Below are 1153433 nucleotides of genomic sequence, written 5' to 3' on the forward strand. Positions count from 1 at the left end.
GTAATTCCAGGCTGTGCAGGAGCACAGGCTGAAATGTGATCTGACTAAGTTAGATGAGGTCTTGTGAGAGAATGGAAAAAGATGCAAGGTACTTTAGTAGGTGGGATGCTGGCAGTACAAAGCAGGCTGAGCTTTACTGGAACTGTCCCCTACAATTAAAATTGAGATCAGAAGTATGTAGTCAATGTTATTGTGAAAAGAGCATGTAATGTGTGAGCTGTGATGCTCTTCGCCTGACTTAAGCCCTCCCCCTCCCCATGTTGAACACTATCCTGCTAGTCACTCTGCTCAAAAACCACCCCATCAATGAGGTATCTGTGGAGGTGCTCAGAGAGCAGCCAGAGACCCACAGCATATTCTCCTGTACTTTCATGTACTGGCCTGCAGATAACACTGATTGCATGTAAAAAAAAAAAAAAAAGGAAAAAAAGACCTGATGATTGCAGGTCTTATTGGAAACTTAGACCACAAAGAGTAGAGAGGGGACCCTCCTCCTGCACCACTCCTCACAGTGCATATCTAAATCTGGCTGTACAGAACTTGATATTCTTCTCCAAAGACAGGAGGCAAGAAGTTGTGTTAAGCACTGGGCTTGGGGGATGACAGACCAGAGTTTAGATCCTGGGCCTTAACCTACTATGCATTCTTTGTCAAGTTAGGCAAAGTGTCCAATTTTTGACTGTCTCATCCTTAACAGGAGAATATCATCTCTCTTCACAGGCCTGTCAGAAGGATACTCTGCTGGTTTTATGTATTTCTATACATTACATACAATAGGCAATGTGCTTTATACATTGCCTGGTGCATAGGAAATGCTCTGTAAATATCCCTGTGGATGAGAGCTTTTAGCCAGCTGGGACTTTGCCATCTTCTCTATCGTCCCAGAATGCACCTCTGCCATGCATCCTTCACAGCCTCTGAATTGTCCTTGAATGTGCTTAGTCAGAGTTAATTGCCCAGTAATATTTGTGGACCAAATATAGTCTTATGTAAGACACTGCCAGATATCTTGAGAAAATACAATGTCTTCTGCATTTCTCTTCATGTATCAGTCTAGGAACCCTGTTGAAGAAGAGTCACTTAAATCTTACATGGCTTACAATTAGAAGATACATGATATACCTTTCTAACTTTTCCCAAACATTTTGGTAAATCTCTTTCAACTCTTCCATAGATAGAATCTATAGTTAGTAGAATCAGACTGGTGGCCATCTATAATTTTTGGATATAAAGCTCATGCTGTTTCAGATCTTCAAAGAACCCTGTCCAAGGCAGGATTGATGTGCAAGAGATTTATTGAGGAAATGCCACAGAGCATAAGGGGTGGGGGAAGTGGGAGAAAAGAGCCTTCAGACTGTGATGCATGTGTGGTCTCTATGAGAGGAAGAGGAAAAGGAAGGTGAGGGTAGGAAGGGCTTCAGACTATAGTGCATATCTGAGATAGTCTCACCAAGCTGACAGTTTTACTGAAACACCAGGGGTTTGGTCTAGGTCCCACAGCCTGCCTCACAGAAAGCCAATCGCTGAGACAATGAGTATTGCCAGAGGAGAAGATTTTAATTGGGTGCTGCAGCTGAGGAGATGGGAGATCAGTCTCAAATCCATCTCCCTGACCTAGTAAAATTAGGGGTTTATATGGTAGAGAAGAAATGTAATCATGTGTGGGAAAACAGGAATTAGGGAAAGATAAGAGAAAGTTGGTTAACAGGATGCAGATGGTCAGTTAGGGAATCATGAAGGGTGAGGAGTCTGGTGTCTCATTGCCCTGGCGCAATGATCTGATAAATTTCGGTTCTTTGATACTGTCTGGGAGGCCTGATGGTTGATTTCCTGAGAAAGGAACTCAAATAAAACAAATTTAATTTTCTCAAGTTTCAAGACTGGGAGGGTCAATTTCTATGGTTATTCAAAAGAAACCATAAACATCAGTTCTATGGAAACTCCTGTTTCAATAAGTGATCTCCAAGGAGAGACTGCAGTTAGCCGTTCCAGGTCAGGCATGTGTGGCCTGGGCCGATAGCCCTGCCATGCTCAGTCACTGATGGGAGCAGCAGGGGGAAGCAGGCCTCAGCATGGGGACTGCAAGGGACTCAGAAGTGCAGCAGCTGGGGGCTGTTAGTCCCCACAGGAGGGTGTCCTGCCAGAGACAGAGGTGGAGCACCTCCGTGGCTACAAACCTATCTCTCCACTTCAAAGCACCACTATCCCACTTTAAATCTTTAAGCATATATAATTTCTGGCCCCAATTCTGTGACTAGCTTGGGGTATAAATTGGCAAAGCAAGAATATGTGAATTAATTAATTTATTTATTAATTTATTTATTTTTTCTTGAGACAGAGTCTCACTCTGTTGCCCAGGCTGGAGTGCAGTTTCAGGATCTCTGCTTACTGCAACCTCCACCTCCTGTGTTCAAGCGATTCTCTTGTCTCAGCTTCCTGAGTAGCTGAGACTACAGGTGTGCGCCACCACACCTGGCTAATTTTTGTATTTTTTGAGTAGAGACAAGGTTTCACTATGTTGGCTGGTCTCAAACTCCCACCTCAAGTCATCTCCCTACCTCGGCCTCCCAAAGTGCTGGGATTACAGGCGTGAGCCAACACACCTGGCTCAATTCATTTAAAGCTAAGTGTGTAAACTTATACATATAGATACCATGTAAAGCCTCTAATGCTCTCAGTAACGCATAATCTGCAAGATAGTTTGGAGTCAGATGGCAAGAGATAGTTGTTCTGTTATTCAGCACTCATTATCTTGCCCATGCATGACATTTGGCTCAGCCCATTCAGTCCTGCCCTGTCCCAGATGTGTAGAATTTTAAATGAAGAGTTAGCTAGGTTTTGGTTGTGCCGAATGTTGATCTTTTCTGAGTAGTTGATTGCAGATTTTTGCTGCATCATTGGGCACTGGCATTTACCCAACTCCAGGTATTTCAGGCAATACCTTTGATGGATCCAGAGCTTTCTTTCTCATTCAGTGACTCGTTCCTTCACTTTTCCACCCCTTGCACATTTCTTGTTAAGGGATGCTCATGTTCACTGCAGTTGGCAGGTTGAAAGCAGGGCTTCAGACTGCTCTTTTAACAGAAAGCTTTGTGTTTGTTCTGTGGTTTATCAAACAGCTTCACAGGCACTTTAATGAGTTTTCCAAGCTCATCTTTTGTCTCTATTGATGAGCATTGGGCTGTATTATTATTTTTTTTTTCCAGGAGGGAGTCTTTCTCTGTCTACAGATCAATTTGGACTTGACGTTTAAAGCTAAGACTTCCTTCCATTTCTGAGTAGTTTTGTTGATATCAGTTTGTACACCCTGTCAGTTCCAATGCTATTTAGTATCTTTTCTAATTTAGCCTTAGGAGCATTGCAGAAAATATAAACAACCTGGCTCTGCTGGGACTTCTGACACCCCAGTGTTAGTTGCAATTTATCTGTTCTGTTGATAATCAAGAAGCCAGACAGGTTTTATCTTTTCAACATCCTATGCCATGGCAAATTGAATGCCATGAGTTTTCTCTTCCAGGTGGAGTGAAATAGTTAACTAGGTCAATTTTTGGTGTTGGGAGACACAAATGTCTCTTGATTTTTTTCTCCCCAAAGAGATCTGAGAGTGGCAGGTTTGATCTGATAGGGGAAGCAAGTGCTCAGTGTCTGAGAGTTGCTCTGGATAACTCTTCACTGCTTCCCAAAAGATGAGGTACAGATATTAGAATATCACCTTAACATAGGCAGCCAAATTCTCATAGATTATGTCACCTGTTCTGTCTGAAAAGTGTACTTCCTCCTTTGACCATACCTTCCTAGAAAAAATAATTACTTAGGACAGCAAATGCTTCACAAATAGCAGTTCCTTATTTATCAAATCACTTTTGTGAGGCAAAATAAATAAATAAATAAAAGCATAAAGGTATAATGCAGACAAGTTCTGAAGTGGTAATTTGAAGCAATTATTGATGTCTTTCTATTTCCATGATTTGATGATTCTACCTAACATTGCTTTTCACCTTTCTTTTTATATGTGCTCATTTTTAATTAGGCACCAATTGTCTGGCATACAGAATCACAGAGAAGTGTGTCACTGACAAAAATACATGGCTAATAGGTCACACATAACTGAGTACCTTCCGTTATATGTACGTTTTTCTTCTGCTGGCTTTTATTCCACTGAATTATGAGAAGAATAAAGAGCTTTTTTTTTCCCCTTTGCATACATTTTTGTTTCATTCTATTGCATATTCTGCCTGCTTTTCCTGGGGACAATGTCTGCTATTTTATACCTTTGTTTCTTGCCTTCCTTCAGTGTGGCCATCTAGCATAGTGCTACGTTTCAGGATGGGAGAAAACACAAAGGCATCGGCCTCTTCTCTTTGACCTTGAGGTCTGATATTAAAGGGGGCTTCTTGTGCTATGTCCCCACATGACAAAGAGAATGCTATGAATGCCTCGAAACCACTTTCGGCTCAATTCCATTAAGTGAAAATTTATGGAAAGTAGTTCCATAGAGTTATGGGGACACACTTTTTATGATTATTATTATTGATTGCAATCGGTTTCAGTCCCACTTCAAACCTGGTATCCAGGGTCCATGGTGGAGATGGAGAAGGTTCCTGTGACCTTGGCCTCAACTATTTGGTTTTCTGTCATTTATCCTTAAAGTATGAGCTGCAGAAAGTCTGTTCTAACTATTTTATGTGCACTAAAGTAAATTTTATTTTCTTATTATAGTTTACTTCGTCAAAGTTTTAATTTTTTAGGATTAATCTTCCTTAAATGGCAGTCTCTATGCACTACAGTTTAAACAGGGAATAGGTTTTAATGGCATATACAGAATTCTGACATCATGGGTGCTGGCTAGGACAAAGAGATTCAGGGAAAGAATTTTCACACTGGGAGCTTTAATGAAAACGTTCCAGAAGAAAAAAGAGAATAATCAGAATAAATTATGAGTGTTTATTCTTTATTCTGTCTTGCAGCTTGATATAGAGAACATGTTTTAGATCAAAAACAAACATTGCAGTAATACTTTGGAGAAGGCAAATATTCTATGAATGTAATCGTTTGCAATAGATTAAACACTCAATTGTAACAATCAGTAAATAATCATCGATGTCCTATAATATCCCCAAAGAGGAAAATTAGTATAACTAAGTTTTCCTAGTGGACACTGTTGACAATAGTTGTGTACCAGGGGCTGCTAAGGGCCTATCAGCTGTGATTGCTGAGAGTGGAAGAACAGAGGTAGTAGCAGCAGAACAGGAAGTGAGTGTGGGGTGGACAGAGTTGCCTATATCTGCAACAACTTTAGGGGAAGCCAACAGAGTTGATAAGTAGACAAGTTGGTACCTATACTTGGTGACCTGTCTCAGTGTGGTCAGTCCTGGAGGGGTGGTGGTGGAAAACGGCATCATGGCTGGTCTGGTGAAGTTCTCAAAGGAGCCAAAATGGGGAAATCATCTCTCTCGACTCCATTGTCTATGCTGGTGATGGCCTGGAACCTGAGAGCCTACTGTGATTCTGGGAGTAAGTCAGCTCAATTCACAAGATTTCTTATGTGACTTCTTTTGCAGTTAGTCTTGGACAGAAGGGGATAGCTGTGACATCAACAGGATAAAGAGAGAGCTTTATACCCTGAAGCTCCTGTCTCTCTATCCACTCCCACATAATGTACCTGTGCTGAATCTCTGTGTCACTGGCTGTGCACAATTCTGCTCCTGCTTTTCTCAGTCATCAATGGAACATGTAAGAGGACATTACAAGGTTTCGTACTGGCAAAGAAAAGCAGAGTCGGGCAGTGGTGGAGAGAAACGGCTGTGACCCTGAAAATTAAGGACAGACCACTCTTTACCCAGACTTCTGGCCTCGAATGAGTCTTTCAGTGCAGGTGTGAGAAGTTTAAAAGGTGATCTAGAAAATACTAAATATACGATTAAATGTTCTCCAGAAACATCCAGAAATTCAACGACAAGAAATGCAAAAGTGAATTTTATTTTAATATGAGGATTCTTCAACTATCTTTTTCATTTTATTGAACTCAGATACCAGGCATTGTGATGACCCTGGGAGATATAGGGATAGAGAAGTCACGGTTCCATCCCCCTAGGAGTATACAGTTAATTGGATCGGAGAAGAGACATACAAACAAATAAACATCCTTTGGGTATGTCATGCTGTAAGAGAGGTAGAGAATTAGGGGAACCCAAGAAGAGAGGGGTCACATTCCCTTAAGGATCAGGAATGGGTATCTGGAAGAAGAGATCCTTGTTTAATCACCAAAGACTTTACCTTTTAACCAGTTGTATTGATGTTGATGTTATAGTGAGCTATATCCATGATAAAAGGCTTTATGTTTTTAGTGAGGATATATTTCCAGGAAAAGTCAGGCATTTTGAAAAGGTTTTTGAAGAAACAGTTTCACAAGCTAAAGGACTTCAGAAATTATGATGTATGGTGGTCATGCTGGGTGATCAGTAAAAGGCTTAAAAATTCTATATTCTCATTGAACATAAAGCCTAGGAAATTTTAGATCTTTAATTGCAGATCATTTTCTTAGATTTTACTCTAACCCTGTAGGAAATATTCAGCTTCATGAAGAAAAAATGTAGTGATTATCCCCATCTCCACACAACAGTTTCGTTCACATCATGTCATAAAATCTGATAACATTTGTATGTTTTAAAAAGAGAGAGAAAGAAAGAGTGAAAAAGAAGCAGAAATAGTCAATTATATTATAATAAAAAATGTTAGCAAATATAGTCTTGATCATTGAGTCCCCAGTAATGTCAAAGGTATCTGCTATTGACCTTATAATTTTTAGAATGTATAATACAGTGTCATACAGAATATGATGCTGCTTTTTATTAGGTGATTTATAAAAACTAAACTCCTTACATTATGATTCCCTCTGACACATGCACGGTAAGGTGGTGAGCTTTTCTAACTTCATCTCCTAGGAAAGTGCTTTGTGAATGCAGGGGCCAGGGTGAGATGTTTGGCCACACAAAGAACACAGAATTTTTCACCAGCTGGATTGAGAGACGATGAACAGCCTGGCTAAGCAACTTCATTTAATTCTTTTCCTTTCGTCTCTCTGTAGCACAATAAAGGAAATTAAAATCAGTGATTGATTGTGTTTGAGTGCATTATCATCAAGACTGAATACATAAACAATGCACCAAATGAGAAGCTATTTAATCACATTTTTTGTTACTATATATCTAACTCAGTATATCATGAGCCAAGGAACTGACATTTATTTTATTCAGAAGAAGAAAATAAATTCATTTATTTTATTTGAGTGTTTCTCCTGTGTTAATAGAACATTCTATTTTCCTTGAAAATTTTACATTAAAAAACATACAAAAATCTTTATTAAATGGAAATCATTATCATTTAACTTTTTTGAAAACACTACTGTTTTAGATGTTTCCCTTAACTGTTGGTTATTAGTTTATTTTAGTTCCTAGAAATCTTCAGTGTGAATGCTGACATTTCAAATATACCAGGAAATTATTTTTCTTCATTGGAAAGGGCTTAGGAAGCCTATTCCTTTTTCTGAATCAGATTATCTTATTGCATTAATTTTATTTGGGAATAAGCTTGAAAGTTCTAAAATATGAAAAAAAAAATGTGATCCAAACCCTTCTAATTATCAAATTTCCTTGCAAGGATAAGCTTATGCCCTGGAAGAATTGGCTTACATTTTGCATTAAATTGGTTAATTACTCATGTGGTCATAAAGACATTTGATCTAAATGGGTTATGGTACTGGCAGTGAATAAAATGAGCTGGTGTTATACAGCACTGGGCACACAACACAAGATAATCTGGAGGAAAATTTGAGATTATTTTTTAAAATGGTCTTCTCCATACTCCCTTTAAAGTATCTGTGACTTGCTAACTGAAACAATATTCATGTATTTAGTTAAATGTTTATGAGATGATAAACTTCTCAGTTTAAAGTCTTGATGAAGTGGGTTATGGTCATTCATGAAAGCTGGGGATGTCCTGGTGTAGAAGCATCTCCTAGAATTCGTACTCATGGCTTTTCCAACTTTCTACCTTAATAGCTTTGTTTGAAAAGAGTCTCCTTAAGAGGGCTAGAATTGTGTTTTTTTGTCAGTTCTCAAGTATGTTACAGTTTCCCAAATTAAAGAAGAATAGAAGGTTAGGATTTAAAATCTGCCTCTTCCCTTGATACGGTTTGGCTCTGTCTGCATCCAAATCTCATGTTGAATTGTAATCCCCAATGTTGAGGGAGCAATCTAGTGGGAGATGATTGGATCATGGGGTCACATTTTCCCTTTGCTGTTCTTGTGATAGTGAATTCTCAAAAGATCTGGTTGTTTAAAAGTGTGTAGCACTTACCCCTTTGCACTCTCTCTCTCTCCTGCTCCACCATGGTAAGATGTGCTTGCTTCCCCTTCACCCTTCCACCATGATTGTAAGTTTCCTGAGGCCTCTCAACCATGCTTCCTGTACAGCCTGTGGAACTGTGAGCCAATTAAACCTCTTTTCTTCATAAATTACCCAGTCTCAGGTAGTTCTTTATAGCAGTGTGAGAATGGATGAATACAGCCCTAAACTCACTTTGTTACCCTAGGCAAGTCAGCTAATCTGCCTGGATTTCAGTTTTCCTATTGATAGAATTGGATTAACAGCTCTTCATTCCCTATGCAACTTCAGCCCTGTAGTGGTGTGTTGAAGCAAATATTGTTCCATTGCTGGTGGAGTACCTATAATTGAAGGCTGATAATCCCACTTTGATAGTTCAAGTTCATAGGTTAGGGTAATTAATTTGATCAGAATGCCAGATGAGGCATCCTTGTTTGTCCAAGACTTTGCACAGAGGAGGCTAAGCACAGCCATTAGAGTGTACACAGCAATACAGATGTATCACCTTGATTTGTGAATATATAGGTATTTTAGCATCAAGTCATTTTTTATAGTGAAATGTCAACAAGTGGACTCTAACTAATTTAGATCCTGTGTTGATCTTACCTAAGGAGAAAAACCTATGGCTTCAGCTAAAAAGCTCAGTTAGATAAATCGCTGTGTAAATGTATCTCCTTTATAGAAAAATTGATACAGCCCTGGGAACCTTGTATCTGCTTTCTTTTAGCTCTTCTAAGGTGAAGACTGGGTGCCAATAAAAGATATGGAAGATATAAGAAGAAACTCCAAACAAGTGTCAAATAAGATTAACGTTTTCTCCTGACTGACCACTGGTTTGTTTGGTATGCACATACGATTTAGGAAGGCAAAGCCTGGGTTTATATATAAAAAATATTTAAGACCCCCAAAATCTGATCATGTTAATTTCTATATATTGCAAATTATATGGAAACTGTATATTCTGATGTTAAGATAAGCATTTAGAACATAGAAAATATAAAAATAAAAAATTTCCCAACATTAAATTTTTTAGTCATTCCTTACTCCTAATTTTTCTTTATTAAAACATTCAGAGTAATAAGTACCGCATTTGCCTCAGAAACTTTTAAATAAGAAATAAACTTACAGATATAATAGAAGCTTCTATTTCAATCCAATTCCCCAAATCCCAAAGATTATGCTTATTCACATTTGTGTATAGCCACAGTTTGTGTTATGATATGTGCTTTTAGAGTTCCCATAAATTATATCATATTTTACATATATTTTTGCATTTGCTATTTTCACTCAACATTGTTTTCCAGATTTATCCATGTTGATCCATATAAATTCAGAAAATTAATTTTAACCGATGTGTAGTTTTACATTGTATGCACATACCCATGATTCACTTTTCCATTTTTCTAGTAATGAACTTTAAGATTATTTCCAATTTTTGGCTATTACCAATAATAATTCAACAAATGTCTTTGGACATATCTCTTCTGGAAATGTATGTGGATTTCTCTTTGAAAAGGTTTACCTGGTGAAATTTCTAGTGTTTTATATATATATATATACATATATACACACACACACACACACACACACACATTACATATTTTCAGCTTTACTATATATTTCCAAAAAACTATCCAAAGTGGAAGATTTAAACCCCCCTTAGCAGTATATAAATTCATGGTTCCTAAAGCCCTTGGCATAGTTTTGTGTTTTTAAAGAAAAGAGCATAAAGTCTTATTGCTGTTAAATTTTACCTTACTCTTTTAAAGTGTATTTTCATAATAATTTACTATTCATTTTATCATCTGTTGTGAATATTGTGTCATAGTTCTTAATCATTTTTTCTACTGAATTATTTATTTTGTATCATTAATTTGTAGAAATCCTCTTTATATTATATTTTTCAATTATATATTTTGTAAATATTTTACCCAATTTTCTGGCTTGCATTTAACCTTTAGGATGCCTATAATTTTTCATTTTAATACCATCTAATTTATTATTCTCTGTTTTTATTCTTCATATGTTCTGGCATTTGATTAATAGGCCATTTGTTGCCCAATGTCATTAGTTTTCTATATATACTTTAAAATATCTAAACATTTAATATTCATAAATAATTTCACAAATAGTTTAAGATTTGAGTCTTCAGCCTAAATAGACATAGGTTTTTGTGATATAGTGTAATATACAGATTTTTACTTATATATGGATAGTCACTTATTCTGACATCATTTATTGAATAGTATAATTTTTCTACTGGCTTGTAGTATCATATCTTTCATTACAAGTCCAATGTATTCAGCATATCTATGGATATATTTCTTGATGTTCCATTTTCTTCCAATTGGTTTCAATGTATCGCTGAGCCAAAGCAAATCATTTTAATTATTATAATTAAAATACATTTAAATATTGATAGGGTATTATTCTTCAAAATAATTTTGGTTCTTCCTTTATTGATTATTTTAATATGACTTTTCCAATCAAGTTCTAAAAAATTACTTGTGGTATATTTATTGGAATAACTGTAAATGTATATATTGGTATATTTGCGATTGTAAGCCTTTCCATGCATGAATATGGTATACCTATGTTTTGTTTAGGTACTCTGTTATGTCATTCTATAAAATTAAATAAAAGATCATGTTTATGTTTTCTGAATTCTTAGGTACATTAATGTTTTGTGTTATCATGAATGTGATATTACAATATTTTTAATAGATTGCTACTGTTTATAAGAATTTCATGTTTCTTTTTGCTTTGCCTTCATATCTAAAAACCTTGCTGATTTGATTAGTGCATCCACAAATTTTCTTTGATTTTCTATGGGTAATTTAAAAATCTCCACACAATGAGATTGCAGTAAAAAATAGTTATTATGCTTCAACATTACATATGGAGGTGTTGATGGTTTTGTTATAGATAAACTTACCAGGTTAAGAAATTTGTCTGCCTTTCCTAGTTTGATATAAGGATTTTAATATAAATGAATATTGTATTTTATCATCTTATTTTTTCCTACATCTTCTGAGGTAATCCTATGTTTTCCCTCTTTCAATCTCCTAATGGTGAATGGCATTAAAATATCTTCTATTGTTAAAACATTCTCGCAATGCTGTATAAAACCAATGCCATTATTTTGTATTACTGATGGATTTTTGAAAAATATATAGGTATACTTAGTTTTCTAAGGAGAATAGAATTTCTAATAGTTTTTAAATATTTTGCATCTATGTTCTTAAGGACATTGGTGTATCATTTCTATACCATCAGGCTATGAGAGGAGCCGACTGAAAATCACACTGCTAGGGAGGGGAGAGGTGACTCTTTCTGTTTCTGGTGTTTGTAGCCATCTCCAGCGGTAGTTGCATTAATAATAATGCTGCAATGCCAACAGTACTGGAAAAGATAACAATAGTGATTTCAGCAGCTGTAGTATGGAGGGATCCCCATGATGGAGCAATGAAAATAACTCTGGAAGCAATGACAATATCAGCTCTGGCTGTAGCAGCTGAGATGTGAGTTCTCATGGTAGCAGCTTCAAGGACACTAGTAATGGTCCAATGGCCCCCAGACCTAGAAGTGCACATTTCCTCAGCATCTGCTCCAGACGCTGAACTTTGACAGTTGACGCCTTGGATCATCTGCCACTGATCTCTAGTCAACATTTTTACTTGCCCAACACAAAAGAGGCAGAAATTTATTGAGTTACTTATTTTTTAACAACCTGATCCTTTCATCTTTTGCTACACATACTCTTGTAATTGATCTCTCCCTGAATTGTTTTCTGTTTAAAATATCTAGAATGTTTCCTGCTTCTTGACTTGACTCTTACTAATATTGTATAGACACTAGAAATTGTTCTCAAAATAGATCTTTACAGATGAGAATCTGGAAGTGGTTTGCTGACCTGTTTCACTTTGAATGAAAACCTGACCTTCTTGTTGGTAGAAGACAGAAACCTGGTCATCTGTACTGTACGGTGGTATCATGATTACTTAAATCATCAAATGTGGTTATTGGGAATGATGTGTGTTTTAAAGTGATATATGAGAGATAAAATGGCTATTGTAGTTGACTGTTGCAGTTATAATATTGTCAACAAGGTCTGTAAGAGTACAACGGAGAGCAGGTAGAAAATGGACATCGTTTAAAGGCCAAAACAACCACACTATTTTGCTAATTCCTTTCAGCAAAAGCCTAGAAAATATATGAGGCATAAATGTACATGGTGTTTGACTAAGGCATGCAGAATATAATCTTGACATAGGCTAACTTTATCAACATGGATACATACAGATTCTGAAGTTAAAGTCTTAGCCCAAGAAGTTAGAAGGGGTGTTCAACTTTGTCTAACAGAATCTGTGAATCCACACTGGCCTGCTTATTTTGAGGTTGTGTTGCCAGAACTTTCCTAGCATAATAAAGAGAGATGCATACAAAGGCACAGGAATAGTAGAAGGTTGGGGTAAAAATATCAGGTATGATCCACCAAGCCATCCCCCACTCTGTCCCACAAGAAGGCCCAAAAAATATTTTTCTAAGAAATTAAGAATTGATTTACTGGGGGTGGGGGGTCAGCACTGGAATGCTCAAAAAGTGCTGTGATGGCTGAATTTTGTGGGTTTGGGGAGATTGTGGGTTCTTTGATTTCAAGGGGAATGATGTGATCCTAGAGATGCAAAGAACAAGTGACAGTGGAGGCACTGTTTTTTTGTGACTGCACTAGAGACAAGGAAGACACAACTATAATAATGAGTAGCAGGAATGGAGCGGCCAACAGAATATCTGACTATTAGAGATCTTTGATGAAGGCTAATTGATTCTCAGGGAGTGAGCTAGATCAGTGACAAATATTTGTCTTTATATAACTGGGTAATGTGGAGGGATTCTAATAAAGGCACTACTTACAGCACAGTAGGAAAGATATAAAGAAACCAGAAAGAAGAGTGTAAGTAGTAAGAGGCAAAGCAGTCACCTAACTAGAGACAGTGCCAGCTTGCCAAGAAGGCACCAGACAGGAGCTGTGACCTTCAGCAAAGGGAAACAGTCTGCCTGTGCTGACCCTGCAGGGCAGAAGTGGGGGATAAACACACTCTTCTCTCTCCTATCTTCTGCCACCTCCTTCATTAGCTGAACCCCAATAAAAGCATGAGGGTAAGAGAGGTACCTGAAGTATCCAATTCAGGTCAGCCTCCTGAGGAACAAAGCAGAATGTAGAAAAAGTAAAGAGTGGGTCTAGGGAATAAAACAGAGATATGCACCAGAGCATAATGATGTGTCCAGGAAAGAAGAATATACAAATACTTTTGAAATTACTAGACACTAAACCTGAGATGACCTAATACAGGTAAATGTCACTTTATGGTAATATATTCCAAGAAATGCATCATTAGGTGATTTTGTGTCTGTATGGACACCATAGAGTGTACTTATACAAACCTAGATAGTGTAGCTTACAACATACCTAGACAACATACCTAGGCTATATTGTATAGCCTATTGCTCCTAGGCTACACACCTGTGTAGCATGTCACAGTGCTGAAAATAGTAGGCCAGTGGTCCCCAACACCCAAGCCATGGACCAGCACCTATTTGTGTCCTGTTAGGAACTGGGTGCAAAGCAGGAGATGAGTGGCTGACCAGCCGAGCATTACCACCTGAGTTCTGCCTCCTGTCTGATCAGCAACAGCATTAGATCCTCATGGGGGCATGAACCCTACTGTGAACTGCACATGCGAGGGATGTAGGTTGCATGCTCCTTGTGAGACTCTAACTGATGCCTGATGATCTGAGGTGAAACAGTTTCATCCCCAAACCATCCCCACTCTGTGGAAAAATTATCTTTCACAAAACCAGTCCCTGGTGTCAAAAAGGTTGGGGACCACTGCTGTGGGCAATTATATCACAATAGTAGTATCTGAACATAGAAAAGGTACAGTAAAAATATAGTAGATTGGGAGGCTGATGCGGGCAGATCACCTGAAGTCAGGAGTTCAAGACCAGCCTGATCAACATGGAGAAACCCTGTCTCTACTAAAAATACAAAATTAGCTGGGCGTGGTCGTCTGTGCCTGTAATTCCAGCTACTCGGGAGGCTGAGGCAGGAGAATCACTGGAACCCTGGAGGCAGAGGTTGCAGTGAGCCAAGATTGCACCTTTGCACTCTAGCCTGGGCAACAAAATGAAACTCTGTCTCAAAAACAAAATCATATCTATATATATCTATAGATATATATGATATATGATAGATATATGATATCTATCATATATAGATATATCAAGATATACATGTATACCTAGATATATGATCTAGATATATCTATATATCATATAGATATCATAGATATCTATGATATATATGATAGATATATATGACATAGATATATATGATAGATATATAGATATATATGATAGATATCATATGTATGATAGATATCATATATGGATATATATGATAGATATCATATATGGATATATATGATAGATATCATATATGGATATATATGATAGATATCATATATGGATATATATGATAGATATCATATATGGATATATATGATAGATATCATATATGGATATATATGATAGATATCATATATGGATATATATGATAGATATCATATATGGATATATATGATAGATATCATATATGGATATATATGATAGATATCATATATGGATATATATGATAGATATCATATATGGATATATATGATAGACATATATGATAGATATCATATATAGACATATATGATAGATATCATATATAGACATATATGAGAGATATCATATATAGACATATATGAGAGATATCATATATAGACATATATGAGAGATATCATATATAGACATATATGAGAGATAACATATATAGACATATATGAGAGATATCATATATAGACATATATGAGAGATATCATATATAGACATATATGAGAGATATCATATATATGATATGATATGTATCTATCATATATATCTATATATAGACATATATGATATATATGATATCTATCATATATATGATAAATGTATATGATAGATATCTGTCATATATAGGTAGACATATAGATAGTTATATATAGATAGATATATATCTCATATATAGATATATATGATATATGATATATAGATATATGTGATATATAGAGATATGTGATATATATAGATATATGTGATATATATATCTATATATGATATATAATATATGATATAGATATATATGATATATAGATATATATGATATATAGATATATATGATATATAGATATATATGATATGTAGATATATATATGATATATATGATATATATGATATATAGATATATATGATATATAGATATATATCATATATATGGATATATATGATATATAGATATATATCATATATATGGATATATCTGGTATATAGATATATATCATATATATGGATATATCTGGTATATAGATATATATCATATATGGATATATCTGATATATAGATATATATCATATATATGGATATATCTGATATATAGATATATATCATATATATGGATATATCTGATATATAGATATATATCATATATATGGATATATCTGATATATAGATATATATCATATATATGGATATATCTGATATATAGATATATATCATATATATGGATATATCTGATATATAGATATATATCATATATATGATATATCTGATATATAGATATATATCATATATATGATATATCTGATATATAGATATATATCATATATATGATATATCTGATATATAGATATATATCATATATATGGATATATATGTATATGATATATCATATATATGGATATATATGTATATGATACATCATATATATGGATATATATGTATATGATACATCATATATATGGATATATATGATATACATAGATATATATCATATATATGGATATATATGATATATATAGATATATATCATATATATGGATATATATGATATATATAGATATATATCATATATATGGATATATGATATATATCTATATATCATATATATGGATATATGATATATATCTAGATATATATCATATATATGGATATATATCATATATATGGATATATATGATATATATCTAGATATATATCACATATATGGATATATATATATATATAAAACAAAAGTAAAAAAAAAAAAGCAGTACACCAGTATAGGATACTTACCATGAATGGAGTTTGCAGGACTGGCAGTTGCTCTGATGAGTCAGTGAGTGCACGGTGAGTGAATGTGAAGGCCTAGGATATTACTATACATGACTGTAGACTTTATACACACTGTACTCTTAGGCTACACTAAATGTGTTTAAAATTTTTCTTTCTTTAACAAGTTTATCTTAGCTTATCATAACTTTATCTTATAAACGTTTTAATTTTTTAAACTTTTTGATTCTTTTGTAATAACACATCTTAAAACACAAACAGATTGAACAGCTGTACAGAAATTCTTTATATCCTTATTCTATAAGCTTTATTTTTTTATGTTTTAAATTTTTTTGTTAAAAACTAAGATACAAACACACACACTAGCTTAGCCCTATAAGGGTCAGGATAATCAATATCACTGTCTTCCATCTCCACATCTTGTCCCAGTGAAAGGTCCTCAGGGTCTTCAGGGACAATAATATGCATGCAGCTGTCGTCTCCTATGATAACAATGCTTTCTTCTGGAATAACTCCTGAAAGACCTGCCTGAGGCCGTTTTATAGTTAATGTTTTTTAATGAGTAGAAGTACTACACTCTAAAATATGAATAAAATGTGTAGTATGGTAAAATACTGTTGATCCTTGAATAATGCAAGGTTTAGGAGGACCAGCCCCTGTGCCGTTGAAAATCCATATATAACTTTTGGCTACCCCAAACTTAACTACTAATAGCCTATTCTTAACTACAAGTTTTACTGATCAAATAAATAGTCAATTAAGGCATACTTTGTTAATTATATACTGTATTCTTACAATAAAGTAAGAGAAAAGAAAATTTTATTAAGAAAATCATAAGGAGGAGAAAATATGTTTGCTATTCATTAAGTGGAAGTGGATCATCATAAAGGTCTTCATCTGCGTCTTCATGTTGAGCAGCCTGAGGAGGAGTAAGAAGAAGAGGAATTGGTCTTGTTGTCTGAGGGATGGGAGAAGCAGAAGGAAATTTGCATATAAGTGGACTCATGCATTTCAAATCTATGCTGTTCAAGGATCAACTGTACATAAACTAGTAACGTAGTCATTTATTATCGTTATCAAGTATGACATACAGAACATAAGTATATGTGCTAACCTTTAATGCCACTGACAAATGTAGTGGGTTTGCTTATACCAGCATCACCACAAACACATGAGTAATGCATTGTGCTATAATGTTATCATGGCCACAGTGTTACTAGATGGTAGGAATATTTCAGCTCTGTTATCTTAAGCGACCACCTTTGTATGCAGTCTAGCATTTACCAAAAAACCATTATGTGACACATGACCATATTGGGGGCTTTTAGTGTCCCCTGTGCCCTGGATCCTTCTATTCAAAATGTGAACTCATGCATGGTTTAAAATTTGTGATGTTGTGCAGCGGATACATGGAGAATTGATATATTATTCTCGTTACTTTTGAATAGTTTGATGTTTTTAAAAATAAAAAGTCAGAAGAGTTTAGGTTTTTGGGGGTCAAATGATAATGAAATTTTTACCGGATTGTCTCACAGTTGGCTCAGTGATCCTCTGGGTCCATTCGATAGCTAAACAGACATGCTTGGAAACTGACAAATTTCCCACATTGGTTCACTTACCTACCTGGTGTACTCATGGTTTTACGAGAAGCGGACCCTGATTCATGAGTAGCTGCTAATAGTTTGGCTAGATGATCACGGAATTGAAAGGAAGAATATTAAAAGATGGATGATGAGAGGATGACTTCTTAAAATAGACACAAAGTATGAAAATACTTGTATCCCAAGAAAAATCTCATTAGAGGGAATCCACTGAAGAGGAGTAATCATATGCATAAAATGACATGTTGTATAATAAATGTTAGTCACCTGACACTTGTTCAATGGGCTCATGGACAAATGCACATGACATTAAGAATAAAATGTATTCATGACTTTACATAATCAAATTGTATCTGGACCAATGTAGAACAACTCTAAGGCTAATATGACAACCTTCCCTCAGGGGATACCCAGTCAACTTGCAGATTGATGACACTGAGATGCATCCCTTAGGGAATTTGTCCTCATTGAAATAGATACTTATTTCGGGTACCAATTCACCTTTTACATTTGTAATTATTCTGCTGGTACTACCATGCATGAACTTAAATAATTTGTTATTTACCATCATGATATCCCATACAATATTGTTTTTGACTAAGGAACTCATTTTGCTGCCAAAAAAGACATGTGGTAATAGGCTCACGTTTATGCAATTCATTGGATTTACAACAATTGGATTCTTCACCTAGAAGAATCTGAAATGATAGAATGGAATCATGTAACTCAGTTAATGCTCCCAGCTGGTAAACAACACACCGTAAGGTTGGGATGTTGTCCTACAGTGTGTGGTATAAACTTTGAATCAGTGACCAACGTGTAATTTCTCTTACAACAAAAACACATGAATCTGAAAATCAAGGGGAGGGAGCACCCTGCACTATTATGCTTAATTTGCACTTGCAGACTTTCTCTTCCCTTTTGTGAAACTTTGGGTTCTCCCCGTTTAGAGATATTAATTCCCAAGGGAGGAAACTTCTTTAGATGACAGGTTCCATTAAGTGGAAGTTGAAATACCACTTGGGCATATTTAGTTCTTCTTGAAACTAAAGGTAAAGAAAACAGTAAATCTATTGACACGTAATTGATCTAGAGATAACCAAGGTGAAATTGGGTTTCTCTATTCAATAGGGGCAGGAAGGACTATGTATGGAACACAGGATTATCTCATTAATTCCATGTGTAAGTAGTACATGAAAGAAACAAGCAATTGTTGTGCTGTTCACTGTGCAAAAGTATCCCTTCTTCCTAACGCGGGAGGACTGCTTTTGCAAATATGTCTGTGCTATTTTTCACTGGTCCTGACTCTTCTGTTCTTGGAAACAAACTCAGTCCATGGCAGATCCCACTACTACATGAATTTCTTTATTAGTCCTGTTGCAAAAAGGAAATTTTGTATTAGCACCTCAGGGGCTTTCTTTAATTTTGCAAAAGTATATCATCCTAATTTAATATTTTTTTAATTAAGATCTGGCAATGAGCAACCTCGCTCTGCTTCCTATCACACCCAGCTTACTCACAACTGCTTCAGGTGGCCTCCTCGTATTTTTAGGCTCAGAATTATGGCTGACCTCTGGTTTAATCAAACATAATTTACTTTGGTTTCTCATTTTCTTTATTGCTTCTATCTTCAAATTAGAAATCCTAGAATTTATTAAATTTATTTTTATGTTTATTTTTGAAACAGCATTCTTCTCTGTCACCCAGGCTGGAGTAGAGTGGCATGATGACTGTTCATTGTAGCCTTGACCTCCTGGGCTCAAGTGATTCTCCTGTCTCAGTCTCCCGAATAGCTGGGACTACTGGCTTTCACCACCACACCCAGCAAATTATTTTGTATTTTCTGTAGAGATGGGGTCTCCCTGTGTTGCGCAGGCTGGTCTCAAACTCCTGGGCTCAAGTCATCTACCTGCCCTGGCCTCCCAAAATACTGGGACTACATGTGTGAGTCACCACGCCCAGTCTAGTTCATTAGATTTAAATTGATGTTAGCACTGGTATCCTTTTTTTATTTTCCAATTGTTTTATGATGTATAAAAGAATGAAAAATTGCTTGAATTACCTATAGAATAAAAGAGAAAATAAATGTTTGTTCTCAGTGGCAGCATTCTAAAATGAAAATGGGCTGGGCTTTACTATCACCAGATCTTGGTTTCAATTACTTTTATTCTATTTATTAGATGTTTGATACTTAATAAGTTATTTATTCACCATTGGACTTCCTCTCTTTATCTGGGATTCTTGGAGGGTTTCATTAGGATAAAAGTATTTGGAAGAGAAATGTCTGGTATGTGAGTCACTTGAATGTTAGTTCCCTTCCTTGTTTAAAGGAGTACGAGTTAACTCTTATCTACAAAAGGAGAAAAGAGGGAGAAGGAGGAGGTGAAATGTTTTTATGGACACCAGCTTGGTAAATCTAGATATTAATATTACTAACTGATATTCATGACACCATATTATATTAGAATATCCTAGAGGCTGACCAAAGGTCTTACGGTAGAAGAACAAAAACAAACTATAAAACACAAAAATTCAAGATCATTCTCTAGAACGCTAATTATGAAACAAACTATTAAACAGAGGTGGCTAAATAATTGCTCCAAAGATAAATATGACTCATTTGTTTTGCTGACCCACACAGTGCTTTAATTTCTTAAATTAATTAAATTGTGGAAAAAATGGAAGTTACCACATAAAAATCCAATTTTCAGCCTTCTCTTGATAAACTCCAGAGTTTCAGTTCCCATGCAAAGCAACAATTAGCTGAAGCTGAGTATTGGTCACTTGTTTTAATCAACACTCTCCCCTCCATTCACAACATCCCCACCCAGCCTGCTGCCCCTGATCACACCTCCTGCCTGGCCATGAAAGCATTTCTATTTGCCACGCCTACTGTAAATGGTCAGTGAGCACAGCAGAATTTCAGGAACATTATTTATTTTCTTTACTTCCCTAAACAAGATATATTTCAAAAGTTATGTAAAGATAATAGGCTTAAATTTGAATAGTCATATTTAGAGCCACCTGTAGCTATTGCATTACAAATAAATAAGTTGATCAAATAAATATAGTATTAAAACTGTTTGTTTGGAAACTTCTGGAATAGCAGATTTTTTTAAAAAAGCTTCAAGTTGAAGATGACATTATTTGTGCCAGATTCTCAAGTCTTCGTAGCTTCAGATATTTTTTTCTATGTATATGAATCCTTTGAAGGCGATCAGGGCTGACTGCCGAGGACTCTTTGTGCAATCCAATCAGGCTAATTTCAATTTTAAGTGCAAGAGACAGGCATGCTTTTCATTGTCTCCTTTGTGAAGCTGTGATGGATTGGCTAGGGTTGAGTTAGTAAGATTTCTAACTGCTTAGAAATTTGGCAAATGCTTAGAACAAATGCTGTCTTAAGCAGACTGTTAACTAATAAATAGACCTCAAGTCTGAAAATCTCCCACTTGCTGGTTTATTTTAAGAGCAGGGAAAAGCCCCGCTAAAACACAGAATACATTTTCACTTTGCAGTTTTGTCTGAAAAGCTACCAATATTTACATTCCCACATGATTCAAATAAGAAGTGAAAGTAAGGAATCCCTGTCTGTAATAACATAGACTTGTAAGAACAAGAACTGGTAAGAAAAAGTACAAGTTTCTTAAAATATATTGTCTAAACATACTCCCATTTTCACCTCATCTATTTAAAATTACTTTACATAAATCTCCTTTTAAAAATATGTATAGAATACAATGACATAAAATATTAAACAATTTAGGTTATTTTAGTTAACTAATAATGAAATACAATTATTTTTAAATGATTATCATATGTGTGTTCATATGTGTGTGTAAATATAAATATATCAAATCATAATTTGAAAATAAGCATTAGCTATATGAGATTTAGGAAAAACTGAAATGTTTCCTAATAATATTCTTTAGTTTACTTTTTATTACTTGTATTCTCCAAAAAGAAAAAGTATAAAGTAAAAGATAATGAACAAAAATAAAAAATATGTAAACAAATTTAATATCAATTTTCAATTAGAATAAAGAAGATTTTAAAAGTTGTTCTAATAAAAATAACACCTATCTGTTACTGCACATTATCCATGAGTGTGGGGCACCTCTAACTGCTTTACGTTAATTTATTCATTTAATTTTCGTAACACTTACATGTTTTAAATACCTTTAGCATCATCCTCTTTTTACAAAGAAGGACCTGGAAATAACATAAGTTTCTCAAAGCTATCAAGTAAATCCCTGGTAGCTCAAGATTCCAGGCCAAGAAATCTGGGTCTGGAGTTTTTATCACTACATGTTGTTGGCTCTCGTTTGCCAGGTATATATGTTTATGTTTGGATTTATAATCAGACTTTGCTAATGCTTTCTCCATTAGAAAGGACATGAGCCATGTTATTTGGGGGCTCAGGGCACATTAATTCTGTCTAATTTTGTCTAATTCAGTTTCCCCATGCCACCTTCAGTGTGTTTGAAGTGCTCTGTGAACTTTCTGACATGAAAGAGGAGTTCGATGAAGCCTGGGGAGAGAAGGAGCAGTTGCATAAGATTTCACAGAGGAGCTGTCATTTCAGTTGAGCCTTGAATTGGATTGAGAACTCCCCAGATAGAGTTAGAGAGGACACATAAATTGTGCCCATATGGAACTTGGCTGTGGAGAGGGGAGTGTTGTTGGAAATTTACTCTTGCCAGAAAAAATAGGAGATGAAGATAAATGGTAAAGGACTTTGTAAATCCTGCTTAGGGCCTCACGTCACACCTGGATCACAGCTCACCAAGCTGGAATACAGGGCTTGCCAAAAATCTTTCTGGATGCTATGGGCCACTTATTATGCCTCAAAGGGGGAAGTCTTGGATAGACCAGACTCTGATAACACCTGAGACTTTCAGTCAATTCTAGCATTAAATGACATTTATATCAAATGTAGGAAACCTTTCCTAGGCTAGTAAATTCCTTCTATTCTTCTCTTGGGAATCACTGGGCCCAGTCTCAAAGTCAGGCCTCTCTGGTGACTTCTGTGGCTCCGCTCCTCCACCTCTGCACTCATCCTCACCTACGGGTTCATCTTTCTCCTCACCCCTTACATTGTGCCCAGTGGAATTAAGCGTTACCTTGAACAAGTTCTTCACACATTTTTATCATCCTTCCATATTCTAGAACTACCAAGAGGAAAAAGATGTCCTGGAAAGCAGGAGATGCTATTTTTATTTTTCTAGTGTTTTTTCCTATTCTGAACCCAGAGCCATCTATGCTGCATATTTCCCAATGTTTACTGTTCCATTGTTAAACAAAAATGTACTGAAGCCCAGGGCATCCAGCTATAATACACCTGTCTGCCCACCTCTATGTGATATTCACTTTCTGGGTCACTCTTCTGCATTTAGGAAGAATTTGGAGGCCTGGTTCATAGATTTATCCCCCATCCCAATTCCTGACATTTTTAAAGGAAGTAGAATTATTTGACCATTTGATTTCTAATGATTTTCACTTTCATTCAGTTTAAGCCACTCACTCCCAATGATTGCAACTTGGACTTTTGCATCAGCCAGAACCATGCATCTGTGAAATCTCAAACTCCTATAGGCCACTCTTCAAATCTAGTGCCTGCTAGAAATCAACTTTGTCTATTAGACTATAGACTAGTCTTCCTCAGATTTTGATAGTGACCTTTATGTGTCATTTTATGCTGCCACCACATACCTCCTTTCTGAGCATCTCCTCCTATTGTCTCCCTGACTCCATTTATCGAGGATGGTTGATTTTTGTTGCCTATATAGATGACAGCAGGCAGAGATGGGGTTTCATAAGGCAAGCACTAATAGAATTTGCACACCAGAGGATAACTACTCAATAAATTTACTGATAGAAAAATGTCCTATGATGGAGTCTTTATTAAGCTTATATGTGAGCAAAAACAGGTGAAATCCTAGGGTTCTACTCTAGTTAGACTAAATGTTTATTCAAAGATAGGTTTATTTTGGCTTAATAGCCAACTGAACATGAAGAAACAATTGAATTGTCTATATAATTCAATGTAATCTCTTTGTATGCCCACCTGAAAGAAGCTTAACCTTGACCTAAGGTTTCTGTGTCTTAATGCAGTTTTCTGGGTATGTCATATGAATTATATAGCATGTTGTTATAATGCATATGGAAACACATACACACAGTCTAGTTTCACTAGTCATGGTAGTTATGTTCTAGAAAATCAATGGTTACCTCACGGCTTGCATAAAATATCTTGCAGTTATAACTTTTTATTTTAAGTCAGCTTCATAGCATACAAAAACTTTACAATGTTACTCTCCTCTGTAGCTTTATATTCTTATAGTCTGCGTTTAGTTCTTTATATATGGCACATACATTAACAATTTTTTGTGGTTATTGCTATTCTTAATAGTTTTGTCTTTTAACTTTTATATTAAGGTGGCACAAGATAAGGGTGCCCACCCTTGCCACTTCAATTCAGCATAGTACTAAAAGCCCTACTCAGAAAACTTAGCAATAAAAAGACATAAAACACATCCACTTCAGAAAGGAAAGAGTAAAATTATCTCTGCTTGCAAATCACATAAACATATATGCAAGAAACCCTAAAGACTCAACAATAAAAAGACTATTAGAACAAATAAACAAATTTAGTAAAGTTGCAGGACACAAAAATTAACATAAAATAATTAATGTTTCTTTGTACAAACAACAAGCCATCCAAAAATAAAGTTAAGAAAATAATCCTATTTAAAATTGCAATGAAAGAAAAATAAAGACTTAGGAATAAACTTAAAGAAGCAAAAGCCTTGTGTGGTAAAAATTATAAAATATTGATGAAATAAATCAAAGAAGACACAGATAAATAGAACTATATCTGTGTTCCTGGATTATTGAAATTATTATTAGACTTATTGTTGAAATGTCTGTACTACCCAAAGTTACTTACAGATTCAATGTAATCCCTATCAAAATCCTGATGGGATTCTTTACAGAAATGGAAAAAAAATCTCAAAATTCATACAGAACCACAAAATCCTAAGTAACCAAAGAAATCTCGAGCAAGAAGAATAAGGCTGTAGGCATCACACATCCTGATTCCAAAGTGGATTATGAAGCTATTGTAATCAAAACAGAGTGATACTGGCATAAAAATACATGTATAGAACAATGGAATAGGATAGAAAACACAGAAATAAATACTGCCAACTGATTTTCAAAAAACAGTGCCAAGAATACACAATAGGGCAAAGATAATCTCTTCAATAAATGGTATTGGGAAAACTGGATACTCACATGCAGAAGAATGAAATTGTGTCCTAATACAAAAAAGTGGATTAAAGACTTAAATGTTAACACCTGAAGCCAAATAACCATGGGAAGAAATCAAGGGGAAAGAGCTTCTTAATATCGGTCTGGGCAATAATTCTTTGCCTATAATCCCAAAAGCACAGGCAACAAAGGCAAAAGCAAAAATAGTCAAGTGAGGTTTGCATTGAATTAAAAACCTTCTGCACAGTGATGGAAATAATCAACAGAGTGAAAAGTTAACCTATGGAATGGGAGAAAATATTTGCAAACAATAATTCTGATAAAGGGTTAATATCCAACACATATAAGAAACTCATACAAGTTGAAGGCCAAAAATTTAATAACCCTATTAAATAATGGACAAAGAACCTGAGTAGAGATTTCTCAAAAGAAGACATAAGATAGGCAACAGATATATGAAAAAGTGCTCAACATCACGAATCATCAGGAAAATGTTTATATGGTACATACTTTAACAAATTGTAGTGGTTATTGCTATTCTTAATAGTTTTCCAATAGCAGATCCAAGCTATTATTAGTTATCACATCACATCCTTTAGAATGCCTATAATCAAAAAGACAAAAGATAACAAGTATAAGTGAGGATATGGGAAAAAAAGGGAACCCTTGTACTCTGTTAGTGGGAATGTAAATTGGTACAGATATTATAGAAAACATGGAGGTTCCTCAAAAAATTAAAAATAAAACTACCATATTATTCAGCAATTCCACTACAAGGTGTATATCAAAAGGAAATGACATCAATATCTGCACTTCCATGTTCAAGGCAGTATTAATACAACAGCCAAGATAGTAAAATACAAGTTCATAAATAAATGAATGTATAAAGAAAATGTAAATACAACGAAATAGCTTTAAAAAAAGAAGAAAATCCTACCTTTTGGAAAACATGGATAAACCAGAAGGGCATTATGCTCAGTGAAATAAGACTGGTACAGAAAGCCAAATATTGCATGAACTCACTTATAAGTAGAATTTAAATAACTAAAATCTACAGAAGCCGATAGTAAAATAGTGATTTCCAGTATCTGGGAAAAGGGGGAAAATGGGAACATGTTGGTCAGAACATGTTGCATGGAGTGTTTACTTAAGCAAGGTGAATATGTTCGGGAGAGCTAAGGTACAACATGATAACTATAGTTAACAATACTGTGCAGTCTACTTGAAGCATGCTGGGAAGGAATATCTTAAGTGTTTTCACCAACAAAAGAGAAAAGAAGGAAGGAAGGAAGGAAGAAAGGAAGGAAGGAAGGAAATGGTAACTATATGTGGTATTGGATATTTTAATTAGCTTGATTGCAGCAATCATTTTATAATGTATAAGTATTTCAAGACATCAATTTGTAAACCCAAAATATACACAAATTTTATTTGTTAATTAATAAAAAGGCAGAGCAGGTGGCTGGCAAGATGGCCGAATAGGAACAGCTCCATTTGGCAGCTCCCAGAGAGACCAACGGAGAAGGTCTCTCTCTGCATTTCCAACTGAGGTACCCGGCTCATCTCATTGGAACTAGTTAGACAGTGGGTGCAGACCACAGAGGGCGAGCCGAAGCAGGGTGGGGCATTGTCTCACCTGGGAAGCACAAGGAATTGGGGAACCCTGTCCCCTAGCCAAGGGAAACCTTGAGAGAATGTGCTGTGAGAAATGATGCATTCCAGCCCAGATACTACACTTTTTTCACAATCTTCACAACCTGCAGACCAGGAGATTCCCTTGGGTGCCTATGCCACCAGGGCCCTGGGTTTTAAGTACAAAACTGGGCATCTGTTTGGGTAGACACAGAGCTAGCTGCAGGAGTTATTTTTCATACCCCAGTGGCACCTGGAATGCCAGCGAGACAGAACCATACACTCCCCTGGAAAGGGGCTGAAGCCAGGGAATAAGGTGATCCAGCTCAGTGGACCCCACCCACAAGGAGCCCAGCAAGTGAGATCCACTGGCTTGAAATTCTCCCTTCCAGTGCAGCAGTCAGAAGTCAACCTGGGACTGTAAAGCTTGGTGGAGGGAGGGGTGTCCAACGTTACTGAGGCTTGAATGGTGGTTTTACCCTCACAGTGTAAACAAAGCCCCCAGGAAGTTCGAACTGAGTGGAGCCCACCACAGCTAGGCAAAGCTGCTGTAGCCAGACTGTCTCTCTAGATTCCTCCTCTCTGGGCAGGGCACTTCTAAAAGAAAGGCAGCAGCCCCAGTCAGGGGCTTATAGATAAAACTCCCATCGCCCTGGGACAGAGCACCTGGGGGAAGGAGTGACTGTGAGTATAGCTTCAGCCAACTAAAACATTCCTGCCTGCTGGCCCTGAAGAGTGCTATGGATCTCCCAGCACAGAGCTCCAGCTCAGCTAAGGGACAGACTGCCTCCTTAAGTGGTTCAGTGACCCCCATGCCTCCTGACTGAGAGACACCTCCCAGCAGAGGTCAACAGACACCTAATACAGGAGAGCTCTGGCAGGCATCTTGCAGGTGCCCCTGTGGGATGAAACTTCCAGAGGAATGAACAGGCAGCAATCTTTGCTGTTCTATATCCTGTGCTGGTGATACCCAGGCAAACAGGGTCTGGAGTAGACCTACTGAAAACTCCAGCAGACCTACAACAGAAGGGCCTGACTGTTAGAAGGAAAACTAACAAACTGAAAGGAATAGCATCAGCATTAACAAAAATAACACCCACACAGATACCCCATCTGAAAGACACCAACATCAAAGACTGAAGGTAGATAAATCATGAATATAAGGAAAAAACAGCACAAAAGATTGAAAATTACAAAAACCAGAATGCCTCTTCTCCTCCAAAGGATCAAAACACCTCACCAGCAAGAGAACAAAACTGGATGGAGAATGAGTTTGACAAATTGACAGAAGTAGGCTTCAGAAGGTGGTTAATAAGAAACTCCTCCGAGCTAAAGGAGCATGTTCTAACCTAATGCAAGAAAGCTAAGAACCTAGATAAAAGGTAAGAGGAAATGCTAACTAGAATAACCAGTTTAGAGAAGAACATAAATGACCTGATGGAGCTGAAAAACACAGCATGAGAACTTTGTGAACCATACACAAGTATCAATAGCTGAATCGATCAAGCAGAAGAAAGGATATCAGAGATTGAAGATCAACTTAAGGAACTAAATCAAGAAGACAAGATTAGAGAAAAAAGAATGAAAAGGAACCAACAAAGCCTCCAAGAAATATGGGACTATATGAAAAGACCAAATATACATTTGATTGATGTACCTGAAAGTCACAGGGAGAATGGAACCAAGTGGGAAAACACTCCTCAGGATATTATCCAGGAGAACTTCCCCAATCTAGCAAGACAGGCCAACATTCAAATTCAGGAAGTACAGAGAACACCACAAAGATACTCCTCGAGAACAGCAACTCCAAGACACATAATCATCAGATTCACCAAGGTTGAAATGAAGGAAAAAATGTTCAGGGGAGCCAGAGAGAAAGGTAGGGATACCCACAAAGGGAATCCCATCAGACTAACATCAGATATCTCTGCAGAAACTCTACAAGCCAGAAGAGAGTGGGGGCCAATATTCAACATTCTTAAGAAAAAAGAATTTTCAACCCAGAATTTCATATCATCCAGCCAAACTAAGCCTCATAAGCAAAGGAGAAATAAAGTCATTTACAGACAAGCAAATGTTGAGAGATTTTGTCACCACCAGGCCTGCCTTACAAGAGCTCCTGAAGGAAGCACTAAATATGGAATGGAAAAACTGGTACCAGCCACTGCAAAAACATATCAAATTTTAAAAACCCTCAACACTATGAAGAAACTGCGTCAACTAATGGGCAAAATAACCAGCTAGCATCATAATGACAGGATCAAATTCACACATATTATTATTAACCTTAAATGTAAATGGGCTGGCAAATTGGATAAAGAGTCAGGACCTTTTGTGTGCTGTGTTCAGGAGACCCACTTCACATGCAAAGACACACGCAAAATAAAGTAATGAAAGAATTATCCAAAATAAAGTGATGAAGTAATATTTACCAAGCAAATGGAAAGCAAAAAAATAAAAAAAAAAGCAGGGGTTGCAATCCTAGTCTCTGATAAAACAGACTTTAAACCAACAAAGATCAAAAAAAGACAAAGAAGGGCCTTACATAATGTTAAAGAGATCAATGCAACAAGAAGAGCTAACCATCCTAAATATATATGCGCCCAATACAGCAGCACCCAGATTCATAAAGCAAGTTCTTAGAGACTTATAAATAGACTTAGACTCCCACACAATAATAGTGGGAGACTTTAACACCCCACTGTCAATACTAGACAGATCAACAACACAGAAAATTAATAAGGATATTCAGGACTTGGACTCAGCTCTGGACCAAGTGGACCTAATAGACATCTACAGAACTCTCCACCCCAAATCAACAGAATATACATTCTTCTCAGCACCACATCACGCTTATTCTAAAACTGACCACATAATTGGAAGTACAACACTCATCAGCGAATGCAAAAGACTGGAAATCTTAACAAACAGTCTCTCAGACCAAGATGGATTAAAAACTTAGAAAAAATAGAACTCAGGATTAAGAAACTCACTCAAAACTGCATAACTGCATGGAAACTAAACAACCTGTTCCTTAATGACTACTGGGTAAATAACAAAATTAAGGTAGAAATAAAGAAGGTGTTTGAAACCAATAAGAACAAAGACACAATGTACCAGAATCTCTGAGACACAGCTAAAGGAGTATTTAGAGGAAAATTTGTAGCACTAAATGCCCACAGGAAAGGACAGGAATGATCTAAATTTGACAATCTAACATCACAATTAAAAGAACTGGAGAAGCAAGAGCAAACAAATTCAAAATCTAACAGAAGTCAAGAAATGACTAAGATCAGAGCAGAACTGAAGGAGATAGAGACATGAAGTACCCTTCAAAAAATCAATGAATCCAGGAGCTGGGTTTTTGAAAAGATTAACAAAATAGATAGACCACTAGCAATACTAATAAAGAAGAAAAGAGAGAAGAATGAAATAGACACAATAAAAAATGATAAAGGGGATATCACCACTGATCCCACAGACATACAAACTACCATCAGAGAATACTATAAACACCTCTACGCAAATAAACTAAGAAATCTAGAAGCAATGAATAAATTCCTGGACACATACATGCTCCTAAGACTAAACCAGGTGGAAGTCGAATCCCTGAATAGATCAATAACAAGTTCTGAAATTGAGACAGTTACTAATAGTCTACCAACAAAAACAAGCCCAGGACCAGAGGAATTCACAGCTGAATTCTACCACAGGTACAAAGAGGAGCTGGTACCAATCCGTCTTACTATTCCAAACAATAGAAATGGAGGGACTCCTCCCTAACTCATTTTATGAGAGTAGCATCATCCTGATAGAAAAACCTGGCAGAGACACAACAGAAAAAGAAAATTTCAGGCCAATATCCCTGATGAACATTGATGCAAAAATCCTCAACAAAATATTGGCAAACCGAATCCAGCAGCACAGAAAAAAACTTATCCACTATGAACAAGTCGACTTCATCCCTAGGATGCAAAGCTGGTTTAACATACACAAATCAATAAACGTAGTCCATCACATAAACAGTATCAATGACAAAAACCACATGATTATCTCAATAGATGCAGAAAAGGCCTTTGATAAAATTAAACATTCCTTTATGCTAAAAACTCTCGATAAACTAGGTATTGATGGAATCTATCTCAAAATAATATGGGCTATTTATGACAAACCCACAGCCACATCATACTGAACTGGCAAAAGCTAGAAGCATTCCCTTCGAAAACCATCACAAGACAAGCATCCCCTCTCTCACCACTCCTATTCAACATAATATTGGAAATTCTGGCCAGGGCAATCAGGCAAGAGAAAGAAATAAAGGGTATTCAAATAGGAAAGAAGGAAGTCAAATGTCTCTGTTTGCAAATGACATGATTGTATATTTAGAAAACCCCATTGTCTCAGCCCAAAATCTACTTCAGCTGATAAGCAACTTCAGCAATGTCTCAGGATACAAAATCAATGTGTGAAAATCACCAGCATTCCTCTACACAAATAACAGACAAACAGACAGCCAAATCATGAGTGAACTCCCATTCACAATTGCTACAAAGAGAATAAAATGCCTAGGAATACAACTTACAAGGGATGTGAAGGACCTCTTCAAGGAGAACTACAAAGCACTGCTCAAAGAAATAAGAGAGGACGTAAACAAATGGAAGAACTTTCCATGATCATGGATAGGAAGAATCAATATCATGAAAATGGCCATACTGCCCAAAGTAATTCATAGATTAAACATTATCCCTATCAAGCTACCATTGACTTTCGTCACAGAATTAGAAAAAACTACTGCAAATTTCATATGGAACCAAAAAAGAGCCCATATAGCCAAGACAATCCTAAGCAAAAAGAACAAAGCTTGAGGCATCAGGCTACCTGACTTCAATCTATACTCCAATGCTACAGTAACCAAAACAGCATGGTACTGGTACCAAAATAGATACATAGAACGATGGAACAGAACAGAGCGCTCAGAAACAAGGCCACACATCTACAACCATCTGATCTTTGACAAACCTGACAAAAAGAAGAAATGGGGAAAGGATTCCCTATTTAATAAATGGTTTTGGGAGAACTGGCTAGCCATATGCAGACAACTGAAACTGGACCCCTTTTTTACACCTTATACAAAAATTAATACAAGATGGATTAAAAACTTAAACATAAGACCTAGAACCATAAAAACCCTAGTAGAAAACCTAGACAATACCATTCAGGACATGGGCATGGGCAAGGATTTCATGACAAACACCAAAACCAATGGCAACAAAAGCAAAAATTGACAAATAGGATCTAATTAAACTAAAGAGCTTCTGCACAGTGAAAGAAACTATCACCAGAGTAAACAGGAAGCCTACAGAATGGGAGAAAATTTTTGCAATCTATCCGTCTGACAAAGGGCTAATATCCAGAATGTATAAGGAACTTAAACAAATTTACGAGAAAAAAAAACAAACAACCCCATCAAAAAGTGGGCAAAGGATATGAAAAGACACTTCTCAAAAGAAGACATTTATGCCACCAGCAAACATGAAAAAAATCTCGTCATCATTGGTCATTAGAGAAATGCAAATCAAAACCACAATGAGATACCATCTCACGCTAGTTAGAATGGTGACCATTAAAAAGTCAGGAAACAACAGATGCTGGAGAGGATGTGGATAAGTAGGAATGATTTTACACTGTTGGTGGGAGAGTAAATTAGTTCAACCATTGCAGAAGACAGTGTGGTGATTCCTCAAGCATCTAGAACCAGAAATACCATTTGACCCAGCATGACCCTTATTCATAATAAGGATTATGAATCATTCTATTATAAAGACACATGCACACGCATGTTTATTGAAGCACTGTTCACAATACCAAAGCCTTAGAACTAACCCAAATGCTCATCAATGATAGACTGGATGAAGAAAATGTGGCACATATACACCATGGAATACTATGCAGCCATAGAAAAGGATGAGTTCATGTACTTTGCAGGGACATGGATGAAGCTGGAAACCATCATTCTCAGCAAACTAACACAGGAACAGAAAACCAAACTCCGCATGTTCTCCCTCATAAGTGGGAGTTGAACAACGAGAACACATGGACACAGTGATGGGAACATCACACACCTGGGCCTCTCAGGGGTTGGGGGGCTAGAAACAGGATAGCATTAGGAGAAATACCTAATGTACTTGTTGGGTTGATGAGTGCAGCAAACCACTGTGGCACGTGTATACCTATATAACAAACTTGCACATTCTGCACATGTGTCCCAAAACTTAAAGTATAATAATTTAAAAAAGTACTGTGATGGTTGATATTATTAAGTAGTTTTAAAAATTAGAAGTGCCATTCAAGGCCAAATAGTATAGATTTGCTTTGCATTTACTAGATCACAAATGTGCCCTCAGTAAGGCTGTGGTCTCACCTGAATAATGTACAGCTCACTACGGGAGAACACATTTCATTAGACAATGTCCTATGGAAAACCCGTGTGTTTTCCATAGCATGCATATACTGAACAATGGTAAGGAATTGATACATTTTGAAAACAGTTGTAGACCTAGCTCATTTTTTACTTAAAGTCAATTTTAATTGTATTACGTAAATAGTAAAAGACACAGAAATCCAACTTTTGCCTAAAAATAACCCTGAGTACCTGCATACAGATTCTCCAGTGTATAGCCAAATCACTGGTGTTGGGACAAAATGGGAAATACATGGAAGTAATTTTACCAAGCAGCATGTCCAGTCTAGAAAAAGCATCCAACAGGGGTTTATAGATGCCCTTAATATCACACGCATATCTCCTGCCCTTACTATTTCAGTGCACAGAGGTTTAGTTTCCTCCTGCCAGCACCTGTGTTTCTCCTTTAGGGCAGGCTGCAGGTCTGAGGAATTAAAATCTCCCAGGAACAATTCTCAACTTCTGACTTGTCAAGAGCTGTTATGTAAATACCTCTACACCCTTGTCCTTCAGAGAAGATGGCTCTGGGGTGCATATTCTGTACCATTTCCAAAGTTCCCCAGATTTAGTGGAATACTGTGGTATTTTGTTTCATAATCCAACTTTTATTGGCCCTCCCTCTTCCGGCTTTATTTTCTCACTCATCTACTGTGGTTTCAGGGATCATCTTCCAAATAAACTGCTTGCATTTTAATTCTTGTCTCAAGGGTCTGCTTCCCTAAAACCTCACGCTTAAACATGGCTGCACTCTCCTAATCTGTTCATTCTTGGCACCAGGATCTTGAATAAATAATCAATGGGATTCAACCCCATTTTTTATATATGAAAAGAATTTGAAGGAGTCTTTGAATCCTGATTTTATAAATATAGGGGCAAGATTAGAAGATAATGACTGAACTCACAACATAGGGTCAAGCATCAGAGATTCGACACAGTGGGAGTGCCGATGTGTTTCCATTCTCTACTTACTGAAGTAACTAGAAGAATTACCTCTGTTTTGGTCAATTCTGTGTTTCTCTTCTGGTATTGATGGGTTCTACCAAGCCTGCTTCTGGGTTTCCTCTGTCGTTGTTTTCCATGAAGATCCCCAATGAAGTAATCTTGCCCTTGTGTCAAGACCCTTATTATAATTATATGCCAAATATTCCAAGCCTCTGCTTGTGTGTGGCCAAAATCCATATTCAATACAGAGTTAATATCTTGTGTGTTAAGAAAAGGTTTCCTCTGAAAAGGGCTTTCTCTTACCTGCCTCTCACCAGTCCCTATTATCCCTTGTATGGGCTTATTTCTCTATTTGCTAGAGTTCAGCTCTTCTATGAGTCATCATTCTGGAAAGGAAAAGGGAGCCTTTATGTCTCCACTTTCTTTGGCAGGAAGAATAACTTCCAGGTCATATCTTACTTTAAAAAGGAAGCAGAAACATATACCTTGTCTTACTTGTCATGGCTTCAACTCAGAGGTTTTATTGTTATACTATTTAATTCCAGTCATGTAACGACTTACCGATTCATGTGCTGGGTTTTTTCCTTTAGGTCTCACTGGCTAACAGACACTTCCAAGGTTGAAAGGTACAGGGTAAGCTCAACTCAGCTGCAGTTAAACATGAACTTTTGAGGGGCACACATCCAAACACATTAGGAATAAAAAAGCTGCCAGAAGAACATCTTCATTGTTCTTCTGCCATACATGCATATTATAAATGATTGTGCTTCACACACAGTCTCTGCAGCATAAACCAGCCCTTAAGCTGGGCATGATTACATGTTCATATTAATGCCTTGCCGAGGTTTATATTTCTAGGGTGCTACTCTATCTTTTAATCCACTTGGTTTCTAGAATAACCCCCAAAGTATCTAGAAGAAATGACTAACACAGCTAGTCAATGATTGACATCTCTTTTTCCTGCCTCATAGCCATTACTTACCATCAGCATAACATATGGATACTATATTGATTAAGGCAAGTAATATTAGCTGATATAACAAACATCCTAAATTTTAGTGACTTAACACAATAAAACTTTATCTTTGACTCATGCGAACATTCCTAGTTGGGGAAGACTTTCCATATGATCATCCAGTGTCTCTGTGTCTTCCCTTTGTTGCTTCACTCTCCTAGCTTTCACCTGATTGAGAAGAAAGAGGGAGACAATGGAGGTTTGCATGTGGAAAGTTTCTAAAGGCCAGATGTGAAAGATAATATATTAATTATGTCCTCATTCTTGTGCCATAATCAGCCACATGGCCATACCTGACTAGAAGCTAGGCTTGGAAATGTTACCAAACTCTGAGACTGAGATGGAAAAGAAGAAAGATTTGGAGAACATATGGCACTCTCTGCCACATATATTATGCTGCTTCTAAACTCCTCATTTTGTCCTGTGATCTCCTCTGCCTAGACTACTCCCACCAATTCATGCCCTTCCCAGCTCTAGAAAATGTTCACCTGTCATGATCACTGAGCTCAGATATTGCCTTATCTGGGAGACCTTTCCTGATACGCTCATCCTCATTCTCAATTTGTATTAGGTGCCCCTTTCCTTGTTCCCTTTCCATTCTTATCTATTCTCTATTATTAAGTCACATGAGTTGTGTTAACAGTTTCTAATTTTGGACAGTGCATATTAGTGACTAACTACATATTGGTTAAGCGACTGAAAGAATGGAGCCCATCATTTCTCTTACTATGACATGTTCTCTAGTGGTACCAAGATGGCAATCCTCCAACAGGTGCAGGATTAGCTTCGTAAGAATTACCCACGGCTCATCCCTGTAATCCCAGCACTTTGGGAGGCCAAGATGAGAGGATGGCTTGGCACCAAAGATTTGAGACTAGTCTGGGTGACAAAGCAAGATCTTGTCTCTTAAAAAAGAAAAGAAAAGAAGGCTCACCTGTGGAGTTTGTTATACCCAGTCCCTTAGCATCAATCTCCAATTGATCATTCCTCCTCCCTTGCCCCACGGAGCAGGGGATACTTCTGGACTTCACTGAACTTGAGTCTGGTCATGTGACTCATTTTGAGTAATAAAATGTGTCTGGAAGCTAGGGTGGGTCAGTTCCAAACAGGGACTTTAAGGGCCATGAAATGTTTTCATTCATCTTCTTATGCTCCTGCCATAGTCATAAAAACTGCAGACTCCGTGTAGCTGCTGTTCCTTTTGTCTGTGTTCTAGAAAGAGAGTCCTGGGGCAGACTTGAACCCAAGCCCAGCCCAGATCAGACCAGCTGTCTTAGTCTATCTGGGCTGCTATAACAAACTACTGTAGACAAAGTAGCTTATTAACAACAGAAATTTATTTCTCACAGTTCTGGAAGCTGAGAAGTCGAAGATTAAGGCATTGGAAGATTCTGTGTCTGGTGAGGTCCTGCTCCTCAAAGACAGCAACTTCCACCTGTGTGTTTGCATAGCAGAAGGGACTAGCTAGCTGTCCAGGGTCACCTGTATAAGGACAGCAATCCTACTTATGAGAGTTCTACCCTGGTGACCTAATCATCTCCTCAAAACCCCACCTTCTAACCTCAGTGACTAGGTTTTAACATATGAATTTTGGGGGGACATAAACATTCAGATCATAGTACCATTCCCTCTGAGCCACAACCAAATTCACAGCAGTGGGTAAAATAAATATCCGTGAGCCACTGAGATTTTCAGCAGTGTCTTACACAGCATAACGGAAGCAGGGTAAGGCCTAGAAACCTGCACATTAAAAACACTTCAGCCACCCACATTTGGAAACTACTGTACACATTAGACTTTTCATTAACAGGAGAAAACCTAACATTTAAGTGGATGGAACAGGATATCTACAAAGACTTTATCAGCCATCCTCCCAGACACATGGCAGGGTGTTGAATCCCAGCATTTCCCGAGTGGTTGGAATATGAGCTCATCCACAGTGGGGTTTTGGGGAAGCAAAGGGGCCCTGGGTATGAGTACTGCTGTTCCCTTCCAACCTCGACGTGGGCAACAATGATGACTGAGCCTACGCAGGATGTATGTTGTTGTAGTTTTTTCTTTCAGCTTTGAATTCATCATTTCATCACAGTATTAAAATGGGCAGGATAACCAAATCTTGTGTGATCACTTATGTCTATGTTGCTAATCATTAACTACATCATGTAAAGGTAACATAATTATGTTCTGCATGTAGTGTGTAGTAATAAGAGCTATACTGTTGACTGTGAATGGCATAATTACTATTTCATATGTCTGCAAGGTTGTTTGGGTTTTTTCCCTACGTGGCTGACATGTAAAATGTTATTATTGGCCATTTTTTTTCCCAAGGTGCTCTAGTGATTTTTTTCATCCCTCTTTTAGCCCCACTAATATCACCACATGATACTTCTCCAGTGGCATGTGTTCTCTGTTTATAATGACAAGTGACGATTTGCAATAGGAACAAAAGTACCTGGTTCTTTGAAAGCTGTTCCTATGTGCTATGGTATAACAAATGACAAAGGAATTTGACTTTTGCTATTTCTTCAGTGGAGTAGAGAAGGTGTGGGGAACAGAAATATGTTTAACTCTATAAATACGATGGCTTATTTCCTTGTATCATATCAAAGAAAGGGGAAATAGTCATAAGAACCCTGAGAAATTTGTCACATCCATGAATCACATTCAGTAGGAAGATTAGAATTTTTATTTCTTTTTTTTTTTAACTAGTTGATGTTAACATTCATTTCAACTACAGCGTTATAAACCCAAAGGACAGGCATATTATACAGAAATCCACCAGGGCTCCTCTCAAGTTGGTCACAGCTACAGTCCTGGCTTATTCTTTGTGCCTGCCAAGCTCCTTGCACAGTCTCTGACACATACAGGAAATGTAATAAATGTTTGTTAATGCACAGTGGTGGGAAGGGAAGATTTATGGTGAGCCAAAATGAGAATCACTGAAGATGCCAATCCAAAAAGCTGCGCATGTGGTTAAAAAAACAAATGCTTCCAAAAACTTTTACCGTTTGTCCCTGTCCAAGGAGGTCTCATGCTCACACCCATTGCCTGAAGCATTTGGGGTGCCCACTAAGATAAGTCATCAGCGTGTCACCTCTTCACACTCTGGCTGACCCTATGCTGAAACAAGTGATTCAGAAGATTTTTGTCTGCTGTTATCTTTTGTATAGACACCACAGAATTTTTTATAGTTTCATCAATATTTTTAACAAATCATATTTTCAATTTTTTCTTTAATAGACAGACATAAATATGATCTAGTTTTAAATTCATATGCCCATATCTCATGTTAGAAAACAGCACTCTTTATCGAAATTGAGGCAGTTTATGTAAAATGACTAACTTGCTAAGTATTTGTAAGCAAACTGAGAAGCTTTTTTTTTTTTAAAGAACAGTGCAGAAAAAATCAGAGTCTCCCTATCATAACCAATATAAAATCTGCTATTAATCTGTGTAGATTGAATTTACTCTGCAGAAAACAGGAGTATATTTTCCGGGCTTAACTTATCACAGGAATTCAGGCAATATTTTCTCTCATTAGTATTGTGTCTGTCATAGGATAATAATAAAGGTAAATAGAACAAATATTGTATAGCACATAACAAGCATTTTATTCATAAACATCATTAGGTACTCAAAAACAGGAAATTCAGATGGTTTAATCCTTATATCAGAAAGCACAGGATTAATACTAACTTTGATCATCAATGACAAAGCAAAGCTCTGGGTTCTTCAAGTAAGATTCTAACTACAAGTTTGACCTTAGTGTTAATGTCTTTATCTTTTAATGCCTGGTGCAGAAGCATGGCTAATGATGACCAGCAGCTCCACCAGAATATATTTATTCCTAAAAATTTTGGTTAAAGAGGTTCTGGGTTTTTCTCCCTTATGCAAAGTTACCAGATTGTTCTCAGCCCTGGTGGCCTTTTGGATGACCCAGGGATAAAAGTTTCACCAGAGAGGGCCTGGTTGAATTTTGACTTCCCTACAGGAAGTTAGAGATCACATTGTCTTTGCACCTTGTTTGGGACCCAAGGCCCTTCACAAGGTGGCTTCAGGACACTTACTCACATATAACTACCACCATTTGCTAATATAAAACACCAAAAGCTAGTGTAAATCTGGCTTCCTGTCTTTCTATGCTCCTTTCTGTAGTGGAAATGATGTGGTCTGAGGGGAAGGACTATGGGCTTTGGAAAGAAACATATCTGAGTTTGAGGTGCCTTTTCTGCTGGTCATGAGAGTGGGCCCCCTGAATTATAGCTGTGATCATCTTCAGATCCTATTCCTTCTTAAAGTTGTTGCTGTTCCTTTTTAATCTCTCTGTAGCACTTGGCACCACAGACCACGCCTTTCTTGGCTGGTCTCTTCTCCTACCTATCTGAGCATTATTTTCCAGTATTATCCAATGCAGTTTTACTAAAAATAATACAATGACAAAAGAAGGCCCCACATTTATTGAGACTCTACAATAAACCAAGCACTGTAGAAGGAGGTTGGTATACATGACATAAAACCTTGCCCCTGCCCTTAGTTAGCTTACTGTCTGCAGGAGAAACAAGATTATTTAAAAATAATTGCAAATCTCATAATATGTAAGGAATAGTTGTAGTAGTACTAGTTAGTAGTAAAGACAATTAGAAAACAAGATTTTTTTTTATTTCAATAGGTTATTGGGGAACAGGTGGTGTTTGTTTACATGAATAAGTTCTTTAGTGGTGATTTCTGAGATTTTGGTGCACCCATCACCTGAGCAGTGTACACTTTACTCAATATGTAGTCTTTATCCCTCACCCCCTCATCCATTCCCCCGAGTCCCCAAAGTCCATTGTATCATTCTTATGCCTTTGTGTCCTCATAGCTTAGCTCCTATTTGTGAGTGAGAACATATGATGTTTGGTTTTCAATTCCCGAGTTACTTCACTTAGAAAAATTGTCTCCAATTCTGTCCAGGTTCCTGCAAATGCCGTTACTTCACTCCTTTTTATGGCTGAGTAGTTTTCTGTGGTATATATGTATATATTATATATACATATATGTATATATAATATATATGTATATATTATATAATATACACATATACATATATAATATAATATACACATATACGTATATGTATATATAATATACATATTATATATAATATACATATACGTATATGTATATACATACATATATGTGTGTATATACATATACGTATATGTATATATTATATACACACATATATAATATATACATATACGTATATGTATATATAATATAATATATACATATATATACATGCATATATCACACAGAAAACTAGATTATTAAAGTTCTTAAATGCCTGCATGAGTAGCTTCAGCTTTATTCTGCAGGTCAGTTCTATTTAAACTTTTCAAAATTCATCATTGTAAGTAAAAAAAAAATTGAGGCTGCACCAGTGAACACACACACACACACACACACAATATATATGTAGTCAATGATTATTATTCTCAGAACACATATTACCAAATTCACCTATTAGCTAAAATTTATTTGCAACCTTCAAATCAATACTCACAACATATTACAGTCATTCATTGTCATGTGCAAAGCAGGAAAAAAATTGAGGCAGATATTCTTAGCTGAAGTCAAACAAGGTGATGCTCTGCCTTTTTAAAAAATTTATTATTTGGTTTATACAGTAGATTATTATTGAATTTATTATTTATATTTCCACAAAAAAACCCAGGTGCAGGAGAATTTTTCATTTCACAGGAGGAAATAACAAGTAGTATATTAGACCATTAAAAGACTAGAAGGAGAGGAAATACTTCCCAACCTTTTTTTATATATATATACTTTAAGTTCTGAGATATTTGTGCAGAAACCGCAGGTTTGTAACATAGGTATACACGTCCCATGGTGGTTTGCTGCACCCATAAACCCATCATCTACATTAGGTATTTCTCCTAACGCTATCCATCCCCTAGCCCCCCACACCCTGACAGGCCCTGGTATGTAATGTTCCCCTCCCTGTGTCCATGTGTTCTCATTGTTCAACTCCCACTTATGAGTGAGAACATGCGGTGTTTGGTTTTCTGTTCCTGTGTTAGTTTGCTGAGAAGGATGGTTTCCAGCTTCATCCATGTCCCTGCAAAAAACATGAACTCATCCTTTTTTATGGCTGAATAATATTCCACAGTGTATATGTGCCACATTTTCTTTATTGAGTCTATCATTGAAGGGCATTTGGGTTGGTTCCGAGTCTTTGCTATTGTGAACAGTGCTGCAATAAACACATGTGTGCATGTGTCTTCATAATAGAATGACTTATGATCCTTTGGGTATATATCCAGTAATGGTATTGCTAGGTCAAATGGTATTTCCGGTTCTAGATCCTTGAGGAATCACCACACTGTCTTTCACAATGGTTGAACTAATTTACTATACCAATAACTGTGTAAAAGCATTCCTATTTTTCTGCACCCTCAACAGCATCTGTTGTTTCCTGACTTTTTAATGATTACCATTCTAACTGACATGAGATGATATCTCATTGTGCTTTTGCATTTCTCTAATGACTAGCGATGATGAGCTTTTTTTCATGTTTGTTGGCCACATAAATGTCTTCTTTTGAGAAGTGTCTGTTCATATCTTTTGCCCACTTTTTGATGAGGTTGTTTGGATTTTTCTTGTAAATTTGTTTAAGTTCTTTGTAGATTCTGGGTATTAGCCCTTTGTCAGATGGATGGATTGCAAAAATTTTCTCCCATTCTCTAGGCTGTTTGTTCACTCTGATGATAGTTTCTTTTGCTGTGTGCTCTGTAGTTTAATTAGATCCTATTTGTCAATTTTGGCTTTTGTTGCCATTGGCTTTTATGTTATAGTCATGAAGTCTTTGCCCATGCCTATGTCCTGAATGGTATTGCCTAGGTTTTCTTCTAGGGTTTTTATGGTTTTAGGTCTTACATTTAAGTCTTTAATCCATCTTGAGTTAATTTTTGTATAAGGTGTAAGGAAGGGGTCCAGTTTCAGTTTTCTGCATATGGCTAGCCAGTTTTCCCAACACCATTTATTAAATAGGGAATCCTTTCCCCGTTGCTTGTTTTGTCAGGTTTGTCAAAGATCAGATGGTTGTAGATGTGTGGTGTTATTTCTGAGCCCTCTGTTCTGTTCCACTGGTATATATACATATATATACATACATACATACATACATACATACACACACTATTCCAAACAACAGAAAAACCATTTATTAAATAGGGAATCCTATTTATGCCATATATATATATACACATATATATATATACACACACACACATATATATATATATATACACATATCTGTTTTCATACCAGTACCATGCTGTTTTGATTACTGTAGCCTTGTAGTATAGATTGAAGTGAGGTAGCGTGATGCCTCCAGCTTTGTTCTTTTTGCTTAGGATTGTCTTGGCTATACAGGCTCTTTTTTCATTCCATATGAAATTTAAAGTAGTTTTTTCTAATTCTGTGAAGAAAGTCAATGGGAGATTGATGAGGATAGCAATAAATCTATAAATTACTTTGGGGAGTATGGCCATTTTCATGATATTGATTCTTCCTATTCATGATCACGGAATGTTTTTCCATTTGTTTATGTCCTCTCTTATTTCGTTGAGCAGTGGTTTGTAGTTCTCCTTGAAGAGGTCCTTCACATCCTTTGTAAGTTGTATTCCTAGGTATTTTATTCTCTTTGTAGCAATTGTGAATGAAAGTTCACTCATGATTTGGCTCTCTGTTTATTATTTGTGGAGAAGAATGCTTGTGATTTTTGCACACTCATTTTGTATCCTGAGACTTTGCAAAAGTTGCTTATCAGCTTAAGGAAACTTTGGGATGAGACAACAGGGTTTTCTAAATATATGGTCATGTCATCTGCAAATCGAGACAATTGACTTCCTCTCTTCCTATTTGAATACCCTTTTTTTGCTTTCTCTTGCCTGATTAACCTTGCCAGAACTTCCAATACTATGTTCAATAGGAGTGGTGGGAGAAGGCATCCTTGTCTTGTGCCAGTTTTCAAAGGGAATGCTTCCAGCTTTTGCCAGTTGAGTATGATATTGGCTGTGGGTTTGTCATAAACAGCTCTTATTATTTTGAGAAAGGTTCCATCAATACCTAGTTTAGCAAGAGTTTTTAGTATGAAAGGGTGTTGAATTTTATCGAAGGCCTTTTCTGCATCTATTGAGATAATCATGTGGTATTTGTCATTGGTACTGTTTATGTGATGGATTATGCCTTTTGATTTGCATATGTTGAACCAGACTTGCATCCTGGGAATGAAGCCAACTTGAAGATGGTGGTCAAGCTTTTTAATGTGATGCTGGATTCGGTTTGTCAGTATTTTATTGAGGATTTTCACATCGATGTTCATCAGGGATACTGGCCTAAAATTTTCTTTTTTTGCTGTTTCTCTGCCAGGTTTTGGTTTCAGGATGATGCTGGTCTCATAAAATTAGTTAGGGAGTAGTCCTTCTTTTTCTGTTGTTTGGAATAGTTTCAGAAGGAATGGTACCAGATCCTCTTTGTACCTGTGGTAGAACTGAGCTGTGAATCTGTCTGGTCCTGGGCTTTTTTTGTTGGTAGGCTATTAGTTACGGTCTCAATTTCAGAACTTATTATTGGTCTATTCAGGGATTTGACTTCTTCCTGTTTTAGTCTTGGGAGGATGTATGTGTCCAGGAATTTATCCGTTTCTTCAAGATTTTCTAGTTTATTTGTGTAGGGGTGTTTATAGTATTCTCTGATGGTAGTTTGTATGTCTGTAGGATCAGTGGTGATATTACCTTTATTATTTTTTATTGTGTCTATTTGATTCATCTACCTTTTCTCCTTTATTAGGCTGGGTAGCAGTCTATTTTGTTAATCTTTTCAAAAAACCAGCACCTGGATTCACTGATTTTTTGAAGGGTTTTTCGTGTCTCTGGCTGCCCTTAACATTTTTGCTTTCATTTCATCCTTGGTGAATCTGAAGATTATGTGTCTTGGGGTTGCTCTTCTCCAGGAGTATCTTTGTGGTGTTCTCTGTACTTCCTGAATTTGAATGTTGGCCTGTCTTGCTAGGTTGGGAAAGTTCTCCTGGATAATATCCTGAGGAGTGTTTTCCCACTTGGTTCCATTCTCCCATCACTTTCAGGTACACCAATCAGATGTACATTTGGTCTTTTCATATAGTCCCATATTTCTTGGAGGCTTTGTTGGTTCCTTTTCATTCTTTTTTCTCTAATCTTGCCTTCTTGATTTAGTTCCTTAAGATGATCTTCAATCTCTGATATCCTTTCTTCCACTTGAACTATTCAGCTATTGATTCTTGTGTAAGATTTACGAAGTTCTCAGGCTGTGTTTTTCAGCTCCATCAGGGCATTTATGTTCTCCTCTAAGCTGGTTATTCTAGTTAGCAATTCCTCTAACATTTTATCAAAGTTTTTCGCTTCCTTGCATTGGGTTAAAACATGCTCCTTTAGCTCGGAGGAGTTTGTTATTATCAACCTTCTGAAGCCTACTTCTGTAAATTCGTCTAACTCATTCTTTGTCCAGCTTTATTCCCTTGCTGGCAAGGAGTTTTCATCCTTTGGAGGAGAAGAGGGGTTCCTATTTTTGCAATTTTCAGCCTTTTGTGTTGTTTTTTCTTTATCTTCAAGGAGGTATCTACCTTTGATCTTTGATGTTGGTGAAATTTGGATGGGGTTTCTGTGTGTATGTCATTTTTGTTGATGTTGATGCTATTCCTTTCCATTTGTTGGTTTTCCTTTTAAAGGTCAGGCCCGTCTGCTGCAGGTCTGCTGTAATTTGCTGGAGGTCCACTCCAGACCCTGTTTGCCTGGGTATCACCAGCGGAGGCTGCAGAACAGCAAAGATTGCTGCCTGTTCCTTCCTCTGGAAGCTTTGTCCCAGAGGGGCACCTGCCAGATGCCAGCTGGAGCTCTCCTATATGAAGTGCTTGTTGAACCCTGCTGGGAGGTGTCTCCCAGTCAGGAGGTATGGGGGTCAGGGACTCACTTAAGAAGGCAGTCTATCCCTTAGCAGAGCTTGAACGCTGTGCTGGGAAATCCACTGCTCTTTTCAGAGCTGGCAGGCAGGAGTGTTTAAGTCTGCTGAAGCTGTGCCCACAGCCGTCCCTTCCCCCAGGTGCTGTGTCCCAGGGAGTTTTATCTATAAGCCCCTGACTGGGGCTGCTGCCTTTCTTTCAGAGATGCCCTGGCTAGAAATGAGGAATCTAGAGAGGCAGTCTGGCTACAGCAGCTTTGAGGAGCTGAGTTGGGCTCCATCCAGTTCGAACTTCCCGGGGGGCTTTGTTTACACTGTGAGGGAAAAACCATCTATTCAAGTCTCAGTAATGGTGGACGCCCCTCCCCTCACCAAACTCCAGAGTCCCAGGTGGACTTCAGACTGCTGTGATGGCAGTGAGAATTTGAAGCCAGTGGTTTCTTAGCTTGCTGGGCTCCACGGGAGTGGGATCCGCTGAGCTGGACCACTTGGCTCCCTGGCTTCAGCCCCCTTTTCTGGAGAGCGAATGGTTCTGTCTTGCTGGCATTCCACGCACCACTGGGTTATGAAAAAAAACTCCTGCAGCTAGCTCTATGTCTGCCCAGAGGGCCACTCAGTTTTGTGCTTGAAACCCTGGGTCCTGGTGGCATAGGCACCTGAGGGAATCTCCTGGTCTGCTGGTTGTGAAGACCATCAGAAAGGCATAGTATCTGGGCCAGAGTGCACTGCTCCTCAGGGCACAGTCCCTCATGGCTTCCCTTGGCTAGGGGAGGAAGTTCCCTGACCCCTTGAGCTTCTCAGGTGAGGCAATGCCCCACCCTGCTTCGGATGGCCTTCCATGAGCTGCACCTACGTCTAACCAGTCCCAATGAGATGAGTCGGGTACCGCAGTTGGAAATGCAGAAATCTGTGTTGATCTCGCTGGGAGCTGCAGACCGGAGCTGTTCCTATTTAGTCATCTTGTCAGCCACCCCTCTCATCACAGTACTTTTAACAGCTGACTGACTACTTACTCACTTTTCCTTGCTACCAATTTCATTTTCTAATTTTCTCCTTTGAGAACACAGAGGGAAACTATTTGGTTTTACCAAATAGTTTAATGGTTGTTTAAAAATCCTCTCAATTTCTTGAATAAAAATGTACAGGAAAAAGTAGAGTCATGTTCATATTGAGATGTAAGCTTGTCTTAGTGATTAAAAAATACAAATTGTATATTTATGTATCTTGGTGTAAGTATTTGGTGATTTTATATGAATATTAATATATCATGAACAACTAAGAAAAATCTATCATTCATGTTTCTGAAAAATAGTTCATTCCATATTAGCCTGAGTTAATGTATTTTGTGTTAGGTTTTACGTTTCTGATGGGCAATCTGTTCAGTACTTCATATGCTTGCTGTATATGCATCACACATTTGTATAAGATTCTTATTTTTAACTAGAAATAATCCTAGATGTACAGAAAAGTTGCAAAAGTAATACACAGAGATCCCATTACCTTTCACTCACCTTTCTTAATGGAAACCTTTTACAGAAACATAATGCAATAACATAGAGTTGAGTCTTGAGCCAGACAGGTGTGAGAAAATCTACTCCAAAAGTTCATTATATTATATTAATAGTCTTTCTGCTTATGTTATAGCAGTGCCTCCTTCGTTTGAAAACGGGAGGTAATGGGGGCAGTATTCTCTGTACTTTGGAGTGCTTAATGTAATCTAATAAATACACACATGCATGCTTACAGAAAACGTTCAGGGTGGCATCAGGATTTGCAGAGACTGTATTTGTGTTTTCTTTTCATTTCAATCATGTTACCCTCGCTCTTACTTTGTTACTGTCAATTGTTGGGGCTCTAGCCTATGAGGACTTGTCTGATCTGAGCTCCTGAAATCTTGAAAGCAGAGAGTAGCTGAGTTTTTAATGGTTGTAATGAATTGTTTGAATCTCTGATATGAGGACTGTGACACATGGCTCCCAAGATACACAGTATGCATGTTCGTTGCAGAGAAATCCCCAGTGGTTGCCAATACTCCGCAATAAATTAAGCAGTGAGGAATTCTTGAACTTGCCAGTGTTGGTTGGGCTGCTCACTGCATGACATTAAAAAAACACTAAATGGGCCAGGCGTGGTGGCTTATGCCTGTAATCCCTGCACTTTGGGAGGCTAAGGCGGGTGGATCACTGCAGGTCAGGAGTTCGAGACCAGCCTGGCCAACATGGTGAAACCCCGTCTCTACTAAAAATACAAAAATTAGGTGGGAGTGGTGGTGGGTGCCTGTAATCCCAGCTACTCAGGAGACTGAGGCAGGAGAATTGCTTGGACCTGGGAGGCGGAGGGTGGAGTGAGCTGAGATCGCACCATTGCACTCCAGCCTGGGCGAAAAGAGTGAAACTCTGTCAAAAAAAAAAAAAAAAAAAAAAAAAAGTAAAAAAAGAAAAACACTAAATGTGTATCATTGCAATACTAATTATCATAACCAGATCAGTGTTTTTAGGCCATTGATGGAGTTAATGTTAACTGAGGCTTATTATTAACCAAAACAGAAATGGAAAAAAGGTGCTTGGCTATATCTTTCCAATTGCAGAACTAATTATAAGTAACATTTATTCAATCAAAATATACCAAAGAACTTTTCTTATCCTTTCTCCTTTGGTTTCTCCCACTCCACAAGCTTTCCAGTGACCTTAGAAACACCCCCACACCATATGTCCATCTCTAATTTCTTTCTTATCTCCCGAAAAACAGCCATCTCCGGGGCATTTTTAAATGTTTATATGTAAAGTGTTTAAAATATCAAGAAATATCTATCTTTTTAGAAAGTAAGAAAATATAAAAAATATAACTTATCATTTTTCCCTCGTGCATGCCCCCAACATTCATACATTCAATGCTATGCATAATAAGTGAACCAATTCTAGCAAAAAGGATGGTCTCAACAGCCACACAATGGCACACTTATGTTCTGCAGCCCTTCGCAGGCATGCTTCAAACTAGCCATACATGTGTGTCCACATTTTGCTCCAGTGTAAACCTTATCTTCGCTCCACTTGAGCTGGCATACTGCTTTGAAATGTCTGTCAGATAATCATGAAGTGAAGCCAGTTGTAGGAGAAGGTGTAGAGAATTATAATTTGCTTGCTCCATGAAGGCCCCAAGGAGGTGCTCACAATTAAGCAGGCATCAGAGGAAACACATATATTTACTAATACATTGAAGAACTTTTCACAATGGAGGTAGAATGCTTAATCAGGCAATAAACTATTCAACTCAATGAAAATGCAGAACTGGGAGGTTCACACAAACAAACAAAAAACAGTGCAATAATTAAGGAGTAATTTTAACTCAAAACAATCTTAATTTAAGGAGAAACTTAAAGCTGGTGTCCCATATCCAGTATTTGAAACTGAACCCCCAAAAGTTGGGAATCTGGAAATCTGCACTTCTAGATCTGGCCTCTGGATGTGCTGTCTCCCCCAAGTTATCTGTTAGTTTGGACAACTACAACTCACTCCTCCTTTAAGGGAGATAGGACTGAAGTTTCTCAAAAGGAATTTCACCAAGAAATAAAAACATAGAAGAGATAGACATGAGACAAAAACAAAACAAAACAAACACACAGACTCAAATGGCATTAAGGAGTGTGTGTGTATACATATATTTAATACTCACTACATACTATATATGTGCACATATAATGTTCAACATGATGTGTGAAGTATTATGCTAAAAATGTACACATATTGTTCTTCATGCAACAAATATTGAATTTAACTACTGTTATAAGCACTGGGGAAACAGCTTTGTATTTGAGTTGGGGAGACAGGAAATCATACAGTAAGCAAACAATCAGTTTGAAGAAAAATAGAGTGACTGGAGTATTATTTTAGAAGGCCTGTTAAGTAAAGGCCTCCATGGGATGTGACATGAGGCTGAGACCTGCATAAGCCAAGGCTGTAAACTCCACAGAGACAGGCAAGGGGCAAATGCTAAGGCTTAGCCCTCTGGGGCAAGTCATTTTTATCACACCCACTTTATGTATGGGGAAAACAGGGCTCACAGGGGAGCAAAATGGCTTCTCTGAGATTCTATGGCCAAGAAGCAGCATGAACAGCCATATAGCTGATGGGCTGTTCTACTTAGATTATTTCCTCTCCAGTTGGTTTTACCCAACTCCTGTCCAGGCCGCATCCTTTCCATTGCTCTGTCATTTTTTAGTCTCATTTCCTCTCCCCAAGAGACTGGTAATTCCTCTTTTAAACCTTCTCTAACTCTCATAGGAAGAAAACTTAATGACAGCAGTCGGCACTAACCTCTTTCAGAGGGAGTGCTACTTTATGCCTGCATCTGCTCTCCCTTCCCACCTGTAAGTCCTTGAGGGGAAGAGAGGGAGTGGTATCATTTACCTTTGCAGAGTAGGCAACTAGCACAGCCCTTTGCATAGAAGCAATTAAGAAGTGAACTTGTAAGAAGTATTTGAGGGAAGGATGGAGAAAAGAAGGAAAAAAAGGAAGGGAGAAAGATTTTTAGTTCTGGATGTAATACAATTTAGAAAATGAGAATAAGAGATTGCAGAGAAAAATGAAGGTAGCTTCACACAATTTCTAGACTTCTTATTAGCATTGTGTTATCTTTGTTTCTTATTTAAATGCATTTAGTACAAATGCATTTTTCAACATCTTAAATTACACAAGGAAGAAACTCCAATTTGAGGCTATCAGTAAAGGCAGCAATGGGAAAGGGAGAGGTACAAGGGACCCTCCTGGTCTCCTAAAATCATACCACATGGGTGGTACTAACTCTGAATGTTAGATCAATGTACATTATTACACCTGCTTATGAGGGAACAGTTAGCTTCCCTGTGGGTAACTGCTATTTGTGTCCCAAGTTTCAGAGGCAGCACAGGGAATATGTAAATCCAGGAGCTCTAGAGTCAAATTCCCTGGCTTTGTATTCCTCTTCCTGGTTTAGCAGCCAGGGGAGCCTCTCCTCCTGTTTCCCTATCTTTTCAGTGATGATGCTCACAGCACCCACCCCAATGAGGTTGCAGTGATGATTAAATGAGTGAACACACATAAAGTACTTAGATGGGTGTATGGCACCTGGCAAGGACCCAGTGCAAGTTAGCTGCTAATATGGTACTTCCTAAATAAATAAAATCATGACAAAGTATACTGGGGTAAACATATGTAATTTGGAGAGAAGGAAGTGTCAGTATTTTTATTACCATCATTCATCACAGTCTCTGGAGATGAAAAGGTTACAACAATTTCTGGAAGTTATAGATAGAAGACTTGTTCATGTCCTCTCACTTTTCAGCTGCTTCCTACAGCTTTTAGAGGGGTCAATGGCCTGAGATGTTCTGCAATGTCCTTTTCTACATGCTAAACTACTTATTTGTCAGTGTTCATTTTTTTCTATTGTTTTCATCCATAAAGAATGATGACGAGTACGTGGATTGTGCATAAAGGCAGCGTGCTCACATGATCCTTGATCACTGATGTCTTAACGCTTGAATTAAAAAAGGAGGAGGAGTTCTGACTGGACTTCTCCTGTCTCCATGATAATATCAGAGGTGGAATGTAAACAATGAATGTTCTTGACCCTTTTAATAACCCAAATCCTGAGGTTATTCATGTGTCCCTACTAGAATTTCAAAGATGTGCAGACTTCCTTGGGAATGATAACCGTCTTAAATTATAAACATAGATCCTGAAGAAACGTTTCAGAAAGGATAAAAATAAAAACAGGACTGCTTTTAACGCCTGAACTAACGGCTTGAGCAGTTTCCATGTCTGGAGTGGAAGTATTAAAAACGCAAAGATGTCTTGCCTTTTCTTACCAACCTACCGCCAAGAACCCAGGAGGGCAGCAGTGGGCTAGAAACAGGGTTTCTGTGCCAAATTCTGAAAACAGCCTTTTCTGAGATAATTGGCCTGCAGGCTTGTTCCCTGTTCTGGTGTGCTTTTGAGCTCCTTGCGCAGTTCCACCAGGTACAACAAATGCGCCCATAAAATCTGTCTTTGAGCCCTGATGAAATTTCATCCTCTGCAGAACGCCTCCGCTCTGTTTTATTAGGTGGGAGAGAGCAGGAGAGTTTCCACAGGATTCAGAGAGAGTTTGTCCGTATCTTAACTATCCGAGATCTTCTTTCCAAATCCTTCTCAATTTATTTCTGTGAAGATATATTTATACCTATTCCGGAAACCTTCTCCATTTCTAGAAAAAGCTACGCATCTTCTTCTTCCTCGACTTCTCTTTTCTCCCTCCCGGTGAGGATTTCAAAGGGTATGTGAGAAAAGAACCTTAAGCCAGGTCTCCCCGCGGCGTCCTGGCTAGTCCCGGCGCCCTGGGCGGGTGCATCGCTCCGCCGCAGCGCCCCTTGCCACCCAACTCTGTCCAACTTTCCCTTTCAGACTCCAGCAGGGGCGCCCTCCAGGCAACCGGCTGTGGCGGGCAGAAGCAAGCTCGGATGGGAGACCCCCGAGCTGCGTGCCCAGCGCCGGCTCAACAGACTTGCCCGCGCAGCGCCCGCGGGCCCCCTCGCATCCGGGCAGGTTCCGGAGCTGGGCCTTGCGCTCCCCGGCGCCCGCCCACCCTGGGTGTCTCGCGTCCCGGCCCTTCCTCCCCGGAACCCAAGCTAACCCAACTCCCATCCTCGCCACCTCTGGGGCAGCTCAACTAAGCCGTGTCCCCTCCCTTGCAAACGCGTCCGACCACCCTCCCAACCCCCAGCACAACCCTCAGCAAGAAAGCCCAGCTGGGTCTACCCAGTTACACCGGTCAACGAGGGTCTCCATCGCCGCCGGCCGCCCTAATTCACGCTCATTCATATTCATTCTCTTTTCTCTCTGTCCCTCTTCCTTTCTCCCCAAAGACTCTTAACTAGACAGGCCGATCCTCCCCAGCGGCACTCCCTTTCATTCTTCCCTTCCCACCACACACACACACACACACACACACCCGGACCCAGACAGCCCACTCCACTTTCCAGACGCCCACCTCCTACATACTCCCCTCCCCTAAACAGACATTCACCCACTCGCCATCTGTAGCCTCCTTCCAACCCCCCGCCCCGCCCGCCTGGCTCCCCCTCCCCAAGAAACAGACCTGCACAGTGGGACGCAGGGACCCCCGCCAGACGCTCGGGTCGTGCGCACCGCACTGACCTCGGCCCGCCCCGCCGGGAAACTAACAAAGGCGGGCGCGAGCCCCGAGCCCTGGAGCCGCGAGCGGCGGCCGCGGGGCCGAGGAGCCTGGGCCGGGCCGGGCGGGGACTACTCCGGAGTCAGGAGGCAGCAGCGGCGGAGGACGAGGATCTCTGGCAGTCAGCGCCGCTCGGACGCCGCCGGCACCATGGGCTGCTGCACCGGACGCTGCTCGCTCATCTGCCTCTGCGCGCTGCAGTTGGTGAGTGCCCCGAGGGCCCCTGCCCCAGGACAGGTCCCTGCTCCAGGACCGGCCTCTGCGACTCCCTCTGCGGTTCCGCAGCTCCCGGCAAGGGGCGAACGGGTGAACAGGGCGCTCCGCCCGCCTCCCACCCTCCCCACCGCCTGGCTGGGCTCGCACTGCTCTCCAGCCGCGGGCACTCGCCAGGTCGCCCCTGCCCTGCAGGAGGGCGCGGTCTCACCCCCGGTCCCATGCGCTGGGGTTCGCCGCGCTCCCGCCGGGCGTCGCCACGCGGTCCAGGGGCCAGGAGCCGGCGGAGTGAGGGATTTTCCCGCCCCTTGATCCGATACCTGGTTTAGCACCCTCCGCGTTCGTGCTGAAGTTACACGGGGACTTGCGGGCTCTTTCTTCTTAGGATGATTTCCAGGAATGTTGCTTAATTACACTGTGTGGGAATGCCCAGGTTCTGAGGAGACAGAAGCTGCCTCAACTCTGTTAGTGAAGAGTGAGGTGGTTCTAACCTTAAGCAGGTTGAAAAGTGATGGTTAAGGAGTCTGGGACCTCCAGGAAGGAGATCAGGCTGTGTGCTTCAGCCCCTGCCCTTCCAGTTCCGCTTTGGATTTTGTTGAAATGTTGCATGTTCAGGCGGCGACAGACTGACAGCTGTCATCAAGGAGAGAACAGAGTGAACCGGCTCCATTGGCGCGGTGCCTTGCAGAGGGAGTGTGTGTAATGGGAAGTTAGAAACTAGAGTGGGGAAAAAAGGCCCTTTCAGAGCAGAGCAAATGCTCCTCTTAATCCCTTTGGATCCTGGACTGGCTCTGTGGTCTATTCCATGGTCACTTGAGGTCAAGGCCACAGACCTTTTGAGTCAGACTTTTGTGTGTGAGAGATTAATAGACATCTCCCTTGCGTTATACTTCAGACAGATTCTGAGTGCTCTGCCAAGCTTTCTTCCAAGCATTGTATTTTTTTTCGAGTCACAAATATAAACTAGTATATTTTGACAAGTGAGAGGAAAAAGCTTGCAATGAACTTTACTTAGTAATGTCATCCCTTGCAAGACTTATTAACTGAGGGATAAAATCGTGCTTTTTAGTAGTTAGTCCTTGTTTACATGAAGGCTTTAGAATGTTTTCACTTTTCTCTTGCCTCAGTGTTCCAGTCTCCCATGAAAACCTCACTTTGGATGTGCCCTTCATTGTTCACATAATGCATGCATAATTTATGTATTCGTAGGTTTGAAATCAGTGACTTTTTAAGCCTATTGGATAGTGCCTTCTGTCTTGTGAAATACTTGAATCAAACATATTTTATAGTTTCTTGAAAAAAATTTTAAAAATTTAAAACAATATGAATGTTTTCTTTCACTAAGAAAAGAAGGCAGGAGCTTGATTTGTATTTTGGTTTTCAGAAATGGACATGGCTTATAAGTTGGAAAAACTGACTAAACATTGAGTCAACCCTTGATTCAATGTAAGATTATAGATAGGCATGCTGGATTGCATAATCTATAATGCCTAATTTCTATTTTACATGGAAATAACAAGTAAGGTTTTTATGTAGCAGATTTATCAATGCAATTATGATTTTCTTAACAGGCATTGTGATGATAATGTTTTTGAGATTTCATCCATCAGCCAAGCATGCCCCTTCTTTCCACTTTCTTAGTTGATACAAATGCAACTTATTTGTCAAAGCTTATCTTAAAATTCCATTTTTTAATGAAGTCTTCCTTGGTGCTCCAGGTAAAATCCCTTATATTCCTATAATCTCATAGCACTTCGCTTTTTCCTCTGTTATAAAACATTTGATACACTCTTAAATAATTTTAAGTTATTTACACATATTTCTCACCACTAGATTGTAAGCAACTTGAGGGTAGGGACCATAGTACTAGTGATCTTTACAAACTCTGCAAGTTCTTAGAGCTCATATTAGGAGCTGAAACATATTTGCTGAATTTTTGATAATACATAACATTTGCAATCCATACAGGACTTTGACATAAACATTTCTTTTGACTTTTAAAACTATCCTGTGAGGTAGATACTCATTTCATTTGTTTGCAGGTGAGGAAGTTGATATTCATAAACAGTTTTTCCATAATCAAGAGTTTTTGGATGGTAGAAATATTGGGGTGATGGTAAGCATTTAACAACTGGATTGTAAACAAAACAAATGTATATATTACATTATAATAGCATACAAGATAATCTTCTCTATGTAAAAGATGTGTAGCTCTCTGTTGACAAATGATAGCAATAGTAAAATATGTAATAGTCTTTAGTGTGAATTCCATACAGCCATTCAATTTTGGCAGAATCTTTTTGCTGAGTTTGAAAAACTCTTGGTTTTATAAATCTGACATGAATGCTGGTGAATATTTTTGTATGCTTTAAGAAAAAAGAGGAAAGTGAAAATTTGAAGAAAATATTCGAACTTTACTTCATCAATTACATGAAAAGATTCTTGGCTGAATTGGATAATAGTTTTTAAATACTTAAAAATTATTTCCTCAGTTTCTTTCATAGCTATTGACAATGTAATGTCTATAGACATGACACACTTTTAGGTTTAATATGCATTATTTAAAATATTTCTCCATTATTTAAAAAGCCTAGACAATCAACAAAACAGTAAGCAACCGCTGATTTGTGGGGTTTGCCAAATTCTTTGGTGTAAATACTCCCATCACGACCAATTTCAAGTATACTTTATATAGCATTTCCGTCATATACATAAGATAGGCCTAACCTCAAAAGCATTGGTAAAGTAAAACACAGCAAAATAATTAGGAAGGAATAACTGTTAACTATTCAGTACCTTGGTTTTTAGTAGGATTTCTTTAAATTTAAGTTTGCATAATTTAATTTTTAATAATGGCTGTATTTAACAACTGGCTCACAAAATTCCTAAAAATCTAACAAAACCAATTCTAACTCTGAGCCCGTATAAGCCTGCTTCAGCATATCATAGGATAGGGATCCCTGTTTCCTAGATCTGGTGCACTTTCTACTGAAACCAACTGTTTTTTTTTTGCTCTTTTATGTTTTTTTCTGCTTCCACCAACTGTCAGACAATGGAGATTATGAGGCAGTGAACTAGTGAGGGTGTTGAAAGGGGATGGCGTTGGGAGAACACATCTGCTGAAGACAATCTACATGCTCATGACTAAGGCTTAACTGGGAGGTCATCACATAGATGATACATTAGTTCCTCCTAAAAGTTAAAGAAACAAATAAAAGCTTTTCGTTATCTTATTCCCATTTTGTCTGAACTACTGTCTGGAGTGGGAAAATAAAAACTCAAATTGGGAAATTTACTTGGAGAAAACATATCCTTTTCAAGCTAGTATCTGTGGATGAGTTTCGGTTTGCAAAATCTCAGTCATTTTCTACTTTTTTCACTCCACTGCTCTGGCTGTCTTTCATCATTAGTTTTTCTCCAGGCTTCTGCCCTCAAGATGTTTGCCTCATGGTTTTCATTTGTGATCCTCCTGATTTTCCTAGATGAAATTAAAGAGAAAGTGAAAAGTATGAATACAGGCCCATCAAAAACGATGTGAAATAATTTTTTTTAAAGAAGTGATTCATTACTGTGTCACTGATTCATCTAGTCATCCAAGAGCCTTTAGTACATTTTTTTTGTAAGGATACTTTCAGTTTTGCTTGTTTTATAATACTGTATATACTTATCATTAGATATGTGTAATTTATACATAAAAAGAAGCACTTGATCATGTGCTTTTAGCACATTCTTTTCAGGTACCACATTTAAATAAACCTTAATTGCATGGTTTCAAAGTCTGACATGCCACATCTCATTTCAGAGCCATTTTCTGAGAGTAGCCTCAGTGAAGCACTGAACTAATTTTGGCAGGCATTGTTCCCACAGAGCTTTAGACATCTTCCCAACCTCACAGAGGTCGGACTCTGGCAAGTTCAATGTAACTTTGGCATGTTCAACACATCTTCGTCTCAGGATGTTATTATTACCCATGGACATTCATTGCACCTTTCATCACTTCAAGGTGAAATTCTTATTACTATTAGACCTAGGAATAAGGGAAACAAAACTCAAAACTCTCACCAGACATATCTGTGGTACCAGAAACCCTACAAGATTTAGAGAAAATAGGCAGCTTCTAACTCATAGATGTATATTTTTTATTGTAGAGAACATCTGACTGGGTACAGTGGCTTATGCCTGTAATCCTAGCACTTTGGGAAGCCAAGGTAGGAGGATTGCTTGAGTCCAGGAGTTCCAGATCAGTCTGGGCAACATAGCGAAACCTCATCTCTACAAAAAATTTTAGCCAGGTGTGGTGAGTTGTGCCTCTAGCCCCAGCTACTTGGGAAGCTGAGGTGGGAGGATTGCTTGAGCCCAGGAGATCAAGACTGCAGTGTACTATGATGCCACCACTCACTCCAACATGGGAGACAGAGTGACACTCTCTATCTAAAAAGAAAGAAATACATAAGTAAATAAATAAATAAATAGAGAACATTCTCTCAAAGAAAATCAGCATTTTTTCTCACAGTGGAAACGAAGTTTAGTTAACTTCCTTTCCATACCACATTCAAACCATCTGTGAGCAAAGCACCTATGACACTAGAATGCTGAGATAAATGTGTTAAGAGGTGTCTGTAGGGGGGTGGTGTAGCTGTGGTAACATGTTTTTAACTAAGCTCTATGAAAGGTGCAGCTCACCTGTCGTAGATATTGGACAGCGAATGCTGAAATATATTTCTTTTACTATGTATTTATACTGATACTTTGGCTTTGACATGGTTTTAATAGTTCTTTTCTTCTCCTCTGCACTATAATTATTAATCATTTTGTTTCCATTCTCTTTCTTTATTTCAATACCGTGGTTCATGCTATGAAACTTAAAGTTAGTGAAACTTAAAGGTTAGTGAAATTCAAATTTTGTCTACTAATGAGACTTGAGTTATACTGTGACTGGTATTGAAACCATTCTGCGTTGGCAAATACTGAAGGGTTACATCGTGAGTAACAAAATGAATTGTTGTGCTTGGGTATCGTGTGTGTGTGTGTGTGTGTGTGTGTGTGTGTGTGTGTGTGTGTGTGTAGGTCTAGCAGATGTGTTTGGATACATAAGGGTTCTGTTTTAGATACTTTAAGATTCTGAGACTTGAGGCCAAGTAGCTGTCAGGTACATGAGTGTGGAACCTAGAGGGCAAGCCTGGATTGCATATTTAGAATTAAGAATCATGAACAATATTGGTATTTAAAAAGCCCTGGATGAGATCACCTTGGGAGAGAGAGTACATAGTTGAGACTAGAACCGAAAATAGGACTTAATACAAGGTGAGTAGAGAACAAGGAGCCAGCAAAGGATACAGAAGAAGAGGTTGGAAAGAATCAACTTACTTTAAAAATAGGGCTGACATTTCAAGATAAAAGTAAAACAAAACACAAAAAACATAGAGCTGGAATCATTGGTAATAAAAAGGATATATGCCAATAAATAATTATTATCAAATTATATCTTTTGATTTTTTTTTCTGAGAGGTTAAGAGCAAAACTATCATTTTAATAAAAATACATGAATTGTCATACTTTTGTATTCTGTCCTAGGAAGCCAGGTCTGTGGAAGCAAAGTCAACATAAGCAGTGATTTCCGTGGCATGTAAATCATGGTACAGCAAGAGAGTCATTTTATTTAATAAGAATTAATTAACAAATAATTTTATTAAATGTTTAGTAAAGTACTAAGCAGTCATTTAAATTAGCGTTAACATTAATACAGTCAACATGGATTAGTTGTAATAAATGACATAGACCCTTCAGTTAACAGAGCATTTTGTTTTTATGAACAATTGAGTAAATAGCAGAACACTCTGACAGCAAACTGCTGAGAAGAGTGTTATGGGAAGAATTTCGTCCTCTAAAAAGATACATTGAAGTCCTAACTCCCCATACCTCAGAATGTGATTTTATTTGGAAATGTGGTTTTTATAGAGGTTATTAAGCTAAAATGAAGCCATTAATTTCTTATGACTGATGGCATTAAAACCAGGAAATTTGACACAAAGACAGAAAAGCACAGAGGAAAGACACTGGGAAGACACAGAGAGATAAAAATCACTCATTAAAAATAAAAATAAAAATCAGAATGGAAAACACGCAATTGGGACGCTTTGGGGAAAAGATGACAGACAAGATGTTACTGAGCTAGAGAGACAGTAGACCTTCCCTTTTTTCCAAGGTGCCACATGAAGACTGAGGATTGGAGTGAGCCAGGGATTGCTGGCAAACCCATGGAAGCCAGGGAGAGGCAAGGAGGGAGTCCCCTACAGGCTTCAGAGGGAGTAGGCCCAGCTGACACCTGGATTTTGGATTTCTAGCCTCCAGAACTATGAGATAAGTTGCTCCTCTTGTTTTAAGCCACTTGGTTGTGATACAAGGAAACCCTAGGAACTTAATACAGAAAGAGAGCTAGTCTGGAGTATGTTTTAAGGTAGAACAAACCTAGGTTTAATTAAAACCACTTAAATGGTGAAAGAAATGCTTATGTTCAATGTGCATGTGGATTTGGACTTACGGGTGGCAGAAGGTTGAGACCATGTCATGGCAGGAATAATTAGAGTCAAAGGGTTAAGTTCTCAGGCCAGCAGAGGCAATAGGCCAGGCCTGAGGACTCCTGGACAGTGCTGCCCTCATGGGAGTCTTTGGATCAGCAGTATCAGAATCACCCGGGGGAGCTTCTGAACAACAGTGGCTCAGGCTCACCAGGATCTATTGGATAGAAATATTTTGGAGAAGGGCTCAAGAGTCTCAAATTATTGAAAGCTCCTTGCATGATTCTGAGGTAGATCGAGGTTTGGGAACGTTTACTCAAATGAAGAGTTCCCTGGGTCAGAAGAACTTGAAGAGGAAAGACTGTGGATACTTCCTAAGGCTATTAGGAGCAAACCCAGTTTCTGAAGGTCAGTTGAGAGCCGAGTTAGCTGAGTTGCCACTCTAAATGTCCTTAGTTTTTAAGATTTTAGGACGGATACTGGGTGTGGTGCCTCATGCCTGTAATCCAGCACTGTGGGAGACTGAGGGGGGAGGATCACTTGAGGCCAGGAGTTTGGGACCTGCCTGGGCAACAAAGTGAGACCCTGTCTCTATAAAAAAAAAATTTAAAAAAAAATAACCAAACAGTAAGATGAATACTTGTAGTCCTGCCTCCTTGGAGATTGAGGTGGGAGGATTGCTTGAACTCAGGAGGTGAAGGCTGCAATGAGCTATGATCATGCCACTGCATTCCAGCGTGGGTGACAGAACAAGAATCTGTCTCTAAATAAATAAACAAACAAACAAATAAGTAAATAAAGTTTTAGAAGAGTTGCTTCTCTTATGGAAACTTAATGTCTATGATAGCATGGAATCATCCTAACAGGCTCTTCAAGGGCTGTGGTCTGTTATCAGAGGGAGTGTCGTGTTTCCCATCCTGAATAGGTCAGTCACTGAGACTGCCTGTCCTCTGCACATGTAGCATCTGGTGTATCTGCGGTAGGCTGTCTGCTCTTTTAGGTCGTAGGCTGGGTCAGGTTCAGAGCCTGGTCTGGAGAGGGAGTCCAGATAGAAGCCCCAGGAGGAAGTGGGTGAAGTGCTCCCTCACAGCCCCTCTTGACATTGCATCTATTTCTTTAGTCCAGGACAGTAAAGATCACTTTGCTTTTATAAAAGTGCCTCAGGGCTCATACTGCATGGTTTCAAGGTTTACTTGAAGTAAATGGTTTCAACATTCCTTCTAGAGGACACACTAAAATGGTTTTAGACCATATTTGTGAGGCTGACGAATGTTCCTGTTTCTCTACTTTACAAACCAAATTTCTTATTTTTATTTTTAATTGGCAAATAATAATAGTATATACTTATGAGGTAATTTGATGTTTTGATATATGCATAAAATGTGGAATAAAAAAACAAGCTAATTAACACATTCATCACCTCACGTATCATTTTTTTGTGGCAAGACATTTGAAATTTACTCCCTTGGCAATTTTGAAATATACAATACAGTATTATTAACTATAGTCACTATGCTGTGTAATAGATCTCAAACTAGAGTCCTTATGTTTGTAACCCTGATCAGCATTGGTTTGAATATGTCCTTCTAATAAGTATTCATAAGAAAGTTCTGCAATTCTCATGACTTAAGCCTCCCTGACATATAACTATGAAATTTATAACATCCATCAGACCTTTTCTCTCTTAAGCTTCAGTTACTTATTTCACCTTTTGTTTTATTAACTAATACTTCATATTCTTTACGCTGAAACCTAATTTGTTTTTAATTCTTTAGGTTGAAACCTCCTTTCCCAAATTCCCCCTTTAGCTTGCTTGCCCTGCCAAGAGATGTATTGAATTCATTTTCTACAATGCCTGATTAATCTTCCTTAAGTGGAAACTTCATCCTGTCACTCCTCTTCAAAAAAAATAATGTCTCTGTAAGCTGCCATTTAATGCCTTACCAAAATAGAATTATTTCCTACTTCTCCAGGTCTGCATCCTCAGTTCCATAGGGACAGATTTCTATTTCATGAACAACACATATTCATACCCTTGAACATATGTAGTTCAGGCTTCTTGAAGCAAATTTCAAGGTTGTAAAACTAAGAAAATGGAGATGAACAAAATTCACTGAAATAGAAAGAAGTATTTATATATACCTGTAGTTATTATTCTTTATAAAATAATGAATTGCTTTTGTTTTTTTCAAATTATATTCTCCATTTTAATCAAATCATTTTCATTCCGGTTACTTACATATAGATTTTTGTTTTGCCTAGTCCTTTATTTTCCTTAGGAGAATAATCTATATCATAAGATTTTGGGAAATAAATTGTTTTCTATCCCCAGAACATCAATAGTCTTTGCTTTTAAAACATGAACTACTTATTTTATTTTATTTTATTTTATTTTTTTACCTTTCTCTCACAAATTGTACCTGTGTTGTAGCAATGTATGTTTTCAGTCTCTAGGATTGGAACAGTTATCCAGATTATATAAGAAAGGAATTTCAAATATTGTATGCTTAAAAAATGAGCCAATAGTACTTAATATTTTGGCATTAGGACAAGATACACATTAATAAAAACATTGCATGGTTTCTTTGCAGAAGTTTTGATGAGTGATCAGGAAAATGAACAAATCTACATGTGCATACTTGAACTATTTCCTTAGGCATTTGTTTTCATCAGGTGAAGATGAAATGCCTCTTGCTTAAAGAATCAGATTGGCTGGGCATAGTGTCTCAGACCTGTAATCCCCAAACTTTGAGAGGCTGAGGTGGGAGGATCCCTTGAGCCCAGGAGTTCCAGACCAGCCCTGGAAAGACAGGGAGAACCCCTCTCTCCAAAAAAAGGAAACAAAAATAAAATATAGATGGTTGTGGTGGTCTGTGCCTGTAGTCCCAACTACTTGAGAGGCTGAGGTGGGAGGAGGTTCAGTTGAGCCCAGGAGTTCGAGGCTGCAGTGAGCCTTAATGGTGCCACTGCACTCTGGCCTTGGGGACAGAGTGAGACACTGTCTAAAAAAGAAAAAAAGAAAAAAAGAATAAGGTTTACAAGCACTTAATACAAATCATTCGTTAAAAATAAAAATAAAAATCAGAATGGAAAACACAATATTGGGATGCTTTGGGAAAAAGATGACTGACAAGATGTTACTGAGCTAGAGAGACATAGACCTTCCCTTTTTTCCAAGGCCCCAGTATCTGGATGAAACCAAAATAGTGTGAGGAAGAAAACTGGAGCAAACAGCAGATCAGCAACAATGAAGAATCCAGGAGACAAGCAGAGTGTATTTGGCCCAAGGCCTTAATATTAGTTTGTGCACTCTGTACACTGCACAAAGGTGTTCATGTGTTACACAGAAATTCAGCACTTGCTCTGCTTGCATGAAGGGTATGGTGGGCATAGTGCTGGAGTATTGGTGCCTTTTGGCTTTACATGTTGAGAGTTGGCTGATTAATAACATTGTGCAGATGATATGCAATGGGAGAATAAATATATTACTTATTTTTAAAATAAAGCTGATTAATGTGGAAGTTAAGATTTATAGTATTTTGGACAACAATGAGAAGTTAAAAAGAAAACCACAAATTATTCTTTATTGCTTATTTTGATTTTCTTATAATACTTTCTATGTTGCACTTTTCAGTAACATTAATTTTGAAAAAGAGGAGAGATTTTCCAATTAGTGGATGCTTTGAGGTCAATTTTAGGAAGACTATTTGGCAAATACTTGATAAGGTTATATTTGGTATAGCTTCTTTCTTAGGTGCATCAAAAATTCATGCTTTTAATCCCCATTAAAACTAATTAGTGTTAATGTGTGTGAACATGCATCTACAGCAGAATAGAATATTAGACTAAAATACTTCATCAATGATTAGTATTCCAAATGCCAGTTAAATGGTAGTACAAGCAAATGACATATAGCACAAACTATCTAATTTACATTTTTAATGTGATATGTTTTGCAAAGATATTGAAATAAAATGGAAGGTAGGCTATGAATGCCCTGTAATGGAACATTCTTACCTTAGGTCTTGATAGAGTATAGGAGAATAGATATTTTAAGATGAGCATAGTTATAAACAAAAAAAATCAGATGAAGGCGTTGACTTAAGTTGGAGAATGTGAAACACTTGAACTGGTAGGTTGCTGTTCTGTTTGACACTGGTAAGAGCATCTGCAGTTCATTGAACTGGAGGAGAAACATTTATCCATTGGTAAAAGGAGACGAAGGTGAAGGTGGGTGGGCGGCAGGAGTTGGAGTACTGACAAGGGCTCTAATTGCAAGAATTAGATAGCTTATTGTTAAGGGAAGCAAGATCTTGGCAGTGTTAATGATATTATTCATTTTTTAGATTTTTTTCTTTCATTTTTTGCATAGAGTAGCATTCTTTAGAATGCTCTGTTCCTTTATTAACAAGAAGTATTGAAAGAGGATTTTAGTGATCAGTTTCTCGTAAGAGATATGAGCTCAACAGGGGTGACGATAAGTCATAAATATATTTCTGAAAGTTTCTATTCCAGTAATGAGAGACACAGTAATAATTTGGTATTGATTAATATCTAGTATAATAAGAGTTTGCATGTGGGAAGCCATAGGCTACAGATGTTGATTGGTTTAATTGGTTAATTAAGGTACAAACAGGAATGCTCTACACTCAAGTTATATTTCCTGTGCTGGTAACTAGCTGTAAATGATCATAATTAAGACAATGGGATATATAAATTGTTGTTAATGATAATTCTTTACCAAATTTGTATTTAAAATATAAATTCTTGATGAAGTTCTTTCAAATTATAGTTTATGAAAAGTAACATTTCTTAGCTTCAAAAGGTCCTCAAGAAATCATCTAGAGCCATTGTTCGCTCCAAAGCAGTTATGTGTGTGATGCTTCAATACTGAAGCCTCTTCTGTTGAATCTTAAATGTCTCTGAGAATGTAAAACTTGCTTTGATTTCCATTCTGTCTTCTATTCATTTGCTTTATATCTGGATGGTGAACGGCCGATGCAGGCAGTCATGGGCTGGAGCTGACTCATACCAACTGGGGATAGCTTCCTGGTGGGTTTCCAGGAATCATGTGAGCCAGTTGTTAAATACAGCTTTATTAAACATTAACTATATAAACTTATAATTAAATTATATTAAAAACAAAAGTATACATATTTAAAAGTCAACACTTTCTAATGATTTTATTGCAATATACTGTTATCTCTGCTCTGGGGGTTATTTTACATCTACACGGTACGTATTTTACATACAGTTTGTATGGTGGAAATTCTGTATAACAGAGGATTATCTATTGAGTATCTCTTCCCAATTGTACATCCAGTGACATCATATTGGTAGCTAAAATTTTTTTATGAAGTGTTTATATCATAGAAATATCATTCTTAAGCTCCCCAGGCCAGTTGTTAAATTATTTACTAGCATATCACCAGGCAGGGGCTTTCTTCATAAGGCCAGTTTTTTTCCTTGTACCAAATTGGAACTGATTCATAAGCTTTTAATGTAACTAATTAATGCATGTATAGAAAGTATATTTTATAACCTAAGTGTTTTATTTATTGCTTTGAATACGTCTGTAAAATTGTTTAAACATAATAGAGAAGTTTTTATTTTCAAAAAATTACAATATTAAATCCTTTGGTTTTAATAATAGCTTTTGGATCTCCCTAAAGTGTTCATGCACATTGCATAACTGATTTGTTGGTAACTGATCTGTGGCTAAATGATTCAGAACTGATAATGGGTTATAGGTTGCACTTCTAGGTGAGTGACTAGAATCTAGAATCTCTCACTATGAGGGAAAGTTATTTCTGCTTAATGAGTGTTGATTAGTTCCCATGAGGAAAGCTGGACTTACTCCAACACCCAGTTCTTCCACCTGTTGGCATCATTGGTCCTAATTAGCTTCTTCCACAAGGATGTCAAGTAATCAATGGTGAAATGATTGAAATACCTTTTGACACCCACATCTGGTTCTTCCAGGCTGGGATAATCTGCATTTTCCATTGTCCCCACATCAAAATACTAAATATTCTATCTTGAAGAAGGCTTCAGGAAGGTGATTTATTTGTGAGCACACCAAAACTTATTTAGCTCATAAAATTTCTTTTCTAATTATTTTAAAAAGCAATCATTGTTACAATGCGGAACAAAATCCTCTTGTGCTTCAAATTCCATTGTATCATTCTTATTTTCATGAGGCAGATATTAATATATTCTCTTTCACAGATGAGAAAACTGAAATGTGGGAAAATTAAGGAGTATGTTGAAATTATATGTTATGCTATTGCTTAAAGCATGAGAAATGTAGAAATGCAGATAACAAAACTGTGTGTGTGTGATCTTAGATTAGATCTTAGATTTTGGTATTGTGACTGCATTAAAAAAAAGAGTCACTCTTCTGGGCTTAGGTCAAACCTGTTGTGAAGAGTAATTATTTAAGCAAACAATTTCTTTACATGAAATGTGATTTTAAAAATGTAATCCAGATGACTTGAGTAGTAAGAAGAGACACTAACTCTGGGACACGGCTTTTTCTTTTGTTTTGTTTTTGCCATTTCTGTTGGTAGAAGGTAGCTTTCCCTCATTATTGACATCTATTTTTGGAATCCCTCAGGAGGAATCCCAATTTATCCTGAAACAAAAGAATGAAATGCAAGCTTTCTGCAGACCAAGTATTTTGCAGTTTTTGCATGCTCTATTTTCTTCAGCCGATGAACCACTTCTGACAAAGCTTTCTCACTGTCCGGATATAATCTGCTAATACCACTGGGACCTACACTCACAAGTGTCTTCTTTCTCCGTAAAAGTTTAAGCCACTAATTCTTTTTGATGTCTGTTGGGAAACTCTTCCTTGGCCTTGTAGTATTGTGATTGCCAAAGATTTGAATGTGGCAGCCAGACCACTGACAGAGTGTCTTGAATGCAGGGCCAATTAGAGGGAAGTATTAGATGAAGCCACTGAACCATTAGGAGGCTTGCAAAGATCCCCTAAGAGTCTTTTCATCTACAAGAGAGCTGTGGTTGGAAATACACAGATGGAGTTGTCCTTAGGGATGTGCTCTTCCCGCACGTGGTTCTGTTGAAGCATTTCACAAGTAGAAGACAACGTTTTGTAATATTTCACAGAGCCTATGTCATACAGAGGCACATTGGTCATCTATTATTAATATGTTTGTTTGGCTCAACCAAAAGTGTCTTTATACACACTTTTTAACTCCTTCCCTACTAATGATACATTTATTAGAGGGCAGAGGTTTTGATTAAAGATATAAGTAATATGATTTTTATAGCTCAGTTTTTCTTTCAACACAACACAAAGTGAAGCATATTAATTGTCTTAGTATATTTTCCTTATTGATGAAAAACTGGTTTGGTATTTGCAAAACTCTGCATGAATTCTAATTCCAAATTCTTGATTTTTGTCCCACTATATTTAGGAAATAATATTGTTTTCACATTTAGAGGACCACATCAAGGCTAAAAAGATAATTGTATTTAAACATATTTTAAGATGTTTAAACTTTGTATTTTTATATTTTTAGTTATCATAAAATTTAATTTGTTTCCAAAATCCTGGTTAATTTTCATTCTACCAAATAGAGGTTTAAAATGCTCTTAGGAGAATGGTAGTCAAAGGTCTTATAAAAACAGAAATGTACTTCTTTAGTCAATATGTAGTTTGCTTTATATTAAATGAAGAGGTAATCTGGAATGTACATTTGGATTAAGTGTCAGCTGTAATGCCTATGTGCTTTTCATGGCCCAAAAGGAAAGGAAAAACAGTGGAGAACTGTTATCCTACAGGCATCAGAATTACGCTGATGGGCCATCAGCTGCTCGGCAGCCAAGCATTTCTCCAAGGTGCTCCAGTGAGTACTGCAGGCTGACCTCATGGATGTATGGGTGAAGAATCACAACTAGATGACAGGACTAGTATTCTAGGACCAATATTTAATGTGACGTAACTTAATCCAAGTTGGTATATGATTATGATAGTAGCCAAAAATCAGATGACATTAGAAATAGGTGGCCCAGATTGAAATAGATGTGACTGAAAACATAGTGTAGTAAACCACTGCAAATTTAATACTCTTCATCTGTAGACCTAAGGAATAAAATCGTTGAATATTTTTGGACTTATTTTCCATTCAAGTATAGAGGAAATGGTGTTTTGGGCAGGACCATATTACGTATTTATATATGAACTTCGATACATGCAATGATGCCAATTTACAAGAAAGTCCTGAGTACGAAGATCTAAACAGTAATAAACTACAGACAAAAGATGAATCAGAAGTGTAATATTTTCTTAAGCTGTAAATATTGGAATGCCTAAATATAGGCTAATTGCTAAATATATGTAGCAATCCACTGAACATTGGTCAGATATATTTAAACAAAGGAATATGATAGTTTCATATTTCTAATAGTGAAGTATTTTCGAAACTATACAGTCAAACTTGAAGAGGAAGCTAATTTGGAAATAGTTCAGAAGGAAAAATGAGGGAATTCATATTGCTTAGCCTAATGGTGGATTATTTGCCTCCTAAGGAGCTGTCTCAGAATGTTGAAAGGAATATATTCCCCGCTGGCCACCTGCTTCTGCCCTGTTTTCTCCATTCCTGGTGTTATTGTCCCACTTTGCATGTTCTGACCCACCCCAATTCCTGAGCCAATATTGACAGAGTCAAGACAGTGTGTATATTATCTTCAGCTCTTCAGTTGGTATCCATTAAAACATTAATTAAATCAAATACTTAAACTTCTCTTTTTTAGAAGTGGGAAGAATAACAAGGTAACGATATTGTAAGTGGCTGACTAGAGAAACTTGGGCACCTTCCTTATTACTCCTTCCCCACTTGGTTCTCAAGCTTCCTTAGTGGTTCCCAAGTCTTGGTACCTGCTAACTGGTGATTCTACCCTATGTTATTGGTCTGGGCCTATGGATATAATAAGATGCAGTTGGAGTTTACTTGGCACTGAAGTTAGCTACAGCTACTGCTTATGCTCTATGTCAAGCTCTTACTACTGAGAAAGATACAAGCACAGAGGCTTCTATTCCAATTTTTATGATACAGCATCCTCACCCTGCAGGACCCTAGCTGCAGCTTGATCTGTCCAGCTGTCCATTGTGATGGTAAAATTACAACATCACGGTGCATGTGCCACTGCTCCTGGGACTGTAGCCTGGCTGCGTCACACCATGAATCTTTCTCACTAGCCACATGTTTTGTGAATGTGACACTCTCATGAAGACTCTTGGAGGTCACCTAGAGCAATGTTTTATGATCTGACCTTTTCCACCCATATGGCTGAGAAAGGAGCCATGTGATATTTCCAACATGGCCACTTTCTTGACCTAAGAAAAGAGTGATATCAGAAGCATACAGCTCATGGCAGCACATCATGGATGAAACAGGTACATAAAAGGTGCCATTACAGAAAAGGAGTTTGGCATTAATTTTAAGTCAGTGTATAAGTGATGTATTCTTAACTGTCTACTGCCCAAATCATTATTTAAAACTGCTACCTCGGGCTTGAGAGTACACGTATCCTTCTTTCTACTACTTCTTTGCTTTTCTCTTCATCGTAAAGCCATGAAAGTGACTATTCTATAATTAATCTCTTCTACAAACTGCCAGGCATAATCAAATTCTGTAAACACTTTTGTCTAAACAAGATGTGTTGTGATGCTTATGGAAGAATATTTGGGAAATTATTTCTTTGAAGATCTGTAGAATAGAGTAGATTGGGGAAACTTTTGTCCAAAAAGGTAGATACAGCCATTATTGGAGGCAAAGAAATAAACTGAGCAGCTTTCAGTAAACATCTATAGACACGTAATTGGTACATGGCATTGGCAAAACAAACATTTTTAATATTTATACATTTTAACATAAATTTAAAATAATGTAACTTTATTTAAATATGAAAGTAAATCTATTTTGTATTTTATTTGTGTCTTCAAGCCTATTCCCTTCTTTATTCACACTTAAATTTTTAACACTCTGAAGTAGAATCGCTGGAAAGCTCTGCATGGTGAAAACTTTTTGGCTGTATTTTTATAGTACACATTTTTATACAAAGATGTGGCATTAACACTGTAACCGGGTGACTTCAGATTTTTGGACACAAGGAAATTTAAAACAATTCAATACTTTTAACCTTTGTGTGTGGTGTCTTTCCAGTTTAGTTTGAGATTTTTAAGTATCTGAAAGTTAGTGGCCTCAATATGGTGTGATTCCTGCATTTATCACATAAGGCCACAGTGCCAATGAACAGTACCCTGGGGACCTATTTTTCAGAATTTTCCATGGCCCACAAAACTAATTTAAATTGAGTTCTCCTTTGCTTTAAAGGGAATTTGGTCTCTTCACCCTCCTTCTCTCCTTACTGTGTCCCTCTGTTCACTCTTCTCTGTCCTATGTTTGGGTCCTAGAAAGTCTCCTCTTGGACTCCTCAGAGGGGAGAAATAAGGGGACACCAAGCAAGGAGCCCTGGACCCCTCTCCTGGCCTTACTCCATAGGAAATGAAGGCTCAGAGGATTTTGAGTGAAATAAATAAGATTCTATGTTTTATAAAACACTGGAGTCTAAATAAGACTTAATTTGGGAAAGGAGTTATACTACTGAAAACAATCATAAAACCACTACTTTAGAGTGTGACATGAAATAGTTCGAGATTTATGTAACCTTGGTAGGAATTACCATATTAAAATAAATTAAGATTTCTCTCTTCATATGCATGCCTTCTTATTAAATGATGTCAAACCCCTTTTAGTAATATACACATATGAAAGAAAAACGATTATTTTAAATAGATATTATCAAAATTTCAGACATATTCGAGGGAAACGTAGCATGAGTTAGTTTTACATACTATGTAATTTAAAGGAAATCTTGAGAAATTGTAACATATGTCTCATGTAATAGTTGTAGTTGGCTCCATCTGAGTCAGGAGGCGGGACTCGACTCTGGAGGCGGGGCTCAGACACCAGACAAGGTTGAGGACTAGCTAAAACAGGGAAGAGGGAGAAGCGCCTCTTCCTAAGACAAGCTCACCAGTGTGCCAGGTCAGTTTACTGCTGCCATGGCAACACCCGGAAGTTACTGCCCCTTTCTGTGGCAGTGACCCGACAACTCAAAGGTTACCACCCCTTTTCTAGAAATGTCTGCACAATCCACCCTTTAATTTGTATATAATTAAAAGCAGGTATAAATATGGCTGCAGAACTGCCTTTGAGCTGCTCCTCTGGGCACACTGCCTATGGGGTAACCCTGCTCTGCAAGGAGCAGGATCTCTGCTGCTGCTGTGCATTGCCACTTCAGTAAATGTTGCTAAGACCACTGGCTTGCCCTTGAATTATTCCCTGGGTGAACCCAAAACCTGCCAGGCTAAGCCCCAGTTATGGGGCGCATCTGCCCTGCATCACATCCATCATTGCTGTAGTACAGTAATTACATTTCAAACATGTTTGCATGATATCATATTACTTTCAAAAACATAATAATTCTGGTTTCTGAGTTATAACAAAATATAAATAGAATTCTCTTATTGTGTTCCACAGTGACAATTTTGGAGCATGTAGATATGATTCAGAATTGAAGCAATAGAACAGATCATTCAATTTGATTTTCCTGCAAAACATTTTTCCTTATACAGAAAACTTGCCAGTTTGTTTCCTTTTTAATAGATTACTAAGTCAGTGAAACATGGTAAAATTTCAGTGTTTTTAGGTTAAATATCTGCAGTTTCTTATGTTTCCCTTAATTATTTGTTATGATTCTCTTGGCAGATAACATGTGACATTAATACATTTAATATTATAAGGTGGTTGTCTTCTCTACACTATTATTTCATGCTAATGTTCCACATTGCTTTACTTTTTAGTTAACCTTTTACTATTCATATATATTTTTCTTCTATTTGAAGGATAGAAAGGGTCCTGCCTTACTTGCTTTTGTATTCCCCACAGTGCTTGTGTCCTGATATACACCTAACAGTTGTTCAATAGGTATTCACTGACTTCTTGGTAAATGAGTTATTATGTTTCCTACACCATCAGGATGATTTTGGTCATAGGAAGCAGAGAATTCAGGAAAAAATTGCTTAAACTTGTGCTACTGAAAATATGTCCCATAGATTGTTGGTCAGAATACAAACTGTTTATTTCTGATCTGCAAGTAGCCAAGTAATTAAGAGCATGCATTTAGAAACATTTATAGCAACTTTAATGTATCATGACATCCAGTGGCTGGTCATTTATTCTAGGAATTTGTTTTTATTGTATTTTACAATAGTTTTTGTCCTCAACTGATTGAAAATTTTAAAAAATCTAATTTCTTAACTACAGGGTGTTTAAGAAGCACAGATTTAGACAATGGGTATTTATTAATAACAAATCTCATATAGTAAGAAATCAAGGAAGAAATAGTTGCTGGGTTGGGATTCAATAATGTTCAACAGTGGTAGGGCTCCCAGTTGATGTTTCTCAGGTTCCCTTGGTCTTCCAGCTTAGCTACAATATGCCGTCAGCAGTTACAAGCCTCATGCTTCCACATGAAAATACTCAACTGGAGAAGGAAGAGGACAGATGCAGAACAGCCTCTTCTCTCTCACAGCTCTCTTTTTGTCTGGAGAGAAAGACTGTCCATATCTAGAAGACTGTTCATACTTCTTTCCATATCTAATTGACCAGAATTGGGTCCCTGTCTTCCCCTGGATCAATCCCTGTAAAATGGTCATGGCTTAGTCCAGTGTGATCTATCCTCTGGGGGGACACCTAGCTGCATGACCAGAGTCAGGGATCTCTCAGCAAGAAGGACTGGAGAATGGCTGTTCTGCAAATTTCTCCAAAGACCTAAAATTATCAGAAATTGACATCACCACTGACAATATTTCAATAAGTGGGAAGGTATAAAAATAGCTCAAGTTTTATGCAATACCTGTTATGTTAGGTATTGTGCATAACTCTTCATATTTTGTAAAGCTTCCCTCCACACAGTCAGTATTATCCCTCTTTTATAGATAGGGAAAAGGAGACATCAGTTAAGTGTTTCACCCAAGGTCACATTGCTGGCCGATAAACAGAGCTGAGATTCCAACCTAACACCATGAATGTCTATACCCAGGTTCTCTCTACTGCTACAAAGGCTATTTTTGTATGGTTCTGGTTGGGTAGCTTGTATATGCATAATACTACAAATCTGGGAATGCCTGACCAGGGATACTAGCTTGAGAAAAGGGCTCTCTAAATAGGCAACATAAACTCTCTTAACATTTCTAAGTACAGTTATTGCATTTCTGGTACGTGGGACTTTTTCCTTTAGCTCACTAAAATGTGACCCTCTCTGTTGCTGTCTGAAATACATCTTCCTGTACAACATCTGTCCCTGTCATTGCTGTTCCAGATGTCACAGGACCCTGCTGTTGTCTTGAGTTTGGATGTAATGTGCGGGAGATGTATTCTTTGTAATTCTGGAATCTAGAAGAACATTGCTCAATAAAACCCCTGTGCATGGTGGATAAGTATTGCTTGCAACTTTACTAATACTTTATGGCCATGCTATATATCAATAGCACTGTGCCTTAGCTAGGCTTTCCTGGGCTATGAAAAAACATTTTTAACCCCAGAGAGTGCCAAACAACCAACTTTCAAACACTTCTTTGCAACACAGCTCTTTGATAAGCTGAAAATTGCCCAGTTTATGGAATTCTTTCTTGATCTTATACTTCCTCATATTCCAATTCCCTAGAAAATTGCTTTTGAGAAAGAGTAGACAGTATATCTCTGGAGTCGCCCATTATTTTTTTTACTCCACTGCTGAGCTAGGTATACAATCCTGATTATCTTTGACTATGTTCCTTTCTGTGGGTGCTAGTCTATTCTAGCTAATACAGGGTGCATAGCAAATTTTAAAAGGCTATGAAAATAAGCTTGGGGACACTTGTCTTCAGTGTTCAAATACGTAGATTTTATTATCACATTTCTGAAAATGTATTACTTATTAAACTATGTGGATCCACCTTAAGGTATGTTTTTCCTTTCACAGTCCTATATTGTTAATGATACTCAATTGTGAGTTACTTTAGGTCAGCAACTTTGACTTGTGTGGCATTTGATAATGCTCATTAATGTTGCTGACATTGTCTTTGGATGGAAAACCTCAGCATGCATATAATGCATAATTTCACGAGATTCACTGTTTTATAGGAAGCCATAAAAACAAAACATGGGGTATAATAAGTCTATCTATTCTCTAAAAATTTCCATGTACTTTCCTTTAAGTATAAAAAAGTAATTTATGTTAAAGTACGAACAATGAAAACAATTTACTTAATTTATCTTTCTTTAGCTAATGCGGAGGTCCTTATTATTATTATTATTATTTTATTTTTCCATTGTTTTGTAACTCAGATCACAGAGTTTTGTTTGTTTGTTCTGAGAGAGGGTCTCACTCTGTCAGCACTGGAGTGCAGTGGTATGATCACAGCTCACTGCAGCCTCGAACTCCTGGGCTCAAGTGATCCTCCCACCTCAGTCTCCTGAGTAGCTGGTATCACAGTCATGTGTGACCACAACCAACAAAGTTTTAAAATTTTCTTGTAGAGATAGGGTCTTGCCATGTTGCCCAGGCTGGTCATGAACTACTTGGCTCAAGCAGTCATCCTTCCTTGGCCTCTCAAAGTGCTGGGATTACAGTCATGAGCCCCTGGGCCCAGCCCATATTATAGGCTTTGTACTTTCAGCTCATATGCAATGTGTTTTTTTAATTAAATTTTAAACTATAAATTTAAAAATTATAGTTGTATATATTTATGAAGAAAAAAGTTATAATTTATGAGAACTATGTGGAATAATTAAATCGAATTAATGCATATATCACCTCAAATATTTATTTTTTGTGATGAAAACATTTTTACTCTCAGCAATTTTGAAATGTATAATACATTATTATTTACTGTGTTCACCACGTTGTGCAATATTTCACAAAGAAAAAAAACCTTATCCTGCCTTTCTAATTGGCTTTATACTCTTTGACAATCATCTCCTCATTACTCCTGCCAATCTCCAACCCATGGTAGCCAGCATTTCACTCTGTGATTCTTTGAGTTCAATTATTGTAGATTCCACATGTAAGTGCGAGCATGTGGCATTTGCGTTTCTGTGCCTAGCTCATTTCACTTAGCATAATGCCTTCCAGTGAAAAACAAGAGCAGTATTGAAGGGTTGGCTCAATTGAAGTTTAGCATGTCTTGTGAAATAATTTTTCTTCCTGTTCATTTGAAAACTTATGAAAATATTAAAAATTGGTACTAAAAACATAACTGATATTTTTAAATGTCACTCATAAGAACATACATATTCATCACATTTCTCAGTATAAACCAAGAAACATAAGAAAAAACATCCAAAATACATTTTAACGTCTTTACAGGCTGCTTTAGTTTTAGTTAGAAATAATATAGAGAGTCAAAGACTCAAATTATAAATCTAAGTGGCTCTGCATTCTGCCAAGATTGGAATGCAGCATGGATGAAATTTACTGTGACCCAAACTTTCAACAAAATAGTTCATGACAACAAGATAGGACCACAAATGAGGTTTTTTATTCCAATAAATTCTTTGACTTATCTGTTCTTACTGTTGTCTTTAAGCACAAGATTTGTAGGTGGCCGCCAAATTGGGAATTTTAGAAAAGAAAGTTTTAAATGGAACTGACTCCAGCTGGGAATTGAGAACTGTTTGGTGTTTTGTCTGGGAGGAAGTATCAAGGTGTTCCTAAGAGCTGAGGTATATCTGAAATGGTAGTATCAGGAAGTTTGCAGGGTTAGTATGAAATGAAATGAAAATTTCAATTGTACTGTATCCCAACCAATAATATAATGTCTTCCTTACATAATGAGCATAATGCTGGAGTTTCACATAGTAAAGAGTACCAACAATAAATAGACTCATGTTAGCTGTTTTAATTTTTTCAGGATATGAAGGGTCTCATTGGTGTGATAGCACTAGAGAGGATTTGGGATTTTTTCCCCGTTTTAAAAAAATTATGTTTTAGAGATCATCTACTACAGTCACTTTTGTCAGTGAAGAGAGAATTGATTTCAGCTCTAGTGATTCTTCAAAGAACATTCTAGAATGCTGAAATATTTTGGTTCCTCAGCTTTATTATCCACAACACTTAGGGAAACTCCACAGAGATGTGTTATGAGCTGGAAGCCACTTGCCTCCATGTTGCGGTGAGGGGCAGGATTGCTGGGTGGAAGCGTTGTGCTATTTACGTAGCTCAGCTGAACAGTTCACAGAGATGTGGCTATTATAGAGGCAGTAACGTTAACCTACAAAAAATATCTGCCCTCCAACCAGTCTCAGATAAAACAGTAGAATCATAGATTCTACCAGGAAAACTGCTCAATTGTTTGTTGTATAAATGGATTGTTGTACAAATGAATAAATGAGGGAATAAGTGGATAGAATTTTGGAATGAAAATGTTGTTCCTAGATTCAAGTTATTCAATAATTTTCCTTTGGAATTCATACAGCAGATCATCCCAACTTGATTCTTAACCCAGGGCAGCATTGTACTTTTCTACTCGCCTAGGACATTTAAGCCTGTGTGGAGACAAGTAGGTTATCATAGTGTTGGGAGTATGGGGGATATGAGTGTTGTGGTTACTTAGTTCCCAAAGCACTGAAATGCTAACGCCAGTGATGAACAGGAAGTCCTGTGCAACGAGGAATTCTTGCCTACGATAGTAAATAATATCCCCAATGAGAAGCAGTGAGTCTCTCTCTGGGTTCTCCGACAGGAAGGCTAAAGACAAAAGTCCTCATTTCTCAAGTAATTGGCGACTTTGTTGGACATTTAACATTCAAAAAAGACTTCTTATACTTTGCCAAAACATTGCAAATTGTACTCAGTACCAGCTTTGTCCTTCAAAGAATAGAGACCTGCCAGCTTCTACTAAGGTTATTCTTACAACTCATTTACCCATGTTGCCCATCTGGTTACTTTCTTGAGGGCGCTATGCAGGTTGTCTCTGTCCCTGTCAAGGTGAGGCATTCAGAACTCCATCCAATCCTCTAACTATGGCCTGCCAAGTGGTATAAATAACACGTACAGCCCTAGCGGTCATAGCTACTATTTTTTCCTTAGTTCTGCAAACTAAGATGGCATTAATTTTTTTAAAATTTTTGTTAGCTTATTATCAACTAAAACTTCAGATCTTCACATAAACTGTTGTCAGTCTGAGAATCCATCATTCTGAGCTAGGGATTAGCAAGCTTTCTTGGTTAAGGGCCAGATAGCAAATACTTTAGATACCAAAGGTCATTCAGTCTCCATCACAACTACTCAATTCCACAGCTGTAGCATGTAGCCATGGACAATACAGAAATCACTGGGGTGGTTGTGTTTCAATTAAACTTTATTTGTAGAAACAGATAGTAGGATATATTCGGCTCTTGGGCCATAGTTTGCTGATCTTTGTTCTATACTTAAAGAAATATTAGATTAAAATAGAAATTTAGTGCTTTTTAATTATGTCTGTTCATATTATTTTGTTGATTTCAGCCAATCATTCCAACCAGCTGAGAACCTCTTGAATTCTAATTGTGGGAGTTCTGTTATTTAATTTAATTAAAAAAATTATGCTGCTTTTCAACTTTGTATCACCTAACACATGACTTCTTTGCTTTTATGTATTAATAGTTCTTCTCCATTCCAAAACAAAAACAATACCTGAATAGAAAAAAGCCTTAAAAAGGCCCTATACCATATACTAGTTTTTCAGTTTAAGATGGTCAGTGATACAATTGATAAACATGTTTTGGTTACTGTAATGATAAAACTACACCATTCTTCTATCATGCAGCAGACAGTTCTTTCTGTTCTTTATAGGAAGTACTGGCCCTTGTCTGCATTTCCTTCCCGAAATCAAGATGCATGTCTATGACAAGTTCTTGTTGTGCCACAGTGTTAATACCAACAAATCTAATGTTGGTCAAATATAACAGGCTTTTAGGAAATCATCTGTTTACTTATGTATTTTTGCAGTCAGCTTAGAAGAGATGTGAATTTTATCAGCCCAGCCCTGTACCCTCTTATGAGATGTTTACCCAAATGGGGCTTTCATTCCTTTGTAGCATGAATATGTAAACACCTTACTACGGTTCTGAAATCATAGTTATGAGTCCATTAGCACCCTAATGGGAAGGAAGGAGTTAACTGTGATATGTAAATCCCCCCTTCCTTTCCTGAAGACAATCTGGGCCAGGTGCTGACCTCCACCAGGCCTCCTGTAAACATTCCAAGATTTAGTAACAGAAAGATGACCTAGGAGGTTCAAATATAAGAATGTTTTTATTTGGGTATTCTTTTTCTATCTCGATTACTTACTATAACTAAACCTGGAATTCGTGGGTTTATTTGATGCCTATGGCTGGAGAGTGGAAGTTAGTCCAATGAGCTCTTTATCTGCATGAGAAATAAGTAAGAAGCCTTAAACTTATTATTATTTGTTTTCTGAGATAGCTTGCACCACACACATAATGAGCATTCATCTGTTATTCTGGAACCAAACTGCATCCCATTTGAAAAAAAGCAATTTTTTGGAGACTGTGAGAGACAGTTGAAGTCTTTTTTGTTACTGCCTGTGTTTCTGTTGTTACTATATGCTTCACTAATCTCCATTGAAGTTGGGTGTAGTCTATGATCTGTGATTCCTGTGAACCAGCTGTGATAATGTAACTCTTTGGGATTCTGCACTATGATAAAATGCAGATGGTCCTCAGACTTGAATGCATCTAAGGCGTTGGGGAAGGTCTCTGGTTGCTTTACATTTTCTTGATTTTTTTTCTATTTAAACAAAGCAGTTTAATAAATTTCTAATACATTTTCTTGCTCCAGACTGCCTGGAAATTCATTTTTTTTTAAATTTAGTTATTATTATACTTTAAGTTTTAGGGTACATGTGCACAATGTGCAGGTTTGTTACATATGTATACATGTGCCATGCTGGTGTGCTGCATCCATTAACTCGTCATTTAGCATTAGGTTTATCTCCTAATGCTATCCCTCCCCCGACCCCCCACCCCACAACAGTCCCCAGAGTGTGATGTTCCCCTTCCTGTGTCCATGTGTTCTCATTGTTCAATTCCCACCTATGAGTGAGAACATGCAGTGTTTGGTTTTTTGTCCTTGCGATAGTTTGCTGAGAATGATGGTTTCCAGTTTCATCCATGTCCCTACAAAGGACATGAACTCATCATTTTTTATGGCTGCATAGTATTCCATGGTATATATGTGCCACATTTTCTTAATCCAGTCTATCATTGTTGGACATTTGGGTTGGTTCCAAATCTTTGCTATTGTGAATAGTGCCGCAATAAACATACGTGTGCATGTGTTTTTATAGCAGCATGATTTATAGTCCTTTGGGTATATACCCAGTAATGGAATGGCTGGGTCAAATGGTATTTCTAGTTCTAGATCCCTGAGGAATCGCCACACTGACTTCCACAATGGTTGAACTAGTTTACAGTCCCACCAACAGTGTAAAAGTGTTCCTATTTCTCCACATCCTCTCCAGCACCTGTTGTTTCCTGACTTTTTAATGATTGCATTCTAACTGGTGTGAGATGGTATCTCATTGTGGTTTTGATTTGCATTTCTCTGATGGCCAGTGATGATGAGCATTTCTTGATTTCTTAAGTTAAATTTCCTTTTAAGGTATTTGTTATTTGATGTTCCATTTTGATTAGAAAAAGTGGAGAAAGAAATTTTGTAATTCTGAATTTTCTCTGTTATTTCCCCCACATTATGAGCCTATTAAGCTGATTGCTTCCATATTGATAGACTTACTTCAAATTCTTTTTTGTAATCATAAAAATTCTTCCTTTTCTAGTTTAAAGACCAGCTTTTATGACCAACTAAGAATAAATTTAAGTGTGTGAAACATAGCTAAATGTTTTTAGGTTAAAGGAGTAGAAGAATCCTATGAAATTTACATTTAAAAGCTTATTTAGTTTAGTGCAATGAATCACATTTGGCATATTACAATTTTTAAATGCTAATATTATATTTATCAGCAAATTATTTGCATATTACCATAATGTGAGTCTTTAAATTATTTTGATATTGAAATGGAGATAATATATTGAATAGTATCGACTCTTCTAAATTTGATGCTTACCGTTTATTTTCTTCTTGGAATATCCCATGCATTTTTAGATGCTTAAGAAATAAACTTATTGAGGCTGTAACAGCTATGTAGAAACTCAGGGTATCTTTTTTTGGTTTAATAATACCCAAAAGGTTGGAAATGTACAAAAAATATTAAATCTGAGAGCATGGTAAGTTACTGTATCGGTCTACTATGTCAGTTCTGATTTTGACTTTTTTCTTTTTTCTTTTATTTTTTTGAGACAGAGTCTCCCTCTGTCACCCAGGCTGGAGTGCAGTGGTGCGATCTCAGCTCACTGCAACCTCCGCCTCCTGGGCTCACGCGATTCTCTTGCCTCAGCCTCCTTAGTAGCTGGAATTACAGGCCTGTGTCACCACACCCAGCTAATTTTTATATTTTTAGTAGAGATGGGATTTCACCATATTGGCTAGGCTTGTATCGAACTCATTACCTCAAGTGATCCGCCTGCCTTGGCCTCCCAAATTGCTGGGATTACAGGAGTGAGCCACTGCGCCCAGCCTGATTTTGACTTTTTTCATTAGCAATGGAGGAGAAGTATTTCAGAGTAGTGACAAGGCACTCCATTGCTTGATGGCAGCACTGGATATAAGAAAAGAAATCTAGATATAGATCAATTATTGTGCTGCTGATGATCTCAAGCTCTGTACTAATGAGCAGTTACGAAAATGAGAGATGATGTTCTATTAAGTACACACATGCTTCATGTGGATTTTGAATGTACCTACGTATTTGGTTTTGTCTGTTAAAATCACTTTAAAATTAGGTTGGCAAATTTCCCAATTTATTAATTTATCTATCTTTTTCAAGATAGAAAAAAGTAATGTTCAAGAGAGTGTTATGAAAGGTTAAACGTAAAGGCCAGGAATTTGTAATTACTAGCAGTCATGCTTTGCTAAATTAATGAGAAGATAATTGTCAATACATTTTTTGGTAGGAATAGTTTTGTTTAAGTCAAACATTGCATTAAAATAATTATTTGGACTCTTTTTAGAATACAACTGTGATTTCTCTGCTTCATTTTCAGTGGTGAATAAAATGCATGTTTTAATTTTTTTCTATGTTTAATTTTTCCTAGAACTCTATACTTTTACCATATAAGATTCTAAACTTTTGAACTTTGAATTCTGTAAGTTTTTGGCATTATAATTTTAATTAATTGTTAATAATAGTTAAATTTTATTGATCACTGGGTTTCAAATTTAATAATGATGCATATGGAAAGCGTTTTTCAGAAAATGTTTAAAAACTATTTTTGAAAGTCCAGGGTAAATACTATTGAAATTAATAAAAATTTGTTATTACAGAACAAGCATATTTCAGCTACATTTTTAATGAATCTGTCAAAAGAGTTATTGGGTAGGAAATTATATAAGTAGGATACATTTTTTCCTAGGGTATTTTTTTGTAATCTGCATGATTACTGTTTTGTAATTGAACAGAAAGCAGTTTGTATTTTTAAGCATCTGGCTTTTTTCATTATTAAACTTAGACCTAGGTAGAATTGTGGGGATGTGTAGGGGTGTAGGTGGACGGGATTTATTGATAGCTACTAATGACTGTCTCCCACTCCTAATCCCTCTGAATTGCCCGGTGTTGCAAACCCTCCTTCTGTGGGCTTTGGTGGTGACTGACGTCTCATGCGTAAGAAAGGTGAGTCATTATCCTTTATACAACATAGCTTGTGTGGTATGAAAATTTATCATCTTCTCTGAAACTGTCTAATATGTAGTCACCTCTAAAGTAATTCACTTAAGCTAAGTTATTTTTCTAGTAAGAAATCCCAAAAAGGGGGATTTAAAATTTCTCTTGTGAAAAAGGTTAAGGTAAGTTCAGATGGATTTTGGATATGGCCTTGAATAAAGTTCACTTTACTTACTTTTAAAATCCACTTTTAATTTTCTGAGGACTTCTGCTTCTGGCAAGGATGAAGTCGGTGGTTTTGAATATACTCTTTTGAGGGTAATAGCTATATCACTGGATAAAATAGATGAGGCAGTAGTTTTCAGGCACTGCACAACAGGTAATGTGGGACTATGATCTTGAGATAAAGGAGACTTTACCTTTAAGGTGCTTTTCCAGTGTAGAGCAAGAACCTGGAGCCCAACCGGAGTACAGCAGTCTTGCTAACATGACAAGACAGGTATTGGAGATCAGCACGGAGACAGGCAGAGCAAGTAAGAGAAAGCTACATAGAGAGGAACAAGGCGTTGATGTGGTTCTGTCTCAAGACATTGCCTATGACCTGGGCCGCCACACATGCCTGGATTGAGACTCTGTGGAGCCTCTCCTAGAAAAGCTGCTGCAGGATGGAGAGCTGAAGAGACTCAGGTCATGTAGACTGAAGAGGCCTCCCTGAGAAGTCCTAAGGCAGTTAGTACCATAAGGGTTATGCCAAGGAGTAAGTCATCATACCCTAGAATAAGGGTCACATGATAGAACTAAGGAATGAAGCAAAGTAGACCCACTGTACAAAGCATAAAACCATGCCTGACAGGACCCAGAGATCCTACTGCTGGTTTTTTTTTTTTATACTTTAAGTTTTAGGGTACATGTGCACAACGTGCAGGTTTGTTACATATGTATACATGTGCCATGTTGGTGTGCTGCACCCATTAACTCGTCATTTACATTAGGTATATCTCCTAATGCTATCCCTCCCCACTCCCCCGACCCCATGACAGGCCCCGGTGTGTGATGTTCCCCTTCCTGTGTCCAAGTGTTCTCATTGTTCAGTTCACACCTATGAGTGAGAACATGTGGTGTTTGGTTTTTTATCCCTGTGATAGTTTGCTAAGAATGATAGTTTCCAGCTTCATCCATGTCCCTATAAAGGACATGAACTCATCCTTTTTTATGGGTGCGTAGTATTCCATGGTGTATATGTGCCACATTTTCTTAATCCAGTCTATCATTGATGGACATTTAGGTTGGTTCCAAGTCTTTTCTATTGTGAATAGTGCTGCAATAAACACACGTATGCATGTGTCTTTATAGCAGCATGATTTATAATCCTTTGGGTATATGCCCAGTAATTGGATGGCTGGGTCAAATGGTATTTCTAGTTCTAGATCCTTAAGGAATCACCACACTGTCTTCCACCATGGATGAACTAGTTTACAGTCCCACCAACAGTGTAAAAGCTTTCCTATTCTCCACATCCTCCCCATCACCTGTTGTTTTCTGACTTTTTAATGATTGCCATTCTAACTGGTGTGAGATTGTGTCTCATAGTGGTTTTGATTTGCATTTCTCTTATGACCAGTGATGATGAGCATTTTTTCACGTGTCTGTTGGCTGCATAAATGTCTTCTTTTGAGAAGTGTCTGTTCATATCCTTCACCCACTTTTGATAGGGTTATTTTTTCTTATAAATTTGTTTGCGTTCTTTGTAGATTCTGGATATTAGCCCTTTTTCAGGTGAGTAGATTGCAAAAATTTTCTCCCATTCTGTAGGTTGCCTGTTCACTCTGATGGTAGTTTCTTTTGCTGTGCAGAAGCTCTTTAGTTTAAATAGATTCCATTCGTCAATTTTGGATTTTTGTTTCCATTGCTTTTGGTGTTTTAGACATGAAGTTCTTGCCCATGCGTATGTCCTGAATGGTATTGCCTAGGCTTTCTTCTAGGGTTTTTATGGTTTTGGGTCTAACATTTAAGTCTTTAATCCATCTTGAATTAATTGTTGTATAAGATGTAAGGAAGGGATCCAGTTTCAGCTTTCTACATATGGCTAGCCAGTTTTCCCAGCACCATTTATTAAATAGGGAATCCTTTCCCCATTTCTTGTTTTTCTCAGGTTTGTCAAAGATCAGATGGCTGTAGATAAGTGGTATTATTTCTGAGAGCTCTGTTCTGTTCCATTGGTCTATATCTCTGTTTTGGTACCAGTACCATGCTGTTTTGGTTACTGTAGCCTTGTAGTATAGTTTGAAGTCAGGTAGCATGATGCCTCCAGCTTTGTCCTTTTGGCTTAGGATTGTCTTGGCAATGTGGGCTCTTTTTTGGTTCCATATGAACTTTAAAGTAGTTTTTTCCAATTTTGTGAAGAAAGTCATTGGTAGCTTGATGGGGATGGCATTGAATCTATAAATTACCTTGGGCAGTATGGCCATTTTCACGATATTTGTTCTTCCTATCCATGAGCATGGAATGTTCTTCCATTTGTTTGTGTCCTCTTTTATTTCGTGGAGCAGTGGTTTGTAGTTCCCCTTGAAGAGGTCCTTCACGTCCCTTGTAGGTTGGATTCCTAGGTATTTTATTCTCTTTGAAGCAATTGTGAATGGGAGTTAACTCACGATTTGGCTCTCTGTTTGTCTGTTATTGGTGTATAAGAATGCTTGTGATTTTTGCACGTTGATTTTGTATCCTGAGACTTTGCTGAAGTTGCTTATCAGCTTAAGGAGATTTTGGGCTGAGATGATGGAGTTTTCTAAATATACTATCATGTCATCTGCAAACAGGGACAATTTGACTTCCTCTTTTCCTAATTGCATATCCTTTATTCCTTTCTCCTGCCTGATTGCCCTGGCCAGATCGTCCAACATTATATTGAATAGGAGTGGTGAGAGACGGCATCCCTATCTTGTGCCAGTTTTCAAAGGGAATGCTTCCAGTTTTTGCCCATTCAGTATGATATTGGCTGTGGGTTTCTCATAAATAGCTCTTATTATTTTGAGATACGTCCCAGCGATACCTGATTTATTGGTAGTTTTTAGCATGAAGGGCTATTGAATTTTGTCAAAGGCCTTTTCTGCATCTATTGAGATAATCATGTGATTCTTGTCTTTGGTTCTGTTTATATGCTGGATTACATTTATTGATTTGCATACGTTGAACCACCCTTGCATCCCAGGGATAAAGCCAACTTGATCGTGGTGGATAAGCTTTTTGATGTGCTGCTGGATTCAGTTTGCCAGTATTTTGTTGAGGATTTTTGCATCGATGTTCATCAGGGATATTGGTCTAAAATTCTCTTTTTTGTTGTGCCTCTGCCAGGCTTTGGTATCAGGATGATGCTGGCCTCATAAAATGAGTTAGGGAGGATTCCCTCTTTTTCTATTGATTGGAATAGTTTCAAAAGGAATGGTACCAGCTCCTCCTTGTACCTCTGGTAGAATTCAGCTGTGAATCCATCTGGTCCTGGACTTTTTTTGGTTGGTAGTCTATTAATTGTTGCCTCAATTTGAGAACCTGTTATTGGTCTATTCAGGGATTCAACTTCTTCCTGGTTTAGTCTTGGGAGGGTGTATGTGCCCAGGAATTCATCAATTTCTTCTAGATTTTCTAGTGTATTTGCATACAGGTGTTTATAGTATTCTCTGATGGTTTTTGTAGTTCTGTGGGATTGATGGTAATATCCCCCTCTATCATTTTTTATTGCATCTATTTGATTCTTCTCTCTTTTCTTCTTTATTAGTCTTGCTAGCAGTCTATCAATTTTGTTGATCTTTTCAAAAAACCAGCTCCTGGATTCATGGATTTTTTGAAGGTTTTTTTTGTGTCTCTATCTCCTTCAATTCTGCTCTGATCTTAGTTATTTCTTGACTTCTGCTAACTTTTGAATGTGTTTGCTCTTGCTTCTCTAGTTCTTTTAGTTGTGATGTTAGGGTGTCAATTTTAGATCTTTCCTGCTTTCTCTTGTGGGCATTTAGTGCTATAAATTTCCCTCTACACACTGCTTTAAATGTTTCCCAAGATTCTGGTATGTTGTGTCTTTGTTCTCATTGGTTTCAAAGAACATCTTTATTTCTAGCTTCATTTCGTCATGTACCCAGTAGTCATTCAGGAGCAGGTTGTTCAGTTTCCATGTAGTTGAGTGGTTTTGAGTGGGTTTCTTAATCCTGAGTTCTAGTTTATGGTGGTTGTTTAGATATATTAAGCATGTATTTATATGCATATATGTAAACTTATGCATGTTTGTCATCCAGATATATTATAGTGTGAGTTCACATTTTCTTTTATGTTGAGCAAATATTCAAATTGAATACAGGAAGCCCAAGCATTTTATGAGTTCTGATGACAAATATCACAGGAAGGACAAAAACAATTTTTTTTTAAAAAAGCATGCTTGTTCCTCTCACATCTCATGTCCTGTCACTTCACCTAAATTCTCTGTCCTCCCTCAAGTTATCTTTTTTTTTTTTAATTTTCTCCATGTTTTATTTTCCTCCTGGATCTCTCTCGAGACATCTGTAACCAACAGAAATTAGATGCACAAATCCTTTTTGTTCCGGGGGGCTTTGCAAACAGTTTACTCTCAAGCCGACCCCAGACCCTGGGTTTCTCATGTGGTCTTCAGACTACCCATATTACAATAGAAAACCCACTCGGGAAATTGGAGCTGACAAGTCTTGAGATGGTTATCCCACTAATTTCCATCCCTGCACCATTTACTAAAAGTGATACAGGTGGGTGGAAATCAGGTGAGGCCTGCTTCTCAGAAGTAACCAAAGATGCCTGCACACCTCTGTGTGTCCCTCGGCCTATTCTTCCCGGGATGGCGAATGTAGTCAGGTGTGGGGCCTGGGCTTGTAGGGATACCCAAAAATTTTCTAGGGAAGTAACCTCACTTTATTAGAGCTTCTTGTCTCAATTCAGAGTATAGATTTTTGAATGCGTTTGCTGACAGATTGACCTGGACTGTGTTTTCCCCTTATTCAGGGAGCGATCGATCTTTATCAAAAGGATTTGTTGACTGATGGGCTTTCACAGTTCTAATGTGCTGTTTGATACTTTTAAAAGACATATGCCCCTTTGTATAATGAAATTACCTGATAAAACAGGGAATGAAGCTCAGGTTTTCTGAAGCATCTTAGCTCTTGACTGCTTTGGTGACTGCCAGGGAATTTTGTTTGTATTTGCCTGTGATGGAAACCTTACAACCTTAGTGAAATTGTTTTTGAATATTCAAGTTTCTAGACCATATACTGTCCTTCTAGGCCTAAGGGCCTGAACTAAACCAAGATTGTGTTTCCCTCAGGTAAGTACTTCCAGACACTCTATCCTCTCTGTCTTTACAACCCTCTTCTCCTCATTACTGTACTATGTAACACTAGATGCGCATTATAGTCCACATAAAAAGCCATTTCTGTAGCATCTTGTCATCGGTTCATGGTTGTGCTTTGAAGCCGTGTTGAGTTCTGAACTCAGAGCCTAACAGCAATGGCTCAAGTGCACCACACCGTATTATTTACCCAGATGGGGTTAATTGTTAAATAAAAGAATGGGCCCTTTCAGTTTACTTTTTTGCAGTCTCTCTAACACTGATTATGGAAGACAGGGAAGACTATGATAAATATCAAACTTTCTAATCAGAAACGAGTCCAGTTGTATTTGAAATCTTGAACTTAATCCAGAATTAGAAAATGTCCTTAAGTTATCTTTTGCTTTCTTGAGACCATCTGCTCTTACGTGGCTATTTTTTTTTTTGAGTTTCTAAATATATTTGTGTCAATCCTGATGACAAACCCATTTTTCAGTTCCTTGAAGTGGTTGTGGAGACAGGACTGTTCCATAGAACAAAACATTACTCAAGGGTCATGGATAACAAGCAAATTACACAAATAGAAAATTTAAATTGGATCCCTGGTTTGGTCCACAGATCAAAGTTCTTTCACAGGATCCCTTACTAGAAAATTTTCCAGTACCTGGATTAACCCAAAGTTACTATTTTAAATCATATATATGTCATTATATTTTCTAACTAATTATTGAAGTTATATACCATATTTTTTCTAACTGATTATTGAAGTAGGATTTTAAATTATCTTATATATTTCATCTTTGATTTAACAGTGTTTCAGGAGATTCCCTTAATTTAAAAAATAATATAATTTTATAAGCTGCAAATAATGACAACTTTTCTTCCATCTTCTTTGCACAGTATGTCACAGCATTTCTGTTTGTCCTATAATGGTCCCAAAAGCCATTTTAGGTGATACATGGACAAATATTTTATTTTAGAAATTTTGTATCTTGTATACTTTCAAAAAATTTACAGTAAAAAACATATGAAAGGTTTTTTATTTCTTTGGGAATACTTTAAAAATTAATGTATTGATTTAAAGAGAAATCATACAACAGGCATCACAAAAGCATTAAAAATTATTAAAGTGACGTGTAAAAATTCTTGTGCATGGAAAAACTGAAATGCCTTCCTACCTGCTCATTATGAACTCTTCTTCCACTTTTCCTTTTTGAGACCTGTGACCACATAGCCGAGAATGTCACGTGCATATATTCTCCCTAGGAAAATGGGAGTCCCAGAAGGGGTATCAGAGAAAAGTTTGCCAGGGTGAGGTGGGCCAACAGGCATTGGTGCTGTCTGGCTCACAAAAGTATGTTTGTGAAACTCTGGGGAGCTGTCAATTTTCTGGTTGTTGTAACCTCTGTGACTGGGACTTACGGGGAGACAGTGGTGGCTTTCTGTCTTCTTCCACTTTTTTTGGTGCTGTCCTTGCTGTGCTGGTTAAAAGGGTAGACTGTACCCAGGCGCGGTGGCTTACGTCTGTAATCCCAGTACTTTGGGAGGTCGAGGGCAGATCACCTGAGGTCGGGAGTTTGAGATCAGCCTGACTAACATGGAGAAACCCCATCTCTACGAAAAATACAAAATTAGGCGGGCATGGTGGCACATGCCTGTAATCCCAGCTACTTGGGAGGCTGAGGCAGGAGAATTGCTTGAACCTTGGAGGTAGGTGGAGGTTGCACTGAGCCAAGATTGCGCCATTTCACTTCAGCCTGGGCAACAACAGCAAAACTCTGTCTCAAATAAATAAATAAATAAATAAAATAAATGTAGACTGTGTGGTGCTTAGTTTCAGGAAGTAAAGCTCATTCAAGATCCAGCAGTAACAAAGCACTCTGGGTAGAAAAACAGGAAGAAAGGGATAAAACATGAATGTGGTGTAATTGAGATGCAAAAAAAAACTCTGAAAACTGGAGAATCTCACCTATGTAATTACCTAAATGCAGGTGAACAAGAATTCCTGGGTAACTGTGGTTCAGATTTCCTCAAGGGCATCTGAGTTCAGTGGTTCAGACATGCACCTGTGAGTAAGTTGGTGGGGAAAATTGACCTTTTAGTTTTTAGATTCTCTTTAGTGAAAAATAGCAAAGCAGTTTTTTAAAGTGTGGGTTCAGGAATATACTAGAATGACTCTGTAATTTCATCTCAAATATATTGCTATTTTTAGAAACTAAAGGGGTACTATCCTGGGGCTCTTCAATACTCATCATAAAACCAATCCTTTAATCTTACTCCTGGTGTATCCCACGCTTCGCAGATGCTAATGTCCCCCAAATCTAGGTTTCACTAGAAAAGAAAACGTCACTGTAAAATGGAGAATGTATGTGTTCTAAACTATTGATCTGAAGTTGCCAGCTATAAAATCTTGGCAAAATAATGCTTCTATTGGGTTGTATATTTCATGATGATGAAAAGTTGAGAGAATACATAAATGTATACTGTGCTTACCTACAGAAATAGCGTCTGCTTTATGGGGGGAAATTCTAGCTTTGTTGTATCTCATTATCAGGAGCTGTGGTATTCTTTTAAGGAGTCCTTGGAATGAGAGCTGAAGAGGCTGAACCAAAAGTCAGCTTGTGGCTAGAGCAGATTATGTGGAGGAACTCTTTAGAGAGTCGCTGAACCCTGCCCTGGGTTTCATTGTGTGTTCTGATCTCTCCTCTTCTGCTCCCAGTGGGGCTCTGAGTTAGACTTCAGGTTTTCCTCAGAGTGACTCTCAGAGCTCTCTGTGTGAGCATAGCTGGTATTGGTCCCCCTGCCATCTGATGTCACCACGTGAATTTAGGATGAAGCCTGATGCCCAAGGGCCTTCAAACTCCACTCTGTCCAATCCCTTTTTCTTTGAACTTGGCAGATTAGGGTGACCCAGTCATACAAAAATATCTGAACCAGACAGCTTGAAAGCAATGGCAGTTTTTCTTCACTTAAGATTTTACCTAATTTATCAACTCAATTTTCTATACTTGAATATTGGTGGAAAAAAGGAAATGCTGAATTGGATGCAGCTATTCTAGACAATTGAATCTGTGTATTATGCATGTGGGCGTATTTATGTATGATGCACCTTCTTCCATTTACTGTACTTGCAGTGGCTTACATATTTTTATGTGCAAGATATTTATTTATATCTGCATCCAAATGTCTAGCCAAGTACTACGTATATTATAGGCACTCAGTAAATGTTTGTTCAATCAAAATGACTTTAAAATAGAGTAAAGATGATTTAAAGGAAGGAAGTGATCATTCCAGATATCTGAATACAACAGAATATTATCATTGGGCCATTCATTTGATTGTAAGCTTCTTAAATTCAGGACACTAACCCCTTTGTAATAAATTGTGCAGGATTTAGTTTCTCACAAAACAGTGCATAACAACCTTACCTTGAAAGAAAAGGAATACAAAATTTATCTTAGCAGGCTATACATAAAGACGTGGTGAAATATAGTGGTTAGCATCCTTGACTCTTTTGTATTTATATAAAAGAAGATACAGTATTTTTTTTTAAATGAACAGTGCTCATATGCCCACTCTCAAAGCTAGAAGGAACAATACTGAACCGTAATTTAATGAAGGAATTCTCTGTGGAAGAGAGATAATGTTGTCTAGGAATCCTCTGTTTATAGTGTAATTTAATACAATAGGACTTGAATAATTTAAATGAATAGGTTTCTATTAAACCATCACTTTCAAATAGTATTCTTGGCCAGTTTCCAGAACCAATCAGTTTGTGATTCCTTAACAATTGTCTGTACCATGGCAAGTCACTGCTACTGATTAAATAAAGAATCTGTACTTTCAAGTACTGACATGAAGAGGCAAAGGTGACCTTCAGTGGTGGGTGGCTTGGGAGCCTGACTTGTGTTCTTTGCCTGGACAGAAGCCAGTTCATTTCAGCATAAGATTGAGCTGCAGGGGAGTCTTTGGGGAGCAAATGGAAATGTGTTAATGGCATTTGTCTGTACTTTGAATAGAGATACTTGGAAGTATGTTTGTCTTATTGTTTTCCTTCATTTTAGAAAATTTATTTTGGACTATTTCTACACTCTTTGCAGACCTTTGAGGAAAACATCTTATATGAAGGGCTGAAAGGGTAGCTTCAGTGTATTTCAACTGGGGCATGGAAATCCCTGGATTATTCCCTCATACTACTATCTGCATGGCTCAGACAATGGGACATTCCTTTATATCCATGCCCTGATTTTTGCAGACCAAATCAGGGCATGGATATAAAGGAATGCCCCTCTTGTCTGAGACATGCAGATTACAGTAGCCCTTTGGCTCATACGAGGTTGTGATAATGTAAGTGTTAGATTAGTCTCTGGTTCTGATTTTTAGAAGGTTTAAGTTCTAGTGTCCAGCAAAAATGCATCAGTGAAGCTGACAGGTGCGTAAGGCAAACATCATAATGATATTAGACTCAGCGTGATTTCATGCATTAATATGGAGTTTGGGTTACGCTGACCTCACATCCTGGTTTGAATCCTGATTCATTGAGCAGCAATGTGAACTAGGGCAACACAACAATCTCTGAGCTTCAGTTTTGTAGTTTTGTAGTCTATTAAAATGGAAATAAATATTAACACATATCTTTGAGGCTTATTTATATAGTCATAGTATATAGGTTTCTATTTCTCAGCTTTTTGGGGGGAATTCTTGAATTCTTGCATATAAAATAAGATCTCTTTATTTAACAACAGAAAATCCTGATTGTTGGATTCTATTAGCACCTCTGTTCGGTTAGAAAACCTACTAAATGTAAAATAAAATTTCTCTTAGGAGTTTTTTTATGTTCATTTATCAAGATTTGATCTATTAAAATTTTAGCCTATTAAAATATTCTGGTGTCTCATAGCCTACAGAAAAAGTGCACATTCTTAACATGGTCCTTCCACATTCTGATTCTAACCTGGCTATTCTTTGTGTCCTTCTGGTCATCTCCCTCTACTGTGATCTTCCTGCAGACTCCTTTGGGAAGCACAGGCATCTCATGCCCTCTGGTCGTGCTCTAATCACATTGACTTGCTTAGCCTCCGCTTAACCTGTATGTTCTAGCACTTCCTAGTTTCCACGTGTTTTCTCACCTAATGACCTCTTTCTCTTCTTTCTACCTTCACCTGACAATAGCCTATGAAGGCTTTTATTCTCAGTTTATATAGCTCCTCTTCAATAAAACCTCCTAACCCTCCGAGTAAAATAAGCCTCTCCATTTGCCTTGTGCTTCTACAGTGCCTTTGGTAGAATCACATTCTGCCTTTGGGTCTATATACATGTCCTGCGTGTTGGACTGTGGGCTTCGTGAGAACAGTGTTTTCATCAGCGTTTACCTTACATAGGCTAGTTCCTTTCTTTTTATCTTTTTTAATTATACTTTAAGTTCTAGGGTACAGGTGTACAACATGCATGTTTGTTACAAATGTATACATGTGCCATGTTGGTGTCCTGCACCCGTTAACTCATTATTTACATTAGGTATATCTCCTAATGCTATCCCTCCTCCCTCCACCTACCTGACGACAGGCCCTGGTGTGTGATGTTCCCCACCCTGTGTCCAAATGTTCTCATTGTTCTATTCCCACCTATGAGTGAGAACACGTGGTGTTTGGTTTTCTGTCCTTGTGATAGTTTGCTGAGAATGATGATTTCCAGCTTCATCCATGTCCCCATAAAGGACATAAACTCATCCTTTTTTATGGCTGCATAGTATTCCATGGTGTGTATGTGCCACATTTTCTTAATCCAGTCTATCATTGATGGACATTTGGGATGGTTCCAAGTCTTTGCTATTGTGAATAGTGCCGCAATAAACATACGTGTGCATGTGTCTTTATAGCAGCATGATTTATAATCCTTTGGGTATATGCCCAGTAATAGGATGGCTGGGTCAAATGGTATTTCTAGTTCTAGATCCTTGAGGAATTGCCACACTAACTTCCACAATGGTTGAACTAGTTTACAGTCCCACCAACAGTGTAAAAGCTTTCCTATTTCTCCACATCCTCCCCAGCATCTGTTGTTACCTGACTTTTTAATGATCACCATTCTAACTGGTGTGAGATGGTATCACATTGTGGTTTTGATTTGCACTTCTCTGATGGCCAGTGATGATGAGCATTTTTTTATGTATCTGTTGGCTGCGTAAATGTCTTCTTTTGAGAAGTGTCTGTTCATATCCTTTGCCCACTTTTTGATGGGGTTGTTTGATTTTTTCTTGTAAATTTGTTTAAGTTCTTTGTAGATTCTGGATATTAGCCCTTTCTCAGATGAGTAGATGGCAAAAATTTTCTCCCATTCTGTAGGTTGCCTGTTCACTCTGATGGTAGTTTCTTTTGCTGTGCAGAAGCTCTTTAGTTTAAGTAGATCCCATTTGTCAATTTTGGCTTTTGTTGCCTTTGCTTTTGGTGTTTTAGTCATGAAGTCCTTGCCCATGCCTATGTCCTGAATGGTATTGCCTAGGTTTTCTTCTAGGGTTTTTCTGGTTTTAGGTCTAACATTTAAGTCTTTAATCCATCTTGAATTAATTGTTGTATAAGATATAAGGAAGGGATCCAGTTTCAGCTTTCTACATATGGCTAGCCAGTTTTCCCAGCACCATTTATTAAATAGGGAATCCTTTACCCATTTCTTGTTTTTGTCAGGTTTGTCAAAGATCAAATGGGTGCAGATGTGTGGTATTATTTCTGGGGGCTCTATTCTATTCTATTGGTCTATATCTCTGTTTTGGTACTGGTACCATGCTGTTTTGGTTACTGTAGGCTTGTAGTATAGTTTGAAGTCAGGTAGGGTGATGCCTCCAGCTTTGTTCTTTTGGCTTAGGATTGTCTTGGCAATGTGGGCTATTTTTGGTTTCATATGAACTTTAAAGTAGTTTTTTCCAGTTCCATGAAGAAAGTCATTGGTAGCTTGATGGGGATGGCATTGAATCTATAAATTACCTTGGGCAGTATGGCCATTTTCACAATATTGATTCTTCCTATCCTTGAGCATGGAATGTTCTTCCATTTGTTTGTGTCTTCTTTTATTTCGTTGAGCAGTGGTTTATAGTTCCCCTTGAAGAGGTCCTTCACATCCCTTGTAAGTTGGATTCCTAGGTATTTTATTCTCTTTGAAGTGATTGTGAATGGGAGTTCACTCATGATTTGGCTCTCTGTTTGTCTGTTATTGGTGTATAGGAATGCTTGTGATTTTTGCACATTGATTTTGTATCCTGAGACTTTGCTGAAGTTGCTTATCAGCTTAAGGAGATTTTGGGCTGAGACGATGGGGTTTTCTAAATATACAATCATGTCATCTGCAAGCAGGGACAATTTGACTTCCTCTTTTCCTAATTGCATATCCTTTATTTCTTTCTCTTGCCTGATTTCCCTGGCCAGAACTTCCAACATTATGTTGAATTGGAGTGGTGAGAGAGGGCATCCCTGTCTTGTGCCAGTTTTCAAAGGGAATGCTTCCAGTTTTTGCCCATTCAGTATGATATTGGCTGTGGGTTTGTCATAAATAGCTCCTATTATTTTGAGATACGTCCCAGCGATACCTGATTTATTGGTAGTTTTTAGCATGAAGGGCTATTGAATTTTGTCAAAGGCCTTTTCTGCATCTATTGAGATAATCATGTTTTTGTCTTTGGTTCTGTTTATATGCTGGATTACGTTTATTGATTTGCATATGTTGAACCAGCCTTGCATCCCAGGGATGAGACCAACTTGCTCATGGTGGATAAGCTTTTTGATGTGCTGCTGGATTCAGTTTGCCAGTATTTTATTAAGGATTTTTGCATCAATGTTCATCAGGGATATTGGTCTAAAATTCTCTTTTTTTGTGTGTCTCTGTCAGGCTTTGGTATCAGGATGATATTGGCCTCGTAAAATGAATTAGGGATGATTCTGCTTTTTCTATTGATTGGAATAATTTCAGAAAGAATGGTACCAGCTCCTCTTTGTACCTCTGGTAGAATTCAGCTGTGAATCCATCTGGTCCTGGACTTTTTTTGGTTGGTAGGCTATTCATTATTGCCTCAATTTCAGAACCTGGTATGGGTCTATTCAGGGATTCCACTTCTTCCTGGTTTAGTCTTCGGAGGGTGTATGTGCCCAGGAATTTATCAACTTCTTCTAGATTTTCTAGTTTATTTGAATAGAGGTGTTTGTAGTATTCTGTGATGGTAGTTTGTATTTCTGTGGGATCAGTGGTGATATCCCCCTTATCATTTTTTATTGCATCTATTTGATTCTTCTCTCTTTTCTTCTTTATTAGTCTTGCTAGCAGTCCATCAATTTTGTTGATCTTTTCAAAAAACCAGCTCCTGGATTCATGGATTTTTCGAAGGGTTTTTGTGTCTCTATCTCCTTCAATTCTGCTCTGATCTTAGTTATTTCTTGACTTCTGCTAGCTTTTGAATGTGTTTGCTCTTGCTTCTCTAGTTCTTTCAATTGTGATGTTAGGGTGTCAATTTTACATCTTTCCTGCTTTCTCATGTGGGCATTTAGTGCTATAAATTTCCCTCTATAGACTGCTTTGAATGTGTCCCAGAGTTTCTGGTATGTTGTGTCTTTGTTTTCATTGGTTTCAAAGAACATCTTTATTTCTGGCTTCATTTTGTTATGCACCCAGTAGTCATGCAGGAGCAGGTTGTTCAGTTTCCATGTAGTTTAGATGTTTTGAGTGAATTTCTTAAGTCTGAGTTCTAGTTGATTGCACTGTGGTCTGAGAGACAGTTTGTTATAATTTCTGTTCTTTTACATTTGCTGAGGAGTGCTTTACTTCGAACTATGTGGTCAATTTTGGAATAAGTGCAGTGTGGTGCTGAGAAGAATGTATATTCTGTTGATTTGGGGTGGAGAGTTCTGTAGATGTCTATTAGGTCTGCATGGTGCAGAGCTGAGTTCAATTCCTGGATATCTTTTTTACATTCTGTCTCGTTGATCTGTCTAATGTTGACCGTGGGATGTGAAAGTCTCCCATTATTATTGTGTGGGAGTCTGTGTCTCTTTGTAGGTCTCCAAGGACCTGCTTTATGAATCTGGGTGCTCCTGTATTGGGTGCATATATATTTAGGATAGTTATCTCTTCTTGTTGAATTGATCCCTTTACCATTATGTAATTGCCTTCTTTGTCTCTTTTGATCTTTGTTGGTTTAAAGTCTGTTTTATCAGAGACTAGGATTACAACCCCTGCTTTTTTTTTGTTTTCCATTTGCTTGGTAGATCTTCCTCCATCCCTTTATTTTGAGCCTACATGTATCTCTGCATGTGAGATGGGTCTCCTGAATGCAGCACACTGATGGGTCTTGACTCTATCCAATTTGCCAGTCTGTGTCTTTTAATTGGAGCATTAAGCCCATTTACATTTAAGTTTAATATTGTTATGTGTGAATTTGATCCTGTCATTATGATGTTAGCTGGTTATTTTGCTTGTTAGTTGATGTGGTTTCTTCCTAGCCTCGATGGTCTTTACAATTTTGCATGTTTTTGCAGTGGCTGGTACCAGTTGTTCCTTTCCATGTTTATTGCTTCCTTGAGGAGCTCTTGTAAGGCAGGCCTGATGGTGACAAAATCTCTCAGCTTTTGTTTGTCTGTAAAGGATTTTATTTCTCCTTCACTTATGAAGCTTAGTTTGGCTGGATATGAAATTCTGGGTTGAAAATTCTTTTCTTTAAGAATGTTGAATATTGGCCCCTAATCTCTTCTGGCTTGTAGAGTTTCTGCTGAGAGATCCACCGTTAGTCTGATGGGCTTCCCTTTGTGGGTAACTCAACCTTTCTCTCTGGCTGCTCTTAACAATTTTTTCCTTCATTTCAACTTTGGTGAATCTGACAATTATGTGTCTTGGAGTTGCTCTTCTTGAATATCTTTGTGGTGTTCTCTGTATTTCCTGAATTTGAATGTTGGCCTGCCTCACTAGGTTGGGGAAGTTGTGGATAATATCCTGAAGAGTGTTTTCCAACTTGGTTCCATTCTCCCCATCACTTTCAGGCACAGCAATCAGACGTAGATTTGGTCTTTTCACATAGTCCCATATTTCTTGGAGGCTTTGTTTGTTTCTTTTTACTCTTTTTTTTTAAACTTGTCTTCTCACTTCATTTCATTCATTTGATCTTCGGTCATTGATACCCTTTCTTCCACTTGATCAAATTGGCTACTGAAGCTTGTGCATGCATCGTGTAGTTCTGATGCCATGGTTTTCAGCTCCATCAGGTCATTTAAGGACTTCTCTACACTGTTTATTCTAGTTAGCTATTCGTCTAATCTTTTTTCAAGGTTTTTAGCTTCTTTTCGATGGGTTCGAATATCCTCCTTTTTCTCGGAGAAGTTTGTTATTACCAATTGTCTGAAGCCTTCTTCTCTCAACTTATCAGTCATTCTCCGTCCAGCTTTGTTCCGTTGCTGGCGAGGAGCTGCGTTCCTTTGGAGGAGAAGAGGCGCTCTGATTTTTAGAATTCTCAGCTTTTCTGCTATGGTTTCTCTCTGTCTTTGCTGTTTTATCTACCTTTGGTCTTTGATGATGGTGACATACAGATGGGGTTTTGGAGTGGATGCCCTTTCTGTTTGTTAGTTTTCCTTCTAACAGTCAGGACCGTCAGCTGCAGGTCTGTTGGAGTTTGCTGGAGGTCCATTCCAGACCCTGTTTGCCTGGGTATCACCAGCGGAGGCTGCAGAACAGCAAATATTGCAGAATGGCAAATGTTGCTGTCTGATCCTTCTTCTGGATGCTTCATCTCAGAGTGACACCCAGCTGTATGAGGTGTCAGTCAGCCCGTATTGGGAGGTGTCTCCCAGTTAGGCTACTCGGGGGTCAGGGACCCATTTCAGGAGGCAGTCTGTCTGTTCTCAGATCTCAAACTCCGTGCTTGGAGAAGCACTACTCTCTTCAAAGCTGTCAGACAGGGAAGTTTAAGTCTGCAGAAGTTTCTGCTGCCTTTTGTTCAGCTATGCCCTGCCCCCAGAGGTGGAGTCTACAGAGGCAGGCAGGCCTCCTTGAGCTGCAGTGGGCTCCACCCAGTTCGAGCTTCCAGGCTACTTTGTTTACTTACTCAAGCCTCAGCAATGGCAGACACCCCTCCCCCAGCCTCACTGCAGCCTTGCAGTTCCATCTCAGACTGCTGTGCTAGTAGTGAGCGAGGCTCTGTGAGGGTGGGACCCTTCGAGTCAGGCACGGGATGCAATCTCCTGGCATGCCGTTTGCTAAGGCCATTGGAAAAGAGCAGTATTAGGGTGGGAGTGTTCTGATTTTCCAGGTACCGTCTGTCACGGCTTCTCTTTGGTAGGAAGGAATTCTCTGACCCCTTGTGCTTCCTGGGTGAAGCGTTGCTCTGCCCTTCTCCATGGGCTGCACCCACTGTCTGACAAGCCCCAGTGAGATGAACCCAGTACCTCAGTTGGAAATGCAGAAATCACCCGTCTTCTGCATCACTTACGCTGGGAGCTGCAGACTGGAGCTGTTCCTATTCAGCCATCTTCAGCCTAGTTCCTTTCTGAGAGTAGGCACTCGAAAATATGTATTGACATGAATTGATTTGAAAAACTTTGATGGAGAGTATCTTTCCCTCATATTCAGTATTTTTTATTTGACTACACAAAAAGGATTATAATAAATAAAATTATAAACATTGAACACCCTGCTCCATAGAGATTTGCTAACAGATGTGTTCTTTTTACTCTTAAATACTCCTATTTTTTGAGACAGAGCCTTACTCTATCACCCAGATAGGTGTGCAGTGACAAGATCATGGTTCACTTTCAGACTCAACCTCCCAATTTCAGCTATTTTCCCACCTTAGCCTGGGGACCACAAGCACGTGTCACCATGCTGGTAAATTTTTGTATTTTAATTTTTTTGGTAGAGATGGGGTCTCCCTATGTTTCCCAGGCTGGTCTCCAACTGGTGGGCTCTAGCTATTCTCCCACCTCAGCCTCCCAAAGTACTGGGAATATAAGTGTGAGTCACTGCACCTGGCCTCCTGTCGAAATTGAGTCAAAGTAATTACCTACATAGTTCAAATTCTAGAGAGGACTCAACACTTCTATCCTTTCCAGAAACATACAAACACACATCTCTCAGGTCCTTTTGATATTCTGGGGCATGTTCCAGTGTTTGTGTCATGTTGTTGGGGTAACCTTTTACATGGATACTTGGATCATTTTTTCTTCTGTAAATCTATGTGGCACCTGTCCCTGAGACTTTGGAGGGTATAACAAATCAAGGAGTACTTTGAAAGGAGGCACAACCTTAAATAGAATAGTTTCTTTCTTTGGATTTGTTTTGGTGTACCTCATCTCATTACCAATGTGTCAGCCATTGCATACCAAATCAACATGTGGATATAAGGGAATGTGCCCTTGTCTGAGACAAGCAGATTATAGTAGACCTCTGGTTCATAGGAGGTTGTGGCAGTATAAGTGTTAGATTAGTTTCTGACTCTAATTTTTGTAAGGTTTCAGCTCTAGTGTCCAGCAAAAATGCCTCAGTGAAGCTGATAGGTGTGTCAGGCAAACATCCTAATGATATCAGACTCAGCGTGATTTCATGCAACAACTTGGAGTTTGGGTTACTCTGACCTCACATCATGGTTTGAATCCTGATTCACTGAGCAGCAGTGTGAACTAGAGCAAAATAACAATTGTTGAGCTTCAGTTTTGTAGTCTATAAAAATGGAAATAAATATTAATGTATTTTTGAGGCTTATTTATATATATGTAGTATAGCGGTTTCTATTTCACAGCTTTTTTGGGGGAATTCTCCAATTCTTGCATATAAAATAAGATCACTTTATCTAACAAAAAGAGAAAATCCTGTTTGTTGGATTCTATTAGCTCCCCTCTTCGGGTAGAAAATCTGCTAAACATAAAATAAAATTTCTCATAAGTGTTTTTTAATGTTCATTTAATGTCAACATTTAATTAATTAATTATATTTGTTTGTTTGTGTATTCAAGAATGTTTATTGAGAAGCTACTTTAGACCAGCAAATTCTATGTGCTGGGGATATAGCAATGAACAAGACAGACAAATCTGTGCCTTCATAAAATTACATTTCTAATAACCTCACACCTTAGTGTAAATGTTCTGCTTTAGCCAAGACCAACTTGCACATCAGCAAATAAAGCTAGTCCATATTTTTGTTTGACCTGTAAGACTGTATTGAGTTATTTCAAAAATCACTGCTGGCTTTGACTACAGCAAATGCCCCCTTAGTATTTGCTGTGATCTGTGTAATTCCACGTGGACCTAAAACTCTTTTTGTGTTTGGAGAAAAGAAGAGTTGTTAAGGAGACACAAGGATACAACAGGACTCCTTCATAGGGAAATTAAAGAAGTGGATCCTGGAATGTTTGCTGCTATTTCCTGCTGGGATATAGTTAAAGGTGAGGGAGAGTGAAAAGTAGGAGGAGGCTGAATAACTTTCTGAGGCAGTCATGAGAACCAGACTGCTGGAAAAAGCTTGACTAACTAAATTGAATGTGTTAGTGTAGACTCTCTGTAATCATTTCATCATGACCTACCACTAATTTGTGTGGGAGTTGAATGTGATAGGAACCTAAGATGCTATGCCAATAAACAGTTATAAGAAATTCTGTGTGCCTTATGTTTGAAAATCTTTGAACACACCATCTCCTATTCAAGGCTGGTTGTAGCATATTAACTGTAACTTTTTTTTAAAAAAAGAGATTTTACAGTTATTGTAATTAACATCTTCAACAGGGCAAGAAAAGACAGGATGTATTTCAAGTGATTGAAACCTTAAATTTTCACAGTTTAGTGTGAGAGACACTATGTTAGACTTGTAAATTTAGCAGATCTGTATTGAGAGGAAAAAAATAAATATGCTTCTTTGGTGTCCATCTACATGGCAACAGCTCCAGGATTCCTATCTCTAGCCCAGACTTTCTGCTGTGTTGCAGATCCATGCAGCCAGTTTCTTCTTCATTGGCCTCCCTAATGTAAGAATTCCAATATGTAGCCCTTGGTCTCCTCCTCCCTCTCATGCTTCTCAGTGGCTTTGCCTATTTTTCTACTTCTGGTGCTTGTCTCCACCCATTTGCTCATTATAGAGACCCAAGACCCTCACATTCTTTCTCATTGTTCTTTCCTGAGCCATGACCAAGTCGTTCAGGTTCTATCTCCAAATAGCTCTGCAATGCATTTGCTTTTCTCTGCCACCATGTTTTGCTAGATCACTGCAATCACCTGCTAAATAGACTGCTTGGTCTTCTTTTATTCTTCACGTGTCAGCCATAAGGATCTTTCACTGGATCCCTTCCTTACACCTTATACAAAAATTAATTCAAGATGGATTAAAGACTTAAATGTTAGACTTAAAACCATAAAAACCCTAGAAGAAAACCTAGGCATTACCATTCAGGACATAGGCATGGGCAAGCACTTCATGTCTAAAACACCAAAAGCAACGGCAACAAAAGCCAAAATTGACAAATGGGATCTAATTAAACTAAAGAGCTTCTGCACAGCAAAAGAAACTACCATCAGAGTGAACAGGCAACCTACAAAATGGGAGAAAATTTTCGCAACCTACTCATCTGACAAAGGGCTAATATTCAGAATCTACAATGAACTCAAACAAATTTACAAGAAAAAAACAAACAACCCCATCAAAAAGTGGGCGAAGGACATGAACAGACACTTCTCAAAAGAAGACATTTATGCAGCCAAAAAACACATGAAAAAATGCTCACCATCACTGGCCGTCAGAGAAATGCAAATCAAAACCACAATGAGATACCATCTCACACCAGTTAGAATGGCAATCATTAAAAAGTCAGGAAACAACAGGTGCTGGAGAGGATGTGGAGAAATAGGAACACTTTTACACTGTTGGTGGGAATGTAAACTAGTTCAACCATTGTGGAAGTCAGTGTGGCGATTCCTCAGGGATCTAGAACTAGAAATACCATTTTGCCCAGCCATCCCATTACTGGGTATATACCCAAAGGATTATAAATCATGCTGCTATAAAGACACATGCACATGTATGTTTATTGTGGCTCTATTCACAATAGCAAAGACTTGGAACCAACCCAAATGTCCAACAATGATAGACTGGGTTAAGAAAATGTGGCACATATATACCATGGAATACTATGCAGCCATAAAAAATGATGAGTTCATGTCCTTTGTAGGGACATGGATGAAATTGGAAATCATCATTCTCAGTAAACTATCACAAGAACAAAAAACCAAACACCACATATTCTCACTCATAGGTGGGAATTGAACAATGAGATCACATGGACACAGGAAGGGGAACATCACACTCTGGAGACTGTTGTGGGGTGGGGGGAGGGGAAGGGATAGCATTAGGAGATATATCTAATGCTAAATGACGAGTTAATGGGTGCAGCACACCAGCATCGCACATGTATACATATGTAACAAATCTGCACGTTGTGCATATGTACCCTAAAACTTAAAGTATCATAATAATAAAATAAAATAAAGGATCTTTCAAAGAATACCTCTGATCTGATTCTGGCATGCCCCAGTATCAAACCTACCAACTACTTCCCACCATAATTAAGACGGTAGGCCCCAGTATCAACCCTACCAACTACTTCCCACCACAGTTAAGATGGTAAGCCCCAGTCCACAGCAGAGACTCTTCTGATCTCCACTTCCCTCCCTGGCATGAGCTCCCTTTGTCCACTGCACTGCACTGCAGCCACACTGGCCTTTTTTTCTGTGCTCCTAAGTCCCATGTTCTTTCTATCAGGAGCTTTCCCAAGTGCTACTCCTCCTCGGTAAGCCATGTGTGTATCACCTTTCTTGTCTTCTCTTCGGGATCAGTGTAAGGTAAGGGCACTTTTTAAAAAGAATCTTTCCAACCTAAATCTGTTCCTCCAGCTGTAGATCTTGTTTTTGTTTTTGTGGCATTTATCATAACCAGTAGCTAGCTATTAACATATATATTAATAAATGTATACCATAATACATATATTAATAATTATATTAAGTATGAATCAATAATATTAATATATTAATATATTAATAGCCATACATTAATGATATATAATTATGAGTGTGCTTTATGTCTTCCCCAATACAATGCAAGATCCCTATCACTTGACAGTTTCCTATCACAATACAGCAGGTACTTCACAAATATTTGCTGCATGAATAAATGAATAAATGAAAAGTATAGAGATGAGAAGATAATGTTTTCCCTGTATGTCTAAGACATAGCTTTTTCATGTTAAATAAGCCCATGCTTCTCATGAAGCTAACCAACTTAAAGTTAGTACAATGGTGTGTACTTGTAAACAGAAAAAAAAATTTGTTGTTCTATCATTTTTTGCACTTTTATAAAAATTTATTTAAAATTATGGCTAAACACTGTGCAAAGAAGAGAAAAACCTCCTCTCCCCCACACCAATTTATTATCCTCCCTGTTTCAGTGGAGCAGTGGATTTGATGTGATAGGTGCTCAGATGAAAGCACTGTCATGGGTCTGTTTCACAGTAATGGAAGCCACAGTGGCTTGGTTGAGTGGCCCATGTCAGAAATTTGGCCTTGATGATGGGATTGGAAATGCTTATTCCCTGTTCACACAGGTTGGACTCCCAGGGCGACCAAGAGGTCTATAATTTTGCTATAGTGAGTGCTCCTCAGATTGAGAACTCAGGATTGAAAGCACAATGGTTAACTCAAATGAATTTTATTTTATCATTACCTTTTTTTCATATGAAGTCAAGATTTATATTCAAACTAGTTTTAGAGAAATACACATTTGATTGTAAATTTAGGACTTGATGTTGACTCAAAAAAAAAGGAACACCTCTCTGTGTATTACCCCAAATTTTTCTGCTTCCTATTTTTATGGCAATGTTCATATATAGTCTACTAAAATAGGTATTTATTTTAGTTATGCTTAGAAACAAGAGACAGTTTTAACAATATGTGAACACGGAAAGGCTTTATTTTTATTGCTTTTGTCACCTTTTCTTAGAGAAAAAGAACACAGTATTTTGTTACCAGTTTCCTGGCATAGTTTTAGTTTAAAAATTGTCTTTTAAAAATTGATATGCTGCTTTAAATTGTAGTGTGGATCAGTACATTTTAAATAAGAAATTTGGAGAGTAGTAGTGTTGTATTTAAAATCATGATCAGAACAAGAATCATTTCTGTTTCATTGGTAAAACTTGAATGGCTAAAGGATTTTCACGTCCTATAGTAGCTGTAACAGATCGATACTGTTAACTGGATGCAACATTTGTATCCTTAGCTGCATACAGGTTTGTATGCATGGTGGTGGTGGTTGGTGTGCATGTGAGTCAGTGGGGGTGGGGGAACCCTTCTAAGAGGTGGCCACGGGATAACAATGAAAAAATATGTTCACAATCATCTGAAACCTAATCATATTTTTTAATTCAACGTAGGAAAGAACCTCTTTGGAACAGATGTATAAACAATATTAAATTAAACGAGAACAAACAAATGAGATTATAATCCTGCTGTTATTTCACTTAACTTTATCTGGGTAACATAGTTAAATAAAGGTAGATCTAGATCATAATGAGTTTATCTACTCAAAGGGAAAAACAGAGACTTCTGTGAAAAGTTTAATTTCTAAATATAAAAAGTAAAAATCACAGTCAATTTTAACCTTTTATTATCACCTTTAAAATATATTTTTCTAGCAATTAAAAAGTAAATCAAAGTCTATGAGATAAAAATATTCCAGAAAGGATAAGTAAAAAGAGCTTTAAAAGTATCTTATTTGGCCAAAATAATTCCTTATTATAATTGTTAGAATTTATCTTACATTTTTGCATTTGATGTCAAGTGAAAAAATGGAAAAACACAATTTTCATATAAATTATTGAAAAGGTTTGGAGAAGTCACAGTCAGCTGCAGCAAACATTTTCTTTTGTGGAGCAGTGAGTGTGTGATGGTGTTGGGAGCACACTGAGTGTTTTAGCTCCATTGAGTTATTTACATGTTCTTAAATGTGTGCCTTTCTTTTCTCCTTAGCCAGACTTCGAATCTCCTTTAATGTAGAAATCATTACGAAGTACAAATTAGAGTGAAAAACACAGTGCAGTATAAGAAAACAAAATATACATTATAATAGTAGTAAACTTGGCAGAAATTGTATAGAACTATGAACAGAAGACTATCAAATCTTCTAAAGAATAAAGACTTTAGTACATGAAGAGACTGGGCATTGCTCTATTTTGGATATATTAAATGTAGTAAAAGTATGAAATTTTTGCAGTCGAATTCATAAGTTTAATAAAATTAAATCAAATTCAAAGAGGAAATTCTATAAATTCAAAGAAATCATTCTAATATTCACTTGAAGTAAATAGTGTATTTTTAATCATAAAATTAAAATGTTATTTAAGGGAAACATCTCTATAGCTAGTGTTAAAAGAAAAACTTTAGAAAAATTAAATTGTCCGGAGTTTAATGGAGCAAAGAAGTATTTGCCAATTGGACAGCTCCCAAAACAGAATAGGTTCAGAGAGGCTCTAGCACTGCCTCATGATTGAAGATTTATGAACAGAAGAAGGAAAATTACCTATAGAAAATAGAAGTAAGATACAAAACAACTGGACTGGTTACTTGGCATTTGTCTCATTTGAACACTGTTTGAACAGTTGGGCACCTTTGATTTGCCCAAACCCAGTGATTGGCTTAAGAGTAGATTACAGCCCATTACATATTCAGTTAGGTTACAATTCACTATGTATGAAAAAGCCTTCTGAACTTAAAATATGTAAGGAGGCAGCTTTAGACTAAACTTAACAGTAGCATTGATATATTAAAAAGTGAATTAATTTTCAAAACAGCATTTTGTAGGTTTGGTACACAAATAGGTTTCTGAAATAGAACCGGTTTCCCAGAAATATTTTCTTGTATAATTCTAAATATAATTAGTTTTTCCAATTTGAATCAGCCTTTCAAAGAAGCATATACAAAAGCAATAAATATAAATGTGGCTGTTACCATGCTGCTAACCAAAGTTGAAAAAAGCCAGGGATGCCAATAGAAACTTAAACGTTCTATTTCATCTTGGAAAGCCTTACTCCATGCTATCTTACCACCTGTACCATTTGGAAATTCTTGGTTTTCAGCAGTGGCCACCACAGACTTTTGTAAAAGTAGCCTGAATGCCATCCTTTAATTAATCTGAGTGTTCTCACTTCCCTAATTATTCTACAAGGCTTCCAAGATGAATAAAAACATGTTCATCTAGAACTGCCTCCTTACATGTTCAGAATTCTCAAATGAAGCTATTCATGGAGTCATGACTTGGCAGTGTTTTCTATTTCAGGTTCGGCAAATGGGTAAACCAGGGCATTGATGTGGGTTACCTACTCATTAGGAAGAAAGCACTTCTGTATACTTGCTCATTAATCTCTTCTACTTCCCTAAACCACATGAAGAAAAGACATTCTTTCTTCTTACCTCAGCTGGGTTCTGCACTTCTTTTGCAGTCCTTTTCATCAAAGAGAGCTCTACAGGTCAATATTTCAAAGACTAGACATCGTTTCTAGCTCCTATAGAGAAAAATAGTTAAAGTTTGTTACACAGAGGCTCTTTTCCCCTTAGCTCCTTTTTGAAAGATGTATCAATAACAAAGACAGTATAAACATTAATTTAAAATATCATTTTAGCTAAGCTTATACTTTGTTATAGTCACAGACTATCCCAAGTAAGTGACCATGAGGGATGTCAATATACTTGTTGGATTCTTGATAGTGAATTCTGGCTTTTCTTGTAGTGCCAGGACATAAAAGGTGCTCAATGGGTATTCACTGCATATAGATAAAATCCTATCCCCTACATTGTTTCAGAGGTGAAAAAGCTGTCAACTGATCTCCAGAGAAAATGTTACAGTTTATTTTCTTCTTAGTAAACAAAAGCATAAGGGAAAAATAGAATGATAGGGCTTGATCTGATCATAACAAAGTATTATTTAGGGCATCTTTGTTAAAAGATTCACAGTTTGTTTTCTCATGCTCCCTGGGATTTCTTTACAGTGGTAACATTATATAGAGGTTTGGGCTGTTAACTCCTCCCAGATTGTGTCACCTAGGAACACAGTGGCCTCTTGACACATTCACATTGCAAATCACTTGAGCTGCATACCTGAGTTCTACTTCAGGGGATGAGTATATAAGGAGAAGAAAGTTTAGTTCCCTGGTCATTGTTGTGGACCCTGGGATAACGAAAAACAAGGTATAACATTCAAATCAGTAGGGACAATTGGGAAAATGTGTTCTCCAGCAGTTGATTTACTGTGTTTTTTAAAAACAGTTGTGCTCTTTGGTCACTGAATTGGTGACAATTAAAATGAAATGTGTGAAGTTGTTGAATGAGCCCTAGATAAACCTAATAGCCCTGGAATGATCCACAGTGTGAGCAAATTTCCGCATTCTAATTTCCTAAGGTTGTCACATGGCTCTTGAAAAACAGCCAATGACTGAGGATCCAATTTCTAGTCCACTCATTTCCTATCTCATGTATTTTTAATGAGATCTTTCCTCCAAAAAGTTGTTTGCTAACAGTGAACTGCACTTCAGAGTACCCAAATGAAGTTTATCTGAACCAGATGATGCTAATTGCAGAATAGATTGTCTTAAAATGAAGACTCCTTTTGGAATTGTAGGTTAATGTGTTGAAGGGATTCACACACATAATTTAGAAGCTATGAGATCTTATACTTGCGTTTTCAAAGAATAGCATTGACAGACAATCCACTTTATTGCTTTATCTATCAAGTTGGATATGATACATTTTAGTTAGGAATCAGCTTATTTTTTGAGAGTTTTAATTTGAAAAAAATCAGATAACTTCAAATTCCAAGTCAAATTGTTGAGACTGTATAATTTAAAAAAGTGCATATTGAAAACATTGCCTGATGCATAAAAGAAATACAGCCTCTAAAACTCATAACCTAATGTCTTATTTTTAATACTGTAAGATTATTTATTAATGCCTAGAATAAAAATAGCCATTTAAATTGTGAAGGTTGTTACAGTACTATAAGTTTAATTTCTAAGGAAGTATTTGATAATCTTCTACATCTAATTTCGATTTTGAAAAACACGATTAGTACTGTCTTTTAAAGAAGTTGCCAGGAGCAGGGAAGTAGGAAAATGGAACAAGACTTCACCTTCTTCCTAATCAGCCACAAGATCAGGGGTAAACCTGTTTTTATATTTAAATTGAAATAAGATGGGCATAGCCATCAGCATATATACATCCTAAGGGATGGTGTAAAAATGAGTTGCTGAGAAGATATGTGTCTGTCTAAATCCATAGAGATTTGGCCCTACCTTTAAGCAGATTGTCCATTAGGAAGAGAACTGGTGCAAGAAATTTTCAGTGCTCTCTCAGCCCCAATCTAAGCACAGAGAAATGTAGTATAGCTTGGTGCAAGTGTTTTTTGTGGAGCTCCAATTCACTTCTTTTCTTATATGGTCCACTAAGAAGCTGTTTTCTAATGCATAATTTAATCTTCTGAGCTGAGTTGCTTAGGACAAAGTAGTCATCTACATGCTTTTTTCCCCCTTTTAGTATGATTTGTAATCAGCACAAAATTATTATAGACATTTTGGGGGAATAATGTGATATTTCGATACATGAAACAATGTGTAAATGGTCAAATCAGGGTATTTAGCACATCTATCACCTCAAACATCATTTCTTTGTATGTGTATTTGTTAAAATGTAAAGATGCAAACATAATGAAGCAAGAATGGGGAATTGAAACCCAGCAGGTATGAAGTACTAGTCTCAACCTGTTACTAACTGACCTTGTCTTCTGGGGTAATTACTTAAACACTCCTGACCTGATATTCTATGATTTATTCATTTCCCACCACTGACTGGCTTAGAAAATCTTCTGATGGAACTCAACCAGAGTGACAGCATCCTGCTGTGGTTGTGTCCTTGGTGTGTGGACATTCGGCATGACGTTCATAGGCCAGCAGAAGCTACTCCATACTCAAGTGGAAAATCGATTTTGGGTGGACCAAATCTTGCATTATAAAGGCTCAGTTGTACTGGAAAGTGTCAGAGATGTGAGGCAAAAATGTAATGAAATCTCAGTTCTAGGCCTCATTAGCTATGTCACCTTGGTCAGTCAGATACTGATGTGTAAAATGAGAATAATTATCAGCTGGTTTAAAGATCAGAAGGAGGGTCTGTAAAGGAAATAGTACATTGCCTGGCACAGAATAGCTTATCTTTAAGCAATGGTTATTCTTAGTGTGTGGTTACATTTATCATAGCATGTTACTCACCATTCATTATATAATACTTAAAGGATTTTTTTTTTGTCTTTCAACCCTCAGTAGCACATCCATTTTTATTGCTTCTTTAGTTGTTGATAGCTATTTTGAACACAGATATTTCTATGAAATACGACTTTAAAGCTCCAATGGTTACAGATCATTCAACAGAAATTGGGTTTTAAAGGGAGAAATCGAATTTGAGTTAGGGAATTCCATAACGCATACAGATATAATTTTGACAAGGTCCTACTGCAAAAATTGCAACAACCTTAACAACTCATCTTGATGCTGAACAATATGGTCATGGTCATTAGTTAGGATACACATGGACCAATATACTTCATTAAGTGCCTGCTGACTATTGCTTCTCATTGACAAATGCATTCCTAGAGAATCGCTATTTTTAAAACTCAAGTTTCAACTTTCTTTCTAGAAATTATGGAAGCTATCTATACTCTTTCCCTGCATGTCCTTTAAAATATCTGTCCAGGATGCTGTAAATCTCTTTGGAGGTCTAAACACCATGGTGTCTCCAGGCCCTCCCTCTGGGCCACAAGCACTAAAGTGTGATGATGGATGGAAAAGAATGGAAGGTTGGTCTCGCTGGCCTTCTCCTTCTGGGTCCTAAGCATTTATGGTCATTGGGTATGTGTCGTTAGGACTGAGGATCTTGACTCATTCTCATTCGTCAAAATAGCAAATGAGGAGTTTGACCTGTGAGTCCTGAGCTTACTGCTTCTGCTGTTCAATGTTCCAAGCCATTTCCCCATGTGCTAGGGGGGTCCTGTTGGCCAGCATTCAGTGGGGCACAAAAGAACATAGTGTAGGCATGGGGATGCCTCCTGACCTACTGCTTTCAGTGTATTCCATTTTCTTGAACTATTAATGTTTCTCTAGGAATTTTTGTCTATAATAAATTATTTTGATTGCACATCATTTTCAAGTATTAGTTGTACACCATTTGTGTTAATAGAGTTAGTTTATACCTGCCATTAATTCAATTCTGCTTGTACTTTATCTTAGTATTTACTTCCTCTTTAAGTGCAGACTTTTGTTTTCACACTTTTTTGTATTAAATTTTACTATTTGAGGAGAGAACCAAATTTTATCATTGCTTGTCAAGGAGTTCTTGAAAGGAGGACTCTCTTGCTTTTTACTGTACATGGTGGGGGAAGGGGAGGTGGGCAGTAATTAGATATCTCCCAAGAATTAAGAAATAATGACAATAAAACATTTCAGAAAGATAAACTATTAAAGCAGAATGCAATAATTATAAGGAGGGCAGTGAAAATCTTAATGAGATAGTTTTTCCCAGTGCGAGCCCTACCTGACTGACTGTATTCGTAAATTAAAGAAAGGATGTGTCAATGCCTAGAAGGCTTTGAAGGCTTTGTGTGTGTGTGTGTGTGTGTGTGTGTGTGTGTGTGTGTGTTGTGTGTGTGTTTAGTTTATGTGTGGGGGAGGAGGGAGCAAAGTGTGGTATCAGTCAGCAATAGAACATAAGAAGAGTCAGAAGGTCAAATTTTGGCAGTGATCATTCAACATCTGATGGTTTTAGTGGAATCATAGGTTTGGCCAAAGAGCCAGGTAATAGGATTCCATGTTCAGGATGAATGACCACTGAGCAGATATGTACCTCAAACCATCTTAGCCTAATGCCATTACCCTTTGAAATGATATAACAAACTTCCTGGTTCTGATCTCGGTGCTCACCAAGAAAAATTAACCTTAATATTTGACACCCACTGCAGATGTGTCCATAGGGGAAAGCATACTGGTCATGACCTTACAAGTTCTGCAACAGTTTTATTTCTCAGTATACATTGGAAGAATCAGGAAATATTCTCATTCTGCTACTTGGATTTTTATGAGTTTGAATAATTTGAATCCCCTTCTGAGAATGATTCACTGCTGGAATGTGGTCAAATTTCTGAGGTAACAGAGCTGAGGGGGCTGCCCTGGTGAATCTCCTGCACCCCATGAGTCCTTGGGTAGCTAAGCAGCTGGTATCTCCTGGTGACACTGACCACCCCATATGTGACTCCATTTTAAATATCCTACTTAATTGTTTAACAAAACACAGCTTTTTGTCCCCTTATAGTTTAATTCATTCTCTTCTAGCAAAAAAAAAAAAAAAAAATTCTGAAAGTCAATGGAAATCAAGCCAAAATTCTATATAAACCCTGTTCCCCTTGTCTCTCCTTCTTTCCTCTCTCCCTCCTCTCTCTCTCCTTCTCTTTATCCCCTCCTCTGTCCCTATCTCTCTGCCCTTTTATATATTTAATTTTCTTCTTTCCTTCTTTCCACTTGTCTTTTTTGAGCACCATGTGCGTCAGACACTTTACTAAGTACTAGGAAAACAAAAACCTTCTGATTTTGTAGGAAGAAAGAGAGACACAAATCTGCAGCAAGTTGAAATATTTTTCATCTGTGGCATGAATTCAGTTTAACTCCACATGTATGTTTTGTGCCTCTCTTGTGCACAATCACTGTTTTGGGTTTTAGAAAGATTAAAATGCGTAAGGCTTGGCCTCAAGTTGTTTGTATCTACAAAGTTATATTAAATGTTTAGAAACTGTAAACAAATAATTCTCTAAGCGCAACATGAGAAATATTATGTGAACTGCATGAAACTTTTTGAGACAAGAAGAGATAGCACTTCTAGCTGAAGTATTTTTGGTAAAGTGAGTGGTATCAGGTTGTGTAGTATGACTGTTTTCACTATACTAAGGTTGGATAGAGAGTTAAGCTAGGCGACTGAAGCCAAAGTAGTCTTGTGGGGAAGATGGACTCAGGCAAATAGAGCTGGTCAGAAGTGATTGAGATGCTAGGGCTTAGAGATGCTGTTTCCTCAAACTCAGGACACTACAGTGAAATGGGTCAGGAGAACATAGCATTATGTCAAGAGCTGTGAGTCTAGGAAGAAAAGACAAGGCAGACTTGGGTAGATAATTAGGTTAAAGCTGAAGCCAAAAGCACTTTCCTCAGATAGCTAATTACTCTGAAAATATTTAAATAAAATGATACCTTTTAATTACTTTTTCTTGAGGATAACTCTGTGTTGTTTAGTCAGCTGTACCTCAAAGGCTTGTTCATATGACTGCATCCTCTGCCACTCCTCCCTCCTCACTTGTATGACTGGGGGTGATTGGGTGCCTTCTGCTTTTGGTGTTTTTGAGGAGTGATGTGTATGTCATTCAAGCTAATGCATAAAGTAAGTGTAGTTATTAAGACAGCTGATGGGGGACTAGTGAGAACCTTAATTCAATTTAAGGAATTGAAACTTAATTTGTGTGGTGATGTGAGGACTTTGAAATTTTATCAGTGAAGGCCATGATCAAGAGCTGTATTTTAGAAGATTATGTTACCAAAAGCAAGTGTGGATACAGGAGAAAATTTATGGGCATATTGCATCATCTTGGGAAAAGATATAAGGATGGCCAACTAGAGTAGTTGCATTCTGCATGGAAGGTCACCTTCATGGGTCATGGTGGAGGTAAAATTAACAGAAGTTGGTAATGAATTAACTGTGGGCAACAATGGGATGCAAGAGTCATGACATTCAAAGAGCTTGAATCCAGGTGACAAGCCAGCTACTGTAGAAAGGAAGGTACCATTAGCAGAGGTAGAGAAGAGAGCAGGTGCAGAAAGAGATACTAAATTCAGAAATAGAAATTTCAGAACTGCAAAACAACCTTGCATTTTACAGCTGAAGGGCTGCCTGTACAACTCATTGACCAACGGGAGATCTACCTTCATAATAAAATATATATTCTTTTGCCTCTCTCTTGGAAAAGTGAGTCATTTACTCAACCATGTGTTGATATTTAAAGGGCTTGTTATTTGCTAATGGTTGTTTTGAAAATCAGTGAGATTCAGACTAGATAGAAATGTCCTGTGTTGTATTTAAAGAAAATAAAACCATAATTTTAAGACTGAAAATATCTATCCATTATGATGCCATGCTCAACCCATATACTAAAAGGTGTTTTGTTTTATAAAATGGTGCTCATTTGCATTTTAAGTCTGAATTTTTAAAAATAATATTTGTACACCTGTTATATGTCCAAATTAAGACAAATTTGTTTAATTATGATTAAAGGAATTGCAAGTGTAACATTAAAAAAAGATTTAAATTGCCAAAATAAAATTTTATTTGAATTTCTAAATCACATATGACTATAAAAAGCATCCTGTGTTTACTGAGAAGGAAGTGTCCTGCCTGAATACTTCCTATTTTGATAATGCACATACAAGTCACATTCAGAAAGACTAGAAAGCAAGGAGCTACAGATCTAGCTAAATTGTAATTTATTGTGGAAGATACAATCATCACTCACCTTGGTCAGGGCATGCATCATGAAGCTGATAGTTAACAGGTTCTAAGTTATATTTCAAAGGAAAAATAATAGACTTGGTTGCAACATGAATGCAAATTATGGCTCTGTACTCTCCCAAATCCTTGGCTTTGTTACCTCCAGAGAATTCAGCTGTGGGATTTCAGACCCATCTAGTGTGTGTTTCTATGATTTTCAGTTGAATCTTGACAAGTATGATTATTCAGATTTTTTGTACTGTCTGAAATAGAAATATGTTCTGCATCATAACTTAGCAGGAAAGTAGGAAGGACTCTTAGATCTTTGAAGCAGCCATGATAGCTTATAGTGAAACTTTTGACATACCAGTATATCTCCAAAAGTTCTAGGCAAATGTGTAAGCAACATACCCTGAAATAGATGAGATGGAATATCCCTGAAACTCATCTATTTCTCACAATTCTGCTTGGAACTATATATCTCACATTCATCCTCAACTATAAATTAATTGCATAAACCCTGATACACATAGAAAAATTCTAAAGTTATTATGTCATAAAATAGAATGGTTAATGACACAGTGTCATCCTAGTGACCTAGTAGTGTAACTGGTTTGTTGCTGTCATAAAATAAAATAGTCTATCATCTATTTTCAACTGCCTCCTTTATATTGAGTCTTATGAAATGCTTCAGTGTGAGAGACAATAACATGCTGAAATGGGAGGAAAACTTGAAGTGAAACTTCAGTTGAAAAAAAATATTGGACTTGAAGGCTTAAAGAAGATGATAAATGGCATTGAAGTTATTACTATAGAAATGAAAGCCAAATTTTGCCTGTTTTTTGAAAGTATTGAAACACTGGGAAGGATCTTTCAAAGGCGAGTTTGGTTAGGAAGATAACTAAAGACAGGAAAGGTAACTGTGTTTAAAGTCTTACAAAGCAAATTGCAAATATTAATTCTAATATTGTCAAAAAGAACCATTTTATATTAACTTGAGCATGATTAGAAAGTATTTAGAACGTAATGTGTATGTTACTTTCCTTAACGTAAATGTTCCTACCCTACAGTTGCTGCTAGGATACATGGGACTTTTTCCTTAATTTCTTTTTAATATTATTCATTAGTTTGCAAACTGATTAGTCCATAAGATTCGAAAGTGTAAATAAAGTAAAAGTGGGTGGTGCCCCATTGTTTGAAGTGTCTGATCAGGTACTGAATAAGTAGAGGAGTTGGTTCCATTTGCGCATCCTCGGGGGTTGTACGGTCATATCTGCCCAGCCCGAGTGTGTACTCATCTGAAATGGAGCTAGCTGGTTATATAAGACCCTGAATCAACCAGCGAGGTGACTCCTCTGCTGCAGATTCTGCTGAGAGGCTGAGAGTACATGTGGGTGGACAAGGATGACACTAGTATCACTCCAAAGATTAAAAATATTCCTCTTCAGACTTGGAGAACCTCAGGTTTCAATCCAGGATTATAATCAAGGCCACCTGACAAGCCGACTGAGTCAGGAACAAATAGTGCCATACAATTTCTAGACAACAGAGAGGTTATCTCTTCCCTCAAATCCATTTCACTACTGAGTTATACCTGAAATCTCATTCCTGGAGGAATCATTGTTTACATGCAGGCTTTGAAAACTGATTTTTAAAAACAAACAAAGCCAAAAAATAAAAACAAAAAACAAAAAAATGGAAAAGTGAAAAATCCAACATTTGATTGTTTTCTGACATTTTATGTCTTCAATTTAATATAGATCTAATTAAATGTATATATATTTTGGTAAGGAGATAGGCACAGCAGAGACGGGTACTGGGTAACTGTGGAGAGAGGGAAGGAAAGAGTCAAAGAAAGCAGCTGTGTGTGCATTGAGCTAGGTGCTTCCAAAAGACATGGCCTCAGTTAGTCCTCACAAAAGGCAGGCATTATGGGACCTATTTATATGGTCCAGAAACTGGGGCCTACGGATTTAAGTAGTTTGACTAAGTTCATTCTGAAAATTAGCAATAGATCTTAATATATCCAACTAATGCCTGTCTGACTCGAAACTCCACCATCATTTCAGTGCCTGAGACTGCATGCAACTGGGAGGTCAAGTAGGACAGAGCCCTGGACTCCATGAGCCCCTCTGGGTGACTTAGGCTAATGGGGCATTTTTTTAACTGGATCAAGTCTGTGTGGGATTCTTGGTGCCAATGAGCTTTTAAGCCGAGTGGTTTTCATCTCCACATGGACGTGCCACCTGGGGCACACGAAGACTGCGTGGGGTGCTCCTGTGTGTGAAGACTTTGGGAGGATGAGTTTCAGATCCTCAGTTTCCATAAAATCCATCTGCCTGAAATAGTTGAAGTGAGCTCCCTTTCCCACATCTGAACTCTAAATTCCATTCTCCCACTCTGCAAAGTAAAAGGCTAACTCTCACCCACCCCTCATTTTACCATGGGATGTTTGGAGGGGTAAAACCACTGCAGCACCAAAGAAAGGAAACTTTCAAAATACTGATGCTAGTATCGAGAGTGAATGATTTGCAGTGACAGAAAATAAAAATCTTAATTACAGGTAAATTGTTTCTAAGAAGTATGATCAAGTGAGAAAAAATTTTCAGAAAAAAAAATAAAGGAGAATGTTCTATGGGGGAAGTAAAATGTCAACATGACTTCAAAGAGAAAAAGGAACTACATAAGATTTCTGACTTTCGAAGACTTCCTTCATGTCTTTTTGAAATAGATGATATTGATTAATTCAATGGATACTTTTAAAAGAGTTATGTAGCAGTTTTATTTTAAAATGTAATTAATTAGAGAACAATGGAAATAACACCTTTTGTGACTGCTTATTCTTTTGGATGTCAGTCACATAAAAATTAGGGTTTGGAAGAAAATATTAGGCTCTTAAGCAAAAAATATTGATGAGCACTGTCAATTCTGGCTGCCCTTGGATTGCATGAGCCACTTCACTGGCATCTTTTCTATCACCAGGCTAGACAGGATCAACTTTGGGAAAAGAGAGACAGGCAAATATGCAACCTCCTCAGCATGACTTTTACTTACACAATTTAAAAGGTGTGGTGGGGCCAGGTGCGATGGCTCACGTCTGTAATACTAACACTTTGGAAAACTGAGTCAGGAAGATCTCTTGAGCCCAGGAGTTTGAGACCAGCGTGGGCAACATAGTGAAACCCTATTGCTACAAAAAATACAAAATTAGCTGGGCATGGTGGTGTGCACCTGTGGTCCCAGCTACCTGGGAGGTTGAGGTGGGAGGATCACCTGAGCCTGGGGAGATAGAGGCTCTAGTGAGCCATAATCATGCCACTGCGGTACAGCCTGAAGCCTGGGTGACAGAGTGAACCTTGTCTCAAAAAAAAAAAAATGCTGTGATGGAGATGTGGGAGATATTCTGAGTTTACAATTGCAAGGCTTATGGTCCCCAAGAAACCCCTAGAAGAAAACAGAGAGCTCGAAGTTGAATATTTAAACTTCCTTCTAATTAATTGTAATATATGTTTCCACCTACAGTTTTCAGGAGAGAATAGTTGACAGTTGGCATAAGCAGGAATGTAAGAAAAAAAAAACTCAGGTGAATAGTGAGACAACATGGAAACTTACTGAGTTTAAACTATCAATTCCTATCCCCCATTCTATTACCAAGTATTGTTTCCAGAAAAGAAAAAAGAACCACTTCTTTTTTTCTCTGTCTCTATTAAAAACTAATTGTGAATGTATGCCTTTAATACATAAAATTGTTGTAAAGCACTAATTTATGTAAACCCTCTCACCCTGTTTTTGATCAAATAGATAATCAAGAATTTCCTTTAGGAAATCGTTCTGCAGATTGAATGAAGTGAGGTTATTGCTCTAAGTCATTTAAACAATGAAAGTTGTGTCTTTGAAATACTAATATATTCATTCTTCTTTCAGAATCCTATTTAGAATTCTGTTTTTTCTTCTTCCAATTTTTTCTGAAAGCTGAAAAAAGAACAATAATGCAATTATGCATGTATTGATGTACAACTGGCACATAAACTTCACTAGGATGTAAGTTGGAATGTTTTCTTAGAAGAGCAAGTACTCAGGGCATAAATGTCAGCAATTTTGAAAAAGCTATTATTAATTATAAGGAGCTCAAGGGGAAATAGTTGATATTCCCTATGGAAATAATAGATGCAAAGGGATGAATGCAAAACAGGTTTGATTCTATTTTGGGAAATTTAAAAAATATTTCACTTACAGTTCCAAAAGACATATAAGAGTCCTTTCAAAAACTGTGTTATAAGAATTTCAGCACCATTTTTCAAAGAAGACAAACAGCACAACTGTTCACAAGGCACTAAGTTCACATTCAGGCCAAATATATTTATGACCTGAATATTCCATACTCATTCATACATTTATTTATTCATTCACAAAACATTTACTGTAAACCTACTATGTTCAAAACACCGGAGACATTGCTATAAAGATAAAGCCCATTTAGTCACAGAGAGGAACACAAAAGTACTCTCAATTAAAGAGAAATAAAATAAAATGTATAATGCATTTTTATCATTATTTCTCCTGATAATCATCTCTTTATGTTAGACAGATTATAAACATCCTACAGTGGGTGAATCTACCTTCTGAATAACTATCTCTCAAGTTTCTTCCCAGGCACTCAGAATAAGATCATATGTTTAGGGAAAATTTTAAATATTCCATAATGTAACACAATATTGAATTAAATGTATAACATGGAGCTGGATGAAAACTTTTAAATTGTTAAGTTGCTAGGCAAATTTTAGCTCTTTTAACATTTAAAACCACCCCAGAAAATGCTCCTGGTGTATTAAACTGTCATTCTGCTGACATAATCCAGAGTCATATCTGGCTACAGTTACAGCCTGTGTAACCTGGAGTGCCATTGTCCAAAATTCTGGTCAGGTCCGATTTTGCCCACCTGAACTGAACAAGTTAAAAGTCCTCCTTCTTGTTATGGTAATAGTCTGAGGTTTGCGATGAAACCGGACTTACTTCCTTGATTCTAGTGTATTCCTTGTAGAGCAAGCTTGATTCTATTGACAGGAAGCTGATCTTTCCTTGTGAAAAGGACTCTGCTTTCAAATATTTCCTGGCTCCAATTTGAGTGTTAGCCTGTACCACACACTTCTCCCTGCTTGGCAGAAGTAGATTCTAAGCATTAGGTCACTCGCTTGTCAAGCTAGGTTCTGGAACTTTGTTTGACAGTCTTTAGTTGAGGAGAATCCTATGCATTTGAGATGCCCTTGTGGTGTTTACGTCTTTCTGAATAACATGTTTGCCACCAATAATCAAAACACAGCTTACCTTGCAGCAGATTTTTAAAACATACACTTTGTGATGTATTTAATACTAGCCAACTATTATATGATGGGTATCTATAATCATAAACACTGAACCTAATATTCTCCTGTGAAGAAAAACTGATTCAGGAGTTTAAATCTTGAGAGCTCTGATTGTGGAAGTTGCAGGTGAGATGATTTGTCCAGTGTGCTTATTTCCACCAGCTGTGCTCAGCTTATAGGACTTTACTGGGGATATAATAGCCTGATGTTTGGTATAAATAGATTGCAAAGGAAGACTTAATAGATTTTTTAAGACAGAGCCATCACGCAGGACACATCTCTTGTTTTTCTAACAAGGATAGCAAATCCATTTTAGCACATTATCTAAGTTACAGCTATGGGTTAATTGTACATTATAGTTATTTGAAAAAGCGACTACAAAGGAAAATCTTGTCTAAAATGGAATTCATAGAAGGCTCTTATATAGCAACTTTCCAGAGTTCAACTACAAGCACAAATTGTAGTGTAAACATAATGCCCTGTGAAATATTATTTTAGCCCATGCCATGGCCCACTTGTTTAGTGTCTTTATTTTAATTTCCAGGGTACCCCTGGGATTCGTCAGGATTTATTGCAAATGAAAAAGAAGGATGATCTTTAATACTGCTGGGGTCCCTCAATAGTTCATAGTATTTCATAGAAGTTGATTTTGCAAGATAAATCTTTTTGAAAAGTTGACTATCTTGGAAGTTGAAATGAGAGGGTAACCCAGCTTCAATACCTAAAATGTAAATGAGAGAAGCAGTTATTATTAGCTTTGGCAAAGCAGAAATCAGGGATGTGGCCATCTTGATCTAGTGCACCAATGTAGTGTACATCTTTCTGCCTTAGAGGCTGGTGTCCAGTTAAAAAAATGAGTTGTTTTACCTGAAATGCAGTAACTTTGCAAAACAAGCAGCAGTTTTGAAAGCCAATTGATATATTTTTTATCAAATTTATCTCTGGTCCAAGTGCTCAAGTGGTGTTTGTGGAGGGAGAGTAGAAGTATGTTAGCACTTATTCTCAATAACTTTTGCAGCAATGTGCCTGCACAAAACAATTTTCTTCATGGCTTGATATGGTTTGGCTGTGTCCCCACCCAAATCTCATCTTTAATTGTAGTTGCCATAATCCCACATTGTGGGAGAAACCTGGTGGGAGTAATTGAATCATGGGGGCGGTTACCCCCTTGTTGCTGTTCTCATGAGAGTGAGTGAGTTTTCATGAGATCTGATGGTTTTATAAGGGACTTTTCCCCCTTTTTCTGCACTTCTCCTTGCTGCCACCATGTGAAGAAAGACATATTTGCTTCCTCGTCCACAAGGATTGTAAGTTTTCTGAGGCCTCCCCAGCCCTACAGAACTGTGGGTCAATTTAACCTCTGTCCTTTATAAGTTACCAAGTCTCGGGTATGTCTTTATTGGCAGCATGAAAACGGACTAATACAGTAACGAAGGAAATGCTCATTGTAGCATTTTGGATTTTTTTTTATTATACTTTAAGTTTTAGGGTACATGTGCACAAGGTGCAGGTTAGTTACATATATATACTTGTGCCATGTTGGTGTGCTGCACCCATTAACTCTTCATTTAACATTAGGTATATCTCCTAATGCTATCCCCCCCCTCCTCCCACCCCACAACAGTCCCCACTCTGTGATGTTCCCCTTCCTGTGTCCATGTGTTCTCATTGTTCAATTCCCACCTATAAGTGAGAACATGTGGGGTTTGGTTTTTTGTCCTTGTGATAGTTTGCTGAGAATGATGGTTTCCAGCTTCATCCCTATCTCTACAAAGGATATGAACTCATCATTTTTTATGGCTGCATAGTATTCCATGGTGTATATGTGCCACATTTTTTTAATCCAGTCTATCATTGTTGGACATTTGGGTTGGTTCCAAGTCTTTGCTATTGTGAATAGTGCCACAATAAACATATGTGTGCGTATGTCTTTATAGCAGCATGATTTATAATCCTTTGGGTATATACCCAGTAATGGGATGGCTGGGTCAAATGGTATTTCTAGTTCTAGATCCTGAGGAATCGCCACACTAACTTCCACAATGGTTGAACTAGATTACAGTCTAACCAACAGTGTAAGTGTTCTTATTTCCCCACATCCTTTCCAGCACCTGTTGTTTCCTGACTTTTTAATGATCGCCATTCTAACTGGTGTGAAATGGTATCTCATTGTGGTTTTGATTTGCATTTCTCTGATGGCCAGTGATGATGAGCATTTTTTCATGTGTCTTTTGGCTGCATAAATGTCTTCTTTTGAGAAGTGTCTGTTCATATCCTTCACCCACTTTTTGATGGGTTGTTTGTTTTTTCTTGTAAATTTGTTTGATTTCATTGTAGATTCTGGATATTAGCCCTTTGTCAGATAAGTGGATTGCAAAAATTTTCTCCCATTCTGTAGGTTGCATGTTCACTCTTATAGTAGTTTCTTTTGCCGTGCAGAAGCTCTTTAGTTTAATTAGATCCCGTTTGTCAATTTTGACTTTTGTTGCCATTGCTTTTGATGTTTTAGACATGAAGTCCTTGCCCATGCCTATATCCTGAATGGGTATTGCCTAGGTTTTCTTCTAGGGTTTTTATGGATTTAGGTCTAACATTTAAGTCTTCAATCCATCTTGAATTAATTTTTGTATAAGGTGTGAGGAAGGGATCCAGTTTCAGCTTTCTACATATGGCTAGCCAGTTTTCCCAGCACCATTTATTAAATAGGGAATCCTTTCCCCATTGCTTGTTTTTCTCAGGTTTGTCAAAGATCAGATGGCTGTAGATATGTGGCATTATTTCTGAGGGCTCTGTTCTGTTCCATTCATCTATATCTCTGTTTTGGTACCAGCACCATGCTGTTTTGGTTACTGTAGCCTTGTAACATAGTTTGAAGTCAGGTAGTGTGAATGCCTCCAGCTTTGTTCTTTTGGCTTAGGATTGACTTGGCAATGTGGACTCTTTTTTGGTTCCATGTGAACTTTAAAGTTGTTTTTTCCAATTCTGTGAAGAAAGTCATTGGTAGCTTGATGGGCATGGCATTGAATCTATAAATTACCTTGGGCAGTACGGCCATTTTCACGATATTGATTCTTCCTACCCATGAGCATGGAATATTCTTCCATTTGTTTGTATCCTCTTGTATTTCATTGAGCAGTGGTTTGTAGTTCTCCTTGAAGAGGTCCTTCACGTCTCTTGTAAGTTGGATTCCTAGGTATTTTATTCTCTTTGAAGCAATTGTGAATGGGAATTTACTCATGATTTGGCTCTCTGTTTGTCTGTTATGGGTGTATAAGAATGCTTGTGATTTTTTGCACATTGATTTTGTATCCTGTGACTTTGCTGAAGTTGCCTATCAGCTTAAGGAGATTTTGGGCTGAGAAGATGGGGTTTTCTAGATATGCAATCATGTCATCTGCAAACAGGGACAATTTGACTTCCTCTTTTCCTAATTGAATACCCTTTATTTCCTCTCCTGCCTGATTGCCCTGGCCAGAACGTCCAGCACGTCCCATGTTGTCCAACGTCCTATGTTGAATAGGAGTGGTGAGAGGGCATCCCTGTCTTGTGCCAGCTTTCAAAGGGAATGCTTCCAGTTTTTGCCCATTCAGTATGATATTGGCTGTGGGTTTGTCATAGATACCTCTTATTATTTTGAGATACATCCCATCAATACCTAATTTATTGAGAGTTTTTAGCAATGAAGGTTGTTGAAGTTGTCAAAGGCCTTTTCTTCATCTATTGAGATAATCATGTGGTTTTTGTCATTGGTTCTCTATTGAGATAATCATGTGGTTTTTGTCATTGGTTCTGTTTATATGCTGTATTACGTTTATTGATTTGCATATGTTGAACCAGACTTGCATCCCAGGGTTGAAGCCCACTTGATCATGGTGGATAAGCTTTTTGATGTTCTGCTGGATTCGGTTTGCCAGTATTTTATTGAGGATTTTTGCATCGATATTCATCAGGGATGTTGGTCTAAAATTCTCTTTTTTTGTTGTGTCTCTGCCAGGCTTTGGTATCAGGATGATGCTGGCCTCATAAAATGAGTTAGGGAGGATTCCCTCTTTTTCTATTGATTGGAATAGTTTCAGAGGGAATGGTACCAGCTCCTCCTTGTACCTCTGGTAGAATTCGGCTGTGAATCCATCTGGTCCTGGACTTTTTTTGGTTGGTAAGCTATTAATTATTGCTTCAATTTCAGAGCCTGTTATTGGTCTATTCAGAGATTCAGCTTCTTCCTGGTTTAGTCTTGGGAGGGTGTATGTGTCAAGGAATTTATCCATTTCTTCTAGATTTTCTAGTTTATTTGTGTAGAGATGTTTATAGTATTCTCTGATGGTAGTTTCTATTTCTGTGGGATCAGTGGTGATATCCCCTTTATCATTTTTTATTGCGTCTATTTTATTCTTCTCTTTTCTTCTTTATTAGTCTTGCTAGTGGTCTATCAATTTTGTTGATCTTTTCAAAAAACCCGCTGCTGGATTCATTGATTTTTTGAAGGGTTTTTTGTGTCTCTGTTTTCTTCATTTCTGCTCTGATCTTAGTTATTTCTTGCCTTCTGGTAGCTTTTGAATGTGTTTGCTCTTGTTTCTCTAGTTCTTTTAATTGTGATGTTAGGGTCTCAATTTTAGATCTTTCCTGCTTTCTCTTGTGGGCATTTAGTGCTATAAATTTCCCTCTACACACTGCTTTATATGTGTCCCAGAGATTCTGGTATGTTGTGTCTTTGTTCTCGTTGGTTTCAAAGAACATATTTATTTCTGCCTTCATTTCGTTTTGTACCCAGTAGTCATTCAGGAGCAGGTTGTTCAGTTTCCATGTAGTTGAGCGGTTTTGAGTGAGTTTCTGAATCCTGAGTTCTAGTTTGATTGCACTGTGGTCTAAGAGACAATTTATTATAATTTCTGTTCTTTCACATTTGCTGAGGAGTGCTTTACTTCCAACTATGTGGCCAATTTTGGAATAAGTGCAGTGTGGTGCTGAGAAGAATGTATATTCTGTTGATTTTGGGTGGAGAGTTCTGTAGATGTCTATTAGGTCTGCTTGGTGCTGAGCTGAGTTCAATTCCTGGATATCCTTGTTAACTTTCTGTCTCGTTGATCTGTCTAATGTTGACAGTGGGGTGTTAAAGTCTCCCATTATTATTGTGTGGTAGTCTAAGTCTCTTTGTAGGTCTCTAAGGACTTGCTTTATGAATCTGGGTGCTCCTGTATTGGGTGCATATATATTTAGGATAGTTAGCTCTTCTTGTTGAATTGATCCCTTTACCATTATGTAATGGCCTTCTTTGTCTCTTTTGATCTTTGTTGATTTAAAGTCTGTTTTGTCAGAGACTAGGATTGCAACCCCTGCCTTTTTTTGTTTTCCATTTGCTTGGTAGATCTTCCTCCATCCCTTTATTTTGAGCCTACGTGTGTCTCTGCATGTGAGATGGGTTTCCTGAATACAGCGCACTGATGGGGCCTGACTCTTTATCCAATTTGCCAGTCTGTGTCATCTGATTGGAGCATTTAGCCCATTTACATTTAAGGATAATATTGTTATGTGTGTATTTGATCCTGTCATTATGATGTTAGCTGGTTATTTTGCTCGTTAGTTGATGCAGTTTCTTCCTAGCCTCGATGGTCTTTACAATTTGGCATGTTTTTGCAGTGGCTGGTACCGGTTGTTCCTTTCCATGTTTAGTGCTTCCTTCAGGAGCTCTTTTAGGGCAGGCCTGGTGGTGACAAAATCTCTCAGCATTTGCTTTTCTGTAAAGGATTTTATTTCTCTTTCACTTATGAAGCTTAGTTTGACTGGATATGAAATTCTGGATTGAAAATTCTTTTCTTTAAGAATGTTAAATATTGGCCCCCACTCTCTTCTGGCTTGTAGAGTTTCTGCCAAGAGATCAGCTGTTAGTCTGATGGGCTTCCCTTTGTGGGTATCCCGACCTTTCTCTCTGTTTGCCCTTAACATTTTTTCCTTCATTTCAACTTTCGTGAATCTGACAATTATGTGTCTTGGAATTGCTCTTCTCAAGGAGTATCCTTGTGGCATTCTCTGTGTTTCCTGAGTTTGAATGTTGGCCTGCCTTGCTAGATTGGGGAAGTTCTCCTGGATAATATCCTGCAGAGTGTTTTCCAACTTGTTTCCATTCTCCCTGTCACTTTCAGGTACACCAATCTGATGTAGATTTGGTCTTTTTACATAGTCCCATATTTCTTAGAGGCTTTGTTCATTTCTTTTTATTCTTTTTTCTCTAAATTTCTCTTCTCACTTCATTTCATTTATTTGATCTTCCATCACTGATACACTTTTTTCCAGTTGATCAAATCAGCTACTGAGGCTTGTGCATTTGTCACGTACTTCTCATGCCATGGTTTCAAGCTCCATCAGGTCCTTTAAGGACTTCTCTGCATTGGTTATTCTAGTTAGCCATTCATCTAATTTTTTTTCAAAGTTTTTAACTTCTTTGCCATGGGTTCGAACTTCCTCCTTTAGCTCAGAGAAGTTTGATCATCTGAAGCCTTCTCTCAACTTGTCAAAGTCATTCTCCGTCCAGCTTTGTTCCATTGCTGGTGAGGAGCTGCGTTGCTTTGCAGGAGGAAAGGTGCTCTGATTTTTAGAGTTTCCAGCTTTTCTGCTCTGTTTCTTCCCCATCTTTGTGGTTTATCTACCTTTGGTCTTTGATGATGGTGACGTACAGATGGAGTTTTGGTGTGGATGTCCTTTCTGTTTGTTAGTTTTCCTTCTAACAGTCAGGACCTTCAGCTGCAGGTCTGTTGGATTTTGCTGGAAGTCCACTCCAGACCCTGTTTGCCTGGGTATCAGCAGCGGAGGCTGCAGAACAGCAGATATTGGTGAACAGCAAATGTTGCTGCCTGATTGTTCCTCTGTAAGTTTTGTCTCAGAGGAGTACCTGGCTGTGTGAGGTGTCAGTCTGCCCCTACTGGGGGGTGCCTCCCAGTTAGGCTACTCAGGGATCAGGGACCCACTTGAGGAGGCAGTCTGTCCATTCTCAGATCTCCAGCTGCGTGCTGGGAGAACCACTACTCTCTTCAAAGCTGTCAGACAGGGACATTTAAGTCTGCAGAGATTTCTACTGCGTTTTGTTTGGTTATGCCCTGCCCCCAGAGGTGGAGTCTACAGAGGCAGGCAGACCTCCTTGAGCTGCGGTGGGCTCTACCGAGTTCCAGCTTCCAGGCCACTTTGTTTACCTACTCAAGCCTCGGCAATGGCCGACACCCCTCCCCCAGCCTCGCTGCCGCCTTGCAGTTGGATCTCAGACTGCGTGCTAGAAATGAGTGAGGCTCTGTGGGCGTAGGACCCTCCGAGCCAGGCATAGGTTATCATCTCCTGGTATGCTGTTTGCTAAGACCATTGGAAAAGTGCAGTATTAGGGTGGGAGTGACCCGATTTTGCAGGTGCCATCTGTCACCCCTTTCTTTGACTAGGAAAGGGAATTCCGTGACCCTTTGTGTTTCCTGGGTGAGGCAATGCCTTGCCCTGGTTCGGCTCACGCTCGGTGCACTGTACCCACTGTCCTGCACCCACTTTCCAACACTCCCCAGTGAGATGAACCCAGTACCTCAGTTGGAAATGTAGAAATCACCCGTCTTCTGTGTCGCTCACACTGGGAGCTGTAGACTGGAGCTGTTGCTATTCAGCATCTTGGCTCCACCCCAGGATTTTGGATTTTTGGATTTGGGATGTTAAACTGGTAAGTATATAATGCAGTATTCCAAAATAAAATATAATTTAAAATCCAAAATGCTTCTGGTTCCAAGCATTTCAGATAAGGGATACTCAACCTGTATTGGAAAACCATGTTAAATGGGCATCTTCATACAGTTGCTAAATAAATACTATGTGAGGGACCTATTCTAAGTTGTAAAGATCTTGTAAAAGTGAAAAAGGAAGTTGCTTAAGCTATTTAAATTGGATCATGCTACAGATGGGGACAAAACATTTGCTGACAAACAAACAAAAACACTCCAAAACGTAACTGATAAAGGGCTAGTATCCAACATATATGATGACTCTGAAAACTCAACAATGGGAAAAAGATGTGAACAGGTTTCTCACCAGAGAAGATGCACAGATCGCTAATAAACATAGGAAAATATGCTCCATATCATATGTCATCCACATCATAACTCATCAGGATAATGCAAATTAAAACAAAGAGATATCATTGTATGCTTATTAGAATGGCTAAATTCAAAACACTGACAGCATCCAATGCTGGAGAAAATATGGGACAGCAGGAACTCTCATCCATTGCTGGTGGGAATGCAAAATGGTAGAGGCATTTTGGAAGACAGTTTGGCAGTTTCTTATAAATCTAAACATGCTCTTATCTTATGACTCAGCAATTACATGCCTTGGTATTTACCCCAATTACATGAAAACTTATAGTCACACAATAACCTACACCCAAATGTCTACAACAGCTTTGCTCATAATTGCCAAAACTTAGAAGCAACAAAGATGTCCTTTACAGAGATACTCTCTAAAAGAAAATGATATTTATTCAGGAGTAATATTACAATGGGATTATGCACGCCATAGTTAACTATGTGTGTAGTCAAAAATATTGAGGCACGGGAAAGTTTTTAAAGACAAAATGAGGTGGATTACATAAGTTATTTTGAATCAATTATCCTTGGAAACAAGAATAAATAACAAGAATGCTGTGAGTCCAAGGTTGGACAGGCAGTTGCTGAACAGGTGTCCTCGCAGAAGTATTTTCTGTGTAAAGCTGTGGTGGCCTTTGTGTAAAGTTGTGGATTTTGCCATCTTTTGTGGTAGTTCTTATTATCAGGGATATGTGCATGAGAACCCTCCCCCAGTGGCTTTCCCTCTCTCCATTTGTCAATGCTTGACACAAGTGCCTCCATTTAGACTCTGAAAACTTTCACACCTTCAGTAGGTGAATGAATCAACTGTGATACATCCAGACAATGAAATATTATTGACCAATACAAAGATATGAGTTATCAAGCCATAAAAAGACATGGTGAAACCTTAAGAGCATATTGCTAAATTAAATAAGCTAATCTGAAAAGGCTACAAACTGAATAATTCCAAATATATGACATTCTGGAAAAGACAAATTAGGGGCACAATAAAACGATTAGTGGTTTTAAGGGATTTTGGGGTACAGAGGGAGGGAGAGAGGGAAGGACGAATAGCTGAAGCACAACAGATTTTTAGCACAATGAAATGATTCTGTATGATATTGTAATGATGGGCACTTACCTTTGTCAGAACCCATAGAATGCCCACCAAGAATGAACCCTAATATAAACTATGGACTTTAATTAACAATAATGTATCAATATAGACTCAACAATTGTAATAAATGTACCACAATGTTGCTAAATCTTAATAAGAGTGTAATCTGAGGATCCAGGGGAGGTGAAGGGAGAGGATATATAGGAACTCTGTACTTTCTGGTCATATTTCTGTAAATGTAAAACTTATTTAAAAAGAGTATTGAAAAAGAAAGAACATAAATCTTTATTAAATAGGCTCTGCAGGGTCCCTAAATAGAAACTTTTTAATAATGATTACGACCTAAAAATATGTTTATAAGTAATAAAATTACATTAATAAAATCATTTTATTACATAGTCTACTTCTCTCACACTAATTTCAACTGACCTTTCTACCAATAATTCAAAACCAAGATTGATTTCATTTTAAGGCACAAACAATGGATTGAATTAATAAGATGCATATTAGAAATGGGTTGTTTTATCAATTCTTATGTAATGCATATTTTGTCAGGAAATATTCATTACAAGAGAGAGCTAAAACATGAGGCACCAGTCTTTTGAAATTCCCTTAAGTTAAACAAAAATTGCCAGGAAAAGCAGAAAGAACTATATTCCAGAAAAGTTAACAGAACAAGGTACATTTAAACCATTTTAACTGCTCACTAGTAAGAGCAGTGGGATCTTTGAAGAATAAGTAGTTAATAAGTCACAGTATCCTACCCGTGAGAATGAAATGTAACTTTCTATTTTGCTAATGGTTCAAAATAGCAAATTGGCTATTCTCTCTCTCGGCTGCAAGCTTGAAAATCTTGAACATTTGTGTTTTTACTACTTAGAAAAAGAAAGATGCAATATAAAGAGAATGTCATCCTGCAGTGTTTCTTCTTCCCAAAGCCAATAATTATTTTCAAATACATTTTTATTTCAATACTTTTTGGGGTACATGTGGTTTGGGAGTACATGGATAAGTTATTTAGTGGTGATTTCTGAGATTTTTGTGCACCTGTCACCCAAACCATGTACACTGTATCCAATAGGTAGTCTTTTATCCCTTACCCAGCTCCCAACCTTCACCCTGAGTCCCCAAAGTCCATTATATCATTCTTATGCCTTTGCATCCTCATAGCTTAACTTCCATGTAGAAGTAATAGCACACAATATTTGGTTTACCATTCCTGAATTACTTCACTTAGAGTAATGTCCTCCAGCTCCATCCACATTGCTACAAGAGACATTATTTCATTCCTTTTTATAGCTGAGTGGTATTCCATGGTGTATATGTATCACATTTTCTTTAATCATTCATTGGTTAGATGGGCACTTAGGTTGGTTCCATATTTTTGCAATTGTGAATTGTGCTGCTATAAACATGCATGTCCATGTGTCCTTTACATGTAATGGCTTCTTTTCCTTTAGGTAGATACCTAGCAGTGAGATTGCTGGATTGAATGGTATTTCTACTTTTAGTTCTTTAAGGAATCTCCAAACTGTTTTCCACAGTGTTTGTACTAGTTTACATTCCCACATGCAGTGTAAAAATGTTCCCTTTTCTCCACATCCATGCCAACATCTGTTGTTTTTTGACTTTTTAATTATGGTCATTCTTACAGGAATAAGGTGGTATCTTATGATGGTTTCAATTTGCATTTAATTTGCATTTTGCATTTTCTTGTTTGTTTGAAATTCAAGTAACTTTAATAATTGGTGATGTTTAGCATTTTTTCGTGTTTGTTGGCTGTTTGTATATCTTTTTTTGAGAATTGTCTATTCATGTCCTTTGTCTGTATTTTGAAGGGATTATTTGTTTGAGTTTCTTGTAGATTCTGGATATTAGTCTTTTGTGGGATGCGTGGTTTGCAAAAATTCTTTCCCACTCTGTGGGTAGTCTGTTTACTCTATTGATTATTTATTTTGCTGTGAAATAGCTTTTTAGTTTAATTAGTTTAATTAGCTCCCATTTATTAGTTTTATTAATTTTGTTACATTTATTATTAATTTTGCTATATTTATTTTTGTTACATTTATTGAAATAAAGATAAAAATGTATTTAAAAATAATTATTGGCTTTGGAAAGAAGAAACACTGCAGGATGACATTCTTTTTATATTGCATCTTTTTTTTCTAAGTCAGTGAAAGACACAAATATCCAAGAGTGGTAAGGCTATTCAATGAGGAAAGGTCAGTCCTCAAAAAATGGTGCTGGGTAACTGGATATCTACATGGTAATGAATGAATCTGGACCCTTACTGTACATTTGTTACTTATAATTTTGTTACATTCGTTACATTTTGCCTTACTGGACATTTGTTACTTATGATTTTGTTACATTTCTGGAAAAGTTTTTCCGATGTTATCTTCTAGAATGTTTATGATTTAAGGTCTTAAAGTCTTTGATCCATCTTGATTGATTTCTGTATAAGCTGAGAGATGAGGATCCAGTTTCATTCTTCTACATGTGCAAAGCTCACTATTAAATTATTATTTAATAATTATTAATTATTAAAATATGTAGAATATAATGGGTATTTTCAACTTCCCTATGAAAATAAATTCAGATGAAGTTGGTTCAAAAAACTAAATGTATGTACCTTTTATATCTTGAGAAATATCACTGGCACATTATTCATACTGTCAGTGGGCATTTCAGTTTCCACCTTTTGGCTATTGTGAATAACGCTGCCATGAACATGAGTATACAAATATCTGTTTGAGCCACTACTTTCAATTCTTTTGGGTATAAACTCAGAAGTGGAATTGCTGGGTCATATGGTAATTCTATGTTTATTTCTTTTTTGAGGAACTGCAATACTGATTTACACAGTGTCCTGCATCATTTTACGTTGCCGCCGACAGGGAATAAAGATGCTAATTTGTTCACATCCTTGCCAACACTTGCTATTTTCTGTTTTTGTTTTGTTTTGTTTTTGTTTTTTGATAGTAGCCAACCTAATGGTGATATCTCATTATGGTTTTGATTTGCATTTTCCTAATGATTAGTGATGGTAAAAAATCTTTTCATGTGCTTATTGGCCATTCGTATGTCTTTTGTGGAGAAATGTTGTTTTAAGTCCTTTGCCAATTTTTGAAACAGATTTTTTGTTGTTGCTGTTGAGTTTAGGAGTTCTCTACATATTTTGGGTATTAACCTCTCATCAGATATATGATTTGTAAATACTTTGTCCCATTCCGTGGATTGCCTTTATACTCTGTTAATATAGTTCTTTGATACACAAAAGCTTTAAGTTTCCATGAAGTGCAATTTGTTTGTTTTTTCTTTTGTCACGTGTGTCTTTAGTGTCATATTCAAGAAGTAATTTCCAAATCTGATGTTGTGAAGATTTTGCTCTATGTTTTCTTCTAAGAATTTCATAGGTTAGCTGTAACATTTAGGTCTTTGATCTGCTTTTAGCTAATTTTTGTATATGGCATTAAGTAAGGGTCCAGATTCATTCATTACCATGTGGATATCCAGTTCCCCAGCACCATTTTTTGAGGACTGGCCTTTCCCCATTGAATAGCCTTACCACTCTTTTCAACAATGTTTGACCACATATATGAAAAATTCCATTGATCTTTACATCTGCTTTTATGCCAAATGCACTGTTTTGATTACCATAGCTTTGTAGTAAGTTTTGAAATCAGGAAATGTACATCCTCTAGCTTTGTTCTTTTTTTATCGCGATTGTTTCGGCTACTTCATGCCCCTGAGATTCCATATGAATTTTAATTTCTATTTCTATTAAAAAGTCATTGAGATTTTGATAGGAATTGCATTGAATCTATAGATCATTTGCGGGGGGGATTGTTGACATTTTAATATTGTCTTCCAATTCATGAACATGGGATCTCTTTCCATTTACTTATATCTTTTAAAATTATTTTTAGCAATGTTTTAGAGTTTTCATTGCAGAGGAATCTTTTAAAAATGTAACTATTTTAAAGCCATTCATGGGGCTTTTTCTTACTGGTTTGATCCAACTTTGCATTGCATACTGATCCATATATTATGCCAACTTATTCCATTTATAGACTGAAAAATGTATATCAATTTTGTACCTGTGGGTTAAAACTTCATTAGAACAGTTAAATGACATTTAATGTAGTACAGCTGGAAAACAATGCCAGTGCACAAATCTATTACTATAATAATGTGGTTTTGAATTACATTTCACACAGCTCAGTATTATCTTCTACCAAATTTACAAGTCCAATGAAAGGTAATATAGTTCAATATACATTAACAATTATGGTTCTTGTTTTCTTACTTAACGGACCTGCTATTTCAGGTATTGTTTTCATTTACCTTTTAATCAGCTTAAATGTTGTAAAATACCTATAATGAGAGGGGTCGTATTACAAGGAAAGCATGAGAAACTGTGGGTAGCAAAATTTGTTTGGTTAGTTTTTTTTCTAGTTGTAAAGAGATGATGTTGATATTATCTCATAGAGATTTCCTGTTTTCTCAGTCTTCTGGGAAGACAGAACCATATGCCACTAAACCAATCCTCATTGCACCAGATGTCTTATGTAAAGGAACACCTTAACATCTCAGAGATTATACATTTTTAGGAATCAAATATGTTAAAAGGATTAAAAAAGATATTTTACCTCTCTACATTCTCCAGAGTAATTAGCCCAGAACTTTGCATAAATGTGTTTACTTTGTATTCATTTCTTTATTTAGTAATTCATTCTCAAATATTTGTTTAGTACCTTATATGGGCTAATTGCACTGCTGTGCATTGGTGGTTGTGGGATTCAGCCTTCAAGATACCACCCAATGATCCCTGTCTCCTGCTACACACCCTTGGGCTACGTTGCACCAGGGTTGGTCTGTGGGATCCATAGAATATTGCAGAATTGATGGTATGTTACTTCCAAGATAGGTAGTAAAAGATCGACTTCCATCTTTTGCATTACCTTTTTTGGGTCACCCTCTCTGGGGAATCCATGTCATCAGCAGCTTTGTGAAGTGTCCCAGGAGGTGAGGATCTAAAGCCTTCTGCCAACAGCCATGGAAGTGAGCTGAGAAGTATATCTTCTCAGCCCAGTCAAGTTTCAAGTTACTGCAGACCCTGCTGACACTCTAATTGCAGCCTCATCAGTGGCCTTGAGCCAGCACCACCAAGAATAGCTGCTCTAGAATTCCAAACTCTCAGAAACTGTGAGAAAATAAGTGTTTACTCTTTTACCCTGAAAAATTTGAAAGACTTTTCTATACAGCAATCATTAATTAATACAGAGATACATGCATGAACAAGTCTTTTCTTAATTTCAATTTTTATCATGGATTAAAGGGTACATGTGCAGGTTTGTTACATGGATAAATTGTGTGATGCTGAGGTGTGGGGTACCAATGATCCCATCACCCATTCCGGAAGAATCGTACCCAACAGGAGTTTCTTCAGCTTACATTCCGCTCCTTTTCTCCTCCAGTGATCCCCAGTGTTTATCATTCCCATCTTTGCAATCATGTGTATTCAATGTTTAGTTTCCACTTATAAGTGAGAACATGTGGCAGTTGGTTTTCTGTTCCTGTATTAGTCGCTTAGGATAATAGCCTCCAGCTCCATCAGTGGTACTGCAAAGGGCATGATTTTGTTCTTTTTTATGGCTGCATGATATTCCATTGTGTATATGTACCATATTTTCTTTATCTAGTCCACTGTTGATGGACACTTAGGTTGATTTCACGTCCTTACTATTGTTAATAGCACTGCAGTGAACATACAGGTGCCTGTGTCTTTATGAGAGAATGAATTATTTTCCTTTGAGTATATACCCAGTCATGGGATTGCTGGGTCAAATAGTAGTACTATTTTAAGTGGATGAACGATTCTTGTCCTGCCTTCAAGGAGCTACTAGCTCAGTGAAACTGGTGAACTGTTGATTTACCACTAAACCAAGGGTAGATACCACGACAGCACCTAGATGCAGCACCTATCTCAGTCTTGGTGACAAGAACAGCCAAATGAATGAAAGATTCTTAATTTGTGGCTCCAAGAATGAGGACGAGGAAGTAGCAAGAGAAAAGCATGGACGATTCCAGATAGAAGAGAAAGGGTGAGCCAAGGTTGAGGTTAGGGAGAGGTGAGTACAGTAGTTTCCAGGCCCTGGTTTCATGTGGGCAACAGGGGTGATGAATAATGAGGATGGGGGGGTGAGCTGGGAACAGATGAGGAAGAAAAGTATATATCACAGGAAGGAGTTAGAGGAGAGCCACTGAAGATTTTTAAGCACAAACATGACTACCATTCAGAGTATAAGCCAGGGTACGTAGGAAACAAGGAGGCACTGGCTGCAGAAACAGGAAAAGGTCCTGGGAGTCTAAGAGAGGGTAGTGGCAGTAGGAAAGAGAGGGAGTTGAGTTTGAGGCATGTTAAGAGGTTAGAATCGACAGATTTGAGGCTGAAATACATAATTTGGCATTTTTGTCTTTTAATTTACCCCACTAAGACCCCTGGACACTTAACCCATACCTGCCCCTCCTCTAGTACGGCCATCTTGGTGATTGACACCACAGATCACTCAGTCGCTCCAGATGGCAACCTGGACATGACTGGAAATACCTCCCTTTCCCTTGTAACTGTATCCAGTTACTAACCTAATTTTACATATCTAATGCCCAAGATCTTTCTAATTAGAGTGTCCCTTCCCTTCTTTCCCCACCTGAGTAGTGTTAAGTAAACCCTTGCCACCTCTTCCCTCAATTTTTGTAATGGTTCCTAACAGTTTCACTCCTAGCCATACCTTCTTTGCATGAATTCTCTGTATCCCTACCAGGCCCATTCAAAACACTCATATGAGTGTTCACCCACCCTGCTTAGACACATTCACTGGTTCTTCTGCCACTGTGGACACAGTCCACATGCTTTGGCTTGGATGCAAATCATTTTTCTCTAATCTCTAGACTTCTCTCTCTCTCTCTTTCTCTCTCTCTCTATATATATGTATGTATCTCCCTTCCTCCCTCCTCTTCTACCTCCTCCTCCTCTCTCTCTCTCTCTGTCTCTCTCTCTCTCCATATATATATATGTATATATGTATGTATATCCCTTCCTCCCTCCTCTTCCACCCCCTCTTCCTCCCCCCCAAAGCCCTATTGTATAGCCATATTAAACTACTGGGGTCACTTATGTACATTTAAACCCTTTCTTTTCTCTATATGGATCTTCACTCCCTCCTGTCCCCAGCTAACTCCTACATGTTAGGAGTTAGAACTCATACATGTTAAGACCCAACTGTGTGTTGCCTCTTCTTGGATACATAAGCTGCCACCTGATGCCTATCTCCCCTAGCTCTCACCTCACTATATTCAATTTGTGATTTGCATCCAGTCTCTCCCACAAGTTTCCAAACTCCTTGAAGGCAGGGACCACACCTCATGTGCCTGGCACCGTCAGCGTAGTGTCTTGCATAAAATAGACACTCCACAAATGTGAAAAGCTAGAACTGAGCACTGCATTCAAACATTCTGCTTAGTGTCCTGAACAATACAGTCCAAACAGGAAAGTACTGAACATTAAGAACCTTTTTATCTTCTTTAAGAGTTAGAAAAGCTTGAATAATTCTTTCTTATCTGGTATAGGAAAATTTTTGATTTTTTATATTAGATACACTGGAAAGTGAACTATCAAGCATGAAGAGACAAACATCTACTATTTGAACTTTTGACAACTAATTTATAGCTCCAGGACCAATAGGTTATTACGTATGTTGTCCTTGTTTGTGCAAGACCAATCAAATACCGCTTTGTATTAATACTTTTAAAAAGATTAAAATTCTGTTTTTTTCATGTTTAACTCTGTCTTCAGATATGAGTCACCTAATGTCTTCTTTGAGAGGAGATTACTTTGAAGTCTGGGGGACATCCCCAGCTAGAAGACCTGGGCAGAAATATGCTCGGATGATCATGATCTGAATTCAAAGGGAACAATTAAGGAATTATTTCCATTTTGATTCTAATAGCAAGCTTTTCTACTTGTTGCCCTTCAACCTGTCTGCATGCCAGCTGAAACTTCAATAGAGCCTCATGACAGAGCTGTTAAAAGACTTTGAAAAGGGAACGTGTGAAATCATAAATGCTTCAGAAATAAGATAATGTTTCTCAGTCCATTACATTCTTAACCTCTTGTTTCTGCTTAACGGACTTCGTTAAAGGTCAGTGAGAATGTTTTAACAGCAAATGCTTGAGACTTCCAAGAACATATTGCCATTCTAGATATCCATTGCTAATAAAGAACTGGTTTGGTATATTCTGTACTTATATTTTCAGTAAAAATAAAAAGTCATCATCAGAAAGACTTGAGCATAAATCTAAATTTCAAATCTTTGAATTAGTATATATTTGAAAATTTGTAATCTGGTGTTACTTTTCCAATTAGGAAAATGAATAACATAACATCTTTATAATGCATTACAGTTTATGATGAAAATTTCTGTATGCTTTTCTCATTTTTCACTATAGTGGTTGAGTGACATGGATAATAATGTAATTTCATTTTAGATATGAGGAGACTGCAGTCCGAGAAGGTTAGGTTGCTTAACTAACCCTGCTAACCTGTGAATGAGCTGTGATGTGATCCTAGATTTGCAATCACAAACTGACAAAATTCTGTTCTCTATTGAATGCTTCTGTTTTTGTTTTTATTTGTTTCTAAGAAGTTTTCGACCAGGCACTGTGGCTCACACTTACAGTCTCAGCACTTCCGTCAAGAAGCCAAGATAGGCAGATCACTTGAGCCCAGGAGTTCAAGACCAGCCTGGGCACCATGCCGAAACCCCATCTCTACAAAAAATACAAAACTTAGCTAGGCATTTTGGCATGGCCTGTAGTCCCAGCTACTTGGGAGAATGAGGTTGCGGCGACAGTGAGTTGTGTTTGTGCCACTGCACTCTAGCCTGGCAGACACAATGAGACTCTGTGTCAAAAACAAAACCAACAAAAAACAGTTGTTTTTCCAGCACAATTCATGAGATTGTTTTTTAAAATGCACAAACTAGTACTTTAAAAGATATTTTTGATTTTCCATTACACAAGTACAGAAATGTGTAATTTCTCTATCAACTTTTCCCTTAAGAAATTAATTTTTTTCATTGTCTGAAAGAGATAGAGTTACCTGTCTCTAAAGGATATTTTCCTCAAGTACCCACAGGTAATTTTGAATTTGTGGTTCATTTCACCTTTTTATGACTCCAGAAGTTAAATGATTCTTGGCTGTACATCAAAAGATGATTATGTAGTTATTATTTATTTTTATAGCTCAGATGAACCTGGTACTAGCTTCATTATAGTGCATGTCCCATCGGCCAAATGAACACAATCTGGAAATATGACATGCATTTTTAATAGTAATAGGGCAATAATTCTGCATTTTGTGTAGGTGTACCAGGGGCTACTTAAGTGAGGTTTAATGTCAATTAAGAAACACTGCAGTGCCCTTACTGGAATCTTGTAATAGTCACATTTCTCTCGTTGTTTTATGAAGTCAGGTGTAAATAATCACTTTAGAGGGAGACTTACTAAGTATGGACCTGTGCATCATTTTTCTTAGCTATATATATGAACGTATAGTAAACATAAGCAGCACAAACTTTTCTTCTGTTTCTAGAGTGACAGGCATTCTGTAGTATTGATAGGATATAAATAGACATCATTAAATGCTTTACCCATGGCTTTGGGCCCTAGTATCATTATCTGAAAGCATTTAGAATGAGTAACTAAAAGCCAAGAAAATTTACAAGTCGCATTTTGGAGAATAATTACAGTTATCCATCACCAAACTGCTGGCAAGTAGTGGCATTGCCTCATTGGATTTTATCCCTTTTTATGACTCTGGCTGTTCCTCAGGTGTAAGGTCTATAAGCCATCAAGTGGATTGGAAGGGCCAGGAAGACCAGAGGCGCAGAATGACTTCAAGAAACAGCATATAAAAGAGTATTGGCACAATATGGAGAAGCAGCTGAAATATTTGGAATTTGTATGTGCTGAGCCGTGTGAAGATTGCTACTCAGTATTAATCACATTCCAAAAGATAGGTTATCATTAGCATTTATAATAACATGTAAGTTCTACTCTGTGCTACCTGATGTAGGAGACTTTATTAGTTACTCATGGCTGCAGGAACAAGGTCCACAAATCAAGTTGCTTAAAACAACAGATATTTATTCACTTACAGTTCTTGGAGCTAGAAGTCCAGAATCAAGATGTCGGCAGAGCCATGCTCTAGGGAAAGATTCCTTCTTTGTTTCTGGTGGTTGTCAGTAATCCTTGGCATTCCTTGGCTTGTAGATGCATCACTCCAATCTCTACCTCTATCTTTACATGGCCTTTACCTGGTAGGACTAGGTCGAAACTTCCCACACTATATAAGGACACCAGTCCTTGCATTAGAACCTCCCATAATCCAGTAAGACTTTACCTTAACTTGGTTGCATCTGCAAAGACCCTTTGTCCAATTCAACAAAGACCATACGTTTCCTAACTCAATGGCTTTGGAAGTTAGTGATATTGAAAATATAAATGTGTATTTTTAGAACCAGTATGAAACATGTGTTTATTATCTATTGCTACATAACAAATCACCCCAAAACTTAGTGCCTTAAAACAACAGCCGTTTTGTTATATATCAGGATTCTGTGGGTCAAAATTTGGATGGGGTTTGGCTGGGCAATTCTCCATGTGGCATCCCTGGTGGTATCCAGTTAATGGCTTGGCTGGAAAGTGAAAAATGGTTTTGTTCATAGCTAGAAGGCTGGGCTTGACTTAATCTCTCTCATTCTCCCTGTGTGCTCAGGACCTTTCCACACACTCTCTCTAGCAGAGTAACTGTATATCTTAAATGACAGTTCAAGGTTTTAAGAGTAAGTAATTAAAGAGACAGGAACTGAAAACTGCTTGTCATTAATAAGGGACAGGCCCCCAAACTGGCACAGCATAGCTTCCATAATACTGTTTGTCATTATAGTCAGAGCATACCTTCAGATTTAAGGGGAGAGGTGTAACTCTCTGTGGAAAGACTATTGTTCACCTTTTGGCCACAGATAGCTTACATTTCTCCCATCTTTGAAAATCTCATGCCAGCAGGGCACAGTGGCTCAAGCCTGTAATTCCAGCATTTTGGGAGGCTGAGGCAGATGGATCACTTGAGGTCAGACCAGCCTGGCCAAAATGGTGAAACTCCATCTTTATTAAAAATACAAAAATTAGCTGGGTGTGGTGACTCATGCCTGTTATTACAGCTACTTGGGAGGCTGAGATGAGAGAACTGCTTGAACTCGGGAGGTGGAGGTTGCAGTGAGCCAAGATCATTGTGCCACTGCACTCCAGCCTGGGTGACGGAGTAAGTGAGACTCTGTCTCAAAAAAAAAAAAAAAAAAAGAAAGAAAGAAAGAAAAGAAAATCTTATTCCATCAGAGCCCTGCCTTGAATTTAAGAAGCCGCTGGTAAAATCAGTTCTATGTAGAGATGAGATTCTTTGTGTATATTTTCTCTCCATCTGAAGACCTGTAGACCATAGGAACAAATTTTGTGCCCTCCCCACAACATATAATGGTCAGAGAGGAGTAGATTCTCCTCTTTAAAAAAGAAAATGGGAAACATGTTCCACAGTAATTCTAAAATCCAACCAGATGCAGGTCACTAGATCCTTAACTAGGCTCTAGTCCTGTTTCCTGGAAACTATTGCCCTGGCTCTCCGTTTCTCTCTTGAATCCATCCTCCTTTTCCATAAAAACTTTATGGGACCCCTGTGTATCAAATAATGATCCAATCCATCAGAGAAAAGCCATGTACACATTTGGTTCTGACATAGTCCTTTTTTGCTGGAACTTAGGGCATTCTGGGGAAATGAAAAGAAGCCTTCTTTCTAGTTGAAAGGGTTCATCAGGCATCCTTAAAATTCACAGAGACATATATTATGATTTCTATAAGTCCAATTAGGCTTACCTTCAGATATTTCTGAGAGGTCAACAAAGGAACATCCATGAGCTTTATTTTCCTAAAACCATATTGTACAAGTAGCAGCAGCCTGGATTTAATCTTTGCCCTGAGGTCATTTGTAACTTTGCAAGTCTATTGCTGGGAGAGCCTGGGAATGAGAAACAATTTTACCTTCATATTCAGCATGTTCTGGTCCTTTTTTCCTCTGAATCTTGCTTAGAAACAGAAAATTTCTTCTTTGGCTTATCCCTTTCCATGTTTTACCATAGGCAGCTAGGAACCAGTTGGCGCTTTCTCCATTTTGCCTGTTCATCTTTCTTGCCAGACTTTTGTGGATGTCCATTAAGTTTCTTATCACGTGCAACATTAATGCCAAACTTTCTGCCAGTACAGAAAAAGTATCACATATTTTCTGGCCTCCAGTAACATATTTTCATTGTCTCTAAAGGCTTCACCAACAGTCTTTTCAAGGCCCTTGGGGCTTTTGCTAACAGTCTCCTTGAAGTCCTCTTCTTTCCACTAACAGTCTCTATGAGGCCCTTCTAGCTTCTGTCCACTGCTTGATTCCAAAGCTGTCCACACATGTGACAGGTTTTGTACAGCAACACCACACCCCCAGGTAATGGATTTTGTCCCGGTTTTCTACTGTTGTGTAAAAATTGACCCTAAAACAAGTGGCTTGAAACAAGCACCATTTTATTATACCTTATGACTTTTGTAGACTAAAAAACAGCCTGAGCTTGACTGAGAGTTCCTTCTGCTCCATGTGATGCCACTTGTAGTCATTCAGAGGTGGCTGGGATGGTCCACAACCGAAGTCAGCAAAGTTTTTTGGTGAAGGGCCAGAAGGTATGTATTTTAGGCTTTGTGGGCTGTACTGTTTGTCAAAGCTACTCAGCCTGACCACTGAATGACAAAGTCATGTGGTTGCTCAGTCTGCTAGTACCTGGTCTAGAGAACCCAAGAAGGCTAACACATTTCATTTACTTTCATGCAGATGGCTAGAGAGTGGGCTCAGCCCATCTTCTCTCCCTCCCTCGGTAGTTGCAGGGTGTCTCTGCATGGTTTCTCCAGCAAAACAGTCCACTTTCTCACATGGACGCTTAGGCCCCAAGAATCAGTGGTCCAACAAACAGAAAGTGAAAGCTGCCAGCCTCATGAGGTGTAGGCCTAGAAATGCACAACATATCATTTCTGCCATTTTCACTGGTCAATGCAATCATAGATCCCTTCCTCCCATATTGAAAAGGAAGAGAGAGAAATCCTTACTGGATATTTTGCCCGGAAATGGTATCAGATAACTTGTGGCCATTCAACACAATGATCACCTTAGTTCACTGATGAATAAGACATTTCTCTACCTTCGAGGAGCTTACATTATAATTGGAAACAGATATGAAAGCAATTTTCTGGAGCATAGGACAGAATGAAGTATATCAGGGGCAGGAAAAAAAAACATATAGGCACTCCTATAAGGAGTGTCATGAATTTGAATATATGCCTGTGTTTTACAAGTAGTTGCTAGCCCTTGTTTCTGTCTATTTTACTGTCAAGTATAGTACATATATATATAACACAACACACATAACAGACACACACTCTCACACACATATGTGTGTACACATATACAAACAACACTCACACATGCACAGCACGTGCACACACCAACTCACACATGAACTTTCAAACATGTAACTGAAACAAGTTTCTTCACATAGCAGTTACTGTAAGTCTCGGCAATGTACTTGGTTATATTCCTTTCTTTCTATTATATTTAATTTTTAGAAATTCTGATCATTGTCCACTGAATTAATTTCACAACTGCAGTTTATTTCATAAACTGAAGTGTGAAAAACAACTGGTCAAGAAGATGCGGAGGTCAACAAGCCTTGTGAGTCGCTGTTGCACAATAAGTTATTGTTAAAATTTATTCTTTACAGGAAGATCTGGGAATTGATTTAACAAGGGGATAGGAAAAAACTTTTCACAAATTTCTTTCTCAGTGGCTTCTTTGATAGAATATATGTCCAGTATATTTTGATATATGTTATTTATTATCTGCCAATGATGTGTCTGTTTATTTTGAGCTGCTTTGGTAACACATTAGTTTGAAGTAGCCATAAAACCTTTTAAACTGTGATAGGTTGTGAAAATACCATTAGGTCCTTGTAGAAGTTATCATATTTCATGATGTGAAAAGTTTATAATTTTTCTCGTTTGTTTAGAAACTATATTCATGTTGATGACTTGAAAAAGAAAAAAATGGGAAATAATTATAAAATAAATTATACTATACCATTAATATACAATTATAAAATAAGAGTCATTCTTTAGTTTTCCAGTAAATGAGTATTTACTTAGTTTTGAAATGCAACAGTGAACAGGACAACACAAATCTTCCATTATGGAACTTATGTTCTGCAAGGTCAAATAGAAGAAAACAAGTCAACAGCCAAATGAAGTAATTGTGAGTTGTGATGAATGCCATGAAAGGATTAAACATGAGCTGAAATAGAAAATTTTAAGGTCAGCTCTTATATTAGGGTTATCTAGAGGGACAGAACTAATAGGATAGATATAGGTATATATATAGAGAGAGGGGAGTTTATTAAGTATTAACTCACGTGATCACAAGATCCCACAATAGGCCATCTGCAAGCTGAGGAGCAAAGAAAGCCAGTCCGAGTCCCAAAGCTGAAGAACTTGGAGTCCAATATTCCAGGGCAGGAAGGGTCCAGCAAGGGAGAAAGATGTAGGCTGGGAGACTAGGTCAGTCTAGTCTTTTAATGTTTTACTGCCTGCTTTATATTCTAGCCAGGCTGGTAGCTGACTAGATGGTGCTCAGCCAAATTAAGGGTGGATCTGCCTTCCCCAGCCCACTGACTCAAATGTTAATCTCTTTTGGCAACACCCTCATAGACACACCCAGGATCAATCCTTTGCATCCTTCAATCCAATCAAGTTCATACTCAGTATTAACCATCACAGCTCTTGACACAGGGTGGTCAGAGAGAGGCTCTCTGCTCTGAGTAGTTGGCATTAAGAAGAATCTAAAGAATAAGAAGGAGATGCCTGTGATTAGACCACTAGGAAGAATGTTCCAGATGGTGGGTAAAACATAATGCAGAAGCTCTGGGGTCAGGATGAGGTTGCTTTGTTTGGGCAACTGAAACCCCAGAATGAGTGATACCTAGGGAGTGAGTTAAGTGAGAGATTGTCTGAGATGAGAGAGAAAGGTAGACAGGAACTGATCTCACAGGGCCTACTAGGCCATAGTAAGGCGTTTAGAGTTTCTTTCCTTAGCCAGATAGGAAGCTATTCAAGTGTCTTTGCAGGAGAGGGCAAGGTCTAATTTATATTTTAAGAAGCTCAGTCTGACTGCTGCTTGGAGATTGAACCAGAGTGGAACAAAAGTGGAAGTGGGGTGTACACTGGGCTTATTCCTTTTGAACGTCCGGGGATAAAAGTTCAGCTTCTACACTGACTATTTCCTGTGGAATTTTTGGTTCTTGTAAGTTAAATTGAACATAGAAATATGGAGACACCTTAAATTTAAATTAAAAAGGCAAGGGTTCTATTTAGTTTTGTCTAAACTATCCTGTAAATAGCAATTTGCAAAATGAGATTCATCTTTTTCTTTAAAAACTTGTAGATTCCTTTAAATTTAATTCTGATTTCCTCTTGAAAATGGTAATAATTCCTAAGAGGCGTCAGAAATCACCATGTGTTTATTTACATGCTCTGTACCCCAAGTTAAAAAGTAATGTGCATATTTTTCTAAAGAAAGGATTTTATAATGTAAGAACGGTGGGCTGATTGTTAAAGAAAAAAAATCTAACATTTGCTGAAATGGTAAGGAAGACTTTATTCAGGACTATTGTGATAGGTGTCAAAACTATCAGAATTGAGGAGAGAAATGGGTCTCAACTGCAAATACATGCAAGGACAAGTAGGGATTTATATCATTAGGACAAATAGGTTTAATACCTTTTCCTCACCCATCACAAGGGTCTAGCTGACACTGATATGGGAAAAGACAGATTAATAAGAAAAGAGTATAACAAATTTATTTAACAAAGTTTTATGTTACATAGAAGCCTGCAGGAAAACTGTATTTTTATGTTTTTTAATGTATTTTTTATGTTTAGGTTTGATGAAGAATAGTCATGTAGAAATATAATTGGACAAAAAGCATATGATGTAATGATATAAACCTAAGGCAGGGGAAGGCAGCCAGGACTATTTATTCCAATTCTTCTTGGCCTCTCTTTTTATAATTTTTTCCTCCTGGGTATGGGGCAGGTCACCTATCAAATGAGGGTCTTCAAGGGAGAAAGGAGTTCAGAGAGTGACATTTCTAGGTTTTATGGCTTGCTTTGGGGGAGAGGAGTTCTAGTTTCTATTACCTGCTTTGGGGAAAAGGAATTCTAGTTTTTATGGCCTGCTTTGTGGGTGAAATAGGAGAAGGAGAAAGGAGGGCAGAAGAAGGTCAGAGAGAACTTCCTGCTTTTGAGGCCCTGCCAATCCCTTTCAGAAGTTCAAAGTCCTCAGCCTGCCAAAGCACTGTACTTTGGAGTATGATGCTCTGAGCTGCAGTAATGGCCAAAAAGCAGGTTTGGATGTGATAGTGGATGGAAAATTCAGAAGCCAGGACATCAAGGGTAGGGGGAATCTTGCTAAACTGACATAATAGGATTCCTGCTGAGGGCAGGCTAGGGTGATCAGATATTAAGGATGGGAGGATTCCCTGTAAACTTAGGAGCATTCTTGCTGAAACTTGGCTACGCAGGCTTCCCACAGATGGTGGTTTGCTCGGAGGCAAGGTTGAGGCATTGTCAGGAAGAGGGCTTAGGGGAGCCTAATGAAAGTTTGGTCAAGGAAAGCGTCTTGTCATCTTCATTCATTCTTCAAAACAGACATGAGATACAGCTGCTACAAAACAACACCGATTAATAGTTGTATTTTATGTGCTGCCCATTAAAGTACTTACATTTTTATTTTTCCAGAAATTTTAACTACATGCTTCAGTGTTATTAGATTACCCTTGGAAACACTCAGCTACAGCAAGTGTTTTGTGCTGTTTATTTTAGAATTCATGGGACAGCTCACTTTCTAGCCATTAATTTGAGCTTTCAAAGACAAGTTACACAAGTGACAATGGGGAATTTGATCTATTTGTGTATGTAATTATGAGTTCAACAGGCATTGTTTTCAGGTACTGTGATAGACCCTTTCTCTTACTTAAAGCATGTGATTTGGTTCAAAAGACATTTATGATGTTAATTTTATAAAAAATCAAGAAGGTGATATGAGTTCCCATACTGTTGGCATCTGAGCTTGGATGACATGTTAACGATAACAGTTAGTCTAGATGAAATTCATTCTAGAAATAATACACCTTGTGAGTTAGAAGCAACCTTGAAGTGCATGTAATCAAAATCCCCTATTTTACTGACTGAGAGGCAAGAGAGGTCACATTGCTACTTGGTGACTCTTTCTGTCAAGTTAGAGCATCAAAAGCAATTTACTTGAACTACAGTGGATTAACTCTCCAAAGAAATTACCTTTGTTCAAATATGATTCAATAAAATGCCTTTAACCTTTATTCAGAGCTGCTGCATTTTTTCAGGATGAAGAGTCAAACCTGATGTCTTTTTGTATGAAGATCCACAGGAAAAAAATTCTTTTGCAATTTAATGCCAGAAAAAAAAACAAAACAAGCAGAAACTACATCTCTTGTGAATAATTGGCAGGCTTTCTTTTGACAACATGAGACCCATGAGGTTCATTGTGTTTCTCTTTTTCACTTTGTGTCCAGGACCTGCGGAGTTAGATGACAAAGGCTAAGGAAATTTTCTCCCTTTTTACTCTATGCTGTTTCTTGTTTCCCATTTAACTTTTCTCTGTGCTTTTGTATGTAAATTTTTATTGCAAGCCACCCCACAAATGCTTTTTGAAAGCTAATAAACTATAAATTATTCAGGAATAAATATTAAGTGACAAAGACAAAACTCTAATCCAGATCTTCTATCTCCCAGTGTAAATTTCAATCCATTCTATCATGATTGGAAAGGCATTAATATCTCTGACAATTCCTTTCTCAATAGAAAAAAATGTTTCCAATATTTGTGCAAAAGGGAGATATAAAAGAGGTGTCTTATTCCCTCTATAACTTTGGCTCAAATTTTAAAACTTAAGAATTGCACCCCTCAACCACTGAACCAAAAAAAAAAAAAAAGAGATAGAAAATAAAATAAAAGGAAAAGAAGAAAAGAAAATCTTTCTTTTTGTTTGGTTGCTTTGGAAATTTGGAAGTATATTATTTTATTGGCACTCAGAGCTGTGCAGAGTCCTGATGGAAATGTCTATATAGTCACAGTGAAGCCTGGAACAGGCTTGGGTATCCTTTTGAATACAGATTATATGTACAAAGACCAATGCAATAGAAACCTTTTAAATCAAGCTTTTCCTCTGTAACAAAAGTGTCTAGTCTCTTGATTCCTGAATCCATTAATGCCCTTTGAGTGTCACCCAGTTACATACTGCTGGGCATCAGGTTGCCTTTCCAGTGTGGAAGCCTGAGACTCCTGCACAAAGGAACTCTTAGGGCTCTTGATGTTTCTCATCTTGTGACACTGAATTACAGGGCTTCTCTTTTATTGAAGTGCTGACTGGAAGAAGGGTTATCACAGCAGCCCCAGCCAGTGTGGCACAGCTGCCCACACTCTTTGTAATGTTCTTTGAAAAGAATGTATTAATAATGTCCAAAGTTGGGTCAGGCTGTCAGTCACAGAAATAATTACTCTTGAGAGGTTAAGATTCACTTTCTTAAAATCAAGTGGGAGTCATGGTAGATATTAGAAGAATGGAGCAAAGCACACTTTAATATAACTATCAATGTGCCAACAATAGACATTTGGGGGAGGAACTGGGAATATCATACTTACAGGAAGCATGTCTGATGAGAACTCAGAGAGTGGAAAATACAAGTATGGGATATTATTTTGGATTTCTAGCTATTACATATCATCTTTCCTTTTTCATCATTATTATTATTGCAGACTAAAACCAAATATTATTATTTATTAATCCTTCAGAAATCACTTTGGAGCCTGCATAAGAGTACATACTCCAGAGTCTGACTGACCATGTTCAAATCCTGGTTTTGTGACATAGCTCCTGGGCTACCCTGGGCAATTTACCTAAACTGGCTTTGCCCTACCTGTTATGCAAAATGGGGGTAATAATAGTGCCTATTATATAGGGTTGTTGTGAGGATTAATCGAGTTAATATTTGTAATGGCCTAGAATTCTGCCTGGCATAGAGTCAGCCTTATCTGAGTTGTCATTATTATTTTTACAAATGTATCCTATCTACTCAGGTGACAAATTATTTTTATTTCAACATTATTCTCTCATTTATATACATAAAACTACTATAAATTTTACTATTCTATAGTCAGTTGAACATCTTATTTAACAAACATTTAAACAAGTGTTTAAAAATGTATTCTTTGCTGGACACAGTGGCACACACCTGGAATCTCAGCACTTTGGGAGGCTAAGGCAGGAGGATTCCTCTAGGCCAGGAGTTTGAGACCAGCCTGGGCAACACAGCAAGATCCCATGCCTTCAAAAAAATTTTTTAATTAACTGGGCATGGTGACACATGCCTGTAGTCCCAGCTACTCAGGAGCCTAAGGTGGGAGAATTTCTTGAGTCCAGGAGTTTGAGGCTACAGTAAGCTCTGATTGCGCCACTGCACTCCAGGATGCATGACAGATCAAGTCTCTATCTCTTAAAAAAAAAGTATACTTAGTGTTCTGTTTATAGAAACTTTTGAATTTGAAAGTGAGTATAAAATTGCTGTAGTATAGAGATCACATTTTGATTCTTTATGGATGAATAAGGTTGTTATATGGTCAATGTATAATTAGTATCCAAGTGAAACTTAACATTTTAAAAGTTAATGTTATTAACATTAGAGAATTATGCAAATAGAAGACAAGAAAGCAAACTGGAAAAGGCATTTCATCTTGACATGAAAGTTTGGATTGGTTGTTGAGATTCAGAAATCCCTTTGACAGCCAGGCTGGGGGGTGGAGGGTTATTGTGGCTTCTGGGGCAACACAGTGCTGGAGCTGGACTTTGATGGACTCATCTGAAACACAAATAAAGAAATCACTTCTTTAAAATAAGTTTAAAAGAACATTAAATGTCAGGTAGCCCAACCTCTATGACTTCTATTTAGAATAGTTGATGTAAATGGGAAATATAATGTACATAAGTGCATTATGTAATTATGTACATATATTATACATAAGTGCATAGTGCATACTACATTTCCAGATGTCTATGTTTTGAATTATTGTTATCACAACAATATTCATGTTTGTGATATTTCAAAGCTCTATATACAGGGAGGAGAGTGATTAAAAGCATTTTAAAATGTGAACACTAGATTACCCTTATTTAGCTAGATAGCTTAATATTTTTACGTAGGTATTCAATAGAAAATGGTACATTATATTTTCTCTCCTCACTACAATAGTGTATGTAGAAAAGCATACTACAACAGTGTATGTAGAAAAGCATACCCTATTGCTTTTCTTTATGAGTTGGCAGTGGGAAGGGTGAACTGTGATTTAGCAAGTACTTTATACTTCTAATTGCTATGTTTTTTATCCTGCAACCCAGTTGCCTATGGATATTGACTGCTGTCAGTACTCCAGTTTGCTACACACTAGTAAGCCACTGATAAAACTAAGAAATTTAGAGTCTTTTGTAGTTCCATATGAATTTTAAATTTTTTTCTTTCTGTGTCTGTGAAGAATGTCATGGGTATTTTGATAGGGATTGCATTAAATTGTTAGATAACTTTGAGTAGCTTGGAAATTTTAACAATATTAATTTTTCCAGTACAATCCAATATATTTTTATTTATTTGTGTCTTTCTCATTTTCTTTCATCAGTGTTTTATGGTATTCATTGTAGAGATCTTTTACGTCTTCGATTAAGTTTATTCCTAGTTGTTTTATTTTATTTTTTGGTAGCTATTGGAAATGGGATTGCTTTCTTGATTTCATTTTCAGATATTTTGCTATTGGTGTATAGAAACTCTACTGGTTATTGTTTGTTGACTTTGTATCCTGGAACTTTACCACATTTATTTATTAATTAAAACGGTTTTTTGGTGGTGGCCATGGTGACACAGCCACCAAAATATGTACATGTGGGTATATATATACACACACACACACACATATACACGCACATATACACACATATATATGTATATATACACACATATATACACATATATGTATATATACACACATATACACATATATGTATATATACACATATATGTATATATACACACATATACACATATATGTATATATACACATATATACACATATATGTATATATACACACATATGTATATATACACATATATACACATATATGTATATATACACACATATATACACATATATACACATATATGTATATATACACACATATATACACATATATGTATATATACACATATATACACATATATGTATATACACACATATATACACATATATGTATATACACACATATATATACACATATATGTATATATACACATATATACATATGTATACCTGGAATATATATACCAGACTATATATAATCAGGTCATCTGCAAACAGGGACAGCTTGACTTCTTTCTTTCCAAATGGGGATATCCTATACTTTACTTCTTTTGCCTAATTTTTCAGCTAGAACTTCCATTACTGTGTTGAAGAAAAATAAAACAGTATGTGTGTGTGTGTATGTGTGTATGTTTTCCTGCATACATACACAATGGAATACCATTCAGCCATGAAACAGAATGAAATCCTGTCATTTGCGGCAACATAGATGAAACTAGAGAACATTATGTAAGTGAAGCAAGCCAGGCACAGAAAGACAAACATCATATAACCTCACTCTTGTGTGGAGTATAAAGAAGTTGATCACATAGAAGTAGACAGTAGAATAGTTGTTACCAGAGGCAGGGGAGGAGAGAGTGGAGAGGAAGGTGGGGAGAGGTTAGTAAACACGTGAAACGTTATGGTTAGCCAGGAAGAATATGTTCAGGTGTTCTATTACCCAGTAGGGTCAATGTAACTAAAGTAACATATATTTCAAGATAGCTGAAAAAGAGGATTTTGAATGCTATTGCCACAAAGAAATGATAAATGTTTAAAGTGATCGATGTGTCAATTACCCCTATTTGAACATTTTACTGTGTATTCATGTATTGAAACATCACACTGTAACCTATAAATATGTACACTTATGATGCCAATTATAAGTAAAAGAAAAATTTTTAAAAATCCAGGAAATTTGGAATTGTGAACTGTACCATATTAGCCAATAAATTATAAGATTTCAATGATTTGTAGACCTTATGCAGCTATTAAACTAGCAAATCCTATTTTTTGCATTAAAATGATCTTGGAAATAATTTATCACATGTATATTTTAAGAGCTTTGAGATCATATACATGCAGAAGAAATGAGCCCAGTGTGAAGGGGCTGACTGGCCCTCCTATATTTTGAAGGTCTGGAAGTGGCACAACATGGATATTACTGAGTCTACCAAAGCCTTTACTTTCAGACATCATGGGAGTTGTGTTCTAGGTGCCACTAGAAAGGTTGACCTGAGTCCAGTTATTCTACATTAGTAATTCACCACAGAACCATCAGGGTTACTGCAAACTATAAGAGTTAGATTGAATTTTCTGAGATTTATGGAAAAGACAGGGTACAATAATTTAGTGACTATCACAAGGTACTTGGAATGGGTACATTAACTGCTAAGTAGCCTACTCGAGGAGCAAATGAATGACATAACATCCCCACTTTACCTTTCATTTATTATGGCCAATCTGAAAATCCTAATGACAAGCGACATTTTAAACAGGAGAACTGAGGACATTTAGAATAGTGAATAAAGGTTTGGTGGCATACATGTCTGAAGAGCCAACACAAAGATCTTCCTGTGGACAGATAGTTACAAGTGATGCTTTCCCATACAAACTGTAAGTTGGTTCTGGAGGGTGTAGTAGTAACAGGATTTTAATGTGAAGGCATCTACTGTAAGTTCAGTTTACTAAAAGCAGAGAGTCCTTGGCTTATCTATGTGCTGCATAACTTAAAATTACACTTCTATGAATGAAGATAGGAGCTTTGCTTGAATTTATTCTATCCAAAGAGAACAATGTATTGGTGGTTGTGGGAACCTTGGGAGCTCATCATGCTATCAACATAAAAGTTGCAGTAGAGAGAAAAAGGAGTTGTTGGGCATCTCCAGATATGAGTCTTGCCTTTAAAGAAAAAGATATCAGAATATCTTAAAATAAGAAGATTTATTTCCATGTTCAAAGATTCTAAAGAGATTATCTAAGAATTGATAGAAGAGTTTCAAAGGCGTATCTTGACTATACAATTACAAATTACCTTAAGGAAGATCAAAAAGTAGACATTTCCATGGAAATATTAGTAGGTTTTTAATAAATCCAACTTTTGAAAGGAAAACACATAAAATATCAAAGGAAAATGCATAACTAAACAAGGATTAAAAAATATGAATAAACATGTAAGAATAATGCCAGACAAAGTGTAGGATGGGATGATTTTTTGAAAAAATGTTAAAAAATTTAAGAAGTATTTTTGCAAAGCTAGTTAGAGCAAAACTAACAAGGAAGATATGATAGGCTCATTCTGGAGTAGATAAGTATGAGGTTGCAAAATGACAACGGGAAAGCAAGAGCTACTCATTCTTCATTTCTTCCATTCTATCCTAGCCAAAGAATACACTTTCAGTTCAAGGAAGAGATTCTTCATTAATCAGATAGGGGATCAGAGAGTGAGAAAACACATAGCATTTAAATAAATCAAGTCTCAGAAGAATTGTCAGGCCTTAAATGAACTTGAAGATATTATTTTAGACTAACTGTCGGTATTTTTTATTGTTTTTTTATTGTTTTATTTATTATCAGTATTTTATTGTTCATAAATATGCTAGGCTGCCATCCATCTGCAGCCTTGATCCTAATTTCCAACATTTAGGAAAAGGTGAATTTAAGCAGCTATCAATTATTATGTGTATTAGTCTCCAGCAAAGGACTAATAAATAGAGGACATAAGAAATACTTGGAAAAGAATATAGTGATCACTAGAAAGCCTCATGAGTTCACTAAGAATAAATTATTCGACTTAAACTATTTGGTCTGTTTTGAAGGAATACTAATCCAGGAAGCATGTTTATATTTGTAGATGACATAATTTTTTAGGCATTGTAGATAAATTTAAAAACGTTAACAAATTTGAAAAGAAAAGTCTGTTGGCTTGCATGATGGAAAAGACAGACAAGATGATATACTTTGTTAGAAATCAACCTCCAAAGCATGGAATAGCAAAATACATGTGTAACAACATTAAGGTAAAAACAGGCAGAGGTTTCAGTTGCTCACAGTTTTTATGAGACCCAGTTGTGTTTTCTGGCTTCTAAAGTATCTAACACAAATCTTAGGCTGCTCAATGGGACTATCTAGCTGCTATTAGCAGAAGCTCTCCACTGAGCAGTTCTCATCTGGAGTAATTTGGCTTACTCTGGGCTGTGAATTTTAAGATGAACCCTAATAAACAAGAATGTCCTCACCTGAGATGAGTGAAAACTATGTTGTATAAGAAACTGTTGAAACCATTGGAGATACTAGTTTGGAAGGAATCTCACGTGATGACTATTTTTAAATATAAGAAAAATAATATCATTTACACATTTCTCATCCAAAATATTGAACTAAGAAATACGAGCCAAAGCCTGCCTGTCCTACTCAACAAAGGCAAGTAATGTCTTGCTCGTGCCTGACTTTCAGAAAATTCCTCTGTGTTTTCAGATTTTCACTTTAGGTTAGCAGAAATGATGGTCCCTTCTGCTTAAGTGGCTGTGTAACCCTTGAGCAGGTCATTACACAAACATACCCTGACTTGGAATATGCAATCCTAGTATTAATAGTTATCATTTAAAAATAACTCCATATGGACAAAGGAAAAGCCTGAGTATTTCATGAGCCTCATTAGTTCTTGGGACTATTGCACATCATCATGCATCTTCTGCCATACTTAATTGTGCAACGAAATTTGTGGCACAGTTGCTTGGAGGGTCCAGGTGTTTTCATGTGGAAGTGCAGCAAGGGGATTCTTTAATATTTAATCCCTCTAGGGAGGATTAGAGCAAGCTGCCTTGTTTTAGAGGGACTGGGAGTCTGGCATGCTGAAATTAGAGGCGGGAATTGATTCAGGAAAGTTTAAGCCTGGGTTGAAGCAAAAACCTAACTATACAGGTAAAGGTTAGAACTAGATATAGGTGTTAGAGATGACAGATTGTGATTTGTTCAACTATTAGTAATTTGTATACATTTAGTGAATAAAACTGGCTTTAAATAGAAGGTTTAGGTAAAGTTGAAGAAAATATAAAACTTTAGGAAAAGTGTAATTGGAGAAGCAGAGGTTGAAATTTGCTGTGGGTACAGACAGTAAAGCATATGCACGTGGTACAGGCCTGGGTCCCAGCACACACAGAACACTAGTCGGGGTCCATCTGGAAAGAATAAGCAGGCCAGGCTCAGTAGCTAGGCTATTAAAGTCCGTGAAATCCTTGTTAGGATGAGTTGAAGGGAAAGTAGCCTCTCAGGCTTGTGCCAACCAGAAGACAAAGTTTGAATTCTTCCCAGTCTCAAAGAGTGAAGGTAGATATATCAGACCTTCTCCAGGTGAAGCCTTGTTTCATCTCTTCCTCCTGCTCCTCCCAGGACCTGAAGAGACACATCTACAACTTTCTTACTCCTTTCAGGTTTGGATTTGTGTTCTAGCAAGGGGTCCACTTGTCTTGACAAATTACTGTTTACGTTTAATTTCATGTGATCCAAGATATGTTGCCTTATGAAACTCTTGTGCATAGCTGATGGGAATGTAAAATGGTGCAGCCACTGTGAAAAGCTGTATGGCAGTTCTTCAAAACATTTGACAGAATTACAGTATGATCTGACAATTCCATTTACAGGTTATATATGCAAAAGAGTTGGGACTCAAACAGATATTTTCACAACCAAGTGCATAGCAGCATTATTCACAATAGCCAAAAGGTGGAAATCATCCAAAAGTCCATTGAAAGACAAATGGATCAACAAAATGTGGTACACACCTAACAATGGAATATTATCCACCCTTAAAAAGGAATGTAATTTCAATACATGCAACAACATGCATGAACCTTGAAAACATTATACTAAATGAAATAAGCCAGACACAAAAAGTCAAACAGCATATGATTCGAGTTATATGAGGTACCTAGAGTAATCAAATTGGTAGAGACAAAAAGAGTGGTGGTTACTGGGGGCTGGGGACAGGGGTGAATGGGAAGTTATTGTTAATGGATAGAGTTACAGCGTGGGACGATGATGAAAAGTTCTGGGGACCAACGGTGGTGATGGCTGCAGAACAATGTGAATGTACTTAATGGCACTGAAATGTACACTAATAAATGGTTAAAGTGTTAAATTTTATGTTATGTATATTTTAATCATCAAAAAATTAAAATATATTGCCTTAGAGAGTAATGAGCTTTTTAATTTTTATTTATTTATTTATTTGAGACAGAGTCTCACTCTGTTGCCTAGGATGGAGGGCAGTGGCGCAATCTTGGCTCACAGCAACCTCTGCCTCCCGGGTTCAAGCGATTCTCATGCCTCAGCTTCCAGAGTAGCTGTGATTACAGGCACTGCCACCATGCCCGGCTAATTTTTATATTTTTAATAGATATAGGGTTTCACCATGTTGGACAGGCTGGTCTCGAACTCCTGACCTCAAGTGATCCACCCACTTCGGCCTCCCAAAGTGCTGGGATTACAGGCATGAGCCACCGTGCCCAGCCGAGTAATGAGCTTTTCACCACTGACAGTGATCAAGCAGAGCAATCAGACAGAAGTATATAAAAACAGATATAAAATTAAAATGTAAATAGTATATATAATAAATGTATAAATATATAATATATATTAACATATATACTATAAAAAGTTATGTAAATGTTAGAATAGATAATATAGTCATCCCTCTGTTCCCTGGGGATTGATTCCAGGATGTCTACAGATATCAAAATCCGAGGGTGCTAAGTTTCTTGTATAAAATGGGAGAGTATTTGTAAATAGCCTCCTCACATTCTCTCACATACTGTTTAATCATCTCTAGGTTATTTATAATACCTAACACAATATAAATGCTATGAAAAGTTGTTACATATATTTGTATTTGTATTATTTTTATTGTTGTATTATAATTGTTTACTCTTACTTTTCCTCGGAATATTTTTGATCTTCATTTGGTTGAATTCACAGATGTGGAACCTGTAGATACGGAGGCCTGACTGTTTATATTATAATATATAAAATAAATATACATATAAATATATAAACATTTAAATACACAACATATATCATATATAATAAGAATACATATGTATATTTGTGGTTATTTGTCTTTAAAGCATCTTGTAGTTTGTGCAAATTGGACAAATTATAACTTCACTACACCTCAGGTATTTTGTTTATGAAATATAAATCAGTTCCTACATTGAAAAGATGTTATAACAACCAAATAGCATCATAATATGAAATTGACCAGTTTTTGTGGTTTATCAAATGTCCATTAAATGTTAATTTCTATTGGACTGAACATAATGAAAATTACCTTTCAGTTTTCTGGAATTTATGATTGTAAGAGGAGGTAGCATCACCAAAAAGTAATGACAGATTGATTTTGAGATGCTATGCAGGCATCCTGGGCAACTGTGGAAGAAGAAGCAGGTTTACAGAAGTTATGTTCCAGGATGGAGACAGAGGTGTTCCTCCTGGTCAGGGTCCCCATGTGTATGGATGAACACTATGGATGAAGCTCGTGGGCTGGTCAAACACCAAGTATGAACTGGCAACACTAACCAGGCAGGGAAATGGGTTGAAACTAAAGGATCAGCTACAAATTGGAGAGAGGACATATTAGGAAGAGATAGTTATGTTATTAGCCCAAATTAGACTTAGGAGAGCAGGAAGGGATGTTTAGGGAAATCAGGCAAGGAAGAGGACAGAGGTGCTGAGACACTTCTGTCGACCTGACTCCTTCCCATTGCTGAGCTTCAGCTCAGGCTTAGCCCTCCTCGCCTGTGACCTCTCATCCCTCAGCACTCTGATCAAGATCTCCTTGCTGAAGCTCCTGAGAGAAGTGACAACTCTCTTCTGCATCTGACACACCTTTCTCTCTTAGCACATGGACCATTTTATTCACTCATGCTGATTCCAATATTAGACTTGAAGTGCTTTGAAAGAAGAAGCAACATTTTCTTTGCCTCCTTGGGAGTTATGGAGCCAATGAATCAAATAAAAACATGCACAGACAAGAAGGCTCTGCAATGCATGAGCCAGTCAGAGGCTCTGGAGGATTCTTTGAGGGAAAAGAAGCTGAGCATCGTCTTCTAAAATAGCCTTCTCCCCGCAACATTAAAGATAACTGGCATTTGATCTACATCTTGGAGAGTCAGATAGAAAAGGTTGCTTTTTATCTCTTGAAATTACTTTATCTCACATTGTTTGAACCTTAACTGAACTGCTAACCACCATGAGGACACTGTACATCATGTTATAATTACAGGTGAGCATGCGTGTCTCCCGTCTTCTCGGCAAATTCTCCAGGTCCACAGAGAGACCATTCATCTTTGTGGAACACCCACTACTTTCTTACCTAGGCAGTGATTGGAAGAAATATTAGGTACCACATTAGTATTTTGGAGTGAATGAATTAATGATATAAATTCTCAGGACATTCAGGCAGACTGATGACTTCAGGGGTCTGTACTAATAGGAAGAACAAGAGTCCATCTGCCTTCTTGTTACTTGATCAGTAATAAAATCAAACCAACAGTCTGCACTCCCAGATGTTGTGTAGGCTGTGTCTTTAAGTTAAAAAACTACAAAGCCTCAGTGTGCCACCCAGTGCCTAGTAGGCCTGTGCCATCAGTGTAGAAGACTGTGCTATAGAGATCTGTGACAAGGGTTAGTCATGCAGTGGTACATATACCCAGGTGAACCTTGGCCTGTTTTACAAAAAAATAAAAAAATAAGCCAACTCTAAGACAGGGTTAGTTTAAGTGTAGTTTAATAGTTCCTATGTACATTCTTAGTAAGAAATGTTAGCCCAGGGATTTTAATGCAATTAGAACTTAAATTCTATTTCTGCAAAGAAATGAGTTTTTATTAACATTACTGATGTGAAATGATTTCAGAAATCCCCAGGCTGCCAACACTGAAATTTGATCCATAGCCTTGATTCTCCTCACTTTGCATACTTGTATTTATTCATTCATTATTCATCTATTCATTCATTAAGCTATTAGTCACAAATATTTGTTAATGTATGAATGGTATATTATCTGTTTTTTAAGGAAATTAAAACTATGAGATATAGCACTAGATTATAGCCTCGCCTATTTCACTGGGCATTTTAGGAAGGCAGTAATTGATAATGTGTCATTAATTTTTATGTGATAATGTCTATTGCAGTTCCTGGCACATAGTAGGAACTCCATAAATACTTACTAATAAATAAATAAATTTCCTACCCTTATAGAGAATTTTTTGTCAAATGTGAGTAACTAATTTTTCTTATCCCATATGGAGAATAACTTTTTTGTGACTAATATTATTGGGATTGAAACAGACACAAAGACAAAATTTATAATATAAAATAGATAAATTGATTTAAGATTTCACAGGCATGATGTTAATGAACATTTCAGATGCTGGGAGAAATTTCAAAACTAAAGCTACATTTTAATGGCTCCTTAAAAGAAGCGAGTGTGCATAAGGGATTTGTGAGGAGAAGGGTTGATTATAGCTCAATCTGAGATGTTTAAGAGTGGATCTTTAACTGAATAGAAGAGATTGTGTTTTGAAAATGGAAAGCATACAGGTTATTTTTGTTTTAGGAAGGAGACACCATGAATATCTCAAAGCTTTAGAGAAGTGAAATTCTTTTAGAAAAACAACGTTGTGATTAAACAATAAAAACAAAATATAAGCACCATTCTTGCCATGGTTTTTGTTATTTCTAATACAAATTATATGTAATCATCAAGCTGGAAAGGGCACTAAAGATCTTTTAGCCTACCTTCTTTTTTTAGGTGAGTAAACTGGAGAATATAGAGATTTTTCAAGAACTGGGAAGGGTCTGAGATTTTAGGCTATTTGCAAACTAACTAGTTAGCTTGTCACGGTTTCATGAATGCTGGTAGAAAATGCAAGACTCCTGGATAAGAGGTGAAAGACAGTTTCTTTTTTCTTTCTTTCTTTTTTCTTTTTTGAGACGGAGTCTCTGTCATGCAGGCTGGAGTGCAGTGGCGCGATCTCGGCTCACTGCAACCTCTGGTTCCCAGGTTCAAGTGATTCTCCTGCCTCAGCCTCCTGAGTAGCTGGGACTACAGGCATGTGCCACTGTGCCCGGCTAATTCTTGTATTTTTAGTAGCAAAGGGTTTCACCATGTTGGCCAGGCTGGTCTTGAACTCCTGACCTCAGGTGATCAACCTGCCTCGGCCTTCCAAAGTGCTGGGATTACAGACGTGAGCCACCGCGCCAGGCCGACAGTTTCTTATACACGGAATGACAATAACCAATGTATCAGCATCTGTATATCCAATCCTTAAGCCCCATTTCCCACAGGGGACATAAAGAAGGCTCCCTGATACATGTACAGGCAGAGCTGCATGGCAGGAGGAGAGCCCTGCACTTAGGACCCAGGACCTTTTCCAATGGGTAGAAGGCAAGTCGGCCCTTTCTCCTGGAGGGTGATTTATCTTTATTACACTAGAGAGTAAGCAAGCTATCCCTTTTCTCTAGAGGGTGATACTGCCTCTATCTTCTCAGGCTGTTTGCTTTCCAAACACCTTCAAAAACTTTATCCAGAACACAGGGCAGTCAGCACTTCACTGTCAAGATGCACAGAAATGTGAGAGATTCATAGAGAATTATTTTTCAGCAGGGATGAGTCACTTGTAGAAGACCACACAGTTGTCTTCAAGCTGAGGGTTCTTTTCACATCATTATGCTGTTTCCCCATAAATACCTGAAGCCACATCAGCATTTTCATGATGCGTAGATTCCTATTTTCTGGAAATTTGTTTTTTCCATTGGAGAGGCAAACTTTGAAATCTTCATAATAAGATTCATGAAGTCAAGACAGTTTATGCTGTTTCTAAATATCCAGGTTGTTTTACTGCCTCCCTTGCTTCTGGGATCAGCATTGGCATCCCAGTTTTACCTTGGATAGAATGTGGCCTGGCATTGCTTAGGCTGATGGAGGCAGTGGAGGTAGTTAAGAAGGAGATGGAACCAAATGTCCAGTAAGTCTGAATACAAGGTAACTCAGCATCACAGATGATTTTCCTGTTTTCTCAATTTTTCTAATATTTGTCACCAGTCTAAATGTACAAAGTCTTAGGGATGTAGATGAAATTCTGTGGCTTACTTACAACACTTAATTTATGACTTTAATTACCCATACATACTTCAATCACATATGCAATTATATGGTATGTTAGTGAAATTGCTCTTTCTCCCGTCTCCTGAAAAAGTGTTACTCAAATTCTACACATGCATTTGCGACATTTAGAGCCATTTTGGGGCCATCTGACGTGGTTTTCCAGGACCATCATTTCTACATTCATATTAAGTTTATTTTTAATACAGCAGCTGTTGTTTCTGTGCATAAATTTTATCTTAAATATAAATATATTAGAAAGCTTTGTTTTTACATCTGTGTTGTGAATATTTCATGATCTCTAAAAATTAACAATGTAGTTTGTGGCTTTTAAAGACAATATTTAAAAACCTTGTGAATAGTAACTTCCAACGGTGGCAGGTATAAGGGCATAACCCTAGCGAGTAATCCTAAATCCAGGTCACATTTCTTTGCCCCACTTTCTATCAACTCATTTAACTGAGCTCCAGAGCATCTCAACTAGAATTAGCTTAGGGCATTTCAAGATAATGCAGCTTCTTCAAAAGAAAGGGTCCTGGACCATAAGTCACTTCCTAAGAACTTGAATATAGAAAAATTCCCTTTTTACTAAGAGATGATCCTCACCTGATTATGCATGTGATATTAGCTTACCTTAACTAAGTAATTTACAATTCTAATCCCATTTTTTCTCATCAAAATAGGAAAAATGTATATACTGCTGGTGTCTGAGAGTAGTTATGAGTGTTAGATAAAATAATGAATATGAAAATCTACAAACCATAACTTACATTTGTTTATGTATTTGTTTATGATGTTCCTCCCCTGTCATTCTCTATCTTGATTGTTGGCACCCATATCCACCCAGGCACCTAAATTTCAAACCTGGAAAGAGTCTTTGATTTACTCCCCCTATAAACCATTATCAAGTCCTGCCAAATTTTTACCTTAGTATATCCTCGTCTTTATGGTCCTCTTATCCTAACTATTGCCTTGTTCTGGCTTTAATTCATTGTGTCTTGGCAGGCTCTATGATCACCTGAGAGCCTCTTTTTCACACAGCCTTCAGAGTAATCGACATAAAGGTGAATCAAATTGTGTCACTCTTAAAATTAAAATCTTCCAGTGGTTGACATTTGCCTAAACACACCCAAAGTGCATTCAGTAATTCCAAGTTCTATAAAGAAATCTCCTCTTAATAAGTAATTCCAGGCCAGGCACGGTGGCTCATGCCTGTAATCCCAGCATTTTGGGAGGCCGAGACAGGTGGATTGCTTGGAGCCCAGGAGTTCGAGACCAGCCTAGGCAACATGGCGAAACCATCTCTACAAAAATTAGCTGGGCATGATGGCTCTCACCTGTAGTCCCAGCTACTTAGGAGGCTGAGGTGGGAGAATTGCTTGAGACTGGCAGGTTGAGGCTGCAGTAAACTGAAATCATGCCACTATACTCCAGCCTGGGCAACAGAGTGAGACCCTATCTCAAAAATAAAAAACAAACAAACAAACAAAAAAGGCATTCCAGGACCAGGTGCAGTGGCTCACACCTATAATCCCAATGATTTGGGAAACTGAGGCCAGGAGTTTGAGAACAGCCTGGGCAACATATTGGGACCCTGTCCCCTGTCTCTACAAAAAGTAAAATAAAAAGATTAGCCAGATGTGGTGGTGTATACATGTAATCGTAGCTACTTGGCAGGCTGAGGCAGGAGGACTACTTGAGCCCAAGAGTTTGAGGCTACAGAGAGATGGTGCCAGCGCACTCCAGCCTGGGCAACAGAGCAAGATTCTTCCTGTCTTCACAAGGAAGAAAAGCATTCCATAATAGAAATAATTAGAAATTCTGTGTAATCGAAATTTTTATTGCTGAAAAACTCTTATTTGCATAGTAAGGCCTTATAGGAGTCCTAGAATAAAGGCATCTCTTTGTTTCCCCAAAAATGTGATATTCCTAAATGAAATTTTTTTTGTTTGGCAAAACATCTGTTATTGCTCTGAGAAAGGCACACATCAAAACGCAAGCCCATAAAATAAAGCCCAAACTCCTAAACATGGTCCAGAGGCTTCCTTTCATGACCTCGACCTGCCTGTTTCTCTCTCTGCCTTTGACCTCTCCTGAGCCCCCAACCCCAAGTGCTCGTAACTGTTAGCAGAGTTTGCAAGAAAAAGAGAGATATGTTGGATGTCCTCCAAAATTGAGGTGTAGTCTACACTCTTAAAATTGTAGTAAGTTGTAATATTTATTAGTTATAATTTATATTTAAAATTGTTTTTAGATGATAACATATCACCTTATCTTTCTCTTTGACACATGTAGATGTCATCAGGCTATTTGTTCTTTGGAGGTAGCACATACATTTTAAAGGACTAAATTCAACACCAAGATTGAAATTTTGGTTGATATTTTAAGAGTCAGTATATTGGCATACCATACAGATTCATATCATGGAGATAACAGATGGGAAAGCGGCATAAGGTATGCCTAATTTATCAAACCTAGGTAGTGTTCATATCTCAGGCATGCATATGGAGGAAAGGCCTGAATTATGTCACTGATAGTTTTACCAAGAAGTACTTACATTTATGAGATTGAGAGTTGAAGCTAATTAATGATCTTATACCTTTTTTTTTTTTTTTTTTTAGTACTCAAAAGATCCAAAGTTAGTAGTTTGATAATTAGGCTGTACTTCATTTTCAGACAGAAATTAGACATGATTAGGAATGCTGAAGCACTGGGCAGGTCAGTTGCTCATCATTATTAAAGCCATTTAATGCATTTTAATGGTGGTTGATAAGGTACAAAATGCTACGTAAGCCAAATGAAAAAGTTTTATTCCATTATATGTTAAGCGTAGATATAAATGAGTTCCCATTTGCATTTTTTATGCATTAGTTCAAAAAATTAAACATTTCTTTCTTATATATGAGTAATAGAATGTGTAATTTGTAAGAGATGGGCACTGCTGAAGCCAGCACCTCTTCACACTGTGCACCTCAGGATTCTCAGACACAAATTGTTATGTAATAGAAAATTAAGGAAAAGATCTTTTCAGCATTTGTGTGGCTGAAGAATCGTGCTTTAAGCTCTAAGACCAATTGCTTGTGTAAGTGGCTCACATTTATTAATAATATAAAATGATAATCTAGGTCTACTGTCTTATTTATGCTAGGCTTACAGACTTTGTTAATTTATAGAGGTAAACAAACAACAAAAGAGATAGTGCATAGTATAGTTTCTGGTGAATATTCTATTTTGTTAGCCATGTTTTGAAAATATTCTATGGCCGGGCGCGGTGGCTCACGCCTGTAATCCCAGCACTTTGGGAGGCCAAGGTGGGTGGATCACGAGGTCAGGAGATTGAGACCATCCTGGCTAACACGGTGAAACCCTGTCTCTACTAAAAAAAATACAAAAAATTAGCTGGGCGTGGTGGCGGGCGCCTGTATTCCCAGCTACTTGGAGGCTGAGGCAGGAGAATAGTGTGAACCCGGGAAGCGGAGCTTGCAGTGAGCGGAGATGTGCCACTGCACTCCAGCCTGGGTGACAGAGCGAGACTCCGTATCAAAATATATATATTACTAGTTCCCATCTACTTTAGAGCAATTCTTATATTTTAAAATTATTTTTCATAAATAACTTAGTGTTGGGATTTGAGGATACCAATAAATACCATCCTTTTTATGTACCTGGTTTAGAAACCATTGAGACACAGTTACAGACAGATGGAGATCAAAATATTCCTTTTGTTAACTGATAAGGAGCTATTGGGGCTTGTAGCTTATATGTGATGTCAGGTCAAGTGGATCTACTAACACGTTCTGATACACAGGCTAACCTGAGGATCAGTACTTGGGAGGGAGGTTTGAACCTGCAGAGCAGAGAGACTTCCTCAGGATCGCTGCCTCGCTTTGGTCCAAGGGAAGAGGACAGATAGAGACCATGTCTCCCATGCTCCACTCACATGAGAGGACCAATGGCTGTCATCCACCAACAGATAGCTCATTCCACTACTATGAAGAGTACTAAGAATTAGACAAGAGCCAGAACAGGTCTTTTGTTGGAAGCCAGAGTAATAGCAGCAAGCACCTTTTATGCTTCCTAAACCTCCTGATGTGGACAACACATGTAGTTTATGGTAGGGCTACACAGACAGCACACTAATTGATGATGCCACTGCCTTGTATTGTCTTAAGGGAGGCAATGGGAAACATAGTATGTCTTTATTCTATTTCTTGTGTAAAAAGTAGATGGAAATGGATGGGAACATCCTTGGTTGAGGGGACAGAGGTTGATTTCAAGGCTCTTATTACATAAACGGTAAAAGAGGAGAGGTCCTGGTGTTAAGCTCATCAGCGTCCAGCAACCTCAGCCACAATGTGTGTCTCTGACCTACTCAGGGCTGTCCACATCAGAAAACTGGAGCATAAGACAGTCTCTCTCCAAATGCTCTTGTCTTGGAGGTGTTCCCAGGCTTCACCCCATGCAGCCACCCAAAGGGAGAGACTGCCAGGAAGGCGGGGAGGAGGCATCTGTCCTGATTATTGAGTCACCAGGTAGCTATTAGTGGTCATCCCTGGTTCTTCCTGTGACTGTGTGCACATTACATGGAATCTCCAAGTGGATGGGCTGGTTACTGATTGAGACTCCTAAGAAGATTGTGTCTAAATCCCTGATTATGTCATATCAAAGCAAATGGTATCAGGATATAACCAGGAAGGTTTGTTAAAGGTGAAATCACTGTTTCATAACAGCTTTTGAAGGCATAAGAAAGCCAAAATAGTTGATAAATCTCATGGTGATTCTGGACAAGCAAGGATCTTCACTGTCCTCTTAATGAAGTGTAATGCAAGTAGCTAACATGTTTAGAATGTGCCAGGCAGTGTTCTAATAGCCTAACATGAATTAATGAATTTAAAGTAAATTAGTTCATTTTAAGTCTCAGAAAAGCCCATTTGGGATGATTACTACTATTATTCTGTTGTTTTGAGGTGGACAGTTCTGTAGATACCTGTCAGGTCTGCTTGATTCAGAGTCGAGTTCAGGTCCTGAATATCTTTGTTAATTTTCTGTCTCAATGATCTGACTAATATTGTCAGTGGGGTGTTAAAGTCTCCCACTATTATTGTGTGGGAGTCTGAGTCTCTTTGACAATCTCTAAGAACTTGCTTTATGAATCTGGGTGCCCCTGTATTGGGTGCATATATATTTAGGGTAGTTAGCTCTCTTGTTGAATTGAACCCTTTCCCATTATGTAATGACCTTCTTTGTCTTTTTTAATCTTTGTTGGTTTAAAGCCTGTTTTGTCAGAAACTGGGTTTTGTTTTATCTTCCTATTATGAAAGAGGGAATGAGGTTCTTAGAGGGCTAAATAGCCTACTGACATTCCCCAGCTAAAAAAAAAAAAAAAAAAAAATGGCAGAAGGACAAGAGCCATCTCTACAGCTGGAGCACCAAACCCCCGCATCACACTGCTTATCACCAACGCAGTAGAATCACTGGTGATTCCTACTAAGCTGAGTCCAATTCTAGAAAAAAATCTGTGACTTGTGTTTGTTTATTTAGTTTTAAAGGAAATACAACTAATAACATTTATTAAAAGCAATTTTTAGTGTTGGATTTGATTTCAGCAACATTTTAGCAAATGCTCATTTCTATATGACCTGATCTTATGTTTATGGATGATTTGTTTTGCTTTGCCTTTGAAGTTTATATTTGAAGTGCTACCAAATTTATTTAGTTGTTTACTTCTTTGTGTGTTGGTATTTCCTTCCTTCCACTAATAGCGTAAGCTCTGTGAAAGAAGTGCTCAGCAATAGTAGGAATTTTTTAAGTGTTTGTAGAATGATTAAAAGAATGAATGAATGAAGTTAAAAAGTTAATTGTTTATTTAGCTTATAGTGACCTGGTATCTTTATAAACATAGTCTACATAGTCTTAAATGGAGAACTACTGTTAATAACTCAATTGTTTTAGAAAGATGAGACAAATGAATTATTTAAAATCCTTGCAGGTCTATGATTTTGTTAAACGAAATGTACTTAATGACTCATATTCTTCATATAAGTGTGTGGTTAATGATTCATATTTTTAACACAAGTATGTACTTATTTATTTTTAATTGATGTAAAATGAAATGATCAGTGAAGAGTTGTGTTTAAAAATATTTTCCTTACAATTCCCAACAGCTTTAATAATAAGCAGTCTCATGCTTGTTTGTTTTTAACTCCAGACTTTGTATATATGATTTCCTCTCCCTATAATGCTCAATGCATTCCCCTTCATCTTATTAGCTCCTTTTTATCATTTAGATATTAGCTTCCACATCTTTTCCTCCAGGAAACATTTCTAGGCCCTTCAAGTTGGGCCAAGTGTACATTCTCTGCTACCTCTCTGGCTGCCTTCATAATGCAGTGTAGCTTACTGGTCTTACTGGATGGTTTCCCCAAACCCATATTGTTCTCGATGTTAAGACTCTCTTTAGCACCTAGTACAGGAGCAGACAGAGAAAAACATAAATATTGAATGAGTTGAGTGAATAAATGAATGAGCATCAATAACTAAGAAAGTGGGCATGCTATAAGAATTATTCTCAAGTAACAGTAAATGAGTTTGTAAAACAGAATAGGAGCCCCAGGCAGGAATCAGAGGGACACATTTAGACTGCCCTGCATAGCTCAAATGGTCATAATGGTTTCAGGCATTTTGAAAGCTGGGCATGTATCATCAGCTCATGCCACGTAATTTCCAACCTTCTATGCCAATCCCAGAAGCAAGGAGAATGAACATAAAACCAGGGAAAATGAATAAGAAACACTTGGTGAGGAAACAGCAACTGCAGGAAGGGCACAGTGAGCCAAATGTAAGGACAGTTTCCCAGGTGGGTGGAGAAACCCATGAGACATTGGAAACTGTAAGAGAAGCAGGCAAGAGAAACTGCAGAACCCAAGAGAAACTGCACAGTACACCAACAGCAGCAAAAGTGAAGGACACCACAAGGTAGTGATACCACAAGGATAAAGGAATAGTGGAGGAGAGCAAGATAGTATTGCTAAAAGAAAAACTTCAGCCGAATTAAATTCAAAGGACTTTAATTGAGCAATGAAGGATTCAAAAATCAGGCAGCCCCCAGAATCACAGCAGATTCAGAGAGACTCCAAGGATGCCTCATGGTCAGAACAAATTTATAGACAAAGAAAGTAAAGTGAGATATAGAAATCGGAAGTGAGGTACAGAAACAGCTGGATTGGTTATAGCTCGGGTTTGCCTTATTTGAACGCAGTTTGAACACTCAGCAGTGTGTGACTGGTTGAAATATGGCTGCTGGGATTGGCCAAGACTCCCGAGATTAAGGTAATGTTACAGGCGTACACTCCTAAATTAGGTTTTCAGTCTTGTCTACCTATTAAGTTAGGTTGCAGTTCATCCACAAGGACTCAAATATAGAAGTATGGAGTTCTTCTCAGTCCATACTTAAGTTTGCTGTAACAGTATGACTAGTATTATGTGCAGAGGGCAATACAGCTCTAAGAGAAACAGTTATAATTGAGCTCTGTTCTGCTGCAGTCAATAGAAGTTTCCTCTGACACATACTTGGTAACGCTGTTACCCTTCGTTTGCCTTTGTGCATACCTAAGACATCTTCCAGGACTTTTGATTCTCTTGATAATGAGTCAGCATGATGATGGGCCAGGGTCTTGTAAGGAGAGCTCACTTTTTGGAATGGATCTTCCTCTAGCTTTGTTATTCTCAGCTCAGATTTCATCCTGCCTGAGCCCTTATAGTAGAACAGTAGGTAGCTACCTAACAACGTCTGAGACCCTGGACATTCCGCCTTTCTCCTCAACACACAGTTCTTTAATGCTACCCTGATAGCTGTTTTCTTCAAGGACTTAGGTGAAGCTGCAGACTGTCTCATCAAATGAGTGTGTCATCAGCTCTCTGACAACATATTGTAGAGTGCTTCTCAAATGTTAATGATCATTATTGGGGTCGATAAAATATATTATTCAAAAATTACAATACAAAAAAAGTATGTTACAAGTGCCTTAAATTGTCAGAGAAAGGAGAAATAATTTATACTTGGAGTGACTAAACAAAAACTCCAAGGGGATTAGATGAAAATTATGTTGTTTCTGTCCAATAAGCTACCCCTTGAGCAATCTAACATTTATCATAAATTCTGTTGGTGAATCTGCTATCTCAGTGACTAGCTCTATTTGAAAGAAAAAGATAGTTTCTATTTTCAAGCAGAAAAATATGAATTACTTGTCTAAAGTATTAATAGAAAGATGTTTAATCAGTCCTTAGTCTCTTTCTATTGTGCAATACAGATGAGAAATAATTTCAAAAACGATGTGGAAGGATGCAGTGTGCCATGCTAGGGTGAAATGGTTACCCAGAAGGCATCTCTTATTTGGGGTTCCTTCTCTGTATAGATGCTTATGTGAGCTTAAATTTTTTCATGTATGCTTTTCTTTAAAGCCCATCAGAGTATAAGAAAAACTGAATGTCTGTTAGCCATATTAATGAGTGAATGAATGGTTTCCTGTATGTGTTCTGTTGTAGGTCCATTAAATGAAAGCACTGAAACAAATTAGGGCTTTACTTAATGTGTATATTAATTGGCTCAAGCCTATTAACATACAAAAAGTTAATTAGCAAGTCAGGACTTGTAGTAATGTCTTAAAGGTGGTTGTAAAACTTATGTAAAAGACTTTTTCTCCAAACCATTCCACTTCTCTAACTTGGAAAGTTTATGTAATTATGAAATCTGATCCTAAAGGATGTAGCAAAACCAGTGGTCTTTCTTACTAAATTTGTTGGCCCTGCACCTAGCCTCCAACATTTTTATAATGGTGCTTCTCTTTCATGGAGCTTCAAAAGTCATTACAAGAAATTCTACTCCTTTGTTCTTCCCTTTTTAATAATTAAAAAAATCATCTGGCTGGGCTGGGTGGCTCAAGCCTGTAATCCCAGCACTTTGGGAGGCCGATGCGGGTGGATCACAAGGTCAGGAGACCGACATTCTGGCTAACACCGTGACACCCCATCTCTACTAAAAACACAAAAAATTAGCAGAGCCTGGTGGCGGGCGCCTGTAGTACCAGCTACTCCTAGGCTGAGGCAGGAGAATGGCGTGAACCTGGGAGGCAGAGCTTGCAGATCGCGCTACTGCACTCCAGCCTGTGTGACAGAGCGAGACTCCACTACAAAAAAAAAAAAAAAAAAAAAAATCATCTATGGGATATTTTACTTCCATAGTACACTTAAGTTTTTCTTGCCTCAATCAATTAAAATATACATTTGTTAAAAACCTTTATTTGCAGAGTAATTGTCCAAGCTGCCCTTTAGGATGAATCAGTAGAGCTTAAAGATGATTTGTTACAATATTAAATCTAACAAGCAACTGATTTGTAATTTTCTAAAGATATTACGGGGTGAAGAATCAAAATGGACAGCATCTAGAAATCTGTCAAAATCTAGATGCCTTCTTATTACAACTTACTTCATTTTAATATTGGGAAGTTAGCTTAACTTCAAAAGATTTTGTCTCATAATACTCTATTATTATTAGTTTGATAAATTTCAAGTATACAGAAAAGTATAGAGCAAATATCCCAAATACCTGTGTGTCTTTTGCCAGTTTCATTCTCTCCTGTCTTCCACATTGCAGCATTTGGTGTTTATTTTTTCCAATAATCTCTTAGTGTTTCACTCTATAGTTATAGACTCATAAACAATATGGTATTGTTTGCATATTTAAGCTTTATTTAAATATTAGTACATAAAATTTAAATATGTGCAGTATAACACCATTATTGCTTTTTCTGCTGAACATAATGTTTTTGATATTTATCCATATTGTTGTATGTAGTGCTAGTTCATTTACTTTAACTTCTATGTTGTATTCTATATAGAGGAATGAACATTTATGTTGTTTCTAATTTTTATTCTTATAAACTCTTGCCATTTATGCATATCATCTTGTACACATGCTACAAGAATTTCTCTAAGCTTATCGGTGTGAAATTGCTAAATCATAGCATTTGTGCAGATCTTCAACTTCACTAAGTCTGGAGCTTTCAGTTTGCACTTATCCCTCCAGGACATAGACTGCATATTGCACTGATACCAATCAGTTCTTTCTCACTATAAAATTTTTTTTTTAATCTTTTGAGTGTGAAGTGATATCCAGTTGTTGACTTAATTTGCATTTGTCTGATTAGTGTGAGCTTGAGCATTTTTGCTTATTTGCTTTATGTATTTTTTAAAAATTTTAAGGGTAATACTGGCCTCCTAAAGTAAATTTGGACGTATTCCCCCCGCTTGAATTTTTCAAAGTTTAAGAAGAATTGGTATTCGTTCATCTTTAAATGTTTCATAGAATTCAGTGCTGATGCCATCTGGTGCTGTGCTTTTCTTTGATGTAAAGTTCTAAATTACTTATTCAATCTCCTTACTCACTATTGGTCTTTTCAGACTTTCTATCTGTTCCTAATTTAGTCTCAGTAGGTTGTATGTTTCTAGGAATTTACTGTTTTATTTTAAGTCATCTAGTTTGTTGGAGTATAATTCTTTACAGCAGTCTTTTGTGATTCTGTTTCCTTTTTTTTTTTTTTTTTTATTGAGGTGGAGTCTCACTCTGTCACCCAGGCTGGAGTGCAGTGGTGTGATTTCGGCTCACCACAACCTCTGCCTCCAGGGTTCAAGCAATTCTCATGCCTCAGCATCCCGAGTAGCTGGGATTACAGGCATGCACCACTGTAGTTGATTAATTTTTGTATTTTTAGTAGAGACAGGGTTTCACTATGTTGGCCGAGCTGGTCTCGAACTCCTGACCTCAAGTGATCAGCTGCCTCAGCCTCCCAAAGTGCTGGGATTAAAGGCGTGAGCCACTACGCCCAGCCGCTTCTTTCTATTTCTGTGGTATGTTTTAATGTCTCCTTTGTCATGTCTGAGCCTTCTTTTTATTCTAGTTAACCTCACTAAAGTATTGTCAATTGTCAATTTCATTTTTATTTTCAAAAAACAACTCCAGTTCATTGATCTTTTCTATTGTTTCTCTAGTTTCTCTTTATCTCTGCTCTGATCTTTATTTTTTCTTTCCTCGTACTAACTTTGGATTGAGTTTGTTTTTTTTCTTGTTCCTTGAGGTATAACACTTGGTTGTTTATTTGAGATTTTTCTTCTTTTTTAATGTAGGCATTTATAGCTACAAACCGCCCTCTTTGAACTGCTTCTGTTGTAGCCTATAAGTTTTGGTGTGTAATATTTCCACTTTTGTTTGACTCAAGATATTTTTTGATTTTTCTTTCAATTTATTTTTTGACTCTTGGTTATTTAGGAGCATGTTGTTTCATTTCCACATATTTGTTAATTTTTCAGATTTCCTCCTGTTATTGATTCTCATTTTGATAGCATTGTGGTCAGAAAAGATACTTGATATTATTTCAGTCTTCTTAAATTTGTTAAGACATGTTTTATATCTTAACATATGATTTATCCTGGAGAATATTTCAAGTGTGCTTCAGAACAATGTGTATTCTGCTGCTATTGAATGGAATGTTCTGTGTGTATCTGTTAGCATTACCATAATAACAAATAATGCTAGCTTACCCTGATACCAAAGCCAGGCAAAGACAGTGTAAGAAAAAAAAAAATAGGGTGATGTCCCTGATGAACATAGATGCAAAAATTCTCATCAAAATACTAGCAAACCAAATTCAAAAGCACATTAAAAACACCATACATCATAATCAAATGTGATTTATTTTGGGGCTGCAAGGATGGTTCAATATGTGCAAATCAATAAACATTATGCATTACATTAATAGAACAAAGGACAGAAACCAAATAAACGTGATCAATAGATGCAGAAAAATGTTATAACAAAATTCAACATTCATTTATGATAAAAACTCTCAACAAATTAGATATGATTTAGTATGTAAGGATTGCACCTTACCACAATAAAGGTGCAATTTTATATGTGATAAGCCTACAGCTAATATTTATGCTCAATGGTGAAAAACTGCAAGTTTTCTTTTTAAATTTATGCACAAAGCAAGGATACCCACTCTCAACACTACTATTCAGCATAATAACTGGAAGTCCTAATCAGAGCAGTTAGGCAAGAGAGAGAAATAAAAGACCTCCAAATTGGAAGGAAAGAAGTTAAATTGTCCTTCTTTGCAAATGGCACAATCTTATATATAGAAAACCCTACAGACTCTGAGAACTAGTAAATGAATTCAGTAAAGTTAGAGGATATGAAGTCAGCATACAAAAGTCAGTAGTGTCTCTACACTAATGAGGAACTATCATAAAAAGAAAGTAAGAAAACAATCCCATTAAAAACAGCTACAAAAAATAAAATACTTAGGAATAAATTTAACCAAGGAGGTAAAAGACCTGTACACTGAAAGCTCAGCAACACTATGAAAGAACTTGATGACACAAATAAATGGAAAGATATCTTATGTCCATACATTGGAAGAATTAATATTTTTTAAATGTTCATACTCCCCCCAAGGAGATCTACAAATTCACTACAATTGCTGTCAAAATCCCAATGATATTCTGTATATAAATAGAAAGAACACTTCTAAAATTCATATGGAACCACAAAATACCCAAAGACAAAAAAGAACAAAGCTTGAAATATCATAGTACTTGATCTCAAAATCTATTATGAAGCTATAATAATCCAAAAAGAATGGTATTTCACAATAACATATACAACAGTAGACAGAATAGAGGGCCAAGACATAAATTCATGCATTTACAGTCAACTGATTTTTGACAAATGTGTTGAGAACACACACAGAAAGGATCATCTTTTTAATAAATGGTGTTGGAACACCTCAATATCCACATGCACGTGAAAGTTGTCAGAATCAAAATGAAGGCACTGGTATTAAAAACCACCACAAATACAGCTAGCTGGGGAAGGGCATGAAGGGGGGCTTCTCCGGAACAAATGCCTGATAACAAGAACTATCATAAAAGATTCTGCAAAAAACACCTTGTGCAAAAGGCCATCACAACCTTACACACACACATAAGTCTTGTGGACATCTGCCTATCATCTGTTTGTCCAAACTCAGACTGGTATCATACTTGTTATTAATACATGTAGTCAAGGATAATTATCTCAAAACTATTATTTAATTATTCTCATTTTTTCTTTAAAAACTTTTTCTTGTTTTTTTTTTTTAACTTCCCTGAATATGCACGTGGCTTACTATGGCACATGTATTCCCATTGCAATGCCTATTCTAGGAAGAATATTATTTTCTTTTAGAGAGTCTCCCTTGCAGTTTGTTATTTATTGACAAAATGGTGTCAGAAGTTAAACCAAAGTGAGCTCACCTAGGTTCAATAGGTGGCTCCTGGAATCATGTAAGGTAGCAATTGAGCCCTTTGCACTCTTCATTTCCATGAGTCACCTTTTCTGTGCTGGTAAATCTCCTCTCAGATTCTTTTACTTCTTCCTTTGTTGAGTTCTTTTTAACTTTATTCAAGATCTGATTTGGCTATAAATAAGGCTGCCCTAAATAAAGGACCTTGTATCCGTCTTAAGACTATGAAAGTTTTTTCTGTTGTTTTTGTGGCAAGCCCTTTCTGGTATAAAGACAAATGTCCTTCTGGTTAAGTACTCTGGTTTTTACAGAATTTACATTGTGTCTATGAGGGTGTCTTTTTTGGTGAATTCACTTTTGATTCTGCATAACAGGTTTAATATTTGTTTGATCTGCATACCTGGGTTAAAATGTTTGTGAGTATTCTGATTTTGGTTTCATTTTGGTTATGCATGTCTGTAAATGATTTGACTCCTTTTCCCTTGCATGTTTCTGAACATTTCCAAGAGCAAAAATAAACATTCTAAATGGTGGACATGGAATGGCCAACAGAGCAGTCATACTACCATCTACAACACCTGTTCAAATTACTGACATTCCCTGAGAGAATTTATAGGAATGTCTTTGCTCTTGAGAGAATAATGAGAAATGGAATTGGATTCTTAAATATTAAGGCATACCAAAACTTTCTCTGACTCCTGATGGCTACATAGATTTTCCTCATGCATGTTTTCAAATCCATAACCATCAGGGGGATTATTTGAACTCCCCCCAAGTCTGTTGTTTTTTTTTTTAAGAGAATTGTAACTATACAGTTAACAGATAGAGCCTTCCAGGTTCTGCCTATCTCACTGTTTCTTTGCCTGCCTACTTTGAATCTGCTGACTTTTCTGCTGATGTTGAGATAAACTTACTGCTTATGGCATTCCAGCCAAGATAGAAAAAAAAAGTCTTAAAGAACTTTGAGATTAATGCCTTACAAAGTACAGTAGTTCCATGGCAACCAATACCTAGATTTCTTTTTGAGATGTTAATTTTGGCTTGCCTAACAGTTCCTTAGTGTGATGAAGCAGTTAGTTGAAGAGTTGATATTTTAAAATAAAAGAGCTATTTAAATGTTTATAAAAGTTACCAAATCAACAGTGTCAAATTATTGAACTCAGAGAAATAGTATAAAGTATCTCTGTCAGCATTGAAATTGCTGTATCTGTCACACAAGGTCTAGAAATTGCTGAAGAAAAAAATAATAACTTAAAAAAATGTATAATTTCTTCCTGGCCACATTGACTACAAACCAGACCAGCAAACAAAAGAATAATCTGTTAGTAGTTCAAGGATGCTTGGACAGTTTGTTTTTCTTATATGATTCAGCCAGTCCTACGCGAAATGTAAACATTTAAAAATTTAACTCCTTAAACTTGCTTGAAGCTGAAAAAAGAAAATGGGGGGGAACAAAAGACAAAAAGCATTAAAAAATCAAACTGCTGTGGAAATTGCATACATGTATATATACACATCTATGCACACACACATACACAAACACATGATCATATATGTATTCCTCTAGTAATTTGTACTGAAGTACCTTGACCATATTTATTTTCATAATTTGGCTGTTATAAACGGAAAAATCTTCTTTTCACTAGTAACTGGCCTAGTATCTGTTCAATATTATTAAGGAATTTTTATCAAGAATGAAACAGCTAGCACTACCTATTGTATTAAAATTGTAAAACATTATTATTAAATTTTTAAAATTGTAAAACATTCTGTACATCTCAACTATGGGCAAGAATGTGGTGTTAGAAAATCATTTTCTATGACTGGACTTGGAGCAGACCCAGAAGAAATGCAGCAGGAATTCTACAAAGTCCAGCTACCTTAGACGTGGAATTGCTTCTTTTGAAATTTAAAACCAATGAAAGTAGATGCACCAATCAAGTCTATATGAGCCTTCAGTTGTAAATGTGTTTCATTTCAAGACTGTCTGTAGTAAATCTTAGAGAACATTTTTAAACATAAGCAGATAAACATGGTATATCGTGAGTCATAGAGTAACTTAACTTACCCTTCTGTTGCTTTATTTTATTAATGATTACTGGGTTGATGTCTTGCCATGTCATCTTATCCTCAAAGTCTGTGAAAATTATGCTCCTGTTTTCTGTTTAATACCCCTGCAAAGCCAAGTTCAGACAACATATTTTGTTGTTGTTTTAAAGGCAGCCTGTTTTCTTATATCTCTCTCTCCATCTTTTCACTTTTCTTAGTCTATCTTTTTTTAAACAATTTTTTTTCTTAATTCTTTCAAGAACCATCTACATAGATTATGTTTAGGTGTTTTTGGAATACAATGAAACTAGTTTTTATATGCATAGTAAGAACTTTTTAAACCTTCTTGATTAAAAGACTTAGTTCCATTTTAAAAATTGTTATTCTACTTCAGTTATTATTTCTTCCTCTGAGACAATCCATTGGTTACCTGTTTTCTACCCTCCAGACTTATGGTCCCCTTGTTTCACTGTCTTTAGCTTTTCTACTGAATTCTGGGAGAACTTTCCCTGTATCCAGTTCCTTGATTTTATGTTCTGCAATATAAATTCTGCAAGGTAAATTTTTGCCTTTCAATATGGATTTTAATTCTGGGTTTCTGTTTTGTAATAATTTCATTTAATAAACTTGAATTCATTCTTTATTTCACGTACCTCCATTTATTTAATACACTTTAAAATAATTATTTAATACACTAATAAATAATTTGTACTTAATATACTTTAATGCATTCTTTATTTCACATACCCCTATTTTATTGTATGTTGCTGTTTCTAGTTTCAGACTATTCTGCTTTCTGTGAACAGTGAGAATGCTAAGGAAGTTTCTAAAACTTTCTTTCAGTTCCCATGGTAAATTATTTTCAGTGCTCAGCCCCGCCTTTATTTCTGACAGAGAAGTCTCCATTTACCTTCTTTGCCAAAGGATTATCAAAATGCCATTCCATTCCTTTTCTGTTTTGCTTTTTTTTCTATTTACTATACTTGATGATAGAAACCTGTGTCAGAGATATATCTTAGTCCTGGTTTAAACAATGAAAACATAATGGTTTTAATACTGATTAGATACTGTGAGATAGAGAAAGCCAAACTGATTAACTTGGAGATCCATCAGATTTTAACAAGGAATTTATAAGGACTGAAACATGAATCTTTTGCCTTTATGTATAGGGCATTTACTTAAAAAAAGAAAAAAAATGTTTTAGGTCACACACACATATATTCTTTAAGTAATATTTAGTGTTTAGGTAGATACTGAAGATTATTAATCTTCAGTCTTATTTCTCTAGAAAGACTTAAAATGTCATAAATAGATGCAACTTGTTTTCTCTTAATTTTGTAAGATGAGTAGAAAGTTAAGTCATTATTTTCTCTGAATTTTGGTACTGATATATTTCCTTTTCATGTTTCTGAAAAAATATATGGTATTCTTCTTGAATGAGAAGAAAACTGTCAGCTAAGTGAATACCTTTAGACATTCATCCATTTATCTGGTTGTGGAGATTCGCATCATATATTTTGTGTCATAATTAAGTAGTTGAAACAATAGATGTTATTTAACTATGGGTATACTTCCTTATAGTTTTGATAGCTATAATTTAAAATTTATATACTTGTCTATATGCCAGATTCATTCTAAAATTGTATTGTTCTCAATTCATTTTTATTTTATGTTTCCTTGTTTTATGAAGACAGCAAGCAATTAGAATCTCATAAAATCAAAACTTCATGAAGTATTTACAAAAGACAACACACATAGAGGCACAGATAGACCACTTTTTATAAGAGTCTCTATCTTTTACCTTTTGATTTTAAAATAAACCTTTTAACAGTCCCTTCTCTGTCTTTTTGCAGGCATTTTTAAAAATTATATTTTCTATTGTTGGTTTTCCTTTAGAAAAGAAAGAACATTCTTACACCTACCAGCAGGACAAGCAAATTCTGCAAAGCAACTTTGCAAAACACTTTTAACAATTGTAGAATTTGTATATTTCCTTTGACTCAGGATGTCTAATTCTAGAAAGTTAACTTGAGAAAATAGTCTTGGGTTATTCAAAAATATCACTAGAAAGAGAGGCATTATGTAGCTATTTAAGGTAGTTAAGTGCCAGGATCTGTGTGAAGTGCTACATTTCATCCCAAATATTATCCCTTTTTGGTTCGGATAAATAGAGGTTACTCTAAAAGACTGCCAAATTTTAGACACATTTCTTACAATAAAAAACATTTTATGTTGATAGCTGTACCATCAAATGAATAAAATATGTGTTATAAAATCTTCCTGGCCAGGTTTACTTTTAAGATTTCTAGGCTGAAATTCTACTAACTTTATTTGAAATAGCTGTATGATTTCATAATTGTTAAGAGAGTTCTTAGAGAAAACATCAGAAATCCTGACTACACACCAATATTTTTGGATACCTTTATTCTCACTGAGAGAGGAGAGATTATACTGATCTGTTTTGCTCTTATGCCTTATTTATACTCTGCCAGTTTGGAAATTTAGAACCCTTCCAAACCAAGGCTTTTTGGAGTTATTTCAGATTTACAGTTTAGGTCTCATGAAGATTTTTATAGTTGAAATAATGGATCATTTGATGTAAGGTTGCAAGGCAAGCAAAGCAAGTCAAACACTTACTTAAAAGAAGATTAAAGTTACACATCTATTGCACTGAAGAAAATGAGTTGCCATTAATTGCAGCAGTCCATCAACAAATGTACTTTATTATCACAAATGTGTGCACTGTCACTTCAATAAGCTGTAAACTGAATCCCAATACCCTCTGTAGAAATTATACTTCTTGGCCGGGTGCGGTGGCCCATGCCTGTAATCCTAGCACTTTGGGTGGCTGAGGCAGGCAGATTTCCTGAGCTCAGGAGTTTGAAACCAACCTGGGCAACATGGTGAAACCCCGTCTCTACTAAAATACAAAAAATTAGCCAGGCGTGGTGGCAGGCGCCTGTAGTCCCAGCTACTTGGGAGGCTGAGGCAGGAGAATTGCTTGAACCTGGGAGGCAGAGGTTGCACTGAGCCAAGATCTCGCCACTGCACTCCAGCCTGGGTGACAGAGCGAGACTCCATCTCCAAAAAAAAAAAAAAAAAAAAAAAAGAGAAGACAGAAGAAGAAAGAAAGAAAGAGAAAGAGAAATTATACTTCTTGACTTCAGAAAGACAACTAAAATACAACTCTCAAAATGAGAAGGTTTTTAGTGGCTGTCTCTGGAGTTAAGTCATGTTTAGCTAGTGCTATTCACTCAAAATTCCATTTAAAGTATTTTCTTTACTAGACCATAGTAGACTTCTACAGAGACTAAGAATATTCATAAGTACTGGCAATTGCAGCCTAACTCTAGTTAGCATAAATTGGCAAATGAAGTTCAAATTATGCATTGGCTTCTGCAGGAGTGATGCAGTACATCAGTTACCTGAGAATTCAGGAGTCCAGGCTAAGGAAAATGGTTTGTTAGCTTTAATCAAAATAAGAAGTATTTTCCCTCCTAAGAAGGTTGCTTCTATGTTTCAACTGTGAGTGTGAACCATGAAATAAGAGCTTCTTGGTGCAAATTGTACATTGATACAGTCAATTCTCATGGTTTACTTAAAAGCTTCACATTGTTTAACTATTAAAGAAAATCTTGGCAAATTAAACAGTTCTAGCAGGGTTAGGGGAGGATTGAAAGATTGAAGTAAATCTGACAAAGCCCAAATCAATAGAAATTCAAACAAATGTGTGTTAAAACTGGCTATTTAAACCAAACTTTAGTCTGTAATGTTATAGCATATTATCTACCTAGTCCATTTATTTGGAACACAGTGGATCTTTTGAACATATGTTACTGAACTTGGGAAAAGATAATCACAACTAAATCCTGTATGCACATAAAAAGAGCTGCACAACTCTGTGGCAACATTTGCACAATTTTTGCTTCTTTCTTTGTGTGTTGTCAATCATTAATTATTTCATTTTCAGGACTTCTTATGTGTAAATGCTCTGTTCCCCTACACCAAATTAAATAATCCACACTACCTTAATGAAAATGAATTATTTGAAACAAATTGATTATTCTCAATATTGAATTCAAAGTCAACCTTACACATTTTGAATTAACCAGACCAGCTTTTTCACTCTCCAGCCTCTGGATCATAAGCATGCCATTTAAACTCAGAGATTTAAATCTGTCACCTATTAAATGGGACCGATGTCATCAGGCCTATATTCTTCACATAGTGTGAAGATCAATTATATAAGGTCCATGAATCCTATGAAGTACAGTTCAAATGCTGTGTATCAATATTGATAAGCACTGCAGGTTTTTCCTTTGAAAACATGTTTGAAACCCACTGATAGCACACCCTGGAAATGAGTAAATCTGAACCACAGGCCATGACAATCATTCAAGGTGCTGTGCTGGAGGGAGAGCTCAGACCTGAGAGTCAGAGAGATCTGATTAAGACATAGTTTAGGCTACTTAGTATCCATGAGCCCACATTTTATATATTTAGCCGTTCTGAACTTCGATTGATTTTTTGATTCATAAGCGTAAATACTACTATTATATTTAGGACTGTCAAATGTTAACTCTACCACCTAAATTACCAATCGGAGAGACAGAAGATGACATTTCATAAGGTATATTCATATGCTCAGAACACAACCTACTGCCTGGACAGATTATATGGGATAAAAGAAAACCAGTTACAGAAAGAATCTTTAATGATATTAAAATGCTTAATTTACATGTACTCCTAAAACTCTAATTGAATATATATGTTTAACAATAAATTCTAAGGATTTGTTTTTGACAAAATTTCAGTCCACAGACTTTGATGCTGCTGTTCTGAGTCATTTTTGTTTGCAGCAGTTTCAACATGTTCTTACCTTTATATTATACTTGCTCTTGTTCACTTAAGGAGTTCTTACTTGGATTTCTTACTTTCTGTGAGGCACTATGTTAGGTGCTGGGAAGACAAAGAGAAGAGATGCAATCTCTCTCCTAATGGTGCTCATATGCAGTCACTAATGAAAATTGTTCCAATAAAATGTAAAATGTTGAACTGCAATTGTATTAGGAGTGAGGAGCACTACGCTGAGCTATGAAAACTTTCCTACCACAGAGAGTTCCCCCAGACACAGGGAGCTTCTCTGACTTTATTCCTGAATCTATGTGCTCTATGTTTGCAGATCCTTCACGCATGGGAAACACTATGGTGTATGAATGGGATTTTAATGACTAACACCTAATATGGAATTTAAAATATAATACTCTCTGCAGAAAGGCTTTCCCTGATGACCTAAATGTTCTAGCTTCTTTCCTTGCCTTAATCTTGAATTTAATTCTTTTCATGAAATGGGCCCAGGCCTTACTTGTACATCTCCATCTATTCTGACACCAGCTTATCATCTAAATGCTGTCTCTAGTCTGCTAGTCTTTTCAAGTACTAAAATTCCCACCTTTGAAAAACAGTTTTTCTGTGATAGGGACTCCCAGGTGAGTCCTTCTTCTTAGTCTACAGGTGCTTGCACCTGTCTGGGACCACTCTGCATCTTGGCCTGTCTACCTTGCTCTCTGTAACATTGTACCATTTTCTCTAGGTACTGATCTCAGTTCCAACTCAAGTTTCCTAATATAAAGCTGTAATAACTGCCTCTCAATCTTCTCCTATATTCAAATGTTCAGCCTAGGGATTATATCATGGGGATTAAAAATGCAAATATATTTACACTCTATTATTTAGGTAAAAGGGAGTTGTTTAGGCCATTCTAGGATAATTTAAATAGTAAATATAAAAAAAACTTTTCTCTAGATATTGGTAAATTTACATATAATCGTATTCTCTTATCTAGAATCAACCCTCCATGGAAGATAATTAAGTCACAATAGCTACTTTTATACTGACTTTATATATATTTTGATTTTTCTATATATAACACAAAATAACCCTGTAGAAAGACCTACATTGTATGCAGATAAAGCATTCTAAACTTTTTTCATGAATTTCAAGAAGTTCAGTGAAAAACTTTAGTACATAAACATTAAGTTTTGATGAGAAGGTTAATGTAATGGAAAATTAACAATAGACTAAAAGCACATTTTACTGCCTAATTCGCATTTAATTAGAACTGGGTTTTCATTTCTGCTATGAAAAAAATGTTGATTGCTCAAAATTATGCACTCTTCTTTTAAAAAAATTCTTCCCTCTTTGTTTCTTTGTATCTACTACACACACACAGAGTTGCATAGTTTCATATACATAAACACAGCTTTTTCCTCTACTCTTTCTTCAAATAAAAGCTCCAAAATTCTCTTATTTATTAAGAGCTTATTTAGGCTCTTAAATAATTAAAGTCTTATTTTTCTTTTAAATGGTTTGATTCTCAGAACCATTTTGAGTGTAAGAGCAAAGGTGAAGTTTCAGTCATTTTCAAGTATATGAATAGCATTAATGCACTAACACACTGTTATTGCCTTTGTGGAGTAGAAAATAACGAAATAATGGGCTCTAAGTGTAGCATAGTGATATGGTTTGGATTTCTGTCCCCAACCAAATTTCATCTTGAATTATAATCCCGTAATTCCCACAAGTTGTGGGAAGGACCTGGTGGGAGGTAATTAAAACATGGGGGTGGTTCCCCCCATGCTGTTCTCATGATAGTGAGTGAGTTCTCATGAGATCTGATGGTTTTGTGAGTCTGTCATTTCCCCTGCTTGCACTTATTCTCTCTCCTGCCACCCTGTGGAGAGCTGCTTTCCGCCATGGTTGTAAGTTTCTTGAGACCTTCCCAGCTATGCAGAACTATGAGTCAATTAAACCTCTTTTCTTTATAAATTACCCTGTTTTGGGTATTGCTTCATAGTGATGTGAGAATGGACTAATACAGTAAATTGATATCAGAAATGGGGTGTTGCTATAAAGATACTCAAAATGTGGAAGTGACTTTGGAACTGAGTAACAGGCAGAGGTTGAAACAGTTTAGAGGGCTCAGAAGAAGACAGGAAAATGTAGAAAAGTTGGGAACATTTTAGAGACTTGTTGAATTGCTTTGACCAAAATGCTGATAGTGATATGAGAAATGAAGTCCAGGCTGAGGTGGTGTCAGTCGGAGGTGAGGACCTTGTTGGGAACTGGAGTAAAGGTCACTCTTGCTATGCAAAGAGACTGGCAGCATTTTGCCTCTGCCCTAGAGCTCTGTGGAGCCTTGAACTTGAGAGAGATGATTTAGCATATCTGACAGAAGAAATTTCTAAGCAGTAAAGCATTCAAGAGGTGACAGATCATAAAAGTTTGAAAAATTTTCAGCCTGACAATGCAGTAGAAAAGACAAACCCATTTTCTAGGGAGAAATTCAAGCCAGCTGCAGAAATTTGCATAAGTAATAAGGAGCCAAATGCTAATACCAAGACTAGGGGAAAATGTCTCCAGAGCATGTCAGAGAGCTTTGCGGCATCACTTCCCATCACAGGCCTGGAGGCCTAGGAGGGAAAAATGATTTCCTGGGCCAGATCCAGGGCACCCCTGCTGTGTGCAGTCTTGGGACTTAGTGCCCTGTGTCCCAGTATAGTCTAAAAGGGGCCAAGGTACAGCTCAGGCTATTGCTTCAGGGAGTGCAAGCCCCAAGCCTTGACACCTTCCACGTAGCGTTGGTCCTGTGGGTACACAGAAGACAAGAATTGAGGTTGGGGAACCTCCACCTAGATTTCAGAGGAGGTATGGAAATGCGTGGATATCCAGGCAGAAGTCTGCTGCAGGGATGGAGCCCTCATGGAGAACCTCTGCTAGTGCCATGCAGAAGGGAAATGTGAGTTCAGAGCCCCCACACAAAGTCCCACTGGGGCACTGCATAGTGGAACTCTGAGAAGAGGGCCATCATCCTCCAGAGCCCAGAATGGTAGATCTACCAACAGTTTGCACCTTGTGCCTGGAAAAGCCCCAGACACTCAATGCCAGCCTGTGAAAGCAGCCTGGATGGGGGCTGTACCACACAAAGCCACAGGGATGGAGCTTCTCAAGGCTGTGGGAACCTACCTTTTGCATCAGTGTGACATGGTTGTGAGACTTGGAGTCAAAGGAGATAAGTTTGGAAATTTAAGGTTTAATGACAACTCTGTTGGATTTTGGACTTACATGGGGCCTGTAGCCCCTTTGTTTTGTCCAATTTCTCCCACTTGTAGTGGGTGTATTTATCCAATACCTGTACCCCGATTGTATCTAGGAAGTTACTAACTTGCTTTTGATTTTACAGGCTTATAGGCAGAAGGGACTTGCCTTGTCTCAGATGAGACTTTGGACTTGGAATTTTGAGTTAATACTGGAATGAGTTAAGACTTTTGGGGACTGTTGAAAGGACATGATTTTGTTTTGATATGTGAGGACATGAGATTTGGGAGGAGCCAGGGGTGGAATGATATGGTTTGGCTTAGTGTCCCCACTCAAATCTCATCTTGAATTGTAATCTCATAGTCCACATGTGTTGTGGGAGACCCAGTGAGAGGTAATTAAACCATGAGGACATTTTCCACCATGCTGTTCTCATAAGAGTGAGTGAGTTCTCACAAGATCTGATGGTTTTATGAGTCTGGCATTTTCCCTGCTTGTACTCATTCTCTCTTCTGCCATCCTGTAAAGAGGTGCCTTCTGCTATGACTGTAAGTTTCCTGAGGCCTCCCAAGCTATGCAGAACTGTGAATCAATTCAACCTGTTTTCTTTGTAAATTACCCAGTCTCTGGTATTTCTTCATAGCAGCATGAGAACAGACTAATACACATAGGAAAAAGGAGCCTTCATTTTTTTTCAGGACAGACCTTCCACTAGGGACTCCTACATAGTTTACCTCCTCAAACTGACTATAAATAATAGGCATTCTTCACATTTTCATATTACAGATGAGGATACAGAGGCTCAGGCAGGGCTCAGCAGGTGACAGAGCTGGTATATGAGTCAAAATAAATGTCCCTGTCATGATATCTCATGTCTGAGGCAATTCAATGTATTTAAGGAAAAGTGCCTTGCAATTAAGGTTGTTAAATAGTAAAATGGATTGGTAAAGGGGTTGGTAACTAGTACTTTAACATGTATTGTATGTTAACATTGTTAACATGTATTTGTTTGAAATAGCTTAGGCAGACTTCTGCCTAAAGAATGAAATATAGACAATGTAGCCTTTACTACAAGCTAGGATCCCTGTTATGAGAAGAGTTTTAAATTAATAAATAGTTTGCATTTTCAAAGGATAAATGAACTCATTCTTATGTCTCATTAGGATAACTCAGACAACCACTTGGACCTCTAGAATCTTTTGCTATAAGTCTAGTTGTCTCTGTCCCTCATGGAATGTCACTCTTGTATACATAATGGGCTTTTTCATCTCTTTCTCCTATCAGATGCCAATGGGAAGAAAGACTAAAACATTTCAGTGTTTTTCTGGCTCATTAGATAATCCAGCAGGTGCATGCCCCACTTTCCAGCACTAGTCTTAAGCAATCAAGGCCCTAACCACCCCAGGTACTGAGCATATATGCCTGTGTCAGAGCTTTGGCAGAAATGACAGTAAACAAGGCTGAGTGTCTCTGTGCTGGTCCTAGGAATGCCTTGTTGTAGGAAAGTGGTAGAAAAGGTTGTCTAAAGTTTGTTAGATAAGCAAGCTCCCATGTCAACCTTCGAGTTTGCAAATTTGAGTAATTACTGTTTAATATTCAAGTGCAAATAAAACAAAGGAAAAGCTCTCAAATTACTTTAAAATGTTATAAAAGCTTTGGTTTGGCAATCTACAGCTCATACTGAAAATGTGGGTACTTAAAGCAGATCACAACAGGTGAATTCAATCAAACATTCATGTGTGAAATATGAGCTCGGTTGTAAGCCATTCTGAAGAACTATTATGCCAATAAAGAGAAAATGGTAATGGATTTTTTTTCCCTGTGAAGCACAAATGGGGACTTTATAATTTACTTCTTATGGGTTCTATTGAGAAAACCCATTGTGATGTACTTTTGGGTATCCCTGCTTTAAAAAATATCAATTACTTAGTTTTCCAATTAAAAACATAAATTAACTATGCTTTATTTCATATTACATTTTCCAGAATCATAAAAGTGAATAAAGTATTATTTCCATACTTTCCAAGGCTCTTTATCATTTCTGAATATGTGGATTATTAATCAGTTTGCTTTTTCCTTCCCTTGTCATTGATAAGTTCTCCTGTAGTTAAAATTTTTACCTGTTTTTTCTTTGTATGAAGACGTTTTAAAAGACTGAGAATCAGTTTTCTTCACCATTCATCAAGACATTTTTATCCTTTCAATCAAATTCAAGCTAAAATTTTACTCTTAGCCTAAATCGTTGATTATGCATTTAAATCTTCTTTATAAAGGGATGCCCTTTACTATATTCTTCTCTACCCTCGAAAGTCAAGCTTCTTATCCTTTAGGTTTAGAATGTACTGTTTGACTAGATGGTACTTCTGATATACATATATATATACATACACACACATATACATATATATATTAGAACAAGGCAATTAGGTGGTGTTTAGCCATATAAAGCCATATATCTTTTCCCAAAGCCTGCCCCATAGTAGGTAATATGGCCAGTTTTCTGAATAGTTTCATTGAATAGACTCACTCCAGTCTAGGACTCTGATAGATGGAGTGGAGAGACTTTGATCTACAGACAAGACTAGAACTCAGTTCTCCTAACTACTAGCTTAATGTTCTTTCCAATACATGATAGTTGGTTAATATCAATGACTGTATAACTCTCAATAAGTTTTTCCCTAGGCATGAATATCTTCTTAATATTTTTACCAACCTGCATGTATAGGCTACTTTTTCCTTTTTCTAACTTCTGGTTAAATTCCATCAATTCTAAGTTTAAAAGTTCTTTGGTTGGAGGAGTCAGAGTGCTGGAGAATCCTCCTTGCTCCTTCTACTAAAGTAATGCCCTCTGTCTTTAGGGACTGCACAGCATTCAGATGTGGGCTAGCATGTTGTTTTAGTACAGCCCATCCTTGAGCAACCCAGGGATTAGGGAAACTGACACCATGCACAGTTGAAAATCCAAGTATAAATTTTGACTCTTCAAAATCTTAACTACTTATATCCTACTGTTGACTGGAAGGCTTATGGTTAACATAAACAGTCAATTAACAAATTTACATGTTGTATAGTATAATATACAATTATTTTGTATACAGTAAAGTAAGTTAGAGAAAACAAAATGTTATTAAGAAAATCATAAAGAAGAGAAAATATGTTTACTATTCATTAAGTGGGTCATAATAAAGGTCTTCATCCTTGTTATCTTCACATTGAGTGAGCTGAGGAAGAGGAGGCAAAGTAAGGGTTGGTCTTGCTGTCTCAGAGGTGGCAGAGGTGGAAGAGGTAGAGGAAGTGGAACTAGAGGCAGGCATAATTTTACAGAAATTTGTATAATTTTACAGAAATACATGATAATTTCTGTCTAACTTTTTGCTTTTCCATTTCTCTAAGTATGTTTCTATATTATACCAACATTTCTTCCACCACTTTCTTTAGTCCAGTAACCATATAAAAGAAGGGTTCAAGTCATAAATGAAGTAAAAGCAATATTTAATTATTGGAACCCTTCTTCCAATTTGTCTAATGTCAATTCGTTTTCTGGCACTGCTTCTTCTATGTCTTCTTCCTCATTTTCTGGCACTGGTTTGGAAGCTCTTATCTTCATCAAGTTGTCTTCTCCTCTGGTGTGGTGGCTGTTAGCTCTTTAATTTCTCCGATATCTATATTTTGAAACCCTTCACGCTCCACCTTTTTTCCATATCCAAAATTTCTTTCACAGTTTCCTTGATTGGCTCTGTCAGAAATCCTGTGAAGTCATGTGCAACATCTGGACACAGCTTTTTCTACAATAACGATGGCCACTTTAATGGTGTAATCTTCACAGACTTTCACGATGTTCTTTCAGGGTTCTCTTCCATAGTGTTGACAATCCTTTCCATAGTGTACCATGTTTAATGAGCCTCAAAGGTCCTTATAATCCTCTGGTCTAGAGGCTGAATTGGAGACATTGTGTTTGGGGGGAAGTAGACCACTTCGATGACTTTGATATTGAACTCAAAGGGTTTTGGGCAGCCAGGGACATTACTCAATACCAAAAGAACTTTAAAAGGCAGTCCCCTACTGGCAAAGTACTTCCTCACTTCAGGGACAAAGCACTGATGGAACCAATCCAGAAAAATGATTCTCATTGTTTAGGCCTTTTTGTATGACCAAAAGACTGGAAGCTGGTGTTTATCTTTTCCCTTGAAGGCTTGGAGTTAACAGCTTTATAGATAAGGGGAGTCCTGGTCACCAACCCAATTGTATTTGCAAACAAGTGGAGTAGCCTTTTCCTTCCTGCATTAGATCCTGGTGCTCACTGTTATTCCCTACTAATAAATGCTCTTTGTGGCTTTTGTTTCCAGAATAGGGCACTTTTGTCTGCATTAAAAACCTGTTCAGGCAGATCTTTCTCCTCAATGATTATCTTAATGGCATCTTGAAACTCATCTGCTGCCTTTTGGTTTGAAGAACATGCTTCTCCTGTTATCTTGACAGTTTTTTAAGCCAAGTGCTTTTCTAAAATTATCAAACCATTCTTTTCTGGCATTAAATTCTCCAACTTTCGGTCCTTCACCATCCTTTTGCTTTAAGTTGTCATCTAATGACTGTTCTTTTTCTCAAATCATTTACAGTCTATAGGTATGACTTTCTTATAGCAATCCTGCACCTACATAAAAGCTAAGTTTTCAATACAAGAGAATATGTATTTTGCAAAAAGCACAAGGTTTTTTCACCTGCTGGTTTAGCTACAGTGACAATTTCATGAATTTTCTTTTTTTTTTTTTCCACAGTAGACCTTGGGCTGGATTTATGTATCTTGAAATGGTGGGCAACCTCATCTGCAATCCTGAATCTATGGTACATATCAAGCAATTCAACTTTTTCTTGTAATTTTGTAACTTTTCTCTGCTTCTTGGAAGGACTTTCAGCGTCACTCATGGCACTTTGTATGGATTCCATGGTGCTATTCAAGGTTTACAGTATTGCAGTAAATATGATGAAAAATATGCAAAACTATGGGACATCACTTTTTACTGTGATACACTATTTGCTGAGGAGATGAACTTCTCATGTGAAGATGATTAGCATCACATGGCATTTTAAGCAGATACTCAGAACACTTGATAGCAATAAGAGGTGGCCATGAATTTATTGGAGTAGTGCAGTAGTTAATATAGTTAACGTTACGCAGTTATGATTTAACATTGCATGTTTACATTTGTGTACATTTCTCTTGACTTTGAATGATGCCATCTATGGCCCATGAATGTTTGTCTGCTTAAGTTTCAATAAATATTAAATTTTCATAAAATATTCATACACATTTTATAATAGTAATAGACAAATATCTAAATATATGCATTCACAGCATAACTAACTTTTTCTTAATTTTTTCAATATTTCTAGGCTGCAATTTTCTCCTGTGAATTTTTTCAAATTATTGCAAATCTCAAAAATAATTTTAAATAAATTTATTGGAAAAAATATGCATGTAGGAGGACCCAGGCAGATCAAACCCATATTGTTCAAGAATCAATTGTATTTTGAGCATGATCCAAAGATTGTCTTCAGACACTTTTCTTGATTCTAAGAATTTGGTATAGGCAAGGAAACTGACATAATATAAGCAGTGTTCACTTAAAAATTACAGTCAAATATGCAAAGACTCTAGAATTCCATAAAGCTTTAGAGTTCAGGGACTGCAGTTCCCAAAGGATGACCTCAGGGGTAATGAGTAGGATTACTGTGGGACCTCCTAAATCAAGTATAAATCAAAGATGTATAAGATATCATTGTAGTTTGTTGTAAAAAATTTATTAGATATTATCATTGTAATTACTACACAGAACTCCTGCTTGATAGTGTTTTGTATGTAATAAGTGCCTAGTAGATATCTGCTGAATTTATTCATTTTGGGACCCTCCATTTGTTGAAAGTCTCATCACCCACAGGACATGAGGATCTTTTAGAGAAACAGACAACACAATGTAAATTTAGAATCAGGAGTGCGAGTCCCCCCAGTTTCCCAGAGGAATAAGTACTCTCCAAAGAGTGCCTCCCTAATGGAGGTAATCATTGTCTTTACCATAATCCTCTGCACTATCATCATTTCCCTTTATTGAGTACTTACTTATGCCAGGCCCTCTACAAACATTATCCCATTCAACTCTTATCATAACCCTGGAGGGTACAACTCAACTCCATCACAGATGAAGATTTGGAAGCCTATGGTGGGTATTGTTCTCTCCATTTTACATATTATAAACTGAAACTCGGAGAAATGATGATTACTTAAATAACTCAAATAGTAAAATGCAGATCCAGTATTTAAATAATCCAGATCATTCCACCTTTAAATCCACCAACTCACACAGTTTCACAGTTAACATGGGGAAGAGGGGAAAAGGGAAGTATTTTTAAATTTCATTTTCATTTATATTCAAGAAAATTTACTCATTTTGGTTACAGTTCTATAAATTTTGGCAAATGCATAACATCATATAGCATGACCACAATCAATATACGGGATAGTTCTATGATGGGCACCCTGAAATTTCCTCATATTGTCCATCTATATAGTCAAACCCTTTCACATCTCTAACTCCTTGGAACTACTGATGTGTTCTTTGTTCCTGTACTTTTGCCTTTTCCAGAATGGTGTATAAATGGCATCTACAGTATGCAGTGTTTTGGTCTGGCTTCTTTCACTTATCAGAAAAAAATCTGAGATTCATAGGTTACTGTGTGCATCAGTATGTGTGAAATGCATCTGTACATGCACCATCGTTTGTTCATCCATTCAACACTTTAGGATTATTTTGCTCCTAGAACTAGTGGTCAGCAGGCTGTCAGCCAGGGAGCCTCAGTTTTCCTCTACGTTGCCTCTCCAACAGCAGCATGGGCTCCTCCACATGGTGGTCTCAGTGTTCTCAAAGCGCTGGGTACAAAAGTACTTGTGTACTGAGACTTCTCCTCTCTTGCTTGCGGGTATGTTTACTTACATCTAATTTGTTGCTATATATGGGCCAAAGAGAGTCACTTGGACAACCCCCAGAATTATGACTCCACTTTTTGAAAGCACGTGTGAGAAAGTCACATTGCAAGTTGTGTGAAATCAGGTAAATGGCTTATTACTCTCTTCAAATCTCAGTTGGCTGTTCTGTGAAGTAGTTATAATAACACTCACCTCTTAGGATTGTTTTCAAAACTAAAAAATGTTTAAAAATGAAAAGCTCCTAATAAAATATGGTCTTTTCATAAATAGTGACTATGATTATCCTTGGAGTATCTGGAAAGAACAGTGTTAGGCAAAAAACACTAAATTACACAGAACGTGAAGAACATGACTCTTCCCTATAGGAATACTAGTTCCTTATTGTTCTACGATCTCAATGTATGATTGCAAGTTAATTATTTGATTTATTTCTAATTTTTAAAATAAATTACAAAATAAGCAATAAAAATAATGAATACATGAAGGATTTTTAATATGACAAATCTTGCTTTACAACCTAATAAGGTTATTAGGGATAAAGTTAAAAGCATTATTAAAATACACATTATTATTAGAATGGGTGACATGGTAACGCAGCAGGATATGGTTCAATGCCTGTTGGTCTTAGAAGACCAGACTTTGAGCACCAGCTTTGCCGTGTAATCTATGGCCATGAGCAAGTTATCTTACCTTTCTAAGTCTCAGTTCTCTGATCTGTAAAATGTGGCTTACACAGCTGATGCAACTGACCCCCATGTTATTGTGAGGACCCAGTGAAATAGTATACTTGGTGTTTCCGAATTGATATATGAGAGAGAGAGAGAGAGAGAGAGAGAGAAAGAGAGAGAGAGAGAAATGATAACACTTTATAATAGATTATACTTCTTAAAGAATTGGGATAAACATGAAAGGTCATAGTGACTATACTATAGTGTTTTATTAATTTATAGGATCATCTTTTCGGATAGTCACAAATACTACCCAGGCCAGGCCAGGCAGTTGACATAATTGAATGAGTGTCATACAACAGGAAATGGTATATCCTGTAGTAAATAAGGGAGTTTTTGTCCCATTAAAATCAGGGAATCATCAACCACTGCTTAGTTTAATGAAATGAATCTTGCCACATGGGAGCGTGGGCCACATGGTAAAAGGGCCCATGTGGTTTTTCAATAAAACTGGAATATTAGAGTTTCGGATGGAGTTGTTATCTCAAACACAGAGCTAATAAAATAAAAATGTAGCAAAAAAAAAAAAAATACATGGTAGATTCAGCATGCAGGCTGCCATTTTTGACCTCTGATTAAGTCACTGTCAGCTGCTTTCTGCATGTAAACACCCATCCACATTGAACGGCCATGTGAAGCAAGCTCAGCAGTTCATCTTACCTTGAGCATTGATGCTTACATTCAGAAAGGACCCATTATATTATGGAAGATACATAAGACATATGAAAGAATAGATCATGTGTGTTCATCATCACCTTAGTTTCTGTTAATTAGGATCCTACTCCCAATTTGGAGGAGAAAGGTGCAGTAACTTTTCCATTGTGATAACATTCCCCCAAGTTGGTACATATTTTGGTGATGCCTCTAGAGCTTTGAGAAAGTCACTTAACCACGTTCCTTATCTTTAAAATGAAGGCAGTAGATTAGATTAAATCTACAGTGATTTTCACCTGTAATATTCCATGAGTCTACAGTGAGATTGGTAGTAAATATAATTTCAAACATAATTTTCAACGTGCTTTTCTGTCTTATCTTGAAAAAGAAAAGCAAAAAACTCTGCTTATGGCTTCTTGTTATCTTAGCAAATATCCTGCAACAAAATATTTTCCTTTTATATGAATTTTTAAAAATTCATTTTCAAACATCTTCCCATAGGCCATGGTGGTTTTAGCCATGGGTAAATTTCACTCATATGCCTTACTATGTAATGACATTGTGGAGTGTAACTGGCTTTTTAACACCGTTAAATAATTTTCCAAAATGTTTTATTTTAAATAGTTACAGGCCACCATTTACTAATTTGGTGCTAAAAAATTTAAAATATCTGCTTCATGTGAATCAACATTTACATTCCAAATATTAGTGTGAAAATCCACCTGTTATCTGAAAGGCCTTAGTTTTTAGAAATGTATTTGGGACCCCAAAATTGTTCTTCTGTTTCAGATTATGTTTATATCTGATTATTCCTAACATATAAAACCTGTTAGATTGCCTTGTCTTTGTTCATCTAAAATTTAGCTACCTCCAAGCTAATAGTTGAAGATTATATTTGAAGCATGGATTTATTTCATGATTTGAAAAACAAAGCTAAGGAAAAAATTGTTTGAAATTCTTGTTCATTGCCTATTCAGGCCCTAGCAAAGGTAATATGTGGTAACAAATGGGGATGGGCAGAACTGCCAAGCATATGTGGATTAACTAAAATTCACATTTAATTGGCTACTTTTATCAAACCCTGGCCGTGATATTGAACACCAAGTGCTACTTTAGACACTTGACAATCATGATCTAAAACGACCATGTTTAAATGGTTTTTTAAAACATCCATCAAAGTTGCATTATCCTAATGTTAAAATTAAGACATCAGACTGAGATTACATACCTTTCTAATTACTATGTCTTCAAACTGGGATTTCAGCCGGCTCTGGTTGCTGTCGGGTCTCTGGGATTTCCATTCTGCCATGCGTGCTGTTGAGTGTAAGGTGCACCATTGGCCTCCAGGGTTTTAGTGTTTCCAGTTGTAATAAAATCTCTAGTTGACCAAGAACTCTGTGGTTAAATAAGCAATTGGGTCATCAGCTTTATTAATGGGCCAGCCCAGTGCCTCACAGACCCAAATACAGGCCCCATCTGTGGTAAAAATGTAAAGAAGACCAGAGCAAGCCCTCCAGGGAGCAGCCCGTATTGAGCTCACCTGCTTTTCTGTGGGTAGAGAAACTGAAGGGCAGCCAGCCTGTCTGCATGGAGGTCCTGGAGAGGGAAGGGAGAGCTGCTGCATGAAAACTAGAAAGGCAGCCTGAATAGAACTTCATCTACAGGAAAATAAGAGCTGCAATGTCATAACATGTACTTTATCTAATTTTACTTTTATTAGATAAATAATATTTTTGTATATCTATGGGGTAAAATTTGGTGTTTCAATACATGTATACATGGTGGAATGATCAAATCAGGTTAATTAGCATATTCATCGCCTCAAATATCTATCATTTATTTGTGGCGAGAAAATTTAAAACTTAGTCTTTTAGCTGTTTTGAAATGGAAAGGATTGGAAGAGCAAAGGAGGTGCTGGAAGACATGACTTTTATATTAAGGCCAAAGTAGGAAATGAAAAGAGAGAAAGGTGTCTGTGTCTGGCCATCTCAGGGCAGCCTCTGTCACATCAAGCTGAGGGAATTCTTCTCTGGGCTTCCTGCTTTTTAGGGTACAGAAAAGGTTTAATACCACTGAATAATTATCCCATTGCTCTTTCTGACATCTAACAATAAATATATTTGCAGAAAGGGAAAACTGAGTAAGTTTGTGGATCTATGTTGCCTATCTGGGTATAGGAGTACATACAGGTGGGTATGAAGGATGGATGATTCAATGTTTCTGCACTCCAAAAAATGCAGAGTAACTGTTTATTATGTGGCTTCCTGATACAGTTTGGTAGAGAATGCAATTAAGTGTCCAGGCCTTGTGGGTGTCATTTAGGGCTCAGTAGCAGTAGTGCCTTATCTTAGATAATTAATGTTGTTTTATCTAGTTTTTGTTGTTGTTGATGTTCTTTGCTCTTTGTTTGTGTTTGAGAATAATGGACATTCAGTCCAAACTGAACAGAGAGCGTACTTTGCCTTTATAGCCTCTTCAGGGACAGACAGTCTTGGGAACAAGTCACCTGTGTAGATATATGTAACTTTTTCTTTCTTTTTTTTAAATTTAACTTTTAAGTTCAGGGGTATATGTGTCGGCATCCCTGTTATATTGGTAACTTGAGATATAGGTAAACTTGTGTCATGGGGTTTTTTGTGCAATTATTTTGTCACCCAGGTTTTAGGTCTAGTACCCATTAGTTATTCTTCCTGATCCCTTCCTTTATCCCACTCCCCACCCTCCAATAGGCCCCAGTGTGTGTTATTCCCCTCTATGTGTCCATTTCTTCTCATCATTTAGCTCCCATTTATAAGTGAGAATCTGTGTTCTTTGGCTTTTTGTTCCTGCATTAATTTGCTAAGGATAATGTCTGCCGGCTCCAACCATGTTCCTGCAAAGGACATGAGCTTGTTCTTTTTTTGGGCTGCATAGTATTCCATGGTGTATATGTACAACATTTTCTTTATCCAGTCTATCACTGAAGGGCATTTAGATTGATTTCATGTTTGGCTATTGTGAATAGTGCTGCAATGAATATAAACATGCTTGTGTCTTTATAATAGAATGATTTATATTCCTTTGGGTAATACCCACTAATGGGATTGCTGGGTTGAATGGTGTTTCTGCCTCTAGGTCTTTGAGGCATCACTACACTGTGTTCCACAATGGTTGAACTAATTTACACTCTCACAGAGTAAAAGCATTCCTTTTTCTCCACAACCTCATCAGCATCTATTGTTTTGTGACTTTTTAATAATAGCTATTCTGACTGGTGTGAGATGGTATCTCATTGTGGTTTGGATTTGCATTTCTCTAATGATCAGTGATGTTGAGCTTTTTTTCATATGATTGTCGGCCACATGTATGTTTTCTTTTGAAAAGCATCTGTTCACATCCATTTACCCACTTTTCAATTGGACTGTTTGCTTTTCTTCTTGTAAATTTGTTAAGTTTCTTACAGATGCTGGATATTAGAACTTTGTCAGATGCATAGTTTGCAAAATTTTTCTCCCATTCTGTAGGTTGCCTGTTTACTCTGTTGATAGTTCTCTTTGCTGTGCAGAAGCGCTTTGGTTTAATTAGATCCTGTTTGTCAATTTTTAATTTTGTTGCAATTGCTTTTTGTGTCTTCCTCATGAAATCTTTGCCCGTTCCTATGTCCAGAATGTTGTCTTCCAGAAATTGAAACTAGATTTCTTCCTTATACTATATGCAAAAAATAACTTAAGATGGATTAGATACTTAAATGTAAAACCCAAAACTATATGTACCTTATCTTTGGTATCCTGGGAATTTTTCTGAATTGTTTTGTATAGCCAAGTCTCCCTTGCAGCCTCAGTGGTCAAAGGGCTGCTTTTATTTGAAACAGTCCTTTAGAAGAGATATAAATGAACTGGTACTAATTTAGCTGAGAAAAACAAAGATCCAATCCCAGCTGTGAAATAAGGTCAAAGTCATAAGACAACATTACATAAAACGATGAGCATTTAATATTACACTGGGAAATAGAAAAATAGATAAAAGATGAGAACTAGAGAAAAAGGCAGCATTTAAATAGGGACAAGTAATATGGGCACAATGAAAGAAGAAGAGAAAAGATACATAGAAATGGAATAAAATAGGAAAATTGTGAGATTCTCTGGATAAGAAATGAAAAGCATATGTAATATTATTTTAAAATAGATTTTAGTGAAAATAAAGGCAATGATATAAGTAAGGGAAAATGGCAGTTTTTGAAATATAATTTACAGATCACGATGGATAATAAGAAACGTTATCTAAGTTTTTGAAACCTCTCATTGTTTAATGCATTATGAAGATGAATGTGTGTGAATGTGTGGGTGTGTGTATGCGTGTGTGGGTGTGTGTGAAAAATATTAGACTCATTTAGGAAATATACAGAGCATCAAAAATGTCACACACATCTTGTTATGTTTCATGAAATAATATTGGTACCTGGCTCATTCTGTCTCAACTGGAATAATTTATCTTTGGTGTATTAATCTCTGACCCTCTCTCAATGACGACAACAACAACAATGACAACAACAAGGAAACATTCACTAGACAACATAAGGAAGTTCTAATTAAAGCCCTAAAAAGTATTTAGTAGAAGAAACAAAATTGACAAACTATCAGAGCTGCCAAATATTTAAACATTTTAATAGAATAAGACTATGAAAAAAATGTATAGGAAAACTCCATGCTTTTGAAATTGTTATTACTGGTCATTTTACTCTGAGTAAGAGTTAAGTGTATTGGCAATCACTTGGCTTCACAGTAATTTAAAACCAAATAAACATGTAACAAAGGGAAATATATTTATTATATCATCATAAAGAGCATTTTGGTAACTATAAACTTTAAAAAATGTGTATGATTTGAAGGAGACTTTTGTAGTGGAGTGAAGCTCACTTTTATTGCCAATTTGTAAGTTTACAAACATAATTTAAATAAGTTTTATTAGTAGTAGCAATGAGAAGTTGAAATATTGAAATTTTGCTGTATTTTATATATATTTTACTTTGGCTATATTTATATTTTGGCTGTATTAACTTCAAAAAGTTATCTCGCTTACCTGGCCACTTCATTATGCAAAGAAAAGCATAAATGTATTATATTCATTGAACCATTAAATGGGAGCCTAGCAAAGCAATTAAAATTAATAGGTCATTCCAGAACATGATAGATATAGTATGAAAAAAAGAAAACCTGTGTTGATTAGCTGTCAAAGTGTTGCATCTGTTTGTCAAGATGAACAGAGAAGCAACTATTTTTAGTAACTGTCTTTCCATTTTTATCATCATAATTCATATGGTCTTGTCATTTTTTAAAACTGCAGATTAGAATTTTTTAAATATTTCAAATACCCTCTTCAAAAATACTACAAATAAAATATATGACTTAGAGATAAGGAAAATTAATTTTATATTCAGCATTCTCAGTCTCCTGGACTGTAACAGCAGTACAAATCTTCATGTTGATAATGTGCAGAAGTGTTGGTTTATTGGCATGAAAGTTTAAGTGAAAGGTTAAGAAAGATTAACATGGTGCAGGTCTCTAAATTTCAGTAGAATCGCTGGTCATACTTAGTGGAAAACGTAAATGAAACATTATTAGTTTATGAAGAGACACCAGAGTATTGCATATCCATGATTTTTCTTAAAGAACTAAAGTGTTTACATTTGTAATACAATATTCTATGGTTGGTATTGAGGAAATTGATAAAGATTTCTCCCAGATTTTCTTCTAAAAGCTTTATAGTTTTACCTCTTATATTTAAGTTGATAATCAGGTTTGTATACTTTTTGTGTATGGTATGAGGAAAGGGTCAAAGTTTTTTTTCTATATTTATATTCATTTATTCTAAATCCATTTATTGAAAACACGATCTTCATTTCATTGAATTTCCTTGGTATCTTTGTTGAAAACCCATCTACAATATAATAATTGTGGGTATATTTCTGGACTCAAAATTCCTTTTAGTTGATCTTTATGTCAATCCTTATGCCAATCTCATACTCCTTAGAGTGCTTTTATTGTAAATCTTAAATACCAGCTAATTTGATTCATCTGATTTTGTTTTTTCTTAAAAAAATTTTTAAGCTTTTCTAGATTATTTGCCTTTCCTTACAAATATTAACATTGGCTTGTCAAATTCTTATATAGAGACTGCTAGGATTTTGATTCTGAATGTATTCAATTTATAGTCAATTCTGGAAGAATTGACCTCTTAAAAATGGTGAATTTTCAAATTAATAAAAAAGTATATATTTCCATTTAGATAAGCCTTAACTTTTTAAAGCAATGCTTTAGAGTTTTCAGTTCACAGACATTGCACATCTTTTTGTTAAATTTATTTGTAAGAGTTTTTCTTTTTATGGTATATGCTGTAGTTAATTAAAATTTGATTTTATTGTCAGGTTGTTTATTTCTGGTGTATAAAATAAAATTGATTTTTGCATGTTAGTTTATATCTTGAGAATGTGTTAGACTCATTAGCTTTAGGAAGCTTTATATTAGGTTCTTTAAGATTTTCTACATACACCATGTCATATGCAAATAAATGCACTATTGTTACTTCCATTCTAACATGTGCCTTTCATTTATTTCTTTTTTGTCTTGCTATACTTGCAGCGGTGAGAGTGGACATTCTTTGCCTTTTTCCCAATTTCAGGAGAAAACATTCTGTTTTTCATCATTAAATATGAAGTTAGTTTTACATTTTTCATAGATACGCTTTATCAGGTTAAAGACGTTTTCCTCCATTTCTCATTACATTTTTTTTTAAATCATGAATGGTGCTGAATCTTGTTAAATGTTTTTTCTTCCTCTACTAAGATAATCTTACAGTTTTTCTCTTTATTACATTTAGGTAATATGCTTAGATACGTTACATTTATATAATACTACATTTGTTAACCTTCGGATGTTAAACCAACTGTGTATACATGAGAAAAATTACATTTGTTCTTGGTGAGTTATTGTATTTTTTTCTTGACTGTAATTGCTATTTTTTTTTTTTAATTTAAAAGTAAACTTTAATGTCAAAATGCAAACCTGGGGAGGGCATAAAGATCACACACAAGGCTGCCACTTCACACTTGGAGGGTTGCACAGTGGCCAGTCAAAGGCGCTCCTCACTTCCCAGACAATGTGGTGGCCAGACAGAGGTGCTCCTCACTTCCCAGACCTGGCGGCAGCGGGGCAGAGGCGCTCATCACTTCTCAGACGGTGGGGCGGCCAAGCAGAGGTGCTCATCACTTCCCAGACGGGGTGGCGGCTGGGCAGAGGCGCTCATCACTTCTCAGATGGTGGGGCGGCCAAGCAGAGACTCTCATCACTTCTCAGATGGTGGGGCGGCCAAGCAGAGGCGCTGCTCACTTCTCAGACGGTGGGGCGGCCGGGGGAGGCGCTCATCACTTCCCCGACGGGGCGGCGGCTGGACAGAGGCGCTCATCACTTCTCAGATGGTGGGGCAGCCAAGCAGAGGCGCTCCTCACTTCCCAGACGGGTCGGCGGCCGGACAGAGGCGCTCATCACTTCTCAGATGGTGAGGAGGCCGGGCAGAGGCGCTCCTCACTTCCCAGACGGTGGGTCGGCCAGGCAGAGGCGCTCATCACTTCTCAGATGATGGGGCGACGGGACAGAGGTGCTCCTCACTTCCCAGACGGGGCGGCGACGGGACAGAGGCGGTCCTCACTTTCCAGATGGTGCAGCGGACGGGCAGCAGCGCCCCTCACTTCCCAGACCGAGGGAGGTGCGGGGAGAGGTGGCCAGGCAGAGGCGCTCCTCACTTCCCAGACATTGCGCGGGGCCGGGCGGAGGCCCCCCTCACTTCCCAGACGGTGGGGCGGCCGGGCAGAGGCGACCCTCACTTCCCAGACCGAGGGAGGTGGTGGTGGGGGGTGGCCCGGCAGAAGCGCTCTTCACTTCCCAGGCGGTGCGGGAACCAGGCGGAGGCACTCTATTTGGTAATATCTTTAAGGATTCATGAAAAAAAAGTCTATGAAACAAACAAATTGAGAATCGTCCCATTGTACAGATTTAAAATTATTTTAAGCAAGAGACTTTTCTTTATAGCTAAATATCTAAATATCAGAGTATTTTTTGTAGATGCTTATGTAAATTCTGGAACGTTGTTTTCAATTTTAATAAAGATATTTATCCAAAGTTCCACACACATCCACATATCCACACACATACATATATATCCTGATATCTATCTTCATTAGCAACATATCTTAATTATACATATATCTTAATTTGATAGATATCTTAAGCTTCTCTGAAGTGATAAGTAGATATAGATCTCAATTAGATATACATATTAGAAGATAGAAATACTTGAGCAATTGATCAATAGAGGTTCTGCTTTTTAAATTAAAAAAGTAGTTGCATAGCTATTTTTAAATGTTAATTATTCTTTCAAAGAAACTGATGAATTTTCCTGTTAAAAAATTGTAAAATGTGTATTTAAATCACCCATATAGTGAGGCTTAAGTCTCCAGATTTATTACTTTATGAGCTACCAGAATTATAGAAATGTGGCAATTTATTTTGAAGAAAAAAGAGGTTTTTAAAAATGTACTACCACATTATTTTAATAGCACACTATACAGACATCAGTACTTACAGGGAAAACCTTAATCCTTTAGTGTAATGTTTAGTGTTAATTATGTCTCTCTCACACACACACATGCACACACACACTTTCTTAGAGCTGCTTTATTTTTATCCTCAGAAGACCCTTATGCACAAAGGTGATTGTTTCCACTATAGAAGCTTCCCTTGTGTGATTATTTCCCTTTTAGAATCTTAGGCAGTTCAGTTTAGAGAAGTCCCCTCAAAAGCCCCCTTCTTATTTGGCTAGGCCGCAACCCGGTGCCTAAGCCTATACTCTCCTTAGTGTATCAGTGCTCTTCAGGACAATTATACAATGAAAAGCTTAGGCTTTTCTTACAAAGGCAGTTTATACTGGAATGTAAATTAATTTACAGAATTAATTCTCAGATATTCCTTGTATTAAAAGGACAAGGTATTTCCTGGGCACTCCATAGCTTAAGATACCAATGTGTTTATCATAGTATTTTTATTTCACTTTTTGCTTAAACAATTGTGGCTCTTAATTTATAGTAGAATAAATTTGATGTGTGTGTTAACTTTCTACTAATTAATAACCTGATAATTTTAGCCCTACTTACCCTGTCTATTCTGCTAAACCAAATTACAAAATTTACACTTTACTCCTATGACAAGTTCTTCATTATTTTGCCCCTGTAACTATTCTTGTGTTAATCACTATTAGGAAAATGTCCCCTACCTATCACTTCAGAGAAGCTTCTTATTGCGGCTTTGTTTCCCAGGTACCAGGTTATAACGACTTACTTTGGTATTTGTTATACCAAGTGATTGTGATGTCTGAACTTCCCTGACCTCAGTTTATCATCAGAGGGAAAAAGGACAAAAGCCCTTGAGCGGGCAGTGATATACATACAGGTTTTAACAATTTATTGTGCACGACAGATGTAAACTAAATATTATTTAGGATATTGGGATATGTGGGGTGTTCTTTGGGGTGTTCTAGAAGAATCATCTTAAAACTCTCCCAGCACAAAAGTGGTGTGTCTGTTATCAGTGGTGCCATCACAGATCTTTAAGGTTTTAAGGTTTAACAGGAAAGCCACTGGCCTCAGTGCTCGAAGGACCACTGATCCTTGCTACCACCCTGATATTTAATTAGAGGAGAAAATAAACTTTATCATCCCATTTGTGCCTTTTATTATCTTTTTCCTTAAAAAAAAAAGCACAATGAACCAAAACTTCTAAAATTCACCTTTTTTTTTCTTTTGGTGGAACAAAGATGTGTTAGTATTAGAGTTGTTTATTTTGTTTAAAGGATTTCTATCTTGAAGTATGTACTTTGTTTTCCTCAGGAGCACAAACCACTCTACAGACAATAACTCACTTAGATCTTTCAAATTCTGCAGAGAGTTGTAGGTGATAAGTAGTATATGCAATTTACAGGGAGGACAATTGAAATAGAGGTTGCCTCTAATTGCTCAGAATCAGAAACCACAACTATAATGGAATTCAGAATAGAATCTGGGTCTCTTGACTCCCAATTAGTTCTCTATCCACTAGATCACACTCCCTACTCCTCAGTCCTTGGAAAATAGATGGTAAATTTTACATAAGGCTAACTCTGAATTACCTACAGTTTGTAATGAGCGCCTACAGATGCTGGTTTACATTCACATCATTGCCCTGGAGTCGGCGCTACGGCATCTGCCAGAAACCTGTGGATCAGCTGTCTTGTGCTACTGTGGCAAAGCCAGGAAGAAAGGCAAGCAGGAGGAGAGCAAAGGGAGCAGAAAGAGTTTGGATGTGGGAAACACAGAACTTATAAAAATCAGGGGAACATTAATAGTTGTGGAGTTGGATGTCAAGACTATGCCACCATCTATGTTTGTGCAGATGGAGACAAATTGAGATGGAATTCCATCCTTATACATCATTTTCCACATACAAACATGGACACTAACTTAAGGGTAAAACTGGTGGGAGAGGGGTGCAGGCACCATGTCTGGCCACGAAGCTGGCAAGAAGCCCCCCAAACAGCCCAAGAAGCAGGCTGAGGAGATGAACGAGGAGATAACATTTTCAAGCAGAAGCAGAAAGAGGAACAGAAGAAACTCAAGAAACTAAAAGCAGAGGCTGCAGGGAAGGGGCCCCTGGGCAAAGGTGGAATTAAGAAATCTGGTAAAAAGCAAGCTGTTTCTTGTGCCGGAGGCCATGGTGACCCTGAATTCCATCCCTATTTAAACATCTGAATTTCCTGCTGTAACATCCTTTGCCACCTATAGTTAGAATGAAGTGTCATCTTAGAGCCTGCCGCACATTTAAGAATAAACTTTTGTAAAAATAAATAAAATAAAAATAAAAGCAAATCTAAACCACAAAATAAGCAAGTAACATGAAAACTAGAGCTTTGGCAGTTCTGCAAGAACTTCCATTGCATAGGCAGATTTCATGTAAGCTGTTGAATCTCTAGTATCAATGGTATGGCATGACTGAAAGTACATGGTAGTAATTTAAAAGTTTCCAAGTGAGAATGGTGACAAAACAAACACGTTACAAGCCTCAATAGGGAGATTATTCACATAGGTAGTATTTGGACATGGTGTCTTGCAGCAATAAACTGTAGCGTGTTCACTGTTAGCAGAGTGAACTGTTACTGTCCTGTTTTAGTTATGATTGTCTTTATTTTGATTACTCAGAAATTTCTAATATATCTTCTTGAAGATCAGAGTGGGTTGTGATGTTAAATATAAGAAATTATAGGCCGGGAGCATTGGCTCATGCCTGTAATCCCAGCACTTTGGGAGACCAAGGCAGGCAGATCACGAGGTCAGGAGATCGAGACCATCCTGGCTAGCATGGTGAAACCGTGTCTCTACTAAAAATACAAAAAATTAGCTGGGCGTGGTGGCACACGCCTGAAATTCCAGCTACTCTTGAGGCTGAGGCAGGAGAATCACTTGAACCCGGAAGGCAGAGGTTGCAGTGAGCCAAGATCATGCCATTGCACTCCCGCCTGGGTGACAGAGCGAGACTCCTTCTCAAAAAACAAACAAAAAAAAATTGTCAAAATTTATATGGGATAAAACTACTCAACTTTTTTTGTTTCTATTATCTGGAGATATTTACATCATTTTTTTCAGAAGATAAACTTAAGGCATGAAATACATGTTCAGGGCAGGGCATGGTAGCTCATGCTTGTAATCTCAGCACTTCGGGAGGCCGAGGCGGGTAGATCGCTTGAGATCAGGAGTTCAAGACCAGCCTGGCCAACATGGTGAAACCCCATCTCTACTAAAAATACAAAAATTAGCAGAGAGTGGTGGTGGGTGCCTGTAATCCCAGCTACTTAGGAGGCTGAGGCAAGAGAGTTGCTTGAACCTGGTAGGTGGAGGTTGCGTGAGCCAAGATCGCGCCACTGCTCTCCAGCCCAGGTGTAAGAGGCAGCCTCTGTCTCAAAAGAAAAAAGAGAGAGAGAGAGAGAAAGAAATACATATTCAGTGCTGAGATTTGCTTAAACAAGCAACAATTGTATAAAAGAAGAAAGAATGGAGAGTGTGGTAAATATTGAAAATATAAATGACTATGTGATCTCTCAAAGGAGCTTTTGGTACAATTCCTGATGACCAGAATGTATGAATCTCATTAACTACACCTTAGAATGGTGCCTGGTGCATAGTCAGCTCTCAGTAAGCATCTGCCTAAATGAAAGACATAGAAAAGCCAGCTTTCAGTAAGTTCCAGGATGCAAGAGCAGTGAGGAAATGGAGAGAGTCATTATCAAAACATCAGCTAACATGCTTGAAGTAAGGAGGAAACATGAATTGTCTCAGAGATGTGCAAGCTTCTTCACAGAGTTAAAAACTGAGACAATGGTCTAATATAGGGGAGACAGTGTGGATGACACAGGAGAGAGAGGGACAGTATATAAGACAAGGCTCCTGAACATAGAGGGGCTAGGACTTCCAGCAGAAGTAGAGAGTTTGGCTTACATGAGAGGAGGAACATTTTTTTGTTTTGTTTTGTTTTGTTTATTCAGTAGTGAAGGGAAAACAAGAGATCACAATTCAGGCTAGTCAGTTGTGAGAGTTCCTGTGTGGTAGATGCTATATTTTCTTTTTTTTTTTTTTTTTTTTGAGACAGAGTTTCACTCTGTCACCCAGACTGGAGTGCAGTGGTGTGATCTCAGCTCTCAGCAACCTCTGCCTCCTGGGTTCAAGTGATTCTCCTGCCTCAGCCACCCGCCCCCCAGTAGCTGGGATTACAGGCCTGCACCACCATGCCCAGCTAATTTTTGTATTTTTAGTAGAGATGGGGTTTCTCCATGCTGGCCAGGCTGGTCTCGAACTCCTGATCTCAAGTGATCCACCTGCCTCGGCCTCCCAGATTTCTGGCATTACAGGCATGAGTCATGACACCTGGTCAAATGCTATATTTTCTAGAAATCGGATGTTTTGTTAAGATTGACTAGAAGTATGAACCATAGGGGTGTAGAGGAAGCATTGACAAGGGGAGTGTCCTAGCAATTGTTGTAGGACAGGTCTTGTGTTCATGAAATCCCTCAGCTTTTTTTTGTCTGGGAAAGTCTTCATCTCTCCTTCATCTTTGAAGGATAGTTTCACTGGATATACTATTCTACAATAAAAGTTAACAGTTTTTTTTTTTCTTTTGACACTTTACATATGTCTTGCCACTGTCTCCTGTCCTGTAAGGGTTCCACTGAGAAGTCCGCTGCCACATGTATTGGAGCTCCATTGTATATTATTTGTTTTATTTCTCTTGTCACTTTTAGAATCCTTTCTTTATCCTTGGCCTTTGGCAGTTTCATTATTAAATGTCTTCAGATAGACTTACTTAGGATAAATGTGCTTCATGTTCTGTAACCTTCTTGTACTTGGATATTGATATCTTTCTCTAGGTTTGGGAAATTCTCTGTTATTATTCTTTTGATTAAACTTTCTACCTTTCTCTCACTCTCTCTCTCTCTCTCTACATCCTCTTTAAGGCCAAGAACTCTTAGATTTTCCCTTTTGAAGCTATCTTCCAGATCTTGCATGCATGCATTATTCTCATTTATTCTTTCTTTTGTCTTCTCTGTCTGTGTATTTTCACATAGCCTCTCTTCAAATTCACTAATTCTTCTGCTTGATCAATGCTGCTATTACAAGACTCTTATGCACCCTGCAGTGAGTCAATTGCATTTTTTTAACTCAGAGTTTCTGTTTGATTCTTTTAAATTATTTCAATCTTTGTTAAATTTATCTCATAGGATTCAGAATTCCTTCTCTGTGTCATCATGAATTTTGTTGAGTTTCCTCAAAACAACTATTTTGAATTTTCTGTCTGTAAGGTCACATATCTCTCTCTCCATAATGTTTCACTGGTGCCTTATTTAGTTCATTTGGTGAATGCATGTTTTACTGGATTGTCTTGATGCTTATGGATGTTTATCATTATCGAGGCATTGAAGAGTTAGGCATTTATAGTAGTATTTGCAGTCTGTGCCCATTCTTCTTGGGAAGGCTCTCCAGGTATCCAAAGGGACCTGGGTGTTTTTATCTAAGTTTTTGGTTACTGCAGGCATATCTGCATTAGGAGGAACCCCACGCCCAGTAACTCGAAGGATCTTGATGACTCCTAGAAGTACTGCCTTTGTGGTCTTGGATAAAACCTGGAAGAATTCACTGGATTATCAGGCAGAGACTCTTGTTCCTTCCCATTACTTTCTCCCAAATAAACAGAGTCTTTCTGTCTGAACTGAGCTTCTAGGGCTGGGAAAGGCGGTGACACCATCATGGGGACTGCACCAAGTTAGGCCCAAAGCCAGCACAACACTGGGTCTCACCCAAGGTCCACGATAACCACTGCCTGGCTATTGCCTATGTTAACTCAAGTTTCTAGAGTTCTAGAATCTGCTGGTGGTGAAACCATCCAGGCTTTTCTCTCAACCTTCAGGGCTTCAAGTGTCCCCTGATCACAGTTAGGTCCAGAGATGCTGTCTGGCAGCCAGTCCCTGGAGTCACAAACCTTAGGTATCAACCTGGTGCTCTTTTTTTATTGTGGTTCAGCTGACACCAAGGCAACAAGAAAACATCTTTCCCACTTTTCCCTTCACTTTCCACATGCAGAGGTTTTGCTCCCCATGGTCACCACCACCCAAGCCTGTGGTGAGTAATGTCTGGTTACCACCAATATTTATTCAAGCCCCAAGGGCTTTTCAGTCAGCTGGTGGTAAATGCTTCCAGGCCTGGAACTCTCTTTTCAGAGCAGTGGACTCCTCTTTGACTCAGGGCAAGTCAAGAAATGCTCTCTAAGAGCCAAGACCTGGAATTGGGAACCTCAAGAGCCCATTTGGTGTTTGATATGGTTTGGCTGTGTCCCCACCCAAATCTCATTTTGAATTGTACTTTCCATAATCCCCACATGTTGTGGGAGGGACCTGGTGGGAAGTAATTGAATCATCGGGGTGGTTTCCTCCATGCCATTCTCATGATAGTGAGTAAGTTCTCACAAGATCTGAGGGTTTTATAAGAGGCTTTTCCCTTTGAACTTGGATCTCATTCTTCTCCGTCCTGCCGCCCTGTGAAGAAGGATTTGTTTGCTTCCCCTTCTGCCATGGTTATAAGTTTCCTGAGGCTTCCTCAGCCCTGCAGAACTGTAAGTGAATTTAACCTCTTTCCTTTGTAAATTACCCAATCTTGAGTATGTCCTTATAGCCGCGTGGGAACAGACTAATACAGTAAATTGGTACCGCAAAAAGTGGGGTGCTGCTGTAAAGATAACCAAAAATGTGGAAGCAACTTTGGAACTGGGTAACAGGCAGAGGTTGGAACAGTTTGGAGGGCTCAGAAGAAGATAGGAAAATGTGGGAAAGTTGGGAACTTCCTAGAGACTTGGTGGGCTCAGAAGACAGGAAGATGTGGGAAACTTTGGAACTTCCTAGAGACTTGCGGAATGTTTGACCAAAATGCTGATAGTGATATGGACAATGAAGACCAGGCTGAGGTGGTCTCAGATGGAGATGAGAAACTTGTTGCGAACTGGAGTAAAAGTCACTCTTGCTCTTCAAAGAGAATGGCAGCATTTTGCCCCTGCCCTAAATATTTGTGCAACTTTGGACTTGAGAGAGATTATTTAGGGTATCTGGTGGAAGAAATTTCTAAGCAGCAAAACATTCAAGAGGAAGCACGCCTAAAAGTTTGGAAATTTTGCAGCCTGACAATGTGATAGAAAAGAAAAACTCATTTTCTGGGGAGAAATACAAGCCAGCTACAGAAATCTGCATAAGTAACAAGGAGCCAAACGTTAATAGCCAAGACAATGGGGAAAATGTCTCCAGGGCATGTCGGAGACCTTCATGGCAGCCCCTTTCATTACAGGCCCAGAGGCTTAAAAGGAAAAAATGGGCCAGATCCAGGGCTCCCCTGCTGTTTAACCTCAGGACTTGGAGCCCTTCATCTCAGCCACTCCAGCCATGGCTGAAAGAGGTCAAGTTACAGCTCAGGCCATTGTTTCAGAGGGTGCAAGCCCCAAGCCTTGGCAGCTACCATGCGGTATTGGTCCTGAGGGTGCACAGAAGACAAGAATTGAGGTTTGGGAACCTCTGCCTAGATTTCAGAGAATGTATGGAAATGCCTCGATGTCAGGCAGAAGTCTGCTGCAGGGGTGAAGCCCTCATGGAGAACCTCTGCTAGGAAAGTGTGGAAGGGAAATGTGGGGTCAGAGCCCCCACACAAAGTCCTCACTGGGGCACTGCCTGGTGTAGCTGTAAGAAGAAGGCCACTGTCTTCCAGACCCCAGAATGGTAGATCCACTGACCGCTTGCACCATGTGCCTGGAAAAGTAACAGACACTCAATGCCAGCCCATGAAAGCAGCTGGGAGGGGGACTGTACCTGTAAAGCCACAGGGGCAGAGCTGCCCAAGGCCATGGGAGCCCACCTCTTGCAACAGCATGCCCTGGATGTGAGACATGAAGTCAAAGGAGATAAGTTTGTAACTTTAAGGTTTAATGACTGTACTGTTTTGGACTCACATGGGGCCCGTAGCCCCTTTGTTTTGGCCAATTTATCACATTTAGAATAGGTGTATTTACCCAATGCCTGTAACCTCATTGTATCTAGGAAGTAACTAACTTGCTTTTGATTTTCCAGGCTCAAATGCAGAAGGAACTTGCCTTGTCTCCAGTGAGATTTTGGACTTTGACTTTTGAGTTAATGCTGGAATAAGAGTTTGGAGAACTTTTGGAAGGGCATGATTGTGTTTTGAAATGCGAGGACATGAGATTTTGGAGGGGCCAGGGGAGGAATGATATGGTTTTGCTGTGTCTCCACCCAAAGCTCGTCTTGAATTGTAGATCCAATAATACCAACATGTCCTTGGATGGAGCCGGTAGGAGGTATTTGAATCACTGGGGTGGTTTCCCCCATGCTATTCTCATGATAATGAGTAAGTTTTCATAAGATCTGGTGGTTTTACAAGGGGCTTATGCATTTGCTTGGCTCTCATTCTTCTCCTTCCTGTCACCATGAAAAGAAGGAAAGGACACGTTTGCTTCTTCCTTCACCATGATTTTAAGTTTCATGGAGCCTCCCCTGCCCTGCAGAACCATAAGTCAATTAAACTTCTTTCCTTTATATATTACCCAATCTCAGGCATGTCCTTATAGCAGTGTGAGTATGGATTAATACAGTGCTATACCCTACTGTGCCTGAGCTCTTACCTATGCTGTAAGACAAAATACTGTGTACTTTTCCCTGTCCTTTCCTCAATCAGTAGTTTCTTCCCATGGCCACCATAGCTGAGAATGTGTTAGGTCACACCGAAAGCAAGCACATCTCTGGGTCTCACCTATGGCCCATGGTGAGCACTGCTTGGGTATCACTGCTGATTATTCAGGGCCCAAGGACTCTTTAGTCAGCAGGTGATGAATCCTGCTGCAACCGAGTCCTTCCTTTTAAGGAAGAGGGTTTCCTCCCACCCTAGTGTATGTTTGGAAATGTCACTGGAAGCTAGGGCCTGGAATAGGGGCCTCAGTACTCTGCCTGGTACCGTATCCTACTGTGGCTGAGCTAATACCCAAGTTGGAATACAAAGTCCTCTTTACTTTTCCCTCTCCTCTCCTCAAGCAGAGGGAAAGAGCCTCTCCTGGAGCTGCAAGCTGAGTTTCCTGCCATTGGGCTAAGGGTGGCACAAGCACTCCTTTGGCCACCCCTGCTGGCGTCTCACTGGGTTGCATCCCCACCAAGTTCACTGGCTCTGAGCCCAGCACAGTACCAAGACTTGACCAGGAATTGCAGCCTTTGTGGCTTAAGCCACTTTTCAAAGTTATGTAGGACCACAGAGTACTTTATTAGCCTGTGGTGGTGGAGCTGCAAGAACTCAGGTTCTGACCACTGGGATTAACAATTTTCCTCTAGCTAGGGCTGGCATAATTGCTCCCTCTGCAGATGCTGGCTGAGTTCTGCCTGGTGTTACTTTCCACTGTGACAGAGAAGCACTGAGTTCCAATTCAGAGTCCCATAATCACTGCTCTCTCCGTGCCCTAAGCACATAGATTCTCCATGCGGCAGTGCTGCTGCTGGGTGGTAGTGGTGTGGGGGTGGTGTGGTTGCCTTTCCTACCCTCTTCAGTGCCTCTTTCAGTGATGTGAGCTAAAACCAGGTACTGTAATTGCTCACCTGATTACTGGTTCTTATGAAGGTGCTTTTTTATGTGAATAGTTGTCCAATTTGGTGTTCCCATGGAGATGATCATCAGTGGATGTTTCTATTTGGCCACCTTGCTCTGCCTCGACATTCAAGTGTTCTTCATGAGCCATTCTCATTTTAGAAGCTCACTGATTTCTCTTTTCTTTTAATTAACAAACTATTAATAATTTACACCATACAAGTTATTACTTGGCTGTAAATCATTTTTAAACCAGTATCCAATTATTTGAAATTTATGAGTCTCCTTTCTCCAATAAGAATATAAGTTCTTTGATCAATATGGCTCACTACAGTAAAACCAAGGATAATTTATCTTACTCACCATAATGTTTAATGAAGTATTGTTCCAAAGTTTTTCCAAAGAGAAGTCACTCCTTATACTTAGTGTCTATCCTCAGTGCCTAACACGTGGCTGAGTACATACAAGGTATTCAATAAATGCTTGTTGAACTGATATGGGCAACTATTAAATACTTAGTTCATGCATATAATTTCATTGCTTATGCTTTCAATGTCTTAAAATGGAGAAGACCTCACCTCACCTGAATTTGTCTGCTGTAAAATATGAACTATGTATGTAAGCTCTTAAGAGAGAGCTTACATAAATTTAAGAAATATGTGAAAGTTAGATCATGCCCAAGATTTGTTTTTCAAACATAAGAAAATAAAATACATCACTGAAGGTATAAGTCTTTTATGAGTCTTTTCTTTCTCATAAAAATAAAAGTAAGATACTTTAGTCACTTTTATTTTAAAACAATATACATTTATATTTGGAAGCTGTTGCTTTCTGGGCTGTAAAATTTGCTTTATCACTGGACCTGAGAAAGACCTATAATAATAATGTTAAAATATTTTATTTCAAAGCATCATATTTATATACATTGAGATACCATTTATGTCATTTTAATTTAGACCTCAAAATATATTTTAATGAATCTGCTGATTTATATGAAGTCTTTATGCACACCAAATACTTAAGAATATTCCTCTATTAGGTGTTCCTGTCTCTAACTCTGCATCTGAAAAGGGGACTTGAATTTTTCTCAAATTCTTATGTGATCATGGCAAATTAAAACAGACAACTCTGTTGCTCCATATGTAACTTTCTAGAAACTCTTTCATGAAAAATATTCATTTAGAATAAGTTTCAAGCAATGTTTCAATTTGTTTCAGTTGTAAACAAGATATTTTCCTGTATCATTATCAAATTAGCCACAATGCTGATACTGTCATCACTGGCTGAATTAGAATGTTTGTAACAATATAGACATTTGAATGTAAAACATTTGCAATAATTTTTCTATTTAGGATTCTTTTACTGGACATTTAGGTATTAATTTTAATTGACTTTCCAAATATTACATGCTTACTGGAGAAAAAAGAAAGTAGGTATTAACAAAGAAAAAAACTCATAAATCAACCATTCAGAGATAAACATATTAATATTTTAATAGATTTTTCCAATATTTTGTGTATATATACAGCTATATGTATATATATATACACAAAAATTATATGTATATGTGTGTATATATATATATACTTGCATGCTTTTTTTCTATCTTTTAGGATCATGGTATATAGAGAGTTTTAAAAAATTAACATTGCATTGAATTTATTATCTGACAAGACTAGATAGTTGTTTTTTTTTTTTTTTTTTGAGACGGAGTCTCGTGTCACCGGGCTGGAGTGCAGTGGCATGATGTCCGCTCACTGCAACCTCCGCCTCCCGAGTTCAAGTGATTCTCCTGCTTCAGTCTGTGGAGTAGCTGGGACTACAAGGCACGCACCACCACACCCAGCTAACTTTTGTAATTTTTGTAATTTTGTAATTTTGTAAATTTTGTATTTTTAGTTGAGTTGGGGTTTCACCGTGTGAGCCAGGATGGTCTCGATCTCTTGATCTCGTGATCCACCCGCCTCAGCCTCCCAAAGTGCTGGGATTACAGGCGTGAGCCCCCGTGCCCAGCCTGACTAGATAGTTTTCAAAAATATAATGTTTAGGCTCATGCCTGTAATTGCATTGGTTTAGGATGATGACGTGGGAGGATGGTTTGAGGACAGGAGTTAGAGACCAGCCTAGACAACACAGAGAGACCACGTCTCTACAACATACATATATTTGGTCTATGTGGTGGCACGTGTCCCTAATAGCTACCAGGAGGCTGAGACAAGAGGATCACTTGAGGCCAGGAGTTGGAGGCTGCAATGAGTTATGCTCGCACAGTTATCCAGCACTCTACGCTGGGTAACAGTGAGACCTTGTCTCTAAATACATATATGTTACAGAGTGAGACCCCATAGGATCGCACTGTATTATAGTCTATATATTTACCCATCTGCTTCATTTATTTTCACCACATATTTTAGATATTATTTTTTCCCATTTTCCTTTTATGTAATAAACTTTGAACACAAAATTTTGAATACAGCTCTACTTATTCATCACATTACTTATCACAGTAGATTTTAAGTGGAATCATAATCTCCTAAGAATCTTGATCAACACTTTCAAAATATATTTTTAAAGGCCGTGAAAATTTATACATCCATCTAGGGCCAATAGTTGTATTTCTGCTTATATGTGAATATATACAGCCCTTGGAGTTGTGCAGTATACAGCCCACAAGACTGAACTGGTGATTTTACTCTCACCTGTAGAGTATGACTGTACCCATCTCACTCCACTAATATTAAATGTAATAAATTTAAAATTATTAATAGTATGAAAGGTTAAAAATAAACATGTTTCTTATAGAGCACTAAAGTTCAATTGCATTTAGCAGAGATCTTTAAAAACTGTGTTGTAAACATTATAGACATTTATTTTTTTCTCACTTAGTGGTTTAGAGGAAGTAGAGGTGATTCGTGTCTGGCAGTAGGTTTTTCTACAATGTTTTTCAAAGATCTCTGTGGCTGTTAACTTTTGCTCTCACCCACCTTGGTCTAAGTTAGTACACCACTGCCATTACCATGTCCAAACAGCATTATGGAGGAAAGTGAAAAAGTGAAGGGAAGTAGAATTTCCTTTCTATTTAAGGGAACAATGCAGTTTTCTTTATAAAAAAAATTCTAACTTTGCTTTAAAAACTTCTGTTCATATCCATTAGTCACAAATTAGTCACTTAGACAAATCTAATTGTTAGAGAAACTGGGAGATGTAGTGTTTATTTTGAGTTTGTCAAGACCCATCTGAAAACTAGGAATTAAATATTGCGGAAAAAATAGAAAAATGGTTTTGAAGAATTATTACTCTCTGCCATACAGAGAATCTTACATTTGCAATATATTTGATCACTGGTGAGATTGACATTTTTTCATGCGCTTATATAATTTCTTACATCAATTACAAGTTAGTGTTCTGTGCTATTTTTGTCACGGAAGTGTTTTTTGGAAAGGACTTTCTGTATAATATTTATATTAACTTTTTTTTGTTGTTTTTGAGATGGAGTTTCGCTCTTGTTGCCCAGGCTGGAATGCAGTGGAGCAATCTCAGCTCACTGCAACATCCACCTCCCAGGTTAAAGCAGTTCTCCTTCCTCAGCCTGCCAAGTAGCTGGGATTACAGGCATACATCACCACAACCAGCTAATTTTGTATTTTTAGTAGAGATGGGGTTTCACCATGTTGGTCAGGCTGGTCTCAAACTTCTGACCTCCGGTGCTCCTCCCACCTTGGCCTCCCAAAGTGCTGGGATAATAGTCATGAACCACTGTGCCTGGCATATATTATCGGTTATACTCATTTTAAGTATTATTCTTATACTACTTTTTTATTTATTGGAATTTTACAGGCCTATGATCACATTTTTATTATCATTATACTTAGAAAGTTTTTCCATTCCCCAAGATGTTAATATTTATTAATATTTCATTACAGGATTAAATAAATTTAGATTTTATTTAAAATGTTATTTTATCTTTAGGGTTTTTGTTTGTTTTTGTTGTTTGTTAAGGCTAAGAAGAAAAATATCCAACTTCAGAGTTTTTTAAAATACTTACTTTTCTTTACTAATTTTTAAAATTATTTATTTAACACTAAGTAAAAATTCAGAAGATTTTATATTGTGCTCATATAGTTTAGCACTTTTTTTTTTGGTTCACTACCTTATAGTCCTGGCTCACTTTTTATTAAATATTCAAAAATTGTACACACATGATTTTAAAAAGAATAAGGTTATCCTCAATATTTAGCAACTTTTTAAAATGTTTAATGAGTTTTTATTTTTTTCAACTATTTTTAAGATACAGGGAGCACATGTTCAGGTTTGTTACATGGGTACATTGCACTCAGGTAGTGAGCATAGTACCCAATAGGTAATTTTGGGACCCCCTCCTCCTCCCTCCCTTCCCCCTCTGTAGTCTGCATTGTCTATTGTTTCCATGTTCATGTCCATGTGTGTTCAATGTTTAGGTCCCACTTATAAGTGAGAATGTGTGGTATTTGGCTTTTTGTCCCTGCATTAATTTCTGACCCTGGTTAGGATAATGGCCTCCAGTGCCACACATGCTGCTGCAAATGACATGATTTATTATTTTTTTGTGGCTGTGTAGTATTCCATGGTGTGTATATGTAACATTTTCTTTATCCCATCTACCACTGATGGGCACTTAGGTTGATTCCATGTATTTGCTATTGTGAATAACAAGGCAATGAACATGTAAGTATATGTGTCTTTTTGGTATAATGATCTATTTTCCTTTATGTATATACCCAGTAATGGGATTGCTGGGTTAAGCTCTAAAATTATAGAACTGAATGAAATTGAGACGTAAGAATTGATACAAAAGATCAGTGAAACCAAGAATTGGTACTTTGGAAAAAAACAAAACAAGATAAGATTGATAAACCACTAGCTAGATTAACAAATAAAAAAAAGATAAGATCCAAATAAGTGCAATCAGAAATGATAAGAATGACATTATAATTGATCCCCACAGAAATATAAAAGATCCTCAGAGTATACTATGAACAACTCTATGCACATAAATTACAAGATCTAGAGAAAATGATGAATTCCTGAAAACACATAATGTCCCAAGACTGAAGAAGGAAGAGATTAAAACCATGAATAGACCAATATCAAGCTCTGAAATTGAGTCAGAAAAAAAACAAAACAACAACAACAAAAAAATCAGTGAAACTGCCAACCAAAAAGAGGCAGTGGACGAGATTAATTCACAGTTGAATTCTACCAGACATGCAAAGAAGAGCTGGTGCCAATCCTACTGAAAATATTCCAAAAAATGGAGGCAGAGGGGCTCCTTCCTAAGTCATTCTATGAAGCTAGCATCAGCCTAACACCAAAATATGTCAGAGACACAATAACAACAATAACAACAAAAGCTTTAGGCCAATATCCCTGGTGAACATAGATATAAAAATCTTCAACAAAATTCTAGCAAACCAAATCCCGCAACATATCAAAAAATTTAACACACCATGATCAATTAGGCTTTATTCCTGGGATGCAAGGCTGGTTTAACATACAGAAATCAATAAATGTAATTTACAATATAAACAGAATTAAAAGCAAAAACATGAGATCCTTTCAATAGATGGAGAAACAGCTTTTGATAAAATCCAACATCCCTTCATGATAAAAAGCCTCAACAAACTAGGCATTTAAGGAACATGCCTCAAAATGGTAAGAGCCACCTATCACAAACCTACAGCCAACATCATATTGAATGGGCAAAAGCTGGAACCATTCATTCCTCTTGAGAACTTGGAACAAGAAAAAGATGCCCACTCTCACCACTCTTATTCAACGTAGTACTGGAAGTCCTAATCAGAGCAACCAGACAAGAGAAAGAAATTAAAGGCATCGAAATAGGAAAAGAAGATGTCAAACTATCTCTCTTCCCTGATGATATGATTTTATATCTGGAAAACCCTTAAGATGATGTCAAGAGACTACTAGAACTGATAAACAATTTTACTAAGGATTCAGGTTACAAGACAGTGTACAATAATCAGTAGCATTTCTATACAACAATAATTCCTGGCTAAGAGTCAAATAAAGAACACAATTCCCACCTCTACAATAGCAACAAAGAAAATGAAATACCTAAGAATACAGCTAACGAAAGGGGTGAAGTATTTCTACAAGGAGAAGTACAAAACACTGCTGAATGAAATCAGAGATGACATAAACAAATGGAAAAACATTCCAGGCTTATGGATTAAAAGAATTAATATAGTTAAAATGGCCATATTGCCCAAAACAATTTACAGATTCAATGCTATTACTAAAAAACTACCAAAGTCATTCTTCGCAAAATGAGAAGGAAAAAAATAAAAGCTATTCTAGAATTCATGTGGAACCAAAAAAGAGTACAAATAGTTAAAGCAATACTGAGCATAAAGAACAAGGCCAAAGGCATCACACTAACCAAATTCAAACTATACTATAAAGATATAGTAATCAAAGTAGCATGGTACTGGTACAAAAAGAGACACATGGACTAGTGGAACAGAATAGAAAATGCAGAAATAAAGCTACACATTTACAACCATCTGATCTTCAATAATGCTGACAAACAAAAACAAACAAACAAAAAAAAACAGTGGGGAAAGGTCTTCCTATTCAATAAGTGGTGCTAAGATAACCGGCTAGTTATATGCAGAAGATTGAAGCTGGACCCCTACCTTTCACTATATACAAAAATTAACTCGAAATGGATCAAATATTTAAATGTAAGACCTCAAACTATAAAAATTCCAGAAGAAAATCTTTAAACAGACAATCTACAGGATGGGAGAAAATATTCCCAAACTATGTATCCAACAAAGGTCTACTATCCAGACTCTATAAGGAACTTAAATCAATAAGCAAAAAACAAATAACCTTGGCTGGGTGCGGTGGCTCACAACTGTAATCCCAGCACTTTGGGAGGCAGAGGCGGGCGGAACATTTAAGGTCAGGAGTTTGAGACCAGCCTGGCCTCAAACTGTTTAGTAGAGACATGGTGAAACCCTGTCTCTACTAAAAATACAAAAATTAGCCGAGCATAGTGGTGGGTGCCTGTAGCCCCAGCTACTCGGGAGGCTGAGGTAGGAGAATCGCTTGAACCCAGGAGGTGAAGGTTGCAGTGAGCTGAGATCGCACCACTGCACTGCAGCCTGGGTGACAGACTGAGACTCCGTCAAAAAAAAAAAACAAAAAAAAAAAAACAGCAAAACATAACAACAACAAAATAACCTCATGAAAACATGGGGAAAGAACATGAACAGAAACTTCTCTAAAGAAGACATACAAGTGGCTACCAAACATATGAAAGATGCTCATGATCAGTAATCATCAGAGAAATACAAATTAAAACCACAGTGAGGTACCATATCACACCAGTCAAAATGACTATCATTAAAAAGTCAAAACCGACAGATGCTGGCCAGGCTGTAGATAAAAGGGAGCACTTATACACTGCTGGTGGGAATGTAAATTTGTTCAGCCATTGTGGAAAGCAGTTTGGAGATTTTTCTTAGAGTTTAACATCTCTTTAAGGACTATCAGTTCTGTTTTGTTGCTTTCTCCAGGGCTGGTGTTCAGTAAGCACACATGTCTGGAGTGTGGTATATTCTACCAGGATACATTCTGAATATTTGGGACAACTGCCACACCACTTGTTAAATATTTTTGACTATCACCCTTGGGTTTATTCATTGGTTTTTGCCTGAGCCTCACATTATGTAATTTTTCTACCTTATTATGTTGAATTATTAAGTGTTTTTCATATGTAGAGGGTATTCAAAGTTCAATATATTTTAAGGCATTATTTACAACTTTGGTTTCCCAATTCCATTTTAATCAAGAGCTAAATAAATAGAGGCTAATGTCAAAACTCGGTGATTTAAATCTCTAAACACATTCAAGGAAAAAACTAAAGTATAAAATTCAAATCACGTTTTGACTAAGCTTATTTTCTTCATAAAGAAAATGTTCAGCTGTCTCAGAATAAATGTACATTTTAATAAATAAAAGATATCATAATATAGGAATGTCTTTATATTACTTTAGCATACTTTAAACCAACACCAAAATAGGAGATGATATAACTTATGATTTATTGAGTTATAACTTCTTATTCTAATTCCAAAATATTTAATTTTATTGCCATATGCTTTCACAGAAAGCCTTATGTGATTTTGTTTTTTTAAACTGTTTCTCATTAATATTAGACATAATAGGAACTTATTTATACTATTAGACATAGATAATAAATTACTGATTAGTAATTGAATAAATCAGCAATGACCAAAATCTGAAGTAAATGTTGATAAAGCTTGGGAATATCTTTTTGTACTTCTGTGTGCATACGTATGTCTTTGATTTGGGACTTTTTGTAAAATTAAGCCACCTGAATACTATTCAGGATGAGTAAAGACATTTTCTATTTATCTACCTTATGCCTGCATTCCAGCCTTCAGTACAGACTATATTTACCATAGATTGCTTTATTTTAAGCTGTATAATAAGATTTTCTTTAAAATGTGTTATTTCTGTTTCAATGGGATTTTCTGTATACTGTGTAAATAAAAGGAGCTGCATTATAAATGAAGCAAATACAATTATGGTTGTCAAGACACTTGAGGATTTGATTAAGTTTTCAAATATTTTGCCATTTACATTGAGGAATGGGAAGTGTGGAAAAAAATCAACGATACTGTTCTTTTGATGCTTTGTTTTAGTGTATAATCACCTCTTAATAAAATGTGTTGTGTGACAGTTAGCAACAATTCTGCTGTTCGTGGCGTTAATGCCGAAGATCTGATAAGAGGAGTTGCAGGAGTGTGAAAAATGAGTCAACTTTTCTAGATATTTTCTATAAATTGGATCCAATAAAGTACAATAAATATGTCTTCAACTGGTCTTACAAAGCTTTTATCTGAGTTGGGTACAGGTAAAAAGAACAGTATCTCGTGAAATCTCTGATTGTTCCTTTTGTTTCAGGGTCTTAGTCAGCAGTCAGTATTTAACTATGATACATGAAATGTTATTTCTTTTAGGTTAGAGGTAATGAGAAAAATCAAGAAATATTAGGAAACATGTTATATACAGTAGTAATTTATCATTAATAATTTGTAAATATTATCAGAGTGAAAATTCAGAGACTGACAAGGGCATTTACCCAGCACACTTTCAAGTCAATCATTCACTGTGTAGGATTAAGATCATGTGTTTTGAAACTCATGTATTTTGAGTTGAATCTCAGGCAACTATCAGACTGATCTAGATGTCATCTTACTCTTCTGTGAATTGGGAATTAATTAGAAATATTATATATATATATACTATATTATATTACATAATTTTATACTATATATACTATATTACATATAATATATATTATGTATAATATATAATATACTATAGTATATATGTATTATATACTATAGTATATTATATAATATATATTATATTACAATATACTATAGTATATATATTATATTATTTTATATACTATGTATAATATAGTATATTATATATAATAAATATAATATACACTATAGTATATATTATATACTATATATATTTATATATATCTACTTAATAGGCTTGTAAAGCTTGAGATGATAAATAGATGATGATGATGATGAGAGAGATCAGAAAAGTCTGGATTATAATAATTGCTAAATAAATAGTAATTCTTCATTATTAGCATCATCATCATCAATTGTCTACATAGTTGTCAAGAAGCTGAGCATCTTGGCTTGCCATATTTTTATTTTCTAAAATAATAAAGTGATTAATGATACATTAAAAGCTAATATTAACTGCATATAGACTCCACTCTTTCAACACCTTCATTTTTTAATTACAGGTTACATATTACGGATGATTTAAGGTTCAGTTTTGCATTAAAGCACTTGTTGATGTGTATGCATATCCTACAAGGACATGTTGAATATAATCTACATTTATAAACTATAGAAACTACTTCTTCCTTTTGCAGGTACAGATGATTCATTATAATAATTTTATTAAGAATTATTATTATTATTATTATTATTTTGAGACAGAGTCTCGCTCTGTCGCCCAGGCTGGAGTGCAGTGGCGCGATCTCGGCTCACGGCAAGCTCTGCCTCCCGGGTTCACGCCATTCTCCTGCCTCAGCCTCCCGAGTAGCTGGGACTACAGGTGCCTGCCACCATGCCCAGCTAATTTTTTGTATTTTTAGTAGAGATGGGGTTTCACCGTGTTAGCCAGATGGTCTTGATCTCCTGACCTCGTGATCCTCCTGCCTCAGCCTCCCAAAGTGCTGGGATTACAGGCGTGAGCCACCACGCCTGGCCTAAGAATTATTTCTTTTCATACTCCTGAATAATGAGTCCCCTTTTTTCTGCACCCTCACTGCCGTGTCTAAGGTCTTGATCTTAGCCTTTCTGGGAAAATTTGGGGGCTCATAAAGACATCTGCTCCACTCTTTGCCTTCCAGCCGTCTACCATCTACAATTCATACTCATTAAGGATTCAATAGCTGTATTCAGTCAATATGTTTCTTCCTCTAAAATAATGGCATTTTAGTTTCTTATAGTTTTGTGAGGGTGAAGAAGCCCTAGATGTTTTCTCTTGCATTATTTTCTTCCCTTGCCTTGGCTTTCCGTTTTTATTCTCCTTCAAAAAAGTTTTCATTTTTCTCTAGATGGTCTCCTAATGTGTCTCCTTTCAGACACATTTGTTAGAATGATCTTAACCTGTTCTCCCAGACAGCAGAGCTTAACAAAAAAGACCAATGGCTATTTGTTGAATTTTGAATTTTAATTTTTGTGGGTACATAGTAGGTATACATATTTATGGGGTACATGAGCTGTTTTGATACAGGCATGTAATGCATAATAATCACATCATGTAAAGTGAGATATCCATCCCCTCAAGTATTTATCCTTTGTGTTACAAAAAATCAATTATACTTTATTGGTTATTTTAAAATGTAAAATTAAATTATTATTGGCCAGGCATGGTAGCTCACGCCTGTAATCCCAGCACTTTGTGAGACTGGGGCGGGCAGATCTCTTGAGGTCAGGGGTTTGAGACTAGCCTGGCCAACATGGTGAAACCCCGTCTCTACTAAAAATACAAAATTAGCTGAGCATGGTGGCGCACCAGTAATCCCAGCTACTTGGGAGGCCGAGGCAGGAGAATCGCTTGAACCTGGGAGGCGGAGGCTGCAGTGAGCTGAGATCACACCACTGCACTCAGTCTGGGTGACAGAGCGAAACTCCATCTAAATAAATATATATATTTATATATATATATATGACTATAGTCACCCTGTTGTACCATCAAATACTAGATCTTATTCATTCTTTCTATTTTTTCACACCCATTAACCTTCCCCACCTACATCTCCATCCTCCTGACTACCCTTGCCAGCCTCTGATAACCATCGTTCTGCTCTCTATCTCCATGAGTTCAATTGTTTTGATTTTTTAGATCCCACAAGTAAGTGAGAATGCAATGTTTTTCTTTCTGTGCCTGGGTTATTTTACTTAGCATAATGACTTCCCTTTCCATCCATGTTGTTGCAGATAACAGGATTTCATTCTTTTTTTAGGGATGAATAGTACTCCATTGTGTATAAGTACCATACTTTCTTTATCCATTCACCTGTTGATGGACACAAGTTGCTTCCAAATCTTGAATATTGTAAACAGTGCTGCAACAAACATTGGAGTGTAGATATCTCTTCTATATACTGATTTCCTTTCTTTTCGGTATATACCCAGCATTGAGCTTGCTGGAACATACGGTAGCTCTATTTTTAGTTTTTTGGGGAACCTCTAAACTGTTCTCCATAGTAGTTGAACTAATTTATCTTCCTACCAACAGTATACAAGAGTTCTCTTTTTTCCACATTCTCACCAGCATTTTTTATTGCCTGTTTATTGGATAAAGCCATTTTAACTGGGGAGAGATGATATCTCATTGTAGTTTTGATTTAAATTTCTTTGACGATCAATGATGCTGAGCATCTTTTTATATGCCTGTTTGCCATTTATTTGTCTTTTTTTTGAGAAATTTCTATTAAAACCTTTTGCTTATTTTTAATCAGATTATTAGATTTTTCCTGTAGAACTGCTTAAATTCCTTGTATATTCTGCTTATTAATCCCTTGTCAGATGGGTAATTTGCAGGATGTTGTTTTATTAAGGAATACAATCAAAAAAGAGAGGATGAAGAACAGTGGAGTGAAGGAGAGAAGTGAGAAACCAATGAGATCAAATTCTATTTTGAGTATGATATTTTGGTATCTCCTTAAATTTTTCATCCAAAGCAAGTGCTTCACACCTCACTCACCTCTCCCCAGTTACAGCCCTGATTGAGGTGCATTATCAGTCCAGCTGCCAGCAAGTGCAAGTGGTTGTCTGATTCAGGAACTCTGTTCCCTGAGAAGTGTAGACTGAGTCTTGGAATCACCCATAAGTGGGGAGTAAAGGGTACCTGTGTGAAGATGGTCAAAAATCATAGAGCTATCATAAGAGGCAAGTGAATCTAAGGTGTGAAATGGTGACTAAGATATGTAAAATTAGCTCCTCACACAACTCAGCTACTTGAGTGTCCACCATTATATCTAGCTCTCATAAAAAAGATAGGAAAAAAAATTGTGCTTACTTCTTCTCTGATAGAGATGAAGTAAATCAATTATTTTCAGAGAAGTTCCTTTAAGGTAGTAGCCAGCTGCACCCCCTGAAAAGTTAATGCAAGTGGGCTAGGAGATAGACTATTGCTCCCATGGCTGTAGCTGGTCCTGGGGCTGCAATTGATCTTTGCGATCTCCCCTTTCTACCACCCAGTCTAGATTCCCTTCACCCTTAGCAATTCTTTGACTGGTCTGAGTGGCTTGTCTCATGGAATGATGCAAATCTTCATTTCAGAGTTGTCTAAAGTATTACATTTTTCAGTGTTCTGGGGACGTGGTTACTACATTCTCAATTTTGCTTTCAAAACTAGAGGTAGAAGCATCAAGTACTGTCGCTTTGAATCCCTTGAGTATTATTTGTCTCTGCCCCCATTGTTAAGCAGCAACCCTGACTCTTTATGGTAATCATGGAGGTTAGCCTCCTCTAGTACTGCAACCGCTTTATTTGCTCATAGATCCGCTGGCATGAAAAGTACTGTATGAACCAGGGAAGGTTGTAGCTTCAAGTTTAATTGGACCCTTAATATGTTCTCTAGCAGAAGCATTTCTCTCCTGGGATACAGGATCTATAGCCCTACATAGCCAAAAGTTGCAGAGATGGGAAGCATGACTCTACAAGTGGGTCATTGAGTGGTGGTAAAAGGAGCCAGTCTTACTTCTATCTTTTGGTTTCAAGACACAAGTAGTCTAACTAAAGGGACGTAGGACTATATACTGGCCATTGATTCAGTGCATGCACTGCATTCTGGAAGTCAACACCTTGACCCCACAGAGTACTCATTTTAAGCTTATACTTTAACTGAGATTGTAGCAGGCAATTTCATCTGTCTCTTAGGCTGACTGCATGTGGGTGATTGGGTACCTGAATTCCATGTACATGTAATTATTGGTAAACTTCCTTTGCCGTAAATTATGTCTTTTCCAGTGAAGCAATGCTATGTGCAATATCACATTGATAGTTAAGGTATATCTTTGCAAAGTCATGCTACATGGTCTCTCCCACCCAGGAAAGAACTCTGGAAGAAGGGATTACTTTCGATAAGGAGAAATCACAGCTCTCCAGGTTGTAAAAGTTCTGATGTAACTTACCTGCCAGTAAATGGCCAGATGGTATTCTCAAGTAATGCTGTCATAGAGAGGGCTCAATGTAAGTTTTTGCTGCTAATAGGTTGTACATTCAGTAGTGACAAATAGATAAATCTTGTAGAGAAGGAGTCTGTGTTACTAAGTGTACTTATGAAATTTCTGTCTGCTCTCATGGCTACTCTATTCATGGTTTCATTATAGCAGTCCTGAGATAATCAAGAAGAAATGCTGGCTGCCATTCATAGGAAGAGTCTTCCTATTTCCTGGTGGTTTGGAGCTCTGACTTTGGGAGAAATTCTCCAATGGATATTAATATGTGACGCAAAGATTAAAATGTTTTGCATCAGTTCCCATAGGTCCAACCACAAAGGCCATCTCGAGGTGCCCATCCTTGTTTTTTCAATCTTATTCCTTTGAAACCCATGTTCAATTAATCAAGCCATTTCCCACCACCCAATAATTTATGCATATCTATAGTGAAGGACACTTCTATATAAACTAGGTGACCAAATTTACAGCCCACAACCATGTCACCTGAGAGCATTTCCCTTTCCTACTATGTTTTAGGAGGGGAGCTGTCATGTGTCAGCAGTCAACTTTTAGCTAGCACCAACATATCATCAATGAGCCAGGCCAGAGTTCTCTTTTCCCTATCATTTTGTTGTAGGAAATCTCTTATGAGTCACGTGTGTGAGAAGAGGGTAAATAAAGTAGGCATTATGAAATTTACCTGTTCATGTAATTTACTCATGCTTTCTGGACCTACTCAGGCCCAGATCTAAATATATAATTTCACCAAACAATGGACTACTGCTATTCTCACTTAAACTCATGCCTCAGCAGATCTGATTGTACTCAACTTAAAGGGTGATTCCAATTACATAGTCAATTAGTATTCCACAGCCAAGCATTCATTTTTTAAAATGTAATTGGTATTTCCGTGTTACACATTTTTAAGTATCAGAATAATGAGTCCTAGGGTTCACCAAGATTCTTTTTGGTGAAAATTTTGTATTCCTTTCTGGAGCCATGGCTGTAAGCATATCAACAAAACATAAGATACAGAAGTAACAGAAAATATGGAGTTTATGTAGCCTTTTAAAAATAAGTGTGGCTAGTTTTACAAGTTTAGGCTTTGTGACATTGTGTGAAACTACTCAAATAGCCATCTAAATAAAAGGATGTGTTTTGGATTAAGTTTGAAGATTTATATTAAGATTAACCAAATTTCAAGAAGAAATAAATAATCTGTATATTATAAAAATAGAATGAAAATAAGAATTAGATCATTTTCAGATAAATTTACACAAATCATAAATTAGTTTAAAAATTTTCAGAAAATTTAATTGTAGTATGATTCTTAACAAAATTTTGCTAAAATATGGTTTTGGGTAATAACCACTTTTTATAGAACAGAGCCCAGAGATTAAACAGCTATACTACACAGAAATGGCATAAACACCAAAAGGAAAACTTTAAAAAATTTACTTCATGAGATGACTATATCGGGTCTTAAACATGGCAGATAATCCACTCATCATTCTTAGGCATGCAGCCTACCACACAACTTTGAAAAAGAAACACCGCACAAGGTTGAGGATTATAAACCAGAGCAGCCAGGTGCCCAGAAGGTCAGTCCTTACCATGAGGTGGATATTTCTTCTGTCCTTCTTAGTTCCTCCCAGCTACTTGGCCCTAAGCAGAAAGCATCAGCTCTCCTGTGCCCGTTGGTACTAACCTCTGGCTATAGCCCAGCCAGGCAGGTGTTGCAGATAGAAGAGTATTGCTGCAGGATCGACTGTCCCAGAATCTTTGTCCCTACTTCAGTGGGGTAGTGAGCAAAATGTCTTTCAAGAAGTCTGTGCCAACTTTTACTCCTATTGACAGTTCCTGAGAACACCTGTCTTAACTGTTTCCTCCCTGACACAGCTTGCCTTAATTCAAGTCTAAGTGTGTATGTACTTTGGCAGTGCAGGAGAGGATCTAATCCCCACAGCTTTGCTTTTTGAGGAAGTAACCTATTTGGGGAATACATACACCATCTCCCTGGGGTGGAACTCATTTTTCTGTATTAGCTGAAAATGCTGCGGGAGGAGGATTTGGCTGCAATTGGAGTCTCTCTCTCTCTCTTTCTCTCTCTCTCTCTCTCTGTATACATATATATATGTACCTTTCTATGGCTGTGAATGTACTCCCCACAGGAAACCAGGCTGTAGCTCCTCCCCATTTAGAAGCAAATGTGTATTAAATGCTTGTAGCATGCTTTATATTGATACAATATATTTTTGTATATCATGAGGTTTTATAAGAACCTCATAATGTAGGTCCTGTTGTCCCATTTTTTATATATTGGGGAAAATTGAGTAATAGATGAAACAATGTGGAGCTATGATGTCATATAGTCAGTATGTGGTGGGAAGCTGGGATTCAAACTCAAGCCTCCAGGGCTCTGACTCCTCATCACTGCACACAGTGGCTCAGAGAACCATCGCGGTGAACAGGAATCTGCATTAACAGCTGCTATTACAGCAGGTTTTTAGGAATATTGCTAGTTGCCTACTCAAGAGTATGATAATATTCTCATTCAAGTCTCATGCAGAAAATAAACTAAAATATGTCAAGTTATTTTGTTTGGGGTAAAATAACTTTTTTATTTTATGACAATTAGTAAAGTTAGGTATTCTGTTTACTTTGAATGTTGAGTGAAATACATTCTTAAATATTTAAGGAAATAAAAGATGATCTTAAAAGGCCTATTATGGTGAGAATTATTTCTTAATTTGATGCTGCCTTTCCTAGAAAAACAATGTGGTTTGAATAAACAACATTTTAATTCATTTTTAAGATTAGGAATCTTTCTCTTGTTATGGCAATAAAATGCTCTAACAGAATTGGAATGTGAAAAATTTTGAATGCTATGCCATGTAAATAGTCTCTAATAACTTTGAGAAGAGTTAATAAAAAATTATCAGCTTTTCAGTTTTGATTAACATATCAGTGAAGTCTTATCTTTTTAACTTGGTTTTAAGTATTCTACACTGGTGATGTAGAAGATCGCAAATGGCAGATAAATAGCACTTGTCCCATCATCTCCATCTGGCACTCATATGAGACATTACTAATCAATCATATGCTCTTTCCCATTGAAACTGAATGTTATGTCAGAAATTTTTCAAGACAGGGCTTTCACTAGCCACTCTTAGTTGACTGGAGTTAGTATAGGTGTTTACTGTATTCCATCTCTGACTTATTTTCCATCTCTGACTTAAACAATCCACTATTATCTCTACCATAGCTAAAAAGGAAATATTTGTTGGTTACTTACTATGTTTTATATTCTGTGCTAAACAATGGAAATAGAATAATTTAAAAATTAAGATAGTTTTTAAATTCGTGGTAGGCTGTCATAAGAAACAATCCCTTAACTCAATGACTTCACCAAATAAGTTTGTCACTTATGCAAAGTGCATTGCAGATATCACTGGTTGGGTGACTCCATGAGGCAACTGTCCTCCAAGGAGAGATCCAAGAACTCTGGTTCCTTCTAACAGTGGTTTTTCCATTTTCAAGGTAGCTGGGAAAAACCATAGCACATTTAACCACAATGTCGGCCTGGAAGTGACACAAATCACTTTTGTTTATATCCACTGGCCAGAAAAAGTCACACCACCTCAACTAAATGCAAAGAAACTAGGAAATGTAGCCACTGACTGGACTTCCTTTTCCTAAATGAAACTGTGGAAGGAAGGATAGCCTGAATATTTTAATAGGCAACTAGTCATCTCTGAAAGAAATAGTCATAGTCCCTTACTCATCAGATTTACCACCTAATAAACTCTTTATTTCCAAACCGTGCTGTTTCTCAAGTTCTTCATCTCCAGCAGCATGTGCCCTATAAAATCTGTGGTCATCTCTATGTATATATAACATTCATATTATATATATATATATTATTTATACATATATTCATCTATTCACACCAACATATACATACACACACACTGCCTAAATTTGAAACTGTCCATCATTCTCAAATTAACACAAATTTATGAACTTCTCTTTTCTGTTATTGGCATTCTTATTTTTTTACAGCTTTACTAATATAGAGCTATTTTTGGCTTCTTCGCAAGCTTTTAACCAGGTCTATCCAATCTTTAAATAAAAATTAAGATTATTTTTCAGCTGTGATTTTTAAATACTTTTTCTCAATTCTCCTGAATCTACTTCAATCTGAAATTATCATGGCCCCTTCTCTAAAGGGGATTTCTCATTTCCAACTAATACCTTTTTTATTACTGGCACATTTAGCTCCCCATGACTAATTCTAACATATCTTATACTAAAAACATTCTTTATTTATTTAATGAATGCCAACATTTTATCTTGTAAAGACATGCAGCAGCATGATGCATTTCATGTATTTTTACTTAGCTGAACACTGGCTTTGTGGGAGTAGTTCTCCAGCTGTTTGTGGTCTGTTTTTTTGTATGAACACATCACTCTTTATTTCCTCTGTGTGAATTTTGAAGGCTGAAGCAAAAGATTCTTCACCCAAAAATCACATTCTTTATCAACACCTCCCAGGCTCTTCACAATTAATGCTGGAATAACTGGATATCCACATACAGAAGAATGAAATCGGACCATTATCTTACACCATATACAAAAATGAACTCAATTTGAATGAAAGACTTGAAGATAAGACCTGAAACTGTAAAACCACTAGAAGAAAATTTAGAGGAAAGCTCCATAACATTAGTCTAGGCAAAAATTTCTTGGATATGACACCAAAATCACAGGCAAGAAAAGCAAATATAGACAAATGGGACTACATTAAACAAAAGAAAACATTTAACAGAGTAAAAAGGAAACCTACACAATGGAGGAAAATATATGTAAACCATACATCTAAAAATCAGTTAATATAAAAAATCTACAAGGAACTCATACAACTCAATAGCAAAAAAAACAAATAACCCACTTAAAAAGTGTGTGAAGGGCTTGAATAGACATTTTTCCAAAGAAGACTTACAAATGGCTGTCAGGGACACGAAAAAATGCTCAACATCAGTAATCATCAGGGAAATGCAAACCAAAATTAAAACAAAAAATATTATCTCACACCTGTTCAGATGGCTGTTATCAAAAATCCCAAAAACATAACAAGTATTTAAAAGACAATTTAGAACTCTTGTACACTATTGATGGGAGTATAAAGTAATGTAGCCACTAGTAAAACAGTATGCAGTGTCCTTAGAAAATTAAATATAGAAATATGGTATGATCCAGCAATACCACTTCTGTGTACTTATCCAAAAGAACTGAAATTGGAATCTTGAAGACATATTTGCACTCTATTAGTTGCATTTACAATAGTCAAAATATGGAAACAATCTAAATGTCCACTGACAGATGAATAGATACAGAAACTATGATGTGTACATACAATGAATTATTATTCAACCTTAAAAAAGAAGCAAATCCTGCCATATCTGACAACATGGATCAACCTTGAGGACATTATGTTAAGGGAAATAAGCCAGATACAGAAGGACAAATACTCCATGATTCCACTTATATGAGGTTATATCAAAGTCATAAAAACAGAGAGTAGAATAATGATTTCCAGGGTCTGAATGGGAGGAGAAATGGGGAGTTGCTATTCAACAGGTATAAAGTTTCAGTTAGGCAAGATTAACTTTTAGAGATCTATTGTTCAACATTGTGTCTATAGTTAACAATATGCACCATACACTTAAAAATTTGTTGAGGGTATGTCTCATATTATGTACTCTTATCACAATTTTAAAACAAGGAAAAGCCTCCCAGGGAGGGAAAATTATTCAATACTTTCATTGTCTAATATGATAAATGTGAGCCACATGCATTGGAGTAAACAAGATACATTATTAAAATTAATTTTATGTCTTTTTCAATGTACCTGCTACAAAACTCAAAGTTACATGATATTTACATTATATATCTGTTGCACAACACCACACTGGAGGAGATCTTTTGCAAGTATGAATAAATACACTTAATCTTATAGACTTTGGGTTAAATAAGGGTCTTGTGGAATTAAATTTGCTGTTATTTGACTTGTAGTCAGCTAAAGGAATGTATTCTATTTTCTCTATTTTTAGTTGTAGTTCCTGATGGGTTTAATAATGAAAACAAACTTGTATATATGCTGAGAGAGTAGTTAATTTGGCTAGAAAAATTATTTTTTAAAGAATGATAAATTGATGCAGTGGTTATCTTAGAATGAATGCTTTCTTCAAAATACAAGCGTTGACATTCAATGTGACCTTTAGTGTCTTGCATGCTTTGTTTAGTAGCTTGTTTTGCTCTAGTATCCTCTGCACGTTCCATGTCTGTCTTACTTGTATGATGTTATCTTAAAATCTGTTATCCTTTACAGTTAAATAAACTATGGAGTCCAATATTTTAATTTTATCAGATGTTAGGATATTTCTTCAGAATAGAACATACATTTAACATCCTGTCTACTTTAATGGATTTGATTGATTGAATGGTTGTATTCAAAAGTTTTTCACACTCTTCAAAAATTTATTTATATTATAATGAGCAATTATCAAGTGCATTTTGGTGAGACTGGAAATGTCAAGTCAATAGCGGTTCAAGTCTTTGGGAGTCTATATTAAAAATCTTGGCATTGAGAAAGGATAATGAGAACAGGGAAATCTACCATTGGTGACAACAGTGACTTAATTACCTTAGTTTTCAATTTCATAAGGATAAGAGGAATGCATGAAAAATTTGACAATGGGTATTTTAAAGAAGTCTTTCTTTCCTGATGTGAGCCTTACCAGAAAATCACTCCACTAATCATTAAAGTAAGGTGTAATTTTTTAAAAGCTAGTTACTTCAGAATATGAATATAGAATAAGAATCTGCTTCTTCAAAGGCCAAACAGCATCATCTTAAACTACTGGAGTATTTATGAAAACTCAATAGTGGCTTGTAACTATTTCTATGGTGGTGGACACATTTAACTTTAAAGTAGCCATTTGCCTGTGGGGATGTTACCCTTTGAAAACATTTTCCTTGCAGTGCAGAATTTCTGATTAGCCATTTAACCTTGGAAGACCATGTATCTGCAGTGCTTTCCCAAACTTGCTCCATTTTCCTCTTGATTCCTTGTGTATAATTGGGTGGAGCCTATTTCATTAATTAAGAGTTTTAGTAAAAAAAAGGCTGAAGTGAATATATAGTGGAGACATTGCATAGGAGCAATGCTGAAGTTTCTGACTTTAGTTTTCCTTTTTTTTCCCCCAGTTCGTTTGTTGAGTTGTTTTATTCTTTATTAGATTTATCCATGTCAAGTTGTTATCTCAGAAGCGCCTGGCTAGCAGGAAGAAATTATGTGCTACCCACATCAGCTAGCTTGGCCACTATGTGGATAAGGTGGAAACATGGGTAATATCACACTGGATCCTTGGTAAGCACCTGTAGATCACAGGACACTCCCATGCTGGGGACTGTTGTATAAGGTGATACCCATAGAGCAGCACCTTCATGTTTGAGCTAGTGGCAGTGTTACTGTCAATCAAAGCCTGTCAGAGGGAGCTCAAGATGGCCAATGGGCCCATTTCTCAATCCAGAGAAAGCTACAAATACAGGCTTTTGATATTGTCTGTAAAAGAGATTACTTTCTTGTCAAAATTACTAACAGGTTAACTGTAAATTTAAATATATCACAATTTTTGGAAACCTGTTTTATTATGGCATTGAAACAAAATATTACAAGAGACTCAAAAACTGGAAGTATTCTGGACTTCTCCATGTGTTTATGAGGCCTTGCTATTCACCAGTGAAAGAGTAGCTGAGATCCTCTGCTGAGCAAAAGCTTCTGAGGCTATGATGTGGACTCAGATCCTGGGTCCCCTACTGTCTGACTGTGGTCATCTGTCAGGTTCAGTTTCCTCACATGAAGTGTAGTTAATTACACTTTAAAAAATGTTCTGAAAGAAAATTGAGATAATGTGTATTAGCTTACTGGGAAGTATTAGGTACAAAATAACCATAAGCTAATAATATCACTAACAGACATGATTTATTAGTAAATCTTCTACTCATAGAGCATGTCTCTGTGTACAAAGCTTGCTACCTTAGGTTCTTCCTACAAGTGTCATGTTTTCTGTGGCATTTTCAAGAATAAATTATATTTTTATAATTCTTAAATTTGTTTTTAATTTTTATGCATACATAGAAGTTGTACACATTATAGGGTACATGTGTTATTTTTCTATAAGCATACCATGTGTAATGATCAAATCTGGGTAATTGTAATATTTCATAACCTGAAACAATTATCATGTCTTTGTACTGGAAACATTACATATTTTCTCTTCTAGCTATGTTAAAATATACAATAAATTATGTTAACCATAGTTTCCCTATTGTGCTACTGAACATTAGATTTTATTTCTTCTATCTAACTGTATTTTTGAACCCATTAACCAACCTGTTTTCACCCCCCACTTGCCATTACCCTTCCCAGCCTCTGTCAACCACCATTCTATTAACTATCTCCAGGAGATTATTTTTTTTAGCTTCTACGTGTGCATGAGAAAATGCAATATTTGTCTTTCTGTGGCTGGCTTATTTCATTAAAATAACGTCCTACAGTTTCATCCATGTTGCTGCAAATTATAGGATTTCAATCTTTTTTACAGCTGAATGATATTCCATTGTGTATATATGCCATGTTTTCTTTATTCATTCATCCATTGAAGGGCACATAAGTTGATTCCATATCTTGACTATTGTGAATGGTTCTTCAATAAACATGAGAGTGCAGGTGTCTCTTCAATATATTGATTTCCTTTCTTTTGAATACGTACCCAGAAGTGAGATTGCTAGCTCATATGGTAGTTCTACTTTTAGTTTTTTGAAAAACCTCCATATGAGTTTTCACAGTGACTGACTGCAGTAATTTGTATAATCTCCAACAGTGTTCAAGTGTTCCCCTTTCTCAGCATCTTCACCAGCATTTATCATCTTTTTGACTTTTTGATAATAGTCATTCTAACTCGGGTGAGATAATATCTCATTTTGGTTTTGATTTGCAGTCCCCTGGTGACTAGTGATGTTGAGCATTTTTTCATATACCAGGTTGTCATTTACATGTCTTCTTTTGAGAAATGTCCATTTAGCACTTTTGCTCATTTTAAAATCATGTTATTTGTTTATTTGTTATTGAGTTGTTTGGTTATTAATACCCTTTCAGATATTTTTGCAAATATCTTCACCTCTTCTGTGGGTTTTCTCTTCACTTATTAATTGTTTCCTTTGCTGTAGAGAAGCTTTTTAGCTTGATGAAATCTTGTTTGTCAACTTTTACTTTGGTTGCCTGTGCTTTTGAGGTCTTACAGAAAAAAATATTTGCCCAAATCAATGATCTGGAGCATTTGTTCAATGTTTTCTTCTAGTAGTTTCATAGTTTCCATTCTTAGATTTGAGTCTTTAATCCATGTTGATTTGATTTTTGTAATATGGTGAGACATAGGGGTCTAGCTTCATTCTTCTGCATATGGATATCCAGTTCTTCCAGCTTATTTATTGAAGAGACTGCCTTTTCCCCATTGTATGTTCTTGGTTACTTGGTGGAAAATTAGCTGGCTGTAAATGTCTAATTGCTCTGGCTAGGACATCCAGTACTATGTTGAATAAAAGTAGTGAAAGTGGGCATACTTGTCTCGTTCCATTCACAGTGACGCTTGCTATAGGTTTGTCATATATGGCCTTTATTGTTTTGAGGTATATTTCTTCTACACCCACTTTGTTGAGAGTTTTTATCATGAAGTGTGTTGAATTTTATCAAATGCTCTTTCTAGAATTTATTGAATGTTCATATGGTTTTTGTACTTGATTCTATTAATGTGATTTATTACAGTTCTTATTTCTGTATATTGAACCATCCTTGGATCCCTGAGATGAATCCCACCTGATCAAGAAGAATGATCTTTTTAATAGGTTATTGACTTCAGTTTGCTGAGGATTTTTGCATGAATGTTCATCACTGATATTGGCCTATAGTTTTATTTGTCTAGTTTTGATATTAAGGTAATGGTGGTCTTGTAGAATTAGTTTGGAAGTTTTCCTCCATCCCTATTGTTTTGGCATAGTTTGAGTAGAATTAGTATTATTCGAGGATCTACTTTCTGCCACTTTTGTCTAATAGTGCACCACCGTGGAGCTGGAAGCATTAATGTTTCACATCAGCACAGTTACTACATCTAGGATACTCCAGTCTTTGTGCACTGAAGCTGCACTAGCAACTGCAACCAATTTTTTAATTATTTTTTTATTGTGATAAATATATACGTAACATAGAATTTACTATTATAATCATTTTAAGTGTATTGTTTAGTGGTATTAAATTCATTTATAATGTTGTGCAGCCACCATCACCACCATCCGTCTCCATAACTCTTTCTATCTTGTAAAACTGAAACAGTATACCCATTGAACATTAACTTTCCATTCTCCCAACCTTTATCCCCTGGAAACAACTTTCACTTTCTCTGTGATTTTCATTATGATTTTTACTACTGTAAGTACCTCATATAAGTGAATCATACAGTATTTGCCTCTTTGTGACTTGCTTATTTCACATAACATGATGTTCTCAAAGCTCATCCATGCTGTAGCATGTATCAGAATTTCTTCCCCCTTTTAAGGCTGAATAATATCCCATTTTATAGGTACATTGCATTTTGCTTATACATTCATCTATTGATGGACACTTGGGTTGCTTTCATATTGTAGTTATTGTGAATAATACTGCTGTGATATTATTCATAGCAATATTATTTATATATACTCTCTGAGATACATACATATATATTGTGGTGTGTGTGTGTGTGTGTGTGTGTGTGTGTGTGTGTGTGTGGATGGGTGTGTATTTGAGACCCTGCTTTCAATATTTTGGATATGTATCCAGAAGTGGAATTGCTGGATTTTATGATACTATCATTTTTAATGTTTTGATGAACCGCAATACTGTTTTCCACAGTGGCTATACCATTTGCATTCTCACCAGTAGTGCATAAGGGTTCTAATTTATTCACATTCTCATGCCTTCATTTTTCACACATTCTTAAAGGAAGTCAAAATAAGAACTTTGCATTTAAGGGTAGACATTTTTCTGAAGTGAGGGGGTAGATGTTAAAATTTACTTTAATTGGGAATATGAGAACAGGGCTATAAATGGGTTATGAAAATCAACCCAGATGATTAAAATACAATGCAGTAATGTGAGTAAGTTCTACTCTTTGTGGTATGAGTAGTATGTATGAAGATGGTGGTCTCCACATAAAGGGAGCTGTTTTTAAAAACAGGCAGCTTGGAAAGCATCATAAAAATGGAAATTCACATAGATGTTCAATCATTAGTAAGCTTCTTTTAGACCCTGAAAAAGCAGGAAAGTATTATAGGCATAGGGTCCAAAATAAGTACAGATGGGATGAATCTAGTTTACCAAGAAATGGCAAAGCATTTGGACTTAGGAGAAAGTTTGTTAGAAAGAGAGGGAGAGAAAGCACTTATAGCATTTTACAAATATGTTTACAGTTTTGTATTTTATATTAATATTACTTGGAAACCATTTTTCCTTTTATTAGGTAAATGATTTTTGTCACATCCAAAGATAGTCTGAATCAAAGATTTATATCTTGTTGGATTTCTTTTATTCTAGTCATTAGTCAGGCTGCATTCTTTTAAAGTAGATGTTCTAAAATTATAAAAACTAAATTCTCTAAATGTATTTAACAAAGAACTCTCATTTAACAAAGATCCTAACAAAGACCCAAGATGAACATCATGATTCTTTCACTTATATTTCTACTTTTTTGGTTAAATATAGCTTGTTTTTACAATAAACATATATAGCAATTTTTTTCTGTTAGCCATTTTTTCTTATTTGCCCAAAGTTCTGGCTGAACCCATTTGTGCTAATTTGACTAAGGTATATGACCGATAGTAAACCAATATTATATTTGAAATCATAAATGTGGAAATGGGAATGATGTGGAAATTCATGTAAAAGCTTTTTTTGATGAATAGAATTAAACTTTAACAAAATGAACCAAATAACATCTTTGTGTTTGTTCTTGCCCAAGGCTTGTATCTCAAAAGCGTTATTGCTGTAGCAATTGATTTTCTTGTATTTTAAAATAGCAAAGGATTTTTAAAAATGTTTTTAGGTAACCTGAAAAAAAGAAGGTGATTTATTTTCTGCTAAGTCTTGTTACCAGTCGGTAGTAACAAGAACTGTAAAAGTTCCTTAGAGAATGCTTAATTATCTTTTGAGATGCTCTCAGGAGAACTGAAGAGAAGCTTATAAAAAGGAAAAAAAAAAAAAAAAGCTTTTTCTAAGAACTGTTTTCACCCAATTAAACTATAACTGATTTGTGGTTAGCCCATGTCATAAGCCTTTAGGTTTTGTAGGAAATAAGGGAGAATCATTCTTAGCAAAAGAAATAAAATACACAATAGGAAATTAATGGAGAACCAAACAGTTGACTATGTGGATTTATCCTCAAAATGTTTCTAATTTGATCATTCCTTTTTATAATCTCTCAATTTGCTTCTCCTTAAAAAATAGAAAAATCACTCAAAATAATCTATAAAAATGCACAAAAAGGTCTCTGATGTTATGAAAATACTAAAGGAAAATAGAATCATTATGATGATTCTTCACAAGTCTGAAATCATCAGAGACTAAAGAATCCCTGCAGAAGTGATTTTATTTAATTTCCCAGCTGAATACTGCCTTTCCAGTGGAGAAGATCTTCTCCTAAGAACTCTTTTATAATTTGGAGGAACTTCAAGAAATGAGGATGCATCTCTTTCAGCCAAAATTATTTGTTTACAACTTGAGAATAATTTTAATGAATTACTTCTGCATTAGCAGAGAGGATTGTAGAATGGTTTAGGTTTGTGACTCAGAAAACCCTCTGTGATATTGATGTGACTTAAGGGTTTATGCATCAAATTAATCTGTGACAAAAACTGTACAATAGCATGATATTTGATGTCTGTCATAATATTGCACATTATTTCATGTTGTCTTTGATCTTTCCTGAGCCTGTATCAGGGAAATCACTATCTAAAGTGTAATGTGCTATGGAAGAGATGCATCCCAGTCTAAACCCCTTAGCCTGGATCATGGAAATTAAATTTTGAATGTAGATTTCATATTTGCTTCAAACATTTACCTATTTCTCAACCTGAACATGAAGTAATGAGTCTAAGAACAGGAGACTGTTTTTTCCCTTGGTATTGGACACTTCATTGAGAAGATCACTATGCATTTCACACTACCTTATTCCTACTGATCCCAAAGCAGGGCTTTCGTATTTGATCAGTGCTCAGTAGTATTCACTACACCAAAGCCCTATGTCCCTACCAGCCATTTGGTATGTCTGAACCAAGGAAGTGAATCTGTGTCATTCCAAGGCACATGAGAGCCACACTTGAAGTAGTTTGTTGTCCTCTTAACCCCAAAAGGGATAATCTTTAATTAATTACTTTGCCAAAGCATTTTATGTTTGTAAATGTTTAATAAATGTCCTGGCACTTTTAAAAATGATTTAAATATTTTTGCCACTTTTTGATTCAAATAAAACTGTAATAATTTCAGTTCAATGCAACTGAAAATATAGTGTCATTAAAGGATATTTACTGCTAAATTCCAAATCTCAGGTTTGCGAGCCATCTCTGGGCAGAAGCATCAATTCTTACTAAGTTTATTACCTCAAGTTATTATCAATCTTGTGGTGGTAGGTGGGGAACAAAAATGATCAGCTCACAGAATTTGGTTAAGAAAGGAAAAAAACGAAAACAATGCAAATGACAGGTAGTTACAGATATTAGTAAAATAAAAATACAATCTCAAGTATCAGTTTCTTAAATTAATAGAAAAAAATACAAGCAAAGTTACAACAATTATTATTATGCCAGATATGGGATCTGGGTAAGTTATTTGCATTTTATAGTGATTTCTTAAGCCTCATGTCCACTGAGACGGTTTTACAAAGCTCTATTAGAAATAGAAATTTAGATATCTATTACACTTTATCAGACGGTGGGATTTTTCCCTAAGCAAGTTCTGTGTCCAGATTATTATAGGTTGATGCAAGAGTAATTGAGGTTTTTGCCGTTGCTTTTAACAGCAAAAACCGCAATTAATTTGCACCAACCTAATAATTTAAATTTTATTTGACATTAAATTTAGTTATTTAAATTAATTGGATTAAGAGGAGTTGGAAACTTCCCTGGCATAAATATCTATAGCTACCCCTTTCTGTGGTTTTTAGAACTAAGTCCATAGCTAAGGAATCTGAAAGTCAGGCAAGGGCATGTAATAGATACCTTAACATCTTGTCAGCCTTTTGTTCCTTTGATTTTCAGCCTTCAGTCCATCCATCCACCATATCTTTATTAAGCATTCACTAAGAGCAGCAGTCAGCTGAGTCCTGGGCACACAGATATGAGCATGGCAGATAAACCGTTTGTCCTCATGGAGCTTGTAGTCTGTGTGAGCCTGATGCTGAGCATGCCAAAGAGAAAACGACAAGATCCAGGGAAGGAAGGCACATAAAACAAATAATTACAGCCTGAGAGAAGTAGTCTGATGGAGACTTGTATTGACATTGCAGAGGAAGAGCACCACTCTTCTTAAGACTGTCCATGAAGTTGTCCTTCGGGAGGTAGCATTTGAGCTGAGTCACAAAGTTGAGCAGCATTTAGACACTGCTGCCATCACTAAGTGATGCAAGTCTCAACCTCATTTCTCCTTCATTCAACAGTTATGAGGAGCTTAGAGTAATCAGGGAACAATTCCTGGATGCAGTGGCATTGCAGGAGGCAGAAATATGATTGCAAGGCTTTTCAGCCCTGAGAAGGTCCTGCGAGGCAGGAGGATCGTTTTCTTTGAACTCAGGAGGACTGGATTCCGGATGTTATCAGACCAGCGTTTATCTTAAGATAAATCAGGGTGTAAGGAACCCAATAATGTATGATTTTAGGGAAATTTTAGGAAAAGACTGCTTTTTCTCTTCCAAGTATCTGTCCCTTCCTCTGACACAGGGAATTAAACAAATTACATCATGATCAAGGCATTCCTTCTAATAAAGTCTTCAAACTTTACCTAAAGGAGATGCCACTGTATTAATGCTAGGATTTTCCCAAATGTCTTTTGAAAGGCACACATCCTGCATATGTTTGTGATTTGAAAAAAATGGTTTCATAATAATTAAATCTGGGAAACACTGCAATCTATAGACCTCTCCTGAAAATTAACTATGCACTTGTAAATTAAGGAGCATAGGAGTCCTGTGGTTAAAAAATAAGTTAACTGACCTTTGAACACCTCTCCCCCTTGAGTTTTTGCAGAACATCTATTATGCTGAAAGAGCTTTGAGGCACATCAATCATTTTTAAACAGCAAGATAAGCTCCCTTTCCTGAGCTGGAGAACACTGAGCTCTAACTGGTGGATGGAGGGATGGAAGATCAGACAGGGAGAAACAGAGGAGGACAGGAGAAGAGGGTGGAAATAAGGAGGAGATTTTGGATAAGTGGACAATTTTCTGGTCAGCGCTGACACCTCTAGCTGAGAGATGACACTTCATGTCCTAAAATGCTTCCCCCTGTTTTGCTGTCATTTGTGGCCACATTCAGCTACTGAAAGTGTGAGGACTTTAAAGGGTCTCAGGGCTAGACGTTCTGATGGTTCAAGGCACTTCCTCCTGGGGGCCTAATAACCAGTTTCTGACTCATAGCAGCATCAGATTCTGACACCTGAAGGTTATGGACACAATAAAATCTCTCCAGCATGAGCTTCCGTGTACTCTTACCAAAAACCACACGCTGACAGAATTAGTATGTGGAGCCAGGGGGACTGAATTGCTGGGCAATGGGTCATACTAAAAATAAAAAGATGTAATCTACTTAAGTAGATATACGAAGCCAAGAAATAATTTCAACCCTTTTCAAAATTCAATCCTTTGCCATATCTTTACAAACAAACGAAGGGGAGTTGTTGCTAAAAAATCACTATGCTAATTTTTAGTCACATTCATGCCTGTGAGCACGTATAAGGAGTTCCAAGATAAATTTTACCTTCTTTAGCCTTGTTAAAATGCTTAGAAATTAATATGCATTGTTATCCAAGATTATGAAGTGATATATGTTCTTTGGAAATATAAAAAATTAAGATATAAAATACAAAAGTTATTATAAATAACATTTTGATGTACATTATTTTAGTTTGTTCCCCAAGATGTACATCTAAGTATTCATAAGTTTTTTAAACCTCATGTCTACTTCAGTATACCTATTTTGTAGACAAAATCTGTTTTGTAGATTTTCTTCATTCAAAAATGTAAAGACAACATTTCTTTAGCCATTAAATATTCTACACAGTATGCCTTTATATGAGTATACAATGCTTTAACACAATTAATTGTACTCTATTTCATTCCCAATGTTTTCATATTCTGACTTTTAAATCTTTTTGTTTGCCTTTGATATTTTTACTCAAAGTAAATCCCTAAAGGCAAATTGCCGTGTCACAGTATGTGAACATTTTTAAAACTATAACAAGTTGTCAGACTGCTCTCAAATATTATATATCTTACAGGTCTCTCAGGGGCTAGGTGGAAGAGGCAGTATTTCTCTATTCTCACTAATAAATGAGGATTTTAAAGTGCCAACAATAGTTCTTTAAATAAGTCTTCTTCCACTTGTATTTTACCGCAAATGTTACTGACTGTTTTCTAATTAAGGTAACCAGGTGAAGCCTTTCTTGGTCCTGTGTGTGGCTGAAATCAGGGCTGAAAATTATACATGAAGCTATTTTTTAAGAAAACTCTAAACTCTACAGACATCTTTTATTTATTTAATAGTGCTTAACATTGCAACTTTGAATGAGACAGAGTAAAGCTGTCACATTTTTTCTTGTCAGTTTAAGTGGTTATAAAACAGCTGTGATCACCAGCTTAATGAATGTAGAAATTTTACATTAACTGTGGATAGATATCCATCTTCCTCTTCTTTTTATTAGTTATTAAGTACATAATAAAGTAATATGTAAACACATAGAAATTAGAGACCATCTTCTTTTTCAGAAAGCCTAGTTTTGCTCACTTAATTAGGAGTTGTTATTTGATGACAATTTTTTAAAAAATAATGATGTTATAAATGTCAAATAGCTTTTTATGCATTACGGAATCAGACATTCACTTTGTTGTGGAGTCAATGTGATGTCCTAGGTTAAGGAAGAAGTGCATTTTTCATGTTTCTCAAAAGTACTGGACTTCGCACAAGTAAAAGTAAGAAATTAAAATCCATACAAAGTGAAAAACTGTAACTGTAATGTGCGGGACACACCAAAAAGAGGGTGGCATATTAAAATGAAATAAAAAATCATTCATATTTAAGTCTAAAGAAAATGGGCCAAAGTCAATGAAAGATTGTTTAGATTCTTCAGCACATTGTTTTCCTAATCACATTGTTTAATTACCTGAGGTTAAAATATAGACGAATGTATTAGCAAGGAGAGATGCAATGATTAAAGACTGGTACTATTAGTTGTGAGATTTTCAAGGACATCCTTATGAACAGAGGTAGAATAGATTTTTTTTGACACAGAGAGGCTAAAAGTATATGAAAAGTCCTGAGACCATTAGTGATCTATAATATCTCAAAGAATAACCACTGAAACAAGAAAATAGGTACAACTAGCTTATCTGAATCTACCTTAAGGAATCATCATAAAATATCTCCCAAATAGAAACGTAAGGCTTTATCACAAATAGTTAACATAAACGTTAACACGGATAGTTAAATGAAGTAAAATTAAGTTTTTCCAAATAAATTTCTCAGGTTTACAGACAGCACAGTATTTAGATGTCTTATTTACACAATGCCTCCATTTTAGCTACAGATGTGGACATCCTCAAAGGTTGACTGAAGACTGGTCAGTGCTATTCTGTCATTTCCAGGAATGACTTATAGATGCTGAGGCATAAGTCCTCCTGTCTTGCCATGCAAGGAAAGGGCTATGAAATTTTAAGTTATGGGTGCTACGGAGAGCAATAAAAACAACATTTTAGAATTATTCAGGTAATGCTTAGGACCTGTGAACTTAGAAATATATGATGGCAAAAATAATTACCACGGTGAGCATTTACAAATGAAAAAAAATCACTTTAATACCCAAATAGAGGAATTGGGTAAATATATGATGATCCTTCTTCCCAATGGAATCAACACAGTTAATTAGATTGAAATTTAAAGAGAATTTGTGATAGCTTGGGAAACTGCTATTAAAGGAGCAGTCAACGATGGAAAAATTAAAAATAATTTTAAAATTTTCTTATTTCTAAAACAGCTGAAAGAAAATATAGCAGAGGTTTAACGTTATTTGATTTGCTGTTCATGAACCCTGTGTGTTATTCTTACTTTCCCACATTTATGATTTTGCAAATTTTCTCTCATAAACCTATATTAATTATTTCCATAATACAACCCACCCTTATTTTAAACTGTACTGTGGGTCCCATGAGCAATGCGCAGAGCGGGGCAGCTGTGCAGCTTCCAAGAGAAGGGGCTGCGCCTGGCTCCACACTCCTCTTCTGGGCTGCTTTGCTATCCCAGCTGCCCTCTCGTCCCTTCCTATCAGCCTCTTGTCTGTGCTGCTTTCTGCAAGTTTTACATTTTTCTTTGTAAATTTTTCACAGGTAAAGGACCTATCTTTATCTGAAGGAGAGAATAAAATCAATCTTTGCTTTCTCTTTGTTTATATTTTGTGTGAGAAATTTGTATGCTAAAATCAAATGCCACCGGTATTCACAAATAGGGTGACATTTGTGTTGTGCCTGATTACACTGTGAGCCCCACTCACCCTCTCTGTGGCTCCTGGGGGCACTTGTGAGTGCATCTGTCACCTGGAATCACCTCAGGTTCCCTACCGTGTTACCTCTCTCCTGCTCTGGCTCCCACTCGTAAGGGACATCAGTAGGGCCGGTGTCATGAATAGCCACTATTTTTTTTTCTTTGAGAAGGAGGCTCACTCTGTCATCCAGGCTGGAGTGCAGTGGCAAAATCTCAGTTCACTGCAACCTACACCTCTTGGGTTCAAGAGATTCTCCTGCCTCAGCCTCTCAAGTAGCTGGGACTACAGGTGTGTGCCACCATGCCCAGCCAATTTTTGTACTTTTTGGTGGAGATGGGGTTTCACCATGTTACCCAGGCTGGTCTTGAACTCCTGATCTCAAGTGATCTGCCTGTCTTGGCCTCCCAGAGTGTTGGGATTACAGGTGCGAGCCACTGAGCCTGGCCAGGAACAGCCACTATTAAAATGCCAATGTTCATTCTCAAGAGCTCAGATATCCTCACAGGGGCTGATTGATGGCCAGGTGCAGGAGCAATGCTGGTGTTGGGAAACTGGAAGAGGCCACTGTGGCTAGACCATAGAAAGTAAGTAGAGCATGACACAACTTTAGACTGGAGAGTCAGGTGGGGCAAATTAGGCAAGACCTCCTAGGCCAAGCTAAAGATGTTAGGCTTTATCCAAGGATCACCAGATAGCTCTTGAAATATTTTAAGCAGGAAAGAGCGATATGATCTGATGTGAAAAGTAAATGATGATGCTGGATATGGTCCACATTGGCACAACTGGTGAGAGATGAACAAGGGTATGAGCCTGAGTCCTCTGGATTAGGAAATAAGGAATCTGTCCACAACTACAGGGAAGACTCTGGTAAGTGCAACTTACAGTTTACAAATTTTAAGAGAGGTGCCACATTTGAAGAGACTGTTAGGACAATTACTATGCAGCTCCAGTTTCTCTGCTAGCATAATTTTGATCCCAGCCAACCCATGCTTTTCTGTCTTAAAAAGACCAAATTTAGCAGGTGTTTGAGCCTGGAAGCAAGAAAGCAAGTTAAAAATACCAACATCATTTTGGCTAAGGAATAGATTTCCTTTAAGTGTCTCTGCACTTAAGCATTCATCCTGAGTAAAAAAATGTATCCAGCACACAGATTGTTCCCTCTCATGTTACTTTCTATGTCAGACTTAGCAATCTCAACACTCCATCCAATCTAATTCAGAATCATTAACATTTGTACTTAGCCACATGGATTCAAATGCTGAATGTTTGGAACATTTACAGACAGATGTTATCAAAGATGTTCTCTTTTCACAGTTTCCTCTGTTAATTTGCATAGAACAACCATTGCCACTGAACATGAGGTGCAGTCAACAGAGAAGCAATTTTTTTGTTGTTGTTTGCTTGCTGTTGGGTTCTGGGCATGTGCTTGTATTGGGAAAGTGTTGTACTTTACTGCATTTAAATAAGTATTACTTCAATTATGGTTTGTTGTTGCTGTGTTTATAGATTTACTTTAATCGGTTAGGAAGCAGATATTAATATGAGGAGAATGTGTTTTCCTGTAGATGCTGATTTTAATAGAAAGACATTCAGGACCCACTTTTTCATTGAATTCTGCCTTTCTTTTTAGCCAAAATTGGGTCCTTTGCTTTTACTAAAAGGTGCGTTTTATTTACTCCTTTTTGCAATTCCAAGGTTGGGTAGTTTTGAATTAGGAAAACATCATTACCTCTAACATTGATTTGTCAGAGTCTTCTTATTTACCTTTCATACTGAACACTAAAAGGACCTAGAAAATAAATAACAAAGTCCAACCCAAACTAAAGGTGCCCTTCATGTGTGAATTTTATGACTTCTCTGCTCTTGTTCATAAATTATTACCAATCAAAGGATTCTTGTCCAAGCTTCACTGGGGATGAAAAGCTGGTCAAGATTCAGACAAAATTTGCTGCTGAAATGAGAGCATTTTTGTTAGTAGATATGGAAAGAATCAATTTAACCAATATATTAGCACGTATGTCACTTTTCCTCAGTCTTAGAAAATAAAAGTTCCCTCCTCTTGTCATAGGTCATCATGTCTAACTCTGCTCTTCATCAGATCTTTCCCATTTCCTTCATTGCCATTATATGTCCTTCATCTTGAAACACTGGCTAGTGTCCCTGCGACCTGTGTACATGTTGATTCTCAAGTTTTTGTTACCAAAAAACCCAAATCTCTTGCTCTTCATTAACTCTCTAACGACCATACTCACTCCCCTCCTTCCTTCTTTTTCTTCTTCTTCTTTATTTTTTTTTTTCTTCAAGAGAGAGCTAACGACTGTGAAATACAGATGTCAATGAAAGACCTTGGCATGCAGTGTTCCAGAAAGATTAATGTAGCCATGGGCTGCCAGAGGCAAGTAGATCTGTTTTCTGGCTATTGCAAGAGTTTATTCAGTGCAGGGTGATGAATGTCTGCTCAAAGCTGCTGTTCCGAATATCCTAATTTGTTTCGACTGCCATGGTTTTTTCAAATTTTATCCTCAAAATCATCCTCAATGCGGAACCTGTCTTGTGCTGCCATGTTACCCGCCTCCATTTTGAAGGCTTCATCTGGTGCTACTTAATCAACATTCACCTTGGTTTTTTGTTTTATTTGTTTGCTATCCTATTTCTACTTTGTTTTACCTCTTGCTTTTCATGACATCTATAGTTTTGAATATAAATATTCTCCAGGAATATTAGGTCTTATTGATTCAAAGGGCTAAGCTTTTTATTATTTTTAAAGAAGTAGGAGATAATATTACTGATTTTAAGAGATAATATGCTATTTTTACTACTATATAGCTGTGGGATTTTGTTTTATTTTATTTTGTTTTTCGGTATGCCTTCATATCTGATAAGATCAGCTGTTTTTCCTAAGTCTTCATTATAGATGTCTTTGAAAAGAATTAACATCTTTACAATGTTGAATTGTCTATCAGGGAAAAGAGTGTAACTTTATTTCTTCAAGTTTTTATATCTGTAAGTGGAATTACTAAAGCTTGAAAATCTAAAATATTCTCTATAATGTCTTGTGCATTGTTTACACAACTATTATTGTAATTCCTAAATATTTTATCTTGTGAGTTTTAATATTATCTTATTTTTAATTTTATTTTTTACTTGATTATGCCTGGTATAGGTAAATTTTTGAAAATTAATCTCATATCAAACAACTTCCCAGAACTACCTTATAATTTTTAAGAATGTGCCTGTTAACTACATTAGATTTGCTTTGTAGATGAACATATATTGGTAATTAATAATTTTTATCTATTCCTATTATTTTATTTTCTTATTACATTTTCTAGGATCTTTAGTACAATATAGAAAAAAATCAAATCTAATTAAAAACATTGATAAGAAACATCTTTATCTCATCCCCTCCTTTAAAAAATATGTACCAAATCACCCCATTGTGTTGTGTGGGGTTTTGATAAATTCTCCTTATCAAGTTAAGGGATTTCTCTGTACTTTTAAGTTTCCCAGACTTTGATTATCAGACTGAATTTCATCCCCCTTTTTTTGCATTTGGGAAAATCATATACATTTGTCTATTATTTTGTTAATTTGATGACTTGTATTGATAGATGTTCTGATATTAAATCATTATATTCTCTATTGAACATGATATATTTTTGTAAATTGTTGAGATATAAAAGCTAATTTAATTAATCTGGATTTTTTTCACACCTGAGAAATGCCTATACAATTTTCTGTTTTTAGTTATCCAGTTTAGCTTATCTGTTCCTTGAAAGCTTGCTAGAATTCTTTGTAAAACTATCAGAGCCTTGTACTATTTTGGTGGAAAGGAATATATTTAATTTATATTTCAATTTTTAATAGTCATTGTCTATTCATTAGGCTAATATTACTAGTTTTGGCATTTTATATTTTTCTAGAAATGTATTCTGTTTTAGATTTCTAAATTTATTGGCATATGGATGCACAAAACAGTAGTTTATTATTATAGCATTAATACCTGGAGATATTTCCCTTTCAAATTCTATAATATATTTATTTGGTCTATTGCCCTCCCATAGACACTGAAAAATAAGTATTAACAGAGGTTATCTAACTTTTAGTATTTTCAAATAATCAATTTTTGGTTTCCTCATCTTTTTGACTGGTTAATGTTTCTTTTTTATTTCACTGATTGCTGCCTTTAATTTTTTTATTTTCTTTTTATTTTTGGCTTTATTATAGTATTTTTTATGTTTTTTATAATATCTAACTTGTTTTCACTTCCTCTTGTGGTCTGATAGATCCATTGAAAGCTGTAATTTTTCCATAAATTTCTTGATTGAGCTATGCCCTCAATTGTTGATATATAGGTTTTTAATTGTCACTTAGCTCTAAATTGTTCCTTATTCCCCCATACCATTACCATTTTGACCCAAGTTCATCTGGTCATAAGTGTTTTAGGATACAAATATGTCCATTTTTAACTATTTTCTTCATTGATCTAATTATTTTTCACTTGATCAGTGAAAAATATATCATACATAATATGTATGATATTGATGTTTTGAAGTTTATTGAGGCTTCCTTTGAGAGTTCATTCAGCATTGACTTTTGTGTATATTCCATGTGTACTTAACATGTCTTTTCTCCTTGTCTGATATAAAATTAGGCATATATCTATTAAGTTTATGAGCCATCTTATTCAAAAGTTCTAGAATTTTTCTTATTCTTTTTTCTTTATCAGTTTCTAAGTTTTCTCTTTTAAAATCCCAATCACAATTGTTCATGAACAATTGTTTATGAATCTATTTTTCCTATAGATGTGATGATTTCTGCTTTTTTGTATTTCAAGTATAGATAGACTCATAATATGATTATTATGGACTTTTCACTTATTATCTTTCGTAGTATTATATATTGTCCTTCATTGCTGCTTTCAATTTACTTGTTGTCCTACTTTGTATTTTAACTGATATTTTATTTATTTTATTTTATTTTTTGAGACAAAGTCTCACTCTGTCACCCAGGCTGGAGTACAGTGGCACAATCTCGGCTCACTGCAACGTCCACCTTCCGGATTCAAGAGATTCTCCTGCCTCAGCCTCCCGAGTAGCTGGGACTAGAGGTGCGAGCCACCATGCCAGGCTAATTTTATATTTTTAGTTCAGAAAGGGTTTCACCATCTTGGCCAGGCTAGTCTTGAACTCCTGGCCTCAAGCGATCCACCTGCCTCAGCCTCCCAAAGTGCTGGGATTTATTGGGGTGCGTGAGTCACCATGCCCAGCCTTGACTGGTATTTTAACTGCCACCACAATTGTCAATTAGTTATTATTATTTTCTTATTTTATAATTTTTCTCTTCTCTTTCTTTTTGATTTTTTCTGCATCTTTTTGCCACTAATATGTATATCTCATAGGTAATATTTTAGAACAATTTCTAAAAATTCATTCTTACAGAAATAATTTTTTGTTGTAAACTATGCTCCAAGCAGTCTTGTAAGCACTTTGCCTGTATCATCTCATTTCATTTATATAAAGCTCTAACAGGCATTACTGTTAGCGTTACTTTATATATAAAAAACAGCCAGTGGAATTTTAAATAGCTTGCCTAAAGATAAACAGTTAATGGTTCCAATACTTGAACCTGAGCCTATACTCTTTACCACTATGACGTGCTGCCTTCTAATAAATTTATAATGCCTTTTTATTGATATGTAATACATGTACATATTTTTGGGATACAAGTGATAATTTCATAATTTATATAATATATAATATGTGAAGGACAAATCAGGGTAATTGAGATATCCATCACCTTAAAATTTTATCTTTTCTTTATGCTAGTAACCTTCAAATCATTATCTTCTAGCTACTTTGAAATGTACAATTGATTAATATTAGCTATAGTCACCATACTGATCTATTGAACACTAGACCTTATTTCTTCTTCCTAACTGTGTATTTGTACCCACTAATCAACATCTCTTTATCCCTCCTCCCCACCTCTTGTAACAACCAATCTACTCTCTATCTCCATGAAATCCACTTTTTTAGCTTCCACCTGTGACTGAGAACATGCAGTATTCATCTGTGTTTCTCTTAATAAAGTCACTCCCAGCTCTATCCATGTTGCTAAAAATGATAGGATTTCATTATTTTGTATGTCTTAGTAATATTCCATTAGGTATATATACACCACATTTTCTTTATCCATTAATGGACAATTACCTTGATTCCATATTTTGGCTATTGTAAATAGTGCCAATCATGGGAGTGCAGGTATCTCTTCAATATATTTATTTCCTTTCTCTCAAATATACACCCAATAACAAAATTGCTGAATCATGTGATAGTTCTATTTTCAGTTTATGAAAAACCTCCATACACTTTTCCTTAGTGGCTGTACTAATTTATATAACCCCCACAATGTACTAGTGTTCTGCCTTCTCCACATTCTTACCAGCATCCATTATTCCCTGTCTTTTCTGATAAAACCCATTTTAACCGTGGTGAGATGATATCTCATTGGAGTTTGGATTTGCATTTTCCTTTTCTTCTTTTTTTTTGACAGAGTCTCGCTCTGTCACCAGGCTGGAGTGCAGTGGCACTATCTTGGCTCACTGCAACCTCTGTCTCCTAGGTTCAAGTGATCCTCCTGCCTCAGCCTCCCAAGTAGCTAGGACTACAGGCATGCACCACCATGCCCAGGTAATTTTTGTATTTTTAATAGAGACGGGGTTTCACCATGTTGGCCAGGATGGTCTCAATCTCTTGACCTTGTGATCCGCGCACCTCAGCCTCCCAAAGTGCTGGGATTACAGGCATGAGCCACCACGCCCAACCTTGACTTGCATTTTTCTGATGGTGAATGATTTTGAGTCTTTTCCATATACCTGTTGGCCATCTACGTGTCTTTTTTTTTTTTGGTTGAGAAATATCTATTCAGATCTTTTGCCCATTTTAACATCAATTTTCTTGGTTTTTTGCTGTTCAGTTGTTTGAGCTCCTTATATTATACCCATTTTTCTTATAAGGAAATTGAGCCTCAGGTTAAATAAAATTGCCCACACAATAAATGCTGGGGCTGGACTTTGAACCTAATCAATTTGGTTCTTGAGTGTACACTCCCAACTATTTTCTGTTTACTTCTTATATTATACAGTTATACAGAAGTGAGAAGGTGAAATACAAGTTGGGGAGGCACCAAGACATCAAAGGAATGAAGCACAAGATGCAAGTTCAGAATATAGTAGTAGAGATGGTGAGAGTTTCATTCTGTATTGGTCCTCTCTGTCCTCACTCCTTGTTCTCCTCTCCTTAGGCATTCTGGTTTTCTATATGGTTTTCTCTTACCCCATCAAAAATCTACCTTCAAAATAGGAGCAGCAAAATCCATTCATATTGAAGTCTGGGGACTGGGAGTTAGTTATTTCTTCTGGGTCTAATGGTAAGAGAACACATTAGAGGAAAATTTTAGATTCCAGAGTATTTCAGGCATATAGAGATTATGTTTGTTAAGCACGAAACTCATAGATTACAAAATAATACATTTAAAGAGGTGAGTAAAGAAAATGCCATGGTAGCAGTTTAGAGTGGCAAGAAATGATGGTGTTATGAAGTCATAGCAATTGTAACTTGTTATAGACACTAACGATTAAATATCCTGAAACATCTTCTGTTCTAACTTGAGTGAAAATGCCCATTTATTCACTTGCCAATTTTAGGATTCAACCTGAAGCCAAATAAGAAACTAAGAAATCCCTTTTAATAGTTGATAAGTCAGCTAATTGAAGTTTATGTGGAGTGGTTGTAGAGTCTTCCTCAATAATAACACAAAGAAGAGATCTTAGCATATGATCAGACACGATTATAACACTGAAGGAAGAGTTAGTGTTGTTAAAATTCCATATGATATATAGCATTAATATCTTGACATATGGCTGGTTTTTTTTAGTTTTCAACAAAAATAGCAATAAATAATTTAAATATATGTCAAAATTAATTATTAAGCCTTGTGTAATGAGCGCCATTTTTAAAACACACATTTTTATTGTGGCAAAATATGCATAACCTACAATTTACAATTTTAACCATTTTTAAGTGTACACTCCATTGGCACTAAATACATTCACATTATTGTTCCATCATTGTCTCTAACCTCCAGAACTTTTTCATCATTCCAAACTGAAACTCTATGTCCATTAAACAATAACTCCATATTCCCCCAGAACCCTACCAACCTTGGTAAACATCATTCTACTTTCTATCTGTATGGATTTGACTACGTCAGGTACCTCATATAGGTGGAATCCTACAATATTTGTCCTCTTGTGCCTGGCATATTTTATTCAGCGTGATATCTTCAAGGTTGTAGAATGTGTCAGAATTTCCTTCATTTTCAGGGTTAAGTCATATTCCGCTGTATGTATATGTATCACTTTTGGTAATCCATTCACATGTTGATGGACATCTAAGTTGTTTCCACTTTTTGGCTATTGTGACTAATGCTGTTAAAAACATTGGTGTGCAAAGCTTTCATGTATATCTATATATGATTTGAGTACCTAAAACAAAATCTTTTAGATAAGACAAACTAATAAGACATTAGAAATCTAATACTTGGTGTTAACTGGGATGCCATACCTGGTGAAATTTTTGAATCATTTGTAAGTATCCGTTATAGAGTGACCACACAATTTATCATCCAAACCAGGATAGTCTTGACAATAAAAATAATATGACTAATATTTACCTAGACAAAATCGGCACAAAACAGAACTATCCCAGGCAAACCAGGTCATGTGGCCACCTTATCCCTTTGAAAGGCAGTTTAATAAATAGAATCTTTTGTTTCCAGGTACTGGAATCTGTCATTTGAAAATATTGTATTTAATTTCACTGGAAATTGTGGTCAAATTTTCAGATTAGGAAGTGTATTAGTAGTTTTAAACCTCTGGGATTCCATTTAGTGAGATGAAGTCAAACCCGTCTATTTCCCTTAAGTTAACCATTTAATACTGTCCTTTGATATTATTTAAAGAAATGATAATTATTAACAGAGGTGGCACCAAGCGATAGGTCTAGGTGAACCCATTGTTTTCTATTGCTAGCACTTTTGTCAGTAATTATCTCAGATTCTCCATGAGAAGAGAATAATTGGACACAATAAAAATGAATTTTGTACTTTGGGTTCTTTTCTTTCTCTGACATAGGTCCAACCAACCAATGCATATAGTTAATCACTTCTAAAGGGAATTAATTTTGTCTGGATCTCAAGACTTTTCCCTTCATTCATCAGAAGCAGAAATTCAGACATTCTGGCATCCCATTGATCCTGGTAGCAAATTAGATCCCCCCTTCCTTGGATATCCAAAGTCTAGGGGGACACTGATTATATCTATGTAATTAGTACTTCAAGGCCAAATGGAAATAGAAGAAAGAACCAAGCCCCAACAATTTTATTCCTTTGATAAATTATCAAGGTAGGTGGGAAACTGTTTAGATAAGTGGGATGTTTGAAATCTAAAACCTTTATCTGAGTACTTGATTAACACTTTGTTTGTTGGGGGAATAGAGAGTATTAGGTGTAACTGCGCCAAAGGAAAGGAAATCACCTTGATAAATCAACATAAGGGAGAAAGCTAGGTTGGATTTAAGTAGCCATTCAGTTAATAATTAGGTATAATTTATAATGAACAAATTGATTGTTTTATATATTATAGTTCACTCTCTTTGCTCTGACATATGCCACATTTATGTCTCAGATGAGTTTTTTTGAAAAAATAGATCCCTTTGTTATAGAACCCCATAAAGAAGCAAATTAGTGTTTCCGCAGAGGAACATATCAGAATTCTCACAAGGAGGACAGAGACTACAAAGAGCTTCTTTTCAGGTTAGGCCAGATTTTGCAGACAAATAAGGGAGTACCAATATTACGGAAAACTTTTAGTTTTCAGTAATTTTAGATTTCAGATATGTAGATGAGAGATTGAAGGCCTATGATGGTATTTATTTTTAGATTTATAAAGATAATATATAAAAATAATAGTAACATATTGTAGAGCTTCTAGAAAATCCAAAAAAAAAAAAAGATAAAAAGAAAAATCACCTGCCTTTCAGAGAATGCTTTCTAGCTGTTTGGATCTCTCTTTTTTAACATAATTGAGATTGTACAATACATGCAGTCTCACAGTTTGCTTTATTCTGTTAACATCAGATATTCTAAAGGGTATTTTTGAAACAAACTCATTAGAAAAACTGACAGAAAGACAGCAGACCTAGAAGAGGCAGCTCTGCTAGTCAATAATGGAAGATGTGGAAGACTATTGCTACAAGAATTTCTGAGCTTTTTGTAAAGAGTCATTGAGCTTAAGTCTAGATCAAATTTTAAAGTTATAAAGCATATGATGTTGTATGGATTTTTTAAGTGCAGAAAATTCTTAAGCACCATTTTAATCAGGCTTCCCAGCTTTTTTCCTTCTTTGGTGGTATTGCTAATGAGAACACAGTTCTTAATTTGAGGTTATATTGTCTTATCCAATGTCTATTGAAGGAAAAAATGTTATTTTAGGATTTCCAAGCTATGTTGTTTGCCTTTCTCTTTTTGTAGGTCTTATACTTGCTAACTCAAAGATTTACTATGAGAAAAAGTGTGTAATGTGATCTCTGAAAGAAACACTAAGTGTTTAAAATGCACCAGAAATCTCAAAATCCCTTTTTTAATGTAGTATTAGACAGCTTCATTGAAGTGAAAAATAACTGGCCTTTAGAAGCAGTGTTTTAAAAATTATGGTTTCCAGTATTTTCCACGATTGCACACTGTGGCATCATGGAAATTCCATGATTTCTTGAGATTCTAAGTGAATGAAAAGAAGCCGGTTTAGTGGCTAAGCTTACTTTATGTGTAATCTATTAAATCGTGTCTAACTTCCTGGTCCATCCACCTGCTGTATTCCATTCTATATCTATATTAGACTGGAAACATTAACAAATGGTGAAAGCATAAAATATGTAAAGTGCATGAAGCACTCAGGACTGTCAAAATTATTTCTTTCATATATATGTCACCATGCTGGCTTTTAGGAAAAATATAGCTAAATATAAGTGTAATTGTTTCTTCCTTATGTTTCATTGAGTTCTATCATAAAACAAACAATCAACTTTGAAATGTACTTAAAGTTCTACTTCTTTTTCTTTCTTTTATAGCCTTTGGTTCATGTATACCTGATTGAGAGAGGTGTAATTTTTCAGAACGTATAAGTTTAAGTATTAAAATACTAAAAGGTATGTTTATGATTTAGAAAAAGAACAATCCATAAGCGTATTTTTCCCCTTTACTTGTTGATGAGTTTTTGTCTCATTGAGTCGTCAGAAAACATTGTGTTTATTGGAATTTCATACATTACACTTCGGTGTGGGCCGGAAGGAAAGCTACCACATATGGTCCTTCATTCCTGGGATTACGATCAGTCAACCATGGTTATAAATGGCTTTGGTTGTAGAGAATCTTAGTGAGAAGGTAAACATGTATGCATAATGTCTAAAATTAGAGGAAGCAAAATAATGACCAAGGCATTTTGGTTTTATCAATAATATTGCAGTCTTTAGTTTAAACAAAAATATTTTCTGCTATTATGATTAAGTAAGCTAAAGAAAGTTATAGCTTTTGCTAAAAACATACATAAGGATATTGGCAAGAGCACAGGAAATAAACAAAATCCATCTAGATTTATCAAAATTATGTGAGAATGATGTTTGACAAGGATGTCTGGATTAAACTGAAGCCTAATCTCCAACATTTAAAGCATGTAGCTAGTTATTTTTTATTTTTATTAACATTTACATTGTTGAAAAAATGTTTATTAATGTGGAGTGAGGATAGGATCCCTTGTTAAGGGATGGGTAAGATAGAAAGGTAGGAGACATTCAAAAAGTATGGTTTTCTCAAACCCAGAAGAGTTGGGAAAACAAGTACTGGAATTCTCCTCCAATTACACTTCAAACCTGCTAAAAATTCAACAGGTGAATAGTTGCCTCAGATCTGCTTACCCAGAGCAAACGCCACTTAATCCAATATGATGATAATAATAATTACATAATTGCTATGTGCCAGGCACTGCTTTATCCACTTTAAATAGTGACTCATTTTGTCTTTAAAACTGCTCAGTGAGGGAGTACTATTACTATCTTCACTCTACAGATGAAGAACAGAGGTTCAGAAAACTTCACTGGCCTGTTCAAATCACACAGCCAGTTGACTACAAAATCAACAGATGAAGCCCAGGCAGTGTAGCTCCAGAATTATGGCTCCTAATCTCTGTTGTGTAGTCTGAGATTCTCATGTAATCTACACCATAGCTCAGGATCAGAATGTAGAAACTGGATCCCTGCAGAAGGAAAAAATGATGAAATTCATAAATAAAGGATCTTGAAAGAATGTCTTATGTTATTGTGGTGTGATATATTTTGAACACACTTCACTATAAGCTTGTGAAAGAGGAAGGTAAGACATGGCTAATCCACTTTGTAAGTGAGGAACAGATACAGTGTGCAGTGAAAGGTAGAGTGATTTTTCCCAAAAGGTCATACAGGTAGTACTTATGCAATGTGGAGCAGATTAATTATGTTTTAACATTAATTTTTTAAATATTGAATAGATCTATAATTATCTTTTTTATTATATCAGTTTGGATCACATTTCTTTGGAGAATAGGCAGCTATCACCCATGACTATGGTTATAGTAATTTTAAAGCAGTATATTCTTATAAAACACAATTAACCAAAAATCAAGTGCTCATCATTGAATCGCCTTCTCTTCTCTTCTCTTTTCTCTTCTCTTCTCTCTCTTCTCTTCTCTTCTCCTCTTCTCTTCTCTTCTCTCCCCTTCCCTCCCCTCCCGTCCCCTCCCCTCCCCTCTCCTTCTCTCCCCTCCTCTCCTGTCCTCTCCTCTTCTCTTCATCGAATCACCTTTCTCTTTTAGGTACTGCAAAGTCTGTGAATTCAGATAGCCTTTTGTCAAATGTCGTTGTCAGATAATGATAGTAATCTAGATGAGTTTTTATAATCTTTGGCACCATCTTCATAAAGTACATAAATCAGGAGAACGTATAAGCACCACGTGAGCAATCTCTTTCCAAACTCATGCTCTTTGCTGGGCCTGTAATGGTAGCATCTATGCTAAAAACTAGCATTAAAACATTTTGTAGAAGCCTAAGACCTAAATGTTTCAAATATTTAAAATATATTACTTAAAATCATTCACAGTCAAGTATCTTGAGGCTTTTATGTTTTTTGATTAGTCTCTTAATTATCAAAGAGTTTTCTTGATTTGCATACTTTATGGAGATGTTGATGGAAAACTACTCTAAACACAATTTTAAAATATTCAGATTTGTATAATATTAAAGCTCGAAGAGCCTAGAAAGCTTCAGAAATGACCTTTTATTTGGTAGGCCAAAATATGTCTGAGATCAGAAAAACTCAAGGAATCATACATGAAAGATTCCACAGCTGCTTTCAGAACATTACCTTTATATGTAGACTGCTTGCTGCTTTATTTATTTTCCAGGATATATCAATAGGTAGTTGTAAATGTTTGAACATTACAATGTCATGAACCCAGTAGAATAATGCAGGTTCAGATATGGCATGACTTGCTCAGAGTGGCTTAGCCAATAGGTACCAAACTGCACTCAAATCCAGTGTTGTGGACTTCACTTCATAACAATATGCTACTTCAATTTATATATTAAACCAAAAGTGTCCAAGTTTCCCTTTAAAACTAGAATTTACTGGCTGGGTGCAGTGGCTCACATCTGTAATCCCAGCACTTTGGGAGGCTGAAGTGGGTGGATCACCTGAGGTCAGGAGTTTGAGACCAGCCTGGCCAACATAGCGAAACCACATCTCTACTAAAAATACAAAAATTAGGTGGGCGTGGTGGCATGCACCTGTAATCCCAGCTACTCAGGAGGCTGAGGCAGGAGAATCACTTGAATCTGGGAGGCGGAGGATGCAGTGAGCTGAGATTGTGCCACTGCACTCCGGCCTGGGTGACAGAGTGAGACTCTGTCTCAAAAATAAATAAATAAATAAATAAACAAACAAACAAACAAATAGAATTTACTTTTATTTTGTGGTGGCTTGAGCAAAAGTCATTTCCAATGTGAGGCTTAAATATTGAAGGTGTTCTCTGGAACACAGTAATTATGAGAAGGAGTTCAGAAATGAAACTTACAAAAATATATTTTGAGGAAAAACAAAATAAAAGAGTCTTGATTCCTAATCATTTTGTAATTTATCCCTTATCATTACTCTTGATTTCTTAATTCCTTATTGAAAGTGGTATATGGCTTATTTTTAAACTAGTATACTGATTTTAAAATACACTTTTTTGAAAAATCACTTAAATATTTTAGAAAATTTCTTATGCCAAGTGGGGTACTCCAAAAGTAAAAAATCTATATTTCTGAAAACTGTTAGCTTTCATTAGTATTTGGCAGTCTAAGAGGGTGTCTTTTGTAAGTGTACATCACTCGGCATAATGGATTCTTGATAAGGTAGACCCAAATTAAGTTTGGGTAAATCAGAAAAAAGAAATTCTCACAAATACCCACATTGAGTTATAGAAAATGAAATATTTACAAACTGAATAAATATCACTTATGTGTTTGTTTTACTTGTAGTCTTTTTGAGTATTTTAAGTTTTCTTTAAAATAAGTTAAGCAATTATTTAAAAAGATGTATATAAACCTTTAGTTCCACTTGCCTATTTGACTAAGAAAAAATTCAATATCATACTTTTTTTGAGGTACCATATGCTAAAATTCAATCTGAATATAAAATTTTTTAAAGAAAGAATCAACCTGTTTCTGAGTGACTTCTGGGTAAACAATGAAATTAAGGCAGAAATCAATAAATTCTTTGAAACTAACATGAGAAAAAGATACAACATATCAAAATATCTGGGACAGCCAAAGCAGTGTTGAGTGGGGAGTTTATACCAGTAAACATCCACATCAAAAAGTTAGAAAGATTTCATATTAACCTAACATCACAATTAGAGGAACTAGATAACCAAGAGTAAACCAGCCCCAGGTCTAACAGAAGACAAGAAAATAATCAAAACTAGAGCTGAAGTGAAGGAAGTTGAGGCATGAAAACCATACAAAAGATCAGTGAATTCATGAGCTGGCTATTTGGAAGAATTAATAAGATAGGTAGACCACTAGCTAGGCTAATAAAGAAAAAAAGAGAAAGTTTAAATAAACACAATCAGAAATGACAAAGGGGGCATTACCACCGACCCCACAGAAATACAGAAAACCCTCAGAGACTGTTATAAGCACCGATATGCGCATAAGCTAGAAAACATAGAAGAAATTGATAAATTCCTGGAAACATATAACTTCTCAATATTGAACCAGGAAGAGATTGAATCTCTGAACAGACCAATAACAAGTTCTGAAATGGAATAAAAATTAAAAAGCCTACCAACCAGAAAAAAACCAGGATCAGACAGATGCATAGCTGAATTCCACCTTCCTTGTATAAGGAAGAACTGGTATCATTCCTATTGAAACTATTCCAAAGAATTTTCTAAAACTTGATTATAAACATTTAGAAATTAAGACTTCATAGATTATCTAATCTCTACCTTTATTTTGTAGATGGGGAAACTGAGGTTCAGATATGGCATGACTTGCTCAGAGTCACTTAGCCAATAGGTTCCAAACTGCACTGAAATCCAGTGTTGTGGACTTCACTCCATAACAATATGCTACTTCAATTTATATATTAAACCAAAAGGGTCCAATCTTTCAGCTTCCATGGGCCACATTGGGAGAAGAATTGTCTTGGGCCACACATAAAATACACCAACACTAACAATAGCTGATGTGCAAAAAAAAAAAAAAAAAAAAAATCTGAAAATCTCATAATGTTTTAAGAAAGTTTTTGAATTTGTGTTGGGCCATGTTCAAAGTTGTCCTGGGCCACATGCAGTCTGTGGGCCGTGGGTTGGATTGGACAAGCTTGTATTATACTGTCTTAGGGTTTTCACAAAGATTCAGAGAAATTCACAACTCCTGCCCTATAATTTTTATTACCAACTATACAGTGGGGTAAAAACTATAAATTGAACTGTCATTCATGCCCACATGAATTAGTGAAGACTTTCTGCAACTTAATTAAAACACTTCCACTTTCTCAGCATCATTATATCTAGAATCATGAGTAACATAGCAATTCAGCATTCCTGACATTGAATATTAAGTGTAATGATTAAAGAGAACAAACCATGAGCTTTCTCATATTGTGTTGAAATTTTTCTTTTCAATTGGTCCTTGTATATAAACACAGATACACCAAAAGGGAAAAATAGTCAAATACTATTGAATAAATAAAACAAATTCCATGAAAATATCAAATTGAGATGTTGAATTAGAATGAAACAAGAATTCGAGGTCAGCAGCAACAGTTTGTCCAACTTTTTCTGTCCTGAAAGCGCCTTGTATAGTGATCTTGGCTTGCTGAATATCATTGTGATACAATTCAAGTGAAGTTGGCACATGCCAACTCAGGTGGAATCCTAAGGTCCCTCTCATGTCTTGAGATGCACCATTGGCTAATTCTTCATGCTCAGGAAAATACAGCAAAAGCACACACAGAAAGATGAGTCCTGTGTCTTGGTAGGATAAAGTCAGAGAAGAGGTAGAGAAAATTCTGGGGGATGTCCCTAGAGAATATGATCATACATTAAGTAATCTTTACATTGATTTAATCTTTACACTGATGGCTAGCTCTGTTCTACGAAAAGACACTTGCATTCATTTGTCTGTCAAAGTACTATTCACATAGAATCAACCAAGGCACACATCAGTGGTGGATTGGATAAAGAAAGTGCGGTTCATGTACTCCATGGACTACTATGCAGTCATCAAAAGGAACAAAATCATGTCCTTTGCAGCAGTATGGATGCAGCTGGAGGCCATTACCCTAAGTGAATTAACGCAGGAACAGGAAACCAAATACTGCATGTTCTCATTTATAAGTGGGAGCTAAAACTGTGTACTCATGGAAATAAAGATGGCAATGATAGATACTGGGGACTACAAGAGGTGGTAGGGAGGAAGTGGGGAGGGCATGGGCTGAAATGCTAACTGAGTACTATGCTCACTACCTGAGTGATGGGATCAGTTGGACCCCAAACCTCAGCGTTATGCAATATATGCATGTAATACACTTGTACTTGTACCCCCTGAACCTACAATGAACGTAGTTTCAATCTCACAGTGAACTATGTTTGAAAATGTTCAAGAAAATATCAAAGTGTCCTTCCATTGAAAGGAATAACTAGCACACACACAAAAATAAAATTGCAAGCTTGTTAGCCTCAAATAAATTAACTGGCAGATTTCATTTTGTCTGTTCTTCATTGTTTGAATATACAGTAATCCCCCTTATCTTTGGGGGATATGTTCCAAGTCCCCCAGTGGATACATGAAACCACAGATAGTACTCAACCCTGTGTATACTATGTTTTTCCTGTGGGATAACAGACATGGCTACTATGTGGAAAACGGATAAGTGGTCTGTGCAGATTAAGTATGCTGGACAAAAGGATGATTCATGTCTCCAGTTGGCACAAAGCTAGATGGCACAAAATTTCATCATGTTACTCAGAACAACACACAATTTAAAACTTATGAATTGTTTATTTCTGGAATTTTTCATTTAATATTTTTGGGTCACAGTTGGCCACGAGTAACTAAAACCACAGAAAGCAAAACTGTGGATAAGCAGGAACTACAGTACTAGAAGTCTTAAGAAAAGGAAACCAGCCAGGCACAGGGGCTCACGCCTGTAATCCCAGAACTTTGGGAGGCCGACGTGGGCGGATCACGAGGTCAGGAGATCGAGACCATCTGGCTAACATGGTGAAACCCCATCTCTACTAAAAATACAAAAATTAGCCAGGCGTGGTGGCGGGCGCCTGTAGTCCCAGCTACTTGGGAGGCTGAGGCAGGAGAATGGCGTGAACCTGTGAGGCAGAGCTTGTAGTGAGCCGAGATGGCGCCACTGCACTCCAGCTTGGGCGACAGAGCGAGACTCCGTCTTAAAAAAAAAAAAAAATAAAAATAAGGAAATCTTTCTTGATCTCTGAGAGGGCCCTTTTCCTGATATGTATCTGAAGTCGGCATTCAGTCATTGAATCATAGGTTTGCCTTGGCCTTTTCCCCAACACAGTTTGTACTTTCACCTGGAGCAGCAAGATGTAGATACAGGACCCAGCTGTTGCTGTGAACTGATTATACAAGTTTCCACTTATCTCAGCCTTAGTATGAATATTTCGCACTCTGCGATGTGATTTTGGAGTTATTGCAATCTTAACCAAATTTTAAAAATCATGGCTTAGATCAGGTGATAAATAATCCTAATGCACCCAGCCTTCGTTAGAACGATTCCTGGAGTTTTGCACATAGTTCTAGGCACTACTTTATAAGAATGTAATTGAAAAGTGCTCATGACCTTTCTCGTTGTACCATTCATCTCATTTTAAATTATCATGCTTAAAGTGTTTGCCTTTCTTAGCAGACTTTAATCTCCATGAATGAAAGTGCTGGGTTTTTCATTCATCTGCATATCTCCAGTGCCTGGCATGTAGTAGGTGCTTAAGTAATATTTATTGAATGAATAAAGATGGAAACTAAAATAATGAAAGTTAGGGAAACTGTGTACACAGGAAGTGGCTGAATCGGGGATGTTTCTGGAGAAAGGACTGCCTTAGGTGGGGGATATAAACGTCATCTTCAAATATTTGAAAGGACCATGAATGGAAGAGGGATTTTTTAATTTTATGTTATTCCAGGGAGAAATATAAAGATCTGTTACTGGGTTAAACTACTGGTAAGTGTTTTGGTTCAGGAGAACTTAAAAATAAATTAGAGTGTTCACACATGAGCAAAGCCCTTGCAAAGTATCAAGCTCTCTGTCACCAGTAGTGTTCACAGAGAGATGAGATAAACATTGCAGTGATGGGTGATAGAGCAAATTCTTTCATCTGTTGGAGGGTAAGCATGCTGCCTTTGAAGTCCTCTCCAACTATGACTGTGTAACTTTGATATAATTGAGCACTTGATGATTTCCACTTGCTGCTTGTAAATGTTATTTTTTGTCTTTTAAAGATGCTTCCTAATTTCATTTGAAAATCCATTTCCTTATTGTTCTAGCTGTGAGTTCTTTTTCCTAGGCAGACAATGATTGGTTAAAAAAATATTGAATGAAGTGTGATTTAAGTACAGTTTACCATTGATTTAAATTTACACAAATAATTCCTATTATATTTTTAGTGCATTAAATTAGGCATAGGTGGATAATAAAAAATAACTTGGATTTGCCATATATTATAAATTGCTTTTTCTTACCACAGACATTAGCATCTGCTTGTACTTAATTTTTATTCAGGGGGAACTTATTTAAGTCTTTTTCAGGTGGATAAAACAGACATGTGGCCAAGATTACTTAAGCCACTACACTGTAATTATCTCACTATTGATTACTTACTGATTTTCTGTCTCTTTTATTTTGATTCTATGCATAGGTAGGCCCTCGACGGGACTGGTTAGTGTATAATCCAGCTTTGTCTGGTCTTCGAATGCTATAGTTTTACATGAAACAAAAATAACAGCATCATAATAGACAGCTCAAAGCATATTATCACCTTTCTAAGTATCTGCATGTCTAACTCTGTCAAGATTAATCTCTCTCTGTTCCCCAGCTGCTTCTGAAACAGGCCTGGTCTTAAATCTCAACCCTATGACTTCATTGCTTACTCCTAGAGCCATCTCTACAAAAATTTATTTGCCAAACCTAAGGAGTAAGGAAAGCTATAAAAAGAAAGTTATATAAGATGGACCATGTGTAAATAATCACGCTAAGTATATAATGTTTACAAGAAAGTGGTAAGGCATTTTAAGAATAAAATCACATCAAAACCTATTTGTCCATGGGAACCAGACTGCAGAGTAATGTGTGTTTGGGTTTGGAGGTGATAGATCCAACCCTATGACAACAGTGAATAAAGGTTGTTGGTAATTTAGTACCAGACCTTGAGTCATCTGTCACTGTGAAGGCCTGGAAGAATGCATGTCCTACAAGTCATCTTGGTTAGAAAAAGCAGCTGAGGCAGACACTTTTCTAAAAGTTTGCCTTTGTAGAACAAAATTCATTTGTCAAATGAAAGGTCTTTCTCATGTTCTTAAAACATTGTCCACCCACTCAATAAATAAGGACTGGAAAACCTTCACCAAAATTCAAGAAACATTTAATGAATGTCTGTGATGTATGAGATAACTTCCCAATATCTAAAGTTTATCATCAGAATTCATTGCACCTCTGCAGAAGGTATTGAGAGAAGGAAAGGGCATATGTGGCTGATTGGTCCAAGGTGCCCCTTCTGGGCTGTAGGGACGAGTCTATTTTGGAACAGGTCAATACAAGTAAAATCGAAATTCTTTAGAATTCTTTATCTTTCCTGTGAGATTTTCAGACTCTCTGTAGCAGTAAACATTCAAACATCATGACTGATAGGATGAAAGATTAGATTTTATGCCCTTGTGACAGGAGAAAAAGGTAGAGTTTATGTGTGTGTTGTCAGAGAAAAAAAAAAAAAAGCCTAGCAAGTTTGGGCTATTAGACCCTAGACTGGCAGGCCTCTGTCCTCAGCAGTGCTTGATCATGAGGCATCTTGATCTGATCTAGGCCAGACTTCCAGTTTAGATCAGGGCCTCTGCTAATATTTGGAGTTGAAATTCAGCCTGGCTTGGCAACTTTGATTGACTGTGGCCTCGGAGATCGAGGACATTCCCAGAAGTCTAGGTCAGCTGAGCAACAGGGAGTGTTCATGATAATTAAAGGCTGTCAGCCTTGTCAGGGCTGCTGAAATTTCAGCAGAGGCTTTAGATAAGGATGATTATTGTTTACTAGGCCAAGTGAACAATGATCACTACTCCCCTACAGACATTTATCACATACTCAGTACATGTCTATGGAGTGCCTGCTACTTTCTAGGCTCTATTCTAAGCACTGTGGATGCAGCAATGAACATGCTTGCTTTTATGCAGTTTACATTTTGGTAGAAGAAGCCAAACAATGAAAAAATATGTAATGTCAAGGGATGATAAATGCAATGATGGAAAACAAAGCAGAGTACAGAGTGACTTGGTAAGGGAAATGTTACTTTAGTAAGGTCAAGAAAAGTTTCTATGATAAATTGATATAAGATCAGAAATCTAATGGGAAAATGGAGTATGCAATACATAGATCGGAGAAGAAAGCATTCCAGCAATATGCAAAGATAAAGTGTGCTCAGAGCAAGCAGGCCAGGATACTGAAGGGGAGTAAAGAGTAAACAGAGAGAATACAGTAAGAAATGAGTCCAGAGAGGGAGGTGAAGAAAATATCATGTGGGACTTTTAGGTCATGCTAAGAACTTAGTGTTTCCTTTGACAGAGATGAGAAGTCATTGAAGGATTGTGAACAAGGGAAGTAACATGACATGACTTTATATGCTATTGTGAGAATAGACTGTAATGTGGTACAATTCAAAACAGACCAGTTAGGAGGCTCTTATAATAGAATGGTTAAGAGAATGTGGTGGGACGCCAGTGAAACGGTGGAGTAAGGGCCTCTAAAAATTCTCTCCTCCATCAAAGCAATAAGAAAACTGGCAGCCAGGTGTGGTGGCTCATGCCTACAATCCCAGCACTTTGGGAGGCCGAGGCAGTGGATCATCTGAGGTCAGGAGTTCGAGACCAGCCTGGCTAACATGGCGAAACCCCGTCTCTACTAAAAATACAAAAATTAGCCGGGTGTGGTGGCAGGTGCCTGTAATCCCAGCTACTTGGGAGGCTGAGGCAGGAGAATCACTTGAACCCAGGAGGCTGGGTTGCCGTGAGCTGAGATCACACCATTGCACTCCAGCCTGGGTGACAAGAGTAAAATTCCATCTCAAAAAAAAAAAAAAAAGAAAGAAAACTGGCAAAATGGTCAGAATAAACTTGTTTGGAAGTCTAGAAATTAAGTAAAGTCTTATAGAAGTCAAGGTGCACTTATTCAAGAAAAACAGCTGAATGTTGGTAAGAACAATGAGCTTTGTAATATTTAATTCACTTGAGTCCCATTCCCTGCTCTCCAGATCTACAACAGTATTGATAAAGAAGAGCTCACATTCTCACTGCAGCCTGGCAAGCATCAGAGAGGGAAGAATGGAGCTAGAGCTTACTCAAATCCTCACTCCCACAGAACTGTCAGTATTTGACCTGTCTTTTTTACTCGATAGACCTCACTTGCACAACTCTCTGTACTTGACATTACTCAGAGCTACCAAGTGAGAAAAGCCTTTGCTCAGAGGATTGTGTGTTAAAACAATTGGAGGGAAGTATTTTAATTTTGTGTCTGCCTAGATGGATGGATAACAATTGTGGCAATCAGTAGAATAACCAGAAAACTTTAAAGGAAAATCTTGGGAATGAATTGTCCGTAGGAGCTTAAAAGCTTTGAGATATTTCTGAGAACCTAGAAGGACATACACAGGTATAAGGCTGAGTACCTGTCCAGGGCTGTGCCTGCTCAGGGAAAACCTGAGAGGCCCTAAACACTCACCTTTGGTCAATCTTGAGGCTCTGCAGAAACAGGAAGTGAAGTCTAATGCAGAGTTGCAGATGCCTTGATGATTGTTGAAAGTATGTCTCAACACACACATAGAGTCCCTCAGCAAAGACAGAAGATTGGTTAGGAATGAATAGATGACCACTGAGTTACTCTACTAAGTTAACAAAGCAGAGACTTCAGTGGCTGCATACAGCAAAGAATGTGTACTTTACAGGATTATTCCAGAATAGTCATCAAACAAACACAACTACAGCAAGAAATAACTGCAAACCCTGGGTAAGACCGTAAGTGCATTCCCAGAGTTGCCACATTACCATGTTCAAAATATCCAGTTCTTAAATACCACGACATTCAAAGGCACAAAAAAACAGTGGCCCATTCAAAGGGGAAAAAGCAATCAATAGCAACTATTTCTAGAGAATCCTAGATGTTGAACTTACTAGACAATGACTTTAAATCAGGTATTTAAAATATGCTCAAATAACTAAAGAAAATATTGTCTGAAGAACTAAAGTGTAAGAATGATATCTTGCCAAATAGAGAATATCAAGAGATGGAAATTATTATAAAAATAGAAATTCTGAAGTTGAAAAGTATAATAACCTAAAAGAAAAATTCACAAGATCAGAGTTGAGCCAATAGAAGAAAGAATCACCAGCCAACTTGAAAATGGGTCAATTGAGGTTATTCAGTGAGAGTAACAGAAATAAAAAAGTACGAAGAAAACTGAGCAGAGCCTCAGATGCCTGTGGGAAATTGTCAAGCAGACCTTGCTGCTCATACTCATAAGTGTGATCTTCCAAAAGAGAATAGAGAGACAAAGAAGCAAGAAGAATAACTGAGGAAATAATGGCAGAACACTTTCTAAATTTGCTTAAAAACATTAATCTTCACATCCAAGAAGTTCAGTGAACTCCAAGTAGGATGAATTCAAAGAAAATTATAATGGACACATTATAATTAAACTATCAAAAGGCAAAGACCAAGAGAGAATTTTGAAAGGAGCAAAATAAAGATGGCTTCTCATGGACAAAGAGCGTGGGCAGGTGGTTCATTATGAAAGAAGAGAGACAGAGTCCATGGGCACAGGCGCAGATGGGATGGCAGTTTTGGTGGTGGGAACATGTGGAAATCCTTTCTCTTCTAATGCTTCCATTTTTTCAAAGAAGTTAGGCATAAGACCACCAACTCAGAATTGGAGGGAGAGCAGGAGAGGAAGAATGGAGGCATAAAGATCACTAGCAATTTTTTTGCAAGGTCAAGCAGTACTGAAGTCAAACCAATGATATAATTCACAATGCACCGATTGTTCATTGCTATTAGCAATGCATGGAATGTGGGGAGCTTCATCCTTGAACTAATTATTTGTTGACTGACACTGAACTTTTTACATTAATTTAAATGCTTAAATCTTAAAATGTCAGTACTCTGGGCAAAGTCCCTGCTGTCCACCCTACTTGGCAGGAAGATTAAACCTCTGCTAAATTATACTTTTACGTTCTCTGAATAACCCCTGCATACCTTTCCCTGGGCTGCATTTTTTGCCTGTATGTTGCCTGAGGTCACAATCTGGGAACCATGAGGCAACTTGGACTAGGAGACATATATATATTTACCTGTACAACATCTTTACAAAAGAAAAAGGATCATTGGCAATATTCAATAATGAAGAGACTTTTAGATGAAAATCTGTGTTTCTGGTTCCTGGGGTCTGAGGAAAATCTGACACAGTGAACCAGGCTGAGAGCAACTGGCTGGAGCTAGGCAGCAACCGGCCTCTTTTCAGGGATCTGCACTTCACATATGGGCTTTGCAAACCTTGGTGCAGTCCATTTTCACTTCATAGAATGAGTGAACTTCTCTTCTGTTACTGAATGCCCAAAACATTCCAGTCATTCCCATAAAGACTGCTTTCTCCCAGCTATTTGTGTTCCCAAAGTTCCTACCACATTTTGTAGGTTCAAATGTTATAGCACTTCTCATCTTCTATCTTTATGAACTTATTTGTTCTACCTTTTTGTCTCTCCTTTTAGATTTTTAAGCTGTTTAGAGGGAGGGTTGGCATTTTAATCCATTTTTACAATTTCACTCACAGCTAATAAATGTTTCTGTATAAACAGGATCAACAAAATGTGCAATGAATAATAAGTTTGGTCCATTATAATTTGGTTTAAGAGACTATAGTAAATTTTGAATCTATCTTAGGCACAGTGGAATGCTTATTAGCAATTAATATTGATGTTACCTCAGAAAATGTTGAAAATCTATTCAATTCACCTTGGAATGCACAGGTACTTAGCAGACAAACAAAATCCCTAGTATGTTCTACACTATCATATTATAACAGTGCTTTTTAAGTCTTGTCGTGGAAGCTAGCAGGCATATTCTAAAATGTTGAATGCAAATTTGTTATCAAAACTCATGCCCTTGGACTGTATTCTGTGGCATCTAAATCTATATACAGCATGGAAAGCTATACCAACTATTGGTGGTTTGTTTATTCTCCTTGCCACTAAAGCTGAATCTTTGTCCCTAAATGCTGTCATTTTATATGCAATTTTTCTTTTGCTTTGTGTGTATTTGTTGTATATATCGTAGTCTTCTCTCATCCATGGGAAATATGTTCTAAAATCCCCAGTGGCTACCTGAAACTGTATATAACACCAGACTCTCTCTATATTATGTCTATAGTATATCTGTGATAAAGTTTAATTTATAAATTAGGTAGAGTAAAAGATTAACAATAAATAAAGTAGAACAATTTTAACAATATCCTGTAATTAGTTATATAAATATTGTCTCTATGAAAATACTGTAATAAAGACTGTAGCTGACCACAGGTAACTGAAACTGTGAAAGGTGAAACTACAGAAAGAAAAACTGCAGATGAGGGGGAATACTGTACCACAGATACACACAAAACTGGGGATATTCCTAGGACATAAAGAGGACTTCCATGGGAAACCTAGTGAAATCCACATAAGTGATTTAGTGAATCACAATGCACCACTGTTGCCTTCTTTAGTTCGACAAATGTACCTTGATATTGTTAAGATGTTAACAATGGAGGAAACTGGGTGAGGAGTATGTGGGAATTCTCCATACTGTCTGTGCAACCTCCCTGTAGCTCTACAAATATTACAAAATAAGGTTTCTCTAAAAATCAATAAATAGAAGTTGGTGCAATGTTTGGAAAGTATTCTCAAATTAAAACTCAGAAAGCTGGTGCCATCTGACAACTCTCCTGAGTTTGGGAGGTCCTGTTGCTGATAACAGCGTATTTCATCAAATAATTATCAATGTCTAATCTTCCTACATACAAGTATACTTAAATGTATATATTTGGATTCACACAGAAGCAAGTTAGAAAAGAAGTCACTGATATTTAATTCATAAAGTAACATTTAAAAAATCAGTTACTATGTGGGCCGTCTTTTTGTTCAGTGACATTTTATTGCCTGATAGAAGCGTAGTGCTAAAGAGTATCTATCTTAAGTGCCAGTTAGAATGTTCTATTTGAAGATAGTAACAGATATATCCTAATGATATTTTAAATCTTCTAATGTAAGAAAAGTCTCCCGTGATGGGTCAGGAAGATCCTCAAGTATAACGGTTTTTGAAAAGCAAAATAGTTGTTTATTGTCAACTGAACTTTCCAGTTTTTTAGTCCTGACTCTGAAAAGTGTTAAAAGTAGAATCTTTCTTGATACTATTGACATTTCACAGGCCTAAATGTATCATTCAATTATTTGCACTTTGTAAGAAAGATATACCTGTGAATTATGCATCCTAGAGATATTTCATAATGAAACTTACAATTTATTTGCAAAAATAACTGGGAGTATTATTTATAGGTGAAGATAGAATTGGCATTTCAATGTACTGAGCTTAGCATGTAGAAGGAGTTTTCTTATGCTATATCCTAAGTGACATTTTGCCTATTTGGAAAACATTTTAAAGACAGATTAAATATCGCATTTCCAACTCTCAAATGGAAAGGTATCACTTTACAGCTTTATTATTTTCAAATATTCAAGCTCAAACAGTTTTATAGATTAAAGAGATTGCTTAACTCAATAAAATCCAGAATTCTAAGTTTACATCTTTCTTAAATTATCATTATTGTATACGTTGCAAGTAACATAACATCATCAGATTTATACCATAATTGTAAGATGCAAATGTATAATTACTAGAATTTAACCTCCCCAAAATGATGTAATTCAACCTGACTATCCTGGCTACATAAATGCAAGCTAATCGGCAATGAAACATTTAAATAAAACAAGAACGTTAACACAACAACAACTGCAGAATAAACAAACTTTTCAAGAAGGAAAAAAACAAGGGCCTAATTATATCTGCAACAAAAAATCATAAATGCCTACTATTTTAAAGTATTTTCCCGTCCATTCAGACTTTAGCTGTGGCCAGGACTGTTTCAATATGTGTTTTGACCTCTACGTACATTGATAGTCATTTTCCTATATTAATTTCTTCATTCAGTAAACCATCCAATGTCTCCTTCATTCAGTAAACATTTATTCTTGGACAGCTGTGAGTTGAACAATGTGAAGGTGTTGAAGATGAAGGAGAAGCAGCAGTTCCTGCTCTTGGTCTAATTACTTGTTTAAATAAAACTAATTCAAATATAAGAGATACTTTCATTTTAGGGCACGGTAGCTCACGCCTATAATCCTAGCACTTTGAGAGGCTGAGGCAGGTGGATCACTTGAGGTCAGGAGTTCGAGACCAGCCTGGCCAACATGGTGAAACCCCATTTCTACTAAAAATACAAAAATTAGCCAGGTGTGGTGGCACACACCTGTAATCCCAGCTACTTGGGAGGCTAAGGCAGGAGAATCTCTTGAACCTAGGAGGCAGAGGTTTAGTGAGCCAAGATCGCGCACCACTGCACTCCAGCCTGGGGCAACAGAGCGAGAGTCCATCTAAAAAGAAAAAAGAAAGAAAAAAAAGTTTTGAGAGACACGATAGCAAGGTAATTTCCAGGGTTTCTAGATTGGGTGAATCTCAGAGCACAGTGAAAACAGGAGCTTTAAACAAATTGGAAGAGAACCTTAACGAAAGTTCAAGTTAATAATGTATTATTATTATTATTGAAGGTTTTTGGACAGAGGAAATTTGAAAAAGCAAGTCAATTGTTTTCCTCAAGTAATAGTTTAATATAGATATGAAAATTATTTTATATGACCTATTACTAATGCAGTAGTATCTACCTTTCTTTCCAATGACCAATTTTTCTCCAAAATATGTGATTTACGTTTCCTTAATTTCATTAAAGATCAGTGTTTTCGTCTCTAAGATAGTAATATGTAGATACTTAGTACTCAGATGTCAAACAACTGAACTGAGAAAGGTCCAAAATAAATGTCTGTGCAAATGAGCCATATGCATCTGGGTTAAAGGACAATGACAAAGTCTTAACCAGTCCTGCGGTTTCCAGCTCATACCCTGACACAAGAAAGGGCAAGGAGAGTTGTGTTTAATAGTATATTCTTCAATTAAATGTCACTTTTCTTCAATGTGTACTCTGGGTGAGCACACTAAAATCATGTTTTGCTGCAATGTCATCACACCAAGTTGCTGACTTTCTTGTTGCCATAGCACATGGTACAAAGATGAATTCTGCCATAGGATAAACTTAGGTCTTAAAAGCCTCATATCATGGAGTATAATGCATATTCTTCTTTTGCAATCCATAGTTCTAACATCTCTATTTCTCCCTTTTATGTTATTAGCAATCACTCATATCACATGTGGATGAGAGTTAAATAAATTGAAAAGGCATTACTACTGCTCTTAAAAAAAAAGAGAGAGATACTCTCATTTTAAAAGGTTAATCAGATCACACATTTGCTTGCTTAAATTTCTCAAATATCTTTCCATTGGGCTTAAATTCGAATCCATGGCCTAACAATGGGCTACAGTGCTCTATAGGACCTGCCTCCGACCTCTCACCTCACTTCTTTTCCTGCTCTCCAGCTCTACCCTACAGCAAGCACAGGAGCTTCATTTTTATTTCTCAGAGGTACTTGACTAATTCCTGCCTCAGGACCTTTGCACTTGCTCTTGCTGCTTCTGCCTAGAATGTTGCTTCTTGCCTCCTCATTCCCAAGTCCTAACCAAGTCAGAGATTCTGGTTAGTGCTTTCCTCATACTATTTCATTGCATTTATTAAAAACTGCATCACCACAAAGAGATTACATACTTCTTTAGAAAAGAAAAGTTGGAGAAATCCTAAGAATTTTGTGGCAATGAAATCACAATCATGATCAGAAACCTTATGAAAACAAAGGTACAACACCTGTAAAGTCCTATAGCTAATTTAAATTATCAGAAATCTCATAAATTAGTGCTCCTTTTTGATCAGTGTAAAAATACTTGACAAAAAATATAATTGGCTCTGTCATAAATGTATCTGAAGTCAATATGTAAGCTATAACAAAGCATCACACTTTTCATTAACTAATTTTTTACTGTTTAGAATTTACAAGGCTTTGGAGGAAGATAATTTGGAACTTCCAGGTCTCCTTTAAAATCATATAAAATAGGTTGTGTTTATGTCCTTTTCTCTCAGTGAATTATTTTTACATCAAAGAGAGTAACCATGATGCTCAATAAATAAAATAAAAATAAATAAAATATTATTTCATTGAAAAGAGTTTTTATTTTATTTATTTATTTATTTTTGAGACAAGGTTTCACTTTGTCACCCAGACTGGAGTGCAGTGGCACGAGCTCGTCTCACTGCAGCCTTGACCTTCTGATCTCAAGCAATCATCCTCCCACCTCAGCCTCTCAAGCAGCTGGGGACTGCAATTGCACACCACCATGCCTGGCTAATTTTTTTGCATTTTTTGTTAGAGAGGGGGTTTCACCATGTTGCCCAGGCTGGTCTTCAATTCCTGAGCTCCAGTGATCCACCCGCCTCAGAGTTTTTATTTTTAATTGAGTTTAACCAGCACATTTTTCCTTCATTTTTTTCTTACATAAGTTCAGCCACAAGTAATTATTATTTGACCAGAATCCTGATTCTAAGAAGTAGTCATGAGACTTAAGAAATATCATTTTATTTACTTGTTTATTTAACACCTGATATTTTGTCTAAATGTATCTAATGCAACAATAATGTTAATCGAATATAAATATAAACAGAAATTAGGATCATGAAAATAGAAGGGAAAATACACTAACCAGGAAAGGTGAAATTTTAGGCAGAAAGTGATTCAGCCTCAGTAGATCTCAGTTTTATCATTTAATCTAGATCAAGGAAGATAAGTATGTCCTCCCTTGTGTGCCAAACCAGTTTTGTTGGAAGAGGAGTTTGCACTGTGTTAAGAAGTGTCTTGAGGCCAGGTAAGAGCTCACCAGGGAGCAATGAAGAGATGTTTCCTTGAGGTCCACCAAGCCCACAGAATTTGGAAATGGCAGCACATTTGCTGTGCATTGGCAATGCCTGGACAAGATTACAGTTGCCAGTCATTTTCTAAAGTTTCTTCATTGTTGTTCTACAATTTCTCACTGTTCAGTGAAAGCCATTTGCTAAAAGTGAAAAATATTCCAAATTTAGTATTTATTTATTCAAATTTTCTTGTAATTTAATTTTAATAAATGCATTATGAGTGTATGGCCACCACTTTTCTTTCCTAATGTTCTTATAATTTGAGTTCTGCTTAATGTCATGTTTATGTTTCTGGGTAAGATTTCTGGAAGTAACTGGCATCATCAGAATGAATTTGTCATCCCCCGTCTTAATTCCGATCTCTTTGCAAGTTTCTCAAAATTGGATCAACTAATTCTGAGTAATGCAACCCTAATCCCAGCACCTAGTAGACATCTACTAGGTTGGATATCTGCATTCTTCCCAATAATCAAATTTATTCTTGTCTAACCCAACGTTCTGTTACTTTTCAATCCCTGAATGCCTAGGACTTCTCCACCCTCCTCTGGCCTGTCACCTGTGTTGGCCTGGACTGTAAGTCTTTATTATTTCCTGAAATATGCTACTGATTCCTTCTGAGACTTCACACCTCCGAGCCTAGAACCCCATTCTAAAATAGTATCAATGGATTAGAGTTTAGTGTCATGCCTTCTGATTTCTTATCAACTCCAATTCCCTAGGAATAGATTCTAATCTTGAATAATAATGGCAATACTAGAAAACATGTTTTGAACACAGACTCTAGGCTATTAGGCAATACCTGGGATTATCTCATCCTTAAAAAACAATGTATGAAACAGTTATTCATCTTATGTGTGAGAGCATAGGAAAGTTAAGTAGCTTGCCCAAAGTCACAAAGCAAGTCAATGATACAGTTGAATATGAACCAAGTTATCTGAATATGAACGTGAGCTCTCTACTCTACTGCCCCACTGGTTTTACTAACATTCTGCTCTTGCTGGACAGGTTGCAGGCAGAGTGCGGACACAGAGAAGACCTGCCTTGTCAAGACTGGCGCCCAATAAGACCTCTAGATTGGGCCCTTCCCCTTTCATCTCCCCTTACTATTTTTATGACTTTATTTTTAAATGTGTACAAAGAGCTTTGCTTGGTACTGAGGATATGTAACTCACAAGGCAGGCATGGTCCCTTCCATCCACCTTAGAGGCTTTTAGAGGAAAGAAACCTTCATCACCTAATTTTACAAAGAATTGCACATCCAGAGTAGTGATAAGCTCTACTAAGAAAGATTGCAGTGTACAGTAAAAGCCTACAACAGGATGACCTAACCTATTCTGGCAGGTCAGGGAATTGCTGCATCTCTCATCAACTCCATTGTATGGCTCAATACTTACTGTGTGGTTCACACATCACTTCTCTTCCAGGTTAAACTACAACAAAGTGTCTTCAGCAGAATTCTAGCTTTGAGTTGCACAGATCCTGGTATGCTTTGCAGCTCTCCCAATTCCCCGCAGCCTCTTCTTTACTAATAGAGGTTTTACTAAATATATTTATTAACATATTTCAAGCTACCATTACCTTATCAGACCTCTACTCTGCTGAAATACTGAGCAATATTGTTTTATTGATTGGGTACCTACTGATGGTAGCAATATGCAAGTGTGCATTATTCTCATATGACTACAGCTTTAATAGTCTGGAGGTAATATTGAAAGTAATTTACTGTCGTCTATAGATGGCAGTTCTAGTGCTGTGGTACTTAGGGCTGCCAATTTGGAAATTCCAGTATGCATACAAATGAGTTATTGGAAGTCTTTTTAGAACTAACTTGATAAAACAAAAGGGCAAGAAAGCCCACCACTGACCTGATAGCCATCCACAAATATAGTAATTGGGAACAATTTCTTTGGAATGAATGACAGATACCTTTTCCATTATCTTAAGTTTTCTAGTAGAATCAATGACAGGGGCTGAAAGAGTTTGTGGACATGTTGACTTAATTTAATGTCTAAATCCTGAATCTTTTTGCTAACTGCAGATGCAGGATTTAGACACTAAATTAAGTCAACATTTTCACAAACTCATGGATTGCAGAATTCTCCTGCATTGCAGTGTTCATCACATGAGCTGAAGGCAGAGCAGAGATTTAGACAATGAAAATACTGAAACATTGTTTTTCCCCCACCAGTGATAACGTTAAGATGTTTCGTATATCAAATTATTCAATATTTTATATTATCAAGGGAACAATATTAAATAGAAGCAAGCAGAAAGCCTACTCTCTCACATACAAAAAATATTATTTTATATTCTTTGCTTCCTTTGGCCTAAATGCAGTTAAAAAAAAAACAACTTAGGTTCTATAAATATGTGTAGATCTTATTGATCCATTTTAACTGCTAGATAGCATTGATAGCATCCCACTGAATGAATAAATCACATTTATGTAAACATTGTACAACAGAGGGACAATTAGGATGTTTTCCTTTTTTAAAAAAACTAAAACACACAGACATTCAGTGAAAAATTCTGTACATATTTCCTGTGCTTATCTAGTTTCTCTTGGATAGACACCCATAAAAAGTGGGGGAAAACCAACTTGTGAAAAAAATGTGCAGTAGGATTGCAATTATCTAAATCTTTAAAACTCACAAACATTGTTTATGGATGAATTTATTCATAGTGTAGAAGTTCATAAACATGCATGAAAATGATCCACACCATTTTCAAGAGAGTGGATAGTCCTGGGGAGGGCGGGTTAAAGGATGAGAGTAGCACTTTAGCAATATCTGTAACAATTTACTTCTCTAAAAAAAAAAAATGATCTGGAGCAAATTGCAATATGTTAACATCTGTTTGATCCTGGTGATGATAATTACATAGATGCTGTATTTTTCCTATACTCTTAAATATGCTTGAAATGTTTTGTAAGTTCTGTGAAAACGATGTTTTACGAAAAGTTGTCAATGTTATTTAAAAAAAGAAAAATCTTGTGTGTACCATAAGAACATTAGAATTACTGATACAATGCCTTATATGCAAACACTCAGCTGTCTCCTGTTGGAGGAAGTATATATGAGTTAGAAAACCAGCTGTGAAAAGATATCAAATTTCAGCTAGTAATAGGGTTCACATAACTATGAAACTAAATGGCACTTTCTACTTCAGCTCACTGGGGGCTGGGCGCGGTGACTCACGTCTATAATCCCAGAACTTGGGGAGGCCAAGGAGGGAGGATCAAAGTTTGAGATCAGCCTGGGCAACATAGGAAGACCTCACCTCCACAAAAATTAAAGAAAAAGATAGCTGGGTGTGCTGGAGCGTGCCTGTAGTCCCAGGTACTCAGAAGGCTGAGAGAACAATTGCTTGAGCCCAAGAGGTCAAGACTATGGTGAGCTATGATCGTGCCAGTTAGTGCACTCCAGCTTGCTCCAGCCTGGGTGTCAGAGCAAGGCAAGACCCTATCTCAAACCAACAAACAAACAAACAGCCTGCGCCCAGCCTGGGTGTCAGAGCAAGGCAAGACTCTGTTTAAAAAAAAAAAAAAAAGTCTTCAGCTCACTGAACTCACTGGGGTGAAAGGGAGCTGGAGAAAGTATCTAAAAATCTCAGGAGTTCAGGGAGCTGACCCAAGTGCAACCCAACAAGGACAAGCCAGCCTCAGTCCTGGGTGAGCTGAACTCGGTTACAGATTTGATTCAACCCTTGAGTGGGAAGGAAGGAATGGGGCCTTTAACTCCACATGAAATAAAAACTGAATCAGGAATAGGCTACAAGGAAAACCAGAGCAGAAGATCCTAGAAGCAAGGAAGGTGAAGCTGAGTGGGGAAGCTGTGCAGGCAGTCCATGCAGGGGGAGTCAGCAAGCCAGGGTTTGAGTGATGGGCAAGATACCAATCTTTCTGAGACTCAGTTTATTTATCTCAAAACAAGGGTAACACTATCTGGAGGATATTCTTATGAGAATTAAATGAAATAACATATGAAAGTACTTGGCACCTCAATAAAGGTTAGTATCACCTCAACTTAGTAGGGTACATGCTTTCAAGGGTAGGTCAGGGAGAGGAGACAGAGAAGCAGCCGGCAGGCTTTAGCTGAAGTTATCTCAAGCACTGTCTCAGAAGGGATCCAAGAAAAATGCCATTGATGCTGCCACTCCCCACATCTGTCAGTGGGATCCAGGGAAGAATAAGTCCATTCAGTGACTGAAAAGAGTTGCAAATGAATGAAGAAGGAACATATTAGATTATGCATGCATCTCTCAAATTGGTCAAGATGCGGCAGCCACTTAACTCAGTTACACATGCTTAGGAAAAGCTTAGCGGTCTGACCACAACACTAAGCACCAAGAATGCTCATTCATGTTCCAGACACTGATCCGCAGTGCAGGCAAGGTGCTCAAAGGGGAGACTTGAGTTTCTGCTGCATGAGCTGCACCAACACAAACTCTTCTGTCTCTGCTGTCTGCTCTGCAAGGCTGTCTTGTGCTTTAAAACATTCACTGCAATATACATTTCCAGTGGTCGATTTTGAAGGCAAGTAAGAGTCTTTAATATAGGCATTCTCTATCTACTGCTATGTTTGCACATTGCTGCTGTTTAATTCTCCTTTTATTCAAATTAAATACCTTGCAGTCATTCAGAAACTGTGCCTTCTGTTGCCACATCTTCCTGCTGTCAGAGCAGCTAATTAGCTCTTTGCAGGTCTTAGCTTCTGAAGAACTTGAAAGGATGATTTGTAATTGTGCACTGAAGTACAGCAAGTTGCTTCAAATAAACATGGTTAAAAGTCTATTGCTTGAGATTTGTCAATTTTTACACGATCATTTATCATTTTCATTTATTTGGCAGCAATAGAAAAATCTTATTCGTTTCACTTTCCTGAAGGTAGAGCCATCATCATTTCTTATACTTGAACAAAGGAAGACTGTAAAAACCTGAGGAAAAACATAAAAAGGAAAATGGGGCCTTATTGAAGCAAAAAGCCCTATAAAATCTGAAAAGGACTTCTCTATGGAAGACCTATACCATAAAATTGATTCTTATTGCTACTGTTACCTTTAAAGGGGTCAAAAATGGGAGCTTATAAAGAATCTTTCTTATTCATCTTTGCCAGCAGAATGAAATCCATTCTTCTTAGATTGGCATTCAGAACCCTTAGGGATTTTGAACTTGACACATTTCTCTGATCGTTTCTCCTGGTACTTGTCTGCATATACATTATGTGGCAATTTTTGAACATCTCAGTCTTTCCTTAATAGCCTACCTCAATTTTTACTTTCTTCCTGAGTCCTTTCCCTACACTACTAATGGTCACTCTTTCCCAGGGATACAGTTAGCAAATAAATATACAAAATGCTCAGTTTCAATTTGAATTTCAGAGAGGTAAGAAATAATTTTAATATGTCTATTTTGTGCAATATTTAGGATATACTTCTACTAAATATGGATTATTTTTATATCTGAAATTTTCCTACCTGTGTCACTGTTTTGTATCGAGCAACCTTACTTCCTTCTCTGAACTCTTGAGAGACTTGTTGTCCTCATGACTTACTTGTCACCTGGCATTTCCAACCTAATGTTGTTGTGGTCTTCAGTCAGATTTTAAGCTCCTTGGAAATGTAGTGGAATCCCACTTTCAATTAGGATACAGAAAGGTGTAAAAGATCTTCATTCATGTGATCAAACCCCAGAAATCACCAAGCAGACATAGAAACAAAAAATATATACTTTTCCTTAAAGATGTTGAAGCACAGTGGGCACAAAGAAATCTTATGTGAACTAAGCACCAGAGGGACAAACTCTTGGAGGTGAGACCAGTTCCTAAGACAGGGAGCACAGGGAAGCCAGCTGCTAGAGAAGGGCAGTCTTTGTTGTGTCCAAAAGAAACCTGCAAACGCTGGACAAATCTGTGTGCTGGCAGGTCACTTTTGAATCTGAAGGAGCCTACTAATTCCCTCTCATAGAATTTTACTGAATAAGCAGAGAATGGGAGCTGGATTGGCAAACGTACAAAGACCACATGGTCTTATAGCCAGAAAAAAAGACCAGTTCTTAGAGAGGAATAATAATAAATTTAAGAAACAATGACAGCATGAAGATAGAACAAAACCTTTTAAGTGCTAAAACACAAAAACTAAACAATATCATCAATCTAAAATGTTGTATACTCTAAAAATATGTTTCAAAAATTAAGGTTAAATAAAAACATTTTCAGATAAACAAAAGATGAGAGAAATTGTTGCCAACAGATCAAAATCATCAAAAATGCTAAAAAGAGTTTTGTAAGCTAAAGAGATGAAGTGCCAGATGGAAATCCAGATCTAATAAGGAATAAAGAACCCCAATAATGGCAAATGAAAGGGTAAATATAAAAGGTTATTTTTTCTTCTAAATTTTTAAAAAGTCAATTAAAATTTCTTACAGTATGTGAGAGATATATGAAATATTAATTTAAGGTAGATCATGATAAGTTAAGCATACATATTGTAATTCTCAGAGCAATGACTATAAAATAATTTTAAAAGTCATAGCTAAAAAGCCAGTAGAGAGATACTAAAGCCTACTCATTTATATCCCCTCCTCCCTCCCAAAACTACAAACTGGAAAGTAAAAACAAAGAAACAAAGAACAGAAGGGATAAAAAAAGAATAAAGACAATGTGTTCCACTCATAGAACCTCAGCTCTCCTCTGTGAAATAACACAGTTTTCATGATGTTCGTGATGAGAATAAAGTGAAACAAAATAAGAAAATTATTTGGAAACATACCTGACACATGTTAAGTCTTCATGATATTAATTATTACTATCTCTATCTTTGCTATAAATGACTTTAATATTATGAATGAATGAGAAAGCCACGACACTTCCATCCCAGCCCTGCTCTTCGTGGGCCCTTCTGTGAGACTTGGCTAGAAGGCTGTGCCTCCATGGTCATTTCTGTTCCAGACTTTTTTTCAACAGCTTCATTAAAATATAGTTTACATGCCATATAGTTCACCCAATTAAAGAGTATGATTCAGTGATTTTTAGTATATCTACGGAGTTTTACAGCCATCACATAAGCTAATTTTAGAATGTTTCATCATCCCTAAAGAAAGCTTGTACCAATTAGGATCCCAGAATCCACCCTCAACTGACTGAACCTCTGCTGGTAGACTACACATATCTGTACTGTAACAAGATCCTACAAGTGATTCTGGAGAATACTAAAGTTTAATAGCTCCAAAGGCACATGTTTATGATGGGCTCCCAGGTGTGATGCAGCCTAGGGGCCCTTGGAAACTCATGTTGATATAAAATAAAAATTCTTGCTAAGGAATATGAACAAACATGTTATCTAACTAATATGAAGCACAGTGGAGAGTAGTGGTTAAGAACAAGTACTGTGGCAGGATGGGGTCAGATTACAGCTCTCTTCTTGAACTTGGGCAAGTTACTCAAACTCATGCAGCCTCCACTTCTGTGAAATAACACAATTTTCATGAGATTCATAATAAGAATAAAGTGAAACAAAATAAGGAAATTTGAAAAAATACATGGCACATATCAAGTCCCCCAGATGTCAGTAATTACTATCATCATTCTAGTTAATATAGTTAATAGCTAGGGATTTCAGATGAGGGTTGTACTAGGATGAATTTGGAGCATTCTGCTGCTCAATTCTAAGACAAAGTAAGAAGGCTTAAGTTTTATGACCATGGCATATATTTCAAGGGAATGTAGTGACTAAAAAATAGATATATAAAAGCACAGAGGGAAGTGACAAGATAGCACATTGTTCATCTTATTCAGATAGAATTTAGAAGAGTTGAGCCCTCACATTTTTGAAACTGTTATTGTGGAAGCGTTGACTATTGCCATGTTTTGTTTGCTGTTAAAGAATTGTAGACCCGTGCACATGTTAGACAGTTAGTATCTTTTTGTTTCTATGGTGATTTTTTGTAGTTTTTTTTTTTCATTTGTTTGTTTTGTTGTTTTGAGAATGGAGTCTCGCTCTTTCACCAGGCTGGAGTGTGGTGGCACAATCTGGGCTCACTGTAACCTCCACCTCCTAGGTTCAAGCGATTCTCTTGCCTCAGCCTCCTGAGTAGCTGGGACTACAGGCACGTGCCACCATACCCACCTAATTTTTGTATTTTTAATAGAGACAGGGTTTCACCATGTTGGCCAGGGTGGTCTCGATGTCCTGACCTCGTGATCCTCCCGCCTCTGCCTCCCAAAGTGCTGGGATTACAGGCGTGAGCTACCATACCCGGCCTCTATAGTAATTTAAAAGTCATTGTGCCCTGCCTCATATACAGCTTTTTTGAGTAACTTACTATTATTTTTAACATCTGTTGGCTTGTCCCTGTCTCTTGCTTTAATGTAAAATTCCTGTGGCCCCTTTAAATTGTCAGCAGAAAGAAATAAAGTGGCTTGTGACACCAAGACAGGGGAAATGAAAGGCAAGGAAGAATGCTGTGACTTCAGGGTGGAAAGATATGCGGTTTGACTACAAATGTATAGTCAGCTTTGATTGAGGGAAACATAGGAAGATACAGGAGCAATCAGAGGAAACTCTTACAGATCTCCTGGGCAGAGGAAAAAGTCAGGGCAGGAAATGTTCCTGCAGAGAGATGGGGAGGAAACAGCTGGTGAAATGTTAGCGTATCAATCATGTGTGGAAACACACATGGAGCTGAGCCAGGTGGGAGTGCAGGCTCCTTGCAGGAATGAGGGCAAGGATGGGCTCAGATTTACATAATTCACACACCCGCAAATGTACGCATGCACACACACACAAACGCATGTTTTTTGGAGCCCTTTGCCAAAGACAGTGACAACAGTACATCTATTTTGCACTGGCAGTAAAAAAAAATGTGAAACTGGTGAATTGGATGAATGAGTACTGTAGGCTTTCCCTGTGTGAGCCAGGGCTCAGGCAATGAGGGAAAGAGCAATGCAGGCTTTATTTTCTTTGACTTCGTGGCTCTCCGAAGGCATGTTCTCTCCTCCCTGCCTCAGAGTCCGGGAAACTATTCCCTCACAGGATGGTTGCTTATGGCCATTCCTTTTATATGTGCATATATGGAGCTTCCTTGGGTGATAGAAATAGTATTGCTAGGAGATGAGGATGCTTGCTTCATTTTGTGGAGAAGGCTGCTGTGAGGTGTGTATTTCAGGACCCAAAAAGTACCACAGAGAAGGAAAATGGAATGGAGTAACTCAGCAGTAAAATAGAAGTTCTAGTCATGATTCCGTCAAGATGTAATCAACAAGGCAAGAACCCTGTGGGCACAGGCCAGAAGCTGGGGATAAGAGGATTGACATTCTGGGACCCAGAGAAGAAAAGCAGGACTGCCTAAAACAGTGAGGGGATTAGAACAATATTTAAAAAGCATGTAATTTCCAGAGCCAGCCTTGAACCTGGCAAACAAACTAATATCTGTGAGCTAAAATCAATACATATATAACATAATTATTTTTATGTGAATAGAGGTATTTATTCCCAGAAAAGGCAAGCTCACTTCCGTCTGTTCTTAAAAGGGCACTAATCCCATCAGAAGTTCTCCCCACTCATGACCTAATAACTTCCCAAATCCTCATCTCCAAAAACCATCACATTGGAGATTAGGGTTTCAACATATGCATTTTGGAGGGGCACAAACATGTAACTGATAGGAGTTATTATTATTATTATTATTACCATGTTACTGATGAGGAAACTGAGACATAGTTAATCAACTGGTAACTAGTAGAGCCGGGTATCCAGCTAGTTAGTAGTTGCTCCAGTATTTAAACCAAGGTGACACAGGTCCAGAATCTATGCATGCTTTTAACCATTAGACTATTATGCCACTATACAAAGCCAAGGTCACAGACTCCAATGGCCACTGCCAAAATGATTGTCTGTTACCTTGGAAGAAAGTAAAGTCATGCATTGTGCAGTAACTCTGTGGATGGCCCCATAAAATATATAATTCACAGAAGAACTGAAGGTATAAGTTTTGAAGTCCTTCACATCCAGCTTCCTGTCCTGACTCTACCAACACTAAGTCATGCAATCATGCACTTACCAGAGTCTGCAGCATGAAGATAAGTGTTACTGTTTGTGGTATCATCATTATCATTATTAATAATCTTTATTATCAATATAAATAAAGTAATACTTTTTCCTTTGTGCTTCTTAACCTGATAGTCCTTTAAAATCATCTGGAAAGGTTTTAAAAAATATTTATTTCCTGAGCCATACACTAAACCAAATAAACCAGATGATCAGGGATGGAGTCAGGGTTAGGGGGTTGCTGACCCGTATTTTTCTAAAACTTCCCACACAATTCTGAGTTACAGACAGTAATAAAAATTGCATTGGTCACCAAATACTCATAGAACTTTCAAGGTAGTGTGCTGGGTATGACATTTTGCTGGACACCAAGGAGGTTCTCGCAAGGAGGTTCTTGTAAGACACAGCACCCTGCCCTGTAGAGCTCTCAGCATAAAGCTTTATGGCATTCACCTGGGGAGTAGGCAGGGCCTCCACTCCTTTATCTTCCAATCCACTGTTTCTGCTTCTCACTGTGTGTCTAGTGTCGCCTGCAGGTGCTAGCCTCATGAGGCCATAAAATGCAGGGTTGCACTCGATATGTCACTCAGGCTCCTTGTTCACCAAACCTGAGGACTTTGAGGATTCATTCCTGGACATGAGTGTTTCAGTGGGAAATGCCTTAAATCTTTATAGATCAATTGTGTTATTATTATCACTATTATTAGAACTGTAGTTTATTAAGCACCTCTTATATCCTAGGTTCTCTGACAGGTACTCTACCTACATTATCTCATTTGGCCCCCTAAGCAACCCAGCAAGAATGGAGCTATTATCCAAATTCGGCAGGTGAAGGAACTGACGTGAGCAAATCAAGTTGCCCCAAATCACATGGCTTCTACATGGTGAAGCCTGAATTTGAACCCAGATCTGAGTTCCAAAGGCCCTGTTCCCTCCACTGGGTTTGTATTGTCATGGCTAAGACTGCCCAGCTCTTGCTAGAACTGTTAGCAGCTTCTTGCCAGATCTGGATTCATCCCAGGTTGTCCTCAGTCTTGAAAATAAAAGATCAGTTTTGGTTTCTGAGGGCAGAGGGGTGTCATATAGGGACTAAGAAGGTTCCAGAAACACTGGATGTGCCCAACAGGAACCTTTCAAAGGTCAGAGAGGAGAAAAAAGGTATCTATGGCCTCTGTGATCCTGAGGATCACGGCTGTTAGGAGAAGAGATGAGGAATGTCCCAGCCCTCAGGGTCCCAGAGTAAATGTCCAGAAGTAAATAAACCTTAGATATGTTATTTTACAAGCTCCAATAGTTGCAAGGTTGGTCAGGATATTTCTGCTCCCCGCCTTTCCCAGAGAAATTGTAGACAATAAGGAAACAAGTGAGAAAGGTAAAAGAATAGGAAAAAATGAGAAAAATCCCAGCGTTTCCCCAGAACATTTTGGAATTTAGCTTGATTTTATTTTGAATCAAAGATGTTTTTAAAGGAACACTTTGTTTTTATATAGCATCTCTTTTCTCAAAAATTTAAATTGGAATTCAGTCACTGCATAGCCACTATGCTTTACATTAGGAATTCAGTACTTCTTCATCTTATAACTGAAGGTTTGTATTCTTTGACCAATATTTCCCCCTTTCCCCATCTCCCAGACCCTAATAAGCATTGTGCTACTTTCCATTACTATGAATTTGACTTCTTTTAGCTGCCACATACACCTGAGATCATCTGAGTAGATCTCACATGTTCTCACCACACACAAAAAAATGATAGCTGTGTGAGGCTATGTTAATTAGTGCAATGTGGTAATCATTTAAGAATGCATACATATATCAGAACATCATATTTTATATCCTAAATATATACAATTTTTGTCTGTCAATCATACTTTAATAAAGCTGGGGGGAAAATCACTCCATAGCTTGCCATGTTACAGTATTTTCAGGATAAGGTCAGGGGGAAAGTAATGAAGTAACTAACTTGGCTAGTTAGGAAGGAAGCAATGTTTGGATTAAAAAAAAAAAAAAAAAGGAATAGAGAAGAAAAATGATTTCCAAGAGTCCTAACAGGAGAGAAAAAGCCCGACCAAGACATTTTCAAAATGGCCCTAGGAGACGGAAGCTTCAGGGCTAATTGAAAAAAAGGCCCTAGATTTCTATTTAAATGGCAGTCCTGAGTTGTACCCAGAAAATCATTTCCTGTATTACTTTCAGTCTTTCTTTAAAGCTAGAAACCAAATCCAAGGACTCATGAAGTCAATTGAATAATGATGAGCAGTAGGTCCCACGTGGGACCTGGGGATGGGGCATGCATTTTCTCAGTGTCTTAGGGAACAGAAAGTGGAGAGACAAAATTGAGAAGTGATCAGAATGGAGTCATTCTTCAGGGATCTGAAAAGAGGTAGGAGAGGGCACCCTGACCGGGAAGTAACTGGCATCCCAAAAAAGTATAAACAGCCTCACCTTCCTGAACTGCCAGTGACTATAAGATAAGATAGCCAAGTAGTTATTTAAAAACTCAACATCTCATGCTTCTCATATTTATAATCATCATTTCATTGTCATTTCATGTTTATTGATTGCCTTTGTCACATGTAATTCTAAATCCTCCCCGATCTAGATAGTCAGATTCTTGAGTTTTAATTTCCTCTAACCTGGAGGAGGTTAGTAAGTGTTCAAAGTATCCTTTGCATCATTCCTCATCTCATACTTAATGCTCCAGCAACAGTAATAACTTGTAATTCCTGGTGTATCCCTCACCACCTCTGACCTGCACACCCCACCCTCTTCATCCTCCATTTGTCTAGCCATCTTGCATTCATCCTGGAGGGCACTTCTCAGGTGGCACTTCCTCCGAGAAGCCTCGAGCTGGATTATGTATCCCTCTCATATGGACATAGATGTTCCTGTGCATAACTCTATCATTGGACTTACCATGTCATACATTAACTATCTATTTATTTGTGTTATCCTGACTAGACCTATGAGATGCTTGAGGGCTGGGCCTGGGTCTTGCTCATCTTTAAATCCCCACCAGCTAGCACAGAGGCAGGCCCATAGTACCATTTGGTAAAAGTCTGTTGATGTGATAACCAATTAAACTAAAAAAGGATGAAATTGATAGGAAACCTTTACAAAAGGTCATCTAGAAATCGATACCAATAACCAAGACTTAAAAATAATTTCCCCTTCTCTTTATGACTTGGCAGAACACAAGACAAGGGGTTCACTAATCAAAGAAATCATCGTATGCTTTGAGATACAATTAAATGTCAGGTGTGATAAAGTCCTATATTGGATAGAAAATTCCTAACTGTGAACAGGTTAGACTCCATTCAATTGAAAATCTAATTTATTTGAACCTCAGAGTGTGTTTACCGAATGAATCTATGCTGTGAATGGTGGTTAGGTGGCCACAGTAGCTCACCAGCCCACAAAACCCAATGCAGCCCATAATGCAGCTGAGCTTCTCTCCCCTGTGAATACCTCTCTGCTGTTTCTCTGCACTCAAACATATCATGGGCCCTGAGGCCTTGTCGAGATTCTCCCATCTCCCTATCGTCACTTCTAGGAAGATACTTTCCATTCCTACACATAGTCTGCCTTTCACTGTTGGTTATCGTTTTCTAGCCTCCTCTTTTATTCCCTCTCACACATGTCTTTGCTTTCTTTATTTTTTAATTCTAAGGTTAATTTTTATTTCACACAAAAAAGCAGGCAAAACAATATAAAACACGTTTAAAGGATAATACTGAGTAAGCTTTAAGTGGAGCTTGAGTCTGCAAAAGCGGTGAGTCCAAAGGGAGAGGGAAGGCCATCTTGCTCCTGGGCTGCATTGAAGGAAAGAATAAAGGGGACAGCAAGGGACTGGCAATCCCAGACTGGTGCCGGCTAATATCTTACTTCCACCAATTTCAATCATGCAAAAGGTCAAATTGTGCTCAGGGAGAGCTGTGGTGGGGTTGCCACCCTGAGGAGTTGAAGAGTGAGCTCAGTGGCACACTGGGATGGAGCCTGGTGACAGATGAGCTTGGAATTTCAAAGGGATAGTCTGGCTTAGCTTTGCCTGCAATGACCAGCAAGTCTTCCAAAATGGATTCAGGGAAGAGTGCCAGCCTTTGGCCTCAGGAGCCTTTCTGGTGAGAGATTCATCACACCCAGCATGCACAGTGGCCCTGGTTGGCAGGCCCTCCCTTCGGGGTCACCGCAGACCTACATTTGCAGGGGCCGGCCGTGCTAGAGTTCAATCATGCACTGACATCAGGGTTTGCCCATTTCATCGATATTACTGGGGTAATATTAGCAGGAATTTTACTCCAGAGCTAGGCCTTGCCTTTTCATGGCTTTTTGTTGTTGTTTTTGGAGAAGGGAGTCAGGATAGGAGGGCTGTTGTTGTTTGCTTGTTTTCAAATTTTTCAAAAGGATGTTATAATCTGGAGTCAGGAGAATTTGAATTAACTCCCACACTGAGCAGTGCAGTACGGGAGAAGAAAACCCACCAGAGACACCAGAGCCGTCTCTTCTCCTTTGCAGAGCCTTCTCGGCTAAACACAACTTGAAGATTTTGAATAAATTTGGGCAAGAAAAGAAGCACTGTTGTTTTGAAGCAGATTGCAGCAGTGATTTTTAAAACAAAGAAAGCAGAACTGGAGCATCTTTCATTTTTAATCCTTTAATTACAGTTTACTTGGACCACTGTTGATTGAGAAAACTGTAGAAAGTTAGTCACTACCACAAGCAAAAGGCAGGGGATGGATGTGTCCTTTCTCCACAGTCCTGCTTTGCAGAGTGTTGGAGCACACTGCGGAGGCTCTGCTCACACGTGGTGGAATGCACCCTGGCAGACTTTTGTCCACAGGTCGCTTTCCCCATGTTTCCTTGTAAACTCTTCAGCATTTCATAAAGTATTATTCGGCTAGGTGAGCCAGGAGTGTCAGGCTGAGCAGATGCTCAGGCTGGGTAACCAATGCTGGACTGGAGTGTGTGGTCATCCCTGGTTGCTGGCTTTCTCTTCTCAGTACTAATTTCCAAGCAGACGGACCTCCACTTCTAGTCGATGTTCGGGTGATAGATCTTTGTTTTAAATCTGGTCTTTTATGATTTGAATGGGTAATCTTCTCATAGGTTGATTTTGATTCTGAAGGCCGCCTTATCCTATGGAGGTTGTCAGGGACAATAAGCCCTTGCCGAGTCAATAAATTAGCTTCTTCAACCTGGATGTTGCGGGAGGCTTTCATTCCGCATTTGCAGCTTCTTCAAGCTCCTCTACCAGCCTCCTGTTGGCTGCCCCCTTTCCCTAGCTGGAACCTAGGATCCAGCTTCTTAATCCTTCTTAAAATGGTCCCCTCCTCTCCATCCCTGTAAGTCAAGCTCCTGCATTACAACAGTACTCTCTTAATTAGTCTCACTGCCTCAACACTGGCCCCCTGGATCTACCGTCTACCTTGCAGACACAATCAGCAAACAGACCTGTTAGTAGACACGCCAAGTGAAGGGCTGACAGAGAAACACATGTTGACATGTCTTCAGCAGATACACAAGTCGGTAGGTGCTGCCCTCCTGTTTCAAGCTCTGTACTGGCTTCCTGTGCACTCAGGGTAAAGCCAGCCCTTCCCACAGTGGCATTCATGGCCCTCTCTGATGGGTTCCTCCTGTTTTCCTCACTGGACTCATCTCTTGTCACCTCTCATCTCCCTCGGGATGCTCTTAGCAGACTCTAGGCTCTTTCTATGTCTGTTTCACCCCAGTATTTCCCTCTTTCCAGGATGTCTCGCCCCCAGGCATCTTCCTACCCCAACACCCACCATGCCACTCATCCACTAGGTAAGTATCTACTCATTTTTCACAATCATTCAGCTTGAAGGTCTGCATCCCATGAAGGCTTTCCTCATTCACCATTAGTTGAACTACTTCTGCTTTCTGCTCCGTGGGGTTTGGGGCCTGTGCAGATCTTGGTTATGAATAGCCCTTTTGTTGTGATTTTTAATAGAGAGGGAGCATTGCATCTTGGTTTTGAGCATCTGCTCAGAGCTGAATTTTCTGAGTTCATATCTCAAATCTTCGTTTACAAACTTTCCAATCCAGGACAGATTGCACTCATTATGGCACTAATATGGTGAATGGAATAAATGTACTCTAAGTTATCTTTCTGGATAAGCAGAAATCTATTCCTTTCCTTTTCATTCTGCATGGGATTTCTTCTCTGCTCAGATGTGAACAGAGATCCAAGGTGGGGAACCTGGGTCTTGGGCCATCACTTTCTGATGTAGCCTCTGCTGCAGCACAAAGGGTCACATAGTGGTGTCTTCCATCACAGCAAGCCAGGAACAGACCTTGTTTGGGCAGCAACAGCAATGGTCCAGGGAGGGGCTCAGTCCAGGTGTAGGCCAGCATTCACTAGGCTGTGGACTTAGTGGCAGCAGCACCTCCCATCCAGCCAACAAATGCATTCCTGTACATAACTCTGTCATTGAATTTACCACATTATACATTAATTACTATTTCTGTTGATTCAACAGGAACTGCATAGTCCCTGACTGTCAGGAACAACAGAGCCCTGCCCCTCTCAGGGGCCAGAGAGAGGCATGGTCATAACTGCCCCAGGGTTGAGTCCTTTTCATGATGTATGCTAAATTCTGGTGCCTCCTGCTTGCTTTCTGTCCTCACAGCATCACAATGAGGACAAAAGCCCAAGGGAGAAAGATTGGTGACTGTGGCAGTGAGAATCCATGGGTCAACTGTGAGGTAAATGTTCTTAAGATCCATTCTCGAGAGGCTTTAGAAAGCTACGTGGTCTCTGTATATGTAATTTCAAGATAGATGTGTTTGATTATTTTTATTTGTTTTCACCACAATGAGTGGAAAAGAACATTTTTATAGCACTAATATGCTAAATCCTGTTAAAAAAACACCCATTTATTTGTTCCTTCAGTAGATGTTATTGTGTGCCCGACATGTTTGTGTAATCCCCTGTACTTGAAGGTCAGTAATAGAGCTTAAATTATATGTATCTGGGGTCAGCTTTATGCGGCTTTTTATTTTATGCCAAGAAGTTTGGACTTTATTCTATAAGACTGTGGAGCAAAGAACACAACTGAATGCAACACAACTTTGTGTCATGTAGATGATTCTGGCAGCAGTGCTGAGGACGGGGTGAAGGGAGAAGTGTTGGGAGCCAAGATCAGGTAAGAGGCTGTAGTTTTCTTTCAGGGAGAAGAGACTAAAATCTAAACCGGACAATGATCCTGGGAAAAGAGAAGAGGGAATGGATTTGAGAGCTTTTCTGGAGGTCAACTTGAGAGGTTGAACAACAGATCAGATATGAACCCTGCAGGAAAGTGTTTTAGCTTGAGTGAGCAGAAGATTGACAGTGCATAAACTGATTTTTGAAACAGGAATGGGGCGGGGCTGAGTGATGACAACAAGTACATATTAATTAGAAAATAGTTGTAGGCTTCTTAGTTGAATACAGGCAGTATAAATGAGAGTGTCAGTTTAGGAATAAGATCAGGGTTAGAGATAAAAGAAAATGTGGGAAATTGCTGGTGTATAGTCAAAACTGTGAGAGAGAATTAAATCAATCAAGACCACCAAAACAAAAAGAGAGAACGCTGAGGACAGAGTCCTAGGGACACCAACATTTTAGAGGCAAAATAAAATGAGTCGGCAAAGGAGATTGAGAAAGTCTGATGAGTGGAGAATCGGTTGAGACAGATAGAGTGGACGTTCTAAGTGAAGAGAGTTCAATAAGGCAGGCCGGTATCAGAGTTGAGAAGGAAGGGACCCTTAGTATGTTGGTGTCTGTTTAGCTCAAAGAAGAACGATCTTATAAGTTAATTTATTTTAATTTATTGCATGCTTAGCTCAGACTCACAGGATTTCTTTCTTTTTCAAAAAAAAAATGTCTTTGTGTAACTTTTTTCATCAGAATGTTAGGTGGTCTAAAAGTTAATGTATTAGATATTTGAAATATTTTCCTTTGGTAATTCAAAATATTGCTTGGATGTAAGTTTTATGTCTGGTGTAGCTAACCACAAGCTGAGTGGGGCATCCCTTGCACTTGTATCTGACGTTTGACTTGGTATCCTTGACCTAAGGCAATGTGAAAAAGTAATACCCTTTATTACAGTTTTACTAACACACAGAGAAAACTTCCGACACACACCCTGGATTGGAAAAGTGAGGAAGACATTATTAATCATCGCTGGGCAGTTCTCCTGCCATTCTTACTACCATTTGCAATTGTCTTAAGGCTCAGTAAATGGCAACTGGCAACAACTTCATTCTGCATCCTTTTTCTGAGGAAAGACTGCAAAGTGGAAGAATGAAGGAAGTCTGAGGGGGTGGCATTTAAAATATGGTTGAAGCAGTTTGGGAAGTGTTCTTGCTGCTGTTTAGATATCTGATGGCCCAACGAAGTGGAAGCAAGCACGCCCACAAAAACACTCATCTCATGCAGACCCTCCCTGAATCTCATAAGGACTGACAGCTTTGACACCATTACCTTCTCTTTCTTTCAATGGGGCCATGCACTGAAATGCCAGATTCGTGGACCATGCTAGAGCAGAGAGTTCACTATAATCAAAATAAAGGCCTGAACATTTAAAATATCACAAAGGTGCTAATTTTTCTCAGGGCATTGAGGACTGCTGGCTCCCCGTTTACCCAGGCACTCACTGGCAATGGTCACTGATGAGCTTGAGATTGTAAAGCAGATTTTCTGACACACTAAATTCTGTTTCCAAAATGGCATGGGTTGTGCTAAGAAACTGAGAGGATTTTTGCTTTCTTTGTAATCAGCAGAAGCTCAGAATTATGAGGTTCACTCACTGGATAAAGGACTGCACTTTTCACGGATGGCAGTAGTTGGAACCTTAAATAAATATTACCCACGGAGAGAAAGAGATAAGGGCAATATGGACAATGTCATTCTTGGGCTGATTTCTAAAATGAAAATTCACTCTTCTTTTTATTTTTAAAAGTTAAGACAGCATTGCATGTTATAATTCCAGCAGTGATCTTATCATGAAGAGACATGGTTGAATTTCCACGTTGTCTCAATAGCTGGTTTACTGCCTTAATGTTACTTTCTTTTAAAATTGTATTTTTTTCAAGTTTTGAATATCTGCACTGTAAAATATAATCACAAAATTGTTGAAAATTCAACAATTTATGGCTAGGTAGAAGGGAATGAGTTGAAAGCTACTAATAGTAGTGTAATTCAATCCCATTATCACCACACATCTTGCAAACATATCACTTTATCCTAATATGTGTCCATTGTCATTCTTTCTAACAGCTGCATTTAGACTAGTTTCATTGCCAGCTACAAATTACAAGTGCAAGTAGAGTTTGGGGTAGTATACCAGGAAAATGACAAAGAGTAAATCTGCTGAGGAGTCTGGATGTTATCAATAAATGTGAGAACTTTGAGTGAGTTTTGTAGCTTATTAGATTTCTAGAAAGGTAACTGGGCCACCAGGCAGATTTACTGGTCCATTTCATTGTTGGTAGTGTTTTACCTTAAAATCTAATTTTTAATTTAATGAATTAGACATTGCATCTTTAAACTGAAGTTTTATAAAGTTGGAGATCACTCTTGCTGAACAGAATTCAGTGCTGCAATAAATTTGGCTATAACCCAATCAAGTCTTAACTCAACCTCTTCCTATTCCAAAGACACCACCTCCTTCCCTGATTTTGCTGGTTCACCCACAGAGAACATCTCAGTTTTCTGGAAACATCCCAGGCTCTGCTTTACCTCAGTGTCACCATACATAGTGTTCTATGTGTTTTGAAGGCATTCCTTCTTTCCTCTGCTAATTCTGGCCTATCCATCAAGGATCTCCATGACTTCTTAGCACCACTGTGCCTCTTTATTATTACACTTGCCTCATCATTTTATGTAACTGTTCATTGCCCCATCCCTAATAGGCAGCAAGCTCTTTGACAGCTAAAATCCTTTCTTTTTCATCTTCATATCCCTATTGCCTAGCTGAATGGGTAGCCCATCCTCTCAATAAATATTTATTGAGAATGAATGAATACATGAGGAAATGATGAAGGTATATTGTTAGTTAATGTGAGTCCTGTTGCCCTTTTCAGTCCATAAAAGACTTGTGGTAAAAGTTATCAGCGTATAGGTCTCTTACTAGCCTAGAATTAGTAGAATATTATCAGTAGGAGATAACGACATCTGAATAGGCTGCTACTAATAGAAAAATAAACCATATTTTATTGTGAGCAAAACAAAATTTTTGCAAAGCTTGAGATGCTGAGGAATAACTGTGTGTAGGGCTGTATTAATCAGAGGGGTAGTTAGCTTCCAGGACTACAAACTATTGGTTCAACTTTTGCTCTGCCACTTAGCACCTGTGTATCCTTAACCTCCCTGGTAATTATAGCTTCCACCTATTCATATTTTATATATTCTAGCAAAATGGCAGGCGTGCTAAGTGTTCAATGAATGCTAGCTATTATTATTCCATTTATCATAGGACAATCATCTATTTGTTTAATTTGAAATTTTAAAATTAATCACACATTAGTCTAAGTATATATAGATCTTGGCTCACTGCAAGCCCTGCCTCCTGGGTTCATGCCATTCTCCTGCCTCAGCCTCCCAAGTAGCTGGGACTACAGGTGCCCGCCACCACACCTGGCTAATTTTTTTTTTTTTTTGTATTTTTAGTAGAGATGGGGTTTCACCATGTTAGCCAGGATGGTCTCGATCTCCTGACCTCGTGATCTGCCCGCCTCGGCCTCCCAAAGTGCTGGGATTAGAGGCGTGAGCCACCACGCCCAGCTGTCTAAGTCTTAAAGTGCAATCATAGCCATTAAATGAAAATATATATTCTCAATTTTTAAAAATTGTCTATAGCCTTACATTATAGACATGTGCTAACCTCAGTTATCTGTTATATCTTATATAGGAACATGTCTCAGAATGAACGGAAACTCTAAGGGTCTCTGAAGGTCTTTGCAGTCTTAAACTTCTCTATGCCTTGTTTTTAATATCTGGGTAACCAAGATTTTTTAAAAATAAAATTCCACTATAGATAGGTTTTAAGGAGTAACATTTTTAAATGATGACAAAACAGCATATTTAAAAGAGTTGTGTTTGCATTTTATTTTAATTGTGTTCTTCATTCCTAACAAGTATCAATGAGGAAATCAATAACCAAGTACTTAATATACTGTGTTTAATATAACTCGTAAGAGTTGTCTGAAACTAAACTTTCTTGACATGCAAACTTAAGTTCTAATATCATCCCTTTATGAATATTATCCTGTGCATTTGGTGGATACGTGGAGCAGTGACCTTCACCAAGGTGTGCTGACAAGACTAGGTCACGACACCAAAGGTCTGGCTTCCAGTTCAACTTCACTGTTTTCTTATGTGTGATTCTAGATAAATTTAAGGTATCTGAGCTTCAGCTTTTTCTTTTATAAATAAGCCCTTATTCAATTTTCTTAGGGTTTTAACTATCAGATGCTAAATAAATTAAAATATGGAAAATACTACAGTAAAGGTAATTTATTTACATTAAAAGTAGTAATCATAACTATGATAGTCTTTCTGGTGTGTCAACTTGGCACTGTACATTTCATCCATATTCAAATACTAATCTAGCAGTTTCTGTAGAGGTTTTCTGTAGATGCGATTAAAGTTCATAACCAGTTGACTTTAATGTGGCCAAGCCTGATTCAATCAGTTGGAGGGCTGTACAGTTTGGCTGAGACTTCCCTGAAAGAAGAAATTCCATTTGTGCCCATGCCCATGGGTCCTAACCTGCCCTTCTTGATGGCCTGCCTTACGAAGTTCAGACGGTTTAGCTGGCCCTGCAATTGTATAAACAAATCACATGCAATAAATCTCTTAATATATATGTCCTGGTTCTGCTTTTTGGTTCATACAGTAGCAATTTACATGGCTACCTTCTTTGTGAAGAAGGAATGTTAGAAAATATAGACACTAATAAGAGATGAAGCAATCACATTATGGAACTCAAGGACTCTGGTTAATAGAAATCTTCCTCAGAAAGTCTGGTAGAGAGGAAAGCTATGGGAAATAGTAAGTCCTCATTCAGAAATGCAGGAATATATGTTTACTTACAAGAAAACAGAAATTCATGAATGTTTATGTGTGTCTCATAAAGTGTAAGATTGATTCATGGGTACCAAATGATGGCCCAGCCCATCACGATGCCATCCCAGTGCTGGCATCATGGAAAAGGCAGCATGTCCCTTCATACAGGAAAGAATAAGGGCTTTGAAATAAAACAGACGTAGAATCATTACTGGTTGCCTGAAGTTGGACAGGTTATTTAACCTTGCTGAAGCTCCATTACATTAACTTTAATGTAAATATGAAATAATAATAGTTCTCCAAATTCATGTATAGTGCCAGCACCAAACAAACACTCGATAAGTAGTACCTAATGTTCCCTTGAAACATGGATTCTCCACACCAGGCCCTTGCTCATTTTCTGATCATCTTAGTAAGAACCAATACTGATTGACAAGCATCTTCAGTAGTGGTAAATGTTTACTGTTTATGAGCATTCACATATTTCCTACCTATTGTGTCATATGGAAGGAGAAATAGTAAATACCCAGAAAAACTATCACATCAAACTTCCCAAGTTGTGTAGAAATATGTATTATAAATCTCAGTGTGCTTCTTCCTAAGAAGTGGACCTCTAATCACCTCCACTGACAATGTGTGGTTTTCTCTACATCATTATTAGACACATCAAATTACAGATACACTACAAATAGATCCTATAGGCCAGTGGTCAGATAGTGTTCTGGCCTTTATCTCCATGTTGTCTCCATTGTTATTTTGCCTAGATTACTTGTTGATTCCTACCTATTCATAAGTTAGATGTATTAGAAGTAACTGAGTGTCAGAGCTTCCCTTGCCCTCTCAAACTAGCCCCCACATGTGAATGGTCTTTTGAAAGACTTTGCTATCCTTTCCTTCTAGACTTTTCTCCTTTCATTATTTCTTAATAGAGGCAAACACAAATAGTGACCTCTGAGGGGTTAATGACAAAGCCAGAGATTAGCAATTCACTGTAGCCTGAATAAAATTTTAAAAGCGTTACAAATTATGTAAATAGATGCGGAAAAGAAGGTGTCCTGCTGTGGGAGGGTGAAGATGATGGAAATAATTCCAGCTTGGACATTAAGTCTTAATTAAGTAGCTGTAGGAAATAAAAGTCTAGGTTAAAGAGAATTACTCAGTATTGTCAGCCTATCTATCCTTCATGAGTAAGGGAGAGTATTGAGAATGGGGAAAGGAGGACTGAGAATGGAACCCCGGGGAATATCAAGCTGTGAGAAGAAAAAGAGAAGCCCATAAAGACACCAAAAGAAGAGATGAAAAAATGTGACTGTTTTAAAGAGGGTGTGGTCAGTAATGTCCGTTGTTCCTGAGAGGATAAGTCAAGAAAAATGGGAACTAAAATTATCCATCACATTTATCAATTGAGGAATCACCAATAACCTTACTGAGAACAGTTTCCTTAGAGTTGTGAGTATAGAAGCTGGAATGCAATCCCTTGAGACAAAAATGACAGGTGAAGTGGGGACATAGCAAATTGTAGAAAACGTTTTCAAGAAATTTAGTTAAGAAGGAAAGAATGAAGAAAGAGCCGGGTCAGGGATTTTAGTAGAGCTTAGTGATCCACGATTGTGTTCAATGGGAAATATGGCACAGTTTCTTTTCTCCACAAGTGTAGAGTGCAGTATTTATTTACTAGGTATAATGTTGGAATTTGGGAACACTTGGTCTTGGTAGTACACCTGAATTATCTGTGAAACTTTGTAAATATAGATGCCCAAGCCCCACCTCAATTCTACTGAACCAACATTTCTGGGGTGCAGTGAGTCTTCTTTGGTCCTAATTTTCTTCTTATCTTACTGGATACTATATCTGTTGCCTATGTCCTACCTTATTGAATTGTTTTCTTCTTTATGTCAGCACTGACATACTAAATGCGAGGTGGTACCCAACTCTGTCTGCAATTGCTAAAATAATGGTCTGAACACATATCTTTCAACTATTATTCTATTATAGTAGTTAATTCAAATGTTCTTACTTGTTACTTCGCAAATTGTGGAAATGTCAGCAATACAATTTTCTACCAATTTTGAAATTACGCTTTTTTTGCAGCTTCATGTGAATAACAGAAAAACACTATCAGCAGTTTAATTGATAGCAGTTTGTCTTTTTTAAACTTTCATTTTAAGTTCAGTAATGAGATTGCTCGGTCCAGTGGTAGTTCTGTTTTCAGCTCTTTGAAGAATTGTCACATTTCTTTCCACAATGGTTGAACCAATTTACACTCCCACCAACAGTATGTAAGTGTTCCCTTTTCTCTGCAATTTGTTTGAGTTCCTTATAGATGCTGAATCTTAGACCTTTGTCAGATGCGTAGTTTGTAAAAATCTTCTCCCATTCTGCAAGTTGTCTGTGATGGTTTCTTAAGTATTTTTAACTTAATTAAACTTAAACTCTTAAGTTGAATTAGATCCCATTTGTTAATGCTTGCTTTTGTTGGGATTGCTTCTAGTGTCTTTGTCATGAAGTCTTTGCTAGTTCCTATGTCAGAATGGTATTGCCTAGGTTATCTTCCAGGGTTTTTATAGTTTTTGGTTTTACATTTAAGTCTTTTATCTACCTTGAGGAAGGGGTTCAATTTCAATCTTCTGCACATGGCTAGCCAGTTATCCCAGAACCATTTATTGAATAGGGACTCCTTTCCTCATTGCTTGTTTTTGTCACCTTTGTCAAAAATCAGATGGTTCTAGGTGTTTGGCCTTATATTTGGGCTCTCTATTCTGCTCCACTTGTCTATGTGTCTGTTTTTATACCAGTACCATGTTGTTTTGGTTACTATAGCCCTGTAATATAATTTGAAGTCAATTAATGTGATGCCTCCAGCTTTGTTCTTTTTGGTTAGAATTGCCTTGGTTATTCAGACTTTCTTTTGGTTCCATATGAATTTTTAAAATTTTTTTCTAGTTCTGTGAAGAATGTCATCAGTAATTTGATAGAATAGCATTGAATCTGTAAATGGCTTTGAGCAGTATGGCCATTTTAGTGATATTGATTCTTCCTATCCATGAGCATGGAATGTTTTTTCATTTGTTTGTGTCATCTCCATCTCTGAGTTCTTTGATCAGTGTTTTGTAATTCTCAATGTTGAGATCTTTTGCCTCTGTTGTTAGCTGTACTCCTAGGTATTTTATTCTGTTTGTGGCAGTTGTGAATTGGATTGATTTCTGATTTGGCTCTTGGCTTGTCTGTTGGTGTATAGGAATGCTAGTGATTTTTGAACATTGATTTTGTATCCTGACACTTTGCTGAAGTTGTTTTTTAGATGAAGGAGCTTTTGGGTCGAGACTCTAGGGTTTTCTGAATAGAATCATATTGTCTGCCAACAGGATAATTTGACTTCCTCTTTTCCCATTTTCCTATGCCCTTTATTTCTTTCTCTTGCCTGATTGCTCTGGCCACGACTTCCAATACTATGTTGAATAGGAGTGATTAGAAAGGACATCTTTGTCTTGTGCTGGTTTTCAAGGGAAATGTTTCTAGCTTTTTCCAATTCATTATGATGCTTGCTGTGGGTTTGTCATAGATGGCTATTATTTTGTGGTATGTTCCTTCAATAACTCGTTTATTGAGAATTTTTAACATGAAATGATGTTGAATTTTATGGAAAGCCTTTTCTGTATCTATTGAGATAATCATGTGGTTTTTGTCTTTAGTTCTGTTTACGTGATGAATCACATTTACTGATTTGCATATGTTGAACCAACCTTGCATCCCAGGGACAAAGCCTACTTGATCATGGTGGATTATCTTTTTGATGTGCTGCTGGATTTGGTCTGCAAATATTTTGAGGATTTTTGCATCAATGTTCATCAAGAATATTGCCCTGAAGTTTTCTTTATTTGTTGTGTCTCTGCCAGGTTTTGGTTTCGGGATGATGCTGGCCTCACAGAATGAGTTGAGGAGGAGTCACTCTCCTCAATATTTTGGAATAGTTTCAGTAGGAATGCTACCAGCTTTTCCTTGTACATCTGGTAGAACTTGGCTGTGAGTTTCTCTGGGCCTGGGCTTTTTTTGATTGGTGTTTGTTACTGATTCAATTTTGGAGCTCATTCTTGGTTCAGGGAATCAATTTCGTTCTGGTTCAGTCTTAGGAGGGTGTTATGTGTCCAGGAATTTATCCACTTCTTCTTGGTTTTCTAGTTTGTAAGCCTAGAAGTGTTCATAGTAGTCTCTGATGGTTCTTTGTATTTTTATAGGGTCAGTGGTAATGTCCCCTTTGTGATTTCTAATTGTATTTATTTGGATCTTCTCTCTTTTCTTTTTATTAGTCTAGCTAGCACCCTATCAATCTTATTAGCTTTTTCAAAAAAATGACTCCTGGATTTGCTGATCTTTTGAATTTTTTTATGGTAGCAATTTGGGAGGGAAAGAACAATGTCTGTTTTAAAGGTTACTTGGAAATCACTCCCTCCATTATCAGAGGCCCTTTATTGCATGGTTATTTCCTGTCTCTTACTATCCATCTTCATATCTAGCTGCAGCAGCTGTAGTTCACACTCTTTGCTTGCCATACTGCAGTTTTGCTATAACTATGTCATGACCAATTTCATGTAGTTTATATGAATTCTGATAAAATAGTTTTTGAATTAAAAATTAAAAATAGATTTAAATGAGGAATTGAAAGTACTAGAATAAGAGTATTGATAAATAGTCAGAAAAAATGGTCAATATGCCAGTAAAAGGAAAGACAATCTATAGACAACAGCTAGAAATAAATTGATAAATGAGTGCAGAATATGAATAAAGTGTTTAAAATGCCATCATGTTTGAGAATTACACAATTTTGCACACATCTCTTCAGTGCCAAATTGGCTTTTTATCAAGAAATTTTTTTTGGTTAAAGTGTTATGAAGAATACAAAAGTAGACCTGCTGTCTGCTCTTGGGGAACAATGAGACAGAGAGTATATATATATATATTATATAAATATAATATAAAATTTATGTTCTTATGGGAACAGAGGATTCAAAAATAAAGATGTTTAATAAATAAAACAGAATAAACCTAGAGTATAGATAGTTGATTGAAAAGCATAGATTTTTAAACTATCATTTACTGACTTATCTCAGTCTGTGCTAAGCCATTTATCCACATTACCTAATTTAATATTTCAACAACTTTCTGAACTGAGTCCTAACTTTTGGATAGGAGAACTGATATTCACAGGGGTTAGGTAACTTTCCCAAAGTCAGATAGCTAACAAGTTAATTCATGAGTTGACCTCCAAGCTCTTTCTTTCCCACTGGAAAGCTCTTCAGTGATGGAGCCCCAGCTATGCTGACTCCAGGCCAGTGCTTATGCCACAGCACAGTCACACCACAATTTGTCCCCACTGAATTGGTCTAAGCAAGGAATTTTGACTACAGTAAATGTGCACTGAGTTTTGGGGCACATTTTGTGTGTAGTTGTAATTTGTGGTTAGATACTTTTATTAAGATCATCATGCCCTATTAATTTAACATCTTTTAATGATGTGCATCATGGCCTATTAATTTAACAGTCTTTAATAATGTGCTTACTGTTTATAATATCTAAGCATAAAAGGAAAGGCAGAAAATTGTAAATGCACACAAGAAGAAATAAGCTATCTTAAACTACATTATTAATGAGGTCCCTTTTATATTGCCTTCCAATCAGCATGAAAAACTGATGGAGCCAAGATTCTTACTGTGGCTTATGGGGAAAAGTTGCATGCTTTTATAACTCCCATGAGTTTCTAGTCTCCACCTTTAGTCTTATCTAAATGATGTTAAAAGTGCTGGGTATCCAGGCTCATCCAGTGTGTTCTTCCTGGATTATCAGAGACTGAGAGAGCACCTATGAAAGGAACAGTACCATAGGAAAAGCAATTCCATGGATCTCCATCTTCCTTATTGATTCTGGTTAACACATAAAACTGCTTCAAGAAGTTCAATATGAAGTCATCCTAGTGTCATTTGTTCAAAGCCTAGGCTTATCATCCATTTATTTATTTATTCATGCATGCATTTATTCAACAGAGTTCATGATTGAGATAATATAAAGAGTAGATTTCAATGGTGTCAGGGAATATGGGAAAGGTTCTGAAAGGCTATGAAGACCCGCTTTCAAAAAAATGGAGCTAAAACGTGTTGTATAACATGATTAGCGTAGATTAGACTAACTTTAGCTCCTCTTTCTGGTAGCAGAGGTTTCATTTCTTCTGTATTGTTTGTGTGATTAGTTTCTTAGCAGGAATTTTTAATTTCCGTACGTGGCCTCCAATTTTCCTGCCTCCTTACTGGTGCAGTGATTCCCTAGTGTCTTAATAACTACAGCGGCTATGCTTTGCTTAATGAGTGTGAGCTTTAGAGAATAATGTCATTTATGAACTCTTAATGAGTGTTCACAATTAAGAAGGCACTGAAGTTCAAGTTCTTTTTTTTTAAAAAAGACATTTTCCTAATGATACAGCTGCTATTGAAAGAGTTGATAATCTGGAAAAGACGTTGTTTCTTCTGTTTTACAGCTAAAGATTTTCTCTTAGCTTGACAAATTTAAAAAGTATTTGATATATATTTTAATTGCTATTAGAAAAAATCAAAATGCACAATTTAATGGTTTTTAGTTATAAAAATACAGAATTTAAGGGAAAGAGAATGGAAATTATAGAAAATGAAATAAACATAGGATGTCTGTCTCAGTTGTAGACTTGAAAATAGTAGTAGAAGATAGGATATATACTGTCTTATCAGTAGAAACAATGATACTTGAAGCAATGTCCTGTGGAACATGATGTATGTGGACGGTGATTTCTAAGTATAACCTATTTTTTTTTTTATCAAGCCCATAGCAGAAGTCTTAGAGGCGTTTATAGCATTGAAAACAGTTTAATTTAGAATAAACTGTTTCTAAGTAAGAGGACAATGGCCTGCTTATTCCCTTCCTACCTACAAGTTTTTACTTGGTTCCAGGTGTATTTTCAATGGAGACACACCAGAGAATTTTATTCTATGTCAGAGGAGGCCAATTACAGTTAAGAAAAGACCCTAAGTGTCTAGGAGTGATCCAAAACATCCCTGATCCAAAGTATGCTGAGTGCCAAATTTGAACCTGACACTGAAGCTCAGGAGTCCTGCACTGTGCAGTTGGTACCTTGACTCTGAGGCCCTTGAAGTCACTCTCTGGGTTCTAAGCCACAGGGAATTAAGTTTATAAATTTCTGCAGCCTGAGTTTCCAGCATTGCCAGGTTGGGTTTATAAGCTACAAAAATCTTAGGATTAACGTTAGTAAGCCTGATGGCACCTACCTCTGAAGTGATTGAGTGGTTAGGGGAAAGGTGGCTAACCTTCATGGATTCAAACCCTCTCTTGCTGCTTAGTTTCTTTCTTTCTTTTTTTACAAAGATGTCATATGTGCTCATGTGTTTACAAATGTACATTGATTATGTTTGTAGATCACCATCACATCACAGGTGAGGAAGACGGTAATCGTCAAACCTTTGGGTTGGATGAACTGAAAATAATATTTAGCCCAGATTGGTATATAATGTATCGTAAAATGAGATCCCTGGTTGTTTTGTCAAACAAAGTGGCATGAAGATAGTGGACTGTGACACTTGTTGAGCAGGGAAGAATTGGTCTGAAGAATGCTTTATTGTTTATAATACTTAGTTTCTGGTTTATTTTATTCAATGCAATTGCTCTTCTCCTCAGACCCCCTATTGAAATTTAAGGTTTTAAATTTGATTATTAAGACTACCTCTTAGCCACTTTCTCTTCATCTCATTCCCTACCTTTCAGCTCCACCCTCTCTGACACATTCAGCACCATATTGCTTCACCTTAGTTGTATTACCCTGTATAACTGCCTCCTCAGTTCTCACACTCTACCACCAAATGCACGCATGTTTTCGGCCTCTGCTTGGATGATAACTACTATAATCTCATTGGCTAAAGCAAATTGCTTTGCCAAGTTCAAAGTCAATGAATGGTAAGGAACATTCTGCCTTTTTAGGGAAGACCTGAAAAGTTGCATGGCAGAGGTACTGAATACATGCTGAATACAGATTTGGGACCAAGAATCCAATCAACCAAGTGAGGATGTATGTCTTTTTTTTTTTTTCCATTCAGCCTGTATTGCTATATAGTAGGACTTGGGAAGCAAGTCCATCAGATAAGCAAGACAGCAGCTCAGACCCCGTCAATCTCACAATGTAATGGGGAGGACTGACATGAAGCAACCAAATCACAAGCATGATAATTACTGTGATAAGATCTTTGCCATACAATATTCCTTTTTGTTCCGAGATATCCTTCCCCCTTAAAACCATTTATTTATATCTGATAAGAGTATCAAGACTGACTCAAAGGTCACCTTCTGTGTAAGTTGATTCCAGCTATAATCCTTTCTAGTCCATATTCTCTCATTTTTATCAATTCAGATTCTTTGATGCTGTGAGGAGTTTCCTTGTTGATACAGAGTTCGATAGTAGTTGTCAGATTGTGCCATGTGATTGGTCTACACATAACTCAGATGGAGGTAATAGCGGAAGAGGACTAGGCGTAAACTGCTGTGAATGTGAAAAGGTACTTCCTGCCCATGCTAAGGCCTTGGTAAAAGCTAGCTGCAAGTGTCACACTCTGGAGATAGTAACTGTACTTTCTGTTCTTTTTGCTGCCTTTCTAGGATGGAATGCCGTTGAATGATTCCCAAAACCAACTTCGCAGTACTCATGGTATCTGAAATGTATTAGAGAGGTCTTTCACTGAAGGTCTGGAGATAGTAACTGTATTTTCTGTTCTTTTTGATGCCTATCTAGGAGGGAATTCCACTGAATGATTCCCAAAACCAACTTTGCAATACTCATGGTATCTCAAATTTATTAGAGAAGTATTTCACCGAAGGTCTCCAAACAAAGTTAAATTTTATTTGTGTCAATTTAGAGGAAAATTATGTTTCATGTGGCACCATGGAAGGGAAATAAAGAGGCAAAGGAAACAGCATCATATCTCCTAAGGGTTGAAAGTCATTGTAAATAGGTGCTTTAATTAAGGTTAGTTAGTGACAAGATTAGGACTTATATATCCCCTTTTATTTATTAACAGTTTAGGCAGCATATATTTTAAGGATTTGGCCATCCCACTAATAAAACCTTGAAACCAGAGATTAAAAAAGTACTGCAAAAGAAAGCTGTGATCAGGTTTGTTTGTTTGTTTCTTTCTTTCTTTCTTTCCTTCTTTCCTTCTTCTCTCTTTCTTTTTTTTTCTTTTTGTGTCCTTGTCACAACAACAATTTTTTAGTTCACCAATTATGCTTTCTTTTTATTATGTCTGGTCATGGTTGAAGCAACTTATAATGAAATAACTGATTGTTTATTTTAAGAGGAAGATCAGACCTAGCATTTTAAGGTTGACATCAACTACAGTGAACCTCTTCACTGAAATGGGTCTGAGCATGAGTACCGCTTGTCACTGGGCAAGATTGCAGGGGGTCCTATTCGCAGAATGCCAGAGACTTCTATCATCCTCAACCCGTCTATTTTGCATTCCAGCAACCTGAGACCCAGAGAAGTTAAATATGCTGTTTCAGTGCCAGAATGAGCTAGTGGCAGAGCCTGGATTTATTTGAACCCAAATATTCTGTCTATAACCAGTGTTCCTTGAATCTTGTCAGCTTTCTTCAAGATTTCTTTTGGCAGTTGGAAGTTTTAGATAATGACACCATGTCTTCCATTACCAAGGAAAAACACTCAATGGGTTTAAGTACTAAGAAAAATATAGAACTTTATAATTTAAGGAAAGAAATAAGAAGGAAGAAAGGAAAGAAAGAAAGAAAGAAAGAAAGAAAGAAAGAAAGAAAGAAAGAAAGAAAGAAAGAAAGAAGAAAAGAAAGAAAGAAAGAAGGAAAGAAAGAAAGAGTGAGGGAGGGAGGGAGGGAGGACAATTAGATGTGACCTCTGTGGTAGTACATAATGTGTGGGCCGACTGAAAAGAGCCACTCAGCAATGGGGAAGAATTTCATCAAGGAGACAACACATTAATGGGACCTTGAAACATAGGCTGTATTTGACACCTTTGTGGAGGGCAATGGGTTTGGGCAGGAAGGGACAAGGATACTGCCGGGACCAAGAGGGAGGTTGTCATGGAGAACCAGAGAAGGCAGAAGCCTCAAAGGCACCAAGAGGGGAATGATTCCAAAGCTTTTGTTGCTCTTATTTTGTTCCTCCTATGGAGTCAAACTATATTCTCTTGCCACTCTCTATGTCTATGTGATGATCCTGGCCCAATGTTCACCTAGAGAGCTGCAGGGATGATGCACGCCATCATAACGGGGATTGCTAGGCCAAATGTTCTTGCCAACATTTCAGTTTCTCAAAAGAAAAAAATTGAGAAAATATCCATTATTCTTTGTTATGCTAATTATATTCACATAAACATATTCTTATACATGTTCCTTTTTTTCTAGTTATTCCATTTATGCTATTTATTTCCACTGGATAGAGCTGTGAATTTTGGAAAAGCAAAGATCATTTATAATGTAACCATATTATGTCTAAATCTCCTAATATTATTTGGTGAATACAATATGAAATTATATTGAATATATGAAAACATGGGAGATAAAGGAAGAAATCACACCCTCACTATCCATGAGTAGCTACTGGGGGCCCCATACTCACTGCCACCCTCATGACCTTATTAAATCCTCTAAGGTCTGTCTCCTCTCTTTTTTAAAATAATCACTTTTCTAGGAACAGAATAATCTAGGATGTAACATTGATTTCGTTCCTTTTGGGCTTTTTCTTCAGGGCTGGTATTCTTCTGCTATGTTTCATTTGCTTTCTCAATTCCTCCTGAGTTACAAGGCTTTCTATTTTCTCATGTCTTTCTGGTCATCTCATTTCTGTTTGCAGCTGATTCCAAAGCTGTTGTTGCTCTTGTTGTTCCTCCTATGGAGTCAAAGTATATTCTACTCTCTCCATCCTCTGTGTCTAGGCATTACGAGAAATGTGCATTACCACTGTTGTGTATTCTGTATGACATAGGCTTGACCAAACAGCCTGCAATCTTCACAATTATTCTTCCTATGGTACCCTAAATGTTTGCTTAGTGATTACTCAACTTAAAAGCTGAAATCCATTTTTGTAGCAAACATAAGCCACTGGGCTTACATTTCCTGTGTATAAGTATTCAAATCAGTGCTACTATATGCATGCAAAATAAAATCATAAGCTTCAGTGACCATCCTGGGTATTTACTAACAATATACCTATGCTAAGTGATGAGTCATGCCTGGGATACCACATTTTTCTCAGTGAATGCATTTTAAATACCAACAGAACCTAGATGGAGATTATGTTTAAGCAAAAAAAGATTTAAAGTGTTTCCAATTTTCTAGGTGTGCCAGAGAGCTGCCCACCATGTGGCAACTCATGCTGTCATAGCAGATGGTCATCAAAGGGGTAGCTTAGCACTTATGACTCATCCCTTGCACTGTTGCTATATAATTTGCCAAGACAATGAAGAAAAGTCTCTTTCTCATAAATTCATTCCTCCCTCTCTACTGCGTTCTTGTACTCAATCAAGCCCTCCTATTGACATATATATGTATATATTTTATTCTCCTTGCCCTTTCATCTTCTGTTCTATCTCTAGTCTTCCAGTCATTGCTAAATGTCATGAAGAATAGACTTCACATCTTCACTACTCCTTACCACTCAACTCCACTATCTTGTTTCTGCTTCTAACAGTACCTACTAATTGACATGATGCTGCTCTTTCAGAGTCCCTAGTGAATATCCTATTGCAAAATCTAGCGGCCCCTTTCCCAGCCCTCACACTCATGTAATTTTCCAGAGTTAACCATTCATTCCTTCCCCTACTTAATTTCTATGACACTTCTCTTTTTATCTCTTCTTCTTCTCCTTCCTCCTTTCCTTCTCCTTCTCCTTCTTCTTCTCAGTATCTACTTCCGACCTTCTTTTTCTTAACTTGCACTTTAAATGTAGAATTCTTGGTATTCTCTGTCCCTATGTGTTCTCCCTGTATGATCTCAGACACTTCTCCAGCCATTATCTACCCTCAGATGATTTGAAATTTGTATTGTATATACCAGTTATTTTCCTAGGCTCCACATTTACATATGTAGCAGCTTGATGGGCACAGATGTTCCTCTGGACTTCCAAATTCAATGTGTTCGAAGTGCAATTGGACTGTGAGGAAGTAACACAAGAGCATGGCCTTTGTCTTCAGATGGACCAGGGTTAGATCTCTGGCTCTTAGTTGCTACAGGACCTTGGAAAACATGCTTGAACTTCTTGTGCAGCTGTAAAATGAAAACTGCAAAACAGGTCCCCAACCCCTGGGCCACAGACTGGTACTGGTTTGGTCCATGACGTGTTGGGAACCTGGCTGCACAGCAGGAGGTGAGTGGTGGGCTAGCATTATCACCTGGAGCTCAGCCTCCTGTCACATCAGAAGTGGCACTGGATTCTTATCGGGGGAACCCACTCCCAATATTTCAACATAGGTTCTTTCTATTTTCCCTAAGTGTTGGTCAGTCTGAGAAATAAAGAGAAAGACCACAAAGAGAGGAATTTTATAATTGGGCCACCAGGGGTGACATCACATATCGGTAGGTCCGTGATGCCCACCTGAGCCGCAAAACCAGCAAGTTTTTATTAGGGATTTCAAAAGAGGAGGGGGTGTATGAACAGGGAGTAGGTCACATGCTTCAAGGGGCAAAAGGCAGAGCAAAGATCACATGCTTCTGAGGAAATAGGACCAAGGCAAAATCAGAAACTCCTGATAAGGGTCTATGTTCAGCGGTGCACATATTGTCTTGATAAACATCTTAACAGAAAACAGGGTTCGAGAGCAGAGAACTGGTCTGACCTCAGATTTACCAGGGCTGGGGTTTCCCAATCCTGGTAAGCCTGAGGGTACTGCAGGAGACCAGGGCGTATCTCAGTCCTTATCTCAACCGCATAGGACAGACACTCCCAGAGCAGCCGTCTATGGACCTTCCCCCAGGAATGCAATTCTTTTCCTAGGGTCTTAATATTATATTCCCTGGTAGGAAAAGAATTTAGTGATATCTCTTCTACTTGCATGTCCATTTATAGGCTCTCTGCAAGAAGAAAAATATGGCTTTTTTAGCCCAACCCCGCAGGCAGTCAGACCTTATGGTTGTCTTCCCTTGCTCCCTAAAATCGCTGTTATTCTGTTCATTTTCAAGGTGCACTGATTTCATACTGTTCAAACACACGTTTTACAATCAATTTGTACAGTTAACATAATCATCACAGGGTCCTGAGGTGATGTACCTCCTCAGTTTACGAAGATAACAGGATTGAGATTAAAGTAAGACAGATGCAAGAAATTATAAGAGTATTATTAGGGAAGTGATAAATATCTATGAAATCTTCACAATTTATATTCCTCTGCCACGGCGCCAGCCGGTCCCTCCATCCGGGGTCCCTGACTTCCCACAACAGATTCTCATAGGAGTGTGAACTGTATTGTGAACTGCACATGCAAGGGATCTGGGTTGCATGCTCCTTATGAGAATCTAATGCTTATTGAATCTGAGGTGGAACAGTTTCATCCTGAAACTGTCCCCCCACCACCAGTCTGTGGAAAAATTGTCTTCCACAAAACCAGTCCGTAGTGGTTGGGGACCACTGCTATAAAACCTACTTTGCAGAATAACTATGAATATAAAATATCTGAAACAAAACCTAGCAAATTGCTGTCCCTTAATGCATATGAGATATTCTCTATACTACATTCTCTCCAATGACTCTTCCACCTATTGCATTCCTATTCCTTTAATCATATCATCATCCCATAATCATTTCCTCTTCCTTCTATCCCAATCCTCACATCTAATCACTGGTCATGTCATGTAGATTCTGTTTCTCTAGATTCCATAGAGTCCACCCTTAGCTGTCTATATTTTGCTCCTTATTTGTTCCTGGATTGTTGCAATAACAATCAAATTGATTTCTCTGTTTTCCATAAATGGAAAATCAAACCATCCATTATTTCATTATCAGAGTTTTTCTGTTTTCATTTTCAGGAAACACAGCAATACTCAGGTTATTCTTCTTAAAACCCTTCAGTAGCTCTGTGTTGCCTATAGCACGATGCTATAATTCCTTTAGCTGTCAATCTCCCTTACAGTGTTATAATTACTGTCTTTCCAGAGTGTTCCCTCACTACTTCTCTTTCTGCTCTAGTAACACCAGAGTTCTCAATGTCCCTCAAACAAGCTATCCAGGTTAATGACTTTCTTTCAGTTTTGAATGCTCTTCTTCCCTGATAAAATGCCAGTTACTTTAGCCAGGTCTTCCTTTTTGTTCCTATAACACTTACTTGAATCTCTGTTTTCATTCTGCATTTATTGTAGTTAATAAGCATTTTCTCCCCACAAGCTAAGTCCTTTGAAATCAGACTAGATAAAGGCAATAAAGGTAGTAAGAAAGAAATTCAAATGCTAAAGGAAGAACCAAGAAATGTAATTATGCGAACAATAAGGTCAATACAGCAATAAGGGCAATTACTGTGGCTATGCACAAAACTTTGCTGTGAAACATTTATCAGTTAAGATTTGGTTATTAATTCATTCACTTCACAAATAATTTTGGGGTGAATTCCTTGTGTTTAGCCCTAGGTATTGAAAAGCAACTAACAAGACTGTTCTGGCTCCTACTCAGAAAAAAATTATGGGAAAATGTTATATACTTCAAACAACCTTAGAGGAATATATACAACAGTTCATTATGAAAAGCAAAATTTCTCCTGGTACTAAAGTTTGAGAAAACTTTCTCATTAGGAACATAATGTAGGGGATATTGAGTGAAATAATGTATAAGGTTCTCAATAATAGTCTTATAATAAATATAGAAGCATGGTTTTATATGACTGTTAAGGTATAACATTGAAAATCATTTCTATCCCCTGCTCTACAGAATGCCTTTACATACTGGGGACTTGCTAAATAGTTGTTGAAATCAAGCACTATGATCTGACTTTGTTGATCTTTTTTCAAATACTGATAGATCCATATCCAGTAGTATCATTGGTATCTTAATCAAAATGGCTTTGTGAATTTATTTATTTGGCACCAAAGAATCTTTGTCTGATGGCCTATATGTATTAGTTTCCCATTGCTGCTACAACAAATTACCACACAACAGGTGGCTTAAAATAACCAAAGTTATCTTATAATTCTGTAGTTTAGAAGTCCCATATAGTTCTCAGTGGGCTAAAATCAAGACTCTGGCAGGGCTGGATTCTTTTATGGTGACTCAAAGGCAGAATCTGTTTCCCTTCTTTTTTTAGCCTCAAGAGGCAACCCATATTCCTTGACATATGGCACTCTTCCTCCATCTTTTAAGCCAATAGTGTTGCATCACTCTGATCATTACTACATACTCACATTTTCCTCTAACTGCAGCTGAAAAAGATTCTCTGCTTTAAAGGACTCATGTGATTATATTGGACACTTCTGGATAAATCAGGATAACCTCCCCATAACAAGATCCTTAGCTTAATCACATCTGCAAAGTCTTTTGTCATATAATATATTTACAGGTTTCAGGGATCCATATGAGAATATTGGGGGGGGGGACATTATTTCACCTGCCATATATCTTACTGTCATGTTCTAATTTATAATAGAGACTACGAATTCCAAAGTGCCATTTCAAAGAAGCAAATTGCAGGATGTAATTCTACACCCCTCCCGTAAAACAACAGCAACAAAGATTACATTTCCTTAGAATGCATGGGTACTTGCTATTTGTGCATGTGCAACTTAGGACATGTGCATTTTTATTTTTTCTGCTTTTTCTTTTTTCTTTCTTTCTTTTTTTTTTTTTTTTGAGACAGAGTCTCATTCTGTCACCCAGGCTGGAGTGCAGTGGTGTGATCTCAGCTCTCTGCAACCTCTGCCTCTCGGGTTCAAGCTATTCTTTTGCCTCAGCCTCCCGAGTAGCTGGGACTACAGGCACATACCACTACGCCCTGCTGAGTTTTGTATTTTTAGTAGAGACAGGGTTTCACCATATTGGCCAGGCTGGTCTCGAACTCCTGACCTCATGATCTGCTCACCTCAGCCTCCCAGAGTGCTGGGATTACAGGCATGAGCCACCATACCCAGCCTTTTACTGCTTTTGTAAGGTTAGACTTTGGAATTAAAAGAGGGTGTCTGAGGTGACCATGTCAGAATTTGCTCCTTTACAGAGAACATTGGAGATCCCTCTTCCCCTCTCTCTTTCTAATGTTATGCATTTCTCGACACCTGATGTAGAATTGATAATGGGTTAAAAGCATCTTTTCCATTTCTTTGACTAGAGCAAAATGAAGCCATAAAAATATCTACCAACCCTGGGAAGCTCTTGCATAAATGACTGGTGTTTATTGCTAATGTAAAATGTTTTTGATTGTGAACATGCTGCTGTGTGATCTTCTGAATAAAGATAATTTTATACTGTATGAATAATTTCCCTTTGTTTTCCAAAGTGTTTGAGTGGTTAGAAAAAATATTTTTATTATATGTCTGTCAGTTTCACTATACAAAATTGAAACAATCTTGGAAGTTATGAGTACAACCAGATGGATGAAGATTTCCGATTCCAGTCTGGAATGTGAACAAAGCGTAAATGCTGTTTGTGGATTATGAGTTATTTACTAGGACTTATCTTAGAACAACGTAATCAGTACCTCAGCAACTATCTAGTTCTGCACACAGCAGGCACTCATTAAATGTTTATTATTTGAATAAGAGAATCATTTTATTTGTCTTCCCATCAATAGTTGTTCAATTCTATTCTTCCCAGTCAGTGCCTCATACTACAATTGTTCATCCTGTACCTAAAATTAATACACATTCCCAAATTTGTTACATTGTTTTGGAGAATGCATGACTCAGCCTTTTTGCCAAATGCTATACCTTTCCAGAAGCCTTATAATTATACTTTGTTAATTGCAAACCACAAAGCTGCCATCATTTCTTTCTCTCTCTCTTTGTAAAAAAAATGGTATCCCAGAATAGATAAAGAAGCCATGATTTATATGACTCTCTTTTCCTTTCTGTTACAAACTTGTTTCCCTCTCCCACAATAGGAAGAAATTATTAGGCAGATTAAAAGCTTTCCTTATGGAATCTGTAAAAGAAATGATGCTTGTACTCGGCTCCCGACTGCAAAGGCCACCAACAGAGTAAGGGATGGCAGAAAGGACACGGAAAAAGAGATGCAGGCTGAGATTGAATCCAGTGATCTTTGGAGAGATTCTGCTGGCTCATGCACCAGTGCTTGAAAGTTCTGTGTTTTAGTTTCACAGTATAAAAATGTGCTGAAAAACATCTTAGTATATTGTCTTTTAGGCTCATCTGGGACAGATATCCGTCAAAGGTAGTGATTGGGCTTTCTAAGGGAAGGTGATATGTTATTCCTTGCAGGAAATAATTCTTTATATGTCCCGTTCCCTAGATAGCTATTGAAATTTGTGTGCCGGGCTGTGGAGAAAGTAGTTCTGTGAAAACCTGGGAAGAATCTGATTAGAGAGTGGTGAACCCTCCCTGCAAATGCAGAGGAAGCACAAGGAAGAGGAAGGCAATCCCTTCACGTGATGACCCCGAATCATTCCAGTCCAACCCTTCACAACAGAGGGACATTTTTTTGCTTAGTTATGGCAGGTTCTCCATTTCAAACAATTTGCTTTAGACCCATTCTTGCCCCTCCCCCTCCACCTTGGACATCACTCTTTTAGACCTTCTTGTCACTTTACAGCTCACTCAAGCCAAGTCACAAACATTAGTTTTCCTTTGCTGCACATCACAAAAGTCCCATTCACCCTCAAGTTAGGATGTGGCTTCTGTGACAACCCTCGGAGCCACAAGCCAAGCCCCTCATTGTCCGGGGACCAGTTAGTCATGCCTACTTGGTTTACCTACCTGGTTTGTTGGGAGAGCTTGATAAAATAATATGTTTGACATGCATGGCCAGCTCCAAAGTGTTCTTCAAAGACGACAGAATCAATCTTCTGTAAAGATGATTAGTCCCTCACTGTCTTCACCTCTCAGCCAGGCTTCTGTGTTCATGTGAGTTTTATTATGGATTTTCTTTCAGAATGGTGATAATTTAGCATGACATTTTTAATACATATTTTTAAGTTACAATTTATTGAAGTGTAACATAAATACAGAAACATACACCAATTTCAAGTGTGTGGTGGAATGAATTTTCACGAAGTCAGGGTACCCATATAACAAACATCCAGATGCACAACTCATGCTCCTCGCAATTCAACAGGTTTCTAAAACAGTGTCTTTTGGGAATCCAGTGACTTCTCTACGTAGTCATCTATGGTTTCCCCAGTATGCATGGCTCTGTATATCTTTAGTGAGAAGGTCACTTTCTCTGCAAGGTGTAGCCTACAGCCTTTTTACGGAAGCAAAAATACCTACAACAAGTGAAGGACATTTAAAGGATTGAACTCCAATGTGTGCAAAATCAGCATGAACTCTACATGTGATGACTAAGGCATTGATCATAGAGAGTAGGAGATAATCATGTGGGGTGGGGAGGGGGTCCCAAGCAAAGCATTGTCAGAAGCTGGGAAAGGTATTATAGAGACATTTCTTCTTCTTATCCCTCACCTCACCCTATACTTTGCACCCCAGATCCTGTTTTGCTGTCTTATATTAACTTTGACCACCCGCCACACCCTTCTATCCAGGAAGAGTTCCATCCGGCAAGATATGCAGCCCTAGTTCTTTTCCTCCTTTATCCACTACCTTTGCTTATTGCTGAGCTTCCCCTGTCTGCTCCTTTCCTTTACTGTCAATGGTGCATGTCTCCGACTTAATAAAAACAGCCTTGGGTTTTGTATTTCTAATCTATGGGCTATTAATGAAATGCGGCAGTGGTTTCATTCTTATCTCTAACCACCATGAGCATCCAAGTGCCAAGTGTATATTGTGATCACTAAATTGCCATGAGACACGGGCCCACAATTCCAGGAATGTGCCATTTGCCATAAAGCTATATCTGAAATTGCTATTAACTCTTTCCTCTGACTTCGGTTCTTCTACTAGGAATTTTCTTTCTTATCGTAACTCTCCTAAATATTATATTATCCATAGTTCTCTATTACTAGCCTCATTTATATTGAGACTTTTTAGACATTTCATTAAGTCACTCACTCCATGAAGACCGTTTATGGCAAAGCACCTATTATAGGCAAAGCATTCTATTAGGTGCAGGGAAATAATAATAATTAGCATGTGGATCTTGCTTTTGAAAAAATTACCAAGGGACATAGGACATGTGCATAAATATGTATATTTTAAGTGACCAAAAGGATTGACAGATAATGGTATGGATGGCTGAGAGATGAGAAGTGAGGAGTAATTCCTTAGGACTGGGTGGATGAAAGAAAACCTCATGAAGGAAGTGACATTTTAAGAGGGCCTTAAAAGTTGGGTTGATTTTGGAATATATGATGATTTGGTAATCTTGGTGGTGGAATCAGGGTGAATAAGAGAAAAGTGAAGACCAAATTGAGTTTGTATAAAGAACAGTGAATAGTTAGGTATTGTATCTGTTAGAAATGCTTGCAGGTGAAAGGAATATCAACATCAAAAACAATAAACGCTACCAAACTAGCTCAAACTGAAAGGGCATTAAGGGTGTATTTTGAAAGAATCCTGGAGGTATTTTGTCCCAGACTGACCACCACCTTCATTCTTTGTTCAGGGCCAGCTTTGTCATCAAGGGCTAGCCTTCTCCTCTTCTTCCACTCCATCATTCTTAGCACATCGGCTCTTGATGTCAGCTTACCATGACAACTCACGGCAGTGCAGAAGCACATGTCCATCTCTAGGTCAATCGCTGGGAAGGTGATGGGTTTGTTACGATTTTCTGGGATTAACTGTATTCAGAGCCCTTATGAAAATAGGGTTTGTTAACAAAAGGAAAGATGAGAAAGAAGAGGAAGAGGAGGAAGAGGAAGGAGGAAGGAAGCAGAATGTGGAAGTGAATAAGAATACAAAGAAAAGATTGAGGAGGAGGTGGAAGAGGAGTAAGGAGAAAATGGCTTAAAACTTGAGTTTTAGGGGCACAGTGAGATCATTTTGGCTACAAAGTGGGATCATATTATGGGTAAACTGGTAAATCCCATGGTCAGCTTTTAGTCTTTTTCCTTGACCTCTTCTTTCACCTGTTGGACTCTGTTGACTCACCTTCCCCCTCTGTCCTGCTTTTTCCTGTGTTTACTTCCTAAGCTCTGGCTGCTCCTTTTCAAGGTCGTTTGCTGGTGTCTGCCCTCTGTTTCCCACATAAATGGCAGTGCTCCCAGGTTTCTGTCCAGGTCCTCTCTTCTCAGTCCTCCTAAGGAAACCCACATAAACTCAACAACTTGATACACATTGCTCTCAAACCTCCAGCACAAATCTTTAACTGCTCTTTCTGCCTTGGATCTGCCTCCCCACACCCTCCCCATGTAGCTCAGCCTCTGTGGCTTCCCTCAAGCTTTCCCCACACCCTGGAATTCCACACACTTTCTTTGGTGTTGTCCAACAAATCACTTCTCATTCAAGAGGAATTTATTTCAGGTTGCCTCTCTGCAGTCTAGTTCCTACCGCCTTCCGCGGGGTTCCCTGTGCCCTCCCTCACCTCTTCAGTGCCTCTCTTCATGCTCACTTCACTGTACCTAGTCACTGATTCAAGGACCAGCAACTCTCTAGGTCACTCCAAAACCATTGCAGCCTGCCCGCTGCAGGCCACTCTCAGATGCCACCCAGATCCCTGGAATAGTCTTCTTATCCACCTCCTTGTACCCCTCCGGCTGTTCTCCAAATTGTGCTTTATGTGGTAGCAAAATGATTTTTTCTAAACAATAGTGGTGTGATGACTATCCTCTGCCCAAAATCTTTCCAAGGGTTCCTGATATTCTCAGGAGAAAGACAAAGGCCCTGACATTTCATACAGAGCCGTACAAGGGGCCTCCCTCTTCCACCTTGATGTACATTTGTCTCCCTCTTGCTTTCTCTACCACAGTTCCACCAGCCTTCTTTCATTTACTCCAAAGTGGCATGCCATCTACCTTCCTCCACAGGATCTTTACAAATGCTTTTCTTTGCCTGGAATGTCTATCTTCTCCACCTTCATCACACTAGCTGCTACTCCTCTATCTGATTGCAGCTCAAGAGGTACTGCCTTGGGAAAGCCTTTCTTAACATTTGGATCCCTGACTTCATGGAGCCTTGTCTCACTCATTCATTGTGTTTGTCATTATTTATGACCGTGGAATTGTTTTTGTGATTGTTTGATTAATATCTGTTTCCCTCTCTAAATAGTCATCTCTGTAAGAGCAGCAGCTGGGGCTATTTTGCTGATGTTTTTATTCCCACTATCTTGTATGATACTTGGCATGTCATAGGCACTTAATAAATATAGTGCTTTTAGCAAAATGAACTTTCTCTTTTATACCATGAAATTCTGGGAAACTGAGACAAGCCTGGTTTAATGCTATATTCTGAGGACCTTGAAGAGTTTTTATCTATGAAGATTGCTAAAATTATTGATAAATGATTGATTTAAGAAGGCATTGTGGATATCAGGCTAATTAATTTGTGATTATTGATGGAAGACTGTGTGTTTGTAGGTGTTTATTGCCCTAACCAGCTAATCCCAGATACCCTCACCCAGTATTTCTCTATAATGTTCCTAATCCATTCTTTCTGCCCCAGTTTTCTCTTTTAAATGGTCAGTGAGGGCCTGGAAACATGTTCTCACCTCTGATCAGACCAAGGAAGCAGAACTTCTCTAATATGTGACCATGGTTTCCCTGGTTTTGAGGGATTTGATGTTCTAAGATGCCTCCGTCTTGCCAACTTTGTAGTCTGTTCTGTTTCAGTCTGTTATTTATTGTGTTTTTTCAATTCTCCCAGCTGCCTCTCTTAATCTCAAATTCCACTATTCTACTTGCTAAGTCCTTTCATCTAGAAGTGACATTGGGGAAGGAGGCACATTGAACACTTTCATGGACCCAGGTCCTAAATGGCAATGTGTACTTAGCAGTGAACAAACTGTGTTAGTACTGAAGCTGCTGCCACAAAGAAAACTGTGTCTTTCACCTGCAGGGTCTATTTATGTGACCACATGTTGAAGCTCAGGTAAATCTTCAGCATCCTCTCATCCTGCCTTTCCTTTCTGATTAGGAAATCTTTTATTTATCATGGTTTTCATTTTCTCTGAACAGATGGTGCATTACCAACAAGTGACAAATGACTGTCCTCCCAACAAGTATTTAGAAACAAATAAAATTAACCACAAGAAATATGGCAGCAGGGTGAGTAAGAAGCTCACAAAGTAAATGAGTTTATCACATTATTTGCTTCCCTACTGGCATCATGAGATCCACTTTTGAAAAATATATATAAAATAGTCAAAGAAACTGATTTAGACAGATCAGTTAACCTCATATATATTTCCTCCAAACACAATTATTGGGAAAAATAACTAATCTTTTCTTGTCAAAGCATTTGCTTTCCTAGAAGACAGCAGAGTTCTGTTTAGCCTCATGTAAGGAAATAGTGTAATGCATTGTGATAAATAGATGCCTCACACCTTTCTAGGAAAGAAAAATGTTGAGGCCTTTGACTGCAACTAGATGGACTGAAGCTAAATGCAACTATCTCCGTCAGCAAAATAGACCCAGTTGCTGCTCTCTCAGAGATTGCAGTTTAGAGGGGGAAATAGATATTAATCAAACAATCACAAAAACATGGTCATAAATATAAGCACAATGAATGAGTGAGAAAAGCTCCATGAAGTCATGAATTTGAATGATAAGAAAGGCCTCCTCCAGGAAGTGATTCTTAAGCTGCAATCAGATAGATGAGTAGGCGTTAGTGTGGTAAAGGTAGAGAAGATAGACAAACATTCCAGGCAAAGGAAAGAGGATTTGTGGCCAGGCACAGTTGCTCACACCTGTAATCTCAGCACTTTGGGAGGCTGAAGTGGACAGATACTTGAGCCAAGGAGTTTGAGATTAGCCTGGAGAAGATGGAGAAATCCCATCTCTACAAAAAAAGATACAAAAATTAGCTAGGTGTGGTGGCGCACACATGTAGTCCCAGCTATTAGGGAGGCTGAGGTGGGAGTATCGTTTGACCCCAAGAGGTCAAGGCTGCAGTTGCCACTGCACTCCAGCCTGGGCAACAGAGTGAAACCTGTCTCAAAAAAAAAAAAAAAAAAAAAAAAAAAAGCATAAAAGCATTTGTAAAGATCCGGTGGAGGAAGGAGATGACATGGAACTTAGGAGTAGATGAAAGAAGGCCAGTTGAGTTGTGGCACAGAAAGCAAGAAGGAGACAAATGTGCATCGGTGTGAAGAGAGAGGCCCCTTGTAGGGCTCAATGTGAAATGTTAGGGCCTTCCAAGAGTTCCTGTTATTCTTTCTCCTAAGACTAACAGGAATCCTTGGACAGGTGCTTTCAGCAGAGAATTCCCAGCTTACTCTCATTGTTTGAAAAAGCTCATTTTGCAACTAAAGGCATTATGTCTTCAAAGCTGCATTCTATGACATCCACTCATGCTCAGCATCAGAGTATGCACTCAGACATTCTAGATGTGAGCTATAGATACTCGTTTTTTTTAATGTTTTTAGATAATGCCACTAATTCTGATTCTCTGAAATATTTCAACCTATGAGATGTGCTTTAAAACATACATGCTTTGGATGAAAATGCCATAAAATGGAAATGTGATATACCCTATAAATAGATGAAATTATATATAAGAACATCTTAGGAAGAGGGTAAAATTAAATCAGTAACTGAAACAGTAATTGTAAAATATTGTTATATTTCCTCACTTTTCACAGATACTTCACTGATAAAAAGGGGAACAAAATATGAGATTGTTAGTCACATGATTTCCTTACCGTGAACAACAGTTACACACTTAAATGTAGGCTGATAGTAGTTCAATCAGAGTCCACACTTCTTTGAGAAGTTCATGTTCTGCATGAGTTAGTCATGGCAAAGTGAATAAATAATTCATGTGTTACTACTCCCCACCCTTCCTAGATGGATGTAGTGTAAGGGATGTTAATACACCTAAAAGCAAAAGATGGATATTCTAACTTCAGGGATGAGTGTGGAGCTAGGCGGCCTGTTCCACCGATCTCTCTTTCCTTCTCTCCTGAATCGTCAACATTCAAAGTTGCAGTGGCATCTCACATCTTTGAAAACAATTCCACCTTGATCTCACTTTCCCTTCAGCTTTCAGGTCCTTCCACCCCAAAAGTATCTATAATGATATATGAGTGATATGTGATTAAGTATTGATATAATCATAATCCTTAGTTTGGGAATTAATTTTCATTTTCTCCCCCAGTCCTCCCTGACCACCACTCCCTTGTCCCTGTCCTCTTCCAAAGGCTCTACCATCATAATCAAGAATATCTCCTTGACTGTAATACATCATGACAATATTGTTTTGTCTGGGTATGTTTTCACAAAAACAAAATTATGCTACATTTTAAGAAAAGAAAATTGTGCTAAAGAGTCATTCTGACTTAATTTTTTTCTATTCAACACTTTTAAAACTATTCAAGTTTCTACATGTATTGTTTTAAAATTTATTTTTTAGTTAGCAAATAAAAAGTATATATATTTATTGTGTGCAACATGATGTGATATATATGTGTATATTTTAATGTATTTGTGATGCCTACTTGCAGTTCCATAGCATAAACCTTTCACATTTTCTCCTCCTTTCCTAAATTGCCTCTATCTCTCCCATGCCACAAACAACACTGTGGTGAGTATCATTATGCACACCCTCTATCTTCTTTTCTTAACTTTTATTTTAGGTTCAGGGGATACATGTGCAGTCTACATGGGTAAACTGTGTGTCACTGGAGTTTGTTATACAACTTCCCTTACTCAAAAGAGAGAAATGTGTTTAGTATATACATCCAGGAGTGGAGCTGTTATATCCTAGGTGTGTGATTAATCAATTGCACCACGGATTGCTTTCCAGAAACGCTACATTAATTTACACTCTCAACAAGAATCCACTAGGGTTTCTGTTTCCCAACATCTTTCTGACACTTGGTATTATTTGGGCTCTCTAATTTTTGCCAGTCTGATGGAAGAAAACCCTTGTTTTAACTTGCATTTATTTGATTGCTAGTGAGGCTGAATATTTGTTCATATACTTGTTAATCATTTGGATTTCACTATAAATTATATATTTAAATTACTTGCTTATTTTTCTATTGTGTTTCCTGTCTTCTTGATTTGGGGGTATTTCCTTAGATTTTTAAGATATTACTCCTTGTTGATTGTAAATCTTTCCCAGTCTGTGATCTGTCTGTCAACTTTGTCTAAGGTATTCTCTGTTGAACAAAAAGCCCCATTTTTTTTTAAGAAAGGAAGTAAAGTACACTTGGAAGAGAGCCAAGCTGGCAACTTAGGAGATTCAAGTGCTAAAGATCCCACATTTAGATGTATGGTTTGTGTATTTAGCAGTCTCAATGTTTTCTATATATTCTTCTATTAACCTTGTAGTTCCACCCTTCACATTTAAGTTTCCCCTCTGTATGGTATGAGGTAAGGATTCAAGGTTGTTGATTTTTCTTTAATTGGTAGTTTTCTCCCAATACCTTCTGCTAAACAGTCTACCATTTCACCATTGATTAATGGTGCCAGCACTATCATATATTAAGTTAACCCTGTCATGTAGTATTTTCTGAGTTCTCTGTGTTACACCAGCAGCATGCATCTATTTATTAGCAGGACCTTAATATGTGTGTTCATATATGGTAAAGCAAAATCCTTGCTTTTGTTCTTTGTCAAAATAACCTTAGTTTGTTTTACTTGTGTCACTTTCAAGTAAGTTTTCCAAAGTTCTCAAAATTGTTGTTTGGTATTGTATCAAATTTATATGTAAACTTGAGGAAAATTAAGATCTTTAAAGTGTGAAATAATCCCACCCATGAACAAAACTTATCTCTCATTTTACTTAAATATCTTTTAAGACCTTTAACAGAGTTTTTAAAATGTGCTCTGTACAAATTTTATGGATTCTTGGCTAAGTTATTCCCTAGAAATTTACTAATTTTGTTGCTGTTGTAAATCTACATCAGTAGTCTGTAGCTTTCTTTCTGAGATTCTCCCTGTAGATACACCAAACTGTCAATTTGATATTTTCATTTTGAACATCTCTCATTACCTAAAACTTCACATGTACCCAAATGTGCATTTGATCTCCACCCCGCTTCCAGAATGTTCCCCCTTCAGTCTTCTACAATTTTAATAATAGCTACCACTTTCAGCTCCTTCCAGACATCCGATTATAAATCTTTTACTGATTTCCTACCTAAACTATTCTCTTTTTCACCATTTCATTTGACGCCTCATTAAGTTTTACTTTAAAGCTAAAGTTCTTTATAAAAGCAGTCTTTTCAAAATTAGCACATAAATATTTATTGAATAAATTATAATTTTTTTTCTCTGATTGCAGAGGTTGGTGGTGACTTTTAGGTCATGGCAGCAATATTTTTCTTGCATAATCATAAAATATAATGCTGTTGACGCAAGTACTGTTTTTAAAATAAACTTGCCCTTAAAATGCAGTGGGTATTAATAAGAATAGTATAAAATATGCTGTTATAACAAATATCACCAAACTCTGAAAGTTTATTTCTTACTAAGCAAAGTCTGCTGTGGGTATAGGTAACTCTCTAGGGCAATTGTTCTTCATCCCAGTTTTGGTAGTGATACAAGTGCATGGAATCTTCACCATCCTGTAAAAACATTATCTGGAACTCAGTCTTGTTCATTGACTTTGAAGGCAAAGAGAATACCGTATGATTTTTCATTGGCAATGAGAAGCTTTAGATCGAAGTGACACATTTCACTTCCACTCATAGACCATTATCTGGAACTGCACCTAACTACAAAGAGGCAGGGAAGTTTAATCCCCCCAAGAAGAATGGGATGTGGGAGGGCACCAGTAGTTTCCACCCCACAATGTGTATGATCAAGAAAGGAAAAGCAAATCTGCTCACCCATAACACAAAATCCTTCACGTTTCCTTCCAGCATTAGCATATTGTGTTGTGGACATTTTGTTCTGTCAGGACCATCGATTTTAAGTTCTTCTGAGATAATATGGTCTACAGTTTGTTCAGAATGGTTCTAGTTCTCAATGTTTGCTTTTTAGAATTTTACTAGAAAGGAGAATGATCCTGGAGAAACTATATCTATATCTAACTAGAGCTATACCTGTATCTGTATCTATATATATATATCTATATCTTCCATTTCAAATGGCCTGGGAATCATATAGAATGAGCTGCCATGACTATAGTCATATTCAGCCAAGGAAGTTAATTGTGAGGGAAATATTGGAGACTCATATGTAACTCAGCACCTTAAGATGCTCATTTGGGCCAGGCACAGTGGCTCACATCTGTAATCCCAGTGCTTTGGAAGGCCAAGGTGGGAGGATCACTTGAGGTCAGGAGTTTGAACCAGCCTGGCCAACATTGTGAAACTTCATCTCTACTAAAAATACAAAAATTAGCCAGGCATGGTGGTTTGCACCTGGAATCCCAGCTACTTGGGAGGCTGAGGCACGAGAATTGCTTGAACCCAAGAGGCAGAGGTTGCAGTGAGCTAAGATTGCGCCACTGCACTCCAGGCTGAGCAAAATTCCATCTCAAAAAACAAACAAACAAAAAAAGATATCCAGTTGATTCCATCAATCATTGAATTTATGTCTGATTTTGGGCTATTTAGTTAATCTCTCTGTGTATCCATTTTCACACTGCCAAGTATTAATAGTAATAGTGCCTCCTCCTTGGGGTGTTGGAATATCAAATAGGATAATGCATGTGAACCGTTTCCGTGGTCCCCATCACTTAGTAAATGCTAAATAATCAGGAGTATTGAGAATATATGATTTCATCATGATTTAAACATTTGGTCCTAACTTTTGGCATCAAGTACATTAGGGATCAAAAGATTTTAAAAATTGTTTTTTCCTAAAAACACATAAAATTGCTTTTTAAAACTATGATTTTTCAAAGTTAAAAGGTGAGACAAAAAAACGAACCTTGAAATAGTTTGTCTGTGTATTTGAGGTGTTCACAAATAATCTCAGCTGTTGCTAAGACAGCATAAGGAAACAAATTTTTTAGTGACCTGGATTCTAGCTCAGATTTCTGCTAACTAGCTTCAGGATTTAGAAGTGGCGTTAATGCCTGGGTCCCAGTTTTGTTGGTTCTACTATGAAGGGATTTACTAGGCAATCTCTCAGAGTCATTTTAGCACTCGAATTCTAATACTGAATAGCTTTCACAATGTGTGAAGTGGATATATTTTCCCTAAGGGTAAAATAAATGCTCCAAAATATTTCATGTAGATCTTTGTACCAAATTTATACATAGTAAAAAATAGGACACAAAAAAGAAGTTGGAGACACAGTTCCTGCCTTCAGTGAGCTTCTAATACCAGTGATTAAATTCCTGACAGTGTTAGCATATTACCAACAGATGAAGTAACCAGAGACTTGTATTTCAAAAGGTCAAGGAAAAGATGGAAGGAGGGTTGACTTGATAAAATTCTCATGATGATTCATTAGAATCTCTGAAAGCAGAAATCTCATGTCTTCTGTTTTCATCCTTCTGGGTGCTACCCTGTTTATACAGGCCAAATTCACTTTCCATGACTCTTAAAATGGTGCTGTCATTAGTAAATGTCACATCAGAGAAAACTTCTGGTTTAGTGCATATTTTACTTTCTTAGAAGCTCAGAATCTATGATCATATACTCAATATGAATGCCTACAATCACAGGGATTACACGTATAGCATCTTCTTTTGGTATCATTAAAAGACACCTGAAGGAGATTCAAAGAAGAAATAAAAAATGGCTTTTAACTTAAAGTGATAGAATTGAATGCTGATCCCAAGAAATTCAGCCTTCTGTGGGCATCTGCATGATCATTCTGCATGATTGCTTCTCCTGGACAAAGTTGGTTCTGACAAGAGGCCTTTTCTCAATACTAATCCATGAGTTAACATATAAAAACATCATTTTCAAGGTATAACACTGCTCTTATATTCACAGCCAGTTGCATTCAAAATAGCTTTCTAAGTTTTCAGATTGCCGGGGCATCTTAGCTCTCTGAATGTAGCCTTAGAGTACAAGACTCAAGCCATATCTCACACATAGTTCAGCACAGCCCTGTGCAGACTGGCCAGATCAGAGGCCTTCCTGGACCAGCCAGGCCTCCTGAGGACTAGGAATGTGTCCTGATGGACTCGCAAAATTCCTTTTTCAGTATTTTCCTTTTTTTTGCAGACTTTGCTTCGTATCTCTCATACACAAAATCTGAAACAAACAAGACAATCCAACAAACAAACAAACAAAAACCTTAAAATTAACTTTTTTTGTATACATTAGATGTATGTCACCCACCTTAGATTTGTAGCAAGCTGGAGTTCTGGGACTATGTAGATATCCTTAAAATCCTCTTCCTTGGGCTGCTTCTCAGCATGACCCTGTGGTGCACTATTTAAAATCCCACAGTTCTGACTTCGTTCTTTTCCTCTTTCAACCTTTTAATACTGTGTCAGATTTATGATACTTAGGGAAGTATAATAAAAGATTTTCCACCGATTAAAGGATTCTTTTCAGGATTTTGATTTAGTTACATAACAAATAGTAAAAACATAAAGTAAAATTAATTTTTATAATATATTTTATCTAACCCAAGGTATTCCAAATATTATCACTTCCATAGGTAATCAATAAAAAAAGATTAATAACATAAATTCTTCTTGTCATGTTAAGTGTTTGAAATCCTCTGTATTTTAACCTGAAACACATCTTAAACTGGGTGCTAAATTTTTATCGGCAGTACTTGAACACTACTTATATGTCATAAGATTTAATTTGAAAAAGCAGATTCACAAGCTCAAGTTGTTTCAAACATAATTAAAGTATTTGAAACACTGAAATAACTACAGGTTTAATATCTAAATTAAATAAAATTTGAAGTTTGGTTTCTCAGTCACACTGGCCTCATTTCGAGTATACAGGTGGCTAGTGGCTCCCATCTTAGACAGCCAAAGGCCTTTTATTTTACTCAGATTTAGTGAGACTGTACTGGAAAACAATATATAGGTCTGGACTTAAAAGCTAAGAAGAAATAGAAGTAACTTTGAGAGACAAGCGAAATGTCACAAAAATTATTTTAAATACTTCTAAATTTTGGGAAAATATGATTCACCAGGAAGTAGCCGACTTCTGCTTGTATGGAAAGAGTGCATGGCATAAGAATCGTTAGAGGGGCCCTTCTCCATCTCAGATGACAGCTAGACACAGATAAATGGATTTCAGCTCTAATGGGAGAGATTGTTTAGCCGTAAGAAAAAATTTCTCTCTATTCAGAATAGAAAGTCATGAGAACTGTGTCCCTGGAGCACATTGAAATTAGGGCAAATGTGCCTCTGTCTGGGATGATTTAGTTGCAGGCCTTCCTGAAGGATAGCGGATCGCACCAATCGTCTCTCAAGGTCTCTTCCTGCTGTGACGCTCTGATTCTAGGAAAACCCATGGGTAGAAAGGCCACACTGCCAGCTGTTTCCAAATGTCGTTTTTGCAAGGACAATTAATCTTTCTGATTACATGACTAGTGCTATAGAGTTTTCAAACTTTTTTTCTTTTCCCTTGTCTGGGAATGTGTTGAAAACTGAGCAAGCACTTAGCTATGAATGCTGGGAAGCTGTGAATTGGTGGAAGAGTCCTTTCTATGGCTGTGTTTTCAATGGGCAGTAAATCCCATGTGTATTTCAGAGGGGCAGACACATGTTCCTCCTATTTAAATGGTTTTCAGAAAAATGCTGAGATCAAGGACACATTCACATTCAGGTAAATGTAGAGGGTGGGCCCATGGCTCCCACTGGCAAATAATCTTGAATTGCTTTAGTTGCTGGTAATGTAGCTGAATCATGGACAAAAAGAGCATCTTGGATCTGGACCTGGATTGCAGCATCTGGCTCTCTACAATATTGTTTCCCATTTACTTCTGAAGATTCATTAATGCAGAGAACTGAGGGGCTGTCAATTCAAGAAAGAATGATTCTAGAAACTGGCAAACATCTCTGGCTAATGTCATCAAATATCTTTTTTCCTGGATAAGATTTAGTTAAGTTTCCCCCTAAATTGTTTTATTTCTTAGTCAAGGGAAGTCTGAATTCTTAAACGCTATAATTGCTTTTAAAACGTTAGGAATGAGGGACTAGAAGCTATCATTGTGTTAGTTGAGATTTGCCATGAATTTTCTGGACCAGACAGTGGTGGCAATGTCAGCTAAATTGCCTGGCTACCCCAGTCCTCTCACAAAGGTGAGAGTGAACAGTCTGCAAAGAGCCTAAAAAGGCGGCAGTCTAGGATTTTCTCTGAGGTTAGATCTCATCATATTCACATATAAAACATGTATTAAATATAGTCATATACTGCATAATGACATTTTGGTCAACGGCAGGCCACATATACAAATGATGGTCCTATAAGATTATAATGGAGCTGAAAAATTCCTATCGCCTAATGATACTGTAGCCATCATGACATCATGGCACAACGCATTACTCATGTGTTTGTGGTGATGCTGGCATAAACAAACCTATGTACAGCCAGTTATATGAAAGTATAGCTATACAATTATGTACAGCAAAAATACTTGATAATGATAGTACATGACTATGTTGCTAGTTTATTTACTATACTATACTTTTTATCCCTATTTTAGAGTGTACTTCTCTAATTATTAAAAAAAAAGTAAGTGTAAAACAGCCTCAGGCAGGTCCTTCAGGAGGTACCCAGAACAAGGCCTTGTTTTCATAGGAGATGACAGCTCCATGCGTGTCATTGACCCTGAAGACCTTCCAGTGGGACAGGATGTGGAGATGGAAGACAGTGACACTGATGATCCTGACCCTGTGTAGGCCTAGGCTAATGGGTGTGTTCTTGTCTTAATTTTTAATAAAAAAGTTTAAAAAGTTAAAAAGAGTTAAAATAGAAAAAGCTTATAAAATAAATATAGGAAATATAATATTTCATATTAATAATTATAAAATAAGAGAAGATATTCTTTTACAGCTGTAAAGTGCATTTGTGTTTTAAGCTAAGTGTTATTGCAAGAGTCAAAAAGTTTTTAAAATTAAAAAGTTTATAAAGTGAAAACATTACAGTAAGCTAAGGTTAACTTATTACTGAAGAAAGAAAAGTATTGTTTAAAATAAATTTAGTGTACCCTAAGTGTACAGCATTTATAGTCTACAGTAGTGTGCAGTAATGTACTAGGCCTTCACATTCACTCACCACTCACTCACTGACTCACCCAGAGCAACGTCTAGTCCTGCAAGCTCCACTCATGATAAATGTCCTATACAGGTGTGCCATTTTTTCTTTTATACTGTATTTTTACTGTTCCTTTTCTGTTTATATACACAAATACTCATAATTTAATTACAATTTCCTAGAGTATTCAGTAAAATAACATGCCGTACAGATTTGTATCCTAGGAGCAGCGGACTATACTGTATACTCTAGATGTGCAGCAGGCTATACCATCTAGGTTTGTGTAAGTACACTCTGTGATGTCCTTACAGCGAAACTGTCTAATAACACATTTCTCAGAACATATCTCATTGTTAAACAAAGCATGATTTTATTGTGCTTGAGAGAGCTGAGGAATGCTTGACCTTGGGCCATAATAACACAGTGAGCAAGTTTCTCAATATTGACCATGTTTCTCAATATTCTTTAATGACTTACCTAAATAAATACAAAACTTTAAAGCAGTTCAGTCAAAAGTGAATGACTAGGCAAACTTGTAAAAGTGAGTAATTAAATAACCCACTGGGTTTCACTGTTGTATACCAGAAATCAACATGTTTAGGACTGGAATATGTTTTTAGGAGCAGGAGAAGGAAAATGGTTAGGTCTACACTATAGGGCGCACAGCATGGGACACTGTGGGGCCCTCCAAGGTACCTCAGTGGGGCATCTCTGGATTTCTTATGACCATGAAGACACCAGGGCTCTGAATATTGAAAGAGGACAAGGGAGTAATGAACCCATAGCAAGTGTGTATCGCGGGTACAGGTACGTCAGCTCTCCTTTGGCGTGTACAGTGGAGCAAGGGTAAGAAGCACTGAGTTCTGACTGTGATGCCAGTAGCACTACCTGCAGCCAGGTTCTTCCAAGCCTCAGGAAGAGGAGGATGAATTAGAAATACAGCTGTCTTATCCAGCCTTATTATTTTACAGATATTTAGCATAGCCAAAAGGAATTCTTACTGTGTTGCTTTGGTCCTCAAGGATGATGATGATCTAGTCTTATATTAACAATAATTACTTTTATATAATATTTTCTATAATGTAGAGCTGAAGACAAGACTGTTTATGTTAATGGCATTGATAAAACCACTACTCTAGAATCCTGGTCATGCATGTGTATGAAAAACAAGGAAAGATGGAAAAAAGAAGTAAAAAGTTCACCAGGCTAAGTCCACCCCCCACCAAAATATATATATATATATATTAGCAAATATACCTTGGCCAAGAAAGATTTTAAGGCAAGTAATTGTTTTTAAGAATAACAAACAGGCTATATCTCTGATTTGTCTAAAGATTCATGTTGTCATCTCCAAAGTTTTCCACTACAGAGATTTATGCTGTCATTGGATCTAATTATGAATTAATGATTGATTCATTTAGGGAGTAACTCGACCAAATGGCAGTGAATTGAAAAATGAGCAGACCCTGAAGGAACACATTGGCAGTAATAACTAATTCTGTCTGCTGATGGCAATCAGCATAGGTCACTTAGAAAATAGCCCTGGATGGAACCAATTACTCACTTTCAATCCACAGTGAGTGGTTTCCTCAGCCTTGCACTACTGACATCAATTAACCCTCATGGCATTCTTCAATTATTTGAAATCTCTAGGCACACCCATCCTTCTGAGGTAGCTACTTACAACATTTCAAGTTTGTTTTGCTTTCTTTGCAAAGGTTTTAAGCGGAAGAGCTGTGATATTTTCCCTCTTTATTCTTAAAAGCACTCCGCTCATCCACGTTGGTTACTTGTTTACTTTGTACTCACTACCGAGTACATCTTGACATTTTGTAAATGAATACAGGTCTACACAGAATTCTTGAGGTACTCCGGTTTAATAGCTACACTAGTTTGATGCTCTATATGGTCATATTAAAGATGTATTAATTGCACATCAAGATTGATTTTGCTGCAGGGTCCATGAGAAAAATCCCACACAAAACCATCTATTGTTCTGTCAACTCTCTTTGAAGAGGCTACTGTGGTAGGGGTTGGTATGGAGAGACCCTTGAAGGGTAAATGATTTCATATAAATTTCTTCAATTAGCAACAGCTTTATAATTCCTGCTGCGAGCCATCAACTACACTCAGATTAGTTTTAATGGGGAAACTGTGTACCAAGAATCCTGCCACAGAACCCCCTAAGGAGAGCTGATTACATTTTTTTCAAATGCTTACACAAGGATGCATACTTAAAAGTGAATTGTAACCTTTTCAAAACTGACATTTCAAAAGAAACAAATATTGAGTAGTGGGAGGAGGAGGAGGCAGTAGAAGAGGCAATTTCATAAGTGAAGGAAAGGATATCAGAAGGAGTTCTTGCTTTTGGTAAATATACAAAGGCATTGCATGCAGCAACCACCTCTTTCTCTTCTGTTTTGTACACCAGCTTCTTGCTTTTCTTGTCCATGTGTTCTCATTATTTAGCTCCCACTTATCAGTGAAAACATGCGGTATTTGGTTTTTTGTTCCTGTGTTAGTTTGCTAAGGATAATGGCCTCCAGCTCAATCCATGTCCCTGCAAAAGAATATAAATCATTCTATCATAAAGGCACATGCAGGTGTCTACTTCTTAATTCAGTCCCTGCCCCTCGGTCGAGCACTGAGGTTCCACCCATGGTTGCACCCTTGGTTAATCTGGGCATACTCAGCTTATAAGACCTTCACACTGGGAGTCAATGGTAACTGAAAAACAACCCCCAACTTCGTTACATGAAAGCTGAGGCAAGTTGGTCTGGTGTGGCTACAAAATCTATGGTAAAACTTTTATAGGTGTTTGTAAGATTGTTGTTAGTGGTTTTCCTATCTAAAGTTTCAAAAATTGGAGTTAAGTATTCAAGGGCTATTTTATAGAACCATGATTACATGGTCTTTTCTGTGATTCAGAGAATTACAGAATACAAGTTACAACACGGTTTTTTAGAAAACATCACATTCCCCAGTTTAGTGCTCGTATTTTTGGGTCATACCCAGGTTTATGGGAGCGGATCCCATCTGGAAGATTGTATCTGGTACATTTATGAGAAGCATTGATAATTTACAGTGGAGCAGAGGAGACAACCTGCACAATCAAGGGCCTGGAAACTATGGAATGAGAGAAGGGCTGAAGGAACAAGAATTAGAATAAGAAAGGGAAGAGCTGGGAGGAACATTAATAACAATGACATAACACAGTACACAGTAGAAATGTAAATATTTCAAGGGTTATTACAAAGAACAACAACAACAACTAAAAAAAACCTTTGGATTTGACAGAAAACCAGTTCAGCTGAAAGACATTAATCAGTACCTTCTAACTTAGAAATCTCCCAAAATGGAGTCCCCTATAGCAAAATTTCCATTATAGCAAGAAATTGACTACTGCCTAGTCAAGGATATTTTGGACTCGATTTCTGCCTCAGAGTAGAGGTTGAACTAGATTGCCTATGGATATTATACATCTATTTACTTAAAGGACAACATTTTAAATAGTAGATTACTAGTTTGATTTATTTGTTATATTTGACACATGCCTCTCAGAAACCACATCAGTTTCCAATATTATCATCTAGGAGTGTTTATTTAGCATCAGAAGAAAGCTGAAAATCTTACTAGATGGAGAAAAATAATGCCATGGTTCTGTGTAAATACAGAATTACAGAACATTAGATCTAAAATGGACTTCATTGCAGAAGTGACAGATAACTACCCAGAGAGTTTTCAGCCCTTCCTACGGATACTTGGTTAGTAATGGGTGGAGCACTGTCCCCTGATCATCTCTCCACTTCACAGTTCTTTCCACCCATTTGGTTAAGGCTTAGCCCGCAGCGATCAGCTCAGCAGTAACAACAAAGGTCTCTGACACCACCTTCCTACATCTACCCACTACTCACCTTATCCCTGACTTGCACCCGCTAAATAAGCAGCCTCAGGAATCCAGCCTGAGGCTCAGCACTAATCCCCAGTTTTTGCTCCATCCCACCATAGCTTCTGTCTTTTCCGCATATTCTCACATCAGCATCTATAAGAGGAAAACCTCAGTCTTTATGGTCTCTAGACTGGAATCCCATCATAGTCCCCAAACCAGAGAGAGAGGAGCTCATGACAGACTGCGTGTCAATCCCATCCAACCAGCCTCCCATCCTCAGCTGAGATGTACACCAGAATTTCCCAACTCAGTCTCAGCCAAACGACTCAACATTTCAGTCAAATAACTGGCCCCTCTATTGAAGCTTTCTAAATGGAGCAGACAAATCAGATTGACCATTGCTGTGAGGTTTACTGTTTCTTCTATTGTTGAAAATAAAAAATAAGTTATGTGACTCCAGAGGCTACCAGATATTTATTTAACATTAAATGGAATTTGAGGCTAACCAAACCTTCTTCCTTAGTCAGGACAACAGACCAGATAACCTCATAAACCATATCTTTATAAAATAATAATGGATATAGGGCATGCATTTGAAACAGCAAGGTAACTTTTTTAAATTTGTGACTGTTTCAAAAGTTTAAGGGCACACATTCCGATATAATTAGCAGAGAATTTACTACCATTATGAGTTAATTCACTGACCCTCAGTTTACGTTCCTATATTTGAAATATAAAGAATGTTTGCCCTTTAATAACACTATGGACTAGTTAAGAAGCAATGTTTTAGAAAATGTATTATTATATTTATCTCTCCAATCCAATCAGGACCCAGTAATCAACATTAATCAGAAGTGTTCATGCTTTATGTACAAAACTGTTTCAGAAATGTCAAGAGTGAAATAAATCCTAAAGATTCTTCCTAGGTCTGACTTGTGACTTAATAATATCAATATGAAATTTGTTGCTTATGAAGGAATTAGTACTTTTTTTTGGTGTGTGTGTGTGTGTGTGTGTGTGTGTGTGTGTGACAGAGAGACAGAGAGACAGAAAGAGAGAGACAAAGAGAGAAAGAGAGATAGAGATTTTGTGAGGAAAATTATTTAGTTCTTTCTTGTCCATTAAATCTATTTGTGTGATTTTATAAAAATAAGAAACAAGTTGAAGAATGCTAAAGAGAAGATAAACACTATCCCTGATTCCCACACTTCCAGTCCAGTTCAGGCGGTGATGAGGCTGTGTCAGCATGGGTGGCCCCCAATTCATGGTTTCTCTCTACTCTCCTGATATATATATATATACTTGGACGTAAAGATAGGAACAATAGGCACTGGGGAGTACAAGAAGAGGGAGGGACAAAGTGGGGCAAGAGTTGAAAGCCTACCTATTTGGTATTGTGATATATATATATATTATATTATATATATATATTATATAATATATATATTATATAATATATATATATATGACTTTTGTTGTAGAATAAATGTAACACAAAATGTTTCTATAAGGACTTAAAAATGCCAGTTTGTCACTGTGGTGGGCTTTGTGGTTCCTTCTGACAAGCATCGAATCTATTCCACTACTTTCTCCCTCTGTGTAGAATTCATGTTATTTGCCCAGCATTGGCATTTGTCATTGTCCCTAGTAATCTTCTCTCCACCTTCTTCTCTCTCTAAGAAGCTCATAGCTCTTAGAGCTATAGGTAGACATCTTGTAACCAGGAGGGCAGTTAGCCTCTGTTAAAAGCAGTGTTCAGAGGTGAAAAGAAGCATATCCATGGTGACCCATCTTAGACAGCAGACACTATATTCCCTGAAACCTGACCTTTATAACTTTTTACTTATTGGGCCAATATATTCCATGTTGTGTATGCCGGTATGACGTGGTTTTCTGTTATTTGCAACCACAAGCTTGCTCCCTGGCACAGTAATTATTCAGAATACCTGGGAAAGGGCGAGGAACTGAGTAATATATTGAGTGCCTACACTTTATATCATTTTATCCCACTAAGTGATAGATACCATTTTCCTAATTTTATACATAAGAAAAATGAGGTATATAGAAGCTATGTAACTTGAATGAAGCCATAGGGGTAGAAGCAGAATTATAATCAGGACTCTCTGAAACCAAGGCCCCTTTTCATTCTGCTAGACAAGCAGCTCTCAATCTTTTTCTTCTTTATCATCCATAGCAGATGAGGTATAGGTACAGAACACACTCGCATGGGCATATCTAGAGCTGAATGTAATCCTGTCCTCTTCCCATAATTCAACCTGTTTATCTGCTACTCAAGAAAGCAAATCAGGATGCAAGGCGTAGTGGCATTTCTTGCAGGATAACTTGACATTTCTTTAATTTAAAAGGCAAAAAGTTACTCTAACCCCACTGAGGCTGTCTGTAGTTTTACTTCAAATTATTTTTGACAAATCTCACTGACACATTGCTCCCTTCTGCTTTTCATTATGCTTGTTATTGAATGAATCTTTTTTTCCTCCTCTGCTCCACTCAACAACAACAAAAAATTCAGACATTGAAATCCTAACAACGAACGTGATAGTGCTAAGGGAGCAGGCCTTTGGAAGGTGATTGGGACATGAGGGTGGAGCCCTCCTGAATGGGATTAGTGCCTTGTAAAAGATATCCAGAGAGCTAGGGTGCCCCTTCCCCCTTCCACCATATGAGCTTACAGTGAGAAGGTGGGAGGACAACCATCTGAGAGGCAAGCAGCAGGCCCTCACCAGACACTGAATCTGTCAGTGCCATGATCTTGGACAGCTCAGCCTCCAGAACATGAGAAATAAATATTTGTTGTTTATAAGCCACCCAGTACATGGTATTCTGTTATAGAAGCCAAACAGACTAAGGCAATACTAAGTGGATGTGCTTTCTGGTACTTTCAGAGCATTCTGGAGAGCCAAGAAGTTTTTACCCATGAAGAAAATGAGCACTCGAGGTCAGAGGTGTCAAGCTGAGCTCTTGTTATCTTTGTATAAAAAGGAAAATCTCCACAATATATTTGGTAGCAGTACTAGAGGCTTCCCCTACCAGTTCTGGCACCATCCAGTTGAGATTTCTCCTGGCTCGGCTATCTGCCCAGCTCTGTTGACTTTGCACTGACTCAGTTTGGTTACTCTAAATGTACACACCCAATTCAAAAAAGTTTGAGACACCTTACAATAAGGTCATAGAACTTGTAATTATAATAGAAACAAAGGGGACAACAGTATAAAGTTAGGAGCCAAGCAGTCAACTAAGGAGGGGGATGATTAGATTCCTGGAAGAGAGTCCAGGACACAGGTTGACTTTGAAATGTGACTCAAACACCAGATTCATTTTTTTTTTCTGCCTCATAGTTTCAAAATCTTTAGCAAGATGATGTAATAAATATATTTCCTACACGACTTCAATTACCTGGGTTGGCAAACCAGAACTTAATCACAACTCATAGTCAAGTAACTTTTAAAAGTTAGGTCTTTATCCTGTGACCCTGAGAACTGATATCTTGGCAGTTGCCTGGGGAATCATGTGAAATCACACCCAGACACAGTGATACTCACTGGCTCTGCTGCTGTTGGTTCTTGGATATGTGGGATTACTTTTGAAAGCAACACAGAAAACTCCTTGTTTTCCTCTGCAAATAAATTCCCCTAAGAGGTAAGAACAGGTTGACAATATTGCATTGAGTCATTTTTCTCTACTCTGCATTTCCTGGTACATACGTATGTATGTATTTATTTATTATTTATTTATTTATTTATTTATTTTGAGACGGAGTTTTGATCTTGTTGCCCAAGCCAGAGTGCAATGGCATGATCTCAGCTCACTGCAACCTCCGCCTCCCAGATTCAAGAGACTCTCCTGCCTCAGCCTCCCAAGTAGCTGGGATTACATGTGTGTGCCACCACACCTGGCTAATTTTTTGTATTTTTAGTAGAAACGGGATTTCACCATGTTAGCCTAGCCAGTCTGGTCTTGAACTCCCGACCTCAGGTCATCTGCCCACCTCGGCCTCCCAACGTGCTGGAATTATGGGCGTGAACCACCGTGCCTGGCCCACTTCCTGGTTTTCAGATTTTGCTTCAACTCACTCCCTATGAGTAGTCTGTTCACATTAAAAAGCAACCACACTCCAGGAATCCTGGTTTGCATAATGTTCATATGTTTTCTCTCTCTCTGCCCACATCGACCTTTCCACAGATGGTGTAGTTCAGAGAGCCACAGTCGGGGGCCTGAGAGAAAAAAATGCTTAAGCTTAAAAACCATGTGTGCTGTCTCTGTGGGACACATCAGCAAATACTCCTGGCCACATCTACAGCTCACCAAAGACCCAATGGTACCTCTCATGTCGTTTTAGTACATCATGGATATTTGGTGATTATGAACATTAAGAGTCTCATGTTCTTTCCTTTCCTTTCTATCTGTTGTGAAAACCCCACACTCTACTAAATCTTTACCTAACATGTCTCATAGGTTGAAACTAACTTACTTATCCCTAAAACATCACATAAATTCTGCCTATATTTCCTTAGCCATTCCCTTTATTCTTAGCTTAAAACTTCAATAATAGTGGTTTCTCCGTGCCTGTATTCTCAGTAGAAAGCCACACTGGGTGTCACTTTTCCTTTTTTAAAAACTCACAATTGCAGCACTCTCATCTTTCATTTTAAGGAGCTAATCACATGTCAGTTTTCCCAACCAGACTGAGCTCTTCAAGGGCAGGGACATGCTTTCTTTTGCATCCCCAGCCGACTGTCTGGTGCAGAGTAGATGGTGCATACATTTTTTCTGACTAAAACCATGAAGAAATGAATCAACCCATAGTGTCATTTAAGATGAATGACCCAGAGATGGTCTGAAGTAACTAACTGGGCACTCACTCAGGGAAAGGGAAATCACTGGATTATCTGTACTGTTTAGCAGCCACACCACCACCTACTCCCCAGGCATGAATGCCAGCTTTCAGCTGTGCAAAATCATGCTCTCTCCTAGGGAGTAGGAAATCTAGATCATGCCCATGTGCCCAGCTTCCTGCCAAGTGTCATCGTGACTGCCCAGCTCCCTCAGATGACAGTAATAAAGAAAGGACTTAATACACCTTACTCCAGCATGTCTGGGAAATCATGCTGTCATTTATAATCTCTTTGGAAGCACCCAACAGATGCATTCTTTTGACTAACTTTGATGTCTGTTCTTGGGTTAAGGCTCCTAGTCTGATGCTTTCTTTCTTGAACATGCTCATTTTAGTCAGGGGCTCTATTAAACTATTGTTTGTCGGTGTTGTCCATGAGAAATGAGATGACCGTTGAAAGTGTACCATGCCATCACACTGATAAGGACTGTTATCTGAAGGTCAAGGACAGCCTCATGGTACCAGGGTAGTGGACATCAAAACCTGGCAGAGAAAAGCCACTCATCTATGCCAGGGCTATAATCTGCTTTCACTGCCTATCCCCTGCCCAGTCCCCTAAAGCTTCGCACCTTCATGATCCAATACTACATATAACGTCTATACTTGTCCTGAAGCCCTGGCTGCATTCTAATGAATGTGTGCTTTGTTAACTACAGCATAATAAACATGATGCTATAATTATCCATGTTTTCATAGAGCTGGGAAGCTAATCTCTTTAAGAATTGATGTCCCTGGCAGACAGGCTCAGCATTTTGCAATTGTTTTGTGATAATGCATGGCTTCATAGTGGGTTTGTTGGTCTCAGCATTTTAGCAATATCTGGATGAACACCGTATTGAGCACATTTTTATATGTGAGTCTGATTAGCAGTGAGTGTTGTTAAAATCTCATTGTTATCCCGCTCTGCTTCCAATTCCATTCTATGAAAAGGCTTATTACTGGAACCTGAGACTGAAGCTTTCCCCAGCAGCTTCTGGATTCTCCCCCTCACTCTAGGTTAAGTTTACGCATGGATCGAGTAGTGAGATTTGAGTGACTAGGAATGAAAACGTCCACTCCACATCCCATGTTGTTGCTGGGCTTGGCACTGTACATTCCAGGACTAATGAGTCAATATTTTGGACCTAGTACATATTTTCTTCTAGAATATTCTTTATTCATTCATTCAACAAGTCTTGGAATGTCTGTTCTGTGTCACTCTTTAGACACTTAGATACTATTTTCAGACAAACAAAATGCTCTGACATTCTAGTGGTGTGGGGGAGACAACAGAAATAAATCAGATACATACATAAAATATACAATAGTGGAATAATGATATATGCTTATGTGATAAGGAAAAGAAAACAGGAAATGAAGGAGTTTGGGGAGGAAACTGTAAGTTACAGTTTGATTAGGAAAGGCCTCATTGAAAATGTGCCTTTGAGTAAGCACCCTGTTAAAGAATGAGTATCTCGAGGGGACACATGTAAAAAGATGGAATTTTAACCAGTAATAACTAGAGCTATTAACAGTCGATACCTTCTGGGGGGATAATCTTATAGAATGGCCCAGCTGCAGTGGAACAAACTGTAGAACATAGATTGAGGCTCTGTGTGGTGACACCAAAAAGGAAGTCTCCTAAATGTATAGTTTCGCCTGAAGCGGGCTTAGCCCCATGGCTGGGCAGGGCCTTATGTGCTCATCTTCTCACCCCACCTCCTAACAGGGCTTCAGGATGCTTGGACCAGGAGAATCATCCTCTAAAGAACATGAATTACATTTGGGAGACTGAGTTCTCTCTACTTGGAAGGCCCAGGAAAGATTTCCCCTTTTTTCTGCTGCTTTCTTCCTTAGTAGATCTTTTGAAAGTTTCTTAAATTTGTAAAATTGCTCTCCCCTTTCCTTGAATCTTTAGTCGTTAGCTGTATACAGAGAAAAAGTCCCATGTATAAATTGGTCGTTTGTGTTATATTCACAGGAATGGGAATTAAGCCTGAATTTTTAAAATGTTTTTTCAGACCCTGAGTAAATATTAGTAGAACTCATCTACCATGAAATTATGGAAAACAAAATTGTGATAATACTTATTCTGCAATATCATCCAGACTTGCAAGTTGCTAGACATGAAAGAAATACCACAAACTGGAACTGGAATATGAGGGAGAATGTGGGGTCCATGGAGGACACTGCAAGTCCCTTTCTGTGATTGTCTCCGGCTGACTTCAGACGCAACATTACCATGGCAACTTCGTGAAAACAAGGAGGGTAGGCTGAGCTCTTCCCAGCTACTGAATTTTCTGAGTCTCTCTCTATTGTCTGATGATCTTCCTGCCTGAGATCTCCCACTTTTTATTAAGCACCACGGGCATGAGATGAGAGCTCTGCCCCCGGCTAGGCTTGTTCCCATACGTATGTTCCAGTGAGCGTGCACAGGAAGCCCGGGTCTGAGTTAAACAGCGACCACACGTGGGAAAAGTTGAGTTTCTTCCTTTGAAGGTTAATGACAACCAAGCTAGGTTAAATGAAACACCTGTCTGGAAGAAACACTGACAACAGGCATGCTCATAAATAGTACAGGTCACCCGCTGAGCTGACTCTAGTGCAACCTTCTCTCGCAGTGCTGATATTGCCGAACCACGAAATCATACCCACCAGCACGTCATTTGTTAGTTAGAAAGGATGTCATTTTGAACATCATTAAATGTATTTTTTTCACACCCCCAAAACCAACATAAGATGAATGTCACCTGTGAACTGTAAAACGCATCAGCTGTTTCTTATTGAAAACATAACACAGCGGTTTTCATACTTCAGCATGCAGCCAAAGGGCCTCAATGGCTCGCTAAATCAGAGTACTGGGCCCCACCCCCAGACTTTCCTTCTGTAAATCTGGAGTAAAGCCTGGGTATCTGTACTAACAGAATTAGAAGAATTTGAATTTGTTGATGCTGCTGCTTCTGGGCTAAATTCTAGAACCACTGGTCTAGCAGAGACCTCTACTTCTCCATATGGCTGCCCCTGCCTGCCAGGGAAGTGCTTCTTTCTTCATGGTAAAAATGTAAAAACATTGCATTTATTGGTTTTTTTTTTTTTCGTATAGTTTCTGATTTTCTGAAAGCTCCACAGAATGGTCCCAAAGAAAGTGTTCATGAGCAGCTTCCTGTGAAACACAACTAGACAAATAACTCTATCCATTGCAGATGTATAATTGGAATTCAAATTGATTTGTGTGCATGCTTTTTTATGAGCATTATTTATAAACTTGGAATTGGAGTGTCTTTATGGAGTCATTACTACCATTCAGTTCAACACTAAGTGATTCTTCTTTGCATCCAAAATTGGTAGAGCTAGCAGATGAGCACTGAGTTGAATTCGTACACTATTTGTCTCATTGAAGTACTGACAGCACATGCCACAGTCCACGTGCTGTTTCAGTTATGCTCATATTCATGTTATGTTCGGAAAACTCTCTCTGTGTTTTCTATTCTCACACTAAAGCAATCATCAATACAGAAGAAGACTTCTGTGACCATATGTGTGGGGTGTTTTTCCCCACACACCAAGCAGTGAACACCAGCTGGGTGTCCTCTAATTCAATTCTGACTTTATCTACCTGGAGACAGTGTCAGATCTCACAGGTTGAGGGCTCAGTCCCTAAGACTGCCCTGCCTTCCACTCACCCCGCTACCAGTCCCAAGTTTGAGCCTCCAGAACTTCTGACCACCGGGCTTCAAGTTGGGATTCCCATGATCCTTTCTTTAGGCTCATCAATTTTCTGGAGTGGCTCACAGAACTCAGGGAAACATTTACTTACATTTGCTGATTTATTATAAAATATATTGCAAAGGATCAAGATGAGGAGATGTATAGGGTGAGGTATGGGGGAAAGGACATGGAGCTTCCATACCCTCCCTGGGTGCCCTACCCTCCAGCAGCCTCCAGGTATTCAGCTCCCTGGAAGCTCTTGGAACTCTGTCCTCTTGGGTTTTTATGGAAGCCTCATGACTTCAGCATTCCTACTTCCAGAGAATAGGGTGGGATCCTCTAATGAGAGAGTCTTAAGACCCACAATCAGAAAGTCCAGGGAAGATTAGAGTCCTACTTTGGGCAGGTAAAAGGAGGGCCAGACATCAATGGCCTGCCTCTGAGTCCTAATACACCCAACATTGTAACAAAAGACTGTAACAAGGGCTATGGGAGTTATGAGCCAGGAACCATGGATGAACACCAATATATATCCTAACACCACATATGTCATATATGTATATACATAAGTACAGAAACACACATATATATGTGACTATATATGTGAATCTTAGGACATGTATAGACATGCATGAAAAATTTCAAAGAAATGACTCTATTTTTGGAGCATTAATTATAAGTGAAGCCATTTGGAACATGAATAAAGAATGCTTATAGCATTTTTAAGATTAAAATTCATTTTAAAATAAATTTATTATAATAATTACTTCAAAAAGCAATGCGGGCAAGCTCCAAGATGACAGATCTCTAGCTGAAGATGGATGACAAGCTGCTTTCTCTATTAGGCCTGCAAAACAAATATTTTTAAGTCCTAAACATATAGAACAGTTATGGAATACCTATGGTGTGCATGTTAGCCATTAGTTTAACAATAATGTTAACATATGTCCTTTCAAGAGGAGATAGGACCTTATCAAGTGGATTTATTGAATTACATTTGCTCTAAGATATTGTCTGTAGAAACTGAATAAGGAAGGAGTTCAGTAGAACAGCAGCAAGCATTTCCTGAATGTTCCAAGTGGTGGCTGTGGGGACACATCTAGTAAGGCCTGAGGAAAACATGACAAACAGGGACAGGTTTTGAGACCATGAGGCTGTCTCTGGAAGAACCTATAAAATCCTTTTGAAATATTTGCTATTTTTTCTTGTTACCTGAATTAAATTTTCTTTGACAAGTGAAGCAGTTAGAGTTCAGATGGGTTACTTGCCCATATTCTCTTAAATTATATTGGAATACTGGCAATAAACTTTAGTTCACTTTTCCCAAACTGAAATACATTTTTATATACAATCTAAACAGTTCTTAGCCTGTATTCCAGCAATCTACGAGGCCCTCATGGGGAGAGAATAATGATCTGTGGACTTGGCTCCATATCACTGAGAACCTCTGCTCTCCCATCAGGAGAGAAAAGACAGCCACAGTTGTTGAAACTCAGGGAGCAGGGACAGGCAGACATGGCAACACACACTGAAATGTTGGATTTTTGCATCAAGCCCTATAGCACTTCAGGAAAAAGAAAGAAAAGACAACCAGTTACCTTATGTCTTTACTTTGGGATACATTCTGGGTAGAGGCATATTTTGAATAAGGACAAAGTACTAACAATATCTTGGCAATTAAACTTAGGAAGAATTCGCTATGTAATTGGTTGTTGTTTCATCAAGCAGGGCCTACTCTAGAATTTCTGTATTGGTGTGGCTCAGGAACAACAGTGTAGTTAGAAGGAAGAGGTTAAGGACTCTTTGAAGCTCATTTGCTAAATAAAGGAACTGATTTTACTTAGGGAATACCAATAAGGTTTAAAATATGCCTTTATTTAAATTTCACATAATATTCTTTCTACTTAAGCAGTTCTTTCTTCATGGGGGCTGGAAGAGGAAGCCAATATAAGTTATTGGGGATCTAAAGCATTTTACACTGCTGCAAGGTGCCCAGAAAGTTTTAAAGGTTTCGTAAGTGATGTTGGTTTCTGTTAGGAGAAAATTCTTCCCCAGTCTTACTTCTGAAGAATCAGGAAGAGTCTCCTTTTTTTATTTTGACTATATTACTCCAAGCCACTTCTCCCTAACTGCATTTTGTTATATCTAGTAATGCTTTAATGCCCCCTTTTGTTTATTCAACAACTCTCAATTAGCAATTTTTGAGCACTAATGTGTAGTTGCAGAAATATCAGTTATGAATTCTTTAAGAATCTCAGAAAATAAATCCTATTTGACAACATGCAAGAACCTCATCACATGTAAAATGGAGCTGGTGACTCAAAGTTGGCATACTTTCTGAGCCACTTTGGTCAGGTTGCTTTTGGAAGATACTGCTGCTCAACACTGGATTTGCAGAATCTGGTGCAGGAGAATATTTACTTTCTTCCACAACCTCAGATAAACCAAGTTCAATGACAGTGCTGCATCATTTGTGTGCCTGGCCTCACAGTGGATGGCAACTGTGATTATCCCCAGAGTCTGGGGTCCATGCCAGGAGCTGCTTCCCCTGACAGAAAGCAGGTGTCTGAACACAGGGAAAGGGAAAGGAAAACAGAGCCCTGAGGAGCTTTGAAAAATTCTAGATCTGGCTTGATCTCTATACAAGTACTTTGGAAAGGTAGTTCTTATGATGAGGTAGCTTGTTTGTTGTTGTTTTTGTTGTTGTTGAGACAGGGCCTCACTGTTGCCCAGGCTGGAGTGCAGTGGTGCAATCTTGGCTCACTGCAGCATCGACCTCTCAGGCTCAAGCAATCCTCCCACCTCACACTCCTGAGTAGCAAGGACCATAGGCACCCACCACTACACACGGCTAATTTGTTGTATTTTTGGCAGAAATGGGTTTCACCAAGTTGCCTAGGCTGTTCTCGAGCTCCTGAGCTCAAGCAATTCCCCCACCTCGGCCTCCCAAAGTGCTGGGATTACAGGCATGAGCCACCACTCGCAGCCATAAAGTAGCTTTATAGTTTTCCTTAACTTTTCCCCCCTCCAAAGTAAACCTTAAACAGACTTCCAAAAGAAAGTGGTTTTAAAGTGTCTATTGCCATAAATTTCACATGGAATAATTTCAGCCACATAATCAATTCTTGTGGGATTTCATGTTATCAGAGGATTTTCTACTAGTAACAAATTTCAGATATTCCATATCACTAAATATGATTTCAGCCTCTGTGGTCTCAGGCGAATTTGCTGTTGGTCTCCGTGTTCTTGTTTTGTCAGTATGTTCCTATACATTACATAGCACTTTTTCCACAACGAGTTTTTCCTACTACCTTGAATCCTAGTAGATGACTACTTTTTCTAATTTTGAGAAATTGAACATATGCAAGTTCATTTAAGCAGGTAATGAAATATATAATGCCATTGCTTACCACTTTATCCCCTTACCTTATTTCATTTTACTTTGTATCATTTTACATATTAAATAATTGCCTGTTTGTTTATCTGCTCCCACTATCCTTTAAGCACCTAGAAAAATGCCCAACTCAGGAGGGTCATTCAGTGTATGTTTGGCAAATGAATACTTGATATTGGAAGGGCATCCAGTTCTCTGAACTTTGAATCCTGATACACTATCTACCAACTCCTGTGTCTGTGTCCTGAAACGTGTTTATCATTCTCACATTGGTGCTGGAACTATCTGAAATGATATCCATTCCTTTTGAGCTTGAATGCAAAATTAGCAACATCATTTTACAAATGTGACACCAGGAAGAATTAATTTCTTGAAAGATAACTCAGTAGAAATGATTTCATCATTAAGGGGAAAGTTATCAGAATTGCAAAATGCAAACATCCAAAACAATGAAGGGAAACTAAAGGCTTTACCTGAAACATCCAAAAAGTCCATTGTAAAACTGACAGAAAACAAGTGTAGGGATTTATTTCAGCTTTACTGCAGTGTGAAATTGGCCATTTGTTATAGACTCTTCCTATAAATCACCAAAATTAGAGGTATATGGTGTGCAGATCTTTAAAAAGATTCAGAGTTTCTTCTGATCAATCACACAAAGACATCAAATAACACCTACACTGCACCTGGGTGGTGTTTTTGTTTGTTTGTTTGTTTGTTTGTTTTGTTTTTGAGACGGTCTTGCTCTGTCATCCAGGCTGGAGTGCAGTGGTGCAATCATGGCTCACCACATCCTCGATCGCGTGAGCTCAAGCAATCCTCCCACCTCAGCCACCCAGGTGGCTGGGACTACAGGTGTGCACAACCACACCTGGCTAATTTTAGTAGAGACAAGGTATCACTGTGTTGCCCAGGCTGGTCTCTATCTCTGGGCTCAAGTGATCTTCCCACCTCAGCATCTGAAAGTGTTGGGATTCAGGCATGAGCCACTTTACCTAGCCAGGTGCTTTTTTTAAGTAAGCATTCTAAAGTGTGTCAGTCAATCACTTTCAAACAAAAGGCAATAAATGATCTATGCATTGCTTCACCTTGTGTTAATAAATATTTTGTCAGCCTTACCTCATGGAGAACTGTAACACTCTTGGTGACTATTATGGTATTTTATTGCTTTTATTTTTATCAAAGTTAGATACATCAACATAATTTAACAATCATTTAGTTCAACAATCATATAAAAAACATCATTTTCTTCTCTGTCTCCCATTCCTAATTTCTGCTCTCAAAAGGAAACAATTTACAACTCTTCTTATTGTTTATTTTGTCATTTACCTCCAAATCACTCAAAAATGTGCTTTAGCTGCTTTCTCTTTTTTAGCTTTATACAATTCACTAGTAAATTTTCACCTTGAAAGAGATTTAACATTTTTCGCTATCCCCTACCAGTTTCAAACCCTCCCACTCATAATTAACCTCCTACTACCTACCCAGTATAAGTAAATCATAATTTTTGATGGATCAGTTTTCAGTGTTTACATAACTATGTAAGAACTATTCATAAGTGAGCCATGTAGTGTACTACATTTCCATTCTTATAGTCATATCTTTTCATTTATTTGTTTTCTACCTTTTTGTCTCCAATTAACCTCCAACTCTACTCCATAGTATAAATTGGTCAATATGTTCAAACACATTGGCTCTTCTATAAATTTTATCTTCTTGGAGACATGTTTCTCAGAACCCTCTGGCTTAAAATAGAGAGTTTAGAGTAGCCTCTCTAGACCTATTCTTCAGCTGTCATCCGAAGAGCTCCCTCAATCATCATTTTGAGGGTGTGTGATGTTCATGTGTGTGTGTGTGTTGTCTTTTTTTAATAAATAATCTCCTATTGTCTAGATCCCATGTCTTTTGCATTTTTGGTTCACTCTTTATTATGATAAAGTGTTTCCTTCAGTCTTGAAAAAAAAGGGTGAAAGAAGATGTTTTGTTTTTTCTTAGAATCTATGTGTCCAAAATTGTTTTATTCCATCCTATCATTCAAATGGGAGTTTGGCTATAAACAAAACTGTAATTTCAAAATTGTTTTCCCCTCAAATTTTTAAGACACTAGTTTGTTCATGAGCTTCCAGTGTTGGATTAAAAAGTCCAGAGCCAACCAGGCTCAGTGGCTAATGCTTTTAATCCCAGAACTTTGGGAGGCTGAGGTGGGGGGATCACTTGAGGTCAGGAGTTCAAGACCAGCCTGGCCAACATGGTGAAACCCGGTCTCAACTAAAAATACAAGAAAAAAAAAATAGCCAGGTGTGGTGGCACATGCCTGTAGTCTCAGCTACTCAGTAGGCTGAGGCAGGAGAACTGCTAGAACCTGGGAGGGGGGAGGATGCAGTAAGTCAAGATCTCACCACTGCACTCCAGCCTGGGTTACAGAGCAAAACTCTGTCTCAGAAAACAAACAAATAAAAAATAAATAAATAATGCAATTTAAAAAAGAAGTCCAATGCTATTCTGATTTCAAACTACCTGTAGAACATCTCCTTCCTGGCCCAAGTTAATAGAATCCTCTTTTTGTATCCACTGTTCTGAAATGTCCTAACAATGTAGCTTTTTGGAGTAATTTTCATTCATTTTTCTGGATGCTTGTTTGTGAGGAGAAGGGTCTTTTATCTGAAAACTTTTTCTTGTGCTCTGAGAAGGTCTATTAAATTATTGTGTTTTCTGTTCTTTCCTTAAAAACTTCCATGATTTTGATATTGCACCACTCATCTTTTTTCTATTATCCATTTTTTTGCTTTTAATTCTATTTTCTCAAATTTATCTTATTTTTTTCATCTATTATCTTTTAAATTTCAAGCTCTTTTTATGCATTTCTGATGTTTCTCATAGCATTATATCTTTGCTTTATAAAGGTAATCTCTTATTTTTCTGAAAATATAAATGACACATTTGAAGTTGTTCTTAATTATTGTTGAACTTTTTTCTCCCTGCAAATCTTTCTTCTTTGTTGCTTTTTAAACTTTTAAAATGTCTTTTATGTTAAAGTTGTGTTTTGATCCCTAACTGCTGACATTTAAGAGTGAGTTAATAAAAAACTCCATTCATGTGAGTGGGGCTTGCTGCCTGTGGACCTCACTGTAAATCTGGCTAGATTGCTTCACTGAGAAGACTCAAATGACAGTACTCATAGGTCTTTTCTCCTGGTCTGGTCAAATCCCTCAGAGAGGCTCTTTCCCCTGAGAGTAAAAACACAAATCCCAGTGTTCTGGAACCACATCTGGGAAGAGAGCTGAGAAGTGGCAGTTTTTAATACTAAATTCATAGATTTTTGTGTAACCCTCTAGCTTTCATTATGGAAGCTTTACTCCCAATTAGCTTTGGTTGCCTACTCTAAATTCTTTCTGGATCACCATATCTAGAGGGTAAGTGTTCCATCTTCTGCCAGAATTAAGAAGGGACAGTCATTCTGCTGCATGGAGTGAAAAGGGGTTTCTCAGGTCTAACTGTTCTTTGTTTTTTTTGGATAAAACAACATGATATATGTGAACTTTATTTGCGTAACTATGAAATATTAAACAAATGCCAGATTAATCAACATATAAGAACAAAGTATACTCAGAATTTAGAAGACAAAACTAAACATGAATCTAGAAAGGGTAAGCATATAATGGATGACATCTCTATCTATAACAGTCATCCACCATAAAAAGACCATTTGAGTTCCTCTATCCCAAGTCCAACAAGGTAATTAGGTATTTCAGAAAAAAAAAGTGACTAATTTGTAATTACTCACGCAATATTTAAACCACATGTTAAAAACGGGATACATGTTAAAACATGTTAAACATGTTAAAAATGGGATAGTGTCTACCCATGTACCTACAATCAAACATAAGAAAGAGTCCTCCATGCAGTTAAATGTTCCTTATATGTCATTGCATGATTGCCCTTGTTCTGGCTTTGCTATTTGTTTTTCCCACATGCATATATATCTAAGCAATGTGTAGTAATTTCCATGTTGTTAAGCAGGCAAGTATTAATGCAGTACACTGGCTACCTAAAAAGGCAGAAGCTAGTTTCAGAGTTGCCATGGCTCTTGTATTTCTGATCTCAGGAGCACATAATGAGACACTGAAGTGGTGGAAAGAGGTGCCATGTAAGTATCTATACTCATAATTGCAAGCTTGCTTGGTTGCTAAATAACATTTAGAATGAATGTTTCTCTCAACATTCAGTCTCTTTGCGACATAACCCATACTTGAAGGGGTGATCTCTTCAACAAAAGGTATATATTAAAGGATTCAGGCAAATCATCTGGTTGTCTGAGACTGATGGTGTTGCTGCCTCAGAGTTCCACACTCATATTATTTTTTGGATCAGTTTTTCACCTGCTGGTTTCTTCTAGCATTTCAGGCTACTAGCCTTCCTTTGGTCCATCTAGCTCATAGATGCCCTATAGAGAATTTAGAAATCATTCATTTCCCTTCCATGCCCACTTCAGAAGTAACATGCAAAGGAATCATATAAACTTCATTCTAGTAAATTATGTATTCAGTGTCTATATAAATAGTGGGTCAGAGGCAGAACAGATGATGTTGCTCAATAGCTTCAATGTGACACCTTTGAGGGTCCCATAGAAGACGCTATAAATCACTTTGCAGAACACCTTTGGAATTAGTGGAAACATAGATGCCAACACATCCTCTGAATTGTCTGTCACATTGGCCTAGAGTGTAATAGTTCATGGGTACCGTACTCTTAGCACCCAGAGCCAATGCTAACCTTTTATCTGCTTTATATGAGTTCATTAATTATTGGGTACTTTGGCAAAATCTTTGCCAATGTGTAACATTTGTAATACATAAGAAACTGAAAATCTCAGATTGATTTTCTGAATGTAATTCTCTTCCACTGTTGGCATACCATTTTAGATGTTTGGTAAAATATAACTGTTATGCTTCTTCTCCCAAGGGTTTGTAAGGTTGTTATATTATGTCTTATTTTTATTTTTTTATCAGTGCAAAAAGTAAAACTTACAGAAAATTTTTAACTGGAGTAAAATAAGAGAAATGTCAAAGACATTATCTAGAGTCCCATTAATCAAAGGGAATTGCTGCTAATTTTGTGTAACTGTATTTATTTATTTATTTTGAGACAAGTTCTCACTCTATTACCCAGGCTGGAGTACAGTGGTGCAATTATAGCTCACTGCGACCTCTGCCTCCGGGGCTCAAGAGATCCTCCCACCTCAGCCTCCCAAGTAGCCAGAACTACAGGTGCACACTGCCACATCTGGCTAATTTTTAGTATTTTTTGTACAGACATAGTCTCACCATGTTGCCCAGGCTGGTCTGAAACCCCTGGGCTCAAGCAATCCTCCTGCCTCAGACTCCCAAAGTGCTGGGATTACAGCTGTGAGCCACTGAATCCAGACTTGTGTATTTTTTTCAACTTATTTTATCTTCTTTCTATGAGAATAGAAACAAAATTAAACATGCTATTTTTAAAAGATAATTTTTGTGATTGCAATAATACATGTTTACTATAGAAAATTTGAAAAATACACAACTATATAAGACATTTAAACCCAGAATTTTACTACTCAGATACAAACACTTTAAAACTTTATATTTACATATTTCTTTAAGGCCTCATTTTTCATTTTTAATCAAAAAAGTAGTAAATGCTTATTTTAAAAACTATAGATAACACAGATTTATATAGCATAAATAATTTAGATTCCCCTTTCAGCCCTATTATCCCCTAAAGTTCTTCAAAGTATAGCCTCTTTAAAGTTTGTTTTATATTTTCCCAGACATCCTTCTAAGTGTTTACAATATTTGTATAAAGTACAAACAATCCTTGAACAACATGGGGCACTGATTCCCCTTGCAGCTAAAAATTTGCATATAACTTTTGACTCTCCTAAAACATATTAAGTAATTACTAATAGCCTATTGTTGATGGAAGGCTTAACAATGAAATAGTCATTTAACACATATTTTGTACGTTATATGTATTATATATTGTATTCTTACAATAAAATAAACTGGAGAAAAGAGAATATTATTAAGAAAATCATAAGGAAGATAAAATATAATTGCTGTTTACTAAGTGGAAGTGAATCATCATAAAGTTCTTCAGCCTCATAGGCTGAGGAGGAGGAAGAAGAGGAGGAGTTGGTCTGGCTGTCTTGGGAACTGAGTTGAAAGGAAATTCACATAAAATTGAACCCATGCAGCTCAAACCCATGTTGTTTAAGGGTCAGCTATACATATTTCCTAAGATCCAAAAATACAATGCCTATTATACACACTAACCTAAATGTATGTATGCACCAAACTTTAAATTTACTGACATAAATACAATTATAGCATACATCCTATTCCACAACTTGCCTTTTAAATTTGGTCATTTTAAATGAGCACCTCTTCCACTGGGCATGGTGGCTCATGCCTGTAATCCCAACACTTTGGGAGGCTTGAAGTTGGTGGATCATTTGAGGCCAGGAGTTCAAGACCAGCCCAGTCAGCATGGCAAAACCTCATCTCTACTAAAAATACAAAAATTAGCAGGGTGTGTCCCAGCTACTCAGGAGGCTGAGGTAGGAGAATTACTTGAACCTGGGAGGTGGAGGTTGCAGTGAGCTGAGATCATACCATTGCACTCTAGCCTGAGCAACAGAGCAAGACTGTCTAAATAAATAAATAATGAAATAAATAAATAAATCAGCACACCTTCTATCTCACTGCATATAAATTGATCTCATTCTTTCTAAAGACTGCATGGAATTGATGTGCAATAATTTATGTAAAAACTCTCCAATTGACAGACACTTGTCAGTTGTTTCCAGAATTATTTTCCATTGTTTACTGTTACACAAAACACTGCTGTGTGTATCTGTGTACATAAACCATTTTGCATAGGTATGTAAAAATTTTTCAATCAAATAGATTCCTAGAAATAGAATTATTCAATCAAAAAATATACAAATGTTAATGGAAGGTCCAATTGCTTTCCAAAAAGGCAGTGTAAGTCACAAAAATATATAAACATGCCCGTTTCTTCAAACTCTTACTAATACTGAATATTGTTAATCTTTAAACATTTACCAATCTGAGAAGTACAAAAATACTGGTTTTTATTTTAATATACATTTCTGTGAGTTTGAGCATTTATCCAAACACGATCTTTTGCAAGTAGACTGACTGCTTGCTGCTGGTTGTCTGACATTCTGGATAGCAGATGAAAAGCTACATTCCCCAGCATGCATTGCTTCCAGGGCTTGTCTTATTCTTACCTTTGTCTACAATAGGTTAATGCGTTCCTTGTGTGCTCGTATCAGAATCTGAGGAAAAGAGTCAAGAGACTTTCACTACACCATCCATACTACAATCTCATTCATTTCCTAGGCATGATATTAGAGTAGATATAAGAAAAATCACCTATGGGGACAAAGCTAATGCAGTACACTGGCTACCAAAAAAAAGCAGAAGCCAGTTTCAGAGTTGCTATGGCTGTTGCATTTCTGATCTCAGGAGCACATAATGAGATGCTGAAGTGGTAGGAAGAGGTGGCATGTAAGTAGCTACACTCATAATTGCAAGCTTGCTTGTTTCTAAATAACAAAGCACAAGTAGGCACCCATTGTGCTTTTTGGTCCAGTTATAGCAGTAATTACTTCTCCCAGGTTCTTCAAATGGCCTATTGCTTGTGTATTACTTTGGTGAATTTTCACTGTTTTGGTGTCTTCATCATTATCACTGTTTGGATTTGGAAAGGCCATGTCATGAGTATAAACCAGACACTATTTCAAACCAGAAGTTTCTGGAATGCCTCTGGATAAATTATTCTCTATGATTTCACTTCTATTTAAACATAACCTTTAAAAATATTGGAAAGTGTAAGAAAAGGAAATAAAATTGTAGATGTTTAGGGCTTGCCTTACACTTAGAATGCTGTCCCTGGGATTCTGACAGAGGGTGCCAAGAAAGCAGCACAGCTTTAAATATTGAATGATGGGATTTGTGCCAAGGTAGCATATGGTTTTATGTGAACAATGAATATTCTATTATCTCATGTGTGATGCCAGGGAGGAAAGTGGATTTGTGGAGACCTGGTGCAGCTGAGCCTACACAGGAGACAATCCTTTTCATTACTGTTGTCTATCTGTGGTCTAAAGATGGATTGAAAGACTCACTTGAGGAGGGCAGACAAGGGTGAAGTTGTTAATGAGTTACAACTGTGCCCAAAAAAGACATCAGCAATTGCTATGATCAAATAAATTTTAATGACTTGAGAGTGTCTCTAGTGATCTGTATTTTATGTGAGCTGCCTGGATTTTCTTACATTAGCATCATGGTGATTTCAACCCTGTCCTTAGAGAGATCTCCACTGGTACATGTCTCTCTTAACTCCTTCTCAGTTACTAACATAGGACCACATCTGCTCTGCAAATCTCAGACATTCAATTTTCTTCTATATGAGTTTGCCGAAAGCAAAGATAACTAGATGAAGCCTTGTGTAAAAAGGACTATCATTAATAATAGTAAAAATAAGGTTCTTGCTTATGGTGTTTTAAGTTGACTGTCAGGGGCTACATCTTGTTTATTTATTTCTGATCAAACTGAAAAACTCAAAGGCCAGTAATCTGATGGTGAGTGAGGAGGTTAGAAATCTATATTACAGGGCTTCAGTGATTTCAAAAAGTGCCATTGTTTGAGTCTGCTTTAAAATACTTGTAGAATTTCAAGGCCACTATTTAAAATGGCTTCTGCCCACCAGCTCAGTGATGGTCTTAACATGATAGATTTGCTCCTCCAACTTCCAGCAGCATTTAGATATCAAGTGTTGGGGTCAGCTGTTACTGGGCTTCAAGCTGTGAGGAGAGCCTGGGTTGACTATTCCCCATTGCCATATTGATTGGCACACAATGTGGCATGCTATGGAGATGAAGGCATCCTCTAAGACAGTGCTGCTCAAATTTGAATGCACGTAACATCACCTGGGGACCACATTAAAAAGCAGAGTCAGATGTTGTACTTCTTGATGAGACACAGGATTCTGCATTTCTCTCAAGCTCCCAGGTGATACTGATGTGGATGCTGCTGGTTCACAGCCCGTACTTTGAGTACACATGGCCTTATGTTTTAAATCTTGTAATTCTAGCTGAAGGTACAAACGCAACCTCTGTTGGCTCCTAATCTCTTGCCTTGTTCATCTCATAGAACCTGTCCACTCTTATGCCCTCCTGGACTCCTACCTGCACACAAGTGAACAGAAATTCAATTTCTACTGTGACAAAAAGGTGATCTATATTTCTTCTGAAAATACCTTCATTCCTCACAACTTCAACTAGCTAGAGTTGAACTTTAATAAATGAACTGAAAATATATTCAGTATTTTAATGTTTGAAACATACTTAACATTTTACTGAACAAGAGATATAATACTTGGAGCATGTGTTAAGAATGGTAGTGTTGATGAAATGGTGATCAAATATATTTTAGATTCCAAGCTATTACTTCTCTGTCAGGACTCAGTCTGCCCCTGTCCAGGGGCCTGGGGCTATAGCCCTTACAGAGCCACGGCTCCCCCTGTGTCGGGGGTCATTACGCTGCACTGACAGCCAGCTCTGATGCTTTCCATTCTGTCCAGGCACCACAGAGTCCTGGGCACCTTTAAGTGCTCAATGAATGTTAGTGGAAAAAAAATCCTTATTGGAACAAATAAAGCAAATTATGGCACGTCAAACCAGTGGAGTAAAATGTCAGAAAATAAAAATTGTGAAAATTCTAACATGGAAATTTTATATTTTGTTAAGTAAAAAAGAGCTGGATATAATAGTGTACTTTTTATGTTTACAATTATATGTATGTATGTACATAGTTTATAAAAATATATATAATAGTATATATATACAATTGTAAACATGGAAAATATATATATGATGAACAAATAAAATGAAACATTGAAAAATGAAAACATAGGCTAGTCATGGAACTGATTATTATTTAACTTCTTTATAAAATTATTCCTTTTTCATATTACAGTTTTCAGTAAGTTACAGGTAAAGAAGAAGCTATGATAAGTAATATTTTAGCATCATTAGGTATCATTCTTGCTTCCCTCCACATGCTTAATCTTTCAAAAGCCTGCTCTAAGACTCTCTAGAGAAATTGAAGCAAATTTTGAAAACATTTAATTAACTTTAAGAGTGAATAAATTTTTTCTAGATTATGTTCATGCTCTCCTTTTACTGTGAACGCTATAGTATTTCCTAAAATTTGCTGAAACTCACAGGGTCCTTAAGAAAGAGCTTTTGCCTATACATTTTAATATTTTCTCACCCAGGCACTCAGTAAAATGAGTAATAGTCTGTCAGTAATTCACCTTATTAAACGAAGTATAGCAAAACGCTCACATCTTTAAATCCAATTGTTTTCTCTGCTGCACTTCTTTTTTTGGGGGATCGGAGGGGGGCCTGTTCCACATAGTTAGGTTATTTTTGTTTAATTTAAAATTTTTTTTTCCTTGTCATACTGTGTAAAATTTAGCCTCAATAAGAAGTATGGCCTTTCATCTTTCTGCTTAAAACTGAAAAATTTAAAAAGGTTTTCCCATAAAACCAGCTAGTGGCTGATAGGATCACTTTAAATTTTGCATTTTTACCTGAGAAGTAAAGAAATAGTCTGCCTAGAAATTTGACAACAGGAGTCCTTGTAGGAATAGTTTGGCTAATGGCAGTAGATAAATCTCTTTTTCTTACACTAGCCTATTGATCCTTCTCTTATCCAAGTGGACATTCTTTCTCCCATTCTTTTCCCTGCCAGTTTTTCTCTCTTCTCTATCTCCTACTCTTTTTCTCTCTTAAATAATCTGCCTTGCTAGATAAAAGTTTTAGAATTGATTTTTATTCCAAACTTACTAAGGTGATATTTACATATTCAAATACATGCACGTGCATACCTGAACGTGTATACTGTGCCATTATTCTACACTTTGAGAAGCCCAATACTCATGAAAAGAAAAACTGAGTCTCCCTTTGCTCACCTTGTACCTCTAGGGCCTACTAGATCACTGGACATGGGTAGCTATTTGTATGTTTATTCAAAAAATGGCTATGTGGATTAAAGTATGAATGGATCCTATTAGTGAGATAAAAACTAGTTATGGAGACCAAGTTATTAGAAACTCTTACAATTATAATACATGGGTCCACATTTGACTGCTCTTTTGCTAGCACTGTCAATCATGTAGCTATGTTAAGAAACATTTCTCTTTCTCTTTTGCTTTGCTATTTGCCATCAAACTATGGCCTTTAAAAGGTGTTTACCTTTTTATTTTCATGCCTGCTCCCCTTTTTTCCTTTGATAAATATGACAACACTTAGAAGCTTTAATTCCATCTTCTTTGAACTAGGACAGCACTTGGTGTATGATTCTCATATGTCATTCTGCTTTATCATTTGGAGACTTATCACCCTTACTAGATTTTAAGTTCTTTTAGGAACGTAATGATTTCTATGGGATTGTGCGCGTGTGCGCGTGTGTGTGGTGGGGGAGGGAGTTGTTGTTTTCAGTTGTTGTTTCTCTAAATCTTTAACAGAGACCTATAGGTTCCTAGAAAATCACTGGCATTGGCTGAATTGAACTTGGAATTTGAGACATTCTCTATGAACAATGAGACGCAGTTACATTAAACAGTGTTTATCCAAAAATGGAGAGTAGAAATGAGTTTAAAAGAGTAAAGTTCTCAAGGAAAACTCTCTAAAGCAAAAATGCAGATTGGATTTGCATGCAAATAAAAAGCCTTGAGTGTATTTAATGTGACCCAATAAAATTAGAGGTGCTACAAATTTTAAGGAATTTTATAGATTCTTGAAACAGAATCTCCTTTGTTATAGGAAATGGGAAGAAGAGTGAGTATGTACAAGAAGAAGAGTTCAGATATGTTTTTGTCTGGCACAAGGAGAATAATACAAATTCCTAGTATATTTCTAAATCCCAACTCTGGTGTCCTAGGAGCACTTTGTAACTATTGATATCTGCCAAGAGGTCCTGAGATCACCTCTGCCACTCTCTTCCTCCTCTCTGCCACTGCACTGCAGTTTTTGTATGGCTGAATTCTTTGCCTGTCTCCTTAACATGACGGCTTTGCATGGGTCCTGGCATCACACTTAGGCCTTGAAGCAGAGTAGAGAGCTAAACACATAAAGTATTGCTTATACAAGTCACAGAGTGAATAATAATACGAAGAGAGAAAACTTCCATCAGGTGGTTATTCTGGAATTCAAGAATACAATTTCTATAGCTACATTAATTTTTTTTAATGGTGCTTCTCCTAAGTAGATAAGAGGGAATGAAGAGGAACAGCGGGAAGGAAAGAGTAAAAGTGGAGTCTCTAGTCTCCTGTACTTCATTCTTAGGATCTACTTCTGTAATCTGAACAGTCATACGGCAGTAGAGTTTTTGTTTTGTTTTTGGTCTTGATTTTTAGAACTAGCTGGTTTAGTTTGAAACATCAGTGCAATTGAACATGATGAGGAGGGAAATTCAAGGAGTTGTAGGAATTATGCCTACCAGTGCCTTAGTAATTATTTTAATAGAGAAACCTAAGAAAGAATCTTTAAAATGGAGAGAAATTGATATTGTATTGTTTGTATGTTTGGTGCTGGAATAGGGCTCGCCCCTGACTTACAAACTTTTGACTTAGCCCACAGAGGTCAGAGAGGACAAAACACTATGTTGTTTGAACAGTTGTTTTGAGACCGTTGGAAAATGAGTTTGTAATGGGTCCCATGCACAGAAAGCAGAGGTATATCATTATAAAAACCAACCAGTCACTTTGTTGGTAGTTTTAGCAAAAGAATTTTAGATGCAGGACTCAGGTGGGAAATATGCAAAACATCTTATTCTTGGAATATTGGTAGACAAACCTTCATATCAGAGATATTTCTGGCCATCTACATTTTACTTATCCTGCTTCTTTGGCTTGATTAATTGCTCTTGAAAACACTTGCTATACTTTTACTCAGGTAGAAAACTTTTCTCTTTGATCACATTTCTTGGCAAATGTTTTTGATCAAATTTCATGGAAAATATTAAAGTCATTAAAAATGTGGGCCTTTCCATTATGTTCTTTATGCCTTGATCCAGGACATAATTCATTTACTAGACACATAACTATTGAATTTCACATCTTCTGTATATTGCGGTGCAACACATATAATTGTTGTGAAAGTTGACAGTGAAGACCTCACTGATTATTGTTTGAGCTACATTTACATATCATGATCAGTTGTAATGTTTCTTGTTTTATTTCCAAGTATGGTTCTCATTTCTCATTTATTTTAAGAAAATTTATTCTAGTTAACTTGGTTAAAAGAAAAATAGTACTCTGCTTCCAGATCGTCACTGAAAAAATACTAGTTCATAATTTTGCCAAGCTATTCACAGCATGAGTCTGATAATCCCTCGATGGAGAGTTTGATGATTTCTTTGCACTGTTGATCTGTCATAATGCAAAACTTCCAAATTCTTCTTAGTTAAACCATAAAGAGAAAGAAAGTCCAATCTCAATGAACAATCTATTCACATCTCCTGTTGTTATGGATGTCACTATTTAATGAGTGAAGGAGCATCCAATTCTTATTAAACTGTATCCTGAATGGTACTGCATGGAACAAATGAAAAATGAAACATGCCATTTCTGAGATTGATGCCAGTTTTCCTGCTTCTCTTTTGTCTGGTTTGATATGTTGAAATCTCAGTTAATGCTCTTGACAAGTATGTACACTTTCAGTTGCCAGCCAGGTCTTAACTTTCACAAAAGAACTGCTGGAGAAGTTCTGGCCCTGAGAAAGCTGCTGAGATAAAAGCCACCTTTCATTAAAAACGCCACTTCTCCCCTGTGTGTGGTGTGCCCTAATGTGCAACAACACAATCACTAGAAGGTGATTCTGAAAGCAGAGGTAGAAAGAAAATTGCTGGATCCATGGTTGGCAGCACAGGGTTACATGAAGTTGGCCATACAATTGCAATCATGCTGGTAAGTCAATATGGGTTGCCATGGAGAGATGGCTATAAGAAGAAAAACAGATGGTGGTAGTTGTGGTGGAGACAAAGAAATAAAAGCCCCAAATCTCCTTCCAAGTAAAAGTTACATAGAATTCAGCAATTTGGGGAAGAATGACATTGTGTATGCTTGGAAAGTTTATATTGCTATTTTTATCACTCTAGTGCAGAAATGTATCATTAAAATCATCACATTATTCACCTACTTAATTCCCAGCTCTGGACTCACCCCTTCCACTTGGCTTGCCAAACCATTCTCCTTATTTCATTCAACTCGTGTCAATACCCACTTTATTTATTACTAAATCTATTATGATTTAAAGCAAGATTGCCCACTAAATATTTGCATTACAAATTCTCTCAAAAAGTTTGTCTTTTCTTTCTCTGAAGAAAAATGAATGTCATTTAATACAGATTTATTGTGCAGCCACAATATGCAAACCATTGTTACATTCCTTATTTATATGCTATGCTATAAAAATAGAAGCTGATCTAGGCCTTGGATTATTAAAACCTTGCATCTTACAGTACAAATAGTTTTTCCCTCTAATGTTTACACGATGAAAATGAGCATGTTGTATTTTTATACTGAACACTTTTTTTTTTTTTTTGAGACAGAATCTCGCTCTGTCACTCAGGCTGGAGTACAGTGGCGCGATCTCGGCTCACTGCCACCTCTGCCTCCTGGGTTCAAGCGATTCTCTTGCCTCAGCCTCCCGAACAGCTGGGATTACAGGCACCCACCAACACACCCGGCTAATTTTTGTATTTTCTACTGGAGACAGGGTTTCACTATGTTGGCCAGGCTGGTCTTGAACACCCGACCTCAAGTGATCTGCTCGCCTCAGCCTCCCAAAGTGCTGGGATTACAGGTGTGAGCCACCACACCTGGCCCTGAACACATTCTTATCCATAAGTTTCTAAAAATGTACAATTTAATGATGGAAACTCAGACTTTAATCACTATTATAGGAGAGGATTTCTACTTTTACTTGTTCCAATATTTAGCATTAGGAAACAATATCTCTTGATGGAAAACTAGATGCATGCCATTTCCTACTTCACCTCAACATACAGCGATGACTTGTGTTAGTAGTTTCCTAATAAAGCACATCAGTGAAATTTTGCTACCTTGAAAAAATAGATACTTTTCTTTGTAATTCCATAGAGGGACATGTAATAGAGGCAATCTCTTACTTGAGATTAGAAACATCTTTGGAACACTTATGGCCTCATGATAGAATAATTTTTCTGTACATCACTACTGTTAAAAACAACTGTAAACATCAGATTTTTATTTTTAGAAAGTTTTACTTACATCAGTGAGCTAACAAGAAACTAACTAGTTCTGAACTTGAGCTTCAGTTTCCAAGATTCAAAGAATGAGAAAGAAGAGACAAATCCTAAAGGAATACTCAAGCTAGGAGTCTAATAGAAGAATCTTTTAATGAAGCAGGAACCCCAAACAACTACAACTTCAAAATAAATTTGAACTAGACCTAACCCATCCCCAGAAAATAAATCAAATTGTCTGCCTCCAGTCTTGGTTTTAAGTGGAGAAACAGAAAAATTTCTCCTGAATATTCACGAAAATAAGTTATTCTTTACATGGATTTGTAAACTAAATTCACATCACTTGAATAATTAATAAAACATATAAGCAATAATTTATTTTAAATGGTACTAGGCTATTGGTACCTCAAGGCATCAGGCAAACAGAGATGAAAATCCAAAAACAAATAAAATTCCTACCTGAAATTATTTAAATTCAAAATAAATCACAAAATTTTCCAAAGATATGCTTAACAATAATCCTGGTGTTGCACATTAGATTTCCAGACTTACTCATCCTACATAACTGCCACTTTGAACCCTTTGACTTATATCTCCCCACACCCCACTTCCACCCCTGATAACCATCACTCACTCTCTGTTTGTATGTATGTGGCTTTTATTAATTCTAAATATAAGTGAGATTATGCAGTATTTTTCTTTTCCTGTTTGGCTCTTTTCACTTGGCATAATGCCCTCCAGGTTCATCTATGCTGTCACAAATGGCAGAATCTATACACACACACACACACACACACACACACACACACACACACACACATGCCTAGCTATGTGAGAAGATGGATATGTCATTTTGCTTGACTGTAGTAATTATTTCACTGTGAATATGTATGCCACAATGTCATGTTGTATACCTTAAATATATGCAATATAAAAACTCCCAAAGATAAAATTTCAAAGAACTAAATTCACAATAAAAAATTCAGAATACATAAAGAACCAAGGTATCATACTTGTGAGGTGATAGAAAAAACAAATAGCTGAATTAAATCCACAAATATATTTGACATAGAATATTAAATAAGTATAAGGTAATATGCTTAAAAAATGAAAGAGTTTTGAAATGAAGAAGGAGTAAAATGACTAAGCATATTTGAATAAGAAACAAAACAGAATTAACAGAACTAAGATATAGTATTTTTTAAAGAAAACTAAGTGGATAGGGTTAGCAGATTCAAAAGAATGGAAGAAAAAAGAGTGTGAAAATATTTCTAAGGATATTATACAGAAAGTAGTACAGAAAAATAAGATTTAGAAAGTATAGGCAATTAAGAGACATGGGAATAGAATGAGAAGTTCTCTGTTACTTACTGGAGGTTTAGTAGGAAAAAAAGACAGAGATATACTAGGATAAGTGTAAATGTTTAAAGAGGAAATGGCTGTGAATTTTTCAAAACAAATGAAAAGCAACAATCATCAAATTCCAGGAAGACTGCAAATTACCAAGAAAGATACATTTTTTAAAATTCCACACAAAGAGATATTGTAGTCAATCTTCAAAACTTCAAGAACATAGAAATATTTTAAGACCTGATAGAGTAAAAGAAAACGGACAAATTTTCTCCAGAAGAAAATAGTCACTTCCTGCTAGCATCATGAGAATCAAGCACATTTTTAATATACAGAAATTAAAATGTGCCTAATGGAAAATGTCTAAAAGTATTTCAGTGAAATAAACATACCTTCAAGTGAAAAAAAATGGAAATATTTTCCATCAAGAGACTCTCATTTAACAAATTGGAAAGTATATTCTTTAGGAGGAAAAATATTTTTCAGAAAGAAAGTCTGAGAGACAAGAAGAAATGATGAACAAGGAAGTGGTGTATATATATTGGTAAACCAGACACTAACATTGACTGAATAAAATAATATTAATAATGTCAATAGAACAGTATACATTAGAAAATACCTATTTGGGGAATTATGGTGTTCTAAGGTGATTATATTGTCTTTGGAAGAAGTAAAAGATAATGATTAACTTCAAACATTGATAACATATATGTATGCTACCTTTTGTAGGGTAACTAAAAACAGTAAATAACTCATATATATTTGAAACAAAGGAAAAAATGAAAATGGAAAAAACTGATCAACTCAAAAGAAGGACATAAAGTAGAAAAAAGGAGCCTAGAAATTATTAATAAAATTGAAACTAGGATAATAGAAACACAACTAAATATATCACAACTCAATAAATGTAATTATACAAAAGAGTTGACTTAAAAGACAAAGATTCTCAGGTGAGACTGAAAAATAAGTCCAGCTATATAATATATAGGAATATAGAAAGTATGCAATTGAAAGTATGAAAAAGTGGTATTAATCAAATACTAAAGCAAAGCAAGGTGATATAGCTATGCCAGATATAATAGAATTTAAGGCAAAAAAACATTATAATGGATAAATATTATAATAAAATATTAAATTTGTCAAAAAGTATAGCCATTTTGAACTTATATTAATCTAAAAAGTGGCATCAAATATATAAAGCAAAAATCTTAAGAGCTAAAAGATAACGTAAAAACCCACCATCCTATTGGACTATTTTAACACACATGGTTTAGTGCTTGAGAGATCAACTAAAGTGAAAGTATGTAAAAGATATATTTATATTTAACTTAAAAGTTGCAAAATATACTTTTAAATTTTTTTTTATTTCGGTAGGTTATTGAGGAACAGTTCGTGTTTGGTTACATGAGTAAGTTCTTAGTGGCGATTTGTGAGATTTTGGTGCACCCATCACCTGAGCAGTATACACTGTACCTCATTCCCTTCCCATCCTTTCCCTAAAGTCCACTGTGTCATTGTTATGCCTCTACATACTCATAGCTTAGCTCCCACTTATGAGTGAGAACATATGATGTTTGGTTTTCCATTCCTGAGTTACTTCACTTAGAGCAATAGTCTCCAGTCTCATCCAGGTTGCTGTGAATGCCATTAATTCATTTTTATGGCTGAGTAGTATTGCATCATGTATATATACCACAGTTTCTTTATTCACTTGTTGGTTGATGGGCATTTGGGTTGGTTCTACATTGTTGCAGTTGTGAATTGTGCTGCTATAAACATGCATGTACAAGTATCTTTTTCATATGATGAATTATTTTCCTTTAGGTAGATACCCTGTAATGGGATTGCTGGATCAAATAGCAGTTCTACTTTTAGCTCTTAAAAAAAAATGTTCACACTGTTTTCTAAAGTGGTTGTACTAGTTTACATTCCCACCAGCAGTGTAGAAGTGTTCCCTGTTTACCACATCCACGCCAGCATCTACTGGTTTTTGATTTTTTGATTATGGCCATTCTAGCAGGAGTAAGGTGGTATTGCATTGTGGTTTTGTTTTGCATTTCCCTGATCATTAGTGATGTTGAGCAGTTTTCATATGTTTGTTGACCATTTGTATATCTTCTTTTGTGGGTTGTCTATTCATGTTCTTAGCCTGCTTTTTGATGGAATTGTTTGTTTATGTCTTGCTATTTTGTTTGAGTTCGTTGTACATTCTGGATATTAGTCCTTTGTTGGATGTATAGATTGTGAATATTTTCTCCCACACTGTGGGTTGTCTGTTTGCTCTGCTGACTGTTCCTTTTGCTGTGCAAAAGCTCTTTAGTTTAATTAAGTCCCAGCTATTTTTCTTTGTTTTTATTGCATTTGCTTTTGAGTTCTTGGTCGTGAAATCCTTGCCTAAGTCAATGTCTAGAAGTGTTTTTCCAATGCTATCTTCCAGAATTTTTATAGTTTCAGGTCTTAGATTTAAGTCCTTGACCCATCTTGAGTTGATTTTTGTGTAAGGTGAGAGAGGAGGATCCAGTTTCATTCTCTTCCATGTGGCTTGCCATTCATCCCAGCACAACTTGTTGAATAGGGTGTCCTTTCCCCACTTTATGCTGTTGTTTGCTTTGTCAAAGGTCATTTGGCTTTAAGTATTTGGGTTTGTTTCTGGGTTCTCTATTCTGTTTCATTGGTCTATGTGCCTGTTTTTATACCACTACCATGCTGTTTCAGTGACTATGGCCTTATAGTATAGCTTGAAATCAGGTAATGTGATGCCTCCAGATTTGTTCTTTTTGGTTAGTCTTGCTTTGTCTGTGAGGGCTCTTTTTTGGTTCCATATGAATTTTAGGATTTCTTTTTCTAGTTATGTGAAGAATGATGGTAGTATTTTGATGGGAATTGCATTGAATTTGTAGATTTCTTTTGGCAGTACGGCCATTTTCACAATATTGAGTCTACCCATCCATGGGCAAAAATGCACATTTTAAAAGTCAGTTATAGAACAATTATGAAAATTGCTAACATTATGATTCATAAGACAAGTCTCAACAAACATATTACTGGTGGTATCCTTTTGATTAATTTTCTCTATTGTTTTTTTGTTTTCAAATTCATTGATTTCTCCTTATCTCTACCATTTCCTTTCTCCTGCACACTTGGGTTTATTTTGTTCTTTTTCTAGGTTTTTCAGGTGGGAGCCCAGATTACTGATTTGAACTTTTTCTTTTTCTAATATATGCATTAATTTTATCCTTTAAATTTCCCTCTCAACATGTTTAAGCTGTGTCCCACAAACATTGGCATGTTGTTTTTGCTTTCATACAGTTCCAGGTGTTTTTCTTCCTATAGAGACTTTTTATTTGAAGATAGCTTAATTAGAAGTGTGTTGTTTAGTTTCAAAGTTTGAGAGAGTTTCTTGTGTTTCTGCTATTAATTTCCAGTTTGAGTCCATTTTGGTCAAAGAACAAACTGCCAGTTTCAATTCTTTTTAATTTGTTGAAATTTGATTATGCCTCCAAATATGGTCTATCTGATATATTTTATAGAAATTGAAAAGAATATGTTTTCTACTGCTTCTGGGTAGCAGAAGCAATGGGATCTAGTTGTTTGATTATATTGGTAATTTTCTTTGTGCTGTAGTATACTTTTTTTTATATTAATATAGCCACTTTGGCTGTCCTTTGATTGAGGTTTCCATAATACACTCATTTTTAGCCTTTGAATTTTAACCTGCCTATATAATTTATTTGAAGTGAGTTTTTTGTAGATAACATACAGATGTGTTTTTTAATCTACTCTGACAATTGTTTTATTGATTTATTTAGGCCATTTATATTTCATGTGATTCTCAACATATTAAGACAAAAGCCTAACATTTTAGTTTTCACTTTCTGTTTTTTCTCATTTGTAAAATTTCTCTCCTTTCTTTCCCTGCCTTCCTTTAGGTTACTTGGACATTTTTTAGATTGCCATTTTAATATATCTATAGTGATTTTGAGTGTATCTCCATGCATAGCTTTTTTAGTGGTTTCTCTCAGGGTGGCATACATATAAGAGTCTTTCAGTGTTATTGTTTTACCATTTCAGGGATAGTATAAATACCTTATGTTTCTTTACATCTCTTTGCTTCCTCATTTTTATAATATAATTGTTTTAAATATTTTCTTCACATATATTTGGTACCACAACAGATGGCATTATCAATTTTGCTTCCACCATAACATATAATTTAGAAAGCTCAAGAGGAGAAAGAAAACCTACTGTATTTACCCATATCTGTAATTCTTTCTGGTGTCCTGTTGCTTCAAAATTTCTTATTTGATCATTTTATTTCTATTTTGAGAACTCTCTTTAGCCTTTTCTTCAGGGTAAGTCTGCTGGCAACAAATTTTGTCAAGAACAAGTTTTTCTTTATCTGAGACTGTCCTGATTTCTACTCATTCCTAAAGGTTATTTTTGCAGAATATAGGATACTTGGTAAACAGTTTTATGTTTTTAGCAAGGATTTGAGAAATATTTTGCTTTTCATTCTGGCTTTTGTAATTTCTACAATAAATATTTTGTCATTCATATTGTTTCTTCTGCAAGTAAGCTATTGTCTTTGGCTGCTATCAATATAAATTTATCTGTGTTTAAATTTCTGAAGTTTAATTACGATATAGCTTGCCATGAATTTATTTGGGTTTATTCTTGTCAAGATTTACTCATCTTCTTGCATCTGTAGGTTTATTTCTCTTGCTAAATTTGGGGAGTTTTCAGCCATTATTTCCTCAGGTATTTTTTAGCCTTACCCTGTCTCCTCTCTTTCCAGTATTCTAGTGACTTAAATGTCAGATATTTTGTTATAATACCACAGGACTTTCAGTCTTTGTTCATTTTTTTCAGCCTATTTTCTGTATATTATTCATATGCATAATTTTTATTATTTCATTTTCCAGTTCACTGAATCTTTTTTCTTTTCTTTTTTTTTTTTTTTTTTTTTTTTTGAGACGAAGTTTCTCTCTTGTCACCCAGGCTGTAGTGCAATGGCATCATCTCAGCTCACTACAACCTCCGCCTCCTGGGTTCAAGCAATTCTCCTGCCTCAGCCTCCCAAGTAGCTGAGATTACAGGCACCCACCACCACGCCTGGCTAATTTTTATATTTTTTAGTAGAGATGGGGTTTCACCATGGTGGCCAGGCTGACCCTGAACTCCTGACCTCAGGTAATACACCCGTCTCGGCCTCCCAAAATGCTGGGATTACAGGGGTGAGCCATCACGGAATCTTTTCTCTCTCCTCTCCTTTCTGTTGTAGATCCTATCTACTGAGCTTTTAATTTCATTTATCATATTTTCAAGTTCTACAATTTTTTATTCTTCTTTATATCTCCCATTTCTTAGCTGAGACTTTTTATTTTTTGTTGAAGATCTTTAATCTCCCATTTGTTTCAAGCCAGTTTGTATGTGGTGTTTGACTAGAGTATAATGGTTATTGTCTAAAAGTTTTCTCTCTTGCTAGGCTGCCCTTTTCCTGCTCCTTTGGCTAAAGAGAGAAGGATATGGAGGTGAGGGGCTTTTTTGTTTGCACTCATTGACATTTCTGAGTTACCAATTTTACCTCTTCCAAATGTGAGTTATATGCAGCAAAAAGAAAACCCAGGGAAATCATCACCTCATGATTCCTCAGGTAGCTGGATGTTTTGCCATCTTCTCTCCACTTTTTAGAGTTATTTTGTGTTTATTGTATACATGATGGTTAAAGTTTTTGGATGTACTTAGCAAGAGGACTATAGAAAAGCATGTCTACTACATCTTCCTGCAGGTGGAAGTCTTCTCTGTATTTTGTTGAGTTTATTCCTATAAACTTGCTACTGCAGATTTAAAAATCCATGAATGAGGCACAAATAAAAAGTTGTCTGTATACCACTTTATAAACTCCACATGTGTTTAATAAAATATTTAAGCAATGTAGGAATTACTCTAAAGCTTCGGGGAGAGGCCATACTGTGGTGTAAAAATCTGAAGGAGGTCCTCACGTTCGTTCCAATAATCACTAGTTGTGTTTCTTCATTGTGGTAGGTGTTTCTTCAAATCTCTGTAAAATTAGGGCAAAAATACTCACTTCATAGAGTTTCTAAATTAGGATTAATGAGATACTGTACATAATGCCAACCACAAAATAATGATGGGCAAATACTAACACTTCCCCTAGCTTTATCAGAAATGGAAATAGATTTGTAAAAACATGAGTCTTTATTTTACTTTAAAATATGGGGCTTGTTGAAACATAGGTCATAGCATTGTAAATATGTGTTTTTGTAATGTTAACACTTTCAGCTAAAGTGTGGAATAGTGATTAATTACATTTATTGCCTATAAAATCATCAGAAAAGTCATTATTCCTATAAAGAAACTTACAAATATGGATTCTTCCTGGAAGCAAGAATGAGGGTGTGGCTGAGATGAAAGCTCAGGGTGTTGACAGTGTATCTCCATATGACCACCTGCATCAGAGGTCAAGGACTTAACACTTAGATCCCTGTCACTAGCAGAGAAGCCAGGAGACAGAGCATTTGATAGCTTCTGTTTTATTTAGCCTCTTTATACACATATATTCTTTAAAAACCTTGAAAATTAAGAGGCTAATCAAACTTTCAAACTTTCCTGGTCCTTCAAGAAACATTCCAATGTCCACAGAGTATGAGAGCATGATGAAAAGAAATGAGTGTCCCTTGAGAGTTGTTTAAAAGTGTTTGTCCCTTGAGATGTTGAAGAGTAAAAACACCCACATAAAGTTGACGAAGACCGTTTCACCAGGTTAGGTCACAGCTTTTCATTAATGATAAATGTGAAGAAGAAAAAAATAAAATGCAAGGTTACAGCAGAAATACTTCTATCTTTTTCTAACGTTTTCATTAGTTCTACAACCAAGGACACATTCTACTGTCAGTGGTTTACTGCAACTGTCAATGGTTTACCTTTCCCAGGATATGAACAGAAATAGAGTACTCAAGAAGCTGCTACGTATTTAATTTAGGGTAGCAGAAAAAAGGCAAAAAGAAAGATAAGTAGTTGATGGTGTTAACCTACTTTAACACCATCAACTGTGTGTTACTTAAGCGTTTCTTGTACATGTTGATTTTCAAATGAGAGTCACTTATCTATAGCATAAGTACTTTCACACGTACAAGGGGTTTTTTTCTATATATTATTTTCTAAAGAGGAAACATTTAATTTCGTTTCCAAATGAAATATCTAGTTCTTGCTGAAAATGTGTACTTTAAAGAGACTTTTTAAAAGAAGAACTCCTTGCAGGTGGTCTCTATCACAAATAAACATGAGAAAAGGTTCTTAGAGAAACTTTTGGCCCGTAACCCTGTCTCCTGTCGTCTCATGCTGGGTTGCCATTTACGTAAAACCACTGTGGGAGTCTTAAATGTCATGGTAGCTGTGTTCCTGCCAGCTTGTTTGTGGGATTGTGTGGGTCACCTATCCTAGGGGCTCAACTTTAGTGCTCTCAGGTTCATTATGGCTCCACTGGAGAGTTGAAATTCAATCTCCAATCACTGTTCTGTAACAAATTGGCAAGTTGGGCTTTTGCTAAAATGGCTGCCTTATTCCTGGCTTAAGCTATTTGTGGACTATAACTGCATTTTTTAAGGGTGCCTTTTGCATGGGAGTTAGAAGGAAGAGGAGTTAGGTTTTGGGACAATTTTTGGCAGAGGAAGGATACTTAGAAGCTGAATCAAATGATGAAGTCGCACTCTTTGAGATCAAGCAATATCCTTGAGCAATATTGACAGATTGTTTCCTTTTGCCTATTTTTTGTGACATTCTTACCTAAAGCATTATTGTGTTAGTATAAGAGAAGGAATGAGAGTATTCACTCCCTAAATTTTTATGGCATGATTTATTTTATATCTATATCAGTGTCTTTAGTGCTGCTTGAAAACAAGTATAAAAACCCTTCCCTTGGCAAGAACCTGTTAGTAAAATGTAAGATTATTTTTTAAATATGTACCACCAAAGGAAATATTTCAAATACTTAGTTATGAGAACCTCATTTCCCAGAGTTAAGCACCATAGCTTGAAACTCTTTATATTTAGTTAAGCTAACTGGGTTGATATAAGAGAAGCAGTGATTAAAATAATCTCTCACAGTGAATAACCCAAAAGTTATTTTTAGCAGGCTTTAGGTTTCTCTACAGGATGTTATGTACCCAATCTGCAGCTATTGTTTGAGTTATTCTAATTATATTTAGTTTAATGTACATTAAGAAAACACTTGACTTCTCCATGCACACACTGACAGACGGGGAGGAGAGAGCTTCCAAACCTAGTATTGAGCTCTGCAGGGAATTTCAAAACTCCTTGCTTTGAGTCACTTAAGTGCACAACCGTCAGGCAAACCATACACACTAGATTTTAATTTGCCTTAAATCAAAGGACAGAGAAAGCCCACAATTGGACTCTGTAACCTGATGCTGTGTAAGACCTTCCATAGGGATTCAAACACATTAGCTTCAAAACGGTGATTTTCTTCCCTGCTTTCAATGATTGTAACATATCCATCCAACAAGTTCTCTTGGTCAGTGTGAAGACTTAAGCAGAATTGACCTACTTTGTTCTTCACTTCACACAAATGATTGTCCTTTAGATACTAATTTTAAAAATATTAACACAAGGTCCCTCCTCTAAATCCCTTTGGCCACAGTTTGAGTTCACATCCATGCCATCTCCACCTGCTCACTGCAATACCTTCTGTCTTGCTCCCTACCCTCAGCCAGAGTCCCACCCTCACCCCCACTACCTCCCCACTCTCATTACAGAGCAAGATCAAAACAGCTCCAAACCCGACCAGGCATTTTTAAAGAATAATGCTGTTTATGAAACTTCTTTAAGCAAGAAATAAATCCTTTAATGGTTTCCCAGTACCTGCAAGGTAAATTCCGAAGTCTTTAACCACGTGCATCTTGCTTTTCTTTTCTCCTTGTGAGGCACATTCCACCATATGTGTTCTACACTGGAGTTATACAAACTCCAATTCTTGGCCTGCCCATTTTTAGGTTGGAAAATCAATTCAGTAGGTCTAGGCCAGCATTATATAATCAAATATAATAAAATAGAACAGAACAGAGCAGGTTATGGCACACATAATAAAGTTAACCATTGCTTCTTGATGTTTTGTTTCAGTATGTATGTGGTAGAAGATGTAAAATGTATTACCTATTGTGGGTGGACACACAAACCCACACACACACGGAGAAAATCTGTTTTTAACACAGATAATTTGAGTTTGTTGGCTAAAATATTTAGAAAATTTAGAATAGCAATAATGTTTAAATAACCAATATTTCACCATTCAGAGGTAACTTAGATATATGGATTTAATATTGTATGTTTCCATACACACAGCTGTACACATACATGATTTATATGCATAGCTACACAAGCATTTCATACACTTGGAAAATCTCAAAATATTTGTTGATTCAATGAATAAATATAAATTTCATGTTATTAACTAAAATCCCATTATACATACACATGATTTTTTCCTACATAAAGTATTGTGATCAGATTTTTATATCAATACATCTTGGATATACACTATTTTATGGGCATGTAGTATTTTATTTTTTTGATATATCAACATGTACTTTTATTATCCTATAATATCGGACACTTCATTTCCAAGCTCTCCCTTTATAAACATCATTTTCATATCATTATATAAGACCAAACATGTCCATATGTATGTATGTACCAATATATATGTATGTGCATATGTATACATGGGCATACGTGTGTGCGTGTGTGTGTGTGTGTGTGACAGAGAGCACCAGGCATGGATTTAAATGCCTTATACATATTAACTCATTTCATTACCAAAACAACAACTAAAGTTTCTATTATTTTCCTGATTTTACAGAGGGGAAACCGAGGCACAGAGTTTAAGGATGTTGCTCAGGGTCACATTTCAGTATAAATGGCAGAGCCAGGATTTGAAACAAAATGGTCTGGCCCAACAGTCTGAATATCTCCTACTACATAATGTTGCTTCTACAACTTGTGCAATTAAGAAAAAGACTTGAAAGTGGATTTAAATTTGGTGAAACTAAAATTGAATATAGATGCTACTTCACTTGTGTTGGGGTTATGTCCTGATAAACCCATTGTAAATTGAATATATTGAAAGTCAAAAATGCATTTAATACACTGAACCGAACCTACTGAGTGGTATAACTTATCCTAGCCTCCCTTAAATGTGCTCACATTAGACACTTAAATTACCCTACAATTAGGCAAAATAACCTAAGACAAAGTTTATTTTATAATAAAGTATTGAATATCTTGTAATTTATTGAGTGTCTATACTATAAATGAAAAACATAATGGTTGTATAGGTACTCAAAGTACACTTTCTATGAATGCTTGTTGCTTTTGCCCACTGTAAAGTCAAAAAATCCCAAGTCAATCCATCATCCTTGTAAGGCAGAGGCTATCTCCATTTTTAAGGCATTTATTTCAGAGGCACATCAGATACTGCATGGCTTATGGAAATGCTTTGTTCTACCTTTAGCTTTCATTGTTCTGCCCCCACCTTTTTCTTCTGGAATACCTTTGACCATGGCTTGAGAATAGTGTTCAACAGCAGCCTCTTTGTAAAGGTGCCTTGAATATGCTTGTCTTCTCAGGCAGAGGTTAAACACCTTTATTCTGTGTTCCTTTGGCTCTTTGGACACCCATTTACTATAGCATATATAATATTTTATTATAATTATTTGCTTTATGCCTGTCTTCTCCACCAGAGTAAGAACTAACTCCTCCAACCAAGAATTCTGCCATTCACCTTTGTACTCCTAGTGCTTACCTCATAATTAATAAATGAATGAGTGAACTAAAGAAAGAAAAAAATTAATTAATGGCTTTATATTTATAAAACCGAATCTAAAAGGAAATAGTGAATTATATTCTAATGGTTGGAGCAGAAGTATTTTTAAAAATGTTTTATGTTTGCATCACAATCTTTCCACATTACTTTAATCATATATGTAAAATCTTTCTCTCCATCTAGTCATCTGTTATCATTTGGTTTTCATAATCCCTGCCACCACAAAACATACCATACTCTGGACTCCAGAGACACCAGCTCCAACTTTTTTTTCAGTTGATTCATCTTTAAAGAGTCAGAGTATCTTGAATTTGATGAATGTCAGTAGAGCAGCTTGAAAATAAAAATCACTGCATAAGTGCTGAATGTTACTATTGATCATTAAGTATCACTAGACATAACTCAAATGATTTTCCTTATTATAGACATGAAAGTTATTTTTCTAGGCAAAGAAAAGGAACTTATTCATAATATTTTAATCTCAAATGGGGCATTAGTAGTATATAGGATATATATACTCTAGGATATATACTGGAAATCTTTGTCTTTTCCTTTCTGTTACGCTTTGTGGATATAGCTTTATAAGTACTTCTGTAGAGTTAAGGCTATGTTTCTTTATATCAAAATTCTTATACCTATATTACAAATTTTGAATTATAATGCTACTTCAATGAATTTTTCTGGAATGAAAACTTCCAGTGGATTCAGGATGGTGTGGGAGAAGTCCTGGTCACCTAAGTAATAGGGTTGGTCCTAGAAGGAGTGGAACAGACAGTAACATTAGCTCAGATGTGGTTTTCTGGGGTTGGAAGAAGAAAAAGAGAGACTCAAGATTCTTCTTAGACTGGTCAGGGCCGGGCTGAGATGTGCATACATGCCCACTAGCAGGCAGGGTACCATTAACAAGGGAACTCCGAATTGACAGAGCAAGAAGAAATGGTGTGGTAGGCAGAATATTGGTCCCAAAGATGTCCATGTCCGAATCACTGGAATGTGTTGAAATTTTACTTTACATGGCAAAGGAGAATGCATGTCACAGATGAAATTAAGTATTTAGCTGTTCTGGAAATTGAAAGTTTTCCTAAATTATCCAAAAGGGCTCAATGTAATTATAAAGGTCTTTATAAGTGAAAGAAGGAGACAGGTGAGAAGGAACAGAATGATGGTAGCATGAGGACTCAGCCCACTGTGGCTGGCTTTGAAGATAGTGGAAGAGGGCCACCCATCAAGAGATGTGGGGAACTTCTAGAAGCTGGAAAAGTTAAAAAAAAGGAAGTCTCCCCTATGGCCTCCAGAAGGAATGCAGCCCTTCTGATTCCTTGATTTTAGCCCATTGAGACCTGTTTCAGATTCTGGACTACAAAAGATAATAAAGTAATATAATATTATAAAGTAAAAAGATTATAAAGTAATAAAGTAATATAAGTTTTGGTAATTTGCTAGAACACTGAAATAGCAACAGGAAATAAATACACTACTTTTTCTACTTATTGAATGCCATCTATGTTTTTCACATGTGTATCAAATTAAAGATTACTGTTACCTGCTTTTGATAAATTGAAGGTTGACTAAGATAGCACAGCTAATAAGTTTCTGAAAAGTGCAACTTTCCTTTTGTAAACACTTGAGGAAGAAATTGCCACACCTAGATATGGGTGGGGTGGAGAAGAAAGAGGACTAAATCATGAAACACAGCATCATGCATCCTATATTTCTTCCTACATTTTATGATAAAGCTTATTTCTGAATTTAAACTCATTAAACAGTATGCATTTTGACTGCATGATTTCAGAGTGGTATGGTCAGAGCATAAATACACTAAGTCCCAGCTCTGAGTTTAATTAGTTGATCATTCTGAGTATCTTCCTATATCTAATAGGGATAGCATCAGATTAGATTAATAAATATAAAAAATTGAAGTGACAAATATTGTCATATACATAGTATTACTGTTTTGTAGGCTTTAGAATATTTCTTTAATATATTTGCCTTTTTCGACACATTGAAAATTTTGCGAAATCGTTTTCACTCTGCCAGTTGATATTCTGAGTCAGTGCACAAGAAAAACAAAAGACTTTCCTGAGTGAATTTGTGATACATAGATGTCCTTCACATGCACTTTTTCAGTTCATCAACTTCCATAAATCTGTCTATTTGCAATGTAATATTCATTCCTCTTTTAACAGAAAACTTTCCTTAAGATGTGATCCACAGTTCCTTATCTCTTAAAATAAAATAGACTTGCCGCACAACATGTAGCTGTTTTCTGAGATCCCATATTGTTTGCCTGGCAAAGTAGTTTACATCTTTATTATTGAATTTTAAGGATAGGAAATCCCCATTTCACTTCTTGAGATATAGGGACTAAAACACATATAAACAGAATTCAAGTAGCCTTTTCAAATATTCTGGAGACAATTTTTTCACCTAGAAGAGCTAGTTCAAGGAACAACCTAGACAATCACACTTGACATTAAGGAAAGTACTCTTCCACTGAGCATGTGCAATTCCACCTCACCTAGCTACATAAGCACTAATGATCATTCAGGCCACCAGGGATGGTACTAAAAACCAAGTAACAGGAAAAGGAGGTGATATATCAGACTACAACTGTCTGTTGGTCGAACTGCATCACAAGCATTACAAATATAGAATTCCTGGATCCATCTCAAAGTCTATGTTCATCCTAAGGCTTATTCACCTGCCTGTAGACACATGGAAACTTCTCCAGAGTAGCTCTGTCTAGCATAGTGGCAAGTCTCCAGGTTATTAGGACTCTGTGGTATTACATGATGAAGTAGGATCATGATACAAATGCTATTGAGCTTTTTTTCAGAGCTCTGAAAATAATACTCTGAAATTACAGTTTAAAATATAAAACTGTACTTGGCCTAACGCATGCTGATGTACATAGAAGTTGGGCTTCATCAACCTCAAGCATGAAAAGTCCCTTGGGAGTTGAATAGATAGGAGAGTTTAGAGCTAAGAATGTGTTAGTGGAGTTGAGGCATATGTGAACTTTCCAGACATAAAAAAGACTACTTCAGGCTGGGCACAGTGGCTCATGCCTGTAATCCCAGCACTTTGGGAGGCTGAGTTGGGCAGATTATTTGAGGCCAGGACTTTGAGAACAGACTGGCCATCATGGTGAAACCCCTGGTCTACTAAAAATACAAAAATTAGCCAGGCATGGTGACTCATACCTGTATTCCCAGCTGCTTTGGAGGCTGAGGCAGGAGAATCACTTAAACCTGGGAGGCAGAGGTTGCAGTGAGTCAAGATTGCAACACTGTACTCCAGTCTGGGCAGTAGAGTGAGACTGTCTGAAAAAAAAAAAAAGCCTACTTCAGTAACCCAAGACTTATTTGAAATGGCCTAGGAAATACCAATTTAGCTAATATGAATGATATTTAGAGCTTTTAAATCACACTTTAAGGAAAGAGTTGATTCTTCATGATTATGAAATATTTATCACATGAATTCCTAGGCTAGAGACTACACACAAGAGAGTAGCAGTCATACAATACACTTTAATTTATTTTGTGAAAGTATCGTTTGATCAAATGCTTTCTTAGGATTCTGCCAATATGTGTGACCCTGTTTTAATCTTTTTCATTGTGTCTACCTGTAGTGAACAGTGGAAAAATCCAAGTGGAATGAGAGTAAAAGGCAGCTCACTTTCCTTATTGTGAAGTTGAATCTCCAGGGGTACTCACTCCACAAGAATGAGCCTTCTTTCTTAGCTCTTCTTTGGGCAGATGCTTATCCTATAGACCAGTTTGGTCAGATACCAAGGAATATATTTAGTCACCTGAAGTTTTCATAGCTCTTTAGTTTTATGTGTAAATTAATGTTTACAATTAAGAATAAGTGTTATGAACAATTATGAAGAATGCCACATGAAGCATTATTCATCATATATGGGTGTATTAATCCGTTTTCACACTGCTGACAAAGACATACTCGAGACAGGGCAATTTACAAAGGAAAGAGGTTTATTGGACTTACAGTTCCACGTGGTTGGGAGGCCTCACAATCATGGCTGAAGGTGAAAGGCACATCTCGCATGGCAGCAGACAAGAGAAGAGAGCTTGGGGAGGGAAACTCCCATTTTTAAAACTATCAGATATCGTGAGGCTTATTCACTATTACGAGAACAGCACAAGAAAGACTCGCCCCCGTGATTCAATCATCTCCCACCAGGTCCCTCCCATAATATATGGGAATTATGGGAGCTGCAAGATGAGATTTGGGTGGGGACACAGAGCCAAACCATATCATTTCACCTCTGGTCCCTCCAAATCTCATCACATCTTAAAACCAATCATGCCTTTCCAACAGGCAGCTCAAAGTGAGCTGCCTTTTACTCTCATTCCACTTGGATTTTTCCACTGTTCACTACAGGTAGACACAATGAAAAAGATTAAAACAGGGTCACACATATTGGCAGAATCCTAAGAAAGCATTTGATCAAACGATAGTTTCACAAAACAAATTAAAGTGTATTGTATGACTGCTACTCTCTTGTGTGTAGTCTCTAGCCTACGAATTCATGTGATAAATATTTCATAAACATGAAGAATCAATTCTTTCCTTAAAGTGTGATGTAAAAGCTCTAAATATATTCTTATTAGCTAAGTTGGTATTTCCTAGGCCATTTCAAATAAGTCTTGGGTTATTGAAATAGGCTTATTTTTTTTTTTTTTTTCAGACAGTCTCACTCTACTGCCCAGACTGGAGTAAAGTGTTGCAATCTTGACTCACTGCAACCTCTGCCTCCCAGGTTTAAGTGATTCTCCTGCCTCAGCCTCCCAAGCAGCTGGGACTACAGGCAAGAGCCACCATGCCTGGCTAATTTTTGTATTTTTAGTAGACCAGGGGTTTCACCATGATGGCCAGTCATGAGGTTGGTTGCCGTGGTCTTGGACAGCTCCACCTCTGTGGCTTTGCAGGGTACAGCCTCCCTCCCAGCTGCTTTCGTGGGCTAATGTTGAGTGTCTGCAGCTTTTCCAGGCACACAGTGCAAGCTGTCGGTGGATCTACCATTCTGGGGTCTGGAGGATGGTGACCCTCTTCTCACAACTCCACTAGGCAGTACCCCAGTGCAGACTCTGCATGGGAGCGCCAACCCCACATTTCCCTTCCACACTGCCCTAGCAGAGGATCTCCATGAGGGCCCCGCCACTGCAGCAATCTTCTGCTGGGCATCCAGGCATTTCCATAAATCTGAAATCCAGACAGAGGTTCCCAAAGCCCATTTCTTAGACTTCTGTGCACCCACAGGCTCAACCCCACATGGAAGCTGTCAAGGCTTGGGGCTTGCACCCTCTAAAGCCTTGTCCTGAGCTCTATGTTGGCTCCTTACACCATAGCTGAAACATCTGGGACATAGGGCACCAAATCCCTAGGCTGCACACAGCATAGGAACCCTGGGCCGGCCCACGAAACCACTTTTTCTTCTTAGGCCTCCAGGCCTGTGATTGGAGGGACTGCCATGAAGACCTCTGACATGCCCTGGAGACATTTTCCCCATTGTCTTGGGGATTAACATTGGGCTTCTCTTTACTTAGGCAAATTTCTGTAGCTGGCTTGAATTTCACCTCAGAAAATGGGATTTTCTTTTCTATTGCCTCGTCAGGCTGCAAATTTTCCAAACTTCTATGCTCTGTTTCCCTTTCAAAACTGAATGCCTTTAACAGCACCCAAGTCACCTCTTGAATGCTTTGCTGCTTAGAAATTTCTTCCATCAGATACCCTAAATCATCTCTCTGAAGTTCAAGGGGACAAAATGCTGCCAGTCTCTTTGCTTAAACATAACAAGAGTCACCTTTGCTCCAGTTCCCAACAAGTTCCACATCTCCTTCTGAGACCACCTTAGCCTGGACCTTGTTGTTCAAATCACTATCAGTATTTTTGTCAAAGACATTCAACAAGTCTCTAGGAAATTCCAAACTTTCCTACATCTTTCTGTGTTCTTTTGAGCCCTCCAAACTGTTCCAACCTCTGCCTGTTACCTAGTTTCAAAGTCGCTTCCACATGTTCGGGTATATTTTCAGCAACACCTCACTCTACTGGTACTAATTTACTATATTAGTCTGTTTCCACACTGCTGATAAAGACATATGTGAGACTGGGCAATTTAAAAAGGAAAGAGGTTTATTGGATTTATAGTTCCACATGGCTGGGGAGGCCTCACAATCATGGCAGGAGGTGAATGACACATTTCATTTAGTGGGAGACAAGGGAAGAGAGCTTGTGTAGGGAACCTCCCCTTTTTAAAACCATTAGATCTCATGAGACTTATTCACTATCATGAGAAAAGCACAGGAAAGACCTGTCCCCATGATTCAATCATCTCCCACTAGGTTCCTCCAACAACGTGGGAATTATGGGAGCTACAAGATGAGATTTGGGTATGGACACAAAGTCAAACCACATCAATGTGTCAATAAGAAACATTGTATTTTAAAGGCACTCCCATTTGTCTCTATATACATTGCTTGAGGATGAAATAAGCAAGCAGGGACATTTCTTGCGTTACTGGGAGTATAGGTAGTTAATGCGGGGCATGGCTAATGATTCATAGACTTGCAGGAAATGTTATTTTCACCTTGGAGCCTCATAAGAAAACACCTGACTCTGCAGGAAGAATTTTAAAACATGCCCCTTCCTCCTTGCCATGACATACAAAATATAGACACATAACATTCAGCCCATTCCAACCTCTCTTAGATATACTTCATATGGTCAAATAACACTAATATTTTATTCAATAACCATACTGAAGACTTTGAAGTTTTTTACAATTTGATTCTTAAAGGTGTAATCTAATAAAACAGTTATAATGACTGTGAAATATTTTTCATGCAGCACCTAGCATGAGCTAGGGTTTCATTCCTCAATTGCAACTACAATGTTTCCTGTGCTGTGCCACTCAGCAAGGCTATTTCAATGGTTTCTTCAATATACATGAAAATCATGCCTCATTTTAATTTTTTGGTATTTTTGAACCATGCTTTCGTTATGTATATGATTTGGTTTCTTTTCCTTCTTACTTCCCTCCTCTCCTCCTTCTTTCTTTCCTGCCTTCTTTTCTTCCTTTTTATTAAGATCCTGATTGCCTTTACTTTGTAACTTTTTAATACAAGATATTTATTTTCATCCTATTCTTTATAGTGTACAGATTCTTACCTACTTTAGCTTTCTTTTAGAAATAATTCCACTGTTCTTTTTTTAAGTGTCTAAGATTTTCAAGTTTTATTTTATTTTGTTCATTCTTTTTAAGCTTTTAATTTTTAATTTTGTGGGTACATAGTAGGTGTATAGACTTATGGGGTACATGTGATTTTATGATAAAGGCTTGCAATGTGTGATAATCACATCAAGATAAATGGGGTATCCATCATCTCAAGCATTCATTCTTGTTGTTACAAACAATCTAATTATACTTTTGTAGCTATTTTAAAATGTACAATTAAATTATTACTTACAGTCACCCTGTTGTATTATCAAATACTAGACCTTGTTCATACTTTCTATTTTTGTTGTACTCATTAACCTCTCCACTTCCTCCAACCCCTACTACCCTTCTCAGCCTCCGGAAGCTATCATTCTGCTCTCTGTCTCCATGAGTTCAATTGTTTTTATGTTTAGCTCCACAAGTAAGTGAGAACATGTGAAGTTTGTCTTTCTGTGCCTGGCTTATTTCACTTAACATAATGACCTCTAGTTCTGTCCATGCTCTGGCAAATGACAGGATACAAATGACAGGATCTTATTCTTTTTATGGTTAAATAGTACTCCATTGTGTATATGTGCCACATTTTCTTTATCCTTTCATCTGTTAATGGACAGAGGTTGCTTCCAAATCTTGGCTATTGTGAATAGTGCTGCAATAAACGTGGGAGTACAGATATCACTTTGATATACTGATTTCCTTTCTTTTGGGTATAAACCTATAAGTGAGATTGCTGGATCATATGGTAGCTCTATTTTTAGTTTTTTGAATTTATTTTATTTAGTTTATTTTAACAAAAATAACAAAATTGGAGGAATCACATTACCTGACTTCAAATTATACTACAGAGCTATAGTAACTGAAACAGCGTGGCACTGGCATAAAAACAGACACATAGATTAATGGAACAGCATAAAGAACCCAGAAATAAATTCAAACCGTTCTCCATAGTGGTTGTAATGATTTACGTTTCCACCAACAGTGTACAGGGTTTCCCTTTTCTCTACACCCTTGCCAGCATTTGCTATTGCCTGTTTTTTGGATATAAGCCATTTTAACTGAGGTGAGATCATATCTTATTGTAGTTTTGGTTTGCATTTCTCTGATGATCAGTAATGTTGACCACCTTTTTATATACCCGTTGGCCATTTATATGTCTTCTTTCAAGAAGTAACTCAAAAACCATATGATCATTTCAATTAATGCTGAAAAGGCATTTGATAAAATTCAACATCCCTTCAGGATAAAAACCTTTAAAAAAAAAACTGGGTGTAGAAGGAATTACCTCAACAAATAAAAGCCATATACAATGGACCAACAGCTAGTATCATACTGAATAGGGAGAAACTGAAAGTGTTTCCTCTAAAACCTGGAACTCAACAAGCATGCCCACTTTCATTACTGTTATTCAGCATAGTACCAGAAGTACTAACTAGAGCAATCAGATAAGAGAAGGAAATAAAAGGCATCAAATTGGGAAGGAAGAAGTCAAATTAGCCTTGTTTGCAGATGATATGATTTTATATTTGGGAAAACCTAAAGACTCCACCAAAAATATAAGAACTGACAAACAAATTTAGTAAAGTTGCAGGATACAAAATCAACATACAAAAATCAGTAGCATTTCTGTATGCCAACAGCAAACAATCTAAAAAAGAAACCCAGAAAGTAATCCCATTTATAATAGCTACAAATAAAATTAAATGCCTAGGAATTAACCAAAAATGTGAAAGATCTCAGCAATAAAAACTATAAAACATTGATGAAAGAAATTTTAAGAGGACACCAAAAAATGGAAAGATATTCCATGTTTATGGATTGAAAGAATCAATATTGTTAAAATGTCTACACTACCCAAGGCAATCCACAGATCTGAGGTGCTCTCTACCAAAATACCAATGACATGCTTCACAGAAATAGAAAAAACAATCTTAAAATTTATATGTAGTCACAAAACACCCAGAATATCCAAAGCTATCCTTAACAAAAATAACAAAATTGGAGGAATCACATTACCTGACTTCAAATTGTACTACAGAGCTATAGTAACTGAAACAGCATGGCACTGGCATAAAAACAGACACATAGATTAATGGAACAGCATAGAGAATCCAGAAATAAACTTATATATCTAAAGTGAACGAATTTTTTGACAAAGATGCTAAAACCATAAATTGGGGAAAGGACAATCTTTTCAATAAATGGGTCAGGGAAAACTGAGTATCCATATGCAGAAGAATGAAACTGGACTCATATCTCTTGCCATATACAAACATTAAATCAAAATAGATTTAAGGCCTAAATCTAAGACCTCAAACTATAAAACTACTAGAAGACAACACTAGGGAAACTCTCCAGGTCATTGGACTGGGCGGATTTCTTTAGGAATATCCCACAAGCACAGGCAACCAAACCAAAAATTGACAAATGGGATCACATCGAGTTAAAAAGCTTCTGCACAGCATAGGGAACAATCAACAAAGTGGAGGGACAACTCTCAGAATGGGAGAAAAAAATTGCAAACTACCCATCTGACAAAGGGTTAATAAATCAGAATATATAAGGAACTCAAACATCTCTATTAAAAAATCTAATAATCTGATCAGAAAATGAGCAAAAGATGCATTTTTCTTTAGGTCTGCTGATTTCACCTTCTCTGGAGCATCTTACTGCCTTTAGATTTTCTTTATTTCTCTACTTTTTTTAAAACTCAAGTTCTGTAAAGGTCTCATTCATTCTCTTCGCTTGGGCATCTCTGCAGAGATCCTCTTTCAGTCCTCTACGCTTCTGCCCTCATCTGGACCGAATGCTTTCTATTTATGCTACATTACAATTTAGTGACTTCCTTCCACTGCTTTTCTGAATCACAACCACTGTTTTCTAGGTGCCATATTCAGTGGTGTGCAGGTAAAAATTTAACATAGGTTCTCGAAACATGCATATAAACAAATTCTAATTTTCAGCATTTTCTGATTTCCATTTTGCAAATATTCCCATCATGGCAGACATCAAGTTCCCAACTTAAGTTCACTGACCATAGAATGGGGAAGGGATGCCTCCTGCCCCCTCAACCAAGGCTAGCATCTCCCCAACACCACAGATTAGAGCCATTTTAACAGAGATATTTCTAAAGAACATTCATCCATTTTCTGACTTAACAAAGCAACTTGGATATAATTTCATCTTATTTGGGGTCTCTGGGTCATTATTATAAATATTACAGTCAAGGGCAAAAAGTGGTGTCTCTAGAGATTATGACATTTAGAGAGAAAATATTAGCCAGTAAACAAAATGGCTAAATAACTAAAATGGAAGTTAGATAGAATAATTAGGTAAAAAATACAATGGTGCTTTGTTTATTTTTGAAGGCTTGTTGTTTTTAGTTACCTTTTCAAATTTATAATACTCAAATCTAGTTTTCACAGTTTGTTTAGTTGTTACAGCTGCCCTTCTCTGTATTCTCGATATGCTCCCTTCTCTGTTTTTCATGACTTTTTATTTGTGCTCTTATTTCTTCCCACCTCAATTCATTTTTTTAAGTTCTCAGGGAATAAATATTAATAAATAGAGAGAGTGCCTTGAATATAAAATGCATATTTTCTCATAAGTGGCATTAATTTGGCTTCCCTTTCATTACCTGTGTTTTCTTTAATATCATAAAAGAGAATGTTATCCATGCATCTACTGACAGAAAAGAAAATGAGTTTTTCTCTTTGAAAGTTCACCTTAAAGCTTTTTGTCATGCACAACTGCTTTAAAATAGCGTGGGTGTTTTTTTGTTGTTTTTTTTTTGGTTTTTTTTTTTGTTTGTTTTTCTGAATGAATGGCCTGCAGCTGCTCTTCAGGGTTTCCTTTTTTTTTTTTTTTTTAGTATTTTAGTTATGTTTGGACATTTAAAAAATACATATTTGTATCACTGATGGCCCTATAAATAAAATGCTGCATAGAAAAGTTCCCAGGAACTAATTTTTAGAGAAAGGTTCCTGGGGACTAATTAGAGTCACAAGCAGAGACAAGCAGGAGGTTGAAAACACTGTGTTGCTTCTTATCTTGCTCTGATATTTTGCGTTTTAGCCATGTCTGAACATTTATGGATTCAAGAGATGAATCCTGAATGTATCCTGAATCATATCACTCCATGATCAGGAAATACCCGTGAAATGAATGTGGGTCTGTTGTGGTTTTCTTTAGGCTTCGCTCTCTTCTCTTTTCCGCCACCGCTTGCTGAAGGCAAATCTTAACCAAGGTAAATTCAGCTTACTGGATAGAGGACATTTCTTTATGTCCAAGGAAATTAAAGCTATTCAAGCATACACCTGCCACATAACTAGAAAAATACCCAGGGAGCCATTTTCATTTCAAAGCTGCAGTTTCCAGTGCCATCAGTATGGCTAATCACTGGATCATTTTATTAGAATTACTATTTTATCAATACAAAACTAGAAAAATGCCTGAAAAGTATAATGATTTGTGTCCAAATACAGCAGGTGATATTGTAAAATTTTTCAATGTAGAATACAAGAAATACTGTTAGAACATAATAATGGCATTTTTGGTATTCACTGGACCATATGAAATGCATCTGTTTCATCATAAATTGTTGTGTATATATTGACACACTTTATAATTGTTTTAAAATGTAGATGTATGTAATACAAATATAATAAACTCTGGCATGTCTAAAATTGTAATGACCTCATAATTTCTGTCTGGTATTCTAAAAGGATGCTATCTAATCCAAGATAAATTTTCTTGTAGGTATATGATCTCAATAAAATGTGATTCAAGGGGGTTAACTCTAGTTTTAGATCAGAGTCTTGAGCCCAGAGTAAGTAAATGAGTAAGCTTCGTTTTGAACAGGTGGTTAGTCATTATCACCACTGGCAATCTTAGGAAAGGAAAAGAAAGAGACAAGATTTGGCTAACGTATATTTCACACAAGAAAGCAGGGATAGGTAGAAGGTTTTTTTTGTTTTTTGTTTTTTTTCCAAAATGGTACTAGTTCTAGTGTCACAAGCCTGGAGTTCTTTGTTTTTGATCCAATTATGTTATACTAAGCCAATCGTTTTATTAAAAATAATGATATGAAATAAGCCAATCACAGAAAGACAAAGTTCACATGTTCTCCCACTTATTTGTGGGAGCAAAAATTTAAAACAATTGAACTCATGGAGATAGAGAGTAGAATGATGGTTACCAGAGGCTGGGAAGGGGAGCGAGGAAAAGATAAAATGAGGATGGTTAATAAATGCAAAAATAGAGGTAGATAGAATGAATAAGATCTGGTATTTGATAGCACAATGGGGTGACTATAGTCAACAATAATTTATCACATATTTTAAAACAATTAAAATAGTGGAATTGGAATGTTCCTAACAAAAAGAAAAGAGGAATGTTTAAGGTGATGGATACTCTACTTACCCTGCTGTGATTATTACATATGTATGCCTATATTAAGACATCACATGTACCCCATAAATATATATACCTATGATGTACCCCTCATAATTAAACATAATTTTTAATATAAAAATAACAATGATAAACTTAAAACATAAAAAATCTGTCTGGATTTTCTACTGTAGAAAATGATTTAAGAGGTGTACCTCTCACTCTCCAGATAGATTTAAAATCTAATTATACTTGAAGTTATAATGCTTAAAACTATCTTAGTATATTTTGAGAGAAGGTGCATAAAACAGCACATGAAATAAGAATGAAAATTCTAATAATAACGGTGACAAAAAGTGTGATTGAAGTTGAATATGCAGACTCCTCCAGCCATGAGATAAAGATTAAAATAGTATGATGATGCTTGGATTCAATGCTAATGAACTTTCTTTTTTTGTTGTAGGTCTCAGCATTAGAGAGGCAGATCTTTGACTTCCTTGGTTTCCAGTGGGCGCCTATTCTTGGAAATTTTCTACACATAATAGTTGTCATATTGGGTTTGTTTGGGACCATTCAGTACAGACCTCGATACATAATGGTGGTAAGTCTTATTTTTATCATTTTGCTTCATATAAACAATTCAAAATTTCTATAAGAATATAAATAAAATATTTCTAAGTGGCCCCTTCTGATATAATGTGGCATTGCTTTTCTAGCCCTCAAATGTTAAATTTTGTTAAGAAGTGATTATCTGTGGAAAATACAAAATAATGAATGTTGTACAGTCAGATCAAAACAACATGCTCAAAAGTGTATGATGACATGGTGTCACTCACAACGTAACTGAATTCAAGTTTTACAAGGAAATTCAAAATAGTGGTTGGATAGAGTAGGAGGTCTGCTTGTAGTCTTGGTAATAGGATAGTTAGATGCAATGTACATTAACCATTAATTTATCATAACTTTCAGTGACATTTGTCACTAACTCCAAAAAACAAATCTTTCTAGCATAATTGTTTAGTCACTGAAAACAATAATGTATTTTAATTTTAATTGATTTAGGACATTACAAGTGCATGTATGGATGGATATTTGGTACACATCCCTAACATTTCATACTGATTGATATTGAATATTTCTCTGTTTGTCAAGATGAATTTGAAACATATATCCAAAACTTGGTCAGCACACACTCCATTATAGGACAGTTTAATGAGGTGTATGCTGTGACCCACAATCTAATGGAAGTTATTCACAGTAATTAGTTGTCTTTTCTATAACATAAAAGAGTTCATTACTATAGGCTACCATGTGAGAAGGTTGTGAGAAATAATAAGCATATATACGTATTGTAAGTTGGAGTAACATACTTTAAAATGTTCATTAAGCCTGAATAAATATACAGTGTTCAGTAGAATTACTAGATATTTTCTTGGGATACACTGATATTGCCTCACTAGAAGAAAATCATAGACTTAAAAACATGCCATCTTTCCATTTTGACATAATCTAATTCCACCTGTGGAAAATAATAAAGTTATAATTTTTCTCTGTTAATCCATTCTCTATTTTGATTTTTAAACTTGGCTTTTTTATTTCTTTCACCATTTCACAGAGATATAGATAACTGAATAGACTGCATTCCAATGGCCTTGGGAGCATTTGATAGCTCTCAATTTGCTGCCAGGGTTAAACAATTTCTGCTTTACTTTCCTTCTCTTAGAAATAGCCTCAACCAGGTACGGTGGCTCACATCTGTAGTCCCAGCACTTTGGGAGGCTGAGGCAGGAGGATTGCTTGAGCTCAGGAGTTCAAGAGCAGCTAGGGTTTTTATATATATATATATATATAGAAATCCAGTGTCTACAAAAAAATACAAAAAGTAGCCAGACATTGGGGGGCCTGTGGTCCCAGCTACTTGGGGGGCCAAGGCAGGAGGATCGCTTGAACCCAGGAGATCAAAGCTGCAGTAAGCCATGATCATGCCACTCCACTCCAGCCTAGGCAACAGAGAGAAACCTTGTCTCAAAAAAATATAAAATAAAATAAAATAAAATAAAATAAAATAAAATAAAATAAAATAAAATAAAATAAAAATACAGTAGCCTCTGCTAAGTAACTACACAATCTCCTAGAAGGGGGTTTCATGGAGTTGGACTTGAGGCCTAAGATGCTTTCATAACATGCATAATCAAGCTATTATCAAATTCTAAATGTGTTCTAGTTTGTTACTATGAATATAGAGCAGTTTTACTCATTACAGACTTTTTGTTTTATGATATTGGTATTCTGCTGCGAAACAAAATACCTGGTGGCTTTGAAACCATAGATGGCTTCCAGAGAATGAAGCTATAGGTAAACACCAGTGACATTTAGTCCTGGTGATTTTACCCTCTAAATGTTAACCGTATGCACTATTCACATAACTGCTGCCTTTGTTGAGGCTTATGCCTTCTCTCTTCTATAGATAGACTTTGCCTCTTATTTTCTACCTTTCTCCCTTCCAATTTGCTCTTTGTACTTTTCTTAAATTACTGGCTTAAAACCACCACTGGGTCCTTAGCTGGATAAGATCTAAGAATATTCTTGCCTGATGTACTTGACCAAACTCATATCTAACCATTCTTCCTTTTTTCCTTCCTTTGTCCCCCACCTTCCTCCCTCCCTCCATCCATCCCTTCTTTCCTTCCTTCCTCCCTCCCTCCCTCCCTTTCTCCCACCTATCCTCCCTCCCTTCCTTCTTTACTTCCTTCCCTCTTTCCTTTTTTCCTTCCTCCCTCCCACCCATCCTCACTCCCTTCCTTCTACCCTTCCTCCCTCCCTTCCTTCTTTCCTTCCTTCCCTCTTTCCTTTTTTCCTTCCTCCCTCCCACCTATCCTCCCTCCCTTCCTTCTATCCTTCCTCCCTCCCTTCCTTCTTTCCTTCCTTCCCTCTTTCCTTTTTTCCTTCCTCCCTCCCACCCATCCTCACTCCCTTCTTTCCTCCCTCCTTTCCTCCCTCCCTCTCTCCCTCCCTCCTTCTGTCTTTCCTTCCTTCTTTCCTTTTTCCTTCCTTCCTTTCTTCCTTCCTTCCTTCTTCTTTCCCTTCCTCTCCCCATCCTCTTTCCTTTACTCACTTCTTTCTTTTCTAACTTTCCTTCTCCCTTTTTTCTTCTACTTATTAATTCAAGAGATATTTATTGAGCTTCTACCCTGTGTTTGGCCTTGTGTTAGGTGTGGACTATACTGGTGAGCAAAAACAGACAGACACATTCTCTGTCTTCCTGGGTGCTTACCTTACAGTGCAATGAAGAGAGGTGTGCCTTTATCAAACAATTGTCCACATAAATGTTAAATTGCAACTGCGATAAGTGATACGAAGGAGCACACTAGCCATGAGATGTCTAATGGGGTATCTGCCTGTAGCCGGGCAATGGGGTTAGGCACCCTGCAGGGAGCTGAGAGCTGAGGTCTGCTCTCAGTATGAGAGTGAGTCACGAGTATGAGACAAGTGTGAGAGTGAGTCCACAAGGGAACAAGGGAGTGAAGGGGGGTCTGGGCCGGAGGCACCACAAGGTCCATAGAAGGGGGACTATCAGAGCAGTTCTGATTTACTCATTAAGCATCTATTGAGGACCTGTACTGTGCTAAGTTTGGAAAAATAGGAAAGAATTCAAATGTCAGAGGCCCTGCTCTGCAGGCACTAACCATGTAAGGAGTGAGGAGGCGCAGGTTCTGGGGCTCTCTAGAGGTGAGTAAATGGCAGTGAAGAGGAATGAGATCATCAGTGGGGCAAGGCCTAGGGGAAGGCCTGAGCCAGGTGTGGAGACCCAGGAGGGCTGAGAGTCTGCACACCTCAGTGTCATGGGCCTCCTGCTGCACCTGCCTCACCAGCCTCATGCTCTGGTAGCCTTGCCTGGTGTTTGTGTCCCGGTCTAGCAATATTTCCTCAGTCTCTCATGGATACCTTCTTCCATACACGTTAATGGTGAATCACTCTCTGCTCCTTCACCTCTAGAGTGTCTTGAGTATGTTTTATAATTTGTTCATGTTTATGTCTTCTAGGCAAAGTGTTCTTTGAGAGCATAGAATGTAATTAGCGCTCAGTACATACTTATTGATTATTTTTCCTATCTAGTGTCCTACTAGTTCACAGAGTCCACCCATGATGAAACTGCTGTCACTTCTCTGCTGGTACTTTTTCCTTTGCTTCCCTCTCTCCCTCCTCCCTCCTATGCGTAGAGGAAGGCAGTTTTAGGTCTTTCAGAATCTTCAAAGAAAAGCATCAACAAGACCAACAATCCATGTTTTTGCTCATCTTGATGGTCTCTTTTTATGGATTATGCCAACCAAGTCTCTCTCATTTTATTTGCTATCTTATTCAGGATCCTCTCTCAGGAAGGGGAGAGAAAGAAAGCAACAAATTTGTGTGAAAGCTGTCCATGCATGTCATTAGGTTTCATTCTCATAAATATCCTACAGGGCATGTATTAGCTTCTCTGATTTCCCAGATGAGAAAAGAGGTCAGAAAGATTGAGCGACTAGCCCAAGGAACACAGGTGGTAGTGGGCAGCAGAACTGGGTGTGTACTGGCCTGTGATTGTTAGGTTCAAGGAGCTGCTAGAGCATGATCTGTGCTTTGCTTTCACTGGCAGATTCCAGATGATAATGTTACCATTGTCAGTATAAGTTGTGATATAGGAAACAGTCTTGGCCTACCTCCCAGTCAGATATTGTTACCTTTATGAAGCTCCAGATTACGTCTTATTCTAATATGGGTATAAATTATCTATTTGATAAAAGTACCTAAAGAATCATTAATCTATGAGTATGAGAAATCTGTTCACAAAAATTGCCTTTTAAAAAAGAGCATGTTGTTATTTGGGAAGGTTTTTTTTAATTCATTCTTGAGTTGTTGTCACAAATGCTTTGGTTTGAAGCTACAACTGGTGGCCTAGAATTAATTCTGATATTTAAAAAAACTGAAAATGAATGTGGCATATGTCCCATTAGAGGCAGCAGCTTTTCAATGGCAGTGAGAAGAGTTCTGGAGCAGAAATCCATACTGACTTTTCACTGTGAGGGGAAAGAGCTTTTTCATTGCAAGAGATTTTCTCTCAAAATTGCTTCTTCTATTTTTAGTATTGTCTTCCTTTATTGGCCAAACCACCACACAGATAGGTCAATTAAATTTAATCCATTTCAAAATAACAAACACTTTGGAGCACCAGGTATGTGCTAAGTGCTCACGCAGAGATTAATAAAATATGTATGTTCACTGAGACAATTTAATAGACCTCTAGTTTTACAAAAACACAGATAATTTACTGCCATTTTGGACAAGAGACAGGGTTCATCACAGCTGAGTTTAAGTAATTGATCACCTTTATGAAAATGTTTTGGGTAAAGGACCATGAGACTCAAGCTCACCAGTGACTAGCTTTTCCAAACTCTTAGAGTCTAAATCAAAGCTTATGAAAATTGTTTCTTTATCTACTTCTCCAGCACCTCCTGCATTCCCCATTTGCCTACCTTGTGCCAGCCACACTGAATGATTTGTGTTTTCGAAAGACCACATGCTGCTTTTGCCTCTTCAGTTTGCACATACTGCTCCTTCTGCCTGGAATGCCTTAATCTCTCTATCCTCTTGGAAAACCTTTAATAATCCTCAATTAAATAGTCACCTTTTACAGGCCTTGCCTGACCACTGAATGCAAGGGAAAGTATCTCTTCCCTTCTGCTACTGTAAATCCTGGTAACTTTCTACCCCAGCACCCTACCCGGCTGTCATCATTGCTTCGCTACCTGTCTTGCCCCATTCAACAATGTGTACTTCTGGAAGGCAGAACTGTGCCCATCTATTGCTGTATTCTAAGCCTATTCCTGTGTTCTAGGCCAATTCCTGTATGTACAGACCATTAGATATGCTTAATACTTGATTGGGCAAACAATAAATAAATCAAAGTTTATTGGATGAAAGGATTTTACAAGATGGAATGGACAGGGACTTTTTTAAAATCTCAGAACATGACAGCAATGTACTGCCTTGCTTATCTCAGCCTGAACTTGGTTGAGGGAATTAATTATATGATAAAATAGTATGTGCTGTGCTGCCTGCACCTACCATTAGCTGACTTACTCCTCAAGACTTATTTTTTTCTAAGATGTAGTGTTGCGAGCTCCTGCCACTATAATTGAGGAGGCCTCTCGGCAAAGACTATTAGAAAAACCACCCCAAATCACAGAATCAAAGATCAATAATTCCCTTCCAGGTACCATCACACTATTAAGGTACAATTTACTATTTCTGTATTTATTTTTAGAATATGAAAACAACTTTGCCACATAGTACTCCTTTACTCATGAAAGTATTTTGGCTAAGGTGCAAGGTGGAATGTGTACCTTAGGGCAGCCATTCCCAAACTTTTTGACACCAGGAACTCATTTCATGGAAGACAATTTTTCCAGAGGTTGGGCGAGTTGGTTTTGGGATGAAAATGTTCCACCTCAGATCATCAGGCATTAGTTAGATTGTCATAAGTAGCCGCAGCCTAGATCCCTCGCATGGGTAGTTCACAATAGGGCTTGTGTTCCTATGAGAATCTAATGCCACGCTGATCTGACAGGAGGCAGAGCTTAGGCAGTACTGGTCTGTGGCCTGGAGATTGGGAACCCCTGCTTTAGGGGAATACTGTGTTCTGTCTTGCGTTTTGAATGGGCCTTATGTGCTTCTTTGGCTATAGACAGTATGAAGCAGTGAAATCATATTTACCCTTCACAAAGCATTGTTGTAGAATCAGTTATTTCCTATCTGTTTACTCCTCGGTCAAATATGTTTTATTCTACTTCTAAATTTAAAAATAAGATTTTTGTCCTATAATTACTTAAATCTTCATTATTTCATGGGTGATAATTTAATCAAGCAGGTTTTAACTCACATGCAGATGAATTAGCAAATTTGTTTAACATTTTTTGAAATAAGATTAACCTTGAAATTAAAATTAGCTCAAAACTGCCTTTAAAAATTTGTAAAGGGTCAAGTGAATTTGAAAAGTCCGCAATTTAGTTATCTGGACTTTTATGCAAATGCTCATGTGCAAAGGACAATTCATTTTAATCTGAATTGTTATATAGCAAAATTTTTCTGCTATGTCAGCATAAATCCCATTCTTGAGTCACTGCTCAACATGAAATTGAGTGTTAGGTTTTGATTCAATTGGTAAATGTCAAACCTAAATTCCTCTTCACCAGTTATTGGCTGTGAAGCCTTGGGATGTTTGTTTGCTTTCCTTTTGCCATAGTTACCTCATTTGAAAAACTTGACCCATGTATCATTTTAAATAATTATATAACGTATATGACTTGCTTACTATAGCCTAACACAGAGTAAATGTTTGACAAATGTTTGAGATGTTCATATGTCTTTTTTTCCCCTTTACTCTACTAAAAAATGTTACAACAATGACTGAGCAAGAAACTTACTCTACATTTTTATTATAAGTCTAGCATATTGTATATGATATTATAGCAAATTGATGTGTATATGAAAGAATGAATGAATGGTCTTTCTCGTAATTAGAAAATAAGCAAGCTCAGAAAGTAAAAATAATTCATATTATAAACTAATTGCTTGATGGGGAAGAAATAGACTGGAAGATGTCCAAAGTTTATTTCCATTAAAAAATGCTGAAATATCCTTGTAAAACTAGGATATATTTAGGAAGCCACATAGAATGCATAAACATTCTTTTTTCATTATTATAGGTCTTGTCTATGTGGATCTGGATTTAAAATATATATACTAAACATAAGCAAAGTAGAAGAGAGATGGAGAGATTATGCAGAGTGATTTTTTTCTTATATTGAAAAGCTTTCTTTACTACAAGTATATTTAATATACCTAAATACATGATGTAAGCCTGCTTTATAATAACCAAAGGGTATTTGTTTAAAAATGGAGAGTCTTATTTTTTAAATTATTGCTTCAGTTGAATTATAAATGAAATAACCCACTTCAAAAAGAAGATAGGGAAGGTAGGCAGTCTCTTTGGCCATTGGTTATCCCAATGCTTCCTGCCTAGCTAAATTTCTATGGCCATATTTGTATCTCTAGCTATCTCTTTTCTTTTATACTCATGATCAGATTTGTGTCTCAAGTGCACATTAAGGTATACTTCATACCTTATAACAATTCAAAAATCAAAAATATATATTTTCTTTGTTCTCAGCAAAGAAACACAAATTTATTAGAAGAAACTTGTAATGTAAATGTACTAGAAGATATTACACAATATTGCTAAAACAAACAACACAAGAATTCCATATTATACATGTCACACTAATTGTAAAATACTAAAGATACTGTCATTCTAAAATAAATTGCCAATTATAGAACATATATGAATAAAAATTTGAGGTAAACTGGTAATTTGGGGAATTGGTCATTTGACAAATTGCTTAATTTGGTGACTGGTTATCTTGCCATGAATCTATAATCCTTTTACTAAAATCTTTTAAAACAAAGCCTACCCTGTATGTTTAAGCATCCCAGCTCTGAAATCAAACTATCAGGTGTCAAATCCTAACTCTGACACTAAATAGGTGATTAAATGATTATCCCTCTACCTCGGTTTCAGTGTGATGATTGAATGACATGATATATGTAAAGCACTTACCACAATACCAGGAACACAGAAAGCACCAGGATAATAACCCTTTTATTGTCAAAAACGTAGGAACTGACAGTTGAGGTTTACATAGCCTGGTAATTTTGCCTTTGCAAGTTCAGAAGTAGCATCAAGATTACAACTTGTGAGAGATCCTGAATATACTTCAATCACCAAGTTTGTGCTATGATCTTTAAATAGATGTGTTTTATTATGCATTTGTTATAACTATGAATTGATTCACTAAAAAATACCTGTGCATTTAGGAATTAGTCCCAATAATTAAGTCCTATCATATGGTTTTGTAATTAATTTAGTTTATTGCCTTACTTTAATATTGCTTTATTTTATGTTCTTTTCCTAATCTTTTTCAATGGCTTTTTTCTCTTGACTTAGAGGTTAGCATTGCTCTCTCATTTCAATATACTTATAATTAGATTTATTTAGAATGGAAGATATCAAACACTAGATGCCATCTTGCTAGCAAGAGCTTCAAAACTTATTGAAAGTTTAAAATTTACTAAGTCCACTCTTACTAGAAGACTTTATGAACAGAATATATTACAGCATCAGCAATACCTGCATATACCAAAAATCTCACTATATATTTTTACTTATCTTAACTTTTTAACATGTTTTCCAACTAAATTTCCAGTGATTTTTGAGCTTTTACTCATTATTATAATTGTATTATCTTAAAAATGAAAGCAAACCTCCTTTCAGAAAAACAAATATATGATGGAACATTAAATGTAACCAGTTATAGGACTATACTACTATATGAGATTATTTTAAAAATTCATAAATGACAGAATACAAAATATAAATTGAATTTCATAAATAGTTAAAAGCTTCTGATAAAGTTTCTATTAGTAACATACCTATATTACACAGAGTCTAAATTTTATAATTCTATTGTTTGGCACAGCATAGAATAAGCTAAATAAATGATTTCAGTATTTATTTTAATTTAAAAACAGTATGCAATGATTGTAATCACTGATAGAAAACAATAATTAAATTAATAAGTCTACTTAAGACATTAAGAATTCATTCATTTTTGTGATAAAATAAAACGAATAGGCAAACTGTTGTATTTGATATGTTATTTGTGTTCTACAGTAAGTACTATCCTCAGTCATCCTAGCTGGTCTGTATGTCACTTTTCTGGGCCTCCATTAGTTTGTCTGCATAAAAAAGTGACTGGATGAGAGGAGCCATAGTCCAATCATTGATTCTCCATTGATGAGTCTCTCGATCTAGGGCTACCTTAATTAAGACCGACTAATACTCTGGGAGAAGGTATTTCCTAATACATAATATCTTAATAAAATCAATTAATCAGTAAGACCAGTAGGTTTAAAATTTGTTGGCTGGATATGATTGGAAGATATGAAAATCTGTTATTCATTTCCTCATTCTTAATCCTATTTATTAATTTCTCTGCTTTAAAATATTTTATATGGTTATATTTTTATTATATGATCATATTAGAGGCACACATTCTACTAATAAAATAGTCCAACAAACGAAAGTTTGTTAATTTTGTACTCCACGCATGTTTTCTTCAAACATGGTCTTCTTTCAGTCCTAGGTTTCCATAAATATTCCTTAAAATGTGACAGTTTTATACTGTAACTTAAAGATGATAGAGAGCTCACAGAAGATTTGCATAGTTGTGTTCCCTAGAAAAGATAATACTCAGAAAACAGAAATCAAATCAACACTTTGGTTTAACTTGTACCTGGAAGCCAGCAAAGCACTTTAAAAGTAAATCTAACTTTGTTGGTGTCTACTGAAAGCAGTAGAAATTATTGAATTTTTAATTTCTGGAAAGCTTAGGGGACCACATAGAGAGCACTCTTTTCTGAGCGCTCCGTCAGTTTCTTCCCAGAAGACAGACTTATTGACATTTTTATTATTGATTTATTTGATATACATGCCTTTCATCTCCATATTTTTCTTCTCTTTCTCCCTCCCCCATTTCTATCTAGTATACAGTGTGGACTGCCCTCTGGGTCACCTGGAATGTGTTCATTATCTGCTTTTATTTGGAAGTAGGTGGACTCTCAAAGGTGAGTTTATCATGCTTTTAAAGTACACTTTAAAATGAGTACACTTCTAAGTATTGTGACTACATACATATATAGGTATATTGTGTGTGTGTGTGTGTGTGTGTGTGTGTGTGTGTGTGTGTATAGAATGATAAAATACTATTCAAAGAAGACTTTAGGTACCACTTAGGAAAGAATGATCTTAGGAGTGTGTTAATATCATGGAACTTCAAAACAACTGCCTTCTGGTTTAGTTTGTTATACTGAAGTGGGACTGAACTTACAGTGTATCCTCATGTCCATTTTAAAAAGACATAATACCATAGTGACTGCAGGCCTAAATATTAAGTAGAAAATGGTTTTGAACATGCTTGTGTTTAAAGTAGGAAAAGGGATTGATGAAGATGTTAACGTAACAGACATGAATGGCAAGTTTCTATCTTTGCTGGAATATTAATTCTGGAAAAAATTGACCAAGAACAAAACTCTTATATTAAATGTTTACTAAGAAGTAAATGCATCAGCGTGGTGATTCCTATTTTGAAATTTTAATCACACAGAAGACAGTTGTCTTAATGCAGCAATGATACACACGTTATTTCTGCCTGTCTAGAACTGTCAGCAAAGCACATGATTTTATTATGCCTCCTGCAAAAATGTCTCACCACCCAAATGTAAGAACAACTTAAGTTTCTAGTTGTGTTTCTTAAACAGTTTTTGTGTGAACCAGCACAATTTTCACTATAGAGAAGAAACTTAACAGTATTACAAAAAGTATAAGAAAGCTGTCATATTTTAAAACTTCTCATTATCAAATATATTTATACTAACTTATTCTACTGCTTTATAACAGTCTCAGATTTTCTAAGTAATGCACCTGTGGCTTAGATTTTAGAAAATGTGTCTTGAGCAGCAAGGATACTTTAAGAATTCTTAGGTTCCATTGAAGTCCTTGTGGTAACAAAACATGTTTGATTCAGCCAAGCAGCAAAAATCCCTGAAGGATTTTTCCAGAGCCTCCAGAGGTGGTTACTCTTTTTTCTCCACTATAATAACTGTAATTAGAACTTGTCACCATTTGCTCACATTGGCAACTGTATTCAGGAACCAGAAGCAACGTTTCCAATATTGAGTTCAGTATATTTGGACTAACATCTCACTTAAATAATTGTGCTAGCGATTGTAGTTCACCACTAATTTCTAAGATATAAAAAAGTAATTAAATTAATGTCTAGTTATATTCTATAAATTCAGATTATGAAGTAATTTTCAAATGCAAATCTTATGAATAAAATAATTGCAAATAATATATTAAGCACAACATTTTCAACTCACTGCATTTTGTATCTTGCGATTTGGATGGTCATTTTAATCATATTTTTTATTTCACTGGGTAGAAATTATTTTTTCTTCTATATACACTAATTTGGGATAAATTAGACCAGAGAAATTTGTCCTATGGAATTGGCTTCATAGTATTTTGAAAGAAGGCTGAATTTTGAATCATAAGTCTTGAGTCCAAATCTGGTCTTCAGCACTTATTAACTGTGAACTCTGAGGCAAATCCTTTGGCTCCATGGAGTCTCTATGAAAAATAATAAGACCAGATTTTCCAATAATAATAGTAGTCAGTGTTTATTATACACATGATATGTGGTAACTCAGGTAAGCTTTGAAACAAATCTATGAAGTAATAAAACAAATAAATAAGTATCAGCAGTCATTTTTTTCATATAACTCTGATTTCCCACTGCTATTCAAGGTTATTTTTGTGAATTTTTGTAACTGCTTTTCTAATATCCATGTGCATGTCTAAAAGTTTTTATCTCATTTCTTTGGGGACAAGGTTGAAAACATGGACATAGTAGTCCTGGTTACTCATTTTATTACCTATTTAAATGCCATTAAGCAGTCAACCAAGTATTCTAGGTCATTAAAAAGATAGATGACTCCAAAAGGAGCATCCTAAAGATTTTCTGTTGGTCTCCTATTTACTGCCTCAAAGACTGGTAACATCTCCCTTGTTAGTCACAGTTTAGCCTCAATTCCAGTCTATGGGAAATCTATTTTGGAAAATAAAGCAAAGTTAAGGACCCTTGACAAACACAAATACCAGCCACTTTTCCAGGTTCGTTCCATTGTGTAGGAAACTCCTCGTCCATATGAGTTGGTTTATATACTAACTTTCTAGATTCTCCATCTCCTGCTAGTTCATGAAGATACTTCTTGGAATTATCCATTTGGATAGATTAATAGAAACCTCCCTATGCTGTCAATTTGGTCCAAAATATACATTCTGGGATAGTGAATCTTTCTTTAAAAATGGGGTCCAGAGTGATTTCCACAACCTCTCTGTGGATTGGGGTGTTATTCCAATGACAGACATGGCCTATGAATAGCACATTTGTACGCTAAGGTGTTCTTTTGCTGACAATTTGCATTCATGGAGTGACAGCAATCCTGTCTTACCTGAAAGATAGTGAGCTGTCTCATGGGCAGGAAAGCCTGGAAACTGAGATTCTTACAATGCTGGGCAGGCTGACAGTGCTGCATACTCTTGTGTTTTAAAAAGATCATTTTAATTTCTAGTAAGGTAAATACTGATAGATGTAATCCACATAAGCAAAAGCTGTTTAGGATCCTCATTAACATTTAAGACTATAGAAAGAAACTGAGGACAAAAAGCTTGAGAACCACTCCCATAGAGTAACCAATATAACTAAATAACTAATTAACTAACTAAATAAAAATAATGCAAACAGTAAGAAACCAAAGCAGATGTTACAAATAAAAAACAAATAACGATATGGTAGATTAAAACACAACCATGTCAATGACTATATGAAATGTAAATAGACCAAGCACTCCAGTTAAAGACAGAGATTAGAACAATGGATTTTTAAAATGACAATAGTTAATGTTATTTATATGAAATACACATTAAACATAAATACATACATATATTTAAATTAAAAAGATGGAAAATATATGCTATGTAAACGATAATCAGAAGAAAACCTCTGTGGTCATATTAATGTCAGAAAAAAAGTAGACTTCAAATAAAGAGTATGAATAGAGATAAACAGATGTTTTACAATGATAACAGGATCAATGTATTAAATAGACAAAATAATTCAAAACTACACCAAATAACTGAATTTTAGAATACATGAGGTAAAAACTGGCAATATTAAAGGGGGAAATTGACAAATCCATTAACATAGGGGGAGAGTTTAATACTCCTTTCTTGCTTATTTAGAGAAAAAGTAGACACAATTCAGTACAAAATAAAATATTTGAACAACACAAAGTCAAACAATGTGTCTGTCATATAGAGGATATTACCTTAAAATTACAATTTATATTTTCTATTCATGTGCATATGAACAATGACCAAGATGGCATTCTGGGCCATAAGCAAGTCTCAGTAAATGTTGAATGACTGAAATAATACAGATAATATTCTCCCACCACAAATACAAGAGTAATTTATAATTGTTAATAATTCACAAATCAAAGAAGAAATTTAGAGGAAAATTGAAAAATAAAAGTACAAAATTAAAGTACATAATTAAAAAAAAATCTTCTTTGTGGATGAATTCCTATCAGTGTTTAGAGGAAGAAATGTAGATTTAAGTTGCTTATTAGAAAAAAAGAAAAGTTAAAAATCAGTGATATACACTTCCATCTTAAGAAGAGCAATTTGACTAATATCTCATAGTTGGTTCTTTGAAAAGATTAATAAACTAACAAGCATGTAGTAAGGTTGATCCAAAAAAAGAAGAAACAATACAAATTATCAATTCATTAAAGAAAGAAGTGACATAACTACAGATTCAACAGAAATTAAAAGATTAATAGAAAAAAATTAAACAATCAAAAATATTGATAGCCATGAATTTATAATTAAAAATCTTTCTACAAAAAAATCAAAACAGAAACAACCGGTATGCAATTGGTTAAGGAAACAGAATTTTCTGTTTAAAAATTTTGGGGTTAGTAGAAAAATGTCACCTTGCTAGAGGGAGTAACTTTCTGCAAGCCTCTCAGGTAAAAACTTAGAACAAAAGGCAATAGTTAAAGTTTAGTCTTCACTTCCCCCAAATCTGGGCTCTGTGTACTAGCAGATCTGTTAGGTGGGGATCCTCAGTGGGGGTCTGTTCAGATGTTGTCTTTAATTTCTATAGGGAAAGCAAACATCCCTGGAGCTTTAACTCCCTTGGCTATTGTTAAGACTACTATTACCTTCTTGTTTAGCAAGTTACTTAATTACCTCTGGGGCTAGCCAGATGCCTGGAATTTCTCTTTAAAAAAACTTTGGGGTTTTTCTTTATTTCCCTGCTTGGAGTTTTGCAGGACTTCAAAAAAAAGGTCAGGGTGGAGGTCCTTGCTCAGGATCAATCTATCAAACATAAGAAATACATAATGCTAATCTTACTCAAACTCCTACAGAAAATAGAGGAGGAGGGACCATTTCACAAATAATTTGGTGAGCTAACATAATCCTGATACCACCTTATAGACAAGAATTAAATTGACATCTATGTTTTAGCAGTCCTTGGCCATCTCTCCAGGAAATTCCTCATTAGCCATTCTGCCAAGAGGGACTCCACACGGTGAATTGTTTGTCACCACCTGATCTTCCCTTCTCTTCACTCCCAGGCTCTTTGCTAAGATCAAAATTCTTGCTCCTTTATAGATCAAATCAAATCAGCTCTACCTTTTTGTTTCCCTCACTAATCCAAGCTATTTCCAGACATCCTCACTTTCCTTATCTACAAAGGCCCAACCAAATGTTTTCCTTAAAAATGAGCTCTCTGTCCTGCAGATGAGAAATGTCACTCTGTCACATGGCAGAAGCATCTATAGTCAGATTGTATTTAAAGACTTTTTTAATTCCCCATTACATTTCACTACATTTTGAAGTGGTAGTTGTTATCAATCTTAATAGTTTGTTCTACTGGAAATAGACAATGACTTTAGATTTTGTTTTCTTTCTTTCTTTTCCTTCCTTCCTTCCTTCCTCCCTTCCTTTCTTCCCTCCCTTCCTTCCTTCATTCCTTTCCTTTCCTTTCCTTTCCCTTCTTCTTTTTTGTCAACAGGGTAAGGGTTCTTTTTGGTTAGAGTTCTTTTCTCATAATAAAAAATATATATTACATATATAAGTTGCAGAAACTAGAAAGACAAGAAGAAACACCATTTTTGCTTCAAACATTTGAAGACCACTGCCGTGAATATTTTGATTCCAGTTTATTCTCATTCTGCTGTGTTTCCATGGTTTTTCTCTCCTGTTTTTCTTATTATTGTTGAGATAATACTATAGAGAAAATTGACATACTGACTTTTTAAAAATTGGACTTAATGAAAAACATTTTTATGTTGTTACTAAAGTCATGGTTAATATTTTTAAATTTTGTGTAATATTACATCAATCATGAATAGTTATTTTTTCTGCTCTTTCTTTAACAGGAGATGTTAAACGCTTCTGATACATTTTGCTGAATTTCTTCTCCAAAAAGCATACCATTAGCTGTAAAATATGAGTATCTAGAGTGTCATTAGCACAAGTTAATCTGTTTCACCATTTGGGGTTTTTTGGGGCTATTTTCTTTTTTTTTTTTTTTTTTTGCAGTTGCAAGATTTAATAGAGTGAAATAGAGTGAAAACAGAGCTCCCATACAAAGGGAGGGGACCCAAAGGGGGTTGCCATTGCCAGCTCCAATACCTGGGTTTATATCCCGATCCTTGTCCCTCCCACTGTGCTCTCAGGCAATAGATGATTGGCTATTTCTTTACCTCCTGTTTTTGCCTAATTAGCATTTTAGTGAGCTCTCTGATTGGTCGGGTGTGAGCTAAGTTGCAAGCCCCGTTTTTAAAGGTGGATGTGGTCACCTTCCCAGCTAGGCTTAGGGATTCTTAGTTGGCCTAGGAAATTGTTGGGGACGTTGGCCGACAACAACTCTAACTGCTTCCTGTTGAATTGGGGTGTAGTAGGGGTTGTGCAGTTGAGATTTCCTCGGGAGGGGTGCCTTCGATGTCATTAACATCGGAGCATGGGCTAGCAGGCCTGTCCAGGGGTCTATGGTAGCTCTTAGTCATGGACTGCATCTGGAGCTCCATTTGAAGAACGATTTGTAGTTTTACAGCTTTGACTCTGAAAGAGACAAACTTAACAAGGAGGTTAAAGATACAAGGATTGAAATGTATGGCCTGCAGTGCAGGGGATTACTTGTTTGGCACACTTTACAGGCCCTGACTATATGCTTGATAGTTTTGAAAAGGCCTGATCCAGTAAATAATAATTTGGCCATCTGATGGGTACTATCAATGCCTAAGTGAAAGGTTTGGTGAAGGGTTTTAAGTAATTTCCATTGGTTAGCTGCAGGCAAAAGTATTTTTTCTTCTTCGGTGGCTAGCCATCCTGAGGGGAGGAAACTATGTCTTCGTGAGTTTCCTCATTCTATTTCTTCTTCTGAGTACTGGGGCTTTGTTTCCTGGAGGTGATTACTCCATACTAGGGGTCCTTCTATAAGCATTTCTAATGGAGGGTCCTGCCTTGCAGCTCTTTTGGCTTCAATATCCACTGGGCAGTTCCTTTCTATTTCCCTTTCCTTTCCTTTCTGGTGACCCTGGCAGTGTAAGACTGCCACCTTTTTAGGTTTCTGTACAGCCAATAGTAATCTCCTAATGGCTTCCTGATGTTTGACAGGTGTTCCCTCGGAAGTTAGGAATTCCCTTTCTCTCCATATTGCTGCATGGGCATGGAGGACGATGTAAGCATACTTAGAGTCTGTATATATATTTACCCTTTTCTCTACCCCTAATTCTAGTGCCCAAGTGAGGGCTATTAGTTCTGCCAGCTGAGCACTAGTTCCTAGAGTGAGGGGATTACTTTCAAGTATTCCGTTATCACCGACCACTGCATACCCCACTTTTCAAAGTCCTTTTTCTACAAAGGAACTTCCATCAGTATACAAGTTGAGGTCTGGATCAGTCAAGGGAACCTCTAAAAGGTCCCCTCGAACAGCATAGGTTTGAGCAATTACTTGTTGACAGTTATGTTCTATCTTTTCTTCATTGTCTGCAAGAAATGTGACTGGGTTAAGAGTTGCACAAGTGCACAGTTACAGCACTGGCCCTTCAAGTAATGGAGCCTGATATTTAAGTAAATGGTTGTCTGACAGCCACAAGTCTTCTTTAGCAGTGAGTATGCCGTTCACATCATGAGATGTCCACACAGTAAGATCTCTTCCCTGTATTATTTTAACTGCTTCTGATACTAAGACTGCTACTGCTGCCACTACCCATAAACAATGAGAACAACCCTTTGCCACTACATCAGTTTCCTTACTCAGGTATGCCACGGGTTGCAAGCTGGTCCCTCGGACCTGTGAAAGGACTCCTAGAGCTATTCCTGTTTCTTCTGTGACATATAAAGAAAAGTCTTGCCCCGTTGGCAAGCTTACCACTGGGGCTTGGGTTAGGGCCTTCTTTAGGGCCTGGAAAGCCGCTTCTGCTTCATGTGTCCATCTTACTAAATGGGTATCGGCTTTCTGAGTTTCCTTAATTAGTGTGTATAATAGCCTGGCTATTTCGCTTTTCATGGTGAAAAGAAAATTCTTATTTCTTTGTTTAAAGAATAATTTTTTTATTTCTTCAAAGTTGAATATCTCCTAATGTGTTTGATAGTCGGCTTTTATTTTCACTTTTTGTTAATAGGGTTTGTCTTTTTGTGTTTTAGTGATGATGTTTTTAGGCTTTAGTCTCTATGGAACATAATTTTGTTCTATTTTTCAAGGTGAAAATCTGAATAGGTATTTTTTACCAATAACTGACCAATGGCAAAAACAAAATTTACTTAGTAGGCTTTTCACTGGTTTTGCTTTTTTATGATATAATACATTTCTATAAGATCTATTTCTAGAATATCATCATTTTCGGCACATACTACTTTATATTAGTTTGTATATACTTTATAATAGGAATTATCTCTCTGCAATCCAGTCTTCCCAAGTCTATGACTTAACCTCATACATTTGGTTTACAGATGATTTTAGAATAAATCTGTTCAAATATATATAATGTATATTATATATCTCATTTTAGTTTTGTTTTTGTTCATTATGTTTAACTTTTAATTTAGGAAAGATTGAGAAAAATTTATGTTAGAGAATTCAGGAGGAAAGTTTTGAGTAACAGAATCAATCACAGAGGATGTGAACTAAAAGTTCCAACGTCAAACTCCTTATGAACTAGTCATCACGGATTGTGTTAATATTCTTGGGTATCACTTGACAAAAATTATTTTTTCAGTTTCCTTACTCCTTAGTTTAGCAAGGTACAAGTTCTTGATCCATGACCAAGAAGTATAAGGCATGCAGACACCGGAGAGTGAGTAAGGCAGAGTAGGATTCATTAAGCAACAGAAAAGCTCTCAACAGCAAGAGGGGAACCGAAAGTGGATTGCCAGAAATGGGGCTGAGTTTGGGTCTTTTATGTGGCAGAAACAAGGTAGTCTTCTGTGTGTTCTGCCTTAATGAGAGAAGTAAAGCTGCCCCCTGTGGGTGTTGCATCTGTGTATGCCTAAGGTTGGCCAGAGTGACTCCATGTTGATTATTACTCATGAGTGCCTAAGCGAAACCCATAGAGGGAGGGTGGGGACATAACTCCAATGTTAATGATATTACAATTGGCTCTGGGTCAAGTTAAGGACATTTAGTGGATTTATTTTGCCTTCACCTAAGTTGGGACAGTCCCTTCTGAGCAGACATCCTGGTATAAGAGGAAGTTCTTAACCACGTTTCCACCCTGCTACATAGGGGCAGTGCAGATGCATTCCCGCGGGTTCTGTCTCTCTCCTTAGACCCTCCCTCTGTGTCTGCCTAGCCAGCCTCTAACTGTCTCCTCTCTCTAATTCATGTCCCTTCTAATTCACGTAGAAGGGACACTGTGTTGGAGGGACAACAGAGGTCAGAGAAGTAGGAGGCAGGAGGACTGGGTTTGGAACAGCTAGGAGCTTAGGTAGACACTGGAGGCTCAGAGGAATGACTGTCTTGTCAGAAAGGCACAGCTGAGATGCAAACAGGATCCAGCTGTTGTCCACCTGCTCACTATTTAAATTACTAGGGTGTGATGGAGGGTGTAATGATCCCAGCTGGATCAACATCTGCCTCTTTGCCACAGGAAGACAGGGTTCAAGATTAGAGGTCTCACTGATTCCATAAGCTGGGAAAAAACTAATTTCAATACAAAACAAAATGGGGTAGTCTCAAGAAAAGAGAGACAACCATGGCCACCACAGAGCATGTCTTAATCATTCTTATCAACTAGTAATGTATATTCTCATGGGCATAAACAATTATGCCTCTTGCATATTATGGGAGTCTTGATCACAGCCTCCAGATATTCCCTTTCCTTTTGTCTCATCTGCCAGCCTGCCCTGCAGCAGGCATTTGTTACCGCAGGCTTGAGTGTTTTAGTTCTCCCCATGCCTTTCAGCACTTGAAGGTAATGGATGCCTTGTTTTAAGGAATGTGTATATGTATGGTGGGGTGGGGAATGACTGTGGGTAGGTAACTAAAAGTGTCTGTCTATACTTGGGTAATCTCCTGAAGCCTCAATTTCCTGTTCTGCAAAATGAAGAAAGCCACAACAATAATCGCACTGGGTTGTGGAAAGAATTAAATAATACCTATGCAGGGCTTAGAAATGATCTTGGCATATTGTGAGGTTTCAGTAAATGGTGGTTCTCATTATTACCTTCAACATCATCATCTTTATTATTATTGGAGAAATTAACAGACATCACAATCCTCATCCTGAAAACCTTTGGGATGTATTTATTACTATGCAAGAGCTGTAAAAGGGAAGAATTGTAGGACTGAGTGACTCGTTTAAAAATATGAAAGAGTCCCTTGTGATAGGACCTCAGATCTGCATTTTAACTTCACAGCTGTAACAGTATTAATTAAATCATTTCCTTCAACATGTAAATAGCTTTTTGACATACATCTGCAGCCAGATTCTCCTGGTGTCCCTACCACTTCCCCTAGGAGTACTTTAAGCATCTTTGGAAGTCTCCAAGGCTGTTTTTCTTGCCACACTTTAAGATCATCAAGGGCACAATTAATAAGTTATTGCTGCTTGTTTGGAAGTTACAAGACTTGAAATAATTTTTTCCTCCTGAGGAATACATTTGGAATTAAATATGAAAACCCATCTTATTTGCTACACTTAAAGATAAAGAACCCAAGTTTTAATACTTTTATTCCAAAGAAATTAGTCCAATCTGTCTTAATGGCATCTTTTAATTATTTTACATTTAAAATAATTTAAAAATTTCTAGGTACATTTTACCTAGAAAATTTAGGTTAATATTTCTCCTAATTGACTTATCTTGAAAGGTTTGGTACTTACATATTAGTAGTCTTAGAGAATTTTCAATGTGTCACATTTTCATAGAATTCTGAACCTGTACAACTGTGCATAAGCATAACTTTGACATAAAAATGAATGAAAGACATTCTACAAGGACTTATTTTATATTAATCATGAGCTTTGATCAGGGGCCTTCTAAAATCTTATAGGCAGGGGACAGGGGAGGAAAATGGACTAACTCTTACTGGTTTCCTACACAGCACAGGGGCTTCCCATCAGTTTTTTTCCATTTTAACCCTACCTCAGAGGTAGACATTAGTATCTTTATTTTATAAATGAGGAACCTCATCCAGGAGAGGCTAACTTGCTCAAGGCACATAGCAGTAAACTGAGATGTCAGGTCTTAATGCTTCCTTCCGAAGGTCACTTCATTTCCCATTATAGCAAGTTGCTTCCTACACAGAAGGAAAACCCACCTGCATTTGTTTCTCTATGACATGTTTTAACAGCTATGCTTTTTCTAACTTGTGGGCATTTTGATTCTTGGAGAAATTTAAGCCATTTCCTCAGAAGGCAATAATAGCACCTTATTGTCCTCTTTTGACTTAAATTTTTTGACTTAAATTGACACCATCATTCATGAGGGTCCTCTTTTTAAATCTTTAGTTGAATAGTTCACCTGAGCAGCCAGGCAGCATCAGTGAAATAGTTCTTCCTCTTCAAGGCTCATTCTTATTACTTACCTTGAATTGTTCCTTTGCACTTACTGGGAAAATTTTTTGTCTTGATCAAGATTCATTTTCCTTCAAGGTTGGATTCTTCTATCAACTTTAGCTTTTGGGCAGGCAATTTCCAGTAAAATATTTTAGACCGTCAATTCAGAGTTCAGTACATGAACAATTGCAGAGGAAACAGAACTCTCAGTTTCCCTCAGCTGCTTACAATCTATCCATTGTCTTTTATAAACATTCAAATATTTTTGCATCTCATAGAGTTCTTTTTCTGATGGTAGTTTGAAATTAAATCAAGGATATATAGCATCTTTCCTTTTTTATTTAAACAAATACAACCTACTGAATCTAGTAAAGTTTTTAAGTCATATTTATATTTTCTTTTTGATATCTTCCTACCTGGACATTTTTCAAAATGAATCCTAAAATGTGATGTTTAAAGAGGAATGGAGGTAGGGTACAGAATATCTATATTCAGAAATAGTATATCTGGCAAATTGTACAGAAATAGCATCCTAGAATCACAGCCAAACTATGCCCACTTCTGGAACTACAAGAATAATATCCTATGCACTATTCTGTATCCTGAAGTAAATGGATCTATCTATATCAATGGACACTTTGGGAAAGATACATATTCATTTCACTAGAATAACAAAATATTTCAGGTTCTGAACTAACATATTAGTAGGTATGTATCCTGCTGAGCTAAAGGAATATTTTTGTCTATAATATTGACTGATGGTGGTGGTAGTGGCTGTGAGTATCTGCCCACTTATTAAGGATCTGTAAAGGGAGAATCATCACAATCTGCTTCCAGGTACTAAATCTAAATGAGAACAAAAGCCTGAAAATGTTTATTGTTATGTTTGGTTCCTGCACAATCTTTATCCAAAGAGACGCAATTATATTCTTTTAAAAAATAGCAAGGAAATGTAAATATAGGTGTGAGTTTCCTATTCCAAAAATTTAAGCTACGTCTTTTCCTTTGGCATGAGTCTAAGTGAACATAACTTCTAAAAATACAGTCCTCAGTTTCTTTTTTATAGTGAGATAATTTGATTCCTCCTGTAGCTTTTCTACAATAAAGAAAATCACAAGCAAGGTTAAGCTCAGTCTTATATTTTTCATAAATTTCATCAAATACAAATACCTCAAAAATCTTTATCCTAAAAAGCCAATTTGAAGCTACATTATAAGCCAACGACATATATAAAACACAATCTAAACTACCAAGTAATTGCCACAACCTGGGTAGTATTAAGAGTTTTTAATCAGAAATTTGTATTGTAATCTTATGCCTTTCCATAAGGGTTCAAATCGTTTTTACCAAGGAGTAGATGAATATATTATTCTATCAACAGTAGCTGTATTTCTTATTATATGATTAGAATCACTTATTGAACAAAGCCTATGCAAATATAATTGAAACACTATCCAGAAATATGTTGTCTTTGCTCTTTGTATTTTATCTTTTCTTCTTCTAATGAAAACACACCTGAGATCAATATTTAAAGATAAACATTTTACCTTTGTATCTAGTTTATTGACTCAACTCATGGGATAATAATCATGAAATGGTTTTATTTCTTTGAATAAACTGCTTCCCCAATCTTCTGCCCCAAACCCTCTTTCTGTTTCATAAAACATTGTATACAGAGTCTATGACAACATTGGTCATAAAAAGCTTGTTTCATGTCTGATTCACATCTATTCTTTCCCCTTACCAAAGCTGACCTTGTTTTAGGCCTTGACCTCTCCCTGATCCCAACTCTACTCTGGGACAAGAAACAGGAGGTAGTGGGTCTTCTTACATAACCAGTCTTAAGATTATGCTGGAGGGTTTGAAGGATCCTGATCTCATAATGATGTTGGTCTGTTCCAGCTACTGCTAGTGGCCTCTGCTGATGAATCTCCAAACATGGCAAATTCTTCCACTAACTTCAATAAGTCAATATTTATTTTTAATGAGTCTATAATTATTCTAATACATGAAAATTTGTTAACATTTCAGAACATTACATAGCATTAAGCCATTCTGAGTAGACTCCAACTGCTGAGCTGAATTTTCACGTAAGCATCATTATCAAGAGAATTTTGGTGCTGTGAAGAAACCACACTTTTATAGCTTATATTCAAATGCTTTTCTGTGTTTTTGAAGACAATTTAAAACTACTGCTGCAGAATTTTTCATGCAGTCGATTGAAGATAAGATCATTGTAGAAGAACAATACGTAGAACCATTATTCTTATAAGTGACATTAAGATTTGGATTTTCTTGTGATGTTGATTTGCTTCGAATGCAAAATCTTAGTGTTGTGACATGTCAATTAAGAGTACAGTCTTGATGATGAAGAATTTCTGGTGACATTTGCAACAATTAACAAATTATAAAAGAGACCCTGATAAACACGTTTTGTGACATTTATTTAGTTTTTAAAACCAGAATAGCAGTGTGTACTACTGGATAGCCTTATAAAATAAAACTGCACCACATGGTGAGATTATGATTGATGAGTATTAAGCTGAAGTGCCCTGCAGGAGCAGAGGAGCCTCAGATAACAATTACTCAATGCTACTCCCACGTATGTTACAGAGGCAAAACTTAAGTCATTTAAATTCTTCGGATAAAATTTTTCCATGTAGACAGTTGAAGGAAAAAAAACACAGATAATATTAATCATTTCTAAACAGTTATTTTTGCACAGAGAAAGTTTGTCTCTGAGCCCCATGCTATAATGGCATGAGGAATTATAGGCTGAGGCTTCAGATTGAACTTAATTAGTGTCTTGCACACATATGGCCCTGGAAGCATCTGTGCATCTGATTTGTGCTTCCTCTGGTTGTGGTTGTCACTGCAACTTTGATATTGTACCAGCTACCTTAGCATAGGAGTCAGGATCCCTGACTCAGGAAGGATAAGTTTGAGAATGCAAGGTAGAGAGAATTCTGAGAAGATTAAATCAAATATATGAAGAAATATGTGAAAAATGATTGGTCAGATTAGTGTCAAAGCTGAGAGAGGTGGAAAGAGAGAAAGGTTTTGTTTTATCTGCAGGAAGCCACTAACAGAATGACAGTTTCTGCAGAAACCCTTGTAACAAGATACCCTTTGGTATGAAGTTCCTAACAAGCCAGTGTCTGCCGCACAGCAGGGCTGCCTGGAATGTCTGCTGCGGCACAGAACTGCCCAAGGAAGAGAGTCAGGAAACAGGAGAGATTCCATCCTTCCATGTCCCATCTGAGGACTAATAGAAAATAGTGAGAAAGTTACTAGAGTGAAGATTGTCCAGAAGATGAGGCAGAACTGGCTGGTCCCAGTAGAGGCCACTGAATGGAGGCAACAAGGTGACAGAATTAAAAAAGAGGAAGAATCCGAGTGTCTGATAACAAGAATGAGCTAGAATCGCCTTTGCCCTTTGGAAGCCCTCAGCATTGATTCACTTTTGCCTGCTTTCTGATTCAGGAATAACAGTAGGACAGGAAAAATACAGTACACAGCTGTGTGTGTAGTAATTGTCGGTGTGCTTGCATGTTAAAATCAGTATATTGAAACATCCAGCTGTCTATGCTCACTTAAAGGCTAGTTTTTGTCTGAAACTTTCATCCCACTACAGAAACCAGATGGAATATCTCACAATCAAATAACAGATGAAGCTGAAAAACAATAAAAGCATGTAACACATAATTCTACTTTATTCTTGTAGGAGCCACTTTAACTCAAGGCTCTGAGAACTTATTTATGGAACCCAAATATTAGTAACTCGTAATTTTCTAAAAGAATAGAAATTTAAAAGCATACATTTCTAGGATTAGAATTGGATGGGGAAGGACAAAAGTTAATTGAAATTTAGCAAACTTCAAAGAAAAAGAAAGAATATCCATTTGTTAAATTAATTTACAAATGGGAAGTATAGCTTTCTGTAAAAATCATATCATTTTCCAAATTTTCTAAGTGTTCAACTATATTCATCAAATCATTCTTTCATTAAACAAATGATGGCAGAAGTTTCTGGTTATCGTCCATAATCTATTCCCGCTTCTTCTGGTCAAGAGTCTAGGAAAATCCTGCTCTCGTCACAGGTGGCAGGGCTAAAAAGCTCTATTTCTTTGTCTCTGTAGGTGTAGGTATGGTCATCTAAGTAAGTTCTGGCCATTGTGATACATGCAGAAGGATTGTGAGGAACTTCTGGAAGGGCTGCTGTAGAGCTAATGAATTAGAAGCTGACCCAAACTTAGTGACTTAAAGAATACAAATATGTTCTTGCATTTCTTCTGTGGGTCAGAAGTCTCATGTAGGTCTTAATGACACCTCAAAATCGAGGTGTAAGAAGGGGCTGTATTCCTTTTTGGAGGTTCTAATGTGACCTTGAGGATGTCAACCATGCATTAGAATGGTAGAGCTGAAAACAAAATGAGCCTAATAACTCAACGGAGCTTTCAGACCAGCCCTGAGCTGCCCATGACCGGATTTGTTTTACATTAGAAAATGTGTTCAAGCCATTGTCTGAGGGTCTGAAATATGCAACTGAAAACCGTGCCTATATCATTCTATAGTCTATTTTATCTAGTATTTACTCGGTTCAAAGCACTATACCAGGAACTAGGGCTACATTCAGTTGTTGCCCCCATAAAGTATTTAGTATACAGTCTGCCCTCTGAATCTACAGGTTCCACATCCATGCATTCAACCAACTGCAGATCAAAACTATTTGGAAGAAAGCAATAAAAAGTAACAATACAGAAATAAAAAATAATACCAAATTTAAAATGTAGCGTATCTATTTACATAGTATTTACACTATATTAAGTATTACAAGTATTCTAGAGATTACAAAGTATATGGAGGGTGTGCACAGGTCATGTGCAAATACTATATTATTTTATTTCAGGGATTTGAGCACCCTCAGATTTTGGTGTCTGCAGGGGGCCTGGAATCAATGCCCCGTGGATACTGAGGAACAATTGTAATAGAAACAAATTTTCTATTAAATGAGTATTCACAATAAAATGTAGTGAGAATTATGATAATGGAAGGAAAACAAACTTTGGTATTTTAAAGCAGGGAACACAGTTTTCCTAAGGAAGAGGGAATTAAGAGCAAAGAACATTATAGCAAATAACATGCTGATCTTCACAGATATGCTGTAATTGACCTACCTTCAGTGAGAAAAGTGCTTTTCGTTGCCACTCTTAAAAATTCCTTATAATAAATGTGCGTCGATCCACCATCTCCATCTTACCCTCTTTTCTCAGATTGTCCTTTGGCAAGCACATATTAAAGAGAGAACCTCCAAGGATTACATGGATCAGGACTAAGGTCACTACCCTTGAGAGGTGATCCTGTAGGGTCATGCTCTAAACAAGGGAGGTATCGAGTTACAGATTGTAACAATCAGTGGCCTGAAAATATCTGTTCAGGCACAGTTCGGGAAAAAATGCTAGTCTACTAGTGTTCCTTTTGAGGTTATCTGTAATTTTCCTAAGCATAAATAGACAAATGTGCTCCTCAACTCTAAGACCATTTCAGTGCACAACTGCACTATTTAGCTTAGAGTCAATACTGATTCAAAAAGTATTTCAAGGAAGGGTAAATACACTTCCTGCAAAATCCCCTTAAGAAAGTATGCTGCTGGAAAAAAAATGGCATAAAGAAGTCCTTTCAGAACAAGCACTATATCCCCACACTTATTTTAGCCACAGAAATTCAATTTGGTTGAGTTGTCTGGGGACTTGATTTGACCCTGTTTCCAGAACAATGTGCAATGGCTTGACAGAATCATTTTTAAATGGGCCATCTGATGTTTCAGTTTGTAGATATAATTCATCATTTATTTTTGTCCTGTAATTATAGAATTAATGAAGAAAACACTTCCTCTGTGTATTTGAAATATTAAGGGCATCAAGTCATTTTAAGTATTAGTTTGAGAAGATACTCTGTCCTGCTTCAAGGCAGCATAGGACATCAGAAGCAGTGATTGTGTAGTGAGCTGTGCTCATCATTAGCTGAGATACTGAGACAGTGGGTGTAGTTATTTCCTACATACAATTAATGCTGCATGCCAAGAGCATTATATTAATTTTGGTTCAGTATAAAATGCAGGCAGGCTACTGATCCCTGAAATCAATGACTGTCAGAAGAGCCTAGACATTGGGCATTGGGTGATCACATGAATAATTGAAGACTGATTTGTTAACCATGTAGAAATGAAGTTAGCCATACAGGGAGACACCTTATCAATTGCCAGCAATTTGCTGTCTTTTTTGAAAACCACAGGCAACAATTTACAGAAAAGATTAGGCCAGTTATTGTACACATGTGACATATTCTTGATTTAAAATGTCAATCTGGAAAGCTGTAAACTGACACCTGGATTTTGGAATGAGGTTATAAAGTTTATGAAGAACTGATTTTCCCAGAGACCGTCTATATTTCTGCTGTGGAAGATCCCTGAATGCACACCCCCTGCTGGGGCCAACTATGTGTGTACAAATGGGCACTGTCATGGAAGGCTGATGCACCTTCTCTTGGGACCATTCAGCACCTTTGCATCACTCAGTGCTTGAATGCACTTGGTGTTCATGACAGTATGGTGATGAGCTTTTATTTCTTGGAGAAAAAAATGTTGTCTATATATTTCTTCTTCCTGTGCAATCCTGAGGGTTATAATCACTTTCATCCTGCACCAGGAATTTACATTTCAGTACTTCATAAGAAAATGATTAAAGGGAAATCCACTTTTTATTAGTGTAATTTCTTTCCACTTCTTTTTCCTATTGGTATTAAGTCAGTAACAATCATTTTTTTTCACATTTGAATTTGTGAAAAGGTGAAATGAAGGTAGCCTTGGCCCCCAGAGAAATTTGAAACCAATATAGTATCCTGAAGGATGACTGCTATTGAAAGAATATTTATAAAATACTGTGTCTCATATTTAAACACCATGAAGTATAACCTATGAGTGATCATTTTCTGAATGTTACCAAAAATAGGCTTTTTGTATACGTTGAAATGTATTCTCAATATTTACATTAATTTATTAACTTTTCCAAGGATTCCTAGCAAGCATAATCTTGCAAATCTAATTTTGTTATTCCTAATCTGAAATCACATATGCCAATGTAACTATTTAAAAAAATTGTGTTAAACTTTTAATATGAGAAACAAATCAAGACTCCTTATGTGTGTCATTGTTAGCAATAAAATAAATCTAAAAACTAAGACATATACTTTCTTTCTTCTTCTTTTCACCCTTTCTATATTTGCCCACCTGGCTGAGTCTATAAGCTCCTTTATAAAGTGATGGCAATTCTTGTATTTTGCTTTAATCATTCTTTCCCACACTTTTCTTTTTCCTAAAAGGAGAAAAACATTGATAAATTGGTTTTGGTTTCCTGTGTCACGTATTAAAGGTGAAACCTGAAGATGCTAAAAATTGATCATAAAAGCCAAAATTTGAACTGTTTAATAATAGAGATTAGTATTAGACCATAGCTCTGGTTTTGCCCAAATGTTTGTGGGGCTTTCTCAATTAAAGAAATCAATAAAATAAAAATGTACATGAATGGACTAATTTTAAAACTTTATGTTGAAAACTGGCACAGCTCTGAAGTGGCTCAGCAGGCTTCCCTCGCTTGGCCGTCTATGGCAAACGATACTCTTGCCACTCTTGGCAAACATGCATTATTTTACATGAGAGTTTGGGAAGCATAGATTTGGAATGGAAATGGAAATCACATTCAACTTTTCCAAGATACTCTCTTTTATGCAACAAGCAAGCATCTGCAATTATAGCATGTAAACTTTAACTTCCTTAAACTTTCTTATAGAAGTCACAAATATTTTTATAATTATTACAGAAAGAAAGTTTTAAATTATTTATACAGTCTTGGCTTTGGGGGGATCTAATCAATGAAATCATATAGTTTTATTGTCCATTCATTGTCTATAGCATTTTTAATATAAATTAAGATACACTTTCATAGGGGGAAAAATGTCCAATGATTTAGAAATAGCTATGCTATGGACAATAAAATCATGGTTTTCTGTGTTTGAGTGTTTGACTAAATGTTAGACTAGAATATAATAATTGTGGCAGCATAACAGAATGTTTTCAACTTAGTAAGCTTTGACTTTTGTTGCAAACATCAGGAAATTAATCTCTAAGTCTAAACTGTGATAGGTTTACACCTGAGCAGCCTCTTGCTGCTCAGGTCAGGCTATAATGATTTCGACTTGATCTATTTCTTTACCTTTAGAAACTCCCTACTTTATTTTTCACTAAATCATCAAAAACCTTGTGCCCTTTGTTACACCAAACATAGAGTTGTTTTATTATTAGTTTGCATTTATATTGTATTTTCCCTCAAGTAGCTTGAGGTGCTTTACAGAACATGACAGCAGTCATCAAAACACTTTGTCAGGTAAGTAAAGTGAGAAATAATGCTGTTATAAATGTGCTGAAGGCATTGTACTTGCTGGAAAATGTTTATTTTCTACATATTTTGTTAGATACAATCTTTTCAGTGATTTTGTTTAAAATGAGTTCCAACTCATTAACATTTTCTTTTCTTGGCTTTAGAATCAGACACATTTGTTCAACAAGTTTATTGGGCATCTGCTCTTTGCCAAGTATTCTTGTAGGGACTGAGAATATAACTGGGGGATAAAAAGAATTTGCTCTCAAAGAGCTTTTATTCTGGGGAAAGAGACATAATATATAAATAAATAAATATACACTATAATTGCTTGTTGTATTAAGTGCTATCAAGAGAAAAAAACAACAAAATAAAAGGAAATAAAAGGATAGAGAGTAACTTCATGAGAATGGAAGGAGTTGAGAGGCCTTGGTGGCAGAAGAGAGCACAAATATGGGGGAATGCCAAGTCTCCCAGATAGGAACATGTTTGGCATGCACAAAGAACTGAAAGGATGCCGAGTCATGTTGCTAGCACGCCATGAGCCAGTAGAGGAGAGCCGAAGAAAGAGCAATGGCAAGATCCTACAGGAACGTCGTGTAGGTCATAACATGATTTGGATTTGGTCTCAGTATAATGGAAACCCATTGGATGCGACTGAGCATAGGGGACTGACGGGATCAGAAATTACTGTGTAGGGGACAAGAGTGAAAGTAAGATGACCCACAGAGATCATGGTGGTCCAGGTAAGAAACAAAGGTGGTGGCCAGGTGCAGTGGCTCATGCCTATAATCCCAGCACTTTGGGAGGCCGAGGCAGGTGGATCACCTGAGGTCAGGAGTTCGAGACCAGCCTGACCAACACAGCAAAACCCCATCTCTACTAAAAATATAAGATTATCCGGGCATGGTGGCACATGCCTGTAATCCCAGCTACTTGGGAGGCTGAGGCAGGAGAATCATTTAAACCTGGGAGGCAGAAGTTGCAGTGAGCCAAGATCATACCATTGCACCCCAGCCTGGGCAATAAGAGCAAAACTCCGTCTCAGAAAAAAAAAAAAAAAGTGCTTGGATGAGGGGGTGACAGTGGCTGAAGTGAGAATAATGAGTTTGAATAATCAGTTCAAATATCCAATTTCAAAGCAGAGTAGATAGTAGATAGTAGTAGAGGTGGTGCATGAGACAGAGGTGTGTCACAGACAGAATCTTTAATTCTGTCTCTGACACATGTGCTATTGTCTCAGAAACTCAAAGTTTTCTTACCAGTAAAAATGCAAAAATAATTACATCAGAGAAAACTGATGAACAGCTGAGAAAACTGAGACCTTGTGCAGAGTATACTTTTGATGCTTTAAAAATGCATCCTGTCTCCCACTTCTCAACTAGCCTTTTTCTTTCTTACTTTCTATTCCCTATAACGTCACACTGCTTATTTCTCTTTTCCTTGTGTTTCCTACTTTGTTGCATCATATATTGTCCTTGCCCTCCAAATGTCTTATTTCCAGATGCCAAGATTCTGTTCATTGTTCTCTTTGAATACAGAAGGGGTTGGTTGAAATGAGCCCTACTACGTTTTTTACTATGTTCTTATGTACATATAGTTTCATAGTAGAATCTTAGTTTCATAGTAGAATAGTGATTCTACTGTGCTCTTTTTTGGTTTCCATAAAACTCTTGGCATAATAGTTGATGTACTTCTAATAGATACATCTGAAATTTCAGTGGGGGAAAAAAGCTAAATATGAAATACTTGCTTCCACTATCAGCCAGACAGTCTTTAGCACTGAGAATTAAAAAGAAAATATTTTTGAAATTTAGAGTCAATTCTACCCAGTTATATATGTTCACCTTGAAATTCTTCTAATTTCTTTTTTAAAAAAATGTTATGGGTATATAGTAGCTGTATATATTTATGGGGCACATTAGATTATTTGATACAGGCATGAAATATGAAATAAGCACAACATGGAAAATGAGGTATCTATCTCCTTAAGCATTTATGCTTTGAGTTAAAAAAATCCAATTACATTCTTTATTTAACAGTTAAATTATTGACTAGAGTCACCCTATTGTGCTATCAAGTACTAAGGTCTTAGTCATTCTTTTAAACTATTGTTTGTACTCATTAACCATCCCCACTTCCCCCCATCAGACTCCCGCTCTGGAAATCATCCTTCTACTTTCTATGTCCATATATTCAATTGTTTTGATTTTTAGATTCCATACAGTGATAACATGCAATGTTTGTCTTTCTGTGCCTGGCTTATTTCCCTTAACATGATGACCTCCAGTTCTACCCATGTTGTTGCAAATAACTGGATCTCATTCTTTTTTATGGCTGAATAGTACTCCATTGTGTATACGTACCACGTTTTAAAATCTGTTCATCTGTTGATGGACACTTAGGTTGCTTCAAATCTTCCCACTTTTAAACAGTGGGGCAACAAACATAGGAGTGCAGATATCTCTTTGATATACTCATTTTCTTTCTTTTGGGTAAATACCTAAAAGTGAGACTGCTGGATCATATGGTAGCTCAATTTTTAGTTTTTTGAGGAACCTTTAAATTGTTCTCCATAATGGTTGTACTAATTTACATTCCCACCAACAGCATATGAGGTTTCCCTTTTCTTCACATCCTTGCCAGCATTTGTTATTGCGTGTCTTTTGGAAATAAGACATTTTACCTGTGGTGAGATGATATCTCATTTTAGTTTTGATTTTCATTTCTCTGATGATCAATGATGCTAAACACCTTTTTCATAAGCCTGTTTGCCATTTGTATGTCTTATTTGAGTAATGTCTATTCAAATATTTTGCCTATTTTTTGATCAGATTATTAGATTATTATTATAAATCTGTTTGAATTCCTTATATATTCTGGTGATTAATCCCATCAGATGGATAGTTTGCAAATGTTTTCTCCAGCTTTTTATACTGGGACCTATCTCTCTCTTTAGCTCTAATAATATTTCCTTTCTATATCTGGGTGCTCTCACATTGGGTGCGTATATATTTAAAATTGTTATATCCTCTTACTGAAATGATCCCTTTGTCGTTACATAGATACCCTCTTTGTCACTCCCTATAGTTTTTGTCTTGAAATATATTTTGTCTGATATAAGTATAATGACTCCTGTTCTTTTTTGGTTTCCATTGGCATGGAATATCTATTTTCAGTCTTTGTGTGTCTTTATAGGTGATGTGTGTTTCTTGTAGGCAACAGATCAATGGGTCTTGTTTTTTTTTTTAATCCAGTAAGTCAGTCCATGTCTTTTGATTAAAGAGTTTAGCCCATTTACATTCAATGTTATTATTGATAAGTAAGGACTTACTCTTGCCAATTTGTTATTTGCTTTTTGGTTGTTTTGCGGTCTCTTCTTCCTTCTTTCTTTTCTTCTTGTCTTCCTCTAGTGAAGGTAATTTTCTCTGGTGACATGATTTAATTATTTTCGTTTTAGTTTTTGTGTATCCATTGTATGTTTTTTGGTTTGAGGTTGCCATGAGGCTTGCAAATATTGTCTTATAATCCATTATTTTCACGTGATAACAACTTAATACTATTTGCATAAACAAGCAAGCAAAAAGAAAGCTAATAAAAGTTCTATACCTTACCTTCCTATCCTTGCTTTTTAACTTTTTATTATTTCTATTTATATTTTATTGTAATTGCTATGTCTTGAAAAGTTGTTGTGGTTATTATTTTTGATTGGTTCACTATTTTGTCTTTCTACTTAGAATAAGAGTAGTTTACACACCACAGTTACAGTGTTATAGTATTCTGTGTTTTTCTGTGTACTTATTATTACCAGTGAGTTTTGTTCCTTCAGGTGATTATTTATTGCTCATTAATGTTCTTTTCTTTCTGATTGAAGTACTTTCTTTAGCCTTTCTTGTAGGACAGGCCTGGTATTTATGAAATCACTCAGTTTTTGTTTGTCTGAGAAAATATTTATTTTTCCTTCATGTTTGAAGGATGTTTGCACTGGATATACTATTCTAGGACAAAAGTTATTTTCCTTCAGGGCTTTAAATATGTCCTGCCACTCTCTACTAGCCTGTAAGGTTTTCACTGAAAAGTCTGCTGCCAGACGTATTGGAGCTCCTTTGTATGTTATTCTTTTCTTTTCTCTTGCTGCTTTTATAATCCTTTCTTTATCCTTGATCTTTGGGAGTTTGATTATTAATTGCCTTAAAGTAGTCTTCTCTGGATAAATCTGCTTGGTATTCTGTAACCTTGTACTTGGATATTGGTATCTTTCTCTATGTTTGGGACTTTCTCTGTTATTATCCTTTTGAGTAAACTTTCTACTCATGTCTCTTTCTCTACTTGCTCTTTAAGGCCAGTGACTTAGATTTTCCCTTTTGAGGCCATTTTCTAGATTGTTTAGGCATGTTTTATTGTTTTTTATTCCTTTTTCTCTTCTGATTGTATATGTTCAATTAGGCTGTCTTCAAGCTCACTAATTATTACTTCTGCTTGATCAATTCTAATATTAAAGGAATCTGATGCATTCTTTGATATACCAATTGCATTTTTCATCTCCAGAATTTCTGCTTTATTCTTTTTAATTATTTCAATCACTTTGTTAAATTTATTGATAGAATTCTGAATTCTTTTTATGCATTATCTTGAATTTCTTTGAGTTTCCTCAACACAGATATTTTAAATTCTCTGTCTGAAAGGTCATACATCTCTATTTCTTCAGGATTGGTCCCTGGTGCATTATTTAGTTCATTTGGTGAGGTTATATTTTTCTGGATGGTGTTGATGCTAGTAGATGTTCTTCAGTATCTGGCCATTGAGGAGTTAGGTATTTATCATAGTCTTCATTGTCTGGGCTTATTTGTAGCCATTCTTCTTGGGGAGGCTTTCTAGATATTTGAAAGGACTTGGGTATTGTGATCTGAGCTGATGGCATCACAAGCCCAGTAACTCTGTGTTTCTTGCAGACTCATAGGAATACTGCCTTGATTATCCTGAATCAAATCTGGGAGAATTCTCAGGATTTTCAGATACTCTTGTTCTCATCCCTTACTTTCTCCAAAACATACAGAGTCTCTCTCTCTGCCCTGAGCCACCTAAATTTGGGAGTGGAGTGGCACAAGCACCCCTGTGGCCATCACTACTATGACTTTGCTGGGTCAGACCTGAAGCCAACACAGCACTGGGTCTCACTCAGGGCTTGCTGTAACCACTCCCTGGCTACTGCCTATGTTTACTTAAGGCCCTGAGGATCTACAATCAGCAGGTGGCAAAACCAACTAGGCCTGTGAGCTTCCCTTCAAGGTAACAAGCTCCCCCAGGCCCTGGATGAGTCCAGAAGTCCCATCTGAGAGTCAGGAACTAGAGTCAGAAAACTTACAAATCTACCTTGTGTTCTATTGTATTGTGGCTGAGCTGGCACTCAAACCACAAGATATAGTTCTTCCCACTCTTCTCTCCCCTTTCCAAAGGCAGAGGGGCTTCATGTCGTAGCCACTGCTACCACAGACCCATGGGGAGTACTGCCAGACTACCTCTAATGTTCCCTTAAAACCCAAGGTCTCTTAAATCAGCTTGTCATGAATGCTTCCTGGACTCACCCTTCAAGACGGTGAACTCCCCTCTGGCCCAGGGCAGGTCCAGAAATGCTATTTAGGAGTCAATTCCTGGAATCAGGGACACCAAGAGCCTGCTTGGTGCTCTGCACCCCTGAGGCTCTGCTGGTACCTAAGGTGCAAGACAAAGTCCCCTTTACTTTTCCCTCTGCTTTTCTCAAGCAGAAGGAGTTTCGCCCCATAGCCACCACAGCTGGTAGTGTGCTGAGTCTCATCTAAAGCCAGCAAGCCTCAGAGGCTCACCTGAGGCACTCAAGGTAGTACCTGGTATTGCTGCTTGTTATTCAGAGCCCAACAGCTCTTCAGTTAGCAGGTGGTGAATGCTGCCAGGACTGGGTCCTTTCCTTCAAGGCAACAGGGTGTGCCTAGGAATGTTGTCTGGGAGGTAGGACCTCATGACTCTGCCCAGTGCCCTATCCTGACGTGGCTGAGCTGGTTTCCTAGAAGCAAGACAAAGTCCTCCTGAATCTTGCCCCTCCTCTCCTCAAACAAAAGGAAGGGATCTCTTTTGGAGTGGCGAGCTGTGAAGTGTGGAGTTAGGGGAGGGGAGGTGCCAGCACTCCTTTTGCTGCCCTAGCTGGTGTCTCAGTATGTCACATGACCCCTCGGTCCACTGTCTCTGGGCCTAGTTCAGCACTAGAACTCACCTAAGAGTTGCAGTCCTTGTGGCCTAGACTGCATTTCAAGTTTACTTGTAGACACAGAGTGTAGTAGCCCTTAGCAGGGAGGTTTGCAGGCACTCAAATTCTGACCTGTGGCATCTGCAATTCCTCTCTGGCTAGGGCTGATTTAGATACCTTCATGGGCAGGCATCAGCTGGGTTTGGTCTGGTTTTCTTTTCTGCTCTAACAAGACAGCACTGAGTTCAGTGACACAATTGCTGTGTTGTCACTCCCCCAGTGCCCAGAGCTGCTCTTAGCACCACACTGCTGCTGCTGCCAGGGATAGGGAAAGGGTGGCATCTGTGATTCTAGACTTTTTTTTAATCTCTTCAGTGCCTCTTTCAGCAATATTAAGTTGAAGCCAGGTGCTATGATTGCTCGCCTGATTTTTGATTCTTATGAAGGTGTTTTCTCTGTGTAGATAGTTGTTAACTTGGTGTTCTTGCTGAAGGGATGATCGGTGGCGTTTTCTATTCCACCATCTTACCCCAACTCTCCTGAAATTCTTCTAATTTAAATGAGAATAGGTTATGTGAAAATTCACATTTTTATTGTTGGGAAAATTCTAATTTTGTGGGTTTTTGCTTTTTTTTCTGACTCTAACCCATTCTCCAATACCAAATGGAGGTCCAACAACTCCCTTTAATTCTGACACTACCTAGAGCTAGCATAGACCCCACAGGTTAAGGGCTCAGTTCCACAAGACTACGCCTACATCTCATTCCAGCTACAAATGGGGTCTCCAGACTACTCACACTTCTGTCCAGCCAACTAAAAATTCAGGGGTTCTCTCGACCACTCCTCAGGTTTGATAACTCCCTAGGATGACTCACAGAGTCCTGGAAAGCACTTTGCTAAAGATTACTGGTTTATTACAAAGGATACAACTCAGGAGCAGCCAAACGGAAGAAAGCCCAGGACAAGATATGAGGGCGAGGTTTCCATGCCCTCTTGCCAGTGTACCACGGGCAGCACTTTGATGTGTTGATGTGTTGATTTGTTCCAACCCAGAAGCTTCCCAAACCTCATAGTTCAAGAGGGGTTTTTGTTTGTTTGTTTTTTGTTTTTTAAGCTTTATTACGTAGGCATGCTTGATTAAATCATCGTCCACTGGTGATTCATTCGGTCTCCAGTCCCCTTTCCCCTCCCACTTCAGGAGTGAGGCTGAAAGTTCCAACCCTCTAATCATGTGGTTTCTTCCTTTAGCAACCAGCTCCCATCTTGAAAAGATCCAACCTCACGGTCCTCAAAGGTCACCTCATTAAAATAAACTCGGCAATATAGTTTGGATGTCCTCTCCAAATCTCATGGTGAAATGTAATCCCCAATGTTGTAGTTGGGGCCTACTGGGAGGTGTTTGGGTCATGAGGGATTTCTCATAAATGGTTTAGCACCATCACATTGGTGATGTCCTGATGATAGTGAATGATTTATTGGGAGATCTGGTTGTTTAAAAGTGTGTGGCACCTTCTCCCTCTCTCTCCCTTGTTCTTGCTCCTGGCATGTGATGCACCTGCTCCACTTTTCTTTCTGTCATGAGTAAAAGCTCCCTGAGGCATCCTCAGAAGCTGAGTAAATGCAAGTGCCATGCTTCTACAGCCTGCAGAACTGTGAGCCAATTAAACCTATTATCTTTGTAAATTACCCAGTCTCAGATATTTCTTTATAGCAATGCAAGAATGGCCTAACACACTCAGATAAGGTCAAAAGGAGCTCCTTATTAATGATAAAAGACACTCCCATTACCCAGGAAATCCCAAGGCTTAGAAGCTCTGCCAAGAATGGGCACAGATATGTACGTTTTTATTAGACCACACTAATCATGCAATCTTTAATTACTAACCCATTGAGAAAAGAGCTCTTGGAAGGACTCTGACACTAGGTCATAAAGTTAAACCAGAATGAGAAAGATACTGAATATAAGTGCAAAGAACTTGAAGCCAAGTAAAAAGAAACAAAGGCAACAGCTTGAAGGACTGCTGGGTACCAGGCAAATTTACTCAGGGAGCTTGTTTCCTCCTAACATCAGTCTCCCAAAGAGTGCCCTTTCTCCTGTTGCATAGAAAGATGAAAGCCTATAGAAAGTAAATAATTTAATCCTGGTCAGCCAAATGATATCTGGAAAATGTTGTGCTTAATCCTGAGCTGCTCACTCCAAGATTAAGATTATAGTCATTATTGACAGCTTCCTCTGGTATGTAAGAGAAACACCAAATGGAAAAAAAGAAAATGGGAAAACATATTACTGTGTTCATACCTTCTTGTCCTCCCCCAGGAGAAGTGTTCTGTCTTATCTAGGCAGAGGGAAGGCTAAGACATGAGAGATTTATGACTAAACAATACTCTCTTTGAGTAGTTGACACCAGAACTACATAATACAAAGTGATAGGAAGACTTAGCATAGTAATTCTGTGAATTCAAGCATCAAAGACTGTAAACCAACATTCATATGGCTTTCGTCTGGAATTATTCGAAAGATTATATTCTCACGGTTCTGTCATTAGGATCTAAAATGTTGGCCATTCCACGTGCTGCATTCCTTGGTGATCTTTATCATGACATCTGCCAAGGGACCTTGCAGATCGTCATAGCTCAACTCACATTCCCCATTTAGTCCTTCATGGCACCATTCATCTCGTCTGCAGTTGAGGAAATCCTATTTCTGAGAAATTAAAATCTCTAGTGAAGACACACAAAATGAGTGGCTAAAGTGAGAGTCAAATTTGGAACACCAGAACCCACATCCATGGATGTTTTCCGGGATGTGATTCAGGTTTGGGGTTGGAAGCATTTAATTGACTTATCAGGATCCAAAACTTCATGAGTCGATCCAGCAGGGAGTGAAGGGAGGAAGTGGAATCACAAAGTCAAGCCAGTTCAAAGCAGCTGTCTCATCCTGCTGTGTCTCAAAACTGCTGTAGTCCCTCATGATTGCTTCGCTCGCTCGTGGTGGACAATTAGTTGTGGTGGCTTTTTTTTTTCTTTTCCCATGTGTTTATTTGTTTTGCATTGCTTTCCCCTCCACTAAAAGAAACAAGAAGAAAGAAGAAAGAAAGAAAGAAGGCCAGGGGCTGTGGCTAACGCCTGTAATCCTAGCACTTTGGGAGGCCGAAGCAGGCAGATCACCTGAGGTCAGGAGTTCAAGCCAAGCCTGGCCAACTTGGTGAAAACCTGTCTCTCCTAAAAATGCAAAAATTAGCCGGGCATGGTGGTGGGCATCTATAATCCCAGCTACTCCAGAAGCTGAGGCAGGAGGATTGCTTGAACCCAGGAGGCAGAGGTTGCAGTGAGCTGAGATCGCGCCACGGCACCCCAGCCTGGGCGACAGAGTGAGACTCCATCTCAAAAAAAACAAAAGAAAAGAAAAGAAAAGAAAAGGGGAAATGGAAGGGGAAAGTGAAGAGAAAGAGAAGAGATACCTACAATTGTTTCCACCATGGTGCTGTTGGGTTAAGCATTCTAATTTGGTGGTAATGGTGTTCAGAGGCCTCAGATTCCAACTTGGAGAAATCGGATCCTAATGTAACCAGTGCAGTGTAACAGGTGATTTCGTGTAAAGATGCAATCACCTGCTTTCATCTGTGAAAACACTGTGGTGGCTAGGACTACAAGCTCATTGGTACCTACCTTAGCTAAGTTGAACTTGACAATCCCATACTGGGTCACTTACCTTAAGAAGGGGCTGGCCTCTTCTGTTTTGAAATTCAGGAAAATGTGACCAGCATTTAATATCAACACAGACCTTAAGTCTGATAAGAAATATTTACAGTCTATTCTCTCTGAAGCCTGTTACCTGGAAGCTTCATCTGCATGATAAAACTTTTGTCTCCACAACCTCTAATCATAACCCAGACATTCCTTTCTATTGATAATAACTCTTTCAACCAATTGCCAATCAGAAAATTGTTAAATCTACCTACAACCTGGAAGCCCCCGCTTTAATTTGTCCCACCTTTCTGGACCCAACCAATGTATATCTTAAATGTATTTGATTGATGTCTCATGTCTCCCTAAAATGTATAAAACCAAGCTGTGCCCCTGACGACTTCAGGCATATGTTCTCAGTGTCTCCTGAGGCCTGTGTCACAGGCCATGGTCACTGATATTTAACTCAGAATAAATTTCTTCAAATATTGTAAAAAAAAAAAAAAGGCTGGAAATATTCAAGCCTGAAACCACTAATGCGTGTTGGTAAAACCACTGAACGAACATGCCTTTGGCTTTTAGGGTCTTCCTAACTGTTGACAAATCATTGAATTGCTAGTTAAGATGTCCAAAACAACAATCAACACCCTTGTAAAATAAATTGAATTAATCGAGCACTATCCTTGAACAGAAAGAATATGCTATATACTGTAAGGGAGGAAAAATATCTTTTCCTTCTACTCATCTTAGGTGCATTGGCTGGGTCCCTGTAATGAAACACAGATTAACGAGAGGAAACCACATAAATTTATCTCAAAAGAGTTTTACCTGACACAGAAGCCTTATAAGAAAATGAAGACCCAAAGAAACAGTTAAACCTGAGTGTTTTTATGATACGTTTGTTGAAGAGTGAAAAGTCATAAAAGAATATGATAGGACACAGGGGTATGCTCTCGTGGTAATAAACTGGGGAGACTTAGCAAGGCCAGTTCCTTTCAGTCGTCTCTGTGTCCCTGTGTCTTCAGATGTAAGGATGCTTCTTTCCTCCAGGTATAGGGTGGGCACCTCTCAAATGAGGGTCTTATGATCTTCACAGGAGGGTCAGAAAGCCCTTCCTAGGTTTTATGACCTACTTAAAGTGATGGTCAGAAAGTTCTCCATGCACATTCTGTTTCTCAAATTCCCTCAGCTTAACAGATCCAATATGCCATATGCCATATGCCATATGCCATATTTGGGGGTAGTGTGTCCTGAACCTCATCAGTACAGAAGTATATTAGCAATTTCCTCAACCAACAATTTAAGAGATGCAGGGGTAATTTCAAATATATGCTAATTTAGACCCAGACCTCCCCAAAAGAGGCAAGTGCATTTGTCTTTAAGTATCAATTCTTTGAAACCTATTAGCCACTGTTTATGCTACATCTAACACAAAAAGAAAGGTAGTTTGGAAAGAACTCTACTTTTTTCCTAGAAATAAAAATACAGTTTTTTATTCATCCCTCTCCAGCCTCCTACAACTTTCTTTATGTATCAGGTCTTTTTCTCAGCTAAGAAACATGTTAATGATCTTATTAACATATTGAACAATAACCCAGGAAAGGCTGACATTTCCCAAAGCTTTTGGTCAATTTTCAAAGTAATGAAAGTTGCCAGTTATTCAGGCCAAGCCTATAAACGCCTGAAATTCACTTACTGTCTGAAAGGTCAGGTAAATTAGAGGAAAATATAGGGCTGGCCTTGAAGAGTATGAATGTGGTGATCCTGAGTGCTCTTAAAAGTGGCTGAAACTAAGAGGCCTGGTATTAATTCTAGCTGACTTCCTGGTATTGATTAAGAAGTAATCGCAAGTGCTCATTTGTGGGTAAATTAAGAGACAAGTCCTTTACAGAAGGTCATTTACATGTCTTCTTTTTAATTAATATTACTGACTGGAAGATTTGCAGTTAAATTAGTCCATTAATTATAAAAGTTATCATTCTGGAGAGTAGGAAAGGATCATTTATTTAATATCAAATCCAGGTTTTCAATAAATTGCCATTTCTTCTGACACTCTACTAGGAAAAGTGTGAAGTTTTGATTTGTGAGTTGAATGGATGATCATGACCTCTGCAGTTCTGTTTTGTTGTTACTGATTTTATTAATAAATGTAATATAAAAATGTAATATTAAAAACTGAAAAATACATTTAATTGTTAAGAAGAAAGAAAAATCTATCTTTCTTTATTTTATTGCTCAAAGGTAAACCTAACATTTTAGTACTCCCATTTCTTAAGCTCAGCATAAATATAAATATATGCTTTCTTTAAATGTTTCATTACTTAAAATATAGTTGCATTTTTCACTTTTTCATATAATAAAAGCATTTTCCTATGTCATAAATGTTATTTGAAAACCATGTCTTAATTAAACTTCACTTTGAGATTATTGTAAATTCACATGCAGTTGCATGAAATAATACAGAAGATCTTGTGTACCCTTTTTAATTTTACTGTTTTTAATTTTGGTAAGATCCAATTTATTTTCTTTTTACTGGTAGTACTTTTGATGTCAAGTCTCAGAACTCCTTGCTAGCTCCAAATCCTGAAGATTTTCTCCTACTTTTTTCTGAAAGTTTTACAGATTTATGTTTTATATTTAAGTTTCTCCCAATGGTAACATCTTTCAAAGCATTGAACAGTCAAGATACAAAATATTGCCCTCCTGCAAGATCCTTCAACTTACCCTTTTATAACCACACATAATTTCTTGCCATTCCATTCTTAACCCCTGGAAACCAAAAATGTATCCTACATGTCTATAATTGTGGCATTTCAAGAATGTTATAGAAATGCAATTTTATAGCATATAGCCTTTAGGGATGAGCTCTTCTCATTCAGGATAACTCTCCATAATTCTTCTTACATGTATCAGTAGATCACTCCTTTTTATTACTGAGTAGTATTCCATGGTAGATGTGCCATGGTTTGTTTAACCATTTACCAAAGGATATCTTGGTTCTTTCAAACTTTTGGCCATTGTGAATGAAACTGCTATGAACATTTATGTACAGGTTTTGTGTGAACCTAAGTTTTTATTTCTCTGTGATAAATGCCCGAGTGTGTAATTGTTAGGTCATTTGGTAGTTGTGTGTTTAGTTCTATATAAAACTGCTAAACTATTTTCTAGAATGACTGTACCATTTTACATACCCACTATCAATGTATGAGTGATCTAGTTTCTCTACATTCTTCCCAGCATTGGTGTTATCACTATTATTATTTTAGCTGTTCTAATAGGTGTGTAGTGATATTTCATTGTGGCTTTAATTCGCATTTCCTTAATGGCTAATGATGTTGAATATCTTTTCATGTGCTTATTTGCTGTTGATAAAATGCTTCTTCTTGTCTTTTGCGCATTTTCTAATTGGATTATTTGGTTCTTTTACTGTGAAATTTTGAGATTTCATTAAATAATTTAAATACTAGTCTTTTGTCAGAGATATGTTTTGCAACTATTTTCTCCCAGTGTGTAGCTTGTTTTTTCATCCTCTTAACAGGGCCTGTCACAGAGAAAATCTTTTTAATTTTTATAAGATCCAATTTATTTTCTTTTTACTGGTAGTACTTTTGATGTCAAGTCTAAGAACTCTTTGCTAGCTCTAAATCCTGAAGATTTTCTCCTACTTTTTTCTAAAAGTTTTACAGATTTATGTTTTATATTTAAGTCCATGATCCATTTTGAGTTAATTAATTAAATTGTATTTTTATTTCTCATATAAGATAAAATTAATATGTTCACAAGGGAAGAACGTTATGTGTGTGGTGTGTGTGTGAGTCTGTGTGTGTGTCAAATAAAAAATGTACTGATGAAATGACGCCAGGAGAAAAGAGGCATGATTGAATATATTGAGTGAAAATAAACTACAGTCCATTTGAATCAGTTTCAAAGGAATCACAAACTCTCCTGGCTGCCTATATTTCTTTGGTGAGTTCTCCAAAGGTCTAGCTTAGTATGTACATTAATCACTTCACTACTTTCCCTTTATTCGTTTAAGCTGGAGAGGTCTTTGACCAACCAAGGAAAGATACTATAAACAACCTAAGATCAGGAAACCCTTCACTAGAAATAAAATTTATGTATATAACCACCATAGCATTTTCTTCCTAGGAAAATGTAAAATGATCTTAAATAAAACAGTATATGTGTATTTGTTTACAAGAATAATTCCTCTATCCCATCCTTATACCATTGCTGTCATTTCTTTCACTTATACATAAGTATATGCTTGTGTGTATGTATATGTTTGAATCTATTATTCTGAACACACTGTTATCTATTAGATCAATTAAGAATAATAAAAATAAAAGTTTTGTTTTACTCACTTATCCTCTGATGCTCTTCTTTTCTTACGTAGGTACAAATTTCTGGCTTAAATGATTTTCCTTCTTTCTAAAGAACTACTTGAAAGGCAGGTCTGCTGGCCACAACTTCTCTGAATTTTTGTTTGTATAAGAAACGTTTTATTTCTCCTCCACTTTTGAAGGATAATTTTGTTACCAGGAGGAGGTCCCAGTCTAGACCCCGAGAGAGGGATCTTTGGAGCTCACACAAAAAGAATTCTGGGTGAGTCCATAAAGTAAAGTGAAAGCAAGTTTATTAAGAAAATGAAGGAATAAAAGAATGGCCACAGCAGCAGTGTGAGTTACTCAACTGATTATACTTATACTTATTTCTTGAGTATATTCTAAACGAAGGGTGGATTATTCATGAGTTTTCCAGGAAAGGGGTGGACAATTCCCAGAACTGAAGGTTCCTCCCCTTTTAGACCATATACAGTAACTTACTGATGTTGCCATGGCATTTGTAAACTGTCATGGTGCTGGTAGGAGTATCCTTTAGCATGAAAATACATTGTAATTATTGTGTAATGACCAGTGAGGATGAACAGAGGTTACTTTCATCATCAACTTGGTTTTGATGAGTTTGGGCCAACTCCTTTACCACATGCTTTATTATCAGCAAGGTCTTTGTGACCTGTGTCTTGTGCCAACCTCCTATCTCATCTGTGAGTAAGAATGCCTAACCTCCTGCCAATGCAGCCCAGTAGGTCTCAGTCTTGTTTTGTCCAACCCCTATTCAAGATGGAGTTGCTGTGGTTCAAACACTTCTGAAAATTTCAGAGTTCTAGGTTGGTATTTTTTTTTTCTCTCTCAACACTTTAAATATCTAACTCTACTCTCTCTTTTTTACTTTCATGTTTTCTGAGAAGTCAGATGTAATTCTTTGCTCCTCTGCAGAGGAGCTTTCATTTCCTCTGGCTTTATTTAGGTTTTTTTTTTTAATCTTTGATTTTCTGTAGTTTGAATATGATATAACCAGTTGTAGGTTTTGTTTGTTTGTTTGACGTTTATCTGTTGAAGTTTTATGAGCTTCCTGTATCTGTGGTTTAGTGTCTTACATTAGTTTTGGGGAAATTCACAGTCATTGTTGCTTCAAATATTGCTTCTGCTCCTTTCTCTTTTTCTGCTCCTCTGGTGTGCTCGTTATGCAAATGTTATGGCATTCTTAGTTGTCCCATGGTTCTTGAACATTCTGCTTTTTTTTTTTTTTCCATCTTTTCTCTCTTGCTTCTCAGTTTTGGAAGTTTCTATTGTCATATTCTCAAACTCAGAGATTATTTTCTCATCAGTATCCAGTCTACCAGTGAGTCCATAAAAACATTTGTCATTTCTGTTAGTCTTTCTTATCACTAGAAATTTTTTAAAACCTAGAATTTCCATTGCTCTTTTTACATCGTCTATCTTTTCTTGCATGTTTTCTACTTCTTCCATTAAGCCCTTAGCATATTCATCATTTAAAAAAATTCCTGGTCTGATAATTTCAACATTCCTGCCATATCTGACTCTGGCTATGATGCTTATTCAACCTCTTCAAACTGTATTTCTTGCCTTCTAGCATTTGTTATAACTTTTGGTTAAAAGATAGACATTATATACTGGGTAAAAGGAACAGTGGCCTTTAGTAATGTAGTGGTAAGGTGTAGGAGCAGGGAAAGATAATCATAGCTTCTTTTCATAGCTGACTTTAAGTGTTATCATAAGTGCTGTCTCATTTAATTGTTAGAACAGTCCAAAAGATAGGCACCATTATCTACATGTAACAGATAAGGAAGCTAGAGTTTGCCTGAAGTCATATGGCTAATTAATGGAGAAACCTAGACTCCTCCCACTCAGGTTTTTTTGACTCAAAATCTACTTAAGCACTGTGCTACACTGAGTTATGTAAAACCAGAAACTACATTTCTGATCCATTTAAGTTTTGTCTCCACTACTTACCAAGTTTGTGACCCAGGTAGGTTGCTTAACATAAAATTCCAGGTTTCTCATCTGCTAATGGGGACAATAATAGTCCCTGCCTCATCAGGTTGTGATAAATGTGACAATAATTCTGACAGAGAAATTAACTGTATGAATTACACTACAGGTAATACTTCAATTTGCATAAGGATTGAGAAGGGTACCTAATAGAAGGAGACAGGTGGCAAAGGAGTGAAAGAGTGAGAAGGAATTGGAAATTGCCATTTTCTCTTCCTTTTTCCTTTGTTGGGATTCTTTTTGAGCCATGACCACTGTTTTCCCACCATTCTTACTATCCACAGAGGAGACTTGGAGCAGGAAAGACAAATAATTATTGAACACTTACTACAGTGATGTCAAAAATTGTTGTAAGCACTTTTCATGTGTTAACATGACATAATTGACAAAAAAAATCATATAAGTAAGAAAACTGAGGCGTCGAGGAAACTGAGACTTGAATAAAGACCATAGCTTATGAGTGCTATACTTCATGTGTGCTTTATTTTTGAAGAGGCTAGTGTTTGAGTTCTCTTGCCTCTGAGACATTTCTTGTTCATTAATTTCTAAGCACTCTCTCCTCACTGGGGTGAAGAGACCACCTGGAGATTCTTCTCATCACCAAAATAGGTAGGAAGGGTATCCACTGATTCTGCCATTAACATATCTCAGACAGGCCCTTCAGAACGATTCAACTCCCATTGATTTTCACAGAGAAAAGCCCCATTCAGATGGAAAGCAAAGGACTTATTTGTTCCTGACATAAACTGGTGTTTCATGCTGGACTCAGTAAGTGCTGTGAGTGGGGAGGCTGAATTCAGATCAGTGAAGAATCCAGAGATCATTCTTACCAAGCAAACACATTGTGTGGCCCGCTGGGCACAGATACTAAAAAAGCATCAGAGGCATGAGGTCATGGTTGTTTTCAGACTATCCAGAAATTTATTCCAGAAGTCCTATTCAGCACTAAACTGCAGTATTTCCCAGGGTGGAGGAAGGAGACAACAGTGCATTATGACACATGTCTAAAGGCGGGGGCTTTGGGGACAGACTCCTGGGCTTTGCATCCCAGCTTCACCTGCTAACTCTCAGGCAAGTTACTTAGCTGTGCCTCAGTGTTTTCATCTATGAAAAGAACACATTAATAGCACTTTCTATCTTAGGGTGGTCATAAGTATTAAATGAGACAGCATATGTAAAGTGTGGAAAATAGTACCCAGCACACCTTAAACGAAACAGCAAAATAATAATTCACTTTTGCTGAATGCACCTTCCCATAGGGTCTCAGTGCTAATTTCAGACAGTAAGTCAACCACTGTTGCCTCTATGTTGCCAAATTTAACAATTAAATCTGTTCAACATGTCAGTGAAATACAGGGGAATTTAGCAAGTTTTTAAAGGCATTTTCCAAATTGCTAATTGTATGATTTGCACATGCTACAGCTCAAAGGAATGGTGCACTGGTAGCCAGAGCTAGGAAAGAACTAAGGAAGAAAGTTATCTTCCTCAAGAAAAGCCTCCTGCTTCTTTCCCCCAACGCCTCGGGGCAACTGGGAGATATAATGGACAGAATACACAATCGTGAATGAGAAGTTCGGTGTTCAAGTTGTGGCTCTAGCACTTAATTGTGCCAGTTACTCTGTCTAAAATTTAATTTTTCTATTTGAGAAATACAGGTAACAGCACCCACACAAGTAAATGTATTTAAATGTCTTTAAATGTCTTTTTAACAAATAGTGCCCTGTGCAAATGCTACCTATTATTTACTACACTGATGCAATCATTCAAATGCTTATGTCCTGGGAGGGTCTAAGTGCTTATTTACAGCCTGTTATAAATTACCCCAGAATCAGGCTGCTTTCCTCATAGACCTGGCTGGGACCAGGGATGGTGGGTGATGGGAGAGCTTTCCCTCTGCTGTGGTAAGGGTAAAGAATAAGACTTCTTGGAACATGAGGTACTCTGGAGCTGGGATGGGAAAGGGTCCAGAGAGAAAGATTGTAGGATTCTGTGAGTTTCACATACTTTGAAATGTGGCTGATGCAAGACCTGATAAAACTGTTCATCAAGATGACTGAGAGGATGATGGTGATTTCAGTAATTACAACTTACCTTTCACAACCGTTTTCAAGCTTAAAAATCTCCTTTTCTCTTGAAAAACTCATCATTTCCTGGTAAAATAGAGGACAAGAAATACACTTTTTGTCATCCTTAGATTGCTAGTTTCATGGTGGTTTGAAGGAAAGACCAATGTGGTAGGAGGCAGCAGGGTACTGGAGACAGAAGTAGACTGCTTCTACCCCTTACTGGCCATGTGCCCTTAAACAAGTTCCCGAATCCAACTGGGACGTGGTTTCCTTATCCTTAAGAACAGCAGCACCCACTGCAAAGGCTGTGATCAAGATTAAATAAGATCCTTCATCCAACAGGCCTTCTTCCTGGCACTCAGTAAATGGAGTCCATTATCATCACAGCCACCCAGATCTGTCAAGGTATCTTGCCATCGGAAGCACTATGGGAGATCTATAAATGCTGGTTACGTTCCATTCATGGTGACTTGGATTATTACACTGCTTCACAGAGTGGGAAGCTGAAGCCCACAAAGATCAAAGGGCTTGATGAAGCCTATAAAGCCATCTTGCACATCAGCTTTGGGAAACATCACGTAAGGCATGGGCCTGGAGAGGAAAGCGGGCCCACATCCAAGCTTATGTCAGTCAGATGCTAAAATGTCATTATCTCTACACTGAATTAAGTGCTTGTATATGTTGCTGCACAACAAAATGCATTATTGATGTACTAAAGTTTTCCCGCTGGGTTTATCTGTGGTTTGCATAGCGAATTTTGCACAGCGAATTTTGCACATTTTGTCATCACCTGTATTTGAAAATAGGATGTTTCTTGACGAATGATCCCATTATCTAATGAGTTTCATCATTAAGTTTTTTCATTTCCAATCTAAATGTTTCATTTCTTGACTGTATAATGTTACTTCTTATTATACAATGCTAAATCATTGTTAAGTAATTCTTCTAGCCTGTTTTGTTACTGTCTTCCAAATATTAATAAGCAGTTATCCTTTTTTCTCAGTATTATTTATCTGTAATCTATACATGTGCAATGTTCTTAATGTCTTTGCATAGCTCATGCTTTTAATCACTGTTATCAGTTTCATTTGTGTTCCAGTTTATCAAGAAGTTCTTATAGATTTCTCATGCATAAGTAATGGTTTTAGACAACATCCTATTCAAGATGATATTTTTTTACACCCATATATTGGTGTCTATGTCTCTCCCAGGATAGCAACCTCTATGAGGGCAAAGACTGTCTTTTTTAAAATTTCTTCAATATTTTATTCTGAACACCTAGCATAGTGGCTGCAATGTAGTCATCCTTGATACATATTTGTTGAATGAATATTGAATATGTAGCTGAAATTCATTTTCCTTTTATTAAAGCAAATAATTCACTAAGCTCTCAAATATCTATTTGTAAACATTTTCTCCCTCCTAACATTTTTGTGTGCTACCTAATTAATGTAAGACATAGCCCCAGGGGTTGGCAGTAGAGAAATGAATCAGGTCTTGCCTGTCCCTGATGGGAAGTAATCAGATAATTCTAGTAATGCTGGCAAATCACCTGGATAGGGTGACTCTGTGCCAGGCTTTGTTTAACACCTCACTTGTATGGATGTATTTCATCCTCACCTCTACCCTTTTTTGCATGATTTTTTTATATTTCCTTATCTAATATACACCATAACCCTAGTGAGTAAGGTAAGTTAATTAGCCGCTCTATGGCTCAGTTTCTTCATCTGTCAAATGGAGTTTTATTTATTGAATACTTATATTTTGCATGCCTACTATGCCAGGCACTGTTGTAGGCAATAGTGATACAGCAGTGAACACAATGAACAATGCTCTTGCCTTCATGAAGTTATAATACATCCATAGCAGCACATACTTCATAAGATTTTGGGGAAGATTAAATGAGATGATGCTAGTAAAATCACCAAGAACAATATTGGCACATAGTAGGCACTCCATAAATGCTAGGCATTATTTTCATGCAAAGACATGCATAGAATAAGTAGGCAAATACATGCTTTCTGTTGATTCTGAGGGAATTTAAGGAAAGCAAATAGTTAATGTAAAATCATCACTCTAAAAAATTAAAATTGTTGAACTATGATGAACCCAGGAATTTTGGGGTAACATATGCTTTTTTAGACTGGTAAATACTAATCACAGTATTTTCAATTTGTTTCTTTTCATTAAGCATATGAATTTATAAACCTTATATATGGATCTGTATTCAAAGGTTTGATTCATTATGGATTTTTTAAAAGGTGCATACTAATCTTTCTAATGCAATTACTGTAGTCTCCACTTATCTGTGGTTTTACTTTCCATGGTTCCAGTTACCTGTGGTCAAATGTTGTCTGAAAACAGCTGAGTACAATAAGTATAATAAAATATGGAGAGAAAAAGAGAGAACCACATTCACATGACTTTTATTATAATATATTATAGTCATTCTATTTTATTAGTAATATATTGTTAATCTCTTACTGTACCTAATTTATAAATTAAAATTTATCATAGGTATGTGTGTGTAGGAAAAACAGAGTACATATAGAGTTCAGTACTATTCTCTTTTTCTGGCATCCACTGCAGGTCGTGGAATGCATCCCCTGCAGATAAAGGGGGAGTACTGTACATTAGAAAATTGTTTGAGCAAGAAGTAGAGCCTGAACTATAAAAACATATGTAGGATGGAGCCCTTTCTTCCAACTGAACACAAATAATGCTCTGCAATAAAATGAGGTATAAGCCATACAGCAGACAATTATAATGGGATTTAACCTAATTAGTATTGGAGAACTGAGAGTCTTCATTAAAAGTAGCACTTCATAATCATGTAATCAGGAAGCTTTGGTTCTTAAAGGCTGACAGGAGATCTGATCCTTAAAAAAAGTGTTTCTAAATTTTCCAAGTGTATTCAGCAAATCGCCAAAACGTGCTTGATTAAAACTGTGATGGGGTGTGTATCCAGAACACCATGCATCCTCTACTCCAGTTCTTCCATCTTGATTGCTTTCCCCAAGTCACTCACTGAACTCTCATCACCCCCAAGTTCTGCAAACATTGCTTGTTATTTCAAAAGCTGAATTAAATGCTATCAGTTGTGAACTTCCTCAGCTTACCTTCTCTTTCTGAAAGCACTCCCTCTGTCTGACTCAGAGAAATCTGCCTCCACCCAAAACCTTCAACTCCTTCTAGAAATCACATATTTCTTCATCTGTTTTTCTCCCCCAACTGCTAGATCTTTCTTTTCATCATATAAACAAGCCTCAAGCTTCTTTTTTAATATTAAGAGAAAAGCAACTTTCCTCCAGCTCTTATCCTGTATCTCTCTTCTATCAGCCAAGTTTCTGGAAAGAGAAATACGTTTTTACTGTTTCCATTTCCAAGTCTTCCATTTACTACCCAAAGAAAGGGACCCTTGCCATTCCAATGGAGCTGCTCTCTCAGTGGCCACTAATAACCACTTCATGTAAATTCAAGCCAACACCTCTCCGCTGTCAGGTTCCTTCTTACTAGAACTTTCTGTAGGATTAGAAACTTTTGACCATACTACCATCAACTCTTTCGAAAACCCACATCTCCAGAGAGACATTGTTCCTGACTTCCACACCAGTGTTTCAAGCTATGCCTACTCTTCCTCGATGTCGCCTCTGTAATGTCTTAACATGTCAGAGATTAACCTTGCAATCCCCTCTCCACCCTGCCCCATCTCTGATATTTCTCACCTTGGTGAGGGATGCTGTCCTTCACCCATCGCCTAATCCAGAAACATGAAAAATCTTTCCATACCCTCCCTACTGTCTATATCCACAATGTCCTGATGTCAGAATAATTTTCCTGAGATGAAAATATGGTCATGCCATTTCTGTATTTGTCACTCTTCAGTGGCTTCTCACAGCTTTTGAAAGAAAAGCCAAAATATTTAGCAAGATACTCAGAGTCCCTCGTGAATTTGCCCTTGCTAAATTTTCACTTCTCATGTTAACCTTCTCCCACATGTATTTGTCACTCCATCTGTTCCAAACTTATGTTAGCTTCCAGAGACTTCTGTTCTTTCACATCTCCAGAACAATCCTGCTCCCCCTAATACCTAATGAAATTCTTGTCTTCAAAACTCAATTTGAGTGCCACCTCTTCTGAAAATGTTTCTGCTAAAAATTTCTCTTCTCTTCAGAGCTCTCAGCCACCCTACTGCCATCTTAATATCTGTGCATTAGCTCATGCCTCGTTTGAAAGTCTCTTTGACTAGGTTTTAAGTCACTTAAGGGTGAGTACAGTGTCTTATCGATGCTTTAATCATCAAGTCTATCACAATGTCTGATTCAAGTTAGGCACTGGATAATACATATATTAAAATTATAACACTATGTGCATAGCCCAGTGAACACTGAAATGACATGCACCAGTGCCCCTTGTGGTACATTCAGAAACACTGCAAGTGGGTCACACCCAAGTGAACCCTGATGCTTCCCTTCATGTGGTGGCCTCTCAGTGGCTATCTCCATTTCTCAGATATGACCCTCTTTCTTACAGGAAGGTGATCCCATAAATAAGAGCAACCACTTATATTGATTTAGTAGATTCCCACATCTATCTCCATATTTCTAACATAACATTTATATATTTTTAATATAATCTGCTAATATGAAATTTTTGTGTCTTCAAAAATTGAAGTGCTTATTAACCCTTTAGAGAACACAACTGAGAAATGCTGGACTAGAGTATAAAATGAAAATATCAAGATACCTTTTACATATATTATTATAAACCTTGTATAATTTTCTTCCTTCAAATCTGAGCAGAAAACAAAGTTTCTCTGGGTTTGAAGTAGAAAAGTTATTTGAATAGTAATCTTTTAAGATAGTTGATTTACAAATGTCTTTTTTTTCTTTGAGATAGAATCTTGCTCTGTCACTCAGGCTGGAGTGCAATGGCATGATCTCGGCTCACTGAAACCTCCACCTTCCAGGTTCAAGCGATTCTCCTTCCTCAGCCTCCCGAGTAGCTGGGATTACAGCCGTGTGCCACCATGCCTGGCTAATTTTTGTATTTTTAGTAGAGACGGGGTTTCACCATGTTGGCCAGGCTGGTCTCAAACTCCTGACCTCAGGTGATCCACCCCCCTCGGCCTCCCAAAGTGCTAGGATGACAGGTGTGTAAAAATGTCTTTAATTAAGAATTAAGTTTAAGTGTTCCTGAAGGATCATGCTTCTCACAGAGAGAGTACATTCACATGCTGATTTTTAGTAAATTTAATAAAAATATGCCCCTAAAATATTGTTTTCTGCCTAGGGGAAATGCCCCATCTCTATTTTATGCTGCAATGCTTGCCCTGGGAATGGAGGCAGAGTGGCACTTGGCTGCAGAGGCACAGCAGGGTGGATCAATGGTTCCTTGTTTTGGGTGTGTAGAGGCCGTGAAGTATGGGATTAGAGCAGGGCCTTGGGAGCCTAATACTCCTAACTACAAATCCTTATGCTGCCACCTACTAGCTACGTGATTGAGAGTTACTGAATCTCTTTTAAGCCTCAGTTTCTACATCTGTAAAATGAGGAAAAATTAATTCGCACCTCGCAGGACTGTTATGAACATTATCATTTTAGAATATTTTGAAAATGGGAAAATAAAACTAGTTTTGAAGATTCACCCTCACCTTATTTTCCATATGACTATGTCTTTTGCGTTGTTATTGATAACCCTGTCTGTCACTAACATAGGGTCCTGAATGCTTACTATCTCAGTAATCTGTTCTTGGACGGGGGATTTGTATATACATTTATGGTTCTGACTTACTTGTCAAGTCACATGTTTCTGCATTGGGCAGTAAAATACAATAGTAACAATAATAGTATTCACCATGCCAGGCCCCTGCATATGTTATTTCTCATCTGCATGACAGCCCCCACAGGGCAGGCATCAGTGGCTGCAGGAGAGAGGGGCACCACAGATAACAGAGAGAAATAGTGAGCTGGAGGGCAGTCTATGAAATGCCTGGTGAAGTCGTGCCCACAACCTTTTGGGAACAAAGCTGCCAAAAGTCCAGCTCATCTTTGAGCACAGATGCCACGCTGTCTGTCATGGACCCCTCCAACTTCAGCCACCTTATTGAAGGCCAACGTGTCTCACACTGGCAGAACCCCACCTGTTAGAAACCCCTGAGGCCTTTGCTTAGCTTTTGGAGGGGGAAAGAATATGAAGAAGGCAGCCATTCCTACAAGAGGTGCCTGTCATTTCTGGTAACCTCCCCACTTCTCTGTCCCTTCGCATCTAAGAGAGTACAGCTGATGCGGGCAATAAGGGTAGGAGGGTTCAGTATTAACTTGTAGATTTTGGACTATCCTTCCTCTCTCTAAAACACAAACAAAAAATAGGGTGAATGTAGGCATGTATGCTCAATTTAACTGAAACCAAGGAATAAGAAATGCAATTGAAACCAGCCCAATTGTCTCATAGAACATATATTTATGGTTTCTGTTGAATAAACATAGAAATTGACCCTCCCCATCTTAAAACTTGAGAAACTTACAAATGTCTTATCTGAGGTTTTTTTTTTCCTCAGGAAACCAACAATCAGGCCTCCCACATAGATCAAGGAATTGAAACTTACCAGATCACTTCATCTGGACAATGAGATACTAGACACCTTACCCATCATGAGTGCCTAAGCGACCACCTGCTATTGGGTTACCAGCTCCTCTTCCATATCCCTCCCTAATTCCTGTTTTCCCACACATGATTACATTTCTTTCCAGCTATACAAACTCTTAATTTTAGTACATTAGGGAGATGGATTTGAGACTGACCTCCCTTCTCCACAGCTGCAACAACCAATTAAAGGCTTCTTCCCTGGCAATACTTGTTCGTCTCAGTGATTGGCTTTCTGTGCAGCAAGCAACAGGACCTAGACCAAACCCCTGGCATTGTGATAACATAATTACATAGACAACTGTTATTCTCAGAAAGTTTTGTCCACAAAGAGTAGTAGCTGCACTTCTCAGAGATGGGAAGAGGTGGGCCCTGGTGGGGCTCTGCAGGGACAGCTAGGAGAGGAGAGACAGAGATGGAAAGGAGCAAAGTCATGCTTGCATGGACTTGTGGTGAAAATTCTCCAAAATTGCCTTTAAACAAAGAAGAGAAAGAGGAGGGTGAGTGAATGGAGTTACTTGTATGGGATAAACCAAACAAGAATGGACTTTATAACTGGCCTTGGAACAGCATGGTGAACATGGAGAGAGAAGAGAAAAGAGGAAGAGAAGCAGGGAAAGTAGAAAGAAGGAGGAGAAAAAAGACAGAAAGAAAACTTAGGATGCTGTTTTACATAGGAGGCTAAGCTCAGAGAAGGAAAAGATAAAAGCTCAACATTCATAACAAGACAAGAGAGAACCTGGGGATTCTAATTTACCTGGGGGGTCGGGGGCATGGGTCAACCATGAGAAAGTGGGCATGAGGGAGGAAACAAACATCACCTCTGCAGAGACCTTAGGCACTGGAGGGACTGTGACAGGGTATGGACTGCATCCGAAGAATAAAAAATAAATCAAAGATCAAATAAACCAGGCAAACACAGGAAACACCTGAAAAATATTTTAAATGCTCTAAATACATGCCTTGCTACATGAGATAGTGTCTAGTTGTGAGCTCTCTCAATCATTATTTTACTCTGAGCTTTCCATAAATTGTAGTATGAAACATATATACATATGAAGAGATTCTGATGATAAAAGGCCTGATTTGTGAAAGTTTGAGGTAACAATTGCAAAGTCAAATCCTGTGCTTCTTAAAGGAGGGTCCTCCCTTCCACCAGCTGGTGACCTCGGGAACTTCCTTCTGCACAGCATGCCTGAATGGATTTATTGTTGGGAACTGCTTAGGAAAGTGCTATGGTCAGGAGATTTTTTTCCACCCCAAAATTAGTATGTTGACAGCCTAACCCCAAGGTGATGGTATTAAGAGGTGGGACCTTTGGAAGGTGATCAGGATTAGTGTCCTTATAAAAGAGACTGTGAGAGGGCTCCCTTGCCCCTCCTGTCATGTGAAGATAGAGTGAGAAGGTGCTGTCTATGAACCAGGGAGCAGCCCTCACAAGACACCAAATCTGCATGAACCTTCATCTTGGACTTTCCAACCTCCAGATATGTGAGAAATAAATTTTGTTGTTTATAAGCCACCAGACCATGGTATTTTGTTATAGCAGCCTAAATGGACTACGACAGAAAGTTTTATCATATTCCCATATTGTTGTCTCTTAATGATACTAATCAGTGACAGAATTTTAGCAGAAGCCTTACTATAATTTGGAAAAATCCAAGACAAAATATCTGAGTGGTGACTTTGCCCTGTCTACACAGAATAGACCACTGCCCAAGCAGTCTGCATATACAAGTTCAGTCTGCACCAAGTTCAGAATGGAGCCGTGTGATAAGAAACTCAAATCAAAGTGATGGTAGCTGAAGATGATTCCAGCTGGCAATGAGAAAATATACAACTGATTTTATTCCTTCTTACAGTTTCAAAAATAGATTGAAGTTGAGAATTGTACTTTGAGAAGGCCAAGTTTCCAGCTCTTAATAACTAACTTATTTACTGTACTCATTTCACAGTCTGTGATGCAGCAATCCACAAAATATTCTATATCAGTCTCATGATGAACTATTAAATGAAGGGACATACTCATTTTTTGAGTTTCCAAAAATTATAGAAATAAGGTAGCCTGTGAAGACTTACATACACACATGCACACACATACACACATATATATACCCTTAAGCACACATGCTATCAATAGCTCTCATCAGAATTTTCCTAGTATAAGTTATTAACAATGGTGTAAAATGGACAATAATGTTTCTCCTTGTACTTTCAAAAGATGAAATTTACAGTAGTAAAGAGCATATTTTAAAATACAAATCTCTGAACAATGTTGAGGTTGAAAATTCATGCCCATGGCAATGCCAAGGCAAAATAAAAGGTCTCGTAGAGAATAATCTTGTGTTTGTGTATTGTAAGTACCTCTAGGGGAGCATTTTAGTGGGCATACTTTCATTGATGAAACTTCTTTTTCTAGTCAGGAATTTCCTCACACATAGAGAACTGAATTAATTTTATACTGATATTGTAAACAACAAAAAATCATGTCACTGGTATACAGTTTGCTACAAAACTTAGAAATCCCAATTAATCTTATGTTCATACTGTATAATAATAGTAATTAGTGATGTTAAATTGATATTTGAAAATGCCTAATAGTTACCTAAACTCATTTTATTGTGATTAACTCTATACTCTCTCACTTATAATTGCTTGAAAGTTGAATTTTTGCTTCCTTGTAGTAAATGAGCTTTCTTATTTTACGTGAAAATTTTTTTTCCATTTCACATGTATAACTACAGCTATCAGTTTTTTCTGAAAAGTGGGAATCCATTATTTTTTTGGAAAGGTATGGTTTCAAGTTTATGACTCTGTTGACAAAACAATTTTTAAATAACAAAATCTAACAGCAGACATAACTAGGTATGAAACAAACATTTGCCTCTAATGGATAAAGTTCAGTGTCTCTCCCAAAGACTTTTCATCCTTTCCATTTCCTGGCATCTTTGAAGAACATCCCTGAGGCTGCTCTGAGTTCCTAGTGACACCCCTTAATGCATGGATCAAGCAAGCCGTGGAGGAAACACAGCACCTGGGCAGTAGGATGCCCATGCAAATAAATGAGCTTCCTATCTCTGCAAACCTTGCTGGACCAGGTGGTTTTGCTCTTTTCTGGCCCCGCAAGTAAACTGCAGTAAGGAGACACTAATCAGTTTACTGCTGAGAAATTGGAAGCTCTTTCAGCCTGAAGTGTCTTACACAGAAAAAAATAATAAAGCCAAGCAATAATGCTCCCAGGGAATGTTCTCTTTATCTGTATTTAGTGTTCCATCACTAGGAATCCTTAGTCCTTTGTTGCTACTATTAGACGAGCCTAAATGGACTTCCAGGCTTACTTCATTTGACTCAAGGGGGTACTAGAATTCCTGGGCATTTGTCATTAATTCATTTGGGAGATTCAAATTGCACAGCGATGGTTCAAATAGTACAGCAGAAAGAAGCCTCCCAGGGCTTGGCTGGATGCCTCCGGTGTCTGGGGCCTGGGAGTGGGGTCCTTCTGTCCCACACATGAGAGTGAGGCCAACGAGGGGAGATGAGGAATAAGAACACACAGGAACATGTAAGGTCAGGTTCCACAAGGTGAGATATGCAACCTATTTTATGTTGACCCCTCTGCCTATAACACATTATAAACACCATTCTGGGAAGGCAGAGAAATGTACTTATGGCAGTTCTTCATTCATTCCTAAAGGACTCGCCAGTTGATTCACTATCTCTGGGGGCTTTAATATTCTAAAGCTGTGGAACAGCTCACAGTGTATGAATAACATTTTCTGCCTTGTGGAAATATGTAAAATCTTGGAAATGTGACTTCCTCCAACTATGAGTGTTCCTAGTATGTTTGACTCCTGTTTAAAGACCTTGCAAAGAAAGTGAATGATTGGCTCATGCTAATAAGGTTTGCAAGCTCCTCAGGGAAACAAAAAATTAAGCAGTGATGGTAGGAGGAGGACTGATTTTGGATAAAAACCCATCTCCACTGTTTTTCTCACACTTGTCATTTTGAAAAAAACACTTTCTCCATTTTTCTTATTAATCCTCAACCTCATGGCAGGGTTTCCTAATCTGAGAAGTACATTCTACATATGTAGAACATACAGGGACTAGTGTTGCAGAGCAGTACTTTCAAATGAGAGTCACAGAGAGGCAAACAAAGCTAGAGACAGGATATGGTATGTATCATCAACACTTGACTTACACCCACCATTCAAAATCTTCTGTATTATCTTGGCAACTTGTGATTGAAACGTCTACATGCCCTTGGAGGAGTAGATTTAATGAGAAGAATAACTATTGTGTGGGTGCAGAACTAGAGTGTATCTTCGTCTCCTTTACCCCAAATGCCAAAAATGGCATCACTTATTAGTATTGCTGATGCTGTTTCTTTTTTTCAACACTACCCCAATTTAATACTTACAAAAAAAGCCAGCCCATTCCTACTGCTATTGATTTAACCCTGACCCCACAACCATATATATTCCTTCCCTAAACCCCAGTATAGCTTTTGTGTACCTCAGTCACCAGTATTCTGTAAGTGCAGCGGTAGATAGGTCTTGTAATCCCAAATGTTCACAAAAGAGACTAGGGGCTTGACAATCTCTGTGCTCCTCCCAAAGGCAATTCTGGCCTCATTGTTTGTTTTCTTAATGTAGTGTTCTAAACTAATTCAGACTCTTTTACACCTAGGCTTTTCTAGAAAATTGCCCTGAAGAAATTTGTAACTTTCTCTGCAAGTGTACTATCTCATCACTCTTCTTACATCTCAAAATTAGAAAAAAAGAACTCAAAACCTCACACTATGCCCTTTGATTTAAAGTCAGGGAACTGAGTGAGATCACTGTAGGCTGAGGCAGACAGACACAGGAAAGCAGACAGAGAATAGAAGGGGACCAATGTTTGAGCCCTGGGAACTCCAAAATATGGAAATTGCTTTGGGAAGAAGCTTCCAGTGAGATATAAGGAAAACCAAGAGAGTGTTGATGTGGAGGCCAAGAGAAGAAAGTAATTCCAGAAGAGAGGTGGCCAACCATGTCAAATGCTACTAGAAGTTCCAATGAGATAAGGTTAGAAAATAGACCACCAGATTTGACAAAATGAAACCCATGTGGCTAGAGAGACAGAAAAGGAATGAAACTCACAGGGTTTGGAAGGAATCCCTCTCAACAAAGAGAGATGAGGACAAAATGAAAAAGGAGTAACTTGCTTGGAAGAGTTGTACAGAAAAGAGCTGAAAAGTGAGGCAGTGCCCAGAAGACATAGTTTACACGGAGTTTTTGGTTTCTTATTTGTATTATGTACAGACAATATTAAAGCATAATTGCAAGTCGAGGTTGTTGTTGAGAAAAAGAAATTGACCTTGCAAAAGAGAGGGGAAATCATAAAATCAAGATTTTTGAGTGGATTAGAAGTGATAAAAATAGACAAGTTGGTCATCAGCAGGAACAAGCAAAAAGAGAAAAGGGGGAGGATGTGGGTGCAGAGAGTATAAATTTGAGTTAGTTTAGTGATGAGAAGTGAAGTGGTTTTTTTCTGATTACTTCCCTTTTTATTAATAAGGAATGAGGGGGGCCATAACTGATGAGGAAAAGAGCTTTTGGACACTGAGGAGAGAAATATAAGTCAATAATCATCTTGGAGAATGGGAACACAAATGTACCAGGAAATTATAGTAGGACTTCTAAGCTTTACCAAATGTCCATTCAAACTTTGTAGTCATAAATTTAGCCCTTATCTCTAATTTGACGTTTAGCACTGCATCACATTATTACTAACCATTTTGTATGTGAAAATCATATTTTTCCCAATCATTTACAAGTTTCTCAAAGGTGGAATCCCAAGGTTGTACTAATTGGTATCTTCTCCAGGGCATACTTCCGTGACCTGGCAAGTAGGTGCCTGATATGGTTTGGCTTTGTATCCCCACCCAAATCTCATCTTGAATTGTAATCCCCACATGTCAAGGAAGAGACCTAGTGGGAGGTGATAGGATCACGGGGGCGGTTTCCCCCATGCTCTTCTCATGATAGTGAGTTCTCATGAGATCTGATGGTTTTATAAGGGGCTCTTCCCCCTTTGCTTTGCCCTCTCTCTCACCTGCCGCCATGTAAGACGTGTGTCTTCCCCTTCTGCCATGATTGTAAGTTTCCTGAGGCCTCCCCAGGCATGAGGAACTCTGAGTCAATTAAACCTCTTTTCTTATAAATTGCCTAGTTTTGGGTAGTATCTCTATAACAGTGTGAGAATGAACTAATACAGTATCTCATAAAGATTTGTGAACTTTCAGATTGAAGACTGAATTTACCATTGTGAATTAAATGCCTGAGGAGATGTTTCTAGCCCTTCTTTCCTCTGCCCTGACCCATATTAAAAGAGGTATTCATAGAAATCATTGCTCTTTTTCCTCTGCGCGCACCCAGCCTGGCAAACACGTCTGGCTTAGCCCTCATATCACTAAAGGTATCCGTGGGATTCCTCTGAGCACCCCAGAGGTGGGTCTAAATTCTCCATCTACTCAAATATGTCCTCTACTCATCGAATCTGGTCTAGGACCTGAAGAAGCACTGGTGTGAGGTGGCTGTTTCTAGTTTCTTAAATCGAAGCTGAAAACTAGGGCCAGTTCTATTCAGTCATGTTTTTGTGTCCACATTCTTTAACCCCAGTAATGTCTAACCCTCAGCATTATGGTAGTAAAAGTCAGACACTGTGCCTGAGAAATAGAAAAGCCTCATTTATTTATTTTTTTTTTTTAGTCCCTTGCTTCTCAAAGTTGGTCCTAACACCAGCAGCACAAGTACTATCTTAGAGCTTATTAGAAATGCATCTTGGTTCTTGGGTTCATGGATTCACTCCAGACCCACTGAATCAGAATCTACACTTTAACAAGATGCTCAGATGATCCTTACACCACCAAAATTTGATAAGCACTCTTCTAGATGATAAAAGAAGCTCCCAAATACAGTTATGTAATTGTGCTAACAGAAAGCTTTGAAAAATAAATGAAAATTTTAATAATTGCTTTGATTTTTGTTCATAAATAAAGACACACTCTATTGCTGTGTGTCTTGCTGGACCTAAGGAACAGAAGGATTTTTTGATAGCTGTCAGGAAAGCTGAACTCTGTTTAATGTAGGCTGACTCTTCCATGTAATTGCAGCTAAAAAGTTAGCTATGAAATACCTTATCACAATAACAGAAATGCTCTCAGTAATCCATAAATTCTTTGTAGCACATTTGCTTTTTGTAGGTTTTTGATAAGTGGTTGGGAGGACAACCAGCAGTCAGAAAAACATCTGTATTCTTTAAGAGCCTGACTCTAGACAGACTCAAAATTCCTGGACACAGAGAAATGTTTCCTGGGCATTCAGATGCTACTTAGCAAGTTAAATAGCTCATTGATTGATAAAGTGAGAGGCAAGATTAGGAAGGGGTTAGTTATCTGAGTAACCTATTCTTGAATATGGAAATCACATAATTATTTTCAAGAGAATGTGTGTGAGAACGAATAAATGAAAAAGTTAGATATAGCTTTTTTTCTGTGCTACAAATCTTATATGTTTATTGAAAGTCTTTTCTCTAAGACTATGATGCATTTGGCTAAGATTAATTTCAGAAATTTTACCTGTATTTTTAATCTCATTTAGAAATGAATAGTAGCCATAAAAGAGGCCCTTATTGACTGCCCAGAGTGGTGGGTCACAAGGTAACATGTTCTGAGAATGCTGGGATGCAACCTGCCAAGAGATATATGGATGAAACAAATCAGACCATGCAACCGCACTGCACTCCTGGGAAAAATGCTTTTTAAAAAAATAAAGATAATACATGTTTTTTATTTAAAGTTTAGAAGTTGAGAAAATAACGATGACAAAAACAATGCTCCTACACCCATCTGTTCTGAGCTTACCACTTGAAACCCATTATTGAAATAGAAACCAGTTTGTCACTGGTAAGCTTGAGGTTCCTACATGTCACCATGTAGCATGACATAGCAGAACTGTCATCGAAACCTCAGTCAGAATTTTGTATTTCTCAACAAAACGTATACCCATAGGATACTAATGGGCACAGTCCATTACAAAGACATAATATCATTTTCTATATTTATTATCATAACACATTCTCACACCTATAGAGTAGTTTGTATTTAATATTGTCTTTTAGGCTTCTGATTTTGACATTGGATAATGTTGGTGCTGACCTCTGACTGCCAGGTTCTCAAAGGACAGCCTCATTTTTATAATTTATTCCCCCTTTCTTGGTCTCTTGGTACAATGCTAAACAATATAATGCACAAAGCAAACAAAGCAAATAACTGAATATACACCTTTTTGCTCTATCTGGTAAGGCAAATATACCCACTTAATTCACACCTTAATAATTTATTTTAAAAAATGTTAATCTCTTTTCTTTAGGAGCTTTTCCCTTGGCTCCTTTTCCTGCAGACAAAGTAGGTAGTTTACTTTGTCCAAAGTCGTGTTAAGTACAAATGAAATAATGATGAGCTTTATGTAGGCAGATTCCTCCCTCCTTTTTATATATTACCATTTTTCTCAATTAGTTTATATGCTAACATATTGTAAACAGAAAGACTTGTTAGTAAATACAAAAAGAGGCATGCATTTTCTATAATAAGATTGAATAAAATAAAAAATTTATTGGAACTATCTGAAATTTATATATTATTAAGCACAAAAGGGACACCTTCAGGTTTTTGTTCAGATCATAATTTTGGAGCATTTTTTGGTTCTAGAAATAAATGGAAATGACCAATGAATGTTAGTGCTAAAAGAATCCTTTGATAGCATCTTTTTTTGGCCTTTCTTTAAGATAACTTGGCACCAGAATAATAAAATAATGTAACCACATTTATTCAATTAGAGTATAGTGGTTTAAATGCACAGTTGTATTTTTTTCACCTCCAGTATAGTAACATTATTCTACAAGTTAGATATGACTTTACAAATTTAATGTGCTAAGAATAAAAATAATGCACAATCAGCTAGGAAGTTAACACACTAAAACATAACTTAAAGAGGTGAAGAGTAACTTGTCCAGGAGTGATTTTCTGCAGGCTGGCCTCCCAAAGGAGGAGTTGGCAACATATAAGTCTCCAAGAAAATTGGCTAAAGCTGAATGTCCAAGGCAGTTAATCCTAGTTGAATACCGATGTGGAGAATTGGGCCCAAAACCCACTATATCATAGGAGCTGCAAGAGTCAAGCTTTGATCCTGCCCTCTGATCATGCTGGGAACAGAGCTGTTGGTTCCCTGATTGTGCAGCTTAATCCAAGGCCTGGATCCCCTCTCCACATTCCCTATATCTGAAGGAACTGTGGATTCCCTGTCTCAGAACATAGGGGGCAATAGGGACCTGCACAACTGTTCCTCAAATAAACCCTGCTTCAGAAGGTCCATTGTGTGTGCTTTTGTTGCACAACATCCACTTGTGGAATTTTCCTATCCACATTCCGAACGTTACTAAGCATGCCTTTCTATCTCTTAAGAGCTTTTCTTGTTCTTATATATAAGTAGTTGGATCTCTTGTTGTTTTTTATATATAAGTTGTTGGATCTCTTGATGTTTTAATAAAGTAATTGTTGTGATGCAAAATTTCTTTCACTGAAATGCCAGATATCTTCCACTTGATTTTCACCCTTCTCTTTCCCCTAAATGCTCAGACTACATTTTCATGGATTCTATTAAAGGACACCCATGCTCTCTGGGTTCCAGTTAGTTTTGGTGAATAAGAAGACCCAGTAATGGATGGAAAAGAAAGAGGAAGATGAAGCCAGGGATTTTATTCTCCCAGCTTACTCTTTATGAAACCACTTCAGGCTGCTGGGGTCCCTTGACTTCATGCCATTGCTCCATGTGGTTCTTTCTGGCTAAACTCTCACTCTCTTAGTCCCTTCAGCTTTAGGAGGGGTGACATCCTCACTGCTCCTGCTGCTACTAGGCTCCTGCACCATTCTTTGTAGTTCCCGTAGGTCTTTTTATTGTCTTTATGATTATTCTCTTTGCAAACAAAGGTCTCCTCAAAATATCCTGACTTCAGTGTACCATCTTTTCTTTTTGGGACCCTGATAGATACAAATAAATTAGGTGCAACATCCTGATTAAGAAATATAGTTAGATCTTTTTTTGAAGAAGGCTAATAGTGTTTTTTTTAAGCCTTTCAAAATGACACTTTTAGACTACCCAAATAATAAATCTGTGTTTAATATGTCTACCCTTATATCTATCTCTACACCTATATCCACAATTTTCTGGAAATTCAGAACTACTACTTTTAGGAACTTTTTAAAGGTTAGGTGAATCAGATGTTCACATAATGAAGTCTGTGGAAAGGACAACTATAGATTGGTTAGCTTTGGTTGTGACTAAAAGGTTAAGTAGTGGCGGCTTATTGATTATAAATATTGACTGGCATTTTCTTTAATAATACTTTTGATTTTTGATGGTTCCTCAGAAATTAATATGTATTTGGAAGGTCTTTAATTTTCATCATCCACAGCACCTTGCACAGTGTTAAGCACAAAACAGATGAGTAATAACTGGTTGCTGATCAATTTGTTTGCATAATTAATTGCTTGTGCAGTTGTCTGCATTCTACTCTGTTGTTTTTTATGCAGGCAGGCCATCCATAGCTATATCATCTCTGGAAAATGTGAACTCTGTTGCATTTTTTCATTCAATAGATTAAAGGAACACCCAGAGGGAAATTATGTAGCAAATATTACTTGTTGGAAAGGTCTTTAACTTTGCTTGATTAGGTTATCTGTCACCTAAGTCAAATCGCAGTGGTCTCTTGATGATCTGATTCCAGCGCTAATTCAGAGCCAGCAGGGGAGGTGGAGCCAAAGAGTGTAAGAATAGAGCTTGGGTGGCTGTTAACAGCGGACCACTCTTCAATGGATTCAGATCACAGAATTGAACAGCAGGAAAATAAGGATAGTTCTGGGGCAAAGCCAAATCTGCAGTTCTTTGAAGCTATTGCATGTTTATACTTTGGACAAAACCTTCCTTTTACCCCAAATTTTTATTCTATATTTTTGCAGTTTGTAAGTAGAGAAAAATCCTACCAGATACTATGTGAATGACAGAATTTATTTATGACTCTGTGATAAATGTAATGAAGTCATACTGCTTTTGGAAAGGGATAGATGTAGGGAGAATACTCAGTTTTGCTGAGGCTTAATTTAAATATTAATTAGGATAACTATCCTTAAAGTAATCAAGAAGTAAAAAGGCTGCCTGTACAACAACCACAAACTACAACTTTTAAATCCTTCCCCTTTTAAAATCAGATACAACAGTGGATTGAAGATTTTTTAAATTAATCAAGTGTATATGAAGTGACAGATTATGTGAAAGCTCAAAGGTCTTCTCTTAAGTAGAATTTTGGGAGGGATTTTGTAAAGGGCATCATTACTGCTGAGCACCAACTTTGTTTTGGGCATTTAAACATCTATTGGGGCTTTCATCCTCAGCTACTGCTCTTATCAGTCCAATTTTGTGATGCAGATCATCTGAGATTCAAACTTTCCCTTGTTTAGCCCACAAAGCAATTTTTAAGAAATTCAAATTTTCAATTGCTTAGCTCACAAAACAACTTTCAAAAACTATGTTCTGGTTAATTTAGGTACCCATTCATATGAAATTATATTCTACTTTCCGAAAATAATACTGCTCTCAAAATGTGTTTTCTAGTTGATTATTAAATCTCAAAACTTATTACTTTGAAATACATACCAAAATCTTTGGAGATGGAGTTATTATATTGCAATGGCTATTATATATAATAACTATTATATATCATAGATGCAATGGCCTAAAAATCAAATGGCGTTTTCCCTCATTCTGGAAAAAAAAAAAAAAAAACAGATGCAGATGTTCTGCTGCCTGGACATCTCTGGTCATGTGTCTTTCCATGAAACAGTTTTATCCTCCCATCCCCCATACCAACCACAATTAAGAGGTTTAAATAAAATAAAACTAAGAAAGTGAATTTTTAGAGATGTAACCTAGTCCTGCTAATAATGTAGGAGGCATTCATTTACATTCAAAACTGCAAAACAGAGCAGAGAGTTAGGTTTGGAATCTGTGCTTGTGGAGCCTTTTCATTTACTCACCCAACTCCAAATAAGTCATTTAAGATACTAAAGAGAACTAGTGCAGAAGATGATATGCTTAGACATAAAATATATCCTTATTTGAACCTATAATATCCTGTTCTGAACATAAAACTCAAATGTAAAATTTAATTCTTATGTTTCTAATGTTTATAATAAACCACTGTATTTATCCACTTTGAACAGGCTTAGCTTTTGCATAAAGTTGATTTCTTTGCAAATCTATTCCATTAAACAATTTTCATTCATAATATGAGCCCGTATTACATTTTGTAACCCTAAAAATCACCATCGGCATCTTCTATTCAACAGATAATAAGTTGTAAACAGAGCAAAAACTATTACGGAAACCATGCATATAACATGTAAAGTAACAGTATCAAATAAAATAAAAAATGACCAAAAATATTTTAAAGGTACAGTAGAACAGGCCAATCACAAAATAAAAACTCCAAGATAGACAATCATGGAAAGAAATGGTACTGAATGTCAGCTCCAAGATGCATCAATGAGTAAAAAGATGACTTGTGCCCCCAGCTCCCAGCACAAAGGCCCTGGCAAGCAACTTGGATGAGTTCTTAATTTACTCACTTGCTATGAAGTCAATTCTTAAAGACCGTGTGTGGGTTTTTACACTCTGTATTTCACCAAATATTAGAATGTAAGACAGGAAGACAAACGTTGAGATTCATAACAATAGCATTCACATCTACATATGGTAATTTCTTAGAGCTATTCAATGAAAACTTCCACCTCGGAGCTGACATCTTAGAATTATTTTGATACCATCCCTTGCGATTCTGTAAGCAAAGTTGTTAAGAGTCTGCAAAGGCATAAATGCATAGAGCAGTTGTCTAAAATTCTTGAGAGAAAATAGTAAATGTTCTGGGACTCCATGCAGATGAAAAGCAAAGTGGCAGAACTACTTTTAAAGTTGTTCATCCATTAGGCTAATCTCTAAGCCAATCAGGTTCTGAGGAAAGCAATTATGAGCAAGGTGGACAGAGAACTTGCCTAAGACGGAAAGGAGAATTCAACAGTATCTCTGATTAAGTGCTTTAAGTGCTGTGAGAACAAATCTACAGGTGCGGTGTGGGTTTGGCAGGGATCTCCGACCTTAACTAGGAAAGGGGTGGGGATCCAGAAAGGCTTCCTGGACGAAGGAATATCCACGGGGAAACCTGAAGGATTAGCAGAAGTTAGCAAAGTGGAGAGGAGGGAGGACTGTTTTAAGGAGAGGAAATAGCTTACTCAGACTCAGAGGTGAGAAAGAACATGGATCCAAGAGAAAATAAAAATTCAGTAGGGATGAATGAAGCCTGAATCCCCTCGATTGCCGAAAGGCAAGAAGTGAGCCTGGAGATGAAGTTAGGGAATAAGGCATAAAATCTAAAGTAAGTTTCATTAAAGCAGTTTTACTTGAGACAAGAGTCTTTGAGATTGATGTTTCAAAGAAACTGCTCCATGCAAAATGGACTGGAGGAATGCAGGTGAGGTAGGCGGATGGCTCGGATTGGTTATGGCAGTGGAGATGGAAAGAACTTGATGCAGGTGGGGTGGATTTAGAGGTAATATCGTCAAGGCCTATGAGAAACAGGATGTACAGAATGAGAAGTAGGAAAGAGTGAGGGACCAAAGTGATTCTCGGGTTTCTGATTTAGACAGCTGGGTGCATGGTGGTGCAGTCACTAAGAAAAACATCAAGGGAAGGGCAGTTTGAGATTAACAGATGGATACGTTTTGGGCAAAATGGGTTGGCAATACTTGTGAGCCGTCCAAGTACTATGTCCTGTAAGACATGGATCCGTGTAGATCCGTGGATCTGGAGCTCCAGAGAGGAACCTGGGATAGAGATGGAGATCTGAGAGTCATGAGATTACAATTGGCGGTTGAATTTTATTGAGTGGGTGTTGTCTCTCTAGAAGAATGTGTGTCGGGAGAAATGACCGAGGGAGAACCCTACAGAGCACCATAAATGTGTGATGAGCAGAGAAAAATAGTCCTATGTCTTAGCCCATGTTCCCTAAGAAGCAAGCTGGAAGCAAAGCTACACGCTAACCCCTTATGGGGGTTGCAGGAGGATACCATGGCAGGATAGAGGAAATAGAAAAATAGAAGTGAGGTAAGAAAGTCAAGAAAGTAAATACACAGGGGTATATCACCTAGTTAGCTTCATAGGAATCACAGCCTGGTGCTCAGTCACTGAGACACTTTCAGGAAAACCTTACCTTACAGAAGGAATCCCCTTAACAAAAAGGTGAATGTACAGTTTGTCTTCCAGCCTCTTCCCTTTTCTTGCCTCTCATTGATCAACATTTGCCTCTTAGCCATTCTAGGGCTTAGTTAATCTAGGCAGCTCTTGGAGAAACCAGAGCCTCCATGGGTCCAGGCTGGTTGAGCCAAGGTGCTGGGGCTTCTTATGCCCTCCCCAAGATGAACCTGAGGGAGGCCTTGCCACAGGTCAGTCAGTAAGCTCTGGAAGAGGCTGAGACAGAGGGTGGTGTTGGGAGATGGAGCAATGGCATCCGGAGCTGGAATTTTGTAAGTTATGCAGTGATGTAAGCCTCAATGGATTCTCTTCAGCCAGGAATTAGAGCAAGCAGTTGATGATCTGAAACAATTTTGGATAATGTGTAAACTGGGTCTGGTATATCCTGTGAAGAAGCCTGAGAATGATTGGTAAGATAAGTGGGAGAAAACAAATAATGCCAAAGATTGAAAGAAAAAAGCATATTTCAAAAATGGATCATCAGTGTCAAATGTTTCTTTCAAATCCAATAAAATAAAAACTGTAATGTCTATTGTGGATTCCTGTGATTCTAGTAAGGTACTTTGATTTTCCTGTGGGAAACCATGCCTTGCCTATTCTTGGTTTATTTGGTTTGGGTTGAGTGAATTCCACCCAGTAATTCCCAGGGTCAGTAAATGGTCCAACTGCAAACAATTGTGAGTGACTCCTCTAAGCATAGGGGTGGCCTGAGCCAAACAGGCCAATGGGACTTCATGCCAGGGATTGTGCTGGAACAATTGGTAAAGAACTGAAGACTGAATATATTTAAATTTTGTGAATAATACCTTTTTCTTCTTAAGCCAAGTAGAGTTGTTTTTCTGTCATTTGTACCCGAAAGATGCCTAATTACTACAGAAGCAAAAAAATCCATTAGATATAATGACAAAGGTTATTGGAGCCCTCAGTAAGGATGGTGTCAGCTGAGCGGTGCTGGCAGAAGTTGGGGGCATTCTCACTGCCTCTTCATCTTCTTTCTTCAACTCTTAAAACACGGTTTTATCTACTTGTGAAAGGAGGGAGGAAAATGAACTAAATGTTTAGAGTGCTCCTGGGAGAAAGCAGAAAACAGTGTTGGCATCTCAGAGCCACCCTCTTCTGGGCCTCACCTGAGGAACAGGTGTGCTGCATTGGGCAGGGGCTGGGGGAAGGTTCCCCAGTGCTTCCAGAGTCCAAACAGGCCCCATCTATTTTAAACAACTGCAAAGTCCCCGTGATAATAGATTTGCTCTTAATTTTCTATTTTTCCCAAGTACTTAATCCTGTGCCAGTGGGCTTTTATTAAATATAGATTCATTTGAGACTCCCCACCTACCTGAGCAAGGATCAGCCCACAAGAATTACTCCATCTGGAGTTCTACAGTTTCTTTCTGATGGCTGAAAAAAAAACTGCATTTTGATTCCAAGTTTGGTCCTTCTCTTCTGGTGACTATAAGGCAGATATATTTATTATCAGTTCTGTGGGATTCTTTGCTTCATCATAACTCTTTATATGAACTTGTAATAAATCTGTCATCACAGTCTCAATTTATTTTCACAACATTTCTCTTATCAACCCTTCTTTCCTACTCAAATTATTTTCTAGAATTCAGGTGCTCACTACTTCTGCCTCGCAATAGAGTAACAATGCTCTAATTGGTCTTGGTGCCTATAGTCACTCTTTGCTCCAATCCGTCATCAAGCAAATAATCCCCAAACTAATTAAATGTGCCAGCATCAGTTAAAGCAGGCAGTGAAAAAACACATTCCTAAATACTCCTAGAGAATTTAATTTATGTTTTCTAAGGACACATTGTCTGCTGTTATTAGTATTAGTTGTGTATGCTTCTGTGTTTTTATTTCTATTCTTCTCGATTGTACATTCTTTGAGGATGAGATGGGTTTTAGTGGATCTCATTTCATAAGTAAGGCAATAAAGATACATTTTCCATAACTAATTATATACCAATATACAGCATGTAGATATTGAGTCCTACATTTCTGATTATCACCAGTTAAGGACCAAAGTATGACGTGGGAATATTGAGCTCTCAGGTAGACCACAGGCTCTTGTCAGATGCCTGCCATTGCTATGCTATTCTCATTATTTTATTGCATAGATGAGGATAGAAATAAAGGTCAGTCCTGGTGCCATATTTTTAAATATATATAGAAAATATATGATTGGCATAAGCACCATTGAGAATATTCTAGAAAAATAATACTTAGCTATTTTATGTTGGCTGAAATAATATTTTCTTTATGAGAAAAATATAAATTTCTATTGCAAGACTTTTTAACAAGAATTCTTTTGTTTTGTTTTTGCATGATCTTAATTGAGCATTTCAAACTGTTTTAAAAATTCAGAGACTCTCTATAAGATGTGTATTTTTTAATAAACCTTCACTTGAGTATAATTTTTATTTCCCATCAGTACCTAAAAGAAAAAAAAAAACTTCTTCGAAAAGATAAAAGGATGCATTTGCAAGATTATTTCCCTCTTAGGAAAAGTGCAATTTTTTACAGAACAATGCTGATACATTTTCATTTTATTCAACTTATAGTTTAATTTTTATTCATATTTTATATTCATATTTGCATGATAAAAAGGTGCCACATTGTTCTTAGCACCTTATATTATTTGATTGCTAAAGAAAGACACCCAAAAAATCAAACAGGAATAAAAAGATTCAAGTCTCATAATGGAGCAATTTGCATTACTCTCTAATCTTCATCTCATTAAATCTTATTGACAGATCATTGTCTTCCTAGTAGAAAGTCTGTGTCTTAGTCAATTCAAGCTGCTATAACAAAATACCAGAAACTGCATGGCATATAAACAGCAGAAATTTATTCCCACTGTTTTAGAGGCTTGCAAGTCCCAGATAAAGGCAACAGCACATTTGGTGTCTGGTGAGGGCCTACTTTTTGGTTCATGGATAGCACTTTTTGTGTTCTCACATGGTGATATGGTTTGGACATGTGTCCCTTCCAAATCTCATATTGAAATGTGATTCCCAATGTTGGAGGTGGGGGTCTGGTGGGAGGTGATTTGATCATGGGGTTGGATCCCTCATGAATGGTTTCACACCATCCCCTTGGTGATAAGCAAGTTCTCACTCAGTTCACATGGGTTCTGGTTGTTAAAGTCTAGGACCTCCCTCCTCCCTTGCTCCCCTTCTTGCTATGTGACATGCCTGTTCTCACTTCACCTTCTGCCATGACTATAAGCTTTCTGAGGCCCTCACCAGAAGCTAAGCAGATGCTGGTGCCATGCTTGTACAGCCTGCAGAACCATAAGCCAGAAAAACCTCTTTTTCATTATAAATTATCCAGTCTCAGGTCATAGCAACACAAGAATGGCCTAACATACATGGCAAAAGGGGCAAGGAAGCTCTCTAGGGTCTCAAAATTTTAGAAGGTCACTAAACCCATAGGGGGTCCATCTCCCTGACCTAATCAGCTCCCAAGGCCCCACTTCCAAATGCCATCATCTTGGGGATTAGGTTTCAATGTATCAATTTTGAGAGGGCTTAAACTTTCAGACCACAGCAGTTTAAGAGAACTATTACTTGGCAATTTTTATGGCAGATCCACAATGTCATTCAACACTTTATGTGATATTATCTCAATAACTTTTGGCCTTTAATATTAGAATAATCATTCAACTTTTAAGAGAATTTGGCATTTAGACCAATTAATAAACTATGCAAAGGCTCTCCCCACACTGGCTGGCTTGTGGCTTGGCTGAAGCACTGCCAGACATAGGTGCGATTAATCATTTGTTCTCACAATAAAGATAACAGTTTTTAGAATTATAAGAAAAGTTTCTCATTCCCATTTTTCTTTATTAGACATAAAGTCCATGTATTCTCCTTTTTAGTAAGATAATTAGCAAAAAAATATTTCTGAGGAGGTTTTAAAGAGGGAGATTATTTGGGGTAAACTGGGAATAGTCTGATATATACCAGCTTGCTGGTTGCTGGTCTGGATCACCCTGGCATATGATGTGGATGCTCAAGCTTTACGACTGCACTTTTTAGTGAAAATAATTTGTGCCAGAGCTCTTCTAAGCACTGTACCTGTAATCCTCCAAATAGCTCTTTGAGGTAAATAGGTAATACTTATTGTTCTTTTACAGAGGAGGAAACTGAGCCACGGACAAGTTATGAACTTGCTCATGGTCCCTCCACCAGTGTTAGAGCAAAGTCAAAACTCAGGTCTGATCCTGAAGCCATAGATCTGAACTACTATGCATTGATAACAAGAGCCTGAAAGAAACAGAACCAGGAAAGGGGGAATGTGATTTTCTTCTTTTGGGCACATTGAACCAAATTCTCTATTGTCATTATGAATTTGTGTTCAGGGCAATAACCCCACCTTGGTTTATTCAGAGTTACTGTGAGATTCTTCTCTGTGTTGGGTACTAGATTAGTCAGCTCAGGCTGCCATAACAAAGTACTATAGACTGGGTTGCTTAAGTAACAGAAATGTATTTTCCCAAAGGTCTGGAGGCTAGAATCTGAGATTAGGGTGCCAGCATGGACAGATTCTGGTGAGGCCCCTCTTCCTGGCTTGCAGAGGGCCACCTTCTGTGTTCTTAAGTAGCAGAGAGAGAGAGAGAGAACCAGAGCAAGCTCTGTGGTTCCTCTTCTTATTAGGGTACTAATCCAATCATGAAGCCCCTACTGTCATGATCTCATCTAAAGCTAATTCTTTCCCAAAGGCCCCACCTCCAAATATCATCACATTATGATGGGCTTCAGTGTAGGAGTTTTGGGGGAGCAGAAGGGACACAGTTCAGTCCATAATAGGTACTCATCCAAGTATTATGGTAGAAAAGTTGAAAAAGATCCAGCTCTTCACTTCAAAGAAATAAAAATATAAGGGGATGCATAAGCAAGTTATTGCAACCTGATAGTTCAAAAATAAAGGAATATACAAGTGTCCTGAAAGGAACAAGGAGGATGCAATTAATTTTGTTTGGATCTTGGGAGCAGGATGGCATCGAAGCAGGGTCTACAGAGGAAGAGACTTTGCACCAAGTCTGGAATATGTGTGGTTGGCTCATGATGAAAAAGGGTCCATCAGCCCTACTGTTCCACTGTGAGAGGGTGGAGTTTGTTACCTGTACGATCTTATTCCAGAATTATTCTACAAAAACAAGAAACCTTGTGATATTCTGGGTTAGGACTACATATAGTCACCCTAGAGAGAAACTCAAAATTGACAAGCATTTTCTGTGGACTCAAGGGTTCTAACCATGGTTTTAATCCCTCATCTTTAATAATATAATTCAAGGGATTACAGATTTTTACAGAAAGCCCTTGAAATGAAGGATAGTGACCTAAACACAGCATAAATAAAACAAACTTAGAGGCAACAGAGATGGTAGAGAAACAAGAAAAGTCTAGGGGACTCCTATCACTAACATCCTAAGAGAAATAAGAGAATATTTTGTAACATCAGCAAAAGAATGAAATGCTTAAAATAATGCAAAAAAAAACTACAATTGAGTTCATAAAAATTAAAAATATTACAGCAGAAATAAAGAATTCAATAAATGAGTCAATAAAATGTTTTTCTCATAAAGACTGGAAGGGAAAGAAAAGGCAAATAGAAAGGAAAAGATAAAAAAGTTAAAAGAATAGTTAAGAAAATCCAACGACTAAATAATAGGAGTTCTAGAAAAAGGCAAGCAGAAAATAATTCAAGAAACTCTCCTAAGACAGGTCATAAGTTGTCACACTCAAAAGCTTCAATGGCTTAAACAAATCCACTGTCGGCACATCACTGTGAAATTTCAGAGCAGTTGGGACAAGAAGATGATACAAGCTTCTAAAGAAAAAAAATCCACTGGTCAACTACAGAAGATCAAAAATTAGAATGACTTTATTGACTTTATCTCTTAATGGTTCCACAGTAGCTAGAGGACAATGGTAGTGTCCTTGAAGTTGAACTTTATAAAGAAAATATTATTCGTTTAAAATATAGACCAAACCATACTATCAATCACATGAAGATATACTAAAGACATTTTCAGGCAAACAAGATTTTCAAAAATTTACCACACATACACACACACATTCTCATGAAACACAGGAGGCTTTTTTCCATGAAACAAGGGAATGAATTAAAAACAAGGCAAACAAACAAAAAAGAGGAACTCATGAGAAACAGGAAACAGGAAATCTCAAATAAGAGAGAGGCCATGGGAATCCCCATAGTTATGGGGAAGGACGATAGCAGGATTATTGCTATAGGTAGATGTAGTCCAGGCTGGAACAAGGATGAAAGTGTGTGGTCAAAGATAGCCAAGGGCTCTATATTCATAGTCACTCTTTCTGTCAATTCAGATGTGACAAAAAGAAACTTATAAATGCAGCTGTTGGGGATTGGTAGAGTTTATAAGAGTCTGTATAAGGGGTAAACAGAGGAGCTTAAGGCTATGATGACCATCCAGCTGTTTGCAGACTCTTGGAGTGGGTGTGGAGGAGACCAAGATGGACCTGAGCTGAAGGAGGTCCAGAGGTTCCACTCCCTTTCTTCAACCAGAATGAGTCCACCTCTGCCTCATGCATATACTTTAAATATATATGAATGAACCTTTAATAACAAAAATATTGACAGTCACTACTCTCTATTATAGGCTGTCATTAAAATATTTTAGATGGGAAAGTGATATAATTCGATTTTAATTTTAGAATATGACTTTGATTCCAGGATAGAGAATAGATTAGAGGGAAGTAAGATTAGAAGAAAGGAGGCCATTTAGGAGGCTGTGGTAGTGCAAATAAGGTATTATAAGCTTCTGAATTTTAAATAGTCACTATAGGGATGAACAAAGGGAAGGACAATATATCCATATAAAAAACAGGTAGAATAAATATAGAACTGGTGAGGCAAAGTGAGAAAGAATGCAAATAACTTCCAAATTTCTAATTTAGACAACTATGTTGGTGATAGTCTATCTGCTAATATTCAAAGAAAATACAGGAGAAAGAGCAGATTGGTAGAGGAAGATAAAGATGCCCATTTTGGGCATCCAGTGGGCGAAGTTTTGCAGGCAGGCGGATATACAGGTTTGGAATTCAGGAAGGGGATGATGATGTATATTTTGGTGTCCAAACAACAGGTGTTTGCAAACATGGGTAGATCACCTATGAAGAATATGTAATGAAGAACAAAGGGGCATAAAATTATGGTGGATCATGAGCAAATATAGGGTATGGGAAGTTACTAACCCTGAAATACTTGGTCCCTAGGAAAGACTGTGTTAGAAATAAAATTAGCCCCATTTTCTTTGAATATCCAAATGAAATTAAACAAGAATCATCTCTGGCCAAACCTCATGTCCTTATCCCCCACAAAGACCAGAGTGATGGCTCCAGAGACAGATCTCAAGGAGAAGGTGGAAGCTGAGAGAAGTGCTGTGGCAGTGGCCTCGCCTTCATGGAAAGCTGCAGTACCTTTCAGGAGCCGATTTTGCTGCCATTTTGTGCCATGACTAATATTGATTCACTCTTCACACTCCCTGTTTTCCCATTTACATAATCAGATTCAACAACTTATTCTCATCTCAGCCTTGAAAATCAGGACATAGATTTTTATGCTTCAGAGTATTTTTGTGGCTTGCAGAATTTCAGCAGCTGTTACTTCATACATCAGGAAACATTAGCAAATTAAAGAAACAAAGTTTGCTGAGAATGTGTATACATATGTAACAAACCTGCACGTTGTGCACATGTACCCCAGAACCTAAAGTATAAAAAAATAAATAAATAAAATAAAAAATAAAAGAACAAAGAAAGAAAGAAAGAAAGAAAAAAAGGAAGGTAGGTCCATAGCATTAGAGAATCTTATTTGGAGTTCTGTGGCTTAGGCCAACTAGTCTTGTAAATTAGAGCTTCACTTTATAGATGGTCTTTATATTTAAAAATCACATTTTCCAAAAACATACATTATTTTAGGTTTTGAATTTGCGAATTGCGATAAGAGTGTTTGTTTTATGGTTGGTTACTGTAAAATGTCTAGTCACAACCACTCCCCTGGTCCCCAAACAAAATAGAGTTCTCAGGCTTCCTATAAGCTCTTTTGTAACCTTGGCCCCACCAATTATTTTCTTATTTTAAAGAGAAACCTGTAATGGTGTCCTGAGGTTACCTCTAGCTGTTCAGGACTGATACACTTATGAACAAGGAAAGACAATGGAAGTGATTACTAAATCAACATGTTACCAAATAATTGAAGATTTAAAAAACATCTATCATGAGAAATGAATCATTTTTCAACAAAAGGGTATTCTTTGTGTTTTCTAAGCTAAAACATTAGAAACGTCAATTTCCAGTAGATGAGGCTATGTTACAGTTTATTCCATTTATAACCCTCACTGTTTTTGGCTATTTTGTTCAGGCTAGAAACAGTATTTAAACATTTCAATTGTTGTACTGTTTAAAATGGCTGCCTATATATGGAATTCTACCTTGCAAAGTAACTATCTGAGTATATCTGAAATTTGCCATCATTTATCAACTGCCCAAAATACGTTTTTCAATATTTCATAAGTATACAATAAAACTTCTTAAGATATCAGAATCCATTTTAGAAACTGAAATAATGTAGCATTACTAATATTCACTTTAATAGACTGGTTGGTCAATACTCTATGTTTAATTATAATTCATTTGGATCCACTTTACATATGTGTTATTTAAAAAGCAAATCATATCCTATCATGTGCCCTTAGCCAATCTCAAGAGCAAGAGAACAGGACTTTCACAAATATGTAAGCAATCTTCTTTTTATCATCTTCTGTGTTCAAAGTTAATCCTGCAATTGTATTAATTTCCCCTATGAGTAGAAAGCTGAAAGAAAAAAAAGAATAAAACTTTGTGGTTTACATATTGCATTATCAATCTCTTAGTGTCAGAAAGGCTGGGTCTTTTTGTTGTTCATCATTCTATCTGTGGTACCTAAAATAGTCTCACGCATGCAGTGAGCTCTGAGTAAACACTTGTTGCATGATCGATGGTGCCAACTATTGGTGCATTCTGAAAAACATGCCATGGAGAAGGTATAGCAGAAAAAGCCTGCACCACGAAATAGGAACTCTGAAGTCTATTCTGGTTTTTGCTCTTTTCTGAATGACCTTGGACAAGTTCGTGTCCCTTAGAGCCTGAAGTTCCTCATTTACACAATGGGAATGAAACTACCTGTCCTGTCCTTCAGCAGGCATTTAGTGGAGCAAATGGGGAGAGCTCTGTAAACATCCAAATAACCAAAAAGACAAAGGAAAACAGAATGGCTGAAGAGAGTGCAGATCTCTCGCTTTATCTCAGCAGTCCATGTGCCTCTGTGTTTACACTCAGCTTTTAATTATTTGCATTAATGAAGGGCAGCCGAGGCATAGATAATCCCAAGTACTTATGTTTGGCTTTGGAATTAAACTGAATGTGCTCTGTGTAACATTTTGAGAGTGTATTCTCACAAAGTCATGAAATCATGCTATGAAGACCCAGTTCTCTGACACTGGCTTTGGGGTAAACTTGTAACAATCTCTTAATCTCCCCGGGCATTAAGGATCCTTATTACACCCACAGCCCTCTGTCAGTTAAGAGGCAGACATCATAAACACGGCACATCAGCCTTTGGCAAAATTTAATTTCGCGGTGAGGATTCAGTACAAGACTCTTTAGGAAACCGGGACAATCATTTTGTTTACTTGTTTGCTTTATCAGGCAGAAATTAGTTGAGGCTATCATCGGGGAACTGAGGCAGTGGGTGTTCGTAGTTCTGATTTATCACTGCCTGGCATATTATATGTAAATGCGGTATACCCATTCATATATTATGATGGTTCACTTTTGAATAAATGAATATATCACTCCATGAAGATGTTGAGTCATATTTTGAGTCTTTAAAATAAGTACAGTACTCGTAGCTTCCCTTCTACTTAGTGATTTATCATTGATGAAACATGGGTTTCTGAAATAGTGCTGAAATAATTTATTTGTTTTCTAGCCTATGCATTTGTTGATTTGATTAGTAATTTTATCCTCCCTCTGCAGCAATTGGCTGGTAAAACTATTCCTTGTAACTTCAGAAAGTAAAGTATTACTCCTTTCTCTTCCTTATGCCTCCAGGCTACTATAATTCCAACCTGTCCTACTTCGCTATGGACATATTTTTAAGTGTCAAAATGTTCTGCATATTTACACTGGAGTGTATATCTAGAATGCAGGAGTTATTTAAGGCCCTTAAAAATGCAGCAGTGATGAGGAGAAAAGAGTGACAAAAAGTGAGAGTGAGGCCCAGCCCACTGGAGAGGCATATCCCATAATCCGCTCATTCATATGGAAATTCATTATTTTTCACCCTCCAGGTGCCCATTTTAGTCAGAAATCATTTGTATGGCTATGGAATCACTTCGTCACTGGGCTTGACTATGCCAAGGTCACAAAGTTAAATTAGTACCACAGTCGAGAGGTAACTCAAGGGCAATTTGTTCCACTTTGCTTGCTCTTCTCTACTGAGCTGGCCTCCAAGAGTCATTTACTCGAGTTTGTCTCTCCTGTCCCCAAAAGTGGTAGTGACCTGCTTTGTGACATCCCACAAAGAGCCTCCGGCTCTAGCAATGGGAGGGTAGAGTGAACAGAACTGGGTTTAGAACCTCACTCTGGCACTTGCCAGTTTCTATATCAGGGTTATTATATTTACCTCATAATTTTTTGTAAGGATTAAATGGGATGAGCCATGAGAAATACCTTAGAGCCTTACATACATTAAACTTTATTTTTAAGGAGCTTAATGTGACTGACTATGCCATTAATGTGACATAGCACCTCTGCTTTTGCTATCATTGTAACAACAAGGGCTTTATAAGGCAGAGGTGCTCCAGCATGGTCTGTTGCACTGGATGGAGATGGGGGCTGCTTCTTGATTGTTGTGTAATCTATTGCGTATATGCTGCTTTCTGGTTGAAGGGTGAGAACAGGTTTGACCATGCACTTGGTTGCATCCTCTCTGGCTTGCTGATATTGTTTGGCTGTGTCCCCACCCAGGTCTCATCTTGAATTTTTATGTGTTGTGGGAGGGACCTAGTGGGAGGTAATTGAATCATGGAGACAGGTCTTTTCCATGCTGTTCTCCTGATAGTGAATAAGTCTCATGACATCTGATGGTTCTAAAAAGGGGAGTTTCCCTGCACAAGCACTGTCTTTGCCTGAGGCCATCCATGTAAGACATGACTTGCTCCTCCTTGCCTTCTGCCATGATTGTGAGGCCTCCCAAGCCATGTGCAATGTAAGTCCATTAAACCTCTTTCTTTTGTATATTGCCCAGTCTCAGGTATATCTTTATCAGTAGTGTGAAAATGGACTAATATACTTGGTGAATGCCTCAGGGGGAGGTCTGCCTGCTTATCTGACCTAGAGCCACTCCCAAGTTACCAACTTGGTTGGGGAGGCAACATGACTTCCTGGATTGAGCACTGGAGCAACAATCATGAGACCTGGGCTTCAGGCCACCAAGTTCCAGCACTAACGATGAGTGACCTTGGCAAACTACTTTCCATTTCTTCTTCCCATTAGAGGAAAATAATTGATCTTTTGGTCATACCTTACAAAGATGTTGTGAAGATGAATGTAGAATATCTGAAGGAGCATCAGAGGGAAATGCCAAAGTGTACATAATTAGTTTTACAATCTATAATTAAGTATATGGATAGAGATGAGGTATCCATGTGTGAATTATACATTTAAAAACTAGGCTTGCTTTTTTTTTTCCTTTCTAACAGTAGTGAAGAGCCCAATTACACCTGGTGTTATATTAGTAGAGACGAAGACCCAGAAAACTTCATTGTATAAGAAGTTCTTAATGCATCAGGAGAATATGATACCAAAACTGTTAGTGAAATGATTAAAGGTAGGACAGACAGTACACCACTAAAGGCAAAAGGTGATAGGTTGTTCTTGATTCACAAAGAAAAGAAATCAAGTCAAAGGTAGTTAGATATGAAAGATTCAGGGTCTTAACCCAGTTCTGGATGTGGGCATATTACAGTACAGTAGTAACCAGTCCACTAAATACTAAAACACACTGAGAAACCATCTCTTCAAGCCATCCTCTAAGTCCACATACCTCAGCCAAAGGAGATGTCTGGGAGACAGAATGTGAGCAGCTGCCAAGCTGCAACTCGAACCCATTCAGCCAGCCCAGCTGGGGACCATCCCTTGGGTCCCTTCAGGCATCAGGAGACTTCTCCTGCTTTTGTAGCCTTTCCCCACCTTATTCTTCTGTATAGAATCCACTGCAGAATGGCAGGGGTTGATACACATGAAGTATTTTTACCACCTTTCTAGTGCTTTTCCAGATACTCAACACAAGCAATTTGAGTAAGCTAGAGCTCCAAAATTTAGAGTCAATAGAGAAACATACATTATTCAGTTTTTTGAAAGCAGATTTGAAGCACGTACGCCATCCTTCCAGGCTGATTATCTTCACTTCTTGGGTCAGCACTCATGCCATGACCTGGCCTTTCCTGCTGTTTTCTCTCTTTCCACCCTTCACAATCGAGAGAAGGTCTCCTTGGGCCATCATGATCATGAGGTTGGTAATGCACTTTTCTGTCTGTGCCACAGGCCACCTGCTTGTTTCCTCCTGAAACTTCTCTTCTCACAGCTCACAGCTTCTTGACTTCCAAATTGATAGGTCACAGTTTTAACACACTGGGTTCATAAAGCAAATAAAGAGCATTTTTTAATTTTCTCTAGCTGTTTGAATCTTTCTCATGAGCCTCTACTTCCCTGGGCTGGGGCCAAGAAGGTGGGGGAGATTTAAACTTAGCAGTCTTCCAGTTTATTTCAGTCCAGATCATCTCTACTGGGTAAGTAGTCTGTCGGTGTAGAGTTTCACTCTAACAGACCTGTTCCTCCCTCCCTCTCTCTTCCTCCTTCCCCACTTGGTTGCTGGCTATAAGGAAAGCTTCTCATTCTCCTGATGTCATGATGGGGAAGGGTCCCATGTCTCATATAAGGGCTTGGGCTCGTGTCCCCTGCACTACCTCTTTGGTCCTTGCTGTCCTCTGGCTGGTATCTGCTGAAACCTGGTGGATTCAGCCTTAACTAAGGAGTCTTGCCTGTGTGCCTGTTAAAGTCCTGCCTGTTGTAGCTCCAGGTGTGTTTGCTTAGCCAGGCCATGTTCCTGGGAGCCCAGCACCTTCTTTGGCTGAATGGAGCTCTTGACAGTATATTCCACTCACCAAGGTCTCCAGCTCTCACTAGTAAATTTCACCTACCAAGGTCTCCAGGTCTTACTAGTATATTTCACCCACCAAGGTCACTATGTGACTCTGAGAGGCTTGTCCATCAGCCCTTAGATTCAAGGTCACTTAGCCCCCACCAAAAGGAGCCCCCTGAAAGCTCCTCAGCTTTTTATAATTGTCCCTTTTTCAATAGGGAACAGAAATTTCTGATCTCTTCTGTGCTGCACGAGAGCCCAGGCAGGCTGAGGAGCACTAACCCCAGCACCATCAGGCCCAGACTGGCTGAGCTGCCTTGGGTACTCACTGAGGTCTCTGCAAAATGCAGCCCTGGCTCTCACCAGACTGTCCAAATGGGAGTGGACAAAACCACCTCAACTCAGATTTTCTGTCAACATTCTCATCGTGTTCATGGCTCCTCTCTCAGTCAGGGATGAGGGTCACAGTGTCTTTCTAGGCTTCTCTTGAAAGTGCACGTCTCCTAGAAATCCCAACCACCAATAATCCATCCATGACTGACTCCACAATTCTACTCTTTCTCTTCCCCTTTGTTTAGCAATTCTTGCTTATTACTTTTTTTACTAGAATCATCGTATCCCCCTAACCTTCAGATATACATTGATCATTAGAATCTTTTGAATCATTCTTCCAACAAGTAGTTATTGAGGTGAGCTTTATTCTTTGTAGTGGTAATTTTTAAAGTTAATAAAAGCTTCTACCTTTATAGCACATACAATCTAGTGAGTGACCCAAATTTGTTTTTATTTCCTTTTTTAAAAATTACTTAGTAGATTAGTTGGTTGATGTATTTAAGCAAAATTCTTTGGATACCAACTATGTACAAAATACTTTAAAAGACAATATGTGAATGTGTTTGGGAGATGATTCAGTGATGAGTAAACACTGTCCCTCTCTTAAAAAGCATATATCTATGACACAAGACATAAATAAGTGCTGTAATGGCTGTACCATTCAACTCCTATGAAGATGTAGAAGAAAGAACAATTCATTCTGACTTGAAATATTTCAGAAGAATTTGCAGAGAATACAGAATTTTATATGAACCTTTGAAGTAATGCAAAAGGCCAAGACAAAGTTGAGTTATATTTTAGACTTGAGAAATAGAATTACAGACATGAATAAGGCAGGAAAGTGCATGGGAAGGCGTAAGAAAGGGTATTGGGAGCAAGTGCCCTGTGCTGCCCAAAGCAGAGAGTGATTTGATGAGTGGAAGAAGAGATGAAGTTGAAAATGTCAGATATGAAGGCTTTGGATATCATATTGAGTTTAGGCTTTCTTTAAACAGTGGTTCTTGAGAAGGAGAGTGGCATGATCTGGCCTGTTATTTAAAATACAGCTTAAGGAATAATGAGTTTGAAGCAGGAAAGATACTTACTTGTCTCTATTACTCTATTGTAGTAATTCAGGCAGTAATTATGAGAAGCTGAGATACAGAGGTAGGTGTCGAAATGAAAATGAGAGGTCAGGCATAAGAGACAGCAGTAGGTTCGATTGACAATATAGGATGCGATAGTTTAATAAGCAGCTGAATAAGATGTCCAAGAGTTTTCCACTAGGATGTTGGGGAGTTAGGTGACACTGGGGCAGGGAGAGATTATGAGACAATCTACTACATCTGAATACCCACTTTGTGTAATATCTTATACTGACAATTCTAGGGTTGTTCACCCTTTATCTCTGCACACAGGGATAGTGACATCAGAACTCACACTCCCACATCTTAATCTTAAACAGTGCTTTCTATATAACATCATCTCCCTACTTCTTTTCTGCTTTTTTCCGATAGGCTCACAAAACAGCCCAAGTGAATGTTGTGGGACAGTAATACAAAAGAATAAAGGATCTGTGAATGAGTCCAGTTAACCATGTAAAGCAACAGTGCGTGATGCCCAGATGATCCTCCATGAGTATTTGCTGATTGAATAAATTCAAACAATTCCAATGGATCTTAGGAGTTATATGGAGCTTCCTGCATAACCCTGAAGAGTATTGCACAGGATGAAAAAAAATTGATCTTGTTGGAGATATATTTTCCTTACTTACATTTTCACTATTTTTCATCATATATCTGGGCCCTACCCTGAATACCCTGTTTCCTCTGTTACAATGAGTGAAACATGCATGATCTTTCCCAAGGCCAACACCTCTATTTCCTGGTAGATCCCCTTTCTCCTAGCAGAAGCTTTTACCTGTAAGAATTTCACCTCTCACTTCTGAATCCACAGTTTTTCCTCTATACTAGATCACTTTGATTAAGTATCAAAGTATACCAGATCACTTTGATTAAGATGGAGCTATAAAAGCTCCCATCTTTTAATGAACAAACTTCCCAATCTGCTCCAGTTTGAGGTTCAGCCAGCACCCATTTCTCTGTGCCATAACAGGGTTTAGACCCACCATCTGAATTTCCTGTGATTCCATTTTCTCCTGAACCCACCCAAATCAAACCGTCTACCTCCCTGTCCTCTGAAATTGCCCTTGTCAAGATCTCCTCAACCTCAACTTTGTGGGAAGAGGGTACAATAATCAATTATCTGTCCTCATTCTCATCAGTCTCTTAATAACTTTTCATATAGTGGATTCCTCTCTCATTTTTGATACATTTTCCTTACTGAGCTTCTGTGAAGCCCTGGAATCCTGATATTACTGCAACTTCCCAGCCAGGCACTCTCAGTCTACTGTAATAAACCATTTCCCCTTTTCCTGTATTTTAAGTCATATTTTCTCAACCAGAGCTCCCCAGAACATGAGATTGTAATGCCGGAAGGATTCCACTCATGTTCTTCTCCCCCCTATGCATCTACAGTGTTTAGATAACATACTTGGGATGGGACAAAGAGTCACTTAGGTCATTTTCTATGATTCAGATCAAGAACTCCAGCTGAGAAAGAATGCTCTAAATGTTGATGTCACCTAAAATTCAGTCCTTGGCCCTTTTCTCATCTCTAAATATCCTTATGACTTAGATGAGCTTACGCTGACGACATCCAAAACCTCTATTTCCAACCTCAACTCTTCTTTTAATTCTAGAGACTTTTGAAATTTCTACTTGAACTTATTCTACGATCTTGTGGCTCAAAATGTGTTACTAAAACCAACATTGTGAGCACCTAGGAAGTTACTGGAAATGCAGAATGTCAAGCTCTACCCCAAAACTGAGTCAGAATCTCCATTTTAACAAGAACTCCAGGAAATTCACATGCACATACACATAATAGGTTTAAGAAACATTAAAGTAAAACATCTCAATCTTATTATCTCCTAAGCAGACTATTTATTCTTGTTTCTCTTTAATGTTCTAAGAGACTCTTGGTCAAATTTCCCTTCTATCAGTCTGAAGCCCTTTCATAGCTTACTGCTTATTTAGGCCTTATGTAAGACAAGTTGTAACTTTTGAGTAAAAGAGATTTACCATAAAAAAAAAAAGGAGCATACATTTCAGAGCCCCTTACTGTACATGCCCCTTCCAAGCTGCTGGGAGAGGTCCCACCAATGTGTTCACACTATCACCTGCTTTGCATAATTTGCCAAAATCATTTATGCAAATTAAGACCACTTTCTCTTATCCTTTCCATTACTGTCACACTTCTGGGTGACAAGATGGCACTGGAGTGAACGTGGGCATTTTGGTGATTGGGCCACAGGGAAATTAAGCTGAGAATGTATTCAGTTTTAGTTTAAAGGGGTGTATTTATGAAGTTCATAGATCATTCTTCATATAGCCTTCCCAGTATAGGAATGGCTTCCAAGAATAGTCTGGTGGCTTCCTGTGCCCTCTCCCCCAGCATCCTGATACAGTGATGCAGGGTCAGGGCTCACTATGATGCAAAGGTGTCTATGTGCCCAGCAATAAGTTTCCATGAGTAGGGGAGGAGGATAATGTTGGAAGGATATGGAGCTGGAAGCTAGTCTTTCAAACGTTTAACCATCAAACCACATGATTTTCTACGGAAATTATGTGACATGGAATTTATCAGAATTCGGCTGGGCACAATGGTTCACGCCTGTAATCCCACCAGTTTGGGAGGCTGAGGCAGGTGGATCATGAGGTCAGGAGTTCAAGATTAGCCTGGCCAAGATGGTGAAACCCCGTCTCTACTAAAAATACAAAAAGTAGCTGGGCGTGGTGGTGGGCGCCTGTAATCCCAGCTACTCAGGAGGCTGAGGCAGAGAATTGCTTGAACCCAGAAGGCAGAGGTTGAAGTGAGCCGAGATCACGCCACTGCACTCCAGGCTGGGCGACAGAGCAAGACTCTCTCTGTCTCAAAATAATTAATTAATTAATTCATTCATTCATTAGAACTCCTGTGCTTGTATAAGTTCTGTAACCATACACACAGTAAATATATGTGTGTGAGAAGACACATTTTATGCATTCCAACTATAAACTTTTTCAAAGTTTGATCAACCATGCCAAAGTAAAAACAGAATTATCTTTATATCCAAATGATATGATTATCATTTTATGTTAAGACAATCAAAGTCTACGTAACCAAAAAAAGTATGAAAAAGCATTACAGAGAGATATTGGGCAGTGCATTTATGAAGGAAGATTATGTATGCATATTTTGTTATGTTTGTAGTTTTATCAGCTTTAAATATCTGTCATTTTGTGATTTTTTTCTTATACTAAATAATTTCTCATTTTAATTTTTGTATGTATAATTATTTATCCCTTACCTTGAAGCCTCAGGTAACGAAGGACCTGGTTCTGTCCTGGGTTATTGTTCTAAAGGAAGTCCTAACACTATATTTATGTGCCTTTCTCAAAAAGATAATTTTTATATTATGGTGCCAAATAGAACTTTAATGCTACCAAGTTCCTACAAGGAATCCTTATCTAAAAATTGTTCCAGCTCCTTACCAAAGGAAAGGAGGCTTATTCATCAAACCCACTTCAAGTGAGGTGCTAGATTTGATTGAATGTCATCACTGCCAATCCTTTCTTTCCTCTGATGCACATGCCCAATTACAACCTAAATTCCCTCTATCTCCCCAAAAGAGGATCCTGTAGGATATATAAAAAATTTAACTCCTATCAAAGGTCAAGTACTGTGTTGTTAGTGAGTAAGTAAAGAATAAAGTATTGAGTAGAAAATACAGAGCAGCACACCGCTTTTCATGCCTTGAAGTGGCAATTGAACAATGAGAACACTTGGACACAGGAAGGGGAACATCACACACTCGGACCTGTTGTGGGGTGGGGGGAGGGGAGAGGGATAGCATTAGGAGATATACCAAATGTAAATGACGAGTTGATGGGTGCAGCACACCAACATGGCACATGTATACATATGTAACAAACCTGCACATTGTGCACATGTACCCTAGATCTTAAAGTATAATAAAAAATATATATATATTTATATATATATATTCTTTATATATATATTCTTTATATATATATCTGTATATATATATATAAATATATATATATATAAAGAAATTCCCACTCATTGCTTACATTAGCAGAACCAAAAATGAGGACCAACCCACAGATGTGATCGCCACACTTTATGCAGTAACTCAGATTAGGAGTCATTCTTATCCTTCTTTTCTTATCTTCACATCCTATGCCCAGTTCATCCTCGATTCAAGACAACTCTACCTTCCAAATGTATCATGAAGCAGACCATTACCACCATTCCTGTCTAAGCCATCCTCATTACTCATCTGTTGCATTAGCCTCCAGCTTCCATGCTCGCCACCCCGCTGGTGCTTTCCTCACCACATCCACAGTGATCTTTCTAAAAAATAAATCAGATCAGGCCATCCTATCTAAAAATATCTGGGACTTTCCTTCAAGTTTAGCATGAACCTCAAACTCCATGCATGGCCTTTACCGCCTCACATGATATACCCTGCCTTTGCACCCCACCTCTCCAACTTGCCTCTTTTACAATCATCCACCCACACTTACTTTCAAGGTGTTCCTCCAGGAAACTCAGATATTCCTGTCTCAGGGTTTTACCACCAGGAAACAGCTATTCCTGCCTCAGGGTTTTACAGTTGCCATTCCTTCTGCCCCCGCATCTCCTCTGTCTTCCCATTCACATAATCCAGATTTGGGCTCCAACATTCTCTTCTCCATTAGAAGATGCCCTTGAACACCCTACGTAAATCCAGGCCCCACCTCACACACACATACACACACACACATACACACACACACACACACACAGTCACATTGGCATTCTCTGCCTCCTTGGTGTACTTCATTGTTTTTCACAGCACTTGTGTCCATCACAAATTGCATTTCTTTTTCTCGATGCCCTTCCCATGAAACCATAAACTCCAATAAGGCATGGACTTTGCTTTGCATCCCCAGTGCCTAGAACTGGGCCTAACATCAGTTCTGTACTCATTAAATATTTGTTGAGAAATGGAAAGGATCCTTAAAGGCTTTAAAACCTTTTGGTATTGTCTATGACATACTGATAAAAGGAACAATGGAATTTTTAGTAGAGAGTAAATTATTTTTTTGAATTTAGAACTTAGATTTTAACTATGAAAGGAAAATTCAAGACCAGTGCTGACGCCTTCTCACTTTCTGCCCAGAGTTCTTTCCATTACACCATGCATGTTGTCTTCCTAAATGATACGTTTCGTAAGAACATGCTTATTCAAGATTCCACACTGCGCAATCATCTATGATAACACGTCTAGAATAAAAATTACAAAATTAACACCACATCACCCTGACTATTGACATGCCTAAGCAATTTGCTTAAAAATAAACCTGTGAAAGGTGAAGGAAAGAGATATAAGCGTATACTTATTAATTAATCAATTAATTATATATGTATTCCTTAATTTAAAAAATATTTTTAAAATTTTAATCAGTTCATAGTAAATTCATTCATTTTTTAAAGAGAATAGTCATTATAACTAATTGTCAAGTTTTCCTTCAATCTGTCTATAAATTCAGGATGGTGCCTCTTGATAGCAGTCATAACAATGACAAAGTAAATCAATAGCACTTATTTTTGGATCTCAATAAATGCAACTAATTCTGTATCTAATCCTAGACTAACCATTTTCTGTTCCTTGGTAATCAGAAAGGTCTACCACTCAGATCTCCCTTCAAGATGTCCCTGGTCATCTATTATCAAGGAGTACTGTAAGCTGATCGTCTCATGCAAGATTTGCCTCATCTTTTAAGGCAAAGCCTCACTCACTCCAGGGAGTCCCCAGCCAATGACTGAGCATGACTGGGATGTTAACATTAGCCACTTCTGCCCAACACAGAACTCCTCCAGTGGACAATTCCTGCTTTAGAGTTCCCTGTTCATTTGACCTAAACTTTATGAGATCTGCATTTCCATCTGAAGGCTTTTCGTCCTCAATTCTGCTTCCTTCCTCTTTTACCTTCACAGGCATTAACTCCTAATAAACCTCCCGCACTCCTAACTTTGCCTCAGCTTCCAAGAGGACCAAAATTACATCTTCATGGCACATGGTCTCAGGATCTCTTGAAACTGTGACCCAGGCCATGGTCACTCATATTTGGCTCAGAATAAACCTCTTAAAAATGACACATCTTCTAAATTATTTTATTCATCCATTTAGGGGAAAGGTATTTTATCAAATGACTTTTTACATAATGTGTAACCATGTTAGCATGTATAATCATGACTACACAAAAAAAACAGTACAAAAGACACTCATTGCCAAGTTATGTCAAAGACCTAAGTGGCTTCACAATCTATCCACCTTTTTCTTCTGTTTGGCTTATTTGAATGACCGTGCTTTTGTATCCTTCCATCTGGGGCAGTGGCATGGTGAGGGCTGTGTTGTGATGGATGGGGTTGTCAGAAACCCACTGAGTATTTAGATACTGCATGAGTGCATTACATTTACAAACAGCTGCATGACAAGGAAGTGTGATTGCCTCCTCTTTTATGTTCTTCTGCATGTTAAGGAAACCAGCTACTGACTGGAGAGTCACTTGATTTTTAAAATGATATATTTTCCTTTCCTTTTCCTCCCACCAGTTTTGTGCTTCTTGATTATAGTGGAAGCAAACTCCCAATGTTTTTTTCCACAAAAGTTTTAGTCTAAGGATGAAATATATGTTTTTCAGCTAGTCTTGGATAATCCAGATTAGCAAAGACAACACAATTAGAATCAAGTCTATACCATAAACAACAACAAAAAACCATTGACGAGAAGAGACATAGAGAATGAATACTTATTATAAAAAACACTGTACCCCATTTCTTGCTCACGGATTAAAGAAATCAGCCGTTCTCTCTTATGAGGCCCATTTTTTATTATGTGTGTGTGGCTTCAGGGGCTCAATGTATTTAAATGAGAGAACAGGACAAGCATGGGAGTCCCCAGGCATTTTCCTCTACTTGCAATATAAAGAACATCTAATCATAGACATTTCCTTTAAGAAATTGTTTCTACTCAGTACCCGTGTCTTGAAGAGGATAGGTTTTTTATCCTTGAGATATACATTTCTTGACCCAATACTTTACACTTCCGACACAACGAAGAAAGCAGTTACCATACTGTTAACTCCTTTGGTATTCTCTATTTGGGGAGGCAGGGATGTAAGTAAGGTTCTCTGGATTTATAAATACTGTAGTGGAAATGTGTGCTGCGTTGGTTGGTTAGAGAGTAGTCTCTTCCTAATAGGCCCCAGTTTTCTTTTGTATATGGCCTTTTCACCATTGCATATGGTCCCCTTGGGAAGGCAGTTCAGGTGCTCACTAGAGAAGGTAAAAGAGACCAGGTTCTTTCCTTCCTGAGTAAGCAGGTGACCAAAAGGAATTCTCTTCTGAGGCTTCAAAAATAGGTAAGTAAAGCCTTGACAGAGGCAATGGTGGCAGATTTCTTTTAAATCCCTGTGGTATGGGGGTCCAAAACAAGTTAAAGTATGGAAATGGATTTCTGTTTCCTATTTTTATGTACACATACAAGCACACACACACACACACACACACACACACACACACACACACGTATACACAGGCAAAACCCAGTGAGGTATCTGTTCCAGTCCTCAAAAATTGAACATTTACAGTGAACTTGTGTGAAAAAATAGTGGCATGACAGATGTTTTTATGTAAAAAAGAAGCTATATCCAGTGGCTTCCCATAAATTCCTATTGTTTTATTTAAGATTCTCAGCACTTTTGAAATGGTTTAGCATGCTGTCTTCATTCTCACATATTTGAAACTCTTAAGTCTGTGTGGGAGACAGGTCTCCCAGGATGAGACCAGATGAGAACAGACCACCTCTTATCCTACTTCCCTTGATGATTTGAGATTTTTTTTTTGAGAGCCTACATGACAACGTTTTCCTTTGAAAAAACTTGTTTATAGCCAAGAACATTCTGTTATATCCTTCAGGCATTCTTGACAAACAATAGTTTCAGATTTAGATGCTTAAACATAAAAACTTAGTGCCGAGATTGTATTGACTTGAGAATAGAGATAAGTAAGCACAATAAACATCTCTTCTTCATGACATCAGAAAGTTGCTTAAAGTGTTAGAATTATTTTAAAAGAATGAAAATATGATATTTTTCTGGGTAATTTAATACAAGGAAACTATGTACTTTATAATTTTATTACTTTCCTAGATTTTTATTTTTAAAATGAGGAAATAAAAATTAATGATAAGTGCCCTTTGTTTTCCAAGTAGTATAAAACTAAACTAAACTTAAATAATACAGAAGGATTTATTAGATTGGGGTGTGTGTGTGCACGTGTGTGTCACACATGAGTCAGGCTTCAGGCATAGTTTGATTCTTGGGACTAAATTATTACTGGGGTTCTGTCTCTGCCTCTTTGAATTTGTCTTGGTTTTTTTTCCTCCTTCTATGGTATGTTCTTTAGGATAGCTTCCCACATAATAGAAAAAAATGACTTCAGCAGTCCCAGGTGTGACTGTCATACCCACATATCATCTATAGGAAGTTAACTTACCTTTGTCCTCCAACTCCAAGAAGAAGACCTAGGATTCGGTCTGACTGGTCTGGATTAGCTCACATGCCCACCGGAAACCAATCACTGTAGCCAGATTGCTGGGATGTGCTGATTGACTTGTGTAGGTCATGTGTCCCATCTCTGGAGCAATAATGGCCTCAGCTTCTCTAAAACCACATGAATCCCTAAAAGAAGCTATTGGGAAGTGGAAAATGCAGAAAAGTACACAGCTCAGGCAACCAACAAGTGTCCAGTCACCTCCATTGTATTTCCACTGTAAATTAGGAACAAGAACTACAGCTAGATGTGTGGTTCAAGGTTCACCCATGCCATCCATCACTTTGTGCAACAGCTTTGGTGTGTGAAGCAACAGAAAGAAGTCATATAATGGCCAGGGAAAACTATTCATTGTGGCTTGTCCCTGAATGTCTCAGAATGTTGGCCTCATGAGTGCCCTAGAAGTATTAGACCAAGAAACACTAATCCTCACTAACAGGACTTATGAGACTCTGATGTAGAACTCAAAAAGCCTGTTGATCCAATAAAATAAAAACATCTTTGTTTTCAAAGTGACTAGATACTTGCCAGCTATGAGAAAAGCCACATTATTATCAGAAGGATGTTTACTATACTTGGAACCAAAAGAGGCATGGTTAGTTTTATATTTCAAATATTTATGGCATCAGGTCATTATAGTCAGATGTCCTCACCTTGTCTACAAGATGTGAGTGGATGAGTCCTTGATCAGGCACAGGCTTAGACAGGCACTGACCATGTTTGCCTCATTGTCTCCCCCATTCCTAGGCTTTATGGCTGCTAATACCTTTTCCTGAATGACTCTTTTATTCTCTAGATAAACTTAAACCTTAAATTAAGTCTTTTTGTCTAGGATTTACTCTATCTCTTTATATTCATAGTATGTGTCCATTTAAAGTTTAATTCTATACAGTCAATTTTATCTAAAAAAATTGATTTTTTCTCCTATATACCATGTAAATGTCATACTTTACAGGTTTTTATAGAATTAAATACTTTAATACATGTAAATGGAAGTAATACCTGTTGGGTATCTACTATAGCCAACTGGTTTACTGGTCATAACACATGCCCTATGTTATCTTATTTATACTTTGCAATAGCCATGTGATTTTACAGAAAAAGATACTAATGTTCAAAAAAGTCTAGCAGCTTTCTCAAGGTCCAACGGTTAGTAAATGATGAGGTGGGATTCAACTCCATCTTTGTCTGATTCCAGCGTCAGAGGTCTATGCATGTAAACACTGTGGGGAAATATTAAGATCAAGTTTGTGTTTCTCACAATTCCTTATTAAACTGCTGAAAAGCAAAATTCTTCATGTCTAAAGACAATGGCAATTCTTAATTCATTATTTCAAATTTAATTGAAAAGTATTAATTTAGTTTATTTTTTCTATGCATAGAGTAAACAAGTCCCTATAAAGCAGAATGTACAGTAATGACCAAGAAACCATCATGAAAACAGAAAAGAGAGAAGTGTTTCAAGAAAACCAAGGGTACAATCTTTATGACTTGCCACACATGAAAAAGGAAGGGACCAAAGAGATGGAAGAGCTAAAGTAAATAGCAGAATATCTACCTAGGGTCTTGTCTCTCTTAGGTGACCTCCATAGTGTCGGGGAGCTAGCTATAGTCATGCATCACTTAATGACAGGGATACATCCTAAGAAATGTGTTGTTAGGCAATTTCATCATTATGCAGTCATTGAGTGTTCTTACACAAACCCAGATGGTAGTGCCTACTACATGCTTAGGCTATATGGTATAGTCTGTTTCTCCTAGGCTACAAACCTGTACAGTATGTTACTGTACTGAATACTATAGGCAGTTGTAACACAATGGTAAGTATTTGTGCATCTAAACATATTCAAACAGGAAAAGTACAGTAAAAATTTGGTTTTATAATTTTATGGGACTGCCATTGTATATGCAGTCCATTGTTGACAGACATCATTCTGCAGCATATGACTGTATTTGAATGTGTTGCTCTCTGGTTTAAAACCTAGAAATCACCTGTGAATTACCTCTGGCACTATAAAAAATAATTTCCAGGTTCTAGTGGAAGGATTAAATCAGTCTTTTGTTTGTTGGTGTGTTGGCAGGGAGGGGACTTATTTATGAAAAGCTCTCGATGTTACTTTGTTGTGAAGTTATGCAGCCAGGGCTAACTACTGGGGTAGAGAATAATGTCCACCCTTCTTAGCAAACACACACAAATGCCTGCAATCTGAACCTCCTCCACCTATCGCTCTGGCCACATCCAGACATATGGAGGAACTCAAAATTCCCCAAATAAGTCGGACTCTTGTGGCCTGGGCCTTGGCTCATGCTGTCTGTAGACCTGGAATTCCTGCCTGCTGCCTGTCTGCCAGGTGAACTTATGCAAAAAACAGCTCAGCAGTCCTTGTTTATTTCCTCAGAAGCAGATGTAACTGTTACCTTCTTTATAAGATCAATGCTATTTTTGCAAACATCCACCATCCTGTTCTTATTTGTCCATGTGTCAGACTCCCTCTACTAATGAAGCTCTTTGTGCCCAGAACTGCCACAATTTGCATTAATTAAATGAATGATTGCAGGTATCCTGCTTGGGGATGGGGGCGAGAGAATGGTATCACTGTTGTTAGAAACACTAAACGTAATAAATGGCAAGGAAGTGAATAATTAACTACTTAATTGCAATTAAAAGTTTCTGGTGCCTGGCTATAAATTTGCTTAACATGTGGAGGGGTAGATTTTGATTGGACATGATCAGCTAGTACCAGGTGGACAATCAGGCAGGGATGCCCAGCAAATCTCTGTAAATGGGGAGTGAGCTCAGTTGTAGAAGATATTCCAATGAGAGACTAGCCGGAAGGGAAGAGGCATTAGGATTGTGAAAATCCTTTAAAATTGTTACCTACTTTACAGAGAAGAACAGATGGTCTTGCTCTGCTGCGCCAATCACAAAACCGCCACGTAAGGATAATTAAAGTGGGGGACAGGTCTGGCATCCAGTTCTTCAGTCAACATTCTCCTCCCCAAATCTTAGACTAAATTGTAAGACACACAGGCGTCCACATGAAGCGTCTGCACAGGCTTCCTTCAAGTGCTGAGGAACAGTGTAGTCTTTGCTCAGCTTTTGTCTGGGAGCATGGAAGTTAATTATATTTTTCATGTTAATATTTTGGAGTTTCAGTATGACCCTCTGCGAAATGAGGTTATGAATATGTAACCTACCTATCTTAAAGGATTATTACATGCATTAATATATGCCAAAGAGCTTTGTAGACTGCAAAGTGATGTAAAAATTAGAAGTGATTTTTTCCCACCGTAGCAAGACCTTTATCCTGTGTCAATTCAATTACATTGCCAAATATCACTGATTTATGCTCCTTTATTCATGATCTATACACCCATATTTATAAATCACTATGATAGGTATTCACAAAAATAATTGAATAATTTATTGCAAATCAAAGTTAATGCTTTTTCTTATGGCCTTCTATTTAGACAGAGTATATGCATTTTTCTTCTGACTAAAGCTTGAGAAATTCATCCAAACTTTATGGTGGCCTGATTTATGCAGGTGATGGAAAGTAGCAAGAGTAGGGCAACCATATTTAAACCACCCACACCAGTGGTATGCCAGACACCTGTGGAAATTCCATGCTGGGCTTTGAGGGCTGGGGACTCTAAGATTCCAGTGTGGGCTGGGAAGGAAGAACACCTGAACCAGCAGCTATTGTTCCCCTCTCTTGCTCACTGACAGCTGCAAGGTACACTTTCAGGACCACCAGGCAATGGCATGCTGGTGGCAGAGGAGGTGACACTCACCTCATAGGAAGTTCCTTATAAAAGCAGGTGGACATGTCATCTCAGGCTCATCAAATCTACCTGCCATCATAGATAGACCACAGCCAGGCCAACCATGCCTTCTAGTATGGACCTTGTTATTTTGAGTTTGCTTTTAAATTAGAAAAGGGGATTTATTTGACATTGTTTTCTCTATTATCCTTTATATTTATTTAAAATACCCACCCACAAACAATACATTCCCTGCTATTCTGTTCCAATTATTCTCTGAAGAAGATTATAAGCAAAAGAGCAGCTTTTCCATAACATTCAAAAATTGCCTCTTACATGATAGGCAATGAGCTAGATTTCTGCAGGAAGGATATTTCATTTAATGTTCACAAAAATCTTATGAGGTAGCTAGGTAACATTGATCCTCACCTTACAGAAGCTCAGAGAGAGTAAGTAACTTGTGCCAAGATACATAGTTAGCAAGTGGAAAGACAGAAATTTATACCCAGATCTGTCTGACTCCAAAGAACACACCTGTTAGCTTAGAACAGGACAGATATTGAAAGTATACTATCGGCCAGGTGCAGTGGCTCATGCCTGTAATCCCAGCACTTTGGGAGGCCGAGGCAGGTGGATCACGAGGTTAGGAGGTCGAGACCATCCTGGCTAACACGGTGAAACCCCGTCTCTACTAAAAATACAAAAAAATTAGCTGGGTATGGTGGTGGGTGCCTGTAGTCCCAGCTACTCGGCAGGCTGAGGCAGTAGAATGGCGTGAACGTGGGAGGCGGAGCTCGCAGTGAGCGGAGATTGCACCACTGCACTCCAGCCTCCGCGACAGAGCAAGACTCCGTCTTAAAAACAAAAACAAAGTATACTATCTTATGGGTCAAATTAAATTACCAAAGGTTTAAAAACTAAAAATATCTCTAACTTTGTGGTTAAGTTATATGAGGTTTATGTATCCATAACCCAACTGTGGTGTAGTATATTAATAACAGTCTTTTTTTTTTTTTTTTTGAGAAAGGGTCTTGCTCTGTCACCCAGGCTTGCATGCAGTGGCATGAACATGGCTCACTGTAGCCTCCGATTTCCAGGCTCCAGTGATCCTCTTACCTCTGGCTCCTGAGTAACTGGCATGACAGGTGTGCATCACCATGCCAAGCTAATTTTTTTTTAACATTTCTTCTAGAGACAGAATCTTGTCATATTGCCCAGGCTGGTCTCAAATTCCTGGTCTCAAGCGATCCTCCCACTGCAGCCTCCCAAAGTGCTGGGATTACAGACGTGAGCCACTGCACCGGCCCAATATAGAAATTTTTAAGTATGATGCATAAGTGCTGGGGTCTTGTATATTTTTTGGTTTGTTTTGAATTTTTTAAATATTCAATCGGTCTGATTTCCCAGGAAATAGACTCTGAAATGGACATTGTCTGGAGGACTACTGAGGTGCGTTCTCAGAAATAGCACCTGTAAGGAAGGTAGGGACGCAGGGTTAGCAGAGATCTGAGCGGTGATATATCAGGTTGGCAAAAACAACAATTACTTTTGTACCAACCTATGATTCACAGTAGATAATACCTTGTGCCATCCTCGGTGAACTCTTCAGCTGGCATTAACCTTCAGAGTAATTCATCAAGGCAAGGATGCTGGGCCTTTGCACTCTCTTATAGAGTATTGGATGTGAGAAGGGGGCATAACTCAGGGATACACTACTTTCTTCCACAGAGGGCAATTCTTGGAAAAGGACCCCATTGAGAGCTATGTGGTGCAGTAGAGATAGCAAGAGTGCTTTGATCATGACAAGGCCATGGGAGGCTCATTGCAGCATGCACTGTAGTCCCCTGTGTCCTCAGGGTCCACTTGAATCATCTAATATGTTCACCTAATATGGAACCAGCTCCAGGATGCTGGATGGGCTCATTTCCTGGGGTAACTCATAAAAGGAAGGTCAGTGAGGTAAGCGGCAGGCTCCATGGCTGCACTGATTCTGAGGTCACACCAAAAGCTAATTATATGCCAATCTTAAATCCTCTCACTTCCGCTCTTCTAGGTGATTTACCTGGTAGAATGACCCACCTGTGCATCTCTGATGTCTAGGACTCCTCCTTAGGCCATGGTGCTACACTTGAAGATGTACCCCTAACATTGGGCCTAACTACAAGATAGTATGTCCCCCTATCCCCTGGTCTAGCTAGGCTGGTCTCTGTTGTGGTTTGCATTTCTTTATTTGACTCGATTGCTAGTTTTACTCCCTTTCTGAGTCCAAACATACCAAGATTCAAATTCAGTGAGAAAGCTTAACACACTCAGTAATATTTCTGAAGTGTCTACCCTAGACTAGGTCCCTCACTGATGACCACACCATAATCTTTGGGAGCTGTGAATATGTTATTTTGAGTGGCTAAAAAGACTTTGCAGATGTAATAAAGGTTAGGGACCCTAAAATAGGCAGATAGTGGAGTCATTTTTCTCTTCTCATTTCCTTTAATGCTTCTTCTGTGCCTTTGCTAAGATGTTTATCACTTTCTACCTTGAATTATAGGCACTGAGGTATCAGTTACCTTCTCTAATAGGCTGTAAGAAACTTGAAGGAAGAATCTACTTCTGCCTTATTTGTGCTGCAGTGAATTACACTGGGTAGACATTTTTAAAAAACTGTAGATTGAGCTTATGATATCATGCAATCTTCGAAATAGATGAGTAAGAGATTTGATACGGGCTGCTCAATTCCACCCAATACTGACATTTTGTTCTCTCCCACTCTTACTGGTTGCATAATAACCAACTATCGAATAGCTTCTTAGATCATTACAATATTAATAAAGTTCATTAATTAAAATGGCCCAAGTCACCAAGATGAATATTTTATAGGCCAGTCATTTCAAACATATTAGTACCATCATTATTATATATTGATGTTATATTGATAATATAACATCATTATATTATATCATTACATTGATAATATATCATATTATATTGATAATATAATATAATGATGTATTATATATTATCATTGAATAATTTATCAAAAATATCTAGAAAATAGTTAATCCATGCTATATAAATTTTTTTCTATTAACCTAGGTATATAGATTGTTGAAAACATTATTTTGAGTTAGTGTTGTGATTTATCACATAACACATGAATACTAATTTAGCTAATAAATGTGTCATGTATCTAGTGAATAAGGCTGGAACACAAACAGGACATTTTTGTAACATTCCATACCAAGTGGTAGCTCTTAAGATATATGAAAAAAGGAGCAACAGTGCCTTGTGGTAAAGGATGAGTAACAGGCCAGAACCAGAGACCTTCCAGAAAGAGATAATTAGAGATCCCAGATTGGGACTGACAAGTTTGAAAGCCATGCTGTTCAACCCAGACAGGTTGAGAACAGAGAAAATCATATATTCCAATATCCAGACTAATAGCAGCAAAGAGGTCATTTGTCAGAATTAAAGGGGCAGCACAAAATGGCAGAAGAGTAGATTTGAGGATTCACTAAAAATGGGAACCTTGGAAACTGAGGCCATTTCTGACAAGAATCATCATATGCTTCCCATACAGAAGTAAGCAAAGCCTAGGGGACACATCCAGAGTTTGTAGTGGGAGGTGAAAGGGTGCATCTAGCAGACGTGAGAGACAATAGGACAGAAAAATGGCCAACTCTTTGCAGCACAGTAAGTAGATGGATCCTCCAAAGATGACCTCATCCTAATATTTGGGACTTGTGAACATGTTGCCTTGAATGGTGTATTAGTCCATTCTCGAACTGCTATAAATAAATATCTGAGACTAGGTATTTATAAAGAAAAGGGATTTAATTGGCTCATGGTTCCATAGGTTGTACAGGAAGCATAGCAGCTTCTGCTTCTGGGGAGGTGTCAGGAAATTTGGAATCATGACAGAAGGTGAAGGGGAAGCAGACACATCTTACATGGCCAGAGCAGAAGGGAAAGAGAGAGAGCAAGGAGGTGCTACACACTTTTAAACAACCAGATCTCATGAGAACTCATTCACTATCATGAGAATAGCAGGGGTGGTGTTAAACCATTCATGAGAAAAACCTCATGATCTAATCACCTCCCACCAGGCCCTACCTCCAACACTGGGGATTACAATTCAACATGATATTTGGGGTGGGGACACAGATTCAAGCAATATCACATGGCAAAAAATAACTTCGCAGGTATAATAAAGTTCAGGGACCTTAAATAATAATCCTGGATTATCTAGGTGAGCTTTATCTAATAGTCACATGATCCTTTAAAAGCAGAGAATGTCTTCAGCTGGGAGGAGAGATTGGCAAGATGCAGTTGAAGGGGAGGTCAGATAGATTGAAAGCATGAGAGGGACTTGACCCATCATTGCTGACTCTGAAGGTGAAGAAGACCTAGAACCAGGGAATGCAAAAGCCTCTAGAAGCTTAGAGTAACCCCGGGCTAACAGTCAGCAAGGAAACTTGGAACTCAGTCCTACAAGCACTTGGAACTGAATTGTAGCACTAAACGAAATGAGCCTGGAGGTGGATTCTTCTCAAAGCCTCCAGGAGAAAAACACAGCCCTGCTGACATGTTGATTTTAGATTTGTGGAACTCTAAGCACAATTCCAGCCAAAACCATCTGTTTTCCTACCTGCAGAGCTGTGAGATAGTAAATTTGTGTTGTTTTAAACCATTGAAATTATGTCAGTTGTTATAGCAGGCATAGAAAACTAATATAGATAGTAAAAGACATCTTATAATTGACCCATTCATGACTTAAAAAGGATTTTGTCTATTAGTCTCTCTTTTACTTTGTTTCCCTGTTTAAAATATTAAAATGTCAAGATACTGGGAAATTTAGTATTATGCTGTTATCAGAAATGGGACAAAAGTGACTTCATTATTTCTTTGGACATACTCTGTAGAACCCTTACATTATATGATAGGATTTTCTAATGTCTTCTGCCCTAAAATTCAGTAAAGAAAAATGTAATGCGTGATTTGAAGGCTGGTGTGTGTGTGTGTGTGTGCACTTTAATGTCTCTTTACAAAAATGCTTCACCAAACTTTTATACTAAATCATTTTGAAAAATAATTATCCACTCAGTTATATAAATTTTCCTTGCTGATTTTTATTTAATTGTAACCAATTTTGCTTCCAATTATAGCAATTGGTATTGTACAGGAAAGTTATAAAGATAAGTAATTGTTTTTAGTGAATCGAGCAACCTCATATATATTTTTGAGATTTCCTTCCTATACTTTTATGAGACAGTAGCAACTGAACATAAACTTTTGTAATATGAAATTAAAATTAGAATTATTTCAATAAGGGAGAACAGCAATTCTGGTGACTATTTAGCCCCTTGATGTTGAATCATGCCATACCACACCTGAATCGTCCCACTTGATTAGAGCAACCATTCAAGATACTCAGTGCCAATCCTGTCTCAATAATCTGTACTTGCTCTGAATATCCATTTAAAAAGTGGATAAAATGCTAATAATGCTTTAGAAATTGTGTTTGTAACTGCAGTGTTATTAAATGATGCCTTAGACTAGATGTATTTTGGAAAGAACTTTGAGATTATTGAATGAGAGGTTATAGTAAATGAACTTTCACATTCCCTTTCCCTTCCTAAAGAAAAAATATTCATTTCATGGATTTAGTCTACCTTTGAGATTCTTAGTCTTTTCTAGGGAGTTCTAGACATAGAGTTGATACTCAGTTAATTTTTCTTTTATTCTCAAAAACATAGGCTTTCAAATTTAATTTCCTTATTTTTTCAGATTGTGGTTTACCAGTAAAACTATTCTGGAGTGGTATAAGAAAAACCAGACCGTGTGGCCATTTATCTTCTTTTTGATTCAAAGTGATTAAGTGGGTTGAAGGCAGGGGAGATGGACTTTCAAAACAGAGTGTTAGAAAATCATGTTATTTTTATGTATTTGTTTAATAAATAAGTTTATGTATATAAATCACTAAAGGGAAAATCATTCTAATGATCTTCTATGTCATTAGAATATGACTTTATATATACTCCCAGATAACATACTTGAATATTGGTCATGCCGCTTTATAAATGTATAATCTTGAGTAATTATTTAAACTTATCTTGGTCTTTAAAATTAGGATTATAAGAATCAGGCTCAAAACTGCTCTCAGAGGCAGGCTGCCTTTGAAGCATCTGCTTTCTTAGACAAATTAGGAGTTTCAAATGAGGAAAGAAGAAACCAGGTTTTTAAAGAGATAGAAAGTAGGAAAATGGTGGATAGGAAGCAGGACTAAATTGCAGCTCCTACTCGGAGGGACAGAGTAGCATGTGGAGACACATCATGAACTTTTGCTCCAAGAACTACTGCAGGAACATACCAGGAAAGCCAAGAGAATCCACCAACCCTTTGAAGGAAGCAGATTGCTCCTGGACCCGGAGAGACAGCCCAAATACTGTGAGTGTCCAAAGTGTGGAAGTAGGAAAAGGGGATCGTTCCCCCTTGAACACACACCCTCACTGGGAAACCTAAAGATCCAGATTACAGGAAGGACTTGACCTTACCTGGAGATGAGATAATTCAGAGAGCCAAGCAAAATACAGGAGTAGAGGAAGCAGCAGGAAGAGCTCTGTGGGCTCTCTCAGTCCCCAGGGAAGCCATTTCTGGTCTCACAGGGGTCCTTGGGGAGGGCTGCCAGGGGAACTGGGAAAAGACCACAGGAAGAAGGAAGCCTCCAGCTGAACTCTGTAACAATTCCAAACGATTGCACAGTTTCTTGGACAGAACGTGGGGGAGGGGTTGAATACAAAGTGCAGATGTGGGCAGGTGGGGAGGCATGAAACCTGAAAGCTCTGCTTGCTTTCTCAGTCAGGAGGCTGGTAGCCTGGGGTGCTGCTCGCCCACTGCCTGGAAACGAACTAGATGCTTTTGAGGTGGAGGGTGGGGAGTGCAATATGGGAGTGAGACTGGCCTTTTAAGTTGCATGGGAGTGGGGTGATGCCTGTAACTGCCAGCTTTCCCCCACTTCCCTGGCAACCTGCATTACACAGCAGAGGCAGCCATAATCTTCCTGGGAACATAACTCCATTGACCTGGGAACCACACCCCCATCCCTCAAAGCAGCTGCAGCAAGCCCTACCCAAGGAGAATCTGAGCTCAGACACACCTAACTCTGCCCCAACCTGATGGTCTTTCTCTACCCACCCTGGTAGCTAAAGACAAAAGCCATATTTTCTTGGAAGTTCTAGGGCCCTGCTCAGCACCTGATCCAATTTATAATTTCCAAGTAGTAATTTGCCAATTATGTGTCAGGTTTTGTTTGTTTGTTTTTTTGTTTGTTTGTTTGTTTGTTTTTTGAGACAGAGTCTAGCTCTGTTGCCCAGGCTGGAGTGCAGTGGAACGATCTCTGCTCACTGCAAGCTCCACCTCCTGGGTTCATGCCATTCTCCTTCCCCAGCATCCTGAGTAGCTGGGACTACAGGTGCCTGCCACCATGCCCGGCTAATTTTGTTGTATTTTTAGTAGAAACGGGGTTTCACCGTGTTAACCAGGATGGTCTTGATCTCCTGACCTCGTGATCCGCCCACCTCGGCCTCCCAAAGTGCTGAGATTATAGGCATGAGCCACCACGCCTGGCCACTATGGGTCAGTTTTTAATGATACTCGCTGTTGCTTCACAATGCAGTTGGTACATGTCTTTATCAAGTTACCAGGAAAACAATACTAAGGAGTTACCAAAGGTCAAATTCTCATGCAGCAGGAAATGAGATATTATTAGCTCTTTATGTGCAAGGAGTAGCTAGTTTATTGAGAAATCATAATGTGTTAGGGTATAAAAATAAAACTATGTTATTATTTGTCAGTAAGTGCCCCAAAGTACTCTGTTGAATCTCACCTTTCACACTTGCTGGGTGAGCTTCAATAATAGAATCATAGCTATAATCTTGACTTTCATTCATTTATTAAAACAGTCACTTAGAGTTCTTAAAACCCAGAATCTCATAAGCATTTCATAACCCCTCTCTCCTTCTGCCCCACCCTGAGAAGATGGAATGAAAGGGGATTTGGTCTGGCTCTCACAAGCTTTTCCCTCACATGTATTGCCCACATATTGGCAAAAATGAAAGAGATGAAGTAAAGCAGCTCTAGGAGGCCTCCCTGAATGAGGAGGCAGTTCCTGTCTGGATGGTCTCGCTGTTGACCTGGCTGGTGCATGGTTTGACAAAGATGGATGGGGTATTGTCAACTAGTCAAGGCTCATTCTTAGCTAGTCTCCCCAGTATTAGTGCTTCCATGTGAGATTTAGCCACATCTTCTGCCCAACTCCCACTACAACCTTACCTTGCATTCCTCTCAAATACAGACTGCAGCCAACAATCTCATCAGACATCCACTATCAACTTGAGGTCCACAGGCCTGTTCAGACTCCACCTTACATATTAGAAACTGGAAACCCAAGAATATTCAAGTTGAAGGTTGTGTGAGACTCACCTTGGCCTGGCAGAAGCCACCATGCCATCTCTCCCCAGTGTTTTCATTCCCTACTCCACCAGCACAGAAATTCTGGTGTCAATGCAGATGTCCAGCTAGGGAAGAAGTGTCAATTTCCTCTTCTTATAGGCACATCTAACTCTAATGAGTTATTCTTTTCAGGTTTTCCTTTCTTAGATTTGGAAAAATAAAGTGCTCCCTTCCACACCCTAACAAAGTCTGTTCTCCTGACAAAGCGGTATCTCTTCCCTTTCCATGTCACCTTGTTAGTCTGAGTGTGTATGGGGAGTGAGAATATTGGGACGAGAAGGATGTAAAGCCATGCTGCTGAGACAGTACTTCTCTGCAAAACCGGATGGGGCATAGCTGGCTCAAAGCTGTCAGATCTATGAGAGAAGAATATAGGTCTACCTAACACCTCTGTTCTCAGATATAAATTAGGGTTATGGGCTGAATTTTGTAGCCCCAAAACTACTATGTTGAAGCCCTAATCTCCAGTAGTTCAGAATTTGACTGTATTTAGAGACAATATCTTTAAATAGGTAATTAAGTTAGAATGAGGTCATTGGGGTGGGCCCTAATCCACCATGATTGATGCCCTTATGAGAAAAGGAGATTATGACACAGACATGTGCAGAAGGAAGACCATATGAAGACAGCAGAAGAAGATGGCCAGCTACAAGACAAGTTGAGAGTTCCTCAGAAGAAACTAGCCCTGTCTACTCCTTGATTTTGGACTTCTAGCCTCCAAAATAGTGAGAAGATAAGTTTCTGTTGTTTAAGCCCCTGAGTCTGTGGTATTTGTTATGGAAGTCCTAAGAGACTCGCATAGTCAGGAAGGCAAGAGCCTGCTGTACACATAACATCCCATGTTCAAATGCTCCAGAAGACAGTGTTGCCAAGTTGTTGTACAGGCTCTTACCTGCAGCAATGGTTTTCTGCCCAAGAAGGCTTAGGTTAACATTGGCGAGATTCATGACAAAATAGCAGGTAGGAAAGGGTTTTCATATTTTCTCTGGGGAATATATAGTTTAAACTTACCAGAGCTCAAGGGATCAAACTGGATTCAAGAAGACTGGAACTTGGGTGAGATCTTCTGATTGGTCTCTATTATTATGTCACTTGGTTTAGAAAAAAATGATGTTAAAAGGGTTCAGTCCTCATTTTCAGTCACTGATTTGTAAACTATCCTCCCTTTTATTCAGTTTTACTATCTGTGTATTCCTCACAACTGAGGAAAGTGATTCTAATAAGCTATAATTTTTTACTTCTGAACCACTTGCTTGGTTCATTCATGTTGGAAAAGTAATCAATAACAATCATTTTAAATAAATCACGAGGACTTCCCTTATTCTTTCCTTTTAACAAAGCAAGTTCAGGAAAATTAATTCTTCTTTGCTTATTCTTTTAGTCAAGTAGGGAATTTTATTTTTGTCTAAGCTTCATTGCTACGGATAGTCACAGTGGCATTCAAATACTTGCCCCAAGAGGTTTAATTGGGATGTTAATAGAATCCATATAAAAGAAGTTACCTGCAAAAGTGTACATATGAACAGTTAAGTTTCTCTAGCAAGTATGGTGTGGAAAAATGACTCATTCTGACTGCGCAACTATTAAGTCTTTTGGATAAAGTGTTCTCAGATAATTGGCAGATAATTTAGGTCAAGTATTTCTTGTCTATATGTCTAATCCCATCCCCTTCCTGTTTTCTCTCTCCAAAGCTTTCCTCATGAACTGACTCTATATCTGTATCCATAAAGTTTTAATAATTAGTTACATTTTTTTAAATTAAATAATGGTGATTATGGAAGCCATGGTCAGATGCCATTCAGATCTCCTTTCGAGAGAAATCTGCATTGAAGAAGTCAGTTAGTTGACAGCCTGCAGCTACCAGTCCTTCAGGACCTATCACGGCTTACTCTCCAAGGCCACGTTCTCCCCAGTCTGCTCCTAGCAAATCACTGATCACAGCAAGGGCACAAACCAGACTATTTCTGCCTAATGAGGTCTTCCTTTAGCAGACCATCTTGCATCGGTCTTTGTTCAGAGGTACAAGGTGATCCAAACCCTTCAAACCCAACTCTCCTCCTTCCTTCTCTCCTGTCCAAGGTGTCAGACCTATATTGCGTACTGAAAACTCTCCCTGCCTATTCCTACTCTCCTGTGCCTTATCTTTCACCCATTTTCCCAATTTATTCTCTTGCATTTTTGGTGTCTGCTTCACAAAGGACTCTGCCCAGTGTGACAATCTCTGTACAGCCTGCAGAAAAAAAAGTGTTTTTAGAGAAAGGGGTAGAGAGATACTCTTCACCACTACTCTTACTGCAGCAAACCATTACCTTCTGGGGGAAACAGAAGGGTGTAATTTAATATAAGATTCCAAATCTAGGGTTTTTTTTAAACATTTAACACTAGAATAATTAATGGAAAATAGATGAAGACAGTCTCTCAAAATAAGCAAGTTAATCCCACTTTTTTCATTTCGAGTCCATCTTTTTATTGCCCACAACACTCTCAACTCAATTACATCTTACTTCAAACTAAAAACTAACATCCATTTTCAATAACTATACTTTAATAAACACATACCCATTACTTCTTGTGCCTTATATCTCCCTGTACACAAAGAACATTATAAATATATTAAGTAAACAACCACATGCATATGGGTTAATTACTTAGCACAAAAACTGCAAGATCCCTTAGAGATGTCATCTGTATGACAGGATTGGTGTTTACCCAAGGCTAACAGATATTTAGAATAGGAAGGTAACAAATGCAATTTAATCAGTGAAGAGCTCTAATTTACTTGTATCAAACAATATAATTACATAAGGCAACATAAGCATAAAGTTTCCTATGATAATAATGATTATGAAAAGGAAGAGGAAGAGCACATCAGTTTTTACTGAGTGCATTTTACATAAATTTTCTAATTATTAACCAATTTAAAGTGCAAACTCCATCACATGATCACATTTGAATTGTTCAGGACACAAATTAAACTTTTCTCATTAGAGGAATATGTGTGTTTTCATTTCAACCAGCAAAAAACAGAAGGAAAACACAGGAATGTGAAGAGTTAAAAATGAAATGTTCAATCTGTTATTTGGTTAGTCTTCAGGCTTCAGAACAAATCTTCAAGTCCCCTATTACACTATTCTCGTCCCTTCAGGGACTGCTCTTTCTCCCAGCGTTGTGTCCAAGTTTGGGAGTGTCCTGAGGAGCCAAGTTGCCTGAGTGGGGATTGTCCCTTTCATCCTTGAGTAATCTGATGCTATCTTTGACTGTGTCTGCCTAGATAATCCTTCCAGACAATGTTTTGCTGGGTCCTTCTATCTACTCAGGATTTTACCTGAAAACAGATGTGTTCTCTTGTATTCCCAAGCCCTCCAACCCCTCTTTCTGAAACAGTTCTACTTCCACATGGCTCTACCCAAAAATGAGTGTAAAAGCACTCCTTTCTCTGAAGCATCAAAAGCACTCTGCTGGCCATTAATTTTCCATATTTCATTCATCTAATTCTAATTCACCAGTCAACATTATCGTTTTCAAATTTGTCAGAAACCCCTGCTCTCTTTTTTGATCTTTCTCTCAAATATTTTGTCTGTGTCCCTAAGCTTTCAACTTCCCTTGAAGGTTTAGGCTTTTGGATTGGAAAGCCAAAAGATAGCAAGCTTTCTCTGATTGCTGTTCTGTAGATTCTTCTCCTGGGGCAACAAGCACAATAGCAAACATCTGCTTTAAAAGGAAAAGAAAAAGGGGAAACTACCAAGAGAGGAAGAACCATATTATTCTGCCACTTCAGCATATGGCTAGACAGTAAATTAAAGTTTTAGAGTTGGGAGGAACATTAGAAGTTTCCAAATTCAACCTCTTTTCCTATCTTCTCTGTTATATGTTCCTGACAGATGGTCAAACAGATTCCATAATTTCAGTGACAAATAATTCAGTTCCTCATAAGAGAGTGCATTCCTTCAAGAATCATTAGACTTCTTAGAAAGTTCATTCTTATATTGAGTAAGCATCTGTTTCCATTATGGGTAACAGAAGCTGACGGGAATAATATTGGCCTTGGATCTAAACAGCCAGAGATGGTTCAGATAGTCTCTAGAAGCTTCAGTTTCTTTATCTACAAAATGGAGCAGATGATACCTATCTTTCAAAATTATTGGGAAGATTAAGTGAAATAAATATACATAAATACCTGGTATACTGTTTGTTGTAGTAGATGTTTGCTAAACATTAAATCTGTGCACCTTAAAACATCCAGTAACAGTCCAAACTCATTCATTCATTTATTCATACAATATTGATTGACCATTTATCTTATTCCAAATCCTGGAATAAACCCTGGTAGTATAGCAGAGAATAAAACAAATTTATACCTTGGCGTAAGGAAAGATAGTGTATCCAGTATAAACATTGAATTACTAATGTGAGAAGTTCTGTCAAGTAAAAATTCTACTTAGTATAAAGAGAGCACATGCAACAGGAAACATTAAAAACATCTATTTTCAATCTCACACATAGACACAGACAGACAGACAGACAGACACACACACACACACACACACACACACACAAAACCATAACGTATTCTCTCCCCTTACAGAGTCTTTTTATATCAAGAATAAACACTCCAAAGTCTTTATCTATTCTTCAGATAGCATGGTTATTTGATGGCTTAATGTTTCCTATTACAATGTGGAATGTTGAAAAATCCTTTTTTATGTTAACTTTAAACTTAATAAAGAATTTATATTATTTTAAGTTCTTCATGTTATTTCTGTCTCTTTCCATGTATACAATAACAACTGTAAGTATGTATATTACTTTTATAGTTTGCCCATTCTACGTGCTAATTTTTATTTGCTATTATATTTTCTTCTTCAATGTTGAGAAGGAAAATAAGTTTTAAGAGAAACTACAATTTATTTCCTTTTGGAAACTTATTTTTAAAATTCATTATATCTAGATTGAGTTTCTAAGTTTCTCCTCATCACTAGACCTACTGCTGTTGTGATGCAACAAAAAGTGCTTGGGTATCATCCTTTATAAGGAGACATCTGCACTAAGTACCTATAGTCTCATGCTTACTCTGTCTAGCTGCCCTAGGCTCCTGCTCACAGAACACAGCCCCCAGAGACCAGGTCTCTCCCTCCTTCTGCACACTTCAGTATTTAAGCCATCAGTCTGATTTTATCTCACATTGTTCATTTTCTTCTGGTTTTAAGAAGAATTTGCACTTGGAGATTACTTGTACATTTTGCATTTCAGGCCTGGAATTGACCCCATCAGAAGCTCCCAAACAATGAATTTGCACTCTTTACCCCATTAATATACATTTAACAACCAAAGTTGTACTGATGTATCAGGTTTTAAAACCTCAGTAGATGATGTGCTTGTTCCCAAAATACTCTTTCCCTTTCTTTGTAAAATAAATCTCCTTGGAGTTCACTGTGCCTTTATGTTAGAAGAACGCATTTTAAAGAATGTTCAGAAAATCCTACTTAGCCCAGAATTCCTATCCCCTTATCTGAATTTCCTCTTCTTTATCTCTTTGACCCTGGAATTCAATAAATTTGAATATTAATTTTGAGATTCAATCATCGAGTCAGATGAGTTTCCCAATAAAGAAATTGACAAAGTCTCAGTTGGACCTGAACGAGCCCTGAGAAAAATTACATCATATCTCAGTTTCCTCAGCTGTACCAAGGGAAGTTCACTGGCATTGGGCTCCTTGGCCACCGCACTGAAAATAAATAAATAAATAAATAAATAAATAAATAAATAAATAAATAAAATTGCACATGTTAAGGAAAGGAGGTAAGAGGGAAAGAAGACTCCTTCACCTTACTGAGTGTCTTTAAGTTCGGCTCCGTTCTTGACCCACCCCACCCATCTGAATTAGCTTGCTTCAGAAGAGCCAGTGGGACTGCGCACTAATCACAGGGTGTTTCCCAGGGTCTCAGGCACCAGTCCCGGAGTTTTTCCCAGCAGGGCTGTGCACCAATCATAGCGCCTCACCCAGAAATGCCATGCACCATCATGAGGTTTCTCCCAACCGGGCCATGCACCAATTACAGGGCTTCTTACAACGGGGCCCCGTGCCCCTGGACCAGTCCTGACTACACACCTTCCTCAGCAGCTACCATGCCAGGGCCAGAGGGTAACGAGGCAGGCACTTGTCCTTGAAAAAAGGAAGAAATATCACCCTCCCTCTGTGAATACATGTGATTGTTCTCACTGTCTCCCTTGAAAGCTTTATTCTCGGAAGTACACGCTACTATGCTACGGCAGATGTACAATCTGGGAAGTTTTCCAAATTCGTCACTGGAAAGCATGGAGTATTCAGCATTAGCGCCTCCGTGGAAGTTTCTGTCTCTGCCTCAGTCAGTCTGGCTGGCAGCACTGAAGAGTAGACGGTTGTCCAGAGGCTGGGTAAGTGGGAGCTGGAATCCTGTGACAGAGGCACTCCCAGCCAGCTTCTCAATTTGCAGAGCTGTTAAGGTTTTCCCTGACAGCTGCACACATGCCACATGAGCAAAACGGTCCACTGATGAGGCACCAGCTTGAGATTTTCTGAATAAGCTAACCTCTGGGAAAGTGTAAAGTCATGAGCTTCACCGCGCAGTATCTACAAGGGAAGGATGCAAGAGCAATTGTCATTCTCATTGCTTCCAGCACAGGTGGAAGGAGACACTGCGGATGGTAACTTCCTTACCAATTTCCATTATGTGCCCTGATACTTTAGATCCTGAGCAGAAGCCAAGGAATAAATTATGAAAACAACGATTTGTTCCCCTAATATAATGCAGGTTCGTATCAGGGCTATAATCCCTGCCATCTAAAACACGGGATCAAGTTGTCCGACTCTCAGAGGCCATTAAAAACATTCACGTATTTTAGAGTTTTTCACAGTTTCAAGTACGTAGTTCAGTGTTTGTCTTATGAGAAGTTCTTGAAGCTAAGTAGCAGCTGGCCTTCTTTATCTTGCATTACCCATTATCTCCTACATTGTAGAAGTGCTTTCAGCCCTGAAGCAGGTGTTATTGTAGAGAGGTGCACTGAAAGAAAGCTTGGAGGATCTTAAATGCCTGTGCTCTAGAAGGTAACCCGAGAAAGAGGAGAGATGCGGGGACATTCCACCGTGTCTGATCCTGACGCTGTTCCAACTGTACGGCTTAGACAACAAGCAGAGCGGGGGATGTTGAGGCTGAGCGCTAGGGTGGCTGCCATCTGGGTGGACTTGCCTGAGTTAAAGGAAATGGAGGATTCTTGAATATTTTCAAGTAGATTTCCAGTTGTCTCAAGATTCAAGAATTTTTAACATAACTACAATGTTGTTGCTATTGGTTTGTGGATTTTGTTTTTTAATCCAAGTGAGAAAAAAATTTGGAATATTTGAGAATGTTAAATTCTAAAATCGTTAATAAGGCCTATTAAGTCCTGCATGTTCTGGGTTCTGTCTTCCTCTGTCACCTCATCTCAGGCCACTCACCTGTACAAAAGGAAAGAAACTACTTTGTTTTCATTTTGTTTCTAACAAGATTTATCAAGGCAGGTTTCATGGAAGTGAGGAGGTATGAGCTGGCACATTGTGTCAGTTAGCTATTTAATGTGGCTGCAAAACAAGCCACATTAAAACATAGTAGCCTGAAGTATCAATAATAGCCATTATTATTGCTCATGAATCGAAGAGCAAGCTAATAGGTCTTCTGGACTCTCTTTAAATTATTCATGTGTCCATGGCCAGCTTCAGGTTAGGCAGGCAGCTTTGCTGATCTTTGAGCATTTTTATGTATTTGGAGATAGCACTGCTGTTAGCTGGCCTATAATGATCTTGGCTTTTCTCGGCATAATCTTCCAGCAGGCCATCCTGGGCTTTTTGTCCAGTCATGGCAGGTTCCGAGAGAGAAGGATCTCAAGGCCACTTGAAGCCTAGTCTTGAGCTGGCGGACTTCACATTTCTCATTCTGTTGGCCAGAGAAAATGAAGAAGCCAGCCCAGATTCAGGAGCTGGAGAAATGCACTCAGCCTCTTGAAGGAAGGATCTTCAAAGTTGTATTGTAAAGGGCATAGATAAGGGTCCATTTTTATAATCAAATTACCACAAACTTCAAAGATAAGTAGAAGCACAACTGGCAAAGATAATGTGTAAATATGCATCCAGGTATAAGAAGCAATTTGAGAAAAGCACAACACAGGTTCTATAAAGGGCAAAGAGAATTGCTGCCAGAACAAAGATTTTGTGTGTGCAGGCCTAGAAGAACACTCAAGATTTATGAGAAAGAGGACTAGAAATAACACCTGGGAGGACCTTCCATTCCACACTAAAGAATCTATGATCAGTTGAAGCAACCAAGAATTATAGCAGTTCTCTTGTGCAGCATTGATCACTGATCCCCATTTCTTATTCTGGAAACTGCCCCCTTCTGTGCATTCAATGATAACTACTCTTTCTTTGTGTACTTATTATTTCTCTAATGTTTATTCTTCACTGTTTTAGTTCTCTGTCTCCATCCTCTGTTAATTTGAGGCCACTCGACATTCTCTGCTTAGCCTTTTGTTGTTCAAAAATACCTCCTCAACAATTTCATCCACTTCATTAATTTTCACTAATGTCATTTGATGGCTGTCAGATCTATAGCCCTCCCAGATTCTGGAGAGCTGTGATCTTGTTTATGTAACTGCATCCTGGACATACATCTGCAGTTCTAACTTAACTTGTTTCAAAGACAATCTCCTTATTTTGCCTTCTATGCTCCTCATTCTCCTGTGTATTCTCCTAGTTAAAGACCACTGTTATCCATTCAAATACACAAGTCAGGAAGTCAGGAAACACCTGAACATCCTCTCTTTCCCTCATTTCTTACATTGAGTCTGCAGGTCCTGAGTCAGTTATATTTCCTAATATGTTATCAGTATCTGAATGCTCTATTTATGAGCTGTGGCTGTGGCTCATTGGGTGCTTCAAATTGTGTAGGAAGGACAGAGATAATTTGCCTCACTTAATTTTAATTGGAAGATGGTTTTACTGATGTCTTAATGATATCTTGATCAAGTCATATATAAGTAAAAAATTATTTTTTGAAGCATTCCATAATTTGCTTCTAATAACCTAAGATTATACACCTCATTACAAGAGGCAAGTGTGTTATCCTGAAAGACTGGCAAGAGCATGCCTTTCAATGTAACTTTTGACCTTTTTATGCACTAGACCCAGAAATCTTGTTTTCATGTGACTTGCAGTCATATGGCATATAGCATTTCTCCATGGTCAGTGCAAAGGCTTAGCCCATCTGCATCTTGGCACGATATGAATTGGGCTCTTCCTCCAAGTCTGACAACAGTACACACAATGAACACTGAAATTTCATAAGTTCTGCTCACCACCTTAAGCAAGGGTTATTTAAGCAGCTTTCTAAAAACAAAATCTTATGTGGAACCTCACACATAAAGCAAATAAAAGAAGAGCTTGCTTTGTTAAAGTATGGATAAAAGTACCCAAACTTTGCCCCTGGTCTCCATCCCAACCTTTCTAATCACCTCCTGCAAAGCCCTTGGAGCACTCTAACTAATCTTAAGGCTCTGAAAAATCCAACTAAAAATATCACGAACCTAGGGGAAACATGAGACCAATATACTCTAGGAAAAGAGCAAATGTCATTTATACAGAAGTACATCATGACTTGAGCTAAATCTGATCAATCCTAGACAACAAAAAAGAAAAAAGTTGCATTAATCATAAAAGATTGAATTCATATTTTTATTGATATATAATAATTATACATATTTTTGGAGGTACAAGTGATGTTTTGATATGTGTATAATATGATCAAATCAGGGTAATTGGAATATCCATTACTTCACATATTTGCTTTTCTTTGTATTGGGAACATTCCAAATCTTCTAGCTATTTTGAGATACACAATAAATTATTGTTCACTATAGTCTTTCTACTATACTATCAACTCCTGGAATTTATTCCTTCTATCTAGTGGTGTTTTGGTCCCCATTAACCAAATTCTCCTCATTCATTCTCCCCACTACCCTTCCTAGCCTCTGGTAATTGCAGCACTATTCACAATAGCCAAGATATGGAATCAACTTCTGTCCATCAATGGATGAATAGACTTTTAAAAATATGCTATATACATACAATAGGATGTCATTCAGCCACAAAAAAAGACTGAAATCTTATGATTTGTAGCAACATAGATAGAACTAGAGATCATTGTGTTAAGTGAAATAAGCCATTCATAGAAGACAAATACCACATCTTCTCAGTCATATGTGGGAGCCAAAATAATGGATCATATCAAAGTGGATTCAGAATCTTGACCAGACAAAGAAAGAGAGAGGACGTCTCCCTCAATTCCAGTAGAACCTCCTCTATGTTACAACTCTAGAATGAGGCTTTTTCTCCCCAATCTTCTGTCGTTGCTTCCCTTACCTGGACTGCCCTGATCATATCTTACCTGGATTCTTGAACTAAACTACCTGGTTACCCTGCTGTTAGTTCCTGACCCATCCAGCAAATGAGTAGAACACTTTCCAAAGTCATCTCACTAAAACCAAATATTATCTCATAGCTTTATTATCTGTGAAATATGGAGTAAAGTTCAAATTACACAGCTTTCCCCAGAAAAAAACCACCCTTGAGGAGTCCCTGACCAAACTCTCTGGTCAATCCTGCCTTTCTTAACTCACGTCCTAAACCCCAGTAATCCTGGGAAAAATTAGAGATCTTCAAACTTGCTACATTTTATATCTCCATATCTCTGTAAATATTGTTCTTTCTGCTTACAATTAGCTTTTCTCTAGTGTCTACCTAGTGCAAGTGCATCTATCCCTATGCGGATTTCATATTGCCTTCTCCTCTCTGAAGACTTTTCTAATCCTCTCACCTTAGCCTTGATCCCTCCTTCCTTGCCTTATCATGGCACTTTTTACATGCTCAAAATGTTTCACCAATCATACTGTATTACAATTATTTCATGACATGTCATTGTGCCAAACTTAATTGCAATTTCTACAGGTGAAAGGGCCAAGTCTTATTTACTTTATCATCACCCACACCTAACACAGTACATGACATCAGGCAATGGTTTAGTGACATTCAATGAACGAATTATGGAAGCAAAGCTTTAAGAAAATAAATATAGGAACAGCATGGAAAGTGAATCAGAGAGAAAGCCACGTGCATGGGATCGGTTAAACGGGTATTGAGATAATCCTGGCTGGTGATAATAATAATGAGGTAAAAATAATAATGAGGCAGAAAATTGTCAATGCCTATGGAGCAAGGAATAATACTGGGTATCTCTGAAAACAGAATCTGCAATACGCAGCAAGAGTTTGAAAGGGCAGAAGGAGTAATTGACAATAAATCCAAAATTGAGGCCAGAGCCAAGAATGAATGATTTTAATAACAAGCCTTGGGAAAGCAGGAGGGAAGCTGAATAACTCAGTTTTGGGAATAATAAACATGGATTCTATGCTGTGCACAATGCTAGCTATTGCTGACATGTTGCTTTTTTGTACTCTCCTCAGTTTTGAAAGCAGAACTCAGGGGAGAGTGAAGGCTCAGAATTGTCGACTGCGTGACATATGTCTAAGAGCACTGAGGGTAGTCATGGTCAAGGCTGTAATCTCTGCCATTTGCTCTTCTCTCACATTGGAGAGCATACAATAGGAAAATTTTTTAAATTAAGGGAGTATTTTCTGCACCTTAAAATGAATGGTCCCAAATGAAGGAATTTTTTTAAAGAAACACATATTTTATATGTATGCACACACTTATAGTGCACTTATTTCTGTATATATAAAAACGCAAAAATAAATATACAAGTTTTTATATACACAAACATACAATGTTTGTATTGGGGAACTGAGCTTTTGATTTTTAATTTTTAATGGCCTCTGTTAATTTTCACTCAATCAGATATCTAATTTGATCACTGTATTTTCGTGTCTGAAGTATATTTTTCAAGGGAATCCATGTTAACAATACTGAACTGTTCTGTTAAACTTTTAAATTATTGTCAGAATTTTTTCCTTATAGGTCATTCATTGTAATGGAGTAAGAATGAATCTAAATCTGGATTAAAAGATTTTGGTGAATTGGGAGTGTTTTTTCCCCAGACTCAGAATTAATGACTTAATGCTCCCTGAAGATTTCATATCTATAGGCAACATGCACCATCTTGCTGAGTTAAAATCCTAGTAAGGATTGGATTAATTCTCCATTTCTAATGAGAAGAGAATAATACCAACAATGATTCTAATTATATCTCGGACTTGAAGAGTTCATTCCTTCCTAGGAGCTAAAGGAAAGTCTGCATCTGTTACGTAATTTATGCATAAAGACAAAGTCATTTGACAAAGGTTACACTGTATGATTAGAATCCAATGTGATAGAAATTCTGCATTTTTGATTCTACATTTAGTTCTCTTTGCTTTAAGTTCCCAATTAAAAAAAAAAAGAAACAATAAATTGTAACGTACAAAACGAATAATTCTAATTTGATGTGAGGAAGATATTTCTGAGAGACATTTGTGAGATTTGAGAGTGTGGATTAGAAGAAGCTGTGAAATTTTTTTACTAGAAGTGTTCTAACATAAAGCAGATTCATGTATGTCTGATCTAGTTTGTGGGGATACTATCTGATTGAAGCAAGGTGAAATAAATTATTTATCAAGATTTCCTGTAGTCATAGAATTCAATGATTTCTCTTTGATATGCTCTGTTACATTTTTTCCTAATAAGACTCAAAAATACATATATAAATGCAAAATGACACTGTTAAATTGCTTCCTTTTTGCAGGGAATAAAAGGAAGAGACTTGGGCTGAATCTTTTCATGCTTGCCTCTCTACAGTTTATTTTCAAAACTGCAGCAGGCGTAATCCTTTAAAAACATAGGTCAGACCATTGCAGCCCCTAATCAACACTCTGCATGGCTCCCTATTTCACCTGGAGGAAGAGCCAAGTCTTTTCAACAGCCAACAGAGCCCTACATGATCTACAGAGCTATCTCTTCCCCACCTCCCCACTACCTCCCTAGCCTCATCCTCTGCCCTACTACTTGCCTACTCTGTTCCAGCCATGCTGGCTGCCTTGCGGTCCCTCTGCTGGGAGCACGCCTGCCTCAGGGCCTTTGCATGTGCTGTTTCCTCAGCCTGGGATTCTCTTCCATGAGTTAACCCTATGGCTTTCTGCCTCCCTTTCTTCAAGTTTTTTCTCAAGTGTTACTTTCTCAATGAGACTATCCTCATTACCCCCTAATTAAAATTTCAAACTTCGTCCACCTCCACTGAATTCTTTTTTTTACATAATATTTGTTACTTTCTCACATTCTTCATAACTTGCTTACTTATGTTTGTTTTTGTTGTTTCTCCCCTCCCCCCAACATCTAGAATCTCCCAACTTCTAGAACATATGCTCTTGATGGGCAAGGGTCTTTGTCTATTTTAGTTGATGTTTGTTGATTAATTTCAAAATGGTGTCTGTCACATATTAGGTTCTTCATATGTTTTGTACAAATGAACTAATACTCATTAACTAAGATGAGCAATGATTACAAGTGACTAGTAGGTAGCTTTTATTTTGCAAAAGATGTAATTTCTATATAAGCATATTTTAGTCAGAGGAGTAAAAAGTTGCCATTCCTGAAAAATTACTCAAAGATATACTCTAGCAAATTGAAAGACAACTGAAAATAAGATGAAAAGGCAAAGTATAAAATAATTAAGGCTGAATATCAATACCAATAAAATATAGAACGAAATCTTGTTCATTTTGTTAACCTTTTTAAATATAATACACATTTCAAAAACAATTATTGAAAGAGAAAACATAATGTAATAAAATAATGTAATCATAAAGTGGATCTAAAAGTAACAGATTAAATCAGTACAAACTGGGAAATAGAAAAAAAAGATATAAGGGACAAAGTAAAAATGGGGAGAATAAGTTCCCACTATTTACAAACAGCATCAATGGAATAAGCATTATTTTAGAGTAATGATGCCATGAGAAGAAAATGTTCAAGTACTTTTCTTAAACCTGACTTCCACATAACAGACCTTCAAATCCTTGAAGACAGTTGTCATGTCCCACCCAGTGCTTAGTATGTGTGAAGCATGATAGACTTTGAACTGTCCCACATAGAACAGAAGTTCAAGTTCTTCTCTCATCTGAGTCCCCTACTCAAGCTCCTCCTGCAGATTGGATGCCAGAATTGGACAAAAACTTCAGCTGTGGTCCCTGCAACACAAAGGAGAGCACACACACCCTCTCACTTGCTCTAGATATTTTGCTTTTATGAGTCACCTTAAGATCATGTTTTTGAGGCTATGTTAATGACTCTCATGGAGTTCTTACCAAATTTAATTCCTCAGAATTACGCTACATATACTCTACTGTGTACAACCAAGTGTAGGACCTCATTCTTTTCCAACTAAATAACAATTTGATAGATTTTAGCTCGTGGCTATATCATGTCAGTGCAATTTTGATTCAGCATATTCATGAATCATAAAGTTAATTTCAACTACAAATTTGGGAGAGTATGTTATTTCTTTATTTAAGAAATATAAGTTATTGGGAAAATGCTGAAAAAGATAATGGAAAGGACGGAACCACGCAACAATCCACTAGAAACCTCCCTTGTGATTGACATCAATGCACTAATAAGCACTATTGAGGTAGCGATTGAGCTACTTAACTGTTTTCGAATTTCATATTTTTCTATATTAAGAATAAGAACAATTTAAGATTTTCCCAATTTAAGAATGAGTCCTGGACAATTATTTCTTTAGGTTCTTCATCTGCTAACCCTATCATAGAAATAAATTCGGATATGCTGTTGTCATTAGAAACACGCTGGCTTTCTTGTGACCTTTCTCGGGATATTTACACATTATCGCTTAATAATTTATTCTAAAATCTCTTTCAAGATTCATATCAATAGTTTGCATAATTTTTCTTCCTACTTTTTGAAAACTAGGAAATTAATTTGATATAGCTACACAAAAGCTGTTCAAAAAAGGTCAAACAAGTTCAAGGAAATTAGTATGATATGCTGCATTATTATAAAGCACACTGCTAGATTTCTCTGTAATTATACTTTTAATTCTAAATCAATTACTTTGAGAATCTATATTAAACTTTGAATGATGACCAATTAAAAACGTCTTTAAATGGCATTGCCCTTCAAAATGGAATCAGTGCTAATGAAATAAACTGCTTTTGATATTGTGAAAATCTGATTACATGATTGCTTCTGTAGCTAATTGGACAAACTTGCATATTGAATGCTTCTAAATATCTGCTTCTCTTCCACCTACTTTTCTATCATTTGGCAGTGATGAGGAGGGAGAAAAGAAGAGGTCTCTTAGTTGAACTTAAGATCTTCAAAAGCCTTTCCATGGTTTATTCATGCTTGTCCTATCCTTTGGTGTTGTTATAGGAAGATATTTAAACTTGCTTGGGTGTTATTAACATTCCTGGAGTTATGATTAGTCTTGAACTGTAGCCTGTAGTGGAATTCCACAGAAGGGTAAAGTCATAGTATCTTATGTTATTCAAACTTATCTACTATGCAGAATGAAAAAATAAGTAACCAATGAATTATTACTTAGAATCTGCTGTTTTAAGAACAAGAATGTTAAAGAAAATTTGTACATTTAATTGCTTGGGAGGTCAAGGCAGGAGGATCACTTGAGTTCAAGACCAGCCTGGGCAATGTAGTAAGACTCAATCTCTAAAAAATTTCTTTTTAAAATCTAGCTGGATGTGGTAGCACATGCCTGTAGTCCCAGCTACTGGGTAAGCTAAAGTAGGCACTAGAGCCCAGGATTTCAAGGCTGCAGTGAACTATGATTGCACCACTGTACTCCAGTCTGGGCAATAGAGCAAGACCCTGTCTCGAAAAAAAAATTAGTTGCTTGATGGTGATTTTAAAATTCAGAATGACTTTAGGTAGTTTAGGTTATGTCTCTATGATGTAAAAATGGTCAACTTAGAAAAATGTAAAGAGTAGGAAGAAATCTCTCAGACAATTTTGGAGGTTCAAATGTACTTGACAATTCAGAGAAGTTACACAGGGTAAAATAAAGAGGCAAAGAACCTGAAGACCACGCAGATTCCACATCTTGTGCTTAAACACTGGTGCTTTCGGTCAGGTTGTTACAACTCCCTGAATTGCAATTTCCTTAGCTAAAAAATGGAGAAATAATATTTTCCAGAATTGCCTCAGGATAATTTCATTCAAATGTGGAAGTGTCTTATGAACTATGAAATGCACTGCAGACTCCCAGAAATATAATCTCTTTTTCCATTCATCCCCTAATTCAATAAGTATGGTCAATTTGGCAGACATGTATTATTTAAACCTTGAATCACCTATTAATCATCACCTTTGGCAAAGAAAATGGAGATGCAAAAGTAGGTTCTGTATAAAAAGCTTAAATACATGATTTGCAGCGAAGCTGTATTTACTCAGTTAAAAAAAGAAATTTATCTTAGAAGCCAGTTTTAAAATGATAATTAACTGTTTTGTGTTGTCTAGTTAACTGATTCTTCAACAAACATAGTTTGAAGAAGTTAGACCTTTTGTTTTATGCAAAATAAATTATCATCAGACCATATTTTCTAAGCTGAAAAATATTGTATTTTTATACTATTGTCTTCCATCCATTTAGTTTATGTACCTTAACTGCTTCATGGTGCTCTTGGCCAGAAACAAATTATTTCTAAATATTATGTTTGCATTTTGATCCTTTATCTTAACTGTAAAATTATACATAGCTAGTCTTTTCTCTTATAAACCCATCTGTGGTTGCTGAAAAGTAAATTATTTTGTTGAAGGTCAGCATTAAATCCAGCCAGATTTACCTTTTATTAATCCCTGTTTGTTGCTTAGGGATTTTATCACTGTGCTAGAACCACTTTTTGGCCCCAGAATCTTTTCTCTCAATTTAATTCATAATGCCACTATAATGCAATAGATGTTAGGATTTGGCCATCTGGGCATTTTAAAACATGGCAGCAGACCAGTGGAGTCTCAGTTTGGTGTTGCATCTGATGTTCCCTCCTTACTACACATGACCAGCCATTTTTCAAAAATGCAGAGCCTGTGTCCAACAGTTTACTGTGGCCACATGAGCTTTAGTCACGCTTTGTAACTCTCAATTAGAAAAATCTCAAATTTAGTCATTACAAGTTTTATGGGTTGTGAGAGCACAAGGGGTCCTTAAAATGACCAGACAGCTGAAAGACGTGGCAGGCAGTGAAACATCAAGCAAGGAAGTATCCTCGCAGGCCAGTGACTAACGATCCCTCCTGCGCTCAGTTTATGTTGAAATTAAAGTAAAATCCTATTTTCAGTATTGAGTAAATGGGGTCGCTAGAATGCTATGCAACAGAATTATATGTGGAAAAAAATGATGTGACGTATACAATTACCTCAGCTATTCAAATTAGCTCTTTTCAGAAGTGGTCTCTGGAACCCTGTTTCCATCATTTGGCAATGAGCCAGAGGGAAAAACAAATATTTCCCAGGCTTCTCTCCCAACCGAGGAGCTGCACATTCTTCAAAATCTCAGATTTCACCTCTTATTTGAAGCCTGTCTTGCATGGCCATTTGGAACTGACATTTCTGCTGCAATTCCAAAGCGCGAACTCCGGGGGCTGAAGTCCACCTACGCTCCACTTAACCCCATATACTCAGAATGCGCAGTGCGGCATCTGTCCACTGGGGGCGTCTTTTTCCTCGAATTGCGCTAGGGCTCCCCAGCGGCTAACAGTAGCCACCTGCGCTTGTGTTCGCGTTATGTATCGTTTCCATCCTTCGTGGCTTGATTTAGTTCTTTATACTCTCGTCCTCATATCTGGATTATAGATCGTTCCCACAGTGTCTTCACACTTGACCTGCAACCAAAGGATGCTCAAAGTCGGGTAAATATATAGTATCTAATAAATTTCTGTAATTCTCAATTCTTCTACAGTGGCATATGCTCATTCGAAGAATTTGAGTATGTCATTCTCAATTTGAGTATGTCATGTGTATTATATTTGACATAAATATACAACTTCTAAACCAATATTTTTTGTATCATTCCACTCAGAAAGTATCCAGTTTAAGACAGGAGAATACACAATTATAATGTTTAAAAAACTGGGATGGGGTCAAAGGCATTGGAAAAATATTTTAATATGGAGATTACGGACGTTACAGAAGCATATGTTTGGTTATTACAATCTTGAAAGTTAGATTTTTATGCACATATTATAGAAAGACAAAATTTCTGTGGAAAATTTGTTTCCTGATCAAATTAATAATTATTGTACTTGTATTACCAAGGGTAAATACCAATGACTAAAGTAAACATCGTTTATGTGGTTTTCTAGATGGTTTCAAATTTGAAATTTAGAGGCTGGAGACTAGCACTACATTTTAACCACTCTTGTAAATTATGTCACCAACATGCTATCCTTATTCACAGATCTATTTTTGAAAAATTCTAGATGGCTTGATTTTAATTTTATCTCAAATAGTTCTGTTGTTGTAGAACCTACTTAGAAACATTTAAGGTTTAGTTTCCAGAACTTTGTTCTAGGAAACTTTGTTTGGTTTCACTTGGATTCCTAGATTAAATTTAAGATTCCTTCTGTAGAAATATTATGACCACATATACAACATGTCAATGTAAATGTCAATGAAGCCATATAATAATAGAAGGATTAAAAATAAAACCCACAGGGAATTATGCTGCACTGAATCAAATTGTCAGCATTAATGATCGCCTCCGTTTACACCCATATGTCATTCCTTTCATTCTGTAGCATCGTGGGAATGAGCACTATTAGAGTAATATATTCCAAAATAGCTCATTATGGGTGGGGGTTGGGAAAGAGAAATATTATTTCATATCATTACTAATAAATTTAATTACCTGTACCCTGCTAGCAGTACATACATTCATTACTTTAATATATTAAAAATATATTACCTAAAGCCACAGTTAACTAAGTAATAGCACTGCTTAATCTTATGATATTCACTGTTTTTGGTCATCTTTCACTAGATATTCTCTGAAGCAAATTCTCATTTTTGTTTTAACAATATTATTATCTAATTTAGATTTTTAAGATCAACAGAACATTTTAGCAAGATAATTATTAAAGCTAGGCTTCTACATATTTTCCTGTATGTACCATTAAATTATTCCCCAACTCCCCACAAATTGCCTAAAAAAAACTCAAAACATTTAGATATATCAGCTATTTAACCAATTTTATTCCAATTTAATTACTAATTACTTAGAAATTAATTGCCAGTTTCATTTCTTGAGAACTCCCTCCTAAAATCTTTTGCGGTAATGCAATCTGGATTTGTTAAGCTATGTGCCCAGCTCTCATTCAGAAATCTCCCTGCGGAAACATCCTGGGGATTTCCTGTCTCCCTCTTGCTTGGTTTTCTCTCTCATTTAGTGGCGCACATCTTGGTGTGCACAGGAAGTACATTTGTTGAGACTTTTATGTTTAATGTATTTTTATTTAAGCTACACACTTGATCTATTATTTGTCTAGGTGTAAAATGCTGGGCATAACATCATTTTTTCATTATATTCTTTCTATATTCTTTAGCACCCAGTATCACTGGTAAGAAAGTCAAAGCCAATTTATATCCTAATCTTTTGTTTATGACTGTTACCCTACCCTGAAGCTTGTAGCATTTGCTCTCTGTTCATATACTCTAAAATTTCTGGATGACTTGATTGGATATTGGTCCATTTTCATCCACTGTGCTGGTTACTCCATAGACTCTTTCAATATGTCAACTTACGATAATTGATTTGAGAAATGGTCTCAAAATATTTTATTGCTCATTCAGTTCCCTTCCTCTGTTCCAGGAACATCCATATTTGGTTACCCATCTTCCCTGGTTGAATGTTTAATTTTCTTATCTTTTCTTTCTTATTTTCATCTTTTAAAATAATGTATCTTCTAGAAGATTTTTTAACTGTATTTTCTAAACTTTCTAAATGAGATTTTAGTTTACATTACAATATGTTTCATACCTAAAAGATCATTTTTTTCTGCCTAAATTTTCCCTTTTTATAGTATTTTAATCCTCCTCCATAGTTATAATATTTTATCTTGGCTTTCTGCAGATATGAACAATAGTCCTTTTTTCTAGAGAAGGAGAGCTATCTTCATCATTAGGGTGTCTGTTTCTTTCAAGTACTTTGTATGTTTCTTCCTGTTTGTTGTGGTCTCTGTTCCCCATTTTTGTGGCTTTACTCAAACGTCTAACAATTCTTAGTTGTAGGCTCATATGTAAAAGTTGGGATAAGAATTGCTCAAAAGCTCTTAATACGTGCTGTGAGTCTTATTGCCAGTCTCCTTCATAGTAAGATGACAGATTTGGCTTGACTCTCCAGCTGGTCAGATATCCCAAAGAGAGCCTTCTAGATTTCCACCTGGAACAAAAGCCAGGATTCCTCCTTGCAAGCTTATAAACTTTTCTTAAAACTCTTATTTACATTTCAATGACATTTGAGGAAAGAACCAGAGCATATTTGTCCAACCACCATCTTGGCCAAGAATTCCCTTTTCTTTCTTGATAGTGTTGGCGCTAGAGCATAACTTGCAAAATTATGTAATAACTAAATAATTGTTGAGTGAATAAATGATTAATAGAAGGAATCTAAGAAGTTAAAAAGGATTATCCTTACTACTTATTTGTGTTTTCTTTAGGAGGGGTTTTACTTTAAATCCAATGCCAAAGTGTCTGAAAGTCCTTAAGAACTTATTGAATGGCTCATTTGTTGCTGAGAACAATGATTTGGTTAAATGGAATGAAAGGCTTTAAGAATCTCCCATTTTTTTACTGGCAATACCTGGCACAACTCAGAACCATAAAACATCTTTTTTATAAAAGTTGATAGTACTGAAGGTACGTCATATTTGATATGGATATGAATGTTCTAAAAAGTTGCATAAATATGAGATTATGAACAATTTCTCTTTCACTTTATACTACTTTATCATTTTTCAACTAAATTATCGCTAAGAATTTCAGAGTTTAGTCTTTCATATTTTGAGGAACTGAGAGAGTTTAATGAGGAGAAGACCAACTGAACAGAGACCCTGAATTATAGTTTGATTCGAGGGATTATGAGAGCCCTTTAGAGACAACATTGGACCTAGCAATTGGCGCAGTCCGGGGAAGCGGGGCTCTTTACAGGCAAGACATCTCATGCTGGACATTTAGCCAGTCCTCTCTGGAAATTCATGACTTTTTTTGGAAACTTTTCTTCAATTATTTGTTGATAATCTTTTCCCTTCCATATTTTGTGTCCTTTGCCTTTCGATGGGAATTTATGTCACTTAAATATTGGGTATTCTGGACTGTTCTTCTATTTCTTGACTTTTCTACTTTCTATTTGTTAATTTTTTTACTCTACTTTCAGAGAGGTTTCTTAAAATTTTGTCTTCTAATCTTTCTATTGAATTTTTCGCTTGTGCACTTATGTTTCTGATATTGAATATATTTTGTTGTTGTTTGAGTTTTCTGCATTAAAGCAACCTGTTCATGGTTTCTGCATGTTACAAATAGCTTTGTTTTGATTTTTCTCCCTGCATAGTGTTTCCTCCAAGTTGCTTTAGATATTTTGTTGTTTGTTTGTTTTGATCTTTATGGCAGGAGCCTTTCCACAGGTTTTTCTCATCTTTGACTTTCTATGCATTCCTGTAAGTAAGGGATTTAAAGCCTGATTGCTCCTGATAAACACATGATGGGACTTCTCCACTCTGAGCTACATTGTAAGTTGACCTGTGTGAGTATTTTATTGGGGAATCCCAATAGTTTTTGTCTTTATCTTTTCTGCTGTAGAGTGGATCAAATTACCCAGGAAAGACTTCTAATTTCTATCTACAGGAAGGGGTCTAGAAGCCAGCTCCAAGTAGAAGAAAGAGCTGGGGGTGTTTGCATTCAGTATTCAGTATGCATCTGATGATGAATCCCCATGTTGTCAGTATGGTACATACACACAACTGTGTGTAGCATTCCCCAGCTGAAGATCTTATTTTCCCTTTCTAGTGAATACATCTCCAGATTTTTAGGGGAGGAGGGACATGCAGCAGTGAAACATCAGATATATATTTGGTTCTCAGACATATTCTACCTAAGCTGCCAGAGTTCAGAACCACTCCCTTCGTCTTCCTTCTAAAAGTAATGGATACTTTCAATGATTCTGCAAGTGTAAATTGGGTTTGTCCCTACCCTTCCCTACTGATGGCAGTTTCCATTCATTCGTTTATAGTTTCCGAAACTGTGCCCTTTACTGCTCCTGATTTCCCCATCCTTGTGGTTTATATTTTTAAGAATATACACCCCTTTGCTATCATTTTTGTAAGTATGTCCCAGTAATCTATCTTAATGAAAGACTAAAATGGCATATTTTTAATATTTACTTATTTATTATTTTTATTTTTCCATAAGTTATTGGGATACAGGTGGTATTTGGTTATATGAGTAAGTTCTTTAGTGGTGATTTGTGAGATTTTAGTGCACTCGTCACCCAAGCAGTATACACTTCACCATATTTGTAGTCTTTCATCCCTTGCTCCCCTCCCACTCTTCCTCCCAAGTCCCCAAAGTTCATTGTATCATTCATATGCCTTTGCATCCTCATAGCTTAGCTCCCACATATCAGTGAGAACGTACGACATTTGAGTGTCCATTCCTGAGTTACTTCACTTAGAATAATAGTCTCCAATCTCATCCAGGTCACTGCAAATGCTGTTAATTCATCCCTTTTTATGGCTGCATAGTATTCCATCATACATACATACACACACACACACACACACACACACACACGCACATATATATAAAACACAGTCTCCTTATCCACTCATTGATTGATGAGCATTTTGGTTGGATCCACAATTTTGCAATTGTGAATTGTGCTGCTATAAATAGGTGTGTGCAAGTATCTTTTTCAAATAATGACTTGTTTTCCTCTGTGTACATACCCAGTAGTGGGATTGTTGAATAAAATGGTAGTTCTACTTTTAGTTATTTAAGGAATCTCCACACTGTTTTCCATAGAGGCTGTACTAGTTTACTTTCCCACCATCAGTGTAGCAGTGTTTCCTGTTCGCCACACTCACACCAACATCTACTGTTTTTTGATTTTTTGATTATGGCCATTCTTGCAGGAGTAAGGTAGTATCATATTGTGGTTTTGATTTGCATTTCCTGATCATTAGTGATGTTGAGCATTTTTTCATATGTTTGTTGGCCACTTGTATATCTTTTGAGAATTGTCTATCCATGTCCTTAGCCCACTTTTTGATGGGATTCTTTGTTTTTTTCTTACTGATTTGTTTGAGTTCATTGTAGATTCTGGATGTTGGTCCTTTCTCAGATGTATAGATTGTGAAGATTTTCTCCCACTCTTTGGGTTTTCTATTAACTCTGCCGACTGTTCCTTTTGCTATGCAAAAGATCTTTAGTTTAATTAAGTCCCAGCTATTTATCTTTGTTTTTGATGCATTTGCTTTTGGGTCCTCCATCATGAAATCCTCGCCAAAGCCAATGTCTAGAAAGATTCTTCCAGTGTTATCTCCTAGAATTTTTATAGTTTCAGGTCTTAGGTTTAAGTCCCTAATCCAGCTTGAGTTGATTTTTGTATAAGCTGAGAAATGAGGATTCAGATTTATTTGCCTATATGTGGCTAGCCAGTTACCGAGCACCATTTGTTGAAAAGGGTGTCCTTTCCCCACTTCATGTTTTTGTTTGTTTTGTCAAAGACCAGTTGGCTGTACATATTTGGGTTTATTTATGGGTTCTCTATTCTGTTCCATTGGTCTATGTGCCTATTTTTATACTGGTACCATACTGTTTTGGTAACTATGGCCTTACAGTATAGTTTGAAATCAGGTAGTGTGATGCCTCCAGATTTGTTCTTTTTGCTTAGTCTTGCTTTGGCTATGCGGGCTCTTTTTTGATACCATATGAAGTTTAGAACTGTTTTATCTAATTCTGTGAGGAATGATGTGGTATTTTGATGGGAATTGCATTGAATTTGTATATTGCTTTTGTCAGTATGGCCACTTTCACAGCATTGATTCTACCCTTCCATGAGCATGGGATGTGTTTCCATTTGTTTATGTTGTCTATGATTTCTTTCAGCAGTGTTTTGTAATTTTCTTCATAGAAGTCCATCAACCCCTTAGTTAGGTATATTCCTAATTATTTTATTTTTTGCAGCTATTGTAAAAGGGTTGACTTCTTGATTTGAGTCTCCAGTTGGTCACTATTGATGTATAGAAGAGCTACTGATTTGTGTACATGAATCTTGTATCCGGAAACTATGCTGAATTCTTTTATCAGTTCTAGGAGCTTGCTGGAGGAGTCCTTAGGGTTTTCAAGGTAAATGATCATATCCTCAGCAAACAATGACAGTTTGACTTCCTCTTTACCAATTTGGATGCCTTTTATTTCTTTCTCTTCTCTGATTGCTCTGGCTAGGACTTCCAGTACTATGTTGAAGAGGAGTGGTGAGAGTGGACATCCTTGTCTTGTTCCAGTTCCCAGAGGGAATGCTTTCAACTTTTTCCCATTCAGTATTATGTTGGCTGTGGGTTTGCCATAGATGGCTTTTATTACATTAAGGTATGTCCCTTGTATGCAGATTTTGATGAGAGTTATAATCATAAAGGGATGCTGGATTATGTCAAATGCTTCTTCTGCATCTATTGAGATGATCGTTTGATTTTTATTTTTAATTCTGTTTACATGGTGTATCCTGTTTGTCAACTTGCATGTGTTAAACCATCCCTGCATCCCTGGTGTGAAACCCACTTGATCATGGTGGATTATCTTTTTGATATATTGTTGGATTCAGTTAGCTAGTATTTTATTAAGGATTTTAGCATCATGTTCATCAAGGATATCAATCTGTAGTTTTCTTTTCTGGCTATGTCCTTTCCTAGATTCAGTATAAGGGTGATGCTGGCTTCATAGAATGAATTAGGCAGGATTCCTTCTTCCTCCATCTTGTGGAATAGTGTCGAAAGGATTGGTCCAATTCTTCTTTGAATGGCTGGTATAATTCAGCTGTGAATCCATCTGGTCCTGGACTTTCCTTTGCTGGTAATTTTTAAATTACCATTTCAATCTCGCTACTTGTTATTTGTCTCTTCAGGGTATCCAATTCTTCCTGATTTAAGCTAGAAGGGTTGTATTTTTCCAGGAATTTATCCATCTCGTCTACGTTTTCTAGTTTATGTGTGTAAAGGTGTTCATAGTAGCCTTGAATTACCTTTTGTATTTCAGTGGTGTCAGTTGTAATATCCACCGTTTTGTTTCTTAGTGAGGTTATTTGGATTTTCTCTCTTCTTTTCTTGGTTTATCTTGTTAATGGTCTCTCAATTTTATTTATCCTTTCAAAGAACCAACATTTTGTTTCATTTATCTTTTGTATTTATTTTTTGTTTCAATTTCATTTAGTTCTGCTCTGATCTTTGTTATTTCCTTTCTTCTGCTGGGTTTGGATTTGGTTTGCTCTTGTTTCTCTAGTTCCTTGATTTGTGACCTTGGAACGTTAGTTTTTGCTCTTTCATTCTTTTTGATGTAGGCATTTAGGGCTATGAACTTTCCTCTTAGCACCGCCTTTGCTGTATTCCAGAGTTTTTGATAGGTTGTGTCATTGTTGTTGTTCAGTTGGAAGAATTTTTACATTTCTATCTTGATTTTATTTTTGACCCAAAGCTCATTCAGGATCAGATTACTAAATTTCCATGTATTTGCATTGTTTTGAAGGTTCCTTTTAGAGTTGATTTCCAGTTTCATTCCACTGTGGTCTGAGAGAGTGCTTGTTATAATTTCCATTTTCTTAAATTTACTGAAGCTCGTTTTATGGCCTATGATATGGTCTGTCTTGGAGATTGTTCCATGTGCTGTTGAATGGAATGTGTATTCTGTGGTTGTTGGATGGAATCTTCTGTATATATCTGTTAAGTCCATTTGTTCCAAGGTGTAGTTTAAATCATTATTTCTTTGTTGACTTTCTGTCTTGATGACCTGTCTAGTGCTGTCATGGAGTATGGGAATCCTCCACTATTATTTGTTGCTGTCTATCTCATTTCTTAGGTCTATTAGTAATTGTTTTACAAATTTGGGAACTCCAGTGTTAGGTGCATATATGTTTAGGGTTTTGATATTTTCCTGTTGGACAAGGCCTTTCACCATTATATAATGTCCCTCTTTTTCTCTCTTAACCACTATTGCTTTAAAGTTTGTTTTACCTAATATAAGAATAGCTACCCCTGCTCACTTTTAGTGTCCATTTGCATGAAATGCCTTTTTCTACCCCTTTATTTTAAGTTCATGTGAGTCCTTATGTGTTACTTGAGTCTCCCTAAGGCACCAAATGGTTGGTGAGTTCTTATCCATTCTGTGGTTCTGTATCTTTTAAGTGGAGCATTTAGGACATTTACATTCAATGTTAGTATTAAAGTATGAGGTATTGTTGTATTCATCATGCTCTTCATTGCCTGTGTACTTTGTTTCTTTTTCTTTTTTGTTTTTGTTTTTAACTTGTATTTTTGTTTGATAGGTCCTGTGTGATTTATGCTTTAAAGAGGTTCTGTTTTGATGTGTTTCCTAGATTGGTTTCAAGATTTGTTCCTTTCAGCAGTTCTTGTAGTGGTGGCTTGGTAATGGTAAATTCTTTCAGCATTTGTTTGTTTGAAAAGACTGTATCTTTCCTTCATATAGGATGCTTAGTTTTGCTGGATAAAAAATTCTTGGCTGATAATTGTTTTGTTTGAGAAGGCTGAAGATAGGCCCCCAACCTCTTCTAGCTTGTAGGGTTCCTACCGAGAAATCTGCAGTTAATCTGACAGGTTTTCCTTTATAGGTTACCTGGTACTTCTGTCTCACAGCTGTAAAGATTCTTTCTTTCATCTCAACTTTGGATAACCTGATGACAATGTGCTAGGCAAAGATCTTTTTGCAATGAATTTCCCAGTTGTTCTTTGTGCTTCTTGTATTTGGATGTCTAGGTCTCTAGAAAGGCTGGGGAGGTTTTCCTCGATTATTCCCCCAAATATGTTTTCCACGGTTTTAGAATTCTCTTTTTCCTCAGGAACACCGATTATTCTTAGGTTTGGTCATTTAACATAATCCCAGACTTCTTGGAGGCTTTGTTTGTATATTCTTATTTTTCTTTCTTTGTCTTTGTTGGATTGGGTTAATTGGAAGACCTTGTCTTTGAGCTCTGAATTTCTTTCTTCTATTTGTTCAGTTCTATTGCTAAGACTTTCCAGAGCATTTTGCAATTCTAAAAGTGCATCCAAAGTTTCCTGAATTGTTTATTGTTTTTTTCTTTAAGCTATCTATTTCTTTGAATATTTCTCCCTTCACTTCTTGTAACATTTTTTGGATTTCCTTGCATTGGACTTCACCTTTCTCTGGTCCCTCCCTGATTAGCTTAATAACTAACCTCCTGAATTCTTTTTCAGGTAAATCATGCATTTCTTCTTGGTTTGGATCCATTGCTGGTGAACTAGTGTGATTTTTTGGGAGCGTTAAATAGCCTTGTTTTTCATATTACCAGGGTTGGTTTTCTGGTCTCTTCCATTTGGGTAGCCTCTGTAAGAGGGAATGTCTAGGGCTGAAGGCTGTTGTTCAGATTATTTTGTCCCACGGGGTGTTCCCTTGATGAAGTACTCTTCCCCTTTTCCTATGGATGTGGCTTCCTGTGAGCTGAAATGCAGTGATTGTTGTCTCTCTTCTGGGCCTAGCTACCCAGTAAGTCTACCCAGCTCTGGGCTGGTACTGGGGGTTGTCTGCACAAAGTCCTGTGATGTGAACCATCTATGGGTTTCTCAGCCATGGATACCAGTGCTTGTTCTGGTAGAGGTGGTGGGAGGTTCAGTGGACTCTGTGAGGGTTCTTAGTTTTGGTGGTTTAATGCTCTATTTTTGTGCGGTTGGCCTCCTGCGAGGAGGTGGCACTTTCCAGAGAATATCAGCTATGGTAGTATGGGTAGGAACTGGCAGTGGGCAGGGCCCTAGAACTCCCAAGATTATATGCCCTTTGTCTTCTGCTACCAGGGTGGGTAGGGAAGGACCATCAGGTGGGGGTTGGGGTAGGTGTGTCTGAGTTCAGACTGTCCTTGGGCAGGTCTTGCTGTGGCTGCTGTGGAGGATGGGGGTAAGATTCACAGGTCACTGAAGTTGTGTACCTAGGAGGATTATGGCTGCCTCTGCTGAGTCATGCAGGTTATCAGGGAAGTGGGGGAAAGCCAGCAATCACAGGCCTCACCCAGCTCCCACACAAACCAAAGAGCTGGTCTCACTCCCAGCGTGCACCACCCTGCCAACAGCCCTGAGTGTGTTTCCAGGCAGAGGGCTTGAAAACTTGCCCCAGACTACCCGCCTCTCAGCCTTGAAAGAAAAGGGCTTGGTTCTTCCCTGTGAAGTCTGCACACTGGGTTTGTGCCCTCCCCTGAGTTCTGGCCAGGAGGTTTCTCACCCCATTCAAATTATTACAAAGCTCAACTAGAGATTTCCTTCTCCCTGTGGGATTTTACTCCCTGCTTCCCTGGCCACTCTCCTGACAGATCCCTGTGGTGCCAGGCAGGAATGGCCTGCTAGGGAACCCAGCCAGTTCCCAGGGCCTTTCTGCTGCTCCCTCTACCACTGTATTTCACTTGGCTCTCTAAACTGACTCGGCTCCAAGTAAAGTCGGAAACTTCTCCCACAAACAGAACCTCAGCTTCTCCAGTGGGAGTGTGTGTTCGGTAGAGGAGAGTTTCCCTTTCCTGTCTCCAGAGTGGGGGCACTCACAGTATTTGGGGTGTCTCCTGGGTCATGCAGGAGCAGTCTGCTTCCTTCAGAGGGTCTATGGGTCCTTTTGGGATTGCTTGCACCTGAGGTCTGAGTAAGGAGCAGGGAGACCTTGGGTAGTGCAGGGCTGCCACCAGGGTGCACACACACTTGGGGTCCGCTGTCAGCTTCTTGGTTTTTATTTTTGACTCTCATAGCATATGACAAAAGCTTGCACGTAGTAGACACTTACCTGGTATTTGTAGGATTGAATAAATGAATATTTTAAACACATCCAAAACGTAGAACTACAGCATTTGCACATGCTACAGATTTATGCCTTTAACAAATTAATGAAATTAAATGTCTCTTTCCTCCTCCAGTAATGCAACATATAGATAACTTCATCAGTTTAAAAAATCTATATTGCAAAAAGTTAACAATAATTTGAGTGAGCATTTTATCTATCCCTGTGTTCTTATCTATCCAACAAACACTTATTGAGCAACAACAATGTCACTAATAAACACCAAGATTAATGTTTGCGTTTTGTTATACAACATGTCTATTATAAACTGGACATCATTCAATTAGTAAAAAAGTCCCTTCAATAAATTTTTATATATTGAGACTTGTTATTTCTCAAATCAAGAACAGATTGAAGTAAACATTTCTATGGTTTATGTGTCACTAAATAGAACTTTGATATATAGACTCTCACATTCTATTACTAAATTTAATAATGCAAATGGAGTTTTAGTTTATTGCTTCTGTATAAATTTCATTAGGTTTCTGAGGAAGCTGTAAAGCTAATTGTAATGTATTTGGAATTTGGTTAGAAACAGGTTGCTTTTATTAATAGTTTTTTCAACCAGAATTATATAAAACCACTAGATTGTGATAGATCAGATTCAATTTATCCAGATAGTATAATATTTCCTTAAGGATGTAACATTAGAGATGTAACATAATTTTTGTATTGGATGTTTCATCGATAAAAGTTTATGGATCAGCAGGCAATATAATTTGCCATACCTCTCCATTTTTCATTTCAGAAATAAATCATTGCTTGTACAAGAGTATGACTTTTTTATGTTACAGTTTCACAGACTGTAATTGGTTCTGATTTATCTTAAAAAGTGTAAGATTTATATTCAGATAGGTTTATTGAAGTGTAAATCTTTAAAGGATGACAGCATTATTTTTAATGTATATGATATTTTTAAAAAGTAAAATAACATACTAGGGTACCTAACTCAAAAATAGAGGGGACTTCATTGAAATAAAAAAGAAAAAAAAATACAGGAGACTGCTTTTCTTAGCTATAAATCTTTGTATTTATTTGATCTTTTATATCATATGTATGTTATTTATTAAAATTAAAAATTAATAGGAAATAAAGTAGCTAATACCTATTGAGCACTTTCTAAAAGCCAGAAAATCTGCTAAACACTTTATATGGGTTGTCCCATTTAATCCTCAAAATAGCCCTATACATTATTGTTCTTCACATTTTATAGATTAGAAAAATACCAAGGCTTAATATAAAAAATAAAAGAATAAGATAGTCATGTTAACAATAGTTAATATTTAATGAATACAAGCTATGTTTAGGGCACTGTTCTAAGTGTTTCATGTGTATTATACTATTTGAGCCTCACTACAAGTATGAAATAGGTGCAATTTTTCTTTTTTTACAAATGATCCAAAAATCACAGGGCCAAAATTCAAACACAAGCACCTGCATTCACAGCTTGTGCTAAAATACGATGCTTGGATCACTTGCAAAACTTTATGCTACAAGTATGAGAAACTCTGACACAAAATGCCTCCAACATTAAGGTCATTAACAGTGCTGTTTGTTTAGTTAATTCTTGCACTGCTATAAAGACCTGAGACTGTGTAATTTTTAAAGAAAAGAGGTTGAATTAGCTCACAGTTCTGCAGGCTGTACAGATAGCATGGGTGGGGAGGCCTCAGGAGACTTTCAATCATGGTGAAAGGTAATGGGGAAGCAGGTACATTATCAAATGGCAGCAGAGGAGAGAGAGAGAAGTAGGAGGTGCTATACACTTTTAAACAACCAAATCTCAGGAGAACTTACTATCACAAGAACAGCAAGAGGGAAGTCCACCCCCATGATCCAGTAACCTCCCATGAAGACCCTCCTCCAACATTGGAGATTACAGTTCAATATGAGATTTGGGTGGGGACATAAATCGAAACCATATCAAGGGCACATCACAAAGTCCAGAAGTAGAGCCAGTGTCCAGGTTGACTAATGTGATAATGTCATAAAAAACCTAGGTTCTTCCCATGTCTCTGTTTAGCTTCTCTGCTCCTTGTGGGCTTTCAATTAAAGCAAGCTATTTAAACTTATTGACCCTAAATATATTCAAATGTAACTGAGAATGACAGCCTTTCAGTGTTGGTGCAAGACTGGAAACAGGAAGACTGCATCATTTCCAAGGGTTCATATCTCAGTACCTCAGTTTCCTCATCTGCAAGGTCAACATAATGATATTATCTATGCTGTCGGTGTTGTGAGGATTAAGTTGAGATACATAAAGTGCTAACAACTGTGTCTGTCACACTGTAAGTGCTACAGATACATTTGTTGTTGTCATTGTTACGTTATTGTGACAATGTCAAGAAGAAATTATGGCACTGCCTTAGATGTGGATTTAATTAAATTGCTGCCTGGTGGGAGTTGGATTTCAAGCCAATTCCTGAAGAAGTCACCTAATGGGATAATAGGTTTACCCTTAGACCAACAGCTGGGACACTCTGGAGCTGAGGGTAGAGTCACCTTTTCTGAGGCACAAGGCCATGCAGGGATGGGGCATAAAAGGAGCAGGGTGGCAACAACCTTTCCTGTCTGCTATGAAGATGACATAAAGGCACTTAGCACAGGGGTGTTTAGAGAACAGGGAGCAAGGCAGCATTCTTGGAGCAAGTTTGCCTTCCATCCCTGCCATGGAACTGCTATTTGCTTGAAACACTTATTCCTCATTTAAAAAATGGAACATCACTCAAGGTTGTTTTGACTGAATGAGTGTAGATCCTGTTCCTCCTTTTCTACTTCCATGGTGTCCCTCCTGTAGCTGCACAGTCAATGAACCTCCCAATAAGAAGACACCCCTTTCCACAGCCCTTTTTTGTCAATGATACACAAGACACCATGCTTTCCTGCCAGGCCCTACAAACAAGTGAAAATGATAATACGTGTCATCCCGACTTTAGAGAATGGTTTTAAGAATCAAATATGATAATATATGTGAATAAATGTTCTTTAAACCTGTAAGACTGTATATAGCAGTGAAGGATAGGGGTTAATTTACACCTACAAGATTTCTGATCTATCTGCTAGGGTGCTTCATTAGCCTTTTCTGATAATGGATTCATGACAGTTGTACATTAGAAGCTATGTGGATCACTAACCCATGACACTGACATCTTAGTTATAAAAGTGAGCAATTTTATAGAACACATATTAGCGAGAACATTAACAAAATGATCAGAATTTGATGTTTCCTAATGGGCCATTATATCCTTTTTGTTCTTTATTTTTAAAGTAGGTTAAAAAATACATGAATCTGTGGCAGAGAGATTAATATCATTCTAAAGAGCTGGCATCAGAACATTAATAGATATACAGAGTTTCTCCCTTTGACCTGGAAACTGGAATTCTGAGAAGAAAAAAAAAAACAAACAAAACAAAACTTAGAGAATAACAGCTGTCAGGAATTACCTCTCAAGAAATCCAAACTGCCAGCCATGGTAGCTCACATCTATAATCCCAGCACTTATGAGATGAGGTGGGAGGATCACTTGAGGCCAGGAGTTCAAGACTAACCTGGGCAACATAGCAAGACCCTGTATCTTTTAAAAAAATAAAACCCAACCAAAATTTACCTAAACATTAACATTTGTTACTGAAGATGTGCCTGATATCCTAAATTACCAAAGCAGCTACATCAATGACTGAATTATCATAGTTTCAATTCTACCTTAAAAATTACTATGTGAAAGGGCTTTCGATCAAGAAGTAGCATGAATGTTATAGCAAACAAGGGCTTGACTAGAGCTGAAAAGAGTTTCATACCCAGAATGTAGAGTGTGAAGAGGTCACAATTCAGTAAGTAATCATGTGGCTTCTATTGCTGAGTAGTCACAGTTATTTATAGAAAGAATATTCATTTTCTATTTAAAGTATTCTTTAATATTTTGGAACTACTTCACTTATTTTCCTACAAGTATCAGGATATTAACTATAACATATTAAGCTTCTCAAATTTGGAAGGTGACTTTTTTTATGTCTGCCTATGCTTTATGTGTTGCTTTCATCAATTAGTGACGTCTGCCTATAAGACTGGTATTGTAACACAGGAGACTTTGAATAAAACCAAAGTTGTGTGGCTTATTGTGTTTTATATGCTTTATTGTAATTAAGGGTTTTTTTTTTTACAGTAGCAAGTAATGAATAATCATTATCCAGCTAATTTGATCAAGTGCTAATTTTGAATTCTAAATTGGTCAAATTAATGTTTAAAAGTGTTCAGTATTAATATATGCACATATTGAGATTCTTATTAAACAAGTATTTAGTTTTATTATTTGTTATGTATGTCTGTTTCAGTATGACTATAGAAAATAAACCTTATGAATAGATTTTTGAATCTTTTTAATTTACTAGACAATAGTTCCCAAAAAATCTTTGTGATGGTGAATCAGATGGCAAAAATGATAGGTGTAAGAACAAAGTATATGGCTTTTTGAGAACATGACTGCCTTTAGGTTATTTCTTAGCGTCCTTAACCATAGGTAAATCACTTGGTTAGTATGGTGTATCAGTCCATTCTCACACTGCTGATAAAGACACACTTGAGACTGGGCAATTCACAAAAGAAAGAGGTTTAATTGGACTTACAGTTCCATGTGGCTAGGGAAATTCTCACAATCATGGTGGAGGGTGAAAGGCACTTCTTACATGGTGGTGGCAAGAGAGAATGAGGAAGAAAAAGTGGAAACCCCTAATAAACCTGTCAGATCTCATGAGACTTATTCACCATCACGAGAATAGCATGAGAAAGACAAGCCCCCATGATTCAATTACCTCCCACTGGGTCCCTCCCACAACACGTGGGAATTCTGGGAGATACAATTCAAGTTGAGATTTGGGTGGGGGCACAGCCAAACCATATCATATGGCATACTACTTGTAAAACAACCTTATCAATAAAGGCTGAGATAAACAGAAGGATTATTTATTATATAACTGTGAAGTTAACTGTACATATTTAATAGTATGTAATTCCCCAGTACTTTGTTTCCAGAATCACATCTAAGGGACACCAGGTTAACTGACTAAATTCCAAGACAGTCAAATCATTATTTGTTGATGATTTTTTAAAATACATTTCAATTCACCTTGCTAATTCATGTATCTTTTTTCCTTAATTTATTAAACTAATTTATCTGTGTAAGCACAGTATTATTTATAGGAATATTGTTCTTTTTAACACATCATTTAAAATATTCAATTGTGGTAAAACCATTTTTTCAAAGTAGCTTAGCAGAACACAGACAAGGAGGCAACCAATTCTTGATTCCAATGTCAAGTCTCATTGGCTGTCATCTAGAGCAAATTTATATCTATTTTTAACCATTTTCTTTGCTATATTCCTTTACTTTTTTTTTTATAATGTACTTCCTCACTCTAAGATATTCATTTTGGTTTTCTCTAATTCTTTTATAGTTTACATTTTATGTTTAACTCTTTAATATATGTGGAATTGATCATTTTATTTTAAAGTATACATGTTGTTTTATTTAAGACCAAATAATTCATTCAATAAATATTTATTACCTGCTCATTATATATCTGACCCTGTGGTAGGCATCGCACATAAATAGATGATTTCATGCTAGCTCTTGAGAGATGTAAAATCAGCGGGCAACACAGGCTACGAAAAGATAAATTACACTACAGTGTGGAAAGGTCCAAAGAGTAATAAGGAGACATATTGTTGTGCCAATGGTGGTTTCTCCATTGATTAGGGTTCTGTTTCTTGGTGCACTGGGATGCTGAGTTCATAGTAAACTCTCTTTACAAAGCAGGGCTCACATTAGTGGATAAAAGCAGGTGTGCGGTTGACTATGGCCTGGCTCAGGACTGCTGACCAAAGCTTAACAAGAACAATAGACAAATGTCACTGGGGAAGCACTGTTGCTGCCACTCTCATCTCATAAGTCCAAAAAGAGTAGAGTATTGTGATTATTTCCCAGGGAGATATTAGGCATAGAATGGTCCTCATAATTTTTGTGACCCATTACTTCATTAAAAATCTGGGAACCATAAGAAACTAATCTACCAAAAATGGATGCTTTTCTTGATGCTAAATTTGTGTTGACCAGAACCCTGGTTATATTCTCTTGGGAACTAGCCTCAACATTTTAACCCACCATAAAAAGCTTTGAAAAGTTCTGACATGATCTAGTCCTATAAATCATTGTCCTGTAATTAGCTGAGATTTTGTTTGGCTTTTTCCTCTGAGCATATGGCTTTGTTCTGAATTGATTTTCAGCAAATAATCAATTTGTCTTATACTATGCCTGACAGGTAAGTCATAACTATCACCAACACTAATGCCATAAGTTGGTTAACATTTCCTGTAATCTTCTGCATACATTTATACATTTCTTTCTTTTTTTTTTTTTTTTTTTTTGAGACGGAGTCTTGCTCTGACATCCAGGCTGGAGTGCAGCGGCGCGATCTCGGTTCACTGCAAGCTCCGCCTCCCAGGTTCACGCCATTCTCCTGCCTCAGCCTCCCGAGTAGCTGGGACTACAGGCTCTCGCTACCACGCCTGGCTAATTTTTTTGTATTTTCAGTAGAGACGAGGTTTCACCGTGTTAGACAGGATGGTCTTGAACTCCTGGCCTTGTGATCCGCCCGCCTCCGCCTGCCAAAGTGCTGGAATTACAGGCGTGAGCCACTGCGCCGGGCCGATATTTCTATCAGATGCAAGAATTATCACAATTCAGATATAGACACTAAACAAAAGCCTTCATTTTATGTAGGATTGTGTCAAAATGAAGTATTTATAAAAATAAGAAGCTATAATTCATACATCCCAAGTTAGAACATTTTTTAATATTGAGAATAATTACATAAATAGTCCAGAATGCCTTCAGTAATAATTCCTGATATTTTATGATGATTACCTTAACACATTTATACATTTACATTAAATTACAGAAACATATTCATTTCTAAATGTTAATAAATAAATATGCATTGTGTGTGGTACATTCTATTACAACTCTCTGAATTTCAGAGCAGAATTCATGGTCATGAGTAAAATAAATGCCCAAACAATACCATGAATTATTAAATATCTGTCAAAATTCCCAATGGAATTATGATTTCATAATTTGAATTCTGTTTTTTGTTAATTGTTTATAATGCATGGATCCGACCCATGGATTCCAGGTTTATTGAATGTTATAAAATTCTCTTTTCTCCTGTGCCCAGGCAGTCAGTCTTTCTGACTAAGCTAACAATGGCAATATTTATTCCCTTTTTCCTCCTTGAAAACTTTTTTCTATAGCATATTCTCCAAAGGCAATGATGACTGACTCAAGCCATCAAGTTATATGGCCTCTTACTGCAAATTGTTTCCATTTGTTGGAGGGCTCCAGAAGAAGCTACTATTTTGATCCTGAACAAAGGAGAGGAGTTGAGAATAAGAGGGAAATTGTTCTTCAAGTTAACTTGCACATTAACTTGTTCATAGAAGAGGTGGCTGATATGTTTTCAGCACCCTTTCACTTAACTGTACTTTGGAGTTTTTGCAATTACAGTCCAGACTTACTTGAACTACATGTGGTCGATATTATGCATCTGCCGCATCGCTTACTTCATGCGTCTTTATAGAGAGCCACGTAAGAGCATATACTGACCTCTGAGATGGTGTGAAACAGTGGAGAGGCAATAGCTAGGAAAATCTTTGCCCTTATAAAATTTATGTCACACATGCTACTCTATTCATTACTTTTTACGTAGCCCCATCTGTCCAGGAGTAAAATATCCCTGTAGCAGAGTCACATATAGAAGCCGGAAATTTAAAATATGACTTTCCCCAAATAGAGCCAAATATACCAGAGAGCATAATATTTTGCTGAAGACTGCCTCAATTCTAAAATATAAGAAAACTATGAGAGTTTTAAATTGAAATTTTTGTAACTTGCCTAAGGTATTATCATACTGCTACTTTGTGCTTGGCCTGAAATTAGAGAATGTTAAGCAGGTAAGTGAAAATTAAACTCCTCAAGGATATATAAAGAGTGCAAATTCTACTATTTCAATTCTCCTTTGATTCAAGTTTAAAATTCAGGCAACAGCTTCCTAGGCAAACTGAGATGCTTTTTTTCCTCTTAACGATGAGACTATGATTAGAACACCAGCCAAACTGTGCTTCTTAAGTCTCACTCACTGGGTCTGTGGTACAACTGCTGGCTTTGTGCACTATAAGTCCTTCTTCAGCCAAGTGTTGCCTTAGAGTAGAGAACAATGACTGTAAATTGCCTTTGTATTGTAGATATGAACAAGAAAAAAATATGCATTCATTCTTAGAGATCTTGATAACCTAGTGAGATTTTTCAATTTATAATGATCTCTATGTGGGAAGATTATTACATTCATAAGGAGGAAACCTACATCATTTGAAGACTCCTTGTGTGTTATTTAAAGGTGAAATAGGGCAGAACATAGACAATGGTTGTGGCCTCAACTGTTGTCACTTCAGACACCTTGAAACATGTAGCCATAATAATCTACTCATCGTCTCTTGAATATTCCACCTGGCAAGTGTCCCTGTGGATATAATCCTAACTTATGATAGAAGAGTTGTTTCATGGCTAGAGACAGGTCTGTGAAAGGGAAGAGCTTTTCCACTTTGGATAAGAATATTTGTATTCATCTAGGTGTTTATGGAAAGCATAGCTAAGTCTAATTTTGGGGAGAAAAGAGGATGTTTTAAGATTAGCCACTATCAGTAAGGAGAACAACCAGAAATTGACCAGTGCCTCATAGAAGAAATGGTCTCCCCATGATCTGAAAATTTAAAAGAATGTAAATATTGTTTGGAAAATTTCAAATTCAACTTTAATTAAAGAAAAGCTAAAAGTGCCTTGCTTCATTTAAGGAAATTCAAGTTGTTGAGATTAATCTTTGCCAGTAACAATAAAATCATTCATTTTCTAATGAATTAAGTAGTGGCTTGGAAGCCCTCTGGGCTCCTTAAAACACTACGAAAGATACCTCCATGATGCAGCCATGAATTTAAAAATTTTGAAGAATGAAATAACCCTCATTATCATTCCTCCCAACAAATTAAATAGGAATACTACAAAATGATGTTCATGATTTAGATAAGTCCTTTGTGGCCATTGGCCCTTATACACTCATGAACTATCTGGTTAGTAATAATTTTGTTTAGGTGAGAGGCATACAGCTAATGTTGGCATGAAGAATCTGCAAGATTGGTATGATTACTTACCGTCAAATCAAGGAGTCCATGGAGACGTGAAGAGAGACAATATTCTTAAAATAAATGTAGCTACAGTGGGCAGATGTGGGAGTTTCATCTCAGTTCATCCCATCCCCCATAGCAAAGTGAATAGCATCCCTCCTTCCCACACAGACACATCAAAATATGTATGGAACACTCATGACTCTAATGGAGAGTCAGGCAACAAGAATGGGCTAACAAACATCTCATGGCTACAGTGAAAATCCACCCAGGGAGTTGTATTTGAATCATTGTCTCTGAAACTTCCAGATCACAAGAGGCTGTCTCCTACAGCCATCCAAGATGGTTAGTCAACAACTTGAGATTGGTGGTGACAAATAAGAACCTGCCAGAGAGGTTTTTACCATCTTCAACTTTGCAATTAATCAGAACTGTTTCCAGCCTTGGTAATTATTTCAGCAAAGGAAGCAATTAAGAAAAATGTCTTATTTTGCAGAGGATTCAAAACCAATCAGCTGCCGCATCCATAGGTCAAAAAATAACAATTTTGTTCTATTTATTCAGCTATGCTTCAAAAATGGAATAACTAAAATAATTATATGTTTTTTAAAAAATCCTATCACATTAAAACAACATTTATTATTTTTCTGAAAAAAGAAATCTTTTTCTACCTAAGTTGAAAAATAAGCATATATTCTTCCCAGGTGGTAAATTTAACAAAAAACACACACACAAAAAATTGTTTTGTGTAAATTAGGTAAAATGTGTGCATACATGCATACGCATGCATGATTTATAAGTACACCAAACTATAAATGTAACACATTAGTACCAGCATGAATCACAAAGGTAGCACAATTTTATAGTCTTAAAATCCTAATTAGCATAAAAGGGAAAACATCGTAATCAAATAACTATTGATTAACACAAAGCCGGATGTGTTGAATGGGTTTAGTAATTAACTAAGGAAACTGCAGGTGTTTAAAACTCATAGATTACTAATGAAATGTATACTTATTTTTAAAAAAATTACCTGTAGCTGAATCTTATCATATTCAGATACAGCAATAACACACAGTACTCATAGATGTAAACTATACTGTCACATAGAATACTTAAAGCATCCCTTATTAAATGTCTTAGGTGTTCAAATTCTTTGAAGCTTTTGCTAGGCTGTTTTCACAAGGATATATCTGATTCTGCCTATGGATCTGACACACTTTAAAAGTAGACAAAGCAGTATAAAGGAAAGCATGGATAATGAATGACCAACTAAGAAATAATCACAGATAAGAGAAGAAGAGCATGACATTTAAACGAAAATGCTTTCTAGCAAACTACAGATTTTTTCTAACTTCTTACTGTGTTTTCTCTGCATTCCATCAAGGTGGTCCAGCAGTAAAAGTAGACTTCTTCACATCACTTTGTGTTATAGGACTAATGATTTCTTGAGTTATTGGTAGGAAACTGGAAGCTTTTATTTGGTCCCTTCCAACAGAACCAAATGACACGGACAAGCTAACTGAAGGAATGAAATTAGGTTGTTTTTAAGCACGGTTCATTTCCTTTTAGTATTGTATACTGTCTCGCTTATTTCGATTATACATAAGAAAGTATGCTTATCCTCCCTATACTTATTTATTATTTTTGTTTTTAAATTTTTTATTTTTAATGTTTGTGAGTACGTAGTAGGTGCATGTTTACAAGGTGTATGAGATATTTTGATACAGGCATACAATGTACAATACTTCAGAGTAAATGAGATATCCATCACCTCAACCATTTATCTTTGCTTTGTGTTATCATCCAATTATTCTGTATTAGTTACTTTTAAATGTACAAAAACTATTGTTGACTGTAGTAACCCTGTTGTGCTATCAAATAATAGTTCTTATTCATTCTATCTAACTATATTTTGGTAACCATTTACCATCCCCACTACACCCTACTACCCATCCCAGCCTCTGATAACTATCATTCTACTCTATATCCTAATGAATTCCATAGTTTTAATTTTTACCTCCCACAAATAAGTGAGAATATGTGAAATTTGTCTTTTTGTGCCTGGCTTATTTTTTTTAACATAATGACTTCCAGTTCCATCCATGTTGTTGCAAATGACAGGATCTCATTCTTTGTTATGGCTGAATAGTTCTCAATTGTGTATACATACCACATTCCCTTTATTCATTCTTTTGTTGATGGACACTTGTTGCCCCAAAATCTTGGCTATTGTGAAGAGTGCTGCAATAAACATAGGAGTGCAGATATCTCTTTGATATACCGATGTCCTTTCTTTCGGGTTTACACCCACCAATGGGATTGCTGGATCACATGATAGCTTTTTTTTTTCAGTTTCTTTAGGAACCTCTGAACTGTTCTCCACAGTGGTTGTGATAATTTGCATTTCCACCAACAGGGTACAAGGGTTTCTGTTTCTCCACACCCTCACCAGCATTTGTTATTGCCTGTCTTTTGGATATAAGCCATTTTAACTGGAGTGAGGTGATATCTCATTGTAGTTTTGATTTGCATTTCTCTGATGATCAGTGATGTTGAGCACCTCTTAATGTATCTGTTTCCTATTTGTGTCTTCTTTTGAAAAAATATCTATTCAGATCTTTTGCCTATTTTTAAATCAGATTATTAGATTTTTTCCAATAGAGCTGTTTGAGCTCTTTATACATTCTGGCTATTAATCAGATAGATAGTTTGCAAATATTTTCACCCTTTGTAAGGATTGTCTCTTAACTGTTGATTGTTTCATTTGCTGTGCAGAAGCTTTTTAATTTGATATGATCCCAATTGCCCATTTTTGCTTTGGTTGCCTGTGCTTGTAGGGTATTACTCAAGAAATCTTTGCCCACCCAAACATCCTAAAGGGTTTCCCCAAAGTTTTCTTTTAGTAGTTTCATAGTTTGAGGTCTTAGATTTAACTCTTTAAGCCATTTTGATCTGATTTTTGTATATGCAGACAGATAGGAGAGTTTCATTCTGCTTTCCCAACACAATTTGTTGAAGAGACTATTCTTTCTCCAATATATGTTCTTTGCACCTTTGTCAAAAATGAGTTAACTGTAGATGTACGGATTTATTTCTGGGTTCTTTATTTTATTTCAGTGGTCCATGTGTCTGCCTATACCACTCTGTTTTGGTTACCATGGCTCTGCAGTATAATTTTAAGTCTGGTAATGTGATTCCTTCCATTTTGCTCTTTCTGTTCAGGATAGCTTTGGCTATTCTGTGTATTTTGTGGTTTCATATACATTTTAGGATTTTTTTTCTATCTATATGAAGAATGTCATTGATATTTAATAAGGATTGCATTGAATATGTAGATTGCTTTGGGTAGCATGTACACTTTAACAACATTGATTCTTCCAATGCATGAACATGACATATCTTTTCATTGTTTGTGTGATCTCTTCAGCTTCTTTCAATGTTTTATAATTTTTATTGTATAGATATTTCACTTCTTTGGTTAAATTAATCTTAGGTATTTATTTTATTTGGGGCTACTGTAAATGGAATACTTTCTTGATTTCTTTTTCAGTTTATTTGCTGTTGGCATATAGAAATGCTACTGATTTTGTATGCTAATTTTATATTCTACAACTTTACTGAATTTGTTTATCAGTTGGAGTCTTTAGGTTTTTTCTAACATAAGATTATATCAATTGCAAACACGCATAACTTTTTCCTTACCAATTTGGATGTCCTTTATTTCCTTCTCTTTTCCTATTACTCTAGCTAGTTCAGTGGTGAAAGTGTGCATCCTTGTTGTATTCCAGATCTTACAAGAAAGGCTTTCCATTTATCTTCATTTAGTATAATACTAGCTGTGAGTCTGTATTATATGGCTTTTCTTAACGTTGACGTATGTTTCTTCTTTACCCAATTTTTAGAGGATTCTTATCATGGAAGGATGTAGAATTTTATCAAATGATTTCTCAGCATCAGTTGAAATGATCACATGGTTTTTATCCTTCATTCTGTTAATATGATGTATTGCATTGTTTGGTTTGCATATATTGAACTATTCTTGCATCCCTTTATTTAATCTTTACATCCTTATATTTATTATATTTATAATCCCATGTTTATGAAGGAAATTCAATCAATAATTAATACCCTTCATAAACAGACAGCATCAGGCCCAGATGAGTTCACAGGTGAATTCTACTAGACATTTAAAGAAGAAATTATGCTATTGTTCTATGACCTCTTTTAGAAGATAGAAGCAGTGAGGTTACTCCCTAAGTCATACTCTAAGACCAGCATTACTGTAATACCAAAACCAGAGAAGAAAATGACAAGAACAGGAAACTACCAGCCAATATCTCTCATGAACACATATGCAAAAATCATTAACAAAATATTAGCAAATTGGATCCAACAATGTGCAAAAAGAATTACATACCACACCAAGTGGGATTTATTGCATGTATATGAAGATGATTTAGTGTTAAAAAATCAATTAATGTAATTGACCACATCAGCAGGCTAAAGAAGAAAAATTACATGGTCATGTCAATAGATGCAGAAAAAGCATTTGACAAAATCCAATATGCAGTCTGGTAAAAATGGTCAGCAAATTAGGAATAGAGGGGGACTTCCTAAATTTAATAAAAACATGTACAAAAACTCTATTGCTAACATCATACTTAATAATGCAAAACTACAATCTTTCCCACTAAGATCAGGAACAAGGCAAGAACGTCCCAGCTCACCACTCTTTTTTACCATCATACTGGATGTTCTCACTAAGGCAGTAAGACAACAAAAGGAAACAAAAGATATAATGATTGGAAAGGAAGAAATAAAACTTTGTTCACAGATGCCATGGTCATCTATGTAGAAGATCAACAAAAACAACAATAACAAACTCCTAGAACTAATAAACAATTATAACAAGGTTGCAGGATAGAAGGTTAATATATAAAAGCTAATCACTTTCCTATATACTAGAAATGAGTAAGTGGCATTTGAAGTTAAAAACACAATACCATTTGCAGTAGCACCCCCAAAATGAACTATATAGGTATAAATTTAACAAAATGTGTATAAGATCTTTATGAGGAAAACTACAAAATTCTGATGAAAGAAATCCAAGAAATAAATAATGGAGAGATATTTCATGTTCATGGGTAAGAAGGCTCAATATTGTCAAGATGTCAGTCTTTCCCAACTTAGTCTATATATTCAACAAAATCTTAATTGAAATCCAAAGTTGTTCTGTGGATATCGATAAACTGTTTCTTTCTTTGTTTTTTACTTAAAAAATCTGTTTTATTGAGGTGTAATTTATATACTATAAAAAGTACCCATGTAAGTGTACGGTTGGATGAGTTTTTCTTTTCACTGACATAATCTTTGCAAAAGTTGGATAAGTTTTGCAAAAATATAAGTTTTGTAACTATATTATATGGGTCTATATTTGGCCTTTGAATTGATAAAGGCAATATAATGGAAGCCAAGATAGTTTTTTCACCAAATGATACTATAACAACTGGGCAACCACTTGCAAAATAACAATAATCTAGACATAGACTTCATACTCTTCAAAAGAAATAACTCAAAATGGATCACATACACAAATGTAAAATGCAAAACTATATACTCCTAGATCATCAGAGAAAGTCTAGATGATCTTGAGTTTGGCAATGGCATTTTAGATATAACATCAAAAGCACAATACATAAAAGAATGAATTGATTAAAGTATAATAATAAAAAATAATAATCATAAAAAAAAGAATGAATTGAAAATCCGGACTTCAATTAAATTAAAAACTCCATGGCCGGGTGCGGTGGCTCACACCTGTAATCCCAGCACTTTGAGAGGCCGAGGTGGGCGGATCACCTGAGGTCGGGAGTTCGAGACCAGCCTGACCAACATGGAGAAACCCAGTCTCTACTAAAAAATACAAAATTAGCTGGGCATGGGTGGCGCAAGCCTGTAATCCCAGCTACTCAGGAGGGCTGAGGCAGGAGAATCACTTGAACCCAGGAGGCGGAGGTTGCCTTGAGCGGAGATCGCGCCATTGCACTCCAGCCTGGGCGACAAGAACGAAACTTCGTCTCAAAAAACAAAAAAACAAAACAAAACAAAACAAAAAATACTCCTGGCCGGGCGCAGTGGCTCATGCCTGTAATCCCAGCACTTTGGGAGGCTGAGGCGGTCGGATCACGAGGTCAGGAGATAGCGACCAGCCTGGCTAACACGGCAAAACCCCGTTTTTACTAAAAATAGAAAAAATTAGCCAGGCGTGGTGGCGGGCGCCTATAGTCCCAGCTACTCAGGAGGCTGAGGCAGGAGAATGGCGTGAACCCGGAAGGCGGAGCTTGCAGTGAGCCGAGATCACGCCACTGCACTCCAGCCTGAGCGACAGAGCAAGACTCCGTCTCAAACAAAACAAAAAACAAAACAAAACAAACAAACCAAAAAAAAAAAAAAACAAAAAAAAAAAACCTCCTGCTCTGCAAAAGACATTGGCAAGAGAATAAGACAGGCCACAGACTGGGAGAAAATATTTGCAAAATAAATATTTGATAAAAGAGTGTTGTCCAACATACACAATGTACTCTGAACAATAAAAAAGAAACGATTTATTTAGAAAGAAGCCTAAGACCTGGACAGACTCCTCAACAAGGAAGATATGTAGATGGAAAAAAGCACATGATAATATGCTCCACGTAACAGTTCATCACAGAAATACAAATTAAAACAACAACGTGATGCCACTACATACCTATTAGAATGGCCAAATCCAGAACACCAACACCACCAAATGCTGGGTAGGATATGGACCAACAGAAAGTCTAATTCAATACTGGGTGTAACGCAAAATGGTACAGCTACTTTGGAAGACAGTTTGGTAGTTTCTTAAAAAACTAAACGTACTCTTACCATATGATCTAGCAATTGTGCTCCTTGGTATTAACACTTGTGTCCGCATAAAAACCTGCACCTAGATGTTTATTACAGCAGCTTTATCCATAATTATATAATAGACATATGATATATTATATATATAGTATCTTTATTCAACTTTTAAACTTTGTATAACTGAAGTAACACAGTATTTATTTTTTCTATAAGTTGTTTTTGTCAACATTATGTTTCAGAGATTACCCTTTTTAATGTCTATGTAGGCCTACTGAATTTATTTCCACTTCACATAGCATGGATTGCATTCATACAAATTCATTAATTTTTGATAGACATTTAGATGGCTTCCAATCTAAATTTGAAAATAAACTACTGCTATGAACACTATTACATGTGTACACAGGTGGATGTGTGACAAAGCAAGGATAAATGCAGAGAGTTAAATTGCAGAATCATAGCATATGCTCATTTTAAACTGCTAACTGCTGCCATATTGTTCTGTTTAAGATTGGCCGTTGTCCTGCATATGAGTGAACAACATGCCACGTTTGGACAATAACAAATAATACCAAGTTTGATCACTTACCACAGCATTGCTAATTTTATCAGATTTATAAGGGACCGACTTTGTACTTTATTGATCTTTTCTATTATATTTTTTATTTTTAATTATTTTCTGCTCTTACATGTACTTCTAATATCCTTATTGTTGTCTTTTAAGATACTTTTCATCTTCTAACACAAAATATAATTTATTTCTTGTTATATTTATATTCTGAATTGCTCTACTAGAATTTAGCTCCACTAGAGCATAAATTCTTGCCTGTTCTGTTCATATATTAATTGCAAACCCCAGAACAGTGTAGGCACAAATATTTGTTAATTAAATGTAAATATGTTAATCTTTTATTCTAACATCTTTAGTCTTGTTAGTCTTTAAAAATTTTTAAACTGGGTGCTCAGCTCATTAATTTCAGCCTTTCTTCTTTTCTATTATAAATATTAAATGCTATATATTTTTCCTAAATGTCATTTAATGTATTATTTCTATAAGTATTACTTGCCATGAAAAAGAAATCTGTATTATGTACTTTGGTGCTATATGAATTAACCATTTACTTAATTATTTTAAAAACTGCTCACTAATCTTTGTAAGAATTAAAGAATTTCATTTGAATTTGCGAGATTGTGTTTTTAAAAAATTTCTTCCTTTCTTTTTATATTTATTGCCTCACATGTTCAATAATGAAGACTTTTACCTCATCAACTCAGTTATCTTGATATACAATTTCTTACTGCAAAAGCAAAATAAATTCTTCTTTCCCTTTAATTACTCATTTTTCAAGTAAGGTGTTATTTTAATAGCTGTTTTAACTATTAACAATTGAGATTTTCTGCGTTTATTTTTAAGTATTATGGAATCATAGATTTTCACTGATTCAGTGTGTTTTAGTAGGCTTCAATCATTCCTTTTGATGCTCAAATTATTACAACTTTGGGCAATGATAGAGCCTTCAGAGTGGCTCCTACATCCTTTCAATGTGACTCAAGACTTTGTAAAAGTTTTCAGGCTTTCAAGCACAAAAATCTACCCTACACTCCCCTTGTTTGTTCCTTGCACCTAACCTAGATTGGGCATTTCTCCAGGGAAGACCTGGCGCTTTTTAGTGAGGAATGGTATCAAACAGCAAAACTGAAGTGCTCATTGCTCTGCTAGAGCAACATTGTTTCCGAGCCATTTCAGTGGACAGGGATCACAGGACACACACACACACACACACACACACACACACACACACACCCTTCCTTCTATACAATTATTTTTAATCATGAGTGAAATTTGATATTTTCAGTTTAATTTCAATAATACGGTATTTACATTTATTTTCTTTGATATTATAACTGTCTTTTCTCTTACACTGAAAATCTTTATTAAATCATTGATGTGATTACTTATTGTTTTAACCCTCAATACAAGGAAAATGATTTTAAAATACCAAACTGATATAAATACACTAGTAAATACTGTTTTGGTACCCTGTTTTCATCCCCTTGACAAAGCCAATGTGACCTCTCATCAGCTCCTGTAGTGATTGGCTGCTGATGTCTCCGGGGGAACCCTTCCTGCCTAGGAAGTTAGCTCGGGCTCCCATCCCTGACAGCAGGCCACAGCTGACTGACTGACATAATAGTACAAAAAGTTAGCCCCCGAAACCGCAAAAGCCAGTGCCCTTTGGTGGGGAGGAGGAGACCACTGAGTCATGGTTTAAGATCCAGAGCCCTCCACTGAAGGTCAGATCAAGGACAGACTACCTGAGATCAGATCCAGTTTCTTTTCATCCCTCCCTCACAAGTCTTTCTTCAAGAGCACTTCCTCAAAAATTCACTTGCACCAAATCTCCTGTGTCAGATTCTGCTTCTAGGAAACCCTACATAAGACAACTACGAACAATGTAACTCCAGAGGGAGGTTTGAGATTTCATTTTTTTTTTTGCCCATAGAATGCATCTCATTAAGAATATATAATCAAAATGCCATATTATAAAGTCACTTTAAATGCTTTCTGTATGTGTGTATAGTACCAGACGGATATGCAATTGGGTACACTTGGGTTTTATTTTTAATTTAAAAAATGTTTTAATAATTTAGATTTTTTAAGAATATTGCACTTATGACCCAAAAGTCGTAACTAGGAAAACTAAGAAAACTCTTATCTGCCCCCAATAGATGTCATTAATTATATTTTTCTCCAAAATTATTTATTGTATCTAGTTTTCAAATTGATTTGCATAGAGTTGATCGTATTAAACTTTATTGATAATGTTACATTGATTTATTTTTGTTTTAAATATTTCTCATTTTTCTTTTTGATTTCTTCTCAATGAATGAAGTCTTACCAAAATGTAAAAGTTTTTAAATGTGGAATTCTTTTATACATTTTTTTGCTATTGATACTTATTTTAATTGCATTATTGTCAGTCCACATTATCTATGTAATATAATTTTCATAAATGCTTCATGTGTAATTTTATAATGTATAAATGTATATTTTCTAATTTAGGGGCCCAGGGTTCTAGCTGCATGTATTAGATCAAACTTGTTAGTTATTTTGTTCTAATCTGCACCCCTAATATTTTTGTTTCATCTGACAAATATTGATGGTGGACTTGACAATTACTACACACAGTTCTGTTCATTTTTGTTTCCTATGTATTGACACTAATGTACTGTATACACAGTTTTCACAGTTTTTTTATTATTATGTGGGGATTCTCTTTATGTTTTTCCATAAAGTCTATTTTGTCTGATACTAGTATAATTATATCACATTTATACCTTTATTATGTATTTTTCTATACATTTACTTTCAATACTTCTGTGTCCAGATGCTTAAATGAGCCTCTTGTAAATGACACATAGCTGAAATTTTTAGTTGTAGAATTAGTCAAATAAATATTTATTGAGATTATTCATATATGTGTTATTGCTTCTACCATCTATCTTTTGCTTTCTATTCATTGTGATTTTTAATGTTTTTTTATTCCTGACACTATCATTATATTTTAAATTTTTCATTTATTCTCTACTACTTCAAAATCATATACTCATTTTACTTTTATTCTAATAAAACTTCACCCTAAACTTTTACCACCCACATTTACATTTAAAATTAATCATTACTGCTACCCTCCACCTAAACAATACTAAAACCTCACCTTCCTTCCATCTTGCATGGCACTGATGAGCAACTTTTAATTCCACCCTGTTTTTGCCTCATAAGTTAGGCATTATTTTTGTCTCATATGAATAATATTTATGGGAATTTGCCTATCTTCTAGGACCTTCTTTCTTCCTGAAATACACTTAGGAAGTTCCATTGGTGGTAAATAGTCTAGATTTTATTTGTCTGAAATGCTTTTGTTTCATCATTTTAAATAAAAGTTTAATCAGATATATATCTATACGTATATATTTCTGAGTTAAATCAGCAAGAGAGTAATAGGTTCTTGCTTCCATTGTTGCTGTTGACAACCACACTTAATCAAACATTCTTTTGTTGGCAAGTTTTTCTCTTGACTGCGTTTTAATAACTTCTTTTTTTTAATTTAATATGTTATTATTTTACTGTAGTGCTCTGGATGTGAAAATGTCTACCATTCATTAAGTTTGAAAATTCTTCAAGAACTTTTTTCTAATATTGCCTCCTACTCATTTTCTTATTCTCACCTCCAAACTCTGATCAGATGTGTATCAAACCTTCTCATTCTATTCTCCATGCCTATTGGCCTTTCATGTTTTCTGAATATATAGCTCTTTGTGTTGAATTATGGGTAATCTCTTCAAATACATCTTCCAAATCATTGACTGTCTCTTAAATCTGTCTAATCTGCTTTTTAACCTATCTATTGATTTCTTGCTTCAATTATGTTTTTAATCTCTAGAAGTTAAACATACCTGTTTATTTTAATATTCTCTTCCCTTTAGTGATTTTTCATCCCAGTTTTTATTTTTATGAACATTTTAAGGGCTGGGTATAGTGGTTCACACCTGTAATCCCATCACTTTGGGAGGCCATTGCAAAAGGGCTGCTTGAGCCCAGGAGTTCAAGACCTACCTGGGTGATATAGTGGGACTTCGTCTCTAAAAAAGCCTTGAAAAATCAGCCAAGTGTGGTGGTGCACAACCGTAGTGTCAGCTACTTGGTAGGCTGAGGTGGGAAGATCACCTGAGCCCAGGAGGTGAAGGTTGCAGTGAACCGAGACTGAGCCTCTGCACTCCAGCCTGGGTGACAGAGCAAGTTCCTGTCTCAAACAAACAAACAAACAAAACTTTTTATGTAATAATTCTAAAATCTAAAGTTGCTGATTCTTAAATTGTGCTGTTTACATATTTCCTGTTGGCTGTTTTTCATATAATTTTTTTTCCTTTTGGATTTGGCAAATTTTTACTATGGGAAATTATTAGAACTATTTAGTCTTAATCTTTGGAAAACCTGAGGGATCTAGTTTTAAGATAAATTACTTTAGAAAGGAATGTTTGAATTTCCCCTGATAAGTCAGGAAGAATGCTTGAACCCATTCAGAATTCCCTTTCTTATGGTAAATTTCTTCTCAGGGAATTTTACCTTTTCCTAAAATCTTAGCTCGATTTGAATACTCCAAGAGAAATAAGAAAAACCAAGAGAGAATACAGTCACGGAAAGGAGAATGTTTTGAGAAAAAGTCAGGAGTTAGTAATGTCAAAAACTGCTGAAAGGCAAGAAAGATAAATGCCAAGAAGTCTGTGTCATATATAGTGATATCTGTGAATTTAGCCAGAATAGCTAAGAGTCACGTTATCATCTGAAAGCCAATTTGCTAAAATTTCATCTTTCCTTTATTTATGAAGTTAAGTTTCACTGGATACAAAATTCTTCACTGATAATTGTTTTGTTTGAAGAGGCTGAAGATAGGGCTCCAATCCCTTCTGGCTTGTGCGGTTTCTGCTTAGAAATCTGCGTTAATATGATTGGTTTTTCTTTCTAGGTTACCTGATGCTTTTGCCTCACAGCTCTTAAAATTATTTCCTTTGTCTTGACTTTAGATACACTAATGACTATGTGCCTAGGTGATTATCTTTTTGTGATGAATTTCTCAGGTGTTTTTTGAGCTTCTTATATTTAGATGTCTAGATCTCTAGCAAAGTCAGGGAAGTTTTCCTTGACTATTCCCTCAAATATGTTTTCCACACCTTCAGATTTCTCTTCTTCCTCAGAAATACCAATTATTCTTAGGTTTGGTTAGTTAACATAATCCCAAACTTCTTGGATGCTTTGTTCCTTTAAAAAGTTTTTCTTTTCTTTGTCTTCGCTGGATTGGGTTAATTCAAAAACCTTTCTTTCTTTCTTTCTTTCTTTCTTTCTTTCTTTTTTTTTTTTTTTTGAGCTCTGAAGTTCTTTATTCTACTTGTTCAATTCTATTGCTGAGACTCTCCAGTGCATTTTGCATTTCTCTGAGTGTGTCCTTTATTTCCAGAAGTTGTGATTGTGTTTTATTTACATTATTTATTTCTCTGGAGATTTTTCTTTCATATCCTGTAACATTTTTTAAATGTCTTTAAGTTGGCATTCACCTTTCTTTGGTGCCTCGTTAAGTACCTTAATAATACACCTTCTGAATTCTTTTTCTGGTGATTCAGCGATTTCTTCTTGGATCCATTGCTGGTGAACGAGTGCGATCTTTTGGGAGTGTTAAAGAAACTTGTTTTGTTATATTACCAGAATTCTTTTTCTGGTTCCTTCTTGTTTGGGTACACTATATTAGAGGGAAGATCTGGGGCTCAGTAGCTGCTGTTCAGATTGTTTTGTCCCATGGTGTGACTCCTTCATGTGGTGCTCTCCCCCCTTTCCCTAGGAATGGGACTTCCTGAGAGCTGAACTGCAGTGATTGTTATTTCTCTCCTGGATCTAGGCTCCCAGCAGAGCCTCCTGGGCTCAAGGATGGTACTGAGGAGTGTCTGCAAAGGGTTCCGTGATGTGATTGGTCTTCAGGTCTCTCAGCCATGGATACCAGCACCAGCCCTGGTGGACGTAGCAAGGGAGTGAAGTGGACTCTGTGAAAGACCTTGGTTTTATTTTTGTTTAGTTTTCTGGTTTTGTGTTTGTTGGCTTCCAGCCAGGAGGTAGAGCTTTCAAGACAGCATCAGCAACAGTAGTATAGGAAGGATATAGGCTTGCCCTAGGGTCACCTGGATAAGTTTCTCAGGTAGTGGGCAGGATCATAGAGCTCCCAGAGGATTACGTCCTTTGTCTTTGCCTACCAGGGTGGGTAGAGAAAGACCTTCAGATAGGGAGCGGATTAAGTGTGCCTGAGGTCAAACTCTCCTTGGGCAAGTCTTGCTGTGGTTACTGTGGGGGTTGCTGGTGTGGATTTCAGGCCAATGGAGTTATGTTCCAAGGCAGATTATGGCTACCACTGCTGCAGCATACAAGTTGCCAAGGAAGTGGGCAAAAGCCAGCAGTGACAGGCCTCACTCAGCTCCCACGCAGCACCAAAGCCCCGACTCACTCTCACCATGTCACCGTGCCCACGCAACAGCACCAAGTTTATTTCCAGGCAGCCACTAAGCAGGGCTGAGAACTTGCCCCAGGCTACCAGCTTCCTCACTGAGAAAGCAAGCAGGGCTCTCAAGTTTCACACATCCCCACCTGCCAATGGCTTCTGTGCTGTGTCTGCATTCCTGGTTCACTCTCTCCCCCAGATTCTGTCCAGGAAAACTTCGCATTCAGTCAAAATTGTTACAAAGTTCAGCTGGAAGTTTCCTTCTCCCTGTAGTCTTTCCCTAATTTGACTGGCGAGACACAGGACCCCAGTGAGACAAAGTCTTAAGTGGCTTCCCTGGGGACTGAGAGTTCCTACAGGGCTTCTCTCAATGCTTCCTCTAGCCCTATATTTTCCTCAGCTCTCTAAATTCATCTCAGCTCCAGGTAAGGTCAAATTCTCCCATGATCTGGACCTTCAGGTTCCCCAGTGAGGATGTGTGTTTGGAGGTGGACATCCCTCTTCCACCCATTGGGCACTCACAGTTTTTTGGCTTTCTCACAGAACCTATAGCCTCAATCTGCTTCCACCAAAGGGTCTGTGGATTCTCTTGGCTTTTTGTTGTGTTCCTGCAGTAGACCTTGGAGCAAAAGTTCATGATATGAGTTTCCATCAAAAGTTCATGATGTGAGCTCCTGAGTGGGACCCACAAGTTAGTTGTGCCTGCTGTCTGCCATTTTTTCCTGCCAACCTCTCAAAATTGCCCTTGTTTGATGATAGGAATGAGCAGAAGCATTGTCATGGTGGAGAAGGACCCTGGTGAAGCTTTCCTGAATGTTTCTCTGCTAAAGCTTTGACTAACTTTCTCATATCACTTTTACAATAAGCAGATACTATTGTTCTTTGGCTCTCCAGAAAGTCAATAAGCAAAATGACTTGAACACCCTGAAAAACTGTTGCCATGACTTTTACTCTTGACTGGTCCACTTTGGCTTTCTCTGGACCACTTCTACCTCTTGTTAGCCATTGTTCTGATTGTGCTTTGTCTTTAGAATCACACTGGTAAAGCCATATTTTATCTCCTGTGGCAATTCTTCAAGAAAATGCTTCAGGATCTTGATCACACTTGTTTAAAATTTCCAATAAAAGCCCTGCTCTTGTCTGCAGCTGATCTGAGTGCAATGGTTTTGGCACCCATCAAGTGGAAAATATCCTCAACTTTATTTTTTTAGTCAGAATTGTGTAAGCAGAACCAGTTGAGAAATCTATGGTGTTGGCTATAGTATGTGCTGTTAATCATCAACCCCCTTCAATTAGGGCACAAACAAGATAATTTTTTTTCCTTACAAATTGATGTGAATGATCTGCTGGTATGAGCTTCATCATCAACACTGTCTTGTCTCTTCTTAAAATGAGTTATCATTGATGGGCATTTGGGTTGGTTCCAAGTCTTTGCTATTGTGAATAGTGCTGCAATAAACATATGTGTGCATGTGTCTTTAGAGTAGAATGATTTATAATCCTTTAGGTATATACCCAGTAATAGGATTGCTGGGTCAAATGGTATTTCTGGTTCTAGATCCTTGAGGAATCGCCACACTGTCTTCCACAATGGTTGAACTAATTTACACTCCCACCAACAGTGTAAAATCGTTCCTATTTCTCCACATCCTCTCCAGCATCTGTTGTTTCCTGACTTTTTAATGATCACCATTCTAACTGGTGTGAGATGGTATCTCATTGTGATTTTGATTTGCATTTCTCTAATGACAGTGATGATGAGCTTATTTCCATGTGTTTTTTGGCCACATGCATGTCTTCTTTTGGCCAGGCACGGTGGCTCACACTTGCAATCCCAGAAATTTGGGAGGCTGAGGAGGGCAGATCACCTGAGGTCAGGAGTTCAAGACCAGACTGGCCAACATGGTGAAACCCTGTCTCTACTAAAATACAAAAATTAGCCGGGCATGGTGGCATGTGCCTGTAATCCCAGCTACTCGGGAGGCAGAGACAGGAGAATTGCTTGGACCTAGGAGGCATAGGTTGCAGTGAGCCCAGTTCATGCCACTGCACTCCACCCTGGGTGACAGAGCAAGATACTCCATCTCCAAAAAAAAAAAAAAAAAGTCCTCTTTTGAGTAGTGTCTGTTTATATCATATCCTTTGCCCACTTTTTGATGGGGTTGTTTTTTCTTGTAAATTTATTTAAGTTCCTTGTAGATAATGGATATTTGCCCTTTGTCAGATTGATAAATTGCAAAAATTTTCTCCCATTCTGTAGGTTGCCTATTCACTCTGTTGATAGTTTAGTTTCTTTTGCTGAGCAGAAGCTCTTTAGTTTAATTAGATCCCATTTGTCAATTTTGGCTTTTGAAATGCCCTCCAATGATAGACTGGATAAAGAAAATGTGGCACATATACACCATGGAATACTATGCAGCCATAAAAAAGGATGAGTTCATGTCCTTTGCAGGGACACGGATGAAGCTGGAAACCATCATTCTCAGCAAACTGACACAGGAACAGAAAACCAAACACCACATATTCTCACTCATAAGTGCAATTGAACAATGAGAACACATGGACACAGGGAGGGAAACATCACACACCAGGGCCTGTTGGGGGTTGGAGGCTAGGAGAGGAATAGCATTAAGAGAAATACCTAATGTAGATGATGAGTTGATGGGTGCAGCAAACCACCATGGCACTTGTATACCTATGTAACAAACTTGCACATTCTGCACACATAACCCAGAACTTAAAGTATAATTTACGAAAAAAAAAAATATATATATACACAAATTAAAAAAAAGAATTATCTATTTGTAAACTGTGGATTTCTTTGGAGCATTGTCCTCATAAACTTTTTGTATAGCATTAATGATTTCAGCATTCTTCCACCCAAGCTTCACTGCAAATTTGTTGTTTGTTCTTGTGTTTATTTTACCAGAATTTATGTTGCTCTGATAGGGGCTCTTTTCAAACTGATGTCTTAACATTCTCATTGCTTCAAACTAGAGCCTGTTCAGACATATTACAACAAGTTAGTATGAGTTTATTTTGGTGCAAAAAAATTGAAATCCATGCATAGGTTTTTTTTTAAAATAATAGCATTTTCCATGAACTTTTTAAAGATCCCTCTACCTGTTAAATGGATGGATAAGGCTTCATTGCTCCCTGAAGTGATCGTATCTAAGGAAGTAAGCCCCAAAATGAAAATAAAAGGCTCGATAACCTTTAGCTCTGACTCTTGTCTATAATTAATGGTAAAGAATTGAAAAATTCTAGCAATACCTAGTTGTAAAGATAAGAAAGAGGAGATCAAAATGATCAGTGGCCACTCCTCAATCTGTAGGCTGCTCTTTATAGCCAACATCAGTGGCAAAAGTCCAAATGATTATGACTTGCTCATAAATTGCAGGATAAATTTTTTTAGAAAGCAACAGGACATGACAGACACTCCTAATGAAAACGTAAATACCTTTTAAGCCTATCTGTAAGAGATGCTTTTAATGTAGAAAAATATCATATAATTTTTGATATATTTGAACTAATTCTAAGCCTTTGTATTACAAGCTCCAAACACTTAAACCTATCAATCACTCTATTTGCTCTTTATTATATAGATCCATAGTGCTCTATGAAATATTTAGTGTTTCAGGAAAAAGAAAACAATTAGAAAAATAAGACATTTGCCCTAACTATTCTAATTTATATTCTGAGACGAAAAAATATTTCAGAAGAAGTTCAATTGGCATGAATTCTACTATATAAATATAAGATCAAAGCACACTCTGTAAAATTGAACAAAATCTGGTTTCTTAAGTATATATGGGCTTCTCTTTAAGGTCACGTTTTCACTTACAGATGGGCTGACTTGTGATGGAAACAAAAGTGAAAAGACAAAGAAAGTAGATGGCTATATAAAAATGAATGCAATAACTTTTTGAGCTGCAACTAAGGAGAAAGGCAAAAAAATGATTATTGTTAGAAGTTAGGAGTCCATTTCTAGAAATAGAAAGCATTACATTTAAATTAGACACATACCCAAAAAAAGGAGATTATTAAAAGAGCAAAGAATAATAATAGAGAGACTAGCTCCTTGACTAATGAGAAATTGTATAGTGGTATACTGTAAAGAAGTGAATATTGTTTTTTTTAGAACATAAGCTGATTCTAATATAGCAACCACACTTACTATGAATAAAATGTGTGCAGGCATATGCACATACATAGTTAATGAACAACATTTCAAATAATTCTGGGTATCTTTTTTAATTGAAATATTTGGAGAATATGAGAGCAAGTTTGGAATTCACACTAATGAAATGAAAGAGCTCAAACATTTAATGTTTACTTAAATATATTTTAGGGAAAAGGTAGATACCATGGAATACATTTCTTTTAAGTCATAACTCTGTGAATATATAAGGTATACCTCACACATGGTTATCAGGTGCTTTTTCTTTTTCTCCTTGTCCACCCTTAAAGCCACCATTTAATGTTCTTACTACCTTGACTCCTAAACTTTATGAAAAAAAAAAAAAACACCAAATCTTCTCCTCTTAGTTTCTTTATGTCCTTGTAATCCAGTTTTTTACTCCCAGAACTCTCTTGGAATTGCATTTTGTAAGGTTGTCTATTGCCCCAATAATAAGAAAATTTAGTAGTCTTTTTTAGGAGACTTTGAGTCTATGACGTTACAGACTTACCTGAAATTCTCTTTTCTATTGTCCTTGAAGTTCTGAACACTGCACTCCAATATATGCCATTCTGGCATATTGATTGTTTTGAGTTAAAGAGGAAGTGGGAAGGGGGAGAGGGAGAAAGAAAAAAAAAGAATGAGTGAGAGAGAAGAAAGAGAGAGAAAGAAGGAAGGAAGGAAGGAAGGAAGGAAGGAAGGAAGGAAGGAAGGAAGGAAGGAAGGAAGGCAGGCAAGCAAGCAAGCACACTCCAACCTTCCTAAAAGCAGGAGATAAAACTCCCATGTGGAATGTCTTCTCCCCTCCACTGGAAGAAGGAAGACCTTCTTATCACCAGAGTTGAAGAGTCGAGGCTGAGAGAAATCTCCACCAACAACCTGTATTAAACTAACCCTTATCTTCCTAGCCACTTCTCTGTAAACAACTACCTCAGCCCAAGCCCCCTTGCTTTGTTACATTTTCACAATTTACCACTCTTTTTCCAAATAAGTATATAAGTTGTCAACTCTAATTGCAGCTTTGTGTTTTTATTTCCTTATGATGGCTCCATGTCAGGTAAAACTGATAATAAATTTGTACGCTTTGCTCTCCTGTTAATTTGCCTTGTGTAAATTTAATTCTCAGGCCCAGCTAAAAACTCTAAGAGGGTAAAGGTAAAATTGTGCCTTCCCTACAACCTTAACATGCTGTCTTGTCTCTAGGCTGCCCTCACACCTCCCAAACCCTCCTACTTGGTTTTATTTTTGGGTTTCTCTGTTTTCTCTTTGCCCTCTTCTTCCTTATTCTACAAACTATTCCTTGATCATCACGTATGTAAAGCAGGAAAAATAATTTTTTCTCTACCCTTCTGAGTTCTTAGCTGGGACTCTTTTTCACAAAAGGCAGATTAATAAGAAACTTGAAACAAGCAGAATTTTATTAACATGTATATCTTATATATATATATATATAGGTGATACTCAGGACTAAAAGACTAATTCTTAAATAGGTGGCTTAGAATTCAGGCTTAAATAACATCTTCAACTGAAAACAAAGAAAGAAGAGTGTGGGGCAGGCTAGTTATAGGAAACTTATGACAGATAAAAACTAGTTAGTAAAGTTCATTATGTAGATTTCTCTGATGCCCTCTCCAGGATGACAAAGGTCTAAAGTAATCTCAGGTAGTTAACTTTAGTTTTTACTGGTAGAGAAGGAAGGAGGGACATCATTGTAAATTTATGTCTTGCTTTTAGGCAAATAGGAAAAAGACAGAGAGATCTGTATATATCTGCTTCTTCTCAGTTGCCTTCAGCTCAAAAAATCCTCATGCCAAAGTGGAACATTTTGGGGTGGCATATTCTGCTACCCTGGACATATGCTTGCATAAATACAAATGCCATTGTTTATATCTTTTTAACTCTAAAGACAAAAGCAAAGACACCAGTTGTATCAGTTGTCAACCTTCTCAACTGTGATGTGCTTAAATCATCACACAGTAGTCTATTTCCAAGAAGTAAAAGAGAAATGGCATTTGAACTACTGACATTATTTTTAAGATTAATTCATTGATTTATGGTTTAGCATTAACCCATTGTATTAGTCTGTTCTCACACTGCTAATAAAGACATTCTAGAGACTGGATAATTTATAAAGGAAAGAAGTTTAATTAACTCACAGTTCAGCATGGCTGGGAAGGCCTCAGGAAGCTTACAAACATGGTGGAAGGGGAAGCAAGCTCATCCTTCTTCACAGGAGAGAGAAGAATGAGAACCAAGCAAAGGGGGAAGCCCCTTCTAAGACCATTAAATCTTGTGAGAACTTACTCACTATCACTAGAATAGCATGGGGAAAACCACCCCTATGACTCAATTACCTCCAACAGGTCCCTTCCACCACATGTGAGATTATGGGAACTACAATTCAAGATGAGATTTGGGTGGGGGACACAGCCAAATTATATCACCCATGTATTTCAAAACTACACACTTTGATGTGGTAACTAAAAGCTTCAACAATAAAGTGATTTGTGTTTCTTTTTCTGTATAAAATGTTATTTTCTGTGTGGTGTTTCCTTTGATATACCTTGTATAGAAAACTGAGTTGTCATGTGGTAAGTTTAAAAAAAAATGTTTCTAATCTAGTACTGAAATAGATAGAAATCAGACACAAACTTTAGATAAAATGTTACAGTGTAGGTGTGGAAAGGGTGTGATACTTTTTTCCCCGTTGAAAGGGTCACAGTCCACACTCCTAAAACAAAAGAGAGGTTAACAAGAGAAAAGCATTATAGATTTATTCAATCAAAGTTTTACATGTCATGGGAGACTTCAGAAATGAAGACTTAAAGATTCAGGGAAAACTGTCTATTTTTATGTTTTGATTTGATGTAGAATGCACAACCATGTAGAAAGAAGAACAGACTCAGGCATGGTGGCTCATGGTCCTAGCAATGGTCCTAGCTATGCAGGAGTGGGAGGCAGGAGAATTTGCTTGAGTCCAGGAGTTCAAGGATGGAATGAGCTATGTTCTCACCACTGTACTCCAGCCTGGTCAACAGATGGAGACTATCTCAAAAATAAAAAATAAATATGATTGAACCAAAAAAGTAGGACCTAATGGTAAGAGACTGAATGGGGAAACCCAACAAGACCTGTCTGCTCAGATTCTTCTTGGCTTCTCTGTGTGGCATTTCTTCTTCCTAGGTATAGGGTAAGACCTTTCTGGAGTAACAGTCTTATGTCTACCTTTAGACAAGGTAAGTCAGAGAATTTCTTTATTGCTAGCTCTTACACAGAAAGGCAAGTGATAGAGTAATATTTCTAGATTTTATGGCCAGCTGTGGGAGAAAAGGGTTCTGGTTCGTTCTGGTTCTATGACCTGTCTTAGGGAAGAGGAATACTAATTTCTATGGCCTGCCTTGGGGAGAAAGGAAAGCAGGAGAAAGAAGGGCAGAAGAAGGTTAGAAAGAGACTTTCCTTCTGAAGTTCTTCCAGTGTCCTTCATGTTCAAAGTACTCAGCATGCCAAATCACTATATTTGGGGGTGTCATTTTCAGAGCTCCCACACAAAAAACTTAAGAAGTTTGAAGTTTAAGTATAATTTAATGTTATTTATATTCTCATTCAAATTTTAATATAGTCATTGTGAGGAATAGTACCATTTATAAATATGTTATAGTTCCAACAAATTTAATGATACCTATGCTGAAAGGTTTTATGAGTGTAACAAATATGTATGATTAGTTCATAAATTGACTCTTGTTTTATTTGTATAATATAAATTTTAGTTAAAGTCATACTGAAGTGAACTCACAGTCTGCAATAGGAAAGGTCGCTGGGTAAGAATGCTTAAGGAATGGAAATCGCTATGAATTTTGAGATCATGCTAGTTCATCTCGAACCTGGTGAATTCTATTAAGATGAGAAATAATGTATAGTTCTTCTGTAATGAGCACATCTAACTGTAAGAAATTAAATCTGATGACCAAAAAAGGGAGCAATCAGTGTGCATCTCTGATGTTTGTGTGCAGGTAAATTGCCTTGCGTTAAACTGAATTTGGTAGCTGAAGCAATTATTTCTCTATAATATTTTCCCTTCAGAGAGTAACTGCAAATGATACAAGTAGCAAACCAACAACCAAAAAAATGACCTAAACGTTTTATTATCAATAAAGTGCTACAACTGTGAAGGTAACTGAATAGAAAACCAACAATCAAAAGGAAAAAGGCATAACATGTTTTATTATTGATATAATTTGAGGCATACTTATAATGATACTTTGAATTCCTTGAATTGAAGAAAATCGAAAACTGCATAGTAACCCTGCCTACTTATATGCACTGGGAATGTTACTACCCTTGTGATTCACTTACCATATACAGCAGTGTAAAAAGAGGGTTTCCCTACTGTCCTTTTCAGAGAGCTCCACCCTGATTACTTTCAGTGCCACCCATGTGTAAGTTCAAGGCTTTCCATTTCCCACTAGCTTCCTCTAAGTTTTCAGAGTTCCAACCTCAATTTCAGGCATTTAGGTGTCTCCTTGGCAACTGAAGTGGACACTGTCCTCAAAGGAACCTTGGAATGCACTGACGTGTGTCAGTTGTGCTGCATAGTCTGCGGGCAGCCTCTGCACCTCTCAGCAAAAGTCACGTACGGACCCTGCTCCAACATGGCCCCCTGGCACTAAGACAGAGCTCACTGTTGGAGGGAGTGGAGGCTGGAAAATAAACAAAAGCTGACTCTGCTCCTGCATCCCCAGCTACCCTGCAGAGCAGTGTCCTTGCCCGGGGACTGCTTTGGCCTCTCTCCATCACCACTACTTCTTCTACCCAATCTACATGGGTGGTTGCAGTCTTTGGATTATTTGGAAGTCAAGGTCCTGGTCCCTAATCTGTTCTTTTCAATCTATTGTTTATGACCACAACATTATGATCTTAGCCCTTCATACATTAACACCCCAGAAATACTAAAGGGCATCTCTTAAGGATCAAAAACCAGGCTATTTTTTCCATTAAGAGCTCTGAAAGTGTATTTTGATATACATAAAAGTTAAGGTTTGTCTTCTTTGTTCTTGTGATTGACTGTGGTGCCATTTTCTTGAAACAACTGAGGAGGAAGGACCTGGCTGTCTTCAGAGTATAAGGAATGATCAGGGCTTTGGAGGGGGAAGACAGCAAGTAATGTGAGAGAGTGCCGCATTATAGCTAAAAGTAAACACTGCACAGGATTACATCCCAGCTCCACCACTAACTAGCTATGCTACCATGGACAAATTAAATTACCTCACTGTGACTTACTTTTCTCACCAATATTAGTTTCTCATGACTGCTTTAACAAATCATCACAAAATTGATAGCTTAAACCTCAGAAATTTATTCTCTCACTGTTCTGAAGGCCAGAAGTCTGAAATCAGCTTCACTGAGCTGAATTCAAGGTCTTGGCAGGGCCAAACTCTCTCTGAAGCTTTAGAGGAGAATTCTTCCTGGCGTCTTCCCACTTTTGGTGGCTGGCAGCAATCCTTGCTGGCTGCCACATCCCAGTCTCTGCTTCTATGGTCACATTGCCTTTGCCTCTTCTACCTTGTGTCTAATCTCTCTCTGCCTCCCTCTTATAAGAATATACACGATTGCATTTAGGGTCCACTCAGATAGTCCATGATCATCTCCCCATCTCATGATCCTAATTTAATCACATCTGCTCAGTCCTTTATTGCCTTATAAGGTAAAATTCACAGGTTCCAAGGATTAGAAGCTAAGTATCATTGGTGGAGGCAATTATTCAGCCTGCTATAAATTAGCTTGATCATTAAAGTGCCTACATGAACATTCAAGAATATAATATGTGAAATTCACTTAGAACAACATCTACCATGCCATAAAAGCATTCAACAATATTTATCCTATGATAGTGATATTCATGATGTTGCAGCAACAAGAAAATGCAGACAAAAGTTTCAAGGTAGAAATTATTTTTAAATAAATGTATATGGAAGATCTCATGTCTGGATTTTTTAAATATATGTTGCCCTTAAAATGTTAATAGTAATCAAAGGATTATCTCCCCATTGAATAACTATAACCCAATAGTTTAGGCATATAATACATGCAGCCACTTGGGGCTTTGTCTTTTGTTACTTTTCACTTGAAATTGAAATCACTGTAGCAATTTCATCTACCCTGAATTCTTCCTAAGGTCAAAGTCAAAGACGTGATGTAATACAATTTCCTCATTTTGCTCTTTTGTCTCCTACCCACCTAGGACACCGATCTAATGACATTCAATATCTCTGTACATCGGTCATGGTGGAGAGAACATGGGCCTGGTTGTGTCAGAAGAGTGCTGCCTCCCTCAGCCCATGGCATGATGGACGATTACACGTACGTCTCTGTCACAGGCTGCATCGTTGACTTCCAGTACCTGGAGGTCATCCACAGTGCTGTCCAAATACTACTCTCTGTAAGTGTCACTTTTGTGTCATTATCTAATCAGAACTCTTCTTTGCTGGCATTTTTTTCTCCACATCTACCTGATAGAAAATGCCACAGATAAGCACACAGAGAACATCCAACAGAAATAGAAGCAATTATGGTACCACTAGTTATACCTGATGGCAGGTTACACCTTTTTTCTCTTGGTATCTAGACATTTTGTATTTAGAAGCAGTTAGTGACTATCATTTCTAACTTAAGATACAGTCCACACTATTCAATGAAACAGTATCACCATCCACCAGAAGTGGTCCCTTTTCACTTAACTACCTCAGGCTCTTCTACTAATGCATTCTTCGACTAATGCACCTCAGTTCCAGAGAAAGAAGGATGGAAACACCCACAGCCAATGGCTTGCTTGGTCTAATAAACCTGACATTTCATTTATTCCTTAAAAAACAAATCCCACTGGAGACTCTTCGCATTTTAGTGCCTAAAATCTGGCATCAGAATACAATTCCATATACAGAAACGAGAAGGAAATGATGTGATTAGTCCACAGAAGGTTAATGTGCCAGGGATTCCTTAAAAGTAATTTTATTCCACCAGACTGCCCCACTCACAGTTTGACCACAATGAAGAGTGGAATTAATTTAAGGATGTATAACATCATCAAGAACAATGTTCCTTTCAGACCCGAAAAGGACTTATCATTTAGTTTGAGTCAATATCCAATAAAGCCATTCTCAACCCACTCTTCACATAAACCAACCATCTCAGTTCTGTTCAACTGAGCTTAGCTTAGTAGGAATAAGAGACACAGACTCAATAGTAAATAAATAGATAACACAAATATGAGTGGTTATGTCAATGAAGAAGGTACCTTGGAATTAATTCTAGAAAATCTTTAAGAAATCCTTGCTATCACTTACTGTATTCATTATCTACTACTATGTAACAAACCACTCCAAAATGCAATTGCTTAAAACAATATTAATTTATTGCTTAGAGTTCTGTGCATTAGGAATTTGGGCACATCTCAGCCAGGTAGTTCTTCTGCTTTATGTGGTATTAGATAAGGTCACCCATATAAACTCCACACAATATTGGCTAGGGTCACTGATGTGAGCCTGTCAATCTTGAGCTTTGCTGGGACTGGAATGTCCAAAGAGGCCTCACTCACATCTCTGGTGCTGGCTGTTGGCCCCATTCTCCTGCACATGCACATGGCTTCTCTTTCTGGGAAAAAAAAAAAATTGACCGATTCTCAGGCAACAAGGTAGCTGAATAATAAAAGGTGAAGTCAACACGCAAGCATTTGTCAAGCCTCTACGTGAGTAATGCTTGCTATTGCTTCGTTGGCTACAGCAAATCTATGACTCAGCCTGTAGTTAATGTGAGAGGGGGCTATCAAAAGGTGAGAAGACAAGGAGGCATGGCTCTTCTAGGGCCACCAGTGTAGTGATCTTACCTCATTTACTCAATCTACTATTTACTATTCTTGAATTTGCATGTCTCAAGTTTTAAAATGATGTTTCAGAGCACATTTGAATTACAATCTTCTAGAAAGACTAAAGATCTGAATAAAACAAAAATCAAAGATCTTTTAGAGTTCTAGTTCAAAGAAAGGCAAATTTGATACTGAACTCAAAGAAAGGGATTGCACCTTGATGGGAAGGAATTTCTTTTCAGACATGCAACAGGGAATCTGATCATTCTAGGTTTCTACAATCATATTTACAGGTATAAATATAATATACAGTCACTTGCCAATATATGCTTATCAGTCTTTTCTTATTCTCTGATCCTTTGTTAATGTAGCCATTACATACAAAATTGTGGCAAAATATATATGTTTAAATTTTTGTCTTGAAAAAATGTGGAGGCAAATTTTCTTTTAAAAATGTGTAGGCTATTTTAAGTTATAAAAGAACTCTATTATCCTATACTAGATACTAACAGTTTTTATTAATCATCTTGAACAATGAAAATGTTTTTCTAAAATCTTTCATATGTGGACAGATTACTCTCCTTTAAAAAATTATCGTAGCAAATTGCTAAACCATTTTGTGGAATGATAGCATGGCCAGACCTTTACAATGCAGCAGGACGCTTGGAATCCAAAAGTCATTTCCCCATAGTAACTCCAATTCAAATGAACAGCAAGTATTTATTTGATAAGGAGCTGGAGTGTCACATAAAAACATTCCCTAAAGGACAATCTAAATAAACTGTATGTGTTGCCACCTAAAAGTACTTTTCCCTTATAAATGAATTTCTCCACGTGTTATTTTAGTAAACATTCAAAGCTACCACCCTGCACATATAGCTCTATACTCTTCAGCCTTTGAGAAATAAAAGATTAGTTGCTGCTCACTGACTTTTCTTGGAACACACCTGCAGGACAAGATTTTTAATATTTTATCTTTTTATATTAAAGTAAAATATATCAAGAAATTGTTTCACAACTATCCAATTATGTATTAGTGGTGTGACTGATTTTTGTATGGGTTTCTTGTGTTTGTCACTTATTTTATATGATTATGTATACTTATTAGAATTGTGCTTTTTTCTTTTCTTTTTTTTTTTTTTTTTTTTAAGACGGAGTTTTGCTCTTGTTGCCCAGGCTGGAGCGTAATGGCGTGATCTCGGTTCACTGCAACCTCCGCTTCCCAGGTTCAAGTGATTCTCCTGCCTCAGCCTCCCGAGTAGCTGGGACTACAGGTGCACGCCGCCACGTCCAGCTAATTTTTTGTATTTTCAGTAAAGACGGATTTCACCATTTGGCCAGGCTGTTCTTGAACTCCTGACCTCAGGTGATCCACCCGCCTCGGTCTCCGAAAGTGGTAGGATTACAGGTGTGAGCCACCAAGCCTGGCCAGAATTGTGCTTCTTAAACATTTGATTCAGGAGAATCCTTCTTGTTGCCCAATATGTGCTGAAATGTTTACCTTATTACTGAAAAACAGGGGTGATGGTCGCAATATTTAACAGCCCGAGGGGCGTGGGCAACAACCAAGCAAATAGAGGGGCAGCTTCGAGAAAGGGCAGGGGCTCGGCGGCTCTGCTGCAGGGAATTACCCCTTTCATTACTGGAGGCATAGAAATATCTAGAATAACCTAGGGGAGGGACTGACGGAGGTGGCCAGGAAGGTGATTTCGGGGAGCGACTCTCCACCGAATGAGAGGGAAGTATTTGAGTGCTTTGACCACCGACACATCTCCTCCATGAATACAGCCTGAGCAAGTGCCTCGCGTGAGTGGAGCTTGGAACTGGAAGAAAAGTCACCTCTGTCATAAGCATTCCACAGACTGTGTACATGCTTGACGGAAACGAATACAATTAACTGGACTCAGAAAGGCGAAGACGGGCGGGGTTCCTTACCAGGCTGTTGCTTGGGGCTCAGGGAGCATCCCCACTCTCCACCGCCTGTGCCTTGCTTGGCGCAGAGGCCCCCAGCTTCTGCCGGCGCCTCTGTCCCTGGGAGGCGGCGGGGGGTGCCACGTGCATCCTCCCCCGGCTCTCAGGCTGAGAACGACAGGGAGAGTGCTAGGCACAGAGAAGGTTCTTGTTGTCCTAAAGTCACCAAATCCTGAAGAAGAGTTCCTGCAAATTGTCAGCAACACCAAGGTGAAAATCAGCGCGGAATCCATAGAAAGGTTGTGGATGGTATTGTGGGGGAGCAGCAAAATGCAATCCATGCTGGAGTGGAGAAGTCAAAGACAAGCAGACTCCGGCCCTGGGATGGTGAGTCCCCCGCTCTGTGCCCACTGCCCGTCTCTGTTCATATGCTCATCACTTCTCACCTGAAGCTGGCCAGTAACCTCCTAAATAATCTTCCCCACCAAGTTTTGCCCTACACTTCATGCATGCCTCCTGCTCCCTGTAAGATGATCACAAAGCGCAAATCTTATCAGTCACGTTCCTTCCGATCACCCTTCAGTGATTCTCATCACCTTCAGGATGAAATCTGAATTCCCTACTGTGCAAGGGAGGCCCTCGTGACCTGCGCCAGCCTAACTCCCACCCTCCCCTTCTGGCATCCAGCAAAAGAACCCTTCCTGTGCCATCCTCAGGCAGCGGCCTGCATGGAATGGGTTCTCCCCCAAGTCCCTTCTCCCTCCTACCCCACCTGGGCTCCTTATCCACCTAGCTCCTAGCAGACATCTTCCCCCAAAACACCTCAGGATATGTTAATTTAATTTTGTTAAGTAGTTAATACATATACTTGGTTCGAAAACATACAAATGTATACATTAAAACCTCTGTCCGGCGTTTGGGCCCCATATGCCTGGTTCTCCCATCTCTGTTTCCAACAGGCATCCAGTTTTACTCTTTTTTATTTATTTTTGTACATGAGTCCAAAGTGCCTTTATGCAAGTGCAAGAAAATGTGACTATATATTCTTATTTGCTCCCCACACAAGCTAACGTATGATATGCACTCTTCTGAGCCCTTCTTTTTATTCTTATGTATTTTGTAACTATTTCCTTATCAGTACTCAATGTATCATTGTTTATTTAATACTCTTCTATTAAATATATTGATGGACATTTGGACTCTATCCAAATATGAAAATAACTTCAGATGTATACATAACACATCTATGTGTGCATATATATACTATAGCGAGTATAATATATAGATAGTATGTGTTACATATTATAATCATATGTCATATAGCTATTATACACAATGTTATACTAAAAAACTGTGTGTGTGTGTGTGTGTGTGTGTGTATGTGTTACTGAGAGCATTTCCTAGTCCTCTCCCACTCACTCCCTCAGGCTGTACTAGATGCCCTGACACCTGAGCACACTATAATCATTGAGTTTCTATTCTATCTACTGGAAGGAAAGCTTCTTGCAGGATAGAATTGTGTTCTTTTTTCACTTGTTCATGTCTGTGGTTTCAGCAACTAATGCAGTGATGGCACATAAATATTTGTTGAATGAATAAATGATCAACAAACAAGAGACTCTGAAGTCCCAAAAGGGTGAACACAAAAGGAATCTATTGAGCAAAAACCAGCAGGAGTGAATGCATGGACAAGATGTAGGAGCCAGAGTGAAGATGCCCTTCATCTGGGAAGTTAAGAGAATGTCAGTAAAATGTTCTGTGCAGGGCATAGCACAGAAGCATTCAATACATACTAGTTTCACATTGCTATTACTAATGTTATTATTACACTGCCCTGTGCTTGTCCTTATCCTATTTAGGCTGGTCCGTCTTTTGAAGGCCAAAGGGCTCCATTCTGGTGGCACTCCATCTACTGAATTCTCATTTCTTTAATCCCACACCAGACAACTGTTTCCTGCATGAGAACATAATTCCTGTGATCTTCATAGGACACGGCAATCATAAATCCCTATTAGGAGGGCTGAACTTTTACTTAATATGTATGTATTTTCCTCAATCTTGTTTCCCAGAATTCTTTCCTACCTGTGCCTCACAAGAGCATTTGTTGGACTGAATATATTCTCATATTTTCATGAAAAAATATCAGAATTATTACAGTGGAACAAAGATTTCAGTAGCCTGTCAACAGCCAGTAGTGTGCTCCTAAAAGCTACTCTTTAACTTCTTATTTATCTCCCATTAACTAGAACTGTACTGAGTGCAGAGTGGCCACTCTTTCATAGTTATTGAGTAAATTGTTGTATACATTTTCTGGATTTTAGATTTACAAAACCCAAAGTATGTAAAATTTTTTTTAATTGGAAGTAATTTAATGAGGCTATGTCTTGATTTTATTTTATACCATTTGATAAAAACTATAGAGAAAACATACTGTCAAATTATTTCTGATGCAGACGCAATTTGTTTGGATTGGTAAGGATACCTAGCTACAGGAAAAGGGACAGTCAATCTGCTCCAAGATTGTAACTCTATCTTTGAATTTGTTCTTCCGCATGTTCTTTATTTTGAGAGTTATTTTAATAAGTTTAGACTACCTTAGTTGCTTTGCTTCCAGTGGGGGGATTTCAAAACAGTTTCTGGTGAAAATTAAAAACTATGTCTAGTTGAATTCTAAGCACTGTATTTTAGGCATTTTTAAATTACATTCTTACTCTGGGAATTTAATACCACAGATTTAAAGAGGATGCACACACACACACACACACACACACGCACGCACGCACAGTATAGCATTTCCTTTTTCTGCTAGAGAATGTGAATAAAGTATTTCTGCTTGAAATAATCTCTATTATCAATTAATGTCATCCTACAGTGCTGTATTTTACTCATTTAGCACCCGAACATCTGAAACATGAAAGCTTACAAAACTGAAATTTAAAAGTAATTTTAATATTTGTATCACATGTGGCAAAGAAAGGGTCATTATTCATAATACACAATGAGATCATTTAAATTAGTACTAAAACCATGAAAATTTAGTAATTAATTCAATGAACAATATGAACAAATGTGTTCACATAAGGGAAAAACATCCAAATTGTAAACAGTTTGGTATAAAATATAATTATTGATACTAACCTGATGTATGCAAGTTAACTTTGAAAAAATTATTTTCACTAATTTAGCAATTTGTAAAGATAATGTTAAATAGAATTGTAATTCACTTATTGGTAGAAGCAGTCTTTGTCTCAAAGACTATTAAAATGCCCATAACTTTTGGTCTTGTAACCCCACTCAATGGGCTTTCTTCTAAGAAAATAATTCAACAGAAAGAAACAGCTACCTGCATTATGTTCATTTCAGTGTTATTTATAACAGCAAATCTGGATATGTATAAATATATGCAATTAAAGACATGGTATAACAATTTATAGTACATCAACTTGATGAATAGAAAGTAATAACTATGTTAATTTTAAGACCATATATAAAACATGAAACAGTTTTTTATGATTCAAGTACATAATCCAGGAAGAAAGTTCAGATACAAAAAGATTTAGAATTATGGATATGCCTTCCCAAAAAAATGTTTTTACACATTGTATGATATTTTAAATAATACTATTTAATTATCATATTTGTATATTTGATTTGTATAGAAAATCAGAAGAGATGTTATAGTTGCTTTTCTTAAATTATCAACCAATCCTAAATCTCATAACTTTTATTTGATCATTTAGAGGCACTCATAAATCTTAGTTACTATAAAATATTTCATTTTAGTGGACTGCTCAGTTCTGGGGTTAATAAGTCAATAATATCCAATTTAAGTCCCTTTTTAATTTTCAGTGTTAGTTATTTACTGGTAAACATGGATTCATATGCTCATGTTGATTAGTGCACACACACACACACACACACACATGCACACATATAAAGGAGCTCATTTTTATAACTAGTAGAAAAATCCTAATCTCCAAACTTGGAAAAGAGTTTTAAAACTCACCTTATTGATTTCTCTTTGCAGCTAATTTTACACATATATTGTCTTGAATCCTCACTGTCAATATATTCTCCCTCATATCTGATAGGTGACAAGTCACATTCTTTAACAAACCTTTGGAGGTTGTCACCATGGTCGGAGCTGGGGTCCTATGAGAATTGTTTTTTCATCATCCCTATGCCTTTTGCATTGTATCTCTCTGTTCACATCAACATTTGTCACTGTTCTCTGCCTTTCATATCGGACACATTCAGCTTAATGATAAATTAAAACTTAATAGAGAAGGGTAAAAAGTAATATTAGACCACAAGGTATCCTGTAGAATCTTTGTTCTCCAAAGGCTGTATAGCTATCTGTTCATATGCTTATAGAATAAATTGCACAATGTCAGAGTAGACAATACTACTGTTGCTTCAGTAACATGCTCACAGAGTGCAAGAATGTAAGTCAAAAGACAGGTGAAACTGAACTTTTGAAATATATCCCAATTGCTTTTAATTGTACCTCTCCAAAAATGTAAATATAGTTAAAAGATTTTTTTAAATTTCTGTGTTAACATTTGCATTTATTTAACAAACTCAGCATGCTCTTGGAGCTGATCTCTGTGCTTTTCAAATATGAACTCACTTAATTCTCAAAATGACCCATGAGGGTAGTGTTATTATAGTCATTTTATATGTGTGAAAACTGAGACACATGGAGAAGTTAAAAAATGTGCCCAAGATCCCACAGCTTGTGAGTGAAGGTGGACCTCAAACCCTGGCAGACAATTCCTGGTCATGTGAGAAAAGAGGACTTCTCCTTGCAACACCTTGCAGGGTTCGGGGGTAAACTCTGTCAGATCCATAAAGCTATGAATCTCCTGTTAGGCTGATGGGATTTAATTGCAGCTCCACTATTAGAAAGTAAAAATAAAAGTACAATTATGTCTAATAGTTAAAAGATTGGCAAATAGTTAAAAATGTTTCCTTTCACTCTTGAAAACATCTCTCAACAGCCTTTCTGATCATTGTTGTTTATTTTTTAAATGGATTATTTCAACATTTGTCAAATGCTAAATATATTGGACTCTTTTTTTTTCTCTTTTGCTTGCTAGCGCTTTCCAGGGTCTAGTAAGAGGAAAGAAATCATGACCAACCTCTCCTGTCCCAAAAGCCTCCCAGGATTACCCTTTTACCAGAAAATCTATTTTTATATAAAATAGATGGCTTCTGCTCATACCAAATTTTGAGCTGCTTCTAAGTGCTAGATAGAACTATTAAAGATTTAGACTGACTTACTCACTATACACCATCTCTGGTCTCTATATTCAGTTCCATGCTCAGAAAAGTAAAGCAACAGTTTATCTAAAGTTCCACTCACCCAAGGAATCATTTATTGGATCATCACAATATTGAGAGGGGTTTATGGTTGTGGGAGAATTTCCATGCCAAAAATATTCAAAGGGCTTTGGCAGAAACATTTGTGTTCAGAAGCCAGGGTACACCTGGTCAGTCAAATTGTTGGGGCCTGGAACTGTCCATTTAGTGAGCTGTGATTTTAAATCACTTCATTCTTTGTATTTGTGTCTATGCAGTATACTCTCTTGGTGAAATGTGTATACATTTTTGTCAGACTTACTGAAATATGATTCACATACCATACAATTCATCATTTTAAAGTGTACAATTCAATAGCTTTCAGTCTACTCACAGATATGTGCAACCATCACCATGGTCAATTTTAAGACATATTTATCACCTTGGAAAGAAAGCACCACCCCTTAGCTATCACAACCTGTGCATTCTTCTCCCCAGCTCTAAGAAACTACTAATCTAATTTCTGTCTCTATAGACTTGCCTCTACTGGATATGTCATATAAATGTGGTCTTTCGTGTTTGGCTTCTTTCACTTAGCACATATTTTTAAGGTTCACCCATGTAGCATGTATCAGAACTTCCTTTTTTATGGCTGAATAATATTCTATCATACATTTACTCTTAATATCTCTGCCTGTTACAGATATATGTATAATATTTAGCAAAATTTTCTGAACTAAAATTTAAATTTAGTTAGCCTTCACCTTCCCACTGATAAATTCTGAGAGGAATTTAGGCAATCCACTGTATATTTTATCTACATAACGTCATATGTTCATCTTTTGGAAACATCTGCGTTACAGATAGCAACTGACAGCTCTTACACGGATGCCTGGTCTTATATAAATCCAATATTATGGTTATCTATCTTTTGTCCACAGCATCTATGGGTTTTAACAATTTAAAGCATGTGAACATTTAAAGCTTATATTCCTCTTATACCATAACACTCTCCATAACAGTATGCATATGATTAGTATTTTTTCTATATGCCAATCAGTTATCCCAACCACAAATTTTATGCCATCGCTAAACAACAGAATTCAGTCTCTTGAGCCCTGATGCTCATGATTATCCCAGACAGACATGTTTGTGCATCTTCATAAATTATTACTGCCTTACTAGTTTCAAATAATCTCCAAATATTGATTATTAAATGCAAACATGAGTTATGACATTTGGTAAACTTAAATATTGTTTCATCAGAGAAATGAAAAACTTAATTAGAAATCGTATCTAGTACAAAAGCCATTAACATAGAAAATCTGAGATCCGTTTAATAATTAATCGAGCCAACATGGTGACTTAGGGCTTATGGAAATATTAGAGGCAAGAAAGCTAATTTTATTGGTGCATTACTTGGGATAATTTAATGTCATTCAGAGGGTGGCAGATTTTTCACTTTTAGCCTTAGGTTAGAGTAACTATTAGATTTTAAAAAGTAGCTTTTCATAATAACGAGAGTTCATTCAAATAGATTTCCATGTCACTTGAAATTACCAATTTGTATAAATTTCATTAATAAAATTTTATATCACTTTTTGTAATCTTTCTAAATGAAAACAAGCTGTTTCATTCATTCAGCGAAACATATTCAGAAGCCCCTACTCTGTAAGAGCACTATGCTGAGAGCTCAGAGACGCAAGGATGGAGATCAACTAAACAAGGTTGAATTGACGTGGTCCTTCCTGCTGTACCTTCCAGCCGGCCGTCAAAGTGCCATAACTTAGGACAGAAAATGAGAGTTCTAAACTTAATTTCTCAGTGCCATGAGAACTCATAGAAAGAAGTAGTGTTCAGAAAAGTTGTGATATTTAACTTCCATCTAAGGCGTTCACTCTTGGATGGGAAGAAGGGAAAAGGAATTCTATACAGAAGGAACAGCATTAGCAAATAAATAAAAATAAGAAGTCAGAGGAATAATGAGTGCAGTGCCCTTTGGCTTGAGCAAAGTGTTTATGAACAGAAGTAGTGGCTTAAAGCTGGAAAGAAAGGTTGAAGATAATGATGAAGGGGCTTGAATGCCAAGTGAAGGCCTTGGGCCTTTGCAGTAAGTCAAATAAGGAACTATGTTTCAGTTTGTAAACAGGTGACATATATGGAGTCCTGAAGTAAGGAGGCTATTCTGAATGGCATGTGCAGGGTGGATCAGATATGCAGAAACAAGTATTAGGATATTCCTAGAAAGCTTGGACCCATTCTCCCCAGAGTGCCCTGGAAATACCTGTCGCAGAAATTCAACCTCGAGGAGGACTTCACAGTGACATAAGTTTGACTGGCATCATGTTATACCACTTCTTGGAGATTCACTATGTGAATTAACACATTAAAATTCCTGAGAAACTTTGCTGTTAAAAAACAAAACAAAAAAAACTCACGGAAAACAAAGTGAGAGACTCTGCCAGATTAAAGGAGACTGAGGAAACACGACAACTAAATAAAACTTGTGACCCTAGACCAAAAAACAGACATTAATGAGACAACTGTTGAAAGTTGTATAAGGTCTGTGGATTAGATAACAGTATTGTGTCAATGTTAATTTCCTGGTTTTTATAATCATACTGTGGCTGTATAAGATGCTAACATTTGAGGAATATGGGTGAAGGATATACAAAAATTCATTGCATTATTTTTTCAAATTTTTGGTAAGTCTGAAATTACTTCAAAATTAAACTTTAAAAATATTTTTATAATTAAAAGTATAACTGCATTTCCAATCAATTATCTAAGATAAACACTTTTGGAAATACTCCCAGGAAAGACAGGGGAATTTATATCCACAGAGCAGCTGGGAGAAAGAGCTGGGTTGACAGAGTAAATGAGTTCAGAGCTGGGTTGACAGAGTAAATGAGTTCAGATGTGGACACATGATGAATCTTGGCACCATTCTTGCCCTTAACATATTTTAGGTACATATACATGTTTTAAACCTAGTTACCTACTTGAGATAATGAAATCCCCTCTCTTGCTCTTTCAGTCAGAATGGTCCCTATTGCAATGACTGACTGGGAAAGGGAAATTAGAGACAGAATTATCCAAATAATTCACAAGAATCCCAATATGAATTTTTGAGAACATGGTTTATTTCATATCTCCACATTATTCAGAAGTAAACAATAAACTTGGGATTCTTCACTTAATATATGGTCCCTGGAGATTCTCAAATGGTTCCTCAAACCCTAACACTCTAGTATTATCAGTAAAGACATAGTTAATCACACTCTTTTTTCTATAACCTGTAAAACAATGAAAACACAAAGTAATCTTTTAAAAATTACATTCTCTTAACCATAAAACAATAACCACATCAAAATTATTGTCTGAATTTTAGTTTTTTATATAAATGGATTTTTGGTGAAAACTTATTTAATATGATACCTTACTAATTTAATTACATAGAACCTTCATGGATGGGTTGTTCTGGAGATCTAAATAAAGGATTAGTCTTGAGTGTGAAAACTTGCTAAATTTTAACAATATTTAATTTAGTAATGGTAGAAATCAATTCAATGATTTGTAATGGTAGAAATCAATTCAATTCTCCATTTCTTCATCAATGGAGTAATAGGATTAGAAATGTGCCTAAGTAAGATGAATTATGTAGCAGTTGCAGACTATATTTCAGGGAAGATTTAGAGTCAGAACAGTCCTGCAGATAGGTGGGGGCTTATAAAGCCTGAGCTAGAATAGCATGAAGAATGTGGAACTAGAGAGACTTATCAGACGGACATCAAATCATGAGAACATGGTCATTAATTGGATAAGACAGCAATTTAAAGAAAAATCCCAAAGATAATACTCAGATTTTGAGCCTAGGTGACAAGTGAAATTGCAGTAATGCTGCAGAAAGAGGGAAATAATGATTAGAAAGTACATAGGCATGGGCAAGGACTTCATGTCTAAAACACCAAAGCAATGGCAACAAAAGCCAAAATTGACAAATGGGATCTAATTAAACTAAAGAGGTTCTGCACAGCAAAAGAAACTACCATCAGAGTGAACAGGCAACCTACAAAATGGGAGAAAATTTTTGCAATCTACTCATCTGACACAGGGCTGATACCCAGAATCTACATAGAACTCAAACAAATTTACAAATTTACAAGAAAAAAACAAACAACCCCATCAACAAGTGGGTGAAGGATATGAACAGATACTTCTCAAAAGAAGACATTTATGCAGCCAATAGACACATGAAAGAATGCTCATCATCACTGGCCATCAGAGAAATGCAAATCAAAACCACAATGAGATACCATCTCATGCCACTTAGAATGGCGATCATTAAAAAGTCAGGAAACAACAGATGCTGGAGATGATGTGGAGTAATAGGAACACTTTTACACTGTTGGTGAGACTGTAAACTAGTTCAACCATTGTGGAAGTCAGTGTGGCGATTCCTCAGGGATCTAGAACTAGAAATACCATTTGACCCAGCAATCCCATTACTGGGTATATACCCAAAGGATTATAAATCATGCTACTATAAAGACACATGCACGTGTATGTTTATTGCAGCACTATTCACAATAGCAAAGACTTGGAACCAACTCAAATGGCCAACAATGATAGACTGGATTAAGAAAATGTGGCACATATACACCATGGAATACCATGCAGCCATAAAATATGATGAATTCATGTCCTTTGTAGGGACATGGATGAAGCTGGAAACCATCATTCTCAGCAAACTATCGCAAGGACAAAAAACCAAACACCACATGTTCTCACTCATAGGTTGGAATTGAACAATGAGAACACATGGACACAGGAAGGGGAACATCACACACTGGGGCCTGTTGTGGTGTGGGGGGAGGGGGGAGGGATAGCATTAGGAGATATACCTAATGTTAAATGACGAGTTAATGGGTGCAGCACACCAACATGGCACATGTATACATATGTAACAAACCTGCACATTGTGCACATGTACCCTAAAACTTAAAGTATAATTTAAAAAAAGGCACTGGGAGGTAAACTTTAGTCATTTCATTTAATCTATCACATAATTAAAAAATAGTTTAATTTTAATTTAAGGAAGAGAGTCAAAGAATTATTCCTGGCAGTCAGGAACCTTAACAAATCCTGGGGTACAGGAAGCCTCTGCACCTGTCGGCAAGGTGGGGAGTTCTCTCAACGGGTAACGTCAGGTATTGCTTAGCACTTTACATCTACTGCATCCTACTTTTGCTTACTTTTGATTTACCTTTTCTATTTCTCCTAGTAGGTTTGTCCTAGAAGGATTTTTTAAAATTTTTTAATTTTTCTTTTCTGTTTTTTTACCACCTTGCCTTGGACATAACAGGCTCACAGTGTATACTGCATAATTACTAGCATATGAGACATTTATGTATAGGTAAGCAAAACTAAATGAACTAATTGTAGAGAGTCAAAAGTCAGGTGGAGGAAGGAAAACTGTGCTGCAAAGTAATGACAGCATGTGTTGTGTGCTCTGTAATTTACTTTAAATAATGTTCTGTGTATGCATACTGGGTTTGCTGCTTATCCTGGGGAGGTGGGGGAGGACGGGGGTGGATTGGTCAGTTGTGCTCAGCTCACACTTAGAGTATGCGAATCAGAAGGGTGGTTCACAGCTGAAGGACTCTAAACAAAAGCCCACATGTCAGAGACAGCTTCTAAAAGCTTTTAGCATCCACTCCCTGATCAACACCAAGAAGTGTTTACTTAGTATATTGAGTATCAGAAACGATGTTATCTTGGTCAGATGAATGGATCTCAAGTTAAATGAATTGACTGGATGTATTCTTCAGGCATTCCTAGTTGCTTTGCCTTCACAGAGCATCTGAATGCAGTGAGCTTCTGGCCCTATGCTTTGTTCAGATAATTGAGGATTCCATTGCCTGACTCCAGTTGGAAGTATGGCTGCATCTTCTATTAGAATATTGTCAGAAGCAGCTCTTCATATTGCCGAAAAGAACAGACAGCTGGGACTTTAGCAAGCTTGCAGAATAGGTTTTGTAACTGCTTTTATGCTGCTTGCTAATAAATATCGGTATGTGTTAAGACAGAGTTTATATTGAGACTTACTTGATTTCTGGTAGCTAGGTTGTGGGAGAGAAACAATTTGGCCCTTTACTTCCTCTAGATATCTACTCCCCCCAAAAAAGATGTTATGATTGTAAATAATCAAATTAGTTTAGTTAATATTTATCAGAATAGCCTAGGCAGACTTCTCTTAGGAAGTAGCATTGCTGGACATGGTAGCTCACGCCTGTAATCCCAGCACTTTGGGAGGCTGAGGCGGGTGGATCACCTGAGGTCAGGAGTTCCAGACTAGCCTGGCCAACATGGTGAAATCCCGTCTCTACTAAAAATATAAAAATTAGCCAGGCATGGTGGTGGGCACCTGTAATCCCAGCTACCTGGGAGGCTGAGGCAGAAGAATAGCTGGAACCCAGGAGGTGGAAGTTGCAGTGAGCCAAGATAAGGCCAGTGCAGTCCAGCCTGGGCAACAAGAGCAAAACTCTGTCTCAAAAAAAAAAAACAAAAAACAAAAAGAAACATGGCATTTGAGCTGAAATGAACTCATTTGAATACTGGGGCTAAGAATATTCCAAGGGAAACAAAAATTCATATGGGTAGAACTTAGCAAGTAAAGAAAAGAGTGATGGAAGATGAAATTAGAGAAGTAAGTAGATGTTAAAGAAGATGTGACACACAATTTAAGACATTAGGATGGTGTCACCATATTTTAACCAGAAGAATGGCATATTCTAAATTTAGGAAAGCAACTCTGGAACTACTCAAGAGAATGGATTGGAGAGAACAAGGCTATCACAGTAGACCACATGACAGAAGATGGTAGATTGGCTTTGGTGGTAGCAGCAGAAATAGAAATGCCTAGACAACAGTTCTTGCAGGAAAAGAGGAAGTGGTATGTTAGGTAAAGGAAAAAAGAGGATGAGGCTTAGGTTTTGGATCTGAGCAACAGGATAGATGATACTGCTGCTTACTGAGATGACAGAGTTGAGAGATTTTGCTCCACTGGTAGCTTGTATCTTTTTTAAACTTGAATAAAAAGTACAGTACAAACACAGACTAAAAAAAAAATTCAATAATTAGAGAAATCTTTCTAGATCTATCAAACAACTTATATAGGCTGGGCACAGTGGCTCACACCTGTAATCCCAGCACTTCGGAGGCCAAGGCAGGCAGATCACGAGGTCAGGAGATCGAGGCCATCCTGGCTAATATGGTGAAACCCCATCTCTACTAAAAATACAAAAACTAGCCGGGCATGGTGGCGGGCGCCTGTAGTCCCAGCTACTCAGGAGGCTAAGGCAGGAGAATGGCGTGAACCCAGGAGGCGGAGCTTGCAGTGAACCGAGATCGAGGCACTGAACTCCAGCCTGGGCAACAAGTGCGAGACTCCGTCTCAAAAAAAAAAAAAAAAAAAAAAAAAAAAAAAAAAAAAAAACTTATATAGTCAGCCTAAAAAGAAGTATCATCTAGAAACAGAAAGTATGCCTTCTCAGATTGGAAAACCTGGCTACTCCAGTGGTTCGGAATTGATTGTCATTTCATAATGGCTTAAAGCAATTAGTGTGTATCAGCATTTACCTTTGACTAAAAATAAAACTGCTAACAAGAAAGCTACAGGGAAGTGGTATTCTTTATTTAAATTGATTAATGTAAACAGCTCTTTCATTTAAAATTGATTTACATAAATTCAAGAAAATATTTGCAATACACAATTATTACTTAGTAACAAAGATAATCAGGAAGTCCTGCAGACAATGAAACGTGAACAATTAAAATATTCAGGATACACAAAGCTTTTAATTAATGAGCTAAACTAATCCAAATAAGCAGGGAACTGTGTTGTAAGGCTTGGCTATCATGGATTTTGAAGTCAATGATTACAAGAAGAAGAATCACAGCTACTGTTAAGAGTTAACGAAAGAGGAAAGAAATATGAAAAGCAGCTCAACAGTCAAAGACAGGTTTATTTTGGAGAATAAACCTGAGAGGGGCTTCTGGCCGATTTCAGTCAGGCACATTCTCTCTTACAGGCTAAGAGTATTTAAGGGTTCAGGGCAAGAAAACTTATCACAGGCTTGGAATGTGTCTGTGTGAAGGAGAAGTTTATTGAGGGGTTGTAATGTCTCTGGTCAGAGGGGAGGTTCGGGCTGACATCTCTCTGGTTGGGGAGGTTATATCAGGCTGGCATGTCTCTGGTTAGGGAGGGGTTTACCTTAGGTTTGGAATGTTTCCAGTTGGAGATGTCATTTGTGGTTTATGATTATGCCGACCTTAGCCATTTGGCTGATGCCCTTTGGGTTGGATTTAGATGGTTTTTGATCAAGAGGAACTTTAAAATGGCAGTGCCTGTCCAAGATGGTGATGTTCCTGCTCTGTCAGCTACCCTGTACTGAACATATTCCATGTGCCTGGTATCTTTCTTTGAAGTACTATTTTGCAGAATCTTCTTGAGAATAATGTGAGGTAGGCTTTATTATTTCTATATATGAAGAAACTGGGACATAAAGAAAATAAGTATTTTGTTCAAGGTCCTGTGGCCAGTGTTGGGGAGAGGGCATTAATCTTGGTTCTGATGTATCTCAACACTGCTGTACTTACTGAGGTTACTTTGTTAGTACATAGAATAAAAGGTAATATACAAATAAGTATTTTTTTTTGAGACAGAGCCTTGCTCTGTTGCCCAGGCTGGAGTGCAGTGGCATGATTATAGTCACTCCAGCCTTGAACTCCTGGGCTCAAGCAATCCTCCCACCTTACCTTCCTAAATAGCTAGAACTACAAGCGTGTGCCACCATACCTGGCTAGTATTTTCATTTTTTGTAGATACAAGGTCTCAATATGTTCCCCAGGCTTGAAATAAGTGCATTTTAAAATACATGCGTTGGAAAGATATTAGAGTTATAAAGAGTCAATTTGCAAATTTCGTCTGCTTGACAATGTCATACAGGTCAAAATCCTCAAATCATGAGATTTATGTGTCCTACATGTACTGGACAAAGAAAACAAATTCTTTTCAAGCTATTCTCATTAATGGAATTAACTATCAGAAGGAAAATCCAATTATCAGATAATTTTTTAGGTGGGGCTTTGGAAGATTATTCTGTGCTTACATGTGAACATGAAATTATGTCAGGTTCTCTAGGCGTGGTGGCTCACGCCTGTAGTCCCAGTGCTTTGGGAGGCCAAGGCGGGCAGATCACGAGGTCAGGAGCTCGAGTCCAGTCTGGCCAATATAGTGAAACCTCGTCTGTACTAAAGATACCAAACAAAATTAGCTGTATGTGGTGGTGTGTGCCTGTAATCCCAGCTACTCAGGAGGCTGAGGAAGTAGAATCGTGTGAACCCGGGAGGCGGAGGTTGCAGTGAGCTGAGATCATGCCATTGCACTCCAGCCTGGGTGATGGTGTGAGACTCCATCTCAAAAAAAAAAAAAAAAAAAAGAAAAGAAAAGAAAAGAAAAGAAATTATGTCAGATTCAGGTACTGGATGAAAAACAAATACGGAAATCAGAGCATGAGTGTGCAAATCATAGAAAGATTTCATTCTCTTATTTCTAGAACCCCTTCTCAACCTGGCTAGTACTTCCTTCAGCCCCTCTAACTTTCAGATTGATGGAAAGGACCTGCCTAAGCAGAATTCACCTGCCCCTAATCTAGAAAGGTGCTCTTTCTTGAGCAGATGTGGTAAATTCAGTTTTTATCTTCTTTCCTTACCACTGAGTCAGAATTTATATTTGTATAGGAGCTAGGGTATAAGAAAGGATGAGTCAACAATAATCCAATACCTTTTTATATAAGAAGTTAATTACATTACCTTGGTTAATCATAAAATCTGTCTTGATGTTGCAGATGATTCTATTAGATTTAATTGAATAAAAGAAAGCTTTAAATCATATTCGAGTAAATATGTACCAGGTATAAATTGTCAATATATAACTATAATTCTGTATGTGTGTATGCATATATAATTACTATAAATGAATTTTTTTCATCTATTAAACTCAGTATTTTATATTCCACTTCAGTACAAGACTTTCTATAAGATTAGTATTCATATTCAATTAATATTTCATTATAATTTTAAAAATATACTTTAAAAATACAATTAAAATTTTATCAAATCAAGCCAGAATATTTATTGCTGAGTTGTTTTGATGCTACTTTGCAAATTACTTGAATCTTTCTTGCTTGCTTTATTTCCATTATAGTCATCAACATCAAGTATTGATTGATTTACCTTTGGCCTAGCACTAAACCGGGTAGATTCCGTATCTCAATATAACAGATATAAAACATGTTGACACAGTCCTATGCTGATGATTATTGGTTATTAGAATAACACAGAGGAAAAGAGAAAAAATTATCTGACAACTATTAGTGGAGGCATATAATAGATTTTATGATTAATCAAGTAACGTAATAACTACTTTATTAACTCATTTGATGTTCCTAGCAATGTTATTATTAGCTCCATTTCACAAATAAGAAAACTAAGGCAAGAAAATGCTATTCGGCTTGCCTAGAATCATACACCAAGCAAGTGGCAGAACTGAGATTTGAAACCAGTACTCTGGCTCCACCAGGTGTCTGCTAAACACCCCCTCTGTATTTTGATTCTCTGATAAAGATTAACTTCAGAATTGGCTTCCAATAAGATATAAAAGACACTTCCAATTTTCTTTGAAATTTATGGGTGAGAGGGTTCCTAGTTGCTATTTTCCTGAGCCAGATGCTGAAATGAAGACTTGAGTGCAGATCATTGATGTAGGAGGTGATCCCAGGACACACAAGTGAGAAAGGAAGGAGAAAACCCAGGAAAGGGTAGGCTATTGAGCAAAAAAACCTTATCCACTATGAGTGACAGGGCTCAATTCCCTGGAGATTTTCCCCTCAATTTGGAGTGTGTACTATATAGCTCAGAAATTCCTCACTGAGGGGCAAAGAAGCTGGAGTATTTACTTGTCCACCAAATCCCATCCCTATTTTGTTGAGGGCTTTCTAAGAACATTAAACCTATGACATTCCAGGATGCCCTGGTTTGGGCTTGAGCAGGTTCCCTTGGGGACAGAATAAGCCTCAGCCCCACCCCCCGACCCCGGCGAGCATCACAGTAGCCAGTATGTAGGAAAACTGTCCATTATAGCTTCAGGTTAACTTGCAGATTGGCCATGAGAATAGGGAGCAGGGAATCCAGCAAGGAGTAGTGGACATCTATTGTCTTTGCCTGCCAGTTTCCATTCCCCTAACTTTTTATAATAGTACCTCAATTCCCTTTTAGTTAGAGAGCTACACACTTAATTCTTTCCCTCCGCATGGTGAAGGTGGGTTCTCATTAGGATGGAGCTGACCCCACTATCCTCCAGGCTCTGGATTGGACATGAGACACAGGAATTGTCAGTCAGCATATTTCTTGCTTTGGATCTAATAGTTGGCTTAGGAATAGTCATATGAGATAAACTGGTCCCTGCATTTCAACTCAATGACTCTTAACTATTGGAGAAGATAAATTCTCACCTCCCCTCCAAGGCTGCTGAATTAGGAGGGCATACACCTGAAGAGGCTGGTGACCACCTCATGGAAAGCACCTACAAGAGAGGAAAGCAGGGCTGTAAAACAGAGAGACACACGCAGATACAGACAGGCAGACAGAGGATCCAGTTATGCTCAACCCAGCTCTACCCTTGGACTTTTCAATTACATGAGTCGATAAACTCTTTTTTTTTTCTTAAATCAGTTTGAGGAGAGTTTCTCTTACCAGTATTATTTCTTCACCAAAATGTTTTCAGTGTCTACATAGTCTCTTAACTTCTGAGTATTTTTCATTTACTTAGAAGCTTAGGATTCTTAATTGAAATAGACATTTAAAGTCTGCTAGACCGATCTTCTCACAACGCAGGAACATCATCTACAGCTGTGCTGTCCAATGTGACAGCCACCAGCCTCATGTTGCTATAGAGAGAAGGCATGTGGCAGGTCCAAATGAGAGTGCTTTAAGTATAGAATGCACACTAGATTTGGAAAACTTGGTACAAAAAAGAAGATAAAATATCATACATAATTATTCTATATTGATTATATATCTTAAAAGTCTTTTGGATATATTGGGTTAAATAGAATATATTATTAAAATTAATTTTACCTGTTTCTTTAAATTTATTAATGTGGCTACTAGACAATTCAAAATCATATATGCAACTCACATTATATTTCTATTAGACAGTGCTAGTCCCTGACAAAGGGTGATGCAGCCTCTGCTTGAAAATGCAGCTAATTAACCCTCTGGGCAGGCGCATCCATCATTGGACTGTTCTAAGTGTAAAAACGATTTTGTGCCTCTACATTCAAAATCCATCACTTTGGAACTTCCATCTATTGGCACTAGTTCTGCCTCTTGTGTATCACAGAGTATCTACTCTTCATACATATTCAGCTATTTTTACTTCTTACTGGAAGATTGCCATCCAACCTGTCTCTCACAGTCTTATGAAACAGGACATCACAGACATTTTTGACTCCCGCTCTGCTGACAGGATACGCTATTTGCATTGACAACAGTTGCAGGTTTGGTAGCCATAATCTTTCTGTGCTTAATGATAAATTAGGCTTCATCTTCTTGTGAAGCTACAGACAAAGTAGAGACTTCTGCTTGAGGCTCCAGAAGTTCTCTCTGCCCCAAAAGTCTAAATGAGAGAGGTACAGGAGTTAAGGACATCCATCAGGGATGTCATTCCTTGCTCTGAGTTCTATCACGGGAAATGAATGTGGACTTTGGGATGAGAAAAGGGCAGTTGTCAACAGGAAATAGCAGCTCTGAGTTCATTTTCAGCAGACAACAGTCTGTTCCAACATAACCTACTCCAACCTAAGCTTCATGGAGACAGACTGGGGCTGACAAAAGGTAAATGGTTTTCATGTCACTAGTGTCTTTAAAGAAATACCAATAAATTTAATTTCCTTCTTAAATTTAACAATCCAAACAAGTAAGGTGGAATGCAGCAGACTGTTATTTAAGTATGTCATGAAGATTTCAAGTTTTAGATCTTGATGCCTATTTTCATGATTAAACAAAATTAAAATCTTTCAAGAAAAAAAGTTATGGTTCCAAAGACTGTTGTCTGTGATTATGATATATTCAAAGTATTTTCATTGCAATGTTGTGGACATCCATGATAAATTATGCCTTCTTAATTGGGATTATTTTTATTTCAGGCAATTGGCACTCTTGAAAATAAAAACCCATCTGTCCAAAACCATTTTTTCATTTCCTGTCATTTCAGCTTAGATTGCACCACTAATCTCTGAAATCCACATTCTAGTCTAGTGATCAAACAAAAGTTTTTTCTGATCTATGGAAAACTTTTTATTGCAAAGAAAGTTCTTAATGAAAAAGTTAAATAAGACAAGTTCAAAAGTTTATACAAGGCACTAGTTAGAGCATCTAGGATTTGTGGATAAAATAATATGCCCCAATTATCCGGATGTGTAATTTAGGAAGTAATAAATTGTATGCTGATGAATCTAATTCAAAATATCAATACATGCTAAGGTACTCTACAGCCTGTTCAAACACCCTCCCCAATTGTCTTGTTTCAATTACTATCAACAGCCACAAATTGGAGTTCTGTCTATATGATGCCCCAAACATTTGGTTAATTCAGTTCATTCAACCTAGTTAATTCAATATGCAAAAAAATTCACCAATGAATTGACAAGCTAATGTTCTCAAAATTGTTGATCAGTGAGTTGTAACCTAAGAAGATTTGGCTAAGACAGTCTGAAAAGCCAGGGCTCTCCTCCCATCTCACTATTCCTTCAACAACTCATTTTGCTTATTCCTTCCACTTACAATAAACTTCAGCATCTTATAGTGCCTCTTTTACCCTAATTCAATAAGCCTTCTCTATCATTAAACCCAAAGTTTCTAAAGTCTTATCTCTAGACCATTCCTGGACAATTAAAAGAGTATAGGTGATTCTTCTAAGCAGTTTGGAGATTCAACAGTCCTCTCTGAAAAGCTTCCTAATTTATGACTTTTTTATCTTCTATCCTAGAATATGTAGACACTGTGGGCCCCAATTAACTTTCTCTATTGGTGGATGGAACCTAAGATAACTCAATAATCTCCCCTTATAGTACTCATGCCCTTGCATAATCCTCTCCTCTTGAGTGTGAGTAGCATCTGGGATTTGCTTCTAACTAATAGAATATGACAAAGATGACATGTCCATCCCACGATTTATTATATTATATGGCAAAAGTGCTAGGATGTTATTCCCATGATTATTTTACATTACACAAGACTAGGAGGAGCCTGCACATCTAGCAGAAGAGAAACTAAGGGGCCCAAGCTCTCCAAACATCCCTGGCTCATTGGGTGACTGCATGCCTAGGCAAGAAAGATCTGGAGAGCACAGAAGATCCAGGGATAATCTACAAATTGCCTGAGTTTTTAGTGTACTCCATAACCCCCACACAGGTGCAATAGCAGAGGATAGGAGATTTACTGGCTTTAGGTGTGTCTTAGTCAGTTCAGGCTGCTATAATAGAATACTACAGACTGAGTAGTTTAAACAACAAACCTGTGTTTCTCACAGTTCTAGATGCTAGGAAATCTAAGATCAAGGTACCAGCAGATCCAGTGTCTCATGGGGGCCTACTTCCTAAATTGCAGATGATTGGCTTCTTATTCTATCATCACATGGTAGAGACAGACAGAAACCAATCCCTCATGTCTCTTCTTATGAGGGTACTAATAACATTTATAAGGGATCCACTGATACCATCACATTGGCGGTTAGGATTTTAACATATAAATTTGGGGGGAACACAAACATGCAGTCCATAGCAAGGTGTTTGAGCAAACCTCTAACCAGTCATTGACTGACCACTAAGTTATGCAGACTTATAGGTGACCTCTAACAGCCCAGGATAAAAAATAAAATAAAAATAAAAGCAGAATTAAAAAAAAAAAACTAAGCAGAGACTTCAGCGACCAGAAGCCAAGATTAAACCTAGAAAATTATTTTAACACAAAACAAAGCAAACGAGTAACAACTGACAGGAGGCTGGTGGGCGGGGGGTGGAGGGAATGCAGAATCCAGAGTTGAGATATATTATCTAAAATATTCAGTTTTCAACGACAACAAAAAATGAGACATGCAAAGAAACAAGAAAGTGTGACTCAAACTCCAAGGGGAGAAAAAATTAATAAATAGATATTTGTCTCTAATTGGTATTGTACATTTTATCAGACAAAGACTTCAAAGTATTAATTATCAAAATGTCCAAAATTTTAAAAATCATGTTTAAATAATAAAAGTGGTCTGGCACAGTGGCTCGCACCTGTAATCCCAGCACTTTGGGAGGCCAAGGTGGGAGGATCGCTTGAGCCCGGGAGTTCAAGACCAAACAGGGCAAGATAGCAAGATCCCATCTCCACAAAAAATAAATGAATAAATACATAATTAAAGGAAAATATCCCAACAATGACTCAACAATAGAAAATCTCAATAAAGAAAGAGATTTTTAAATGGATATTTTATAATTGAAAATTACAATAAATTGAAATGAAAAGTTCACTAAGCAGTTTCAATAATAGATTTGAAATGGCAGAAGCATTAAACTTGAGAAACAGAAATTATTCAATTTGATGAAAAAATAATAATAATTAAAGAACAAATAAAAGAACCTCAGAGATCTGGGGAAAATATGGAACATAACAATATAAATGTACTTGGGGTGTCAGAAAGAGAGATGAGAGAGTAAGTAGCAAAAATAATGTTTTTGAAGAATGAATGGCCCATAGCTTATCACATGTATAAAAAAAAAGATCTATAGATTCAAGAAACTTGACAAACCTCAGGTAGGATAAACACAAGGAGAGTCACACTTCAATTCACTATAGTTAAAATGCTGAAAATCAAGGAGAAATTCTTTTTTATTTTTTATTTTTATGGGAACATAGTAGATATACATATTTATTGGGTATGGGAGATACTTTGATACAGGCATACAATGCATAATAATCACATCAGAATAATTGGGATATCCATCACCTCATATATTTATCCTTTCTTTGTGTTACAAACAATCCAGCTTTATCATTTTGGTTATTTTAAAATGTAGAGTAAATTATTGTTTACTTTAGGCACTGTGTTGTGCTATCAAATACTAGATTTTATTTATCCTATCTAACTATATTTTTGTACTCCTTAACCATCCCTACTACCCCCCACTATTCTTCCCACCCTCTGGTTACAATTATTCTACTTTCTCTCTCTCCATAAATTCAATTGTTTTAAATTTTACTACCTGCAAATAAGTGAGAATGTGCAAAGTTTGTCTTCCTGTGCCTGGCTTGTTTCACTTAACATGATGATTTCAGGTTCCATCTATGTTGTTGCAAATGACAGGATCTCACTTTTTATAGCTGAATAGTACACCATTGTGTATGTATACCACATTTTCTTTATCCATTCATCTGTTGATAGACACTTTGTTGCTCCCACATCTTGGCTGTTGTGATTAGAGCTACAGTAAACATGGGAGTGTAGATATCTTTTGACAGTTTTTTGAGAAACGTCCAAAGTCTTCTCCACAGTAGTTGTACTGATTTACATTCTCACCAAAAAGTGTATAAGGATTCCCTTTTCTTCACATTCTTGCCAGCATTTATTGCCTTTCTTTTGGATAAAACTATTTTAACTGGGGAGAAATATCCCATTGTAGTTTTGATTTGCATTTCTCTGACGTTCAGTGATGTTGAGCATCTCTTTATATGTCTGTTTGCTATTCGTAAGTCTTCCTTTGAGAAATGTCTGTTCATATCTTTTGCCTACTTTTTTTTTTTTTTTTGAGATGGAGTCTTACTCCATCATCAGGCTGGAGTGCAGTGGCACGATCTCAGCTCACTGCAACCTCCACCTGCCAGGTTCAAGCGATTCTTTTGCCTCAGTCTCCCAAGTAGCTGGGACTACAAACGCACGCTGCCACGTCCAACTAATTTTTGTATTTTTAGTAGAGACAGGGTCTCACCATATTGGCCAGGTTGGTCTCGAACTCCTGATCTCATGATCTACCCACCTCACCCTCCCAAAGTGCTGGGATTACAGGTGTGAGCAACCACGCCCGGCTCTTTTGCCCTTTTTTTATTGGATTATTAGATTTTTTTCATATATATTTGTCTGAGCTGCTTGTTTATTCTGGTTATTAATCTCCTGTCAGACATACAGTTTGCCAATATTTTCTCCCTTTCTGAGGATTGTCTCTTTGTTTATTGTTTCCTTTACTGTGCAGAGCTTTGCCCAGTCTAATGTCTTGGAGAGTTTCCCCAATGTTTTCTTTTGGTAGCTTGATGATTTGAGATCTTATACTTGAGTTTTTTAATTCACTTTGATCTGATGTTTGTATATGGAGAGAGATTGGAGTATGGTTTCATTTATCTGTGTATGCGTTTCTGGTTTTCCCAGCACCATTTATTGAAGAATCTGTCCTTTCCCCAATTTATGTTCTTGGCACTTTTGCCAAAAATGAGTTCACTGTAGATGTATAGATTTAATCCTGGGTTCTCTATTCCGTTCCATTGATCTATGTATCTGTTTTTATGCCAGTACCATGTTGTTTTGGTTACTGTAGCTCTGCAGCATAATTTGAAATCAGGTAGTGTTATTTTTCCTCAGGATAGCTGATAAGGTTTGGCTATGTCCCTGCCCAAATCTCATCTCGAATTGTAATGCCATAATTCCCAAGTGCAGTGGGAGGGACCTGGTGGGACATAATTGCATCATGGGGGCAGATCTTTCCTGTGCTGTTCTCATGATAGTGAATAAGTCTCACGAGATCTAGTAGTTTTATAAAGGGGAGTTCTCCTGCACACGCTCTCTTGCCTGCCACCATATAAGACATGCCTTTGCTCCTCACTCACCTTCCACCATGATTGTGAGGCCTCCCCAGCTATGTGGAACTGTGAGTCAATTAAACTTCTTGCCTTTATAAATTACCTAGTCTAGGATATGCCTTTATTAGCAGTGTGAGAATGAACTAACACAATAGCATTGTCTATTCTGGGTCTTTTGTGGTTCAATATAAATTTTGCAATTGTTTCTTCTATTGCTCTGAAGAATGTCATTGGTATTTTGACAGATATTGTATTGAATCTGTAGACTGTTTTTGGTAATATGGACATTTTGACAATATTGATTCTTCCAGCATATGAACATAAAATATCTTTCCATTTTTCTGTGTCTTAAATTTTATGCATCAGTGTTTCATAGTTTTCATTGTAGACCTCTTTGATTTCTTTGGTTAAGTTAATTTCTGCATATTTTGCTTTATTTGTAGGTATTGTAAATGAGATTACTTTCTTGGTTTCTTTTTCAGATTGTTTGCTGTTGGCATATAGAATTGCTACTGATTTTTGTATGTTGATTTTGTATCCTGCAACTTTACTGAATTTGTTTATCAGTTCTAAAAGTTTTCTTGTGGAGTCTTTAGGTGTTACCAAATATAAGATTATATTATCTGCAGACAAGGATCACTTAACTTATTCCTTTCCAATTTGGATGCCCTTTATTTCTTTCTCTTGTCTGATTGCTCTAGCTGGGACTTGCATTACTATGTTGAATTACAGTGGTGAAAGTGAGCATCCTTGTCATGTTCCAGATTTTAGAGGAAAAGCTTTCAATTTTTGCCCATTTAGTGTGAGACTAGCTGTATGTGTGTCAAATATGACTTTTCTTGTGTTGTGATATGTTCCTTCTTTACTCAGTTTTTTTAGGGTTTGTATCACAAAGGATGTTGAATTTTATAGAATGCTTTCTCAGCATAAATTGAACTGATCACATGGTTTTTGTACTTTATTCTGTTGACATGGTGTATTACATTGTTTGATTTGCATATGATGAATTATCCTTGCATCCCTGGATAAATCCAACTTGGTTATGATGAGAGATCTTTAAATTTATTGTTCAATTCAGTTTGCTAGTATTTTGTTGAGGATTTTTGTATCAATTCTCATCAGGGATATTGGTTTATAGTTTTCTTTTATTGATATGTTTTTGCCTGGTTTTAGTATCAGGGTAAAACTGGCCTCATGGAATGAATTTGGAAGTATTTCCTCCTCCTGTATTGTTCAGAATAGTTTGGATGTGATTGGTATTTGTTCTTCTTTAAATGGTTGGTAAAATTCAGCAGTGAAGCTATCACGTCCCAAGCTTTTCTTTGCTGGGAGGCTTCTTATTATGGCATTAATCTAGGTACTTGTTATTGGGCTGTTGTGAATTTGGGTTTCTTCATGGTTCAATCTTGGGAGGTTGTATGTGTCCAGGAATTTATCTAATTCTTCTAAACTTTCCAATTTATTGTCATATAATTGTTCACAGTGGCCTCTAATAATCCTTTGAATTTCTGTAGTATCAGTTATAATGTCCCCTTCTTCATCTCTAATTTTATTTATTTGGGTCTTCGTTCATTTTTTTCTTCATTTACCTTGCTAAAAATGTGTTGATTTTGTTTATCTTTTCAAAAAACAAAATTTTCATTTTGTTGATAGTCTATATTGTTTTATTCATTTCAATTTCATTTATTTCTACTCAGCTATTTATTATTTCTTTTCTTCTACTAGTTTTTCACTTGCAATGCTCTTGCTTTCCTAGTTTTTCAAGATGTCATTATATTATTTATTTGAAGTTTTTCTACATGTTTCATGTAGGCACTTACATTATAAACTGTCCTCTTAGTACTGCTATTGCTGTATTCCATAGGTTTTTGCAGGTCATGTTCCTACAATAATTTGATTCAAGAATTTAAATTTTTTTTAATTTTCTTTATTGACCCACTGGTCATTCAGGAGCCTGTCATTAAATTTCCATGTGCTTCTATAGTTTCCCAAATTCCTCTTGTTATTGATTTCTAGTTTTTTCTAGTATCCATTGTATATTCTGCAGCCATTGGATGAAGTGTTCTGCAAATATCTATTAGGCCCATTTGATCTATTGTACAGTTTAAGTCTGATGTTTCTTTGTTGATTTTCTATCTGGATAATCTGTCCAATGCTGAAAGTGGGGTGTTTAATTATCCAGCTATTATTGTTTTGGATCTACCTCTCTCTAGCTCAAATAATATTTATTTATCTGGGTACACATATATTTACAACTTTTATATCCACCTGCTGAATTGACCTCTTTATCATTATATAATGATCTTCTTCATCTCTTTTTGTAGTTTTTGTCTTGAAACTTATTTGCCTGATATAAATATGCCTACTCCTGCTTTTTGTTTCCATTTGCATGAAATACTTTTCTCATCACTTTGCTTTCAGTCTATGTGTGCCTTTATAGGTGAAGTGTGTTTCTTCTAGGGGTCTTATTTGTTGGGTCTTCTTTTCCTTTCTTTTTTCTATATCAATTCAGCCACCATATGTCTTTTGTTTGGATAATTTAGTCTATTTACACTCAATGTTATTATGGATAAGTAAGGACTTTCTTCTGCAATATTTTAATTTATTTTCTGAGGGTTTTTTTGTGACCTTCTCTTTCTTCTTCCTTCCTATCTTCTGTTTAGTGAAGGTGATTTTCTTCAGTGGTATGTCTTAATTTCTGGCTTAGTTTGTGTGCATTTCTATTGTATGTTTTCTGATTTGAAGTTACAATGAGGCTTGCAAATAATATCTTATAGCCCATTATTTTAAACTGATGGCCACTTAATACTGATTGCATTAAAGAAAACCAAATAAACTAACAAGGAAAGAGAAAACCAATAACAGCTGTATACTTTAAGTTCTTGCCCCTGCTTTTAAAGTTTTTATAGTTTCTATTTATACCTTATTGTATACCCTATGTCTTGAAAAGTTGTTGTACTTATTATTTTTGATCAGTTCATCTTTTAATCTTTCTACTCAAGTTGTGAGTAGTTTATACACCATGATTATGGTATTATAATGTTCTGTGTTTTTCTGTGTACTTATTATTACCAGTGAGATTTGTACCTTCAGATGATTACTTCTCACTCATTAATGACATTTTCTTTCAAATTAAACAACTCCCTGTAGCATTTCTTGTCAAAAAAGTCTGGTGTTAATGAAGTTTTTCAGCTTTTGTCTGAGAAAGTCTTTATTTCTCCTTCATGTTTAAAGAATATTTTCACTGGATATACTCTTCTATGGTGAAAGCTTTTTCCTTCAACACTTTAAATATGTCATGCCGCTCTCATGCTCTCCAGGGTTGCCACTGACAAGTCTGCTGCCAGGCACACTGGAGCTTCATTTCATGTTATTTGTTTTCTTTTGCTGCTTTTAGAAACTTTCTTTATCCTCGACTTTTGGGAGTTTGATTATTGAATAGTTTGAGGAGCCTTCTTTAGGTTAAATCAACTTGTTGTTCTATAATTTTCCTGTACTTGAATATTGATATCTTTCTCTAGGTTTGGACGTTCTTTGATATTATCCCTTTGAATAAACTTTTTAACCCTATCTCTCTGTCTACCTCCACTTTACAGGTAATAAGTCTCAGATTTGCTCCTTTGAGGATTTTTTTTTATCTTGTAGATGTGCTTCATTCTTTTTTATTTTTTTCTCTTTGGTATCCTATGACTATGTGTTTTCAAATGGCCTGTCTAGCTCACTAATTCTTTCTTCTGCTTTATCAATTCTGCAAGTAAGAGAGTCTGATGCATTCATCCATATGCCAGACATTTTCAACTTCATAACTACTGCTTGATTATTCTTAAGTATTTCAGTCTCTTTGTTAAATTTATCTGACATGATTCTTAATTTTTTGTTTGTTATAATGATTTAATTGAAATTCCACCAAAAAGCTACTTTGAATTCTCTATCTGAAAGGTTACATACGTCTGTCTCTCCATGATTGGTTCCTGGTGCCTTATTTAGTCTGTTTGGTAAGGTCATAATTTCCTTGATAGCCTTGATACTTGTGGACGTTCATCAGTGTCTGGGCATAGAAAAATTAGGAAGTTATTGTAGTCTTCATAGTTTGGGCTTGTTTGTACACCTCCTTCTTGGAAACACTTTCCAGGTATTCAAAGGTCCTTGATTGTTGAGATCTAAGTTTTTGGCTTCTGCAGCTGTGTCAGCATTAGGAGACATTCCAAGCCCCATATTGTAGCACTTGAAGACTTGTAGAGGTAGCATGTTGGGGGGCTTGGATAAGACCCAGAAAAATTCTCTAGATTATCAGGCAGAAACTCTTATTCTCTTCCCTTACTTTCCCCCAGACAGAGTCTCTGTATATGCTGAGCTGCCTGGAGCTGGGGGAGGAGTAACACAAGCATCCCTGTGGCCATTACCACGGAGACTGTGCTGGATCAAACCTGAAGCCAATACAGCACTGAGTCTCTCCCACAGCCCATGGTAACCACATCCTGGCTACTGCCTAAGTTCTCTTAAGGCACTAGACCCTTAAAATCAGCAAGTGGGAAAACCAGCCAGGTTTATGTCCTTCCCTTTAAGGCAGTGAGTTCCTGCAGTCCAAGGTAGGTTTAGAGATGCTGTCTGAGAACCAGGTCTTGGAATCAGAAACTTAAGGAATCTACCAGATACTGTATGCTACGGCAGCTGAGCTGGCACTGAAGCCACAGAACAAAGTTCTTACCATTCTTCTCTCCCCTTTCCGCAAGCAGAGGAGTGTGGAACTCTTCCCACAGTCACCACTACCACAGGTTCACAACAAATATTGTCTGGCTACTGCCAATGTTCACTCAAAACACAAGCACTCCTAAGTCACCTTGTAGTGAATACTGCCAGGCCTGGGACTCTCCCTTCAGGGAAGTGGGCTCTCCTCTGGCCCAGAACAGGACCAGAAATGCTTTGAGAGGGCGAGAGACTGGAATCAAAGACCCCAAGTACCCACTTTTTGCTTTATTCCACTGTGGCCGAGCTGGTATCTAAGCTACCAGAAAAAGTCCCCTTTACTCTTCCCTCTCTTTTCTCAAGCAGAAAGAGTCCCTCCTCATAGCTACCATAGCTGGGAATGTGCTGGGTCACACCTGAAGCCAGAATATCTTTGAGTCTCACCTAGGCTCACAGTGGGTACTGCCTGGGTATTCCTGCTGATTATTCCAGGCCCAAAGGCTCTTCAGTTAGCAGGCCATGAATCTTGCCAGGACTTGATCCTTCCCTTCAAGGCCACAGGTTTCTTTTTGGCCCAGTGTGTCCAGAGATGTCATGTGGGAGCTAGGGCCTGGAATGGGGGCCTCAGGACTCTGCCAGGTGCCCTATCCTACTGTGGCTGAGCTGGTATCCATGTTGCAAGAGAACCTCCTCTTTACTCTTCCCTCTCCTCTCAAGCAGAGGGAAGGAATCTCTTACAAAGCTGTGATCTGTACTAGCTGGTGTTGGTGGGGAGGGGTGACACAAGCTCTTTCTTGACTGATGTAGCTGGCATCTCACTAGGTCACATGCTCCCCAAGTTCACTGGCACCAAAGTCCACACAGCACTAAAGCTTGCCCAGGAGCGCAGTCCTTATGCTTAGCCTGCTTCTTGCATTTACTTAGGACCCTAGAGCACTCACCCTTCAATGGCAAGGCTTGCCAGAACCTAAGTTCTGACCACTGGCATGGATGATTCTCCTCTGACTAGGGCTGTTATAAATGCTCCCTACATGGTGTCAGCTGAGTTTTTTCCAGTGTTGCTTTCCACTGAGACAGCACAGAACTGTGTTCCAACACAAAGTCTCACAATCACTGTGCTCTCCCTGTCCCAATCCCACATATTCTCTCTCTGTGGCAAGAAAGCCAAAAAAAATTGAATTTACACTGCATGTTAGACCAAATAGACCTAACAGACATTTACAGAATATTTTGTGCAACATTGTCAGAATATACATCTTTCTCATCAGCATACAGAACATTCTCCAAGATGGACAATATGTTAGAACACAAAACAAGTATCAACAAATTTATAAAGTTCAAAATTATACCAAGTATCTTCTCATACCACAATGGAACAAAACTAGAAATCAAAACAGTGGTAAAAGGGAAATTTATAGTAATAAACAACTACATCAAAAGAAAATCTTAGAAAAAATTCAAACGACCAAATAATGCACCTCAAGAACCTAGGAAAAAAAGAACAAACAAAACCCCAAATTGACAGAGAAAAGAAATAATAAAGATCAAAGCAGAACTAAATGCAATGGAGACTACAGAAACAATACAAAAGATCATTGAAACAAAAAGTTGGTTCCTAGAAAAGATAAACAAAATTGATAAACTGCTACCCTACAAAACAAGAGGGAAGACCCAAATAAACAAAATCAGAATTGAGGAGATATTACAACTGACACCAGAGAAATATAAATGATCATCAGAGACTATTATGAACCATTATAAGCTAACAAACTGGAAAACCCTGAGGAAATGGATATATTCCTAAAAATATACAACCTACTGAGATTGACCCAAGAAGAAGTAGAAAACCTGAACAGTTAAATAGTGAGTAATGAGATTAAATCAGCAATAAAATGTCTCCCAACAAAGAAAAGTCCAGGAACAGACAGATTTATCAATGAATTACACCAAATGTATAAAGAACTAATACCAATTCCCTCAAACTATCCTAAAAATTAAAGAGGAGGGAATTCTCCCTAACTCATTCTACAATGATAGCATCATCCTAATACCAAACCCAGACAAGGACACAGCAAAGAAAGAAAACTACAGGCCTATATCACTGATGAACATAGATGCCAAAGTTCTCAGCAAAATACTAGCAAACCGAATCCAACAGCATATCAAAAAAATAATATACCATGATCAAGTGGGATTTATTCCAGGGATGAAGAAATGGTTCAAAATATGAAAATCAGTAATTGTGATATATCACATAGACAGAATTAAAGACAAAAGTCATATGATAATTTTATTAGATGCAGAAAAAGCATTTGATAAAATTCAATACCCTTTCATGAATAAAAACTCTCAACTAAAAGTTAGGCATAGAAGAAACATATCTCAAAATAATAGTGGTCATATACGACAAACCCATAGCTAATATACTGAATGGAAAAAAGTCAAAAGCTCATCTTCTAAGAACTGTAACAAGACAAAGATGCCCATTTTCACCACTCTTATTCAACATAGTATAGAACCTCCTTAGCATAGCAATAAGACAAGAGAAAGAAAGAAAAGGCCTCCAAATTGGAAAAGAAGTCAAATTGTCCCTCTTTGCAAATAACCTCATTTTATATTTAGAAAAACCAAGATTTCACCAAAAACTCTTAGAACTTACAAACAAATTCAGTGAAGTTGCAGGATACAAAATTAACATAAAAATCAGTAGCATTTATATATGCAAATATTGAAATAGCCAAAAAGAAATCAAGAAGGCAATTCCATTTAAAATAGCTGCAAAAAATAAATAAAATATATATGAATAAATTTAATCAAGGATGTGAAATATATCTACAAGAAAAACTATAAAACACTGATGAAAGAAATGAGGAGGGCACAAAAAAATGGAAGGACATTTTATGCTTGTGGGTTGGAAGAATTTATATCATTAATCATACCACCCAAAGGACTCTACAGATTCGATGCAATCTTTATCAAATTGACAATTTCATTTTTCACAAGAATAGAAAAAAAAAATCTTAAAATGTGTATGGAATAAAAAATGAGCCAGAATATTCAAAGCAATCCTGAACTAAAAGAACAAAGCTGGTGGCATCACATTATCTGACTTCAGAACATATTATGAAGCTATACTAACCAAAGCAGCATAGTATTAGAATAAAAATAGATGCATGGACCAATGGAACAGAATAGAGAACCCAGAAATAAATCCAAATATTTGCAGCCAACTGATATTTCATAAAGCCTCCAAGAACATACACTGGGTAAAATAAACCGTCTTCAAAAAAAAAGAAACTAGATAGCCATATGCAGAAGAATGAAACTGGATCCCTATCTCTCACCATATACAAAAGTCAACTCAAGATGGATTAAAGATTTTAAGGTAAGATGGATTAAAGATTTTAAAGTAAGACCCAAAACTATAAAACCATTAGAAGAACACATAGAAAAAACTCTTTGAAACATTGCTCTAGGCAAAAATTTTATGGCTATGACCTCAGAAGCACAGGCAATGAAATCCAAAATAAACAAATGGGATATTTAACTAAAAATCTGCACAGCAAAATAAGCAATTAATTGAGTGAAAAGACAACCTCTTGAATGGAGAAAACACTTGCAAACTACTTATTCAACAGGGTATTAATATCCAGAATATACAAGAACTCAACAGGAAAAAATTCTCATTAAAAAATGGAAAAAAGACATGAATAGACATTTCTTAAAAGAAGATATGCAAATGGCCAACAGTGTATGAAAAGATACTCGACATCACTAATCATCAGAGAAATGCAAAAAAAAACTACAATGATATATCATCTCACTCCAGTTAGAATGCCAATTACTAAAAAGACAAAAATAACAGGTGCTGGCAAGCATGCTGAGAAAAGGGAATGCTTATATGCTGTTGGAGGGAATGTAAATAAGTAAAACCACTATGGAAAGCAGTATGTAGATTTCTTAAAAAAACTAAAAATTTAATTACCATACAATCCAGCAATCTCACTACTGGGTATTTATCCAAAGGAAAAGAAATCAGTACATCAAAGGGACACCTGCACTCACATGTCTATCTCAGCACTATTCACAATAGCAAAGATTTGGAATTAACCTAGGTGTCCATCAATGGATGAATGGATAAAGAAAATGTGGCACATATACATAATGGGAATACTATCTGGTCATAAAATAGAATAAAGTCATGTCATTCACTACAACGTGGATGGAATTGGAGGTCATTAATTTAAGTGAAATAAGCAAGGCATGGAAAGGCAAATACTACATGTTCTTACTCATATGTGAGAGCTAAAAATAAATAAATAAATAACTTGGTCACATGGACACAGAGAATAGAATGATACATACGAGATAATGGATAGAGTGGGTGAATAGAAGAAGGGAAAAATGAAAAGAAGTTGGCTAATGGGTACAAAATGCAGTTAGATAGAAGAAAAAGTTCTAATGTTTGTTAGCAGACTAAGGTGACTGTACATAGTAACAATATTGTGTGTATTTCAAAATAATTAGAAAAGAGGACTTGAAATGATATCAAAACATAGAAATGATACTCAAGGTGATAGATACCCCAAATGCTGACTTGATCATTAAACATTCTATGCATGTCATGAAATGTGCATTTTTGTACCCCACAAAAACATTATGTATTAATAAAAGATAAAATAAAATAAAACTTTTTAAGTTTACAGACATGCACAAAAATAATTGATAACAGAGTGCTAAGGACTGAAAGCTTTTGTCCCCCCAAAATTCATACATTAACATCCTAATCCCAAAGATGATAGTATAAACAGTGGGGTTTTTAGTAAGGGATTAAGTCATGAGGGCTTTGAATGGAATTAATGCCCTTATAAAAGAGCCCCCAGAAGCCAGATAGCCCTTTCTACCATGTGAAGTCACTGCAAGAAATCAGCAGTCTGCAGCCTGGAAGAAGATCCTCAGCAGAATCCAACCATGCTGGCACTCTGATTTTAGACTTTCCAGACTCCAGAGCTGTGAGAAATAAATCTCTGTTGCCTATAAGTCACCCAGTCTATGGTATTTGGTTATAGCAGGTGGAGCAGAATGAGACACAGAGAATTAGCAAGGATATAAAAGACCTCCACAACACTAGCAACCAAGTTGACCTGACTGATACTCTGTAAAACGTTCCACTTAACAGCAGAAACAGCAGAATACACTTTTTTTTTTTTTTTTTTTTGAGACAGGGTCTTGCTGTGGCACCCAGGCTGCTGGAATGCAATGGCAAGATCTCTGCTCACTGCAGCCTCAACCTCCTGGGCTCAAGCAATCCTCTGGCCTCAGCCTCTAGAGTAGGTGAGACTACAAGGGAGACTCCAGCCATGTGCCACCACATGCAGCTAAATTTTTTATTTTTTTGTGGAGACCTGTATTTTGTTTTTTGTTTGTTTGTTTCACCATGTTGCCCAGGCTGTTCTCAAACTCCTGAGCTCAAGTGATCCACATTCTTCAGCCTCCCAAAGTGCTGGGATTGCAGGCATGTGCCACCGTGTCTGGCCCAGAATACACATTTTTTAAAGAGCACATGCAGCATTTTCCAGGACAGACCAAATGACAGGCTGTAAAACAAGTCTCAATAAATTTTAAAGGATTAAATTATTTAAGTGTGTTCTCTGACCATAAGAACATTGAATAGAACGGAAACTAAAACATAACGTATCAAAATGTACAAGACACAGCTAACACAGTTATGAGAGGTAAATTGACAGTTATAAATGGACATATTAGAAATGAAAAAGGTTTTCAAACAATTTGTCTAGATGTTCACTTCAAGTAACTAGAAGAAGTGCAAACTATCCCTAAAGCAAGCAGAAGTAAAGAAATAATAAAGAGTAAAGCAAAAACTAATAAAATAAAAATAGAAAAACAACAGGAAAAAATCAGTACAACCAAAGGTTGCTACTTTCAAAAGACCAACAAAACTGATAAAGCTTTAGCTAGACTGACTAAGAGAAAAATGAAAGAAGGCATAAATCATGAAAATCAGAAATGAAAGAAGGGACATAATTATTGACCATACAGAAATTTTAAAAGATTATAAGATAATACTATGAGCAACTGTATGCCAATAATTTAGACAAACTACCAAAAAATGGACAAATTACCAAAACTGACTCAAGCAGAAGTATAAATTTTGAATGTACTGAAAAAGAGAAAATAAATAAATTAGTAACTAAAAATCACCCAACAACAACAACAAAAATATCCTAAGCCCTGATAGCTTCACTGGTGAATTCTATCGAATATTTTTATACCAATTCTTCACAAATTCCTTCAGAAAATAGAGCATGAAGGAGCACTTCCCAGCTTCTGTTGGGCTGGTATTACTTAGACACCAAGGCCACAAAAAGACGTCACAAAAATAAAAAACATAGATATATGAATCTTTTTTCAGACATTGACAATCCAAAATCCAGCAACATATGAAAAGTTTTATTTTCAAATGAAAACTACAGTGAAATAGTCACTTCACACCCACTAATTGGGCTATGATTTAAAAAGACAGACAGTTACAAATGTGGGTGAAGATGTAGAGAAATTAAAACCTTCATCCACTGCTGGTTCGAAATGTAGGATGATGCAGCTGCTTTGGAAAACAGTCTGACAGTTTCTCAACAAATTAAATACAGAACTTCTGTGTAAACCAGCAATTTCCCTTCTAAGTATATACCCAAGAAAAATGAAGACATAAATCCACACAAAAATTTGTACACAAATGTTCACAGCAACTTTACTCATAACAGCCAAACCATAATTATAACTCATTAATTTTCATACAATGAAATGTTATTCAGCAATAAAAGTAAATGAATCACTAGTATACACTGCAATGTAGATAACCCTCAAAACATTATAAGTTAAAGAAACCATTCACAGAAGACCACATGGTATATGATACCATTTATATGTAATGCTGTAATAGGCAAATCTATAGAGACAGAAAGTAGATCAGTCGTCACTTACACTGGGGATGGGGTGGTGAGGAGGAGGAGAGATGGAGAGTGACTGTTAATGGGCATTGGGTTTCTTTTTGCAATTATGTGAATGTTCTAAAATTAGATTGTGGTGATAGTTGCACAGCTCCGTGGATATACTAAAAATCACTGAATTGTGCACTTTAAATGGGTGAATTGTATGCTATGTGAATATATCATAATAAAACTGGTTTTAAAAAGTTTTATATACTATGACCTAGGGGAATTCATTCCAGGAATGCAAGATTAGCGAACATCCAGAAATACAGTCTTTCTCTGACTTTTTATGTTAAAAATAATACTGCAATGAATAGACATATTGTCATCTTTTCAGAGGGTTGTTAAAAGACAATACATCACTCCTCTATTTTCTTTTTCAGTTTAAAATTAAGCTGGAAAATGACACAGGAAATGGATAAATGGAAATCAGAATATGATCCTTATTTCTCATAAATCCAGTTGAAGAGCATGGCTTTAGATAGGCAATTAAAGTGTCTTTCGAATCCCTGCCTCTCAAACTGAGCACCCTCACAACTGGACAGCCAGGTGTTCTCCATGGGGCCGGTACGGAAATAAGTGTCAGAGAGCAAATCATGCTTTCAGGCAAGTTGGTTCTCCCATCCCTACTTCCATACCACCACCACCACACCCCCCTCCCTGCAACAAAAAGAAAAAAGTGCTCAATTCAAGTGCTCCCAACCTCAGCAAAGGAGTTTTAGTCCCTACAAATGTACATATAAAAAATGGAGATAGATGATACTCCCATAACAAGTAGTCTTGCAGAGCTACTTACACTAGACATGTGGAATCATAATTAAACCTTCTTATGAATAAATATTTGTGGAATAAATAAATGACTAAATAACACATTTAACAGTATAGTACTGAATTGTTTTTATCCCATCTGGGGTAATATTTTTATTAAGTGTCTTTCATTTTTATATATTGCAGGGAGGGACAGCTTGAGGATAATCAGTACTTTCCAGTAAAACCCTGCCCCACTCCTGTACTCCTAAGGGATTGCCACCTGCTTTCAGAGTGGCCAAATTCTGCTTCACTTCTCATCTCCTCATATAAAGGATTCATGTTGAATTACCTAGCAAAGTTGAAAAAAAACACCTACAGAGGGTCCATCATGGGTGATCTAGGGAACAGTAACAGAAGGGCACAAAAAAGAAAATTGGTCTTGTAATTGCATTCTGTCAAACAGCTAGATAAGCAGCCAGCAGTTTTGCATTAGAATGCATTCGGTTATCCTATTTACAATGGGCTAGTAATCCCATAAATATTTATTGCTGAACTAAAAAAAGCAACATAAGCTTTTACCCTTTGAGAAAGGTCTGTAACATGCATGGTGTCAGTAAAGTAGGAAACCCTGATGATTTGGTTACTTCTTAATATGTTAGAGTCTGGACTGTGCTTGGCACATGTGAACAGTTTGAATGCAGTTGTCAGTGCTTGTTCCTGGAGGACAATTGTAAGCATATGTTTCAGTAGGTGAGCTATCAAACCCACAGCTGCTCTCTACCCTGAACCTGAGGCAGGACAATGGGAAACCCAGGCATTGGCAGATTTAACTTTGAATGGTTGAGTACAGGGATCAATCCGTTTAGAGAGCAACAAATGCAAGAACAGCAGGAGAAAAACAGAAAAAGAAAATACTTTTCTTGAGATGATTCTGTATCTGTGTACATTACATAATTTTAATCATTCATTGTGGCTTGAGGGAAATAACTGATGCTTTCCTTGAAAGGCATGGCATTCCTCAAGCAATAAATATATTTCATTTCCAGTTTTATATGCTGTATGTGTCAAGTAAACAAATATTAAAAACATATCGCTTATTGTTTTACAGGTATTTTCATATTCTGTTTACTCTCCAAAAGATTTAGGCAGCTAGCAATAGAAGCACAAAAATTGAAAAGACCAAAAACAGCTATTAATAAAACAAAGAAAATAGTCAAAAATAAGAGAAAGGCAGAGAAAAAGAACAAAACCTCCTGCCCCCAAAATCTCCAATAGTTAGCCATGATACTTAATTATAAACTTCCTGTGTAACCAGGACAAAGAGGAAAACTCAGTTAATAAATACTATCATCCTCTTTTTTTAAAATTATTATTAATATACTTTAACTTTTAGGGTACATATGCACAACGTGCAGATTTGTTACATATGTATACATGTGCCATGTTGGTGTGCTGCACCCATTAACTCATCATTTAACATTAGGTATATCTCCTAATGCTATCCCTCCCCACTTCCCCCACCCCACAACAGTCCCCGGTGTGTGATGTTCCCCTTCCTGTGTCCATGTGTTCTCATTGTTCAATTCCCACCTATGAGTGAGAACATGTGGTGTTTGGTTTTTTGTCCTTGTGATAGTTTGCTGAGAATGATGGTTTCCAGCTTCATCCATGTCCCTACAAAGGATGGGAACTCATCATTTTTTATGGCTGCCTAGTATTCCATGGTGTATATGTGCCACATTTTCTTAATCCAGTCTATCATTGTTGGACATCTGGCTTGGTTCCAAGTCTTTGCTATTGTGAATAGTGCCGCAATAAACATACATGTGCATGTGTCTTTATAGCAGCATGATTTATAATCCTTTGGGTATTTGGGTATACACCCAGTAATGGGGTGGCTGGGTCAAATGGTATTTCTAGTTCTAGATCCCTGAGGAATCGCCACACCGACTTCCACAAAGGTTGAACTAGTTTACAGTCTCACCAACAGTGTAAAAGTGTTCCTATTTCTCCACATCGTCTCCAGCACCTGTTGTTTCCTGACTTTTTAATGATCGCCATTCTAACTGGTGTGAGATGGTATCTCATTATGGTTTTGATTTGCATTCCTCTGATGGGCAGTGATGATGAGCATTTTTTCATGTGTTTTTTGGCTGCATAAATGTCTTCTTTTGAGAAGTGTCTGTTCATATCCTTCGCCCACTTTTTGATGGGGTTGTTTTTTTCTTGTAAATTTGTTGGAGTTCATTGTAGATTCTGGATATTAGCCCTTTGTCAGATGAGTAGATTGCAAAAATTTTCTCCCATTCTGTAGGTTGCCTGTTCACTCTGATGGTGGTTTCTTTTGCTGTGCAGAGGCCGTTTAGTTTAATTAGATTCCGTTTGTCAATTTTGGCTTTTGTTGCCATTGCTTTTGGTGTTTTAGACATGAAGTCCTTGCCCATGCCTATGTCCTGAATGGTATTGACTAGGTTTTCTTCTAGGGTTTTTATGGTTTTAGGTCTAACATGTAAGTCTTTAATCCATCTTGAATTAATTTTTGTATAAGGTGTAAGGAAGGGATCCAGTTTCAGCTTTCTACATATGGCTAGCCAGTTTTCCCAGCACCATTTATTAAATAGGGAATCTTTTCCCCATTGCTTGTTTTTGTCAGGTTGGTCAAAGATCAGATAGTTGTAGATATGCGGCATTATTTCTGAGGGCTCTGTTCTGTTCCATTGGTCTATATCTGTTTTGGAACCAGTACCGTTCTGTTTTGGTTACTGTAGTCTTCTAGTATAGTTTGAAGTCAGGTAGCATGATGCCTCCAGCTTTGTTCTTTTGGCTTAGGATTGACTTGGCAATGCGGGCTCTTTTTTGGTTCCATATGAACTTTAAAGTAGTTTTTTCCAATTCTGTGAAGAAAGTCATTGGTAGCTTGATGGGGATGGCATTGAATCTCTAAATTACCTTGGGCAGTATGGCCATTTTCACAATATTGATTCTTCCTACCCATGAGCATGGAATGTTCTTCCATTTGTTTGTATCCTCTTTTATTTCCTTGAGCAGTGGTTTGTAGTTCTCCTTGAAGAGGTCCTTCACATCCCTTGTAAGTTGGATTGCTAGGTATTTTATTCTCTTTGAAGCAATTGTGAATGGGAGTTCCCTCATGATTTGGCTCTCTGTTTGTCTGTTACTGGTGTATAAGAATGCTCGTGATTTTTGCACATTTATTTTGTATCCTGAAACTTTGCTGAAGTTGCTTATCAGCTTAAGGAGATTTTGGGCTGAGACAATGGGGTTTTCTAGATATACAATCACGTCATCTGAAAACAGGGACAATTTGACTTCCTCTTTTCCTAATTGAATGCCCTGTATTTCCTTCTCCTGCCTGATTGCCCTGGCCAGAAGTTCCAACACTATGTTGAATAGGAGTGGTGAGAGAAGAATCAAATAGATGCAATAAAAAATGACAAAGGGGATATCACCACCAATCCCACAGAAATACAAGCTACCATCAGAGAATACTACAAACACCTCTACACAAATAAACTAGAAAATTTAGAAGAAATGAATAAATTCCTGGACACATACACTCTCCCAAGACTAAACCAGGAAGAAGTTGAATCTCTGAATAAACCAATAACAGGCTCTGAAATTGAGGCAACAATTAATAGCATACCAATCAAAAAAAGTCCAAGGCCAGATGGATTCACAGCCGAATTCTACCAGAGGTATAAGGAGGAACTGGTACCATTTCTTCTGAAACTATTCCAATCAATAGAAAAAGAGGGAATCCTCCCTAACTCATTTTATGAGGCCAGCATCATCCTGATACCAAAGCCTGGCAGAGACACAATAAAAAAAGAGAATTTTAGACCAATATCCTTGATGAACATTGATGCAAAAATCCTCAATAAAATACTGGCAAGCCAAATCCAGCAACGCAGCAAAAAGCTTATCCACCATGATCAAGTGGGCTTCATCCCTGGGATGCAAGGCTGGTTCAACATATGAAAATCAATAAATTTAATCCAGCATATAAACAGAACCAAAGACAAAAACCACATGATTATCTCAGTAGATGCAGAAAAGGCCTTTGACAAAATTCAACAACCTTCATGCTAAAAACTCTCAATAAATTAGGTGTTGATGGGATGTATCTCAAAATAATAAGAGCTATCTATGACAAACCCACAGCCAATATCATACTGAATGGGCAAAAACTGGAAGCATTCCCTTTGAAAACTGGCACAAGACAGGGATGCCCTCTCTTATCATCCTCTTATTTTAAAAAGTTATGAGAATTTCTCAAAACTGCACATCAATACAAAATGTGTTTTTCTTGCTGTCTTGGTGTGATGCTGAATACCACTAGGCAGTGAGCAAGAGGCTCTTTTCCTTGTGTGTGTGTGTGTGTGTCTGTCTGTCTGTCTGTGTGTGTGTGTGTGTGTGTCTGTCTGTGTGTACAGCAGAAATTCTAAAAGGAAAATAATTATTCTCTCTTAAATATCTGCTGTATGTCTAGTACGTTTCCAGGCACTGGGGATACACAGAAAACAAAACAGATGTGGTCTTGCCCTCACTGCACTTAAAAGCTATTGAGAAAGACATGCTTTGGGCAAGTAATAACAACTCTGATAAGTGCTACTCACAGTGATGGGTGCATAATCCTCCCATCACAGATAACAGGGAGATTCGGCTTAGCCCTGGTCAGTAGAGCATTTATCTCTGCCTAGGTGAGTGGTAGGTTTAAATATGCTAAAGTTTAAATCCTATCTCGGCCGATGACCATCCCCATAGCCTCAGCCATGTTGCTCACCTTCTCCGTAGTAATTGTATTATTGTGAGGACTAAATAGGTCTTTTCTCATGGCAGTCTCATGACTAAGAGTATATCAGCAGAAGCTTCAAGGTCTCTGAGTCCAAGTCTTAAAACTCCTCAAATCTCACTTCTGCTGCATCCCACTGGTCAAAGTAAGTCACAAAGGCAACCTAGATTCAAAGGATGAGAATACAGTTTCCACCCGTTTAGAGGAAATGCAAAGTGCCATGGCCATTTTGGCAATCTTCCACATGACAGTGGAGAATATAAAATGAACCAACAAGAACATAAAATGAACAGCTCTTAGTGTATGACTGGACATGGGGAAGTGGAAGAAAAAGGAAAAAAGGAGCCAATGATGACACCACATTTTCTGTCCAGAGCAAACTATGTGGGTATTTTTGCAAATCACTTGGTACTGAATTGAGAACCAGTGAAAATTTAACCAACAATTTTAGAATATTTTGTTATTATTTGGAGTTTTTCAAAGGTCCAAATAAATGACTCAGGCTGGTGTGAGAATCATAATCCTCAATATTATTAAATATTGTTGAATTTGTTTTGACTTTGATCCTCAAAACTGAAAACATTCTTCAATGTGTAGACCAAGACATAAATTGCTTATACTAGTTCCATTACAACAAATTCCACATATATCCTGATTGATACCAGTTATGTTGAAGTGTTTCTAACACTGTAAATGCCTATTCCTCCCATGTGAGAATTAGCTTATTTTAAGGTGTTTTGACTTTCACTTATATAATGATTGAAAACTTCCCTGTGAAAAAACTATTATCCATCTTCATAACAGTTTCCAGAAAAATTAACAGCACTACCTTACCAAAGGACCCAGAAGTAAACATTATTGAATATATTTTTTGTTTGTTTTTGTTTCTGTGCTGATTGTTCTGTCTTTCTTGGCTTTATTGAGGTACAGTTGACAAAAATTGTATATATTCAAGGTGTACAACCTGATGTTTTGATATGTATGCATTGTGAGATAATTACACTATCAAGTTAATTAAAATATTTATCACCTCACATAGTTCCAGGTATCACTACCTCTTTAGTTAAATTCATGACCAGGGATACTAATATAAAAATTTCAATAGTCTGAGACCTCTTATCCTCAACCCTACCCATGTAAATGAAACTCTGGTGGCTTCAATGTGAATACTCCTAAATATCTCTTCCTGTCTTCCTTTCTGCATCTATGCAGCCACTGCCTTAATTTAAGCTTGGAACAGTACCTGAATAGGTCTCCCTTCCTGTACCTCCCCCTTTTAAAGCTATTGTCTGTATGTTTCTAAAATGTAAATCCAATTATTAACTTATCAACTTAAAAAAAGTGAATTTCTCTATCAGAGAGTCCATTCCAAACCAATATTTTCAATGGATTACAGAATAAATTAGCAGATTTATTTAACCTATTCTCAAACTTTCAACAAGAGAAAGCATACATTTGCAAGGAAATTGGACTGTTATTTCCAAGCCACACTCTTCATTTTCTTGGCTATAATTCAAGCAGCATGTTCAACATTATTTGGGTGGAGACATTGAAATGGAGAGAAGAATAAAACATGGTCCTTGTTCTCAAGGACCCCATAGCCCTGTAGGTAAGACAGACCTTCAACAGGTAATAGTAGCTCAGTGTGATACACACTAACATAAAGTTAGAGGACCAAGGTATCAAGGAAAAGTGGATTGAGGAAGGGATCTGGTGAAATGTGGGAACATTTCACAGATAAGCTGACACATGAATAAGTCTTGAAAGATGAATAGAAATTTATAGGTTAAAAAGCCAGGGAATAATATTCCAGTGAAGGGGGAACAGCACAGACAATTTTATGAAGATGTAAAACAACATAGTACATTCAGGTGAGTGAAATGATTTAGTGTAATGATTTAATAGGAAAAGTGGTGGAAGATAAGGAACAAAAAGGTAGGTGGGTACTAAACCCATGAAGGGCTTCCTACTCTGTGCATGCCCAAGGTGATATACATAGGGTGCAGTGTTGGGTTGAACCATAAGAGATAATCCTTTATGTTGGTCAAAAGAGTCAACTATTGGAGTTTCAGAGATGCAAAATACTACAATTCATCTGTGGAGTCTTAAGCCACCTTCAACTTTGGCATTTAGAAGTGAGTATGCCTAACCTGACACATCCGCTTGTGAGAAAAAGAAGCCCAGTCAACGTTTTTCAGGTAGTGGGTGGTTTTACCAAGGGAAAAAAAAAAGCACTCCCAAAAGTCCAAGAACAAGAGTTGGACTCAGCTGATGGAAATGATCCCCACCCTGCCTTCCCCATAGCTTGCTGGTTTTTTTGTAAATTTCATTTTTCTTTCTCCGTCAATTGACATTTTTTACTTATAGTTTCTGCTTCCTCATGGCTTTATCTCACTATAGACATGGCACCCCAAGCCCTTCTCCAAATCAAAACTTTTTGGCTTCAGCTTTCTCAGCAACTGAGAACTTACAAACCTGTTTTGAAATCCTGAAAGGATGAATCTCATTGGTTCAGCTAATCTTTTTTTTACTAGGCTGTGGGTTACTGGCCAGTTTATGAGCTGGTTGTCCCTCTTTAAGTCCACTACCTATCAGTAGATCCATTACCTGTGACTGTGGGAATAACATGGAGACGTAGTGGTAGGAGGGTGGATGGGACCACTTCCCTCAGAAGTGATTATGGTGGGCAGGCCTGTTGAGGCTGAGCAGCTCTGCTTATTTCTCCCAGTAAAGTTGGCATAAAAGCCTCTGAGTTGATTCTCGAGGTCTAAGAAAATCTAATCTCCAACATTGAAGTTTCAGCTCTAAGAACATCTAAGATATGCATCCTAAATGTCATTACCCAGAATGTCTATAATCTTCATCAAACCTGATATTTCTACATTAATTAATTCCTAACATTACTGGAATTTGAGCCCAAGGTTGGGGGGAAATCACTAATAAAGTCACAACAGAAAGATGCCCTGTTTTATTAACCAAATGCATCTGACCATATAAACAATTGTTGACAGTCATTTCTTTTCTACCTACTCACATTGGATGTGCTTGAACATCTGCTTTCTGCCCTTTAAAATAAAAGGCCTCTCTTACAACATCAGTGGCTATTAGAATAGGTGAGCTGCAGTGCTAGCAATAGCTTTGTTCTTCTTCTTATCACTGCTTTTGCCTTCTGTTTGCCACCATTAGTAGCCTTTGCACATAAAGCCTATTAATTTCTCTACAGTAAGTAAGGTGGCTTGACTAGTAATAAGTGGCATCAAAATGAGCTGATTTTTTTAACATGTCCAGATTCTAGTCTGGCTCCAATAAATATCAAATAAATCATGAGACAAATGTCATAGACAACTCCTTTTTCACTTCCTATGTCGTGTATAAGTACATGAAAAATCCATTCAACAGTCACTAATGAATGCTATTAATAGATAAAATGTCATCAGGCAAAAGCAGAGCTCAGTAACAGTACTTACAAAATAGTCCTGGATTCTGAAGCGGCTCTCTGGAAAATCTATACCCACCCCCCCACCAAATCTACATAAAATACTGTTCTTACATATCTATTAAAGTGTTTCTTGAGGTGAGGGGCTGGGAAGGGAAAAGTAAGGGTAGCGAGCAGGAGAAACGGAGATCTGTTTGAGCTCAGCCCTTCTTCTAGCCTCATGTTCTTTCCTCTCCATCTCCTACACTTGTTACTTATTTATTAGGGAGAGCATTACAAATAATGTCAGACTTCCTGGTAGTTGCCTACAGCCCTGTGATACTGCGTATAATTTGTATTCCAGCATTGAAGTGTCTAACGTGGTAGAAATGAGGAGTAGCTTCCTGACACACGGACTGTGAGTGCAGAGATAGTGAAGGGGGTGTAGCTGAAGAGCACAGCACTAGCTGTCTCTTGGCTCCTGCTGCTTCTTTTATTGCCTTTCCCCCTTCTAGCTTGTTCATGCCAATATTTATCCATCCATCCATCCATCTATGATCTTTCCATCCCCTTCACACAACTTATTGTGTACCTGTGTGTGTATATCATGGTGCCAGTGACCACAATTTGACTTAAGCTCAGCATATCAAAATCTGTAGAGAGCAAGGTCCAGGAATTTGTATAATTAATCAACTCTAAAGATGATTCTGATTCTCAGACCTGTCTGAGTACCGCTTATTTAGCAGCTTCAAATATGTTTGACCTGGATTGCTACCACCAAGGAGGTCCCCCTTTGACTTTTTCTTATCTGCTGCTAAAACCTTATCCTGATTATTTTCTTCTCTTACAAATGTAACACAAAAGGAAACCAATAACTAATATGTCTAAGGTTTTTGCCAACATTTATAATTGAAATAAATGCTAAAATTGAGTTAGAGGTTAGTGAAAAGAAAAATGTACTTTTTTCCCCACCATGTTCATGGGTCCCCTGAATTCCATCCACAAGCCCCTTGGGTGCCTATGGACCCCAGGTTGAGAAGTACTGTAAACAGGAATTTTACAGCAGTGCTGTGCAGCACAAAAGGCACCAACCCATCCTAGAATCAAGCAGTCTTAAGTTTAGATCCCAGCTCCAGAATTTACTCGCTATAGAACGTTCAGCTAGAAGGTACTTAACTTCTCAATGTCTTCATTTTGTCTTTTGTCTTTTTTTTTAGCTCTAAAATGGAATTAAAAGAGAATTAGTAACAATAATGTCTTATAAGTTTCTAAATTTAATTAGATAACATAGGTAGTATCTTGGAACATTATGAATGTTCAAAATTAGGTTCAGTATATATTATTCACCTTTCCCCATGTTAATCTAAATTACCTGAAGGATCCTTAGGCCCAGAAAATCATTATTGTATGAACTCACTTTAACTGTATCAGCTAGTCATGTTTTCAGTTGAAATTACTATGTATTAATCACATTTTCAAATATGTGTATGCATGTGTGTATGTATGAAATGACCCTAACTCTGCAATTTGTGAATCTGTATAAATCCACCAAATATCCAGATCCCAACCAAGCCTCAAAACCTTTCAAAGACCCTTTTTAAAAGTGTTGATTTGGCCAAAAAAATGACTGTCTTCAATTCTCCACCTTTAGTTTGAGGCTTACCAATTAAATGTCCCTCCTCTGTGATGTGATTTTAAAGTCAGCAGTAGGCCAGGCAGGGTGGCTCACACCTGTAATCCCAGCACTTTCGGAGGCAGAGACAGGTGGATCACTTGAGGCCAAGAGTTCGAAACCAAACTGGCCAACAGAATGAAACCCCATCTCTACTAAAAATACAAACAATAGCTGGGCATGGTGGTGCATGCCTGTAATCCCAGCTACTCCAGAGGTTGGGACAGGAGAATCGCTTGAACCTGGGAGGTGGAGGTTGCAGTGAGCCGAGATCACACCACTGAGCTCCAGCCTGAGCAACAAAGTGAGACTCTGTCTCAAAAAAAAAAAAAAAAAAAAAAAAAAAAAGTCAGCAATGAATGCTAGATACTGCATCCAGTCTCTGCAGATGCTCAAGGCTGCTCAATTTGTCTAGATGATTACACTGCCCAAATGCACACATGATGCTCGACATTCATCTAATTGCAGGCAGCCAATCTGAATTCCTCACATGTAGGCCATTGATGACTAAATGTATCCAGAGATCTGGATTTACAGAGAATATTTTCTCATAACAACACTTAAATCTCAAAGAATTGTTTACACCCAGACTCTAGTCTTAACCTATCTTGTACTGTGCAGAGGAACAAGTATGTACAGGATAGTAAGCACTGTGTAATTTAATTTGGTAGAAAGGGGAAGTGTGATTTTTATGCTGAAAGAATACTAGTTTTTGTATCACACATACACACACACACACACACACACACACAAATACTCATGAACACACATTGAGCTTAACAAAAATTTCAAGGCACCATTCTGAAATCTGTCCATTAGCACTTCAAGTGTGATTTTATTCATACATGCTGGTTCTCCTGAAAAAGGTGGACTTTATCTCACAAGTATTTTAGACTAACTTAAAGACAGCATGAAGTGCTCTCTGATTCCATTTGTTTAGAGAACAATAGCCCCTCTGTGATATAACAGGAATTGGATGAAAATATCTTCTACCTATTGTTTCTTCTGTATGTGACTTGATCTTTATTCTCTGTAAAAAGCAGAATTTCTTTGTTTCCGAGAAGGATCTCTCCTCAGGAGGATTAAAACTCTTTTCTTACAGCTCTTTAGCAGAAATCACTTTCATAGCTAAACAAGAGCATAGTAAATGGATTTTTTCCAGACCCTAAAACTTACATAAATGGGCTCTCTTGTTCACCCAAAGGTCAGGAAAATGCAGTCTGCAAATAACAAATGGTAGAAATCCACATAATAGACTCCTTGGTCATAGGTGAATTTAGCAGCAGGCACTTTTGGAAAATGTGTACACATGTAAGTTAAAAGAATGATTCTACCAAAATCTTGCAGATGATGAGCAGTTAAAATAATGTTGGGAAAAAATGACTCATCCTTTTTATACTTGAGATGAACGATGCAAAATGGAGTGCCCTTCCATTGTTTACCTGTGTCTCCTGCCAGACAGTGACCTCCCTCAGCTCGCAGGGCCTTACTTATTTTTTCTCATGTCTGGCAGAGAGTCTCATATATGGTAGACTTTCAATAAATATTAGTGGAAAATGATGAACACATAAATGAATTAAAAATTGTAACCAGCAATGTCTAAACAAGGTAAAAACAACTATAATGTTATGGGCTAAATTGTATGCCCCAGAAACTCATGCTGAAGTCCTAACCCTCAGTGACTCAGAATGTGACCTTATGGAAAGGAGTCTCTGAAGACAATAATTAGTTAAGATACGGTCACAGTGGAGTAGAGTGAGCCCCTAATTCCATGTGACTATTGTTATTATAAAAAGGGGAAATTTGTAGACCGACCCTCACACAAGGAGAATGCCATGTGAAGAATGGAGTTATGCTGCCACAAATTAATGAACTGCCAGATGCTAGACATGGAACAGATTCTTCCCAAAGTGCTTTTCAAATATGAACTCACTTAATTCTCAAAATGACCCATGAGGGTGGTGTTATTGTAGTCATTTTACAAGTGTGAAAACTGAGACACATGAAGAAGTTAAAAAATGTGCCCAAGGTCACACAGCTTGTGAGTGAAGGTGGACCTCAAATCCAAGCAGACAATTCCTCATGATGTGAGAAAAGAGACCTTATCAGTTCCTTGCAGCACCTTGCAGAGTTTGGGGGTAAACTCTATCAGATCTGTAAAGCTATGCATCTCCTGTTGGGTTGCCGATATTTAATTGCAGCTCCACTATTAGAAAGTAAAAATAGGCCAGGCGTGGTGGCTCATGCCTGTAATCCCAGCACTTTGGGAGGCTGAGGTGGGCGGATCATGAGGTCAGGAGATCGAGACCATCCTGGCTAACACGGTGAAACCCCATCTCTACTGAAAATACAAAAAAATTAGCTGGGCTTGGTGGTGGGCACCAGTAGTCCCAGTTACCCTGGAGGCTGAGGCAGGAGAATGGTGTGAACCCAGGAGGCGGAGCTTGCAGTGAGCTGAGATTGCACCACTGCACTCCAGCCTGGGTGACAGAGTGAGACTCCGTCCCCCCCAAAAAAAAAACAACAAAAGAAAGTAAAAATAAAAGTAGAATTATGCCTAATAGTTCAAAGATTGGTGAATAGTTCAAAATGTTTCTTTTCACCCATGACCCTTTTCACCTTGATCTCAGACTTCTGGCTTGCAGAACTGAGATAATAAATTGTTGTTGTTTAAGCCAATCAGTTTGTGGGCATTTTGTTTTTTACAACACATAGCCCTAGCACACTAATACACATAGCAATTAAGAATTTGGAAGTAGGAAGAGTACCAAAAATGTTGAAAGGAAAGGAGATATCAAGAAAACATTGCTACCAGAGGCAGTGTCCTAACCACTAATTAGGATGGAAGAACTGGACTATAATGCCTTTGGAAGAAATAGGCCCCTGACCTGGAGTCAAGGCAGTAACCAGATGGGGACTCACAGGACCAAGGTGTCCATCAAAGGGGGTTGAAGATCAAATAGCACATGAGGGCCTGCTTTGAGGTTGGAATTAGAGCTGGTTAAATGTTTTCTTTATCAAGTTTAAATTGTTGTTGGGACTGGAAATGGAGGGGAATTGTATGTGGAGATCTAGAGAATATGAACATAGTGAGGAGGGATGCATAAACTAGGAAGCAGTCTGCCCAAAATAATTTCATCATGTTTGGAGCATATTTCCTACTTAAAGTAATAATCAGCAGAGTTAACAGACAACCCACAAAGTGTGAGAAAATCTTCATAATCTATACATCTGACAAAGTACTAATATCTACAGTGTACAAAGAACTCAAACAAATCAGCAAGAAAAAAACAAACAATTGCATCAAAAAGTAGGCTAAGGGCATGAATAGATCATTCTCAAAAGAAGATATACAAATAGCCAACAAGCATACGGAAAAATGCTCAACATCACTAATTATCAGGGAAATGCAAATCAAAACCACAATGTGATACCACCTAACTCCTGCAAGAATGGACATAATCAAAAAATCAAAAAATAGTAAATGTTGATGTGGATACAGTGAAAAGGGAAGACTTTTACACTGTTGGTGGGAATGTAAACTAGTATAACCACAATGAAAAACAGTGTGGAGATTCCTTAAAGAACTAAAAGTAAATCTACCATTTGATCCAGCAATCCCACTACTACTTATCTACCCAGAGAAAAGTAAGTCATTATATAAAAAAGATACTTGCACATGCATGTTTATAGCAACACATTTGTAATTGCAAAACTATGGAATCAGCCCAAATGCCCATCAATCCACCAACGAGTGGATAGAGAGAAAATGTGGCATATATATAGTATGCAATACTAGTCAGCCATAAAAAGGAACAAAATAATGGCATTTGTAGCAACCTGGGTGGAATTGGAGGCTATTATTCTAAGTGAAGTAACTCAGGAATGGAAAACCAAATATCATATGTTCTCACTCATGAGTTGGAGCTAAGATATGAGGACGCAATGCATAAGAATGATACAATGGAATTTGGGGACTTGGGGGAAAGACTGGGAGGTGGGTGAGGGATAAAAGACTATAAATTGGGTACAGTGTATACTGTTTGGGTGATGGATGCACCAAAATCTCATAAATCACCACTAAAGAACTTATTCATGTAACCAAACACTACCCGTTCCCCAAAAAACCTATTGAAATAAATAATAAATAAACAAACAAATAAATAAATAAAAAGTTAAATTGGCCATACTGCATATGCAATGGGATTATAATTTTGTATATGCCAGTGGTTGATTCTGCCAATTATTACTCGTGGAGGGGTTCATGCAAGACCCTCTGCAAAGCATTGTTTGTGATACAAAGTATTCTAGGACTCTGGAGTAAGACCAAAGACCAAGTCTACCACTCTGCCACTTATCTGCTGTGATGGAATTCCCTTCTAGTACTGAATTTTATGCTATGACCTCAGATCTATTTCTAAAAGGAGGAATTCCCAGTACACAGAACTAAAATCATCATGTAGATCTGCAGACATACAGCCTGCACCTTCCAGGGATTTTCTCTACTATAAATTCACTACGGAGAATTTCGGTAAAGCCATGTTTTTCTTTAAAAACAATATCAGTGGCAGCCAAGATGGCCAAATAGGAAGAGCTCCGGTCTACAGCTCCCAGCGTGAGTGACGCAGAAGACGGGTGATTTCTGCATTTCCATCTGAGGTACCGGGTTCATCTCACTAGGGAGTGCCAGACAGTGGGTGCAGGTCAGTAGGTGCAGTGCACCATGCGCAAGCTGAAGCAGGGCGAGGCATTGCCTCACTCGGGAAGTGCAAGGGGTCAGGGAGTTCCCTTTCCTAGTCAAAGAAAGGGGTGACAGACGGCACCTGGAAAATCGGGTCACTCCCACCCTAATACTGCGCTTTTCCAACGGGCTTAAAAAACGGTGCACCAAGAGATTATATCCTGCACCTGGCTCGGAGGGTCCTACACCCACGGAGTCTCACTGATTGCTAGCACAGCAGTCTGAGATCAAACTGCAAGGCAGCAGCAAGGCTGGGGGAGGGGCTCCCACCATTGCCCAGGCTTGCTTAGGTAAACAAAGAAGCCGGGAAGCTCCAACTGGGTGGAGCCCACCACAGCTCAAGGAGGCCTGCCTGCCTCTGTAGGCTCCACCTCTGGGGGCAGGGCACAGAAAAACAAAAAGACAGCAGTAACCTCTGCAGACTTACATGTCCCTGTCTGACAGCTTTGAAGAGAGCAGTGGTTCTCCCAGCACGCAGCTGGAGATCTGAGAACGGGCAGACTGCTTCCTCAAGTGGGTCCCTGACCCCTGACCCCCAAGCAGCCTAACTGGGAGGCACCCCCCGATAGGGGCAGACTGACACCTCACACAGCCAGGTACTCTTCTGAGACAAAACTTCCAGAGGAATGATCAGACAGCAGCATTCGCAGTTCATGAAAACCCGCTGTTCTGCAGCCACCGCTGCTGATACCCAGGCAAACAGGGTCTGGAGTGGACCTCTAGCAAACTCCAACAGACCTGCAGCTGAGGGTCCTCTCTGTTAGAAGGAAAACTAACAAACAGAAAGGACATCCACACCAAAAACCCATCTGTACATCACCATCATCAAAGACCAAAAGTAGATAAAACCACAAAGATGGGGAAAAAACAGAGCAGAAAAACTGGGAACTCTAAAGAGCAGAGCGCCTCTCCTCCTCCAAAGGAACGCAGTTCCTCACCAGCAATGGAACAAAGCTGGACGGAGAATGACTTTGACGAGTTGAGAGAAGAAGGCTTCAGACAATCAAACTACTCCGAGTTACAGGAGGAAATTCAAACCAAAGGCAAAGAAGTTAAAAACTTTGAAAAAAATTTAGACGAATGTATAACTAGAATAACCAATACAGAGAAGTGCTTAAAGGAGCTGATGGAGCTGAAAGCCAAGGCTCGAGAACTATGTGAAGAATGTAGAAGCCTCAGGAGCTGATGTGATCAACTGGAAGAAAGGGTATCAGTGATGGAAGATGAAATGATTGAAATGAAGCGAGAAGGGAAGTTTAGAGAAAAAAGAATAAAAGGAAATGAACAAAGCCTCCAAGAAATATGGAACTATGTGAAAAGACCAAATCTACGTCTGATTGGTGTACCTGAAAGTGACAGGGAGAATGGAAACAAGTTGGAAAACACAGTGCAGGATATTATCCAGGAGAAATTCCCCAATCTAGCAAGGCAGGCCAACATTCAGATTCAGGAAATACAGAGAACGCCACAAAGATACTCCTCGAGAAGAGCAACTCCAAGACACGTAGTTGTCAGATTCACCAAAGTTGAAATGAAGGAAAAAATGTTAAGGGCAGCCAGAGAGAAAGGTTGGGTTACCCACAAAGGGAAGCCCGTCAGACTAACAGTGGATCTCTTGGCAGAAACTCTACAAGCCAGAAGAGAGTGGGGGCCAATATTCAACATTCTTATAGAATTTTCAACCCAGAATTTCATATCCAGCCAAACTAAGCTTCATAAGTGAAGGAGAAATAAAATACTTTACAGACAAGCAAATGTGGAGAGATTTTGTCACCACCAGGCCTGCCCTAAAAGAGCTCCTGAAAGAAGCACTAAACATGGAAAGGAACAACCGGTACCAGCCACTGCAAAATCATGCCAAATTGTAAAGACCATCGAGGCTAGGAAGAAATTGCATCAATTAATGAGCAAAATAACCAGCTAACATCATAATGACAGGATCAAATTCACACATAACAATATTAACTTTAAATGTAAATGGACTTAATGCTCCATTTAAAAGACACACACTGGCAAACTGGATAAAGAGTCAAGACCCATCAGTGTGCTGTATTCAGGAAACCCATCTCACGTGCAGAGACACACATAGGCTCAAAATAAAAGTATGGAGGAAGATCTACCAAGTAAATGGAAAACAAAAAAAGGCAGGGGTTGCAATCCTAGTCTCTGATAAAACAGACTTTAAACCAACAAGATCAAAAGAGACAAAGAAGGCCATTATATAATGGTAAAGGGATCAATTCAACAAGAAGAGCTAACTATCCTAAATATATATGCACCCAATATGAGAGCACCCAGATTCATAAAGCAAGTCCTGAGTGACCTACAAAGAGACTTAGACTCCCACACAATAATAATGGGAGACTTTAACACCCCACTGTCAACATTAGACAGATCAATGAGACAGAAAGTTAGCAAGGATACCCAGGAATTGAACCCAGCTCTGCACCAAGGGGACCTAATAGACATCTACAGAACTCTCCACCCCAAATCAACAGAATATACATTTTTTTCAGCACCACACCACACCTATTCCAAAATTGACCACATAGTTGGAAGTAAAGCTCTCCTCAGCAAATGTAAAAAAACAGATATTATAACAAACTGTCTCTCAGACCACAGTGCAATCAAACTAGAACTCAGGATTCAGAAACTCACTCAAAACCGCTCAACTACATGGAAACTGAAAAACCTGCTCCTGAATGACTACTGGGTACATAAAGAAATGAAGGCAGAAATAAAGATGTTCTTTGAAACCAACGAGAACAAAGACACAACATACCAGAATCTCTGGGACACATTCAAAGCAGTGTGTAGAGGGAAATTTATAGCACTAAATGCCTGCAAGAGAAAGCAGGAAAGATCCAAAATTGACACCCTAACATCAGAATTAAAAGAACTAGAAAAGCAAGAGCAAACACATTCAAAAGCTAGCAGAAGGCAAGAAATAACTAAAATCAGAGCAGAACTGAAGGAAATAGCAACACAAAAACCCTTTAAAAAATTAATGAATCCAGGAGCTGGTTTTTTGAAAGGATCAACAAAATTGATAGACTGCTAGCAAGACTAATAAAGAAGAAAAGAAAGAAGAATCAAATAGACGCAATAAAAAATGATAAAGGGGATATCACCACTGATCCCACAGAAATACAAACTACCATGAGAGAATACTACAAACACCTCTACACAAATAAACTAGAAAATCTAGCAGAAATGGATAAATTCCTTGACACATACACCCTCCCAAGATTAACCAGGAAGAAGTTGAATCTCTGAATAGACCAATAACAGGCTCTGAAATTGTGGCAATAATCAATAGCTTACCAACCAAAAAGAGTCCAGGACCAGATGGATTCACAGCAGAATTCTACCAGAGGTACAAGGAGGAACTGGTACCATTCTGTCTGAAACTATTCCAATCAATAGGAAAAGAGGGAATCCTCCCTAACTCATTTTATGAGGCCAGCATCATCCTGATACCAAAGCCAGGCAGAGACACAACCAAAAAAGAGAATACCAAAGCCTGGCAGAGACACAACCAAAAAAGAGAATTTTAGACCAATATCCTTGATGAACATTGATGCAAAAATCCTCAATAAAATACTGGCAAACCAAATCCAGCAGCACATCAAAAAGTTTATCCACCACGATCAAGTGGACTTCATCCCTAGGATGCAAGGCTGGTTCAATATACGCAAATCAATAAATGTAATCCAGCATATAAACAGAACCAAAGACAAAAACCACACGATTATCTCAATAGATGCAGAAAAGGCCTTTGACAAAATTCAACAATGCTTCATGCTAAAAACTCTCAATAAATTAGGTATTGATGGGATGTACCTCAAAATAATAAGAGCTATCTATGACAAACCCACAGCCAATATCATACTGAATGGGCAAAAACTGGAAGCATTCCCTTTGAAAACTGGCAAAAGACAGGGATGCCCTCTCTCACCACACCTATTCAACATAGTGTTGGAAGTTCTGGCCAGGGCAATTAGGCAGGAGAAGGAAATAAAGGGTATTCAATTAGGAAAAGAGGAAGTCAAATTGTCCCTGTTTGCAGAGGACATGATTGTATATCCAGAAAACCCCATTGTCTCAGCCCAAAATCTCCTTAAACTGATAAGCAGCTTCAGCAAAGTCTCAGGATACAAAATAAATGTACAAAAATCACAATCATTCTTATACACCAATAACAGACAAACATAGAGCCAAATCATGAGTGAACTCCCATTCACAATTGCTTCAAAGAGAATAAAATACCTAGGAATCCAACCTACAAGGGACGTGAAGGACCTCTTCAAGGAGAACTACAAACCACTGCTCAATGAAATAAAAGAGGATACAAACAAATGGAAGAACATTCCATGCTCATGGGTAGGAAGAATCAATATCGTGAAAATGGCCATACTGCCCAAGGTAATTTAGAGATTCAATGCCATCCCCATCAAGCTACCAATGCCTTTCTTCACAGAATTGGAAAAAACTACTTTAAAGTTCATATGGAACCAAAAAAGAGCCCGCATTGCCAAGTCAATCCTAAGCCAAAAGAACAAAGCTGGAGGCATCACACTACCTGACTTCAAACTATACTACAAGGCTACAGTAACCAAAACAGCATGGTACTGGTACCAAAACAGAGATATAGATCAATGGAACAGAATAGAGCCCTTGGAAATAATGCCACATATCTACAACTATCTGATCTTTGACAAACCTGAGAAAAACAAGAAATGGGGAAAGGATTCCCTATTTAATAAATGGTGCTGGGAAAACTGGCTAGCCATATGTAGAAAGCTGAAACTGGATCCCTTCCTTACACCTTATACAAAAATTAATTCACGATGGATTAAAGACTTACATGTTAGACCTAAAACCATAAAATCCCTAGAAGAAAACCTAGGCATTACCATTCAGGACATAGGCCTGGGCAAGGACTTCATGTCTAAAACACCAAAAGCAATGGCAACAAAAGCCAAAATGGACAAATGGGATCTAATTAAACTAAAGAGCTTCTGCACAGCAAAAGAAACTACCATCAGAGTATACAGGCAACCTACAAAATGGGAGAAAATTTTTGCAACCTACTCATCTGACAAAGGGCTAATATCCAGAATCTACAATGAACTCAAACAAATTTACAAGGAAAAAACAAACAACCCCATCGAAAAGTGGGTGAAGGACATGAACAGACACTTCTAAAAAGAAGTCGTTTATGCAGCCAAAAAAACACATGAAAAAATGCTCACCATCACTGGCCATCAGAGAAATGCAAATCAAAACCACAATGAGATATCATCTCACACCAGTTAGAATGGCAATCATTAAAAAGTTAGGAAACAACAGGTGCTGGAGAAGATGTGGAGAAATAGGAACACTTTTACACTGTTGGTGGGACTGTAAACTAGTTCAACCATTGTGGAAGTCAGTGTGGCGATTCCTCAGGGATCTAGAACTAGAAATACCATTTGACCCAGCCATCCCATTACTGGGTATATACCGAAAGGACTATAATCCATGCTGCTATAAAGACACATGCATACGTATGTTTATTGTGGCACTATTCACAATAGCAAGGACTTTGAACCAACCCAAATGTGCAACAATCATAGACTGGATTAAGAAAATGTGGCACATATACACCATGGAATACTATGTAGCCATAAAAAATGATGAGTTCATGTCCTTTGTAGGGACATGGATGAAATTGGATATCATCATTCTCAGTAAACTATCAGAAGGACAAAAAACCAAACACCGCATGTTCTCACTCATAGGTGGGAATTGAACAATGAGAACACATGGACACTGGAATGAGAACATCACACTCTGGGTACTGTTGTGGGGTCGCGGGAGTGGGGAGGGATAGCATTAGGAGATATACCTAATGCTAAATGATGAGTTAATGGGTGCAGCACACCAGCATGGCACATGTATACATATGTAACTAACCTTCACTTTGTGCACATGTACCCTAAAAGTTAAAGTATAATAATAATAAAAAATAAAATAATATAAAAAAATAAAATAAAATAAAAACAATATCACCAGAGAGATGTCTTGTTTATTTCCACTTGTCTACATGAGACCAAGCAGGGGACTAATTCCTGTCCTCTGCAGGGCACAGAGGATAGTGCGTGATGAAACGTAGTGATGAACAACATGGTCCACTGATGACCCTGCCCAAAATCATAACTAGAATATTTCCTAAAACATATATTATTCTTTCACTACTTTGTACATCACGTATTTAGTTTGTTAAATCTTTTACTTCAAAGGATAGATTTTCTTTTTGTTAATTTGTGCACATATGCATTTGTGAAGATTTAGAATTTATGGATATTTGTTATAATGTATTTCAAGCGAATAGAAAATACAACATATACCCTTGTATCCAAATTGAATAAATGTTAACATTTGCCATTTTTGTTTCAGGTATGTTTTAATAAACTTGACTGATACCATTAAAGCAGCCTTGCATCTTGTTTTCTCCATTACCCCTCAAGTTGGGGTGTGTCCTTCTCCTCATGTGCTTATCTTATTAATGTATATGGAATTACATGTAGATTACAGATTTTTTAAATTTTTGTGTGTCTATTTACTATATTTTTCACTCATTATCAGTTTTCTTGTTTCCTACTTTTTGTGGGACTGATCAACTTTCTTCTCTACTGTCTTCATATTCTTTCTGCTAGTTAAAGATTATATATCTATTTCTCATCTTTCAATAGTTATTCTTTTCTGGTTTTTTTTTTTTTTTGAGACAATGTCTCACTCTGTCACCAGGCTGGAGTGCAGTGGCTCGATCTCGGCTCACTGCAACCTCCACTTCCCGGGTTCAAGCAATTCTCCTGCCTCAGCCTCCCAAGTAGCTGGGACTACAGGTGCATGCCACCACACTCAGCTAATTTTTGTATTTTTGGTAGTGATGGGGTTTCACCATGGTGGCCAGGAAGATATATATATATAAAATACATACATATATATATATATATTTGAAAACTCATGCTCTATATGATAAATACATACAATTTTATCAATTTTATAAAAATGATTTATTGTTTAAGGTATAAAAATGAGATTGTGATTATGTTAAAAATAGGCTATATGTTTTAGAATGAATACTGGAATAGTTATTAATAAAAAAAGAAAATTATTTTCAAATTTTAAAAAAGACATATACTTGATTTTAAAAAGTTAAACTAATTTAAAATTTTATCTTCTTTTTGAACACAATAAAGTCTTTATAGCAATCATCCCTCACCAATTTTTCATGTTAATTTTGTCTAGTTTTTAGGTCTCCCTTATTTATTAGGGGCACAACTTAAAAAATATTTTTATAGCAGCTGATTACTTTGATGTGTCCACGTGCTTGTCAATGTCTTTGGTCACTATTCTAACATACTACTTTGGGTTCTATTTTCCTATTCCTGAAGAACATGCTTTAGTAGTTGTTTCACCAAAAACTTGTGAACTCTTTAGTAGCTTTTTGTTACTCCGAATGTCTTTATTTCAGTCTCATTTTATAATAGTAGTTCAACTCAATAGTTATTCTAGTGTAACACTATTTTCTTCAGTGCATCATCATCTGGTGTCTATTGTTGCTGTCTGATGTTATCAATTGCATTAGGTTGGTAAGCATTCCCTATCAGGGGAAACCAGCCCCTGATATTTCAACGTAGGTTCTTTTCTATTTTCCCTAAGTGTCGACCGGTCTGAGAAATAAGGGGAAAGAGTACCAAAGAGAGAAATTTTAAAGCTGAGTGTCTGGGGGAGACATCACATGTCAGCAGGTTCCATGATGCCCCCCAAGCCACAAAACCAGCAAGTTTTTATTAGTGATTTTCAAAGGGGAGGGAGTGTATGAATAGAGTGTGGGTCACAGAGATCACATGCTTCACAAGGCAATAAAAAATATCACAAGGCAAATGGGGGCAGACCGAGATCACAAGACCAGGGTGAAATTAAAATTGCTAATGAAGTTTCATGTCCCACTGGGCATGCATTGTCATTGATAACATCTTATCAGGAGACACGGTTTGAGAGCAGACAACTGGTCTGACTAAAATTTACTAGGCAGGAATTTCCTCATCCTAATAGGCCTGGGAGCGCTACGGGAGACCAGGGCTTATTTCATCCCTTATCTGCAACTGTATAAGACGGACAGTCCCAGAGTGGCCATTTTAGAGACCTACCCCTGGGAATGCATTCTCTTTCTCAGGGCTGTTCCTTGGTGAGAAAAAGAATTCAGTGATATTTCTCCTATTCGCTTTTGTAAGAAGAGACATATGGCTCCGTTCCGCCCAGCTCTCAGGTAGTCAGACCTAATGGTTATCTCCCTTGTTCCCTGAACATCGCTGTTATCCTGTTCCTTTTTCAAGGTGCCCAGATTTCATATTGTTTAAACACACATGCTTTACAAACAATTTGTGCAGTTAAGCAATCATCACAGGGTCCTGAGGCCACATACATCCTCAGCTTATGAAGATGACAGGATTAAGAGATTAAAGTAAAGACAGGCATAGGAAATCACAAGAGTATTGATTGGGGAAGTGATAATCTTCACAATTTATGTTTAGAGATTGTAGTAAAGACAGGCATAAGAAATTATAAAAGTACTAATTTGGGGAACTAATAAATGTCCATGAAATCTTCACAATTTATGTTCCTCTGCCATGGCTTCAGCCAGTCCCTCTTTTTGGGGTCCCTGACTTCCCTCAACAATTCCCAAAAGCATGTGTGTATGAAGAAAATACTTGACTCACAGTTTCATAGGAAAACAATTGTATAGGTTCTTAAGTGGTTACACTACTACTGCATTTATCTTATCAAAATAATTCAAATTCCATTAAAATGTACATATATTGAATGCATATTGAAAGCCAGGGATTTTCATAAATTTATCCCATTTATTCTCACAATCTTAGGAAACTGTTTTAATATCTCTACACTTTACAGATGAGGAAACTGAAGCCCGTGGTGGTCAAGTAATTTACTTTTGATCACACAGCTGAGAAACGGCATTTGCCTGAGGTAACCTAGGTCTTCTAATTCTGAATCCAGTAGAGTTGCCTCTAGAGTCAATATTATGTATTTTAATCCCCTCACTTATTTTTATGACAGTGAAAGGAGATAGAATAATTGTAATTAAGATCAGAGGCACTGGTCACTCTCATTTAAGAATCGCATGGTTTATGAGGAAATCTTCCTCACAGGGTCCAAGGTGGAAGTCAGACCTTGAAGCCCCAACATGCCCCTGAGGACTGAGCAAGCCGCTCTTCTTCAAAGCCTGAGAGACAGGAACTCAGCTGCTTGCTTGCATAATCATATTCATGAGTTTTAGATTCTGGGTAGTTTCCTTAGCTGCACGTTGAGAAATTGAAAAATGGCAAAATTAAAAATAAATGACTTTTGTAATACAGAAAAGCCTTTACTCTGGAGAAAAATGTAATTCAGTTTTCAGGCACATTCCACTTCTTTTATGATTTGAGGATATCACAAAGCATGCCAGCAAGTCTAAGGGGATGTATTTGGAGGAGTAGGTCATTTCTCAGGTAAAAAAGTGTTTTATTTATGGTGTGCAAGCATGGGAATGAGAAGGTCTGGGTTTCAGCCTGGACCCTTGATCTGATTCGCTTTAAGGACAACCACAAGTCACTTAGACTCCATGGGCTTCAGTTTTTTCATTTGTAAAATGTAAAAGTCAAACTAGATATCTCTTTTAATAGGTGAGCTGAATATGTTTCCATTTATTGGAGAAACCTCAATCTTTTTATGTTTTATTTACCATATTATGTATGCATGATTGTAAGTATGTAGGTAGAAAGTTTTTTTTTTTTTTTTTGCTTTCTTTTTTCCCTTTTCCTGACTTCTGTTAAACTGATATTGATTTAAATCTTCCTGGTCTTAATGTTTGTATGCCTGCATGTAGGTATGTATTTGCCACTCACTTGAAAAATGTACCTATATTTTCTTCTATTAAAGATTACTTTTAATTTCTTCCTAATCTTTAAATTAAACTTTAAAAATATAATTGGATTCATGTACAGCTGTAGGAAATTATAAAGGAAGAGCTTGTGTACTTTTACCTTGTTTTCCCCAGTAATAACTATATCTTGCCGAACTATAGTACAATATTACAACCAGGATATTGACGTTATTGCAGCTAACATACTGAACAATTTCATCAGCACAGGGATTCCTTCTGTTGCTCTTTTATAACTATATCCCCTTCCTCCTTTCCTTCCCAACCCCACCCTTGATCTCTGACAATCCCTACTCTGTTCTCTGTTGTTATATGTTGTCATCTCAAGAATTTTTTACAAATGGACTCATACAGTATGTAAACATTTATGATTGGCTTTTGTCTTGCAGCATATATCAATCATTCATTTTTATTACTGTACTGGTAGTATTCCTTGATATGGGTGTACCATAGCTTATTTAAACAATTGCCTGTGAAAGGACATCTATGTTGTTTACAGTTTTGGGCCATTACAAATAAAGCTGTTATGAACATTTATGTAAAGGTTTTTATGTGAAAAAAAGTTTTCATTTCTCTGTGATAAATGCTTAAAAGTGTAATTTCTGGATACTATGGTATTTGCATATTTAGTTTTAAAATAACTTGCTAGACTGTTTTCCAGAGTAGTTGCACCATTGTACATTCCCACCAGCAATATATGGGTGATCTAGTTTCTCTGCATCTTTGCCAGCATTTTTCATTATTGTCATTATTTCTTTATTTTAACCATTCTCATAAGTACATAGTAATATATCATTGTGGTTTTAATTTGCATTTTCTGATGGCTAACAATGGAGAATATGTTTTTTGTGCTTATCTGCCATCGGTGTATCCTCTTTGGTAAAATGTCTATTTGTGTCTTTTGCCAATTTTATATTTAGATTTTTTTGCTTTTCTTACTGTTGAATTTTGACAGTTCTTTATATTTTCTAGATACAACTTATTTGCTGAATATGTGGTTTGTAAATATTTTCTCAAAGTCTGTTGCTTCTCTCTTCATCCTCTTAATAGGGTCTTTCCCAAAGCATTTTTCCTTCCATGGATCATGCATTGCATGTCAAGTCTAAGAAGTCTTTGCCTAGCTATAGACACCAAATACTTTCTCCTGTGTTTTTTTTTCCCTAAAGCTTTTATAGTTTTACATTTTACATTTAAGTCCATGATTCATGTCGAGCAAATTTTTGAATAAGAAAATTTAGGTCAAGCTTTATTTTTGCCCATGGATATCTAATAGTTCCCACACAATTTGTGAAAGAACTATTTTTCTACATTGAATTGCTTGTGCACCTTTGTCAATAATCAATTGGGTATAGTTGTGTGAATCTATTTCTGGATTCCCCTTTTTGTTCCACTCTTCTAAGTATCAATCTCTTCATCAGTACCACACTCTCATAACTACAACTATACAGTAAATCTTAATATTGGGTTGAATAATTCTTTCCACTTTATTTTTTTGGAATTGTTTTACATATTTTAGGGGCTGTGCATTTTCATATATATTTTAGAAGAAGCTTATTTATGTCAACAAAATCCCTGATGGGATCTTGTTAAAAATTGCATCAAATCTACAGATCAGTTTGGGGGAAAATGATATCTTTACTTTCTTGAGTCTTCCAATGGCATGTATGTATGAACATGATGTCTCTTTACTAATTTAGAACTTTTCTTTCTTTCATTGACATTTTATAATTTACAGCATAAAGATTCTGTATATGATTCTGTGCATATTATTCTGTAACCTTGCTTCACTCACTTATTAGTTCTAGGAGAGTTTTTTTTTAATTCTTAGAATTTTTTCATATAGACAATTATGTCATCTGCAAATAGAAATGATTTTATTTCTTCCTTTCCAATTGGTATGCTTTTTACTACACTCAATTTTTAGATTTCTAGAGAAATATACATTTCTTAATGAAGACTAAATTTATTCAATGCTATTTTCCTCCCTGAATGATAAGATGATGTCACACTTTAACTGCCTCATGTTATTGTTTCTTAGAGTTTTTGTTCTACCTGCTTTAAACACACACACTAATTTTGGTTAATCTTTTTAATAAAATCAATAGTTCATTAAAATTATTGACACATCTTATCAGTTTCTGTGTTTGTTATCTTTTCTTGTAACAGGTACTTTCCTCTAGGTTCATTTTTCTTGTTGCTGAAGTAGTACCTTTACTAAGTGTTTTGTTTATTAATTGAAGGCCTAAGGCCTCATTCTTCTCCACAGTGATATCCAATTTTCCTGGCACCATTTATTAAAAAGGGTGTGTCCTTTCCCATTAAATGTTCTTGGCTCCTTTTTTGAAAATCAGTTGGATGTAAATACAAGGATTTATTTATTTCTGGGTTCCCTATTCCTTTCTATTGGTCTATGTGTTTTTATACCAGTATCATGTGACTTTGGTTATTATAGCTTTGTAGTATATTTTGAACTCTGTTAATATAACGCCTGCAACATTGTCCTGGCACTCAGGATTGTTTTAGCTGTTCAGAATCTTTTGTTATTCCATACAAATTTTAGGATTTTTTTTTATCTCTGTGAAAAAGTCATTGGTATTTTGGTGATGCTATTACATTGTATCTGTAGACTGCTTTCACTTTACGTCTGTGTGTTTCTTCATTGGTCAGTGAGCTTCTTGTAGGCAGCATACAGTTGAGTCTTCCTTTTTTTTTTTTTTATTAATCCATTTGGCCAGTCTGTATATTTTCATTGGGGAATTTAATCCATTTACATCCACAGTTGTTTTTAATAGATGAGGACTTCCTTCTATTACTTTGTTGGTAGTTTTTTGGTTGTTTTATATACTCTTTGTTCCTTTCTTCCACTCTTGTTTGTGTTTGTGATTTGGTGCTTTTCATAGTGATAACATTTTATTCCTTTTTCTTACCTCATGTATTTTCTCTACCAGTAAACTTCATAACTGGGCACGTTTTCATGAGAGTAGACAATGTATTTTTGCTTCCTGATGTAGGACTCCCTTAAGCATTTATTGCAGGGCCAGTCTAGTGGTGATGAGTTCCCTCAGTCTTTACTTGTCTGAAAAAGGCTTTATTTCTTAAAAATAGCCTTGCTGTATATAATATTCTTGACTGACAGGTTTTTCTTTTAGTGCTATGAATATATCATCTCATTCTGTCCAGGTCTGTAAGGTTTCTGCTGAGAAATCTGTTGTTAGTCTAATAAGGATTCCCTTACATGTGACTTGATGTTTTTCTCTTGCTGTTTTCAGATTTTTTCTCTGTCTTTGACTTTTGATAGTTTGACTATATTGTGATTCTGAGAGAACTTCTTTGGATTGAATTTACGTAAGAATCTTTTAGCTTCCTATATCTGGATCTTCATACCTCTCCCAAGACTTGGGGAGTTTTCTGCTATTATCTTGCTATATGGGTTTTTAATGCCTTTCCCCACCTTCTTCTTCTGGAATTTTCATAAGGCAAACATTCTTTCACTTAATTATGTTCTGTATGTCTCATAGGCTTTTTTTTTCATTCTTTTAATGTTCTATTTCTTTTTAAACATTAACAATTTGGTTATTTCAGACCTAATAGATATCTACAGAACTCTCCACCCCAAATCAACAGAATATACATTTTTTTCAGCACCATGCCACACCTATTCCAAAATCGACCACATAGTTGGAAGTAAAGCTCTCCTCAGCAAATGTAAAAGAACAGAAATGATAACAAACTGTCTCTCAGACCACAGTGCAATCAAACTAGAACTCAGGATTAAGAAACTCACTCAAAACCACTCAAATACATGGAAACTGAACAACCTGCTCCTGAATGACTACTGGGTACATAAAGAAATGAAGGCAGAAATAAAGACGTTCTTTGAAACCAACGAGAACAAAGACACAACATACCAGAATCTCTGGGACACATTCAAAGCAGTGTGTAGAGGGAAATTTATAGCACTAAATGCCCACAAGAGAAAGCGGGAAAGATCCAAAATTGACACCCTAACATCACAATTAAAAGAACTAGAAAAGCAAGAGCAAACACATTCAAAAGCTCGCAGAAGACAAGAAATAACTAAAATCAGAGCAGAACAGAAGGAAATAGAGACACAAAAACCCTTCAAAAAATTAATGAATCCAGGAGCTGGTTTTTTGAAAGGATCAACAAAATTGATAGACTGCTAGCAAGACTAATAGAGAAGAATCAAATAGATGCAATAAAAAATGATAAAGGGGATATCACCACCGATCCCACAGAAATACAAACTACCCATCAGAGAATACTATAAATACCTCTACACAAATAAACTAGAAAATCTAGAAGAAATGGATAAATTCCTTGACACATACACCCTCCCAAGACTAAACCAGGAAGAAGTTGAATCTCTGAATAGACCAATAACAGGCTCTGAAATTTAGGCAATAATCAATAGCTTACCAACCAAAAAGAGTCCAGGACCAGATGGATTCACAGCCGAATTCTACCAGAGGTACAAGGAGGAACTGGTACCATTCCTTCTGAAACTATTCCAATCAATAGGAAAAGAGGGAATCCTCCCTAACTCATTTTATGAGGCCAGCATCATCCTGACACCAAAGCCTGGCAGAGACACAACCAAAAAAGAGAATTTTAGACCAATATCCTTGATGAACATTGATGCAAAAATCCTCAATAAAATACTGGCAAACTGAATCCAGCAGCACATTAAAAAGCTTATCCACCATGATCAAGTGGGCTTCATCCCTGGGATGCAAGTCTGGTTCAATATACACAAATCAATAAATGTAATCCAGCATATAAACAGAACCAAAGACAAAAACCACATGATTATCTCAATAGATGCAGAAAAGGCCTTTGACAACATTCAAAAACCTTCATGCTAAAAACTCTCAATAAATTAGGTATTGATGGGACCTATCTCAAAATAATAAGAGCTATCTATGACAAACCCACAGCCAATATCATACTGAATGGATAAATTCATAAATTCTTTATCCTGCTTGATCTAGTCTATTGTGGAAGTTTTCAATTGCATTCTTATTCCACTCATTGAATCTGCTGTTCCAATATTTCAATATTTCTGTTTGATTCTGTTTTATATCTATCTCTTTGTTGAATTTTTCATTGAGATCATAGTTTTCAAGATTTTGTTGAATTATCTATCTGTACTCCCTTGTTTCTCACTGAATGTCCTTAAGATTGTCATTTTGAATTCCTTTTCAGGAATTTCATAGATTTCCTTTTCTATTACTGAAGAGTTATTGTGTTCCTTTGAGAGTGTCATGTTTCCTTGCTTTTTAATATTTCCTATGTCCCTACATTGACGTTTGTGCATCTGGTGGAACAGTCACTTCTTCCAACTTTATGGAGTAACTTTCTCAGGAAATACTTTTTCCTGTAGATGTGTCCTATGGAGTTGATTGGGTATGGTGCTTTGGCATTGGTTCTGGGTAGGTGCAGTAGTGTAGTCTTTGTATGATTTGTTCAGCTGTAATAAATGTCAGTGGTGTATACAATTGTCTCCATGGCCTAGGCTGTGATTGTTTGTGAAGGCTGTGGTATGGCTTTGCTAAGTTGTGCTGGTTCTTGGGTTCTTGGGGAGTGCATAAGCATGCAGCAACTCTGCCTTGGGAGAAGGTAGGCTCACTGTGGCAACAGTTGTCCCCAGGAGGGTTGGTTCTCAGGCTACTGGGAGGTATATACATTGGCAGTTCTACCTCTGGAGGCAGTTTGGCCATGGCAGCTCTTGGTTCTGGGGAGTACATACATTAGCTCCTTCTGCTCTGGGGGAAGCCTCCCCACTATGCTGGATCACTTGTGCGATCAGGGTGTAGAGTGCTATGTGGGCTTGGTGCTGGGGTCAGCGCTGTACAATTGAGTTCAGCTGGTATCAAGACACTTCAGCCCTCAGAGTGGATATGGGGGAGTGTCAGCAGGACTTCAATTATGTGGAGATGCAGGGACTAATGAGCCCCACGGCAGGATGCATTCTGGTGGTGGCTCCACTCTCAAAATGGCACCATGCTGTAGCAACTGTGTCAGAAATCCCACAGAATTTTCTCCCTGGAAAGATGTAGACACATGGATTCCAGGCAGCTCCCTAGTCTGGGCTCAGGACCTGCAAGAGTTGTGGGGCTTTTCTGTAGGTAGGGTTGCAGGCATCCATGGTAGGAATATAGACTTCTGGGGATCTCCTGATTACCTTCTCCTCACAATGGGGAGCCTCTTTTGGCTCCAAGCCATTCTCCCAGCCAGGTGCTTTGCTTCCCTCTCTGTGCTGAGTTTCTGTGCCTCAGAGGGTCTTTGTCACTTATTTGCTGAATTCCAGTGTTCTCCCTTAGACATACTATTTGATGTGTGGTTATCTATTTGTTGTTTTGATCTTTTTTTGTGGAGGAGGTGAGTGCTGCATGCCTCTAGTCAGCCATCTTGATGACCAATTAAATGTGCACAGTTTAAAGTTCTTGTCACAACCATCATTTTTTAAAACTTGAAATAAATGTGTGTTCCAGTTGTTGATTTTGTTGACTTTCTTACTAAGAGAGCTTCATATTGTGAACTTTCCATATATTTTCAAATTTTAGCTGTTAAATTTGTTTCGAGTGGGAAGTTTTAGTTTTTCCCTCTTTTTCCTCCCAGATTCACCTTCTTCTGGTCTGGCATTCTTGGCAGCTTCCAGTATCCACCCACCTTCACTGACTCTAGGCTTTCAGTTGAGAACCAGGTCTTACAGTGATTTTTCAGAGCTCTCTGCCTCTGATATTGTGGCTATCACAAACCAATCACCGAGCCAACAGGCATCTTGGTTCAGTTCTATGGGGATGAATGCTTGTTCTATCCCCCCAGAACCTCTGAGAGCATCTTGTGAAGTCACAATTTCAGGAAGCAAAAACAGAGCCATTCTCCCCTTTTCCACATAAGAAAAGTGCCTCTACCTCAGTTCCAGGCTTCATTGAGCCTGTCCTTAGTATTTTTTGTGAAAGCACTATCCACATTTCTCTCTAAAGATTAAAACTTTCACAGCCACTGCTGGCTCACAGACCAGGGTCCAGCAGGTCTGAGGCTTCATTTTCATTTATCGTTTTTGTGTTTCTTTCCTGTTTTTGATTGCATATATAACTCATCTTTTAAACCCATCAGTGCCTTTCTGCATGGCCTCTTTTAATATTTTATTGCTGTATATTTGAAGTAAAAGAAGTATATTAGAATGTGAACGGTACTGCTTGAAACAAAACCTGAACTAGCACTAATATCATTTTATCTGTGTGACTTTATGATAGAGCTTTATCAAATTGCCTGGATATACATACACACACAAACACAATTAGTTAATGTAAAAGCTGGAGAAAACTGCATGTGCTCCATAATAATTAATAGTATTGTACCAATATCAATTCCTTGTTTGATATTTACAACAGTTATATATGATGTTGCAGAGGGGAAAGCCAAATGAAGTGTTCCCAGGATTCAATGTACTATGTTTGCAACTTTCTGTGAGATCGTAATTATTTCAAAAGAAAAAGTTTCAAAACTAAGGTTATATAGTTATACAAATATCAAATTGCTTTTATCATTTTTCATTCAAGAACTAGGCAGTTCTGAGGAAAAACAAATGATATGCCATATAAAGTCATTTGGCCCTGTACATGATGCATGGAAAGCATTAATTAAATTTTATTTTATCTCCTTTCCTAGTAATCATATTTCTATGCCAACTTTTTTTTCCCAGTGTGATCTACCTTGTGTCTTGTTTGTTCATTTATTTGTTCACATAGCAAATTCTTTTGAAGCACCAATTATGTGTCAAGCACTACATTAAGCCCTGGAATATCAAAGATTAATAAGATAGAATTTCTTTATCCAAGGTTCTTCTAATCTATTGGAAAGGAAAAAACATGTAAGCAGCTACAAAATAATCTGATAATTATATGAAGTAAGTGCTGCCAGAACACAGAAGAGGGAACATTTGTCTTTGTGACTCAGTTACAGCATCCCAGAGTATATACAGGCTAGATCCTAAAGGGTAAGGAGGGATTTTTCAGAATGTGAGGAATTTTATGGGATAACTGGCCTGATTTCTTACAAATGAATGATATGAATAAAAAGCATGCTGGGAAGATTGCTACAGATTAAAAGATACTTAAGAAGGAAATCAACCAAATGATAGTCATCATTTGAATAAAACAACTGCAAAAAGACATTCATGGTATAATCAAAGAAATTTGAAAACAAATTGGATGGATAGTAAGAAATTATTGTTAATACTGAGTAATAGTAATGGCATGCCCAAAGATATAATATTGTTAATAATACTGGGAGTTACAGAATTATCGTTATATATATATATATATACATATATATATATATAATTGTTATTTTTGTTAGGCACAATAACAGTATTGTTATTTAACTTATATCCTTTATGTCAGAGTTACAAACTGAAGTATTCACAAATAAAATGATATGATGACTGGGACTTGCCATAAAATGCTCTAGAAAACAACATTGTGGAAGATAGATGACATATGATGAATAAAAAGTGACTAAATCTTGAACTTGGTGTATGGGTGAATGGAAATTCATTAACACTGTTCTCCCTGTGCTAATTCTATGTTTGGAAATTCCCATAATAAAAAGTAAAATTTATTCCACAATCATCAACATTTTACGTAGCAGATTCAGATTATTTAGCGCCTAATCTTCATTTTAATTTATTCTGAGTCATAGATAGCATTGATTAATTGTCTCAGTCATGGTAGTAATATTTTCTTCTCAGTCATAGTCTCTTGTATTTCAGTTAGGTACCAGCCATGTCATCAGGAATTAAAAAAATTTTAGTGAAGTTATTTGTGTTTCCTCTGTGCATTGGATGAAGATGACATTTTTTTCAGAGAAATTACTGGGAAAAAAAAATCACTCTGCCTTCTTTAACATTCCATGTGTGAGTGATTTTATCGGCTCTGAAATTGTAAACCCACACTTTTGACTCTGGGAATAAGCTGATAAGATTTTAAAACCTTCTACCCAAAAGACTGCACAATAATTTTTTTAAAAACTTCAAGTAGTCTCAATAAATACATTTTGCTTTTTAAAAATAAGCAAAATATAAAATGTTTGGAGCTAAGGATGCTGGATGAAGGAAGAAAAGAAAAATCACTCCAGGCAGGGAAAGCAGCAAATTTTTTAACAAAAAGCTTATGTTAGGAAAATGTTGAAATATTGACTGGAAAACTGGGAACCAAGGTGGGGACAGTGAGGATATGAAGCTGAAAGATAGTTAGGAACCACATGACTAATAGTATTTCCAAACTAACAAGTTCTTCCCCACAAAGAATTTTACTGTTTAATCCCTATAGGCAAGAGATAACCAATGCAGATTTGCAACGAAGGAATAACAGAGCTGTGTTTGTTTTGTATGTATCTCAGGTAGTGATATGGAGTATGGAATAAAGGAAGAATGAGCTGGCATCAGGGGAATCAATGAGGAACCTTTTTTAATAGTATAAACAATAGACAATGAGGGCTAAACTACATCATGGCATTGAGAATGGAAGTAAATGCTTTGTCTGCAACTAATTCAGTTAAGACTTCGAGGCTCACTGTAAGAGGTGGGAAGAAGAGGAACATATTACTTGATGGTAACATCATTAACCAAGTGTGAGAATATGGAACTTAGAGTAGGCTTGGGGAGGGAGGACGTAATGAGCACAGTATTAGACATGTTAATCATGAAGCTCTATAGGACAACCAGGCAGAGCTCATGGCTGGAGGCTAGCTGTCCTTTGCTGAAGCAAAATATATTGTCTATTGTAGAATGAGAAGACCGAAGGCAAAACTCTGGTGAACCGACAAACTAATATGTGAAAGAACTTGTAGGCTGAAAGAGTAATGGGCAGAGACGAGGAGAACCATAGTAAAATATTGTCTAGGGTAATTTCAGAAAAACTTCTTGGAGTAAGTGAGATGAAGCTTGATTATGTTAGAATACCATATTAGGGAGCTGTAAGAATCCATGAAGAAGAAACTCTAAGTAAACAAACATAAACATGAATGTGCATATTTAGCTAAGTAATTTGAAGCAATCTGAGTCTACAAAGCCTTTATTTTTGTTTAATTATCTTTGTGCTATTTGCTTCCTGGTAGTTTATATTCTCCCAAACTTATCATGGGCATAATTAAAAGCAGGAGAATTTTAATTAATGCTGATTGCATTTTATTGTGAGACAGTTGCAAAATTCAAAGCCTTTGCATCTTATAACAATGAGCTGCAGGGTTTTAGCTCTTGGTTTTTATAAAATGACAGTTGAGGTAAGAATGATACCAATAATTCCCTGGTATCATGTCTTTCCCTTCTTTATTGATAGTAAATGTTTCCTTTTATTTTGTATCTACAAAGTCAATTCTCAGATATCTCCCTGCCAAACGTGAGAATCTGTGGCAAAATTTTACATTATTAAAATAGAAACACAATGGTGGGTTTTATTTTATCCTTTGCTTATTTGTCTGTTTCCTCTTTCACTATATCAAGACAGAGGTCTTGTCTCCATACCAAAGTTCAGTTTTTATACTCAAACACTTAAATATCTTTTCTATTCTTAACAAAAGTTTCTGGGAAATTTTTCTTTTAAGGTTATGATGTTTCTTTTCAGAAGAAGGAGAAAGAGCAGTTGAATACTGGCTGGTGCTTTCCATTAGTGTTACAGGTAATTTCATGTGTAATGAGGGGAACTCTTTGGGCAAGAAACAGAATTTGGAAGACAATTCTGCTTCCCTTTTTGAATTGTGTCATTATTTTAAAAGTGTTCATCAATTTCTAAATCATATACTGAAAGTAGAAGACACATACCTATGTGTCCTGATCTACATCTTTAACAAAGAAACGTAAGCATTAGTTGAGATGATAAAATATGACATATAAGCTTGCTAAAATGACCTTTTTCAGCTCCTGTACCCTTCTCTTTTGGAGGACACGACAGGTGGGTGTTCCCTGAGAAGGTATTCACAAGCCCATGAGTGTGAGTTTTACTAAATGACATTAAATTATTGAAAATGTAAAATTGGGAAAATAATGAATTTTTATTTGCCAAATAAAAATTCGGCGAATTTTTATTTGCCAACAGAGACCCCCCAGAAGCTGTACTTTTCGATGCAATGTTCCTATAGCCTTGCTACGGAAAAGCCTTTATAGAGGGTGATGGGCAAAGCCACAGATTAGGGCTGGAAAAAAATCCCTCCAGGATACAAATTTGAAGATTCATTTTTCTCATTACTGGTTTACAACCCAGTGTGAAGCTTAAATTGGATTGATCAAGGTGGAAAAATCTTTCTGTTATCAAAATGGAGCATATTGCCAAAAGGAAAAGGCACCAACTGACCTATAGTGATTGTTCTATTGCTGATTTTATCTTCTTCATGCTAGGGCATAATTTATTTCCTCTCACTGGAATGGAAGAGAATCTTTGAAGGAGTCTGAGTAAAAGGCAGCAAAAGGAAAATTCTATTGATAAAAATACAAAAATTGAAAGCAGTTGAAATCTTTAATATAAGAAGTGTTTCAAGAACATTAATATGAGGTAAATTATGTACTAATCAATTTTAAAGCATTTTACCTTAACAGTCTGACCCGCATGTACATAACATACATGCTGATTTTGCATGGCTTCTTAAGTATTAGAATGAAAGTATCCCAAAATACCTAAATACCTAAATTAACTAATCTAGGAGGATCTAAGTAAGGACAATACAAGGAACACTTATGTTTGAACCCAGTTTGGAACATAATTTTCAACTCTTTCTCATTTTCTGCACTGATGTGGGAGGTCACTGATGTTATATTATACTTGTCATTCTTGGGCTAAATATTCAACCTGCACTGTTATGTGTACCTTGAGGAGTCCTAGGAGCAGTCCTTAGGGGACTTCCTTTTGCCGAAGGTGTTTGCTAGTGAATAAATGCAGTCGTGCATCACTTAATGACAAGGAAACATCCTGAGAAGTGCATTCTTAGGCAATTTTGTCTCTGTGTGAACATCACAGAATGTACCTCCACACATCTAGATGGCATAGCCTTCTACACACTTAGGTTATATGGCATAGCCTATTGTTCCTAGGCTACAAACCTGTACAGCATGTTATTGTAGGCAATTGTAACACAATAGTAATTATGTAGATATCTAAACATAGAACAGGTACAGTAAAAATGTAGGTGGTATAAAAGATTTAAAATGGTACATCTGTACAGAGCACTTAGCATGAGTGGAGCATGCAGGACTGGAAGTTGCTCTGGGTGAGTCAGTGGGTGAGTGGTGAGTGAATGTGAAGGCCTGGGCGATTACTATATACTACTGAAGACTTTATAAACACTGTACACTTAGGCTACACAACTATGTTAAAACAATAAGTAATTATACTATGATGTTATGACAGCTGCAATGTCACTAGGCGACAGGATTTTTTCAGCTCCATTATAATCTTATGGTACCATTTTTATATATTCAGTCCACTATTGACCAATATGTCATATGCAGCAGATGACTATATACAAAAGCAAGGGAAACCACAGTTTTTTCTTCCTTGATATCATAATGTTTAATACAGATAAATTACCTGTAACACTGAACAGAAAATCTCACAGGATATAGTTCAATAATGTTATGGAGCTGAAGACTGATAGCAAAGTCAAATACAGTATTTATAAAATGAATTTTTTGTGTAATTAGTTTTAAAACCTAGCATCATACTAAGGCCCTCAGATTTCAACAAAAAGAAGAATGTTGCTTTGAGACGATTAAAACAGACTGATTAAGAAAGCCCTTCGTAACCTGGCACAAATCTACCTTTCCACTTCAAGACAGCCACTTTCTGTTATGCAGCTCAAGTGTAGGAGTACCTTCCACCTTTATAATCGCTGGAGATTTGTATATTTAGGGCAATAATTTTCTGACAGATGACTAAGGGCAAGGCTTTCTAGTTCTCAGAAAAGTGTCATTTGGGCTCAAGGTAGTGTCATTCAGGCTCAAGGTAGTGTCATTCCAACCTTATTCGCTATAGTATCTAAAATCAAACTCTCACACCAGTTGTCTTACATTGGATTCCATGAGAAACAAGCTCGCTGGTGGAAAGTTTCATACAAGAAATTTAATGGCATATGTGCTTGCATGAATGAACACCTGGAGGAAGTACAGGAAGTAGGATTAAGCAGAGGGGAGAACTGAACTGCTATGCAATCTTAACAAAGACATCAGGCAATTCCATGGGAACACTTGAGCTGTGATATCCCTTCAAAATTGTTCACTTTGAGGGAAGGAGATTGAGATTTTATACCCCTGCATTGACCAGCCATTGGATATGGACTCTTACAGGATAGAGGACATGACATTGGGTCAGACATTTTTCTTCAGCTGAGAGTAATTCCGTGAAAGTATCTGAGCAGTAAACTATCAACCACCAATATTCTCAATAGCTGAGAGAATGAGTACTTGGTCCCGTATGGGGAATTTGAGTGGCATGCCACTACACCTACTACACTAGCCCTACCTTTGCAGTATTCTCATTGTTTCTCCTATCCATTAATGTAACAGATATTTATTAGGTACCCAACCTACTGGATGCCAGACATCTGCTGGGTCTTGGCAACATAAATTTGAATATAAAGTGATTCTGCAGTCTAAGCGGAAAAAATACCACCTCTTCAACACACACACACACACACACACACACACACACACACACACAAATAGTGGTGAGTGCTCTAAAAATGATAGACACAACATGCTTTGGAAATGCAAAGGAGAAAATGTTTGACTTCCTGGGGAAATTTAGTCAGTCTTCATGGGAGAAACATGAGCCTAACATATGTATATTGCAATTTCCATGCTTTCTACTTGCCCTGATTGTCCTCTCCACTATATTTCACCTATTTAGAGCCTCTTCTATATGGCTCTGACCAGTTCTAACTCTACCACAAGCTTTATATCTACCACTATTTAACCCACTTTATGATCTGAGCAACCTCTGTTGTGAACTGCACTAGAATTAGCCCCTGATGCCACATGCCATTTACCTTCTCCTGGAGGTGTCATGTCACTCTATCTAAATGGCAAAACCAGCAGGACAGGGTCAACACAATACTTAAGTGAAGATTGTCATATCACAGAATGTAGAACCCAAAAAGTATTTAGAGATGATCTTGACCAAGCATGTCAAATGCAGGGGAGTGGGGCAGGCAAGAAAGGAAATTGTGATTTTCTTGAGGTATTTCAGCAAAGAAAGCAAAGATTTAAGCTTAGGACCAAGTCCATGGACCCCACCCATTGCCTTACACTATCTCTGCCAATGAATGAAACCATTCACAGGTTTAGTCTTAAAAAAAGTTTAAGGAAACTTTGAAGTATGTGTTAGAAAGTAGACTTTTTTCACCAAAGTAATAGACAAACTTTATCAAGCTGAGTGATCTTATTTATAACTCCCATGGACTATTCTGTTTTACTAGACACATTTAGGGGAAGATCAAAAGTATCTTTTATTGGAGATTCAACAAATGGTTGGGGCAAATCCATAATAAATTGTGTATGTCCAATTGAGCTACTATGGAGAAACTGAAAATATTGAAAATGTTTTTGTTCTCTCTAATCTTTATAGTCTGTTTCCAAAAATGTCCAGGTGATATAATGAGACAAAATTCACTAGTTTAGATAAACTACTGGCTTGAATGGCTTTGACAATTTGTGTATCTGCATGTGTGTGTGTTTGTCGTCTTTATGCATAGCTATATTTAAACCAGCCAAACCTACTGAGCGAAACAATGGTCCCTAAACCTGACTGACAATCAGAATTACCCAGAGGTATTTTCAAATATTCCTGAGTCCCAGTCTCTGGAGATGTGCACTGACCATGTATGATATGTGGTCTAAACAGCTACCTATGAGAGGCTCCCCAGATAATCTTCAGTGCAGCCAGGCTTAGAAATTGTATTATAAAGTATGGGGTGACAGAGCTTGGCTGCTCTGTGGTGCTGCTACAGAGGGCAGAGTGGTCCTGCCCTCTGGCTTATGGCCCCTGACTGCTGGTCAGCTTCAGGCAGCCCCACTAGTCACAGAGAGGTCTGGAGTGAGGGAAGGAAGGGCACCGCAGCAGCCATGCCGTGAAAACTGACAAACATATTTTACATGCCATGTCAATAGCATCCCTGAAGGTGAGTTCTAACAAGTGCCTCACTCTAATATAATACTTGCTCCTGGCTCAGGCCTCCTCCTCCCCTAATCATCGAGTCACGTACTCTACACCCTTCTCTGCTCATCTCTGATAATCATGTTGGAAATTGCCTAAAGAGATACTGCACTTTAATAACCTATGTTATCTTAGCCTCATTTCCTAACTTAAAAGAACAATAGATCGTTGGAAATACCATGAAGGCAATTTGAGCCATAAAGGCATAAACAAAAATAGGTATTACCATAAGAGTAACAAGTGGTGTGTGTGAGTGTTTGTGTGTGTGTGTATTCTTAAAAATCTAGTCCAAGAAAATGAACTTTATTTATTTAAATTTGCTTGAGTAAGGCCTTATGCATTTATTATGATGGCAGATCAAACCCTGCTCAAAAATGTGATCATCATCTCTACTGACTTCTATATTCTCTTTAATTCAGAATTATTAAGTTCTCTTAGGCAGTACATATTAAAATTTCCTTGGAGCAAGAGTCTCTTTTCTCTAACTGTGTTAAATAAGATTTCCCACGTAAAATATTTCTATCCATTCCATAGTAACAAGGCTGATTTTAAATGGATGAACGTAGAGAAATTGAGTTCCATTCCCTAAACACTCCATAATTACCAAATAACAGGCACTGATTGCTCCAAGACAAAAACCTGATCTCATTAGTACCTGCTGTTTGGGTAGGGAGAAGACAATTACATGTGAAGGGTACTAAGCTTTTGGAAATGCTAATTAATTATACATTATTTATTGGAAATACAATGCTCTCCTTGTACTGTAGCTAGGAAAACAGAGGAAGTGTAAGAACTTAAACAGCTGAGACATGCTGAATTGTAATGAACTATAGTCATTGTTTCAAATCTGGGATCCTTTACTGGTTTAAATACAATACCTACTCTCAAAGTCTTTTTCTTTTATCAGAACGGGCTATCAAGGTCTAAGAGTGTGGAAAGGAAATTACTCAGTTATTTGGCAGGCTTTAGCCAAACTAAGCTGGTATAGGTGGTTTAATTTTCATTTTACAAAGGTAAATAATAGATAAATAAGTAACAGTAAATAGTAAATAAACAATTTCCCAGCCCAAACCAAAAGGCTGGTATCAATAAAGAGATAGGAGCTTGGCATGTGATGGTTTCTGACAAAGTAAATTGCTTTGCATCATTGTTGTAGAATTGTACCCATGCTATAAAGTCTTTATACAGTGCTTTCCTGTTAGCTGGCATTAGTAACAAAAGACTAAGAGAGCATGGGATCTCTTTACACACGAGGCAAAGAACTGGAAGTAAGGACTTCCATTTCTCACAAGCCTAGCAATTTGCCTTCTCTGCAGTTTATATGTCAAGTGTGCCAGGGAAAAAAATAGCCTTACAGGTTAAACCGAGCAGTGTTACCTTGATTTGCTCTCATAATGTGATTTTTAATAATTATCCATCAATTCTTCCAAATATGTGGAGAGCAAATGCTAGAATGTGAAGAATACATATAGTTAACTTGAAATTTTTATGTAATTTATTATTTCACCTAAATCATCTGGCTGGCAGCATGACACATGGGCAAGAGGCAGATGACCTGTGTGTCTCTCTGACACCTGCTCCCAAGTCCATTATTATCCTCAATTCTCTATCACATGAATATGGTAGACCAGATAGAAGTCTACAAACTTAAAAATATATATATTGTGTAAATTTTAAAACAAATAAGAGTAGACAATACAGTATAATGAAGCTCTATGTATCCACCATTCAGCTTCAACCATTGGCAATACAATTTCTAATAATTAACATTAAGAAACATTAAGTTAATAAGTACTCACACATGGCTTATATGTAAATTATAAACAGTTATGTTTACATTTATGAGCTACACCAAGGTATTATGCACATTTTAGAACACAGATCATAAGTATAAAATTTTAAAACATGGAATAAAATATAATGAAGTTCTGCACATGAAAGTTCATAGCAGATTTATATGTGACAGCTGGGAGCTAGAAACCATCTAGATGTCCTTCATCAGGTGAAGAGAAAAGCCAACAGGTATATTCACACAATGCAATACTACTCAGTAGTAAAAAAAAAAAATTTAAAAAAACTATTGCTATCTATTGATATATGCAATAACATTGTAAGCAGCCAGTCTGAAAAGACAACATATTTTGTTGTTCCACTTTTTTTCACATTCTAGAAAAGATAAAACTATTGTTACATAAAATTAATCAGTGTTTGCCAGAGGTTATAGGTGGGGTAAGAATATAATTATAAAAGATTATCTGAGACAGTTCTTTGAGGTGATAAAACTGTCTTGAGCCTAGTTGTAATATGGCTATACAAATCTACACACATATTAAAATTCATAGAACTGCAAAATACATGCCAAAAAAGTCCATTTTATTGTATGATAATATACAAAAAAAGAATTAAAAAATAATCGAATTTAAATGCTTTCTCTTTACAATCACATGGTTCATTACTCACATTAATTTAAGAACCAGTAGACTAGACTACCTCTAAGTTCTCTGTTAGTGATGATCATAATCTGAAATAATGAGGTTAATATAATAAACTAGCTAAAAAAATTTTGACGCTTCTCCCATTGAGACAGGAGGAGTCAACACCCACTCTTTGAATCTGTTAGAGCTCTGTGATTGCTTTGACAAATGGAACACAGAGGAAATGTTACTATGTCTATTTGGGGAGCCAGATCTTAAGATACTAGAAGCTTCTACCTTGACATGGAACACTTACTCTTGGAACTCAGCCACCATGCTGTGAGAAAGGCCAAGCAAGCAGCTCCGTAGATAATCTCATGAAGAAAGAAACTAAGACTCCTGGCTGAGCTCCCAGCCAGCAGCTAGGACCAACTTGCCAGACATGTGAGTGAGTGAGGCTGTTGGAAGTAACTATCTAGCTCCAGTCAAACCACCCCTGCTGACGCTGCAAGGATGGAGATGAGACATCCCACCAAGCACTTTCTAAATTTCAGAATCATGATCAAAATAAATCACTGGGGTTGTTTCAAGCTGCTAAGTTTGGGGAGGTTTATTATATAGTAATAGTCAATTTGTTTGATAGATAATATAATAATAGATATGTTTGTTATATAGTAATAGATAATACAGAACTTAAACCATTCTTCAAGAAAAAGTAGGCTTCAGAGTCATGAGTTATTGCCTTAATGCAGAGGTTTTTTAGTGTGTCAACCTCAGCAACCTGAATAAGAATGATCTGAAGTGTTGTGAAAAATGCCAAACCTAATGCATCAGAATCTCTTGAATTGGGGATCCAGAAACTCAGTTTTAACAAGCTTCCCACATGGTTCTTCTGCATCCTAATGTTTGACGCCCAGCATTTCAGTCACACTGAAAAGATTAATTGAAAGTAACTGGACCCCAGGATGATGTCACACGTCACTACCACAAAAGGTAAAGAAACTTAGTGAAGAAAAAAATACCGTAAGCAAACCAGGTAGAGAGGTCCCTGAAGTGGGCTTGTTCTACAAGACAAAATAGAGCCCAGCAAAGGATAAATTCTAAATGGGCATGAAAAGTAAGAGATAATAAGATCAGGTATATTGCCGAAAATAGATATGACATAAACAGACATATCATATTAATAGGATATTTAAGTCCTGTGATTTTATGATTTTTGACAAATTAAATAAGAATGATAACATGAAGGCAAGATTAACAAGGCTAAATTTATTTTGTTGTTTGTTAACTAGATAGATAGATGATAGATAGATAGATAGATAGATAGATCTATTTAAAAGGAAAGCCATTTAAAAGCTATAACCACCTTTCTTTCTTTATGTAAATACAAACTTTTAAATTCATTAGCAATATTAATGGCTAAACTAGACTCCCATAAGGTATTCTTTTCACTTTCATCCCAAAATGAAAGAGAGAAAGAGAGAAAAGGAAAAAAAATAATTGCTACATCTGCTTCAAATTAACTTTGAAATAAAGTGGGAAATGAACAAATTGAAGACATAAACATTGTGTTCTAGTTACTAAAAAAGCAAAAGCATGCATCAAAGGAGAAGCCAGAATCCTATTGTAGATATACATATTTCAAACTCAAGAAGCTCAAAGTAGTCTCTGAAAGGTAGAAATGAAAGGGATCTAAGAGTCATGATAGAACATAGAAAATTTCTAGGTACATTTTCAGAAACCTATATTTTCTGGTTTTGTTTTCATTTTTTACCAGGGCTAAAAGTCACCTGGCTCAACATTTTCTATAGACTTTTTGTAGCCACTTATACAGTATCTATGATTCATATTTAATTATTACTGTTTTCTCCCACTAAGAAACAAAAATCCAGACTTTTCCCTTTATACTCAATATGCAGAAGTGTACTAGGATTAAACCTGGGTTGTAGTAGTAAACTCAAGAGTTGATATAAATGGTAAATAGCATTAACCAAGGGACTGAATAATAAGATAATACATGTAAACATACTTAATATAGACTCCTGCACATTATAAGGGCCCAATTAACATAATTTGCCTTAAATTTTTCTAAAGCTAAATTAATTCCTTTTGCTTTATGTTATCTCTATAAAAGTAGTTATATTTCTGAAAACCTGTCAGAAATTAAGCATAAAACTTCCACTGAGCAGCAGGGCCCTCTCCACTCCAAGCCCAGGCACTTGGACAGCTCAATCAGCAGCCTGAGCTGCCCAACCCTTCCTGTGCAGAGACTGTGGTGCAACAGGGTCCTCTATGCTCCACACCCAGGATTAGGAGTTTACCTCCCCACCACCCATGCAGAGAACTTCCAGCAGAAGAGAATTCTCACCTCCATGCCTAGACACACGTCTCAGTGCTTAGTGCCTTCTCACTGGACATCCCTTCAGCACTGATGCTTGTGCCTGCCATTGGTGGACCTGCAAGCAGGCCTGCCTGTTTCAGTCCCACCCATCTTGGACCCTCCCCACAGGGATGAGCAAGAAGCTCAGACTGCCCTATATACTCCACGTATCAGCCCATTGCTTGAGGCAGCAGAGAGAGTTTCTCTCAATAAATAATAATCAACTATCAGACCCACCTGCAGTTAACTCTTACCCATATGCGCCATCAGTTGGCCTGTAGTTTGAGTTACACAGCCCAATATAAGACCTGCTGACAGAATTGCGTAGAAGAAAAGCCAAAGACCCTACCCCAGCATTCTCTACAGTCACACCTCCTAGGAAAGTAGGGAAAGGAAAATGAAAAAATAAATAAATACAAGGGAAAAATGAAAAAAATTACAAAATTTAAAAGTGCCAGCATCCCCAGATGAGACGGAACCAGCACAAGAATTATGGCTCCATGAAAAACCTGAATGTGGTGACACCAAAGAATCACACTAGCTCTCCAGAAATCCTCCCTAAACAAAATGGAATTTCAGAAATGACATGAATAATTCAAAGCATGGATTGTAAGGATGCTCAAATGAGATCCAAGACAAGTTTGAAATCAAAACAAAGAAACTTCTAAAGCAATCCAGAAAATAAGGAACAGATACATAGCTTTAAAATAATCAATCAGAGCTTTTGGAATTGACAAACTTACTTAAGAAATTTCAAAATACAAATGAAAGTTTTATCAATAGACTAGACCAAGCAGAAGAAAGAATTTCAGAGCTTGAAGACTAGTCTTTCAAACTAACCCAGTTAGCTAAAAATAAAGAAAAAAAAATTTTAATGAGCAAGACCTTCAAGAAATATGGGATTATGTAAAGTGACCAAATCTATGAATTATTAGAATTCCTGAGAGAGGAGAATAACTTGGAAAACATATTTGAGACAATAATTCAATAAAATTTCCTTAACTCTGCTAGATGGTCAGACATCCAGATATAAGAAATCCAGAGAACATCTGTGAGATGTTATACAAAGCAAGTATTGTCAAGGCATATAGTCACCAGACTGTCCAAGGCCAACGATAAAGAACAATCTTAAAGGCAGCTTAAAAAAAGAAATATCAGACCATGTACAAAGAGAAGCCCATCAGGCTAAAAGCAGACATCTCAGTAAAAAATATACAAACCAGAAGAGATAAGAGGCCTATTTTCAGCATTCTTAGAGAAATTCCAACCAAGAATTTTATATCTCACCAAATTAAGCTTCATAAGTGAGAGAGAAATAAAATCTTTTCCATAAAAGCCATCACTAAGGAAATTCATTATCACTTTACCAGCATTATAGGAAATCCCTAAGGAAGTTCTAAACAGAAACAAAAGAACAATACCTGGTATGACCAAACAGACACACACACACACACACACACACACACACACACACACACACACACTCTTAAGTACATATCCCACAGACTCTATAAAGTTACTAATATATAGAAACTACAAACAGTGAACAACTTCACAATAGGATCAAAACCTCACATATCAATATTAACCCTGAATGTAAACTGCCTAACACCCCACTTAAAAGGCACAGAGTGGCCAGGTGGATAAAAAGCGAAAACCCATCTGTCTGCTATATTCAAGAGACCCAACTCACATGTAACAACACTCATAGGCTCAAAGTAAAAGGTTGGAGTAAACATTATCATTATAATGATATTTTATCATTATGTAATAAAACATTATTACATAATGATAAAGAATCCAATTCAACAAGATGACTTAACTATCCTAAATATATATGCACCCAATATTGGAGCACCCAGATACATAAAACAAGTACTTCTAGAGCTATGAAAAGACTTAGGCAGCCAAACAATCATAGTGAGGGACTTCAACACCTCACCATCAGCTTTAGACAGATCACTAAGGCAGATAACTGGCAAAGATATTCTGGACTTAAACTCGACACTTGGCCAATTGGACTTAAGAGAGATCTACAGAATATTTCACCCATCAACCACAGAATATACATTCTTCTCATCTACACACAAAACATACTCCATAATAGACCACATGCTCAGCCATAAAGCAAGTCTCAATAAATTCAACAAAACTTAACATACGAACCATTGTTTTGGACCAAAGTAAAATAAAAATAGCAATCAATACCAAGAAAATCTCTCAAAACTACACAATTACATGGAAATTAAACAACTTGCTCCCGAATAACTTCTGGGTAAATAATAAAATTAAGGCAGAAATGAAAAAATTCTTTGAAATAAATGAAAACAGAGACACAGCATACCAAAATCTTTGGGATGCAGCAAAAGCAGTGTTAAGAGGAAAGTTTATAGTGCAAAAAACCTACATCAAGAAGTTAGAAAGATCTCAAATTAATGATCTAACATCACACAAATACAAGAACAAAATAACCCCAAAGCTAGCAGAAGAAAATGAATAACCAAAATCAGAGCAGAACTGAACAAAATTAAGATGTACAAATCCATACAACCGATCAACAAAACCAAAAATTGGCTCTTTCAAACAATAAACAAGATTGACCACTAGCTAGATTAACAAAGAAAAAAAGAAAGAAGGTCCTAACAGGCAAAATCAGAAATGACAAAGTTGACATTACAACCAATCCCACAGAAATATACAAAAGATCATCAAAGACTATTATGAACACCTTTATGCACACAAACTAGAAAATCCAGAGGAAATGGATCAACTCCTGGAAACAAAACAACCTCCCAAGATTGTATCAGGAAGAAATTGTAATGCTGAACAGACCAATATCCAATTCCAAAATTGAATCAGTAGTAGAAAACCTACCAACAAAAAAAAAAGCCCCACATGGATTCACAGCCAAGTCCTGCAAGATGTACAAAGAAGAGCTGATACTAGTTTTAATGAAACTATTCAAAAAAATTGAGGGGGAGGGACTCCTCCCTAACTCATTTTATAAAGCCAGCATTACCCTGATACCAAAATATGGCAAAGACACCACGAAAAAAGAAAACTACAGGTCAATATTACTGAAGAACATAGACAGAAAAATACTCAACAAAATGCTAGCAAACTGAAGCTAGAAATCACATCAAAAAGTTAATTCACCATGACCAAGTGGGCTTTATTTCTGGGATGCAAGGTTGGTTCAACATATGCAAGTCAGTAAATGTGATTTACCACATAACAGAATGAAAAACAAAAATCAAATGATGATCTCAATAGATGTAGAACAGGCTTTTGGTAAAATCCAAAATGGCTTTATGATAAAAACACTCAACGAATTAGGCTTAGAAAGAACATACCTCAAAATAGTAAGAACGGTCTAAGAGAAACCCACAGCCAACATCATACTGAATGGGCAGAAGTTGGAAGCATGCCCCTTAAGAACAGGAAGAAAACAAAAATGCCCACTCTCACTACTATTATTCTACCTGGCACTGGAAGTGCTAGCCAGAGCAATCAGTCAAGAGAAATAAATAAAATGTATCCAAATAGGAAAAGAAGAATTCAAACTACTTCTCTTTGCTGACAATATGATTCTATACCTAGAAAACTTTAAAGACTCTACCCAAAGATGCCTAGAACTGACAAATGAGTTCAGTAAAGTTTTAGGATACAAAATCAATGTATGAAAACCAGTAGCACTTCTATACACCAATAACATTCAAACTGAGAGCCAAAACAAAAATGCAATTCCATTTATAATAACTACACACACACACACCACAAATACCTAGGAATACATCTAACCAAGGAAGTGAAAAGATCTCTACAAAGAGAACTATAAAACACTGTTGAAAGAAAACATAAGTGACACAAACAAATGGAAAAACATTCCATGCTCATGGATTGGAAGAATCAACATAAATAAAAAGACCATACTGCCCAAAGCAATCAATAGATTCAATGTTATTCCTATCAAATTACCAATGTCATTTTTCACAGAACCAGAAAAAACTACTCTAAAATAGTTTTTAGAGTAGTTGGCTTTAATAGCCAAGGCAATCGTAAGCAAAAAGAACAAAGCCTGAAGCATCACATTACCTGACTTTAAAATATACAATAAGGCAGCAGTAATCAAAACAGCATGGTACTGGTACAAAAACAGACAGACCAATGGAACTGAATAGAGAACCCAAAACTAAAGCCACACAAGTGCAACCATCTGACTTTGACAAAGCTTACAAAAATAAGCAATGGGAAAAGGACTCCCCTATTCAATAAATGCTGCTGGAATCACTGGCTAGCCACATTCAGAAGAATAAATTTGAATACCTACCTTTCACATATACAATACTGAAAATGGATTAAATATCTTATATGTAAGACCTTAACCTATAAAAATCTTAGAAGAAAACCTAGGAAATACCATTCTGGACATTGGCTTTAGCAAATAATTTATGACTAAGTCCTCGAAAGCAATTGCAACAAAAACAAAACTTGACAAATGGGACCTAATTAAACTAAAGAGCTTCCGCACAACAAAAGATACTATTGACGGAGTAAACAGACAACCTACAGAGCGGGAGAAAATATTAGCAAACTATGCATTCAACAAAGATCTAATATCCAGAATCTATAGGGAACTTCTTCAATTCAACAAGCAAAAAGCAATTCAACAAGCAAAAAACCAGTAATCCCATTAAAAAGTGGGCAAAGGATTTGAACAGACACTTTTTGAAAGAAGACTTAAAAGCGGCCAACAAACATATGAAAAATTGCTCAATATCATTATTCATCAGAGAAATGCAAACCAAAACCACAATGAGATACATCCTACCCTAGTCGCAATGGCTATTATTAGGAAGTCAAAAAACAACAGATGCTGGTGAGGCTGTGAAGAAAAAGAAACACTTACACCCTGCTGGTGGGAATATAAATTAGATTACCTTCCATAGAAAGTGGCTTGGAAATTTCTCACAGAACTTAGAACTACCATTTGACCCAGCAATCCCATTACTGGGTATATACCCAAAGGAAAATAAATCATTCTACCAAAAAAACACATGCACTGGTATGTTCATTGCAGTGCTATTCACAATGGCAAAGACATGGAGTCAACCTAGGCACCCATCAGTGGTGGATTGGATAAAGACAATGTGGTACATATACACCATGAAATACTATGCAGGCATTAAAAAAAAGCACAATCATGATCTTTGGAGCAACACAGATGCAGCTGGAGGCCATTATCCTAAGCGAATTAAGACTGGAATAGAAAACCAAATATTGCATGTTCTCACAAGTGGAAGCTAAACATTGGGTACACATGGACATAAATATGGAAACAGTAAACACTAACGGAATACCAGAGAGGTGATCAAGAGCTGAAAATCTACCTATTTATTGCTCTCCTCACTACCTGGGTTATGAGATCATTCATACCCCAAACCTCAGCATCATGAAATATACTCATTCAACAAACCTGCACATATACCGCCTCAATCTTAATAAAAGTTGAAATTATTTTTAAAAAAATTTCCACTCAAACCCCACATCTAACCTAAATGTTTTAGTATAACATACTAAAACATACCCTTTTATTTTAGATTTTGTATGGTGTCCTGTGACAATAAAATGTATAGGGAAGATTTCATAAATGTACTAAATATAATAGTACATTTCATCTGCAAATTTCAGAACTTTTAAAATTTCATAATGTCAGTCTGACCTTTTCTGGTTGTCTTCAAGATTCCCATTTAACAAAACCAGAAGACAAAGCAGTAGCTCCTCTTGTCAAGTAGGTAGAATTACATGGTTTTTCTGATAGCAATGACAGTAGATAACAAAGTTGCCAGCATGAGTCAGCCTGGCTGGAGCTGAGTGGAGGGCTTCTCACTGCATCATCCTGTTATGCTTTGGCTCCAATGCTCTCAATATCTTCTTGAAGTCCATGCTGGAGATGACTTTGGCAAGAACAAGTGTCCAGAGATGATTAAGAAACAGGACTTACAAGAACTTAAGCAGCATTAGGCCTAGTAAAGAGTTAAAGATGCAAATATCTGTATGAAGAGTTGAGCAGAGTAAAACCTAAACCTTTTATTAAACAAAAAAAATGAGTTTTCCTGGAAAGTTGAAGTGTGATAGGTCCATTTATTATTAAAGGGAGTAAATGCAGTTTCTGCCAAGTTCACTCACAGAGGAGACTAGACTCAGTGTCCTGCCTCTGTTTGACATTCTCACAAGATTCCACTATTTGTTTTCTAAGAAAACATTACCTAGTAGTAGTCAGCTTTTCCAGTGTTAGAACCTTGTAAATGACATTGTGTATAACGCACTGGCATTTATTTTTAATGAATGTTTTCTTCTTTCTGTCTTCTCAAACTTGCAATTTATTTAAGATGTTTGAAGTTGATTGATTCTATGTATCTTCATAGATAGGGAAGGTAACACTCTCTCCATTTCAGTTAAAGCATTCCTTCATGATTCTTTTAAATCAGTGATGAATGATTTAATAATGATCACAACTGCTGAACCATAGTTTGGAAATTCAGTAACATAGAGGCGGAGGAAACGCCCTTATAGTTGGTATCGGGAAACACAAAGAATTATTTTCCTACATCTGAAAATTCCAGTAAGGTTTTAGAGTTATCTTAAAGTAATTTTTAATTGTTCTGTGAAAACTTTTTATTCTTCACATGAAAACAATGTGTAAGGCATTGTATTAGAGTGCCCACACATCGTGCCAGTTCTGATGACCACAGCATGGTATTTCTATTTCAACTCTGTAGCTGAATATTTCCCATTTCCCATCTGTCTGCTGATTTGTAACAGAATAATTATTTTATAGCTAGTAGATTTGACAAAATGAGATGCAATGTCAAATAATTTTCACACTTTTTTCTAAATGCAATATGCTTTGGGGTTACTGAGGAACAAAAGATTCTGAATTAATTCACTTTGTCGCTGATGACAAAAACAACTAGAATTTGCAAAGGTGATTTATCTTAATTAAACATGAGTTAACATATCTCCCCACCAAAACAAATCCTATCATAGGAAGCTGCAATATGCTTGGGGGCTTGATATCCAGAGAGACTTCAAATTTACTTGAAATTGCATTAGTTGTATAGTCTGGGTTTATTATGTGCAAGGTACGTCCTAATGCTGATAAGAATGATAAAAGTAAGGATAAACTCTTTTAATGCGTAAAAACTTAGGAAAACAAAATGTATAGAGAGGAAGTACTTAAGTCCTAGGACGTAGAAGTGTGCAAAGGTGTGTGTGTGTGTGTATCTCACTCTGAACAATACCGCTCTGTGTGTGTGTGTGTGTGTGTGTATATAAAATGAGCATATCATGAAATATACTCAAGCATATTGCAGCTTCCTATGATAGGATTCCTTTTGGTGGGGAGATATATTAACTCATGTTTAATTAAGAGAAATCATGTTTGCAAATTCTAATTATTTTCATCATCAGAGGCAAAGTGAATTTTATATATATACATATATATATACACACACACATATATACACACATACACACATATATATTGTTCAAAGTGCTTCACTGAACACCAGAGGAGTTAGGTGGGACATTTAGAAGAGAGATTTGTACATTTGGTGAAACTTTAATTAAAAATGGAAGATGCAAACAAGTAAAATTGTGTAGCTAGAATAACTCTCAAATTATCTTATAATTGTCTTAATTGATGTGTAAATGTTATTCTGCTCCCATGTATGTCTACATAAGTTTCTGCCAGAGAAAATTCATCTTGCAGATCAAGCAGATAGGGATATTGGTTGATGAGGGACTTATTGACTCCATATACGGAAGCCTTTTGTATTTGTGAGACACAATTATTAGGCATCAGCACTAAAAACACCATTTGCATATGTATCTTAACTTCCACAAAATAATCGAAAATTATATCCAAAAGAATAAACTCCTTAGCATTTCAGAAGCTGATTTCCAATTATCCCAGTAAAATGTAAATGTGCCAGACAATATTTTTGTTTCTGGGGGATCACCAGAAAAACTTGGACTCTTCTAATGGAAAATAAAAGAGTGATTTTTTATTAACTTTTAGCTTTGGATAACTCGGGTAGAAATTGTAATACACACCAGCGTCATCTCCCATCTTGCTCCTGAGTACAAGGATTGTAGGCATTTAACTCCATTCCACAGCTCTCCAGGGTGTAGACATTTCAGACATAATTTTACCTCCCTTCGTACACACACCCAATCCTATCTCACACAGCTATCTCTCTAATAGGCAGAAATCAGACAGTGATGCAGTTTCTCTGTTATGTTGTTTTTGACTCTACTACTTTCCTCCTTCTAAAGACATAACAACAAGAATTCCTTGTCTATTATCAACTTTTTCTTCTTTATTTACGCACGCTTAATTTTCTTTTTTCAACCAACTTAAAATCTGCTAAGCCTGACAGACTATTCTATTTAAAGATTTTAGAGGATTTGCCTACATTAAAAAAAAAAAAACAAAAACGACTTTCACACCAAGACAGAATAAAATAGAAATCACCTTTGTCTCTATCAAACAAATTTGGATTTCCTAAAAAGTCTCTTAAAAATTGGTAGAAAAAAAACAAAACATACCCGTATTTGAAGCGGCATTATTTTAGCTTTTTGAAATGCTTAGTAAAAGGAAGTAAATCTGTTGTAGAGACCTCATGATTTGGTATGTATCAAATAAATGAAATCAGAAGTTGGTTTCAAACTAGAAGATCAAATAACTTTTTTTCTTTTAATTTATTTGTTTATTTTTAGAAATGGTCTCCCTCTGTCACCCAGGCTGGAGTGCAGTAGTGTGATCACAGTTCACTGTAACTGTGGGCTCCTGGGCTCAATAATCCTCCTGGAGCCCAACTCCTGGGCTCAAGCAATCCTCCTGCCTCAGCCTCCTGAGTAGCTGGTACTACAGGTGTGTGCCACCATTCCTGGAAAATTTTTTACAAAAATTTTGTTAGGGTCTCACTATGTTGCCCTGGCTGGTCTCGAACTCAGGCCTCAAGCAATATTCCCTCCTTGGCCTCCCAAAGTGCTGAAATTGCAGGCATGAACCACCACACCCAGCCTGCCTAAGACATTTATAAAATGCCTTCCCCACATTCAAGAATCATACATTAGTTCTAGAATTTTCTCTCTAGATTGTAAACAAGATTGAGGATAGAAGTAAATTTTCTTTTCATGCTTATGTATTCATATCCACATACATCCCCTCCAAAGCACTGCTCTTAGTAGGCATTCAATAAATATTTTTGAATGAATAAATGGCTTTTGTAAATACGAGCTCAGCCTTACTGTTATCACTAGGAGAAACAAATATATTTCTGGCATACATCTTCCTTAACCTACATTATCCTCCTACTGCTAATTCCACATGAAAAATAGACATCTCAAAAGGATATTGACTTATTTAGTGACCTGGTCATGTACTTAGTGTTTACAATGCATATACCATTGTTCAACATAGTCTGCTCAGTTCCACTATAGACATATCCATCAAGCTTTCTAAAAAAAAAAAAATTAACAGTAAAACATATTACCTTTCCTTTTGAGCTTGATTTATTTAAACCTGGAGGGTCACAAAAAAAAAAAAAACAATCAGAGAGAAATTGAGTTTCCCTTTCTTCTTGTTCCTGTCCTTTTACACTGCTCTCTACATTTTTGTGCTAAAACTTCTTTTTATGAAGAGACTTCCAGAAGTCCAGATTGCTTGAGAGGCTCAGATTGATAATATCTATGCTGTATTAATGCTGATTGACCTTCCGGGATAAAAGGGACTTCACAAATAAATATTATAATTGCAAGCAAAGCAAATATTACCAGATTGATTTCTCCAACCATTTTAATAGTATTACATACCTCTTCAGTTCCCAGTTTCTATATTTAAATGTTGGCAACTCAGCCCACATAAAGGAAAAATATAACTATGGCAAAGGAAGGGGAAAATGTCTCTATTGAATATATGGCCTACTGAGAACATCTGAGAAAGAGTCATCAAACCATGCCTCTGTTGTTCATGCACAGGTATGAACAGCAGTGCATCATCATGGCACCTCTGGAACAGCTAGGAGTATGCTTGCTTTTTGCACACTTTTGCATTTTCCCCAGGGACTTTCAAATTGAAGAACTCAGCTAGAGGGTTCACACATCTACTGCAGCCAGGTCTTTGTGGTAGGTAGCATAATGGACCTCCAAAGATGGGCTTGTCCTAATCCCCAGACCTGTTAATATGTTATCTTACATAGAACAAGGTACTTTGCAGCTGTGATTATAATTAAGGACCCTAGAATGCGGAAATTTTCCTAGATTATTCCCAGGAGTTCAATATAATATTTTTAAATTGATAAATTATAATAATCATAATTGTATTACATTTATGGAGTACAATGTGATGTTTTCATATATGTATATAATACGGAGTTATTAAATCAAATTAATTAACATATATATCCCTTCCCTTGCTTGACATTTTTTGTGATGACATCTTTGAAATTTACTCTCTTATTTTGAAATACACAGTACATTATTATTGGCTATGGTCACCCTGCTGTGCAACAGATCTCTAAACCTCCTGTCTAGCTAAAACTGTGTATCCTTTAAACAGTAACTCCACATTCTCTCACTCCTCCCCACCCAAGCCCCCCATCCCTGGCTCTGGTAACCACCATTCCATTCTCCACTTACATGGATGAATCTTTTTTAGATTTCACATATAAATGAGATCAAGTAGTATTTATCTTTCTGTGCATGGCTTATTTCACTTAGCATAACATCTGCTAGATTCATCCATCTTGTCCCAAATGACAGAATTTCATCTTTTTAAAGAATAAGTAATATTTCATTTTGTTTACTCTATTTTCTTTATCCAACTGTTGATGGACAAGTTGATTCCATATCTTGACTACTGCGGATAATGCTGCAATGAACCTGGGAGTGCAGATATCTCTTTGGCATACTTAATAATTTCCCTTGTAATACCCAGTAGTGGGATTGCTAGATCATATGGGAGTTCTATTTTTAGTTTTTGGAGGAAATTCCATACTGGTTTCCATAATGGCTGAACCATTTACATTACCACCAATAGTGTACAAGCATTCCCTTTTCTCTACATCCTCTCCAGTGGTTGTTATCTTTCATCTTTTTGGTAAAAGCCATTCTATTGGGTATAAATAGATATCTTGTTGTGGTTTTTAAATTGTGTTTTCCTAATGATTAGTTCATTTGTTAATGAACCTTTTGGCCGTTTGGATGAGTTCTTTTGAGAAGTGTTTGTTCAGGTCCTTTGCCCACTTTTAAATCGGTTTATTTGTTTGCTTACTATTGAGTTATTTCAGTTCCTTGTATATTTTGTACATTAAACCCTTACTAGATATATGAGCTATCTGAAAAGAAAGTTAAGAAAATAATCCCATTTACAATAGCAACAGAAAAAAATTTAAAACTTAGATGTAAATTTAAATCAGAAGGTAAAAGACTTATATACTGAAGACTATAAAACACTGATGAATGAAATTGAAGAAAACACAAATAAATTGAAAAATATCCCATCTCTATGGACTGAAATAATTAATATTATTAAAATTCCCATACTACAAAAAATAATCTACAGATTCAATGCAATCCCTATAAAAATTTCAAGGTCATTTTTCAAAAATGGAAAAATCAATCCTAAAATTCTGTGGAACCACAATACACCCCAGATAACCAAAGTAATCTTGAGCAAAAAGAACAAAGCTACAGGCATCATACTACCTGATTTCAAAATGTTTTATAAAAGTGATTATAATTAAAACAGCATAATACTGGCATAAAAACAGACACATCGACCTATGGAACAGGACAGAAAGCTCAGTAATAAACTCATGCCTTCATGGTCAATTGATTTTTTACAAAACTGCCAAGAACCCATAATGGAGGAAAAACATTCTATTCAATAAATTGTTCAAGGAAAACCAGTTATCCACATTCAGAAAAAAATGAAATTAGACCCTTACCTTACACTATGCTCCAAAATAAACTCAAAATGATTAAAGACTTAAAGCTGTAAAACTACTAGAAGAAAACATAGGAAAAGCTCCATGACATTGGTTTGGACAAGGATTTTTTTAGATGTAACCCCAAAATCTCAAGTAACAAAAGCACAAATAGACAAATGGGATTGCATCAAATTAAGAAGCTTCTGCACAGCAAAAGAAACGATGAACAAAGTGAAGAGACAACCCATGCAATGAGAAAAATATTTGCAAACCATGGGTCTTTACAAGTGGAAGAGAGAGGCAGTAGAATGAGTGGGTCATACAGAGGAGATAGAATTCAGCCAGTTGTTGGTTGTTGCTGGCTTTGTAGTTTAAAGGGGACCCAGATGCAAGGAACACAGATTAAGCTGGAAAAGGCAAGGAAATGGATTGTCCCCTAGAGACTCCAGAAAAACAGTTCCCTGCTAACGTCTTTTTTCTTTTTTTAATTAATTAATTAATTAATTAATTAATTTTTTATTTATTTATTTTTTTTGAGACAGAGTCTCATTCGGTCACCTAGGCTAGAATGCTGTGGTGCTATGTCAACTCACTGCAACCTCCACCTCACTCATTCAAGTGATTCTCCTGCCTCAGCTTCCCAAGTAGCTGGGACTACAGGCACATGCCACCACACCTAGCTGATTTTTATATTTTTAGTAAAGACGGTTTCACCATGTTGGCCAGGCTGGTCTCAAACCCCTGACCTCAAGTGATCAGCCCACCTCGGCCTCCCAAAGTGCTAGAATTACAGGCATTAGTCACCATGGCCGGCCCCTGCTGACATCTTGATTTTAGCCCAGGGAGATTCATGTTAGACTTTTGACTTCTAGAAATGTAAGGTAATAAATTTGTGCTTTTTAAATGACTAAGTTTGTGATGATTTGCCACAGCAACAATAGGGAACTAATAGAGTGCTTTTTCACGCATTTTTTTCTCATCTATGATAAGAGAGCTTTCTGTGTCTCCTTCTGAAAGGAAAGTCTGCTGTAAGAGGGAGTGCTGTTCACTGCAACCTCACTCCTCTCCTTTGCTGGTGTATGTACCAATGTATAACCTTTCTGCACAAATGAAATGCCATGCAAGAAGTAAAAAGTTTGAGAACTAGCCCATTTGTCAGTAGGAGTCCAAAACTTTATACTAAGAATCCTAAATCCGATAACTAAGAAGTGACTTGAGGCACTCGCAACTTCATTATTAAAGGTTATTTGCATGACAAATTAATACTGTAGTAACAGTAGTTGCCAATGCAAAAGCTAAACCAAGAACTTAAATGCCACAAACATGCAGATTATTGGCCCGGTTGATGGAACAGGGCAACTTTGGCCTTAAATATTTTTTGGCAACTTAACATATTTGCATTTTTGCCTCAAGCTATTTAAATATTTTAGGATTCCATTATTTACAGAGAGCATAATGGGGGAACTCTCCAGAGTTACTGAAGGTTAAACCGGATAAAAAGTGAAAGTATCCACAGAATAAAATAACTCCCTAGATATCTTGTGTACACATGTCCAACCAAAAAGGACAATTTATTTCCACATATGGTAGGGATTTCAGATTCCTTCAGAAAATTTCAGATTAACTCCTTATATTTAGGAGTCTTAATTAAGCTGTAGGTTATCACTTACAACAAAATGTGAAGTCAGAGTAAATGAAAAATGTTACTTTTTACCCAAGAATAGAGTGGGTCCTCACTCCATTGCTTCACAAGATAAAATTGTAATTGTCTTTTACTTCAACGTTAACAGATATTGATAGTTGAGCCTTAATGGGAACACTTTGTTTTGTTGTTCTATATTAGTTGCTTTGATACAAAATGCTGTACATTAGAATTTAATGTGATCTGCCTGAAGTCCAGATGAAAAAAGATTAAGGCAAAAGACAAGAATGAGAAAGAATTCCTGGTCAAAGGAGATTGTTTCATTTTGGTGGCTGTCCCCATTTGGGCTCCCATAAATGCACTGCCAGGACTATCGGGGGCAGAAATATTGAGCCTGGGCAGTCGACTAACCACAGCATCACCAACACGAATCATACTCCCATTACCCAACAAGGAAATACTGTCTACGAAGGGGCCCCTAGTGCTCTGCACCCTCCCGTTCACTTACCTTCCTGCTTCACATTTGAAAGGCAGTTTAGATGAAATAATGCCCGTTTTTCCTACCAAGTATATTGTATGCAACCGTAAATCATCAAAGAACCACTGCCCCGACCTAGAACATATTTGGACATCACTAGAAATAAAAAAAAGGAATATTAGATCATGTGTTGGATTTTTTTAGGGTTAATATAAAGGCAGATGTCCAAAGTTAGGGATGCTTTCAATGCTTTCCTATTTCCAGTTCTCTTGCTCCTACGTTGGCTCTGTGTTTTATAAATCTTCTTTTTCATAATGTAGATTCATTGACCTGCTGGATAGTAGATTATATATATATATATATATATATATATAGTACCTAATAGAGTTGGCTCCTTGCCTTGTATTTATCAAAGATTCTTCCCCCAACTCTCATCAGTCCTTCCCCAAACAAGAAGTTTAACAAAAGAGACTAGGGACTTCTTTAGCTCACTTGTCGCCACCATCCCACAGGACCTGAATATGAGTCCTGTCCAGGAGCAGTGGTGAACTGGAACAGAGCAAATATAGTACCCACAGTGAATGACGAAAGAGGATTGGATCAGGATTGAAAACTCTAAATAACTGATGTAGCTTACACATTTATTACTTTGGCTTATCACAGTTATCCCAGAAGATGTGAAATAAAATCAGAGAAAAGAGAATTTTAAACAGACATTCACATAATAGGCCATACAGACATGCAGACTGCTGACCAGGCACAAAATTCTGGCAGGCAGGACTGGGAGCTAGAGGAAACTGGCATTACTTAAGCAAGGACTGAACAGTGTATTCGGAAAAGAAAAAAATGAGTGGCCTAGGGAAAAGACAGGCTTTGTTCTGACCAATCCTTTTTGTTCACCACACACCCAAACTGCTAGCAGATTCAAAGTAATTTTACTAAATACAACATTCACCCTGCTTTCTGTATTCTATTGATTTACTTAATAAAAACAAACCTGCTTTGTGATTCTAGCTACACAGAACTAACCAGAGACCCCAGTCTTTTTAGAAGATATAGAGTGAATTCAGAATGTCAAGTTTCTAAAACTTAATTGCTATCCATAAGATAGAAAAATCTCAATTAGAACTTGAATTCTTAAAAATTCATCTATGATCACACAGCTATCAGAGAGGAATAAAGATAAAAAAAACACTAACATAACATGTAGAGGGCAGGAAAGAAAGCCCATGTGTTTTCAGTCCAGTAAATGATGAATGTGCAAGAAAGAGGCATGAACTAAAAGAGCTTTGACAGAAGAATTTTCTTTTTTCAAAGTTAAAAGAAAGTTTAGTTCCCTTTTAAATAACAGAATCTTCTTTTTCCAGTTGATTTTTTTTATTTCCAACTTTTATTTTAAGTTCAGGGGTACATGTGCAGGATGTGCAGGTTTGTTACATAGGTAAACATGTGCCATGATGGTTTACTGTACAGATTATTCCATCACCTAGGTATTAGGCACAGCATCTATTAGCTATTCTTCCTGATGTTCTCCTTCCTCTCATCCCCCACCCTCCAACAGGTCCCATGTATGTTATTCTGCCCCTCGTGACCATGTGTTCTCATCATTCAGCTCCCACTTATAAGTCAGAACATGTGGTATTTGGTTTTCAGTTCCTGCATTAGTTTGCTAAGGATAATGACCTCCAGCTCCATCCATGTTCATGCAAAGAACATGATCTCATTCCTTTTTAAGGCTGCATATTATTCTGTGGTATACATTTACCACATCTTCCTTATTTAGTCTATCCTTGGTAGGCATTGTATTAATCTGTTCTCATGCTGCGAATAAAGACCCAAGGCTGGGTAATTGATAAAGGAAAGAGGTTTAATTGACTCACAGTTCCACATGGCTGGGGAGGCCTCACAATCATGGTCGAAGGTGAATGAGGAGCAAAGTCATGTCTTACACGGTGGCAGGCAAGAGAGCTTGTGCAGGGTAACTCCCATATATAAAACCATAAAATCTTGTGAGACTTATTCACTACCATGAAAACAGTATGGCAGAAACTGCCCCCGTGATTCAATTATCTCCATCTGTCCCTGCCCTTGACATGTGGGGATTATTACAATTCAAGGTGAGATTTGGGTGGCAACACAACCAAACCATCTCAGGCATTTAGGTTGATTCCATGTCTTTGCCGTTGTGAATGGTGCTGCAATGAACACACACACGCATGTATCTTTATAACAGAATAATTTATATTCCTTTAGGTATATATCCAGTAATGGGATTGCTGGGCCAAATGGTATTTCTGCTGCTAGGTCTTTGTAAAATCACCACACTGTCTTCCACAATGGTTGAACTAATTTACACTCCCACTAACCGTGTAAAAGTGTTCCTTTTTCTTCACAACCTCACCAGCATTTGTTTTTTGACTTTTTAGTAATAGCCTTTATGACTGACATTAGATGGTATTTCATTGCGGTTTTGATTTGCATTTCTCTAATCATCAGTGATAGTGAGCTCTTTTTCATATGATTGTTGGCCACATGTATGTCTTCCTTTGAGAAGTCTCTGTTCATGTTCTTTGCCCACTTTTTAATGGAGTTGTTTGGTTTTCTCTTGTAAATTTAAGTTCTTTATAGATGCTGGATATCAGCCCTTTGTCAGATGGTTAGAGTGCAAAAAACTGTCTCCCACTCTGTAGGTTGTATTTGCTCTGTTGATAGTATGTTTTGCTGTGCAGAAGCTGTTTAGTTTAATTAGACCCCATCGGTCAATTTTTGCTTTTTTTGCAATTGCTTCTAGCATCTTGGTCATGAAACTTTGCCCGTGCTTATGTCCTGAATGGCATTGCTTAGGTTTTCTTCTAGGTTTTTATAGTTTTGGGGATTACATTTAAGTCTTTAATGCATCTTGAGTTGACTTTTGTATACAATGTAAGGAAAGGATCCAGTTTTAATTTTCTGCATATGGCTAACCAGTTCTCCCAGCATCATTTATCATATAGGGAATCTTTTCCCCATTGCTTGTTTTTGTCAGGTTTGTCAAAGATCAGATAGTTGTAGGTGTGTGGCCTTATTTCTGGGTTCTCTATTGTATTCCATTGGTCTATGTGTCTGCTCTTGTACTAGTACAATGCCATTTTGGTTACTGTAGCCTTTAGTATAGTTTGAAGTTGGGTAACATTATGCCTCCAGCTTTGTTCTTTCTGCTTAGGATTGCCTTGGTTATTTTGGCTCTTTTCTGGTTTTATGAATTTTAAAATAGTTTTTCTGATTCTGTGAAGTATGTCAATGGTAGTTTAATGGGAGTAGCACTGAATCTATAAATTGCTTTGGGCAGTATGGCCGTTTTCACGATATTGATTCTATCCACGAGCATGGAATGTTTTTCCATTTATTTGTGTCATCTCTGATTTCTTTTCAATGGTTTGTAGTTCTTCTTAAAAATATCCTTCATTTCTCTTGTTAGCTGTTTTCCTAGGTATTTTATCCTTTTTGTGGCAATTGTGAATGGGAGTTCATTTGTGATTTGGCTCTCAGCTTGACTGTTGTTGGTGTATAGGAATGCTAGCAATTTTTGCTCATTGATTTTGTATCCTATGACTTTGCTGAAGTTGCTTATCAGCTTAAGAAGCTTCTTGGCCGAGACGATGGGATATTCTAGACATAGGATCATGTCATCTGCAAACAGATAGTTTGACTTCCTCTCTTCCTATTTGAATCCTCTTTATTTCTTTCTCTTGCCTGATTGCCTGGGCCAGAACTTCCAATACTATGTTGAATAGTAGTGGTGAGAGAGGGCAAACTTGACTTGAGCCAGTTTTCAAGGGGAATGCTTCCAGGTTTTGCCCATTCACTATGGACTGTGGGTTTGTCATGTGTGGCTCTTATTATTTTGAGGTATGTACCTTCAATATCTAGTTTATTGAGAGTTTTCAATATGAAGGGATGTTAAATTTTATCAAAGGCCTTTTCTGCATCTATTGAGATAATCATGTGGTTTTTGTCCTTAGATCTGTTTATGTGATGAATTACATTTATTGTTTTGTGTATGTTGAACCAGCTTGCATCTCAGAGATGAAGCCAACTTGATTGTGGTGGATAAGCTTTTTGATGTGCTACTGGATTCAGTTTGCCAGTGTTTTGTTGAGGATTTTTGCATCGATGTTCATCCAGGATATGGCCTAAAGTTTTCCTTTTTTGTCATATCTCTGCCAGGTTTTGGTATCAGGATAATGGTGGCCTCATAGAATAAGTTAGGGAGGAGTCCCTCCTTTTCAATTTTTTGGAATAGTTTCAGTCGGAGTGGTACCAGCTATTTTCTGTACCTCTGCTAGAATTCAGATGTGAATTCATCTGGTCCTGGGCTTTTTTTTTTTTTTTTTTTGGTTGGTAGGTTATTTATTACTGTCTCAATTTCAGAACTCTCTATTGGTCTATTCAGGGATTCAATTTCTTCCTGATTCAGTCTTGGGAGGGCATATGTGCCAGGAATGTATCCATTTCCTCTTTTTTTATGGAAATTTTTTTTATTATTATACTTCAAGTTTTAGGGTACATGTGCACAATGTGCAAGTTTGTTACATATGTATACATGTGCCATGTTGGTGTGCTGCACCCATTAACTCATCATTTAACATTAGGTATATCTCCTAATGCTATCCCTCTCCCCTCCCCCCCACCCACCCCACAACAGGTCCAAGTGTGTGATATTCCCCTTCCTGTGTCCATGTGTTCTCATTGTTCACTTCCCACCTATGAGTGAGAACATGCGGTGTTTGGTTTTTTGTCCTTCCGATAGTTTGCTGAGAGTGATGGTTTCCAGCTTCATGCATGTCCCTACAAAGAACATGAACTCGTCATTTTTTATGGCTGCATAGTATTCCATGGTGTATATGTGCCACATTTTCTTAATCCAGTCTATCATTGGTGGACATTTGGCTTGGTTCCAAGTCTTTGCTATTGTGAATAGTGCTGCAGTAAACATATGTGTGCATGTGTCTTTATAGCAGCATGATTTATAATCCTTTGGGTATATACCCAGTAATGCGATAGCTGGGTGAAATGGTTTTTCTAGTTCTAGATCCCTGAGGAATCACCACACTGACTTCCAAAATGGTTGAACTAGTTTACAGTCTCACCAACAGAGTAAAAGTGATCCTATTTCTCCAGATCCTCTCCAGCACCTGTTGTTTCCTGACTTTTTAATGATCGCCATTCTAACTGGTGTGAGATGCTATCTCATTGTGGTTTTGATTTGCATTTCTCTGATGGCCAGTGATGATGAGCATTTTTTCATGTGTCTTTTGGCTGCATAAATGTCTTATTTTGAGAAGTGTCTGTTCAGGTCCTTCACCCACTTTTTGATGGGGTTGTTTGTTTTTTTCTTGTAAATTTGTTGGAGTTCATTGTAGATTCTGCATATTAGCCCTTTGTCAGATGAGTAGATTGCAAAAATTTTCTCCCATTCTGTAGGCTGCCTGTTCACTCTGATGGTAGTTTCTTTTGCTGTGCAGAAGCTCTTTAGTTTAATTAGATCCCATTTGTCAATTTTGGCTTTTGTTGCCATTGCTTTTGGTGTTTTAGACATGAAGTCCTTGCCCATGCCTATGTCCTGAATGGTATTGACTAGGTTTTCTTCTAGGGTTTTTATGGTTTTAGGTCTAACATTTAAGTCTATAATCCATCTTGAATTAATTTTTGTATAAGGTGTAAGGAAGGGATCCAGTTTCAGCTTTCCACATATGGCTAGCCAGTTTTCCCAGCACCATTTATTAAATAGGGAATCCTTTCCCCATTGCTTGTTTTTCTCAGGTTTGTCAAAGATCAAATGGTTGTAGATATGCAGCGTTATTTCTGAGGTGTCTGTTCTGTTCCATTGGTCTATATCTCTGTTTTGGTACCAGTATCATGCTGTTTTGGTTACTGTAGCCTTGTAGTATAGTTTGAAGTCAGGTAGCGTGATGCCTCCAGCTTTGTTCTTTTGGCTTAGCATTGTCTTGGCTATGTGGGGTCTTTTTTGGTTCCATATGAACTTTAAAGTAGTTTTTTCCAATTCTGTGAAGAAAGTCATTGGTAGCTTGATGGGGATGGCATTGAATCTCTAAATTACCTTGGGCAGTATGGCCATTTTCACAATATTGATTCTTCCTACCCATGAGCATGGAATGTTCTTCCATTTGCTTGTATCCTCTTTTATTTCCTTGAGCAGTGGTTTGTAGTTCTCCTTGAAGAGGTCCTTCACATCCCTTGTAAGTTGGATTGCTAGGTATTTTATTCTCTTTGAAGCAATTGTGAATGGGAGTTCCCTCATGATTTGGCTCTCTGTTTGTCTGTTATTGGTGTATAAGAATGCTTCTGATTTTTGCACATTGATTTTGTATCCTGAGACTTTGCTGAAGTTGCCTATCAGCTTAAGGAGATTTTGGGCTGAGGCGATGGGGTTTTCTAGATATACAATCATGTCCTCTGCAAACAGGGACAATTTGACTTCCTCTTTTCCTAATTGAATACCCTTTATTTCCTTCTCCTGCCTGATTGCCCTGGCCAGAACTTCCAACACTATTTTTAATAGGAGTGGTGAGAGAGGACATCCCCGTCTTGTGCCGGTTTTCAAAGGGAATGCTTCCAGGTTTTGCCCATTCAATATGATATTGGCTGTGGGTTTGTCATAGATAGCTCTTATTATTTTGAGGTACATCCCATCAATACCTAATTTATTGAGAGTTTTTAGCATGAAGCATTGTTGAATTTTGTCAAAGGCCTTTTCTGCATCTATTGAGATAATTATATGGTTTTTTCATTGGTTCTGTTTATATGCTGGATTACATTTATTGTTTTGCATATGTTGAACCAGCCTTGCATCCCAAGGATGAAGCCCACTTGATCATGGTGGATAAGCTTTTTGATGTGCTGCTGGATTCGGTTTGCCAGTATTTTATTGAGGATTTTTGCAGCAATGTTCATCAGGGATATTGGTCTAAAATTCTCTTTTTTTGTTGTGTTTCTGCCAGGCTTTGGTATCAGGATGATGCTGGCCTCATAAAATGAGTTAGGGAGGATTCCCTCTTTTTCTATTGATAGGAATAGTTTAGAAGGAAAGGTACCAGCTCCTCCTTCTACCTCTGGTAGAATTCAGCTGTGAATCCATCTGGTCCTGGACTTTTTTTGGTTGGTAAGCTATTAATTGTTGCCTCAATTTCAGAGCCTGTTATTGGTCTATTCGGAGATTCATCTTTTTCCTGATTTAGTCTTGGGAGGGTGTATGTGTTGAGGAATTTATCCATTTCTTCTAGATTTTCTAGTTTATTTGTGTAGAGGTGTTTATAGTATCTCTGATGGTAGTTTATATTTCTGTGGGATCGGTGGTGATATCCCCTTTATCGTTTTTTATTGCATCTATTTGATTCTTCTCTCTTTTCTTCTTTATTAGTCTTGCTAGCGGGCTATCAATTTTGTTGATCTTTTCAAAAACCAGCTCCTGGATTCATTGATTTTTTGAAGGGTTTTTTCTGTCTCTATTTCCTTCAGTTCTGCTCTGATCTTAGTTATTTCTTGTCTTCTGCTAGCTTTTGAATGTGTTTGCTCTTGCTTCTCTAGTTCTTTTAATTGTGATATTAGGGTATCAATTTTAGATCTTTCCTGCTTTCTCTTGTGGGCATTCAGTGCTATAAATTTCCCTCTACACACTGCTTTGAATGTGTCCCAAAGATTCTGGTATGTTGTGTCTTTGTTCTCGTTGGTTTCAAAGAACATCTTTATTTCTGCCTTCATTTCGTTATGTACCCAGTAGTCATTCAGGAGCAGGTTGTTCTGTTTCCATGTAGTTGAGCAGTTCTGAGTGAGTTTCTTAATCCTGAGTTCTAGTTTGATTGCTCTGTGGTCTGAGAGACAGTTTGTTATCATTTCTGTTCTTTTACATTTGCTGACGAGTGCTTAACTTCCAAGTATGTGGTCAGTTTTGGAATAAGTGTGGTGTGGTGCTGAGAAGAATGTATATTCTGTTGATTTGAGGTGGAGAGTTCTGTAGATGCCTATTAGGTCCACTTGGTGCAGAGCTGAGTTCAATTCCTGAATATCCTTGTTAACATTCTGTCTTGTTGACCTGTCTAATGTTGACAGTGGGGTAACAAAGTCTCCCATTATTATTGTATGGGAGTTTAAGTCTCTTTCTAGGTCTCTAAGGACTTGCTTTATGAATCTGGGTGCTCCTGTATTTGGTGCATATATATGTAGAATAGTTAGCTCTGCTTGTTGAATTGATCCCTTTAGCATTATGTAATGGCCTTCTTTGTCTCTTTTGATCTTTGTTGGTTTAAAGTCTGTTTTATCAGAGAGTAAGATTGCAACCCCTGCCTTCTTTTGTTTTCCATTTGCTTGGTAGATCTTCCTCCATCCCTTTATTTTGAGCCTATGTGTGTCTCTGCACGTGAGATGGGTTTCTTGAATACAGCACACTGATGGATCTTGACTCTTTATCCAATTTGCCAGTCTGTGTCTTTTAATTGGAGCACTTAGCCCATTTAGAATGTATCCATTTCTTCTAGATTTTCTAACTTATGTGTACAAAGGTGTTTACAGTATTCTCTGATGGTTGTTTGTATGTCTGTGGGGTCAGTGGTAATGTTCCCCTTATCATTTCTAATTGTGTTTATTTGAATCTTCTCTATGTTTAGTTTATTAGTCTAGCTATCAGTCTATCTATTTTATTAATTTTCTCCAGGAAAAGCAGCTCCTGGATTTGTTGATTTTTGAAGGGTTTTTCATGTCTCTGTCTCCTTCAATTCAGCTCTGATGTTGGTTATTTTTGCTAGCTTTCAGGTTTGTGTGCTCTTGGTTCTCTGGTTCTTTTAACTGTGATGTTAAGTTGTTAACTCGAGATCTTTCTAGCTTTTTGATGTGGGTATTTAGTGCTGTAGATTTCTCTCTTGACACTGCTTTATCTACATCCCACACATGCTGGTACATTGTATCTTTGCTCTCATTAGTTTCAAAGAACTTCTTGATTTCTGCAATGATTTCATTATTTACCCAAAAGTCATCCAGAAGCAGGTTGTTCAGTTTCAGTGTAGTCATATGGTTTTCTGTGAATTTCTTAATTTTGAGTTCTAATTTGATTGTGCTGTGGTCCAAGAGATGATTTGTTAGGATTTCAGCTCTTTTGCATTTGCTGAGGAGTGTTTTACTTCTGATTATGTGATCAATTTTAGAGTAAGTTCCATGTGGTAATGAGAAGAATATGTATTCTGTTGTTTTGGGGTGGAGAGTTCTGTAGTTATCTATCAGGTCAACTTGATCCAGAGCTGAGTTCAGGCCCTGAATATCTTTGTTAATGTTCTGCCTCAATGATCTGCCTAATATTGTCAGTGAGGTGTTAAAATCTCTCACTATTATTGTGTGGGAGTCTAAGTCTCTGTTAAAGTCTGTAAGAACTTGCTTTATGCATCTGGGTGCCCCTGTATTGGGTGCATATATATTTAAGATAGTTGGCACTTATTGAATTGAAACCTTTGCCATTATGTAATGCCCTTTTCTGTCCTTTTGATCTTTGTTAGTTTAAACTCTATCTTATCAGAAACTTGGATTGCAACTCCTGCTTTCTTCTGTTCTCCATTTGCTCAGTAAATTTTCCTCTATCCCTTCATTTTGAGCCTCTGTGTGTCTTTGCATGTTAGATAGCTCTCTTGAAGACAGCGTACAGATGGATCTTGATTCTTTATCTGGTTTGCCATTCTGTGTCTTTTAATTGGGGCATGTAGCTCATTTACATTTAAGGTTAGTATTGTTAGGTGTGGATTTGATCCTGTCATCATGATGCTAGCTGATTATTTTTGCAGACTAGTTTATGTGGTTACTTCATAGTGTCACTAGTCTGTGCACTTCCATATGTTTTTGTAATGGCTGGTAACGATTTTTCCTTTCCATATTTAGTGCTTCCTTCATACGCTCCTGTAAGGCAGAGGTTTAACATCCCACTGACATTATTAGGCAGTTCATTGAGACAGCATTTGCCTGCCTAAGCATTTGCCTGTCTGAAAAGGATCTTATTTCTCCTTCACTTATAATGCTTAGTTTGTCTGGATATGAAATTCTGGGCTGGAAATTCTTTTCTTTTTTTTATTTTTATTTTTTGTTTTTTTGTTTGTTTGTTTGTGTTCAGTACAAACTTAGGGCTCTTTAGGCAATAAAGTAAGGAACAGCAAAGTGGGAGGACTACACCTTCACCGTGGCAACAGAAAGCCTCAAAAATGTAAAGTCCCTCAACTTCTATTGGGCAGACTCTTCCTAGCTCAGAAGAAACACATTTTAACTGGCTGGGAACAAGGCCTGCCAGCCTGGCCACAGTGTGGAAGGGCAGCTGGTCACACAGCCTCTGGTCAGGCCTGGAAGTGCTCAGAGAGAACTTCCAGCAGCTCCTGCTTCTTCAGCCCATATGCCTCTTTCAGCATGGGCACAGTGAAATTGCCCAGCATGCCCTTGCTGATATTGGCCTTCAGCTCCTCTTCTGAATACTTCATCTTGGGTCTTTTGCTTCCAAAATCTTCATTATTTTGTTTTCTCTTGGTAAATTTCCCTTCAGGATTGTAATCTGGTGGGTAAACAAGCTCCTTAAACTCAACCACCAGGGAGTCCAATCTTTTATTCATTGCTTCAACCTTGGGCAATGTCAGGTCCACTGCTTGTTCAGTCTCCATCAAATCCAAGGCCAAGGCCTCCAGGTTCCTGAAGTGCTGCTGCAGCCCAGGGTTCTCAAAGCTGTCACTTCTGCATGTGAAGCGGAGCTTCTGAACGATAGCCTTCATCTTGTCCACCTGCTCTGGAGTTGCCATGACTTTCAGTAAAGGGCATCTTCCTTTTATCATCAGCAAAGAGTAAAAAGACAAGCTGGAATCCTGGAGGAGTCACCAGAAATTTCTGGTCATCCAACTCCTCTTCCTGTGGCACCAAAGCCACAAAATAAAGAGAGATGTTCCTGCGGGGTGTGTATCTGCGTGATGCTACAACCTCCTTGTCCAGACACTTTATGTGCAGAGCACTAAACAGGGTTGAGCTCCCAATCACCAGCAACTCCTCAGGGCACATGAACAGGGAGGGCCTCAGATGATGGTGCTTCTTCAGCATTACCAAGGGCTTACACCCCATGAGCATCAAACCTGGATCATCAAACTGTTTTAACTCTTCTGTTTCCCCTTTCTCCATTATAATCTGAGACTCCCATAGATCTCAGACCTCTTGGTATCACTAGGCAGAAGCAAACTTCCTGTATTTGTATTAAATGTCTGGGTCTTGGTTTTCACTGGTTCATTTGTTTCCCAATAGAGCTTTATTGGAGAAGGCTTGAGAGCCCTCTGGACCAGATTATAAATGCCCAGAGATCACTATATCTTTGATGAGCTTCAGCTTTAACCTGCTTAGTGCTTGCTTCCTGGTCTCCTTGGAGTGAACCTTCTAGTTTGCTGGATTCCTCAAAGTGAACCCTGAGGTCCTCATCCTCTGCTATGCTGGTGATATCTCTATAGAATAAGGATATGTCAAAGCCCCCAGGTTTCTTCAGGTGCTTCAAGTCAAGGAAGATACCTGTATCTCAGAGATCACCAGCTTTGGTCCTGGCTCAGCTGGCTTAGGCACTGTCATTGCCATGGGGTTGTCTTCATTGGTGAACAGCATGATCTTGTTATGACTCATCATGAACTGGACATCACTAAAGAGGTTGGCACAGATACACAGCACTTCACTGAGTGAGTCATCAGATCTGTGGCCCATCAGGTCTTGGAAACGTTTTTGTTCCTGCTGCCCCTTAAACTGGTCAAGCTCTAGAATTTATTTTGCACCTGGCTTATCCAACTCCTGTAAGATGTAAATATTTCACTGAATCTTTGTCTTTCTCTGCACTATAGAGCATCACTGCCAAGAGATCTCAAACACTGTTTATGATCTTACTGATGTACACACTTTGGATACACTGGATGCTCATGTCAAAGGGAGTCAACTCATCTTTACTCTGAGATTCAAACATAGCCCTGGAGGCATCAACAAAAAAAAAACAAACTATCTCTTCCTGAATACTTATAGTCTCCACTTGCTTCAAGGTTCTCTTCTTGTTCTTCTTTGCTTCTTCATCGGCCTCAGTTTTGTAATACGACTCCCACCTTTACATGTTGGCTACTTCTCACTTTGGTGTAGGGAAGTGACCAACTTGGACCAGAAATTCTTTCCTTTAAGAATGTTGAATATAGGGCCCCAATCTCTTCTGGCTGTAGAGTTTCTTCTGAGAGGATCACTGTTATTCTCATGGGCTTCCCTTTGTAGGTGACCTTGCCTTTCTCTTAACATTATTTGCTGCCCTTAACATTATTTGTTTCATTTCGACCTTAGAGATCTGATGATTATGTATCTTGGGGATAATCTTTTCATGGAGTATCTTACTGGAGTTCTCTGCATTTCCTGAATTTGAATGTTGGCCTGTGTTGCCAGGTTGAGGAAGTTCTCCTGGATGATATCCTGAAGTATGTTTTCCAAATTGGTTCCATTCTCCCTGTCTCTTTCACGTACCCCAATCAGTCATAGATTTGATCTCTTTACATAATCACATAGTTCTTGGAGGTTTTGTTCATTCCTTTACATTCTTTTTTATCTATTCTTTTCTGCCAGTCTTATTTCAGAAAAACAGTCTTCAAGCTCTGAAATTCTTTCTTCCACTTGATCTATTCTGCTATTAATACTTGTGATTGCATTGTGAAGTTCTTATACTGTGTTTTTCAGTTCTATCATGTTCCTCTCTAAACTTGCTATTTTGGCTGTCAGCTTCTGCATTGTTTTATTATGATTTTTAGATTCTTTGTGTTGGGTTAAAACATATTCCTTTAGCTCAGCGAAGTTCATTTTTATCCACATTCTGAAGCCTACTTCTGTCATTTCAGCATCTCAGCCTTAGCCCTGTTTTAAGCCCTTGCTGCAGAAGCACTGTAGTCATTTAGAAGAAAGGGGGCACTCTGGTTTTTTGAGTTTTTGACATTTTTGAGTTGATTCTTTCTCATCTTTGTGGGCTTATCTACCTTTGATCTTTGAGGTTGCCAACCTTTGGATGGGGTTCTCACAGGGATTTTTTCTTGTTGTTGTTGTTTTCTGTGTTTTTTTTGTTGTTGTTGTTTTTCTTTGAACAGTCTGATGGCTGTTGCATAGGGCTGCTGTGGTTTGCTGGGAGTCTGCTCCAGACCCTAGTTACCTCCGTTTTTCCTGTACCTGGAGGTATCACCACCGAAGTCTGCGAAATAGCAAAGATGGCAGCCTGCCCCTTCCTCTGGAAGCTCCATCCCGGGGGGTACGGACCTGTTGCCAGGCCAAATGCAGTTGTAAGAGGTACCTGAAGACTTTGTTTGGGAGGTCTCACCCAGTCAGAAGAAAAGTGATCTAGTACCTGCTTAAAGAAGCAGTCTGGCTGCTTTTTGATAGAGCAGCATGCGTGTTGGGGATCTCTTCAGCCTCTGATCAGATTGAGCACCCCAAAGCCCACAAGCTGGACTGGCTAAGATGCTTGAACAGCCAAGGTAGTGACATGCCCCACCCCCAGGGCACTTCATCCCAGGGAAAGATCAGAACTGTTCATACCGTATGTGCAGGTTGAGGTAGCTGGAGGCCCAGCTGGGAGGTCTCACCCAATGAGGGGGAATGGTTTGAGGTCCAGCTTACAGAAGCAATCTGGCCACATTCTGGCAAAGCAGCTATGCTGCACTGGGGAAACTCTTCCTCATCCAGACCATTTGGACTCTTCAAAGTCCACAGGCTGGAACAGCTGAGTCAACCAAACAGCAGAGATGGCAGCCTGCCCCTCCCCTCAGGGCCCCATTTCTTCTCAGGCAGGCACCCTTTTACTGCAGGCTGGCTGGAATTCCAAGCCAGTGGGTCTTGTCTTGTGAGGTGCCATGGAAGTGGGACCCACAGGCCAATGCTGCTTGGCTCCTTGGGTTCAGCCCCCTTCCTAGGGGTATGTACAGACACCGTGCATTGCCTGGGCTGCAGACACCTTTGTTGGGGATCCCAGGACTGGAGTATGTAAAGCTCCTGGGTCTCAGTGCATGCCTGAGCAGCTTCTCTGCCAAGACTCCACATAGCTCTGTGTGTCGGACCCAAGGCCCTGGTGGTGTGGGCTCATAAGGGGATCTCCTGATCCGCAGGTTGCAAAGATCTGTGGGAGAAGCGTGGTTTCCCAGGGTCGCACAATCACTCACTGCTTCCTTTAACTGGATATGGGGGTTCCCTTGGCCCTGTGTCACACCCAGGTGGGCCATCGCCCTACCCTGCTTTTCTTTCTTCTCCATGAGTTGGGTTATTTCCCTGACCAATCCCACTGTGGATAGCTGGATAATTCAGTTGAAGTTGCTGTATCCACTCACCCCAGTTCATAACCAAGCCTTATCACTTGTTAATCTCCTGAGTAACACAGAGGTATCTACTTTATTCTACTTTGACCACCACAACCTTAGGCCAAGCTTGTCTGGCTCATCTTGTCTGGGCTCCTGCACCAGCCATCCTATCTATTCTTAGTAACCCAGATAACTTTTTCTATACTCTTACTTCAACTAAAAAAAAAAAAACTTCATGGAAGTAGCCTAGTTACATTTAACCAAATTAAATAAATAACATTTTAACCAAAACCACATAAATATATACATATATGCGTGTGTGTGTGTGCATGCGTGTGTGTGTGCTTACATTGCTTCAAAGATAATGAGCTCTTATGTTGCTATATTTCCCTATATTCTTTATAGTAAATCCTACAAGATTTACTTACTTTTTGCTACCAACCCCCAGTACTAAATAAGCTATTCGTGGGTCTCACTCTGCTAGATTCTCATGTACAGGAGAGTGTCTGTGTCCTAGGTAGTGGTCATAGATATTGCTTCCAATGTTGCTGATTTCAGTACCATAAAGAAGATATAGCCCAGTAAATGGAAGAGCAAAGTAGAATGAAATTTTTAATAGCTTTGCTCTCTTAGTGCTTTGTCTGTAAGAATCACTGTTGCACTTGACATTTGTTGCCATTTTGCTTTTTCATTTTGAATTGTGGAGCCAGACTGTGTCTCTATGTTGAGGGGAGGAGAAGGAATGACCTCAGAAATGTCAGAATTATTACTAATGGCAGCCTTTAAGCTTGGATAGGTGGGTAATAGTGCTTGACCAATCTGCTTAAATGCTGACTGTAGAGTAGCGACCTGAAACAATAGTGGGAAGCTATTTAAAATTTGGAAGAGGCAAAATATGTGATAGGAAAGATGTGGCTTATTTTCAAGTACAGGCCACATGGTATGGTAGCAGCAGATGCCGTAAGGAATAAGGGCAGCATCTGAGCAGACCTAAATGTAATCTCACCTCTGTCATTTTCCTACTTGTGACACTGGGCAGGGTCCACAATCCCTCTGAGCCATCACCTTTCTTGCATGTAAAATGAAATCATACCACTCACTCAAGGGGCTGTTGAAAAGATTAATGACATTGTGTATACAAAATTCCAGCCACCATAGATGCCAGTTTGCTTTTTTCTCCCTCGCTTCTGTTTTAACATTGCAGATAATTTACACTAACAGGTGATCAAGGACTAGGCCTAAGCCTTCTTCTAAGAGACTAGCCCAGCTCACAGACCTTGAAGAGACAGTGTAATTCACTGCAGAGGGCTTTCTCCCACTTCTTCCTGCTAAACAAGTTCCTGGAGAGGTTTGAACAGGCATTAGAGATAGTCGGTGGTACTTGTCCATATGCAATGCTGTCAGATGAATTTTTCTATCTGATGCAGATTGGTCCGAGGCCAGCTTCTTGACCTTAGGTTGCAAGTGGTGACTAGGAGCAGTTGTTCCTGACAACTTGTGTTCTTGCACATGGCTCATAACCAAGGATAAGACAGCCTCCAGACCATATATCCTAGAAATAAATCTAGATATTTCTACTCAGACTAATTTTTCTCTAAGGGGACAGTGAAGCTCTTCTGGGACTGATCCACCTATCTGGCCTCATTCCAGGACAGGCAGAAGGCCTTATGCTGAATGCTTACTCAAGGCCTAAGACAGCCAAGACAAATAGACTTAACATGCTTGACAACTAATCTACTGGTAGTGGCTGCCTAGCTAGATATTTGTAGAATTCCCAGTCCTCTTCTGGGCTTAGCATAAATTGTGTGCCTCGATCAGTGATGATGTCTCCCATAGTTACTGCGGAGGGTTCTCAAGGCACACATGACAGAATTGGAAACCTCATTATCTGGGGATCCTCAAAGTTCCACTTTAGTTCAATAAGGATACTGGCCATTATTCAAGAACTGGTCTTAGTCACACACACAAACCATAGTGTCATGACTGAGTAACTCCTCGAGCTGGGTGAAAACACCATGAACACAATAAACAAAGACAATCTCAATTTTTTATCAATGCCTCAAAAGCTTCCAGACCCACAAATAATTTCAAATGTCACCAGGGATATATGTTCTGCATACTACCTAGTCCCTCACAACCTTGTGATTCTGGGAACTCAGGGACTTTCCTGGCGTCACTTGAAATCACTGAAAGCCAAGGCTAGCCCTGGTGCTTTTATCATCACTTCCAGCAGCCTCCCTTAGGTAGGAAAACACTGGAGTACAAAAGAAAACAAAATATACTGTTCCTAACACAGAAATCCCAGGACTTTGAAATATTTAGACTTTTTCAGCCCAAAGCCCACCTGTCTTCTAGCCTGCTGCCTGAGCTATTGATCTTCTGCCAGGTACATGTATTCATGATCAGTCAAAGATGTCATCCCATGGAGAATTTAATGAAAGAAATCTACGGAAGGGCTCCATCTACCCATCTCTACCCATCTATTGTCTTTCCTCCTTGTCAAGAGGAGAAGCAAGGATGCACATCTGTGCAAAGAGCACCAGGTGTTAAATAAAATCATTACCTAAAACCAATACCTTCCCATGGACTCCAGGATTTCAGTATTAGCACAGGTGAACTATAGTTTACACCAAACGAGGATTCCTGAAAACACATAACTAGCCAGAATCATGAAAAGTTATAAAATATCTTTTTATTATGACCACATTGAGTACATATTAGAGCTGCTCAGACTTTTCCATTTGGCTATTACATAATCTGAATGTTGGGTGATATTTTTATTCTTGCTCTCCTCACTCATTAAAAACTATGCAGTGCCATTATAAAAACAATATTAATAAAACTAGACAGCTTCCCCTCTGTATTTTAAAGCAGTAAAAACATTATTTGGCTTCTCATTTACATGGCAGATCCGATTCATCATGTTGACATAGTTAAACAGAAGAAGAAATATTTCACATAGATAGCAGTGTCAAAGCAGTCAGTTCTAGAAAGAAAGTAGTAATTTAAAAAAAAAAGAAAATATGGAATCAATGAATGGAATCATAACAAAGACATTTTCAATATCACATAGAAAATCATGATTATTTGTAGGTAAAACAAAGTGAAAACTAAAGTGCACTTATATTTAAAATTAAAAAGATTAAAGAAACTGGTTTCTTGAAAAGAGCATCATATATTTAAAAACTAAAATAAAGAGTGCAATTAAAAATAATTCAAAACATTTTCAGGGACAAAAAAAGGAAATATTTAACATTTATTATAATACCTGAGTTTTCCTTCCTTCATGAAAAGAGTACTGAAAATCATTTTAAAAAAATTTAGTTCTAAATAAAATAGATTCAATAGTTTTTAAAGATCACTGAAAATTGCTTTGGAATTGAAGAAAATAACATTGAATGATTTATAGCTTTTAGGAGAGATGGGATACAAGTCAATGACCTGAAGAAATGGAAAGAATGAAGACTCAGGAAATAAAACAGAATGAAAAAGATAAGAATATTCCACAGAGAAGTTAGATAATATAAGTGTAGCTTTGGGGGCTCAGATTAGGAAAAACGGCATTAGCTTTTGTTTTTTGCAAAAACTCTAAAAGGAGCTTAAAAATGGTTTATTTTTCCACAGTGCAGGAGTGATAAGACACAGTTTTCAGTGTTTTAAGTGTCTGTGTGTATGCATATATGTGTGTGCATGTGTATGCATACATATGTTGGTATGTAACCACACGTGTACATGCAAGGATGTGACTATGGAGACTCTAGGTGCTTTGATCCTCTGTATCATATATCTCTCAAGTTAAGAAAAGGGTATTCCCCATCCTGCTCATTGGAAGGTGCAGCTGAGGTGATGTTTTCTTCTATTATTTTCCTTTCGGCTTCTTGCTCCAATTCTTCTATCTCCTGCAGGCGTTTTTCCAATAACTCAGCCTGCCTCTTCTGTTTATTTTTCAGTTTTTTCTTTTTGTTTTTAGATATTTTTCCTATAGGTTTCTGCTGTGGAGCCGTACTCACTGCAGACCCTGAAGGAGGAGGAATACCTGCTTTCTGCCCCTCAGTGGTCTCAGCTGCCGTTCTTCTCACATATGCATCATCCATACACATCAAGATGTTTTGCGGCTTTATGTCAGTATGAGTAATCTTGGTCTTACTGTGTAGATATTCTAACCCTTGAAGGAAATGTCAAATGATACTCTTCAGACAACGTACTGGGTGGGAGGCCTTGATAGTTGAACTTGATGATCCAGTTGAGGAGATGGTGGCCAAGTACTCCCAAGACCATGCAGACATGTATCCCATTCATGCCTGAAATCTTGAAGTCAACGAGCTGGATCACCATGTCTTTGTTTGGGTCACTGGGATAACTTTCTCGAACACATTTGAGCAATTTTATTTCATCCAAGGCTGTGTCTGTATCACGCTGAGCACTTTTTACAACTTTCATTGCAACAAATCTTTTCCCCTACATATCCCAGCACAGCCAGACAGTAGAGAAGTGCCCCCATCCAAGCTTTCTAATAACATGATACCGGCCATTGAAGAGGTCTGCAATTTTCACTGGATGATAGCCACCTTTGCAGTAGTCCGCAGGGTCCTCTTGCTCATCATCTGATCCAGGATCTCCTCCTTTGGCTCTGGTGGTGTGGGGTCTGCCAAAGGTGGCGGTGGTGGTGGTGGAGGTGGAGGAGAAAGAACTAAAGGAGCTTTCTGTTGAGGCTCCAGCTTTGTAGGGTGTTTCTCTCTTTTCGGCCTCCGCTTTTGGGCCTGAATGGGCAACACTTTCCTGGAGCTCATTCCGACGCGGCGCAAGCGGGGCTACAGGGGCTTCGCGGAGGTGATGGCGACGCGAGCGCGGAAACCAGCCGGGCTGCGGCTTTCACTTGCTCAACCGACCGGGAGGAGGCTCTGGCGGATGGCGAATACTGCGCAGAAGTGAAACTAAAAACAGCAGGATTAGAGGAGGCGGCCGAGGCAGACGGCAAAGGACAATGCTGAAGCTGAGGACCAGGAAGAGAAAGAAGACCCTGAGAAAGAAAACATTGAGAAAGAAGATGATGTAGATCAGGAACTTGCGAACATAGACCCTACGTGGATAGAATCACCTAAAACCAATGGCCATCTTGAAAATGGCCCATTCTTACTGGAGCAGCAACTGGACGATGAAGAGGATAATGAAGAAGACCGCCCAAATACTGAGGAATATAATCTTGATGAGCCAAATGCAGAAAGTGATTACACATATAACAGCTCCTATGAACAATTCAATAGTGAATTGCCAAATGTATGGCATAAAATTCCCGAGTCACAGTTTCCAGAGTTTTCCACCTCGTTGTTTTCTGGATCCTTAGAACCTGTGGCCTGCAGCTCTGTGCTTTCTGAGGGATCACCACTTACTGACAGAAGCAGGACGGTTTCAGCCTCCAGTACTGGGGATTTGCCAAAAGCAAAAACCCGGGAGGCTGACTTGTTGATGAATCCCCTGGATACACGGAATGCAGATAAAATTAGAGTAGAAATTGCTGACCTGGGAAATGCTTGTTGGGCGCATAAACACTTCACGGAAGACATCCAGATGAGTCAATACCGTTCCATAGAGGTTTTAATAGGAGAGGGATACAGCACCCCTGCGGACATCTGGAGCGCGGCGTGTATGGCATTTGAGCTGGCAATGGGCGATTATTTGTTTGAACCACATTCTGGGGAAGACTATTCCAGAGACGAAGATCACATAGCATTGATCATTGAACTGCTGGGGAGAGTCCGGTTTACTGACCGTTTTCTTCTGGAAAAAAATACGCTATGTTGGGGAAATATTTCGAGGAGTTTTTCACCAGAAAAGGAGAACTGCGACATCACCAAGCTGAAACCCTGGTGCCCTTTTGATGTACTTGTGGAGAAGTATGGCTGGCCCCATGAAGATGCTGCATAGTTTACAGATTTCCTGATCCCGATGTTAGAAATGGTTCCAGAAAAAACGATCCTCAGCTGGCGAATGCCTTCAGCATCCTTGGTTGAATTCTTACCAAATTCTACCAATACTGCATTCTGAGCTAGCAAGTGTTCCCAGAGCGTTGGACATAAACGGTGACTCTCATTCTTTAACAGGATTACAAGTGAGCTGGCTTCATCCTCAGACATTTATTTTGCTTTGAAGTACTGTTGTTTGACATTTTGCTTTTTGTGCACTCTGATCCTGGGGAAGAGCAGTCTTTTGACTTCCCTTAGTGGTTTACTGACCGTTTTCTTCTGGAAACAATAACGTGTCTCTAAGCATTGTTTCTTGTGTTGTGTGACATGCAAATGTCATTTTTTTAATGAGAAATACTTTCCCCTTTGTGTTTTGGCAGGGTTTGTGACTATCTATTTATGAAAAATAAATTTTAGCTGAGTACTATATTATTGATAACCTTAAGAAATTATCAAGTTGGAACCAAGAAATAGCAAGGAAATATGCAATGTTATCTTCTGGCAAAGGGACATCATTCCTGTATTATAGTGTATGTAAACACACACTGTAAATGTTACTTTCCATTAAACATGGGAGGGGGGCTCAAATTTCAGAAAAGCTACCAAGTCTTGAGTTCTATGTAGCATATGTTGCATGTAGCCGACTTTAACTGCTTCTAGGAGTTGTGCAAGCTTTTCATTCCATAACAGTCCTTTCACATTGGATTTTTAAAAAAGTGGCTCCGGGTTGTAAGATATCATTCTCTATGTGGCACTTTAAAGGAAGAAAAAATAGGCTTCTCATTCTAAAATATGCATAATAATTTAGCAGTCCCATTTGTATTTTTGCATATTTTTAAAAGTATTTTTAAAGAAAAAGAGGGATTTCACTTTAAAAATGTAAAGGCTTAGTACCATGTCATAATGCCTCCTCTGGGCACTGTAACTTAAGCTCCACATAGATTAAATTGGAAAAGAGAAATGTGTTCATTGTGTCGAATGAAAAAATACATATATTTTCGAAAAAGCATGATCATGCTTGTCTAGAACACAAGGTATGGTATATACAATTTGCAGTGCAGTGGGCAGAATTCTCCTCACAGCTCAAAGGTAACAGTGATCATATTCATTCCGTAGGTAGCTTTATGTGTGGCTACAACAAATTTTAGCAGCTTTTTTATTGTCTTTCCATGAAATGAAGTTGAGAAAATGATTTTCCCTTTGCAAGTTGCACACAGTTTTGTTTATGCATTTCCTTAAAATTAATTGTAGAATCCAAGACACAAACCACAGGTGGCAATACAATTTTAGAATGTAACATATAGAGGTATATTTAGCCTGTTTTAGAAGTCAGTGGATTCAATGTCTTTTTACTTTAAATTTTACATTAATTAAGGTGCCTCATTTTTTACTTTGTCCATTAACATTTATCCATATGCCTTTGCAATAACTAGATTGTGAAAAGCTAACAAGTGTTGTAACAATAATCCATTGTTTGAGGTGTTTGCGGTTGTCTTAAAAATTAAAGTATTGGCCAGGCGCAGTGGCTCACGCCTCTAATCCCAGCACTTTGGGAGGCCGAGGCGGGTGGATCACGAGGTCAGGAGATCGAGACCATCCTGACTAACACAGTGAAACCCCGTCTCTACTAAAAATACAAAAAAAAAAAAAAATTGGCCGGGCTTGGTGGCGGGTGCCTGTAGACCCAGCTACTCTGGAGGCTGAGGCAGGAGAATGGCGTGAACGCTGGAGGCAGAGCTTGCAGTGAGCCGAGATTGCGCCACTGCACTCCAGACTGGGCGACAGAGCGAGACTCCGTCTTAAAAAAAAAAAAAAATTAAACTGTTTTGTTTTGCTTTGTTTCCAGAAAAAAAAAAAAAAAAGAAAAGGGTAAAGAGAGTAACCATAGGGTCTCTATTTTTCGTATTCAAGAAGCAGTCAGAACACCCGAATGATTAAAAACATGATCTTTAGAGTCATACGCATCTGGGTTAGAATTCTGACATTTCACTGCTACATCATGTCATATCAGGCAATTTCATTAGTCTTCTCATGTCTCAATTTCTTCTTTACGAATTGAAAAATGGTAGCAACTTCTTCATAAGACTGTTTTAAGGATTGAATGAGATCATGTATAAAGCCCTCAACATAGTGCCTAGCACAGTGTATAATCAGTACATGATATTCACTGTAATTATTATTTTTACTGATAAATGTACCAAGAATGAAACTAAAAAAAGACACACCAGAAAGTCCAGCAAAAGAAAATAGGAGATAGGAGGAGAGAACTGAGAATTGATTGACCAATGTCTGTCATAGCTCAAAAGACTTATGCAAGAGGAACCAAAAGCCTCCACTCATCCATGACTGCTCTCTTCTCAGCAAGGCTGTGACCACACAGTCAACTCAGAGGATGGGAATAGTGAGGTTCCACAATAAATTTCATACTAAAACGCACTGCCCAGTAGCAGAAACATTAGCTGATAATGATGAATCCAATAGCCTAGCGTTTAACCGATACATTTAAAGCAGCATATGACATATTTTTCATAACTACCCTTCACTGGCAGTCTAAAAACAAAGAATAAAAAGCTTCTCTTTGATCAAACCATGTTCCAAAATGAAATAGATCCCTTTGTTTTATGTGTATGAGTATATTTACACTGAAAATATATACATATATTCACAAATACACGCACAGAGCAATGTAGTACATGCAGCTGTGTAAGAATAAATGGCTTTAAAACATATCAGCAAATCAACAACTGAATCATTAAACTGACAGGAAACCTTGTTCAAGATTCCCATGTCATTTTGCAAAGAGTGTACTGGATCTGACTAGAATGCATTAAGAGACCAGGGTGTTTGGAGTTTGAAAAACATCTTTAAAGGAAAAGAAAGAGAAGTATGACTGTTAGAAAAGGAAGCAGATATTCTCACCAGAATAAGAAGTCAAATTATGAACACTTGAGCTTTACAACTGCTTTAAATAACCCTCTATGGTGAGGCATAAGAACTTTAATGAAAGCAAAAATCATTTCATCATACTGATGGTATAGAGTATTTCTTTTTCTTTTCATGGTTTCTTCTTTATTCTTAGTTCATTTCCTTTTTTTTTTTTCCTTGTGACCTGGTATTTGCTTCTATTATAAACTAAGACTATGCTAGCAAAAGAAAATGGACCAAGGAGGCATTTATCTGAATAATTCAGGCAGAAACAATTTATACTTGAAGTAGCAAGAAGTTTTAGACAAAGGAGAATTTTTGCTTGGATTAACCCTCGACCTGGTTCAGCTTCAGACTAAAATAATGATGATACCCGTGGTGCTGTAACTTTGATTCAGCCAGTGTACTGAATAGTCGGCCCTGTGCTTTGGGACCCTGTTGTGATAATGCCAGCATTTTCATGCATGTGAATGCTTACTTTTGAACACCGTTACTCAGTTCTTATATCCTGAAAAACTTAGTGAGGGAAAATTGCATGCATTCAACGTTTATAAACCCTGATAAGCTCAGTTTCTAAACACTGGCATGAGTGTTGACTGGAAGGGCTGTCATCGGAGGCCCTGCCTTATGAGAACATCATGCCTAGTATTTCCATAATCTGCCGATAGACTGCAAGTGATGGATCTACAGCAGGATGAAGACTTCTGAATTAGCATTCAGGCCTTTCTCACTGTTGCTCACAGCAGAGACAGGAGAGAAGGGGAAAAAAAAAAGGATTAGATCTTTTCTCCTTGCCCCTGTAGTTTTCTTCTGGCAGTAGACTCTGTTGATGGGAATGGGCCTGATAATCGCAACTACGCAGAATAGGAGAGTGGGGTATGCCTTTGTTGGCATGTCCTCTGAAATGACCTCGGCAAAGAATGCTGTGGAAAAGAAATGGTGATTCTAAAGAAAAGGCATTTGTAACTTTTTTTAATAAATTTTCCTTTAAGTTTTGGAATACATGTGCTCAACGTGCAGGTTTGTTATATAGGTATGCATGTGCCATGGTGGTTTGCTGCACCTATCAACCCGTCATCTAGGCTTTAAGCCCAGCATGCATTAGATATTTGTCCTAATGCTCTCCCTCCCCTTGCCGCCACCCGGCGCCCCCCGCCCCCTGACATGCGCAGGTGTGTGATGTTCCCCTCCCGGGGTCCATGTGTTCTCATTGTTCAACTCTCACTTATGAGTGAGAACATGCGGTGTTTGGTTTTCTGTTCCTGTGTTAGTTTGCTTTTAAAATATTTGAAAGATGAAATATTAGAAGAAAAGAAAATTGTTTTATGGAAATGTTTCTCCAATAGGCAAATTAGGTTAGAATGAAGATTAATGATATCTAACCAGAGAAATCAACTCAGTGGACTCCACCAAATCGGCTCTCAGTGCGGCTAAAACAAAGCAGGCAGAAAAAGGCAGAGAAGCAGCTTGCTGGGTCTACTTGCACCAGCAACCCCTTGCGGGGGGTAGGTGGGGCTCCCAGGCCTTTGGCCTCAGACTGAGGGCGGCACTGTCAGCCCCGTTTTTTTTCCTTTGTTTGTTTCTGTTTTTGTTTTTGTTTTTGTTTTGAGACAGAGTCTAGCTCTGTTGCCCAGGCTGGAGTGCAGTGGCGCGATCTCGGCTCACTGCAAGCTCCGCCTCCCGAGTTCACGCCATTCTCCTGCCTCAGCCCCCCCGAAGTGGCTGGGACTACAGGCACTCGCCACCACGCCCAGCTAATTTTTTTGTATTTTTAGTAGAGACGGGGTTTCGCCGTGTTAGCCAAGATGGTCTCGATCTCCTGACCTCGTGATCCACCCGCGTCGGCCTCCCAAAGTGCTTGGATTACAGGTGTGAGCCACCGCGCCCAGCCCCAGCCCCCTTTCTTTGAGGCTTTTGGATGTGGACTGAGCCACTCCAGGCTTCTCTTCTTCACCAGCTTGCAGACGACCTATTGTGTGACTTTGCCTTATAATCCTGTGAGCCAAGTCTCCCTAATAAACTCTATTTTGTATATATATATCTATATCTATATATAGATATCTATAGATATCTATATATATATCTATATATAGATATATATAAATATCTATAGATATATATACATCTATATATAGAGAGATATATAAACTCTATTTTGTATGTATATACACAAAATATATGCATATACTAAATATATACACTATATATGTACAATATACATTGTACATATATACAATATATGTACATATATACAATATATACATATTATATTGTATATTGTATATACATATATATTGTATATAATGTACAATAAGTACAATATATACAATATGTACGTATATATGTATATATGTACAATATGTACATATATATACTATATATACTATATATACACCATATATAGTACATATATATACAACATATACATATACAATATATATACAAAATAAACTCTATTTTATATATATATCTATATCTAGATATATATAGATATCTATATATCTATATCTCTCTATCTATATATCTATATATCTATATCTCTATATCTATATATCTATATATATCTAGATATCTAGATATATAGATATATATAGAGAGATATATATTGTATTGGGTCTGTCCCTCTGGAATGCCCTGGTTAATATAAGGACTTTTAAAGAAATAGATGTGCATTAGAGATGAGAAAGAATGGAAATCACTAAATGAAGCCGTCTTACTGTTTAGCTTTGGAAAAGTAGTTCGAGGGAAAAGTTTTAGATTTCTCTTCTTTAGCACAACAAAGATCATACTGGGAAAACCAGACTCAAAGACTGACTGTTTCAGTCTTATTGAGGTAACATTGACAAACAAAAATTGTATATATTCAAGGTTATAATGTGATGTTTTGATATATGTACACATTATGAAATGACTGACACACTCAAGCTATTAACACATCCAGGCTGGGTGCAGTGGCTCCGAACTGTAATCCCAGCACTTTGGGAGGCCAAAGTGGGTGGATCACCTGAGGTCAAGAGTTTGAGACCAGCCTGGCCAACATGGTGAAACCCCATCTCTACTAAAAATATAAAAAAATTAGCCAGACCTGGTGGTGTGCACCTGTAATCCCAGCTACTCAGGAGGCTGAGGCAGGAGAATTGCTCGAACTCAGAAGGCAGAGGTTGCAGTTGGCCGAGATCTTGCCACTGCACTCCAACCTGGGTGACAGAGCGAGACTCTGTCTCAAAAAAAAAAAAAAAACAAAAACAAACAAACAAACAATAAAAGCCATTCCCTCACATAGTTACCATTAGTGTGTGTGTGTGATGAGAACACTTAGTATCTACTTTCTTAGCAAATTTCAAATGAACAATATTATTAACTGTAGTTACCATGCTATACATTAGGTCTCCAGAACTTATTCATTTTATAACTGCAGAGGGGCTGCAAACAGCTGAAGTCAGGGCATGGGATGCCCTTCTGGGGGCCAAGCCCAAGGAAGAATGTGGCAGAAGAGGAATTCGGGCTTTGGGAAGGGAGCAGGGCATGGAACAGTTGAAGGTAGCAGAAGATGCCTATGGAATCCCTCCTTTAACTTTTCATATCTCCAGTAAAATTGCCATTTTCACCACTTGTGGAAAATGATGAGGAATCAGTGATCTGACCAATCTAGAATATCTCAGCTATGCTTTATTCAGGAGGCAAATTAATTTAGAAAGGAAATTAATAATACTTAACTTTCCAAAAAATATAAATGGAATCCACATAGGAATTTGAAACATAGTCATGCATTGCATAAGGACATTTTGGTTAATGACAAACCACATATACAATGGTGGTTCCATGATATTATACTGCTATATTTTACTTTTCTATGTTTAGATAAGTTTTGATACACAAATACTTACCATTGTGTTCCATCTGCCCACAGTATTCAGTACAGTAACTTGCTGCACATGCTTGTAGCCTAGAAGGAATAGCTTATACCATATAGCCTAGATGTATAGTTGGCAACACCATCTAGTTTTGTGTAAGTACACTTCATGTTGCCTACACAGCGAAAAGCACCTGATGATGCCATTGTCAGAAGGTATCCCTGTTGTTAAGCAATGCATGACTAGAGCATATTTGTATCTGCAAACTCAGGACAGAGAACTCTGTGGTGACATGTAGTGCAAGGAATTTGCTGAAGTCTTGGGGAGTACTTAGGACTAATATTCATTTTGAGCCAAGTATTCTAAACCTCTGAGAGATAAGGAGATCCCAGTAACATCTAGGGTATGTAAAGCTCATGCACAACAGCTGAGATCTCCTCACAGCAGCACAGCTGAAAGTGCAAATGCAGGAGCATCCAACTGGACTCTCACTGTTCATGTCCCCTCCTGCCCAAGCATTAGAATCTAGAACTCACTTCAGTTTTTGAGCATTGTGTTACCATTGTGTGATTTTGTTTTTTTAAATGAATAAGAAAGACACAACTCTGCCAAATGGCATTGTGAACAGAAGGGTTATTTCTCAGAGGGTAAGGAGTGAGTAAGTCCACATATGCCCTCAGTCAAGAGAGAGTGAAAAGAATTTTCAACTCAGAATTTCATATCCAGCCAAATTAAGCTTCATAAGCAAAGGAGAAATAAAATCCTTTACAGACAAGCAAATGCTGAGGGATTTCATTACCACCAGGCCTGCTCTTCAAGAGCTCCTGAAAGCACTAAATACGGAAAGGAAAAACTGGTACCAGCCACTGCAAAAACACACCAAAATATGAAGATCAATGACACTATGAAGAAAGTGCATCAACTCATGTACAAAATAACTAAATAGCATCATAATGACAGGATCAAATTCACACATAACAATACTAACCTTAAATGTAAAAGACACAGACTGGCAAATTGGATAAGGAGTTAAGACAAATCAGTGTATTGTATTCAAGAGACCCATCCTGTGTGCAGACACACATAGGCTCAAAATAAAGAGATGGAGGAAAATTTGCCAAGCAGATGGAAAGCAAAAAAGTGGCAGTTGCAATTGTAGTCTCTGACAAAACAGACTTTAAATCAACAAAGAACAAAAAAGACAAGGAAGGGCATTACATAATGGTAAAGGGAATAATTCAACAAGAAGAGCTAACTATTCTAAATATACATGCACCCAATAAAGAAGCATCCAGATTCACAAAACAAGTTCTTAGGGACCTACAAAGAGACTTAGACTCCCACACTATAATACTGGGAGATTTTAACACCCCACTGTCAGTATCAGACAGATCAAAGAGACAGAAAATTAACAAAGACATTCAGGACTTGAACTCAACTCTGGATCAAATGGATCTAGTAGACGTCTGCAGAATTCTCTACCCCAAAACAACAGAATATACATTCCTCTCAGTACCACATGGCACTTATTCTAAAATTGACCATATAATTGGAAGTAAAACATTCCTAAGCAAATGTAAAGAAACTGAAATCATAACAGTATCTCAGACCACAGTATAATCAAATTAGAACTCAGGAATAAGAAACTCACTCAAAACCACACAATTACATGGAAACTGAACAACCTGCTCCTGAATGACTCCTGTGTAAATAATGAAATTAAGGCAGAAATCAAGAAGTTCTTTGAAATGAACGAGAACAAAGAGGCAATATACCAGAATCTCTGGGTTATGGCTAAAGCAGTGTTAACAGGGAAATTTATAGCACTAAATGCCCACATCAGAAAGCTAGAAAAATCTCAAATTGACACCTAGACGTCACAATTAAAAGAGCTAGCAAGGCAAGAACAAACAAAACCAAAAGCTAGCAGACAACAATCAATAACTAAGATCAGAGAAGAATTGAAGGAGATAGAGACATGAAAAACCCTCCAAAAAATCAACGAATTCAGGAGCTGGTTTTTTGAAAAAAACTAACAAAATAGATAAACCACTAGCTAGACTAATAAAGAAGAGAGAGAAGAATCAAATAGACACAATAAAAAATGATAAAGAGATTTCACCACTGACCCCAAAGAAATAAAAACTACCATCAGATAATATTATAAACACCTCTACGCAAATAAACTAGACAATCTAGAAGAAATGATAAATTCCTGGATGCATACACACTACCAAGACTAAACCAAGAGGAAGTTGAATCCCTGAGTAGACCAATAACAAGCCCTGAAATTGAAGCAGTAATTAATAGCCTACCAACCAAAAAAACCCCAGGACCAGATGGATTCATAGCTGAATTCTACCAGAAATATAAAAAGGAGCTGAAACTACTCCAAACAATTGAAAAGGAGGGACTCCTCCCTAAATCATTTTATGAAGCCAGTATCATGCTGATACCAAAACAGGGAAGAGACGCAACAAAAAAAGAAAACTTCAGGCAAATATCCCTGATGAACATCAATGCAAAAATCCTCAATGAAATACTGGCAAACTGAATCCAGCAGCACATCAAAAAACTTATCCACCACCATCAAGTTGGCTTCATCCCTGGGATGCAAGGCTGGTTCAACATATGCAAATCAATAAATATAATCCATCACATAAACAGAACCAAAGACAAAAACCACATGATTATCTCAATAGATGCAGAAAAGGCCTTTGATAAAATTCAACATCACTTCATGGTAAAAACTCTCAATAAACTAGGTATTGATGGAATATATCTCAAAATAATAGGAGCTATTTATGACAGACCTACAGCCAATATCCTATTGAATGGGCAAAAGCTGGAAGCATTCCCTTTGAAAACCAGCACAACACAAGGATGCCCTCTCTCACCACTCCTATTCAACATAGTATTGGAAGTTCTGGCCAGGGCAATCAGGCAAGAGAAAGAAATAAAGCATATTCAAATAGGAAGGGAGGAAGTCAGGTTGTCTCTGTTTGCAGACAACATGATTTTATATTTAGAAAACCCCATCGTCGCAGCCCAAAAACTCAAACACTCCTTGAACTGATAAGCAACTTCAACAAAGTCTCAGGATACAAAACTAATGTGCAAAAATCACAACCATTCCTATACACCAACAATAGGCAAGCAGAGAGCCAAATCATGAGTGAACTCCCATTCACAATGGCTACAAAGAGAATAAAATACCTAGGAATACAGCTAACAAGGGAGGTGAAGGACCTCTTCAAGGAGAACTACAAACCACTGCTCAAGGAAATAAGAGAGGACACAAACAAATGAAAAAACATTCCATCCTTATGGATAGGAGGAATCAATATCGTGAAAATGGCCATACTACCAAAAGTAATCTATAGATTCAATGCCATTCCCATCAAACCACAATTGACATTCTTCACAGAATTAGAAAAAAAACTATTTTAAATTTCATATGGAATCAAACACCTCGTATAGTCAAGACAATCTTCAGCAAAAAGAACAAAGCTTGAGGCATCACGCTACCTGACTTCAAACTATACTACAAGGCTACAGAAACCAAAGCATCATAGTCCTGGTACCAAAACAGACATATAGGCCAACGGAGCAGAACAGAGACCTCAGAAATAACAACACAAATCTACAACCATCTGATCTTCGACAAACTTGACAAAAACAAGCAATGGGGAAAGGATCTCCTCCTATTCAGGAAATGGTGCTTGGAAAACAGGCTAGCCATATGTAGAAAACTGAATCTGGACCCATCCCTTACATCTTATACAAAAATTAACTCAAGATGGTCTAAAGACTTAGATGTAAAATTCAAAACCATAAAAACCCTAGAAGAAAGCCTAGGCAATACCATTCAGGACATAGGAATGGGAAAAGACTTCATGAAAAAACAGCAAAAGCAATTGCAACAAAAGCCAAAATTGACAAATGAGATCTAATTAAACTAAAGAGCTAATGTACAGCAAAAGAAACTAGCATTAGAGTGAACAGGCAACCTACAGATTGGGAGAAAATTTTTGCAATCTACCCATCTGACAAGGGTGTAATATCCAGAATTTACAAGGAATTTAAACATATTTACAAGAAACAAACAACCCCATCAAAAAGCGGGCAAAGGATATGAACAGACACTTCTCAAAAGAAGACATTTATGCAGCCAACAAACACATAAAAAAAGTTCAACATCACCGATCAGCAAATCAAAACCACAGTGAGTCACCATCTCACACCAGTCAGAATGGTGATTATCAAAAAGTCAGGAAACAATAGATACTGGTGAGGGTGTGGAGGAATAGGAATGCTTTTACCCTCTTGGTGTGAATGTAAATTAGTTCAACCATTGTAGAAGACAGTGTGGTGATTCCTCAATGATCTAGAATCAGAAATACCATTTGACCCAGCAATCCCATTACTGGGTATATACCCAAAGTAATATAAGTCATTCTACTATAAAGACACATGCACACATATGTTTATTGCAGCACTATTTACAATAGCAAAGACATGGAAACAAACAAAATGCCCATCGATGATAGACTGGATAAAGAAAATGTGGTAAATATACACCATAGAATGCTATGCAGCCATAAAAAGGAATGAGATCATGTCCTTTGCAGGGACATAGATGAAGCTGGAACCCATCAGCCTCAGCAAACTAACTCAGGAACAGAAAACCAAACACCCCATGTTCTCACTCATAAATGTGAGTTGAACATTGAGAACTCATGGACACAGAGAGGGTAACAATACACCAGGGCCTATTGAGGGGTGGGGGTGAGGCAAGGAACTTAGAGGATGGGTCAATAGGTGCAGCAAACCATCATGGCACACGTATACCTATGTAACAAAACTGCACGTTCTGCACATGTATCCCGTGTTTGTTTGTTTGGAAGAAATAAAGAAAAAATTTTCAATAAAAGTTTGGGGTTTTTAACTCTCAAAAAAAAAAAAGAAAAGGAGAGAGAGAGAGTGAAAGCCAAGCTACCCTGCCTTGAAGGGGTCAATTAGGAAGAACCAAACTGAAAGTAACCAGCAATCCTTTATTCATTGTTGTAGTGCAGGCCAGGATGAAGGTGCCAGCTCCCACAGTGTTGCACATGGCCAGGGTGGTCTCACGGCCAAAGGAGCTCTGAACCAAAGGCTCCTCCTATCTTATGGACCCAGAGAGGAAGAGGAAAGGACTAGTAGTGAAAAAAATACAAAATACCCATTCAAAGTTAAGAAAATTTTCTTCAAGTCTCCCCCAATAAGGTGTTCTCAGCAGATGCACCCAAAGCTAGGGGCAGCCCAATTAGGCGGCCTCGGAATGGAGGCACTTAAGGTAGAAATGCAAATACACGAGACAGGGTCAGCTGTAGAGTTGAGGGGAGTGGGGGTCAGGATCTGAGTCCTTGACTGCACTTCCCTTCAGGGATGGCAGAGCACTAGCTGATGTGGGGAGGGCAGCTTCCCCCATGAGCCTGCCAGATAATGACTTGGAAACCTCCTATGGTTTGACATGAAAGGTCACACATAGGATCTTGGCCTGGAGCCAGACACCTCATTTCCTGGTTGAAATTTGTAATGCTAAAATTTTAAGTTACGCAGTCCTACCCAAATCTGATATTTTTATTTTCACAACACAGTTTCCTTCATTTTCCTAATGGATAAATGGACGGCTTATTTTCATATGAATTGATAGTATCAACAAAGAGAAAGAAACAAAGAGATCAGGCCAGGCGCAGTGGCTCACACCTGTAATCCCAGCACTTTGGGAGGCTGAGGCGGGCAGATCACCTGAGGTTCGGAGTTCAAGACCAGCCTGACCAACATGAAGAAACCCTGTCTCTACTAAAAATGCAAAATTAGCCGGGCATGGTGGCACATGCCTGTAATCTCAGCTACTCAGGAGACTGATGCAGGAGAATCACTTGAACCCGAGAGGCAGAGGTTGTGGTGAGTGGAGATTATGCCATTGCACTCCAGCCTGGGCAACAAGAATGAAACTCCATCTCAAAAAAAAAAAAAAAAAGACACAAAGAGATCAAATACGGGACTTTGCATTTCAGCCAATAATAAAATATGTGCAATAATTTGCTTTGTTTCAATCTTCTCATTTTCTTCAGGTGTTTTAGAATACTAAGAGGAATTTTTAGTAAGGAAATATGTAGATTAGATGTTTGAAGAGAATATATTGATTTGACAATTCTAAATTTTTTTTCTGAAGAATCTGACCTTTTACAAAATCCCAATGAAGACCATACTCCACTGAATCAAATAATCCTTTTCTTATCAATTACTATGTCCCCTCAGAGAAGGCAAAACATAAGTATGTAATTTTGCTGCTATGACAGACAGAAGAGTCTTGCTGGAGGCCACTGGCAAACACATTAATCACTGAAGCACCTCAACTCCTCGGACCCTCAATAAATACCTCTACCCCCTAAGAGAGATTTACTGTTGTTGTGTTCTGTTGTTGTGTTTTTATTATTATTATTATTATTATACTTTAAGTTTTAGGGTACATGTGCAACGTGCAGGTTTGTTACATGTGTATACATGTGCCATGTTGGTGTGCTGCTCCCATTAACTCTTCATTTAACATTAGGTATATCTCCTAATGCTATCATTTTCCCCTCCCCCCACCCCACAACAGGCCCCAGTGTGTGATGTTCCCCTTCCTGTGTCCTGTGTTCTCATTGTTCAATTCCCACCTATGAGTGAGAACATGCGGTGTTTGGTTTTTTGTCCTTGTGATAGTTTGCTGAGAATGATGGTTTCCAGCTTCATCCATGTCCCTACAAAGAACATGAACTCATCATTTTTTATGGCTGCATAGTATTCCATGGTGTATATGTGCTACATTTTCTTAATCCAGTCTATCATTGGTGGACATTTGGCTTGGTTCCAAATCTTTGCTATTGTGAATAGTGCTGCAATAAACATACGTGTGCATGTGTCTTTATAGCAGCATGTTTTATAATCCTTTGGGTATATACCCAGTAATGGGATGGCTGAGTCAAATGGTATTTCTAGTTCTAGATCCCTGAGGAATCGCCACACTGACTTCCACAACGGTTGAACTAGTTTACAGTCCCACCAACAGTGTAAAAGTGTTCCTATTTCTCCACATCCTCTCCAGCATCTGTTGTTTCCTGACTTTTTAATGATCGCCATTCTAACTGGTGTGAGATGGTATCTCATTGTGGTTTTGATTTGCATTTCTTTGATGGCCAGTGATGATGAGCATTTTTTCATGTGTATTTTAGCTGCATAAATGTCTTCTTTTGAGAAGTGTCTGTTCATATCCTTTGCCCAGTTTTTGATGGGGCTGTTTGTTTTTTTCTTATAAATTTGTTTGAGGTCATTGTAGATTCTGGATATTAGCCCTTTTCCAGATGAGTAGATTGCAAAAATTTTCTCCCATTCTGTAGGTTGCCTGTTCACTCTGATGGTGGTTTCTTTTGCTGTGCAGAAGCTCTTTAGCTGTTGTGTTTTTGTTGCTGCTGTGTTATACTGTTGTGTTTTTGTTGTTGCATTATGCTGTTGTATTTTTGTTGAACAGGAGGCATGCATGAGCACAGCTGTCTATGGGTGGGTCCAAATGTGGGAGCTTGGTGTTTGGCTTGCCCCTGTGAATAGCCCCATCCTGTCTGCTTAGGCCAATGCTCCCACCTAACAGAGGGACTGTTCCCCAGGAAGGTCAGCAGCCTTTCATGGGAGTACATGTTGGTTTCAGGTCAAATCCATCCCCCAGAGAATTGCAATATCATACACAGAGAATGTATTGCAGTGTCTGAAGAGAGTTGCACCAAGGACTCAGAATCTGACTCCCACCCCGTCAACTGGCCATAGTCTTGTGCATGTCTTCATTCATACCTTACATGCCTCCATTCCAAGTCCTCCATATTAGGCTGCCCTTAGCCTTGGGTCCATCTTCTGAGATCACCTTATTAGGAAGCAATGAAGAGGTGGCAGAAGCTGCTTAAACTTTACAGCCTCCTCCGAGTAAGAGATCGCCAGTCCCTACATTAAGATGAGCATGTAATACCACATGCCAGACATTAACCAATTTATTTATAATTCATTTAAACATAAATTTTGTGCATGAGCTAGGTGTTATTATTATTATTTATCTTACTTTTAGATGTGGAAACAAAGAGGCAGAGAGAGGGAAAAACTTGGCCAAGGAAACACATGTAATAAGTGGTAACACTGGGATATGGCTCCAAGCTGTCTGGACGTTTTACCACCATGCCAAACCCATCTCTCAGTGAAGCCAGGGGACTGAATTCACACAGGTGTTTGATATCATCCAATGCCTCCAATCAGATGACTTAACAGAAGACAGATCCTTTCTCAAAAGCACCACAGTTACCTACACAACAAAAAGATTTCATTTAAAACCTAGCATCCCATCCTCCTGCCAAGTCTGGGCCCAAAACTTAGCATGAAGTGAAGGGGCTTACATCTTTTTACAACAAAGTGTGGGATGAGAAGAGATAGAGGACCACAGTTAAATTGAGAAGATTTCTTCAAAATTGCACACTTTAAGTAGATTGATCTTTTTCCCTTAAAAAAATGGAATTTTAAAAGATTTACTTACAGCTTTGTGCACACTTACATCCTCCTCCAGATTCCTCTGTTTTATGACAAAGACAACACAGGACATAGATGGTTTAGGCATCTTCCCTATGGGGACTCCAGATAGAAGATTCCTATTCCACATAACTTTATCCTACTTGTCAACTATCAGAGTCCAAAATCTACTAAATACTGTAGGAGGGTGGGCATGGCCAAGCATACACGTGCTGAAACTACATGGTTAATTTTAAATTTGATTAAAGAGCACATAGAAAATCATTTCTGTATATTTAATTTACATGCCATATACCCACTCCCCACATATGCACAGCTTTCCCCACCATCAGTATCCCATACCAAGGGGTTTATGGAAACTCTCTGTACTTTCTGCTCAATTTTGCTATGACCGTAAAACTGTTCTAAAAAAATAAAATGTTTAATTAATAAAAATTCTGCATCAGAGTGTTACATTTATTACAAGTGTAATATATTGAACATCATCATTACCAAAAGCCCATCATTTTACATTAGGGTTCACTCTGGCATTTACATTAGGGTTCACTCTTGACACTGTACATTCTATGGATTTGGACTAATGTATAATGACCTCCATCCATCATTATAGTATCATACAGAATAGTTTCATTGCCCTAAAAAATCCCCTGTCTTCCACCTATTCATCTGTTCCTCCCTATAGTCCCTGACAATCACTGATTCTTTTACTATACTCATATTTTTGCCTTTTCCAGAATGTTATGTAGCTGAAATCAGTAAGTAGCCTTTTTAGACTAGCTCCTTTCACTTAGTAATGTGCACTTAAGTTTCCTCCATGTCTTTTTACTACTCAACTCCAAGATTTGGCATAAAACTACAGTGATAAAAGGTGTGTGGTACTAGCAAAAGAATAGACAAATAGCACATCGCTCAATAGGATAGAATAGAGAACCCAGCAATAGTCTTCGTAGCTAGTTTCTTTTTAGACCGCATATTTCATTGTCTAGATATACCACAGTTTATCCATTCACCTGATGAAGGACATCTTGGTTGCTTCCAAATTTTGGCAATTATAGATAAAGCTGCTATAAACAGCCATGTTCAGATTTTTGTGCAAACATGTTTTAAACTGTTTTGCATGAATACCAAAAGGCGTGATTGCTGGATCATATGGTAAGAATATGTTTAGTTTTCTAAGAAACTGCCAAACTGTCTTCCAAAGCATCTGGACCATTTTGTATTCCCACCAGGAATAAATTAAAGTTTCTGTTGAACTCAGAATCCTCAACACATCCTCACCAGAATTTGGCGTTGTCAGCGTTTTTGGAATTTGGCCATTCTAATAGGTGTGTAATGGTATCCCATCGTTGTTTTAATTTGCAATACCTTAGTGACATATGATGTTGAACATCTTGTATTTGCCTACTTACCTCTGTATATCTTGTTTGGTGAGCTGTGTATTCAGATCTTTGGGCCATTTTTTAATAGAGTTATTCATTTTCTTATAGCTGAGTTTTAAGAGTTATTTGTATATTTAGGATAACAGTCCTTTATCAGATGCCTCTTTTGCATATGTTTTTTCCCAGAATGTGACTTATCTTCTCCTTCTCTTGAAACTGTCTCAGAGCAGAACTTTTTAATTTTAATTAAGTTCAGCTTATAAATTATTTCTTTCAAGGAACATGTTTTTGGTGTTGTATTTATTTATTTATTATTTAATTTTTTAGTTTTTTGAGACGGAAGCTCGCTCTGTCGCCCAGGCTGGAGTACAATGACGCGATCTCTGCTCAATGCAACCTCCGCCTCCCAGGCTCAGTGATTCTCCTGCCTCAATCCCCCTAGTAGCTAGCATTATAGGCATCCATCACCCTGTCTGGCTAATTTTTGTATTTTTAGTAGAGACAGGGTTTCACCATATTGGCCAGGCTGGTCTCGAACTCTTTGCCTTAAGTGATCTGCCCACCTCGGTCTCCCAGAGTGCTGAGAATACAGGTGTGAGCCACTATGCCCTGCCTGGTGTTGTATTTAAAAAGATATTGCCATACCCAAGATCACCTAGATTTTTTTTTTACATATTCAAGGAATTTTATAGTTTTGTGTTTTACATTTAAGTCTATAATGCATTTTGAATTAATTTTTAAGGAGTGTATTCATATTTTTGCATATGGATGTCCTATTTTTCCAGGATCATTTGTTGAAGACTATCTTTGCTCCATTATGCTACCTTTGCTCCTTTATCAAAGATCAGTTGACTATACTTATGTGGGGCTGTTTCTGGGCTCTCTATTCTGTTCCATTGAGCTATTTGTCTATTTCTGTGCCAATACCACTCTCTCTATTACTGTATTACTTTATTACTAAAGCTTTATACTAAGTCTTGAAGTTTGGTAGTAACAGTCTGCCAACTTTTTTCTTCTTTACATAGTGTTGGCTATTCTAGGACGTATTGCTCTCCATATAAACTGTAGATTTGGTTGTTTGGCATCCACAAGATAACTTTCTGGGATTTTGATTGGAATTTTGTTGAATCTATAGATTAAGTTGGGAAAGACTGACATGGTGATGATATTGAGTCTCCCTATCCACAAACATGAGGTGTGTCTTCTATTATTTAGTCTTTTGATTTCTTTAGTCAGAGCTTTGTAATTTTCCTCATAAATATCTTGTGCATATTTTGTTAGATTTATACCTAAGTATTTCATTTTATGGGGTTCTAATGTAAATGGTATTGTGTTTTTAATTGCAAATGCCACTTATTCATTGCTAGTATATAGGAAAGTGATTGACTTTTGTATGTTAACTGCTTATCTGCAACCTTGGAATAATTGTTTATTATTTCCAGGAGTTTTATGGGTTTTTTTTTTTTTTTTCAGATTTTCTACATAGAAGATCATGTCATCTGTGAAAAAAGACAGTTTCAGTTCTCTGTTCCTAATACCTCTTATTTATTTTTGTTGTCATATTACATTAGCTAAGAATTTAAGTACAATGTTGAATAGAAGTGGTAAGAGGAATATCCTTGCCTTGTTCTTGATCTTAGCAGAAAAACTTATAGGCTGTCATCAAATATGATGTTAGCTGTAGGTTTTTTGTAGATGTTTTTTGCCAAGTTGATTTTGTTTCCAAGTTAATTGATTTTTGCTCTAATTTTTATTATTTCTTTTCTTCTACTTACTTTGGATTTAAATTGCTCTTCTTTTTCTAGTTTCCTAAAGTTGAAACTTAGATTATTAATTTTAGATCTTTCTTTTTTCTAATACTTGTATTCAATTCCTAGTTTCTTCTCACTTCTAGTTTGCTGAAAGTTTGTAATTATAAATGGGTATTGGATTTTGTCAAATGCTTTCTGTGTGCCTATGATCCTGTGATTTTTCTTCTTTAGCATGCTGATGTGATGAATTACATTAGTTGATATTAGAAAAGTAAATTAGCCTTCTATAACTGGGATAAATCTCACTTAGTCATGATGCAGAACTCTTTTTATACATTGTTGAATTCAAGTTACTAATATTTTGTTGAAGTTTTTGTGTCTATGGCCTGCAGTTTTCTTCTCTTGTAATGTCTTTGTCTGGCTTTTGTATTAGGATAATGCTGGCCTCCTAAAACGAGTTAGATCACATACCCTCTGCCTCTATTTTCTGGAACAGATTTTAGAGAATTTTTTTTTTTTTTGAGATGGAGTTTTGCTCTTGTTGTCCAGGATGGAGTGCAATGGCGCAATCTCGGCTCACCACAACCTCTGTCTCCCGGGTTCAAGATATTCTCCTGCCTTAGCATCCTGAGTAGCTGAGATTACAGGCATGCGCCACCACACCTAGCTAATTTTCTATTTTTAGTAGAGATGGGTTTCTCCATGTTGGTCAGGCTGGTCTCGAACCCCCGACCTCAAGTGATCTGCCCACCTCGGCCTCCCAAAGTGCTGGGATTACAGGCGTGAGCCCCTGCGTCAGCACTAAAGAATTTATATCATTTCTTCCTTAAATGTTTGGTAGGATTCACCAGTGAACCCATTTGAGCTTGGTGCTTTTTGTTTGGGAAGATTAATTATAGATTCCGTTTCTTTAATAGATATAGCCCTGTTTAAATTATCTATTTCTTCTTGTGTGAATTTTGGCAGACATGTCTTTCAAGGAATTGATCTGGTTTATCTAGGTGGTCCAATTTGTTTACAATATTATTCTATTGTCTTTTTGATGCCTATGGATGTGTAGTGATGTCCCCTCTTTCAGTTTTGATGTTAGTAATTTGTGTCTTCTCCCTTTTTTTCTTAGCCTGGCTACAGGTGTATCAATGTTATTGATTTTTTTTATTTCTATTCAATAGCTTCCTATTAAACTTATGGTTTGTTGATTTTCTCTACTGATTTTTTCCAATTTCATTGATTTTTGCTCTAATTTTTATTGTTTCTTTTCTTCTACTTACTTTGGATTTAAATTGCTCTTCTTTTTCTAGTTTCCTAAAGTAGGAGCTTAGATTATTTATTTTATATGTTGCTTTTATCTAATGTTTGTATTCAATGCTATACAGTTCTCTTTAAGCAGTGCTTTCTCTGCATATCACAAATTTTGTTGTTTTATTTTTATTTTCATTTAGTTTGAAATATTTTTAAAACTTCCTTTGAGGCTTCTTCTTTGACTCATGTTATTTCGAAGGATGTTGCTTAATCTGTAAGTATTTGGAGATTTTCCAGCTATCTTTCCATGATTTATTTCTAGTTTAATCCCACTGTGGTCTGAGAGCAGACATTGTATGATTTGTATGCTTTAAATTGTGTTAAGTTGTGTTTTATGGCCCAGAATTTGTTCTTTCCTGCTGAATGTTCCATGTGAGCTTGAGAAGAATGTATATTCTACTGTTGCTGGATGAAATAGTCAATAGATGTCAATTATATCCATCTGTTGATGGTTGTGTTGAGTTCAACTACGTTCTTACTGATTTTCTGCCTGCTGGATCTGTCCATTTCTGAACAGGGACATTGAAGTCTCCAAGTACAATAGTGGATTTTTCTATTTCTCTTTGCTCTTCTATCAGTTTTTGCCTCACATATGTTGATGCTCTTTCCTTAGGCCCATACACATTAAGGATTATTATGTTTTCCTGGGGAAGTGATCCCTTTGTGATTATGTAATGTCGAACTTTATCCCTGATAATTTTCCTTCTTCTGAAGTTGGCTCTGTCAATAATTATTATAGCTATTTCCTATTTCTTTTGATTAATGTTAACATGGAATATTTTTTTCCACCCCATTACTTTTTATCTGTATGTGTTTTTACATTTAAAGAGGGTTTCTTATAGACAACATGTAGTTGGGTCTTGTTTTCAGATCCACTCTGACAACCTCTGTCTTTTAATTGGTATACTTAGATCATTGGCATTTAAAGTAATTACTGATATAGTTGGATTAATGTCTACCATATTCATTGCTGTTTTCTATTTGTTACCTTTGTTCTTTGTTTCTATTTTTGTCTTCCACCCTTTTCTTCCTTTTGTGGTTTTAATTGAGCATTTTATATAAGTTTATTCTCCTTTCTTATCAGATCAATTATACTTTCTTTAACTTTTTTTTTTAGTGATTGCCCTAGACTTTGTAATATACATTCACAACAATTTCATGTCCACTTTCAAATAACACTATACCAGTTCCCAGGTAGAGTGAGTGCCTCATAATAGTAAAATAGTCCTAGTTTATCTTCCCATGCCTTGTATCACTACTTATTTATTTTACTCATACAGAAGCATATGTAAACATATATAATCAAATATATTATTATTATGAATAAGCTATTGTCTATTAGATCAGTTAAGAATAAGCAAAACTAAAATGTTTATTTTATCTTCACTTACTCCTTCTCTGATGCTCTTTCTTTCTTTATGTGGATACAAGTTTCTCTAACCTATATTACTTTACAGCTCTCTAAAGAATTTCTTGTCAACAAATTATCTCAATTTTTTATTTTATAATAAAATCTTTATTTCTTCTTCAGTTTAAAGGGATAATTTCACAGGGTGCAGAATTTTAGGTTGGTGAAGGTCTTTTCTTAACAGTAAATACTTCTCTCTTTTTAATTTTACTTTAAGTTCTGGGATACATGTGCAGAACTTGCAAGTTTGTTACACAGGTATACCATAGTGGTTTGCTGTACCCATCAACCTATCATCTAGGTTTTAAGCCCTGCATGCATTAAGTATTTGTCCTAATGCTCTCTCCCTCCTTGGCCTCCACCCCCGACAGACCCCAGTGTGTGATGTTCTCCTCCCTGGGTCCCTGTGTTCTCATTGTTCAACTCCCACTTAGGAGTGAGAACATGCAGTGTTTGGTTTTCTGTTCTGTGTTAGTTTGCTGAGGATGATGGCCTCCAGCTTCATCCACATCTCTACAAAGGACATGAACTCACTCTTTTTTATGGCTGCATAGTATTCCATGGTGTCTATGTGTCACATTTTCTTTATCCTGTCTATTATTGATGGACATTTGGGTTGGTTCCAAGTCTTTGCTATTGTAAATAGTGCTGCAATAAACATATGTGTGTACTGAACACTAAATATTTCACTTCTCTCTCTTCTTGCTTTCATGGTTTCCAAGGATAAGTCAGTTGTAATTCTTTTCTCCTCTGTAAGTAAAGTGTTGTGTTTTTTTTCTGCCTCTGGTTTTTTTCAGAACTTTTTTCCTTATCTTTGATTTTCTGATTTTAAGTTATGAATCTCTGTATCTACCTGCTTCTCTTCTATGATAGGCCTGTATGTAGTTTTTTTGGCATTTATCCTGTTCTTGGAGCTTCTTGGATCTGTGGGTTGATATCTGATATTAATTTAAGAAACTCTTCAGTCATTGTTACTGCAAGTATTACTTCTGCTCCTTTCTCTCTTTTTTCTCCTTCTGCTCTTCTTATTACACATATTTTATACCTTTTGTAGTTGTCCCACTGTTTTTAAATAACCTGTTCTTGTTTTTTAAATAACTGTTATTGTTTCTTAGTTTTTTTATTTGCTTTTTCATTTTGAAGGTTTCTGTTGATATATGCGCAAGCTCAGAGATTTTCCTCAGCTGTGTCTAGTCTAGTAATGAGCCCAACAAAAGCATCCTTTATTTCTTATACAATGTTTTTTATCTCTAGCATTTCCTTTTACTTTTTTCTTAGAATTCCATTTCTCTGCTTACATTGTCCTTGTGTTTTGCATGCTGACCAATTTTTTCATTAAACCCCTTAGCATATTAATAATAGTTGTTTCAAATTTTTATTCCAGTAATTCCAACATTCATGCCATTTCTGAGTCTGGCTCTGATACTTCCTTTGTCTCTTCAAACTAAGAAGTTTGAAGTTCTCTTTTAGTATGCCTTGTAATTGTTTTCTGATAGCTGGACGTAAGTGCAGAGCAGAAGGAAACATGATAAATGTGCCTTTAACGATGTGGTGGTAAGGTGTAGGGGGAAGTGATGCATTTTACAGCCTTGCGATTAAGTCTCAGTTTTTGAGCCTCTGAATTGTGACCTTCACAAATAAGTCTTAGTTTTTTGCTCTCCCACTTAGATGAGAAAGGATTAGTAAAGCAGGCTAGAGTTGGGTATTTCTCTTTCCCCAGGTCATTAGGTTCTGATAAAATCCTAATAGTTTAGGTCATGTTTAAAATAAAAGTTTCTCTTGAGAGCAGGGCTTGTTAAGAACAGAATGCTCTGACATATTTCAAAACGGTTTCTTTTCCCCTAGCCCTGCTGAGGGCACAAGGGGATTTTTCTCTAATACTCACTGTGAGAACTTGGTGGAGCTCCTGTAAATAAAACTTACAAAAATGTGTGGGGTCCTCATTTTTTAACTTTCAAATGGTCCACTGTAAGCCTCCAACAATTCATCAATTACGGTCCAAAGTTTTCTACCCGGTTTAGGTTTCTGTTCCATTAAGTTGTGATTCTCTGTACCTACGTGCATATCTCCAATTTTGGGAGCAGTGGTTTGCCCTGCAACCTTACTTCTCTGAGTATCTAAGAAGAGTTGTTGATTTTTCAGTTTTTCTAGCTTTTATTGTTGGAGCATGGACTGACGACTTCTAAGCTTTTTCCCTTCCAGACCAGAAATGTAACCTTTAAAAACAAAATTGCTAACTTTAGGCATCTTTAAAAGTGAATATGTTTTGTGATTTAGCTTTTTGCCATCTATTTCAACCCTTCCTATCTGAAGTTTTGTATTAGTCCACTAGAACAATTTTTAGTTGTCTTGCTTCTTAGCTTATATCAGTCTTTCTTACTTTTAGAGCAATGAGTTATGTATTTATGTGTTATTCTGTGTTGTTTATTCAACAAACAGGTTTTTAATGAGACCTTCTTACCTTTTGTTGAACTGATTTGAGAGGTTCCAAAGAATTATTTTCAATTTTTAGCAAAAGTTTCTTAGACAAATGCTGTGTGTCAGCAATGGACTAGATGCAAAGTTACAAAGAAAAATAAAATAAAGTAACAGTACAATAAAAATTCAAAATTTTATTGAACAGTCCAGGCACGGTGACTCACGCCTGTAAACCCAGCACTTTGGGAGTCTGAGGCGGGTGGATTACCTGAGATCAGGAGTTCGAGACCGCCCTGGCCAACATGGTGAAACCCTGTCTCTACTAAAAATGCAAAAAATTAGCTGGGCATGGTGGCAGGTGCCTGTAATCCCAGCTACTCAGGAGGCTGAGGCAGGAGAATTGCTTGAACCTGGGAGGCGGAGGTTACAGTGAGCCGAGATCATGCCATTGCACTCCAGCCTGGGCAACAAGAGTGAAACTCCATCTCGAAAAAAATAATAATAATAATAAAATAAAATAAAACAAAACTTGTTGAACATCATAAGAGGTCCCTCAGAAGACCACCAAAATAATGTAATATAGTATTGCTGATAAGCTCAGGATGAGAGATAGTAAATAGTAGATTCTCCCAAGGAGGGAGCCATCACTTCTCACTGATAAAATCTAACCATTATTGAACAACTGATATGCCACTTTTGGATAAGTATGTTTTTAGTGATTAAAAAGTACCTAAGGAAGTGAAGAAATATTTTTTCTGGTTCTTGTAAGTTGAGAAAAACTAGTTAGGTAATGTTTCATTTAGAAATGCAGAATAGACACAACATAGAATTCCAGAGAAGATCGAGGTGATCTCAGGAAGCCTTCATGACAGAGCACCTAGGATAGACCTTGAGCAACGGCCAGGATTCGGAGAGGAGAATTTGGTGAGCAAAGGTCTGACATTGGGATGAGCGTGGCATAACTTTTAATTAGGTTTGGGTTTGAAAAGAAAGAAAATATATCTTATTAATATTTCTGGTTCCATGTTGAGAGGCCACAGTGGAATGGTATAAAAAAAAACAAAGTTTCTCAATATGATTTTGGTTGGTTTCAAGACAGAGAAAATATATATTAATACAAGCTCTATATTCACCTTCCCAATTAGAGTGTGGTGTGTAGAAAAGGCTGTAAAAATAATTTATCTTGAACATGTTCTTTAGTTGAATAGGTGATAGTTTCAGCTGTTGGAATCCACAACTACCCTTCTTCAATCAGTTGATCTGAAGCAGCATTAAAATGTTCTGATAAGCTCCCTTGGAAGGATAGTAAGCCAACATTTACTAAACATTTAAAAACACTGCCCTTCCAAGGGGATTATGGAAGCATTTTTATGCTCTCTGATAGCAAATAAGTATACTCAATACCAAATAGATGTTTAGCAAATAAGCATTGATAGCTCTGTCTTTGTTTGTAATTGTCCTTTTGTTAGCTAATTTGAGCAACAATGAAAGGATATGTCATACAGGTACTTTCCTCATTCAAGCCCACTGCCTACATGCAGGATGCAGGTCACAATTCTCTGTTCAGGCCAGTTCTTCCTTTCAACTAACTTATGTTTCATGAAGTTATTTTCTAATTTATTGAAAAGTAGTTTCTCTGCCCACAATGAAAGTACTTTATTTTCCTCTGTGCTCCTTATACAATAGTGTAGAAAGAGCATCCAGGTATGAAATGTATATAAACAAAGAATTAGCATTCCATACTTGAGTTTTCATCTCTTCCACCTGGAGCACCATTAGATGTTGATGCTCTTGGAATGAACCTGCTTGCACACTCACCAGCAGCCTCTCATCAATAGGAGAGGGACAGGATTGAGGTACCCTCTCTGCAGGCTTGCCTGTCTACCCAAAAGGGAAGTGGTAACCAAAAAGAAAGGGTGTGGCATTTGTTTTTCATTCCACCCTCTCATCACCAAAGTCCTTCCGCACCATTTGCTAATGTGGTATTTCCAAAATTTTATCCCTTTATGATTGTTAAATGGCTTTGTCCCTTTAATTTTCTATCCTTTGAAGACTACCAGATGTCTGTAGTTTGCTGCATCTGAGAATATCTGAAAGAGAGCAAGGTGGGAGGGTACCATGATGCTGGACCCTTCTGAAGGCCAATGGGCAGAGGCAAGTATGATAGTTAATATTGTCAACTTGATTGGATTGAAGGATGCAAAGTATTGTTCCTGGGTATGTCTGTGAGGGTGTTGCCAAGGGACATTAACATTTGAGTCAGTGAACTGGGAGAGGCAGACCCACCGTCAATGTGGGTGGGCACCATCCAATCAACTGCTAGCACGGCTGCAATAAAGCAGACAGAAAAAGGTGGGAGAAACTTACTTGCTGAGTCTTCTGGCCTTCATCTTTCTCCTGTGCTGGATGTTTCCTGCCTTTGAACATCAGACTCCAAGTTCTTCAGCTTTTGGACTCTTGGACTTACAAGAGTGATTTGCCAGGGACACTCTGGCCTTTGGCCACAGACTAAAGGCTGCACTATCAGCTTCTCTACTTTTGAGGTTTTGGGACTCAGACTGGCTTCCTTGCTCCTCAGCTTGCAGACAGCCTATTGTGGGACTTCACATTGTGATCATGTGAGTCAATTCTCGTAATAAACTCCCCTTCATATATACACCTATCCTATTAGTTGTGTCCCTCTAGAGAACCCTGACTAATACAGCAAGTGTCGCTGCGTGGTGGAAAAATCGAGCCAGCTTGACTTCACTATTAACTATTAAAATGCTACATCTAGTTAGCCTTTTGAACAGAGACAAAATTCCTTCCATATTTACCAATTCACATGGTAATTTTACTATTTCTAAGATGTAGATAAAAATCCTTCAAAAGCCACAAGATATAGTTTCAGCCTTAAGAATGTGGCTTCTTCCCTCTTTCTCCTTCTTTTCTCTTCATCACACTCTTCATCCTCTTTCTCTTCTTCCTTGCCTTCCCCCCGCTTTCTCTTTTTCATCTTCACACAATAAATACTAGCTGAATGATGAGACTAAAGTAGGGATGTCAGGAAAGACCCTGCTGAAAACTATTTGAGAATCCATGACCAGTGGAATAAGGCTTAAACTCCTGCTATTTGTAGGATTAGAATTGGTAGCAATGGCACAAACAACAAAACTAGGGCTGATGAAGATGGGTGACATAGGAGATACAATAGATTCCTAAGGCTGCCTTAATTCATTTTAGCAAGGATTAGATATACTTAATAGTTCCTTTTTATACAACCATTTAATTACTTTCCTGAGTAGAGGTATCTGTATGTATTATATAATGTAAAATCTTTCCAAATTAGAAAAAAATAATAAACAGAAATAAAAAGGAAAGGAAGGAGCATTGTCCTTTAGACAATATTATTTCATAGTCAGATCCTAACATAGGTTAACATTTCAAATGACATCTGCAAAATCTCTTTCTAAATCTGCTTCCATCATAGTGTTAAATACTTCACATTAGCACCATGTGGAGAAAAAGGCAGACATTTTTAAAATTGTCGTCTTATTAACTGATGTGAGAAAATGTTTCTGAATCTAATGAAGTATGAATTAGTTATATCCTTATATTTTCCAGGCTGTGATTATTAGTACCCTAGTGAAATGCTGAAATCACATGTTTGAAAATACAGATACAAACATATTTCTGAAGAAAATAAATAAACCAAATCAGGCTTGTTACTCTGGTTCAATAATAAATTCAAATATGAAGAACAGGAACTCTTAAATATAAAGATTAGAAAGAAAGGTACTCTCATGTCAAAATCTCAGTTGTTTTATTTGGTAAAAAAAAAATAGTTGTTTAATTTGGTAACAAATTATTTAGGTCATTGTTTATTCACACAGTCTTCTATTAGCTTCTCACAAACAAATAGAAGAAGGTGATACTCCTTCCTCTGAGAATCTGTCATTAATTTGGAAAGGTCAGACACACCAGCATAAAAGAGTTAAAAAATGGCAATGAGATTTGTTGGTGGTGATAACTAGTTCTGTGGGTCAATTTCATGACCTAAAAAATAAAGGGATGGGGAGGGATCCTTTAACTCAATAGGCTTTATTCCATCTCAAAAGTGTATATCAGTATAAAAAGGTGGTTTAATAAGAGGAAAATAAATTGTATAATTTTTTCACATAGCTATCGAGAGTGGACAGCTCTGTACCAAGAAGTGCAGCATGGTTCTAAATGTCACTGAATCAACTTCTCCAGATAAATGCAGAGACCTACAAATTTGTGCATAAAAGGTTGAGCTCAGGGCAACTTGCTCACCTCACCTCCCATCCATGCTTTTCCCTCTGGGTCAAGGCTCCTCCATGTCCGTACGTTAAGGAGAAACACTCAAATGGCTCAGTGGCCTGCAAATAGGGTGTGAGGACTCCAAAAAATGTGATTGCACTGTTTCAAGGAGTAGCAGCCACTCAGTTTGAGTGGACTGCTGATATACAGAATTTAGGTCCAATTTTTCCTCTAATTTTTTAAGAGAAATGAAAAACTTGAATTTTTATGTGAAATCTTCCAAAATGACCTTCTAAAATAATATTTCCCTTTTGACAACCATCATAACATTTTAAGGAAACAACATATGAACCAAATGAAATATATCTATAAGCTATGGGCTATGGGCTGGACATAGACTAAGGACACCAGTGTGTTATATTTGTTCCAGTGATTCAGTGTGAACTGGAGAAGTGAGGGGAAGCCGGTGATGTTTACTGCAGGGTTTGAGCTACTCCTTGAATGTGTGTGTGTGTGTGTGCGTGCACACATATGCACATATGCACATAACTAACTGTGTACACACAAGGATATATATAACTGGGAAGGTAAAAATGGAGGCCAATATCCAGACCCTGGAAATATCCATGATCAAATGGCTGGAATGATAGGAAAGTATGGAAAGTTTGGTCATCACAGTAGAATGTTTTCCTGGCTAGAGGAGACAGAAGATTGAGTTTGTTGTAAAACAGAGCCTTGAAAGGCAGATGAAGATGTTTGTGCTAGCAGAAAATTCTTAAACAATCTTAATTAATTACATGTTGATCATATATAAAGATGTGTGTCTCCCAGGATACCGGACATAAAATAATACTACCAATGAAAACCCAGGACTCCATATAATAGATTAAATGAATTGTATCAAGACCCAACAAACAATGACACTTTCAAAAATATTTCTTCCTCCTCACTTATTATCAATCATAAATATGAATTTCAAATCTTAGTTGATTTCAGTGGCAAAAATGCTGGAGTTTTGATTATTTGTATAGTGATCCTGATGTAAATTTCTCCAGTAGGCAAGACAGAAAATTAGGGTTGAGCTGAATGTCAATTATTCATGCTAATTTCCATTCATGTACAAATATCTGATGAAACTCATATAATGAAGCTGGGTCCATTTTCACCTTTAGTGAAAAGAAAATATCACTGAAAGGATTTGAAACTAGGAACTGAAAATTCAAAATTATCTTTTTCTTGAACACTCGAGGAACTCAAGATTTTCACATTACTTTTGTTTTGGTTTCACTTGTTCGGTCTTTTGTTTGTGTTTTGTTGTTATTGTTTATTTATTATTATTTGTGTTTGTTTGTTGATATTATCTTCTTGGAATGAAAATTCCAAACTAGAGAGAAGGGAATGCTACAAAATTTAAATTTTCCTCCCAGCCTTTAAACCAGGGCATAGTTCACCTCTCCAGAGGCAGCAGCTGCTATCAGTTCTTTGGATAAACTTCCAGAAATATTACATACATATAAGTATCACTTAGACACTGAATTAAGCACATAAAAGAGCCCAAATAGAAGTCACTTAGAAGGTATAGATTTGTTTTTCTCTCATGTCGAAGAGGTCTGGAGGCAGGCACACCAAGCTAGTAAATATCAGAGACTCAGGCACTTTTAATCTTTCTTTGTCATTATTCTCAGGATGTAGTTTTTATCCTTAAAGTCACCTCATGAGCACAACATAATTGCTAGAGTGAAATCTATCACATCAATATTCCAGGCAAGAAGAAGGAAGAACAAAAGGATATCACTCCCAGCAGTCAGCTCCCTTTAAAGAGCTTTCTTGAAAATCCCACATCACATCTAATTGTTTAGCCTTTTAGGCTTAAGCCTAAAGTAGGTTTTAAGGTTTTAAGTAGGTTTTAAGCTGGATACTTTGCAAGTCCCAAATACAGGGGTTCTGTTGGTAAAGAATAAAGGAAGAAGGGATATTGAATAGGCAACTAGCAACCCACAATATAGAAGCCTACACGTATATGTATTCTCTTCCTTCACATTTTTTAAACAAATGGTAGCTTACTAACACAGTCACATTGCTTTTAACTCTATCCTCCACATTCATTAGATTTCAGTGGTACCAAAACCAAAGGCCAAAGGCCAGGGCTGATTCCTCTAAAAGATAGGCTCTGCCCTCCTTCAGCTGCTCATAATAACAATTGCTTCCTGCACTCCTTGCTATGCAAAGAGGAGCAGTCACAAACCAGCAACATCACTGTTACCTAAAAGCTTCCAGAGTCTACTAGAAATGCAGAATCTCAGCTCTTCTCCAAGTCTACTGAATCAGAATTTGTAGTTTAACAAGATCTCAGGTAGTGTGGATGAGGATTTCAGTTTGAGAAGCAGTATGCACATTTAGCCCTTCTAAGGTTCCAGATTAGTGACAGCAAAGCTTGAGAGTCTGTTAGGAGCCTTCTCCCAACTAGCTTTTGGGGTCTGGAAGTAATTCCATATCCTAGGCGGGGTATCTGTGAGAACCCTAGAGTAAACCAGCACCAGTTTGAGCATCAAGCTGTAAACTTACTAATCTATTTCTGATTGTGCCAGTAGTCAGAAGTTCTGGTCCTTCTTCCCTAATGTCGTGGGCTGGGTCCTTCCTCCTATCCCCACTCCCTCTCTGCAAAACTTGAAGGAAAGTAGCATTCAACTCCAGCTAACTCCCTGGTTTTATCTTCCCTTTTCTTACGGAGCTGTCCTTGCTTCCAGTTTCCTTGACTCTTCTCAAATGAGCCTCACTTGTTTCTAATCATTAAAACCAAAAACTCTGAGAATTTATCACCATCCTGAAGCCTAGATCCTGGCTTTTTTTTTCTTTTTTTGCTTCATTGAGTCAGGACAACGTTGATGTCTCAGTCAATTTGAGCTGCTACAACACAGCACCATAGACTGAGTGGCTTAAACAACAGAAATGTATTTGTCGCAGTTCTGGAGGACAGGAAGTCCAAGATCAGGGTGCCAGCATAGTCAGGCTCGGGTGAGGGCCCCCCTCTTGATTCACAGATGGATGCCTTCTGTCTGTAACCTCACATGGTAGGGAAGAGAGACAAAAGGAGACCAGGCTCTCTCCTGTCTCTTCTTATTGGGGCACTAGTCTCATCATGGGGGCTCCACCCTCATGACCTAATTACCTTCCAAAAGCATCACCTCCTAATACCAGCATGTTAAGGATTAGAGTTTGAACATGTACATTCTGAGGGGACACAAGCATTCAGTTCATAACACTTGGCTATTTACAGTAGCTAGGCTAAGGGCTGAGTTTGACACCCTCTCAAAGTCTCTTTTAGAGTCAGTCCTGCCTCCCAGATCTCAGGCAGATTTTTTCCACCGTAAGTTTATACCAAGCCTTGAGCGTCCCTGATGGTTCTCTTTTACCCAAGGGTAAAATCAGCCTAATGCCCAAAAGACCATGCTGCTAATGTCAAGGTGTAACTTGTTGCTTTGTCCCACCATTTTTTAAGTCCACTGTTAGCACAGCAAGAACTGCTTCTAGGTGCTGGGGCCAGGCTGAAATGCAGAGGTTGGTTAAGTGGCTCTAGCTGGGATGGAGATAGGCAAGCTTAGCAGAACCTAATAATTGCAGTCTAGTTGGGTCCTAATGTCAACACTATGTGAATTTGGATGGATAAAAAGGCCATTAGATTTGACAAAATGTAGGCTATTTACCTTTAAGAGAGCAATCTCAGCAGAAAAGTAGGGCCAGAAGGCAGATTGCAATGAATTAAGCAAGGAATGAAAAACAGAGGAGAAGAGGCAGCTGATAACATTCATTTCTGACATCTGTGGGTAGAAGGAAGAAGCTATAAGATGTAACAGAATCAAATTATATTTTTGTAAGATAAGGGAGAACTACACATTTTTGAAGCAGAAGGGAAAGAGTCTGTGCAAAGGACATACTGGAGACAAACTCAATAGAGCAACAGAAAAATCTTTGAGAGTAAAGATAATGAAGGAACACTGCAGAGGGGTTGTCTAAAGAGGAGGAACTTCTCATATATAGTAAGAAAGAATGAAGGAATAAATGTAGACACAAAATACAATCAGGTGTGTCTGCACATTGGTTCACCTAAATAGTCTTACACTCAACAAAGTAATAGAACAGGCAATGTTTTTTATTACATTGAGGACTTTCATAGAATCAAAGATTTGTATTGTAAGAAAAGCTTATGGAAACAAATCTGTTGGTGTAATTTTTTTTTTTCATTTAAAGAGATGGGAAACCATGAATGAAAAAAATAAACTGATTTGCCAAGACTGGTTTAAAGTAATCTAGTGGCCTTCAGGACTTGACACTATCTAAAGAGTCCCAATGGGGACATAGACACTCTAAGAGTAAGCCCTAATGAGTTAACCTCACTTCACTTTTGGACATAGTTACTAGGCTATGCTGGGATTCAAGTGTGCTATGATCCAAGGTGCTATGGTTTGTTTTGTCCCTGCCAAAACTCATGTTGAAATTTGTTCCTCAATATGGCAATACTGGGAGGTGACTCCCAGTGGAAGGTGTTTGAGTCAGTGGGGCAGATCCCTCATGAATAGACTAATGCTCTCCTTTGGGAGTAAGTGACTTCTCACTCTCATGGTAATGGATTAGTTTCTGAGAGAACAGGTTGTTAGAGTCTGGTTTCCTTGGTTTCATTCTCCCTCCATGCGATCGATTTGCACATGCCAGCTTCCCTCTGCTTTCTGACACAAGTTGACGCAGCCTAAGACCCCCACCAGATGCAGATGCCCAACTCTGAACATTCCAGCCATCAGAATTGTAAGCCAAATTAATATATTTTCTTTATAAACTACCTAGTCTCAGGTATTCTGTTATAGCAACACAAAACAAGCCAAGACACATGCACCTCAAGGTGCAAATTCAAGTGCACCTGAATTTCATCAAAGCATTTAGCAATCAATTACACTCCAAAAATAATGAATCTCCTGGACCAAAACCAGATGCAAGCAACTGAAGGGAAATATCATGTTAATATAGTTCTGGGGCTTTTCCAAAGACATCTCAGAACTCTTAGTTTGGGCAATAAGAAAATGGGAATCAAAGGAAAAAAATCATTATATCAAAAAGACACAAGCATGCATATTTTTATCACAGCATAATTCACAATTGCAAAGATATGAAACCAACCTAAGTGTCCATCAACTGAAGAGTGGATAAAGAAAATTAGGTATATTCGCACCAGGGAATACTACCCAGCCACAAAAAAGAATGAAATAATGTCTTCTGCAGCAACTTGGATGGAACTTGAGACCATTATTCAAAGTAATTCAGGAGTGAAAAACCAAATATCATGTGTTCTCACTTATAAGTGGGAGCTAAGCTATGGGTACACGAAGGGATACAGAGTGGTATAGTGGATATTGGAGACTCAGAAGGGAGGAGGGTGGAAAGAGGATAAGGTGATTTTTAAAAAACTACATATTGTCTCAAACTATGAAACTACTACAAGAAAACATTAGGAAAACTCCCCAGGACATCAGTCTGGGCAAAAATTTCTTGAACAATACCCCGCAAGCACAGGCAAACAAAGCAAAAATGGACAAATGGGATCACATAAAGTTAAAAACCTTCTCCATAGCAAATGAAACAATCAACAAGGTGAAGAGATGATGTACAGAATGGGAGAAAACATTTGCAAATTACCCCTCTGTCAAGGGGTACTAACTAGAATATATAAGGAGCTCAAGCAACTCTATAGGAAAAACTCCAATTATCCAGTTAGAAAATGGGCAAAAGATCTGAATAGATATTTCTTAAAAGAAAACATACAAACGGGAAATAGACATATGAAAAAGTGTTCAACATCATTGATCATCAGAGAAATGCAAATCAAAACTACAGTGGAATATCATCTCAATCCAGTTAAAATGGCTTATATCCAAAAGAATAGTAATAACAAATGCTGGCAAGTATTTGGAGAAAAGGGAACCCTTGTATACTGTTGATGGGAATGTAAATTAGTACAGCAACTATGGAGAACAGTTTGGAGGTTTCTCAAAAAACTGAAAAGAGAGCTTCCATACAATCCAGCAATCGCACTGCTGGGTAAATATTCAAAAGAAAGGAAATTGGTATATCATAGAGATATCTGCACTGCCATGTTTGTTTCAGCACTGTTTACAATAGGCAAAATTTGGAAGCAACATAAATGTCCATCAACAAATGAATGGATAAAGAAAATGTGGTACATATACACAATGGAGTACTGTTCAGCCATAAAAAAAGAATGAGATCCTGAGATCTTGTCATTTGCAACAACATGGATGGAACTGGAGGACATTATTCTAAGTGAAATAAGCCAGGCACAGAAAGACAAACATCATATGTTCTCACCTATATGTGGGATCTAAAAATCAAACTCATGGAGATAGACAGTAGAAGGATGGTTACCAGAGGCTGGGAAGGGTAGCGGGAGGGGTTAGAGGAGCTGGGGATGGTTAATAGGTATAAAAAAAGAAGTTACAAAGAATGAATAAGACCTAGTATTTGATAGCATAACAGGGTGACTATAGTCTATAATAACTTAATTGTACATTTTAAATAACTAAAACAGTATAATTTGGATTGTTTGTAACACAAAGGATAAAATGCTTGAAGGGATGGATACCCCATTTTACATGATGGGATTATTATGCATTCCATGCCTGTATCAAAACATCTCATGTACCCCACAAATACATACACCTTCAATATACCCACAAAGAGATATAAAATAATTTTTAAAATTACATATTGGGTACAATGTACACTACTCAGGTGACAGGTACACTAAAATTTCAGACTTCACTATTATGCGATTCATCCATGTAACCAAAACCACTTATACCCCTAAAGCTACTGAAATTAAAAAAAAAAGAAATAAAGAAAATGGGTACCATTCATGAAAAAAAGTTCTGATTTCTATTGATTTGAACATATTATTATGAAAAATTGATGGTTGTTGCTCACTGAATTGAAAAAGTTACAATAAGGCCAAACGTAAAGTCTAAGAACTCTAGATTATTAGACACAAGCATCCTGGAGCTATGTTGTTCTTTTGACTCATATCTTGTATTCTTGTGCTGCAGAAAAATGCTTTTAAAAGCTTAAGCCACCATTTAAAAAGTACATAGCATATAGTGAGCAACGTGTGGAGGTGGATAGCACTTAATTCTAAGAAAGGATTACTCTGAAGAATTACACCATCATCCTGGGGATTACAGTATAAAAGACCTTGCCACTACTTTGCTAAGTAAATGCAGCTTTGGATTGTGAAAGGAGAACTGCATATTGATCAGCAGTAAGCAGAGAGGTTAACATCATGGGCTCCAAAGCCAGAGTGTCCCTACCTAAGTGGTTTGGGGACATGTTAATTAAACTCTGTGCCTCAATTTTCTCATACATAGAATAAAATCAACAATACAACTTAGCACTTGGAGATAGAAGGACTTAGTGAATTAATGAACATACAGTGTTCAAAATAGTATCCAACTAAACCCTGTGCTAAGCACTAGATATCCATTATCTTGATAATCTTCACAATAATTGGTGAAGTAGTATGATTATATCTATTTGACAGATTACAAACTGAGGCTCAGTGAGGTTAAATACCTTACCCAAGGCTCACTCTAATAGTAGTGGCAAAGGTAAAAGTTAAACTGAGATCTCTCTGACCACAAAGATGGACTCTTGACCACCATAACCATCAACTGTGAGGTGAGTGTTGGAACCCAGGAACAAGGCTGAAACCCATCCTGAGACCTGGGTATATCAGAGCAACGCTGTTGGCAAGAGTGGCCTCATGTTGATCCCCCAACTGTCAGATGGAACCCCTTGAATCCCTGCCACCCAAGAACAGTAATGGTCCTGAGAATAGAGGTGAATTATTTCCAGCGGTCAGGAGAGAAAAGACACAAAATCTCAGATCCAAGGAGGATGTAGGAGCACAATACAGGAAAAGTGGTGATACTCAGTGTCCATTTTGCCAAGACCATAGGGGAGGCCCAGTAGTCAATGACATGAGATCCTCTCCCACCCTTGATCATGGAGTGGATGGTCTGTGATCTGTTGCAGCAATGACGGAGGATGAGCAGATCCTTGGTTACACAATGGGCTTCACTCAAAGGTCTATCAGTAACAAAAGATGGTACTGAACTGGGAGCAGTGGTGTGGGCCTCCAATATGAGCTACTTCCCACATGGGAAGCTGAGGCAGGAGGGTCACTTGAGTCCAGGAGTTCAAGGTTAGCCTGGAAAACACAGCAAAACACTCTATCTTAAGAAAAAAGAAGAGAGAGAGAGTGAGAAAGCTGATACTGTGGCCAGTTTCTCACACATAACACCCTGGGGCCTTCTCAGAGCTGGGCCTACAGCATCATCAGCCTAATTTTGACTCTTGTGCAAGGCAGTGGAATTAGGTGTCATGCACTCCATCTGCTGATTCAGCCATACATATCACAGCATCTGCCACATTTCACTAGGTAGGACTTTTACGTACGTCCCGCAAGTTAGGAAGGCCATGAAACACCATTCAATTACAGAAAAGCAGGATTCCCTACTACGAAACATCCCCTCTCAACTTCCACAGACACATATGGATAGAGGAATGCCTGTCTTTCTCTTACATTCTCCTGAGAACTATAAACTCCATATTTCTACATGTGGCTTTATCTGCATCGAGGGGCTGAACAGTCTACTGAGTTTACCATGACTCACTGGATGGCAGGAGCAGCACCTGCAACAGAAAGAGCTCCAGACATTGCCATTTGTAAAAACATACCCTCAATGGCTCCTTATTGGCTAAGTCAGCTGCTCAGTGAGAAGCAGACAGGCAGGGGGTGGACATGTCAGTCTGTATGCCCAGAGGGTGGTGCCTGACTGCCTAAGCATGGGGATCAGAGCACAGCTGCTCTGCCATCCACTGCCTCCCAGTGGCTGCTCTGGGGACCTCAGCTCTCAATGCATACAACCTGGAGATGAACACCTACTGCTGGGTTATGTGGTTCTGTGGAAATCTGTATTTGAGGATCCATTGGCACAAATATGCTTCCTGAAATACTGAGGGTGCCCCAAAATGAAAGGGGCACAAAAAGAGTCCAAATGCTCTAGTAAGCCAGAAACCAGATTCAAAATGAGTGGTAAGAACAAGGGTTTTAAGTAGCTAGAGGTTGAAGTCAATAGCTCAAGATGGGAATGTGGGACAGAGGTTGAATAAGCAAGTCTGAGGTCAGCCTGAATAGATACAGGCCAAGAGCTCCTGCCCAAGCCCAACTTTTACTCCAGTTTCTTGGGTCTGACTGCATTTAAATGATCAGGCATGGAGGAGGCAGAGCTCAGTGTAACCTAGATAATTTATAAGTCCCCATAGCCACAAAGACATGTATACTCAACCCAACCCAAGACCTTGCCTGTCACATTCTGACAAGACAAAAACCACTCTCTATCCTCAAAATATACTCGTAGTCATGTGACACATTTATGAATTCTCTTTTAGTTTACATTTTGGATTGTAAACGGGTAAATATTAGATGGAACTTTTCCTTGATAGAAGTATTTTTCTTCAAATGACCTCATAACACTCAGATATAATGATCCTATCAAACTAGCCACATAATACCATTGAAGAATTATTGAATTTGGCAATGTACACTTAGAAAAGTCCTACATGAAATGATCTACTTAAATAGGCCCCTTTACAAAAAAATCTTAGGCAATGTTCTTATTCCTTAATGACTTGCTACCAGAAATGCATTATCTTAGAACAAGGTTCTTTGTGAGTCAGGGTAACATCGATGTCCTCCATGATATTGCTGAGCTGGTGTGTGCAGAGTGTCTGCATCACAGAAGTATGTCACTGAAAGTCTTATCTTTCTTGGTAGAGGCCAGCGAATCATTTGTTTTTCATTTTGAAACTGTCTCCACAAGTGCTTCCCATACACATAAGGGCAGTAAATCCCCAGAGCTTGAATAAATGTGATGCTGTTTCTGTTGTGCATTTTTATGGTCATCGTGGAGAAAACAACTTATTTCCATATTCATTGATTCATTTGGAGTCCAGGGTGCCAGTGGGACTCTTAGAAGAGTGAACCAAATTTCTTCACATAATTTCAGGCTTCACTTGGCATAAGACACTTCCATAGAAGATGCAGCTCTAATTCTGGATTCCTGAAGGAACAGTAGGAGCAGCTTGATTAAAAACAAACAGATTAGGTATTACTGGGAGTCACACTCTCCCCAGAGTGATCCAAATAAATAAGAGGACCGTCTCTCCTAAGACTTCTTCCCCTGAGGATCCTAAGAGCCTAGACTTCTGTTCTGCTGGGCGCACAAGATAGCACAGATAGGCCTGGGTGACAGTTGCACTAAAAGGCCCTCTCGGGAGCCATAGAAAAAGAAATGTGGCCACAAAGCATGGGGAGATGAAACTGTCCACCTGCTGCCTCTTCTTCAGTCTCAGAGTTTCTTGATAAGCCCTCTAGAATAAGGAAGGATAAATATGCTGCCTGTATTAATCTGTTCTCACGCTGCTATGAAGAAATACCCAAGACTGGGTAATTTATAAAGGAAAGTGGTTTAATTGACTCACAGTTCATCATGGTTGGGGCAGACTCAGGAAACTTACAATCATGGCAGAAGGCACCTTTTCACAGGGTGGCGGGAGAGAGAATGAGTGCCAAGAGAAGGGGGAAGTCCCTGATAAAACCACAAGATCTCACGGGAACTCACTCACTATCATGAGAATGGCATGGGGGAAACCACCCCCATGATTCAATTATCTCTACCTGGTCCCACCTTTGACACATGGGGATTATTACAATTCAAGGTGAGATTTGGGTGGGGAAACAGAGCCAAACCATATTGCTGTCCAATCCACTGAGGGTGAACCCTTGGACAAAGCTGAGCCCTCAACCCCTTAGAAGATGGACTTGAAAGTTTCCCAAATTAGTAGCCACATGTTATGTATCTGGACATTCCGTTGTTTATCATCCTGACTTAGGACAAGAGGGTATGCTGAATTCAGGCTTGCTATGAGGGTTGGAACACTGCCTGCCTGATGAAAACTGCTGTATCAGTTCAACAGGGTGACTGGAAAAGTCTTATCCTATCATATTATTTCTCTCTCCCCAGTGAAGGAAGCAGTATGCATTCTGAAATATCCATAGCATTTTTGATATCTTTCAAGTGTTTGGTTTCATGTAAAATCAACCAAAGTTAACCCATAAATGAAAAGACTCTACTATCCTTTTTCTTTCCACATGTTTATACTTCATCCATCTGTTGAAGATGGTATTATATAATCATTGGCTTGTTCTCATCTTTAGTGCATGATCCACACAATATCAAAGCAAGGCAGCAAAAATCTGGAGAACTTATTGAATCATGGCAATAACTCTGATGCACACAAGCAGAGCTGGAGTTTACAGTGGCTGAGCAACATGGTGACCCACAAGGGAACTTCAGAATTGCTACCATGCTGGAGTTCTGAAATTCATCCACTGTATTTCAGACACCCTGGTTTTCCTCCCTTACCTCACTTTGCAATGCAATTCTTCTCATTTATTCATTCAGAAGCATTTGATGAAACATTCTTCTTAGCAGGCAGTGCTAAGTGTTAGAAATGCAAAGTTGAATTGAGAAAAAGCTCTCATCCTGAAAGAGCTTCATAGTAGAGACAAACATGTAAATAAGTATAATCACCATGCGAAATGTGCCTTATTCAAGGAGTATGATGATGTGTCAAAGTAGAGGAAGAAGCAGATTCTCTCCCTGATGGAGCTGGGGCAGGACTCTCAGAGGACACGATCTTTGCATCAGGTCTCTCGGAGGGTAGTTCCTGCCTTCCAGGACCTACTTAGAAGATAACGAATGGACACAATGCTGTGATACAAAGCAGTACCTTGAAGCTGCCATTACAGATATAAGAACAAAGTGCAGAGACTGTTCAGACTAGAGATGGATCAACTAAAAAAATCAAAGAAAGTGACATTTACAACTGGGCTTAAAGAATGAGAGGGTTTGTGCATGCAGAGATGTGAGAACAGGGTGAGGGGGTCATGGGAAAGCAAAGAATGGGGTGTACTCAGGGAGTTGGAGTACAGATGCATGGCAGAGGAGAGTGGAAGATAAGCCTTGGAGCCAGGCTGAAGCAGGATCATAAAGGGACTGGAAGTGGATAGCAAGTGCATATGCATTTGCACCAGTGAAACAATCTTTGTTACTGAGTACCTACCTCAAATTGTGAATAAAGATTTAAGAAGATGTGTATTGCCATCAAAATTCAAACATGCTATAATTGCTATAAAACTCACCTTTAAGAAAATAAAGAAACCTCACTGATTTCATATTTTTCTCCAGCGACTATCCTTTTTCTCCTCCTCTTTCAGTAAAACTCCTTGAAAGAACTGTTAATATTCTATTTTCTCTTGAACCTGCTCTGATCGGATTTTTGCCCTTCTCTCCACCAAAATGACCATAATTAAGACCACTGATGTCTTCCACTGGTCCAGTCCAGTGTTCAACGCTCACTCATTGTTCTTAACCAATCAGAGACCTTTAACACAGCCAATAGCCTCAATTTCTGTACCCCTCATACTTCTCTGGTCAGTCCTTTTTGGTCTCTTTTGCTGGTTTCTAGTCTTCTCTCCAATTGCTGAATGTTGTGATGCTCCAGAACTTCATCCATGGACCCCTTCTCTGACTTCACTCACTTCCTTAGTCACATGGCTTTAAATACCATCTACAGATATTCTATTAACCTCTACATGTGTCATTGCTCTTTACCTGAGAATTTCTCAGCGTTGTGCTTTCATCAAGCAACCTTCGTGCATGAGGTAACTTCTTCCCCATCTCACCCCCACAGAAAGTAGGCTGGCTTCACCTTACTGTGAAAACAGCACAGAATTTCCTTCCAGTAACACAACCCACAAGTGTGCGAGCATCCATCAAGGCCCAAGAGGCATGATAAATGGAGAAAAGAGATATGAAACTTGTGTTGCCCTCTGCACTGTGAATAAAAGTCCTCTGTTTCTGACCCAGCACCCATGGAACAGTAATAGACTAATTTGTTAATTTATAAGTAGGGTAAAATCCCTGCAAAGTTTCTGACATTAAGTAGCTATGCTTTCTCTTAGAAGTTACTTAATACCTTAACTGAAATACGTTACATATAGAAGCTTTCTATTCACAAATGTTCAACTTAATGACTTTCATTAGAATAAAGCTCTGCACAGAGCAGTGTGTCAGTCTCTGTCTGCCTCCCATAGGCAGACTTGGTGAAGGATTTCAGAGAGTCATTTTGAACTTGAGGATAAAATAACTAACAAGCAGTATTGTAGAACCTGTGTGATATGGTTTGGCTGTGTCCCCACCCAAATCTCATCTTGAATTGTAGCTCCAATAATTCTCACATGTCATGGGAGGGACCTGATGGGAGACAACTGAATCATGGGAGTGGGACTTTTCCATGCTGTTCTTGTGATAGTGAATAAGTCTCATGAGATCTGCTGGTTTTATAAAGGGGAGTTTCCCTGCACATGATTTCTTGCATGCCACCATGTAAGACATGATTTTACTCATCATTTGCCTTCTGCCATTATTGTGAGGCCTCCCCAGCCATGTGCAACTGTGAGTCAATTAAACCTCTTTCCTTTATAAATTGCCCAGTATTGGGTTGTATGTCTTTATTAGCAGTGTGAGAACAGACTAATACAGTAAATTGGTGCCAGGAGTGGAGTATTGCTGTAAAGATACCCAAAGATGTATAATCAACTTTGAAACTAGGTAACAGGCAGAGAGTGGAACAGTTCGAAGGGCTCAGAAGACAGGAAGGTGTGAAAAAGTTTGGAACTCCCTAGAGACTTATTGAATAACTTTGTTCAAAATGCTGATAGTGATATGGACAATGAAGTCCTGGTTGAGTAGTCTCAGATAGAGATGAGGAACTTGTTGGAAAGTAAAATAAAGGTGACTCTTGCTATGTTTAGCAGGTGGCATTTTGCCCCTGCCCTAGAGATCTGTAGATCTTTGAACTTGAGAGAGATAATTTAGGGTATCAGACGGAAGAAATTTCTAAGCAACAAAGCATTTAAGAGGTGATTTGGTGCTGCTAAGTATTAATATATTAATGTATTTATGTATTAATAAAGATATGGTTTGGAATTGGAACTTATGTTTAAAAGGGAAGCAGAGCATTAAAGTTCAGAAAATGTGCAGGCTGATGATGCAATTCAAAAGCAAAACCCATTTTCTGAGGAGAAATTCAAGCTGGCTGCAGAAATTTGTATAGAAGCCAAATGTTAATTGCTGGAACAATGGGGAAAATATCTCCAGGGCATTTCAGAGGTCTTCATGGCAGCGCCCCCCATAACAAGCTGGTAGGCCTAGGAGGAAAAAATGGTTTCATGGGCTGGGCCCAGGACCTTGCTGCTTTGTACAGTCCGGAGACTTGGTGCCCTGCATCCCAGTTGTGGCTAAAAGGGGCCAATGTACAGCTCAGGCTGTTGTTTCAGAGGGTGCAAGCCCCTAGCCTTGGCAGCATACACGTGGTATTGGGCTTGCAGAGGCACAGAAATTAAGAACTGAGGTTTGAGAACCTCCACCTAGATTTCAGAGGATGTATGGAAATACCTGGATGTCCAGGCAGAGGTGTGCTGCAGGAGCACAGCCCTCAAGGAGAATCTCTGCTAGTGCAGTGCACAAGGGAAATGTGCAGTGGGAATCCCCACACAGAGTCACCACTGGGGCAATGCCTAGTGGAGCTGTGAGATGAGGGCCACTGTCCTTCAGACCCCAGAATGGTAGATCCACTGACAGCTTGTACCATGGACCTGGAAAAGCCACAGACACTCATTGCCAGTCTATGAAAGCAGCCAGGATGGGGGTGATACCCTGCAAAGCCACAGCTGTGTAGCTGCTCAAGACCATGGGAACCCCCTCCCTTGCATCAGTGTGACCCGGATGTGAGACATGGAGTCAAAGGAGATCATTTTGGCGCTTACTGCCCTGCTGGATTTTGGACTTCCAAGGGGCCTGTAGCTCCTTTGTTTGGCCAGTTTCTCCCATTTGCAATAGGTGTATTTACCCAATGCCTGTACCCCCATTGTATCTTGGAAGTAATTAACATGCTTTTGATTTTACAGGCTCATAGGTGGAAGGGACTTGCTTTATCTCAGATGAGACTTTGGACTCTGGATTTTTGAGTTAATGCTGAAATGTGTTAAGACTTTGGGGGACAGTTGGGAAGGCATGATTCATTTTGAAATGTGAGGACATGAGATTTGGTAGGGGCCAGGAGTGGAATGTTATGGTTTGGCTGTGTCCCCACCCAAATCTCATCTTGAATTATAGCTCCTATAATTCCCACGTCATGGGAGGGACCCAGTGGGAGGTAGTTGAATCTTGGCTGTGGGTTTTTCCCATGCTGTTCTCATGATAGTGAATAAGTCTCACAATATCTGATGGTTTTATAAAGGGGAGTTCCCCTGCACACACTCTCTTGCCTCCCACCATGTAAGACATGACTTTTCCCCACCTTTGCCTTCTGCCATGATTGTGAGGCCTCCTCAGCCATGGAGCTGTGAGTCCATTAAACCTCTTTCCTTTATAAATTACCCAGTCTTAGGTATGTCTTTATTAGAAGCATGAGAACAGACTAATATACCATATATAAAATAGAGAAACATCTATCATTCCTTAAGGATTCTTTTAAGCTTTAAGGCTTCAATGTTGGTGTGAATGTGGGGAAACTTAGGAGAGTGACTGGGGAGTTATGTTGTTCAAGGATTCTTCTGCCTTTCTTCAAGCCCAGCAATCCTCTCATTGAATGCCTCTCTTCTCTGAGTTCCCTGGAGGACCTTTTTTAATCCCTCTATTTCACATAACAGTGGTCACTAAAGACACATGATTTCAGGGATGACTCAATTTTTTAATTCATTCTTAATAAGATTCACAACTAGCAGGACACACAGCAAATGGTTATCCTCCTAGTACCTACAGGTGTGAAACCTAATCTAGTCAATTCTTATACAAGGCCTGCAGGTCAAAACAAACCAATCCCACATACAAATCCTATTTGCAAAAACTAATCAATCTCTTAACAAAAAGTGGAGTTAGAATGTAGCTTTATGTCATTTGCATTAATTAAATATATCAAAGAAGATGGAATGTATGCTATCAGAATTTACAATATAGAGAAGAAAGTCATTTTAAATTATATAACTACAGAAATGGATACCTTTAGTGAAAGACAAAAGTTGTCTTTAAAATGAATGACTCTTTCCAAATTTTATTAAAAGCAGAGATAATCAAGACTGTTGTGCTGATGTTATTTACTTTGCCTGTGTTTGTTATTGGCAAGAATGCATTTTCCATTTCTTGTAGACAAGCAGAAAGCCACAGAGACTATTTAAATTCAAATTCTGGGAAATCAAGAACTACACAACAGTCAGCCATCTACAAATTGATGATCAACATGATGTCTAGACAGTTTCTCATGAGGGCAACATTATTAATTAAGCAGCAGTTTGGTTAATCACAATAGCAAAAGTAATTTTTGGAGTAAATATTTCATGAGTATGCCCATCAATAAGGCAAAAGTAAAAGGAAATGTTTTAATTAATTCATTTATAATAATATAGAGATTATGGTTGGCAAATTCTGTTTGAGGACTTGAAGAATGATTTAATATTTCTAGTATGGCATGTCATTGTCTTATTGTTTTCAGCTAATGGTACTGTCTATCTCCATTGCCTGGCCAAAAATTCTTTCATGTCATCTATCAAGACAATATTAAGGTCCATTAGTGAATAGTTAGATCTGACAAATTTTTTCTTGCTATACATTGTTCTGTTCTTTTAAAACTGTGCATTCCTACATTTATCAGTAAGAAAATATTCACTGGATAGGGAGACATAACATGCTTCCATGTTAAGAAACTAACCTTACTTTCTGTCCATCAAAAGACTTGTTATTTGGAAAAGGAAAAATAAATAAATTGACCAGTTCTCTTTAGCACATAGACAATGAATCTTTTCAGAAAATGCAGTTAAACCAATATTTTTATAATAATCCATGGTCTTAAAATTATAAGAAAGAAATATAAGTTACATAGAACTTAAGTAAACACATATTTCTGAAAAAATTATCCAAAGAGCTTACTCTCTTTTGCCTTCATAAAAGTTCATCTATAACCATCTTCACATACATAGCTTGCTTCATGTCTCATCCTACTCCCAAACCTCTCTTTGAATTTCAACTGTATTTACTTGAAGGATAAAATGAAGACTAAAAAGCTTGCATTTATTTTTCAATGTTAGTCATCTGGTCAACATCTTCATTTTTAGCCTAGAAGAAAGTGTGCATTAAAATCACATAAAAATTTCCTGCAACAAGTACAATTTTATTTTATATTATACAGATTTCTTAGAGGGTATTTAGATTTTTATCCTTAAATATATGAATATGTATAACAAAATAATATATGGTTCAACTACTAACAGTTAATACTTTCCAGTCCTCTTACAACAGTGGAAAGATAATTTAGTAGAGGGTGGTATACACTTAGTTTCAGGTCAAGATTCTTCCATCGGGACAGGATTTTTTTTTTTTTCAAGGGAAATTGGTCTCCTGTTGGATTTCCAGGCTCAACTCCATCAAATTAACTCTACATATTGATATGTGAAAACAATGTATCAGCATGACTGAGTTTGTTCTCAAGAGACGTTCTCATCAATCCTCAGGCCTTTCTTCCAGTAAATGCCAATGGATGAACCAGTAAATGCTGATGGACCAACCAATAAATGCTGATGGACTCCAGCATGACAAATTGAATGAGCCAATATTAGAAAACACCAAAATACGTATTTCCTGTCAAAGAGGCTAACAATATGTTAACGTATACTTTAGGCATCATTCTCATATTGAAAAACATCAAAAAAGACAAAATAATAATTCGCTTTAAGTCAATATAAAGGTGTGGGTAGAAGTATTATATTTTTTCCAAAAAAGAGGGAGGCAATGTATTAGAACATTAGAAAATAATATTCGTTGTGGCATTAAGCTATCATGAAGACTTTAGCTTTACACTGGAAAAGTCCCATAGTACTCAATCAAAACATTTTGATATATCTTTGCTTACCTCTCACCTATATGCATGAAAAAATAATGATTTGTGGGATTTAACTTACCTGAGTTTGTTGTGGAGGAATAATCATTGGAATACAAAAACTATCAAGCAACTATGGGCTTACGATCCAATAAGCAACTTCCAAGATAGAATTCGCAATGCATCATCTAAATTTCTGTCTATAGGCAAAACAACAGAACTCCTCGTTCGGAAATTTTCCATTGCAGCCTGATTCCTCCATTCTGTTACTATCCTTCTCCTTCCTTGCAGTGACACTGAAAGAAAATCCAGAGTGTCAGTCATTTTAGTCACAGTTTATAGGAAGAGACTCTTGATCTGCCTGGCTGCTGCTTGGTCTAGCTCTTTAGGTTTCAAAAGAAATCTGGTTTATCCATGTTTATGACACTAGAACTCATGTTGCCCAAACTTACTGAACTATTTTTCAAGCTAAAGGATCATCTTTGAAGTAAGTTCTCCAAAGTAATGAATTCAAAGAGGTATACAAAGTAACAACAGAAAATGCATGTATCAAAAGGTGTACACAGGATAATCCGTGGAAGCATGGGAAGTTGCAGCTTCTTTTTCTATTTATTTTTTATCTAAAAACCTAAGGAACATTAGCTTGTAACAATATCTGACTTATAGTTTAACACTGGTAGCCTCACTAGGCCCACATGCCAGAAGGTCATATGTCACTTAACTACAGGGATACATTCTGAGAAATGCGGCCTTAGGCGATTTCATCATTGTGTGAACATCATAGAGTTTACTTACACAGAACTAGGTGGTGTAGCTGACTACACACCTAGGCTACAAACCTCTATAGCACTGTTACTGTACTGAATACTATAGGCAATTGTAACACAATGGTAAGTATTTATGTATCTAAATATATCTAAATATAGAAGAAGTACAGTAAAAATATGGTATAACACATAAAAGTTAATAAGCCTGTATATTGATAAGCACTTACCATAAATGGAGCTTGCAGGACTGGAAGTTGCTCTCGGTAAGTTGGTGAGGGAGCGATGGGTGAATGTGAAGGCCTAGGATGTTACTCCACACTGCTGTAGACTATAAACACTGTACACTTAGGCTATACTACATTTAATTTTTAAATTTACTTTCTTCAATAATAAATTCATTTTAGCTTACTGTAACATTTTTACTTTATAAACCTTTTAAAGAACCTTTTGACTCTTAAAATATCACTTAGCTTGTAACACAAACACATCGACCTTCTGCAGCTGTACAAAAATATTTTTTCTTTACATCCTTATTTATAAGCCCTTTTCTATTAATTTTTTTTAACTTTTTAAACTTCTTTGTTAAAAACTAAGATCCAGCTGGGTGCAGTGGCTCACGCCTCTAATCCCAACACTTTGGGAGGCTGAGGAGGACGGATCACCTGAGGTCGGGAGTTCAAGATCAGCCTGACCAACATAGAGAAACCCCATCTCTACTAAAAATACACAATTCGCCAGGCATGGTGGTGCATGCCTGTAATCCCAGCGACTCGGGAGGCTGAGGCAGGAGAATCCCCTGAACCCAGGAGGCAGAGGTTTTGGTGAGCTGAGATTGCACTATTGCACTCCAGCCTGGGCAACAAGAGCAAAACTCTGTCTCAAAAAAAAAAGGAAAGAAAAAACTGAGATCCAAACACACACATTAGCCTCAGCCTAATCATCAGTGTCACTGGGATCAGTATCATCAATATCACTGTCTTCTCCATCCACATCCTCTTTCACGGGAAGGTGTTTCAGGGGCAATAACAGGCATGGAGCTGTCATCTCCTATGATCTCCTATGATAACAATGCCTTCTGAAACACCTTCTGAAGGAACTGCCTGAGGCTGTTTTGCATTGAACATTTTTTTTTTTTAGATAGAAGGACTACACTCTACAGTAAGAAGTATAGTATAAATACATAAACCAGTAGCATCATTGTTTACTATCAATATCAAGTATTATATACTATATGTATTTGTGTTTGCTATACTTTTATATGATTGGCAGCACAGTAGGTTTGTTTACAACAGCATTAGCACAAATATGTGAGTGTTGCATGTGCTCTGATGTCACAACAGCTACAATGTCAATAGGAATTTTCAGCCCCATTATAATTTCATAAGACCACCATTATTTATGTGGTTCATCACTGACGGAAATGCTGTTATGCGATGCGTGACTATGCTAGCAGCAACCTGTGTGGAGCAAAACTCCATACTATAATGCAGTTAGCAGTGACGATCGTGTTGGGTGTATTGAGATGAATTACAATCTCTGTGCAGGATTTAGTAGATTTACAGATTATATTATCTGTTTTTAAGAAAACTAATGTTCACAAAATTTCAAGTGGCAAAGACGTTATCTTGGAAGAATCCATGCATTAAAGATAAAACTAATTATGGACACAAATGAATTATTTTAATAGCAGAGTTGACAGGTGTCCTCCTCTTAGTACAAGCTCCCTGTCAAGTACAATGCAAAATAAAAACAACAATGATCTAATCAAAGTGAAAAGACAATACCCCCAGAATTTGAAATTGTCAAGAAAACTGTTTGAAATGTGCTATTTAAAATAATTACGATCTGTTTATACACTTTTGGTGGGAGAGTAAATTAGGTCAACCGTCGTGAAAATCGGCGTGGCAATTCCTCAAAGAGCAAAAAGCAGAACTACCATGAAACCCAGCAATCCTGTTACTGGGTATATACCCAAAGGAATATAAATCACTCTATTATAAAGAGACATGCACGCCTATGTTTATTGCTGCACTATTCTCAATAGTAAAAACACGGAATCAACCCAAATACCCATCAATGATAGACTGGATAAAGAAATTGTGGTACATATACTCCATGGAATACTATGCAACCATAAAAAATAACGAAATCGTATCTTTTGTGGGAAAATGGATGGAGCTGGAGGCTATTTTCCTTAGCAAACTAATGCAGGAACAGGAAACCAAATATCACATGTTCTCACTTATAAATGAGAGCTAAATGATAAGAACTTATGAACACAAAGAAAGAAACAATAGACACTGGGGCCTACTTGAGGGTAGAGGATGGGAGGAAGAAGAGGAGCAGAAAAGATAACTATTGGGTACTGGACTTAATACCTGCGTGATGAAATAATCTGTACAACAAACCCCTGGCACATGTTTGCCTATGTAACAAGCCTTCACATGTACCCCCAAACCTAAAATAAAAGTTAAATAAATAAATAAAATAATTATGTTCTGCTTTTAGGATATATATTTGTAGGTAGGATAAAACATGGACTAGATGTACAAACACCAGATTGATGATCGTAGTTTTCTCCCCAATATCAAAAGATGGCATTTGCTGACAAGAATGGATTGCTATGAACTGTGACTTGTCAAATATTCCTCTCATCATTTTTTAAAATTAGGATGTCATAATCATACTTCATACATTAAAACTTAAGTAATTTTCTTTTTTTAAGTTTTTTGAGCAGTTACTGTAATCTTTTTTTTTTTTTTTTTTTGCTATTATACTTTAAGTACTGGGATACATGTGCAGAACATGCAGGTTTCTTACATAGGTATGCATGTGCCATGGTGGCTTGCTGCACCCATCAACCTGTCATTTAGGTTTTAAGCCCCACATGCATTAGGTATTTGTCCTAATGCTCTCCCTCTCCTTGCCCCCCCACAGGCCCTGGTGTGTGATGTTGCCCTCCCTGTCTCCATGTGTTCCCATTGTTCAACTCCCACTTATGAGTGAGAACATGAGATGTTTGGTTTTCTGTTCCTGTGTAAGACTTAAGCAATTTTCTCAGTGTCATTTCTCCATCTCCACTGTGGCCTAAATTGTGCAGAACCTGCTGCGAGTCTAAATATGAGTTCACAGATGTGATAGGCAGAATAACAGTTCCCTAAAGATTTCCACGTCCTCATCTCTGGAACCTGTGAATAAATCATTGCACATGGCAAACGAGAATGAATAAAGGTTGCAGATAAAATTGATTGATAATCATGTGACCTTAACATGGAGGAATTGTCCTAAGTTGTCCAGGTGTGTCCAGCATCCTTAACAGTAGGACAGGAAGGCAGGGGAGGAAGGACCAGGGAGATGGCAGCCTGAGACAGAATCAGTAGCTAAGGAACACAGGCATCCTCTAGTAGCTGAAAAAGGCAAGGAAACAGAGTTTGCCAGATCTTCCAGGAGTACAGCCCTGCTGACACCTTGATTTTAGCCTCGTAAGGCCCATTTCAGACACCTGGCCTTCAGAACTGTAAGATTTGTGTTGTTTTAAGTCACTAAGTTTGCAGCAATCTCTTACAGCAGCAACCGAAAACTAATGCAAGAGAGTTCTTGATTTACATGTATGCATGCTTGCAGGTATACACATATACACACACACCCCTAAGGGAGAACCCACCAAGAACTAGAAAGTTGTTTGCTGGCAAAAGCCTTCTAACATATGGTTTAGTAAGAAAATGTCCCGACGTTATGAAACCATCACTATCACAGGCCAACATAAAGAAACAAAAATTTGCAACAAATACAGCAAAGGCTTTTTCCCCCATAAGACCTCATATAAATTAATGAAAGCAAGATCAAGTTAATAAATGAGCAAAAAACCTCTGAGGTAATTCACAAAATAAAAAACATAAATGGCTAATAAAATATGAAAATACATCAGATGAAAAAGAACTATTGCAAAAATAAATAAATGAAGAGATGCCATTTTGTTTATTTTCTTGGCATGTATCTTTAAGTGGAACTCTCCTATGGTATGGAAAAGCAGGCATTGTCAGTCACTGCTGTGATAGGATAGATGATACAAACTTTCCAAAAACCAATAATGTGTAAAAAATAGTCATAAAAATATTCAATGGCACTTCTGAAATAATAATTTTACCTCTGGGAATCAGATCATCAAAAATTCAGGAAAAGCATTAATATTTTTCACAATATTATTTATAACTTGAAAACAACTTTCAATAATAGAACATTAATACATAGCAGTATATTTAAATAATACAAATTTATGTAGTCATTAATAATTAAGCTTATGAAGAGTATTAACTTGGGTCATAAGAGTATAAGTGATATATAGCAACTGCAAGAGAGAAAGATTGGAGAGAAATCTATTGTAAAGTTATTAGTGATGGGATTAGGGACCATTTCTTTCTTGTGTATGTAACTGGTTTACTGAATGGGTTGGTAGAATACAGTTGAAAGGCAATTTTGTTTGTTCTCTCACTGTCCCTTCAAGTACACATTACGGCTTTGTTCAGTCTCACCCTTTGGATCATATTTCAAGCAGAATTTATAGCTCTTTTAGCTCCTCAGAGATATTAAATATCTAGTCCAGGTTACTGCAAATTCTCATCCACTTAAAAACTCTCCCGCTCAGCTTGGGCCTGATTTCAACTTGCAGATTTGCAGAGAGGAAGGAACACAACACTGCTTCCTCCTCTTCTCACCCCACTTCTCTCACTGTTCCTCTGCGTTATCGTGGGGATGAAGTAGAAGGAGAAATGATGGGAGAAAAGGAGGAAACAAGGTGTTAGCATGACGGGTTCCATTGTAATCTGGCAGGGATACTCTCTGAGTGTGACAGCTCCCACACGCTCATGCTTCTTCTTGTGGGGTGCTTTTAGGGGTTCTTCAGAATCCCACCCCACCCCCCTTTAGGATCCCTACCTGTTTCTCGGATGATCAGCCTCCCTGGTTTGCCACTTTGCACCCCTACTTGGCTTCTATAGCCAAAGTACCACCATCCTTCTTCTGAGGTCACCTGCCCTACCAGGAAGTCCTCTGGGATGGCTCCAACTCCAGAACAGCACAGGAAGATCTCTCCAGAGGCCTTACCCCCAGGCTAAGGGCACACACACACATCCTGCCCTGCCAATTCCACCCAGTCCTGTCTCCACACACTGTAACCAAAAGCCCCTCTAGACACAGCCTCTTGCCTTCTGACTCTTCCAAGTGTGAGTTGGGTGCCAAGCCCCATGCTTCCCAAAATGTAAGAAATGTTAAGCTCCCCAAGTGCTTTCGCAGCACCCCCTCACCTGGCTTGAGGTGAGAGGAGGTGCCCGCTGGGTGGGAGGAACCATCAGCACCCTGGCAGATTTCTCTGTAAGTCCTTCTCCTAAGACCTCACCCTAAACTTTTCCCTAACCTCTCACCCTCTCAGGGCTTCTTGGCCTTTGTCCAGACAGTCCAGAGATGGATGACAAGCTCAGGGTCCTAATTCACATGGGCAGTCAAAAGCCCCAGATATCTTGTTCTCTGCATTGGAAACTTTAGCCTTTGACACCAGGACTATCAGAAAAAGTTTCTTTTCCCGGTATTATTTTATAATGGGGTTAAAGGGTAGAAACAAACGTTAACAAAGACAAGAAGATAAACTATAGCAGCTATCAAGTATCTATTTTTCATACCTATTGAAGTGCTTATAGTAAGTATTTTTAGACTGGACTAGATTCATAGACAATTTTGTCCTCTAGGAACTGCAGTGTCTTTGGCTCCATGGAATAAAAATCGTCCTCTTAGCATCATAAATGCAGAGGTTAAATTCTACTCCTGCATTTATTCTCTGAATTACTAGTATCCAAAGTACAAATCATCTCTTCTGTTTTATTTTATCACTACTGAATCACCAGCAAGTTAACGTGTTTTCTTGTGGTTTGATTAACAAAGCAATTTAGTATCCAAATATGATTTACATTCCCAGAGCATTTTAAATAATTAAGTAGATGATTGGTATTTAATTTATAAGCAACATGTTTTGATTCCTTCTGTAGCTTTTAAACTTTAAAATAGTTATAGTTAATTAGTGCTAGTACAAAATGCTCAATCATCAGAAAAAAATCAAAACTTTAAAATGGATTTCTTAATAATCTTTGCTGATTATAAAATACAGGAACTGTAAGTCCCAAATCAAAATCTAAGTGAAATATCTAGAAACTGGTTTCTTCCCCCATTTCTGTGTACTTTTTAGAAAGCTATTAAGGCTGCATAGAAATGAAAAGGCTCTTTTAAAATCACAGCTATCATTTTAAAAGAGTTTTTCCACTGCAAACTCTTAAAAGTTGCTCATAAATATTTATCTTTATTAGATTATATTGGCTCTTTAAGTATGGAAACTTGGCATAGATTCTTAAGGTACACATTTTTTCCCTTTTGCAGTTGGTGGGTTTTGTGTATGCCTGTTATGTGATCAGTATTTCCATGGAAGAAGAAGACACATGTAAGTACTGTTTTCTCTCTCCCTGTGGGTTCCTTTTGAATGAGATACAGCTTCCAAAACTAATCATTACAGGGCTATGAAATGAAATCTTTTATATTTGGAGTCTAAAATGATTGAACTCAGCACACTAAAGTTACAGTCAAAAGTTGACAGACTGAATTGCACACAAATAAGGTGACACTACATATAGAAACACTCAATTTGTGAGAGCACGTGCAGAGACTTAGAAGGACAAGGACTGCTGTCATATCATATATTAGCAACTTTTCATCAGACACCTAACCATTATGCCGAGTAGACAGTCAGCGGTTGTTTTACCTATTACCAATTTTAGGCATGTTGGTGGCAGAATTTTGAAGTCTGAGTAACAGTAATGATATCAATACAATAATACATTACAGAAAGATCTATATGTATATAAACCATATAAAATGCAATGAAAAAAACTAAAATTTACAACCTTCCAGATGAGATGCAAAAAAAAAAAAATTTACGAGGTGCTAAAAAAAAGTTAATGGGATGCTTAAAAGCTAAATCATGTTTTAACAGAACACCCAAAGGAAAAACATTTATTAATATTATGACCTGAAGTTATATGATAGAGCTTTAGCACCATAGGTCAACAAATGACTTTCATTGAGTACCTGCTGATGTATAAGACACTTCTTGGCACAACTCTGTTAGGGACTCACTTTTTTTTATTTACTTTCAAAATTTTTTTTTTTTTTTTTTTTTTTTTTTTTTTTTTTGAGACGGAGTCTCCCTCTGTCGCCCAGGCTGGAGTGCAGTGGCGTGATCTCAGCTCACTGCAAGCTCCGCCTCCCAGGTTCACACCATTCTCCTGCCTCAGCCTCCTGAGTGGCTGGAACTACAGGCACCCGCCACCATGTCCGGCTAATTTTTTTGTATTTTTAGTAGAGAAGGGGTTTCACCGTGTTAGCCAGGATGGTCTCGATCTCCTGACCTCGTGATCCACCCGCCTCGGCCTCCCAAAGTGCTGGGATTACAGGCGTCAGCCACCATGCCCAGCCTACTTTCAAAATTTTAATTTACTTTCAAAATTTTAATTTACTTTCAAAAAATAAATTATTTTAGATAAAGAAATCACACCTAACCAAACCAGAGATTGCATTGCAGTCATTGTTTGAATTTGTAACAAAATGAAGCAAAGTAGCTAGCCATTGTAACTTCCTTCCAGAACACAACCTCAAAGGGGTCTGATGAACGCTTCCCATCAAACAGATGAGTGGTGCATGATATATGAGTTGGAATCCAGAATCTGATGGGGTCTTGTCTCAATTTATTTGACCAAACCTCAGACCCTGAGATTAAAAGTATCAGGCAGTGAAAGCATGCAGACAAATTGCATCATGTATTTAATGCTTACACAGAGTTTTTTTTTTTTTTTAATGCTAGATAAGTCAAAAAATTTCTGTCACTTGACAAGTGCAGTTCTAATGACAACACTTTTCATTTTGAGGTTAACTTCAAATCTCTATTTTTAGGAGTTTTATTAGTAGTTCTACAACCTGATGGAGTTAATATACAGAAGGTTAGCAGCATGCTTCCAACCCAGAGCTAAGACAGGCTGCACAGCCAAAAAACAGTTGGTTGAGCATGAACAATATTAACTGGAATTTCAACCTGAAAGTTATTGGAATTTGAGCTGAATAAGTCAAAAAATTAATAAATTGATAAGTCCTAGCTGAATCTCTTACAAAGTAGATACCTACTTTTGAGTAGTTATCAAACAACAACAACATCCAAAACAAACAGTCCTCTTTCTTTTCCTCCTCACTAAACTGGTCAAAGACTCTCAAAAGACACCAGTGCTCAGTTGTACCTAACAGTGGGAGAAAAGGCAGATTAATCAATAGTCTTATTATGTAGTGCAATAAATATACAACAGTCTTTTCCTTGAGACTTGTGGTTTAAGCAAAGCTGGGAAATGCAAAATGGCATGTAAAATAAAAGACTCATCTAAATGGATACTTCTGTTAACTTTCTATTAGCCTTCTTTTCAGTGTATATAAATTGTATTGTTCACTGCCAGATATCGTCGTTCCATTGACTTTGATGTCTTTAATTAACTTAAGTTTCTCTATAGAAATCTCTGAATCAGCTATTTCAGTGCCCTTCAAACTGGGATTGAAGCAGCTGCTAGGAGACTATTCTATTAGTGGTTTAATTCTAGCATTTGTTATTAGGGCCATACATTACATTACCAAGAGACATCTGGATATAGTACTTGTATTGTCATCAATTCAAATTGACTCAGAGTCAAAACGAAACTTGGGTGCTCAAAGCAAAGTATATATGCCAAAGACTAACTTAACATGATAATCTGCTGGAAGAGAGATGATAATGGAAAGCAGTCACAAATATTTGATAGTTCTCAAATGAGGGTAATTTTATATTTTTTATTGAATGAGGTAGGAAACAAAAGTGCAGATGTAATTAAGTTGTCCCAGGGTCTTCAGAAGGCAGATGTGAGCAAAAAGTAATGTCTGAAGCCAATTGCAATGATCTCATACACTAGTACTATTTGTGCCAACACTTAGCTTTTAGGTGCAAAAATGAACTGCCCCTTGGATATGACATTACCAACCCTCAGTGAGGAAGACATGTCCTTTGAATTATTTTTCCAAAACTTACACATAAAATAAGTAAACAATACTGGTATCTTTCCAATTTGTCTAAGTACACTTCTGGAAATCTTATTCTAAAAGAGATCTGCAAATATAATATAATGTCAGTTTTTTGGCAGGCAATACATCATTCATAACTTTGATTCTATTCTAACTAATGAAAATTTCTGCATTATTCAAAATGCAAAGTTAAGCCTTGTTCTTGGGCTGAAAACTGCCAGCCAGCCTTAAAAATTAATAACAGCTACCACTTCTCTCCTCTGCACTGTTAAAGTGGATATATGGGACTAACATTTCAGACAGATATTTCCGAAGGGTAATAAATACTTGAGGAAACACTTATTTCTAGCCACCCGTCTTCTTAGTTACCTCTCAGCCTCTTTTATTAACTATTTCTTATAAAGATTATGATTGCAGGTCAAAGACAATGAAATAAAAAGCTCACAAAAGGCAGAGTGCTAGGTGGGGTCAGAGCTTCTCGTCATTCATTCTAATGAAAAAGCTTAGTTATATCTCTTCCTTCCATTTTTCATTGCTTTTAAATATATATACATAAATATATATCAATCTCCATGAACACTTTCATGAGACTAGAATCTCTGGAATCATAATGATAGAAATCTGTCAACACCTTGTTTGGGAATCATTTGCTGAAAATGAACTTGAGGATTTGTTACTACTTGTTAGACTTTCCAGAAATAATGTTTTTAATTCAGAGAAGTGTGGAGATAAGGTGAAAAATAGCATTTTACTTGTATCAATACTGCCAGGCTTTTTCAGAGGGTCTGTTGCTAGCACTACTTCTTCTGATATTAGGCTGCAAATTGCAACTGGCACATTTATTTGGGCTCACAAAGGCTAGTCTGGGTTGTATATGTTGAATGATGAGAGACAAAAGTATATTGAAAACCCTAACAGTTTTTGAAAGGAAATGAATCCCTCAGATGTGGGTTCAATATTTTACATTAAAAAGCTCTAAATAGTTCTTTATATAAACATTTGACCCTTGCTATTATACTTTTGAGGAACTTTTTATTGGAAGGAAGCGTAACTATCGGAAAAACATTTCATCGCTCTACTGTCCTGAAGCTTCCTGCTGGCTAATGTTCATGTATTTACCTGTCTGCCCATGAACTCCTTCTAAGAAAATGAGGTGATATTTCCATAGCATTGGTGTGAGCTGAAAACTTTTTAAAATCCTATCTCCACCTAAGAATTTATGAAAGAAGCGAATGTGGTAGGAAAAAAAAAGACTAGTTTGAATGTTAATTTATGAATTTCCTTTTCCAACTTATAATGTATGGAAGCCTCAGAGAAGTAAGGTGACCACAAGGCCAGACACCAGGGGAGGGAATAAGCAGAGGCCTGGAAGATCTTCAGAGTAGAAAACCAGTCCATTGTTTTGCACCCCTAGCAATGTATGAACATTTGAAGGTGAGAGCAGAGGACAGTGCTGTGAGTCAAACATGGAAAAATGTGCAAAATTGGTAAGGGTGATCCTGAAGTCACAGTGAACATTTCAAAGGAGCCACCACATTTGCCTAATAAGCCATTAAGAATCTACTGATTCTCACAGTGCATATATTTTTTTTTTTTTGGTAACTATCTAGTTGGTTGCATGTAACTGTCCTAAAGGCTGATTCTCTCTCCTTCAGTCTCACTAGAGCTCAGATTTAGATCCTGAAACATTTTCCTAATTTGCTGAGATGGCTCTGCCAAATAGCTACACAATGACTAGCTAATCCTCCCACTAGCAAGATCTATGAAGGTAGAATCTTTGTTTTGCTCCCCACTGTAACCCTATAGTTCAGAAAAATGCCTTGTATGTAGAATTCAATAAAGAAATATTTGTTGGCTGGGTGTGGTGGCTCAACCCTATAATCTCAGCACTTTGCAAGGCTGAAGCAGGCAAATCACTTGAGCTCAGCAATTCAAGGGCAGCCTGGGCAACACGGTGAGACCTCATCTCTACCAAAAATACAAAAACATAGCCGGGTGTGGTGGTGTGTGCCTGTGGTCCCAGCTACTCGGGAGGCTCAGGTGGGAGTATCACTTGAGCTTGGGATCGGAAGTGGGAGTTGGTGGGATGGAGGTTCCAGGTTTCAGTGAGCTGAGATCCTGCCACTGCACTCCAGCCTGGCTGACAGAGGGAGACGCTGTCTCAAAAAAAAAATAAGAAAAAGAAATATTTGTTGAGTTTATAGTGTTAAATAAATTTTCTGGGCCCAACAACTCAGTTTTACAAAGTCATTTTTAAAACTCCAAGGTTCTCAAGTTTGATACTGCTTTATATTTAGAATTTAGTGAGATGTCCGATGCACTTGCAAATGTTTATGTGAGGCAAGTGGAGGTCCTACATTTTTAATGCAATTAGATATATTTTTAGTAATTTTGAAAATCAAGGTATAGGGAGATAAAGTAAACATCCACTGTACCACGTCAGAACAAGAGCTTAATTTTGTAAACTCCTGGACAAGACACTGCTGAGAAAACAGGGACTTACTTGAAAGGGATGCACTCACAGAGTAAGGCAGGCATTTAGGAGTCGACTCATCTGCAACATGTGGTGAAGGGGACAGAGTTACTGTCAAAGAGTGGGGACCAGCAGGGTTGTAACCTCGGCCACCCCACACAGAGGAAGTTCAGGCAGCACAGAACAGGATCCCAGCTACAGTGCTCTGGTTGAGTGACAAGATTCCATCCCTTAAATAGGTTACTGAGACAGACTCTCTCTCAAGAATATCATAAGCATTCAAATGCCCAAACCAGCAAACCAACTGGAGATTCCCTACAGGGGAAAGATAGAGAAGCCCCTTTACCAGAACCAGATCCAAGGTTACCACTAAACTCACAGTGAAGTAGAGCCTAAAAGATTGCCTATCTCCTTAAGCCAGGATTCCTGATTATAATTCAGCCTGACTAAGAATCATCTACAGCGATATATCCTACTCTCCTCCCTCCCCAACCTCCAGCCACATCTGTTTTCCTGAATCCACCAAGAGCTTTCATACCCAGGCCTTTGAGAGAGGCCTCCTCCCTCTGTTGACCCACTAACTTATATACACCCTTCAGATTTCAGCTTAGCTGTCTCTTCTGAAATTTAACCATTTTTCTCCCACCCTTTCCGGGTTAGTTGAAGATACGGATGATATATTGTGAGATGCTTTCACTGCACACTGTGCTTTTTCCTTGGCAACATTTAACACAACTGTAATTTTTTAAAGTCATATTATTCACCAAGGCTGACCCCATTTCCTAACATAAAGGGAACCCTACACTATTTTCAATGAATAAATATTAAATGAATGAGTCAATGTATGAACAAATGGACTCAGTAAGATGATTAGGGTTTCCAATGGCAGAGATCGGGGAGAAGGTTCTTCCTTTTCTCCTCTCTATCTCCATTTATATAAATGACAGCTCTTCACATCAGCTGAAAAGCTTGGGCATATTCCTTGTATTCCCTGACTCTTCCCTGATTGTCCACACCCAGTTAATCATCAAATGAAACATCTTCACCTCCTGTCTTAGTTCTTCTGGGCTGCTATATCAGAATACCATAGACTGGGTAGCTTATAATAACAGGAAGTTATTTCACAGAGTTCTGTTGTGAAAAGTTTAAGATCAAGGTACCAGCAGACTTGGTGTCTGGTGAGGGCCCACTTCTCTCTTCATAAATGACTGTCTTCTTCCTGTGTTCCCACATGGGCAAGCAAGCAAGGCAGCTCTCTGAGGTCTCTTTTATAAGGGCACTAACCCATCCATGAGTGACCTAATCACTTCCCAAAGACTTCACCTACTAACACCATCACGCTGGGGATTAGGTTTCAACATATGAATTGGTGGGGGTGGGAGGGTAATAAACATTCAGACCATAGCATCTCCTTTCAAATAACTAAAAACTCCTACATGTTCTTTAACATTCTTCTCACAAACACCCTCTTCTCCATGCCGCAGTAGACCCTGAGTGTGTCTCTGAATCTGCACTCAACTTACTTTTTAATTAATTGCATCCCCCACTCATAAAAGGTGGAGATCATATCTTACCTACCGTAGAATCTCAGAACCTGCTTCAGTGTATGGAACATCATAGGAAATCAGTGCATATTTGTTATACAAAATACATAGTGGAGAAAATGCTTGTCTTTACGTTATCTCTCATATCTCTTTCCTCACTCCCTAAGAAAATTTAAACTTCCCATTCCCTGTACCACAGGAAAAAAAATGATTAATTCATAATAAGGTATTTGTGCACTTATATCTTTTATCAATTTTCCAGAGCAAAAGCATGGCCCTATATTATGCACTTACATTATCTGGAAATTTTCTGGAGAGAAGGTGTAGCTTGTTTTGCCAAAAACTTGAGACCAGCAAGCAGACAACTCCTGCACCCCAGAGGGGGTTCTAATTTTCTGTGTTTCTACTTGAAACCAGATGTTAGAAATGATTTCAGTGATGGTGGTCCTAACTGCCAATATCTAGCTCTGTGACCATTGCTGAATCACATCACCTCTTTGGGGATCCGCAAGTCACTGACAGCTCTGACACTGCAGTTCTATAGATGATGCTTTTGGGTGGGGGTGATTTCAACGTGTGATCAGGCACGTCACATTTCCTTCTTCACTGATTTACAAATGGTCAACATCAGGAGTGGTTTCAAAACACCCTGACCTCTATGCTCCAGAGTTACAGTAACAAAGTCTGATGTATCAGCCTCAGCACTAAAACAGGCCCTCTACACGAATGCCTGCCCGCTCAGAAGGAGGAATCACATCTCCCTACTCCCTGCTTTAGACAGGTCAGAGCTCTCCAGTTCTCACCATTACCAACAGTGCCAGGCTGTGCAGCACTTCTCAAGCACTTTACTTGAGAAGGAAGAATGAAGAATCTGCCATTCAGGTGGTGCCGAGTGGAAAATGTGGGATTTGGGATGCAGATGTGATAATGAGGGAGCAGAGTACCAAATTTAAAAATCACACCCTCGTGACACCCTGGATGCACAGCAAAGAAAAAAATGGACTGTAAGGATTTCATGAGGATCTTGTGCAATAGTTTTATCCTGGTTATTAGTGGTAAAATTTAAGAGCCCAGCAGAAGAGCAGTTGACAGCATCTTGCCAGGGCCTCTGTGTTTCCATTTTAAATCTAAATTCAGTATTCTAATCCCAACAACCCCCCTTCTCAACGGTCTCACAAAGCTGGCTCTGCCAGCCCCCCTGTGGGTTTACTGAACCTCCACTTCTGCACGTCTGTCCCTAAGCTGCTTAGTGGTGCAGAGAGGAGCACATAGCCTGATGCAACCTCACAACGTCACATGTGAGCCGCCCAACCCGCTCCAGGGGCCTCCCACTCATTCTTCATCACTGCTTTCTCCAAGGCCCCTAAAAGTGAATTATTTGAGCTGTCAGTGCCGCAGATCACCCTAGCCTCATTTTAGAGAACTTAGAGTTTCTATCCTCATTTTGGGGATGAATAATTGAGGCCCAAAGAGGCAATGTGACCGCCGGCGGCTTTTTCCTCCTCTGCCCTGCACCCTTAGCATTAAGACTCCATCACTGAGACTCTGTCACACAAAAAAATAAAAGCAGTGGGAATGATTTCCTCAAGTTCCCAGGCTCTCTATCTGTCAGATCTGTCTGTATCCATCTGTGATCATCATCTTCCTGACAGAAAAAGCAGACTTCATTTTGTCCCGTGGCTTTTGTGGCTGCTATGTCCATCCCACCCACCTATTTAAGCACCTTGCTCTCTTAATTATTTTTTCTCTCTGTCCCCTCCCCCAACTTTACTCCCTCTGCCCAGCTTCTTCCTCCACTAGGTCTTTTCCCTTCAGCTTATAAACAAAGTCACATCAACCAGAAAAAGAAAATAGAAATCACCCTTGACTCCAACTGGCATGAATTTAACTTTCCTGTCTGTCATACTCCTTTCCTCCACATCCCAACTTCTCTCATACTCCTTCCCTCCACATCCCAGCTTCTCTGCAAAGTGGCCGAGACTGACAGCACTCCCTTCCTCACCCCCCTCCCACTCACTCTCATGCCTCCTGAGTTATCACTGAAGATGCTGTCTCAGAGGCCAGCAGGGACTTCCTAATTGTCAAGTTCTCTTGGATCTTATCAAGATTGATTGACAGCTTTGGCTGCTGTTGACTTCTCCTTCCTTGAACACTTTCTCCCCTGGATTTCCAGAAAATCGCATCTCTTGAACAGCACATATTTTGCCAATTAAAAATTATTTTTAATATCTAGTGTTCAATAGTAGAGTGACTATAATTTACAGTATCTATTGCACTTTGGGAAATAGCTAGATGAGAATATTTTGAATGTTTCTACCGTAAAGAAAAGACAAATATTTAAGTGATGTATATCCCAAGTACACTGATTTGATCTTTGCAAATTATAGGCATGTATTAAATTATCACATGTGCCCCCAAAACTATGTACATCTATTATGCCTCAATTTTTAAAGGTACTTTAAATATTCTTACGCAGATTAAGCAGATTTCTGATGCAGACACAGGTAACCAATTTTGAACAACTTGTTCAAGCTGCTTTTGGAGTGATGAGCTGTCATTATGTCCTTAAAATATTAACTAATCATTCCTACTATAGAGTTTATATTAACATTCACACTGTTATACTAAAGCATTTTCAGTAAGGTCAGCCAATAAAACAGAAATGTTTTTAAAGTAAGACCAGACAATAAAAGAGATGTTTATCCTTTTAAATAACAAAATGGCATATAATATTTTTAAGAGCTATAGTCTTGGACCAATTATTTAAGATTTAATGGAGATCTGATTTTACACTACCTTAAAAAGAAGTATCATACAAGTAACCAGCAATAAAGGGCATATATGGAACACTCATCTTCATGTTCTCTAGACTATGTACTTTACTAAGAAAAAAATAATAATTTAGTGTTCTTTCTGGGAACAATATTTGAAACTGCCACCTAAATGAGATATTAGGGAGTATTCATATGACTTGAATGCAAGTGTGAAAAAAAATAGGGAACATTTGGTAAAAGCATTTATCTCTCCTTCTAAATTGTATAAGACACAAAGTAAGTTAATTATAAATTATTTCTAAGTTATAACAAACTAGTGTTTCCATTTTATCCACATTTTTCCTCATAGAAGGAAACAGATCTTTCTCTTTCTCTCTCTCTCCCTCTCTCTCTTTCTCGCTGATTTTAAGTACAGAAAATCTATATTAAAGTTAGTGGTATTTTCTGAAGACATCTTTCTTTGTCACAGTTCAATCAACTACAAAACTCCTACTGTTTCCCAACCCTTATTCATTTAATACCACCTTCAGCGATATCATGACAGCTATGTACAAGCTTGTGTCAGAGACTGGCTGGCTCTTCACTAAGCCCGTTTGTTTGTTCTCCTCCCAAGCACACAATTGTACCATCTATCCCAGCCTCCAGGCAGTTAGATGCCCCATGAGATTGTATTCTAGACGAGGGTTCCAGTCCTGGCCCCCAAATTACTTCCACGTGTGATTCTTCATGTTCTTATCCTTTCTTCCTGCTGGACATAGACCAGCACTGAAGCTTTGGAAGCCGCACGTTTCAAATGCTGGAGCCACAGTATCAAACGGGCCTGGGTCATTGAGTGTTGCTCAGAGAAAGGTTGACCATATAATTTGAGAAGCAGGTGATAAGTGCCTTTGAGGCATAAGGCACTGAGGAGCACCTGAGAGAGTCTGTCAGAGAAAGGTTCCCTCGCAGACAGGGAGACCCCGAGTAGAAACAGGCAGGAGTTCTCCTGTCATTCAAGGGAGAGTTAGGAGTCCAGCGTATCAAGCATTCAGCAAACAGAAGTGCCTCCAGCATGCCTGGGAAGCTCTCTCTGAGAAGAGGACATGTAGGCTAACACCTGAGGATGAAAAGGAGCTAAGAGGCAAAGGCCAGGAGACCATTCCTGGCAGAAGGAGCAGTAAGCATGCAGGGAATCACTTACTGGAAAGCCTTCCAGCCAAAACAAAGGGCTTGACTTCAGAAGCAGCTTCATACCAAATGGTCGAAGAGATGATCTGGGCTTCCCTGACCTGCTGACTCTCAAAAAAGTAGTGAATTAAAGGGCAGATTGTCCCAGAGACTGCATTGTAAATCCCGTATTGAGCAGGAGGGCTCTGTGAAAAGGATAAAAAGTATACTGTGTTTTCGTATGCTGTGAGAAAAAAATCACAGGTTGGGCTTAAGTTTTATTTTCTTTTCCTTTGCTCTATATTTGCCTCCTTTTCTATTTACTCACCCACGTGTTTATTTGGAAAAGTAAATTAAATCTGTTTCTTTTTTACTTAAGGAAAACAAACACTTAGTTACTAGTCCTAAAGTCAAAGCCAAGGTGTCATACTGACTGTGTTTTCCTCCTAACTGAGACAAGAAAGTTTCAGGGAAACAGGTGAAGACCAAAGTTTCTCTATGACTTTGTACATTTTCATGAGGGAGGCTTTTCTGCCCAGAAAATTCTATTAATATCTACTCAGGGTTTTAAACCATTATGCAATTTTTTAAAGTAACAAATTTTTTAAAAACTGTGGTTTTTTGTTTTTTTAAGCTCTAAATCAAGCTTGTCCAACCCGCAGCCCATGGGCCACATGCAGCCCAGGGTGACTTTAAATGTGGCCCAACACAAATTTGTAAACTTTCTTAAAACTTTATGAGATTGTTTTGAGATTTTTCTTTTAGCTCATCAACTATCATTAGTGTTAGCTTATTTTATGTGCGGCCCAAGACAATTCTTCCAATGTGTCCCAGGGAAGCCAAAAAATTAGACACCACTGCTCTAGATGCTACATAGAACTTTAAGTATTCTGCTTATAAATCTAGCAAGTGTTAAGAGTCACTTTAGGGGAGAGCTTCTTTTCATTGTGCTAAAATACGTGACATAATATTAACCATTTTAATATTTTTAAGTGTACAACTCAGTGGCATTAGGTACATTCAGAGTGTTGTGCGACCATCACTACTATCATTTCCAGAACTTTTTCATCATCCTAAACAGTATCTCTGTACCCATTCAACAACAACTTTTCAACTTTTCATCCTCCCCTCCCTCCAGCCTCTAGTAACCTCCATTCTACCTTTTTTTTTTGGAGACAAAGTCTCATTCTTGTCCCCCAGGCTGGAGTGTGATGGTGCGATCTTAGCTCACTGCAACCTCCGCCTCTCCGGTTCAAACAATTCTCCTGCCTCAGCCTCCTGAGTAGCTGGGATTACAGGCGCCTGACACCATGCCCGGCTAATTTTTGTATTTTTAGTAGAGATGGGGTTTCACCATGTTGGCCAGGCTGGTCTCGAACTCCTGACCACAGGTGATCCACCCGCCTCGGCCTCCCAAAGTGCTGGGATTACAGGCGTGAGTCACAGCGACCTGCCCTCTATTCTACTTTTTATCTCTGTGCATTTGTCTATTCTAATTACCTCATGCAAATAGAATTACACAATATTTGTTCTTTTGTGTATGGTTTATTTAATGTCCCATAAGGTTTTCAAGTTTCATCCATATTGTAGCATGTATCAGAATTTCATCCTTTTTTTTTTTTTGAGACGGAGTCTCACTCTGTCACCCAGGCTAGAGTGCAGTGGCGCGATCTCGGCTCACTGCATGCTCTGCCTCCCGGGTTCATGCCATTCTCCTGCCTCAGCCTCCCGAGTAGCTGGGACTGCAGGTGCCCGCCACCATGCCTGGCTAATTTTGTTTTTGTATTTTTAGTAGAGATGGGGTTTCACCATGTTAGCCAGGATGATCTCAATCTCCTTACCTCATGATCCTCCCACCTTGGCCTCCCAAAGTGCTGGGATTACAGGCGTAAGCCACCACACTGAAACTTCAGTTACTATTCAATCTGTTTAAATTCAATAGTCTACATTCCTTTAAATAATCTGTTCCATTTGTAACTTAAATTCCCTTAAACATTTAACATGAATTCATTGTAATTATCATTTTTGGAAGTCCTTCATATATTTGTCCCAATAAACAAAACATTCGCTGGTTTTTAAGCTAATCCAGCAAATCTAATAAATCTAATAAAATAAGCTCATTCATAAATTAAATCTCAAGTTTTTATAACATTACACAAATTTAATAAAATATTGTCATGTCTTTCAACCTAAAATCACAAGTATAAAATCAATCACTCAATTAAAATTTTGAATTGGTTTCAGTGGGTTAATCTAACAAATCTAATATAATCCATCTGATTATTTTAAGAACTAAAAAGATTTTATATACCAAGCAGACACAGATTATCCCAATGATTATAAAATTCTAACCTGTACTTTCTGAAATAGTATTAACACTATATGGGATTAGCTTACTTTGTTTTCTCTATAGTTAATTTCATGTGTTAGAAATACACTTCTCCAATAAATAAGCATCTCAGACAACTTAAGATTTCTATATGTTCAGGAATTTTCGGCAGGGAAGCGGTACCCAAATTCTAAGAAGATTCTATAGCTTACCACTAATGAATTTAAAGAGCTTTTCTTTAATAGTTGTTGGAACAAAAGAAAATCTCATTCCATAAAATAATCTAGCAGGCCACAGCTACGGGACTCAAAGGACATTAGATTTGAATACAGAAGACTTTACTCCTACTAAGAGTCTCATTTTGGTTGGTTTAATAATTGTTAGCCCTTTAAAACATTTTAACATCTTTTCATATGGCTTGACAGACACTTTGTTGATATTCCATTTGCTTCTTTTAATCATATTACCTGATGGAATCCTGTATTCTTTCCATATTTTAAGTAGGCTGCTAACTCCTGTACGCATTGAAATGTTTGATTGGCTGTATTTCTCTCATATCTTTTCTTGTTCTGAGGTCACTAAACTGTTCATATTCAAAAGCATTTATAGTCCAGAGGCAAAATATTATTGTTTAATTTTAGACTTTTAAGTCCCTTAAATACTTAAACTGCAAACATGAATTCACTGTAATGATTAATATCATTTTTTAGTCCTTAAAATATTGTCCTAATAAACAAAACAAGCATAAATAAACAAACTTAAATAGCTAATTTTTCACTTATTAATTGATTCACTCATTCAAGAAGCAATTATTGGGAGACTTCTGTGAGTTAGGCCATGCCACAAGGATACAGAGATTAATAAAACTCGATCTGCCAGAAGATCTTACATTCTAATAAGGAAGTGAGGTAGGCAAATAATTACAGAAGAGTGAAATGCAGATACTGGTTTGTGTAAAGTGAGTCAGATGTGCAGAAAACGTAAGCAGAGGCTAACTGTGTCTCAAGGCATCAAATGTGGCTGCTCAGAACATATAGTATGGTCTCATGTGCAAAATACACATCATCAGGAAGAGAACAAAGGAAAGACATTTTAGATACCAGGGAAAATAAGCTATAATAGCACAGAAACACCATAAAATATTTAGGAATGTTTGTGGAAAATCTGGATCAATCAGGAAGTCATAAGTTACTGGGTACATTCAGTTCACGAAATGAATGGTGAATCAGTCCTTGAGGGACCTTGGATTCCATTTTACACTAGTGATTTTCAACCTATTTCATACTTGGCACTCATGGAGAATGCCTCTTTTTTAAATTTGTTTTTTTAGAGACAGGGTCTCTCTCTGTCACCAATGCTGGAGTGCTGTGGCACAATCATAGCTCATGCAGCCTCGAACTCCTGAGCTCAAGTGATTCTCCCACCTCAGCTTCCCAAAGCACTGGGATTACAAGCACCCGGCTGGAGAATTCCAACATTTATAGGCATCCAGTGGTAGATAAACTAGCCATCTCCGAGGAAGAAATGTCTGCCCTAGAAGGCTAACTACCCCAAGCCTCACTCAATGAACACACACACACACACACACACACACACACACACCAGGGAATGAGAGAATTGATACCTTGTCACATCTGTACCCACTCAGGTCACACCACTTCAGATGCTCTGCTGGATGATGTGGAGCAGTGAATGGATTTAATCTTGGGAATATGATCAAATTCAGTTTTCTTTGAACAGCAATTCATAGAAAGGGAAAAGGATTTATAAAAGAGATCTCAGTGAGCAAATGGCATTTTCATGGAGATTGTCCTAGGAAAGAGAGAAACAAAAGTAATAATAGGAGCTATAAAAAAAGAAAGTATTTCAAAACGGAAATGTCCAAAATTGTGAAAGCGGACAGTAAAAAGGAATTATGAAGAGACTTCAATGCCAGCAAGCATTTGTTACTTGATTTAAAGAGCAAAGTAAAACATTGGCTACACTTAAATAAGAATGATTAAAAAATATATTGCGGGAAAAAACTGGATAACTAAGAAAAAATGTATTACATAGGAAAAGAATTTGTCTAAAACTATTTAGGCAAACTCTCAGGATTGTTTTAAGCCTCTTACCTTTTGGACCATGATTTTTTCTCTCAGCCATTCTATTCTGCTTCATTGACTCCAAAGAGTTTAGAAATTCATTATCCTATTATTTAAATATCATACACTATTAGAAAATTTTAAAATGGGAAAAAATTGTCAGCACTGAGTATGAGAAACATCTAATTCCAAAGATCTGGACTCACAGTGGGAGCAAAAGCCAGAAGTACAGTCAAATAAAAATGTTGAATAGCTCCAAAAATAGAAAAGGTAGGTGTTTTCAAGAATTTTTTCCAATCTTATTTTCTCCTGAATAAAAGGTTCCTCCAAATGAGCCCAACAATACTGACACAAAGGCCTCAGCCACCAGTGAAACTGAACAGACAGTAATTGAAAAATTACAAAAACTTTGAGAGGGACTTCAGTAAGGCCAAGGCAGTCACTCCATCTAATTACTGAGCTCTTGACAAAGATTAAGGAATGATTGAGGGCATATCTACTATAGAGAAAGAGAGCACAATTTGTGTGTCTTTAAAAAGAACTGAGTGACTCTTAAAATAAGAGAAAATGTACTATTAAAGATACTGATAAAGTCTTGTGTGGTGACACGCACCTGTAATCCCAGCAGTTTGGGAAGCCAAGGTGGAAAGATCTCTTGAGGCCAGAAGCTTGAGACCAGTCTGGGCGACATGGTGAGACCTTCTCTCTAAAAAAAAGGAAAGAAAGAAAAGTAGCAGGGTGTGCTGGTGCTTGCTGCTTGGAAGGCTGAGGTGGGAGGATCTCTTGGGCCTAGGAGATTAAGGCTGCAGTGAGCTGTGATGATGCCACTGCAGTCCAGCCTGGACAACAAAGCAGGACCCTGTCTCTTAAAAAAAAAAAATGCAGACTAAAGTAAGAAAAATAACTTATTTTTTCCAAATGTGAGAAAATCAACACAAAAAAGTTTTTATCTGTTAGGGGAGGGCTGGAATGGTGAGAGCTGGTGTGTTACAGACATCTTTATTAAGACAGTACAACTCTTGCAACAAAAAGCAATGACAGAAGCTGCAGCAGTAGTAAATGCACCCCTGTAAGGACTCTACAGCCTGGTTCCCTGACTCAAGAATCAAAAACTAAATACTAAAGCAAGCACAGTCCAGGAGATCCTCACAGAATAACCAGAATAAGCGTATCAGTGAATCTAAAGGAATAACACTGAAAACAATTGGAAAAAGCCACTTTGAGCACCTTACTCAAAGGAGATATTATTTTCAAAGACTCTCTGGAGTGACTTGAAATGACACGACAGGAGAGAGATCTTATCTCATGGTTTGTGCTACTGGGGAAAAAACGGGGTAGAAAATGAAAGCAATGCCAGTCAAAAGCTAAAGGAAAGGTGAGCAGGATTGTCCTGAGCACCAGGCATTGACCTGCCCATGGACTATTCAGCAGCCCTGGAGAGGGGGAAGGAGAGCACTTCCACATGACACTCAAATTCACAAATTCTGCCTCCACGGAGTTTTCTTTTCTTTCCTAAGAGACCTTTATGCAGACAAGCTTCCTTTCCAGAATAAAAACAAGTCATAGAAGATAAAACCATTATTCCTCAAAATGTGGCACACTAATGAATTTTCCCTTCCAAACTAGCTGTTCATTTTAAATATGAAGAAATCCAACCAAACACAAGTACAAGTTCGTGAAAGTTCCACAGGGACACAACACTGTTCGGGGGACAGCAAGGACAGAATGTTGGAATTCTTACAGATCATTATGTAATCCTACATTAGACAGAGCCTTTGAAATTTTGGAAATAACAGTTAATGAGAGTGTATCCTCAAAATAAGATAAATGTTTAAATAAGTCAGCAACAGCTTGTTGTTTACTGCATGCTTTCTGTGTGCTGGCACTCCATCGCCATTACCTTGTATAAGGTAATGACACCCTGTGAGGCAGCCATTGTCCTCATTTTACAGATGAGTAAACTACAATTTTTTTTTCCCAACTCACATAGCGTGTAAGAACTGCAATTAATATTTAATCCAGATATTTTGGGTGCCAAAATCCAAATGCATTCCAAAATGCAGTAGTACCTTTCTTTCCAGAATTTTGTTAACAATAAAGTTCTTAATAAATAGGCTAAAAAAGATCGATATACATAGAGAGAAAGAGAGACGTTAGTCACTCACTAGATTAAAACTAGAATATTCATATTTAAATATTGAGTGATAATACAAAGTACTGGCACAATGTAGGGAAAATAATGGATTAGCCCACTAAAATTTAAGTGGATATGAGGAGGCACATGTAAAAGAACACACTCAATAATCTTCTCTCAAATCAACTGTCTCAGCACAGACTATTTAATATGTGAAGCTTATCATTAGAAAAACAGAATTTCAGAATCCAGTTCAAATACTGAAAAAATCTAAAAACAAAAAAATTTAAAAACAAAAACTGTGTTTCATTTTAATAGCTGCAAAATTCTATATGGCTATCCAGTGAAATTATGAAATAGAAGAATACACCATTGTTAAAGTCTGACTTGATACAATGTAAGAGAATATGACATGACAGATGTTGTGGGTATGATTTTAAAAAGCAAAAATGTAACCACCGCTATTTCCCAAAGACCGGACTTAATGCTTCTTCCTCATGGTAGTGGCTTGCAGAAGAACTTGGCCATCTTCGTGATTTCGCAGCTACATCAAGTGCAAGCACAGGGACTGATTCTGAAGTCAGGGTTGATGTGGTGGTGTGGGCTGTGAGGAGTGGGAGTAGACATCCGCTTCCTTTCCCATCTTTCCTGTTGGCATCCACTGAGCTGTGTAAGTGACCCACTCCCACTGTGGTCTCAGTTGTCAAGCATGTCCTGCTCTTAGCTGTCAGCACTCCGCATGTGAATTACAGTGGAGCCTGGGACTCCATACCAACTTCCTGAGCATCAGAACTGCTGTTTCACTTGTCTTCCATAATCTCACAAATGTCTATATAACCAACCCTAACTCAGAACCATATACAGAAGGAAATTCCAGGACACATAACTCCAGCTTAGATAAATTAACACCATACAAAATCACTACAATTTTTAATAATAAAAATGAAAGCATTACTGTTCTGAAATTATCCCATGGAATCTAAATGCTATAGTGATTTAATATTCATCATTATCCATCTTTAATGTCCCTAAACAAACTTTAGTAGTTACAATTTTAAACCATTCCATCTTATTTTTGGACATTTTCTACATTCCACTTCCCCCATAAAATTCTGTCCTAATGTCATATGTTTATTCTGCTAAAAATGTTTTCTTAACTCGTTATATATTTCTGCAGTAAAAAATCTTGCAGATTGTAATTCCATTCTCAATGTTATCTTTTCATGAACAAAAGTTTTTAATTTGTATAGTTCAGTTATTAAGCTTAAAGTAAGAAATTCTGTGGTTAGTACTTTTTCATACTTTTTAGGACTTTGCCTAAACTATGTCCCATGAAGATATTCTTCTATATTATATCATATTATATTATATATTAAGCATCTTACATTGTGATCTATTGATTTTTACATATCATGTGAGGTAGAAATCAACATTCTTTATTTCCTCCATATGTGTATTCAGTTGACCAAAAACCCTTCACATAAAAAACTATTCTTGACCACATTGCAAAGAAAATGGCAGACAGGAGACAGAACTAACTTGCGGCTCCCACTCAGATAGACAGAACAGCATGTGGAGACTCACATCATGAACTTTTGTTCCAAGAACTACTGCAGGAACATATCAGGAAAACTGAAAGAATTCGTAGAGCCTTTGAAAGAAGTGGCTTGCCACTGCGTACTCCGTGAAACAGCCGAAAACTGTGAGTGCCCAAAGTGTGAGAGGGGGAATGTCTGTTTCCAACCACACATCCTCACTGGGAAACTTGAAAATTCACATCACGGGAGAAGAATTTAACCTTACCTAGAGCTGAAATGAATTTAGAGAGCTGAGTGAAATATAAAAGTAGAAGCAGCAGCTGGAAGAGCCCTGTAAGGACTCCTCGCCCCCAAGGAAGACCAGGGAAGCTATTTATTACTTTATTTCACAGGGGACCTTGGGGAGGGCTGCCAGCGGAATTGGGGAAAAACTACGAGGAGAAAGAAACTCCCTACTAAACTTTGTAATAATTTAAACATAATGTGAATTTTCCTGGACAGAATCTGTAGTGGGGGGGCAAAAGGGAAGTACAGATACAACCACAGAAGCCTCAGCAGGCAGGGAGGGGTGAAGTCTGAAAGCCATGCTTGCTTTCTCAGCAGGGAGGTTTGTAGCCTGGGGCAAGTTCTCAGCCTTGCTTACTGGTTGCGTGGAAATAAATTTGGTGCTATTGGGGGTGACATAGTGAGAGTGAGACTGGCCTTTCTGGCTGCATGAGAACTGACTGAAGCCTATCATTGCCGGCTTTCTCCCACTACCCTGGCAACCTGTATGACACAGCAGAGGCAGCCATAATTCCCCTGGGAACATAACTCCCTTGGCCTGAGAACCACAACTCCATACCCCACAGCAGCCATGGAAAGGCCTGTCCAAAGAGAGGCTGAGCTCAGACACGCCTAACCCTGCCACCACCTAATGGTCTTTCTCTACCCACCCTGGTAGCCAAAGACAAAAGACATAATATCTTGGGAGCTCTAACGGCCCTGCCCTCAACCTGAGAAAGCTGAGTGCTCCTCCAGGTGACCGTAGGGGAAGTTTGTATCCTCCCTATACTACTACAGCTGATGCCGTCTTGAAAGCATCACCTCCTGGCTGGAGGCTAACCAACTCAAACCATAAAAGAACAACTCATAAAAGAACATCACTGCCCCAAGAAAGGAGAAAACAACAGCTAATTTCACCACCTGTAACATCCTGGCTAACCAGAGGTCCTGAGTCTTTCCATGTGACAACTTTACTGCCAGCACAACCAGCATTCAAGAAAAGCAGTGCACTAAACAAAACCATAACCAAAGTCTCACACAGAGTCCACTTCACTCCCCTGCTACCTTCACTGGAGCAGTTGCTAGTAACCATGGCTAAGTGACCTGAAGACAGTTCACACCATAGGACTCTTTGCAGACACACCCCAGTACCAGCCCAGAGCCCGGTAGCTCTGCTGGATGGCTAGACCCAAAGAGAAATAACAATCACTGTAGTCAGGCTCTTAGGAAGCCCCACCCCTACGGGAAGAGGGGAGAGCACCACATCAAGGCAGCACCCCATGAAACAAAAGAATCTGAACAGCAGACCTTGAGCCCCAGATCTTCCCTCTGACATAGTCTACCCAAATGAGAAGGAACCAGAAGAATAATTCTGGTAATATGACAAAACAAGGTTCTTTAACACCACCAAAAGATCACACTAGCTCACCAGCAATGGACCGAAACCAACAAGAAATATCTGTATGCCAGAAAAATAATTCAGAAGGTCGATTATTAGGCTGTTCAAAGAGGCATCAGAGAGAGGTGAAGTCCAACTTAAAGAAATTTTTTCAATGTTACTGGATATGGATGGAAAAATCTCCAGAGAAATAGAAAGCACAAATTTTAAAACAATCACAATTTCTGGAAATGAAGGACACACTTAGAGAAATGCAAAATACACTGGGAAATCTCAGCAATAAAATCAAACAAGTAGAAGAAAGAACTTCAGAGCTCAAAAACAAGGCTTTTGCATTAATCCAATCTAACAAAAACAAAGAAAAAAATCAGAAAAAAATGAGTAAAGCCTCTACGAAGTTTGGGATTATGTTAAACAGCCAAACGTAAGAATAATTGGTGTTCCTGGGGAAGAGGAGAATTCTAAAAGTTTGGAAAACACATTTGAGGGAATAAGTGAGGAAAACTTTTCTGGCCTTACTACAGATCTAGACATCCAAATACAAAAAACTCAAAGAATGCCCAGGAAATTCACTGCAGAAAGATAATTGCCTAGGCACATAGTCATCACGTTATCTAAAGTCAACACAAAGGAAAGAATCTTAAGAGCTGTGAGGCAAAAGCATCAGGTAACCTATAAAGGAAAACCTATCAGATTAAGAGCAGATTTCTCAGCAGAAACCCTACAAGCTAGAAGGAAGTGGGGTCCTATCTTTAGCCTCCTTAAACAAAACGATTATCAGCCAAGAATTTTGTATCCAACAAAACCAAGCTTCATAAATGAAAAAAAAGATATAGTCTTTTCAGACAAAAAAATGCTGAGAGAATTTGCCACTACCCAGCCAGCACTACAAGAACTGTTCAAAGGAGCTCTACATCTTGAAACAAAACCTCAAAATACATCAAAATAGAAACTTCTGAACACATAAATCTAACAGGACCTATAAAACAATAATACAATGAAAAAAAAAGCAAGGTATTCAGGCAACAACTAGCATGATGAATAGAATAGTACCTTACATCTCAATATTAATGTTGAATGTAAATGGCTTGAATGCTCCACTTAAAAGATACAGAATGGCAGAATGGATAAGAATTCACCAACCAAGTCTCTTCTGTCTTCAAGAAATTCGCCTAACACATAAGGACTCACATAAACTTAAGGTAAAGAGGTGGGAAAAGATATTCCATGTAAATGGACACCAAAAGAGAGCTGGAGTAGCTATTTTTATATCAGACAAAACAAACTTCAAAGCAACAACAGTTAAAAAAAAAAAAGACAAAAAGGGACATTATATTATGATAAAAGGACTAGTCCAACAGGAAAATATTACAATCCTAAATATATATGCATCTAACACTTGAGCTCCCAAATTTGTAAAATAATAACTACTAGACCTAAGAAATTAGATAGGCAGCAACACAATAATGGCAGGGGACTTCAATACTCCATGGACAGCACTAGGCAGGTGATATAGACAGAAAGTCAACAAAGAAACAATGAACTTAAACTATACCCTGGGAACAAATGAACTTAACAGATATTTACTAAACATTCTAAGTAACAACTGCAGAATAGACATTCTATTCATAAGCACATGGAACATTCTCCAAGGTGGACCATAAGATAGCCCACAAAACCAGTCTCAACAAATTTATGAAAATTGAAATTATATCAAGTACTCTCTCAGACCACAGAGGAATAAAACTGGATATCAATTGCAAAAGGAAACCTCAAAACCCTGCAAATATATAGAAATTAAATAATCTGCTCCTGAATAATTGCTGGGTCAACAATGAAATCAAGATGGAAACTTAAAAATTGTTTGAACTGAACAATAATAGTAACACAACCTATCAAAGCCTCTGAGATACAGCAAAAGCAATTCTAAAGGAAAAGTTAAAGCATTAAATGCCTACATCAAAAAGTCTCAAAGAGCACAAATAGACAATCTCAGGTCACACCTGAAGGAGCTAGAGAAAGAAGAACAAACCGAATCCAAACCCTGCAGAAGAAATAACAATGATCAGAGCAGAACCAAATATATTGAAAAAAAAAAATACAAAAGATAAGTGAAACAAAAAGCTGGTTCTTTGAAAGATAAATAAGATTGATGGACCATTTGCAATATTAACCAAGAAAAGAGAGAGAATCCAAATAAGCTCAATTAGAAACAAAATGAGAGATATTACAAAGAATAACACAGACAAAGATTATTCAAGGTTACTATGAACACATTTATGTGTACAAACTAGAAAACCTAGAGAAGACGGATAAATTCCTGGAAATATGCAACCCTCCTAGATTAAACCAGGAAGAAATAGAAACCCTGAGCAGACCAATAACAAGCAGCAAGATTGAAATGGTAATTTTTTTAAAAAATTACCAATAGAAAAGTCCAGGACCAGATGGATTCATAGCTGAATTCTATCAGACATTCAAAGAATTGGTACCAATACTATTGACACTATTCCACAAGACAGAGAAAGAAGAAATTCTTCCTCAATCATTCTATGAAGCCACTATCACCCTAAGACCAAAACCAGGAAAGGATACAACAACAATAACAACAACAAAAACTACAGACCAATACCCCTGATGAACATAGATGCAAAAATCCTCAATAAAATAGTAGCTAACCAAATCCAATAGCATATTAAAAAGATAATCCACCATAATCAAGTGGGTTTCATACCAGGGACACAGGGATGGTTTAACATATGCAAGTCAATAAATGTGATACACCACATAAACAGAGTTAATTAAAAACACAAATCACATGATCGTATCGACAGATGCAGAAAAAGCATTTGGCAAAATCCAGCATCCTTTTATGATTAAAACTCTCAGCGAAATTGGCATAGAAGAGACATACCTTAAGGTCATAAAAGCCATCTATGACAAACCCACAGCCAACACTATACTTACTGGGGAAATGTTGAAAGCATTCCCCATGAGAACTGGAACAAGACAAGGATGCCCACTTTCACCACTTCTATTCAACACAGTACTGGAAGTCTTAGCCAGAGCAATCAGACAAGAGAAAGAAATAGAGGGCATCCAAATTAGTAAAGAGAAAGTCAAACTGTCACTGTTTACCATTGATATGATCATATACCTAGAAAAGCCTACAGACTAATCCAAAAAGAACCTAGAACTGATAAATAAATTCAGTAAAGTTTCAGGATACAAAATTAATATACACAAATCAGTAGCAGTGCTGTACACCAACAGCAACAAAGCTGTGAATCAAATAAGAACTCAATCCTTTTACAATAGCTGCAATATATATATATATATACACATATATATACACACATATATATACACATATATATACATATATATACACATATATATACATATATATATACACATATATATACATATATATATACACATATATATATACACACAATACTTGACAATATACCTAACCAAGGAGGTGAAAGACCTCTACAAGGAAAACTGCAAAACATTGCTGAAAGAAATTATAGATGGCACAGATGGAAACACCCCATGCTCATGGATGCATAGAATCAATATTGTGAAATGACCATACTTCCAAAAGCAATCTACAAATTCAATGCAATTCCCATCACAATACCATCATCATTCTTCACAGAACTAAAAAAAAAAAAAAAATCCTAAAATTCATGTGGAACCAAAAAAGAGCCCACATAGCCAAGTCAGACTAAGCAAAAAGAACAAATCTGGAGGCATCACATTACCTGACTTCAAACTATGCTACAAGGCTATAGTCACTGAAGCAGCATGGTACTGATATAAAAATAGGCACATAGACCAATGGAACAAAATAGAGAACACAGAAACAAAGCCAAATACTTACAGCCAACTGATCTTCGACAAAGCAAACAAAAACATTAAGTGGAGAAAAGACACCCTATTCGACAAATGGTGCTGGGATAATCGGCAACTCACATGTAGAAGAATGAAACTGGATCCTCATCTTTCGCCTTATATGTATAAAAAGAAACTCAAGATGAATCAAAGAATTAAATCCAAGACCTGAAACCATAGAAATTCTAGAGGATAATATTGGAAAAACCCTTCTAGACATTGGCTTAGGCAAAGACTTCATTACCAAGAACCTAAAAGCAAGTGCAACAAAAACTATGATAAATAGATAGGACTTAATTAAACTAAAAAGTTTCTTCACAGCAAAAGAAATAATTAGCAGAGTAAGCAGACAACCCACAGAGTTGGAGAAAATCTTTGCGAATTATGCATCTGACAAACGACTAATATCCAATATCTACAAGAAACTCAAACTAATCCGCAGGAAAAAAACAAACAAACAATCCCATCAGAAAGTGACCTAAGACATGAATAGGCAATTCTAAAAAGAAGATACGCAAATTGTGAACAAACATATGAAAAAATGCTCAACCTCACTGATTATCAGGGAAATGCAAATCAAAACTACAATGTGATACCACCTTACTCTTGCAAGAATGGTCATAATTTAAAAATCAAAAAAGAATAGATGTTGGCATGGATGTGGTGAAAAGGGAACACTTTTATACTGCTGGTGGAAATGTAAACTAGTACAACCACTACGGAAAAAAATGTGAAGATTCCTTAAAGAAGCAAAAATAGATCTGCCATTTGATCCAGCAATCCCACTACTGGGTATCTACCCAGAGGAAAAGTCATTATACGAAAAAGACACTTGCACGTGCATGTTTATAGCAGCACAACTCACAATTGCAAAAATATGGAGCCAGCCCAAATGCCCATCAGTCAACAAGTGCATAAAGAAAATGTGGCATATATTTATATGTGTGTGTGTGTATATATATAAAGAAAATTTTTTAAAATGTATATATTTATATATTTATATTTATATGATATATTATATTATATATGGTATAATATATTTTTATTTTTATATGGTATATAAATATATATATATACACCATGGACTATTACTCAGCCATTAGAGGGAACAAAATAACTGGATAAAATTGGAGATTATTATTCTAAGTGAAGTAACTCAGGAATGGAAAACCAAACATTGTATGTTTTCACTTATAAATGGGAGCTAAGCTATGAGGACTCAAAGGCATAAGAATGACATAATGGACTTTGGGGAATAGGGGGAAGGGTGGGAGTGGGTGAGGGATAAACGACTACACATTGGGCACAGTGTATACTGCTTGGGTGATGGGTGCACCAAAATCTCAGAAATCATCACTAAAGAACTTACCCATGTAACCAAACGCCACCTGTTCTCCAAAAACCCATTGAAACATATATATATAACTATTATTTCCCTGTTGTCCTATGATGGCACCTTTTTCATAAATCAAGTAGATCTATTTTCTAACTCTATTATGTTTCATTTATCTATTGTCCTTTCTTATGTAATGGCATACTCTGTTAATTACTGTAATTTACTTGAAAAAAAGTCTTGATATCTGGTAGTATAAGTTCTTCAACTTGGTTCTTCTTCAAGATTGTCTTAACTAATCTTGAGTCTTTGCCTTTTCACATACATTTTAGAAATCAGCATTTTTATTAAACTGCTGAAATTTTTATTGGGCTTTCTTTGAATTCATAGATTAATTGCTCCACAGATCAATTGGTAGTTTATAATATTGAGTTTCACAATCCATTAATGCTTTATATTCTTCCATTCATTTAGACATATTTAATTTCTCTCAATTACATTTTACTGAATTCAGTGTAGTGGCTTGCAAATCTTTTCAGATTTATTCTCCCCAAAAAATGAATTTTCCCTGTAAACTGGAAATTTTTAAGTGTTTAATTTCTGCTTTGGATGGGAATATAATTTCAATTATTGGCCATCAACATGATTGAGTAAACATAAATTCAATATAAATCTTGATGAGTAAGTCCTAATCATAAAATGAAATATTTGTTGGAAAAGCACCTCTTAATGAAATGAATGCAGCAGTTTTGTTTCAATCAGTTCATGTCTTCATGGATGAATATTAGTTATTGCTAGAATGATAGGCTACCTCAAATACTTCCAATATTTGGTGCTAGTATTTATTTATAGAAACCTTGTTCACAGAAAAAATACAAGAATGGGAAGAAATTTGCTATAACAATGTCACTCAATTTTTTAAAATTCCTTCCTTCCCCAAGTATTTTTTAAGACCTGCTTTGTACTAGACACTGTTCCAGGTTTGGGGGCTATAGCAGGGAGCAAAACATATAAGAGCAGACAAAAATTTTTCCCTTATAAAGTTTAACTTGTAATGAGGGAGTCTGATAACAAATGAATTTTTTAAGTAAAATATACAATATAGCATAGTAAATAGTGATAAGTATAAAAGAGAAAAAAGTAAAGCAGGGAAGGAGATAGAACATGTGCAGAAGGTTGATCTGTAGATAAAGAGGCTGAGATATGTGCCCAAAAATACATAATGACCTATCATCTAAAGTTATTTTTAAACTACTACTACTAGCTGATGAGGTTCTTCTTCAATTGTTTTGGAAGCAAAAGATTGAAAGCCAGCTACCTTTTTATTAGTAGCTATTACTTTATTAACATCAGCATACAAAATTAAAACTATCACTTTGTTTGGTGACCCGCAGGCTTGTTCTGCCAGGATGATGCACCAAGTTAAGGTTCCAGATGGCTGAGATAAATGCCTGTCCTTGCAAACTGGAAAGAAGATGATTATAGAAGGGAATGAGAGAAGCAAGGTCCAGAATGGCCATACTTTTTCAAAGGCACATAAATTTTGGAATTGAGTCTCTTGAAATTGAACACTCTACATGCCTACACACCATTTAGGAGGTCTTACATTCACTTGGGGCACACCTTCTCCAGTTTGAAGACCACTGGTCTCTTATTGCCGCCCTTCTCACTCCCCACAATGAGGAAGAATGAGGATCCGAGACAGAGTTGGGGAGACTTCCAGACCCTCCAGACTCTTGGGGATTGCCCTCAGTGTTTGTCAAAACAAGTTGCCCTCAAGGACAATTGAACTATATCAGTTCTTCACATAAGTACCTGAGACTGAGGGGGACAGGACAGAGTGGGAAGCATCCATTTTGCATAGTATTGCTGAGCAGAAAGAAGTAAAAAATGTTGGTAAACTCTGATATGGACAATGCAGGCTCTTGGACTGCATACTCTATTCTTCCAGTTGGAACTGGCTTAACATTGAGCATTTCATTGGTCCCATGTGCTTCTCTTCAATTTCACATGCCTTCTGAAAGGTGGAGGAGATTTTAAACTTCCTGAAGCATAAAGAAAACAACCATAAATAGTGATAAAGCTGGCACTTGGGCATCATCTCCCTGCTTGGACATCTCTTCGGGATCACAAAGTTATTTCAGGAAGGGGGTAGCACAGCCCCAACCACCCCCGGGACATAAGCAACGGTTTAAGGCACTGTCAAGTCCACTGTGCCCAGCAGACCCATCATGGTGCCTTGGTGGCCACTAGGTATGCCATAAGCAGCCCCAACTGTGGCCTGTGTTTTGGCACAGCAGGCCGTGCCTACTGAATGCTCAGATTCTTCAGACAGGAGACAGCAACAGATCAGTGACACTGCAGAGTAGCTCATTCTCTCGTAACAGCAGCAGGGTTTAGTTGCCAGCTACCTCTGAAATAACTAGTCTCTCCTAAAAGCCTTCATTATGGTGGGGTGCTGCGAACTCCTCTCTGCAGTCTTTGAAGGGCCTCTCTGTGTGAACTAAGTTGATGTCAAGCCTCTTCCCCAGCTTTATCCTTATGAATTTATATCACGGAACAAGAAAATCACAGTGTAATAGCCCCCATATTTGAGTTCTTCAAATGTTTCTTTAAGATGTTATTGCTGGACTTGGCAACTTGTAAAATAAATGCTGATTAGAAAAGCCTAATACCTACATAGCAGGAACAATGATGGAACAGAAAGCAAGCTCAGAATAAATGTGTTAAGTGCCTCTCAGCTTCCTGAGTCTTTTCTTTTCTCTGACCTAAACACAATGTTATAGGGGATCTGTGCTCCTAAACTCAGTGACGAGGCAGTGTGCAATATAGCTGGAACAAAACAAAACGCCTACGTTCTGGTTAATTATTTGCTGAATATAGTTAAACCTGGGACATAAATGACAGCTTGAGCTCACTGGAAATGGCAGGTTTTCACTTTAAGTGTATCAAAGGCAAAGGCAAAAGTCTCAATCTGAGGCTCTTAACCTGGAGTCTATAAATGCAATGGGCTGTGAACCCCATGAAATAAAGTCATTTAATGGATATAGAAGTGTGCACTTTCTTACAAAGGGGTTCCTCAAGTTTTATAAGATTATAAAAGAGGTCTGTGATCCTAAAGATAATAAGAATGATGACTAAATATTCTCAAAATCTTATAATTATTAACCCCTTCCCCTCCTTCACTGAGGCAGCAAACACTTGCTCAGTGCCTAGGACTTCCGCACTCCCGTGACATCTGCTTTGGGGAAACAAACATGAATTAAAGTTCTAGTGAAGAAGAAGAATTAAATTGATATATTTGAGCTCCTTCCAAGGGCTGGCAAGGCACTGTCCTGTATATAATATACATTTTTCTTGTCAATCTTCATAGTAAACCCATTGGAAGTTACTATTAGTGTTAGCCATTGTAGAAGAATTTAATTTCTAATAATGGTCACAACAGTATTTCCTGTCTAACTTCCCCATCAAGAAGTGGGGAGTTGCTGTTCTTGCCTCTTAAGCCCAGGCTGGATGGGCAGCTGTCCTGACTAATCAAGTTTGGTGGAAGTGGCTCTGAGTGACTTTTCAGGCCAGATCATAGAAGGCGACACAGCTTCTGCCTGGCTATATTTGGTTGCTAGCCCTTGAACTCATCTACCATTTTGCAAGGAAGCTCAGGCCACATGTAGAGCCCCTTGTGGAGAGCAACAAGGTCTCCAGCCCTCAGCCCCAGCTAAGCAAACAGCCAACAGCCTGTCTTGACTTGCCTGCCATGTGAATGCACCACCTCAGAAGCTGCTCCTGCAGCCTCCCGTGCCCCAGCTAACATTGCATGGAGCAAAAATAAACCTTTCCTGCTAGGCTCTGCTCAGACGTGCCAATACATGAGCAAAACAAATGGTGATTATTGTTTTAAGACACTGTTATGTGGTTGGGTGCTATATAGCAATAGATAACTAGAGCAAGCAGCTTGCCCATATGAGCAACTGCCGCTTAGAGGTTAAATAATTTGCCCACAGTTACACAACTAGTAAGTGTAGAGCTGGAATTCAAAACAAGATCTGCCTGATACATAAAATCAAGTCAAGAGGATGAAAGAGAGAGTTTTACCTATATCTGTGACTTGGTATTTCCTTTTTTTTTTTTCTTTTTTTGAGACAGAGTCTCTCACTCTGTCGCCCAGGCTGGAGTGCAGTGGGGTGATCTCGGATCACTGCAACCTCCTCCTCGAGGGTTCAAGCAATTTTCCTGCCTCAGCCTCCCGAGTAGCTGAGATTACAGGCACGCGCCACCACGCCCAGTTAATTTTTGTATTTTTAGTATAGATGGTGTTTCACCATGTTGGCCAGGATGGTCTCCATCTCTTGACATCATGATCTGCCTGCCTCGGCCTCCCAAAGTGCTGGGATTACAGGCGTGAGCCACCGCACCTGGCCAGTATTTCTTAAAATAAAAAGAAATTTGAAGAAAATATAGCAAAAAATATTTATCTTAAAGTGGAAACACAGGCATCTATTATTTTATATTCTACATTTTTCTGTGTATTAAAAGTGTTTTACAACTTTAAAGTATCTTTTCAAAGATGAAAGCAAAGTCCTTATCAAATTTCAAAATATGTTTAAGATCAGACATGAAAAATAAGTTAAACTTTAAATTGTGTTAAGTTGCCATATTTATAAAACCAGAGGCATTACTAATGTAATGTCTAGATGATAAAAGAAGATCTTGCTTCAATTTGCCCAGTTCCAACCTCTCTTTCTTCATCTAACGGTGTTAATTCACGTCTTCGTGCCAATGTTCTGAGCTTTTAGCTCAGCAGAATCTTGAAAAATCCAAAGAGATATGCATAAACGTACAGGAAAATAGACTCCAGTCCACAGAGGAGGATCCAAGTATCTATTCTGGATTTACCATAAGCAGCAAGCATTTCCATAAGAGAAGGGAAACATTAGCACTTAGACTGCCTCTGAGGAGCACAGTAAATTTCTCAGAGCTGAGGGTGACTCTCCCCATAGCCCCTGGAGGGCTACATCTTCAACTTCATGTGACATGTAGTGAATTATTTCTCATAGGAAGCTGCCAGGTTGAAAGCCAGCCACCTTGCACATGTTGTCTCCTGAACAGCAGCACGAGACGAAGGAGAGTCAATTGCCTTGAGTTCCCCTTTGATTCTGCATAAAGTCAATCAGGTTTGCCATGGCTGAGTGGGGACCTGAATCAGTAGCACTGAATTATCTAATGGAAACTTCATTTGTGTGTCCCATAAACAAATAGAAAAGTTGCTATTGGTTGTGTATTTTTTTACAAGTAGAATACAAGTCTGTATTTGCACAGTCAGATGCTGCTATAAATCTAAAGTAGCTCTGTAATTCCTTCAGTTCTGTGAGAATCCTTGTCAGGAATTGGTGGTGGCTAGAGCGAGTAACCACAAAGATATTCTGTTACAAGTAATATTATTTCTTCCAAGAAGTTGCTCGGCTGTGCTCCTGGAAGTTGGCACAGGAAGAAGATTTGAAAGGACTGCAAAAGGGTTTCCTGGCTGCAGGCTCTCTCCAGGGGATCTTTGATGGTAACACCTCAGGTTCTGAGAATGGGTGTAGAGAGCAGCCCACTGTGTGGCTGGCTTTTCTGGATAGTTGATGCCAACCCTTAATTGTGTTGCTTTTTTTTTTTCTAAAATATATTTTTCACTTCCAGGATCTAATAATCAAAGTACATGGAACTCAATTTCACTGTACTGCAGGCTCCCAGCAAGCTGTGCCCTGATGCTTCCTTCAGTTGCTCCATCTCTTCTGCTCAATAGTGTTCTTGCTGTTATAACTACAGATTTCCTTGGATGTTTTTATTCCAACCTTCCTTTTCTAATACTTTTGAAAACCTGTCCATACCTTTTCTATTTCTTTTCGTGTTTCATTGAAATTCACACCCTGATTTCCACTGAAGAAAGTACTTAATTCAGCATCTTCTCTTCTCTTATCTTTCTCAAAAAAGTGAATTTAAAAATGCAGTTGCTTTACTTTCTTATCAGTGTAATATGACTGCCTTTCCCCAAACATAATTAAAAACTGAAGGTCTTTCCTAATGAGTTATTTTTAAGTCTTTTGTTAAGTGTTCTATTTCTTAATTTTCTTCATTTTTTAAAGCACTTGATGTCATTTTAAAAAAGCTTTAAGAATCTGTAAACTCGCCCTCTGTGTACACTTTAATTTGCCCCTTTACTTGAGCTCTCATCCCACTCTAGCAAATGGAAGGTATTGATGCATGCATGACAAACTGTTTTTTAATATGAAAACATCCTCACCTTGAGGACTTGGTGGCTTCTGTGGCCAAAAAGACTCATTGCTCTATCCCATCCATGAAGAATTCTTGATATTTCAGTTTCTTTATTACTTACTTTTCAAAGATTCCTCCTTAATAGTTAAATTTTTTGTAGTCTTGTCTAGTTCTAGAATCTTGATAATTTAAGTTTTACCTATATGTGATATATTATTTCTAGAGTTTACAACATTTACATCATGCTAGGTTTCTGATATGCAGAGAAGGTATAGCCAAAAAACAAGTAACAGTTTAAAAAGAAAGAAGAAAACAAATAGCAATTTAAAAAAAAAGAAAAGAAAAAACACATAGAAGGTGTGGCTGATTTATAGTGCCATCAACTGCAGGAACCAGATGTCCTAATTTGGTTAAAACAGTCCTTGCTTACACAAGTTGCCCTGGCACTTTATCTGGTTTAGACTTTGTCCTACATTTTTTAGTTTTCAAATGAAATATTACTATTAATAGTTGTATTAGGCAAATCTAGAATGGCCACGTAGACAACTCTTTCCATTTCTACCATAGTCTTATCAAGGTATGCGAGATGCATGAGCAATAAACAGAATCCTTTTTTTTTTTTTTTTTTTTTTTTTAGAATTCTCTTTTAACTGTATGGTTAAATCTGTAAGAAAACCAACAATACCACTCTCTTTTCTCCAAAACTTAAAAGACACAATATAACTAGCACCTTCCTTTCAAGGGCAGTATGCAACCTGGTCACTGATAAAGATATGTACTTGGATAGGAGTAGTGGAGATGGCTAACACCTTCCAGTCTCAGGTGGGTGTGTGAGAGGCACTGAAATCTACAGCTCCTACCAGCACCTCTTCCCACCATATCCAGCTGGTAGGGTCAGTGGAGAGCACCTGGAAGTGTAAGTTAATGCACTGACACATTAGGAGAAGAAGAATTTCTCAGAGTTAAAATAATGATATCAGTCTTATATACCAGTTTATAATACTGGAATTACATTAGTTTATCAAATGCTTTCAACAGAACACCAATTAAATTATTTAAATAATTTTAATTTTTTAATCCAGTTCATAGAATTAGCATAAGCCTTTTAAATTTGTTTGTTTGTTTGCTTTGTTTTGCGGAAAGGATCTGAGTTTGTTTCCCAAGCTGGAGTGCAGTGGCACAATCTGGGCTCACTGCAACCTCTGCCTCTGCCCTGTGGGCTCAAACTATCCTTCCACTTCAGCTTCCCAAGTAACTGGGACTACAGGCACATGCCACCACGTCCAGCTAATTTTTGAATTTTTTTTTAATGGGGACGGTGTTTCCCCATTGTTGCCCAGCTGGCCTCAAACTCCTGAGCCCAAGCAATTCACCCACCTTGGCCTCCCAAAGTGCTGGAATTACAGGCATAAGCCACTGCACCTGGCTTAGCATAAGCCTTTATTTTATTTCATTTTTTATTTATTTTATTTTTATTATTTTTGGAAACAGAGTCTCCCTCTGTCACCCAGACTGGAGTGCAGTGGCATGATCTCAGCTCACTGCAACCTCCATCTCCCAGGTTCTAGCAATTCTCCTGCCTCAGCCTCCGAGTAGCTGGGATTAGAGGTGTGTGCCACCATGCCCAGCTAATTTTTTAATTTTTAATAGGGACAGGGTTTCACCATGTTGGCCAGGCTGGTCTCAAACCCCTGACTTCAAATAATCTTCCCAACTTGGCATCCCAAATTGCTAGCAATATAGGCATGAACCACCATGCCCAGCAAGCATAAGCCTTTTAGATGTTCATTCTGTCCAAGGTAAAACTCTGATATTATTTTAAATCCTGTCATAATCTAATTAAGTAGTAAATATTAAAGATAAATATATTTATTTTGTGGAAATAATACAATACAATTTTTGTGAAGTACAACATATGGGTTAAAAAAAACAAAAAATATTCTTACTAAGTTAAAAAATACATGAAGCAGAACTGTATTTGGAATTCAAGTGCACAGGAAACTTACAACTGCATCCTAATAAAGCCACACTATTTTACCAATGAAAACAGAAATTCAAAGTGTTTTCAAAATCTATATATTTAGAGTAAATAAAATAGAATATTTTTGTGATGAGGCTAATGTTGAAAACAAAAAGAAATTCATCATGAAAGAATGTACATTTTCTCTCTTCCCTTCCCTTCATCAATCTGAGTTCTGACTATTTCGACCTTTGAAGAACTGCTTTGTAAATCAACCTAAGTTTCTTACAATGTCTGTGAGTATTTTTATAAATGAATCTTCTACATTTTAGTTGCGTTACATTCAAGATCAATTGAAAAACTTAAATTGATTATTCAACAAACCAAAGCACCTCCAAAAAAACTTTCAAAACTCTTCATAAATTGCAATAATTGAAAGGTTACAGAAAACATTGACATATCTCCTCACAAAAGCAAAGGAAGACAAATGAGAACTCAAAATGTTGCACAAGAATTGATTTTTTAATTTTATAATTTCCCTTTGAGATATCTTGACTTGAGAAAAGACATTTTAGAATGGAGCCCCAGTTTTTAATTGGAAAACTGTATTTTCTGCACCAGAAGGAATAGAAGTTGATTTGAGAAGTCTTACAATTTTGTAGTGTCTATATTTGGTGAAAAGAATCATAAATAGATACTATTTATGGGTTTTGTCTTATGAATTTTTTGCCAAAAAAATGCTACTCTGTATGGAGGCAAAATTACAGTATCTGGGAAAATATTTGGGCTAAAATATACTACACATATCCTCCATTTAGCAAACTTGCTTGGCATTTACACACAAACACACACACACACACTCCTGAGAGTTCAGTTTTCCTACATGCCTGTATGCCTGTTAATGTTAGAGTGCTATAATGCAACCAAAGCTTGGTTTAAAGTAATTAGTATCTTTAATGGACTATGAAACAGGAGAAACAAACATCATACGTGTACATTAGAATTGGGAGAAGAAAAGATTGAGGCTTTGATCAAAACCAAAAGAAACTGGAAAGAATATTACAAAAATGAGAAGTCTATACAGACAGCCAGTTACTCTGCCATTAGGGAGGAAACAAAATCTTTGCAAAAGGCAGATGCCGATTTTTGGGGAGTGGCTTGGGGACAGAAGGCATTGGAGATAGATTGTGTGGCTTCTCAAATGCCTTTCTAATGATGCAATACATATTCTTAAGGAAAAAAAAGGATTCTAGCAGCAAGAGGAGACAGTATATCTTTTGATATATAGGGAGAAAGGGCATGTCTGTATGCCTAAGGACAAACACATTATTTAAAATCTCATGCTATTTAATATTACTTCATTTTTTACTGAAACCAATAACAACTTATTTTTCAGACCCTATGAATCCAGGTTATTTCTGTATTTTTTAAATTTCCTCTTTTTGGCTCATTGACAATATTTTTAGTAGTCCTTTTTACTAAACATTTTTTCATTTTATGGTGAACGGATATTTTTGTTAACTTTGCTCTTATGCATTCTATTTTAAACATTAGTATTATGTGTATTTTTTACACACTTATTCATATGGCCTATGTTATATTTTCAGTTGATTTCATAGGTGGACTTGATACACACTCCTACTACCAGGATCATGTTGAGTTAAAGCCTGTTAAACCAGTAAGTAAAGGTGTGATGATATGGAAAATATTAATCCTTCTAACTCAGCCAAAACTAACCAAAAGTGAAATAATTTGAACCTACTACTACTAATCATTGGTTTAATTTTCCACTCATATTTAAAACACACCTTTCACATGTAACCCAACATCATCATTATTATTATTCATTCCAAAAAGGATTTGAAGCTGGTGACATGATTTATATTTCAAAAACAATAGTTCTGTCTTATTCCCCTTATCAATAGTTGGTAACTACATTTTTTAATGAGATTATTTAATCTGCAGAAGTAAAGAATGAATATGTGTCCTGGGGCAGCACAGCAAAGTAAAAAGGGGAGAAAGACCTGCAGTGAATCCAGGTCCTCCATGTGACATCCAGGTGCCTTCCTCAGTGTCTCTGAGACTTGTTCTATCACCATACTATGGTTTCACAGGGGGGAAATAGATTAAATTGGATAATGTGTGTATGATATATGTAAAGCTGCCTATTACTCTTCCCAGTACTCAAACATTTGACTAACAAGTTCAGGAACAAGTTTTCTATGTTCTTAGAGGACATGAAAGGAAGTCAGCAACAACAAAACCACCTAAAACTGGTGAGATTTCAGTTGAGTAAAAGAAAGAAATCTTAAGTCACCTAATTAATAAAATACTAGGAAACATGGAAATAGATAGGGTGACTCCATTCCTAGAAAATTCCAAGTAGCACATATAAAACTGTATAAATTAATAATAGCTATCATACACTAACCACTTTGCATATATTATCTCACTAAATCTTCATGAAAACACTGCAATGTGCTAATTAATATTCCCACTTTATAAATAAGAAAACTGAGGTTCATAGAGGTTAGGCAACTTTCTCAAAGTCCCACTATTAGTAAGTTGTGGAGCTGAGATCTTTCCTGGGTAGCAAACCATCACCCAACCTGATATGATGGACTTGCTCAGATGATCTTTTTTTCTTTCAGCTCAGTGTTCTGTAATTTGATGGCGATAGAAGAAATTATGTAAAATAGTCGCTTGTATAATAAACACATATGAAAAGTTTCACCTGCTGCCTCTTTGCCACAGTGGTTCTTACCCAAATATGCAGCTCCCTCACCCAGCATATGTGAGGATTGAAGATCTGAGAAGGCTACACTGATTCCTCTACCTCCCCAGGTTGAATTAACTTTATTCTGGCAGAATGATCTAAAGTAAACATAGCTCACAGGAAACACAAATCAGCACTGTGCCTGTCACATGATAGATGTTTAAATAAATTTTGGTTTCTTAAAGCAAATCCAATTTGGAAAGAACATTCACCCTATATAACACTCCAGAACCAAGCAGTCACCACCTCATTACTCATATCACTAAGTGCTCATAAAGGATATGTTCCAAAAGTTGATGTTTGTAGATATGGGGAACTTGTCAGGGATTGTGACAATAATCAAGATGATTAGTGCATTGGGAGTGAGAAAAGAACTAAGACAATGCCTAGTGGTGACTTAAAGAGTCTTCATATATTTGTTATGTGATAAGAGGATGATGAAGGGTTTCTTTCATCTCCACTGTGAAAAAAAAAACTCAGCAGAGAAATTGCAATATGAAAAATGCTGCAATTTAAGAGAGATCCTTCTATTAGGGAAAGTTATTAAAAACTCCATTTGATAAATGTTGATAATGAAATTTTCTTCTTGAATGATTTGCAAAAACTTGACGCCCATGTACCTATGTACCTCAAAAGGGTGTTCTGTGGCATGGCCCAGAGGCAAGTGACTTCCACTTATGTTCTCTAAAGTCACTTCCATCTCTGTGAATCAAAAACACCCAAAACATACTTTTAAGATCACCTAAAAGGCTTTGATCAACTCCACTGTCTGCTCCAAGGGTTTTCTCAGCACCCCTGTTCACTGCTGACCTAGCAGTGGATAGCTGAATATAGCATAAACTACAAGCTATTCTCTACAGAAAGCAATAGAACAAGCTTCTGCTTTGACAGATTATGCATATTATCATGTCAGATGAATATGGAATGCCTTTCAACCATGAAGGAAGCAAAAATCTAAAAATCAAACTAAGACTGAATTGAAATCATTGTGCATGAAACAATTTAAGAGGTCAGTATCTGTACTCTTCACCAGTATGCAAATATTTCAGCATTTATCCAGTCTGCCTCTGTCAATCTACTTGATTTCTTTTAATAAGCCCGTTATATTGAATTCCATTGAATCCAATGATGCCATATCACTACCCAGCAACAGCTTGGAGAAAAAGCCAACCTTCTGTGCGAAATTGTTAGAGAGGGGAATGAATGCTGGCTTTGACTTTCATTAAGCCTCTTTTATCACAGTGAAGTAGAAAGCCAGGTTTTGTGAGGAAGCCACTTTAATAAGGGGATCAGAAGAATCCTTAGCATATTCCCAGGTACATGTATGTGAACAGGTAGCTTTGAACTCCATATGCAGAGTTTCCAGCCAACAGCTCATTCCTAGGTAATACTGCAGAATTGTACAGGAAGCCTTAATTCTCATGTTTGAGTGTGTCACTGCTCATAACCACAAAGTGCACCTTTCAAGTGTCCACAGTCAAATTGTATGGGAATGTGTATAGGGGAAGTGGGGTTGGGATAGGGGTAAGGTGGTTCACATATGGATTTGGTCTCTCATGTTTTGTTTCTTTCTTTTTAAAGTAATGATATCAAGCTAAAAAAAAGCCCACTGATTACATCAATCAGTTTAATTCACTTTACTATCACTGATTGATTGCCTACACTGTGCACAACAGGCACAGCCTAAGTGCTAGAGATATAAAGATAAATGATACTTGAGATTTGACCCTTAGCAGCCAATGATCTAGGAGGGGAGATCTACATAGAAAGGGTAGATGCAAAACAATATTTATCCCCAAGGAAATTTTATGCGGGAGGGGGAATGGTTAACTCTCGCTTAGCGAGGAAAGGCTTCCCTGAGAAATAACAATTGAGCTACTTTGAAAAGATGACACAATTTATCAAAAGCAGAATAAATATAACTATATTGGAAGATACTTTGGCAGTTTCTTACAAAACTAAGCATACTTTTACCATGAGATCTAGCAATCGAGCTCCTTGGTATTTACCCAAAGAAGCTAAAAAGTTTTGTTCACACAAAAACTTACACACCGATATTTATAGCAGCCTTTTTTTTTTTTAAGACGGAGTCTTGCTCTTTCACCCAGTGGGGAGTGCAGTGGCACTATCTCGGCTCACTGCAAGCTCCGCCTCCTGAGTTCACGCCATTCTCCTGCCTCAGCCTCCTGAGTAGCTGGGACTATAGGCGCCCGCCACCACGCCTGGCTAATTTTTTTGTATTTTTAGTAGAGACGGGGTTTCACCGTGTTAGCCAGGTTGGTCTCGATCTCCTGACCTTGTGATCCGCCCCCTTCGGCCTCCCAAAGTGTTGGGATTACAGGCGTGAGCCACCGCGCCCGGCCTATAGCAGCTTTATTCATAATTACCAAAACTTGATAAAGAACAAAGATGTCCTCCGTAGGTGAATGGATGAACTCTGGGACATCCATACCATGGATTATTTAATGCTAAAAAGAAATGAGCTATGGCATCATGAAATGACATGGAGGAGCATTAAATGCATGTTATGAAATGAAGGAAGTCAAACTGAAAAGGCTACATGCTATATAATTCCAATTATATGGCTTTTTGGGAAAGGCAAAACTATGGAGACAGTACACAGATCAAGGGTTGCGGGAGGGGAGACACGAATAGGCAAAGACAGAGGATTTTTAGAACAGTAGAACTACTCTGTATGACATTGGAATGATGGACATATTTCAGCATACATTTGTCCAAACCCATGGAATGTACAACACCAAGAGTGAATCCTAATGTAAACGATAGGCTTCGAGTGACTATATCAGTGTAGATTCATCAATTGTAACACATGTAACACACTGGTAGGGAATGCTGATAATGGAAAAGGCTGTGTGAGGGCAGGAACAGGGGCAGGGAGCATTTGGGAAATCTCTGTACCTTCCTCTCAATTTTGCTGTGAACCTAAAACTGCTCTTAAAATATTAAGTCTTTAAGGGGAAAAAAAAGCAGCACAAGAAAACGGGTATCCCCAGCATGGAGGCTGATTGGCTTGGCCGTTCTACAGAAGACAAAGTTGAAGCTCATGACTCCCTAATCTCATGTTTGCCATAGTTCTCGTATAAAGTGAGTGAACGGATAGGAAGCAGAGGCTTAAGCAGAGCAGGTGTCTTGACAGCTCTCGGTGAGGACCCTAAGAGACCTGCAGCAGCCAGGGCTCCACCATTATGCCTAAAGCTATCGAGATGCTTTCAGTGGTGGTTATCTGGGTCTGGCCTGGGGACATGTGATACACAGGTCAGGAGTCATCCGTGTTGGGTTTCAATATCTTACCACAACTGCTATCGAGGGAGGTATAAGTCTCACCATAACTGCCATGGAGTCTCCACCGGGATCTACTCCATCACCACCCCCACTCACTGACAGCACCACCAATGAAAGGAAAGAGTAAAGACTGCTCTTATCATCAGAACCCAGAACCCAGTGGTCAGCAGCAGTGGCTCTGAAAAGGATACCTACACATCAGCTTACAGTAGGGGCAGCAGTAACACCAGGAGAAGAGGGTTAGCAAAAGCAGATTTACCCCTCAGGAAGAAAAATAGCATGGCATAAACATATACAGCTATCAAAGAGATATGGAATTTCAGAGAACAACATAGTGAGCAACTAAATTGAAGTTTGTCAAAATCATGACTGGTGTATTTCCATCCAAATGGTTAGCAACTGAGTACCGGGAAGATTAAGCTCCATGTAGCAGTAATTCTTCACATAAAAATAATTAGAGCAAGGCAGTTTATCAAAGAAGGACAGCAGCTGGAATTCCAGAACTGACTTCTACAGCAAAGGTAGAGCTAGATCTGATTATGTTAGAAATTTCCATGAGGATGATGCCTATGACTGCAGTTAAGAAAGACTTGATGAGAAAAGCTGACCTGAGATTCCCCCATAACTTTCAGCAAATCTTTTTCTAAGGCTTCCAAAGGAAAACTTGTTTTCTTTGGTATCTTAACTTGTCTGATTGCCTTTGCTGGAGGCTAATTTTTCTTCACAAAAATTGCTACATGCTAGGTGGCCACTGCTGATTGAGTGGCTGCTATTGCAACTAGGTACTAGAAGACAGCCAAGGCCAATCCCTATTTCAGGGTAGCCCTGCAGCGAGCTCTGCAGGTACTTTCACTGCCTGCTTTCTGTCTCTGACAATCCGGGTACACAGGAAACCCACCTCTGATGATCAGGCTGTAGGACAGATGCAGAGGTGGTCACGTCTCTCTGCACTTTCCTGAGAACAGCTGTTTTGCATTAGTACCCCTATATGTAAGTTGATGTCAGGCCATTTTGCATTTATAGCATCAACATTAAGTACCAGCTAGTAGGACAAATCAGGGTGTGTGTGTGTGTGTGTGTGTGTGTGTGTGTGTGTAGGAGTTGGGAAGGTGGAGTAATGTGCTTTCAAACCTTGATTTAAAAACCAGCAATCACCAGCCATGTGTTAGTAAACTGCAGCTGGAGGCACCTAAAGAGGAATAGAATAACTCTGTCTTGATACTGTTTTCATTTGTCCTTAATTAGCCTTCACATCTTATATTTATCCAGATAGAGCACGCACTGAGCTATGTCAAATTCTGCATGCTGTTTCTCTTCTGTGGCATGTGACTATAAGGTGACTGTGATCCGCTCCTATCAGTGGCTGTCTCACTGTTCCCACTACTAAGGGTGGAGCCCCGTTCCCTGAGGCTTACCATCAGTCCCTGGAAATGGAAAGGACTTCATGAGGCGTTAACTTTCCTGGGCTGTCTCAAGAGCACTGCAGCTGTAAAGCACTCAGCACCTTCTTAGTTGTCCCGAAGGAGAGATGGGCTTCCTTGTGTGCCTGCCTTACTTAGCACCAATGCAGTGGCACTCAGGACTCGTTGCTTTCTCTAGCTTTGGACCTCTTTCCCTTTGTCACTGACATTAATAACTTTTTGATGCATCATAAGAATGGTTGTACCATGTCATGGACTACTGTAAGAACACATCCTGATATATACTTATTTGACTATGTAGCAGTGAAATGGCTGTGTGTATATAGCTTACGCAGTTCAGACTTATCACCGTAGTATCCAGTTAGTGCACCTCTGTTTTTATTAGGACGGAATGATGCCAAGAGTGCAACTGGCAACATGCAAGAGGGTTTGCTGTGACCAGTGGCCAGTCACGTGTCAAAGGAAACACAGATCATTTCCTTTGACATGTGACTTCACTCTCTGCCCCTAAAATTTGTGGAGCCTGATTCTCATGCTTCCTTGTGAAGCACATAAAGCCTTTTTCCAAAATCAGAAAGCCCATATCTGAACAGTGTCCTCCAGGGAGAATATCAATTCCTGACTTTCTCAGAACTTTGCTGGGTATTTGCCATTGATTTCAATGGCAAGAAAATAGATTTATGCAGTGATGTGGAGATATAGTCCACCACCACCCCTGAAAAAAAAAATCAACAACATAAAAAAAGTCATTTTGCCCTGTTTCCAAGAGAAAGTATCCTCTGATTTTAAAATTAAAGCCAATGATATAAACCAAATTTTATGTTAAATACACATATTTTGCACTTAATATTGACATCAAAAAAATTTATAATCCCCATATTATGATAAGTTCTGGGAAGAAACAATATACAGGAAAGATTACACAATACGCAGGAAAAAAGCACACACACACACACACACACAAGTGATTAGAAAAGCAATAGAAAAAGAAACATTTACAGTTCTATCAGAAGAAACACTTGATTCCATTCTGCCTTGAGGGCAGTTACCCTTAAGTAACTACTAACATATCTACAAACGTCTGCAAACAGAGAGAGAGAAAAAGAGAAAGAAAGAGGGAGATGATCTCAAGGATCCCCAAAATCGAAGTATTCTATGCAGACCCATTGATCAATCATAGCATCATTAAAAGTGGGACAACCAGGCCGGGCATGGTGGCTCATGCCTGTAATCCCAGCACTCTGGGAGACCGAGGCGGGCAGATCACTTGAGGTCAGGAGTTCGACACCAGCCTGGGCAACATGATGAAGCCTTGTCTCCACCAAAAAATAAAAAAATTAGCCAGGAGTTGTAGTGCGTGACTGTAGTCCCAGCTACTTGGAAGGCTGAGGCAGGAGAACCACTTGAACCCGGAGGCAGAGGTTTCAGTGAGCCGAGATAGTGCCACTGCACTCCAGCCTAGGTGACAGAGTGAGACTCTGTCTCAAAAAAAAAAAAAAAGTGGGTCAACGAGACATTTTGTGTCCACAGATGTGCTACAATAAGAAGTGCACAGCACCACCTATAGAATGCCTTGCCATAAAGTCAAGCCTGACCTTGGACTGATACTATAGAAATACAAGAATAGTTAAATCTCACCACAAGGAAGCAATCAGCCAAATCTAGCATGTGAGAAATAGTATAAAGCAAATAAAAAAAGAAGAAGAAGAAGAAAGGAAGGGAAACTGTTATTGATTTAAAGAGACACAATAGTCAAACACATTGTGTATATGTGGTTTGCTTGGTTTTAAAACTTTTTTTAAAACAGAACTAGATTATATTTCAAAACACAACTTCTGTATAACCAAAAAATAAAACACCACAATAAAATGAATGAGAAAAAAACATATTTGCAATTCTTGACAAAATGTTAACATCTTTAGTCATAAATGAACTCTTCAGAAATCAGTACTAACAGACTCACATTACAAGGGAAGTGAAAACAAAAGGAAAAGAGGAAAATGGAATAGCACAAATGAGTTATAAGGCTATATGATCTTCATCTTGATATGGTTAACATTACTAGATGAGAAAGAAATTTCATTATAAATTACATTATCGATGCTTACAAATATTGATATCTGATGTTTGTACAGCTTTAGGAAATGAAGAATTCTCAAATACTGGGGCAAGTTACTCTAGTCATGGGGAGTTTACCCAAAAATGTAGATTTTTGCATAAATTTGGCCCAGGCAGTTCTCAACGATAGGAATCACTCCAACAAATAGTTGGATACACACCCACACACATGCACATACATGTTTACTACATAGAAAATGTGTAAGTAATCTATTATCCCCCAAGAAACTACTTATGTATCCACTGGTTTATGAAATAATAGACTGGGGGTAGAAATAGAAAGAAAAAAGACACTTAAGTAAAAATACTACATTTCACAAAATTCTGTGTCCTTTGAATTCTTATGAAAGATTTTTAATTAATCAGTTTTATATTTACCTTGTTATTAGTGAAAATTATAAATATATGCACTTCATAGTGATGCTGCCAGACATATAAGGCATAATTTCAACAAACCAATTGTAATGAGATATTTCCAGATGATTGGAGCAAGTGATTATGGGCTGAGTATTAAATGATATTAAGAAATTTTTGTCAATTTTGATAGGTATGCTAATGAATAGGTAAAAAGAAGAAAAGAAATTCTTACCAATTGAGCAGGTTCTTTCAACCTCTACACTTTTGACTTTGGACAAGGTAATTCTTTGCAGTGGGTCTGTGCCACTGTGGGATATTTAACAGCATTGTTGGCCTGTACCGCCTAGATGCCAGTAACACCATTCCCTACCAAACTGTGACAACCACTACTGTCTCCAGATACTGGCAAGTGTCGACTGGTTAAGAATCACTGAGTTAGAGACGCATGGAGATATGAATGAAAGGATATAATAGTTGAGATTTGATTTTAAATACTCTAGCCAAAAAAGGCTGTGGGGGGTGCTAGTTGATAGGTGAAACTTTAATAGCATAACTTTTATTTTAGTTGAAGCTGAGTGATGAATGCGTAGAGATTCATAATACTATTCTGTCTATCTTTGTGTCTGAATTTTTTTTTTTGAGATGGAGTTTCGCTCTTGTTGCCCAGGCTGGAGTGCAATGGCATGACCTCAGCTCACTGCAACGTCCACCTCCCAGGTTCAAGGGATTCTCCTGCCTCAGCCTCCCTAGTAGCTGGGATTACAGGTGCCTGCTACCACGCCTGGCTAATTTTTGGTATTTTTAGTAGAGACGGGGTTTCACCATTTTGGTCAGGCTGCTCTCAAACTCCTGACCTCGGGTGATCCACCAGACTCAGCCTCCCAAAGTGCTGAGGTTACAGGCGTGAGCCACTGTGCCCAACCCTGTTTGATTTTTTAAAATTCAATCTGTTAATAAAACCTAACACAGGTTTGCCAATAGGTTTTCCTTTGAATGCCCTCTTTCAGAGTTGCCTCACTGTCTTCTGCAAAAACTCCCCACAGACATGTTTCCCAGCTCCTGAAGTAACACTTCCAGAATTCCTACCTGACATCATAAGAACAGGCTCAGCCTGTTTCACTGCTTCACCAATCCATGTTGCTAAAGCCCAGAAGCAGAAAATATTAGCTAGAGGCAGAGCTGGTGTTAAAGATAAATGTAATGGATACCTACAAGTTCCCCCAAACCCTCACTGACACTACTGCTAACAAAGAAAAACACCTTCTCCTGTTGCCTTATCCTCACTCTTGAAGGGATTCATGTATTGGATGGATAAATAAACCTTGAAAATTCCTTCTAACGTAAAGATTGCATAAAGCTATAAAATTCCACCATTATAATCCCATCCCTTTCTCTTTTAGTTTAAATCCCTGTTAACATGCCAAGGAGTAGAAAGGGTAGACATTGAGATTCAGAATGTAGAGAATAGATGAGCAGAGGAAATGTGATGGGGCACAGGGAGAGGCCTGGAGGATTCCCACTCCTGGGGCGTGCAGGAGGGAGTTGTTCTCTAGATGAGTTCTAGGCGCTTGGGTGGGTATTTTTTTAGTCGTTTTCTTCATGCTGTACAGCGAGAAGAGTGGCAACCAAAAAGTAAAACTTTTGGGAAATTTTTCAGCCATTCCAAATTATAACCAAAGAGTTCACTCCAAGGCACAAAGTCATCAAACTGAAGTAGAGGAAAAGAAGTTGCTAGATGTGGTTATGAAGTGAGTGTGAAACGCAGTCTGTTGGAATGATGCTTATAATTTAGTTGAAGGAAGAAAACTTGCATGCCTGGGTAAAGTAATTAATCATGAGGCCTGGATGCCACCAGCTGACATGGGGAAGAGCTGATAGCCTGAGAGTTGCTCTTAGCAGGATGAGAAAGCAAAATGGCTGAGGGAGAACTGGAAGTCTTCTTCACAGTAGAGAAGAAATTTCAGCCAACATTCAAAGTTGAGTAGGGTTTGGATTAGCTAAGACTTTTCATAGGAGAGAAACTGTGAGAGCAAAAGTGTTCAACAGATGTTTATGAAGTATCATCTATGTAGTAGGTACTGTGTTGAGGTTGACATTGTGCAAAGATGCAGAAACTGATGCCCTAACATTCCAAAGGCTTACAGCTTAGGATAGAATAAGTAGAGTCATTGTCAAAAGTGTGGAGAAAACAGTGATTGGAGATGGGGATCTGTATGAGTCAGGGTTCTCCAGAGAAACAGAACCAGTAGAGAAAGAGAGAGAGAGAGAGTGTGTGTGTGTGTGTGTGTGTGTGTGTGTGTGTGTGTGTGCTTCCCCACACATGCGTGCATCTGGGGGCTGGCAGACTGGAGACCCAAGGAAGAGATGCAGCTCAAGTCCAAAGACAGTCTGGAGGCAGACTTTCTTCTAACTCAAGAGACCTCAGTCCTTTCTCTTAAGGCCTTATACCGATTGCATGAGGCCCACCCACATTACAGACGGCAATCTGCTTTACTCAAAGTCTACTGATTTACGTGTTAATCACTTTTCAAAATAAAAAATTTAAAAAAAAACACCTTTACAGCGAGAGGTAAACTGAAGTTTTACCAAACATCTGGACACCATGGCCTGGCCATGCTGACACATAAAAGTAGCCATCACAGGATGGGATGTGTGTAAGGAACATAAGTCAATGATTGGGTGTTATGAAAGCAAGAGCAGGATGATCTTGAGCACTTAACTACCCAGCATACTGTAGAAAGAACAGGCTATGTGAATATCTCATAGTTTGCGCACACAACACTACCCTGTTATCTTTACCCTTAAGAAAAGCAATAGTGACTACTCCATATCACACAACAATTACTGTGTGGTTGGCACTTCTCTCCCAGGAAATCATCCTGAACTCTGATGATGATGCCCGATTACCATGCCCTAATCTGAAAAGCAGGAAGGCCCAAGTCTTTAACTTTCTTATTGCTACAGTCAGACAGCACCAGGTGCACCCAGGAGCTATTTTGCATTTCAAAAGGCCTCAATGAATATAAAAGATATTTAGCTGTCAGCTTTGAAGTTCTTGAAAGCAATTCGTATTTTCTGTTTTAGGTCGAAATAAGTAATGACATTGAACCAGAAATGCGGCTGCTGAACTTGACTTAGGGAGCAAAGGACCATTGACTGCGCGCCTCGGTGGATCCGACCCGCCTGACATTCCTTCCAGAGGCTAGACTGTGCTTCCTGGCTTTCCCACGAATCATGGAGCATTTTGGTCACAGCCTTTGTATTATTAGCATTGTTCTCTAGATGAGTTCTAGGTGCTTGGGTGGGTATTTTTTTAGTCGTTTTCTTCTTATATGAACACTTGTAAGTTGTAAAAAAAAAAAAAAAAGAAAAAACAGAATTTGGTTTTAAATTTTTAACAATATTTAATGTGAGGCATGCAAAATGAAAAAGCAAATCTGTGAAAACCTTCTACAGTCAATTCTAAGAGAAATCTCAGTGTGTGCTGTGGAGATGTTAAGTCAGCACTGCTGACTGTTGAAGTTATTCTAGGCCTGATGAATTTGTTTTAGCAGACATTACCTGTGGTTATCAGCCACCAAGGTAGACCCTGTGACAGCTGATAAATAGGTACAAATAATGGATCCAGCTTTTGGATTGAATATGGGTCATTTTTTCAACAGCATAAAACAAAACATGGAGTCCTCCTTTGTTCCTGACTTCTTAAAACCCAGAACGATATTATGGCAATCTAAATTTTCAGATTCGTGCATATCTTGTTTTTCCTGATATATATATATATGTAGGCACATGGAAGAGTAAAAGGATTAGTAGAACCCCTTTCCCCTTTGGAGGGAATATGGGTGTCTCTGAGGTCCATATTTTCTACTCATTATTCCATTCCTGACACTGCTGTCAGACCTAAACATACAGCTCATGGGCTTGTGGGACAGAAATCACAAACATAGACCTGCAGTCAGGAACTTTTCTCTTAGGATATTCAAAAGAAGCCTGAAAATGCTGTAGCATTCTCTATAAATACTTCTAAAGGAGACATTCACGTGTGAGCAACATCAGCTTTTCTTTCTCCTACCCCTTCCCAATAACCAAGAAAATGATATGGGAAGCAATTATCTGTGGAAAAAAGGACTGTCTTGAAAACGCATCACAGTTGTATTTTTTTAACTGGCATAAAACTTACATATGGTAAAATGCACAAATATTAATGGTACGATTTGATTAGTTTTGAAAAATGTACATACCCATGTAACCAAGGCCTCAATCAAAATGCAGAACATTTCCGTCACTTTAAAAAATTCCCTTATGCCCTCTTTCAGGCAATGCCTACATTCTCACAGACAACCACTGTGCTAATTTTCATCATCACTGATAATTTGGTCTGTTCTCAATATAAAATATATACACTTTTCACATCACTTTTGCCCACACTTCTCAATCACTATTTTTTATATGAAAATAAGTTTTGCTCACTTTGTGTAACGACCACAGTGAAGCTCCCTATAGGCCAGAAAGTTGTGAATATGTGGTTATTAACTCAGCCCATGCATCTCTAAGAAGTCCGTCTATTAACCACCTAAAACTGTTACAAATATTTGTATGTGTGTGAAAGTCTTTTTTCTTCTTGTTCTTCTTTCGGAGCCTATAGGTTTCATGAGACTCTGTTAAGAATCAGAGTTTAATGTGACAAAGTTTGCCTTCATTCCTCCAAGCTCATCACAACCACAGTGAGCCATTTGGAGACCTAATTTACTCACTAGCCTCCAGATTTTACCCCTTTAATCCATTGGTACCCACAAACTCCCATTACTTTTTTTTCTGCTTAATAAATCCAAATTCAAATAAAGAAAAGCTGGCAGGGACCTTGAAGATGGTGGAATCCAAGCCACTATTCTGCAGATGAGGGGGCTGAAGCCTAAGGGATTTGGTGAACTTGTCCAGAGCCTGTATCTGTACACAGGGGCAAGAGCCATAGCCAGTGGACAGAGAACATGGGAGCAAAAGTTGGGGTTTGGGTCCCATCCACCACCATGTTCTTGGACAGTGTTTGCCATCTCTGCACTACAGTTTTCCTCATCAATGAAGTGGAACTATGATCCCTACCTCCCAAAGGTGAGGTGAGAATTTAACGAAAAATGTAAAAAAATTCTCAGTACACAGTGAAGCACTCCACAATTAAAGGAGGTGATTATTATTAATAATGTCAAAACACTCCTCTGTACCCTGTCTGGAGCTCTTGCTTTCCACTCAAGCGCTATGAAGAGCCCACAGAAACAACAAACTCTGTTTTTTAAAAAGCAGCTGGGAAAACCTTGCCCAAGTTTAAATGATTTGAAATAAACTAAAAAATGCTTTAATTTAAAAATAACATTAATATTCAAGTTCCAAAACTAATGCCAATAATTATTGTTAGTATTGTTACGATTATTGAAAAAGCTGATAAAACATCAAAACTGTAGAGAGTCAGTAAAAAAGGATAAAATGAGTATTGACATATTTTAAACTGTCACTTAATTACCCCCACACATACACATGCAAATAAAATGTGGTTAACATTTCACAAAATAGAACCATACTAAATTTTGTTTCTATTTTATCTTCACGTGAATTTGTACATAGTTCTAGTAGGCACTGCAGAGTCTGAACTTAGTCTAAGTGCAGATAACAGCTTTGAGGAAAAAATCCTTACCTTAGTGATTTGTCTATGAATATTCAATGTAGGCAACTATTTAATATGGTGTATATGTTTTCATTTTTAATCTTTCTTCACTTAAATATGAAGTTATAACTGTTTCAATCTCCAACCTCAGCAATCCATAAAGATTGTCCTAACATTCTGGATATTTGCCACTCATCAGAAACAAGTTAGATTGATCTGCCACCTCCTCTTCTCTCTTTTCTTCTCCCTGCCTTTCATCTTCCTGGTTTCTCTTTGAGGGCTATGCTTCTGTAAGACAAAGGGAAAAAAAGAAGTGCAGAGTTGTACAGTAATACTTGGCAATTACCCGTTAATCTGGGTAATTCCAATGAAGTACTGTCACAGTTACTGTTCCATGGAAATGAGCATTTGCAGTTATTGCTTTTGCCTCCAGTCTTATAGAATGCACTCTGCATTGTGCGTATCCAGTAGGGTTTTCAGCAAAGACATGGTCACTACATGCACTGTATGTTCTTGCCAAACCTCAGCTTCTCCATATGCAATTGTGTGTCTGGTCAGAGTAAGGGAAAATGAATGCATCCCTTAGCTTGCATTCATTGGTCAGAATCTTAACTATCTTAAGAGATGGTGCAGCTCTAGATTCAATAGCTCTCCTCAGAAGTGGCCCTGGCAAAACTGAAGATAGGACATCCACTGCTCTTTAGCTTCTAGTGCTGACTGGAATGGTGAACATTTAAAGCCAGTGTTTTTCCTCTTGGAGCCACCTTAGCACTGAGTCTTGTAAACCTTGGCCAGCCCTTCCTCAGGCCGTGCCTTCTATCTTGTGTGAATGATGCATCCTTTCTTAAGCGTCTTCTGCTGACCTCGTGCAGCACCGCAGGAAGCTGGGATGCTTTCGAGCTTACTTTTTCTTTATTTGAGCTTCTGGTCATGTTTCAAAGCCATCAAAATCTAAGCAAGGGAGTTACAGGGAGGGTTAGAGAATTACCAAAGGACACAAAATGTCTTGGGTTGTGGAATAGCACACATCAGAGAAATCTCAAACATCTCTTAGGAAAATCTCTAAATGTGTATATCCCCAAGTATCTTAGCCTTCCACCTACCACATAAAGTGAGGGTATGTGTCCCTCAAATGAGAAAAATGAAAACACACTTTCTTACCACTTCAAATCTGGGAGGTGGTTGGCTCATTTGTTTTGAAGATACTCGACACTTTGCCCTAGCAAAATATTGACTTCTTTGATTTTTCCTTCAGAAAAATAAGCCCTGTTATTCCTATAGACCTAAATAAGGGAGGCAGCCAGTTTCAAGAGGCTGGCTCTAACAAAATATACCAAGGCTGTCATCTGTCTCACTTAATGAATGGGAAACTCCTGATTGAGAAGAATTTGTCTTCATTAAAACTAGCTAAAATGTACATTGCAAATCTGAAGAAAACAATCATGACTCTGCTAATTTGAGAAGCAAAAACCAAAATTTCTCTTTTCAATCTTTGCAAATTAAAAAGGAATCTTGCCAAGAATAAACAAATCTTCATTTCATACCTAATTTTAAAACGAATTGTGTCCCCAAATATGGTCTATTCTGGCTAATCATTTTTTAAGCAAATCCTCACTTACTTTTTCTGAGTCACTTTAGTATGTAACTAGGATAAATTTCATAGTTGATCAGAATGCAAATGTTCTAACTTGACATTTTTGCCCAAGATACGTTCTTTCCAGGTATAGCTGAATTAAGTAGGAAAAATATAAATAATTGCTCTTTTAAAACTATAACAACTTGAATGCCTGCGGTTTTATTTCCATCTAATTTAAAAGTTATCTGTAACCTTTGTTTGATAGAAGGTCTGTTGAAGTGTCTAAGAACCATGTTGAAATATTTGTGATAAATAGGCCACAACTTAAGGATATTATGCCCAAAAGTGAACTGACAGAGGAAAGTACTCTTCATATAACTGCACAGTGAACAATTTAGAAAGGGAACAGATGACCAGACACAGTGGCTCATGCCTGTAATCCCAAAGCTTTGGGAAGTTGAGATGAAAGAATCACTTGAGGCCAGGAGTTCAAGACCAGCTTGGGCAAAATAGTGAGACCGTATCTCTACAAAAACAAACAAATAAACAAAAAATACCTAAAAAAAAATTTAAATTAGCCAAGCATGGTGGCATGTACCTATGACCCCAGCCACTTGAGGGACTGAGGGAAGGGAAGATTACTTGAGCCCAGGAATTAGAGGCTGCAGTGAGTGCACTACTGCACTCCAGCCTAGGCAATACAGCAAAAGCCTGTCTCTAAAAAGAGAGAGAGATAAGTAGATATGTTTTAATTATTAGAAGAAGGTATTTATCAATAAAGAATTCTCAAAAAAATGGAATTATCAAAAAATTCAAAAGTTATGGGTAGCATCTCTTTTTCATCTGAAAAAGCTTAGTTTCTTATTGAAGACTAAAAAGAAAAATGCCACTTCTTGAAGGTGGATACAGCTTCTTAAATATTGGTATTTGTAGAAAAATTTGGTGGCAGGCAAAACTTGAATCATCTTTCTTGAACTTGCATTCAAATAAAGGGTAAAAATCATGTTAAATGCTAAACATTTTTAAAAACTGAAATATTTAAAGAATCCAAAATATGCTTTAGCTTAAACTTGAGAGCTAAGTTAAGTAAAAAGAAGAAAAGAATAGAAGGTAGAAAGGAAGGGAGAGGAAAATGGAGAGAAGATGAGGAAGAGAAAGAGAAAGAAAGGGAATGGACAAGGAGACAGGAAGGAAGAATCCAAAGTTGAAAGTCACCTAATTGGGATTTGAACAGTCAGTTTTTAACTCAGAATTTTGTTCTTGTTTCTTTGATTGACTAAAAACATTGAATCATTTTCCATGTAAGGCATGTTTTTCCTTTCCTCTTCAGAGTTATTTAGAAACAGTTCAAAGAAACCAATAATCTATCCATTTCTTCTCATAGAATTTGCTTTGGCAGACAACTTAGTCTATATTAGTTAGGATTAGGTTTACCTACAAGTAACAGAAAAAGAAAAATGACAATGGATTAAATAACATAGAGGTCTATTTCTCTTTTTATTTCGAAATTCTGGAGACAGTCAGCAAAGAGCCGGATGTGATTTCCCTAGAGACAAGGACCGAGACTCCTCTCATTGCTTCATCCTCTGTGGCCGCCATTTTTAAGACCATAACATGACTCAAAATGGCTGCTGAAGCTTCAGCCATTGGTTTTGTATTCTGGCCTTGGAGGTGGAGAAGGAACAAAAGGAATGTTTCTTTCCTTTAAGGATATGCCTCAGAAATACACACACTACTTCTGTTTACATCTCATTAGCCAAAACTTGGTCCACCCCCAACTTTGCAGTGAAGAAACCTGGGTATTATAGTCTTTATTCTTAATGACTTTATGCTTAACTAAAAAGTAAGAGCTTTGCTGGACATGGTGGCTTATGCCTGTAATTTCAGCAATTTGGAAGGCCAAGGCGTGCAGATCACTTGAGCTTACGAGTTCGAGACCAGCCTGAGCAACATGGCAAAACCCCATACCTACAAAAAATACAAAAACCAGCTGTGGCGGTGTGTGCCTATAGTCCCAGCTACTTGGGAGGTTGAAGTAGGAGGGTTGTTTGAACCTGGGAGACGGAGGTTGCAGTTAGCCAAGATCATGCCACTGCACTCCAACCTGGGAGATGGAGCCAAACCTTGTCTCAAAAAAAAAGCGGGGGGGGCTTCATTTATTAGTAAGAAGGAAAAATATTTATAAAATCATACTTAGCAGTTTCAATCACACAGTTCAAACTAATTGACATGATTTCTTGGAACAGTGTTTTCATTTGTAGTACTTTATAACACATTCTAGAAAAAATGTACATATATTCTTCAGTACTGTGAGAGATTTAATCATCAAGTATGTGAAATGAGAATTTCTGCCTCATCTTGTTTCCTTATCTTGTCTTTGTGGTTAGAAAGAAATGAAAATAAATCAGTAGCACTACATCCTTCTAGGTTTCCCATAATTTTGCAGACAGGTTTAGCTTTTCTTCTCTAGAATTGAGTTTAAAATTCTAGAGCCAATCTAACATTTTGCTTGGTCCTCATTGTGCTGCCACAATAAATTAATTCTTCTATGGTCATAACACTTGGCTATTTTATTTTGGTAGGGCCTTCTCTTCTGAATTGATTGGTAGTGTTGTTATTTTCTTGTTATTCAGTTTAACAAGTACATAATCAACATCAGTGCTTGGGAAGTCAGGAGTACGAGAGATAAATAAGAAGTATATGATCTTTTCTCTTATTTTCTCTCAGTATAAGTTGGACCTGTTTTTCCCTTCATCTCTTTTTCTTCAAGAACATAATATCGGCTGAAGTGGAATGAGTATTCAAATTGTCCAAAAAAATATACAAGTGAGGGAATTAATAAAATTTTTTGTAATTATAAATATGTATATATTGGGGGGCAAAATATGACTTTTTATTTTTATTTTTAACCACCAGATTGAGTATGTTGATACATCAAATGCCAGTCTTTTATCTTCCTAGTTTTTCAAATAGAAAAGTGATACTAACATCAATAATTAAACTTCCCAAGATTTTTTTGTCTCTCTCTGAATCAAGTTCGTCGTCTATTTACGTGCTTCTCAGTTGACATTTGTGAAGGCAGATTATACACATGAGACAGTGGTGAATAAATCCACCCCAAAATTCCTTTGCAGATCTTGAGTATTTGCCAATATTCTCTATGATTTATTTACATTCTTTTTTCATATATATACTTTAAGTTCTGGGATACATGTGCAGAATGTGCAGGTTTGTTACATAGGTATACATGTGCCATGGTGGTTTGCTGCACCCATCAATTCATCATCTACATTAGGTATATCTCCTAATGTTATCCCTCCCCTTGTCCCCCACTCCCCAACAGGCCCTGGTGTGTGATGTTCCCCTCCCTGTGCCCATATGTTCTCATTGTTCAACTCCCACTTAAGAGTAAGAATATGCAGTGTTTGTTTTTTGTTCCTGTGTTAGTTTGCTGAGAATGATGGTTTCCAGCTTCATCCATGTCCCTGCAAAGGACATTAACTCATTTTTTATGGCTGCATAGTATTCCATGGTGTATATGTGCCACATTTTCTTTATCCGTTCTAACATTGATGGGCATTTGGGTTGGTTCCAAGTCTTTGCTATTGTGAATAGTGCTGCAATAAACATAGGAGTGCATGTGTCATTATAGTAGAATGATTTATAATCCTTTGGGTATACACCCAGTAGGGGATTGCTGGATCAAATGGTATTTCTAGTTCTAGATCCTTGAGGAATTGCCACACTGTCATCCACAATGGTTGAAGTAAATTACACTCCCACCAACAGTGTTAAAAGCATTCCTATTTCTCCACATCCTCTCCAGCCTCTGTTGTATCCTTTTTAATGATCGCCATTCTAACTGGTGTGAGGTGGTATCTCATTGTCGTTTTGATTTGCATTTCTCTAATGACCAGTGATGATGAGATTTTTTTTTACGTTTGTTGGCTGCATAAATGTCTTCTTTTAAGAAGTGTCTATTCATATCCTTAACCCACTTTTTGATGGAGTTGTTTTTTTTCTTGTAAATTTGTTTAAGTTCCTTGTAGATTCTGGATATTAGCCCTTTGTCAGATGGATAGGTTGCAAAAATTTTCTCCCATTCTGTAGGTTGCCTGTTCACTCTGATAATAGTTTCTTTTGCTGCACAGAAGCTCCTTAGTTTAATTAGATCCCATTTGTCAATTTTGGCTTTTGTTGACATTGCTTTTGGTGTTTCAGTCATGAAGTCTTTGCCCATGCCTGTGTCCTGAATGGTATTGCTTAGGTTTTCTTCTAGGGTTTTAATGGCTTTGGGTTTTACATTTAAGTTTTTAAGCCATCTTGAGTTAATTTTTGTACAAGATGTAAGGAAGGGGTCCAGTTTCAGTTTTCTGCGTATGGCTAGCTAATTTTCCCAGCACCATTTATTAAATAGGAAATCCTTTCCCCATTGCTTGTTTTTATCAGGTTTGTCAAAGATCAGATGGTTGTAGATGTGTGGTGTTATTTCTGAGGCCTCTGTTCTGTTGCATTGGTCTATATATCTGTTTTAGTAAAAGTACCATGTTGTTTTGGTTACTGTAGCCTTGTAGTATAGTTTGAAGTTAGGTAGCATGATGCCTCCAGCTTTGTTCTTTTTGCTTAGGATTGTTTTGGCTATATGGGCTCTTTTTGGTTCCCTATGAAATTTAAAGTAGTTTTTTCTAATTCTGTGAAGAAAATCAATGTTAGTTTGATGGGAATAGCATTGAATCTATAAATTACTTTGGGCAGTATGGCCATTTTTACAATATTGATTCTTCCTATCCATGAGCATGGAATGTTTTTCCATTTGTTTGTGTCCTCTCTTATTTCCTTGAGCAGTGGTTTGTAGTTCTTGAAGAGGTCATTCACATCCCTTGTAAGTTGCATTCCTAGGTATTTTATTCTCTTTGTAGCAATTGTGAATGGGAGTTTGTTCATGATTTGGCTCTCTGTTTGTCTATTATTGGTGTATAGGAATGCTTGTGATTTTTGCACATTGATTTTGTATCCTGCAACTTTGCTGAAATTGCTTATCTCTTTAAGGAGTTTTGGGGTTGAGACAATGGGGTTTTCTAAATGTACAACCATATCATCTGCAAACAGAGATAATTTGACTTTCTCTCTTCCTATTCGAATACGCTTTATTTCATTCTCTTGCCTGTTTGCCCTGGCCAGAACTTCTAATACTGTGTTGAATAGGAGTGGTGAGACAAGCCACCCTTGTCTTGCGCCAGTTTTCAAAGGGAGTGCTTCCAGTTTTTGCCCATTCAGTGTGATATTGGCTGTGGGTTTGTCATAACAGCTCTTATTATTTTGAGATATGTTCCATCAATACCTAGTTTATTGAGTGTTTTTAGCATGAAGGAGGGTTGAATTTTGTCGAAGGCCTTTTCCGCATCTATTGAGATAATCATGTGGTTTTTGTCATTGGTTCTGTTTATGTGATGGATTACATTCATTCATTTGCATATGTTGAAACAGCCTTGCATCCCAGGGATGAAGCTGACTTGATCATGGTGGGTAAGCTTTTTAATGTACTGCTGCATTTCTTTTGCCAGTGTTTCATTGGGGATTTTCACATAGATGTTCATCAGGGATATTGGCCTGAAATTTTCATTTTTTGTTGTGTCTCTGCCTGGGATTGGTATCAGAATGATGCTGGCCTCAAAATATGAGTTAGGGAGGAGTCTGTCTTTTCTACTGTTTGGAATAGTTTCAGAAGGAATGGTACCAGCTCCTCTTTGTAACTCTGGTAGAGTTCAGCTATGAGTCCATCTGGTCCTGGGCTTTTTTTTTTAGTTGGTCAGCTATTAATTACTGCCTCAATTTCAGAACTTGTTATTGGTCTATTCAGGGATTCAACTTCTTCCTGGGTTAGTCATGGTAGGGTGAATGTGTCCAGGAATTTATCCATTTCTTCTAAATTTTTTAGTTTATTTGGATAGAGTTGTTTGTAATATTCTCTGACGGTAGTTTGCATTTCTGTGGGATTAGTGGTGATCTCCACTTTATCACTTTTTATTGTGTCTATTTGATTCTTCCCTCTTTTCTTCTTTATTAGCCTGGCTAGCCATCTAAGTATTTTGTTAATCTTTTCAAAAAACCATCTCCTGTATTCATTGATTTTTTGAAGGGTTTTTCGTATCTCTTTCAGTTCTGTTCTGATCTTAGTTATTTCTTGTCTTCTGCTAGCTTTTGAAATAGTCTGCTCTTGTTTCTTTAATTCTTTTAATTGTGATGTTAGCGTGTTGATTGTAGATGTTTAGATTTTAGATGTTTAGATGTTTCCCACTTTCTCCTGTGAGCACTTAGGTCTATAAATTTCCTTCTAAGCACTCCCTCTAAGCTCTATCCCAGAGATTCTGGTACATTGTGTCTTTGTTCTTGTTGGTTTCAAAGAACTTATTTATTTCTGCTGTGATCTCATTATTTTCCCAGGAGTCATTCAGAAGCAGGTTGTTCAGTTTCCATGTAGTTGTGTGGTTTTGAGTGAGTTTCTTAATCCTGAGTTCTAACTTGATTGCACTGTGGTCTGAGAGACTGTTTGTTATGGTTTTCATTCTTTTGCATTTGCTGATGAGTGTTTTACTTCCAGTTATGTGGTCGATTTTAGGAAAATGTGCTATGTGATGCTGAGGAGAATGTATATTCTGTTGATTTGGGGTGGAGAGTTCTGTAGATATCTATTAGGTCTGCTTGGTCAAGAGGTGAGTTCAAGTCCTGAATATCCTTGTTAATTTTCTATCTCGGTGATCTGTCTAATACACACAATGGAGTGTTAAAGTCTCCCACTATTATTGTGTGGTAGTCTAAGTCTCTTTGTAGGTCTCTAAGAACTTGCTTTATGAATCTGGGTGCTCCACTATTAGGTGCATACATATTTAGGATAGTTAGCTCTTCCTGTTGCATTGATCCTTTTACTATTATGTAATGGCCTTCTGTGTCTGTTTTGATTTTTGTTGGCTTAAAGTCTGTTTTACCAGAGGCTAAGATTGCAACCCCTGCTTTTTTTTGCTTTCCATTTGCCTGGTAAATATCTCTCCATCCTTTTATTTTGAGCCTATGTGTGTCTTTGCACATGAGATGGGTCTCGAATACAACACACCAATGGGTTTTGACTCTTTATCCAATTTGCCAGTCTGTGCCTTTTAATTGGGGCATTTAGCCCATTTACATTTAAGGTTAATATTGTTATGTGTGAATTTGATTCTGTCATTATGATGATAGCTGGTTATTTTGCCCATTAGTTGATGCAGCTTCTTCATAGTGTCGATGGTCTTTACATTTTGGAATGTTTTTGCAGTGGCTGGTACTGGTTGTTCCTTTCCATATTTAGTACTTCTTTCAGAAGCTCTTGTAAAGGCAGGCTTGGTGTGACAAAATTCCTCAGCATTTGCTTGTCTGTAAAGGATTTTATTTCTCCTTCACTTGTGAAGCTCAGTTTGGCTGGATATGAAATTCTGGGTTGAAAATTCTTTTCTTTAAGAATGTTGAATATTAGCCCCCAATCTCTTGTGGCTTTTAGGGTTTCTGCAGAGAGATCTGCTGTTAGTATGATGGGCTTCCCTTTGTAGGTAACCCAACTTTTCTCTCTGGCTGCCCTTAACATTTTTTCTTTCAGTTCAACCTTGGTGAATCTGACGATTATGTGTCTTGGGGTTGCTCTTCTCAAAGAGTATCTTTGTGGTGTTCTCTGTATTTCCTGAATTTGTATTCTGTATTTCCTAAGCCTGCCTTGCGAGGTTGGGGAAGTTCTCCTGGATTATATCCTAAATTGTGCTTTCCAACTTGATTCCATTCTCCCCATCACTTTTAGGTACACCAATCAAACGTTGGCTTGGTCTTTTCACATAGTCCCATATTTCTGAGAGGTTCTGTTCATTCCTTTTCCATTTTTTTCTTCTAATCTTGTCTTCATGCTTTATTTCCTTAAGTTGATCTTCAGTCTCTGATATCCTTTCTTCTGCTTGATCGATTCAGCTATTGATACTTGTGTATGCTTCATGAAGTTCTCGTGCTGTGTTTTTCAGCTCCATCAGGTCATTTGTGTTCTTCTCTAAACTGGTTATTCTCTAAACTGGTTATTCTAGTTAGCAATTCCTCTAACCTTTTATCAAGGTTCTTAGCTTCCTCGTATTGGGTTACTATATGTTCCATTCGCTCTGAGGAGTTCGTTATTACCCATCTTCTGAAGCTTACTTCTGTCAATTTGTCAAACACATTCTCCATTCAGTATTGTTCCCTTGCTGGTAAGGAGTTGTGATCCTTTGGAGGAGAAGAGGCGTTCTGGTTTTGGGAATTTTCAGCCTTATTGGACTGGTTTTTCCTCATCTTTGTGGCTTTATCTACCTTTGGTCTTTGGCATTGGTGACCTTTGGAAGGAGTGTTTACATGGTCATGCTCTTTGTTGATGTTGATGCTATTGCTTTCTGTTTGTTAATTTTCTTTCTAACAGTCAGGCCCTTCTTCTGCTGGTCTGCTGGAGTTTTCTGGGGGTCCACTCCATACCCTGTTTGCATGGGTATCACCAGCAGAGGCTGCAGAACAGCAAAGATTGCTGCCTCCTCCTACTTCTGGAAGCTGTGTCCCAGAGGGGCACCTGCCAGATGCTAGCCAGAGCTCTCCTGTATGAAGTGTCTGTCGACCCCTGTTGGGAGATGTCTCCCCATCAGGAGGCATGGGGGTCAGGGACCCACTTGTGGAAGCAGTCTGTCCCTTAGCGGAGCTCCAGTGCTGTGCTAGGAGATCTGCTGCTCTCTTCAGAGCTGGCAGGTGGGAATGTTTAAGTCTGCTGAAGCTGCGCTCACAGCTGCCCCTTCCCCCAGGTGCTCTGTCCCCAGGAGATGGGAGTTTTATCTATAAGCCCCTGACTAGGGCTACTGGCTTTCTTTCAGAGATGCCCTGCCCAGAGAGGAGGAATCTAGAGAGGCAGTCTGGCTTCAGTGGCTTTGCAGCGCTGCAGTGGGCTCCACTCAGACTGAACTTCCTGGCAGCTTTGTTTACACTGTGAGGGGAAAACTGCCTACTCAAGCCTCAGTAATGGCAGATACCTCTCCCCCAACCAAGCTTGAGCATCCCAGGTCTACTTCAGACTGCTGTGCTGGAAGTAAGAATTTCAATCCAGTGGATCTTAGCTTTCTGGGCTCCATGGGGGTGGGATCTACTGATCAAGACCACTTGGCTCCCTGGTTTCAGCCCCCTTTCCAGGGGAGTGAATGGTTCTGTCTCTCTGGCATTCCAGACAACTCTGGGGTACGAAAAAAACTCCTACAGCTAGCTCAGTGTCTGCCCAAATGGCCACTCAGTTTTGTGCTTGAAATCCAGGGCCCTTGTGGTGTAGGCACCCAAGGGATCTCCTTGTCTGTGGATTGCGAAGACCATGGGAAAAGCGTAGTATCTGGACCGGAGTGCACCCCCACTCACGGCATGGTCCCTCATGGCTTCCCTTGGCTAGGGGAGGGAGTTCCCCAACCCCTTGCACTTCCCAGGTGAGGCAATGCCCCACCCTGCTTCTGCTTGCCCTCCGTGGGCTGCACCCACTGTCTAACCAGTCCCAGTGAGATGAACCGAGTACCTCAGTTGGAAATGCAGAAATCACCCACTTTCTGTGTTGGTCTTGCTGGGAGCTGCAGACAGCTGTTCCTATTCGGCCATCTTGCCTGGGAATCTGTAATTATATTTTATTGCATATTCTTCCTAGGCTGGGTGTGTGTGTGTGAAAGAGAGAGAGAAACAGAAACAGAGACAAGGAGACAGAGACAGTGAAACAGAAACAGAGTCATCTTCCAGGTTCTACTTATTAAGCAATATCCCATGAAGTAGCTGAAAAGTGTTATATTCTCCTAATACCTAGTGTTTGCAAATCTGGCAGCTGTCACTGATGATTTAAACAAGATTGGGTGACTTATTTATGTACACACACATCCACAATCAAACTTCAACAGTCGAGTGTACCCTTTTCTAAATAATCACGTTGCTAAAATGTGCCACATGGCCCATTTCTTTAAACAATAAATGGTAAATTATTATTTTGGGGAGTGAAAGCTAAAAGAAATAATATGTCTAATACGATGTGGCATTTTCTCTATACAGTACAGTTTTAGCATTGAAAAGGACCTCAGCAATTCCATTTGCCCCGTTTTCAGATGAGGAGATTGAGGCTGGTAGTTACAGTGGTTTTGCTTCATGTCCCATCCCACTGGGGCTGCTATGCAAGCTCTCAGTCTAGTCTTCTTTCCTCTGCACTTGGTGGCCATCAGCTGTAACAAGTCCTGACTAGACAAGGGCTTTGTTGTTGACTACAATTCAATGCCTTTTTTGCCTGCGTTTGTTTGGACCCTGCTAATCAAGGCTACAGGGCAGCTGCAGAAAGACACCTGCTATTGGCTTACCTGCTCCTCGCCTTCCCTCTGCTTGGGTCTGAGCATCAGAAAGCCACCTTCCAGTGGGTCTTTGCCTAGCTTTTGTCTTGTCTTTGCTTTTTATTCATCTTTGCTTTTGTCTTCTCAGGGCAAATAGGAAATCCTAGACCTCAGATCACTGTTCTTTGCTTCCCAAAAGACAGAACAGCTCAGTCCTGGCTGCCACCTTCTTTCTTTACTCTTGGTTTAAATGTAATCCCACATGCCCTAGACAAGCCTCCTGATGATTTTTCATCAAACATGAAAATAGCTTACTTTTAACTGCTGGGTGTCAGTCTCTTCTAAAAATTTTGTTCCTAAGGAATTGATTTTGCAAATCAGTGCTAAAGTCACTTTTTAACTGCCTCACATACTATCATTTCTTTGACAATTCTTTTTAAAGGGGATTGCTCTTTTCTCCTTCTGGTTTCTCAAATCTACTTTTAACTTCAAATAGCAGGCATGCAATGTAGTTTTATAAGATAATATACTAGGACCATCTATCAGATATGAAACCAAGCATAATCATTGCAATTATTTCTACTGTATTCAGATAATGATAATACAAATAAGAGTACGACATACGTAAATGTTGATTAGCTTTCTGGTTCCTTCATCAAAACTTGCGTTGTGTTGTGCAGCCTTTTCTTTGCATTGTCCAGGGGTTTTGTTATTACAAACCATAATATTTAACCCATTTCTTCTACTAATATCTTTTAATATTTATGCTATTATATAGCTTTTTATTTTTGACATGTATCTAAACCAGAAAAAAATATTCCTTGTACATGATATTTTTAGGCAAAACATAATGTCTGGAGCACCAAGTGAAATAACTGTGGAGAATGGAATGTTGGACAATTTGTGTGGCATGCTTAGCTTAATTTGTTTCTATGGCACAAGCAAAGCTCATTAATTCCATTTATTATTTTAAGCCACTTGTTTGGTGTTATGGATTTTAAGAATCAGTTGGTGTTAGAATTTTTAATAACACAGAGAAAGCCATTGAATATGGAACTCAAATTATCTAAGGTTTACCCAGAAGTCAAAATCACCTGGCCCTCTGTAAATTTCTCTTTGTGTTCCTAGGCCCACAAAGTCTTTGGTCTGAAGACTCAGAGCTTAAATTGCATTGGTCCTGTTAATCTTTGTCAAAAAGGAAGTTTGGGCGGCAGTTTCAGGGTAGTGTTGAGAAGATAACTCCTGGTCCCATTTTATTCTTTCCTCATTTGTTCAGTGCTCATGGCCATCTACAACCTTCCTTGATTCTATTCTGCCTAAGCCTCTTATTTCCACATCTATAAGTATAGTGCTACATAATAATTACAACCTTTAAGAAAATGGAGAGTTTTCATTAAAGGGCCCCTGCAAATCTATGATGCTAGATGACAGATTCTACCAGAAGGCCAGAGTATTAATAGCACCCGTGATAACTGTAATAAGAATATGTCTCGTTTTCTTTTAAAGACATAGATATTCCATTTTAATCCTGTATAACTCAAAGAAAATTTGGGTGTTAACACTTTGAAATACCTTTACCTCCTTTGGGGGAAATCCAAACTGAAAGGAATTAATATCCACATCAGTTCCTAAAGCAAAATGCCTGACACAGACTAACAAAGCTCTTTCTCATCCTGTGGTAGGAACTTAGGAGTGATAACTCACATTGAGAACTTGTGATCTGAAAGCACTAAGGAATTTCTGCCATTGCAGGTAGGAAAAAAAAAGACAAAAATGGTATTCTCAGGTGAGCTTACCTTTCAAATTTTTCTGAGACTTCCTAAATGTGACAAGAACTCTGCTGTGTGGCAACCTTATGTATCCACAACAGAACTAAGGACCGAAAAAAAAAAAAAAAAGATCTCTATCCCAATAGATTTTATAAAATCCATACTCTAAAACTCCTGAGTTTTACATGTACCCTAAAACTTAAAGTATAGTAAAAAAAAGAAAAGAAAGAAAAACTCTTTAACCCTTTGTTTAAATCCTATTAACTCTTAACGATACACAGTTCGAATTATCTAAATGAAATAATTTTCAAGCACATAACAGATTAGAAACAGAGAATGAGAAAGGTATAGTAGATATTATGTAAATAAGCAGAAATAATGGCAATAATTAAACACACTATCTCTACCTAAAAGAACAGAGATAGAAAACTCATATAAAAATCTAAACTACAGTTTTATGGGGATAGTTAAGGTAAGAGCCTGCAGGCAGCACTGTATTGCTTTACAAAACAGCATTTCATTTGTATTATGATGATTTCAGACTATCAATTTAAAAATTCATTAGTATAAATTAAGAACAGGTACCATTTTCTCCAGATACTTCCCCTTCATCTGTCCTGAAATTATTAATTATTGACTTCTACTTAAATAAGATCTTATTTTCATCTGCTGGAAAACTTTTTCTGATAACCATACATATCTTCAATGTCTACAATTTGAATGGAGAGCCCTTTCAATGTGGCGTTTCTGTTTCTTCCATAACCTCACAACGATATGTGGTGGCCCCGCAGTCATTATGGTCTTGTTAAATAATTAGATTTGTGTAAACTATATTTTAGAGTCTTCCAAAACGCCTCTCCTTCCAAAATGGCTAAAAGGGCAAAGCGTCAGTAATTCTGTAGACATGCTTCATGCATGTTCTGAATAGGAGCTATGGTATAATGAGATGCTATCTCTGGAAAAAAATGAATAGATTTTCAAGATTGTGAGTCCTGACATGAGTTCTCTAGAATTTTCCCCTTTGATAAATTTTCCTTTACCTAGCTGTTGCCAAATTGTCTCTTCTAGAAGAATGCCCAGATTTTTTTTCAGTTCCAAAGTTATCAAAATCCCAGGAATATTTCACAGAAAAGAGAAGCATTTATAGCAAGCATGGGTGTGGCATGCTTTCTCTGTGGGAAGTTGTCATCCTCCACAAGATCTTGCCCACACTCAAAACAAACTTGCTTCCCATCACATTCTTGGTTTGTCAGCACTCTGTAAAAGGAAATCTCATCTCCTGTCTGTTGATAGTAGAGCTTATATCAAACTGGGACATGTTTCTTCTTCATTCATGAATAAGTCTAATTTTCTCTCCGGTGTGTAAAACTGACAATACCCACAAGATACTACTGACTTGGAAGTTTCACTGCAGGTAGCTACCATACCAGCATTTGGTAAACTAGCTCCCTAGGTGAGACAGCATTAGATGACCTCCTTCGTGCCACACTACTTGCCAGTATCCACTGGGAGACAAATTATGATTGTTGCGTCCTTCTTTGAAAACACCCCTGCTGAGTACCTACTGTATGTGAGTCACTGTGCAGGCACTAGAAATATAAAGCAAAAAAAACAGATTCTACCCACCGGGAGCTCCTAGTCCAGTGGTGAAGAGGTGTATTAACCCTCAAGGCCCTAAGAAAATCCCCAATAGGGCTCTGCACAAGCCGGGCTCTGATAGGAGGTGCCAGTGCTTTTCTTCTTCCAGTTTCAGAGCCCCAGCGATCCCAGGATGAAGGAGAGCCCATTTGCAACCCTCTTCTGTCTCCCTAAGCATTCAACAAACACTTAGTGACCATCTGTCTTGTGCAAAAAGCTTGGGGAGTGATAAAAACAAATCAAATTCACATTTTAATTTAGGGAGTTTAGGAGATACATCCTAGTGTGGATTTCACATGGTCAATGATTTGCTTTCCTTGAATTTGCCCTCTGCAACCAACACCTGTTCGTGCTATGAGACTGAAGTCCTCCTAGACCGCCCCATTCATCTGAGTAGTTAGGGCTCTGGATGAAGGAGCAAATGGACAAAATAAGCCCCCTCTTGCTCAGGACCTGACTAACATTTCAGAACTGCGGTCACCCATTTTATACAAACCAAAGCACTTCTGACAGACCTCTGAATTTGCATTAAAAAGAGCACGTCTACAGCTCCTAACAATCAAAAACAACTATGAACACTGCTTGCTTCAGTGATACAAACAGACATTTTCTTGTTACATGTGTGGTGATCTGAGAATGGTGACTTTGGACCCAGTTTGACTGGTTAGCGTTTAAATAAAACTTAACAGACTAGGCAACTAAAGGAACTCAGTAAAAGATCAAAAGCAATGCTCAAAGGGAGTGCCTGGGTAACCATGATGTAATTGCAGATTGACACATCTTTGGGTTTTTCATTATTGTTTCTAAAAACTAGATATTATTGCTTTATTATTATGTTGATGATGATTATTGAAAGCACGATAGCAATGTTTAAGTGGTGAGAATGACTCTAAGCCTCTTTTTGTTGCTGTGACTGACAGAACTAAAGGGAGTTTGCTCTCACATTCACAATACCAACTCTGCCATCTTATGGAAAATATTGGAAGTACCTAGGGCATTTCATTATATTTCAAAGGCACAGGTTGCTGGTAAGAGGGACAGAAAGACAAGAACATAGTACCTTCTATTTCTACTACATGTTTTTAATCTTTAACATTTTTACCAGCAGAAATCATTTTTTTTTTAAATCTCTCAATCTTCAAATAATTCTTAGATTGCTTGCCAGCAAAGATGTCTCTTGATCTTGACACTGGAATTCAATGTAAAAATCTTGAATGATATTTTGTACTGATATGAATTTCTACTGTCCCATAACACTGTGTAGTGACTTCACTGTATATTAACTTCTTTTCTACAGATGTTTGACTTATGAGATGAATTAATTGAAAAAGTCAAAGCCTATCAGGAGCTATCTTATATGATGTTGGTAGCCTGTGAAAAAATAAATGTCTTTTTTCTTATACAAACTGATAACAAGACTTGCTTTCACAATTACTATTTACATTTTTGTGCATATAATGCCTGTATATTATACTCATATTTGAAAGTGATCAGAAAGTGTTATTTAACAGAAACTACATACATTTTTTATGTCTCTCTGGACCCTTTGATTCTAAGTAAATTTACAGTAAGTTAGCAGTAATAGACTATTCTTTTCAACTATGAATAAAAATGTACACTGAAGTACAAGATGACTACTGTTTTTAATACATTTTCTCACTATATTATATATTTATTGTAGTAAACTTAGAAACCATATGCATCTTGAATGTTCCTGAATTCTTCAGATTTTGGAGGATTACCCCCCTATTTCATGCACAAATAAAAGTCTTAAGCTACATGACTATAGGAAACCTGGTCCCTCCCCTAGAAATTTCTGAGCAACCCTGGAGAGCGTTTAAATGTTCTGCAAGTGTACCCAGGTGATGCCACTGCCCACTGCAGACAGCTGCTCTGGGCTTCCCCACCAATGCCCCTGACTCCAATTACATCTCACCCCTGCCACTCACTCCACCCTGCCTCTTCCCAAAACAGGAACTCGGCCTCTCTTTTGATTCCACAAGCAAAGTTGAAACAAACCTTTGTAACTAACAAGTGTTACTAAGGTTTTGTGGTAAATATACTCCAGAAAAGAAAACCTTAAAGTAGGTCTCAGGTACCAATGAGTCCAGAGACATTCTGAATCCACCTTCACAGGCTGGTCTCCATCAGACTCTTCTTGCTCCCCTGCCTCTATCTTGTTGCTCCCAAGGAGATCTGCCCACTTTTGACTTCTTCATTGCCTCTGAGACAGGTCATCAAAACATCCTCCACCACAACCCAGCCAGGGAGTAAAATCCCCTTAACATGAGAGTACTGTAGTCTCCACAAAAATTATTTAAAAGAACACTTTATTCTTTACATTATTTGACAGAACATTTAACATCTGACCTGAGTCATTTGCACTGGGATTCCATCCCCAGATCAGACTTTCCCAAAAACAGTGAGTGAATTTGTCTTGAACAAATTGCTAGCACCTCACAGTGCATTCATCACAGAAAAAAAAAAAAAGGGAGGAGCCTGTTAACTTTTATGGGAACTTTCTGTATTGCTTTTGCAACTTTTTGTAGTTCTACAACTTTATTTAAAAGGAAGCAGGGAGGCTTGTTTTAGTGACATACTCCAGATTCTACTCTTAGAGATGAAAGCACAACAACATAAAAATTCATACTTTTTTTTCCATTTCCATTTATCAAAGTAGAAATATAGTCTAGTCTCAGAGTGTCTATCTACTTACAAGCCAAATTTTAAGAAGAAAAGTTTACATTGCTGATATGACTGCCTTTTCCCTTGGATGAGGATTTGAATTCCTATGCCTCGTTGGACAAATGGAAATCATATTGTATGGCAGACACATTTCATAGCAACAACTTAAGCATACCCTAAGAATGACCCTATGGTTTAAGAAGAATGTGTATTTGGAGATCTGTGCTAAAGAATCCAGGAGTGGCTAACCCGGAGATTCATCTCTTATCTATAAGGAACATCTGAGCCCCTAGTCCATCCTGTGGAACGCAGCCCATTCAGGAGATTGAGGCCCTTTGTTTTGGGTTAAACGAATGTTGCCAAGTGGATGTTGCTAGCAGAACAGTGATAAGTGAAAATGTCATATAAACTGCATGCTTTTTACAAGTGGTTGCAGTCCTCCTCTCCAGCCCACTATCACTGGACTGCCCCATATGTAAGTTCCCTCAATAAACTCTGTGTCTCATTCACTGGCTTCAGGTCTCTTATTCAGCCTCTCAAACATGGTGCCCTCCCTACCAAAGTGAATGACATCAAGCACGACACATATTAGATGTTCCTATAATCTAATCATAGCTATGATTTAAACTACAGACTAGTATATATTATTTTTCTTCTCTTTCATCTTTTGCCTGTGTCACAATAACTTAATCATGTCTTTGCTCCTCCTCTGCAATCTCACTGCCATTGCATTTATTATGGTACTCTTTATTAAATAGTCTCTTCATGGAGCTTAGACCCTCCCCCATCCCCCAAAACTCTGCTTTTCAGTATTATATTTCTAAAGTAAGAAATCTGAGCCGTGTTTTATCACCCTGCTTAAAATCTTGAAATAGGATAAAGACTCAGATCCAAATTTCTCATCTTGGTATATAAACTCATCCATTATCTGACCCAACATAGGTTATCAGCCTTGTCTCTTACACACAACGTGTTTTTTTCTTGCTCTTATCTAAACATTGCCCCTGCTCTTTCATGCTTATATGATTTGGGAGCTCTTCATGTATAATGGTTATATCATCTTGAATGCTAGATATATTTCCACATTGTTTAAGACCTAAGTTCAATTATGTCCTACTAAAAGTGCACTCAATATATAATTATTGGCTGCGTGTGGTAGCTCATGCCTATAATCCCAGCACTTTGGGAGGCCGAGGTGGCTGAATCGCTTGAGTTCAGGAGTTTAAGATTAACCTGGCCAACATGACAAGACCACGTATCTACTAAAAATACAAAAAAAAACATCAACTGGGTGTGGTGGCTGGCGTGTGCCTGTAATTCTACTTGAGAGGCTGAGGCATGAGAATCACTTGATTCTTGGAGAATCACAGCTGCTTGGGAGGCTGAGGCATGAGAACCCTTGAATTCAGGAGGTGGAGTATATTAGGCTGTTTTCACACTGCTAATAAAGACCTACCTGAGACTGGGTAATTTATAAAAAATAAGAGGTTTAATGGACTCACAGTTCCACATGACTGAGGAGGCCTCACAATCATGACAGAAGGCAAAGGAGGAGCAAAGGCACGTCTTACATAGCAGCAGGGAAGAGATCATGTCCAGGGGAACTCTCCCTTACAAAACCATCAGATATCATGAGACTAATTTACTATCATGAGCACAGCATGTGACAGACCTCCCCCCCATGATTCAATAACCTCCCACTGGGTCCCTCCTATAACACATGGGAATTATGACAGCTACAATTCAAGATGAGATTTGGGTGGGGAACACAGCCAAACCATATCATTCTGCCGCTGCCCCTCCCAAATCTCATGTCCTCACATTTCAAAACACAGTCATGCCTTCCCAACAGTCCCCCAAAGTCTTAACTCATTACAGCATTAACACAAAATCCCAACTCCAGAGTCTCATCTGAGACAAGGCAAATCCCCTCTGCCTATGAGACTGTAAAAATCAAAAGCAAGTTAGTTACTTTCTAGATACAAGGGGAGTACAGGCATTGGGTAAATACTCCTGTTCTAAATTGGAGAAATTGGCAAAAACCAAAGGGCTATAGGCCCTATGCAAGTCTGGAATCCAATGGGGCAGTCATTAAACCTTAAATTTCCAAAATGATCTCCTTTGACTCCATGTCTCACGTCCAGGTCACAGTGATGCAAGAGGTGGGCTCCCACAGCCTTGGGCAGCTCCACTTCTGTGGCTTTGCAGGGTACAACCTCCTTCCCAGCTGCTTTCATGGGCTGGTTATGAGTGTCTATGGCTTTTCCAGATGCACAGTGCAATCTGTCAGTGGGTCTACCATTCTGGGGTCTGAAGGATGGTGACCCTCTTCTTGAAGCTCCACTAGGCAGTGCCTCAGTGGGCACCTTGTGTGAGGGCTCCAACCCCACATTTGCCTTCTCCACTGCCCTAGCAGAGGGTCTCCATGAGGGCTCCGCACCTGCAGCACACTTCTGCCTGGATATCCAGGTGTTTCCATACATCCTCTGAAATCTAGATGGAGATTCCCAAACCTCAGTTCTTGACTTCTATGCACCCACAAGCTCAACACCACATGGAAGCTGCCAAGGCTTGGGGCTTGCACCCTCTGAAGCCACAGCCTGAGCTGTACCTTGTCCCCTTTTAGCCAAGGCTGGAGCTGCTGGTAGGCAGGGCACCAAGTCCCTTGGATGTACACAGCAGGTGGGCTTTGGGCCCAGCCCAGGAAACCATTTGTTCCTTCTAGGCCTCTGGGCCTGTGATGGGAGGGGCAGCTATGAAGATCTCTGACATGCCCTGGAGACATCTTCCTCATTGTCTTAGTGATTAGCATTTCAGCTCCTCATTACTTATGCAAATTTCTGCAGACAGCTTCAATTTCTTCCCAGAAAATGGGGTTTTCTTTTCTATCACATCATCAGGCTGCAAATCTTCCAAACTTTTAGGCTCTGCTTCCTCCTGAATGCGTCACCGCTTAAAAATTTCTTCCCCCAGATATGCTAAATCATCTCTTTCAAGTTCAGTGTTCCACAGATCTCTAGGACAGGGGCAAAATGCCACCAGTCTCTTTACTGGAGTAAAGAACAACCTTTATTCCAGTTCCCAACAAGTTCCTTATCTCCATCTGAGACCACCTCAGCCTGGACTTTATCATCCATAGCACTATGAGCATTTTGGTCAAAGACATTCAACAAATTTCTAGGAAGTTCCAAACTTTCTCACATCTTCCTTTCTTCTTCTGAGCCTTCCAAACTGTTCCACCTGTTACCCAGTTCCAACATCACTTCCACATTTTCGGGTACCTTTACAGAGGTGCACCACCATCTGGTACCAATTTACTGTTTTAGTCTGTTCTCACTCTACTAATAAAGACATACCTGAGAGTGGGTAATTTATAAAAAATACCAGGTTTAATGTACTCACAGTTCCATATGGCTGGGGAGACATCATAATCATGGCAGAAGGCAAAGGAGGAGCAAAGTCATGTCTTACATGGTGGCAAGGAAGAGAGCTTGTGTAGGGTAACTCCCCCTTACAAAGCCATCAGATCTCATGAGACTTATTCACTATCACAAGATCAGCACATGAAAGACCCACCCCCATGATTCTATAACTCCCACAACATGTGGGAATTATGGGAGCTACAATCTAAGATGAGATTTGGGTGGGGACACAGCCAAGCCAAATCACAGAGCTTGCGATGAGCTGAGATCATGCCACTGCACTCCAACAGAGGGAGACTCTGTCTCGAAAAAACATTTTTTAATAAAAAGAAAAATATGTATATATATAATTATTGAACATTTACTCTGTGGAAGATGTTGGTTCTACTTGGCAGAATTGGTCTTTCTACACCCTAAGAAATTTAGTATTACTTCCATTATTAGACATTGAACCCTAAATACACCTATGACATCATGAATTCTCTGAGTGCTTTGTAAATAGGAATCTAATTAGCTTTTTTGGCAATCACATTACCTTGTTCATTCCCATCAAACCTTTCTAACCTGGAGCCATAAGGTTATCATTCCCTGCCCTGCACACAAAGGTAAGTGTTAAGTAAAAATTCCTCATCTTGTATCTGCTCAATGAATGTTTAGACTTGATTTCAGGCACTTATATTGACTTTTATTACACTTAATTTTGTTTGATTCAGCAAATCATTTCAATCTAATAAGATCAATTTAAATGTTGATATTTTAAAAATCAACTTATTTTTTATTCTCAGATTCATGTGATCTGCAAGTATGCAAACATCTTTTTATCCAGATGCTGCAAATTATTGAATAAGCAAGAATTAGTAAGATATTATCACCAAATTGTCACATCAGTCAAGCCTCATGTGCTTCCTAAGAACTGAGGTGATGCATTATTTTAGAGTGTCATTCTAAACCCCAGATTCAACATCTTCCTAATCTTTCTAGTGCAGTCTAATATATAAATTTTATGAAAAGCATAGGTTTTTTTTTAACCAGCAGTGCTCTTTGAGAATTTACATTGATTCCTAAAGATTGCCATTGCTTTGTATAAAATGTTATAAATTATCTTAGCATCTTACCTGGAATTTCCACTAAATTCACCAATTTATGATTTGTGAAATCTGATTTTACTTTTTGAAAATTTTCATGTGAATTTCCCATTTTCAGTGTTGTAGCACCTCTCTCTTCCTCTAAGATCCTGCAAGCTCATCAAAAGCCATGATCTTATTATACCAGCAGTTTTATTTATTCAATCTTTCAACAAGTAGTTATTGAACTTCTATAATGTGCCAGGCTCTGGAGCTCGCCTTACACCAAACAGACACAATCGATCCATTCGAAGTGTCGTAATTACACATTGAGGGACCAACTAGACCTTTTCTCATTGTAAACTTGGAGCAAAAGTAAATTCATTAAAATAAATTTACATTATAGTGCCACAAAAAAATGAACAGAACCAGAAAGCATTTTTTACAAAAATTAACAGAACAGTGTGATAGAGGGGAAAAGGATGTGAGATCATGGTGCCCTACCTTCAATAGGGTGGCCAGAAAACACCTCTCTGAAGAAGCAGCATTTGAGCTGAGACCTGAAGAACGAGGAGTCAGTGATGCAGAGAACCTCAGGAGATGCCTTCCAATCTGAGAAAAGAGTAAGTGCAAAGGCCATGAGATGGGAAAGAGGTGAACAATGTTCAGGGAACTGAGAGGAGCCCTCTGTGGTTGAGCCTAGTAAGTTTAGGAGAGAGGCTTGAGACTGGACAGGTGGGAGGTAGGAGGTAGCTGGATTATTCAGAGCCTTGTAGATCAAGGCAAGAAGTTGAGGTTTTATTCACTAGGAAACCATGAGAGGGTGTTAGGTGTTAATAGCAGTGGGTAAGGCTAATCACCTCAATACCACCTCTTTGGGTATAAAATCCCAGCAAATACTAGGAACTGCATGTATCTTTAAAAACCAGAATTGTTGGCAAAGAAAAAGGACACTGCACTCTTCCTCTGCTTGAGCAGAAATTAAATTTAATGTCATTCCTCCCAGCTTGTGCCATCTTAATCCTTTGAGAATATACAGATATCAATGCAGAGCAAAGTATGTGCTTGCTCAGCTCACTGACACATAATAATCTGACATTAGTCAATATGTCGGAAAAGGAAATTCAATCACAAAAGACATTTTTGCTTCCAGATTATGTAGAAATGACTTCATTAAGTTTGTTTTCAGAGTGTTTTTCTGAAAAGCTGATGTCTCTTTAAATGGTTACATTAAAGAGCTCTAATGAAGACTTACATGAACTGAAATATCAGCACTAATGGTGCTTGATTCTGTCTTTGTCATTTTGGTGATGAAAAATAAAAGAAGACTGGATATCTCCTGTTAATGCAATACTTTTAGAACTCTTTAATTGAACGTGTCTTTAAGGGACAAAGTGTCCTGGTGAATAAAAAACAGCTCAAGCAATTTCCTTGAGTTGCAGGCATTGGTACAGAGAAAATATGTTCAGAAAAAAGAGGAATCAGTAGCTGGAGTTGAGGTGCCACTGAGACCCGGGGCCCATACCCAGCACTGCTCCCCTCGCCACCCCACTTTCTTCTCTTTCCTTCTTCTTCTTTTTTTTTTTCTTTTAGACAGAGTCTCGCTTTGTCGTCCAGGCTGCAGTGCAGTGGCACGACCTCAGCACTCTGCAGCTTACATCTCCCAGGTTTAAGTGACCCTCCTGCCTCCCAGAGTAGCTGGGATTACAGGCATGCACCACCACACCCAGCTAATTTTTGTATTTAGTAGAGACGGGGTTTTACCATGTTGGCCAGACTGGTCTCAAACTCCTGACCTCAAGTGATCCACCCGCCTCAGCCTCCCAAAGTGCTGGGATTACAGGCATGAGCCACCACTCCCAACCACTTCTCTTTTATTCTTTACTTTTCCTTCCTGTATCTCTGATCTCTCTGTATTTCTTATACTTGGGGATGCCCCTCTCTATGTTACTTTAGTGCCAGTTCTACTATTCATTTACTCCATATTTTTGAATCAGTGAAACTTCCCAGGGCCTGAGTTCTCTTGCCTTTATATAAAGAGAGGCTGACGCCTGTCCCATTGGGTTGCTATGGAAAACAGACAACACAGGCCATGATATATCGATAAGTCCCCTCCAAGTGTTAGTGTTCCCTCACCCTCACCCATCCCACCCTTTCAACTTTCCCTTTTCTCCCCTTCCCTTGCCCATGCCATAGGTCAAGTTTTTCATATAGCCATGATTCACTCTACCTGTGGCCCATGGGTTCCAAGGGCTAGAGGCCACCAGTATAGAGTTTATACACTCAGAAGTATATTCTAGCATGCAAATTCTTTCAAAAGAATTCTTTCAAAAAGAATTACCTGATCCCTTCTGCTAGTTAAAGGCAAGATTTTTTTCTGGTTGGGGAAAGCTGCATAACGAAGTTGAATCCTATACTTGCCTTCGTGCATAAGAGCAATCTGTCATCAGAGGCCAGTCCAAAAGGAAAACTAACATCCGGTTAATGAGGGCATAAAACTCAAGCTTTCTTGAGTACCTCACCTCCAAGCAGATTCAGGGACCCAGTCTCATTCTGTGTTCTGGTTTTGTGAAAGCCTAGGATCCTGAAGGTTTTGTTTTGTTTTGTTTTTTTGCCTCTAGGTACAAAAGAAAAAAGAGTGAAAATAGGAGTGATTGCATGGGGAAATTTTTAGGGGCCAGGCCTGGAAGTCGTCCACATTACCTCTTTCTGCCCACATTCCTCAGGCCAGAACATAATCATAGTATCCCACCAGACAGCAAGGAAAGCAGAAAAACAGGATCTAGCTGTGGCCCAAAAAGAAAAGGAAATAGAATATAGTGAACACATAGCAAACTCTGCCACACAACCTTTTATTACAAATAGTTTCGTTTAGTATTTTTTACATTGTAATGTGTATTTGATGTATTAGGATTTTACCAACACTTAAGAAAATTGGAAAATTAGGAGAAAAAGAAAATGTACTCAAACTTTAAGTTTCCATAGAATAATAGTGACTGTCTTAATCTTCATCCTCTGTGCATGTTACAAAAATAATATGTAAACCTGGAGAGTAAATAATGCCACCACAACATTATTCTCTAGAGGCACCATATGGCCCCCTTTCTCCCGGCACTGGAAAAATCTCTCACATGTCCTGTTTCTCCTTTTCAGCCTTCTATGGCCCCTTTGTCTCTCCAGCCTTTTTGCAAACGAATCACTCTTGTCCTTAGCCTCTGGTATTTGTTCTGGTTGGGCCTGATGTTGGGGTTGGAAGGATGGAAATGAGAAAAATACTATGCTAAAAGAGTCCTGGTAACTTTCTCTTCTTTGAGTTGCATTACCTAAGGCAGCCTATGTTTCTTTGTGACTTAGAGAAATGAATGAGGCAGATAAGGGGGTAGAAGTAACTACCTTTTCTCATTGAGATAATTTCTGCCCTGTAAAAGCAAGTTGAGAGCCAGGAAGAAAAGCACAAATGAAAGAAGCATGCCCCATAACTTATAAACCATCTTATCTAACTTCAGGTCACTGGTTTAATGCCCTTACATTATTCCAGAGCCTTTTATAAGCTCTTTAAATGCATTAATTACTTTGGGAAGACTTTAAATTGGAATATCAGTAGTGTAGATTTGTCACCATGTGTTAACATTAAAGATGCACGTACCCTTTGACCCAGAAATTTTTAGAAAGTTGTCCTGCAGATATACCCACATATGTGTAAAAAAGTCATTCACTGCTTTCATCGAAGCATTTTGGTAGTAAGAAAAGATTAGAAACAACCCAAATGCCTACCAGGGGAAAACTGCTTACATAAATTATGGTACTGCCATGCAATGGGTCGTTATGCAGCTATCAGAAAAGAATGGAGTCTGTGTGCTGGAGTATTTCCAAGATAGGGTAAAGGGCAAAGCCACATGCAGAAGTAGGTGCAGTATGCCACCATGTTCGTGAAAAGTGTGAAAGGGATTGTATGATGATTTGTCTAAGTGTAGAATGTCTCAGGAATGATGTAAAAGAAATCAGTTGCACTGGTCATCTCTGGGAAAAAGGATTGAGTGGCTAGGCACCACAGATCAAGGAAGGAGACATTTTAGGCTTTCCTCATAAAACCTGTTTGGACACTTCAAGTTCATTCATTCATTCATTCATTCATTAAATGTTATGGTCTTTAACCAGCAGTGTCAAAGGCTACTGAGAGCAGAGTTTCAGCTCCTCATTTTAACTGGAACATTCCAGAGAAGGAGCATCTCCTTGAAGGGAATTTGACTAAGGCATTAACCGAGAGAAGAGAAATGTAACCTACATTTCCTCCATCTCCATCTGGAGAGTCCTTTCAGGTGTCATCTTAGGAAAATCTAGGTTTTCCCTTTACAAGGAAGGTGGCATTTTATTTCATGGAAAATCAGACTCTGCTTTCTTATAGTTTTTTCAGCTTGGCTCAAGCTCAGGAAAGTAAATAGCAAAAATAGGTGAACCATAAAATTAAGCCTACATCATTGGGGTGTTAACTAAGGCCATTAAATTTGTCATTTGGGATCTAAATATTGGAGTAGGACTTTGATGATACTCTGAAATTGTACCTAAAGTAGACTAATCCAGAATAATAATAGAGTAAACAGCATGATTGAAAAATTTGAAAAACTACTTAAGCTTTCCAATTGGTATTTACATTTGCACATTCCCATCCTTAATGACATAAAATTAAATAGCTCTACAGATGCTTAATGCATCAGGGCTCAGTGAATCTGGAGGAAAAGCAGATGGCTTATGTATATCTGAGAGCATTTTAATATTAAGCAAATAAACCCCAATTAGATGGGCGTGGCAGAAGCATATCCTGTTGCATGCTTAATGGTGAGAAGTGGATATTTCAAATGTCTGTCCTCTGTACTTTACAAGAGTTTATTCAAAATGGCTGCATGGTAAGGGCTGGGGAATTAAACAAGGCTAAGAAGCAAGAGAGTAGATGAATGAGAATCCACACAGTGGTATAGATGAATGCTACAGTAGAAGCTGCTCAGCTGGTGCCTGAGAGGGAAGGGAGGACCTTTGTTCACACTGCTCTGTGTCTGTTGTGCTGACCTGGGACTAGGGTTGTTGCCGAACTAAAAACAAAGAAAAGCTAAACTGATCTATATCATAAATGTCATAGAGATATGTGGTAGAAGGAAGATGGAGGAAATGGTAAACACAAGGGGGAAGAAGGAAAGGTAGGTTGGGAGTTTAGAGAGGTAGGAAGGAAAAAAGGCTAGATGACATAAGAAACTTTAAGAAGAGTGGACAATCAATTCAGAATTTATATGTAAATCAAAACATCAAGTTGTTCACCATAGATATATAAAATTTGTATTCAACTATACTTCCATAAAGCCAAAAATATTTAAAATATTAGAAACATTATAATAGTTTTCAAAAGAGAGGTACCCAAACAGCAGCATCAGCATCACCTGGGAGCTTGTTAGAAATGCAAATTCTCAAGCCTCACCTCAGACTGAATCAGAAACTCTTGGGTGGGCCCAAAAGTCTGTGAACAAGCTCTGCAGGTGATTCTTATGCACTCTCAAGACTGAGAACCACTGGTCCACACCTTCTATTTAACATGATAACTAGGTTGACCTATGTTGTAAATATTCCCATTGAACATAAAAGTGATGTAAAATTGCTAGAAGCTGTCTGTATTGGTCTTTTTTCACACTGCTAAAAAGATACTACCTGAAACTGGGTAATTTATAAAGGAAAGTGGTTGAATTAACTCATAGTTCTGCATGACTGGGGAGGCCTCAGAAAACTTACAATCATGACAGAAGGCGAAAGGGAATGAAGGCACGGCTTACATGGTGGCAGGAGAGAGACAGAGTGCGCAGGGGAAAGCTGCCCCTTTTAAAACCATCAGATCACATGAGAGCTCCCTCACTATCATGAGAACAGCATGGCGAAACCACCTCCATTATCCAATCACCTCCCATCGGGTCCCTCCCTCGACACTTGGGGATTACAATTCAAGAAGAGATTTAGGTGGGGACACAGCCAAACCATATCATTCTGCCCTGGCCCCTCCAAAATCTCCTGTCCTTTTCACATTTCACAACCAATCATGCCTTCCCAACAGTCCCCCAAAGTCTTAACTCATTCCAGCATTATCACAAAAGTCCAAGTCCAAAGTCTCATCTGAGACAAGGTATGTCCCTTCCACCTATGAGCCTGTAAAATCAGAAGCAAGTTAGTTATTTCCAAGATACAATGGGGGGTACAAGTATTGGGTAAATGTTCCTATTCCAAAATGGGAGAAATTGGCCAAAACAAAGAGGCCACAGACACCATGCAAGTCCAAAACCTGATGGGGCAGTCATTAAATCTTAAAGGTCCGTAATGATCTCCTTTGACTCCATGTCTCACACCCACGGTACGCTGATGCAAAGGGTGGGCTCCCATGGCCTTGGGCAGCTCCTCCTCTGTAGCTCTGCAGGGTATGGCCTCTGCGGCTGCTTTCACAGGCTGGTGTGGAGTGCCTGCAGCTTTTCCAGGCACACGGTGCAAGCTGTCGGTGGATCTACCATTCTAGCGTCTGGAGGATGGTGGCCCTCTTCTCACAGTTCCACTAGGTAGTGCCCCAGTGAGGACTCTGTGTGGGGGCTCCAGCGCCACACTTCCTTTCCACACTGCCTTAGCAGAGGTTCTCCCTGAGGCTGTCTTATGAAGACCAGCGTGGGAGGCAATAGAACTGTTTACTGAAAGAAATATTAAGAAAAAAATTCCTTCCCCCACCCCACCCAGCTTTGGAAAAAAGTTGCTTCTGGCACATTTCTAGAAATTAAGCTCCAAATAAAATTTGTAAATTGTAGATGGAAAGTGATAATAAAGACAGGCAGGTGATAATGGGAGTGTATTTGGATTAACTTCTGAAAAAACAAAAAACTAGAAATTTGAGAGGAGATTTTAAAACCATGGCAGTGAGTAAGAATGAAGAGGTGAACAGAAAAAAAAAATGTTGGGTTTGTTTTAATTAAAAAACTAAAAGGTCAATAATACACAAGGCACTTAAATAAAAGTGATAAAGAAAAACAAATTAAGAGGATTTGGAACTCATGATTCACTTGAGGGTCACCTTGGTAGTAGTGAGATGTAATGGAGTGAGAAGAGCCTGGGTTTTCAGAGTCAGTGTTCAGATCCACCAGCTGTAAATTATATCATTCTGGATAATTCACTTAACATTAGGGATTGACATGCTTTCATTTGTTCTTACTTTGCCCTATAGTGAGAGAAGTAAAGTGTTTAATTAGGGCTATTATTAGTTTTCAATTTACCAAATAAATGAGCTCTTTTCTTTAAAAAAAAAAAAAAAAGAGGAGGAGGAGGAACAATGTATGGTGAGTGTGTTATGAAATCTGAGCGTATTTTTGACAATGCAATAGCCCCCTCCTCCAGAACCTCATAAAAATAAAAACTTCAACTAAAGACTTGTATTACCCCTTAGGGCTTTTTGGAGTCAGATTTATGGGTTTTTCTGTGTATGGTACTGGGTTGACATGAGGTTTGAGTTGGAATCAAGAAAGCCTCATGTTATTTGGGTTGAATTATTAAAATTGAGACTATGAGCCCAGTACATTTTTTCCAATATATTTCATGTTTAGGGCCATTCACATCAGCACTCATTTGCTGTTTGTGCTCAGAGACTTTACATCCCCTTGTGTCTCCAAGTTCTTGTCATCTATTTTATGAAAGAGGCCATATGGACACTGTCTTCTATAATGGTGTCAAATATTAGTCAGAGGGTTAAGTTGTAAAATGAGTGCATAAAGCAAAAGCTAAGTGTAGTCATTTTTCTTTCTCTCTCTCTCTCTCTCTTTTTTTTTCCCCCACAGGGAGGGATGGAGTCTCACTGTGTCGCCCAGGCTGGAGTGCAGTGGCCCAATCTCGGCTTACTGAAACCTCCACCCCCTGGGTTCAAGTGATTCTCGTGCCTCAGCCTCCCAAGTAGCTGGGATTACAGGCATTCACCACCACACCAGCTAATTTTTGTATTTTTAGTAGAGACGGGGTTTCACCATGTTGGACAGGCTGGTCTTGAACTCCTGACCTCAAGTGATCCACCTGCCTCGGCCTCCCAAATTGCTGGGATTACAGGTGTGAGTCACCGCTCCTGGCTGCTTTTCATTTTTCTATCACTTGCACTATACAACTGCTGATCCCTCACCAGTCCTGTTGCTGGTAGAGGTTTGGCTGATATGCATGAATTCGTGATTTGGGAAGATTTTCTGTCATCCAGTTTTCTTGAGGATGATTGTCATGCATATTTTTTCCTTTCACTATGGTGGTTGGTCCATTTGTCTTTCAGTGATAACTTGAAAGATGTTTTAAAAACTACCACTGCATCACAATCCCACCACCTCAAACTGGATGAAATTTCCTGCTTGATAAACCAACTAAGACTAAAAACTAGCAGTTAGTGATATCAGAAGAGAATAAAAAGTGTGTCTTCCATTCAAACAGTGTAAGGTGATATCTCATTGTGATTTTAATTTGCATTTCCCTAATAATTAGTGATTTTGAGCAGTTTTTCATGAACCTGTTGGCCTTTTTAAATTTTTCTTTTGAGAAATGTCTGTGCAGGCCCTTTGCTCATTTTTTAATTGGGTTATTGCTTTTCTTGTTGACTTGTTTGGGTTCCTTATATATTTTGAATAGTAATCCCTTATCAGATGTATGGTGTGTTAGTCTGTTTTGTATTGTTATAAAGGAATACCCACGGCTGGGTAATTTATGAAGAAAAGGTAGTCAGTTTTTTGGCTCATGCTTCTGCAGGGTGTACAAGCAACATGGTGCCGGCACCTGCTCAGCTTTTGGAAAGGACTCAGGAAGCTTTTACTCATGATGGAAGGCAAAGCGGGAGGAGGCACATCACATAGCAAGAGTGGAAGCAAGAGAGACGTCATGCTCTTTTAAGCAATCAGCTCTCAGGTGAACTAATAGAGTGAGAACTCACTCATTTCTGTGGGGAGGGCATCAAGCTATTTATAATGGATCCATCCTCATGACACAAACACTGCTATCTCCCACCTCTAACACTGGAGATGACACTTGAACATGAGATTTGGAGGGGACAAATATCAAAACTATATCATATGGTTTGCAGATATTTTCTTCCATCCTTGAGTTATCTTTTCATTTTGTTAATTGTTTCCTTTGCTGTGCTGAAGCTTTGTTTAATGAAATCCCATTTGTCTATTTTTTGCTTTTGTTGCCTGTGCTTTTGGGAACCTATCTAAAAATTTATTGCCGGGAGCATTGTTGTGAAGCTTCCCCCTATATATTCTTTTAGTAGTTTTACAGTTTCAGCTCTGCTGTTTAAGTCTTCAATCAATTTTGAGATTATTTTTTAATATGATGTGAGATGGAGATCCAATTTTACTCTTCTGAATGTGGATATCTGATTTTCCCAGCACCATTTATTGAAGAGACTGCCCTTTCCCCATTGTATGTCTTTGGCACCTTTGTCAAAAATCAACTGACTATAAATGTGTGAGTTTATTTGTGGTGTTAGTCAGAATGTAGAGAAAAGGGACCCCTTATGTATTGCTGGTAGGACCACACATTAGTACAGCCATAATGGAAAATAGTGTGGAGGTGCCTCAAAAGACTAAAAATAGAACCACCACATAATCCAGCAATTCTGCTTCTTGATATATAGCCAAAAGAATTGAAATACATATGTGGAAAAGATAGCTGCACTCTCATGTTTACTGCAGCATTATTCACGATAACATGATACGGACTCAACCTAAATGTTCATCAATGAATGAATGGATACAGAAAATGTGGTATATATACACAATGGAATACTATTCAGCCTCTAAAACGAAGGAAATTCTGTCGTTTATGACAACATGAATGAAGCTGATGGACATGATGTTAAACGAAGTAAGCGAGGCACACAAAGACAAATACTGCATGGTCTCACTTATACGTTGAATCCGAAAGAAACCAAATTCATAAAAGTAGAGAATAGAATGGTGGTTACCAGGGGTGGGGAGGGAAAGTGAGAAAGGAAATGGGGAGTTACTAGTCAAAAGAAGCAAAATTTCAGTTAGGCAGGAGAAATAAGTTTTTCGTTGTTGTTGTTTCTTGGTTTTTGGTTTGTTTGTGTGTTTATTTATTTATTTTGAGATAGAGTCTCGCTTCCTCATCCAGGCTGGAGGGCAGTGGCGTGATCTCGACTCACTGCAATCTCTGCCTCCCAGATTCAAGCAATTCTCCCACCTCAGTCTCCCAAGTAGCTGGGACTACAGGTATGGGCCATCATACCTGGCTAATTTTTCTATTTTTAGTAGAAACGGGGTTTCGCCATGTTGCCCAGACTGGTTTTGAACTCCTGGATTCAAGATATCCGCCTGCCTCGGCCACCCAAAGTGCTAGCATTACAGGGGTGAGGAATAAGTTTTTGAGATCTATGGCACAGCAGGGTGACTATAGCCAATAATAGTGTGTGATATGTTTCAAAATTGCTAAGAGAGTAAATTTCAGACATCTCACTTAAAAAATGATAAGTAAATGAGGTAATGGATGTTACTTAACTGAATTTAATCATTCCACATTGTATACATACATCAAAAGATCACATCGTACTCCATAAATGTATACAATTATAATTTTACAATTAAAAATAATATTAATAATAAAAATATTTTAAGGAGCATGTCTTCCTAGTGCCAAAGTGTTTACAGAAGCAAAGAGGGACAACCACACCAAATGATGGATCAAGTTACACGGGGACTTGGGACATTGGATTCAGCCACCTGGAGGTCATTGGTAACCTTGACAAGAGTAATTTCTATAGAGCACAGGGGTGAAAACACCAAAGTCCTGTGGAATAGATTTGAGAGAGGATAGGAGGGGAGAAACGAGAGTCATCAAGTATAGATGACTCTTTCGAGAAGGTTTATTGTACAGGTATACAGCAAATTAAGGAGATAATGAGAGAATGTGCAGAGTCAACAGAGGACTTTTAAAGGTAGGAGGTACTATAGTATGTAAGTGTGATTACCGGAATGAGTCTGGAGAGACGTAAATATTGATGATGTAGGAGGAGGGGGCCATTTGCTTGTGTGATGCCCCTGGATAGTAGAAAAGGGAAAGGATCTGGTGCACAGTAGAGGAGGTGGTCTCAGATGACAATAAGTGATTGGCCAGAGCTTCAGGTAGGGAAGGGAGAGAATATGTGTACAGATGACAGTGGGGGAGCACTGAACAGTGGGGCTTGTTGGGGGTTCTCCTCTAATCCTTTTCAATATTTCTGAGCTAACAGAAGGAAATTCATTATCTTACAGTGAGGAGAGAGGAAAGGTGTCGGAGATTTGACAGGAAGGGTGAGAAGCAGTTACCAAGGAGAATGAAGAAGAAAACAGACTAGGAAAGTGTATTCAGGTGGTGCAGTAGCACTGAAGGCCTGCTTATGGTAGTGCCAAAACCAGCTCAGTCCTCTTCAAATGAGCACCAAATGGAAGAATTGGTTTGCATTTAGGGGCCATTTATACACAAAATACAGCATTTTATTTTTTATCTTTATAGCTTTTTCAATAGTTTTTTGCTGATTGTGCACAGTGGAGTTTGAGAAAATTGAGAAATTAAATGCACATCTGGTGGTATCCACTGACCTTCCCTTTTTACTGATATTTATTCACCTAAGGATTATGGTTCCAGACTCACATTCAGTGTGGCTCTCAATATTATCCTGCTGTCAGCAGCCTAAGTACGTAGATGAGTGGAAAGCATGTACATGAAGACTTAACCATGTGTACTTCTGGTAGGTGACACTTAAGTAGAACAGGCAAATATTAAAGAAAAAAAGACTTAAATTTCCTAGAAGCAGGTGACATTTCTTCCATTTGTTTCACAAAATTTCACAAGTGAGAAAAGTCATGAAAAACTGGTCTTTGATCTTTTTTACCTCTTGAAAATGATGCAACATTTCTTTCTACTTCACAAGGTGAATATTTTTTTGAATGTTTTAAATCTCAAAGTTCAAACAATGGCATCAAAGCGCCAGGCTGGAGCTCACCATGGGGAGCCAGCCGGGGTCCTGTGCCCTGGGTGGCGCTGAGGCTCACGCTGTACACGGGGCACGGGGACAGTTCCAGAGCTCAGGGAGAGGCTTTGGTCCCAAATATGGACCACAGGCACAGGAAGCACTGCTTATTCCTTGGACTTTATACACTCAAATGCTTTCCTTCAAGAAATACAGTTTAAATTCCAGGCTTTGAGTTAGGCACAGGGGCTACAAAGTAAACAACTGTGGCCCTTCCTCCTCAAGAGCTAACTCCCAGTCCAGTGGAGAAGAAAGGTATTAAATTAGTGAGCTCCATGGAAGGCTAGAAGAGCCTGCAAAAGTCAAAGTCTATATGGAGCCAAGTGTCGGAGAGGGCCAAGGTAAATTTCATGGATAGTTTCAGAAGGAGTGTGGTGAAGGGGAGGATTTGGATTACAAAACATCTTATCTCGAACTGTGTAGCTTTAGGCAGGTCACAGTCTCTGAGCACCCGTTTTCCCATTTGCATAATGGGGGTAGTAGTAATAACAGTAATAATAAGTTACAAGAGGATGTGCTGATTAAATGTTTATCAACTGCTCTGTACCAGGGCTTTTCAAGTGCTCAGCAAATGTCAATTCCCTTCCCATGTTTCTGCCCTTGTATGTTTGAATTCTTTAACAATAAGCTGGAGATAGATGTTTTCAGATTAGACATGGAAAAATTAAGATAATCAGAGAGTTCAATTGCAAGTTAAAAGTCATGCCTCTGGAATTAGTTGAAGGTTTATAATTAAGAGAAAGTTTCTACAAAATAACTGGCCTATAGTCTTCACAAATGTCAAGGTCATAAAAGACAAAAACTGAGGAGCAGATTAAGGACTATGGAGACGTGAAAATTCAATGCAACTTGTGATTCTGAATTGGATTCTAGACCTGAAAATACTTTTTTTATTTGCATAGAGGACGATGTCAGGACAATGTGTAAAATTTTAATAAGGTGTGTTGATGTTGATAATTATGCAATATTATGTAAAAGAATGTCGTTGCTTTTAGGAAATATTCATTGAAGTATTTAGGTGTAAAAGGCAACACATCTGCAATTTAATCTCAAGTGGTTAAAAATAATATGTATATATGTGTCGGTGAATATACACACACACCACACACGTACACAGAGAATAGAGAATAGGAGAGAAAGAGAATAATAATGCAAATGTGTAAAATGTTAACATTTTGCTGTGGGTGAAGGGAATAGGAATTCTTTGTACAATATTTGCAATTTTCCTGTAAGACTAAAATTATTTCAAAATAAAGAGTTTCCATTATAAAAGGCAAAATAAATGAGTTTTAAGTCATAATGATTCAGGAAATCCTACAGAAAAAAAAAAATCTAAATTAACAGCCAGGCTTTAGAATGGAAACACATTAAAATGACCCAAGCAAGAATCCTGGCAAGGTTCACAGAATTCGTGAAGCCCTAATTAGAAGTGATGAGAACTGAACTGGAAATACCTTGACACACTCTCATTAGCTCAGCATCGGTTCTTGCCTTAAGGTACAGTTCAACAGGAGGGCACCCTTTGTGTGGTTTCTGGGCACCCTGAAGCCCTTCATAGTTTGTCAGGCCTTTCTGTTTGAAAGCAAAGAAAAGGTAAAAGCTTAATGGTAGTAGCAGAGCAGCAACAAAGGACACACAACTGATCCTACATGTAAATAGCTGGTTTGGAATCATGCCTTCTGGAAAACTTCATACTGTGATGATCACCTCTTGGAATGCTTTTATTCATGTAAAGCAGAAGTCTGTAAGCCTTAACCAGGCTACTTTAATTATACCATTTCAATGTCAGAATGATTCAGCTTCCTCTTAATTTAATGTGCACAATTATTTTATTTCTGAAAAAATCCATTACATAAAATATGGAAATATTCATATGTATAAAAATATAAATGAATAATTGTAATGTATTATATTTATGTACAATACGTAATTGCATATTTACATGTAAATATATGTAATATAATAAGCCCTTAGGAATTAATTTTAAAATTGCTAGAATTAATAAATGGCTCAATAAAAAGAATAGGTACAAAATTCACAGACAAACATATCAATGGAATGCTAGGAAACAAACTCCCCGCTTCCACATCCCTAAAAAATCTTTTAAAAATTTTTAGGGATACTCTTTTGATAGGTTCAAGGGGTGTATACTTAAAACTTTCTAAGATAGTATATAAATTAATCCCATTGAGAAATACCAATAGATAATGAAATAACTAATCCAATGAGAAATGTATCATATAAAAAACTACTTAGCTGAACTAGGAGATATAAAAGACACTTTGTGTATTGCCATATCAAAAAAGCTAAACATTGTAAAGATATGGGCTTTTTTCAAACTAATACATAGGCTTATTGTACTCCCAATAAAATCCATATTGTGGGGGAGAGGGGAAATTTTGAGAAAATAATCCTAAAATTCATCTTAACATTTAAATAGGAAAAGATATCAAAACAAATTCTTTAAAAGAAAACCAATAAGGGAAAGTCAGTCCTATATTAAAATATGTTACAAATATATTGCAATTAAATGAGAGATATTGGCATAAGAATAAGCATAAATTAATGAAACAAAATTGATGGCAGAAAACAGACAACAGTGTTTACAATAATTCATTATATCCTATAGACAGCATCATGAATAACTGGAGGAAGATTATTTGACAATAATTCTGGAAAAACTGGTTGTAAATATAGAACAAAAAATTAGTTACTAACTTCACTTCATATCCCAAAATCAACCGTGGTTGAGTTACAGAGTTAAAAATTATAATATAGAAAATCAGAAAAAAAATAAAACAAAAAAGAGGGAAATACTTTCTAGGCTTAAAGAAAGAGCTAAACAAACATTGAAAGAAAATCTAAAAATGTGGCTACATAAAAAGAAAAATTTATTTACGTCAAGGAAAAAAGAAGACATAAAGTCAAAGAAGACTGAGATAAAAACATTTTCTATAAAGATGACAAGTAAGAGGTTAATAATGTTATGTAAAGAACTATATACCTAACTTGTTAGCTTGAAAGTAGGGTAAAAGAAAGATAAAATGAGAATTGCGTACCAAAAGAAAAAAAGAACTGTATACCAAATAAGATAAACATTAAGAAACTAATAAAAAGTAAAAGAAATGAATAGTTAATTCGCAATATAGATAAAACAAATATTGAGCCTAGTGTGGTGGTGTGTGCCTATCGTCTCAGCTGCTTGGGAGGCTGAGGCAGGAGGACCACTTGAGCCCAGAAGATGGAGGCTGTACTATGATTATGTTCATGAATAGCCTCTGCATTCCAGGCTGGGCAATACCAAGAGACCCTGCCTCTAAAAAAATTAATAATTAAAGAAATAAAGAAACAAATACTGCCAGGCGTGGTGGCTCACGCCTGTAATCCCGGTACTTTGGGAGGCCAAGGTGGGCGGATCACCTGAGGTTGGGAGTTTGAGACCAGCCTGACCAACATGGAGAAACACTGTCTCTACTAAAAATACAAAATTAGCCGGGCGTGGTAGTACATGCCTGTAATCCCAGCTACTTGGGAAACTGAGGCAGGAGAATCACTTGAACCCGGGAGGCGGAGGTTGCAGTGAGCCAAAATCGTGCCATTGCACTCCAGCCTGGGCAACAAGAGCGAAACTCTGTCTCAAAAAAAAAAAAATACTGAGCTCGTTTATTATCACTAGCCATCAAAGAAATGAAGAAATGAGAGAAACAGTAATGTACCTTTCTTCATTTATTAGCATATAATGAAATAAAATGTTTCTCTTGCTTGGTCCATTCAGGCTGCTATAACAAAATACCATAGACTAGGCAGCTTACAAACAACAGAAACTTATTTCTCACAGTTCTGGAGGCTAGAAAGTCCAAGAACAAGGGTCTTGCAGATTTGGTGTCTGGTGAGGGCCTGTTTCCTGGACAGCTTCTTACTCTAACCTCACATGGTAGAAGAGGCAGTAGGTCTCTTTCAGGCCTCTTTTATAAGTGCACTAATGCCACTCACAAAGGCTCCACGCTAATCACCTTCCAAAGGCCCCACACCGTAATACTATCACCTTGGGGATTAGGATCTCAACCTATGAACTTGTGTGTGAAACAAACATTCAGACTGTAGCAGTATTCAATAATATTCAAGGCTACTGAGGGTCTGGTAAAATTGGTGCCATAATGTGTTGCCAGACACAGTGGCTCATGCCTGTAATTCCAGCACTTTGGGAGACCAAGGGGGGACGATCACCTGAGCCCAGGAGTTTGAGATCAGCCTGGGCAACATGGCGAAACCCCATCTCTACAAGAAGCATAAAAAATTAGCTGGGTGTGGTGGCGTGCACCTGTAGTCCCAGCTACTTGGGAGGCTGAGGTGTGAGGATCACCTGAGCCTGGGAGGTCAAGGCTGCAGTGAGTTGTGATTGCACCACTGCACTCCAGCCTGGGTGACAGAGCTAGATCCTGTATCAAAATAATAATAATAATAATAAATAAATTAATTACAAAATATGCTGTCAGAAACACTGTAAAATATGTTGATTCTTGTGGAAAGCAACTTTGAAATTGAATCAAGAACCAAAGGTTTCCCAATAATCCCATTTTGGAAATTAAGGAAATTATCTCAGAGTTCCTGCTCAGGAACCAGGGCAGGATGTCACTTGACACTGGTAGCCCAACCTGTCAGATGCCACCATAGCTAAGGAAGACGCCGAATCAAAAAGCAGCAACGATCCCTAATCCCTGTGGGTCAGAGGCACCCCGGAGGTCCTTTTGGGTGACCCTTTGGTTGTCCCAGGCAGTGACCAGCGGCCAGGTATGTATCTTATCAGAGGAAGTGAGGAAGTAGTCAGGGTAAAAACCATAGTTCATGTGAAAGGGAAATGGGCAGCAATGGTGGCAGAGGTGTGCTTGACCAGATGCAGGGGGCTCTAGGCCCTAACCTGAAAGCTCTGATTCGCTTTGGGTCTGTGAATGAAGAATCCTGAACAACGAACCTGACTCAGAGGCTTCAGAATCCAGGTACAAACTGAGCACTGGGATCAAATGTTGGCTGGCTTGGCCATCCATAAAGCCATCAGCTGTTGCTGGTAATCAGTGGAGAAGGGAATGGGGGACTTGCACTCCAGCGGATGGCATCTACCATTTTTATGAGGGTGTAACATAAATCTCACAACCATAAGAGGAGTCAAATAGAAAGAGAAGTCCAAGCAAGAACTTCCTGGGGGCATTTGTAGATCAGATATGGCACAAGTCACCTGGCCAAGGCACAGAAGGCACAGAAGTGACTGGATTAACCACCTGTTTTCTAGCTTCAATATCGGATGCTTTGACCTGAGAGGCCTTCCTGAAGGGGAGGGGGGCCTGTGGGGGGAGGCGGGGTGCTACTTTTCCCAGTGCCAGCTAATTCTTAGAGGTAACAAACCCTCCTGTGGGGTTGCCTTTCATAAGCAAACTAACCAATTCAGAGCCCTCTCCCCACCCCCTGCTTAATGAGCTCTTGCACTGGGGGACACTATTCCCCTGTCCTAATCACCTCAGGCACAGGCAGGGCATCGAGTTATGCAAGTGAGCCAATCTTAAACCTGCTTAGCCTGCTCACCCTGTCTCACCCACGCTTTCCTGCAAACACCACAAAAAGGCTCTTTCAGGTGGCAGTTCGCCTCACTCTCTGTGCCTACAACCGACCTCAGAGCCCCTCCTGTGGCCTGCATGGGTGGCTGACCTGCCCCCCTCCTCCTGGAAACTCTAATAAACTATCATTTCAATGGCAGTTGTCTCCTGATCTGTTGGCCTCACCATACCTAAATAAAAAATAAAATCTACATTTTAAAAGGGGCTCATGGGCAGTGTCAGCTTCCTTCCAAGCTGGCAAATTTGAGCAGTCTTGTCTCAGTGTTTTCAGGGGTCCGTGGTATCTAACTGGCTCAACGCTTGGACAAAGACATCTTATGGATACAAAAGGAATCAACCCCCTCGCGATGCTTTCAGCATCTCATATGCTTATCCTGGGAGGATTTGGGTCTCAGGAAGGACACATGGTTGTCTGTCTGCTGCCAGCCCAGACGACAAGGACTGCCCAGTGGTCCCACGGCATCAGAAGCTAAATAAAATGGTTATTTTAAACCACTAAACTAGGAGAACATAGAGTTGTTGCACAACAAACAAGAGCTTCTGAAACCGCTTGATGTCCTAAGGTTAGCATTCCCTCAATCTGGACTTGGAACCCCTTCCTGTGGGAGGACTAGATGAACATGGAACTGAGCCTGGCAGACACTGCAAATGAGGCCCCTGCCAGCCAGGGGAAGCATTGATAGGCACACTGAGGGTATGCTGAAGAAGGCAGTGAGGTCCAGCTCCAGGAAGCTGCAGCAACATTAGGCCACTGCAGCGGACCTCATTTTCAGAAGGATTTTAAGCCAAAGCCCAAGGTAAAGGGGAGCAAGGACTTTTATGCAGCTTGTTTTTGTGCAGGTATTAAGGACTCTCAGGAAGCCTGGTCCTTCAGGGGTTTATTTTGTTTGTTTATTTGTTTTGTTTTGTTTTTTCTATACACAGGGGAGAGGATTCAAATGCAGTAATCAGTTTCTTGCTCTTTTTTTTTTCTTCTTAAATAGAGACAGAGTCTCGCTCTATTGCCCAGGCTGGTTTCAAATTCCTGGGCTCAAACAATCCTCATGCCTCAGCCTCCGAAACTGCTGGGATTACAGGCATGAGCCCCGATGCTTGGCCAATTTTCTTGTTCTGTAAAGCTGCACTGCTTAAGCACAAGGCCAAAATGAGGTCTCTCACCACTTCTGCCTGAACTAAACTTACCCAGTGAATGCTGGGCTGGGCAGTCCAGTCTTCCCCACATGTGGTAATGTTCTGCTCTCAGTCATGTTCTAACCACAAGGCAGCAAACACTGGCGCAGCTGAGCCCGAGGCTGGGGCTGCAGTCTGAACTTTTACATTACTCAGTTAATTACAAAGCCAGTCAAATCACCCCAAAGATCCACACACCCAAGAGTGCTGGATAAGAAAAAAATCCTGCATATCAAACCCCTTCTGGGGGAGAGACCAGGGAGAGCGTGGAAGAGAAGAGGTCTGGGGTATGCAGTGGCTGGTGGCCTAGAGCAATTCTAACCCAGGAGGCCTCAACAGGGAGCCTGCACCTGAATGTTGGAAGAAGCAGGGTTTCCGTCAGTCTGTGTTGGCTTTAAAGGAACCATCCTTCATGCCCAAAGGAGGCAAGTGTTTGGCAGCTTTTCCAGATGGCATGTCTTGCAGTCGTTGAAAATTTTTTAAAGTGTAATTCTTGATAGTGTATCTCCAAGACAGAGAGACAAGCCCCTAGTCACCCTTCTGAACACCATAAAGTAAGTTGCGATCTCCATCAGACACTGGGGCACTTGTCCTGGACTCTCTTGGCTTGTGGGAACTTGCTTGCATGTCAAGCTTTCTTCAGTTCCGTTCCTAATTCCAGACTCCATTGTCCCGTTACTAAATTGCTCTGGTCCTTTTGGCTCTTGCACTTTGATTCCGCAGGTGGACTTTGACTTGGATCTGCTTCCCTGCCCCACTTTGGGCCATAAAAGTAGAATTCCTGACCTGTCTGCACCCTGGATCCACCTCCTACAGTGACCAATCCTAGCCTGCTGAGCTTAGTCACTCGGCAGGGCAATTCAACCCTCCCAGAGGGTAAAGACCCAGCAGCTCAGGCGGCCCTGCAGCAATGAGGAAACGTGCTTTTGATCTAGTTAAGTAAAAGGAGCAGAACACAAACTGTATTTGCAACTGTGTGAAAATAGGCCAAGGGGAAATAACAAAAGGACTTCCTTAATTCAATTTTTTATTATCATCGTTACATTGTTATTGTTCTGAAGTCTATTCTAAGTTGAAATCTTGTTTTATGTGGCTATTTTCCCTCAAAACTGGGGTCAATCATTATATTTAATTATACTAACAGATTCGCATACATTATTTGTTAGCTCCTTTGTCCTTGGGTAGAGACGAGCAAAGAGGAACCAAGTAATTTAGATTCTTTTAACTAGAGAAGAAAAAAATGCAAATTCCCATCCTCACTTCATTTTACAAAACTGAAAGAGAAAGGATAGTTTTAACTATTGGCAAAGTAAAATTGCTCTTCTAGCTGCTCAAGTTGAACACTTATTGTACAAATTATTAATTTTATTAAAAGTGTATGAAATAATTTTTTAGATTATCAGAGACTATAAAATAAAAAGCATCTTTTCTCAGTTTAAAAACGAAGGACAATTTTAAAGGACTCAAAGTATGCAGAATATAAATAGAAGCTTTCATGGCTAATGTTACACAGTTAGTAAATGGCACACATAAAACATGACCCTTGGCATCCTGACTTCTGGTGCACCTGTCCACTCTTCTCCACTGGGAAGCTGGATGGAAGGTATGACATACAAACTGGTTAAGAAAGAATTGCAATTCTTAGTTTGTGAACAGTTCATTGTAATAATCCAGGAGTGACGTGACTGGTCTAAAACAAATACTATGTAAGCTTCATTAATGAAAATACAGTCTTCCCACTACCCAGTGTGATCATCTAAATTCTCTTCCATTCTGAGATTCTCTAATTCCCTCAAAACCTTGAGTTTCTCCCTGAAAAACTTCTGGGATTAACTTGAATGCTGAACTATAGCAAAAGATGTTACAGTGTTATTGTAAAATTCTAAAGGGATCTATGCTATGAAACAAACTGGCTTTAAATTAAGATTATGAGAAATTATAACAAATGTCAGAGAACTGGAAGCCTAAAAGCATGCCAAATTTATGCAAAAAGGAACAAGTTCAACAAGAAAGCTAATGATTAGAAACTTTCCCTTGAATTTGGAGGGGAAACCATGACAAGATTTAGAGTACATTATGTTGAGAAACCTTATGCTATAGAAAAAGAAAAATGCAAACCAAGTTCATGTTCATTTGAAGCACTTCTCCTGCCCACATCCTTAGAAATGACCAAGGAATGCTTGATTAATTTGGTACCTTCCCTGCAAGCTTTCCCAGAAGCATCTCTCATTATATGAGGTGTTGATTCTTTCTTCACCCACCCAAAGAAACACTCTGCTAGCCTAGATTTTGGCCAGTTAAGCATCAGGGGAAAGAAAATTGGAATTGTATGTACAATCTACAGATTTATATACATGATAGCACCTGGCCCTTAATAGATGCTTAAAAGTGTTTTTATCGAGTCATCAGGACCTCCTCATAGATCAGAATGGAAAATATCCAGTATTAGGTGTAAGTCTATGTTTATGTTTATATTTAAATAAATATATATTTAAATAAATTAAATACAATATTTAATAAATATAATTTACTGGTAAATATTCCTTAGGTTTCTAACAATTTCCTGAAATCTATTATTCTAAATAATTGAACGCAAACACAACCAGCTAAACATTAGGTTAGCTTGTTCTCTCCTGACATCTAGTGTTTCCAATACATTACTGCAAAACACCAGTTTTTCTTTTTTAATGTTTACAGGTTTATTATAAAGGACTTACAAAGGACAAAGACGAAGAGACACATAGGGCAAGGTACCAGGGAAGGGGCACAGAGCTTCCATGCCCTCCCTGGGCGCATCACTCTACAGGAACCTCCCTGTGTTCAGCTATCCAGAAGCTCTCCAAACTCCATCCTCTTGGGCTTTAATGGAAGCTTCGCAAGGTCAGCATTCCTTCCCCCAGGGTATGCGGTGGGGCCCTCTCTGGAGAACCCCAGTTAATTTTTAAATATTAAAATAAAAATGCTGGCCAGGCACAGTGACTCACACCTGTAATCCCAGCACTTTAGGAGGCTGAGGCAGGGGGATCACTTGAAGTCAGGAATTCAAGACCAGTCTGACCAGCACGGTGAAACCCCATCTCTACTAAAAATACAAAATTTAGCCAGCTGTGGTGGTGCGTGCCTGTAATCCCAGCTGCTTGGGAGGCTGAGGCAGGAGAGTCATCTGAATCCTGGAGACAGATGTTGCAGTGAGCTGAGATTGCACCACTGCACTTCATCCAGCCTGGGGTGACAGAACGAGACTCCGTTTCAAAAAAATAAAAGAATGAAAATGCTATGTGGAACAAAAATTGTATTCATTTTTGAAACAAGTTTGTTTAAATGAAATGAAATCCCAAGCAAACAACAAAGCTGTTTCTGAGGAGTGAAAGACCTTTTTTGCTTAATTCTTCCCATAGGAGAAAATTCTTTGAAATATTTTCTTGCAATTCGATAAAAATGGAAAGACCCAGCATGTAGGTAGGGCTGCTTGATTATTGCAATGGAGGGAGGGAAGATGGGGAAGCACATGCAGCCCTTCTGTGCACCAGGCTCCAGGTGTGAGGACTCTCATAGCACCATTTGTGCAACGACGGATTCGGCCTACTGACAAGGTTTTGAGGATTTCCCTACTCTGCTATGTGGAAATGGAGACACTCAACATCTCCTTATAAAATATCTTGTGCCAGCCCTCAAGATACATGAAGCTGTGGGCCCTCAGAAACATCTGGCTCAGCAGAAATGACTGCAGGGTCTGCCTCTGAAGCCCAGCGTTTCTACTCCATTTGGGATATTCCACACAGGAAGAGAATTGGAAATGCTGGAGGTAAGAGCTTTGGCAATCGCTCTCCAAAAACCCTTGGAAACTCAAGTCAGCTTTGGCTGGGGAAGGGTACACATTAGCTATCTCTTCCATACCCACCCAGTCCTTCCTGTTTCTGTTCATTCTTCTTATTCTTTCTAATCCACACCTGCTCCCTCAGTCACACTTTCAGCCTCTGCCCTCTCCTGCTGACAGAGGGCTGTGATCTCCCCTCCTCCCCAGGCTCCCCACGTCAGGCCGTCCTCCAGGAGTGGCTATCCATCTCTAAGGGCTTTCCGGACTGCTGCCCAGCAACTTCAACAGGCACCTCTAATCGACGACCTCTCCTGCCTCCGCTGGTGTAGGGACGCCAGGCTTCTGAACAGCACTGCTCTCCTCATTTGCCTTCAAGCTGGCCTATCTTTCCTGCTGGTGGTGGTGGGCAGAGGCAAGGGTGTGGTCAGCTTTGAAAGAGATTCCATTCTTGGAATAAAGTGATCTAGCAAACAAAGTCTTCAAAAAAAAAATACATGAGGGGAAAAACAATAAGCTGAACATGAGCAGAAAACACATTTTCTTGCATTTGTGGTCATCTTCTATGAAGCACAGTAAGAATCTTTGGAAGCCAGTCTTCAGGGCAAAAGGATGGAGGATGCAGCATCATGAGTATCCAGAGAGTCAGGATGAAGTTGTTCTTGGGAACTGCAGAGACAAGCAGTTCTATATGGTTTCAACACAAATGGGCTAGGAAGAACCCTGGCACCGTGAGCAATAATAGTGTCACTACCTTTTTCTAGAGGTGGGAGACAAAAACTTAGCCAGACACATTCAACAGTAAGACTCAACAAAGAATCTTCATATTCATGGACAGAAACTAAATCTGCCACATTTCTAGTAAGGTTCTTTCTTGGTTAATTAAATGTATTAATCTCTTCCAATTTCTATGTGCTATTTGTCCTCATTCCCCAAAGATTATGGCTTAGCTCAGTGTCTGCAGGTGATTGTTCTTCTCTTGTTGCAGGTAAAATCATCCACGATGCCCTCCAATATCATTCCCAATCAGTTTCCTGTTTCCCCTTCTCTTGCAGAAGCTCTGGAAGCCCACAGAGAACAGATGCATAAACACCATTTACCAGACACAGCTCAGCAAACCCTCTCTCTCTTCCTTCCAGCAGCTTGGTTGTCCTCAAGGAGTTCCTAAATTTCATACTTCTGAGGGTTATATGGGATGGTGAGGGGTGGAGGAGAGTAGCACGGATTGAAAAATACATTAATGTTGGCTGGGCACAGTGGCTCACACCTGTAATCCCAGCGCTTTGGGAGGCCGAGGCTGGTAGATCACCTGAGGTCAGGAGTTTGAGACCAGCCTGGCCAACATGGCGAAACCCCATCTCTACTAAAAATACAAAATTTAGCTGGGTGTGATGGCACATGCTTGTAATCCCAGCTACTCAGGAGGCTGAGGCAGGAGAATCGCTTGAACCCAGGAAGCGGAGGTTGCAGTGAGCTGAGATTGCAGCATTGCACTCCAGCCTGGGCAACAAGAGAGATGCTCCATCTTAAAAAAAAAAAGAAAAATACATTAAAGTGTACCAAAATAAATATATGACAGCTTTTAAATTATTTTCCATGGGAAAAAAACTTATAATTAGTGACAATTACTTACTGAGGGCCTGCTGGGCTAGACATTATGGACATTGTGAAAGATAAAAAGTTCAAGACACAGACTCTGTTTTCAGGATGTGTACGCTTTAAATATGAAGTTAACACAGGGCAGAAAAGTAGATACACACATGCACACACATACCTATACACACATACCTACACACACACACACACACACACACACACACAAATACTCCTCAGACCCAAAGGACGGAGACATCACAATGAACAAGATGAACAATTGGTAGGATTTTAAAAGACTATTTTCTTTTTCAGCAAGGAGGATGGAGTGGGCAGGTAGGGGATGGTATTTATTTCCCAAGCAAATCAATTAGAAAAAATATTTGTATTTCAGTAAATTTATTTTTTTCAATCTTCAGATATAAGAAGGCTTTTCCATGAAAAACACTCTATTTATGTCTCACTATTTAATTATCTAATGTTATATAAATAGTCACATACAGAATGAAGAATCAGAGCCAGGCACATTATAGAAAAGAATCTGTGACTTCCTAATCTTGCCATGAGTAGCAAGTTATTCTAACAGTTTAATCATGGAATTATTCAAATTTGCTCTGTTAACAAATTGAAGACTTTCAATCAAATATGTAACATTGCTGAAATGAAGAAATATTTCCAGTATAAATTGGACTGAACTGATAAATCAATGCTTTCTCCTCTTCAGATTCAGATTTAAAATGATGGTTGTTTTTCCGAGCTGCAAGAAAAAAAGTTAATTTTTAAAAAGATCAGATGACAAAATCTTCAAGAGACTATTTTATAATATTTCTTCCTGCAATCAGCATTATTAAGTGGGAAAATATCAACAAGAAGAGAAATGCGACTGCTCTTCCTATAGAACAGCCATCTTTTTTTTTCTTTACTTCTCTAACAAACTTACTTTCCAAAAAAAAAAAAAGAAGAAGAAGAAGGAACCAAGGAAGGGAGGGAGGCAAATGCTTGACAAAATTTCCCCAAATAAAGCAGTGCCCGATTTATGGCACAGTCGCGCATGGCCACAGCAGCTGTGCTGTACTCCCCCTGCAGCATATCCCATGCTATGCTCACTCCGCAACTCATTCAAATACCTACCTATCAAATACACAAGACTTGATAACACAGCCTGGGGATGGAAATATAAACAGAACAGGTCCTAACACTCAAAAAGCTCAGCCTCGTAACCACACAGAATCATATGATAAAAATGTTTTTATGGTATATGGTGTATCATCACTGGATGCTACAAGAGTAAAAAAGATGGAGAAACTGGTGAAGCTGAGGCAGACAGAGAAGTGAGACATTTTCACTGGTAAGGCAGCATTATGAAAAACCAGGAGGCACAGTGAGAAGTTTGGCATGATGAAAGCTGGAATGTGAGGAGGTGAGAGCTCCTAAAGCTCCCAAAGTCAAAGTAAATACAGGCTCTTACGGCATTTTCAGAAAGAATGTTGGAAGATAAAAGACCACATAGACCAAATGCCACATGACTACTACTGCAGCAAATGCGGCACTGCCACTGCTGCCCTCATTCACTCCACGCACTCATGAAAATGTTCCTTTGGACTAATACTGTATATGGGATACTTTTTTTTTTTAATTTGGAGTTTTTGTCATAAAACCATCCACTCAGCTCTGCATGATTCTAAAGCAGAGTGAACTCAGTAGGAAGTACTTGACTTCCCAGCAATGGCAGGAGAGTTGATAAAAACTTAGGGCAAGCTTGGAGATGGAATGAAAGCAAAGTTCACTTAAGTCTTTAAATGGCTATACCTCACCAAAGTGATCTCTACCGTTTACAAGTTGTTTTTGTACCTCTGTCTTACACAGCTAGTCTTCACTTAACGTCATCGATAGGTTCTTGTAGTACTTTTAAGCACAACGATGTATAACAAAACCAATTTTTTTCTAACAATGTTATAATGAAACGACTTCAAAGTAAACAGTGTTGTTCAAGGACCTGCTACACACAGTTCTGCTTAAATCGTAGGACTTACTGTACCTATAATGCTCAACTAAGAAATAGGCATCTACAACCAAATTCTCGATTTTTCCCACAAACATAACACAGCATGAATATGTCTGTGTTTTCATCACCAAACAGCAGGCAGAGTTTATTTGCTTTCTCCAGTATGCCAATGCCTACAGAGAGGTAGCCTTAAAATCACAAACTGGTGGGTATATATTCAATTTGTATCACTGTCTTGGAAAAGTAACACCTAATTCTCAGACACTGTTAGAATTAAAGCATTATTCTAAGAAATGGAGAGTAATGGGGAAGAATCTAAATTAAAAGTATCCAAGAAGAAAGAGCTTGGTGTGGTAGTCTGCACCTGTAGTCCCAGCTACTCAGGATGCCGAGGCAGGAGGATCCCCTGAGCCCAGGAGTTTGAGGCTGCAATAAGCTATGATCACATCACTGCATTTCAGCCTGGGCGACAGAGCAAGATCCTGTCAAAAAACAAATAACAAAGAAAAAGAAACCAAAAAAAAAACTCTCAACATTCTTCACACTGTTGTTCAAGAATTCTGCCCACTGAAGCATGTATGATAATTGAAGTAACTGTCCTGGTTTTATTAGAATACCTTACATCTTGATTTTAGGGCTTTCACATTATTTAACATTTGTATTATTCTTTAAAGTTAAACCTATAGAACTTACAAAACATTTATAGAGCAAAAGGGTAGGCAAAAGTTCAGATAAGGGCAATTTTCTTCAAAACTACCCCAGAATAACAAAATTATGTACCCTCATATTACCTTCATTAACAAAAAACTCTGCTAAATAAAATGCGGTTTTCACAGCATTAGGTGCATGGGAAATGCCATCCAAATTCTTCCACTCATAAGGTGCTTTCTCTGGATGCCACTGGACACCATATACTGGATACTTATATCCTGTAAGAAGAACACAAATTAGTAAGTACTAAGAATGGTTTAAAATGTTACTTATAATGAAATTGGTTTATTTCTTATGTAAAACATTTTATAATTCACCTTATCAGACAAGGTAAAATTGTACATATTCTCTCAGACACAAAATAATTTCCATTCATAATCAATGTGAAAATTCCCTGTAACGTATTTCACTGATTAGCAACCTTTTACAATCTGTAGGACGATTTGCTTTTCGAGATACTCATAGCAAAGTAGAAGCTGAGCTGAGGAATCTATCCCTGTCCAAAAGTCAGATGCACATTTTATTGGTGATACAAGTTTCTTCCGCAGTGGGTCTCTTTCTCCCGTCTTGTAGCATGCTTTCCTGTCCTCCCATAATGACTTATTCATATGAGAATGAAGTATGGCAGCACTTCTGGTATCCTTTTACACCCTGCCTAAACTGCCTAAACTGTGTCTCTCTCTCAGTCTATGGAATGACTGATGACTTTGTGGTATAAATTTTTAAAATATTTTTTAGAAGTTTAAAAGCAGACATAAAACAAGAAGGGAAACAGAGCTGTTGACAATTGTCAAAGCTGATAGATAGACACCCAGGGTTCATATTACTCTCTCTATGTTTACATACTCATGAACAATTCCACAATTCAAAAAAAAAGTGAATATGTGTAATAGTTACCTTCAGAAAAATGTACATATTTGTCTCTTCTTCAGATGTGCCTTTCCTCATTTTGATTTAAAAAAAACAAATCTCCCCTCTATTATTTTCTGCTTTGGAATTGTAACCATGACCACCATCAGAAAGTACTTGGAGAAATGAAGTGAATTAATGAAAGAAGAGATATCTAGGGGTAAGAGCACTGTCTGTTCTCATCCCAGTAAGCTTTCTGACTAGAGAGCAGGCCACAGAAGGGAAACATTTTATCCCAGTTTTGTGGGTATTCACGAGAGGAAACACCTGCCTCATGCAGCTCCAGGCACTCAGCTCCCTGCCTCCCCCACTTCCGTGTGACACTGCCGTTTTTCCCCTCTATTCTGGGACTACCTGTGAAGCTACCAGCAAGAGACCCACAGGCTGGGGGACTAGGAAATTGTTACATAGAGTTAATTGAAAGGCAGACCTTCTAGTATATTGGATATAAATCTTTTTTATGATTTAAGACTATTTTTGTCCTCAATAATGCTTCATGCGTTGGAAAAGATACATATATATAAGAAATCTTCAAAAAGCTCATGGAAAACGTGTATTATGAAAAAAATTATGCAAGGATTTCACCATTTTTTTGCACCAAAATAAACTTGTAGTAACTTGTATGAACAGGATCCAGTATGAGGCACTAAGAAGGACAAGACATCAGTTTTAAAAGAACCCCTGTAACAGCAATATGAATTTTGCTAAAATTGAAGGCAGAAAAAATAGCAAATTTACGGTGAAGCTTGGATGGAAGAATGGTAAAACCGCTGATGCTTTACAAAAAATTTATGGGGATAATGTCCCAAAGAAATCAGCAGTTTACAAATGGATAACTTGTTTCAAGAAGGAATGAAACAATGTTGAAGCCCTCAGGGCAGACTATTCACATCAATTTGCCAGGAAAATATGTATCTTGTTCGTGTCTTAACTGAAGAAGATCGCAAATAAACAGCAGAACCAACAGCCAATACCACAGACATCTCAGTTGGGTCAGCTTACACAATCCTGACTGAAAAATTAAAGTTGAGCAAACTTTCCATTCGATCGGTGACAAAACCATTGCACACAGATCAGCTGCAGACAAGAGAAGAGCTTTCAATGGACATTTTTAACAGGTGGGATCAAGATCCTAGAGCATTACTTTGAAGAACTGCCACTGCAGATAAAACACGGTTTTACCAGTATGAACCTGAAAACACAATCAAAGCAATGGCTACCAAGAGATGGAAGTGGTCCAGTCAAAGCCAAAGTGAACTGGTCAAGGGCACAGGTCATAATGTTTTTTTGGATGCTCCAAGGCATTTTGCTTGTTGATTTTCTGGAGAACCAAAGAACAGTAACGTTTGCTTTTTATGTGTTTTCAGAAAGTCAGCCAAAGCTTTAGCAGAAAATCGCCCAAGAAAGCTTCACCAGAGTCCTTCTCCAGCATGACAATGTTCCTCCTCATTCCTTTCATCCGAGGGCTATTTAGTGAGCATTTTGATGGGAAGCCATTAGGACCTTATGGTCCTGATTTGGCTCCTTCTGACTTATTCTTGTTTCCTAATCTTAAAAAAATCTTTAAAGGGCACTCATTTCTGTTAATAATGTAAAAGACCGCATTTGACGTGGTTCAATTCACAGGACCCTCAGTTCTTTAGGGATGAACTAAAAGGTTGGTATCATCATGGGCAAAAGTGTCTTAAACTTGATAGAGCTTATTTTGAGAAATAAAGTTTACAGTTTTTATTTTTATATTTTAATTCCATTTTTCCCACAAACTTTTTGAAGTCACTGACATTCAGTAACGAGTGAGATTTACTCTTCTTTAGTAAACTGCATTACTAAAAGACCAGTGCAGTTTCCTGAAAACTAGGAATCATGCCCTGCCTCACTGATTTAGACAGAAGTATCAAGAGTGGAAAGAAAATATGCAAATAATAAAGCATCTCAAGTGTTCCTATTTTGGAGGTGGGAGAAAATTTTCAAATGAGCCTGGTATGGCATAGTCAAAAGCAGAACCAACATGGAACCTGATTTCCTAACTTCCAATCCAATATTCTATCATTTAAATAATTAGGCATTCATTCAACATCTATGAGCCCTAGAAACACAAAGGAGAGTAAGATACAGTTCCTGATCTCAACAAGCTTTTCATCTAGAGGGATGACAGAACAAGAGCAAATACATGCATTAAGAAACGTTCCCACACAGCACAAAGCACCAAGGTTGTGGAGAAGAGGAATAATGGTAGAAAAGGCCTCTAGGGATGACAAGTGGCCTGGGTTTTTCGAGATGGCTAAGAGTTCATCAGGAGAAAGGAATAGGGGAAAGGGGGAGCTTTTCAGAGAAGAGGAAAGCACATGAGAAGCAGTGCAGAGGCAAGAAGCATGGCTCTGTGGAGGGACTGTGTGTAGCAAACAGGTCGTGCAGGGTACAAGCTAGAGGTGAAGGCAGGGAGAGGGCATGAGGAAATAAGCTCATAAATCTAGACTTCATCCTCCAATGCAGAGGAGCCACTGAGGAGTTTTGTTCAGGCAATACTATCAGACTGGCACTTCAGCAGACCACGAGTGGGTGGCTGGAAGATGGGTTTGTGGAAGCCTTAAGAGGCTGCTGCTGCAGCAATCCAGGTGGCAGGTGGTTAATGCTGATGTAGCAAGGTACATCGGATTGGGAGGACGAAACATGATTAATACTTCCAAAGCCCTTCTACTGTCCCTCCCACCCCTTCAGCCCAGTGAGAAGGACTCTCATAATTATTCATCACCCCAACCTTTCCTTAGATTTACCACCGAACATTGTTTCTTTTTTGCCAAATTTTAATCATCATATAAATGAAAACATACAGCATGTATTCCCTTGTGACTTGCTTCTTTAACTCAAAATTGTCTTCATGATTCATTCAGTGGTACATGCAGGTGTGTTCACTGATTTTAATAGCTGTATAGTATTACTTATCCTTTGCACTACTGGACTTTTGAGTTGTTTTCCATTTTTTTGCTGGTATGAACAAAATGTCACGTACATTTCTATCTACATGAAATTATTTCATTAAGATATTTTTTAACCAATGAATAAAACTGCCAGGTAACAAAACTGGAAAATGTTTGATTTTACTAAGAAATGCCAAAATGTTTTCCAATCGTAAGTGCATGACAGCACCTGCTGTGCGACATCCTGGGTAACACTAGTTATCAGCAGGCTTCTTAATTTCGCCAATCTGATGGGTATAAATGGTTTTTTACTTTGGTTTCCATTTGCATTCCCTGATCAGAAATTACACTGAGCAACTTATCTCACCAAGCCATAAGTGGACAGGACAATCAAGTTTTTTTGGATGGTATCCATTCAAATCTCATATCCTTTTTTTTTTTTTTTTTTTTTTTGAGGCAGAGTCTCGCTCTGTCACCCAGGCTGGAGTGCAGTGTGCAATCTCAGCTCACTGAAACCTCCGCCCACTAGGTTCAAGCAATTCTCCTGCCTCAGCCTCCCAAGTAGCTGGGATTACAGGCGTGCGCCACCACGCCTGGCTAATTTTTATATTTTTAGTAGAGACGGGGTTTCGCCATGTTGGCCAGGCTGGTCTCAAACTCCTGACCTCAAGAAATCTGCCTGCCTTGGTCTCTGAAAGTGCTGGGATTACAGGCGTGAGCCACCATGCCCAGACCTCATATCCATTTTTAATAAGCTATCTTTTCTTCTTAAATCACAGCTTTACTTTATATAAGCTAGACACATATCCTTTGTCAGTTATATGCATTACAAATACCTCCCTTTTTTCTTCTCTGTGTAATTTTTTTTTTACGAACACAACTTCTTCATTTGATTGAATTCATCAATCTTTTCCTTTATGGTTTGTTTATATTTTGTCTTCAAAACTCCTTCCCTCAAACAAGATCATAAAGACATTCTCCTTTATTTTTTCTAAAACCTTATTGTAGTGTGCCTTTCTCCTTAGGTCTTTTATCCACCTGAAAATTTTTTTTTTAATATGGAAAAAAGAGTCTGTCTCTGTCCTACTTTTTCCCATTCCTTCTAGAGTTCTGGTTAGGTAAGTTAGAAATCACTTTACCCTCCAGATTCCAACCTTTCTTCTGACACATTTGGCATTTACATTTACATGTCTGGGTATGTTGGATTCTGAATGTTTCCTTCACATCTATCTTCTATTCTAGTTCATTAATTTCTCCTCAACTGTGTCTAACCTGATTAACATGTCTACTGAGGGTTTTATTTCAATTATAATTTCTTCTTTTTTTTTTGAAACAGAGTAAGTCTTACTCTGTCGTCCAGGCTGGAGTGCAGTGGCACAATCTCGACTCATTGCAACTCCAAGTAGCTGGGACTACAGGCACATGCCACCATGCCCAGCTTTTTTTTTTTTTCTTTTTTTGTATTTTCAGTAGAGATGGGGTTTCACCATGTTGGCCAGGCTGGTCTTGAACTTCTGACCTCAGGTGATCCGCCCCGGCCTCCCAAAGTGCTGGGATTACAGGCATGAGCCACCACACCTGGCCTCAATTATAATTTCTAATAGCTGAATTTGGTTATTTTCAAATCTGATTGTTTCATGCCTATATTTTCAAGCATTTTTCTTTCTTTAAAACTTAAAATATATTATACTTTATCTCATAATACTAATATCTAACATTTGTGCAGGTCTGCTTCCACATCTGTTATCTCTGCAAGTTCTCATTCACAGTGCTTGCTTGTGCATTAGTAGTATTTTGGCTGTGAAGCACTCATTTTCCTTCAAACTTCATATGTTGAAATTCCTTGAAGCCTGGGATGAATGTCTGGTCCTCTCAAAAAAACTATTTACATTTGCTTCAGCCTCACACATGAGAGCATTACCAGTCTAAGGCAACCTTGAACAAAATTACTTACTTAAGATTTGTCCAACTTCCCAGTTAGTATAATGCTGGCCACACTAGGAGAACAGCCCATCATTATAAACACTCAAGGCTTTATTCACTGTCCCCCACCCCACTCCCTTAGCCCCAAAGCTCAGGATGGGCAATTCTCCTTGCCATTCTGTAGGGGGGATTTTAGGTGTATTTTGAGTTCACCCTTACATTGCTGGTATAGCCATCCAGGTCCCGCTCCATGAGATACTATTCGTATAGAGAGTCCTGACTTTGTCTCAAGTTCTCCTGATTCCATAATAACACTGGTTTAAATATTCCACTCAACTCTTAAAATTTTGGACCTGAGTATCTTTATTTCTTTGCCAATTCATCAACGTATTTACTATGTTTTTCTCTATCACCCACATTTATTTTGTTGTTGGCTGGAGGAAAGTCTGTCAAGGTATTTAATCTGCAATATTGCTAGAAACAGAAGTCATTTTCTTCATTTCTTTCTTCATCCTTGCCCCCTTTATTCTTTTACTTTTCTTCTTCACCACCCCATTCAGGAAAATACCCAGGAAAACTGCAATTAATTTGAAACATGGACAAAACATGTCTCCTGTCTCCCAAAATGCCCTAACACCCCTCTTCAAGCCCCAAAGTAATATGATTTTATTGATGAGACATATAAAATCAAAATTTAAAAATATAAAATAAGTGAAATAAAGTATACATGTTATAGTGATATACCTTCCATTGTTGAAATAAACTCAATCTTGCCATCTGTATTTGTAGTTAAGACATTGAAAAACTTCTTTAACTTTTCATTCATTGTAAAATTCTAGAATACGAAAATAAAACAAAATGATTACTTCTGCAGTTATTCTAAACATATTAATTTCATTGTGTAATTAGTGTGATACCTTCACGGAGAGGCTCCACTTATGGAAATTGGCAGTCAGAGGTTCTACTGCTAATGACAGCAACAACTCAGTAGGAAAATTCTGGAACATTCTGCTGTGCAATTGACCTGAAATAATTTAAGTACAAGAGAAATAATTTAAACACAAAAAAATAAAATCCACTGAAGTCACTTACTGCACCCAAAGAGAAGCCATTATGAAGACATAATCAAGATGACCAAATGATATGCAAAACACATCATTTCCATAGAAGTATTCCAATCAAGTCACAAAATGTGTTTAACATAAACTCAAATATGCTCCAGCTATAAGTAATCTTCTTCTAGAATTTTAACATGAATAAGTAAAATTCTTCCGATATGAGTATTGGCAAGCTAAAGAACAGGCAGGGAATCTTAACTAGATTTCCACAGACTATTCTGAAAAACAGTTAAAACTTTCCATGGGTGTATGTATTTGCCCAGGAAAGTATCCAAAACTTTCAAATATAACATATTTTCAGAGGTATCTGGGACAAACAAATAAAAATACAAACAATGTAGAAAAGAACATGAACCAAGCCAAGAAATTTTGACTCAGTAAACAGATCAAAAAGCAATATATCTTAGTGGTCAACCCTGAAGGTTCTGCACAGACTCAAACACCAACAAACAGATTTTGAAAAAAAAGAAACTGACGTTTTCAAGGCGATAGTGCCAGCTGTTTCAAACCAGGCCCCTTATTCTTACTAGAGACTTCCATGAAAACCACAGCACCTTGAAACATTCCTTTTCTGTATAAACTGAGTTCTGGCAACACACAACCAAAGTACTCTGACCTAATACATGTACTTCCCACCAGGTTTTTGCAATTATTAAGTGAGACAATGGAAGAAAGAGCTTTCAAAAGCACAAAGCATTCTACAAGTTTTAAGTATGACTGCTACCTTCCTTGCAAAATCCCTATGAGAACAGAAATAGCTGGTGGCTTCAATTCTAAGCATTCGGAGATCAAGTAACCCACAATAATCATTATCTATTTATACAGAGTGATATCACTAAGAATCTATCTGGTCTTTGTCCTGGGTTCCTGACAGGAAGCTTCTAAAACCCTTGGAATTCCCGGAATGATATAAGTATTTTTGTTATGCTAATGTGGTAATTCAAGGTGGGTCCCTCAATTATTTCAGGATGAAGACTAATCATCAGAAAAACTAACTTCATGATTAGAAAGTTGAAACTTCGAGCCAGCCCAATCAATCTCCAAGTATGAAAGAGGGGCTGGAGATTGAGTTCAATCACACAGGCAAAGATTCAATCAATTATTTCATAATAACGTTCCAGTAAAAACTCTAGACACCAAAACTCACTGGAGTTCCTGGTTGCTGAGTAAATATAGCGCTTCCCGGTAGATCATCTAATCCCAGCACTTTGGAAGGCCAAGGTGGGTGGATCACCTGAGGTCAGGAGTTTGAGACCAGCCTGGCCAATATGGTGAAACCTTGTCCCTACTAAAAATACAAAATTCAGCCAGGTGTGGTAGGGTGCCTGTAGTCCCAGCTACTCAGGGGGCTGAGGCAGGAGAATCCCTTGAACCCTGGAGGTAGAGGTTGCAGTGAGCCGAGATTGCGTCACTGCGCTCCAGACTGAGTGACAGAGAGAGACTCTGTCTTAAAAAGAAAAAAAAAAATCTTATTTAATATTCACAAAAAAAACCCCTAAGCGTTATTAGACCTTTTTGCAAATGCAGACATTGAACCTCAGAGAGGTAAAATGGTTCCTCAAGGTAAAAGTGACAAAGCTAGGAGTCAAAACCAGATCCCATTTCAGAGTTCTTCATCACACACAGTCCTGATATCACTAGAAGCAATGAGTTATTAAAATTCACAATTCCTTAAGTCATCCTCATAAATGAGTACAAGGATGGTCATTCACATCTTCAACCTGTGTAAATAATTTAAATGCTAATGTCATAAGCATTTTTTCCTTCAGGGAAAAGGCTAAAAAGAAAATAAAAATAAGCACTTTTACTTTCATATTTGCTACTTACTAATCCTGCCCAGCAAATATTTTTCAAAGGGTTGAAAAGAGTACTCTTACCTCCAGTGAAGTTCAGCGGCATTGCCACGTCAACAGTATCTGTGGCAGTTAATAAGCACTCTCCACTAATCAGCAGTGAAAGCTCTTCAAATCCAAGGCATGTGCCCCACACAGGAAAATAGTCTCCATCATCAAAACTCTTTGCAAGTGGAAAAAGAGAAAACTAAGTTTATTCAAACTTTTCAAAATAAAAATTAGCCATATCTTTTGTCATAACCAAATAGGCACCTGAGTTACACATGGATTTCTGAAGAATTCTCCAGGATCCATAAGTAGGCTATCACTTAATCTCTCTTCAGACCAAGCTCCCACACAGGCTGGAAAACATGAGCTGTGGACACACTGTATATCTTGACCCAAAGACTATAAAAGCCTATAGATTACTGACCTTAGCTATTAAAAGTTTGAAACAAGTATTTCAAAGGCTAAAAACAGTTATTTAGGGAAATGTGTAAGGGGGATTGGTAAGATTCTAGGGCCAGCAAGATTAATTTAAAAATCACTGTTAATAGTTGAGGAGAGAAACAGCAAAGGTTTGAGCTATGGTACAAAGGCAGTCCCACTGTGAACATTACAAAGGAGAAGTCAGAGGCTCAGAAGCTCTGCTTGACATGGAGTCTATGGTAACTGTGAAGAAAGTTCCAATAGGATTGAATGAGTTGGGAAGAAGAACAGATTTCAAGAAGAGGTGAGAATTAATAACATAGAAACAATGCCCATAAAAAAAAAATAGGACAGAGAGAGACATCAGAATGTCTACACTACATGAGGACACGGTTCACATTAACAAGCATCAAGAGAGGGGCAGTCAGCAGTGCTCTGAAGGGTCTCTGGAAGCCCAGGATTAGATGAAGCACATGGAAAATAGGCGGGAGCAGCCAAGAACAGGCACCTCAAAATTAAAGGTATGATGAGGCTAAGGGTAATTTTGAAGGGAGCATTACCATCTGCTTAAAAAATGAACCACTCGCACAAAAACTTACAGAAACCCATCTGGAATAATAAGCAATAACTGATATTTACCTGTATGGACAAGTTATAAAATATTTTGGCCACTTTAGCATAATCTGAGCGTCTGAGGTCAACACTTCCTCCAGGGAAAAGGATTCTGAAACAACGTTACATAAATCAAATAGGGTGTATTTTGCCACCCCCGACCCATACACACACAGAAAACAATCTTTTTATTTTAAAACAATTTTTCTTATTACATATGCAATAAGATCCTTGAAGAAAATTAGAAAAGTAAAGAAAAAAGAAAATATAAAATATTTACAATCCCATTCAGAAACTACAGCAGTTAACAACACTTTAGTGCATATTTTCCAAAAACTTCTTCAAAAAATTTATTTAATGAAATAGAGTGTGGGAAAATTAAAAGTAAATAAGTAGGGGAGGGGCAAGAGTACACAGAGCTAGACATCAAAGACAGACAAAATTCCAGGTATAGCCAGGTTTAAATGAAGGTGATCTGTGATGCCAAATCAATTGCAGGTCCATAATTATGGGTAGGTTTTAGCTCACAAATAATTTAACTATAAAGAACAAGCTGGTCATAAAAATATATTTAAGCTAGAATTAAATTTCTACAAGAATTTAATTCTTATCACCCCGAGTCTCTTCAGAAACACGCACAGTATTAGAACATTTTTTTCAAGAAACATAATTACGATTCTAGAAAAAGCCTAGGAAAAGAAGGCAGTCAAAAATATTTGATATTATTTTACACACTTATAAAGGTGAAATATAGAAAAATATTTTACCATGTTTTTATATCAACTTTTAAAATTAAACTTTAAATTTAAAATTTATAGCAAGGTCTTGAAAGAACCAAGGATATTCAAAAGAGGTAAGAAAAATGGTATTAATCATATTAAAATTTTGAAAATATTTAAATACGAGCTTGAGATATGTGAAATATCACTTGTGTGATTGTTGTTATTCAAGAAATATATTCTGTTTCTTCCATGAGCTAGACTCGACTTGCCTGGAGAGACAAACATGAGTGGCTTTTGCTGTTAGGAAGATCACAGTCTGGTAGAAAACATATAAGCATCTGTGTGGGAGAATATCTACCACAAATCCAAGCAGAAAATCCAACAATTAAAAGTGGCTTAGTGAAGACTCATTAGCATTCTCTCTTTCCATTAACTCAGTATTTTTTTTTAATTTTTATGTTTTGCATCCCAGGTCTCCAGCTTACAGACATTAACTTAGTATTTAAAAAGCTGCCTATGACCAAATACGGTATGTCTAACCCCAAACTCCTTTCATGCAGCAAAACCTGACTGTCCCTCCTATATGACAAACTCCTTAAAGCATGGCTCTGTCTTTTCATCTCTGCATTCCCCTGCAAAATACTATGGGGTCCACTGCATAACAGTGACTCAATAAAGGTGCTTTTGAAGTCACATTAGAATACGGCTCATTTTCTGGTGACACTCAGAGATATAAATAAGGCCCCTAATTTAACCCACTTTGGAGTGCAGCTTTCAGTGACTACATGAGAGAGAAAAGGGGCCTACAGGAGCAACAATTAGTGGCAATGCAGAAAACGAGTGAGGAAGATAGAAAATGGACTCCTTTTGCTGGTTTGCATGAAGACATACTGAGCATCTGGACAGGCTAGCTCCCCAAAGTATGTATTCCTGTCTACACTGCTACTTGATTCAGATTCCTCTCCAAACAGGAATGCAACTGGGGAGAGGGTGGGAAGAAAATGAAGTGTTTCAAAAGGTCTATTTTTGAGGTTCTACTATTATATTCTAGCCTAGACTTAATGATCTTTGTCCATGCCAAAGTACCTTGCACACAGCACATACTGGGCATTGTAAATGTTTTACTAAATTGAACTGATTTTATGGTAAATATTTACTGAACCAAACTGAACTGAAGGCAAATAATTTTCTAAACATAGCTTTTTAAAAGAAACAATAAATTAACATGGTTTTAGAAGTAAAAATAATAAAGCTCTTTTAAAAAAACATTTTACAGTAAAATACTTCCACCCTATTCCCAATCAGAAACAACTGCCATTAAAATCTGCTGTGTTGATTTGGTAGAAATATGCATATCTCTTCACCCCCACCTTTAACAAAAAGCAAACGGGGTGTATGCTATACACACCATCACGTGCCTTGCCTTTTTCACATAACACTATCACATTGTTCATAGGACAATGGTGATCTAAGTCAGCATCTACAGATAGCCGCATTTTTTAATTCCTGCATAGTATTCTATTGAATGTACATAGTCTGTTTTATTTAACCAATTCTCACCTGATGGATTACGGGGTGACTGTCAGACAATACTACTAATACAATGCATAGATTTGAGTCTAAGTCTTCATGCAAGGTGGGAATATATTTATAAAATAAAATTCCTCCTCAAGTTCCCAGGTCAAAGGGTATACGTGTTTCTAATTTCAATAGGTATTGCAATATTACCCCAAAAAAGACTACCTGATTTACATTCCCTCTAATAAAGTATGAGCACACTTGTTTCCTCACAGGCCCCATAGAGTATAAGCAAATTTTCTGATCTCTGCCAACATGGTAATTAAATGTTTTTGATTGCTGTAATTAGCCTTCTTTCCTAAAATTAAGAGTAATGGTGAATATTTTTTCCCAATTTACCTGAAAAAAAAAATCAACATCCTCAGACTTTGGACTTATAAACCCCATATGCAAGCAGTATGCCACGCCATTCAAGGTAGCTTCAAAACATTTAAGACAAGCATTAAAAGAACAAAGATTAAGTCACACATTTAAAAAAATTATGTGTGTCTACTATGTAACAATTATACATTTCCTAACCTGCCTCTTCCTCTTTTGAAGGACTTTTGCATCTCCCAAGAAAATAAATCCTATAAAAGAACTCAGAACACTAATACTATACCACTCTAAGACAGTTACATAGAAACATGTATAATATTTATATGATTTCTTTTACAAAAGCAGACATATGTAGACCACTCATATACCGTATGAAACCAATGCTGCCAACTTACCCATTAATAGATTTGAAAAGTATTTCATAGTCTTTCTCTGTAAGATCCAGCCTGAAAACAATAAAAGTTATTGTTACATTTGTGAAACTTAGAAGTAAACCTCTAAATGAAGTCTCCACATTTACTTTTAAAAAGCCAAATAAAAACAAATTTTTAATTACTAGACAATATTACCTCTCTACTTTTCTAGAGGCATTTTTGCAAACCACTTGAAAGCCACATCATTCTATCCTTGTTTTGCTAATCAGACAAGTAAATATGTTTTTCTGTGATCTAATGCAATTTAATATTGTGAAGTATGTGTTAGTATGCAAAAACAGTAAAGACCGTGAGATTTGGCCACCAGTAATTTCTCTACTAACCAAGAACTACAAAAAGAAATGTAAGAATATTCAGTAGTTTTATGTAAAGACTCCTTTAAATAACTTTATTTATCATGCCTATTTAACTACAGGAAGCTCTGGCAGATTAAAAAATGCATAAATAAATGCCAAGTCGCTGCCTGATCCCACCCCAACAAACTAGTTGCAACAGTCTAGGGACTACTCTGCATTTCAAAGTCAGGATGGTTCACATCTAGTCTGAACTGAGGACCACAGAGAGATGACTGTAGAACAGCCTAACTGCCCAGGTAATTACTCTGAAAGACCCTTGATCAAACACCCCTTAAGGGCCTCCTAACAATCGCCATGTTATTGGTGACTTTATTCCCTTTCTCCAGAAAAAAAAGATGGGCTTAATCTGTGACATATGGTGACAACATTTACTAAGTCACAGATATCTGCTCTCCCGAAAGTTCAATAAAATGCAACAATAAGGGAAGAGAGCACCAAGTTAGTGAAATCCTTGCAAGAACTCTCCCACATTTAGCAGCCTTCTGTTTCTGTGACAGAATAAATGGTACCTGTCCTCTCAACCTGCCCTAAAAGAAGTAGACTTATGATTAGATGTCAACTAGTCCATTTCTGCCCTCAAAGAAGTTTTAGGGGGAGGTAAAGTCCCTCACACCCATTATTAACTAGACACCTGTGATATCCAGAACACAGGCTGTGTTTTGCCAGCAAACAACTCTGGGATCTACTCTAAGTCCAAACAAGCTTTGCAAGTCCAGGTCTCTCACAAGTTCATAGTAATCTCTTCCTGGCGAGAGCCACAAAGCAATGGGTGATACCAGAATGGTGCTTACCATTCTTAAGTGGAGAAAATACTGACAGGTAGCCCTGCCTTGGGAAGTGATAGGGAGGTGAAATATCAATATACATGTACCCAGTATTCTGCCAGTCTAATCTCCCCAGATTGTGGCAACAAAAAGGAACCAGCCAGTCAGGACCCAGAATTCTCCCCATGGATATTTAAACCAAAATGGGCAACCATCGCCATCAGGGACCAAAATGGATTTAGATCACACAGCTGCACTCCAAGGATTCCTGCCAGCTAGCGGTGCAAGCTAGTTTCAGTCATTTCATTAATTCTAAATAAATGGCTCCCACACTGTCCATGACTATAGTTTTGGTCCCCATTTATCTCTATTAAGAGACCTAATTGTCACAGGGGAAGGAGTGTGCCATGTCACAACTCTGGTGCCTAGGGGCCCTGGCAGAGAATACAGCTGTTAGTTGCATGTTGTCAGACATTTTTTGAAACAAAAGTCCCTTTCAACAAGGTATGAGGAACAGTTTACTCTCTCCTTAACTGTAACGAAATGGCTTAAGCCTGGTGATGATGGCAAATGACACACAGCTTTAGCAGCATGAAAAGGATGGTAAGGCATTGTTGCCAATGGGGAGTGTTTGCCCCATTTAAAACTCAATCTAGATAACTGTCTTCAAAAGAAACAAAAATTCAGACTCTTATAAAGTTTGATTTGTGGTCTTTGGGGTTTTTTTGAGAAAGGTCTGGCTCTGTCACCCAGGCTGGAGTGCAGTAGCGCCATCTCAGCTCACTGTAACCTCCACCTCCTGGGCTCAAGTGATCCTCCCACCTCAGCCTCCTGAGTAGCTGGGCCCATAGGTGCACGCCACCACTCCCAGCTCATTTTTTAAAAATTTTTTATAGATAGGGGTTTTTCCATGTTGCCCAAGCTGGTCTCAAACTCATGAACTTAAGCGATCTTCCCACCTCAGCCTCCCAAAGTGCTGGGATAATAGACGTGAGCCACCGCGCCCAGCCTGATTCATGTTTTAAAACGCTGTGTGAACAAAACACGTTTTTAAACCAAAAGCAGCAGTCCATGGGCTCCTGTATGCTACCTCTGAGGAAGCAGGACATTCTCTTTTCCACTAGTCCCACATTGGGCATTTATGACAACCTGAGAGCACCAAGCGCCTGAGACAGAAGGGGCAGAAAGAAGGCAGAAGGAAACCAAAGACAAATTTCTGCATCTATTTCAGAATGCTTCCCAGGTCTCCCATCTCTTCCTTTTCACTTCTAAACCACAGAAGTTGACTCCCAGCATCCAAAATTCAGAAATGAACCTAACATCATCATGATCCAGTCTTATTTTGCATCAGGTAATCCTTCACAGGCTAGTCTATGAACTCACCCCATATGTATTACACTGTTTCTACAAGATCACATGATTCCAATATACCTTAAGTGAACTCTGAGAACCCAATTTGGAAATAAACCTGTATGCTGACAGTCGTGTTCTCAGCATCTCTCATAAATACCAATATTCTGCAAAGTCATCCACTTTCAAAACTCCCATGATTTCAAAACTTCCATCATCCTTATATATTTCTTCCTCCCTGTGCCCTTTTATTAGTCATCATGTACTGGTGATTTTTTTAAACAACACTTACCTATCATTCCCACACCACCAGTGTAAGCCAAGCCCTCAACACTTCACACCTAGACTACTGCAACTACCTCTAAACTGGTCTACCTGCCTTTAGGCATTTTGTTTTATTTTTTTAAAGACTTTATTTTTTAGAGTAATTTCAGGTTCACAGCAAAATTAAGAGAAGGTTAAGTATTTCCTTTATAACCCCTGCCCCAAAACATGTATAGCTTCCTCCATTAACATCTTGGGTGGTACACTGTAACAGTTGATAAAAATACACTGACACATCATAATTGCCCAAGACCTAGTTTACACTGGGGTTCATTCTTGGAATTGTACTGTCTTCAATTTTTTGGATGAGTTTGAGAAGGACTGGTATCAATTCTGCTTTAGATGTTTGGTAGAATTCACCAGTGAAGCCAGCTGGTCTTGGGCTTTTCTGTGTTGAGAGGCTCTTGATTACCATTTCAATCTCTCCACCAGTGACAGGTTTGTTACCTATTTCTTTATGATTCAGTCTTGGTAGACTGTGTGTTTCTAACAATTTATTCATTTCTTCTAGGTTACACATGTTGTTGGCATATAGTTTAAGTAGTCTTTTATGAACCTTTTTATTTCTGTAGCATTAGTTGTAATGTCTCCTCTTTCAGTTATGATTTTACTTCATTTATTTTTTATAATTTTAACTTTTATTTTAGATTCAGAGGGTACATGTGCAGATTTGCTACATGGGTATATTGTGTGATGCTGAGGTTTGGGGTACAAATGATCCTGTCACCCAGGTAGTGAGCACAGTATCCAATAGGTAGTTTTTCAGCCCTTATTGCCCTCCTCCTCTAGTAGCCGCCAGCATCTATTGCTGCCATCTTTGGGTCCATGTGTACCCAATGTTTAGCTCCCACTTATAAGTGAGAATATGTGGTATTTGGTTTTCTGTTTCTGCATTAATTCACTTGGGCCTCCAGCTGCATTCACATTGCAGCAAAGGATATGATTTCATTCTTTTTTATGGCTGCTCTGCCTTTTGTCTCTCCTTATATATATATATATATGTCTCTCCTTATATATATATATAATATATATAAAAATATATATATATTTTTATATATATCTCCCATCCACACGGTCAGCACTAACATCCCAGAAGAACAGCTTGCATTAAAAAGTTTCCCTGATGAAAACTTTGAAACACTGTTCTGAAGACTCTCTGGAGCCTCTTCCTCAGCTCTAAAACTCTGGCGTTATATGGGCTTCAAATAAAATTTCGTTTGAAAAATTAGATAGGCTACTAAAATATTAAAGACTAATATCAAAAGCAAATGGCAATCTTGGTGTAGAAACAGTTAATTTAAATGTAAAAGATCATACAAGAAGACAATTCTTATAAATCTAAACCTAAAGCCATTTTGTGGTACAATTCTCTAAATTGTAATATTTGCATTTTATTAGTAGTATTATATTTGAACAGTATTTTTGTTATAATTTTTGATGAGGAATTGTTTGCAAAAACAGGCTGTACAGAATAAATAGTGTTTTATGTGTGAAATCACTCAAAATGGATTAGATGAGGTGCTCAAAGATTCTAAAATACATTAATTTTAGCTGACAAGACATTACAAATCCTTATAAGATTCTGGTTGTTAGCTCCTTCCAGATGAAAAATATGGGAAGAATTCAGTTCTAAATGAAAATGAGATGAATCATTTTATTCTTATAGGAACATTTTATCACAAAAATAATGCAGTGCCTTTAAAACTGCAATACCTATAATCCACACTGAAGCAACCCTAATGCACTGGTAATTTACAAACTTTTAAAGTAGAGTGTGAAGGTATTTTAAAAGTCATCTTCTAAAAACCTCCTTCATTCCCTAACTGTTCTCTTATCCTAATATTATAGAACAAAGCTGGTTAAATTGTAGATTCATTAAAATTTTTTTCTTATTTCAATAGCCTTTGGGGTAAAAATGGTTTTTGGTTACATGCATGAACTGTATAGTGATGAAGTCTGAGATTTCAATGAACCAGCCACCCGAGCAATGTACACTGTACCCAATATGTAATTTTTTATCCCTCACCCCGCCCCCCCAACCACTTTAGATTATTTTACTCCATTACCTTCATAGTGTCTGTGAGAACCACCTTTTCTGGGATAAAGGAAACTATCATTTCATTCTTGATGTTAATGCATATGACATATGGTACCTCTAATGACGTTACAGGTAACACACAGCTTCCCACATTAAACAATTCAATGAGAGACTCTAAGCAACATGTTTGTGTCAAAAATCAGGTGCAATGTTACTGCATTTAAACAATGTAATCATAAGAGAGAAAGCACGAATTTTAGAGATATTAGGCAGTAATTATTATTTTGAGATGGAGTCTCGATCTGTTGCCCAAACTGGAGTGCAGTGGTGCGATCTCAACTCACTGCAACCTCCACCTCCCTGGTTCAAGCGATTCTCCTGCCTCAGCCTCCCCAGTAGCTGGGATTACAGGAGTGCACTACTGCACCCAGCTAATTTTTGTATTTTTAGTAGAGACAGGGCTTCACCAGGTTGGCCTGGCTGGTCTCGAACTCCTGACCTCAGTAGTCCACCCGCCTTGGCCTCCCAAAGTGCTAGAATTACAGGCATGAGGCACCGCACCCGTACGCAGCAATTTTTTATACAGAGTAAAAAAAAAAAAAAAACACTGAATCATACCTTACTGGTACAACTCTCGCACCTGCAGACTCCAAGTACTTTACATAGGACGCAGCAATATAGTATCTTCCATAGTTTTTCATGACTTTATTACGGCATTTTTGCATTAATATTCCTAATAACAAAAAAAAGTTTAGTTTCAAGCAAATTCCTTTTCTTCTTGCTCAGAAACTGAAATATATCACAGCAAAAATATCATATTTTATTATTTCAATCCACAGAATTAAATAGGAAGTCTCTCCTCCAAGTCCACCCATAGCCTATGGGAAAGCAGCAGGGGAGGCTGATCTTACTTTCAAGTAGATCTATCTCTCACCTCATTAGGGAGGCCAAATAAGCCCCCAAAGAAGGCTTACAATAGCACTTGCAGCCTTCACACAACTGTAGACCTAGAATCCATCTAAAGAATATAGATCCTTAAATTTACAAGGCTGTCACTCCTTTCCCACACATACTCACAGACACACTGATTCCCTGACAACGAAGCAAAGGAGTGAAAACATCTTCCATCCACACCTCTCCAACATTACCTTAGCCCAAGCTATCAATATCTACCCTCTCCCCACCACACTATCATAATAGACTCTTAGAAGGTCTTGTTATATCTTTTCTTAAGAAACCCCCCCAAGCTCCAAGCAGCTCCCCATGTAGAAGCAAATCGGATCATATCACCATTCCTATTCCTACAGTCATTCAATATATACTGTTGAATCATACCTCATGCCAGGCAACAAACTAGCTGCTGGGGACACATGACTATGAGTGAACCAAACAAAAGCCCCTGCCCTGTGTGCATTAATTCGAGGGTGTAGCAGGGAGGGGAAAGAGGACAAACAATAAACAAGACAAAAAGGCATAATATATAGAGTGATGGCTGGTCGTAAGCACTAAGGAGAGAAAGACGGTGGGGAAGGAGAGCCCATCTATGTAGGAAAGGACAGTCTCTTCAACACGGTGGCCAGGCAAGTCCTCCCTGAGAAGGTAAAACATGACATTTGAGCCAGGACTTCAGAGAGGTGACAGAGTAAACCACATTCATATATCTGGGAAAAGAGCAATCCAGGACAAAGGAATAGCAAGTGCAAAGGCCAGGAGTCAGATTTGTGCCTGTCACGTTGCAAGGAATCCATATTATTAGAGCCAGGTGAGTGAAAGCAGAAAGCAATAGGAAAGGACATCAGGTAGCGATAGATCAGCAAGCAGGTGTCACCACTTTGTTTAACTACCTCAGTGGGTCCCTAAACTTTAATAAACTCTGTAAGACCCGTATGCTCTGCCCCACCCATCTCTCTGGCCTCCTTTTACCAGTGAAACCCAGCCCCAGCAGAGTATAGCAACCAGTATACATCAAAACACGTCTGTCGGGTGAGTACCTGTGCCTACTCCTATTCAGCACTTCAGCATTTGGAACACTTTCAGTGTCTCTGTAGGCCACCTGATAGGAAGAGCTGTTGTCTGTATTACTCACTTTTGTATTCCCAGCTTCTTACAATTGGCATTCATCAGGTATTCAGATTAACATGTCAAACGCCAAAATTTGTTCAGTAAAACTTTTTCTCCTTACTGGTAGGTAAGATCATCTTCACTAAGGAATAACAAAGTTTGGCTAGGGAACGAAGAACTAGGAGTGTCATAGGAAATGGAGTGGTACAGGGTACATGGGGTGAGGTACCACAAAGGAGACATGGGGCATCATGGGAGCACAAGGGTACCAGAAAGAGAAGTACATCAGAGTGAGTTCCACCAACATCTCCCCTTCCCCTGGGCCCACGCATATTCACTTTTCCCATCCCTGGGAAAAGAGCTCAAGCTGTTCTCCCTGTCCCTCAAAATATGACCAAAATTCCACCAATAATTTAAGGCCATCTCACAACTTTTGTGGCTTGTCATCTTTCAATCCTTTGCACTTCCCAGAGCAAGATTGTGTACATAGTCGGTACTCAGTTAACGATGTTGTGCTGATCTCAGTGACCAAAAGCAAAGTCCCTTTTTTAAATATTTGACGCAGGGCTACCCCTGATTCTAGGAAAGGGGAAGAATCCCCTCTGCTTTTTTTTCTCTTCTCTGGACACACAATATGCAACCTGTTACATTAATTACAGCTTGAGTTAATTCGTGGAGAATCAAATCACCATGTTAAACAGCTATGAAATAAGTTCCAAATATTAGTAAGCAACCCATTTGAAAACTGGGCACTACCTATATGAAAAAACATTCATCTACTTTCTGTTTAGTTACAGAATACAGTGATAATATTCATAGAAAAAAATAGTATGAAAGGCATAATCCTACAGCCAAAATAAAACTAATCTTAATGTCCACACACAAATTTCTTTGGGCAAATTTTAACCCCAGGATGATTTCTCCTAGGTAGCTTTCCTTGGGCCTGTCTCAAATGTGTGTTTTGGTAACACAGACTGATTTTACTACCTCTTTAAAACACAAATATGTTGGAAACGAAAAATTGTGGGCTGCATTTTAACACCAAATAGAACTCACATTAGGATATCAGCCACTGTTGTCCTCTGCTACTGAACATGACAAAATCCAAGTTATACCTTAATTTCTTGATTTTCTATTACAATGCACTGGTATTTTAAATACGCCATCAATACATTTTGATGAATGCAATGCATGTACAGAATTTGTAGATGTAAATGAGTAAAACTTCCCAACTATGTGCGAAAAGGAAATGTTTTATTTTAGTAGAAATTCCTAGCTGTGTACAAAAAAAGAAAATCCGCAGGATTCTTCATGGTGCACCCTCCTCCCTCCCACCTTTAAGAGTCATATGAGTCTAAAGGAATGAACGAGGTACCTCAACCAGGTACATTTCAGTACGACCTAAATGGTGCCCAGCCCGGGTTCCTCCTTGCACCAAAAGCGAAGCACATCTGGGGGTTTTTCCCGGCGGGACGCGCCAGCTGGAGCGCGGCGGCGGGAGGCGCCCAGCGCCAACACCCAGCTCCTCCCCGTCTGCTGCGGCCCCGCACAGCCTCCTTACCGATGATGGGCTTCTTGGCGGTGTCGCCGTGGGGTCTAGACAGCTCGAGGCTCGCCGCCCCGCAGAGTAGCAGGCCCAGCACGCACAGCAGGCAGCCCGGACTGGCCATGGCGCTCGCCGCCTCCCGCCGCCTTTCAAAAGCTCTGCGGGCGGGCGGGGGCTGCGGCAGGGACACCTCGCGGCAGCGCACTCGCGTGAGACTCGGGTGGGCGGTGCTCCGCAGCGTGGGCCTATGGGAAATGCAGTCCCGGCGCGCGCTAGGCGGCCGTGGGGCGGCGGTGGGAGGCTCTGGGAGTGCAGCCGGCGCTGCGCGCCCGCCCCATTGCTCTGTCCCCGGTCCGCGACCGCGACCGCGACCCCGACCCCCACGGGCCGCCTAAGCGGAGACTCTGGAAACGCCTGGGGCGGGTACCGGGTGGTCTCCGCGTCCTTCCCTTTCAACTGTTACGTCGATGTGGACTTCAGTCACCCGTACAAAGCTGGGCTGGCCAACCCAGGTCCTCGAGAGGGGAGGTTGGGTGTCCCCGGCCGAGTTTGGTAACCAGGCAGCGGGGAGGCTGGCAGGGGATTCTAGAAGGCGCCTGAGAACTGCGCGCCAACCGCACCGCCCCCTTGAAGGTCGGGGCCCTATCTCCGGGAATGGTGACAACGTTCGCTGTACGGACAGCCTGTGCCCCTGAATGTGAATGTCCACACTTGCTATTTGGGGGGTCGCGGCATCTGTAGGAAGTGAAGACGGGACGGCGATAGGAACACACGCACAGGCGCATCACTAGGGTCAGAACTGGGCCAACTCCGGGCGTCTACTTTGAAGCGGGCACGCCCAGGCCACGCCTGCAAACGGCGTCAGCTTCCTCTGATCAACCGCGGTCAGCGCCATCCACCGACCACCACTAAGCCTATCCACCGGGGCAGAAAAGATGACTGGTTCCTATTCGTTAAAACTGTTGATTGTTCCTAAATACATGGATATATAGCTTGTACTCAGTGAAAGTTTCCATCTATAAGGGCCAACTGAAATTCAGCATAAAACAAGAATATTTGAAAACCTGCTACATCAATGCTCAGTATTAAGGGTGAAAACGTAAATTGGACAGTCTTTTTCACAAGAGGTTTAAATTCAGTAAGGAAAAAAGGCAGAAAGCGTGACTCGTAGAGACAACAGGAACAATTTTAGCATGTTGCAAGAAGAGTAAATGCAGTGAATAGTCTGGTTTAACAAGAAAATAACGCTTCTGTAGAAGGGTGTGGTGAGAGGTAAGCAACAAAGGATGTGATGAAAGACATGAAAGGGCCGAGCTGGTTTTGAGCATGATTAAATAGACAAGTAGCCTTGTAAATATGAACTTGTGGTGCCAGAATAATTGACTATCCACATAGGAAAAATTTTTTACCCGGCGTTACACACAAAAATAAACTCGAGGTGAAGTGCATATGTAAATACGAAAGCAAAATATTATACTTTGATAAGAAAATATATAAATATATCTTCCTAACTTAGGCTGTTGGAAGAGTTTCATAAAACATTAAAAATAAAAATGTTAATTAAAAATTGACTATATAAGAAAATTAAAGTTAAAGCACAAACTTGGAAAATATAGTTATAAAATATAAAGTATTTCTAAAATATGCGAAGAAATAATAAGAAAAATGACACAATAGAAAAATGGAAAAAGAATGTGAAAAGCAAACCAAACTTTCTGTAGTCATCAGAAAAATGCAAGATAATATGTCACATCCATTAGACTGTGTAGAAAAACAGCCTGTTTCCTGGCAAGAGTGACACCATCTTGAAGCAAAACTATCCTGGGGACTGATGTTTGACCCACAGCATACCGAGGTGTTCTGCAGCAAAGGTCTTTAAACAATGCTCATAACATATATAACCCCTCATAAAGATGCTTATCTAACGTCCCCAGTGATCACAATAGTCTAAGAGCTAACTAGTTGCACTTGTCTTTACCCTAGAGGCTTGCTAAATAAAGCATACTTTCTGGAGGGCAAGTGCAGGGGTCGCTTCTGTTTGTCTCTACTAAGTATTTCTTTCTGAGAAATTCGATTGGTCAGCCTCTTTGGTCTCCCAGCTTCCTCCATCTTTGGAAGCAGGTTTCTGTAAATTGACAAAAATGTAAGCCTTTGATAATAAGTCAAGGATGTAGTAAAATGACAGTTCTCTGCATTTCTTGTGGAATTGTAATTATTATAACTATTTTTGAGAAAAATTAAGCAATATCTGGTAAAGGTGAAGATCTAAATGTTCTGTAACCCAGTACATTCTGGATATAAGTGTGTACCTAGATTAATGCGTGCTCATGTGAACAAAAAAAATATGTGTAAGTATGCTCTTTGGAGCATCTTTTTGTAATAGTAAAATATTAAATGTAAATGACCAATGTCATAAAGTTTTTCCCATGTGTTTTCTTCTAGTAATTTTACAGTTTCAGGTCTCATATTTAACTGCTTAATTCACTTTAGTTGATTTTTGTTCATGGTGAGAGATAAGGGTCTAATTTCCAGATTTTCCAACACTGTTTATTGAAGAAGATGCCCTTTCCCCATTGTGTGTTCTTGGCACCTTTGTCAAAAATCAATTGACAGTATATGTATTGGTTTATTTTTGGGCCTTCTATCCTAGTGCATTGGTCAATGCCCGTAATTTTATGCCAGTACCATGCTAGTTTGATTAAATTACTATAATTATAATATGTCTTGAAATCAGAGTATGATGGCTTCAACTTTGATTTTTTTTCTCAAGATTGTTTTAGGTATGTGGGGTCTTTTGTGGTTTCATACAAATTTAAGGATTTTTTTACATTTATGTGAAAAAAGTGACACTGGAATTTTGTAGAGATTACAATGAATCTGTATATTGCCGTAGGTCAGTCATATAGACATGTTCCCAATTTTAATTCTTCCAATCCATGAACATGAGATATCTTTCCATTTGCTTGTATTTTCTTATTTACTTGTATTTTTATGTGTTTTATAGTTTTCAGTGTACAGGCCTTTTACCTGCTCATTAAATTTACACCTAAGTATTTAATTTTTTGTTACTATTTTAAAGGGGATGGTCTTGTTAATTTCATTTTAATTTGTTATTACTATATAAAAATGCTGCTGACTTTTATATGTTGATTTTGTATTCTGTAACTTTACTGTTAATTTATCAGTTCTAATAGTTTTTTGGTGGATTCATATATAAGATCATGTCATAGAAAATAGGGATATTTTCACTTCTTCATTTCCTATTAGGCTTCAAATTTTTCCTCTTGCCTAATTGCTTTAGCTGGGACTTACGGTACTATATTGAAAAGAAGTGGTGAGAGTAGGCATACTTGTCTTGTCACTGATCTTAGAGGAAAAGCTTTCAGTGTTTTACTGTTGAGAATGATATTAGCTAAGGGTTTGTCATATGTAGCCTTTATTGTGTTGAGGTACATTCCCTCTATACCTATACCCAATTTGTTAAGAGTTTTTTTTGTTGTTGTTTTTGTTTTTTTTTTTTTGAGATGGAGTCTTGCTCAGTTTCCCAGGCTGGAGTGCAGTGGCGTGATCTCAGCTTACTGCAAGCTCCACCTCCCAGGTTCACGCCATTCTCCTGCCTCAGCCTCCAGAGTAGCTGGGACTACAGGCGCCCACCACTACACCAGGCTAATTTTTTTGTATTTTTAGTAGACAGGGTTTCACTGTGTTAGCCAGGATGGTCTCAATCTCCTGACCTCGCCATCTGCCCGTCTTGGCCTCCCAAAGTGCTGGGACTACAGGTGTGAGCCACCGCGCCTGGCCTTGTTAAGAGTTTTATTATAAAAGGATGTTGGGATTTTTCAAATGTTTTTTCTGCATGTATTGAAATCATTATATGATTTTTATCCTTGATTAATGTGGTATATCACATATTGATTTGTGTGTGTATATATGTCTATTATAGTAGATATAGGCAATGTATATTGTAATGTCTCCTCTTTCTTTTCTAATCTTGTTTGAGTAGGCTCTTGTTTTCCTAGTTAGTCTAGCTATGGGTTTGTCAACTTTATCTTTTCAAAAAACCAACTTAGTTTTGTTGATATTTTCTATTGTTTTTCTAGTCTCTATTTCATTTATTTCTGTGCTGATTTTTGTTATTTCCCCTCTTCTGCTATCATTGGGCTTAGTTTATACTTATTTTTCTAGTTTCTTGAGTGGTAATGTTAGATTATTTGTAACCTTTCTTTTTTTATATAGGTGTTCATTGCTATGAATTTCCCTCTTAGGATTGCTTTTGCTGTCTCCCATAAGTTTTGATACATTGTCTTACCATTTTCTTTTGTCTCATGGTAATTTTTTATTTTCTATTTGCTTTCTTCTTTAACCTATTGGTTGTTTAGGAGCATGTTGTTTCATTTCCACACATTTGTGTATTTTCCAAGATATCTCCTGTTACTGATTTCTGGTTTCATTCCATTGTGATCTCAAAAGATACTTGATATGATTTCAATTCTCTTAAATTTGTTAAGATTTGTTTTGTGCATTAACATATGGGCTATCCTGGAGAATGTTCTATGTGCACTTAAGAAGGATGTGTATTTTGTTGCTATTGGATACAGTGTTCTGTATATTTCTGTTTGGTCTATTTACTCTAAAGTGTAATGCAAGTCCATAGTTTCTTTATGGATTTTCTCTCTAGATGATCTGTCCATTACTGAAAATGGAATATGGAGAGCCCTACTGTAATATTATTAAATTATATTTTTTCCTTTAGATCATTTAGTAATTGCTTTATGTATTTAGGTGCTCTGATTTTAGGTGGGTGTATATTTACAATAGTTATGTCTTTGTGGTGATTTAACTTCTTTGTTATTATATAATAGCCTTCTTTTTCTCTTTTTATAGTATTTAACTTAAATCTATTTTGTCTGATATAAGTGTAGCTACCTCTGCTCTTTTCGTTTCTGTTTGCATGGAATATCTTTTCCATCCCTTCACTTTCAGTCTATGTGTGTCCTTATTACTAAAGTGAGTCTCTTGTGTGCAGCTTATGATTAGATCTTGCCTGACATGCATGTGCAAGCGACTCCACTGCCACCACCCTGATGAAGTGCTTTGGTTGGCACTCCTCATCAGAGTATTGTTACCAGCAGACTGGGAGCACCTTAGCTCCTAAGGTGCAGTAGGTGCTTAACCTCAAGGGGCCAGAGAACAAAGCCATGGGCCTGGTACTAGACCTCCAGGATTATAGCAAGCAGCTCAAGAGTACTTAGCTGAGCTTTGGTCCCCTGAAATCTTCCAGAAAGAAAACCAGTCAACTAAACCCAACTTATACCACAGTCAAACCCTCAGGGTATCAAAGAATATAAAAGCAGAAAACCCCATCCAAAGAACAGCAACTTTAAAGTTTAAAGAAACATCAGGCCACTGTGTTCCTGGCCTGAGAAACAACCAGTGCAAGAACTCTGGCAACTCAAAAAGTCAGAGTGTCTTCTTACATCCAAGTGATAGTACTAACTCCTCAGCAATGTTTCTTAACCAGGCTGAAATGGCTAAAATGAGAGACATAGAATTCACAATCTGGATAGGAATGAAGGTCATTGAGATTCAGGAGAAAGTTGAAATAAAATAATGCAAGAGATGAAAGACAAAATAACCATTTTAAGAAAGAACGAAACCAATCTGAAGAAGCTGAAAAACTCACTACAATAATATAATAATAAAATTGCAAGTATTAACAGCAGCATAGACCAAGGTGAGGAAAGACTCTCATAGCTCAAAGACTGTTTCATTGAATCAACTCAGTCAGACAAAAATAAAGAAAAAAGAATAAAAAAGAATAAACAAAGCCACTGAGAAATATGGGATTATATAAAGAGACCAAAACTACAACTTACTGACATCCCTGAAAGAGAGAGAAGGAGCAAGCGACTTGGAAAACATATTTGAGAATACTGACCACAAAAATGTCTCCAACCTCACTAGAAAGAACATTCAAATACAAGAAATGCAGAGAACCCCTGAAAGATACTATACAAGATGACCATCCCCAAGACACGTAGTCATCAAATTCTCCAAGGTCAATGTGAAAGAAAAAATGTTGAAGGCAGCTGGAGAGAATGGGTAGGTCACCTATAAAGGGAATATCATCAGGCTAACAGCAGACCTTTCAGCAGAAACCCTACAACCAGAAGAGATGGGGGCCTATATTCAGAAAAGAAATTCTAACTAATAATTTCATAGCCAGCCAAACTAAACTTGATAAGTGAAGGAGACATAAGATCTTTAGAGACAAGCCAATGCTAAGGGAATTTGTTACCACTAGTCCTACTTTGTGAAAGGTCCTTAAGGGAGTACTAAATATAGAAACAAAAGGCCAGTACCAGCCACCACAAAAACACACTTAAATACATAAACCATTGACATTATAAAGCAATTACACATTCAAGTATACATAACAACCAGCTAACAACACAATGACAGGATCAAATGTGCACATATCAATATTAACCTTGAATATAAATGGGCTAAATGCCCCACTTAAAAGGCACAGAGTGGCAACTTGGATAAAGAAACAAGACCCCACCACATGCTGTCTTCAAGAGACCTATTTCACATGCAATGACAGCCGTAGGTTCAAAGTAAATGAATGAAGAAAAATCTACCAAGCAAATGGAAAACAAAACAAAAAAAAAGGAGTTCATATTCTAATTTCAGACAAAGCAGACTTTAAGCCAAAAACAATCAAAAAAAGACAAAGAAGGGCATTACATAATAATAAAGATATGTTTGCACCTAGTTATAATGATTTAAAATTCATGGTCCAAAACCACAATTACATTTGCACCAACCTAATAGTTGTGATGTTAGGTTGTTAACTTGAGCTCTTTCTGACTTTTTGATGTGGGTGTTTAGTGCTATAAATTTCACTCTTAAAACTGCCTTACCTGTGCCCCAGAGATTCCAGTATGTTGTATCTTTGTTCTCATTTTCTTTATTTCTGCCTTAATATCATTATTTACCCAAAAGCCATTCAGGAGCAGGTTATTCAATTTCTGTGGAATTGTACATTTGAGTGAATATCTTAGTCTTGATTTCTCTTTATTATTATTTTTTTTCAAGACGGAGTCTCACTCTGTCACCCAGGCTGGAGTGCAGTGGCAAGATCTCAGCTTACTGCAACTCCACCTCCTGGGTTCAAGCAATCCTCATGCCTCAGCCTCCCAAGTAGCTGGCACTACAGGCACATGCCACCATGCCCAGTTAATTTTTGTGTTTTTTGTAGAGACAGGGTTTCACTATGTTGGCCAGGCTGGTCTTGAACTCCTGACCTCAGGTGATCCACCCACCTCAACCTCTCAAAGTGCTTGGATTACATGTGTGAGCCACCACACCCTGCTGTTAGTCTTGATTTCTAATTTTATTGCACTGTAGTCCAAGAGATTATGATTTTAGTTTTTTGCATTTGCTGAGGTGTGTTTTATTTCTGTTTATCTGATTGATTTTAGAGTATATGTCATGTGGCAATGAGAAGGTATATTCTGTTGTTTCTGGGTGAAGAGTTCTGTAGGTGTCTATCAGGTTCATCTGATCCAGTGCTAAGTTCAGGCCCTGAATATCCTTGCTAATTTTCTGTCTCAATGATCTGTCTAATATCATCAATGGGGTGTTAAAGTCTCTCATTATTGTTGTGTAGGAGTCTAAGTCTTTTTGAAGGTCTCTAAGAACTTCTTTTATGAATCTGGGTGCTCCTGTGTTGGGTTCATATATATTTAGGATAGTTAGGTCTTCCTGTTGAATTGAACCTTTTACCATTATAGAATGCCCTTCTTTGGCTTTTTAAAATCTTTGTTGGTTGAAAGTCTATTTTGTCTGAAGTTAGGATTGCAATCCCTGCTTTTTTTGTTGTTGTTATTTTCCATTTACTTGGTAGATTTTTCTCCATCTTTTATTTTGACCCTATGAGTGTCATTCCATGTGAGATGGGTCTCTTGAAAACAGCATACCAACGGGTCTTGGTTCTTTATCCAGCTTGCCCCTCTATGCCTTTTAATTGGGGCATTTAACCCATTTACTTTCAAGGTTAGTATTATTATGTGTGGATTTGATCCTGTCATCATGATGTTAGCAGGTTATTTCATAGACTTGTTTATGTGGTTGCTTTATAGTGTCACTGGTCTGTGTGCCTCAGTGTTTTTTTGTTTGTACGGGCTGGTAACAGTCTCTCCTTTCTGTATTTAGTGCTTCCTTCAGGAACTCTTGTAAGGCAGGTCTGGTGGTAAGGAATTCCCACAGTATCTGCTTGTTTGAAAGGATCTTATTTCTCCTTCACTTTTGAAGTTTAGTTTAGCCAGATATGAAATTCTGGATTGTAATTTCTTTATTTAAGAATTTTGATTATTGGCCCCCAATCTCTTCTGGCTTGTAGGGTTTCTGCTGAGAGGTTGGCTGTTAATATGATGGGCTTCCCTTTGTAGAAAACCTGGCCTTTCTCTCTAGCTGCCTTTACCATTTTTTCTTTCATTTTGACCTTGGAGACTCTGATAAATATGAGTCTTGGGGATGATGTTTGAAGAAGTGGTAGTTGGATTGTGAGAGGTCATGTGAATATGGTGGACGAGGTGAAACTTCGTAGCCCAATTTGTTCAACTTTTGAAGCCTTGGTCGTGTGATGTGTGGTCAGGCATTGCCATAGAGAAGATTTGGGCCCTTTATGTTGACCAATGCCAGTTGCAGGCACTGCAGTTTTTAGTGCATCTCATTGATTTGCTGAGCATACTTCTCAGAGGTAATGGTTTCACTGGGATTCAGAAAGCTGAATAGTAGTGGATCAGACTGGCAGAAGACCACCAAACAGTGACCATGATCTTTTTTTGGTGCAAGTTTGGCTTTGGGAAGTGCTTTGGAGCTTCCTCTTGGTCGAACCACTGAGCTGGTCGTCTCTGGTTGTCATATAAAATCCACTTTTCATCGCACATCACAATCCAATTGAGAAATGGTTCATTGTTGTCGCATAGAATAAGAGAAGATGACACTTAGAATGTTGTTTTTTTTTTTATTTTCAGTCAGCTCATGAGGCACCCACTTATTGAGCTTTTTCACTGTCCCAATTTGCTTCAAATGCCAAATGACCATAGAGTGGTCGATGTTGAGTTCTTTGGCAACTTCTCACATAATTGTAAGAGGATCAGCTTCTATAATTGCTCTCAATTGGTCATTGTCAAATTCCAATGGCAGTTCACTACACTCTTCATTTTCAAGGCTCTCATCTCCTTTGCAAAACTTCTTGAACCACCACTGCCCTGTACATTCACTAGCAGTTCCTAGGCCAAATGCGTTGATGCTACAAGTTGTCTCCGCTGCTTTATGACTCATTTTGAACTCGAATAAGAAAACTGCTAGAATGTGCTTTTTGTCTAATATCATTTCCATAGTCTAAAATAAACATAAAATAAACAGCAAGTGATAAGTCATTAGCAAAAAAAAAAGCAAGAAATGTGCATTGAAACAATGTACAACGTAACCACTTTTATTTAAGAATGTATTCCAATATCAAACAGCAAATTCCAATAATGCAAAAACTGAAATCACATTTTCACCAACTTAATAAAAGGGCTAAAGAGCCAAGAGAAACCCAACCTCAAAACTAGAAGACAAGAAAAAAGCAAAATCAGACATTAACTGAAGAAGATTTAAATACAAAAACCATTTTAAAAAATCAATGAGGCAGGGCACGGTGGCTCACGCCTGTAATCCCAGCACTTTGGGAGGCCGAAGCGGGCAGATCACCTGACGTCGGGAGTTCGAGACCAGCCTGACCAACATGAAGAAACCCTGTCTCTACTAAAAATACAAAAATTACCTGGGCGTGGTGGTGCATGCCTGTAATCCCAGATACTCAAGAGGCTGAGGCAGGAGAATCGCTTGAACCTGGGAGGCGGAGGTTGCGGTGAGCTGAGATCACGCCATTGCACTCCAGCCTGGGCAACAAAAGCAAACTCCATCTCAATAAATAATAAATAAATCAAGGAGCTGGTTTTTTGAAAAAATTAATAAAATAGATAAACTGCTAGCTAGACTAATAAAGAAGAAAAAAGAGAAGTCCCAAATTAACACAATTAGAAACAACAAGGGAAATATTACCACTGACCCCACAGAAATACACATAATCATCAGAGAATATTATAAACACCTTTGTGGATCACCAGATGTACAAAGAAGAGCTGGGAATCACTCCTGCTGAGACTATTCCAAAAACTTGAGTGGGGGGGGGCAGTCCTTCCTAACTCATTCTATAAGGCCAAAATCATCTTGATACCAAAACCTGCAGAGACACAACAAAAAAAAAGAAAACTTCAGGCCAATATCCTTGATGAACATCCATGCAAAAATCCTCAACAAAATACTGGCAAACCAAATCCAGCAGCACATCAGGAAGCTTAGCAACTACTGTGCTTAATACCTAGGTGGGCTCCATGGGCTCCATTCTGCACCCCATGGATCAAGGAGTAATTTTGACTTTCAAATCTTATTATTTAAGAAAGATATTTCAGGCTGGGTGCAGTGGCGCATGCCTGTAATCCCAGCTATACAGGAGGCTGAAGCAGGAGAATCACTTGAACTCAGCAGGTGGAGGTTGCAGTGAGCTGAGTTTGCACCACTGCACTCCAGCCTGGGTGATAGAGTGAAACTCCATCTCAAAAAAAAAAAAAAGGAAAGAAAGAAAGAAAAAGAAATATATTTCATAAAGCTATGGCTACCATAGGGGGTGATTCATCCAATGGATCTGGGAAAATAAGTTGAAAAACTTCTGAAAAAATTCACCATTCTACACATCATTAAGACTATTCCTGGTCGGGCAAGGTGGCTCACACCTGTAATCCTAGCACTTTGGGAGGCCGAGGTGGGTGCATAACATGAGGTCAGGAGTTCGAAACCAGCCTGGCCAACATGGAGAATCCCCATCTCTACTAAAAATACACAAAAGTTAGCTAGGCATAGTGATGCATGTCTGTACTCCCAGCTGCTCAGGAGGCTGAGGCAGGAGAATCACTTGAATCCAGGAGGCAGAGGTTGCAGTGAGCCAAGATCACACCACTGCACTCCAGCCTGGGTGACAGAGCGAGACTCCATCTAAAAAAAAAACAAAAAAACAAACAACAACAACAAAAACTATTCCTGATTCATGGGGCAAGGTCAAAATATCATCATTAACAGGGGTTTAGAAGAAGTTGATTCCAACCCTCATGGATGATTTTGAGTGGTTTAAGATTTCAGTGGAAATAGTAACAGCACATGTGGTGGAAATAGCAAGATAACTAGAATTAGAAGTTGAGCCTGAAGATGTGACTGAATTGCTGCAATCTAATGATGAAACTTGATTGGATGAGAAGTTGCTGTGAACATTGTTGAAACTTAATGGGTAAAGCAACTGCCAGGTTTGACAGGATTGACTCCAATTTTGAAAGAAGTTCTACTGTGGGTAAAATGCTACAAAAAGCATCACATGCTATAGAGAAATCAATCTTTTGTGAAAGAGTCAATCGATGCAGCCAACTTCATTGTTATTGTATTTTGAGAAATTGCCACAGCCACCCCAACCTTTAGCAACCACCACTCTGATGAAGTCAGCAGCCATCAATACTGAGGCAAGACCCTCCACCAGCAAAAAGATACAATTTGTTGAAGTCTCATATGACCATTAGCATTTTTTAGCAATAAAGTTTTTTTTTTTTTTTGAGACGGAGTCTCACTCTGTCAACCAGGCTGGATGGAGTGCAGTGGAGCAATCTCGGCTCACTGCAAGCTCCGCCTCCCGGGTTCATGCCATTCTCCTGCCTCAGCCTCCCGAGTAGCTGGGACTACAGGCACCCACCACGATGCCTGGCTAATTTTTTCTATTTTTAGTAGAGACGGGGTTTCACTGCATTAGCCAGGATGGTCTTGATCTCCTGACTTCGTGATCCACCCACTTCGGCCTCCCAAAGTGCTGGGATTACAGGCGTGAGCCACTGCAGCCAGCCAGCAATAAAGTATTTTTAAGGTGTGTACATTGGGTTTTTTTTAGACCCAATGCTATTTCACACATAATAAAATACAGTAAAGTATAAAAAAACCTTTCATATGTACTGGGAAACCAAAAAAAAAAATTATGACTTGCTTTATTGCAATATTTGCTTTATTGAGGTGATCTGGAACCAAACCCACAATATCTCTGAGGTATGCCTGTATTAGGCTCTGATGGTGATCTGGAACTGAGAAGGTTTCTGGAGACAAGACCTTTAATCAGGAGATACTTATAAGCAAAAGCAGAAAAATAACCATGAGAGGTGTGTTAAGGAGTAAAACCGAGACTTGAGGCCAGGAAGCATCCAATCTAGTGGATTCCAGGAAATTGATGTGACGAGGTCCTTTTTTGATTGAGTTAGGACTGTGGTGGCAGCGGCATGCATTTCCTCACTAGCAACTGAATATTCTCGTTTATGATGTAGAGGTCAGAGACATTTTGGATAACAATCATGTAGCAGCTGCTTCCAAACAAAGCATGTCTCACCTCTAGATACCAAGGTCATGTTGAGTGCCAGTCAGTTATGGAGCTCTGTGTATTGAGTCTTTTGAAATTCTGGGGTGGAAAGAGTGAGGTTATTTATTTGGTTGTTTGCAGGCATGGTTATCTCCCATATTAGAGCATGGAAGATAGAATTTCTCTTCACTCTGAGTATCCCATACTGCAGCTGCTCCAGGCACAAAAGTAGCCTAAATGTGATCAAATGCAGCTTTAAGTTCTGGAGATTTCCTACTATCTCAGCTTCCTTTTCAAGGAAGATCTGAGATCTAGCAATGAAAGGAAGAATGCAGTAATATTTTGGTGCCAACCTCTACATTTTCGGGAGGCACAGTTACTAGTGCACCATCAAGACCAATGATGGACATTAGAAAGGACAGAGGGGAATTTAAATAGTTTAAGAAGGTAGTTGAGCTACATATATTGTTGCGGGAAGTCAAGGACCCCGAATGGAAGGACCGGCTGGAGCCGCGATAGAGGAACGTAAATTGCGAAGATTTCATTTTAATATGGACACATATCAGTTCCCAAAATTAATACTTTTATAATTTCTTATGCCTGTCTTTACTGCAATCTCTGAACGTAAATTGTGAAGATTTCATGGACATTTATGAGCTCCCAAATAATACTCTTATAATTTCTTATGCCTGTCTTTACTTTAATCTCTTAATCCTGTTATCTTTGTAAGGTGAGAATGTATGTCACCTCAGGACCACTATTGTACAAATTGACTGTAAAACGTGTGTTTGAACAATATGAAATCAGTGCACCTTGAAAAAGAACAGAATAACAGCGATTTTCAGGGAACAAGGGAAGCCAACCATAAGGTCTGACTGCCTGCAGGGTCAGGCAGAATAGAGCCATATTTTTCTTCTTGCAGAGAGCCTATAAATGGACATGGAAGTAGGGAAGATATCACTGAATTCTTTTCCCAGCAAGGAATATTAATAATTAATACCCTGGGGAAGGAATGCATTCCTGGGGGGTGGTCTATAAACGCTCTGGGAGTATCTGTCTTATGTGGTTGAGATAAGGACTGAAATACGCTCTGGTCTCCTGCAGTACCCTCAGGCTTATTAGTGTTGAGAAGAAACCCCACCCTGGTAAATTTGAGGTCAGACCAGTTCTCTGCTCTTGAACCCTGTTTTCTGTTGTTTAAGATGTTTATCAAGACAATACATGCACAGCTGAACATAGATCATTATCAGGAGTTTTTGATTTTGCCCTTTGCCTTGTGATCTTTGTTTTGCCCTTTGCCTTGTGATCTTTATTTCCCTTTGAAGCATATGATCTTTGTGACCTACTCCCTGTTTGTACACCTCCTCCCCTTTTGAAGTCCTTAATAAAAACCTGCTGGTTTTGTGGCTCGGGGGGCATCACAGACCTACCAATATGTGATGTCATCCCTGGCGGCCCAGCTGTAAAATTCCTTTCTTTGTACTCTTTCACTTTATTTCTCAGACCGGCCGACACTTAGGGAAAATAGAAAGAACGTACGCTGAAATATTAGGGGTGGGTTCCCCTGATAATATATGGTAGGGGTTGACAAGATTGGCTAGATAACATGAGCCTGTCCAGTGTTCTAGGAGATACCAGTAGTTTCCTCTTCCATAAATGAAATAGTTGTCTTTTGTGGCTAACCAAGTGAAGTGGGAGCAATTCTCTTCCACTATACTAGGTTGAGGAAAGGGTATGGCTATAAGGGGAATATCTTCATTGGTACTTTTCCATATGTAAATCTTTAGTGTCCCCATAGCAATTCCCCATGGTAAACTTACTTCATATAATGTTGTATTTGCTCTGGGACAATGATTAATCGTTACAAGTACTGTCATCAGAGTTGACAGAGTAAATGCTGTAAAGCCAGAAACTAGAACATAAAGCATTATTGTCTGTAAAATTGTGAGAGAAATAAAAATGACTTTTTAAAAAAGTGGTTCAGATTCTATTTGGATGCTTGTGTGATTGATATAAAATATAGGAACAATTTCCTAACATTGTGCAGAGGAAAACAGCTAAATCAATAGCTGTGGAGATTTTAAAAATGAGAAGAGTAATTTGGGGGAAGATGGTGCAAAGTATAGTCTTGCACTGCTATAAAGAAATAACTGAGCCTGGGCAATTTATAAAGAAAAGAGGTTTAATTGGCTCACTGTTCTGCAAGCTATACAGGAAGCACAGTGGCTTCTTCTTCTGGAGAGGCCTCAAGAAGTTTCCAGTCATGGTGAAAGGTAAAAAAGGAGTGAAGCATCTCACATGGCAGGAGCAGGAGCAAGAGAGAGTGAGGGCACAGATGCTGCACATTTTTAAAAAACCAGATCTCAAAAATGAGAACTCACGCTCTATCACAACAACAGCACCAAGGGGATGGTGCTAAACCATTCACGAGAAGTCCACCCCCATGATCCAACCACCTCCCACTGGGTCCCACCTCCAACACTGGGGACTACAATTCAACATGAGATTTGGTGGGAACACAGATCCAAACTATATCAGATGGTTGATCCAAGAGGGAAAAGGATGAATAAAAGCAATGAGTTTAAGAAAGATTTTAAGATTTGAGTAGTCTCTTCAGTACAAGCCATCCAAAAGTTTTGAGCATCCTTTCTGAAGGTAGGTAAATGGGGAATAGAGAAGAAAGAAATGGTAGGGAGGGCAAAAAGGAAAAGAGCAGACCTGTTTCAGAAAGCTTTTGTACTTATGAGTGCAAAAAGATAATGAGGACAGTAAGAAGGACACAAAGGGAGAATATGGAGGGAATTAAAAATAGGACTCATAGGGGATCTTGTTCTGGTGTCTTGGGTAGAAGTCAGCCACCTGATGGCATCATGCAGTTGTTCTTGGGAAAGAAGTCTATCTCATGTCATCATCTGCTTCTAGGGGCTCTTGAAAGACCTCCAATTTAATGTTTCCTTTTGGAGTGAATTTCTGTTTGAAGACTTGTATTTTTTTAATTATGAAATGTGAACCTAAGGTTGTATTCTTTGTAGTCTTGCAGCAGTTTTGGTGGTGAAGAAGAGAGCTGTGATTTGGTTGAGGACACCTAAAGTGTATTCATCCCTTTCATGTATAAAAAGGGAAAAGTTGATGAGTAATTGGGGCATCTAACAGTGAGGGAAGAGGATAGAGAGGACTTGAGGCTCTGAAATGCAGGCTCAGAAGCCCAATTAGGGGGCATTAGGGAGGAGCAATAGCAGAAAAGTTAGGGATCCAGTTTTGGCAATAGCCAATGTATTCTAAAAATAGTCAGAGTTGTCTTTTGGCCTTGGGGAAAGGGAAATTGATGACAATGTTACTTCTTTTAGAAGATAAAGTGTGTCCTTCAAGGGAGATATCATGTCCTAGGCACTTGAGGGCTGTTAATTTTATGTTGGGTTTAATGATGTTATGTCCCTTGTGGGCAACGGTTTGGAGTAAATATTGAGTGTTGGCAATCACCATTGAACTGAGAAGGGGTCATCTACCTTCTGAATTCAGGTAATATTGGGGCTAAGACACTTTCAGAGGTGACTGATGGACTGAAGTTCCTCAAATGAGGCTGGCCTGAGTCATGAGTGGATGAGACTGAGCAGTAGGGAAGGATAACCAGGTACAATGGGGGGCTATGCCTGACCATTCCCATCTCAGACCCCCACATCTTCTCGAGTACATGATGCTCTGAGAAAGAGAGGGATATAGTGCACAGCAAAGCTTTGCTGTGGGAAACCCACCAAAAGAGCTCAACACAGCAGCAGCACATGTTTTCTTGTTGACTGGAGAGAGAGCCACACATAAAAGCCAAATTACAACAGGTTTTTATTTAACAATGGTTAATGGCTCCTGAAAAACCCCTTAGGGACCAGCCTATAATATGTATGAATATATATGAGATTAAAATAATTGAAATTCAAAATCAATTAAAAATGAAACCTATTTGTTAAGATACTTAAAACAGAGACATTGGAGTGATGTTAGAGATGGAAATAAAGACTAGTGGGTAAGAACTTATTGTAAGACAGCTAACATTTAGAATGAGAAGGAAGAAGTAGAGGGATAAGGTCAAGTCTAAGAGCTTACGAGGAGGCTGCTGAGGTCAGCCCAACTTCTCAGTAAATGATATTCTATTTAGCATAGTGCAAGGCTTCATTGCACTACATATGACCTGTGGCTGCCCCTGCTGATGGCTGTCACCCACCCTTGCAACAAGAAATATGCCTATGTCAAGTCTGCCCTGTGAGTATTGACCCTGTGCTAGACACTAGTTAGATACTGATTATACAAGGATGGAAAAGACAGTGTTTGCATTTAAGAATACTTTCTAGAAGGGAGAGAGGCAGGTAACTGCCTGTAAGTTCAAACAGGAGAACACACAAGTAGGAGCAAAGAATTCTTACTGGGGATGGTTAGAGACTGTTTCACAGAGGGGACAAAGGGGCAGGACTTATATCTCTATATGAGCAGACAGAACAAGGGCATCAAGCAGAGAAAACAAAGAACAAAGGTTCACAGTCAAAAATATACCTCACCTCCCTTCCACCTCATTCCTCCACTCCTTTCTGCCAATTCTGATGTGTCTTATATGGAAGGGATATTATCACAGTGGTGAAAATGTTGGTGTGCCTGGAGTACAGGTGGAGTCAGGAGTCCTGCAATGTGAGAATGAAAAAATAGGTTGGGCCTGGGTGTGGAGGGCTGTGGGTGCCAATTAGCAGTTTGCTGTGCTTACAGTGCTGCTCCCTTGAAGATCAGGAAATGAAATCTTACAGAAAGATAAGTCAGGCAGCATGGAAAGGGTAGGTAAAGGGAGGAACAATGAAAAACCTGTAGTCCAAGAGGAAGCTATTGCAGAAGATTGGATGAAAGATAATAAGCCTCAGAGATGGATCAGTGTCAGACATTTCTGGGTAAGACTGATAGAATCTGATGACCACTGATCTCCATGGCCTGCAGAATCTGGTCTAACAGGAGCATGGTGGTGTTGTGGAGTATGTGGACTTTACAGCCAGGCCAGCTGAGTTCAGTCTGATTCTGCCTTACAAAGCTCTGTGATTCTGAGCAAAAGATGTGCAAATGGGTCTAATGCCACTTAACCTTTTTTTTTTTTTTTTTGCAAAGATGAAATGATGCCATGTATGTAAATCTAATATGGTCCCTGGCACATAAGTAATTCATACACCTTAGCGCCTTTCAGCTGGTGTTCAAGGCCTCTTATAATTTGATTCACATGCATCTTTCTAGGCAAATGAACCACTCTCCTGTACTCATCTCTTTCCTCCAAAAACAGAGGGCTTTTTTGATGTAGGCATTTCTGCTTATAAATTTCCGTCTTGGTACTACTTTTGCTGTATCTCACAGATTTTGGTATGTTGTGTTTCTATTTCCATTGGTTTCAAGAAATTTTTAAATATCCTTCTTAATTTCTTCATTAACCCATAGGTCATTCGGGAGGATATTGTTTAATTTCCAGGTATTTGTACAGTTTCCAAAGGTTTTTTTGTTACTGATTTCTAGTTTTGTTCCATTGTGGGCTGAAAAGAGATTTAGTATGATTTAAAAAAAAATTGTTCAGACTTGTTTTGTCACGTAACATATGGTCTATCCTGGAAAATGTTCTACATGCTGATGAGAAGAATATACATTCTACAGCTGTTGAATGACATGTTCTGTATATGTCTATTAAGACCATTTGCTCTAAAGTGCAGCTTAAATCCAATGTTTCTATGTTGATTTTTTGTCTAGATGATCAGTCTGATGCTATGAGTAAAGTGTTGAAGTCCCCAGCTATTATTATATTGGGGTCTATCTCTCCCTTTAAATCTCAAATAAATAACCCAATGATGCACCTCAAGGAACCAGAAAAGCAACAACAAATAAAACTTAAAATTAGTAGAAAGAAAGAAATAATAAAAATCAGAGCAGAAATAAATGAAATAGAGAACAAAAAAGTACAAAAGATCAATAAAACAAGAAGTTGGTTTTTTGAAAAGATAAACAAAAGTGACAAAACATTAGCTAGACTAAGAACAAAAGAGAAAACCCAAATAAACAAACTCAGAAATGAAAAAGAAGACATTACAACTCATGCCATAAAAATATAGGGCTATTTACTGTTTCTCAGACATGCCTTACTCTTTCTGATCTCTAAGTCTTTGCTCACACAATTTATTTTCTTTAAGTATCCTTCTTCTCCTCAGTTTTCATTGCTATCTTAAAGGCTTTGCTTCAGATAATACCTCCTTTAAGAACACATCCTCAATACCCCAAGTGGAAATTATCTTTCCTTCTGTTAAACTCTCAAAACACTTTATTGGAATCACTTTAATGGCCCTTACAATATACTGCACTTTAGCTAGCTATTTGGAGTATATTTTTCCCTCTCCTAGGTAGCATATGTTTAATTTTCCTAGTCAGTAGTACTTAATTCACTCTACAGTGTTATCAAAAGTAGATATTTAACAGATTAATATGATTGTCTCAGAAAGAGGTCAGTTGAGTGCTAGGTATGGGTGTGGGAGGAGGATGGTGTATGTCCTTGCTAACCAGAAAAGTCGTAGGATTGTACCGCTGCCAATCCTAATTTTATTGCTCTCATTTCTAGTTCCTCCACAGCATCTAGGTATGGCAAAATTCAATATATAAGGCCAGTAAAGAGTGTTTCAGACAATACCATCTGACTAATTGGCTGGAGTTCTTGGTTATATGTCTAACATGTTTTATGATCTACAGTCTTAATTTAGGTGATTGGCAAAGATAAAGATATTTGTAATAGGACTTCAGTGCTATTTCTGTAAGAAAAATCTAGTTTGACAAATGAAATCATGATCTAGGCTAATAGCATATTGTTTCGAAATTAAATGGCTCTATCTTGTACTTCATGCTCAATTTTGCTGAGAACCAAAAACTGCTCTAAAAAATGAAGTCTATTAAAGAAAATAAAATTATCTGATTAAGTGGCAAACTATGGCATTTTTTGCTTAAAACTTTTAACTTCTTGACTATCCATGGCTTAGTAATTAGTTTGTGGTCCCCTTTATGTACAGCGAAAGACATTAGAGAAATACGGTGTTGAACTAAGCAGCTGGAATACCAGCCTGTCATTAAACTTATGAAGAAAAAACTGACACTGGAGTGATGGACAAATAGATGTGCTAAGATTTTTTTTTCTGTAAGGAAAAGCAGTTTTTGAAAAAGAATGCCTCATATTTACATTTTAAAATTAAAAAATAACTTGTACACTATGGTTTATGTGAAAGATGTTTATTTTCTTTCAAACAATATTAAAACAAATAAATTACGTGCAGTTGAGTAACACAATGAGCACATAATACAGTTAACCTTTTAAAAGGCACTTCTGGCATAATCACTAAAGTAATATAGACAATTAGACAATTATTTGCTTTGACACTTTATTAATTTGACCATTCATTTCAATTTTCTTTTAATGTTCTTCAGTGAATTGTTTCATTTATAAACACTTCAAAGTTCCATCATAAAATATGCCTAGATTAACTGACTTATCTTAATTCTATTTACTATGGAACCTATCACCAAAAAAATCTAATTTAAAGGACATTTTAAAATGTTATCCTTTATTTGGGTACTAAACTAATCACTCCTCCACAGAGTCATAAGAAAGTGTTTGAAATAAACAAAAATAAATGAAGTGGAACTGGTGATTGATATAAATCTTCTAGAAACAAAAGTTGGGTAAGCCAGAGGTTTTTTGTTATTGACACTGTTTATTCTTTTTAAGTGATTTTGTTCTTTTATTATTTTTAATTATACAATTTTAAATAGTATGCTTTTATTTTAAAATACTTTAAAGTGTTTTTTAGAAAACAGGCAGGGTCCAGTTTTTTTTTTTTTTTTTTTTTTTTTTTTTGAGACGGAGTCTCGCTCTGTCACCCAGGCTGGAGTGCAGTGGCGGGATCTCGGCTCACTGCAAGCTCCGCCTCCCGGGTTCACGCCATTCTCCTGCCTCAGCCTCCCAAGTAGCTGGGACTACAGGCGCCCGCCACTACGCCCGGCTAATTTTTTTGTATTTTTAGTAGAGACGGGGTTTCACCGTTTTAGCCGGGATGGTCTCGATCTCCTGACCTCGTGATCCGCCCGCCTCGGCCTCCCAAAGTGCTGGGATTACAGGCGTGAGCCACCGCGCCCGGCCCAGGGTCCAGTTTTTTAATAAAAATTATAATGTTGTTAGCTTCCCAATACTAAGTCAAAATCAAAACACGTTCTCTAAAGAACAACCACAATTACTTTCAATTTTATCATAGATATATGTATAATCCTAAGTATCAGCTCACCTGATTAAACTAATTTTCTTATAAAGAAAAACACCCTTCACATATCCTTACATAAAGATACTATTAATGTATATGATTAATGTTGAAACCTAACTAGCTGAACAAATGTTCAACAGATTTTGGACCCCATATTCTACATTTTCAAGTTTATAACAAAATTAAGAAATTATAAAATACTAAGTATAAAACTTATGTCATAAATTGAGGGCTATGTTGAATTTGAAAGCTGAGATGATATCTTTCTTAATAAATGAAATATTATAAACTGCAGTAGAAACAGTACATCTTTACCGGTTATTTATTTATTTATTTTTATTTTTATTTTTTAATTTTTTTTGAGAACACATGGACACAGGAAGGGGAACATCACACACCGGGGCCTATTTATTTATTTTTGAAATAGAGACAGGGTCTCCCTGTATTGCCCAGGCTGGTCTAGAACTCCTGCGCTCAAGCAATCATCCATCCAGCCTCGGCCTCCCAAAGTGCTGGGATTACAGGTGTGAGCTGCCACACCCAGTCTTTACCAGATGTTTTTTTAAGTTAATATAAATTGCAGGATTTGATTAAAATATTCTGATACAATAGTCAAACTCATATTATTTTATGCATAATCTGAAAAATACCAGATGTAATTGACAGTAATTTTTTAAAATGTAAACATTTCCTTTCCTTTGTGTAGTTACGTTATTGTTAACTAAAAACAGTCCATGTATAAGACAAGTAAGTATGATTCCATCCCTTTCCGTGTAGTCATAAGAATGACCATAAGCAAAAGTTAAAATTACATTCTTGATTTGTTTAAAAATGCAAAGCAGATATTGAGAAGCCATCAACTGTGCCTGACGTATTTTCTAAATTATTTTTGTTAATCAATTACATCAACATGATTTCACAGAGACCTAAAGATGCCACATAGAGTAGTATGGCATATAGACTCCTCAGCTGAAAGTTTCTATCACGGCCAGGCGCGATGGCTCACGACTGTAATCCCAGGACTCTGGGAGGCCGAAGCAGGCAAATTACTTGAGTTCAGGAGTTTGAGACCAGCTTGGCCAACGTGGCAAAACCCCATCTCTATATAAAATACAAAACTTAGCCAGGAGTGGTGGTGTGCACATGTAATCCTAGCAGAGGTTGCAGTGAGCTGAGATCTCACTACTGCACTCTAGCCTGGGCGACAGAGCAAGACTCTGTCTGAAAAAAAAAAAAAAAGTTTCTATCGTGTTAATATACTAAAATAAAATTTCCCTGAGATGAAATGTCTTGCTGGTCCACAGGAATAACCATAAAACTCTATTCAGATTTTAATTATAATGAATTATAATTTAATCTGACATCCACTTAAAACAAGTGTTAATTTTTTTATCATTAGCTGACTTGTGCTAGTATTTTTAAGCGGAATATTTCTAAATTTTTTTCTAAACCAATTTAATCAGAGAACTTGTTTAAAATATAACTTTCTAGAAACATACAAAGATGCACATGAGCAGCTACTTTAGCAATAACTTTCATGTTCTCTTCAAGTACAAAATCGCCGATTTTTATGCTCTTAAAATGTACTGACATTTAATTACTTCAAAAGTAGAGAAAAAAGCATTTAAAAAGTAAAAAATCTTTCCAAACACCTGTGTTGCTCATGTCAGAAGATTTCTACATTTTTAAAGTTCAGGCAAGCATTAGTTTAAAAGATTTGCTCCTTTTCTTTCATTCATTTAACCAGGTTGGATATCACTCATGTATTTTTAGTTAGGAAGCCATTCACATGACATAACTTCTCATTGAATGCTCTCAGAAATGCTGCTGAGATAATCTTCAGACTTCATTATAAAATTTGTCCATTCCTGACAAATGTCCTCCATGGAGAATTCTTCACCACCATATTCCAGAGGAAGAATGTCTGGGAAATGCTGAAGCAAGCTTTGTTTGTAGTTGTTCCCATGCATGTGAATCTGAAATAGCCAAAACACTTTAGAAGGAAACCGCATTAGATGCATTTCCAGTGGAAAATCAACCTCATAAAACAAGGTATTCTAATAACTTCTAAAATGGAGTGTATAAATAGATACCACATCCTTTATTCCTCTGGTTATGAATCTAATAATTTTACTTATGTTTAGGTTGTATTACTGTGGATCTAATAACCTTACTGTTTCTTGGATTTGCATTCTTATAACTGCATAAAATTTATAAAAAGTTATTTTCCTCTTTCATAAGTAAATTTTTAAAGATTAAATAAAGTTATTTTATAAATTCTATTCCCTTATGTGCAAGTGATTCTTACCAAACTAATACCTTGGGACTATTCTATACACGATAAAAATGTACTAGCTGGTACTAATTCATATTAAGTAGAAGCATATATCTGAGCACACAATTAAATCTATGAGAAACAATTTATATGGTACAGTCGATGGATACTGTTAGTTAGTATAAAGTTAAGAGACAGCCGGGTGCAGTGGCTCATGCCTGTAATCCCAACACTTTGAGAGGCCAAGGCAGGTGGATTACTTGAGCTCAGGAGTTCAACACCAGCCTGGGCAACATGGCTGGTACAAAAAAAATACAAAAATTAGCTGGGCGTGGTGGTGCAGGACTGTAGTCCCAGATACTTGGTGGGCTGAGGCAGGAGGATTGCTTGAGCCCAGGAGGTGGAGGTTGCAGTGAGCCAAGATCGTGCCACTGCACAAAGTGAGGCCCTGTCTAAAAAAAAAAAAAGAATTAAAAGAATTAAAAAGTCAAATTTTAAAAAAGTATTAAAAAACAATTATGATAGTTGAGAACCTTAACTTTTCAAATATTTTAAACTATAAAATTGATCATAGAATGCCCTGAAGTTAAGAGAAAGCCGTAGAAACTTGAACCAAAAGCATACCTGCTAAAATAAATAAATAACCTTTTTTCACTTTCTAGGGCAAAATGTTCCTCTATGTATTCAACAATCATTTAATAAGCATCTATTATGTGCTGGGATATGAGGTTTGATGGATGAAATGAGTTTCCTATACTCACTTAGGAAACTCACAAAGCCAATCTTTAATTTTTTCTGAAATATGTAAAATATTATCAGGTAATTGAGAAGAAATTCTATCTCCTCAGGAAGGGGCAAAATAAGAAAATGTATGGGGCATTGCCAAAAAGTTAAAAAGGAAAAAAGTGGCTGGATCAGAGTTTTTTTCTCCCTATTTTGGCAAGTCTGTTTCCCGTCAACTAACTTTCACTGACATCCTTCCCCTAACTTCTCAACTTTTTACTTTTGCTTTTTTCTCCATATTCTCCTATTTCTTAGGTTCAGTTTATTCTTGTTTTTGTTTTTATCTAAAATATTACTCAAAATAGAAATAGTTATTTTTAGATCTCTAAGAATTAAACAGAGGGAAGCCAGATATTATCAAGTTACACTGAAGAGAGAAAAAAATGAACAAACAAAATTGATTTGTATAAAAATACTAGAATGAAAAGTAGCTGAAAGTGGCCATTTTTGCTAAAGCAGGCAATTTAAGGGTGGTTCTTGAAGACAAACAGAAGCATCCACTGCATAACCTCTAAAGAAGCTCTAGGGTCATAACTTTCTGACCAGGTATAAGATGTTATATTTTCTTAATATGAAAGAACATCGTTTCTAAAATTCCAAATGTGCTATTACAGTTTATATTATCACTGCTGACATTTCAGTGATTTTTTAGATTTAAACTGTTAAAACCTTTACAAATTGTTTTGTGTTCAAGGCATTAGATGATGCCAATGTTTGTCTAAATAGATGCTCTAAAAATTCTTCTTTACAGATTAGTTTAGAATGGTTGCCATTCTTGAGAACGCAGACTCTATTTTCAACCTTTCAAAAAGTCTAAGATATATGAGATGCTTTTTCTGAGATAAGGCTCCATAGGCTAGGTAAAGAAGAAAAAATCCAGTATCTTTGCTCTAACTAGCATGACATTAAGTCATATACCTCAGTTACCGTGGTTCTCAGTTACACTGAAACCGTTAAGTAGGCTTCACTGTTTAAGAAAAATGTTTATTTTTATTTGCATTAATAATAAATTCATATGGTTACAAATCAAAACAAGATAAAAGATACACAGTGAGAGATCTTGCTCCCAAACCTATTCTCATCTACTGTAGTTCACACCTCTTCTCTTGTTCCCTATAGATATCCACTTATATTATTTTTTGTATATCCTTTTAATGTAAATTTATGAAATATATTCTTATTTCTCCCCTTTGTATACAAAAGGTAGCATGCCATAAACACTATTCCACATTTTGTTTATTTCAGTTTACAAAACATCCTGCAATCTCGTTGTTTTCTGTTGTGTAGATGTTTATTTAACCAATGCCCTAATGGTGAACACTTCCTGGTTTTCAGTCTTCTGCTGCTGTGACTCCTCTAGCATATGTAATTTTGTTTAGGTATAGGTAATTCAAGACAGTGATTTTGATGTCTTTGCCACACTGCCCTCTATAGGAATATACCATTAAGCATTCCAACCAGCAGTGTATGAAAAGCCCAGTTACCCCACAGTCTTACAACCAATATACTTGATTTTTATAAATTAAAAGTAAATTTTAATTTACTTTTTTTTAGTTGGCTTGTTAGATAAATATTCAAAATATTGGGCTAATGATATAGATGGGCAGGTACGAGGAAAGATGATAAAGCAATCCTTAAATTAAAAAGGGTTGGAATGTTTGGTGTAGAGGAACACAGACTTGAATATATTTTACTCACCCGTTCCTTAATTTTTTCAGTCAGGAATGGTTTGATCATGGAAAAGACAGCATGGAAAATTACTGGTTCATTTATCAAATGGATGCCACGAACTTTCAATGGAAATGAATCCTTTTGAAAATAAAAAAATCTTAATAACAAAACATAAATATTACAATCTGATACCTAATGTCAAGTTTCTTCTTTGAACACTTGCTAAGCTTATGGAAATATCTAAAGTGTGTGATTTTATCTTCAAAATTATTTATTCCATCAGCACAAAAGCCTGGCTTACAGTTCACTGTCACTAGATTAAGTAAAGATCTCTAAAAAGGTTTCTCCTTATAGATTTGGCAAAGTATTTTACAAAATATCTGCACACTTTCACCAGAAAATTCCTTTCCCATCACATATAGATGTTCTTTTAACGAACCAATGAGTCATTTGGAAATTTATATTTAACTTTTTCCCAAAAAATGTTTATTTTGAGAAAAAAAATCACAAATATTGAAAGACTAGCACAATAAACACACACTTTTAAACTTTGACATTGGTATATGTCTTTAGCATCAAAGTAATATAGGCTTATTTAGAAAGTTTAAGAAGTTAAGAGTTGAAGGAAAAAGATGGTTTTCCTACCTACAAGTTGTATTATTAATACAGAGACCTTTCATTCCAAGGTTCTTTTATGTGAAGTTCTTTTATTTTTTCCATGCATCACTTTCAGAGATGTATTATTAATTTGGGGATTGTCCTTCCAAATCCCTTCTATGCATAATTTTCTTTTAAACATAATTGCTAATATACTTTCTAAATAATTTTCATCCCGTTGTGTTCCACTGATACAATACAGCTTTTGCAAATATCATGTTTTATTATTGTTGCAAGAATCCATCAAATGAATGTACATTTTTTAAGTAACCATGTTTCTATTTTCTGGACTAATAAACTATTTATTTTACTTCTTTACTGAAATTGATGCTGCAGTAACTGTCTTTGTGTATAGGAGAAGTGGTGGTTATAAGCACGACTTTTACATTCAGGTGACCTGGGCTGGAATTCTCACTTCACTACTGGCAAACTGTGTGTGCCTGGGCATCGCTATGTCACTTCTCGGATATAGTTTATTAATTGTAAAGTGGGAAAATACAATAGTCATATGTCATAGGCTCAGTGTGGACATTAAAAGATAATGCATTTGAAACACTTAGCAAAGTACCTGGCACATAGTAAGCTATTATTATTATACGCAATCTTTAATATATTAAAGATTATTCCTTAGCTAGTTTCCCAGAAATAGAATTACTGAGTCAAAGATGATGACCACTTTAAAAACCTTTTGGAAAAAAAAGATATCAATATACACCTACCAAGACTTATGTGACATTTTATTGTTCCATTGATATATTATATTTTTTAATCAATTTTTAATTTAGGAAAAAAAGTTAATGACAAAAAGATAAAGTCACCACATATTAAGATGCATAAATCCTCTCGTTACTAATTTGAACATATTTTTGCAGTTTGTTGCAACATTTTTTCTTTTATAAACTAATAACATTTTACTTCCTCTTAGCATTGTTGAATTCTACACATCATTTCCAAAATTGTATTTAAATTTCTAACAAATGTACTTTTGCTTCTCTTTGTCTAACATATAACAAAATTTAAAACTATAATTTGGAAGTATTATGCCTGACAGTTAAAATATACATTTACCGTAAGTACAGCAGCAATCTTCTTGGCTACGGATGGAGTGATTTGAAAAGCATGAGAAAACTGCCAACCTTCCAGATCAAAGATAGCCTTGATTCCATTCCGCTGAGTTTCTACCTCCTGTACAATAAGCTCGGATGTGATTAGACTTACTCGAAATACGTCATAAGCTGTAAAAACTTTGGGGTCCCAGTGTGCTAAAAAAAATAAAGCATATCATATCTTAGCATTGTGTAAAAAATCAGAAAGATTTCCAAAGGGAGACTAATTCATTTTATTCTTAAAAGATCAGTTGAAATAAAAACATCTACAAAGATCAAGAATTGATTAATAAATCCAACTGGCGTCCAAGAACATGTGCCTGCTTCTCCCTTCCTCCTCAAATTCTAGCAAAGAATGGCTTTTAAAGAGTATTGCGGAAAAAGGAATGGACACAGGCTGAATTTGACTGCAAGATGAAGTCACAACCTCACATAAAGATGGGAATGCCATTGTGTATGCTCCAAGCTCAGAGATGTTGGAAATGGAAAAGCAAGGGCCTGGATTATAAAGAGTAATTAGGGCCCCATAGTAACTAAAGAGGTTGCTAAGAGAAATGCATGAGGAACAGGCAGGCAAGTTGATCCTCTGACAGCCTTCCAGTAGTAAGCAGCACATAGCAGAGTCATGTCCCTGTAGGCTAGAGCAGGAATTGAGGGCTTGGGAAAGAAGAGCCACGGAAGCACTTAGGTAGCTGCTCACACCAAAGAGAAACAGGGAGTACCTGTGCTAAGACAGGAGTTACTGAGATTCTTGTTCACTCATCTCATCCCTTCCCACCACCCCAGGACAGGCCACGCCATGCAGAAATGACAGTAATGGATGGACAAGCAGATAATCTTTTTTAAAAGACATCTATTCCTTAAAAATTAGAATATTAAACACATCCATACACACACAAAGAGAGGGAAACCAAACTCAATAGACAAAGGCATCAACTCGAGAAAGTAAGAAAGCAGGAGACACTAAAAAACATAATAGAAGCCAGGTGCAGGTGCAGTGGTAGGTGCCTGTATTTCCAGCTACTCGGGTGGCTGAGGTGGGGGGAGGGGGAACACTGAAGCCCAGGAGTTCAAGTCTAATCGGGGCAACATAGCAAGAACCGGTCTGTAAAAAAATTCAAAGAATTTTTTTAAAGAAGCGTAATAGTTTCAGCAGGGGGTGGGGAGAATACTATAAGCTATTATTATAAAAACAGGCTATTATTAAAAAGACTCCATTGAGATATTAGAAATAAAAAGATAAGTTTTTTAAAAAACATTCATTGATAAGATAAATGCTGGAAAAGACAGAGCCAATCGAGGAAAAATGGTTTGGAAGATCAAGTTGAAGAATTCTCTCAAATTTGGCACAAAAGAGCCAAGAGTTGACATGTATGAATAGAAAGGTAAGAAATACATGCAGCTGGATCCAGGAGTTTCAACATCCAACTAATAAAAGTTCTAGAAGGCAGTAACAGAAAACAGAGGAGAGAGGAATCATAGCAATAGAGAAAAGTTCTCCAAAGCTGAAAAAAAAAACATGTAAGTCTTCAGACTGAAGTGCCTAACAGGATGAACGAAAAAGAAAAAAAAATCATAACTAAGCAATAGTAAATTTTCAAAAAAAAAAAAAAACAACAAAAGTTCTGGCATGGGAAACTGGATAGAATTGTGGCACCATTTATTTATTTATTTTCAACTTTTATTTTAGATTCAGGGGGTGCATGTGCAGATTTGTTACCTTGGTATACTGCATGATGCTGAGGTTTCAGGTATAAATGATCTTGTCACCCAGGTATGTGAGCACAGTACCCAATAGGAAGTTTTTCAACGCTTGCTCCCCTCCCTCCCTCTCCTCTCTTGTCATCTCCAGTGTCTACTGTTCCCATCTTTATGTCATAAACACCCAGTGTTTAGCTCCTACTTATAAGTGAGAACATGTGGTATTTCGTTTTCTGTTCCTGTTTTAATTCACTTAAGATAATGGCCTCCAGCTGCATCCCTGTTGCTGCAAAGGACATAATGTCATTCGTTTTATGGCTGTGTAGTACTCCATGGTGTACACGCAGTACCATTTATTGAGATAAGAGACCTGTTTGGGTGGAAAAGATTATAAGTATGGACATGTTAAAATGGTGACCATGAGACATCCAACTGGGTGCAGCTGGAATAGCAGCTAGTTGTGTGGGTCTGGATCCTCAAGGAAAAGATGGGAGTGAAGATACAAATCTGGGGGCTGTTTGTGCCTACATGATGATCCACAACAGGGATTGTCTCAGAGCTATGTTTTTCTCTATCAAAGCAGAGAGATGAAGTAACATAAAAAGAAAAGGCTGAGGCCAATGTCCTAAAAAAATTCAGAGTTTAAAGGATGAGTAGAAGAGGAAATGCCAGAAAAAGAGATTAAGGAGGAGCAGCCAGTGATGTCAGAGAAAAACACCAAGAGAACATGGCATCAGAGAAGCCAAGGGAAGAGGATTTTTCAAGAAAGCAGAAGTGATTCACTTTGTTGAGAGGTTAAGTGAAATAGGACTAAATATGTCCATTAAATGTGGTAAAAAGAAAGTCAATAATGGTTGGTTACATTCATTTCAGCAGGGATGGGAGTGAAATCAAACTAGGGTGGGCTGAGGAGGAACTGTGAGAAAATGTGGATGGTGGACATCACTAACAAAGAGAGGGGAGATAGATGTAATGAAGGAGGGAGAGTTTTGTGGAACGAATGAGGAGTTTTTGTTTTGTTTTTAGTGGCTGGCCCTTAACTGATTTAAATGTTAACTGGTAGCATGTAGTAGCAAGAGAAAAGTTGAAGATCTAGAAAAAGAAAGAATAAACAGAAATATTCCTAAGAAGCCACAATGGGATTGCTATTTTTTAAAAATTTTTATTTTCTGTCATATTAATGGATCCTTCAGGAGGTGTGTTAGTGTTTTTTAAAAGCCTCAGATTTCTGGCCGGGCATGGTGGCTCACACCTGTGATCCCAGCACTTTGGGAGGCCAAGGTGGACAGATCACTTGAGGCCAGGAGTTCAAGACCAGCCTGGCCAGCATGGTGAAACTTCATCTCTACTAACAATACAAAAATTAGCTGGGCATAGTGACACACACCTGTAGTCCCAGCTACTTGGGAAGCTGAGGCAGGAGAATCGCTTGAACTCGGGAGGCAGAGGTTGTAGTGAGTCGAGATGGCCCACTGCTCTCCAGCCTGGGCAACAGAACAAGACTCTGTCTCAAAAAAACAAAACAAAACAAAACAAAACAAAAAAACAAGCCTCAGATTTCTCATAAGAATTTGAACAATCAACCCATGGATAACCCAGATCAAAAATACTATACTAACTTCAGACATTGGCTGAATGCTATAATGATTAAAAAAAAAAAAAAGAACATATGAAGTTTGCCAATCAAAAAAATAGTTTATGTCCTAAGTTCTGAGCCAACCAACATAATTGTTTGGCCTACACTGGCTAATATGGTAGCCATTAGCCATGTGTGGTCATTCAAATTTAAATTAAAGATTTAGTTTCACCAGGTGCAGTGGTTCATGCCTAGAATCCCAGCACTTTGTGGGTCTGATGGGGGAGGATTGCTTGAGGCCAGGAGTGAGACCATCCTGGGCAACATAGTGAGAATGCATCTCTAAAAAATAAAAATAATAAAAAAACTGGCTGAGTGTGGTAGCACATGCCTCTAGTCCCAGCTACTCCAAAAGCCGAAGTGGGAGGATCACTTGAGCCCAGGAGTTCAAGACTGCAGTGAGCTATGATTGTGCCACTGCACTCTAGCCCAGATGGCAGAGTAAGACCCTAGCTTAGAAAAAAAAAAAAAAAATCTGTTTCTTAGTTGCAGTAGTCACATTTCAAGTGCTCAATAGCCACATGAGAATAGTGTCTATTGTAGAACAGTTTCATCATCATAGAAAGTTCTATGGTACAGTGCTGGCTAGAATTTAAGCTCCATTGAGGCAAAAGAAAAATATACCTTATATTTTGAATTCCTTCTCCAGTATCTACTTAATATGTATTGAGTGCTTTTATGTACCAGGTAATGCTCTTGTTATATTTTAGATAGACAGACTGATAGATTGATTTAATGCTTACAGCAACCCTATGTGACAGCTTTTCAATGTGCCCATTTTACAGATGAGAAAATGCAGTTACAGCTACATAGTGTTTCACACAGCTAGAATGTAGCAGAGCTGAGATTCCAATCCAGGTCACATGCTCCAGAACCTGTATTCACAAGAACTAAGCCACAGTCAAAACTTCACACTCACTGTTAAATTTTACTTTTGCTGCTAGTAGTATACTATGGGATCTCAAAAAACATAAAATTATATCCTACAGCATGTTGGCTGATAAAGGTCAAAACTTAGCTTCACCTTGGGTTGCCCGGCCCGCATGGAGGAAAGGGCTGTGTGCATTTTCTCATTGCTTTTACTGCACAGAGATGGTATCTAGAGAAGGTGGTTATGCTAAAGTTCTACCGAAAAGTTCCACCACAGATTTCCTTCTTTAGCTCCTCCCATTAATTCAATCAAATTTAGAAAAGTTTTCATTTTACTCATAAAACTTTCTGAGTTTCTCCCTTTCATCCTAGAATAACAGAACATACAGGAGATTTGCAACATACCTTCCTGTTCTGACCATCACTAAGTTACATGTTTTCTTGATTTTCAAATCTCTTGAGTTAAACAATATACTTCTAAATTAATGTGCTACATGAGGCCCAGAAAAATACCCCTACTGGTTCAGTGTTAAGGTATTTATGATCAAAACTGCACATCTGCTTTCTCACTATCAAGGTGTCACTTTTACTTCTTCACCTGCCTCAGTCACTTTATGAACAAACTAGACACAATAAAATCTAGCCAGACAATGCAGAGCCAAGACATTTACAAAAATAATTAGCTGCAGGTTTCAGTTTTATGTTTCTTGGATCCCTGAGTAGAGTTGCCAGGTAAAAATATACAACACTCAATTAAAGTTGAATTTCAGATAACCAGTATATAATTTTTAACATAAGAATGCTCCATACATACTTTAAAAAAACTGTTGTTTATCTGAAATTCAAATAACTGGGCATCCTTTATTTTTATAACATATAGGTTTATTTCCTAAATAAAACATAGGTACTTTGTTAAATCTGGCAAGACTACCCCTAAGAAGCTCAAGGAACTTCATTGCTATGAGCTCATTCAATTTCCTCTGACACTGGTGCAGCAATGAAAGAACAGGAAGATCATGATGTCTGTTTTATAGATGGGATTTCATGATTAACTCAATTTTATTTGACACTTAAGCTAGGGCAAAAAAAATTAAAAAACAGCCCCAAATCATTTTACTCGATCTTCCAATATCCTTTCAAAAATTAAATACAGTAACTTCTTGCAGTATGGCAAGCAGTTGAGTTACAGGCAGGTATCTTATCTATAAGCAGGCAAGAAATGCAAATATTTAAATATTTTAAATCTTTAAAGATATAGTTGTTTCTGTAAAATTATAATTAAAAAATTCTGGTCATGAAATGTTGGTTTATCTTTGTCCTTCAACTGGGCCATGAGAAATTCTGGGAATAGTGTGAGTCGTTCTCCTGTGCCGGCCATTTTTAATCATATGCAGGTCTGAGGGAGGACAGAAGTTATAGGTCACCAACTGCTATGATCTGAATGTTTGCATCCCCTCAACAGTCATATGCTGAAATTCTAACTCCCAAAGTGATGGTAGTAAGAGGTGGGCCCTTTGCAAGATGATGAGGTCATGAGGATGGAACCCTCATGAATGGGATTAGTGCCCTTATGAGTTCCAAGAGAGATGCCTTTTCACTTCCAACATGTGAGGTTAAAGTGAGAGATGTCACCTAGGAACCAGGTAGCAGGCCCTCACCAAACACCAAATCTGCCAGTGCCTTGATCTTGGATTTCCCAGCCTCCAGAACTGTGAGAAATAAAATTCTGTTTTTATAAGTCACCCAGTCTACGTCATTTTGTTATAGTGGCCTGAATACACTAAGACACCAACCTACAAGAAACACTAGCTACACCTAATAGAAAAAAAGGGGATGCAATGAGAATAAACAGGAGTTAATGGAATACCGTGTCTGCAACAGCTCCCAGAGGAGTTGCCTTTCCTCTGCACCCTCCTCCACCCAAGAGAATGAGCCTCTTGCTCCTCGGCCTGGGGCATTTTCGAACTAGTCATTCACTCACTCATTCCACAAATATTTAGTGACTACCTACCAAGTACCAGACCATGTTTTCAGTGCTTGGGATACACCAGCAAACAGAGTAGATGAAATCCACAATCTCATGGAGTTTACATTATAGCCCAGAATTCTGGTTGTTTTTTGTTTGTTTGTTTGAGACGGACTCTTGTTCTTTTGCCCAGGCTGGAGTGCAATGGCGCAATCTTGACTCACTGCAACCTCTGCCTCCCAGGTTCATGCAATCCTCCTGCCTCGGCCTCCCGAGTAGCTGGGATTACAGGTATGCACCACCACACCCAGCTAATTTTTGTACTTTTAGTAGAGACGGGGTTTCACCATGTTGGCCAGGTTGGTCTCGAACTCCTGACCTCAGCTGGGATTACAGGTGTGAGCCACCATGCCCAGCCAATAGTTCAGAATTCTTATTTGCACTTCCTACTAAGCATTTTTGAAACACTTTTCCATGATTTTTTAAAATATTCTCACACTATTCATCTTCACTATTTTCCTTTCTTCTTATTTTGTACAGTTGACTGTGTGGAAGAATGGAACTAGGATTTTCACTTGTATCTGTTAATTTTCTCACAATTACCAAAGTGTTATTATATTTGGGGGACATTAAGACCTAAATTAAATCTAAGTTAAAACCTAAAATTTTAAATTAAAGCCCAAATTCCTAAAGATGAATGCATTGAAGCTTTCTATATGGTATTCAAGGAAGAAATGGAAGAAAGAGAGAAGAGGAGAGGGGAGGGAACACAACTGAACTGGAGGAGAGGAGAAAAAAAAAAGAGTTGTGTATGACTTACCGATTCTGTAAATAAGAACTTTGCTGCCAGTGGGATCCCTGGATCTCAGGACTCCATGGTAGCCAGCCTTTAGGAGGCCAATAATACTTCTAGGGTGTAGATCTGCACTTATTTCTGGACATTCTGCTCTCCACTTATAATAGTTTTTTAGTAACTGAAAAATAAAATTAAAATTGTCTACAAATGGCATACATGGTAATGATTTTGTAAAAATGGAAGAAAAGCTTTGGCATTGTGTATAAACTTTGCCATCCATTATGTCAAGAGTTTAATCTAGGGTATCTTTTCAGCTGTGAAAACTGAAAGTTCTTTTATCAAGGATCTGAGGTGACAGGGGTTAATCACAAATTCAGAGCTGAGCAACTTTCATTCACCACCCATGGTAGATATCCTCCAAAGACAGCCACCAATTCCTCCCCTCCTGATACCCATGCACCATTCTTCCCATTAAGAGATGGCATCTATTTGCTTCACTCCCCTTGAATCTAGGCTGGCCTTCCACCTTGCTTTGATCTAATATCAACTGGCAGAAGTGATACTGTGTGGGCCAAGCTTTAAGAAGCCTGGTACCTTCTGAATGTACTATTTGGGATCCAGACACTATGTGAGATTACTGAATGATAGCAATTCATGTGGAGAGAGGCATGGAGGTTGAGAGGACATCCTGGATAGTGTGACCTCAGCCAAGTTCCCATCTAATGCCATGTGGAACAGAGATGAACCACTCCCACTGAGCCCTGCCCAAACTGGTGATATCAAAAACAAATAAATCATTGTGTTTTCAGCCACTAATTCTTGGAGTGACTTGTTGCTCAGCAATAGAAAGCTGAAACACCACTTTTAGTATTTTTTGAAATAAGGAAGTATAGAAATCAATCAAATGAGTTAGAAGAGCCCAGGAGCAGTATACTTGGATACTGGATCTTGTCAAAATATGGTCTGAAGAAATCCCATTTTCTTTCTTTCCAAAAGAACCACCGGAAATAGCTAATCATATACGCAAACATACAAACACTACCAGCATATTGTGGAAAATACTAAAGCAAATTATGTATTTAAAAATTATTATATTTATATTTTAATTTTATTCTCATGATTTTTGGCACTCTCAATTTTTCACAAGTTACAATACATTTGTTTTGAGTTTAAAGAGACTTATTAATGTGAGACTGCAGTGCAGAGAAAATGACAGATTTTATATTTGAGAGTAATTGGAATAAACAAGGTAACTATAACCACAAAAATCACAATGATCTGGAGGAGAAACTACAAACGACAAAAACTAGAGAGGGAAATGCTGAGCCTTGGGAAATGTTAATGGCTGGGAATGGCTGGAGGAAGACAGAAACTGAGTGGACCTGAAGAGAACCAGCACTGGTACACGAGAGGGAGGACAGTGCCATCTGCATTGCTCTGCTCCCCCTCACCCCCATCTCTGATTTATCTCCCTCTCTTTCTCTCTCTGTCTGTCTCCCTCTATTTCATTTCTGTATTTAATAAACCTTTCTTAACTTTGAAAAAAGAGAGAATGTTGCTAAGAGTTAAATGCAAGAGAGGAGTAAGAAAGAAAAAAGTCAATTTGCCAACAAAGAAATAATTGGTGACCTAAATAGCAGTTTCCAAAAGCATGAGAACAACAGGCACATTGTAGGTCCTAATATCTTCATTCTACTCTACACGGTGCATTTCTCTTCCTCCTCCAGTCTTAGGGGGTACCAGAATAACTGTTAACAGTATTTTACAATGCTTTTTACTTTTCTGATAGTTTCCTCAGACATAAAAATCTTTTTCATTCCAATTCAAGTAAAATGCTGGAAGCTGCACATTAGTAACTATATAGAAATAATGTGTTTTTTTTTCCTGTGGAATGATAAAAGTTGTGGCTTCATTAGAAGGGATCATTTAGGTTTAATACTGGCAGGGGCCTCAGCTTATTCATCTCTGCAGAGTGCTGCACACCCAGGAGATAACAACACGTGTTGAATGAAAGAATAAATTAAGTCATGAGTAAACCAACTGGAACCACACACTTGAAAAACTGACTTCTGTAAAGAGGCACAAATCACTATCTCGCACAATTTTTGCAAACTGAAAGATCTAAACCTGGAACTTTGGTCTTTACTTATCCACTGATACATAAATTCACAGTATAGCTGTCATAAATAAATTATGTAAATAAACTGCTACTGAGCAATTCTCAAACAAACCACCCTATGTCCACAACAACAACAAAGAAGTGGCTAAAAATAAATATTCATCATTGGAAGGTGTCTGTTTTGCAAACATTAGAAGTAAATAAACATTTAAAATGTTATGGGTTAACTATGTTTTGTAACAGAGTAGGTTTCTTCTTACATGTTTCATGTACTTTGAAACAAAATAAGAACCACCATATTTGGAGCACTTTTATAGGGTCTAATGCCATCTTTTGAATTCCTCCTCACCATCACCCTGAGAAGTAGCTACTGTTGTGGCATTATAAGAATAAGAAAAGTAAAGCTCCAGCCAGGCACAGTGGCTCATGCCTGTAATCCCAGCACTTTGGGAGGCCAAAACGGATGGATCACGAGGTCAAGAGATCAAGACCATCCTGGCCAATATGGTGAAACCCCATCTCTAAAAATACAAAAATTAGCTGGGTGTGGTGGTGCGTGCTCAGGAGGCTGAGGCAGGAGAATCGCTTGAACCTGGGAGGCGAAGGTTGCAGTGAGCCGAGATTGCGCCACTGCACTCCAGCCTGGGCGACAGAGCCAGACTCCGTCTCAAAAAAAAAAAAAAAAAAAAAAAGTAAAGTAAAGCTATGAGAAATTACACATTTGTTCAAAGGCAATAACTATCAGGAGCAGAGTGGAAACTGAAATGGACACATGATATGAAAAATTTTATAAAAGAAGCTGCATTTAGAGAGAAATTAGCAGGGAGAATCTATGGAATTTGGAAAGCTTTGGGAAAACCATAAAGATAATTATAGCATAAAAAGCTTATCACATGGAACAAAAGTATAAGGAACTAGGCTATCACTTGATATAAGGAATTCATGAGACTATGTAGAACAGGCAGAGAAGTGAATGGTTAGCTGTTTTATATGTTTGTTGTTTTAAATATAAGAGGCAAGTGCAGTGTATTTGACAGCGCAGGCTCTCTCCTGAGCCCAACCCAAATTCAAATCCCTGCTTCAACACTTAATGGCTACATAATTTCAGACAAGTTACTTACTCTTTATATCTGTTTCTTCTAAAATGAGAAAATAATAAAAGATAATCCATGAAAACCCTACTTACCAAAGTATGTTGCATTCTATAAGCACATTAGCTATTAGGATTATATAATAAAACCTTATTAATTCATCATAACTTCAAATACAAACACTAGAATAATGAGAAATTTCATTGTGACTGAGGCACTTATCAAGCTTTCTTTATACAAAAACTATAGGGCTTCTATATTATGAATGAAGAAGTTAGAGTTGAATTAAGTGCTATTGCAGAGGAAAATGAAAAAAAGTTTTGCACTCTTACCCTTTCCTTTTCCTTTCCAGTTGGCAGAAAAGCAAGACAAAGAGTTCACAGACAGAAACTTGATTTCTATGCGGTGGATTTAGACACAGTCCTGCTAGCCAATTCCTCAAGGGCATGGTACAATGAAAACAATTCCTTATTTAAGGAATACAGAAAAAAATATATTATGTCCCAGAGGCTGATGGTCAATTTTATTTTTCTATTTAAACATTACTTTTTTTAAAGCAGCTAAAATGAAATTAGTAAATGAAACATGTTTTATTGTTAGTTATCTCTATACATATATATGTTTAATGCCTCATTTAAGCTTCATTCTTCATAGGACCTGAGATTGTGTTTTCATATTCAGTAGTTACTAAGTACATATTAGTTTATTACTCATGATATTGGGATACTTATATAGCCATCTAAAAAATGAAAATAAATAAAGTTGGATTCCTATTTTACTCCTAACATAAAAACAAATCTCAATAGATCAAAGACCCCAACATAAAAAAGAGAAGACACAAATAACTAGAAAAAATTTTGGACAAGAGAAGAGATTATAAAACCCAGAGGCAATCAAAGACTAATAAAATCAATTCATTTGATTACATTAAAATTTAAAATTCTGCACAGAAAAAAATAGTATAAGTAATGTAACAGATAAAAATCAAGGACAAAGGCCTAAAATATATAAAAAGGCCTAAAATACATAAAAATATTTTATAAATCAGTAAAACATAAAAATGGGATCCATTCCAAGATGGCCGAATAGGAACAGCTCCAGTCTGCAACTCCCAGTGTGATCGATGCAGAAGATGGGTGATTTCTGCGTTTCCAACTGAGGTACCTGGTTCATCTCACTGGGACTGGTTGGACAGTGGGTGCAGCCCATGGAGGGTGGGCTGAAGCAAGGCGGGGCATTGCCTCACCCAGGAAGTGCAAAGGGTTGGGGGATTTCCCTTTCCTAGCCAAGGGAAGCCATGACGGATGTACCGGGAAAAACAGGACACTTCCACCCAAATACTGCACTTTTCCCAAGGTCTTAGCAACTGGCACACAAGGAGATTCTCTCCTGTGCATGGCTTGGCGGGTCCAACACCCATGGAGCCTTGCTCACTGCTAGCGTGGCAGTCTGAGATCTAACTTCAAGGCGGCAGCCTGGCTGGGGGAGGGGCATCTGCCATTGCTGAGGCTTGAGTAGGTAAACAAAGTGGGCCAAAAGCTCGAACTGGGTGGAGCCCACTGCAGCACAGCAAGGCCTACAGCCTCCATAGACTCCACCTCTGTGGGCAGGGCATAGCTGAACAAAAGGCAGCAGACAGCTTCTGCAGACTTAAACGTCCCTGTCTGACAGTTCTGAAGAGCACAGTGGTTCTCCCAGCATGGCATTTCTGCTCTGAGAATGGACAGACTGCCTCCTCAAGTGGGTCCTTGACCCCCATATAGCCTAACTGGGAGACACCTCCCAGTAGGGGCCGACAGACACCTCATATAGGCAGGTGACACTCTGGGACGAAGCTTCCAGAGGAAGGATCAGGCAGCAATATTTGCCGTTCTGCAATATTCACTGTTCTGCAGCCTTCGCTGGTGACACCCAGGCAAACAGGGTCTGGAATGGACCTCCAGCAAACTCCAACAGACCTGCAGCTGAGAGACCTGACTGTTAGAAGGAAAACTAACAAACAGACAGGAATAGCGCCAACATCAACAAAAAGAACATCCACACCAAAACCCCATGTGTAGGTCATGAACGTCAAAGACCAAAGGTGGATAAAACCACAAAGATGGGGAGAAACCAGAGCAGAAAAGCTGAAAATTCTAAAAACCAGAGCGCCTCTTCTCCTCCAAAGGATCACAGCTCCTCACCAGCAATAGAACAAAGCTGGATGGAGAATGACTTTGATGAGTTGACAGAAGTAGGCTTCACAAGGTCAGTAATAACAAACTTGTCTGAGCTAAAGGAGCATGTTCAAACCCAACACAAGGAAGCTAAAATCCTTGAAAAAAGGTTAAACGAATGGCAAACTAGAATAAACAGTGTAGAGAAGACCTTAAATGACCGGATGGAACTGAAAAGCCTGGCACAAGAACTTTGTGATGCACGCACAAGCTTCAGTAGCTGATTCCATCAAGTGGAAAGAAGGGTATCAGTGATTAAAGATCAAATTAATAAAATAAAGCGAGAAGACAAGGTTAGAGAAAAAAGAGTAAAAAGAAATGAACAAAGCCTCCAAGAAATATGGGCCTATGTGAAAAGACCAAATCTACTTTTGATAGGTGTACCTGAAAGTGATGGGGAGAGTGGAACCAGTTGGAAAACACTCTTCAGGATATTATCCAGGAGAACTTCCCCAACCTAGCAAGTCAGGCCAACAATCAAATTCAGGAAATACAGAGAACACCACAAAGATACTCCTCGAGAAGAGCAACCCCAAGACACATAATTGTCAGATTCACCAAGGTTGAAATGAAGGAAGAAATGTTAAGGGCAGCCAGAGAGAAAAGTCGGGTTACCCACAAAGGGAAGCCCATCAGACTAACAGCAGATCTCTCAGTAGAAACCCTACAAACCAGAAGAGAGTAGGGGGCCAACATTCAACATTCTTAAAGAAAAGAATTTTCAACACAGAATTTCATATCCAGCCAAACTAAGCTTCATAAGTGAAGGAGAAATAAAATTCTTTACAGACAAGCTGAGAGATTTTGTCACCACCAGGCCTGCCTTACAAGAGCTCCTGAAAGAAGCATTAAACATGGAAAGGAACAACTGGTACCAGCCACTGCAAAAACATGCCAAATTGTAAAGACCATCAATGCTATGAAGCAACTGCATCAATTAATGGGCAAAATAACCAGCTAACATCATAATGACTGGATCAAATTCACACATAACAATATTAACCTTAAATGTAAATGGGCTAAATGTCCCAATTAAAAGATACAGAGTGGCAAATTGAATAAAGAGTCAAGACCCATCAGATGTCTATAGCACATCTCACATGCAGAGACACATATAGGCTCAAAATAAAGGAATGGAGGAATATCTACCAAGCAAATGGAAAGCAAAAAAAAAGCAGGGGTTGCAATCCTAGTCTCTGATAAAACAGACTTTAAACCAACAAAGATCAAAAGAGACAAAGAAGGTCATTATATAATGGTAAAGGGATCAATTCAACAAGAAGAGCTAACTATCCTAAATACACCCAATACAGGAGCACCCAGATTCTTAAAGCAAGTCCTTAGAGACCTACAAAGAGACTTAGACTCCCACACAATAATAATGGGAGACTTTAACACCCCACTGTCAATATTAGACAGATCAATGAGACAGAAGGTTAACGAGGATATCCAGGACTTGAACTCAGCTCTGCACCAAGCAGACCTAACAGACATCTACAGCGCTCTCCACCCCAAATCAACAGAATATACATTCTTCTCAGCACCACATCACACTCATTCTAAAATTGACCACATAATTGGAAGTAAAGCACTCCTTAGCAAATGTAAAAGAAAAGAAATCACAACAAACTGTCTCTCAGACCACAGCGCAATCAAATTAGAACTCAGGATTAAGAAACTCACTCAAAACCGCACAACTACATGGAAACTGAACCACCTGCTCCTGAATGACTACTGGGTAAATAATGAAATGAAGGCAGAAATAAAGATGTTCTTTGAAACCAATGAGAACAAAGACACAACATACCAGAATCTCTGGGACACATTTAAAGTAGTGTGTAGAGGGAAATTTATAGCACTAAATGCCCACAAGAGAAAGCAGGAAGGATCTCAAATCGACACCCTAACACCACAATTAAAAGAAATAGAGAAGCAAGAGCAAACAAATTCAAAAGCTAGCAGAAGATAAGAAACAACTAAGATCACAGCAGAACTGAAAGAGATAGAGATACAAAAAACCCTTTGAAAAATCAATGAATCTAGAAGCTGGTTTTTTGAAACGATCAACAAAATTGATAGACTGCTAGCAAGACTAATAAAGAAGGCCGGGCATGGTGGCTCACGCCTGTAATCCCAGCACTTTGGGAGGCCAAGGCAGGCGGATCACGACGTCGGGAGATCAAGACCATCCTAGCTAACACGGTGAAACCCCGTCTCTACTAAAAATACAGAAAAATTAGCTGGGCGTGGTGGCGGGCGTCTGTAGTCCCAGCTACTGGGAGGCTGAGGTGGGAGAATGGCGTGAACCCAGGAGGCAGAGCTTGCAGTGAGCCGAATCATGCCACTGCACTCCAGCCTGGGTGACAGAGCGAGACTCCGTATCAAAAAAAAAAAAAAAATAAATAATAATAATAATAAAGAAGAAAAGAGAGAAGAATCAAGTAATCAAATAGACACAAAAAAATGATAAAGGGGATATCACCACCGATCCCACAAAATACAAACTGCCATCAGAGAATACTATAAACACCTCTATGCAAATAAACTGGAAAATCTAGAAGAAATGGATAAATTCCTGGACACATACACCCTCCCAAGACTAAACCAGGAAGAAGTTGAATCTCTGAATAGACCAATAACAGGCTCTGAAATTGAGGCAATAATTAATAGCCTACCAACCAAAAAAAAAAAACAGACCGATTAACAGACAAATTCTAACAGAGGTACAAAAAGGAGCTGGTACCATTCCTTCTGAAACTATTCCAATCAATAGAAAAAGAGGGGATCCTCACAAACTCATTTTATGAGGCCAGCATCATCCTGATATCAAAGCCTGGCAGAGACACAACAAAAAAAGAGAATTTTAGATGAATATCCCTGATGAACATCGATGCAAAAATCCTCAATAAAATACTGGCAAACCGAATCCAGCAGCACATCAAAAAGCTTATCCACCAAGATCAAGTTGGCTTCATCCCTGGAATGCAAGCCTGGTTCAACATACACAAATCAATAAATGTAATCCATCAGATAAACAGAATCAATGACAAAAACCACATGATTATCTCAATAGATGCAGAAAAGGCCTTTGACAAAATTCAACAGCCCTTCATGCTAAAGACTGTCAAAAAACTAGATATTTATGGAACGTATCTCAAAATAATAAGAGGTATTTATGACAGACCCACAGTCAGTATCATACTGAATGGGCCAAAACTGGAAGCATTCCCTTTGAAAACCGGCACAGGACAAGGATGCCCTCTCTCACCATTCCCATTCAACATAGTGTTGGAAATCCTGGCCACGGCAATCAGGCAAGAGAAAGAAATAAAGGGTATTCAATTAGGAAATGGGAAGTCAAATTGTCCCTGTTTGCAGAAGACATGACTGTAAATTTAGAAAACCCCATCGTCTCAACCCAAAATCTCCTTAAGCTGATAAGCAACTTCAGCAAAGTCTCAGGATACAAAATCAATGTGCAAAAATCGCAAGCATTCCTATACACCAATAACGGACAAACAGAGAACTAAATCATGAGTGAACTCCCATTCACAATTGCTACAAACAGAATAAAATACCTAGGAATCCAACTTACAAGGAATGTGAAGGACCTCTTCAAGGAGAACTACAAACCACTGCTCAACAAAATAAAAGAGGACACAAACAAATGGAAGAACATTCCATGCTCATGGGTAGGAAGAATCAATATCATGAAAATGGCCATACTGCCCAAGGTAATTTATAGATTCAATGCCATCCCCATCAAGCTACCAATGACTTTCTTCACAGAACTGGAAAAAACTACTTTAAAGTTCATATTGAACCAAAAAAGAGCCCACATTGCCAAGACAATCCTAAGCAGAAAGAACAAAGCTGGAGGCATCATGCTACCTGACTTCAAACTACGCTACAAGGCTACAGTAACCAAAACAGCATGGTACTGGTACCAAAAGAGATATATAGACCAATGGAACAGAACAGAGGCCTCAGAAATAACACCACACATCTACAACCATCTCATCTTTGACAAATCTGACAAAAACAAAAAATGGGGAAAGGATTCCCTATTTAATAAATGGCGCTGGGAAAACTGGCTAGCCATATGTAGAAAGCTGAAACTGGATCCCTTCCTTACATCTTATACAAAAATTAATTCAAGATGGATTAAAGACTTAAATGTTAGACCTAAAACCATAAAAACCCTAGAAGAAAACCTATGCAATACCATTCAGGCCATAGGTGTGGGCAAGGACTTCATGACTAAAACACCAAAAGCAATGGCAACAAAAGCCAAAACTGAGAAACGGGATCTAATTAAACTAAAGAGCTTCTGCATGGCAAAAGAAACTAGCATCAGAATGAAGAGGCAACCTACAGAATGGGAGAAAATTTTTGCAATCTACCCATCTGACAAAGGGCTAATATCCAGAATGTGCAAGGAACTTAAACAAATTTACAAGAAAAACAACCCCATCAAAAAGTGGGTGAAGGATATGAACAGACACTTCTCAAAAGAAGACATTTATGCAGCCAACGGATACATGTAAAAATGCTCATCATCACTGGTCATCAGAGAAATGCAAATCAAAACCACAATGAGATACTATCTCACGCCAGTTAGAATGGTGATCATTGAAAAGTCAGGAAACGACAGGTGCTGGAGAAGATGTGGAGAAATAAGAATGCTTTTACACTGTTAGTGGGAGTGTAAATTAGTTCAACCACTGTGGAAGACAGTGTGGTGATTCCTCAAGGATCTAGAACTAGAAATACCATTTGACCCAGCAATCCCATTACTGGGTATATACCCAAAGGATTATAAATCATGCTGCTATAAAGACACATGCACACGTATGTTTACTGCGGCACTATTCACAATAGCAAAGACTTGGAACCAACCCAAATGTCCATCAATGATAGACTGGATTAAGAAAATGTGGCACATATACACCATGTAATACTATGCAGCCATAAAGAAGGATGAGTTCATGTCCTTTGCAGGGACGTGGACGAAGCTGGAAACCATCATTCTCAGCAACTATCACAAAGACAGAAAACCAAACACTGCATGTTCTCACTCAGAGGTGGGAATTGAACAATGAGAACACTTGGACACACAGTGGGGAACATCGCACACTGGGGCCTGTTGGAGGGTGGTGAGCTGGGGGAGGGATAGCATTAGGAGAAATACCTAATGTAAATGACGAGTTGATGGGTGCAGCAAACCAACATGGCACATGTATATCTATGTATCAAACCTGCACATTGTGCACATGTACCCTAAAACTTAAAGTATAATAAAAAAAAAAAAGAACAAAAGCAAAAACAGGCCATTTTCAGTTAACTGGAAAGAAATTTTGAAATTTTACATGTATATAAAAGATTATTAATCACACTTAAATAAATGCATATTATAATAACAATGAAAAAGTATATCTCTTTTAGCAGGTTTATACACAAATTGTGTTTGATAATACAGTGTGGGTTATGGAGGAAAAGGCAAAATCATGTAATATCAGAGTGATGAGTTATAGAGTTTTTTTTCTTTTTTTTCTTTTTTTTTTTTGAGACAGGGCCTCACTCTGTTGTCCAGGCTGTGGTGCAGTAGCACAATCTCGGCTCTCTGCAACCTCCACCTCCTGGGCTCAAGCGATTCTCCCACTTCAGCCTCCCAAGTAGCTGGGATTACATGCACGTGCCACCACACCTGGCTAATTTTTGTTATTTTTTGTAGAGATGAGGTTTCACCATGTTGCACAGGCTGTTCGTGAGCTCCTGAGCTCAATTGATCCACCATCCTCAGCCTCCCAAAGTGCTGGGATTGCAGGCCTGAGCTACTGCGACCTTTGGAAGGCACTGAAAACTCTTTGGAAGACAGTTTGTTATATTACTCAACACTGAAAAATACACATCTAATTTCATCCAGCAATTTCACCGGTTGAATTTATCCTGTAAATTTATATTCCTATTTATGCACAAAGTATGAGGACATGAGGAATGCCCAGTCAGTGATGGAAGAAACCACAGCCGCCTTGTTGACTGCATCTTGTGTACTACTAGGCAAATTGTAGAGTCCAAAAAATAATTGTTGAATGAAGGAATGAACAGCAATAAGCCCTAAGTCCAATAACAGGTTAGATACATTTTAATATAGTCTAATATATCCATCCAGTAGAATAACAGCAGCCCAATAAAGAGTAAGATGGATGTATACCAGTTGATATGGGATGCTCCTAGTTCAAAGACAGGTAAGAAAGGCAAAATAGAAATCACACACAAACATGCTTGTGCAACCTCTGGCTGTTTAAAAAGATAAATGAGTAACACTAACCAGCCTCTGGGTATGTGACTGACAAACTAAGGTTTGAGGTAGGGAGCTTTTTTCCTTTAGAAAGTTACTGTTAGAAACTTACTTTTCACGTTTTAGGATTTTGTGTTACCTAGATTATTTTTACCATAATTTTACTTAAGTTAAAAACAACCTCAGGCTGCTCTGTCTCTATGGAGTAGCCATTCTTTTGTTTCTTTACATTCTTAATAAAGTTGCTTTCACTCTAAAACAAACAAGAGAAACCCTCAAAAACCTCATACTGAGACACACTGGAATTTTGTACTATAATATCTTTCCTGCTAGGCAGCTGTGTGACACTGAACAAGCCACTTAGAGAAAGGGCTAGATCTGGTCGAACTGCTGAATGCTTACTGTGTGCCAGGCACTGTGCTGGGCACAGCTTGTTTTGTTAAACTGGTTAATGTTCAATCTTCACAAAAAATCAATGAGACAGGCATTTCCATCATTATTTAACAGATAAGGACACCAAACCTAAAGTGACAGAACTCAAGGTCGCATCCCTCTTTCTGATTCCTATCTTTCCATCACCTTTTCTTTCAGTGAGCTGTAACATACCAGAAACCAAAAGAACTGCCCGACTACAACCCAGACTCGAACTATACTGGGTTGCTTTACTGTCTTGACACTTAAGTGTTACTAGTAATAATACTATGTTGCTACTATATGGCTTCAGAACTTCAGTTTTACCAGCAATTTCATTTTCCCCGCTATACGTAGTTAATCTGGTCACGTGTGATAAGTCTGAGCTTCCAACTTGTAAGCTGTTACTTTGTTTGTACCACAGGCTTTCCTGCAGGGAGAGGAAGGCATGTCCCCCAAACTTTGTAGGTTCAGGAGACTCATCTAGCGCAGGAGTTCTCCATGCTTGAGATCAAATGGGCCATTATCCCATGACTCCAACACTTTCTAGCTTTGTCGTTTCCATGACCCAGAGAAACTGGAGGACCAGCTCTGGATTCTCGGAACATCTACAGCCTCAGCGCCCACGCCGGGTGGTTAGGGGCGCGTTACCCGCCAGGGTCCTGCCTGCACCCTGGGCTTCGGCAGGGGTCAGATATCCGGGGTCGTGGGGCGGGGGACGGGGCGGGTGAGGTGCGCACTGCCGAGCGCCCTGGGCACGCACGCTTACCCGCCAGGCCAGGTCCAGATCGAAATCCCGGGCGCGCAGGAACCGCAGCAGGAAGGAGTCGGTGAGCGGCAGCGGCGCGAGCGGGACGCCAGCTTCCCGGGCCCGGCGCCGCAGCGCCGCCAGGCCCGGCTGCAGCAACGGAGAGTGGTCCGGTAGCGCGTTGAGCTGCGGCCCCGCCGAGGGCTGGGATCGCGCCTCTGCCATGCCCGCCGCCGCTGCTGCGGCCGCAGCTACCCGGGCACCCGGGAAAAGCGCGCGCCCCGCGCCACCCTCGGCCCCGCCTCTGCGGCCGCTGCCCGTCGCACAACCACTCTCCAGCCTGGCAGGGCGGTCTCCGGCCTCGCACGCCGGACCCGCGGCGAGCAGAGCTGCCTCTTAAAGGAAACCGCACAGTGTCCCCACGGGTGCTAGCCACCTGTTTAGCAGCTTTAGTTAGGGACCCCAGCTTTTTCCCAGCGAGGGAAGCCACTGATGTTCAAACACCGAGGAAACGATGTCAAAGTTAGTTGGGATGATTTTTACGATCTACTAGAGAATCTTTTTTTTTTTCTTTTTCCTTCCTCCCTCTCTCTTCCTTCCATTCTTCCTTCCTTCTTGCAATCTTGGAGCTGAAAGGAGCCTTAGAACGAGCCTTTAATGGCCAGTGGCCGACGCGCTACTGAGCCCTCTCCCTTCTCCTTCCATCAGATTCCAGACTGATGACCCCTCGCCTCGCACTGGATTACAGCATGCATTCTAAAACACGCATTCCATAATGCCTCCTTGGCAGCCTCACCGCTTTTCTCCCTTCCTCCCGATTCGGGAAAACTTCTCTAATCCTGGCACCGGCCCCTGTTACTGACACAAATAAATGACTAGCGCGTACCCTGACCCCCTTCCGCACCAATATTTATATATTTATATTTTTTATTAATTTATTATTTACTTATTTAGAGACAGGGTCTCACTGTCGCCCAGGCTGGAGTGCAGCAGTCTGATCAAGGCTCACAGCAGCCTCCAACTCCTGGGCTCAAGTGATCCTCCCGCCTGGGCCTCCCAAAGTTTTGGGATTACAGGCCTGAGCCACCATGACTGGCCTCCATATATTTTTAGCACCATAAACTTACTCTGTTACACTCCACCATCACTAAACTTTAAGCATGTCTACTCGCTAAAATGGACAGTCCAAAGCTGTTATATGATTGAGTCTATGAAAGCCTGGGGAATGAAGATGAAGTAGGGAAATAATGTGGAAACTTGAAAGGCTGTTCCGTTGTCCTTTTCTTGATTTCTCCATATTGGAACTAGCCTAGAATTGTTTTGTCTTCCCAAGAGAGAATCCATGAAACCGTTTCTTATTAAATGCATACTATGCTCCAGGTAAATGCTGGACTTGGAGAAAAACAAATTAAACCAAATCTTTGCTTTTAAGGAGCTCAGAGGGTGGAGAAAGAGACTGCCATTTCATTCATTAAAGAAAGAGTGATTGGGTGGTTACTGTGTCCAGACCCTATTCTAGGTACTGAGGGCACTCCTGTGAACAAAATAGACACAACTCTTGCTTTCAAGGAGTTTTCATTCTTTTGGGGGAGGGAATGGATGATTAACAAGATAAATCAGTAAATAATGTGATATAAGAAATGGCAGTCAATGCTATGGGGAAACGAAGCCAAAAAGTGGGCAGCACCTACAGTGACGTTGGAATAAACACCTGAGTGAGGTGAGCGAGCTTGGCCCAGGGGTATCTGGGACTGGAAGGCTGTGGGCTTTGGCTTCTGTTCTGAGGGAGATGGGAAGCATTAGAGTAAATAATCCCAATCCAACCAGAAAGCAACTATACCTGGGGACAAAAGATTCCTAGCTTTGGCTTATACTCAGAGTGAGACGGAAGCTATTTGAGTAAAGGTTTACAAGTCAATGTGACAAGTGTACAAAACAGGTTTGGAGACCATGGTGTGAGAACACAGAGGAACACTACCGACACTGCCTAAGAGATTTGGAAAGGCCTCACAAAGGGGCTGTTTGCACGGCCTTAGTGAATGCACTGGGAATGTTTGCCAACCAAAGGAGAGAGGGGGAAGGAAGAAAGTACTAGTCAAGAGGGGCTGACTGTGCAAGGCCTTTCTGGAAGCTCCGAAGAATTAAAAGACAATGGTAGCCTTTCTTCTCTAGAAGTTTTAAGTGTCTAAAAATAATAAGAGAGGGCCTATAGAGCATGTTTTCCTCCCTTCCAAAAGATTTTTTTCAATGCTCTCTCCTACTTGTTTTTAGTAATTAGCATCCACTTTTTTGAAATTGGGCAGAAAGTTCAGTGAGAGATCGGGGACATTATCTAGCTATAGCCATTGAAGGTGCAAAGAGAATGTCTCTTCCCCTCTGTAAGTTCCATGATTTTAGTCTATAAAACAAACTGACAGTAGACAGACGAATGGGAAAAAGGCACATGCGTATATTAACGTGTGTAAACAAGGGAGTCATACACAAAGTATGAGACTTAAAGAAGGGGCCAGATAATGAAGTTTTATACCATCCTGAGGTTACAGAAAGAATAGGGGCTTGGGGCTTCTCGAGGAGAGATGGAGACACGGGTTATGGGAAAGTGAGGGGGAAAGCATGGCATAGAGCCTACCTAGTTTTGCAGATAAAATCCTCCAGGGAGGAGCTCTCAGAAAGAATAAGACAGGAGCCTGTAGTAACAGTTTCCCTAGTGGACCTTTAAGGTGTCCAACTTTTAGTCCCTTTTTCCCAAAAGTTAATCTTTCCTAGATCCAGAGAAGGGGAGCCTCAGAGAAAGCTTGGATGTTTATTTCACCTATATGGATTTTCTCTACAGATACAAATCTCCCCTATAAAAGACAGCTTTTCAGGGCTATTCTTGTGCTGGCAGTCCCTCTGAATAGCCATCTCAAAATAGACCAAAGGAGTATATTGTGAATGGCATATTTTTGGTTTCCTTCATTGTAGTATCCCTTTTTTTTTTTTGAGACGGAGTCTTGCTCTATTGCCAGGCTGGAGTGAAGTGATGCAATCTCAGTTCACTGCAACCTCCGCCTCCAGGGTTCAATAGATTCTCCTACTTCAGCCTCCTGAGTAGCTGGGACCACAGTCGCACACTGCCATGCCTAGCTAATTTTTGTATTTTTAGTAGAGATGGGGTTTTACCATGTTGGCCAGGATGGTCTCTATCTCTTGACTTCGTGATCAGCCCGCCTCAGCCTCCCAAAGTGCTGGGATTTCAGGTGTCAGCCACTGTGCCTGGCCTAGTGTCCCTTTTTAGAACTGATAAATCTGTTATTTCTGCATCTGTGAAACTCTTCTAAGAAATCAATAAGATTGACTGATTGATTGCCATTAAACTCAGTGAAAATGAAGCCAACATGGAGCCCAGATGGTGGTGAGAGGTGGCTCCTAAATACCTAAGAGGTGGCAGAGGGAGCGGTGGATATCTATAACTCAAGTGGGAAGCAATGCCAATGTCAGCAGTTAGCCCAGTGGTAGAAAAGATTGCACGACTATGGGAAAGAGAGAAAAAAGTTGAAGAATTGATGGGGCAGACATAAAAGGTGAGAATTTTACACTACAACTTGATTACTTTGGGGTTAAATTATACAGATCGTGCTTCTGTCTTTCAACAATGTTATCTTGGATTTATATAAAAATTTTAGAATTCTTGGCACAAGCTTTCAAGAGCTGTTACTCAATTTTTGTTTTGAAATGTTTTCAAATTTTCTATGCTCATATTTTACTCTGGTGAGCTCTTGTGTTTACCGAAAATGCATCCAGGCCTCTGGCTGAAAGAGTCCAAAGGGATTTCTGGAACTAATGGTATGAGGAAATAAAAGCAAAACTGGAATGAAAAGTTAGTTGACTTTTGTAGCTACCTTACAATTTACTCTGAAATTATTTAACATTTAGTTATTTATTAGCATAATAATTCATAAGTATACCAATTTATTTTACTTTCAGCTTCACAGAAAAGACAAATATTTTTCACTGTTAAAAGATAACATTTTCAAAAAGAGATAAAATTATGACACTTATACATATATAAAACTGAACAAGTGTTAAAGATTTTATTCAACTGGTAAGGAGGAAAGTAGACACATGTTATTGCAAGTTCAAATAAGTTAAAAAAAAAAGCACACATTTACATGGAGTAAAGGATGTTGAAAGGGATGTGCAAATGGAGGCAAAACTAACTTCTTTCACAGTGAGGGAGAGAGGTCAATCAAAACTCCTCCAGGCAGTTCAGAATTAGCATGTTATTAGACAAGAATTATTTGCCATTGCTATCAGTTATCTACAGTTCACAGAATTGTAAAATAGCTTCGATAGAATGAGAATCAAATAATGCAGGAGGTGCCATCTAGAGTCTATGTAATGCATAATTTTCCATTGAAGCAGAAATATTACCCCACATCACTTGGGAAACTCTATGTAAAATTTATAAAATAATATTTACCACAGAACATTTCAACCATATGTAAAAATAATAGTAATGAATACCAATATACAGTCTGCTTCAGCAATCAATGATATTTTGCCAATCTTGTTTTATCCACCTCCCCTACTTTTTTAATAAGCTGAAATATTTTAAAGACATACCCACATATCATACTATTTTAAATATCATACTCTTGTAAATACTACAAAATAAATTTTTTACATCACCACGATACCATTTTTCACACTTAAAAAATTAGCAACAATTCCCCAGTATTATCTAGTACCCACTCTGTATTCAAAATTCCCTGATTATCTCAAAAATATCTCGTTTAAGTTCTTCAAATTAGGATCCACATACAGTTCATACAGTGCATTTGGTTGCTGTGCATAAGTGTCAAGAATAGCCTCTCTCTTTTTTAAATGCTATTAATTTGTCGGTATAACCGGGTCAATTTTGTTCAGCATTTACCATCTTCTGGATTTTTCTGATTGCTTCTTACTGGCATCATTACATTGTTTTTCTTTTCCCTGCGTTTCTGGTAAAGAATAGTTAGATCTAGAGGATTGGTTAGATTTAGATTAAATCTTACTTTGGCAAGAATGTTTCATGAGGTGCATCACATGAAAAGGTATATAATATATATTTTATTCTCAGTGTAGATCCTCACAAAAGAGGAAAATGCTTTCAGAATGGACCATGCAATGCTTCCATGGTACGTCTCAAAAGATATTCCCCTGATGCTAGTGGACGACCCAACATCAATCAGCTCACTCTCTGATCTGCCTATCTCCAATGGGAATCTTATTGCCCTAGAAGGCAAATGTTTCCACAGCCTCAAAGTGTTTGAATTGTTCTTTCTCCCCCTCTAAATGCACAAAGAAATGAACAGCGCCCTGCAGTAATAACTATTTACTGCAACTGCTCTCAGATGTCTCCAAAATTGCTGCCCTTACCAGTGACCTGGTAGCTATTGCACACACAGTGGCTAAGTGCTTTCTCACAAAACACAGTAATCCCTGGTACCCCCTAAAGCCAAAAAGATCACGGAACTCAAGATGTATTAAAGACTTAAATGTAAAACCCAAAACCATAAAAATCCTAGAAGAAAGCCTAGGCAATAGCATTCAGGACACAGGCATGGGCAAAGACTTCATGACTAAAACACAAAAAGCAATTGCAACAAAAGCCAAAACTGACAAATGGGATCTAATTAAACTAAAAAGCTTCTGCACAGCAAAAGAAACTGTCATCAGAATGAAGAGGCAACCTACAGAATGGGAGAAAATTTTTGCAATCTACCCATTTGACAAAGGTCTAATATCCAGAATCTGCAAGGAACTTAAATAAATTTACAAGAAAAACAAACAAACAACCCCATCAAAAAGTGGGCAAAGGATATGAACAGACGCTTCTCAAAAGAAAACATTTATGCGCCAACAAGCATATTTTAAAAAGCTCATCATCACTGATCAGTAGAGAAATGCAAATCAAACCCACAATAAAATACCATCTCACACCAGTCAGAATGGCGATTATTAAAAAGTCAGGAAACAATAGATGCTGGTGAGGCTGTGGAGAAATAGGAATGCTTTTACACTGTTAGTGAGATTGCAGATTAGTTCATCCATTGTGGAAGACAGTGTAGTGATTCCTCAAGGATCTAGAACCAGAAATACCATTTGACCCAGCAATCTCATTACTGGGTGTATACCCAAATGAATATAAATCATTCCACTCTAAAGACACATGCACACATATGTCTATTGCAGCACTATTTACAATAGCAAAGACTTGGAACCAACCCAAATACCCAGGATGTGTGTGGCACCTTTTTCTGGATTCCTCAAGGGGTCTAAGGGTGCGAGAAATCTCTAGATTTCTTCATGTGGCAAAAGGAAGGAGGAGCCAAAGTGGAAATAAATAGAAGAACAAGTCTTAGAGGAGTCAATTGGGAGAGATTTTAAGCTTTCCAAAGGCGAATGAAGTTTTGCATTTTTCTCATTAAAAAAACATGCCAACAAGAGAGGATGCAAACAGAGGGACCAGTCCCTCTGAGATTAACACCTTATTAAAAACGATTTCAGTCGACTGAAGAAACTTTCCAGGAACAGGGCCCAAAAGAGAAAAAGTAGAAAGATCTTTAAAAAAAAAAATCATAACTTGTTATCAGCTTTCAGTTAAGCTGGCTTCTGACCTTAGAGTTCTTTAAAAAAAAAAAAAAAAAAGTTTTCAAATCTCTTATCAGATTTCCACCAGCACAACCAGCCAATATTCCTGGCTTTTGAACTTTTTTTTTCTGTTAAACCAAAGGTATCTTTCCAAGTGACTCACTAAAATCAATAAGCCTTAACTAAGGTTATTACTGAAACTAAGGACACCCTAGACAGCTCCAAAGAGTCGCAAAGCAGTTCTCACAAGATGCAGGACCACAACAAAGATGGCTCAAAGAAAGGAAAGTTTTACTAGCCTCAAACAGGGAATAACCCACGTTTCTGTACAGCCATATTCTCTAGGCTCTCAGCTTCTCAACTGACCATCTACCTACAAAGACCCAAAAGCCTCATGTGCTCTCGGAGATGGAAGAAGACAGGCAATCAAAACCTGTCGTTGAAAGGGAAAAGGATCAGTAACAAAAGAGTACCTCCAAAAGTATCTTTTTAGAAGTATAACTTTCCAATGGTGTACTTATTCTTGTAGCGACTTAATCCAATAACTCTCTTCATGAAAAGCCCAGGAGGTAATTTTCCAGATTTAGAATAAATTTTCACCATATAAGCACGAGAGTTTTCTTGGAGAGAGCATAGAAAAGGCAATCTCAATGATTATCCAAGACAGACAGACAGACAGACAGAAAGAAAGAAAGAAAGAAAGAAAGAAAGAAAGAAAGAAAGAAAGAAAGAAAATTCACTCCTAAGAATAGGCTGAGATAGTAAAATACTTGTTGCCACAGATGGCTATGAATAGTGTTTGTTCTGCTGAAGTCTCAGAGAAGAAAAAAAAACATAGCATTTGTGCATACAGGGCCGCCAATATCCCACAAATCTGTGGATATTGTTAACAGACCTGTTAATCCATGACACTGGGTAGCTTCTCCTGGGATTGCACATTGCCAGGACTAACCAGACAACAACGTTGAGATGACAAAAGCCTCTTATGGATGGGACTTTTTATTAAGACAAACTGTCCTGAGAGCTTGACACATTTGGAACAAAAAGTGTGCTGCTTAAAATTGTGTGTGTCTTGGGTTCCAGACTTTTCAGACAGGGCTACCGGACAAGACGTGAAAATCACACCCCGAATGACAGTGCACCCGCTTGGTCACAAGTCAAGCTCTCAAAAACATTACAACAAGACAAGAGGAGAATCTCATTCAGTTTCTATTCATGGTTCTCACATTCTCTACCAGTGGGACAGAATCTATCTGATGGTATAACCCAAACCTTTCTTTCCTAAGCTCTGAGTCCTTGGTGGCCCTAACTTTGTTGGGTTAATGTAGTTTTTCTTAATTATTACCACATAACATAGAACTCTTGGGTGAATTCCTTAGGGTGCAAACATGGTCTTTCTTACCCCTATTCTGCAGCTGAAACCCAATTTCTCCTTAGTAATTCAGATCATGAAAAGTCTCTTCATGAAAAGCCCAGGAGGGGCTAGAATTTGGCTAGTACCATGACTCCCCTTTTCTGAAGGTCAATTCAATAGTAAGAGAAGCTGTAAATGGCTATGTGACAGTTTCAGTTTCTAATTTATTACAACCGTAACTGTATTCTCTAATCAAATAATTCTCTCGGGCACTAGGACCTCTAAATTTTCTGAATCAACGCTTTTTGATACAGTAAACAAAACTTAGTGAGTAGGTTATTAGATGTAATAATAAGAGACACATGGTCACTTTTATCTATTGTTTCCTGACCCTTGTCTTATGCAATAGTGTTTCTGCACCAAATATTGACCATGTGTTTAAGGTATATCGATATCCTCTAAAGCAAATTATAAATCTTGCAGGACGTTTTATCTCAGGTGGCACCATAACTGAGTCTTAGCTTGGTTCTTTGTCAATCTTTAGTTGATTCTAAGTCAATCAACTGTATCTAGGTGGTAAGAAGCTGGCAAGCCCAGTGAATTCTGTTGGAATGAGCTCTTCGCTATGCCTACTATGCCATAAAATAAATTCTGCAGTCTGAGGCAATGATGTGTGGGATACTACAGTGATGACAACACATCAGTGATGACAAAACAGCATCTACCCACAATGGTGTTTCTGAAGCTACTTTGGTGAGGAAAGCGAATTTATATGTGAAATGTGTAACTTTTCTATGAGAACATATTACTGCCTCTCCCTGATGTAAGTGGTTCAGTGTAATCAACAGGTCAGCAGCTGAATTGTCTCCCCAGAGAACAGTGCTATATTGGGGCTCAGTTGGCTTACATTGATGTCAAATTGGGGAAGAACCGGTTCAGACTTAGTGAAGGGAAGTCAGGTTTTTGAGTCATGTATACAGCCCACATTTCTGCCATCATGTAATTGCCACTTTGTAATGGAACCCATTAAATTGGCAATAGGACGCCTGGCGATAAAAAGGATCACACACAGAATGGGTTGTCTTATCCTCTTGATTACTGAGAGACTCCTCTGCAGTGGAAACCTTTAGTAACCTTTTGTCATCACCTTTCCATCAGAAATCCTTGTCTCCAAAAGGTATTTATATTTGAAGCCTTTGCCCATCTCAGGAGATACATCCACATGTTTCCACCCATCTGCCTGATGGCCAGATCTTTAATACTGTTGTTTCCAAGCCCGTTATCCCAACAACCCATTAGCCACTGTACATAAAACAGAGTAGATATGTATTTCAGGCTTTTCTCCTACAACATGAAGCAGACAACCAGATGTACCTGAAGTTCTGCCCACTGGAAAGGTTTCCATTTACCATCATCTTTCAGGGATAACCTGAATGAATGCATCATGAAGTAGTTGTTTACATCCAGTTTGTGCCTTTTTGATGTAGGCCCATTCATGAACTGGGCCATACTTTTCCTCCTCTATTAACTAATTACAGGAATTCTCCATAAGACAATAGCCGGGAGTCACGGGAGAGAAGGCAAAACAGCAGGGTCAGGTACTATGAAGATTTGGGCTGCATACTTATGAAATTTTTCTATGCTTCCTTACCTGATAGAGCCCCGCTTTGTATATATTCTTTCCATTTTACAACAAAATGCTGCGGCAAACATTCAGTTTTATGATTCATTAGATCAGGTAACAAACAATTGATACAATTGATGATGAACAATTCAGATTAGATATGCACTTGGTGTTCCACGGTCAGACCTCCAGTCTCTACCAGAGCCCTATAGCAAGCCAGGAGCTCTATTTGAATGAAGAAATGTTGTGAGCAGAACAGGGCGTGACCTTACTAAAAAATCCTAGAAGTATGCACTGTGATTCTCCTAATGAGGCACCTCTGTCTGCCATAGTCATTTCCAACACCATTGGGTGGGTCATAAGACTCAAATGGAAGGGCAGTTGGTGCTACAGCTTGGACCTGCTGCAAAGCCTTTTCTTATTTCATGCCCCATTCAACACTGACAGTCTGACAGCTAGATGCCAAGTAGTTTGGAGCAGCAGGCTCCAATGTGGTAATATGTTGCTTCTAAAATCCAAGGGGCCAATCAGATGTGCCTCTTTCCTCACTGACATGGCAGCACCTGAACTAATATGAGGTTCGTTTCTGTCCTCTGGCATGTGCCAACTTACTAAAACACCTCATTTGTTGGCTATATCCTGCTCACCAGACCCAACTAACATATAGTAGTGTAACAGACCGGTGTGCTGAATAGTTTCTGTTTTCACTCCAGGTGCACCCACTATTCTTTCCCACAATTCTCTGTGTGCCATAAAACTGACCTTCATTGATTTCCTCAATGAGCTCCCTTGACCTCTGGCTTCAAATTGTGACATGGAAGCAAAACCAGAGATAAAATAATGACACAAATTTTTTTGGTGGTAAAATATACGTAACATGATATTTATCATTTTAATCTCTTGTAAGTATACAATTAAGTTCAGTTTAACATATTCATTCCCAAATTATTCACTACTATCTGTACATACAACGTTTTCATCATTCTCAACAAAAACTCTGTACCCATTAACCAATAATTCCCCTCCTCCTACTCCCTCAGTTTCTGGTAACCTCTATTATACTTTCTGTCTCTATGAATTTGCCTATTATAGGTATCTCATGTAATAGAAGGCTAAAGTTTTCTAATAGAAAACTGAAGTAATATTTTTTACTTTTGCCTGGAACATTACTGATCCTTGTTTCATTTCTCAGAATCAAAGAAACTGATTTTGAGCTATTTATGGCCTTTAATAATTGAGTAAGGTATAATATACCTGTGAACAAAATTTGGAGCATATTTGTTTCTCTGTCTCTGCCTGGCTTCTCCAGAATTTGGAAACTAGTTGTGAGTATTCTTAATTTATGGCAATATAGTTGTTTGCATCAGTGCAATAAAAATCCATGGAATGGTTCCATATTTGTTTTTCTCTGCCTGACCTATTTTACTTAACATAATGTTTTCAAGGGCCATCCATGTTGTAGTATGTATCAAATTACATCCCTTTTATGGCTGAATAATAGTTCATTTTATGTGTACAACACATTTTCTTGATCCATTCATCTGTCCATGGATCCGTGGGTTGCTTCCTCTTTTGGTTATTGTGAATAGGGCTGTTATGAGCATTTGTATACAAATATGTTTTAGTCTTTATGTTCAGTTTCTCTGGATATATACACAGGAGTAGACTTTCTGGATACTATAGTAGTTCTCTACTTAACTTTTTTGAGGAAATGACACATTGTTTTCCATAGAGGCTTTAATTGGTACAATCTTTTAATCCTTGCCACCCAGCAGGTCATGGGTATAAACCAAAGGTCATGGGGAAGAGGTGGGGGAGTTGGTAAATCGGATGTAGTGCTTGACATTCCCAAAGTCAAAATATGGTAGTTTTACTTAATTGCAAAGCTGGCTTAGAGTTCACAACCAATGGGGCTTAGTGCTTTCATGGATTCTTTTAATAAATTCTGAATTTTGATGCCATAGGGGATGATAATTGCATGGAGAAACATGTGATAGAGACAGGAGACAGCCAAATGCCACCCAGGTCATTGTGCACAGGGGGCTTCCCCAAACCTGCCCATGGTGAAAAATTCTGTCCCTTAACACATTATTTTCTTAATGTGCATTAAGGAAAATAAGTAAATGTGGAGTGGCTCAGACCAGGAGTCTACTTGCACACTAGGAGAATGGGGTGGAGCACCAGGAATTCACACCTTATGCAGGGGAGAGGAGCCTGGCCTCTCCAGCTCATGTGTGGTGTCCTGGTATTCAATCTGTGAGATGGGAGCCTGTTAGCAGGATGTCCTTTTTTCACTGGGAGCTTTATTTTAATAAATTCCACTCTCCCTGGGGACAGTGGCTCACACCTGTAATCCCAACAATTTGGGAGGCCAAGGTGAGCAAATCACCTGAGGTCAGGAGTTCAAGACCACCTTGACCAACGTGGAGAAACCCTGTCTCTACTAAAAATACAAAATTAGCTGGGCGTGGTGGTACATGCCTGTAATCCCAACAACTCGGGAGGCTGGGGCAAGAGAATTGCTTGAACCTGGGAGGCGGAGGTTGCAGTGAGCTGAGATTGCGCCATTGCACTCCAGCTTGGGCAACAAGAGTGAAACTCCATTTCAAAAAATATAAATAAATAAATAAATACCACCCTCCTCACCTTTCAATGTGTCCACGTGCCTAATTTTTCCTGGTCGTGACACAAGAACCCAGATTTTAGCTTAACTAAAAAGCAAAAAATCTTGCATTATGTTCATGGCCCATATGGGCACATGAGAAAAGCTGATTATATGCTATTAATCACAATGAAGTTGTTATGTTAAGTTATTGCAAACCATGGAGATAACCAAATTTCTTTGTCAACCATGTTTCCAACTGCAACTACCCTGGACAGTTATTCACAGACAATTGTTGTCTTGTTTTGATTCTTTTCAAAAGTTGGTTTATAATCAGCTATAGGACTTTGACAGGTGCTCTCAAATGCAGGTTTCTGATAACTTTGGAGATTATGACATTGAAATAAAGGAAAAACGTACAGGATTCATGAAGAGCTGAAATGTTCATGAATATCAAACAGAACAAGAGTTAACAGAATGGACTGAACTAATAGAAAACTGAAGTAATGTTTTCTGACTTTTGCTTGGAACATTGCTGATCCTTATTTTGTTATTCAGAGTCAAAGAAACTGATTTTGAGCTATTTATGGCCCTTAATAATTGAGTAAGGTATATTCCTGAGAACAAAATTTGGAGCATATTTGTTTCTCTCTGCCTGGCTTCTCCAGAATTTGGAAACTAGTTGTGAGTGTTCTTAACTTATGGCAATATAGTTGTTTGCATCAGTATAATAAAAATTCATTTTCTTTTGCAACAAGACACAAATGGAGAAACTGATTTTTTTACCAAGGCTTTGACTGGAAGGGTGTGCTTCCTTTTAAGGAGTCAAGCTCGACTTGCAGAGCCAATAAAAGCCCCTTGGGAAAACTGGACTTGTCTACACAGTCCCTGTACAGGGTTCCTAACCTGCAAATAAAGAATGAGTGAGAAAAGAATGTCACTTTCTGGCTGGGCACGGTGGCTTATGCCTGTAATCCCACCACTTTGGGAGGCCGAGGCGAGCAGATCACTTGAGACCAGGAGTTTGAGACTAGCCTGGCCAACATAGAGAAACTGTCTCTTCTAAAAAACACAAAAACTAGCTAGGCATGGTAGCACACACCTGCAGTCCCAGCTACTCAGGAGGCTGAGGCACGAGAATTGCTTGAACCCAGGAGGCAGAGGTTGCAGTGAGCCAGGATCATGCCACAGCACTCCAGAGCAAGAGTCTGTCTCAATTAAAAAAAAAAAAAAAAAAAAAAAAGAATGTCACTTTCTAACAGGCCCAGGAACTCCATATTCTTGGGACCTCAAGAAGAGAGAAGTTTACCCAACTCACAGGTACTTGAGGGTACAAACTCGTGGCTGGGTTTGGCTTTAGAAAGTCCTATCTGAGATTCTTTGTGGAATAGAGTTCCATGAAAGCCAATTTTAAAAGCCTATGTAGAAATAATTATTCTTGCTGCACTTTATGCAAATAATCAGGCCAAGTATAAGATTAAAGTTTATTTTACAAACAACTCAGTCCCATTATGATTTGTTTTTAACAAAAATGAGGGCCGGGCGTGGTGGCTCATGCCTGTAATCCCAGCACTTTGGGAGGCTGAGGCGGGCGGATCATGAGGTCAGGAGATCGAGACCACGGTGAAACCCCCTCTCTACTAAAAACACAAAAAATTAGCTGGGTGCGGTGGCGGACGCCTGTAGTCCCAGCTACTTGGGAGGCTGAGGCAGGAGAACTTCATGAACCCGGGAGGTGGAGCTTGCAATGAGCAGAGATCGTGCCACTGCACTCCAGCCTGGGTGACAGAGTGAGACTCTGTCTCAAAAAAAAAAAAAAAAAAAAAAAAAGAGGACTGGAGAGAAAGAAATTGTGTTTCAGGACTTATCATACATTTGTCATTGAATTCTGTACTCATTAGTTGTTATTAACTTTTTGCCTACATTTTAAACTAACTCTGCTTATTCCTGTGAACAAACCAGCAATCTACAACTGCAGCTCAGAAGGAACAAAAGGAATGGGTAATGTAAAAATCTGGATCGATATTCTAGTTCTGAGCAATTATCCTGCAAATCCTGCCAAGTGACGGGAATAAATAGGGTGCCCATAGTCCAGAGGTTTCTTTTTGGGACAGTAAGACCAAGGGAACTAACCAAAGCCAAGCCCCATGCACCCGAATCTTAGCAAGCATAATTCTAGCTACCAGTTATCTGGGTGTGTCACAAGACATCCTTTTCTCTCCCTTGTTGGAGGAGGACTCAATTCCACAGCTTTGCCTTAGCATTCGGCTTATGATAAAAAGTCCATGCAATCCCCTGAGACACATTTTTGTCCAAATTCAGTTCCAAGTTTAGAGTCAAAGCCTTAGGAAAGAAAACTGGATCATAGGAATCCAGAGGCAAACAGTAAAGGAAGTTAAAAGGCATAGCACACGCGAGCTTGACTAATTCCTCCTGTTTCACGGATAAATGTCATGCTAGTATTCATGGCATAAATGAGGTCTAGGGAAATTGAAGGCCACTGACAGCATGGGAAATAGGAAATACGTGGGTAAGAGCTTTCTGTGTTGTAGACACTGCAAGATCATCTGAAACTTTATTTTGGAATCACCAAGCTAAAACAGCTTGTTTCAAAACTGAAGTGACAGAAAATCATTCAATCTGTTTTCCTTATCTAAAAAGAGAGGAATTGGACCAGACACTTTCTTAGGTATAAACGTTATAGTTCTAAAATATTCAAAAATATTCAACCTGAAATTTGCTTTTTCTCCTGTAATATCTTAAATGGCAGTATTAATATGACTAATGTTATCTAGAAAGTATAAAAATCTTCTTTGTCATGAAAGAGCTTCTGTATAGTATAAAAGTAAAACAAACCTAAATAGCCATATCTACTTGGCATGTAGCATCTAGAATTCACACTAAGAAAAGCCCTCTTCCCAAGTGATGCCCCACTCCCAGCAAGGATGACAGCAGCAGAGTGATAATTGAGAAAGGAATTTTATATGCTGGAAACTATTGTCTGTGTTACAGTTATAATTTAACATCAGATTAAGAATATGAAAAATGCCAGTTTGTCTGGTTTCAGAGAATAATGTTAACACATAATTATTCTGCTACATGAAAGTCATTTGTATAGATCGTCATAGTCTGGGAATAGGAATAAGTATCTGAACGCAGAGTTTTTAAGAAGAATGAGGCACCCAGGCATCTGTAGTCTGTTTACTTAGTGGTAATCTACTTTTTTTAGGGTAGTGTACTAAACTAGTTGGCTACCCAGTGTTGTAAATATCCAAAGGCCAATGCCAGCATGTGCTTACTTAACCTTGCCCTTTGAGTTAGTTCTGGACATCAGCTATACAAATTAACTTTCATCCTATTAGCCAAGTTCAAATAATACTTCAAAACAGTATTTGCTTTTTTGTACTACACAAAAATTTGGTATTTTCCTGATTTAAATGTTTCCAAAATGTATTTTTATACAGCTTGCATAAACTATAATCAAAGAAATAAAACAAGGAAATATTTTTTTTTTTTGGTAGAGACGGGATTTTGCCATGTTGCCCAGGCTGGTCTCGAACTCCTGAGCTCAGGTGATCTACCCGCCTCGGCCTCCCAAAGTGCTGGGATTATACGCATGAGCCACCATGCCTGGCCAGAAATACTATTTTTAATACATCAGATTAGAATTGGTTAAATGAAGATTAAAGATCAGCATGATTGTTAAGAAGAACATTAGGAAACCAATACTTACACAGAACAATACACCACAGAGAGTGGGAGTATAGTTCGGCACACCTGTCCAAATTGTTTGGCAATTCATATTCAAATGCTCTGGGGAAAAAGTGCATGCAATTTAATCCAAAGATTTATTTCGAGGAAATAATTGGACAAGAATATAAAGGACGACATACAAACATGCTCATTGCATAAGTGGTAAACTCAGAGATTTCTCGCTAAATATTTAAAAGTTAAGGCCTAAAGTCTCTGTTGTGAAATCCCCCTAACTGAATGTAACAATCAGGAGAGGGGGCATCCTCTTGCTACAGCTCCAGGAGAGCTGACCAAGCTGTGTTATTCACAAGAGGAGTAAGAGGATCATGGCCTGAGCCCAGGAGGACCATGGCTTGAGCCCAGGAGGTTGAGGCTGCAGTGAGCCAAGATCGCACCACTGCACTCCAGCCTGGGCAACAGAGTGAGACCCTGTCAAAAACAAAAAGAAAAAAGAAAACAAATCGACTCATTTCAGGTCTTTGGATAAAATATGCCTAGATTTGGGCTGGGCAGTGGCTCATGGCTATAATCCTAGCACTTTGGGAGGCCGAGGCAGGTGAATCACCTGAGGTCGGGAGTTCAAGACCAGCCTGACCAACATGGAGAAATCCTGTCTCTACTAAAAATGCAAAATTAGCCAGGCGTGGTGGCACATGCCTGTAATCCCAGCTACCCTGGAGGCTGAGGCAGGAGAATTGCTTGAACCCGGGAGGCAGATGTTGTGGTGAGTCAAGATCATGCCATTGCACTCCAGCCTGGGCAACAAGAGCGAAACTCCATCTCAAAAAAAAAAAAAAAAAAAAAAAAAATATATATATATATATACACACACACACACATATATGTATATATACATATATATATATATATACCTAGATTTTCTTTAGACAATTATATTCTTTTTAAAAAAAAATCTCCTAATCGTCTACATTTGCATTATGGTCAACTTACTATGTGCCTTGTTAGGCAGTGTGGAAGAAACTACTGGTACCACCTGTATCTGTGATTCCCTTGCTGGACAGGCAGCTAGACCACATTTCCCAATGCACCCTCCTCTTGCAGTTGGGTGGGACTTGTGCCTGAATTCTGGCCAGTGAAATTTAAGCAGATATGATATGTGATGTCAAGAGCCAATTAGGAAAACAGATATAAAGCATTTCTAGTAACAGAAAGTTAATGCAGATTATTGCTTGCACAGGTATTGGAAGGGCTCAGAAAGTAAAAAGAAGAGTAAAGTGATGAAATACACAGATTAGTAATGTCAGAAAGCACCTACCATGTACATGATTGGAAGAATAATGGGAAGAGTTGGTGTCACCAGAGACCAGAAATGTAGAGGAGATGCCACCTGGGTGGTGCTTGGGACCACAGAGAAAGAGCCCTTGAGCTGTTGCTGGATCCACTGAAAGATGGAGGGACCACCACAGAGCACTGCTGGGATCATGAGGAAGAGGCCCCTAGCAGGTTCTGGGACCACGAGCAGGATCTGAGTGCTGATGCTGAGACTGAGGAAGTCAGCACCGGGAATGGGCTGTGCCCATTGGATAATGAGACAGTTAAAAGACACTTTTCCATAGCTGGCTGCTTCTGAAAGAATATTGACACAATGAAGGATGTGTTCCTTTTCTTTCCCCCCATCTTCTAATCTCCCACTATCTTCTCATTGGTAGAAAGAAGTTGACCAGAAGCCAGCTAGCAAAAGAGTCTGAGAAATAAAGTTTCCAAGGCTCTCAGCCCAAAAATACGTATCCAGGCACAGAAGAGAGAGGTGGGCATAGGGACTGAGAGCAAAGAGGCAGATGACAGGTGAAAGGCCAACTGCTGAGAGCCTGGAATGCCATGCCAAGAGGTTTGGATTGTTCCTGAGGCAACAAGAGGCTTTCCGAAGAAGAAATAAATTAGATTTCCTGGAAGTCTAACTGTACCTGAGTTTTAACAATATTTAAATTGAAGAGGAAGAGAATGTAATTATGACCAAACTTCATTTTATTATCATACAACACATTTTTCTTCTGTTTAAAAATACATACTTACAGTGAAAAATTTGAGAACAACATAAATTATTAAAAAGAAAATAATCCTGCCATCTAGAGATTGTCACAATTACTATTTCAATATAGTTCCTTCTTTTTGTCTAAAAATACATGTTTTTAAATATTAAAATGATAAAGTAGGGCAGGTGCAGTGGCTCACACCTGTAATGCCAGCACTTTGAGAGGCTGAGGCAGGAGGATTGTTTGAGCCCAGCAGTTCGAGACCAGCCTGGGCAACATTGTGAGATCCCATCTCTAAAAAAACAATTAAAAATAAAAAAATTAGCTGGGCATGGTGGTGTATGCCTGTAGCCCTAGCTACTCAGGAGGCTGAGGTGAGAGGATCGCTTGAGCTCAGAGTTCAAGTCTGCAGGGAACCATGATCACGCCACTGCCCTCCAACCTGGCTGACAGAATAAGACCCTATGTCAAAAATAAAAATAAAATGACAAGGTAAAAATATTTTATAGCTTTTTCTTTAACCAACATATTGTATTTCTTTATAGGGTAACTTTAATAATTGCATAATATTTTATCGAATAACATACACTATAAATTACTTAACCATTCACAACATTGTTAAACTTGGAACAGGATGATAAAATGGAAGTTTTCTAGACCCTGAGGTGTTTAGATATCAGATACCAATGTGATTTGTAAGACAAACTACTCTGTAAAAATATCAAAATAATTGTCTGAAAACTTGCTCATAACTTTTGAATACCTTATCCTCATCTAGGATATAAAGGGGTCAAAAGTGGAGACAAAAGGAAGATTTATAAAAAGGAGTTCCCCAGAGAGATTCAAGCTGAGTCCCAGTGGGAAAGGGAAAAGGAAGACTTTCTCTTTTTGTTCTTTTTTTTTTTTTTTTTTTGAGACGGAGTCTCGCTCTGTCGCCCAGGCTGGAGTGCAGTGGCGGGATCTCGGCTCACTGCAAGCTCCGCCTCCCGGGTTCACGCCATTCTCCTACCTCAGTCTCCCAAGCAGCTGGGACTACAGGCGCCCGCCACTACGCCCGGCTAATTTTTTGTATTTTTAGTAGAGACGGGGTTTCACCGTTTTTAGCCGGGATGGTCTCGATCTCCTGACCTCGTGATCCGCCCGCCTCGGCCTCCCAAAGTGCTGGGATTACAGGCGTGAGCCACCGCGCCCGGCCTCTCTTTTTGTTCTTACATCAAGAAAGTTGGCCCTCAGTGGAGTCACTCTGAGGGCTAATATGATTCCGCTGTAATTAGGGGGATGTAGTAGACTAGCATCTAATTCTTGGTTGGAAAACATACCAGGCAGAGACCTGTTGATGAGCTGCTTTATGGCAAGAGGAGAGGAGGGAAGCTGAGTGTCTCCACTCTCAGAGCTTGTTAGGGTAAAAAAAATGCTGGGTGTTTCCCGTGAATGAGATTCGGAGCACATTTGTAAAAAGAGCTAGCCTGGAGCTGCCTTAAATTCGGTCCAAGGGAAGCTGTCTGGAGGGATCCGGTTCCAAAAAAAGTCTGTATGAAGCAGACCATGTTGTGGGCAGAAGTATGTCTTCTACAGACCACAAATAGAAAACAGGAGTTGAGGGGGCAGAGTTCAGCTGTTGGAAAATACATCATCTATAACCGTGCTTTCTCAACTGGGGATTATTTTGCACCCTTGGGGACATTTGATAATGTCCAAAGATATTTTTGGTTGTCACAACTGATACGAGCGTTACACTCACGGGTAGAGGCCAGATATGGTGATTAACATCCTATACGAGACAACAATTATCTAGCCCAAATGGCAAGAGTGCTGTGGTTGAGAAACCCGGATCTATATCATGGAGAAGGAGAGAAAGAGTCAGTACAGTATTAAACATCTGTCAAAAAATGGATTGTGGGATGATTGCATAACTCTATTAACATATTAAAATTCTAAAAACCATTGAGACGTACACTTTAAATGGATGAATTATTACATATGTGAATCATATCTCATATAATAATTTATAATTTTCTACTATAACTTTATTTCTATAATATGGCAATGCCCATTGTTTTATAAAAACATCATTTTATAAAAATAAATTTATAATAAAAAAAGTTAATATGTAACCAATACATTGAATAACCAGGACCCATGGAAGTTAATCAGAAGGAAACTTTATTTTTATATCCTAGTATGGCTTTACAATCTGTCTATTGGAAGAAATTCTTTCCCAACCACTGGAAAAATTTTTTAAAATCATTCCCATGATCCCTTATTTTCAGCAAAACAGTCTTGATTTAGAAATTACAATGTTTAGTCCTATGTAATAACCACAACTATGAATTTAATTTAAATTGTCACCTGAAAGACTTTCAGGGATCATTTCTATCGTTTGTTACCAGAGAAGTTTCTCTGAATGTATAGAGCACAAATAATAACATTAAAAAATAACAAAAAAAAAATTGCACTTGACTCCCAGCTTGGGCTTTCTGTAGTTAGAAAAAGGAAAATTAACTGAAAATTTCACTCATTTCACACCATCTTCTTTATGGCCCTTTCAGGCTTTAAAAGGATAAGGAGAAGAGGTTGAAGGATGAAAGATAAGGAAGAGCCAAAAAAAAAAAAAAAAAAAAAAAAAAAGCCCGGCCCTGGTGGCTCACGCCTGTAATCCCAGCGCTTTGGGAGGCCTAGGTGGGCGGATCACGAGGTCAGGAGATAAGAGATCGAGACCATCCTGGCTAACATGGTGAAACCCCGTCTCTACTAAAAATACAAAAAATTAGCCGGGTGTGGTGTCAGGTGCCTGTAGTCCCAGCTACCCGGGAGGCTGAGGCAGGAGAATGGCGTGAACCTGGGAGGTGGAGCTTGCAGTGAGCAGAGATCGCGCCACTGCACTCCAGCCTGGGCGACAGAGCGAGATTCCGTTTCAAAAAAAAAAAAAAGAGCAAAAAAAGATTCCCAGCTAACTGCTACTGATGTAACTTCATGCTTACATCTTATGATAACTTTACGTGTAACCTTTTCAGGAACTGTCAGGATGTTTTCCAAGGTAGGTGAAACGTTTCATATTCTTACCAGCAATGTATGAGGATTCTGACTTCTCAACATCCTCATCAACGCTTGTTATTATCTGACTTTTTTATTATAGCCATACTAACAGGTGTGAAATGGTATCTAATTATGATTTTGATTTTCATTTCCCTGACGTCTAATGATGATGAATATATTTTCATGTACTTATTTGCCATTTGTATCTCTTCTTTGAAGAAATATTTGTTTATATCCTCTGCTCATTTTTAAATTGAATTATCTGTCTTTTTATTACTGAGTTGTAAGAGTTCTTTATATATTCTAGATGTAAATTCCTTATCAGACACATGACTTGTAAATATTTTCTCCCATTCTCTGGGTTGTCTTTTGACTTTCTTGCTTGTGTCATTTGAAATGCAAAGATTTCTAATTTTGATGAAATTCAATTTACTTTTTTGTTCTGTCACTTGTGCTGTAGGTGTCACATCTAAGAAGGTTTTGCTGGTACCAAAATCACGAAAATTTACTCTTACATTTTCTTCTATATGTTTTATAAGTTTAGCTTTTACATTTAGGTTTAGGTCTTTTACGTTTAGCTTTAACATTTGACTTAATTTTGTGTTTTAAGTGTGAGGGAGGGATCAAACTTGATTCTTTTGCATGTGAATATTCATTTGCCTCAACATCATTTGTTGAAAATATTATTTTTCCCCATTGAACAGTCTTGGTACCCTTGTTGAAAATCAACTGACCATCAATGAAAAGTGTTTATTTCTAGGCTCTCAATTCTAGTCCATTGATCTATATATGTCTATCCTCATGCCAGTACCACATTGTATTAATTACTGTAGTTTTGTAGTATGTTTTAAAATTCAGGTTATTTCCTTAGGTATCTAGAATCACTGAGTCAAAGAGTATAAATGTTTTTAAAGATTTTGATACATGTTGATAAACCTTCTTCCAGTAAAATCAAATTAGTTAATAAATCTACCAAAAGTAGACCATATATTTCCAATGAATCACAATTTTTATATTTCAACAAAATTGGCAAGTTATGAATCTGAAATAGATGCAGCAGTGTTACATTAATGGATATAAGGATCTAGTATGCAACTATATTAATTTCCTGTTGCTATTGTAACAAATTGCCACAAATTTAGTAACTTAAAATAACACAAATTTAGCCAGGTGCAGTGGCATGTGCCTGTAGTCCCACCTACTCAGGAAGCTGAGGTAGGAGGATTGTTTGGGCCCAAGTGTTTGAGGATGTAGTGTGCTATGATCAGGCCTGTAAATAGCCACTGCACTCCAGGCTGGGCAACACAGTGAGACCCTGTTTCTAAAAGACAACACAAATATATTATCTTACAATTTTGGAGGCTGGAAGTTCAAAATCAGTTTTACATAGTTATAGTTGAGATGTTTACAAGGTGTGGGTTTTTTCTGGAGGATCTTAAAGGAGAATTCATCTTCTTGCATTTTTCTGCTTCTAGCCTGTATTCTTTTTTTGAGACTGAGTCTTGCTCTATCACTCAGGCTGGTGTGCAGTGGCACAATCTTGGCTCCCTGCAACCTTCACGTCTCGGGTCCAAGTGATTCTCATGCCTCAGTCTCCCGAGTAACTGGGATTACAGGCACCCACAACAACACCCGGCTAATTTTTGTATTTTTAGTAGAGACGGGGTTTCACCATGTTAGCCAGGCTGGTCTTGAACTCCTGACCTCAAGTGATCCACCTACCTCGGCCTCCCAAAGTGCTGGGATTATAGGCATGAGCCACTGCACCCAGCCTAGCCTGTATTCTTTAGCTTGTGGCTTCTTCCTCCATCTTCAAAGTATGTCATCACTACTCATCTACTTCTTCATCACATCACCTTCTTCTCTAACTTTTGATTCCTCATGTATCTCTCTTATAATGAGTTCTGTAATTACATCAGGCACACCTAGATAATCAGGATAGTCTCTCCATCTCAAGATCCCTGATTTAATCATATCTGTAAAGTGTCTTTTGCCTTATAAGGTAACATTTACAAGTTCCAGGGCATAAGACATAAATAGGAGAGGTCTTCAAAAAACTCACAGAAAATACATATTATGAAAAAACTATGCATGGACTTTAAGTTTTTTTGCACCAAAATAAGCTCGTACTAACTTATTACAACATGTCTAAACAGAATCTAGTTTAAGGCACTAAAAAGGATAAGACATCAGTTTGAGAAAAGCCCCTATCACAGCAACACGAATTCTGCTAAAATTAACACAAGAACAAACATAAAATTTGTGGTGAAGCTTAGGTGAGAGAAGACGAAATCATTAATGCTTTACAAAAAGCTTACAGGGACAGTGCCTCAAAGGAATCAGAGGTTACAATTGGATATTTGTTTTAAGAAGGGACAAGACAATGTTGAAGATGAAGCCCTGAATGGCAGACCATCCACATCAATTTGTCGGGAAAAAAATGTATCTTGTTCATGCCTTAATTCAAGAGAAGTGACAACAGCACAAACAATAGCCAACACTATAGACATCTCAATTGATTTCATTCACACAATTCTGACTGAAGAAACAAATTTGAACAAACTTTCCAGTCAATGGAAGCCAAAACCATTGCATGCAGATCAGCTGCAGACAAGAACAAGCTTCAATGGAAATTTTAACCAAGTGGGATCAAGATCCTGAAGGATTTCTTCAAAGAATTGTAACAGGAGGTGAAACATGGCTTTACCAGTATGACCCTGAAGACAAAGCACAATCAAAGCAATGGCTACCAAGAGGTGGAAGGGTCTATCTAGTCAAGAGTAAAAGTCATGGTAACAGTGTATCAGGATGCTCAAAGCATTTTACCTGTTGATTTTCTGGAGGGCTGAAGAGCAATAACATCTGCTTATAATGAGAGCGTTTTTGAGAAATTTAGCCAAAACTTTAGCAGAAAAACATGGAAGAAAACTTTATCAGAGTGTTCTTCACCACCACGACAATGCTCCTGCTCATTGCTCTCATCAAACAAGGGGAACTTTGTGAGAGTTTTGATGGGAAATCATTAGGTATTTACCTTACAGTGCTGATTTCACTCCTTTCAACTTCTTTTTGTTTCCTAATCTTAAAAAATCTTTAAAGAGAGCTCATGTCTGTTAGTAATATAAAAAAGACTACATTCACATGGTTAAATTCCCAGGATTTTCAGTTCTTTAGGAAGGGACTAAACAGCTGGTATCATTGCTTACAAAAAAGTATCTTGACCTTGATGGAAGTTATGTTGAGAAATAAAGTTTATCATTTTATTTTTATCTTTTAACTCCATTTTTCCATAAACTTTTTGAAATTCCTTCATATGTTTGGGAACCATTATTCAGTCAGCCACAAAAACCTTTTATAGATACTCTATAAATTTATTCACAAGTAATAAACTTTCACATTCTTTAGTTGTTAAATCAGTGTAATGACATAAAATTACAACTAATTCCATTAAAATTAACCTGCATTTATTGATGGTACAACCAGGAAAAAAGCTGAAGACCATATATTACAATGAGGTAATTTTGTGATATCTGCAGTCATGAGCCAGAGAGGTCACTGGGGAACAAACATACAGTAAAGGGGGAAACTTACTGAGCCTCACTGATAAAGGACCTCTGGGCCACAGCACGAGGGAGAAGATTGTAAGTTACAGTTTTTGCAGACTGCTCTAAATACCATAGGTAATGCCACATAAGTGCATGTGATCAGAAGTGTGCCATAATTTTTTATTACTTCAGCTGAATACCTGAAAGTTGAGAACTACTGGTAATTGGAAAATTACTTATCCAAATTTCTTAAAGTTCTATATTGTAAATTAATGGCTCACAAAGTACGGTCCAGGTACCACCTGTTATTTCCAAGGACCTCACAGTTATAAGGATCAGAATTATGTCTTTTAATTTTTTTTTTTTTTTTTTTTGAAACGGAGTCTCCCTCTGTCGCCCAGGCTGGAGTGCAGTGGTGCTATCTCGGCTCACTGCAAGCTCCGCCTCCTGGATTCATGCCATTCTCCAGCCTCAGCCTCCAGAGTAGCTGGGACTACAGGCGCCCGCCACCACGCCCGGCTAATTTTTTTGTATTTTTAGTAGAGACGGGGTTTCACCGTGTTAGCCACTATGGTTTCGATCTCCTGACCGCTTGATCTGCCCGCCTCGGCCTCCCAAAGTGCTGGGATTACAGGCGTGAGCCACCGCGCCCGGCCTTAAGTGTTTTTAATAGATCATTGCTTGTTTTGTCATGTAGCATAAGTCAATTAATTTTCCATAATAATTGATAGATGTCACCTTATAGGTGTTGCATTAAATCAGCTCTAGACTTGCAACAAGTTGATCTGCTTTTGTTTATCAGCAGTAACACAATGAAGAGATTGAGAGGGGAAATCAAAGACACCTTGAACACCAAACTAAGATCTAAAGTTTGAGAACTAGTGGATTTTTTAAAAGGCAATTTAATTAATTTCACTTTAGCACCACCTAGTGGAAAGTTTGAAGAAATAAATTGGATTTTTTTCTGTCTTTCAAACAAGGAAAAATGTAAAGTGTCCTGAGTTCATTTTAAAGTCAGCTCAAAGTAAATTGCACTTCCTAAAGTGATCGAGGAAACGAATATGCTCCATTTAAAAACAAGAAGCCCTGTAGTCTCAACTATTTATGAAGCTGAGGAGGGGGATCACTTGAGCCCAAGAGTTAGAGTCCAGCTTGGGCAACATTGTAAAATCCCATCTCAAAAAAAAAAACTGGAAGCAACTTTATATTTGTAAAACTCCTTTTTTTCTAGTTATAAGTTGAAACTTACCCATCTTATGTATTTTACAAAGTAAAAAAGTCTACTAGGTTAAAACTCATTCATAATTCCCCCATTCAAGTATGTATGTAATTTCAGACATTTTTTTCTATGTCCATGGGTGTACATTTACATTTCAAAATGGAGTTTATGTTGTAGTACTGTTTTCATTTAACACTTCGTTGGTTACATCAAGCTATTAAATATCTATTACAATGTTTCATGGATGGATTCAGTTAAAATATATGTAATTTGAACATATATCTTGGCAAATAAGCAAAAGAGAAAACTTTGAAAAAGATAGGCTGGAAGTTGAGTCTGAAAATTCTATGAACTAGATAAGCAACCTCAGGCTAAATCTGTTGAAGGTCAGTTTGTTATCAATAAAACTTGAATAAAGTCAATTTCATAAGGTTAATAGGAATAAATGGCACATTGTGCAAATAAAAAACTAGTATACAGAGATAATTAATAAATAGTAACTATAGCTATAAGTTGGTTGATGCAAATTTAATAGATATAAAAATCATTTAGCTGGCCGGGTGTGGTGGCTCACACCTGTAATCCGAGCACTTTGGGAGGCTGAGGTGGGCAGATTACTTGAGGCTGGGAGACCAGCCTGGCCAACATGATGAAACCACTAAAAACAAACAAACAAACAAACAAAAATTAGCCGGGCATGGTGACGGGGGCCTATAATCTCAACTACTCCAGAAGCTCAGACAGGAGAATTGCTTGAACCCGGAGGTGGAGGTTGCAGTGAGCCGAGATTGCACCACTGCACTCCAGGCTGGGCTACAAAGCAAGACTCCATTTCTAAATAAATAAATAATTTAGTTATGCTGGAAAGTCATTCCATGGTTATTAAAATTAATCTGTCACAACTAAGCCTTAAAACTTCTTTATTTTGAAGAACATTCATAGAATTTGCTTAAAAATTAAATTGATTTAATAAAATGTTAAATTTTTATAGCACGCATGTTTTATTAATATAATATCTGTCTGAAATTAAATAAAAATGAGAGCTGGGTGCAGTGGCATGGGCCTGTAATCCCAGCTACTCAGCAGGCTGAGGTGGGAAGATTGCTTCAGCCCAGAATTTCCAGGCTACAGTGAGCTACGATAATGCCACTGCACTCCAGCCTGGGTGACAGAGTGAGACCTTGTCTCTAAAAAATAAGTAAAATGAGTCAAATGCATACCATTTTATGAAGTTGTAAGAATAATGTGGTTTCAGCTTTTACTTCTATGTATTTAATTACTATACATCTAATGTCATGATCTGTCATGACATACTTCATATGTCTTCACTCTTGGACATATTTAGGGCATTTAAAAAATGAGATTAAACAAGTAAACAATATGAATATATTGTTACATGTGTTTTTAAATTTTAACTAATGTATGTGTGGTGAATGTTCATAGTTTCCATTATTTTCTTATTTCTAAACTGTTATGATCATTATCTGTATTTATACATCTTTGCATGCAGCCAATGCAGAAATGAAATTGTAAAAATAGTGACCAATTTTTTTTAATTTTTAAAAAAGAAATGAAATTGTGGGAATAATGGCAAGTTTAGAGTAGCGATTATAACTTTTTTTTTTTCTTAGAGATAGAGTATCATTCTGTCACTGAGTCTGGAGTGCAATGGTACAATCATAGCTCACTATACCCTCACACTTCTGGGGTCAAAAGATCCTTGCAACTCAGCCTCCTGAGTACCTGGGACCACACGCATGCACCATTATCAGCCGGCTAATTTTTGGTATTTTACATAGTGAGGGGGAGGTGGGGGATGCCTCAATATGTTGCCCAGGTTGGTCTTGAACTCCTGTCCTCAAGCACTTCTCCCACTTTGGCCCCCCGAAGTGCTAGGATTACAAGCATAAGCTGCTGTAACTTGCCATTATTCCCACAATTCCCCAGCCTGTGCCAGACAGGTTGTTCTTTAAGGAATCATCCCACAAAGGCAGAGGTAACTCCTTAAAACAAATTAAAAGTAAGCAATTTTATGGTGACCACTAGTAATCTCTCTTATGATCCAGCTAGATCCAGGTGTTGAGTTTACAATACCTAAAAGAATATTCGGAGTACATCCTAGTTCAGGCTCTGTGGAAATAACGTCTGAGATGGTGATCTGCACACAGGGAGTTTATTGGGGCGTGCGCTCAGGAGGAACACCTATAGGGGTGCCAGGGAAGTAAACTGGGCAGAACTTAAACTGTGATGCAGCAGCTGGAGAGGCTTCAGTCAATCCCAGAGAGAGACCTGGAGCTGGATCGCCCTTCAGAGATGAAGGAAAGAAGGTCACCTGTGCCCTCACCCCAACCAATAGCTGGATGGAAGCTGTCTCCAGGGAGAGGACGTAACCTTGGATAAGTCAGCCTCCTTCTGCTAAGGGTGATTTCTGAAGAGGAACTGTGAGACATCAGTAGCCAACAGTGTGAGCAGCTGGGGAAATGAGTGTGTCAGTCCTGAAGGGCCAGATCTGGAAAATACACCACAGCAGCCAGCACAAAGTATAAATTCTCTGTCAGTCTTCCCAGAACATGACTTCTCTCACTCAGCTGAGATATTGATAACATCTCAGCAATTGATACATAATGCTTGACCGTTACTGAAACTGCAGATTTTCTCTGCTGTCACTTAAATAGACTCATGTGTGTTATCAGGCAAGTCAGAGGTCTGACATTCTCTGTGAAAACTGAGAAAACTAACCAAAAATTGCATCTGAATGAAGGCCACTACTTCTCCAAGGAGATAGATGATCCAAAGAAGTATGTATGCTGAAGGTCAGATCCAGAATCTACTTATAATTTTTTTAAATTTCTTTCCAAAAGGTAGATAAACAAGGGCTTGAGGTCCTGAAAGTCCATTCTACATAGCATGGCAGCTTGGCCTCAAAAATTTCAGCCTGCAAAATGAGGAGGCACTCTGAGGTTTCTAAGCTTCATTCAGTTAGAATAGAAGGTAGTCGCTAAAGACATTCAAAGAATCAGCAGTATGTTGAGAAGGAAACTAGCTAACTGCATTAATCTTGATCAAGATGAAGACTTGCCATAAAATGCACCACAAGTCCTGAAGCTGGTGAAAGGAAGTTTCTTCATAATTATAGTGTTCCTTAATGTTTTCTGTAGACTCCAAATGGAGTTGGAGGAATTCTATTTCCCCCGATGATTATGCTTTAACAGGATCTATTTTTCTCTTTTGAATTCCTAGGGCATCCTCTTAGATATTCAAACAACATTTCTCCATTTCTTGGATACTGGAGTGTACATGACAAACTTTATGTTCTGTATTGATGTGCCTAAGATTCTGCAACTTTTGGCAGAAAAGTATTTGCAAAATACTTTTCTATTTGTCTGGTGCTTTCTTTTTTCTTTTCTTTTTTTTTTCTTTTCTTTTTTTTTTTTTTTTTTTTTTTTTGAGACAGAGTCTTGCTCTGTTGCCCAGGCTAGAGTGCAGTGGCACGATCTCGGCTCACTGCCAGCTCCACCTCCCGAGTTCACGCCATTCTCCTGCCTCAGCCTCCCAAGTAGCTGGGACTACAGGCACCCGCCACCACACCTTGCTAATTTTTTGTATTTTTAGTAGAGACAGGGTTTCACCGTGTTAGCCAGGATGGTCTCGATCTCCTGACCTTGTGATCCACCCACCTCAACCTCCCAAAGTTCTGGGATTACAGGGGTGAGCCACCGCGCCCAGCCGGTGCTTTCTTAACTTCTCCAGGTATGTTGGGAAAGATTGCCTTCTCCACTTGGTGTAGTCACTATTAATTCCTCCAACTGTCAGCCCCTCTCAGTCCATTCCTGGCCCATCTGTCCTGTGGCATCGCCCTACTGTGCTCCCTCTCAGATTCTCATTTCCATCAGTCAGCGATTCTGAGTATATTCTAAGTGCATTCAAGTCTAATTATGTAAAAGAATCATTTCTCCAAAGAAGCAACATAATTCTGCTAAAGCCTATTCTGATCATCTTTATAAGTTATTATTTTTTTGATTTCACGTTTCATAAATTATTTATGAGGTTGAACATTTCTCACATGTTTATTGGTCATTTGGGTATTTTCTCTGATGAATTCCTGGCTATTGTCTTTGCCCATTTTTCATTGAAAATGTGTTTTTATTTCTATTGATTTGTACGTGACCTTTATCCATTAAGGATATCAATCCATTTTTCCTCAATCTGTTTTTTTTTTAGTAAAATGTAGAGAAAAATAATGACTTACCAAAACGACTTCAAATTTAACCTTTGCAATTGAGTTCAACATTCTCCCATCATAAACTGACATCTTTTTAAATATGTTCATAAATCTGTCTATGATATCACCGTTCTTCTCATCTCTAAGCTTGGAATTTTCTTTTTCCTTTTTGTTTTTAAGAGACAGAGTCTCACTCTGCTGCCCAGGCTGGAGTGCAGTGTTATGATCATAGCTCTCTGTAGCCTCAAACTCCTGGGCTCAAGTAATCTTCCCATTTCAGCCTCTGGAGTAGCTGAGACAACAGATGTGCACCACCATGCCTGGCTATTTTAATTTAAAATTTTTTGTACAGATGGGGTCTGGCTACGATGCCCAGGCTGGTCTCAAACTCCTGACCTCAAGCAATCCTCCTGACTCGGCTTCCCAAAGTTGTAGGGCTAAGGATATATCTATTTGTTATGTACTAAATGCTTATAAATTATTTATATTATAAAATATAGACAAGCATTTTACAGTATGATATAAAGAAGAAATAATTTAAAATCGTTTAGTTTTACTAATGGTATAAAGATACTTTTTGCTCTTACTATTAATATTTTTGCTGAGTACTGAGTGAATATGCATAATCATTTTTATTTTGAGTAATCATTTTTCAATACAACAATCAAAAGTTAAATTGTAAGTTCAGCTTATTTTGATAATCAGCTGTATTTTTAAAAGATACCTCTCGGTGCGGTGGCTCACGCCTGTAATCCCAGCACTTTGGGAGGCTGAGGTGGGCAGATCACGAGGTCAGGAGATCAAGACCATCCTGGCTAACATGGTGAAACCCCGCCTCTACTAAAAATAAAAAAAATCAGCCAGGTGTGGTGGCACGTGCCTGCAGTCCCAGCTACTCGGGAGGGCGAGACAGGAGAATCACTTGAACCCAGGAGGCAGAGGTTGCAGTGAGCCAAGATCGCACCACTGCCCTCCAGCTTGGGCGACAGAGCAAGACTCGGTCTCAAAAAAAAAAAAAAAATTAAAAATAAAAAGATACCTCACAAAAATATGTAGATCCAATACTTGCTATTCAATTTCATACACTTATTCAAAAGTTTTCATTGAAAATCAATGAAAACTTAATACTTCCACTTTTCCTAATGTCAATTAGCTGTTTCCTAATGTCAATTAACTAGAAGGTGCTGTATTTTCAAATTTTTAAAAGCACTGGAATCTCACTGAAGTGCTTCATTTTAAAGTGAAGGACTTTAGAATATGTTTAAAAATTCTGTTTCTAAGTAAGTTTCCTAAGCATGTGGAGATATGAGAATTTGTATAGGTGATATATTTGTTCCAAAAATACAATTATATCATAATTTTAAAAACATTTGGTGTCAAAATACTTCTGTTTATTTTATGGAAAAAAACAACTTTTGTATTTTTAATTAAAATGCCATATGAACTGACAGATAAAATGTGTGTTTTTAGGTATCCACTAGGTGGAGTAACACTAATCTAACAATACTTACCAACAAAGGTCAACAAAGTTAGAAACTCTTCCTTTTTAAGGTTTTTATTGGAAATTAACATGTACACACTACGTAAGAATAATTAAATTCAAATAAATAACAGCTCTAAATGTTAGAACTAAAACTATAAACTTCTATAAGAAAACATACAAGAAAATATTTGTGACCTTGCTTAAGGCAAACATTTACTAGATAGGATACAATAAGTATGAACCATAAAAAATAAAATTGATAAATTGGACTTAATAAAAATTGAACACTCTGGTCTTTAGAAGAACTACTATGAAAAAGGAAAAAAAAAAAAAGCCCCAGACTGGGAGAAAATGTCTCCATGAAATGTCTTGATGAAGGACATTTATATGGGATATGGAAAGAACCCTCACAAGTCAATAAGAAGACAATCAAGAGAAATCAAAATACCATAAAGAGCTATAGGTGAATGTTTATTCAAAATAGCCAAAATCTGGGAAAAAAATACATATCCATCTATTGTTAAGTAGATAAACCGATTGCGGATAAATGTGGAAAAACAATGGATAAACCTCTTTATAATGAAATACTGTTCAACAAGAAAAAGGAATGAGTGCTGGTACATGCAATAACATGGATGAATCTCAATAGTATTACAAATGATGCTAGAATGAATAACCTATATCACGCATGTAATTTTGCAAGTGTGCAAATATATATGTGTATATGTATATATGATAAATTATTTGAAGGGGGATTACTGGGTCAGAAGACATGTGTGTTTGTCATTTTGATAGATATTTCAAAATTGCCTTCCTTAGGGGCTGTATTAATTTGCATTCCTACTAGCAGTGTAGAGGGTGCTCAAAAGAGTGTATAGAAGCCGAGCAATATAGTGAGACTCCGTCTGTATAAAAAATACAAACATTAGGTGACCATGGTGGCACATGCTTGTAGTCTCATCTAGTTGAAAAGCTAAAGTGGGAGGATTGCTTGAGCCCAGGATTTCAAGGTTATAGTGAGCTATGATCATACCATTGCACTCCAGCCTGGGCAGCAGAGTGAGATGCTAGCTCAAAACAAAAAGAAAAAAAAAAAGAGTGTGTAGAATTTATGGATTTTTGCTAATCTGACAGGGAAATTATTTCTAAGCATATATTTAATTGGTATTTCTGTTTAAATAGAAGCTCTAATATGTTACCTAGTACTCTAATTGATCATCTCACAGATCTCCTCAAATACATTACTTACTATACTACCCCAAAACTGCCACACTATTTTACACTTTTGGGCTTGGTGAACCCCTACTTATCCTTCAAAACTTTTACCATCTTTATGAAGTTTTCCTTGGCTCTTTTAGACTGTGATAAGATTACTTTCCTATGAACTATTGTTATACTTTGTGTCTGCTGCCCTACATGTCATAGTGAATTAAAATTCCTGGTCCTCCCCAATTCCCTGTGAACACTTAGGCATATTGGAGGGTTTATCTAAGTTCCGTGAGACACGGCTGCAATTCATGCAACTCTCCATGCTCAGGAGCTAGCATGGTGTCTGGCACAAATTAAGGCTACGATAAATGGGTACTGAACTGAAAGGAATGGTCTGTGCAGAAACAAACATGTTTCTGTAAATATGTGTGCATGAATGAATGCACATTTATAAAGGAAATTTTCTGATGAATAAATCTGCCTAACAATATAATTCTGTATCTAATAGTGATTTGTCTCAACCCTCCCACTCTTATAACTCACATTTTAAAAACGAAAATTTATGTCATTTGTTAAGTAGTTCAGTATGGTCCAGAAGTAGCTAGTAGAATGAGAGAGCCAGGCTTCTTCATTTTATGTTGAGTTCCACCTGTTCATAATGGGCATAAATAACAAAATCATCTAAAATGCTGGTGTGGAAGGAATCTGTTACCTTTTCAGCCTCCTAGAGGCAGGGGGAAAATCCTGGTAGCACTATAAAACAAGATCTGGGGCAAGAGATAATGTGCGGCAGATATTCCAAAGTGAATGCAGGTGTCCTGAAATGTGTCACTCAGAGAAGCATGTCTGCTCTCCTTGTATTCTAAGGACATTATAGAAAGCCCTTTTGGAGAAGAGCAAGCTGGTCAACACGTCATTTGGGTCATGCAGATAGTGTAACACTTTCTGTAATGCCCTTAGAATGCTGTCTGTATTCTAAGGGCATTATAGAAAGCATTACACTACAAATCCTTCACCTGTACCAAGCACATATCCATAAACCGCCCCAGATCTAAAGGACCAAGAGAACTTCTCATTATCCATTCATCAAAGAGTAGACATTTGGGCATGATGCCTGGAAATAAACCTTATATACTAATACCTCACAAACTCAATAGGGAGGATGAATATCTTATCATCATTCACAGTCGGCGAAGATTTCTACAGAATTTGTGAATAATAGCTTAGGAGAAACAAGAAGCATTTCTTTCAGATCCATGACCACTCCTAAAGAGTCAGTGAGTCAGTGCCAGGGAAGGCGGAAGAGAACTACTATATGCTATTTAGCAAATTTTTTTTTTTTGAGACAGAGTCTCGCTCTGTTGCCCAGGCTGGAGTGCAGTGGTGCGATCTCGGCTCACTGCAAGCTCCGCCTCCCGGGTTCACACCATTCTCCTGCCTCAGCCTCCTGAGTAGCTGGGACTACAGGCGCCCACCACCACACCCGGTTAATTTTTTTTGTTGTTGTATTTTTAGTAGAGACGGGGTTTCACCGTGTTAGCCAGGATGGTCTCGATCTCCTGACCTCGTGATCCGCCCGCCTCGGCCTCCCAAAGTGCTGAGATTACAGGCGTAAGCCACCGCGCCCAGCCTATTTAGCAAATATTTTTAAAATAACTATGTGTTGGACATTACATTAGGTAATCTGGACAAAAAGTTGAATAAGGTATCATGTCTGCCCTAAAGAAGCATAGAATGTAATTCTGAGGATGAGACAGTGGTAACATCACATATTTCTACAATGCTTTTCAGTTTACAAAGAACTTTACATTGTAAATTCACACATTGTGAATTCACCTCTTTGCCCCCCTTTCTATGCTACCGGAATGTAAAGGCCATCAGCAAAATACAAAGTACTATGGAGGATCAAAAGAAAGAGATTCCTTGTGGTTGAGTAGTAGGAGTGGGGTAAGAAGTGAATACTTCATGGGGAAGGAAGCATTTTAGGTGAGCTTTGAAAGGTGAACATGTTTCAGTACACAATGATTGGTGGCAATGGTTCTATGAAACAACTTGTGCATAGACACAAAGTCAAGAGAAGATATGTATGTGAACTGGGGATTAGTGACTAGATTAAGAAAGGGAAGAATTTAGCAGAAGCATGAGGAAAATTATTTGGCTGGAAAAGTAGAAGAAGATAAGTCTAGAAATTTAGATTCAGGAATGTTCAGCTTAACTCATCCAGACTCGGGGTAGGTGAACAAATTGTGCTTTAATCTTAGGTAGGAAGATCAGGTTAGCTACAACTGAGCACCATCACAACAGGTACCCTGAGCAAAGTTGTGCCATAGGCATTTTTACCATCCTTCAAAAGAGTTCCTTATTTATTTCAAGCTACCCCTCCTAGATTAGCACCAAATTCACTTGATATTCTATATCCTCCTCCAAAAATCTTATCAAGAGTAACCTTTTCTTAATATAGTCACTAATCCTCAATTCATATACATATCTTCTTTTTCACCATTATTTCCCATGTAGCAATTGTCTCTAAATCACCAAAATTTGACTGTTCTTTTATTCATTTGCTAGTTTGTAGTTTCTGATTTTCCGTAAGGAGCAGAAAGTTTTAATAATGCAAATCTATTTTTGTAATAAAATATGATTACCTATACCTTAGATTATATCCTTCAATATTCTATTATATAAAGAATATGTGTCCTTTTTCTACAACCTAATGTCACACATACTTTTTTGCAATTTACCATTTATTGGACATGTAGGGTACCCCAAATTTTTGAAATGACACTGAAGAGCAGTTAAAAGTAGATGAAAATAAGTTAGTATTAAAAAGTACAATCCCTTTGTACACTAAATCTAGTTTGTTTGTGTTTTGTTTTTTCTTTTTTAAGTACAACCCGCCACAGTTAGGGGATGAGGGAGAAAAATTGGCAAAAAAATGCTTAAAGATGCATAAAACATTACAAAACCATCCCCATGACCCAAATGACATGTTGACCAGTTTGCTTTCCTCCAAATTATTTTCAAATAGTAATGTTTCACTATGAGTACTATACTAGCCAATGATGATATTAAAGATAAAATACCTTATAATTTGTTTTTATTTTAGGTTTGGGAGTACATGTGAATGTTTGTTACATAGGTAAACACATGTCACAGGGGTTTGTTTTACAAATTATTTCATCACCCAGATATTAAGCCCATTACCCAATAGTTATCTTTTCTACACCTCTCCCTCCTCCCACCCTCCTCCCTCAAGGAGGCCCCAATGTCTGTTGTTTCCTTCTTTGTGTTCATAAGTTCTTATCATTTAGCTCCCAAAGATGAAATACCTTATCCTTATCTTCAAGGAGCTTTAAGGGACACAGGCAACATAAAGGATTCCCAGAATGCTCCTGATATACACAGAAAGGTATCCAATCTTGGATAAAGGATCCAGAAAGATATCCTTAGGCCCAGGCAGGGGGATCACGAGGTCAGGAGATCAAGACCATGCTGGCTAACATGGTGAAACCCCGTCTCTACTAAAACTACAAAAAAAATTAGCCTGGCGTGGTGGCGGGCGCCTGTAATCCCAGCTACTCGGGAGGCTGTGGCAGGAGAGTGGTGTGAACCTGGGAGGTGGAGCTTGCAGTGAGCCGAGATAGCACCACTGCACTTCAGCCTGGGTGACAGAGCGAGACTCCGTCTCAAAAAAAAAAAAGAAAGAAAGAAAGAAAGATATCCTTGAGGATAGTAGTAGAAATGAGCCCTGAAGGATGAGTATGCATTAGGCAAAGAAGTGGCTGGGGACAATGAGAGTGTAAAAGAATTTCCAGGTAGAGAGAACAATCTGTGCAAAGCGAGAATAACAGTACACTGAAAATTTAAATACTTTATTGCAGCTAGGAACTGTTATTAAAAGAAATGACAAAAGCCGCCATTTTGCACCAACCTAATAGGAATATAGGCCCAGCACGGTGCATCATGACTGTAATCCCAGCACTTTGGGAGGCCAAGGGGGGCAGATCACGTCAGCTCAGGAATTCGAGACCAGCCTGGGCAACATGGTGAAACCCTGGCTCTACAGTAAATAAATAAATAAATAAATAAATAAATAAATAAATAAATAAATAAAAATAAATTAGTTGGGTGTGGTAGTGCATGCTTGTAGTCCCAGCTCCTCGAGAGGCCAAGGTGGGAGGATCCCTTGAGCCTGGGAGGCCGAGGTTACAGTGAGCCAACCAAGACCATGCCATGGCACTCCAGCCTGAGTGACAAAGTGAGATCCAGTCTTAAAAAGAAAAAAGAAAATTTTAATTTGAAGAAAAAAAGTAGGAATATATATGTATGTGAGTTGATAGTAGCTAGGAGGAAGAACATGAGAAGACAAGTTTACAGAGTGGGTGTGCTCAACACAGGTACTATAGAGCAAGGAAAAATTATAATTTTCATTTATTTTTAGTTCCTATTTTTAGGAACTAAATGTCTTCTTATGATATAATCTATATTACACCTAACATTAGTACAATAATACAAATATGTAAATTACAAAAACTAAATTAGGCTACATTGAATCCTCAAAATTGTTTTTCTGGTTATGGATATGGGTTCAATGAAATTTGAAGACAACTACTCTAAGAGGAACCATAAAGGGTTTTAAATGGGAAAGTATGTGAACAAGATCTGAAACCTCAGCAACAGGGTGGAGAAATGCTGATGGCTGAAAAGCAGTCCGGAGATACGAGTCAAAGTGAGAAATAATGAAAAGTGGAACTCAAGAAATAGCAATGGGAGTGGTGAGAAAGCGACATATTGGAGTGATACTTAGAAGTAAAATAGAGCAGGCTTAGTAAATTAGTACTTTGTGGAATGCAGAAAAAAAAGAACAGAAAGAAGAGGATGGATCTCGAGGATGGATCTCACATGAACAATGACAATCAAATGTCAAGAATAAATAAATTCAAGCAGAATAAATCATTTCAGCAACATTACAGGATGCATACCCTTGTAAAGGCCACCATTTATATTAGTTTAGTGGAAGAAAGCATTTTAAGTTCTAAATTGCCAACCTACACAGATATAACGCAATAAATATATTGTTGGCGGGTGCCTGTAGTCCCAGCTACTCTGGAGGCTGAGGCAGGGGAATCGCTTGAACCCAGGAGGTGGAGATTGCAGTGAGCCGACATCGCACCAATCCACTACAGCCTGGGCGACAGAGCGAGACTCCATCTAAAAAATATATATTATATATATTTTATATTTTATAAATATATATTATATATATTGTATATTTTATAAATATATATTATATATATTTTATAAATATATATATTTTATAAATATATATAATATATATTTTATAAATATATATTATATATATTTTATAAATACATATTATATATATTTTATAAATACATATTATATATATTTTATAAATACATATTATATATATTTTATAAATACATATTATATATATTTTATAAATACATATTATATATATTTTATAAATACATATTATATATATTTTATAAATACATATTATATATATTTTATAAATACATATTATATATATTATATTTTATAAATACATATTATATATTTTATATTTTATAAATACATATTATATATATTTTATATTTTATAAATATATTTTATATTTTATAAATATATATTATATATATTTTATATTTTATAAATATATATTATATATATTTTATATTTTATAAATATATATTATATATATTTTATATTTTATAAATATATATTATATATATTTTATAAAGATGTATATGTTATATATATTTTATAAATATATATATTATATATATGTTGGATACCGTTAACCCAGAAGTAGAACAAATTATCATATTCTGATTGAAAGAAACATTTGAAATGTAATGACTTCCAGTGGAAGTGGTTTAAAAAGCTCTAAATTCATTTCTACTTGTAAACACCATCCATTGTTGTAAAAGATAGTGACATAATTACAAGAGTACCCAGTCTTTCTAAAAGCTCAGCGAACCCCATCTGGAAACCGTGTAAAGCTACAGATAATGTCTAGTGATAGGCACAGGGTGTAGGAGTGCAAATATTTTTACTCTGAAACTGCAAGGCTTTTGTGTCGGTTCGAACCTGAGAGCAAGCCAACAAACAACACAAGGCAGTGTGGAGCAACACGCTGTTTTTTTTTTTGTTTGGTTGGTTGGTTTTTTGAGACGGAGTCTCGCTCTGTCACCAGGCTGGAGTGCAGTGGCCCGATCTAGACTCATTGCAACCTCCGTCTCCCGGGTTCAAGCGATTCTCCTGCCTCAGCCTGCTGAGCAACTGAGACTATATGCGCGCGCCACCACGCCCAGCTAATTTTTTTTTTTCTGTATTTTTAGTAGAGACGGGGTTTCACCATGTTGGCCAGGATGGTCTTGATCTCTTGACCTTTTGATCTGCCCGCCTCGGCTTCCAAAGTGCTGGGATTACAGGCGTGAGCCACCGCGCCTGGCCAGCACGCTGTTTTAATGAGTGCCTGGGTGCGGGAGGGCTGAGACCTAAAATCACATCAGTATCCAATGAGGACGGGGCTGGGGTTTCACAGTTTCCTGTAAACAGGAAGTGTCTCAGTCTGATGTAAATGCTACGCGGTACCCGGAAGGCCTCTCTTCAGGGGGTATGTGTCTTCCGCCAGCTCTCTTCTATCTGCTTCCGCTATCTTGCTGAGACACGCTGCTGGCGCCAAGTGGTCTTGCGCCTTGGGACTGGGCCTGAGAAGGGAGGAGTTATTCATTCCCTTAAGCTTTCAGGCCCCGGAGGGGGGAATCTTTCAGAAACTTTCATTGCAAGTTAATTTGGAACATTTTGATAGAATGCTATTTTAAATAATTACTACACTTTTCTCCCTGTTTTATACCTAAATATGGAATTTACCTTATTTTGCAGCCAACTTGCCTAGAAAAGAAATAATATAATAAAAATCTAAAAACTTTTTTGAGCCCTACCCACTAATATTCTTCCCTTTGCCCTCTGTGCTCTACCCCTACTGATTCTATCCTCTCAATTCTGAAACGTGTTCTTCCCTCCCTTCCCTCTACTACTCTTCTCCCCCTGCATTTTGCCTTGGGTATTCTTATTTTTCATGTTTCAGCTTAAAATTACTAATTTTCTCAAGAAGGCACTTACCATACCATTATAAGGTTTAAACGCTTTTGCCACATGCTCCCATGTACTTCCTTTTGCTAACATTTATTTGACTTGTAATTATTTTTTACTACCTGCCTCCCACTGGACTATAATCATAACTTGGGCAAGGACACTGCCTGGCACATAAGGGGCATGTAGTAAATATTAAATAAATTAAATTGAGCTTTATATGTTGAACATATAAAACAGGCATATTAGGCCAGAATCTCCATCTACAAACTCAGACGCAAGAAATATAACTTGATTTCTACAATTCCACTTTATTTCTATTTCACGGCATCCTTTTACAAGGCTGGTAGAAATGAGAGGTGACAGCCTGCTGGCAGTCCTCACAGCCCCCGCTCGCTCTGGGCACCTGCTCTGCCTGGGCTCCCACTTTGGCGGCACTTGAGGAGCCCTTCAGTCCACGGCTGCACTGTGGGAGCCCCTTTCTGGGCTGGCCAAGGCCAGAGCCGGCTCCCTCAGCTTGCAGGGAGGTGTGGAGGGAGAGGCGCCAGCGGGAACCGGGGCTGAGCGAGGCGCTTGCGGGCCAGCTGGAGTTCCGGGTGGGCGGGGGCTTGGCGGACCCCGCACTCGGAGCAGCTGGCCTGCCCTGCCAGCCCTGGGCAATGAGGGGATTAGCACCCGGGCCAGCGGCCCACCAGCGCTGCACTCGATTTCTCACCGGGCCTTAGCTGCCTTCCCTCAGGGCAGGCCTCGGGACCTGCAGCCCGCCATGCCTGAGCCTCCCACCCCCTCCATGGGCTCCTGTGCTGCCCGAGCCTCCCCAACGAGCGCCACCCCCTGCTCCACGGCACCCAGTCCCATCCACCACTCAAGGGCTGAGGAGTGCGGGCACACAGCACTGGGACTGGCAGGCAGCTCCACCTGCAGCCCCGGTGCGGGATCCACTGGGTGAAGCCAGCTGGGCTCCTGAGTCTGGTGGGGACGTGGAGAACCTTTATGTCTAGCTCAGGGATCGTAAATACACCAATCAGCACCCTGTGTCTAGCTCAGGGTTTGTGAATGCACCAATGGACGCTCTGTATCTAGCTACTCTGGTGGGGTCTTGGAAAACCTTTGTGTCCACACTCTGTATCTAGTTAATCTAGTGGGGACGTGGAGAACCTTTGTGTCTAGCTCATGGATTGTAAATGCACCAATCAGCACCCTGTCAAAACAGACCACTGCGCTCTACCAATCAGCAGGATGTGGGTGGGTCCAGATAAGAGAATAAAAGCAGGCTGCCCCAGCCAGCAGTGGCAACCCGCTCGGGTCCCCTTCCACACTGTGGAAGCTTTGTTCTTTTGCTCTTTGCAATAAATCCTGCCACTGCTCACTCTTTGGGTTCACACTGCTTTTATGAGCTGTAACACTCGCTGCGAAGGTCCAAAGCTTCACTCCTGAAGCCAGCGAGACCACGAGCCCACCGGGAGGAATGAATAACTCCAGACCCGCCCTCTTAAGAGCTGTAACACTCACTCCGAAGGTCTGCAGCTTCACTCCTGAGTCAGCTAGACTACGAACTCACCAGAGGGAAGAAACTCTGAACACATCCGAACATCAGAAGGAACAAACTCCAGACGTGCCACCTTAAGAGCTGTAACACTCACCGCGAGGGTCCGCGGCTTCATTCTTGAAGTCAGTGAGACCAAGAACCCACCAATTCCGGGCACAAATTTTGTGTTGGTCAATTCCATGTCTTTCCCTCTTTTTTCTCTCGTGATTGTATGGAGCCAAAGTCTTACTAAAATGAAGCTCTTTTATCCTCACTGTCATCTGTCCCTTCGGTCACTGAGATATCCATTTCTCATTTGGCCATTTTGAATTAGTCCAAGATTTCTCTGGAGTCATCCTTGTTCCTATTCCAGACCCCTCTGAGCCAGGGTCTCTCTCCTCTACTCTCCATTATTGGATCCACGGGACCCGCTCGGTTACCCAGGTCCTGAAACCTGGCTCAGGGGAACTCCCCTGAGGCTAGGAGCGCACCTGCACAGACACACTTCACAGCTGCTTCCAGTGAGTCTGGGCGCATTGCTGGAGTCCACCTGGGAAGTAAGGAAGTGGTATGGACCTCTCGCCCCCACATGGGGTAGTTCTTTCTGGAGCTCAGCAGGGGCAATTTGTTTCTCTCGGGCCCTCCCACGACCCTCCTCTCAGACTTTCCAAACTCCTCTCAACCTTGGGGATTCTTGTTTGCAAAGGGTGTATAGGGACATGGAAGAGGAAGAGCTGTATTCTTTCTGATATCCTCCAACTCTTCTGTCTATTCTTCAGTTTCTTTTTATCTGTAGGTCTCTGCTTTTAAAACTCAAAAGCCAAGAAGAGACTCCCCCTAACCTTTTTATTTTTTCTGTAGCCACATCCTTTCCATGAGTGTAAACCTAAGAGTCCAGCTGCTGCTTAAATATGGAAAAAGGATCAAGAAGCAAAAGGAAAAGGGAGAAAAGAGAAGAGGGGGTTTGGATAGAGACCGATAAATATTGCAAAATCAGTCTCCTGCTTCATAAGTATAATTGTAACTCCTGAATGAAATATTCGTGATGGGTTTCTAAAGATGAATTTAAGACTATTTGCTAATTTTAAGTGTGTGAATGTGGTAAAGTGCAATTACTCTGCTGTTTTATAGCACATCCCCAGGCATCAGAGAGAACTAGCATTGGGTGAGTCCCCGCTGGGCCTCAGGCACTGGGCGCAAGATTCAGAGCAACCCTGTGAGATGGGCACCATGATTCCATTTTTTAAATTAAGAAACTGGCCTGTTGCTGCGGCTCAGGACTGTAATCCCAGCACTTTGGGAGGCTGAGGCAGGAGGATCTCTTAAGGCCAGGGGTTTGAGGTTATAGTGAGCTGTGGTTGCACCCCTGAATTCCAGCCTGGGCAACAGAGAGAGACCCTTTCTCTTAAAAACAAATAAATAAATAATTTAAAAGTAAAACATTGAAGTAAGGAAACCAAGGAAGCATTAACTAACTTACTTAAAGCCATACAGCTATTGTGTACCTTGGCCAGGATTCAAAGTAAGATATACAAGTGAAAAATCCATGCATTCTCAGTATTTTTCACTGCCTCTTATAGAATTCTGGACTCATGGTTTGTCCAATACAGCATTTGGTTATTATTTCTGTTTATTTTGTTACTTTATTTATTTATTTGAGATAGGGTCTCACTCTGTCACCCAGGCTGGAGTGCAGTGGCTTGATCTCGGCTCACTGCACCCTCCACCTCCTGGCTTCAAGCGATTCTCCAGCCTCAGCCTCCCAAGTAGCTGGGATTACAGGCGTGTACCACCATGTCCGGCCAAAAAACTTTAATTTTAAAACATTCATGTTAAAGCTGATTTTCTCATAGGCTAGATTATGACCCAACCACCACTTTTAATCAGCTACAAATGACATATCTGTTTAATCTATACATTGCTTTCTAATATATTTAACTTAGAGAACTACAATACTCCTGTAAAATTTTGTTTAATAATTCAGTATCATAGTCTATATCAACAAGAAGGAACACTTAGTTATCACAATGTGTCAATCACTATGCTTGTTACTTTAAATACAGTCAATCTTCATTATTTTCAGATTCTGTATTTGCAAATATGTCCACTCATTAAAATTTATTTGTATGCCAGGCATGCTCCCTCACACCTGTAATCCCAGCACCTTGGGAAGCCGAGGCGGGCAGATCACTTGATGCCAGGAGTTCGAGACCAGCGTGACCAACATGGCGAACCCCCCAACCCCCCATCTGTAAAAAAAAAAAATTTGTAACCCCCAAATCAACACTCCAGTGCTTTCATAGTCACAGACATACACGTGCACAGAACAGAAAAAAAAAAAATTGCATTGCTGGAGGAGGCCCATTTTCCCAGCTGAACTCAAACCAGGTGATACTCCGCCGCCTTCTTTTAGTTCTTACACAGTAAACAAGTTTCTTTTTTGTGATCTTCATAGTGCCACATTTTTTACATTTGTGTACTTTTTCTTGGTGATTTTGTTGTCTGAAATGGCTCCCAAGTGTAGTTCTGAAGTGCTGTCCAGTGTTCCTAATTGAAGAAGCTGTAATGTGTCTTATGAAGAAAATTAAGTATGTTAAAGAAACTTCCTTCAGGCAGCAGTTATAGCGCTTTGGCCATGAGTTCAGTGTTAATGAATCAATAGTTTATATTAAATAAGGTGTCTTTAAACAGAAACAGGAATAAAACAAGGTTACCTGGTTATCCCCTGATGAGAATGTTGTGACCAGGGGCTTGAGGGAACCTAACCCTATGTTATGCCCAGGAGCAATGGCTCTGTAATGTCTAATTCAATGTTTGAGATGACTTTATAGAACTACTGTGGATAAGAAAAAATTGACTGTACGTTTGCTTGTATAAGCTAATTCTTTAAAAAATTTTTATTATGAAAAATTTCAAATAGATAAGTAAAGAGAATAGAAAGGAAACCCTGGGGACCTATCATCACCCAGCCTCAAAAATTACCAACTCACCCAAACTTGTTTTTCTCTTTAACCATCTAATTCCTTCTCTCCTCCTTGCATTTGACACAAATCCCAGACATTGTATCATTTCAACCTTATCTACTTTATACGTTAAATTCCTGTTAAATTTTTTAAATTATAAGAATAGAAAATCTGAAATCTGGAAAAGTTACAAGGAGGAGAAAATAACCATGTAAATTAATACCGAATTAACATTTTATTTTTTCTCAGTCTTTTTATGTATAAATTAAAAGATTGGAATCATTCTGATTAGATTTCTTTTCATATAAAGTTAAATTGTTTTAAATAACATTAAACATTCTTCAAAAATATAGTGAAATAGGCTCTGCATGGTGGTTCACAACTGTAATCTCAGCACTTTGGAAAGCCAAGGCGGGTAGATCACTTGAGTCCAGTAGTTCAAGACCAGCCTGGGCAACATGGTGAAACCCCGTCTCTACCAAAAAATACAAAAATTAACTGGGCATGGTGGTGCAAGCCTATAATCCCAACTACTTGAGACGCTGAGATGGGAGGATCACCTGAGCCCTGGAAGGTAGAGGCTACGGTGAGCTATGATCACATCATTGCAGTCCAGCAAGGGTGACAGAGGGAGATCCTGTCTCAAAAATGTGTGTGTGTGTGTGTGTGTCTGTATGTGTAAAATAAAATATAACATTTTACACATTCTCATTTAATGTCATATTTTTTTCATATCTGCCCTACTTTTTAAGAGAGATGTGACTACTTATTTATTTAAAATTAATGTCATTTGAGATAATTGTAGATTCATATAAGCTGTAAGAAAGAATACAGACAATAAAGTATATAGTTTGTCAACTTAAAAGGAAGAAGCTGAGGCAAAATTAACGTAGAGAGTTTATCTGGGCCAAGTTTGAGGACTGCAGACCAGGACGTACTTCCACCTTACCTTGAGGAGTGCTCTGGGAACAAAGGAGAGGATCACATTTTTAAAGAAAAAGGGATGAATCAGCAGAGGGAGTGATTACAAAAGTTTTGTCAGGAATTCTCATTGGTTTACAGAAATAACATTGGTTAGTGATTGGTGATACATTGTTGAACTCTAGGGTGTGTGGCATTTTATGGCTGCTTGGCATTATTAGTCTAAAGCCCACATAACAAGTGACTTTAACAGTTGTTTTTTTTTTTTGGATTTGGTTTTTTTCTTTTTGAGACAGGCTGTCGCCCTGTTGCCCAGGCTGGATTTCAGTAATGCAATCTTAGGTCACTATAACCTCCGCCTTTCAGGCTCAAGGCATCCTCCCACCTCAGCCGCCATAGCAGCTGGGACTACAGGCGCATGCCTCCATGCCCAGCTAATTTTTTGGATATTTTGCAGAGACGAGGTTTCACCATATTGCCCAGGCTGGTCTTGAACTCCTAAGCTTAAGAGATCTGCCCTCCTTGGCCTCTCAAAGTGCTGAGATTACCGACCTGAGCCACTGTGCCAGGCCTCAAGAGGTAATTATTGGCTCAAGGTGAAGTAATATAACTGCTGTTTTATTCCAATGCTTCTCCGGGCCTGAAAATTTAAAAGGAACTCATATTCCTCAGATAAAATGTCTCTTCTTTTATTTTTTTTCCACATTTCTCCTTTTGATTAAAAAAAAAAAAATCTTTCCTCTTGGCTAGATGTGGGGGCTCATGCTTGTAATCCCAGCACTTTTTGAGTTGTCGAGGTGGGAGAATCGCATGAGCTCAGGAGTTTGAGACTAGCTTAAGCAACGGGGGAAATCCTGTCTCTACGAAAAATACAAAAATTAGCCGGGTTTGAGGGCATGTGCCTGTAGTCCCAGCTCCTCAGGAGGCTGAGGTGGGAGGAACACTTGAGCCCAGGAGATGGAGGTTGCCCTGAGGCTGAGATCACGCCATTGCACTCCAGCCTGGGCAACAGAGTGATACCCTGTCTCAAAAAAAGAAATAAAAAATAAATATTAAATATTAAAAATTTAAAAACTGTCTTCTTGAAACCATTAATTACCAAAATATGAGTGTTAGGGTGTTTTGTCACCCGGAAGGCTCATTCTTGGATAGTCCTGTCCCACATCAAGAGGGAAAGAAAGAGACATTTCAATGAGGAATTTTGTTTTAGTATACATGGGGTCTCACTATATTGCCCAGGCTGGTCTCCCTCTCCTGGACTTAAGTGAATCTCCACTTCAGCCTCCCAGATAGCAGGAATTACAGGCACAAGCCAGCATGCTGTTAGTGAAGAATTTTTAAAGAGCACTCAAAAGTTGATTTGGTATGGCATCACAGAACGACAAAAATGAAACCTCAGTCAATCATTGGTTTATAGAGCTGCTATGGCCTATTGAATCATCTTTAGTCCTTGGAATTCATGACTTTAGTTTTCTGGTAACACATAAGATTTATAAGCAAAAACAAAAACAAAACAAAAAAACACAAAAACAAAAAAAAAAAAAAGAATTTGTATGCCAGAATGAGAAAAAAAAAATTCCATTAAGGAGTCAACTGAAAACATCATGAAGAAAATGACAACCCAGCGGGTTTTTTTTGTTTTGTTTTGTTTTTTTGAGATAAGGTCTCACTCTGTCGACCCGACTGGGGCAGTCAGGGCTCATTGCAGCTTTGGCTCAGATGAGCCAGGGCTCAGATGATCCTCTCACCTCAGCCTCCTGAGTAACTAGGACTACAGGGACACACCATCATGGCTAATTTTTGAATTTTTGCAGAGATGGGGTTTCACCATGTTGCCCAGGCTGATCATGAACTCCTGGAGTCAATTGACCCTCCCACGCTGACCTCCCAAAGTGCTAGGATTAAAGCATTAGCCACCACGCCTGGCAGAGACTTCTTGTAGCCAGGAAATAATTCAGAATTTGGTCCAAATTGTGGGAAGATAATATGAGCTCAAATATGATGATCAGGGCTAGAATTGAATAACTAACAGTTGCACTATAGTTTTCTTCTGAAGCATAATTTTTCTCACTATAGTCCCCCTGTCCTACCAATGAGAAATCATGGAAAGACCAATTTATTGGCAAAAAAAAAAAAGTTAGTATTATTATACTTGACCTGATTATTTGCATAATGTGAAGCAAGAATAGTGATTAGCCGTATAGGCTTCTTTATTTATTTATTTATTTTGTTTTGTTTTATTTTACTTTTTTTGAGCCAGAGTCTTGCTTTGTTGCCCAGGTTGGAGTGCAGTGGTGATCTCGGCTCACTGCAACTTCTGCCTCCCTGGTTCAAGTGATTCTCCTGCCTCAGCCTCCCAAGTAGCTGGGACTACAGGCATGAGCCACTGTGGCCAGCCATAGGCTCCTTTTAAATTGGCTTTGCTGGAACTTTTTTTTTTTTTTTTGAGATGGAGTCTCGTTCTGTTGCCCAGGCTGGAGAGTAGTGGCGTGATCTTGGCTCACTGCAACTTCTGCCTCCTGGAGCAATTATCCTGCCTCAGCCTCCTGAGTAGCTTGGATTACAAGTGCCCACCACCATGTCCAGCTAATTTGTGTGTGTGTGTGTATTTTGTGTGTGTGTATTTTTAGTAGAGATGGGGTTTCACGATGTTGGCCAGGCTGGTCTTGAACTCCTGACCTCAAGTGATCCGCCCACCTCAGCCTCCCAAAGTGCTAGGATTACAGGCGTGAACCACCACGCCAGGACTTATTTATTTATTTTTATTTTTATTTTTTGAGACAGAATCTCTGTCACCTAGAGTGCAGTGGTATGATCTCGGTTCACTGCAACCTCTGCCTCCCAGGTTCAAGCAATTCTCCTGCCTCAGCCTTCCAAGTAGCTGAGATTACAGGCATGCACCACAACACCCAGCTAACTTTTGTATTTTTAGTAGAAATAGGTTTCACCATGTTAGCCAGGCTCCTCTTGAACTCCTGGCCTCGAGCGATCTGCCTGCCTCAGCCTCCCAAAATGCTGGAATTAAAGGCATGAGTCACCGCAACCAGCTTATTTATTTTTCAGTAGAGATGCGGTCTTGCTGTGTTGGCCAGGTGGTCTCGAACTCCTGGCCTCAAGCAACCCTCCTGCCTCAGCCTCCCAAAGTGCTGGGATTACAGGTATGAACCACATGCCCCATCTGGATTGATTTTTTAAAACCTCTCAAGGCTAGGAAGCCAAGCCAAGGATTCACCATCAGACTGTGCCTATAATACATGTACAAATTGGGTGAATTTCTCTCTTCTTGAAGTTCGAAAATATCTTGAGTTTCCTAGGCCTGTCAGAAAGTAACATTCTTCACTTACCATAGGTCAAGAATCTTGTGAAAGAACAGCATAGACAATGTACCAGGCCAGTTTTTCCAAGAGGCTTTTTTTTTAAATTAAATCAGTTTTCTTTAAGAATTTCCAACATTGACAACTCTTATAAAAAGCATCCAAGCACAGGACACAGAACTGCAGCAAACAGCACTCTTATGGGTAGCTAACAGACATTAGAACTTCCACTCTTCTTTGAGACACCTAAGCTAACTGGCGAACTCTGCTTCCAAGTACTCTTGCAAAGCACACTGCAAGTTCAGTCCATGTTCTCAACCCATCAGCTTCAGTTCACATTACCACACTTACTTATCAGTAACAGAAGAGAACACACACCATACAGCATTCACAGCAGTTGACAAAGGGGTTGGGAGAATACAAGTATAATTTCACTTAACGCATTCAACTAATGTAGGTTATCCAAGAACAAAAACTCACTTAAAGTCTTCCAACAGATGTGGATGTCCTTTGAATGCAAAAAAAATTCATACATTATTTGCTATCATTGCCTTCTGCACACTGTCTCATCAAAGCCACAGGATTGAGAGGCACATCTCACTAAGTTAAAAAATATCCATTGGCCGGGAGCAGTGGCTCACCCCTATAATCAAAACACTCTGAGAGGCCGAGGCGGGCAGATCACCTGAGGTTGGGAGTTCGAGACCACCCTGACCAACATGGAGAAACCCTGTCTCTACTGAAAATACAAAATTAGCCAGGCATGGTGGGGCATGCCTGTAATCCCAGTTATTTGGAAGGCTGAGGCAGGAGAATCGCTTGAACCTGGGAGGCGGAGGCTGCAGTGAGCTGAGATTGCACCATTGCACTCCAGCCTGAACAACAAGAGCGAAACTCTATCTCAAAAAAATATATATATGTATATATGTATATATATACACACACATATATATATATCCATTATGCACTACCAAGTCTCTGCACGCGCTCTCTCCTTTTCTCACTCATACTAACCTTTCATGCCTCCGCACCACCATCAGTCCCACACAAGGTTTCAAAAGTTGTAACAGCCTTCTGGTTCCATATCACAGCCTTGCATTCATAGCGTTGATACTACTCCATGAAATAAAGAATACTAGATAAAAATGGGCCTGTGATGCGTGATGACGAATTCTTTTTTTTTTTTTTTTGACAGGGTCTGACTGCGTCACCCAGGCTGGAGTGCGGTAGCGCAGTCTCGGCTCGCTGCAACCTCCGTTCCCCTGGATTCAAGCGATTCTCCTGCCTCAGCCTTCTGAGTAGCTGGGATTACAGGCGCCTGCCACCACACCCGGGTAATTTTTGTATTTTTAGTAGAGACAGGGTTTCACCATGTTAGCCAGGATGGTCTCGATTTCCTGACCTTGTGATCCGCCCGCCTTGGCCTCCCAAAGTGCTGGGATTACAGGCGTGAGCCACCGCGTCCAGCCAATGATGAATTCTTAAATGAGAAAGCTTGTAGACAGGAAGTATTCCTATGGCAGAATATTTACAGCATTACTTTCAATGAAGTGCTTCTTCCATAAACATTTGAAATGAGATGAACTGCAGAGATTAAATGAAGGCTATTGTGCTTTTGTATATGAGAGAAGAAAAGTGTTAAGAAACAAAAGAACTAAATGCTGTGACACCATGATCTCCCAAAAGGAGATTTTCTTAAGGAAAAAAATCCATATGGTGGGGTTCAAATTAAAACAAGGAGTAAAGAATGTAGTTCTAATCAATGGTTTCCATTTTGAACATGCAAAGAATTCACTTGACAAGTCCAGGGATAAAATATTACAGAAGCCTTTTGATATCAACTGTAGTGTGTTGGTTTACCAATCAGGCAAACAGCAGTTCACTTTCAACCACAATATTTCAATCCTTTACGTAACAAAACGTAAAATTCCTTTAGCTCTTCTTTTTTCTAAAGAAAAATGTCAAAAATACTACTGAATATACTACACACTGAACAAACCAATTTTGAAAATTCTTAGTACATATGTATTTTACAATATACTTACCATGAGTTTAGAAAAATTTGAATTCCCACCATTCTGTACCAAGCAACCACAACCCCACCATCTACATTCCCCAGCCAGAAGACTTAGAATCCATGCTTGAGCCAAAGCCTTCTTTAAAACCACTGCCCCACCCTGCTTTTGATGCTGATCCCCAACCAATTGCTGCCCCAGAATTAGAACCACTATGAGTTATTTCCAGAATCGAAGGCCTGGTTTGGCTCCCTCTGCATGTTGCCTTGGCTTTGGTTATTACACAATGGGCCTGACTGGCTCTGCTGGCTGGCTAACATGCCCATGATACCCCAACTGCTCTGTAGCACTGCCTGGGCTGCAGCCATCATGGCTGGATTAATGCTGAACTCACCAAAGTTTATCCCACCACCCATAATACTACCTTGGTTGTTTCCCAAACCAGCTCCATCCCCTCTACTATTACCAAATCCACCCTGATTCCCAAAGCCACCTGGATTACCACCAAATCTTCCACTTCTTTCTATTGCTATTGTGCTTAGGTTGGCATTGGGTATTTTAACACTGATTCCTTTAATGATCAAGTCCTCTCCACAAAAAGATTGTGCAACCCACATATGTTTATTGCAGCACATTCACAATAGCAAAGACTTGGAACCAACCTAAACGTCCAACAATGATAGACTGGATTAAGAAAATGTGGCACATATACACCATGGAATACTATGCAGCCATAAAAAAGGATGAGTTCATGTCCTTTGTAGGAACATGGATGAAGCTAGAAACCATCATTCTGAGCAAACTACCGCGAGGACAGAAAACCGAACACCGGATGTTCTCACTCAGAGGTGGGAATTGAACAATGAGAACACCTGGACACAGGGAGGAGAGCATCACACACCCAGGCCTGTCAGGTGGTGCGGGGCTGGGGGAGCGGTAGCATTAGGAGAAATACGTAATGTAAATGATGAGCTGACGGGTGCAGCAAAACAACATGGCACATGTATACCTATGTAATAAACCTGCATGTTGTGCACATGTACCCTAGAACATAAAGTATAATAAAAATTAAAAAAAGAGAGAGATTGAGCAACCTGATCATCTGCAAATGTAACAAAGGCAAAGGCCCTGAACGGCTTGGGGATGAAGACATCCACCACTTCCCCGTACTGACAGAAGAACTGCGACAGCTCATCCACAGTTATGTTCTCTGTACTGCCCCAAAAACACTTTTCTGCTTCTCAATGTTCATCTGGGCTTTGCTTAGAATTAGCAAGTTTACAGTCACACCATTGTCCATCCATCATATGTCAATGTGACATTACTTTCACCTGTGTTTCATATTCTATAAAATGAATAAAGCCAAACCCCTTTGAATGACCAGTCTTAATATCTTTCTTGACCTGCACCGTAAGAACTTCTCCAAAGGTACTAAAATATTCTTTCAGATCCTGTTCAGTTGTTTTCCACGGGACACCCAAAACTTTTCACTTTCACTGCTGATGAAGCATCTGTCTCATCCATTTTGCTTTTGTTGTCTTTGGGATAGTTGAAAACATACACCAGATTTCCCCAGCCAGCATCGGGGGCATGTAGAATTCCTTCTACCAGCCGGAAACCTCTCATACATTGAGACACTGGATTCCTGTAGCAAAGCCCATGTGCCCCTGGGCTGTAACAGTGGACAGCAGCACCGTCCCTTCGTCCTCTGAAGGTATTTAAATGGGCTCATTGTTCTCATCTTTGGTTACCCGAATATATTCAGACATCTTTTACTTTTCTGCTAGGCTGCTGCTGGGAATCCCAACAGGGACACTGAGGCAGCAACAGATCCAAGCACAGCCCAACAACCACTTCACTCCCACAAAATGCTAGGGGCTTTTTATCAACTCTATAAAGACAACATCAATTCCTCAAGCAGTCTATTCATATCTGAAAATATGGCATTCCAATCAAAGCCTTGGTAAAATAACCAGTGTCTCCAGTGTCCTGTTACAAAAGAAAACATATTCTTATTGAACTTATGCAAATAACTACAGTGTCATAAAATAATACTCATGAATAGTTTTTATTTTTTATTTGTTTATTTATTTATTTTGGAGACAGAGTTTCGTTTTTGTTGCCCAGGCTGGAGTGCAGTGGCACGATCTCAGCTCACCGCAACCTCCACCTCCCGGGTTCAAGCAATTCTCCTGCCTCAGCCACCCAAGTAGCTGGGATTACAGGCATGCACCACCACGCCCAGCTAATTTTGTATTTTTAGTACAGACGGAGTTTCTCCATGTTGGTCAGGCTGGTCTTGAACTCACCTCAGGTGATCCGCCCGCCTCAGCCTCCCAAAGTGCTGGGATTACAGGCGTGAGCCACCGCGTCCGGCCCGAATAGTTTTTAAATTCTGGAGAAATCAGGTAGAGAGAAAGGTAAATGTTTCAATTTTGCTCACAAAAGTATATTTTACCCAATTATTGTAAGCTATAAATGACTCAAAAGAAAAATATAAAATGATTTATTGACTCTCGAAAACAAAATGTAAAAAGAAGGCGTGGTGTGGTGGCACACGTCTGTAGTCCCGGCTACTCTGGAGGCTGAGGTGTGAGGATCTCTTGAACTAGCAGTTTGAGTCCAGCCTGGACAACATAATTAGACACAATTTCTAAGGATAAAATTTTAAAGTTAAAAGGAAAAAGAAAAGGAAAATTAGAACAGTAGAGAAAATCAGAGGCCGTTTTTGTCTCTTAAAAAAATTTTTTTTAAAGGAATCATAAGAGTTTCAGAAAAAAAAAGTCATAAACAATTATATCAGTCTTTTATCAGTTTAGCCCCATGTAATGAATTCTTGTTTTGTTTGATGTTGGCCTATCAGTCTTCATGAATACATCAGCTTTTAATTAGAGATCCGGAAGTTTTTAACCTCATCCAATGGTATGATCTCCAAAGTTATCAGAAATCTATATTCAACAGTACTTGTCAGTGTTCTTTCCATAAATTTCTTTGAAAAGGCAAAGTTTAGACTTTAACCAATAGTAAATGGCTTTTTAAGAGAATCAAATTAAAACAATTTGGCAGGGCACATTAGCTGATGCCGGTAATTCCCAGCACTTTGAGAGGCCGAGGCAGGTGTATTACCTGAGGTCAGGAGTTGGAGACCAGCCTGACCAGTATGGTGAAACCCCATCTCTACTAAAAATACAAAATTAGCCGGGCACGGTGAAACATGCCTGTAATCCTAGCTGCTCAGGAGGCTGAGGCAGGAGAATCACTTGAATCTGGGAGGCAGAGGTTGCAGAGAGCCAAGATCATGCCATTGCACTCCAGCCTGGGCAACAAGAGCTAAACTCCGTCTCAGAAACAACAACAAAAACAATTCTCTGTGGATAACAAGACTTAGAATAGCTATGATTAAAGATGCAACTGGGGCCCGGCGCGATGGCTCACGCCTGTAATCCCAGCACTTTGGGAGGCCGGGGCGGGAGGATCACCTGAGGTCAGGAGTTCAAGACCAGCCTGACTAATGTGGAGAAACCCTGTCTCTACTAGAAATGCAAAATTTGCCGGGTGTGGTGGCATATGCCTGTAATCCCAGCTACTCAGGAGGCTGAGGCAGGAGGAGAATCGCTTAAACCAGGGAGGCAGAGGTTGTGGTGAGCCGAGATTGCGCCACTGCACTCCAGCCTGGGCACCAGAGTGAGATTCAGTCTCCAAAAAAAAAAAATGCAAGTGACAAAGAAATTTGATTATTTCTCTGGCATACAAGTTAACATAAAATCATAATTATGACTGATAACATATACCAAGACATATCAGAATTTAGAAATATCATAGAATATTGGAACACATGTAACCAACCCATGTATATGTACAAAAATATAACTTAAACACCGTTTCTTATTTGACAATGCTTTCTGTATGATTTTAACATACCAAACAAGCCTAATATGTCTCTTTTGGACTTCCAGGGGTTCCTATTATTCCATCCAAGTTAGTCAGGTGAAATAGACTTGATTTTAGAATTTGAAGTTTGATTTTGGGAAGTATTTCAAATATCAAAATTTTAAATACTTCTCGTTTCTCAGCCTTTTGACTAAGATCAAGTATGAAATGATTGATGTCAAAATAGGGCCACAAGTCACCATAAAATAAGTCAGTCATTTAGCCAAAGTGACAATTAAGACATTTCAAAAAACAAACACCTTTACTTTTTGAGAGAGAGGAGACTCAGTTTCCCAGTCAAAAGACCCAATACAGACAGCATAAGGCCAACGGAATCTATCTTTCCCTCTCTCCCTTCTCTTTCTTTTTTTTTTTTTTTTTGGCAGTTTACACAAAAGGTGAACAAAACCTCTTAATATCCCTTATTAATACTACACCAAAATCTTGTTCATACAAGAAAACCAAATTAGACCTTTGCATTAGTATATTATTAATGTGAAAGCTAATTTTAATAAAAACATAAATAAATCTATCCAATCTCAATCTGCTTTGACCACCTAAGTTTTTTATAAAACTTTTATAACTTTTTATCAATTTTAAAAAATTCTTTTATTTTCCCAACGTTTTATATTCATTTAGTTTTTCTACATAATTTTTAAAATGTGAAATGTGTCCAGCCTCTAAACTAGACAAAAGTACTTTGCATTTAACAAAAACTACATCTTCTGGGAGCTAAGTGATGAGAACACATGGACACATAGAGAGGAGCACAAACACCGGGTCCTTTGGGAGGGTGGAGGGTGGAAGGAAGGAGAGAATCAGGAAAAATAACTAATAGATACTAGGCTTAATATATTTAATAACTAAAAATAACTAATGGGTGCTAAGCTTAATACCTTAGTACCTTTCATCAACTGGGTAATAACATAATCTGCACAACAAACCCCATTACACAAATTTACCTATGTAATAAAAGTATACTTGCAGCCCTCAACTTAAAATAAAAGTTAAAAAAATATATCGTCATATTTTTTTTATTATTATTATACTTTAAGTTCTAGGGTACATGTGCACAACGTGCAGGTTTGTTACATATGTATACATGTGCCATGTTGATGTGCTGCACCCATTAACTTGTCATTTACGTTAGGTATATCTCCCATTGCTATCCCTCCCCCCTCCCCCCACCCCACGACAGGCCGCAGTGTGTGATGTTCCACACCCTGTGTCCAAGTGTTCTCATTGTTCAATTCCCATCTATGAGTGAGAACATGCGGTGTTTGGTTTTCTGTCCTTGTGATAATTTGCTCAGAATGATGGTTTCTAGCTTCATCCATGTTCCCACAAAGGACATGAACTCATCCTTTTTATGGTTACATAGTATTCCATGGTATATATATACCACATTTTCTTAATCCAGTCTGTCATTGATGGACATTTGGGTTGGTTCCAAGTCTTTGCTATTGTGAATAGTGCCGCTGTAAACATACATGTGCATGTGTCTTTATAGTAGCACGATTTATACTCCTTTGGGTATATACCCAGTAATGGGATGGCTGGGTTAAATGGTATTTCTAGTTCTAGATCCTTGAGGAATTGCCACACTGACTTCCACAAAGGTTGAAATAGTTTACAGTCCCACCAACAGTGTAAAAGTGTTCCTATTTCTCCACATCCTCTCCAGCACCTGTTGTTTCCTGACTTTTTAATGATCGCCATTCTAACTGGTGTGAGATGGTATCTCATTGTGGTTTTGATTTGCATTTCTCTGATGGCCAGTGATGACGAGCATTTTTTCATGTGTCTGTTGGCTGCATAAATGTCTTCTTTTGAGAAGTGTCTATTCATATCCTTTGCCCAATTTTTGATGGGGTTGTTTCATTTTTTCTTGTAAATTTGTTTAAGTTCTTTGTAGATTCTGGATATTAGCCCTTTGTCAGATGAGTAGGTTGCGAAAATTTTCTCCCATTCTGTAGGTTGCCTGTTCACTCTGATGGTAGTTTGTTTTGCTGTGCAGAAGCTCTTTAGTTTAATTAGATCCCATTTGTGAATTTTGGCTTTTGTTGCCATTGCTTTTTGTGTTTTAGTCATTAAGTCCTTGCCCATGCCTATGTCCTGAATGGTATTGCCCAAGTTTTCTTCTAGGGTTTTTATGGTTTTAGGTCTAACATTTAAGTCTTTAATCCATCTTGAATTAATTTTTGTATAAGGTGTAAGGAAGGGATCCAGTTTCAGCTTTCTACATATGGCTAGCCAGTTTTCCCAGCACCATTTATTAAATAGGGAATCCTTTCCCTATTTCTTGTTTTTGTCAGGTTTGTCAAAGATCAGGTGGTTGTAGATGTGTGGTATTATTTCCGAGGGCTCTCTTCTGTTCCATTGGTCTATATCTCTGTTTTGGTACCAGTACCATGCTGTTTTGATTACTGTAGCCTTGTAGTATAGTTTGAAGTCAGGTAGTGTGATGCCTCCAGCTTTGTTCTTTTTGCTTAGGATTGACTTGGCAATGCGGGCTGTATTTTGGTTCCATATGAACTTTAAAGTAGTTTTTTCCAATTCTGTGAAGAAAGTCATTGGTAGTTTGATGGAGATGGCATTGAATCTATAAATTACCTTGGGCAATATGGCCATTTTCACAATATTGATTCTTCCTATCTGTGAGCATGGAATGTTCTTCCATTTGTTTGTGTCCTCTTTTATTTTGTTGAGCAGTGGTTTGTAGTTCTTCTTGAAGAGGTCCTTCACATCCCTTGTAAGTTGGATTCCTAGGTGTTTTATTCTCTTTGAAGCAATTGTGAATGGGAGTTCACTCATCCTCATGTATTTCTTATAATGCTCTTCACACAAAATGCATCCTGTTTTTTGTTGTTTTTGTTGTTTTGTTTTTTTGAGACAGAGTCTCACTCTGTCAGCCAGGCTGGAGTGCAGTGGCATGATCTCGGCTCACTGCAACCTCCGAGTCCCGGGCTCAAGCAATTCTCCTGCCTCAGTCTCCTGAATAGCTGGGATTATAGGCGTGTGCCACCACTCCCGGCTAATTTTTGTATTTTTGGTAGAGACAGGGTTTCACCATGTTGGCCAGGCTGGTCTCGAACTCTTGACCTCAGGTAATCCGCCCACCTCAGGCTCCCAAAGTGCTGGGATTACAGGTGTGAGCCACCACGCCCAGCCCACATCCTGTTTTTTTAATACTTTCCATAAAGAGTTTTCCTCTTGTATCTAGCAGCTTTAATTACATATATTAATTACAATGTTAAATCTTAGTAAGCACTATTTCCAGTGAGAAAACTGGAAGTGATTTGAACTGTTTTATGTCAGTATCAATAGATTAAAACCATTTCATAATTTTGAGAAAAATGTCTGCTCATTTTTTATTAGCAGATCTAAGTATATTGAGTTTTTAAATATTAAACATAAGATGCCAAAGTATATAAACTTTACCTTATGTTTAATAATTAGTGTTTTAATATTTTAACTTATCTAGAAATGACTCAGACTCTTTATGCTTACCATTACTTAATTTAACATAACTTTTTAATATTTTAAATTACTAATAAAAAGTTTCTGTGCTTCTTGTTTCCACAGTTTTACCTAGTTTCCTGCCAATGTTAACGTTTTGCAAAACTGGAGTTCAATATTACTGAAAGGTTCTTGTATCAGTTCGAACCCTGAGAGCATGCCAGCAGACAACACGAGGCGGTGTGGAGCAACACACTGTTTTATTGAGCGCTTGGGTGCAGGTGGGCTGAGGCCTAAAATGGCGTCAGCGCCAGATGAGGCCAGGGCAGGGGTTTTATAGTCTCCTGCAAACACAAAGTGTGTCAGTCGGATGTAACTGCTATGCACGGTACCCGGACGGCCTCTCTCTCAGTCTTCAGGGGGTACGTGTCTTCCAGCCAGCTCTCTTTCTGCTTCTGCTATCTTGCTGATGCATGCTGCTGGCACAAGTTGCCTTGCGCCTTGGGACTGGGCCTGAGAAGGGAGGAGTTATTCATTCCCTTAAGTGTTCAGGCCCTGGGAAGAATCTTTCATTCCTGTGTATTTGGTTATAGAAAAAGGGAAAAGGGACGACTTTCTCAATAACTACTCTAAGTGTGACATGGGGGGTGGTGTGGGCACCTTGGAAACAAAGAAGAACTTAATTTTGGGGGTATTCTTTTTTTTTTTTTTTTTTTTGAGACGGAGTCTCGCTCTGTTGCCCAGGTTGGAGTGCAATAGCGTGATATCGGCTCACTGCAAGCTCCGCCTCCCGGGTTCACGCCATTCTCCTGCCTCAGCCTCCGGAGTGGCTGGCACTACAGGCGCCCGCCACCATGCCGGCTAATTTTTTGTATTTTTAGTAGAGATGGGGTTTCACCGTGTTAGCCAGGATGATCTCAATCTCCTGACCTCGTGATCCACCCACCTCGGCCTCCCAAAGTGCTGGGATTACAGGCGTGAGCCACCGCACCTGGCTGGGGGTATTCTTGAGAGACGGGTTGGTATCCATCATGTCATTGTAGCAGGAGGATCGTCTGGATTATCTGGCGGCTAACTGTAGTTTCAACAAGAGTTTTAATGGCTTTTATTATCCGTGGGATAACACAGGGGAGAAATAGGAGGAACCCAATGATGAAGATGACTGTCCCTACCAGAGTTTTAAATCCTCCTAAATTAGAGAACCACCCTCCTAAAAGGTTTGTTGGGTCCCATCCCTTCCAGGTTTGTACTGGTACATGGGCTGATTTTCTGATGTTTGAAGGAATTTCTAGAACCGCTTTTCCGTTATCGTCTATGTTAAGACAGCAATTAGAGATATTAACTTACCACAGACCCCACCTTCTTCTGCTAATAAGTAGTCTAGTGCTAGCCTGTTTTGATAAATTGCTGTGCACATTTGGTTTTGTAGTTGCACAAGCATTTCCAGGGCTGAGGCGGTTTGGTTAGTGATTCTCTCTAGAACCGCCTGTAGTCCAATTATTCTATTTAGGATATATACGGGAATGCAATAACCCTATGAACCAGCCTCAGACCAAGTGGCAGGACCGTTATATTCCATGATCTGTTGTGGAGGCCATTCGCCCTCTTGCCATCTTTGGCTTCCTCCTACCTTTAAGGATCGTTTTTCTCTGTTTAAGTTATCATACACAGGGACTCTGAGGTGTCACCTGCCTGCTTTGGAAGTAAAAAGAATCCAGGTTTTATTATGCCTAGGAAGCAAGTACCTTGCCAGTGATAAGGTAGCCATGAGTAAGCCTGGGTTCCACATATCCGAAAGAATCCATCGGGGCAATCCATTGTAGGCTGGTGTTCATAGGATTGTCCCATAGTGCACTTAGGCGGGGGTATGTGGCATAAGGGTTAGTGATGTTTGTACAGTTCCAGGCCCTTTTTGACGGAACACAATTGAGGTAGCTTAAGTTAGTTCATAAGACTGGGTGAGGTACTGAAACTCAAATATAAGAGGTAGAGTCTTCTGGAAATGAACCGAGTCTTTTGTTAATTTGAGAGAGATCAGTGAGGGAGAAGGGAACATGAACTCTAACAATACCTTCAGTTCCTGCTACTTCCCGAAGGGGGCACTGTAGCACAGGCGCTAAAGTAAGGGTGGGGGCATGGGCCAAAGATGGCACCTGAGCGAGTATGGGCAGGAGAGAAGGAAGAACCTGAAAGTGGTTCCTATTGAGGGTTTGAAGGGGGAAAGGAGGTTGAGTTAACAGGCAGTGGAGGATAGATAGGGGTGTAAGGTGGCGAGAAGGGTTTACAAGCCTCAGGAGAGGGCAATGAGGGAGGAGAATGGGTACAGGCAATACTAGAATTGTCCTGAGGAGGGGATGGTGTAGGAAAAGAAGTGGATACTGCTGACTGGGAAGATGGTCACTGGGAAGATGGCGATGGAGAAGATGGCGACTGGGAAGATGGCAGCTGAAAAGATCGCAGCTGAGAAAATAAAGAGGTGGCTTGGGGTTTAAAGAAGACGGTTGAGAGGGAGAGGTAGGGGCTGGGAGAGATGCACAGCAGTCTGCTGGATCCAGTGAGGAAAAAGAGGTGGAATCAGGAGGAGGAGGGCGATCTGGACGGCAAGAATGGAGGAGAAGAATTTGAACAAGTGAGCAAGAATTGCAGAGGTCGGGTTGTGATCTGAGTGCAAATAGGCCTGAACATAAGGAATTTCTCCCCATTTCTCCAGTCTTCGGCAATAATTGCTTAAATCAGTTGAAATTGCAAAGTTGAATGTTCCATTTGCAGGCCATCTAATTCGTACTGTGTCCAGACTGAAATGCAAAAAAAGACAAGGTGCTTAGGGTGGATATCTTGCCTGAGGCCTAAGGTTTGCAGGGTTTTTTATATAAGACGCAGCCTAGAGGGCTGGCACACATTGGAACCTTCTTGGACCGACATTGGATTTTCGGACTGGAGAAACCAAGAGAGGCCATGTGGATTTTTCCCTGTTAACTGGGCTCCCGGGGAACTTACCTGTAGGTGAGATCAGTGACCTACATGCATGCACATAGAGGTGACTGGAGGCTGAGCAGCTCCCTTTGTCCAGCTGCTGTGGTCTGCTGTCCGGGGTGGAGGGGTAGGTCCACAGGGAACATGGACTGGAGCCCCTCTTGGGTTTCAGCACCAGATGAAATGTTCTTGTATAAATTCAAACCCCGAGAGCATGCCAACAGACAACACGAGGCAGTGTGGAGCAACACGCTGTTTTAATGAGCGCCTGGGTGCAGGCGGGCTGAGGCTTAAAACGGCGTCAGCACCAAATGAGAATTGGGCAGGGGTTTTATAGTCTCCTGTAAACAGGAAGTGCCTCAGTCTGATGTAACTGCTATGCATGGTATCCAGATGGCCTCTTTCTCAGTCTTCAGCGGGTGTGTGTCTTCTGGCCAGCTCTCTTCCTGCTTCTGCTATCTTGCTGACTCAGGCTGCTGGCACAAGTGGTCTTGTGCCTTGGGACTGGGCCTGAGAAGGGAGAAGTTATTCATTCCCTTAAGCTTTCAGGCCCTGGGGAGAATCTTTCAATTACGATCAGGATATTGACATCAATATACTAAGATGCAAAATTTTCCCTCAAAACAAGGGTCATTTGCGTTGTTCTTTTATAGCTAATGTCTCACGTGTGTCTGTGTGAAGAGACCACCAAACAGGCTTTGTGTGAGCAACAAGGCTGTTTATTTCACCTGGGTGCAGGTGGGCTGAGTCTAAAAAGAGAGTCAGCAAAGGGTGGTGGATTATCATTGGTTCTTATAGGTTTTGGGATAGGCGGTGGAGTTAAGAGCAACGTTTTGGGGACAGGGAATGGATCTCACAAAATACATTCTCAAGGGTGGGGAGAATTACAAAGAAACTTCTTAAGGGTGGGGGAGATTATAAAGAACCTTCTTAAGGGTGGGGGAGATTACAAAGTACATTGATCAGTTAGGGTGGGACAGAAACAAATCACAATGGTGGAATGTCATCAGTTAAGGCTATTTTCACTTCTGTGGCTCTTCAGTTGCTTCAGACCATCTGGATGTACACGTGCAAGTCACTGGGGATATGATGGCTTAGCTTGGGCTCAGAGGCCTGACATTCCTGTCTTCTCATATTAATAAGAAAAATAAAACAAAATAGTGGTAAAGTGTTGGGGTGGCGAAAATTTTTTGGGGGGTGGCATGGGGAGATAATGGGCGATGTTTCTCAGGACTGCTTTGAGTGGGATTAAGGGCGGAGTGGGAACATACAGTGGGAGAGATTCAACTGAAGAAAGATTTTGGGGTAAGGGGTGATATTGTGGGGTTGTTAGAAGGAGCATTTGTTGTATAGAATTATGAGTGATGGCCTGGATGCGGTTTTGTGTGAATTGAGAAACTAAATGAAAGACACAAGGTCCGAATAAAAGAAGGAGAAAAACAGGTATTAAAGGACTAAGAATTGGGAGTACCCAGGATGTCCAATTAGAGAGTGTCCAAGGGGGTCTAACGTTATTGTTAGAGATTAAGCTGAAGGAAGATTTTGTGGTAAGGGGTGATATTGTGGGGTTGTTAGAAGAAACATTTGTCGTATAGAACGATTGGTGATGGCCTGGATACAGTTTTGGATGAATTGAGAAACTAAATGGAAGACACAAGGTAAGAGAAGGAGAAAAAGAGGTATTAAAGGACTAAGAATTGGGAGGACCCAGGACTTCTAATTAGAGTGTCCAAGGGGGTGCAAGGGGGTTAGCATAATTACTTGCTTGGTTTGCAAGCTTTTAGGCTCTATCTTTGAGTTTTTTTTAATGCTGTCATATACCAGGCCAGATCGATTTAGGTAAAAACAGCACTCTTCATTTAAAAATATAGAGCCCCCCCCCCCTTTTTTTTTTAGCAGTGAGTAAGTCGAGACCTCAGCAATTTTGGAGGAAAGAGAAATGCAAAGCCAGCAATTGTTTGTTAAAGAAGGATTAGAAACGGCTAGGAGAGAGTGACTGAGATTGATAGTGTGGTGGAGATAGCTGGGGAGAGGTAGAGGGTGGCATAAGAATGGGAACGAGAATAAAAGTATAAAAGTAAAGAATAGGACTTCATCAGGGTGAAAGTATTGGAGTATACTTTGCCACTGAAGATCTTCTATCCATTTTAAGAGAGACTTAAGGGTGGCAGTTTGAGGTAAAACCAGGCGCCACTGAATACCAAGAGCCTGAGAAACTGCTTGGGTGATTTGACTAGTAAAGGACGGTCTGTTATTGGACTGTATAGAGGTGAGAAGGCCAAACTGAGGAATTATATCTGACAGAAGGGAAGAAATGACTGCGGTGGCCTTCTTAAACCCTGTGGGAAAGGCCTCTACCCATCCCGTGAAAGTGTCTACCCAGACCAAGAGGTATTTTAGTTTCCTGACTTGAGGCATATGAGTAAAGTCAATTTGCCAGTCCTAGGCAGGGGCAAATCCCCGAGCTTGATGTGTAGGGAAGGGAGGGAGCCTGCAGATGGAACACTGAGAAGTGATTTCCTTAAGGATAGATTTCCATGATGGAAAGGAAATGAGAGGTTCTAAGAGGCGGGTTAGCATCTTGTAACCTACATGGAAGAGGTTATGAAATGACGACAGAATAGAATGGGCCTGTGAGGCTGGAAGGAGATATTTTCGTTGGTCCAAGAACCATTTGCCTTGTGTGGGAAGAGATTGATAGGTGGAAGTTTCAGTGGGGGCAGTAGGTGGGAGTGACCAGATGAGAAGGAGAAAAACTGCAGTGGGGGTTAGAAGTTGGAACGCTAGCTGCTTTTTTAGCTACCTTATCAGCATAAGCATTGCCCTGAGTGATGGGATCTGATGCCTTTTGATGGCCCTTGCAGTGAATGACTTCAGCTTCTTTTGGAAGTAAAGCGGCCTGAAGAAGAGTTTTAATTAAAGAGGCATTAATGATGGAGGACCCTTGCATAGTGAGGAAACCTTTCAGCCCATAAAACAGCATGGTGGTGCAGGATATGGGGTCAGTATAAATATTGATGCGTAGTCCTTTTGCAAGAGTGAGGGCCTGAGTTAAGGCAATGAGTTCGGCTTGCCGAGAGGTAGTGGAGGGGGGCAGAGCAGTAGCCTCAATGATAGATGTGGAAGATACTATAGCATAGCCTGCCTTTGCTGGTGTGTGGCAATTAGGCCTGGTGGAACTGCCATCAATAAACCAAGTGTGATCAGGGTGAGGAACAGGAAAGAAGGAAATATAGGGAAATGGAGTGAATGCCAAGTGTATCAGAGAGATACAGTCATGGGGGTCAGGTGTGGTATCAGGAATAATGTTGGAGGCTGGATTGAAGTCCGGGCCAGGAACAATGGTAACTGTGGGAGACTCAACAAAGCGTGAGTATAGCCGAAGGAGCCGGGGAGCAGAAAGTATATGCATCAGGTGTGAGGAAGAAAATAGATTTTGGAAGTTATGAGAGCTGTAGAAAGTGAGTTGAGCATAGTGTGTGATTTTGAGGGCCTCTAAAAGTATTAGGGCGGCGGCAGCCACTGCACGCAGACATGAGGACTAGGCTCAAAGAGTAAGGTCAAGTTTGGACAGAAAGGCTACAGGGCGTGGTCCTGGCTTTTGTGTAAGAACTCCAACTGCACAGCCCTGCACTTTGGCTGTGTGTAATGAAAAGTGTTGGGATGAGTTAGGGAGAGCTAGTGTGGGGGCAGCTTCTAGGGCTGTTTTTAAGGAAAGGAAAGAGGAGTGGCAAAAGGATTTAGGATCTATGGGGTCAGCTAGGTTTGGTTTTGTGAGTCTACATAATGGTTTAGTCAGGATGGTAAAACTAGGTATCCAAAGGCGGAAGTACCCAACTATGCCTAGGAAGGAAAGGAGTTGTTTTGTAGAAGGGGTTGGGGTTTGGGAGATTAGCCAGATACGATCAGCAGGGAAAGCACGTGTGTTTTCATGAAGAATTAGCTGCTGAGATAGGTAACAGATGGGGAAGAAATTTGGGCTTGACTGAAGTAATGGGGGCTGTCTGTGAAGCCTTGCGGCAGAACTGCCCAGGTAGTTTGCTGAGCCTGATGGGTGTCGGGGTCAGTCCAAGCGAAAGCAAAGAGAGGCTGGGATGAAGGGGGCAAGGAATAGTAAAGAAAGCATGTTTGAGATCCAGAACAGAATAATGGGTTATGGAGGGGTTGTGCAGAGAGGTACTGAGGATAGGAGAGTATGTGGGTTTGGCGTCACGGAGTGGACAGGCAAGACAATTTGGTTGATAAGGCGCAGATCCTGAACTAACCTGTAAGGCTTGTCCGGTTTTTGGATAGGTAAAATGGGGGAATTGTAAGGAGAGTTTATAGGCTTTAAAAGGCCATGCTGTAACAGGCAAGTGATAACAGGCTTTAATCCTTTTAAAGCATGCTGTGGGATGGGATATTGGCATTGAGTGGGGTAAGGGTGATTAGGTGTTAATGGGATGGTAAGGGGTGCATCATTTGTCGCCAAGGAGGGAGTAGAGGTATCCTATACTTGTGTATTAAGGTGGGGAGATACAAGGAGAGGATGTGAAGGAGGCTTGAACTGGGGCAGAAGGCAACAATGAGGTGTGGCTGTAGCCCAGGAATAATCAGGGAAGCAGATAATTTAGTTAAAATGTCTCAGCCTAATAAGGGAGCTGGGCAGGTGGGTATAACTAAAAAGGAGTGCATAAAAGAATATTGTCCAAGTTAGCACCAGAGTTGGGGAGTTTTAAGAGGTTTAGAAGCCTGGCCGTCAATGCCCACAACAGTTGTGGAGGCAAGGGAAACAGGCCCTTGAAAATAAGGTAATGCGGAGTGAGTAGCCTCCATATTGATTAAGAAGGGGACGGACTTACCCTCCACTGTAAGAGTTACCCAAAGCTCGGCATCTATGATGGTCCAGGGGGCTTCCGAGGCGATCGGGCTGTGTCAGTCTTCAGTCGCTAAGCTGAGAAGATCTGGGAAGGAGTCGATCAGAGCCTTGGGCCAGTTAGACAGTCCAATTTCCAATGGGGTCTGCACAGATGGGACACGGCTTAGGAGGAATCCCGGGCTGTGGGCATTCCTTGGCCCAGTGGCCAAATTTCCTGCACTTGAAGCAAGATCCTGGGGGAGGAAGTTCTGGAGGAACCCCTGGCAGCTGTGGTTCAGGTGTTTGGAGTTCTTGTGTGCTGGAGATCTGGCTGGGGTTTATCTCACAGTGGAGGCAAGGAATTGCAACTCAGAAATACATTGCTACTTGGCTGCCTCTACTCTATTACTGTACACCTTGAAGGCGAGGTTAATTAAGTCCTGTTGTGGGGTTTGAGGGCCGGAATCTAATTTTTGGAGCTTTTTCTAATGTCGGGAGAAGATTGGGTAATAAAATAAAATGCATATTGAGAACAAGATGGCCTTCTGACCTTTCAGGGTCTAGGGCTGTAAAGTGTCTAAGGGTTGTTGCCAAATGGGCCATGAACTGGGCTGGGTTTTTATATTTGATGAAAAAGAGCCTAAATGCCAACTGATCTGGGAGAGGTCGGATAAAGAAAAAGGAGCATTAACCTTGACTATGCCTTTAGCTCCAGCCACCTTTTTAAGAGGAAATTGCTGGGCAGGTGGGGGAGGGCTAGTCTCGGAACAAAACTGTAAGCCAGACTGGGTGTGAGGATGGGAGGTGATAGGAGGATTATAGGGTTGGGGAGCAGAGGCTGAGGAAGAATTGGGACCTGGCTTGGCCTGGGGAGGAGCAGCCTGGGGAGAAGGGGAGAGGTCAGATGAGTCCATAGAAAAGAAGGATTCAAAGGACTCAGAGCTTGGGTTGGAGACTGAAGGAACAGACAGGAGAGAAAGAAGAAAGATTTGGGATGAGTCGCATTGGGAACAGAGGCTAGGGAGGGACCAATGTGTAAAAGAATGCCTGGATGTCACGCATCTCAGACCATTTGCCTATTTTTCAACAAAATTTATCTAGATCTTGTAGGATAGACAAATCGAAAGTGCCATTCTCTGGCCACTTGGAACTACTGTTGAGTTTGTATTGGGATGAAGCAGTACTGCAGAAGAAAATAAGATGCTTAGATTTTAGGTCAGGCGAGAGTTGAAGAGGTTTTAAGTTCTTGAGAACACAGGCTAATGGAGAAGAAGGAGGAATGGAGGGTGGAAGGTTGCCTATAGTGAAGGAGGCAAGTTTAAAGAGAAGGGTAGAGACATGGAGAAGGGGGGTGGGGAGCAGCCAAAGCAGACATCCCCGCAATTGACTTGCCACCAAGGGAATGTGGGTGAATGACCAAGGCAGGCGTCCCGAAGGAGATCAGACACCAATGGAACGTGGGTGAATAATCAGAGAGGCATCCCCATAATGATTAAACACCAAGGGAAGGCTGCCTTCCCAAGTCCATGACCGGCGCCAGAGTTTTGGGTCCACGGATGAAATGTGTCTCCTTTGTCTGTACCAGAAAATGAAAGGAATTGAAATTAAGAGAAAGGAAAGATTGAAGGGTGGTGCCAAGATTGAAAGGAGAAAGAGATTGAGGGATAGTGAGAGAGGTTGGAGAAGAGAGTAAAAAGAGGCCACTTACCCGATTTAAAATTGGTGAGATGTTCCTTGGGCTGGTTGGTCTGTTCATAAATTTGGAAAGGAGAGCTTTATTTCTCATAAAGAGTTGCAGCCTATAGGGTGGCCATTCTCACAGGCTGGGAAATGTAGCCTCTGGTCAGAAGCTGAAAACAGACACTTGAGGGTAGAAAGAATAAGACATGGATTTATGCTAAATGAAGTAGCAAAATATACTTATTCAATAAGCGATAGGAGGAGTCATGAATATTTATGAAAGGAGAAACATACACATGTGCAGTTGAGCTTCATGCCTCTCCAGGGACCCATGTTCAAAAACTGGTGGCCAAAACAATCTGAGGGGAGAGTTTTTGGCCCTCCAACATCAAAAGGTGAAGCAGAGGACACAGCCTCACTGAGCTAGACACAGTGACTCATGCCTGTAATCCCAGCACTTTTGGAGGCTAAGACAGGTGGATCAATTGAGCCCAGGAGATCAAGACCAGCCTGGGCAACATGGCAAAACCCTGTCTCTACAAAAAATACAAAAAATTAGCTGGGTGTGGTAGGGCATTCTTGTGATGCCAGCTACTTGAGAGGCTGAGGTGGAAGGATTGCCTGAGCTGGGGAGGTGGAGGCTGCAGTGAGCCATTATCATGCCACCGTACTCCAGCCTGGGTGACAGGGTGAGATCCTGTCTTAATAAAAATAGTAAAAACAAAACCCCTCACTGTGCATCCTCTGTAGACTGGCCAGAATGATTCCATTGTCAATGGTCTCTATCAGTAAGGAATGCTGGTTGGTTATTTTGTTGAAACTTCAAAAGGGAGGGGCAGCATCAGGCAGTTGGTTGATATCAGGGTGGAGTGAGTCTTTCCAAAGATCTGGTTTCTGTTTAACTCTTAGGAAAGAAAGCCTAACGGTGGTTAGTAAGGGAAGGAGTATAAGGAGGGAGTATAAGGAGGGGCACAAGGAGGTGTTTCCAACCCCAGGTTTCTCTGGGGTTCCCTTGGCCAAGAGGGAGTCTGTCCAGTTGGTTGAGGGTCTTAGGATTTCATTTTGATTTCTCACCAATAAAGTGACTATAAACATTTGTGTACAGGTTTTTCCATGAACATGAAAGTACATTAGATTTATATTCCTGCTGTAACAAATCACCACAAATTTAGTGGCTTAAAACAATATAAACTTATTATCTTACACTTATGGAGGTCAGAGGTCTGCCTTTCTTCTGGAGTCTCTAGGGAAAAAAATCCATTCTTTGTCTTTTCCTTCCAGAGGCTGCTGGCATTTCTTGCTTTTGGCTTCATTAATCCACCTAATTTAATCACCTCTGCAAAAAGCCTCTGCCATGTGAAGTAATGTGTTCCCAAATTCTGTGGATTAGGATGTGTACATCATTATGGGGCTATTATTTAGGGGGGCACAGTGAATTTTCACTTCTCTGAGATAAGTGTAACTGCCTAGTGGTTTCACCTTGCCTGCTGCCTAGATAGAGCTGATTTACCAAGACAGGGGAATTGCAATACAGAAAGAGTAATTCACGCAGAGCCGGCTGTGCAGGAGACTGGAGCTTTATTATTTCCCAAATCAGTCTCCCCAAGCATTCAGGGATCAGAGTTTTTAAGGATAATTTGGTGGGTTGGGGACAGCCAGTGAGTCAGAAGTGCTGACTGATTGAGTCGGAGATGAAATCATAAGGAGTCAAAACTGTCTTGCATGGAGTCAGTTCCTGAGTGGGGGTCACAAGATCAGATGAGCCAGTTTATCAGTCTGGGTGGTGCTGTTACTGGAGGAGGGTCCTGATCCAGACCCCAAGAAAGGGTTCTTAGATCTTGCACAAAAAACGACTCGAGGCAAATCCATAAAGTGAAAGCAAGTTTATTAAGAAAGTAAAAGAATAAGGAATGGCTACTCCATAGGCAGAGTAGCCCCAAGGGCTGCTGTTTGTCTGTTTTAATGGTTATTTCTTGATTATATGCTAAACAAGGCATGGATTATTCAGGAGTTTTCTGGAAAAAGGGTGAGCAATTCCCAAAACTGAGGGTTCCCCTTTTTCGACTATATAGGGTAACTTCCTGGCATTGCCGTGACATTTGTAAACTGTCATGGCACTGGTGGGAGTGTGTTTCAGCAAGTGAATGCATCATAATTAGTGTATAATGAGCAGTGAGGATGACCAGAGGTCACTTTTGTCACCATCTTGGTTTTGGTGGGTTTTGACCGCTTCTTTATCTCATCCTTTTATCAACAAGGTCTTTATGACCTGTACCTTGTGCTGACCTCCTATCTCATCCTGTGACTTAGACTGCCTGACCTCCTGGGAGTGCAGCCCAGTAGGTCTCAGCCTTATTTTACCCAGCCCCTATTTAAGATGGAGTCATTCTGGTTCATGTACCTCGGACAGTGCCAGCTGATTCATGAAGTGCAGGGTCTGCAAAATATCTCAAGCACTCATCTTAGGTTTTACAATAATAATGTTATCCTCCAGGTGCATGACTCCAAAATCATAATTTCTAATCTTATGGCTAATTTGTTAGTCCTACAAAGGCAGTCCTGTCCCCAGACAAGAAGGAGGTCTATTTTGGGAAAGGGCTTTTATCATCTTTGTTTTAAACTATAAACTAAGTTCCCCCCAAATTTAGTTCAACCTATGCCCAGGGATGAGCAAGCATAATTTGGAGGTTAGAAGCAAAATGGACTTGGTTAGTTAAGATCTCTTTCACTGTCTCAGTTATAATTTTACAATGACAGTTTCATAAGTACCTAAAAGTGCAACAATTTGTTCATATGGTAGTTGTATGTATAGTTTTATATGAAATTGTCAGTTTTCCATAGTGACTGCCTCAGTTTATAATCCCATCAGCAACATGGGAATGACATAGTTTCTCTACAACTTCACAAGCATTTGGTGCTCTTACTCTTTTTTATTTTAGCCATTCTAATAGGTGGTTAATGATATCTTACCATGGCTTTAATTTGCATTTCTCTAATAGCTAAAGATGTTGGATATACTCATGGTTTTTACATGTCATCTGTATATTCTCTTTGGTAAAATATCTGTCCATATCTCTTTGTCTGCATTATTTTTAATGTAAATAACCAGCAGTTCTTTAGAAATATTTTCACCAGGGGTAATAACAGAATTAAGTCGTTCTTTGGATAGATTTTTCACCTGCATCTCTGAGGAAATTTTAGTGTAGTGCTTCTAAAACTTTAGTGTGCATCAGAATCATGAGTAGAGCTTATTAAACTAATTGTTGCGATCCAACCCAAATTTCTGATTTAGTAACCATGGGGTGGGGCCCTAGATTTAATCTGCATTTCCAATGAACTCCCTTGTGTTGCTAATGCTCTTATTCCAGGAAATAATTTCCTGCTGCCTTTTTTTCTCTTCTTTGAGACAGGGTCGCACTTTGTTGCCCAGGCTGGAGTGTAGTGGTGCAAACACAGCTCACTGCAGCTTCAACTTCCTGGGCTCAAGTGATCATCCCACCTTAGCCTCTCAAGTATCTGGGACTACAGGTGCATGCCACTACACCCAGCTAATTTTTGTATTTTTTGTAGAGATGGGGTTTCACCACATTGCCAAGGCTGGTCCTGAGCTCAAGGGATCTCCCTGCCTCAGCCTCTCAAAGTGCTGGGATTACAGGTGTGAGCCACTGCACCACACCCACCATTTTTTGTCATTGTAAATTTTCCTGTAGTAAACTGACCATGAATGAGAAAGTTGTGCTCAAAAGTGAAGTGCTACCAAAAAACAAAAATGGTTGGGGACATGTCAAAAAGATGCAAGAACCAACCTGATCTTCAAAAGGCCAAAACGAGAGTAATTTGAACAACAAAATTAGTAATAACTGTACTGGATTATAACCTAAAGAATAAAACAAATATCTCTAAGTCCTGTGAAGGAAAATATATCTTCAGACCCCAGATTCACTAAGCCAAAGGGAAAAGTCAAGCTGTCAGGTAAAACTGCCTCCCATTGTATTCCTAAATAAAATAGCTACAAAGATAAAAAGGCTGTATACCTCCCTCACAACTTTCCCACAAGGAAATTTCTTGTAGACAAAGGACAGAAAGAATTCAGAGCCATCCCTCTGCTCCTGTGAGACAAATGCATATGTGGGTGCTTCTTTTGCCCTATTGTTTCACTAAGCTAGATGAAGGCATAAGCGACTATTCCTATAAATTGTGTATTCAGTCAAAGGCTAATCAGAAACTCAAAAGAATGCAATCGTTTGTCTCTTATCTACCTATCTAGATGGGATAATTCCCTTGACCCCCTTCATGGGCAGGAACTGGAATGGTTTGTTTCACTTAGCCCTCCACTGGCCACTCCTCATGAGAGGGAGCATGCAAGCAAGCAAGTATGGGAACCGGAGCAAATGAACCAAATGAACTCTGGAACCCACCTGTTGTTCCCCTCTGATGGAGCAGGCTCTGTGCAGCCCTGCAGCAGCATCAAAGCATATTACAACTCTTTCGTCTCTGCCATCTGGGGATGGCCAAGTGCCAACCAGTTGAAAGGGTCAGGTTGGCAGCCCCTGCCCTCTCAGTACCTGGGTTCTTGTTTGGCATCCAGGAAGAATCATGTCACATGAATGGATTGAAGGGTAGTGTATGTGGAGGATTTTACTGGGCAGTGGAAGTGGCTCTCAGTGGGATGGGGAGTCAGAAAGGGGATGGATGGTATGGGAAGAAAGTGATCTTTCCCTGAAAACTGGCCATCTCTGGCCGGGCCCCTCTCTGAAGCCGCACCGTCTGAAGTTAGCCATGTCTATACATAGTCTCCAATGCTCAGTTGCTTCTCTGCTCACCACTCAACCACTTGTATCCCCAATGCTCAGCTGCTTGTATCCCCAACGGCCACTTACATTGCTCTGCCAGCTGAAGTCTTTTTATGGGCACATGATATGGGCATGGCAGATCAAAGAGGCAACATTTGGGTGGAAAAAATGGGGTCGGCTGTTTTCACTTAGGGCCTCAGTTTCAGGCTTAAGGGTGGGGTTTAGCAGGGAGCCCAGCCCTTCTGTATCACTATGACTTGGATGCCCATCCCCACTTCAAGTTGTCCCACCTTTCTGGACAGAACAAATGTGCATCTTACATATATTGATTAATGTCTCATGTCTCCCTAAAATGTATAAAACCAAGCTGTGCCCTGACCCCTTTGGGCACATGTCAACAGGACTTCCTGAGGCTGTGTCATAGATGTGTCCTTAACCTTGGCGAAATAAACTTTCTAAGTTGAGTACGACCTGTCTTACATATTTTGGGTTCCTAGTCCATTGCTATATAAATAAATGGGGGAGGCTGGGTGTGGTGCCTCACACCCGTAATCCCAGCACTTTGGGACACCAAGGTGGGTGGACCGCTTAAGGCCAGGAGTTCGAGATCAGCCTAGCCAACATAGTGAAACCCTGTCTCTACTAAAAATACAAAAATTAGCCAGGCGTGGTGGCAGGCACCTGTACTCCCAGCTACTCAGGAGGTTGAGGCGGGAGAATTGCTTGCAACTGGCAGGCGGAGGTTGCAGTGAGCTCACTTCACTGCACTCCAGCCTGGGTGACAGAGTGAGACCCTATCTCAAAAAAAAAAAAAAAAAAAAAAGAATAAATGGGGGAGAAGGGGCAAGACTTACCTACATATGAATTCTAAATAACATATCTAAGTACTCTCCCACCAAAGAGGTGAAGTTTTAATTCTCTTCCTCTTGAGTATGGGCTGGATTTAATGACTCATCTTAAGGAGAAAACACTAACTTTGCCATGGAAAAATCTGACAGACATCATCTTAACCAAATGATCAAGAGGGATATCACCAATATATACATACTGAAGTCATGTATGACATATGATGTGATGAGAAAGGCACCTCTCCTTGTGGTACTGTCCTCCCGTGGCAGGGTGAACTCACAAATTGGGGCTCAGCCTGGAAGGACAAGTGGGTTCTTGGCTTCATGCAGGAAAGAGTTCAAAAGCAAGCTGACAGGGTAAAGTGAAAGCAAGTTTATTACGAAAGTAAAGGAATATCAAAGTAATAAAAGCCATTTATGACAAACCCACAGCCAGTACCATGCTGAATGGGGAAAAGTTAAAAGCATTCCTGTTACCGGTAGAAGGTATTCAAGTTTGCTAGGGGTGAATCCATACGGGTCTGCAACAACCTCAGTTCTTGCCCCCTCAGAAGGAAGAATTCAACTGAGGGACACAAGGCAGAAAAGGAGACTGAGGCAAGTATACAGAGCAGGAGTGAAGGTTTATTTAAAAAGGCTTAGAACGGGGCTAGGTACAGTGGCTCATGCCTGCAATCCCAGCACTCTGGGAGGCCAACGCGGGTGGATCAGCTGAAATCACAAGCTCAAGACCAGCCTGGCAAACAGGGCAAAACCATGTATCTACTAAAAATACCAAAAAAAAAAAAAAAATAGCGGGGCTTGGTGGCGGTCACCTGTAGTCCCAGCTCCTCAGGAGGCTAAGGCAAGACAATCACTTGAGCCTGGGAGGCGGAGGTTGCAGTGAGTGGAAATTGCGCCACTGCACTCCAGCCTGAAAGACAGAGCGAGACTTCGTCTCAAGAAAAAAAAAAAAAAAAGAACAGGAAAGAAAGGAAGGTACACTTGGAAGAGTCCCAAGTGGGCACCGAGGTCAAGTGAGATGTTTCACCTTGATCCTAGGACTTTATAGGCTCACCCCTTTCTCATGATTCTTTCCTTAGGATGGGCCGCCCACATGCACGCGCCCTACCTAGCCTTGGGAAGTGAGCATGTGCAGTGTGTTTAGGAAGTTGTACGTATGCCCATCTTTTTTTTTTTCTCTTTTTTTTTTTTGAGACGGAGTCTCACTGTCACCCAGGCTGGAGTGCAGTGGCATGATCTTGGCTCACTGCAACCTCTGCCTCCCAGGTTCAAGTGATTCTCCTACCTCAGCCTCCCGAGTAGCTGGGGCATGAACCACCACATCTGGCTGATTTTTGTTTTTGTTTTTTGAGACAGAGTCTGGTTCTGTTGCCTAGGCTGGAGTGCAATGGCGTGATCTCAGCTCACTGCAACCTCTGCCTCCCAGGTTCAAGCAATTCTCCTGCCTCAGCTTCCCATGTAGCTGGGACTACAGGTGCCAGCCACCACCCACGGGTAGTTTTTGTATTTTTAGTAGAGATGGGGTTTCACCATGTTGATCAGGCTGGTCTCAAACTCCCAACCTCAGGTGATCCGCCCGCCTCAGCCTCCCAAAGTGTTGGGATTACAGGCGTGAGGCACTGTGCCCGGCTTAATTTTTGTATTTTTAGTAGAGATGGGGTTTCGCCATGTTGACCAGGTTGGTCTTCAACTCCTTACCTCAAGTGATTCACCCGCCTTGGCCTCTCAACGTGCTGGGATTACAGGTGTGAGCCACAGCACCCAGCCTGTATGCATGCCAATCAGGCTTTTTTCCCTTTTCCAGTGGAGTGCCCCGAGACATCATACTCCACCATTTTGTCTCTTAATGCACATGCCTGGGAAGTTGCTTCTCCCTAGTGTCTGCTTTCAATTAACATTTTAGTGCAATAGGTGTAGACTATCAGGAAATGGCCTCTTCCTGGCACCACCTGCCAATTTATCACTTTTAGAGAGGCAATGTGATAACTGCTGAACCATCACCCGACATTCCTAGTGGGTAGGGGAAGAACCCTCTCCTGCCCTACTCATGCCAGTCTAACTACATGTAACAATGAAAGACCAAGAAACTGAGAAATTGGAGGGGATTAAATAGACGTGACACTGAAATGTTATGTGGTATTCTAGAATAGAAAAATATATATATTCGTGGGAAAACTGAGGAACCCTATAGTTAACAATATTGTACGCACGTTAAAAGTATTGTACCCATGTCAATTACAATTTTTTAAAGCCCATATCTTGGTATAATTACAATGTTGTGTAAGATGTGAAAATTAAGGAAAGGCGAGTGAAGAATACACAGGAACTCTCTTTGCAATACTTCCATAAATTTAAAATTATTTCAAAATAAAGGTGCTTTTTTCTTTTTTCTTTTTTTTTTTTTTGCTTGTTGCCCAGGCTGGAGTGAAATGGCCCAATCTCGGCTAACCGCAACCTCCTGGGTTCAAGCAATTCTCCTGCTTCAGCCTCCCGAGTAGCTGGGATTACAGGCATGCACCATCATGCCAGGCTAATTTTATATTTTCAGTAGAGACGGGGTTTCTCCATGTTGGTCAGGCTGGTCTTGAACTCCTGACCTCAGGTGATCCTCCCACCTCGACCTCCCAAAGTGCTGGGATTACAGGCGTGAGCCACCACGCCCAGCCAAAGATGCCTTTTTTTTTTTTTTTTTTTTTGAGATGCAGTTTTACTCTGTCGCCCAGGCTGGAGTGCAGTGACACAATCTTGGCTCACTGCAACTTCCACTTCGTGGGATCAAGTGATTCTCATGCCTCAGCCTCCCAAGTAGCTGGGCTTACAGGCACCCACCACCATGCCTGGCTAATTTTTGTATTTTTAGTAGAGATGGGGTTTCACCATGTTGGTCAGGCTGGTCTTGAACTCCTGACCCCAGGCGATCCACCTGCTTCAGCCTCCCAAAAGTGCTGGGATTATAGGCGTGAGCCACTGAGAGGTGACAGCATGCTGGCAGTCCTCAAAGCCCTCGCTTGCTCTCGGCACCTCCCCTGCCTGGGCTCCCACTTTGGTGGCATTTGAGGAGCCCTTCAGCCCCCCCACTGCACTGTGGGAGCCCCTTGCTGGGCTGGCCAAGGCTGGAGCCCACTCCCTCAGCTTGCAGGGAGGTGTGGAGGGAGAGGCACGAGCGGGAACCGGGGCTGCGTGCCACGCTTGCAGGCCAGCTGGAGTTCCGGGTGGGCGTGGGCTTGGTAGGCCCCGCACTTGGAGCAGCCAGCCAGCCCTGCTGGCCCCGGGCAATGGGGGACTTAGCAGCCAGGCCAGTGGCTGCGGAGGGTGTACTGAGTCCCCCAGCAGTGCCAGCCCACCGGCGCTGTGCTCGATTTTTCGCCAGGCCTTAGCTGCCTTCCCGCGGGGCAGGGCTCAGGACCTGCAGCCCGCCATGTCTGAGCCTCCCACCCACTCCATGGACTCCCGTGCGGCCCGAGCCTCCCCAACGAGCACCACCCCCTACTCCACGGCGCCCAGTCCCATCGACCACCCAAGGGCTGAGGAATGCAAGCGCACGACGCGGGACTGGCAGGCAGCTCCACCTGCAGCCCTGGTGCGGGATCCACTAGGTGAAGCCAGCTGGGCTCCTGAGTCTGGTGGGGCCTTGGAGAATCTTTATGTCTAGCTCAGGGATTGTAAATACACCAATCAGCACCCTGTGTCTAGCTCAGGGTTTGTGAGTGCACCAATCAACACTGTATCTAGCTTCTCTGGTGGGGCCTTGGAGAGTCTTTATGTCTAGCTCAGGGATTGTAAATACACCAATCAGCACCCTGTGTTTAGCTCAAGCTTTGTGAGTGCACCAATGGACACTCTGTATCTAGCTGCTCTGGTGGGGCCTTGGAGAACCTGTGTGTTGAAACTCTGTATCTAACTAATCTGATGGGGACGTGGAGAACCTTTGTATCTAGCTCAGGGATTGTAAACACACCAATCAGCGCCCTGACAAAACAGGCCACTCGGTTCTACCAATCAGCAGGATGTGGGTGGGGCCAGATAAGAGAATAAAAGCAGGCTGCCCGAGCCAGCATTGGCAACCCGCTCGAGTCCCCTTCCACGCTGTGGAAGCTTTGTTCTTTTGCTCTTTGCAATAAATCTTGCTACTGCTCACTGTTTGGGTCCACACTGCTTTTATGAGCTGTAACACTCACCGCGAAGATCTGCAGCTTCACTCCTGAGCCCAGTGAGACCACGAGCCCACTGGGAGGAACGAATAACTCCAGACGCGCTGCCTTAAGAGCTGTAACACTCATCGCGAAGGTCTGCCGCTTCGCTCCTGAGCCAGTGAGACCACGAACCCACCAGAAGGAAGAAACTCCGAACACATCTGAACATCAGAAGGGACAGACTCCAGACGCGCCACCTTAAGAGCTGTAACACTCGCTGCGAGGGTCCGCGGCTTCATTTTTGAAGACAGTGAGACCAAGAACCCACCAATTCCAGACACACCACCACCACTGTCGGCTTTTTTTTTTTTTTTTTTTTAATACATGGACTTTTGGTCCAACCCTAGAGCTTCTGATTCTGTAAATAAGGGCTGAGTCCTGAGAATCTGCATTTGAATAAGTTCCTAGGAGATGTTGCTGCTAGTCCCAAGGAAACAGTTTGAAGAAATTGCTTTAAGCAAATCTTAAGGTTATTTGATGTTTTCTGCTGCCTTTTTCTTACCATTGTAAATTTCTCTGCAGTAAACTTAAGAATAAATGGAAAAGTTTTGGCTTTTCTGTTTCAAAGCAGATTGATTGACTGATTTTTTACTTTATTCAGTGTCCTTCTTAGCTATTAGTGGTTTTACCTTATGCATGATATTTAAGAATACCTCCTTTTAAAAGTGCATCGATCAATCCTCAAGCTGAATTCTCTACACTTCGTTCATGTACTATATATGTTACTTAAAGATAACAGAAAGCCTTATAAATTTTGGCTTAAACACTGGTAAAATTCAAAGATAAGTTTAAGTGCTGCTAGTTAACAAAGCAAATCCAGGAAATTACTAGGCACAGAGTTTATTACTAAGTATCCCCCCACCCATTCTCCCCCTCTTCCTTAGTAATAAACATCCTCATTTTTAACTGAACACATGGCCACTCAGAATATATTTTCCAGCTTTCACTTAACTTTAAATACTTGTAGGAAACTATGTTTTAGTTAGTAGAAAGTAGCCAGAAATGTTAATATAGTTTGGATGTTTGTCCCCTCCAAATTTCACAATTAAATGTAATCCCCAGCCGGGTGCGGTGGCTCAAGCCTGTAATCCCAGCACTTTGGGAGGCCGAGGCGGGCGGATCACAAGGTCAGGAGATCGAGACCATCCTGGCTAACACGGTGAAACCCCGTCTCTACTAAAAATATGAAAAATTAGCTGGGCGTGGTGGCAGGATCCTGTAGTCCCAGCTACTTGGGAGGCTGAGGCAGGAGAATGGTGTGAACCTGGGAGGCGGAGCTTACAGTGAGCCGAGATCGTGCCACTGCACTCCAGCCTGGGCGACAGAGCAAGACTCCATCTCAAAAAAAAAAAAAAAAAAAGTAATCCCCAATGTTGAGGGTGGAGAGGCATTTGGATCACTGGGGCAGATCCTTCATGAATGGTTTAGCACCATCCCCTTGGTGATGATTGAGTTCTTTCTCTGAGTTCACAGAAGATCTGGTTGTTTAAAAGTGTGTGTCACCTCCCCCATCTCACTCTTGCATCCATTCTCGTCATGTGTAAGCTAGCTCCCCCTTTGCCTTCTGCCATGATTGCAAGCTTTCTGAGGCCTCATCAGAAGCCAAGCAGATGCTGGACCATGCTTCCTGAATAGCCTGCAGAACAGTAAGTCAATGAAACCTCTTTTCTTTATAAATTTCCCAGTCTCGGGTATTCCTCTGTAGCGATGCAAAAACAGACTAATACAAATGGGAAAAATGCAATTTCTACAAAATGTCCTTAAAGGAGAACAATGTGCTTTCTTAACCTTGTTTTTCTGCTGGTGGGAATGTGATTAGGATGGCTGGAAGTTGAGCAGCCATCATGGGCCACAGGTAGAGGTATCATAATGAGGATTGTTAGATATGAGTTCTAAATTTCTTTTCAAAGAATCAATATGTCAGTATGTTCAATTCTTTGCCTTTTACTTTTAAACTTAACTTCCTCATAAAGCAACCTTTTTCGATTACCTGCTCCATCCTGACTCATTCTGATTACCTACTCCACCCTGACTCATTCCAATTACCTGCTCTGTCATAACCATTTTTCCCGCCAAACCACTCACCCTGTCAGTCTCTTTAAGTTAGCCAGTCAGAATTAGTTTAGCCTGTGCGGTCTAACCCTAGCCAATAGGGGAACAACACAGCAGAAGGGGCCACATGCGTCAGGGATAGAACCCCTTCCCTTCCCTTGTCTAAGTCTGTGCTCACCGTTGTTCCATCTGTAAGGGTGCACCCTTCTGTAGAAGTAACTTGCCTTGCTGAGAATTAAAAAGTAAATTCTATATTCGAGTGCTACTTCTTTTGTGGCAACAAAACTTTATTTATAACAGGATGGTGGAACAACAGACTAGAAGAAGCCTGGATTATCTGATACAATGGCAACCCAAGTCCTGGAGTATATCCAGACTGCTGTTGTATGAGAAAAACAGATTTCTATCTTCGGCTCCTGTTATTTTGAACTTGATACCACTTGTAGCTGAACCTAATTTGAACTGATACAAGTAATCATACAGAAGTTACAGTTGTGCAGACTGGAACTTCACTGTCTGTAATTTCAGCACTTTGGGAGGCCAAGGTGGGAGGATCCCTTGAGCCCAGGAGTTGGAGACCAGCCTGGGCAACATAGCAAGAACATGTTGCTATAATTAAACAACAAAACAACAAATAACAACAACACACGCACACACAAACACCAAAGTTGGCTGAGGGAAAAATGGGGCCTTAAATCCAGCCTGCCCTCTCCTTTCCAAGCTTTGCACTGTGCTGTGTGCTCCAGGAGACTGACACACCCTAGTGGCTCTTTAGAAGAGTGCATTTTTACCTAGAAACTAGGCTCTGTGGCAACATTTTTCAAAATATCCTCTCCATTCTCCTTGCCCAAGACCATGGGAACCCATCTCTTGCATCATCATGACATGGATGTGAGACCTGGAGTCAAAGGGGATCATTTTGGAGCTTTAAAATTTGAGTGCCCTTTGCATGGGCCCTGTAACCCCTTTGTTTTGGCCAATTTCTCCCATTTGGAATGGCTGTATTTACCCAATATCTGTACCCCCTTTGTATCTACGAAGTAGCTGGCTTGCTTTTTATTTTACAGGCTCATAGGCGAAAGGGACTTGCCTTGTCTCAGATGAGACTTTGGACTGTAGACTTTTGGGTTAATGCTGAAATGAGTTAAGACTTTGGGGTACTGTTGGGAAGGCATGATTGGTTTTGAAATGTAAGAAATGAGATTTGGAGGGGCCAGGGCAGAATGATATAGTTTGGCTATGTCCTCACCCAAATCTCAACTTGAATTTATCTCCCAGAATTCCCACGTGTTGTGGGAGGGACCCAGGGGGAGGTAATTGAATCATGGGGACCGGTATTTCCCATGCTAATCTCATTATAGTGAATTAAGTCTCATGAGATCTGATAGGTTTATCGGGGTTTCCCACTTTTGCTTCTTCCTCATTTTCTCCTGCTGCCCTCCATGTAAGAAGTGGCTTTTGCCTCCTGCCGTGATTCTGAGGCCTCCCCAGCCATGTGGAACTTTAAACACAATTTAACCCCTCTTTCTCTTCTCAGTCTCGGGTATGTCTTTATCAGCAGCATGAAAACGGACTAATACACTCCTGGAGGCATTGGAGATGGTTTCAGGTAGTCCCCAGATGTACTTCAAAAGTCTGTTAATATTAAATTAAGTAGGTTTATATCTGAGGGTAGGTATTATTGCTAGGAAGAAAAGCCATAAAGAAAGAAGTTTGTTGAGCAAAAATGAAAGAGAATAGAAGCTCATAATATTATGTCATTAGGCAGTATTATATGGTAGTTATTAGAGTGGGAACTTGGGAGTCACACTGCTTGAGTTCAAATCCTGGCTCTCATAGTGACTAGCTGTGTTGTTTGTGGCGTGTTTCCTAACCTCACTGTGTCAGTTTTTATAATGGCACTTCTGCAAGGATGCTGTGGGAATTAACATGACATATAATGTGTTCTCAATAAATGTAAGCGATTACTATTTCCGGGAATCTTTTAGCGAAGGAACAATTCATTACCTGTATATAGCCACAATTTGCTGAAAGCTTACTTTTGTGTCAGGAACTGTACACGAAGGACCTAATTTTACTCATGAGGAAGCTAAAGCTTAGAAAGTTTCAGTGCCTTTACCAAGATTATAACACTAATTCTTGCTCCACTAGAATTTAAATTCGAATTGATTGGGTTCCAAAGCCATGATACTAAGGATCAAAGACAAGGCTTGCAAGATTTAAGCCTCCTCTTGTATATTCTCTCTCAAGTTCCTGGCTCATAGCATGTACCAGCAAACTCATTAAAACTAAAACGGTCTGTTTGGGAGTGAAGGATGGGAGACATTGAGAGCAACAGCAGAAAGGGTTGGGGGAGTCTTGGGAAATGCAAGGGTGCTTAGGTTGGGACCCGTGGCAATGAATGGAAGGGCAAGGGAAACTGTCTAACCAGAACTTAAAAATGCCTCTTGGTGATTTACATGAAAAGTGGCCTCTCAAGTTTTTCTATTATTCAGTGCTTCTAAGATACTGTTGCACTGTAAACCACAAAATTAATCTTATGATTCTACAATTTTACTTTCTAAATGATCACTTATTTGATGGTTTTTGAAGTACAGAAAGTATTTGGTCATTTAAATTATTTCCTTCCATGGACTCTGTATCACTGAGACAAGGAATCTTTGCCTTTATTGTAGATATTTCAATGAAAATGTCAACACGTTGCAAATTGGCATACTTTGGGTTTGCCAATATGTGATAAAGAACTTTTTCAATGGAAACTTTCCCTCTTTTCAGGGCCGAAAAGACGCTCTGCAACTATACTTAAGTATCCTAGGCAACTTTATTCATTCAAAAACATCAGAGCGGAGTCAAAAGCACAAATCCATGAATTGGGCGGCGAAGTCTGACTCCAGAGATTACGGCTGAACTGGGTTTGGAAAGACTGAACCCGCGCCGGTGCTCCTCCTGTTTGCTTGGACTTAAGTTTGAGTACCACAACTCTAACCTGCCACTTCAGCTGCACGGGCAGGCTTGTGGGGACCCAGCAACTCCGTCCAGAGAGCGGCTGAGTCAGCCAGCCGTCCCCACGGCTTTGGGCAGCCGCCGAAGGCTCCTGCTAGGCCCGGCTGGCTCACCGGGAAGTTCCCTGCCTCCGTCCCGTCAGCCTCCAGGAGGGCGCCGCCGGCCGCCGTGACTTCAGCAAGGCACTACTATCTCCGTCAGCCGCCGCCTCGGCCATCTTCCTGCCCGGAGTGCAACAAAATCCGGCTCTGGCCAGCCTTCCAGCTGACGCCACTCTGCCAGGGCCCTGCAGCCTCGGAGCGGGATAGAAGGAAGCCGCAGAAAAGACGCTGAAAGTTGGCGCTCGCTGACGCCCCGACGCGCTCCCTCCATGACGCATGCGCCCACCGGCCGTGAGCGCGGGTCCGGTCTCCGGTGACGTGGCGGTGAGGAGGCGGAGCCAAGATCAGCGGCGGGAGGGTGGGGGAGGAAGAGCGAGGTGAGCGCGGACGTCAGAGTGGAGAGCGGAAGGTCAGGGAGGCTCGGAGCGGAAGTGAGACTAGGGAGTCTGTCCGCCATTGTGGACCCGAGAAGCAGAGAGCGAGAGGGGGAAGAGGAGCGTGCAAGCGGAAAAGACGGGCCTCTTCCTCCGACTCCCGAGCGCGAGGCCCTCATTTTGGGTTCTCAGCGAACGGCGGCAGCGGCGGCGGCTGGAACAATCACTCGGCCAAGGGCGACAGCCAACTGCTGTGAGTGCACGGGGAGAGGCCCAGGCAGCGGCGGCGGCGGCGGCTCTCGGGTTGCGGTGAAGAATGTCAGCCACTAGCGTGGATCAGGTGAGGGAGCAGAGGCCCCAGGCTTGGCGAAGGCCCGAGCCCCGGAGCTCCACCCTCGCGCGGGGCTTCGGCTCCTCCCCGTCGCCGCCGCTGCCGGCCCCATAACGGTGCCCCGGGCGCAAGTTGCTGCGGTGTAGCTACCCGGGCCGGGGCGTGCGCCCTGGCCCCGTAGCTTGCGGGCGGGCGGGCGCGGTGCCGCGGCGGGTGGGGGCAAGGACCGGTCTTAGGGGCCTTAGGACAGATCCTGAGGGCGGCAGACATGGGGCGGAGACCGGGCGAGCTCTGGGAGACGGATTCCGAGTGGCGGGTGGGAGGTTTAAAGGCTGGGGGTGGTTGGGAAATTGGTGGCTGTGGAGGATATGGTGGGTTTTTACTCCTACGCGGATAGTCTAAAATAACTTGTCTTTGATAATGCCTTTGATTAACACACTTTTTCTTTTCTTCCTTTTTCTCCTCTTTACCGCATCTTTCGTCTTGCAACACAGAGACCTAAAGGGCAAGGAAATAAAGGTGAGTTTGGATTTTTTTTTTTCTTATTGCTCAATGTTGCCTTAATGTTACTTTTAAACTCTGTGAGGGTATTTTGTTTGTTTTTGCTCCCTCTTGGGAAAAAATGTAGGATTAGGGAAAATATTCATCATGGCTAAGGTAGCCAAGTTCTATCCAGAACTTCGGTAGTTCGTTGCTTTGAAGCCACTTTATAGAAACCAAAGTAGTACGAGAAACAGTTTCCTTGTCAGTTAAGCAGGTATTGGTGTGAACCTGGTGGTATTTCTTTGGTTTTCCAGTTTTTCTGTGTTATGTAACTTATGCCACAAAAAATTTCTACATGTGTATATAGACAAGTATATTCTTAAAGTGGACATTTTGTTTGACATGTCTGGATTACACTGGAAAATGGAAGTCTACATAGTATTCCATCACATTAATGAAAATTGTACTGTTAATCACTGATTCTATTGAAGTCAGTTGTAATGAGGCAACAACATGAGAGAGGTTAGAACTGAGTAGGCATGCCATCTTGCTCTATTGTTCTGATTGCAAGGTGTGACTCTATCTGGTATTTTATAAAGGGCTGAGAAGAAAATAGTTTGTGACATTTTTTCCAGGATTTTATAATTTTCTCTTTAGTAAAAGTACCATTGAAAGTAAAGTGTTTTTTTAAAAAGTGTGTTTTGTATTAATATGGAACAGTGCAGTCAGCTGACTGAAACATTATGACATTAGTCATGTGACATTTAGTTAAGTATAGAACAATAACTGCTTTCTTGGGATAGTGCCAATTAAATAACATCAGAGCAAATTATATATAACATTTTGTAGTGCTTGAAATTACACTAAAATTATGCTTTCTGTTGATTTCAGTAACACAGTGTTAGAAATTAAGATCTATAATAGCCTTTTAGATATAGATTGTCTTTGGTGCCCTTTAAATTCTTGTTAGGGTATTTATTTGCTATTGCAAATTTGGTGAATTTAATAGGTTTTGGATATGTAGATTAGTTTCCTCTGAATTATGGAATTTGTACATACCAGTTACATGGCACCATATTAGGTAACATTTTGTTTGTTTTCATTAAAGATGTTTTCTTGCAGTATGTAAATATTTAGACATTTTAATTTTTAAAATTTCATTTCTAGAATTTTTTTTGTTGTAAGCATAAACCTGAAATAAAAATTGGATATTGATTTATTTTAAATGAGTTTTTAAAAATTTGTGAATTTTAAAAAGAATGATCCATTAATTTCTTCTTTTGCTAGTCTACCCATTAGGAACTATGTAGACTTGGAGATTGTGAAATTGTGGTCATTATTGCCTAGCATAAATTATTTTATCCTAGATCTGTGGGGAGGTGGCACTTTGCAAAGCTATTTGAAATGCTAAGTGTTTTATGTTACCCGCTTTAAGGTAAGTACACAAGTTCTATGAGGTACTTGTTTGTTAAAACAAAATAGAGCCTCTACAGCACTGTAAGTCAGTAAAATAAGTTTGATTTATGAGTGGTCATTTCACTTAGGTAGGCACTGGTGGCATCTTTGATATTAGATATGAGTTGAGTTATCTATAAACTGCATAATACATCCACTGTTTGCAAATAAGTATTTTTTGGTTATTTCAAAAATTTTTATCCATCAGTATCGCTTCTGTTAGTTGTATTCAGACACATACACAAAGTGTTTATTTTGATAGTTCTTTATTCTCAAGAAATTTTCTTTCTTTCCCCCTTGTTGTTCAGTTTAATAATTTCATCTAAGGTTAGAATAATGGATTGGGATTCCTTGGAGTCCTGAGTTCTAATACTGCCTTTGGCTACTGACTTGCCAAGTGAGCTTGAAAACATTTTACCTGTCTGTCAGAATCTCCCCTCTATAAAATAAAAATAACTCTAGTCATAATTCCCATAATTCCTATAGTATGTTGTTAGGATTCTTGTAATTACAGTAGTTCACTGCTCTAGTAGCAATTATATTTGCTGGATTTCTTTTCACTTTCCTCACTTAATCTATTTTTAAGGTGCAGGAAGACTCCTTTGCATGGAGCCTTGGCAGGAGGGGAAAAATGCTACTGGCCTGAAAGTATTGCTAATTATTTAAGTTTCTTAAAAATGGCAGATGCTACAAGTGCACAAATAACAAATATACGTTACTTGTATTTTTATGACTGCAGGGAGAATTACAAGGCAAAGGCAACACTACCAGTGAACCTGATATAAGTAGCTATGTGTGTATTTGAGAAAAGCTTTTCTGCCTTAGCTTGTTCCCAGCTCGTAAAATTGTTTTACAATTCTGTTTACTTTCATGAAGTTATTTTTCTTGAACTGCAACCTCAGTATTCTAAATATGAGTAATCTTGAATTCTGAACTTAGCAAGCTTATGAAAAATAGTATGTCCTTGAGAAGTTGGTGTCAGTTAAAGTTTTGAACACGTAATCCTTTTCAGTCAACTTACTATAATTTCAGAGATCCTGTTTCTTTTCTGAATTGTCTTTAGTTGACAGCTTTAGCCTAACACCTAGTTTTAGTGTCTTTGATTTTCTATATATCCTTAATTACTTAATTCATTACAGAAGCCAAAAGGAATTCTAAATAATTGTCTTTGATATGGCAAAAATGTTTTTTGTAGAATAAGTAATAATTCAAGGTTTACTTGTTTTATAAGTTTGAATTCTTTTTTAATTAAGTCTGTCCCTGTGTTAAATATCAGAACTCTTTATTATCCTTGGCAAGAGTAGTACCAAAGGATAGTAGAAATTTAAGGATAATTATTTGCCTATTGGTTCATAATTTAACACTTCGTATTTTATTTTTTTATTAAGTAGAATTTTTGCTTATTGGAATAAAGGTGTGCAGTACTTTTATTTGGGAGTACTATGGTTGGAAGTGTCAGATGCCATACTTACAGTCTTAGGCCTTACTGCCTCCTTTCTCCTCTAAGTTTATAAATAGCAAATTCATGGAACAGGATTTATCTTTTTCCTCCTCTCCGCTCTCTTCCAACGGAGAGACGTATGCATTGTTTTATACAACTGTAATTTAAAATAATTAGGTTAAATTTGGCTAAGTTTTAATTTTCGAAAAGTAGTGGAAAATGCCTTATATTTTGGCAATATTCTGTTGTATTCTCTCCTCGTCCTCCCGAGAAATGATTTCAAAGCACTTTACTATCATTATTTTAGGCTTCATTTTATCAATCCTCACAACATCCTTGTAAGGAGATAGCGGGTATATGGTATTGTCGCTGTTTTTGTAGGTGGGGAAACATGATGCACAGATCTGTTGACTTTCCTAACTTGATGTAGTCAGGACCAGAGCAAAGAATCACCTGGCTCCTAAGGCCCATGTTCTATCTTGATTTGACTCTGTTTCATAGAGCAGAGGAAACAGGCGAAGAATCATGTAAGTCATCTGTTCTTTTTACCCCTGAAGAAATTTTACAGACTATGGAACTAGCTTGGATTTCATTTCTATTTAATGGTTTTCAGACTCCAAGACATTAGCTTGTCATTAAGTAAATATTCAAAAACGAAAGTCTTTAAGATAGTTTTCTTTAAGATACACTTCCAAAACTTAAGGGCTAGTTTAATGCAAATTGCTTCTCGGTATATGTGAAGTACTTTTAATTAAACATTTTTTAAAGTAGATTGACTTTTTGTACTATATTTTAAGACTTTATAGACATTTATGCATCATTTAAAAATGACCGTAGACTGTATTTATAATAGTATATGGGTTGTTCTCAGGCCTAGCCTCTTAGAAGAGAAATAATAGAACAAAAAAAATAAGAATAACAGGATTATATTTATATATATATACAGATAAATTTTAAGTAAGTACTTTTTCCTTTTTTTTTTTTTAAATAGAGGCAGAGTCTCACTCTGTACCCCAGGCTGGAGTGCAGTGGCATAATCATAGCTCAGTGTAACCTGGAATGCCTTGGCTCAAGTGATCCTCCTTAGACTCCTGAGTAACTAGGACTATAGGCACATGCCACCACTCCTGGCTAATTTCTAAACATTTTTCGTAAAGGTGGGATCTTGCTGTGTTGCCCAGGCTGGTCTTGAGCTCCTGGCCTGGCACTTTTTGTATTTGTATGAACTAGATTTTCGAGAACCTAGTGGATATGAGAGATAGTTAGTCATAATTTTTAAGTTGTTAGCTGTTTCAAATACTGACTAACATGTATGAGTGTAATAGTGAAGAATTTTTTTTCAAGAAGTAATAGACCATGCATACTTACCTTTGATTTAGGAGCAGTAAAGCCAGTGTCAGAGGAGAACAGGTATGTCAGAATCTCTTGGACTGAAATGAATAACCCAGCCTTATAATGGCACTAGAAGTAACCTAAGGCACCCTCTTTATTTTGGTTTCTAGTGGCTATTACATATTTAAATTCCATGGAGCATATTTAGCTCAATCCTAGTTCTGATGCAGTCCTTATCAGACATAGTTAAATTATGTTAGTGGAGCCAGGATCAAGTTGACCTTCAGGTTGCTTCTTGTGGCCTCTGAGGGGCAGTGTGGTGTAGTAAGAAGTCTACTTTGAATGCTTTACACAGTAACATCATATCTTTGATCTTTGCCACTCATTGGATGGCAAAGATTTAAGGGATTTTGTATATCTTTGCTCCCAAGCCACTGTTAACTCATAATATTACATTTTAGGTGCTCTACACTCATGGGAAAATTTAAGGATAATAAAAATGTTATATTACAGAGGAATACGCAATTTAAACCCGTCACCCTCCTAACTTCATAAAATTTGGTGATGTTGTACCTTTGAGCAGTAAATCTTTAGATACTGAGTTCTTTTTGTTTCTAATTTGTAGACATCCATCGGAAACTTTCAACTTTATCTTCACTAGTATAGAATAGTATATTTACATAGTGCCACCTCATCAAGTATTAGCTTAGTAACACTTCTGTTTAAATGGTTCTAAAGTCATATTAGTCCTATTTGGATCTTGTAATATTTAATGTGATTACATTTAAGATTATTGAACACTGTCATTTAATAATCAGATGAGATGAGGTAGGTACTATTCATACATAACCTTCTGAAACAGCGAACAGTCAAAGGTTAGAGAGTTTAAATCCCTAACTGGAGATCATCTCCTCAGTGCTGGACTTGAGATTCAAATTCGGGACCTTACTTCTGAGTCTGCTCAAAAGCACTCTGAAACAGCATCCAGAGAATAACAACTTTAGAGTGTTTATGGAGATGACCTTTGAACAAAATTATTCTCTGACTTGTTTCTCATGTATTGCAAGGATAATTATGGCTATCTTTTGTGTCTTAATTTTGTTTGTAGTTTCATGTGAAAGTCTTCATTCTGGGGGGCTTAGAATTAAAGCCCTCTTTATTTAGATATTTCATAATTATAAGTCTATTCATTGTGATATTGTTTCAAGTTAATTTTAGCCTAAACTTTACTGGAGACATTTAAGACATTTACTATAACAAATTAGATCGAAAATAGTTATTTCATTCTTTATTATACTAAATAATTTAGAGATTTAAACAAAGGTAGAGAACATTCAGAAATCTTTTTTATTGCCTACAACGCTACTTGAAATAGTTATTTTACATTCAAATATAGCATTAGGGAACTCTTTCCAACATTCTTATGTAACAATTTACTCACTACAGTGTTGAGATTGGGATATTTACTTAAAGTTTTTGGTAAGGGGAAGTGTATATATGGCTTGTGTTTATGTAATCTTGGGCTTATGTATCAAAAGACTTTTAAGTTTTTGTGGCACATGAATATTTGTATCTAAAATAGTTTATCCTTAAGAGGGTTCTTAAAAATAACTCAGTATTATTTTTTCTGATTACTTTTTTTGGCTTGAAAAATATTAAAAACATTAGGTTGTGCTGCGAGTTTCATAAAGATAACTACAACACTTCTAATACAAACATTTTTTTAGTTTCAGTACAAAACGGTTCGATTCATCAAAAAGATGCTGTAAATGATGATGATTTTGAGCCATACTTAAGTAGCCAGACAAATCAGGTAAGTCTTCTGACAGTTTCAGATTTTAGGAAATTAACCTTTTATTAGTATTAGTTGATTTTTCAAATAGATTATTTAATGAGATTAACCATAACATGGATTCATTCATCTAGTGTACCTATATAGTAAGTGAGTAGTGAGTAGCAGTTGCAGATTTATGGCACAGGAGAGTTCTTCTTCAGAAAGTATAGGCACCAGAAACTAGGTTATGAAATATAGAATAAAGATTTGAAGGTGACCATTATTTGTATATATTATGGTTAGGTTTTTTGTGTGTGTGTATTGAAGGAACTTAATCTTTTAATGTCACTGCTATATCTTCATAGCTTAAGCTAATTATAAAAGGCTTAATTAGCTAGAAATTTGGGTATTTGGAGGAGGGATTAGTTACCTGAAATTGCCTGCAATTTTGGGTCAAATGTAGTGTTTTCTTTTTTTAAGACATTGCAGATTGAATTCATTGATAACTATTGAAAATTTTAACATACCTTGGTAATGTCGGTGATAGAATTAAGGAGTTTATAAACATACTTGCTTTATAAACACAGTTACTTCTGTATTGTAGACATGGACAGTTTTATCAAATCAAGTAATTGGTAACTGGTGGCTTTGAGTATTTGTGTACAAGCGTAATTCCAATTTAAACATTGAAGAACAATGCTATTAGGTATCTGTATGCCATTTCTGCATCCATTTCTGTCTGTTACTAAAAATAAGCCACTGATAGAAATAAATGAAAAAATACATTTTCAGTATTCACCAGTTTTTTTAGAGAGAACATTGTGGAATGAAACTGTTTGTTTTGCTTTAAAAAAGCAAAAAATGCTCAAGAACTTTGGGTCTTAAAATTAGTTCTGTAGTTCTTATTTATTTATTTATTTTTGAGACGGAGTCTCGCTCTGTCGCCCAGGCTGGAGTGCAGTGGTGCGATCTCAGCTCACTGCAAGCTCTGCCTCCCGGGTTCACGCCATTCTCCTGCCTCAGCCCGGAGTAGCTGGGACTACAGGCGCCCGCCACCATGCCCGGGTAATTTTTTTGTATTTTTAGTAGAGACAGGGTTTCACCATGTTAGCCAGGATGGTCTCGATCTCCTGACCTCATGATCCGCCCGCCTCGGCCTCCCAAAGTGCTGGGATTACAGGTGTGAGCCACTGGGCCCAGCCCACCTCTGTAGTTCTTTGGAATAATTTTATGATTAATTTGATTAGAAACTCAGTTCTTTGGAATAATTTTATGATTAATTTGATTAGAAACTCAGTTTTTTTTTTTTCTTTAATTTTTGAGACAGTCTTGTTTTGTTGCCCAGGCTGGAGTGCAGTGGCGCAATCTTGGCTCACTCCAACCTCTGCCTCCCAGGCTCAAGTGATTCTTCTGCCTCAACCTCCTGAATAGCTGGGATTACAGGCACATGCCACCACGCCTGGCTACTTTTTGTATTTTTTAGTAGAGGTAGAGTTTCACCATGTTGGCCAGGCTGGTCTTGAACTCCTGACCTCAAGTAATCTGCCTGCCTCAGCCTCCCAAAGTGCTGGGATTACAAGCATGAGCCACCGTGCCCAGCCTAAAATTCAGATTTTAATTGGCACGTTAAAGATGCCAGTTAGTTTGTGTGTGTAAATTTGAAGAGTAAATTGGAAAACTGAATGAAGTTTGACTTGTCTGCTTGCATATATGGAGAAAATGAAAAACGTACTCTAAAATTTTAACCTAGATTTTTGAAACTCTGAAAGAACAAGGAACCAAATCTTACTACAGAACTGAACAGTTTGTACAGTAGAGTTATAGGGAAAATTTGAACAAAAAGTAGTTCCCAATTTGTGGGATGCAGGATTATTTTTAGGATTATGGAGAGTGGTGGTTGTGTTCAACCTCATCTACCTCTTGGTTACTTCCCCTTAACCACCCCTTCCTATCTACTGAGCAACATTCCTAGCATACATGGGAGGAGAAGAAATAAATGGGAAAGAAAAAAACTTTACGATCTCAGCAAAATTACTTTTCCACGTAAAGATTATGAAAGTAGATCATTTGTTGTGAAATGTAGTGCAAGTTTTAAAATAAGCGTGATTTTACTATATTCTGGCTCACATAGTAATCTCAGTTAACGCTTATGGCAGTATGGCAGTATTTTCCAACTTTGCTGAGAAATCTTAATATTAGGAGGTGTAATAAATATTCCTTCAAAAAGATGTCCATGTTTAGATAGATTTGAGAAATTTTGGAGGCTAAACAGTTGAACTGTTTTTTTTGCTACTTGATTTCATAGTTTATAAATTATAATTGAAAATGAAGTTCTTAAGATGAAGATATAGTATAAAAAATCCTGACTTGTTCAAACTCTTATTTTTTTTTTTTTTTTGAAACGGAGTCTCGCTCTGTTGCCTAGGCTGGAGTGCAGTGGCATAATCTTGGCTCACTGCAACCTCTGTCGCCCAGGTTCAAGAAATTTTCCTGCCTCAGCCTCCCAAGTAGCTGGGATTACAGACACATGCTACCACGCCTGGCTAATTTTTATATTTTTAGGAGAGGTGAGGTTTCACCATATTGGCAAGGCTGGTCTTGAACTCCTGACGTCAAGTGATCCACCTGCCTCGGCCTCCCAAAGTGCTGGGATTACAGGCATGGAACACCGCACTCAGCCATTCAAACTCTTTTTTAAGGAATTTTAGTGGACTGTAAAAGACAGTTTTGGAATTGCTACCTGAGTAATCTTCTTGCATGTTTTGCTTGATAACAGATATTTTACAATTCTTTATTATTTGTCACAAGGACATAGAAGGGTTTCTACTGGAGGAAAAATTTTTGTCAGGAGGATTTCTGGTATTCCATAGAGGCACCTTAGTGTCTTCCTAGGGAAAACCAGCGGAGGGTGCCTGAATCCCACCAGTGTAGCAACTAGCACTGTGGTTTGCGTTTTATCTGTTCTATATATTGGAATTGTGCATAAGACTTTACTTGTAAAAAAAAAAATAGTTTTAAAAAGTGTTTGGGAAACCATTACTTTTTAAAAGATGTAAAGGCATTTACCTTAGTGAACCCAAATGAATTTTTTCAGCTGCATCATTGCAGGTTATGTTGGAGCAAAACATTTGTAAAATAGATTTGTTTTAACTCATGATATTTGGAATCAACATATTTGTATCCTGTTTGAAGAGAAGTTGTAAAGTTTGATTCCAGTAAGGCCTGTTCTACCTCTCCTTTGTGGTACTAAATAGATTTTCAGCAGTCATCTTTCTTTAATATTAAAAATAATTATCTCTAACAAGATACATATTTACATTTTAAAGAGGATTAATACTGTAGAATGTTGAAAACTGGGTTTATTGAAAATTATCTGGAATCTTAAAGGTAAGTCGTATGAGAATTTAAGTACTCTCAATTATCTAGCTAGAAAATTAAATAAAATGTTTGGACCTTTTAAATAGTGCTATTATAACAGATTAGTGAAAACTGGATTTATTGATGAAAGATCTCAAGAAGATACTGGCAAATTTAGAGTTACACAACTATTTAATTAGGTCCTCATACACTGTACACAGTGTGTTTTAAAAATTAAATTCATTTATCTGATTTTAAAATTATAAATAAAAAATATTTTGATGGAAAAGTGTTTAACAAGTCTTTTGCTAATGATTTAAATTGCTTTGTATACTTAGATCTAGTTCATATCAAACCCAAGGGTACTTTAAAACAAGTTGTTGGCCTTTCTACTTATGTGGCAGCATATTTCTTCTATTTTGTAGTGTTCAGTTTCTGAAGGAATAATGTTCATAGTAATTTTGAAAGTAAATGTCAGTCCTTCATTTCTTTTTTTTTTTTTTATTGATCATTCTTGGGTGTTTCTCGCAGAGGGGGATTTGGCAGGGTCACAGGACAATAGTGCAGGGAAGGTCAGCAGATAAACAAGTGAACAAAGGTCTCTGGTTTTCCTAGGCAGAGGACCCTGCGGCCTTCCGCAGTGTTTGTGTCCCTGGGTGCTTGAGATTAGGGAGTGGTGATGACTCTTAAGGAGCATGCTGCCTTCAAGCATCTGTTTAACAAAGCACATCTTGCACCGCTCTTAATCCATTCAACCCTGAGTGGATACAGCACATGTTTCAGAGAGCACAGGGTTGGGGGTAAGGTCACAGATCAACAGGATCCCAAGGCAGAAGAATTTTTCTTAGTACAGAACAAAATGAAAAGTCTCCCATGTCTACCTCTTTCTACACAGACACGGCAACCATCCGATTTCTCAATCTTTTCCCCACCCCTCCCCCCTTTCTATTCCACAAAACCGCCATCGCCATCATGGCCCGTTCTCAATGAGCCGCTGGGTACACCTCCCAGATGGGGTGGTGGCCGGGCAGAGGGGCTCCTCACTTCCCAGTAGGGGCGGCCGGGCAGAGGTGCCCCTCACCTCCCGGACGGGGCGGCTGGCCGGGTGGGGGGCTGACCCTCCCACCTCCCCCCGGATGGGGCGGCCGGCCAGGCAGAGGGGCTCCTCACTTCCCAGTAGGGGCGGCCGGGCAGAGGCACCCCTCACCTCCCGGACGGGGCGGCTGGCCGGGCGGGGGGCTGATCCCCCCACCTCCCTCCCGGATGGGGCGGCTGGCCGGGCGGGGGGCTGATCCCCCCATCTCCCTCCCGGACGGGGCGGCTGGCTGGGCGGGGGGCTGACCCCCCCCACCTCCCTCCCGGACGAGGTGGCTGCTGGGCGGAGATGCTCCTCACTTCTCAAATGGGGTGGCTGCTGGGCGGAGGGGCTCCTCACTTCTCAGACGGGGCGGCTTCCGGGCGGAGGGGCGCCTCACTTCTCAGACGGGGCGGTTGCCAGGCAGAGGGTTTCCTCACTTCTCAGACGGGGCGGCCGGGCAGAGATGCTCCTCACATCCCGGACGGGGCGGCAGGGCAGAGGTGCTCCCCACATCTCAGACGATGGGCGGCTGGGCAGAGACGCTCCCCACATCTCAGACGATGGGCGGCTGGGCAGAGACGCTCCTCACTTCCCAGATGGGATGGCGGCCGGGAAGAGGCGCTCCTCACTTCCTAGATGAGATGGCGGCCGGGCAGAGACGCTCCTCACTTTCCAGACTGGGCAGCCAGGCAGAGGGGCTCCTCACATCCCAGACGATGGGCGGCCGGGCAGAGACGCTCCTCACTTCCCAGACGGGGTGGCGGCTGGGCAGAGGCTGCAATCTCGGCACTTTGGGAGGCCAAGGCAGGCTGCTGGGAGGTGGAGGTTGTAGCGAGCCGAGATCACGCCACTGCACTCCAGCCTGGGCACCATTGAGCACTGAGTGAACCAGACTCCGTCTGCAATCCTGGCACCTCGGGAGGCCGAGGCTGGCGGATCACTCGCGGTTAGGAGCTGGAGACCAGCCCGGCCAACACAGCGAAACCCCGTCTACACCAAAAAAATACGAAAACCAGTCAGGCGTGGCGGCAAGCGCCTGCAATCGCAGGCACTCGGCAGGCTGAGGCAGGAGAATCAGGCAGGGAGGTTGCAGTGAGCCGAGATGGCAGCAGTACCGTCCAGCTTCGGCTCGGCATCAGAGGGAGACCGTGGAAAGAGGGAGAGGGAGAGGGTCCTTCATTTCTTAAAATTAGTTCTTTATAGTTCTTCAGAATAATTTTATGACTAAATAGATTGGAAAATTTAGATTTTAATTGCCACTGTTAAATATGCCATGTAATTTGTGCATATAAATTTGAAGAATAATTTGGAAAAACTGAAGTTGAGTTTGTCTGCTTGTGTGTTTGGGAAAGTAAGTTCTTAGCTATCTTTATCAGAGAAGTACTATAGAGAATTAAATTGTCATTTTCTGCCCTTGTCATCACTGCCCTTAGTTAAGGTATTCATTAGTTTTGTCTATTGAAATGATTTTCTAACTAGTAATTCTATACTGCCACTCAGCAGTCTTAAAATCCCAAGTCTGATTGTGTCACTGTAATGTTAAGTAATTACTATAGCTTCTCAACAGTGGATGCATTTATTATATGAATGCCCTTAAAGTGGTTCCACTTCCTTTTCTAGCTCATCTTCTGCCAACTTTCTCCATCTGATTGGCAAAATAGAACTTACCATTATTTTATGAAAGTATAAATATTTTCTTAATATTTCTTTCACGATCTCAATTTTTGTATGTATGTTTTATACAGACGTGTACACACACCTATGGCATTTCCTACAGAAAGTCTTTTCTGATTTTCCAGTTACTTACTCCCTCTTCTTTGTACTTAAGTGTTTTGTTTTGCTTTCTTTGTAATTCATTTAGAGTAGCTATCACATTATAGGGTAAATAAGTCTTCCTCACGATACCTGTGAAGTGCTCCCAGTTGGAGACCACGTTCTTTATTTTTTGTCTCCAGTAACCAGCACAGTATCTGGCACATATAGCATTCATGTTTATTAAGTGAATGGATGGATTAGGTTATCTAATAGAATTAGAGAATGAAGAATTACGGTTGGTGAAATACTCAGGTTGAATATTATTATGACATTTTTCTTATGACATGATTAGATATGCATAAATTATACTTTTAGAAAATTATAATAGGAGAAAGTACATAGCATAATACAAGCATTAAAATTAGAATGAACATCACTTTTGGTTGTTAAATCGGAAGTCATGTCAGGAGTTTGAAGCACTTCAATTTTTGTGTGTGTGGTTTTTTTTAAATTTTTTTTTTAAGAGGGTTTTATTCTGTAGCCCATGCTGGAGTGCAGTAGTGTGATCATAGTTCACTGCAGCCTCGAACTCCTGGGCCCAAGCGATCCTCCCACCTCACCTCCCAAGTAGCTGAGTCTACAGGCGTGCACCACCATGCCTGGCTAATTTTTTTTTTTTTTTTTTTTTTTTTAATGAGATAGTCTCTTGTGCAGGCTGGTCTTGAACTCCTGGACTCAATTGATCCACCTTTTCCAGCCTCCTGAGTAGCTGGGATTACAAGCACAAGCCACCGTGCCTGGCTTTAAGCTAATAGCTTTTAAAAGAGTTGCTAAAAGAAAAAAACCCAAATAGGTGACAGAGGCTGAATGTGGCTTGATTTACTTGTTGGCCTCTTAGTTTGCTGACCCCTGAATTATACTATGGGTATAGACAAATTAAGAACTTGATGTGTAACTGTTGTGTAGAATTCAGCATTTGTCATAGTGAAATAAGAATATTCAATATAAATTTTGAGTTTAACTTTCTGAATGCTTTCTTATAAAGAATTAACATAAAAACTTCCTACTTTGTGTGCTTTTCCACTCCCACATCCAGATAAAGACTACTGAATCTGGATTTCATTGCCAACAATCAAAATTAAAACTTGGAAACCAGTTACCTTCATATTCAGCCCACCTTTCCTATGCATCTCCATGTGGGATTTATCTACTTCCCTGTATTACTTGTCTTATCCATTTAACTGTAGATTTTCTTTTAGAATGAGTATCTTATATCAATGTTTTTTTACAATGTATGCATTTGATAAGTGGTTGAAATAGTTAAAATTATAAATAAAGGATATGTTTAACTGTTTAAAAAAAGGATGAAGACAGTAGACAGTTTTATCTTTTTTTTTTTTTTTCTTTTTTGAGACAGTCTCGCTTGTCACCCAGGCTGGAGTGCAGTGGTGGCATCGCAGCTCACTGCAACCTCTGCCTCCTGGGTTCAAGCGATTCTCCTGCCTCACTCAGCCTCCCGAGTAGCTGGGATTACAGGTGTATGCTCCCATGGCCAGCTAATTTTTGTAATTTTGGTAGAGATGGGGTTTCACCATTTTGGCCAGGCTGGTCTCGAACTCCAGACCTCAGGTGATATGCCTGCCTTGGCCTCTCAAAGTGCTGGGATTATAGGCATGAACCACGGTGTCCAGCCCAGTTTTATCTTTTAATCAGTTACATATATTCGTTTATACTAGATGAACTTCTCATTTTTATTAAACTTTTGAGAGTTTTTTTAATCACAGTGACTTTTTGTCAGTATGAAGCACTATGAGTACTTTCCATTTTTAGTAGATACTTCAGTGATCAAATTTTACGCATTTGTGTTTGTCTTCGTAGCTTCCAAAGTTTAGTCATTAATTTTGTCAAGATTTTTTTCTTTAAAAACTATTGTTGGTGTATTTGAACTTCCCTCAGTCTTTTCTTTATAGATGTATTTAAATATAGCAGTCAGTACTTCCAGTATTGATTTATGTAAGATGCTACTATTGCAGTTGTAAAAATGCTGTTGATTCCTTTCATGTGAATATTGTGAACATTCTTTGACTATATTTGCAGTTAGAGTTACTAATTATCCATTATAGCTGAAGAATGTGTTCAGTTAGTAAATAGTAACTCCTGAATTTTCCAGTTTTAAATATAGTCAGCCCTCCGTATCTGCAGTGTCTACATTCACGGATTCAGTCAGTTGTGGATCAAAAATACAGTCGTCTCAAGGTATCTGTGGGAGATTGATTCCAGAACCCCCAACGGATACCAAAATCTGTGTATGCTCAAGAACCTTATATAAAATGGTATAATAGTTAGTTGTATGTAACCTATGCACATCCTCCTGTATACTTTAGATGATCTCTGGGTTATTTATAATACCTAATACAGTGTAAATGGTTTGTAAGTGGTTATACTGTATTGTTTAGGGAATAATGACAAAAAAAACTGTGTACATGTTCAATACAGATGCAACTATTCATTTCTTTTTCCCAGCTATTTTCAATCTGTGAATGGTTGAATCCACAGATGTAGAACCCACTGATATGAAGGACTGATTGTGTTGGAAAAACAAATAACAATACAACAATAAAAAATGATACAAATAAAAAACCAACATAGTCTGTCAAGGACTGTACTGTAAAATATACTTTTAACATCCAGTGTATTTGAAAAATGGTTTTGTGATTTTCTTTTAAACAGTAAGTGAGAGTTGAGTTTTTTGGTTTTTAAGTCCAAGCTTTACTGGCAATAGCCAGTAAATCTTTGTCAGAATTATTAATTTAAATGTAACCTCTGTTACATTATATTTAGTTCTTAAGTTATTTTAGTCATATCAGAGAACCATTTCAAAAGACAATATGTTAAGTTAGCTTTCTCATAGACAGTAGACAGTTACAAGAGTTAGATGGGTATACCACAGGTAATTTAATAGTAAAACAAGTAGCTTAGTAATAAAACATCTCAGTTTTCAATGATAAGCCTTTTCAAAAATAATTTAAAATTAGTTCCAGGCAGGATCTATGACGTTATGTCACACATTCATGAGTGGAAAAGCAGCCACGAAATAGTGACAAGAGTGAAATAGTAGAAGAAACGGGTTAAGAACTTTACTCCAAAGAACTTTGACTGTCTCTGTAAATTAGCCTTCAAAATGGTATTGACCCTTGAAAAGTCATACCAGTTGTACTGACAATATTAGTGGATTTTTTTCACTTTGCATAATTCTACAAATTGTGAAGCTCTGTGCGGTGCTTTAAAATCACACCTAAATCACACTTGGGGTGGCTGAGGTGGGCAGATTGCTTGAGCCCAGGAGTTCAAGACCATCCTGGGCAACATGGTGAAATCCTCATCTCTACAAAAAATACAAAAAATTAGCTGGGCATGGTGGCGGACGCCTGTGGTCTCAGCTACTCTGGGAGCTGAAATGGGAGGATTGCTTGAGCCTCAGGAAGTGGATGTTGCAGTGAGCCAAGATAGCGCTGCTGCACTTCTGCCTGAGTGACAGAGTGAGACCCTGTTTCAAAAATAAAATAGAATAAAAGCACACCTAAATCAAAGATCGAAAATCTAGTTTCAGACTTTTTTTTTTTGCGTAAGAAACTTACTTCAAAAGAAATAAGTATTTAAAATACTTTAAAGTATTTTATTTTTATATTGTCTAGTAACAAATTTGAGCTTTTTTTTTCCTTTAATAAAATTTGGTGTCTTGATTTTTGGCAGTTCACTAAATGATAAGTATAGTGAAGGTTGATTTAATTGCAGTAATTCTGGAAAAAATTTACATGAACTCACTATTACTAAATTAAAAAAAACCCAAACCTGTTCTGTAATAGGTTTATTGTGTAAAATTTGGGGAAGAGGAGAGTATAAAGAAAAGTCATGTCTGTTATTCCACCAATAAGAAACTATGATAAGGAATTTGTTTTATGTCTTTTTTTGAAATGAACAAGGCAAAGCAAAACAAAAAGAAATTTGCATCATGCTATAAACGTAATCTTGAATCTTCTCAAGACTGTGAGCATTTCTCCATTTTTTCCTTAATGAAAGTACAAAATCTAATGGTTGAACTGGATTCCATCATATAGATAAGCTGTAATTCCTCTATTATTCGGCAGAGTTGTCTAGTTTATTTAATCCTTGTGTGTAAGTGATTGCATACATCAATTGATTAAAGTACAGCTGGCTGTAAATGGTAATTTTGTGTCCACAAAGTTTATATATTAGCCTTTTGTAGAAATTATGATATTTTTAAATTGTGACAGAGGGCCTGGCTCTTCAAACAAAAATAATACTCATTATACCCCCACTCTCATCCCTGAAAAAAGCCATATAGGTTAGTTTGTAAGAAATATTTTAAGATGTGACTACTCATCAGCAAATTTTTCTGTTGATAAAACTGGATTTGAAATTTTAATTTTGTTTATCTAGAATAGGTACATCTTTTATTTTCATTTACTTAAAACTTCTTGATTTTAATCTTTCAGATTTCTTTTTTTGCTCTTTTAAGAGGACATTTCGCTACTGATTGTGATATTTTGTTTTGCAGAGTAACAGCTATCCACCAATGTCAGATCCATACATGCCTAGTTACTATGCTCCATCCATTGGATTTCCATATTCTCTTGGGGAAGCAGCGTGGTCCACAGCTGGAGACCAGCCTATGCCATATCTGACAACCTATGGACAAATGAGTAATGGAGAACATCACTATATACCAGATGGTGTATTTAGTCAACCTGGGGCATTAGGAAATACCCCTCCATTTCTTGGTCAACATGGATTTAACTTTTTTCCTGGTAATGCTGATTTCTCTACATGGGGGACAAGTGGATCTCAGGGACAATCAACACAAAGTTCTGCTTATAGTAGCAGTTATGGCTATCCACCTAGTTCTCTTGGGAGAGCTATTACTGATGGACAGGCTGGATTTGGCAATGATACTTTGAGTAAGGTGCCTGGCATTAGCAGTATTGAGCAAGGCATGACTGGACTGAAAATTGGTGGTGACCTGACAGCTGCAGTGACAAAAACTGTAGGTACAGCTTTGAGCAGCAGTGGTATGACTAGCATTGCAACCAATAGTGTGCCCCCAGTTAGCAGTGCAGCACCTAAACCAACCTCCTGGGCTGCCATTGCCAGAAAGCCTGCCAAACCTCAACCGAAACTTAAACCCAAGGGCAATGTGGGAATTGGGGGTTCTGCTGTACCACCACCTCCTATAAAACACAACATGAATATTGGAACTTGGGATGAAAAAGGGTCAGTGGTAAAGGCTCCACCAACCCAACCAGTTCTGCCTCCTCAAACTATAATCCAGCAGCCTCAGCCATTAATTCAACCACCACCATTGGTGCAAAGCCAACTGCCTCAACAGCAGCCTCAACCACCACAACCACAGCAGCAACAAGGACCTCAGCCACAGGCCCAGCCTCACCAAGTGCAGCCTCAACAGCAGCAGCTGCAGAATCGCTGGGTAGCTCCTCGTAACAGGGGAGCAGGCTTCAACCAGAACAATGGAGCGGGCAGTGAAAACTTTGGTTTAGGTGTTGTACCTGTCAGTGCTTCACCTTCTAGTGTAGAAGTGCATCCCGTGCTGGAAAAGCTAAAGGCCATAAACAACTATAATCCCAAAGACTTTGATTGGAATCTGAAGAATGGACGTGTGTTTATAATTAAAAGCTACTCTGAGGATGACATACATCGTTCCATTAAATACTCTATCTGGTGTAGTACTGAGCATGGTAATAAGCGTTTGGATGCAGCTTACCGTTCCCTGAATGGGAAAGGCCCACTCTATTTACTCTTCAGTGTGAATGGCAGTGGACATTTTTGTGGAGTGGCTGAAATGAAGTCTGTTGTGGACTATAATGCGTATGCTGGTGTCTGGTCTCAGGATAAGTGGAAGGGCAAATTTGAAGTTAAATGGATCTTTGTCAAAGATGTTCCCAATAACCAATTACGGCATATTCGCTTAGAAAATAATGACAACAAACCGGTTACCAATTCAAGGGACACTCAAGAGGTACCCCTAGAAAAAGCTAAGCAAGTGCTTAAAATAATTGCTACTTTCAAGCATACCACCTCAATCTTTGATGACTTTGCACATTATGAAAAGCGTCAAGAAGAGGAGGAAGCCATGCGTAGGGTAAGAATATAGTAATTTTTTGTTTGGGGTCTTTGTATTGCTGGTGGGGTGCATGGATGGGTATATTCTGAGTTTAAGAACTTTCTGTGAAGGAAACCAACTACTTAAGAAACAACTCTACAAACACCCTTGAAGGTATCTATGTGTGTCCTATATGAACCATTTCTTCTTTCCTTTCCCAGGGTAACTCACGCTGAGTTAGCCTCTTGCTCATTCTTCATACTCCCTAGATGATAAAGGCCATTGGGCCTCAGTGTTTATCATCAAAGCTGAATGAATTTTGGCATTTGTAACTAAACAGACTTCATGAACTAACCAGGGGCTCTAATCATTAATATTATTAATCATACTAACATAGGAGAAAATATATTTAGAGTTTGAAACAACTTTTTTTTTGAGATGACATCTTGCTGTGTTGCCCAGGCTGGAGTGCAGTGGCTATTCACAGGTGCAGTTATGGCGTATAGCCTCAAGTTCCTGGCCCCAAGCAATCCTCCTGCCTTAGACTCCCAAGTAGCTGGGACTACAGACCTGTACCACTGAACCTGGCACTTAAAACAAGTTTTTATTTATTTATATTTTATATATTATTTAATTTTTTTTCAGACAGGGTCTCTCTTGTCCCGGCAGGAGTGTACTGGCGTGAACATGGCTCACTGCAGCCTTGATCTGCTGGGCTCAAGTGATCCTCCTACCTCAGCTTCCCGAGTAGCTGGGACTACGGTCACACACCACCACGCCTGGCTAATTTTTGTATTTATTGTAGATAGAGGGTTTCACCATGTTGCCCGGGCTGGTCTCCTGAGCTCAAAGGATCTGCCCCTACCCCTCTGCCTCCCAAAATGTTGGGATTACAGTCCTGAGTCACTGCACCCAGCTGAAACAACTTTTAAATAAATGTTTTACTCTAATTTTGTGTTTATAAGAAATTACATATATATATATATATATATATATTTTTTTTTTTTTTTTTTTTTTTCTTTTGTGAGATGGAGTCGCTCTCTGTCGCCCAGGCTGGAGTGCAATGGAGTGGTCTTGGCTCACTGCAACGTCCGCCTCCCGGATTCAAGTGATTCTCTTGCCTCAGCCTCCCGAGTAGCTGGGATTACAGGCACACGCCACCATGCCTGCCAAATTTTTGTATTTTTAATAGAGACGAGTTTCACCATGTTGGCCAGGCTGGTCTTGAACTGCTGACCTCGTGATCCGTGCGCCTCGGCCTCCCAAAGTGCTGGGATTACAGGCATGAGCCACTGTGCCTGGCAAAATATGTTTTTAAAACATAAAACTCTTGAAGTATTTTTATAATTTTTATACTTAAAGCACTTGTACAAAATAGAGGCTTTGCAGAATTTGATTCCTAATTCTGTTATATACCCTCTGTAAGATTGAGGGAGACATTCCTGAAATAAAACATGCTGTTTATCCTTGTATTATATTGGCCAGAATATTTTTATTTTTATTTTTTAAAAATATCCTATTGAGTGGCCCATATGGGGATTAGCCCCCCAAATATTGGCTAGACTTTGATCACAGGGCCACAAGAGTCAGTTCAACTAGGGAAAGTTTTCTCTTCCAAACTGTAACGTAAAATTGGGGTCCTATTTTTAGGTGGAAAGAGAAAATGGATGGGCTTTTCTATAGGGGATACATTTAAATTTCTTTTGAAACTTAGTAGGGGTAAAGTTAGAAGCTCCTCCAGTAAATAATGCTTGTTACTATGGAAAGCATGTTCTTATGGAATGCTTGTTCCTATGTAGAAATTAAGATAAAGAGGTAACTTAACTCTATGTAAAATCAGTGATTGTTTCTGTGTGTGAAGCTGAATATCTTGTCTTTGTGGTTGTGTGCAGCACAGGGAAGTGCTTCAACATTCCTCAGAGGGAAGGTGTTGGAATAATGACCCTAGAGCAGTAGTTTCCAAACCTTAAGTCACATAAGTGTTAATTGGGGTGTTTATTGAAATTGCAGATTCTCGAGACCCATCCCTTGGTATATTTGATAAAGGAACTTGCAGTGTACTTTTTAAGTATAAACATTCCAGGTGATTCTGGTGCTAGTTATTGATTGCTGTGTTGGATTGTTGGAAACTTTGCTTTGGAGTAATTAATACAAATGACTTTAAGGCTCTGCTGAACCTTTTAGATGGGTTGCTGAATATAATTGTGTTTTCTCCCACTTAAATATGAGAAATGAGAGAAATGGGATCAAAAGTAGCTACTGAGTCTTTCAGTTTAGCAGTTAAGTAAAGTGGTCATATTGTAACTGCCATTACAAGTAGCGCATCAGGAGAAATGATTTGAGGTATGAAAGGTGGGATGCAAGTTAAGACTTCATTTTTAGATTGTGCTGATTTTAAGATACCTTTGAGAAATATAGGCAGCAAAATCTCTGATTAGGCAGTTAGATGTCCGAGTCACAGATTTGGGGACCTTTTGTTCTTAAACAGTTAATAGCATGGAAGTGGGATGAGATTACTTAGGACAAAGGATACATGGCAAGGAAATACCAACTTTTCTTTCGCCCACCACTGAGGAGATAATCACCCTTCTGTGTCTTTTTTTTTTTCTACCAAACTTGAAAATTTAATCCTGGTTTTGTTATAATGTATTTGGTATGTTAATATTATGTAGTTGTTTCAGGAAATTTTTAATGACAGGTATATATTGTAGCTGTATTATTATATATATTGTAGCCATATACACAACAGTGATTTAAACTTTAATATTACCCTTATATTGTTTCATTGTTTTGTTAAATAAAGTTTATCCTAAAGCCGCCTCCTTACATATTTTAAGTCCAGCCTAAAGGTTTTTCTGTACATGGCGAACTATAACAAGTGGAGGTATAAACAGACCGCAGCCTACTCTTGTGCCAGTGACCAAATTTTGGCTGAATCAAATGTAGCCAACTGTTCAAATAAGGCAAATACCAACCTGTAATCAATCCAGCTGTTTATCTCACTTCCGTTTTCTGTATATCACTTTTCCTTTTTCTGTCTATAAAACTTCCACCACAGGGCTGTGCTTGAATGTCAGAGCCTACTCTGGCTGGCTCTGTGATTCGTGAATCACATTCATTGCTCAGTTAATCTCCTTTAAATTTAATTCAGCTGAAGTTTTTCTTTTGTCACGTTGCTGCCACCCTTTTTAATGCCTAACCCACCTTTGACAGCTCTATTTTGAACCTTGTTTAACTTATTATTTATTAGCAAGCCTTTAGATCCATAAAATGTCTTTGGTCAGAATATGTAAGCAACCATTTAGCTGGGTATAGAATTCTTTCTAGTCAACAGCCTTTTCACTTAAAGTACTATGTATAAGCCTTGCTTTACAGTTATGTGGTTTTATATTATGGAAAATTCTGAGGCCAGCCTACATTTTTTGTTTGTAAATAGCTGTTTTTTTGGTGTGTGCACAAAAGATTTTTCTTTATTTTTACATTATGAATGTAAATGTGAAAACGTGTACAATATGAATATTGTTTTCTGTAATCCTTTGTCTGCAGGCCACTTTTTTCTATTAATGTCAACAAATATGTTGAATCTTTGCCCTTGAGTTCTGTTGGTTCTTTATTCTTTTTCTCTTCATTTGGAGGATTTGAATTTTCCTGCTCACATATTTTTCAGTGTATTTTATTTGTGCTGTTTCTGTGATTTGTGAGGTTTTGCATTCTTCACTGATAGTATTTGTTTGCTTCTATTATCACATTCAGCTCCCCCTCTTAACTCTGTTTTCTTAATGGAATCCCTTGATCCTAGAATTCATCTTGATTTTATTGAGCACAAAAGACTGTGTTTAAAACTTATGTCTGCTTTCTGTACTTAATGTTTTTAGAAACTTTATATCTTTTTTCTTCTAAAAAAAATTAAATATAATAAAATTGTAAATTTCCTTGACCAGCCAGTTTATAGTCAAGCCCTCTCTCTCCCTCTCATTACTGAACCACTGATTGGTTGTTTGTCCCTATAAGACATTTTCCATATTGTCATAATTGAAATTATGTACTATATGATCTTTTAAGATGTTTATCTTTCACTCAGCATGGTATCTTTGCAATTCATCTATGTCGTTGTGTAACTCAATTCTTTGTTCCTTTTTATTACTAGGTAGTTTTCTATTACATGGATGGATGACCATTGTGTCTATTCCATTCATCCTTTGAAGGATATTTGGGATGTTTTCCTTTTGGGGGTAATGTAAATAAGGCTCCTATAAGAATTTGTGTATACTTAAAATATGTATATTTTTAAATCATACAATAAAATTCACTTTTGGCGGGGGCGTACAGCTCTATGAATTTTAACATATGTAGATTTGTGTAACCACCCTATCAGTTAGGATACAGAACAGTTTCGTCATCCCCCAAACCCTCCCTTATATACTAGCCTTTTGTTTTTCCATGCTTCCCCCATGCCTAAGCCCTGACAGCCACTCATCTGGACTCATAATTTTGTAATATCCTTTGTGGTTGTGGTGGCTTCAGGACTGTCTTTGGGCTTTTTGTGTTTAGTCATTGAACCAGTAAGAGAATCATTGAGTTCAGTTATTTGTCTCAGAATGGGTACTTTTACCCTCCCCACCCCGTTTCTTTCATTGCTGGATGCTAGTTGCATATACCTTTCTCTTTGCAAATGTGGAGATGGGAGAGTCATGCTGTAAATTGATTTTACCAGTTAAGTGATTGACCAGCCTGTGGAGATTTAAAAGGGAAAGCCAGTATAATGGGTTGTGCTAGGTATTTGACTGTCCCTTAAGTTTGAAACCACTGTGTTAGAAACCAGTTTTCCTTGCTTGTTAGCTGGTTAGCATATAGGGTACCATGTGTTTTTGTCCAGTTTTCTTCCTGGTACTTTTAGCCTTGTGTAGGCAGAATTTGTATTTTCATTTGTTGATTTTCTCTTTGATATGCTTGTGCTTGCATTTGGACTTCCCAGTATAACTGCTTTCAAATACTTTGGTCATTTTAGTGCTGAAGGAAGGATGTGCTGCCTGTCTATTCTAGGTCCTTCACTTCATTGAAAAGAACAAATTAGTGGTATTTTACTAGGATTTTCTTTACTACTTATGCCTTTTTTTTTTTTTTTAAATAAAAGTAGTTGTAAGTCATTATTAGTGTCTGGTTTTAATATGGCCTTATCTGTCATGTATTTAGCTGGAATTTCTCAAAGCTTCTGGTATGTGGATGTACTATATCCCCAAGTGAATATCTTGGAAACCTTGGGTAAAGGTTGGGTTTCTTAAACTCAACCTTGGGGGAGGCAGCACTAATTGCAAAAGACTGCTACATTTGATTAGATTAAAATCTGTCCATCAAAAGATGCTTTAAAGAAAGTTTAAGAGGCCTGGCTGGGCATGGTGGCTCACATGTGTAATCCCAACACTTTGGGAGGGAGGCCCAGGCGCATGGATTGCTTGAGGTCAGGTGTTTGATACCAGCCTGGCCAACATGGTGAAACTCTGTCTCTACTAAAAATACAAAAGTTAGCCAGGCATGGTGGTGCATGCCTGTAGTCCCAGCTACTCGGGAGGCTGAGACAGGAGAATTGGTTGAACCAGGGAGGTGGATTGCAGTAAGCCAGGATTGCACCACTCCACTCCAGCCTGGGTGACAGAGCTAGACTCCGTCCAAAAAAAAAAAAAAAAAAAAAAGCAGCAGCAGCCATGTTTCTTAAAAGACTAAAAGAAATTTGAACTTAACTGACTAAAGATTTTTATCAAGAGTATATAAGCTAGTGTGGTGGTGCATGCCTGTATTCACAGCTACCCAGGAGGCTGAGGCAGAAGGATTGCTTCATCCCAGGAGTTTGAGACCAGCCTGAGTAGCACAATGAGAGCCCATCTCTAAAATAAATGAATATATTTTTAAAAGAATATATATAGAAATTCTGTGAATTAATTTAAGAAAAGATAACCAATAGAAAAATAGTCAAAGATGTGAATAGGCATTTAATGAGAGGAAAAACATGTAGCTAATAAGAATATAAAGGCTTACGAAAAATGAGGGAATACGAGTCAGGACTACAGTGAGAATATTTTATATCCATTCATTTGGCAAAATTAAGAAGTTTGACAGTATCAAGTATTGGAAAGATTGTAGATCAACAAGACCTCTTACACAGTTGTAAATGAGAATCTAAATTGATAAATCTACTTCAAGAAGCAGTTTTGTATTTTCCTGTAAAGTTGAACATAATCTACCTTATAATTCAGCAGTTGTTTTCTGGGATACATACCTAATAGAAACTTTCATGTATAAGAATGTTAGGAGCAATCAATAGTTTTTTTTTTTTTTCCCCAAAAAAATGGCAGCAGTTCAAATGTCCATCATTAGGAAAATGGCCAAATATATTGGTGCCTGAGACAGTATAACAGAATAAACTGTAGTTAGATGCGAAAGTATTGGTAACTATACTTTTGCTTCATCTTTTTGGTCGTAAATAAACTTTTTGGGAGAGGCCGGGCATGGTGGCTCACGCCTGCAATCCCAGCATTTCGGGAGGCCGATGCAGGAGGATCACCTGAGATCAGGAGTTTGAGATCAGCCTGGCTAACATGTTGAAACCCCTTTTCTACTAAAAATACAAAAAATTAGCCGGGCATGGTGGCACATGCCTGTAATCCCATCTACTCGGGAGACTGAGGCAGGAGAATCACTTGAACCCGGTAGGCAGAGGTTGCAGTGAGGCGAGTTCGTGCTATTGCACTCCAGCTTGGGCAACAAGAGCGAAACTCTGTCTCAAAAAACAATAAAAGTAAAAAAAAAATAAATAAATTTTGGGGGGAATAAGAATATGTGAAACATTCATACCTTTTATCCAGATTCGCTTATTATTAACATGCTTCCCCATCTGCTTTATGGTTCTTTTGAACCACTTGAGATAACTTTCCCCCAGAAAACTATAGTGTTTTTTTCCTATAGGAAAGAATAAGGGTATTATCTTGCATAACCACAATATTCTGTCAGATGATCCATGGAATTGCTTATTGCTTTCTTCTAGTAGTGAATCCAGTCTAGGATCAGGTAAAGGATCTAACTTGGTTACAACAATTTTGAATAGTAAGTTTAGAAGGGTTATACTAACCTGCTTTCCCCAAGTTTGGGGAGATTTTAACTAAAATTTACATTGAGGTCTATAGTTACCGTATCTTTCTTTCATTTCCTTCCTATGTTCATGTTTTTCTTTAAATTCTTGAGCCTGATTATGACAACAAACAAGGACTTTAAAAACCTAATTTCATCTCTTGTCATTGCTAGATATTTTTTATTGACTGATTATTTTGGCAACAGGAGTTCCTCGGCTTGCCTTGCCAGCCAACAAGGCTCTTCCTGTGGAGGAGCCAACCTGTCATATCCTGTCTGCTTATATAAAACTTGGAATGTCAGGCCCTCTATTTTAGAGTGAAGGGTATTGGTGAAGCTTCAAATTGTCGGAGAAATCCATGCTAGTTAGTATTTGTATTATATTTGAAAACATAATTTTGATATATTTGAGTAAAATCAAGCTTGATGAATGAATAACCAATACCCCATTAAAAGAAGCTGTAATTCCGGGTGTGGAAGATAACTAAAAATACAAAACAAAATTGTGATTTGTGTTGTTAGGAAGGATTCCTGTGTAAAAAGAACAGAAAACCAGAAAGTGTTATTGGAAATTAGAGACATAATTATCAGAATTTAAAAATCTGAGTAACCAGATTAATAAAATGTCATGTTTTAGATCCAGTTGATGATCTGAAACTTCAGATTAGAGAAAAATTTCAAATGTGCAGCAATAGAGATGAAAATACAGAATGGGAAAGATGTGATGGAAAGAGAGGTGCTCCAGTATTTCTCTGAAAGAGTGTTAAAAGAATACAGGAAACAATAATCAAAAGGAGGAATGATTAACAAAAACAGATAAATATTTTCAGATGGAATGGGAGGAATACATGAGCCCAGGAGTTGAAGACTACCCTGGGCAACATAGTGAGACCATGTATTTACGTGTGTGTGTGTGTGTGTGTGTGTGTGTGTGTGACCCTGGGCAACATAGACCCTGTATTTACGTGTGTGTGTGTGCGTGCATGTGTGTGTCAGGGTCTCACTCCCATTGCCCAGGCTGGAGTGCAGTGGTGTGATCATAAGTTCACTGCAGCCTCGACTTTCCAGGCTCAGGTGATTCTTCCACCTCAGTCTCCCAAGTACCTGTGACTACAGGCATGCGCCACCATGCCCATCTAATTTTTCTTTGTTTAGTAGAGACAGGATTTTGCCATGTCGCCCAGGTTGGTTTAGAACTTAGAGCTCTGCCCGCCTCAGCCTCTCAAAGTTCTGGGATTACAGGCATGAATCACCACACCTGGCCTTTAGAAAAAATTTAAAAATTAGCCAAGTGTGGTGGCAAGTGCCAGTATTCCAGCTACTTGGGAGGCTGAGTTTGGAGTACTGCTTGATCCTGGGAAGTTGAGGCTGCAGTTAGCCGTGATTGTGCCACTGAACTCCAGCTTGGGCGACAGAAGTCTGTCTCTTAAAAAAAAAAAAAAAAATTAAAGGCTGGGCTTGGTGGCTCAATGCCTGTAATCACAGCACTTTCGGAGGCTGAGGCGGGAGGATCACTTGAGGTCAGGAGTTTGAGACCAGCGTGGCCAACATGGTGAAACGCTGTCTCTACTAAAAATACAAAAATTAGCGAGGCGTGCTGACAGGCACTTGTAATCCCAGCTCCTCGGGAGGCTGAGGTAGGAGAATCACTTGAAACCAGGAGGCGGAAGTTGCAGTGAGCCAAGATTGCGCCACTGCACTCCATCCTGGGCGACAGAGCAAGACTCCGTCTTAAAAAAAAAAAAAAAGAATAAAAAAGGACAAAGACAAAATCTTTAAAAGCTTCCTGAGTAAAAGACAAATTACCTACAAAGAAAGGAGAATCAGACTGTCATCAGAATTCTATAACCCTGGATACTCAAATTTAAAATCTTATTTTTGGGTTGAGAGGGGTGGAGAGGAGTGGTTTATGGAATTATACCTGTAAAGATGAGTGTTTAATTATATCAGTGAGGTGGGTTGGAGGGTCGGGGGAGTAAAAGAAGTGTAGACTTAAAAGAGCTTAGCCACGTACTGTTCATGAAACCATACTTAAAATGTTTCAGCAGAATGAAAAAGAATTCAAGAAAGAACAACAACCCGTAGCACCTGGTTATACTAGAACAAATATCTCTCAGCAGGGACCCTATGTGCATTTTATGTCACACAGGTTGGCATTGTTTATAGAGGATCAGAACTTTTGGCCATCTCATCCTGCCTACTTAATTCGCATTATGGTCCTTCACGCCTGACAGTGTGGGCCCTTGGTTGGGAACCACTGACCTTGGAGAATTGAAGGAAGCTAAAAAAAAATAAAATTTCTAGATAGCCTTTGTCATATTGGAAGATAACCGCTGAAAGAGCAGGCTTTGCTCTCTGCTGAATCCCTAGCACCTAGAAAAATGCTTAGCACACAGTAGGTTTTAAGTAGACATTTGTTAAAAGTGGAAATGCTTTGAAGAATCTCTTCCCATTTGCAAAGTATGAATGTGTAGAATTTTTTCTTCTTTATAGGTGTAATCGCTGTTACTTGATCATTGAAGTTATATAAAATGCTGTCTATTGGTTTTTTTCATTTGTAGAAATGGACAGTAGGATATAAAAGATTTAATTATATTTAGAACAAAATGTTATGAGATGGAATGGGAAGAGTTTAAGGAAGATTAAATCACTTATTGTCTAATCTTTTTGACAGTAACATAATTGTTTAAAGATATATCAGGAACGGTACCTTAAGCATATTGTTTCAAATCATAAGCACAGCCACTGGAATAATTAAAAATAGCGTGGCTTGTAGTACGGGAGAGGAGAAGAGAAGTGGGATATACCATATTCAATGTGATATGGTAAATTACTCATGTACAATGGGAATCGATAGCATCTGAATTGATAAGCAATTTTTGTATTAGTATGCTATTTAAATTTATAATGGCAACCCCTCAGAGGAACTGAATAATAGAAGGGAAAAGAAAAAGAACTAATAAAAATCCTGAGTATATTTGTCCAGTATAAATTCAAATAGTCTGCATAGCAGTAGAATCTACTTTTGACTATTGAGGTGATTCTTTCTTTTGAAATTTTTCCATTGTTGTAGTGAATGTGAGTCATTTAAATCCCCCTGTATTCCTTCATTCTTGTAAATCTTCATTAGTCAGGAAACATAATCCAAGACTATTTTTGGTTCAGTTGCTTTTTTAATTCCACATAGGAATAATTAAGAGTTTTCAATTGCCTATAACATTGAGATAAACTTTCAAATCATGGCATTACCTGTTCCTCCAGAAAGAGATGGAGCCCTGCCGTTTATGCAGAAATAAGCAAGGCATAATTATAATAAAATCTCTAGAATTTTGTGTGTATTTTAGTTCTTTATGCTGTTACATAGTTGGCCATTTCTTTGTTTTCTCTTCTTTCTTTTCTTTTCCTTTCCTTTCCTTTTCCCTCCCCACTCCCCCACCTTCCCTTCTCTTTCTTTTCTTTCCAGAGCCTTGCTCTGTTGCCCAGGCTGGAGTGCAGTGGCACAATCTGGGCTCACTGCAGTCTCCACCTTCGGGATTCAAACGATTCTCATGCCTCAGCCTCCCGAGTAGCCAGGACTACAGGTGTGCGCCACCATGGCTGGCTAATTTTTGTATTTTTAGTAGAGATGGGGTTTCACCATGTTGGCCAGGCTGGTCTCAAACTCCTGACCTCAGGTCATCTGCCCACCTCTGCCTTCCAAAGTGCTGGGATTACAGACTTGAGCCACCGTGCCTGGCCAAGTTGGGCATTTCTGAAGATTTAAGTTTTAGTGCCTGATACATTTTTTTTCATATTTGGAATAACTTTAAGATGAGATGATGTTAGGTCTATCTCAGAGTACTCAACTTTGTGTTAACATAGAAGAAATTACTTCAAAAATAGTTATACTTATGACAACAGCAAACATTTCCCTGGCAGTTTTTAGTAACGTGGATTGAAGTGTATTCTATTACCCTTTGGTAAATTTTTCTGTGGTTATAGTTCTCTGTTGATGAAAAAGTTTATTATAATTAACAGAAACAAATTTAATATATAAAATCTACTTTTGTAAAATTTGAAGAATGTTTTTCTAGAATGTAAAGTTGGGCCCAGTATGTAACACATTTGATACAATAAACTTTTATGTAACATATTTAATTAAATAATGTAACATATTTGATTAAATAATTCCTTGATAAAAACATTGGTATTTTGAATAGTCAAGATGATTGAGTTTTTACTGCAGTATTACTCTATTCTGAACTTGGTAAATATTTTTTATGAGTTAGAATTGGAAAGGGGGTGCTTCAATTAACATATTGATTTGTTTTTATTTTTTCTCAGATTATTAATAGTGGTTATGTTCCAATGCTGATAACTTTATCAAGTTAATCATAGATCTTTGGGAGATACTTCTTCCATACTATAATTGTGAGGTGATTAAATTGGACAGAATTTCATTTATAGTCATTTCTTGGTATATACAGGGGATTATTCCAGGACCCCCGCAAATACCAAAATCTGCACATACTCAAGTTCTGCAGTCGCTTCTCCCTCCATATAGGCATGTTTTACATCCCTTGAATACTGCATTTTTTTATCTCTTTCGTTGAAATAATTCGTTGTAAGTGGACTCCTGCAGTTCACACCAGTGTTGTTGAAGGGTCAGCTGTGTTTAATTTATCTTTTTCTTCAGCAAATACATGATAACTTGAGTAGCAATATAATTAACCTTAGGTGGATATGAAATATCTTATGTTTCCAGAAATAAATTATTGAATTATTCCTGTTTAATAGTTTATTTTAAATGTGACATTCAGTTTCTTAATTTAAGGTATGTGTGTCCAAGGAAAGAATATTTTTTCATGAATGAAGAGCTGTAGTTACCGAAGATAAGAGTTATTCTTCCATAAGGGTCATTTGAGGTGCTTAACTGACTTTACCTGTTTCTTGGAATGGCTTAAACATTTTTTTTTTAATTTATAAAAATCTGCTGGGTATTTTACCCTACTCATACATGAATACTGTTGAAGTTAGGGAAAGATATCACAGCTCCATTCTCTGTACTTTGGCCTTTGTTGTATTAAATGAGTAGGGATAGTGTTTGGTCTGTTGTGAATTGCTGTCTCAGTTATTTACGACTGTCTAATAGATTTCTCCAAAACTCATTGGCTTAAAACATACAGTTTACAGTTTTTGCATGTCAGAAATCTGGGCACAGCTTGTCTGGGTCCTCAGCTTTAGGGCCTCTCACAAGGCTACAGTCAAGGCAGGGCTTGAGGTCTCATTGTGAATACTCTGCTGGTGAAAAATCTGCATCCAAACTCACGGTTGTTGGCAGAATTCAGTTTCTCAAGCGTTGTTGGACTAAGAGCCTCAGTTCCTTTTGGCTGTATGCCAGAGGCTGCCTATACTGTGTTCCTTGCCACATGGGACTTTCCCACAGGAGGCTTGCTTCATCAAAGTGAGCAAGCTGAGAGGGCAATAGAGTAAGCTGAGGAGGCAGTAGCTACCAGGACAGAAGTCACAGTCTTTTGTAACTTAATTACAGAAGTGACACTCTGTCGCCTCGGCTGAATTTTTTTTTAAATTTTTAAATTTCTTTTTCTTTTTTTTCTTTTTTTTTTCCTTATTCTTTAATTTGAGATACTGGGGATTGAACATCTGCTGAATTCTGTTGATTAGAAGCAATTCACTCATTGGGTCCAGGCCATACTCAGGGGAGGGGATTTATAAGGGTGTGAATACCTGAATGCAGAGACCATTGTGGTACTCCCTGCCACAACTCTTTTGAACCTTTTTATGGGTGGACCATATGGTTATATCAAATCATGGTACCTGATTTGAATTTATGGTGGTCTGGCAGTGTTTGTTATGATTATCAGGTTTTCAAATTTTTATTTGTAAACTGAAAAATTAGATTAAAGCCTTATTCAATTTAAAACATGTTATCTTTATTTCTAGCAAATACAATTTTGATTGGGAGTTTCAGGGTGTCAAGGTGAATTTTTAAGATGGGCCTTGAATGATAATATGTAGGATTTCATAATAAAGTCAAGACAGGCATTCAGAGCCTAGGGTATTGTGATATGTTGAAGTAATCGAAAATAGCCAAAACTTAGGGAGGGGAGGCAGTACAGAAAAAGAGATAAAGTTGGAAAGATGAATCACAAGTCGAAGGAATTGTTATTCAGCAGGCATTTTTGAACATGCTAGACACTTAAGGGATAGAGCTCATTAAGAAAATTTCTGTCTTCAAGGAGCTAAAGTCTGATAGTATTGAGGAATCATTTTTAAAGTTTTTAAGCAAGGAAGTTACATACAAATTAGATATGTTGAAGTGTCACTTTAGAAATATCTAAGCCTTCAATCAAACAAGGATTGCAAAAAGTAAGAGAAATATCTAAGCCATTGCATGTGTTTATATAGAGATTTACAGCTAGGTGTGGCTCATGCCTGTGATCCCAGGAATTTGGGAAGGTGAGGCGGGAGGATTGCTTGAGGCCAGGAGTTCGAGACCACGCTGGCCAACATAGACCCTGTCTCTATATTTAGAATAAAAAATAAATAAATAAAAATTTACATTGTGTTTTCAATTACATAGGAAATTATGTGAATGCCAGTAAAACCTTTATTTTACTACTATTTCTTCATTTCGTTAACAGTTAACATGCATAAAATTGTACTTACTGTTGGTCTCTAGTTAATAAATATAATTTACCAGATGTTGAGTTAATCATTTTCATTGTAGAGAATCCTCACCAAACTTTACATTGCACTCCAATTTCTGAGTGAAATTGACTTCACTGTTGGTGGCAGAAAGTTCTGAATTTATTGAAAGGTGATTCAACTCTGGTATTGGCTGCATTTGACGCGCTTGATATACTTTGTGCTGAATTAGAAATAACTTGAGGGAATTAAAAAAGCATAGTGAAAATCTACAATTAGAGAACTAGGCTATAAAAGCTATTAGTGAATAATTCTGCATGTGAAAGACAGTCTAGAATATAATAATTATTTTTATTTTCTCAAAAAGAGCCCAAAGTTTGGCATCCCAAATAGAATTGCATATGCATTCCTTTGCTTGACTTTAAGAGCCTCTGTTACCAGGTCTTTTTTCCTGAGATTTCTCCCAGCACACATCTTGTATTCTAATCAACCTATGCCACCATATATTTAGATCCTGCATGTTCTTTTCTTAACTGTGTTCCCTCATTCAACAGATAAATAATAAAGGGTACCGTAAGCCACCAAAGATAAATGACCCTTTTTAGAACTCAGTCTACTTAGGAAGCCAAATGTTTATTTCCTTTCTGGATAATTTTGCAATGCTAGAGCCTCATTAAAATGTAAATGTAAGTTTAAGAAATCTGAAGAGTGGATTTCCAAACAGAACCTCTCCATCCCCAAAACATAATGATTGTCCTTTCCCCTGATAACTATATAGTTTTGAAATTAGTTTTACAGTGCAGAATTGGTTTGTTTCCTTTACAGTTTTGTCTTTTGCTTTTTTAATGCCAAAGGATCCGTCCTTTTCTTGGGACAGTGCATGCTAGAAGCTTATCTAAGTATTATTAGCACTTTAAAGGTGGACATATGTGCAGGCTTTTGAGCAGCTGGGGTTTTATCCATCTGTTACTGCCCTTGTTCTACTCTTTTTTTTTTTTTTTTGAGATGGAGTCTTGCTCTTGTTGCCCAGACTGGAGTGCAATGGCACGATCTTGGCTCACTGCAACCTCCGCCTCCTGGGTTTAAGCGATTCTCCTGTCCCAGCCTCCCAAGTAGCTGGGATTACAGGTGCCCGCCACCACACCCAGCTAATTTTTTGTATTTTTAGTAGAGACGGGGTTTTGACATGTTTGTCAGGCTGGTCTCAAACCTCTGACCTCAGGTGAGCCACCCGCCTGAGCCTCCCAAAGTGCTGGGATTACAGGCATGAGCCACCGCACCTGGCCTTTGTTCTACTCTTTAGCATGAATTTTTTTAGACCTATCAGCCACCTATGCAGATTTCATTCCTGGTAAGTCATTAATTTTCCTAAAGAATTGAATCTATTAGATGTTTTAATTTCATTCTTCGTTTATGAACATCGTCTTTTCTTGAAACACGCACACGGTGTTTTTTATTCTTTTCTTAATTTTAAAATACAGTCTGCTGGGCACGGTGGCTCGTGCCTGTAATCCTATCACTAAGGGAGGCCAAGGCACGCGGATCACCTGAGGTCAGGAGTTTGGGACCAGCGTGGCCATCATGGTGAAAACCCATCTCTGCTAAAAATACAAAAATTAGCTGAGCATGGTGGCAGACGCCTGTGATCCCAGCTACTCGAGAGGCTTGAGGCACGAGAATCGCTTGAACCTGGGAGGCAGAGGTTGCAGTGAGCCGAGATTGTGCCACCGCACTCCAGCCTGGGTGACAAGAGTGAACTCTGTCTCAAAAAAAAAAAAAAATGCAGTCTGATATATTCCCTGGCTTTAAACTTTTGGGTGAAATTTCAGTAACACTTTTATCCTCATAAACAATAAGGATAAGCAGGACAACCATTAAAATAGTAATACCTTATAGAATATATATACACACACACATATATTTCTGCCATATGGTATTTGTTATTTGGTAGTTGTATGCAAGTTATAGTTTACTAAATTTAGTGATTTTTAAAAAACTTTATTTTGAAATAATTTTATATTTACAGAAATGTTTCAGAGATTACAGGGAATTTCTGTATATTCTTTATTCATTTTCCCTAATATTAACACATAATCATAGTACATTTATTTAAACTAAGAAATGAACATTGGTACAATATTATTAACTAAATTACAGAGGTTTTCCACATTTTCCCAGTTTTCTCACTAATGTCTTTTTCAAGATCTAGTCTGGACACTAACGTTGCATTTAGTTGTCATGTCTCCTTACTCTCTAAGCTGTTACAGTTTTTCCGTCTTGCTTTGTTTCCCATTACATTTTTAAAGAGTACTTGTCAGGTATTTTGTAAGATATCCCTCAATTTCGGTTTGGCTGATACTTTCTCATGATTAGACTGGGGGTTATGGATTTTTGAGAAGTATACCACAGAAGTGATGTATCCTCTTCATCTCATCTTATATCTTATTACTAGTGATCTTAACTTCGATTGCTTAAAGTGGTGTCTGCTAGGTTTCTCCACCATAAAATGTTCTGTTATTCCCTTTGTGTACTCTGTTCCTAGAGGCAAGTCATGCACTGTGCAGCCCACACTTGAGGAAATCAAGCCCCACCTACCGCAAAGAGGAATATCAAAGACTTTGTGACATTTTTTGTTGTTTGTCACCCTTCTGTTTGTTCTTTTTTCTTCTACTGGAATATTCATTTTTGTCTTGGATCTATCCTCTCATTTTTTTTTCTTTGTGCTTTCCATTTCTTTATTCTTGCTCTGTGATGTGAGATATTTCTTGGATTTAATATTCTACTCCACAAATGAGGCAGCGACCATTTCTCCCTTAATTAATCTACTGATTTTTTCAATTTGAAAATCAAGATTCTTAGCTACAAATTTTTTTGTGTGTTTGTTGTTTTTTTTTTTTTTTTTGAGACGGAGTTTTGCTCTTGTTGCCCAGGCTGGAGTACAATGGCGTGATCTCGGGTCACCGCACCCTCCACCTCATGGGTTCAAGCGATTTTCCTGCCTCGGCCTTCCCAGTAACTGGGATTACAGGCATGCGCCGCCACACCGAGCTAATTTTGTATTATTTAGTAGAGACGGGGTTTCTCCATGTTGGTCAGGATGGTCTCGAACTCCTCACCTCAGGTGATCCTCCCACCTTGGCCTCCCAAAGTGTTGGGCTTACAGGCATGAGCCACCGCGCACCTGGCTTGTTTGTTGCATTTCATAGCAAGTGTCTGATTGCTTCTTTTTTCAGATGTTCACTGCCTTCTTCGGCAGTTCTGTTTTATTGTTATTTATGTTCTCAGTGTTTATTCTTCTTTTCCTTTTGAATGCTATGGCCTTTTAGATACACAGTGACTTTTTCCTTTGTGGCTCATTTAGGCTCAGATCTGGTTACCGAAATATTGCTAATGGTGATAAATCTACCGAAGATTACAAGGAAAATAAGTCATTTATCTGTCTTGTCTTGTTAAGGGCATGCGGTAGGCTCCTCTTAGGACATTGAAGAAAGTCTTGGTTTTCAGCCTGTTTCATAGTTTGAAGACTAGGGGTCTTAGCTCATTTGTTAACCTCTGTGAAAAAGACAGGAGTTGGCAGTAAACTTCCTTCTGGGCTCATTTCCATATGACAAATTCCAGTCTTTGCTCTAGGATCCTTGCTGGTGTCCATTGTATTTGCTTAGTTCACGGTGGGGAAGAAGCCCTGTACTACTCAGTTTTTCCTCAAGAGATTCAGCCCTCAAATTTCAGAATCTGTCTAAAGCGTCTTTTTCTAAACTATAACTAGGGACTTAGTCCTTCTCCGGGTGTATGGGATCATGGCTATTTTTGTGTAATTCAGGTTTCCTTTATCCTCAAGTTACTTTCCAACAACATACCAGTACATGTAATTATGATGTTAACTATACAGTACCTCATTTTATAATAACATCAAAAGTTAATGATATCACTGATAGCTCATCATTTCTTTCTTTTTCTTTCTTTTTTTTTTTTTTTGAGATGGGGTCTGGCTCTGTTGCCCTGGCTGGAGTGCAGTGGTGCAATCTTGGCTCACTGCAACCTTCACCTTGTGGGTTCAAGCAATTCTCCTGCTTCATCCTCCTGAGTGGCTGGGATTACAGGTGTATGCCACCATGCCTGGCTGATTTTTGTATTTTTAATAAAGACAGGGTTTCCCCATGTTGGCCAGGTGGTTCTTGAATTCCTGACCTCAGGTGATCCACCTGCCTTGGCCTCTCTAAGTGCTGGTATTACAGGCGTGAGCCACTGCACCCGGTAGCTCATCATTTCTTAGTCTCACACTTCTAGTGGTCTGTAGCTGATAGTATGCCCATAGATATTGTGTTAAAATATTTTAATAGTAACACTGTCAGGCACAGTCCACCTTGCTGATATAAATGTGGGGTTTTTTTGGTCTTAAAGCAGAGGTTCTTAAAAAATGGATCATTAACTTTTGGAGGATTTGTGTTCTGTTGATGGACTTTTTACCATGCACTGTGGACTTTCAAATTTGTATTCCATCTGGACCCTTTTCTCCTATCTGCTAACTCATGTATCCAGTTGCCTATTTGACATCTTTATTTAGTTGTCTCATAAGCAGCCTAAATTTAGTGTACCTGTTTTGTTTTGTTTTTTGAGACGGAGTTTCGCTCTTGTTGTCCAGGCTGGAGTGCAATGGCGCGATCTTGGCTCACTGCAACCTCTGCCTCCCGGGTTCAAGTGATTCTCCTGCCTCATCCTCCTGAGTAGCTAGGATTACAGACATGTGCCACCATAGCCAGCTAATTTTGTGTTTTCAGTAGAGACGGGGTTTGTCAGGCTGGTCTTGAACCCCCGACCTCAGGTGATCCGCCTGCCTCAGCCTCCCAAAGTGCTGGGATTACAGGTGTGAGCCACCGTGCCTGGCTGTAACTCCTGTTCTTTTGCCTGCTCCAAACTTCATTCATCTTAGTAGGGGAGAGGGTATGATACCACTCTCCTTTCAGTTGCTTAGGCCAAAAGTTCTGGGCTCATCCTTGATACTTCTTTCTAACCCCTTATCTAATCCATCAGCAGTAAGTCTTGTTGGCTTTGCTTTCAAATATATACTGAATCCAGGCACTTCTTAGTAACTCTACTAAAGTTACTAATTAAAGTTGTCTTTAATTATGATTTAAATTTTTTGTCTTTAACATTCAGATTTATTGGCATATTAGCATGATTAACATTTTCATTTACTAATAATACTAATAAGTGTTCGTGATATCTAGACTTCATTTTTTAAAAATCAGTAATTTCAGAGACTTTTCTATTGTTTTTTTTTCCCTCTAAAACTTCAGCTTTTAAGTTTGTTTCTCTTTTCTAATTTCCATTATGATGTTTTGGAGACTGTTAGAACCGTGTTTTAGAAATTCCAAACATGGGTTTTTTTCCTTGTTATCTGTTTTGTTTCCAAAATTGATGTCAGGAAATGTGATCTGTGTACTAATTCTTTGACATTTACTAAGATTCACTTGATAGTTGCTCATTGTATACCTTGGTAAAATATGTACCTTGTAATTATTTGTCTCAGTTTTCTGTATTCTGTATACTCAATCTGTATTTTTGCTAATGTGTAAATGTGTTAAGTTCTCCTGCTCTCTTAAAAATGTCAGCTTCTCCTTGTACTTGACAACTTACTAATATATTTAAAATTGTAGTTTTAGTTTAGTATTGTTACAGCTTTTCAAAAACTGTTATGTAGCATGTTGTGACCATTGTGTCTCCAACAGTGGTTTTGACTTTAAGTCCACTGTCTGATATTAGTATAGTTGTATGAGTCTTCATTTGCTTTGTGTTATTGTATGTCTCTATTAGTCTTAACTTCCTTTTCCTTAAGTTTTAGGTTTATTTCTTATAAATTATGTATAATGGGATTTTAAAGTTTCCTTTGCCGGTATCTGGTGGTTTCATTGATGGGCCTACATTTATTGTGACTCCTAGTTTAAACGTGTAAATGATACAAATGTTTATTTCTACCCTCTTATTTTGTGCTTTCTAATCTAGATTTTTTTCAAACTCATTCTTTTTCTGTCCTTTTGGGGTATTTTCTTTATTCTCCCCTTGTCCATTGAGTTGGAAGTTATGCATTATATATATAGACGTATTATCTATGTAATCTATATATTTTAGTGATTCATTTAAAGTACATAGTTGATTACAATTCAAACTGAAACAGCATAACATGTGGTCCTCATTGTTACAACCGATCATCTCACTGGCATTAAACTACTCTTTGTCTGACTTACCCTTAAGAAGAGTTGCATTTTTTTCCTGTAGTTTCTAGGGCTCTTCATGGAGTTGAGAAATTTCTCTAAGTTTTGATCACTTATTTTATGGGGAGAATGAGCAGATTGCCCTTACATCTTTTTACTTAATTTCTCTATGTATTTTGTATCTAGCTTATTAGAGTGTGCTTCCAAATTTCTCATCCAAAGCTATTTATTTCCTTTAGCAGTGAATTAAACTTTCTTTATGTTTCAACTGGTTTGTGAAAAGTTGCAGGACCTTTGTAAAATTAAACTACAGCTTCATGGTACAAATCCTTGTTTTATCTTTTCTTCTTTTGCTGATATGGTGGGATTTTTGTTTTTGTTTACTCTCTTGAAATGTACTTAATCTAGCTAGCTCTGTTTTTGTTATTTTAGTCTTCCATTTCAATGTATCTCACCGATACTCGTTAGTCTATGAAATAGTTTCATTTATAGTTATGTAGTAGGACATTTCTTTTGTTAGCTTTATGTATGAAATAATGCTCTTCAAGTTCCAGGAATGTATTAAAATAAAAAAGAAAGGACTTTTAGTAACAAAGAGAACTGAGGTTCTCTTTGAAATTTACAATGCAGTTTTTAGGTGGTGTCACAGAGGATGGAAAACTAAATTGACCACTTGCAAAATACGATTTATATTTGTTACAGAACATGTTTTACTCATGCAAAAATAAAATGAGAGTAGCAAAAGCAAAGTGAGAGTCTTTTAATGTGTTAAACACCAGTGGTTTTCAAAGTGCAGTGTCTGGACCAGCAGTCCAGAACCACCTGTGAACTTGTTAGAAATTCAGATTCTTAGGTTCCACGTCAGACCTCTGGGGCCCAGACATGCCATCCAGGTAGGTGACTCTGATACTTGTTTTAGAACCACTAAGTTACACATTAAAACAAGGTTGTACAAACTACTTGATGTGTTCAGTTGATAGGCATGTACAATGCTAGTCATTTTTTTCATCAGAAGTGTTACAGATAAATACTTGATTTCTAATAAACATTGTTTAACTCAGTTTAACTTTTGTTCAAGTAGTTTTTGCTTTTTAAGATAGGAATTATAATTTTTCTCCCAATTATGTTATAAGCCAGCATTCGACTGAATTTGTCTAACACTCATCTTTTTTGTTGTTGTTGTTGTTGTTGTTGTTGAGATGGAGTTTTGCTCTTGTTGCCCAGCCTGGAGTGCAATGGTGCCATCTTGGCTCATGGCAACCTCCACCTCCTGGGTTCAAGCGATTTTCCTGCTTCAGCCTCCCCAGTAGCTGGGATTACAGGCACCCGCCACCACGCCCAGCTAATTTTTGTATTTTTAGTAGAGACGGGGTTTCATCATGTTGGTCAGGCTGATCTTGAACTCCTGACCTCAGTTGATCCACCTGTCTCGGCCTCCCAGAGTGCTGGGATTACAGGCATGAGCCACTGCGCCCGGCCTCATGTTACTTTTTAATGTGAAAAGTTATCTATCGTGTGCTGAAAGAGAGAGTGTAAGATACTCTCTTTGTGATTTAAAGTTTTTTTTATTAGTCTGAAATCTTCATTGAATGCAATTGTACTGCAATTTAATGTAACTTTTAACCTTTTTCTCCTGCCCCTACCTCAGCCAATAGCTTTTAGTCTGTTTGACACCTCAAGATGAAAAACTCTTTGAAAGGACTGAAAAGATGTTATTATATTCTCATCATAAACAAACAATAGGGATGTGGAGAGGATCTATACTCTCCTGAAATAGGTCTTTGTGTTTGAGAGTTCTTTATGTAAAATGTTTTGTGGTAATAATCTCACTATGGTATATAGAGGTAATTATCAATTGTTTTTAATTACTTGAATTAGTACTTGAACTTTATATGGAGATGATTTACATTATATGTGCATATAGTTTAAATCTTTAAATAATGAGAGTTTTTCATTGTAATTCTTTTTGTGTGTGTGTGTTTTTTTTTTTTCAGGAGAGAAATAGAAACAAACAATAACCGTATGAAGATGTCCTGTTAAATTTACAACACTAACGATGTAGACTCTGGAAATGCCTAATAAGTCAAAGAAGACGTATTAAAGCTCTTTTCTGCTTAAGGTGACATCTTTGAACACTTTAACACAAAGTTGACTCTTCTCGTAATGGTTTTCATCAGCGCATCTGCCCTTATACTCTTCACCAAACACACTTGAGAACTGTAACTTCGTCAAGCACTTTCTGTCCTGAAGCTTTTACCAGTATCTGCTGTCTTTTGTAATTATGCATCCTAGCTAAGGCACAGAAGACTGAATGAATGCAAGGATTCATTAACTCTTTGAATTTGTTAAATACTAACAGTTAACCATTAGAAGTGGTTCAATGATGTAAGAGTCACACTGCTTCAACTTTTTCTTTGTTGTAGTTTTTAAATTGTCGATTTTTAGCTATTTGACAGATTAAAAGCAAAATAATCATGCCATATTTAGTCCTGGAGTTCAAGTCTAAATGTTGATGTGAAAAATTATTGTAGTAAACTTTTAATATGGCAAAGCAACCTTAAGCTCTATTTTAGCCAAATGAAACATAATCTGAAATTATATTAGAACATTTCCCTTGTCTTCAAACTGTTTGGTGTAACAGAATATTGATATGCAGCTTGGTGGATTTCACCAGTTAATGCACATTCTTCTTCCCTCCTCCCCCCATTAATATGTATACTGAAAAATGTGCATTTGTCTGAGGAATTATTTTGTTTGCTACCACTTAATGAATCTCAAAATTTTGAGTAAATGTACCTCAGTCTAATCAGACTTTTTATGACCTTTATAACTACATTTAAAACCCTTAATTCCTATTTCTGGGTGTTTGCGAGCCTGATTGCTATCATGAAGTAAAAATTTATTACTCTAGGTATTCACTAGCTAAATAAACATAGTTCTTGTTTAGCAAGCATATGTTGTTCCTCAGCTCTTTTCTCCAGCTTTTGCAGTGTCCTGGCATCCTTAAAATACTTTGAAAATATGGCCTTGATCCATGGATTAAATCAGTATCTAAGTGAATGTGTTGATGTTTTATTGATCAGATCTATATAAGTGGGAATACAGCATATATCTGGATATTCTTATAGTTATCTTTTTAACATCTTATTTTTTTCATTAATTACATATCAACATTAATTTTGTATCTTGAAGCAAATTGATTTTGTATAATTAAATGTGTCAAGCATCTGTATTAATTGATTTGATGGCATAAGGTTATGAAAATAATGTACTGCCCCATGTATTACTGTTCCAAAAGGAGAAAGCTATGTAGAAAGATACATTAAGGGTGAAAATAGCAATACAGTAGATTTGAATACCTTGATGTTTTGCATTACTTCATTTATGTTTACATCATGTTTAGAAATGTTTTCATTTACTGTGGTCTTTGGTCACTTCAGCTCAAAGACCTAGTGATGGATATTTCTTTGAGGCTTTCATTTATATAATTTTATTTTGTACAATGTTTTTTTTAAATGTGCAAATACTGTATTCAAGTGAAAAAAATACAGTATTTGTAGATAACCATAGCTACTACACAGTTCTTCGGTAGTCCCAGTGTAGTTATATCAGTGTTTACTGAAGGGAACATCAAAATATTAATGGTATATTATAAAATAAAGACTTTCTTAAAGGAAAATTGCACCTATTTTACCTTTTTAAGAGTAAGCCATGAAATCTTGTAACATGTCTCTTAACTATTTATAATGAAAAGTGGCATTTGGGTATAGTCACCACAGCAATGTTCTACATCCCTAAGATTATCTAGGTAGGACATGTCAAAGATGACTGTTGTCATTCTGGAGGTCCTATTAGAGAATATTATAAAAGGGTGACCTTGTAGGAAGGATCTGAGTCCTCCCCCTGAGGTTCTCTTTTTCTTGGTGCTTTATTAGCAACTCTGGATATTTTTATAAAACTAGTTACATTATAAACGGTTTCAAACATGTTTAATTTACATTAGGTTTTTATGTAAGAGTGTCATGGAAGCACTCAGCAAGCAGGCTGATTGCAATAGACTCAGACATGCGAATAAATGTAATTGAGAGTCTATTCATGGTGAGGAGTACATCCCAGTGCCTTTAACCTGGATTTCTAATCTTAAGTGAAATGGGTGCAGCATTCCTTTGGAAAAAAAAATCTTTTTATTTTCAAGTGATAATTTTGTGTTTTTCTCATATAAGTTTTCTCCAGAGCACCCACCTTCTCTTCCTTCTTGGTCTGTCATTATATTGCAAAATATTTTTCCTCTGAATGAAATTATCACAGGTTGTCTCAAGCACAACCAACTGAATGTCTCTTAACTGTGGGGACCAAAAGGGAGAGAGCCTGGGGTCTACAAGAGGAGACACATCATCAAATGTTTGAATGATCACAAATTAAGACATTATCAGCCCAGTAAATTTCTTGCTTAATGTTTTTCCAAGTTCTGGCTTGAATATTTCTTATTAAAGCTATCTTATGTGGGTATTTTATTTTGAAAGGTATTATAGTTTGTATATTTAACAGTAAGGAGGAAACTGTAACCAAAATTAGTATTTCTCTATACGTATTGGTACTTGAAGATTCCTTTCAAAAGAAATCCAGCGTTTTCCTAATTTTAGTACTTAATTTCTCTTTTTAATTTAAGTGATCTTTCTAATTCGAAAGCTGTGTTCTTTTTGAATACCGTGCATGGGGGTTAAGCTGATGTTAAAACAGTTTGCAATAAAAAAAAATGAATCAGCTTAAGTCATTTAATCATTTCAAGTGCATTCTGCATCCTTTAAAAATAAGTTTAAGAAATTTAAGAGAATTGTGTTTTCATTAAGTTTTGCATATCTTTTGTTATGCCATGTAAATTCCCTTTTTCGTATGATTAAAGGAAGGTTATGATAAAATGATTAGTTCATTTACATTCACTTGTAGCAATTACATGAGAATTTGAATTTTGTCGTGTTTGGGTTTGTTCATTCCTGTGAATGATGGTACAGTTAGGTGAGATTTTCTGTTATGGTACCCAAACTCACCATTTGGTCCTCTTTAATCTTTGAGGGTTTCAATAAAAATTGTTCACTCATATCTGTGTTCTTTCCATTTTATCTTCATGAATATGTATTGCTTGCCAGAAAACGTAACATTTTTGCCTACTCTGTTATGGATTTCCTGATTGACATATCTTTCACGTACAAATAGATTATATCACTCCTTCTGGTTGACTTTAAATTAAACAGAGCAGTTAATCAGAGGGAGGGTAACAGTTTACCTTATTTTTTATCCATTCCAAGGAGCTTATTGACTTACATGCTTTTAATACTAAGTTTAGAACAAAAGAGAAAGAGAAGGCCTGTTTGTTTTTTGTAGCAGGAGGAAATAGTGGCAGCAGCTAATAATCCTAATCCCCCACTCTTGGTACCAAGGAATGTTTTTCTGACATTGTCTGCATTACCTCTTGGGATTGATAGTTTATGTGGATAGGATCATGGCAACTCTGGGTGATGCACTGATTATTGCTGGGCTCTCTATCTAAGGTATTTGTTCAGATAGGAAAATTACAGAATTGTTTTGTGTTGTCAAAACCAGCAGGCTACATATAACACTACTGGCCTGTGACGCGGGCACAAGCTTAAAGAATCACTCCAGGTGCCTACACTGCAGCAGCATCAGAATCCTCCCTTTTACTACTGGTCATCTAGAGAGAGCAAGGGTGTATGGCTCATCAGCATATTAAAATTGAGGCTAGTCAGTCATAGTTGGGGCCTAATTTGGCTTGGCTTTATGTTGCTTAGTGATACTGGATTTACTGATTCTAGTCTATGAACCAACATATTCTTGCAGTCAGAAGTTAACTGACCAAAGTTGTTATCTTTACTTTCTAATCACAGTACTTGCCATTGCATAATCTTGATGTATTCTTTCCTCATTTCTCTTGGTGCAATAGTGAGAAAAAGAATTCTCTCTCTCTCTATATATATATATGTAACCCATAAGTAGTGGCAGTTTAAATGTAGTTTATTTGTAAATAGTGCACCAAATTCAGAACTTATCACCTTTATAAGTTTAGTTACCTTTATAACGTTAGGACTAAATGTAAATGAAAAATTGTTTTTGTAAAGCTTAGTGTTTAAGGAAGGTTATGAATGCAGGGTTAATAACACTGGAGGATTCCCCACTTCTTCTGCCACCATACTTTTTCCTTCATAGAACACGCTTAAAGATTTAGATATTAGAATGTTACTTAAAACAGTATTAGATATTTCTAAGAGACCCATCTATTACCAGAATGGAATTACTGTCTGGGGGAAGATTTTAGTATTCAGAGTTGAAAGACCAGACGTAGTTATTTCCAACAGTAGGCTCAACACTGATCAAATCATTTCTTTTATTGTAAGTATCCATATTAATAAAATCAGGAGGTGGGAGTAGAAGGCATCTAAAGTTCCTTGCAGTTCTGATATTTTATAATTTATGATTTAAATAGGTAGCTTTGTAGGCTGTGCTTTATTCTAGCAATGGTGAGTTTTTTTTGAAAGTGATGTTATATATACATATATAACATGTTGGTTTCCAAACATGCTTTTTTTTTCTTTCTTTCTTTCTTTTTTTTTTTTTTTTAAAGAAATAGGGTCTCCCTTTGCTGCCCAGGCTGGTTTTGAACTCCTGCCTCAGCCTTCGAAAGTGCTGGGATTATAGGCGTGAACCACTGTACCCGGCCAGTATGATTTTTAATAATCATCCTTTGTTCAAAGTATGTGTAATAAATAGTCCAGAAAATAAATGTTTGGAACTGATCAAATATGACTACCACTTTCCGTGAATTACGGTCTAGTGGTACAAAATGTCCATCTTTTCTAAGTGTTAGTAAAGAGAAGCAAGATAATGTGTGTCCCAAAGAAATCCAAGTTGTTTTTTACATTCTACCATTTCATATTGTATTTGTATTTTTAAAATAGACCTTAATTTTTAGTACAGCCTTGCAGAAAAATTGCAAAGACCATACAGAAAGTTCCCAGCACCCTGCACTTGGCACTATTAACATCTTACAAATGAATGAACCAGTATACACTATCACTAACTAAAATGTGTACTTTTGCAGAATTTGTAAGTTGTTACATAATACCCATTTTCTGGTTCAGGATCTCATCAAGGATACTGCATTACCTTTAGTTGTCCTGTGTCCTTGGGTTCCTATTGGCTGTGATGGTTTCTCATTCTTGTTTTTAATGACCTTTATAGTATTGAGGCATACTCAGATAATGTTTTAAAACTCCTATCTGCACCAGAACATCAGATTTGCAGAATGCTCCTCCTTTGGAATTTGGCTGGTGTTTTTCTTATGTTTAGACTGGCTTTGGGGAGGAAACACCACATTAGTAAAGTGCCATTTCTATCGCGTCAAATCAAGGATACATACTACCAACTTTATGACTGTTGATGTTGGACCTTGATCACTTGGCTGAAGTAGGAGTTTGTTAGGTTTCTCCACTTTATAACATTACTCTCCCTCCCCCCCCCCCCACCCCCCACATACTTTCTGTACTGTACTCTTTGGAAGGAAGTCACAGCCCACATCTGAGTAGGAAATTATGGTCTCTCTTATCCTGGTTTTTTTTTTTTTGGAGACGGAGTTTCACTCTTGTTGCCCAGGCTGGAGTGCAATGGCTCGATCTCGGCTCACCGCAACCTCCGCCTCCCTGGTTCAAGCGATTCTCCTGCATCAGCCTCCGGAGTAGCTGGCATTACAGGCATGCACCACCACACCCAGCTAATTTTTTTGTATTTTTAGTAGAGACGGGGTTTCTCCACGTTGGTCAGGCTGATCTCGAACTCTTGACCTCAGGTGATCCGCCTGCCTCAGCCTCCCAAAGTACTGGGATTACAAGTGTGAGCCACCACACCTGGCCTTATCCTGGTATTTTTAATGGGGAAGACAGGAATCTGTCTTCATACCATTTGTCCTTCATACCCTTTGTAAACGGAGGGTAACAGTTTACCCTATTTTTTAATCCATTCCAAGGAGCTTATTGACTTAAATGCTTTTGATACTAAGTTTAGAGCAAAAGAGAAAGAGAAGGCCTGTTTGTTTTTTGTAGCAGGAGGAAATAGTGGCAGCAGCTAATAATCCTAATCCCCCACTCTTGGTACCAAGGAATGCTTTTCTGACATTGCATTACCTCTTGGGATTGATAGTTTATGTGGATAGGATCATGGCGACTCTGGGTGATGCACTGATTATTGCTGGGCTCTCTATCTAAGGTATTTGTTCAGATAGGAAAATTACAGAATTGTTTTGTGTTGTCAAAACCAGCAGGCTACATATAACACTACTGGTCTGTGACCCGGGTTCAGCAGGCTTGTGTGCCAATACACTTTTTTTTTTTTTTTTTTTTTTGCCTATATATTTTTAGAACACTCCCTCCCATTTTCCCCTCATTTTCAACAGGGCAGTCGGATATTGGAGGAATTGTAATGAAGACTTACTTATACATATTTCTTGAATTCTAAAGACTTATATGTATTTCTTGAATTCTAATTGTGTGTGTATTAAAGGGATTGAAGTTGTAGTCACAGAGAATACTTAGATAAAAGCAAAATATCTTGATCTTATGGTATAGGTAGAAACAGTCATTCAGATTTAGCTGGGGGAGATAAACCATAATATATTATGGTTAGAATGGTGCATTCCCTTGAAAAAACATTCCAAATCGCTTGGCATCTGCTTTTTGATGTAATTCTTTTGAAATACTTTTGAGCCTGCTGTGTAATATAATGGCCAAGACCTTGAATTTTAGAGACTAATTGATCTATCCTGGAATCCTAGGTTCACTTCTTAACTAACTCTAAGCCTCAATTTTCTGGTCAATTAAAAAATATGAAAGAATGATAACAGAACCTATTTCAGAAAGGTTAAATGAGGTAATTATCAAGTGTTTAGTACAATGCCTGGACCCATTTCAAGCCCTCAAAAGTTAGTTGTTAACTACCTTCTTTTGTTTCTTTGGGAGAATTTAGAATTTATTGATTGCCATTGAAGATTTTTTAGGATTCAGTGACAGCCATGCCTTTTCCAAGTAAAATATAGCAATATAGAGCTTATCCTGCTAGAGCAGATGACAGAACCAAAGGTGGATTGGATTAAAAGGAAAGCAAACATGGGGGAATAATGGTAAGAAAACATATAAACAATAGAATAAAATTAAAGAAACCAAAGGTAAAAATTAGATGAAGATGTATTTTGATTTGCTTATTACAAATGCCCCTTGATATTTAGTGTCATTTAAATATATAAGTAAATTGTAAGTACTTCATTATGTCTGGTATCATTACAGAATGGAAACACTAATGCAGATGTGTTACTTCCATATTTCCTCAGTGAAGTTGTGTAACTTTAAAGGGAAGAGGTATTTGGTATACACAAACTTAGATGGCAATTCTATTGTAGTAAATATTCAAAAGGAAGATTATATAAGTTTACACATGAAATATGAAAGCTCCAACATAATGCTGTTGCATGCTAATATTAAAGCTACTATCCCCAACAAATATATTGTTTGCTATTACTACTTTGCCAGATTAAGTGACTTGGTGTCCGCTGGAAAGCAGCCAGTGCTGAGAGTACAATTGGTACTTGTATCTCAGCTATTTTCTAGTTTGCTCGTGTTTGTATGCCTTCCTAGAGTCATTTGTGCTTCTTTCTGAACTTGTTGATTCCAGTCGTACTTGTTTTGTTATGAAATTTAAATATGTAAGTTGATAAAATGTGACGGAAAAAGAATTGTTTCTAAGAAGACTAAGTTGACTGCTTTGGAAATACCTGGTAAGGGTGAGTTGTCTGATTAGGTAGATGAAAACGATTAAAAGCCATGGGACAATCATAAAAACGTAGAAGTTTTTAATTTGCAAGTGTTTTTTCACTTCTCATTACACTGAGAACACTTAGAGGATACATCACAAGTGTGCTTCAGAGAAGAAAAGTATTAAGGAGTTGAAATAACAGACTTATTTAAAGAAAAAGTCTTGGACCTGTATCAAATAATTGAACTAAAGTGTCTTTTAAATTAAAATCTTTAAGATAGGTTTGTATCACTTAAAATCCAAAAACGTTTTTCCTCTGCGTTAAACAAGTTGACCATCTTCTGCATGTGGCTGCATGTGAACATAATGTAATGATAAGCTGTTATGATATCTTTGTAAATAAATGTAATAAAAAGAAGTATTCATGCTACTTAGAAAATATAATGTGCTAACGCTTACATAATTAAGTGTCTAAACTGTAAGAAATATTTTGTGTATGAAATGTTGGAGAGAAGAAATTAACCCAACATCAAGTCTTGGTATCTTAATTAATTATTTATTTAGAGACAGGGTCTGGCTCTGTCACCCAGGCCGGAGGTCAGTGGCACAATCTTGGCTCACTGCAGCCTCCATCTGCCAGGCTCAAGCGATCCTCCCACCTCAGCCTCCTGAGTAGCTAGGACTACAGGCGCGTGCCACCACATCAAGCTAACTTTTTGTATTTTAGTAGAGATGGGGTTTTACCATGTTGCACGGGCTGGTCTTGAGCTCTTGACCTCAACTGATCCACCTGCCTTACCCTCCCAAGGTGCAGGGATTACAGGCTATCTGCCTCCCCACTTAACCTTGGTGTCTAAATTTAAAGCCACTGAAACCATGTCAGGTCTTGAGATTTGCCATGAGTAAACCATTTCTTTTAGAAGGGCACGTTTTGGTTCTCAGAGGTTGTATAAACTTATTCCTCCATAATACTCCCTTTTAATAAGGAAAAAAAAAATTGCCTGAGGAAGAGGAAGTTAACCATTAAATACCTATCTTGGAATTATGTAGTTTTATTTTAATTTCCTGTTACCTTCCAGGCAAGATTTGAAAGGTCATGCATTAAAAAAAGAAAGTTTGTCAATAACATATATATGTAGAAATAAATCACTTCAATCACTGTTGATTTTCATAGGCAAGCAGATAAAAAAGATGTTACAGAAGTTATTTGAACAGCTTTTCAACAAAGGCTCACATTTGAAAAAAATTAATGTCAAGTTTTATTCACATAGAGACCACAGCCACTCTTTCTCTTTTAGTTCATTCTTATAGTTTGGTGAAGAAACTGCTCCACAAAGAAGTCGCAGCTTTTGCCATTTTCAAGGAAAACCTCAGGTGTTTCATCATTTTTGGTCTATTTTTCAAAACACAATTCAGGAGTGTCACACAGACCCACCATAGACCCATATAAGCATCTACCACCTAAGTGGTTCTTGAGTGGTTTTGATCCTCAGACCCACTTTCCCAGGTGTCTGGTGTTAATGTATGCTCCTGATAATTAAGAGTAAAATTATTAATATCAAATTTGAAATATTTACATGATAGATGATATATAATAATCTTACATTTATTAACAGGTTGGGCAGCAAAACTTCTTACTCTCAGGACTCCTTTAAATACAAATTGTTGAGGAGCCCAGAGAGCTTTTTGTTCATGTGGGTTGTGTCAGTTGATATTTCCCGTATTGGAAATTAAAGCTGAAAAGTTTTAAAGCATTGTTTCACTTAATAGAAAGCAGCTGGATTTTCATCTCTGCTTCTGCATTCAATTGTGATATCTCTTGTCTTGGAAGCCTCTGGAAAACACTATACACATGAAAGAATACGAGTGAAAAAGTCTTAGTATTATGAATATAAATTTGGCGTTGCAGATGTCCTTTGAGAACCACTCTTCGCTGATACATGTCGGTGATGGACTGTTTGCAGTTTGAGCTCCTCTACGTGAATGGGTATTCCCAAGTGGTTCTGTTGCATCACTTGAGCAGCCCTGTCTTGGGGCAACTCTGCCATGTACAGGCCTGCCCACCCTCCTACAGATGCACACCAGTCTCTTTCCTTGATCTCATTAACATAAAATCACATCTCATCTCAAGGAATGTATCTACTACTTGGAATCTATTGAGTCATAGCTTTTAGTTATCAGTGAATTTTTTTTTCTTCAGCTTCATATCATTTTCTTACCTTATCTGGTGATTCATTGCCCATAAAAATAACGAGTAGTTTTACAATCAAAATTGGCTTTGAATTGTGTTTGGATTTTTGTGAAGATTCTTGGTATCTGAAGGGAAATGTTTGTGTTTAACCTTAGTCTTCCTTGTCTATTCTAACCCCAACTCTCCCAGGGGAAAAAAAGCTGCTTTTTTTTTTTTTTTTTCCTCTGCTCTACTTTCAGTACCACTAATCTATTAACTCATCAAACTCCAAGCAAAGGTAGAGGTAACAAAAGCAGAGGAAATTGTCATCATTGATTCCTCTTCTCCACTGTGTTTCCTCTGTCCAACACAGCACTCTTTTAACCAGCCCTGACTTCCTCTCAGGTGTCAACTCACCCCATCTTCTGCCCTGTCGCTGTGCTCCAGCCACACTGGCTTCCTTGTCTTCCCTCAAACTTTCAGGTGCATTTTTACCTCAGGGTTTTTCTGTCCTCTCTGCTTGTGTCAGATGTTTCCTTTCTTCTGCACGGGTCTGCTAAAGTCACACTTTATTAGTGAATATGTCCTTGATCACTGTCTAAAATAGTAACTCTGTCCTCTATTTTCTTATTCTCTATTTACTTCATAGAAATTTTCTAAAGTTAATTTGTGTATGGCTTTATCTTTATAAACTGAGATTCCTGAGGGAAGGGACTTTGTCTTCTTTATTGCTGTAAACACTGCCTGGCACATAGCATCCTTAACAGCTACTGATTGAATGAGTCATTGACTATCCTCCAAGCTCATTCTTAAGTTGTGACGAATGGATCATTGCTGTTGATGCTGCAATGATAGCCTTCATTGCTAGGGAGCCAGAAGTCAGTCTGTGAAACTGGTGATGCTAGTAACTGCTTGAAAGCAAGCCATGCGACTTACATTTTTCTTACCAAAGGGAAAGTTGACTGCTTGATAATATCCCCACTTCCACTTTAATACTCTATTTGGCTGCTCTTGTGAAGCTGCCTTCTCTCCCCCACTCCCTTCGTTCGTTGTTTTCTACTTTCCAAAATTACCTTTGACTCTCATTTAAACCAGACTTTTTCTGGGTCAGATAAGGGGGAGGAATACAGTGTGATTTACTCTGAGATCATAGAGTGCTGGAAAGGACCTATGCAGGCCATTTAATCTCATCTTCCTGTTTATAGATGAAGAAACAGCCTGGAAGGCTATAACTTTCCCAAATGAGTGAGAGAATCAGAACTTCAAAAAAGCCCTGATTTTCTAGTTCCTACTTCAATGTGAAGCTCATCTAAATCTGTACCCTTCAGATTTTGGGTTTTTGGATTAGGGATGTTCACCTGGTAAATATAATGCAGATCTTCCAAAGTCAAAAAAAATTGGATATCTGAAACACTCTGGTGTTTAGAATTTCAAATAAGGAATACTCAACTCGTATTTAGTTGTTGACTGACCCAACAATTAAGTGCCTCTATCATTTTTCTTATTTCTAAAATGAGAAACATCCTTACTCAGAATTGATCAGAGAATTGAACAAAAATGCACAATGCATAACATCTTTTTTTCTTTTTTTTGAGACAGAGTCTTGCTCTGTCACCCTGACTGGACTGCAGTGGTGCTATCTCGGCTCACTGCAACCTCCACCTCCCAGACTCAAGCGATTCTCCTGCCTCAACCTCCCTAGTAGCTGAGCGTGCACCGCCATGCCTGGCTAATTTTTATATTTTTAGTAGAGACAGAGTTTCAGCCTGTAGGCCAGGCTGGTCTTGAACTCATGACCTCAAGTGATAATGCCTGCCTCCCAAAGTGCTGGGATTACAGCCATGAGCCACCATGCCCAGCCCATCATTCTCCCCTCCCCTCCCCTTTCCCCCTCCCCCCTCCCCTCTTCCCCTCCCCCTCCCCCTTCCCCTCCTCTCCCTTTTTTGAGATGCAGTTTCTTTCACTGTTGTTGCCCAGGCTGGAGTGCACGCTTGATCTCTGCTCACTGCAACATCCACCTCCCGGGTTTAAGCGATTCCCCTGCCTCAGCCTTCCAAGTACCTGGGATTACAGGTGTGCACCACCACGCTAGGCCAGTTTTGTATTTTTAGTAGAGACGGGGTTTCACCATGTTGGCCAGGCTTCTCTCGAACTCCTGACCTCAGGCAATCTACCCACCTAGACTTCCCAAAGTGCTGGGACTACGCGTGTGAGCCACTGTGCCTGGCCGGCCCAGTCCATCTTGAAGCCTTCACTGTGTTAGTTTTTGCTCCTGCCCCTCTTTTTCTAGGAGTCCTGGCTGTCCTCATGCAGAAGAACTTGCTTTTTTCCCTAAATTTGCTAGTGCTTTTTCTGCGTTCAACTGTAGATCCTCTAAATCCTTTTCAAAGCCATTGGCTTTTCAGCTTTCACATGTCCAAGATTGTCTAGACAGGTGAAACTTAAAAGTTTTATTTTTAAAAATTAGTCTGGTTTTTAGAGGTTGATGTTTCCTTGTTATTAAAGTATATATAGAACTTTTCAGAAATCTAATCACTCTAAATCCCTCTATACCTACCATATAGGAAAAGAAAGTTTGACCAGAAAATGGTCATTAGTCATAACACAGGAGTGATGCCTCCACTTTTAGATAGAGTGGTAAGCATTTAATCAACTACTCTTCTATACTACCCAGCTTAATGTGGCTCCTAGTTGAATAATTACAAAAAGATAAAACAAAACAAAAAATTACACAAAAGGACAGCAGAGGGAGCTATTGAGATTTGATTACGTTTTGTGTTATGTTGGGTTTTGCTTTTTTTTTTAAAAAAAGAGAAAACTATAATGTTTTGACTTAGTCTTTCTCATCTCACATCAATATGCAGGAAAAGTTTTATCATATTGGATAATGTATATGGAGTGTGGGGGTGGCATAAGAAGAGGCTTTTTTTTTCTATCTGCCTCCACTTAAATTCTGTTAATCACCCCCATCACTCCTATAAATGTAGTTGGCATAAGAAAAATGATAATTTTCCATTGTAATTTTAGAAGTGTGTTTATTTTGTTAGTGTAAATCTGGATCATCCAAGATCAGCTGCTTTACAGGACATTGTCTCTAATTGTGTTTTTATAGGCTCCCTGGAGACCTCTCCTGGGCTTCTAAAGTCTTCTGCCCTGTCCTCCATTATAGGGGGTGGATTATGAGACCTAAAAGGGTTAAAATTCATAGAATTTTGTGAGGAGTACTCATTAGAAGATGAGGATTGTACTTAGGTTAGGGGTGTGTGTGTAGTGTACAGGTGGGTGGTAGTTAGGAAGAGGGAAGTGAAAGGTTTGTTTCAGGTCTTTCTCCACAATCTTGATGCCACATTTCATGTGTACAACCCACTTCTGCTCTTGATATTTTTATCTCTCCTTGTCCTACCCACAATTCCTATGCTTCCTAACTGGTCCTTCAGCCTCAGAATTCTACTCACTCCAAGTCCATCCTCCACACGTTAGCCATAGTTGTCATTTATTAAACACAACTCTGAATTCCTTTTCTTGGAATGTGTCCTTTTGTTTATAAGTGCACGGAAAACGTGTGGGTTCACAGGGATACTACTTGTGGTATTGTTTGTAATTGCAAATTTAAAAAATGGGAATGAATCTGTTCACCTAAAAATTAAATTGTGAAATTCAGTACAATGAAATACTATGTAGCCATTGATGCTAATGTGGGAAGATGTTAATGCATTTTCTTAAAAAAACAAATAATGGTCTGTACCATGAGTTTTAAAATTTAATACACAATTGAAATATGTTTTGCATTTGATTTTAATACATAATTTAAGTTTAAATCAAATTTTGCAAGGATTTAGTAGGTAGAGAAAATGGAAATAGGTACAAAATATTCCTAACAATGGTTACCTCTGAAGTATGTTGCTAGACTTGCTGGCTGTGAGGGAGGACAGAGAAGAGGTTTTACTTTTTGCCTTATATCTTTCTTTAGTTTGAACTGTCTAGCAAGACCTTATAATTTATAAATACATGTAAATTTAAATATACTGATATTCCAAGATTTGGTTCCAGCATTAGTGTCTCCCTGAAGCCTTTCACGGTCCCATTGGTCTGGTTTAGGTAGACTTCCTTTGTGGACACTGACTTATAATCCTCTACTGGAGCCAGCTTAATGTAGTAGAACCAGTAGGGACTTTGATGTCAGATAAAACTGGATTAAAGTATGACTCAGCCTTTATCCACTGTGTGATATTAGACACGAAATTTAATCTCCTTTGGCCTCAGTTTCTTTACTTCAAGAGTGGGAAAATTGATGTTAATCTTGCACAATTGTTTAGGAGCAGAGTGAATTTATGCAAAGTGTCATTGTAAGACAACAGGCATATGTAGGTGTTCAATAAGAGGTAATGTTACTGGAAAGGGGTCCAGATCCAGACCCGAAAAGAGGGTTCTTCGATCTTGCACAAGAAAGAATTCAGGGAAAGGCCATAGAGTAAAGTGAAAGAAAGTTTATTAGGAAAATAAAGGAATAAAAGGATGACTACTCTGTAGACAGAGCAGCTGCTGGTTGCCCATTTTTATGGTTATTTCTTGATTATATGCTAAACAAGGGGTGGATCATTCATGCCTCCCCTTTTTGACCATATAGGGTAACTTCTTGACATTGTCATCGCATTTGTAAACTGTCATGGTGCTGGTGGGAGTGTAGTAGTGAGATGGCCAGAGGTCACTCGTTGACCTGTTAGTTTTGGTGGGTTTTAGCCAGCATCTTTACTACAACCTGTTTTATCAGCAAGGTCTTTATGACCTGTATCCTGTACTGACCTCCTATCTCATCCTGTGACTAAGAATGCCTTAACCTCCTGGGAATGCAGCCCAGTTGGTGTCAGCCTTATTTTACCCAGCCCCTATTCAAGATGGAGTTGCTCTGGTTCAAACACTTCTAACAGTAACGGGTACTATTATTGAGAATGGAGATTGTTTACTCCATTCTTTTTTTTTTTTTTTTTTCTTTTAATTTTTTTGAGACGGAGTCTCGCTCTGTCGCCCAGGCTGGAGTGCAGTGGCGCGATCTCGGCTCACTGCAAGCTCTGCCTCCCGGGTTCAGGCCATTCTCCTGCCTCAGCCTCCCAAGTAGCTGAGACTACAGGTGCCTGCAACCATGCCCAGCTAATTTTTTTAATTTTTAGTAGAGATGGGGTTTCACCATGTTAGCCAGGACGGTCTCAATCTCCTGACCTTGTGATCTGCCCTTCTCAGCCTCCCAAAGTGCTGGGATTACAGGCATGAGCCATCATGCCCGGCCTTGTTTACTCCATTCTTAAAGCCATGGTTCTTTATTGAATAAACACAGTAATGCTTCTTATTCTGAGTTTTTCCTGTGACATGACTTCATTCTCTAGACTTCTGTATCAAATTGTACCTGTACTATGGTCTCATTCACCCCAAGCCAGCTCTCAGCTAGTTGTTTGGATGAACAATCCTGATTATGGCTTAATGCTAAAGCCTGCTGACATGTTTCTAAGAACCCACTAATGGCTTACCTGAAGGTGAATGCAATGGTGGTATCCAGGCATCATATTAGGAAGAGCACAGTTATAGAAAATGCAGAGTGGAGCTTTGGCATTTTTAAGCCAGCTATATGGGTAGTCTCTAATTGTACTATCTGCCCATGGTTTGAATTTTATCTGTCCAGCATGAAGCAGAGAGGAGCAGTCAAATTGTTGGTGCTACTGAGAGTATCACCTGCCTGCATCAGAGATAGTGGATGGTCTTCTAATTTTAAGTGTCACCCTCTCTTATGAATTACCTCTTTTTAAAGGCACTCTACCATACTGCCTTTTATTATGCTTTTATTTTGAAATTGTAAGCAGCAGTTGCCCTGTATCAGAGTTTTCTGAACACAGATTTTTGAATGAATGAATCAATCAAACCATGACTTTTCCTAGAGTTTGATAGTCCTTCCAATCATCTAATTGTATGTCATTTGTTTAGTGAGATATCATCAAGCTGTTTTGCTTCTTGAGAAGCATTCAGATGGTAAGAATCGCCGATTGACTTGATTGTTCCACAGACATATAAACACTGCTGGCAGAGTTCATATGTCTAGAAGATGCTTCTGGCATCTGGTACTGCAACAGTGTGATAAGGTGATGCATCCAGGTGAGTGAAATACACGTCAGAAATAGATCCCATAAAAATTCAGTGCTGCCTGTCTCCTTTAGTTCCTTTAAGCCACAAGTATGCTTGGTTTTAGCTTTTCTGTTTATTTGGACACTGCTTTTTATCAGCAACAGGAGATGTGTTGTTTTATCTTTTGTTTTAAATGTCTGTTTTAAACCTTAACCCCCTTTTCCTTCCTAAGAATGAATTAAAGGTCTATTTTTGTTAATATCTAAAATTGTTATCCCAGGAAATGAGTCAGTGAAAATACTTTTGCATAAAATGACAATAGCAAAATCTTTTCTTAATGAGATGTATTGTTCTAGCAAGAGGTCAGATGATTCTCCCATATTACCCCTACAAAAACCTTTGCCAATCAAGTCAATATGCCAGTTCTAAGCCTGGTTAGCAAGTACTTTCTAAAGTACTTCTAAAGTACATCTTCAGTAAGACTGTTCGGGCTTTCCTTGTGATGCCCTGCATTGGGAAAGTATAGCTTATATTCCCCTTGAATCTGCCTGCCCTGTGACCATTTAACCAACAGAATGGAATGGAATTGACATTTGCCTCAGTGGCTCAAAGCTTTAAGATGTCTGGCAGCTTTTAGTTTTGCAGTTTTGGAAAACCTGAGTGGCCATATAAAAAATCTAGCTTCCTGTTGGAGAGACCACATGACATTACATGGAGGCCAATATCGATCTATCCTGTTGTCCAAGGAAAGGCCCTGAATGACTTCAGTCTCATCCCCTCCTGACTACAACCAAGTGAGAAACCAGCAGAATCTCCCTGCTAAGCTCAAACTATACAAGTATGAGAGATAATAAAATGATTGTTTTCTTAAGTGCCTACAGTTTTGTTGTGGTTTGTTACATCGCAGTAGAAACCAAAACCGAAATTGTTTCTTGGAAGTGGAGTGTGGCTTAATGGTAAACTATTACATGAGAGTTTGACTTTGGGATAGGTAGAAGCTGGAAGGGCCTCGAGGACAATTTTAGGGAAGCCTGTTAGGACAGGAAGGAACTTGTCATTAGGAGAAAAGGTGACTCATGTTACTTATGACAGAAAGCTTGGTAGAAAGTTGGAAACATGGAAAATAGAAAATATAACTAATACACTTATGGTCCTAGCTCTTTGCATATATCCACTATACTCCCCTGAACAGCTTGTTAAGAATGGGAACAATATTCCTATTAGTGAAGTGAGGAAATCCCAACTAAAGGAAGTTAAATGTCTGTCCAGTATCATATCTGGTAAGTTGCGGAGAGATACTTTTAACACAATTTGGCTAAAGGAATTTTTCAGGTGAAAGAAAAAGTACCAATGGATTTCTTTTGGCTGCGCATGAAAAAATAGAGATGAACTAAAGAAGAAACAGTTTAGTTTTTGAGCAGAACTTGAAGGAAATATTTCTAAGCAGGAAGCTGTTAGAGACTTGGTTGGTGTGTCTGTATGACAAGAAAGTGAGGAAAGTTATGTTGTTGGATGTGAAAGGCAGCAACTAGGCCTTCTCATATATGATTCCATGCCTCAAGCCATCACACAGACTATTCAATTGGAGTAGGATCAGGCTTCAAAGAAAGGCTTTGGATCTCTGTTTCCATGGCCCTCTGATTGTACTGATGTACTTATGGCCAACTCATGGAGACTTTTTCAGGGCCATAAAATCCCAGAAAGTGGCCGGGCGCGGTGGCTCACGCCTGTAATCCCAGCACTTTGGGAGGCCGAGACGGGCGGATCACGAGGTCAGGAGATCGAGACCATCCTGGCTAACACGGTGAAACCCCGTCTCTACTAAAAATACAAAAATTAGCCGGGCATGGTGGCGCGCGCCTGTAGTCCCAGCTACACGGGAGGCTGAGGCAGGAGAATGGCGTGAACCCGGGAGGCGGAGCTTGCAGTGAGTCGAGATCGTGCCACTGCACTCCAGCCTGGGCGACAGAGCGAAACTCCGTCTCAAAAAAAAAAAAAAAAAAAAATCCCAGAAAATACTATGGAATATGGTATCACAGCACAAGAACTATAGCTTCTCCAGACTGGCTTGTCATGGCAGTCTGGACAATGGACAAAATGGCAACTCCAAAAACGACCTCTGTACCAAAATCTGCCCCTAAATGTTGGGAACATTAACTTTATTGTCGGTAGCTAGAGTCACTGTGCAAGAATCTGTGAATGATTGATTACCCAGGATAAAGATTGACACACCCTGTAAACAAAGCAATATCTCTGCAAAATGAGACAAAATGAAGGATAGGAATAAAAACAAACCCTCTTCAAAGGAACCTGGTGATAAGGTGATATGGATCCCAAGGAAGAAACTGATGTGGTTGGCACTTGGAGTAATTGGGTCAAGATATTAACGGGGGCAGGTGGGCTTCAGCAGGCAGTTTTCCACCCACTTGAAACAGAAGGTGCTTCTTTAGAATCAGATTCCTCCAAAATGATCAACCTCCAACTACTGGAGAAAAGAAGTCAAGAGGCTGCCTGACCCTTGCTCCTGTATCCCGATTTGACAGCCTATGAGAGGAAGATAGACAAGGTCCCTGATCCTAGAAGTTACTGAAGACCTTGCATTCCATTGAGGATACAGTGGGATAGGATGGAGGGATTTGGCATACAATAGTTTTTTTCTTTTTTTGAGATAGAGTCTCACTCTGTCACCCAGGCTGGAGTACGGTGGCATGATCTTGGCTCACTGCAACCTCCACCTCCCGGGTTCAAGCGATTCTCCTGCCTCAGCCTCCCGAGTAGCTGGGATCCTAGGCACCCACCATGATGCCCAGCTAATTTTTGTGTTTTTAGTAGAGATGGGGTTTCACCATGTTGGCCAGGTTGGTCTCAAACTCCTGACCTCGTGATCCACTGGCCTCGGCTTCCCAAAGTGCTGGGATTACAGGTGTGAGCCATCATGCCTAGCTGGCATACAATTTTTTTTTTTTTTTGAGATGGAGTCTCGCTCTTTCGCCCAGGCTGGAGTGCAGTGGCACGATCTCTGCTCACTGCAAGCTCCGCCTCCTGGGTTCACGCCGTTCTCCTGCCTCAGCCTCCCCAGTAGCTGGGACCACAGGCGTCTGGCTGGTCCCATGCCTGGCTAATTTTTTTGTATTTTTAGTAGAGACGGGGTTTCACCATGTTAGCCAGGATGGTCTCGATCTCCTGACCTTGTGATCCGCCCGCCTCGGCCTCCCAAAGTGCTGGGATTACAGGCGTGAGCCACCGTGCCCGACCTGCATACAAATTTTTATGGCTCTTTTGGGTATCAGTGTTCACATGATTATCTTAGCAGGTTCTTTTGAGGGGTGAGGACCACAGCTTCAACTGGCCAGATTTGAAAGGGGAGTGAAATATGTAAGAGAAGTAACTGTAATCATCTGTGTTGGGCTGCTTAAAGCATTCTTAGGCACTGCCATTATTGCTCTTATTGCTGAATGCACAGTTGGTATTGATACTTTGCATACTTGTAAGTGCTCATAAATTTCAATTGAGAAGAGTTGCTTGTGATAGTGGGATGAACGCACTTACTAGGCCTCCAATTCCATCCACATTATGCAACAAAAACACCATATAATTACAGGAGGAGTAAAGGAACACAAAACCATAATTAAGGACTTCAAGACAGCAGTGGTATTGACAAATGCAATTTATTACAGTAGTTCAGTGTGCCCACTGGACAGGCTGATAGGAGCTAGAGGTTTCCATTATGGTAGATTATTACTATTGAATTCAGTTGTTATATTCCTGCTATTTCAGACATTGTATATCAAAACTGTTGGCACCTGGAATGTCATCTTAGACATTTCAAATGCCTTTTTTTAAAATCCTTTATGCACGAAGAGATTAAGATCAGTAGCATTCACCTGGCTGGGGCTTCAATGCATATTTATGATACTGCAACAGGAGTATGAGAATTCTCATACCCACCAATAGGTGGACGGAAACATGAAACGAATTTCTCTCCCTCTGGGAGTTTAGTTCCACTGCATGATGTAATTATGCAGAGAGGCCCTATATTAGTTATCTATTTCTGAGTAACAAATTAATACAAACTTAAAAGCTTAGAATAGCACATTTACTACCTCACAGTTTCTTTGTGTCAGGAATCAGGCATGGCTTAGGTGGGTCTCTCATGAGACTGCAATCAAGGTGTCCACCAAGGCTGGTGCCTTCAGTAAAAGTCTGGGGAAGGATCTGCTTCTAAGCTTATGTGATTGTTGGTAGGGTTTTGTTCCTCAGGGATTCTTGAACAGAGGACCTCAGTTCCTTGCTGGTTTTTGCTGAAGGCTCCATCCTCAGTTCCTTGCCATGTGGGCCTCTCCACAGAGCAGCTTGCTTCTTGAAGCCAGCAAGGGAGAGAGGTTGCTAGCAAGACAGAAATCACACTCTTATGTAATCTAATTATGAATTGACAACTTCTGGATGTTGAGGTATTCTATTGGTTAGAAGCAAGTTCTAACCAAGGGCAGGATCATATAAGGCTAGGAATACCAGGAGGTGGTGATTATTGGAGACTATCTTAGAGTCTCCCACCTGGGATGGCTAATATTAATTGTCAACTTGATTGGATTGACCAATGCAAAGTATTGTTCTGGGTGTGTCTGTGAGGGTGTTGCCAAAGGGGATTAACATTTGAGTCAGGGGACTGGGAGAGGCAGACCTACCTTCAAGTCTGGGTTGGCACCATCTAATCAGCTGCCAGCATGGCTAGGATAAAGCAGGCCAAGGAACTTGGAAGGGTAGACTTGCTGAGTCTTCCAGCCTTCATCTTTCTCCCATGCAGGATGCTTCCTGCCCTTGAACATCAGACTTCAAGTTCTTCAGCTTTTGGGCTCTTGGACTTACACCAGTGGTTTGCCAGGGGTTCTTGGGCCTTTGGCCACAGACTGAAAGTTGCACTATCAGCCTCTCTATTTTTGAGGTTTGGGGACTGGAACTGATCCACCACTGGCTTCCTTGCTCCTCAACTTGCAGACAGCCTATTGTGGGACTTCACTTTGTGACTGTGAGTCAATTCTCCTTAATAAACTCCCTTGCATATATACATATATCCTATTAGTTCTGTCCCTCTAGAAAACCCTGACTAATACACCCCTACACACCCCAATAAAAAATAAGTGACAATGACTTATTTAGAGTATACCCTAACTCACATGACAGCCCAGGATGTCTTGTTAATTCTGTTAAGATTCAGGGAACAGCCAATTTCTTGGAAACAATGTGTCATGAGGCTCAAAGCCTGGCCACTGGGACAGTAAAGGAAGAGTTACCTTCTGGCCATCACTACCAAAAAGGGAGCTCAGCAATTCATTTGATTATTTGAATATTGGAGACAGTATCATCTTGTCTTAGTTTATTAAGGCTGCTATAACAGAATACCATAAACTGGGTGGCTTGTAAACAACAAATATTTATTTCTCACAGTTCCGGGGGCTGGGAAGTCCCAAAATAAGATACTTGCAGATACAATGTCTGGTGAGGGCTCTTCCTGGTTCATAGATGACTGCCTTCTTGTTGTATCCTCATATGGTGAAAGGGACAAGGGACTTCTCTGGCATCTTTTATAAGGACATTAATCCCACTCATGAGGGAATCTTCCCTCATGACATAATTATCTCCCAAAGGCCCAATCTCTAAATACCATCACGGGGGATTCAATTTAAGCATATAAATTTTGGAGGGATGTAAACATTCAATCTATAACACACCTCATTTAGGCATTTTGTTGATACCAATATATAAAGTGACCAGAAAATATGCTAAATTTAGCTGGGGATCTCAGCAGCAAGCAGAGATAGAGGCAGTGCAACTGGCTGTTTCAGCAGCCCTAATCTGGGGGGCATATAGACTCTAGGATCTCTTTGAACTACAGATCTCTATTGCTAATAACTATGCTCATCAGAGCCTTTGGCAAAGAGTGACAGGTTTCCTGACTGCTGAGCCATATTTAAAGCTAATGTTATCTACTAGATGGAAGCAGCTGTCTAGACCCAAGGAAATTTGGAAAATTGACTATAATAAGGGTAGCAGCACAATGGCCTAAATTCAAAGCCACTGTTGTTACTCTAGACAATACTCCTAAGGGCCATATATGTTTTATTTTTACTCACTCTTGGGCTGTGACTAACAGCATAACTATTTGGTTGAATACCTGGGGGATGACTGACTGGTGTGTTAAAGACACATCTCTGTGAGGCTGTGGGCTCTGGAAAGGCGTTGCTACAGCCAGATGGGGCATTTATATAATCCATGTGAATACTTTTGGGAAGAGTCCATACTGAGATAAGACTAAATAAAACAATGTGGCTGATCAGGCTAGCACAGCCTATACAGGCAGCATCACTACCTGAATTTGTCCTTATACATTAATTTTATTATTACCATCATTTCCTGGGTCTATTTTTGTTGACTGACTTTTCTCCTAATTAGAGATCACATTTCTTGATGCTTAGCATGTCTGGTAATTTTTAGTTGGCATTTAAGTGCTTGACTTCCTGGTTGTTGTCTTCCTTTCTTTTCTTTTTTTTCTTTTTTTTTTTTTTTTTTTGAGACGGAGTCTCGCTCTGTCGCCCAGGCTGGAGTGCAGTGGCGCAATCTCGGCTCACTGCAAGCTCCGCCTCCCGGGTTCACGCCATTCTCCTGCCTCAGCCTCCCAAGTAGCTGGGACTACAGGCGCCCGCCACTACGCCCGGCTAATTTTTTGTATTTTTAGTAGAGACGGGGTTTCACCGTTTTAGCCGGGATGGTCTCGATCGTCTTCCTTTAAAAAATATTTGAATTTTATTTTGACAGGCTACTTGGGGATTAGCTTGATTTTTTTTGAGGCTTGCTATTAAGATATATTAGGGCAGATTAGAGTAGTATTTATTCTAGGGTTAGTTTCTATTATGTAAAGACACAGATAGGTTAAAAAAAGAATGGAAAAATGTAGCATGAAAACATGAAGTGTAGGGATAGCTGGAGTGGCTGTAAAAAACCAGTCAAATTAGACTCAGGACAGGGAATAATAACAGAAAGAAAGAAAGAAATTTCTTAATGATGAAAATGTCAATTTATGAAAACATTGACAGAGACCTGAAATTAAACAAAGCAATAATTGTCACAACTGGAAAAATAAATAGACAGATTCGTGATTACTTTTAGAGTTTCAATACTCTTCTTTCAGTGAGAACAAGAAAACAAAAAAAATTAGTAAGGATATAGAAAACTTTAGGAGCACTATCAATCAACTTAACCTAATTTATATTTATAAAACTCTACTTCTAACAGCAACATAATACACATTTTTTAAAGTACACATGGGACACTCAAGATAGATCACATACTAGATCATAAAAAAAGTCTCAAAAACTTGGGAGAATTTAAACCATATAGAGAACAAAAAAATCTGGAAAATCTCCAAATATTTGGCAATTAAGCTTCATTCTTCTAATGACCCATGGGTCAAAGATGACATCAAAAGGAAAGCTATAAAACAAAAATAAAATCTATTAAAATTTACAAAATGAAACTAGACAAGTGCTTTAGAGGAAAATTTATAGTTTCAAGTGCTTATATTAGAAAAGAAGAATGTTTAAAGTCAGTGATCTCAGCTTCCCCTTTAAGAGGCAAGAAAAATAAAGTGAAAAGAAGGAGGGAAATAATAATGGGAGAAATAGAAATCAATGCAATAGAAACAAACAGCTGAGAAAATCAAAGAACCTAAAAGGCAGTTATTTGTAAATATAAATAAAATTAATAACACATCTAGCTGGACTGGACAAGTAATAAAGAGACAATGCCCAAATAACCAAAACCAGGAATGAAAGAGGAGATGTCACTACAGACCCTATAAATGTTAAATGTATATTATAAGTATATATAATAAAGGAATATTATTATCATCTTTATACCCATAAATTTGATAACTTAGATGGAATGGATAAATTCCTTGAAAGGTATAAATTATGAAAAATGAATAAAGAATATATAGAAAATGTATTAGTCCTTTTTCATGCTGCTGATAAAGACATACCTGAGAATGGGCAATGTACAAAAGAAAGAGGTTTAATTGGACTTACAGTTCCACGTGGCTGGGAAGTCTCACAATCATGGTCAAAGGCAAGGAGGACAAAGTCCTGTCTTACATGGATGGTGGCAGGCAAAGAGAGAACTTGTGCAGGGAGACTCCCAATTTTCAAAACCATCAGATCTCGTGAGAGTTAATTCACTATCACCAGAACAGCATGGGAAAGACCTGCCCCCATGATTCAATTACCTCCCGCTAGGTCCCTCCCACAACATGTGGGAATTCAAGATGTGATTTCGGTGGGGACACTGCCAAACCATATCATTCCGCCCCGGGTCTCTCCCAAATCTCACGTCCTCATATTTCCAAATCAATCATGCCTTCCTTACAGTCCCCCAAAGTCTTATTTCACCATTAACTCAAAAGTCCACAGTCTAACGTCTCATCTGAGACAAGGCAAGTCCCTTCTGCCTATGAGCCTGTAAAATCAAAAGCAAATTAGTTGCTTCCTAGATACATGGAGGTACAGGCATTGGATAAATACAGCCATTCCAAATGGGAGAAATTGGCCAAAACAAAGGGGCTACAGGCCCCAAGCAAGTGTGAAATCCTTTTTTCATAAAGGATAAGTACATGGTAAAGTTTCTGAGCCTTTGCACGTGTGAAAAATGGTTTTCTATCCCACTTGTTGATATTCAAAATTGTTAGATTCAAAACTGTTTTCCTTTCAGAATTTTGAACCATTGCTTTGTTTTCTTCCTAAATCTAGTGTTGTTTTTTGTTTGTTTGCTTGTTTTGGGTTGGTTTGGTTTTGGTTTTTTTAGAGATGGGATTTTGCTGTGTTGCCCAGACTGGAGTGCAGTGGCCATTCACAGGCGCTATCCCACTAGTGATCAGCATGAGAGCTTTGACCCACTTGGTTTCCAAACTGGACCAGTGCCCCACTTCTTAGGCAACGTAGTGGCCCTTTACTCTTTGGAAGTCATCATATTCATACTGAACTTAGTGTGGGCATCTGATTACCATAGCACACACAGCCCAGATCTCCTGGGCTCAAGACATCCTCCCATACAAGCCTCTCAAGTGGCTGGGACTACAGCTAAATCTAGTGTTATTGATAAAAACTCCAGTGCCAATCTGAAACGTCTTCCTTTGTAGCATTTGCTTTGGTACCTAAGTTCCACAATATGTGTACATATGGATCTTTTTAAATTCATGGTGCTGGGTACTTCCAAACAGGATTTGTGGCATTCTTTACTTTTGCAATATTCTATTCTTGTATTTATTTGATTATCTTTCACCCTTATTTTACTTATTCTCTCTTATTGGATTTTATATTAGTTGATTTGAACCTTCTGAAATGAACTTCCATGCCTCTTTTTTCTTTTATCAAATTCTTTTCTTCGTTTTCAAGTTCTCCATTTTGATAGCTTTTTTTTTCACCCAGTACAGTCAGGTGTCTGTATCTGTATCTGTGGATTCTACATCCATGGATTCAACCAACTGGCATGGAAAGTATTTGGGAATAAAAATTTCACAAAGTCCCAAAAAACAAAACTTGATTTGCAACATGCTGAGTATTACATTGAATCCACATAAATGAAGTGACCTGTAGGCATTGTTATTTGTTGTTCTAAGTAATTTAGAGGTGACTTAAAGTATATAAGAGGATGTGTGTGGGTTATATGCAAACACTATGGCATTTTATATTAGGAACTTGAGCATCTGTGAATTTCGGTATCTGGGGGCCGTCCTGGAGCCAAGACCCTATGAATACTGAGGGACAATTGTAGTTCTATGAAGTGTTTTCTCCAAATATCTGGAGACCCTTGGTTGGTAATTTCTGTTTAAGAATGAATGACCAGGTGGATTACCATAGATAGTTGGTGTGACTTTACTCTGCTATTGAGCTTCTTCCATGAACACAAGAAGTGAGAACTCTATGTTTCCTTGCTTTTTTATTAATTCAACAAATATATAGGGTTGGACGTCTTTAATCCCAGGACTTTGGGTGGCTGAGACAGGAGGATGACTTGAGGTCGGGAGTTCTAGACCAGCCTGGCCAACATGGTGAAACCCTGTCTCTGCTAAACATACAAAAATTAGCTGAGCGTGGTGGCAGGTGACTGTAATCCCAGCTACTTGGGAGGCTGAGGCAGGAGAATCTCTTGAACCTAGGAGGTGGAGGTTGCAGTGAGCCGAGATTGCGGCCACTGCACTCCAGCCTGGGCAACAGAGAAAGACTCCATCTCAAAAAAACAAAACAAACAAACAAAACAAACAAAAAACCCCCCAAATATATTATAAGCACCTATTGGTTGTTCTGGGCAATATTGATACTACCATGGTGAGCAAAATATGACATGATTCTTACTTTCATCGATCTTACTTTTAGAAAGAGAGATAGTAATCAAAATACATTTAAATAAATGAATAATTACCCACTAACATGTGATGAAAAGACCACAGTTATATGAAAGCATATAATAAAATAAATTATTGTATTAGGATACTTTTGGCTGCTAGTGACAGAAACCTATGTGAAGCTGAACTGATGAAAAGGAAATTTAATGGCTTAGTGAAGAGTCCAGGTCTACAATAGGGATCTATCTCTTTTCATCATTTGTCTTTTTTTTTTACTTTGTGTTGTTTTCATCCTCTAGTGGGTTCTCTTTAAGTGGTAACAAAGATGGCTACCCGTGGTCTGGGTTTACATCATATAAGCCTAGCAACTCCATTCTAGACAACAAAGCAACTTGCAACACCTAATTTAACTGTCTTCTATTGTTGAAGCAAACCCCATAAATAGATATCTTTCTCAATAATTTTGTAACAGTCCCTGGATTATGTTTCACTTACCTGGCTCTGCCACCTGTCTTCCTTAGAATCTATTACTTTGCCTGAGTATGGACTTTTCTGATTGGTTATTTATAGATTATATGTGTATCCTGAGAGTTACGGGGTGGAGTGAGCCATAGGCCTTAGATAGAAGGAAGGTTGCTTCCACAAAGAAAAATCAGTCAAGACAATGAATGTATCATGGGAAGTGCATAACATTTGATTTTAGACAGAGTTGTATTCAAATTCCACCTCTGCTCTTACATGCCATGTGATCAGGGCAAAATCAGGGCAAATTAATCATCTCTTTGGGCATTTCCTTGTTGTTGTTTTTTTTTTGTTGAGACGGAGTTTTGCTTTGGTTGCCCGGGCTGGAGTACAATGGCGCGATGTCAGCCCACCGCAACCTCTGCCTCCCAGGTTCAAGCAATTCTCCTGTCTCAGCCTCCCGAGTAGCTGGGAATACAGGCATGCGCCACTGTGCCCAGCTAATTTTGTATTTTTAGTAGAGACAGGCTTTCTCCATGTTGGTCAGGCTGGTCTTGAACTCCCAGCCTCAGGTAATTCACCCGCGTCGGCCTCCCAAAGTGCTGGGATTACATGCATGAGCCACCACGACCAGCTGGCATTTCCTTTTTTTGCATATTGGTAAGCTTTATGTAAATAACATTATACTGCATTTTCCTTCTGTAACTTGTTTTTTTTGTTAGGATTGATTTATTTATTTATTATTTGAGACAGAGTGTCCCTCTGTTGCCCAGGCTGGCGTGCAGTGGTGCAATCTTGGCTCACTGCAACCTCCGCCTCCTGGGTTCAAGTGATACTCTTGCCTCAGCCTTCTGAGTAGCTGGGACTACAGATGCGTGCCACCACACTGGGCTAATTTTTGTATTTTTAGTAGAGACAGGTTTTCACCATGTTGGCCAGACTGGTCTCGAACTCCTGACCTCAAGTGATCTGCCTGCCTCAGCCTCCCAAAGTGCTTGGATTACAGGTGTGAGCCACCGTGCCCGGGCTGTTGTTCAAATTTGTTTGTGACATTCATTCATGTTGATTCATGTAGCTGTAATCCATTAATTTCTACTTTAACATAATATCCCAGTATATGAGTACGTTGTAATTTTTAATTCATTTTTTAAATTAATGGACATTTAAGTTCTTTATATTATTTTGTTATTAGAGATGCAATGTTTTGAACATTGTTGTGCATATCTATATGTAAATGTGCAAAGGTTTTCTCTAGGGAACATATCTAGGAATGGAATTACTGAGTCTTAGGGTATGACACTTAACAGCTAGACTAGAATTTGTCAAATTGTTTTCAGAGGTTGTTATAATCATTTACACTCCTGCCAGCAGTGCTTAAGAATTCCCACTGTTCTTCATCATTTGATAACATTTTCACCATCTTAGAGGGCTGACAAATAGAAGATAGGAATATAAAAAAAAAGATAGTACAATGGAATAAGTGTTTCAATTTGTACAAAGGGAATGTAAAAGTAATGGAGATCCTTTATATCTACAAGCATAAAAAAGTGCAAGGGTAGAAGGGACAATGGGAGCTTTTTATCTTCAAGTTAGGGCAAGTGAAATCCCATAGTGTCCAGCTAATAGTTGAGACTGTGGCAAGTCCTTGATGTTTTTTCCATAGTTGATAAAATGCAAAAAAAAGGCACATTTTTTCTCACAGATTTTTTTTATGTGCCTGCTTGCCTGATTAGGAGAGAATTACTTTCAGAACTTTGTTCACAATGCCTAAGTTTTACCAATCACAATGACATAATTCTCTTTGGTGTTCTGGATCTCTGCTACTTATGGAATACTATGTAGTGAGAGGATTTTTAATGATATATGACTTTTAATTTAGCATTACGTAGTGATTTCTCTCTCTTTTAGAAACAAGGTCTTGCTCTGTTACCCAGGCTGGAGTGCAGTGGTGTGATCATAACTCACTGTAGCCTCGAACTCCTGGGCTTAAGTAATCCTCCTGCCTTAGCCTCCTGAGGCTGGGACTGTAGGTACACACCACCACACTTGGCTAATTGTTTTTTTAGTTTTATGTAAAAATGGGATCTGGCTATCCAGTGGTCTCAAGTGATCCTTCTGGCCTTCTAGCCTCAAGAGATTCTCTCATCCTTGACCTCCTAAAGTTCTGGGATTATAGATGTGAGCCACCATCCCAGGCCAATCTCTCTTTAGCAGGCAAATCTTGGAGATATTGTGTTCCAGACCACCTTAATAAAGCAAATATCACAATAAAGTGAGTCACATGAATTTTTTAGTTTCCCAATGTATGTAAATGTTATGTTTATGCTATACTGTAGTCTATTAAGTGTGCAATAGCATTATGTTTAAAAAGCCATATACATACCTTAATTAAAAAACATTTTATTGCTAAAAAATGCTCACATTCAGTTGAATGTTCAGTGAGTACATCTTTTTGCTAATCAAGGGCCTTGACTTGGTGTTGATAGATGCTGACCGATTAGGGTGATGGTTGCTGAAGATTGGGGTGGCTGTGACAGCAATGAATTTTGCTGCATTGGTGGACTCTTACTTTCATGAATGACTTTTCTGTAGTATGAGATGCTGTTTGATACCATCTTACCCACAGTAGAACTTCTTTCAAAAGTGGTCAATTCTCTCAAACCTGGCATCTGCTTTATCAGCTAAGTTTATGTAATACTGTTAATCCTTTGTTGACATTTCAATAATGTTCACAGCATCTTCACTAGGAGTAGACTTCATCTTAAGAAACCAGTTTCTTTGCTCATCCATAAGAAGTAACTTCTCATCTGTTCATGTTTTATCATGAGATTGCAGCAATTCAGTCACATCTTCAGGCTCCACTTCTAATTCTAGTTCTCTCGCTATTTTTACTACATCTGCAGTTACTTCTTCCACTGAAGTCTTGAACCCCTTAACGTCAATCATGAGATCTGGAATCAACTTCTTCCAGACTCCTGTTAATGTGGATATTTTGACCTCCTCCCATAAACCATGCATGTTCTTAGTGGCATGTAGAATGGCAAATTCTTTTTAGAAGGCTTTCAATTAACTTTGCACAGATGCCCAGATCTATCAGAGGAATCACTACCTGTGGCAGCTATAACCTTATGATTTGTATTTCTTAAATTATAGGACTTGAAAGTCAGAATTCCTCCTGGATTCATGGGCTGCAGAATGGATGTTGTGTTAGCAGGGATGAAAACAACATTAATCTCCTTGCACACTTCCATGAGAACTCTTGAGTGACCAGGTGCATTGCCAATGAGCAGTAATATTTTAGAAAGAATATTTTTTCTGAGCAGTAGAAATGCTCAAACATTTTTAGCTTTTGATTTAAAGTAAAAGATATGCAACACTTTCTTTAACCTGAACACTTAGAGGCCATTGCAGGGTTATTACTTGGCCTAACTTCAATACTGTTGTGTCTCAGGGAATAGGGAGGCCTGAGAAGCAGAAGAGAGTTAGGGTAATGGCCGGTCAGTAGAGCAGCCAGAATACACACATTTATCCATTAAGTTCACTGTCTCATATGAGTAGGGTTTGTGGAGTCCCAAAACGATTACAATAGTAACATCAAAGCTTATAGACCACAGATCACCATAAAGGATGTAATAATAATAATAAAGTTAGAAATATTGTGAGGAATGCTAAAATGTGACACAGAGACACAAAGCAAGCACATGCTGTTGGAAAAATGGTGCTGATAAACTTGCTCAATGCAGGATTGCCACAAACCTTAATTTGTGAAAAATGCAATGTCTGCAAAGCACAATAAAGTGAAGTGCAATAAAATGAGGTGTGCCTGTATGTATATATATGTATGTGTGTGTATATTATCCATTAATTAATTAATTATTTATTTTACTTTTAATAGTCAAGTTTCTTCAGCAGTCTGCAATTGTAACAGTGAGCGCAAGAGCTATGTTAATTGAAGGCAATGTGACCAAAACAGAAATTTCTACCTCATTAAAGTTTTAGTGCTGCCCTAAATCCACAGATTTTTTTTTATTTTATTATAAGCAACTGGAAAATAAGTGAATATTAGTTTCACTTAAATGTAACTAAAACTGGATGACAGAAAATGTGACATTAATATGTGTTACTGGAGCAGGCTTAAGTTCCCATATTTGAGGGAAAAGGGTAAATTAGAATAATTTAGATATCAAATTAGCCTTTTAAGCAGTTTCTCCCCACTGGCTTGAGAGTTTAGGAATGATTTCCCAGAGAATCATGGAGAAACGTTTGTGATTGCTCTTATTAGAAATGTCATTAGCAAGTTTCTTGAAGGAGACACACTGAATAACTGATTTTCTTGTTGTGACAGCCCTCTTCGGACCCTGATTTAAAGCGATCTGCTTTCTTACATTAGTACATCATTTTGCAGTTGTGAAGAGTTACACACATTTTCAATAATGGTGACAATAATCTGTTTCATGCCCCCAACTCTGAAAATAAAGTTGAATTTGCATGGAATGGATGAAGCATTTAAGACCAGAGTTTGCAACAAGAGCCTTAGTTTGGGTGCATAAGTAAACTGGATTGAATTCCTCAAGTAGTTCATACTACAATATGTGCAAGTGTGGAATATTCGAAACAAATGACCTTAAAGATGCTCTTTAATATCTCCCAAGACTACACTAAGTAGCTCCAGCTTGTCTGCCCAAGTTGCAAATGGAGGTTGAGGAAATATAAAAAATGTTTAGGTAAGTCATCTGTGGTCAAAATCCTTATCAAGAAAAATCAACGGTGACAGCTGTATAGAAAAATCAATGAAGGGAAGGGCAATGGAGGAGGAGAAGGGAGTATAGGAAATGGGAGACTTGAATCCTCGCATTGTGCAAGTTAGGGAGAGCGACACACAGAGAGAGAGAAGGAGAATTAATTTGCTTTTCCTATTTGAGAGTGAACCTTTGGACAGAGGCCAGGATCAGCTGTGGAGGGCAAATGGAAGAAGGAGCTGCCCTAACCTACTGCAATGCCGAGCCTCACCCCCAGAGGCGGGACAGAGTTTGACTGTGCAGGCCTCACTCAAGTGAGAGTTGGAAAACAACTCCACCTCTAGCCGGGAACTAAACAGTGATCGCTGTGCAGGCACCAAGGTGGTGAACCGACTCTATGCAGACCAGGGTACACAAAGTAAGAGACACCCTCTCAGAGAGCATTTTCTGGATCTGGCAAGACTAGAACTTGAATTCTTCAGGTTTGCCACAGCAGCAGCAATGCCAATGTATAAAGGGAATTAAGAGTGCTCACGCCAGCCCCCTGGGACAGGACAGTCAGGAGGACTGTGTGGACACGTGGTCCTCCTTATCTTTTGTGAGGCTGAGGCAAGAGAACAAATGCAGGCTTACCTGCCATTTACCCAGATATTTAAAAGTTATAAATCAGGAGAAAACATTTTGAAGTCAAATATGTTTTATCCTCTCGCCATGATAAATATACATTCATAATGACCTAAAAGATCCAGGCTAATTTAAAATTCTTAGATGCCTTAGAATTTCCTATTATAATAGAATGTGGCTGACACAGTTCACAACGCTGCTTGTTCTGTCTGCCACCCCCAGCTCCATCCTATGCCAGGAGTGCTGTGTGTGTGTGTGTGTGTGTAAGTGTGTGTGTGTGTGTGTGTAAGTGTGTATGTGGACCCCTCCACCTGCAACCCCAACTCTGTCCACAGCCCTCTCCCTTCAAGCAGCCATCTTGCAGGCACGACTCAGGCTTAGAGAAGAGTACATCCACGGAGTGATCTGCCCCACTATGAATGTGGCAGGGGAAGAGGCAGCTCTGGCCCTGTTCTGGAGGTCTGGGGTGTGAGCTCTGCCCCTGATCCTTGCTTGGTGGGAAGGGGTCTGGCTGCAAGGCCAGAGCAAGGCCCTCAAAAGCCTAGGGCAGGGCCAGGAATGGTACTAGGGATAAGACAGCACTTTGTGAAAAAATCGGAACCCAATGGCAGGAAGGGGCTTGGAGGCTGCTTCCCTTGCTTCTCAGCTGGGGAGTCCAGTGAGCTGATTTGCTGTAGGCAGAAGGGGCATTGGCATTCCCCTGCTCTTGCGATTTGGAGAAAGTCCCCATTACACTAACTTTACAGCTTCTCAGTACAAAGAAATGTATTTGACTAAAATGGAAAATCCTGCTGAGATTTGAATGTCTGATATTTGATTCCACTCTCTTTCCTTTTTCAGTTCAGCCCAGTCTGTCTCCCCAATTCCTAATTCATACACCCTTGTTCGCATTCTCTTGAGACGTGTCCTCCTCCTCCTCTCCAATAGCAGATGATTTTTGTTCCGGTTTCACATAGAATGTAGAAATCCCCCTGCCCCAAGCCCACCACCGTCCCCACCCGTGTGCTACATCTCTATTATTCCTCCTTGCCAAGTGAATTTCTCTGGCCAAAGCTGGTTCCACCAGTAGGGCTCTGAATGGTGTGTCCTCTTGCTTGCTCAGAGGCTCCCATCTGTCAGCAATCTCACCTCTCTCCAGCATTCTGTCTTTCACTCCCTTTTGGCTCTAACAGCACTTAAATGTATTCAACTCTCCCTTGCTATAGATGTCGACAACTTCCCTTTACCTTCTTCCTCTCAGCTACCTCCCCATTTTCCTCTTTCTCTCAATTTATTCAAAGAACTTCAAAGAAGCTCAACGGTGCTTGGCTATTATTAATTTTTTTTTTTTTTTTTTTTTTTTGTAGAGACGAGGTCTCGACCCGGCTGGTCTCGAACTTCTGGCCTCAAGAAATCTACCTGCCTCAGCCTCTCAAACTGCTGGGATTGCAGGCATGAACCCTGGGGCTGGTCTGGGGTGAGTTATTCAAAGAGCTGGAAGACAATGCCTTTCATTCAAGGCTTCCCTTGCCTTCTTAATACTTCTCAGATCAGTAGTCTCCACTTGTCTCCACTCTCTCACTCTGCATTTATTCTTCAGCTTACTCGAATTCAGTCAGTCTCTACCATGCCACTCCAGCTTTCTATGTCAAAGTCATTGCAGGATCCACCCTACTGAATATGAAGGACAGTTTCTCAGTGTTTAGATCAGCAGCATTTGGCACCAGTATCTTTTCTTAAAATGCTCTCCTCTCCTGGGTTCCCTGACACCACATCCTGGTTTTCCACCTACCTGGCTTTCCTCCTGCTTAACCCCCACTGCTGATTCTTCTTCCTCCTCTACCCAATGTCTATTTCCACACTCCTGGGCTTTCCCGTGGGCATTCTTTTTTTCTCCATCTACAATCTCTCCACAGGTATCTCATCTGCTGTCATGGTTTGAAATGCCATGGATTTGCTGATTACATTAGAATTGATATTTCCAGCCCAGTTTTGTCTCTTGAGCAACAAACTTGTAAATCCTACTGCAGACATCTTCAATGCTGCCCCCTGCTCTCTCCAAAACCTTTTCTGCTCAGTCTCTCCAAAAACTCAGCCTTCCAACTTAGGAGGCTCACCTTGATTCCTCCTTTTTCTTCACTATTCACATCTAACTCTTCAGACCTATTTCTTGAAATCCCTCACTTCTTTCCAATTTCACTGCCACTAGTCTAATCCAAGCTGTCATCGCTTGGCACCTGTCCGCCTGGGACAGCTTCCTCACAGTCCCTACCACTTCCTCTTAAGTTTATGTACCCATCCATTCACACACAACAACCAGGGAGATTTCAAAAATTTACATCAGCTTCCACTATCCTGTCTGTTCTTAAAATCACAATCTTTTCTCTGGCCTTCAAGCTTCCTGGATGCTTGGCCTCTGCCTACTTCCCTGAGCTCATTTCATGTTCTCTCCTTCATCGTCATTGTGCACCAGGTGCACCATCTCCTTTTCTTTTTCGTAGTCACTCAAATTCTTTGCCACAAACAGTCTTTGTACTTACCTTTCTCTCTGTCTGCGATACTTTTTCTCTGGGCTTCTGGAAGTCCAGTGCATTTTCATTCTTTAGACCTCAGGTGAAATATCACCTTGTCACAAAGGTCTTTCTCGGCCACCCTACAGAGGTTAACCTCTCTCAGATATTGCATAACCATGTTGATTTCCTTGGTAGCACTTATCACAACCTGTCATTATATTATTTATTTGTTTAAATATTTATTGTCTAGCTCTCCCAGTACAGAGTAAGTCCTATCAGGGAAGAATGTTTCTTGTCTTATTTGCCACTGTTTTCCCAGTGTTTAATGTAGCTTCTGGCACACAACAGGGATTTAACAAGTATTTGTTGAATTAATGTTTATCATGTGTATCATTTTCTGAATATCTATTGACCCTGGAAGGGTGTTATGAGTAGATAAGGAAGCGCAATATAAGCTGTCTGCCTTACTGCTATATCTGTGTTTAGTCATACCATAGTTATATCTTTTAGAATGTGAACTGCTAAAAAGTAAGACTCCTCTATGTGCATAGAGGGGTGGGCATAACTGAAGGCTTAAATAAATACCCTTTAACTATGATAATAGTGCTTTGTAGTCAATTATATTGGGTAGCTATAAATACAGAATGGCAAATCAATCTTTTGAGAAAGAATTTACAAGTGTATATGACTAGTTTAACTTTGATTGGTAGCCAATGGATCAGCTATGAAACTTTTTTTTCTATTGGTTTTCTATTCACATCTCACGTTATCAAAGATTTTTTTTTAGTTCATTTGCTTAATTTTAATTTTACTTTTTTATTTCAATAGATTTTTGGGGAACAGGTGGTATTTGGTTAAATGAATAAGTTCTTTAGTGGTGATTTCTGAGGTTTTGGTGTACCCATCACCTGAGCAGTGTACACTGTACCCCACGTGTAGTCTTTTATCCCTCACCCCTCTCCTACCCTTTCCCCTGAGTCCCCAAAGTCCATTGTATCACTATTATGCTGTGGCGTCCTCATAGCCTAGCTTCTACTTATGAGTGAGAACATATAATGTTTGGTTTTCCATTCCTAAGTTACTTCACTTAGAATAATGGTCTCCAATTCCATCTAGGTTGCTGCAAATGCCATTATTTCATTCCTTTTTATGGCTGGGTAGTATTCCACGGTATATATTACTATATGCCACATTTTATTTACCCATTTGTCGATTCATGGGCATTTGGGCTGGTTCCATATTTTTGCAATTATGAGTTGTGCTGCTACAGACATGTGTGTGCAAGTATCTTTTTCGTTTAATGACTTTTTTTCCTCTGGGTAGATACCCAAGAGTGGGATTGCTGAATCAAATGGTAGAGCTACTTTCAGTTCTTTAAAAAATATGTACACTGTTTTCCATAGTGGTTGTACTAGTTTACATTCCTATCAGCAGTGTAAAAGTGTTTCGTTTTCACTGCATCCCTACCAACATCTATTATTTTTTGATTTTTTGATTATGGCCATTCTTGCAGAAGGGAGGTGGTATTGCATTGTGGTTTTAATTTGCATTTCCTGGATAATAGGTAATGTTGAGAATTTTTTCATTTGTTTGTTGGCCATTTGTATATCTTCTTTTGAGAATTATCTATTCATGTCCTTAGCCCACTTTTTGATAAGACCGTTCTTTTCTTGCTGATTTGTTTGTGTTCCTTTTAGATGCTGAATATTAGCTCTTTGTCAGATGTATAGATTGTGAAAATTTTCTCCCATTTTGTGAGTTGTCTGTTTATTCTGCTGATTATTTCTTTTGCTGTGCAGAAGCTTTTTAGTTTAATTAAGTTCTATCTATTTATCTTTGTTTTTGTTGTATTTGCTTTTTGATTCTTGGTCATGAAGTCTTTGCCTAAGCCAATGTCTAGAAGAGTTTTGCTGATGTTATCTTCTAGAATCTTTATGATTTCAGGTCTTAGATTCAAGTCTTTGATCCATCTTGAGTTGATTTTTGTATAAGGTGAGAGATGAAGATCCAGTTTCATTCTTCTACATGTGGTTGCCAGTTTTCCCAGCATGATATTTTTTTTTTCTTTGAGACAGAGTCTCACTTTGTCACTCAGGCTGGAGTGCAGGGATGTGATCTCGGCTCACTGCAACCTCTGCCTACCAAGTTCAAGCAATTCTCGCCAGCATCATTTGTTGAACGGGGTGTCCTTTCAGTGTTTTATGTTTTCGTTTGCTTTGTCAAAGATCAGTTGACTCCAAGTATTTGGCTTTATTTCTGGGTTCTCTATTCTGTTCCATTGGTCTATAGGCCTATTTTTATACCAGTAACATGCTGTTTTGGTGACTATGGCTTTATAGTATAGTTTAAAGTCGGTAACATAATGCCTCCACTTTTGTTCTTTTTGCTTAAAATTGCTTTGGCTATGCAGGCTGTTTTTGGGTCCATATGAATTTTAGGATTTTTTTTCTAGTTCTGTGAAGAATAATGGTGGGTTTTTTGGTTTGTTTTTGAGACAGAGTCTCCCTCTGTCACCCAGGCTGGAGTGCAGTGGTGCAATCATAGCTCACTGCAACCTCTCTCTCCTGGGCTGAAGCAATTCTCTTGCCTCAGCCTCCAGAGTAACTGGGATTACAGGCAAGTGTTACCACGCCCAGCTAATTTTTGTATTTTTAGTAGAGATGAGGTTCATCATGTTGGCCAGGCTGGTCTCACACTCCTGATCTCAAGTTATCCGCTTGCCTTGGCCTCCCAAAGTGCTAGGATTACAGGCATGAGCCACTGTGCCCAGCTGATGGTGGTATTTTGATGGGAATTGCATTGAATTTGTAGATTGCTTTTGGCAGTATGGTCATTTTCATAAGATTGATTCTAAATATCCATGAGCATGGGATGTGTTTCCATTTGTTTGTGTCATCTATGATTTCTTACAGCAGTCTTTTGTAGTTTTTCTCGTGGAGGTCTTTCACTTCCTTGGTTAAAGATATTCCTAAGTATTTTATTTGTTTTACAGCTATTGTAAAAGGAGTTGAGTTCCCTATTTTCAGCTTGTTCACTATTGGTGTATTGCAGGGCTACTGATTTTGTGTACATTAATTTTGTATCTGTAAAGTTTGCTCAATGTTTTTTATCAGTTCTAGGAGCTTTTTGGATGAGTCTTTAGGGTTTTCCAGGTATACAATTATGTCATCAGCAAACAGTGACAGTTTGGCACCCTCTTTACTAATTTGGATGCCCTTTATTTATTTCTCCTGTCTGATTGCTCTGGCTAGGACTTCCAGTTCTGTGTTGAATAGAAGTGGTGAAAGTGATCATTCTTGTCTTGTTCCAGTTCTCAGGGGCAATACTTTCAGCTTTTCCCCATTCAGTATAATGTTGGCTGTGATTGCTATTTCTCTTATGGATCTAGCCACCCAGTGGAGCTACCAGGCACTGGGCTGGTACTGTGGGGTGTCTGCAAAGAGTTCTGTGATGTGATTCATGTTCAAGTCTCTCAGGCGTGAATACCAGCACCTGTTCCAGTGGAGGTAGCAGGGGAGTGAAGTGGTCTCTGTGAGGGTCCTTAGTTGTATTTTTGTTGTGTTGGTTAGCCTCCAGCCAGCAGGTGGTGCTTTCAAGAATGCACCAGCTGTGGTGATATAGGGAGGATCAGATGGTGGGTGGGGTCATATAGCTCCCAAGGGATTGTTTTTTGTCTTTGGCTACCAAGGTGGATAGAGAAAGACCCATCAGGTAGGGGCAGGATTGGGTATGTCTTCGCTCAGACTCTCCTTGGGTGGAGCTTGCTGTGGCTGCTGTGGGGGATGGGGATGGGTTCCTAGGAAAATAAAGTTATGTTCCCAGGGGGAGTATAGCTGCTACTGCTGTGTCATACAGGTAACCAGGGAAGTTGGGGAAAGCCAGCAGCCACAGGCCTCACGCAGCTCCCGTGCAGCCCACAGCCCAAAAGTCTGGTCTCACTCCCACGGTGTCCCCCACACCCCAGCAGCACCAAGTTTATTTCCAGGCAGCTAATGAGCAGGCTGGGAACTTGACCCAGGCTACAAGCCTCCAAGCTAGGAAAGCAAGCCAGCTCACAGTTCCTTGGCTGTCCCACGGAGCCTGGAGTGGCAATCCACATCCTTCAGAGGGTCTGTGGCTTCTCTTGGATCTCCTGGTATGTTCCTGTGATAGTTCTTGGAGCAAAAGTTCACAGTTTGGGTCTCTACAAGCTGCTCTGTTTATCTGAGTGGGAACTGCAAGTTAATCCTGCCTTCTATCTGCCATTCTTCCCCTGGCTAATTTTTAAATTTTTTGTAGAGATGAGCTCTCGCTATGTTGCCCAGGCTGGTCTCAAATTCCTGGGCTCAAGCGATCTTCCCACCTTGACCTCCCAAAGCAGTGGGATCACAGGCTTGCCACCAGCATTGCCACCTCTAACCTCACCAAAATAACATCTTTAGGTTTCCAATAAGGCTTTTGAAACAGTAAGTTTCATGTATTCATTTTGTCTTCTAAGGGAAAACAGTAACAAGTGAAGAGCAAAAGACAATGTGACAGACAACTTCTGCCAGGGTTTGTAACGATCCCACCTCTTGGTGTACCTGTCCTTGGCGGAACCTCCTCCCCATATGTGTGGGCTGGACTTGGTGGCATGCTTCTGGTGAGTGGAATATGGCAAAGTTGATGAAACTAAGTTTGGAAAGTCAGTGACTTCTGTCTTGTTTGCATTCTCTTTGGCTCCTCTCATGTGCTTGCTCTAATGGAACAAACTGGAGAGGCCCATGTAGCATGGAACCGAAGGTAAACTCCAGCCAACCACCATCAAAGAACTGAGGCCCTCGGTCTAACAGTTCTTGAGAAACTAAATCCTGTCAACAATCACTTCAGTGAGCATGAAAGCAAATCCTTCTCCAATAAAGCCTTAAGATGAGACCATAGCCCTTGATGACACCTTGACTGAAGCCTTTTTAGAGGCTCTGACAGAGAGGACTAAGTTAGGCTAAGCTTCAATTCATGATGCACAGAAACAATGGGAAAATAAATGTACATTGTATTAAGTTAAATTTTGGGGTAATTTGTCACACAGAAATAGATAACTAATACAGCAAACTTTTATAACAATATTAAGGGGGTTGGATAAAAATATTAATTAAAAGTCCATTTTGTGCTACATTTTTATCTGTATTATCTCATTATTCTTCAGATCAACCCTGTTTTTCCACTTAAATTAAATTTTTAAAAAATATATTTGGGGGTACAAGTGTAGATTTCTTACATGCATATATTGCATAGTGGTGAAGCCTTGTTGTTAACTTTTAACTGGCATTTTAACTGACTAACAGAGTCAGCATAAGCAGTTATTGCATCTTTAGAATTCCATTTAGGCTTTGTGCCAGTTATCAATTTATTAGCTGTCAGCTCCAAATTTATATTTTAATACCTGCTCTGCTATAATGGACAGACTGCCTTTACACGTTTCTTCTTGACAGTGAACATGATGTTAAGCTTTCTCATAAAGGGTGGGGAAGGACATTGCAGGAGGAAAGGTCTTTTCCTCTTGTTTCTGCTGGCTGCACTAGGGGAGAGGATTTCAGTGGTGGTCTGCCCCAGCCGTGAACCCAGAATGCACAGTCCCTTTCTGACCCCGCGCCCTGGCCTATCCTGATGGTCACAGACACTGCACTTTAGGCACCCTGCCCACACTGAACCCCAACAACTCCCTCTGCTTTTCTACTCCCTGCATCCCAGGTTTGTTTCCAGAAGCTCTCCTAACACAGTCACTGGGCCCTCTAGCCCTCTTGTCTAAACGGGTGCCCCACAGCTCCCTCTGCAGGCCTGTATGTCTGCCCACCAGCTACAGCTTGCCTGAACCACACAGGGTTGCTTCCTGCCTGCCTTAGGACTGTAGACCAGCAAACTTCTCTGTCATCTAGTAGATTGCAACAATATCTTCTCCAGTGAGGTCTGAACCTGAACCTTGGGAAGGGGACCCCTTCAGTGTTTTTCCTTCCTTGAGGACTCTTCTTTATCTCTAGAGTACTGTATAGAATTTTCTTACTTATTAACGTTACCCTTCAGTGCTTTGTAATTGTTTTGTAATTCTTTATATTAAATTTTTCTGTCTAAATTACTGTATAGTTTCTGTTTCCTGATTGAACCCTGACTGATCTAGGCCTTTTGAGAAACAGAGGAGGCTGCTCTATAATATTTCAGCACTGGCATATTGTGGCCCCTTTCTCCATTGATTCGAAGAAGCAGCAGGATAGAAAGACAAATACCTGGGGCAGAGAATCAGGAAGCTAGAGATCTCTTGTTTTGTGACCAATTTACTGTATAAGCTCAGGCAGGCCATTCCTTTCTTCAGCATACAGATATGGTAATCTATTTTGCCCTTGCTGTTCCACTAAATGCAAAAACTGCTACTATGAATAAGACACAATCCCCATTTGCCTTCAAGGAACTCAGTATTTGGGGAAGAGAGGAAAGACTGATATGAAAGACAGTATTAAAATACAACATAGATATTTCAATAACTGACATAGGTACAAAGATGGCCCAGAGGAGAAGGAATCCAGTAAGTGTTCCTAGAAAAGGGGGGAAGACTTTATAGAGGAGATGATATGGTTTGGCTTTGTGTCCCCACCCAAATCTCATCTCAAATTGTAATCCCTACATGTCAAGGGAGGGACCTGGTGGGAGGTAACTGGATCATGGGGGTGGTTTTCCCCAGGCTGATCTCATAATACTAAGTGAGTTCTCAGAAGAGCTGATGATTTTGAAGTGTGGTACTTCCTCTCTCTCCTGCTGCCATGTAATGTCTTTCTTCCCTTTCACCTTCTGCCATGATTGTAAGTTTCCTGAGGCCTCCCCAACCATTTGGAACTGTGAGTCAATTAAACTTCTTTTCTAAATAAGTTACCCAGTCTCAGGTATTCTTTATAGCAGTGTGAAAATGAACTAATACAGAGATTTGGTACTGGCAGAGTGGGGTATTGCTATAACAATAACCTGAAAATGTGGAAGCAACTTTGGAATTGGTTAACAGGCAGAGGTTGAAACAATTTGGAGGACTCAGAAGACAGAAAGATGTGAAAAAGTTTGGAACTTTCTAGACACTTGTTGGATGGTTTTGACCAGAATGCTGATAGCAATATGGACAATGAAGTTCAGGCTGAGGTGATCTCGGATGGAGATGAGAAACTTACTGGGAACTAGAGTAAAGGTCACTCATGCTATGCTTTAGCAAAGAGACTGGCAGCATTTTGCCCCTGTCCTAGAGATCTGTGGAACTTTAAACTTGAGAGAGATGATGTAGGGCATCTGGTGGAAGATATTTCTGAGCAGCAAAGCATTCAAGACATGACCTGGCTTATTCTGAAAGTGTTCAGTTATATGTATTCACAAAGAGATGGTTTGAAATGGAAACATGTTTAAAAGGGAGGCAGAGCATAAAGGTTTGGGAAATTTGCAGCTTGACCCTGTGGTAGAAAAGAAAAAAAAAAACATTTTCTGGGGAAGAATTCAAGCCTGCTGCAGAAACTTGCATAAGTACCGAGGAGCTGAATGTTAATAGCCAAGACAATGGGGAAAATGTCTTGAGGGCATGTCAGAGACATTCATGGCAGCCCTACCCATCATAGGCCTGGAGGCCTACGAGGGAAAAATGGTTTTGTGGGTGAGGCCCGGGACCCAAGGTACAGATCGGGCCATTGCTTCAGAGAGTGCAGGACACAAGCCTTGGTGGCTTTCACATGATGTTGATCCTGTGGGTTCACAGAAGTCAAGAACTGAGGTGTGGGAACCTCCACCTATATTTCAGAGGATGTATGGAAATGCCTAGATGTCCAGGCAGAAATTTGCTACAGGGGCGGAGCCCTCATAGAGAACCTCTGCTAGGCAGTGCAGAAGGGAAATGTGGGATTGGACCCCCAGTGCAGAGTCCCCACTGGGGCACTGCCTAGTGGAGCTATGAGAAGAGGGCCACCATTCTCCAGATCCCAGAATGGTAGATACACTGACAACTTGCACCATCAGCCTGCAAAAGCCACAGGCACTCAATGCCAGCCTGTGAAAGCAGCTGTGGGGACTGTACCCTGCAGAGCCTCAGGGGCAGAGCTGCTCAAGGCCTTGGGAACCCAGCTCTTGCATCAGTGTGCCCTGGATGTGAGACATTGAGTCAAAGGAGATCTTTTTTTTTTTTTTTTTTGAGATGAGTCTCACTCTGTTGCCCAGGCTAGAATGCAGTGATGTGACCTCAGCTCACTTCAACCTCCACCTCCTGGGTTGAAGAGATTCCCCTGCTTCAGCCTCCTGAGTAGCTGGGATTACAGGTATCCACCACCATGCATGGCTAATTTTTATATTTTTAGTAAAGATGGGTTTTTGCCATGTCGGCCAGGTTGGTCTTGAACTCCTGAGCTCAGGTGATCCACCTGCCTTGGCTTCCCAAAGTTCTAAGATTACAGCCATGAGCCACTGCACCCAGTCTAGGAGATCATTTTACAGCTTTAAGAATTAATGACTGTCCCACTGGGTTTTGGACTTGCATGGGGCCTGTGGCCCCTTTGTATTGACCAATTTCTTCCATTTGAAACAGGAGCATTTTCTTAGTTGCAAAATGAAAGTGCCAAACTACAGACCTCTAGGTAGAGTCTCTGAGAGCCTTAACCCATGATGTTCTCAGAGATAAGATTCTGGAGTCTTATTTTAATGACCCATTAGCCTTTAATATTCTTCTTCTCATGAGATTTTCTAAGTTTAGGAGGACAAAATGTGTATGTTTCCCAAGATAAGAGGATATGAGGATGGGTTATGACTAATTTCTGGAAGTCACTTGCTTATGAGTTTTGGGAGTTTGGGATAGTGACAATGGTGGGTTGAAGAATGTGCACTGATTGGGGGAACTAGGCTGGGTGTCTTCCACTGGAAGAAAGGTGCTTAAGAAAGATGAGGTTCATGGGGGTGGGTAGCTTTTGACTTGTTTTGCTGATGTTGAAGGAATTAACAACAAGGGTCTACTGTGAATATTGCTGAGTCAATGTATTAGTCTGTTCTTACATTGCTGTAAAGAAATGCCTGAGACTGGGTAATTTACAAGAAAAAGAGATTTAATTGGCTCACAATTCTATAGGCTGTACAGGAAGCATAGTGGCATCTGTTTCTAGGGAGGCCTCAGGAAGCTTCCAATCAGGGTGGAAGGTGAAGAGGGAGCGGGTATGTCAAATGGTGAAAGTAGGAGCCAGAAGAGTGAGAGGGGAAGTGTCACACACTTTCTTTTCTTTTTTTTTTTTTTTTTTTGAGATGGGGTCTTGCTGTGTCAACCAGGCTGGAGTGCAGTGGCATGATCTTGACTCACTGCAACCTCTGCCTCCCGAGTTCAAGCAATTCTCCTGCCTCAGCCTTCCAAGTAGCTGGGATTACAGGCACCCACCATCAAGCCCAGCTAATTTTTGTATTTTTAGTAGAGACGAGGTTTCACCATGTTGGCCAGGCTGGTCTCGAACTCCTGACATCAGGTGATCTGCCTGCCTCAGCCTCCGAAAGTGCTAGGATTACAGGCATGAGCCACTGTGCCCAGCCAGAGGCACCACATCTGGCCACATACACTTTTAAATGACCAGATCTCACAAGAACTCATTCATTCACTATCATCAGGACAGTTCCAAGAGGGATGGTGCTAAACCATTCATGAGAAATCTGTCCTTATGATCCAATTACCTCCCACCAGGCCCCACCTCCAACATTGGGGATTACATTTCAATATGAGATTTGGGGAGGGACACACATCCAAATTTTATGAGTTGGTGACTCGAAGCTACATAGCTGTGGATGTGACAGGTTGTTTATATTAAGCCATCCCTATGGCTGATTGACTTAACAAGACTTATGGCAGTGAAATAGAAAAAGCTCAGATTTTGAACTTATCTATGACTGTGAATTCCTGTTCTGCCACCTATTAGCCATTCGACCTTGGCCATATTCATCATACCTCTCCATGCCTCGGTCTTCTCATCTTAAAATGGTGAAATAAATACCTGTTTCATAAAATTGCAACTATACTTAAATGAGATTACATTAAGAGCACTTTTTATAGAGAAGGGACTCAACAAAAAATAAGCTGAGATTATTATTAATCAAGGTATTTCAGGGTCAGTTCTCTGTTTCTAAAGCAGGAAAGGATGAGGGAGGCAGGTTGAATGAATGGCTAGATCAAGGTTGAATGTAAAATTTTAATGGGCATAGATTATTTGGCTGATACCAAACTGAATTCAAGTTTTATATTAATTTTGCCCTACAGACTTGCTGTCCATATTAAAACCTCTTTCCACAGTATTCGTATTTCTTATCCATTGTTCTCTAAATCTATAACATCGTCATCATTCTTAATTCCCCGGTGACATCTTACGCTAACCCATAGCCTCAAAGTATGTCCACTGTAATTACTTTCCTAAGATATTTGGTGACAAGTTTGATTTCATTATAAATTGTTGAATGGTTGCTGAAACCAATTCTATTGACCTTGATCTTTTGAGAAATTGATATCCTTCTTTGTTTTCTGCTTGTCTTCATGGTGTTCTAACAATTACTGAGATTTATTAAGGTGTTTCAGAAATTATTCCTTCTGTGTTGGAAACAGCATCTAGTCTTTGGAACTTAGAAGATATTGAGGCTTTTGTTGTTGTTTTGCAAAAGTAAGCTTTTTTGAAATTGAACAGTTTTACTTTTAGGAGAAGCCTCTCACTTAGTAGATTATCTAAGATTTCATATATGCCATAAAATGCTTAGAAAATCATTTGGTAGACATATCAGCTTAAAAGATTTTCAAGCAGTTAGGAATGTTCTGAGCTATGTGCTTGATATTCAACATTGGGAATGGGTTATTCCTGCTTCTAAAAGGGGGAAGAGAACAAGGAATGGAAAAAGAAAAGAAAAACTACAAAACTAAAAATGTCCTCATATTTTGAACTAAAGTTGTTTAAGTATCTGATATTATTATATACATATAGATGTGTGTGTGTGTGTGTGTGTGTGTGTGTGTGTGCGTGTTGTAGAGACAGAGTCTTACTTTGCCCAGGCTGAATTTAAACTCCTAGGTTCAAGTGACCCTCCCATCTCAGCCTCCCAAGTAGCTGGGACTACAGGCAAATGCCCAGCTCTCTGATATATCAGAGAAAACTATCAATGTTGAGTCTTAAGTGACTAGCAAATGAAGTAGTCAGTTGATGTAATGTGAGTCTAAAAAGGCTGATTGCCAAAGCCACTGTCAATTTCTCTCTGTCTGTCTCTTTCTTTCTGTTTCTCTGTCTCTCCCTGTCACCCTTTCCAGCTCCATCTTTTTATTCCTTTCCTTTCTCTTTTCTAATTTTTAAAAATTTATTTAAAATGTTTCTTTATATACATGCACACATACATACCCACACATACATTTACATAAATGCTTAAATGGAATCATATCATAATTTTTTAGGGCTATAATTTTTTTATCTTTGTTTGCCTCCTTTAGCCACTCTCCTTTCCTCTTCTCCAAATCAGACAGGCCTTACCTCTTATGAATCTGTTTTTCTTCATGCTCTATAATTACAAAGAAGCTACATATATATGCACACTGATATATGCACAACTGTACAGATAGAGGCAATTTTTCAGTTGTTTTAAAAAATGAGATTATATTATTTCTACTCCTCTGCATTTTCTTTTTCTCAAAGGAACTTCAAGAAAATTTCTCTTAAGTATCTAGTGAAATCCAAACTCATTTTAATAGATGCATAATATTTCATTATGTAAATTAATCTTAATATATTCAACCACTCCCTAAGTTGTTGGGCATTCACTTGCTTGCAGTTGTTGACCATTCTCAACAATGCTACGGTAAACGTACTTGTATGTATTTTTAGATACTAATGCCTTTATTTATCCATTTAATTAATTAATGAATTTTTTTGAGACAGGGTCTCACTCTGTCTCCCAGGCTGAAGTGCAGTGGCGTGATCTCGGCTCACTGCAACCTCCACCTCCCAGGTTCAAGTGATTCTTGTGCCTCAGCCTCCTGGGTAGCTGGGATTATAGGTACGCGCCACTGCACCCAGCTAATTTTTGTATTTTTAGTAGAGAAGGAGTTTCACCATGTTGGCCAGGCTAGTCTCCAACTCCTGATCTCAAGTGATCCACCTGCCTTGGCCTCGCCAAGTGCTGGGATTGTAAGTGTGAGCCACCACGCCCGGCCTGATGCTTTTATTTTTATATGATATAAAATGTGATATATTGTTATGTGACCGGTAGAATTGCTAGATGAAAGGATGCAAATATATTAAATTATAACAGATACTGCTCGATTGTCTTTCAGAAAGACTGTAAAACTGACATTTCCCTCAGGTAATGTAGGAGAGTCTCCCTTCCCCTGACATTCTTGATCCTTATTTTGCTTTACTTTTTGTCAGATGTGACATCTCATCGTTACCTCTTTTTTGGCATTTACCCAACTACCAATGAATTTGAACATCTTTTCATGTGTTTGCTGGTCACTTAGACTTGCTCTCCTGTGAACTGTCTATTTATATTCTTTACTTATGTTATTGTACATTATTTTGTAAGAGGTGTTCAGATATTATAGATAACTTTTTGATGTCTTAAGGTGTAAAATGTTTTTTCCCCCAAAGCAGTCTTTATCTATTGATTTTATTTGTGAACTTTTACTCTAATTTAAAAATTATATTGTCAAATATTTTCCCTCCCTCTCTTCCTCCTTCCCTCCCTTTCTTCCATCCTTCTTTCTTCATTGTTTTTTTCTTTAAGCTTTTGGTTTTTCTCATTTGGTGAATATAATTTCCTGTACACCTATATTGTATGTGTAGTCTCTTACATTTTGTTTAAATATTTTAATTTTATTTATTTTTGTTTTGTACATGGTATAAATGGAGGTCCAACTTTATTTCCTCCTACCCCCAGTATTATTCTAGGGGTTAGAAAATTATATTACTATTATACTATTATATTATTTAGAAAATTGAATAATAAATTTATTACTCAAGAAATTAAAATATTTTAAGGGGCTGGGGGATAAAGATAAATTGATTAATAGGTGTAAATATACAGTTTGATAGAATAAATAAGACCCAGTATTCAATAGATTAGTAGGGTGACTACAGTTTCCAACTATCTATTGTATATTTCAAAATAGGTGAGAATAATTTGAATGATTCTAGCATAAAGAAAAAACAAATATTTAGTTGAGATATTCCAAATATACCGATTTAATCTTTACAAATTATATGAATGTATTACATTATCACATGTACCCCAAAACTATGTACATCTCTTATGCATCAATAAAAATGGTTTTAAAGGGAAAATTAATATATCCCTTTGCCACATATGTACTTATGTCTATTTATTTCTGAGTTATTTATTTTATTCCACTGATTTATTATTTTTAATCTATTTTCATGTCAACATAATAACAACTGTATTACAGTGGCTGTATAGTCTATTATTGTCATTAGATATTTTAAAATACTTTTTTTGGGCTATTCTGGATATTTACACTTTCACATGAAACTTATGATAGCTGTATTGAGATAAAAGATTCTTTTGGGATACTAATTAGAATTTCATTGATTTACATATTACTTTTGGGAAAAATGACATTTTTATTATTATATTCCCATCCAACAATGGTACATCTTTGCATTTGTTCCAATTTTGTTTTGTGTCTTCTGATAAGATTTACATTGTTCTTCATATATGTGCTGTGCTTGTATTGTTACTATGTTATAGTTTTTATCATTTTTGGGAAAGGAATAGTCTTCCGTTTGCATTTGTGTTTATTATTACCACAGAGAAAAGCTATTGATTTAATACATTGTATCCAATGGGTAGATAATTTCAGTGAGCATATGACCATATTTACTATTCATCCAACAACTATTTATGAAGCAATTTTCTAAGTACTAGGGATATAGCAGTTGACAAAACATACGAAACCCCTGTCCTAGATCAGAGGCGAAAATAGGGAAAATATGGTTTCAGTCATCGAGAATGAGGGACATGATTAGCTAAAGGAACAAACTCAGAATATTTATTTGACTTCATGGTGTCCTGCAGGATATGACAAAACAGTGATCAACCAAGATGCTGATTCTCCTTTCAACCTAACTTTTCTGAATTCTCTGTGCCACCTTCTGAGGTTTCTGCAATTTTCCCCCTCAATGACCCTCCACTATATCTTTTCTTTGATGCGTCACATGCTCTCAGAGTTTATGTGCTCTGAGACACATCTTTTGATTTACAAAGTGGGGACACATAAAAAAATCCCTGTATTGCCATTTGGAACCCAAGAAGAAATATAACAGACAACAGCACTGTTATTTATCTAAGCTTTCTAGAAACCAATTATTTAATTACTATTTCAACATTAGCTCCTTTATCTACATATCTAAAGACTTTTCATGGATTTTCATCATGAAACAGTGTTGAGTGCTTTGTTAAAATCTAAATAAGTTATCATTAGCCTGGTGTTCCTGTGTACTCATTCAGTTCTGTCAAAAGATGTGATGTGGTCTGATGTGGTTCAGGCTCTTATAAATGTGTACTAATAATTTGACATCATGTCCTTTTTTCCAAGATAGACAAAATTAATTTCTTTGTTGCATTTTCAAATAACTTGGAGATACCAAGATACGAGTCATCTTAGGGATTAACAATTGCCTCTGTCTCTTCTGGAATTTGACTCACATTATTTTCTGTGGCTCCGGAATAGTTCTTTTGATGATGATAATAAATCATAGATATCTTTTTCAATAATTTGCGGCCTCACAATCCTGATAAGATTGTTAATCTTTATTATTGCCTGTCTAGACTCTCGCATCTGGGGGTTGATTATGAGAAACCTGAACTGTACATTAATTTCTCTCTAGTTTGTTTTCAAGCTTATTAACTCAAATTTATAAACCAATTTCTGTTTATATGCCCCTAGAATAAGAATGTAACACTGAATTGTTTCAGAGGCTCCATGTACATAGTAACTGGTGATTAATAAAGGATGCTTTAAGTGATTCAGCTATTCAACTTTTGGGGGGGCCAAATGTAGACCAGGGATGAGCTATGTGGTAGACAGAAGGTACCGAGTACCTGATAATCATGTTTATTGTGAGTAGGACACACTCGAGCATTAAAAACATGCCAGTCGGTGTGGTCTGATCTTATCCTTCTTCATACTGCACAGAAGCATGTACTGTCTCTGCATCATATTACTATAATATGATGTTTCTTCATACTTTTCTTGCTACTGTTGGACTTTCCCAGCCTGACTTATTTTCCTTGAAAATAGACATTGTCTTTATTTATTACTGACCAGTCTTTATTATCTAGCACAGTAGTCAACACAAGCATACATGTGGCACTTAATGAATGTTATTAGATTTGGAGGGTCAAGTCTGGCCAGGCTGTTCTGGGTGGGTTCTGCAGTCACCTGGAGTGTGCCATGTCAGTAAGATCAAACTTCTCATGCTCTTTTCCTGCTGCAAAATACCCTAATACAGAACAATTTAAGGGTAAGCATCTGAGTCAAGTCCTTTGGGAAACCAGAGTGTATGAAACAATTTCTGATGAGTCAATGTTAGTTCCTGGGTGGTAGATTACCTCTTTTAGGGATTAGCAGAGGGTAGCAACCAACTATCCAGAAAACACCTGCTTCTAGTTTGGAATGCCCAGAAAGATAGAGAATTGTCAGAATCAGAAAACCTCTAAATTATGTCACTATCTCTAGTTTGCCCTTGAAATCAGTCATTTGAAGCAGGGGTCCCCAGTCGCCTGGCTGTGGACCAGTACCAGTCTGTGGCCTGTTAGGAACTGGGCTGCACAGTAGGAAGTGAGTGGCAGGCCATTGAACATTACCACCTGAGCTCCGCCTCCTGTCAGATCATCAGCAGCATTAGATTCTCATAGGAGCCTGAACCCTACCTATTGTGAACTGCGCATGTTGGGGATCTAGGTTGTGCGCTCCTTATGAGAATCTAACTAATGCTTGATTATCTGAGGAGAAACAATTTCATCCCGAAACCTCCCCCAATCCCCTGCGGAAAAATTGCCTTCCATGAAATTGTTCTCTGGTGCCAGAACAGGTTGGGGACGGCTGATAGACTGAATTCAGTGAAGATTTCCCATCCTTCCTATGTCTGAGTATAAATTTCTTATATTCTTGGCTATTTTGAAAAGAGCAAGAAATATTACTATGGATCAAATGTGTCCCCTAAAGTTCTTTAATCCCAAATGTGACAGTGTTGATAGGTGGGGCTTAGTAAGAAGCGATGAGGTCATGAGGGCTCATGAACAGATGAATGCCATTATGAGGGTGGCTTTATTATAAAAGTGATTTCAGCCCTGTCTTGCTCTTGCTTTCTTGTGCTCTTATGCCCCCCAACCTTCTGCCACAACAAAAAGGTCCTCACCAGAGGCGGCCCCTCTACCTTGGACTTTCCAGCCTCCAGAACTGTAAAATATTACTTTCTTTTCTTTTTTTTTTTTTTTTTTTGACAGAGTTTTGCTCTTGTTGCCCAGGCTGGAGTACAATGGCATGATCTTGGCTCATCGCAACTTCGGCCTCCTGGGTTCAAGTGATTCTCCTGCCTCAGCCTCCTGAGTAGCTGGGATTACAGGCATGTGCCACCACGCATGGCTAATTTTGTATTTTTAGTAGAGATGGGGTTTCTCCATGTTGGTCAGGCTGGTCTTGAACCCCTGACATCAGGTGATTCGCCTGCCTCAGCCTCCTGAAGTGCTGAGATTACAGGCATGAGCCACTGCGCCCAGCCAATAACTTTCTTTTCTTTATAAATTACTCAGTCTGTGTCATTCTGTTACAGTAATCCGAAATGGACTAAGACAAATATTTTGTCTTTCAAGAGACAATCTCTTCATAAATGTTTACATGGGAAAGGTAGGAAGAAGATGATTGATTTGCACTTTAGGTACAAGTTGACTGAAAATTCAGGGTTAGGGAAAATATACCAACTGTACATTCTCCTTGCATCTAATCTATGTTGCTGTTTAGCTCAGAAATGCTGTTTAGGACAGTAATTGCTATCATTAATTCTATGCTTACTAAGTGTCAGACACTTTATATACATGCACAGTTAAACCTCACAACAAATATGAGAGTTCAGTGTAATTATTCTCATTTTCCAGATGAGAAGAGGAAGTACAGAACAGTTAGGCAATCTGTCAAAAGTCACTTAGCTAATAAGTAGTAGGACCTTATGTGCCTTGGACCCATGGCCATGAAACTCTAAAATCCACAAACTGTTAAACTCTATGGTATACTAACAAAATACATAAAGTGTAATTAGCAAAGATGATTCCTCCTTGTTTTGGGGTTGTATTCACCAGGCAGGGACCTTGTTCTATGTGGTAATTAATAACCCACTATAGAACATATCCAAGTAAAGAATTTCTTTAGGTATAAATACTAATATAAACATATACTTTTGCAGGTAATTATTTTAATTATGTACTTGCATTTTCTTTATGGCAATACATTTAAATTTGCAACAGTATCCACCTATTGGTAGAGTTTACATTGTTATTTATCAAGAAAAATCATTATAATTTTAAAAATAATAGTAGAGAACCACATTTGACCACCAGATGGCAGCAATGTAGGATTTTGAAAGACTTTCAAGTAGAATTACTTTCCAGAGACCAGATACTTAAATTTCATTAATTCAGCTTGTGCTGTACTGAAATATACCTTTACATTACCTTGAAAGAAAAGGTACATTTCATTTTGACAAAGAGAAAATGAGTTTGAGCTCTGTATTATTGGAAACCTGAATTCAAGAGGTTTTAATATATAGACATATTTATAATAATTAAGATAATAAATTTATTTTTAAAGAATCTAGCACAGTTGTCACAGCATGCAAATGTACTGTTTCATATATAAATGTTTCTTATCCTGTAGCAGGACAGACAAAAACCCGTGTTTGGTTATACTTTTTAGCAGTAATGTTGAGTCAGACCATGGACTTAACCATACCAAGAGTACATTTTAATAACATAGAGTATGAGTTAGATTGTTCTCTTTCAGCTAACCTAAATTAGTGTTTATTTTACTATATGTCTCAACACAACACCAAATTCAAATATGGTAATAGTGGAAGTGGTAATAATAATGATAATAATAACAACATATCACATTAAAAGAGTTCTAAATAATCGACCATGCATTTTCCTATACATTGTCTTATTTTACATGAAAAGCTAGTAGACTAATTTACATGTGAATTCAGAAACATCTCAGAGAATTAGTCCAGGAAATATTTTTCTAACTCTTACTTTCCTAGATGATTGTTTGGGGACAATGCCGTTGTGTTCAATTAAGAAGTTGCTGATTTATGAAAGACAGCATTTTATTACCACTAAACTCACAGGACAATCTGAAAGATGAGAGTTGGGGATACTTGTATCGAGAGGACTCCTGAACCCCAGAACTGTCCAGTGATGAGACAGAATGGGTCTTGGATCAAGATCCACAGGGTCTGGTTTTTATCCTATGGTTGTCACTGATGTCGTAGTTGTTGGACTGTAATATGCCCATTTCCTTGCTTTTTAAACTGAGATACTAAACTAGATAACCTCCCTATCTACCTCCAAAACCTCATGACTTTGCAATGTGGCCCTCCTGACAAACATAAGCGGCACAGTTAGAAATACGTACAGGAAAATAGATGCATAATTTCATGGAAGATCACCTTTGTCCCAAACTCTTGAAGGCTGACTCCTAGGGGAGTCCCTTTGGTTGGAGTTAATATGTCCCTCATGTGTAACCATTAGTGAGGTTTTGTAAAGTGGCAGACAGCATTCTTGGATTATATTCAATTTTAAAATTACAATTTAGAAAAATTAAAAATCACTTAACTCCATGTCTAGTGTCAAATCTAGGACTTAACAGGTTTCCAACACATCTGAGAATTCATTAGCATTCTTTTTCTTTTGTTCTTTGACTTCTCTTGACTTCACGCTCTGTGTACTGATTCTTCCTCAGCCATGCGAGAAGATCTAAAAGTATCTGTCTACAATACTTATTTTTTTAATGCTGAACAATTCCTCTCCCCAGGCTAGTGTTAATTATACTGTCAGGATGCACCGGTAGAGCTAGCTCAGTCAAAAAGAAAGAAAGAAAAAAAACTATTGATAACTTGAGGCAAAGTTCTGTGGTTGAGATCACAGCAGAAGCAGCTGGTGGATGGGGAATTAAACTTCTGTATGACCCTCTGTGTGGATGTGTGTAGATGTGTGATGAGCGGTGATTTAGTGAGGTTGAAGATAATCATCTTTTATTTGCTTGGCTCCATCTCTGAGGCTCTTCAAATGATTTATACTTCAGGAGAATGTACCTGTCTATCGTTAGGGAATGAGGCAGACTTTACCCCAACCCTTTTTTTGGGGGTCCTACACTGACCTAGGACCCAACCATTAATTCTATTGTCTCCAAAATCAACTGCTAATGTCCTGCCTCTGCTGTGAGGCAGCCCCGACTATCTCCAGCTATGCCACCTTCCTGCTCAGTGGTTTTGAACAATTTCCTTAACCTCTCTGAAACTCAGTTTCATCATCAGTACCATTGGTAATACCTACATATAATCATGCATGTAAAGAGCCCTCACGTAGTGACTGGCGTGTTACTAAACCCTGTTGTTCCTTTCCTTTTCTTCCCCAGCATCTCCTCAAATTATTATTATTATTATTGTTTTTTGTTGTTGTTTATTTTTTGAGATGGAGTCTGGTTCTGTTGCCCAGACTGGAATGCAAAGGCACAATCTTGGCTCACTGCAACCTCAGCCTCTTGAGTTTAAGCAATTCTCCTGACTCAGCCTCTCAAGTAGCTGGGATTACAAGTGTTCACCACCACACCCAGCTACTTTTTGTATTTTTAGTAGAGACGAGGTTTTGCCATGTTGGCCAGGTTGGTCTTGAACTCCTGGCTTCAAGTGATCCACCGGCCTCGGCCTCCCAAAGTGTGGGATTACAGGTGTGAGCCACTGCGCCTGGCCTCTCCTCAAATTCATCTTCCAAGCGTGATAGCAGTCATGTTGTTGCAGACCAATGGTCCTAAATTCTTCCTCCTTCCTGCTTTGTAGTCTGTCTTTGTATATTGTCCTCCTGTAATGATTCTCAGACTTTTGGACTTGTAAAATTTAAGGAGAGTTTTGAGAGCTGCCATAGGGACGCAAATGTTTTATTTAGCAAAATACATGAAAAAGAAACGCCAAAATATCTACCACTTACTGTTACCATTATTTTGTCAAAGGTATGACATTCCAACACTCAAAGGCAGAGAGGATGTCCTGAAATAAAGGACAGTCTCTAAAAGTAATAAATTTAGTATGACAGGAATGAAAGCAAAGAAGCTGCCCTTGTTCCACAAGAAAGGAGCTCATGTCATGGGCAGTAAAAGGCCAGGACATTGTGTCCTGTGCACGGGGGCAACAGGTAAAGTGTCTCTCCCCCAGCACAGACATGCCCCCACCCCCTGAAGCAGTACGAGAGGGTGTGGGGTGGTACCTCTGAGGTTAGTGAGCCACTGGCAGGAAAAAATGACAGAGAAGGGTGAAGGGGCAGGAAAGACAAAGAATGAGTAGAATCTAAGAAAACCTGAATAGAGGAGAGTCTGTAGGGTGGAAGAATGATGGACAGGAAAGAGGACTTTGAAAAATTTTGGTGTGCTTTTTTTTTCTCAGAGACCGAAGTGAAAAGTAAATTATTTTTCAACAATTTAGGATCATGAACTGATTTTTTTTAAAGGAATCTATGAGTAGAAGCAGGCTGCCTTGGCTTTGTGCAGTTCACATTCCTGTCCCGTAAGTATTACTCTGTGTTGGCGTTGTCCTCATTTGCTGTAGATGGATCTGGGTGCTGGTGTACAGGAAAACTGCTCTAGCATCCGGGCTGTGGGTGGACACAGGTGTTGGCATGCTCCTTCGGCCTCAGACCTCACCTGCTCTCCCCACAACCCTGTTTGACCCCTGGGCAGCTCTCCTGTTCTTGATGACTGTTAAAATGACTCTACTGCCACCACCAGTGCCACTCTTGACACTACAGATTTGGGGCTCCAACCAGGGCCAAGCTGGGGCAAGACTCTCTCCTTCACTTTACAAATTTAGTATCAGGTTCTATAGAGGGTCGCCGGGTTTTTCAGGTTTTAAGTCTTCAGAGAGTGCTCCAGGGAGCACTTGAGAAACACCACTTACAAGTTATCCTTTTTGATGCTGCTGAATATTTGGGGATAGAGTCAGAGCTAACTCACTCCTAATTCCAGTCTGCCTACCTTTCCTTCTCTTTCAGCATCAACTTTTTAAATGTAGGTGTCTTAGTTGGGGTTTCCTAGGGAACAGACTCTGGGATAGAGATTTGTGTGCAGAAGGTTCCCTGGGGCTGGTGTCACAGTGCACAACTGCAGGGGTGTGAATGTAGCAGGACGGGGCCGTGGAGGTGGACTGTGATGCTGGCTCAGCACAATTTCCCTGGATTGAGGGCCTCTGGGTAGGGACAGCCCTTTGGTCTTTGAGCCACACTGGCCAGTCATTTGGCTGCAGCCTGCTCTGGGGCGGGGCGGGGTGTGATCTTGGCCACATGACTCTCTGACTGAGGCTAATTTTGGGTTGAGTTATAGCTAAGTTCTGTCTGCCACCTAAGTCCTCAGCATTGGGCTGTGAGGGCTTCAGTCGTACAGAAGGCGTCTGGGTGGTGCACACCACACTATCCATGACTAGAAGACTTAGGACTTACCCCCTCCTTCCTTTGTTCCCATCCAGGTGTTTATGGCATTTCCAGTGCAGGGTCACACTGAAGTTCTACAAATCCCAAAGTCCACAAATCCCAAAGTCCTCATCATCATTATTATTTTTTTAAGGAAGCCTACTTGGACCTATGCAAAATGAATTCCAGGAGTTTTCAGGGAAATTCCTGAGAGGTCCTTGACTGGGTTTGCTACCCTAGCCAGTTCACATTAATATTTATTCTGACCTTTGTAAAAGGTGTGCTTTACGTGTAGCCTTCAATTATTGTAATTTCAATTCTCGTTTGCAGATTTATGAATAATGAGACCTAGACTCAGTGAAGGCAAACACTTGTCCAAGGCTGTACAACTAGTGTTGGGATCAGAGTGATAACCTCAAAGCCGTGCTCATTCCTACTTCCTTCCCCAGCCACATTCCTTGCCCATCCCTCATGAGATGGTTTTTATGCAAGAGACTGGTGCTTGCTTTCTTTTTTTTTTTTTATGGTTTATCCTTTTATTGTTTCTCCTTTTATCAAAATGTGTCACAGCTGGGAACCAAGAGGAAGTAAAAAAAATACCCACAAATATTCCCGCTGACTTCCCATTAGTCCTCCCCCAACCCCCCACCCAGGGCTTCCAGCCAACCCCGAGCACACATGATCATCTCCCCCCACCCTCAGGCTTCTCCCAGCAATAAATACAGGTGACCATGATTCAGTGAAACCACAACTGATTTCTCCACCTTAAATACCCCTCAAAGGGGACAAGAAGGGGGCAAAAGAAGTTTAATGCCCATCCCCTAAGAGGTGTAGAAACGTCCTTCTGCCAAGGGACAGAGGAGGTAGAACTGCCCCTCTCAGAACTGCAGCAGCTCTACAAGGAATCGAGGAGAGGAAAGGGATAGAATGAGAGGGAAAAGGATGTTCTTTAGCAAACTCACTCCTTTGATCCATTCATCCTGTCCCAGGTAAGGGGTGGTCCCAGTGTATCGGTGGGGCATAAAAAGGGGAGGGCTGACAGAGTAGAGCCTGGAGGAAGAAATGAAAGGAGGGAGAGCAATCTGGTGGGAGGGAAGGGGGTAAAGGGGCCCTAACTCATTGCCCTCATCTTCTTCCAAGAAATGGCATCAACATACAAGAGGCATGAATGGATAGAGTCTGGGGGAGTTCAGGGCTCCTAAATAAGGGAAAGAGAAGGGGCGACAAGGGCCCTGTGGTTTCCTGGTCTTCATAAATGAATGTGCTAGAGACTGGTGGTTTCTTTTTGGCAAATCCAAAGGACAGTTTGGGTCCTCCTTTTATACTTGGCCTCTCTTCAGTAACTGACTGTTGACCAGTTGCCTCTAAAAACATTTTCTTCTTTTGGCTTCTGTTATTAATATTTTATGCTCACTTGGCTTTTCTCCTTCCTTTCTGCTTAGCTTTCCCATCTTGTCTTTAGCGCGCCTGTCTCTGTCTTTGCATTAGATATTTCTGTTCCCTGAAGTTTGGTCTTATCTTCTCATTCTATGCTGTCTCTCTATGTATCTTATTTACTCTCGCAGGTTTGTTACTTTTTATAGGCTAAGGGCTCCTATCCCCATGTTTCTACCCCAGATTCTACTTTTGAATCCATGTAGGCAGCCAGCTGTCTGCTGAACATCTCTACTTCAATGCACCATTGGTCCTACCAGGCAACAGTTATACTATTGAGCACTATTTGGTTCAAATTAATATTGAAACAAAACTGAAATCTGAATTCACTAAGTCCAAAATGGGGAAGCCATTGGATAATGTGACCAAATCATGGGCACCTGGCATGGGGAACTCTAGTACATTGAACCTGGCCGCAATCACATGTCCTGGATTCTTTTGGTGTACTGGCTCCAGGATGATGGCTGGTAGATCATAACTCCTATTGCAGAGCTCCATAGTACGAGAGGAAAAGAGTGCTTCTCTTTAGCTCCATTTCAGAAATACCTGGGAAAGTCCCTCCTGGCCCATACTACATGTGCTTACCCTGAAGACCAATCACTGTCGCCACATAATAATAACAATAACAACAACGATAATTTTAAAGGTAACCACATTGTTGAATACATTTATTTTTGGGGCAGGCACCATGCTCAAGATGTGTGTTTATGATTTCACATAACCCTTACAATAACTTCCTATGCAGGTACTATTATTATTTCCATTTTATAGAAAAAGACTGAGTTAGAAAAATTGAGTAATAGATGTGCAAATTCACACATCTATTAAGAGGAGGAACAATAATTCATATCTAGACAGTTGGACTCCAGAACCTGTGATGATCATTAGAGAGCTCTTACTCCCTTCAAAGGTGGAAACACTATTCTTCAGAGAGGGATTGTATCAGCACTTCAGTGTTTCTGTTTTTCTTTTACAAAATACATATAAGATAAATTTACCTTTTTTTGTTTTGTTTTTATTTGAGACAGAGTCTCGTTCTGTCACTGAGAGTGCAGTGGTGCAATCTCGGCTCACTGCAAGCTCCACCTCCCGGGTTCAAGCAATTCTCCCTGCCTCAGCCTCCCTAGTAGCTGGAATTACAGGACTCCACCACCATGCCCAGATAATTTTTGTATTTTTAGTAGAGACAGGGTTTCGCCATGTTTGCCAGGCTGGTCTTGAATCCCTAACCTCAGGTGATCTGCCTGTCTCAACCTCCCAAAGTGCTGGGATTACAGGTGTGAGCCATTTCACCCGGCCAAATTTGCCATTTTAAAGTGTACAGTTTGGTGGCATTAAGGACCTCTGCAACGCTGTGCAACCACTATACAATTCCGAAATTGTTTCATTACTCCAAAGAGAAACCCTGTATCCATTAAGCAATCACTTCCTGTTTCCTCCCTCCACAGCTCCTGGCAACCACAGAACTGCTTTCCGTTTTTTTTTTTTTGTTTATGTCTTTGTTTTTTTTTTTTTGAGACGGAGTCTTCCTCTGTCGCCCAGGCTGGAGTGCAGGGGCGTGATCTCAGCTCACTGCAAGCTCCGCCTCCCGGGTTCACGCCATTCTCCTGCCTCAGCCTCCTGAGTAGCTGGGACCACAGGTGCCTGCCACCACGCCCGGCTAATTTTTTGTATATTTTTGTAAAGAAGGGGTTTCACAGTGTTAGCTAGGATGGTCTCGATCTCCTGACCTCATGATCTGCCCACCTTGGCCTCCCAAAGTGCTGGGATTACAGGCATGAGCTACTGCGCCCAGCTGTTTTTACGGATTTGCCTATTTTGGATGTTTCACATAAATGGAATCACTCTCAGTAGTTGGCCTTTCGTGTTCGGCTTCTTTCGCTTAGCATTATGTTTTTGAATTTCTTACATGTTGTAGTGTGTATTTTATTCTTTCCCACAGCTGAATAATATTCCATTGTTTGGGTTATATCACATATTGTATGCGGTTACATTCAAATGAACTATCTAGAATAGGCAAACCCATAGACAGAAAGCAGACTAGTGGTTTTCAGGGGGATAGGAGGAGGGGAGGATGGGAGTGAATGCTTAATAGGTATAGGGTTTCTTTTTGGGCTGATGAAAATGTTCTGGAATTAGACAGTGGTGACATTTGAATAGCATCTTGAGTGTACTAAAATCCATTGAACTTTACAGTTTAAATGGTTAAAATGGTGAATTTTTTAAAAAAGAGAGGACTGGAAAAGAGAAGCTGAGAGATATTCATTGCCATAGTGAGCAGAACATGTCCCCAAATAGATTCAACCTCCTCATCTGTGACCCTCCAACCTGTTCCTCTTCCACATCTCCATGGCAGTGACCAGCACAGCCGTGCATTTAGTTGCTTGAGTCAGAAAGCCCATGACATCCTTGACTGCTGCTGCTTTCTCATCACCTTCAGTGAAATAACCATGAGGCACATGCCCTCCTCTTCCTAACGTACCTCATCCATCTTTTTCTGCCTTCACATCATTGTTAGTGTTATTAGTAGTACTTACCCACTTATTCATTCGGCATTTCCTGTGTACCAACCACTGCGCTTTGCTTTAATTCAAACCACCCTTTCACACAGCTTTTCTACTTGTCTCCTAGTTGCAATAGGTCCTCATTTTTACCTCCTTCTATTCTATTCTCACTTGCAGAATGATGTTTTATGAATCTTTGGTCTGCTTGTGTGACTTCCCTTCTTAAAACCTTTTGATAGCTAGCCATCAGCCTCAGACCAAAACAAAATTCCTTAATCAGGCTTTCAAGGTTGTACTTTTTGATTTGCCATTTCTTAGCCCACAGGCCTCACTTCTCCCCATTCTCTCCTGCTCCTCCCTCCAGACATCCTGAGTCACTTACCATTTGTCAAATATGCCAAGCTGTCTCTCTTGCCTTTGTGCTTTGTGCGTGGTGTTCTCTTTGCCCTAAACACTCTTCCTTTGGACCCTTCTGCACCTAGATATCACCTATCCAAACTTCAGGTCCCAGTTTTGATGGCACTTCATTTGGGAAGTCTTCTCTTGACCCTCTGTGACTGGATTAGGAGCCCGTCCTATGTGCTAGCACAGAACCCCATACTTAATTCTATTGTCACACACACTACACTTGATTGCAGAGGCCAGTTCAGCTGACTGTAAGCTCCTTGTGGCTTGCATCCTTCACATGCCTTTAGTAATGCCTGGCATGACATAGGCTCACATAAATACTGGTTGAATGCATTTCTAAGAAGCTGAGCCTGGCACTGTGCATGAAAGTAGGACACCATCAGGGTAAGGGTTCCTTACATGGGCCTTATCACGGTGGCCTGCCTCTGTGTCTCCACGTGGCAATGGGAACAGAGACAAAGATGAATGTTTATGGTGTAAGCCTCTTAATCCATATTGTGACTCATGCCATTAATAGGAATCCTACAGAAATTGGATGAGGATAAATGACAATGTTGCAAGGGTTTATTTAAAAAATGGCTGTAGAATTCTTGCTCACGGATTATGGTCAAGACGTTTTTATAGTCTGTGTTTAGTTCTTTGAAAGAAGAGATTTCAAATAATACTTGAATAATAATAATGTTTCAAATAACATTTAATAATACTGTCTCATCCTCCTCCTCCTCACCACTACTAATATCTCCTCATTGCAAATCTCTATTATTTCCCCTTCACTGAAAGTAAGTCAGTCTAAAGGCATCCATTTCATGGACAATTATTACATATTATACTGATGCAGAGCACATTTAATGACAAGAAATAAAAAGGATTGACTGTCACTGCAGACTTGTCACATTTGATAGTCTAGAGAATTTTATTTCCCTGTTGTGTGGTGAAGACAGTGTAAAGTCTGCAGTGTGAGCCACCACATTCATTATAGACTCAACTCTTCATCCATTTGCTTCCTTAGTTTCTTGAGGGCATATCAAAATATAGAGGAGGTTTTTCCATGAAAAAAAAAAAACAGAAAAAAACCCCACAAGTATTTATTTCTACTTTTGTTTTCAACAGATCCTCAAATTGTAATGCATAACCAGGAAATTCTCTGGCAGGAAAAAGGAAATATAATGTTCACAGGCCATCCAGTTGAAATTCCCTTCAATTGGATTCAGCATTGATGCCTTTCTGCTCATGGCTTCCTGTAGCCCAAGGAGGCTGAGTAGGAGGTGGAATAGAAGAGTTTTTGTCTCATTAGCAAGTAGTTGCCTCTGCTTTGTCCCGAGAAGCTGCTCCTGTGAAGATCATCTCTAATATATATATATATATATATTTTGAGATAGAGTCGGGCTCTGTCACCCAGGCTGGAGTGCAGTGGCATGATCTCGGCTCACTGCAGCGTTAACCTCCAGGGCTCAAGTGATCCTCCCACTTTAGCCTCCCGAGTAGCTGGGATCACACACGCGTACCACCACACCCAGTTAAGTCTTTGTATTTTTTTGTAGGGATACAGTTTTGCCATGTTGCTCAGGCTGATCTTGAACTCCTGGCCTCAAGCAGTCTGCCTGCCTCGGCCACCCAAGGTGCTGGGATTACAGGCATGGCCACCACACCTGGCCCACTGATACTTTAATCACTATAGTCAGAAGTGCTGCCTCGATTACCCCAGCTTCTGGAAACAGAGGAGAGGAAGCTGTAGTTGGAGGTTCTGACCAATGGCCAGGGAGGTGTATCTTCAGCTAGAGAAATGAGAGTTCTTGGGCTGCTTTTAGAGGAGCAGTGTGGTACGGTGGAAAGATTACAGGCTTCAGAGCCAGCCGGATCTAGCCTTATATTATAGCTTTCTCAGTTTCTGTCTGTGCAATTGTTACTGGAAATTCCTGAGTCTGAGTTTCCTCACCTATAAAATGGACTCAATAATTTCTACCTTGAAGTGTTATTGTGAGGGATAAATAATAAAAATAATGAACAAATATTGAGTTTATGTTTTGGGCCAGGCTCTGTGCTATGTCTTTTTTTTTCTTTTTTTTTTGAAACAGGGTCTCGCTCTGTTGCCCAATCTGGAGTGCAGTGGTATGATCTTAGCTCACTGCAAACTCCACCACTGCCCTCGCCCACCCACTGCCTGGGTTCAAGGGATCCTCCTACCTCAGCCTCCTGAGTAGCTGGGACCACAGGGATGTGCCACCACGCCAGGCTTATTATTTTTGTACTTTTAGTAGAGACGGTGGGTGGTGGTGGGGGGGGGGTCTCATCATGTTGCTCAGGCTGGTCTCGAACTTCTGAGCTCAAGCTATTCACCTGCCTCAGCCTCCCAAAGTGTTGAGATTACAGGCGTGAGCTACCACGCCCGGCCTGTGGTACGTCTTTTATAAACACTATCTATTTTATCTTCCTGACAAGCACCAGGTTGTTTTTTCTTATTCCATATTGCCGTGAAGACACAGCTTTAGAGGGTCAGTCAGAAGTGCTGCCCTGATTGCCTGAGCTTCTAGTTCAGTAATTGAATAATTTACCTCATGTCAAACAGCTGGTAAGAGCCAGAGCCTGGGGAAACCCAAGCCAGTAGGTCTCAATGTTGTGGCCTTAACATTGATACTAGTTTTTCTTAAGCTAAACTAATGTACTAATCCTTTTAAGGAAAAAAAATTATTGGGCCCTTATTTGGATGTAAACTATTCTGTTAAATATTGATATTTGCATAAGCTGAAAATGTAAGTTTAAGATGAAAAATGTAAGTATATATCTGATAGTATGTGAGAGAGATGTTGATTTCCTGTTTGTTGCAGCCCAAATATGCTGCCGACTACTAAAGGCAAAAGAACTTTTGAGATCAGCATGACTCTTGTACTCCGGGCCCTGCCATACTCCAATTTTCCTGCCACTTTTCTCCATGGGAACTACTGCAAGGCCTTTTGTCTTGTAGCCTCTGATGTCATTGGGCCTTCGTTTGGCTGAAAAGCAGGATTTCCATATGAAATTCACTTTTGTTAATTTCACATTAGCCTTAGATACAGTGCCACGGGGTGCCAACACATTCATAAAAACAAATGCTGAGGCAGGCAGTTTATACCAATGTTCTCAAATTTAAGTAATAGGCCTCTTTAAAGGAGAAAGAATTTCTTGGTCCTATTAAGTTATAAGGTTGTTATCCATTGATTGAAATTATAGTTTTATTACTTTTTTAAAGGCTATTAGTTTAATGGAGACACCAACTTTATTTTTTCATCTTTATTTTTATTTTTTAGATGGAGTCTCACTCTCACCCAGGCTGGAGGGCAGTAGCACAATCTCGTCTCACTGCAACCTCCACCTCCCGGGTTCAAGTTATTCTCCTGCCTCAGCCTACCGAGTAGCTTGAATTACAGGCACTCGCCACCACACCTGGCTGATTTTTGTATTTTTAGTAGAGACGGGGTTTTGCCATGTTGGCCAGTCTGGTCTCAAACTCCTGACCTCAGGTGATCCTCCAGCCCCAGCTTCCCAAAGTGCTGGGATTACAGGAGTGAGCCACCGCGCCTGGCCAGCGACACCAACTTTAAATATTTTGCTAGGAATCCTCATGCTATCAAGAGTACAATTAAGACTCCCAGTTGTCTGAGGGCCTCAGGGAAGCACCGATCTTCACAGTGTTGGTCTTCATAATGCTGCCTTGACAACAGAAAAGTGGACAGAAAGGGTTTGGTTGCAGCAAGTGTGTGTCAAGTGTGAAATAAATATGTATTTCATTACATTTTTAACTATATTTTTTGAATAGGCAATATATTCACATGGTCCAAAATATTATTTTATTTTTTTAGAGACTGGGCCTTGCCCGGTCACCCAGGCTGGAGGGGTGCAATCATGGCTCACTGTCGCTTCGATTTCCTGGGCTCATGTGATCTTCCCTCCTCAGCCTCCTGAGTCCAAACTTTTAAAAGTATATAAAAAAAAGTTTTGAGGTGTAAATCAATAAGTTTATACACTGTGCAGGAACTGGTTAATATCTGTACTATTTTTCATCTCTTTGCCAGTCAAGAAGGTGGATAATAATAGAAAGGTATGTAGAATATATGGAGGACCATATTTATGTGTTTCTTGTCGCAGTTGATTTCAAATGCCTATGAGGCAATTTTTTAGAAACATGAATAAATAAACTGCAACATTGTATACACCTATGTATACCTATGTAGATTCTCCCTTGTGACAGAAACTGAGTTTTGGATAGAAGATTTCCAATATTGATGAGAAAACACATGATGTGCTGGAATGGATGGATCTTCAGCAAGTCATAGATATGTTGCCTGCTGCATCGCATAGCATTTCAAGATACTGGATCTAGGAATTAGATTTGTGTTACTGGGAAGGCTTTGGAGAGAACAGATGTGAAATGCTAAGCCAAATGAGTGTGTGAGCTTTTCACATCTGTCCCTTTAATTTTCTGTATTTTTGCTTCATTATTTGCATCGTTGGAATGCTGTATCTGTCATATGCCAACAGATGGCAATATTATAAGATCATTTTTTTAAGATGGTTAAAATGAACGACATTCTCTGCTGTTTCCGGATTAGTCAGATGGAAGAAACAAGATCTTTATTGGTTGTCTCTTTGGTATTACAAAATTGTATTTTTATAAATTTTTCGTAAGATATTACCAACATTTTTTCATGTCACTGCTGCCTCTTTTTGACTAGTTTTTTTTTCCTTTTGCTTAACATTTAACTTCAGATTCAACCCATCTTTGCTATATTTTATGGACAAATCTTTATATATCTGCTTTGAAATGCAAATGAAAGCAAACTATTGGTATAACTATATTTATCAAGTAGTACTAAATTAGTATTAGCTATGTGAAATGTTTAATGTCATCAACATTTGAAAATGCTTACACATTTGAAAATTCCTTTGCCTCTTTAGAGTACAAAATACAAGCAAATCACACTCATATTGCCCCTCTTCTTCTTTTTGTTTTTAACCAATTTTTAGACTGGCAGAAATGTTTTTATTTCAGAACCATGTGTTTGTTTGAAATTTGTAAACTCTTCTAGAAAGTGTTGTATTTTGGACTAAGCTTCTCTTCTTAGCAACTTAAGAATCCTGTCATCTGACCTATGATGGAACTTCTAAAGACATTTAAGGAGCTCTGAGTGCTGGCTGTTGATATGAGCATTGAGCAAAATCTTAAGATGGGAAAGAAATATTGTTGAAGGCATCCAGCCTGTATTGTTGCCCCAAGAAGGAGCACTGTTATCCCATAACTTCTGTTTATTTGTCATTTTCCTGGTTCCTTTCCCTGCACCCAGCTACCTCCGGGGCCCTGCGAACATCTCATGCAATGCCTCTTTTTGGGGGATGTAATCCATGTCTATCCACAGATTTTCAGACACCAACCATATGTCAGAGAGTTCAAATATATCCCCAGGCCTGATCGCGTTTGGAAGGGCTTTCCTGCATTTCAGGCTGCTGGAGACTTGGTGCCTGATGTATTTACCCACTGGCACCTCAAATTCAATTTGCCTAAGAAAATTATTTCCCTGGAAGAACATAATCCATTTCCCACAGTGTTCAGGCTAGAAAATTTTTCCACCATGAGTTCCTTAATATTTGAGTCCCAAGAGAGACTGCGAAAGGAAAAGTCTGAGAAACTGGATATTTATCACCCCTTTGGAGATTCCCAATGCTTCCTAATGTAGTGAAAGCTCAGAAAAGACTTGCAGAATGAAGTGGCTTTAACTCAATTTAACCTAGCATCTCCCAAGCTTATTTGAACATGGGACACTTTAAAAAATGTAACCCCATCCTGTGAAACCGGTGCCTGGTGGAAACTTTGAGGGACACAAGGTAGGAGTCATCTTTGATTTTCCCTTTCTTCTCCCCACTTTGAAAATTGGGGTATACTATACCTATGGCAAAGTGCACAAATATTAAACATATGGCTTGATTTCTGTATAGACACACCTGTGTAACTACCACCCAGATTAAAAAAAAATGGTGCATACTCTATGATTCTGTTTATATGAGATTTAAGACAGGCAAAATTAATCTACAGTGAAGAAGGTAGAATAATGGCTCTCTGGTGGTGGGCACAGGAGGGGGATGGGAATGCAAGATACAGACTGTGAAGTGGCCTGAGGAAACGAATGGGTTTCTGGAGCTATTCCATCCCCTCCCCACTTGCACTCACGTTCACCTGGATTTTTGAGATTATGGTTTGAATGCCTTGACTGCCTTCTTGCTTTCTGCTCTCACTGAATGCTCTCTTCTTCCATCGGCCCTTGCTGTCCGTGGATTATGTGTCTCCCTCTTCCTGGGCTACCCTCCTGATTACTGATGCTTCTCATATGCCTCTGGCATCAAGAGTAGATGTCACTTGCAGTGAAATCTCAGCTCAGAACCTCTTTTTTTTTTGAGATGGAGTCTCACTCTGTCACCCAGGCTGGAGTGCAGTGGCGGGATCTCGACTCACTGCAAGCTCCGTCTCCCAGGTTCATGCTATTCTCCTGCCTCAGCCTCCCGAGTAGCTGGGACTACAGGCGCCCAACACCAGGCCCGACTAATTTTTTGTATTTTTAGTAGAGATGGAGTTTCACCGTGTTAACCAGAATGGTCTCGATCTCCTGAGCTCGTGATCCACCTGCCTTGGGCTCCCAAAGTGCTGGAATTACAGGCTTGAGCCACCGTGCCCAGCTCTCAGAACCTCTTTTTTTGCACCACCCACATTCTGTGTTCACTTCATTTATTACACTTACCATGCTGTGCAGCCATGGTCTGTGATGCATCTGTGTCCCCACTGGACTGTCAGTCCCTTGTGAGATCCCATTGAGTGGTCAATATCTTGATTGCTGTTTTAGCTCAAGTATATGGTGGCATCTTTTTTTTTTTTTTAATGAATCCAGAACAAGCCAATGAATCTTCCTGCTTCCTATCTCAGTCTCAGCTTTTCATCCACCCTCAAGTCCAAGTCCTTTCTAAACTCCAGGCCTTGTTATGTGTATTACTCTCCCTATCATTACTCTTCAGTGGCTCCCCTGAGCTTTAAGAATGGAGGCCAGACCTCAAACTTCCTCATCTGTCACTCAAGGACTATGCAGACTCACTCCACTCAACTACACAAATTGTTTTTCCCACCACTCCCTATTGACCATTCTCTGTCCAGGGACCCAAGCCCCTTCATATCTCCTAGTATGGCAGGTCCTCTTATGCTTCCAGGCCTGTGTTTAGGCTTTTCCTTCTGCTTTTCATGCCTCCACTTAAGTTCTTTGAGTCTCAGTTCAAACATTCATTCATCCAACAAACTTATTGTACTTCCTACTGATTCCCAGGAACTATTACATGCCCTGAGATACAGAAGCACGCAAGACCAACAAGATCCATGAGCTTACATTTGAAGGCAAAGAAAGCTGGAAAATCTTATGAAGTAAGTGATTTTACGTGTTAACGATGAGCTTTGTAGATCATTCTTTAAAGTAGTACAGTGACTGGCAGATGTTCTAACTAACAGAATCTTATTTGCTTTATTGAGCTTTGAAATTAAATTCTGGGACCTCTCATATGACTATCTTCTGTATTTTACATGTTGATCCTTTCAGTAGCTTAAAAATTATCCCATAACCTTGCTCTTAATAAGATTTTTACATATTTTTAAATAAGGGAAAGCATACATAAATCAGCTTCAGGTACAAAAGGTGAGCTATACAGTCATGTGTTGTTAATGACAGAAACAAGTTCTGAGAAATGCATTTTTAGGTGATTTAATCATCGTGCACCTCATAGAGAGTACATACACAAATCTAGGTGGTCTAGACTACTACACACCTAGGTTATATGATATAGTCTATTGCTCCTAGGCTACAAACCTGTTACTGTCCTGATACTGCAGGCAACTATAACACAATGCTATTTGCGATCTAAACATATCTAAAATTAGAAAAGGTGCAGTAAAAATATGATATGATAGTCTTATGGGACCACCATTGTATTTGTGGCCCATCACTGACTGAAACATCATTATGTGGTGCATAACTGTATTTAATACTGCTATACAGCTTTTTAAGATTTTTAATTGTTCACCTTGAAGTAGGAAATCAAAGGGGTAGTTTGATGTAGCAGAAAGAGCAGTAGATCAAGAAACTTTAGTCTCATTTCAGTTCCTAACTCTTCTATTAGCTATGTCACCTTGGATAATTCACATAGCACATTGTGTTCATCTATAAAAGATATACTTAAAGTTGAAAATCTAAATCTTTCTCCAGTGTTAAAATTGCTGCAGCAAGTAGAAATAGGTAGAACTCTATCTTCCTTAAAGGAAAACTCATTTATGAAATTTGGGCTATTTTTATAAAAGAAATTAAAGTGTAGATTTTTTTTTTTACTTCGCTGTTCTTAATGTTATTGTATGAATGACCTCAACATTGTTGACTTCAATGACAAATTCTCAGTCCTCATCTATATTTGGCCTATCAAGGGCATTTGACCGATTGATAATTTCCTCCTCCTTCTCCAATCCTTTATTGTACAGTCTTTTCTTTCCCCTTCTTCACTGACTGCTCTCAGTTTTCTGTACATGCTCCTCTATATCTTACTGACTTCTAAACAATGGTGTGACCCAGGGCCAAGCCCCAATTTTGTTTTCTATCTACATAGATTCCAATTACCATGCGTTAGTTATCCATTGCTGCATAACAAATTGGCCCCCAAATTTACAGCTTAAGACAATATACATTTATTATCTTACAGTTTCTGTGGGTCAGAAATCTGGGCATAACATTACTGAGTCCTCTAACTTAGGGTTTTTCACAGGTTACAATAAAGTGTCAGCAGAGACTAAGGTTTCATCAGAAGGCCTGACTGAGGAAGGATGTACATCCAAGCTCACATGATTGCTGGCAGGATTCAGTTCTTTTCGGCTGTTGGAATCAGGGCCTCAGTTCCTGGCTGGCTCCTGCCTGAAGGCCCCCCTCAGTTCCTTGCCATGCAAGCTTCTCCAACATGGAAGCTTGCTTCATTATCCTTCAAGATCTACTTCTACCTATTCCTGCTTGCTGTAATCATAAAATCAATGATGTGTAATAGGCATCTCATAACATGTTCCACACTGAATTCCTGATTTGCAATCCATCTCCCCATCCCAGGTACATTCTTCCTGCAGTTTTGCTGTGTCAGTAAGTGGTGACTACATTTTTATAGTTTCACATGCCAAAAAACCTTACAGTAATCTATGATTGCTCTCTCTCACAACACATCAACTCATCAGCAAATCAAATTGACTTCACTTTCAAAAGACTTTATATCCAGAACTCAACCATTGCTTGCTGCCTCCCCCAGTTACCACCCTGGTCCTGTCCACCAGCATCTCTTGAATAGATTATTGTAATAAGTCCCCAAGTTGCTTCTGTGCTTCTCCATTGCCAATCTTCATTCTATTATCAACATAGTGGCCAGATTTTTCTTGTTGAAAGGTAGATGAAGTCACGTCATTTTTCTCTTCTGAACTTCTCAGTGGTTCTTTGCTTTAGTCAGATTAATAGCCAATCCTTGTAGGTGTCTACATGGGCTGGCCCTTTGTTTCCCTCCCTTGTCTCATCCCCTCACTCTCTGTTCGAGCCACACTGGCATTCTAGCTGCTCCTTGAATGCACCAGGCATGCATTTAAAAATGTATACCCAGTATTTGTTTTAATCAGGTATGGCATGACTTATAGATACAGAAATGATTGTTATGAAGGAAAAAGTATTTACTCATGGTTCCTAGAAGCAGGAGACAATTGTAAGCCATGCTGGGCCACACAGGAAGCACCAGTGTCAGTCAGGAGGCAAAGGGGTGAGAGGAGGTATGGGGAAAAGCTTTTATTGTGATTTCCATGGGGAAAGGCAAGGCAGAGTAACCAGGCTTAGGATGGACCAGTCTGAATGATTTCAGCAGGCTCTGGAGTACAGAGGCTGTCTCTGGTTGTCTGATACATGGCCCTGGGGTGATTAGGACATGGGAATATTGGCCCTCAGTGTAGGAGCTCAATAAAAGAGGTGGCTGGAGGTATTGGCTTTGGGTTGGTTGATTTGCAAGTGAAAGGCATTGCTCTCTCTAGGAACTAGCTCACCCTGGGAGGGGTGGTCTCTCCAGGATCCAGCAAGGCCCCAGAGGCCAGACCATCAAAAATTCTAAAAATAAGAACATACAGCAAGCTGGGTGTGGTGGCTCATGCCTGTAATCCCAACATTTTGCGAGGTTGAGATGGGCGGATCACTTGAGGTCAGGAGTTCCAGACCAGCCTAGCCAACATGGTGAAACCCTGTCTCTACTAAAAACACAAAATAAGCCAGGTGTTATGGCATGCACCTGTAATCCCAGCCACTTGGGAGGCTGAGGCAGGAGAATCATTTGAACCCAGGAGGTGGAGATTGCAATGAGCCAAGATTGCACCATTGCACTCCAGCCTGGGTGACAGAGCAAGACTGTGTCTCAAAAAAAAAAAAAAACAACAAAACAAAAAACCAAAAAGAACCTGTAGGTAATATGACATGCTCCCATATCACACAACTGCACTTCTCATTTCTGTGTGAGTTCTGTCACCTCCACAGATATTTGCATGAATTGCTTTATCACCAAGTCTCTGCTCAGGATTGCTTATCCACCAGGTCTTCCCTGACCACCATCCATTCAATCTGGCCCTCCCTCCCTCAGCCCCATCATCTTCCTCTTATTCTGCTTTTCTGTTCTCTTTAACACTTATCACTTTTGACATGTATTTACTTATTGTCTGTCTCTCTCAATTAGGATGTAAACTGTATTAGTATAGAGACTTTGTGGGATATCTCACACACACACACATGCACACACACACACACACACCTTCCTCAGAAACTGAATAAATGAACAAATGAAATGCTTAGCTTAAGATACTAATTGTGTGGGCTTTTAAAATAAATCAAGCAGAAATAATGCTATACTGGACAGCATGACCTGGACATTAAAATGCTTTAATTCATATGGCACCTCCATCAAGATAAAGCAGTTAATCCTTTTACCTACACACCACACACTAATAAATATGTGTGTGTGTGTGTGTGTGTATATATATATATATATATATACACATTTATGAGGTAAGTCCACCTCCTGATTGAACAGCATTTGGGGAGATGAGCCAATGGGGAGCATGCTCCACTCTGATAGTGAAGAGCAGGTGGGAACCAATGGAGGAGAACCAAGTCTCCTTCGGGGTTCAAGATGTGGCTGGCCCTTGCTTTCTGTTTGGATAATGTCCAAGACACCTTCTGCAATCCCTAGAGTGGACCCTTGGCAGAAATTCAGCTCAATCCATCAAATCATGTTTGGAGGTGGACCAATGACATCATATTTGCCATCACACATATTTGTCCTCAGAGGATGACTGTGTGACAGAGAGTACCCTGCCTTACAGCCAGGAATGGGAAAATAAAGGAGTTGAATAGTTCATGCCTATTTTTTTTTTTTTTTTTTGCTTACTGGACAAGGAATATCCTTTTTCTTTAATAAGAGTTAGAGTTAAGAATGCTCAGTTTGGTTAGTACAAGAGCTGGGTGAGAGGTAATGAAACTAGTGCATTTTAAATTACCCTGGCTCATCCAGATATCATAGTGTAATACAATGCATGCATCTTTAGGCCATAAATATGTCCCTGAAAAGTTGTATGTGAAAATCAAATTCCAAACGCATTAAGAAATAAATATGAGGGGTCATCAAAAAGTTCATGGAAAATGAGTATTATGAAAAAGTTATGCATGGATTTCAAAATTTTTTCACACCAAAATAAGCCCATACTAACTTAATATAATGTGTCTGAATAGGATCTAGTTTGAGGTATTAAGAGGGATATGACATCAGTTTGAAAAGAGCCCCTATCAGAGAAACATGAATTTTGCTAAAATCAAAGCAAAAGCAAATATCAAATTTATGATAAAACTTGGGTGGAAGAATGATGAAATATTTGATGCTTTACAAAAAGTTTATATTGACTTTTTGGAGGGCCAAAGAAAAATAACATCTGCTTAGTATGAGAGTGTTTAGAGAAAGCCAAAGCTTTAGCAGAACAAAAGCCTGGAAGCTTCACCTGAGAGTCCTTACCCACGACAATGCTCCTGCTCATTCTTCTCATCAAAGAAGGGCTATGAGAGTTTCATTGGGAAGTCATTAGATCCACCTTAGAGTCCTGATTTGGCTCCTTCTGGCTTCTCTTTGTTTCCTAATCTTAAAAAATCTTTAAAGCACATCCATTTTCATTCAATAAAGTTTATAGTTTTTATTTTTATCTTTTAATTCCATTTTTTCCATGAACTTTTAATGTCTTCTCAAGGAAGAAACACCTCATATTTTAATAGTGGTTTACATCCTGAAAATATTCCATGCATTTTTATCTGTATGATTTCGCACATTTATTCAACATACTCTGAACACCAGCTGCATGACTGGCTCTAGGCTAGAAATCAAGGACAAATGATCTAGGGAGGAAGATGATAATATGCTACCACTACCAACTAGAAGTCTGATGGCCTAGGAATGCAGAAGCTGAAGGAGAAAGTCATGTGAGTAGACTGGAGAGAAGGCTGGGGCAGAACCTGGAAGGCCAGGGTGGAATTTGAATCCAAGCTTATAGGAGCAATAAAAATGTCATTGAAATGTAAGACAGTGACATGATCCAATTTGTGACTCTTATTTCTTTTTCCAGACAGTCTTTAAAATGTCCTCCACACACGCAGAGGCTCACATCTGTAAACCCAGCAATTTGGGAGGCTGAGGGGGGCAGATTGCCTGAGTTGAGGAGATTAAGACCAGCCTGGGTAACATGGTAAAATCCTGTCTCTACAAAAAATGCAAAAATATTAGCTGGGTGTGGTGGCACACTACTGTAGTCCCAACTACTTTGGGGGCTGAGGTGGGAGGATCACTTGAGCTTGGGAGTTTGAGGCTAAAGTGGGCAAAGATGGTGCCACTGCACTACAGACTGGGTGACAGAGTGAGACCTTGTCTCAAAAAAAAAAAAAAAAAAAGAAACACATCAAAAAATAAAACATCTTCCACCACACAATATGTTTATCTTTATTGTTTCAACTTTGATGTCTTCTTTTCTTTTTATATTTACTTAGCTAGTCATGGCCACCATGATAAAAAACAGTTGCTAAATTTAAGAATCTCTTTCTACTCTCAGCATAATAGCAGAAAACTCCTTAAGTACAAGATAAATCTGAGCTTGAATTGTAACTCTACTACCAATTATTTGTGAACATTTGAAAAAATCATGCACCTTCCCTATCTATTTCCTTATCAGTAAAATAAAGGAGTTGCTTCAGCACATTGACAGAATATCTTTTAGCTGGAACGTTTTGCAGCCTTTCTCCAGGAGGCACTGGGAGCTCCCAGTGATTTCTTTCTTTCATCGATACATAATATTTATACATATTTATGAGGTACATGTGATATTTCGTTATATGCCTAGAATGTGTAATGGTCAAGTCAGAGGTTTTAGGATATCTGTCACCTGGAGATATTTCATGCATCATTTCTATGTGTTGTGAGCATTTCAAGTCCTCTCTTTTAACTATTTCAAAATATACAATATGTTGCCATTATCTGTAGTCACTCTACTATCAAATGTTAGCACTTATTATTTTTTATGATTATAACTTATTCCTGTTATTTAACCATATGTTTGTATCTATTAATCAGCCTGCCTTCACTGCCCCCACTCCCCACCCTTCCCAGCCTTTAGTACAGGGGGGCCCAACTCCCAGGCCATGGACTGGTACTGGTTGGTGTTCTGTTAGGAACTGGGCTGCACAGCAGGAGGTGAGCAGTGGGTGAATGAGCACTACTGCCTGAGCTCCACTTCCTGTCAGATCGGCAGTGGCATTAGATTCTCATAGGAGCGCAAACCCTATTGTGAACTGCGCATGTGAGGGGTCTAAGTTGCACACTCCTTACAAGAATCTAATGCCTGATGATCTGTCACTGCCTCCCATCATCCCCAGATTTCCCCCGAGCAGAAAAACAAGCTCAGGGCTCCCACCGATTCTACATTATGGTGAGTTGTATAACTATTTCATTATGTATTACAATGTAGTAATAATAGAAATAAAGTGCACGATAAATTTAATGCACTTGAATCATCCCCAAACGATCACTGCCCCCACGGTCTGTGGAAAAACTGTCTTCCGTGAAACTGGTCCCTAGTGCCATAAGGGCTGGGGACTGCTGCTCTAGTATATATCATTATACTCTCTATATTCATGAGATCAGCTTTTTTAGTTCCCACATATGAGTAAGAAAACATGAAAATTATCTTTGGGTGCATAGCTTATTTCATGTAACATAATGACCCCCAGTTTCATCCATGTTGCTGCAAATGACATGATTTTATTCTATTTTATGGCCAAATCGTATTACATTGTGTATATATATATACACTGGCCTCCTTTCCTTTCCTTTCCTTTCCTTTCCTTTCCTTTCCTTTTTCCTTTCCTTTCCTTTCCTTTCCTTTCCTTTTTCCTTTCCTTTCCTTTCCTTTCCTTTCCTTTCCTTTCCTTTCCTTTCCTTTCCTTTCCTTTCCTTTCCTTTCCTTCCCTTCCCTTCCCTTGCCTTGCCTTTCCTTCCCTTTCCTTCCCTCCCTCCCTCCTTCCTTTGTTTTTGTAGAGACAGGGTCTTGCTATGTTGCCAAGGCTGGTCTGGAACTCCTGAGCTCAAGTGATCTTCCTGTCTTGGCTTTCCAAAACTCTGGGATTACAAGCATGAGCCATCATGTCCAGCCTGTAATACATGTTCTTTATCCATTCATCTGTTGATGGTCATTGAGGTTGACTCCGTGTCTTTGCTAGTGTGAATAGTTCCCAGCAAGTTATTAACAAATATATAGGCATCTGCTTAAGATGGCACCTGTTTTTGTCTTATAATCTCTATTATTGAGTCAATCTATACTCACCTAGATTTATCTACTGACACACATATCTGGACACTCTTGACCTTCCCCCATAACTCCAAACTTCAAAATATTCCCATGTTCATCTGTGTGATTAAAAGCAGAAAAGACTGAGAAGATTAAAAGGAGCAGTTGCATTTTGTTACATGATTAAGTTTCATGATGCCAATAGGATTGGGCTGTTGGCCAAGCCTTATAATTGATGGGCTTGTTGGCCAATTAGGAGGAACACATAAACTTGTATTATTAAATGGTGTCACATCAGGTTTAACCGCTGTAAGAGCAGACTTGCCTTGGGTCAACCTTTGAGTGTTTGACACTCACAGTCATTACAAGGGTCTGACTGGAGGGAAGCTTAAGCTTTGGTTTTGCATCGGGGATCCCAAGAGAAAGAGTACCTACCACTTCCTCCTTGGCATGGGGTCCTTCAGACAGTTTAGGTTTTGACTTGTTGCCTGCTTTGCCTGCTTCTTTCTCCCCAGATAGATAATGTGGACCAATCCAGTTTGGTCATAAGTCTATTTCCCTTTTTAAATATTTTGCAAAATGTTCTGGTGCATGATTAAAGCTGAAACTTGGCGCTTGGGCACAACAGGGGACACATTTGCTGCTTTGAATTTTATCAAGCAGCACACTTCTCCTCTGTCCTCCAAAGCAGCTTGGAGAATGTTCTCTAGAGTATGTATTTATTGCAAAAATATAGAGCCATGGGCCAGATTTTAATTCTGTTAACTTTTCTATGCAATGGATGTTCAAAAGAGCAATTCTGATTAAGTGTATACATAAAAGTTAGAAATTTGGAGGCCAATGTTTTCTAAGCTATAATTATTTCTCTAGATGTCATTTCTCTGGGGCTTTACCTATTAATTTAGATGGGAGGCCTACTTTGTATTTTCCATTGCCCATGTGGTTTGTTTATAAACAGTTTGTTTATGGAAGCTATATGTGTTGTTTTTAAATAAGATTGTGATATTATTACTGCCCATGGCGATCTCCAACCTAATTTAATAATTCGCATGGTACAGTTTCTTTAATTGAATTGTGTGAGTTGTAGATAATATGAGTGGCTCAAAGGTACCTGTTGTCTCAGAGCTCTGCTCATTCCCTCTGAGCAGGAAGCTGAAGTTTACAAAGGGATTGCTTGGTAAACAAGAGTTTAAAGAAACACCCTGAGAACAACAGGAACTGTTAAAAGCTCAGATAATATAATAATGTCACCCATAACTCTGGGTGTACAAACTGCAGATTTATGCAAGTAATTAATAGTGTCTTGCCAAGAGAGTCGGTAGGCTTTTCAAAAGGAATCTTTCTTTGTGTCTTTTGATATTTAAAGAGCTGTAATTAGAATGGCAGAGCTTTGAATCCTTTTTCCCCCCCATCCTCTTATACACATTAATTTATGGACCAATCCAGTATTACAGACAAGCTAATGAAAGAACCACACACTCCCTTTATAATTTTTTTTTTACAGTTTCACTTGTGTGGATGAATGTAAAGTAGTTAATGCTATAAATAAGTATAATGATGTGTCTCTTCTCTCAATTGCCAGTTGTTGATGCTGTAGTCTCAGACAATAGAAAAAAAGAATTGAATTTAAATCTCTACCCATCATGCTTTCTTCCTCTCTCTTGTGCACCAGTTAGAAAATTCAAATGTTTCTGCCATTATAAGGTGTTAAAAAAAAAGACTTAAGCTGAATTTCTGCCCCTTCTCTTTATTTTTAGAGTCAGAGAAAACAATTAAATAACTTCTGCCATTAGCTTAGGCTAAGGTTTAGCATCTTAGCTCCTCAGCAGGGTTCTCTTTCATGCTTGTAAGGGTTGGGAAGAGCACATGAACCCCTTGTCTTCTCCATGCCCTACAAGTGGGACTACACTAACAGCAAACCTTCAAATGTCCACAAAATTAGTTTGGCTTTTGGCTCCTTATGGGAGTACTTTGACCAGAACATATGGTTGCATTCCCTAATATTTTTGAATGTTTCTTTTAATGTTTTGAAATGGTTTCTGCTTTTTTGGCAAACAGGCTATTTTTTTTTCTTTTTGTATTTGACCTAACTAAAGGTATAAAACTTATTAGAATACTTTACTTAAACAGCCTGCTGAGTACAAGGCTAAGGTCAGGGCTCATGGCCTTCCAATAACTGGGGACCAAAATATGAACCACAGTTATATTACACTTACAGAAGCACTAGAGCCAAGACACTTCAAGTTCTTTCTTCATGCATATGATTTTTTTAAAATATTTATTTATTTATTTATTTATTTTTGAGATGGAGTCTTGCTCTGTCACCCAGGCTGGAGTGAAATGGCGCGATCTTGGCTCACTGCAAGCTCTGCCTCCCGGGTTCACGCCATTCTCCTGCCTCAGCCTCCCTAGTAGCTGGGACTACAGGCACCTGCCACCATGCCCAGCTAATTTTTTTGTATTTTTAGTAGAGACGGGGTTTCACCGTGTTAGCCAGGATGGTTTCGATCTCCTGACTTCGTGATCCGCCCACCTTGGCCTCCCAAAGTGCTGGGCATGCATATGATTTTTAATAAATGAAAGAATATGTTTCTTTTTTTTCAAACAAATTGCACGTGGTGCAGCACTCAGTTCTTGGGACTTAATGACACATTCCATAATACCAACATCATGAATGCCAAGTTTCTTTATCTATTTACTTTACATATTTCTTCCATAAGCTTAGACTTTGAACAGACTGAGCATCGTCTAATCCAAATTTTGTTATTTCGTGGATACAATAGAGATGCAGAAAACGGAAGTGGTGCACGAGGACCCAACAGATAGTTAGTAGCAAAGACAGCATTTGGGTCTCCATTATCCATGAACAGCACATCCTTCTGTGGTCTAATCATTTGTTTTAATGACATCTGTCAGTTCAGCTGGGTCAGAGTCGAAACAGTCATTTTCCTGATTTCTCAGTTTGTTGACTCTTTTAAGCTGTAATTTTCTTGAGAGTAAAGGCCTTGCGTGTTTAATTTGCTCTTTATGGTACCTGGGAGAACTTTATGAAAATATTAGAGTGTACGATGGACACCACACACCAGCAGCAACACAGCATAATTTTTAAAACCCAGCTTTGGGTACCATAATCTTGACACTGCCAAGTGTTTTGGTTATCCACCTGATTCTGTTTAACAGTTCCAGGAGGGAACCACTAAATTTGAACCATTTTAATAGCAATGAGACTTCTTGAGAAAAACAGTGCCCACACAGTAGATGCAATTTAATACGTGTTTAATTTAAGCATAATTTTGTGGACAACGATTACAAATAACATATAGCACTAAGGGCATTAGCTCCATGTTGATTTTATCAAGACCATGTGTTTTGTTGTCTTTTGGGGCATTGTTTCCTGATCCATCATGCTATTTCAAATTTGTTGAGTTTGGAAAGTTTCTTCCTTGTATCAAAACTTGTCTACCAATTGCAAATAATTTTTAGATACTTTGTCTATATTTGCTTAACAGGTTCAAACTAAGTATTGGGTGATTATTAACTATATTTCCATAGTAATAGTTACTGCTATTTCTTTTCTGCTACTTCACAGATCAATACCAGGAGGAAGGAGAAGACCTGTGATCTGTTTCTTTCCCTTTATGAGGAGATGGTGTACATGCCCAAGAAGGAGAGAAGATAGGAGGCCAGGCACAGTATCCTTGTGAACATGTCAGTAACCAGCATAACTAATGATAATTTATAGAAGGGAAGTTCTTATCTGTGGAATGTTTTAGTAAGATGTCTCTGGTTTAAAATGCCTACAGCAAACAAACTCAGAATCTGTGGATTTATGAGACACAACTTCCTAGAAGATGCCTCAGATGTAACTTTCTGGAAATAACTCAGAGATGTTTCGTAACCTAAAATGCCCCCTGCTATGAGAGAAAACTGTACTTCACCTGGAGAGCAGGTGAAGTATCTATTGTCTGGGCCAGAGGTACAACTGAGACAAAAAATAAGCACCTGGAGAGCTGTACTTGAAACATCAAACATCTCTTTGCTGTGTATGTGCATCTTAGTCATTTATATTCTCAAGCTTAAATTAGTAAGCTTAATACTAGGTAAGATCCTTGATTCGTGTGAATGTCTTGATAACCTGATCCTTTGTGTTAGCTCAGCTATGGTGCGAGAGAATGAGGACATTTGCTCTCTTCCAATGTTCTTTTTTGGTGAAATCCACTGAAGTAGTAATACTAGTCTGTTCCCTGGGAGTCATTACTTTCTATGTCTTGTAGTGAAGAAGATGGGTCTATGTGTGTACTTTCTTTTGTTTAGTGGCAGAAGAGGCCAACATATAGATTGGACATTACCTGAAAATTTCTCTTCAGCTGTGAAGAAAGCATCAGCTCTTTTGATTCCTACTTTTGAAATCTCCAGAAATTATCTTACCCTTCCACCCAGATTTTCACTGTTTTATAATTTTTATTACCACTGTGTTTGTGAGCTATGAGTAGATGACAAATAGTGGGAGCAGTGTTGAGTTTTCTTTGGCATAGTTAGCATAGTCTGTTATTTATATTGTTCTTGAAAGAACAATGCTTTCTCTAATTATGAACTAAGCATTAGATTTAAAATCAGAGAAACGTCCCATTCTACTTCTCTAATTATCTTTCTGAATTTAAATGTGTAATTTATTTTCTGGTCTTCACTCTTTGAAAATGGAGTTAAATATTTTCCTTTTGTGGTAAAAAATTTCAGCCTATTTGTGTTTGTGCCGTGTGGACATGCATTTGTGTATGTGAGAGAGACAGACTGTAAAATCTTGTTGATCTTGGTTCCTTAATATCAGGTGGTAGATGTAATAACCAAATACTTTGTAATTGGTTTTTAAATAATAGCACAGCATTCTTTATGAATATTTGATCTCAAATATTCAATAGGATCTCAATAAGGTAAGAGTAATTCCATTAGACTGATTGGCAGACAGATTTCTGGAATACAGTCTACAAATCCATATTAACTTTATTGATCTTTCTGGCTGTATTTTAATCACATTATAGCTTTAGAGCAAGTCGCCCTTTATTTTGATATCTTTTTGTTTAATGGAAAGGTAACTTTTTAAAGCTGGAAAAGGCTTGTGGCTGATATATAAAATTCTGGCCAAGATCAGAAAAAATCAATTCATTGGCTTCTATAAAGATACAAAATCAAACCAAAGTAAGTTACAAAAATATATTCACCATTTTTACTTGTCGTTATCTTATATCTCTTTTTTTCCTAATTTGTAGCTGAAAGAAGATCTTTAGAATATTTAAATGTGCAAAAATTAAGGATTATAATTTTAAAAGCATCTAACTTTAAGAAAACAAAATTTACCCTAGAGTTATTTCGTACTATATTAGCTGTTTAAAGTTTATATTTGAATTTACTTCAACAGTCATTTATTGAGTACTGCTAGGTACTGACCTTGGTATTAGAGAAATACGAGTAAGCAGAGCAGATAATCCCCCTTCTCATGAAGCTTGCATTCTAGTGGGCAAGAAAGAAAATGAATAAACTCAATATGCAATTTACAAAATATATTTAAAACTGATAAATGATAAAGGGAAAAAAGAAAGCAAGAAAGAAGTAGTCTTGGTCAACTTGGCTGCTGTAATAAAATACCAAAGACTGGGCCACTTATAAACAACAGAAATTTATTTCTCACTGTTTGGGAGGCTGGGAAGTCCAAGATCAAGGTGTCAATGGATTGGGTCTAATGAGGGCCTGCCTCCTAGTTCCAAAATGGTGCTTTTTTTTTTGTCCTCACGTGACAGAAGAGGTCAGGGCTGTTCTCTGGGGCCTCCTTTATAAGGGCACAAATCTCATTCATGAGAGAGCTCTGCGGTCATCACCTAATTACCTCCTAAAGACTCCACTTCCTAAAAATATTATGTTGATGATTAGGTTTCAACATATGAACTTTGGGTGGACACCAACATTCAGGCCATAGCTGGAGGCTAGTGAGTTCTGGGAGATGGGGGCTATTGGACTTTAAATAGATTAATCAGGACAGACTTAAGAATGTGATATTTGAGCAAAGGAGGTTCAGGGAGTTTTGCGCCTCTTTGAAGAAGAGCAGAAGGAACAGCTAGTGAAAAGCCCCTGGAAACAGGAGGATATCTTGAGTCTTTGAGACTCAGTCAGGAGGCAATTGTAGAAGAGAGCAGAAAAAGGAGGAGAGCAGTAGGAGATGTTCGTGTGTGTGTGTGTACACAGGTTCATACAAATCATGCCTCATGGACCATTGTAAAGATATGGCTTACTCTGAGTGAACTGGGAAGCCACTGGAGGGGTTTAAGCAGAGGTATAATATAATCTGACTTCAGTAAATTTGAAGTATTTACTATTGGAGTAGGACAGGAAAGTCATAAGTAGATACTTGGGACACAGATTAGCAAGACTAGGTAAGACTAAAAGGATAATTTCGGTTGCAGTATTAAGAATTGGTAGAAGCAGGGCCCTGTGCGGTGGCTCACACCTGTAATCCCAGCACTTTGGGAGGCCGGGGTGGGCAGATCACTTGAGGTCAGGAGCTTGAGACCAGCCTGGCCAACATGGTGACACCCCGCCTCTACTAAAAATACAAAATTTAGCCGGGCGTGGTGGCAGACACCCGTAATCCCAGTTTCTCAGGAGGCTGAGACAGGAGAATTGCTTGAACCTGGGGCAGAGGTTGCAGTGAGCCGAGATCGTGCCACTGCACTCCAGCCTGGGTGACAGAGTGAGACTCTGTCTCAAAAAAAAAGAAAAAGAGTTGGTAGAATCAGAGACACCCTTCTGGCAGATGTTAAAATAGTCCAGGCAGAGTTGATGGTGGATTGGATGAGGGTGAGAGTGATGTACATGGCGAGGTGTGGTTGAATTCTGTATTTATTGCAAAGGCGAGTCAATAGATTTTGCTGACAGCCTGGATCTAGGGTATTAGAGAAAGAGAAGTTAGAGACAATTCGAAGGTCTTTACCTCATGTCTGGAAGGATGGAATTGCCAATAACTTAGATGGGGATGAGTCAAGACAAAGAAGGTTTAAAGCTCAGTTGTGTGTATGTTAAATTTGAGTTGCCTACTGGACATTCAAACGGAGATGTCAAGTTGGCAGTTGAAATCTTGACTCTGAAGTTGAGAGTAGAGTTCTGGGTTGGAGATATTATATAAATTTAGAATCCCTAATGAATAGATGGTATTTAAAGCCATCAGCTTGGAAAGGATCACTGGGGAAACAAGCGGAGAAGAGAAGAAGCACAGGAAAGAGTCCTGGGTAACTTCAATGTTGAGAAGTTGGGAATAAGAGGAAAGACTAGCAAAGGGTACTGAGAAGAGGTACCCAATGGGTAGAGGGACAAACAGGTGAGCGTGGTGTCCTGCAAAGCAAATGGAGACGGTGGTTCAGGGAGGAGAATAATCAACTGCCCCAAACTGTTGACTGTTCTGGGATATGATCTATTGAGATTCTACTTTGAGCATTTAAAAATTCTCTAGTATTTGCCATTTTGTGTACTGAAAAGGGAGAAATTACTATAACAACTATAGCATTAACACTATTTAAAATCAAGTGTTTTTCCTTTAAGAAGGGAATAGGATATTCTTTTTTCTTATTTTTCTTTGGGAGAAATATTAGCTTGAACTTGTATTAGTCTATATCTTTTACATGATGAGATATACATATATATGGCTATATATATATACACACTCTATATGTATGTGTATATACATATACAATATCTCTGTAAGAAATACTGATTTTACTTGGATAAAATTCAATATTTAAACTTTAATGATCAGTTAGGAGTGATTTCTTTAAAATTTGACAAAAATAGAAATGATTTCTTTCCACTTATGTGTTAATATAGAAAATGCTTACCATTTCTACATATCCAATCATGCACCTCTGGTTCCCTGAGGTTATTTTTTGTAACTTGTAGTGCATTTGGAAAAAGAATTATTCATTTGCAAGTGTGTGAAATCCATAAGGCAAATGGGACATTGTACTAGATGATCTCTACAGCCTCACCCAGTTCAAAGGTTCTAAGAATAATGCTTATACCTCTGGCCTGCATTAAGCCAAGTTGGATGGGGCAGGGAGTTAGCAGCCCTTCAAATAAGCTGGATTAACCCCACTGCCATTTCTCTTAGGGAGAAGGCAGCTCAGCTTTTTAGAGCATATAGGTCATCGGCAAAAGTTAGATTATAAAAGTCTTCAAGTCACAATCATTTCATACAGTAATAGAATTGAATGTGATTTGGGCTTAAGAGTGAGGGAAATGAATTTTTAGTTAAGAGCCATGAAAATCAGCACTATTTCACATAGCTGTTTAATATAGGCATTCTTGGTTCAATATAGGCATTCATTCAGTTCAGTTTCCTTGAGTTCAGAGGCAATAAAAAGATACACATTTTTTCTACAAATTCAATCAATTTTGGAAGGGCCTATAATTTTTAAAGCTTTTTTTTTGTTTAAATTGCATAACTACTAATTTTTTACTGCCAATTTCAAAGAGAAATATGAGAACATAAATCTTCCCATACCTGTTTTAAGCCTCCACAGAGAAAGCATGAGATGACATGATGCTAGAGTGGTCTTTTTACTTTTCAATCCTTTTCTAATGTTTCAAAGAGATTTTTAAATTGGGCAGAATCTTCCAAGAGTATTCGATCAGAAGTTTCCTCTTCAACAGGGACTCCTTTATTAGTAGTATATTATAAACTGAATCTATCTGAGAATGCTCCAAAAGTTTGTCTCATTTAAAGAAATTTTCTTCCCAGTTGAAACTAGTAATGGATTAGGTTGATCAAAACTGTCTGAGAAAATGAAAGTTGATTCTATAAAGTAAATCTGAAATGTTCACTGTTGGAGTAGGATAGAAACTTCACAGGTAGATATTTGAGACACGAATTAGCAAAACCAGGTTACTTAGCACCTGACCTTCCAGAAGAGATTGAATCCACAAGCTTATTTCCACCTTAATTTGGGGAAGCAAGATGTTTGCTCTGCACATGAGTGGATGGCCACAAGGTGAAGTACCTCATTAAGAAGACCAAAAATTATTGGGATGTGTGAATTAGGAAGCAAGGATTGAATTAGAAAATGTTCCTTAAACACAAGCTTCTCTGAAGTGCCATAGCTATTTGGATGTTAAGACTATACAAGTTCTCTTTTCTCAGGTTTCATAATCTCCACTCTTTCAAGTTAGGCAGGAAATTATCTTCTGTTTGGATTTTGGTGTGTCCGTGTACCTGTTCTTGTTGGAAACTGTGTTGTTACATGTTCAGCTGCTTGTGTTTGGAGCCTGAGATTTCTTCTGGGAAGGTCATCCTGGTGAAAGGAGCCCCCGGCCTGAATGACTGCACTCCCTAGTTGGAGAGGCAGCAGATGTTTTGGTTGGAGTGCTAGAATCTAAAAGCCCCTTTCTTGAGGGGCTGCTGTGATTCATATGAACGGCCTCCCCATTTGCTGCTTCCCACTCCCTGCTCCCTACCTTGTCCTCTGCTCTGCTCCCAGAGGTTGGCGCCAGTGCCCACACTGTCTGGGGTGGGGTGTGGCTGTGGCTGTCCTCCTTCCAGGCTGGTTGCAGTGCAACACCTGCTAGTGACTCAGGTGGTGGGGTTCCTACCCCACCTGCCATCCAGGTGCCCAATGCTTTCCCATGTGTAGAGTCTGTCCCCTGGTTGGTGCCCATCTGCTGTAGGCTGGGATGGGTTTGTGGGAAGGGATATTGGTCCTGGGGCTGGTGGAAGGGAAACCATTAGTTGGTGGGACACACATGCACACACACACACACACACACACACACACATACATACATACAAGCACACAAGCACACACATGGAGTCAGAGGCTCTGGGCCTGAGAGGTTCCACACTCATCCAAAGAGTATCTCCCTGCAGGAGGGAGGGAGTGTGACATTACATAGCATATAGCAAACATCAGGACAAGACAAGAGAGACTATGTAGAAAGGAAAAAAATTGTTTATTTTACTATCTTTAGTGGCCCTTTTTGTCCTGGTTTTTGAAGAAGGAGCCCCACATTTTCATTTTGCACTTGGCCCTGCAGACTGTGCTGCCGGCCTTGGTGGCAATCATCATGCATAGGCAGTTACCAGCCTCAGCTGGTTTCTCCACACAGCTAGCCAGCCCCATGCATTTCTCTGGCCAGCTGTCCCCTCATTGTTCATAGTGGCTAAACATTTTCCACCCTTCCCCAAATTATGCTCCTTCTGCCTCTACCTTCATCTCAGCAAACAGTGTTATCTCTTACTTTAGAGAAAAAGAAATAGAAGTCACCAGATGAAAAACTCTTCATGGCTGTGGAAAAGGGGAATGCATACACTGTTGGTGGGAGTATAAATTAATTCAGCCTCTGTGGAAAGCAGTTTGGAGATTTCTCAAAGAACTAAAAGCAGAACCATCACTCAACCCAGCAATCCTATTACTGGGTATGTACCTGGAGAAAAATAAATCATTCTACAAAAAAACAAAAACACATGCATTCATATGCTCATTGCAGTGCTAGTCACAATAGCAAAGACATAGAGTCAACCCAGGCACCTATCAATGGTGGATTGGATAAAGAAAATGTGGTACATAGACATCATGGGGTACTATGCAGCCGTAACAAAGAATGAAGTCATGTCCTTTGCTGCAACATGAATGCAGCTGGAGGCCATTATCCTAAGCAAATTAATGCAGGAACAGAAAACCAAATACCACATGTTCTCATTTATAAGTGAGAGCTAAACATTGGATATTCATAGACATAAAGATGGAAATAATAGACATTAGGGACAACTGGGAGGGGAGAAAGGGAAGGAGACAAGGGCTGAAAAACTCCCTATTGGGTACTATGTTCAGTACTTGGGTGATGGAATCATTAATACCCCCAACCTCAGTGTCACACAATAGACCCATATAACAAAGCTGCACATTTACCCCCTGAATCTAAAATACAAGTTGAAAATTTTTTTTTTTTTTTTTTTTTTTCAGAAAAAAACTCCTGGTCCTAACCTGTGTCTCTTCCACCTTTTCTGTCCCTCTTATTACGCGGGAGGAGGCTTGCTTCTCTCTGTCTAATGTTTGTATCTGGCTGCACCCTACACTCCATCCCTTGCAGCCTTCCCAGGACTGAGCCTGGCTATCCCCCTCTCTTAAGATGTAGCACCAGGTTGTGGGAAGAGCAGGAGCTCTGGAGAAATTGTCTGGGGCTGGATCTCAGCTTTATCTCTCATTACTTGTGTGAACTTGGGCAACTCTTTTAACTTCCCCATGCTTCAGTCTCTCTATTTGACAATTGGAATAGCGACAGTACTTATTTCACTATGTTGTTATGAAGATTAAGTTAATATTGATAAAGTAATTGGAAAAGGGCTGGCATATAATATGTGCTATATAAATGCTTGTTTAATAAAATTAAAGAAAAAAGTCTTTTCGTTAGTCTTCAAACCTGGTTACCCAGGTTGCTCACAACCGTCTGTGTCCTTTTCCTGATAGCTTCAGCAGCTCCAGCAGCTGTCTGATACTTTCATGGCACTCTTGGGGTATAGAGGTTTTGGTCAGGTTCTCAGTGCATTCTGACTATAGACTCACAACCAATCATGCATTGCTGGGGGCTAGAATCTCTGAAGCAATATGGCCATGAAGATGGGCTGCATTCTCACTGCTCTCAGATCCACAGACTGCTATTCTGTTCCACTCCTAGCCAGGCAACAGCTCTTTCTATGATGGGTGAGAAGTCCTAGTCTTACTGATATTTATCTATATTCCAGAATCCTCTTCTCACGTTTAGCTCCTCTAAAAACCATCTCAGTTATTCTAAGACGTGTTGAAACTTAAAATGCCTACTGGGGTAAGGTAGTTAGTGTAAAAAGGTGAAACAGGTGAGTGTAGGAGACAACAGGGGGTGGTGGGGACTGGGTATATTTAAAGGTGCAGCCACTACACAGCTCCAGCTGATTGATGCCATGAAACTTGTGAACCTAAAGTTTGCAGAAGTTCCAGATTTTTCAAGAGAAGCTGGAAATTTAGTCTTACGTGAAATTGTTAAACTTTTTTGTGTTGGCAACTAATTCTACATGAATAAAAACAGCATTTAAGCCAAACAAATCATGTCTGTAGGGTGCATACACTTCAGGCACGTCTGGTATGTGATCTTGGCCCTAAGGGCTTAGAGTTTTGAATGAGAAAAGCCATAAAGCTTATAAGGTACTTCTGTTAACATGGAAGAGAATCAGAGGGAAATATCAGGTATCAAAAAGTCCCCAAGTATTAATATTTGAAAATATTATCCTGCCACACCTTTCCTGACTCTCTTTATCTCTGCCATTCCAAACAGAAGTGATTAACCTCCTTATCCAAGTCTACATAGTTCTCTGGACAGGGACCTATCGGATTGCCCAACAGCACCACTCTATCCCAGGAGTAGCTTTATGTTTTCATACTGTTTGCTTAAATATCTCTCTCACCCTGCTAAATCCCTTGAGGTGGGAGCTAATTATTAATTTTTGTTTTTCTAGTGCATAGTCCACAGATTGGCATGCAATATATGCTCTAAGAAGAGACTGGAAGGGAAAAGAACACTCTATGCAGGAAAAAAAGCACATGCAAGGGCAGAGAGTCGTAAACCACCAATGGGTTTAAAAAAATCTTATAATGCTTTAGTTTTTTACGAGAATGAATAATAGGGAATGAACAGAAGAAATGAAGGCAAAACCATGCAAATGCTTACATATTATTTTAGCAGCTTACATTAATCTTTGGGTAAAAGAGAATCCATAAAATTATTTTTAAAAATAGTAATAAAATAATTATATTTTATATTAGAAGATGGATTGAAGGGGTATATTTAGTGGTCTTTTGCTTCTGTGGCAGCCCAACATTGTTGAGTACTTTCTACATTTTATGAATATTCTACATTGTGAATTTTACCTTTCCAAACTATAATTCAGGAAACTCATATTCCTAGGCTCCCTTGAAGCTAGTGTACAGGTGTGTGATCTCAGTTACACCATTCAGAGGCACCTGTGCAAGACTTGGATTTGGAACTGAGCCACGATAGGAGTTGGCTAACTGGGAAAACAGCTCTTGTGGCAAGTACAGTGACAGACATATCTGGTTCTTTGGAAGCAGCTGTGGCAGAGTCTCTGGCATTGTCTTCATCCTCCCAGATGCCAGGAGGTGGTGGCGCTGGAGCTTTTACTGAGCAGCCCCTAGGGTATGGTTGGACATTGTTCCTGGACGCATAGCTCCAGAGCTCGATGCCTGGCCCTTCTGCAGATTCTGCAGCTAACCAGAACATGAAGATTCTCTTACTTGCAACTAAGAACACTTACCAATACAAGATGACATCAATAAACATATTGCCATATTTCCAATGAGGGCTGATTAGGGCTTGCATCAGGGAGGAATTATAGAGATGCATTCGGAGCACAAATTTGAAAAATGTTAGGAACATTTTACCAGATAGGTGTCACTGATCAGACAAAAAGGAATTTGAAAAAATGAGAACAAATCAGGACAAATGTTGAGGAGGAAAGAACCAAAGTTGAAGGGTTTAATGCTGTATGGCCCCAGTTTCCACAAAACTGAGTGAGTCGCAGTGAAGTGCTGTGAGCTGCTGGCATAGGAATGGGCTTGGGGCTAGAGGATCATCAGAAACATTGAGACAGCAACAATGCTTCATGACCTGGGAGTGGGAAATGAGGAAGTAAACAACTGGCTGGTCCTGGCTTTTAAGGGAGGCAAATAAATTTAAAAGGAGGTTGGTAGACTAGGTAGAATAAGAAAATGTCAAGTGGCCAGAGTAGCTTTCTCCTATTGTTCTAGTTCATGTCTGTATCCTCAGATGCTCAATAACTATTTGATGTAAGAAAGAATGAATCAGATGTTACTGGAGGTAAACAGATAGAAAGCCAGAGAGGAGAAATACAGAATTTAAGATCTTGCATCTAATGCTAGACCTTTGCTTTCTCTCATTTGCATACTAAATGTAGGGCTGCAGATGGCTTCATGTTATTACAGCTGCTGAATCAACTTACATTGGCTGCAGAATTCTGTTGCCCTTGCCACAGAAAATGACCTTGATGGATAGAAGAATTCTCTGGGCTCGTTTCAGAAGACAATAGCAAAAGAAGAATTAATTCAAATGATGGGTTAATATGTACCTTAGGCTCCATCAAATAATCTTGAGGGCAACTAGAAATCTTTTTAGAAGTCTGAGGTTAGAATTAAAAGCTCCTTAGATGCCTTGCGCTCACAATTCCATGTTGTTATTTTATTATTGAGATATCACCAGCTTCTTTTCTAGTTTTGATTAGGTTGCCTAACATTTTGTGGTTTTCCTTCTTTTCTCTTCTGCTTTCCACACTTCCATTTTTAATAAACAAAGATGAAAGCGAGAGTGTCTTTCCACCTATTTAAATAATTTTACCTTTGCATCGGCATGTTTCTCACTTTTCATAATTTGTGAAAATGTAACTATTATAACAGAAGTGCACAGCAGCATGTCTGGAAGTCTGTCTGAGATCATACAGCCCCTTGTCACATTTAGAAGATCCCAAAACGCCAATGAAAAGTATGCTGAATGATTCAAATAGGAGTTTGTGAAGAAAGGTTAAATGAATTGGGATTATTCATTCTGTATCATAAGGGAATTTGCTAAAAATAATATTAATTTGTCTCAGACAAAGTGATCTGTTTAAAAGAGAAACTGTGACATATTTAAAAAATTTCCTTCTCTGTGAATCTCAAAGAGACATACCTATGTTAGCTGAGCTAAGGCAAATCCCCTTGGAAGTGTCTGATTTTAGGGCTGTATCAGGGTCTAACCAGGAAATGGGCACCACACAGATATTTGCACAGGGAAAGTTTAATGTGAAGAATTATTAATTATAACAGGGAATTGGAGTTACATGGGATTAACTAGGAGGAAGTAAAGAGAATGGCAAAGAATACAGGAATGGCAGATACATGAAGCAACCCTATTCCTAGGGCTGGGGCAGGGTACCCAAGAAGGAAGCTCTCTCCTAGTTCCTCAGGTACAGATCAAGTCCTTGTTGTAGAAGGCATGGCTGTGGTCCATAGAATGGCAGGGAAGTTGCTGTGATCATGCTCTGGTGGAAGTTGCTGGAAGTATACCCTCTAGGGTACCAGGGAAGGCTGTTGATGGGGAGGTGTGTCAGTGGAGACACCCTGCTACAAAGCCTCCTGGTGAGGGGGTGCAAAGAGAAGCTGCTGGCTTTCAGGTGCTGCTGACTGCTATGCACTGCAGGAGCTAGCCATGGAGAAGCTGTGAGTACTGTATGAGCTGGGCCCTGAAGATGCCGTAGGCACTGCCAGAGCTGGGTGCTGGAAGAGCCAGCTGTACTTCAGCAGCCTTATGGGAAAGCACACCTGAACCAGGAAGAAAACTGCTCCTTCCTGTGATGTCTCTCCAGTGCCCTCTACTGACAAAGTTTAATATTGTGCCAACTGGCAAAGAAAAAGCATCTAGATCCATTTTTGCACAGCAGGCAAAGAAGGGTGATTTTGGAGATGAGGGAATAGATTGATAACTGGCACAAGGGTTATTTTTGAGATGGCAACAGGTAAGGTGTAAGGTGGGCTAAGAGAGAATGTTGGCTTTGGTTTTATGCTTTGTGGCCTCTCAGGATGCGGTGAGGAGGTTGATGTGATAATATAGATCCTGCATAATTCCAAACAATCTATCTCGGTCCTGCCAGTTGTTCTCTACAGAGCTTGCATTTCTTTTGAAAGAACCTATTAGCCCACTGGACTAGGTATTCTTTTACAGGTATTCCTTTTTTAGTTTTGAGGGGTATTGAGGATGTTTGTTTATTATTGTTATTGTTGCCAATCTGAAAAAAAATCCCTTTTATTTCAGGTTAATGTAGATTTTATGATTAAACCACTTCTGAATCTTTTCTTGTTACTGAATGTATAATTAAAGCAGCCTTGGACCTTCACTCTGTATAGTTGGGTTTTTGGTTGCTTGTGGGGACAAGTCCAACGTCTGGAACATGGGTATTTACTTTAAAAATATTGTTTACATAGTAGCTATAGCTGGGGAATGAAACATTTCTTTCTTTTCAAACTTATTTGTGCCTCCAAAAATTGTTTCATTGTTTTCATAAATGAAAGAATAATGGGCATGGTACAGACTTTTTGGCACATAGTAGTCTCTCCTTATCCACTGTTTCTCTTTTTACAGTTTCACTTACCTGTGGTCAGCTACAGTCTGAAAATATTATAGTACTTTGAGAGAAAGAGACCAGATTCACATAATTTTGATTATAGTATATTGTTATAATTTGTTCTATTTTCTTATTGGTTCTTGTTAATCTCTTACTGTGTTTAATTTGTATATTAACTTAACCATTGGTATATATGTATAGAAAAAACATAGTACACATAGGATTTGGTGTTATCCACTGCTTCAGGCATCTGCTGAGGTCCATGGAGAAGGAGGGACCACTGCGTGTTCCAGAAATTGGGAATGAGATGATTGTGTAAAGAATCCTGTTGCGTATCAGATGGCTTTTAATTGTTTGGTTTCAACAGAATTGCAGGAGACCCTCAGTGGCTTTTTAGTTGATGAATCATTGAACAAAAGAAAACTTCAAATGATATATCACTTTATGATACTTTCGAGAATAATTTAGAAGGTGTTTACAGACCAGTTGTGTTGCTATAACAAAACTCCTTCCATTCCCGTCTACTTATGTATGTGAACAAAGTTCCTCAGCACTTACATATTTGAAAGTGAAAAACAGAAATACAATCTTTAAAAATGTGTCTCATCCTGGCAATGAGTAATATTCACCCGCAGACACATGGGCTAATTAAAAAAAATGCCTCGTCTATCTCATTAAAAGCTATTTTTCTAATAACAGATTACTGTGGTTGGCAGAATTCTAAAGATGTCCCCCCAGGATTCCTGACCCCTGGTTATTCAGTCAAACACTGATCTTGGCACTGCTGTGAAAAAACTTTGCAGAATTAAATTTACCAATCAATCGATGGGTCAATTGACCTTAAAATAGAAAGATTATCTTGAATTATGGTGAACCCAGAGTAGTCACATGAGTCTGTAGAAGCAGAAGCATCCGTCTGAGGGATGCAGCAGTTGAAGAAGAGGCAGGAGAGATGTGGAGTGAGAGGGATATGTTGTACCCTTGCTGGTCCTGAGACCCACCTGCAAGGACCAGAGGGCAGGTGCTAGGAGCTAAGGGTGGTCTCCAGCCCACAGCCAGCAAGGAAATAGCACCTCATTCCTACAGCTGTGTAAAACTGAATTCTGCCAACAACTTGAATGAGCCTGGAAGTGGATTCTTTCCTCAAGCTTCCAGAAGGGAATTCAATCCTGCTAACCCTTGATTTTTTGTTTGCAAAACTGAGCAGACTGAGACTTCTGACCCACAGAACAGTGAGATAACAAATGAGTTGTTTTAAGCTGCTAAATTTGTGGTAATTTGTTACAGCAACAATAACAACAAATAGTTACTTGTTATGTTAAATGGTATTTAAGCAACATAGTTAATGTATTTTACATTGTTGTGATCATTTGTAATCAATAGTAATGTTTAAATTGACAACATTCTCAAAGAAAATATCTTTAACATATAATTGTATAGTTACAGAAATAAGTTTGATTTCAGTTTACATACATATTTTTCAATAGAAAACTATGATAGAATAATAAAAATATCATTAAACATCAATACATTACATTAAGACAGAATTATGACAGGACAGTAGAATGGAAATAAGTATATAAAGAGCAAAAAAGGAATAATGTAAGAATTTTTACTGTTAAAGAAGAGCTTGTTAGTGGATATTTTATTTTGATTTTTATTTTTGAGACAGAGTCTTTCTCTGTCGCCCAGGCTGGAGTGCAGTGGTGTGATCTTGGCTCACTGCAATCTCTGCCTCCCAGGTTCAAGCAATTGTCCTACCTTAGCCTCCCGAGTAACTGGGATCACAGGTGCGTGCCACCACACCCAGCTAATTTTTGTATTTTTAGTACAGACAGTGGGGTGAGGGATTTGCCATGTTGGCCAGGCTGGTCTCGAACTCCTGGGCCCAAGTGATTTACCTGCTTTGGCCTCCCAAAGTGCTGGGATTATAGGCATGAGCCACAGATCCCAGCTGTTAGTGGATACTTTAGAAGTGAATGAGGATTTGTCAAAATCATACAGTATTATACTCCACTGAGTATATTTGAAAGAGTAAGCTCATAGTTTTATCTTAAAAATTCATTATTGACACTATCCTATAAATTATACATTTTGCAACTATTTAAATTTGCTGAAAACATTTTGTTATCAACTTAAAAATATGCAAAGGACCTCTTGGTCGGTCCAAATTCCTTCAAGGAGTAAGCACACAAGAAAATTTGAAGACCATTGGTTAACAGGACTCCATTTTCTGAGTTTACACACAGTATTACCTTCCACTGGGGTAGGCATGAGAAAGCTTGTGAAGTTCAGAAGGTTTTCTCATTCATTAACTCAATTATCCATTGAAGACTGATCAAACCTGTATGGAGGACTCACATTACATGTTTAACTTATATGTAGCTATATTCACTCAGCAAATTAAAATGGGGAGCATTAGGGCAGAGAAATAACAACTTGAATTGACCAGACAGCTCTGCCTGGTTTCCACTCAGTGTATGCATGTGTTGGGTGGGAGTGAGACAGTGTCTCTTGTCTTGGCACCTATCTTCATGCTTAGTTTTATTTTATTTTATTTTATTTTATTTTATTTTCCTTTAAGTTAAAAATAGAGACAAGGCCTCACTATGTTGCCCCCGCTGGTCTTGAACTCCGGAGCTCAAGCGATCCTCCTGCCTTGGCCCCCCAAAGTGCTGGGATTACAGGCATGAGCCACCATGCTTGGCCCATGCTGAGTTTTATACTACCGGCCTGTTTAAATATTCTCCCATTTCTCACATCATGGTCCTAAACACAAGCCAACTAGCTCCTCTGCTGCTCAAGTGAAGAAACAGCACCAGTCTCAGACCTAGCTCTCAGACATAATTCTGGGGGAAAGACACCATGCCCAGGAACTACGTTATAAGATAAACAACCCAGGAATCCTGTCCCGGAGACCATTAAGTCAGGTTGTTTCAGTAAAAACACAAGAAGATATATGTCCACCCACTTTTTGATCTCTTGCCCTATAAGATTTAGCTGTCTGATGAGTTTTTACTCTAAGGGTTTTGAATTCATTGATACAATTTTTCATTTTCTGCCTCATCTTGAAGCTTGGTGTTCCTTCTGAATGTCTTTCTTAATGGTTGGATCATCTACTTAGTCACCTATCCTAAACACATAAGATCCTAGCCTCTTTGCTTTCTAGATCCCTTCAAGACACAGTCATATCCTGTCGTGTCTGTTTCCCAAAAGTTTAAATTGTGTGCCTTCTTGCTGTTTGCAAATCCAGCCTCAATTAAGGTGTTCACAGTTGATTGTGTCCTGGTCTTCATGACTGTCTCCTCTGATTCAACCCTAAGAGCTCAGCACATTTGGACTTAAATGCAAATCTACCCATATCTTTTTTCCACTTAAAACTCCTTTTCATAACAAACCCAGTCTTTTATACCTTTCTCTCTTCATCTGATGCCATGCCTCTCCTGGAGCCATATTGCTCAAACTTGCCATCCTGTTTCATGCCTTCATAGACTGTATCTTCTGTAAGAATGGGCTTTCATCTACCTTCTCCTTGTCCATCTGGACAACTCATCCTTCAAATATCATTGTGTACACGGTAGGGATGCTGCTACCAGTTACCAGCTACCACCACTACCACTACCATCAGCACTAGAATTTATCAAGATTGAACACATTATGAGCTGAGAAATATGTTAGTCACTTTCCATGTGTAGATGTTGTTTATATTATACAACAACTCAATGAGGAGTTGAGAAATGAACTCCTTATTTTCTCTAGATTAGGAAGCTAAATCAGAGATATTTAAGAGAGTGGACCAGGATTCAGAACGGGGGTATGTGCTTCCAGAACTCATTGATGGAACCACTGCAATTTGGAGCCCTGCTATACAACTGTGCTGAAGGAAGGAGGCAGTTACTCAACCCCTTCCCAATGCTTCTTTTGTAAAATGGGGATCTTAATACCTTATTAGCAGGGTTCTTGTGAAAATTAGCAAACACTATTGAAAGGAAACTGCCAAGTCTTTATGATAAGTAAGTCCAGCTTCTGGAGATATTTTCTTTAATAACCCATAATATGGTTAATTTAAAGCTGGGAAACTTTACTAAAGGCTAGAAAACAATAAAGAGTAACATCACAGGCAACACAAAACTAGATAATTTGACCCAAGAACTACAGATTGTTTGGAGGTAACATGTATGATCTAGGACTACCAGGACTGACTTAGTAGTGTGTGATTTTAGCTGGCTTCTGAGGATTGGACTGTTCATGTGTAGACTTAGCAATGATGTCTATTTGGTAGAACTATTGTGAGAGTTGAATTTATTCCTAAACATACATTTACTGAGCCCAAAGCTAGGCATTCATTGATAACTAATACACAGTTTTTGACTTAATCCTCCTAACAAAAGCGCTGGGGGTACTACTTTGATTCCCAATTTGCAGATGACAAGAGTAAGGCCCGAAGAGGTTACGAAACTTGTGTAGGTCACATAGTTGGTGATTTCCATACCCAGGACTGGAACCCAGGCAACCTGGTTCCAGAAGTGTGTGCTCAGCCCATCTGCTGCACTGCCTGATGGTGTGAGTGGAGACACTACCATCATGAAGCTTGCAGTTTAGGATGGTGCATATGTAAGAAAACAAAGAAATGCACAATTAAAAATAAAATAAGTGCTATGAAGGAAATAAACAGTGTGTGTGGCAAAGAAAAATGGGGAAGGGGTGTCTGAGATCCATTAGAGACAGTGGTTAGGAAAGTTTTCCTTGAGGAAAGTGATGTTTAAGATTGGATTAAATGAGAAGATGTGTTTAGTAAAGGGAAATCTGGGCACCCTGCTAATAATGTTCCCTTTCCTTTCCTTTCATATGTTGAAATAAAACATTTTTTTTTGACCCTGCATGAGCTCTCCCTGCTTGTGATTGCCCTGAGAGGTAGAACCCCAGGGAAGATCACACTTGTTCAGGTGGGAACTATGAAAAGTCACAGAGGACTCCCGGGCTTAAACAACTGGCACATAGATGCTTACACATTACTTTGTTTGCACATGCGATCTTTTATTAAATAATTGAGAAATCCTAGGTATTTACAGGTATTGTCATTTTGTGCCTTAACGATGTGTTAGATTTCAAAAGTATCAACTTAGTTTCGCTGTTCACAATGGCTTTGAAATGGTGTTAAGACTTCTGGAAATTCATTGAGGGTTAGCAGTGTCGTTGCCTATGCTTTTTACTTCTAAATAATAGCTTATTTCTTTGGCAAACCTATCATTTCTAATTTAATGGGTAGTACTTCAGCAATTGAGCTATCTTTTTGAAAGCTACAATGGCAGCTAAAGAAATCCTAACAGAGAACTAAAATAAGATAAATGGGAAAGGGACATATTACCTCTTTTTGCTCATCTGGTTGTTATTGTTAATAATAATAATAAAATACCAGAAATTGATATAACTGTCTTTTTTAGCATCATTTAAAATATCCTTGGGAATGTCATATAAAATAGCAGTTGTAGCAGTGTGATGTAAATTATAGTACAGTAAAAAAAAAAAAAATTGGCAATGGTGGGTTCTGCCTGACAATTGCTGCCTGATATTTTGAAAGCAAAATAGTCACAAATGTATTTAGGCCATTTCATTAAAAAAATGAAATTATGCTTTAGGTAAGCTTTACCCTTCATCCTCTTCCCCTGATTGTGATTCACTGATTCATGATGGATGAGCGTTATGGTGTGGCCGCCTGACTGTAAGATGGCCTGGTGAGCTCTGCCTTCTGGTACCTATGCCCTTATGTGATCTTTTCCTCCTGAGTGTGAGCTAGATTTAGTGACTCACTGTAACAAATAGGAAATGGCAGAAATAAGGGGCTGTCTCTTCCAAGATTAGGCTGTAAAATATTATGAGTTTCATCTTGGGTGCTTTCTCTTGTTCTTTCTTAGATCTCTCCCCTGTGAGAAACCAGCCACCATGTTGTAAGCAGCCCTGTGGCGAGACCCACATGAGGAAGACCAGGGCTTGCCAACATCCTCTGAATGCACGTGGAAACAGATCTCTGTCCCTCCCCTCAAGGCCCAGCTGTGCATCCAAATGAGATCACAGCCTTTGTTGACAGCTTGACAGTCTCCTCATGAGCCAGAGAAATCAGCTAGGTGACTCTCAGATTTCAGACGCACAGAAACTGTGAGATAATAAATGCTTATTGCTTTAAATGCTAAATTTTTGGGGTTATTGATTATGCAGCAATAGATAAGATAGATGAAGTGTGCAATGGGAATGATAAATTCTACAGTGGGCCCTAGGTCACTGTAAACAGGAGCCACAGTGATATAATCCCAAGTCTCCAGTGTGGCATGAGGCTGAGAGCATACTAGGGTTTATCTAACTTCTTGGTTTTGAGTTTCTTTCCATTTCCCTAGGCTGAGGCTAAATTGGGATTTGCTATGGTGAGAATGTGTCTTCTAAATTTCATGTATTGGAAACTTTCCCCAAATTTATATATTAATGATATTTGGAGGTAGGACTTTTGAGAGATAACTAGGATTAGATAAGGTCATAAAAGTGGGGTCTCCATGATGAGACTCAAGGCTTTATAAAAAGAGGAGGAAGGAACTGAGTTGACGTGCTCTTGCCCTCTCGCCATGTGGTACCTTCTGCCATGTTATGACACATTAAGAAGGCCTTCATCAGATGCGGCTCCTTGATTTTGGACTTCCTAGCCTCCAGACTGTAAGAAATAAACTTGTTTTCTTTATAAATTACCCAGTCTATTGTATTCTGTCATAGCAACACAAAACAGACTAAGATAGGGGTCTTCATTAAGAGCAACGAATATAGAATTTAGCCAACTAAAGTAAATTTATTGGAAAGATGTCTGGAATGGGGTAGATGGGGTGGAATGGGGGTATAAAATCAACAGGAGGCTGTGAGCAGGCTTGGGAACCTGTTGGAGGCCGCAGAGTTCCAGAAGCCAGGGAAAGGAAGCTTCACAACATTGTCTTAGCATCAGTGGTTCAACACAGCAGCACTGCAATACCTACCTTCTGATGCTATTTTCCATCCTTGCTTCATTCACTCAGTATTCAGAGCCCTGAAAAGAGCCTTCCATTGGCCATGCTTAGTTACCTGCCCACCCCTGGTTATATCGGTGTTGTGAAAGGAAGATGGGGGCTCTTTGGCCTTCCTAATGGAGGGCAGGCACCAGGGATGTAACCTTTGTGGCAGAGACTGTTACTGATAGAGTTGGAATGTTTGTCCCCTCCAAATCTCATGTTGAAATGTAATCCCCAGTGTTGGCGGTGGGGCCTGGTGGGAGGTGTTTGGGTCATGGGAGTGGATGCCTCATGAATGTCTTAGTGCTGTCCTCATGATAGTGAGTGAGTTCTCTTGTGATCTGGTTGTTTCAAAGTGTGTGATGCTTTCTCCTTTCTCTCTTGCTCCCACTGTCACCATGTGACATGCTGTTCCCACTTCACTTTCCACCATGAGTAAGAGCTCCCTGAGGCCTCACCAGAAGCCAAGAAGATGCCAATGCCCTGCTTCCTATACAGCCTGCTGAACCATGAGCCAATTAAACTTCTTTTCTTTATAAATTACCCAGCTTCAGGTACTCCTTTATAGGGAAGCAAAACAGCCTATTATAGTTACCACTTACCCATTGTCTGCTTTCCTCTTTTTTAGTAAGAAAATTTATTGGAGCCACACACCCCATTTTTCCAGGCTCCCTCACACAGAAGTATGTGTATCTTAATTCTAGTCAATGGGGCCATATGAGCAAAAATGGTTTATGCAACTTCTAGATTGTACCTTAGAAGGAAAGGTACTTATTCTATTTTCATTTTCTCATTTTTTTTATAGTGGAATGTAAAGATTGTGGATGGTCATCCTTGACCTCGTGGACAAAGGCCATACCTTAAGGATGACAAAGAAAAAAGCATGGAAGGAGCCTGTGTGCCCGACACTATTGGCCTGCCCCTCAGGACTGGGGACCACCTTGAATGTTGTAAGAGAAGCCTACCTTGTTTAAATGAGCTTTTGTCAAAATAGCCTAGTCTGCATTCTGAGGCTGCAACCACCAGGGGAAAGGGAAAGCCCTGAAGGGTACTCAGGGTGCTACCAGGAGGGGAAAATGCATGCTGGGCAGCCAACAGTGGCCATTACCATCACACTGTTTAGGAAGCACGTGCCATTTCCTGAGTGAAAGTTTTCTTTAATTTTTGGTGATGGTACTAATAGATGGGCAAATTAGAATTCCTACATTGGGCCTATGCCCTGGTAAGGCAGCTTTATGTTTATAAATTCCTCTGCCAACCAACATGCTCTGCACCCAAGTTCTTACATCCTTCAACCTTTACCCATCCATGGGAACCTTATGCAAAATAACTCCTAGGATCATGGAATTTTGGAGATGTAAGGGACATTAATGAGCAAATAGCTGGAACTCGGGCTCCCAACCCTGTTTGTTTAGCACAACCTCCAGGAAAGCTTGTTGAAAATATGGGCTCTTGTGTTATTTTTCATAAATAGTAATTGCCCTGGTCTGGAAGAGGATTCTATATCCTACCCCATTGTAGTTTAGCATGGTATGTGATTTGTTTTGGCCAATGAAACAGAGTGAAAATGATGTATGTCAATTTCAGGCAGAAACATCTAGAGCCAGCACTTGGTTTGCCATGTTCTCTGTGTTTCTTCTGCTCCTAGATGCAGCAGTACTCCAGATGGAGTTTGCATTATGAACCTGAATTCCAGGATGAAAATAACATGGAATAGAACTTAGCCAGCACAAAGTACACATGTGCTGTGAATAAGAAATACCCTTTTGTTATTGTAAATCACTGAGATTTTGAGGTTGTCTGTTACTTCACCATAATCTAGCCTAATATAAACACTAAACTAATATACTGCTCTACCATAGTCATTTATTTCCTGCTCTTTCTCCTCCTCCTTCCTCTATTTCAGTGTTTAGCAAACCTTTGCCTGCCTGTTTTTGTATGGCCTGAAAGCTAACCATAGTTTTACATTTTTACATGGTTGAAAAAATCAAAAGGAGAATAATAGTTCATGATGTAAAAATTATATAAAATTTAAATAAATATCAGCATTCCTTTTTTTTTTTTTTTTTTTTTGAGATGGAGCCTTCCTCTGTTGCTCAGGCTGGAGTGCAGTGGCGCGATGTTGGCTCACTGCAATCTCTGCCTCCCGGGTTCATGCCATTCTTCTGCCTCAGCCTCCCGAGTAGCTGGGACTACAGGCACCCGCCACCAAGCCCGGCTAATTTTTTTTTGTATTTTTTTAGTAGAGACGGGGTTTCACCGTGTTAACCAGGATGGTCTCGATCTCTGACCTCGTGATCTGCCGGCCTCGGCCTCCCAAAGTGCTGGGATTACAGACATGAGCCACCGCACTGGGCCAAATGTCAGCATTCTTAAATAAAGTTTTATTGGAACACACACACACACACACACACACACACACACACACAAAGAATATGAGCTCCTGCCCTCACCATCCACCACGCTGCCACCACCTCACTCAGTTGTGTCAGAAGTTCATTAGTTGTTCTCTGTGGGTTCTCTTCAGTTCTCCAGAAGATAAAAGAAGCCCTAAGTGCTCCTACATCCCTTGTAAAGAGGTCCCCAAGGAAATTCTGCCATTTTCCTTCACAGTTAATGGGGCTGCCCTCAGGCGTTGTCATTTGCTACGTCTTCATGGAGATCTACATGGCTTGTCATCCTGCTTGCACAGGCCACTATGAAGCCCTTCGTAGTGAGGATCTTCCACAGGGGCACCACTCCCAGGCATTGCCCAGGCTTGCAAGAACCGCAGGCATTACCCAGGCGTGTAAGAACCTGAGGCTTGTTATCAAGTCATGTCCTCATCCCCTAGGAGGTTTTGGTGTTTTGGCCGGGCCCACTCAGAGTGGCCAGGGTCTCATGCACCTGTGGAAGCTGTAACCACCCATTCCCCAGTGTTCTGCATCTAATTACTGTCCCATGGTAGGTTCCCATGCCTTCCTATTTTACAATTTGTGTACAAAAGTTTCCATGCCCTCCCCATCTGAGGTTTCATGTGGATTCCCTTCAGAGCCTAAACAACGAAAGCTGGTAACTTAACATCTCAGAAGGTGCAAATGGAAATACCCTCTGCGGGTAGTTACGCAGTAACACACAGATTAATGGAGAGTGGGAGTGTCTAGTGAACTGCAGAGCACACACTCAGTCTAAATAGGTAGGTGTTACTTGTATTCTGCCGATCTCGTTGGTAATAAATGCCCAGTGTTGCCTAATTCTAATGACTTTTCAAGAGTTGTTGAAAATTTGGATTTTATAAAAGAAAACATGTGAAACACCTTTAATTTCAAATATTGGTAAATTGACTAATTTATATTTTAAAAATGACACCGTAGATTTTACATTTAGAAACCAAATTTACATTGTGGGTCACAGTTATAACCTCTGGCTAGAATTTACCAGTACAGTCTGTCCCAGCTAACTCTCCTGGTGTGAAGAGGAAGAAATGGCTTTTGATTCAATTCCAAGGAATATAAAGCAAGAAAAGAAAACAAATGGGCGGATCACCTGAGGCGGGCGGATCACCTGAGGTCAGGAGTTCGAGACCAGCCTGGTCAGCATGGTGAAACCCAGTCTCTATTAAAAATACAAGAAATTAGCTGGATGTGGTGATGAGCACCTGTAATCCCAGCTACTTGGGAGGCTGAGGCAGGAGAATTGCTTGAACCCAGGAGGTGGAGGTTGCAGTGAGCCAAGATTGTGCCATTGCACTACAGCCTGGGCAACAGAGCAAGACTCTGTCTCAAAAATAAATAAATAAATACATAAAAATAGATAAATAAATAACATGACATCCATTACTTTCTCACTCTCTTACTTCAATAATCATGTTGCAGAAATTAAGTGATAAATTAATAATATTAATATACAAAATATAGCACAGTGTGCCCTCACTTAACACCATGGATAGGTTCTTGGAAGCTGTGACTTTAAGTGAAACAATGAACAACAAGTCCTCCAATAATGTTGTCTCCTTCAGTGTTGTTTCATTATAACACTGATGAGAAAAAAATACTGGTTTCATTATATGTCACTTTGCTTAAAGTCGCAGTTTCCAAGGATCTATTGAAGGCATTGAGGACTTACTATAGTTGGCACATGTTGAGTGATTAAACAATGCATAAGTTTTATCTGATATCCTTGGGTCTACTTCTAGACCAAGCTTTTGGTTGTGCTTTCGTATTTCTGCACTCTCGCCATACTCTATTATTGTGGGTTTATATTTGATAGGACACATCTTAGAAATTGCACAGTATATTGTTGAAGGACATTATTTTTACTCACTCATATACATTCAAATGTTTAGACAGATGAAATGATCATCCAGCTTTTTCATTGGAAGGAGTTTATCTTGCACTTTACAAATGGGGAAACAGTCCCAGAAACATTAAATGGCTTGCTTAAAGTTTTCCAGTTAGTTGGCGATTGTGTCTGATTAGAAATGATATGGTAGGACTTCCTGTCCAGGTCTTTCGTCTACACTGAGCCTCTGCAATTCCCCCGCATCCTATTGGTGCACCTGACATTTTCCCCCTTCAAGTCATTCGTCATGATTAAGGTGTTATTTACAAAAGTAGTCTGTATGCACATTGCTTTTCAAAGTATTGTGTTAGCATGGTACTCTATATTAGGTTCCCCAAGTTACACTGGGGTGTGGGGAGTGGGGGGAAAAAGAGAAAGGTCTGGGAGTGAGGCGTCTGGGTTGATGAGCAGTGCCAGGGTGGGCTGGGGAGGCAGAGAGCATGCAGCTCCCTGGTAAATGTACTACTGAGAGGACTGAAAGACAAACTTTACTATTTTCTTGACTTTTTCTCTGATCTGCTTTGTCACAGTAGTAAAATCAGGGAGACAAGGAGAAAAGAATGAGTGTTAGAAGCAATTTGCTGGATGCTTCGACAAAAGCAGCAACATGAACCCAATTAAAAAGAAAAAGTAAGCATAGAATTTATTTCTATTCTAATAGATCAAAGCTAACTCCAACTTGATTTTTTAAAATAAAAAATATGTTGGTAAAGGTGTGTAAAAATTGAAACCCTTGTTCATTGCTGGGGAGAACATAAAATGATGCAGTTGCTCTGGGAAACACTATGGTGTTTCCTCAAAAATTAAACATTGAATTATTATATGATCCAGCAATTCCACTCCTGGTTATACACCTCAAATAATTGAAAGCAGGAACTCAAACAGATATTTGTGCACCCATGTTCCTAGCATCTTTCTTTACAATTGCCAAGTGGTAGAAAGAACCCAAATGTCCATCAACAGATGAATGAATAAACAAAATGTGGTGAATACATACAATGAGGTATGAAAAAAAATGGAATTTGGATATATGCCACAACCTAAGTGAAACTTGAAGACATTATGCCAAGTGAAAAAGCCAGACATAAAATAACAAATATTCTATGACTCCATTTACTTGAGGTATCTAAGGTAGTCAAATTCACAGAGACTGAAAATGAATGGGGGGTGCCAGGGACTGAAGGGAATGAGGATGAAAGGTCATCCTTTAATGGGTATAGAGTTTCAATTTGGGATTCTGGAGAGATTGGTGGTTATGGTTGCACAACAATGTGAATGGACTTAATGTCATTAAATTCAACACCTAAAATGGTTAAAATGGCAAATTTTATGTTTTGTGTTAATATATTTTAGCATAAAAAAAATTATTTGTTTTCCCTCCCCCTAAGTAAAATTCTAAATCTTTGAGTATCATAGGCTTCTAGTTTGCATTTAATTTGCCTTTGTTTATTGGAGCATACTAGAAACTCAGGACTACATGTACTAATTTAACCTATTCCTCCTTTACAAGGAGGAATTGGGGCCTAGGTTTTGTAGTCCACTTTCAGTGGACACTTTTGGGGGAATATAATATAAAAAATATGTGTTACAGTAATAATCTCATTATAATAATGTAGCAGTTCACCAACCTAAGTAAGAAATAAATGTAAATTTATTTTTCTATAACTAAATTTTACTTTTGTATGCTAATATTCTGGGGTCTATAAAAACTTAATTTCAACTTCCTTGGTCTTCTATTTTTCTCTCTGATTCCATCATATTTCTGGGAGACTTAAACTATGCCAAAGACCTGGAAGGAGGGGCGACATTTGGTCTTAGCTGCCATCTGTCCATGATTGTATCCACTGAGGTGTCATTGAACCCACCTGGTCCTTGGCCAATGGTCTATAAAAGTCACTGCTGAGTCATCCTCTGCCCCTGCTCTCCAGGCCTCCTCAGGTTCAGGCTGCTGTTGCTGGTCTTTTGCTAGCCCTCGAGCAGGCACACAGTCATCCACTTCCAAGCCACTCCAGGACCCTGGCAACCTGTGAGGCTGGCCATTCCTGGGCACAAGGCTCTGTTTACCTAGACACACCTTTATAGGACTCAGGCTGGATGGTGAGATCAGGCCACCTCCACCTCACAATGTTACATGGGGTTCAAACACCTCTTAGTGTGACATACAGGAAAAGTGGTGTGGAGTCATGGGCATGATGTTTACTTCTCTCTGCCCTCTTTGATTTTGTTAAGCCCTTTATTTCTACCATGAAATATCTGCCTGGGAGACCTAAGAAGTGACACATGAGATAGGCAAGAATGTTACCCAGTACTGAAGCATATGAAATCCTTCTCAGACAGGCTGGGGCAAATAACACCTACACCCTGGGTTAGAAGTAACTTGTTTGTTGAGATAGAGAGGGATAAACGTGGCAAAATGATAGTTTTGAAATATTGTCCTCACTTATCCCAATCTTTAGCTAGAATATTCCAAGTTTGCTTTCTTAGAAACATCAGAAGAAAATCAGAAAGAATCTGAAAGAAAAATAAAAGAGAATTAATTCTTTTTTTTTTAAAAAAAAGAGTAAATTCTTAGTGTTTGAGTGTCAAGGGCTAGACCTGCACTGTCCAACATGGTAGCTACCAGCCTATAGCAAGTAACTATTTAAACTTAAATTAATTAATAGTAAATAAAATGAAAAAGCCAGTTTCTTATTTGCACTAGCCACATTTAAAGTGCTTGATAGATAAATGTGGCTAGGCTACTGTATTGTATGGCTCAGAATTACAGATCATTTTTACTATGGCTGAAATTGGGTAGTGCCAAGCTAGACCATGATACGTAATGAGTAAAAGCCAAGCTTTTCAGCCTTTGGGATTTGAAAGGATTTCCTTGGCTGGGAAAAGAAAAATGGATGGAGGGAATATAAGAAAGGAAAGAGGATGGTGGGCCATCTGGTAAGGGTGGAGTCCACATCTGGAGGGACCCAGTCTCTATTGGGGAATGCTACTCACTGAAGCCAGCTAGGAGCTATGGAGGAGCTGAGTATTGTCTGGAAGCCATCTAGTCTCCAGTCAAGTTTTCATCATACAGAGCCCACCTTGAGGAAAAGTGTTAGATGTTTTTCCCCATGTCATGAGTCATGGGACGGTTCGTTTGCTCATGTCTGGATTCAATGCACTGACAGGGTCTATTTGAAGTGTGATGTTGTGGGCGCAGGGGATAATGGTGTAAATTAAGAGGATGGTAGGCAAGTTGCTCAGTGCTGTTTCTTTAAAAGAGCCCAACAAAGTCATGGTCAACTCTAGAAGATTCAGCATGTCACTGTCCAGAATTATTTTCCAGAGGTTCCCAGAGGGTCCCAGTTAGTTGACTAGCCATTATTGCATCTGAGGATTGTGGGGATAAAAGGTAAAGATGCAAGTGGTTGGTGGATATACTGTTGGGAGAGTGTCTGTCCATCTTAAGCTCTGCCCTAGTCAATTCTCTTGAGTTGTAATTTTCCTGGATTTTAAAGTGGGGCTCAAAATGGATCTCAGATTGTCCCTAGAAGACTCCTGATTTCCTTGACCCACATTTATCTGGCCTCCTCTTTCCCTTTTCCAAGAGACCCACTACCTAGTTTTAACAAATGTTAGATTGTAATCTTCACAAAGCCAGAACTGCTCCCTGTCCCCTTTGTCCCATTGCCATCAGCTCAGTGCCATTCACCAGGTCCAGTGGATGCAAGGGCAGAAAGGATGCAGGTAGGCAAGAGTGAAATATCAACCTGGGCCAGCTGGTCAAGGACAAAACAAACAAGCCAGCAAAATATCCAAGAACTGATGTTATTGTCTATGAATTATTTACAGCTGAATGGAAAGGTTGCATATAACAGTTTTTGAATGTTTTCAGATAGGAATTATTGTGAACTTGGCTTCTCATTCATCTTTGTCAGAACTGACCCAAAATTGTTTTGTGAAGTGAATTTCATCTTTGGCAATGGTCTTTCTTTGCACTATTTTCAAGTTGTGTTTTTATATTTAGGAACTTGTCCTCATTAAGCTCATCAACTTCGACCCAAAGATATCACTGTATCGACAGTTAAAGAGCACAAGTCTGGACATTAACCAGAAACATGTAATGTCCATGCTCAAACTGGACGCAGCTATGGAGCCACCTAGTCCTCGTTAATGTATAAATGAGAAAAAAAGTCCATCCCAAATGTTGTAACTAGCCTGTTTCTTGTTCCAAGCAATAGAAAAATCACTCTGGCTCAAAATTTAAAGTGGAATTTATTTAAGTAATACTAGGGTAGCTCATGTAAGTGGAGAAACAGCTGAAAAAACAAGCTACAGGAAGGACAGGAACCAGAGAAGCTTGTGAGACTTCAGCATCAGAAACGATAGGAATTTCTCTCTAGGGTGCTGCTGTATGATGATTCAGCTCCCACACCCTGAAGACTCTGTATGTCTGTTCAAAATTGAAATTCAGGGAGGAGAGTTTTGTTGACTTGCTTGAGTCAGGCATCTCTATCCTTGGATTAGTGAACTGCAGCCAGTGGACATTGGGAGGTGTGTGTAGGTGGGCATGGCCAAAGAGGGACCCATGGGCCAACACCTAAATTATGTCTAATACTCTGATATGCTAGGTTATGCCCTCTGTTCCTCTTTGCTCCTGCAGATTCATTTCCATCCTTCTCTTCTCACTCTGTGTCACAGGAAGTCGACCACTACAGACTACATCACTTACTCATCTGTGCCAACTCTTCTGGCACCAACAGGAAAATCAGAGGGTAAAGAGAAGAGAGACATCAAGATATTTCTTTCCCACCTTCTCCTGGCTGTAGGGCTGCTTCACTGGGAGCAAGTGCCTTCCTCCACAGCCACAGCTCCACTGGCAAAGCCATGTCCCTTTGGCTGCAGGAGTTTTAACAACATCCTAATACCGCTAGATTTTGGGTGCCAAAACACCCTTCTTATTTTGCTCTTATCCCTTCCCACATCTTTATACATAGCTTTTTTCTTAAAGTCTATTTGTTTAAACCATCTGGGTGAATTCTGGTTTATTCCAGAGGCCTGACAAGTAGAACCCCACTACACCATAATAAAAGAGAGTTGTGTACCTGACCAACACTATATTGACCTTTGTAGAACTGTAGAGTTTTGTTGTAAGAACATGTACCCCACTTAGGGGAATGTATAAGATTCAATGTTATTAGATAAATACTTACCTGTTTTGCTATTATCATGTTGTTGGGATGTACAGGGAGCATGATTCTGCTTGGTCAGGATTCCTTTAAGGAACCACCCATCTCCGATTCCAAGTCCATGTGGTTTGGATGCCATGAATTCCACCCTACCACCAGGAGACACAGAACTTTTCCTGGACAGAAGCTGTGGTGGAAGCTGGGATTTTTTTTTTAAAAAAAGGGAATCTATTCTTCTTGGAGTTGCTAATCTGGTAGAATTTACACCCGGAACTGCTGGTGGTCACTGTCACTTCTGAGTGGGGAGTCTTTTTGCAAATGGGGCCACACAAAGGAAAGGTTGCACTGAGATCTGGGGAGAGATTCCTGACAACACTGTGTGAGCGCCTGGACCGGCAACACCTGAAATCATAGATTAAGAACTTAACTTTTTAATTTTCTTAGCTTACACATTTTTAGTTATATGAGTCAATAAGTTCCCTTTTATGCTTAAGCCAGTTATCATTTGCAACTGAAAGAGTACTGACCACTACAACATATTAAACTTTATGTCTTTTTTTAAAAGATGGCCCACTGTGAACGAGCTGGAAATGCCTGATCTCCCTTGGTTTAATGGAGAGGAAGGGATCCAAAGGCTTAGGGAGATTGAAATGGTGGAGTGAATTAGTCACTTTACACCTACTCATCCCAGCTGGGAGAGTACAGAAGATATACCCTCGATCAATGTTTTGCAAAATAGATTTGTGAGGGCAGCACCTGCATCTTTGAAGAGCCCTGTAATTGCTCTTCTCTGTATGTCACATCTAATCGTGGGAACCGCAACTACTCAACTACAAAATATAAATACAACAGGAATAATTGGATCGCAAGGTGACAGGGGCCAATTGGTGGCACTCAATCATCAAAGGCAAGGTGGGCGTAGCTACCGTAGTGGACAGCAGAAGCAAAGCAGCAATCAGAATAGTCTGACTCATATACAGCTATGGCATTGGCTAATTAATCACATTGTTCCTAGCAGTGAAATTGATAGGAAGCCTACTGCATCTTTCTTTCTTTCTTTCTTCCTTCCTTCCTTCCTTTCTTTCTTTCTTTCTTTCTTTCTTTCTTCCTTTTTTTTTTTGAGATGGAGTCTTGCTCTGTTGCCCAGGCTGGAGTGCAGTGGCATGATCTTGACTCACTGCAACCTCTGCCTCCCGGGATCAAGCGATTCTCCTGCCTCAGCCTCTTGAATAGCTGGGACTACAGGTGCCCACCATCACACCTGGCTAATTTTTGTATTTTTAGATAAGACAGGGTTTCACCATATTGGCCAGGCTGGTCTCGAACTCCTGATCTTGTGATCCACCTGCCTCGTCCTCCCAAAGTGCTGGGATTACAGGCGTGAGCCACTGTGCCCGGCCCATTCCTATAATTTATATAAGCAGAAAAATTCCAGGTCGAATGGACAAAAGACTAATTTGAATTATAAAAACAGAGAATCATGGCCCCTCAATCAGTTTCCAGACTTGAGCCAGTTTAAAACCCAGAACCCCTGGAATGAAGGGGAGGCCGGGTCCCCTTGAGGAATGAACCCACTATACTACTGATAATTTATGCGGTTAATTTTTCTCCCATCCTTCCCCAAGGAGACCTCCAGCCTCTTACCAGGGTAACTGTGCACTAGAGTAAGGGAAATGATCAGATATTTTAGGGACTACTGGACACTGGCTCTGAGCTGATGTTGCTGGGGCAAATAACACCTACACCCTGGGTTAGAAGTAACTTGTTTTTTGAGATAGAGAGGGATAAATGTGGCAAAATGATAGTTTTGAAACATTGATTCTAGGGGACCCAAAACGTCATTGTGGTCCTCCAGGTAAAGTAGGGGATTATGGAGGTCAGGTGATTAATGGAGTTTTAGCTCAGGTCCGACTTACAGTGGGTCCAGTGAGTCCCCGGACTCATCCTGTAGTCATTTCCCCAGGGCCAGAATGTATAATTGCCAGAGACATACTTAGCAGCTGGCAGAACCCCCACATTGGCTCCCTGACTGGTAGAGTGAGGGCTATTATGGTGGGAAAGGCCACATGGAAGCCATTAGAGCTGCTGCCTCTACCTAGGAAAATAGTAAGTCAAAAACAATATTGCATCCCTAGAGGGATTGCAGAGATTAGTGCCACCATCAAGGACTTGAAATACACAGGGATGGTGATTCCCACCACATCCCTGTTCAACTTTCCCATTTGGCCTGTGCAGAAGACAGATGGATCTTGGAGAATGACAGTAGATTATCATAAGCTTAACCAAGTGGTGACTCTAACTGCAGCTGCTGTACCAGATGTGGTTTCATTGCTTGAGCAAACTAACACATCTCCTGGCACCTGGTATGCAGCCATTGATTTGACAAATGCCTTTTTCTCCATTCCTGTCCATAAGGCCCACCAGAAGCAATTTGCCTTCAGCTGGTAAGGCCGGCAATTTACCTTTACTGTCCTTCCTCAGGCGTATATTGACTCTCCAGCTTTGTGTCTCAATCTTATTCAGAGAGACCTCAATCGCTTTTCACTTCCACAAGATATCACACTGGTCCATTACATTGATGACATTATGCTGATTGGATCCAGTGAGCAAGAAGTAGCAAACACACTGGACTTATTGGGGAGACATTTGCATGCCAGAGGATGGGAAATAAATCCAACTAAAATTCAGGGAACTTCTACCTAAATAAAATTTCTAGGGGTCCAGTGGTGTGGGGCTTGTCGAGATATTCCTTCTAAGGTGAAGGATAAGTTACTGCATTTGGCCTCTCCTATGACCAAGAAAGAGGCACAATGCCTAGTGGGCCTATTTGGATTTTGGAGGTAACACATTCCTCATTTGGGTGTGTTACTCTGACCCATTTATCAAATGACCTGAAAGGCTTCCAGTTTTGAGTGGGGTCTCGAACAGGAGAAGGCTCTGCAACTGGTCCAGGATGCTGTGCAAGCTGCTTTGCTACTTGGGCCATATGACCCAGCAGATCCAGTGGTGCTTGAGGTGTCAGTGGCAGATAGGGATGCTGTTTGGAGCCTTTGGCAGACCTCCATAGGTGAATCACAGCGGAGGCCTCTAGGATTTTGAAGCAAGGCCCTGTCATCTTCTGCAGATAACTACTCTCCTTTTGAGAGACAGCTCTCGGCCTGTTACTGGACTTTGGTGGAAACTGAACGTTTGACTATGGGTCATCAAGTCACCATGTGACCTGAACTGTCTATCATGAACTGGGTGCTTTCTGACCCATCTAGCCATAAAGTGGGTCATGCACAGCAGCATTCCATCATCAAATGGAAGTGATACATACATGATCAGTCTGGAGCAGGTCCTGAGGGCACAAGTCAGTTACATGAGGAACTGGCTCAAATGTCCATGGTCTCCATGCCTCCCACCCTGCCTTCTGTCGCCCAGCCTGCACTGATGGCCTCATGGGGAGTTTCCTATGATCAGTTGACAGAGGAAGAGAAGACTAAGGTGTGGTTCACAAATGGTTCTGCACGATATGCAGGCACCACCCGAAAGTGGACAGCTGCAGCACTACAGCCCCTTTATAAGACATCCTTGAAGGACAGCAGTGAAGGGAAATCTTCCCAGTGGGCAGAATTTTGAGCAGTGCACCTGGTTGTGCACTTTGCATGGAAGGAGAAATTGCCAGATGTGTGATTATATGCTGATTCATGGGCTGTAGTCAATGATTTGTCTGGATGGTCAGGGACTTGGAAGAAGCATGATTGGAAAATCAGTTACAAAAAAATTTGGGGAAGAGGTATGTAGATGGACCTCTCTGAGTGGTCAAAAACTGTGCAGATATTTGTATCCCATGTGAGTGCTCACCAACAGGTGACCTCAGCAGAGGAGGATTTTAATAATCAAGTGGATAAGATTGATACAGAGAGCTCCACCCCTGGGCCTGTGCCCACAGACCTAGGTGAGGACCGGCACTCCTGCCTTTGCACCTAAATGTTGCATTTCCCAAGGCCACCCTGGCCCACCATGCCCCCATCCTGTGTCTACAAAAACCCTCGAGACCCTAGCAGGCAGTCACACAAGTGGCTGCTTGTTGAGAGGAGCACATCAGCGGAGGAACACATGGGCAGCTGGATATCAAGAGGAAAACACTGGTGTAGGAGATGCTGGCATGCCAGCAGGCCATCAACTGGTGGAATGAGGTGGAGTTTGGCCAGGGGAGTTGGAGGAGAGCCCAGGCCACCAAGCAGCCCGACCCCAAGGGAAAACCATCTCCCTTCTGGCTCCCCCATCTGCTGAGAGCTACTTCCACTCAATAAAACCTTGCATTGATTCTCCAAGCCCATGTGTGATCCGATTCTTCTGGTACACCAAGGCAAGAACCCTGGGATACAGAAAGCCCTCTGTCCTTGTAATAAGGCAGAGGATCTAATTGAGCTAACACAAGCCACCCATGGACAACTAAATTAAAAGAGCACCCTGTAACACACGCCTACTGGGGCTTAAGAGGCTGTAGACATTCACTCCTAGACACTGCTGTGGGGTCGGAGCCCCACAGCCTGCCTGTCTGTATGCTCCCTAAGAGATTCGAGCAGTGGGGCACTGAAGAAGTGAGCCACACCCCCATCACATTCCCTGTGAGGGAGACAAGGGAACTTTTCCCATTTCAACTGGGGACCGCGCCTGGATCCTAGAAGGTGAGTATGAACGAATGTAAAACTGTGGGGTCTGCCTCTCTCTTCCAAAACCCTGCCATCTCTCTCTATTTCTTGTGGGTAAGAAGCTCTGTCTTCCTTCACAGAATTTTTTTTTTTTCCAGACGCAGTTTCACTCTTGTTACCCAGGCTGTAGTGCAATAGCACAATCTCGGCTCACCTCAACCTCCGCCTCTCGGGTTCAAGTGATTCTTCTGTCTCAGCCTCCCAAGCAGCTGGGATTACAGGCATGCACCACCACGCCCAGCTAATTTTGTATTTTTAGTAGAGATGGGTTTCTCCATGTTGGTCAGGCTGGTCTCGAACTCCCGATCTCAGGTGATCCGCTGGCCTCTGCCTCTGCCCTAACTGGGATGGTCAAAACCCCCCGAGTTTGTCTCTTTTCTCATGGTTTGAAGTGGCTCTTATCTCTTCCTTTATAATGTTAAGAGTTTTGCTACAGGCTGCGGCAAAGTTACTAAGTAAAACGAGCATCTGGCCCAGGCTCCAAAGGTACATATCAGACCAACTGTTCCTAGAGTTGCCATATATGCCTCCACCTCCACAGCCGCAAGCACGCACGGCTCAGGGCACCTCTCCTTATCCTTTCCCCTCCCAGCTCGTGTGCCTGGGCATGCCCACAGCAGACAAAGGCTGAGCCCAGCAGCCATGGAGGGATGGGAGACCAGGAGAAAGCCGCAGTGGTAGCCATGACCCCACAGGGCTAATGGACAAATGAATATTTCTCGCCTGCTGTGCCAATGGAACCTTTCCTCCCCTGGGTATTGATGTGGTATGTACCCATGAAGCAGGGAAAACCTGGAGAATAGGAATTAACCAGGGAGGTGGTTTTCCCTTGGGGTCGGGCTGCTTGGTGGCCTGGGCTCTCCTCCAACTCCCCTGGCCAAACTCCACCTCATTCCAAAGAATTCAACCCCGTCTGAACCGGGGGAAAGATGTAAGGATTAGAAAAGCCCAGTTACACTAAGCAAGGGTTTCTTCCCCAGAATCTGCCTGTTTTGCCACTTAAGCTGTTATTCTCTTTTTCCTTTTCAAAGTGAGAGGGCTCCCCACTTCCAACTCTGTTTCTGATAGGGAAGTTAACAGAGGAGTGACCCCTGCTGGCTGATAACTGCAAATTGGGCAGGGCACATTTGAGACACTCTAAACACATAAAAACAGCCTCTAAAATATCTTTTCAGTCCCAAACTCAATTCCAAGCTTCAGGCTCAGGCCCTAGAAAGGAAAACGAGGTCTGAAGGATCGAAAGACAGGCAACAGGCACAATGTAAATGAGCAGGACAAATTTCTGCCAACCGAATCCCACCCCACAGAAGGAGGCCATGCTTCATGGCATAAACAGGCCCAGGGCACTCAAAGTTTGCTGATACCAGGGAGAAATGAAGGCATAGGTGAGGGTGGTTAATTCCTATTCTCCAGGTTTTCCCTGCTTCATGGGTGCATACCACATCGATACCCATGGCTGGCACCTGCCAAGGTCACCAGGGCTGAGGGATAAGTGGTGGGGAGTGAAGGGAGGATGCTTGCTTTCTCTCTCCATCTCACCCGGAGTTTTCTCTGAGAGAAGGAAGGGAATGAGGGACGTCTCTATCCTCTGTCTTTCAGAATGGGCAACCAGGTCTCTTCACCACCCCCAGCTTATACTCCTCTGGAGTGTATCCTGAACCACTGGGATTGCTTTGACCCTCAGAATCTGGAGGAAAAGCACCTCATAGCCCTCTGCACAAAGGTTTGGCCAAATTATGATTTACAGGAAGGACTGGCTTGGCCTCAGGAAGGAACCATTCATTTGGATACAATTTGGCAATTGGAGCTTTTCAGTATATGTGAGGACAGATGGTCTGAGGCCCCATATGTGCAGGCTTTCTACACCTTGCAAGGCAATCCAGATCTTTGCCGACAATGTAGGATCGATCCAGCCTTCCTGTTTGCCCTCTCAGGGAAGGCTGCAAAGGGCAAACCCAGGGGATTAAAGACATGAGTCCCAGAGGCACCCCCAGCAGAGGAGCCAGCTTCCCCCCAGACCTGCTTCTCTGGGTCCACCCCATCCTTCCTATTTAGCTTCAGCCTGTCACTTACCCGCTCCTAGAAATCCTCACTCTAAACAAGCTCCAGTCTCATTCTTGCCCCTCCAACAGATGCCCAGTGAATTTGGGTCCAGTAAGTTCCAGATTCCTTTTTCCCTACAGGACTTAAAGCAAATTAAGGGGGATCTTGGAAAGTTTTCAGACAACCCTGATAGATATATAGAGGCTTTCCAGAATTTCAGTCAAATATTTGAACTCTCCTGGAGAGACATTATGTTACTTTTGAATCAGACCCTGATGGACACTGAGAAGGAGGCTGCTCTGCAAGCAGCAGAGAGATTTGGGGATGAGCTTTGCCTCACATATAGCATCAGAGAAGGGGGCAAATATTATCCAACTGGAAGAGAAGCAGTACCAGTGAATGACCCTAAATGGGATCCCAATGACGAGGTGGAAGACTGGAAAAAGAGACACTTTCAGGTGTGCATAATGGAGGGCTTATGTACAACTAGGACCAAGCCTCTCAATTATACTAAGTTGCCCAGGATTGACCAGGGATTTGATGAAAATCCGACTGCATTCCCGGAAAGGCTAACAGAGGCCTTGGTAAAGCACACCTTTCTATCTCCTGATTCAGTTGAGGGACAGCTAATCCTAAAGGATAAATTTATTACTCAGGCAGCTCCTGATATCAGGAGGAAGTTGCAGAAATGGACCCTGGGACCAGATAGTACTTTAGAGGACCTCCTGAAAGTAGCCACCTCAGTCTTCTACAATAGAGAAAGGAAACAAAGGAAAGAGACAAAAGCTTTAATGGCTGCCAGGCAAGCCCACAAACCCTAGAATTCCCAGGGTGCACCTGTTAACTGCTAAAGATACGGCAAGAACAGTTATCTCTCTTCTAAAAGTTTAACCGCTCTAAAGTTTAATTTCTTTCACCAGGGTGAAACAGCTTGGGGTACAATGTTGTTGTTAGTATATTTTACTTCTTGTTTCTGTAATCTTTGGCATGAAATTCTTTCCTTGTATAATACACATGTTTAACCTGTGCATACTTACCATTATAAAACTTGTTATTTTCCTCTCACTTACAAGCCATCAAACTCCAAACAGTCAGGCAACCAGAGCCTCGGATGGTGGTTTCCCTTTGCTAAGAACCCTTAGATAGAACTCTGGGAGGAATCTGACTGCTGTTTTCTGCAAAACAATGCCCCCTGTAAGCAGGAAGCACTAAGCTCTGTTATTGTCTATATTCTAAAGGCAGTTAGATGTGCCTCTTCAGAAGGGGGATGTGATATGGAAGGGGAGGAGAAGGGCAGGTCCCCAGTGAGAGTTCCATCCCCAGGCCTGTGCCCACATACCTAGGTGGGGACAGGTACTCATGCCTTTGTGCCCAAATGTTGCATTTTCCAAGACCACCTTGGCCCAGCACGCCCCCATCTTGTGCCTATAAAAACCCCTGAGACCCTAGCAGGCAGGTACACAGGTGGCTGGATGTCAAGAGGGGCACATCAGTGGAGGAGCACACGGCAGCTGGAGGTCAAGAGAAATGCACTGGTGTAGGAGATGCTGCCATGCTGGCAGGCCATCGACCAGTGGAACGAGGCAGAATTTGGCCGGGGTAGTCAGAGGAGAGCCTGTGCCACTGAGCAGCCCTGCTCCAGGCCCACTGGGGCTTCAGGAGCTGTAAACATTCACCCCTAGACACTGCCTTGGGGTTGGAGCCCCACAGCCTGCCTGTCTGTATGCTGCCTGAGAGTTTTGAGTAGCAGAGCACTGAAGAAGCGAGCCACACCCCCATTGCACAAACTGTGAGGGGGACACAGGAACTTTTATTGTTCCAGGATGACCCATTCTGTGGACAACACTCAGCTTCTTTCCCCAGCCACCCCTGTCATCATCCAATGGGCCCATGAACAAAGTGGCAATGGTGGCAGGGATGGAGTTACACATGGGCTTAGCAACATGGACTTCTGCTCACTAAGGCTGACCTGGCTACAGCCACTGCTGAGTGCCCAATTTGCCAGTGGCAGAGACGAACACTGAGCCCTCGATATGGCACAATTCCTTGGGGTGATCAGCAAGCTACCTAGTGGCAGGTTGATTATATTGGATCTCTTCCATCATGGAAAGAGTGGAGGTTTGTCCTCACTGGCATAGACAGTTACTCTGGATATGGGTTTACCTATCCTGCACACAATGCTTCTGCCAAGACTACCATCCATGGACTCACAGAATGTCTTATCCACCATCATGATATTCCACACAGCATTGCCTCTGACCAAGCCACTTACTTTATGGCTAAAGAAGTGCAGCAGTGGGCTCATGTTGATGGAATTCACTGGTCTTACCATGTTCCCCATCATCCTGAAGCAGCTGGATTTTAAGAACGATGGAATGGCCTTTTGAAGTCACAATTACAATGCCAACTAGGTGACAATACTTTGCAGGACTGGGGCAAAGTTCTCCAGAAGGCTGTGTATGCCCTGAATCGGCATCCAATATATGTTTCTCCTATAGCCAGGATTCATGGGTACAGGAATCAAGGGGTGAAAGTGGAAGTGGCACCACTCACCATCACCCCTAGTGATTCACTAGCAAAAGTTTTGCTTCCTGTTCCTGTGACATTATGTTCTGCTGGCCTAAGGGTCTTAATTCCAGAGGGAGGAACACCGCCACCAGGAGACACAACAATGATTCCATTAAACTGGAAGTTTAAAGATTGTCATCTGGACACTTTGGGCTCCTACCTTTCAGTCAACAGGCTAAGAAGAGAGTTACAGTGTTGGCTGGGGTGATTGACCCCACTATCAAGATGAAATTAGTCTACTACTCCACAATGGAGGTAAGGAAGAGTCTGCATGGAATACAGGAGATCCATTAGGGTGTCTCTTACTATTACCATGCCTTGTGATTAAAGTCAGTGGGAGACTACAACGGCCCAATCCAGGCAGAACTGCAAATGGCCAAGACTGTTGGGGAATGAAGGTTTGTGTCACTCCACCAGGAAAAAACCCATGACCTGCTGATGTGCTTCCTGAAGGCAAAGGGAATACATAATGGGTAGTAGAGGAAGGTAGTCCTTAATACCAGTACGACCACGTGACCAGTTGCAGAAACGAGGACTGTAATTTCCATGAGTATTTCTTCCTTCTTTTGTTAAAAACATGTTTGTGTGTGTATACACTTATACTAAGAAAATATCTTCATTTTATTTCCATTTTCCTTTATCATGTGACATAAGACTTATTGACTTCATATCAGCATTTAAATATTGTTAACTTTATGTAATAACATTTGGGTTGGGGATTGGAGCATTTCTGGTTGTACAAAAGATAGTTGTATTATGTTACGTGTAATTATGACCTTATTATTGTCTTAATATTATGTTTGATCTCAGGAGATGTGTATAAGTTCAAGTTGACAAGGGATGGACTTGTGACAGTTAATACTGAGTGTCAACTTGATTGGACTGAAGGATGTAAAGTACTGCTGCTGGATGTGTCTGTGAGGGTGTTGCCAAAAGAGATTAAGATTTGAGTCAGTGGGCTGGAAAAGGCAGACCCACCCTTAATCTGGGTGGCACCATCTGATCAGCTGCCAGCATTGCCAGAATATAAAGCAGACAGAAAAACAAGAAAAGACTAGGCTGGCTTAGCCTCCCAGCCTACATCTTTCTCTTGTGCTGGATACTTCCTGCCCTTGAACATCGGAGTCCAAGTTCTTCAGCTTTGGGACTTGAACTGGTTTCCTTGCTCCTCAGCCTACAGATGGCCTATTTTGGGACCTTGTGATCATGTGAGTTAATAGTCCTTAATAAACTCCCCTTTATCTATCTATCTATCCTATAAGTTTTGTCCCTCTAGAGAACCCTGACTAATACAAGCCCCACAAAGGAAAGGCAGCACTGATATCTGGGGAGAGATTCCTGACAACACTGTGAACATTTGGATCGGCAATACCTGAAATCATAGATTAAGAACTTAATTTTTAATTTTTTTAGCTTACACATTTTTAGTTACATGAGTCAGTAAATTCCCTTTTCTGCTTAAGCCAGTTTGAGTTGGGCTTTCTCTCATTTGCAACTGAAAGAGTACTGACCACTACAACATAGGAAATTTTACCTCTTTTTTTTGAGAGTCTTCAAGATCCTAGATCCAGGAATGACTTTTTTCCCTTCTGAGTAAATGGTTTATTTTATGGATACTGTATATCATATAAACAATTCTGCTTTGGGCAGAAAATTGAGGATCAAATTTTGGATTCACTTCTAATCAGTGAAGGGCTTTACCTTGTCGTCGTTGTTGTTGTTTTTAAAATACACCAACATTACTCATGGCTCTATCTTATTTTTCCTACTTTTATTATTCTTTTGCCCTGGTTCCATCACCTTTTAAATTTTATCTTGCTTTATTTTATCTCTGTAAGCTTGTCTAATTAATTTTTTTTTTAGCAAAGGCAGTATATAAATAAATAGGCTAAACGATGAGAACATTCTGTATGATTCTGTTTACGTTTCTGTTGTCAACCAAGAACATCTGTTTCTTTTGAGAAGACATGTCTTTAGTGTATTACAAACATCACTGCCTGCCTGTAGGAGATAATGTGTATAATCTTGCATTTCTTAATAGGCTTGTGGCTTTACTTAATTATCTTTGCCAAAAAATATTATTGTTTTGAGGGGAGAGCACAGGGTCTTATTTAGGTGGTTATATAATTTCCCCTCACAGTAAAAATGTAAACAGGACATGAATGCATAGATTTACTATAAGTGGGCCACCACGTAGGGCTGTCAGCCTAAATTACTGGGTTCAGCATTTATCCTGTAACATCTTAACATTTTGTATACGTGGTTCCATAACTGTGAGATTCTGTGGTCAGATGATGTCTTCTCCTTTCCCACGCTTTCTTCATACAAATTCTCTTGCATATCCTTTTGTTCCTTGGTTTCTATAAAGGTCCATCTCTTTCTTCTTAAAGAGATATTTCTTAAACACTTGGACAGGCATGCTATGGCCAGTTCATGTGCCTACTATGGTTCAGTAATTGCTTATGATTTCAGAACCACCTACCACAAGGCCCCTAGATTCTGTCTCCCACTTCCACTGTTCCCAGTACCAATTCTCATTCTCAGCCACACTTATCTCCTCTTTTTGTTCAGAGCACAATTGTGCTCATGCTTTCCTCCCACCATAAGTGTCATCTTCAAAAAGTCCTTCCCCTTTCTCTATTCATCCACATTCTACTATTTTTCAAGATTGAACTCCACAAAGTTCTTCCCAGGCATTACGCTCTGCACAGGTCTTTCTTGTCATCAAACCTTCCTGGAGTGCATGCTCAGAGGCTGGCATCACATTATGTGTGACACATTGCATGCATTTTCCTCTAAATAGCAATTAAATATGTGCATTTGTTTTATGTAAATATTTTGTTTCTCAAGAATAAATCTGGGCCAGGCACAGTGGCTCACGCCTGTAATCTCAGCACTTTGAGAGGCCAAGGTAGGAGGATCACCTGAGGTCAGGAATTTGAGACCAGCCTGGCCAAAATGTGAAACCCTGTCCTACTAAAAATACAAAAATTAGCTGGGCGTGATGGCACATGCCTGTAATCTCAGCTACTTGGAGGCTGAGGCAGGAGAATTGCTTGAACCTGGGCAGTGGAGGTTGCAGTGAGCTGAGATCACGTCACTGCACTTCACTGGGCGATAGAGAGAGATACTGTCTCCAAAAAAAAAAAAAAAAAAGAAAGAAAGAAAAGAAAACATCTAAAGCTTCTTGAGATGAATATTAGGTCTTTATTTATTTCTTATCCCTCAAGTATTTAACACAGTGCTAAATGCACAGTACATATTTAATGAAAATAAACTAAATGTACTGTGAATTAGGAGACCTGAAATTTAGTGGCAAGTTGTTTTTGGTTAGCTATCTGACTCTGGGCTACTCATCATTTTACCTTTTGAGTCTTCTAATTTCTCATGTAAAATAGGAAAAAATAAATGTCATGGACTTTGCTAAAAGAAAAAATTAATCACCTGGGGCAGCTAAGGGAATGCACATAAACAAATAAGGGCACACTTTTCTTCTTTGTCTTACTAATGATTGAGAGGGAGCCTGGGTTCGGTACAGAAGGAAATCCCCAAGACCGGTGTTCTACTCCTAAGCATGCACCCATGTGCAAACTTGCAGGGTCCCTGACAGTGAAGTGTGGCTGGGAAACTGAGTTCTGGCCAGTGGAATGTGAGGAGGTCATGTGTTCCCGTCTAGTTCTAGCTCACAAAAATTATCTCATGCTTACTTTTCTCTTTTCTTTTCTTTTTTTTTGTTTTGAGACAGAGTCTCGCTCTGTCGCCCAGGCTGGAGTTCGATGGCACGATCTCGGCTCGCTGCAACCTCCGCCTCTCGGGTTCAAGTGATTCTCCTGCCTCAGCCTCCCAAGTAGCTGGAATTACAGGCACTTGCCACCACGCCTGGCTAATTTTTAAGTAGAGATGGGGTTTCCCCATGTTGGCCAGGCTGGTCTTGAACTTCTGACCTCAGGTGATCCACCCACCTCAGCCTCCCAAAGTGCTGGGATTACAGGCGTGAGTCACTGTGCCCAGCCCTCTCATGCTTTCTTTGCTCTCTTTTCCTATCAGCTGGTGGAATATAGAGAGCTGGGAGGACCTGGTGTGGGTGTTCTCTTCATCTCCTGGGTACACGGCTGGATGATATTTCCTGGATTTTAGTGTAGTTAGGTGTGGCCAAGCTTTGGCCAGTGGAATTTGAACAGAAGTCACGTGTCCAAATCCCATGCCTGGTCTATAAAATCTTCCCATCCGTAATCTTCCTGCTTTCTTTACTCACTGAATAGATAAAAATTCCAGGGACCTGGAAGAGTGTAGGGCCACAAGCTGGAAGTAGCCTAGATCCCGAGGAACATCATGGAAAACAGTGCCCTCACCCCTTCCCGTGAGGTAAGTCAGGAGCTGGGATTTCAGGGTTTATTTATTTTTTTAATAACAGCCAACTTTATTTCCCCTAAGCAATTCGTGTTTTATAGGCTAACTAGAAAGACATGTGTGTTAGATGAGTATTACTCCAGCTAGCAAAGACTTCTTCTACCCACATGACTGCTTCTTTGAATTTTTGCCCAATAATTACAAGGCTTTGATCACCCAAAGTACGAACACCCTAGGCTGCAAGCTCTCTGAAGACACGGGATCATGTTTGTCTTGCTCCCACTATATCCTTAGCACTCATTTAGAGCATGGCACACAGTAGGTGTTCAGTAAATACTTTTAGGATGACAGAGTCTCCTGAAGTGATCGTGATGTGGGTGTGAATTTTCCTAGTCCTCTTTGTATCTGTGTCAAGTCATACATACCCAAGAACTGCAAATTTAGGTAAGTACTTTATTATGACAAACTGGGAACTCTCTCTTTGTTGACTCAAGTAAGAGACATTAATATAAATGGAAAATTATTTTTAAATGTTCAATAATTTTACAATATTAGGGGGTAAGAGCACTCATAGAACTGAAGTAAGAATCTGTGCTATTACCTGGTCTCCTTGGTAGAAAGTCATATGTAAAGGTGAGCGATTACATTCACACGCAAAAATACATAAACCACCAAAGCCTTTACTTCTTTTGCTGTTGGGAAGCCCTGGCCTCTGGGGTGGACAGTCATATGCAAATAGGCATCTATTACTCAGCAGGGAAGGGAGGCCTTGACCCACTCTCACACTAATTTAATTTTATAAAATCTTCACCTGGGTCTTGGTCAGTGTATAGGATATTGGTTTTTATGTAAATACTTCATCCTCGTTTTGTCCATCAGAGATTGAACTTGCCATGCAGTTAGCTGAGAAGCGTCATACCTGGTTCTTGGTTCGGTAAGCTATGCTACCAGTGGTTTCCATGGAAATGACAGTGGAAACGGCCCCATGTGCCTGAGTTGTTAGAGCTGCCAGCTGGACTCTGAGGAGAGGTGCTTTTCCCCTTGACATCCAGAGCCCATCGCCAGCACGGATGGGATGGCAGGCTGTCATGACCCCTGAGTAGGCCCTAAAGCTCCAGCCCTTCAAATGGCTGAGGACATCTGATATTTTTGGTTATAACTTGAAAAACTTTTTCAGAAACAAATTACTTATTGGATATTTTTGTTTTCAATGTCAAATATTAACATTTCCCTTCAATTTAGACTCATAGATCTAATGTAGTGGTTAATAAGTGACTTTTATAAATATGAACTTGTCCAGATTGTTAAAAATTCTCCGATCTTTTCGTTAGGGGAAAAACCCCTGAATATTGTTTATTTTATGAATATTCAATAAGAAATATGTTCTCAAATATTTCATGGTAAATTGGGAATATGTGTTAGTATCTTTGGTAAACTTTGTAACCATTTTTAGACCCTGCTGGTAACTTACCAGGGGAATTGGTTAAACTGTCCAATTTCTTGTTGCCTTTGTTTCCTAATTTATTAAATAAAGTTTCAGTGAAGTGGGAGTAGTGAAGACTGAAGTCTACTCTGACAGAAATGGTCATAAAGTTCCTGATAGAGGGTGGATGTTTACTAAAGTGTACCAACAAGTAGATGTAACTAAATCTTGACCATTTGTGAATGATCACACATTGGGCTGTTCTGAGAAAATTAATATTCTGCTTTATTTGTTGTTTAAAGATAATCCATATATAGCCCATCAATTTTCAAACAATGTAATACAATATGATATATTCTAAAGTTATACTGCACACAATTTAGTCTTTGATGATTCACTAATTGTGTAATATGGATAGTATACAATGAAAAGCAGTTTACAGAGCACAGTGTCAAACATTAAAAATGGGAAACAATGGATAAACATCCCTTCTTCCCCTTTAAAATTACTTTAATTTAATTTTAAAAATTCATATTTGACAACCTTACCTTTATCACAAAAATAGAGCTCAGGAAAATCATCCTGGTTATGTGATGTTTCTTCTGGCTTAGGCTATGAATAGAAGGGAGGCTAATAAACTATAAAAACAAATATGATAATATTAATAGGTACATTTCAGTGAGAAAAAGACTCAAGATTCACCAGTGTACTTGGAAGGAAAAAAACCTGTTTTGATCTAATGGCTAAAATACATGTATGTGAATTACAACGGGAAAGCATCTCCTCTGCACTTGAAAATATGTATGTTACCTGAAGCTGGGCAAGTCATCAGGGGCGGAATGTGATCGTCGTTAAAAACAGGAAACATGGTATTTTGAGTAGACTTCAGGTTTACTATAGAATATAGAAATTCCCACCAGAAACACAGTCATGTTCATTGATATTTCCCATGCCATTTGATTATCTTATCCTTCATATGATGCCAGTTTGCTTTTTGAAATTTTCATGTTAGCAATTATTTTTTATATTCAAGTCACAGTACTCAGGATATTACAGCTTTTGATACTTGAATTTAATATCCTTATAGGACAACTGCTGAATCCATTAGTTAGCCATCTGGTTTAGGGTAGCTTGCCTGCTATTTCTTTAGGCTTTCAAATTCTTGAAATGTTTTGTACTTATGATCATTTGCATTTTAAATGCATGCATGTGTGTTCATGTATATACTGACATCTTGCTTTAACAGTTCACTCTGAATGAAATGAAAGGGTGACTTCCAAGAAGATTTAGTAATTGAAATGCCAAAGTGATCTCATTACATGGTTTTGTTCCCAAGTGTATTAGTTTCTTATGGCTGCTGTAACAAATTGCCACAAACTACGTGGCTTAAAACGAGACACATTTATTCGCTTACAGTTCTGGAGATCAGAAGTCTGAAATCTGAACTGAAATTGAGGTATTGTTTGGGCCATCCTCCATCTGGGGCCTGCAGGGGGGGATGCTTTTTCTTGTCTTTTCTAGCTGCATTCTTTGCATCACTTGGCCTGTGGCTCCTTCCTCTCCAAAGCCAGCAGCTTCATATCTTGATTTAGTTTTCATGTTGCCGTCTGTCTGGTTCCGGACCAGGGTCATCAGCTTCTAATTCTGATGCATGATCTCTCCAAGATCACTGGATACAGGATCCCTCTGCCTCCCTCTTATAAAATACTCTTATGGTTACATTTAGAACCCACTCAAATAATCCCGGATAATCTCAATATTCTTAATTTAATCACATCCACAAAGTCCCTTTTGCCATATAAGGTAAGATTCACAGATCTCAAAAATTAGGATCTGGATATCTTTGGGGACTATTATTCAGTTGTTCAGGAAAGGGTTAACTCAGGAGGCCCATGTTGCTTAAATCCTGCACATTCTCAATGTCTTTAGGACTGGCCCTTGGCCTAGTCTCTAGGAGAAGACCTCTGAGTCTGTAGAGTATCCTACCTGGTAAGTTTCTTTGTAAGGTCTTCAGCCACACCAGATAGTTCATGTCAACAATATAATTTATGGCGAATGCCTATTTTTGTGTGCTTGAGGCCATGGGTCACGTTCTGTTTGACCTCTTGGGAGTGGGGGCCTGGAGACTGAGTAGCTAAGGTCAGTCATATGAATGTTACATGCCTATGTGACTGACCCCTTAATAAAATCTTTGGACACTAAGGCTGGGTGAGCTTACCTGGTTCACAACACTTAGCAATTAGCATGTGTTGTCACACCTTGTTAGTGAGAGAATTATGCACTGTCCATGTAACTCCACTGGGAAAGGATAACTGAAGCTTGTGTCAGGCTTCTCCTGGACTCTGTCCAGTATGCCTTTTCTCCTTGCAAATTTCAATATGTATCTTCTCACTGGAATAAATTGGAACTGTGTTTATAATAGCTTTTCTGAGTCCTGTGAGTCCTTCTATTCAATCATCTAGCCTGAGGGTTGTCTTCAGGATTCCCAATACATCAACTTACCATAACTAGTTAGTGCAATAACCTAGAATTGAGGTTGATATTAGGATAAGAGGTGTCTGTGTGTATACAATATGTTGTGCAAATACAGTATATACATAAAACAGAAAAGACCATCTTTGGTAAAATATTAATCTTAATTAAAAATGGAAACATTGTTAGTATATATTAACAAATTACTGAGAGCTATGGAAATTAGATACTGTATCACTATTGCATTGAAAACCATGGAAACAGGGTAAATATTTTAGTTTTGTGTACAAATGTATAAGCCCAAACCTTGGAAATATACACAGAAATACTATGCATGCTTCAAAAGCTTAAAAATAAAATATACTCCTACATGCCTTTGAGAAATAATGGAAAATAAATGCATTTAATTTATTGTGCTTTCATTGCCAATTCACCTAAATCTAGAGCAAAAGTAAGCAACAGAAGGGCATGAATTAGACTATTTTCTTTGTGAGAACAACCATCATCTAATGAGCTGAAAAAAATTACGTCGGAAAATTATTTTCTTTCATTTGGAAGAAGATAGTGTTTAGAAAATTGATTGAGCTAATAAGTTAGACCCTGATGGGATCTGAATTCTTGTGGAATGTTCTCGAATGCCAAAAAAAAAAAAAAAAAAGAAGAGTTACTGTTATTCTGCAGGGAAAATGAATCAAGCAAGATGGGCTTGTATCAAGCATTTTTCATTTTAATACTTCCTACTTCTGAAACTTCAGTGAAATTACTTTGGTAGTTTTTTTCTTATTTCACTTTTATGTGCATGTGCTTAGTGAAAATTGTTGAGTGGCTGAACCTTATATACCTAATTAAATTGGGGCAGAGCTAGGCAACCAAAGTATGTGTGAGAACGAGGAAGCAGAATGAGGCCTTAGAAAATAATTCCCCAATCATAGAATGGACTCCAAACTATCACAAAACTACAGAAACATGACTTGTTGAGTTTTCTGGATATTTTTTGTTTTGTTTTATTTTATTTTATTTATTTTATTTTTTTTGAGACGGAATCTCACTCTGTCACCCAGGCTGGAGTGTAGTGGTGTGATCTCGGCTCACTGCAAACTTCACCTCCAGAGTTCAAGCTATTCTCCTGCCTCAGCCTCCCAAGTAGCTGGGATTACAGGTGCCCACCACCACGCCTGGCTAATTTTTGTATTTGTAGTAGAGACGGGGTTTCACTATGTTGGCTAGGCTGGTCTCGAACTCCTGACCTCAAGTGATCCACCCGCCTCAGCCTCTCAAAGTGCTGGGATTACAGGCATGAGCCACCATGCCTGGCCAAGTTGTCTAGATTTTTTTTTAAGGAGGCTTTGGATGTTATATGGGCTTGCATGGAATTGTTGAACTAGATTAATCAGATAAACCCTAAATTGGTCCAGAAATGCACCCTCACTCTGAATGTCAAATCACTGGATTCAGGGTGCAAGAGAATTGGATCTGCTGTGCCAGGGTCATGGTGCTCCTGGAAGTCCGACTGCAGCTTTTGGGGGAAACTGTGAGGCTTGGAATGAGTTCTGTTCTATAGACTTTATAGGCTGTTCTGCTAGAACCATACATACTCAATGTTTTGCAATGTTATTTGTTGAAGCCCAAGAAAAAATTTTCCTAGGAAAATTTTCTTATGAAGAAACCAATGCAGAAGGATACCAAAAGCTCTGCTTGACTTATTTCAAATGACACTCAATTTCATTTGAAAAATAAAACAGTCTTAGGAGGGCTATGACAGACAAGCTTTGGCTGATTCCAGACCAGGGTCATGGGTTAGTAATTCTGATACTTTTATGTTGTACAAATCCAGAGGGTGGCTATGAAATTCTGTCAGTCACCTAAGAAACTTACTTAACTTTTCTGTGCCTTGGTTTCCTCACTTCAGAAATGCAGATGGCACCAATAAATTGAAACTTTGAAATTCTGGGATGATGCCCCTTCTTTGTCACCTAACCATCCCTTGGTACACAGAGCCTCTGCTAATGGACCAGTCCATTTTAATGTGGAATTCAGGAGAAGGGTGAGAAGTTAGTTGTGCTTCCTGCTCAGATGATTAATTCCTAATAGAGGAATTATGAGGTTTAAATGATACAATACTTGTAAAGTATAATTAGCTGTTCCTGGTATATAACAAGCTTTTATTATTAAATGCTTCAGGTGGTGAAACAGAATTTTCTGAAGACCAGACTCTTGTACATAATGGGAATTTTCTTCTAGAAGTTGGAGGTGTTTTAAGGACTTTATGTGCCTCAGAGAGGAGAAGGTAATTCTGAGTAGTTGTTAAAACATGCTATTGACATATATAGCATGATAGAGCATGGGAGGCCTTGGGGATGGAGAAGTATCAGTAATTAAAGAAAGTCTGTTGGGTCTGATATTAGGGATTATATGTGGCTTTGTTTCTGCCAGGGTCTGTTTCTATGGCAGAATACCTGACAATATTCAAACCAATATTTGGGAAGCTAGAAGTTTCAGGGACACTTTTTGGTCAATGCCTGACCACATCCTAGGGGGAAAAACATCATATGCACATACAATTGAGTGATTCTTGCAGCAAACTGTACCAGAGGATACTATGGAATGCCATTTGGAAAAATCAGGCTCTCCTAGAATATGCTGCTGGGGGTGTGAGAAGCTTACAGCAACATTCACTGGAGAAATTCAGGCTTATAGCAGTCCTCAAATCCTTGCTATTAGTGAAACTAATTCCAGAAAAGCAAAAAAAGAGTCAATGAGGCTCTCAGGGATAAAATATAACAGTAGGATTGTGACTAGAGATGGAGCAGAGGTGAGTCTCAGGGTGAGGTCTGAGCAGTGCTCCTCAGATCTTTTTGGATCTCCACATCCCATATGGGGCCCTGGATGGGACCAAATCCTTCAATTGCTGCCAGTGAGGGAAGCCTGGTCGCAAAAAAGAAGAGCTAGAATCACTTGCAAGCCCGTCACTGGTAGCCAGCAGGCCTCAGTAAATATAGAATAGGTTGAGGAGGAAAAAAATGGTGAAGGGAATGGCTTCCTCTCAAGGCAGTATTTGGTGAACCAGTGTACTATTGTTACTCAGACCGCATGATTATTTTGAGAGACTTTGGTGGAGACATTGAAAGTTTGAAATTTTGGGATGATGCTCCTTCGCTCTCCCCTAAACATCTCTTGGTACACACAGCCTCTGCTTATGGACCAGTAGATATTAATGTGGGATTCAGAAGAAGGGTGAGGGCTTGGTTGTGCTTCCTGACCAGATTGATGGAGACAGAAGCATAAGGAAGAATCCTGCAGGAATCATGGGAAGGACTCTCTATTCTATGTGTGTAGAAATTAAGATTTAGGTCTAGGATAACAAGATTCTCAAGGAATAGAAAACCCATAGCCAATACTTGGAATCCAACAATAATGGTAAACACAATAGCCTCTTACTTTAAAAAGATCATATTCAATTATTTGAAATTAACTTTCTTATGTTGTTTGATGTAATCCTCAAAACGAATGAGAAAATATTATTACTTCCATTTTTATTAATGCTAACCATGAGGTTCTAGACGATAGAATCTGATTTCACACTAAAGTGGGACTAATTTGATTTCTTTGTCTTTCCTTGTATGACAAACTATTCAAAAAGCATGATTTAAAACCAATGCTGATATACACTGAGAAGTTCACAGAATTTTCCATGGAATACAGGAGTTATGTTTTCCGAGGGAGCATTGTACTTATTGGGACCTTACTGTTGGCATTTAGTCATGGATTTTCCGCATGGCTTTTCTTGCATTACTGTCCTGAGATTTAGATCTGTAAGTCTTTCTCTTTAATAAAACAATACTCTTCCTAAGGGTAGGCAAATATTTCTGTAGGTTACACAGTGCCTAGCCCAATGACATCTACACAGTGTTACTAAATTACTATTTGGTGACTTTTTTCTGCAATAGTGTGAGATAAAACTGTCTTTGATGTTACCTTGTAAATTTTACATAGATGACAGACTTTAAAATTTTGTATTCTGTGTGATTTTTCTGTAATTTCTTTTTACTGGCATGTGGTAAGGAATTGCCTAATAATAAAAAAGCACATGTGAACAGATATGAAATCCTCGATGTTGAAATTTCCATCTCTCTCTTTGTGAAATATTGTTTTGAAAAATAAAGTAAGTAAAAATCAGCAGTAGCTGGTTAGTGTTAAGAAAATGTTATCTGAGTTAAGAAAAAATGTTGTCTGAGTGACCTTTAAATTTCTAGTTTGTTAGAAATTAACATCCTCAGGAGTACAAGTGAAAGATTCCTAAAGAAGATTTCAAAATTGCTTCCACTGTGTTTGAGACATTATGAGAAAACTATGTGCTAACAGGATTCAATGACACTGAATGGGGAATTTGTTGCAACGGGTTCATATGTCTGTTTCGCAGCAAGAGACCAATATACTGAGACAGCAGGGTTTGCAGCAGAGAAAGAGTTTAACGATTGCAGCATGCCCAAGTGAGGGGATGGGAGGAGACTCTCAAATTCATCTTCCTGAGGCGTTCTGGTTCGGATTTTTTTTTTTTTTTTTTTTTGAGACAGAGTCTTCCTCTGTCATCCAGGCTGGAGTGCAGTGCAGTGGCATGATCTTGGCTCACTGCAACCTCCGTCTCCTGGGTTCAAGCAATACTCCTGCCTCAGCCTCCCGAGTAGCTGGGATTACCAGCACCTGCTGCCATGCCCAGCTAATTTTTGCATTTTTAGTAGAGACGGGGTTTCACGATGTTGGCCAGGCTCGCCTCAAACTCCTGACCTCAAGTGATCCACCTGCCTCAGCCTCCAAAGTGCTGGGATTACAGGCATGAGCCACCGGGCCCAGCCCTGGTTTAGGGTTTTTAAGGGGATCATGGAGGGCAATGTGCTGGAAAACTGGGGTCATTGATTGGTCAAAGTAAGTAGGATGAAATCATCAGGATGTAGAAATTGCATTCTTTCATAAGTTGGCTTCTCATGGGGTCCTTTAGACCAGTTGAAATCAATAGTTTCACTGGTATGCAAGACATGAAAAAATGTCTCAAAGGGAAAACTTAACATTTCATAATGTTCAAGTTGCTGTCTATAGAGCAAGTAAGGGAGACTATAATCTTGTGACAGTGTTTATGTGATTCTGGTGTGATAGTCAGCAAACAGCTATGAGGAAGCAGGTCAGACAGCAGGCTGACCTAATGATAATGCTGAGTGTGCTGCAAGCTGTGTTTAATTTTCATGTGTCTCCTACCCTTCTTCCTGGATTAATTTTACAAAGTTTATCGAATGGGTTTAGATTTACAGTATAAATGGAAAGACTTTCAGATTTTAGCTACTTTCGTGGTCTTCTTTATTTCTCAGGAAATAATATTTATTTTCTTCCTTCTATTGGGAATGATATAGTTAACTCCTTCCATACTTAGTAAGTTAGGAGAATTTTCTTTCCCCCATCCCCTTTCTTTTATCAAGTCAGAGAAAGAGGATAGAATGAGAAATTTTAGATAAAACATGACTCTTTTTAAAGGAAAGTTGCTTACTTGAAAACATAAACAAGAGTAAATGATTTCCCCAATATCAAATATTGATCATTTCCACTATGACAAATAGATAACTAGACAAATTTTTCCTTTGAAAATATGTTTTTATGTATTTGACATGGAGGAAAATATTGATTTTGTTTAAACTTCCAGAAGAGTGTTTCACTTGAGTGCTAATTCACGGTTGTGGTAGAAAGGGAGATGCAGAATGCTGTGATATCATTTGTCTTCTTACCCATCATAGTCTTAACAATTTTATTTTTTTCATACAACTCTATGCATTCTCACTTTCTCTCAGATGGTCCCTCCAGACTTCTTAACACTTACAGAACACTTTCAAGACTAAAATTTTTAAATCTAAACCAGGCATTAAAATTTTTTTCACAGGTAAGAATAAAACCATTCTCATTAATTTTAATGAGTGTTTAATATAGAATTTCAGAATTTTTTTAACAAAGACTCTTAATAATTGCTAACTGTCAGCATTAGTATTTTCTCTGTTTCACCCAGTTTCTCAGAGCTGCTTCAGAAACTGAGAGAAGTGAAATATGTTCTTTTTTATACCTTCATTTTCTAAAAATAAAATGACCAACTGATTAAAAAAAAAACCAAAAGAAAAAAAAAAAAACTTGTGAGTAGTCAAGCTGAAAAGAAAGTCATCAAAAATAAATAACAGAAAACCTGAAAAAATCTTTTAACCAAACTTTGCATTAAAAAAGAAGAAGAAGAAAAAAGGAAAAAAGGAAAGGAATCTGAGTCAATAAAAAATTATTCACTGTGATAAAATAGCACCAGGTAGTTTTACTACCTGGTTTTCTCTTGCTCATGAGACTGTTTTTAAAGAAAGTTCAAGAGATGTCAGTTCAGTCTCAGCTGGGGTCATAAACTCATTCCAAAGAACCACTAGATGTGGTGGTGACCACAATCAAATGTTTTTTTAAAAAAAACCCGGCCAGGCACGGTGGCTCACGCCTGTAATCCCAGCACTTTGGGAGGCCGAGGCGGGCGGATCATGAGGTCAGGAGATCGAGACCATCCTGGCTAATATGGTGAAACCCTGTCTCTACTAAAAATACAAAAAAAATTAGCCGGGCATGGTGGTGGGCCCCTGTATTCCCAGCTACTCGGGAGGCTGAGGCAGGAGAATGGCGTGAACCCGGGAGGCGGAGTTTGCAGTGAGCCGAGATCGCGACACTGCACTCCAGCCTGGGCGACAGTGTGAGACTCTGTCTCAAAGAAAAAAAAACCCAAAACCCTTTTATTAAGATTTTAAAAATTGTTAATGTTCACTTAGAGATGTCTTTTCACAAAAAATCAACACCATTCTTAAAATATTTTTACAAAGAAAATTAGCAAAATACAGAGAAATTGAAACAGTAGAAGAGAGTGTAATGAATCCCTCATATGCATCATCTAGATTTAATAATTTACTAGTATTTATTAATATTTTTACTATATTTATTACATGTTTCAGATTTATGCAACTTTATTACCCTTAGGTTTGTTTTTATTTTTTATTGAGGTGTAATTTACATAAAATAAAATTCCTCAGTGTGAGGTAGATAATTTTATGAGATTTGACAAATGCATACAGTCAGGTAGCAAGCACCAGAATCATGATAGAGAACATTCCATCATCCTGAAATTTTCTAATGGTCATTTGTAATCAATTCCTTTCCTCCACTGAAGCCTCAGTAAAACACTGATTTACCTTCTTATTCTATAGTTTCGTCTTTTCCAGAATTTCATATAAATAGAATCATAAGGTGTGTAATATTTTGTGTCTGGCTTCTTTCGCTTCATATAATGCTTTTGAGATTCATACATGTTATTAAACATCAATAATTTTTCCTTTATATCTTATATTAATGCTCCATTGTATGGATATATTAAAGTTTTCCATTCTGTAGCTAATGGACCTTTTTTTTTTTTCCCCCAGTTTTTGGCTACTCTGAATAAAGCTGTTATGAACATCTGCATCCATGCCTTTGTGTGGACATTTATGTTTCATTTCTCTTGGGTAAATACCTAGAAGTGAGATTCTGGGTTATATTACAAGTGTGTAATTTTATTAAAAAAAACTGCCGATCTATTTTCCAAAGTGACCACTTTGCATTCTCACCAGCAGTGACTGAGAGTTCCGGTTTTCCACTAGTAATTGATTGTGTCTTTTTATTTCAGTCATTCTGGTGACTGTAGTGGTATCTCAAAGTGGTTTTAATTTGCATTGCTCTAATTACTAATTATATTGAACATCTTTCTATGTGCTTATTTGCCATTTGTATATCATCTTCTGTGAAGCTTCAGTTTAAATCTTTGCCCAATAAAAAAAAAAAGGTTGTCCTCTTATCATTTACTTTTAAGGTTTTTTATGTACTCTAGAGATATGTCCTTTACCAGATATGTGTTTTGCAAATATTTTCTTCCAGTTTGTGGCTTGTGTTTTTATTTTCTTAACAGTAAATTTTGAAGAGCATAAGTTTTTAATTTTGATGAATTCCAAATTACCAATTTGCTTTAATAGTTTTTGTTTTCTGATAGAATAGTAAAAACATTTTGTCTGAGTCCAGATTTCCAAGATTTGTTCTTTAATAAGTTTTATAGCTTTCTATTTCAAATTAAGTTATGAATATGATATTAAGTAAAGATCCAAGAATTTTTTCTACGTATGGTCATTCAATTGTTCTAAACACTTAGAAAAAACTATCAGTTCCCCATGAATTATTTTGTTACCTTTATAAAAAATTAATTTACTGCATATATGTGGAAATATTTCTGGGCTCTCTATTCTGTTCCATTTATCTACTAATCTTTTATGCCAGTACTACAACTGTCGTGTTTCTGTAGTTTTGTAGTGAGTTTTGAGATCATGTGGTTTAAGTCCTCAGCTTTGTTCTGCCTTTTCAAAATTATTTGGCTGCTGGAGTTTCTTTGCAGTTCCATATAGAGTTTTATAGTCAGTTTATCAATTTCTATAACTGGGGTTTTGATTGGTATTGTGTTGATCAGTTTGGATGGATCTGACATTTTAACAATATTGAGTCTTGTAATTAATGAACAGAGTATTGATATACATATATTTAGGGTTTCTTTATTTTTTTCAGCAATTATGTATCTTTCAGTGGATAAAGTATAACACATATTTTGCTAAAATTATTCTTAAATATTTCATAATTTTTGATGCATTGTAAATGATACTATTGTTTAAATTTCAACTTCTAATTTTTCATTGCCAGGAGACAGAAATACAGTTAATGCTTGTATAGTGTGTCCTGTGACGTTGCTAAACTCACTTGTTAGTTCTAGTCACAGATTACTTAGGATTTTTTCCATAGACAATCACATAATCTGTGAACAAAGAGAGTTTTTTTTTTTTCAATCTGTCTGTTTTTTGTTCCTCCCCCCTCTTTTTTTTGTTTTATTGCATTGGCTAGGACTTCCAGTATAATATTGCCTAGAAGTGATGAGTGTGGACATACTTACCTTTTTCCAATTTTAAGAGAAAATCAAAAAAGCCTTCTGTCTTTTACCATTATGTATGCTGTTAGTTACTGGGTTTTTTTTTGTTTGCTTGTTTAATAGATGTTCTATTTTTTAGACGTTGAGAATTTCCCTTCTAATCCCATTTTGCTGAGAATTTTTATCATATGTAGATGTTGGATTTTATTCAAATGTTTTATTCCTATATATTAAGATTATCATGTTTTTTCCTCATTATTCTGTTTATATGGTTGTTGTTTTGATTTTGTGGTAAAGCCTAGTAAATGATGATGTGTTATTCTTTTATATATTATTGGATTTGCTAAAAATTTTGTTGAGGATTTTTGTGTGTATGTTTTTGAGAAATATTGATCTATAGGTTTATTTTTCTTGTAATTTTGTAGTATGTTTTAGGTAGTCATGTAATACTTGCCTAATAAAGAATTGGGGCCAAGAGCCATGGCTCACGCCTGTAATCCCAGCACTTTGGGAAGCCTAGGCAGGCGGATCACTTAAGGTCAGGAGTTTGAGACCAGCCTGGCCAACATAGTGAAACCCTGTCTCTACTGAAAATACAAAAATTAGCCGGGCATGGTGGTGGGTACCTGTAATTCTGCTACGCTTGAGGCTGAGTCAGGAGAATCACTTGAACCCGGGAGGAGGAGGTTGCAGTGAGCCGAGATCATGCCACTGCACTCTAGCCCAGGCGACAGAGACTTAGTGTCACACATACACCCCCCACCACACACACACAAAATTGGGAAGTGTTTTTTTCCTGTATGATTTTTTGGAAGAGTTTTTTGGACTTTCTTAGAATTCACCAGTTAAGTTTATAAACTTAAAGTTTTCTTTGTGGAAAGTTTAAAAAAATCAAATTTAATTTTTAAAATAGATATACACTTTTCAAATTATCCACTTTTTCTTAAGTGAGACTTAATAAATTTGTGATTTTCAAGGAATGTATTCATTTAATCTATTTTTGTGAAATTTATTGGCATGATAATCCCTTATAACCCTGTTAATGTCTGTAGGGTCTGAAGTGATAGTTGGTAATTTGTTTCTTCTCTTTCTCTTTTTTTATTTGATCAGCTCAGCTAGAAATTTATCAGTTTTATTAATCTTTGAAAAAAACAGTTTTGGCTTCATTGATTTTTTTAAAATTGTTTTTTCAGTATTCTATTTCATTGATTTATTTTCTTATCTTTGTTGTTTTCTTCCTTCTACTTACTGTAAGTTTAATTTACTCTTCTTTTGCTAGGTTTTTTTTTATAAGATGAATGTTTAGATCACTGGTTTGAAACCTTTGCACTCTTTTGACATAAGCATTTAATGTTATATTTTTCCTCTAAATATTGATTTTGTTGCATATCACAGAAACTCTTTTTTTTTTTTTTTTTTTTTTTTTTTTTTTTTTTTTGAGATGGAGTCTCGCTCTATCGCCAGGCTGGAGTGCAATGGCATGATCTCAGCTCACTGCAACCTCCGCCTCCCGGGTTCCTGGGTTCAAGTGATTCTCCTGCCTCAGCCTCCTGGGTAGTTGGGACTACAGGCACCCGCTACCACGCCCAGCTAAGTTTTGTTATTTTTTTTTTTTAGTAGAGACGAGGTTTCACCATGTTGGCCAGGATGGTCTCGATCTCTTGACCTTGTGGTCTGCCCGCTTCAGCATCCCAAAGTGCTGGGATTACAGGCATGAGCCACTGCGCCCTGCCAGAAACTCTTACTTAGTTAAAATATTTTCTAATTTATTGTTTTTGTTTCTCACTCATGTTTAGAGTTATTTAAATTTCAGACATTTGAAGCTTTTCTAAATGTTTTTATTTTTGTTAACTTTTAATTTAATTCTGTTGTGGTCAGAAGGCATACTCTGTTAAGATTTAAATATTTTGAGATCTATTGAGACGTGTTAAGGCCTAGCATATGATCCATGTTGGTGAATGCTTTATATGCACTTCCAAAAAATGTGTATTCTTCGGTTTCTGAATACAGCGTTCTAAAAATGTCAATTAGGTAAAGATAGTTGTTAATGTCATTCAGGTGTTCTATATTCATACAATATTTTTATCTATTTTTTCTATAAATTACTGAAAAGAGTGTGTTAGAGTCTTAAAGATGATTTGGATTTGTCTGTTTTTCTTTAGTTCCGTAACTTCTTCATATATTTTCATCTCTCTTGTTAGGCACATAGATATTTATAATTGTTATATCTTCCTGATATATTGAAGCTTATATCATTGTCCATAGCAATATTCCCTGTTTTGATGTCTATTTTGTCTAATTTAATATGCCACTTCAACTTTCTTATGCTTTCTCAGTGTGTTTGTATTTTTGTATTTAAAATGCACCCCCGGTGGGCACGGTGGCTCACCCCTGTAATCCCAGCACTTTCGGAGGCCGAGGTGAGTGGATCACCTAAGGTCAGGAGTTTGAGACCAGCCTGGCCAACATGGTGAAACCCCGTCTCTACTAAAAATACCAAAAATTAGCTGGGCATAGTGCTGGACACCTGTAATCCCAGCTACTTAGCAGGCTGAGACAGGAGAATCGTTTGAACCCGGGAGGTGGAGGTTGCGGTAAACCAAGATCGCACCATTGCACTCCAGCCTGGGCAACAAGGGTGAAACTCTGTTTCAAAAAAATAAAGTGCACCCCCTTTGTAGATAACAAAGAATTGAGTTTTGCTTTTATATCTAGTCTGGCAATCTTTGCCTTTTGATTGGAGTATTTGGTCTATTTACATTTAATATAATTACTGATAAGATGGTTTTTAGTCTGACATTTTGCTATTTGTTTTATATTGATCTTACTTGATTTTGTTCTCTGTCCTTTTCTGTTTTTTTTGTTTGTTTTTGTTTTGTGTGTGTGTGTGTGTGTGTGTGTGGTAACCACTTATTTTTTGTTTCTATGTTTAGTGCCATAAAAAGTTACCCATATATTTTTGAAGTATCATATACAATGTGATTCAATTGATATAAAGCTTTATATGGAGAGATAAGTTACATGTATATGATACACATGTGTTACAGCCTAAATGTTTGTGTCCTTCAAAATGTTGAAGCTCTAACCCCAAATTTGACTGTGCCTGGAGACAGAGCCTTTATGGAAGTAATTAAGGTTAAATGGGGTCATAAGGGTAGAGTCCTGATCCAAAAGGATTTATATCTTTCTCTTCCTTTCTTTTCTTCTTCTTTTCTTTTCTTTTTCTTCCTTCCTTCCTTCCTTCCTTCCTTCCTTCCTTCCTTCCTTCCTTCCTTTCCTTTTCTTTCTTTCTCAAAAGCTTTGGTTACATGAGTGTATTCTATAGTGGTGAATTCTGATATCTTAGCGTATTTGTCACCCAAGTAGTGTACATTGTACCCAATATGTAGTTTTTTTTTCTTTTTTTGAGACGGAATCTGGCTCTGTCGCCCAGGCTGGAGTACAGTGGTGCATCTCCGCTCACTGCAAGCTCCACCTCCTGGGTTCACACCATTTTCCTGCCTCAGCCTCCCGAGTAGCTGGGACTACAGGCACCCACCACCACACCCAGCTAATTTTTTGTATTTTTTTTGGTAGAGATGGGGTTTCACGGTGTTAACCAGTATGGTCTTGATCTCCTGACCTCATGATCTGCCTGCCTGAGCCTCCCAAAGTGTTGGAATTACAGGCATGAGCCACCGCGCCTGGCCCCCAATATGTAGTTTTTTGTTCCTCATTCCTCTCCCACCTTTCCCCTTGCCTCTTCTGAGTCTCCAAAGTCTATTATACCACTCTGTAGGCCTTTGCATACTCATAGCTTATACGTGCAAATATATGGTGTTTGGTTTTCCATTCCTGAGTTACTTCACTTAGAATAGTGTTCTACATCTCTATCCAAGTTGCTTCAAGCCACTTTCATTCTTTTTTTTTTTTTTTTTTTTAGATGGAATCTTGCTCTGTCACCCAGGCTAGAGTTCAGTGGCATGATCTTGGCTCACTGCAGCCTCTGCCTCCGAGGTTCAAGCTATTCTCCTGCCTCAGCCTCCTGAGTAGCCAGGACTACAGGCATGCACCAAATGCCTGAGTAATTCTTGTATTTTTAGTAGCAATAGGGTTTCATCATGTTGGCCAGGATGATCTTGAACTCCTGACCTCAAGTGATCTACCTGCGTTGGCCTCCCAAAGTGCTGGGATTATAAGCATGAGCCATCATGCCTAACCTCATTCTTTTTAATGGCTGAAAAGTGTTCCATGGTGCCAGTACACATTTTCTGTATCCACTCATCGATTGATGGACACTTAGACTGGTTCCATATCTTACCAATTGTGGATTGTGCTGTGATAAGCATATGTGTGTAGATGTCTTCTTGATATAATGACTTCTTTTCTTTTGGGTAGATACCCAGTAGTGGGGTTACTGGATCAAATGGTAGACCTACTTTTAGTTCTTTAATAAATCTCCATGCTGTTTTTCATAGAAGTTGTACGAATTTACATTCCTCCAGTGTATAAGCATTCCCTTTTCACCACATCCATGCCAAGATCTCTTGTTTTTTAATAATGGCCATTCTGGCTGGGGTAAAGTAGTATCTCATTGTGATTTTAATTTGCATTTCCCTGATGATTAGTGATGTTGAGAATTTTTCATATGTTTGTTGTCCATTTGTAGCTCTTCTTTTGAGAAATGTCCTTTCATGTCATTTTCTCACTTTTTGATGGGATTATTTGGGTTTTTTCTTGCTGATTTGTTTGAATCCCTTATAATTTCTTGGTATTAGCCCTTTGTTGGATGCATACTTTGCAAATATTTTCTCTCATTCTGTGGGTTTTCTGTTTACTCTGATGATTATTTCTTCTGTTGTAGAGAAGGTTTTTAGTTAAATAGGTCTCATTTATTTATTTTTGTTTTTGTCCTGTTTGCTTTTAGGGTCT

General features: G+C 38.2%; 4 protein-coding genes, 4 long non-coding RNA genes and 6 pseudogenes across 33 annotated transcripts, besides 20 other annotated features; 6 read left to right on the forward strand and 8 right to left on the reverse strand.

Moving 5' to 3' along the window:
• Positions 1-17346: 17346 nt before the first annotated feature.
• LOC124901952 (uncharacterized) lies at positions 17347-62508 on the reverse strand. Its single transcript, XR_007060932.1, has 2 exons — positions 53236-62508; positions 17347-17497 (listed from the first exon to the last, which is right to left on the reverse strand). It is a non-coding gene; the product is annotated as an uncharacterized LOC124901952 (long non-coding RNA).
• On the forward strand, positions 52633-803431 carry NKAIN3 (sodium/potassium transporting ATPase interacting 3). Of its 6 annotated transcripts, none has more exons than NR_130764.2 (7): positions 52633-52906; positions 383318-383455; positions 393493-393573; positions 550711-550908; positions 722232-722292; positions 793947-794848; positions 803010-803431. NR_130764.2 is itself a non-coding variant. In NM_001304533.3 (7 exons), exons 1-7 carry the CDS (start codon positions 52853-52855, stop codon positions 769184-769186), a joined length of 657 nt encoding a protein of 218 aa, NP_001291462.1. In that variant the 5' UTR covers positions 52633-52852; the 3' UTR covers positions 769187-788683. The 6 variants fall into 6 exon arrangements, 5 of the variants coding, with proteins under 5 accessions (NP_001291462.1, XP_016868848.1, NP_001397843.1 ...); NM_001304533.3 differs by lacking the exons at positions 793947-794848; positions 803010-803431 and adding exons at positions 757681-757751; positions 769133-788683; XM_017013359.2 differs by lacking the exon at positions 793947-794848.
• Positions 199114-202598, forward strand: LOC112268028 (translation machinery-associated protein 7-like; annotated as a pseudogene).
• Positions 366440-367017: an enhancer, noted in NCBI's record as "NANOG hESC enhancer chr8:63475220-63475797 (GRCh37/hg19 assembly coordinates)". NCBI's record gives its function as "activates a minimal SCP1, AML or CMV promoter by ChIP-STARR-seq in primed H9 embryonic stem cells {active_cell/tissue: H9 hESC(primed)}" and the evidence as "EXISTENCE:reporter gene assay evidence [ECO:0000049][PMID:30033119]".
• Positions 401986-402095: a silencer, noted in NCBI's record as "silent region_19238". NCBI's record gives its function as "represses an Ori minimal core promoter by ATAC-STARR-seq in GM12878 lymphoblastoid cells {active_cell/tissue: GM12878}" and the evidence as "EXISTENCE:reporter gene assay evidence [ECO:0000049][PMID:35858748]".
• Positions 474650-474838: a silencer, noted in NCBI's record as "fragment chr8:63583430-63583618 (GRCh37/hg19 assembly coordinates)". NCBI's record gives its function as "represses an EF-1alpha promoter that drives an FKBP-Casp9 reporter gene in an ReSE screen in phorbol 12-myristate 13-acetate-treated (for megakaryocytic differentiation) K562 erythroleukemia cells {active_cell/tissue: K562(+PMA)}" and the evidence as "EXISTENCE:reporter gene assay evidence [ECO:0000049][PMID:32094911]".
• Positions 546667-546846: an enhancer, noted in NCBI's record as "active region_27448". NCBI's record gives its function as "activates an Ori minimal core promoter by ATAC-STARR-seq in GM12878 lymphoblastoid cells {active_cell/tissue: GM12878}" and the evidence as "EXISTENCE:reporter gene assay evidence [ECO:0000049][PMID:35858748]".
• Positions 640336-640536: a silencer, noted in NCBI's record as "peak7049 fragment used in MPRA reporter construct". NCBI's record gives its function as "represses an SCP1 promoter by STARR-seq MPRAs in K562 erythroleukemia cells {active_cell/tissue: K562}" and the evidence as "EXISTENCE:reporter gene assay evidence [ECO:0000049][PMID:32103011]".
• XRCC6P4 (X-ray repair cross complementing 6 pseudogene 4) lies at positions 658864-660913 on the reverse strand (annotated as a pseudogene).
• On the forward strand, positions 663979-669459 carry LOC112268019 (SRSF protein kinase 2-like; annotated as a pseudogene).
• SRPK2P1 (SRPK2 pseudogene 1) lies at positions 666876-667967 on the reverse strand (annotated as a pseudogene).
• Positions 811727-811786: an enhancer, noted in NCBI's record as "active region_27449". NCBI's record gives its function as "activates an Ori minimal core promoter by ATAC-STARR-seq in GM12878 lymphoblastoid cells {active_cell/tissue: GM12878}" and the evidence as "EXISTENCE:reporter gene assay evidence [ECO:0000049][PMID:35858748]".
• LOC107986946 (uncharacterized) lies at positions 812142-818189 on the forward strand. 3 transcript variants are annotated; one of them, XR_001745930.2, is made up of 4 exons: positions 812142-812695; positions 815766-815948; positions 816737-816873; positions 817938-818189. It is a non-coding gene; the product is annotated as an uncharacterized LOC107986946 (long non-coding RNA). The 3 variants fall into 3 exon arrangements; XR_001745929.2 differs by lacking the exon at positions 817938-818189 and adding an exon at positions 817093-817787; XR_001745928.2 differs by lacking the exon at positions 817938-818189 and having other exon boundaries at positions 816737-817787.
• Positions 813598-814230: an enhancer, noted in NCBI's record as "NANOG hESC enhancer chr8:63922378-63923010 (GRCh37/hg19 assembly coordinates)". NCBI's record gives its function as "activates a minimal SCP1, AML or CMV promoter by ChIP-STARR-seq in primed H9 embryonic stem cells {active_cell/tissue: H9 hESC(primed)}" and the evidence as "EXISTENCE:reporter gene assay evidence [ECO:0000049][PMID:30033119]".
• Positions 813876-813935: a silencer, noted in NCBI's record as "silent region_19239". NCBI's record gives its function as "represses an Ori minimal core promoter by ATAC-STARR-seq in GM12878 lymphoblastoid cells {active_cell/tissue: GM12878}" and the evidence as "EXISTENCE:reporter gene assay evidence [ECO:0000049][PMID:35858748]".
• GGH (gamma-glutamyl hydrolase) lies at positions 818858-842585 on the reverse strand. 2 transcript variants are annotated; one of them, NM_003878.3, is made up of 9 exons: positions 842439-842585; positions 839435-839549; positions 833946-833996; positions 830960-831044; positions 829937-830075; positions 827859-827965; positions 827686-827776; positions 821272-821409; positions 818858-819232 (listed from the first exon to the last, which is right to left on the reverse strand). In NM_003878.3, the coding sequence occupies exons 1-9, from the start codon at positions 842545-842547 to the stop codon at positions 819111-819113; spliced, it is 957 nt and encodes a 318-aa protein (NP_003869.1). In that variant the 5' UTR covers positions 842548-842585; the 3' UTR covers positions 818858-819110. The 2 variants fall into 2 exon arrangements, with proteins under 2 accessions (NP_003869.1, NP_001397855.1); NM_001410926.1 differs by lacking the exons at positions 818858-819232; positions 821272-821409 and adding an exon at positions 827287-827518.
• Positions 842619-842978: a silencer, noted in NCBI's record as "silent region_19240". NCBI's record gives its function as "represses an Ori minimal core promoter by ATAC-STARR-seq in GM12878 lymphoblastoid cells {active_cell/tissue: GM12878}" and the evidence as "EXISTENCE:reporter gene assay evidence [ECO:0000049][PMID:35858748]".
• Positions 862188-889832, reverse strand: TTPA (alpha tocopherol transfer protein). 9 transcript variants are annotated; one of them, NR_182150.1, is made up of 6 exons: positions 889597-889832; positions 880232-880366; positions 876714-876867; positions 869683-869876; positions 867985-868095; positions 862188-865204 (listed from the first exon to the last, which is right to left on the reverse strand). NR_182150.1 is itself a non-coding variant. In NM_001413418.1 (6 exons), exons 1-6 carry the CDS (start codon positions 889798-889800, stop codon positions 865031-865033), a joined length of 954 nt encoding a protein of 317 aa, NP_001400347.1. In that variant the 5' UTR covers positions 889801-889832; the 3' UTR covers positions 862188-865030. The 9 variants fall into 9 exon arrangements, 6 of the variants coding, with proteins under 6 accessions (NP_001400347.1, NP_001400345.1, NP_001400343.1 ...); NM_001413418.1 differs by lacking the exon at positions 880232-880366 and adding an exon at positions 872809-872925; NM_001413416.1 differs by lacking the exon at positions 880232-880366 and having other exon boundaries at positions 862188-865955.
• TARDBPP4 (TARDBP pseudogene 4) lies at positions 940186-941863 on the reverse strand (annotated as a pseudogene).
• Positions 950689-951189: an enhancer, noted in NCBI's record as "H3K27ac hESC enhancer chr8:64059469-64059969 (GRCh37/hg19 assembly coordinates)". NCBI's record gives its function as "activates a minimal SCP1, AML or CMV promoter by ChIP-STARR-seq in naive H9 embryonic stem cells {active_cell/tissue: H9 hESC(naive)}" and the evidence as "EXISTENCE:reporter gene assay evidence [ECO:0000049][PMID:30033119]".
• Positions 950749-951043: an enhancer, noted in NCBI's record as "tiled region #14742; HepG2 Activating non-DNase unmatched - State 21:Repr, and K562 Activating non-DNase unmatched - State 22:ReprW". NCBI's record gives its function as "activates a minimal TATA promoter and a strong SV40 promoter by Sharpr-MPRA in HepG2 and K562 cells {active_cell/tissue: HepG2 | K562}" and the evidence as "EXISTENCE:reporter gene assay evidence [ECO:0000049][PMID:27701403]".
• On the reverse strand, positions 971504-972221 carry YTHDF3-DT (YTHDF3 divergent transcript). The gene has a single exon (NR_102684.1). It is a non-coding gene; the product is annotated as a YTHDF3 divergent transcript (long non-coding RNA).
• Positions 971943-972162: an enhancer, noted in NCBI's record as "active region_27450". NCBI's record gives its function as "activates an Ori minimal core promoter by ATAC-STARR-seq in GM12878 lymphoblastoid cells {active_cell/tissue: GM12878}" and the evidence as "EXISTENCE:reporter gene assay evidence [ECO:0000049][PMID:35858748]".
• Positions 972332-1016567, forward strand: YTHDF3 (YTH N6-methyladenosine RNA binding protein F3). 10 transcript variants are annotated; one of them, NM_001277813.2, is made up of 6 exons: positions 972400-972680; positions 973166-973190; positions 976432-976577; positions 979110-979195; positions 989926-991524; positions 1013462-1016565. In NM_001277813.2, the coding sequence occupies exons 3-6, from the start codon at positions 976520-976522 to the stop codon at positions 1013483-1013485; spliced, it is 1767 nt and encodes a 588-aa protein (NP_001264742.1). In that variant the 5' UTR covers positions 972400-972680; positions 973166-973190; positions 976432-976519; the 3' UTR covers positions 1013486-1016565. The 10 variants fall into 10 exon arrangements, 9 of the variants coding, with proteins under 9 accessions (NP_001264742.1, NP_001264744.1, XP_011515811.1 ...); NM_001277815.2 differs by lacking the exon at positions 976432-976577 and adding an exon at positions 977430-977460; XM_011517509.4 differs by having other exon boundaries at positions 972400-972593.
• Positions 972363-972682: an enhancer, noted in NCBI's record as "active region_27451". NCBI's record gives its function as "activates an Ori minimal core promoter by ATAC-STARR-seq in GM12878 lymphoblastoid cells {active_cell/tissue: GM12878}" and the evidence as "EXISTENCE:reporter gene assay evidence [ECO:0000049][PMID:35858748]".
• Positions 972763-973002: a silencer, noted in NCBI's record as "silent region_19241". NCBI's record gives its function as "represses an Ori minimal core promoter by ATAC-STARR-seq in GM12878 lymphoblastoid cells {active_cell/tissue: GM12878}" and the evidence as "EXISTENCE:reporter gene assay evidence [ECO:0000049][PMID:35858748]".
• Positions 982886-983783: an enhancer, noted in NCBI's record as "NANOG-H3K27ac-H3K4me1 hESC enhancer chr8:64091666-64092563 (GRCh37/hg19 assembly coordinates)". NCBI's record gives its function as "activates a minimal SCP1, AML or CMV promoter by ChIP-STARR-seq in primed H9 embryonic stem cells {active_cell/tissue: H9 hESC(primed)}" and the evidence as "EXISTENCE:reporter gene assay evidence [ECO:0000049][PMID:30033119]".
• Positions 1003667-1003716: an enhancer, noted in NCBI's record as "active region_27452". NCBI's record gives its function as "activates an Ori minimal core promoter by ATAC-STARR-seq in GM12878 lymphoblastoid cells {active_cell/tissue: GM12878}" and the evidence as "EXISTENCE:reporter gene assay evidence [ECO:0000049][PMID:35858748]".
• Positions 1038413-1038690, reverse strand: RN7SL135P (RNA, 7SL, cytoplasmic 135, pseudogene; annotated as a pseudogene).
• Positions 1069339-1069398: an enhancer, noted in NCBI's record as "active region_27453". NCBI's record gives its function as "activates an Ori minimal core promoter by ATAC-STARR-seq in GM12878 lymphoblastoid cells {active_cell/tissue: GM12878}" and the evidence as "EXISTENCE:reporter gene assay evidence [ECO:0000049][PMID:35858748]".
• Positions 1079860-1119159, forward strand: LOC105375873 (uncharacterized). Its single transcript, XR_001745931.2, has 6 exons — positions 1079860-1080187; positions 1081669-1081763; positions 1092850-1092968; positions 1111377-1111586; positions 1113292-1113436; positions 1117337-1119159. It is a non-coding gene; the product is annotated as an uncharacterized LOC105375873 (long non-coding RNA).
• Positions 1088219-1088410: a silencer, noted in NCBI's record as "fragment chr8:64196998-64197189 (GRCh37/hg19 assembly coordinates)". NCBI's record gives its function as "represses an EF-1alpha promoter that drives an FKBP-Casp9 reporter gene in an ReSE screen in HepG2 liver carcinoma cells {active_cell/tissue: HepG2}" and the evidence as "EXISTENCE:reporter gene assay evidence [ECO:0000049][PMID:32094911]".
• Positions 1129658-1130323: an enhancer, noted in NCBI's record as "H3K27ac-H3K4me1 hESC enhancer chr8:64238437-64239102 (GRCh37/hg19 assembly coordinates)". NCBI's record gives its function as "activates a minimal SCP1, AML or CMV promoter by ChIP-STARR-seq in primed H9 embryonic stem cells {active_cell/tissue: H9 hESC(primed)}" and the evidence as "EXISTENCE:reporter gene assay evidence [ECO:0000049][PMID:30033119]".
• Positions 1130324-1130988: an enhancer, noted in NCBI's record as "H3K27ac-H3K4me1 hESC enhancer chr8:64239103-64239767 (GRCh37/hg19 assembly coordinates)". NCBI's record gives its function as "activates a minimal SCP1, AML or CMV promoter by ChIP-STARR-seq in primed H9 embryonic stem cells {active_cell/tissue: H9 hESC(primed)}" and the evidence as "EXISTENCE:reporter gene assay evidence [ECO:0000049][PMID:30033119]".

Source organism: Homo sapiens, chromosome 8, assembly GCF_000001405.40.
Source record: "Homo sapiens chromosome 8, GRCh38.p14 Primary Assembly".
Lineage (NCBI taxonomy): Eukaryota > Metazoa > Chordata > Mammalia > Primates > Hominidae > Homo > Homo sapiens.

What these genes read in the sequence shown, in the direction of transcription:
- YTHDF3 (NM_001277813.2), top strand. Translation starts at nt 976,520, where the DNA reads ATGTTCTATCTTGATTTGACTCTGTTTCATAGAGCAGAGGAAACAGGC. An exon ending in TAAGTAGCCAGACAAATCAG is followed by an intron (nt 979,196 to 989,925) that starts GTAAGTCTTCTG and finishes TTTGTTTTGCAG; the next exon opens with AGTAACAGCTATCCACCAAT. An exon ending in AGGAGGAAGCCATGCGTAGG is followed by an intron (nt 991,525 to 1,013,461) that starts GTAAGAATATAG and finishes TTTTTTTTTCAG; the next exon opens with GAGAGAAATAGAAACAAACA.
- TTPA (NM_001413418.1), bottom strand. Translation starts at nt 889,800, where the DNA reads ATGGCAGAGGCGCGATCCCAGCCCTCGGCGGGGCCGCAGCTCAACGCG. An exon ending in AGTTCTTATTTACAGAATCG is followed by an intron (nt 872,926 to 876,713) that starts GTAAGTCATACA and finishes TTTTTGAGACAG; the next exon opens with AGTCTTGTTCTGTTGCCCAG. An exon ending in AGATTGCTGCTGTACTTACG is followed by an intron (nt 868,096 to 869,682) that starts GTAAATGTATAT and finishes TATTTTCAAAAG; the next exon opens with GATTCATTTCCATTGAAAGT.
- NKAIN3 (NM_001304533.3), top strand. Translation starts at nt 52,853, where the DNA reads ATGGGCTGCTGCACCGGACGCTGCTCGCTCATCTGCCTCTGCGCGCTG. An exon ending in GACCTCGATACATAATGGTG is followed by an intron (nt 383,456 to 393,492) that starts GTAAGTCTTATT and finishes ATTTCTATCTAG; the next exon opens with TATACAGTGTGGACTGCCCT. An exon ending in CTGTCCAAATACTACTCTCT is followed by an intron (nt 550,909 to 722,231) that starts GTAAGTGTCACT and finishes TCCCTTTTGCAG; the next exon opens with TTGGTGGGTTTTGTGTATGC.
- GGH (NM_003878.3), bottom strand. Translation starts at nt 842,547, where the DNA reads ATGGCCAGTCCGGGCTGCCTGCTGTGCGTGCTGGGCCTGCTACTCTGC. An exon ending in GCCGCTGAACTTCACTGGAG is followed by an intron (nt 827,966 to 829,936) that starts GTAAGAGTACTC and finishes AAATTATTTCAG; the next exon opens with GTCAATTGCACAGCAGAATG. An exon ending in AGTGGAGCCTCTCCGTGAAG is followed by an intron (nt 827,777 to 827,858) that starts GTATCACACTAA and finishes TTCGTATTCTAG; the next exon opens with AATTTTACAATGAATGAAAA.